Source organism: Thunnus albacares, chromosome 12, assembly GCF_914725855.1.
Source record: "Thunnus albacares chromosome 12, fThuAlb1.1, whole genome shotgun sequence".
Lineage (NCBI taxonomy): Eukaryota > Metazoa > Chordata > Actinopteri > Scombriformes > Scombridae > Thunnus > Thunnus albacares.
The window spans coordinates 23,159,788-24,313,220 of record NC_058117.1 but is presented as its reverse complement, the minus strand read 5'-3'; the positions used below and the strand labels follow the sequence as shown (position 1 = coordinate 24,313,220).

At 38.7% G+C, this 1,153,433-nt stretch overlaps 46 protein-coding genes, 4 long non-coding RNA genes and 4 other non-coding genes across 95 annotated transcripts in view; 33 read left to right on the top strand and 21 right to left on the bottom strand.

The window, feature by feature from the left end:
• Nucleotides 1–1,623: 1,623 nt before the first annotated feature.
• Nucleotides 1,624–9,086, top strand: myadmb (myeloid associated differentiation marker b). Of its 2 annotated transcripts, none has more exons than XM_044368938.1 (2): nucleotides 1,624–1,736; nucleotides 6,284–9,086. In XM_044368938.1, exon 2 carries the CDS (start codon nucleotides 6,396–6,398, stop codon nucleotides 7,272–7,274), a length of 879 nt encoding a protein of 292 aa, XP_044224873.1. In that variant the 5' UTR covers nucleotides 1,624–1,736; nucleotides 6,284–6,395; the 3' UTR covers nucleotides 7,275–9,086. The 2 variants fall into 2 exon arrangements, with proteins under 2 accessions (XP_044224873.1, XP_044224871.1); XM_044368936.1 differs by having other exon boundaries at nucleotides 1,625–1,745.
• Nucleotides 9,087–21,002: 11,916 nt separating this feature from the next.
• On the bottom strand, nucleotides 21,003–42,184 carry nfatc4 (nuclear factor of activated T cells 4). The gene is made up of 13 exons (XM_044369257.1): nucleotides 41,353–42,184; nucleotides 34,555–34,721; nucleotides 32,955–33,467; nucleotides 32,664–32,839; nucleotides 30,452–30,614; nucleotides 30,096–30,196; nucleotides 28,384–28,485; nucleotides 27,914–28,101; nucleotides 27,564–27,704; nucleotides 26,198–26,253; nucleotides 25,939–26,065; nucleotides 22,812–23,534; nucleotides 21,003–21,261 (listed from the first exon to the last, which is right to left on the bottom strand). Exons 1-13 carry the CDS (start codon nucleotides 41,537–41,539, stop codon nucleotides 21,191–21,193), a joined length of 2,715 nt encoding a protein of 904 aa, XP_044225192.1. The 5' UTR covers nucleotides 41,540–42,184; the 3' UTR covers nucleotides 21,003–21,190.
• Nucleotides 35,440–37,838, top strand: LOC122994527. The gene is made up of 3 exons (XR_006406613.1): nucleotides 35,440–35,527; nucleotides 36,000–36,071; nucleotides 36,522–37,838. It is a non-coding gene; the product is annotated as an uncharacterized LOC122994527 (long non-coding RNA).
• Nucleotides 42,185–49,118: 6,934 nt separating the features above from the next.
• On the top strand, nucleotides 49,119–54,287 carry ltb4r2b (leukotriene B4 receptor 2b). The gene is made up of 4 exons (XM_044368719.1): nucleotides 49,119–50,145; nucleotides 52,474–52,674; nucleotides 52,786–52,829; nucleotides 53,862–54,287. Exons 1-4 carry the CDS (start codon nucleotides 49,558–49,560, stop codon nucleotides 54,121–54,123), a joined length of 1,095 nt encoding a protein of 364 aa, XP_044224654.1. The 5' UTR covers nucleotides 49,119–49,557; the 3' UTR covers nucleotides 54,124–54,287.
• Nucleotides 54,288–55,880: 1,593 nt separating this feature from the next.
• On the bottom strand, nucleotides 55,881–57,909 carry LOC122993948. Its single transcript, XR_006406471.1, has 3 exons — nucleotides 57,805–57,909; nucleotides 56,654–56,692; nucleotides 55,881–56,176 (listed from the first exon to the last, which is right to left on the bottom strand). It is a non-coding gene; the product is annotated as an uncharacterized LOC122993948 (long non-coding RNA).
• Nucleotides 57,910–59,365: 1,456 nt separating this feature from the next.
• On the top strand, nucleotides 59,366–63,930 carry sdr39u1 (short chain dehydrogenase/reductase family 39U, member 1). The gene is made up of 6 exons (XM_044367989.1): nucleotides 59,366–59,514; nucleotides 60,623–60,729; nucleotides 60,909–60,991; nucleotides 62,054–62,175; nucleotides 62,292–62,444; nucleotides 63,407–63,930. Exons 1-6 carry the CDS (start codon nucleotides 59,499–59,501, stop codon nucleotides 63,832–63,834), a joined length of 909 nt encoding a protein of 302 aa, XP_044223924.1. The 5' UTR covers nucleotides 59,366–59,498; the 3' UTR covers nucleotides 63,835–63,930.
• A 1,261-nt stretch (nucleotides 63,931–65,191) lies between these two features.
• Nucleotides 65,192–71,872, bottom strand: mettl17 (methyltransferase like 17). Its single transcript, XM_044368032.1, has 14 exons — nucleotides 71,670–71,872; nucleotides 70,783–70,924; nucleotides 70,205–70,354; nucleotides 69,989–70,076; nucleotides 69,585–69,666; nucleotides 69,347–69,420; nucleotides 69,167–69,261; nucleotides 68,996–69,066; nucleotides 68,050–68,157; nucleotides 67,757–67,825; nucleotides 67,603–67,653; nucleotides 67,403–67,495; nucleotides 66,726–66,922; nucleotides 65,192–65,507 (listed from the first exon to the last, which is right to left on the bottom strand). The coding sequence occupies exons 1-14, from the start codon at nucleotides 71,736–71,738 to the stop codon at nucleotides 65,414–65,416; spliced, it is 1,383 nt and encodes a 460-aa protein (XP_044223967.1). The 5' UTR covers nucleotides 71,739–71,872; the 3' UTR covers nucleotides 65,192–65,413.
• Nucleotides 71,873–72,443: 571 nt separating this feature from the next.
• Nucleotides 72,444–83,754, top strand: parp2 (poly (ADP-ribose) polymerase 2). Of its 2 annotated transcripts, none has more exons than XM_044368031.1 (17): nucleotides 72,444–72,646; nucleotides 74,562–74,771; nucleotides 75,069–75,224; nucleotides 75,710–75,780; nucleotides 76,528–76,578; nucleotides 76,960–77,056; nucleotides 77,159–77,234; nucleotides 77,329–77,431; nucleotides 77,568–77,724; nucleotides 77,952–78,090; nucleotides 78,199–78,262; nucleotides 78,353–78,487; nucleotides 79,603–79,730; nucleotides 79,968–80,067; nucleotides 80,754–80,852; nucleotides 81,301–81,425; nucleotides 83,014–83,754. In XM_044368031.1, exons 1-17 carry the CDS (start codon nucleotides 72,580–72,582, stop codon nucleotides 83,171–83,173), a joined length of 1,938 nt encoding a protein of 645 aa, XP_044223966.1. In that variant the 5' UTR covers nucleotides 72,444–72,579; the 3' UTR covers nucleotides 83,174–83,754. The 2 variants fall into 2 exon arrangements, with proteins under 2 accessions (XP_044223966.1, XP_044223965.1); XM_044368030.1 differs by having other exon boundaries at nucleotides 75,707–75,780.
• Nucleotides 83,755–83,945: 191 nt separating this feature from the next.
• Nucleotides 83,946–91,430, bottom strand: si:ch211-284o19.8 (protein lifeguard 1). Its single transcript, XM_044367550.1, has 7 exons — nucleotides 91,384–91,430; nucleotides 91,154–91,287; nucleotides 88,603–88,898; nucleotides 87,334–87,534; nucleotides 85,749–85,877; nucleotides 85,033–85,176; nucleotides 83,946–84,297 (listed from the first exon to the last, which is right to left on the bottom strand). The coding sequence occupies exons 1-7, from the start codon at nucleotides 91,428–91,430 to the stop codon at nucleotides 84,163–84,165; spliced, it is 1,086 nt and encodes a 361-aa protein (XP_044223485.1). The 3' UTR covers nucleotides 83,946–84,162.
• Nucleotides 91,431–95,510: 4,080 nt separating this feature from the next.
• zgc:66427 (uncharacterized protein LOC406256 homolog) lies at nucleotides 95,511–101,920 on the bottom strand. The gene is made up of 5 exons (XM_044369277.1): nucleotides 101,118–101,920; nucleotides 99,205–99,300; nucleotides 98,984–99,089; nucleotides 97,165–97,266; nucleotides 95,511–95,589 (listed from the first exon to the last, which is right to left on the bottom strand). The coding sequence occupies exons 1-4, from the start codon at nucleotides 101,641–101,643 to the stop codon at nucleotides 97,209–97,211; spliced, it is 786 nt and encodes a 261-aa protein (XP_044225212.1). The 5' UTR covers nucleotides 101,644–101,920; the 3' UTR covers nucleotides 95,511–95,589; nucleotides 97,165–97,208.
• Nucleotides 101,921–102,849: 929 nt separating this feature from the next.
• On the top strand, nucleotides 102,850–133,373 carry tep1 (telomerase-associated protein 1). 2 transcript variants are annotated; one of them, XM_044367555.1, is made up of 56 exons: nucleotides 102,853–103,043; nucleotides 103,789–104,309; nucleotides 104,453–104,662; nucleotides 104,846–104,995; nucleotides 105,643–105,807; nucleotides 105,903–106,040; nucleotides 106,350–106,421; nucleotides 106,707–106,831; nucleotides 107,417–107,574; nucleotides 108,519–108,628; nucleotides 108,828–108,906; nucleotides 109,952–110,138; nucleotides 110,664–110,943; nucleotides 111,030–111,182; nucleotides 111,279–111,350; nucleotides 112,504–112,625; nucleotides 112,880–112,945; nucleotides 113,501–113,641; nucleotides 113,783–114,074; nucleotides 114,559–114,680; nucleotides 114,932–115,045; nucleotides 116,068–116,185; nucleotides 116,349–116,537; nucleotides 117,082–117,269; nucleotides 117,368–117,509; nucleotides 117,814–117,993; nucleotides 118,169–118,261; nucleotides 118,626–118,761; nucleotides 118,937–119,096; nucleotides 119,828–119,961; nucleotides 120,056–120,144; nucleotides 120,787–120,901; nucleotides 121,041–121,067; nucleotides 121,149–121,359; nucleotides 121,535–121,655; nucleotides 121,878–122,002; nucleotides 122,095–122,194; nucleotides 122,662–122,817; nucleotides 123,137–123,349; nucleotides 123,757–123,813; nucleotides 124,103–124,238; nucleotides 124,891–125,142; nucleotides 125,364–125,518; nucleotides 126,708–126,815; nucleotides 127,557–127,661; nucleotides 127,834–127,963; nucleotides 128,081–128,166; nucleotides 128,467–128,593; nucleotides 129,552–129,682; nucleotides 129,814–129,935; nucleotides 130,923–131,066; nucleotides 131,839–131,938; nucleotides 132,187–132,298; nucleotides 132,431–132,513; nucleotides 132,894–132,998; nucleotides 133,092–133,373. In XM_044367555.1, the coding sequence occupies exons 2-56, from the start codon at nucleotides 103,791–103,793 to the stop codon at nucleotides 133,209–133,211; spliced, it is 7,845 nt and encodes a 2,614-aa protein (XP_044223490.1). In that variant the 5' UTR covers nucleotides 102,853–103,043; nucleotides 103,789–103,790; the 3' UTR covers nucleotides 133,212–133,373. The 2 variants fall into 2 exon arrangements, with proteins under 2 accessions (XP_044223491.1, XP_044223490.1); XM_044367556.1 differs by lacking the exon at nucleotides 130,923–131,066 and having other exon boundaries at nucleotides 102,850–103,043.
• A 1,788-nt stretch (nucleotides 133,374–135,161) lies between these two features.
• Nucleotides 135,162–159,075, top strand: LOC122993412 (nucleolar protein dao-5-like). 4 transcript variants are annotated; one of them, XM_044367558.1, is made up of 34 exons: nucleotides 135,162–135,231; nucleotides 135,331–135,374; nucleotides 135,544–135,591; nucleotides 138,394–138,465; nucleotides 138,699–138,767; nucleotides 138,894–138,962; nucleotides 139,626–139,700; nucleotides 139,800–139,871; nucleotides 140,016–140,078; nucleotides 141,529–141,594; nucleotides 141,707–141,775; nucleotides 141,863–141,925; nucleotides 142,495–142,560; nucleotides 142,690–142,740; nucleotides 142,839–142,904; nucleotides 143,330–143,377; nucleotides 143,505–143,573; nucleotides 143,664–143,717; nucleotides 143,808–143,879; nucleotides 145,174–145,227; nucleotides 145,763–145,828; nucleotides 146,078–146,155; nucleotides 146,263–146,322; nucleotides 146,607–146,687; nucleotides 146,823–146,876; nucleotides 147,895–147,981; nucleotides 150,516–150,572; nucleotides 150,764–150,871; nucleotides 151,045–151,095; nucleotides 152,583–152,636; nucleotides 153,344–153,421; nucleotides 153,548–153,584; nucleotides 154,136–154,187; nucleotides 156,102–159,075. In XM_044367558.1, the coding sequence occupies exons 2-34, from the start codon at nucleotides 135,372–135,374 to the stop codon at nucleotides 157,057–157,059; spliced, it is 2,970 nt and encodes a 989-aa protein (XP_044223493.1). In that variant the 5' UTR covers nucleotides 135,162–135,231; nucleotides 135,331–135,371; the 3' UTR covers nucleotides 157,060–159,075. The 4 variants fall into 4 exon arrangements, with proteins under 4 accessions (XP_044223493.1, XP_044223492.1, XP_044223495.1 ...); XM_044367557.1 differs by having other exon boundaries at nucleotides 135,169–135,374; XM_044367560.1 differs by lacking the exon at nucleotides 141,863–141,925 and having other exon boundaries at nucleotides 135,169–135,374.
• Nucleotides 159,076–162,609: 3,534 nt separating this feature from the next.
• On the top strand, nucleotides 162,610–187,530 carry LOC122993405. Its single transcript, XM_044367549.1, has 47 exons — nucleotides 162,610–162,810; nucleotides 166,487–166,539; nucleotides 166,678–166,704; nucleotides 166,845–166,925; nucleotides 167,413–167,460; nucleotides 167,860–167,940; nucleotides 168,206–168,265; nucleotides 168,362–168,409; nucleotides 168,507–168,569; nucleotides 170,568–170,642; nucleotides 170,809–170,859; nucleotides 172,027–172,131; nucleotides 172,406–172,477; nucleotides 172,556–172,621; nucleotides 173,219–173,284; nucleotides 173,449–173,511; nucleotides 173,686–173,751; nucleotides 173,832–173,894; nucleotides 173,994–174,062; nucleotides 175,140–175,199; nucleotides 175,409–175,465; nucleotides 176,124–176,192; nucleotides 176,527–176,598; nucleotides 176,781–176,846; nucleotides 176,935–177,003; nucleotides 178,212–178,271; nucleotides 178,355–178,420; nucleotides 178,506–178,571; nucleotides 178,652–178,720; nucleotides 178,806–178,871; nucleotides 179,353–179,418; nucleotides 180,100–180,171; nucleotides 180,249–180,314; nucleotides 180,542–180,610; nucleotides 180,716–180,787; nucleotides 180,879–180,950; nucleotides 181,478–181,540; nucleotides 181,791–181,859; nucleotides 181,956–182,015; nucleotides 182,269–182,340; nucleotides 182,919–182,981; nucleotides 183,117–183,179; nucleotides 183,618–183,692; nucleotides 183,777–183,816; nucleotides 183,998–184,049; nucleotides 184,216–184,630; nucleotides 185,779–187,530. The coding sequence occupies exons 2-47, from the start codon at nucleotides 166,492–166,494 to the stop codon at nucleotides 187,528–187,530; spliced, it is 5,013 nt and encodes a 1,670-aa protein (XP_044223484.1). The 5' UTR covers nucleotides 162,610–162,810; nucleotides 166,487–166,491.
• An 11,459-nt stretch (nucleotides 187,531–198,989) lies between these two features.
• LOC122993137 (putative ferric-chelate reductase 1) lies at nucleotides 198,990–207,630 on the top strand. The gene is made up of 7 exons (XM_044367027.1): nucleotides 198,990–199,100; nucleotides 199,533–199,633; nucleotides 200,423–200,629; nucleotides 203,031–203,147; nucleotides 204,292–204,430; nucleotides 205,187–205,327; nucleotides 206,721–207,630. The coding sequence occupies exons 2-7, from the start codon at nucleotides 199,535–199,537 to the stop codon at nucleotides 206,771–206,773; spliced, it is 756 nt and encodes a 251-aa protein (XP_044222962.1). The 5' UTR covers nucleotides 198,990–199,100; nucleotides 199,533–199,534; the 3' UTR covers nucleotides 206,774–207,630.
• Nucleotides 207,631–208,905: 1,275 nt separating this feature from the next.
• On the bottom strand, nucleotides 208,906–218,788 carry LOC122993313 (heterogeneous nuclear ribonucleoprotein C-like). Of its 3 annotated transcripts, none has more exons than XM_044367367.1 (9): nucleotides 218,633–218,788; nucleotides 216,528–216,636; nucleotides 213,937–214,205; nucleotides 212,887–212,959; nucleotides 212,654–212,701; nucleotides 212,161–212,333; nucleotides 211,350–211,463; nucleotides 210,910–211,073; nucleotides 208,906–209,586 (listed from the first exon to the last, which is right to left on the bottom strand). In XM_044367367.1, the coding sequence occupies exons 2-9, from the start codon at nucleotides 216,530–216,532 to the stop codon at nucleotides 209,476–209,478; spliced, it is 957 nt and encodes a 318-aa protein (XP_044223302.1). In that variant the 5' UTR covers nucleotides 216,533–216,636; nucleotides 218,633–218,788; the 3' UTR covers nucleotides 208,906–209,475. The 3 variants fall into 3 exon arrangements, with proteins under 3 accessions (XP_044223302.1, XP_044223300.1, XP_044223301.1); XM_044367365.1 differs by having other exon boundaries at nucleotides 212,654–212,704; nucleotides 218,633–218,786; XM_044367366.1 differs by having other exon boundaries at nucleotides 210,910–211,070; nucleotides 212,654–212,704; nucleotides 218,633–218,786.
• On the top strand, nucleotides 216,644–279,858 carry LOC122993312 (zinc finger protein GLIS1). Of its 6 annotated transcripts, XM_044367360.1 has the most exons (10): nucleotides 216,644–218,392; nucleotides 221,232–221,307; nucleotides 251,130–252,282; nucleotides 259,378–259,539; nucleotides 263,701–263,814; nucleotides 266,071–266,197; nucleotides 267,941–268,094; nucleotides 277,100–277,233; nucleotides 277,344–277,442; nucleotides 277,979–279,858. In XM_044367360.1, the coding sequence occupies exons 3-10, from the start codon at nucleotides 251,368–251,370 to the stop codon at nucleotides 278,119–278,121; spliced, it is 1,848 nt and encodes a 615-aa protein (XP_044223295.1). In that variant the 5' UTR covers nucleotides 216,644–218,392; nucleotides 221,232–221,307; nucleotides 251,130–251,367; the 3' UTR covers nucleotides 278,122–279,858. The 6 variants fall into 6 exon arrangements, with proteins under 6 accessions (XP_044223295.1, XP_044223298.1, XP_044223293.1 ...); XM_044367363.1 differs by lacking the exon at nucleotides 221,232–221,307; XM_044367358.1 differs by lacking the exons at nucleotides 216,644–218,392; nucleotides 221,232–221,307 and adding an exon at nucleotides 226,451–226,969.
• Nucleotides 279,859–282,365: 2,507 nt separating this feature from the next.
• On the top strand, nucleotides 282,366–294,182 carry si:ch211-106k21.5 (SLIT and NTRK-like protein 5). 2 transcript variants are annotated; one of them, XM_044369223.1, is made up of 3 exons: nucleotides 282,366–282,768; nucleotides 290,086–290,267; nucleotides 290,343–294,182. In XM_044369223.1, the coding sequence occupies exon 3, from the start codon at nucleotides 290,345–290,347 to the stop codon at nucleotides 291,566–291,568; it is 1,224 nt and encodes a 407-aa protein (XP_044225158.1). In that variant the 5' UTR covers nucleotides 282,366–282,768; nucleotides 290,086–290,267; nucleotides 290,343–290,344; the 3' UTR covers nucleotides 291,569–294,182. The 2 variants fall into 2 exon arrangements, with proteins under 2 accessions (XP_044225158.1, XP_044225157.1); XM_044369222.1 differs by lacking the exon at nucleotides 290,086–290,267.
• Nucleotides 294,183–298,610: 4,428 nt separating this feature from the next.
• On the top strand, nucleotides 298,611–302,883 carry best4 (bestrophin 4). The gene is made up of 9 exons (XM_044368393.1): nucleotides 298,611–299,298; nucleotides 299,928–300,028; nucleotides 300,112–300,345; nucleotides 301,147–301,301; nucleotides 301,475–301,552; nucleotides 301,696–301,848; nucleotides 301,936–302,016; nucleotides 302,101–302,255; nucleotides 302,368–302,883. The coding sequence occupies exons 1-9, from the start codon at nucleotides 299,147–299,149 to the stop codon at nucleotides 302,645–302,647; spliced, it is 1,389 nt and encodes a 462-aa protein (XP_044224328.1). The 5' UTR covers nucleotides 298,611–299,146; the 3' UTR covers nucleotides 302,648–302,883.
• Nucleotides 302,884–304,580: 1,697 nt separating this feature from the next.
• On the top strand, nucleotides 304,581–314,714 carry hectd3 (HECT domain containing 3). The gene is made up of 20 exons (XM_044368904.1): nucleotides 304,581–304,687; nucleotides 305,040–305,504; nucleotides 306,726–306,979; nucleotides 307,089–307,224; nucleotides 308,430–308,551; nucleotides 308,855–308,968; nucleotides 309,188–309,270; nucleotides 309,377–309,542; nucleotides 309,858–309,939; nucleotides 310,621–310,803; nucleotides 310,896–310,948; nucleotides 311,038–311,206; nucleotides 311,493–311,606; nucleotides 311,704–311,793; nucleotides 311,890–312,096; nucleotides 312,245–312,374; nucleotides 313,775–313,849; nucleotides 314,056–314,137; nucleotides 314,285–314,356; nucleotides 314,489–314,714. The coding sequence occupies exons 2-20, from the start codon at nucleotides 305,151–305,153 to the stop codon at nucleotides 314,571–314,573; spliced, it is 2,571 nt and encodes an 856-aa protein (XP_044224839.1). The 5' UTR covers nucleotides 304,581–304,687; nucleotides 305,040–305,150; the 3' UTR covers nucleotides 314,574–314,714.
• Nucleotides 314,715–316,929: 2,215 nt separating this feature from the next.
• Nucleotides 316,930–321,951, top strand: rps8a (ribosomal protein S8a). Its single transcript, XM_044368854.1, has 6 exons — nucleotides 316,930–317,017; nucleotides 318,429–318,535; nucleotides 318,815–318,914; nucleotides 319,174–319,349; nucleotides 319,912–320,041; nucleotides 321,794–321,951. Exons 1-6 carry the CDS (start codon nucleotides 317,014–317,016, stop codon nucleotides 321,901–321,903), a joined length of 627 nt encoding a protein of 208 aa, XP_044224789.1. The 5' UTR covers nucleotides 316,930–317,013; the 3' UTR covers nucleotides 321,904–321,951.
• LOC122994710 lies at nucleotides 318,585–318,693 on the top strand. Its single transcript, XR_006406651.1, has one exon. It is a non-coding gene; the product is annotated as a small nucleolar RNA SNORD46 (small nucleolar RNA).
• LOC122994709 lies at nucleotides 318,981–319,049 on the top strand. The gene has a single exon (XR_006406650.1). It is a non-coding gene; the product is annotated as a small nucleolar RNA SNORD38 (small nucleolar RNA).
• LOC122994708 lies at nucleotides 319,695–319,763 on the top strand. Its single transcript, XR_006406649.1, has one exon. It is a non-coding gene; the product is annotated as a small nucleolar RNA SNORD38 (small nucleolar RNA).
• A 6,569-nt stretch (nucleotides 321,952–328,520) lies between the features above and the next one.
• On the bottom strand, nucleotides 328,521–336,417 carry acadm (acyl-CoA dehydrogenase medium chain). Its single transcript, XM_044368395.1, has 12 exons — nucleotides 336,314–336,417; nucleotides 335,344–335,452; nucleotides 334,871–334,968; nucleotides 334,307–334,376; nucleotides 333,509–333,609; nucleotides 332,848–332,928; nucleotides 332,478–332,608; nucleotides 332,260–332,368; nucleotides 331,431–331,571; nucleotides 330,099–330,194; nucleotides 329,589–329,837; nucleotides 328,521–329,502 (listed from the first exon to the last, which is right to left on the bottom strand). The coding sequence occupies exons 1-12, from the start codon at nucleotides 336,326–336,328 to the stop codon at nucleotides 329,431–329,433; spliced, it is 1,272 nt and encodes a 423-aa protein (XP_044224330.1). The 5' UTR covers nucleotides 336,329–336,417; the 3' UTR covers nucleotides 328,521–329,430.
• A 2,351-nt stretch (nucleotides 336,418–338,768) lies between these two features.
• rabggtb (Rab geranylgeranyltransferase subunit beta) lies at nucleotides 338,769–345,753 on the top strand. The gene is made up of 9 exons (XM_044368654.1): nucleotides 338,769–338,879; nucleotides 339,240–339,347; nucleotides 340,314–340,511; nucleotides 340,905–341,010; nucleotides 341,669–341,721; nucleotides 341,812–341,922; nucleotides 342,302–342,427; nucleotides 343,177–343,326; nucleotides 343,411–345,753. Exons 1-9 carry the CDS (start codon nucleotides 338,877–338,879, stop codon nucleotides 343,549–343,551), a joined length of 996 nt encoding a protein of 331 aa, XP_044224589.1. The 5' UTR covers nucleotides 338,769–338,876; the 3' UTR covers nucleotides 343,552–345,753.
• A 22,357-nt stretch (nucleotides 345,754–368,110) lies between these two features.
• On the top strand, nucleotides 368,111–466,714 carry st6galnac3 (ST6 (alpha-N-acetyl-neuraminyl-2,3-beta-galactosyl-1,3)-N-acetylgalactosaminide alpha-2,6-sialyltransferase 3). Of its 2 annotated transcripts, none has more exons than XM_044368742.1 (5): nucleotides 368,111–368,348; nucleotides 399,689–399,883; nucleotides 409,908–410,317; nucleotides 455,644–455,751; nucleotides 460,119–466,714. In XM_044368742.1, the coding sequence occupies exons 1-5, from the start codon at nucleotides 368,331–368,333 to the stop codon at nucleotides 460,306–460,308; spliced, it is 921 nt and encodes a 306-aa protein (XP_044224677.1). In that variant the 5' UTR covers nucleotides 368,111–368,330; the 3' UTR covers nucleotides 460,309–466,714. The 2 variants fall into 2 exon arrangements, with proteins under 2 accessions (XP_044224677.1, XP_044224678.1); XM_044368743.1 differs by lacking the exon at nucleotides 368,111–368,348 and adding an exon at nucleotides 387,805–387,871.
• LOC122994187 lies at nucleotides 371,407–373,064 on the bottom strand. The gene is made up of 2 exons (XR_006406528.1): nucleotides 371,868–373,064; nucleotides 371,407–371,819 (listed from the first exon to the last, which is right to left on the bottom strand). It is a non-coding gene; the product is annotated as an uncharacterized LOC122994187 (long non-coding RNA).
• Nucleotides 418,784–418,880, bottom strand: LOC122994712. The gene has a single exon (XR_006406653.1). It is a non-coding gene; the product is annotated as a small nucleolar RNA U13 (small nucleolar RNA).
• Nucleotides 466,715–490,903: 24,189 nt separating the features above from the next.
• Nucleotides 490,904–544,820, top strand: st6galnac5a (ST6 (alpha-N-acetyl-neuraminyl-2,3-beta-galactosyl-1,3)-N-acetylgalactosaminide alpha-2,6-sialyltransferase 5a). The gene is made up of 5 exons (XM_044367913.1): nucleotides 490,904–491,062; nucleotides 491,897–492,106; nucleotides 518,397–518,809; nucleotides 535,022–535,129; nucleotides 542,026–544,820. Exons 1-5 carry the CDS (start codon nucleotides 491,048–491,050, stop codon nucleotides 542,282–542,284), a joined length of 1,005 nt encoding a protein of 334 aa, XP_044223848.1. The 5' UTR covers nucleotides 490,904–491,047; the 3' UTR covers nucleotides 542,285–544,820.
• A 7-nt stretch (nucleotides 544,821–544,827) lies between these two features.
• pigk (phosphatidylinositol glycan anchor biosynthesis, class K) lies at nucleotides 544,828–578,724 on the bottom strand. Of its 4 annotated transcripts, none has more exons than XM_044367911.1 (11): nucleotides 578,592–578,724; nucleotides 578,346–578,399; nucleotides 578,122–578,213; nucleotides 575,804–575,939; nucleotides 574,654–574,765; nucleotides 573,647–573,743; nucleotides 571,375–571,492; nucleotides 569,775–569,885; nucleotides 567,760–567,932; nucleotides 561,028–561,103; nucleotides 544,828–544,908 (listed from the first exon to the last, which is right to left on the bottom strand). In XM_044367911.1, the coding sequence occupies exons 1-11, from the start codon at nucleotides 578,655–578,657 to the stop codon at nucleotides 544,894–544,896; spliced, it is 1,050 nt and encodes a 349-aa protein (XP_044223846.1). In that variant the 5' UTR covers nucleotides 578,658–578,724; the 3' UTR covers nucleotides 544,828–544,893. The 4 variants fall into 4 exon arrangements, with proteins under 4 accessions (XP_044223846.1, XP_044223844.1, XP_044223845.1 ...); XM_044367909.1 differs by lacking the exon at nucleotides 544,828–544,908 and adding an exon at nucleotides 548,717–550,178; XM_044367910.1 differs by lacking the exon at nucleotides 544,828–544,908 and adding an exon at nucleotides 560,216–560,839.
• A 4,721-nt stretch (nucleotides 578,725–583,445) lies between these two features.
• Nucleotides 583,446–683,204, top strand: ak5 (adenylate kinase 5). The gene is made up of 14 exons (XM_044369380.1): nucleotides 583,446–583,808; nucleotides 585,275–585,461; nucleotides 587,707–587,874; nucleotides 590,745–590,917; nucleotides 599,557–599,670; nucleotides 621,140–621,331; nucleotides 636,041–636,131; nucleotides 642,929–643,002; nucleotides 656,045–656,090; nucleotides 658,693–658,737; nucleotides 671,677–671,840; nucleotides 679,738–679,854; nucleotides 680,392–680,586; nucleotides 682,395–683,204. The coding sequence occupies exons 1-14, from the start codon at nucleotides 583,749–583,751 to the stop codon at nucleotides 682,467–682,469; spliced, it is 1,701 nt and encodes a 566-aa protein (XP_044225315.1). The 5' UTR covers nucleotides 583,446–583,748; the 3' UTR covers nucleotides 682,470–683,204.
• A 1,651-nt stretch (nucleotides 683,205–684,855) lies between these two features.
• On the bottom strand, nucleotides 684,856–704,363 carry zzz3 (zinc finger, ZZ-type containing 3). Of its 4 annotated transcripts, none has more exons than XM_044369216.1 (12): nucleotides 704,258–704,363; nucleotides 696,739–698,608; nucleotides 693,894–694,032; nucleotides 692,723–692,870; nucleotides 692,451–692,563; nucleotides 691,726–691,797; nucleotides 690,838–690,939; nucleotides 690,281–690,376; nucleotides 689,924–690,073; nucleotides 688,488–688,622; nucleotides 687,543–687,643; nucleotides 684,856–686,644 (listed from the first exon to the last, which is right to left on the bottom strand). In XM_044369216.1, exons 2-12 carry the CDS (start codon nucleotides 698,541–698,543, stop codon nucleotides 686,500–686,502), a joined length of 3,006 nt encoding a protein of 1,001 aa, XP_044225151.1. In that variant the 5' UTR covers nucleotides 698,544–698,608; nucleotides 704,258–704,363; the 3' UTR covers nucleotides 684,856–686,499. The 4 variants fall into 4 exon arrangements, with proteins under 4 accessions (XP_044225151.1, XP_044225152.1, XP_044225154.1 ...); XM_044369217.1 differs by lacking the exon at nucleotides 704,258–704,363 and adding an exon at nucleotides 703,780–704,188; XM_044369219.1 differs by lacking the exon at nucleotides 704,258–704,363 and adding an exon at nucleotides 703,245–703,607.
• A 208-nt stretch (nucleotides 704,364–704,571) lies between these two features.
• usp33 (ubiquitin specific peptidase 33) lies at nucleotides 704,572–727,781 on the bottom strand. 2 transcript variants are annotated; one of them, XM_044369220.1, is made up of 24 exons: nucleotides 727,609–727,781; nucleotides 722,772–722,871; nucleotides 722,017–722,070; nucleotides 721,836–721,898; nucleotides 718,049–718,198; nucleotides 717,630–717,738; nucleotides 716,180–716,249; nucleotides 714,625–714,738; nucleotides 714,270–714,348; nucleotides 712,622–713,066; nucleotides 712,338–712,478; nucleotides 712,020–712,135; nucleotides 711,494–711,666; nucleotides 711,216–711,286; nucleotides 711,087–711,120; nucleotides 710,920–710,965; nucleotides 710,628–710,808; nucleotides 710,360–710,486; nucleotides 710,041–710,210; nucleotides 707,884–707,965; nucleotides 707,631–707,739; nucleotides 706,784–706,886; nucleotides 706,010–706,078; nucleotides 704,572–705,792 (listed from the first exon to the last, which is right to left on the bottom strand). In XM_044369220.1, exons 2-24 carry the CDS (start codon nucleotides 722,853–722,855, stop codon nucleotides 705,635–705,637), a joined length of 2,748 nt encoding a protein of 915 aa, XP_044225155.1. In that variant the 5' UTR covers nucleotides 722,856–722,871; nucleotides 727,609–727,781; the 3' UTR covers nucleotides 704,572–705,634. The 2 variants fall into 2 exon arrangements, with proteins under 2 accessions (XP_044225155.1, XP_044225156.1); XM_044369221.1 differs by having other exon boundaries at nucleotides 712,020–712,132.
• A 4,414-nt stretch (nucleotides 727,782–732,195) lies between these two features.
• Nucleotides 732,196–750,487, top strand: miga1 (mitoguardin 1). Its single transcript, XM_044367712.1, has 16 exons — nucleotides 732,196–732,317; nucleotides 734,429–734,587; nucleotides 739,498–739,669; nucleotides 740,568–740,689; nucleotides 741,091–741,223; nucleotides 741,567–741,703; nucleotides 742,655–742,775; nucleotides 742,975–743,063; nucleotides 745,308–745,417; nucleotides 745,560–745,632; nucleotides 745,939–746,025; nucleotides 746,109–746,207; nucleotides 746,301–746,435; nucleotides 746,572–746,625; nucleotides 746,783–746,899; nucleotides 748,083–750,487. Exons 2-16 carry the CDS (start codon nucleotides 734,489–734,491, stop codon nucleotides 748,299–748,301), a joined length of 1,767 nt encoding a protein of 588 aa, XP_044223647.1. The 5' UTR covers nucleotides 732,196–732,317; nucleotides 734,429–734,488; the 3' UTR covers nucleotides 748,302–750,487.
• A 53-nt stretch (nucleotides 750,488–750,540) lies between these two features.
• On the bottom strand, nucleotides 750,541–764,466 carry fubp1 (far upstream element (FUSE) binding protein 1). Of its 8 annotated transcripts, none has more exons than XR_006406634.1 (21): nucleotides 764,332–764,466; nucleotides 763,760–763,883; nucleotides 760,827–760,862; nucleotides 760,616–760,652; nucleotides 760,474–760,520; nucleotides 760,309–760,380; nucleotides 760,140–760,197; nucleotides 759,758–759,920; nucleotides 759,534–759,632; nucleotides 759,300–759,404; nucleotides 759,113–759,215; nucleotides 758,584–758,823; nucleotides 758,223–758,383; nucleotides 757,983–758,134; nucleotides 757,791–757,867; nucleotides 757,456–757,581; nucleotides 757,006–757,080; nucleotides 756,471–756,533; nucleotides 754,318–754,490; nucleotides 751,857–754,063; nucleotides 750,541–751,273 (listed from the first exon to the last, which is right to left on the bottom strand). XR_006406634.1 is itself a non-coding variant. In XM_044369365.1 (21 exons), the coding sequence occupies exons 1-21, from the start codon at nucleotides 764,422–764,424 to the stop codon at nucleotides 751,250–751,252; spliced, it is 2,073 nt and encodes a 690-aa protein (XP_044225300.1). In that variant the 5' UTR covers nucleotides 764,425–764,466; the 3' UTR covers nucleotides 750,541–751,249. The 8 variants fall into 8 exon arrangements, 7 of the variants coding, with proteins under 7 accessions (XP_044225300.1, XP_044225301.1, XP_044225302.1 ...); XM_044369365.1 differs by having other exon boundaries at nucleotides 751,857–751,901; XM_044369366.1 differs by having other exon boundaries at nucleotides 751,857–751,901; nucleotides 754,318–754,481.
• Nucleotides 761,968–783,976, top strand: LOC122994607. Its single transcript, XR_006406635.1, has 4 exons — nucleotides 761,968–761,982; nucleotides 775,348–775,352; nucleotides 782,445–782,448; nucleotides 783,839–783,976. It is a non-coding gene; the product is annotated as an uncharacterized LOC122994607 (long non-coding RNA).
• On the bottom strand, nucleotides 765,382–771,687 carry slc25a24l (solute carrier family 25 member 24, like). Its single transcript, XM_044369373.1, has 10 exons — nucleotides 771,413–771,687; nucleotides 771,164–771,290; nucleotides 770,616–770,703; nucleotides 769,722–769,833; nucleotides 769,133–769,291; nucleotides 767,729–767,866; nucleotides 767,526–767,636; nucleotides 766,298–766,465; nucleotides 766,076–766,214; nucleotides 765,382–765,990 (listed from the first exon to the last, which is right to left on the bottom strand). The coding sequence occupies exons 1-10, from the start codon at nucleotides 771,533–771,535 to the stop codon at nucleotides 765,803–765,805; spliced, it is 1,353 nt and encodes a 450-aa protein (XP_044225308.1). The 5' UTR covers nucleotides 771,536–771,687; the 3' UTR covers nucleotides 765,382–765,802.
• dnajb4 (DnaJ heat shock protein family (Hsp40) member B4) lies at nucleotides 776,117–781,267 on the top strand. The gene is made up of 3 exons (XM_044369374.1): nucleotides 776,117–776,632; nucleotides 777,936–778,516; nucleotides 780,458–781,267. Exons 1-3 carry the CDS (start codon nucleotides 776,422–776,424, stop codon nucleotides 780,686–780,688), a joined length of 1,023 nt encoding a protein of 340 aa, XP_044225309.1. The 5' UTR covers nucleotides 776,117–776,421; the 3' UTR covers nucleotides 780,689–781,267.
• A 321-nt stretch (nucleotides 783,977–784,297) lies between the features above and the next one.
• gipc2 (GIPC PDZ domain containing family, member 2) lies at nucleotides 784,298–804,045 on the top strand. Its single transcript, XM_044368027.1, has 6 exons — nucleotides 784,298–784,939; nucleotides 797,707–797,892; nucleotides 800,810–800,990; nucleotides 801,806–801,918; nucleotides 802,097–802,178; nucleotides 802,548–804,045. Exons 1-6 carry the CDS (start codon nucleotides 784,664–784,666, stop codon nucleotides 802,697–802,699), a joined length of 990 nt encoding a protein of 329 aa, XP_044223962.1. The 5' UTR covers nucleotides 784,298–784,663; the 3' UTR covers nucleotides 802,700–804,045.
• A 48-nt stretch (nucleotides 804,046–804,093) lies between these two features.
• On the bottom strand, nucleotides 804,094–811,228 carry txndc12 (thioredoxin domain containing 12 (endoplasmic reticulum)). The gene is made up of 7 exons (XM_044368029.1): nucleotides 811,049–811,228; nucleotides 808,692–808,752; nucleotides 808,332–808,384; nucleotides 806,703–806,776; nucleotides 806,417–806,486; nucleotides 805,574–805,657; nucleotides 804,094–805,110 (listed from the first exon to the last, which is right to left on the bottom strand). The coding sequence occupies exons 1-7, from the start codon at nucleotides 811,146–811,148 to the stop codon at nucleotides 805,031–805,033; spliced, it is 522 nt and encodes a 173-aa protein (XP_044223964.1). The 5' UTR covers nucleotides 811,149–811,228; the 3' UTR covers nucleotides 804,094–805,030.
• A 2,425-nt stretch (nucleotides 811,229–813,653) lies between these two features.
• On the top strand, nucleotides 813,654–819,992 carry LOC122994370 (transcription factor BTF3 homolog 4-like). Its single transcript, XM_044369003.1, has 6 exons — nucleotides 813,654–813,761; nucleotides 814,236–814,295; nucleotides 816,494–816,607; nucleotides 817,368–817,569; nucleotides 819,070–819,129; nucleotides 819,493–819,992. The coding sequence occupies exons 2-6, from the start codon at nucleotides 814,242–814,244 to the stop codon at nucleotides 819,537–819,539; spliced, it is 477 nt and encodes a 158-aa protein (XP_044224938.1). The 5' UTR covers nucleotides 813,654–813,761; nucleotides 814,236–814,241; the 3' UTR covers nucleotides 819,540–819,992.
• A 4,552-nt stretch (nucleotides 819,993–824,544) lies between these two features.
• Nucleotides 824,545–853,713, top strand: zfyve9a (zinc finger, FYVE domain containing 9a). 2 transcript variants are annotated; one of them, XM_044367739.1, is made up of 19 exons: nucleotides 824,545–824,807; nucleotides 833,823–833,926; nucleotides 834,968–835,075; nucleotides 836,498–837,957; nucleotides 839,420–839,519; nucleotides 840,172–840,348; nucleotides 840,498–840,661; nucleotides 842,171–842,279; nucleotides 842,710–842,832; nucleotides 843,932–844,087; nucleotides 845,189–845,413; nucleotides 847,660–847,742; nucleotides 847,895–847,999; nucleotides 849,141–849,291; nucleotides 849,477–849,557; nucleotides 850,521–850,683; nucleotides 851,726–851,831; nucleotides 852,234–852,410; nucleotides 852,685–853,713. In XM_044367739.1, the coding sequence occupies exons 3-19, from the start codon at nucleotides 835,006–835,008 to the stop codon at nucleotides 852,844–852,846; spliced, it is 3,612 nt and encodes a 1,203-aa protein (XP_044223674.1). In that variant the 5' UTR covers nucleotides 824,545–824,807; nucleotides 833,823–833,926; nucleotides 834,968–835,005; the 3' UTR covers nucleotides 852,847–853,713. The 2 variants fall into 2 exon arrangements, with proteins under 2 accessions (XP_044223674.1, XP_044223673.1); XM_044367738.1 differs by having other exon boundaries at nucleotides 842,171–842,300.
• Nucleotides 853,714–859,845: 6,132 nt separating this feature from the next.
• On the bottom strand, nucleotides 859,846–879,203 carry cc2d1b (coiled-coil and C2 domain containing 1B). Of its 2 annotated transcripts, none has more exons than XM_044368529.1 (26): nucleotides 879,112–879,203; nucleotides 878,708–878,832; nucleotides 877,572–877,716; nucleotides 874,324–874,427; nucleotides 873,103–873,222; nucleotides 872,486–872,632; nucleotides 871,560–871,899; nucleotides 870,127–870,245; nucleotides 869,003–869,081; nucleotides 868,594–868,674; nucleotides 867,847–867,974; nucleotides 867,305–867,377; nucleotides 866,903–867,048; nucleotides 866,663–866,792; nucleotides 865,184–865,356; nucleotides 864,961–865,086; nucleotides 863,764–863,822; nucleotides 863,428–863,544; nucleotides 862,930–863,003; nucleotides 862,549–862,607; nucleotides 862,387–862,438; nucleotides 862,043–862,142; nucleotides 861,208–861,298; nucleotides 860,530–860,652; nucleotides 860,370–860,420; nucleotides 859,846–860,213 (listed from the first exon to the last, which is right to left on the bottom strand). In XM_044368529.1, exons 2-25 carry the CDS (start codon nucleotides 878,768–878,770, stop codon nucleotides 860,409–860,411), a joined length of 2,661 nt encoding a protein of 886 aa, XP_044224464.1. In that variant the 5' UTR covers nucleotides 878,771–878,832; nucleotides 879,112–879,203; the 3' UTR covers nucleotides 859,846–860,213; nucleotides 860,370–860,408. The 2 variants fall into 2 exon arrangements, with proteins under 2 accessions (XP_044224464.1, XP_044224465.1); XM_044368530.1 differs by having other exon boundaries at nucleotides 872,486–872,629.
• Nucleotides 879,204–880,556: 1,353 nt separating this feature from the next.
• LOC122994666 (poly(U)-specific endoribonuclease-C-like) lies at nucleotides 880,557–887,811 on the bottom strand. The gene is made up of 7 exons (XM_044369478.1): nucleotides 887,705–887,811; nucleotides 884,986–885,085; nucleotides 883,525–883,636; nucleotides 883,314–883,435; nucleotides 882,182–882,294; nucleotides 881,249–881,402; nucleotides 880,557–881,088 (listed from the first exon to the last, which is right to left on the bottom strand). Exons 1-7 carry the CDS (start codon nucleotides 887,713–887,715, stop codon nucleotides 880,828–880,830), a joined length of 873 nt encoding a protein of 290 aa, XP_044225413.1. The 5' UTR covers nucleotides 887,716–887,811; the 3' UTR covers nucleotides 880,557–880,827.
• Nucleotides 887,812–889,245: 1,434 nt separating this feature from the next.
• On the top strand, nucleotides 889,246–893,642 carry pak1ip1 (PAK1 interacting protein 1). Its single transcript, XM_044367941.1, has 10 exons — nucleotides 889,246–889,596; nucleotides 890,249–890,411; nucleotides 891,615–891,735; nucleotides 891,845–891,919; nucleotides 892,013–892,065; nucleotides 892,158–892,303; nucleotides 892,432–892,529; nucleotides 892,717–892,816; nucleotides 893,136–893,265; nucleotides 893,510–893,642. Exons 1-10 carry the CDS (start codon nucleotides 889,519–889,521, stop codon nucleotides 893,605–893,607), a joined length of 1,062 nt encoding a protein of 353 aa, XP_044223876.1. The 5' UTR covers nucleotides 889,246–889,518; the 3' UTR covers nucleotides 893,608–893,642.
• An 831-nt stretch (nucleotides 893,643–894,473) lies between these two features.
• Nucleotides 894,474–897,112, top strand: LOC122993820 (transmembrane protein 14C-like). 2 transcript variants are annotated; one of them, XM_044368282.1, is made up of 5 exons: nucleotides 894,474–894,562; nucleotides 894,686–894,781; nucleotides 896,626–896,727; nucleotides 896,827–896,914; nucleotides 897,028–897,112. In XM_044368282.1, exons 2-5 carry the CDS (start codon nucleotides 894,706–894,708, stop codon nucleotides 897,083–897,085), a joined length of 324 nt encoding a protein of 107 aa, XP_044224217.1. In that variant the 5' UTR covers nucleotides 894,474–894,562; nucleotides 894,686–894,705; the 3' UTR covers nucleotides 897,086–897,112. The 2 variants fall into 2 exon arrangements, with proteins under 2 accessions (XP_044224217.1, XP_044224218.1); XM_044368283.1 differs by having other exon boundaries at nucleotides 894,558–894,781.
• A 264-nt stretch (nucleotides 897,113–897,376) lies between these two features.
• On the bottom strand, nucleotides 897,377–912,318 carry LOC122993818 (serine/threonine-protein kinase MAK-like). 2 transcript variants are annotated; one of them, XM_044368277.1, is made up of 17 exons: nucleotides 912,043–912,318; nucleotides 909,072–909,213; nucleotides 908,771–908,924; nucleotides 907,074–907,128; nucleotides 906,369–906,490; nucleotides 906,102–906,181; nucleotides 905,093–905,225; nucleotides 903,847–904,018; nucleotides 902,754–902,921; nucleotides 902,003–902,302; nucleotides 901,736–901,911; nucleotides 901,533–901,654; nucleotides 900,537–900,641; nucleotides 898,868–898,942; nucleotides 898,216–898,338; nucleotides 897,872–897,967; nucleotides 897,377–897,773 (listed from the first exon to the last, which is right to left on the bottom strand). In XM_044368277.1, exons 3-17 carry the CDS (start codon nucleotides 908,869–908,871, stop codon nucleotides 897,622–897,624), a joined length of 1,980 nt encoding a protein of 659 aa, XP_044224212.1. In that variant the 5' UTR covers nucleotides 908,872–908,924; nucleotides 909,072–909,213; nucleotides 912,043–912,318; the 3' UTR covers nucleotides 897,377–897,621. The 2 variants fall into 2 exon arrangements, with proteins under 2 accessions (XP_044224212.1, XP_044224214.1); XM_044368279.1 differs by lacking the exons at nucleotides 906,102–906,181; nucleotides 907,074–907,128; nucleotides 908,771–908,924; nucleotides 909,072–909,213; nucleotides 912,043–912,318 and having other exon boundaries at nucleotides 906,369–906,454.
• A 3,367-nt stretch (nucleotides 912,319–915,685) lies between these two features.
• Nucleotides 915,686–961,311, top strand: gnal (guanine nucleotide binding protein (G protein), alpha activating activity polypeptide, olfactory type). Of its 2 annotated transcripts, none has more exons than XM_044368280.1 (12): nucleotides 915,686–916,491; nucleotides 927,616–927,688; nucleotides 928,561–928,615; nucleotides 928,807–928,926; nucleotides 936,021–936,118; nucleotides 954,490–954,544; nucleotides 954,654–954,727; nucleotides 956,256–956,314; nucleotides 956,531–956,651; nucleotides 957,585–957,715; nucleotides 957,808–957,875; nucleotides 959,765–961,311. In XM_044368280.1, the coding sequence occupies exons 1-12, from the start codon at nucleotides 915,960–915,962 to the stop codon at nucleotides 959,909–959,911; spliced, it is 1,533 nt and encodes a 510-aa protein (XP_044224215.1). In that variant the 5' UTR covers nucleotides 915,686–915,959; the 3' UTR covers nucleotides 959,912–961,311. The 2 variants fall into 2 exon arrangements, with proteins under 2 accessions (XP_044224215.1, XP_044224216.1); XM_044368281.1 differs by lacking the exon at nucleotides 915,686–916,491 and adding an exon at nucleotides 926,804–927,337 and having other exon boundaries at nucleotides 959,765–961,302.
• Nucleotides 961,312–966,213: 4,902 nt separating this feature from the next.
• On the bottom strand, nucleotides 966,214–980,477 carry mppe1 (metallophosphoesterase 1). 3 transcript variants are annotated; one of them, XM_044369361.1, is made up of 9 exons: nucleotides 979,890–980,477; nucleotides 979,610–979,718; nucleotides 977,934–978,037; nucleotides 975,071–975,151; nucleotides 972,442–972,556; nucleotides 972,008–972,088; nucleotides 969,299–969,421; nucleotides 968,909–969,049; nucleotides 966,214–966,442 (listed from the first exon to the last, which is right to left on the bottom strand). In XM_044369361.1, the coding sequence occupies exons 1-9, from the start codon at nucleotides 980,141–980,143 to the stop codon at nucleotides 966,257–966,259; spliced, it is 1,194 nt and encodes a 397-aa protein (XP_044225296.1). In that variant the 5' UTR covers nucleotides 980,144–980,477; the 3' UTR covers nucleotides 966,214–966,256. The 3 variants fall into 3 exon arrangements, with proteins under 3 accessions (XP_044225296.1, XP_044225297.1, XP_044225299.1); XM_044369362.1 differs by having other exon boundaries at nucleotides 972,448–972,556; XM_044369364.1 differs by lacking the exon at nucleotides 975,071–975,151.
• A 3,993-nt stretch (nucleotides 980,478–984,470) lies between these two features.
• On the bottom strand, nucleotides 984,471–990,518 carry LOC122994524 (cathepsin Z). The gene is made up of 6 exons (XM_044369255.1): nucleotides 990,348–990,518; nucleotides 987,841–988,004; nucleotides 987,562–987,741; nucleotides 985,967–986,117; nucleotides 984,837–985,002; nucleotides 984,471–984,610 (listed from the first exon to the last, which is right to left on the bottom strand). Exons 1-6 carry the CDS (start codon nucleotides 990,473–990,475, stop codon nucleotides 984,497–984,499), a joined length of 903 nt encoding a protein of 300 aa, XP_044225190.1. The 5' UTR covers nucleotides 990,476–990,518; the 3' UTR covers nucleotides 984,471–984,496.
• Nucleotides 990,519–1,002,019: 11,501 nt separating this feature from the next.
• Nucleotides 1,002,020–1,098,659, top strand: LOC122993647 (piezo-type mechanosensitive ion channel component 2). Of its 3 annotated transcripts, XM_044367986.1 has the most exons (53): nucleotides 1,002,022–1,003,676; nucleotides 1,010,999–1,011,094; nucleotides 1,017,351–1,017,476; nucleotides 1,026,432–1,026,474; nucleotides 1,030,093–1,030,255; nucleotides 1,031,934–1,032,204; nucleotides 1,034,743–1,034,956; nucleotides 1,039,879–1,040,053; nucleotides 1,043,767–1,043,886; nucleotides 1,045,616–1,045,730; nucleotides 1,047,552–1,047,733; nucleotides 1,049,305–1,049,535; nucleotides 1,050,301–1,050,424; nucleotides 1,051,448–1,051,641; nucleotides 1,052,448–1,052,596; nucleotides 1,053,449–1,053,622; nucleotides 1,057,293–1,057,594; nucleotides 1,061,758–1,061,918; nucleotides 1,064,583–1,064,759; nucleotides 1,065,059–1,065,181; nucleotides 1,065,476–1,065,676; nucleotides 1,065,860–1,066,064; nucleotides 1,066,443–1,066,544; nucleotides 1,066,655–1,066,820; nucleotides 1,069,872–1,070,115; nucleotides 1,070,316–1,070,433; nucleotides 1,071,359–1,071,515; nucleotides 1,072,303–1,072,392; nucleotides 1,074,615–1,074,733; nucleotides 1,074,957–1,075,025; nucleotides 1,076,206–1,076,309; nucleotides 1,076,940–1,077,038; nucleotides 1,078,272–1,078,392; nucleotides 1,078,496–1,078,573; nucleotides 1,079,294–1,079,460; nucleotides 1,079,600–1,079,793; nucleotides 1,081,101–1,081,274; nucleotides 1,081,785–1,082,450; nucleotides 1,083,457–1,083,715; nucleotides 1,084,142–1,084,321; nucleotides 1,085,534–1,085,840; nucleotides 1,086,510–1,086,642; nucleotides 1,087,433–1,087,580; nucleotides 1,087,667–1,087,878; nucleotides 1,088,307–1,088,465; nucleotides 1,090,426–1,090,573; nucleotides 1,091,110–1,091,298; nucleotides 1,091,820–1,091,909; nucleotides 1,092,883–1,093,052; nucleotides 1,093,576–1,093,695; nucleotides 1,094,789–1,094,868; nucleotides 1,095,394–1,095,598; nucleotides 1,096,782–1,098,659. In XM_044367986.1, the coding sequence occupies exons 1-53, from the start codon at nucleotides 1,003,613–1,003,615 to the stop codon at nucleotides 1,097,032–1,097,034; spliced, it is 8,931 nt and encodes a 2,976-aa protein (XP_044223921.1). In that variant the 5' UTR covers nucleotides 1,002,022–1,003,612; the 3' UTR covers nucleotides 1,097,035–1,098,659. The 3 variants fall into 3 exon arrangements, with proteins under 3 accessions (XP_044223923.1, XP_044223921.1, XP_044223922.1); XM_044367988.1 differs by lacking the exon at nucleotides 1,081,101–1,081,274 and having other exon boundaries at nucleotides 1,002,020–1,003,676; XM_044367987.1 differs by lacking the exon at nucleotides 1,076,940–1,077,038 and having other exon boundaries at nucleotides 1,002,023–1,003,676.
• A 2,911-nt stretch (nucleotides 1,098,660–1,101,570) lies between these two features.
• napgb (N-ethylmaleimide-sensitive factor attachment protein, gamma b) lies at nucleotides 1,101,571–1,108,308 on the bottom strand. Its single transcript, XM_044368916.1, has 12 exons — nucleotides 1,108,134–1,108,308; nucleotides 1,107,767–1,107,834; nucleotides 1,106,183–1,106,267; nucleotides 1,106,083–1,106,100; nucleotides 1,105,953–1,105,983; nucleotides 1,105,741–1,105,850; nucleotides 1,105,352–1,105,418; nucleotides 1,105,200–1,105,270; nucleotides 1,104,684–1,104,762; nucleotides 1,104,279–1,104,358; nucleotides 1,103,962–1,104,091; nucleotides 1,101,571–1,102,834 (listed from the first exon to the last, which is right to left on the bottom strand). The coding sequence occupies exons 1-12, from the start codon at nucleotides 1,108,187–1,108,189 to the stop codon at nucleotides 1,102,694–1,102,696; spliced, it is 936 nt and encodes a 311-aa protein (XP_044224851.1). The 5' UTR covers nucleotides 1,108,190–1,108,308; the 3' UTR covers nucleotides 1,101,571–1,102,693.
• Nucleotides 1,108,309–1,110,072: 1,764 nt separating this feature from the next.
• On the top strand, nucleotides 1,110,073–1,118,818 carry rab12 (RAB12, member RAS oncogene family). Its single transcript, XM_044368271.1, has 6 exons — nucleotides 1,110,073–1,110,479; nucleotides 1,112,405–1,112,465; nucleotides 1,114,825–1,114,963; nucleotides 1,115,745–1,115,834; nucleotides 1,116,265–1,116,369; nucleotides 1,117,123–1,118,818. The coding sequence occupies exons 1-6, from the start codon at nucleotides 1,110,257–1,110,259 to the stop codon at nucleotides 1,117,228–1,117,230; spliced, it is 726 nt and encodes a 241-aa protein (XP_044224206.1). The 5' UTR covers nucleotides 1,110,073–1,110,256; the 3' UTR covers nucleotides 1,117,231–1,118,818.
• A 1,277-nt stretch (nucleotides 1,118,819–1,120,095) lies between these two features.
• LOC122994192 (microtubule cross-linking factor 1) overlaps nucleotides 1,120,096–1,153,433 on the top strand; it is a 76,273-nt gene continuing 42,935 nt past the window's right edge. For all 4 annotated transcript variants that reach the window (XM_044368753.1, XM_044368752.1, XM_044368755.1 and 1 more), the window contains exons 1-3: nucleotides 1,120,096–1,121,538; nucleotides 1,125,794–1,126,018; nucleotides 1,126,898–1,127,056. In XM_044368753.1, the coding sequence (XP_044224688.1) occupies nucleotides 1,120,681–1,121,538; nucleotides 1,125,794–1,126,018; nucleotides 1,126,898–1,127,056 (1,242 nt within the window). In that variant the 5' untranslated portion in view covers nucleotides 1,120,096–1,120,680. The remainder of the gene's footprint in view (nucleotides 1,121,539–1,125,793; nucleotides 1,126,019–1,126,897; nucleotides 1,127,057–1,153,433) is intronic.

Genomic DNA, 1,153,433 nt, shown 5'->3' with positions numbered 1-1,153,433 from the left:
ATATATAATACATTTTAAGTGCATTATGAAGGGTTCTTCTAATGGTCAGTATGAAAAGGAGGACTCATTGTGGCAAGAAAACCCTATTTTAATGCTGATTTGGGCTCCTGACTGCTGTTTTAAGACAGACTTGAAAAATGATGAAGCCATCCTTTAATACAATCTGGTTTACAAACTGTGGTATTTCAAAACTCAAGAATGCTCTTGTTTTACAGGACTCTACACACACACACACACACACACACACACACACACACACACACACACACACACACTACACCACACATTTTGTTCTAGGTCACTTTTGGGGACATTACATAGACTTGCATTCATTTGCTGGGGACTTACCCTAACTATAACCTTAACCATTGACCCAAAAATCTTCATTTACTAATTAGGGACACGGATTTTCTTCCCAATTGAACAAGCCGTCCCCATTTAACTGGTCTTTAAACTGAAATTTGTCCCCGAAAGTAGCCTATGACAGACCCTCACACACACACACACACACACACACACACACACACACACACACACACACACACACACACACACACACACACACACACAATGCGCCAGCTGTGACATTTCAGTCTATAGATAATAATGGCGGAATGAAATTAAAGCAATCTTGTGAGAATGTGCATGTGATAGCTACTTTTCTCCCTCTCGGGCAGTTTTTTTTTTCGACACGGTCAGGAATCACGTCAGATCGGTCAGTAAATAAACCCGGTTGTCAAGGGAAACTGCCGCCGTCGCTAGGCAACGCAGACAAATAATCTCAGAGTATGTGAGTAATAGCGATGACAAATATTTAGCATATTTAGATCTGTGTTGATAGTAATGCTGGTGGTTGAGATATTAAAACAAAAATGACGACATTAAAAAAAAAAATCGGTAACACTTCATCGGGGGGTTTCCAACACAATAACAGTCCACCTTAAGATAAAATCATATAATGATCCTTCATAATTCACTCCCTAGCCTACAGCACTTCCTATTTTATTACTTTGATTTTATCTTTGCAGTTGCTTTTTCCCATTCTAGTCTTCTTGCCTTCCACGTATTATTGTAATAAATTTTGTATTATTGCCTTTTATGTATTATTCCTTTAATCGTGTGTGACTGTATTGACGCAGATGTTAATCCTCCAGCCTGACTGAAAAGCGCTTTCGGTCAACTCCTGTTGTTTTTAAATGTGCTATAAAAATAAAAATGACTTGGCTTGACTATAGGAGTTAAATAAATACCAACAAAAGTAAATAGATGTTTTCAGTCTGACCTCATGAATTTATAAGACATTTGGAAAACAAGTTCTTGGTGTCATTGACACTTATGTCCGGATGTTGCATATTATATTTAGTGGTTGATACAGAAAACAACTACGTTCAAAAAAAAACACGACACGATACATTCATAAAAGCACTAGTTTTATTTAAATATTATTTTTATTTACGATGCTAATCCATCAAAATGTGGTAAATGCGGTAGGCTATGAACTTCTGCGCCACACTGGGTGTGTTCAGCACGTGTGCAAAGGGTGGTGGTGGTGGAGGAGGAGAAGGAGGAGGAGGAGGAGAGTTCAGACAGATGTGAATAACGGTACAGAGATTTGATGCCTAATTTGGTTTGCTGGGCGGGGAGCTGCTCCTCTAAGCTGCTAGTAAGTCAAGTTGGGGAGCCGCAGTCAGGAGTTGCAATCTACCATTGAAGAGCAGAGAGCAGCTGCTGCCAAAGTACGCAAGGTAACAAACCCTCAGATAACACTGATTTCATGTGCTGATGTCTGCGTTAAGATGAAAATGTTTTTACGGTACACTGTGCAAGGATAAGACTTTGTCCAGCTGCAACTTGTTGCATCTTGCTTACCTGCATGTGTCCTGAGAGGAATGAGACACAATCAGCAGTTAAAATGATTTTTTTTTTGTTATGTTTTTTTTTTTTTAATTTATTTATTTGCATGTTAGGGTCCAATTTCACAGCTTTAAAAAAATGGAGCTCACTCTTAAAATGAATTCAGAAAGGTGTCTTTATGAGGAGAGAGTTGAGAGTTAAAGGTAAAAAATTTGGTATAAAAAACATCAAAATACAACTTAATTTATATGTGAGTTGCTCATTTGTGAGTTTATTGCAACTTTATCATGCTTTCAGTATTTTTTACTTTCAGTATTTTTTGTTTGAAATGTACAAATATTCAGCAATAGTTTATTGTTTTCAAAGGCTGATTTTCTGTGCAGCAGGTATTTTTGAGAAAAATGTATTTTTTTTGGTTTATTTCTGTATCTGTTTGTGTTTTGGCTGTAGTGTGGTGGGAGCAGGGTGCGGCAGGCGGCACACCCACCTTCACTGTCAATGAATGAACGTCTGCATGAGCCTAAAACACAGCTGTCACACTGACACACACACTGACACACAGACACATACACTGTGCTTTACAGGGCGTTTTACTCTATGTTTTTGTGCCTTTTGGCTCACTGATTTAGATTCCGCAGAACTGTATCTATGTTTCCCTCTTCCTTGGTACGTAGGTGTGGCGGGTCAGCCTGCCTTGAAAAAGCTGATAACCCTTCAAAACTAATCAGTGTATGTTTCATTGGAGAGATTTAGTGTCTCGTGATGGTTTAAATGCTGTTTCCCATTCTTCTCCGGCCTGACAAGAATGGCATTCTGGGGGAAAATGATGAATATTTAGTTGTTTTTTTGGTTTGAAAAAGGTCAAATGTGAAAGTAGATTTTGCTCCATTCTTCGCACTGGCACAATGGTTAAACCCTGACACACAATTATTAAGCTCTTACACACACACACACACACACACACTTACACCCACACACTGACATAGCTTGCCAACAGAGCCTGTCTTGTGCTTCGACCTACGGATCCTTCTTAAGTGGATTACAGGTGAAATCGAGTTAGTGATGTTGTGTCATGACAACCAAACAAGCAGCACACATGACCTCTTTGCCTTAGACAAACACTGTTTCCTGATGTGTGTGTGTGTGTGTGTGTGTGTGCATGTGTGTATATGTGTGTCTGCTGTTTATATAAAAACTGACTGCAGAGAAGCATGTTGGTGTCACATCCTGTTTGCTGTCCTGTTGCAAGCTTGATGCGTGAACCTATTTTCAGCATGTCTCCATCTGGGGAAGTGCGCCTGTTTGTGTGATCCTGTCATGTTTTCCATGCTGTGCTATGAAAAGGCACTTTTTTCTACACTAGGCTCTCAGGTCATTTTTTTTTTCTTTCCTTTGCTATTTTTCCTCTCCCATTTCTTTCCTGACTTGATTCCATAAGCAGCAAAGTAATGGCGGGAGGAGTGGCGGAATTGATTTTTCCATTACGACCCTGTGTATACGTTTATTTTGAGTGGTTTACATGAAGCATAATTGGTACCCTGACTTTAAAGCTGCAGTGGGAGTATTGAGCTGGGAGGGAGAAATAGGACAACTGATGGAAAAGTGGGGGAGTAGCCGCCAAAAGAGACTATGAGGAGGGAGGGAAGGAAGGAAAGGAAAAGAGAGGAAAGGAGAGAACTTGGCAAATATGACAAAGTTACCAGTTGTTCAGCAGCAGCCAGACTGGAGCACATCTGGGATGCATCAGTAAGTTGGAAAATCTTACAAGAAATAAGGGAGGAGTGGGGGGGGAGAAGAGAAAGAGGGAGAGAAAGGAGGGCGGTGAAAGCGAGGGGCCCTGCGGTGACTCACTCTTGTGCTATTCCACTCCATCACTTTGTTTAAACTATTTGTCCTTCTGCGGCCGAGGCACAGGGCTTCCCCCGAGTTCCTCCCTCGTTTTACTCCCCTCCCTCCCTCCCTCCCGTCCCCTCCCTCTTGGATTTAAGTGAGTCATCCTGCAGGAGTTTTAGGGGTTTCTTTTTTTCCACCTCTGTCTCTTTTTTCGTCATTTTCTTTGTATTCACACCTCAACCAACTTTTTACCCCTCCCTAGCCTCGGCTGTTTCATAGCTGTTTTAATGGGACAAATGTAAACAGGCCCTTTCTCCTTGTTTATAACTGTCTCTCTGTGTAAACTGGGAACACAGGCCCGCCATGCTTATGGTGCCAAGTGGACGATGGGTGTCAGAAGGGATGGGAGGGAGGACAGCTAGTAAGGTCAAAGTGTTTCTGCACTGGAAAAAACATCCATCTTATCTTGTTGTTAAATATCTTTTTGTTGTCTGAAATCTTGTTTGTTTGTTTGGTTTTTTTTCAGTTGGTTTCAAGACTTTTCAAGAAGCGAGTAACAAAAAAATCTTGGTACTGGTGGCGTGATCTTCAACGTCACATTCAGAAAAAAACGTTCAGCAATAATCATCAGTGTTCAGTGTCCGTCCTAAGCAAGAGCTTCTTTATAGAGATGACATTATACTCAGACGTTCAATAGAAATCCATCGTTGAGGAGGAAGAGGATATCGGCTTTAATAGCAGTAGGCTCATTAGATCACAGCTGTTGCGGTTTGAGTCATTTGTCTCAACTGGAAAAATCCCTTCACTGCCTTGCAGTACAGCTGAATGCAACCACTTAACACCTGACTGCATGTCTCTAGGGCTTGTTGAAAACATGACATCACCAATGATTTTCAGAAAAGGGCGTTGTGAAACTGGAAGTTTGGCGCCATTTTGTTTTTTTCATTTTAGAGTTGTTAAAATATGAGGGTAGCTGGTGGGTAGAGCGAGCGAGCAGCAAATGTTATATCCTGACTGATATTGGTCGATCAAGGAAACAGACCAAAACTAGTGTTCAAATGAGTAGTAAAATATCTATTAGTACAACTACTTTGATAATCCAGTCATCATTTAAGTCATTTGTCAATGCTAGATTTCAGCTTTGCTGTTTTTCTCTGTTTTATATCACTGTAAGTAATTTTTGGTTTAGACAAAAGAACCAATTTAAAGATGTTACTTTGAGTTCTTGGAAATTGTCAGTATTTCTTAATCTGGACATTTTAAAGATGAAATAATCAAATCAGTTACATCAGCACATTCATTCTCTTACAAATGAAAGGTTTGAGGAAAACTTACATTGTCTCATTTTCATCTTCTATCTTCTGTTGACAAACAAAATTCAAAATTAAATTAGCTACTAACTTTTTTTCAGAAGTTAGATGAGTTGCATCTTAAAACGCACATGACTTGTGACTAATAAAACATAAAACTCAAGTGCTTAATAAAGAATGATGTATTGTGTATTATTAAGAGTAAAACACTTAGCTAATCTTGATTGATGCCCAGAAGTACGTCACCTTTTCCACTTGAGCCCCGCCCACTGCTAAGAGCGCAGACGATGTCAAAAAAAAAAAAACTTGTCTGCTGTCTTATTGTCACTTCACTTGGATGTTTGAGCTACTGAAGGGGGAAAGTTTCTCTGAGCTCACCTTAAATGGGTTTAACGCGTGTTTGGAGCCAATCGTGGTCCAGTATACAACTTACACAAGTGTGAAGTGGAAACTTGAAGCCTTCGGTGCACAAACACTTAGAATAGACTTTACGGTGAAGTAGGAGACATGAAGTGAACGTATTTGAATATTCATAGATTCTGGATTTTTCATTAGGGCAGACGGTGAAAATATAATTTTAAGAATTGAAGAAAAGAAGATAATTGTACTTTTGTTAGTGGGATAGTGACATCAAACGCAAATTATTATTCCAAGCCAAGTATTATTTACATGTCTGAAGGTGATCTTGAAGAGCCAACAGCATTAGATTCAAACCCTTGCTTAGACTTTTCCAGTGTAGATGAAATCTCCGAGTGGGGGTGGAACAAGTGAGGCAGTCCCTGTTTACAGCACGATGACAGACACACTGTGGGGTCGGTGGAGGTTGCAGCGCCACACCCGTCCCACCGAGGACATGAGCATGGAGGAATGTCAAGAGTGAAACAGTCTGCTCTCAGTGCAGGAATGCTGTTGAGAAAGCAGTCTGTAGTTTGATATGAGGCAGAAACTACCAGAGAAAAAAAAAGCCAGAGTGTTCACCAGATGATTTGACCAGATGTAAATGTGCTGTGACCAGAGTGACCACAGTGAAGTCATTATTTGTGGTTTGAAATTGTGTTTGCATGGTTTCACTTGTTGTTTCAACCATTCATAAAAATACAATAACATCATTGTGTGTCTCAGTAAATGGTATGTAGGAGTGGAGTACTGAGCCTGTTTGAGTTGCAAGCCGTTGCCCTCATGTGGTCGTATCTTGTATTTCATCTAGAGGTCATAAAAATTACACACAGCCCTAAAATATTGCTTTCTAATTCTTTCATTTTTTCTGCATTTTTTTTCTCTTGCAGTTCTCTCTCTCCGAGTGGCTGATGGTAAAAATCTGAGGAAAGGACTCCCAAAAGTAAATTTGACAAAAGAACCACATCTCAGTTTCTCTCGTCACCTCCTACATCCTCCATCATGGCTATAGTCTTCCATACCAGCCCCCTCCTATGGACACGGTTGGCAGCCATGATCTTCGCCTGCGTGGCTTTCTCCGTGGCCGTGCATGGCGGCAGAATCGCCCATGGCACCGGAGACTGGTGCATCTTCTGCTGGGCCTTCAGCTTCGCCGGGACTCTGCTCGTTATCCTGGTGGAGTTGTTCGGCCTGCAGACCAGAGCCCCCCTTTCCTGGAAGAACTTCCCCATCACCTTTGCTTGCTACGCTGCCCTGCTCTGCCTGTCTGCCTCCATCATCTTCCCCCTCTACTTCCTCAAGGGCTCCACAGGCCAGCGTGAGAGCGACTTCCGCATCGTGTCAACCGTCTTTTCCTGCCTGGCCACTATCGCCTACATGTGCGAGGTGAGCATCAGCAAGGCGCGTCCAGGCGAGGTAGCCGGCTACATGGCCACAGCCCCTGGCCTGTTGAAAGTCTGCGAGACCTTCGTGGCCTGCATCATCTTCGTCTTCGTCAGCGACCCTGTGTTGTATGACCGCCAGCATGAACTCAAGTACTGCATGGCCGTCTACTGCATCTGCTTCATCCTGTCAGCGGCCATCATTCTGCTCTGCGTAGGAGAGTGCACCGGCTGCCTTCCCTTCCCATTTGCCCGCTTTCTGTCTGCCTATGCCCTGCTGGCTGTGGCCCTCTATCTGTCAGCAACCATCATCTGGCCCATATTCAACTTTGACCCCAAGCACAACGGAACAAAAGACAGGCCAAGCAGTTGCAGCGGCACACAGGGGCTGTGCATTTGGGATAAGCTCATGGCGGTAGCCGTGCTCACCGCTGTCAACTTCATCCTCTACCTGGCCGACCTGATCTACTCCGCCCGCCTGGTGTTTGTCAGCGCTTGAGGGAAGAGAAAGGATGTTAGGCCAGCAGTATGCTCCAAATGAAACTGAATTTGGCATGTTCTCAAAGGCTGTTGAACTGCTGTCAAATATGGTGCTGCGAGCAAATGCCAGTGTACTCACCGCAACTCCGGTCAGTTCGCATCCACACCCACTGGAGGAGCTCTGAGTCATGATGCGACCGTAGAGTTAAACCACAGCTGGTTTAGTTTGAGTTGTATTGTAATCTGGTGTGACACTATTTGTTGTTTGAAATGTTTAGTTCTTGAGCAAATTATAGTACTTGTAGTACAAAATACAAGACTCCCATATTACTTGTGTTACATTTGACCAAGGATGTACTAGAGATGATGTATTGGGGGCAGCAAACTAGGCTTTTCAAAGAGATTGATCAAATCAAAATCTTGTGCTTTTTGGGCCCCAAACTCAAAATCTTGTCTCTGCAAACCTGCCAAATTTGATTTTGTGTGAAGTATACTGCCTGCCTGAGGGCCTAAGAGAGAAAAGAAGAAGAGTAGAGGGAGAGGTTGAGGTCAGTGGCTATGTTTACATGTACAACAATATTCCCTTAAATTACTAAGGTTTTGGGTTCATGTATTAGAGCGTGTATAAACGTCAAACCTTGCTTCCAGTGGCTTGGATAGACTCGTAACCTGATTATGAGAGAGCTGAATGTGATTGCTGGAACATGACATTATCCAAGAAATTAAAACACATGTTTATCCTTTTTAATGGCAGATCACTGCCAACTTGGTGCCCATTGTAATACTCAAAACATACATAATATTTTTTTATATATGCATACAGGAATGTTTGTTATCTGGATATGAGTAAGCTATTAAAATAATGTCTGACTCTAAAAAGGATACAAGCTAACACCCAAAATACTATGTGCATGTAAACATAGTCGGTGATGACAAATGGAGAAAAACCAAAGTAAATGGTAGCTTATTATTTTTTGCATAATGTATATGTCCGTGTTCTGCCTTAAGTCTGTTTTCGATTTGACGTCTGAAATAAAGAGACTGCTGAGGAGTATTTTTGTTCACAACTGAAGAAATAAATAAAGAAAACAATCAATGAATTTTAGTTGTATGGAGCTTAGATTAAATTAGTTGTTGAAGAAAAAAAAGACAATCAATTGGAAAAAAATGGTTTCAAAGAAAAGTACAGTAAATTTCAGTAAACATAACTTCACAAGATTAACAGGGAATGGGACTGACTATTTAGTTTTCCCAACAGTATGCAGTGCAGCTGATCAGGTTGCATCATTTATCAGTGAACCTGACTGTTTTAAGACTCCAGTGTTACAAGACTTGAAGTAATGCAAAAATAGTTTATGTGATGTTAAGATGAGCGCTAGGCCAGCTTTTTGCTCCTGTTATGATATATGTGTATGTGTATCCGCAAGCTACAATCAAAGGCAAGAATATATATGTGGAAGGAACATATGCAAGATTGTGGATTTAAAAAAAACAAGTATGGTTTAAGTGCACTTAATATTAGTATTTTCTATGTGGGTTTTCCTGGTGTGTCCAAACATTAAAGCAACTGTTAACACCAAACTCACAGCAATAAATTAATTTACATTGTCATCGATTGGGTCTTTTGATTTTTGTACTGCTGTAAAAAAAAAAAAAAAAAAGAAAAAACTCAGAGAAATAGACCAAAAATGATGCTTCTCTCTCTGTTGATGTTAGTGTTATATTCTTTAACTTTTTTATATTCCACTGTTCATGCCTAAAGAGTGCATACCACATCCATGTTGTAGGAAAATGTAATCCAATGTTTCAATAAAACCACATTGTAAACAGATGAGTGTGTGGTTGTTGTATTTTATGTTCTGGTTTGGTTAAAGGTGCCCACTTTCATGATTTTTTTGGCAATGCTAACAGCTCTAGTGATGGCCGTTGGTCCACCACTTTGGTCTGGACTGAGATATCTCGACTATAATCACATGGATTGCCATGAAATCTGGTGCAGATATCCGTAGTACCCAGAGAATGAATCCTAATAACTCTGGTGATCCTGACTTTTTATCTAACACCCCCACCAGGTCAAAGTTTTCACTTATTTAGTGAAATATTTCAACATCTATTAAATGGATTGGCACAATATTTGGCACAGACATTCATGGTTCCCAGATGATATAACCTAACGACTTTGATGATCCCCTGACTTTTCCTCTAGCGCCACCATGAGGTTGAGGTTTCTGGTTGTAAGTGAAATGTCTCAACAACTACTGGATGGATTCTTGGCAATCCATACAATTTCGTGTTCATACATGAAAAGTTCAGGTGACCCTTAATTTTTCATCTAGAGCCATCAGGTCAAGTTTCTTTTGTCCAACACTTTGGTTTACAGATACCTACAAAACGATTCCCATCAGTTTCAGCTCTTTATGTTTAGAGCTCATTAGCAAATGCTAAGGTGCTAAACTAAGATGGTGAACATGGTCAAAATTATCATGTTGATGTTATGGTTTAGCTCAAAGGCTTGAATTGCTTAGCTTTGTTTATATTAACACTGAAGTAAATGTCACAAGGTTGTTGGCACTGCTATCTCTGAGAACCAACACCAAAGTTCGCAACTCCACAATGTTCTCGGCCACTTTCAGCTCATTGTTTCAGTTATAGACTGATTAAACCAAAACAGCACCACTCTCTATAAACCCATGACTCATTGCTCCCAGTACAGGAGCTAACACAAGATAACTATACACAACCTGTCCGCATAAAGGAGCCTAAGACATCTGCCAAAGCGATTGGATTGGTGCCATATATGTGTAAAACATTCACTGGTGAGCAATGCTGATTGCTTGACCTGAAAGTAGACTGAGTATAAATCAGCATCTGCTCCATGCATACTTCCTTGTTTACTTTATCTCTCACCACACTTTCACCTTTCCGCACCTCCTCCCTTCACTGCCACATTGCCTCTAGCTCTGTATGGATCCCTGGATGTCTCACAGGTGCTTAAGTGTACCAGCTTCATGTGATGTGACTACTGGTGGCCACCGCTTCTGGGGGGGATGGAGTGGAACATAGTCAACATTTCAGTTGCCAATAAATCTTTACTTTGGCCAGGAAAGGAGACAGCAACGCCACCCAGTTCAGACACAATGACATGGAGTTTATTTTGTTAAAGGAAGGGTTGTACCCTCTGGCATGGGAACATGGCTACTAGAATAATCCAGCTGTTGGTGAGTTAGGAATTAGTGTACCTGGAACATAGAGCAGATAAACCAAGACTGTACTTCACAAAATCCAGGCTACATATAACAGGCCTGCTCTCACTGTGACCTGGGTTTGAGTTTTTGTGTTTCAGGGTGTCAGTAATGCTTACCATACACTAGAAGACTTTGAAAAGACTTTGAAAAGACTAAAGTTTGACACCCTCTCACATCTTGCAGGGTCACTATTTGCAAGACTACAACTAGATTCCTTTTTGAAATTAAACTGGTGGAAATTTACAAAAAGAAAAACTGTTGTTGAACAATGGAGCAGAAACAGAAGCAGTGTTTGGCCACAGCTGCCCTCATGTGTGCAGTGGTTTGTTCTGAAAATCCAACTGAACAACAACAACTGTGAAGAGAAACAACACAACACACAACTTTCATTTTCGTTTCTCAGATCATATCAGCTAAGACAATCACATTTCAAAAGGTTTCTTCTTGTATTTGTATTTTTACAACTTTAAAAGAGCCACACGGTTTATACAGCTGCCCACATCAACCATTAACTATCTATCTATACTTTCAGCTGCTGGATGTTGGAGTATTTCTGTTTTTAAAGTCTACAATCTGCATGAAATACAGTAGAAACAGCAGCAGGCTGAATAATAATACAAAGGCAGAAAGTCACAGGTTTAACCCCTCCAACTGGCCTGACATTACGTGTGAAAAACCAGTAAATACATTGCAGACACACAACAGCTGACAAAAAGAGGAAGTCATATTTTAGGAAATATTGTTTTTTTCTGGGTGAATAAAAGTTCATGTGACTTTAGCTAAAGGAAGCTAAAGGGAAATGACAATGCTGAGCTTTCAAGTTTCATCAGGACTCATTAACAGCACCATCAATCACATCATGTTAGGAAAGTAGTTTAAAAACACGTACACAAAGGGCAACCATTTACTGCATACTGTCATTAGAAAATGAGTACAATCAGCCATCGTCAGTAATCAATACAAACACACATTATAAGGCTGTAAACCATTAATCAAACCAATAATTCAGCAGTTTCTTTAGCAGTTACTTAGTGTTTCTGTAGTGGTGACAAAACGTTAAAAAAGCAGTTCTAATTAAACTGAAGCTCACCGTGCTCTCTGGGGAAAATATTACGCCGGACTCCCTTTAAGAAATATGACATATTAACAATTCCTTATGTGTCAGCAAAAACACATAACTCTAGAAACACAAGATAAAATACGTCATATGTTGCCAGTCTGGTAAATTCAGCATCAATATAATCCATAAAGATAAACTGTATTCCCGTGCAAACTTTACAATTTGGATTTTGTCATCTCAACTTGCTACCAGCCTCTGTTGGTTAGCTGCGCTATTTTAGTGGGAGAAGACGGTGGGAATGAGAGGCGAACTGTTTCAAAGGTTAAATTTCTCACTAAAATACATGCTGGTTGGTGGATCAAATACAAGTCGAATTAAAGACTGACTCATAATGCTGTTAATTCACCGTCTATCATGTTTGTGTGTGTGACAGTGTTTGAGGAGTTTTTCCAGCCGTTACTACCCGGTTTGCTGCTTCCTGTTTGGTGCTGGAGAGAACGCACCTGGTTGTTGACAATGTTCATTTCATTGAACTTCACTATTTGCATGAGCCAAGACTAAATACTTATGATAATATTAAACATGTTTGATTTTATCAGAACGTCAAGACGAGACAAAGACTGACTTAAAACAGCTTGGACTCAGTTTTTTGACCACCTTACTCCAAACAATCAAGATGACAAGAGCGCACCACAACTCAAGCAAAACTCTCATGATTTTATTCCGACATTGGAAATTAGTCTGCGACAGTGAAATTGTTTGAAAAGTCATTTGGCATAAGGCTGGCATTAGATGTACAAAGTACATCTGAAGGTACAGTATGTTTCACAATCTTGTTTCTTAGTTCATTTTGACCAATCTGCAGGCCTCATGATATGTGTGTGGGCAAAATGTTGGTTTTAAATCTCTTGTGGTTCATTTGTGTACATTTTGAGTCATGTATTTCATATAACATATCAGAACTGCCATCTAAACTAAGGTCTACTGCCAGCTACTGTGTGAGGCTGTACTTGCACTGTGTTGAGCTAAATGCTAATGTCATCCTGCTAACGTGCTTATTATGACAATGCAAACACGCTGGTGTTTAGGTGTAATTTTCACACTTCATGTTAATTAATATTTGCTAACTAGTGTGTAATATGTTTGCCATGGCTTGTAGTGATGAACTTAGAGATAATTATCAGCGACTCTGCAGCTCCCTTTGGCTTTATGCAGCTTTGTAGTGAATTTCAGCTCATTGTTTGGCTGTCCGGGTGCAACTTTACTGTTTTGGTTCACTCTCACTGCTTTCACAGCTGTTTTCAGAGAAAAAGCTCTAAAAAAAACAGCAAACAGACACAGTTAGGGACTAGCTGGTGAACATAATGGAGCATTTAGCAGCTAAAGAGCCAGATATTTCCCTCAGGAGTTAGTAAAGAGAAAAAACAGAGCTAAAAGAGAGTGAATATTGGACTTAAATTAACCAGGTGGACAGAAACACGACTCCAAATGAATGATAATGTTGCTCTGTAACTGCTGGATGTGTAAACAAATGGCTGCTACTAAGCAACTGCAAAATAAGCAACTGTTTGCTAACAAGTTCAATATATCACCTTACAAGATGATGTCAGTGCTGCTGTGTTCACAACTTGTTTCTGCTGCCCACAAGTTGCTAAAAAAAAATCATAAAACAAAAACGTCAGCCATATGAAGAGAAAAAGTCAGAAGATTACCAACTCATCCCCAATTCATCCTCTGGTGAATGAATGTCTGTACAAAATTTCATGGCAATCCACCCAACATTCATTTCAGACTGACCATCATTGCCATCATGCTGCTAGCATGGCTAAAAATAAGTAACATAATATCAGACATATTTTGTTTAATTACATGGCTCTTGCTGCTGAGAATATGGTGAAGGGAACAGGACCCATGGAGTGAAAATACTACAGACTCAGGACTGAATTTCAGCTTTTCTCCTAAATTTCTTGTTTGTTCTCTTTTGTCTGCTGGCATCAGGGTCATCTGCACTGCTTGCGTGTGTTTTACACTATCTCCCAGTTAGCTTTGCTGCTGTTGTACAAAGCATTGGAGTCCTGCGGGGAGGGGCCTTCCTGCTCTCTCTAAATAACTAAATTAATTCTTGGCCTTCCTACTCTACCCTCGAAAAGAACAAAGAGTGAAAGTCAGCAGCGCTACAATAGCTTGATACAATCTAAAATGAAAGAGGCCATAGAAAGAGCTCAAACACAGCATCATGTGTCCGCTCTTGAAACTGACGTGTTGATCTCAACCCTGCCAAGATTCAAGTGTGTAACAACAAGCACCCTTTAGTGACAACACAGGACTGAATGGAAAACATACAACTGATTAAAATAGACGCACAGATGTGCCGAGTTCTTGAAAAGGCCCGCCGTTCCTTCAGCGCAGCAGCTCAACCTCTTGTATCCTCATCTTCACACAGAAGCATCTCGAGTCTGATTTCTAACCTCTTCTCTTTCCAGGCCATAAGAGTCTCAATGGAAAAACAGCTGCACAAGCAGTTTTTGAGTAACAAGTGAAGCAATTTTGTTGGGTTGTTCCCTGATATACTCATTGCATTCCAACATACTTGTTGTCCTCTGACCCTAAAATGACTCATGACTGTGTTGTAATTTGTTGCTGACTCCCATTTGTAGACTCTCCCATTATCTACCAGTTTTCAAGAGGAACCAATTTTACGCATAAAGATCAGCTTATTCTATACAACAAGCACTACTCAGTTTGTGAAACACCAAGTTGTGGTTTTATAGGAGGTTATGTGCATATGTTGCCTGGCAACTTCACAGTGATGATGAAGCTTCAGGAAGTCACTGTTTTCCGGCCAAGACATAGTCTAGATCATAAATATAAAACTGCAACTTGTTTTTCTCCTTTTGTTTTTGTACAGACGAACAAACAAACAAGATATAATGTATTAATTATTGGGCTTTAGAGGAGCTGGTTGGCAGATTTTATCCCCCCCTGCTTCCAGTTTTTATGCTAAGGTAAGCTATGTATGCTTGTTGTAGCTTCATATTTACTGAACAGACATGAGAATGGCATTGATTTTCTCATCTCACTCTTGGCAAGAAAGCGTATTTTGGGTTTGCAATTTTTAAAGTCTTCCTTAAAACAACAGTGAGGCGCACAAATGAACATTTAATTAAGTTTTTCTTGCTGTAATCATTAGTTTATACTGACCATTAGAAGATTCCTTCATAATGCACTTACAATGTAATGATGGGGGCCAAAATCCACCGTCATCATTCTGTGCAAAAATGTATTTAAATTTATTTAAAACATAGATATTCAGATAAATTAAGTAGATATCTTTCATGGTTACAGTCTTTTTAGTACCAAAGTCCCTCTTTTTGTTACTACTTCCACCGCAGCTCAACAGGAAAACACTGTCTCAGGAAACACAAAGAGGGAATTTGATCTTAAAAAGACTGTAAATGTGGCAGATATCCACTTGATATAAATAAGTCAGACTGCTGAAGCCTCATATAAGCTTCAGATTAACTTTAAATGCATTTTTGCACATAAATGATTGTGTGGACACACTGTGGATTTTGGCCTCCATCACTTACATTGAAAGCACATTTAAAGGGGATCTTTTAATGGCCAGTACGAACAAGAGGAACGATTACAGCGAGGAAAACCTCTTTTAGTGTTCTTTTGGTACCTGGCTGTTGTTTTAAGACAGACTTGAAAAAATGTGAACCTGTCCTTTAAATCTTTCTTGTGGGTTATGAAAGTTTAACACTAAATCACTGGAATACCCCTTTGACTCATCTGTGACAGGGCTGGATACTGAAAACAGTCACTTAACTAACTCCTCTCTGCAGCTGAAATATAAACTCCCAACTTCTGGAACTTCTTCTTTTCTCATGTCAGTTTATGAGATAATCAGACATGTATGAAAATAAATATGACTGTCTGATGTTCATTCTGTCCATAAATACTGCAGATTGTTTCTACAGGGGTCCTTTAACCATGCAATGAATCATTTTAATGTTATTTGTCTGTGTTATCCATTACGGCCTCTGTTGTCCAGTACAAACATTGAATGCATGACAGGGCTAATGTTTCAAACTAATCTTTTATAATATCTCTCTGTGGAGCTCTTCTTTCTCAACCAAATTCTGGGCAACAACACAGTAAGTGAGTAAAAACACAGTGAGTAAAAATACTGGCATTTTGAAAAACATTGTGGGAACATAAACACAAATATTGATGTTAGTATCAGCCATAGTATTAGTATTGCACTAAAATGGGCCCCTTTCATAGCAGTTTTGACTTGTCATAGTGGGAAAAGCACAGATGTTACTAATAACTTTTTAAATTTATGATGGCTCAGTTATATTCAAGTGTCCTGTTAAGTCATGACAGTCCAAAATATCCGCCCTGAAACTGAAACAGCTACATGGAATTACACCATTATTGATTTTTTTATTTAATTATTTTTAAACAAGCGTGTTCCTCCTGTGACATGTAAAAATGTCTTGTCTTGGAAAATCTTCAGATGGGCCAATAAATCTTCAGATTACTCATGACTCAACACAAAACTCAAAAATTCATAAGAAAGAGAGAGACTAAAAAATACACTGGTAGCTGGTAGAGTTCAATGTGAATAGGTTTACTGTGCATATAAAAAAAATACAGAGCAAACCGAGGCCTTTTGTCCTGGGATGCATGATGCAAAATCATTAAATCTCATGTTATATACTTTTCATAACCCCTCCTATTGTAGAGCTTAGTTTCTTGTCTCCACCTCATTTTTAATTAAATTCAGCCATCTGGTCATTATTTCTGAGTTCATAAGTGATCTGGACGCTTTGGTGATAATACAAGTGTGACTTATCTTAGAACTTATCTTAAATCATTTCACACAGAAAACCAAATTGCTATATCACAGATTAGCCTTCTTGCTAACTCCCTGGGAACTGTCTCTTATTGGTATAGTGTCATCTTTGCACTCTCACTGGCATATTCGTTTGGTCATGGAAAGGCAGTTTTCCACCACAGTCTTCTGTTAAAAATGCCATCAAGGGTGTATGTTCATAACATTACTATTGGCATCAGTCCGCTGTTAGCTAGTAGCCTAAATGTGCTATGAATAAAATTAAATAAGCATTAGCATATAAAACTGGTAAATCAAAAAAGAAATATTGTAGAATTAGTGATACAATAAGGATAGCATTGGCTTTGGCATAAATATCTGTATTATTAGTGTTATTAAGCTATTAGCGCTATAAGTTAGCATTAGGAGGCTATTAATATGGTGAAGTGTAAAAAGGTTCACTTATATACACACAACATATTTCCTCACTCACTTCTTATGGTATCTAGCCATGCAAATAGTTTCCATTTTATTTATAAAGTTTTTTGGATATTAATTACTGAATTTTCAACTGTAACCCTGAAATTTCTACCACCACTCCAACACATCGAAGGTGAACAGAATTTTAACGTTTTTATGACGCTAACGGCTCAAACCTGTTCAAACCAGTTCAAACTTGTTATTTGTATGGAAAGTAACTAAGTACATTAACTCAAGTACTTACATTTAATTTTGAGGTACTTGTACTTCACTTGAGTATTTCCATTTTGTGCTACTTTATACTTCCACTCTACTACATTTCAGAGGGACATATTGTACTTTCTATTCCACTACGTTTATTTGACACTTTAGTTACTTTTCAGATGAAGATGTGACACAATGGATAATATAACAAGATTTTAAAATACAACACATTGTTAAAGATGACACCAGTGGTTTCCAACCTTTTTGGCTTTTGACGTCTTACAAAAAGCAGTGTGTAGTCGGGGTCACATTTCAGATGTCTATGAGTTGTTAACAGCTCCACCAAATAGTGATTTTTCCATCTAAACTTCTCACTTGGTTTCATTTCAATAAATGTTCAAATGATCCAATATTTCACGAAAAATCAAAGATTAGAGAAAAAGTCCAACTGAAAACAGATTTGTGTATCAGAACATTGTTTTTTCTTCTTTTCTCTCCCATTAATCATCTCACAACCCCTCAGATTTATCTGCTGACTCTTTGGTGGGGACCAACCTCCTAGTTTGGGAACCACTGGACTAAACTAGCTAACTGTATATAAAGTAGTTAAAACTAGGTCCACCTCCAGCAGCTACAACAGTAACATGCTGCTCTAACACTGATGCTTCAGTATTAATAATCTAATGATGTCATATATAATAATATATCATATATCATACTCATGTATGTTTACTCATGAAGGATCTTTCATGCAGGACTTTTACTTGTAATGGAGTATTTTTTACATTGCTGTGTTGGTACTTTTACTTAAGTAAAGGATCTGAATACTTCTTCCCCCACTGCTAAAATTAACAGTGAAATAGTTGATGTTAGTTCAACTTTCACAACTGTCACTTTTATTATTATTAGTGTTGGCAGAATAAATATAACTGCTAGTAATGGGATTAGTAATGTCAGTGTTAACATCATTATTAGAATTAGCATTAGTCTCAGTAAGCCCGCTAGTGTTAGCATGAGATTAGAGGCATTAGAAGCAGTATAAAGTAGCTGTAACTGGTATTATGACAGTAAAACAGAGTCTGTAGGCTACACATCATATTAAGTGACATTACCAGCAGGCAGCTGACTCTGTGCTGCCCCCACATACCTTAGTGACCCTATAGATAGCGTGTCTTGTGGGACTGACTGAAGCTAGGTTTAGATATAATGATCTTTCTACTATAACATATGCTCCTAATGATCTTGTGAAGGCATTTCCATCAAGGGTCCAACTGGCTGCTGTCTTGTGAACCTGTATGTGTCAGTCAGGCTGACTCACAGTGAGCTCACTGTCTGATGTGTGAGATTATAACTCCCCCTGGTGACACTCTGAGTCATTTCACGTAACAAGATACCACACATTCCTAGATAACATTATAAGATGTGATGATGTTACAGGGAATGTGTTGAGTATATTCAGGCAGGTTGAAACCTGCTTATAATTACTAAGCAATTTGATTCATGAATCATGAGTTCACAAGTTTTCAAGTCTGTCTTAAAACAACAGTCAGGTGTCCAAATGAACATTAAAACATGTTTTTCTTACTGTAATTATTCCTCCTGTTCATACTGACCATTAGAAGATCCCTTCATAATGCACTTACAATGTAAGTGATGGGGGACAAAATCCACAGTCCTCCTTCTGTGCAAAAATGTATTTAAAAGTTTATCTGAAGCTAATATGACGCTTCATCCAAATGAGTCAAATCAAGGAGATATCTTTCAACGTCACAGTTTTTTTAGTGACAAAGTCCCTCTTTTTGTCACTATACTTCCACCGCAGCTCAACAGGGAAACACTGAAAACACAAAGAGGGAATTTGATGCTAAAAAGACTGTAAATGTGGCAGATTTCCACTTGATATGACTAACTCAGACTGCTGAAGCCTCACAAAAACTTTACATCAACTTTTAAATACATTTTTAAACATAAATTATTGTGTGGACACTGTAGATTTTGACTCCCATCACTTACATTGAAAGCACATTTGAAGGAGATCTTTTAATAGACAGTATGAACAGGAGGAATGATTACAGCGAGGAAAACCTCTTTCAGTGTCCATATGGACACCTGACTGTTGTTCTAAGACAGACTTGAAAAATTGTGAACCCGTCCTTTAACTGAAACTCACACTGATGACATTTTAGAAGGTCATTCAGCAGTTTAAGTTAGACTGACCTTGGTTTGTCTATTTATAGGTTGGGAAACTTTGCTGTACACATAATCAAATTAAAAAGGTTTTGGGTTTTTCAAAATTACATTGAGAGACGATGAAAAAAACATAATTAGAAACATGTGACCAAACTTGACATTGCTTAGTTATGTCTAATGAGAATGGAAGCACCTATTATTTAAGAGAACAGCAATATATTTGTTTATTGATGTTATTTTTTTTAGTGATCTTTAGCCTTTTTTGTTTCTTTTTTACATTTTTCTTTTTTTCTTTTTAAATATCTGAATCATAACATCAGAGGAGTGCGTCTAAATTAACTAAAAGTTTGTATATTTTTACTGTCAAAGTGTTAAAATGCACAAAAAAAACAAAACAAAATGGAGATACCTGTTTACTGAGAACTCTTTTTTGTGCTGAATATAAACAAATTAAATAAAATATAATTTGCCAAACAAAAAGGGAATGTATTCTCCATTTTGGTCAGAGGTTTGTTGTTGGAGCCACAACATTCACCTCTCTTGAACTCTCCATGTGTAACAATCTTTCCTGAGATGTGGCCAGAGAGAAAAGTAGGAGTTGGAACTGGAAAAGTCAATGTCAGGAAGAAATTATGGCTTCAGATTCCAGGAGTAAGTTCATCTTAAAAGATGTTCAAAGCTCTACACCAACGCCAAACTACTACATCTATCCCTTACCATTAGGCTTTTTTTGGTCTCAAGCCTCTCAACATGCCCATTTATGGCTGTGTCGAACCATATAGACCCATAAAACTGTCAAGAAAACTTATAACGTTGCTTTAGGGTCTTTTTGTTAGGATGGTGAATTTTTTATTGCCTATGCTGTTTTTGTGACTTTTGTCTGTCTTTCTCATTTCCGCACTCTTTTAGTGGAGAAAGTACACAAAGCAGAAAATAAGACCTGTGAAGTTTTACAGCAAGATGAGTGATAACTCAAACAGTTGCTGATTTAGGACTGTTGGAGGCGTCCTGGTCTTGACACCCCCCAGGTGGCACTGTTCTTCCAAAACAAACCCTGCTCTGTTTTAAGAGGATCTAACAAACTATTCCTCATACAAACCTTTCAAACGGCTTAAACAGTCACAGCCTGGTCACATCATCATTTCATGATGGTCAGCTGTACAGAGCTGTCCTTTGTCTTAACTCTTTATCTTTGCACCAACCGCAGACTCCACATCTACTGAGATAAGATAAACTTCTGGCAACTACAAGATCGCTGAGGCCTTTTGTTAACAGCAGCCACTTTTAGCCATTTTTAGCCATTTTCTCTGCTAATAAGTTATTTCATAAACAACTGCTACTTAACTGCTATACATTAATCTGACATTGCAAAAAAAAAAAACCCAAACTGAAATAATTGCTGCTATTTGGCTACACAGGATCCTAAATCCTGTTACCATTACTCAAAAAGTTTCCATCACATCCAGGAACTGAGCGGAGAAGTGTGTTCTTACTGCGGGATGGATGAAGTTTCTTCTAGTGAAATCTTAAAATAAAGACACTCTCAGGAAATAGAGGAAATCATTTACACCACAAAGATAAAGATACCAGCATATTTAAGAGAGATTTTAGAAAATATGTCTTCCTTCATAGGATCTTTTAATGTCTCTTAATAAAGTCTAGTCTGGATTCAACTTGTAATGTTGGTTTTTGCAACAAAAAGACATAAAAAAACAACAAATCCAAGTGGTTTCATGTATAATTTATATTGAAAACATGTTAAAAACATTTGTTTCCCTTTATAAAACCATACAGTTACCTGTGGTCATAATTACAACAGTGTCCTGGTAATCAAATTCCCCTGTCAATATGTAACTGGAGCGATGCATCTTAAGTGCGTTTTGGGATAGAATGATGCTGAGCTGCACTGATGCTCAGTTTGGCTGGTTGTCCATCTGTGAGCCCGACTGGTAAGACTGGATGTCCTCCCCGATGTACTCCGTCACTGTGGAGGGATGAAGAGGAGAAAATCACAATCCTGTTCATCAATCCATTTGAGCTACATATTTCATCTCATGCTCCCAGTGACGCTGGTGCAGTTTGTTCGGCTTTTGAATCACAAGAATCAGAGGCTTTACATACGTAATCTACCTGTATTTGTTGAGTTATAGCAACAGGAACTGCAGCATCTACATAACATGTCTCCTCTTACTCCTCCCTTGTCTACAGTTTGGTGCTGAGCAGGTAGTTTACAGCAGGTTTTTTAAAGCTTTTTCACTGAAAACTGCTGTCTGCTGCGACTGGAAATGAGGCTGATAAGAGCGGCGACCGCCAGAAAATGAAAACGATAAGCTGAAAGAAGCTATAAATCTCCACAGAGCTGAGGGGGGATGTGAGTTCAAACCTTAAGAGATATCCAGTCTAATGACCAATGTTTGCACGATGTACAAGTACAAATCATATTTTTTATCACTGGGAGGAACATTAAAATCAGAGTAAAGATTTCCAAATAGAATTCCAAGTTATCGAGCGGTAACCATGGCAATTATGTAGATATTGAGGCTTGTAAAACATTTTCTAATGGATCACAGTTGCGTCGATAGACAGATCTCTCAGGCAATCACTGGCACATGCTCGTCCCCCTTCAGCGCCATCCAGGCTTCAACCAATTGACCAAACTTGTATTTTTTTTTCACATGAATAACTGATGAAGATGGTGGAGAGAGTAAACCCAAATTACAGGCTTAAAACTGTAAAGTCCCAACTCTGACCACAATGACGGAGCGTCAAGTGTTGCTTTTCCTTTCTAATATATAGTAGTGAGTGTAAAGCAGGAAACATAACCTAAATAAATTCACTTACTGATGTGATAAAGTTTTTATCACTTATATATGTTTCATATATGACCTGATAAAATCTCTTAATGGAGCTTCTTAAACCATGGGATGTCTCAGAAATGATAATTAAATATATCAATAAGAAATAAAATTTGATATTCTAGCTTTAAAATGTGCCTTCATCACAGACAATGAAATGTCCATAGATTTGCACATAACCATTCATTCAACCATCATCCATCCACCAGTCTGTTTACAATCTCACCCATTCATCCACCTGCTTATCAATTTATCCATACAAACATACTGTACATAAAAACATAGAAAAAATGACTTGTTTGAGTTTTTTTGTGATTTATTTGTCTCTCTATGTCCTGCACATGTCTGTAATGCAGCCACCTAGTTAATCAACAGGAACTTACTGAAAGATTTTTACACATTTCTTGTTCAAATCGAAGAAACCAAAGAATCCCACACTCTGTCCATCACTTGAACTCACTTTAGTAACACAAAATTTCAGTCCACAGACCTTCATCAGGAAAAATTCATGCAGACAAATAGCACCATGGGTAGAATGATGAAGGTCTGAGGACTGAAACGTTGTGTTATTAAAGAGTTCAAGGATTCTTTGGTTTTCTTTTCAAGTGAAGAGTTTTTGATCCTACGCTGCTGTCACTAAGACCTTATGGTGTTATGGTGATCAATATGTGCAACTCACCTTCTTCAAATGTAATGTGGTGCATAGAAGCAGAGTTGGTAAACTCCAAGGGGCACTCCTGAATCTTGGCATCCCTCTCTCCCCCATGTCCCATCCCCAGCACCCTTCCCTGGGGGTCCCAGCCCTCGTAATGGGAGTAGGGTGCTGGACAGATGTCCTGATAGGGGCTCTGGTTGGAGGGAGGGGAGGGACACATCTCCTGAGGATAGGCAGAGTACTGTGGGTAAGGAGAGGTGGGGATCGGGGGAAGAGGGGAGGTGGAGATGGGACTGCCTGCTGGGAACGGGCTGAGAGAGGAGGAGTGGGAAGGAGAGGGTGAAGAGGACAGGTAGGGTGAGTCCAGCCACGGGGAAGGGGAGGGGGAGGGAGGCTGCGGGCCTCGGGGGTACAGAGGGGGAAGGAGCTCGGTGAAGCCCAGCTCCAGGTTCTCGAAGCTGGGGTGACGCTCGGACAAGGCTGCCCTGGACCCACCGGGCTCCTCCACTGCAGCATCGGGTTTAGAGCAGTACTCCTCCTGGTAGCTGATGGTCTGACACGGAGGGGAGTAAGTGGAGGGGTAGGGGGGCAGGTGGAACCCCAGGCCTCTCTCGTCCACCATGGGGTCGCCTCTCACGTGGAAGCCCCTGTCCATTCTGGGTTGACCTCCCACGGGACACACGGTCCCGCCATCCAGAGGCAGCACCTGGGGCCGGGACAGCAGCGGGTCCTCCTCTTTGAACATAACTGCAGGAAGAATAAAAATGAGTGAATCGGTGCAAATACCAAGCACCCTGTAAATAATAGTAATATCAATCAATAAGAAATTTCTACCAGCCTACTTATTCTCTTATATCTCAATGCATGTTTTGCTATGGACAGTAGTATTTTGTTGTTGTTTATAATCTCATCATTGAAGCTAATCATAAGAAATTTGAAATATCTTGAAACTTAATTAGTTAGAATACAATTCATGGCTGGAGAAATGAGCTCATAATATAGAAAACAATCTCCTTGGGTTGCTGCTCAGCTCCTCTTGACTAAAGACTTTCAGGAGATTGTTCAAATTGATATAGCTTTGCCAAGTGGCAAATGTTGAATTTATCTCTCTGGGGGGAAATAAACACAGTTAAATGATGTTATCTTCAAAGATTTACTATGTCAATATGATGCTTCCATTGAATCTTCCAGTGTCAGTGCTTGAGCAGTACAATAAGGTAGTTGGGGACTACTTGTGGAATGGGAAGAAACCCTCGAATTAGTCTGAATACACTGTTCACCACTAGAGGGAGGGGTGGACTGGCATTGCCAAATATGGAATTATACAATATTGCCTTTGAAATTGCTAAACTATGCAAACACTGGTCAGGGAGTGGTCCGCATCTGGGTTGGATGGAGATAGAGAGGTTGCTTACCTCCCCTTTTAGATTTATAGATGTTCTGTCTCAAAAACCATCACAGTTCCTTCCTGAAGGAGACGTTAATCTATTACTTCAGCACTCACAGGATATTTAGAGCTGGTCTATGAAATGTTTGGTCAGTCTCAATATAGACAAGGTTACTCATCTATATGGGAAAACCCTGCGATAGGGAAGGAAACAGTATGTTGGAGGGCATGGCACATGAAGGGTTTAACCACAAGTACTATTCCTATCACGGGCAAAAGGATTGATATAATCTAACTGATAAAGGGGACTTTTGGAAATACCTCCAATTAAGAAGCTGTGTACAGTCTATGGGTTTCAAAACAGGACAGGAGGAAAAGTTTCTAAAGCTTTCTGATATTGTAAAATCATCCTCAATATTTTACACAATGGCAGCAAATGCTCTGTATGGTAAAAGTGAGAGTCTGAGAACAGTACGGCAAAGGGACCTGGATACTGAGCTTGAACAAGAAGTTTTGGGAGAATATTGTCCATAACATGGATTGGTCAGTAAGAGATAGTAGGAGCAAATTTATACATTATAAATGAATTCATAGATATTATTGGACTCCAGTCAGACTTAAAAAGCTTGTTCTTATTCAAAGCAATGAATGCTGGAAATGTAAGAGCTCTACGGGCACCTTTCTACACCTCATGTGGGACTGTCTGCTGGTTTCCACATTTTGGACACGAGTGGTTGGACCAGTCTTTGCCGAGTTCACCACATCTTTGCCTTCTTAGAGACAAATCTTGTTCTGTCTGTGTTTGCGTGCTTTGTTACCTGAAGACTACCACCCGGAAAGTATGTTTTGTACTGTACTGACAAAAAAGAGGATATATTTGAAAAAAGGTGGATCAAGGTAACATAAAAGTTGAGTAATATCATGTATAAAAGCTTTCAATTAGTTTCTTCTCAGTTGGAGGATTTGCTGCTTTATTGTTTTATATAAATTGTAAATTGAATATTTGGGGTTTTTGACTGCTGACTGGACAAAACAATACATTTCAGACATCACCTAGGACTTGGGGAAATGCGATTGACATTTTTCAATATTTTCTGTCATTTTACAGATAAAACTATTAATCAATTCAAAAAATAATCAACAGATTAATTGAAGATGAAAATAATCTTTAGGTGAAGCTCTAACATAAAGTAATAAAAAGTAATTTGATTGCTCCATTTTTGCATGTAAGTACAATTTGAGCCTTATTCAAATGATCTCAATTTACTATCTACTGTGTAGGCAAAGACAAACGTATGTGCTGCATGTTCCAGTAACACTTAGTAAATATCACTAATTTTATGTATGTGCTAACAGAGTACTATTATATATAGAATATTATTTGGACCTAATCATTTTATTTGACAATGTTAAGTTATTTTACATGTTTATATTGTGATATTTAAGTCAATAAACTAATTTACCAACTAACTGAGTGACTTTATGATTATTTTATGATTCTAGACTTATGAATCGCTGCTTTCATTTCTGGTGTTTCAGTAATTCAAATAGTGATTTAAGTGAAATGAAATGATAATTCTGTTTGATAATCAGACTAACTCACTGCAGCTACCCATACTGGAAATATTTAATATCTTTTGCATTTAAATCTCCACTGAATATCAGCGATAGTACAGTAGAAAGAAAAATTCAACCACCTCCATTTACAATCACACAAACCCACCATAAAACCACACAGACAGAAAGTCGGGATCGGACACTCACTGGGCAGATATTTGAAGCAGTGAGTGCTGCTCCTTTTTCTCTTCCCGTTGGAGACGTAAAGACTGACCGACACGGGCCGACTGACGGACATGTCGCTGTAGGCGGGGACCCTCACACACAGCAAACACTAGAAGGAAAAAGAGGATCAGTCGGTTGCTTCGGTTGTATCTGCTGACTTAAAGGTCAGTTTGGATTTTGGGACATTCTTGGACAGCTCTCACACACACACACACACACACACACACACACACACAATTACCTCATTACTGTTGTCACGGTCGACATGAGCCTCCTCCTCCCACTGTAATTTACCGTCTAATATATAAGAACACAAGGTAGAATCAGGGACAAGCACACAAACAGTCAGTTTAATTCATGTAATTTGCTCCCACGAAGACAGAAGTGCAGCCAAAAGTTAAAGCTTTCAAAAACCAGCTCAAATCAGCCTCCACTGATAACTGACAGCATCCTTGGCTTGAAATGAGAAAAATGACAAAAGTTACTGGAGGCAGGTGTGAGATTTTTAAATGAACTGCTGCGTTTAAACCATAAATATAAAGATGTGAAAACCTTTTTCCACCTCAACCAGAATAAAAAAATTAAATAATAAAAAGATTTGTAAACTTTTCATCCTCTTCATGTCCCTCAAACCAAGACTGTGAAAATGTTTAATCATTTTATGCCATCAAATCTATCAAAGTTTGATGTAAAATTTTAAAATGTGTCTTTTATTTATTTTATTTAAATTTTATCTGCTCTATATGAGCTTATTTCTTATTTGCATTTTCCTTTTTTATATATACATAAACTTATTTATTTGAATTTGCACTTGCACATTCATTTCTTTTATGTATGAGCTCAGTGCTGCCAGATATATGTGCTCTAATGTTCTTGTACATCATACAGGCGGCTTACATGGGTTTCTGATTTTAATCTAGAATCATTTTGTGCTTTAATGCTTGAAAGAAATAAAATTATTATTATTATTATTATTATTATTATTATTATTATTATTATTATTATTATAAAAATCTTGTGTATTCAGTATGCTGAAAACTCCTAACTATCTAGGTGAGACACTTTAACAACATGACGTTTAGACATTTCTTATATACAGACATCATCTAATCCACTTCATTATACATCAAACCTCTTTAAAATCTGTCACTGACACAGTTGGTCGTAGTATACGTCACTTGCTTATTTATATTAACTCGCTTGTGTACTTAAGTCCCTGTTTTTTCTCCGAACGACTGTGTGAAAACTCCCTGACTAACACACTAATAACTGAGTGATTTGCATCCATTTGAATTGTTCATTCTTACACTGAGATACTGAGCTCAAACACTGAGTATAAACTCTAAATGGAACAGCTTGAATTGTTGTGCAATGTGTTTTCAAACTCGCTGATCATATCTGAATTCTGTCTGTGTTTGTATAGCAAAAAAAAAAAAAAAAAAGATTTACTCCAGTGTTGTTTGAAAGCCAAATTTGTACACCCACTCTTCATCTCAGTTCTGACTTTGACCTTTACTGCGTAATCAGATACTTATCAATCAAAACATTAGAGGCAAAAGATCAGAAACAACATCGGAGAGGACTGCGTCTCCTCTGTGGACATTTACCTGTCCCTCTCTCCATGAAAAGGACTCTGGAGATCGGCAGGAAGTTGGTGCCACTCAGCAGGAGCTCCTCTCCTCCCTCCACAGAACAGGAAGTGAGGCTGACAGATTCGATGACGGGCAGCTCCTGTGCCGAACGCTGAGCTGAGGCAGGGAGGGAGTCACATTCAAGATGACCTTCAGTGTAACTAAATTTGTTCCTAATTTTAAAACCAGTGAGAGTAGAATTTGAGCACGTCCAACTTTAGCACGCTGCAAATCTTACACTTTTACATGCTGCTTTGTTAAGTTTTATGCGTATCTGAATTCTCCTTGCAATTTAGTGTCTGTAAAACATCTGATCGACCACTCACAGCATTCGATGGGCAGGGAAGCAACCTGCAGAGCCAGGACCCGGCTAGGAGGCGCGACAGGGGGCGCTAGAGGGAGATGGGTACGAAAGACCAAACGGACACGAGTGTTTTTCCTCCCAACGTCTGTTTCTCCTTTCCTCAGCTCGATGTCTGAGTTTCTCAGCTTCAGAATCCCGGCGCAGTCGATGCTACAACACAGGATTTTTTTTTTTTAACCTTAAATGTATTCAAGAGGGTTTGATCAACACATTTCTGCTTCACATTCACTTCAACTTGCATTTTCAGTATCTGCTGAGTGTTGTTTTTTCACATTCTTTAACATTATATTCCTTATTGGCCCAATAAAAGTGTACCGTAGACTTCAACCAACCTTGTAACGGTAGTAAGAGGCTGAATTACACACACAAATAAGATGTTTTTGTCCTGTGGGCCTGTAGAGGAAATGTTTCCTCTGCTTCTCTTCTACTCACAGTGCAGTCATGTTGTTCTCAGGGTTGAGGGGGATGTCCAGCAGTTTGGTTCCCGCCTGGACGCTCTCATGACTGGCGGTGCCCACCATCTTCCCCGTCACCCTGAGAGGAAAAAAATCTGTGATAGACTGGCAATCTGTCCAAGGTGAACACTGCCTCTCAAAAAGTGCACGCTAGGATAGGCTCCAGCAACCAGAAAGTCTAGTCAGGATAAACAGGTATAATCAATAATAATTTTGATAATTTATTAATCATTTAAGTCATTTTTCAAGCAGAAATTGCCAACGTTTGAGGGTTACAGCTGCTAAAATGTAGAGCTGCAACTTACAATCATTTTCGATTATATAAATATAACAATTAATCTGCAGATTATGTTCTTGATTAATCGTTTTGTCTGTAACATGTCAGAAAATTACTGTAAATTGTCTTTAAAATGTCTTGTTTTGTCCAATCAACAATCCAAAATCCAAAGATATTCAGTTCACTATCATGTATGACACAGAAAGAAAGAATCTGTAAAGTGCAACCAGCAGGTTTTGTCATAAGAAAATGACTATAACGATTATTCGATTATCAAAATAGTTGCTGATTAATGTAATGTTGATCGACTGATTGATTGATCAACTGATCGTTGCAGTTTTGTTGCTTTCCTCTGTTATATATCATTGTAAAGTGAACAGCTTTAGTTTCTGAACTTGTGACTGTGCAAAAGTTTTTGGCATTTTAGATGTTTAGATTCTTAACCATTATGTAAAACCATCAGGGAGGCGTCTATTTGGTCCTAAATTTATTCTGCAGCATGACAACGACTCCAAACATACAACCAGAGTCATAAAGAATTATCTTCAGTAACAAGAAGAACAAGGAGTTGTGCCACGGATTGTTTGGTCCCCGCAGAGCCCCGATCTCAACATCATGAGTCAGTCTGGGATTACATGAAGAGACAGAAGCAACTGAGGCGCCGAAATCCACAGAAGAACTGAGGCAACTTCATCAACATGCAGGAACAACCGACCTGCCAAGTCGCTGAAAAACTGTGTGCAGGTGTAACGAGGAGAACTGCTGCTTTTTTAAAGGCAAAGCTGCTCACAAAAAATATTGATTTGATTTAGGTTTTTTATGTTTACTGAATTCTGTATGAAGTTAATTGATAGATAAAAACTATTCATGGCTGTTTGAAAGCATCTTCTCTTTACTTTTATATTCTATTTGCTGCTTTGATTACATTTTGACTTGGTGTGCAAACACTGAATATAATATCCATACCTCCAACCATGACAAGAACAAATACATGCAATTTAGTGGGGAAATTGTCAAAATTACTAAAATACTTCAGAATATACTGCTGATGTCAAGATACAAGGAGCTGAGCCACAGATTAGCATAAAGTAAGTCATACAGTTGCTACATGTCATGTCTTCTACTGTATCTGGAAGTTAAATGAATGGACTTCTGTTACTCTAAAGTGCACTAAAACATTAAATGTTTTAAATTACATTAAAGTACATTAAGCTGATGCTCACGTACAGAACAGTCTAGGTGCAGTAAATCTCCTCGACCGACACAAAAAGCAGCTGGTTGTAAGTTATGCAACAGCGAGAGCAGAACAGTGATCAGATGATGTGTCTGATGTTGTGTGCCTTGAATATTAACACACGACAGAGAGATGCTCGGTAGTAAGTTTACTTTTAAATATAAATACAGTGTAGTACCTGTGTATCTGATAGAAAGGATGTGGCCTGATGGATCGATCATCAGCTGTTCCAACGAAAACCTGAAGGGAGAGCGGCTTCCTCTCTGTGTATCCACACAGCTGCACAGAGAGACGCAGTGTGAGGGACGAAATCAAACTGTGATGAGGCCAACAGCAGTGAGACGCAACGTGTGTCCAAAGACTTTGTTCCAGTATTATGAAAACACAACATTCAAACTAAATGTCCACCTCAATTTGATTAGAAATTACATTTTATATAAAAATAGCAGAGATCTATCAATTCGTGCAGCATTTCTAAACAAAATCCTTGTTGTAACAAACTGTTCTGACAAATCTTTACTGTTTGGTTTTCACCTTAACAACAGGATGTCCTGTCGGTGCAGCCTTGACGGCTCCTCGGCTCCCCTCGGTCTCATAGTGCGCTCTGTGGTGTGGACGGGGCTGCACCTCGATACGCAGCTCGTACTGGTCAAACTGGGACGGCAGCGGCCAGTCGAGTGGCGGCAGGGCATTTGACCTGAAAGTGTATTGGATCAATAGACAGTTAAACTTACATTTAGGGCTTTGCAATGTATTGATATTAAATTGATATTGTGATATGTGTTGTTATCAATATTTTGTGAAAGCACCAATAGTCATCACTACAATATTGTTGCAATATCGATATCGAGATATTTGGTCAAAAATATATTGATATTTGATTTTGTCCAAATCGGCCAGCCCTACTTGAATTGAACATGGTCATAACACTGAGCAACAGATGCAGATAAATAACTGTTTTGTGGGTCAAATAATAACATTTACTGTATGTATAATTTACACATGCAAACATGACAAGTGTAAAACAGACTCAATAAACAACTTTTTTAATAATCCTAAAGGTGATTAAAATGTTTCTTTTGACTTGGTGTGAATCTGCACAAGTGTTTATTAATACTGTTAAAATTGTACATTTAATTTGTAAATATGAATTCAGACTCTGTTCACAATGCTGACTGTTAGTGTAAAAACACATGTACTGTGGTAATACTACTTCAAAGGATAGACAGTTTGTTACCATAAAACTGCATACTTTGTTTTTTAATCTTCGTCTGGGGGATTTCTTTTTTCATAATTAAACACAAGATACAAGAACTCGTAATGATATAGATTATTTTTTTGAAAGTCAGCAAACAGTATTTAGCTAATAATGTTATTAAAGATTTATTTATGTTCTTAAAGTCAAGTTGGGAGGCATATACAGTATTTGATGGCAGGTAGCATCACCCAGTATTTTGATACAGTACTAGGAAGTGAGCTTGAAAACTTCTGAGTTAGTGCCGCTCACAGCAAAATGTATTTGTGCTTCTTTACATAATATTGCAAATTCAAACATCAATGTCTTATCTTAAAGTAGAAAGTGCTGGAAGCTTAGACATGTAGACAAACGCTCTATTGACATTTGGCAAAGCAGGATGGTACGCGTTTGGATGATGCAACAGTTAATACAACAGTTTTCTAATTTTGGATCCTGCTTCTGTCTGTTCTCTCAAATATCTGCACTGTCAAGTTGTTTAGCAGTTGGTCAGCGTCCCATATTCACGTGTCAAATGTACCAAAGTTAAACTCTATACACAAACACTGCACAGGTTTACTTCACCTCAGTGTGTGAACACTTTGATCGTTGCAATTCTCAAGAAATTAATGGATTTCAGTCTTAAATTTTACTGTTATAAATGATGCCGTGACTGAGCTCTTCCTCTTCCATCACTTTAAGGACAGAATAGTAGTAAACACCAGATGACGAAATGGATATTCTATATTTAAAGAGTAATTTCACCCATACTTACTTATCTCTAGTGGAATCTAGGCTTTGATTTTACCTCCATTGGTTTTGACAACCCGTCTCTGAGATTTCCTTCACCATCTTAATGAAGGTGAATGGGATTCCATTTTATGGGGCTCAATAACTAAATGGCAACTGAAAATTGCCATTTAAAAGTTGAATAGATAAGAAGATATGGGGACCAGTTTTTGCATAAACTGATAAACTAACTTTTACTGCCATCCTGGACTGACAAACTCTCAGACTATGTTCAATATTCCTGCCTAATTTATTGAAATGATTTGTTTTGTGTTTTATTGTTGTGTACCCCACATACAGTATATGTACACATAGTATATAGATGTTTTCTTTCCAACACAACCAAATCTGTTTGTTTTGTTTGTTTGTTTTCTTTTTGATACGGGTGTTCTGTTTCTTTTTATCTCTGATCTTCAGTTTTGTAATTACTTAAGAGTCTCGGTTGAAGCTTGGTATACTACTTGACTGTTATCTGTTGGGAAAAGCAATAAATAAAGTTTTGAAAGAAAAAGAAAATCAATAGAAAATTCAATAACAACATCAGAAGAGTAGTGGTAACTATTTCTGGAGAGAACGCTGCTACTGAATTTTTAAAATGTAATGGGGTTTTTTGTTTTGTTTTGTTTTTTCTTTGGTAATTTCAGTGAACCCATTACTGATAGCGAACTTCAGGCTGTGATTTTTGTTGGATATTATCATATATGTGGTGGCGTGTGTCCTTGCCTGAACAGAGGACTGTGGGCGCTGGCTCGGGTCCTGCCCCAGGCCAGAGCAGGGGGCACAGAGAGGTAATCCATGCCCAGCGAGGGGGGCTCTCTCCTGGTCTGCTGGGTCTCTGGCAGCGGGCAGGGGGAGCTGTGGCCTGGAGCCTGCTCCTGATCCACCTCCCTTGGAGACAACTGGGAGACAAAAAGTTGTCTGTATCACTACAGTGCAATAAAAAATTATGTATATATAAAAATATGTCATATTTCAGTCATCTTTCATATCATAAAACCACAAAAGCATCTTCACCTGCTCCAATGACGTCTTCCTGGTTTTCTGAGGGATGCTGAGCTCACAGCTGCTGGGCAGAGCTTGTAACTGAGGGGAGGAGTCTCCGCCCTCGAGGTTGCACCCCTGCAGTTCGTCTGAGTAACTGCCCCTCCGTGAAGTACAGGGGGAGGCCAGGGGGGAGTTTCTGCGCTTCTTACCCCCGGGCGAAGTAGGCCTCGAGGACGGCGAGAGCCCAAAATTGATTGCGGCCTCGTTGAGCTCCTCCTCCTCCACCAACAGGGAGTCACAGCTGGAGGCCGGGCTGAGCCAGCCGCGGGAGGACGGGCTGGAGGCGGGGCTCGGGCTGAGGGAGCCGGGGCATCTGTCGCGATAGGTAAAGGGGTCCAGCAGGGGGAGGTAGAGGCGCTCACGGTCCCACCCACCTCCGCCCCCCATTTCCCAGTAACTGGAGATGGTGTTTGCTGGGTCATCTTCAGGTGAGATGGTGGTTATCTGAATGCTCGGACACTCAACCACACGAGACTCTGAAACCTGGAGGGAAGAAAAGAGTGAGATGCTTCATTTTCTAAGCTTCGGCTTAGTGTTCATATGTCACTTAATCAATCAGTATATCAAGGAAAAGGTTTTTAGTTTATAGCTTTTCAAAGGTGAAGATTTTTTTCTCTTATATCATTGTAAATAAAGAGTACATTTAGAGGTTTTCACTGCTGATCACTGTCAGACAAAACAAGCAGAGACATCATCTTGGGCTCTGAGAAGCTGTGATTAACTGATCAACTAAAGAAAATAATTATTGGTTGTAGTTAATATTCTGCGGTCCGAGCAAAAGTTTAAAAAAACATTATGGATTTTTGGACAGGATTTCTACATTTCAGGCAGCCATGCATTTCACTTGAAACTCACTTAATATACTTAAGAAAATCTATTGCAGTGAGCATTTAGCCGCATGCCTTTCTATTTTGTCAGTATAATGATGTGGTCAAGCAGCTGTGACTGTTAGCGCTTGTATGAAACAGACTTTTATTTGAGTGAGCAAATGAACAGCAACCATCTAACAAATTTCCCAATGTCCACGGTTGATTATTTTTAGTCTCCCGAGGTTTATTTTACCACATAACCTGGGAATTTAATGCTTTTCAGCAGCTGACTCTAGTAGCTAAATACACAAACACAAACCTAACCCTAACCCATCGCCTTGTGACAATAACGTGACACTGTAATGGATTATCTGTCTCAATCGAGTCCCTGCACATTGATTTTTATTTTGATCTGGTATGAACTGAAACCATGGACTGTCTGAAAGGTAGGAAATATATCCAGAGCCCTTTAGTAGGCTTTCTGTTTCTGTTTAAAGTAATGTGCATCTGAGTAGATATAGCTTAATGCTAAAATATTCATTCATGAGCATGGCCCCTACTCCAGTGTTGAATAACTGGAATAACTCTTAATACAAGCTTGCTGATAAAATTTGAGATGATCATACGGAGAAAATCAACAAGCCACACAGATTTGTAACTGATGTAATTTGTAGTTGTAATAAAAGTGGAAAATGTGTGTAGTGTTTTTTGTATTTAGTTTGTTGTTCAATCAAGCAGGTCTTGTAAACAAGCTGACTCACCTGTACAGAGCGTGCCGGCAGGCTCTCGTAGGTCCCACTGAACTCTCTGCTTGGGGCCCTTCGTGGAGGCGGGGAATGCATCCCAGCCCTCTGATTGGCTGAGGGTGGCGGGCTGGGGATGCTGATTGAGTGGCCTACATGAGTGGCAGCCAGGTGGTTGTCTGTAACTGATAGAAAAATATGATCAGAATGAATGTGATAAAACATGATATTGACAACAAATACGTATATATGAGACTGTTTTCATAAATAACTAGAACTCTGGAAGAGTACTTGGACTGGACTACACCTGCTGTATCTAAATCCATCACAAAGTTTGTGTGTAAAGTCCTTTGTAAGTTCTTAGTAACTACTAATTAGTTTCAAACTAGTAATTCACTAAATCAGGTTGCACCACTAAAGCTTAAGAAATGTCTCTAAACACTTAAATAATGTGTAAATTGGTTGCCAGGAAACATCTGTAGCACTGTCCAATAAGAAGCGACCAACTATGTAAACAGGAAGTCACTGTTAGCATCACAACTATAACATAGCTTCCAAAAATAACAGCTTTAGGGACAGCTTTCCCTGTTGAGCTGCGGTGGAAGTATAGTGACAAAAAGAGGGTCTTTAGCACTAAAAAGACTGTAACAGATAGATATCTACTTGATTTGACTACTTTGGACGGCTGAAGCCTCATATTAGCTTTAGATAGACTTTTACATGCATTTTTGCACAAAATATTGTCCCCAATAACTTACATTGAAAGCACATAGCCAGTATGAACAGGAAGAATGATTACAGCAAGGAAAACCTCTTTCTGTATTCATATGGGCACCCAAAAAATTGTGAACCTATCCTTTAATGTTCCTCCCTCCTTTTTCATACTGAAACTGCATGATGACAGCTAGCTTTTAAAACCTGCTCTCCTTGCACAGTTGGCATGAGAAAGACTCATTAGATGTCAATCAAAATATTGTAAACACAATTTGTGGTAAGTAAAGATCCATTTTTTTTTATTATCAACATGTCTACATCATTCACTACACATCAATTTTCCTTGATTTACTGAGCTGAAATTATTGCCATATGGGAAACTTGTGTTGGAAGTGCTCTCCTGGAAGTTCACAGTTAGTGTCTTTAAAAACAAGTGCTGCATTTATGTCACTTTCATTTAACGAAACTGTTTTTGGAAATATGCTTATTCGCCTTCTTGCCGAGAGTTAGATGAGAAGATTGATATCACTCTCATGTCTGTGCAGTGAATATGAAGCTACAGCCAGCAGCCAATTGGCTTAGCTTAGCATGAAGGCTGAAAACGGGGTAACAGCTAGCCAGCTCTATCCAAATGCAACAAAATCCACATATCAGCACCTTTAAAGCTCATTAAAATTGAGATGTTATTTATTGTTTGTTTAATCTGTACAAAAACTGAAGTATAAAAAGGACAATTTGTGGTTTTACAGAGGGTTATGTGCCAAACTATTTCTTGGCCCGGTGCAGTGACTCTCTTGCCAAGCAACCAGTGGAGATTCCAGGTAGGTTTTGTACGTTCTGTCTGACTCTTCAAACACTTTGATTTGATGAAGATGTGACTTGGATCAAAATATTGTCTGTTTGAATACATTTTGTAGCTTGGAGTCAGTGTGCCAGCACTCCTTTTTTCATTGATGCTAACCTCCTGATAGAACCAGGCTAGCAGTTTCCCCCTGTTTCTAGTCTTTATGCTAAGCTAAGTGAAGCTAACCGGCTGCTGGCTGTAGCTTCATATTAAACATACACACAAGCTATATCTGTCAAGCTAATTTAAGCTAATATTTCTCAAAATGTCAAACTATTCCTTATATTTTTTATTATTTATTAGTCTTAGTATTCATACTGATATTTATTTCACCTTAAAAGGATGAATATGTATTTATAGTAAGACCATTCTTTGTTTATTATATTTAAACCTGCAGTGTGGAACTTTTGTCTCCCCCTTCTGGCAGGGAAAGTAATTACATAAACCCTGTCAAGGTCATCGCCGCAGACCCCTGACACTGTTTACATCCCCGCCCTGGCAACGTGACGCAGTTGGGGAGCACTGAGGACAGTCTGCCCTGGTTGACAGTCACAAACCAATCATGGCTGGTTGATGTAAAAAGCATTATTACCAGAGCACCAGCGTGGGAAAGTCGCCACAGACACCAGATTTAAAAACTTGGGTATACTGTGAAATACAGAGAGATTTACCTGGCAGTGATCAGCTTAATCAGCACTGTGTGAACTCATTTGGTAAGGGCTTGAATGTAAAAGACGTTAATTTATATGTAAAAGTCCTGCACTCCAGCTTTAAATGATAAGCTCCTAAAATCTGCTCAGAAATACTAAATGTGAAAATATACTGTATACCAGATTAATAAAAACGTGTGTTTGTGGGCAAAAAAATATAAAAAAAATATTAGAGTAAAGTAGAATTTGGTTTTATATTCCATAATCTCTCAAACTTCTGAGCGTCAAAAACTTTGTGTCTGTGACACAAAGGAAGACCATCCCTATAACCATGATTGTCTGTCCATCACTGAGTCACTAACTGAGTGATGAAGGTACACCAGTAGTCAGCCGAAGGTGGTCCAAGCTACGTAACCCAGAATGCGTTTCGCACCAACTAACAGCAAGCAGCAACGGCGGAGATTAAACTGTTGTAATTTTCACTGTAGGGCTGTTAATATGTCACTTTATTAAGTTTTAATATTTTATTTCAGGCGAGAATAGTGCCACTATTACCTACCGAAATATGGAGTTACTTTTGCGTCTTTATTATGCCATCAAACAGAAAAAATAGATTTGAGAGTAAAACTATCGACATTGCAATCAAAAATTTTTTATTGCCAGTAAAATAAATTTGTGATTAAAATGTGAATCAAAAACATCTGTTTGCGAATCCAAAAGTTTTTTTTTGCAAATCCAAAAGTTTTGCTTCCTGTTGAACTGAATTTCGTGGGCGGGACCTACGCTGAAAGATGTAAGACACATCTCTATTGGCCAGTCTTGAACGGAGTGACAGCTTGGCAACATCCACAGTTAGTAAACGAGAGGGAGTTTTGAAGTTGCTACCATGGTGACAACGTTGATTACATATGTTCCATAACGTAACCCTAGATTAGAATAGTTTAGGCGTAGCTGTTGCTATTTCACAGTATGTTTTCAGTTCATGAAATTTAATTTTAACACTTTGGTTGCCTAAAAAGTCTTATTCAGCATTTGGATGTACTAAAAGACCCTCTAAGGAGTCGGATGTGCAGTTTTACCAGTAATTACATTTTGTTTTAAGCCTGTTTTTCGCTAGCTAAAATTAGCATTAGCATGAGCAATATCACAGTTAACCATAGACTGTGGATGCACCGTGCTAACCAAGCTAGCAGCTAGCATTGGGGTCAGCTCCACCCTCTGGTCCACATATGGTCACTTCTGGCTCCAAAAAACCAAGATGGCAACGGTCAAAATGCCAAACTCAAGACTTCAAAACGGGGTCCACAAACCATTGTGGCTATGTCCATTGTTTTTTTTACAGTCAATGGTCACATGTCTTTTTTAAAATTAATCACTTCTGTGTTCTAGTAAATAAAATAAAAGCAATATAACAACATGAAACACACTGTATTGAGGTAATTTACACTTAGCATTAATTATTAACTTTATAGTTATCGCATTAAAACTATTTTTCAGGTTGTGGGTACATGGAATAATATATAAAACATATTTAAAAAATAGCTTAAATCTTAACTCAACCCTTCTTACAACAGCACCATATAGTTGACACCCAAAATCTGCTGCAATGTATTTTAAGTATTTTTAAGTTTTTCTGATGTGTACAGCACCTTGAGTTACAACTACTGTATGAAATGTGCAATACAAATAAATAAACTTAAATGAAAACAAACATCTTAAAAATGCTGCAATGTCCATGTCTGATGGTACAAATTAAAAACCCTCCAGCGTTTCATACACTGTCCAGCCATATATTTGGTTTTGACTTAGTCGTTTCCATGCATTTTCTATGAATTACTGGGCTTTTTTCCATGCATCAGTCGCAAATCGTTCAGTCAGGGGTAAAACTGGAATTCTAACCACATCACGAACGTTTACATTCGGTTACGTCACTGATCCAAATCTTATACCACTAAGAATCACAAACCCAATTCCGCTGCTGATCATAACAACCGTGTAAAATGACTTTGGATGATTTGGAGCACGTCTACATTTCCTCTTTTTTTTTCAATCACAGAAAACATTCTCAACAAAACTTCTTGGACTTTGCCAAACAAGCATCCAAATGAGGACACGACCCCTCGGTGCCACAACCCTCACCACAACACTTCCCCAGCGTGGTGTGGTCGGCCTCCACACGAAGCCAAACAGTAGTTAGTCTGTAATGAGCGAGGCTCCAACCGATCATTGTTGCTCTGCAGTGGCGGTGGGCCATACAGGCAATTTTTGGGCAAAGCAGACACACAACAGCAACTGCCAACAAATTAAGAGACTTGGGGTGAAAAATCTCTTCAAATGTTTCCTGGCAACAAAAATATTTCCAAGTGATTAAAGCTGCAGTGCTGAGGCAACTCTTCTACTGGTGGATTTTTCACATGAAACAATGATTTAAATGTTTGTGTTTGTGAGCAGCAGAGGAGTTTATGAGCCACGAACACTTACCTAACACTTATTGAACGCAATAAGTTTGTCATTTTCTTTTGTGTAGCCTCAGTCTACTTTATTCTGCGCATGAGTTGAATCGCAGAGAATTACGAAATGAATCTGAAGCATAGGAAAGCAAAAGAGACTTATTTCTGCTGCAAAACTTCCTTTTCTCGAATTTGTTGCCTTTTTTTCTCGTAAATTAAAGGTGAATATTTTTCGGGCCTCTTAAAACTACTTATCAAACAATTTTTCAGATCTGTGTCCAGACCAGCAGAGGAGTTTATTACTACAAAGATTTACTTGACTGTTATCGGGCACAATCAGTTTGTCTTTTTCTTTTTGAGAAGCCTAATTTGAAGTCTAACAGATCTGAAATAATAAATTATTCAGTGTCCTCAGCTCACAAAAAGTAATGTTTTCTTGGGGTCAAGAGATGGTTATCAGTATTGGAAAGCAAAAGAGACGTATTTCTGCTGCAAAATAATGTTTCATTTTCTCAAATTTTGCTCCATTTGTTGCCTTTTTCTTGTAAATTGAAGGTGAATTTGACCTCTTAAGGCCTTAAAACTATTTAGTATTGCTACCAAAATGTACCAGACTTACTGAGCACAATCAGTTTGTCTTTTTCTTATTTGGGAAGCCTCATCTGAAGTCTAACACATCTAAAATAATACACTCTGTGTCCTGAGTTGAACCTCTTAGGGGCCACAAAGCCTCCTGAGATAAATCTAAAATGTTTTTGTATAATTAACAGTAAAGGAAAGCTAAAAATAAAAAAAGAAGATATATTTCTGCTACAAAATCATGTTGATTGTTTTCTGACATTTCCCTAATTGTTTTTTTTCTCATGAAGTAATTAGCATTTCTCCTGTTTAAGCTTCTAAATGTTACTCAGATAAATCAACTCACTGTTTGGTTGAACTAGTCAGAACTGACACCAGTGAGCAGGGATTGCAAGTTGACATGCAAGCCCAAAAAGTTGGAAAGCATAGATGTTTACATGAAGAGATCTGGAGAGCTGGGGGCAAAAATCCTGAACATCAGGAGTGACGTGAGAGTGTCAGAACAGCTAAAACGAGACCCGAGCCAACTTCAGTGAATCTCCGAAAAGTGAAAATTGGTCACCTAGAGTGAAGAATTGCTCTGTTGTTTCTCCTGCAGCTCACTTTCATGCATTGGGTGTGGTAATACGACTGTATGCCAGTGTAGGCGGGAAACAAATGAGAGAGTGGATGTGGGGATGTGAGGTGTGTGTGTGTGTGTTTGCATGTGTGTGTGTGTGTGTGTGTCTGTGTATGTGTGTGTGTGGAGTGAAAAGTAGTGGAGATGGAGGTTGAGTGAAAGAGGGAGGGAGGTGTGTATGTGGTGCGTGTTCAGTACACAGAGGTTGAGGTTCCTTCCCAGATGGCAGCTGTTAACTCTACTCACACGCACAGCTGATTAGAAACACATTGAGTCTCGGGCTGCACGCACACATGCACAAACACACAAATGCACTAAACAGGAATACAGTAAGATATGAACACACTCACACACACACATACACACACACACACAGTCAGATGCATACCACACACAAAACAAATACACAATAAAAATATACTTATACTCACATGCTTACAGAAAGAAGCACGCACATACACACACTGCACATAAACACAGGCATGCAGATGAAGGCCCTCATCACAGCACACACACACACACACACACAGTTGTGTTTCCATCACTTCAGAGGACACTACATTGACTTACATTCATTTCCTGCAGACTTATCCTAACCTTAACCATAACCTCCACATGCCTAAACTTAACCCTAACCTTAATATAACCCTAAACTAACCTTAACTTTAAACCAAGTCTTCACCCTAAAATTATTGATCTTATTAAAATGGGGACTTCCTTTCTTGTCCCCATAAGGGAGTCGATCCCCACAACATGACTGTGTAAACAGATTTACGTCCCCACAACATGAGGAATACCTGGACCACACACACACACACACACACACACACACACACACACACACACACACACACACACACAGAAAGGTTCCCATGCATTAGAGGCCACACTGTCAGACCTCCTTTATCTAATGGGTCCCTTATCTTCAACACATCCAACTATCCAAGAAATGACTCTAACCCAAGCTGCTGTTGCTGGAGTCCAGGTGCAGCAGGGCGACTTCACTTTCCTCCCCGGGAACGGAGCTCTCCGGCTCGGCTGTGCGCACCGGGGACGGTCCCTGGCTCTGCCGCGGCGGGTCCTCCTCAAACACCAACTTGAACTCGAACTCTCCCTCCTCCCAGCCGGTGCCCGTCGCGGCCCCCATCGCCGTCCGGCAGCAAGGACAGGATACAAGATAGAGTGATACAATCTTATCTCCCTGCGTCGACTTCAACGTCCTTGGTGCGCGTCAAAAATGAGAGTTTCCCGGAGATATTCCCCCAAAAAAACTTTTGGCCGCGTCCTATGTGCGTGGCATTGCGCAAATATTCCTCCTCTTCAGAGGGTTTGGGTGTAATTTAAGCAACTTTTCCACGCTGTTTCCACACGATGAGGACTTCTCCTCGCTCGGATCAAGTCTGCAACTTTTTCCAAGACTTGATGCCTTATTATAAATCTTTGCTGAGTATATCTCACAGTCTGTTCCGAAACATATTTCCCAAACACCGTCGGGTCTTTCATTCTAGCTCCATCGTCATCTCCCAGCTTCTTCTTCTTCTTCTTCTTCCCCCGTTCAAGACGGAGAGAGAGAGACAGAGAGAAAAAAAAAAAAAGTTTATCAAATATTTTTGTCGTCCTTTACCCTTAATTGCCTTTGGGTGGGTTTCCCAGCTCCAGTTGTTCCGTTACTCATTCCCCATAGGGCCTTCTGCCTGTCAGTCATGAATCCCCCCTTTTCCCCCCTACCTCAACCTCCCTCCTCCCCTCCTCCTCCTCCTTCTCACTCACTCTGGAGGTTTCTCCTTTAGTCAGACTCACTTCACATCTACTTAATATACCAAAACATATTATCCAACCCTGCAATTACAGCTTTTCTTCTTCTTTTTTTTTGTTGGTATCATCCAGACACTCTTTTTTTTTATGCCTTTTTACACTGAAGTTTATCTCCATCCTCAGCATCAATAACTGTTGCACACATTTAAGGCCCCCCCTCAACCCCCAAAACAATATGATTATCATTCCACTCATGAGCAGGATTCATGGCAAGCTGCTCACTGTCTCCAAAAAACCTGCCATTGTAGTCCGGCTGCATGGCCACCAGGGCTGTGATGTCAGTCAGTCTGTCAGTTAGTGAACATAAGAGGGCCTATTTCCTGTGGCGATGAACACGACAACCCCCCCTTTTTTGGCTGTCACTCTTCCCTCTCCACCCCCTTTCTTTTTTTTTTTTTTTTTTTACCCCACTCCTCCTTCCTCTTTTCTCCCCACCGACTCTTCGTCCCCTCCTTCTCTCGAGTCTATCCCCCTCCCTCCCCTTCCTCTCCACCAAAGATCTGTTTCTCATTATCCTCTGTAGTCTGCTCTCTGTCTGAGTCAGGAGACGAAAAACTTAAATAAACACTCTCTCTCTGGCTCTCTCTGCCTCAGACCAGCTCCTTATTCCTCCTCCCCCCTCTCTCTTCGTCTTTCCCCTCTGTCCTCCTTCCTCGCCCTCCTCCGGTTCTCACAATCATTAGGCTTATGTTATACTGGCGTGTAACTGGGGGCTTGTTTCACTCTCCCTGTCATCCTCATGGGGTCGTGTGGGCAGGCCTTGGATCCTGGACTGATCTCAAGATGTTTCAGAGGGAAAAGTGCTACCAGCAGGGCCAATATAAAACATTTTGGGGCCCTGAGCAGAATCTGATAACACTCCCTGCCAAATTTTAAAATGGCATCACTGGTCTCTTTAACAAAAACAAGGAATGTGTCTTATAATTCTTAAAAACTGTTGGTAAAAAGTGACATGAAAGCATGAGGCCCAGTTTGTTGGCGGCGCCTGAGAGCGCAGACAGCAACATTTGTAGTATATTAGACCAATGTGTTTAAATAAAGTCAAATAAAGTCGTTCCTCCTCAGACTTTTTTTCCTCTTCCATTGGGAGTTAGTGAAATCCCTGCTCAGCTTAGGGCTCCTATGTTGCTATTTAGTTTGCTATTGTCTATTACTATTAGCTAACCAGTCTTTAATGTAATAAAAAGTAGTAATAATAACTGATATGAAGGATTGCAGGATGTTACATCATGAGATTAGCGGCAACTTTTTTTATAAAAAATGTAAAAACTTGACATGAGTGGGAGGCAAATAGCGGCCTTAAAGCAAAAATATTTGGCCTCCTGATGAAAGCTGAAGTTTTGACTTTCATAGTTTACATCAAATCTTTTATATAATTTGTCACAAATCTACTGGAGATAACAAAATCATTACAAGGTTCCTGTAAATCCCAGTACATATCTTGTTAAAATGTAAAACTGCCCCCCACACGTGGAGAGGCTTTAAAACCACAGCTGCTATTTGAACAGTGAATGATGACGTTAAGTCTGATAAACCTGCCAGAAATTAAATTTCAATGTGTGAATTCCAACACTGTTAATTCCTCAACTTTAACCCATCCGACCATAACAGATTTGTTCCTCACAAACACAAAATGGGTGGCACTCTAACAGAAATTCAAAGGCAACAACAACAGACTGTCAGTCAACTCTAAATAAAGCAGGCAGCTGTTCATCATCTGTCTTTAGTCTCCAAGTGTAACACAGAACATATAATCACATAACTTTTAGTCAAATGAGTCTTAAAATAAGCTGTAAGCCCTCACTTACTAATGGGAATAATGACCTCTGCCCTCAAATACAAACCTAAACAGTGTTAGAAATCAATGTTATTCTTAAATGAACCAAAAGAAATAAACAAAACACACGGGCCTGTGTTTCCACTGTGCCCGTGGTTGAATCTAATTGCTGACCCCTGCTTTACATGCACTCAGCGAGCACTTTATCAGGAACATTTGTGCAATCTAATGCTATCCAAAACAACAGCTCTGCCATAAATTCTACTTTTACGAAGCTTATACATTTCCAGTTTTTGCAAACATTGTCAGAAAGGTGATAATTCTACTTTATGTTTATTATTGAGGTCGTAGTGGGTGATGGTGGTGTACTTTGAAAAGTGTTCCTAGTATTTTGTCCACCACATTAACATACATGAATCTATGTGATCAAGCTGAAATTAATCCTGGTTAATGAAAACAGAACTTGAATTTAATAGAAAAGTATTCACGTCTTCAGTTGTTCAAAAAGTGGAACGTTTTGGGAGGTGATGAAACTGTGAAGCTTAAAGGCTAATAAATTGTTTAAGGGACTGTTGCAATGTGATGGATGAGTGCAACACACAGGAGGAGCTGCTAAGTGTCAAGTTTATGGGCAGAGGGGGGGGGGGGGGGGGGTAGCAGGCGAGCTGATTCCTGTGGTTGTGTTGCCATCAAGTGGTTAAAAGCAGAACAAGTTTACTGTAACTTTCCCCAAAAACTTCCCTCAAAGTTACTGGAAGTTTCCCCATAAGCCAGCTCAGCGTTCAGAGCCTGAGGGAACAGATTTTTGTTATCAGCGGAAATATTTTTTCAACTTCTTGGAAGAGAGACTTGAGCAAGAAACCAGAATTGACTGACTGACTGACTGACTGAAGTGACTGAAGTGACTGAAGTGACTGAAGTGACGGCTTTAAGAACAATAATATAGGAAATACGTATGATTTGTGCTACATGAAAGTGCTGCAAGTTGTGGTATTAATGTCAAATTCTTAAATAAATAAGAACAGGGATGAATGTATGAATTGATACTATCCAGACAGTATCCATACATTGTTTTCAAAAACGGAAAATGCTTGATTATCAAATTCTCAATACACAGTACAAATCTCTTGTACATTGATAGAAAGTATTTAAACAAAATTATACTTGAAAAATAGAAGACAATTAAATTTCTTTTCAACGTATATTTGGTAACATTTGACCTTCCAGCTTGGTAATAACAAGGTAATTAATGGGGTGATATTCTGATAATAAAAAAGTAATATCATGGTGATTAGAAAAGTAATAACCAAGTAATAGTAGTAACTATTTAGTACTAGTGTAGTAAAATGTTGGTAACAATACAGTAACCTGCAAACAATAATAAGGTTATAATCATTTTTGAATGATTTTGAATGAAAACAAAGGTAATAAAGTGACATCAATGAGGTAAATACCTGATAATAATGAGGTAATAAGTCAAAATTACCAGATATTGATGTTGAAATTCTTTTTTCCATATGTTAATATTCACTTTTGTTTTCAGGTAATACGTTTACGTTAATATCTATTACCTGGAAAAGCATAACTATGTTATGTCTATAACTGTCCTTAATTTCATGGTCTTAGTTTGTAATATTTCGAAAGATAATGTGTTTCCCCATGATGTGTTTCATCATTAGCCTGTTACAAAACATTGTCTCCAACAAGATATACTCGCTGTAAATACCAAGTTATTACCTGTTGTTATGTTGGAAATTACTATGATTTTACTGCATTATTACACCTCTTTATGATCAGAATAACACCCCACTGTTACGTTGTTATTACCGAGCAGGAATGTCAAATGTTACCACATATTAATATTTTTGCTAACATAGTTTATTTATTCCTATTGTGTAACAGTTAAACCTTTATTTGATTAATTTATTCATTATTTAATAACTTTGTACTTCTTCAAACTCACGTTTTTACTGATAACTTTATACTGTATTTACTTGTACAATGTAAGTTTAAGCTCATTTCTATCATGTCATATTTGCAATTGATTGACACAAATAAGTGCAATAATAAGCTTACAACAAGTGTGATGTGAGTTTCATCATCATCTCAAAACCTCATCCCCATTGCTACAAATTTGTGCGACTTAATTTTGCAGAACCAAGTTTACATCATCAAACCCTATATATCTGTAGTAGGATTCATGTATTTATATATATTAATAAATCATTAACCAATCTGATGGTGCTTTAAACTTAAAAGCACGTCTCCCAATTTCTTTAGTGATTCTAGGTGCACAAAAAAAAAAAGGATGTTGAGTGTGTCTAAGTGAATATTATGAACCGAATGGAAGCAAAAGCTGTTTTAAGTATAAAGGATAGTTAAAGTAAATACATTTGAAAACAAAGAGTAACCAATGAAAATGTCTCCCAGAGTGAAGTGGTTGCCATGACATCATCTCTGACTATGAAAAACATGAACTCATTAGTATTAATGGCCTTTGCATTGGATCCAACTTATTGTTTATTTTTGTGCTCATTAGTTGTTACCTTGGCAACAACTATACTTCCTGGGGTCCATATTAAAATATAATGTATAGTCAATACATTTTTACACTTACACTGTATTTAGTAAATAAAAACAGTATCAATATCACTATTATACCCAAACTGATGAAGGATTTAAGTATATAGTAAGTCAGCTATTGTAGCAGAGTGTTTCTACACTTTGGTATCGCTACATTTACCTAAATAAAATATTTCAGTACTTCTTGTACCACTGTTAGGAAATTACACACATGAGTCTTCCTGCTAACTTACTATCTCATTTCAATCTGCGCTTTACAGAGAAAGCTGTCTGTTCATCTCTAGAGCATCTACATGAATATGAGGGCGTGACAACACTGAGCAAGGGCAAGCATGCTCAGCAAACTTTCCCAAGATGGACAGAGGTTAAAAGAACTTATTGCCTCCGCTATTGAGCTTCAGCTTTGGGTTTCTCCTCATTTCTCCACTTCATCCCCCGAAACCAGCATTCCTTTCAGTTTCAGAGGCCTGTATGAACTAGTGAGTGTGAGATTTTATGTGCGTGTGTGCGCTACCTTTTTGCATGTTTGCACTTGTGTGTGTGTGTGTGTGTGTGTGTGTGTGTGTGCTCACAGCAATGACACAAGAGGCTTGTGCAAGCATTTGAATCACTATATTCCTCTGTTCCTTTACATTACGTAACAGTTGGCTCACATAGAGTGAAAATCACCTCAGGACATGCATTTTGATGCGTGACACTTTGACATGTTTTCAGGAAGGAAGCCTATTTGTTTACAAAAACAAGCCATTATGCATAAAGATACCACAGACTGGTTATACATGGGCGACAACATACAACAAATAAGATAGAAGGAGAAAGAGTGAGAGTTTGAAGGAAGGACACACCTCTTCGCCTCCCTCTGTCTTACCACAGCATGTTGCAGCCTGTGGGGCAGGACATGATTCAGTTTATTATGAAGTGAGCTAAAACTGTCCCACAAGGGAAACGAGTAACACTAAGAGCCGGACAGAGCAGAGAGCAGCAGTGGGATAACAAACAGAGAGACATCACGTCCTTTAAAGGTCAGTTACTCTCAAGACTTTGATGGGAAAACTCTCAGGTCCTTGATTTTGTTTGGATTTCTTCCCTCAAGTTCTCATCTTTATTCACATTCTCCTTCATTTGCTTCTTGTTCTGTGTAGCGTTCCTATTCTTTTTTCCGACGTAAAATAATTATTTACTTTTCCTGACTTGATTATTTAGCTAAAATGATTTATTACAAAGCCGTGACTCATCATTTTAATACTTGGGACTACAGGCTAATACTATTGTTGTTATTTATTAACAAAGCTATAAATTAAGTTTCTGGCAGGAGCAAGAAGAATGCAGTGTTTTGGTGATTTTAAGATGTCTTTTTAAGTGTTGTTTTGTTGTTTCATACTCAAAGATTAGAAAAGTATCTGTGTTGCTCTATATTTTTCCAATTTTCAGTCTCTTTTACACTATTAGAGTCTATATTTTGTCATATAAACACAAATCATATACGTAGATATTTTTCTGCCTTGTGCACTTTGTCTATTGCGACAGTATAACACTGCAATATATGTATTGCAACATTATTACATCATAAATAACAGACTTTTGTGTTTTATGTTGAATTTAAAGGTAGCACAGCCCTGTGTGGGTGGAACAGTTTCATGAGTTGATTAAATTCTTTAAACTTGTAAAATGTTGTGATTTCTGAGAAACAATGCTTTCACCTGATAGCATGTGTTGCTTAGACTTGCCTGTCCGTTGCATTTCTTAATTGTGATGCAAGTCTTGCTTTAATTCCCTTTTGGTTACTCATTCACTCGCTTATAAAGCCGTCAGACGGACGTTAACAGTTGGCTTTCTTGGAACCAGAAAAAGGAAATTAAGACTTAATCAGGAAATAAGGACCTGGTGTCGTATTCTCTTTCGTGATATGACCAATCTCTGAGCCAATTATCTTCAATCTACATCACTCATGTTTAATTTTTCCACTGTCCCCAGCGTATGTATACGTCAGGGTTAGTCAGGGGAATGTAACATCTTTTACTACAGTGTGTAAATTAAGTGTGTTATTATTTAGAGGTCAACCATGCGTGACCTCTGCACTCCATGATGCTGGTTTCCATGTGAAAGGAAGGACAGCGAGAAAGACTCCAAAGAAAAGAGGACAACTGGGACCGAGGATATAAAATGAAAGTGAATGAAAGACTATGTTGAAATACCGCTCTTCTTTGACGCAGTACTGTTAGTATTTGACGTGTTTTAGCATGCTGTCTTTGAGTCTGAGCCACACTGTTGGCCGCAGCGTCTGATGTGAATATTTTAGAGGCTGCGTCAGGGTGGTAGCCGCCCTCTAGTTCACTTAACAGTTGATTAGTGAACAAATACGTGCTGTTTGATTATCGTCAATTAATGGTGAACTATTTTCTCCATCATCATCTTCATTTTTTAAACGTAGGTACTCTCAGGGATCAAGTAACTTGGCTACGATCCAGATAAAAGACTATGTGAAACAAATCACTCCGTACTTTCTATCACCTTTTTTCCTCTTTTACTACCTCTTTTCGATATTCACAGTTAGAAAGCATTTCCTTCAAGAGGAAATTAATGTTTGCTGTCTTTTCCTGTGTGAAAGTAGAATTACACAAGACAATGACATCACACACACATCCATATATAATAATAGACATGTAGAGTTACAGGATGTTAAGAAGTCTGAAAATGAATTGAAGCAGATTGATGATGGCAGCAGTAAAAAGGAGGTCAGGCAACTATGTTTGATGTGAGATTGTCAGTCTCAAACTCGCCTTTTTGAAGCCACTATCTGAGAAAAAAAAACAACATCTTCTAACTTTTAATAAGTTGTTTGCAGCATACTGAAACAGAGATTTGATCTGTGTTGAGAGTGGGTGTACAAAAATCCCTCCATTAGAGTTGAACCAAAACTGAACTTTAAAGCATACGGATTCTATTTTAACTTTGTTTTGTGTTTCATCCTCAGAATTAAAACTCCTAGCATGAACAACGTTCATTCCTTCCTCACTTCAGCGAACAATGGCACAAATCCTACGGAAAGCCCTGAGGATGAGAGCCTCGTGAGCAATGACTTCTCCACGGCCTTGGGCGCCCTCATCCTCGGCCTGGTTTTCCTCCTGGGTGTCCCTGGCAACATCTTCATCATCTGGAGCATCCTGGTGCGCGCCCGTCGACGCTCAGTCACCACCATCCTCATCCTAAACCTAGCGTGTGCCGATGGCTTCATCATGGCCCTCACCATCTTCTTCATTGTCTACTTGGCCAAGCAGCAATGGGTCTTTGGTGACCCCATGTGTAAAGCCTTGTTCTACCTGTGCAACGCCAACATGTACGCCTCCATCTTTCTGATCACCCTGATGAGCGTGCACCGGATGGTGGCCGTGATGTTTCCGATGAAAGTGTCCTTCCTGTTCAGCAAGAAGTTCGTGATGAGGGTGCTCATTGGCATGTGGGTGCTGGTGATGGTCATGTCAGTCCCCTCCCTAGTGTTTCGAGATGTGAGGGAGGACAAAGACGAGAGGAATAAAACAAGACTGGTGTGTGCGCCCAAACACTCCCGTCCTCAATATGTAAGTAGACAGAGCAAATACGGTTATTAACTTTCTTGCAATGAGTCAGATGAGAAGATCTTTGCCACACGTTAAGCAATAAAGAAAATTGGCACATTTCCCAAAATGTCAAACAAAGCATGACTAATCCAGGTATGATTAAGGCAAGTAAAAAAAAAGAATCACAATTAATAAGTAATGATAGCTGTGGTGTGCACAGACTTAAATGGATGGGAAGGGTCAGAAAGTTCCCATGTTAAGGACTTGCAAGCATTCATGTGACGTCATGATCCGCCAATTCAGGAGGCTTGTATGATAACTGAGATGGTGGTATGAGGGTTTAAAATACTCTGCATTGACAAAATTTCATTATAGCCATTATATTTAGATTTAATTACATTGAACAACAGACTTTGGCTGACATGAGGTGTCAATGTTTGCTTGTTTTTCAGACACTTTTCTGTGTGCAGGTTCAGGGTTCATTTGACCCCTTAAGTCACATGTCAACTGGCAAACGAGGCCTTTCTGAATGCAGAGTAAACCAAGATGTTAACAAGCTAAATGTCAACTTTGTTTTGGCACAGTAGAACATAAAGACTGAGAACGGCCCTTGATGTTACCGGAGGGAGATTTAGACTTTTATGCTTGGCGACAGGGGGCCAGAGTGCTCAACTGACACCTGCCATTTAAAGAACTATGCTAGTGTTTTAGCAATAATAACGCAGTCTATGCACCCTTTTCCAAAACAAGTAGTAGTTTTTAAGATTTCTGAAGGTGTTGCATGTGTTTACACTTCTGCTTTATATGTGCTTTACAGTAAAATTCAAAGCACTTATGTGTAGGAATTTTAAAGAGGGGGAAAAAAAAGACTCGATTATTCGGTAGGTAGGGTGTAGCAAAAAAAGAAAATCCAATTCCAGGCACTAAAGTGGATGATAAAGAATAAAAAGTGGGCAAGTAAAGATTGCATGTGATTGATATCGCCGTCACTCTCTTGTTCACTTTGTTGCTCCTGTTTGGTTGGGACAGTTTATCACAGGTCTTTTTCACATAGGACATTAAAAGGATGTAAAAGCAAAGGTGTAAATAATTAAATTAAAGAACAGGTTCACAGTTTTTCAAGTCTGTCTTAAAACAACAGTCACATACCCAAATGAACACTGAAATAGGTTTTTCTTGCCATAATCATTCCTTCTGTTCATACTGACCATTAGAAGATCCCTTCATAATGCACTTACACTGTGGATTTTGGCCCCCATCACTTCCATTGAAAAATTGTGAAACTATCCTTAAATGATTGGTGCGGTTTCAGAGTCCTGGTCAGCTGTGTCCAAAATCACTCATTCACTTCTCCCTAGATAACAGACACTGTAAACTGAGATTCCAGACACATGAATCATTTGCATTTTCCGTCATCACTGACCCGACTGTGATTTTCACAGCTATAAAATGTGGAGCATTTTGGGATTATTAGCAGAACGGGAAAAGACTATATGGAGACTATATGGAAAAGAATATATGGAATGATTTCAGATACAGAGCTGGTGTTGCGTGTTAGTTTTTTTTACATTATCATGGCTTACTGTAAGAGAGGGTGGAGGTCAGGTTCCTCATTCCCTCATAGTCCATTGTTTTATTCTTCCTTAAAAGCTTAAACGTTCCACGGAGAGTAGAAAAACACAAATATGGGCACAAACATAGAAACAATAAAAAAACAACACATTAACACCTGCACCTGATGACATTAAGCTTTAAAGGAGAACACCTATTCGACACATTAAAGTCTGTTTACTGGTCTTGGGGAGTCTGACTGCACATGGTGAAAAAAGTTGCGTAAAGCCTTTTGTCGCTTCAGTGGGAGACGCATGAAGTCTGATAAGCATGTATGAAATACAAAGATGATATCTCTGGTTCTGCTGCAGTGATTTATAAAAGTACAGAGCTAAATCGGTGGAGAAATGAGTCTCTTCACTGATTATCTCATTATAAGGACGCTCTGTTTGGCATATGGAGCTGAAATAGCTCCTACATTTAGGATTTGAACATTTCTAACCGGCGTTTTCTAGCTGTGGTTTAAAAAATCCAACCCTGACGCTACACCAGGGTTCACAAACATGCCATCAGAAAGATACTAGAATTATGTAATATTATACACACAGGAAATTTGTTTCATTATTTGAATAACAGTTTGTGAGTTTGTTTTATGAATGAAAATAAGCTTCCGTATGTTTTTCTTGCTCTTAGCCTGCTCTGCTGTGTTTTAACAGATCCATTCATGTCTACAGAAGCCCACACTATCATTACAGTGAAAACATCTGTGTTTGTTTTTTTTTTTCCTCCTGTGTGCAGGTGAGGTTTCAGTACGCCTTTGAGACCGTGGCGGGATTCATACTTCCTTATGCAGTCATCATAACCAGTTACGTCCTCATCCTGAGACGCCTGAGGCAAACCAAGTTCCGTCGTAACATCCGCAGCGAGAAATTCATCCTGGCTATTGTGGTGATGTTTGGCCTTTTCTGGCTTCCGTACCATGTTATCAACATGATACAGGTGTGTGAGGGGCATGTTCGCTGTATCTCTATCACTTAAAACTCACTACATGCTTTAGGATAAATAATCTGACCTTTTGAGTGATACTGACTTTATGTTGGTCTGTTTAAGGTGGCAGCTCAGTGGTACCGTGAGGATACACCAACAAGAGAAATGTGAGTAACAGATGCTTTTCACACTTTTCACTGACGATCTCACACGAATATTTTCACTGACACACAGTATGGTACTTCTGAGTTGTACATAAGAAATCATACAACAAATAAGTTGGCAGATATCTCTAAAAGGTTCAATGCATTATGCATTAAATTTAAAAAGGGAACAATTTGGACTTCCTAAAAGAAGTGTGAAGTCAAAATAACGAACTCAGCCTTGATGTTTCATAGAAGAACAAACATAAGTTTTGCCTGATGGAAGCAGATGTATAATGTATCAGATGAAAACATGCGTTTTTGTAAGATTAAGTACAAATGCAGGTAATGTTTGACCTGTGTTTACACTGAATACATAAATATTTAATCTTTGCTGTATTTCAAGTGGTTGGTACTATATGAAAGAAGTATTCAAATCCTTTAATAAAGTAAAAGTACCAACACAACAATGTAAAAATACTGCATTAAAAGTCCTGCATGAATAATCCTATTTAAGTAAAAGTACATAAGTTTTAGCAGCAAAATGTAGTTAAAGTATTGCAGTAAAAGTAGTGGTTTGGTCCCTCTGACTGATATATTATTATATATGACATCATTAGATTATTAATAGTGAAGCATCAGTGTTAGAGCAGGATGTTACTGTTGTAGCTGCTGAAGGTGGAGCTAGTTACAACTACTTTATATCAGTTAGCTAGTTTAGTCAAGTGGTTCCCAACATAGGGGTCGGGCCCCTCCCAAGGGTCACCAGATAAATCTGAGGGGTCGTGAGATGATTAATGGGAGAGAAAAGAAGAAAAAACAAAGTTCTGATACACAAATCTGTTTTCAGTTTTTTGGACGTTTTCTCTAATCTTTGATTTTTGGTGAAATATTGGATCATTTGAACATTTATTGAAATGAAACCATGTGAGAAGTTTAGAGGGAAAAATCACTTCAATTACCTTAAAATTGTACTTAAGTACATTACTAAATTACATTTACATGAATAAATATACTTAGTTATGTTGTGGTCTAAGATGTTCTGTTTGTCTACAGATTGGATCATATCATTAAGTCCAGTCGTGCGGTGACCTCGGCTCTGGCCTTCATCAGCAGCTGTGCCAATCCTGTCCTCTACACCTTCGCTGGGAAGTCCTACATCAGGCAGAACGGCCTCGCTTTCATGGCTCGACTCTTTGAGGGCATTTCACAGGACCAAACAGGGACTAAAAAGAGTCGGATTATGGGTAAAATAGGACTCAGTACCGTTGAAACCAATCACAGCTCAGGAGCTTCTGGTTCACAGACTGAGACATGAGTGCTGAATGAACTTTGTGCATAAAAGAGAGCACTCTACAACGACGCACAACTACACTTACGGCAACATTTGAGCTGTGTTTAAAGGACAGGTTTACATTTTTTCACGTCAGGTGCCCAAATGAACTTTGACACATTTTTCTTGCTGTAATCATTCCTCCTAATGATACAGATTATTAGAAGATCCCTTCATAATGCACTTTCAATGTTAGTGATGGGCGACAAAATCCACAGTCCTCCTGTGCAAAAACGTATTTAAAAGTTTATTTGAAGCAAATATGAAGCGTCAGTCGTCCAAATTAGTCAAACCAAGTCAATATCTTTCAAACTTACTGTGTCAAATTACCTCTTTTTGTTACAATCCAACAAACAGAAAAACACTGTCCATTAAGACACAAAGAGGGAATATTTTACTAATAAGACTGTTACTGTGGAAGAATGATGACAGCGAGCAAATATTTGACTACTGTTTTACGACAGACTTGAAAAATTGTGAGCCAGAGGACCAGCTCAGAGGTTTGTAGATTCGTGTTGAAACATTTTACATCACCAGTCATCAGTTTGACTGATGACATCTGTGGTGCAGGAACAAGAAATGAACTTGTTTGTACCTAAATTGTATTACAGAACTGTAAATGCTCTTTTTTTTTTTTTTTACATTTTTATTGTATTATATTTTGTGGCAGTTACAGAGAAGAACACTTGAACAAGGAAAACAATCATTCATAACTAGAAAACACACAGTACTGTATTCGGGTGATAACGATAATATGGTTCCCAAAAAGCAAACGTTCACTCATTTATTTTCAGTAATAAACCCACCGTTCAGATGAATTACTTTAATTTCTAAAAAGTTTAATTGTTGCTCCTCTGTGCACGCTTTGCATTATAGACACACTGGACGCTTTACAGCCTGGACAGAATCTGCTGCTTGATGCTTTGAATAGCTTGTATTTATAAAAGGAGTATTTAAATCCATTCTTGAAACACATATCATGGAGGGTAGATCGCTTCCCTCCTCTTTTACATGTCCGGGGCTGGATTCCCAACATGTGGTCACTCTGCAGCGTCCACCTCACTCCAACCGTCCCGCTGGCCTTTATCAACACATTTCAAGTTTTCAGTGACTGATATTGACCATTAATGAAAATCTAAAAATATATTTTTTTAAAACCCTCTTTAATTTAATCTATTTACAGCAGAAACAGTTCATCCGACTGGATCTGTAAGTTTTATTTAATACTCTGGATCTTGTTTTGCTTTGTGAAATGGGGATTTTTCATGAATTATGACAATTCTTACCAGCATTTTTGATTTTCTGTTCCGACATGTAGATTACAGCTTCTTTCCTGGGTCATTTATAACGGTATTATGCACTGTGTTGTTTTGTAAAAGCTGTTTTTAAAGACTCAACATGCTCTGATGTTACTGTTCAATAAAAAAATCGGAATTTACTGGTACATTAACTTGTTAGATTTACTTTCTATACAAACTTGGCTCAACAAACAAATCTAAAGTCTCATATACCAGAAAGCTTCAAGTTATGACTCATTACCTGTTTTATGCATGGCTACACTTTGTTCATCTGTTTTAGTGAAGATAAACTAAGTGGTAACTTTCATTGTTATAACTGTCAAAGTCTTAATCACTGTGCATTTACTGATCTACTTATAAAGCAAAAAAAAAAACAAAACAAAACACATTACTGGACTCCACCTTACAACCTGATTTATATGCAAGTTAAAAAGGACAAACACATTTTGACTGAGTCAACTTTATTGATCACTTCGGTTACAACATACAATGAATTTCACAACTTGCATCACAACACTTTCAGACAATTATACAATAGGGATTTGAGCCTCAGACATGTGGTGCATTAAGTGACAAATTCCACGTTTTCAGGCAGATATTTATGAATTAATGTTTAAATTAGTCCTACAACTGAACACATGACAAGGAAGTAAATACATTTTACTTTAGGTGCTTATAAAATCACATAATTCCAAGTTGAGCTGCTCCGACGCTGGATGCATTTCACACGTTCATATTACCTGTAAGAGTAAAAAACACAAAAGTGAGTTGACGTGAGCTTGCTGAGCTGCATCTTATGTTGTTTACAATTAAAGCTGCGATGATCAGTTCATCGATAATCTGCAACTACTCTGATACCTGATCATTTGTCATTTTTCAAGTAATAACGGGAAACATTTGATGGTTCCAGCTTCATTTTTTCTTATTATAGATGACAGATAATTGAACATCTTCACATTTGTGTGTGTTAGTCAGACAAAATAAGCTGATTGAAGACATCACCATGGCCTTTGAGAAACTGAATGCCATTTTTTCACTTTTTTTTTTTTTTTTTAAACCTTTCATAGACAAACCAAAGTAATCAAATTAATTGATAATGACATCAGTTGCAGCTTGTTGAGCCCTAGTTTACATGTAGTGTGCACGCTTGATTGTTCAATAGTCTTCAACTTCATGTTATCAGCACATGTAACAACCTGGAGGCTGATGATACTGACCTTAACTTATCGAGATCCATCCAGTCCAGATGTTAAGTCCTAAAAAAAGAATTGAAATCAGATATTTAGTCTCAAATTGCAACACAAGTGATTAACATCCTCTCTGGCATCTGTGTTGTCAAACCCATCAGTGCAGTAAAAGGAATAATCATGAGGTTCAGGTGAAACACGGACTGCAAATCATCATTAAGGTTTGACTGTGTGAAGCAGAACTGCAGCTTAAAGTGGATTCATATCAGAAAGAGAAATCTGGTGTCTTTATAAAAAAAAGGAAGTTCAGCATCTGGTCTGTGGTGCAGATGAAATGGAAGTCAATATAATATTCCTGCAGCAGGTGCACAAGTTTTAGAGCTGCAACTATTAATCTCCAGCTATTAAATTAATCTGCACCCATTTTGATAATTGATTAGTCATTTGGAGTTCATTAGTTTCAATCTTTATGAAAAAACAACAAATTATCTGATTCCAGCTTCTCAAATGTGAGCATTTCCTGGTTTCTTTAGTCTTCTATGACTATGAAACTGAATATCTTTCAGTTGTGGACTGAAAACAAAGACATTTGAGGTTGCATCTTGGGCTTTTGGAAACTGATCAACATTTTATAGACCAAACTACTAATTGATTGATCAAGAAAATAAGCTACAGATTAATGAGGAACGATTACAGCAAGAAAAACCTATTTCCACGTTCATTTGGGCTCCTGACTGTTTTAGACAGACTTGAAAAAATTGTGAACTTGTCCTTTAATTGATAGTGACGCTAATTAGTTGCAGCTCTAGTAAGTTGCAAAAGGATTTAACCTTTTCTGATAAACCTAAAACCTGATCCAGGATTGAGGCCTGCCAGCTGTTCATGTAACTAAAAACATTTAAACACAGCACATCTGGTAGTTAATTAGAAATGTCACTTATTAAGACGTTTAACTCCAAAAATACCATCCAGATGAAGTATTTTAACTTAACAGGGATCTAAATGAAGCTCAAACAGCCCTCATGAGAACCAACCATGAGGTCTGCTGGCGCCACTGAAAGCAGGCCGCTAACAATGACAATATGAGCGGAAATGAAGGCAAAAAACAGCCACAAGCAGATAAATAAACACATCAGCTGCAATAAAGATAAAGAAAGCCGATGAAAGACATGAACATGTACCGTCAACGAAGCTTCAACACACGCTGGTTTTCGTCTGTCACGCCGCGACACGATCAGTACGCCATCAACCGCAACAAGGAAGAGAGGCTGTTAATGAAGCTGCGGCTCAATTTATCTCTTTATCAAAACCACGTGCTGCTGCTGTCTGTCGTCACGAGACAGGCAGCTTCCGGGTCACTAATACAGGCATAAACATAACTCATATAACAGTTAACTTAGTTGTGAAAAATATCAATTATAAACACCACCTGCTCCGTAGTGTTTTTATTGTTCAAATAAATGATAGAGCTGCAAAGTTATTATAATAAATATATATAATAAATATGTCATTCAGCAGCTCCAGATAGCATTATTATTACATTATCAGTCCTAATGATAGAAAATCTATCAATAAATCAAACACATATCAACAATAATGGTAAAAAATATAAATAATATAAATAAAATAAATATTAAAACAAGTTGCAGTATTTCAGGCGACTCGCCAAACAACTTTTTAAGACAAAGGAATGTATTATTACACCCTGACCCTTTTTATGTTTATTTTGTGTCTTCTTTATAGATTTTTTAATTTTTTTGTTATATTGGCAGCTGAATTTGATGTAACTCCATCTTGTTTCATGCCTTGAATTTAGAAACATTTACTCACGTACTGCACTGAAGTACAATTTTGAGGTACTTGTACTTTACATAAATATTTCCATTTGATGCTACTTTATACTTCCACTCCGCTACATTTCAGAGGGAAATATTGTACTTTCTACTCCACTACATTTATCTGACAGCTTTAGTTACTTTTCAGATGAAGATTTGACACAATGGATAATATAACAAGCTTTTAAAATACAACACATTGTTAAAGATGAAACCAGTGGTTTCCAACCTTTTTGGCCTTTGACGTCTTACATAAAGCAGTGTGTAGTCGGCGTCACATTTCAGATGTCTATGAGTTGTTAACAGCTCCACCAAATAGTGATTTTTCCCTCTAAACTTCAAACATGGTTTCATTTCAATAAATGTTCAAATGATCAAATATTTCACCAAAAATCAAAGATTAGAGAAAAAGTCCAAAAACTGAAAACAGATTTGTGTATCAGAACTTTCTTTTTCCTTCTTTCCTCTCCCATTAAGGAGATACTAGCTCATAATTCTTATATACTTTTACTTAAATAGGATTTTTCATGCAGGACTTTTACTTGAAATGGAGTATTTACATTGCTGTATTGGTACTTTTACTTAAGTAAAGGATCTAAATGCTTCTTCAACCACTGGTCGCCATTTATGGACACCATAGGTTTTTGTAGTTTGACTGTATGAATTAAGCTTGATTAAAGTCACTAACAATTCGTATTAGCTTTTGTACATCTACAACATAAAAACATTAATGAAACCACATTAACACACACAACTTTAGTACATAAAAATCAATAGACAACTGTGTAGATAACTAATAGATAACGGGTTCTGTTTAAATAAGGCCGTGATTGAATGCCACCTGTTCTTTTATAACAAATTCCCACATAGTGCTTTTTAAACTACAAAATGACGTATTTAACTGGCTACGGATTTCCTCTTGGTCCAAAAAGGCGAAAACAACCCACTGTCACTTCACGTAACAGTACCTTCATGAAGATCGGTGATACCTGCAGCCACACCCAATATTTATTTCAACGTTGGACGGTATTTTGGTGACCATGAGAGTCTTAATAGGTATGTACGTTTTTCCGGAATCACACTAAGTTTTAAAGTAGCTCAGGAAAGGTCAATGTGACATAACGCTGCAGCTAGCTGTTAGCTAATGTTAGCATTGTAGACATAAGTTCAATTTCCGAACCAGTAAGTTAATTACAATTACAGTCAAACAAGCGAGCCACAAATATGCTTAAACCCAGAGAAAGAAAAGTGTCACAGCAGTATTTTATTGTTATTTATTGTTAAACTAATGCATAGAGACCTGTTTTGTAAGCATGTGTTGTGCGCATGCGCACTGTTTCTGACAACGTGCTTTCAGTGTCTTAAAGTCTGTTTACATCTAATTAGAGCTGCAATAATTAATCAATTGATCGATTAGTCGACGAACAGAAAATTGATTGCAAACAATTTTAAGTGTTTATTGGTATCAGTTTCTAAAATGTCAGAATTTGATGCTTTTCTTTGCCATACATGATTATAAACTGAATGTGTTTGGGTTATGGACTGTTGGTTGGACACAAAAAAAACATTTGAAGACAACAACTTGGGTTGTGGGAAATTATAATGACCATTTTTCAGTATTTACTTATATTTTATAGACAAAATGATTAAAATGGCAACTACTGTTCGTTTTCCTTATTGATTAATCTATCAATTTTGATTAATTAAATAGTTGTTTGGTCTGTAAAATGTAAGAATATGGTAAAAAATCTCAATCATTGTGTCCCAAAGCCCAAGGTGATGTCCTTAAATGTCTTGTTTTGTTCCGATCAACAGACCATAACTCAAAGATATTCTATTCTACTCTATTCTATATTGTTTTCTGAAGAATTGACTCCAAATGATTAATTGGTTGGCTGATTAATTCAATAGTTGGCAACTAATTGATTAATCGATCAATCCCTCATCTCTAAAAAACGATTAATCGATAATAAAAATAATTGTTAGCTGCAGTCCTACATCTAATAAAGTGTTAAGGCATCCGTAGCATAATGAAGAATGTATAACAGTGAAATTAAGGCTGATATAACTAACTTTTCTCTTATCATCAGTTTATTGTTACTAGTGGATTCTGTGTTTATCGCTGGTTCCTCTGATTTTTTTCTCTACATCGTCTTCCTTGTAGGAGGAGGATCTGGCTTTGTGGGCCGTGAGCTGACTCGCCTGCTCAGAGGCAAAGGTCATGAGGTCACAGTGATATCTCGCCAGCCTGGTCCAGGAAAGATAACATGGGTACGATCTCAGATTAATTCAGAGTTATAGTAAAACTGGAGGGAGCAGAATCCTGAATCATAAAGGCTCAGTAACTTCTACTGGCTGTCAGATCTCATTTATTTCACCTCTCTGTGTTTGTCTCCAAATCCACCATCACATATAAACTCTTGTACTTTTCCTCCTCTTTGCTTCTGCAGGATGAATTGGAGTCTAGTGGCCTCCCACCATGCGAAGGTGCCGTTAATTTGGCCGGAGAGAATCTCATGAACCCGCTGCGATGGTGAGCAACAAATAAACCAGGGCTGCAACTAACATTTTTGAATGGATGATTCATTTTCTGATTATTTTCTTCAGTAATCAATTAATCATCTTGTCTGTATGTTGTCAGAAAATTGTTGAAAATGTTGATTACGATCACATTGTATTAGAGCTGCAACGATTAGTCGATGAAGTATTAAATTAATCACCGACTATTTTGATAATTGATTAATTTGTTTGAGTCATTTTCAAGGAGAAAATTTCCAAATTCTCTGATTCCAGCCTCTCAAGTGTGAATATTTTCTGGTTTCTTTAGTCAAAAGAAACAAAACAAGACATTTGATGACATCACCTCGGGCTTTGAGAAACAGTGATTGACATTTTTCACCAATTTCTGACATTTTATTGACCAAACAACAAATAGATTAATCGAAAAAATAATCAACAGATTAATTGGTAATGAAATAAAGGTTAGTGGAGCACCCTTGTAGCTAGGTTGCATGTCATGCCCCTCTCTCTCTCTCCTTGTTTCCTGTCTACTCATCTAATTTCATCTGTCCATTGAAGGCAAAAAATTTCCCCAAAACATAGCTTAAAAAAAAAACCTTAGTTGCAGCCCTACTCTGTATATGACAAAGAAAGGTGATGAATGACAAATAAAATCCTGATATTTGAGAAGACGAAGCAAGCAAACGTTCTACACTTCTGCATGAAAATTGACTGAAACATTAATTATCAAACAAGTTACTCATTGTGTTTTATGTTTGTCCCCAAAATTACAGTAAAACTAGCGAGCCACAAATGTGCTTAAACCTAGAAAACTGTCACTGCATTGTTTTACTGTCAGCCAAACCAGTGTTTTTGCTTGAAAATTGACTAAAACATTAATTATCAAAATAGCTGCAAATAAAACTAATTGTTTCAGCTCCAAAATACAAAGGGCACAACTGAAATAAACTTGAAGTGAATGTTGTAATTTCTACACACAGTGAGTACCTCTGAGGGTGTTGTCCCATCTGTTTTAATGTAGCTTTATCTGTATATTCTCTATATTATAATATTTAATCTGTTTTTGTTGTTTCAGGTGGAACGAAAGCTACAAGAAGGATTTGTTCTCCAGTCGCATTGACACTACAAAAGCTCTCGCTCAAGCAATCGCTGCCTCCCCGACTCCTCCTCACTCCTGGGTCCTGGTATCAGGTGTAGGTAAGTCTCTATAAAAGTGATACAGTTTAAAGATTCTGTAATGCTGTTGGATGCTAGATAATACAGACAGTGATGTTTGTTGTTGTATATCTTACTTTGCTTTTTTCGACCCACAGCGTGCTACCAGCCCAGTCCGACAGCTGAGTACACAGAAGACAGCGAATGGACACCGTTTGACCTGCTTTCAAAACTTGTGAAAGAGTGGGAGGCCTCCGCACTTCTGCCTGAGAATGTGACAAAAAACACCAAACAAGTGGTCATCAGGCCTGGTACGTACAAATAATCCATTTATATGTTTAAAGAATGAATAAATACTGTAATTAAAAATACATTTACAGTAGAAAATTCTGGCGGTGGGAGGAGAAAATTCAACATTAATGGTACCAGTAATCATGTGTTGCAGTGGCAGAAATCTACACACACACACACAGGTTTAAGAAGCAGGTGGGTTTGTGACATTTTAGTCAAGTCAAATTTCTTTATAGACCACATTTTTGTTAATCAAAGTGCTTCACAAAGAAATTTTAAATCTGGAGTGCAGATTTTTGTCTCCCTCTTCTGGCAGTGAGAGTAAAGGGCCCACCAGGATGTGTCCCAGTATGCCTGTAACCTGGTCATAACCTACTGTTACGGCTGTAAAACGTTGGATAAATTGCTTTGAGCAAAATCCCTGCAAAATGACTCGTTTCACTATCAGAATTTGATCCAATGGGTCTGATAACATTTAGAAGGTCTGGAAGAGGCGCACGATTAGCAGCCAGATGGCCAGCGCGGGAATGTCGCATCCGACATGAGATTTAAAAATTCTGTAAACTGTGAAATACAGAGAGATTTACCTGGCGATGAGACGCTTAATCAGCGTGGTGTGGACTCGCATGGCAAAGCCTTAAATGTAAAGGATGTTCATTTATATGCAAAAGTTGAGAGTGCAGGTTGAAATACAGTTAAATAATTAAAACACCAAACTAGAAATACCAGCTATTTATTTAATTCAACATAACTTTCAATCACAATAATTAAAAAGTGCAGTGAATGAAACAAATGGAAGAGAGATTAAAAAATATCTACATCCAAAAAATGTATCAATAAATATATCAATACATACTTTGACGTATCTTCACTGTCTGTTGTAAAAAAGAAAAGCACTATATAATCCCTTTTATGAAGTAAATTCACCTGAAGTTCACCTATGACAACAAACACATAAACTTCCTGCTTTCCCTCCACCCAGGGGCAGTACTCGGTCGTGACGGTGGCGCCATGAAGCAAATGCTGCTGCCCTTCTGGCTCGGCCTCGGGGGCACTCTGGGATCCGGAAGACAGCCGTTCCCCTGGATCCACGTCTCAGACCTGGCGGGAATCATCGCCCACGCCCTGGAACCCCCCGCAGACGCCCCCTCCCCTTCACCGCAAGTGTTAAACGGAGTCGCACCTGCCCTGAACACCAACTATGAGTTCACCAAAGAACTGGGGCGGGTCCTGAGGCGGCCCACTATATTTCCTGTGCCTGGCTTCGTCATGAATACTCTAATGGGATCAGAGAGGGCTGTGGTCCTCACCCAGGGCCAGAAAGTCATACCCAAGAGGACTTTAGAGGCCGGATTTCAGTACAAGTATCCAGACTTGACCTCGGCTCTGAAAGAGATTGTTGGGAGTTAACAGATGTTGAAAGAACGTGTGCTGACTTAAGATTTTCTGTAATTATGTGTTCATATTTACTGTATTACAAGAATATAAACAAAAATGGCAACTGAACGAGGGTTGATGATATAAGTCCCAGATTTTTCAGATGTTAATGACTGCTTAGAGGAGCGAAGACCAGTTTATGAAGGTTTTAAAACCTGCAGATTTTTTTGCTGAGAGTCTTTTCTTACTTTGCATTAAAATAAATCTGAGCACCAGAGACGCAATAGACAGGTGTGACGGCATCCTCACATACATTTAAGATGCTCTGGGATCACATTGTTCAAGCTGGATGTCCCAACATTTCGAGTGGTCAGGGAGACGTTGAAGGACTACATAGTTTTGAAGTCTATATCAGGGTAGTCCACTTCTCTCGCTGTATGGTAGACCACAGATGTGTATGTTTTCTTGTGTCAGGACAGGTTCACAATTTTTCAAGTCTGTCCTAAAACAATAGTTAGGAGCCCAAAATGAACATTTAAATAGGTTTTTCTTGCTGTAATCATTCCTCCTGTTCATACTGACCATTAGAAGATCCCTTCAAAATGCATTTCCAATGTAAGTGATGGGGGACGAAATCCACAGTCCTTCTTCTGTGCAAAAATATATTTAAAAGTTTATCTGAAGCTAATATGAAGCTTCAGCGTCCAAATGAGTCAAATCAAGTCGATACCTTTTAAATTTAAAGTCTTTTTAGTGCTAAAGTCCCTCTTTTTATTATACTTCCACTGCAGCTGAACAGGAAAACACTGTCCGTCAAGACACAAAGAGGACATTTTTTAGTAAATAGACTGTAACTGTGGAAGATACCCATATGTGCAGAGTTTGACACTAGAAGGTTGTTTTCACATTCATCTGCTGAAAGTAGAAAGTTTCTGTGAGCTCATTGAAAATCTGATTTAAAGGGGTGGGCCTACGAGCAGGATCTATGACATCACCAATAGTTTAGAAGCCAATACTGGTCCAATATTCAACTTACACAAGTGTGATGTGGAAACTTAAAGCCTCCAGTATACAGTGAAGTAGGAGACATCTTGTGTCCAGCAGTAAAACTTATGAAATAAAATATATTTGCATATTTATTGATTCTTTTTAATGAGGGAGAAGGATTCGATGTCATTTTAAGGATTTTAATGAGGTAATTATTGGACACAATTTATTATTCAAAGTAAAGTATTTTATATACATCTTAAAAGATGTCTGGAGGGGATCAGTGGTTGTTTTGGATTTTGGGATGTGAGTAAATTTGAAGCTTCAGTACAAATTGCAGCATGTCTGTTAAAAGAAATGGGTTGTGGTTTGTTGAAGGTGGTGACAATAAAGCTCAGTAAAATACAGTGTGACCAATTTTTAATTGTAGTATCCTTGATAAGCAGATATCAGCTGTACAGTGAGTCAGCATTTTAACAGTTCCAGTAAGAGAACAGATTTTCTGGTTAACTAAAAGCGGATGAGTCTTCAGACTGCATTGTTATCACAGTTTCAGGGTGTTTCCATTGTTCCTTAAGTCTGACAGATGAATGAGTTGTGTCTTGTTTCCTTCCTTGCTGAATCATCACTCTGAATCACTCTGGAGTTCGTCCTCGACTCTCTGAGTGGTCGGCACTTGATCTCCCCAGTCACTGTTCCGGGCACATCGGTACACGTCCCTGAATGAAGACCATGAAACACAAAAGCCGTGATCAGAAACCACAAAAAGAAAACAAATGAAGATAATTCAGTGACGTATTAAAGCGTAACACTAACGTGACTGCAGGACTGTGCACTGACGCTCAACATTTCTGGTACCAGCAGAAACGTGTCGAGTATCGAAGGCAGGAACTGACTGTCAGGTGTGATTTGTAATCTTGTTTACTTATTCTTTGATTAGATAGTTCCTTATTTAAACTTTGGTTTCGTTTGTTGAATGAAGAAAGTTTTTTTTTCCCCACATTGGCATTTTGGAAAAACCGAAACTCAGGTACAGTATTGAACTGGCACAAGTATAAAACATAATTCAATCAATATCCAGCCTATGAGTCCATGTGTAGCTGTTTAGGATCGATTTTTGTTTTAATGCATAATGATGAAGCTCTTGCCAGTGGTTCAGGTCTTTTATTATTGTTGCTCGACTGTTTTGCACATGAAGGCCTGAAAATTTAGATGTGTCATGTTTGATGAGTCTTTTTACATTTGACTAAGAAAGAAAATATGTGGTCCGTAGTTTCATAATCAGGAAATGTGTTGATGATTAAGTCTTTAATGTTCAAATGACAACAGTGTTGCTCACCTGGTGAATGCAGTAATTTAATTATATCATAATTTTTAGTAATAATTTGATTTCTCAGGATAAATTGAGGAGCGCTTTATACAATATTATTATTTATCTGATGTAACTGAATCAAGAATTGAAATTAATCAGTTCTGAACTTAATGGATTAAAATTCAATTGAATCAAATCAGAGATCAGTGTTGATATTCAGCCTGCTAATGACCTCTAAGAGTATTCATGTTGGTCTGTTCTGACACATTTTCTGTTCATTGATAATCAGATAAAACCTCTAATAATACATACTGCACATATATATCATAAACAGGTTCTGAAACAACTGTCATTGTGCCAAATGCTGGTTAGAATTTGACTGGTTCAGTTACAAACAGCCTTTTTTCAGACATTTCTTTCCTGTAACGTTATCGCTGTTTGCAGTTAATAAATAATATGCAGAAATGATACTGAAAGCAGGCTGTAACATTCATTTTTCATCATTTTTATAAGAGTTATAGTCAGGTAGATAAATGGACAAATCAACACAAAGCAACAAATCAAAATGAGTGAACTGAATCAGCTGCTGATGAGTCAGACAACATGTGCGATGCAGGAACCTCACCTGCCGTGTTTTCGAGCCGTCACCACCAGGTGTTGTAGTTGTCCGTCAGGGCAGCACATCCGACAGTGGACGTGTCTTGTTCTGCGCAGCACCGGCGCGATCAGCCTCGCCCACTCCACACCGTCTGTCTGAGCCTCTGCTGGTTCTGTCCGACTCAAGATCAGGTAGCTGAACTTCTCCGTCTGACGGTCATTGTGCTAAAAAAAGAAAAAAAATCCAGGACTTCAATGTTTGATTTTTAGTCTGATTGTCTAATTCATGTAGAAACAATTGATATTTTAATAAAATTAATCTCACATTTTGCAACAGAAGTTCTTCTAAAAATACTAATAAATAAAGTTTAATAAAGTTTATTGCAAGTAAAAGGACACTTCCTCCTACGCACCCGCCTACAAGAAGGTGTGCATGAGCCTTTACAGTTAACACATGAAATAATGAAATAAAGTGTGTTAAATACAAAGTAGTCAAGGTTGAGCAGTGAACAAACAGAAAATAGCTCCATCTACAGAAAGTCAAGCTTCACACTAATTCTTTGATTTTAAGACAATTTCTAAAAACGTACAAAAGGACGAGGGAGGACCTAAAGTTATATTCTTATCAAGCTTAATAAATAAGCAAACTGTCCGTGTCTGACATTACAAAAAGACTGCTGACAGACATCCAGGGTTTAGTCTCACCCCGGACAGAGGCAGAGGATGGTACAGCTGGTGGAAGTTACAGGGGATGGTGGGCTCGCGTGCCATTTTAGGACACATCAGGTCATGTGGACACTAAAAAAAAACACAAAACGGTAGAGAGAAAATATTGAAGACGACGGTGACGCTGCTTGTTGAAAACATGGCGTTAATATTTTTAACCAGCTGGGATTTTAACATACCGGTGCGAACACTGACGCTGGTCTGGTGTCGTGGACAGTCTTCTCTTGTTTCTGGAATTAAGAGATTATAAATCATCAGTCTGCTTTAATTAACTGTGTAAAACTATTTACACAACAATTTTAAAATGTCATCTCATCTGCTGTATTTGTATACCTTCAATAAAGTGTCTCTGGCCTCCATAAGCATCTGATATCCTTCTTTGGTCCCATTTTCCACCAGCACCTATAATATGAAAACATGTCATTAACTAAACTAGGACCTCTATAATCACTAGAATATTATATATGTATATGTTCAGTTCATACATAGAAAATTATCTGTCATCTGGTAAATATTCACACCTTATATTTGTTGTGGTACAAGAACAACAATGTCATAGACGTTACTAAAGAAATATTAAAGTATAAGACTTGTATAAATAATGTTTAATCATTATTTCAACTGACCAGATATGAGCTTGTTTTTCTCCACAGAGTGACGACCGCCTCTTCTCGCTCCTTCGCATGTGGAAGCTCTGACAGGGTGAAAGCTGCTACCACCAAGTCAAACTGCACCTGAGAAGAGAAACACGACTGTCAGAGCTTCATATATACTCGAGATTTGTGCAACAACACTAAACGTTAACAAGTTAATCCTCTGCTACTTCTTTGGTGTTATGCGCTTACAGTAGAGTTTCTCTTTTCTTTTCTTTTACACTGCGTTTCCCAGAGATCACTGCTCACTACAACAGTTCGATTAGCAGTTATAGTCTTGGAATTTTCTCTTGATAAAGTTTTGAATTTATTTACAGAATCTATTTACAGCCAGGGAGACTTGAATATGAATAAATAAATACATTTTAAAAACACCATTGGAGACGTGACCCAGTAGCTGACTGGTTAAAATACATCCACATAACTGTGACGTCTATGGTTCACATCCAGCCGCGGACCTTTGTTCCATGTCATCTCTCTCTACTGTTCCAATCTAATAAAGGCATTAAATGCGCCAAAAATATAAATATATATATATATAAAAATGCTTTTGGAGACATTGAAACCCAACTGTGTGCTTGAGGACGTTTGTCGTGAAAGATCTGTAATAGACAGAAACCAAAACAGGCTTTTCCTGAATCATAGCTGACAAAGTTTAGCTGGTTAGCGGCTGCATCTAAATGTTTGTAATAATTATTGTATTGAACTATTCACACACAATGATCTGATGACGATCATATCATTCACTGATGATGATTAGCTGAATGCAAGAAATTTCTCTGTTTTGAATGTGACTTTCAAATTTGAAGATAGAGTTTATTTTTTGGGATAAATTCTTAGGCTAACAGGTCTACCCTTAACACTGAATACAGAAAGTGTTTTTTTTATATGGCTGAAATAAAAATAAAGTGGTTCTTACCTTGGGAGAGACGGGGAGGAACTGTCGGAAGTAGACTTGTTTGATGAGAGGTTCGGCTCGTTCATCATCACCTGCTCGACGAACAACAACAGTGTTCAGACCTCCTGATGAAGTTTTTCACAAATAATAAACTGGTTCAGTCAAAAAGAAAATAAGTGTTTGAGTGTGAACCTTTAAGAAGTCGCTCTGCCAGAACGTTCATGGGCCCGGAGCTGTCAACACACACCATCTCCTTCAACGTGTCGCCCCAGTACGAGTGTGACGCCCTGCAGGAGAAAGACAGAAGAACTTTTATAGTCTCCTAACTTACATGAAAACTCTCGTTATGTTGAACCGCTGTTGTCCACTGACCAGGCAACGGTTCCCAGCCCAGAACCAAAATCCAGGAGAGACTGAGGGGCAAAGGAGGGTTCTCTCTTCTTTATCTGAAATAATAGAAAAAAACATTTAAGTCTGAATCCCTGAACACATTTTTACAGTTTTCTTCTTCTCCAACTTTACCATTAAACATGTAAAAGTTATATTTTGTGATCTGGATGGACTGACTCTTTTAAGGAAAGACATGGTATGGTAATCAGGGATCTTTTACCTCGTTTAGAGCTCTCCTCACTGCTGCGTAGCCTCCAGCCAGCCGAGAAGCCATGTACACCACCCCTAACTCTTCATCATACCTGGAACACAGAGAGAGAGCTGTATGTAACCTCATCTGCGTTATCAGTTGTAGAAAAGGGTTCACTCTTGAAACTCTGTCTTTCCACTTCTGGTTTTGTTCAGATCCTCATTTATTGAAGCGCTTCAGCTGTTTATAGAATAAGTGTCAGCATGTATAATAAGCAAGTCTATCTAATAAAGAAAAACTGCAGCACTGCAACAAATCAGACTTGTATCTTGTTTAATTTGGGTAATTGATGCTCTGTCGCTATAACAAAAAAGCTGCCAAATTAAAGGATATTGTGCATATATGAAGAAAATGTATATAAAACTAAGTGTTACTTCATGGGAGTCCAATGATACGTTGTTCTTCTAAGCTCTGAGACGACTTTCCTCCTGATGCGATCATCCAGCGCTTGCTCGTCTATTTCTGAAATATGAAGCACATTTATTTGTCTTCAGCACAAACACAACAAACAAACACATCTATACTATAAGTTCTGTTAAGTTAATGTACATCCTCTATCACATTCATATTATCATTCTTTTGTCACCCACCTCCTCTCCTCTCCATCTCTTTCTCCCAAAGCTTTTTCTCCAGACTCACAGCTTTCTGCCTCAGAGTCGCATCCTCGACCGCTCGTTTTCTGCTCCACAGGAAGTTTGTGAGGCTGAGAGCGCGTTCAGTCAGCCGTGTCACCTGAGCTCCTACAAATGGAGAGATTCACAACATTCTGACTCAATTTAGGATCTTTGAAGCTACAGAAACGTTTGGTATACAGACTGATAGCCATGAGGGCTGAGACTAATGATTATTTTCATTACCGACTGATCTGTCGAGTATTTTCTTGATTAATCGATTAGTTGTTTTGGGCTATAAAATGTCAGAAAATGGTGACAAATGATTGTTTCTCAAAGCTCAAGATGCAACCTGAAATGTCCTGTTTTGTCCAGAACCAGAAAATATTCACATTTAAGAAGCTTGAACCAGAGAAATTTGGCATTTCTTCTTAAAAAATTACCCAAAACAATTAATGGATTATCAAAATAGTGACGATTAATTTTCTGTCGATCAAATACTTGATTAATCGACTGATCGTTGCAGCTCTAATAGCAACATTCACAACTGGACCTACTGTGAATAACTGAACATGCAGCCGTCTGGAGTTCCTCAGGTAGACGCAGTATTTTCAGGTTGGTCACACCTGGATGTTTCCTGTGTCGTTCTCCTTTCAGGAAATCTAGCTGGGACTGTGGGTTTGTAGCTGCGCTCATTCCCTGAGAATAAAAAGTAAAAATAAATGACCTTTTCAGTAACAACCCCCCTCTTTCTGCTCTAAGATTGTAGTAGAGTAATACACAGCCTAGAAATACTTTAAGATAGTATTTGACTCTAGATTTTGGTAAACAAACAAACTAAAGAATAGATTCAGCATTAAAACATATGTTGAAATGTTAAATCACAAATAAATTAATCAGAGATTTACTGTTCGTAGTGTTTTTATGAAGACTAAATAATGAAAATGTAGCCATAGCCAGAATAATATCTAATATCAGAAATAATATCTAGATTTAGAACTGAAGAGAGAGCAACTCTGTCCAAAAGCCAGTGGTGGAAGAAGTATTCAAATAAATATAGTGGAGTAGAAAGTATAAAGTAGCATCAAATGGAAATAAGTGAAGTACAAGTACCTAAAAAATTAACTAAAGCACAATACTTGAGTGAATGTACTTAATCACTTTCCAATACTGACAAAAAAATACATTGTACCTACAAGTCCCAGCCAAAAACTAGGCGAGAAATATCGTAGACAGTAGAGAAAAATCAAATATATACAAAGAGAAGGAGACGGTTAGTTGACTGATAAAGAAATATAATTGTGTTTAATGCTGTCTAGCCGTGCTATGAACAGAGATTTTCTACTCTGTTTATTTATCTTATTTGTCAGTTAACCACATCTCTTCTGTCTGACCTCCACGATAAAGATGCTGCGTTCACTGACCCCCATCAAAGTGCACTCACCCTGGACACCAGCTTCACGACACCCGCCCTCCGGCAGACAACACAAGCAGCGTAGCTCCGTGCGGCCATATCTTCTTCCACAAAACAGCTACGTCCTGTGTTTAAACAGCTTAAATGTACTTATTTGAAATGTCATCCACACCTTCATGAACACGGCACGCACGTTAGGTTTTAACGAAACCTTCAACAAAATAATTCCGACCATCTGTTAAGACGGAACCTTTGCCCGGTGAAGTTGTGTTCCTATGTGTTCCACGGGTAAGAGTATAGACAGGATGGCTCACTCTGCTCTTTTTTTGGGTACAGCTAAACATATTTCAACAAATATTCATCTAAGGATTACATGGACTAAATTACGAATAGGTAGAAAAAATTTAAAGCAAAGGCTATTTTTTGACTATTTGTGATGAACTTTAACGAGTTTCGTTAACATCCAAGACCACTTCCAGTTAATATTCTCATAGCAGATATTTACTAATTTATTATCCTCCGTTCTCTTATTTCCATTGAGTTCAGGGGTTTGTGTTTTTATTCTATTTTTCATTTTGTTCTATGTTTATTTGTTGTCTATGTTGTTTATTTTTGTATTATTTGTGTGTGTTTCAATATTTGGCCAATAAAGTTGAAAAAACAAGCAAACAAATTAGAAAAAACACTCAACTTTTGTATCAGTTCTGCGCTAAATGGTTGCTACGGTAACGGTTGGAGCAGCACGCACGCGCCGCTGTTAAAACAGATTTTTGTTTTAAACGCGATGTGATGCATCTTCTCTCTAGACGATCTTTAGCGGCACCGGCCAGGAAGCAGCGACGGCAGCTGGGGAAGTTTCCCGCCGTCTTTGTTGTCACTCTGTGTCTCTTTTTATTTATTTATTACCACTGTGCCTGTCAAATTACCTTCACAAACCACAATGAGGCGAGCAAGAAGGAATAAAAGTCAGAGTGCAGCAGAAAACGAAGAAGTCCAGTCAAAAACAGGTCGGTGTGTTTGACGGTTAGCTAGCTGCTGTAACCGTCTACGTCACTTCAGGACAGAAAGAGGAAAGCAGGAAAATCAACGTTATTTATTTATTGTCCACGCAGACTTTTGTGTTATTGCAAAGTTTAAAAGATCAGAAACAACCAACTTTCTGCTCATGGTAGATCTGGTACATGTTGATCATGTTAGTAACGTTAAAACCTGGTTATGCTCTGCAAAACTATGAGAGTGAACTTGTATTTATTCTGTATCTCATATCAATAAGTTAGCTTAGTCGGTAATCTATGAGGTATAATTAACTAAAAATAATACCGGTTAATCCAACAGCCCTGTAATAAATGCTACCTTCATGGAGGTTATAATGTTCAGCGTGTTGTAGATTGATTGATTGGATAACATGTTTAAGTGAAAACACTCATTTCCAACATGGTCCCAAGATGTTAAAAGACAGAGAAACATAAATAAGCACAAAACATTCAACATAAAAACTAAACAACACAATCCTGAAATCCAAAAAACACACATCACCACAATTTATACAAATAACTTCCACATCAAAATACAAGGACAGTTAAAGTAACAGTGTCATTGCAGATTTCATTATAAATCTGTGACCTTGTTCCATAAAAAGTCTCAACCTGCCTTTTCTATAAGCCCCTCTCATATTTAAAACCTGGATGTGTAGTGGAGAACTGCTCCACAACATGGCAGCAGTGTAAAAAAGGAACTTTTGGCCATTATTATTCACTAGAGACACTTTACATAAACACACACCGGCCCCTGGTTTTATGTTAATGCTGAGTATGGACCATTGATAACTGAGAACACAAGTATGGAGGAGCATTTCCACTGATAATATATAATATAGGTCTGCAACTAATGATTATTTTTATTATCAATTAATCTGTTGATTGTTCTCTCAATCATTTGTTTTGTTGTTTGGCCCATAAAATGTCAGGAAATGGTGAAAAATGTTGATAACTGTTTCCTAAAGCCAAAGGTGACGTCCTCAAATGTCTTGATTTGTCCACAACACAAAGATGTTCAGTTTACTGTCATAGAAAACTAAAGAAACCAGAAACTATTCAAATTTGAGTGGCTGGAATCAGATCATTTGGAAATTCTTCTTAAAAAAATGACTAAAAACAATGAATGATTATAAAGGATAAAAAACTTTAATAGCTGACAACTAATCAGGTAATCGTTGCAGCTCTAAATGGTATCCAATACTAATTAGGCCATAAACATTTAACTTAGTTGCCAATCTACTAGGACTAAAACTAATGATTGTTTTTATTATAGATTAATCTGCTGATTATTTCCTTGATTATTCAATTCATCTTTTTGCAGATAAAATGTCAGGAAATAATGAAAAATGACCTTTACAGCCTCTTAAAGCTAAAGGTGACGTCTTCAAACAGAGTATCTCCAGGTCTTGAAAAGCCTCGATTTAGGTTTCCTCAAAAAAATACTTTACAAGGTATTTATAATGCTTACATTTCCTTCATGAAGGTCTTAAATGTTTCTTTCTAGCCTGCCACAGGCAATAATGTGAGTTATAAAATATTCTTTATAATTAATTGATTAATTTTTAGCAAAATCTGGTTCCAGACCTCTGCCCTCATAAGTTATCTTTTAATTGGTTAATCTATCCATCTATTCATTCATTCTTTTTCTGCTGCATAGGATTGACCAGGTTTTTACACATTTTTTTACTGCTTTATGTCAAATTCTTTAAAAACCTAAAATTTGTCTCAAAGAGCTTTATAATCAAGCTTAAACGGATACAACACCCTCTCACCTCAGACCCCAGGATTGGATAAGGAAAAACTCCTCTCCAAAGAACTTAAATGGGGAAAAATGAAGGAATTAATTTTTTAACCTAAATGAATAATTCTGTGTGTGTGTGATCAGTGTGGCAGTGGAAGGGCGATGAAGGACAGTGGGAACCGTACCCGCCTTCAGCCTGCGCCCTGTTGGACTCCGCCGTCTCTTCAGGAAAAACCTCAGTCACTCTGTCTCTGGGCTCTGGGACGTCCTATGAAGTGGACCTGAAGAAGATGTTCCAGATTAATCCCGTCACCAAGTACAAGAGGAAGATTCGCTCTCAGACAGTAAAACCAGGTTTGTCTCTGCTGCAGCACAGTTTTAATCCTTTTCCTTCTTGATTTTACTTTTTTTTAATAATTGGAAAATAAAATAACTTCTGTCTTCTACTACAAGTAATGTTGATAAACAATAATGTTTATCATTATTTTGCATTTGAATACTTTGTCATGGTGTCCTTTATTCAACAAACCCAACTAAAATTTGAATGTATATGTTATATATTTAACCTGCATCTTAAATTTTTTTTGTTCTACAGTTCTCTCATGTTTTTTATAATCTAAAGTCTTTCTTCTGTTCTGCTCTCGTGTTCAGAGGGTTTGAGTGAAGCCGGTGACTTGATTGCTCATAATGGGAGGCCAGTTCAAGTGAAAGAGGAAGAGGAGGAGACGGAACAGCAACCCGCAGCTAAGAGGAGAAGAGGACAAAGCAAGAGTCAGACAAAAACCAAAGAAGAAATGAAGAGTGAAGGTAATATGGATCTAATTTTATACATATATTGTACGTGTATTAAATATGAAGCAGCGTTTCACAATTTGGGGGAGCTGCTAATACACAAAACTCTTTCTTACTTTTTCTAATAAACATGTATTAGCAGGTTTAATAGGACGCAGAGTTACGTAGAGCTGCAACGATTAGTTGATTAATTGATTAGTTGCCAACTATTGAATTAACTGGCAACTATTTTGATAAACTGTTAATCATTTGGAGTCATTCTTGAGGACATAAATCTCCAAATTCTCTGATTCCAGCTTCTTAAATTTTAATATTTTGAGATTTCTTTAGTCCTTTATGATAGTAAACTGAATCTTTGGGTTGTGGACAAAAGGGGACATTCAAGGTTGTCATCTTGGGCTTAATGATCGTCATTTTTCACCATTTTATAGACCAAATAACTAATCGATTAATCGAGAAAACATCATTAATGTTTTGTTTCTGATCTGGATGTTTAGCAGAGGTTGTGAAGACGGTGGTCATGAAGGGAAAAGCACCAGTGGACACTGAATGCAAAGCCAAACTTGGAAAGGTACAATATTTATATCTTTATTTATATCAGTATGAAACACATGATTCACATGTATCTTGCTTGTGGTTTGACAGCTGTTTGAAAGACTTTGCTTCAGTCACACTTCCTCTTCTGAGCAGGACTTAACTTAACTTATTAGAAATGTACATGTGTGTGCGCAGATCAAGCAAACACTCATTAGGCAATAAATATGAAAACATTTCACTGCACTCACTGATTTTTACTCGCAGAAGTTATTCAGGCTGTTTTATTCTTTTTATTTATTTATTTTCCGTCATAACTGTCACTGACAGTAAAGTCGTGCAACTACAAATATTCATCAGTGCTTCTGTTACATGAGAGTGTTACATGAGTCACATCTACACAAACGACCATATGACTTCTCCACATTTTCACCTCTGTGCTGTAATGTCGTTGTCGGTTTGACTACAGTCGCTCTGGTCTCGTCCTGGTAGATCAATATCAACCACAACACGTCTGGTTTGATTCCAGCCTCTGACCTTTGCTGCATGACGTACCCGCCTCTCTCTGTCCTGTCAAATAAAGAAGAAATTGGGTTTTGCTGCTTGTGTTTTGTTTGCAGACTTCCTTAAACTATTGTTGATTAAATAAATATGCATAAAACAACACATGCAAGGAACAGAAAATAAGAAGTTGACAGGAGAGATTTTATATCTTTTTAATTCCTCCTTTACAGGATGGAAATCATTCATGTTACTTCTTTTTACCTCCTCTTCTCTCTTCCAGGCTCATGTTTACTGTGAAGGAAAAGATGTTTACGACGTGATGCTAAACCAGGTAAATATTTAACTACGTAACATTTGGATCTGCCAAATGAATGAAGAAAGACTTGTGTTTTTACTTTTTTTCTGTATTGACTAAAGCTGAAAGATTAAATAATCCTGAATCATTTTTTCTAGATGTCTTGATCATATTTATTAAACACAGTTTTGGTTATTGGTGATTTGTGGAGCTTAACTGAGCTTCTTGGTGACTATTTTCATGTTTGCTGTGAAAAATAATAATGCAGCTTTGCCTTTTAAATCATATCTTAAAAACCAAAATTGACTGAAGGCTTTATAATTATTATATGAATTATATTTTCATTTTACATTTTGATTTGTGGGAAAGTAAACAGATTTTAGGCCTCCAGCAAACACCTTCTCTCTCATTTTGCAGACGAATCTTCAGTTTAACAACAACAAATATTACCTGATCCAGCTGTTGGAAGACGACGGCTCCAAGTGTTACAGTGTTTGGATGAGATGGGGCAGAGGTGAGTTTACTGTGTCCTGATGGTTCTTTGCGTATTTACCCATAAAATTAGCCTGAAGTATGAAAGACATTTCTGGAAAACTTACTTCTTTTGTTTCTTCAGTGGGCAAAGTGGGTCAAAACAGTCTGACAGCCTGTGGTGGAGACCTGCTGAAAGCCAAAGATATCTTCAAGAAAAAGTGAGATATGTGCTATTGAAAGTAAGAAAAAAAGAGTTCTAGACGTCTCCACATGGAAGTGAGATTCTGAAACACTCGTTTGTTTTTGCCGCAGGTTCCTTGACAAGACTAAAAACGAGTGGGAACACCGGGCGACTTTTGAGAAAGTGGCTGGAAAATATGACATGGTGTTCATGGACTACAGCTCGAATGAAAAGGTACGTTTACGGATAAAGAACGAATAACTTCAGTATCCCGCTGAAGTGCTTGAAGCTGATGCTTTGTAATCAGGATTTATTGGGAAACGGAGGCGTCTGATCAATCAGTCAGTACTAAAACATTTCTGTGTTCCAGGAGGAGACGCAGACCACGGCGGTGGACGCTGCACCAAAAAAGAAAACCTCCAAACTGGATGTGAAGATCCAGTCTCTCCTGGAGCTCATCTGTGACGTCAAAGCCATGGAGGAGTGTGTGCTGGAGATGAAGTTTGACACCCGGAAAGCTCCTCTCGGTCAGTCGGACTGAATCAAACCGAAATGCAGTGAAATGTGTCCTGATATCCTCTTTTCATCTCCACTAAGAACATTCACAGAATATTATTTTACACAGAGCAAAGATGCAATAAAAGATGTTCTTAAAGTCATAAACTGACTGTTTTAGATTCAGCTGGTGACAAACACTATATTTTCAAACCTTTGTGTTGTTTACTATATAAAATATTTGTCTTTCTACCTGCAGGCAAGCTGACCTCAGAGCAGATTCGCGCAGGCTACATGGCGCTGAAGAGAATCGAGGCGTGTTTGAAGAAGAAGGGCAGCAATCGGGAGCTACTGGAAGCCTGCAACCAGTTCTACACCCGCATCCCGCATGACTTTGGGTTAGAGAAACACTTGCTGAGATATATGTACTAATTTTCTACAGGAAAGTGTATGTTTGATGACAGGCAAGTGTCATCGTGCTGTAACAAAAAGATCTAATTCTCCAGGTTGAAAACTCCCCCAATCATACACACAGAAGATGAGCTGAAGGAAAAAATCTCACTGTTGGAGGTAAAAGTGTTTCATATCGGTCGACGATTATTCTGTTTTTGTCTTCACTTGATCTTGTGCTACATATTGTATATATATTTCTTTTCGCAGGCGCTGAGCGACATCCAGATCGCAGTGAAAATGGTTCAGTCCAGCAGAGACGGTGACGAACATCCTCTGGACAGACAGTACAGCTCCCTCAAGTGCAAACTGCAGCCCATAGACTCCAGCGCCAATGAATACAAGGTGTGTCTGTTGCTCATAACTCTTATGTTGATAAAATAAAAGCAGTTAAGGTTTAATTAAATCACTGAAACTGTGTCGTAACGGTGGAATCAGAGAAGATGGAACTAATATCTTCAAAACACTCAGTTTGCTGAGTTTGGCCCATTGATATTCCAATATCCAATATCAAATTATCTAAGGCAACATAATATAATCTGCATATAAGATGCTGGACTGTTCGATATCTATTTCTATGTGACTGAATATTACTCTTAAAGGAAAAAAGCCTTCAGTAATTAATAAGGTACCTTTCATATTCGGCCACTTGTGGATGATGACACATATCAAGATACTTTCAGAAGCTACAATGAAGTTCAATATCAAAAGATCTATATATATATTTATGTGTATCTGTATGATGTCAGCGGTACATCAGGTTTTCTACTGTCCCTAAAAATCAAACAGCGACGTCTTCTTCGTAGCGCTGCCTTTCTGTATCAACTTCAAGCCGTCATGTAGGGAGAAATCCACTGCAGAAGATTCAAAAGGACACATTTTTCCACTAACAGCTGCCTTAATCGACCAGAATTCACTGCAGTCACCAGACATGTCAGGATTTGAATACTGACTAATTGGCTGTATTTTTATTCCTATTCACCTTTGACAGAAACACATTGATAGAAAAATCCATGTATTAGTATATATTTGGCGGCAGGGCCTTGAGGGGAACACTATGATAGTCATATGGACATCATGGTCATCATGTGGAAGGGAGAGCTCTGTAAAGCTTTGTCTAGGTCTGTTAGAAGGAATCTGTAAACAACTAAAGGTGCCTCCCAAGGGCATCAAGGCCGTCAATATATACTAGTGACTTTCCTTTGTCTTGTCAGAATCCTCCACGGAGACTCTGTGGACTCTCCGTGTCTGCAACATATGTTCTGTTTGAATTAAAGAGACGCTTGACTTCAACCAACCTCAGTCTATTTGATCATTTTTACCTATCACACATCCAGAGAAAACAGACGGACTCAAATAATAAACTGAATGAAACTTTGTCTGTCAGTTGCTACAACCTGAAGATACTTTGTGTAGTTTGTTGTTGTTTCTTTGTAAACACTCGTCTTGTCTGTGTTCAGGTGATAGAAAAGTACCTGCTGTCCACTCACGCCCCAACTCACAGTGACTACACCATGAGTGTGCTGGACATCTTCTCAGTGGACAGAGAAGGAGAGAACGACAAGTTCCTCTCACAGTTACACAGCAGGTAATAAAGGATCAATAATTTATCGGCTCATATTGTCTCAGATATTTTATATGTTGTTGGAACGTTGAAATCTGCTTTAACTTCCTTATTTACCTGTAAAATCTGATAAAGATGTCAGTGAAAATAATTTATTGGCGATGAACTTTTATGTAGCCCAATTCTGTGTGTGTGTGTGTGTGTGTGTGTGTGTGTGTGTGTGTGTGTGTGTGTGTGTGTGTGTGTGTGTGTGTCTACCAGGACTCTGCTGTGGCACGGTTCCCGCCTGTCTAACTGGGTCGGCATCCTCAGTCAGGGTCTCAGAGTGGCTCCACCTGAAGCTCCCGTCACTGGTTACATGGTGAGATGGATGATTGATTCATTTACTTTCTTTCACTTTATTCTATTTTAATGTTCGTCTGTCTCCAAAACAAAAAGTCCTCTAACGCTGCAACTAACGATTATTGACATTATCGATTAATTTAATTGTTTTGGTTTATAAAACATAAACAATGAAAACTGCCCATCACTAGAGCTCAGTGTGACATCATCAGATGTTTTTTTTTGTCTGACCAACAGTCCAAAACATAAAGATATTAAATTTACTATAATATAAGACGAAGAAAAGCAACACAAATTCACAAATCTGAGAACCTGAAATTACATCAAATATTAGTTAGTAGATAATATTACCTGAATGATTAATAGATTATCAGACCAGATGTGATTAATTTTCTGTCCATCGACAAATCATTGCAGCTCTTAACTCTGTTTTTAAAGAACATGTAAAGTCATAAGTCAAAAATAAATACATATACAAATACATAACATTGCTCTGTTAAAACCATTAGCTGACAGTTATGTGAGGAATAAAACCCAACAAGTTGAACTTTTTATGGTTGTATTAGATGACGCAGCGACTAAGAACCACCCAACGTGATTTTTAAATGGAATAAAATTATCTATAAACTGTAAAATATTTGTCACAGCAACAGTTTGTCTTTATTACAGAGAGAATAATGTTCCTGTTTCTCTTCTCTCATCCAGTTTGGTAAAGGTATCTACTTTGCCGACATGTCGTCAAAGAGCGCCAACTACTGCTTCGCCAATCAGCACAACCATGTCGGACTGCTGCTCCTGTGTGAGGTGAGTTGACTTTTATTATTAGTTGATTATTTATTTTCTTGAATTAACATGTTGTCGTCTCACATGTCAGTGGCCGTTAAAATGGTCGGTGAAGAAAATTTACCATCCAAGGAAATATCTTGTCAATAAACTGCGATAGATTTTCATTTTTCACCTCTTTTTCTACTAATAATAAGCTGTTTAATCATCCTGACAATGAAGGAAGGGGGTGTAAAAAGTTGTTAACATTTAGTCTGTGAAAGGTAACCTGTTTGGTGTGTATAGGCTGTTAATTTCAAACCCTTCTTACCTGCCAGTACAAGTCGGTAACTCGTATTAACAGTAAATACAACAGGATTTGAACATCACCTTTCACATAGAGCCTAGATGTGATACAACACTTTTTGAATCTCTGTGCTCCGTGTGTGTGTGTGTGTGTGTGTGTGTGTGTTTGTGTGTGTGGTTGCAGGTTGCCCTGGGAGACTGTAACGAGCTGCTGGATGCCGACTACGAGGCCAACAATCTGCCTGCTGGAAAACACAGCACTAAGGGACTGGGACAGACCGGACCTGACCCCAAAAACTCTGTCACCCTGTTAGTCTGTCTCATTATACTGATACGTTTCATACAGGCCAAACATTGATCTAATTGTGTTACACTGTTACATAACAAAAAATCATGACATTATCTGAGAGGAGAACTTAATGTTAATTACATCAGCAAAAGAAAGAAAAATACAAGTTGATGAATACGAAGAAAGAAGAACTACAGGAAAATTAAAATATTAAACACAGACGTATGATGATAGTAAGTTAGTTCTTGCTCAAACAGCTACTTTCAGATTGATAATTATCTATCAAAACGGAAACAACCATCATCACTGCATCCTTTCTGTTAACTGTAGAGCACTTTCTAATCGTTCATGTTAGTAAAAAGGTTAAAAAAAAAAAAAAAAGAAAAAGTCAGAATAAATCCAGCTGTAATAACATTTTTCTTATTAATTTCACAAAACAATACACACTCTTTAGTTGTATATTATTCTACAGCCCTGCTGCTATGTTTTTAGAAAGTGACGTCATGTACAGTAATATGATTTTAGTTCAAAGACTTTACTATCTTAATAGTGCTCAGCTAGATCCGCTACGTTATTTGTTTTAATTATGTAGACCCGTTTGTTGAGGTCCGTTTCTATCACTCCATAGAAACGTCAACTTGTTTTTATTCCAGAGGGAGTCTGTGTGGAGTAAAACCACTCGGATAAAAGTCAGAACACTAACTGCTGAGCTCAGTTTGCTCTGCAGTGACTCACACTACTGAAGGACTGACCTCGCTTTCCCCTCATTAGTTCTGCCTTCTCTCCTGCTACGCTGCTGCTCCCCTGTAGATACATACATACAAAAAATACTGTTTTTCATTACAGAGCGGTCACGTGAGCTTGAAAAATACCAGACATTTAATTTATTGTACCAGTCATGAGATTAAATTGTGATCTATGTTAATAGACTATGTAGGTCGTTATGTATTTTTTAACCAATTATCTATAAATCATGTTTATTTCACATTACTGGCGTTTTCCAAAGCACTGTATATTTTTTGTACTGTTTCCCCACCTTGTAGTCATGAACTGGTTTCAGTTTATCTCTGCAAGTTGATTTTCAGACTGTGTTGGCTATTAAAAGTCTTATAGTATGTTCTGGAAAATGGTCAACAGTGATGTAGAGAAGATGCAATTTTGTACTTTAAAGGACCAGTATGTAAGATTTAGTGGCATCTAGCGCTGAGGCTGCAGATTGCAACCAAATGAATCCCCCTCCCCTTCCCTTCCAAACATGTAGGAGAAGCTACGATGGCTGCGAAACTTGTGAAAGAATGCGATTGTTTGGTTTGTCCGTTCTGGGCTACTGTAGAAACATGGTGGCCTCCGTGGAAGAAGACCTGCTCCATCTGTAGATATAAAGGGCTCATTTTATGTTAACGAAAACACAGTAATTCTTATTTTCAGGTGATTATACACTAATTAAAACACACTTATTAATATTATATTCCATTTCTGCCAAGTCCGTTCTGCTAGATGCCACTAAATTCTCCTCACTGCACCTTTAATGGGGTTAAAACCACCAGAATGGTCCTATTTAATAAATAGCACTTTTGATTTGTATCCCTCTCTCTCCTTGTTTCTCAGGGATGGTGTGACAGTGCCGATGGGTCCAGGGGTGAAGACGGGCGTGGGTAAAAACAACGGTTACTCCCTTCTCTACAACGAGTTCGTCGTTTACAACCCTGCCCAGACTCGCATGAGGTACCTGCTGCGGGTCCAGTTCAACTACTCTTCATTGTGGTGAGGCTTCTGCAAAAATAATGAGACTCAGCAGATTTCCTCTCCACAAAGCCGGGATGATATATCACTTAGTCATTCTTCATGTACACTTAGGTACTGTGTAGGTCATGGGTTTCATGGTTTCCTGGTTAAGATGTGACTGGATCAAACTGGAGAAAAGCAGGTTTTCAGAGACGTTGACTTTGTCAGTGACGTCTGTGTGTTTTAGATGTCATGCAGCGGGAACTTACAGATCTAAAGGTTATGAATTTCTTACATGGGAATGGAAAGTTTTAATCTATGTAAGAAAAAACCCTTTTTTTTCCACATCAGGTTCTGTATGTCACAGGTAATCAGCTCAACAAATCTCTTTTTCTTTTTGAGTCAGGAAGTTTATGTTTGAGCCTGTAAAATCATTTCTACATTCCTCTTTATTTATCAGTGAGGCTACAGGTACAAAATACGCTGCTGCTGAAGCTTTGGTGAAGGTAAAAGATGAAAATGGATCTATGTGATATGAGGAAAATATGCAGAACATTTTGCACTACTTCTTGCCAATGTGACTTTATATCACTACAAGCGTTATTGTATTGCATGTTTCATACAGCAACAAATGGCCTTATTCTGGATCTATTGAATTATCAGTGTCTGACTTTAATGACACAAAATGAAACGTCTTCTAGGCTGGATTGACATTACTTCTTAATAATGTGTCTTATTAATAAATGTTTTTGTTTGTTTGAATAATTGTCATGTTTTTGTATTGGTTAACATAAAATGCAAGAAACAGAATAAAATACAGTTTTTAATTATGTTTTATTTATGTAAAACTGAGACAAAGACAATATTCTGTAAAAACACCGATCATCATTCATTCATTGTCACTTAAAACAGGATGAAGTTACAATATGTACATAATAAAAAAATTAGCTTTTTGATTGTGGTTGCAGTTTGGAGTGTCTGTCTGTCTGTATGTGTGTGTGTGTGTGTGTGTGTATGTGTGTGAACACAGTTTCACCTCCTCCCCAGGAGGTAGAGGAAGATGAGGACTATGTCCAGGTAGATCATGAGAGCAGCGTTGATGTATTCCTCAGGATCCAGACGGTAGCTCATCGTCCCCATCATCAGCTGACAGTCGATCATCAGGAACTGAGACAGACAGACAGACGGGGAGGGAGAGAGAGAGAGAGGAGAGTATGTAGGACAGGGTGAGAGATTAAATAGATTTTTAAAGGGATATAAAATGTGTTTTGTGATTTTCTGTCATCTATATAGTGTGATAAAGGTTTGAATATACTGTGCAGTGACAATATAACAGCATATCCAGTAAATGTGGGTTTAATCCCTCGAAAGACAGACATTCGCTAACATGAGGTGTCACTATTTGCTTGATTTTTTTTAGGCACTTCAATATTAAGTCGGATATATTTGAGCTTTTCCCAGTTATAATTAGGATTTGTAAGTTTCCCATTTAAAAGCCAGCATCTCAGTAACTGAGAAGGCCTTTAACATGTCTGATAAAGGATATTTATATATTGATATTTTGCTGCTGAACACGAAACCTGCTCTAAATAAAAACAAGTCACAAGTGCTGTAACTGACACCACAATGAATGCTGCACCGAGCTTCCTTTTTTTTCTGACTGCAGAACTGTTGTTTATAGCGCTTCACTCAGGACCCGAGGAAACAGCTTGTATTTCTGTCCGTAGGCGGTTATAACGAACGCTGACTGGTGAACTCTTATCTGTGACGCTTTATAAAACAAAGCAGGATGGGGAAGCAAACCTGTCAGTAATTTTACCGTTTAACCTGCAGAACTTTTGATATGATTTTGTTCCTTCTACTTAATAGCAAACTGTGTAAGTTTATATATTTGTTCCATACCAGGGAGTACAGCAGAGCTCCCAGACATCCATAGGCGACATCAGTGATGTAGGAGTAGTAGAAGGTGCAGAAGAACCCAAACATGAGAACGTCCACAGCCAGAATCAGCAGAACACCGTAAAAAATAGTGAAATCAATACGAGTCTGCAACAAACACAGAAGAACATAAACTGCATTAATACATTTTCTGTCATGTATCGCTTAATGTGGCTGCTTTCATAATCTGTGCAACAAAGTTCTTTACAATAAAAACAAACGACATACATATGGTAATAAATAACCATGAAAATGGATAGACTATAATAATGTCAAAGGTATTTTAGAGCCTAATGTTGCAGATTGGATTCCAACCTCATAATGTGAAACAGAGTTTTCACAAATTCAGCAATTTAATAGGACCTGGAGACAAAAAGACACATAGCTATTTTCTTTTTGTTTCGTCCAAAGTATAATTATAGTATAGAGGATGATTGAACAGCTATAATTGAGAAAACATTGAGATTTTGCCTCTTCTGACACTTTCTTAGCTCTTGTAACACGCATCATCACAATGTCAGATATGGATTTTCTTTGCAACAAACAGTTAAGTGCCAGAACTTAAAAACTAGCATATAAAAGCAATGGAAAAAGTGCACATTGCTTCACTTAAAATGTATACAGATCACAGTATACATGAAGCAAGTGGAGTTTCAGTTCAGCCTCTGTGTGTGTCTGACCTGAGCTGAGAAAGCGATGATGGCGAGAGAAATGGCCAGCGTCGCTCCCATAGTGATGACGACAGCGTTGGTGTTGTGGAAGGAGGCGATGGTTCCCACCATGTATGAAAGGCTCAGGGTGACCACAGCCTGTTGTCACGAAAATCACAAAATCAATACGTCATTAAAACAACTCGTTTCTTCATAATTTGTCTGATATCCAGGCCTTCACAAAAGAGGACAATCAAGTGCACATGTTTTTTTTTTTTACTTTATATGACCTGCACTTCTAAACCCAGCAGTGTTTGTGCTACACTCTGAATTGTGCATTTAAACAATACAACACAGGACAAGTCTGTCCTAATTAAAAACGCCACCAAAACCTCAAAGACACACAGTGAACTTGTGAGTACGGGAACCAAACTTCAAACAGGAAACTGAGGTTTTTACTCAGAAACAACAACAGATATAATCTATCACCTTATCTTAAAAAAAACACCCAAATGTCTAAATGTGTTGAAGGTTGTGCAAAACCAAGCTGTGAATAAAAGATATGCCAAAGCACAACTTTTATGTTTTTACTGCATAGCAACACTGGATGTTTTTCATGTATACAAACTGTATCTTCTCTAAGTTGAATCTAGTATTTACACTTGTGCTTGGGTAGATTTTAGTTGAAGATCCCCTCCAGACATGTCTGAAGATACTGAAAATACTCTGCCTTGACTAATAATTTGTGTCTCATACAGTTTTTCCACACAAAAAAGTTAAATTATCTCCTTAAAAATCCTTAAAATGACATCTATTCCTTCTCTCTCCAGAATCTATCAATATACAAATATTTTTCATTTCAAAAGTTTTAATGCTGGATGCAAGATGTCTTCAAAACTTCACTGAAAACACTTTGAACCGGAGGCTTCAAGTCTTTAATCTGTCAATTATTTTCTTGATTATGTCATAAAATGGTGAAAAATGTTGATCGCTGTTTCCAAGGCGATTTCCTAAAATGTCTTGTTTTATCCCGACCAACAGTCCACATACCAAAGATATTCAGTTTACTGTCATAGAAGACTAAAGAAACCATAAAATATTAGTTTAATAGTTGGCAATTAATCAGTTTATTAACTAATCCTTGCAGCTCTAGATTAAAGTTTTCACAGTTGGCCTCAAAATAGTTGTGATGTCACTAATCCTGCCGGTAGGTAGACGCCTTAAACTTAAACTTTCCACTTTCAGCAGATGAATGTGAAAAGTCTTCAAACTCTGCACACACACACACACAGACATATAAACATTTTTGACTGGAGAAGAACTTTAAGTGGTTTTTCCAGAAAAACACTTTATTGAGCAACATTTAGCTGAGGTTTGACGTTTTTGGCACCTGCTTCACCAAAATATTTCACATCTCTGTCCAGGATGTGACTGACTTCTAGTATTTCATATCTAAGATGTGTTTACTTTTATTCTTTTATTATATTATTAACTGTCCTTTCAGTCTTTTTATTTAAAATCTTTGTGTATTTCTAATTTATCAGTATCTGTCTTGTGTAAAATCAATTTCCCCGTCAGATATTTGGGGTTTTGTGCTCTCGTGTTTGCGACCCACCAGCCCCACGATGTTCCAGGGGTGACGCCGACTGAAGGACCTGCAGCAGCTGAGGGCGGTGGCGACCACGGCGAAGATGATGAAGGAGCTGAGGTAGGCCCACAGGTTGTCCTGCACCGCCTTCTTGACCACGGTGGAGAAGGTGAACACACACACCACGCTGAAGGTGAACAGCAGCTGGAGGGTCAAGATGCTGAATACCTGCACAGGAAGGGAAGAAAGGACGGTGTTTATAAAAAAATGATAAACACTTGTGGAGAAACTTGAACTGATGTTAAAGGCGAATATAAACATAATTTGTCAGATTAGCTCGTAACGTATAAATACAGTTTGTCTTCATGATATCTTGTTTTCAAGACCTACAGATAAGAGCTTTGATTTTTTAGAGTGACACATGACTCGTGAACATGTGTGGATTGAAACTTCTGTTTAATTTCAATCATACATTTAACTGATCAACTTTTAAATTAGAAAGAATGTTTATTTTTTACTTCCCAGCCTGCCCAGTTTTGAGTTTACTCTCCAGAAATCCTTGTTGAAGACTTTTGTTATTCTTTGCACCGTGCAGACGTCAGGATAGTGTTTAATTTTCATCTTTGCACCAGCCATTAATTGTGCAAAGTTGTGTCACTGTGACTTTAAAAGGAGTCACTGAACGTCTACTTGATTGCAAACCTGCTCTTTAAATTATTATTTTTTTAATGAATCATAATTTTGGCTTAAAGACAGTAGATCCCAATCTTTTTGGCTTCTGATCCTTGAAAACAATGTAATTTCTACTTACAGGCTCTTTGCACAGGTTGCATGTGTCTACAGTTTGTGACCAGTTAGTCATCAAGTAATTTTTCCTTCTCAGATTGATTCATTTACATGATTTTTAGAGGCTTGAGTAGATAAGATTATCTATTAATTTACAGAAAAAAGCAAAAACGAGGGCAAAGTGGTGTTGCAGAATTTTTCTGCTTCTCCTGTTAATCGTTTGGTGACCTCTGATATTTCTCTTGTGACTCCTTAGCTTGGGAAATTCCGGTGCAAAGCAATTTTTTATGAAACAGTGCCCAAATACTACTAACAACAACCCGCAGAGCTCTTATCCAGATTTCTCGCTTGATGGGTTAGAGATTGTGCCTCTGCTAAGCATGTCGATAAGATATCAGCTTTTCCTCATCAGAGAAAGTTTGCAGCTGTTGTTGTTCCACCAGAATATACTGAAGTTATACTTATCTTATAATATATTTCTCAAAAGTCACATAAGTAAGCAGCACAAACCTTCCTAACAAACGCCATCCTCACTGTCTTGTCGTCAAAGGAATACGAGGATGTGAGTGGAGTCGTGTCCGGCACGGACTCTGGGATTATATCGCGGAAGGACTCATATCCTGAGGTAGGCTGATAGGTGTAAGTTGTCTCAATTTTGGCTGGAGTGTACATCGGCGGTGCTGCAGAGTAAGGTGGAGGCTGCTGCTCTTGGTAGGAGTACGCTGGTGGTGACACATCAGAGACGGCGGCGTCCTGCATCTCTTCGGGCGTGAGGGAGTCTGCTGTGTTCGACATTCTGGAGGAAACTGTGGGACAAAGACAGAAGTTCAACCTAATAGAAAGGCTAACTTTTTGCAAATGAAAAACATTAGCAGAAGATCCTATTTAATATAATCAAATGACCCCAAATAATATTTGAAGGTTTGTGTTTTAAGTGTATTTTGTTTTATAGCTTTTATTTTAATTTTAATGTGAGAGGAAAGATGAAAAACAAAGTTCTGATACACAAATCTGTTTTCAGTTTTTTGGACTTTTTCTCTAATCTTTGATCTTTGTTGAAATATTGGATCATTTGAACATTTATTGAAATGAAACCATGTGAGAAGTTTAGAGGGAAAAATCACTATTTGGTGGAGCTGTTAACAACTCATAAACGTCTGAAATGTGACCCCGACTACACACTGCTTTTTATAAGAAAATTCAAAAAGGTTGGAAACCACTGGTTTCATCCTTAACAATATGTTGTATTTTAAAAGCTTGTTATATTATCCATTGTGTCAAATCTTCATCTGAAAAGTAACTAAAGCTGTCAAATAAATGTAGTGGGAAGTAGGAAGTACAATATTTCCCTCTGAAACGTAGTAGAGTGGAAATATAAAGTAGCATAAAATGGAAATAGTGAAGTAAAGTACAAGTTCCTCAAAATTGAATAAAAATTGTACTCAATCACTTTCCATGACTGATTATACTGTAAGTTAATATTGCCAACAAGGTGTGAGTCTAAATGTAGCTGCAATAAAGTTGTAGATTCATTCAAACATTGACAATAACTGTAGAAAAGCTACAGAACAGCTGAACTTAAACAGAGAAAGCAAAGCTGTTACTACTAATAACATTAACGATGGCTTCGTTGTATTCAAGTGTCCCTTTAAGCCGTGACAGTTAACACATACGCCTACAATACCAGGAACCTGAAACTGAATTATTCATTTCATTAATTACATCAGCGCTTTTCCCACTGAGTCGTGTCAAAATGTCCATGTAAAAGGCTCATAAATGTAGTAGATATATATTAACTTCTGTTAAAATAACACATGAAAGCACAATTAATATTGCCAACAAGGTGTGAGCCTAAATGTAGCTGCAATAAAGTTACAGAGCTACAGAACAGCTGAACTTAAACAGTCTGTCTCTCTAAACTCTCAGATGTTCTTACAACAAATCTGGAGTTTTACTTAAAACTTGATTTCTGATGCAACCATACCTGCTGCTGACTGATGCAAGAACTGAATAACCATCAGGAAGTAAAACTTGAACTAAAAGGGCAACTTCCCTTACATGTTGGTGGGAAAACTGAGAAACTGAGAGAGGTGTGGATTCATGTATTCTCCAATATGTCATAATATACTATAAAAATCCAGTAGATTTTATTTAAGGTGTAATTTTTTTTTATTTGTAAACACTGCAGCGAAGTTTAGAGCTGCATTCAGTTACAGGAACAAGACAATCAGCGTTTTTAACCGCAGACATTTTGACTTGTCATAACAGAGAAAGCAAAGCTGTTACTACTAACTACTAACATTAACGATGGCTTCTTTGTATTCAAGTGTCCCTTTAAGCCGTGACAGTGAACACATACGCCTACAATACCAGGAACCTGAAACTGAATTATTCATTTCATTAATTACATCAGCGCTTTTCCCACTGAGTCGTGTCAAAATGTCCATGTAAAAGGCTCATAAATGTAGTAGATATATATTAACTTCTGTTAAAATAACACATGAAAGCACTTAACTAACCTTTTATTAAACCAATTCTTTGTTCATCCACATATGTTTAACTAAAACTAGGTATGTTACATGACATTAGTGACATTTTTGGTGGGTATTTTTGCATTAATTGTACAGAATATTCATATTTTCTAATGATTATCTAAACGTTTATGGATGTAACTTTTTAAACACGAGTGCACGTTCAGGGAAGTTAAAGCGAATACAGACATCACCCAGATACAAGCTAATGAACGTTAGACTCAGTGCATCTGTTTCTTCTATATTACAGGCAATTTAAAGGTCAGTTCACCCAAAATAACACACAAAAATCCCCCCAAAACCTCAGCAAACAAAACCAATCTGCATGTTTAGATGCTATGAGGGATAAATGTTTGATGATGATGTGAATGAACACCCACTTTAAAGGATTATTATGAATTACATCATATTTTCTGCCTTGTTTAAAGTACCAGTAAATATTTAAAGCACACGAAATGCAGCCGGATAAACAGTCACACAACAAGTTTAGTTAGTATAATCGAGAATAAAGTGGATGTTTGTTCACTTACCTTCTCTCTGTTGTCTGTACTTGTGTTTGTGTCCGCCGACACACAGTCTGTGTGAGGAAGAAAATGATATGAAACGGTCCCTTTGTGGTGATGAGTGAGGGTTGAGTTTCACTTCCTGACAGTTTGAAGTTTGTCTTTAACTTTGAGAACAGAAAGTGGAAACTCTGCTGTTGCTTCATACTGTGTCAGTGGTCGTCAAAATGGAGTCTGGGAACTTCCAGGGGTCGTACGGTCTGTTTCTAGAGGGTCCGCGGCAAAAAGTGTAGTGGTTGAACATGTAGGCTTAAGCACAGTTAAACTGTACATAAAAATGGGAAGTTTATTTTCCTGTCCACACAGTGATTTACACTTTTTACCAGCTCAGTACCGAATCACAGACGAGTCTATTTAGGAGACATATTTATTATCTAATTTGTGTCTGAGAATGTTTGACCTGAAAACGTTCAGGAACCACATGTCTCAGCTGTTGCCAGGCAGAGATTATAATTACAGCGATAAGAGTAAATTGCCACCAACTCAGTTTATTTCATCAATTAAAGCAGGAAGTGAAACAAAACAGATTATCAGACATTTGTATTGTTTGAACGAACACTACATTGTGTTTTTAGTCGGGCTCACAGCTGCATACGGTACTTGTTCAACATTGAAAGTTAATTCTTGACCTTTGAAAAATGAGTCAACTAAAAAAAAAAAAAGAGAGAAGAAAATCACAACAATTTCCACTCAGCAGCTCTCCTCCAGGTTTCGGTGGTATTTCATGATCTTCATCAGCAGATGGAGTTTGTGAAACTGTGCAAAGTGGAAAAACATCTTCACAATTCGTTTATCTTTTTTTCTGAGCACGTTGAGGACTTCTTGTCCACGTTGGTTTAAAAAGTTGAGATTGAAAGTTACCTTTGGCACAGAAGGAGAAATGGTCGAGGAAGATCATGTGATACTAGCAAAAGCTCTGCAACTTTCTTTTGTCAGCTACATACAGTCAATATTGCTAATTCTGAGCACTGAACACGTGAAGGTTTTTGGGTTTTTTATCTATTTTAATGTAATTGTAATGTGTCTTTGCTGATATTTCAGTATCAATGTACATTCAGGTAAGAATAAATTAACTGAATTCAGACTATTCCTGTATATATATATTTTAAAACATGTGTAATTTAAACTTTTATCATGAAGCATTATAGAATTTAGAGCTGATATGAAACTCACATTTTTGCAGCTTCATTTTGAAACACTACAGAATTAATAGAGTTAGTTTGTGAGTCACTAAATAAAGTAGGATACCATTATTTTGAAAGTAGTAGTAGTAGTAGTAGTAGTAGTAGTAAAAGATTTATTTGTGTCATTATTTAGTAATGTTAAGATTCATTTAAATACTCTCATTAAACCAAAACTCTTCAGGAAAGTGTTTCCTGTTTTAGATCTCACTAAACCGCACACAAACAACCACAAATGCCTTGTTGACACTTAAAAACACACAAGAACACACATCCACAAAACATCTCTCACACATATTTATTGTAAAAAATACATATAAAAACAATTTCTGAGACATACAAAAGATCGGAGCTTAGAAACAGTATAATGAACAGACAAAGACCAAGCCATTTTCTTGAATTGCATTACATATTTACAATTTAATAAATAAAATTCAATTTGTTTTTATACCAGAGTAAAAGGCAGATTGTCCATATCTTGGGGATGCAGAAACCACGGTGGTGACTCTTTGAAAAACATTCTCATCTAATACATCGGTCTCAAAGCGCAGGGCAGACAGGGGGGGAAAAAAATCGGGTGCCCTGCTTTTCAAAACCAAGGATTTAGGGACATTTATACAAAATACCATCCTTGGTTGGATAGGAGCTAGTTTGTACACAGAGCGTTTAGTTAGCATTGGTAAAAATTGAGGTATTGCACCACACAGCTTAGAGGGGGTAAGAAATAAAACGAGAGTAACGTGGGGTTTTTAGATTGTCCTGTTATCTTTATCGACAACCCAACCACCACCACCAAAACCTCCCCCCCCCACCCCCCCCCCCAAAAACACACACACACACACACACACACAAACACCCCACCCCTCCCAGCCAAAGTATACAACGTCATAACTTATCACCACAACAAATGTAACATCTAATGATCAATGCACCTCGTCCTCGGCACTCTCTCACACTATGCCTCCAATGCACATACAGGCAGACTTTTGGCATTAGTTTTCTATTCTTCAATACAAAAAAAATATATATATATGAGAAACATGCACAGGGCTGCCCTCTAGTGGCGGGACAAGTCGTAGCACCTCAGACTGCAGGATACCAGGGACTACAAGAGGGGAAAAAAAAAAAAAAAAAAAAAAAAAAGGGCCAGGGTGAACAATCTGGCCGGTAGGAAACCCGTGCACCGGGCCGACCTCTGTGCTGATCCATAACCACTGCAGGAAAGAGATTTTAACACATGGAACCGACTCGCCTTTTGAGCAGGCAGCGAAAGCAATCAATTCATGTTTTTTTTTTTTTTTGTTTGTTTTTTTTTGTTCTCTCCCCGTTCCCCCCCCCCCCCCGGCCTGGGTACAACCTGTATCAGACAGCATCTGTCGAGCAGCCTCGCTTCGCTGTTGGGCTTCCACCTCAGTTCAGCCATTTAAAAAAAAAAAAAAAAAAAAAAAAAAAATCCCACACTACAAATAACCTGCTTGCACAAGAACCCCTTCACCAGGCAAAGGCAATCAACACACACACACATACACACACACACACAGAAAAAGGCAAAGGAAAGCCATGTAGCACATTAAGCGATAATCATGATCATAATGTGGTAATATAATAGCTAAAATCCTAAAAATAGGGAAGGGGAGGGGAGGGGGGGCTAGTTATGTAATTATTAACCATCATCTGTCCATAGCCTCCAGTGTCGGGAAAGAGGGTGGGGGAGGGGGGGAGGCAGATACCACATGGTGTAAACATGCCCCAAAAATACATCCCTCAGTCCCTTTATCCCTCCCCGATCTGGCATTAAAATAACCAGATGGCGAAAACCGTCGCTTCGGGTCTGGTCCAAAAAATCCGGACTATACCCCAGAGAGTGTTTGAGAATGAAGAGGGAGAAGAGGAGAGGGGGGGGTAGCGGGACCCAAACCGCATTCAGAGTAGACCGTGATCCACGTTTGCGTACCAATGCCACACGTTAACAGGATGTTGCAAGAGTGACATAAGTTTAAAAAAAAAAAAAAAAAACCCGCTTGACCAAGCAGACTTGTGGGCGATTTACAGTAAACACACACACACACACACACACACACACACACACACACACACACTTTTCCTAAGAATATACAGTCATGCTCAGGACATTTCCTGTCCCTGGTCATCATCTGGACGCATACGCACACTCACACACACAACTTTATCCCAGACTTTGTGTAAAACAAACAAACAAAACAAAAGAAAACAAAAAAAGAAAAATCAGCCTTGAGGGACAAAAGTGCTCAAATCGGTGCCAACACCAGCGCTACTATGGCCCTATGAAATGCCTACAAACCTTCCTAAAAAAAAAAACACTCACCAAGTAGCAGCACATTAAACTCAGCGCTAACTTAACCACCTACAAGAAACTGACCTACTCAGAAAAAAAAAAAAAAAATAGCCCCCAAACTTCCCCTGAAATGTTTACAGATAATAGAAAACAGAAAAAACACCAAGCGACGGCGGCCCCCCCATTCACCAATAAAAAAAATAAAATAAAAAAAACAAGCCCTCAACCTCCAGCTAGCTCAAAAAAAATAAAGCAACGTTTGTATGGTAACAGTTCACGCTTTCAGTATGAGGTCGGTTCATTTGGGGGGTTTAGCCGAGGAAAGAAACATTCATCCGATGTATGACATGGAACAATACTCTTTTTGAAAAATACTTGATAAAATGACCGATCCCGTTCAGAGGGAGAAAAAATACACAGGAGAGGATCCAGAGTCACAGTTAAGACAACTTTTTTTTTGTATGTTTGTTTGTTTTTGCGTTCCTCCCCAAGTTCAACATCTTTCTGGGGGCAAGTTCCATCGTTTCTGGGATGATAATATTTTATTTGTCATATTTTTTTTTTTGTATGTTCTGCTCGTTCAAGTCCATTAAAAATAGAAACGGGAACCCATCCGCTTCTGTTCCAACAAAGGGGGGTCTCGACCGGAGATTTAGACGGAGCGGCTGCTGTTGTTGGCTTTGTACTGTTGGGAGTTTGAGTTTGCTTGAAATGGTCTAGACCGGGTTCGAATGGACTGATCCGGATTGGAGAGCGTCGGGGGGCGTCGCTATCTGTAGCTTTCCTCTTAGGATCGTCTGTTCTCCGCTCAAATAAAAAGGTTTGCGTCTGAGAGGGACAGTGGGCTTTAATTTGTTCAATTACACATTTTTTTTTATTGAGATTTCATTGGGATTCAGTGTAGTCTCCTGTAAGAGAGGAGAAAAAAAAGAGACAAAGTGACCATTAGTGGTGCATCCTGTAATGACTGTATTTAAATAAAGTCTACAACAATATGTGAAATATGACAGATATCAATTTAGGGCTGCAACTAACGATTATTTTCATTAGATTATTTTCATTTTCAATTAATTGTTTAGTCTATAAAATATCATCAGCCTACATCGGTGTCTTTCCTCTGTGGGAAAACCCCATGCCTGTGGACGCTGATGTTTGGTGTTGTGACCGTTCTCATCTTATGTCTTTCAAACACGTTAAACTCAATGCAGGAAACATCTGTTTACTGGCAACATCTGTTTACATTGGCTGTGTAATAAATACAGCTGCTACCGACCACAATGTGTCCACAAGAGCACAAGAGTCCTGAAAACTGGCATCAGCTCAGATTTTTTTTAATCTTGTTTAATTCCTCATTTAAATCCACATTCTGCTAATTTTACTGCTTGAATTTAGAAAATCATTTAATCTGCAGTTTTTGGGCTTTTTTTTTTTGTCAGATTCTAAATATGGTTTTGATGACGTAGTAAGTTTGGATATTGGTGCCAAAATGCAGCTATCGCATCGACACTAGTGTTAAAACATTTCAGAAAATCAAATATCAAAAAATACTGATCCTAATAATGAAAATGATGAGTAATTATTGTTGATGAGCTAATGTTTGACACTGATTATGTCATTTTTTTTGTATTTACTGTAGTCTGCAGATTCCACATTCACCAAATGAATCACAGTCGTCCTTGTGACTCTTCTGTGTTATTATGCAATACGCTATTGTGCTATGAAGAGGGCTATAATCTAGAGATCCGTCAATTAATCAATTTGTCGATTGACAGCAAATATTTTTAAATATTTTGATAAATGAATAATCTTTTTGTTTTTAACAACAAACATTTTCTGGTTCCAGCTTCTCAAATGTGACTATTTCCTCTTTTCCTTGAGAAACATTTCATAGACTAAATGATTAATCGATTACTTGAGAAAATGATCAGCAGATTAATCGATAGTGAAAATAATCGTTAGTCGCAACTCCGCTATATTCTACTCTAGCGACACCTTTGTAGATTCTGGTTTATTACATCATAGCTGCTTCTCACAAACATGGTTTAGGTTTGTCTCAGGGTTCCCACGCCTTCTTAAACATCAAATTCAAGGACTTTTCCAGGCTCCAGTTGCCTCAAATTCAAGGCCCCCAACACGGAATAGTTTGAGACACGGATCAGGATTAATTACTGTTACAACACAGAGTTTTTATAATGAGAACTAGCAGGCTTTACAGAAGCTCACAGACTATGTGGTCTCTTGTCTTCTTCGAGCACTTTCAATAACCCACATCTATTTATGTCTTCTCTCAAAAAAGGCCTTGATTTTTTAAAAAAAAAATTTTTACCCCCTCAAATTCACAAACTTTAAAGGATTTCAAGGACCCGTGGGAACCCAGATGCTTGCATTATCTCAACAGAAGCATTGTTATGCTGAACACTGTGACTAGTTTCATGTCCTGGTTACTGAGTCACACTCACACGCACACACACACACACACATACCTGAGTCTGGTTGGTCACTGCGGGGAACACATGTGACCTGTGAGTCAATCGAAGGGATGTTCGGGGCAGCAGGGCTTCACCTTGGACCAGGAATCAATGCAGCTACAGACAAAGAGGTGGAGACACGGAGACGTTATTACATTCTGATTAACTCATGTTAATGTGCCGAAAAGCTCTTACGGTGTGTTTTTGACAGCAGCGTCTCCCGCATGACTTAATCCACTTACACCCAGTGTGAAACCAGACTAAATGTAATCACCGCAGTGGGCTGTGATTAAGTTTAAGGGCTCTCTGGCTTCTTAAGTGAGACGGGACCAGGAGTAAAAGACGCCAGAAAGCAGGAGCTCATGAGCTAATCGCTAATAAATGCAACTCTACTTTCCTGGTGTAGTACGCGGCTTTGTTGTACTGTGTGATTATGTTCGGCTCTGTCGTCCTTTTTTTTTTTTTTGATTCTGAAATTCAAGGTTTTTTCCAAATCTCAGCTGCTCCACTGGGCGGACCAGAATTTGCAATTACAACAGCCAAAAGGCCACACCTAAAAAAATTAAAAAAAAATAAAAACCTGTGGTACAAAACGGAGAGCCGACACTTTTTCCACCGATACAAAAGACAGACGTGTTTTATGGTTTCTTTATCTGAGCTGAACGTATCTGATTTAATCCCGAGTGTCAACGTTCTCTCTCTCGTATCACGTCTGCTTATTGTTGTTGATTTTACAACACCTTGAACAAACAATGATACCTTTGACCAAAAAAAAAAAAAAAAAAAAGAAGAAGAAGAAGAAGAAAAAAAAAAAAAAGAAGCATAAATGATCTTCCTTATGGCAGATTGCCTAATCTCTGTGTATTTCATGTCTCAGCAAATCCATTCTCACAACTGTGCTGAAATTTACAGGAAACTAAGAAAAAGCTCCTTGGAAGTTTGGGGGAAAAACTCTTCGACATTACAGCATGCTTCGAGAATGACTTGCTCATGATTTGTAGTAAATGGGCTGAAACATGCGTAGCGTTAAGCAATAGTGGTCCTTTCACAGTGTCACGGTTATTTATTTTTCCTAGAAGTTTCCAAACTCTTATAAAACACTTGGCCGGCTGATCTGGTGGATCTGTGACTACATCTGATTACTTTTTAATGATCGTGCTGTTGTTGTGACACTTGTGAAATCTCTGCTGACAAATATCCATGTTATGTACTTGCATACTAAATTATTAGAGGACTGAAGTATTTATCAAGTCACTCTTGAAACTGCACTTACTGGATTAGTTGCCAACTACTAAATTAATCAGCATATTAAATGTATTGATAGTTTCTATGACAGTAAACTGAATATCTTTATATTGTAGACTGTTGCTCGGGACAAAAGAAGACATTTTAGGACGTCATCTTGGATTTTTGGGAAACACTGATTGACATTTTCACCATTTTCTGACACTTTATGGAGCAAACAACTGATCAATAATGAAAATAATCATCAGTTGCAGCCCTAATTTTGCAGTATGTTCAAAAATGATGCTGCTGCTCGATGGTTTCTAAACATGATACCTTCTGAGAATATCACATCATAGTCAAGGACAACGAGTCGCTGCTGTGATTATAAGTATGAGTAGTGATATGTGCGCTTGTACAAAAACAACCTTTGCTTCCTTAATTTACAGAAACTCAGCCTGGTTACCACACTCTTTCAGATCTGGAAACAACTAAATACACTTTTACAACCGTGTGCACAATCTCACCTGCACTCATTTGCATTCTACCGCTCTCCTTTTCTGTTTTATCTGTCCGCATTTTATTATTTTATGAACGTGAGCTTGGTTACCTCTTATGGTAGACACACAGGCAGGCCAGCCTGGCGATGGTCTCTCCCTGTACCAGATCCTCCAAACAGATGGAGCACTCGCCGCTGTCTTTACTGAGCACATCCGCTGTAAACACACACACACACACAGAAACCATCAGCGTTTCCAGCCTTTTTTTATTTTATTTAAAAAAAAAAAAAAAACACATCCGTTGGAGTCATTTCCGTGATCTGATACTTACTATTGTAAGGTAAGGGAGGAGATGTGAGGCAGCTCAACAGGTGATCCTCAATCCGACCCCCCGGGAAAGGCTTCGAGCAGAAAGGACAGCGGATATCTGCACGGAGACAACGGAGTCCAGATTAACACGCCGTCGTGTCACGGCGAGACATAAATGATAGATGATGCACACATCACATTGAGCGCAGGCACCCCGTGTTCGGACATCTAGATTACACGGGGCCGACTTTACACAGTCAGCAAAGTGTAAGAGCTGTATTCTCGTCCTGGAGACAGCGCGAATGATGTTACCTTGAGTGTAACTGACCCCAAATAGTCTGAAGCTTTATTTGACTGCGTGCGCCACAGAAAACAGTGACTCCGGGCTGCCATGGCCACAGCCGTCCACGGATGGGACGGTGCCTTGCTGCCCTACATTCTCCTCCTCCATGTAGGAGCCGCTGCCAGGCAGCACTGAGCGGGCATGTCAAGTTTTGACCCATTTCTCTACACTTGCTAGAGGGCTGGCCTGGGAAACCCACCACCACCCTGTTGTGTTTTGGCACGAAATGCCACGTTCGTCGTCACCCCGCCACATTTCTTTGCGTTTGATGATCTAATCCGGACCAAAAAAGGCAATTTTACTTCCTCTACACACTCATGTTCCCCTTCTGTTGAACTTTAACCACAGGGCGACGGTTGGTTACTTAATGTTTTGAACTTGCGAGCTGCAGGAATAACCGTTGACGACCATTGTCAATAGGCTTTGAGACATGAAAGAGTTTGTATGTCACCACTTCTAGTTTTACACCACCGGCTCTGCTTCGTACAATGGGGTCTCTGATTAATACAGTCGTCATGCAAGCACGGGAAAGAAGATTATCTGTTCAGGAATGTAAATTCCTCAAATAATCCATTTTAATTTCAGACTGGGTAGATTGTGGGTTTTGACGGGAGATATTTTGATACAAAATCAATAGTTTGATATAAAATAAGTGCTGTCTTGGAGTTCAAACAGCTTTTCTTGACCTTAAAGACTGCTGTGGGGTGAAATGTTGCTTTTTTTTCCCTTGAATATATTTTTTTACTGTTATCAGAATCAGCTTTATTGGCCAAGTATGTTTACGCATCCAAGGAATTTGACTCCAGTTTCTAGTAGATCTCAATGTACTTACACGCAACAATGTTCAGAAAGATTAACAAAGGAAAACAAAGATAATTCAACATAACCATATCACTGTTCTCTACCTACAAGTAAGTGGGTGGAAATATAGGAACATAAATATAGAAATAAGTAGACGACAACTCACAATGTCTGTAAACAGGATACAAGTAGTGCAAAGAGAAAGTGATGTTACTTTATATACATGCAGTCGGTGGTTATGCACAGTATAGACAAGCTGCTAAAATATACAGTGATGAATATGTTGATATTTTGTTGCACATTTTGTATTTTGAACTAAAATCTATATATAATCTGTGACTACAGTAGGTATTATAGTGTTACAGGGTTACTGCACAGTGACTCATGTCATGTCACTGTTATGTCTGAGTCAAGTGAACCATCTTTACACATTTCTTGGTCGTTATATTCACATTCCTATTATTTTTTCTCTGATCACATGTCACCTCTTCTGTTTTTTGGGGGGGATACATATCAGCTGTTTTATGGAAGCTTTGACCGTCGTGCGCAGAATTTCTGTCTCATTAAAGGTATTTAGATGTTGGGTCATTTTGTTTTGCTTTATTTGTCAAGCTTGAAAAATCGCATTTGAGCTGTGTTAACATCTACAAACAGAAAGCACAATCAACCTCTGTTGGAGGCCAGCCAGTTATTGTGGTTTAGTGTTACTTATAGGGCACAAAAGCTTGAAAAAAAAGAGAAATTACATGTATGGAAAAATGCTGCCGCTTTGTGTGAATATGTTAACTTACTGCCATGTCGGTTGTTGACACGGTAAAGGCCGATCCAAGCCTCTGACACCGGCCGCTGGTGTGTGCCTCGGACCCGGGCGGATCTTGCGCCGACGCTGCGGGCGGAAGAGTGCCGATTCCCGGGCAGCCGCTCGGAAAAAGTGCGGTGGGGCGTGCGGCCTGTCTCCACTTCGGGCTGGTGCTCCGCGTCGACGGGAGCCTCCGGGCTCACATTCCCGTCCTCCTCGGGCTTCCCCTCGCTGTTGTTGTCGTCCGCAGGTGACGCCTGGCTGATGCTGGAGGGGATGCTGTGGTGGTCAGCGGGGCTGCCGTCGGCGCTCGCCCCATGCTGCCCGAGGTCCGAGTCGCTGCCTTCCTCCGAGCGGCTCCGGTTGGCCTCCGTGTCCTCAAAGCTCCCGGAGAAGTCCACCATGAGACTGGTGGGCCTGGTACAGCGGGGGCGCCGGTAGGAATCCCGCTTTGTGCCATCTTTTCCGAAAGCAGAGGGAACCGGCTCTTCCTGTAGGCGGCTTGCTCTCGTCCCCATCTCTGGCCGGCTGCAGCTAATTCAGCCGAGCTGCTTCCTCAACGCGAACCGCGACACAACAAGGTGGACGAGTTCACCTCAAAACGACCCTTAAACTGTCAAATATTCGGCTGTGAGGTTTAAATAATAACCACTGCCTGGCAACCGAGCTCTACGAGGACGTTAGAAGTAGTCCGACGTCGCTTCTGTGGCCTCAGTTTGTCCTTTCTGTCCACATTTTCCTTTCTTTTTTGACGTGCCCGTTTGTCGCTACTGCAGCGGAAATAGAGCGTTCTCGCTTCCTCCTATGAGCCGCACACACACACAGTTACGGTAACGTCATCGTGTTTCCCGTTTGTCCTCGTTTGTTTGTTTTTTCTTAAGTTACAACAGAACAGAAAGAGAAACACATGTTCATCATGAGATTTTATTATTATTTTTAGCTAAGTTTCATATTCATAAATGTAAGTTTGTCAAACAAAAACTCCCTTCTCAAGTTTTTCTTAAAGAATGTGACCTGCACTAATAAGAAGGCTGTAAAAACTCTAAATGAGTGTATTTTTTAATGTCTTTATTTAACTAGTCTATCATTCTATTCTATCCTATTATTATTATATTTATTTATATACTTATTTAGGTATTCGCTGTTTTTATTCTTATTTTAATTATTTTTTTCTTTCTATTTCTTATGTGTTGTTTGTGAACTCCATCTGGCATTTTGTTCTTAAGAATGTATCTTGTTTATTGTACTTAATGAAGGTTAAAAAAAAAGCTCCAACTCATTAAAAATCAGAAATGTGCGCATACAGTTAGCACGCTCCAATGATTTAAAAAAAAAACCCAAAACAAACAGATTTTATTGCCTACCTTTTCTGTAAAGTTATTTATCTATTATTTATTATTATTATTAGTTATCATGTTGACTGTATTAACAAACTGAAAGTGAAGTCCTGTATGTTTTCTTTATTTCATTATGATACCTAATTATTTTCTGTTTCTTTTTTAATGTCACATGTTGTAAGTGACGCTTTCTATAAATAAAGTGGAGGGGGGAAATCTAAACATTAAAGAATATATTCACGTTAATATATTTTTGTGTTTGTAAGCGATTTGTAAGCGATTATTGTTTATGCTGCTTTCACATTCTAGCCCTTATTTGACTTTTTAATTTTAATAATTTGGGAGTAGGCACCGATATGTGCGTTATTACGGTAAAAAAGTACACAATATTACCCACCAATCAGCGCTCTCTAACCAGGCAGCTGGTCGTATGAGGAAATTTACTGTAAACTGGAACCGATTCATCGCTTCAACCCACTGAATGACTCCACATGACACCAAAGGCTGATATTAAACATCAAGAGACACGTTTTTTTCAGAGTCAGCGACCTGTCTGCGGTGTTAAAACTGTGTTCTTTGCGGTGAGTTGTCTGCGTCAAGCATTACTACCTACCACACCTATGCAAACTTGAGTCATAACAGAGAAGTTGTTGGAGGAAACACCTTGTCCGTGGTCTCAGTTTAGGCCAGTAGCTGTAGTGATATGATTTTCTGTCTTATAGCTAAATAACAGATTTTCCTCCACACAGTCTAGCAGTTTAAACTTTACATCTACATGAATATAAAGTGGTATTTTGTCAACATGAAGAAGGAGATTGGAGCACACCAAAAACTCAGTTCTTCATCTTATTAAAACTTATTGGTGTTTATTTAAACATTTTCTTGCAGTGGAAGAGTTCTAATGTAGTCCAGAGCTGGATTTCGGGTGTCTGTTCATGTTGGCAAAAATACTTTTCAACAGTTTCACCAGTACTTGGCTGACATATACTACTGTGTGGAGGATTTCTGATTTCCATAGTATTTTACTATTTTTTTTAATGTTATATATGCATTACTGTGCTCCTGGTGTCTAATGAAACTCTCTCTAATCTATGTGGACTTTGTCCAGACTTTGCTCCCTTTTTATGGATGGTTTTCTTTAAGCAACACACCCTTAACTACTGTAGTACAATGCTTGTTTAAACAGTTAAAGGAATGCTACTTAACAGCTTATACATCGCTATACTTCATGCTGTGTAGGGTTTTGAAGGTTTGTGTTTGTCAGTAAGAGGTGGAGCTCAGATTTGTGATGACCTTTGACCTTCTGATTGATGTGTTTCTCTACAGAGATGAGGGAGCTGACTTTGCAGCAGCCAAACATGGCCCCGGGAGAGCAGCAGCAGCAGCAGCAGGCCACATATGGGAGAAGTTTGGCTTCCAGCTATGCTCCTCCGAATCTGGAGAATAAGTATTTAGTGCCGACGTCCACGCTGATACCACAGCCAAGCTCTCCCCTTTTAACATTTTCAGCGCAGCCCTCCTCCTGCCCGTCTCTCCAGCCCTCCAGCCTGCCTTCCACGTCTTCCACCCTCCTCTTCAGCTCCTCCTTCTCGCCCTCCCTCCTCAGCACCGAGAACAAGCTCCTAAATAGCGACTCATCCCGTCTCTCCTTTCCCTTAACCTCCTCGACATCGATCCCCATTAACTCTCTGCTCTCCACATCTCTGGCCAGCGGCGCTCTGCTCAATCGCTTTGCTCATCCTCCCTCATTCCTTCATCCTGGTCCGGACGGAGAACAGAAGAAGGGCGACGGAGGAGATGAAGGCAGAGAGGAAATATCTGAAGCCTGTTTTGAAGAAACAAGTGTGGTACATGAGATGCTCTTCATTTTTTAACTTTTTTGCACAAACTGATAATGAAATTAACTGGAATGGTGATACTCTTAAGTGTAATATTCTGAATAATCTCATTTTGTGGTACTAATGTTTTCACCTGATGTTTTTTTAATCAGCAATACTCTGAGGAAGACGATGTGTTGCCCGAAGAGGAGAAGGAGATGGAGGAGGAGGAGGAGGACGCTGGCTCAACCATGGAGTTACCTGTCCTGGAAACAGAGATGAGCAACCAGGAACACGACCAAACTATAATCAGCAGACAGGAGGAGTTTGCTGAGGTTGATAGAGGAAAAGAAGATATTGAAGAGGAGATGAAAGATAAAAAGGTAGAAGAAGATATTATACAGGATACTGAATGTCATATGTAAATAGTCTTTATTTTGTTTAGTTTTTGGTGCTGTCTTTGAGGCCCTCCTGTGTCCCGTGTTCTTATTTCATGCAGTAATTAACGTGACTCTTATGAGCTGTAAATAATTAATTCTTCATCGCCTTCCTCTCTTGTCCTTCAGTATCTCCTGCTGAACACCGTGTGTTGCTCCTTGGTCAATAAGTGTACTCCACCAGGACAGAAAGACTGGGACTCGGAGGAGAGTGTGTGGACCAGGATCAAAAACCTAGCGAAGGACATTTCCGTCAACGACCCGCAGTTTCTTCTCAAGGTGCGGACGCATGTCTTCGTGTTTGTTGGTGTATCTGAGGCTGTTTTTTTATTTGCAGAAACAAGCAGAGCGTATCTACACTCTGAATGTGGACTTTTATATGAACTTAACTGGCAACGTTTCGACCTTAGTACGTCTTCATCAGGCTAATAGATAACATGATAAAGCAAGATATACAATATATCTGCAAAAAAATAGATTACCTCATGACGTCATACTCAACTAATCTAGCAAAGCAAACCAGAAAAACACTCATTGTCAAAAAATACAGTAATCATAGAAAATCACTTGATACATAGGAAATGTTTAAATATGTTTTAAGAAAGGGGGGAGTACACAATATAAGACAACAACTTTAAAGATTGAATAGACCCCATTGACTAGAAAAAAATCTATTGCGTTATGAATTGAAACACAGTTTATCCTTTATGTGCCATGTGTTATTTTTACTGGAGCACCCCGCTACATAATTGTCTGTAAACACAGCTGATTGTCGTAGTAGCATCTTCTTTTTCATTCTCAGATCAGATATTCTGATGTAACCGAGTGAAGTTGGTTCAGTAGTGACAGTGCACAGTGCAGCAGTGAGAGGTTAGACTCATTTTCATCAGTCATATATATAGTCTGTTCTTTCTTTTTTCATCCAGGTGGCAGTTTACACCCGACAGGAGCTGAACATCCGCATCACAGCGAACTTCTTACTGGCTCTGGCTGCCAATCAGCCTTTCACCAAGCCTCATGTCCGCAGATACTTCTGCGCTGCTGTACAGCTGCCCTCAGATTGGCTGGAAGTAGTGAGAATCTACAGCACAGTGAGTCTGACTGAGCATCTATGGTTGAATCTCGATGTGTCGCCCCCCCCCCCACCTCTCTGTCCAGTCTAAACCACACGTTTGTCTGTTTCCAGTGCTTCAGCCGCTCGCTGCCGATGTGCCTGAAGAAGGCGATGGCCGACAAGTTCAAGCAGTTCAGCGAGTATCAGCTGGCCAAATACAACACACGCAAACACCGCTGCAAGCACAGCCGCAACAGACGCAAAGGCAAGGTATAGAAAAATTTGTTTTCATTCTCTTGTTTTATAATTTCTGTAGATATAAACACATTAAATACAATTATTAACAATATTACAGCCCTTTTACTAATACAGAGATAGAGAACTGTCTGTTAATGAGACTGTTAAGTGTGTTTCCTGATCTCTCTTATGGTAACAAAAACATTTAAACCCACGCACTCTTAAGTTGTCTCAGCTGGTGCATAGTTTCTCTTTTCGTAGAATAGATGGTGAAAAGTCTAATTTCTCGTAATGAACACTTAATGAATAGTTTGTTCTACGTACATTATCTGTGATTTCCAGAAACCAACTGATGTGCAGCTGAAAAAGTGGGCGAACTTGCTCAGATCAGATGCATCTATGCTGAAGAAACTTGTGAGTCAATATACTTTTATATTGTGTCATGAAATACAGTTTTTGGTTGTTTTTAAATTTTGAGTCATATTCAATGTAGTGTTGGAGATTTGTATCTATTGCAGATTATGAATTTAAAACCGTATTTGTAATAAGAATTGATATAATTTCTGATCACTAAAACCACTCTTCTTGGTGTTTTACAAGAACGTTTATATTTCCTGCACACTTTCTGTCATAGAGTTTTCTTTGCGTAGCGGCACACCGGGAAACGTCTTGATTGTAACAGTGTTTGTGTTTATGCAGCTGCAGGTAGAAGGCAAAAAAGTGGTGGTGGATAAAAAGCAGAGTGAGTTCAGTATGAAGAAGATGATCAAGAAGCTTCACATTAAAGAACCAGCTGAACACGTTATGGCCATCCTGGGAAGAAAGTAAGACACACACACACTAATGACTTCCACAGAGCCTGTACATGCTTAATGTATCACTTAATCAGTTGGTTAAATTAAAGTAGCTGTTAAGTATTTTTCACATAGAGTGAGCCCAGATATAACATTCTACTTTAATTTACTCCTCATTTCTTTTCTCCTGTGATGGAAAATAAAAATATATTGTGTGTTCTATTTCTAGGAAGTGTAAAAATACTTTACATTTTTTATTTGTATAAAATATCTTTTAGTGTTTGCATCAGTTTTACATGCACCAACACACAAATGCAAATTTCAGGCAAGTGAAAATGTGCACAATAGTCCAGCTACCTGCACAAGAACCACAATCTCTGTTACTTAAGAGTGTTTCTTCAGAGGAAACTGAACATTTGCTGTCCTTCAGTGTTTCTTTAATGCATTCTTTAGACAGTGTGAAGGTAGATGAATAGACAGAGGAATGGAGACGTGGGAGAAAAATGCTTCACTCTCCTTTTGTGATATCTTTGTCGTACTAGAGGCGAGTGACTTTACCACTGTCTCTGGGCGTGTCCTGCTTCCACTTCATGCTGTGTGGTGTGTTTGTCCCAGGTATCCTGCTGACCTGAAGGCGTTCACCCGCAGTGGGATGAAAGGTGTTTGGGACAGAGAGAGAGCCAGTCAGCGAATGAAGCTGAAACAGCCAGAGACGTGGGAACGGCTGCTCAGTCAGGAGGGCAACAAGGCCGCCACCTGGGAGAAGCTCATAGGTCTGATGAGTGTATATATAAATATGTACAGTTTTTAAAAAATTGCCCTCAAAATGTCAAGATGCTCCATGAATGTATCTAGTGAAATTTGACTGGAGGCTTTTTTTCCAGCAGTTGTGTGTTTCATATTTACACAAGTTCCTCATATGTGTGTTTAAAAAAAAAAAAAAAAAGTTGCATCTTGGCGTTTAATTGTGCAACATGCAGACGCTTGCTGGCCAAAGTAGTGTCATCACTCATCCATCCTGTCCCAGGACAAGACGATCGCAAACAAATTAATCAGTTATCACACAAAAACTTATCTTCTTTTATCTTTTTATTCCTATAATAAGTTCTGTTATACTGGTAATAATTGCAATATGTGAAATAATAATTTAAAAAAGATGACATGCAGAAATATACAGTTAAAGGACCAGTGTGTAAGATTTAGTGGCATCTAGCGATTGTTGCAGATTGCAACCAACTGAATACCCCTCCCCTTCCAAGCGTGTAGGAGAACCTACAGTGACCGCGAAACTCGCAAAAAACGTGAAAGGTCCTCTCTACAGCCAGTGTTTGGTTTGTCCGTTCTGGGCTACCGTAGAAACATGGCGGTGCAACATGGCGGGCTCTGTGGAAGAGGACCTGCTCCCTATGTAGATATAAGGGGCTCATTCTAAGCTAAGGAAAACACAACAATTATTATTTTCAGGTGATTATACACTAATTAAAACATACTTATAAATATTATATTCCATTTCTGCCAATAGATCCCCCTAAATCCTACACACCGGTCCTTTAAAACTACTTGTGCATATAATGTACAGCACAACACGCTCTACATACGAGTCCACATATACATTTGTTTGAAAACACACACTTGTGTATTACAAACTTACAAACATTCAAACACGAATGTGTCCACGCTCACACACACACTGACAGATAATGTCTCTACTGTGCAGACAACAAGTCTCTTCCATTCATGGCCATGCTGAGGAACCTGAGGAACATGATCACTCAGGGCATCAGTGAGGTTCATCACCAGAAGATCCTCAGCAGACTGACCAATAAGGTGAGACGCACCGTAGTCAAGCTCTTCCTAAATACTTATTTTAAAATATATAGATAGTTCACAATGATGGTATGTTGTATTTTGTGCCTTTTTTTTTTTTTGTACGCCCGTTGGTTGTTATATCTGTTTTTGTATTTAAATTTCTAACAGCACAGTTCACTAAGTTATCTGTATATGTGTTTTTTTTATGTGTTTACAGAAAGCAGTTATTCAGAGCCGACAGTTTCCCTTCAGATTCCTCGCTGCCTACAAAGTCATCATGGAGCTCAACACTTCAGGTGAGATGCAAATCCATCAAGAGACACTAAACACTCATTGTTTGGTAAAAGAGAGAGAGTCCTGTTATGAATGCGTTTAAAAGAAGAATAAAAATGTAATTTATATTTTTCTTACTGTCAACAAATCCCATGAAAAGACCAGAACCAACAATGAATTTATATTATTAATTAGATGCCGTAGATCTCATCTGTTGTCCAAAAACTATTAAAATCAGCCGCACCGTTGCACTGGGTGTTTTGAGTAAATCCCACATACACTGTCCTCCTGCTGTAAGTCAAGTCAATTATAGCATCAAATCACAACAGAAGTGATCTCAGGGCACTTTCACACAGAGCAGGTCCAGACCGTAATCTTTAATTTACAGAAACCCAACAATTCCCCCATGAGCAGCACTTTGCAACAGCGGCAAGGAAAAACTCCCCTTTAATGGGAAGAAAACTCGAGCAGAACCGAGCTCTATGTGGGCGGCCATCTGCCTCGACCAGTTGGGTCGAGAGAGAAAGAAGGAGGGAGGAGAGAGAGAGACACAGAGAAGCACAGCAACAACAATAATAATAGAAATATGACTAATGATAATAGCGGTAGCAGTGGGTAAAAATGACTAACATAGTCCCCAACAATACACTATTTAACCTTGTTTGAGTGACGTTTGCTAAAAATGAGTGTCCAGCTGCTTTAGTAAATTACTAAGCTTTTTTTTTAGAAAAAAATTAAACTATATGTTTGTGAGACATTTTTGAAGAGTTACATCTTCTGTAGGAACTAATAAACTGGGTTGAGTGTTACAGACATGTAGGGAAGCAGAAAGTACCAGGAGATGGTCCAACGCATTGCTGATTTTTTTGATGAGATTTGTGGACAAAAACCAAAATGCAGAATAACCCCAGCCTTATTCTCTAATATCAGCAGTCATTTATACGATTGGCCAGTTTTCAATACTAAACCAAAACTCAATATTTGTCAAAATATGTCGACAAACTACCATATCAGCCTGCACAACGAAGAACACATACATTACCTCCTCTTTGCCTCTCTGTCCTCCAGCCGTTGCATCACAGCAAGCAGTCCCTGCCGAAATCCTAAAGGGCATCCTGAAGAAGATTCCCAAGAGCAAGCGCTTCAAACTTCAGAACTGGGATACAGTCAAGAGGAGGAGGATGAGGATGACACTCGGAGTGCCGTTTGTCTATCGATTATACAATATGAAGAAGGCCCAGCTCCTCAAGGCCAAGTATGAGAATGTCCCTCGAGTTTAAGCAGTTTTCTTTCTTTATAATTATTAAATGCTGTAATTGATGAAATGCATTACTGAATCCCAACGACTGATTTTCGAAACTTCAAACAATCTCTATCTGTTAAAAAAAGCTTTGTGATGCGTGGGAAAGGAAGTGGTTTATGTTTGAGGAGTGGCAGCAACAGCAACTAGTTAGTTTGCTTGAAGGTCACTACGGAAAAACAGGCAGAGACAAGAGTGCCACACAAAGAAATTAAAACTGAAAGATATGTTACTGAGCTGCAGAAATTGTTTGATTTATGTGACTATAGGGAAGTGCAAAAACATCCCAACCAACAGCTTCACACTAACAATGCTGCCAAAAAATACCTATTTCTTTTTTAAAAAATCTGCAATTATTAGGTTCAGATAAGATATTTGTTTGGTTATACCAGTTAAAAAGATAACAGACAAATTGTCATATGCATATATAAAAAAAGAAAATAAACATGCATGTGTGTTTCTTTGCGTCTGTGCATCCAGTCAGAAGCAGTACACTGTGGCTCTGTTGGACCGTTACCGCAAAGCTCTGGAGACGGCGGTTCAGATCTCCTGTCGTTACAACGTGCCCCCGCTGCCCGGACGAACTGTCATCCTGCTCTCCGATAACATGAGCGGCAATCAGACCTGGAGCCGGAAACAAGACTTCTGTCTCCCACCAAACCCCGAGCATGAGGACGATGAAGAGGAAGAAGAAGACCATGGGAGGAGAGGGAGGAAGAAGAAAAAGGACGACGAAGAGGACGACAAGCTCACTCCCTCTGTAAGGGCCTGTTCCAAAAACATTCGATAAGCTAACACAGGAAATGTTGTTTGTACTGATTTCTCTTCATTCTTACATCCTCTCAGATGATGGAGGTGGCAGTTTTACTCTCTCTGATGATTGGCAGCAGTGCTGAAGATGCTCAGCTCTGCTTAATGGGCTTTAATCACAGTGAAGAAGTCAAGCTGAAGTCTGACGTCCTTTTGGACAACGTCAGGAGTGTGATCAAACAAGCAAAGGTCAGAGACCAATAGCATGTTGCATATCATGTATATGAGCTGTATGATATGAAGAAATATGCTGTTTCATTCATTAGTGAATATTTTCTTTTACAGGCATGCAGAAAGGCGTCATGTGACGATAGAGACACCAGTTACCTCTCCACAGTATTCACCAAGAAAAACAAGGTTTGTTGATTTGTACAGTTGTAGCTCGTTTGTATATGTTTGGCTGATTTTTTTTCTTTAAATTTAGATTTGAAGGATCATTTAAGTTCTAAACATTAAGAATTAAAAATCCATTATTATGTCCCCATTTTGCACGAGACAATAAATACTTGACAGCCTCTATTGTTCCTTGAATAATAAATCAACTAAAAGGGAACACAAGAATCATTACATAGTTAAACGGTTAACCAAGACTTTAAGTGGTATAATTATATATGTCACACCCATGGACTGATTATTATGTCGCTCACGGTCATTTGGATCTTCTTCTGTGGTATTTTGCAGGCTAACCTGGCTGCTAAAGTTCTCTCATTGGTTGCAAACAAATCCTAAACTGTAGTATTTTGTTCTTACGCCAGTTGAAAAGAAGCAAAATCTTTCCTAAAGCTTCCTGCCACAGCTGATCCACAGTCCTCTCATGTCATACTAAATACTTACTGAACTTTTTTTCAAAATGCATCAAAACGAACCTCTAATGCAGATTTTCTTATTTTCTTAAAGCAGAGCTGGTCTGCTCTAAAATACATTTAAATCGCTGTACTCATTTCTCTGTAGGTTTACTGCAGCCTAAGTATGCAGTGAGCTGCTGTGTTAGAAAAAAAATAATATTAGATCTGACTTAGAGATGGAAAATATACCCCATTAAAGAAGCAGGAGCAGAAATAGTCACTTCAAACAAAGGCTCTGGATTTGGGGCCCCTTGAGCCCTTCAGTCCCTGGGCCTTCGGTCCCTGGGCCTTCGGTCCCTGGGCCCTTGGCTCTTGGGCTTCTGCTCGGTAGGCCCGTTCAGTAATCCATCCGTGGTCACACCAAGAAAAGCTTCTCCCATCAATTTACACCTGCCAACATGTGGGAAAGGAAAGTAATAACTGCTGTGATTTTAACACTTGTCTCACTTTCAGGCAACAACAGCAGTTTTTTTCTTATTAGCTGATCTTTTCTTTCTGTTTATTGAGGATTTACATTTGAGTTATTTGAATTATTTCTGTTACAAACACAAATTATTATCAGAACCAAAGACGCTGGTCTAAACCTTTTGTCTCTGTGGCCTTGTTTCAGGTGCTTCACATCAATATTGTTGTTATCGTTGACCTCATATATTTTGGTATCTCAGGTGGACAACATCATCATGCTGACCGACTACTGGATTAATGGTACCGTCGAGTGGGCCATCAACGCCTACAGGAACGAAATAAACAATAAAGCCCTCTTGGTTCAAATCTACTTGTCAGAGGGGTAATGCTTTATTTTTCTGCAGTATGTGCTGATCTCACAGACAGTATTGGGGAGCTAATTTTAATGACTGTGGTTGGTCGTCTCTTCTTTCCCACCAAATTCTTTTCAGCATAGATAATATATATGCAAAAAAAAGTACAGTAGACATTTTTATTGCTACAAACAAAATTTTAATGACATTTGGCTCTCACTTGGTCTCTACTTTCCTTTCTGTTGGTAACTCATCCTGAATGTATTTTTTTGACTTGTTGCAGAAACGCAGAATACACCCCTGACAGGAACTGTGTGAAGCTGAAGGGCTTCAGTGAACAAATGCTGAGGTAAAATATCTGGTTCCTCATTGTAATCCAAAAGCTGATTGTGTAAATTACCATATAACTTTAACCTCCTCTATATCAGCTCCTATTTTGGAACAAAAACTAAAATTAAAATGTCTGTAACTCCACAGTGACTATCTGCATAAGTGAAAACCAGAAGTGAAACCTCCCAAAGTTTCTTGTGAATGTGTCAGAAATGCTCGAGGTGATACAGAAACAGAGTAGAAGATCTTTTCAGTCTAAATAACTGCCTCCGGTTTTGTCTGTAAAGGTTGTAAACTAAATACCTGTCTCACAATTGTAGAAGATGGCACACAGTATGACAGTTCTAGTGGGTGTTTTTCAATGAAAAAGTCCAGGAAAATTCCCAAATAGGACATTTGGAGACTTCATATTTTTGTAAACATAAGGTCTTCCTGATTACAGCAAAACCACAAGACAGAGAGGCTTGTGTCCTGGTGGACTTAATGAGGTTAAACCCAAACCTTTGGCTTCCTCAAAATGGCATGCTAACAACAATTAGAACTTTTTTAATGTCTTGTTAAACCATGTGATCAGGTTTGTGGCAGAGCGAGGATCATCCAGGCTGCTGGACCATGTGGAGCATTTGGACAAACTGTACAACGTCCCACCACCAGAGGGAGCTAAAGACCCTCAGAGCACAAACAATGTCTCACTACCTGCCAGCCCAAAGTTAAGGTATGGTTTTTCTCATGATGGGAAAGAGAAAAAACAGAAAGTGCAGTTTCCAAATTGAAGTCTAAAGTTACAGTTGTCCCTTTTGGTAGTTTGTTTATGTTGAAGGTCCAGTTTAACAGTAACTCATTCCTCTGTCCTCAGGTGGCAAGGTGTGCGAGTGTTTATCTCCTCCACCTTCAGAGACATGCACGCTGAGCGTGACGTCTTGGTGCGGAGCGTCTTCCCTGAGCTGCGGCGCCGCGCTGCACAGCACTGCCTCCACCTGCAGGAGGTGGAGCTGCGTTGGGGTGTGACGGAGGAGGAGTCAGGGCGGACCACCGAGCTGTGTCTGTCGGAGGTGTGTCGCAGCCAGATGCTGGTAGGAATCCTGGGGGAGCGATACGGCCTGGTGCCCCCCAGACCCGTCCTCCCAGACCTGCCGCAGTACAGCTGGGTAAGACTTATCAATTAAAGAGAAATGAGTAGAGCTGTCTAAACAATATGCTCGATGCTACCTAACCTTCACATACTGTTCAGGTCAAATTTGACACATTTGTACATTTGAGAGCAACAATTATCTTTTAGACTTTTCCTAAAGTGACACAATATACAAAAAATGGTGCAGTTGATACACATTTTTATACTAAGAAAGATAGAGATCTGGCTTAATCTGACGTATTTTTTACAAAAATCATGATGTTGTTTTATTCTCCTGTTTTAGTAAATAACAAATAGTGTAAAAACCTAAAGAATATACTCTCTCCTCTCTGAAAGCTTTATTATTAGTAATTATTAAGTTATTGTTACTGATCAACAGGCCATGAAAAATCGAACTCCTTTTTAAGATGTGTGTGTGTTTTGGTAAAAAATACTTTAAAGTAAACGAGTATGATGTCATTACATTACTTGCATTACATGTTGTTGTCTCTCATGCGTAGCTGGCGTCGGCTCCGGCTGGTCTGTCCATCACTGAGATGGAGATCCGTCAGTTTCAGGCTCTTTATCCCGACACGGCGCACCAGCGAATGTTCTGCTACTTCAGAGATCCAAACATCGTCAAGTATGTAGCCCGTGGTTTTATTCACACGTCACAATTTCTATTAACTTTGTCTCTTTATACTCTTTAAGGTTGAATGAATTCATCTCTTTACTGTGAATAAAATAGGCACACCTTCAAATCCATTTGATTCATAGGATGTAGATGTGTTTGTGAAGTATTTGTGATTCCATAATGTTTGTTTCAAAATTGTATGACCACCAATTTAGTATAAATCCATTTAAGTAATTCTATGTTCTTCTGCGGTGTCTCAGATCAGTTCCTGTGGCTTGGAGATCCGACTTTGCCCCTGAATCAAAGGAGGCTGAGTCTAAAATGGCCTCTCTGAAGAGAGAGATCCAGGCCAGTGACGTCAAGGTCACTGAAAAGTGAGTCATATCAGTTACATCCCTAATGTGTGAAGCAACAGTTAACTTGAGCTATGGGACACTACTCATCTGAAGAGCTCTGTTTTAAATAATAATTTAATCAGTGGTTTTTAGCCATGTTAGCAGCATGTCTGCAGGGACTGAAGTGTTGGTCGGTCGGTCGCCATCACACCAGTGGTCCAGTTTGAAATATCTCAACAACTATTCGATGGATTGCTATGAAATTTTGCACATACCTTCATGGTCCCCAGAGGATGAATCCTAATGACTTTGGTGAACTGCAGAGTTTCCCTTTAGCGCCACCATGAGTTTGACATTTGTGGTTCAAGGCAAAGGAAGGCAAGTTTATTTATATAGCAGCTTTCAACAGCTGGGCAATTCAAAGTGATTTACATAAACGATAAAGGCATTAAAGAAAGAAACAATCCAGTATAAAAAGACACATATAATAATAATAAAACAGATTAAACAGGCAGAACAGTGTAAGATATGAATAAATAGTCCCAGATTAAGAAAGAAAAGTCTTAAGTCATGATTTAAAAGAACTGAGAGTTGGAGTACACCTCAGGTTTTCTGGGAGTTTGTTCCAGATACTGTATGTGGTGCATAAAAACTGAACACTACCTCTCTATGTTTAACTTTGACTCTGGGGACAATAAGCAAACCTGAATTTCCTCTAGCATCACCAGCGGGTCAATGTTTCATTTTGTGTAATACTTTGGTTTAGGATGAAATACCTGCACACAAAACTAACGATGTTCCCATCATCCTCAGCTGTACTTTGTGTTTAGTGTTAGCAGACGTTCGCTTGCTACCACACTGAAGCGAGATGGTGAACATGATGAACATTATACCTACAAAACATCAACATGTTGTGAGCATGTTATCACGTGATGCTACAGCCTTACAGAGCCGGAAGCATGACTGTAGACTCTTGGTTAATATTGACTGGTGAAGTAGCATATTTTTGAAATACTGACATTTAGCATTGTGAAGCTTACATGTCTGTATTTCTGTCGTAGTTACCCGTGTGAATGGGGAGGTGTCATAGACGGGAAGCCGTATCTGAAAAACCTGGAGGACTTTGGGAAGGCCGTGCTGGAAGACCTGTGGATGGCTGTTGTGAAGCAGTTTGTGGACGTTAGTTACTCTGATGAATCAGTCACTTTCATTTCCAAACATCTCATTAACCAAACTCAGCTTTGTGAAACCACTGAAATCACTAAATCGGCATCTGTCAACTACATTGCTAACATACAGTAGATTACAAACAAGCACCTCATTGTTGTTCTCTAACTGGCAGAAGGGTGACGAGGCTGAGGATGTGTCAGATGTGACAGAGCAGGAGGTGCATCAGGGGGCGCTGCAGAGGCAGTTCTTCGGCAGGGCGAAGCTGCTGTCCGGGGCCGTAGAGATGGTGGAGCAGGTCCAGGCCAAAGGAGGGATGATGGTGGTGGAGGGAGCAGCTGGAGAGGGCAAAACTGTCTTCATGGTAAATTACATCACGAATTGTAACCCATGTAATTCTGTTAATTACATGTACCTAAAGCATACGAGTAGGTGAACAGAATAACAGAAACACTTCATGAACAAAGGAAGTTACTCTGAGTAATGATAATCAGATGAACTAGTGTCTTTGTGATGCATTTGAGGTTTATGTTTATGCAGAAAGTCCAGATACTATGATGACATTTGAACACGGGTGAATTAGATTTCAATTGTGTGGTAAATAAAAAGAACCCATGTCAGGAGGGTTTATGTTTTTCTTAGTTCTACTAAAGTGCTCAATATTTATTTATTGTTATCTGTTTTGTTCTTTCATTTTTCCTGCTTCAAGTTTAAATGAGCTTCCAGAGGAAGAATGTTGTGTTTTACTGAAACTAAACTTTTCAATAAATCTACATTTTTAGCTGCACTTTAAAACAAACTTTTCAAAAGATTAAATTACATGAAAATCTTGGATGGATAAAAATCCTGCCCACATAATTTGTGTACACGGGAAACACTGCTACCCATATTTACCTCCCTCCACACAGGCTGCTCTCGCAGACGCCCTCAGGACCGGCATCAAGTCCAAGAGAAACCTCGTCTGTGATGTCATCTCCTACTCTACAGCTGCCAGCCAATCGGCACGCTCTGTGGAGAACCTCCTGCGATGTCTCGTTCAGTGGTTGAGGAAGATGAAAGATGCTGAGGAGGAATCATCTTTCCCCCTCTCTTACAAGTAAGTGGCTTTTGAATTGTCCTCAAGGCTCATCAGATTGTCTTTGCACTTAAAATAGCTTCAACTTATATTTGATCTCATATTTTCTGTGATCTCAGAGATTTGCTGTCAGAATTTCACTCCAGTTTGAGTGACATAAAGAAGAACAGACCTCTGGTGCTGCTAGTTGACGGGGTTGATCTTGTACGAGACGGCAGGGGTCAGCTCAACTCTGATTGGATCCCGCAACAACTTCCACAGGTCAGTAAACAATTTGGATAAGTCCTTCTTTTCAGTGCACACTGATTAAACCTGATTACCAATAAATGCTTTTATATTATTGTCCGTGTAAGGTATTTCACATGTTTATAATATCAGAGTAGAGACACTCAAGCTAGTAAAATGGAAAGATGTGAAATTTAATGGTTTGGATGTAGGATGAATGTGTGTTTTTATGAGATTAGTAGTAGATTAGTCACGTTTGAAGCATCTCATTGACATTTATCGTGTGTATACACTGGTTGATTTGTTAATATGTGTGTGCCAAATCATTTTTTCTTGTAAGGGTGTGTGTTTGGTTGTGAGCGCCACATCCAATTCAGCACTGTTACAAACCCTGGCCAAGAAGAGAGGGACGCTCCTGTTTGCACTGGGACAACTTGCGATGCCCGACCGGAGAGAGATCGTTCAGAAAGGCCTGGACGCCTTCGGGAAGAAACTCAGTGACTCTGCGTTCAACAACCAGGTTCTTCTTATATATTCTGCACGGTGTTTATGTTTCCTGCTGATACCTGAAATTCACATCTTGCTTCTGTGAATGATGCTGCCAACAATTCATCCTGGATTTATCAACGTTTTCTCACGTTGTCTTCATTTTATTTTTAATCACTTTCTCTAATGCTCTGTGTGTGCTCGTCCAGCTCCAGACACTGACAATGAAGAAGGGAGCAGTGAGTCCTCTCTACCTGCATCTGGCCTGTGAAGACCTGAGGAACTTTGCCTCCTTTGATAAGGTCAGATGTTACTTTTTCTAGACATTTAAAAGATTGTAGTGTGATTTTTTTTTTTTGTATCCATGCTCTCACATGGATACTTAAAACAAAAACCTCTTAAAATATGCAACTCAAGTCAGTAGTGGAGTGTAACTGTATATACCAATAAACCAATAAAATAGATTTAAAATAAAATAAAAACTAGATAAAACAGATACAAGACAATGACAAATAAAATAGATAAGAGGGAATAAAACATTTTACAATAAAATAAACAGTTTAATAAAATAAATAATGGCCATGAAACATTCTAATCAAAACCAAAGAGGTAGGTTTTAATTTTATGTTTAAAAAATATCAAACTCTTTCTGTCTTTGTGTCTCAGCTGAAGGAGAGCCTCCACAGCCTGCCCCAGTCTCTGAACCAGTTGGTCCAGTACAGCCTGGACAGACTGTGCTCGCTGCACAGAGGCATGCTGGGACTCCGCTGGGCTCTGGCAGCACTCACTGTCAGCACCACCGGTAAGATGAGTTTTTCACTTTTAGCATTATTTTTATTAAAGTTTGGAGTGCTGGTGCGATACAGTGTAATCTATACTGATTTAAAGTCTAATCCATCAATCAATCAATCAATCAAATGCTGCTGTGAGTGAAAAAAACTCTGCTTGCTTCAACATTTTCTCTTCTCGATCTCCAGGCCTGCGGGAGAGAGACTTATACTCTGTACTGAACACGTGCAATGACCTGTTCTCACGGGACGGACAGGTCACATGGCAGGAAGTGTTGCACCTGTCCAGAAAGCCCAAAGGACGCATTCCCATGGCAACCTTTACCCGTATAGTGCAGAGCTTACAGAGGTAAGACTCTCGTTACGACTTACAGCCTTATAAATCCAGGAGGTAGCGATGTTGGGAGGAAGTGGGGACAAACGGTCTCTTCCTAATTGACTTTGGCTGCCTGTGAAAATTAATCTCACAGGCAGCCAAGACTTTTCTGTAGTTTTTTAGATTTCTTAGATAATTCACGGAACATGTATATATGTTTATTATCTTTAGTCTCCTGTAATTTTCCTTTTTATTGCAGGATTTTTATTTTGTCGTAAACTCAGATTTATATAAAATCATTCACCACCCTTTTTCCTGATTTTTCTTCTTTTTTTTTTTTTTTTTTAATTTTTTTGAGAGTTTATGCTCTTAATGCCACCACCTCTGAGTTACATAAGACAAACCACAGGGGTTGATACTGATTGTGTTCAAGATTTTGGTGGCATAGTTCAGGAGGATAAATCTGTTCAGAATATACTGAGTAAAATTATCAACAACAATCCTAGAGGTAATTTACCCAGAGATATCAAACTTTTTTGGCAGTATTTTTTTATTTAAAGAGTTAAATACACAAAGAAAAAGTTCCCCCTGTTCTCTCTAATTTATTCCTCCTCTAAAGAAGCCCCCTTTTCTACCCAGAATACTTTGAGGCAAAGTGTAACACTGGCACATGTTAATACCTAACTCACCCTCCTAGAAGTCAAGATGCCAAATATGAATTAACAAAAAACTAAATTTTTAGATATGTTGATCCTTATCTGCAGCCTGATTGGTTCATCTCGTTGCCACGACACCGACGACCTGCTGACTCTAAACAATCCGGAGGTGAGACGAGCCTTTGAAGACTTTCTCCTCCCAGCAGAAAGTGACAGAACCAGAGCTCACCTGGTGTTGGCAGGTACTGTACACACACGGTTTGTGTTTAAATACACAAAGTTTACGTCACTCTGTACTTCAGTGGCTCATTTGATAATCTCTCTCTGCTTCCACAGCTCATCTGTGGGTGCTGGCTGACGCTCAGGGCAAAGATACCTTTCTTCACTCTGAGGCCGACTCAGTTATGCACCTTCCCTCCAACTTGGTTAGTAATCTTCCACCCTTTACTTAAATGATACACAACATAAACAAAAGTGCTTTGGCACCAATTAACAAACTATATTATACATTTCTAGCAATACAACAAACAACCATTAAATATGTATTCACTACACTGGTTTCAGAACATCTTGCTGAAGGACTGTAGTTGAAAATCAGCCAACAGCACGTTTACGGAAATGTTGATTAATGTGTATCGTTAGTTTATATTCAATTCAATTAACCCCCATCAATCAGTATTTGAGAAAACTGAGAAGGAGCCAGAAATCAAGCACACTGTCAGTCACTTTTACTCACTTCATTTAACTTCAGTGTTTCAGGAGGCCTTGATTAATAATTAAACTACAATGTTTCGGTCGTTAGATTGGTTCCTTCTCTTTTTACACTTTTTGGTCCTACACAGCTGACATTAAGACATTTTTAAAAATATTTACTGTAATATTTTTTACAGTGCACGAAACAAAAATTCTTATTAAGCTCTTGATTGTGTCTGAAGAATGTTAAGCAGCAAACAAAATTCTCATTCAGAGAGAATTTTTATACACCTTGGTCAGACAAACAGAAACAGAAAACTGGTTATTGATGATATTTTTTTAACTCCTGATTGCGTCTGTTTGGCTTCGGTTAGATTCAAAGCGACCAGTTGGAGGTGCTGCGTTCACTGCTCTCCAGCTACTACTTCTTGTATGCTAATGTGCGCCACGGCCTGCTGCACCACCTCCTGGAGACCTACAGCTTGTACGGTGAGTTATCAGGATATGCATGATGACACCATGTGAGAAACGTGATAACACGGCTTTCATCTGTGTCTCTTGATAAATGATGCTTAAATGGTTTTGTGGTTTATTGTTTATATCCTGTGAAATGTTGTTTTCCCTGCAGATAAGAAGCACAAATCTTCACCGTCGTGTAAGTGTTTAAAAACACCTTCAAATTCCTCACAAATGTGTTTTATTCCTTCCCGACACGAGTTTCTGTTTGTCCTCTCAGCTGGCTGCCAGGATAGTCTGCAGGACTGCCGGAGCTTCCTGCGACGTCACGCCCCCCTGCTCTCCTCCTGGCCGGCGCTTTTCATCCAGCAGGCCCTCAACGAGCCTCCGGAGACATCCGCTCACACCTGGGCACGAGGCCTGGTGGGAAAGGGAGGAGTCCGAGTAGTTGAGTGGCTAAACAACGACAATCAGATTACTCAAGAGACCAGGTAGGCAGGCTGACTGCGAGGTGGTTTTCAGTGTTTCCTAAATACATCAGAGAACTTCATCCCTCTAATCTATCAGCTTCTTTTTGTTTCATTCATATGTGATCCTTGTAGGTTTAGTGTTAGATTCAGTATTGATATTTAGGAATGATGTTGATGGTCTCGTGTTTCATGGCAGTGAGCTGGTGTCAACCTTCCTTTCTGAACCGACCTGTTTGGTTGTGAGCTTGGACGGAGAGCTGATGGTGGTTGGTACTGCACAGGGAACGCTGCATTTCATCAACACTCAGACGGGACAGGTATGAACACACTTCAACGCCGCACATCTTCCAGGATTCGAGGTGTTGTTCTGACACGCAACGAATAGAAGATAACTGGTTTTGTCTCCTTTGTGTTTTCATCACGTCATGTCATTTTATTACGTAGATTCAGAGAAAAATTATTTTTCTGTGTTTCACTTTCTGAGAAGAAGAAGAAGCTTTATAAGTGTCTGATAACATCCTTTTTCTGGGTGTGAACAGGAAGTGAAGTCGCTGATGAGCAGCTGTGACGGCATCTCCAGCTGTGTCTTCCTGAAGGATGGACGTCTTGCTACCACCTCCTTTGATGGACGAATAGAGATTTGGGACATCGGGAACGGATGCAGGTGAGACGAAAACACCTCGGATTGTACAAATCCCACGATCCTGTTGGATTCACCACATACATCACAAGCTAATGTCCTTCTTCTCTTTGCAGGACTGTTCTAATTAATGGCCACACTAATGTGATAACAGGAAGTGATATCACTGCAGACAGGAAGCACCTCGCAACTGTGTCCCTGGACTTCATGCTGAAAGTTAGTCTCGACCAAATCATTAAACTTTTAACTGTTGAGTTTACAATAAAGCTGTCACACCGTTATGTAAGTGTAAGAAGGATAAAGGATGATAACATCTTGAGGGTTAAAGCGATCAATACTTAAATGAATACTAAATTGATTTTATTGACCCTTGAGCTGCTACGATTAGTCGGTTAGTGGATTAGCTGATCTACAGAAAATTAATCGACAACTGTTTTGATAACCAAATAATTGTTTTAGTCATTTTTTAAAGAGAAAATGCCTTTTTGTGTCATACATGATGGTAAAGTGAATATCTTTGGATTTTCGACCGTTGATTTGACAAAACAAGACATTTAAAGACATCTAAGAAATTATAACAGGCTTTTTTCACTATTTTCTGACAATTTATTGACAAAACAATGAACCAGTAATGAAAATAATTGTTAGTTGCAGCCTTCATTGACCCTAATGTTTGTCTTCAGGTGTGGTCCTCCACTAAAGGTCATGAAGTAGCTGCTCTACCAAGCATCAGCCCTTTGAACTGTGTAAGCTTTGACCCCGAGGGTCGGCTGCTGGCTGCTGGCTGCTGGAACGGGAATGTGATTGTGTGGAACTGGCTCCAGAATAAAACTCGAACGGTGAGTTACGATGAGGAGAGACGAGAGGAAATAATCACTGGTATCAGGAGCTCAAGTCACTGCCATGTTTATTTTAATGCTCACATTCACAAAGTAATAACTTTAAAGATAAAGATTAGATTATATTTGGTTATATTTGTTTGTGAACAGAACTTCTGTATGAGTATATTTCGGTGTTTTCTTATTTTTGCCATTATTTAACCCCTACATACTGTTCCAGTCAAATTTGACCCATTTTTACATTCCAATATTATGGGAGCAATCACAGACGACATGATAATGATTTTGTTTTTTTTGTTGTTTTTTTATAATTCCTCAGTCCCTGTCCGGTCACCAGCGCTCCGTCCGCAGTCTCTCCTTCTCTCCCTCCTCCTCCATGCTCTGCTCTGGCTCTGTGTGTGGAGAGGTCAGGGTGTGGTCAATACCCACCTCCACCTGCGTCGGATGCTTCCAGGCTCACTGCGGAGCCACAGAGGCCCTGACCTTCCTGGATGAAGGGAACATGTTGCTGAGCGCCGGCTCCGATCACATGGTGAGGAGTCCGAAAAAATTCATCTTAAATTGTTGATGTTTCTTCACTCTTTAACCGGAGACAAAATGTGATTTGTTGTGGACCAAAAAGTTGCAGCTTCAGCTAAATGATTTTACACATTTTGTAAGACAGGAATCTACAGAAAAACAGAAACCTAAATTCAGACTCTTCCTCATTTTGAAAGGAATATCCTCTTTTTTTCTCGGTGTTTTCTGGCTTTCCTGTTCCATTTAAAATGTCACAAAATAGTGAAAAATTCCCAAAGTGACATCTTCAAATCGCTTGTTTTGTCTGACCAGTAGTCAAGTAGTCAAACAAATCCAATTTACAATCATATAAAACAGAGAAAAGAAGCAAATCACACTCATACTTGTTTTAAAATGTTTTCTTGTCTTCCTGTTCAACAGCTCCAGCTCTGGTCGGGGGGACTCGGGCGTTCAGTCGCTGCATTAAAAAGTGATGAAGTAAGTTCATCTTCAAATTCAGGTCACCTAACTCATCTTCATCTGTTTCAATTTTCTTTTATGACATAGTCTGAGTACATGAACAGTTAGGGGGGAAGAAAAGATAGCTGCCATTTAGGGAAAAGTTTGATGTCTACTGTTAAAATATAACACATAGTCATACCTTAAAAGATGGTCATGATTAGTGTATCTTAACATACTCAAGGATGATTTTAAGATATTATTCCCCAAATGGATGTGAACCTTTGCTCTCCAAATATCAAATATCCCGTCTCCTTTGTTTTTGTAGTGCGAGCAGGAGCCTCCTCAGAAGAAAATGAAGTCCGTAACCTCGGAGCCTGCTGCGCTGTGCGTGGCTGTGAACGGAGACTATGTGGCTGTTGGATACCATGTTGAAGGCATAAAACTCTTCAGTCTCACGTCAGGTGTGTTTATGTGCCAAATAATATATTTATGAATGGAATCAGTGGAAGACACCAATGTGACAGACATCCTAATGTATGCTGGAAATACTGAAACAACATACAGCTTAATCATTTTACTGTTTACAAGTGTTTTTGTCTGTATACTGTAGCTACAGCAGCTCTGCTACATAAACACTTCTAAAGGATCAACACTGACAAAACTTTACTTGATCTAAGAAACACTGTTTTTGAGTTTTTGTTGCTTTCCTCATTTCTTTTTTTATTACATCTATTCTTTACTGTTATATTTTGTCTGTATTTTATGTCTTTCTACTAGCCATTTATTGTATAGTACTTTTGTGAAGTCTCTTCTAGAAAGGTTCTTTATAAATCAACTTTATTTACTTAGTCAAAGAAGAAATTATAGTTTGTCAAAATTTAATTTTACTGGGTTTTCACACAAAAAATAAACAAGTATGTAAAAGAGATGAAATAACTAAGCAATACTGTAGAATATTGCTGAAAATAATATGCACTAATAAAGACATGAAACATGTAAATGCATCAATAACAACAGTATATATTGCCATAAATGATGCAAGCAGTATGTACTTATTATGAGTTTGAAGTAACCTCCTCTGTTTCCTTTATTATTTATGTATTTTGGTTGTAGGTGAGGAGATTTGGGCGTCTAAGTTAGTCGACGTGAGCGTACTGTGCCTGCAGTGGCTCGTTGTGGACGCAGAGCAGACGGCTCCTGAGCTGCTGGTGTCTGCAGGAGGAGACGCACGTCTGCGGGTCTGGAAGAGGAAAGAAGGAGAGGAGGGAATGCTGGGAGGCCTGACAGAGTTTGGGATGTTTGGGGCGCAGTCGGGCGTCATCCTGACACTCGCACAAAACTCCACTTACCTGGCTACAGCTTCAGGTGAGTCTTGCTGATGGTAACGTAAAAAAACTCAGGAGTGTTTCACAAAAAATGTTCTTAAACGTCAGAGAAATACATTTTATAATGGTTTCCAAGGCGACATACTATATTTCTCAGGAAGAAGGTGCTTTCCCTCCTCACCTTGGTTATTTCTAATAAAATGTCACACTTTCTACTAATAACTTTCATTATTTGACCCTCTGTGTTTCCTTTTGAATTAGATGGCTGCACCATTGCCCTGTGGTTGTTGAGCGAGTTGGCCCTTGACCCTTGTACTGAGCCCAAGGGCCCGTTGCTGAGGGGCCACAGCGGAGGGGTCACCTGTCTGGCTTTCAGCCCTGATGGCGGAGAGCTATTGTCTGGTGGAAAAGATCAGGTAAGTGAGTGTGTGCGTGTTGTAACAAAACTATCATTTTCTCTTTGACTTGAAAGTGCTACACTTGATATAAGCGACTCAGACTGCTGAAGCTTCATATTATCTTCAGATAAACTTTTAAATACTGTGGATTTTGTCCACCATCACTTAAATTGTAAGCATGTTTAGAGAAGATCTTCTAATGGTCAGTTTGAACAGGACGAATGTTTACAGCGAACAAAACCTGTTTCAATGTTCATTTAGGCATTTTAAAAATGTGAACCCGTCCTTTTTGCCACTGCTTTAATTTTTTAATTACTGCTTCAATTTGTCCACTACAGTCCAAGTAGTGTTCAAAACAGGAGCTTAAAGAAATGTAGAAGTAAACCTTGTTATTATTCAAATTTGGCAAAGAAGGAGAGCAGTTGAATTGCTGCCCCTCAAAACCTACAATCAGTCTGATGTGGTATTGAACTAGAGTTACACCTATGTGATTAAGTTGGTGAGTTGTTTGTTAATTTGTTAGTCTGTAAAATGTCAAAATTTGTTTAAAAAAAATTAAATGTCTGTCTCAGTTTGCTTAGAGCCCAAAGTGACATCTTCATATTGCTTGTTTGTCTGATCAACAGTCCAAACATTAAACAATTTACAATATAAAGCAGTTAAAGACCCGAATCAGAAGCAAAAATGTCCAAAAACAAACTGTATAATGAGACCTGTCGTCTAGAGAGCTGCTGCTGCTGCCTGGAATATTCTCCCTACAGATAGAAGACAAAAACTTTGAGGAAGCTAATGTGGATCCAAATAAAGAATAAATCACACTCATACTTAAGAAACTGGAGTTTGCTTGATAGATGACTTAAACCATTAACTGATTATCAAAATTGTTGGTAATTCATTTTCTGTAGATCAACTAATCAATTAGATAAACAAAAATAAGTAAATTTCTCCAGTTCCACTAAAATACCAGAAAAATGGATACACCTGTAAATGTAGACTCCAGTGACTCCTGACATTTGTCTCATTTAATAACACTGAATACAAGAAACTGAAGGTTAAATTATATTTTCTTAACTTAAAATGTGTCTTTAACATTGTGAATTCAAAAGGGGAACATACAGTCGTGTAACACTGTTGAATGTGTAGCTTTTCATACAGCACAAAGACCACAACTCTGTTTCAGACTTGACCCTGGATCTGTTGTTTTCAGGCTCTGATGGTTTGGGACGTGAGTTCGTCTCCTGCTGTTCTTTCTAAGTCGCTGCCTCACTCTCACAGAGACTGGATCACCGGCTGCGTTTGGACTCCAGACTGTGTGGTGAGTCGTCATGTTGCACCCTGCAGCAACCTGAGTTACAGAGTTATTACTATAAACCAGTTAGATTTCAGGATTTTTCATTTGAGAGCTGTCTGTATGTTTTGTTTATTTCTTTTAATTCATATAACTCTGTTTAGGATTGTATCTGAGGCCATCTTTCCCAGTGGTAATTGAGGTCTAATACACTTATTTGAATACTCATCAGGTTTAAGAGGACTCATGCAAATATACAGTTTGTTCTGTGTTACATGGAGGCTGGAGACACACGATAAACAACAGGCAGCTTTATTTATGGTTGACTGAAAGTCAGTTGTTGTTGCCTGTGTTAGACTGCCACCTATATGTGTTTGTGAAGAACAAATCTGTCATGGTTGAACAGGCTAAATGTGGAATTAATAGTGTTGGAATTCACGTATTAGAATTTAATTTCTGGCAGGTTAATTGGACTTAATTTCACTAGCATGCATTGTTCAAATGTCATGCTGTAACCATGGTTTCAATGATGTAACAAGGTTATATTTATTGAGATTTACAGAAGCCTTGTAATTATTTTATCTACAGTAGAGTTGTGACAAATTAAGTAAAAGTTTTGATGTAAACTAAAAGTCAACACCTCAGCTTTCATCAGGGGCCCAAATATTTTAGCTTGAGGGCCAGATTTGGCCCACGGACCACTATTTGCCTACTCAGTGGTATCTCTCCAAAGACTTGTCTTCACTAGCCTTTGTCTTTCTTTTCAAGGTGAGCTCCTCAAATGATGGGAGGCTTTGTTTATGGGACCTGCAGGCAGGCCAATGTCTCCGAGAAATCCCCTGGAAGAGTCCTCTCACCTCCGTCTGCTGTCTGGTGAGAAACTTACACATCTGTCCATCAGAGAAACAACAATTTATGTTGTTTTCTTCTTTCCTGAAAACTTTTATGTAGTTAATTGTTTTATCGGAGGAAGCAGCTCTGAGTTATTTTCTTTCCTGTACTTCTGTGTTGACTAGTTTAGTTTGTTTGGTGTTTGTGTGTGCAGGGACGGTATGTGATCGCTGGCTGTGCAGAGGGGGCGCTACATGTCTGGAACTGGGAAACAAGCATAGAAATCAGCCACATTGCTGCCCACAAGCAACGCATACACCACTGCTCTCTCCTCCCTAATACAGGTAAGGTTGCATTCATACATTTGTCTTTCTTCCTTATATTGATGAATGTGAGTCACCAAGCCTTATTTTTAATGTTAATATTTCCTTTTTCTTTTTATTATTGCTTTGTTTTATAAGACAAGAACAAAGAAGTCAACCCTGAAGAAATGACTGTTTTCACTGCGTCTGATGATGGCACAGTGAAGCTCTGGAAACCTTTACAGGTCTGTCGGCTAAAATGAAATGAGAAAATAGTTTTATGGGTTTTTAACAATGTATAAAAATATTTTTGTCATATTATTTTACATTATTTCTGTCATACTTGTGCATTTTTTCTTTATTCTTGCAGTTGTTTACAATTTAGTTTTATTTGCACATTTTCTCTGTTTTTTTCACAGATTTTGTCTTATAAAAGTCTTTTTTTTCTGCATGAAAGCTTCTTGACCATGATAAAATAGTGGACACTGTCTCTTTTTTCCCCCTGTTTTAGTCTTATCATTCACATCCTGTATCTCCGTGTACAGGTGGAGCACTTCGGCACCTTCCAGGGTCACAGCGGTGCGATTCATGGAGTCGTTGACAAGGAAGGATCCCAGGAATTCCTCACTATTTCTGAAGACTGCTCATTGCGATGCTGGACACTGACAACAGGTAAAACTGTATATTCTGCCTCTACTAAATACCACTGACGAACAAATTGGTTCATAATGGTAACGCGATCGGTGTCCGTTCATGAAATGCGTTGCTCCAAAACAATACTGTGCAGTTTATAAAGCTTAATTTCAAAATAAGACCATAATTAGTGGTAGGACTGCATGCTTATCGCTGAAATGATAATTAAAATATTAAGTTAAGTATCAACATCATGATTATCACAACTACTCGTCCATTTTTAGGGACACAAGAGTTTAATCACACTTTTATATTTTAAATTGACCAATTTCCTCAGTGTCTCCTTTTTTTTTAAATAAGGACCGATCCGTCAAAGTTCATTCATTTTTTAATGCCCTCACTCAATAAACAAGTCACAGTTGTCCAGGTCATCCAACCGCCCTCTTCTGTATCTGTTACATCTATTAGATGCTGGTTAGTGAAGGAGATGATACCTGGTTATTTTCCAATTATTTTGATAATTGAATAATCATTTTAGTAATTTTTAACAAAACAATGTAACAAAAATTAAAAAACATCCTTAAAAAAAAGAACACCAAACATTTATTGGTTCCAGCCTCTCAAACGTGATTATTAAATGATTTTCTTTGTCATACATGATAGTAAACTGAATATCTTTGGATTTTGGACCGTTGGTCGGACAAAACAAAACATATGAAGACATCTCCTTTGACTCTTGAGAGTTATACCGGACATTTTTCACTATTTTCTGACATTTTATAGACAAAACGATTCATCGATTAATCAAGAAAATAATTGGCAGAGTAATCGATAATGAAAATAATTATTAGTTGGTGTCGCAGTTACTTTTATGTTCACGTTATGGCATCGGTGTAATCACGATTACGCTATGATTAACTGTGCAGCACTAACATATGGTGTCTGACCTTTTTGTACTTAAAAAAGTTGACCTGTGTGTTCTGTGTTTTCTGTGCAGAGAGTCTTCCCAGCCTGAGAGGCAACGTCACAGCTCTGTGCTTCTCTCAGACGGATGATTTACTTCTTGCTTGTTATGAATCTGGTTTACTGGAGTTATGGCAGCACAACACAGTGGTTGGCCACAAGCAGGTGAAGAAATACACTAGAAACGGGATGCATAACAAACATATATGTTTGTGTAACCATGCAGGGTGTTTGTGTGTGTGTGTGTGTGTGTGTGTGTGTGTGTGTGTATGTATGTGTGTGTGTGTGTGTTTCAGGCGTCAGACAGCACCGTCACAGCGATCTGCTCGATGCCTGATGGCAAGTTTGCTGTCAGCTACATGAAACTTTGTGTTGATGTGTGGAAGCTGGTGTGGAATCATCAACGTAGCACCGCAAGGTACACAACGAAAAACAATCACACAATTAAGCTACCAAATAGGACCTTCACTGTCCTCCATTTTTATTATTTTTATGTATTTAAAGACACCCTGTAGAGTTTCTAACCTCTATTAGTGCTATGGAGCAGTTTTTTTTATGATTTTTTGTTTGCCTCTTGCACAGATGACATGATACTGAGTCCTGCTAATGGTTTCACACTATTACTATGATTTACCTTTAGCTGTAATGTGGCAAAAAAACAGCAACAAAGGCAGTAAGACTGCAAACTCGTAAACAGGTTTCAGATTTTAAAATACCTTTTTCAAATCGGTTTTGCAAGTGTTTTATGAAGAAGGGAATGCATTGAGCCAGTTCGTTAGGATACAAGGATACACGTGTTTGAGTAACACTCAATGTAAACATAACTTCTATTTGTTTACAAGGGCCCCTTTAACCTTTATTTAGCTAGAGAAGTTACAAACAAATTCTTGTTCATAATGAAAGAAACAAGACAAGAATGCAACAGAAAAAAGGAAACATTAAATAGACTTTTATTGATTTATTGACCTCCCAAAGACTCTGGTATAATCATATATTTCAATCTTTAGCATTCTGGGAAATATAAACTGTTTTCAGAGGTAGGTCTCGGGTACTGTTAAGACACGCTATATTCCCCTTCCTGCTTTTCATAAGAGACCTCTGACTGTGTAAAAGTAAATTGACATGTCTGTATAAGGTCGGCATTCAGTTGGATTTTATAGAACCTGAATCTTTTTTAATCACTTATTGAATCTACTTTGGTTTTGCTTTACACAGTTTGAAGGGCAGGAAACTGTGAACTATGTTGAGTTTCAGAACATTTAAAGTGGAGTGAAGGAAAACTGGGGGATTTTAAAGTCCTGTTTCATGTGAGAGTTAAAAAATGGAGTCATAAAATACTACAATGTGTAATGAATTTGATTCTACACACTAAAATTGCTCTGTTCTGTGTTTGTACTGCTCTCAGCCTGGTGAAGATAACCACGTACGCAGTGACAGAACCAGCGGTCCGCCTCACATACTGCACCGCCCTGATCGGCGTGTGCGAATCTGGAACAATATTTAACGTCGCCTGCAATGAGGACAACAAGTGGGAAAGCACAATCAATGAGTAATACTACATATGTACCAATTTTCTGCAGAGTTGTTTTAGCGAACCAATATCCAAGTTGATTTACACTTATTATTAAGAAGAAGTGAGATTTCTCTAAAATTCACAACCTGACACAGTTTTAATCAGATTGTTTTAGTTTTGATTTTTCCCTTTTTTGAATTGAAACAGAGGAATTAAGACCAAGTAGATCCGAGTCCTGGTGTTGTTTTGTTAGCCTTTTAGCTATTTCAAATCCAGATCATCAAAAATCTCCTGCACACCTGTGTAGTCTTTGTGACAGGTGCGTTGGTGGAGTAGCCACGTACTAAAAACAGGAAGAGACACCTGCACACTGTCTGCCTTCACTTACTCAATAAAGATACTTTAATATATATGTTTTGGTCAACGACCTTCTATAGGTATTCAGGTACTCCAAATCCAACATGGCTGCTGATATTTGTCACTTTTGATCATTTCCTGTTTAAATTAGTCGTAACTGACCGCTCTAGTCAGCTGAAACTGATACATATTGGTTGTTTAATTTAGCAGAACTTTTTAGGAGTATCGTTGTTCTCCGTGCTGAATATGTACAGAACCGCAGCTTGTGAATACAGATTTTTTTTAAAAATTTGATATTTAACTTTCCATTCATGCCACTTCTCTTTCTGCCATTCAGACCAGCTTTGTTCTAAATATTTTGTTTGTTTTTGCTTATACACTGACAGCTTTTGGTTTTTAATCTTCAGAATCTTAGTTTTAAAAGAGACTTGTGTATTTGTCTTTATTGAAGTTGGCAATATCGAGTACGAGTTCTGGGGATGATCCGTAACGATGAGAAAAGCATGTGGCTGGTGGGCGAGGAGGAAGGAGAAGTTAACATCGGCTTCATGGTCAGTTTCACCCAACCAGCAGCTCATTTCCTTAATATCATCATTGCATTGTGATAGCAGGCTTGTATTTGATATATTAAGATAAAGTTCTATTAAGTACAGTTTTACAGTGAAGCAAAAAATCCAGTTTACTTCTCTTCATAACTTTTCATCTCAATCACATATGGGATCAAAGCTCAAGTAAAGCACACCACAGATTTTCTTCTCAGTAAATGTTCATGGGTGACACTGTCTTCTCTTCCTTTCAGTTTGCTATGGGCCCCCAAAATAATATCAATTCAGCTTTCAGCTCAATTACCTTACGGATCGACGAGAAGGAGAAGCAGGGAAGCCTGATAACAGCTGCAACTATTGACAAAGGTACAAATAAACAAATATTACTGTGTTCATCACAGTTACTACTTTTACTTCAGCCATATTTACTAAAACTACTCTATATACTTGTTTTATTGTTTATTATGTTGTTCTCTAATGTTTGATTTGTTGTTTTAGATTTTGTGGTGTGCGGAGACGTGAAGGGCAACATGTGGTTCAACCAGCCTCCAGAACTTTCCTCATGGAGCAGCAGAAAACCTGTAAGCGACTCTTGACACTGATGTGAAACGGAACAATCAGTTCCGTTTCACATCAGTGTTTCTAAAATCAGAAACATAACATGAAATATACTGTATATATGTAGTTACCATAATTAAATTATGTAAATTACAAAAATAAATCTCATCTTACACTATGATTGATTATGATTGACTGATGGATTTATCATTTCAGCACCACTTTCAACTGACAAGCTCAGTTTAAATTTTAGGTAACTACAATAAAAAACAGCAGCTGTGTTCTTGGGCAAGGAAATAAAAAAATACATACTTTTTTAAAAAAATCTGACATAATTTGCAGTTTCTCTGAGCAGGACTGTTTGCGGTGTTTTGTAATAATTACGTTGATGTTTTATCCTCAGGCCCACAGTGACAGGATCAGTGTGCTGAGAGTCATCAACAACACCATCATCTCCGGCTCCTACGACAGGACAGTGAAGATGTGGGACAGGAACACTAAGAAACAGGTACATCAGAGTCTTTATGCCACACAGGAAAATTATTTAAATTATTTTAATCTATATTTCTCACTTCCTATTTTGTACTCTCTTCTCCTCCAGCTGGGTATGTTTGTGTGTGGAGGTCCTGTGCTGGTTTTGGAGGTGAACCCGGAAAAACCCTCTGAACTAGTTTGCGGTGACGGACAGGGAAAGCTGTATTTTCTCTCCTGGAAGGAATAATCCTCTAGTTATTAATTCAGGGTGTAGGTAACATACATAATCACTACATTAACTAAAAATTGTCAGGTGTTTGTGTGTTTGTTTCAATGATTGTGTATATATATATATTCATAGTATATACTGATGATGAGTGTATATACTATATTCATAGTAAGGATGTACTACTCAGCTCTTGCAAATGTGACAAACAAGTGTAAACAAGCTTTACAAATACAGGTTATAGTTTTGTGTGAGCTTAATTATTTTTTTCTTTTCTTATTTGAAAGTTATTGAATGAAATTAGAAACATGGGCTATGAAGCACTTTGGAAATGGAATAATAGGTACGATATCCATCGATGATCTTTTCTTTGACAATAAATGATCAGCACTTTGTTGTTTGGTTTAATGTCTTTTTTTAAAGGAGCAACTGAAAAAACATGGATTTAACTGTTGTGTACATATAGTAATACTTTCTTCACATTTATTTAACAATTTAAGTCAATAATAGACATCTGACCAGGCTGAAATGTTATGAATCAATTTAATTATTTTGTGTGAATGAAAACTTATTTGCAAGTTGAACCAAAAGATGAGAATTAGTTTTAACCAAGAGCTGCACATTAGTCGGTTAATCAATTAGTTATCAACTATTAAATTAATTGCCAACTATTTTGATAATTGATTAATTGTCTTGAGTCATTTATAAGAGTAAAATTGCCAAATTCACTGATTTAAGCTTTTATAATGTCAATATTTTCTGGTTTCTTTATTCTTTTATGCCAATAAACTGAATATTTTGGGGTTGTGGACTGTTGTTGAGGACAAAACAAAGACATTTGAGGATGTGACCTTGGGCTGTGGGAAACTGATGGACATTTTTCACCATTTTCTGACATTTTATGGAAACAACTAATCCATTAATCAAGAAAATAATCAACAGATTAATTGATAATGGAAATAGTTGTTAGTTGCAGCCCTTTTAATCAGTATTTTACATGTTTTATGGAAGTTGTGGAAGGGACCCTGCCAGACATCAGTGGTAAACAGCTTATCAGCTAATACTTTTACAACTCTGTTATCTGCACTGAATTGCTTCTGTTAAGTTGACAATGAGCCACATTAAGTGCAATAAAGCATACTAAGTAAACAATGGGGTAGTTAATAATGACATAGTAATATTTCAGTATATTTGAACTTGAGGGAATTCATTTAGTAATATGATGGCATAAGATACCTAATTGTGGGAGATAAATATGCACGTGACACGTGATTGGGTCTATATGTAGTTCCAACTTTGTCCACTATGCCAAAATAACCAAACTGCTGTCCTTGAAATCACTTGGAAAGGAGAAAAATAAGGGCGTCCAATGGAATACAACCACTGCTCCACTGCACATACAGTACATACAGAACAGATATATTTAAATTAATTCTTTAAAAAAAAAAAACAGTGTTTATACAGTTGAAGGAGAGTAGTAGTGTGCAGGCCTGACCTTCCTTCATTGATAGTGTTAACACAGTTATTATATATATAAACAATAAAATCACAATCCTTCTGTTTGTAATCTTAAACTAATTTCACCTATTTTTATTTATATATTTGACTACAATGTTGCAGTGTGACACATGGTGTTTACACATTTCTTTATTCTAGAAGATATTTACTTGTAATATGTAGGCTTCATTTCTTATGTTTTTTTTCACACTTGCTTTGGCGATGTAAATGTATGTTTCTCATGTCTATAAAGCTCATTTGAATTGAATTGAAATTAAACGTGAAATTTCCGAGCAGCACTTGAACGCCGGCCGAGTTTATATCCAGGTGAGACAGACCACACCCTCACCTCACCTGGAGAACAACACAGGTTAAAAAAAAAAAAAAGAAGGAAAGAAAGAACTGGACTGGATCTCCTGGTTTCAACTACATTAAAAGTCATAGTGACCTAAGGGAACTCACTGCGCTCCAGTCGGTTTCTTCTTTTTTTCTTTTTTTTCTTCACCACGCTGGGAGGATCTTTAAGTTAACAGCCGGGTGCTCAGTGAGTGAAAACAGCCGACAGTACCAACACGGAGGAGAGATACAAACTCTGTTTTTTTATAAGCTAATAATTTCTGCAAACCTTTTCTACCGTCGCCAGAAAAGAAGTGAACGCCTGACTCGGACCGGCTCGGGCTAACAATGGTGAGATAAACGGTTAGATTTCGAATTTTGAAAAACAAACCGCTAACGGTCATGTTGGAACATTTAACGTATGCAGCTCGAGACAGACGTTATTTGTCGTAAATGTCTTTTAAGTTTGTTATTTGCATTAAAAATAACCGTTTAATGACATGACAAATGTGTCTGACAGGATCGGTACGACAACTTGGATTTGGAGTGTGATGGAGGAGGCGTTTCTGTGAGTAGTTTTTGTCAATAATGACAATAACGTCAGTTTGTGTTTTAACAGTTATAGTTTGCCGTCTTTGACAAACCGGTTTTGTTTATATCAGAGCTCAGTTTACCGACTTGGCATCAATCTGTGTCACTGAAACTCACAAAACACATATAACGTTACAACATGCATCCACGTTGCCAGTGGTGGAAAGTAATTAACGTTAATTAACTTGCATTTACTCAAGTACTGTACTCAAGTACAATTTTGAGGTACTTGTACTTTACTTCAGTATTTCCATTTTGTTCCACTTTATACTTCCACTCTACTACATTTCAGAGGGAAATATTGTACTTTCTACTCCACTAACGTTACATTTATTTGACAGCTTTAGTTACTTTTCAGATGAAGATTTGACACAATGGATAATATAACAAGCTTTTAAAATACAACAAATTGTTAAAGATGAAACCAGTGGTTTCCAACCTTTTTGGCTTTTGACTTCTTACAAAAAGCAGTGTGTAGTCGGCGTCACATTTCAGATGTCTGAGTTGTTAACAGCTCCACTAAACAGTGATTTTCCCTCTAAACTTCTCACATGGTTTCATTTAAATAAATGTTCAAATGATCCAATATTTCACCAAAAATCAAAGATTAGAGAAAAAGTCAAAAAAACTGAAAACAGATTTGTGTATCAGAACTTTGTTTTATCTTCTTTTCTCTCCCATTAATCATCTCACAACCTCTCAGATTTATCTGGTGACCCTTTGGAGGGGCCCCGACCCCTAGGTTGGGAACCACTGGATTAAACTAGCTAACTGTATATAAAGTAGTTGAAACTAGCTCCACCTCCAGCAGCTACAACAGTAACATGCTGCTCTAACACTGATGCTTCACTATTAATAATCTAATGATGTCATATGTAATAATATATCACTAAACCACTACTTAAATACTTCAAGTATTTTAAGTGTTTTGCTGCTAATAGTTATTAACTTTTACTTAAGTAGGATTTTTCATGCAGGAACTTTACTTGTGATGGAGTATTTTTATATTGCTGTGCTGGTATTTGATTAGTTTGTGAACAGTGATTATTTTTATTGTGCTGGTTTAACAATGTGTATGAGGGTGGAGGCTGACTTTCAGCTCTAATTATAGGGTAAAATATAGAAATTGATGCCCCAGATTAAACTGCTATTAGGCCCTGAGGCATCAATGTGCTGTTGGGCCCTTATTAAACCCACCACCCCAGATTTGCTATGTTAGACATACAGTATTAACACACATTAATATTGGAATATGCAACATACAAAGCACAAAACTGAAATAATAAAGGTCTTAAAACAAAATTGTTTTCTTTTTTATACCCTTTTATGTCTGTGGATACTGTGGCTATAGAGCTAACGATTTTTTTCATTTATTTTCTGAAGTAACCAATTAATAAAATGTCAGTAAATTGTGTTCTTTTTAACCTTCATCTATTTTGTCCTTTAACTGTTATTTTAAAAGTTTTGTAAAACTTTTCTGCAATGTGTTTTATATATTTTGCAACAAATTTTGCAAAATTGTTGGGACATTTGGTAACTTTTTTTTATTTTAATTATTAGGCCTATTACTTTCTTCAGGCTTTGATAATGAGCTGATCTTGATTAGATGTTGATTGTTTCCAGATATTGTGTTTGTGATGACACTGGCATAATGTAACTAATCAGGTATCTATATACACTTTGCCCTTTGTCATGTTGGCCGTTTGCCTGATGAAGACCCAGTAGAGTCGTAACATTTTCAGTCAATAGTAAAAAGACTTTGGGAGCTGTAATCCAGCTTGCTGACACTCTACTTTTATCCAAAGAAACAGAAAGAAAAAAGATCATCACAAAACTGCAATGTTTTGGAAACAGTGAAAAGGGTGTGACTATCTAAATGCTTAGAGACTATATTCACTGTATGTGACGAGGATACTGTCAGCGAAAGAAAACTTCGTGGGATCTTTGTTTGTGAAAATGTCCCTTTTCTGTTTATATTTTTCATTTGCTTCCGCTTGCAAAGACTGCAAAGAGTTGAATATACATGGAAAAGATAACCCATAGTTAATGGTAGTTTGCCTCTTGTCCTAGTCTGTTGGTGTTCACCCTGACAACTTGTGGGTCTGGACCACATAAAGGTTTTCAAGATAAATCTGAAGGGTGACAAGATAATTTAAAAAAAAAAAAAAAGTAAAAATGAAAAAACTAAAGATGCTTCTCTCACACAATATGAGCTTCTGTTTTTTCTGAGTTAATCCTCTTTAAATGAAACTGTCTGATAAGGAAAAGTCACTCGGTTGAACTGCTAACTATTAATATCCACACTGAGACCATAAACTGTGATGTGGGGCCACAAACCGAAAATGTTTGGAAAAATCAATAATATAATATATCAATTTTCCCAGCGCAACACAACAGTCACTCTAAATTTAGCATCATCAAGAATTCAAGTCCAGACATGAAACTAGCTTCAAGTTCAGACTTGAGATATGGACGAGAAGCCGGACTGTGAGATCTGAACTAGAAAAATACACCCGACAGTCATGATCAATGAAACGTCTGCATCTTTTCCAGTTCAGTCTCCGTACAGCGGAGCTGCTGATCAGTGACACAGATTTATCCTGCTGACTCACGGGTCGTGGCAGTGAACTAACAGCTTTCACTCTTTGTTACTCACTCATACAAGGGCAGTATGCCAGCGCTGAAGCACCAGTGGAGTTTATTCTTTTTTCAGACACAAGTTTGTTCCCAAAATGTTTATTTTATATGTTTAATTTTTTGTTTTTCACTCCTGATTTAGCAAAAAGCAGCTTTGTTCGGTGGGATGTTCAAGAAATCCTCCAAGTCTGCTGAACCATCAGTCCAAGCACAGGTAATGTACAGCGGTTTCTTTAATTTGAATCAATAACTCATTGAATCAGCTTCGACACTCCTCTTATCTGTTATGAAAAGCCCATTATTGTATAATAAATACTAGTATTTAAGGTGGTTATTCTCTTTAAAACTTTGATGAACTCATACTGTTGAAGTGCGGAACAATAAAAACAAAACAAAACACAATTTGATTCTACATCTGCTCACATAAGCTGTATGTTGACATTACAGGACAATATATCAGCCAGCAGTGAACTTTCAAAAAGCAACGACAGTCTGACTGACAACAACAACACAAAGGTCAGTAAACAGCGGTGTGATTCCTCTCAGCTGTGTTTTTCTATTTCTCTATTTCTCTTTCTGTGCTCTGCTCTCAGTGAATGTGATATTTCTTTCAGCACGTTGACATATTTGTTAATGTTTCAGGAAAAAGGAGGCGTGTTTAAAGGAATGTTTAAGAAGCCAATCAAATCTGCCAAAGAGGGCTCACAACAGGTTTGTAGTGACCTTAAGTGAACTTACTGCGCTGCACATGTGCTTCCTTATTTTTAAAAGTGTTCCTGATATTTGACTAGAGCTGAAACAATGAGCTGATTGACAGAAAATTAAACAACTATTTTAACTATTGATTGATTGTTGAAATAATTTATCAAAGAAAAATGCAAACTGGTTCCAACTTGTCAGATTTGGTGATCTGCTGCTTTTCTTTTCATTTTCAATTGAATTGTCAAAATTTCCGACATTTTATAAGCTAAATGATTAATACTTTTTTTTTTTTTTTTAAATTTTTAAATGGGCAGAAGAATCAATCATGAGAGAAATCATTTGTTGCAGTCCTGTTTTTCACATTGTGCTGTATTAGTTCCAGTATGTTCAGGGGTAATTGAGCAAAATTTGAACAAAAACTTGAGATCACAGCAACATAAAGGTGTGTAAAGTTGCCTTTATTTTTTAACAAAGGAGAAAACTGGTTAAAATTGTCAGGTTGTGTGTTTATCGTCTGCTTTTACATCAGGTTTGTTATTCTGGTGTCCTCAGTATTACAGTTCTACCTGCACTGTGTGTTGGATCTGTCAACAAAATTAAATTTGAGTGTCTCCAAAGTTGTTTAGAAATATGCAGGTTAGGTTTTAATTACTATTATTAATCTGATTTTAGGCCACCATCTCAATTCAAAATCAAGATCTGTCTGCCAGTAGTGACAACTTAACCGACAACAACAAATCATCAAAGGTGAGATCACTTTCTGCTCTGTTATATTTTTTGTTTTCCCACACAGAAGTCACAAGTTAGTCTTTAAAACTAAACTTTTCTCTCCACTTTTCTCTCCAGGACAAATCAGGAGTGTTGGGTGGGATACTGAGACGATCTCCCAAACCAGGAATGGTCCGAAGGCCTTCACAGGTGAAACACAAACCGCCATCATATGTCCTGACCACAGCGACAGATCACCTGCACATTACAATTATCAGCTGAAATATTTGATATATACAGTGTAGTGTTGTGTTATTTCAGTAAGAGAATGACAGATAATCTTGTGTGTTTCAGGATCTTTTGGAGAACGGGCTCTCAGCCAGTAATGACAGTCTGTCTGAGAACGCCAACACTAAGGTGAGTCTCATCGGCCAAACAAAACTTTAAACGCAAAAGCTTTCAAAAATAACACACACACACACACACACAAAAAATATACTCTGAACTGCTTTTTTAAAACATATTTAACAACAAAACCAACCAGACATCAATCAGATATCACAGCTTGAACAAAAGGTAGAGTAATTACAATCCAGATTAAGACTGAGAATGAATGCAGTAGATACTCCAAAACCAACATAACACAAACTTTACATAATAGAGAAGAATATAAAGACAAAGAAAAAATAAATAAATTAAATGCTGCAGAGACATGTGTGACGTTTGGCAGTATGATTTCCATGTTTTTTAGACTCTTGACCGTTACTAGTTATGTAGGTAAAATTTGTCCCAAAATACAATCAAATTAGACCTTTTGGAAATGAAAAGTAAGAAATTTATTTGTTTGATCATCTTAATGTTGCTGTCACTAATGCTAGAAGTGGAAAGTTGAAACATTTTTAAACTGAGATTTTTTTTTTTTACTCTAAAGTGCTTCCTTAATGTTAGCCAACAACTTATGTTGGTGTCTCTGGTGTCATATAAGCTAGATGTGTAGAGCTCGATGGTATGGAGAGGAGAGGAGTGTGTTTGTCTGTTTTTTGTTTTTGTGTGTTTGGGACAGCGAGCTAAAACCTGCGTGCATCAGCAGTTTGGAGAGTGTAGGCTGCTGTGTGAGTCACTAAATCCCTGCCTGCTTGTCTAACAGCTGCATCAGCTCAACAATACCAAAGCAATTATTTTATTCTTCATTTGTACAAACACCATAAAAGAGAAGGAGCGCCTTACTCATATCCTCCCGGGTTAATTTCTCAAACTGTAGTTTCAGTTTGACTGTTTGTTTTTCCTCTTTTTTTTTTGTTAACAAGACACAACAAGTAGGAACTAAAATCACCCTGAGGCTAGGGGGCATAAAGATAACACATATTGATAGTGCGGTAAATATTACTGAAATAATTGATGCTCGACTTAGAATAATAAAACTTATCTCTGCAACAGTCCAAAATAAAATAGTGGAATTTCCCCAATAAAAAAATATAAACAAACATACACAGTTTACTCTTTGTGATTTCTCTTCTTAATATTTACTTCTAACCCACATCTGAACTCTGATATCACATCCTTTCTCTGGGCTGAATACGGGGCAGTTTAGTTTTGTAGGAGGTCAGTGTGACTGTACCTTAACGCTGTTTGTCTAGAACTCTTTGAGAAGTGTGTGTTTTCGTTTTCATGTGTGTCGGGAATGACGAGGTAAACATGCAGGCATCAGCAATTTGGAAGAGAGTGTCAGCTGCTGTGTGAAGCACTAAATCGCCGCCTGCACATCCAACATCGGATGCCAGAGGAATGCTTTCAAATTAAATCCTCGACTATGGGGACATCTTCTCAAAAAGAAATCTTTGTTTGATTTTTTTTTTTTCTTTTCCAGGAAACAGGTGGGATGTTCAGTGGAATGTTTAAAAAAAAGCCTTTCGGAGCGAGGACGCAGTCTCAGGTGAGTAATGGGGAGTAACTGCAGCAAACTCGTCTCACTGTTAAACCATGTTTCTGCATATTATTAGGACATTATTAATAGTAACTGGAAGACATTTACTTCTTTCATTCAGGATGACTTGTCGGCACCGAGTGAACTCTCAGGCAGCGGTGACAATTCCTCTGAGAGCAACAACACAAAGGTGAGATTTGTTAAAGCTGACAGATTACCATCAACCGTAATAGTCAGTGTAGTAATATTAAATGTTGGTTTTATGTTATTTTCTCAGGAGAAAGGAGGAATCTTCAGTGGTGTGTTTAAAAAACCAAAACTCTTAGGTGCCAAATCTCAAGTAAGATTCAACTTCATGAATGAAGACAGTTTTTATTTTAATGGACATGTATTGAAGCTGGAGGAGAGGGAGAGGGCACCTGATCGAAAATGTTTCATTTATTTGATATTTAGTAGACATTTTGGGATGGATTTTGGTGTTTTTAGGAGGTGTTCACTTTTTGATATTGGTTGTTATGTTTTGTGGATGCAGTAGTTTGAGCTCAGCTTTCTTTTTTCTTGCTGGCCTTTTGGTTCCAATGTTTCCTTCCTGCCTCTGGCTGGGTGCTTAATTATTTGCTCCCCCCCCCCCCCCCCCAAAAAAAAAAGAATAAGAAAAAAAATAAGAAGAAAATTGAACTTAGAAAGTATTTATTATTGAAGACATTTTTGCCTTGTGGACATTTCATTTACATTCAAGACCATCTTTACCCAAATTCTGCTTTCTTTTATAATAACCTTTGATCTCTTTCCCCCATGTCTATGGGCCTGATGGATATTTCAATATGAAACGAAACATTAAACTCTTTTTTTTTTTTTTTTTTGTATTGGTTTTTACATTCTGACTATATGCTGTATCCCTCATTTTAGGATGATTTAACTATGGACAGTGAACTCTCTGCCAGCAGTGACAGTCTCGCAGAGAAGTCTTCAAAGGTGAGAGATGGAGCTCTTTGCCTGTCTTCTTGTGTATTGGGTTCACTTGGATCTGCACTGGATTAACACTCAAAGACCAAATATCCATTTGTCAGTTCGTAACTTTAAATGCTTGAAATTCTCTGTCAGGGCGGAGTGGCAGCAAAGATCCTGAAGAATCCTTTCACCTCCTCATCTCAGGTCATTTTCTCTCACAGTGAATCCTGCATCCTACAGTAAATATAAAGTATCAATACTGAACACAGACATGCTCATAATTTCCTTTTGTGCTATATCAGGATAAGGAAAAGCCTGAAGACTTAAATGAGAATGTCTCTTCCACAGAGAAGCCCAAAGCCAAGCAGGTGGGTTTGAATATTTAGATGTGAGGTTTCATGCAATGTTAAGGTGAAATAACCAGCTTTTTAAGTGGACAGGAGGCAGGGATGGGTGATATCACAACATAATAAGAATTTTTTTTTTCCATCAGTAGATATGTAATCACAAAATGGCAAAAGTACACAAAATCTCATACAAAATAATCAAATTGATGAGCATGAAGTTTATTCTTTACCTTAGAAACAACAGTTTAACAAAAGAATCTCAAATGCAGTTGAAAGCCCCAGAAAAAGCTGCTGACTCATGTAAAACAAAACTTTAATAAGTAATTTTGTTAGGTCTTAATTTTGAATGAGTTGGAATCATCAATTGCATTGTGAAGATATGATTATCAGTTCCCCTTAAAGTCAATAACAATAACAATAATAGTCCCGTCTTTGTCTAATTTCAGAACGGTTTCAGTGCGATGATGAAGAGCACTTTTTACACTGACAAACAGGTAAGTTGTTTTTTGCCCCATCACACACACACAATAATATCTCAGAAAAGCCTCCAAATGTGAAAATATGAAGACAACGACTATGACTGCTTTTTTATTTTACAATAAATACCGCCTCCTTCTGCAGGAGAAGAGCTCGGATCCTGACGCTGAGGAGACACCAGACAACAGAGAGAGCCAGCCCAGTCACAAACAGGTTTGTGTCTTTGTTTGCTTCAGCGGTTTAACTTCTGTGTATGGTCTTCATTTATTATTTACTTGTTTTCTTTTGCCATGTCATTTTCAGAATAAACTGGCTGATGCAATGACAAAGCTGAATCCATTTCGATCTCCAAACAAAGTAAGGATGATGTAGACGGTCATCTTTTGATATCGAAATAAAGAAAGATTCTTTTGATAAATTATATGTTCTCTATATATCTCTCTTCAGTACGAGAGGCAGACAGGCTCAGATGACGAGGATCCACCTGCGAGCAGCGAGAAGTCATCAGGCAGCAAACAGGTACTTTCACATTTACCTGTTCCTGTTTTACTTTGTAATTGTTACGATATTAAACTGATTATTTTTCTCAGCAGACTTTTGCCACAATGAGGGAAAGAGCCTCTACATTTTATTTAGCTGTTAATCAAGGGAAAGCTTGCTGCTTCCTTATCATGCTGTTACACACACAGTCCTCTAATGCAGGCGAGTTTGTTGTCTTGGTCAAAGGTAGCTCGATGGATACTGTGGAAGAGGTGTTGATGTTGACAACTCACTTGAACTCATCATTTTTGCTGATCATCTCTGACTTGGATTTTTATCAATATGAGCAGCATGCAGTCGGCCGAAGGTGCAGCGAAAAAGACTGCAAATCATCTGTACATCCTGAGGTCTTCAATCTATGTTCCACTCCACCTGTCTTACAGCTAGCAGGGTTATTTAAATCTTTGGAAATTTTGTGCTATACTTCGCTGTCAATGGGAAGGGAATCTTGGGACTTATGTCCAAGTGTCCCAGAGCAAGAAAGTGAACCCCAAAACAGCCAAGTGAAGGGTTTTGTTTGCTCAGGTAGAAAAGAATTATAAAAATGCATCCAGTTTACCATTAACCATCTTGTCACGAGTCAAAGAATTAATTATTTTTGACAAGCAGAGTTCCCCAAAGGCTCTATCAGCAGTCCAGCTGAACTAGCCTGGTCACGCCTGCCCCCGTTGAAATCTTCATACCTTTAGTCTGTCAAGTAAATGTTGCAGGGAGCAAGGAAGTAATGAGCTTCTCCTACATTTTGAACAGACCAACCTGAACTGTTCACCACAAAACTAAATCAGTCTGTATGGAAACAAGGAAGCATTGAAATCTGTGTGGCTTTTGACAGCAGATGATCACAAAAAGTACAAATGACATGCTTGATGATCATCTTTTCATCAATGAAGTCTCCTCAGCTGTTAGGGAAATTAACTGTCTTGTGATGCCACGTTAATGAATGTGTGCAAGCTCAATTTCTGTAACAATGGCTTGTTTGTACTCATGGCATTACTGAGCCATTAGTTGGTCTCTGACCACTTTTATTAAATTTTCCATCCTTTCATTGATGGCTGCCTGCGAGCCAGCTTCTCACTAGAATAGATCTGTCTTTCCTTCAAGTTCTGCAGCCTCTACTCATCTGCCTGCCTCTTAGTATCCACAGGGAAGGCTAACAATGCTAACAAGCTATTTTATAAAAACTGAATGACAGTCTTTCTTTTGAACCCAATGTGGCAAGTGGCTCACAAAGTTTAAAGTTTAAAGCCTTTGATGATGTGTCCCTTCCTCTCAGAGCGCCATGGTTGGAGCCATGTCCAAACTGAACCTATTCCGCTCTGCAAATAAAGTAACTATGCTTTTAAATGTCTTAGGTGAAGGTGGAGGTGTTTCCGAGATAGTCCTGTTGATGATGATGATTTTAGGTGGCTGTGACTGTAATGAGGGTTTGGTGGTGGTGATGTTTGTATTGGGGGATTTTTTTGTTCATTTTTGTGAGCATTAATGATGTATTGCACACTTTGAGGACTAAAACAGTGGTTTTGCATTTTTTTTAGCCTGTTTACTACAAATCAGATTTGGTTTCTATACATCACAACTCAACATTTTGCAAACAATGTTGGTGTGGTTTTGATTTTCTGATTTAAATTTTTCAATCAGAATCATCTACTGTTTTACATTTGTTTCTGTACAACATGAAAATAAATCTGCTCTTTGCAGCTGTGACCAATCGACTTAAGCAAATTTCCATCTGTTCATTACATAATTTGTTTTTGAGGAACTAAAACTTGCAAACACAGTGGTTTGGTCCTTAAATCACTGTACAAGTAATCAGTTTTTGGTTGATAAAGTATAGTAGCTTATATTGAATGTTCTTTGTTCAGAAAGACACGGAAGACACCGAGACGCTCAAGGAGACTGAGAAACAAGTGGAGGAGAAGCCAAAACTGGTCAGTCTATTTTTTGCATAGCTCATGAGTCATCAGTGACCACATACACACACACACACACAGCTGATCAACTTCTGTCAAAAATACCCTCTCTCTTCACGCTCCTCCTCTTTCGTACCTCCACCACATCTTCCTCATCCCCTTACCTCCCTTTAAATGCTGCTTGCTCGCAGTCAGACCTCCCTGTCCTCCTGCTCCAGGACACTGTGTGACTCTCTGTGTGTCTGTGTGTGTGTGTGTCCTTGCCAGGTCAAAAGCAACATGATCCATCGAGAGAGGAAGGAAAGAAGTGAAACGCCACTAGTTCCACCCAGACCAACTGAAGAGGTCTGCCAGCAGTCGAAGTGCCGCTCAGTGTCATGTCGTGTCATGTGAAAATATATTCTGACTTCTTCTGTAGAAATTTTGTTGCTAAAGCTGCAGTTTTTTCACAGGAAATGAAGGGGACGTCCACATATGACAAAGTGAAAACAAGAGGAACTGAGGATGTTCAGGTACAGATTGAATTTCTCAGATTTACAAAATGATACTGAATGTGGGTTGTCTGTATATTTCTACTGTCCATAGAGTTTGGATATATCCATTAGAATACCAGTTAAAATAGTTTCATGATCCAGTATAGCAAGCGTCAAGCATGAAAGTTGCATACCATGCTTTTAAAAGAGTCAGAAGTTGTTTCATCTTATGCTTTGTATACGTTGAAAGGTTCACAGTGGTGTCACTTTCAAATATTGGGTGTCAGTTTTGGAACAAAATGTCTTGACTGTGTCCTCTGCAGGTTAACAAGGACATGATATCCACACAGAAAAAAGAAAAACCTGCGGAAACTCCTGCAGTTCCTGTCAGACCATCAGAGGAGGTAGAGTAAGCTTTCAGCATTTTGGGAATCATGTCTGTGTGTGTCAGTTTGGACCTGATACGTATCAATGTGTATTGATGAGCTGTTGCACTATGAGCCCTCATGGTTTAGGAAACTGTCTTGCTTTGATTTCAGGAGCTGAACGGACCAGCGAGACGTGGTCTCCAAAAGCAGAGGAACAACCATCAGGTATGGACTTTTACACAGACTACAAGGTCTAGACTAATGTAAGGGTTTGCTGATACTTTGGACCAGTAGTCGTTTGTTATTGAATATTGGCTATTGAGTATGTTGGCTGTGATGGAGTTTCTTCCTGACTGCAGCTACAAAAAAAAAAGATAAAACTTGAAGTTTAAAGTCCTCCTACTCTCAAAAATGTGTTTTTATTGTTGTTCCTTCAGTTAGATGTTTGAGTTTCACTGTGCAGAATGTTGTATGTGCAGAGTTTGACACTAAAAGGCTGTTTTCACATTCATCTAATGAAGGGGGAAAGTTACTCCGTGCTCACCTTAAATCTGAGTTTAAAACATGTACCTATGAGCAGGATTTTGTGGCAGCACAACTAGTTTGGAGTCAGTCATGGTTCAATATTCATCTTACAAAAGTGTGATGTGGAAACTTGAATGACTTTGAGAATGAGAATGGACTTTACAGTGAAGTAGGAGACATCTCGTGTAATAACGTTTTGAGATGAAAAATATTGCATAGTCATATGTATTTTTCAATGAGGGAGAAGGAATAGTTGTCATTTTAAGAATTTCTAACAAGGTAATTGAACATGTCATGTCAGACAAATTATTATTCCACGAATAGTATTTTTATATGTCAAACGTAGTTGGAGGGGATTTTTAAGGGGGAAAAAAAGTTGTTTTCTTTGTGCATTATATCTCAAAGAGCTGCCAACAAGTTTCAGTGGCATATTTTAATAACCATTTGTTATTCAAATACTGTTGCAGAGGCCATTTTAAAAGGAACAGAGATCTGAAAGAAACTGTGACAGGTGCAATTTCCGGCATAAAATTATCCAATTAATGGATATAATTTGAATATTGTCATAACATATTGGCTATTAACTGATTCAGAATGATAATATCATGATCAGTCTTTACTAGTCTTTAGCAGTCAAACCCTGTGTACACACATACTGCATACATGACAAAAAAACACTTTAAAGTCTTTGTTGAAAAATAAGTTAAATTTGCTGCAGAACCAATCAGACGATGAAGGCCTCAAAGAAGACGAGTCTGCTGAAGGCAAGGAGGGAGATGAGTTGAATCCTCCAGAGAGCAAAACTGTAAGTTTATCTCTTCATCATCAAACTGTATTTGTTACTAATCCTCAGTGTTAGTTTCAACCTCAGAAAATTTTCTTTCATATAAGCACAGTGATCCTTAATATAGAGATCAACAGGTGTCTAAATCATCTGTGTGGTATGACATGAACGCACAGGTTAAAATAAACACATGGGTTATTAACAGCAGGGTTTCTTCCGGGGTTATAGTTGTTTTAGTTCCTGCTTCCTTCTTGTCAGTTCTCTCATGCTAGAGCCATGCAAAACCATGAGCCACCTGCAGGCTATGAAACCTCTTTTTTCATTAGTCACATGAGAGTGACTAATAAAACACCCCTTAACAATTGTCCTCTTTTGCTTGCCCTCAAGCAGCTTTTCAGGTTTTTTTTTTTTATAATTTTATTTCACACTATCTGACAGTATCATCTTAACCCTTGTGTTGTCTTAAGGGTCAAAAGTGACCCGTCACTATGTTTAATAGCAGAAAAAACTCTTGAAACTTCAACTTGAAATTTGACTTGTCCTAGAGTGAAAAAGTGAAACATGACCTTTGTTCATATTTCCATGAAAGCTATAAACTACACCTACAAGGTACAAAGATTGTCTCGGTCATTTTTGACCCAATAGTTATAAAATCATTCATACACCGCAAAAACCAAAAAGACACACACAATGAGAAATTGAGATTATGTGTGCTACTGATTGAACTCAGACAAAACTTTCTTGTGCATGTCCAGCGTCTCCCCTTCACGACAAAATAAAAACTATTTCAGACAAAACAGACATTTCTTGAAAGCATTGTTGGAAATGCAGTCAGAGGCTATGAAGATGCTGCAGATGACCCCCAGTTCTCTCTTTGCTGAAGCCATGAATGCACGTTCCAGTACCCAACAGGTTGTAGATCTGATTTTTGTTGATGTCCAGGAGGAACAAGAGAACAACGATTTAGAAAATGAGGTATCTGAAGAAGAAGATGGGGAAGAATACAACTCAGAGCACAATGTGTCATCTCCAGATGAAGAAGAGATCCCCCAAGCTGAAAGAGACATTTTTGTCAGAAAAAAGCAAAATAACATGGTCCTTGTCACCATATGACAACCAGGGCAGTTACGTTAGGTAGATGCAAGTCTACACAGGGAAGCCGACCAGTAGAGGCCTGGAGAAGAACCAGGAGATGTGGGTTGTGCTTGATGTGACAGATAGACTGAGCGGGCACAATGTCATGTGTGACAGTGTCCTCAAACCTGAGCACTCATTACAACAAGGGGGAGTGAGGCCTTCTCATCAAAGTTTGCCTTCACCCCCACCACCATTCCAGTGTCTTACCTCCCAGAGAGGAACAAGAATGTGGTCCTCCTGAGCACACTGCACAAAACAGCTGAGATCAGTGATTGTGAGGATAGGAAGCCAGCCATCACCCTGGACAACAACCACAACAAAGGAGGGGTGGACAACCTGGACATGATGATTGGAACTTACAGCTGCAGGAAGATGACTGCTCGCTGGCCCCTAATCATAGTCCATAACATCATTAATGTGTCCTCATACAGTGACTTCGTGATATGGAACAAGATCAAACCGACCCGGATGCCTGATAAGCGGAAATAGAATTGGGTGTTCCTGGAGCAGCTGGGAAAGGCCCTTTAAACCCTGCACATTCAAATAAGCACCTCCCCCGCACAGAAACCTGTGCAGCACTTGTGAAAGCTGTTCATGGGGCTGAATCTTGTCTGAGCCACCTGAGGTTGCAGCTGGGGCAGGCAAGAGGAGGAGATGTCAATTCTGCCCCCCAAAGAAGGACTGTAAAACAAATACTATATGCTGCACATGTGAGAAATACATCTGCAAAGTCAATGCACACAAACTTCTATATAACTTCTATGTCTGATATGTGCTAATTAGAGTTGATTGATTTATGTTCATAATGTCTTTGTTTTGTATCTATTATCTTATGTTATTTTTATTTATTTTTGTAGTTTATACACCTTGTGGGTGGGAGAAATGGTTCAAAAAAATGGGAGAAGACTAGTATTTTGTAGTTGAATTCCTCATTGTACAGTATATAAGAAAATAAAAAAAAGTTCAAGACTGTTAGTGTTTCCCTTCAATAAAATGCGTTCAAAACTACTTTCTGCACATTTCTGCTACTTTATAATGCTACACAAGTGCTATCTATAAACCTCTACTTTAGTAAAGAAAACAATTATGACAGGTGTGTTGTAAGAAAAACGAGTGGTGTCCACGGATTAAATGCAGTCTTTCTGCACTATGAAGAGGGAAAACTCAGATATTCAAAAAGTTTGTGATGAATGACGGGTTGTTTCTTTGTGCAAAAAAGATTTGGGGTTTAATATTCAATTAAGCTGCTTTATTTTAGGGGTTTACTGAAGGCGGGTCATTTTTGACCCTTAGGAAAAGGGAAATGTACAGAATGCTAATATAAATTATCAAGATCTTTAATGAAATGTAGTTCTTCCATTTATTGCTTTTCATGTCACCTAACAGAGTTGTCACTGTACTGTTTTTTTTCCCCCCAGACTAAGGTGAAAAAACACAAGCACCGTAATCCGTTTATGCCACGTGCTGCAGCCAAGGTACATGACGCCTGTGATTTTCTTGACTCTATCTACTTTTCACCTACATCAATATATATGTCATTATCTCCTTAAATATCCTTTTGAATAAGTATTTTAAATTAGTGAGGAATTCATACGCATTCTTGTGTTGCAGGTTCTAATTATTAATGTCACTTTATTGTACCTTATTTGTTTATTGTTTACCTCAGGCTCCATCTGATGATGAAGGGCTGAAAGAAGAAGACAAATTGTCATCGAAAGAGGAAGAGAAAGAAGAGGAAAAGAAAGAGGAGGAAGGCAACGACAAACCAGAGGAGGTCTTTCTCTTAAATTTTTACTACTCCTGCTGCACTTGATGAATAAATGTTTGGCTTGATTTGATAATGATAGTCAAACATTCATTCTAATGCAATTACTGCAAAAGAAACATTTGAGCTTTCAACGTGTATCTTTCTTTGAATTACACTGTCATTCTGTTTGTTCTTTTCAGACCAAAGTCAAGAAACCTAAGAGACACAATCCCTTCATGCCTCGGGTCAAGGTAACATTCAAATATGTGACTTGTGCAGCCTCATTTCCTCCCATGTGCACACACTGACAAAATGTCTTTATACACACAAACTAATTACAGTTGCTTTGAAGGATAATGCTGGTATGACTGCATTCTGGGCTCGTTGAGCAGCTCACATCAATGCGGAGAACAATTTAGTAATTTCCTCTGCATCCTTACAACCTAATAAAAAGGAAATTATCAAGACAGTAGATCTGTGTTCTTTCATGCCACTAAACTGGAGAAACTAGAATTTTAACAGATGATCCAGGCTGAGGACATACTACACAAACAGTCTTGGAGTGCACCCCCTTTAGATATTCTGTGCTGATTATTCAGTGCAAATTCATTTCATTCATTTTGTAATGGTGAATGTTGAAATACTAATTCAACAGTGAATGTTGAAAAAGAAAAACATGAAATTCAGACAGGAAAACTTAATATACTGTTTGTAGTCCAGTGTAGGTTGTGGGATTTCCGTTAAGAAATCAGAATTAACAGAATTAACACCAACCCAAGTGAAATGTAACCATTTTATTTGTATGTGTTTTTAGTGTTGTTTTATCTGATTTTGTATTGATTTGTCTGCAACTTTCTATGTTGTCATCTTGGCTCGCCTGTAAAAGAGGTTTCCACCCTTGTTAGGACATACTGTACCCGATTAAATAAAGGTTAAATGAAATCAATATAATCTGAAATCTAAGATGACATTCATTTGCTGAATGCCGTTCTGTTGAGCTTCTGCTGATACTGATCCTACAATCCTCTGAAGGGAGAAATAATCTTTTGTTAAACTAAACCTCAGTGGGCGAGGCCAAAGAATGTGAGTTTCTATGAGGCAAAATGTGAAGTCATGTGGAAAAGGCACTGAAACAAGTGAGAGGAAGAAACTAATACTATAAAACATACAGAAAATCACCATTCTTCCAAAAGATATAATCCCTCATTTGGTGTCTTGATGATGAAGGTGGAGATCGCTCCAAAATCCCCCATCGTTGTTCAAGTAGATTGAGATCTGGTGACTAATCATTTATGTAGTATTTGCTTCTGTACAGGGCACCTCTCATAGCGTCTACATTTGTTATGTTTCTACACTCATCTATTCATGTTTGTCCTTTCATTTGTGGCTGTACCTCTCTTGCTAGTCTCAACCCTTGTTGTTTTGGCAAGTTAGCATAGCTGACATTCCAAGCACTGCCTTTGCAAGCAAATCTCTCAGCTACTTACTTAGCTGCTGATTCTAAGACCAGGAGGTTTTAAAAAAAACGCTTCCTTGTATTTCTTTTATTTATAAATATTTTGTAACTTGTGCCAATAAGTCTACTTCTACCTCCAGAGTAGCTCTGCCTCTGCCAAATGGATTTGTAAATAACTGGATTATATGGGAACTGATACCAGCAAAAAGCTGAATTTATAATGATAATACAAGTGCTCTAACTGTGTGTTTTGGTGTGTGTGTTTGTATTTATTGGTTTCAGGCCAAAGTTATTCAGAGGAATGCACAGGACGGAGCTGAAGGCAACACAGCAGAGGTAGATCAAATAATATTCAGACATCTTTGTGTCTCTGAATGAGGCAGAAAATCATTTAATGTTGTTTCTCTTTATTTCAGTCTCCTCTCTTACACACACAGAGTTTTAAACTTAAAGCTACTTTTAACCTTTTCCGACCCAGTCTGTGTTAGTATATTTGTCCATCAGACTGAGGTATCTTTCACATTGTGGTCCAGGATCACAAAAGGCTTGTTTCAGTCACCTGACCCCTCCCTTCCTCCTCCCTGAAAACAACTGTTTTGTAGTCATTTACAGAGTTTGTCTCCAGGGTGTCCTCTCAGCTCCCAGGACTATTTGTTGTATCTGCAGTGTTTTTTTCCCCTCCACTCTTGACACAAAACCCACCCCCACACCTCCACACCCCTGCACGGTGTTTGTGCATGTCTCTAACATGTAAGATGAGCTAAGATTAGCCTGCAATGTGCCCAGACTTGTTTCTCTGCTTCCCTTTTCAACATGTCTAGGGAAGATATAGGCCCGTTTACTTTTGTAAAAACAGAAGTAAGAAGCCTATACACTCAGAGTACCTTTCACCATCACTTCCTCCTTTTTTATCTGACCATAAATAGTATAAAAAGTAAAACAGGACATGTGATATATACATTTCTTTAAATTCCTGCTCTTAGTTCATGTTTCTCTGGTATTCATGTATCAATTTTAAGTTATATTATTTATTTATTTCTCAGAATGACGGTGGAAACAGGACATTGTTGGATCAGCTGGAGGACTTCCGTATTGACCCATCACAGCCTGAAGACACTGAAGTTGGTTTCAGAAGCAAAATATATCACCATATTTAAATCTCAGTATAATCTGTTGCCTTATTATTAACTGTTTGTATGCTAGCAAGAAACATACAAACTCATAGACAATCTGATGGTCTCTTTCAGGATGTCGATCTTATGGAGTGGTGGGACACAGTGGAGGGTAAGTTACACATACAGTAAAGTGTTTTTAGGTGTTTTTTATGTGTGGGTGTGTATATGTTATTTTGGCTTTCTGTTATGGAAGTGGAGAGCCTAATTTGTTTTTGTTCACTTACATTATTTGGGCTAAAATATGTGGACACCCCTGTCAACAACATGACAACGCACCTGTACACAAAGTTAGGTTGATATAGAAATGGTTTTCCCAGTTTGGGGTGGAAGAACTTGACTGGCCTTCACTGACTTAAACCCCAACAAGAACCTTTGGGATGAACTGGATTGCCACCTTCAAGCCTAAAATCAGCCGTCAGAGACCGATCTCAGTAACGTTCTTGTGGCTGAATGGGAGCAAATTGAGAATGAAAATGTTGTAGAAAACCTTCCCAAGAGAATAGAGGCTGTTAAAGCAGCAGATTAATGCTCATGGTTTGGGAAAGAGATGTTCAGCAAATCATATATGTGTATGTAATGTTCAGGTGTCCACATACTTTTGGACATATGTAACAGAATGAGAGAGCTGTCAATCATTCTTTAATACCTTTTCTTCCTCAGCCTGGGAAGACACTCCTCAGAATGAAGACATGACAGAAAAAGAAGAGGCCAAGTAAGTGAAGTTTGAAGTGCTACACCCAGTGAATCTTTCCTTTGGTATCTTAAAGGGTCAGTTTTATGTGATGTGTGTGTAAAATTTGTGTATTAGGAACTCAGCAGCAATGTGACTTACCAGAAACAATCATTAGAGCTGCAACGATTAGTCAATTAATCGATTAGTCGATCAAAATAAAATTAAATGGCAACTATTTTGATAATCAATTAATCATTTAGGTTTTTAATTTTTAAGCAAAAACGCCAAAGGTTTGATGGTTCCAGGTTCTTAAAGAGTAACAACACACCCACATTCTGCGAGCTCCCTCCATCCCAGTATATTTTAAAAAGATGCAGCAGACGACGGCACAGGACAACAATTATAAGGGGCGTGGCCTCATGGCTACGTAGCGTGTGAAGCAGGAGATAAGGGGACACCAGCCAGAGTGACTTACCAGCACAAACTAAACCACTGCTCAATATGGCACAAATAACGATGTAGAGCTGGTAGTCAGAGCTAACCAGCTATGAGCAGCTGCTGTTAGAGTCTCTGTGTCTTAATGTTAACTCGTCAGCCCTGACTATCTTGTAAAGCTTTGAATATAGTACAGTTGGTTAGTTATCGGCAGACCAGGGTGTTGCGTTTCCTGCCACAGGAAAGTTAGAAATCTTTGGGTTATTTGCATGACCACGGTTCTGAGTAGCACAATGTTGCCTCTCTGTCTCTTATCAGAGTTGCCAACACTACCAGCAGCTCTGTGTGAGAGGCACAAACTGAGACTACAGTTAGCTGGTGTTCTGATATTTATATCATATATTTTGAAATATACCCCAGAGTCTTGCCTATTATGTCACAATTAGAGAATTCAGCTGAACTGAATTTTCAAACCCAAGCGGACAGAAATAAGCTAATTTTGAGCATTAAAAGTATTTTTTACACACGATAGGTGTATTGTTGGAAAAACCACCTGTATTAACATCATATGCAAACATAGACCTATGTGAATATGAAAAAAAACGATTTGGTCTGTGGTCACTCTGCAAATGTGAGCATTAGCAGCTCTTTATCATCTTACACGATAGTAAATTGAATATGTTCAGATTTTGGACTGTTAATTGGACAAATCAAGACATTTAATGACACCACCTGTGGTGGAGATTTTCACTGTTTTCTGATGTTTTATAGATCAATCAAATAATTATCTAGAAAGATAATTAAAATAATCGTTAGTTGCAGCCATAGTCAGCAGTTTTCTTTGTGATAATATCTTAAGTAGAAAGTAGTTGAAATGAAAATGGTTGCCAGCAATACCTGTGGATTATCCAGAGTCAGCTGGGATGCATCAGTGTTGAATTTTTCAATTAATTTGTTTTGAAAAATGTTTTCAGCAGCAGAAAAAAAATGTTCATTCACCTTTATTGTATTGGGAGTTGAGCCAGAAGTTTCAAAGCTGGATATTTCAAAACTTGGGCAAATACAACAAAATGGTCTGCATGGCTGGATACCACTAATGGTAAGATGCCCATGCTAACGGCATTTTAAGATAGAGTGACCTCTTTGCTCTTAAAGGTCCAGTGTGTAGGATTTAGTGAGAACCTACGATGGCCGCGAAACTCGCAAAAAAGGAGAAAGGCCCTCTCTAGAGCCAGTGTTTGGTTTGTCCGTTCTGGGCTACTGTAGAAACATGGCGGTGCAACTTGGCGGCCTCCGTGGAAGAGGACCCGCTCCCTATGTAGATATAAAGGGCTCATTCTAAGCTAACGAAAACACAACGATTTTTATTTTCAGGTGATTTTACACTAATGAAAACATACTTATGGATATTATATTCCATTTCTGCCAATAGGTCCCCCTAAATCTTACACACTGGTCCTTTAATCACTAATGAATAATCACTAATGAATAATTACACTATGAACTTTCTCTTCACAGGGCGTTTGCTGTGACGGCAGCTAAGGTGCAAAAGGGAATTCGTCTATTCAACAAGCTCTTCTCAGAGCGCGCTGAGAGCCTGTGGCAGCACGTCATTGACCTGAACAGCATCGCCGACGGCCTGGACAAGTTCAACAAGAAAACAAAGATCGCTCAAATCACAGGTGGCTCCACCAGCGCTATCGGAGGTGTGGCCACCATAGCTGGTCTCGCTCTGGCCCCTGTCACCATGGGAACCTCCTTGATTGTGACAGCAGTAGGACTTGGTGTGGCCACGGCGGGTGGTCTGACCTCAGCAGGTGCCGGTATCTCCAATCAGGTTAACAACTCAATGGACCGCAAAAAGGTGGAGAAGATCGTGGAGGACTACCAGGAGAAGATGGTCGACCTCAACAAGTGCCTGAAATTCATCAAGCAGGGAATCGAAAACCTGCGCAGGTTTGACCTGATCAGGATGAAGAAGGACGCCTACAACCAGGACTTCCCTGTGCTCAGCAGTAGTTTTTATGAGGACGGCGCCATGGCAGGGAAGGCTATCCTCATCAACGCCAATGAGATCATGCGTGTGGTGCAGATCGCCAACGTGGCTGGCAGCACGGCAGCCAGGGCAGTCCAGATTGCCAGTATGGCTACAGGTGTGCTCACCGGACTCTTCGTGGGTATGGACATCTACTTTGTGGCCAAAGACTCCAAAGAACTCAAGAAAGGGGCAAAATCAGAGTTTGCCGCCAAGATCAGGGAGGTGGCTACGCAGCTGCATGACGGTCTGGTGGAGCTGAACGGGCTACGAGAGGAGCTGCAGTCAACCTCCAGGCCACAAAACGATGAAGGAAATGATAAAGCTGCTCCGGACACTGAAAAGAAGAAGGAAGATGAGAATGAGGACAGTTCAGAAGATGAAATCGACCGCATAAAAAAAGCCATCAAAAAGGACATTGAGAACCGAGAATATGTTTGACTGATACTTGACTTAAAACTGGAAAAGGGCTTAAACTGTGCTTTGTTATCAAGGTTTTAAAGGGAAGGGAAGAATCAGGCATTGTTAATTTCCCAGTTCCTCATGGAAATGGTTTCTAATGTTTTGAAAGTACCAGCAAAGGTTTCTAAAACTTTTGAGCCTTTCTTTTAGAGAACTGACTTCTTAGACCTAAACAGCATTTACACTAATGGGAGGAACTGAAGTTTCTTGGTAGATAGAGTGTCATGTCTACATCTGTGTAAAACTGCTATGTTGTCTTTCCAGATAACAGGATTCAAAGATTTATGTGGCTAAATAATGTATTTGGAGAGTAAGATTATAGATCAATTAAAGAAATAGGCTAGACTTTATAATGTAGACTTTAATGTTTTGCTTAGAGTTTCATCAAAGTGTATTGGTTCATATTGAAATACTTGGACTTAGACTATGTATAACTCATATAGATTGATCGTCCCTTTATTATTAATAATGCAGTATGATGCAGATTAGTATTAGTCTGTTTCCAGATCTTGTTTTTTTGGGTTTCATGGCTAATGCGCAAACCGTTCCTGAACATCATCTTCATCAGGTTTGAATGATAAAGCTGTTACTCGACACAGTTCAGAAGTCTTGATTAGCGGCTAGTATTGGTCTTATTTCAATGAATTACAGTAATATGCTTTGTTTTAAAGCTGCTGTGCAACTAGGTAGATGTTCTTTACGAAAGAGCCAATAAAATGACAAAATTTTAATGCAAAATCATGAGTTTATGTTTGAAGTCCCTCCTTTAGTCCTTTAGTAGCTACTAGCTAGTTTCAGACTATTGATCCACTAAATTGGGTTGCACCATTAAAACTTGAGGAATGTCTAAGGTACTAAAGACTTTACCTTTAGTAACGTGTGGTAAAGTGTAAAATGGCTGTTAGGAAACATCTGTAGTGCCAAAAGTAACCAGCTGTGTAAACGGGATGCCACAGACTGTAACATAACTACCAAAAATAATAATATTAGGGGGACGAGTGTTTATCAAACTAAACTAACAATATTTGTAAATGTACACATTACTTTGTTTCATTTACACATGCAAACATAGAGAAACATAAAAACATAAAGAAACATGAAGAAACAAGCGTGTTTCAGAGTCAGTTTTGAATGAGTGTGAAATAGCTGATTATGCTAATCTAACCAACACCATTGGTCATAATGTTATAGACATTATGTTGTAATTTGATGTATATGGTGTTTTTCTCCACAGTTACATCATTTGTAAACACATTTTGATCAAATGTCATGTCAGATAAGTCAACTACATTCATTATTACCTCTGAAACTCTTCAGTCTAAGCTAGTCATATGTTAGCAAGCTAATATTAGCTTAATGATTGGTTCAGTTGCTCCTGACAGTTACTGGGTGTAAATATTTCGTAGCAACTCATCTCTATGTAGGAAATAGTTTTTGTGGAGCAGCCTGTTTTTATTTAGTGACGCTTATTATTCTCTACTTCAATTAAAATTAAGCAAAGTTTGAACAGCTCCATGCAAGTACAGGGGGGAAAGGCAAACATAATAACAAATGGGGACAAAATTATAGGAATGTTTTTCTACCAAGACTCCTACAAATTGACCAACTGGTTTCCATCATTGGTTCCAGACTTTTCAACTGGTTTCCATCATGGGTGTTCTATTATTGTTTTCTAGGTGTAAAATAGTCCTTTATTAGACAACTGGAATGACACCAACAAGAAAACCAGCAAGGACTGAGTCAAGCTGTATGTTTTTTACCGTGTCCTTTTATTAGATCATTGATTTTTTTTCAAAGTCAGAATTTGATTAGCTCTCTGAACTGTAATCTCTGATCATGTCGACTCTGTGGTTTATTTAATGACATAATTTATTTTTCGTTCCTGTTCTGGGTGGAGCTGATTATGCAGTGATACCTTTTTATGTGCAATATACTGTGGGACTCCATGTGTAATAAATGTAAATGTAAAATTGACTATTAAAGGTCGAAGGAACATTCTCTGCCAATCTGTGTGTTTTATAAAGTCAATATGCAAGCGAGCAAACACTTCACACCTGCAGCAGAAACTACTGTGCACTTGCTGAGTTGGTATTTACCAACCAAGATAAACTTGTCTGTGAAATTGTTCTTCAGCACTGTTTACTTTTCATCAGAGATTTCTGTGACGAATATAGATGGAGTCTGCTAGCCGCCAGTGTCTCAGTGTTTCTGTTATTCTTAATGGTTTGGGGGGGGCACGATAAAGGGTTTACATACTAGTTTTTGATCACCACCTTTTTATCAACACAATTATGAGACAAAAGTTCACTTTATGTGTTTTCAAAAGCCAATAATGAGTTTCTTTTCACTATTTGAATAGCTGAACAAATATGTGGGCAGGGATTGAAAGGTCTGGAACCAGCCTGAGACATAACAAGTATATTTTTCTACAAATTTACCACTAGATTCATCAGATAGAAGATGTGACATTTTTCTATTTATGATGCAGGTCTATAGCTACCAGTCATTTACTCAGGATTGTTATATGGAATTTGTGGGATTTAACAATCTGAAGTTTACATTCTACAATTGTACACAAATTACACATTTCTTGTTAGCCTGGTTCCAGTTTTTTTGTGATACAATATTTTAAGAGTCGCTTGATACCAGGCCAAAAAGCCAAACCTGTCTCCAAGATTAGATACTATGAAATTGTGTTTTGAAAGTTGTTTTCTTTCAACTTAACGACAAAATGTTCTTTAAAGTATCTGAGAAGAAATTTTATACTGAATGTATGAACATAAAATGTTCGCTGACATTTAATTTCATATTAAACATATTTAAAACATTTAATTTATTTTCCACCATAATATTTGATCTTGCAGTAGCTAAAACCTCCGATGGTAATAACTACTAACAGTAAAGACTAATAAAAACATATTTTACATGGCTTGTCATCACAAAATCCTAACTGAAGGAACTGTAGTGTCTCTGCCAACAAGCTGTAAAAAGATCCAAGTCTATTACAGAATCTTCACCAGCAGCTGATAGAGATTCAAAGCTGCCCTCATCGCTATGTAACAAGCAGCACATGACCAAACTGAGTGCAGCCTGTAACCGCGGGCAACAGTGATGTCATAGTGCACTGATACATCCTGCAGTACACTTCTACATCACAAGGTCGCTCTTTAAATTTTACAGTTTTCAAATACAAGAATAAATTCAAATAAAAAGGAATTTAGTATTTTTCCATCTGAATTTTATTTTGATTTATTTTGATTATTCTGTAGGGAGGTATCATTTACAGAAAATATGTTTGTACAGTTACATTAGCTAAATGAATAATCAACAATAAAATGTGAAAAGAGTAAAATAAAAAGAAAATTTCACACTGTTTTGGTGTGTTTTGGTTTACTAGGGTCATTTGTGTCTTCAGTATTTCTAATATAATATACAGTTTACACCTTTAGCTGCAGCCAGTGAATTTCCACGACTCCTGATTATGATTTCAGTCTCGATGCGCTGATGTTTTGACTTCCTCCAAAATATTTACACATTTGCATTTGTCTTTTCTATTTTTGGCCCAGCTACCATCATGTTTGGTTTTCTTTGTGTGTCCGTTGACGTAAGATTGTGTTACCACCTGTGAAACTGTGATGAGTCAGATTCATGTGAGGCTGGGAAAAAGCCTTCTTTCTTTCACTCCCACAGACTCAGGTAGACCTCAGACTGGCCACGCCCCACTCCCACAGGTGAGCCCACAGCCAGAAACACAGGAAGAGACAAAGGTTTCAGGGCTCTCATCCTTCCCGACTGCGAGACCCAGGTGAGATATTGGAGTTTTGATGCTGGTTTTTATCACTGGAACAATTATTACACAGAGATTTCATGGCTAAGCTCTTTTGTGCAGCAGGAAGTCGCCTTTTAATGGATCTGACTGTGAGGATTTGTGGCACAGAAGCTCTCAGGGTGTGTTTTGGTTTGTTTAAGATGCTTTGTTCGGCCTGTAACTGATGTTGCCCTTGGGCGGTGTCAGATATATGTGGATTACTCAGTGTAGTGGTAAACAAAGTGAGACATGGCAACTGAGTGGGCGTCTCATGTTGTTGAGATTTTAAGGTGGAGCTGCATCAACGACTGATGTTGATGTCATGAGCATATTATTGTCAAGCATGCTTCAATTTCACTTAGTTATTTAAGCTTTTTTTAAGCTTTTTTGTGCATTTTGTGTGTTTTTATTTTATTATTATTTTGCATATTTTGAATATGATGTCATGCTTCTGTAATTTGACAGATTTCTAGATGGAACCGGATGTTGACACTAGGACTCGTTATTCAAAGTTCAAAATGATTGATACCGGTGTCAATATGATATCTGTGTTTTGGAGCTGAAACAAGAATTCTTCTTCTGTTTTGCTACATTATTTTGCTGGATATTAAAAGGTAGAGTATTTTGGAGTATTTTCTTAGAAACCCTGATGAGCCAAACCTCTAAATTACTTAACTGTTTCATGTTGTCTTAATACAAATAACATACAAGAGCTTTACCTAAATAAAATAATCATCTAAATTAGTCCATACTTGTTCAAACAATAAGATAAGGCAAGATTAAATTAAATTTTATTAATCCCAATCAAATCAAGAATTCCAGCCAAAGTTGCTTGTATTCATAGTGAGAACAAATACGTACATAATATTTATACACACTATATTAACATATATCTAAAAATGAAACATTTATATTTGAATAAAATAAAATTAGAAAAAATATAGCATTAAAGGAGGTACAAAAATACAAATAAAGGTGCTCATACGAACACTGAAAGAGGTTTTCCTCGCTGTAATCATTCCTCTTGTTCATACTGGTTATTAAAAGATCCCCTTCAAATGTGCTTTCAATGTAAGTGATGGAGGCCAAAATCCACAGTGTGTCCACACAGTCTGTTTGAGCAAAAATGCATTTAAAAGTTTATCTGAAGCTTATATGAGGCTTCAGCAGTCTGAGTTAGTCATATTAAGTGGATATCTGACACATTTACAGTCTTTTTAGCCTCAAGTTCCCTCTTTGTGTTTCCGGTGTTTCCATGTTGAGCTGCGGTTGAAGTATAGTAACAAAAAGAGAGACTTTGGCACTAAAGAGACTGTAATGTTGAAAGATATCTACTTGATTTGACTCATTTGGACACTGAAGGAGGACTGTGGATTTTGTCCCCCATCACTTACATTGTAAGTGCGTCATGAAGGGATCTTCTAATGACCAGTATGAACAGGAGGAATGATTACAGCAAGAAAAACCTATTTCAATGTTCATTTGGACACCTGACTATTGTTTTAGGGCAGACTTAAAAAAATTGTGAATCCATCCTTTAATTTTTTTTTTTTTTTTTTTTACAAATACATATTTTAGCAACATTTTCAAGTACATTTTAGTACATTTTCAAGCTTTATCAATACAGGGGAAAAGGCTATTTCGTTACCCCTGTTATGTAATTGAATTCAACACCGCCTTTATTAACTACATTACTAAAACAAAAACAAACAAACAAACAAATGCTAAGATGAGAAGTGGTTGGAGGTGTGATTTCGGAGCTTTGGAGGAGCTCCTGAACGCGTCCCGTGTGCAGATGTTGCGGGTGTGGTGAAGTTCTACAAACTCCTGGGAATGTCTCGGTAGTGAAGGAGCCGCTGGCGCTGCTCTCTGCTCTGTTATTATTTCATGTGAAGTATCTCTGAGCTGCCTTCAGACCCCCGGTAGGTGAACCACCAGTCTCACATCAACAGGATTCAGTGTTTACTGATAGGGAGACGTTTTTTAAATTAACTATTTAGCGTCTGTTTAAATGTCGAGTGGGTTTTGTGCTTTTTAACCGTTAACGTTAGCTAACTTAGCCAAACGTTTTCAGCATGAAGCTAATTTCCAATAACAACAGTGCTGACTTCAGCACAGCAGGATACAGTTTTGGGAAATGTGTACTGTAGTACTTCTTCAAACTGAAGTTCACACGGTGACTACAAGAAGCCACAGTAACTGTAAGGTTTTTTTTCCCCTTGACTACTCTGTTGTGACAGTTGATAACTTAAAGGACGAGTTCACAGTTTTTCATGTCTGTCTTAAAACAACAGTCAGGTGTTTTAAATGAACATTGAAACAGGTTTTTCTTGCTGTAATCATTCCTCCTGTTCATGATGACCATCAGAAGATCCCTTCATAATGCACATTCAATGTAAGTGATGGGGAACAAAATCCACAGTCCTCCTTCTGTGCAAAAATGTATTTTAAAGTTTATCTGAAGCTAATATGAAACTTCAGCGTCCAAATGAGTCAAATCCAGTAGATATCTTTTTCTTTGATGCTAAAAAGTCTGCAAATGTGTCAGATATCCACTTGATATGACTAACTCAGACTGCTGAAGCCTCATAAAAGCTTTACATCAACTTTTAAATGCATTTTTACACATAAGTGACTGTGTGGACACTGTGGATTTTGGCCCCCATCACTTACATTGAAAGTACATTTGAAGGGGATCTTTTAATAGCCAGTATGAACAGGAGGAATGATTACAGCGAGGAAAACCTCTTTTAGATGTGTTCAAGAAAGACTTGAAAATTTGTGAACCTGTCCTTGAAGCTCAGACTGGTTTAGATATGATAATCCAATACTTATAGAGCTGCAACGGTTAAACAATTATTTGATCGACAGAAAATTAAGCCACTTCTTTAGTCATTGATGATAATAACCTGAATATATTTGGGTTGTGGACAAAGGGAGGTTGCATCTTGGGCTTTGGGAAACAGTGATCAACATTTTTCACTGTTTTCTGACAAAACAATTAGAAATGAATGACAGTGGAGTTATATGGCTACAGAGATCATACTGTATCTGCAGGTCTTTCAAAGTCTTAAAGGATGGGTTCACAATCTTTTCAAGTCTGTCTTAAAACAGTCAGGTGTCCATATGAACAGTGAAAGAGGTTTTCCTCGCTGTAATCATTCCTCCTGTTTATACTGGCTGTTAAAAGATCCCCTTCAAATGTGTTTTCAATGTAAGTGATGGGGCCAAAATCCACAGTGTGTCCACACAGTAATTTAGTGCAAAAATGCATTTAAAAGTTCATTTTACGCTTATATGAGGCTTCAGCAGTCTGAGTTAATTATATCAAGTGGATATCTGACACATTTACAGTCTATTTTGCATCAAATTCCCTCTTTGTGTTTCCCTGTTGAGCTGTGGTGAAGTATAGTAACAAAGAGAGGAACTTTGGCACTAAAAAGACTGTAACATTGAAAGATATCTACTTGATTTGACTCATTTGGACGACTGAAGCTTCATATTACCTTCAGATAAACTCTTAAATACATTTTTGCACAGAAGGAGGACTGTGGATTTTGTCCCCCATCACTTACATTATAAGTGCATCATGAAGGGATCTTCTAATGACCAGTATGAACTTGAAATACCGTGAACCCAGTTCCTTATAGGTCAAGGTGATGCCTTCATTTCACTTGTTTAGTCTGACTAATGGTCTAATATGTTAAGATATCCAATCACCTGTCATATATGACAAAGAAGAGCAGTAAATCTTCACATTGAAGAAGCTGGAGCCATCATGTTTTTTGGCATTTTTGCTTGAAAAATGACTAAAACAGTTAATCGATTATCAAAATAGTTGCTGATTCATTTTCTGACAATCAACTAATCGATTGAACTAATTGTTGCAGCTCTAGTAGATTTTAGCAAAAACTCAAATTATCATTTTAAAAAAATGTATTGATCAATCCATCCATTAATTTTATGATGCTTAATCAGGTCCAGGTTGCATCAATTAAATACATTAAATCATGAATTATTACTGTTGGAAAATATTGAAAAATGATTAAAAAAATAAATAATTTTAGGTCATATTGTCCTCATTGGTTTTCCATCATACTTTCATACTTTAGTCGGTATGATCGTGAAAAAAAAGGTATTAAAATGCGTTCTGTGTAGAGCTGCTGTTGATTAATTAATTAGTCGATCAACAGAGAATTAATCAGCAACTATTCTAATAATCAAATAATCATTTTAGTATATTTTAAGCAAAAATGCCAAAAAAATGCTGCTTTTAGTTTCTAAAATGTGATGATGTGATGCTTTTCTTTGTCATGCATGATCGTTAACTGAATATCTTATTTGGGTTTTGGGCTGATGTTCTGACAAAATAAGAATAAGATCCTGAGATGCTGTACGTCAAGTACTCTGACGATACAGTTATTATTATCGACAGCACAAACTCCAACAACCGCATCAGTAAGGAAATCCACAGTTTTGCAGACTGGTGTGAGAACAAAATCCCAGCAAAACCAAAGAAATGCTGGTGGATTTCAGGCAGGACCAGTCCACCGCCCCGATGCTGGAGGTGAATGACCAGACAACAGAGCGCGTTGAGGAGTATAAATACCTTCACAAGCTCACCTTTATGACCAATAGTGAGGGAGATGAGGAAGCTCCAGGTCCAGCCATCAGTCCTGCAGGCATTCTTCAGATCCTTTGTGGATCCATACTGACCTTCGGCTCAGATTGACGAGCGCTTTCACCCTGAACCCCCTGGCAACCCCCCCCACAGGATTGTAAAGATCAGCAGTTAGATCATCGGGTGGGAACAGGAGCCAATCAGCAGCGTCCATAAGAAACAGACAGTAAAGAAGGTCTCACAAATAGCTGAAGACACCACACACACACACACACACACACACACACACACACACACACACACACTCTTACAACCTCATGGCCTCCAGACACCAGTACAGGTTCCTGCCCCTCAGAACCAGAAGGGCCACAGCTAGTTTTTCACCTGCCTGCATCCATCTACTGAACTCTTAACCTTCGTCATCCTCACCTGTTCCCTTCAGGAGTAACGGACTCTTTGTATCATGGCTGCACATAATCATTAACTAATCATGGCTGTGACTGTGCTGTGATTGTCTCACCTGTCCACTGCACTGCAAGCAATTTGAATTTGAATTGAATTAAAGACGTAACCTAATTTATAACAGGCATTTTCTGACATTTTATAGACAAAGAAACAAATTGATTAATCAAGAAAATAATTGATAATAAAAATAATCGTTAGTTGCAGCTCTAATTCTGTGTGGTATTTAAAAGGTCTTAAAAAGTCTTAAATTGAACTGTACTCTCTGTACTTGATAAGAGGATAAATATGTTTTTGATAATAATAAAAAAGGTAAAACAAAGCCGGTCTCGTCCTCTTCACTTCCAGTTATTAACAGATGAGCTTCTCAGTGTGAACGACAGTGGAAGTTGTTTTGTTTCTTACTTCCATCTGGTCCAGGTGACATTCAAAGAGTCTTTTGAAGTGGAAGTGGCCCCAAAACCACAAACCAGCACAAACCTTTGTCCTCTGTTTTCTGTTTGTCTCTCTAACAGGCAGGATGGAGTCGAGTATGATGAAGCCAGAAGTCAAAAAGAAACCAAAGCCGGTGAGAAAACTGATACTGTATGGTATATAAAAAAACCCCAAAAGACTATACACACTGTACAGATAAACATGTAACTTCTCATTTATATAATACACAAACTGGTCTCACAGAGTCTTATTTTCTTTTCTCTGTCAACAGCCCAAACCTCCTCCGAAGCCTGTTGAGGTACAGTAATAAACTCAGACCTTTTCATTAGTTTCCCAGCAGAGTTAATTGTGTTTGCTGAAGCATATATGCAGTGTTTATTTTAAATAAATGACTCCAGAACAGCTGCACACTTCTGCAAACTGCAATTATCTTTACAGATGAACAGAGATGACCCAGGAAGACCCGAGAAACCAAAACCTGTGCCGAATCCTGTGGTGCCTCCTCGCCCGGCAGACTCTGTAAGTCCAAATATGAACTGTCTTTTATTTCTCTCTGTTTTTATGTGTTTATTAATATTCTCCTTAAAAAGCCTAATTTATCACAGGCTTTACCATCAGCTGAAGAGGTTCGGTGGGCAAATCTGTTGTAAAAGAAATGTTTCAATATCAAGTGATAATCAGATTTTTCTCTTATACCTTTTCATTTATTTTAAATAAATGGAATATTCAACCATAATGTCAACTATTCGTAACTTCAATATAAATTTCTACACTAATGTAAGTCAGAAACTCTTCAGTTAAACCACCAAACTCTCACTGCATCTACTGTATCCTAAAAATAAACTAAATAATGTTTCTACCCTGCTTCATCCTTGAGTTTTTTTAGTTTGCATTATTAGGGTTTTTCCATAACATTTTACCATAACCTATGTAAGAAAGTCCCTTTTAGGACATTGATGATTGATTTTCCAAAAAACGCTACAAGAGTTCTGCTCTTTTTTTCCAGGAACTGAGTCAAACACAATACCGGATAAAAAGATTAGCAGACAATCAGGTATGTATATGTTGTTATATTTTTTTTAATTCACTGATGATGTCTAACATTACAGAGAGAAAGGGAAGGTGGGAGAGAGAGGAGATGATGTCACAAGAAATTTCCTTGTAGAGTTTGGTTGTGAAACAGAAGATAACTACATTTTTGTTTATTTAAAAACAAACAAAATGAGGAATGAAACATCATAAGTGGGACATAATAACTAATATTGTCTCGTGAAAATGCATCAAACATCAGTATAATTAATTTAATATGAATGTTTACCTGTGGAAACCATATTGTGATACATGTAATGATACTAAAAACATTATTTTGATTACTATGATTTTAATTTTAGTGAATATTCTGTGTACTGTCTCCTGTAACAACTGAACTATCACCCTTTCTTGTCTGTATCAGACCAACGGAAACTTGATACAAAGAGAGACAAAAGAGAAACAGTTGGAGACTCCTGTGGTTCCACCCAGACCCACAGAAAAGGTACAATACACCCAAATACTCAGTTAAATAATGATACTCTGTCAGAATTCACTTCAACTTCCACACACTAAATGTTTGTCAAGTTTAAAGCCAAGAACACAGTCGTCATGTATACGTTGTGTTTGTTTTATGTCAAGAACGACTTTCACAGTTTACAGTAAAGAATCACCTCCAGATACTCAAAGTTTCATGTTTCTTTCCTGTTCCATATATCTTTTGTTATTGTTCCCTTCTGGGCTTTTTGTGTGTGTGTGTGTGTGTGCAGGAAATGAACGCCACGACCAGATACAGCCATCGTAAGAGGGTCCAGGCTGAGGAAACGCAGGTACAACAATAAACACGCCACACAATGAAATGCCATGTTCCTCCTTGTATGTTTTTGTAAATTATCCAGTCAATCATTCTTCCTCTTCCTCATCAGCGCTCCAGAGAAACTGAAGTTCCTAAAGATGAAGCAGATTTCAAACAGGTATTTCAGCCGTGACTCTTGACTCACATCTATTATAACCTACTTTATAAACCGCTCACATGGTCTTCCTTCTCTCCTCACATGTGATTTGTTTTAGACTAATCCGTCCGTGGCTGGAATGTTCCGACGGAGCCAAAAAGAAAAAACGCCTTCGTTCACAGTAAGCAAAGCACCTGCAGCTCTGCACAATGAATTATAGCAGGCAGATAAACTCTGATTTATTTTTATAGTCATGAAGTTTTACAGGATTACGTCTTTGCTGTTGTGCTTACTTTTTCATTTCCGGTGATAATTTTCTGGATGTTCTAGAGGGAGAACATTAAACCATCACTACTGATCAAATTAAGAGGCTCTGTTCAAACCATCACACATTTTTCAAAGATGTTTTGTAGTTATTTTACTGATGGTTTAGGTTTGTTTCACCAGTTGGAGGTGATGAGTTCAAAGACACGTTTATCCAGAGTTTAATATACATTGTACAGTGATTTAAAGCACAACTTCAAACTACATCGGCTTGCCAATCAATATGAATATTTGCCTTGACATTCAGTAACTGGTGGTTAAATGCAGGTACATTCATTTATAAACACACAGTACTACAACATCCATTTTGTCATGTACTGTCTGTCATCTTATACATGTTGATACAAAGCTGCGTTTATAACCTTTTATAAACATAAACAATCATACTTCAGTACATCACACCCTGTTTGGATGGACAACAGCTGAGTCAAATCCTGGTTCTCTATTGGCTATTTGAGACCTCTCATTTTTATTTATATAACCCAGTATCACATATTACAAATTTTCCTCAGGGGGCTTTACAATCTGAACAGTATAAAACATCCTCTATCCTTAGACCCTCGGTTCAAATGAGGAAAAACTCTTAAAACCTTTTAAACGGGGAAACATGTAAGAAACCTCAGGAAGAACAACAGAGCTCTTAGTTTTATTCACGTGCATACAAAAAAGGAAATCGTCTCTTGTAAAATAAGTGTCAGTTTCCTGATCCTTTCTGTGTGGAGTTTGTTCTTCATCATACCTGCCTGAGTTTCTTCAGGCTGCTCCGGGTTGCTTTAAGGCTGCAACTAACGGTTATTTTCATTGTTTCCTCGATTAATCGAAGAGTCGTTTGGTCTACAAAATGACAGAAAATAGTGAAAAATGTTGAGAACCGTTACCCAAAGTCCAAGATGCAACCTAAAATGTCTTGTTTCGTCCCGACCAACAGTCAACAACCCAAAGATATTCAGTTTATTATCATAGACGACTAAAGAAACCTGAAAATATTCATATTTAAGAAGCTTGAATCAGAGACTTTTAGCATTTTTCTTAAAAATGACTCTAAACAATCAATTAATTATCAAAATAATTGGTGATTAGTTTTCTGTCAATTAACTAATCAATGAATTGACTAATTGTTGCGACTCTAGTTTCCTACCTTAGTCATAAGACATGCAGGTTAGGTGAACTGGGGACTCTAAATTAGAGCTGCACCAATTAGTCAATTGATTAGTCAGTTGATTGACAGAAAATGAAACAGCAACTATTTTAATCATATTTTAAAGTCAATTTTTAACTAATTTTTTAGAAAAAATAAAAAATTGTCTGCTTCAGCTATTAAAATGTGACTATTTTTCAGGTTTTTTATATACCAAACAACTAATCAAGAAATAATAGGTAGATTAATCAATAAGGAAAATAATCATTAGTTGCAGCCCTGCTCTAAATTGCCGGCAGGTGTGAATGTCTGTCTATACGTCCTGTGATAGAGGTTGCGACTCTGCAAAGAACAAGCAAGTTTAGATAAAGGATGGAGGGATGAAAGGTCCAGCTAAACAGGTTTCTGGTGGCAAACAGGTGTGTGTGGGTGTGTGCACGCAGGAAACACAAGTGTGTATTCATACAGTGATACAGCAGGTGTGTGTCAGCATGTTTAAGCTTATGTTCATTTCAAAGTGGATGTTGTTATAAGTTGTTCAGCAGACAGAATCTCAATATCATCAGAAAGAAAAACCTCATTAAGCATAAACATATAATGAACATAAACATATAAAATGTTTTAGAGCTTGTCTGCTCTTCACAGTCCATGTTTAAAGTGGAAATAGTTTGTTACAGGTTTGAGTTACAGATTTTGCCTGATTTCTGTTCATTTCAGAGTTATGTGACCGACTATGATGAAGAAGAAAAACCTGACGATGCTCCGACTAAACAGGCTCCTGCTAGCAAACCGGTATATACGTGTGTTTGTCTGTCTGTGTGTGTGTGTGTGTGTGTGTGTGTGTGTGTGTGTGTGTGTGTGTGTGTGTGTGTGTGTGTGTGTGTGTGTTCTGTGTGTGTGTGTGTGTGTGTGTTTTGATGTTATCAGCCAATTTGTGACATGTGCCTGTGATTGACAGGGCGTTCTGAAGGGAGTAATGAAAGGGTTACAATTCAAGTCGTCACCAAAGGTATGAAGCACCGTCTGGTTTGGTGTTTTCTGCTGGTGGTGGCTCAGCGTGTTACACTCTATACAATTTATATACTGGTGACCTTTCACCTGGAAATACTACAGCTAAGTTTGGGTTTAGAGTATAATTGTGCTTGCATGTTGGTGGTGGTGCTATTGATGGTGTGGGTAACTGTGTTGTGAAGGTTTTATTTTCTTTCTGGTTTGCTTTTTTTTGTGCTTCTGTTGAAATATGTGCAGTTAAAAACAAACTTTGGTAACACATGGTCAATAAATCCTGTTTACATGATATTTTATCTATTGCAATAGTTAATGTCTCATTAGAATATACAAGTTTGTAGACATGATTGCGGGTTCACAAGGCCGCAAAGCTCATTACACACTAGAAAACAAACACGTTTGGACAAAAGTAGCACAAATTCTGCAATTCATAGGTCGAGTAAAGAGCAAATAGTATCTAAAATAAAGAGGGCTTACCTTTTCGTACAGTGAGCAGTTTAAGATGCCTAAAACTCAGCTCTACATAGTCAGATTTGCTCATTTTCACCAGTTTGAGCTGTTAAGCCTCCGCTTCACTATGTAAATGCACTGACACAAGTGTGTAAAACTTGTGTTTTCCCCATTTAATTTAATTCCTTATAAGAAAGTTCTACTCTTCATTTGTTATTAATATCCAGAAGTGAGGTGCAACTTAACTTTTTTGGATTCTTGAAGATGTTTTTTCTCCTCATCAAAAGGCTTCTGAAGGCTTTTTGGATCTGAAACAAGTCCAGTTGTCTTTCACTTCTTTATGTAAATAAACCCTGACACTGATGACTAAGAACGTTCACAGACATTTTGGTTGTTGACTAATTGTCTAGACATGCAAATGCTGTCAACATGTGTACTGATTTTTAGACATTATACTTCAATTTTTTATATCATAATCTGGAAAATAAAACTGGAAAAGATTTTAGATGTTTTACAACAGGAAGATTATTTTTCAAGTTCAAGTTTCCATTTTAATCATAAGAAAATAAAGCTGATTGAAACATTGTATCTTTTGCAGTTTGTACACACTTTTTTATATACTTTAAACACATCATTTTTTTCTCCTCTTGTCTTGTTGTATTGATACAATTATCAGATTGTGCTGAAGATTGTTGACTCTTCTCTTCTCCTCTCTAAGGCCAACAGAGAGCCGAGTCCAGACCCCAGAACGGAGGAAGAAGGCTCAGAAAAGGAACAGTCCGCAGAAAAAAACAAGCAGGAAAAGAGTTCAGAACCCAAACAGGTAAGAAATCAACATGTTAACAAGCCAGTTCTGCTTCAAATTCCCCAAACAAACATTATCACCATTAAGAACAAACAAAATTGAAGTTTATTCTTTTGAAAATTATTACTAAAAGTTCTCAGATGAAAAGTATCCAACACAGAAATATATGTTGTCAACACTGTCAGAAACATTATGAATGTGTTCAAAATTCAGTTTTTATTGGAGAAAATACAGATTTTGAAACTTGTCATAAGATTTAATAACATTAAATTCTTTCTCCACTGTCCCTCAGGACATCGGAGGTCTGATTGCAGGAATGTTTCGGAAAACACCCAAAGACAGATCATCTTCTCCTGCGCTGACGGTAACGTCAACTCTCCTTGAGACTTAATTTCCACTGTTTATTTTTCCGCCCTTCATTCATTGTTGTGTTCAATGCCAGGTCACTAAAGCAGAGAGCGATCCTGAAGATACAGAAGAAGAAGAGAAAACATCTGAACAACCCAATGTAGGTCTTGTTTTACTGGCTTTCGCTAGCAAACTTTATCTTTTAAAAAACAAGTTGCAAAGTGCGTCACATGAAGAAGAAAAAAGGGGAAAGAGGCAGATTGATTTTGACAGGGTGAATTTCAGTTTAAGAGTCAAATAGTGGCCAAAATCATGAACTTTTTGTGTTTAAAAATCTAAATTTTTTATGTGAATTTGGCTCAGTTGAAAGATGTGCAACAGATATCTGAAGACATCCCTGTCTAATTCTGTCTGTTTATTTCAGTGGGTATAGAAAAGCAATGTGATCTTGTGTTGCAGTGTACTTGGGAAAAATATATTTTTCAGGGTTCCCACGGTCATGGAAAACCTGGAAAAGTCATGGAATTTTAAAATGTCATTATCCAGGCCTGGAAAAGTCATGAAATTAAGTAAAATCATCGAAGTCATTTGGAAAAGTCATGGAATATAATTGTGTTGTCTGTAATGAAATGAATAAAGGTTGTGAATGGTCATGAAAATTATATTATAGGTCCTTGAAAAGTCAAGTCAAGTCAAAAGTTTTGAAAGTTTTTGAAATTTTGTTTGTAAATGTGTGGGAAACTGTTTTTTTTTGCAGGAGAAAGGAAGCTTTTTCTCAGGCATCCTTAAAAAATCCAAACCCACAGATGAGGCTCCGTCACAGGTGAGTGACTCGAACTGCCAAAAGTTGATTTCTCACTCTAAACAAACAACTGTATGTTAAAAATGCATCTTTGGATATATTTATCCTCTAGTTGTTGTGCTCTAAGTAGGATTTTGTCTGTTTTTATTATTTTATTTTCCTTATATGTCACTTTGACATTTCAGGAGAATCTGAGTGTTCATTCTGAGCTGTCAGCCAGCAGCGACAGTCTGTCTGAAAACAACAAGGTGAGCAGCTTTGTGTTACGCTACCTGCTATGACAGCAGCAGAGATAAATACTTATCTCTAATTACAGTGTACACACAGGCAGACTTACAGAGGATTGTCCTGCAAAAACGCCCGTCATTGACCTGACCTTGACCAAAACAAATCCACCGTAACGGAGCTTGTGTCTGTTTCAGGAAAAAGGAGGAATATTCGGTGGGATGTTCAAGAAGAAACCAACAGAAGCTGCTCAGACTGAAGAGGTAATCACGTGCGGAAATATGCCAGTTTATGCAATATATAATTAAACTGATCAAATGAAGCAGTTCATTCTGTGTTTCAGGACCGGCGGTCTCTACACAGCGATCTATCGAGCAGTAATGATAATCTGTCTGAAAACTCAAAGGTGAGCCCAGAAGTGCGCAGACTATTAATTTCAGCGTTATAATTAGTATCATCGTGTAACCGCTGCTGACAGTGTAATGGATTGGTATGATGTCACCAGGAAAAAGGAGGATTTTTCAGCGGGATTCTCTGGAAATCTCCCAAGATTCCTGGAGAGACACCTGGGCAGGTAATGTGTGAGCAAAGGAAATCTTAACATCACTGAAACACATTTTAGATGCTCTAATAAACACTGGAAAGACTGGCAGAGGATTTCAAACCTTCCTGTTCTGAACCTGTTTGAGAAAGTGAACTTTAGATAAAATAAAAAAGGGTTCCTGGTTGAGAACATATCACAGAGCTGATAAACAGATTAGCTTGCAGGAACAAACACATTAGAGTTGATCGTGTAGATGTGTTGAAGAGTAAATTAAAGGATCAGAGAGCAAAAACAGGTGACGGGGGCAAAGTGATGAACAAGATTAAGAGTCAACAGTTTTGGTTGTCAGAAAAGCCAGTTTGTCCTGTCTGGTCATTTAATAATTTGAGCTCTCTTGTATAAAAAGGTCAATGCTAAAAGCCTAAAGAAACTTGGAGGGATGATATTTAGTATGACGGAGAATTACGACCACTATAAAAAAAAAATCAATAAAAAAAAAAAATCTTAGAAATTAAGAATCAAGTTGTAATTTTATGAGAAAAGCAGCTTCAAAACTCTTCAAACATGTCCGGTTATTGTCTCATACATCAGGTAACTGGTTCCATCTTTATTTCAACAGGCCTTTCATTAAATCTCTGATAACAAGATAAGGTACTTATTGATGAAACCTGTAACTTCAGGTTATCAACATCACTCTTTGGACACATAGAAGCTGACAGACTGCACTCATCTGTTTGCTATGACAAAGTATTACAATATCATAATATTTTATGTAGATTTTTAAATTTATTCTCTATGTATTTCCACAGTGGCCCTAATACTTTGTCATAATTTTGACACTTTGACACAACTGAGACACTATTTCCAAAATATGTGAAAGTGATCTACCATTACATTATTGTCCAGATTCTGGTCTACTGTTCTAAAAAACTAAATAAACTAAATAGAGGATAAAATCTAAACAACTGCTTCTGCTGCTAAATGCAACTTTGCAGGTGATCAGGTTACCACAATACATGTAAACATGTTCCTCTGACTTCCTGTTTCATGTTAATGAGGTCAGTGTTCGTGTTCACACAGGTTCAGTAACATTTTTGTTGTGTTCAGGGCGCAGAGTCGTTACAAAGTGAACTCTCTACCAGCAACGACAGCCTGTCAGAGAACAAGGTGAGACCTCATGACAGACCTGACATGTCCTCTTCCCTCCCTCACTGAAACTACGAGTCACTGTGACTAACATGAAAACCTGTGTGTGTATGTTTAACTGGCTGCTGCCCAGTGGGTGGAAGATAAGTTTCTTATAGTTCTGAAATGTAGGCAAATGAGTTGTCAGTTTGCTTTAACCTGTTTTTTTGTTTTTTTTTTGCTGTTTGTAGGAGAAAGCTGGTTTGTTCAGCGGACTCCTTAAAAAGACTCCCAAAACAACCACAGAGGTACAAACACAAGTGACAGACTGTAAACATTGTATGGATTCTTAACAACTGCTTAGTGCTGCACGAAACATTAGGTTAGGTAGTGCATGTTATTTGTATGTGCTCTGATGTCTTTGAATATTTTCATTCAGGAGGAAGAGGAATAAAAATATGACAGATTAAAATATTTCACCACATTTCCTCTTCCTGTACTGCAGCTCTGTTGCTTTTTACCTGTGTGACAGTTTTTTATTATTCTGCTGATGTTGTTTCTTTTTTTTTTATTACTGATATTTTTTTACACACACATAACCATCATATAACTGCTTAACTTATTATACACTGTTATTTTTGTTTTTTATTTAAGTAGAACAACAAATAATAATCTGGTAACAACTTCATAATGTAACCAGACTGCATAACATCATGTATATCCATGATAAATAACATAAAAACAAAACCTACAGTGACTGAGACAAACACAAAGCACCTCTGGACAAAATGAGCAGATACACACATTAAAGTTTTACAGAACAACTTATTTTATAAAGGAGCATTTATACACAAGTCTGTTAATTCCCTTTAATCTGTTAATTTCAGGTTTTCTGTTTGTAATAAGTTAATGTGATTGTTGTCACAGTCTGAAGATGTTTTTAATTCTGCTCTCTTCTTGTTTCAGGAGAATCTGTCTGCACAGAAAGATCTCTCAGCCAGCAATGACAGTCTGTCTGAGGCCACAAACACAAAGGTGAGTTTGGTTCTAAAAACTCTTCGGCATCATCGGAAAAATGTTATAAATTTTGTTTGATAGGTGATAGTTAGATAGACACGTTTTCAAAGATCAACATATCTTCATCAAAGCAGATATGACTCTTGTCCCATAAAGACATCAGATCAGAGTTCTGTGTGTTTTGTGTTGTGCAGCAGCAGATATTTCCTAAAATCTGACCCACGGCACGCAATGAAAAAATACAGTACAGAGACAGAAAGTTCTCAACGTTTGTGGTTGTAGGGCTGCAGCAAACAATTATTTTCATGATCAATTAAGTGTAAAAAATGTAACCAGGTGGTTTATGTTTCAGGAGAAAAGAGGTGCGTTCAGTGGAATTTTCAAGAAGTCGTCCAGACTTGCAGACGCTCCAAACACAGAAGAAGTAAGCAGTGCTTCCTGAAGTGAATAGAAAGAAATCTAGGCAGTAAATGAATAAACCTTCATCTGGAGTTGTAAAATACCAGCAAACATGCTCATTTACTCCTCACTGTTAAGACAGCAGTGATGAAAAGTTTAAAGGCATCTAGTTTGTAACAGTTTTTGATTATTTTAATATTCTGTCAGGAAAAACAGTCAGAAGACGATGAGCTGTCAGTCGGCAGTGAAGGACCGTCTGAGGAAAACACTAAGGTGAGTTGACTTTAATGCGTCATGTATGAACGTCCTGTAACTGTAACTGTAAGAGACGACACTCACACTCTGAAACTGTTTGTTTCAGGAAAAAGGAGGAATATTTAGCGGAATATTCAAGAAGGCTCCAAAACCTGCAGAAGCTGCTCCTGACGAGGTAACTGTGTCAGTAATAAATATGGATCTGTTTCATCATCTTTCACTTTCATATTTTTATTCTCGAAATTTCAAAAATCAAAGAATCCTGCACGCTTGAACTCACTTTTATAACACAAAGTTTCAGTCCTCAGATCTTCATTTGACAAAATTCATACAAACAAACAAACAAACCACTTTTATTTGGCGACATTTAATGAATGCTTGTAAAGACAAATAACCTCCACTAATGAGTTTGTAGTTTCTGTTTGTTAGCAGGATGTCTTAAAGACAGAAGAAAATAAAATTAGTTGGAAAATTAGGAATAGATGGAACAAATGAACACATATTTAGTGCAGATCCAGTATTTTATGGAGCATTGCCACTATTTTTTTAAGTAATCCACTGCACTTACTTGAATAAAAAAAAATGTATCCCACGATTTACAGAGTGTATTTTGATTCAAATCCATGTGCAGGATCATCCGTAAATATCTGCAGGTGCAAAAATACACAAAATAACAAAAGAGTACCCTCCTATAAGAGTAATATTCTGACATGTTTCGAGCACTATGGGTCTTCTTCTGGTAGAAACCCTTAAGAAGACCCATAGTGGTCGAAACGTTATCGTTCCCATGTGGAATCGTGTGCGGTTACTCTTTTGTTCTTTTACAGTAAACAGCCACATATTCATTTTGTGGAGAAAAACAAGAAAGAGGGAGGTATGACCATGTCCAATCTCTTTGCATATCTTTGGGCTATTAACATTCAAAAGGTCATTTTCTGGATCAAAGGTCATTCAGGTCAACAACCCAAGATGATACAGATAGCTCAGCCACCGATCCTGTCGTGTCCCACATGCTTAAAATCTGGTCACAGTTTAGGAAATACTTTCATCTACAAAGTCCTTCCGCAATGACACACAAACTGTCCAGATGTCTTTTTAGAGCATTTTTAGCATTGATAGATTCGGCCTTTTGTTCCTGGATTCACATTGTGGATGTGAATCTTTATATAAATGGAGTTCTTGCGTCCTTTGAGCAATTTTAAATTCTTCTTTTTAATTCTTTCTCATAAAATCATCTAGCAGCACATTTATCTGCAAACTTTACTGTCAACATTCCACTAAATAAAAATAGTTGATGCAACTTTATGCACAGTATGTTTTTTTTTTTTTTTGTAGTTTTCTGATGTTTCCACAACTATAAAAACCTCTGATCGTGTTTCACAGGATGAGTCTCCTGATAAAGATCTCTCAGCCAGCAACGAGAATTTATTTGAAAACAAACAGGTGGGTGAAAATTCAAATCCAAAGATGATAAATGTCTTTTCAACACTGATGTCAGCTCATCTTATTTGGTCCGTTTCCATCAGGAGAAAGGAAAGCTGTTCAGTGGACTCCTCAAAAAGACTCCCAAAGCGTCGGGAGAAAGGACAGACGTGAGTGAATGTTCTGGATGTACAGAAATTTTAAGCTTCCTCATAATTTCAATCATCTCAAACAGCATCTGTTTGTCTGTTTCAGGACAGAGAGACGCAGAAAGAGCTGTCGGCAAGCAACGACGATCTGTCTGAGAATAACACTACAAAGGTCAGTGTAATGCAATGAAAACGTGTTGTTAAAATGTCTTCAGAGCGAACGTTCACTGACACAAACATATTATTTTTTAGGAGAAAAATATTTTCAGCAACATGTTCAAGAAGCCTCAGAAACCAGCAGAGGGCGCTGCAGCAGACAAGGTGACTGAACCAGATGTTATTAAAATGTTATGAAAGATGGAGAGATATTGATATTGATATTTATTATTTTCTGGTTTGATTTCAGGAGCTGAACAGTGAAAATCAATTATCTGGTAGCTGTGAGAATCTGTGTGAAGCCACCGTCCCGAAGGTACTTCAGTCTAAAAACCTCTTTATTCTTTGTTGTTGTCTGTTGCTGCTTTTGATCAGATTGTGTGCAAATATATCTTTGTGTCTTCTAAGTTCTTTCAAATCAACATGTAATAATATTTATTTGTAGTGCTGTTAGTTACAAATTGCTTCACATAAAACAACTTCTGTAAAAACCAACATTTACAAAAAGCAAATGGAAAAAAAACACATTTTATAGTAAATGGAAGATAAAAGACATTAAATGAGATTAGATTAAAAATAAAAATATGCAAATCCTCCAAAGTGTTTCTATTATCCATCATCCCCTTACATGTCATGAGTACCTGTGCTTCAGACTAATTCAATACCTAATTTGAAATTTATTTTAAGATCAAAGTCTGACTTACACTGAAACTGAGGAGTAGCTTTTGATTTTCATCAGTTTTTCTTTATTTCTGAGTGTTTTTGCTTCAGAGAAATAACTAAAGTGTGTGTTTCAGGAGAAAAAAGGAGGCCTGGGCGGCATATTCAAACGATCGGCCAGCATCGACAACCTGTTTGACGAGGTCAGTAACAGTCTCGTGCACATGGCTCACCATGCAGATCCTCCACAACAATCAATCAACTCATCTGTGTAAAAGAAACTCTTCTTCTACAGATTTTAATGTGAATCAGCCTCAGTCCCAGCATCATCTCCTCTACAGCTGTTTTTTCTTAATCATGATTTAGTCTCATATAGTTAAAAAAAAATGTCATGATTGTCTTTCTTGTCTCTAACATAAATTATAAACATAAACATAAATTATACTTGTGAAGACTGAATTATTTGGGTTAAATGGCCTTTTTAACATAAGAATGTATTATTCACATTATCCTTTTTACAACACACGTTTGACTTCTACATTTCATTCTGTAATAACATGTTACAGCATTTATTCTTGAAAGCTGAGTAACAATGATCCGAGTGTCTTTGAAGGCACCACGAAGGAGACAATTCAAAAGAGTCCCTGTTTGAAATAAAACATGACAGTAATGTTACTGTGATTAAAAATAGGTCCCAAATTGTTCACTGTGATTGGCTAAACCACCTGTTTAGTCTTTCAAGCCTCATTTTTCACTGTAGAGAAGATTGTTAGCCAAATATCCCAAGATTAAACTGTAGTAATGTCTGTATTGTCTCATGGGAACATTTTTTATCTCTGGTCTAAAACGTTTCTCATTTGCTCTCCTGTGTTTTTACTCATCAGGAGAAAGGTGGACTATTCAGTGGACTTCTCAAGAAAACACCCAAAGCGTCTGGAGACGATGAAGCTGCAGAGGTGAGTTTGTCACACTGTTAGCTTCACAGTCTGTGGTTGTTTTACATATTTATTTACTGTCTGTTTCTCTTTTTCAGTACAAAGACTTGCAGAAGGAGCTGTCAGCAAGTAACGACAGTTTGTCTGAAAACAGCAACACTAAGGTAACTGCACTGAGACGGATGTCGGTTTTAATCTAAAAGGGAACTTCAGCTCTATACAATAAAACAGCAAAATAGCCGCTGTGCATCCAATTTAAGAACACAGACTTTACCCAAAATGTAAAATGTCAGCATGTCAGTGCTGTACTTTGGATTTTACTGTAAAATATGACACATTTCAGATAAAGCTGATGTCATTTTGCTGTCACTTAACTAATGTTTGTTTTCAGGAGAAAAGTATTTTCAGTGGGATATTTAAAAAGACTCAAAAACCAGCAGAGGAGACCACAGCAGATGAGGTGCAGTAATGACACAAAGTTTACAGTATAAAACACGTGTTGACACAATCAGTCGGCTGTTCATAACGTGTCCTTTGTGCTTCATTACCTGTTGTGTGTGTTCAGGACACAAACACCGGCGAGGATAAGAAGCTATCAGCCAGTTGTGAAAATCTGTCGGAAGAAAACACATTGAAGGTACAAATGTTGTTTGGAAATCACAATCTCAGACTGTTTCTTTTTGTATGCATTGATTATTGATTTTAAATGCGTGAATGGTTTGTTTCAGGAGAAGACCGGAGGTTTTGCAGGGATCTTTAAGAGGTCTCCTAAACCGGCTCCTCGCTCTATCGCTGCCAAGGTGACCAAATTAACTGATGTTGTTATGTTGTTGTACTCTTTACAGCTCTCACCTGCATACTGCATGCAAACATACAGTATTTTCCTAATGTGTTACACTGTTTTATGTGTTTTATTTGTTTATTTTACGATTTTTATCTTAATTTATTGTATTTTCTGTATTTGATTCTACTTTTTTTCTCTGTCCTTTTATTTGTTGGATTTTATTATGTTGTATTTTTCCTTTTGTAAAGCACTTTGTTGCACTATTTCAAAAGTTGCTATACAAATAAAGTTTATCATTATTACTATTATTATTATTAAGTTAATTAGGCTGTGATGAAGCACTCACAACATCCTGGATCATTTCTAGCCATAAACCTTTTCCTTTGACTCTACTTGTTACCATCTAACACAAAGTCAGAAATAACCAGAAAATTAATAGTTAAAAACAAACAAAACAGAAAATGTCTTGGCAGCTTTAACAAATCACAACAAACATGAGTATCTTCAACACGCCGTCTGACTCACTTCCTTTTTGTTTTCCAGGATCCTCTCAGTAGCACAAAGGAACTGTCCGCCAGCTGCGACAGCCTCACAGAATATAACAAGGTGAGAGTTTCCTGATGTTGTGAAAATGTTTCATGTCATGTTTTACTTTTACACATTTGCAGGCAACAAGGTGAGCTGCATCTTGTTTTTCTCATTCTGACAACGTTCCTCTCCTGTCTTACCAAAACATTTTCTGAGATCACATCACTGAGTTAAAACTAGTAATAATGAAACTTAGAGGAAAGTGAAGAGCAGTGTGTGTGTTAAACCTACATCTGATCCAGGTTCTTTAAATATATTTTCTCTGAAGGATGATCTGTCAGCAGATGAGCTGTCAGCCAGTAACGATAATCTTTCTGAAGCTGGAGGCGCCACAAAGGTGAGTCCTGAAGAGTATTTCACTCTATTTGTTTGTATCAACATGTTATTAACTTTATGTCCTCATGTGAGCGCTTCATGTTTTATTCTTTAACAGGAGAGAAAAGTTGGGTTTGCCGGGAGGTTCAGGAGGACGCCCAAAACAACTGAACAACAGGTACAACATTGAGATGCATGAAAGGACTATGAGGAAGGATGAGTACAAACAGTGATCATAGTGGGACAGCAGTAGAGAGAGAAGTGGGGATAAATAGTAACAAGGTTTAGATGTTGTTAATGATGTTTTAGTTTTATATTCTCTGCTGTCTTTGTGGTCCATGTGGAGAGAAAATGTGAAAATAAATCAGTTCATAATGTTTATAACACTGTAGTTATAAATACAAAGAGGTAAATAATGGATTCTGTGACAGGAAAGTGAGGACGCGGAGCCGCCACAGGGAGGCGGGCTGAAACGCAGGAGGACCATCAAGAAGAAGAGACGAGTGAGTTTTCATTCACTTTGCAAACATGCAGAGACGTGAAGAAAAGTAGCCAATATGTTGTAAAATGTTAATTTACATTCAGTGGTTTGAGAAACTGGGAGAAGTTACAATTGCATTAAAAAACATACATAACTGTGACGCTTTTATTAAAGAAAGTTAAAGCTTGGAAACTTGGAAGTTTAAACTCATAATCCTAGTTAATGTGTCTTATTCTTATATTACATGATGTTATTGTTGATTTATTGTATGGATATGATGATAGTATGATGCACCTGGAATGAGCATGACCGCTGACTTTACATCAAGAACCACAATGGAAATAAATATTTGACTTTATGGTTTTATCTTTGATGTTTTATAGATCTGTGTAACCTGTGGTCCTCTCTCTCTCTCTCTCTCTCTCTCTCTCTCTCATTGTATCAAATAAACTAAAAACTACACTAAATGTCAGAAAAGTTCTGGTATGAAAAGATATGTAGTCCTGTATTAAATATAAAGTATAATGTTTGAGCTCTTTGAGCTTTGATGTTTGATGTTCTCCTCTTGTCTTTTCTTATTTTGTGTTTTAATCTCTCCAGGTTGTTTCTTTCCGAGTCAAGAAAACTCTTCCCAAAATACCCAAACTTAACTTGTCATCACAGGTAAAGTTGTTCCTAAGTTATGACTCATGTTGCTGTTCCATCTGCAAAACAAAAGTGTATCGAAAAATTAGGTCCTCAAATTAGGAAGTTCTCAGACTTATCAAACGACTGTGATTGTTCCTTTTTCCTCCACAGACTTCAGACAAGATGGCTGCCATTGAGGAGGCTGTGGAGCTGCAGGATCTGAACCCAGCACAGGTTAGCATGATGACACTGTGCAGAAAATACATTGTATTGTGGTTCACACATGTCCAAACAAGCCTCTCTCTAAATCTCAACTAAAAATCTATTTAATATTGTCTTGTTTAATTCATGAACATTAACTCTTTGTGGATTGTTTATCCAGTTCATCATGCGGCTGTGAAATAAACAGATAAAGGAAAGTCGGCCGACATCTGCAGCCTGTGAAGCGGTCACGAGTTATTGTGGTTTAGTTTGAAGCGATCACATGCAGAACTGATAGTGTTAATGTGTGAGTGTGACAGTAAACATTCAGATGTATGTCAACAACACAGAAGCTCACAGACTGTAAACTGCTGAGACTCTTGTGTGATGCGAACAGACAGACAGAGAGAAAAGTAGTGAAAACAGTTACAGAAACTAAAAACTTATTATTTGTTGTGTTATTATTTCCAGGAGAGCACGGTGGAGGTCCAGCCTGTGGAGATGGCAGCTTATCCTACTGAAGACAGCACGCTGGAGACTGAGCAGGTGTGTGTTTGTCTGTTTGCATGTGTTATTATTACACACACGAGCGATAATTAGTTTCTTACTTGTATATTATTTCTTTTCCAGGAAAATGATGAATTGACGGAGTGGTGGAACACAGTCAAAGGTGAGCGAGATTTGTTTTTTTTGTTCAGTTTGTGTTTGTTTATTGGACAGAAATGTGCTGAAAGTGAGACAATCACAGCACACTTTCACATTAAAAATGACTTTTGAGTGTTTATATTGAAACTAGAAGCAAACACGTCTGATTTATGTCTAATTGTTTAATATCTGTTGCTGGTTTCCAGGTTGGGGGGAGTGGAACGAGACGTCTAATTTCCAGGAGGAGGATCAGGAAATGTATGTATAGTTTCCTTTTTTTAAACTTTATTATAGTTTCATATTCTTCTCCAGGATTTGTCAATTTTAGTTAAATGTAAATATGTTTTTTAGATCTACAAAAAGCTAAATTTAACAAAGTTTCTATAATGTTAGAAGCTGTAACAGCTCCTTCATGTCTCCGCAGGGCGATGGAGCAGGCAGCTGATCGTATCTACATGGGAGCCCGTCTGTTTGTGCATCTTTTCAACCAGCGGGGGGCGTCCTTACAGCAGGTCATCCTGGAGCTTTTGGCTCTGGCCGACGCCGCCGACCAATTCCACAAGAAAACGGTAACGGCCGCTGTGGGCGGAGGGGTGGCCAGTGTCGCCGGCAGCGTGGCCACCATCACGGGGCTCATTCTGGCTCCTTTCACTTTTGGTGCTTCTGTTATCGTCACGGCGGTGGGCATCGGTGTGGCGACAGCGGGCAGCATCACCTCGGCAACAGCCAATATAACAGATACGGTTCACTCCAACATGGACCGTAAGAAGGTGGAGAAGATGATTCAGGACTATCAGGAGAAGATCAAAGACATCAGAGAGTGTTTGGAGTTCGTACAGGTGAGGAAACGTTAGATTTGAGTTTTAACTTCAGCAGGTTGAGAAATAGTGGTGAAAAAAATAATGTGAATATATAACAGGACAAAAACTGCAGCAGAGATACCTGAAAAACACAGTTGTTGCTGTATATATCAGGGCTGAAACTAACAGTTATTTTCATTATCAGGTCATCTGTCAATTTTAGAGTTAGTTTATTAAAGTTTTAGTCTATAAATGCCAGAAAATACTGAAAAATGATCATCACAAACAGTCATATTCAAATATTCAAATATTCAGTTCACAAATCTATAAAACAAAGGAAACTAGAAAATCAATTCAGGAATGTTACTAGTAAAAGCGAATAGTCAAGTAAGATTGATTTGTATCCAGATTTATCTTTAGCTGTGAGAGTTGCTGGTCTGACGTTGTTGTAGTTGCAGATTAAAAAAAGATAACTGTTAATAATAATTGTTAGTTAGACAGGAGGATCATTAATTTAGCCACTATTTTATGTAAAAACATTTTTTATGACCAACTTTTTATTATTTTTTATCTTTTGAAATACATTTTACAAATGATTTAATTAAATCGATTTACATGTAGGAGTAAATTAAATCAGCAGCATTTATAGATTCACTTCACATTTCTAACACGCCCACTGTTTGATATATAAACTACACAAGGGTTTCTGTCTTACAATAGGAATTTTCTTGGCTGCAGTCAGACCTTTTGATATTTGATATGATACGATTTAAAAAGTGAATTGTCATTCAGCAGCACCGCACTTGGTAAACAAGACATGTGATAGTAACAATAGACTCTGATAATATCTTGGTCACTTTACATCAAAGGACAAACAAAAGGAAAGGAAGAAAGGAATTTACATTGTAGTATCTTTATCTTAAAGCTCCTGCGGGCTGATAAATAGTATCTATGAATCATTTTATACTGCGAGAGTCGGTATTTTAATGTTAATTTGACATGGAAATCGGAACTGAACGCGTGTCATTTAAGTATGAATGAACAGTGTTCAGTTAGAAAGTATAAACTGCCATATGTTGAGCTTTGATGTAGTAACACCAGATAAGATGGGAATATATTGACACAACATGATAATTACAGCATTTGATCATTCTTACTCTTCTGTCCCGTCTGTGTGTGTGTTGTAGGAAGGTATGGACACCCTGCAGGAGTGGGACTTTGAGAAATACTCACAGAGCGCTGCCAAAAAGGCTCTGAACCACAACATCAAGCACGTGATGAAGGAGGGAGGGCGCGCTGGGAAAGCCCTGATGATCAACACCGACAAGCTCATCAGCACCGTGCAGGTCCTGGGCGCTGCAGGCGGCGCCGCCAAAGCCGCCCAGGCCATCAGCGTCACCACGGGGGTGATGTCGGCTCTCTTCCTCGCTCTGGATGTCTTCTTCCTGGCGAAGGACTCCCATGAGCTCCGCAAGGGCGCCAAAACTAAATTCGCCACCAAGGTTAGGGAAGTATGTAAAGACCTTCAAGACGGTCTCCTGGAGCTGAACAAAGTGAAGACGCAGCTGCAGAAGACGATGGACGGCATCGAGGTGGAGGAGTACGAGGAGATCGAGGAGGTGGAGGTGGAGGTCGACGACGATTTTGAGTCGGATCCAAAGAAGCTGGCTGAGCTGGAGCAGGAGCTGGACCTCCTGGAGGAGAAACTGGACAAGAAGGTCGTGGAGGAGCAGAAGAAGAGCAAAGAGACGGAGAAGGAAAAGGAAGCGAAGAGCAAGAAGGAGAAAAATCAGGAGAAGAGCACGAAGGAAAAAGGAGAGCCGGAGGAGAAGAAGGAGAAGGAGGCGGGAGAAAATGATGCAAAGAAGGAAAGTAAGAAGGAAAAAGGTGGCAGAGACAGTAAGTCTGAGCTGGAATTAGAGAAGATTTCTGATGAAGACAAAGAACAAAACAACAAGACAAGTGGCAAAGCAGTAAAACCAACAAAAGACGACGTTTTTAAAGAACAATCTCAGAAAGGAAGCAAAAAGGACAAAGAAACTGAAAACCGAATAACAGCTGGAAAAGAGAAATTAGAGAGTAAGCGAGACAAAGCAAAAGAAGATACCGGCACAAATAAAACGACAGATAAGAAGCAGAAAAACGAGGCAGGAAAAGTACAGGTCGACGTTACGAGCGGAACGAATTTGGGAAATTCGGAAAGGGTCCGAAGCGAGAGGGAAAGTCAAAGAAGCAAGAGCAGCAGAGAAGAAGAAAGAGGAACGAGCGGAAAGGCTGACTGGAAAGTGGAGAAGAAGGAGGTGGAGAGCGGGAGCACGAGGAGGCACAGCAGCAGGAGCGACACAGACAAGGAGAGGAGCGACAGAGGGAGCAAACACGAAACGAGAGAAAGCGACAAAGACAGAGGAAGCAGCGGCAGACGAAAAGAAAGCGACACGACCGAGAGCCGGAGGAGGGGAGAGGAAGAGAGGGGAGTGAGGGACTGGAGAGCAGAAATGACGAAAAGTAAAGAAGAGAAGAGAGAAAGCAAAGACGGAAGGGACTCTAAGAGAGAGACAGAGAGGGGGGTGAAAAGAGAGGATCACGGGAAAGGCGACGCGAAGAGAGAGTCGCATCAAAGTCACGAAACGGCGTCGAGGAGGGAGCGTTCGGAAAGAGAGCAGGGGAGCAGCCGGGAAGAGTCGAAGAGCAGTCACTACAGGAGAGAGACGGCCTCGCACGACGAGCGCAGGGAGAGAGGAGAAGAGAAGCGAGGGAGCAGGGTCGAGAGCGCGAGGAGGCAGTTTGAGAGAGGAGGTGGCGGTGAGGAGGAGGAGGAGGAGAGAGGGAAGAGGAGAGAGGACGGAGAGAGTCGGAGGAGAGACAGAGAGCACGAACACAGCCGCCGAGGATCTCGCTCTCGCTCCAACGCTCTGCTGGATGACGGACTGTATATCTAGTTTTAATGATGTCATTTTTAAACATCAGTGCGACATTTTCACATTTAAAGACAGATTCTGATTGTTTTCACACAATTCTCACGTGTCATACGTACGTCGAAAGAGTTAGACGTAATCTTTTTCCTGACATGACTGCAAATACAAAATCCTCAGTCGTCCTCCTAAAGTTCAGCTGAAGCTTCTATTTCCTGCAAAATCTGATGTAAAATACAGCGTAGAAGCTGCTAGTGGCTCCTAATTATCTTACAAATTATGTTAATGCCTCATCATAAAGATTTATTGATGTCAGTGAAGAAAACAACTTAATTTTGCAGACTTTGACTCCTAAACTGGAAGGGTGGCTCCGCTGCAGAGAGGGAAAATGACCAGGGGGAAACTGAAGTGAAAACTTTTTTTACAGCAGGAATTTGCTGTGAAAAAAGTGAAATTAGTTGCAGGTGTAAGTATTTGGACTGCAGTGATTGCTGGAGCAGAAACATCATTAATGTTACAAGTTCCACCTGTGTTTTTCCTGCTATGAAAAGTCAACATTTCTGCTGTGAAAAACACAAAAATATGATTCATTTGGGACCCATAAAAAAACATTAGTGCTCTGAAAGACCATCAAGATTCAAGATTTAGTCAGAAAAAGGAGGAAATTAAAGTTTTACAAAATACAATTAAAGAGTTTTAGTTGTATTTTTCATTTGCACAACAGGAACTAAAAGAAATTTATTTAAAGATTTATTTGGTGCTGAAAATGCAGAGAGAGGAAACAGGATTAGCGAGAGGAGTATATCATGCAACAATCCTAGTTAAAGTTTAATTAAAATGCTTTTCAAAAGGGATGAAGACCTCATATTAGCTTCAGCTGAACGTCAGACTGCATTTTTGTACTAAAAAAATTTGGATTTTTGTTCACCCTATTTTATACTGTAGTCGCCCTCCACAAGGATCTTTTCACAGCTTGTATTGAGCGGAGGAATGATTCGATAACTCTTTCGATGTACAGAGTATTAAAGTAGACTGAATCTGAAGCTTTAACTGTGACTATTAACAGCTGCTGTCTGCTGAAAACCTTCTTCATCAAAAGTTCTCTGTTCAGAGTAAAACATGGTAGAAGCAGTTTTTGAAGCCCCTTTGTGTAGAAATGTTGCATAATTGTGGCTTATTTCAAAAATATTAATATTTCTGACATTGTGGAGTTTGTCAGAGAGAAAAGACTGAAACACTGATTGATTTGCAGCCTGAGTTTGGAAATCAATCAGTGTGACTTTTCTCTCTGAAGTTTACTGATCTGACGCAGCTGCTGTTGAAAATGACGACAAACATTAATGTCTTTTTTTAAATACAACCACTAGGAGTCGCCAACGTCACACATTTTAAAATCCTAGTGGCTCAAACATCTGCCTTCTTCTCTTTTACTGGAAGCTTGAAGCTCGTGTTGCTTTGAAAAAACAAAGCATGAAGCCACAAAATCTGACCTGGAGGCAGATGATGTGACTGTAGATGCTGCTTAACACTGATTATTAATAATGTTGTTCTACATGTAACACCTAAAAATATATATTTAAAACCTTCACATATATGTATGTACAAAACGTGTTATGTCTATATGATGTATGTTATTGTCTATATTACTGGTGTTTCAGGGTAAAACAAGATATTTTGATGCCCAGCAGGACTGTTCAAGACTGTTCAAGACCGTTTAAGACTGTTTAAGACCGTTTGAGATTGTTAAACCCTGTTTAAGACTGTTAAAGACTGTTTAAGACTGTTCAAGACTGTTTAAGACCGTTTGAGATTGTTAAAGCCTGTTTAAGACCGTTTAAGACTGTTCAAGACTGTTTAAGACCGTTTGAGATTGTTAAAGCCTGTTTAAGACCGTTTAAGACTGTTCAAGACCATTTAAGACTGTTAAAGCCTGTTTAAGACTGTTAAAGCCTGTTTAAGACTATTTAAGACTGTTTAAGCCTCTTAAAGACTGTTAAAACTTGTTTAAGACTGTTACAGGTGCCTTTATTATAGACACACTGTGTGTGTGTTGTCGTCAAGTGTTTTTATTTCACTGAAAAGGCCGATATGAGTGTGAACACACTCAGGAGAACAACTGTTACACATCATGAATTGTTATATTTCAGGTGTATTACTACACAACTCGTCCTGGGAAACGTACCAGATTTATAGAATAATAATTAGCATTTCTGTAATTAACTCATCTCAGTGAACAGGATCAGGTCGATGCTGTTTGTTAGCTCCACAGTGAACCTGTGATTCACTCAGTGCACTTTAACCAGGTGTCGTCATCCTCCAGTCTTTACTCAGGGTTAAACTCAATCATGACTTCTAATCAAATTTTCTAATCTTTTTGGAATATTGTGCAATGATACACTTTGTTTTCATAACTAGTGTCTGATGTTGTATGTATTTTGGCTGTATGTATTTTTATATGGGGTTTTTTTCTACGGTGCTGGTTTCTTAACAAACACATACATGATTAAAGTTATTGAAATGTGAGACTGTTTCATCTGTTCTTCAGTTTTTACTCAGATGATGTTGAATATTTATTGTGGAGCTGTGAGACAAAAACAGCTGATCACCACTGGGGAGCGACAGAGAGCTGCGATCCTGCTGTATCATCTATTAAACATGACTCTTTATTCTCATTTTATAGCAATATTCTCCAAAACAAAGTCAGGGAAAAAAGTTGACTCTCCGTAATTAAAAAGTCAGCAAAAACAATCAGCTCATGTATTGATCTTTGACCTGAATTTACTTGTATTTAACAGGCTGAACTCTTTTTAAAGGACTCATCGTGATCATTTAACAGATACAAATTACACATGAGAGAAAAATCCTCCACTTCAATATTTACTGACTGGCCTTCACTTTGGCACCTTGAATTTATGTCGACTTTGCTTTTGCTAGTATTGGAATGTAACTATGTACATTTACTCAGTTACAGTAAGTACTTAAGTACGATAACAGTGGACTTCTATTTCACTATATTTCTGAGGAAAATGTACTTTTTACTCCTCTGCACTTTGAATATGAAGAGTTTGTCTACAAAAATGGACTTAATATAAATATATTTTATATTATATTTAATATATTTTAACAGAAAATATGAGACATTTTAATGGATTAAACTTACAAACAGTTTATAAAGTAGTTAAAAGTAGTTCCACCTCAACCAACTACAGCAGTAAAATATTACCTATACACATGAATTCATCTGTAATAATGATCCAATAATATAATACAGATTAATAAAACTGATACTACTTTTGACACTTAAGTTCATTTTGCTGATAAAACGTCTGTTCTTTAACTATAATTTTGAATGCATCACTTTTACTTGTAATAATGTATTTTTACGCTACTTTTGATTCACGCTACTTCTCACACAACTGGTAAATACTTTGTATTTTAAGTTATTTTGGAAACGATCTATTTAAATAAAGATAAGTAGAGTTAATAATTTTAATATATACATATACAGGCTGAAGTAGTGCTGTATGGAGCTCGTTTTACCGGTGCACAGTTACAGTTGCTCTCAAATATAAAAGAATAAAAGACAAAGCTAATAAGTCATTACCGTACATAATGGTGAGCAGGTAAATCTGCCTTTTCACACAGTCAAGCTTTGTTTCTGGGGGTGTGTTTATCTGTTTTTCTGTGTTGATTAGATTTGTTATCAGTTTAAAGTTGGGTGGAGCTGCTGGGATTGGTTGGGGTCACTGAAAGTAAAAAGTTCAAGATGTCCTGTTTCTGCCTGAACTGGTGCAACTGGTGCAAAATGTCAATCAAACACAGTCTGTATCTTCCAAAACAGTCCAAAGGAGACGTCTGTCTGGAAACACCTGCCTGGGTTTACCATAGGTGTGTATGAGCTAAACATTAACATTATTTGTCTTTATTACAGTTTAGAAGCTGGTTCAAAAATCCTGATTCTCAACACTGAGGAGGATCCAAACACTAAACTTGGAAAAATTTGCACAGTTTTACATCAGTCTGAACAGAAAAGGTCAAGTTGTTGAACAGAAGAATGAAGCCGGAGCAACATTTCATGTGTTCATGCCGTTACGTCATGTTTAACAAAGGTGTAGATTAGGCGATTTTATCTTGACTTTCTTTTAACTCCATTATGACTTTGTCTAAAAGAATTTATTTCTCACACATTAACATCACATACAATACAATGAACGTCACTGAAACTACAAGTATTTATATAAGGCTCACTCCCAGGGGCTGCAGGATGTTTGAAACACACAAAATTAATAATAATCAATGGTGGAAGAAGAACTCAGATCAATTAAGTACCAATACAGCAATGTAAAAATACTCCATTACAAGTAAAAGTCCTGCATGAAAGATCCTTCATGACTAAACATACATAAGTATTATGAGCTTGATGTAGTTAAAGTGTTGCAGTAAAAGTAGTGGTTTGGTCCATCTGACTGATATATTATTATATATGACATCATTAGATTATTAATAGTGAAGCATCAGTGTTAGAGCAGCATGTTACTGTTGTAGCTGCTGGAGGTGGAGCTAGTTTCAACTACTTTATATACAGTTAGCTAGTTTAGTCCAGTGGTTCCCAACATAGGGGTCTGGCCCCTCCAAAGGTTCACCAGATAAATCTGAGGGGTTGTGAGATGATTAATGGGAGAGGAAAGAAGAAAAAACAAAGTTCTGATACACAAATCTGTTTTCAATTTTTTTGGACTTTTTCTCTAATCTTTGATTTTTGGTGAAATATTGGATCATTTGAACATTTATTGAAATGAAACCATGTCAGAAGTTTAGAGGGAAAAATCACTATTTGGTGGAGCTGTTAACAACTCATAGACATCTGAAATGTGACCCCGACTACACATTGCTTTTTGTAAGACGTCAAAACCCAAAAAGGTTGGAAACCACTGGTTTCATCTTTAACAATGTGTTGTATTTTAAAAGCTTGTTATATTAACCATTGTGTCAAATCTTCATCTGAAAAGTAACTAAAGCTGTCAGATAAATGTAGTGGGGTAGAAAGTACAATATTTCCCTCTGAAATGTAGTGGAGTGGAAGTATAAAGTGGAACAAAATGGAAATACTAGTAGTAGTAAAGTACAAGTACCTCAAAATTGTACTTAAGTACAGTACTTGAGTAGATGTACTTAGTTACTTTCCACCACTAATAATCATGTACTTATAAAATACACTTATGTAATTACAATAGTGTGAACTTATTTATCTTTTTAATGCTTCAAAAATCAGGGGGAGGCTGAAGTTCACCACCTTCTAAACACCCATGTTTATATTTTTATGGCAAAGTTAAAATGTATTTTGAAAAAAACCCTGATGAAATCAAATGACATGAGCTCAGGTTTTATTACAATTGATCTGATGATTATGTAACATCTCCTTAATTATATGTAATGAATAGAAGGAAGTGACCAACTCCTGAAATATTTTCTGCTGCATATTTCACATGTTGAGTTGTCACAGGTGATGACAGCAGCTGTTACTTCACAGAATGTGGACGAGTTATTCACCAACTGACGAATGGACGGAAAACACCTGGATGACAATAATGTCTGTAAATGTTATCGATGTGACACTCTGATCCTCCTTTTGTCTTTGTGCCTGTTTTTTTTGGCACACCTGTAACACATCCTGCGTATACTGCTGATATACCCACATGTGCATCATTTTACATTTTCCTGCATTTTCATAAAGATTATAAATCACATATGATTTAGAGTTATAAAAACAAAGCTTATTTTAAAGACATCTTTTTGTCCTACAGTTCTAATGTTACAAAAAATTAATATTGTGTGTAATTGAGTACAATGAGTGCAATGATTTTCTTATCAATAACTATTTGAATTGTTAAAGTCGCCCTATGGAGTCCTTGTAAACAAACAAAAGTTATGTTTACATTCAGTATTTCTCACATAAATCCATTGTGTTTATCTTTGAGGTCTCTAACATGTTGAGAACATTTCACTCCTCCTTAAAATCCTGCTTTGTTTACATCAATGTTTGCCAGTTTGTAGTCTTCCTCTTCTCTGTTTTTATTGGCACATTATTGCCATCAACTGTCAATCAATGAAATATTGTGAAACCAGCGGCAGGTATGATACAAATAAAACAGGAACTCTCCCATAAAAATACTAGTGGGCAAAAACTCAACAGGTTACCTTTAAAGCGTCTATAATTAATATTTTTTTATAATAGCGATCTATCAAATTATCATGTGTAATGTGTTGGTCGTAGCTCGTAGTGATGAACCTAAAGAGAATTATCTGCAGCTCCCCTCGGCTTTACGAAGCTTTATAGCGAGTTTCATCTCATTGTTTAGCTGTCTGGCTGTAACTTTACTATTTTGGTTCACTCTCACAGCTCTCACAGCATCGTTTTTTGCCGCAGCAGGCAGCTGTTTTCAGAGAAAAAGCTTTAAAAACCTACTGTACGCTACCTGCTCAGCACCAAACAGCAAACAAACACAGTTAGTTGTAGACTCGCTGTTGAACATAGTGGAGCATTTAGCAGCTAAAGAGCCAGATATTTCTCTCAGGAGTTGGTGGAGACCAAAAACAGAGCTAAAAGAGAGTGAATATTGGACTCATATTCACCAGCTGGACAGAAACACGACTCCAAATGAACGATAACGTTGCTCTGTAACTGCTGAATGTGTAAATAAGAAACTGTTTGTTCAACATATCAAGGTGAGTATATGTCATTGTTGCGTTCACAACCAAAAAAATCAGTTAAAGCTTTAAGTTTTGAGAACAAGCCAATAGACCCTGTACACACTAAACTCACTTGGTACTTCAAACTGTATAAACCTGTTATGATATAATGAAATGTGACACTTCATGAGTCATTTTTTCAAGTTTTATAGTTGATTAAAGTCTATGGAGGCCCATTCAGTCCCATTGTACCTGTATACAGTTCAAACTCCATTCAAATCACCAAATACTCAGTGTTGCACTCTAATTAATTGTGAATAAGCACATTATCATGACCTGCTTAGATTAAGTTCTTTTTTTAACTCTGCTAATACATTAATGATTTTTCATATAATCTCTCTTGGTTTTCAATGCGTCTCCCTTTAAATAAACATGCTGCACGACTCTTTCAAGGTGTGTATTTTGGTCAAACACTCCAGGCCTGCAGAACAAACAGAGACAAGCCATATAATGAAAGCAAACGTGCACAAACTGGCCCTCTGTTTGATGAGGGATCCCTGTAACTAAACCTGTTTTGAAACAAAATCCCTTTCCAACTATTTAGATTCTCCCAAAGGACGTCCCCTGATGTGATGTGGTTACCATCATCTGGGGGAAGTGTTTCATTAATATGACACCGTTATGACAATATGACAGAGTATGCAAATTCCTAAAAAATCACAGTAAACCTGCCTTTCAGCTCAACTTACAGGTGACGAATATTTTGCGTCATGGACTTTTTTCCATGACAGTCCTTGTGGTCGTATGGTGGTTTGTATTTTTAAAGGATTGTCTTGAATGATTATTTAGCTTATAGTGCCTTGTACTTAATGTTATATTCATACATATTCTTGGACGGGTTGATGTATGCTGGTTTGTTATTAAAAGGTTTTATGTGTTTTCTGGGTTTTGGGGTTTTCTGCTGTGTGTTTGCCTTCTCGTGTTCCTGTACTGATTTTCCCTCCTTTGCCCATCTACACACCTGCCTTACTCCCTGTGTGTGTGTCCCCGGCCAATCGGGACCTTACTCCCCTCTCCTGAGCTTCTCCCTACCTGCACCTCATCTCCTTGTTAGTTCAGGTAGTTTTTAAGTTCTGGGTTTCTGTTTAGTCTTTGTTTTGGCTTGTTTTGGCTTCTTTAGTCCTGTTAATCCTGTCTGTTCTGAGCTGCCAGTTTTGCCAGTTTTGCTTTGCTTGCACACTTGTGGAAGTAAAAGATAGACCTCAGTTCTTGTGCATGCTGTAACAATTATGTGAACAATGTCACCCGAAAAAGAAATATATTAAACTGAAGTCTGTAACATCTATAACAACAAAAGTCAAATCCCTATTCTCACATTACTATAAACAATTAATCAAATTTATTTCAACATGGACATTTAAATATATAATGATGTAAATAATAAGGAATGATTTTTGCCCGTAAGGAAGGGGTTTGTCAAACTGCTACAGGAAATTCCCCTTTCAACCCATCAATAGATCTGCGAGGGAAAAACTGACTAAGTGTCAGACGTCACTTAACAGAGACTGAGTGGAGCAAAGAAGATTGTGAAATGTTGAGCAAGACGTCTTTAGGGCAAATATCAATCAAGTCAAATATCTCTTATTATGAAACCATATATTGTCTGTCAAAGTGTACGTTAAGTGAAATTGTAAAATGTTTTTTTGTTCCAGTAAAAGAATCCAACCCAATTTTAGTTTTTGAGCAAAATTCAGGGCAATCTCTTATACAACCAAATTCCTAAGCATTTATAATGCTGTACTTTGTCTATTAGATCAACATTTAGAGCATAGATTGGTGTGGGAACATCAAAGGTTCATGTTCTTGTGAACTGAGAGGTAAAAGCAGACTGTAACCTGGAGAAGGCTGGTTGGTTTCCGATGACATAAAAGACGATATCATCAAAAAAAAAAGGACATTATAGTGCTGAGCTACAAAATAAATATTATATATATAGAGAGAGAGAGAGTAAAGAAGGGGGTCTGATATTGATCCTTGAGGGACACCTTAATCAATAATTTGGGGGTTTGATTTGAAACCATCAACAACAACAGTTTGCCCTCTATCAGAGAAATATGATCTCAACCAGCTGTAAACAGAAACATCAAAACACACAGAAAGCGGTTAATTACGACATTTTTCTTCCTGTTGACAACTTGTTTACAATCTGCTTTAAAGAACCAGTCACAACAAAAGAAATTTGATCATATTAGGTCTCAATAGAGAGTTTAGAGTCCTGCAATAAAATACAGAGAGACACATCAAATCTTTGTCAGTGTTGGTTTGTTTTGATTGATTCAATTAATGCAGTAAATTAACTTTATTTAACCTTAAGCATCACATTAAATAATATAGAGATTTTTTGCTGTGCAATCTTACATATTATACATTTTAAAGTTTTCTCTGGTGGTGTTCGCTTTTGTTATTTTAATATAAATTACACACACTAAAAACCACTGGTAGCAACAATACAACATTGGCTTAACTTTTTAACTTTGTTATTTGATTCAGTGTTTAACACAACAAGCTTTAGCTAGAAACACATTCACAGACTTATTGTTTCTTGTACAAAACAATATAACACTCTAAAGATACACAAGTTATTAACAATCAATAACAAACCATCACATGTAAGTTTAAAAACAGTAGAGTAGATTATAAAGCTTTAGTTTGGGTAAATAACCCAACAGAAAAATAGAAAAAAACACTAAAACTGGGACAAAACAACCCCTTGTCTTGAGGGGCTTTCTGTGTAACATTAACCCAGTATAGTATTGTGTTGGTATATTGACCCAAACTGGGTACTAAGTATGTTATTATTGCACACAACAACTGTAGGAAACAAAGCAAAGCTCCCGTACTGGGAAACAGATAATGAAAATGCCAAACGTACAACTAATCTGACGGGAAATTTAGATCACGATGTGACTCGGCATCACCAGAATATAATTTGGCATGATAACAATGGTATGCAGCAGTTTCACAGTCTCATGTCAATGTGTCATCAGCAGTATTTACCTGTGAAACGGTTGATCTGTTTGTTATGTTCAGCAAGACGGATCACATTCCAGTGTGAGAGATAAAGAAAGTATCGTACTACGTTGCCAACACGTTCGTTAAGTATTCTGATACTGGTTTGCGCCAAAAACCAAAATCTACAATAAAGTGGAGTCATGTGATCAACTTGTTAATGCATTAAAGTCTTTAAATCTACTCTATACTTTTACACTCATTAGATGTGATATATCATACTTTGCTTTCACATAATCATATACCTTCATACACACATAATCCCTCCTTTTTTGTTTGTTTTATTTATTTTCAGTGTTTTTTATTCCTTTGTTTTACTTTATGTATTTGGTTCATTTTATGTATTTATAGCTGGAAAAATGTAAAAATCTGCTGGAAATTAAGAAAAAATTACACACTATGATGTAAAACTGTATTTGAATTGTACAACAATGTATTAATCTTAGTTGAAGAGAGTTTTTGTGAAATACCACATACTATAACACAACATATATAAGAAAAAAGAATGTCAGTTATAACTAGTTTCCTTTATTTTCAGACTTTTTATAGTAGTGTTTGAAAATGTAAAGGCAGCAGCACTCTGGATTTTATTTATATTTGATTTGATTTCACTTTATTATCAGAATATTCTTCTGAAATGTGACACACAACACAACAACAAACAACGAAACTAATACTACAAAGTACTGTATATTACATCAGACATTATGAATAAGTGGGTGCAGTGAATTACTTTAATTACTTTAATCACTTTAATCACTCCCTTTAACATTCAACGCTCAGTCCACACCCAATTTATCAGTTTAACAGTTTGATTTAACAGTTTGACAAACTGAGGAAGAAAATAATTTCTCAGCCTGTTCAGTTTCGACTGATCAAACTGAGGAACTGTTTTGTTCCTCATTATATGATTTAGTAGTGTGTACTGTAAGCCTGTGTAAATGTTTAAGAACAATTAGTGATGTCAGTCATAACTAATAGTGATATTTTTCAGACTCAGAATCAGAAAAACTTTATTGTCCATCACAAAGCAGCAGAAGTTTGGCATTGACACGTTATACACATTAATTTAAACAGTGGTGGAAAGTAACTATGTACATTTACTCAAATACTACTCTAAGTACAATTTTGAGGTACTTGAACTTTCCTTGAGTATTTTTACTTTCCATACTTAAGTGTTTTTCGCTGAATATTTCTAATAATTAGTCCGTAGTTTAAACTTTTGAATACAGTATTTTTTCTCCTTTTTCTTTCTTTTACATTTAAGGATTTTTTTTGTCTTTGTTTATGTCTTTTAATGTGTCTTTCAAACAGTAATTAATAATATAGTAAAAATATAGTTTTGCAATAAAACCTTAAAGCCTTTAATTGACTTGACATGTAAACATGTTTTGTTTTGATCTTTTAGTCTTTCATGTGACAAGGCCCACAGTCTATAATCCAAACTAAACAAAACGCTTGAATAAATTCTCAAAGGAAGAGTTTTTTGGGGTCAATTAATCCGGCTCAGAACACCAGGAAGTTATTTCATCTCAACCATGACGACGCTTCCAACAGTCGTTTCAAATACAAGGGAAGTACACACCTTCCAGGCAGGTAGTCAGGTGAGTTCTTACAAAGCCACACCTTCACCTTCCAGGATGCTGCCAAAGTCCCCGCCCCCCCCCCGACTCCCTGTCCCCACCCTCCTGCATCACCATCACCTCACCTGGAACATCGGTGCTGACATTTGACGATTTAAAACATTTCTGCAGGGATCATTTGTTCATTTGCACTCAGAGGAGCAGAAACAGACACACAACATTTCTTCAGCTCAACGTTTGACTTTCACAACTCAGGTCAGTCTCTCAAAAACAAAAAGGATACTTCAAAATCACATTTTCATATTTTGATTGTCATGAATAATTACTTTAAATTGTTTTTTATTGTTTATTTGAATTATTTTATTAGGTTTTATTGGTTAAGTAGTGGTAACTACATGATTTGAAAGACAGAGATCTACATTATATTGCTGTGTGAATTGAGAGAAATGGAAAAGTCATATTTACATTTGTATTGTAAATTCTATGATGATTTAAAGTTATTTTTTTCAGAAATGGTTCAACAAAATGAAATATTGTGGTGTGCAGATGATCAGAAATAATTTGTCTTAAAAATGGACCATTTCACTAGTATTTACTCTGATTTTTCCAGTATTATTTAGTTTATAATATTTTTTTTTTATAATATTTCCTCTTTTTCTGTGCTCATTTTCTGTGTCTTGCTGTTAGGAATGGACCGAGTATTGATCCTGTTGGTCGCTGCGTTGATGGTTTATGTGGCTCCAGGTGTCCAGGGAACAGCTCATTTGTCATTCGCCAATAATACAGAGGTTGTACTCTATTCACTTTAATCCTATCAGTGTAAAGCATCATAATACCATCCTGACCTTTGTACTTTAAACAGAAAACTGTAGTATAATGTGTGTTTGTACTTCTAACAGCGTCTTAACCATTTTCAATACCAGAGTATAAAACCTCATCAGCTACCAGCACTCTGGTGGCTCTAACAGTCAGTTTTAGCTTGATGCATTATTTTTTCTCTTTATATTTCATATGTTTATACAAATATCCAAGTAAAATTTTTAAAAGTGACACCTAGGTATGATATTTAAAGCTGTTATCCATCATGATTTTGAGTTTAAATAGCTTTAACTTGTCCATCTATCTGGTGAAGTATCAAAATCTATTTGTATGCTTTGTCATATTCTAAGTATTTTACTTTAGTTTGTATGTAAAACTTTGATAAATGAAAACCTGAACTTCAGATTTCTGGGTTTAACTCAGCCAAGTTTTCCAGATAACTCAGCTGCTGGTTGATCATGCTCATTTTACACTAAGTCAGCATTTTCACACATCACAACAAACAAAACGCAGTATCAGGTAGAGGTAGTGACTCATTTCAATGACGTCTTACTGCTGTAGAGGACAAACAAGGTGCAGAAACAGATTTCAACTTCCACTGAAAGCATTCAAACAACATATTTAATCTTAAATCCTTAGTTGTAGTTGTTTAATAGTTGTTTAATCACAAAACTGGCTGGAGAAATTTAAGCTGTTCAATGTCAAATATTTTTATGACATTCTGTGTGAGTGACTGTGTATGTGTGTGCGTCTACCAGGTGAACATCACCCGGACAGGTTGTGGAGTGACTAAAGTGTGTTTGGAGACGCCGGACAACTGTGATCCTGCTGGAAACACAAGCTGTCTGTTTGGATCTGTGAACACCAGTAACTCAGTGGCTCCCAATGGCACCGAGCTGTCCATCGAACTCAGAGGAGACTCCTCAGGATACGTAGCGCTGGGACTCACCGTGAATGCATCTGAGGTAACACACACACACACACATATACACATAGTTATCCTGTATCCCAATTCAGGGACTGGATCCTCCAAAAGGACTTGATTAGCAAATGGTTTGGTCCTTCAGAGGAACTGAAAGCCAGATTCTCCTCCTTCCCAAATGAAGCCTCACAGATGCCAAAATTAATCATGTGTATTTGCAGAACTGTCAACTTGTAAAGCCAAAAGTAACCACCAGGAAGCTACACTCTTAAAAACCTATGAAATGTAAATACCAGGTGAGAACAGTCTCATGATACCATAGGTAATGATAAACCCGTGACAAATGACAAATAACCAATGTTGATTCAGTAGGTTGGTAGGTAACGCCCTATAACGCAAATTCCCAGCAATAGAAAATTGACTGGCTTGTACATTACATTTATTGGCCTGGCTCGCTGTATACATCTGTTAAATACCCATGTGACATTGTTGACTTAGTATTGAGTTGATAAGGACTGAATGTTGTAAATGACCAGTTTCGATTACGATATAGAGGACGGCAAACAATGCACTGGTTGAGAAAAAGAAGGCTAATTTTTACTGCCTAAATTGGAAGTGCTTTTAAACCTTTTATGCAGATTTCCCTTATTCAAATTGAGGGTCTAAGAATAGAGGATGTTGTATTGCTGTACATGTTGGAAAACCCCCTGAGGCAAATTTGTGATTTGTGATATTGGGCTATACAAATAAATGACTTGACTTGATAGACTTTGGAGGATCCAGCCCCTGAATTGGGATGTTAGAGTTGAAATACCATTTTCTCCTCCATATTGGGAGGCAATATAGCTGCTATATGGCTGCTATACGTTCATATAAAGGAAAATAAATTGGTGTTTTATTACTGAATATCTGGATTCACAGTGAAACACTTACATCCTGCTTTCTCATTGTTAAACCTGCTGATGGGTGGATACAATACATGGAGACAGTTAGGGAACTAATTAAATATTCAGCTATATTAAACATTACTCAACATAACTGACAACTGAAAAATAAAAATTCAAACTATGACTGTAACAAACACAAATCAAACAAAAAACCTCTGTTAACAGCTTTTCTGTTAGTACTGCTAACTGTCAGGTAGCAGTACCAACAGGTAGCTAACAAGCTATAGCATTTGTCAGATCAGTAACAACCAAGGAAAAATATTGCATTTGCTGACTGTTTGGATAAAGTTTTACAGTTCAGCATTTCTCTTGGACATTTTTGAGCATTTCAAGTCACACTTAGCTCAATAAACAGACTGTGACATGTGATTGAGGAGCATTGACGCTGAACTATTATGCTAGCAGTAGCAGCTAGCGTGATAGTTAGATAGAGACTAGCAGCAGCAAGTAGCCTCCAATGCTCAATGAGTGTGAATTCAGGTTTATGTAGAAATGTATATAAAGTGTTTCAGACAAAATATACTTAGCTATGTAAAAATAAAACAAACAAACTGTATATCTTTAACACCTACCTCACTTTTTGGGATTGTCTTCCTAAATTAAAAGAAACTTTTGTGATGAATTTGGACATATGCCGTGCATTGTGCCTGGGTTATTTTACTCTACTTTTTGAAAATGACCACATTGACCGAAAAGATGAGATATATTAAATGTTCATACTTATGTAGCTCTTCATAGTACGGGAGTCTGTAAAAGTTGTACAGTGCTAGCGTCCTGAGTCAGTTGGTGGTAAAAGGTTAAAACCTGCTCCGCTACAAGCTTTTTATTTACAGATTTCTCAGACAATGCCTGTAGGTTTGTTACAGGGCTTGGTTTGCAATATAATTTAAAGTCAAGAAAATCTATGGAAAGAATAGCATATGAATATCTGAGCCATGTGTTGTTGTATGAACCATATGTCACAATGCGAGACTTTCCAGATTCATGTGAAACCTTGACAGGAACACACAACATGATGCAAACAAGGAAGCAAAGGTAGAAAATATATCACAGTGGCACCATGTATAGAAATCATCATAGGTGAACACAGACAAAACAAGAAGAGCTGGAAACCGTTATCTGAGCTGTTTTATTACTTTACTGACTTATTTTCAGTAATAACAAAGACACTTTGAGATGCTGGAATTTTCCATTGACTTTACTTTCAGGAAGTAGCCCAAGCCCGCCCTATACGCTGGAGACGCAATTGCATAGGGCCCTGTGAATCCTGTCTCAGTACAGCCCCCTGTCGCCCTGTCCTGATAAAACAAATAATAGTGTTAGTGTAGTGTTTTATATAGTTAAACTATACATATATATAATTTATAGTTTTATTTTCATAGTTCTTAGCAGATTAAGGAGGGTCCCCAAAGAAAATCTTGCCCAGGGCCGCCTGTTGTCTTGAGCTGGGCCTGTCAGGAAGCCACCTCATCTTCTCATCACTCTTTCTGTTCTCAGGGCACCACCATGCTTTTCATCTGTGCTAAAAACAGCTCCAACAATGGGTCGTTCTTCTTCCGCACAACGCAGAGAAACAACAGCAACACTGACACTGCACCAACTCCAACAGAGAGGGTGAGGCCTCAACTTCACTGTCATATAAGGGGATAAAAATGATGTATTTATTTCATTCTTCATATGTAAGGAAAGTTGTTTAGAGGATAGACAGAAACATTTTATAGTGCACTTGAGAAAATCGCTTAAAAGGGTTTTAAGTCAATTTTTTTTATATGGCTTTTGATAAAGCTATAATCTTCATGTTTTGAAAATAAATGTACTTATCTATCTTATTGAATGGACTCTGGTAATTGTATGGCAATCAACTTGCAGCTGCTTTACCCTTGAGATACAAATGGCTGACAAAGTAAAATAATGCCAAACATAAAAGTGTGTTCGTAAGGTGTTTGGCCACCAAACTTCTCTTTTGATGGTATGGACTCTTCTTATAAAAGATTTTCCCTCATTTGGGTTGAGATCTAGTGACTGTGAAGGCCATCGCATATAATTTATCATTTTCATGCTCTTCAAACCTTCAGTGACCCCTTGTAACCCGTAGGGATGTATCTACATTAGTTACTGTATGTTTCTCCTCTCATTTATCTATTAATTTTTTTTATGTCACCTTTGTAGATGGTCAAAGGTCAACATTTACATAATATTTCCATGGTAATGTAGCAGTATAAACTGAACTGAAACAGCTGGTTTGTGTATTTAAGTGCTGATAAGAAGCTGATATTTGACAGTCGGCTGCTGAACAGGAACCTTATGTCATCCAGTCGAGATAATAACCTATAACAACCCAAAGTAAACAAAAATATACAATTCGTTTCCATTGCAAAAATCTACAAATCACTATTCTTTTCAAAATGTTCATGACATAGACTTATTCCCACCAGAACATGAACACAAATCAATTTGTGCTTTCAGCTGCAATACCCAGTGGTGGAGGAAGTATTTAGATCCTTCACTGAAGTAAACGTAGTGATGCTGTAGTCTAAAAATACTCTATTACAAGAAAAAGTCCTGAATTCAACTTAACTTAACTGAAACTTAAGTAAAAATACAGGAGAATTATCAGCAAAATGTACTTAAAGTATATCACACAACAATAATGCAACATTTTTTTAAAAAAAGTGATATATTATCTATCTCAAGTACAAGTTAGTTTTTATATGATTCTACTTCACCATATCTGACTAAATGTCACCCTCCTTTCCAGAGAGTGACAGAAATCCGAGGCTCGGTGCATGGCAATGTGATCCGATGTGAGTTCAACGTCCCGAATGTGAACGCCACCAACACCAGGTCCAGCGATACCACCTTCTCCGTCTTGCTCGGGGTTGGAAGTTTTGATGGAAGTAAGTAGACACAGACACACAAACACACACACACATATTGTATTATACACATCATGGAGGAGAGCTGCACACTCATGTTTCCTGATGTTTTGTACCTGTAAAAATCCTTTTTTTAAAAAGTTTGTTGCCCCCTGAGCATACTGTATGTTATTACATAAAGTACACGTTTAAAGGTCCAGTGTGTAGAAATTAGTATAATCGCCAGAAAATAAGAATCGTTTTTGTTACCTTGGGATGAGCCCTTTATATCTACATAGGGAGCAGGTCCTGTTCCAGCAATACATGCAGATCAGCACCTTGCTTATTACAATTCACTTTCTCAATGCCTTGAAAGCTCAGATGAGAAATGTCTCATATAATCTTTTAGCATCATGCTGATTTAATAAAGACGAGGTCTATGAAAAGGTTTGTTTAAGCTGGTAGGAGTTTAAAGGTCACCAGCAAGAGCATAATTTTGATGGGCTGAGGTGCTTCCTCATTTGATAAATAAAAGTAAAACAAAAATCTAATTAAAAAAAAAAAGTAACCTTCATTCGCCAGAGATATAGAATTATTTACTGCCTTCTCTCTCAAGCTGATATTGGGTTCCATCTTTCAATGATCCCTCATCACATTTATGATAAATTATGTTTGAAAGAGAAAAGACAATTTAAGGAAGCAGGAAAACACTCTAAAATGTCATTTAATTGTGACTTGAAGCAGCTCACCCTCACTGTCTAACCTCCCTCTGTTTTGTTCTCCGTTGTCGTTCTTCAGACACTCTCGGGGCCTTTAACGTCTCTCTGAACAGCGGCCCCCTGAACCTCGCCAACCCAAGCAGCAACGTCGCCGCCACATCAGCACCGAACAACGCAACGACGACCACATCAGGAGCCAGTGGTGCAGTCTACAACCATGGTAAACAACACACAGATGTTACATGTTTACACTTGAGTCCAGAGGGATTCAGTAACCGTATCACTTGACATCTGATCCACATCTAGATGGTTTTAGCATATTTGACTACATACAAATGAACAATTTAACTATGAATTGACAAAACAAGCGATTTCATGGTTCACAGCAACCAAGCGTCCACAATAACCTGATGTTACATGAACTGTTTACAGTAGAAGAAAAAAATATTATTAGGGTCATAAATGAGAGATAACAAGATGAGGAGGGTGAGTTTTGTATAATATTATAGAAAGTAACTGATATGTAACCGAAAGTTCCTGGAAAGAACTAAGTAATATGGTACAAATTATATATAGTTCAATTGATTAATTATTGCCAATTAATTGCTGGTGTAACCGAGAGCCTTTCAGCCACTGCACATTAGTATTTACTTTGGTTTAAATGGAGAAGTTCTTTCAGGAAGTTTCAGCTCATAAACACAACTAAACTTTGACTCTACTTTCCCTTCAGTTACTAACAAGTTACAAAACTCTTTCCAGGAAACTTCCAAAGAAATTATTATGGATTTATGGACCTGTAAAAGAAAGAGTTACTGAAAAGAAAAATGGAGGTGTTTATTGTTTTTCACATGAATTCATATCATTAAAAAAATAATTCATAGAGCACTTGGATAAAGGTTTTATTAGATGCAATCAGTTTTGATAGAGATGTTTTACTTCCAGCCATGTGGATCTCTGTGTCCGTCAGCATGTGCGAAGTCATATAGAAATGCTAAAATTTAATATTTAAAATCAGTATAATCAAGTCAGTCAAGTTACTCCATTGGTTGCATTTCATTTATTGTATCTCTATCTACAACATGAGTATTTCCATACTCTGGTTATCGTTAAAGTTTTTAAAGGGCTGGTTCACCCAAATTACAAAAAAACCCAATAAAACAAAAACAAGAAACAAACAACATCAAACAAAATCCTCATCTTTCACCTCTTGTGGAACATAACATGCAGATTGTCCAGGTTTTGAGGCGTCCGTCTCTTGAGATCTCACCGAGAAACATCAGACCTCATTATGAACAGTTTTCACTGGAACTACTTTCTACCAAAGAAAACGGTGCCTTTGAAAACTGCGTGTTTCAGATATCATCAGGGACACAGTTTATGCAAAGTACGGAGCCCCCAAAGATAATCTGTTTATCTTGTGCAATCAAGATATTTATATATGTGCACAAGAGGCTGAAAACTTACAAACACAGCAGAGACTATCTGCTGTTTGCATGTTTACAAGCCGAGTTCACTGATCGAATTTAATTTTTACTTCCATGTCAAAAACATGGGCAAAAAGTTAAGTAACGTCTCATTTTCTGATAAACATTTCTTGTCTCTTTCCTGTCCAGCTGTGCTTCTCCCTCTGAGCATCCTCACAATGTCCGTCATGCTGAGAGCCTAAAAGAGTCCAGGAGGAAGTTGTGGCCAGAAGGATCCAATGAAGACACTTAATAAGCTTTATTTACACACAGAGAACCAATAAAACTGTGTATAATATATATTTTTTACTAAAGTTATTTGTTAAAAGTATCTTTTGCACCGAACTGTTTTGTAATTTGAACTGAGGCTTAAAAATATGACGTTCAGATTTGCATTTGCAAACACTTCTCGGGGGTTTTAGTGACCAAATAATTCAGTTCTCTGCATTGAACTGAAGGAAGATGGTTTCTAAATTTACACAATAGAAGGGAAATATTGTTGTTTTGTATTTGTGTGTGCAACTAACCACTTAAACCCGCCCATCTGGCACCACAAGCAGTGTCTGCAAATGCAAAATTACAGACTTGGAGCTAACGAGTTTGAACCGTTTCCCAGAAGATCTTGGCAGTAAACCTCAACAGTTTACAGATGACGACTGGAAAAAAGCCAAACATCAATTTAAGGGAAACCAAACCCAAGAAAGGATTGTTATTATGTTTTAATACGTATATGTTTATGTAATGTGAATGTAAAATATTTGTGGAGAATGCAGGCGAAAAGTGATCATGTGATCTAAAATAATAATAAAGTTGAAACTATGATTTTATGTTTATGGCATCATGTCATGGACTCAAAAAAAAAACAGCTTTACCACATATTGAATTACACCTCACAACATGCTGCACATAACAGATCAAAGTAATTGATTACACACTTGTAATGTACCCAATCTACCAAGAAACCTGCAGGACAGTCTGATGTAACTGATCATTAGAGTAGATCTCTGATGTAATGATGCATGATGGGATCAAGAGTTTGAATAAAAATGAGTCTTTTTGAGCTACTGGTGTCACTCCGACTGTCTCGTACTCACGACCTGAATTCTGTCAGGGGTCAAAAAAGTTTTGGACGTGAATACAACGGAGGGAAATAGCAGTTACCTGGATTTAACTCCAGTTCTTTCGTTCCTTGCCTTTGTAACATTAAATACATCATTTGAGCTTTAAATGGTCACCATGTATAATAGCAAAATCTTGTAATATAAAATTTTGTCAGCAATTCTACCTTTATTTAATAATTGTAAGGTGTACATGTGTTATTTTCATATTTTTATGCTGTTATCTTATATTTCATATTTAATACTAGGCTACACAGTATCCAAGGTAACGATGCAGCTATAAAGCATCACCAGGGCACAAGTCAGACCAGGCTTGTATCCCCCAGGTGAGTGTGTGACTGTTAAATGGAAACCTGTAAATATTAATGTATAGCTGATCTGAGAGACTTTATTACTAATTATAATTATATTGACACTCAAGAGTGATTATCTGTTGAACTGATTCATCTTCATCAATAGTGTCTTTTATGTAATCTGTAATATAGTGAGTTTTTGATCCTGGTCGAGGTTAGACCGTTGGGCCTGAAATTTGTTATTTAACGGTTATTAAGCTTTGTCACAGAAATAATTTATTAGTATTGTAAGTTTCCTTTGATTATGATTTTATTTATATTAAATAGTTTTACTGAGACCAGGCTTGTATCCCTCAGATCCCGAAGTGCTTGGAAGCAATAAACAGTCATTGAAACGACATCGGAGCGTCTGTGTGTCTTCGTTGACGTCAACTACTAACTGCCAGCTGTCAGCCCACCATCATCATCATCATCACAACACAATGCAGACTGTAACTATTATCAGCAATATAAAAGAGACTTAACGAGGGCCTGCTGTACACAACCGATGAAGAAAAAACACTCACCTTGTTGGGGGTCAGTTTGTCTGGAAAACTTATTATAAGAGTTTTATTCAGTCCAATAAGTTTAATCTTTTTCTCTTCCCTCTCAAAAATTTTACTAACTTGTACAGTGGTCTAACTGCTCAAGCTTTTGGCCACATAACTTTTTTTTTTTTTTTTTTTTTTTTTTAATCAATGTCAGAGTGAAATGAAATCTGAGTAATCACTTTTGAGAGTTAACCAATGACCCAGACTATAAAACCCCCCCAAGGAGCCTGATTCCTGTAAACTCGCTCACAATGGAAACTAAAGGAGAACAAAGGTCAGTTCGGTCTGTAGTTGTGTGGAAATACAAAAAAAAAAAAAAAAACAGAGAAGCGTATCCAATTTTAATATTTTATTGCAATTTATTCCTTTACAGTCAAACTTAAACTGAATAGTATAAAAAACTGACATTAACATACAGACACACAAGGTCAAACAAACTTACCAATGAGGAAAACAAACACGTCTAAACCTAAAAACACGTACTCTATCTTTTGTAGTTGAATTTCCGTCCTCGCGTTTAAGACATGTCCGTCGAGCTGTCGTCTCTGAGAACATTAACAGTCCATGTTTCCGCCTTCTTTCTCCTGAAGACAAGTAACGACGCAGTAAAAACACAAACTGAAACCTACAGCTAGTTATTCCTTTTACAGTGATACTGGACAACTGGCCAAAAAAAAAAAAAAAATAACAAAAACCCCAAAACAAAAACAAAAAAAACAAAAAAACAAACAAAAAGAACGGCTGGAGGAACAATGGAACAACAGAGTGTGTGTGTGTGTGTGTGCACCATGCTTGTGTGTGTGCACGTGTTTGCTTTTTGTATCTACATAATGAGTGTTAAAACAGGAGTCCGAGTTCCTACTGGAAGCTGTATGTACGCTGCATGCGTCTGTGTGATCCGCGCCTACGAGTCCTCTTCGCCGTTCACACTGTCAGCATCGTCGTCGCCTTCCACGTGCTCGCCTTCCTCCTCCTCCTCTTCTTCGTCGTCGTCCTCCCTCTCTTGACTCTTCACCTGCGCAGAGTTATAAAAAGAAACGGATGATTTAGTGATGAAATATGGGACAAGACGTGTTCGAGCTTGTGAGACTTTAGCAGGAATGTGGATAATGTGGGTTGTAGTTGTGAGTTTGTGTCGTCTGCTCTGCTTGTCAATCAAACGCCACGTTATTATTTTATGTAAAGATTTGATTTTCTTCTCAAAAAGGAAAACAGTTATTAACGGGGCAGATATGTAACATAACTTTAACATGGCTGGAATGTGTTTTAAGAGACACAAATATACCGGTGCGCTACCGTTGGTGTTGAAAAGGATCTCGGTCTCTAAGTAGAGATTATTTTCAGCAAGTGATTAATCTACAGATTATTTTTTTTGATTGGTTGATTAATAATTTAGCCTATTGCATATAAAAATACCCCGTCAGGGTTTCTCAGAGCTTTGAAGTGACACCTTCAAATGAATTGTTTTGTCCGATCAACAATTCAAAACCCAAAGATATTCAATATAAAAACAAAGACAAGCAGCATAATGTCTTACTTGATACATTCGATTTAAATGATTAATTGAATATCAAAATTGTTGGAAATAAATTTACTAATCGTTGACCAACTATCGTACATGTCTCGGACCTTGTTGTCACTTTAATTAACACGTGCTGAACTACATAATCCAACTCAAAACCACTGGTCAAACTACACAGTTTTAAAATAATCTGATTAGAGCTGCAACTAATGATTATTTTCATTATCAATTAATCTGTCCATTATTTTCTTGATTGTTTTGTTTATAAAATGTCACACACACACAAAAGCATTAAATCCTCATGTTTGAGAAGATGAAATCTGCAAATGTTTGGCATTTTTGCCTAAAAATTACTAAAATGATTATTCAATTATCAAAATAATTTCTATCAACTAATCATTGCAGCTCTAATCTAAAGATTGTTTCAATAGGTTACACTAATATACTCGTTTGACAGCACTTGTGTCAAAAATATATAATTACTGCACTTGTTTTTAGAAATTGTGCACTAAAAATCTGCTATAAAAATCAAATAAAATGTATTTATTTTGGTATTGGCTTGGCAAAAGCATTTTTTCTGATTAAGTGGTTTTGATGTAACTGATCCACATTAAATCTTTTCTTCATTAATTAACATTCAGTGTTTCTGCCTCAGTTTTTTCGTGCTGCAGCATCTCGACCTCGTGTTTCTTTACATTAAAATAATCCCGACGAGTTTCACACAGTGTGTTCAGATCAGTACTTTGTATCAGCAGACAGTTGAGGAATCAGGAGTGGAAAAAAAAAAAAGTCACTGCATCCTGGTTTTAGTCTCACCTCTTCCTCCTCCAGCAGGTCTCCCTCCTCTTCGTCTTCGTCGTCGTCGTCCTCATCTGAGTCGTTCAGCTCCTGGCTTTCCCTCTCCCTCTTTATCCCGTCGTCCTTCTTGTTGCTTGTGTGCGGAGGTGAAGTGACCTCACCCGGTTCTGTTTTCTTTGCTTCTGCCAAACATGAGGGAACATGTTCAAAAATATTCGTCTCTTATATTAAATACTGTATAAGACAAAGTGCTCGGAGGGAGATGATGACGCTTCTTGTGTGTCTGTTGATCCCCGTCACAAGAAGCTTGATCTTTCTGTATTGTAGGTTTTAGAGTTTACATCTCTGCTTGTGAGATATAATTTGAAATGAAGCCAGCAGAGGGCAGTATGACGCTCTCCCCTCCCCATAAAAACATATATCTGACCCTCTGGTGGTTGGTTTATTTGTTCTCGTACCTGACTTCTTGCTGTGGTCCTTCTCCATGTGCTCCAGGCTCTCCAGCAGGTCGTCCACTTTGCTTTTAATTTGAGACAACTCCCGCTTGATGGTCTGCAGCTCATCCACTTTCACTGCAGAGAGAAAATAAAAGAGGGAAGGAGGAGGATCAGAGATGCTCTGTGACAAGAAACTACGATGAAGCTTTTCAACAGTGAAAACAAAGCATCCATATCTACATCTAAACACACATCAACTACCCACTGAATAGAAACTTCAACTGCTAAACAAAAGCAGCAAATCCTCACACTGGTGACACTGGAACCAGAGAATATTTTACCAGTTTGCTTGTTAACTGACTGAACAATCAATTATCATAATTGTTGCTCATCACCATCTCATTTCACCTCCAATCAAACAAGTCAAAAGTGTTGAATTTGCAATAATATAACGCAGATTAAAAAGACAAATTCTTACAATTTACAAACTGGAACCAGCACCTGCATCTTTATTGGTTTTATAATGACGACTGATCATCAAAACTTAATTGTTTCAGCACTTAAACACAATCTTCTAATCAATTAAATACAAATAATTCTGCAAGCCTGTATCCCCGAACTTCGATGAACTTCTATATAAAAATGAGGATTTTCATTTTTTCACCAGTTTATCACTCAAAACAGCTCAGATGTTGCCAGTATTCAAGACCAAAAATGACAAATGATGTGCAGAATCCTTCCTTGTTTTTGCTGCTGCACAAATTTCCCCAAAGAGATCAATAAAGTTTCAGACAGTCTTGTACATGTAACGTGACGGAGGGGAGACACCCACTTGTTCTGGACGAGGAAGTCCTCTGACTGCTCTTGGATGAAGAGGAGAAGCTGCTCTTGGTTCGTCGGCTGCTTCCTCCACTGCTGAGGCTGACCCGCGGGCGCTTGGACGGGATCACGGCCCGCGACAAGGGGGGAGGGGGAGCGGGGACACGGGACGGGTACGAGTACATTCTGGTATCAAAACACAACAAGTTCATTAACAGATTTGAGTGACTACTATGTGATAGAAATATACCGCTGTGGTGAGTATGAAGAGTTTCAAGTAAAGAACACTTTAAGTTAACAAAATACTGTTGCAGAATTTACAGCATTGTGCACAGAAACAAGCAGAGAGTCTTCAGGAAGTCACATGTTCGAGGACAAAAAGATATTCAAGAAATATGGAAGATACTGACAGATAAGTGACAAACACAACGGTGATTTCCCACGCTGACAACTGATGAGGGCTTTGTGTTTTCCTTTCAAACTGGGAGACAAAACATCTTACTCACCTGTTGTAATAATCTCTCTGAAAGTCATAGTCGAGGTCGAATGAGGAACTGCTGTTCAACGAGACAAAAGAACAAAGCGTGTAAAGAAAAAAACGTGAAGGAGGTGATAAAATTACTGCACTTTAAGACGTGTGAACTTTGATTAATTTAAGGTACTTTTATATACTCCTGCTGTGTGCTCACATGTGTTTTTTTTTTTTGTGTGTGCAACAGCTGTTCTCATTATTACTGACCTGTACATGTCTCCAGCTGAGCGTTTGGTTGTTTTTGACCGGTGTGGTTTGGGTTCTCCAGCCAGGTTGATGTCTGAGGAGAGAGAGAAAAAAAAAAAAACAGATCATTGAGAGAGTGATGCCAAAGACGTCAGATTCTGTTGATTTTAATAAGACTGTTTCCAAAATTTGATCATCATTTATCTTTAAATTATATTCTCAAAGTGCTTTTCAAAAAAGAAACTATTTGTAATTATGAACCGAGTCTTGGAAAGACCAACAGGAAAAATATCTGAGTTTTATCAGCAATGTGAATTTAATCACAGCTGAACTTCTTGTTCTCGGCAGACCTTACAAAACTGTTTTGATCCTGCATCTCATGTTGCTTATTGCTGGAGTTTCACCCGACATAAACTTACTGAGGAATATTTGTATACTTAACCGCACAGGAGACAGTAATTAAAAGCTTAAATTTAGGCTTTGAAACTCACCAGAACAAGATATTTCAGAGATGAAGCCTTGAAACATTAACTAGCAATGAAAGAGCGTCATGTGCAAATTTTGTTTTTTTTATTCTATTCATGGCTTCGACCTCATTGTCTCATACTGCGACGGTTCCCGACATATAAGTCAGAAACCCTCCGAGAAGGAGGTAAATCTCAGAGGTAGTGAGACACTTAATGACTGAAAAGCAGAACATTTTATTAAATATATTTCTGCAACACAAAATTATCTTTCTTTTCCTTGGCCCTCTGCTCTACTCGTTGCTTTTTTTTGTGAATTACAGGCTACTTTTATCTCCTCAAACCTCTAAAAAATGAATCAAAATCAATCAGTCTGACAAGAAAAAGTAACTTCACAGCTATTAATCATATGCAACATGTGCAGCTTAAAAGGTTGGAAACCGCCCTCCGACTGGAACCTGCTCAATAGATAAATACAGCTGCTCTTATTAAAGTTTAATCATCAGAAAATATTTCATGGAAAGGCCCTAATTTAGGAGGACTGTACTCAACATCAGATTATTTAGTCCCCGTCTCATTCCTGTAAGCTGAAAAACTGAATTCTTACCGAGTACTTGTCCGACAATCATCCGCCCGTCCTCCCCGGCGACGGCGGATCGGGCGTTCCTCTCATTGGCGAACTGAACGAAGGCGTAGCCCTTGTGGATGGAGCAGCCCACGATTTTGCCGTATTTGGAGAAGATGGCCTCTACATCCGCCTTGGTGACCAGCAGGGTGTTGAGGTTGCCGATGAAGACCCGCGAGTTAAGGGAGCGGGGGTCGGTCTTGTTGGTGACGTTGCTGCTGGCCATCAGGCTGGAGGTGGTGGGTGAGCGACTGGCGGGAAGACACACAGACACAAGATGTCAGGTTTAGCGGCAGAGTGACACTCGATCCTCTGAACTGCTGCTGCTGCTGCCGCCGCCGTCATCAAGGTGAGTCCCGGCTGTAATGACTGAATCGTTAGCATACAAGATCAGCAGCGTTTCCTGGAAAATTAAACAGTTAAAAAACAAAGAAACATGCCGACGACAAAGGAGAAAACTGCAGGAAGTTATGAGCCAATGAGACCGTTTACCTTTTTTTTTGTAAAGGACATGGAGACGTGTCCAAAACTGTCCTAAATTTCCTTGAAATTACCGAGCACTTATCTGCTTTTCTTTGAATAATTAAAACCAGCCAGTGCGGCTGCATAACATTATTCCCTTATTATTCCCTTCTAAACCACCAATTTCCTCCCAATCTAAAAATAATCCCCACTAATCAAAAAAAACCCAATAAAATATAATAAATTTCTCATTTGACAACAAAGGCTCAAGCAATTGGAGTCCTATTTGTTTACAGATTACTCTATAAGCCTCCACATTAGAGGCCTGTAACTCAAACACATACTAACCAGAGTACATGAGGGATTATAGTAGAGCTGCAACAGCTGGTTTTTAAAAAGGAAAAAAAAAGAAAAAGAAAAAAAGAGTCTTAATTTTCTGTTTCCAGCTTCTCAAATGTGAATATTTTCTGGTTTCTTTTGTCCTCTATGACAGTAAACTGAATATCGTCTGTCTGTGGACTGTTGGCCGGCACAAAAGATATTTGAAGACGTCATTTTTGGGCTTTAGGAAACTGATTATTTCACCGTTTTATAAGAGAAAAAACAGATTAATTGTTAATGAAAATAGTTGTTAGTTGGAGCCCTGAGTGTTTGTGCTGGCACCAAAACCTGTCGAGTCAATTTATTTAAAGAGCACATTTAAAAACAAATATTGACCAAAGTGCTTTACAGAGAGATTAAATTATGGGATTATTTGATGATTAAAAGGATCAAAAAAAAAACAAAAGACATAAATAAGAGGATACAAGTAAATTAATAAAAGTACATTATATCAGGCATGTCTGTGATAATTAACAGGCTAAATAAAAGCGACGGGTCTTTAGATGGGTTTTAAAGATATCAATAAGGGGGAGGATCTACCACATCCATCACAATTTGCTCAGAGAATCGTCAATTTGAGTCTTGAACTAAAGAAAAGTTGCATTATTAAGAACTAAAAGGTCACATTAGCAGACAAGCCTTTAAGTCAGGAAGTTATTAATATCAGTGTTTTTGCTTTAGCTATTCGATTATAAAGGAGGTGTGAAGTTTTCTTTCATATCACAAAGTATCACAGTGAAACATGTAAAATAAGACTAATGTGATGAGACGCCTGTTCTCAGCTGTGCAGGAAGTTCAAAATGAGTCTCATCAAAAAGCACCTGAATAACAATGATGCCAAATGCAGATGGACGTTATTTTTTTAAGGACTTTAAGTGAGCTTTAATGCCCCGTTTGGTTTATTTCCTTTAACTCCAACTGAGTGGAAGAGCAAAGTGAAGAGGGAACAACCTTAAAAAGTGTTTCCTTTGTTGTTTACAGGATGTAAAAAAGAGTGAATCTGCAGATGAAGAGAACTAAGGAACATAGATAAATGACAGAGCAATGTTTTCATAGAAAAAAACAGACTCATGTTAAAAAAGATAAATACTAATTTAACTTTGTTTTTTTCAAATCTACAAACTTTCAAGGATTTTTAAAGACTGTGACGTGTTTATATAAGCTTTGGTGTGAGCGCTTAAATTCAATGACACATGACAAACAAATGTTAACTCAAATAATAATTCAAAACTCCCACGTGTGTGACAGAAACAGGACCTGTAACCAGTTCAAAAAACAGCATTTAAACTCGATAACTCAATTAAATTCTTAAAATTTTGCAGAAATCTGTTGCTGCTTTCATACAGAATTAACTAAGGTAGGAAACACTTTTTTTTTTACAGGATTATACAGCATTTTACAGCAGGAAGAGACAACATTCAAGCTGCATCACAATATTATAAGAACACAAATATCTACTGTCATACACATATACTGTATTTTATCAATATGCAGTATTTCCTACAGTTTTAAGGATTTTTTTCCCCTCATAAGTGCAAACTCTACCACCCTTTGTTGTTTTTTTTTTCTGGTACTACACAGCTGCCTGGTCCAAAGCCCAATAAAGCCCAGAGCCTTGTGTGAGTCTGGAGATGGGAAGCGAGCCCTGATATTGCAAACATTGAAAACAGCAGAGGCATCAAAAGTAACCCCCGGCTGACACTGGGGAGTTTTTAACAGTCATCACTCACTCCATAGCGTTTGTGTGCAGGGCTGTCGTCTGTCTGATGTTTGACACTGTGGGCTGGGTTCAGTTTGGGCTGGTGTCTCGACCTTCACCTTCGCCCCTCGCGATTTTTACTGAGGTGACAGAAAACACACCTCAGTCAAGCTGAGCAGGGTTATCTTGTACCAAGTCTTACCTGGTTGGAATGTGTACAGGAGTGAAGTGACGAGGTAAACACAGTAACACAGCGCTAAAAGAGGCGTGAGTTTCCAGGAAATCACACTACAACTACCAACTTTGTGACACCAGCCAGTGTCCAAGTACTTGTTTAATGCTATTTAATACTTATAATTAAAAGACAACTGACTAAAGTGACTTAAGACAGTGCAGACCCATGTTTTAGAGTAACAAAACACCACCTGGGACCAAACACAAAGGTGAAAAAGCCATATCTAACTAGACAGAAAGGTGCAATGAGTAGGCCAAATATGCTTGTGACTGTGAGAGAGTTCAGAAAGAAACATGTATTATTATATTGTTTGAACAAGGCAGGGGAAGCACTATGAGTGTGTAAATAAACGATAAAATATCCTGAATGTTATCTTTCACAATCTACAACTGACAATGTTAACTTATCAAAAGGCATTTTCATGTTTAAACACACTGAAAGCAAATGCCGTTAATGAGGTGTCAATCAACTGTGGTGGCTCAAAAGGTACAAATAGATTATTAAACTTTATACATAATTTTTCATGGAGGAGGTTTTCTGATCTATAGATGTAAAGTCTCAACATGAGAAGTCCCATTCATTTCATACTCCTAAAACGTGGAGGAATATCAATTTGGGGTGACATTGTAAATATAAATTAGTTAATTTGTAGCCTGATTATTCATAAATCAAAGCTATGTCAATAAGGTAAATGTAAGTACCTTTATCAGCATCATTAACCTTAAAGTTCAGAAACTGGGAAGTGGTATATTAAGATATTTACAGGGGAAAAGATCAAAAGAGACATTTGACTATTGGTACTAGTAAAGTCATCAATGCTGGGATGCTTCTTTTAACAATTTAAACATATTATGGGGCCACTTTAATAAAGAAAAAACCTCCAGAGGAGCTTTTGAATTTCTTGATATTCTCCAGTTGATGTTAACTATTTATTTCCTTAACGGGACAACCAGCGTTTGTGTGTTTTCTTCTGTATCTACTGATAAGACTAAATGGGGCTTTATGGGTGTTCATGGAGTGACTTGATTTTCATATAGATAAACCACCATCATACTCATTCAGATAAATAAGCCTTTAATTTATAATGTGTGTTTTTTGTTGTAACGTTATGTAACAAAACTGAGGTCCAAAGCTTCCAAAATCAGAAAAATTACTCTTCACCATTAGACGAAAAAAAAAAAATTAAAAATAAAAATAAAAAAACGGGGGGAAAAAAAAAAACTACTCCACAAAAAAAGACAACTGACTGAAAAAGCAAAAATTACCTAAACCATCCACAACACACCCGCCTGGAGCCCGACAGCGCCACCGCCGGGCCGCGGGAGGGGGGGGGGGGGAAACAGGCCCGGCCTCGAGGGCTCAAAGCCGGCTAGCATGGCTAACGTTAGCCGACCACCAAATGGAGAAGCATGAAAAACACACAGCAATCAGACCAGTTCCTGTGTTTGCAAAAAAAAGACCCAAAACCTGCAAAATGTGGATAACTGTGTGGTCGATAACCTAATGACTGATTGTTTGATGAGGAGGATCAGGGCGGAGCTGCCACTATGAAACCAAAAGAGAGCTAACTAACTTAGCTGGCTGAAAAGCGAGCCAAAAACAAAGCAGTCCCGTTAAGGAAAAGTCTACAAAAATTACGCTACACGCTCTTGCAAAAGAAGGTAGGAAACTGTAGCTAAAAGGTGACTCCAAAGCGTCGTATTTCTAAACACCAAAAACCAGCTTTTGTGTGTTTTTTTTTTTTTTTTTTTTGAGGAGGGGGGGGATGAGCGTCTCCAAGTCAGCTAAGCTAGCTACCTCCGCTAGCCAGCACAAAATAGAAAAAAACATCGTTGAAAAAAATCCAAAAACAAAAGAAAAAGGAAGGAAAAATGAAAAATAGCTGGGAACAAAATACTCACCACGACCTTTACGAGTAAAATGTCTTGCTTTCGGTAAAATCTGTTAAATAGTTGTTACTTAGGTCGTCCTTTAGGAGCACAAGCGATTCGCCCCCCTGAGCAGCGAGCTAGCTTTCTTCTAGCCACAGAGCTAACGTAGCAGGCGATGGCGCAGTAGTGGATGAGGGGTGCTCGTTTTGTATCACAGAGCAGTCCGAGGGTGCGGAGCCAATGTTAAATATCAATTCAAAGGGGCTTTATTGACATGGAAAAGATTATTTTACACCATCAAAGCGAGTGTGAAATAAAAATAAATGTAAAACTATAAAAATAATGTAAAAAAAATGTACATACTATAAGTAAAGATCCACCAGAATAAAGAAATGTGTCACATGTAACTGTATAACAATAACTGAAGCACCACATAGAGACCTCAAGAGGACTCCGGTGTGACCTGATATTTAAAACGTATTCACCTGTTGTCTTTGAAAATCAATCCTTTCTCCTGGCTCCCAACCAAAGCCTGTACTGATTAGTGCTTGATTTGTTTTTAACTTTAGTACACAAACACCTAATTGATCGACATGACATTACATTGAAAATCCCCTCCGTTTTAAGAAATATAAAAATACTCTGCTTTGAATAATAATTTGTGTCTAACAAGTTTTTTTTCACAAGAAAAAGTTACCTACCATTTACCTAGTTTGAATCTCTAAAAAAAATGACATCTACTCCTCATTAAATATCTAGAATCTATGAATATACAAATATATTTCATTTCAAAAGTTTAACTGCTGGACACAACATGTCTCCTACTTCACTGTAAAGTCCATTCTCAGTGTTTGTGCACTGGAGGCTTTAAGTTTCCACATCACACTTGTATAAGTTGAATATTGGACCAGGACCAGCGTCCAAAAGAGTTGTGATGTCACAAATCATGCTTGTAGGCCCATTCTCATTTTCTGGACTAAACAACTAATCAATTATTGAGAAAATAATCAGTAGATGAATCGATAATGAAAATAATTGTTAGTTGCAGCCCTAATTACATACAACTTTGAACAAATTTGTGTTACATAAAATATGTGTCATTTATGGCCACTGACACAATATTGAACCATCTCTAAGAGATTTATTCCAATGTATATTTTTTGTGTGCAGTTTTTTAAACTAATGCATTTGCAGTCAGAACAAGTTTCCATGAAAATCCGCTCATCACAGCATCACAGCTATTAAGTGGCAATCAGCCTGATAGGATTCACCTGTGCAACTGTGCTTGCAATTCGTCAGAGTTTCCTGGTCCTCCATCTCTACATATCTTTGCATGAAATTAGTTTCTTATAATGCAGAATGAACACCAGAAAATATAATTTACATTAGGACAATAGAGCTGGCATTATTTTTTCTTCTCAACACAGAAAACACAGAAACAGAAGTCAAGTCAATTTTATTTAAATAGGTTCCAAAATCACAAATTTAAACCTTTGCAATGTGTTTGCAAATTGGAGGTTTTAGAGAAAACAAACCCAAATTGAGACACAATTTTCTTAACTGAGAACAAACAGTGGAATATAAAAAGCAACAACAATTTGGTCATATATGTAATATTATTATATTACTGTATATATTTTAATCTGTCTGGCTGGAGTAACATCTTAAGATATAAAGAAAAATATGGAAATACATACAATCACTGCTTAAGTCAGACAATAACAATTTATGAATGGAATCAGTTTGCATTTATTTCAAGCAGTAGTTGCATTAAGTCAAGTCTCCTCAGTAGATAAATGCTTGTGTGGTAGAAGACTTTGCGTCATTCAACCTCAAAACCATTTTATCTTCTTAAAATCAAACTTTAACGCAAATATTGTCTCAGAGTGAAAACAAAGTAAAAACGTCACCAGTGTATTATCACAGTCAGCCAGGAGAGGACAGTAGTGTTGTTACGAAAATAGATGGATGGTGAAACTGGGATAAATACATAAAATGGTTGGGATATTTTGACAAACTTCACATTTACAAAACAAGAACTGAACAATCTTGTGAGTACATTCATAAACTGATCAATGACTGCAAGGCATTTCTACCAAGGCAGAGAGAAAAAAAAGATGCAAAAAAGCCTGCCCACACTGTTTAATCTCTTACATGCAGTAATTAAACCAGAATAAAGAACTATGTCCCACTTAGATCATACTAATCCTGATTATCATTTTTTGTCAGTGCAGTTCCCTCCAGTTTCAGCAGCTTTACTCAAAAGTTGAACAGTTTCGGATGGATAGAAACCTAATAATAATAATATGTTAGGAATATGTGTGATTTTAGGTTGCATACAGCAGATGGTCTGAACACCCTGTTGATGGTGTTGGCTCCTCTTCGACTCACATACACACAAAAAACTGTGATGACAGATAAGATGTTTCTGAAAAAGAAAGTTTATTAAATAGCTTAAATGTAATCTCAATATTGTCTGACGAGTTGTCACATTTCATACAAAGTTCATCTTATACTTTAAGGGCTTTTCAAACAAAACTTACTTTGAGATTTTTTGCATCCTAAATCATGCACACTCAAAACTAGCACTCTCTATAAACATAGGAGCTAATGAGAAAATAATAAACAGCTTTGCAGGTAGGTGACTGATGGAAGTCAGGTGATCAACAGAGGCAGGAGACTCGCTGAGGACATCTAGTGTACAGGTGATGCACAACAGACCTTTTTCACAGCACCCATTCTGTCACATCTTACAGCACTAACTAATAGTTTTAATAATGACTTGGTAATATAAAGTGTCCCAATAGGACATACAACTGGGCCAGCATGTTTAATACCAACCAGGTCACTTTAATAGAAATAAGTCATTATTTATGTTATTAATTTCACCTGTACTTTCTATTTTGTGACCTTTTAGAGCCCATAACCATTTACAATAATTCAGTCTACTCATGACTCCTTGTCACAAGTTAAATATGATTTGCAATCAGGTTAACAATGAATAATGTTCCCTTCTCTGAATATTTCATTTGAATGGTTATGAGAGGCTGGATGATGAAAGACTATCTGGTGTTCCACTATAAAAAAAATAGAAAAATAGAGATAATTTGTGTAGCAGAAATATGTATTTTTGTCTTATTTCCTATCTCGTTAATCATATTTTGTGTAATCTCTCAGATTTATCTTGGATTTACCCTCAAATTATGAAAAGTCAAAATGTCTGCAAATCATTTATATTAGACGAAACCATGAACAACCCACGAACAACTTTATCAAACCCATGAAACATGTGGAAAACATTTGATCAGTTTACTGTCCAAATATGTCTCATCAGCATTATCCACACATCATTTCCAGTGACATGCTTAGAGTTTATTTGATTAAATGAGATGACAGCGGGGTACAAAAATCTTGAAGCACTTAAATGTGGAAATGCATAAATGAAATATTTTTTTAAAATGAATTCTTTTTTGGCAAAATTTTAATTGATGTATTTATTAACCAATCACAGTCATTCATATATTCATTCCTTTATTTCCCCTGTCACAGTTAGGCCCCCATACATAATGACCTATAGGTGAAATTTAATTGTGCTATAAACCTTTTTTTTTAACAGAAAAAACTTTTAAGTCTCACAGTAAGAAAAGCTAACATGTAAATAATAAAATTGATAATAAAATTAATGATGGCTGATAAGATAAGAATACGATATAAAACCAGGAGCATACATCGTACCTAACCCAAAGATAAAACATAAACCAGAAGCATAACAACATAAAACATGAGACCAGCAACATAAAACAACAATTCCTCTTTGCTGCTTCAGTTTCAGTTCCTGTTATTGTGCCTGCTGGCTCACTGTCATACTGTCATAGTTATTGGTACACTTGAAAACAACAGAGTCATCGTTAACGTTATTAGTAACACCTGTGCTTTTCCTACTGTGACAAGTCACAATATCTGCTGTGAAAATAGCCCATTAAGCTTTCTGAGTGACTTTATTGCACCTGAGGAGGACATAAGAGAAAGGATGGCAAGTAAAAGAGACCAAGAACAGCTGTTTTCTGTATCTAGTTAGGAGATGAAATCCCTACAACGTCCCAATTTTCATGGAGAATATGTTCTTTTGTGAATTGTTTTTGTCCATCTGGTTTGGTTTTGAGCGTTGTCCCAGAGGACTTGTTGCTCTGTGCATCATCTCGGGAATCAGAAATATAACTCCAACTCGCAGTTTCACTGTGTAATCAGATACACAGATGAAAGGTTTCTCTGCTTGTTTGTCTCTTCTGTGTATTTCTGTCAATCTTACGGTGGACCAGATGTTTGACAGGCTGTCAGGTTTCATCTCCAAGTTTTGATGGGATCATAACACATGTGGGAGTATACATCACCTTCTAAAAGTTGATGCTGCCAGTGATAGGAGAGTATTGTGTATCATTATTTTCACCCCAGTAGAAGGCAAGTTTGTTTATATGGCACCATTCAGACACAAAGCAATTCAAAATGCTTTATAGGGGCAAAGAAACACATTGAAATTAGACATTAAGTAGACATTAATATTGCATTTAAAAGACAACAAAAACAGCAAAAACTTAAATAGAAGTTATGTATAAACAATAATGTTTTAAGCCCTGATTTCAATGAGCTAACGGTTGTAGCAGACCTCAGGTATCCAGGAAGTTTGTTCCACAGGTGGGGAACATAGAAACCAAAAACTGCCTCATCTTGCTTGGTTTCGATCCTGGAAACATTGAGTAAACTTGTCACTGATGACCTGAGGGGTCTAGGTACTTCATAATGTACAAGTAATCAGAAATGTATTTAGGCCCGAGACCATTTAGTGCTTTAAAGACAAGTAATGGGAATTTAAATCTATTCTTTGACACACAGGAAACCAGTGCAGTGATTTAAGGACTGGTGTAATGTGCTCCACTTTCTTGGTTTCAGTAAGGACTCTGGCAGCAGCGTTCTAGATGAGCTGCAGCTGTCTGATTGATTTTTTATTGAGCTGTGAAGACACCATTACAATAGTTTAGCCTGCTGAAAATAAACACATGAACTAGTTTTTCTGTCTTGCTGAGAGAGAAATCCTTTAATTCATGCTACGTTTATAAGGACGTAGTAGGCTGATTTTGTAATTGTCTTTATGAGGCTGTTGAAATTTAGGTCTGAGTCCATAACTACAACAAGATTTCTGGCTTGATTTGTAGATTTTAATGTCATGGAGTCAAGGTGAGCTCTGGCTTTTGATTTTTCTTCTTTGAGGCCAAAAACAATTATTTGAGTTCTTTTCTGTGTTCAGTTGTAGAAAATTCTGGCACATCCACTCATTGATGTGTTCAATGCACTTATTCAGCAAATATAAGGGACCTTAGTCATGTGGTGACACTGTTATGTAGAGTTGTGTGTCATCTGCATAAGTATGGTAAGAGATGTTATGATAATCTGAGCAAGGGGGAGCATGTAAATATTGAATAGAAGAGGCCCAAGGATGGACCCTTGAGGAACTCCACATGACTTTTGTTTGCTCAGGTTCATAATTACTAATGACAGAAAGTCATCCCTATCTTGAAAATTTGATTTAAATCAATTTAGCACAGTGCTAGACAGTCCCACCTACTTTTCCAGTCTGTCAAGCAGTAACTTATGGTCAACCGTGTCGAATGCTGCACTGAGATCCAGTAATACCAAAACTGAAATTTTTGATGCGTCACTGCTCAGATGAATGTCATTTAAAACTTTCACAAGTGCAGTCTCAGTGCTGTGGTGTGGTTGAAATCCAGACTGAAAAGCATTAAGGAAATTGTTTTGCACCAGGAAAACATTAAGTTGCTGAAAAATAACCTTTTCAATGATTTTTCCTAAAAAAGGCAGGTTTGATTTGGGCCTGTAGTTATTTATTACTGAGGAATCCAGATTAGAGGTTTAATAAATATGGTCTTCAGGGCCTTTGGAAGAAAGCCTGACCGAAGAGAACTTTTGACTATCTGTACATTTGATGCTATGCAGTTAAAAACATCTTTAAAGAAGCTTGTAGGCAGAGTGTCAAGGCAGCAGGTAGTAGGTCCAAGGTGTTGAACAATTTCAGTCAAAGTTGCGTAATCTAGGGGGTAAAAATGTGCCATATTAACTAAAGTAGTCTTATGTGGAGGAGCCACATAAGACTACTTTAGTTAGGGTTGAGTTACAGACTGTTTGTCTTATCCTCAGAATTTTTCTCTGTGAAAAAAGATTGTAAGTCATTGCATGATGTGGTGGAAAGCAGTTCAGGAGGGACTGATGCTGAAAGGTTTGTCAGTCTGTCAACAACAGTAAATATGGTGTGTGATTGTTATTTTTATTAATAATTTCAGAGAAAAGGGAATGCCGTGCCCTTTTTTATTCTAAATTATAGATGCAAAGTCTCTCTTTATAGATGTCATTATGAATCTGGAGTTTGGTTTTTCGCCACCTACGTTCTGCCTGTCTACACTCTCTTTTTTGAGCTTTTACCAGTGTGGCATTCATTCATCCCTGGTGCTTTTTTCTTAAAAGTGACAACTTTGTTATATATATGTATGTATGAATATATAAATTATACAGAGTTAACTAGAGATGACAATTACAGAGATACCATAGGGGATTATACAAACCAAAAACCAGAAAATGGTTAGTATAACGTCAATAATGAGATCTGCAAACACACACAGTACAAAATTATAGGGATACTACTGGAAATAAAAATACCATAAAGTGCAAGAGGACCCGTGTGAACTCACTATTGAGAACTAAAAACACTGTCAATTCTTATATGGGAATATTATTAAACCAGCTACAAACTACAAAACATTATAATATATATATATATTCGGCCAACGTTGTTGTGTATAGGGCAACTTTTTTTGCATACATTTGAAGCAATTTGAGGTAGAAAGCAGCTGATGAATGAAGGATTAGCTGACTACATGCTCCAATATGACCTTTATTTAATTTAACTCAAGGATGTGTTCATAGGAAAATGAATGTGATGCCATTAAAGGGATCACTATTAACTAACACTGAAGATTAAAAACGCATTATCAGTTTCTATTGACATATTATAATGATAATAGAAAAATACATCAGTGTCTCTCAGGTCTAAGCAGTTAACACACTATATTATTTAGTATTTATTACACTACAGCAATACCATTTGGTATTTTGGGGTTCAATGGTGTCCTTAATAAAGGCACTTAATACTATAAGCCCCCAAAAGTATGGAAATGGGCCTGACTTAAACTAAAATGAAGGTCACTGTTTACTATTGAGTATCATGTCCCTGGCGATGCTACAACAGGAGATTAAAGATACATATGATATCAATAAGTTCATTATCACTGAGCATTACAGCAATAAAACTCTGGTACTACTTTCTAATAAGACATCATTCATAAAAGGGTTTATAAGTTGTAACTAATGGCTTAATTAATGGTTTGCTTTACTAAGCAGTTATCAGCCATTAATAACAAGAACTTTTGGATTGACAGGTTGTGATAAATCTCTCTGGCTGCTGTTGAGTCATTAATAAAGTGTTGAGAGTATTTTACTTTCTAATAAACCATCAAATCTGCAGTTATAAATGTTATTAAGTCATTAGTTAGAAAAAGTTAGTGTGTTATGTATGATAATAAATGTTTATAAGTCATTAATCACTATTAATAAGTTGTTAATTAACAGATTTTGGCCCAAATGTCCTGCAGGACTTTTCCAGGGGATCAGAGGTCAAAGGGTCCATTTGAAGGGTCTTCATGATGAAATAAAAAAGACAAGTGCAACCTATAAGTTTTTCTTAATAATAGCTTACAACTAATTAGTATATGGTTGATAAATCATTAAAATAATTTTTTAAAAATTTGAATGTGCATACCTCTCTTCTTCTGTTAGTTACGACAAAAGGTGAAAGTGGTGCCAAAAATGTTATTGAAACTTTATTAGAAAATATCACAGCAAAGCCATAAATTATAGTTAAACCAAAAAGTAGGGATAAGGTCATCATAAGAAACTCTTTACTGAGCTATGGTGACGCACAATGAGCCGTTTTAGTTTTAATTATCATAATTAAAAAATTGCGGTAAAATTCCGGTATTTCATATTTATAAATGCATATTTTTGCTCCAGAGACGCTTTTCCTTTTTGGCAGTTAATCACATTGGCTCAGTCTCTCTGTTTATTAAGACAAAAAAAGTGTTTGTCTGTGCGTGCATGTGCGCGCGCTGCACGGAGCAGATGCAGCCAGTGAGCTCGCGGTGCAGAGCGCGCTGCTGTGACAGTGGGAGGCACAATCCGCGTGGAGCCAGCGCGAGGCAAAGACCTTCCAACAAGCTGTGAACGATGACGAGACGCGAAACGGTAAGAAGAGCGCTACAAATGTGACATTACTGCACTTAAAACTGCATTTCTAACGTTTTAACCTGCAGAAACAACGTTGGGAAAGTTGTCATGAAGACTTACAGTATGTTATGATTTATGTTATGTGTTAGATAAGTTTTCAATTAGTGAGTTTTTATTGTGACTCATTATAAGGTTTTTTTTTCTATTGAAAACGAGAATGATGGGGAAAAAAGTAAGTAAATTAGTTAAGTATTTAGAAGTATTTGTAAATGTCTGTAAGCATCCAAAGTGACTTTAACCATTGTTTGTTGGATGTGCACTAATGCTTCACAACCACTGGACTCTCAAGAGTTTGTGATAAATGAGGAAAAAATCTCCTTGGAAAGAAGAAAACAGTCAGAGTAACTTCCAGACTGTTGATAAGAAACATGATTATCGGCTCTAATTTTACCTCCATATCAAGGATTACACAATAACTTGTTTTGATTGTGCAACAAGGATTTGAGGAAGGCAATTAATAGATAGGCTGCTATACTGTAGTGAACTCTTACCCAAATGGTTTCCTGTGATATTTTCCCCCCCTTATTACTTATGGGACTCTTCCTTTCCACTCCTCTGCCGTCCACTGATTTATGTAATGTAGCTGGAATGAAAAGTGCTGCGCAGGGGGTGGAAATCTGGCTTACTGAAAGTCAAACAGATGAGGAGACTTGTTTTAATCATTAGGCTCATGGTATCACTGACATGGAGCTTGTGCTGGGGAATCATGGTTTATGCTCTCAGGCCTCGGCCAGCGTTCCCACTGCACAGAGGGCTGAATCACAGTTAATTTTATTATTTACCTCATTTAATCTTATATATCAGGCCTTTAAATGGGTAATAAACAAGATTTGTACTGCTCAGTATAGCACAAAATCATCTTAATATGCCTTTGGGATGTTGATCAGGTTGTTGATCAATACCAATGACTCACCGATTGTTTCACCAGATGCTCTGATTGTTTGTTCAAGTGCTCAGATGGAGCATGGCGCTACGTGCGAGAGACAGCAGCGAGCCAAGATTTGTTTCGCCCTAAAAAAATGTGTTTGCCCTGGCAGTGTAGCGTCGCCTCGATTTCACACCAGGGGAAGAAAATAACAAAAGCATTTCAATTTTAGTGGATTGTTTTTCTACTGTGGACTTTTTCTAAATGTAAACAACAGTTTCAAAATATTTCATCAGGTTACAAGTGAAAGTATGAACCCCAAAGCTGGATCCATTAATTCTACAAAGAAGTTGTGAGGCTTTACATTACATGTCTTTTATTAAATCCATTCCCGCAATTATTTATGTGGCAAACAAACAAACAAAGGATGGAATGAGGGAAAGCTCTGTTCTCTAAGACATAAAACATTTTGATACAACATTTGTGTCAAGCTATTCTTGACCTTGGAAACAGCAATTGACAAAATAATCACAACTCAGGGTCTATTTACTTGCTTGTTCCGGGGCTTTCAACCCTTCAACCACACAGGCTTCATCAGAACAGTTTGCTTAGTTGTCAAAGAACTGTGGATGTTCAAACTTTCCATTACTCTTACTACTTTTAGGACTCCTTGTCCATTTTGGTTTACAAGTTGACCTTGAGAGTTCATTCTTGACCTTGGAAGACAAACATCTTATGAAGGAAGACTGCGTGATACGATCAAAAGCTCTGGAACAAGGGAGAAAGTGGACATTTAGTTGATATTGTTTAGTCATTTTGTTCTCAAGCCAAAAAACTACTATCATAAAATATAATTAGTACACAAGTGATAATGTTTATCCCTGACCTTGGAAGTAGTAGTTTGACAAAATAATCCTAACTCAAGATTCACTTACTAGCTTTTTCTGGAGCTTTCCTCTGCATCTCACAGTCATTGTTTTGCTCAGTTGTGACAGCTCCGTAAAACAGCTCAAACAGTGTCTTTGATGGAGCTGTAATAGGATCACAAGTGTCCTCCATCTGTTTTTATGCTCATTTTGAATTTTGCAGATTTTTGCAAATACTGTTTTCATGCTTGGCTGAGGAGGTGAAAAAGATGGCACGTCTGTAATGGAGCACAAAAGGGTTGATGGAAATGCAAACACCACTTCTTCACTTTATTCCTCTCAGCAAAACAGACCTCCGCTTAAAGGAACGGTTTAACGTTTTGGGAAATATGCTTATTCTCTTTTTTGCTGAGAATTAGATGAGAAGATCAACGTCACTCATAACTGTTAAAACTGAAGTTAGAGATGAAAACAAGCGGAAACAACTAGAAGGTGTTTTCATCAGCTACTTTTATGCAAATATACTGAATAAAATGTGATTAAATTACATAATTAAAAGAGAGTAATATTATATTTCTATGTACCGTAGACCTCCGTTGTTGTCCAAAAAAAAGACTCTTTGGAGCTGTTTCTAAAAAAGCTGCGATAACCGCTCTCTACAGCGATGAAGGGAGATGTCATCAAGTGCAGCGGTGGCTCGCTGGCGTGTTTTTAATAGTTTTTGGACAACAACTAAGGTCCACGGTACAGTGGAATATGATACTTCTCTCTTTCGATTATGTATTTTATTACATCCTCTTCAGTATACTGTATAAAAGAAGCCGATGAAAACATTAACTGATCCAAAGTTTCTGTTGTTGACTTTTCGGAAATGTGAGCAACATTTGGACGGACACAACCCATCACTGCAGGTCCCACTGGTGTCCAATAGAGGTCATTTAAAGTCATAGCTTACTTACTAATGCCCCTTTAATACTTGTGTTTATATTACGTCGACCGAGATGAGCTAACGTATTTAATTAAGGGTTCAAAGTCACTGAGAAACTCTGATCATATGGGATGTATTAGTGTTAGGCAATTTGCTTTCTCTTATATAAATATTTGTTACCATGTCTCAGTGAAAAAACATCCCGGAGTCTGAATTTGTCACATCCGATCTCATGTTAGTTGGAACTGCTGTTTTATGACAGCCATGTCTGTGTTCATGGCATGCTGGTGAAATGATTCGTCACTTGTTTTTCTCAGCTGCCTGGTCCCTACATACCATTCACAGACATTAACAGTGATTGCCCTACAAACAGTACTCATTTTGGTTTGGTGCAGAAATATTATTCCTGGCCAGAGGTGCTCTTTTGCAACACCCAAGGGTGACACAGCTGGGTAATACGACCCGCTGTGAGTATCAGAGGTAACTGTTTCAACATTGTTTCTGGTGTGTATTAACTGCGGGCCAATGTCTTTTTAAATCATGTTTACTTGGGAAATTATTTCAACTCTCAGAACTTTTCCTCTTAGCGCAGTCCAGTGAATTAGTGGGATTATAAAAGTTCCAGTTAATACATGGAGGGTAGTTTATCTCTACAAGATGATTATAAACTCCAGATCCTCGCTTCGGGTTATTCTCAAAATACTTGAATAGAAAACAAATGTGTGAAAGAAATGTGTGTGTTTGCGTGTGTATTCAGCCTCTTTGGTGTATATTTAGTTGCAGGCAAACCTGTCTTCTTCTTAGTTGAATGATTTGTCGAGTCAGTGTTGAATGGTGGAAAAAGTATCCTTTTGATTGAGTGAAACTAAAACTAACACAATGTAAAAATAATACGTACAAGTAAAAGCAGTGAAGTGTTTTTATGAAAAGTAAAGGTACACATTGTGCAAAGTGGCCTCTTTACGAGTGTTAAGTTGTTGGTGTTTGAACCTTTAAAGAGCAGTTTAATGTTGTAGATGGTCCATGTGACTATAACCATGACTACTTTGTGTACAATACTATTGGGTCATTTAGTCTACAGCAATAAATAATACCTTTACTAGATAGACTGACTGGAAATGTGGGGAGATAGACACGCAACAAAGTTCTACGGCAGGATTCAAACCAGGGAAGTTGCATCTTACACCACTATAAGCCACTGTGATGCCCCCAAGTTTATCATATGTTTTGTGTGTGAAAATCAATGTGATGGCTATAACTGCCAACACATAAATGTAGTTTAGTGGAAACTACAATATTGGAAATGAAGTGCAGTAGAAGTATAAAGTTGCACAAATTGGAAATAGTCAGACTTAAAGAGGAGCTGTTTGAAATCTGATAAATTGTTTCAAGTGATGTCACTTGAGTCAGCATCGGTTGGGGCTGAAGACTACAAGTTTGAAAATGAAAAAAATCTGCGAGTCTGGAGTTACAAAGAAGTGAGGGTACCAGACCTCGGTAGTTTGTTCCTCATCTCTGCTGAGCAGCTACTACCATAACACACCCCGAATCTCTGAACAGAGCTGTCGATGGTTGAGTTGCATTGTGGGTACACCAGGTTTTGATAAGGAGTAAGACTGTGTGGAATAAAAAGAAAATCTCTGGTTCTGCTGCATCAATTTTGATCCTTTTTTAAAAACTGCCCATTGTGAGTCAAACAATGACAACAAACTGGAGCTTGAGGAAAAGTTCTTACATTCCACCTCTGCTGGTCCAACGATTGCTGGATTAATTAACTGGGCAGTTAATTCAGCCAAATCTGACTATAATTTAGTATTTTACATAAAATCTGTATGTTATACTGTAATAAAACTCTAAAAACCTAGTTACTCCAACTTTTGGGATTTTTACTTCATTTTAAAGCTGCATTAATTGACCTTTGTAAACAAGTCATTGGCCTATTGTCACCATATACAGTTGTAATAGTAAATGTGTTTGCAAGCAGTCACTTACAAATCCAGCAAATACAGAGTAACATCAGCCTCCACTTGGAGTCATGTTTCTGGCCACCTGATAAATATGATAGTCAGTCTCCTTTTAGTTCTGTTTTGGTCTCCACCAATTTCTGAGTTCAGCAGCTAGTTTCCAACTTTGTTTGTCTGCTGTTTGGTACTGGGCAGGTTGTGTACAGTACCCTATTTTGCAGAAAACAGCTGCCTGCTGCTGCTGGAAACAACGCTGATGAGAGCAGTGAGACTGAACCACAATAGTAAAGTTGCGGACAGTAAAAACGAAACACTGATCCAAAATAGACTAAAATGCTTCACAGAGCTGAGGCGAACTGCAGGGCTGATTCACCACTATAAACGACCTTTGTCACATTACACATAGTCATTTCATCCATACGTAATATAGAAAATACTGATTAGTGCAGCTTTAAGTTTGCGACACTTTTTACACTATGAAATCCCTATTTGTTCGTCGAGAGCTTACGTTTTGAAGACACAAGGTTTTTATAAAAGATAACACAATAATGCTAATTACTTTATTTCCCAAGAGGTCCTCAGCAGGAGGTTGGAGTTGCAGCAGCAAGAGAGCAGTTTGATAAAATCAGCACAGCAGCAACAATATTACAGCATACCTATTGCTAAATAAACTCAGTAACAAAGAGGAATAGTTCCAGTAAAAATGGGAATATTTTATGTCAAATTAAAAGTATACCTCTTACACGACATGTAGTTACAGCCAGTAGCAACATTAAGCATGGTTTCTGCATTTGTAAGTAGTTAGTGTTGGTCCCTGGTACACCAAAGAGAGGGCCATGTAGAGCGAGTTGTTGCAATCAAGTTTAAATATTATTACTGGGAGCCACCTAAAACTAACATACAAGCATAACAAATATAGCAGTTAAATTAAATTAAAGAGATCTGTCAAGATTAATGACGCCTCACAGAATCGGTGAAGCAGGCGTACTTACAGCTTTCTCGTTTCATCTGCTCCCAGAGGAAAACAAATTTACATTTCAGAGTCTTAGTACGAAGAGTCAAAGAGAAGTGTTTCAAAGGCTGCAAAGGTGCGGCTGGAAACGCAGGGAGAAATGTTTAATATGAACTAAAATCTGACTTTTCAGACATGCAACCTGGAATAAGGATATGTTTGCATTATTAATTCCTCTTTTTTTGTAATTTAAGCCTTTTTCTTTCTTACAGTACTCTCTCAGCTTCATTCCTTCCCGTCCGTTCCTAAATGTATTTGCAATGTGACTCATACAAGACATATTTCAGTGTCCTTTTGGGAAAGCTATTGTTGTCTGCTAGTTGTGTAAAATGAATTCTCCCATGACATTATGTGGAGGAGTGCTGCAATGAAGAGCTGCAAAGTGTTGCTTGATGTAGTCCTGACTGATCTATTGGCTGGGTGGTGTGTGGCAAGCAAACAAACACTCATCTTTTCAATATTCAGCAAACACCAATCTAACCAAATTAACCTCTCTTAGCTACAAAGCTAGTAGTAAGCTAACGTTAGATAGCCGATGCTGAGCTAAACATTTTTGCTAACTGTCCATAGGTGCTAACATTAAATTTCACATTACTGACCTATCTGGGTGCGTCCTCAGGTGCCTGATAAAGTTTGATGTGGTCGATCCAGTATCCTTTATTGACACTGCAGATGTTGCATTTGGCGATTCTTTTGTTAGGACCTTGTGTAAATTTATTATAGCCAAAGGTTATGACAAATGGCACAGCAGCTGCAGGTGTGCTTGCCATGATGTTGCTGCAGACGTGGCTGATTTTCAGAGGTTTCAAAGATCTTCTCTAGTTTTGAAGTTTAAAGGAAGAATTAACTTTACCTACTGAGGAACAGACACTATTACAACATCGCCTCTATGCTTTAGCTCTGATATAGACCAGGATTAGACCAGGATTTTGGGCTATGTATAGACTTGTTTTAGAACATATTTTGAAAACATGATTACATATTTTAAAAATGCATAAAATCCTGTAAATGTTTAACATAAGCACCGCACATTCCCGCGTTAACAGTATAACTTTATTTTTTGTCATATACACAGATTCTATTTACTCATATCCCATGTATGCAACATTATGTTGAATGCACGTTTAATATACGTCTTATAGGATTAGGTGTTTACGCAATTTTATCTTAAAATGTTTTATACTTAAAATTAAGGACATAATTTGGAAAGATGTATGTAACATTTGGAAAGTATGTTCAAATGAATTGAGAATTTGTGCTGACATGAGTTATTCAAAGGAAATTATTGTGCATTCTTGAAATATCAAGAGCTGACCCATGACCTGACCCAGAAGCGCCATTTTACTTTTCTGTCTGCCTCTACCACGCATTGCATCACACCGATGGTGACAATTCAGCCAGGAACAATTTATTTTAATTGGTAAGTCCATACATTTTATTGAACATTTTCAAGTAGCATTTTTGCCGTGCTCCTTTGGCTGTTTGGAATCCAAACTCTTGTCGCCTAGCTAGCTAGCTAACGAAGCTAGCTAATAAAGAGACCCGCGGCGCGCCTGCGATCCCAGGTAACATTATCGTCTTTCAGAGGCTGTATTGTGCTCAGTCTCAAAGCTAGAGTGAAGATACTGGTATCATAAAAACTAGAAGGAAGACACACAGAGTTTGTTGAGTCACTGCGGATACTACAGAAGAGTAACTCTATCCTCACTGTCAAAGCCATCATTAAGGAGTCATCCAGGAAGTATGAGTCCTCAGATGATGAGCAGTAAGTGCAGTCACTTCAACCTGCCAGGAGCTCCCCTTGAAAACAGGAGAAGAAGGGGCACTCAGGTAAGAGAAAGAAGAAGACTAACAGGGTGGTGGAGGATGATGAGGTTGCTGGCCCAAGCAATGCAACAACCTAGTATCCTCCATGACTCTCTTCTGTTCCTTACTCCCCCCTCTAGTCTTCCCCTCCTCCTTCGCCCCCCTACCCCTTTTAATGCACATTTATTCATCCTTGTACATTCCTCACTTCCCCCCCATTGCATTCACTCCCTACCCGTATTAGCCTCTCTTACCCATCCACCCCTCCCCCCCTCCTTTAAAATGCGTTTTGGTGATCTGAACACAAGTGGACAGCTGAGCTGTTTTGCACTTGTGACTATCTAGCCTGGGAACCAGATGAATCTGCGAGCTCATGTTTTACAAACTCACATGGATGGCGAGTTTTCAATTCTTTGGGGGCCCAGAAGAATGAAGACTAAATAAATCTACATATTACTATGGACAGTCAGTATCCCTGTGACTGTTTCATTTAACGCCTATTAAACAAATATAACCATGTCCTGTGTATTACACCTGTTACCCTCGCGCAATCTGATATCGCCGCGTTGGTGTTGTTCCTATGACATCACAATTAATGTTGCTCCAGGACCATCAATTGCAACTGACCAATCATGTTGCGGTGATGTCATAGCTTTGCAGCTTGGGGATAAAGACCGGAAAACACAAAAGCATGGCTCTTTGCCCGCTCACATGCATACTGTATGCAGTGGGGAACAGAAGGTAAGCATTCAAAATACTTTCTTTAATAATACAAAAGATCGATCTTTTAATATATGCCTTTCCCCGTGGATGCATGAAGCTCTATCCCTGTTAGTCTTGCATGGTCAGCCTTTGGTAAGACCACCTCATTTATCTTTATTTAACGCCATGTTGCTGCTCCCACTACTGTTTGTTCCGGAGTTTGAGGTGCTGACAGCCGCCATGTGGACACCACTGCGTGACTAACGTGCGTGCACAGTGCATTTCAAACGGCTATCAGCTAACGGAGCCCATAGAGCTAATGGCTAACTGAGCTAACGCATAAAAAGTACATTAATGTTACTGCTTTGGAGTCAATTCTTAATGTAAACATTAATATTTTTGATAATGCACAAGGTTAGAGGGTTCCTTGTACAATTTGCAGCATTATTTCTCTGAGAATCTCTATCATGTCCAAGCAAAATTGGTATTGTAACTGAAACATCCCTAACCAAATTGATATTGAATCAAATCAGAAATGGAATTGAATTGGGACATGGGGTTGTGGGTTGAATGAGAGAATGAAAATAATTACTGTAAATATAATAAACTGGGCTGTGGATGTGGAACTTGGCTTAAATAAATGATTACCTATGTAGCTAGCAGTATGTGCCCTGGATTAACTTGCATGTTTGTCCTGTTCCATCATATGAAAGTTTGTCCTGGGCCATCATATGAACATTAATCATATTTATTTAAGACATCTGTTTTAAACTTAACAAAATATTTTGTTTTATTACAGAGTTTCCAGAAGACAAAAGTAGAGAGCTTGTGAGACACCAGGGAAGACAGTTGGCCGGATGGTTTTGATGGGGTTTCATGTCTGCTCTCTGACTCTAACTGTACCTACCAAGACTGGCTTTCTCAGCAAAATGTTGTTTTCTTTTCAGTGCAAAGGACACACATGGTGCTGGGTCTTTACAGTTGTTGAAAAACTAATAATGGAGTTTAGAATTAGTATTAATCAGACGAATGCAGCGATCCAGAGAGGCACCACACAGTTTAATGGTGTCTTATCAAAGTTCATGAAGTTATGTGATATCAGTACAAACAGTTGCAAACAAGAAGTAAGACATGTAAGACATTTTGAGTCTTGAGTGTATTAAATACATTTTGTTCATGTACAGCTGCTGTAATGTGTACATTGAATAGATTGATTCAGTTTTGGATTTAAGCACTGTCTTTTCATTTTACTAGAGGATTAGAGGAGATGGTTATTCTTTGTACAGTGAACACATGAAACATTTACAGTAGCTAATAATCCTAATCATAAATAATTGTGGTATTGTTTTGTATGATTTGTCAACAGTCATCAGTGATGTACACAACATGGTCTAATTCTGTCAGTAAAAAAACATTCTAAATGTCTTAAGTGGACAGAGTTATAAATACTTGCTAACTTAAAGAAATAGTGTATTAAATTATGTTTTTCCCCCTTAAAATCAAGTAAGGATGTGTATTGTTTTGAATCATGGGTGGCAATTAAATGCAATATATTTGCAGTAAGTACACAAATCATTTATTGTAATTTGTAATTTCCACTGAATTAACTCAGTAATACATTAAGGCACTGAAACTGTCTTGTAAAGGAGCTGTAGGTTATTAATTTACATTCTAATGTTTCACTTTGAGGTGAGTCCTCTGAACAAAGCACAAACAACTTCCGAACTTACTGTATGTATGATATATGCAGTTCATATACGCTGAATTATTTTAACACTTCACTCTGTCTTAATGACACAAAAATCCAACATGTTATGCTATACGTGTCACTGGAAACTATCTTCCACTATTGTGAGTTTAAACACAACAGAGCTTGTAAAAAATTATTGATTTATATGACAAACTGGTTTAAAGTTTTATATAAATGTGGGAAACATTAGGCCAGTTGTATTACACTAAGCTCCTTCTTGTTGATCCCCTGTAGGGAAGTGGAGATGAATTCATTAGAAAATGAGGGATGTTTGGAACACTTGAGGCCTGCTGTTTGATCTATGATACATTTAATAATGCGTGAGATGTCAGTTAAATTTGTTTTCTAAAATGCAACTCATGATCCATTACAAAGGCTTTAAACTTGCAATAACTCTCTTGACGGAATATATGAGTCTGGTGAAGCCCAGAGAAGGTTAAAGTCTGAATTTGGGATCTTTTGCCACATTTAATTTCCAGTAAATTAAATATTGCCCCCCCCTACCCCACCCCAGATGTTGTCACCATAACGGTATGTTACATGACACCCCACCCTAACCCTAACCATCCCCTCCTCATGCCTAAACCTAACTATGTGGGTGTGTCATGTAGTAAAGTGGGAGTGTAATGTAGATGTTGCGAGTACACAGATAGACCTGCTTCCTGTAGACGTTGACCTTCTGCGCATATGTGGATCGCGTCCTCCAAGCGGACGCCAGAAAGTAGTATAAGCTACTTATACTACAGCTACTATGTGTCTGTGGTGTCCACAGCGGCTTGGGAGTATACGTGTGGCTTTAGCCTTCTACCAGAACATCACACTGTAATGAATCTCGAAGAATCAGTGTAAGATTGCCGGTATTAGTTGGTCACTTAACATACTGACATTATCAATAACAAAACAAGGTCAAACCCTAGTATATGGCTGGACCGTGGGTGTGCAAAATTGTGGCCAATTTGTTACTGGGATAGTCAGTGGTAGCGTCTATAATGTGAATTCCTGGATATTAAATGTTCATCTGGAGGCTGCGGTGGCAATTATAAATGAAACTTTTGACAGCATTGGGTGCAAATTCAGGAGGTTCATCCCCACCCAGTTACTGCCGTTACAGAAGCGCACCCACACTAAACTGATATAACAGCCTACATGAGTCTCATGTTTTACCTGCAAGACTCGTATTTTAATGCTGTTTTTCATCATTTGTAATGTGAAAACATCAAAAGGAATAAAAAGTTTGCATCCTGGTGTTTAGTTCAGTTATAAAATCTAACTGCTGACAGCACTGCCAGCCGGAGAGTTGATCACACTGGCGGCAGAAACGCTTGTATGTGTCTGTTATAACAGGAGTTTATCCGACTTCCCTGCATTTAACACCGGAGCTGAGAGCTCGGAGCAGGAAACACCGTCGCTCTGAGTCACGCTGTCCTCTGTTTCCATCACAGTTATGTGTTTAGGTCATTTAGAGACAAGGCTGTAAAAGTTTGCAGCCTGTCATGTTGTCATGCATATCCAGGGGGGCAATAACAGTAAATTCGAGTAAAATACAGACTTTGCTTATCCCATGCGAATGCGCCGCACGAAACAGACGTGGGGGAGAGAGGGGGTAAATTCTAAATCACATGAGGTCCCCAGGTAATACTAGTCCCATGAGAATAGGGCTATGAGTGGAAGTGCTATAAACGCCCCCTGATGATGTAAATAGAAAACCGCTCACGCTTATTCATTTTGAAAAAGCAACGGGCAAAGGGGAAACTCCAGTAGTCAGCTGGCCGACCAATGATGAAACTTCATCACTCACTCAGTCACGAACAACCGCATGTGTAAGGCTGACCCCACTGTTGTGGTTCAGCCAGAAACATCTTTCACCTGAATGAGTAATCCTATAAGTATGTAGTAAGTAATCACACTTGGTGACGTTGCATTCAGGATTATGCAAAACAAAGAGTTTTGGAAACAACATTAAGCCTTACAACCAATCAAAGGGGGAAGATTATATTCACCGTTAAAATTCTTCAAATTAAAAAAAAAACAGGACATTCCCTTTGTCACTATCTATAATAAACCTATAATGAAGGTATAATAAACCGCTGGATGTAGAACATAATGTATTTTCACAAGGTTTTTCAAACCAAATACCACCCAAAATTTGTTTGGAAAGACACGTTTGAGTCAGTCAGTGCCCACCACAATAGACTCAGTCCATCGCAGAAGAGTTTTAACAGACGTCTTGTGAAGCTGCTCCTATTTCAAGACACTGGCAGGCCTGGGAGTCCAACTTGAGTCCATAGGCGCTGCTGCTGCTGCTGGCCCTGCTGTATCTGGTTCACGGGCTCTGCTCACACTGTCTTGTGGTTTGGACCGAGCCACTGTCATTTCACTGGAATTTCCTGCCATCTGCTCTCAGTCAAAGTTTCTCACAGATCCACACCTGCTTGTAAATGTCTGAGTCTGCCAGGAGGACAGGATGGATAGGTGGAGATAGGTGATGCACTGATGGAGGAGAGGGAGAGATCCCCTCCCACTTTTTGGCTCACGTTTAGAAGTAATGAAAAGAAAACGTACTTTTTTGTAAAGGAAATGTGATTTTGGTGGAGGACAGCACTTTTGCCGACATGGAGACAAAACGATGAGATAGCGTATTTTAACACCGGCCTAAAAAAATAACTGAAACATATTTCCATTTCCTGCACTCATAAGTAATTTCCTGCACTTACAATCTCATAGTTATGTTTACTGTATACCAGTAGTAGAGTAGATATTTTTACTGCAGTAAAAGCAGCAGTACGAAGCTGTAAAACATAAAGAAGTCTTGCTTAAATAAAGCATTAGTTAGCAAAATGTACTTAAAGTCTTAAAGTGTGTTTTGCTTTTTGTTGCTACAGTTGGATGTTTGAGCTTCACTGGGCAGAACAATATATGTGCAGAGTTTGACACTAGAAGGCTGTTTTCATATTCATCTGCTGAAAGTGGAAAGTTTTTCTGTGCTCACCTTAAATCTGAGTTCAAGGCGTCTACCTACGAGCATGATTTGTGACATCACAACTAGTTTGGAAGCCAGTCATGGTCTAATATGCAGCTTTCACAAGTGTGATGTGGAAACTTAGCCTCCAGTACAAATACACTGAGAATTACACATTAGTACATATCGCCCTTTCAAGTTGAAGGGTAGGAGTCATTTTTTCCATTGAGCGAATAAAATGGATTATGTTGATAAGAAGGGCAGTGGTGGGAAGGTTCCTCTTGAGCCAGCATTTTGTAATTGTTTTTTTTACTTGCAGCCATAAAAATCTTCAAAAGATATGTGTCACTTTCACTGAGACCTTTGGGAATATTTCCAAAGTACAAAAAAGTGAAAGAGAAATCAGATTTCAAGTCCAGAATCTCTGAAACTAAATGACCCACTTCCATCCAAAAAGGCTGAACAGATGAACAGAGCCAAAAATATGTGCATTGTCCACTGAAACTGATCCACACTCCCAGCAGGGGTGCTGAGACCCACTTAATTTGGATTTCTGCTCGGGGGTAATAAAGAAAAGGATCAGGTTCTTTCAGCAGAAATCTGTCCAAAACAAGGCATTAGTGGAAGTTGACTGAGTTCCCATACTTGAAGCCACACTTCCTCTGATATTACTATATTAGATAGCAGTTAAACTTTTGAAATATTTGCATATTCATAGAATTTTTTAATGGGAGAGAAGGAGTAGATGTAATGTTTAAGAATTTCTAATAAGGTAATTTAACTTTTTTTTTTGTGGAAAAACCACATCAGACACAAAGTATTATTCAAAGAAGTTTTTTATATGTCTCAAAACATGTCTGGAGAGGATCTTTAAATATCAAAAGTAAAATTAGAATTTTAAAAGTATGTGGGAAAAATGGCCCTTGTGCTTGTTTTATTATTAGCATTTCAGCATTTTACTGTTGTAGTTGGTTGGTTGGTTTTACACACTTTTGTGTAGTTTAATCTATAACAATGCATCATACTCTATAAGATCATGTTATGTTTTGTATATAAAGTCTTAATCAGCAACATATTGTATAACTATAGCTGTTAAATATAATAGAGTATAGAACAATAGTAGCATAAAATGGAAATCGTCAAGTGTAATACAAGTACCTCAAAATTGTACTTCAGTACAATACAGTACCTGAGTAAATGTACTTAGCTGCTTTCCGCTATTGCTGTATATAGTATGTGTTTTGTCCTCTCTGTTTGTGTATGTGTGTTTGAGTACTTTCACATTAAAACAGTGAAGAGTTACTTGATAACAGCTCGTAACTAGTTTATAGAAAATTGTAAATGCTCATTTTGATATGCAGATATGTGAAATATATAAGAAAGACTAAAAATAAACACTGAGAAAAACCCCCTCTGCTGTTAACTTGGAGATACAATAGATTACACTTTTCTAAAAGCACTATTCAGAGTAACTGTCTCACTATAGAGGACGAGCCCTCAGAGGATCATTGTGTATAAAGTTAACAGCAATTCAATCCTCTTCTGAAGATGACAGGCCTGAATTCTGATCCAATAACACATCCTTATTTTGTGCAACGTGACACTGTGTTATTCACCTGCTCCCGCTGAGTTTACTTTTACCCAAACTGCCTCTCAAAATCTGGAAAGTGCCAAAGAATTTTTCTGGCTACAGTCACACAACAAAGCCGCCTACATGATTGTGGCATTGGGAGTGTAACACAGCGATGATACAAATGATCAAATATATCAAAATAGCTGAGGGGATTTTAGCAGCATGGACAGTGTGAGAGTCTCACAAAGTCTTCTTCCCAGTGTAGCTTCGTTGATCACATCTACGACTTGAGGTGAAACAGGGCACTGCATTGAAACTCTTAGGGGTTTCCAAAATGCAGTCTACTTTTACTTAAGGGGGACATATTATACATTTTTGTCTTTTACATACTGTTATGATGTTGGATATCTATGTTAAACATAGTCGAAGTTCAAAATCTTTAGGTGAATGTATGTAAAATGCTCTCCGTAAGACAAACAGACAGGGCTTTGGCATTGTAATGTTGACCCAAAGTGCAAATTTGTATCTAAAACCTATGGATGTATAATAAGATCTGGATAGGGCTCTGCTGCTCAGCCTTGCAGCCAATTTTTTCCCAGTGGTCACTCGCGGTATTGCAGCGGAAAAGCCCCCTATGGCCCAAAAAGCATTTTCCCTGTAGACCACCATTGTAAAAGAAATGTCTGTAAAACTGTTGACAGGACCCCTCGAACTGCAAACAACATCAATTATGACTCTTTCTATCATAAAGTTTTGATCCATGGAGGTTTTACATTTGTAAAACTTTCCTCAGCTGAAAAAAAGCGATCTAAAAATCTGTGATGTCACAATGTAAAGTCTATGGACTGAGCGGGAACTTGTGGGCGGAGCCAGCGGGGGGAAACACTACTGTGCATATTCAGTGGGCCACACAACACGGAAGCAAACATGGAAGGTAGAAACCTTTTTTTGGCGCATGCACCAGCTGAGCAATTCTTACTGGACTGAATGGCTGCCATTTTTAGTCTGGTATCCAGCTCTTATAATACATCCATGATGAAACCTCAACACAAAACTGGAAAGATTCTTAAGGGACAGTTATGACCTGAAAGCCCAGAGTTTACCATGGTAGCACAAGCGATTGTAGCTATTGCTACACTTGTGCACTGCTAGCTTATAAACTATGAGAGCAATTATCACATTAGTAGCTTCTAGATCACCCTCAACTGTGGGTTTGACTCAAAGTTAGTTTATGGGTTTACATTGTTTGAAAAAAAGGAATTGTTTCAATGGTTATTATCTCTCTCCAAAACCTTCACAACTTAAGCGAATCCTCTGATCACAATCATTTAATTTAAATTATTTGAATTTGATGTAGTTTTGCTGTTGGTGTGATCAACCCCTAAAAAAACACTGATCATATACAGTCGAAACTAAGGGAGTAAATGTGTACTATACAGTACATGATAAAATATGCTAAAAGCTGAAAACAACTGAGAATGACTGAGGTTGTTTTAACTGTGCAAATGCGTCAGTGATCTCATGTTCTGGAAAATAAACCGTGCATCACTCACTTCCCTTTTAGCAACTTTCCAGGTGAGAGCCGGTCTGAATGAGTGCATTCTTCACGTTCACACATATCTGTCTTAGACTGTTAAAGTTACATATATGTGAATGGGCAGGTTTCTGCTCTGAGTTTGGAAGTTGAATCAGTGATCTTGGTAACCTTGGGTGTAGAGCATGGAAGTATCTTCCTTACAGACATGGTTTAAATAAACATGTTGGCTGAACTATTAATCTCCTTTTGAAAAGACTATCCAGGATAATTATTGTTCCCAGAGAGCTCCATAATGAAAACGTTTATCAGTGCAGGACTGATACTGAGCACCTTTTACACCTGTCTTACATTTAAGTTAGGTTTGGATTAGAGTTTGATTGCTGTAGTATTGATAAACTTTGGCATTAAGGTTATTGTCCATGTAAGAAAACTCTGCTCGATCTCTATTTTTGACTGATTGCTCAAATGAAACTTCTTGTAGTGCTTCACCTCAGACACAGTTGTGCTTTTTTGTGCTTTGGCTTCATCTCAGCCTCTTCCAGCTGGAATATCAATATAACCAGATAGGGAAGAATAATCACCTCCTCTGTTGAGGTCTTGTAGTGAAGTTTTGCATTGCACACTTAATTTCCAAGTTCTCATTAGTGGTTTTGTCACCTGGATAGGCCTCTTTGAGCAGACATGACTTAGTGGCATTGGCATCACCAGTGAATTTTGTCACTGTACTTGAGCAGCTTCAGTGTCCTTCACATAATTAAACTGATCACTCACTTGGATGTTGCAGGGATTTCTACTTGGTATGTCTGGAAAAAATGTCAAAAGCGCCCTTTTGGCTGGCACATTGAGCCTTCAGGTTCAGAAACTAGGTGGCAGCTTCCAACCATGTCGCCCTCCTGGAGCAAGTTGTACCAGCTGTTTGTTAGTTCAAACTTAGCCTGTCACAAAAAAGTTTACACAATGGAGATTTATACATACAAGATTGAAACCGGTTGCACCACACAAACTTGCTCTTACGTAGAGATGAGTTGTTACTAAATATTTACACCTACTAACTGCCAGGTGAAACCATCTGATAAAACTAATGTCTAACTAACTAACTAATAAGCTTGCTAATATCTGGCCCGTTTACTAGTCATTGGCAAATTACAATACAATACCATGACTGTACTTAAAAAAAATGTGTTTTGAGGTATTAAAAATCTTCTGTTGTAAGGATGAATGTCTATATTTTGCAGATTTTTTTACTATCCATTAAAAGATTTTAAAAATGCTAAATTTAGACCTTAAATGTGTTAAATTACAAGGTTTAGGATAGTCTACTGTATGAACAATCAAACTAAAATACAAATATGTACATGTTTAACTGTAGACCTTTAACGACAGTATGAAAAACTATTTTTGTGAGTCCTTAAATCAGTCCTCTGCAACAACTGATTCACACGAATTACTTGGTAAAATATGGTATCGTTAACCTCTAATCAGATGTATCAGTGACAGTCTGTGTCTTTGTGCAGCTCTGCAGTTTTCAGTGTCAGCTCAGCAGCTTCAGGTCGGGCCTCTTCCCTTAGTATAAATAAATGTTTCAGGAGGTTCCACCTCATGATCCTCTTGTTTAAGTTTCTCACTTGAAACTGTCTGACAGGTTGTGTTGCTTTGAAATATTTATAGTGGACTTGGTCAAAGACAGAACAAAAACAGAACATTTTGCTCAGTTGTGCATATTCATCACTTAATACAAAGTACATTATGTCTTTGGAGGAACAAACTCTTCTGCGTGTTCAGACCTTACGTTGGCCCCCAGTCCAGCTGTTTATCTCACAGCAGGCAGGACTGTGCTCCTTAGCAATATGCATGATCTGAGGAGGTGACATGTATATTTTGTGTTTATTATTTTCTTGACAGTGAGAAAATGTGTCCTCTGAGACATCTGTCTTGCTGTTAAAACAAACTGAAAATACATTTATTTAACAAGCAGCCAGCCTACAGTTTGGAGGTATTTACCGACCATCAACAGCAACTCTGTCTCCTACAAATTACGTTCATATACAACCAAACTGTAACTGCAAATATGTTTTGCTAGAAACGTAATGCTGACTTAATTATGTTTTCTTTCGACCTAAAGAGAAAATGATGTTAATTAACGTATTCGGCAACTTGCAAAAATGTTGATACTGAACATATGAGTGAAATGTTCAGAGACATTGTACCTAGTTGTTTTTTTTTTCTTCTTGCACAGCAATATCTGCAAGTAGAAACTACAGCAACATTAAACTTTTTATGGTTGTAATGAGGCACCGGCAGCACTTAGGGAAATATGGTTTAATATAGAGAAAAGTGCAATGACTTGAAGCACATGTTTATTAACATTTAAGCAAAACAACAATCTTTCACCAACCTAAACCAAAGTGCTTTTGTTGCCTAAACATAACCTGACATGGGACCCAGGATGCAAACCTGAGTCTCTGGTGCCGGAGTCCTGTGTCTTGTATGCCCGTCATCGGCAACGACATCCTCCCTGCAACTCCAGAGTGATATATAAAAGTATCGCTTAAATAATTTGAAAAAAACATTTCCTTTCAACAAAATCCAGGCAACTTTTACGTTTGCCAACACAATGTGAGAGAGAAAACAGTTTTAGTCATATATGAACGTAATTTGTAGAGACAGGGTTGTCAACAGCTAGTCTTAACATTAGCCCCGGTGACTGCATGAAGTTGAATCCTTTCAGTGAAGCTGCATCATTTTCCAACCCAGTCTCACGAAATTTAATCTATAGATTCGTGTACGTGGACACAAATTTTCCATTTTTTTCGTGACACTCAGCACAACTTTCAAACCTTACTTTATTTCATTATTAATAATATTAACTTACTTTTGTCAATTTTTGTCTATTTTGCGTTCTTTGGGAGCAAACGCCAAGACACATTCTTTGTATGCCTGCATTAGCTAATAAAACAGATTCTGATTCTGACTGAAATGGCTACGTCATGATGACATAAAATCCCAAAACCAAGAATCATAAAGATACAATACTAAACTAAACCACCACTGTAATGTAATTATTGAATTTAAAATTGCAATCCCTTACACTACTGAAAAAAGTAACCACATCACTGTAATGTGTTACTTGCCAACACGGTTTGTGACTAAGCTAGCCCATATGTGACCTCGGCACTTTGTACACTTGGTGACTCGGTCCTTAGCACAAACCTCATGGGGAAAATACAATCATCCGGTTTTTGCTTCTAAAAAGTGTTGGAAAGTTTGTAGAAATGCTGGATTTAAATGTTGGTTTCGTCCCGGGCAAAGATGTTCTCATCTTGGACAGACAGTAACAAAAGAGTGTTTAAGTATACCATGCTCCTGGTTCAGTTCTAGTCGAACACCTTTGTTTCCTGTCATCACTTCCTCTCTCCTTGTTTTTCCTGTCTCCCTAAAGGAAAAAACACGATCAAAATTTTTAAAAAAGTTATTCTGAAGAAATTAGTATCTATATCTTTTAACAGCAAAATCCTGCTACCCAATATCTGAGGATATTGGAAGCCTTTGTAAACAGTTAAAGAGGGAAAAAAGAGATGGTGTTGCATCTGCAAGTTTGAAAAATTACAGATGGTTAAAATTAAAAAGTCAAAACTGCTGCTTTAACCTCCAACTGCACAGCGGCCACCAGAAGAAAACTGTGGGGAATTTTTTAGATTTTAATGTGTGTAACTATAAATGTAAAGCAGGCAGCTGTTGGTGTTGCAATTTCCTCTGGATAAATAAAGGTTAATGACCTGAAAGTAGAGTCAATTCTGATTTATTAGCGCACTCGTAGCCCACAAAATTGGTTTCACAGGATTAAGCTATTTTGAAAATGGAGGCCCAGAGGCACAAATTATTTAGAGAAGTGTAAACTTTCACCCTCCTGCCAACTTTCTCTGTTACTAGGATACCGGTCTCTCATGTCTTTTATAAAAACACAAGCGACAGTTGTGAAAGTAATTACGTAATTCTCATGTTTTCTTTAATGCCCAGCCAGCCACATTTATGAGATTTTGTTCTCCTGCAAACATATTGTCCTAACCTGAAATATATTGCACCTGTGGGTATTTCTTCACACAAAAAATGTACTTGTGTATTTTCTTACAGCACTTTTTTTTTCATTCTCACATGATTTATATAAAAACATAACAAAAAGAAACATCAGGACTACAAATCAGACCTCAGATATCCCTGGAAATGAATAATAACAATTCTAAATGGCTTAGATATGAAATATTTACTACAACTGCACACAGTCTTGCATGCCAAATGCGCTTAATTCCATTCAAAATTCTTTATTAAAACATTTAAAAAGAGAGGTTCTTTCTTGTTTTTATATGATTTATTTCTTAAAATAACACAGGCATTAGAAAAAATAACAGGCTACATTTCTTTCTCTCATTCAGTCTTTCAGTGAATAACAAAATGAGTCTGGGAGCAAATACTAATGGCAACTGACATTAAAGCTGCATTAATTTATTCTTGTTGTAAACACAACATTAACATTGAACTTTATAAAGTTGATATGGCGAACATGTTAGCAAACAATTGACTATTTATACATCCAGCAGACAGGGAGTAACATTATCATTCATCTGGAGTTGTGTTTGAGGCCACCTGGGAAATGTAAGTCCTGAGGGAAACATCTGACTCTTTGAGACTGTGCTCCCAAGAAAAGTGACATAATAGGCCATAATGCCAGTCGCACTTAAACAACATATTGTTACGTTTGAGTGACAGATGCCATCTAGTGGCCGTAGTAATAAGTAAGATCAGATGACGTCTATATAAGTTGACATATTTCCTCATTCAGAGGAGGAGAGGTTGATGGAGGCATTAACCCAACGGTGGACTTTGCAACAGGAGATCGTTGTTGGTTCCCTGTTCCCAACCGTGAGTCGGGACAGTTTTTCAAAAACTTTAACTACAGTCATCTCCTAACCTTAACCCTGTGGCTATTATTGTAGCCATGACAATGAAGGTTGCCTAACTTTAAGGAAGTAGTAAATTTACCCAAATCACATTTCTCTAAATTTAATGAAGTGATCATTTCGACTCAAACCATGTTCTTAAGTGGTTTTTGTCCCTAAACCTAACAAGAACTTAACCATAGTGTGTTGTCACATCATAAAACTTAATTATTTTTTAACAGTGATTTGTAACGGTTTTTGGAAAGCACAGACAAATAATGATGCTCCACCAATGGAGTAGAAAATGCTCCCATGTGTCTTTCTGGGGTGCATGGTAAAAAAAAACTTATTTGATCGTTTAATTTGGAGAACTTGTTGGGCTCTTTAGTTGCTAAATGATCCACTGTGTTCACCAGCTTGTCTGTCTATTGTTTGGCATGTACGGTAGTGTAGTGTACAGTGGATGTATCAGAGCTTTTTCACTGAAACAGTGAATTGCGGGCCATAAAAACCAAAACAATGAGCTTAAAGACACTAAAACTGTAGGCCTGAGGGGAACTGCAGAGTCAGGTATTATTTCTTTGCAAGTTTGTCACTATGAGCAAACCCTTTAACATTACACATAGTAATGCAAATGTAAGATTGCACATATTGTTGCAGGTTTAGCTGCAGGATTCAGTGTTAATATAGCAGTCTGTATAAGTGCCAAACCACTCTGACACCTCTATAACACCACTGAGGATTATTTGGGAAGGATAGTATTACAAAACAGAAGTTTGTCTGTATATTTGCATCCCTCATTTCAATAAAGAGCATTTTCCCATGTTTCAGTTGAACCAAAAAGCACAAAAAAGTTTGTAATTCAAGAACCAAACTGCTTATTGTTGCGACAAGTACACATTTGCTTGTCCTGAAATGCCACAGCTGTGTTTAGCTAACCTCAGCGACTGAGTCTTTAAAAGACACCACATGAGATGAGCCTGCTATTTTATAAAGTTTTCTGGCTCACTTGAGGCTTTGTGGAACACTTTTCTTAGTTTTACTGTCTGACTCTTCTTTCTGGATTAGGACCAAAGTGGTTTGTGAATAGACACTGGTATAAAAAATCCCCTTTTTCTATATATGCTGCTGGATTTCACTCTGCTAGATTTATGAAAGTGTGGATGGTTACATGGAGATCTGGTGTGATGCTAAATAAACAACACCAAGAAATTAGAAAATGGTTTATCAGATTTGTTCTTTGATTTTTATGACTTCTGAAATCCCACAGTCTGACCTCAAAACTCTAATGTGGGTTTTAGCTCTTAAATCCAACAGGTACAAGGTTGCAATTATCATACTTCAAACATACCAAACCACTTCTGCTACACAAGTGTCATTAATCCAGTTCAGCTCGTTGACACACAGACACATTGCAACCTCTCTAATTAAGATTCAACCACATTTCCCATGACTGGTCTGCTGCACGACTCTGGTGGGGGGAACTCCAGCAATTTACGGGAAGAATCATAAAATTGTAAACCAGACTATACCAGGAAACTATGGGCATGAACCTACACTTAGCGACTCCTTCGTCAGCTAATATAACTACAGAAGTGAACTTACTCATCATCCTGGCTGTGTCAGTTTCTGGCTCATAAAATGACCGTCCATTGAATCTTTCCTATGACTAATTATATGTGGCAGAGATCCTGTTGTAAATTAGATCATCAATATCTGGCAGATGGCCGAGAGCAGTGGAAATCAAGTCTATTCCAATAAACAGTCAAGGACTATTGCACAGTAGAGCTACTGTATATGCGACACAGGGGTGGGGGTGACTTCTGTTTGGTCCACCATTTTCCAGTCTCCCAGCACTTGAGAGATGTGGTCCATTACTCTTCCTCTCTTAACAAGCATCTGGACCAGGTTCCAGGCAATCGGCTGCCACACAACGCCTGGCTGTTTGCTGCAGGGGTGGCCTTAATGCCTGCAGTAATGAATCAGCCCCCACTGCCACAGCAGCTCAAAGGAAACCAAATATACACTCGCAGCAGCGTCACACTCAGAAATATTTGATTGAAGCCTGCTGACAAGGGGGTCGGACACACTGTTTGTTTGGGTTTTACTTCATCCGAAACCTTCTCCGCTGGTCACCTTGCTCCATTTGTTGTTAATGATTGAACGCAGATTTGCCAATGGCTGGAAATGAGGGAATAACATTCAGAGTGTGACACAGATTCCCCAAAGGTTTTATGTTTCAAGTCTTTGATGGCAAGTTGTCATAGCAGCTGAGTCATAGTATTGCAACATCACAATGAATCCTGAGTCAGTTTAGCCGATATTGTTTCACAACAGTGATGGACTAAGTACTTCAGTACAATTTTTAAGCATTTTTACTTGAGTTTTTTCATCTTAAGCTGCTTTATACCTCAACTCTATTACATTTCAAGCAAAAATATTGTATTTTTTACTCCACTACACTGAGCTGACAGCTACAGTTACTTTACATGTTAAGATTTTACATTAAAAACATTATGATAAGCTTATAAAATACAAAACTTGTCACATATTAAGCCAGTTTTTTGCATTGTGAACCCTTACAAAAAGCAGTGTCTAGTTGGGGCCCCTATCAAGTTTCAGATGTTTCTATGAGTTGTTAGTAATTCCACTAAAGTGAGATTTTCCTTCTGAAATTCTCAGATGGTTTTAATAACTGGTTGAGGTCCAAATATGCAAAACTCTCAAATATTTAACAATAACAAAAAAATAAATCAGAAAATAAACAATGGAATTTAGTTTTTTTTAATTTTTTCCTACTCCATTAATCATCTCACAACCACTCAGATTTATGTTGTGGCTCCTTGCAGGGGTCCAACCCTTAGGGTGGGAACCACTGGAATAAATTACTCAACTGTGTATAAAGTACCTCAACCAGCTACAACAGTATGATGCTGCTTACACATTGATGCTTTAGTATTAACAATCTAATAATTTTGTATATAGTAATGTATTAATCCAGGGCCATTTCTCTGCAGAAACATGTACTTTTACTTTTGATATGTTAAATACATATTTCTGATAATACTTCAATACTTTTACTGCAGCATGTGAGGATTTTGAATGCAGGATTTTTACATTGTTGTATTGGTACTTTTACTGGTTGTTATGTGATATGTTTGTATATGTTGTAATTTTGCCTTTTAAAATGACTCATTTGGGTTTGGTTTCTCTCTGGCGCAGAGCACAAGAGATGACTGACCGGGCAGCACTTTGGAACAAATGACAGAAGATTACACATGTTTGGGTTGAAATGAGAAGATGCCAGCTGCAAATCCATCTAATTTGATTACATTTGAGTACCTAAAGATGCTGTGGACAGTTTTACCTCCAATGGATTCTTAAAGTTGCTCCAACACAATCATCAGCAACGATTTTACTGAAGGAATCTCTTGCTGGAAGTCAGCGAGCGGGGGCCAGGATGTGGCCCCCCGACCTCGGGCCTCCAGACGTCCAGCTGACTCTTCCTGGTTTTGGGAGTGTGTTTGAAGATGTGGAGGACCTTCAGGCGCCACTGTCTTCCAGTGGCTTCTGTCAGTCATCGATCCATTCCAGTGGTTTGGGCATGTGCTGTCTTCCAAGGACTTCCCTGTCCCTGTCCTCTCTGGGGCGAGACCTCACCTCCCTGCTCAGCTGTAAGACGAACGGATCCCACGTTGATAAAACAATGGAGGACTTTGCCACCACAGCACACACGGACCCCAAAAACAACACCCAGAGGTTCAGTTGTTACCCCCAGCCCTCTCTTCCTATATCCTACATGCTCACCAGCTGCGCCACTTCTCCCTCTTTCTGCTCACCGCCATCCTCTCTTTCCTCTTCCTCCTCCTCCTCGTCTTTATTCTTTACCTCTTCCCTGCCTCTTTCTGATGCACTTGGGGCCAACAACAAAACTTCTCAGCAACAACCAAAGCTACTGGAAGAGTATCATTCAATAAAACAAGAACCAGCAGATGATTTCCTGCCCTGTAAGAGGGAACCATTTCAACTTAACAACCAGCAGGGGGAGTGGGGCCATGTGGGCCAGCCCCTCCAAGGCCTCGATGGTCAGGACAGTACCCCTCTTCATTCCCCGAGGCTTAATGGACCCACGGGACAGGACGCCACTGGGGACCAGCAAGATCAGCCATGTCATTGGATCGACTGTAGTGCCACTTACAGCAGCCAGGAGGAGCTGGTGAGGCACATCGAGAAGGTGCATATCGACCAGCGCAAAGGAGAGGAGTTTGCCTGTTTCTGGGCTGGCTGTGTGCGGCGCCACAAGCCCTTCAACGCTCGCTACAAGCTGCTGATCCACATGAGGGTCCATTCTGGAGAAAAACCCAATAAATGCATGGTGAGTCAGTCTGCTTTTGTTGACTGGAATTAAAGGATATTGCTGTCAATTTTCTGTATTTTTCTTATTGTCAACAAATCTCATGTGCAAAGCCAAACCAACAATGAACCGATCTTCTTACAAGTACTGTGTGTGTATCCAAAGCAAATATATCTTATTTCACTGTGCTATAGAACTCTGTTGTTGCCCAAAAGCTATTGAAAACATTGACAGTGAGTCAAACCGTTGCACTGGGTGACATGTTCCTTCACCATGAAGAGTTTGGGCACGTTAGTTTGTTTAGAAAATGGTTCCAAAGACTAATAACAGCGATCACATTTTCAGTCTAGACTAGTTCTGTGTAAAGCAGATGCCATTACACATGTGTGGGAACGCGGTTCCTGACTAAACGTGATTGCTGTTATTAGTCTTTGGAGCCATTTTCTAAACAAACTAACGTGCCCAAACGCTTGTGGCGAAGAAACATGTTACCCAGTGTAATGGTGTGACTCATTGATGAGTTTTTAATAGTTTTTGGACAACAACGGAGGTCTACGGTACAGAGGAATGAGATATTTCAGGCTTTGGATACACCCACAATATTTGTACGTCGATCAATTCATTATTGGTTTTCACATGCAATTAACGTAATTACGTAAGAAAAATGTAGAAAATTGCCAGCTTGATTTTTAGCATATTATAATATTATTCGGAGGGGACAGCCCAAACTTGAAAGACCTAAAAACAGTTCACACTCGGGAGCTGCCCAGTAAGACTGGCACCTCAAGAAGAAATGACAGGATCAGTCGTTGTTATACAAGTGCAACCAAAATGATATAAATTAACATCCAAGTGACAGAAGTTAAGACTGTGGTAATTATGACGAGCAAAGGAAGAAATGAGGTGACGTTATTATATTGTAGGGAGGAGGTCATGGTGGATGGATGGGTCATCCCCTAACTTTAACCGCAATGAAGGTCCCCCAAGCTTAAGGAAGTAGTAATTTTAACCAAAACCACAGTGTTTCCCAAACCTTAACAAAGTACTTATTTTAACCTAAACCATGATCTTTCCCTAAACCTAACCAGACCTTAACCATAGAGTTGTCACAACTGTAGTTATTTGTAACGATTCTGGAAAGCACAAACAAATTATGTCTTCCTGCCAATAATTGTCGACAGGTGCGTCGGATCAGGAAACACTTATATGTGTCATTCTGGAGTGCATGGACCAACATATTTTGTCGTTTAATTTTTGGAGGATTTGCTAGACCGGTACAACCACAGCCTCCTACTGCTGGCCCACTGAGCAGCTGAGTGGGAAAAAACACATCAAAACATTTCCATCACAACTGCAATGAAGTTTTTACTCTTAACAACACAAATGCTTTGTCGTCAGTGCCCTAAATGTAAAAAAGCAGGTAAAAACTTCTTCCTAAAGCGGTTGTTTACATATAGCAATAATAAGCCACAGAAAGGCTGTACCTACCCTGCACCTGGTCTAACTCTTACACGCAATTTTCAATGACTCAGAGCTTCCCTGTGGAGTATTTTTGTCCATTAGCCACTTGTAGAGAAATGTTTTGATAAGCAGGTCTCTGTATTGTTTATACCAATATGACATGTTGTACCAGAATGAACGAGGGAACACATGCAATCTGTGAGCAAGTGACACACGTGATACAGGTTTCTGAAAATGGACTGAACTGAAGAAAACTGCAAACTGATGTAAACAACACAGGTTCCAAAGCATCGAAAAAGTCTTCAAATGTTTTAAGAGGTAGGAAATGCACTCTACAATGTAGGAATTCACTAACTACAGTAAGTATACGAGGCAAATGATGAATGTGGATGTGAGAAATGTGTAAATTGCGTCACTTTTTAGTCCTTAAAACTTTAAAGACAGCTGAAAAGATCCGCACACACACCACCGGCTTTCGATAGATCCCACAGTTTAGTTCCCTCATAAAAACTGTATTATAAAATTTCCCTTTTAAATTTCCCTTATGAATTCTTCAGTTTATTGTCTGTTGTTCACAGATGAGATTCTTTTTAATTCAAGAATGACTCATCAGTAAAGAAGGGAGGGTTTTTTTCATTCACTTCCCACTTGTAGATTCACCCAGAATGTGCAAGAATCAAACTTCGCAACACTTGCAACCACTTTCAGTCAGTCAAAACATATCTCATCCCTTCCAACGTTATGTTTCCTTCGAATGGGCCATTTAGAGGTTTAACTGAGTTTGAAAGACATTAACATGCTTACAGTACGTCTCGACTTCTTTTAGACTGTGCAGCCGATGATCAAGAGTCTGTAAGACACAGAGATGATCAAACGGTTTCCTCTCCTCACGACAGGTTTCCCTTACTCATGCATGCCAGAGAAGGAAACGTGGCTGTGCTGAATGAATGGAGGATGTGTCTGTACCTCTGCCGCATTCAAGGACCTGCTAATCACCCTGTGGTTATTCTGACAAATGCTATTAATTCATACTTACTAAGTCACATAAGACTTTATCTTCAGCAACGCTACAAGCAAACAAGTCAATCATTCTTGTAGAAAATGTGTTCCCTACTGAGGAAACTCTTCGCCTTTTCTGAACAACTTGTCTCTTGAAACATGTAGTCTGTCTTTAAAGGATGATAGATTATATTACTGTAAAATACAAAATGACAGATTACAACAAAAGAAGCACGTGCATTTTGAAAAACTCAAGACTTTCATCCAAGCTAAAGACAAAACCAGACCACATCAGGTCCGAGGAGAGACTGCGAGGTTTCTGCATTAACCATCACAACAGTGGCCGTTGAGCCCCAAAATACTGTCACCCTCCATCACTTCTTGTCATGAGTCATTTTCTGAAACACAACTATTGCAGCTTGAACACGTCTTCCCCATGATGACCTTACGTTTGGTGCCAAATCCCCGTCCCTGAGAGTGAGTAATGCTCTGTAACACTGCTGTCATCAGCCTGATTAATAATTCATTCTGATATTTTCACTCAGGGACACGCTTCCTACTTAAGTGAATTAGTTCATTAAAATGACCTAAACTGTTGCGAGCTTGTAAATACATTACTATGGAGAGTCGCCTGCAAACTGATTAATAAAATTAAACCAACATCAACACACAAAAAAGTATGTCATTAGTCACACTTGGACTAGTTGAATAACATCATTTTCATGAAGCAGTTAAGCCAAAACATGTAAATTAAGTCATTCCTGGTGCAGCAATGGAAAAAGAATATCTCACATGAATGTAGTCAGTGTTTGTAAATGAATTCAACCTTATTTACCAGCTCGTAATGTCAAGCTTCAGATCAGACAGGTGTTATTCAGGCTGTAAACACACGAGTTCCCACAGTGTTTTTAAATCCAGCGTGGTGGAGTCATAGTGTATAATTTACACTATGACTCTGCTGGACTGACATTCATATGTGTATTGATTTAAAGGAAAAGTCTGTATTTTTCTTTCTGTCAGCAGTTCTCATGAAAAGACCAAAACCAACAATTAAATGATCCTACTAATAAGTGTTGTGTTTGTGCATTAAAGTGCTATTATTTTCCAAAAAAAATATATTAAAAACACATCAATGAGCCACACTGGCTCTGGTGACATGTTTCTTCATTATGATGAATGTAATCATATGTACACCGTCCTGTGACTGTAAATATCACTAGAACACTAAATGTGTATTGTTCCGCAGCTGAAAATAGTCCCTAACAAATGTGCAATTTATTCTTGTGTAACATTTGCTAAAAACTACAGTTCCCAGCTGTTTTAGGAAATTACTAAGTATTTAAAAAAATGAAGAAAACAATATCTTTGTGACTCATTTGTACAGATTTATATCTTCAGTAGGAATGAGTGGGCTCGGTGCTGAGAGGCACAGACAGGAAGTCGGAAAGTATGACGAGACGGACAAAAACAAAGAAAATATGGGACTATCGACAGACTAATCCTTCAAGTATGTAGCATAATATGAGGAAAAACATTTTAAAAATATGATTATCAACATTACAAACATGACAAATGATAGTACGCATTTTAAGGATTAACGAAATAAATTTTAGAATCGCAGTAAAAACCGCGTATCTAATCTTTAAACGTCAGACAGGGTGAAGATAATGTACAGTTTCCTTGAGTTCATCCGAATTTCCCCATCACATGTAAGAAATAAAGGAAACATTATTCTTCCAGTAGCAGAGGCTTTAAAAAGAGACGCTGTACATGCTGTCATGTTGAGGAAATCAACTACACAAACCATAATAACTGAGAGCTTAAATAGGGCTGCGCTCAAATTTCTACTCTGTCAAAGATTTTTGAAATATGTTTCTAGTTAGGAGCCATATATACAGAGTATGTGCAGAGACATGGCTTCATTTGTTTGATTGTTTTGTTTTTTTTTTTCTTTAAAATAGCTTTTTAACTACAGTAGCCCCAGGGTGAATTATAGCGGACAAAACCGAATGTCTATGATGTGTTTCTTCTTTTCAAACAAACTGATGTATTTCCTCACAGCTCAGTCGACGTTAACCTGCAAAGTGATTGAGTTAAATCTGATATTCAGTGTTTTATTCCCTCAGCTGACTTCCTGCTGACTTGTAGATGTGTATTTTTATGCGATTAAGCGTCTCAGTCTGTATTTTTAAGAGTTGCTTTTAACTCCTTGATTTTGTGTCGCAGTGATTTCAAGCCTTGGATTAATTAATCTCCATGATGTAGTGTTTTTTTATGTACAGGCTTATTAAACTAAATGAGGTGACTGAAATTTACTGACTCATTAGCGAGACCTAATAAAAACCCTGGAATGAATGTTAGGTAGACAAACTGTTTCCATATTTATGTCTGGATTCGTTTAGAAAGGATCAAACACACTTTAGTTTTGAGGATAAGAATCAGACCAGATCACATTAGAAGACTCTGATCCAAAGACAGCTGTAATCCTTTTAAAAAACATTAAAAATTTTCTTTTCATATCTCTAAAATATATAAGGAAATAAACTTCTTTTCATGTCATGTTATCCTTAAACAAACACAAAGACTCTGCCTGCATTTTTATGTCTTTATTATTCACTTTGTGAATAGAAGACACTCGTTTTTAGACAATAGATCTATGAATGAAAACAAATTTTAAGACTTTGTTTTCCAAATCTAAACGTTTTGAAGTCACCAGCACATAAAGTGAGCCCAGATAGTTTTGATTATGGCAAAATGTTCAAAAATCTCTCCTGATGATTATCTAAACGTTCTCTGTCTCCCTGTCAGGGCTGCAGGAGGTTTAAAACAAACATGAGAACATGAGAAATATTTTCATTTAAACTGTGACTTTAAGGTCAGAAATGACAACATTGCTAATTTTATATATGTGATATTTGAGATTGAATGTGACACAGTTTCTGTAAGGTTATAAAAGGTTTAGTTTACGGCCTGCAGTGTGTAGCGTAGCTGCTGACTCTGATGTTTGCTTCTTGTCTGGCTGCGGTCCAACAGAAACGCTTTTACCAGAACCTACCACAGCCGAGTGTGTGTGTGTGTGTGTGGTTTTGTGTGTGTGTGTGGTTTTGTCCCAATTTGCTATTTGGGAAAAGGCCATTACCTGATGTTTATGATTCAATAACCTAAAATGTCTGAATTCAAATTGTGATATATTACCTCCTCACGATATATTTCTGTTGGATCAGTCTTCAACATCACTCATCTCTAATGTGAAAATGATTTTATTATATGCTAGTTGCAGCTCAACCCTGTAAATGTTCAGATGGAATCGTTTTGGGTTTTTTTTCCCTAAAGATTTGTATTCTAGGATAAAAGTTCTGATATTTTAATTCCCTCTGACCAACAGAGGTGAGATAAAACTGGGATGTACTGTATATCCACAGTTAATTACTATACTCTATAAACATATTTATTTGATAGAATTGTTTAAAAATCCAATGAAATTCAAAATGTCTGGTTCAGTTATTTGAGTTCATTTGTATAGCGCAGTATCGTACAAAAGTTAAAAAAGTGCTTTACAGAGTGTGAACAGTAGAAAATAAGTTAAAGCATAAATAAAAACACACACACTAATTGCACTGTCATCGTTTTATACAAAATGTGCATCAAAGATTTACTGCTTGTTAGTGCTTGTTGACATGTTTGTGTCAGAATCCTTTTCCTTTCTTTGAGCTGTCAAGACTTTTTCACTAATGCATCATGTACTCATGGGTGTAGTATCTAAAAGTTTTATTTGAAAAACGTGACTGAAGATATCACAGCAAAACCAGCCAGCCTCTCTTCCGACATCTAGGGAGCATTTCATGCCTTTATTAGACGGAGAGATGAAACGAAGGAGAGAGAGATGCAACAAAGATCTCCAGTCTGGCTTTGAATCAGGGATGTTGTGGTTCATTGTCGGCATCTCGACCTCTAAGCCACGGCAGCTTTCTCCCAGCTGCTCTTCATCATGTCATAATAATGAACATAATTCTCCCCTCAAAATTTCGTTGAGTAAGACACTGAATCCCAAACTGCTCTAGTTGTGTGTACATGTACAATACAAGCTGCTGTGGACAAAAGTGTGTGTGAAACAATGCGTTAAGTCAGGATTGCTTAAACAGGCCTGAACTTGGGGGCAGCTGAAAGAAGCTGTAACCTTTTAAAGTTGATATGACGACGCTGTTAGCAAACAGTTGGCTATTTACACATCCAGTGGGTATGGAGCAACATTAGCATGTATTAGGAGTACTCTTTTTAGCTCTGGTTGGGTTTATACTTACTCCCGAGGGAAATATCTGCCTCTTTAGCTGCTAAATATGGGCCATAAAACCAAAACAATGAGCTGAAAGACACTAAAACGCTCCATACAGCTGAAGGAAACTGCAGAGTCAGATGATAATTTACTACATTCATCGTACGTTCATCACTCTCACATTACACACAGTCATTTGATTTGTTGTCAGTCTAAAAATATTGATTACAGCAGCCTTAAGTCAGGAACCAACATCTCGATTCACATGGAAATATTTCCAATGACAACATAATCTTAAAATGTCACTTTTATTGAGGAAAATATTTTTCTCGAATGATGTACGTGTCATGTTGTAGTGAAACTGTTTATATTTTCCTTGACAGTTTGAGGGCTGCTCCAAGGCGTTCTCACGTCTGGAGAACCTGAAGATCCACCTGAGGAGCCACACAGGAGAGAAACCGTACATCTGCCAGCATCCCGGCTGCCTCAAGGCCTTCAGCAACTCCAGCGACCGAGCCAAACACCAGCGCACGCACCTGGACACGGTCAGTGTCTGAAAGGCTGCACTTTACATTTAAAAAGCACCTTATTCAAGCACAAATTCATATACTGTATGTATTTAGAGGAACCAGTGACATAGCGTTTTCTATCAGTTATATTATTATTAGTCAGAGTGAAAAGAAATGAAACAGAAGCTACCATTAAGCCCCTTTCAGACATGAACCTTGTTATGTAAACATCATGGCAATTTTACATGTCAGTTTTTACATGCATGTCTGAATAAATCCCCAGTTTTTATGTAGCAGTCACAATGGCATTTTATGTCGAAGACTGAGCCCAGTAAATTTCTTAAACTGTCAGATTTAGGCAAAGTTGACAGCAGCACACAGTAAAACATGCACAGAGAGAGATTAAATACACATATTGTCCAACTGTAATAAATATATCACTTGGTTGATATATCCTGTGCACAAGAAAGCCAATTTTAAGTGTAGGATCATCAAAAAAAAAAAGTAGTTTGGAGAAAAAAGTCCATAAAAATTTTGTTCATCCCAATCACGTGAATGAATGAATGAACATCATGATCCAAGTGCTTTACATACATCATGTGAGAGAATAGGAAAGAAATGAGTCCCAAAACAGTAACATCTTTTTATACAACACTTTCGTGCTGCTGGAGATAATAAAACAGGCAGCTGAATTTACTCTCTAATAACACTACATGATGAAACTGATGGAATATTTATCAGAGGATTCAGAGAGGCCGGGGGCGAGCATCCCTCGTGCTCTTAATGGTCATAAATTAAGGCTTCCGCAGTAAAATAAGTTATGAAATCCTGCGCTGATGCAGCCTGTGAGAGAACAGAAAACAGTTTTCTCCCTTGAAATACAAACTTTTTAATTTGCGGCCACTTTCTCTCTCTCCCTCTCTCTCTCTCTCTCTCTCTATGTCTCTCTTTTCTCTCGGGCAGCAGTTGCCAAATATTGCACCAGCATTGTGGAGCTCTCCGTAGAGGTCCTGTCATGTTTGAATAAAGCTGTAAGGAACGTTAATGTAAAAGGCACACATGAAGCCAGCAATGTTACGTAATGTTAAAGACACACATGAAGCCAGCGATGTTACGTAATGTAAAAGACACACACGAAGCCAGCAATGTTACGTATTCGACATCTGAAAAGGGTTGCAGAGTATGAAACCTCGCCTATAGGACTTCTTTATGATATATAATATTTGTTCAGTAATAAAGGGAATGTTCTGTGCACTTAACACACATAAAACAAAGTGCCACTGCTCCCCTCGTTCCTCCTCTCTCCACATAGTTTCCTCATATACAGTCTGAACATTCTTTAGGATTGTGAAACTGCATACCTGCTGTGGATTTATTCTGTAAACCACAGTTATTTTTACTCCTGCTGAAAAGCAATGAGGATTTAGCGGTAATCCAGCAAATCAGATCTCTTATTACATGGATGAGATGGAGCTGTACGTTGCACTGCAGTGTTATTACAACAAGAGAAGAAGGTTATTTTCTCCTTTTTGTGGTTTCACGCTGCCTAATGGCGGCTTCGCGTGTTGCGTCACAAATCAAGAATCAGACACATCTGGCGCCATCACGGAGGCCCAGCAGAGGATTGTCTGAATGTAAATAATTGCTGAATATAACATTGCAACCATCCAAGAAAGGACTGGTGTCAGTACAAGTATTTAAAGATTTACCAAATATCTCGTATTGTCTTACTAATGTCATAAGTCATAGTGTGTAAAGGGAGATTTGTTTACAAAATGAGGACACACTGAAATATCTAAAATTTCCAGCTCACATGACCTGAAAAAAGTAGCTTGTTTTAGGGTTTTTGAACAAGTACTAACAGCTACTTTATGCCAGTTTCTATTAGATTTGTTACCTGGTGTTCACTTTACCTAGATGTGTGTACAAAAAGACAATAATTTACACAAAATTGTAATAATTTACACACAAAAACAGCAAATGAAACACTGACTTTTGTTGTTTTTTTGTTCAGAACCGTGGCTGTTTGACACTTTTTTAAAAAAAAGTTTATTATTTAGTCATTTCATTATTGCGTTTACATCAGGTTTATGACAATATATTGATACCTTCCTTGGAAGGCAAAGAGCATTAACATAAAACGAGAAGCAACATGTTCCAAAAAGAAAACATCAGAAGAAGACATCAGTGACTCAATAAATAAATTAAATTACAGTGATAAAATGATAATAATAACAAAGACAAAACTAACAAATTGAGAAATCTGAGTAAAGAAAAAATACATAAAATCAATATATTTATAGAAAAAACTTAAGTTGAACACAGTCACATAATATAATCAATTTGAAATAATCAGCAGCCAGCTACATAATATTCAATAAATAATACATTTCACCTATTAATATTATGTTCACAATGACAAACTCATGTTTATATAGTCAGTCATTCTTGGCTCTCTAAGGATCCCATATTTGATCAAATTTAAAAGGTTTGTTTCTCAATGCTGTAGAGAAAACTTCATTAGGGATCAAACATATTACGTATTTTGAGGCCGTTGGGCAATTGATGGAGTTTTATCCATTATTCACGATTGCAAAATAAACCTACGGGGCACTTAATAACAACATTTGTAAGAGAAGTGTATGCACAAAAAAAAAATAACATCTTGAATTGCAACATCACACAGAAAAAGCTTTGTTTAGCCCTGTGGCTTTATATATATATTTAATATTGTCATGATTTTGATACACATTAATTGCGTGTTTGACGTGTTTATACTATTAATGTAGCGTGCCCGACTTTAGGAATTGGCTTAACAACATGCGGTTACTCCAAAATTCGGGTATGATTCAGACAGTGGAGTTTAGACATAATGTATTCGCCTCGAAGGGAATATTGTTCAGAAACAGTTTCGTAAGAGAAAGATATTGCCCAATATTTGCCAGCATGTAAGCACCGTAGAGAATCACTTGTCTGATGCAAGATCTACTTTAGAGTAATTACATGTCCTAAAATATTCAGCTAAATATTATCTTTAAATCTGCTTCATTAATGTTACATTTATGCAGTCCATTATTTTGAGTTGTCCCAAAACCTACAAGATTTAAATAAAGACTGTATATGTGAGGTTTTCATGAAGACTTAATTCGCTCCATGTGGTTAAACACTGAGTAACTGAAAAGGAAAAACACCCATAAGGAATTAGATTCATGGAAATGAATAGATTTACTCACCTAAACTTACAATTTTGTGAAATACAGGCGATATCACCTCATCATATTCAAGAATAGAAATTTACGTTTGAGTTACATTGTGAAAAAAATGCCTAAATGTATCATTTTGGATTGAATCTATTCGACTGCAGCCTTATTTACCTGGTGAAGAACACTAAACCTCTTGCTTTAATCTATGCAGAATAATAATTTGCCATGAAAGTTTATTTATTCTGAAACAGGTCTTCTTTAATTTATACAGACTGCATATAACTGATTCACAGTTTACCTTATAAATACATTGATTTATGGCTGAACAGGTGAGCTGTTCCTCTTCTCTCTCTTCCTCTCTTTAATCCTGCAGATGAAAGGTAAATATACTCCATTCACAGCTGAGGAGCACATTATGTAAAATGTTGACATGATCTTCGCGTCCTTCCCTTCACTGTTAGTGCAGTTGTCACGCTAAATAACCACATTTACAACATGTACCCTAAATGTTTGGGTCTATAATACACAAGACTACTGTACACAGTTTTACACCTGTAAACCAGCTGGATGTGACTCACCTGAACTTGAACTACCTTTTGTAAACACAATTATATTGAGGCCTGATTTACAGAGAACTGAAGTTGTGCGAAATGAGGATGATTATCTGAAGTGTATCTTTTATTATTTGTATACAATAGAGGATTCAGTCTGTATTTTCTTGAGCCATCATGCTAAAAATAACTAAAACACTCTTAAACAAATGTTAATATGTTGTGTATTTCTGGGCCTATTTTGTGTTTCAGTGGCATGTTTTCCTTTCCTTGTCAAGCTTGTTTTGTAGCAGCTAAAATAAGGCTTGATATCAGAAAACATTTCAGCAATCTTACGGTAAACATCTGGTTTTTGGCCTCTCAGATACAGCAGTGTACAACAAGTGACCCTTCATACAGAACCACAATTTATTCTTTCCTCTCTTGTTGTGGTTCATTCACAGAAGCCGTACGCCTGTCAGATCCCAGGATGCACCAAGCGCTACACGGACCCCAGCTCGTTACGAAAGCACGTCAAAGCTCATTCAGCCAAAGGCCTTCAGGAGAGGGAGGTCAAGGTACCAGACGCAATTATATTTCTGTATTGTGGACATTTATCTGAGAGCAGAATACGACTACTTTTCTGATCACCAAACTTAGAAACAAACATCTTTAATAAAACCTTCCTGTGTGTCTCTATAATTAGATTAGATTAGATTAAATTAGATTAGATGTGGTGGAAAAGCAACATGTAGTAGTGGGGTTTAGAAAATCAGGATACAAATAAAAATATAGCAAAAGTAGCAAATGTTATTTCCTTTTTTAAAAAAAAGTAATTATGATTACATTTATTTTTGGGCTTTTTTTGCATTTATTAGACAGGAGACAGTGGAGAATGGCACATAACAAAGGTATCCAGCCAGACTACATGCTATTACAATGCCTTTAATCCCTCCGCCCCATAAATTATATTCTAATATATAGTATTTGGTAAATTTCTTTAATTTTGGATATTCTTGTGATTTTGAACTCTTGAACTCTGGTGCAGAACATTTTGTGTAAAATCTGCACTGTCATTTGTTTTTTATAAGGTTATAAGATCCACTTAATTCATAAATTTAGTTTTGTAAATTATTTAATTAATAAATTTAATTACTGGTTCACACTAAATTTGACAGCAGTTGTTTGTTTTGATAGTGGTCTTGGTTTTATTGCAGAGTTTTAGTGTCACAGGATGGTGCAACTTGACTTTGCTGCCCTCACGAGAATAACATGCAACATAAAACACAAAACTGGTGTGTTTGTAATTTAAGTCAGATTCAGTGATAATTATCCTCAACTTCAGTGTCAAACATTTGATGTCAGCTTTCAAAAAATATCTTTATCTGAATTAAATCAGAGTGACACTCCCCAAAGTCTGTTATATTAAATGCAAATGTATGAATAACACATTGGAAGAATATAGCAGAAGCAGCAGCAAGACTTACTGACAGATGGAAGGGTAGAAGTGTATTTGGTATTGCTGGTTTAGTTTGAGGTTTTCTGGGAGAAAACAAAACACAGTAGTTTGTGAGAGCTAGATGAAAAAGGAACGTGATCCCGGCTGTGTTGAGAATGAGTCAGGACTAATCAAGAGAGGGAGCGAGAATGAAGGGGAAATGACAGATTCTTCCATAGCAGCAGTAAAATTATATTAAAAATCATATTAAGTCTTAAGTTACATAAAATGACTTTTACCCCCCAAAACTGTTTCCGCAGAATGAAATAGTTTTTGAGTTTCGTAGAACTTTTTCAACAGGGGGTTTCTCAGAGGTCAGTGGTTGTTGGTATCACTCGGTCTTTGCATGATGAACCCGTGTTTCGGAGAAAAAGCAGAGCAGGAGCAGCAGGAAGGAGAAAGAGTAAGTTTATGATTCAGTAGGATGAAATACAACTAAACAAAGTATTACACACACTCCCTGGAAGTCAGAATAGGGAACCTATTGTTCAGTTTTATCTGGGCCTTGTTTGTTTTCTATGGACCATGAGTGACACTGGGGCTTTGTGTGTATTCCCATGCCTTGTTTGGTTTAAACAGAACCACGTGTGCTCTTAAATTGTGACACGGCTAACACGCCGTGCGCTGCAGTAAACCCTGTGAGGCTAAATAAGGACTTTGAAATATTAAATATTAAACATGCACTTCATAAACTCCTTATGGCCATATATTTCTTTGAGCTGGTGTGTCACAGCTAAGTATGAATCTTCATAAACACCGGTTTGGGCGAACATTTTTCGCTGATTATTCATACCACTTTTGTGGTTCCTGGGTGTCCTTCGCAAGTTTCTTCTGAGTCCTGGAGCTGTCGATAAATTGTTTTGGAAAGTCCTAAGGGATACTCTGTTAACGCTGGATAATAAAGTAAATTGTCTTGCCTTAACTTTGTTAGACCATTTTGGAATAATATTGCCTAACAAGATTTCTGGATTTTGTACCTCAAGAAGCTGGATCGCGAGACGAAACAAGAACCAGGCATCTGGTGCAAGCATCATTTCTTTGAAAAATGAACAGTAGAAAACCGCCTGCGGAAAACTCACTGTGTTTTCAATTGATCTACTGTATATAATCAAAAGAGAAGTAAATCTATTTAAAATTTAGCTCCACGGGAGTTGCATTGCCCAACAGCAAAAAAACAATTGGAAGACAACTAAGCTGCAGCTTTAACTTAATTACTCTCATCCCTACACGCAGACAGGCATCTGCACATGCTCGCCAACGTGAAAACATAATACAGACTGTACCATATGACACTTTCTTCATTGACATGAACATCAGTATTTTTCCTTTTTGACAGGTTCAAGTACACTCCATGCTGGAATCGGACATTTTAAGTGATTGTCTGGCGAGGCAGCATCTTCACAGCTCTGCCGCCTCCCACCAAGGAAACAGCTCACCTTTACCAAGCATAGATGACTTCACAGGTATGCACAGATGAAACGGTAGCAAAAGCAGTGGAAATCTGTGTTAAGCCTCCTGGATATGAGTAAAAACAAAGAAAAGGGTAATTGCCCAAACACCTGGGCTGTTAAGCTGTCTCTTTCATTTTCTCCCATGGCCTCATTTGCTCATTTTCCTCTCCCTCCTTTCCCATTCCTTCGATGATAACTCATCACACCAGTGTTTACCTTGTCCAATTACCGGGCACTGACTGCGGGCAAGTTGGCCCTCTCCCCGCCCGTCCTTCAGCTTCTCCAAACCGGTTTTCCAGCCAAGCTCTTTTTCTTTCCCTTTCAATGGCTGAACCAGGATCAAGAAACTGTCAGGTACACTGAGGCTCAGTTGGCAAAAGAGAGGAGAGAGTGTCCAGGAGAGCTGTCCATGTCTATTACTTCAGACTACTTGCAGTTTTACCCCGAAGACTTTGAGGGAAAAGCCTCAAACGGCACACTACAAGCTATGTTTATTCAGGGTGAAACAAGCATGTCAGTGTTTAATTTTGAAAATGTCCCAAGAGGACTTTCTCCTTATCAGAAATGGGCAAATGTTATAGCCTGAAACCTACTTTATGATTTGTCTATGTACAGTTCTTTATATATGCTGAATATATGGTGACATATGCTATCATCATCAGCTGCCCTTAAAGTCAAAGCCAAGTGTTGAAAGCCCTCCTGATGGCATGCATGTACAGTATATGTGTTACAGCTTTTAATGAATACACCACCAAAAAACTGTTTTCACCATCAAACACTCACCTCCTGTTGGCTTGAAAGTAGCTCTGAAAAGTTAATAGTTTGCTCTTTTGCAGAGAACAGCAGCTGCAGTTTGCTTGGATTCTAACTGCTACAATCGCTTTCAGCATCGACCCAGTTTCACAGTGAAATAAATGAACAAAATGTCCATAGAAACCTTTCAAGCCACCCCAGCAGCTTTATGTAATCCTCCTTTGTGAAGTTGTGTGCTCAAATTTTGCCAAAATGTGCTGAAATACATTTATATTAAATATAGCTTCTTGCTAGGGCAGTTAGCCGGTTAGCCATTAGCTTTGTTGAAACACATTTATGTTTGCCGTAGTACTTAAACAATTAGTTGGTTAATCAATTGGTTGATCAACTGAAAATTAATTGACATACTGCAATAATTAATGATAAATGGTTATTTATAAAAATTGATAAACGTTTGACTGGTTCTGGATCAGATTTGAGGATTTGCTGTTTTCTGAAGGTTTTGGACTGTTGGTCAGACAATACAAGCAATTCAAAGAGGTCAGTTTTCACTATTTCTGCCATTTCATAGAGAAATGATCAATTAGTTACTCAAAATATTGACAGGTAAATTGGTAATAGATATAATAGTTAGGTTGCCCTACTTATGTTGGTTGAAGACGACAAACATAGACAGCTAACCATGTTTGCAAAAAACTGAAGCTGTGTAATTTGATGAAAACATGAGTGTTTGGAGCAAACTGATCATAAGGACAAACAGTGAAGAAGTGGATTATGCTGCAGTAGCAGTTTCAAATGTTTCTATGGACATTCATCATACTTTTTTCTGAAACTGGAGCACTGTAGGAATCCATTAACTATTGTAAATCTAACGGTAGCTGCCAAAGCTCCACAAAGGAACTAGTAACAAATTTTTCAGCGCTATTTGTCAAACCTAGAGGTGTTGGTGGATACTCAAAACACAGTAGAGTAATCATTTGATATATTGTGTGTCTCTTTCAGGTGTGTACTCAAACAGCAGCACCGTCCATAACAGGGGGAGTTCGGAGTTTCTGCCTCCATCATCAGACACCTGCTCCAGGTATCAAGGCCTCGAGGGAAACTTAAACGCCAACAGCCCATCTTCATTAACAAGCCCAGGGAGCATGAGAGAAGAGTGAGTGCCATTTATTGGCCATTTATTTTTTCACTCAAATTTACACAGATAAAAGTGTCTGAAAACTTCTTTAGCAAGACTCTGCAGTTACACACATTTACTCCTTGAAACTGACCACAACAGCTGCAGTTTTTATCTATTAGACATTCAGTGTCTTGCTTGCCTTGGTCAAGGGCAGCTTAACTGTGGTTATAAGAGAGAGAGGCTTTTTTGGGGTGTTTTCCCCATCTAGCATTTCTGTCCCAGGGTTTTGCAATGCAGCTTTTTGGAGCAAAATCACCATTAAATTGTCCTCTAATCATAAGATACATAAGATACAGCCATTGAAATGTCAAAAAATAACTTTCATACTAGACGTAAATTGCTTTTATTTCTTGGAACACAGAGTATTTTAATTATACTAAATGATGTACCCAGAGGCAAACTTAAGGGGTCAGTTTATCCAATTTTTTTAAAATAACATTTTCCCCATTTACCCCTGGCGGTGTCTGGCAACGTTTTGAGTTATCTGTTGCTGGGTCTTCTACTGCCAACCCAATACAAAGGAGCTGAATGGGATTTCGTTTGCATTTGGCAGTTTTCATTCAGAGCTATTTTTACTAAAGATAAAAATAGTGAAAACTGACCACAGTTTTCTGCTCCTCTGCATGTGAAATCAGTAACTTCACATCTCTTGGGGCATTTTTGGGGTGTTCTACCAAATCTTTTCTTGTATGCCTTGATTGTATTCATTCATTTTATGCTGTTATGAGGTCAGATGTCTACAGAATGTTAAACATAGTCAAAGTTCCAAAACTTAAGGTGAACACATGTAGAAATGCTCCCTGCAAGTCAAAAGTCAGGGCTTCAACCTGAGCTAAACGCTTTGTTGGTGACAGTTTTTTCTACCTTGCCGATGACCTGACGGTGGCTCGTCACGCATACCCATAAACGGTTGTCTGTTCCGTAGCCTTGCTTGTTGTTGCTGGTTTCCATGTGTTGTTTGCGTTGTCCTCTCTCATCTTTTGGATCGGATTTTGGCTTGAACGTGTACAGATGTATTTGAGAAGTTGACAGTAAACAAGCAAGAAAAAGTTGTGAAATTCTACTACAATAGTTTGTTTCATGGTTTGTTGACATAGCCTCTGCAGCCAACAGATGTCTGCCAAGGGGCAGCTTCCGAAAGCTAACCAATCAGAACAGAGTGGGCTCGTTGGATGAGGCGCCTTAAAGAGACAGGAGCTAAAACGGCCTGTTTCAGACAGAGGCTGAACTGAGAGGATGTGTAAAAGGTCCATGCAAGATAAATAAGGAGTTTTTTAAACTGTAAATCATGCAGAGCTATTCCAGTAGAGCCCCAGATTAAAAATAGACTGGGAAATGTGCATGATATGTCCCCTTTAAAGTATTTTTGAACAGCTCTATGTCCCTTCCAGTGTTTTGTCAAACCCTGACATTGTGTTTCAACCTTGAATATGTAAAATTATGGACTCACAACTTTCCATGTGATTCTATATATTTCACAGTTGCTTTGCTTCGCCTGTCTTGTCTGGAAAGCACATGCCCAGAAACAGGGATAGTGATGTGAGCTTATGCATTCTTGAATAAACCAGAGACATTATCACCAGAGATGGAGTTATGGCTTTGTGGTTGCACTGATTGGGTAGTTGGAGGCCACAGAACTTATGTGTACTGTAAACTGAGACAAATTTTGTCTAGGGCGGTATAAAAGTAGAAGTGAGACTAAAAAGATACAGCTGAAAGCCTCCAGGGCAGCAGTTTCTGCAAGGCCTCAAATCATTGGTCATTGAAGGTTTGCCCGTAAACTAAATTTTATTGGCACAACAGTAACAACAAAGGCAGTCTATCTAATAAAAAAGAGTTGATAAGGGCCAAAGTGACATTTTTGTGGTTAAATAAATGACATAAAATCTTCACATGTAATGCACATAGTTTCTTGTGAAATTGTCCAGTATTTCCATGAGTTGTTTTCAAATATGCTTTATGTCTTGACAGAGGTGTTAAGATGGGTTTTTCTCACAGAACACAAATTCAAACCTATAAAAGGATGAGCTTGAAGTTTCATTGTTGACATGGGAAATGGAAGTTTGAAGAGAAATTCTTAGCACAAGGGTCCACTTACTGGAAAACTAAAGCTCTTAGCCACATTTCGTGATGTAAATTCTGTGGAAAATTTCTAGTAAGTGAACCTTGGGCTAAGAATTGTTTTGTAAAATTTTAGAAAGGATGTTAGTAAAGTAATATTGTAATAAAAATGCATTTTATTATTATTCATGTATTTCTGTGTTGTTCAGAGTTTGAAAATCCTGGAAAGGGGGTGGGGATTGTGGGGGTGTGGGGGGGTGCAATGTGGCTTCATGGTCTACTTGGCACTGGAAGGGGACGGAGTAGATTGGTGGATGGCTGAGGAGATGACTTACTGCAAGCACACAGTGCAAGTGAGCACGTAGGCACGAGTGTCACAGTCCATGGAAGGCTTGGGAGGAACAGGATCAGGAACAGGGTTAACATGAAATTTCCACCTGAAGAAAGCCACTCCTTGGGAAACCTCAGGAATCCACTTCCAGATGGCAGTGAGGAGCTTAAAAAAGTCTGGCTCTTCATTTAGGAAAACGTCTGTCGATACACCAAAATCCTCCCAAGTGTATGGCAGGCTGAGCAGGTGAATGTCTGCTGGGTTCATGTTGTTGGCCAAATCGTACTGTTATGATCAGAAAAGGTGGACTCAAACACAGACACAGACAATGGAATCAAGTAATATAAAAAGGGGTTTATTGCAGGAATAAAGGGGAATGAGGATGGCAAGCAAGGCAGAAGGTAAAGAGGTGATGGTGGATGGCAGAGCTGAGCTGAGCTGGATGGTGGATGGCAGAGCTGAGCTGAGCAGAACAGGTGGACGAGGGAGTGAGCGTGACTGCCTGAGGATAAGCTCGGGGGTTTAGCAAGCAAGTAGGCGATGCAGGCAGGCAGGCTGGGGGACCGGAGGATAGTGATCCTGGAAGCACAAGGAAACACATTAACTACAGGTAACCTACCCCTGCAGCAGGAAGACTGTTCAGACACCCCTTGATGCCTTTCACAGAAATGATGTGCAGGTTCTTGGCACCTGTGTTGTCAGCGCAGCCTCCAGAGGAACCAGGCTTGTCAGGGTGGTCTCTATGGAAGTCCCGGATGGAGGGGGTCCAAGATGAGCTGACCGGATATCCAGCTGCATTCCTCTGGGCTGTATCCCTCTCAGTTAACCAGATACTGGTACCCATGGCCTCGGCGGTGTATGTCCAACAGCTCCCAGACAGTGTAGGCTGGGTGATCGTCAATAATTTGGAATGGCTGGAGGGCACAATGGACTGGTTTCAACTGGGAGACATGGAAGGTGGGAGGCAACTTGAGTTTAACGACGAAGGTTATTGATGATCCAGTATATCTCATAGGGTACAATGTATTGGGGTGTTAGTTTTCTGGATTCAGTTTAAAAGGATATCTTTGGAGGAAAGCCAAACTTGTAGTAGTTGTAGTAGTTGGGTGCTGGAGTCCGGTGACAGTCAGCATTGAGCTCAGCATAGCAGAGCAGGCATCCTTCCACACCTTGCGACAACAGTGAAGATGGGCCTGGATCGAGGGTATAGCGATTTCATCCTCCTGAGCAGGGAACAGAGGTGAATGATAACCTAGAGAGCATTCAAAGGGTGACATACCTGTGGTAGCACTGGACATGAAATTGTGAGTGTATTCAATCCAGGGAAGATGATTACTCCAGAAGGTGTTCTAAGCTGTGACACATGTGACGCGCAGCTCCCAGGTCCTGGCTGGTCCGCTCCATCTGTGCATTGGTCTGGGGATGGTAACCTGATGAGAGACTCACAGATGCTCCGAGAGCCCGACAGAATGCCTTCCATACCTGGGATATGAATTGTGGTCCACGGCCAGAGACAATGTCAATTGGGATCCCATGGAGTCAGATGAGGTTGTGGACCAGGAGGTCGGCAGTTTCTGAGGCTGTGGGGAGTTTGAGTAGGGGCACAAAATGCACAGCCTTTGAAAATCTGTCTACAATGGTATGTATGATGGTGTCACCTTGAGATGGTGGCAGTCTGGTTAAAATGTCAAGGCTAATGTGGCTCCATGGTCAACTTGGCACTGGAAGGGGACAGAGTAGGCCAGTGGATAGGTGTTGAGATGACTTACTGTGAGCACACACAGTGCAAGTGAGCATGAAGGCATGGAAATGCCTATTCAGAAGGGACTAAGTTCGGCTGATACCAGGATGACAGGTGAACCGGAAGGTGTGAACCCATTGGAGGACCTGTGAGCGGACAGAATCAGGCATAAAAAGACAGTTATCAGGATGTTTAAGTGGGTCCAGTTGAGTTCTTTGGTTTTCCTTGACAAGGGATTCAATTTCCCAAGTCACTGTGGCCACCATGCACAGGGAGGAAAGAATGGTGTCTGGTTTGGCTGGATTGTTGTCAGGGACAAACTGTTGGGAGAGGGCATCAAGCTTGATGTTTCTGGAAACGGGTAGGCAAGTGAGAGTGAAACTAAATCATCCGAAGAACAGGCTTGATGGGAATTGAGTTGTTTCGTGGTCTGGATGTAGGCCAGGTTCGTGATCCATCCAAATGATAAATGGGTGTTAAGCTCCCTCCAGCCAGTGTCTCCATTCTACCACAGCAAGCTTGATTGAGTTCCCTGTTTCCTACATCATAGTTCCGCTCAGTGGGGGACAATTGGTGGGAGAAGAATGCACAGGGTTGGAGTTTCTGAGTGCTGGGAAAGAACAGCTCCAACCTTTGTATTTGAAGCATCAACCTCCCTCCATGATGAACTGATGTGAAGGGTCTAGGTGGACAAGGACATGTGCTGATGTAAAGTGTCTCTTTAGCTCGGTTAGGGCAGCATCTGCCTCAGGGGTCCAGGAATAGGGGGTAGCTGAAGATGTGAGTTGGGTAAGAGACACGGCCACACAGCTTTAGTCTCTGATGAACCTTCTGTAAAGGTTAGTGAAGCCCAGACACTGCTGGAGTTGTTTCAGGGATGTGGGTATGGGCCACTCTGCCACTGCGTGATTTAGGCGTTTTTTATGTTTTATGTATTATTTCACTTACCCACAACCCAAAAACAGTTTTAATGCAGTAAATGACCCCAATACAGAGTGTTTTGTGTTGTTATATTGCTGTTATTTTATTTACTATGAACATGGAAGTGCTTCATTTGGAAAGACGCATGTAACACTACACAAAAAGATGTTATTTGGATAAACTGACCACATATTGGGAATCTAAATGGTAACTTTCTTGCTTGAAAAAATATTAACAAGTGACATATTAACAGTCCTACAGCACCCTGTTCACTAGTTGGCACATGTGAAACTTTACGGACCTTGCACAAGTTGATGTTCTCAGTTTCGGAGCCTCCTTGTGAGACATTTCAGTTGGTAAATGTGTTTTTTTAAAACTTATTTCAGGGCTGTGCTCACTCTGGGTCTCACAGAGGGTGGGCTGTGCTCGGGGCTGCACTTTAGTCCCACTGAGAGGCTGTGTGTGGACATGACTGTAAACACTCCCTCATGACGTAATAGAAAACTGTTTGCACCGAATCATTTTGAAAGAGCAACAGCCAATGGGGAAACTCCAGCACTCTGCCGTCCGACCAATGGTGTAACTTCATCACTCAGTCAGTCAGTGACGGACAGACATTGGGGGTTATAGGGCTGGCCCATGGCCGGTCAAGCCAAAAACACACTTGTGAAAATTTGCCCTGACACAACAACTGTTCTAAAAGTAAAAATTTCACCTGAATTTCTTGACTTGAGGAGATGATGTTTAGGGGTAAACTAAAGTTCTTTAAAGTCACCAAACAAAGACTTGCTTTAGTCATTCAAATGTCCTTTAATTTGAGATTCAGGTAACAGTTTGGCTGTGTGGGTGTGTTTTCAGGACATAAATCTGTAGTTTGCCTTGATGCAGCATCTCTTGGCCTCAATCGCCTCAAACCGTGCAGCCAGAGCTTCCATGAAGCTATGCACAATCTGTCCATTGACGTCTCTTTATAGAGACTGAGGATGTCATAGAATCCCACTGGTGCCCGCAGTACACGACGGCCTGCCAAAGCCAATACCAGACAAGCACTTGTTTTTCCCTCAAATGACTTAGCGAGACGTTAAACACGTGAAAGTAAATGATCTTTGCTTCACGGCGCAGCCGGCATCAAACTCTGACCTCATAGCCAGGCGTGTGTTTACTCTGGCTGACTTGAGCCTTTTCAACTTCTTTTAATTATTTAATACTTGAGGCCTGCATTAAGGCTTGTCCATCAGCGTGTATTTGTGATGTGCAGTGTTTGTGTGTTTTGCGGTTGAGGGGGGATGAAGAGCTGGATTGGCTTTTTGGAGCGGCGTGTCCATCAGATACAGGCACACTAAACGGGATGGCTCTCACACAGAAACGCTGTTATACAATTTGAAGGAAAGAGCAGTAATGAAGTTTACTTTACAGAAGCTCCGAGTGACATCGGATCACCCCCTTTAACTGAAATGTTTGACATGTCCACACATTTTTGTATTTACCGTATCTTTAACATGCAATAAGTGTACTCTAGTTTCTTTAAGTACTGGATTGGTAGTGCCTTAGATCACATTAAATCTCCATCTGTATGACACACATTCAACATGATCCACTGTGATCCAGTAAATCTATATCACAGAAATACTGCAGCAGCTTTTCTTCCGCCAAAACTGAAAACAGATTGTGTGCACAAGCTGGCACCTTTGGTAAACCTACTCATCCCCTCCCCTGATCCAGTCCAAGTGTGCTGCTATTAAAAAGCAGCCATGGATTAAGGCAGGGTTGCATACAGTATAATGTGCATATAAACATAAGATCTTAAATTCTGCAAGCAGGATTCCTCTCATTCCAGATATAAGGAGAACAGCTGGCTGTAGTTAGTTAGAAAGAAAAAAAAGTGAGCGATGAAGGGGTTTAGCGGGTAAAATACGATCAGAGAAACAGTTTTCTGAGGTTGTGCTGACAGCCGCTCCCTCAGGCTTGGGCTCTCTATTAAGCTCATGCATCTTAGAAGTTTGGGCACACCAGCCACAGAACGACAGATCAACCCAGCAGGTCTATGCATGGCACGGCTCAGACATCTCAGCTATGTTGTTGCAGCGTCGCAAGAATGTAAGCCGTGGAACAGACGGGGTTGTTTATAGATAAGGTCAGCTCTGATGGTTCTGGGGCCACCGAGGGGAATCCAGAGAAGTGTTGAATTCTTGTGGCTCACAGTCATCGCAGCAAAGCTGCACATTCATTTCAACAGTCGTACTATATCAAAGCCCACTTTGTTTACATAATCTTATACAAAGCCTGGTCTTTATTACCTTGGGAAGCCACAGCCATCTGTAAGTTATATCAGTTTGGGTTTCAAAAAGTCCTTCTGATTAATTTTGGCTTTTATTGTGTTTCTCTGCTGAAAGCAGAGACTGTTAAATTAAATCTAATAGCATTTGACATGGGAAATGGGTAATAAAGAGACCTGGGGATGATAAATGATATATATGTAAAGAAATCTCCAAACATTTCCTTTTTTTATAGCTGGTCAAATGCGAATATAGAAGGCACATGGGCCAGCAGCCATCAGTATCTCTGATAAGGCCTGGCTTGTTTATGAAGCCCACTAAAATCCTTGCAGCAGAAACCAAGGCCATTTGGCTCTCTGGGGACCAATATGGTACAGTTCATCATCCAGGAGAGTTCTCAAGCCCACATGAAATGCTGAGAGTGAGCTCTTTGAAGCGGGGGGGAGGAGGGGGGGGGGGTTTCAAATACCATACTGGGGGTTTTCAGCTGCATATCTCCTTGGAGAGAGATTCAGCTGCTTTTCTTTCTTCTTGTCGACTTGGCTTCACTGACTCACTCGTTTCCATGTTGAGTCAGAGTGTTTGTGCTCAGTCAGCACATTCTTGCAGTGTCGCGATGGATACAGCTCCGCACAGAGCCCCCCCCCCTCTCGCCCCCAGGTGGAAACGCTTCCCTATATAAAGTGAAGTGTTTATGCACGAGTTTGTGTATTTACATGATCGTGCCTGATAACACAGCTGCCGCCGCACTGCCAGCTGATGGTTATCTGCATAAAAAAAACTTGATTTAATGTGAGATTTGTGTTTAAGTTTAGTGTAGACAGATTGGAAAAAGATGTTGCTTAGTTTAAACTGACCCCAAACTCTGAAGAATAGTGTTTACTTCTAAAATTAATGATTTAAATTTAAATGAATAAAATGAAAGTTATAGAAGTTACCTTAAAAGACAAAAAGGTGCAAGATGACTGAGAAAACAGTTAGAGTTAAAGTCTGTTCTGATGATAACATTACATTTTATTTAAATTTTGTTTTGAAATTGTTTGATCTCTCACAGCTGCTACATTACTAATAATGTGATCACCAACATCATTTTTCCGTAAGTGTTCTTGGCTCAGCAGTGGAGCTCAGACATTCTTGTGGTGAAGCTGATGAAGCCTAAGAAGCACTGATGTACGTCTCTGTGTGACAGAAACCTTAAACAGGTCAGGAGGAGCGAAGTTTAAGCCAACTGGAAGAAAACGAAAACAAAGATGTTATAAAAATGCAACAGTGTTGTGTCGGCCTCATCGCTCCTCCAGATATTTTCATTTTCTTTCATCCACCCAAGAAAAAGAAGACAGCCACTTTTAAATCTTCAAGTTTAAGTACAGTTTTTTGAACTTGTCCAGCTGCTGGCTGTAGCGTCATATTTAGTATCCAGACATGAGTGTTGGATCAATCTATCATCTCACTTTCTGAAAAACAAGCAAATAAGCATATTCCCCCCAAATTTGGTAGACTCTTCTTCTCTCTCTTCACAGTAAAATGTGAATTAATCAAGTTTAAACATTCATCATCATAGTATACTGTATATCATATTACTTTTTACTCACATAAATGTTCGTGCTGGCATAAGGAAAAGTAATTAAGCTACCTGATATTGTATTAACAGGACCAGACCGACATCGTTGTTCATGTCCACTGACGTCAGCCCAGTGAGCTCCTCATCAGACAGAACAGACGTCCGGCTGCAGAGCTACCACAAAAACTACAGCCACCAACAGCAAGTGTTCTCACAGCAGCAAGGTACTGACAGCGTCCACTGAACGCCAGCAGCCTCGTATCGGTTTGACATTTACTGCCTGTCTTTTTTGAGTTGTTCTTGACATGCATCATTTCCTCTTTGCTTCTCCAAGGCTGTTTGTATGGAGAAGGAAAAGTGGTTCAACCAGCCAGCGATGGAGGCTTTGAAGCCACTGGTTATTTCACAAACTCTTCCACCTCTCACTCTACAGGTAAAGTAAAAAGTTTGTAATAACAAAGTTACTACAAAAAATAAATAATAATGCTTAAATTCATCACTTTGTAGTGATTTGTTGCATTGTATTGGGGAGGGACTGCCCTGCATAATACTGTGACATTATTATTAGTGGATGTGTGCTGTGCTGTCTTGTGCATATTTAATATGTTGTGTATATAATTGTATAATAATTATAATACATAATTAATTTTTAACCTGTGACCAGGGACAACAGATGAATATTTGCCCTCTAGGTTAACCCCGGCTCATCAGTGATGTCAAATAATCTAATAAAATACAGAATAAAAAAATAAACAAGACACTCTTAGAATTATCAGAAAATCTGAAATAATGCTAAATGACAACTTATAAGGAAAAGTAATATGCTTAGAACAAATTTAACAAACAGATAAAGAGACGCTAATTGGAAATAAACACATACAATGATTAAAGTGACCAAAATAATTGGGAGCATATTCTCCTTTACATGCATAGAAAAATATTTTTTTTAAATTATCCATTTTCTTTCAGGGTTTGACTTGTTGCAGGACCTCCAGGGCCAGGCAGGGGGCGGTTACTCCATGTCTCCTTGCCCAGACGACAACTTCCTCTTCCAGGCAGGAGGTGTCGACCGCTGCCTCAATCAGATCTACTCCATCTACCTGGACTCATGATGGCAACCCAGAACCAAAAAACAAAATCAGAATCGCTTTGTTTTCCCAAGAACAAAATGTAGCATGTATGATGTACTGTACGACAGCAGACAATCACACCAACAATATACTGTATATTCAAGGCTGACGTCAGCTTTTTTCTTCTTGACATATGTGATAAATGTGCCAATGGGAGCTTTAACAGTACAAACAAATTAAAATTTCCAGCGGGGCAGAGCTGTTTGGTCAAATTATAAATAGCAGTGACTTTTTTATTCAGAGATGAACACAGCATTGGTGATCTGGATAGAATGAGCTATGAGCTTTATCTGCTAGTTTGATCTTTTGAAAGGTCAGGTAACTGGCTCTCCAGCTCTGCCACTGATGTTAAAACTCAACCAATGAGGTTATTTCTGCTTCCTCAGCAGCTTTTCCTCCAAGAAATGTTAAAACGACAATCTTTTCCCAAATGGGATCCTATACGGCAGTGGTTCCCAACATGGGATCAATTCATAAGTGCCACAATATAACAAGAAGATACCAAAGAACAAAACAACACAGTTCTGCTTCAAAAGTATAACAAAATTATAGAAATTCTTTCTGACTTTTCTCTAATTGTTGCTTTTTTTCTTTAAAAATTGGATTGGTTTTCTCTTCTATTGGCCTAAACAGCAATATAAAGGAAACAATCTGAGTGTTAGAAAAGAATAACACTCTTTGGTTGAAATGCTCACAACTCATACAAATATGTAACCTGTGACAGAGGTTCACAAGATGACACAGCTTTATTTTAAGGTGTCACAGACCAAAAATGGTTGGGAAGCGTTGTGTTATAGTGGATGAAAAGTTGCACTTAACCATTCTGTTTAAAACACTTAGATCAGTAGTTTGACATTTTGGTAAATACGCTATTTTACTTTCTCTCCGGGAGTTAGATGAGAAGATTTCTTGTGTCTGTATGATAAATGTGAAGCTACCGCCAGCAGCTGGTTAGCTAATCTTAGCATAAACACTGGAAACAGAGGAAAGCAGCTTGCCCGTCTCTGTCCACAGTTAACGAAATCCACCTTCCAGCACTACTAAAGCTCACTAATTAACACGTTATATCGCGTTTGTTTAATACACACAAAAAACAATGTCCAAAAAATGATAATAAGACTCAAGGACGTCACTGCACTTGGCCAAGAAATAATCTGCCACCTCATAAACTAACCTGTTGTATTTACGCTTAAATTTTTGTTCAGATTATAAAAAACAAACTATCTTTAACATATTAATTACAGTAATGAGCTTTATAGCTGCTGGTGGCTGGATTTTATTAATTTTGGGCAGAGCCAGATTAGATTTTTCTCTTTCCAGTCTTTATGCTGAGATAAGATAACTTGGTGCCTTCTGGTTACCATATAGACATGTGAATGGTATCGATCTTATTAAGTCTTGGCAATAAAGCGAATACACGTATCGCCCATAATGTCAAACTATTCCTTTGAGGTTCTAGTTTATTAGCAGCAGCCAAAATACCTTGTAACTTAAGTGTCATTAAGCATCCTTCAACTGCTTGTTAATTTACTTTGTGCTGTAGTGCAGCTGCACAAGAAGAAACTGCAGTAAACTGTAGCAGTGCTGCCCCCAAGTGTCTGAATGACTGTATATAAATACTGTACAGTGTATATACAGTCTGTGGTGCAGAGTGGATCAATGTAAAAGACTCCTGGGACTAATAAACTGACACGCAAAACAAAACAAAACAAAACAAAACAAAAAAAAAAAACTGCACTAAAATGTATTGCTTCCTCAGTTGTGGACTGAGAGCTGCCAACAAAAGGCTGACATACATTTTCGCTAATGTTTGTAATCTAACAAAGATCAACACAGTAGCATAATCATTTTTTTTTTTTTTTAATATTGTCTTTTTTGTTGCTTCAGCCAGTGCCTTTATGTTTGTTGTATAGTTTCTATCAGTGTTATATTCAGTGAGAGGGAGGTGTGCATTGTTTACAACAAGTTCTCTGCACTCTTTTCTGTCTCATCAGAGACTTTAAGAAAATGACCAACCAGAAAATGTTTACACTGATTTTGTAGCAATTCAGAGATTTCTTATTATTGTCATTGAACAGTGTAAAGACTGTATAAAAATGCACCTGTATTTTATATCTAAATAAAAAAAAATCTGTTTGTATGTGTTCTTGTTTGGTGTTCTTGTTTGTTAAATGTGTGAATGTGTGAGCCTGATGAATGCCGGTTAACAAACACTGCCATCTGTTGGTCATATGGACATAAGAGCACACACACACACACACACACACACACACACACACACACACACACACACACACACACACACACACAACAGACAGCTTAAAGAAGTGTTAGAAGCCTCCATCACACCTGTCTGTGAGGTAGAAAGCTACATGTCAACTGTTTGCACTTGTGTCACATTCAGCTTGTTGAGTGACGTCTTCAGGTTGAGATGCTGTTCTACAAATAAACAAAAACTCTGATCAGTCCGCAAAGACTTTATAAAAACAATTTCAACACAAGATGATGCTTCCTTAATCTGCACTGAGTAATAGTTTTGACGCAATTATTGATTTGAATCACAGTTCCTTTGAAAATGTCACAACTTCTGTTGTTTTTGACAAGTTCTGATCTCTTTTGCAACAATATAAATTCAGTCTTCATGTGTTGGGTAATTTGTGAGGGTAATTTAGTCTTGTGATACTGAATCTGATCAAATCTACAATTTTTGGATAATTTGTAATGACTTTCATGTTGAAAGTCTACGTGACCTACTTTCCCCTCCACAGTTTGATGTTAAAGGACAGGTTCACATTTTTTCAAGTCTGTCTTAAAACAACAGTCAGGTGTCCATATGAACACTGAAAGAGGTTTTCCTCGCTGTAATTGTTCCTCCTGTTCATACTGACTGTTAAAAGATCCTCTTCAAAGGTGCTTTCAATGTAAGTGATGGAGGCCAAAATCCACAGTGTGTCCACACAGTCATTGTGTTCAAAAATGCATTTAAAAGTTGATCTGAAGCTTATATGAGTCTTCAGCAGTCTGAGTTAGTCATATCAAGTGGATATCTGACACATTTACAGTTTTTTTTAGCATCAAATTCCCTCTTTGTGTTTCGTCAGTGTTGACCTGACTATTAATTTGGACAGCTGAAGCTTCATATTAGCTTCAGATAGACTTGTAAATACATTCTTGCACAGGAGGACTGTGGATTTTGTCCCCCATCATTTACATTGTAAGTGCTTTATGTAGGGATCTTATAATGGTCAGTATGAAAAGGAGGATGATTACGACAAGAAAAAAACTATTTCAATGTTCATCTGGGCTCCTGACTGTTGTTTTAAGGCAGACTTGAAAAACTGTGAACTTCTCCTTTAAGGTAACCTGTTTAACTGCTATGACTAAGATCTTTAAAGATAATTTGTGATATCTATGTATTTTGACGATCTATGATCTAACCTGGTTAAAAATGATCCCATGTGGTCACATGTCATCTAGTTTCATCACATGAAAACACGTTAATATCATAAATAGATTGGGGTGTTGCTGGACGTGAAGCAGTCTCTCTCTTTGTCAGCTTGGATGTGATACTTGACCTGCTCGACCAAACACACTGTCATCATATACACCAACACACCACTGCAGGCCGGCTAGTGCAAATACACAAAAAGAGGCACAAAACATATTAACAAATAGATACAGTAAATATGCACAGAGATCCACATTAATGAGTGCAGGTTCAGTGTATATGTGCCATAAAATGCTGAAAATCCTCAGTTTAGATTCAGATTTGTTCTCTGGTTATAATTTGCTTTCAAGAAAAGAATTTAAAAAATACTGTCAAGATGTGAAGATTTAGAAGTGTTTTGTTAGAGATTGCTACAGAAAAAGATCTTTTACCAAATTATGATTTGATAGTTTACATATTATTAAAGGGTAAAATAATAAAGCTTTCCTGAGCATTATATAAGTTTTTATGGACATTTATGGGAATAAAAGTGATTAAATTTGACCTTTACCTCTTTAAATAGGCCTACAGGCACAGATTGATCACAGAGGGCTTTACAGGTAATTCAGCTTCACTCAGTCAAACTGACACTGAGGAGTGAAAGGGACATGTGGACCCTCATCCCCAGAGGAAGTTAGGCTCTTCATGTTAAACCAGTTTTGTGAGAGTTCAACCACCAGATGGCGTTGTGTCACCACAGAGCTTCAGCAGGTCAGTTAAACTTTGTACTGAGCTCAGAGGATCAAACCTGTCAGAGTTAAACACATTTTACCTGAACACTGTGTATGAATAAACATTATTAGCACCCTCCCACAGACACAGACACATTAATCGCTTCTCTCCATTAACACACACAGGTACAGACACACACACACACACACACACACATAGACACACACACACACACACACACACACACGCACACACACACAAAACACTGGAGGCCGTCTTTCCACATTCCGCTCGGAGGAAGACACACCCTCAGATCCGGAGGAGGAGAGGTTCAGCCGGGCCAGTTGAAGGGATGCAGAGAGAGAAGAGACGCTTTCTGTGGGTCCTGTTTGGATCCTGAATAAGAGTTTCAGGGTCTCATGAGCTTCTGACAAAGAGCAACAGGTGGGCAACAGACATGGAAATCAGAGGTGAGTGGAAACGTTTTTTTTTTTTTTACGTGTATGAGCTGCTTTTTCATATCTCAAACAGGTGTACATTCATGTTTTGAGAAGTCTACCTCTCTTTTTAATTTCAGAAACACCATGTTTTTTGTAATTAACAGTTTGCATTTTGCATACGTGCAGTAGGAACTTTATTATGACGTTATGACGTTTATGCAGGGCTGTTGTCAGATTTCAGTCATTTTGAAGTGATGGGTGCAAGTCCTCTCCACGTGCATCCCCACGTCCCTAAACATTTAATTTATTATTAAAAAGGCACCTAAAAAGTGCATAAAATATCAAATTATTTTCTATTTATTCAGTCAAATATTAATCTAGTTTTTGTTCATTTTATTTACCTTCATGCTGAATTCTGAATCCTAAATGTTGCCTATTTTTAAGACAACAAGTCTGAAAATATGGAAATCAGTCTTTAAAAATGTGTTACAAATTCCCAGACAATATATAAACAACATGTCCTCTTTGTTCTCAGTGGTGCTGCAGCTGCAGCCCTGGTTTTACATACATATATTTTATGATGAGAGAGGAGAATGGAGGCCGTTATTTCAGAGGAAGCTCTGCTGCCAGAGAGGATGTAGCAACTCACATTGTTAGTGAGTGAGATCATGCAGATTTAAACCTTCTCGCTGGACACACACACACCCAAGAAAATCCTGTGTTTGGATGAAGGAAGGGCCTTAACGCCGAGACTCTGTGATGGTCAACTTGTGTTTGTTGTTTGTGGGTAATTTCAAAATCCAAAGATCAACTCAGGTGTCAATATTTAGGGATAATGTTTGCTTGACAGAAACCTAAAGAAACCTCAAACAAGGCAGATCTCCTCAGTCTGACCTTTAGCCTGTTTCTGTTATCAGACTGAGATGGGAATTTTGACTCTTCATGTCTAATGGATTAAGTTATCTTAACTGATGAATGCATGGAATTAGCAACTCATACAAAAAGCCTCACTTCATCTTAACTTAGCGTGTATAAAGGTGTGAACATTTGCAGCAAAGCATCCAAATTTAAGCAAATTATTAGCTATTTGCAACCACACAAACCTGAATATTTTCCTTTTCCTGTTTGCAGTGAGAGAGGTTTTAATATGTCATCTGTTGATAGCCATCAGTTAGAACAAAAGCTTTTCTCAGTGCAGTGCAGCATGCAAATAATTAGAGTTGTAACATAGGAAATGCTGCATACTATAAACACTGAGCCTTACAGGGGTTTATTTCACATAAAATAGATTTGAGATTATTATTGACACAGACACAGACACACACACACAGTTGAGCTATTATCGCCCTGATCTTCAATTCAGCAGATGGTTTTCATTCTTGTTTTATCTCATCTTCACATATTTTGTCCCTTTTTCTCTCTGTAAAGCATTTGGTGATTTTTAAAGGAATAGTTCAACATTTCTTGTCGAGACTTAAATGGGAAGATCTCACACTCACACACTCACTCACATGTCTGTACAGTAAATATGAAGCTACAGCTGGTTAGCGTAGCTCAGCATAAAGACTGGGAACATGGGGGAACAGCTAGCCTGGGGCTGTCTCTAACAACATACCTCCATCTTTGTTTAATCTGGACAGAAACTGAAGTGGTTTTCTGGCACCTCTTCACCTACTTCTAAGGTGCATTTCCCTATTTTCTCTTCTCCGTGCACCAGTTGCCAGGCAACCAGCAGTCACTCCAGGAAGTCACAGCCAACAAATAGTCCAACACATAACCCCCATAAAACAGTGAACTGTTGAATCGTTTTTTGATTCTTGTTCGAATTAAACAGATACAACCAGTGGTGGAAAAAGTACTCAGACCCTTTACTGAAGACTCACTGAAGAAGAAATTCTGCTACATTGGATTCATTTTCCAACTTTTCTCTCATCTTTTTGTTTTTGTGAAATATTAGAGCTTTGGGTTTTATTTATTTGAAACAAAGTTTAGAGGGGCTAACAACTTATAGACATCTGAAACATGATGAGACACAACTACACACTGATTTTATTTGAAGTTTGGGAAACTCTGGTTTAATCTTAAATAATACAGCATAATTAAGAAGCTTATCTTATTTTATGTAAAATTTTAATGAAAAGCAACTGAGGGTTATATTTCCATCTGAATTGTAGTGGAGTAGAAGTACAAAGTAGCAGAAAATTTATATACTCAAGTAAAGTACAAGTAAGTAAGTCAGTAAAATTGTACTTAAATATATGCCTACTTACTTGCTTTCCACCACTAGTTACAGCATGTCGATTAGTGAGCTTTTAGGTGCTGGTAGGTGCATTTTGGACAGAGCCAGGCTCACTGTTTCCCCTTGTTTCCAGTGATTGTGCTAAGCTAAGCTAACTGGCTGCTGGCTGTAGCTTCATATTGACTGTACAGACGCGAAAGTCAATCCTCTCATCTAACTCTTGGTGAGAAAGCAAACATTTCCCAAAAGCCAAACTATTTGTTTATATTTAAGGGTTCTTTATAAATAAATCTGACCAAAGATGATTTATGAATAAATAAATGCTTTATAATGAGGCCTCACTGTCAAAATCAACCAATCAGCATCAAAGAACAAGTAAAATATATGTTTGAATTAAAGTGATTTTTTTTTCAAAGAATATTACACTACTATTTAAGCGTGTTGTTTTACTCTTAAATCCCTTTGAAATACATTATAATTCATTAATCATTAATATAATATTCATTAATATAAAACTCTCTTCTCTACAACAACAACAGAGTTCACATGATCTCTGATGGTGCTTTTTGAACTCAAACTGTCACCTTCAACTATATCCACTAATTGGCCTTTTATCTGAAGCTAATGAAATGAGGACATTGGAAACATGTCCACAGTGTTCAGCAGGAAGTTTTGAATTCTCAGCAGTGCTGGAAGGTTTTCAATGTCAGGGTGATTTTTTTTTTATTTTTATCTATGCTGAATGAATTCCAGCACTCTGCTGTGTAGTTAAAGATCAAAAACTCTTATCTATAAGTTTGTACTCTGATGTTAATCTACAAGGGCCTTGTTTTGAGTTTTCTTCTCTGTGGAGCTTTTCCTTTAGGCTGTCTTTGCTTCTTCTATTTATTCCAAACTGCACAACTTTATGTGCATCAGAGAGGTTTTTTTCTCAGCAAAGATCTGCCTTGTGAAATACTACTGGCTATATGCTGAATCACTACAGATATCAATCAGTTTGAGCAGCAAACAGATATTTTTTTAATATAAAAATGTCAAAGGATGTGGATAAAAATGGGTAAAATATACAGTCCAGAACAGATTACCTCCTCCATACCTGTCATGTCTCACCCTCCGACACTCTGTCAAACACTTAACATGTTGGATATATTAGATCATCTCTACAAGTAACAAAACGTTGCTCTGGGAGCAGAGCGTTTCTTTCCTTTGACACACACTTCCTGGATTTGTTTGAGAGGCTCTGCTGATATTTTAAGTCAAGGCTGAAAATCCAACTCTACTCCTCTTATTTCCAAGTTTATCTTTTTCGTTTGTTTGTGCCTCTTAAAGAGTATATCCCATAGATTTATCACATACAGTCAAGTAAAGTCAGTTTTCTTGTGATGGAGATGCTATTCATATGTATGATGTTTCCTGAGGCTCTGGAGGAGTTTTGTCAACTCTGAGAAAATTATTCGGTTGACGTCACTCGAGTATCTCTGCTTTGATTTGAAGCAGCAGGAATTATGTCCATATTGGACGATTCACATCCATTGCCAATGCTGGAAGTAGTGTGGAGGTCGGGTGGTGGATGGGTGTGTAGTACCAGAGACGGTTTAGAAATGAGATGGCGCTCTTAAGAGTAATTTCCTGTATCTGTGTCACCTGGGTTTCACCATTGTCCCGCTCCTTTAGGAGGATAGCGGCAGGTCCTGACTCTATTCACTCCAATGTGAGAAGTGAATGTGAGCACAGATTATGACCGATTCTTTCGCCGCATAGTCACCAAAGTAAATATTGGACCCATTTTTCACAAGCCACATATCTTTGAACAGTCTGACATTAAAATGGCATTTTTCAAACAAACAAATCAGGAGAAAATTAACTTTGTTCGAGATATATCACTGTCTCAGAAACAAACTCTCGAAAGCATCTTTGGTAGTACGTCTGACTTTCATGCAGGAGACCAGATTTAGTGTTTTTATAAACTGTAACCATTATCTTTCCCTGATATTAGCCATGTGTTGTAGAGTTAGTTGCCTAACCATACCATAACTATAATTTATTAGCCTTAACCATGATCTTTTTTAATCTTGACCATACTGTTAGTTGCTATGTACAGATACTGAAGAAAGTGAAGATATTCAAAACATTTGCATTGGACATAAAAAAGCTGTTGTTGAATGTAATCCAAGGTTTACAGAATTGTCCAATATCAACATTCTTGTTTGGTGATATGTTAGGCTTGTAGACAGCACATAAACAGAAACAGAGCGCCTACAAATTGGAGGCATTGAGTAAGAAATACGTAGGCGTTTACAAGGAAAGGAGTGTCTGACAAAATAAATCGATTGGTTGTATTATGGGAAATGTAGAGTCCAGTGGTTTAAGGGCTTGACTCATACATACAAGAAGCAAAAAGTCAAGGTGTCTCAACCGTTGCTGTTGGAGACCATTGTGTTGTTGATCTGTTGCTTGCAAGACTCTCAACTTTATGGAAGTGCAATACTAAATTGCTGGAACACCCCTTTAATCTTTGTCTCATAGCAACCTAAGACACAGAACAAGAGGTCTAGGATGAGGTTGTCAGTTAAACAAAGAAACAGTTTATTAGACATGAATAAACACTTAGTCACCTCTTCGCAGGTGAACTCAGAGGACAGATACGAAAAGGTCCAGAGTGCAACCATAAAGATATTGAGGAGACAGATATCACTTTCACATAAACCTTTACGCCAAAATACAGGGTATAAATACAGTAACAAAACATCAATACTCAAACCCAATATTGACACTAAATGCCCCACTTTCTCCCCAAAAAGCTGAATATATGGACATTAACCAAAAAAAATATGTGGACATGGACCGTTTTTTTCAGCAAAAATATCCAAGTATATTGAGTTTTCCTTGTAGCCACACCTCCTCAGTGTACCCATTATTTTCTACATTAATTGTCTAATTGTTTGGTCTATAAATTGTCAGAAAATAGTGACAAATGCCCATCAGGCCCCAAATGGATATATATTTAAAAGTCTTGTTTTGTCCAAATCACCAGTACAAAACCCCAAAATATTCAGTTTTCTGTCACAGATGACTAAGAAAACCAATAAATAATCACATTTGAGAAGCTGGAACCAGTGGATTCTTTACATATTATCTTAAAAAGTTACTTAACCAATTAGTCAAACAAAGAATTGATTGTTTTAATAACTCCAGCAATTGATCAATCAGTTAGAATCGTTGCAATTTCAGCTGTTTTTGTTTCTTTTTGGTCATTAGTTGTGATAAGATTTGTTGGGATTAGTCAATGAATTTGATTTCTGCATCTTTAAAGACTTGCAGTCACGTCTGAAGTCTTTTAATCTCCTTTCTTGCTGGCGTTACAAAGTGCTCTGTGTCATCAGCAGGTAAAGTAAGGTTGATTTGTGGTTAACAACAGTTGTAGATGATCACACAGGCTCCAGCTGACAACGGTGGTCCTGCTTAAACCCTCCACTGGTAATGAATTGGTCCTGTTGTTGGGGAGTTAGCACATTCCTGCCTCCTCACTGTAGAGAAGCTTTCCAGCCCCTATTGTAGTGGATGAGGAAGTCTGATGTCAGGACCAAACACACTCATTCTCCCTCTCTGTCCGCCTCTTCCTGCTTCACATGTAAGTCATTTGGAAAAGACAGGCCTTGTTTACGTCGACCACATATGCTTTTATGTTTAGGCAGCTTCAAGAGTTTTAGGAAGTGACCAGTAATTAGTTGATTTATGTCTCCAAGAGAAAGGTTTCCCATATGTTGTCATGTCACGCTCTCCCAACAAGATACACAGTACAAATGAAACCTGAGATTAAAATAGTCATGAAGGGGTAATTTCTACTTCATGAAATTACGGTAAAATTCACCTCTGGAGCTTCCTGGACTGTAGTTAAAGAAGCAGCATGTTTGAGGTTGTGGCCACCATGACTCTACCTTTATGGTTCAAGTTATAGGTTGCATTTTTAGCAATGCTACCAGCTTGGCTCCAGGGATGGTAATGTTGGTCTGTCAGTCGGTCCACCACTTTGGTCTGCACTGAACAGGATCATTGGATAGCTTGTCATGAAATTTTGTACAGACATTTATGTTTCCTGGAGAATAAAGCCTACTAACTTTGGGGATCCCCTGACTTTCCCTCTAGTGCCACCATGAGATTAACATTTGTGATCCAGAGTGAACAATCTGGATAATTATTGGATAGGTTACCATGAAATTTGATAGATATATTCAAGGTGCCCAGGCAGTGTATCCAAATCTTTTCCACATGAACGTATATTAAAATTCTTGGTGCCTTTTTTAACTGCATAATTACATCAAAATTAAATGTCCTGATGGTTTTGGTGCAAAATTTTTGCAAACGGTTTTTATAATGTACAATATAATTACATTCTTTGCATGCCAGCTTGTAAGCTAGCATACTAAACTTTCCCAGATCAAAAGTACATTTAAAAGGGTAGGGCATCCTTCAATTGCAAGGTGATCATATAAGGGAGGAGAGCTCTTTCACAACAAACATTTTGACTTCGTGACAGGGAAAGCTCAAGTTTAATTGATATCGTTAATGATGACGCAGTTCAAAGTTCTTTACAGGGGAATAAAACAATAAAAAATCATAGATACATTCAGATAACATTGACTGTATTTACACAGTGTTATCGCTCTGTCGCCAGATTTTGGATGAATTTGATAGAAATGGCTGTCTTGGCTGTCACTTCAAAAATCAGTCCAGCTGATAAACTGGCAGCTTGTCAGATAATATGGAGCTAAACCATTAAGCAATTTGTGGAGCAGGAACAGAATAATAAAATGAATTAGTGGGCAGGTAGCCAATGGAGATATTTAAGTGGTATGATTTAATTTTTTTGTCCTATAATCAAGATACAAGTGTCTGCATTTTGAATAAACTGAGGCTACTGAAAGGCTTTTCCAAGATGCAGGTTTATTGAGTAATCTGGATAAATCTTTTAAAAATGGTCCAGATTTGAGTGGGTTTATGTTATCTAGATAACCTACAGGCTCCAGCCCTATCATTGAGTAATGTTTGTTCAGCTCCTATCTGCCTTCACGTGAAAGTCGTAGTAGCATCTGTTTCCTCTCCCGCAGCCAAACATTGGACTCCTGATCTCCAGTGACCTGTGTCACCATGCCAACTCCTATGATCCTCACAGCAACCAGGAGTCCTCAGAGAAGTTGCTAGGTTTACAAGCCCATTTACATCTCTGTGAGGCTACATAATCTGGATCCCCTCCAGCACTGAGAAAGACAGAGAGAGTCCAGGAAGGCAGGTAGGGCTGAGAAAAAGACATGATGAAGTTACATTTTCTGAGCTGTTCTGTCTTTTACTTTATTTTGTGTTTCAGAGATGGTTTACGAGTCGGGTGTCCTGCTGCTTTTCACATTGCTGGTGAAGACGAGACTCGTGGGTGGATGTGTTTGTCCAGCAGCCACTGTCTTGTCCCAGTTTCCCTCTGAGGTGTCTGCTGGCGCCTGCTGCCTGAACTACTCTGGCTCTGCTTTCAGCCATGTGCGTTGGTCTGTGTTTACCAATGAGACAAACATAGAGATACTTGATCTCTCCAACTGTAATATCACTTCTGTTGATATGCATGTCAAAGTGGCCTCTACGCTGCAGAAGGTTTACTTAGATCATAACAGACTAACAACATTGCCAAGGGAGTTTCTGGCCAGCCAACCTAGCCTGATGGAGGTGGATCTGAGTGGAAACCTGCTTCAGGAGCTTCCTGAGGGCTTTCTTCAGGACTCGGACAACCTCCAGAGGCTTTATCTGCAGGGAAACCAGCTCCGCTTCCTCCCCGGCTCTGTGCTGCAGAAGCCCAGCCTTAAAAGGCTGGAGCTGTATGGAAACCCCTGGGACTGCTCCTGTTTGTTACTTGAGGGCCTGGAAGAAGGCAAGCAGGCTAATAGGACCACCAAGCTGCAGGATCTTGTGGGGAACCTAACCTGTGCCTCTCCCAGGAATCTGGCCGGCAGGGTCGTGTGGTCGGCGAGGCTTAGTGACGTGTGCCGCCCAGCTGGCCTTACCGCGCTCTTCATCGTGCTCCCCCTCCTTATCCTCTCCGCCTTGGTGCTCTGCTGGTGCTGCGGGAGGAAGAGGAAGAAGAAAGAAGCACCTGTGTTCAGCACCTCAAAGAAAAGAGCCTCCAGCTGTAACGGGCAGAAGCATCGCAGCAAGCAGCCACCTGGAGCAGGTGAGCAGTATAAAGCTGGAGGCGGTGGAAACGAGGGGATCCTGAAGAATCAGCTGCTGCTACGCCCGGCATCCGCCCTCCTGGGCAGCACTAGAGACATCTATGAGGAGGTGGAGATCAAGCTGGGCTCCGTGGAGTCTCTTCCTCGAGCCTCCTCCTGCTGTTCCAGCACCACGGAGGGGAGGCAGGGCTCCCAGGAGCCCGACAGAGCCAGCAAGACGGAGCTGGACACAGTCAGTGTGACAGAAGTGATGAAAGACTCAGCTGACAGGGAGAAAGCTTACATGACCCAGTCCACTGAGTACTACAGCCTGGTGCCAGGTATCGAACTGGAGGACTCGGACCACGGCGAGTATGAGAATGTTGACCTCTCATGACACCATCTCAACAGACTAGATTGACATTTTGGGAAATACATTTATTTGCATTCTTGCTGAGAGTTACAAGAAAAGATCTTTACTACTCTCATGTGTGTGTGTCCCTAAAAACCTTCTTGTTAAACTGAGGGATGGATTTTACATGAACACATTTTCTGCTGATTTTGTTATTTCAAAAAAGATGGGTTTTTTGTATTTTTGGTTTGAAGGGGGTTAGACTCAGATGGAAAAAGGAGGTTGTCTCGTACTTCTATGCACCAATCACAATTTGGCAACATTTAAATTATAATAATAATAAAATGATAATACATTTAATTTGTACCACACTTTTCATTCATAGTAAATCTTTAAGTGCTACAGCATAAAGAAAATAATTAGAGTTAAGATGAAAAAGGCTTCCTGAATAGAAATGTGATGACAGTTGTTGGTTGTTGCATTATGCAGGGAGGACACTGTCAATTAATCTGATCAAAACACACCCACACACTCAATGTCAATATGTGGTTTTACAGGGAATTATATGCTGTAACTATTTCTCATCAAACAACAGCCTAAAGCTGAGAATTCCCAGAGCGTCTTGAGCTTGACGCCGCATAGAAGTGCTGGATAAACTATTGTTTGTCAAGAGACAAACAGTATAAAACTCCTTTTTCCATTTCTGTTTATGTACAAATTAAACAAACGAGATACAACTTGTTAATTTGAGAGTTAATTTGTGAGTGTTGGAAGGCAGATTTTTTAACTATGGGCAGTCAGGCTAGCTGTTTCCCTCTGTTTCCAGTCTTTATGCTAAGCTAAGCTAATCATCTCCTGACTCCAGCTCCATAATCTTCTCATTTCATTATCGGCAATGAATAAGCATATTTCCTAAAAGTTATTCCTTTAAAAGCACTGAAGAGAGACAGTATGTGTGTGTGTGTTATCTACTGACACAGAGACAGTGTGGTTCAACCACTGTAGTATCACAATGTAAGAGGAAGTGATTTAATCCGGAGCTTTTCCTGTGGGACCTGAGGAACGCAGTGACGGTTTGAAAGGGAGGCCCACTTTTTTTTTTTTCTCTCTCTGGAAAAAACTAGCAATTTTAAAGACACAATAGCACAAAGACGTTTATTTTATTTAATGCTGCACTCCATGCAAATGTACACTTAATACTGTTTTCAAGCCTATTACAAAAACAATACACATTTTTGAGTTACTGTATGTTTTGCTTGCTTATTCAGTCCCTCTGGGAGGTTTTTTTTTTGTGATTATTGCAGCCAAAAATGCTTGATTTTGCAGTGCTATTCTCAAAAATTGCGATACAATTTGTGATGTTTTATGTGCTCTTTTTGTGGTAAAATTGCAGGAATTGGGGAAAATAATGTGACAATTGGTCCAAATCACAAGCAGTCTGTTGCTTTGACCATTTCATGTGGAAAAGTTGTGATAATTTAGCAATATTGCGGAGATTTCTTGAATTTCAGTTTATTATTGAGATCGCAAAATTGCAATTTCCTGGAGGGACTGGTTATTCCAAGTCATGCAAGCTTTTCTATGTACTTTCCTTTGCCTCACCCATGTGTGATTGTTATATGCATTCCACTTATTATTTTGCATACATGATGTTCTGGATGAGACTCTTTCACTTGAAGCTGCGCAACCAGAAATGTAGGTGCTGAACAATGACTAATCCCATTGCAACGCTCACAGTTAATTCATTGCGAAAGGTGGAATGTAAAGCTTAGATGAGAAGTCTAAATTTATATTGTCAAGCGCATGAAAGGATACTTACTCTTGTGTGCTTTCCGTCACATACTAAAATGTGCACATAGGTTGGAAAATGCCATAGCAGTCAGATCTAAATGCTGATGAATGCTGGTTTAAGATAAAAATCTCTGTAGTGCCGGTTCAGTAAACTGAGATATAGTGCACTTCTGAGCAGCGGTGCTACAACATAATGACACTGGAGAGGAGACCTACTGTACACAAAAGACAACACTGAACATTGGGGTCATCATGAAGGGGCAGAGACTCGATCGTTATCTAGGAAGTGGAAAACAGACAGACGTCTCACTTCTCACACTTGTTGGCTTTGAATACTAATTGGTTCATGTTCAGTGAGAGTGGGAGCAGCGAAGGGTGTGGAACTTCCTGGAATGAAAAAAAAAATTGAGGCATATTTTCCAGACGGGTTTTCACATATTTTCCATCAAAGCTTTATATATCAATGATGTAAGGTTTACTGCTTTCCAAATGCAAATGCCTTTAGGTCAAGACACTCAGAAAAGTGTAGCAAAAACATGATTATACTGAGATAAATGAGTTTATGATGGATTTTGTAATTTTGTACAGTTTCTGCTCAGACAAAAAACATGAATTCATTGTAAACAGGGCCGTAGCTACAATAAGGGACACTGATGTTATGCCTGCTGTATGCTTTTTTCTTAGTTGTTTTTTTTTTTTTTTTTGCGAGGGGGGGTTAATGTGCTGATGTTTTTTTTTTCCAACCTGGGAGGATCAAATCCTCTAATTGACTGTTCACTCAATCCCGCCAACCTGTTGCTACGCCTTTCAAGCTTTACCAGGCAGTTCATTGTCATAACAGTGGCAGATTTATCACTCAAAATTCTAATTAATTTTAGAAAAAGCAAAAGCAGGCTTCTCATTTCTACAGTAAGCAGCAACTGTAGATTTTCCCGGCTAAAATGGCAACTGTTGCTACCAGATTTTATCAGCTGTAGTAGTTAGGTTAGCTCATTAAGCTAACATTAGCTCCATGAGTTGGTTAAAATTGCTGGCTCTAGCTGAGTTTTTATGTAACACTCTTCTAAAAGGAGTTAAATATGCACTTAATGGCTACATACATGATTTTGTGCTAAAAGACTGAGGCTAAAGCTAGCAGGTTAAAAAAAAAATCAGCGTCCTCACCGGTTGATAATCTGAAGAAGACAAGGAAATGACAGTTTGTTTATGTATTTCAGTATAGAGCTAGTTTGTCCAAGTATGTATAATGATAGAATATTTAACAATCCCTGTTTAGCTGCTTAACAGTATGTTTTACTTTTAACATTATGAGAGAAAAGGAACCATGTGTTTGGGAAACGTGCTGTCTCAGGTAACATTACCAGGTTTGCTGGAGTGTGAACTTCCCTAAAACCAGTAAAAAGCCGTTAGAGATGCTAAGTGCTAACGTTAACTCCGATAGCATCCATTTGCATACTACACAGTGAATGTGCTAGTGATGAGCAGAGCTTTTTAAAACATAATGTGTAACTAACACCACAAACTATTGTAGATTTTAGTTAGTTTACCATTGAAGCTAATGTTTGTGCAGATTAGCACATTGTTTAATCAATTCTTCACACTTTTTAAAAGGACACTACGTTATCTGCGCTCACTTCAACATGAAACGAGAAATCCAAAACTCAACAGACCTGCCTCGCCTTGTTACAGTTGCTAAGCTATCGTTGCATAATCCAAGTTCATGTCATGGGAGCGGTTTAGCGAATAGTCAGTTAAAACCTTATGGCATGTATTTTAAAAGCTGATTCCAGTATTTTTAGACTCAATATATTTAAATTTGATTACTGTTGGGGCCGACAAAATAATAAATAACAGCTTCACCATTTCTCCCCTAGAATTTAATTCCTGGCAGTTTGGAGAAGATTTCCTTCTGGGAAATAAAATGTACAGAAAATGTATTATAGTACTATTAAAAGTACTATTAGAGAGATTAGTTAACTGAATAAATAAAACAAAAAAAATTCCAAATAACACTAAACATTTAGAGACCTTTTTGATTTATGGTCTAAATGATCTAAGGCTCTATAGCTATGGTCCTGATTATGAAGTTTGAAGTGAAATTAGGTCTCTTTGAGTGTTTGACGGCAGTTTATTTTATCTTAAATGCTGAACTATCAGCTACTAAATAACATCCTGTAAATAAAATGGGAATACTGGTATAATATGTAATAAAAGCACTGACTTTAATTGTTGTGTTTATACGGGCAGATGCACTATCTTTATTGTTTTTTTGTATGCAAAATGTTTTAATATTGTTGAAAGAAAAATAAATGCTCTTTTCAAGAAAGAAAAAAGAAAAACAAACTGGGTTACTGTATTTTTTGAGAACATGCTCCAGATCTTTTCATTCGAGCCTTTTTCCTGCGGCCTCTCAGCTCTTTCTGCCCTGACAATGACCCAAGTACCTGAAATCCAACTTCTCTTTTGAGCTCTAATTTCACTTCACCGTGGGAAGTTGTAATTACCGCATTGGGTTTCCCAAACGATCAGCACAGAGCTGCCCTCTCTATCCGGGTTCTCAGAGGTCTTAGCCCCGACCAGTAGATCCAGTGGCTGAGGACAGGAAATGACTAGACAGGAAAAAAAAAGTTGTTGGAGTATCCCTGGATGCTAATCTGGGAGCGTGTTTCATCTACATCAAGATCACAGACCCACCATTGTCTCCAGATCTGATACAGAGACCCAAACTGTAAAGTACAAAATCCTGACTTTAGTGAGACAGTTTGAGCTAATATTAGCATAATGTAGTCTTTGGGGTCTGTTTTTGTTTGTTTGTTTGTTTGTTTGTTTGTGTTGTATGTTGTTGTTTTCATGGGATTTTAAAATATATGCATGGTTGTGTTTAAGAGTATGGTTGTATTTTATGTATGAGTATGAATGTTTTGGTGCATATGTGTATGTAGATATATGTTATATTTTTATGATTACAATCATGTATAGATATATTTCTATTTTTATTCATGTCAATTCTGCTTCTATTCAGTCATTAACTGTGAGCATGAATACTAATATATAATATAATATGCCGCTGTGCCATATTTAAGCACAAGAATAGGAACAGAAATGGGAATAAATGTGCTTTACAGACAACATAAAAATAGTGTTACTGACAATGATCCTCACTTTAGTAGATGAGGAGCAGTGTAAATGGACCTACTTGCACATTATTAAATATGTCAGATGTTCTTTTACTGTTTTCTGTCAATAGAAGAGCCTTTGGGTGTCTGTTTATAAGATAAATACAGAGGCAGGCAATGAGGCCTCAGGGCTGAGGCTGCAAACCACGCTGCACATCACAAGAGTGTCATCTAGTGACAGGAACAGGAACTACTATTTGTCACTCAGGCAAACACGCTGGAATACTTAATTGTGATAAATGCATAAATCTATTGGTAATAACTGCAGTAAAAGTTGAAGATAAAACCACAGTGAGGCTCATCAGTCCACTAGAGAGAAAAGGGAAGTCCACAATAATCTCCTGTCTGAGCTCTGACGGAGGATAGATGTCCTCATAAATATCCTGTCGGGGGGAGAGCAAACAGAGTTAGAGGATAAAACACGGCTGGAGAAGAGAGTCTGATTTACAGTGAACTGCTGTAACGATGTGAAACGCAAACATGTGAGTCCAGCACTGCAGCCAATGACAAAAGCAGAGAGACAATTGGGATGGACGGTCTGACAGGTCTGTATCACTGTAAAGACGTTTGTACTGGTGTTATCACAGGCACTGAGGGGACAGTAAATAACGCTGAAAAGCCTCTGCTGTGCAATCAATGTGTGTGTCTTTTATTTGATTTTCTACGGCGAGGCATCGGATTCACCTAGATAACTGTAAAGGACATGTTAACAGATATAGTGTGGATTCTAAGAAACATGTTAATATCAAAATACTGTTTTCTACCTTCTTGATATTATTTATTTAACCAGGAAACCTGACTGAGATTAAAAATCTCTTTTAGCGTCCTGGCCAAGATAATAGCACTGTATAGAAAATAAAACATACAGATTTCAAAACACAGACTTACAGTGAATTAGATTTTTTTAAAAATGAAGAGAATAATGAATTGTTTAATTCACAAAGCACATATGAGCAAAAGGATGAAATAACATTGATAAACAGCAATAAATATACCATAACAAGTAATATAACGACAGAAATGTGGTAGATTAAAGTTTTTTTTTAATAAAAACAATAACAGACGACACTGTTGATCACAGTACATCCTCAATTCCAATAAATAGTTTAAAAACACTGACAGAAAGATCCGCTTGCCTACAATTCAAAGATATTAGATTTAAAAGTCTGAGGGAAAATTGGTTTTATGTTTGAAAGAATCATGTTCCCGTCAGAAGGAGCTTTCACCTGCTCACCTGAAATGACAAAAGATCAAAGACACAAATGACTTCTTAGTAGAGATCTACATTAAATTAAATGAACACACATCTCTGTCTGTGTAACCAACTGTCATTGTTTCATTAAGGCTTTTAACAATATCCCAGATAGAAAGTCAATTTTTATACTCAGTTGCATTTCTGTGTGCATAACAAGCATACTGATGTCATCAGTATGCTTGTTATGCACATTGATAACATCAGTATGCATAACAATCACACTTATGTCATCAGGACTCAGCTGAGGCTGAAACAATTAGATGATTAATGAATTAGTTGACTAACAGATAATTAATCTGCAGTTATTTTCCTTTCATATCAGCTTGTCAAATGCAAGAATTTGCTCCTTTTCTTTGTCTAATGTGACACTAAATTAAATATGTTTAAGTTTCGACTGATCAGACAAAAACAAGTAATTTGAAGATTGTTTGGGGTTTAGGAAATTGTGCTCGCATTTTGATTTTTTTCTAATTTTTTTTTTTTTTACCTTTTATATACTAGAAGATTTACTGAGAAAAGTACACACCTATCAGTTCACTTCTGATCTCTATTGTTTCACAAGACGAAATTCTTTTTGCAGCAAGGCAGCAAAAACATGAAAAACATAAACACAATGAAAACACACAAAGAAAAGTGTCGGTACTATAGACACAATGCGGACAACAAGTATGTATGTTAGACACAAGAAAAACTGCAAGAAGATGAATAAAGATAAGAAAAATAAAGCGTTAAGCTGTTAGAGGAAGCAAGAAGCAATTGATAATAATAATCTATTATATAATCTATAATATATTAGAATTAAGAGCAGTGTTAAATTAATTTTAGATGTCCGCAGAGCCACATCAGCTGTGTGAGGAGACGGAAACTATCAAATCAACTAAAGAATCATCACTGAAAAAATAATCAATATTAACACTGTGGAATTTACTGTAAGCTTTGTAGACGATAGTACAGATTTGGTAACAACACCTGAACTGATGTAATCACCCAAAAGAAGTCCTAAAAACTTTCCATTTGAGGACAAAACACACAATAGTTTACTAAGAGGGTGTTTCCACGTACTCTGTTATAATAACAGTGGGAGAAAACCTCTTTGACATCATGTTCCCAGATAATAAATTTAAGATGATGAATTGTGACAGCGCAGCAGGGAGGTTTAAATTGAGACCAGGAGGAAGCATTTTTCCTCCCAGGACAGTTTGATTCAACGCAAGTTGACACAACCTTCCTCACAGGTAAGACACATCTTTACATTGTTTTTATGGAAGATAATAAATAAAATATGACAAAATATATGTATCATGCTTATTGTATCACACATTTCAAAGTGGACTGAGTTCAGATTTATTTTTGATAATTTGCAGGAGTTTTCTGCTCTTCCAACACCACATAAAACCAGACATGACAGTTTCTTACACACTTGAGGTGGCCAATGCAAAGTTTGGTGGCTTCTCTAAACTCTTGTTCAGGTGGAAGGGAAGCATCTACAAGCTGCTGTACAAAGACTTCCTGGTGTTTTGTGGGGTGTATCTGTTTTTCAGTGTGCTTTACAGGTAAATAAACTGATTTCATCCTTTAAAGGACGGGTTCTGTCTTAAAACAATATTCAGGTGCTCGAATGAAAAATGAAACAAGTTTTTCTGATAATATCTGGTTTTACTGGTCATTAGAAAATCCCTTCATAACGCAAAAATGCATGTAAAAGTTTACCTGAAGCTAATATGAAGCTTCACAATGAGTCCAAATGAGTCAAATCAAGTAGATACCTTTCAACGTTACAGTATTTTTAGTGTCAAAGTTCCTCTTTTTGTTACTATAATTCCAACGCAGCTCAACAGGGAAACACAAAGAGGGAATTTGATGCTAAAAAGACTGTAAATGTGTCAAATATTCTCTTGATATGACTAACTCAGACTGCTGAAGCCTCATATGAGCTTCAGATCAACTTTTAAAGGTATTTATGCACAAAATAACTGGACACACTGTGGATTTTGGACCCCATCATTTACATTTAAAGCACATTTGAAGGAGATCTTTTAATAGCCAGTATGAACAGGAGGAATGATTACTGTTGTTTAAAGACACACTTGAAAAATTGTGAAGCCGTCTTTTAATACTGCTATTTCCCTCGTATGGCTGAGTGTTTATAGTTTTCAGTGGGAAAGTTTTATTTGCTACGCAGGTTCCTCCTCACACCAAGGCAGCAGGATCTGTTTGAGCGTATCGCGCTTTACTGTGACCATTTCACCAACAGCAGCTTCATCCCAGTTTTATTTGTGCTAGGTAAGTCTGACAGAATCTGTTTTAGTGTACACAACCTAGATCTAAAGATGAGTCAACGTGATTAGTGTTTTATCGCACTACAGGTTTCTATGTGACTCTGGCCTTTAATCGATGGTGGGGTCAGTACACCAGCTTCCCCCTGCCTGACAACCTGATGATGGTGGTGTCTGGGAACGTTCACGGGGCAGACGAGAGGGGTCGTCTGCTGCGACGCACGCTCATGAGATACGCAAACTTATCTTCAGTGCTTATTCTCCGCTCCATAAGCACAAGAGTTCACAAGCGCTTCCCAACTCTGGAGCACGTTGTGGAGGCTGGTAGGTACAACTCAGTACATTCACTCTAGTGATGTATTTAGTATTAACTCACTCTGACTTCATACATCTCAAATAAAATTATTTAGAGCTGTAGAGATTCGATTAATTGATTAGTTGATTATCAGAAAAATAATCTGCAACTATCTTGATAATCAGTTAATCGTTGGAGTCATTTTAAAAATAGAAAATGGCAAATATTTCTCAGTTCCAGCTTGTCATGGGTCAGAATTTGCTGCTATTCTTGGTCTTGTGTGATAATAAATTCAATATGTTTGGATTTTGAACACTTTGTTGTACAAATCAAGGCAATTCGATGACAACCCGAAACTGTTTTCAGGCATTTAATATAAATTTTCACCATTTTTATTTCTTGTGTGCATTAGTTTCAGTTTTTAGAGCTGTTGTCTTACTATCAGCTTTGAACTGCATTAACCTGTATGAAAGGTGCTACACAAATAAATTTGACTTGGTTAATTGATTGCTGAAATTCAACCATTTGTTATTAAAATCTATCTTAAAGACTTTACAATTGATTATTTTCAAATGTGATCATGACATTTATTTACCTGTTAAAACTTTGAATTCAGGACAGCTTGAATTCTGGGTTTCAGCAGAGTGATATTTTATATTTAAGATAAAATATTATACATCTAAAATTCTCTCAAGTAAATGATTTTGAAATTTCTTCCTCCATTGGCTAAGATGTAGACATTTACTCTACAGGGATTTGTATTTTGAATGTTGTGGAATATTAGTTTCAGCATATTATCTTATCTGATAACTTTATAAAACTCTGTGCAGGATTCATGACGTTACAGGAGCTGAAAAAGTTTGAGTCACTGCATTCTGACTTCAATAAGTACTGGATGCCTTTGACTTGGTTTACAAATCTGGCGTCCAGAGCGAGAGAGGAGGGTCGAGTGAGGGACGACATAGCTTTGAGACTTCTCATGGATGTGAGTGGTTTGTTTTTCTCAGCAATTAACATAAAAAACGTGTAGCTAAATAATTTATTTATCTTACAAATTGGGAATGAGTGAAAATTCATTCTTAATTCCTGATTTGCATTATGTCGTCCTTAATATGTATGCATATAATGTATAACTGTATTAAAACCATATTAATGCAGGAGCTTAACAACTACAGAACAAAATGCAGCCTCCTCTTCCACTATGACTGGATAAGCATCCCACTGGTCTACACTCAGGTGGGATCAGCAGTCAAATGTATTTATGATCGACAAAATCTATTTTGACTTCATCTTTATTTTCTCTATCCTTACTTTGAGCTTAAACTTAAGTCATACTTTACCACCTTCAGACAAAATAAATGCAAACTTTATCTGTGCAGGTCGTTACTATAGCAGTTTATTCATATTTTGCCCTTTGTGTGATTGGCCGACAATTCCTGAACCCTGAGAAAGGATACGAGGATCACAAACTGGACATGTACGTCCCTGTTTTCACTCTGCTGCAGTTCTTCTTCTACACTGGATGGCTCAAGGTATGTTGAGGTAAAGTTTTCATCGGTAAAAAGTGATTCTGAGCTTGTCATGAAAGAGTGACTTCATTATGTGTTTCTGCTCTGTAGGTGGGGGAGCTGATTATCAATCCATTTGGTGAGGATGATGATGATTTTGAGACCAACCAGCTGATTGATCGAAACATTCAGGTTGTCCCCCACAAGGCTCCAATCCAATGCAACCATTCTGTCAAACTATGAGTATTTCATTCTTATTGTTTGTCTCTGCTGTAGGTTTCAATGCTGGCGGTGGATGATATGTACCAGAACCTGGCTCCGATTGTGAAGGACAAGTACTGGGCGCAGAGACATTTCTCAATCCCTTATACTGTGTCGACAGCAGCGGAGACTCTCAGACCAGCTTTCAAAGGCTCCACCTTCGACATGAGGTAAACTAATTTGACCTTTCATCATATCTTAGTGTCTTATCCTGCTGCTGCACAAGAACACAATCCAGTAAAATTACAATACTTGACCTTAAAATTTCTGCCATTTTTGCAGGATGAGCGCTGATGATCTAGAGATTCACCAGCCTGCAGACTCTTCTGTAAGAACAAAGTATTTCCCTCTTAAGAGCTCTCTGGGCGATGGGCTTGACGGCCTTCTGCAGAGGGGTAAAGGCGTTCTGCGTGGCGGGAGTCTCCCTTCTCTGATAGACGTCTTATCCCACCCAAATGAGGACGAAGATGTCGATGCTTCTCCTGAGGGGGAAGTCATGTTCTCCAATCATAACGAACAGGAAAAGGTGATCATTAAAGTTGCAGTGGAACCGAACAAGTAAAAAATATACTTCTTCTTGGTACCTGTAATGCAACCACTGTATTGTTTTAAGCAAAGAATGTAAACTTTATGATTACACACAACTGAATTAATTTGTGAATAAAATATGTATATTTGACAATGAGAAAATCTGTTTGTATTTTTCATTTATGAGAATTCTAAATGTATGATCTCAAGTATTAATGCACGACTGTATACTGGTGATGGTAGATCACCAACTTTATAATAGACCTGAAATTATCATCACTCTACTTTGGTTTGTTTTCTTTTGTCTGTATAATCCAATTAACCACATTGAACAAAGGGAACAAGGGAAATGGAGAGCCTCAGAGTAGAGAAAGAAAAAGAAAGTTGATTCATTGAGTCATAGTGAAACTGAACATGAAAAAGAAACCTACATGGTTGGAATGAAGATTCTGGGTTTGAGAAAAGGTGCCGGATCTAGAGCTTTGTCAGAAAAGCACACTATGGCAAGATGGATTAAGAATGACATAAAACGATCCGGCTTGATAGTCGTGGAGTGTCTGTCAAAGACGCAGATGGGAAAAGCCTTGAAAATCTTGATGTTGGGTTCTGGGATGGATAAGTACCCAGTGGCATATTTCCCGCTCAGCAGGAAGGCTCCAATAAAAGGTGTAGTTGATGGAATCTCACAAAGAGTGGATGCAAGGAGATTTAAAGAGTATAAAGGGGTGACAGACAGCTATAGAATGAAGAGGATTGATTAAGTACTTAAACGTGCTCCCTTATAGTGGAGTAATGGCGTCCTGAGCAGAGAATGAAGTCACACTCTCTCTCTGTGTGTTGTTATCCAAGCCTCTCTGTTCTTTGTTTTGATAGCTGGTCCAGCCGTGTCCCAGCCTCCATTTTCAACATGGCAGCCGGGTCAAGTTTCTCATATTACAGCTAAACAGTAAACTAAAATATGTTTCTCAAAACATTTGAGACAGGAAATAGGCAAAGCAGTAACAGAATCTTGATCTATATTCGATCAGCACTGCCTAGTTTAACAGTTTGATCTGAGTTTCATGAGCTATTGGTTCAGGGCTTTTTTTTCTTTCTCCCAATTTTATTGAGTAAATGATGCACACATTTGTTTTGGTCTGAGATGCTGGTGCTATAGTGTGACATCTAGTAGGGCTGAATGTCGTATATTGCATCTTTAATGAAAAGTATGAGACTAAATCTGTTATGCTTCACTTTGACTTGGAGTACTTCCCTGATAGAGTGTACTTTGACTATGTGTCATACCCAGTAAGGCAGTATGTTCCCAAACCTTTGCTTTGTGTAAGAATTGTTGGAAATTTGGTCATAGTTTCCTTGTATGTTGGAGTGATTTTGTCACATGTGGTAAATGTGGGGAGAATGATTGTGAAGGACACTGTGAGAAAGATCCAGAGTGTCTTCTTTGCAAAGGGAATCATGCAGCATGGGAGGCTGACTGTCCAAAGAGAGTAAGGGAGGCAGAAATAATCAGGGTTAGATCTAAGAAGAGACCTAAGTATGAGGAAGTAGGTAAGAAATGTTATGATGATTATGAGACAATAAGCTAAGGAGGACAAATCAGTGAGGAAGCACGCCGAGTTTTGCTTTTGTAAGGATCAGGTGAAGTTTTTGGCCTTTTGGCCTTGGTAACTTACTGTACTGCTGGAGTAGAAAGAAAATCTGAGAAAATTGACATAATTGTAAATGCAGCAAAGAAATTTCTGGGTGTTGTGGGAGTTTCTGGAAAAGGTGCAGCAGCTGTTGTCTCAAACACCTGAAAAATAGAGAATTTATAGCAGAGTGGGAAATGAGTGGGAAGGAGTTCTTATTATTTAGTCAGTGGAGATTTTAGTTTAAAACCAGTAGATGGCGGTAAAGCGACATTTTCGATGCTTACCGCTACTAAAAATCAGGAAGGAGAAGAAGAAGAACTATTTCTAGTACAAACGACGGAAAGCCGAAAAGGTCAAAACTGTCTTTTTGCGCTTCCGCGTTGTCAGAAATCTACACCGTTAGACAACTGTAACAAACCAAAAACTACTTGTCGGCAGCAAAGGTATGTAAAGTGTTCCTGTTTTTGGACATTACTCTACTTTAACATCCTTAAACTTCTTACTAACGTTGGTACAGTTGTTTTGTTAACGTAGTTATCGCAAACGCCTCAGGATGCACTAAATTAACAACACCTAGCTTGCTTGCTAATGCTAGCTCACTCACTCTTATCGTTGAGAAGGAGCTTTTATCTCTCTGCCAGGTGGCTGATTAGAGCATTTTTTTTTACCCTTTAGACTACCAACAAACCAGAGGAAGGAAGGCTAGAGAGGAAATCAATCGCTGAATAGGATTTGGCTTTTGATTGAAGCGTCGGTTCACAGAGAACATTCGTTTTTGTTGTGTTTGTTTGACAGGAAAACAAAAGGACTGGACGGTGGTGTTATGTCAGCTGACGCCCCCCTGCTGCTGTGCGGCTGACTGTCACCTCCACCACCTCCACCTCCATCATCATCATCATTATCATCATGTCTCTGGGTGACAATCCTCACCTGCTTCTCGGCAGGATCCGGTTCCTGAACAGGTGTATTGAGTGTTTCAGGAGGAGCGAGTCGGTGCCGGAATGTCTGTGTTACGTCCCGAGAGAAGTCTGCTATAAGATCTGCAAGGATTCATCCTCCACCTCTTCTGCATCATCCGGGGCTTCTGCAGGAGGCTCCACGGTCGGGAAGACCCTCGTGTCCGTGTTTGAAAGTCCTCATCAGACGCAACACAGCAAGAAGTCATGCAAGTACAACATTGAACCAAAGAAAGGGACTTGTATCCGGACAACCGGGGAAGAGTACTGTAACAGCCAGGGCCTCTGGGTCAAAATCAATAAGGTAAGAATCGTTACTGCAGTCACATCATCTTAATGCTCAGTGATCTTTGTCTACTGTAAACAGAGATTATATACAGTACTGTGCAAACGTTTTAGGCTCTTTAGATGTTTAGATTCTTGTCCATTATGCAGTATCATCAGGGAGGCATCTGATCGGTGCAAAACTGCATTCTGCAGCAACTAGAGATGTGATTCTGGTGGCACCTGAAAGCTGCTCGGCGTCCTCTTCATCACAGTCTTCATATATATTATAAATCCATTATAAGTTTGTTATCCTGCATGTCTGACCGTCCCTCCTCTGTTGCTCTTCCTGAGGTTTCCTCCATTTTTCCTTATACGAGTCAAGAGTCTAAGGACAGAGGATATTGTATTGCAGTACAGATTGTAAAGCCCCCTGAGACTATTTTAATTTGACAAGTTTACATTATTAATTTCTAATTGACATTGTGGGTGTATGTGATGTGCTGTTGTGTGTAGTTCTGTATTTTGTACGGTGTGTTCTGTGTGTTTTTTCTGTTTTGTACTGTTTGTTGTTGTGCTGTTGTATTTTTTGATTGTGGGGGACTACAGATGCAAATAAGCTTCGAGCTAACTCCGGTGCAGTGCATCTTTAATGTTTAAAACTGCACACTGTCCCAATCAATAAATCAAATGTACAAAGAGGCAGAGGACACCATGAACACAGAACAGCTCTCCTGCCTTCATCAGCAGTTTGGTTTTGTTTGAGCCCACTATAACTTTCATTATATTCTGTGTGCATATTGATTTCATGTATTCATGTCATTATTTTTGAAAGCATCCTCACTTTACTTTTAGTGCCTAGAAAATTTGCACAGTACTGTATATCCCTGCTGTCTTTTCACTTTGTGAATTTCATTTCTGTGAAAGGTGCTATACTAAATCAACTTATTATTGTAAAGCACATTTTCAGTATTACACAGTAGCATAACATACAGGTTGCTTTTACACTTATACAGTCATGAAAATGTGACATGAACTTATGGAAAAGTTTTGTAGTTGAAGTGTAATTTAAGTGTGGAAATCCCGTAATACAGATTTATCTTAAAATAATTTCAGAAATATTGGGGAATATACTGAACTGTAAAGATGCTTTAACAGATATCGAATTATTATAAAATTATCTTACATTGCACATGATTTTAGTTCTTCTCTATTCAGTTTCAATGATTTAAAATATGGTGGGAAAACTGTCTGTGTGCAGGAGCAGCTGGAGGAGCACCGTGCAGGCCAGGAGTTGGAGGAGGGCTGGATCCTGGTGTGTAAGCACACAGAAGGAGGCGACAGGCTGGTGCCGGTGGAGTCACCAGAGACTGTGAGCAGACAGCAGCAGCTCTTCGGCTACGACCACAAACCCTGCAACAGGTGGGAGCAGGTGGTGGACGTGCAGAATGCGCTGTACATCGGCTCCAAACCCAAAATAGCTGAGTGTGATGACGCTGCCGTCCAGAAGCTACGGTGAGTCTGTTTGTTTGATGTCAAATAAGTCTCAAGACTTTCTGGGATGTATTGTTTTTTTACAGCAGCAGATTGATAACAAGCAAAATAAATCTCTCAAAATCTAAAGGTATGTTCCTCCCACCTGGGCGTACGAATGCGACGAGGACCTGGTTCACTACTTCTATGACCACATAGGGAAAGAGGACGAGAATTTGGGAAGTGTGAAGCAGTGTGTGACCAGCATTGATGTTTCTTCGTGTTCGGTGAGTAACATACAGAACTTTATTTTCAAACAGTATTGTGCCATTCAAGTATTAGTAAGTATCAGAATAAAGCTGTGAGTATTACCGCCGAGCAAGCATTCAGTCTATTTACTCTGCTCTCTCACCCTGTAGATATTATAGATTTGACTGACACAACACATACAGTAGTCAGTCTTTAATCTATATTTTGTTTATTATAACTTTGTTTCAAATGACAGTGTGTAATGTCAGAGGTGTCGCTTATAGTGATGAACCTACAGAGAATTATCAGCGACTCTGCAGCTCCCCTCGGCTTTACGGAGCTTTATCATGAGTGTCAGCTCATTGTTTAGCTGCCCGGCTGCAACTTTACTGTTTGGGTTCACTCTCAGCGCTCGTTTTCAGCTGCAGCAGGTGGCTGTTTTCAGAGACAAAGCTCTAAAAACCCACTGTGCACTACCTGCTCAGCAGCAAACAGCAAACAGACACAGTTGGCAACTAGCTGGTGAACATAGTGGAGCATTTAGCAGCTAAAAAGTCAGATATTTCCCTCAGGAGTTGGTAGAGAGCAAAAACAGAGCTTAAGGAGAGAGAATATTGGACTTAAATTAACCAGGTGGACAGAAACACGACTCCAAATGAATGATAATGTTGTTCCGTAACTGCTGGATGTGGAAATAAGCAACTGTTTGCTAACAAGTTCAACATATCAGCTTAAAAGGTGAGAATATGTCAATGTTTTGTTCACTTGTTTCTGCTGCCCCAAGTGGCCAAATAATCAGTTAATGCAGGTTAACGGATGGATTCACAGGTTTGTCTTAAAACATTTAGTCAGATGCCCAAATGAACACTGCACACTGACACTAAAAAGACTGTAACATTGAAAGATATTTACTTGAATTGACTAATTGATTGATTGAATGGCCGAAGCTTCATATAAACTTTAAAATACATTTTTGCACAGAAGGAGGACTGTGGATTTTGTCCTCCATCACTTACATTGTAAGTGCATCATGAAGGGATCTTCTAACGGCCAGTATGAACAGGAGGAAAACAAGAAAAGCATCTGTCAATGTTCATTTTGGCACCTGACTGTTGTTTTATGACAGACTTGAAAAATTGTGAACCTTTACTTTAATTTGAGCTGTTATGTTCCAGTGTCAGAAAATGTAATTACAAACACACAAATCTGTTATTGAAAAGTATTTTATTTTATTTGCTGATAGGAGGATCCCAGTGGAGGGGCGAGCTGTTTGACGGATGGCGACACAGAAACTTACTGGGAGAGCGACGGCATGCAGGGACAGCACTGGATCCGCCTGCACATGAAGAGAGGCACTGTGGTCAAGTAAGGAGCTTCTCCAGCTTACGTGATGAATAGACTGACAAAAAGAAACAGGGAATGAATGACAGCAGCAGTGTAAACCTTCATTAATTACAATCTAAGGCCATGCCTGAATGTCAGCTTTGTATGTTACTTTCATAAGAGTGTGAGAGGGTGCTTGAGGTTTTGTTGTGTAATGTGTGTACTGACTGGAATCACTATGACATGTGTTGAATGTCACTCTTGTTTAGCTTCTCCTTCACACACAAATTTGGAAATGTAGAAATGCTCTTATCGCCTTTTAACGTGTCTCTCCTTGCTTTCTAGTAAGCTGATATTGACAGTGGACTCGACAGACGACAACTACATGCCCAAGAGAGTCACCGTGTTTGGAGGAGAGGGAGACAACCTGAAGAAGCTGAGTGACGTCACCATCGACGAGTGAGCTTTTTTAAAAATGTTTTTGTTTAATTCGGGCGGGTATAATGTGCCCGGCTGATAAATCTATTATTTCCTCATGAATGAATAAAATGTCGGACTGTTTTCAGTTTTACTTGTTATTGTGAAGCACGTCTGACTTTGCCCACAGTCAACACCAAGAATTTATTTCAGTCTGACTACAGTTTGTTTAGAACCATCTCTGCTCTGTTTTGTCTGCAGCAACCTGATTGGAGAAGTATGTGTGCTGGAAGATATGACATCTCACCTGCCCGTCATCGAGATCCGAATTGAGGAATGTAGAGGTAAGTGGTTTGTATATTTACTCAGATAGTTTCCTTGCCTGCCCAAGTGTCTGCTGTGATATCATAGACTTTAAACTGTGTTTTTCTCTCTCCTGTGCTTTTGCAGATGAGGGGATAGATGTCCGGATCCGAGGATTGAAGATCAAGTCGTCATGTGAACGAGACCTCGGACTGAACGCTGATGTTTTCCAGTCTTCAAACTTGGTGCGCTACCCTCGTCTGCAGGGCACCCTGCCTGACGTCCTGTACCGCAGAGCGCTGGTCATCCAGAGGTACACCAATGTACATCATACTGCCAGAGTTCTCACAGTCACAGGAGATATCAGGGAGATGAATATTTTCCATTAATGTATTCTTTGCATGTGAGACAGAAAATGATTCACTACATTTGTTTAATTTAATGGGAATTAGTTTCTAATCAAGCAGCCATTTGTCTAACAACCAAACTAAATCACAGAAATAAAGAGGCAGAGGCAACACTCAAATATTACAAAATAATTTATACCATAAATATATACTATAAATACTTTTAACCATAATGCCTCAGAGTTTGTGATGGTTGATTTCTTCTGTCTCACTTCTGGCAGGTTCATCTGTCTCCTGGACAGCGTGCTCCCACACTTGGTGCCTGCCTGGGACTACAGCCTGGGAACCTTCAACCAGATCAAAGTGAGTCATCAAGTAGCTTTTAGAAAATACAGTGTGGCAATAAGCCACAAGAAGCTGTTATTTACAGTGATTTTAGATTCATGATAAAGATATTAAAAGGGATTGAGTTTGAAATACTAAGAAATGTTCAACGAAGTCTTTATTTTAAACTTTTTATAAAATAATGACGTTTTTCTTCTGTTAATCTGTATAAATTCAATAATTATATTTGTTTTTGAGATTTTTTTTTAATTTCATTTTTTAAAATTTAACCTTAATTTAATCAGAAAAAACCTCACTGAGATTAAAAACCTCTTTTTCAAGAGTGTCCTGGCTGACAGCGATGAGTAGAAACAACATAAAACAGATAACATAAAAACATACTGTATGTCTCAGAAAAACATCACAATGTCTGAGTGAAAACACTGCAGTTTAAATCATGAATGAAATTTCAAATATAGTTAAATAAAATATTACATCCTGAAGACAATTTAAGATTATTTAAAACAACCCATTGTCTGGATAAAAATAATGGATAAAACGGATAAAATGAATTTGTATATTTGCTATCTTCCCACACATATTAGCTGATACATGAAGAGGCTTTTCATGCCAATAAACAGTATCAGTAACTTACAATGCAGCACTGATAATAACAATCCATTCATGTATTTCACTTGTATGTTCTTTGGCGCCCTCTAGAGCATAAAGCAGTTCCTGCTGCTCTCCAAGCGCCGCTCGGCCCTCATCACTCAGTGCCTGAAGGACTCGGAGACCAGTAAACCAAACTTCATGCCCCGCCTCTACATCAACAGACGGCTGGCGATGGAGCACAGAGACAACCCCACCCTGGACCCCAGCTGCAAGAACGCTGTGTTCAATCAGGTAATCACACTCGCTGACTGACTTAAAGGAGGAAACGAGAGATTTACTTAACTTCAGTGTTGTCTTTATGGTTTTTATTTCTCCCTTTGCAGGTGTATGAAGGTCTAAAGCCATCTGACAAATTTGAGAAGACTTTGGATTACAGGTATGATATATTTTCCTGACTATGGCTGTCACCAAAGGGCATTAGACTCTAGGGATGTAACTCTGAAATCTCTCCTCTGGGTTTGTCAGGTGGCCTGCTCGCTACGACCAGTGGTGGGAGTGTAAGTTCATTGCAGAGGGAATCATTGACCAGGGCGGTGGATTTCGGGACAGTCTGGCGGACATGTCTGAGGAGCTTTGCCCCAGCTCAGCCGAGTGTCCCATGCCGCTGCCATTCTTCTCCCGAACGTCCAACCAGGTAATTACTGCACACAATCAGGATTAGAAGAATTTGATTAATATGGATTAATAATATCTCGGGGAACGTTTTTTACCCTAAAACAGGTGTTGGAAAAGGGGTGGGGGGGGGGTCCTTTTTTTATTTGAGCCATACTGTTGTAACTTTTGTCTTAAAAAAACAAAAAAACAACTATATAAAATAATTAAAATCACCTTTAACTCTCGCTGTGTTTACATGTGCAGGCGTTTTACTGGGATCCAGTGGTTGTCTTCTTTTCTTAAACTATCTATCGCTGGTTTCTTAGGGTGCGTTAGAGGCCAGAGATTACTACGTCCCCAACCCGTCCTGTAAAGAGTTCCACAAGTATGAATGGATCGGTCAGCTCATGGGAGCCGCTCTCAGAGGAAAAGATTTCCTGGTGAGTGATCCCTACTATCCACCTACTGCAGGCAGTATGAAGTAAGAATAGATTAAGTAAGAATAGATGACTCGAGTTTCTGGGTCCCATCCTACAGGTCTTGGCTCTTCCTGGGCTGGTGTGGAAGCAGCTGACCGGGGAGGCCGTCAGCTGGAGCAAAGATTTCCCTGCTGTAGACTCTGTGCTGGTGAGGACATACGATACAATACAAGTGGAAATATTATAAAAAGAATAATCTCCTGCACACGTCATTGCTTCAAGGTAAATGTGGATGTGTTGTCAGGTAAACCTGCTAGACGCCATGGAGAACATGGACCAAGAGACGTATGAGTTCAGGTTTGGCGAGGAGCTGGTGTACACCACCCTGCTGAGCGACGGACAGATGGTGGAGCTCATCCCCGGCGGCAGTAATGTCGCCGTCCGCTACGAGGACCGCAGGGAGTTCATCCGCCTGGTGCAGAAGGCTCGGTTGGAGGAGGGCAAGCAGCAGGTGGGGCTTCAATAGTGTTACATAATTTTTCTCTTTTCTCACCTGTACATTCGTCCTCACGTCTAGTGTGGGTTGGATTTCTGTTTTTTGTTTTTTTTTCTCCAGTTGCATTAATTCTTCAACATAATCCATCTGTTGTTTGTTACAGATTGCAGCCATACAGGCAGGGCTGCTGAAGGTGGTTCCTCAGGCGGTGCTGGACCTGCTCACCTGGCAGGAAGTGGAAAAGAAAGTTTGTGGAGACCCTGAGATCACTGTGGAAGCCCTGAAGCGACTCAGTGAGTGTCCAGCTTTGAGTTTTAGCTAAGCCTCTTTGACAATAAGCACACATTTTTCCTGCAGTAGCTGAAGAGATGATGTTATGTTTGTGTTTTGCACACAATGTACATGAAATATCACCAGCAGGGGATGAATTAAAGGAATAGTTTGACATTTTAGGAAATACACACATCAGTTCATTTGTTTTCCCTGCTGAGAGTTAGATGAAAATACCTTCTTCATGTCTGTATAGTAAATATGAAGCTACAGCTAGCAGCAGGTTAGCTTAGCTTAGCATAAAGACTGGAATCCAAACAACTAGCCTGGTCAAAGTAAATTCTAAATTCTCTTCACTAATTATATGTTATATGTTGTACATGTTTGTTTAATTCATACAAAAACCAAAGTGTTAAGACAACAATTGTCTGTTTTTCGTTTTTAAGGGGCTATGTGCCAGACTAGCTGTTTCTAGTCTTTATGCTAAGCTAACCGGCTGCTGGTGGTGGCTTCATGTTTACCGTACAGATGTAGGCGTTCTATCAATCTTCTTATCAAAGTCTGAGCAAGAAAAATAATGATTTTCCCCAAAATTTTAAGCTTTTCCTGCAAAACTTTTACTCCAATTTATTACAACTTCAGTCTTAGTTTTGCTGTTTTTTTTTGTTTCCATCAGTTACAATAAGATTATAATTGTGTGAGATCAGAGAACACAGTGACATCACTACAATGATCGAAAAGGATGTTAACAAATTAATCAGATTATCTAAACCACTTTTATTTGGAAGTAAACCAAAGTAAAATCAAAAAGACCAAAGTTGAAATAAACCAGAATTACCTTCTTAAAGGACAGGTTCACAATTTTTCACGTCTGTCTTAAAACAACAGGCAAGTGCCCAAATGAACATGGGAGTAGGTTTTTCTTGCCATAATTTACAAGTTGTCGTCTATGCAAAAATGTATTTAAAAGTTTATCTGAAGCTAATATGAAGCTTCAGCGTCCAAATGAGTCAAATCAAGTAGATATCTTTCAACATTACAGTCTTTTTAGTGCCAAAGTCCCTCTTTTTTGTTACTATACTTCCACCACAGCTCAACAGGGAAACACAAAGAGGGAATTTGACGCTAAAAAGACTGTAAATGTGTCAGATATCCACTTAATATGACTAACTCAGACTGCTGAAGCCTCATATAAGCTTCAGATAAACTGACTATTTTTAATAGTCAGTATGAACAGGAGGAATGAATACAGCGAGAGAAAACTCTTTCACTGTTCATATGGACACCTGACTGTTGTTTTAAGAAACTACTAAGATATTAGTCTGCTAGTGAGGTAAATCCCCAGTAGAAACTTGATTGCAGGTCGTCAGTTAAATACTGTATTAACGACTCAGCATCATTAATGTTTCGATCTCTCCACCAGCTCGCTATGAGGACCTGGAACAAAGTGACGTTAGAGTGCAGTACCTGTGGGAAGCACTGACCAACTTCACCAACGGTCAGTTAACGCAACATTTTACAGCACACGTCCACTAAGTTGAATGTCTTTCACAGCATGTCCCATGAACAACACATATTGTATCCGTCTGTCTTGCTGTGTCTGTTGATACTTAGTCAACACCTTTGCATTTATGAGATGTGAGATATAAACATTTGTGATGCGTTCTGGGTGACAAAGAATGACTTTTGATTTCCTGCTTTCAGAGGATCGTAGCAGGTTTCTGAGGTTTGTAACCGGCAGAAGTCGTCTTCCTGCACCTATCTACGTCTTTCCTGACAAACAAGGGTGAGTGCGAGTGCATACATAAAAGAAATGATTACAGAAAAATTACTGTTTGCTATTGATGGCGAAATATCTGATTTAGAAGACATAAAACGGAACATTTTGCTGTTCATTTCACTATTTTAAAATGTTGTCTATCTCCTGGTGTAGCTCTGAAACAACAGACGCACTTCCACAATCCTCCACATGCTCCAGTACTCTTTATTTACCCAACTATCCAAGGTATATATGCAGAATCATACACATGTATTTATCTATAGCTGAGACGATAACTTATTTTCTTACATTGAAGTTAATGTTACAGTGATGGTGTCATATCGTGTCCTTTACTCTTGTTTATTTTCTGTCCTGCAGTGCTAAAGTTTGTGAGGAGAAGCTGCGTTACGCTGCTTACAACTGCGTGGCCATCGATACAGACATGAGCCCCTGGGAAGAGTGATCTCTCCGCTGCTTCACTGAATGACCTCTGCACACTTTACAAGTCACCTCTGAATGGAGAAATCTTGCCAAGTTCATCACCATATCTACAGAAATGCCAATAACTCACAGCTGTATATAATAAAGAACTATATGTAAATGACTTCTGGGTTTTCATTCATCACCTCTGGTGTTTGTTGAATGAATCATTAAACAAAGTTACGGCAGGGTTGTGGATGTCACTCTAAGACGATGTCTGTCATTTGGCAAAGTTTCTTTATTTGCTCTACAAATCAAACAGGAAGTATTATGGAAAAAACTAGCATTTTTGGAGCTCATTGTGCATGATAACTGAGCAGAAACATTGTGTGTTATCGTATCAGATGTACTTCTGGAGGCTCTAGGAGTAGCAGTCTAACCATTTCATAAACATCAAATTCACACACAGAGCAATAATACACAAAACAAATGTTTATTTTTAGTCAAGTGTAACATTCAGCATATTAAACCAGATTTCTAATAAAACAAAATACTGAGCAGTCTTACAAGATCTTGCAAGTGACTCAAACTGAGGAATCTTAATTAAACCATCTCGTTAACAACAGATAAATATGATAAAGTAGTAAATGAGGGTAAAATTCAGTGAAAGTTCATTCATTCTCTTAGAAAGTATACTTCTTACCACAACTATTTAGCCACTCTTTCAGGATTAAAAAAAATAAATAAATAAAAAAAAAGATATATATATATATATATATATATATATATATATATATATATATATATATATATATATATATATATATATATATACACACACAGTTGTGTAAGAAGTGTTCAGATCCTTTAAGTACGTAAGGAGAAGTACCAATACAGCAATGTAAAAATACTCCATTACAAGTAAAAGTCCTGCATGAAAAATCCTACTTCTTACTAGTAAAAGTACATAAGTATTAGCAGTGGTCCAGTGGTTCCCAACCTAGGGGTTTGGCCCCTCCAAAGGGTCACCAGATAAATCTGAGGGGTCGTGAGATGATTAATGGGAGAGAAAAGAAGATAAAACAAAGTTATGATACACAAATCTGTTTTCAGTTGTTTGGACTTTTTCTCTAATCTTTGATTTTTGGTGAAATATTGGATCATTTGAATATTTATTGAAATGAAACCATGTGAGAAGTTTACAGGGAAAAATCACTGTCTGGTGGAGCTGTTAACAAGTCAGACATCTGAAATGTGACCCCGACTACACACTGCTTTTTATAAGACGTCAAAAGCCAAAAAGGTTGGAAACCACTGGTTTCATCTTTAACAATGTGTTGTATTTTAAAAGCTTGTTAAATTATCCATTGTGTCAAATCTTCATCTGAAAAGTAACTAAAGCTGTCAAATAAATGTAACGTTAGTGGAGTAGAAAGTACAATATTTACCTCTGAAATGTAGTGGAGTCAAAGTTATACTTGCCTGCAAGTCTTATCATTATTATCATTATTATTATTATAAAAACATATGATACACTCATATAATATGATGCAGTACTATTATTAATCTACCAAAAGTATCTAAAATTGTCTCCACATTGATGAACTACAACATTAAAATGCTTTTAGATGTATTTGTTAGTGATAAAAACAAACAATATAATATATTGAAATAATACAACACTGTAAAAGAAGCCAGTCTGCATTTTGCTAAAAATACTTATTTTCTTTTACTTGTAGTGGAATAATTTTAGACGACAGTATTTCTACTTTTACTTAAGTAAAGGAGCTGAAAACTTCATTTTTCTTCTTCTTCTTCTTCATTGACATAAAAAGTTATTACCTCTTCCACAAAGTCATTATATACAGAATATCAAAATATTTATCTTACAGTTCGAGAGGAAAAGCAAAAACAAACAAACTCTGAGCTGAGGGGAGTGACAGCTCATATAAAGATTTTTAAGTTAAAAAAATCGGGTATTAGTAGTTAGTAGTAGATAGTTTTTACAGCCCCTGGATTAGAGGAAAATCGACTGAATCAATGTTTGACTTCCTTTGTGAAAACCAAGGGGTTAGGCTATACCTTTTATACAGTCTATGGGCTATACCTGTAAATGTTATGAATATGAAATTTAGCCAATAAGATAAAAATATTTGTAATTTATAGCTGGTAATACCATTTAGTTTAGTTAAGTTATATGCTAGTATTCCAAACAGCACGTTTCCAAAAATACTATAATATTTTCATCAACATGGCGGCTGATATAGATACAAACGTTATTCTAAAAGAGTCTCACAAAAGAGCAGCGCCAACATTAGTGAACAGCAGTCTGAATACTTATTTCACCACTGATGGAAAGAGTTTAAAACGAAACCTCACCCGGAGAGAATATCGTTCGCTGCGTCGTAAATTCTCGCGAGAACACGTAGCTTCAAACCTCCCCATGAGCCTCTGCGGTTCCTCTTTCTAGCCGGCGCCTGAGAATGGGTACGTGTTTTCATGCTCGGGTCGGAGGGAGAATCCGTGTCCATCTGATGTTTTAAAGAAGGATTATTCCAATCATGGTTTGCTATATTGAATCTAAATGTCCACTAAATAGATGAAGCTTTAACTTTGGTGTCTGCAGCCAGTTGATTTTATTTTAATCAAGTAAATTTCCGATGGATGTCTGAAATGCTCCAAGATGGCTTCCTTCGTTGGCCGCCTAGTTAGCCGCTGATGCTTAAGTGTGCTTGAAAACTGAACGTTTCAGTCGTTTGTGAGGCTTTAGGAGTTTATAGAAAGATGCTTCGCTGTGTGCTGAACATTTCACACGTTTTTCAGACTATTCTCATGCTTGTTTTAATAGTTGTAGGAGCGTCTGCTAGCATTAGCAGTAGCTTGGTCGTGTTCATGTCATGCTGCTGCACGGAAACACTTCACAGGTCTTTGAGTGAATTTAGCTCAATTTACCTTGAAGTTGTGGCTGAAAGCAAGGTATTAAAATTGTATATTAGCCCCTTGAAGTGCATACTGGTTAGAAAAGGTGATAGAATAATGTTAAGATTTCCAAATGGCTAAAAAGGTGGCCATCATTCTATGCTAGTCTTTCACATTGTCACATGTTCACCGTTTAGGTATATGAGGATTAAAAGCAGAAAATGCTCAAATTGCTGCTTTTCTTCATTATTAAGGTATTGAAACTGCATTTTAACAATTGAGCTTTATGCTGGCTGGACTAAAAGTGATTATTCTGATGTCAAGATGACGAAATGGCTTTTAATGAATTATCCCAGTTAAGTTTTAATCGTTTTTTGTGATATATTGGATCATCTGAATAATAATATTTACTGAAATGAAGCCATGTGAGACGTTGATAGGGAGCTATTTGTGTCAGATCTTCATCGGAAAAGTAATTACAGCATTGCTGCTTCTGTTTTTATTATTGAGGTATTAAGTGTATCTTGAACAATTGAGGTTCATACTGGCTAGAAAAGGTGATTTTTCTGATGTTAATGGCTGTAAAAATTAGTCTGCTGTGATCGTCTTGATATTGTCACATGGTCGTTGTTGGGATAGTTGAGATCAGGGTTAAAAGCACAAAAGTGCATTATGTTCTTTACCCAGTTAAAGTGGACATTAGGGACCTGTAGCAAATTGCTGCTTTTGGTTTTTATAATGAAATTTAAGTATAAATTGGTTTATTGGAGTAGTTCAACCTTTTCCAACATACAGCTGTGTTAAGCCATGAAGGGAACTCTTGCTTGAGTGACATGATGAAGCTTTTTAAGCGGAATCCAAATAAATCATGCGGACAACCTACCTTGGAGAACTGATTGCTCAAGCAAAGAAATTCACTTGTTAAAATCCTGCAATGTGTCCATTAGTCTAACTTTTCCCCCTGTTTCACTTTTTCCAGGTATCTCAAGGGACAACTGGCATAAACGCCGCAAGACCGGCGGTAAACGCAAGCCCTACCACAAGAAGAGAAAGTATGAGCTTGGGCGCCCACCTGCAAACACAAAGGTAAATGTAAATCACTTGCTACCTGCTGAAACTGGGTTCAATGTGATGTGGCGTGGGTGATGAAAACTTGACCTTAGGTAGGTCTTTTTTTGAGCTGTTTTGGTTCAAAGCTTTGGACCTACCAATGTTAGGACTTGTCATAGTTACACTGACACGCTTTAATGCATGTTAATAGAACTGATCTTTATTTTTCCTTATTAGTTTACAGTTTACGCATGAATGACCTGAATCAGATACATTAATTATCACAGCACTAATACAAAATGCCTGTTTCTTTAGATCGGAGCTCGTCGTATCCACACGGTGAGGGTCCGCGGTGGCAACAAGAAGTACCGTGCTCTGAGGTTGGACGTTGGTAACTTCTCTTGGGGCTCTGAGTGTAAGTTTCTATGAAAAAGCTCTTAAATTTCATGGGACACTTGAGTCCTTTCATGTGGTGCACATCTTTCAGTGAGGATAACTTTGTCCAGTTCTGCTACTGAATGAAAGTGATGCTATATACGACTCTGAGAAAGACCTGTTAGCCACACTGACTATGTTTGGAAATGTTAATGATGCATTTCATCAATGTGGTGGTAGTTAGCGGATCAGAAGTGAGATCTTCTTTTTCTAATTTATGCTTGATTTTGTGTACACAGGCTGCACACGCAAGACCAGGATCATTGATGTGGTCTACAATGCCTCCAACAACGAGCTGGTCAGAACCAAGACCTTGGTGAAGAACTGCATCGTCCTCGTCGACAGCCTTCCATACAGGCAGTGGTACGAGGCCCACTACGCCACTCCTCTGGGACGCAAGAAGGGAGCCAAGCTGGTATGCTGGAAAATACAAATGTTTCATCTAAAATCTTATAAAATGGTGTTAAATATTATAGTGGCACATAAGTTTCTGTTTTAGCAATGTGTTTGCACAGATACTACGATGCTGCAATGATAGCTGTCAGGTTTAAAATGCTCAAGAGTGCATACATTAGAGGATGCTGGTCTTGAGATATAATGTGGATAAAGGTCAAGCAGGTCAAGTTTTTTTTCAGTAAAATTAGACTTTGGCTGAGGGTTTTAAGAATGGTCTTTGATTTAAATATGACCCTTTTCTCAGCACAATGAGCACAAGATGATAAATGATGATTTTTGCTAAGTGTCTGGTTTGGTGCACGTCTTTCCATGAAGATAACTTTGTCCAGTTCTGCTACTGAATGGAAGTGATGATAATTAAGACTCTGAGAAAGACAAGTTGCCTATACTGACACGTGTTTCAGTGTTAAATACACTTAAATAAGAATAAATATATACCCTCCCCCAATATTAGCTTGTTTACTCTTCTAACAAGTGTTTTTATGTCTGTCTAATGAGACTTGTTCCTTCTTCTGCTGTAGACTCCTGAGGAGGAAGAGGTTCTGAACAAGAAGAGGTCAAAGAGGACCCAGAAGAAGTACGATGAGCGTAAAAAGACAGCCAAGATCAGCCCCCTCCTGGAGGAGCAGTTCCAGCAGGGAAAACTGCTCGGTGAGTCCCAACATGTGCAGTGTTTTACTGTCGTAGCTCTACGTTATGGCTGAGTTCAGAATGACGTTTAATTACTAACAGCATCAGTGGTGCATCTATTGAAAGACTTGACCGCTGCTTTAAAAACTTGTTACTTTTACTGTCAAGTCATTTTCTAATCCATCGCAGTGCTTCAGGCAAAAGACATGCAAGCATCGGTTACATGCATCTTAAAAAGGATTGCAAATTATTATTTTCTTTATCAATTAATCTACAGATTTTCTCAATCATCTGGACTATTAAATGGTCTCTTCAAATGTCTTTTTTTCCCCCTCTCTATTCAAAAATCTAAAATCCAAAGATATTTAGTTTAATATGTCAAGATTAAATGAAAAATACCTTTTTAATCCTTTTACATCACATCCCCAGTCTTATTGTGCACCCATTAAAGAATATATGTCAAAAAATAGATTAAAATCAATTTCTTTGTATTCTTATATCAAAATCCAATCATGTTTTCCCCCTATAAAACAAAATAAAGTTCATTCATTATGAAACGTCCACTTTTCAAGGTTCAAATCAAATTCCTCCCAATGTTACGTCCACTTGTCTGTCCTGTTTCACTCAGAAATGCATCACAATATGAAAGCTAAATACTCTGGAAATGCTGTTTCATCTAGACTTTTAAAAATGACTTAAGCTATTATTCACTTATCAAAATAGTTGCTGATTTTCCATTGACTAATTGTTGCAGCTCTAGTCTTATATTAACTTGGATACTTAGGTTATTTTTTAGTGTTTAAGTATTTTAGTCTCATGCAAATCTGCCTTTCCTTTTTTGATAAATAAGTAGTAGTGTAAAACCTACAACTTCTAATTTGTTTTTAAATGCAAATTTCCACTTGTCATTGATACTTTGAAGTAAATTTGACATTCCTGTAGGATAAATTTGTTGGTCCTGGGTATTGAAATTTGGAAAGCGAGATAGCAGCACTGAACCCTTTTTTAATTACAACCAAAGTAGTCATCTGCCCAGTGGCCATGAGATGAGACTGGTTTTACTGGAAACTTACTATGTTCAGGTTGTCCATCCGTTTGTCCCATTCTCATGAACATGAAGCGCAATTTGGCACAAATGTCCACATGGACTCAAGGATGAACTGGTTAGAATTTGGTAGTCAGTCACTGACCTCACAAAACACGTTTTTGGCGATAGCTAAAAAATTATGCTAATTAAGTTTCACCAAAATATCTAACAGGATAAAATCAGGAATTGATCTTTTTTTAATATCCCAAAGGTCAAACTTCACTTACTTCATAATGTTCTGCAAAAACACCCAGTCATAACTCAGGAACAGAAGAGAAGTTTGTGACCATGACCAGATACTGAATTGGTGACACTAATCTTGGTTCCCACCTTGAAACTGTGGTGATTGTTTAGATCTTCTGTGCTGCCGGGTTGAAGGATTTGTAGCGTCTTTGCAGCAACATCCATATCTGAAGCTTTGTCTACTGTCTTGGTCACATTAAGAGACTTAAACTGAAAATTCTGACTGAAAGAACCTAAAAAATCCTGCCAACTTTCCTTTTTCCTCTACTGAAGATTGAGTTCTTAAATTATTCATTTTCATGGAGATTGTGACGATGTTTAATTGTATGGTTCTGTAACTCAAGCTGACATGACGCTCCGAGATTATTTGACTGCATTCTTGTTTATTCGAGACAGTTTTTATCCACCTTCTCTAATCCTGTTCGCCTCTCTCCTCCCCGCAGCTTGCATCGCCTCCAGACCCGGCCAGTGCGGCAGAGCAGACGGCTACGTCCTGGAGGGCAAGGAGCTCGAGTTCTACCTGAGGAAGATCAAGGCCAAGAAAGGCAAATAGATGTACAGCTGTTTGATACGTCAATAAAATCCAAATGTCCCACAACTATCTGCTGTCACTGCTTTACTCTTTATTTTATTGCTACAGTGAAAGTTCAAACAAATGGAAATAAACATTTCCCTGTCAGAGTACCAGTGTTGAAAGTATTATATTTAACTCAATAGCAGTACCACAATATTGCAAGTAAAAGTTCCTCAATGTTTTACTTAAGTCATAGTAAGAAATATCAGCTAAATGTAAAGTATTGTACTGGTTAGCAGAATAGTTTCACAGTAGTATACACAGTACATTGTAAATTATACTATGGATAAAACTGCATCAACATGAGATTGTGAGGTGGAGCTAAATGTAGCTGTGTTTGGTCTCATCTACAATACAGGATCATATCGTATAAATGATCAAAGGTTGTGAGTGTTAAATCTTAAGTCAGGTGTCCATATGAACCGAGAAAGGTATCTGCCACATTTACAGTCTTTAGCATCAAATTCCCTCTTTGTGTTTCCTCACAGTTTTTCCCTGTTGAGCTGCAGTGGAAGTAGCCTATAGTAACAGAAAGAGGGACTTTGGCACTAGAAAGACTATAACATTGAAAGATATCTACTTGATTTGAAAAATAATAAATACATTTTTGCATAGGAGGAGGACTGTGGGTTTTGGACCTCATCACTTACATTGTAAGCACATTATGAAGGAATCTAATAGTCAGTATGAACAGGAGGATGATTACAGCAGGAAAAACCTGTTTCAATGTTCATTTGGGCTCCTGACTGTTGTTTTAAGACAAACTTGAAAAATTGTGAGCTTGTCCTAAGTGTTGGACAAATACATCTTTTCTCTGAAATTCAGATGTTTAAAGAAGCGGAAACTACTAAAACTGTGAGCCTCAAAACTACTTAAGCAGTGCTATTTAGTTATTTTCCACCACTGCAGATTACGCTCATCTATAACAAAAGCAAGAGTGATTTAGCTCCTAAAAGTGGACCAACCCCATCCTTCTGAGGTTGACCACATTCTCCATTTTCCTGGACATGTTAATCAGTTAACAAATATGGAACAGTTATGTGATAGATGTCGGCAGTTTAAAATGAAACTGCATTTCAGTACAATTACAATATTGGCATTAACTTTAGAAGTAATGTATTCATTGTCCAAAACCTGTCGGACATCTCGTAGCTGTCAACATCTTGAGGTGTGTAATTCTGGTTTAGGAGCAGATTATCTGAAGAGTTTTCACTTTGTTACCTCAATAATAATAATACACACATTATGGTGCAAATTACTGAATCTAAAACAGAATCAACACTATCGAAGAGTATTTAAATAAATGAAACTCCAGTTTTCAGTTGCTCTCAATCAACACTCAGGGCCAAGAATATGCGTGTAGGAAGATAAACAACTGAACTGGGATCCCACAAACTGCATTTCAGTAACTTTCCGTTAAATCAGTTAAATGTGAATTTATAAATTTGCATCACTAAATTATAATACCAACTAATAAGGTGTTTCCTGCAGTATTACTTGTTCTTGTGGTCCTGTGCAGGTGGATGGGCTCTGTGTCATAATCTAGTTTGAAGACCTTTAGTGTGTGTTGTGCCCATATGGTCCATGATCTTAAATGATCCCAAACGAAGATGAATGTTTGAGCTTCACTTCACTGCTTCACAAAGTGATTTGTTGGGTGTCACAATTTTACCACCTTACTGGGCCAGTATGGGCTGAGATGGAGCAGGCTTCATGTAGTTCAGTGTCTTTAACATCTAAAACCTGACAAACCTCACTGTCTAGTTTCAGGTCTCGCTTGAAGTATAAACTGCTTCTACTGTCTGTTACAGCCAAAGCTCTATCTCCATCTTCTCATCAAGAGTCTTTCAAGACAATAATTTCATCCCTCTTGAAAAAAATTACACAACAGTTTGATAAACCACACTCCCATTTCTACAGGTTCAGGTATGTAATTTAGTTCAAAAGCTCTTGGTCCCCTTCTCTTCTCCATTGATATGTGGTTAGCTACCATGACTCAACTGAAAAAAGGGTGATTTCACTGTATTTTTCCCATCCAGACCACATTTTAATGAGTCTCTTGAGTCTCTTTGTTAATCTAGTCCAGGTTTTACAAGTCTAAGTATAGTGGTTTGGATGGGAAAATACAGTGAAATTGCCTTTTTTGTGTTTTAATAAACAAATATGAAAGTGGGTCTAAACAGTGTTAAGTCTTTTTGCTATGATGTCTAACACGTTTTCATAAGTGTAAGTGGTGAAAAAACAGAATCAGCTGCTAAATATCAATATTTATGTTTCCCTTAACTTTCCCCTTAACGCTGAATCGGAAGCTGACTTCAGCTTTGTAGACTGAATGTTAAAGTCCTAACTAACACTATGTGCCCAGCTGATACAGAGCATAATACCAATGGATGTATAATAAGATCTTAACATCCATGGTAGTACTCTGCAGTGTTTCTGAGCTCACACTTACAATTACTCTGCTAGAATTTAAAACATTAGGTTGTAGGTTATAAACTTCTCACATGGTTTCATTTCAATAAATGTTCAAATGATCTGAAATATTGAATCATGTGAAAGATGAAAAATCAAATCAAATCAAAATCAAAGATTAGAGAAGTCATTTTACTGTAGTTTTGGAGGAAATTAAAGGGAGAGTCACCCAAAAAGTCAAAATATCTATCATTAGAAAGAATCTTCCTTTATATTTGGATGCTAATAAAAACTTTTACTGTAGAGGTTTGCTGAAAATGTCAATTGAATCATGTTTAATGTGACCTTGAATAAGAATTTATGAAATATGAAATCACTTTACTGTACAGTTGTGGAGACAATTAAAGGGAAAGTCACCTCATTAGTCAAAAACTAAGAGATAATTCCTTCAAGTTTGAATTCTTTTAAAAATGTTTCCTTACAAGGTTTCCAAAAAAATTCAACTGAATAGTGACCTTGACTAAGACCATATAAAATTTAAAGTAATTTTAGTATAAAGTTTTTGAAAAAATAAAGGGAAAGTCAGAAAGACTGAATATTTCTTCACATTTGAATGCTCACAAAGGCCTTTTCTTTCATGAGGTTTGCAGGAAATTTAATTGGAAATCTGTTGAACGTGACCTCGACTAAAACCACATCAAATTTCAGGTAATTTTAAAGTTTTGAAAATTAGAGTGAAAGTCACCTTGAATGTTAAAACATCTGTTGTAAGAGAATATTTCTCATTTGAACACTCATAAAAACGTTTTCTTATGAAGTTTTTCTGGAAATTTAAATGGAATTTATTATAGCTGGTGTCGTCTTTTGTTGTTGTAGTGGATAATTTTTTTGTATATCATATAACCTTGAAGTTAAAAACTGGTAACTGGCGGGTCCCAAAGGTCCTCATTGAAACAGGTTTGCTGTAATTTGATTGATTGCAAATTTGTTTAGGGAATATGCATCACTAAAGCAAAATATCACCTCAATTGATAAGGGCCTCCTGCCTTGTCTACCTGCATAGAGGAGTCCTGGTTAAATACATTGTATTTTCGATGACTTGAAATAAGTGCTTCAACCGCAGGAAAATACTGTACAGTCTGAAATTGGCAACTTCAAATAAAATCCTTGCTTCAAGTGTTTTGGTTATTCAATATTTACTTGCAAATGACCAGTTTGCTGCATGATTCTGGGAGAAACTGGAGCACCCGGAGAAAAACCAACACAAAACACTGGCCTGCTAACCCCACGCCTCCCTGCTGCTCCTCTTTTTGCTAGACGAGGTTGGAGCCCAATTGGCAGTTAGAGACCCCCATGAAAGGTCTCATTGAAGTGCCAGGTAGGGTACTGTACCTGGCACTTCAATGAGACCGGGGCCCTGAGTGAATTGTGGGACCTGACCTCAGTGGGTAGGCCCATTTAACCGTCATCTTCTCTGCTCAGCATCTTGCTGTGCGCTGCCAAGATTGTGATATCTGACTATGTCCTCGAATATGAGTGTAGCATCGCCCCTGGCAGTCAGCACAGTGAGTCCTTTACAGATCGCACAGCGAATGAACGCGATAAACAGGAAGCACATAAAGAAGATCTGTATCAGCAGTATGCAGCTCAACTGAAATGTCTGCTTAACGCCCTTCATACCATGTGGCACTACAGAAATAACAGCTGCAGTCCCGACTCTTGTCATGGAGCATGCAGCGTTTTGTGCCTTAGGAGTAGCAGTAACGATCCCTCTCCGTGCAATGGTATATGCAGCCGGAGCAGCAGCTACAATTCCTGCTTGTGTTATGCGAGAAACAGCAGAAACTGCTGCTTCTGTCCAAAAACTACCGCCAGACATTGTTGCTTGGATATAAGGGAGACCAACAAGCCCAAAAGTGTGTTTTCAATAATGTTTCTATTACACCACATTCCCAGCTGACGAACAAGGCAAGGCCTTTGACGTCTTTTTGGGGACTGGCGTCTATGAGGCCTCAGAAGGAGCATGAACATCGTGACATTCTCACCTAGTCTTTGCCGCTGCTGTGTTTCCTCACTGGTAACTGGTGGGACACTGGCAGCGCCGGGAGGAGTCTGCGATGTGGATGGCCAGTGATAATCTTTCAAACTGGCCTCAGGCTGCTGTACTGGCAATGGAGCCTCCAACTCATGTTTATGTCTGGCGGGTTTTGGCTTGTTGAAATGAGAGGGTGCTGGGGGATGAGGGTCCACTAAAGCCCTCACCGTCTTAGTGACGAAATTACCCAAAAAGAAGGCGAGATGAAAGAAGGGCATGTCTGTCAGATGGAGTCTGTTCAAGTTAAGAATCAGAAACACAATCTAATAGATCGTACAGAACGACTGGTTTCCGTCCTCAGTGATGAGTGCAGAGTAACTGGTCTGTACAAAGATTCTCAGTTGATGGACTGTTGGGAGAATGGAACTCTGTGACATCACAAAACAGCAAAAGCTGTTCCAGAAGGGGCGGGGCCTTAGAACTGGATGGGCGGGGCTTAATGTCGGATGGGCGGGGTCATTGGGTGTGTTTTTATTTAAAGACCCCCTCTAGACGTGTTTTAAGATGTATATAAAATATTGTACTTTGAATAATAATCTGTCTGATATGATTTTTCCGCAAAAAAAAAGTTATTTAAGTTTTTTTAAATTAAAATTGTTAAAATTACGTCTTCTCTTTCTCCCTCTTTAAAAATGATTCCACAGTCAAACTCTGTACATATATTGTTCTGCACATTGAAGCTCAAACATTCCACTGTAAGAAGAAGAAGATAAACATTTTTGAGTGGAGGGAGACTTTAAGTTGTTTTGTTTTTTAAAAAAATTAAAACTATATAACATTGTAAGTTGGTAACAATAATGCAATTTTGTTTAAAATGTGAGAAAGTAAATATGATTTTAGAGGAAGTTGCATGTTTGAACAACTAATTGTGAGGACCGATGTAAAAAATCGCCAGTGAGATAACTTAAACATTTAGAAAACTTAGTAAATTTAAAAAAAAATAATGTAAATGTAAAAAATAATGTACTTAACAAATATGAAAATGGATGAACATTGACATAGCAGGATATGTAAATTGTTATTTGCTGTTTGATGTTACCTCTTGATGTCAAATAGGAGGTGTTAAGCTGTAGCTTCAGCCTACACCTTTTTCAGACTGTAGGAATCTGTATTCCTACAGTCTGATTTGTGTGTCTGTACACACAAATCTGTGCTTAAAACGTGCATACACACGGATTAAGCACAAATCCGGGATTAATCAATATGTACTTACCTGAATTTGTTCTTACTCTGCAAACAACAGAGCTTTCTTTTTAAAGAGTAATGGAGGTTTGATAGGATGCTAATTACCGATAGCTGGTACGCGCCTAACAATTAAGAATGATTCTGATTCACTAACATACATACGGTGGTAAGAACTAAATTGGCCGCTGCGCACGTGTCATGAATCCGACGGTAATTCTGCATGCGCACTTATTTTGTAAGAACATTTCTACGCACATATTGGTGCATCAGGCCCATTATGTTGTGTCCAACTGTGTTCTTTGAGTAACTGTCTTTTAATGTATGTGGACATATATGTTTGTCTACAACGTAACAGTCTCGTTATTGATTGCAGACCAAAATAAATTTCAGTGTATATACACTCACTGAGCACTTTATCAATCTAATGTAATCCAATATAACAGCTCTGCCATTAATTCAACTTTTACGAAGTTTATACATTTTCAGTTTTTGTTGACATTGTTAGAAAGGTGAAAAATTTAACTGTACTATGAGGTCGTAGGAGGTGCTGGTATACTGGCGTGTTCCTGATGTTTTGCCCCCCTCACATATGTTAACGGGGTGGACAAAATATTAGGAACACTCATATAATCATTTACGACCTCAATAATAAATATCAAGTAGAATTATCACCGTTCTCACAATGTCAATAAAAACTTGAAATGTATAAGCTTCATAAAAGTAGAGTTTATGGTAGAGCTGTTGCATTAGATTGCACAGGTGTTCCTAATTAAGTGCTTGGTGAGTGTATATATAGAATTCATAATATTTTTATATATTTAAATATAAAAACACATTACATTATAAACATTGTAGAATCAGCCAGAGGTAAATTTCAACCAACTTCAAGATTAAAACAGAAAACTCCTTTTTATTTCCTTTATTTTCCTTTTATTTCCACAAAAACACAACCACTACATATTATATCCATAGTTCCTGCTGTATATCTGCAGGTTTTCATGGTCAAGTGTAGAGCTGATGAATCTCTGTAATGGTAAAGTAGAACTGACAGTAATTGTTCAGGAATTTTATTGATCATAGTGCTAAAGCAGGCAGAAAAAACATTTTCTGAAGTCATGCATTTTTTACAACTGCTTGATAAATCATTAATCACACATTCTTATGTCACAAGTTCATCATTTCCACGTTCATCATTAGTAAATTCTTCTCAAGCAGCCAACAAAGTGTTAAGAGGGATTTACTGGGAATCATTTGATGACATTCTGACAAATGGACGAGTGGCAAGAAGTAAACCAGTTCAAATATGTAAATACACTTTAAAGTAAAAACATATCCTGCAAACAATAGTTTACTTAATGTCTGTCTTGCATTGTTTACACCTTGAAGAGTCTTTTTCACTGGTCTAATAATGTATTTACCAATGACTCATGATCACCTGAATGCAAATACATCATAATATTAGCTGACTTAATCAAGTTGATTAGAAATATGCTAACTGTATGGATTCTGGCATTACGAAGGTGGCAAAGGTTCCCTGAATTCTGGGAAAATAAGGCTGCTGGACAAAGCTGCATCTGGAATAAGTCACACGTTCTCTGTATAACTTCATAAATATAATAACTGTATAAATTCAGGGTCTGGATGAGTCTGAATAAGCAAGGCAGGATGAAATGATGATAAGGCAAACAATATTTTGCAACTGTATCCTGAGTTTAAGTGACAGATCCTTTTTCCAGAAACCGTGTATCTATATATAGAAAAGTTATTACAAAGTACATTAGAATAAGGACAAGATCTTCTCAGGTTTGTAGGGTTCATTTCTTGAATTTTCCCAGGTGTTCACGGGCAACTATGAGTCTCTGGATTTGAGCTGTGCCCTCGTAGATCTAAAAAAAGGAAATAAAGAAGGATGTTATGTTTTGCCAGGTACTTTTAAAAGTTGCCAGCAGTGATTAAATGCACCTCAACCCACCTGGTAGATCTTGGCATCTCTCATCAGCTTCTCTACTGGGTATTCGCTGTTGAAGCCGTTGCCTCCAAATACCTGAACAGCGTCAGAGGCCACCTGGTTGGCGATGTCTCCAGCGTACGCCTTGGCAATGGAGGCAAAGTAGGTGTTTCTGCGGCCCTGGTCCACTTCCCAGGCGGCCCGCTGGTATCCCAACCTGGCCAGCTCCACCTTCATCGCCATCTCAGCCAGGAGGAAGGACACGGCCTGGTGCTGCGAGGCAGGAGGACAGAGAGGCGCCTGTTAATCCTGTTTTTATCTTTGTACTTTGAACATTGAACAATTGTGTAGTCACCTGACAGTCAGTTATCATTACTGTTAGTTGGAGTGATAAAAAAAAGGTGTTGTCACTGTTATTTCTATATTTGAACGTCAGATGAATCCACTTATTACCTGTAATGAATTTTTCTGTGACAGTTTTCTGTTGACAACTTATTAAAAAAAATAAAAATAAAAAGATGTGTGTGAACAAACCTCAGCAATAACTCTGCCAAACGTCTTCCTCTCCAGTGCGTAATTGGTAGCTTCATCAAGTGCCCTCTGTGCCAAGCCAGTTGCTCCCGCTGCAACCTGCATTACATTAATTACATTATTAAATGTCAGTTTGGTGATGTCTTTTGTTTACTGCAGTTATGTCTGTGGCATTTTTTCCCCCATTAAGTCAAGCAAATATTGTGGTGAAGTACTTCTTGGATCCATCCGCTAATATAAAACATTTTATGAACCATTTAAAAAGGTGAAATTACCATCATTCTGTTGAGGCTCATTGTTTTTAAACTGGAGCATTTTAGTTTAAACTGGTGTCACTTAGATTTCATGCCAAAAGTTTCTTGCAGCAACAGGATACTGTTGACTACACTTCACAGAAAACAAGGTCCTGTTGTGAAAAGGCTAAAAAAAGGCCCAGAAAATGTTTTTGTAATAAATGCTTAAGAATAATATTTGAGAGAAAACTAAGCTGCTGATTTTGTTGATGAATCCCTCAAAGTTGAAGAAGGCCAAAACTGCAGTGTTTTGCACTGTAAATCTTTTTTTCTGATATTGATCAAGATTTTCATACTACTGATCTTTTATAGATTTCCAATAAACAATTTAATTCCATTTTGTTTTGAATAAAATTAAAAATAGTGAGCCATATCCATGTAGTAACACAAAGACATGACTACATGAGTATAACAAGCAAAGTTTCCATCCAAATGCAGAGCAGATTTTAGTCAAATTTCCAGAAAATCTAGGAAAATGCAAAATAATTCACATTTCCATCCACTACAGTAATTTGAATATCAGGAACTGGGCGCATCAAGATCAACAGTTGGTGGCACCAGTTCCATTTATCGAGTGCAGAAGAAGAGAATGCATTGAGATGACGCCAGTAAACAAGCGTCAGTCAAACCTCACTATGGAAAACCATGTAAAAAATGTGATGAAATACAACATTTATGTTTGCTTCATGTATTAATTTGAGGAATGTTATAGTCTCTTCACCGGTCCACATGGATCTGATGTTAACGTCTGCCGCGAATTGTTGTCTCCTCAATGGAAGCTGGAGTCACATGTTTCATGTATGTGATGATTTATTTGTTAAGTCTGATTCTGCTGCACTTTGTGGCATTTTCTTCTTCTTTATATAAACATTTCCACCTCAGCTGAGTGTAAAAACATCTTTGCAATATTTAAACTTTTTTCCCCCCAGAATTTCCAGCATCTCCACTCAGCGTTTTTAATACTGAAAATGTGCATTAAAAACATGGATGTAAACCCACTTACAGATATTCAGTTCAAATGAGTTGAAGGTAGAAGACTTACTGGTGGCCTGGTCTTGTCGAAGGCACCCATGGCAATTTTGAAGCCAGCTCCCTCTGTGATCAGGACGTTCTCCTTCGGTATCCTCACATCCTCAAAAGTGATGCCTCTGGTGTCAGAACACCTCTGGCCCATGTTCATCTCCTACATTCACAAAACAGACACAAGGACACTTGATCTCATGGTTTGTATGTCATCTAATAATTTACACAGCACTTATTTAAAAAGTATTGTTTATAATGTACTTAACAAGGAGACAAATAATATTCCTTTGAACTCGGTCTCAAACTAGAGAGACAGTCAGCAGGTTCGTGTCTCTGAATCACATCACTGAACTAAAAGGTTTAAAGATTTTGAAGAGATTGATATTGGAGCTTAGTCAGCCATAAAAATACCCCAACAGGAGGAGGAGGAGGAGGAGGAATGTTTTCTTCAAACTGACATGGGTATAAGAAACTCAAAGCCATGTATCATGTGTCCATTTTAAAACAATCAGGGCTTGTTTCAAAAGCACGTTTATCAAGTTATCTGATATGTTTGCAGAGTCAACATAGACACAGACAGACGGAGGTCACAACTCCAGAAACACTTGGCCTTCATCAGGGTGAGACTGAGGAAATATTTCACTACTAACAAGCCAGTTTTGCAGATCAGGCATAACATCACATCAGCGTTTGAGTGATATTTTCCGAGTTGCTCTCAATTTCAAGGTCAATTTCTCTTACAAAAGAAAACTCTTCCTTTAACACTCTAAACTCCAAGAAAAATATTATGATTATAATGTGGAGTCTGTTCATAGATTAGAGAAAAAACAATTTCAGCGTCATCTTACCTTCCTTCCTACTTGAATTCCTGGAGTGTCAGCGTCCACAATGAAGCCAGTAAAAGCTTTGCCTGCTGGACATTTAGGATCTGTATTGGTGCGGGCCAAGAGGAAGTACCTAGGAACACAACAAGACGTACAAACGGTCAATTACTTCCAGACCAGAAGACATTACCCGGTTTATAGTAAAGTATTTACAGCCGTGGTAGTTTGATATGTGTACACACCAGTTAGCTTTACCACCGTTGGTGATCCACATCTTCTGCCCATTAACAACATACTCATCACCCATCTTCACAGCTTTGGTCTTGAGTCCCGCAACGTCAGAGCCCGCCCCCGGCTCTGTGACACAGTAGGCCTGCCGAAAAGACACCACACAGTTATTAACACCGTTTGTTTTTTTCTTTTTGATTCTTCTTGCTGGACTTATGCATCTCCCCTCACAACTTGTTAAAAGTAACTTCCATAATTAGAGATCAGTCTCATTGCAATAACAGCGCAGCTCTGTGTGGCAAGACTAACCTTTATTTTGGTAGCATGTGAAGTTAACTTTGTAGTATTTATATTTGCCTGTGTCAAATAAAATGAAATACTTACACACATAAGAGGCTCCTCAGTCATCCTTCCCAGGTATTTCTTCTTTTGTGCCTCATTGCCAGCGAGAATGACAGGCATTTGCTATGTGAGATAAACAGGCATAAGTTAACTTAATGACTGATGTGACAGGTGTTGAAGGCAACAGTGCTCTTAACCTCATCTCTAATGACAGAACATTTCAGTTTCCCCTTAGCAGCCTTCTGTTATTTGTGGATTATCAAAAGGAGCAAATTGCTCCTTCGTCTCTGACTACATAAAAAAGCTCAGATGCCTCAGAACACCACCAGCTGAAAACCATGATTCTTATTTTGCTGGTGGATCCCAACATCATAGTTTGACAGTATACTGTAATGTTGCATAAAAAAGGAGATTGGTGTCATGGTTTTCTTGTGTTTAAGGGCCTCACATGTGACCTGTGTTGCTTCTTGGTGTGCTGAAATATGTTTGCTTTGATGTGTGCCTCATTTGCTCAGTGGGCTAAAACAAAAACAGAACAAAAAAACTTAAGAAATACAGTATGTAACAATGCAGACAGTTTTGAGAAGTGGTGGTAGGAATTTCAGTAGTGGGTTACCTCAAAATATGTGTGTGTATGTATTTTTTGCCATTTAAATTAACTGATTAAAAACTGGTTCACTAGCAAACACGATGAACAACTTACTCCTAGAGAGTTTGCCTCAATAGCAGTCTGTACTCCTGTGCAGCCATAAGCCAACTCTTCTGTGATGAGGCAAGTGTCGAAGATCGACAAGCCCATTCCACCTGAATGCAAAAAGGCAAACATGACAGGGTTTCTCACTCCATTAACATACAAGAGGGGTGCAAAACATTAGGAACACCTTTCAATATAATGCACTCCAGTACACCACCCTCACCCACTGCCACCTCAATAATAAACATAAAGTAGAATTATAACCTTTCTGGCAATGTCAACAAAAACTGAAAATGTATAAGCTTTGTAAAAGTAGAATTTATGGCAGAGCTGTTGTATTGGATTGCATTAGATTAAGCATAAAGTTTATAACCAGGTGACCTATTGATCCGTACAGTGTGAGCATAGAAGTCACAGGTATTGGCTGTACAGAAAGGCTGATTAAAACATGTAATATGAGAACACACAATGTAGAAGATTCATGCGTATAAACGCACACCTGAAGTGAGCACAGAAAAGCTTTCCAGCTTCAGCAGATGAATGTGAAAACATCTGTCCAGTGTCAAACGGCACAAATATCATTCTACACAGTTTAGTAACAATAAGCAAAACACTTTTTTGAGTGGAAGGGGACTTTATGTGTGGCTATTGTTTAGGCCACCATCTACAAACTAAACTTAATGTCAGACAAGGTGCATCAGGATCTGGGTGGCCCATCATAAAGAGGGTTGGGCCGCATAATACTATGCAACAGTTTAAATAAGGAAGGTAATTTTGAAATGGCAAACAAACAGCAAAATAACATACCATACTCTTCTGCAATGTGACCGTTTAACAGACCAAGCTCCCATGCTTTCTTGATGATGGGGACAGGATACTGCAAAATGACGGGACATTTAAAGGTTATTCTAAATAGGCCAAAATGTAAAACTACAATTACCCAAATTTGAAAAACAAACATTGGTTTGTTTACACGAAAACTCTACAGGGCCCCTTCAAAATGGCTGTATACTCCTTCAGACATGCTTGTTGGATGGTGGAAATGCCCATTAACCCCCCCCCCCCCCCCCCACCCCCAGCTCTCCTTTTTCATTCATGACAACTATTTGTCACTTTTATGTGAGTGCAACACTATGACTGCTTTCCAGTCCTGTCTGAAAATATATGCTGTTATCCCCATATTTAAATCATCTCCCCCAACCCCTCCCCTCTCTGTGACTGTCGGTTTTTCACTCCGCCTTAGAGTGAAGGTGTTCAATACAACACATTTAATTTCCGACGTGGTTGGAGAGCACATCGTAATAACCAGTTACGAGTAGCTTTAGGCTATACAGTACACTCACTGCAGGCTAATCTTTGGACTATACTTACTTCACCACTTTTATCATATTCTGCTGCAACAGGGACAATCTCTTCACGTGCAAACTTCCTCGCCAGCTGTTGGAACTCTCGCTGCTGATCTGACAGCTCTGTGGACCAAAACAGCAAGACGACCCATGATGAGTAGCTTCAACAGACACTTTAAAAAAAGACTGGTTCTCATTTTTTCCAAGTCTGTCTTAAAACAATACTTACCTATATGTACACTGAAAGAGTTACTGGTCACTGTAATCATTCCTTCACTCCATACTGGCTGTGAAAAGATCCCTTAAAACTTAACTATAAAGTGATTTCAATGTAAGAGATGGGGGACAGTCCTTGTTCTGATTAATCAATAATGAAAATAATCGTTAGTTGCAGCCCTAGCAACCAGTAACTCTTTCAGTATACACATGGGCATGTGAGTATTGTTTTAAGACCCATATGAAAAACTGTTCATGTATCCTTTAAAGTGAAGTTCTCACCAAACGAGTAGCCGAGAGATGCTGAGTGGTCACTGGATGACAATTTGGCGTTGGCTGCAGCACTGGAACTCTGCAACCGGATCCCTGACCGCACACTGGCTCTGAGTACCTGAGTGCAGTGGTGGAAGAAGTATTCAGATCTTGTTTACTTAACAAAGTTCTGATACACAAACCCGTTTTCAGTTGTAGGTTTTTCTTGTTTTTCTCTAACCTTTGATTTTTGGTGAAATATTGGATCATTTATTGAAATGAAACCATGTGAGAGGTTTAGAGGGAAAAATCACTATTGCTGTTAACAACTCATAGACATCTGAAATGTGGCCCTGACTACACACTGCTTTTTGAAAGACGTCAAAAGCCAAAAAGGTTGGAAACCACTGGTTTAATCTTTAACAATATGTTGTATTTAAAAAGCTTGTTGTATTATCCATTGTGTCAAATCTTCATCTGGAAAGTAACTAAAGCTGTCAAATGTGGTGGAATGGAAGTATAAAGTAGCATCAAATGGAAATACTGAAGTAAAGTACTTAAGTACTTAAGTACAATACTTGAGTACCGTTAGCGTTAGATTAGCTATTTTCCACCACCGCCTTTGTGTGCGTGGAAGGGGGAAGTCGGCGACATACAACCATATTTACCTTACACAGGACACCTCTACATCGTATACTGTTTTAAGTCACAAGCTAGTATGTCTTTACTGTGTAACAAAACGGTAACAGAGCTTGTCGAAATACTACGATAAAGCGTTTCAAAATGTCACACAACCGTTAAGCAACAGCTAACGTAGCTATTTGCTAAATGTTTGCTAATGTTAGCCAGTGAAGTGACGTAACTAGCAAACATTTCCCTTGGTTGACAAGAAAGGAGAAAAATGTAGGTCAGGGGGACAACAGGCTTCCGTTAGCAATCTTTATTTATCAAAAACTGTAAAATCATACAGGCGAATTGTGGCTAATATAAAGATACTCACCTTACTGAACAGCATTGTTGTGACAGTTGCGTAGACGCCGCAGAAATACTTGACCAATACCTTTGACCTACATATAAAAAGGCGCCTTCTCGTCCAATCACAGCAGCGGGTTTGGTCATGTGACATCGCCTGGCATCGGGGGAATGACTTATGCCCCAGTTTGTTACCTAACCTAACCTCTGTTTTACAACCACACGTACCCCAACACTTCAACTGGTATCACCAATGCTACAGCCCTACTTTACGAGTAATATAACGATGCCATTTAGTGCTTTATAAATGAAAAATATGTGCAGATATCACAAAGGTTCATTCTGAGTGACTGTTTTATCATTTAAAGATACACCTGAGTATCCACAATTACAGCATATTTTAGATATCTAGGCTGTTGGAAAAAAAGTATTCAGTGAATATATTTATAAAGGACAGGTTCACAGTTTTTCAAGTGTGTCTTAAAACAGTAGTCAGGTGTCGACATGAACAGTGAGAGAGGTTTTCCTCGCTCTAATCATTCCTCCTGTTCATACTGGCTATAAAAAGATCTCCTTCAAATGTACTTTCAGTGTAAGTGATGGGAGCTGAAATCCATAATTTTGTGCAAAAATGCATTTAAAAGTTTATCCGAAACTTATATGAGGCTTCAGCAGTCTGAGTTAGTCATATCAAGTTGATATCTGCCAGATTTACAGTCTTTTTAGCGTTAAATTCCCTTTTTGTGTTTCCTCGGCCAGTGTTTCCCTAAACAACAGAAAGAGGGACTTTGACACTAAAAAGACAATAATGTTGAAAGATATCTATTTGATTAGACTCATTTGGATGACTGAAGCTTCATATTAGCTTCAGATAAACTTTTAAATACATTTTTGCACAAAAGGGGGGTTGTGGATTTTGTCCCCCATCACTTACATTATAAGTGCATTACGAAGGGATTTTATAATGGTCAGTATGAACAGGAGGAATGATTACAGCAAGAAAAACATTTCACTGTTCATTTGGGCACCTGATTGTTGTTTTAAGACAGACTTGAAAAATTGTGAAGCCTTCCTTTAAAGTATGACTCCACTCAAAAGTGTTTTGCTGATTGTTACCTAATTTAATTTTATGTTTTAGCAGGAAAAACAGCAGAGCAACATCACAGTATTAGCTGTGACTCAGTTTAGAAATAGCTTTGCAGCAGGTTTCCAGCTGTACCAAAGTGAGGAGAATAAAGAACAATAAAATAGAATGAAAACAAAACAAACAAAGAAACCAAACAATTACCATTAACAAAAAGCCAGACAAAAATCATTCTTCAGACCTATTTATAAGAGTGAATAATTAATAGAACAATACAGCATTTGGCAGAACATAGCAAGAAAAGTAGAGGTCACACTGACATTGCTGTTTGACTGTGTAAATGGCTCAGTGTTTGCCAGCAGCTGGCTTTGACACATCTGGAACTCAGTGAAAATATAAGAAACATGTTTGTTTTCCACATTTTTGTACTTGAACCAAAAATTGAAAATAGATTTGTGTATCAGAACTTTGTTACTTTGTACTTAAGTAAAAGTAGCAGTACAACAGTGTAAAGGCAAAACTTTTACTTGTAATGTAGTAAACAAATAGTGAAGTAGAAGTACTGCAGTGTTATCAGATAATTTTACATAACAATTAAGAGTAAAAATACTTGTGCAGAAAAAGTAATTATAGCTCTCAGAAAAAGTACAATATTTGCTTTTGAAATGTAGTGAAGTAATACTATAAAATTGCAGAAAATAGAAATAAAGTATAAATACCTGATGATTTACTGTATTTTCCATCATTCTCAGAATAAGGGTCACATTTCAGATGTCTATGAGTTGTTAACAGCTCCACCAAATAGTGATTTTTCCCTCTAAACTTCTCACATGGTTTCATTTCAATAAATGTTCAAATGATCCAATATTTCACCAAAAATCAAAGATTAGAGAAAAAGTCCAAAAACTGAAAACAGATTTGTGTATCAGAACTTTGTTTTTTCTTCTTTCCTCTCCCATTAATCATCTCACGACCCCTCAGATTTATCTGGTGACCCTTTGGAGGGACCCGACCCCTAGGTTGGGAACCACTGGACTAAACTAGCTAACTGTATATAAAGTAGTTGAAACTAGCTCCACCTTCAGCAGCTACAACAGTAACATGCTGCTCTAACACTGATGCTTCACTATTAATAATCTAATGATGTCATATATAATAATATGTCAGTCAGAGGGACCAAACCACTACTTTTACTGCAATACTTTAACTACATTTTGCTGCTAATACTTTTTTCATGCAGGACTTTTACTTGCAATTGAGTATTTTTACATTGCTGTATTGGTGCTTTTACTAAAGTAGGATTTTAATACTTCTTCCAACACTGACAGATTAACAAACATTGCCCTTTAATCATCTTTTAGAAGTTGATGGTAGTTTTACAGGATTTAACTCCAAAACACAAGATGGCGGTAATGAACCGTTAAAACGTCAGTTAGTTGCCAACCGCCATTAAAAAATAAAGAAGAGGAAGAAGCCGTTGAAATCTGATCATGCGACAATTTTCAGAATGGTAACTTGCATATTGTTGACAATTGAATGGCCTGTCAGTGTGTTTTAAGACAACATTGTAGCCGACGCGGTTGAAAATGCCCGTTTGGCTTCATTATATCCAAGTTTAGCCTCATAATGACAGATAGTGTTTGACAGCAGCTAACTCGGTGGATAAAATTTAGCTAGCATCAGTGTTAGCACGTAGCTTAGTTGATAGCACAGCCTGTCTAATCTATGTTCATATTTAGCCATTTAGCTTCATCATATGACTGATATTACTTGAGCAGTGAAATGATGGAGGCCACAGTTTAACCACATATAAAATAAAAAAAGGTCAGTCAGAAATGTTTTTAAATGTTTGATGTGTGTTTGATGTCAGGGTACCCAAGTGAAAGATGTCATCCTTAAGCCTGATGCTCCCAACACTCTTCTACTGGACAAACATGCAGACTACATCGCTGCCTACGGCTCCAAAAAGGATGACTATGTAAGTAAAGTCAATTTAAGGGGATTTCTAAATGTTTTATCTATCCTGGAGGGGAAATTTGCATGTTACAGCAGTGCAGTAAACAAGGAAAATAAATGAGAATTAGGAGTAATAAATACAGACAAAATAAGAAGTCAAGTAAATGGAATTCAATCAATATACATTATGAAAATTACAGTAGTTAGGCTATATACATGACCTGACTTGTGTGGATTATAAGAATAAAAAAAGTTGTGCAAAATATGTGCAGAGTGAAGGTTTTAATAGGTGTTGCTGTAGTAATATATGATATATAGGTGAAGTAGTGAATATAAAATATAAATAAAACATGCAGTAGTGTTATCTACACATGCCAGCTATATTTCTACATGTTGTAGTCCAAAAGTCCAAAAGTCAGTTTGTGTAGAAAAGTCCAGACTCTTGAGGTTTAAGGAGTGTGTGGGGTGGGATGCAGATGGTGCTGGGCTTTCACAGCTGTTTTATCCTGTTGTACAGTCTGATGGCAGTGGGCACAAATGAGCACCTGAAGTGCTCTGTCTTGCTCTTTGGTGGAATTAGTCAGTGACTGAATGAGCTACCCATGTTTGAGTGAGGCTGGAAATTTTATAGAAAGCCTGAAACTAGAAGAATGAAGCAGATTAATGTCCGCTAGTTTGGAATCAAATGTCCAACAATTAAATACTGGTTGTACTGGTTGGGTGTTCACTAGAGCTGCAGCAATCAGTAGATGACTTGATTAGTTTTGGTATAAAACTCACATTGCATTAAGCTCAGGTTTACATTCTATTTTCTATTTTTTATATACAAACCTTCTATATATTGTGCACTTATGCATTTATTATGGGCATTAAACAAAGTTCATGAACTTAGTCATTCTTTAAACAAAATAAAGATCTTGTCCATGGGTTGTACAGTAAATAGTTCCTGTATTGGAGTTGACTTTATGTCCTGTTTGCGCTTGTCCAGGAGTACACGCTCTCAGAGTACCTGCGGATGAGCGGCATCTACTGGGGGCTGACGGTGATGGACCTGATGGACCAGCTCCCCAGGATGAACCGGCAGGAGATCATAGACTTCATCAAAGCCTGTCAGCACGAATGTGGAGGCATTAGCGCCAGTATCGGACATGACCCCCACCTGCTCTACACTCTCAGCGCCGTGCAGGTGACTCTTGAGACAGTCAGCACCAAATTTGACAGATTATTACTTATTCTTGTTCTCTCAGAGGGTTTTATGTTGTGAGAAGTTGGAATCATTGCAGTCTAGAAAGACGATCCTTTATCATCTATACTTACTTCATTACTTTCAGTGGATTCTCTTACTGTCATTTTCTAGCAGTTTCTAGTGGTTTATACTGTTAATTTCACTCTCTCAAGCTGCCTCATTATCTGTGGTTTTTAAGATAATTTTCTCCTGTAGGATCTTTATGATTTAAGGTGATGTTTTTAATTTATTCAGCTCCCTGCATAACCTCTGTAAATCCACTTGATTCCTCTGTTTTTTTGACTATTTATTTTTTTGTTTAATTACAGTATTTATTTGAAATCTCTTCCCCAGATCCTGTGCTTGTATGACAATGTGGATGCGATCGATGTGGATAAAGTGGTGGAATACGTCAAGGGCCTGCAGCAGGAAGACGGCTCGTTTGCAGGAGACAAATGGGGTGAGCAGGGTTTGTTTTCTCAAGAGACATTTGCTCCTCAAATAAAAAAAAAAAAAAGAAATAAAAGAAAAACCCATGTGGATTTTATCCACAGTTTTTAGGATTGTGGATAAAATCATTAAAAATGTCAGCCCACACTTTATGTATGTACAGTATTTCTTTTCATATATATTTATACAAATATACAACTCATGTATTATCCCATAAGAAACAAGTATAGTGTAGAGTCTTCTGTGAATTTAACCAAAGGTCAGGCACAGTACTGTTAGCTATAGAACGAGAAAGATAAATGATATCATTAAGAGGAAACGCTTTTTTCATTATGTCATTTAGGTGAGAGAAGATGAAGTCCTTTTTTATTGCTCATTATATGATTATTTAAGGGCCATATGTTTTTAGTAAAATGTCCTTCATCTTTTAAAAAATGATGATGATAATAAACACAGGTGTGTTTTAGGAAGAAAGCCTTTTCTGTTATTATTATTTTTTTACAGATTTTTTTCATAATTCTTGTCATACCGTCTGCTGAAATCCTTGTAAATAAATCAAAGGACTCTCATTTATCTGAATTATAGCCTGCTTTAAAAATATGAACTAGAAAATAAATAAATATATAATACTATATTATAACAAGGACATTTTTTTTTTGTCCTCACAGGAGAAATAGACACAAGGTTTTCATTCTGTGCTGTTGCTACACTTGCATTACTGGTATGTATATGTGACTTTTTTTACAAGTGTTTTATTATTAGCTAATATAACACTGTATGATTTGAAGATGACTCTCTGTTCTTCCCAAAGGGCAAGATGGACGCAGTAAATGTTGACAAAGCTGTAGAGTTCATCTTGTCCTGTATGAACTTTGATGGAGGTTTCGGTTGCAGACCTGGTTCAGAGTCTCATGCTGGACAGGTGAGTCTACTCACACACTCACTCAGTGCAAGAAGACTGCTGAGAGCGTTTTATGTCATTTCTCATTAAACGTGACACCATATTTATCAAAGAAAAAAAAAAGCAGCAACATCCTGAGTTTAAACTGTAACTAAAAGTGAAATTGAAGAAGTCAGATGTTATGTTTTTAGTTCCCACATAAAACATTGAAATTATTACTCTCACATGACAAATATAAGACTGCAGGCTGAGTTTACACTAACAGGATAAACTGTCTGAAATGTGGCTGATATAATGTCATACATCTGTGTCATGAACTAAAAGGATGAGTGATGTGTAATGAACTAAATCCTCCTCAAAAAAAAATCTGTGCGCCCTTTTCCCTTTTTTTGTCCTATAGATATACTGCTGTACTGGCTTCTTGTCTCTCACCGGTCAGCTGCACCAGGTGAACGCTGACCTGCTGGGCTGGTGGCTTTGTGAGAGACAGTTGCCATCTGGAGGCCTCAACGGACGACCGGAGAAGGTTTTTGCTCCTACTGACAAGTTTTTTCCACCTCAGAACAGAACAGTGTGATTCTTCGTGTAGTTTTGCTGCTTTTATGATTCACATTTCTTCTATATTGGTCTTTAAAAAGTCAATATAACTGCAAAGCACAAGTTTTTAGATGTTGGTTTGAACATCAAGAAATTTAGTTTCAGGGGAAATTTAGTCTTTTAAATTAGCAGAAGGAGTCAACATTTATAAATAAATCAGTATATCTACATTTTCAGTGTCAATCATATTTTAGCCGCGCTAGCAGAGCAGCTCTAAGGATGTCGATCCTAATCAGTCAGTCCACGTCTGAACTGAAACATCAACAGAGTAGATTTATTGCAATGAATTTTGGTGCACATATTCCATGTCCGACTCAGGATGAATCACTTTGGTGATCAAATGGATAACTTTTCACTTTTTAAATTTTCTGGAATCCTCTATGATAGTAAACTGAATATCTTAAAGACATTTTAGGTTACATCATTTGCTTTGGGAAACATTGAACGCCATTTTCACCATTTCCTGACATTTTAAAGACCAAACAACTAATCGAGTTGTACAGTAGTGGAATTAATAAAGAATGAAAAAACAACAGCTTTATCTTTTTTACAACCAAACATAGGTGGTAACTGTAGTTGATTTTACCTTTTTTAAAATTTAAAAGGAGTGTTCAGGTAAAAAACAACATGGGGACATTAATTTAGTTGAACCATTGTAACCAACTCTTTCTCATTCAGCTTCCAGACGTGTGCTACTCATGGTGGGTTTTGGCCTCATTGAAAATCATCGGCAGGATCCACTGGATCGACAAAGCCAAGCTGTGCACGTTCATTCTGGCCTGTCAGGACGAGGAGACGGGAGGTTTCGCTGATAGACCAGGAGACATGGTGAGCCGTCAAACACAACTCCTTTTATTTTATTTTTTTTGCATGACTCTTATTCTTATTAACTGTCACCAAACTCTTCTGCAGGTGGATCCTTTCCACACGCTGTTCGGAATCGCGGGTCTCTCTCTGCTCGGAGACGAAACGATCAAGCCGGTGAATCCTGTGTTGTGCATGCCGGAGGACGTCCTGCAGAGGATCGGCCTGCAGCCGGAGCTCCTGAGCTAGCCCCCCCGACTTGTTACGCATGCGCCACCACACCACTCATACACACACACAGACCCAGCTGGACGCCCCTCAGCCACAACCCCCCCCCCCCGACCACCACGGCTGGATGTTGGGAGCAGAGAGAGGACCACAACACATCTTAGTGTTAGCTGAAGTCTACAGACACATTTTAGAGTCAGGTTGTGATCTCCGTTCAGTGACGATGTCGAGGACAGATGGAGTTGCGCAGCTCTGGCAGGATTCCTCTGAGCCGTTCGGTTTTATTCCCTCAGCCACTCATTTTATTATCAAGTCTGTTTTGTTGGTTCGGCTGCAGCAGGAGTGAGTTTGAGAGTTGTAAGATGTTTTGTAGTGCAACCATCATCACTAAAGCCCAGAAACCACTAAGCAACATTCCTTAATTTTTCAACTTGCTCAGTATGTCAGTTTGAGGAGAAACATGTAAAAGCAGAAGGAACTGTTGTGGAAATTAATCAGTTTCCTAATTCTTTCTTGCTCTCAACACCTTTTCAGCTCATCCACTTGCCAAGAAAGTTATTACCCTAATTAGCTTTTTTTTTTAGCCAGAAACAGAAAGTTGTTTTCCTCTGCTTTCTTATCATGTTCGTTACCCGAATGGCTGAAGGATATTCAGTTTTACTCGACAGATTTGTGCGTTTGACTGTAAAAGAGTGGAAGGATTATGTGTGGGAGAGATCAGCTGAGGTAGAGGAAAGGGAAACATAATGAAGTTAGGGTTGCCATTTCATTATGTTTAGACACTTGACATTATGTTTAGACTATCCTGTTAACACTAGAGCAATCATATGAACACTGTGCTAATAGGTCTCACAATTGGAGATGCAACCTGACAACAGGACAAAGATAGTGTTGTTCACGTCGCTGCATTACAGGTAGAGTCACTGATTCTGGAGAAAGATTGTTCAATACACTGTTTGTCAAATTCAGCGAAAATCTCCTCAAGGTCTGCTAGCTGTCCGTTCTGTGTGTGCGCTGGGAAAAAACAAAAGAAAAGCCGGTGTTCATACACGGCTCTGGCTCTGTAAACGGGAAACAAACAAAGTGGCTCGGGGGCTAAGAGAAGGTGGTGGAGGAAGATGGTTCTTTAGGCCGGATTGGAAAACAGTAAGGGTCTCTGAGTCTCTGATGTCTTGGGGGAGGGAGTTTCAGAGCCTGGGAGCCTCCCGAGGGAAGACTCAGTCCCTAAAACTGTGAACTGTTACTCTTCAGCTTGCGCATCGCTCTGGATTCCACCATATTTCTCCTTTGGTCGTTGCCTTGGCAATGTGCGTCCATAAATTTGAGGGGGGGGGGGGGGGGCGAAGCTTCTGAAGGAGCATGAAGGGAGGGGTGTATTTGTTTGGGTGTTTCAGTTCAAATATCAACAATCTCTCTCCAGAATAACTGACTCTACCTTTTAAACGAACCGCAGTTTACAGTTTTCAGTACAAGCAGACAATTGTTTTGGCAGGATTTGGAAGAAGAGGCAATGTTTGTTGACTGGAGACACCCAGAGGTTGAACACATGGCGGTATCATCGTCTCTCGCCAAGTATATTTAACGTCTTATCTGCAGTCTCAGCTACACTAGTAATTTAAATCTTGTTACTCAGTCCAGTGTTGTAACGCAGCTGTTGGCAGAGAGGTTAGATTTGCCCTCACACTGTGTGTCGTGATACATTTCCAGTCCTAAGTTTTGATTATTCATGAGCCGTTCTGTGTGATGGCTCTGAGACAATTTCAGACTTTATTTTATTAAATCTATCAGATCCTTTTTCTTTTAACTGATGTTAATGTCGCTGCGCTGCTGTCTTACTGATTACAAATGTGTCTGCTGGATAACTGCTCAGTGTTGACATTGTTATAAAAGATAAATCAGTTCTCACGTTGTCCCCAATTTAAGTCATTCTCGTTGAGTGGTTTATTAACGATATTTCAACAAAAGCTGATGTTGACCTGTGATTTCAGGGTTAAAATCTTGGTTCCCAAGGATTTGTGCAAAGTTTACAATGATTTGAAATCTTTAAAAACAACTAAAAACCTGAACTCTGACCTGAAAAACCTACCAGGCTTTGTCTTTGTGTTGTGGGGCCAAACCTAATCCTAAAAGCTACTTACTGTTACACAACTGGATGTGTGAATATTAATGTAACTTATTTGTTGTTTGTCTGGTTTGGCAATAAATGTACAATTTTCCCCTCAAGTTTGGTACAGTTTATTTTTGCACTAAAAGCTTGAGGAGCATTTTACAAACAGAAAAATGGGAGATCCAACCCAGCCTGCATGTGTGCTCACTCAGATGAAGGATCAACAAGTCTGTTAGCTCGGTGGATGTGACGGTTTATTAGCTGCATGTGTTGCTTGTATGTTATTTTAGTGGAATCACATGAGTTTGTTAGCTTGGTGTTTTTTGATCTGTGAAAATTTAAATGTGCTAAGTAATTGTAATCTGCAAGTTTCATAGAAGAGATCCAAGATTTTATATTTGACAGGAGATCAAGGTGATGAGAACTATATATCAGTTTGTTCTAGTTTTGACTAGAGCTGCAACAATCAGTCGATCCACAGAAAATTAATTAGCAAGTATTTTGATGATCGATTAATCATTTTGAGTTATTTTTTAAGTAAAAAATGCAAAAATTCTGTGATTCCAGCGTCTTAAATGTGAATATTTTCTAGTTTTTTTTGTCTTCCATGACAGTAAACTGAATATCTTTCGGTTGTGGACTTTTGGTCGGGAGAAAACAAGACATTATATGTTGCATCTTGGGCTTTGGGGGACGGTGCTCGACATTTTTCATCATTTTCTGACATTTAATAAACCAAACAATTAATCAATTAATAGAGACAATAATTGACAGATTAATCAATAATGAAAATAATCATTAGTTGCAGCCCTAGTTTTGACAATAAGAAAAACAGACAACATAATGTATCTACAGGGGCCTCAACGCCTCATGAAGTTTGAGAATCTGAAGAGTAAGTAGACACCACTAGATGGCAGCCTCACCTTTCAAAACACATTCATGGTGACGCAAACAAACTACAATATATGAGGAGTTTCGAGGAAGGATCCTGATATGAAACTCATCAGGTTGTGGATTGTCAGTGATGGATTTCAGACAAAATTTAATGTAGGTTAAATTCACTGAAGAAACATTTTTATTATGAAACCATTACAGTGAGATCGAATCAAGTAAGTTCTATAGTTGGACCTTTAGTGTGTACTGGGAGTTACTTATGGTTTCTTTTTTATTATTGTGTCAATTATCTGCCAATAATTTTTTTTTCAATGAATCAATTGGTCTTTAAAAAGTCATAAAACTGTGGAAAATGTTTGTTACAAGTTCCAAAAGCCCAAACTGACATATTCAAACTTCTTGTTTGAGATGTAAAATTTTACTTCTGTAGAAGACAAAAAAACCCAGTAAATATTTTCTATCGAGGAACTAGATCCAGTGAACTTTTGGCATTTTTAAAAATGACTAAAAATGATTTTTTTCCCCAAATATAAACATATTTAGACATTACATTTTTACTAATTTCAATTTTAAATTCATAATAATTTTCTGTTGATTGTCAGTGCTGATATTCTTACCTTCAAAATAAAGTGTCTTTTTTGGATATTAAAACAGATCAAATGAAAGAATAAATGAATGGATGAACTTTTATCTTTTACAAGTATTTGGATGAAACACTTTCACCTTTCCTTATTCATTCTACATCCTAACATCTCATCCATACTGAGTCCTTCCAGGGTGGGTAGTAGTAATAACGCTGCCACCTCAGAAATGCCACACCTGATCCTTTATGAGAAATGATATTTTATAGCAGTGGCAGCTTGTAATAATGGAGCAGTGCAAAGATTGATGCACTCCGCTTGAATAATTAAAGGGAGGTAATTCTCTCCCACTGTTTTCTGCCGTGTAATAAAGATAAGAACTTCCCCTGCAATGTACAGCCTGATGAGAAAATGACACTTTACCTGGAACAATTTCCAACAATGGCTTTCATAAAATGTCACACTAATGATTAAGTGATAACGATCTATGTGGGACACTTTTATCTCCGTGCACTAATTACAGCATCGTGATAGCAAAAGACTCGGTTTGTTTTAATATTCTGATGCACGTCTGGATTTCTGCTACATGCATTTTTCATCAAACAATGTTCTGGGTGTCAAAACATGTAAAAAAAAAAAAAAAAAAGAGAAAATACCAGCAACCCTGTTAGTTTTGTATTTATTTGTCTATTTATTTAGTCGATGGGGGAGCAGTAATCTGTGGGCCCCTGGTGTCTGGGCAGAGACAAACATGCTGGTTGTTAGGCTGCCGAGAAAGCCCACCGGCTCTCATTAGTGAGGAAGAGAGAGATGAAGAGGGAGACAGAAGGTGGGAGAGAGTAAAAAGCAAAAGTGTGAATGAGAGATGGAAGCAGAGAGCGAGGAAACATAAAAACACATGGATGGATCAGAGCATTCAGCTCTCAGTCTTGTTTGTTTGCGAGGAAAGCCGCAACCCATTTTCCCTCCCTCTCCTCTCCTCAGTCCTGTCACCTTCTTGTTATCTCTCCGCACAAAATACTGCGGATTAGTCCAGGCCCCGGGGGCTGCAGCCAAACGCTGCTGAACTACAGACACAGCAGACAATCACTTAATAAATGTTTAATTAAACCACAGCAGGGTTATGTGCGGATGTGGCGATGACTCATGAGTCGGTTGGAAAATGGAAATGCTTTCAAATTTGTGTGAAACCTTTCACCCAGTTTGTGGTTGTTATCGGGGACATAATGTGGCATGTTGTTGTTATTCAGCTCCAGGTCTGATTCTGCACAACACCCCGGAATTGGACTTTTCTTTGGAGAAAGTTTGTTTGCACTGAATTCATAATTTACCTCGTGTCAATGTGGGTTTTCTACCCATCAAGTTTCTGCTGACAGAGCTGCTGTTTGCTTTGGTTAAAGTTCTGCTGTGCTTCGACACACTCAACGCAAAAATACAGATTCACCGTGTTTTGGTAAAAAAAAAAAAAGGAGAAAGAATATCAGCTGGGGTCCGAAATCTCACAACTAAGCACAGCTAAGGTGCAGCAACAGTCCACCTGCAGAATAATAAAATTTCTATACTGCCCTTAAAAAAACAAATTGATCTCTTAGATCTGCTCAGGCTTTGAGTTTTCTGTCTGGAAGAGAAAACCATCTCAAACATACCAGATCATGTCAAAGAAAACATCACTTCAGTTTTTTGAAGTGTTGGTTAGTTGGTCCAGAATTTAGATCCAAACTGAAATATCTCAACTATTGAATGGATTGCCATGAAAATGTATGCAGACATTCGTGATCCTCAGAGGATGAATCCTGGTGACTTTGGTGATTCCCCGACTTTCCTTTAGCGCCACCATGAGGTTGTCATTGTAGTTGGATTGCTATGAACTTTGGTAGACATTCATGCCCCCCACAGGATGAACTTTTGATGATCCCTTAACATGTCCAAATTTAAATTGTTCCTTTAATTTGGATGCCTGCCACCTTCCTGCAAAACTAACATTTCCCTCAGCCTCAGCTGTATTTTGTGTTTAGTGCTAATTAGCAAATGTTAGCATACTAACATGCTAAAAAAAGATGATAAACATGGTAATAATAATAATAATATATAATAACACATATAAGCACGTTAGCATGCTGACATTAGCATTTAGCTCAAAGTACTGCTGTGTTTAAAGTACAGCTTTGCAAGCTGCTAGCATGATTGTAGACTCTTAATCTTTGTTTTTCAATTATTTTACCACGGATGGATTACCATACAGGCCTCCCGGATACAGGCCCAGTAGGTCATGATGCCATGGGTGTCAGTCAAAAGTAGGAATGTCCCAATCACATGGAGTCTGGGGCCAATGCCAAAGACTATCATATAAAACTTTTGAATTCATGTCAACTTGTGTCTTCCCTGATTGAAATTTGATTACTTTTCTTTTTAATACATGTGGACAGTGCACACTTAAAATAAAAACAACATTTATATCTAATATTGATTAGGCTACGGTATCCTATAGTATTGTGTATAGTATGCAGATCCAAGGCTGTAGAAAGCCTCTATTTTTCAACAGACTGGTTAACCTGTAAAAATGTATAAAATGACTGCGATCATTAGTCTTTCAACACGGGCAGAATGATGATTGACAGAAGAATGTATTAATGAGAGAAACTCTGACAGGGAAAGTGGAAGTCATGATGGGAAGATAACAGCAGAAATTCACCAATAATGAAAGAAAGTCAAACCTTAAGAGAAAAGCTTCATCGAAAGCCCAGTATCTTAAGTTTCAGACGAGAATCAATCCTATGCTATTAGGACTACAGTAGCTGGAGTAATCATACTTTCAGCTCTGTGTAACTGTAGCCTTATTTGTTGAAAATCAATAGTGAGTCTGGAAATAATAGTATAACACTGGGAACATGATGAGCCAGTACACGCACAGAGATAGATTTTAGTGTTGAGAGCTATTATGTGTAGCTGTCGGAAAAAATCACGGCAGAGCTTTCTGGAGGTGTCAAACCAACTTCAACCAAACATCAGTGATGACAGGAGGTAGGTTGACTGACTGGTCGTTCTAACTGTAGGTTTAACTGTAGGTTTAGATTCGTGTTGATGTAGAGCTGCTGATAAATTTATGTCATGGGACCACAAAAATACAAATTAGCCTACAAGTATATTATTTGAAAGTACTGCATGTAGTAACTGATTTCAATTAGTAGCGTTATCGGAAATGTTATATATTTTTGTTTTTGGATAAATAGGGGTGTCTTCTACCTGTTTGGGATGTGCTACAGGATACCCGTTGGGACAAACATCCAGCAGAATCTTACATCCTGCAGATACATTTTACACGTATACAGAAAACACCAACAAAGGCATGTAGAGCATAATTAGGTAGATACCCACTGATAATTAATATTCAAAAGAGGGTACTCAAATGTTTTAATCACCTTAAATCCAGCTCCCTAGACACCCTCCAAAGCCCTCCAAACTCTTGAGCTGATCCCAGAAAAGAGTCTCCTATGTCAGCTGGTGCTGAGACTAACTGTCCCCTCTCAGACACACTCGGACCAGTCTTACACCAATCGGAGTAAACTGAATTATAACACTATGAAAAAAAACCTATCTGGAACATTGGAAAGAAACTAAAAGCCAAAGTAGATTAAAATGTTATCTGGTCCTAAAATGAGATTATAAATTGGCAGAATATCTCTCTACTGTCAGAGATAGAAAGCAGAGACAAATCCTAACCAAGTGCAGGCTCAGTGACCACAAACTGTAGCTTCAGATTCATGTTGATGTAGAGCTGCTGATAAATTTATGTCATGGCAACACAAAAAACACTAATTAACATACAAGTATATTGTTTGAAAGTACTGAATGTAGTAATTGATGATTTCAATTAGTTGTGTTACCAATGTTGATAAATATGGATGTCTTCTAATTTGGGATGTTTGCGATGTGCCATGTTTGGCATGACACAAAGATAAAAACGAAGGAAGGAACTAACTAACTAACTAACTAACTAACTAACTAACTAACTAACTAACTAACTAGTAGCAGCTAGCTAGCTAATACACAAGTAGTAATGTAGTAGTAGTTATGACACATAAACAAAAACTAACTAACTAACTAACTAGTAGCAGCTAGCTGGCTAATAAACAAATAGTAATGTAGTAGTAGTTATGACACATAAACAAAAACTAACTAACTAACTAACTAACTAACTAACTAACTAACTAACTAACTAACTAACTAACTAGTAGCAGCTAGCTAGCTAATACACAAGTAGTAATGTAGTAGTAGTTATGACACATAAACAAAAACTAACTAACTAACTAACTAACTAACTAACTAACTAACTAACTAACTAGTAGCAGCTAGCTAGATAGCTAATACACAAGTAGTAAAATAGTAGTTATGACACAGAAACAAAACTAACTAACTAACTAACTAACTAACTAACTAACTAACTAACTAACTAACTAACTAGTAGCAGCTAGCTAGATAGCTAATACACAAGTAGTAAATAGTAGTTATGACACAGAAACAAAACTAAGTAACTAACTAACTAACTAACTAACTAACTAACTAACTAACTAACTAACTAGTAGCAGCTAGCTAGATAGCTAATACACAAGTAGTAAAATAGTAGTTATGACACAGAAACAAAACTAACTAACTAACTAACTAACTAACTAACTAAGTAGTACTAGTAGCAGCTAGTTAGCTAGTGCACAAGTAGTAATCTAGTAGTAGTGGTTATGACAGAGAAAAAATACTAACTAACTAACTAATTAACTGATACAGGTAGCAGCTACCAGGCCTACTTGAATTGGCTATGTCATATAAACATAACTCAAAAGTAATTTTCAAATGAACTCCATTTATCTTTTGTTTGATTAACATTATTAAACACATTCAAGTTCTTTTCCTCTGATTTATCAATTCATAATCTTTTTCTGGAGAAGTGGGTTGAAATGCACATGGCAAGATTTAGGTTTTCCCACTGATAAATTCCACAAATTTACATATAGCACCGATTTACATATTTTAATTTAGCTCTTAATTTTTGACCCATAAAGAGATGAGTAATTTTCCCTGTCAAAGAAAGAATATGAATCCAAGCTGGACTCACATCTATGGACTTTATTTCAATGTGAAGATGCGTGACGTGACTGATTATTTTGTATTTAATGAGAAAATCCGTAGATTTTCATTCTCAAATAATTGTCTCTTGGTAATCCTGTGATTATCTTTGTTATATTTGTTGTTATCTTTCTATCTTAGTTAGTTTGTGCAGAATTGTTTGCTGCTATAATTTATGATCAGACTTAACTGAGAACTGTTGTCCTTCCAGAGCTCAGCCTGTTATGTTTCTGCTGAACTATCAGGAGCTGGAATCAGGAAAATATTTTCTCTCTAAGAAAATATTCATTATAAAACCACTCTCTGTTCATGGCAAAGAAATATATTTGATTCACTTATCAAAGTTGTTTTTGCAGGGAACGTTAACTGAGCAACTACCAGATCGCACTCACTCAAGTGCTGCAGTTTTCCATTGAACAGCTCCACTGAAGCGGCGCGGAGGTTAACTGTTTTGCTCAAGGGCACCATGAAAGAATCTCAAGCCTTCTGGTTTTGTTGAATATACAAGATATATTTTTTTTGACAGTTATTGATACATATTTCATGCAGACATTTGAAGAAAAGTTCCCTCTTGACCTTGAAAACAGTTGTTTACGAAACAATCTTGCCTCAGGCTCCTTTTAGTAGCTGTTCGGGAGCTTTTCGGTCATATCACATGATCTTCATCAACAGATGGAATTTGCCCAGTTGTCCAAAGATGTTAATTTTTTTTTTTTGTACTTAAAACCCTCCTGTCCATGTTTGTGTTAACACAGTGGTAGGTGAATAGTGTGGGCTAAATCTGGCCCTCTAAAGAAAGCTGAAGTTTTCTTTTTAATAGATTTCATCAAATCTTTTACATTATTCTTCATAAATCTACAACAGATAACGTCTATTGTACAACGTAAGTACAATGCTTATGCTCTTAACATCTTATAAACTATCAGTTACATTTCTAGTCTCATGTATGTTCATGTTTATTGGTCATTTTTAGCAAATGAGGAAAAACTCAATAAAATATTATCACAAAAAAGAACCTAAATTGGCATAAATGCAATAATTCCTAGTTGTGTGAAGTTTTCTCTCCAATAAACGTAGTTGATGATCACCAGGAGGCAGTAAAGCACAAAGGTTGGACTGACAGATTGTATAGTACATGATGATGGTGAGATGGACCCAAGGCTGGTTTTACTATAGTGATAAAGTGACCTTAAAGCTATTTGAGAGAGAACTTGATTTTCACATTAGCACCAACAGCCCTCAGGTGATTTACCACTTATAATATGACTTTAAATGAATCTTGTATTCTAAGATGAACCATTAAATGCATTAAGAAAATGATAACGTGCAAAAGGACACGTGGTAATTAGATTTCAACGTATGCTTCTTTTCAGCGGCAGGAGAGACAAATCTGTCATATTGAGTCAAAATGATTCATCCTCGTAAGCCTTTTTGGAAGCAGAGAGAAACATGGGACAGGAGCTTATCCACTGTTTCTGTAGCTGGAGGCGATCTGATGTGTGAGTTGAAGTCTCATCCGCAGCGCTGAAACGCTTCACTTGTGTGAAAGTCCTGCTTGTGTTACACTTTGTATTCTGGTCGCAGTGAGACTATACCAGTCGAGAGAGTGACTAATAGGCTACAATTAAATCAATTTATTACTAAACTTAACTTTTTATTGTTTTTACATGCACAATAAGAACAAACACACCCTGAATGTATGTCTAACAGATCATTGTCTGTCAGTCTACAGTGTTGCTTTCTTCCTTTGGTTTAATGTCCATTTATCCCACTTTTTCTCCATTTGGGTCTCTTGCAGTCTTATAATGTGTCACTTGTTCCATCAAATAGATTTCCTCGACTATCTGTATCTGCTGATCCAGAGTTAGTGGGTCAGCTTTGCCCCATTTCCTTGTTATGGCCTTTTTACAAGCATTACATTAATATTTTAACCACATATTCATCCTTTCGCCGTATAGGACCATTTGTAAAATTACAAAAATAAAGCAGAGAAATATCCATAGGAATATTTCCAGAATTGGGTTATTTTTTAGCTATTTCCAAATACAAGCACACAATTTTAAATAGTTAATTTAAAAGTTAATTGAGAACTTAGTTACATGAGAGTTAAATGAAAACTGACAAACAATTTATGGATTATTTTCTGTAGATAATTTCATTATCTTTGTTTTCTCAGTTTTTTAAGAGCATTTTCACACTGTAAAATATAGTTGAAATAGAGTAAGTAGAAAGAACTGAGATGCCACTCTGTTCATTACTTGTTTCTCCAAATCTGCAGTTTACTCAAGTACATTTGCAGTTGTGGAGTAGCTTTAGGATGCTGATTATGCAACTGCATCAACCCTGGTTTGAGGGATATTTGTTGCATGTCATCTCTCCTATTGTCCCAGTCCAATAAAAGCAAAAATACCAGAAATATATATATGAAAAAACAAGATGAAATGAAATGTAAATTCACAGTGTCAAGACTGAAAAACAAATCATGAGTGACCAGTAACATCTAATAGTAATATGGCCTTATTCATAAACAATTCAATATTACATGTAGAATTGAATACTTGTATTGCTTTAAACATGAGCCTCCAGAGGAAACTTTTAGAACACAATGTTAAATGTGTCATAGTTAAGCTTTAGTTCAAAACATGTACTTATATAAAAAAAACTAAACTGTGTCTCACAATTCAGGGTAATCCCATTGAGCAGGTGATGGAAACTAAGCTCCTGGGTATTATACTTGATGAGAAAATGTCCTCGTCTAGTCATACTGACAAAATAAGCCTACATTTAAAATGTGCAGAACAATATCTGCTATTGAAAGGTCATGTCTACCTTCTAGCAGATTAAAGCAGGTTACACAATGTTTGGTTTTGACACATCTGGACTATTTCCCTGTGATATGGTCCAGTGCAGTAAAAAAAAACATGACCTGCAGAAGCCTCAGATAGTTCAGAATTGGGCAGCACGACGTCTGGTCCTGAACTATTCATTCAGACGGGAGGTTGAGGGAATGCATGACGGTCTCTCCTGGCTGAAGGTGGAGGTGTGTAGTCTTTTAACCTTCTTGTGTTGTCTCATCGTCACTATTAGTGACAATGAATGAGATTGCTCCTCCCCAACCCGGAACTAACATTTTAAAGGGGACATATCGTGCACATTTACAGGTCTATATTTATAATCTGGGGCTCTAGTGGAATATCTTTACATGATTTTCAGTTAAAAAAAATCTTTATTTATCTTATACTGGCCCTTTATGCAGCCCCTCAGTTCAGCCTCTGTGTGAAACAGGCCGTTTTAGCTCCTGTCTCTTTAAGGCCCCCCTCCTGATGAGCCCGCTCTGTTCTGACTGGCCAGCTCTTGATAGCTGTCCCTCGGCAGACTTCCACTGGATGCAAAGGCTACGTCAACAAACCACGCAACAAACTATAGTAGTGGGATTTCATAACTTTTTCTTGTTCTTTACTTGAAATGTCACCCTCAAATACATAAATATGAGAGTGGACAATGTGAACAGCACATGGAAAAGCCTTAGCAACAACCTTAGCAACCAAGACTATGGAAAGGACAGTCTTTAATAATGACGGCTTGTCGTTGCAAATGAAGTGTTCATAGCAGGCTGAAGCCCTGGATTTTGACTTGCGGGGAGCATTTCTGCATACATTCACTTCAAGTTTTGGAACTTTGACCATATTTAACATAGATATCTGAAATCATAACAGTAAATCACAAAAAGCACAATATGTCCCCCCTTTAAAGAAAGCTGTTTTGTATAGGGCGGCCATTCAGTGGAATAATTTACCATCATCTTTCAGAAAATCCCTGAAAAATATTACTTTTAAAAAACAGTTGAAGAGTTTGGAGACTGGATTGTTATCGACACTCGAGTGTAGTGTGTTGACTACTGATTATATTACAAACAAGTACTGTTCAAGTTCAAGTTCTTTATTGTTACATTTCAAGTATAAGAGGGTAAAAATATTAGGTTTCAGCTCCTCCACAATGCAGTACAGAAGGTAAAGTAAAGTGCAGTATGCATGTGTCCTACCTATAATATATGAATAAATATCTATATGTGTATATTATATGTGTATGTACAAATATATGTTCTTATGTATGTGTTTGTGACCTTCTTTTATATGTATTTAACACGTGTATTTATGTTTGTGCGTATATATGTGTATGTAATATTACTTTTGATTCACATTATCACATGAAATTATTGTAGCAGTATGGTTTTCTTTCTAAGGACCCCAGTAGAGGAAGAGTAGCTGTTGCGCTGGTAACAGCTCATAGGGATCCAAATAAACAAATAATATGTAAATAAATAAACAAACATGACTAAATAAAATGAATAAAACTAGTTTCAATTTTGGTTCATTGTTCTCTTTCACCAGTTCAGAAGTCAAGTCATATTGCAGAAGCAAACTGTTAGTCAACATGCAACCTCTCTATAATAAATGAACTTCTTTTTAATTAAGATTTGCATTCATGTACAAGATTATTTTTACTTTGGGAAAGTGTTTGCACAATAATTAGCTTTGATCTACAGATTTCCAGTTCCTTTCGACCTTCTCCATCTCTAAATCTGCCTCATACAGACTGACAGGCTGTGAAGAACGACTTGTCTCCATCAGCTGGGAACCTCCAGCAGCGGCTTTGTGCGTGTCTGTCAGCGGAGGAGGAGGGTTTCATTGAGCACAGAGGACATCATCACTCAGTCATCCTCTTACTGGGCTCACTGGACTTGAAGCCTGGGAACCAGACCAACGCTGACCATTCTCATCAGGCAAATAGACCTGTGTGCTCTGAAACTGAAATCAGAGCCTTGCTTCTCAGCTTCTCAGCTTGGTGTCCTGTATTTTTAGACAAAAGCTTAGAGAGAAAAGTCTTCTGTGAACATTTCTACATACAGTTTATTCTGCACTGATGAGAGAAAAAATCCTTCAGTCAGGTGATGCTGAAAGCTGTTGTTTTGGCACTTTTCCTCCTCAGGCAGTCTGGATTATGCAGTTATGACTAATAACTTTCCAGTCCACCTGTCTCCCTGTCATCCAGCATTTCACACTTTTACCTTATTTAATTAGACATTACATAAACACATTGTAGTTGTAAACATAGTTATGATTTGAACTTTTAATCTTTAAGCATTTTTGTTTTCACACCTTTGAAATGAAAAGAACTATTTTTATCATAGATATATTCTTTGGAAAAGAATCTGAATATTAACTTCTTGTGTTTTCTTGACGTTGACTTTTCCTCCTTCCTTTCTGGGTCCTACAGATCCCTCTGCTGTATGTGTAAAACAAATTAATACCTGCAAAATCAAAACAAATATGTAGAAAAGTATTGAAGTTGTAACCTTTCCCTTTGCTACAAACTAGTCTTGCACATTTGATAAAGGAAACAAAGTAAAGACATGGCTGTAAAGCCTTGATAGTACCAAATACCAACCGACCAAATAAAGAAATATTTCATGTTTTATAAGTTATATGAGGTATTTATGAACAAATATTTTCATTTTGTTTGACAATAACTCACAGACAAAGAGATGTAAAGTAAGTTATCCTAAAGAGTTACGGTATATGTTTGGGGTCAATTAGACCAGTGGTTCTCAAACTTTTTCACATCAAGGACCCCTAAACTGACACCAATTGGACCACAGACCCCCATTTGATAAGATTTTGTCCCAGATTCCCGCATACGATAAGATTTTTGCTTTTAGATGTTTTATTAGAGAAAGCGTATGAAACCCATGAGCAAAACAGTCATACATTCTGTCACTGTGTTATTTATGGATGGAATTATAGTTAAAATAAATTATTATGCTTTTTGCTGGAGACCCCCTGGAACCCCTTCAAGGACCCAACAAAATTAGACCACAGGAGGGTCTGACTTCCTTTTAGACCTCTCATGACCTAACTGGTAGAAAACTTGAATAACCAATAATCTCTTTATTTGGGATTTTAGAGGGCTAGTGCTGCGTAAAGTCATTCAATAATAATCACAGATATAGAGAATATTATAAAAATCCATTTTTATTTAATCATGTTTCACAGCTGTGGACTCTGAGACCTTAAATACAAGTCGCGTCATTTTCTGAAGCAGACTCCTGAAATGTCATTAGCTGGTTCAATATCATATTTCAGTTTCAAGGTTCAATTTTATTGTTATTATACAATACAAGATTACAAAGTGAAATGCCTGTAGCCCCCTCCAAGCTACACACAGAGAATGTAGTAACAAATACTAAGATAATTGGCAATAAAATAGAACAAAGTAGATAAACTATATATGTTTACAAGGAATATACAGTTACATACAGTACCAGTCATAGTTTGGACACACCTTAGAAGGTGTGACTGGTACTGTATATATACAGTACATACAAATAGTATATATACCATATATAAGTGTATATAAGCATACACACAATTCTCATAAAATTGTGAAAAGTCTTAACATATCAAGTTGATAAAACAATGTTAAAGGAATAGTTTGTCATTTTGGAAAATACACTTATTTACGGAGCTGTTTTGGATTCTCTCACAATAAATTTTGCATTAATCTCACTAATTAACTTGTTATATCTTATTTGTTATATGTTTTTTGCACAGGGAGGGTTATGTATGTTTGTAACATTGGACAGAGCCAAGCTAGCTGTCTCCCCCTGTTTTCAGTGTTTGTGCTAAGCTAAGCTAACCAGCTGTTGGCTGTATAGCTTCAACTCTGTCTTCTATAATCTTCTATAACCTCCTATATTTATATTAATATACAGCTAAGTTGTTTTCCCAATGACATTTGCCAACAAACTGTATTAAGCCAAGACCACAATCTTTCCCTAACCTTAACTAGGTGCTGCCAGCACCTACATATAACCATAAACATTGCTGCAGTTTCTAATAGGGGATGTTGTGCTGCAAGATCAGATGTGTTGGTGGAATAAAAGCAACTAGGTGCGTCATCTCACATTTTTGCAACTTGCCAAATACGTTACTTAACAACATATTCTAATTATGTTGAGAGAAAACATAATTTAGTCAGCATTACGTTTATAGCAAAAATGTATTCGTTGCTGCAATTTAGTGTCATATGAATGTAATTTCTTGGTGACACAGCTGGTAGCGTCATATTAAGTTAATATGACACACTGTTAAACAGTCTGCAGAACATAAGGTTATGGTTAAGATATATAAAGAATACAGTTTCACATTGTCAAGCAAATAGTTACACATGAAAAGTTTTTTTTAATTGTGCTTTAATAAGAATTTCTTAGCAGCTGTATGTCTAATTTTAGAAGGAAACTGCACTCTGTGCTCATGTGTTGCTTCATGCGTAAACCTGTCTGTCATTAGATCTCCTGCAGGAAGCCAAGACAGCCATCTGAGACTTAAGACTGGAAAAAAAAAGAGTTTTTATCTTGACGGCATTGTGTTACTTTCCTCAGCTTCCCTGTGCCTGATAGCTCCTTATCACATCCAAAAAGGTGACGGGAGTATCATCCACAGTCTCTTAATCATCCAGAGGTAATTTCAGATGCGCTGTCTGCAGATGACCTTGACTTTCTCTCTCGAACAGGGGTGTGCACTCTGGAGAATTTAATCCGTGATGTGGCACTCTCAGAGTTTGAGGATTACTTTTTTCATGGTCTGTTTGAAAAGCTTTAAAGAGGAGAGGCAGAGAGAGAGAGAGAGAGAGAAAAAGAGGGAGATTTGGTGATAACCCTGATAGAGCTATTGATTTGGTGAGAGGACCTGCTTCACACCTGGTGAGATTCAAGAGAAAATAACTGAGAAGTTTAATCAATGCACTGACAGCTAATCAAAAGAAGTGAGGTGTACCAGCAGCATGTAGTTGCTTATAGGGTTTATATATATGTGTGTGTGTGTGTGTGTTTCTTTTCAACCCACCAGTGTTTGTACCCCCGTGGATTCATGGTTGTTTGTGTCTCAGTAATTACAGTCGGTGTATATCAAATATTTTTTGTGCTATAAAAAAAAAACTGAAAAACTCAGATTGGTTTCTTTCATTTGCAACGAAGACTGACATCTTGGAAAATTTCTATTTACTCAGGGTGTCATGTCATCTGGCAGGGAGGCAGGCTGCAGCTGAACTCAATTACAGCCTCCCAATACAGGCAACACAAACACAAAAGGCAGCATCTGAATAACATGATGGAGAAGACAGACAGGATGTTTGCCAGGTTTCTATCGCTTTCTCTGATAAGTCCAACAGTTTCTGTAAAAACACCTAGAAAATCAATATCGTAAACCAAATCATTTTAGAGATATGTCTTGTCAAAGAAGGTTAAATTGAAATATGTTGTCTGGTCAGTTTTTCCATTGTTGCCAGACCTTGTGTTGGTGTATTTGATGTCTTAAAATGGGGCTTATACAATTCATTCAAACATTCTTCTCTCAGTAAAGGAATGTGATAAATGCTTTTATGCGACGACGCTGTCAAACCTGAACTTTGTGTGCTTATTCTGATCTATTTTCAGTTGAGTCACATTATAACTGGATTTAGTTTGACTGGTTTCCCTTTAATAATGGTTTGAAATCATCACTAGCGAGGATTACAGTGTTTGAAATGAAACATCATCTTTCAGCGCGGTTTGAATTGTAGGACTTTGAACTGTCAACAGATCAGGGTCTATTACTGTAACTGTCCAGCTTAGAAAATCTTTTTTATTTGATGTGGTTGACATTGAAACACGACTGGAAGCAGAACAAGAGGATGACATGAAACAAAGGTGCCAGACTACCAAAAACTGAATGTCACATCTGGTGTTCAAAGCCACAAAAAAAAAAAAAAAACACAACACAGGGTTTAAAAAATGAAAATATGGTGCATTATTTATTTCAGAAAGTTCAAATGAGAATTTTGGCCATTTTCAGCCAATTGCACCGATTTTGTGGCTCAGAGGGAAAAAATACGTTGATTCTCTTCCCCTTTCTTTGTGCAAACATTAAAAAGATCCTCTGACAAAGCTTTAATTTAACATAAATATTTTTTTAATACTGGTGTCACCTATGTTGGATGTCTGTTACCTAAACATATCTTTTAGCAGACTGTAATGCTCAGAAAAATGATGAAACAAAACTCTGCAATATACAACAAACCTTTCCAGGGGGTTACTCAGCATTTTCTCATTAAAGGGGTCACATCATTTTGTGACTTTCTGTTATTTTTATACTGTTGTGATGTTGGATGTCGATGTTCAACATCAAGAGGTGAATGTATGTAAAAACAAGTCCCTGCAAGTCAAAAACCAGGGCTTTAACCTGCTCTACATGCCCCGTTTGCAAAGTTACATCTACTTCCCATCCAACTGACGTCAGATTGTCGCAAACGCCCACAAACATCCGTCCGTTTCTTAGCCTTTGTTGCTACGGTTGTTTCTCAGGTTGTTCTCGCAAAGATTGGATTTAAGCTTGAACATGTACATGTGTATTTGAGAGGTTTCCATTTTGAGTAAAGAAAAAGAAGTAAAATCCTACTACTACTATTTTCAAACTACAGGCATGTAGTTTGAAAGACGTGCATTCACCAGAAACAAGCTGTAAACATGAGTTGCATCAGTTTTTTTTTTAGTCTTCTTTTAATGCATCTTTCGCAAGTCCCCCAGCTTTATGGAAGTGCAATATTTTATCGCTGGAATGCCCCTTTAATAATCATATGACATCACAGATATCTTAACCTCCAGTTTTGACTCTGTATGTTGTTTTTTTTCTTCAATAATATGATATCCACTATCATCGTGTGTGTGTTTTGAATCACAATGCTGTTAAGGAGCCAATATATATGACCAAGACTCCAAAGTTATTACACCATATTGACCTGTGTTCATTTCTAGGGAGGGTTGTATAAAGAGACAATAACAGTGAGAGAAAGTGGCCCTCGACAAATCACATCCTTCTTTTTCTACATAAAAGACATTTTTAAGTGTTTACTTCTTCCTGTCCCTGCCAGTCTAAATAATCTAACTAGTTCAACTATGTGCATATTGACAAAAAACTTTTAATGGCACAATATGGGATTTAAACAAATTAACTCAGAACAATAAAAGTCAAATCACTTAAGATTTCATCAGTTAATTTAGTTGGATACAGCCCCTGTACTTCTGCAGAGGCAATTAGCCATGCAGGAACATTAGATTTAAAACAAGATTAGTTTCTTTCTGCAGGAAGTTGTTAAGTAAACTTGAAAAAAAAAAGTCTGGATGAGGGTAGCAGGCAATTATTTCTTACAAAAACAACTTTCGTAACCCTACTCGAAGGACACAGAACTGCAACAAAGAGGATATAAAGCCACAATAAGGGCGCCGTGAAACTGTAGTATAGGGGTATTGTAGGAATATAATACTCATACCATAGATGATTAAATACTTTGGAAAACTAGAAGGTCATCAAGATAGAATGGGCTGCATTTATAAAGCTTCTTTCTAGTCTTCCGACCACTCAAAGCGCTTTACACTACATGCCAACATTCACACATTCACACACTGATGGCAGAGGCTGCCATGCAAGGTGCCAACCTGCTCATCAGGAGGAGTTTTTTTCAATGCTCATTCACATACACATGAACACACCGATACCACAGTGTTCGGGAGCAATTTGGGTTTCAGTATCTTGCCCAAGGACACTTTGGCATGCAGACTGGAGGAGCTGGGTATCGACCCACCCGCTCTACCACTGAGCCACAGCCAACATAAGGGCCCCACACGGTTCACCAAGGACCCCACACAGCAGGGATCCACTGGCTCAGTGGGTAGTTTTGTCACTTCGCGACCTCTTTGAACCTGTTCCTGTCAGCTGGTTTCTTCCTGTGTGGTGTTTGCATGTTCTCTCTGTGTCGGCTCCTGTTTCCTCCAGCTGCTCCGGTGTCCTCCCACAGCTCAAAGACATGTGGAACTGGTGAACTGGATACTCTAAGTGGCCTGTAGCATGAATGGGTTTTTCTCTTTTCCGGTTTTTATACCTCACCTCTCACCAAGGGCATTGTTTGAATAGACCCTGAACAGGATAAGTAGATACTGAACAGAGGAATGATCACAAACACGTCTGTCTTCTGGGATTTTACAATGACTGGTTTCTTAACGTTATTGCTGAGATGTAACTGGAAAATTACAAAACCTAACTTGGCTCACTGTTAGAAAAGTTTACTAATTCCAACGCTAAATGGAAATCTTGGAGGCAAATAATCTCAACAAATAGAAGGTTGACTCACACAATGTGGTCTTAAAGAAAAAGGCTGCCAATTTTCTAGATTTTTCTTATTGTCAACAAATCTCATGTGCAGAGCCAAACCAACAATTAACTGATCTACTTACATGTATTGTGTGCATCCAAAGCCTGATATATCATATTCCTCTGTTGTCCAAAAACTACTGAGTCACACTGGGTGACATGTTCCTCCATCACGAGGAGTTTGGGCACTTTAGTTAGTGTTTAGAAACGGCTCCACAGACTAAATAACAGTGATCATGTTTTCAGTCTCCAGAGAGTTCTGTGTAAGGCAGACGCCACCATCTACTCTCCAGAGACTGAAACCTTGATCACAGTTATTAGTCTTTGGAGGTGTTTCTAAACAAACTACTGAGCCCAAACTCTTTGTGGTGAAAATTTGTGACATGTGAAAGGATCAAAAAATACTGCACACTGTTGATCACTTGAACTCACTCTGTCAGCAATGTTTTAGTCCTCAGACCTTCATCAGGAAATGTTTATGGTAGTTTTTGGACAGTGACGGAGGCGCAGAGGAATGAGATATATCAGGCTTTGGGTACACACACAGTAGTTGGTTTGACTCTGCACATGAGATTTGTTGACAACAAGAAAAACAAAGAAAATCACCAGCATTTATCCTTTAACAGCTCCTTCATAGCAGGATCCCTGAAGGGTTTCCAAAACATCCACTGACTCCAATGCAACTCTTTTGCATTCAGGTGAATTCAGCACTTGAAGAGAACATTTAATCAGTAGACCAGAGTTTATCTCTCTCTGTGCAGTCGCCCCACCAGAGCACATAACATAAATATTCTCAGATATGACTCATTGCAAAAAAAAAAACAAAAACAACAAAAAACAGAGCAGACAGCCTGTAAGCAGAGAAGCCGTGAGGATACATATTTAGATGAAATGACTCTGTTGGCTTTGTATATAAATACACAGTGTCTCCCACCTTTTCATGGATTATTAAAGTTATACATTATATGGTAGTTTAATACCTCATAGGTTTTTTTATGAATTGAATTTCATGTACAAAAAACTAAGTAAGATGTAGTTCTTTAGAGATATATGGTGTTTAATGTTTAATGTTGTATAAAATCCATTTGAAAGTGGCCATAATCATGTAGGACAATAAATGAAAAGAATGTTCAAAGCAAAAACGGGTAATAGAGATACTGTAAGACATTGCTTACTGATCTAAAAAAAAGTGTTTAGTTTAATTAGTTTAATAAATTTAATTAGTTTCATAAATTTTTTAAAAAGTAGGTAATAAAATATGAGCAAAGGAGAACAAAATGATATGAGGTATTTGTCATATTCTTTATTGTTGATGTGGATTTGAACTTTCTGTCGTCTGGTAGAATCAGACTTCTTTTATTTTTTTCTTTTTCCAAACCACAAAGAAGCCGACATCAGATCTGCATCACACAGAGAGGAGGGAAAAAAATCAGCGGTGCGCCCGCATCCCACCAGACTTGCATTATTAAAGTCTGAGAAGTGAGACACTAGTAAAACTGAATTATTCTGCAATTTACTGGCACCCCTCGCCATTCTTATGAGGAGCCCTGCTTGTCCTTAGACCCCACTCTGGGAACCACCGCATCAGGAAATGTGTTTTGCAATGAAAGTATCAGCCCAGAGTCTATACATGCTTTTCTTACATGCTTTCATATTTGCAGAACTTTTTTAAATTTAGTTTGTTTACCAGATGTAATATATTGTTTTCCACATGAAAATAACTTTGTTTCCCAAGTATAAAATTTTGTTCCCACAAGTTAACATCTTGTCAGGTAAACAAGACTAAGAGTCACGTTAGCGGCTCTGTGAGGCTGTACTTAAAGGCACCGTGGGGGTTTTGAGCTTAATGCTAACATCAGCATGCTACCATCTTCAAAATGATAAACATGCAGATTATATTTACCAAGTTCACCATTTTAGTTTAGCGTGTTAGCATGCTAACATTTGTTAATTAGCACAAAAGTTTTGGATAAATTGAATTTTTGACCCGAATGGTGCTAGATGAGAAGTTAAGATAATTAAAGTGGCTGCAATTCATCCTGAGGGGAACATGAATATCTGTAACATGGCAATTCATCCAATAGTTGTTGAGATATTTCACTCCAAACCACAAATATAAACCTCATGGTGGGGCTCTGACTGATCGATGATGTCTATCGAACCATTCATCCTTTTATTATGGACCAAAACTGTGGAGCAGCCTGCACATAAATATCTGAATCTTCTGTGATTTCCTTTAGGAAAATCACACTGAAATCTTACTTTTCCTATTTTTTATTGACTCTCACTTTAAGTCTCCTTCCACTCAATAATATGTTTTTCTTCTTGTTACTTCACTTGGATGTTTGATCTTCACTGTGCAGAGTGAGAATAGACTTTACAGTGAAGTAGGAGACATTTTGTGTCCAACAATTAAACTTTTGAAATGAAATATATTTGCATATTTATAGATTCTGGAATATTTAATGAGGGAGGAGGAGTAAATGTTACTTTAAGGATTTTAGCAAGATAATTGAATTGTTTTTTGTGGGAAAAACATATCAGACACAAAATACAAGTCAAAGCAGCATGTTTTTAATATCTATTTCAAAACATGTATGGAGGGGATCTTTAAATATCTTATTTTTCTCCTTTTACTCAGTTTAGCAGTTTAGTGCCCTCTATTGATTATATACAAGACCTTAAGTGTTGGGTGGAATGCCACCCACGGCTGGTATATAATTCAGACTGATTATGTGTTTGTCAGACTCTGATGAATTCTTCTTCCATACGTGTTCTGCTTGATTGCCGATGCTCGACGAATAAATTCACCTGAATTTCACCTGAAGACGAAGTGCCTTAGATGTTTTTCCCATGGTTGTCTGCATCACTTAAAGACTAATATCAAGCAAGACTTCCTGGATTTTGTTTTTAGATATATTTCAACATTACAGTCTTTTTAGTGTCAAAGTTTTTCTTTTTGTTACTTTACTACCACCACAGCTAAACAAGGAAACACAAAGAGGGAATCTGATGCTAAAAAGACTGTAAATGTGTCAGATATCCCCTTGATATGACTAACTCAGACTGCTGAAGCCTCATAAAAGCTTCAGATAAACTTTTAAATGCATTTTTGCACATAAATAACTGTGTGAACACACTGTGGATTGTGGCTTCCATCACTTACATTGAAAGCACATTCGAAGGGAATCTTTTAACAGCCAGTATGAACAAGAAGAATAATTACAGCGAGAAAAATCTCTTTCACTGTTCATATGGACACCTGACTGTTGTTTTAAGACACACTTAAAAATTGTGCAACTATCTTTTGAAGCGCCTTAAAGGACCAGTTTAGTAGCATCTAACGCTGAGGTTGCAGATTGCAACCAAATGATAACCTCTCCCCTCACCCTCCCCTTCCATGCGTGTAGGAGAACCTATGAGGGCCACAAAACTCGAGCCAGTGTTTGGTTTGTCCATTCTGGGCTACTGTAGAAACATAGTGGTGCAACACGGCGGGCTCTGTGGAATAGGACCATCGATGTATTATAAGAGCTGGATACTGGACTAAAAATGGCGCCCATTCAGTCCAATAAAAATTGCTCAGCTGGTGCATACACCAAAAAAAGGTTTCTAGCTTCCGGGTTTACTTCTACGTTGTGCGGCCCACTGAATATGCGCAGCAGTGTTTCCCCTCGCTGGCCAGAAAGGATGAAGATGTGATGATGTCACAGATTTTTAAATTGCTCGAGGACAGTTTTACAAATGTAAAACCTCCATGGATCAAATGTTCATAATAGAAAGAGTCATAATTGATGTTGTTTCAAGTTCAAGGTGTCCTGTCAACAGTTTTACAGACGCCTCTTTTACAATGGTGCCCTGTACAAAAAATGCTTTTTAGGCCGCAGGGGGGATTTTTTGCTGCAATACCGCGAGTGACCACTGGGCAAAAATTGGCTGCAAGGCTGAGCAGCGGTTCCATATCCAGCTCTTATAATACAGCCATGAAGAGGACCCGCTCCCTATGTAGATATAAAGGGCTCATTCTAACGTAACAAAAACACAACAATTCTTATTTTCAGGTGATTATACACTAATCGAAACATACTTATGAATATTATATTCTATTTCTGCCAAGTCTGCTCTGCTAGATGCCACTAAATTCTACACACTGCACCTTTAAATGCCTTTAATACAATTTATGTGAAGCACCTTGAAAGATGCTCTACAAATAAAGTTTATTATTATTATCACTATTATTATTCATTGGGATTATTATAACTTGCTTTATGAATCATGTTTCAACAAAACATTTTTTTTTCTTATCCACAAAAATAAGCTGTTCTCACAAAGTAAACATTCAAACTTGTGGGCTTCATACATGAGAGGAGGAAAGATTACGATCCACTGCTGAACACTGCAGGATCTCTCTCTTCACACTGCCACGTAGTTTTATTTCATTCTTTATTCTATTTATTTATTTTTTATTCACACTTGAGTCTTTGTAGAAACCAGGAATCATGAAATCAGCGGCGGTCATGTGACGCAGGCGGGGGCGGGGCTCTGCGTCTGCGCCGGCCAGTAGCAGCGCAGCGTCGGTCCTGGTCCCAGCAGCTCCATGGGACAAAAAAAAAAAAAAAAAAAAAAAAAAGCGAGAGAGAGAGAGAGAGAGATAGAGAGAGAGAGAGAGAGAGAGAGAGAGAGAGAGGGGAGACGAATAACGGTACATTGAAATATTCATGGATCCCAGCGTTTAACCGCACCGCATCTGCGTCGGCTGGCGTGATGCGTACGTGAATAAATGTCCTGGAAAACGGTGAACGGCGTTTCGGTGCTGACGAAAACAAGCGCTCCACCATTGTCTGCGTAGAAATAAGAATGGCCTGGATGTGGAAGGTAAGTGTGGGGGTTTCTCTCTCATACATTACAGTCAGAAAAAAAAGAGGGGGTAAAAAGAAGAAAGAACAACACGCACACGGAGCTGCTGGCGTGGTTTTCTGTATGCGGTGTTGCGTTTGAACAGATGTGAGATGAAATGCGAGCCGGTGATGCTCCGTGGAGGTAATTAACCTCCTCTGGGTTCTGTCTGCTCGCCTCTGAATGTGAATGATTTTATTGCAATGCTCGTGCACATGAGAGGAAATAAGCAGGCCCTCTTTGTTTGTGTGTTTATGTGTTTTTTTTTGTTGTTGTTGTTGTGTTATGTTCATGTTTTGTGTTTATCCTGAGCGTGAAGAAGCAGGCCGGCCAGCTGTGCACACACACACACACACACACAACATCCTTCATCACATGATGTTCAGGTGTTAAATAGGATGTGAGGAGCTTTAAAAGACAACACACACACACACACACACACACACACACACACACACACACACACACACATACACACACACACACACACAGCCTTTCAACAGATGAGGACAAAGTTATCAAAAAGTTCTTCCCTCAGTCTCCTCCCCTGTCTCCTCCTCTTTATTTCAGGCTAATTCAGTTCAATGATAATGTACACATGTATGTGATAAGTATAACAAGGGCTGCAACTAATGATTACTTTCATTATTGATTAATCTATTAGTCATTTGGTCTATAAAGTGTCAGAAGATGGTGAAGAATGTCGTTCACGGTTTCCCAAAGCACAAGCTGCAACCTCAAATGTTTTCTTTTGTCACAACTGAAAGTCCATAAACCAAAAATATTCAGTTTACTCATATAGTGAAGACTAAAGAAACAAGAGAATATTCTCATTTAAGAAGCTGGAATAAGAGAATTTGGAGTATATTTCTTAAAAAATGACTCAAAACTTATTTTTCTGTCAATTGATTAATTGATTAGTAGTTGCAACTCTGGATATAACACATTCAGTTTGTATCAGTGTGGGTTTTAGAGCTACAACTAATAATAATTTTCATTATCGATGAATTTATTGAGTCTTTTAATCTATCAAGTGTCAGAAAGTTTTGAAAACTGTCTTGTTTTTTTCCGACCAACAGTCCAAAACCCAAAAATATTCAGTTTACTGTCGTCTATAACAGAGAAAAACTTTAAATCATAACATTTCATAAGCTAAAACCAAGTTTTTGGCATATTTGCTTCAAAGTTTACCAAAATCATCATTTGATTATTAAAATAGTTGCAGATACATTTTAATTTTTCAAATAATCTGCTGATGAATTTCTTGATTAATCGATTAGTCGTTAAATCTACGACATGTCAGAAAATAGTGAAAACTGTCCATCACAGTTTCCAGGAGTTCAAGATGGCGTCTTTAAATGTATCGTTTTGTCTTATCAACACAATGACGTTTAGTTTCTATGATAAAAAAACAGAGAGTTCCCACAGTGTGACATATAGGCCTCTATATGTATGCGTGCCGTGTGTCAGTGTAATCTGCTTTGCATTGCAAAATGTGCTCATTTGTGTGTCTGCAGCACTTAACTGTGTTTTACCTTCTTCTGTATTTTACATCTGATTTCAGTCTAAGTAGAGCTGAGCAGTCTGGCTGATATCGTTATCATGATATTGATAAGGATATTTTCTGATCACGATATCGATTATATCAGGATCAAAGACGGATATCAAACTTACAAAAATACTTTTTGGTTGCAAGTTGAAATTTGTTTAAAACTGTCAAGTACAGGAAAGTTGTCATTACTTTTAATTCTTGGTTTCTTTGTGTAATCAGATATTTCCTTACTTAGATAATAATTTTGCTCAATTTAGACTGTTTTAATAAAGTTTTTGTACAAAATTAAACACTGATCCACTCATTTTATTGAATTTATAAAAAGGTTTGGTAGATCATTTTTATTAGTATTAGTACAAGAGATGCAACTGATGATCATTTTCATTATTGGTTACGTAATCTGCCAATTATTTTGATTGATCAGTTACTTGTTTGGTCTATAAAATGTAAAATAGTGACATAAAAAGTTCATCACAAGTTCCTGAAGTCCAAGATGATGTCATCAAATGATCAAACTATCACTGAAGACGAAGAAAAGCAGCAAATCATCACAAACGAGCAACTTATTATGTCGATCAACTAATTGAGTCATTGACTGATCGTTTCAGCTCTAATTGATGGTGAAATTTAGGCATTGTGTAGGCAAATAGGTGGACATTTTTAAATGATACACAGCCATAATCACAATATAACAAGTATGCAAAATCACAAAACAAAAACAAAAAACAAGACGTTCAAAGAAATAAGCTGTGGTTCCACTTTTCCATCCTTAAACTCTTAAACAAAACCTGCAGCTTGCTGGAATAATGCATTTTTAGCATGAAATAGCATGACGAGGTGATATAATCACAGTATGATTCTGCTGAAACTTGATAAATACTAATATTGAATTATCACTCAGCACAGATGCAGCTGTTGTCATGGATTTCAGTGATGTAGTGGTGATTGAGAAGGTTTCATATTTCTAAAAGTTTTGCACTGATCATCCAGGTTTCCCTCCTCCTCTCCAATTATCCTGCTGGTGTCTGAACAGTCAGTGTAGTCGAAGACATCAAGGATCACTTTCCTCCCTTCAGAGGAATTCACTCATTTATTGTTTAACATGAAATCAGCTTCCACAGAGTCAGACGCTCCGTCACAGTTCACATACTACCAGCCTTAGTTTTGCTTTTGTCAGACTTTATGTTTCATCTTTTTTTAATTGTACCAAAAGTTGTGAATTATTATTCGTGTCAAGACGCTGCCTGCGGTTTCTGTCAATCCTTTAAACGCCCACAGGAAGAAACGAGCGTCTCTGTCAGGAAACAAATCCTTAAACAAACATGTCACTTTACAGACTTGATGCCACATCCCTGTCTGCTCGTGTGGTGTGTTTTTCCTTGTCTGACACAGAAGTTAATTTCACACTAGGTTTGACACTATAACATTCTTTATATTGTCACAACCAAAGCTCAAAGCTGGACAAAGGAGGGGAGACCGCACGAATAACTAAAAATAGATTTATTGTACATAAGTAAAAGATAAATTAAACCAACTACAATTAAACCAAATGCACTCGTCTTCAGTTTCATCTGTGCCGCTCTGACCGTCGTGTTAATGGGAGTTGAGAACATGGCTGAAAGCAGCTCCAGTGAAACATCTGGCTGTTACGAGTACGGTGCTCCATCCTACGTAGTTGACTTCAAACAGCTGGAGAACACCGACAGCGACGACACCTGGTTTGAGCAACAGGCCGTTGGAGAAGATGGTCCCCCTTATCACCCTTCTTAGGCCTGTCAAGCCACTGGAGTGCAGTGAGGAGCCCCTCCCCCTACGCCCCCCAGTAAAGACCCAGATGATGATCCCAGCACATCCACATCACTCATCTTCAAACACAGTCACATGCTGGGCTGCTGGAGCTTCTGCTTATGGTGGTGCCAGACCAAAGACCAGGACCTCTGTCCAACTACGCAGGGTCAAGGAAGTCCAGTCCAACCGCTAGTCAGAAAGCACAAAAAACTCTGAAGATCATAAGCTGGAGCGCAATCCACCGCCGAAGAAGAAGATGGTCCTGTCAACAACTGTGCCTGAAGAATCCCACTTCAACACAGACACTCGTGCTACAGCAGCCTCTTCATCCGGCGCACATGAGCTTTAACTAAAAATAGATTTACTGTACATAACTCAAAGATTAATGAAACTAACTACAACTAAACCAAACAGGATTGAAGCCAGAGGAGAGAGAGAGGAAGTGACTGAGTGCCACCAGTTTATATAAAAGCCAGTCAGTCCAGGTGACCTGAATCTGCCTGATGACCCGACTCCTCCCACCAGGCTCCTGTAGGGAGAAGACGAAGAGTCTGTCCAGAGAGAGTCGTCACGATATATATTTAAAAACATAGAAAATGTAATTACGTGCTACAAATTGCAGAGTGATTGAAGAAAATGTAAACCAGCAGTGGACAAGAGTAAAACAGCTTTAACTTTCTTGTTTCTAGTCAGTTGAGTTCACAAGTAGCTAAAACATTAATCAGATGTAGTTTGTGGTTATTAGGTATAGAAATCCTGTAAAACATACTGATGCTTATGATGCTGACAAACTGCGGTAAACCTTCTTCTCTTACTGCATTTACGTTACCCTCAGATTAGAGTAGATTAGATAAAACAGCTTTATTAATCCTCAAATCAGCTCATACAGACAGCAAACAAAATATAAACAATGCATTCACAGTACACAACAAGTAAATAACACCATAAAAAGCCATCTGAGACATGATTACAAACAATGTAGACGTTGCATTCACAGTACACAACAAATAACCTCATAAAGCCATTTAGACATGACAGACAGCTGGATCTAAACCACATCTAAAAGGGTTCATTAAAAAATCTGACCGCTGCGAGTCAACTGTTACAGTTTTTCTCGATCGCTTTATAACCGGGCCTATTAATTAAACACCCCATGTACCCAAAAGACAGACCCATTTCCCAAAACTATAAACACTATTCCCCAGTACTCACTCATGTGCTCATTTAGAAAGCTCTGGCATTCGGTATCATTAACTCAAGGCCTCACAGCTGGAACCCAATTAACACACATTTCTCCAGGTGGAAACACTGAGAGTCAAAATTGTTCACACACCAATCAGGACCTCAAGATGGATAAACGGGTCATGGGTCACAAAGACCTGAGGCAGAATAAATGTGATGGGTTTTTTTTATGTACAAACTATGTTTTTTATAGGTAAATACATGGAAATTATTTTTACTGTAGTATGTTCTTAATCAGTTGCATATTTTTTACAGTAAATTAACTTTTTCACCCAATTTTGGTTTATTTTATGGTACATTGAGGAATATATATGTGTTGTGTCTTTATATTATGTTCATCATGTAAAGAAGTTGTTCTGATGGAAAACCATAAGCGCCATTATTCATTACAGTAACAGGTTTTTACAGCAGTGTTTTGAATTGATCTCACCAGTGTGTTTTTTTAGTGTTTTTGTGTATTTGATGGTTTTTGTGTAATTTCTGAAGGCAAAGTTTGGTTTAGATGTAAGATTACATAGTTTTGAATGGAGACTTTGGTTTTGATGTGGAAGTTTGAAGTTTGCGAAGATGAGTGTGCGGTTAAGCGTTTGTGTTAAGAGTTTTGGGAAATGGAGTGTAATTTCAAGAAAAGTGTCACAGCAATCGAGAAAAACTTGTTTCGAAGGCTGTGATGGATTCACATTTACAAGAACATTTTCAGGAGTTTCTGAGCATAACGGAGACAATTGGCGACACTTTGCTGACATATGTTTGGTTGTATGTTTATTGTAAACACAGTAGATTGCTGTGCAGGATATCTCTCTGCCTTTCTGCTGGAATAATCCTTCCGTGAATCATAGCAACAAGTACTGTATCTGCTCACCTCATCTCTGCTCTACTTTCCTCTTTTTCAATATTTATGTTTTAAAGTTCCTACTTTGAAAACTGCTGCTTCCTGTTTTTTTTCCTCTTGCTATCCCCCTTTGTTTTTTAACCATTTTCCACTTTGTTATTGTAAATAACTCTGATTTTAAAATGTCATTTGAATCTCAGAACTATAAGTAAACAATTGAATGAATGAACTAGAGCCTGCTGATCATTAATATAAGCTTATTGTAGACATATACTGTAGGTATCGGCATACGTGTTGGCGGATAATTTACAGGAAATTGCAGTTGGATCTGTTTTTGCAGAAGTTTCAGGTAGTTTGTCAAGCACCTGAGAGCACTGACAGGATTATTTTTCAACTGTAAAAGTTCTGCTTAGTGTGTATTTTGTTCACTGTTCTTTAAAAAACACATTAAAGGGATCCTTATGAAAAAAATGTTGGTTTATGTCATGTGTTAATTTAAAAAATGAATAAATAAAAAAGAATATTATATGATATATTGTTTCTAGATGTTTTCAAAGTCTTAAGCGTCTATATTGAGGTAAAAAAAAAACAGTATTGGATGGATTGTAGAATGAGGAAAACATGGAAGAACGAGGGCCTGAACGATTAGTCGATCGACAGAAAATGTATCATCGACTATTTTTAAAAGCGATGAATCGTTTAGAGTCATTGTTTGAGAAAAACACTAAAATTCTCTGATTTCAGCTCCTTGAATGTGAATGTTTTCTGGTTTCTTAAGTCCTCTGATAGTAAACTGAATATATTTGGATTATAGACTGTTGTTTGGGACAAAACAACACATTTTAGGTTGAATCTTGGACTTTGGGAAACAGTGCTCCACATTTTTCACCATTTTCTGACATTTCTGACCAAATACTGTAATCAACATATTAATCAAGGAAAATAATAATTGGTTGCTGTCCTAGAAAAAGCAGCTACATAAAACATGTTTTTCCAAATATGCTAAAATATATATTTTAAGACATTTTGTATTTAGTTCACCTTTGGCATCAGGATGATATTCACAAAGTTGTAGTTGCATTCTCTGATGAAATCTCAATCAGAAGTTCAGTTTGTGTAGTGTTTTATTTGTAGAAGGAGGCAGTAATATGGTAATAACATGCTTTATTTGCCAGTTTTATGATGTCTGACTATTTACTGCAACCCCACAGAATGCATTCTGGGTAGCTGATGATGTGTTTAAGTGCATGAGGAGATGCGTTTCTTTACTGACCAGCATGGACTGTGACACTGAGTATTTGGACTCACAGTCTGCTACTTACTTTATAATTGGTGAGTGAGGCCTGCAGAGAGATATCTGACGTGCCGGGTTCCCCCCTTTGTTAGCTTGTGTTTTAATTGGAGTGAGTTCATCCGTGAAGAACCGGTGCCTGAGCTGGGAAAGGCTGCTGCTGTTGTCCTCCGTCGTAACCGTGCAGGATGAGTTCTCCATCACCTCTCATCAAAAGATGGTGATGCTGCTGTTCCTGCTAACTACATATGGCAGAACAAGGCCAGAGCAGCAAGCTTTTGTGACAAGTTCATGCGGGTACATGCGAGCTGAAAGCACACAAACGCGAAGGAGATTTCAAATTAATGAATGCATACACACACTCTCATTGGTTTGTGTGTGTCGAGAGGCGTTGTAACAGCAATGGGGGAATGCATGCAGTGAGTGTCCCAGTTCTTGGGAGTTTTAGGGATGAATGGCACTTCTCTTAGTCCCCCTTGTCCCGTGTTATTGTGTTACAGCAGAAGGCAGGCTGATAAAAAGTGCCCCGCCACAGTTTTAGAGAAAGCGCAGGGCACCGTTCAAGATGTTGAATGAAGCTGAGACTCCGGTTTGTGTTCAAAGTGTTATCAAATCTGTGCTCAGATTTCCCTTTTGTGCTATTCTCACCTCTTATCTTTTTCCCTTCTCGAGTGTGAAGTTTATACGGGATCTTTGGGAATCCATTGTTTTATAGTTTTGCACAGAGTCTTTCTGCAACGTGTCCAAGTGGAAAACATGAATTCATTTTTAATCCTGAAGTAGACAGATCACTACTAACAGTTTAATAGTCCTGCATACAATAATGATCACATGTTTCTTCCCGTTAAAGAGGAGTTTTTCCTTGCCGCCGTCGCCAAGTGCTGCTCATAGAGGAATGTTGGGTCTCTGTAAATTAAAGAGCACAATCTTGACCTGGGGTCCGTTTCACAAAGCAGGTTCAACAAACTCTGAGTCTAATCCTGAACTCTGAGTTGATCTACTCTGAGATAGGAAACTCCGAGTTTCCGGTTCCAGAACAGCTGATTTGAGTGAGTTTATTCAACTCGGAGTAGTTTCACCTGGAGTTAAGCGCGTGCACCACAACTATAAAAAGCCAGCATCAATTGAGCCCCGATTCAACGAGTCACCATGGCAACGGGGAAGCGGAGGGCTGCGTTTTTCGCCCCACTAGGGCTAGAAATCTTAATGCGATAATACGGCGAGTTTGAACATGTTTTCAAAAAGAAGTGCAACACCGCTGCAGCTGCAAAAGAGAGGGACACGGCGTGGGAGAACATCGCTGCTCGGGTCAATGCGTAAGTTTAAATGTAGTCCTTTGCAATCACAATAATATTACAGAGGAAAACTGCTTGATTGGTCGCCTATTAATTTATTTCATTTAGGTCCAATCCCGCGAGGGAGAAGCGCACTTGGCAGCAGTTTAGGATGAAATATAAAAACATTGTTCAAACAGGTGAAACCTCGGCATAATCTCATGGGGGAACCTCATTTGATCATGTTTTACATTGTAAAGTAAATATTAAGTGGCTGTTTGACTGTGCAGTTGTTTTATCCCCAACATAATGCTGGTTTCACACACATAAATGTCTTCTCATCTACATCATGTTCTGTTAAATAATTAAGCCTATTTAAACTAACACAGACTTCTACTCAGCCAACAGAAAGAAGGCAGATGTCCGTAAAACGGGTGGTGGTCCAGCACCGCCACCTCTAACGGAGGCAGAGGAGCTGGCCATAAGCCAGAATTTAGGAAGGCCAGTGGCTGGCCCCGACACTGTACAAAAAACTTCCGTTTGCAAAGAAACACAGCGCAACACACAATATCTGCTGGGATGTGAGAGCATGATTACGATTGGTAATGTTGCAAATGTAAAGACGGCTTAGGTTGTGTATGTAGATGATGGACTGTGACGTGAAATGGTACCGCTCAAAAAGATAATTGTCTGGAAATGCTAGAACATTTATGCGCGGACTGATAACCATCTCTCAACGAATATTTAATTCTCTGCGCAGTAATGCTGCACCTTCATCCACGGGATCGTTATCAAAAGGACATGCCATGTTAGTGAAAAAGTCGCCACCTACTGTGCCTAATGGACTTCTAATATACTGACTCTGATTTTTTTAATGATTTTTTTAAATGACAGACGGCAGAACTAGGCTACGCCAAAACTCGCCTGCTGACTGAATGAATGAGGAAATCAAATGGAGTGTGTGGCTCTGAAAGAGGGCGGAGACTGAGAGAAACTCGAGGTTTATTGAGAAAAACCTGGTCCCGACCAGGTTAGGTTCATAGAGTCTGTTACTACGGTAACTGACCGAGAGCTTAAGTTACCCCTCTCTGTGAAACAGGCTAGAGTTATCCCTCTTTCTCTGGTTTGAGTTACCTCCCTTTTTGAAACGGAAAACTCAGAGTTTCCCTCATTTCAGGGTTAACAAACTCTGAGTTTTCACTAAACCCGCTTTGTGAAACGGACCCCTGCTCTATGTGAAAAGTGCCCTCAGATAACTTTTGTTGTGATTTGGTGCTATATAAATAAAATTGACTTGACACTTGAAGGCATGGTTCGTTTCAGGTTTCAAGTTTTACTCATAAATATGATAAATATACATCAATGCAGGCTGAAATCCATCAGAATTTAATGAACAGCAGGAACACAAAGCCATAATTGCAAGTTTTGTGTGAAATGTAATGTAATGTTTTTTTTTTGCTTTTCCTAAGAAATCAGTGTTTACACTATATCCTTGTTGTTTGTTTTGACTTTGGTACTTATTTGGGTAAAATTGTAATTACTAAAAATAAGAAATGCAAGTTTTTCTGCTATTTGTGTTCTCCAGGGGGCATGAATATTTTGGTTTGACAATGTTTGTACTTATAATTCAAATATAATTCATTCAATATTTGCAGTGTTTCCCCGAGGTTGACTACTCTGGGGTGGGGGGGCGGTGTGCTGCGGGTGGGAGGGGGTGGATGAGGATGAGCCTATATGTAATAAAAATAGGTCTATCTCTGACAATAGTACAGTACAATTACAGGTACTCCTCTCTAACTAAACAAACAAATACACAGCTGTGCAAATAACAATAAAAATGTAAACAAAACAAAAATAACAACAGGCCTACTTGCTCTGACAGAGTAAAGTTTTTGGCTGAGGTAGACAGTTCTTTACCAGACAAAGTATTTCCTCCTATGTCGCCCTGTACATCTCTTTCAGGTTTTGTGCAAGTAAAACTAGTCCATCAGCAGCCTCAGGCTGTGCCACAGACTGCATACTTAAGACAGGAAGTGAGTGTGAAGAGAAACAGTCTGGTAAAACGGTAAAACACCTGTCTGTGTTTGACTCGACTGCCGGTGTTTACGAGTGGACAGCAGACGCGAGCCGCTTGGCAGGCTCTACACGGCTATAACCACAGACTGTATATAAAGACGGGCTTGGCGAGGTGTGACATCACCCATTGGTTTGAAGCCCAGAGTTGCAGCTTCTGGTCGGTGCCATCTTTTCCGTTTGGAGCCAGAACCTTCCAAATAGGGAGTGTGGGGCGTCGCTTTTCATGCTCTGGAAATACAAGTAACATGTTAGAAAGTTATCATGTAACATTAAACCTGCAGTGCGGAACTTTTGCATATAAATGAACATCCGTTACATTCAAGCCTTTGCCAAACGAGTTCACATAATGCTGATTAAGCCTATCACCACCAGATAAATCTCTCTGTATTTCATAGTATACCAGAGTTTTCGCTCTCTGACTAACTTGAATGGGGATAAAATTATTTAATCGTGTGGCTCTTCTAGACTTTTATGGGGGTTGTGTGATGCTCAAAACAATTTATCCACCGTTTTACAGTTGCAACAGCAGCGATGGAGTAGGCTACAGTGGAGCCTATGACGTGTCAACAGCGTTTTACTAATTACTCTCACTGCCATAAGGGGGAGACAAAGTCCCACAGTCCAGCTTTAAAATGACCAAAATGTTGCGACAATAGTCCTCAATAGTAGCAGCAGGTGAGCCGAACTGAGCTCAACTGTCAATCAACACCCACATGGCAGACATCAAATATACTACAAGTCTTCAAATCTTATTAACGGAGCAATAATTTCCACAACGACCACCAGCACAGTTATTGTAGGGCCTGAATTTAGTGATTGAGACCATAATGACTCGTTGAAAAACAATACTGACTCAGTATTTCTAGAGAAAAGTTTTTTGAATGGGAGTCTGTTGGAACCAGTACTTCCACTTTAGCCTCAAGCTGTCGTAGCTGCTGCTGCTTGTTATCATACAGTATATACAATAGCTGCGATATCATTATAGTTAATGTTTTCCTACACACGTTGGAACAAGTCCTCCTCCACACTGAACTAAAAGAAAGTCTTTGTCTTGCGCTTTGTTGTTCATCCATTCTTTAATTTTATTATGTTATGTGTGTACTTTCCTATACAAAACCCATCTTTTATTGATTTTATTGTTGTACTATTATGTGTGTACTTTCTTATACAAAACCCATCTTTTTATTGATTTTATTGTTGTACTGTTTGTTTGTATTGTCACGGTTTATCTGTTCTCTGCTGCGAGCTGAATTTTCCCCCGGTGGGACAATAAAGCGCTGAACTGAAGTGAACTAAACCCCTTTTGAGCCAACAGAGTACCATTTAAGCGTGTGGCTGCTTTATCATGGTAATGTAACCTACATCTGTTGTGCAAACACACACACACACACACATGCACGCACAGATCGCTGCGGAAGCTAGTGCAAGGGTTAGTTTATTCACAGCGGTAACCAAGGGTGATAACCTCCCTCCAGATTTGGCAGTAATCCACACTGCAGCAGCAGCAGCAGCAGCAGCAGCAGTAACAGCAGTAACTGGGCCAGAGAGCTGACCCTTGGCTCACACGAGGAATCTTATCAACATCTGGGAAGACTTAAGGCTTTACTTCATCTCGCTACGTGCCGTTAATCGTGTTATTCAGGTGGTTTCTAATCTCGGTCGGTTTAATCATGCGTCACCCTGCAAATTTGGGGCCATGGAACTCCGCCGACACGAGCCTGAATGCCAGCGCTGGTCATTTTCTTGTCTGCTTCTGTGTCTGTTTCGACTTCACCGTCCACCATTTGGACGAAATACAAAGAGAAGACACCAAGAGTTTAATGACAGAGGTGATATGGCAGTCTACAAATTACGTTCCAGTCTGTAATTGCTGTCACGGTCAGCAGCATAAAATTATATGTCACTCACAAAGAGTCTCTGGGCCACAACCCCTATTATTACTGTACATGCATTCACAGAGGAGCTTTCTGTAATGTCAAGGTTGACGTTTTAAACTTTAATTACCTTAAACACAAAGACAGGACCGCTTTTCAGTTAGAAAAACTTAAGAGCAGTTATTAATCTGCCATTGTTTCTCTAGATGTCAGAAGAAGGTGTAATCAATAGCGGAGAACATTTAAATGCATTTTCTGTAAAGTAAAAATTGACTTTGTTTAAATCTCTACTGTGAAAAGTGCAGTTTCAGCTTTTACTGTGTGAGTTATTCTTAGAGATTTGGCTTGTGAATCCTCCACATGACCCTTTGTTCTGGGTGAAAAACAAAGATACTATAAGTGAACTTTGATACCAAATGTTATTCCTTTTTTTTATACTTATTTATTGTTGGAATCTGCAGTAACATTTCCTGACAGAGAAACCACAAACACTTTGGTCCAGACTGAAATATCTCAACAACCTTGAGGTGTTTTGCCATAAAAGTTTGTACAGAGTATGAATCCTACTGACTTTGTTGATCCTTTGGTTTTTCCTCTAGCGCCAACATGAGGTTGACATTTTTGGTTTTAGTGAAATATCTTGACAACCGTTGGATTGATTACCATAAAATTTGGTACACACATTCATGTTTTCCTCAGGAGGAACTGTAATAACTTGAATGATCCCTTAACATTTAATCTTCTGCCATTATCAAGTCAAATGTTTAATTTGTCCAGAACATTTTATTACTTTATGACCAAACACCTGCTAAACTAATGACATTCCCATCAGCCTCAGCTGTACTTTGTTTAATACTTATTAGGAAATGTTAACATTATGGCTACAACGAATAATTATCTTAATTATCAATTAATCTATTGTTTGGTCTACAGAATGTAACAAAAATGGTGAAAATGGCGATCACTGTTTCCCAAAGCACAAGAAGACGTCTTTTGTCCACAACCCAAAGATATTCACTTTACTGTTGTAGAGGACTAAAGAAACCAGGAAATATTCACATTTGAGCTGGAATCAGAGAATTTGGACATTTTTTTCCTTAAAAAATGATTCAAAACAATTAATTGATTATCATAATAGTTGGTGATTAATATAATAATTGACAGCTACAGAATTAATCGACTAATCATTTCAGCTGTAGTTATCATGCTAACACACTAAACTAAGATGATAAACCTTGTAAATATCACCTGCTAAACATCAGCATGTTAGCATCTTCATTTTGAGCATGTTAGCATGTACAGCATGTCCACAAAAACATTCAATTACTGAGATCAAAATTCTTAAAATGACATACATTTCTTCTGCCTTATTTAAGAATCTATGCAAATATTGTTCATTTAAGTTTAACTGTTAGACACAAGATGTCTCCTACTTCACTGTAAAGTCTATTCTCAGTGTTTGTGCACCAGAGGCTTCAAGTTTCCAATCACACAAGTGTAAGATGATTACTGGACCATGATTGGCTCCAAACTAGTTGAGATGTCACAAATCCTGCTCATAGAACTAAAAGAACAAGAAGCAAAACATTTTTTTGGGTAGAGGGGGACTTTAACATTGTACCTGCATTATAGCAGCATGTTAAAATTATCATTGTGAGCAACTTAGCGTGCTGACGTTAGCATTTAGCTCAGAGCACTGCTGTGTCTACATACCTCAAACGCCTCTAACTTAATTTGCAGTTTTTTCCCTTGATGAGCAAAACCATTTTAATCACAAATATTAGAAAAATGTATCAACACTGCAGTTTTTCATATTTCATAAATAATCTCCAGCAGCTCTTTCCTCTGAGTCTTGTATTAATATCAGCATTTGTGGTTTTAGGAAAGATAATTCGCAGATAATCAAACAGCGTTTGTTTTTAACTACACCTGTCTGATCAGTCAGCCGCACACGTTTAGCGGCCTCGAGATTAAAGGGTCACACACCGTTTAAGGATTAAGACTGGCCTCTTAACACTTGACTCTGCAGTCAGATGTAAACTCCCACTTGCAGATAAAGACAGAGCGACTGACTGAGCGCCATCAGAGCAGTCTGTGGCTGCTAGACGGAACCGCCGAGACGGCAGATCGCTGGTAGTCGGATGGCATCATCCGGCCCGTTTTGGCTCACTGGACGAACTCTGGAGTTTTGTGTTAGAACATGATCGTTGAGGCAATCTGCCAACTTTCTGCTGCCTGGATATGACATATCCAGGATGGACCTCACACCATGTATGTATGAAGTAACAGCCAATGGTTGATTAGTCGTATCAGATGTGACGTAGACTGACTGTTGAACGACCTTTCAGTGTTAAGATGATGTGTGCGTCTTGTTTGCCTCATAGAGAAATTCAGATTTTTCCAAGGTGGCAAGAAAATTGACTCACCGTGGGATTTTTCAGGGTCTATGGTAAATTATAAATAACACTACTTAAACCTAAGGCTGCAGCAAGTTAGTATTTTCATTATTGATTAATCTGATGGTTATGTTCTTGATTCAGCAATTAATTGTTTGGTCTTTTAAATGTCAGAAAATAATGAAAAATGCCAGTAATAATTGCCTTCAAATGTCCTTGGTTTAGTCCAAAACCCCCAAATATTGACATACAATGATATAAAACAGAGAAAAGCAGCAAATACTCACTTTTGAGAAGCTGAAATAAACAAATGTTTGGCATTTTATGATTTAAAAAGGACTTTAACAGTTTCTCTGCCCATTAAAACTAACAGTTATTTTCATCATTGATTAATCTGTTGCTTATTTTTCTTATTGACTCATGAGTCAATGAAATGTCATAAAATAGTAAAGTAAATGCCCAAGGTGGTGTCTTCATGTTGGATGTTTTGTCCAACTAACAGTCCAAAACCCAAATATATTCAGTTTACAATGATACAAAGTGTAGAAACACTACAAATATTTTAGAATCTGGAAGCAGCAAATGTTTTTGGCCTTTTTGCTTGATTATAAATATTAACATTGTTGATTCATTCTCTGTTGACTAATAGGTTAACTGTACGACTGTTTCAGCTCTAAATGTTTACGTCATAGCGTGGTGAGGAACTGACATTTTCCACAGAGTGCAGGCAAACGATTCAGCAGTGCATTTTAAAGTTTTATGATGCAACGTAAAAACTCTTCTACCATATGTAAGTCAAACAGCAACACTTTGTATGTGCACAATCTGCTCTTCTTGTTTTCTATTCTGTCATTTTCATCCTGGAGGAACTTGAAACTGTCTTAATTACACGTTTTATTGACTTTAAGGAGCATTTAGGTCCTTAGTTTCTGTCCATCTTCTAACACAAAGTAGTTACAGAGTCATACAACTGCCAGCCAGTTGGATTTATTTGAGCGTGTTGCATCCATTGCTGGATAACATTTGGCAATTCCCCCCCCGGCACATTGTACTCTTGGCAAGGCCTTAGAGCTTGTTGTACTCTTGGCAAGGCCTAACTGCCCATCGGCACAAGTGTGATCCAAAGCCCCAGAAGAGACAGATCAGATGAGGCTATGCTTGATAAGGAGTTATACTCTCCGTAAACTTGGATGTGGCTTAGAAATGTTGTCCAAAAGACAAAAAAAAAAAAGAAAAAGCCATACAGAATCAAGCTGGAGGTGCCAGACGGGAAGATTATATGTAAAACTTAAAGGTTCAAGTCTTTTGCCATTTAGCTCCAGTGGTGCATGTTTGTAGCTGCTTGTGGACAAAAGACAAGTATGAACACATCGGACATGTGCCCCCTTAAATAGCTGAGATCTGATGGCTTTATAAATTAATTCTATTGTCACAATAAGTGTTTTAAATTAGCCTCAATAGTATATAAGTATATAAACAAAAGTTGAGCCGTTTGCAAATTGCAATTGTGTTAACATCAGTGTGAGATGATGTAAGATTAACCAACCTCAGCTGACTCCATTAACAGTTTGACTTGAATGAATTTGTAAATTACTTAAGAATTTCCCAGTTGAAAGTGACTGAAGCATCAGCTTTAACTATAACCAACAAGTAATTAACATTTTCATTACTGAAATGTGTCCTACAAAACAAGAGATGGATATTTTTATAGAGTAGTAAAAGTCAAAAGCTAAACAGTGTCAGTAAAAAGAGTAGCTACATGTTGTGAGATTTATTTTCTTTACTTAACGTTAAATATTAACATTACCCCTGGGTATAAAGCTTTTTTGATAACATTTTATTTTATTTTTTTATTTTAACATTTCCATTAAATGCTACATAGTGTTAATAAGTGTCATTCAGTCGTAGTTGTAGATAGTTACTGATGGGGGTCAGTTTGATCATGAACAGAGAAGCCAAAACAGATTTATTTATTTATTTAATTACTGGTAACAACTTGGTTTGATGTGAAAATTGTGAAACTGTGAAAAAAAAAAGAAATTGACTGCATGAGTACAAATATTGCTTTAGAGCTGCAACAATCAGTCGATTAATTGATTAGTTGCCAACTATTAAATTAATCGCCAACTATTTTGATAATTGATTAACTGTTTGGAGTCATTTTTTATGAAAAAAAGTCCAAGTTCTGTAATTCCAGCCTCTTAAACATGAATATTTTCTGGTTTCTTTAATCTTCTATGACAGTAAACTGAATATTTTTGGGTTGTGGACTGGGTTGGTCGGGACAAAACAAGACAGTTATGGTTGCGTCGTGGGCTTTGGGAAACACTGATCAACTTTTTTAACCATTTTCTAATGAAATAATGAAAATAATCATTAGTTGCAGCCCTACTTTGGAGTATCAACTTTATATAATAGTTTTAAAAACTCCAGTTGCAGACTGGGCACACCTAAGTCACAACATGTTGCCACGTTCAAATGAAATCTTGCCCCACAACCCTCAAGAATCCAAACCAGTAAAGCTCAGTTAGATCCAGACTGGATCCATCAGAAACCCCTGATCTCAGAGCCACGCCGCTGTAATCCTGTATGTATTTTTTCTTCTCAACAGCTTTTCCAGACGGTGAGGTGGCAAGATCAGGCTTGGCTGTTACCCTGGGTAACGGCTGATTTTGTGCAGCTCGCCTTGAGCTTTCTGCACTCCGCCCTTGAACCAAGCCTCTGAGCAAGCAGAAAATCCCTGTAATTGCATTAGTGTTGTCCAACTGTGCGCTCCGTGCCACGCCCGCTCCCTCCAGGCCAGCTTTTTAGCTTAATTTATTGCCTTGACATGTTAGGATTTATTTCCATCCTACTACAGAATTACGGATGACATATACAACATCAGATATCCTTGACGAATATCCCGCCTTCAGATGGACACACTCGGTCGCTTCTTTCCTTTCTCCTTTTCTCTCTCGTTGAAGCGTCAGGTCGTGCTATAAAGTCAGTGATGTGCTCAGTGGGAACCAGGTCTGGTCATAGTATAGGCTGCTTCCTGAGGGCTCTTGACCAAGCCAGCTAATAAAAGGTTTCAATGCCACTGTTATTATCCCCAGTGGAAGCCAAGCAATGTTGTGGGCGCCAGCACTGGGAGGCTGATTACCTCCGTGAACTGAAGAGGTTGACAGACACAAATAGGGCCTGGCGGTTAAGTGAGGACATTAAATAAAGTGCAGTCAATTTTTTTCATGAAATATAATCCCCTTGTCTGCTTTTATGTTCGCCTGTGCCCGGGAACTTTCTGTTGTTGTGGTCATTATGAAAAAAGGAAATGGGCAGCGATTCAAAATGCCACTGTGTTCTCTGGGTAATGTTGCATCTGCTCGGTGGGCCTGCTGCTGTTTTGTATTTGTGGAGTCACACTGTTGTGTTTGAGGTTTCACGGGCGGTTTTGTGATTGTTTTGTCTGTCCAGATTTGTATTTTGGCTTCTTATTGATCTCCCTGATGACTGCAGGTGTTTGCTGCTGTTTTTGTTTTTGTTGTTGACACTGCTACCACCTCCCCAACCTTAACCCACACACACACACACACACACACACACACACACACAGAACGCCACGCTCTTCCCATCCTTCACATTTGCCAACACAGTGCAGAAGCACCACGGAGGCTTTGACAGAATACACTCTGCAAACTTTATTATTATTTTACTGGGTTGAACACCTGTGAGCGCCACGTAGAGGGATCCATTCACCTGGCTGATTTATTTATTGTGTTGCTCCGTTTAAGATTCATAATGCTGCTGTTGTAGCTCTCAGAGAACCTTTGCAATCTAAGAGGATTAATGAAAAACAAAAAGCTGTTCCCGGCAAGTCGTTTGAATGTTTTTGTGCTTAAGAAATCTCTGAGAAATGTCTGCAGCTTTGAACAATGAGGATTTGGTTGACTCAGATTTTCTTTCCTTTAATAAAAAAAAACTCAGACCATGATTTTCAGAGTGAGAAATGTCTTAAAAATATGTCTTAAATGCAAAATATCCTTAATCCGGTCCAACATATCCTATTGGTTCCACAGCTCAGGAAGATAAGAGCAAATTCCTTCACATCCGCCTTTTCTTTTGCTTGGCACTCATCGCGTTATAACCTCATCCTGTCAGACGATTTTTGGCTCCTGGGGATCATCATTAATCATTACACACATAAAGGGCTGCAGCTAATGATTATTTACACGATTATTGACGTGATTGATTGCTGGTTATTTTCTTGATTAATCAATTACTCATTTAGTTTATGAAAAGTTGGATAAAAGTTTCAAGGGACTGCAGATGAAAATGATCTTTAAGCTAACTCTGGTACAATGGATTAAATGTTAACATTTTGTACATGGTTCCCTAACTATAACAATAGGTACAATAAATAAACAAAACATTTCACTAACATAATTTCTCAGATTCTGACCGACAGTCTGAAACCCAAAGACATCCATCATGTACAGTTTATATGACAAGAAAAAGTAGAAAATCCTCAGATTTGAAAAACAGAAACTTGTCAATCTTCATCATATAAAAATGAATGAAACAGCTACCGTATTTCCTCTAATAGTGGCCCGGGCCTTTATTTACCTCGACTGCAGAGGGAACCAGGCCTTTAATGGAAGAAGGTGTATATAGAGAGAGGCCTTTTATATTTCTAGTTCCCTCTATTTAATAATTAAATTTGCTCATAAGCCTCTTTGTTTTCTGATCTGCTTCAGTTTGCTCTCTTAAATGTGTTACCGGTAATTACAATAATCTACTTACTCCAACATGTGGAGCAACGACTCTAACACTTGAGTTCCACCTGTAAGGTTTTGGCAGTGCACCTCTTAGCTATAGCATGTAGCATGTGGATAGCATGCTCCCAGCAGATTCTAGTTACCCTGGTTACCCTGGTTATTCTAGTTACCCTGGTTACCCTGGTTATTCTGGTTACCCTGGTTGCCCTGGTTATTCTGGTTACCCTGGTTGCCCTGGTTATTCTGGTTACCCTGGTTGCCCATGCTCATGTAGTGTTGCTGCTGTCATTATTACTGCACAAAATATGTGCAGTTATCCCCGTTTTTAAACAATATTGTGTCTCCTCCGTCCCCCTCTCCTCTCTGTGACGGTTGGCTAGAGGGCGACACGTGTCCTCATAGATCTGGAGTTACATCCAGGTAACTACTATTTATGCTTAACTGGCAGACACATTATATAACAGGCACCAGGGCTTTATCCACCCTTGTTTTTTCCCGGCCTGTTTCTGGGGCTGGCCTTTATTTGTTTGTGTCGACCACGCTCCCGACCATTATCGGACTACCATCTTTTCTCGGCCTCAATTTTTACCATTTTATTTTAGTTATGGTAGCTGTGTGGCTCTGGTGATGGCAGTGTTTATCAGTTGGTCCCCCACTTTTGATCAGACTAAATATTTGAAGGATTGCTCAAAAAAAAGACATTTATGGTCTCATAAGAATCTTGGTGATCCCCTGACCTATTTATTGCTATCATTGGGTTAAAATGTAACCTTTTACAATACTTTGGTTTGTGAAAACCTAATGATTAGAGCCGCAACAATAAGCTGATGGACAGAAAATTAATCTGCAACAATTTTGATTGATTAATTGAAGCAAATATACCAAAAATGATCTCATTCCGGCTTCTTAAATGTGGGAATTTTCTAGTTTTCATATATATGTAGTAGTCAATTGAATATCTTAAGATTCTGGGGCTCTTTCATGAAATTTGCGAGCTGTTTACACGTAGATCGCAAATGGTGGCAAAGACCAGTTTCACAAATCGTTGTCACTTACAACTTGCAGATAAATTTCTTAGTCATACAGTTCTCACACCTACTCCTAAATGCACCGTAGGTTTGGGCTCCTATTTGATTAGTTTAACATGTCAAAATCAACAGGAGAGAAAATGATCTGTTGTTGCAAACCGAAGCTCGCATGTTGCAACTTTGGTCAAACCGGACTGTTGATTTGACAAAAAACAAGCAAATCAAAGGCAGCGCTGAATGTTTTAAAACTATTTTTTTAACATTTCAGACTAAATGATCAGTCAATAATGAAAATAATTGTTAGTTGCAGCCCTAGTAAAAAAAAACTAATGATATTCCCATCAGTCTCATCTGTACTTTGTATTTAGATGGATGGTATTTAAATCCGTCTGCAATATTCTCCAACATTATAGAAGTACAACACTAAATAGCTGGAGTATCCCTTTAATTTTCTGTTGATTGACTAATCGATTATTTCATTGCTTCAGAGCATTTTGGATGGGTTTTTTTTTGCTGTGTATATATTTTTTCCAAACTCCTTCTGCTTTCCGCTCTTTTTCTTGTCCTGGATAGAAAGACTGAGTGACTTTTTTTTTTTTGTTTTCAGAGCATCTCTCAAGATGCAAATAACCTTGCCGGATAGAAAAATGCATTTGTAACCTCAAGGCATCTTAGGCATCGTGCCTCTGAGGGCTGAGCTCGAAAACATGACGAATTCCTTTTATTGCTGAGCCACTTGAAAATTTAAGTGTGCGTAGGAAAATCTCTGCAGAGGCCGGACGTCTGTTAAGTCAAGTGGAGATGGAAATTGGTGTCACTGTTTGTTCCTCCGTCCTACAGATGATACTCTCTCCGTCCGTCTAATCCTTTCACACCCTCAGATGTCTGTTTAGTTTGCGTTAGTGATATATATACTCAAATTTCTTTGTGTGAGCAGTCATGCTGTGTGTAATCACTATCAATGAGATAGGCTCTATTATGGAGTTATAGAGGGATACCATTGAGTTTCAGGGGAAATATCAGTTGCTAAATGTCAGTAATCCTGCACTGGCATTTGGCAAATTGAAATGGATTTTCTCTGGTCGATGTTTTTCTCAACAGCCAGATTCCCCCCCTGCCTTCGCCCTTCAAACACAAAGAGGCAGGGAGAATAATTGCTATGCTGCTATAAAGTACTCCATAGAAATTCAAAATTGGATGCTCGGCCCCTGCGCTATATTGCATATCCTGTTGAATTTAATGTTGTTTTTTTTTTTTTTTGCACTCAAGTTTCTCTTGTGTGCAGTCCTGACTTGTGGCCTAAAGTCAGGGCATCTGTGGTGGATGGTGAACAGCTGATTCATTACTATATAGCAGCTTTGTCCTTGGCAGGCGTCGCGGTCTTCTCTGCCCGTCGGCCATCAGCGACCATAAGAGCCAACACTTAAAAACTCAGATGTTACGGCGGGATAAAGCTAAACTAGCTGTTGTCATAAGTGAGCGGCAGAAGTCGTTTGCTGTGATTGGCCGAATGCCGCTAGATGGATTCAAGGTTCCCCCCCCTAAATATAGCCCTCGACAATATAAGTTATAGATATTATGGGGAGGAGGCGGGAGGGGGGCACATTTTTTCCCCACATTTAGGCTCCATTCACCCAGAAAACACAAGTGACTGGAGCAGGTGGTCTGCTCTGGTCTATCTTTATAGCCAGCCTGTCTCCATCTTCATACCACATTTATGTATTTAGTTTTGTGTGTGTGTGTGTGTGTGTGTGTGTGATTTACAGTTTATTAGTTTTAACCAGCTTGTACAAACATAAATAAAGCAACTCAACAAGAATAAATAGAACTCTTTTTACTGTGCAAAGAAGTGACAAAGAAAAAATACAAAATGTCATTACTTACGCAACATAATAACAATTTGCTCGTTACAATAATGATAATAAATAAGAATGAAACAACTGAGAGGTGTGTAATATCAAATAAATAAACAAACATAAATACTTAGTCCCACCTACAGTGCAAAATATTAAATTTACAGTTTTGTAAGACCAAGAAAAGCCACAAATTAGAGAGTATTGAACCAGGGATTGTTAGGCATCAGGCATAAAAAAGACTTAAACGATAAATCGATGATCAAAATAGCTGCAGATTCATTTTCTTCTTCTTTCTTCTCATTTGCAGCTCTAGAAAAAATGCTTCTGTTAGACATTTCTGGAGCATGAGGACAGGCGCCGTGTCTGTTTTCATATTCCGGCGCTGACTGCTGTGGTGTTTTTTGGGTCACATTATGTGTGTGATCACCCTGAGACAGCATTATCAGATGCCTGTTTATTCAGGGAGAAACTGTTGCTAAAGTGCTCTGAGGGAGAAACGATGCAGGGAGTCTTTATGGCAGCGGCACGACTTACCATCAAACATAAATTCTCAATATACTTTGTGTCTGACAGGTGGACTCGTTTTTCCTCACAAATATATTCAGGTAGTCAGTTTCAAGAGCAGGTTTTTTGGGGTTGTTTTTTTTTTACTTTGACAAATTCTTCGCTTTCTCAAGTGAGCAAGCATCAACCTACGCAGCGGAGCGTACAGCCTTACCAAACTGTTTCTGTGAACATATGGTGGTATGTCCCCACCCCCCCCGTTCCAAAAAGTTTGCTGGATACAGAAGGGGAAGTGAATATTGTAGAGTGTTTAATCCTTTATACGTGTGGGGATTACGTTCCATTTGATATCAGATATGCATTAGTCAAATGGGTTTTGACTGGTTTCCCGTTGCAGTCACGCATAGGAGTACACGTGTGCAGACACACACACACACACACACACACACACACCCACATCCACATTTACTGATTAAGACCGGGATTTTCAGAATTTATGTTTATCATGAAGAAAAAACAAATGGATAAAAACTGTGTTTGCTCCTTATTGTTGTCCCCTGCAGAGTCTCATCCACATAAAAACAAACTGATTCCTTTTTTGGCCCCGATTAAGATTCTCTGTGATGCTCGGCACCATAATGATGCGGTATCATGCCAGCAGAGCAGATTAGTGTTCATTTGACCTGGATTGAAGGATTTTCTTTTCATATGTCACCGCTGATAAGGGTGATACAACGGAAGTAGCATGCACCGAGGGCAGCGCCACTCGGATGTTTTGTTATTGTTGCACAGGAGGAAGGCGCCTCTGCCCATATCAAAAGTAATTAAAATAGATGTATCAAGCACATTTCCTGGTCTATATTTATAATCTGTGGATCTACTGGAACATCTTTGCATGATTTACATTTCAAACTCCCTATTTATCTTACACTGACTCTTTATGCAGCCCCTCAGTTCAGCCTCTGTCTGAAACAGGCTGTTTTAGCTCCTGTCTCTTTAAAGCCCAACTCTGTTCTGGTTTGTTAGCTCCCAGAGGCTATGTAAACAAACTATAGTAGTAGGATTTTACTTCTTTTTCTCATTCTTTACTTGAAATGGAAGCTTCTCAAACACATCCGTTCATGTTCGAGCTTGAATCCAATCCAAAATATGCGAGTGGGCAATGTGAACACATGGAACAACCTTATCAACAAAGGCTACAAAACGGACGGCAGTTTGTCAGCTTGTGCAAACAATCTTACGTCATCTGGAGGAAGAAATAGAGATAACATTGCAAACAAAATGTTCAGACCAGGCACAAGTTTTACATACGTTCACAGGTTTTGAGGTCACCTTCGACCATGTTTAAATTAGACATCCAACATTATAACAGTATATAAATAACAGAAAATCACAAAAAGCATAAAATGTCCCCTTTAAAGTTTCATCTGCACAGGATTGTTATGTAAAAGATACAGAAAGATAAACTGCGACAGAGAAGAGTGTCTCACTCCTCATGACACATATTGTTTCCTAAACATTTGTCATCCTTTGGTATCAAAACATAACAGAACAAAAAACTGGTGGATTTGAATGTTGGAGTGGGCGAAATGGGTAAAATTGCAGATTGTTGCATATGTTATTTCATATTTTACAATTTAGAAACTGAGAAAACAATCTCACCCGAGGGTCCAACCAGTAACTGTTCTCGTGCCTTCAATCATATCACATAATCAGATGGAGTCGGCTCAGTTGTCATGGAAATGTAGATGTTCGAATTTCCATTTTCTATGAGAAATATATTATTCATGGTGATTTATTATTTATGCATTTTAAAAAAAAAAAAAAATAGAAACGGTTTATGGAATCACCAAAAAACCAAAGATAAAAAATGTATTGAATGATATAAAACAGTCTTTACATTTGAGAAGCTGGAAACAGAGAATGTTTTGCATTTTTGTTTTATAAAACTCTGAAACGATTAATTTCCTGTTGATCGACAGATCAGTCAGCTAATCATTTCAACACTAAAATGATTTAATCTCACAGCCAGGAGCTTACCCCTAGGCTGCAGAAAAAGGGATGCAAGACTGTCAATCCCCCCTCTCACCCTCCCAATCATCTTTTTAATTTCCTCCTTTCTTTAAAAAGACTGAAACGTATCAGAACCAGGACTACCAGGGACTGCAACAGCACTTAATATCATTGTACATATATAACAGTACACATCATGCTGGTTTGTGGTTCTGATCACATCCAGATCACAATAGTTTTATTAATTTTTGATTTGTTTTTTATTGTGTGACCATGGTGATTTTGTGTTTTATTGTCAGTATGATGTGTGGAGTTCTGGTTGTTTTATGTAGACATGTATTGAAATGGCAATAAAGTACTGAATTTTGAATCTGTACATCCCCCAACCCTACCTAGTAATTGTGCTGACATCTGGTATTGAAGATGAAAGAACCTTAAATCTTCCATACTGTCGGCCACTCGAAATTACTTAAAATGTTTAAACTAAATAAATGAGAATAATACATGTGACCAACAGTGTGCATGAACTCAGTAAACTGAGAGGGAACTAGTCATCAAGGCTTTATAGTGTATAAGGTTGGTTTTGAGGCAACAAATTCAAGCTCTCGCTGCCGTTTGGATCTGCTGACATGCAAATTTAACAAAATATGGTTGTTTTTTTAGGAGATGACGGATTTTGAGAAGAATGTTATTGACTGAGCAAACTACTGGCAAACAGTCTGGAAAGTAAAATGTAAATGAATGAGCCGGATTGTTTGATTGTTTGTATTTGCAGAGGAAACATGTTTCCGTCTTTGCATGTGACTGTGTAGTCAGAGTAAACCTCTCGCTGCTGGAATCTGGATGATTTACATTCTGTAACTCAGCAAAAAAAAGGAGTGAATGTCTGGGAGCTTTCTCTAGACCAGAGGCTTAGTCAGAGGAACTGCACAGATCCTTTTTTTTTTTTAAGATGTGGAGCTGCAACCTCCTCCCCCTCCTCCTTCTCCTCCTCCTCCTCCTCCTCCTCCTACTCCCAGAGTCCCTCTGATCCCATCTGGGTGCCACATGACAGCTGTGTGAGGTGACTGCCCCCTCTGCTGGGCTCAGCAGGGATCAGCAGGCTGCAAACCTCCCAGATGAGTAATAAACTTTGCTTCTGCTCGTTCATTCATACAGCTGGAACTTCAGCATCCATCTCTCTCTTTCTGAATGAATGCATGTGAGCATGTGAAAAAAACAGATATTCTTTTCCATTAGTCTTTATCTCATCGCTACTTTAGTTTAATAAGAAACTACAATAGAGAGAAAACAAAAATAAGCACATGTAAGGAATGAAAACCCAGAAGAATTAGCTCATTAATGCAATAAATCAAAAATCTTCATAGTCATAACCCTAATGTATATGCAATAACGTCTCCTTCACATTTCCTGTAGCAGTCAGGGCTCCTTTGGGTGAAATTTGGAGGGGAACTTGTGCGTGACCGTGTTACCGGCAGCAAAGAGTCAGCCCCCTCCTCCTGGGAAAGAACAGTTTGTTATCTTGTACTTGGATGACTTTTGAAGCGAGACCTTTGCTGGAAATATGACACGAATGAAGTAATGTGTCTGGACCCACTCTCAATCTCATGAGTGGCTCTTTGTTTATGCTCCTGTCTTATTGCCCTGGAGAACAACACTTAGGTTTAAAAGAGAGACAGAGGAGGGGAGAAAGTGAGAGAAAGCCTCTGTAAATATTTTCTCAAACGCCTTAATTGAAATTGGATTTTAACTGCTCGCTGGACCGTAGTGGCAAGAATCAGGTGCCATGGAGGCAGCGTTTTTGCATTGCAAATGTAATTTTCAGGGTTTTTTTTTCTCTATTACCCAGGAGGCACTCGAAAATAGCTACCAGATATGTTTTTTCATGAGCCATTTTCTTAAGGTAGAGCCTCTCATTATTCTAATACCCATCACGATTAGCTTTTTTGGAATGAACTACAGAGCGGTCCTGTTGTTTACAGACCTGGAGCGTCGGTATTTGTGGGAAATTGTATTCTCTTCATGCCCAGATAGTGCCTGATGGAGGTGAAATTTTGATTGCACTGTATATATGGGGAAATAAACAGCTAATTTGCTTTGAGTTTTCCATTCAACACACAAGTGGATGCGACACAACTTGTTGATTATTCTGTAATTTGCAAATTTATTGCCTATTTGGTGTATATTAAGTAGGAAAATTGCTGCAGCAGCTGATACAGAAAGTAATGTTTATTTTCAGATGACGCCAGATAGAAAAAGTCACATCCTCACTGAACATGCCATGTCCCAATTTCTGCACATCTGACGATTCAATAAGGTCATTGCCACAAATCGAGAAAGTGGCTGTCAATAACTTTCTGTGAGTTGTCCCTCCTATATGTAATCTAGTCACACAGGCTCACTGCAGGAGAGACTGAGGGGGAAAATTATGACTCTCTCGTGTCTTGGTTCCCAATGATCCCACACAGTCTGTCTGCGAGCTGAGATCAATACCCCCTCAGAGTGGGTTTTAGCACCTTTAAAAATAGCCCCTTCATGCTTTTTCGGTGGGGGTGTGTTGAATGAAACCTCCCCGGGCTACAACCATAAGTAGCACTGCGGTTAATGGCCATCATTGTCTGATTTAATGGTCGCAAACAAGGTCGTTGTCGCCGCGTATGGAATCATATTCCTCAAGCAAAATGTTTTAACATTGACTGAAATCTCTAATGTTGGAACTTTATAGCCGTTCCGCTGCCTCTCTGCTGGTGTTAATGGCCCCCATTTCGGCTGTCGCTCCCCCCCCCCCCCCCCCCCCCCCCCCAACTCCCATACTGTACTCCTTCCTTAACATTGAGCCTTTCTCTGTCAAACGGCTCAACAAGCCGATCGCCCTGATGGATGAGCGAACGAAGAGAGGAGTCGTGAGCTTCACACTCGAGCTAGGTTCAGCGCCCCCGCTACACCCACACCGAGCCCTCCAGTCGCCTCCAGACTCTGACACATCATTTCCCCCTGTGATTTGTGGCCAGATTGAGGTTGAAGGAGACAAGGAAATTTTCTGTCCTCATGAGAACGGATGGATGTCGCAGCGCTGCAAACTAAGCCGAGGGTTGTTTCTTTTTTTTCTCCCCTCATGAAGAACCCTCTTGCTTTATAAGGGATTGGTTTCATACTCCATAATGGACTCTTGATGAGTAGCTATTATGGCACATTTTCAGAAAATGAGCTGCCATTTTTTCTTTTTTCTTTTTGGGATGATACAGAACGAACTGACTGTCCCTTCAGGAAAGTGAATTCTATTATCTCGTGAGGTAGTAAAATACTTAAACTATGAAGTGGCAATATAGAATGTATTATTTGTCCTCTTTACGCCGTTCCACACAAGATCAAAGTTGAGACCCCTCTGTTTGTGATCAAAGATGAGCAGTAATCCCATGAAATGATGCGTGATGTAACTTACATGCAATTGGTAAAATGCGATAGGCTTGTCAGGGCAGCAAATGGTCACCGTCTTTTTTCATCCACTACCCCACCACGTGTTTGATCTCATCTCTGAGAAACGAAGCCTCCGGTGCTACCCTTGGGACGTTTGATGTTGGAGATCAGAGCTTGTGGTGGTGCAGGCACTTTGGCTGTGGGGGCTTCATCATTACCGCGCGCCACAACCAATCTTCTCACCATCAGATAACTTCAAAGAATCAGCGAAACACCACCTTCCTAAAAATCCAGAGTTTCCCACCGGTGTTGTCTGTTAGATTAGCACGTTATTGAAGTTTCCCGGAAAAAAAGAGAAAAAAAAGAAAAACGTCTTTGACTCTGAAATCTATCATCACCTCAGGCTCAGAGATGTCGTAGCACACCACGGATTTTTTTCATCTCTGTCTGATTTTTTCACTCTTCTGTGCATTGATCTCCAGCTCTGCCCTGCCAATAGCTTCTCCTCTGTGAGACCTTTCCTCGTCCTCCATCTCTTATCCATTATTCATCACTCTCAGCTCTTTCTGCCAAGCCACAATATCTCCAGATGATCATTTTGCTGTTTCGTATTGTATGAAACAGTGACGCCGCAGCTGTTGCTTTACTGGTAAAGATGCTGAAACAGAAAAATTAGATTATCACATTTGTGCACAGTGGACGGGGTGACTTTACTGATGACTCAACACATGGTGTGTTTCCCATGTAAGTATTGGGGGGTCATGCTGTTTTTTAACCTTTCATAGCTGGATTGAATGCTGACGGGTAAACATGCTCTAGGTTATGTGTCATGAATGTTTATGTATCCTTGTCTGTGTGGAGTTCTGCATGGGCCTAAAACCAAGACCTGAACCCGGCCTGTACCTGCACCTTTATTATTATTTATTATTACTTCTTAAAAGACAAAGTTATATAATTGCTTTTGAAAGGCTTTCTCAAACATAAGAAAATAACTAATCCGACTACAGCAATAGACCAACGCAGAATATGACATGGTGGCTCATCAGCACAAGTTCCCCTTTTTCAAGTTTTTGTTTCATTTCATCATTATTGATCGTTAGCTCATTAAGCTAATGCTAACACAATGGGTACACCATGGATGTATTATAAGAACTGACTCAAAAATGGCGCTTATTCAATCAATTGAAAATTGCACACCTGATGCATTCCAGGTTGTGCGGCCCACTGAATATGCGCAGTAGTGTTTCTCCTGCTTTTCTAGGCTCAAGGAAAATTTTATAATAATAAAACCTTCATGGATTAAAAATTCATAATACAAAGAGTCATAATTGACCTGTGTGTCCTGCCAACAGTTTAATAGACATCTCTTTTATAATGGCAGTCTGTGAGGAAAATGCTTTTTGCTGCAATACCGCGAGCGGCCACTAGGAGAAATTGGCAGCAAGGCTGAGCAGCGGTGCCACATCCAGTTCTTTTAATACATCTGTGGGCTACACTCTGTCTCTTTTACTGCTTTTCATCAGGCGTTGCATATTGGTTTGCAACACATGACACTCATATACAGACTACTGGCAGAGAGTCATTGGTAGACAGAGAGAGAGAGAGCGATAATTCTTTTATTAAATTACATTTGGAAATACTCCAACAGGAGGCGGACCCGAGCCTGAAGATTTACACAAGAAGGATGCTGAACTCTACGTCTATGTGCCTAAATCTCTGTCTGTTCTATATTTTACCCGGCTGCAAGACAGATTTCCCCTTGGGGACAATAAAGTTAACAACTTTGCAACTGTGTGCCAGCTCAGCTTTTCTAGCGTTTGTAATGTAATGTATGAAATTCTGTGTGTCATTGAACAGAGACTGAGTGTTAATCTTTGCAAATTTACTATCAGAGGAGAAGGAGGACTTCAGAGAAGTCTTTTCATGCTCAAGACATCTGAAGTGAAGGGAAGAGGTTACCGTGAGTCATCTGTTTAGAATCAAAAACATAATGATTGACTTTAACACTTTCTTCCCTCTGTGTTATTGAACCTTGCTGTTACCTCAGAAATATCTTCTCACTATAAGAGTGCTCTTGTTTCTATGTCTCACTGGTCAGACAATATCTAAGTAACTCAAATAAGACAGGAGGTTTTACTCTGAAGGATGCTCTTGTTTTGCTTCATACTGAGATATATTTATAACTCCAAGCTGTGAAATACAATCACAATATTTACATTATTATGCATCATGTCAGTCAAACTGCTTTCTTGTTGCCATGGTGAGCTTTTTAAGAAGTTTGACCATTTGATGTGCATTTTCGCAGCTAAAACTGATCTGTTAAATCTTGCTATGTGCCTTTTGGTTTGCTGTATTTCAGAATGAGAAACAAACAGAGCCGCAAAAAGCTCAAGCAAACAAATAGAAACAACAAGCTTTACTCAATTTACTTTAGGTTTCGCGTGTGACTGAGAGCTGTATCCTCCAATATGAAGAAATATCACTTAGAGAACATCACTCTTAAATGTTTTTCTTGGCCACATGCACATTTAAGCAAACTAACTGAACATCAGTACCGATGTTCTGCTTGTTGCCCACAGCTGGCTTTGTGTCACAGCTGGCTGCAGCATCACAAAGCAGCTGAGACAATAAGTGGATCGGTCAGGATCTGACGGTAATTAATGTTCTGTGTTCTGCTACACATCTACACAGATCAGGTGTTACACACAGATTCCAGGTTTATACGGTGGAATTGTTAGTAATAAAGCAGCACTTATGGATGAATCCTGAGCTCCATCAGAGCTGTCAGGACATTTTTATTTTTAAGTAGCTGAAAGTCTGAGATAAGCCCACCACCTCACACCCACTTGATCCTCTCCCTCCCCCCAATGTCTGACTGAAGATTTTGCCCTTGATATCATTCAATAGCATTCAAGCCTCACAAGCTTGAAGATTTGAAGAGACAGAGAGAGAGAGAATGAGGAGTGAGCGTGTGCGTAGTTAACACCAACTATCTGAAGTTGCTAATAACTCCACCTTAATTGCATGTGGCAATTAGTGCTGGTCTTTGTGAAGTAGACTGTTTGTGCAAATAGGCTTATTTGCATAGAAAGGGGCACTGAATGTATGAATGCAATCTAATTTATATACTGTACGTGCAAATGGCACAGGTGCACCATGACGCTATTTGCTTGGCAATGCAGTTTGTGGTGCATTGGTGGTGAATTACAATTACTATCTTTTTGTCTCTTTTGTGCAGGTTTAGTGGCCCCAAAAGCTGCGCAATTGTTTTGAGGATTTGGACCTAAATTTGCTGTTTGTTTGTTGTTATATAGTATACAGTATTTGTCATCAGATTCATGATGCTGGAAAGCCTCTTTACTTTTACTCTTCAATTCAAGCATGTCAGACTTGTCATAAATTTCTCTCTCCGTCCACAGAGGAAGTCTCTGATCGCCACCAGTCTGATCGTGGTGGTGTCGCTCTTCGTGGTGGTGGTGAACTACTCGGAGAAGCCGTACTTCCTCCTGCAGCCCGTGTTCGGCCAGACGTTCAGCAGCCACTGGATGTTCTCCAAGCAGCCGTACAAAGCCTTCAAGCCTCACCTGGGCTATGTCAGCATCCCCAAACAGGAGGTGAGGGACACAAACATCCATACGCTTACATATCAGCATTTGCAAGCACGATATTTATATTGTGCTTCAAATGGTTTTTAAAATCTAAATCTATAAAATATTGTATGTTTTGTCATCCGCATGGTGGAGTGTTGTTAGATGTTAGACTAGAAATGGGGTCAGCAGTTAGGTTCAACCTGTTTTTTAAGATTTTTCATTGGGGTTTGTTAACCGTTGCAGTGGAAATGGAAACCTACATGTTTTGTTTATTTCTTTTAAGTCATTAAAGAATACAAGTGATTTATAACACTGTTTAAGATTGTATATGAGGGTAGATGTCATTTTTCCCATTAGTAAGTGAGGGCTAACAGAGTTACAGCTTATTTTAATACTCATTTGGCTAAAAATGATGTGATTATATGTTCTGTGTTGCACTTCAAGACTGCAGACATACTTTATTGTTTGTCTACACAATTAATCTATTGTTGATTGAAAGTCTGTTGTTGCCTTAGAGTTTCTATTAGACAGAAACCTATTTGTGTTTGTGAAAAACAAATCTGTCATGGTTGAATAGGCTGAAGTTGTGGAATTGACAGTGTTGGAATTCGCACATTAAATTGAAGTTCTGGCAGGTTAATTAGACTTAATTTCAGCAGCATGCATTGTTCACATGTCATGCTGCAACCATGGTTTCAATGCCTCTCCACGTGTTGGGGCAATATTACATTCAACAAGGTTATATTCATTGAGATTTATACAATCCTTGGATTTATTTTGTTATCTACAGTAGGTTTGTGAAAAATTTTGCTAAAGTTTTGATGTAAACTTTAAAAGTCAAAACTTCTGCTTTCATCAGGGGGCCAAATACTTTTGCTGGAGGGCTTGATTTGGCCGCTGTTTACCTCCCACTGAACTAAACTGTATATTAACTACTATTCAGTCTCCTTGCTGTGGGCCAGAAAGGTAGCAAGCCGCTACCCTGACAGTGCTAATAAAGTTTGATAAATGTGTATTCATAATGAGTCTAATAAGTTGTACTTGACACAATAAAACCTGAAAATAATGACAAAGGACAAAGATGTAAGTTAAAAGACTTGCATCTAGTGATCATGTTATTGATTGAGGCAAACTGTTAAAAGCTTTCCAAGTTATTCTCTTTGTAGGACACAAAAGTACGGTAACTAAAAACTGATTGGTAGATGTTTATACTGAATGACATGAGATGACCTTAAAAGAACAAGAACATGGTATTCTCCACTTCCACCATTAACTCTGACTATCCTGCCATTAAAACTTTAAATGGCACCCATATTATTCTTGCTGAGTCATATAAATACTTAAGAATTTGGCTTGACAGCAGACTATCATTCAAGATTCATATTCAACATTTGACTCCATCCATCCATCCATTTTCTTTATCCTCTAGAGGGTCATGGGGGAGCTGGAGCCAATCTCAGCTGACATTGGGTGAGAGTACACCCTGGACAGGTCGCCAGTCAATCACAGAGATAACAACCAGTCACACTCATATTCACACCTACTGGCAATGTAGAGTCAGTAGTTAACCCAACCTGCAAGTTTTTAGGCTGTGGGAGGAAGCCGGTAACGTGACGGATGCTTTGTTACACAGAACCATCTGAAAAGTTGTCCTGAGAAACTGTTTAGAAAAGAGCAGGCACTTTCAAAAAATACTTGGCAGGTGATTGGATGAACCATCTACCACCGTCTATCACCATCTATCGCTATCTATCACCGTCTATCGCCATCTACCACTGTCTATCGCCATCTACCACTGTCTATCACCATCTATCACTGTCTATCACCGTCTATCACTGTCTATCATTGTCTATCACCGTCTATCACCATCTATCACTGTCTATCACTGTCTATCACTGTCTATCACCGTCTATCGCCATCTACCACAGTCTATCGCCATCTACCACTGTCTATCACCATCTATCACTGTCTATCACTGTCTATCACCATCTATCACTGTCTATCACCGTCTATCACTGTCTATCATTGTCTATCACCGTCTATCACTGTCTATCACTGTCTATCACTGTCTATCACCGTCTATCACCGTCTATCGCCATCTATCACTGTCTATCACCGTCTATCACCGTCTATCACCGTCTATCGCCATCTACCACAGTCTATCACGTCTATCACCGTCTATCGCCATCTACCACTGTCTATCACTGTCTATCGCCATCTATCACTGTCTATCACCGTCTATCGCCATCTACCACAGTCAATCACCGTCTATCACCGTCTATCGCCATCTACCACTGTCTATCACCATCTATCGCCATCTACCACTGTCTATCACCGTCTATCACCGTCTATCGCCATCTACCACAGTCTATCACCGTCTATCACCATCTATCGCCATCTACCACAGTCTATCACCGTCTATCACCGTCTATCGCCATCTATCACTGTCTGTCACCATCTATCACTGTCTGTCACCATCTATCACTGTCTATCGCCATCTACCACTGTCTATCACCCTCTATCACAGTCGATCACCATCTTACCTTGCGATTCACAAGATCATGCATGAATCTTCATATGACACTGATTGGTCTGAACCACTGGTGGTTAGGAGACAAGTGCATAACTTGAAGCCTGACAAGATAGATTCTCGTGTGATCTTGCAAATCCAGCTGCGTTGCAAGGTAAAGTAGCCAGAGTACCCGGAGAGAACCCACGCAGGCAGGAGGCGAATGTGCAAACCCCACACAGACAGGCCTCAGAACATTCTTGCTGTGAGGCGACAGCGCTAAGCACTGCACCATGTTTGACCAACATTTGACTCAAAAATCAAACTAGGCTTCTTGTATAGAATCAAAGGATGTTTGTCTTCCTTCATCAGTAAAACTATTGTGCAGTCAACCTTCATGTCTATCCTTGACTATGGCGATATTCTGTATTGTCACGCTGCCCCATCAACACTTGACGGCAGTTGTGTATCATAGTGCATTACGCTTTATCACAAATGACAAATTTCATACTCTTCATTGTTCTTTTTATCACAAGGTTGGTTGTACTTCCTCACAGTCAAGAAGAAAAAGCCATCTCATGTTATTCATCTATAAAGCTCTACTGTTAAAGCTTCCAAACTACCTCATATCTCTTCTCTCATTTTAATCTACTAACTACACGATCCAGTAACTACTTAACTTTAGATATCCCTCATGTTCACACTAATGTTGGCAGAACTGGCACCTTTTAAATGGACTGAACTGCAAACTGCCCTCAAACTTGAGTCTTACATTCCTTTTGGGGAATTTAAAGCTTCATTATCTGATGTTTTTTATGATTTGTGTAACTTTTTAAAATGAATTCCTTGTTTATTGTGTACTTTCTGCCTACTCAGGTCTCTCTTGAAAAAGAGATCTTAATCTCAGTGAGACTTCCCGATTAAATAAAGATTAAATAAATAAAAACAAAATAAAAAAGCTTATAGTTTAAACATCATTTCATGTACAGCTCAATAAATGTACAGAAAGTTATTTATTGGAGCTTTAGACCCTTTTTCACACTGCAGTCTTAACATGAAAGTGTCTAATGTTTTACAATGAGCTTACACGTTTTTCATATTACAGTTTAAGTATCATAAACTGCATCATACACAGGTAACCTTTTCATTTATGGTACATTCATATTCTATAACCTTCCGTTAACATTAACCTGCCATCGCACAGGTTCACTTCGATAATGACGGTGTATTCAAATGCACTCATGCGAAAGCAGCACCTCCTTTAGGATTTTCTTAATTCATTATATCACGTTCTGTGTGATGGATCTGAAAATGCCTGTTTGATGTCTCCTGCGGGCATTATTTCTTTGTAATTCCAAACACCCATGTCCGTGATCCTATTCTTCTGCCTTCAAACAGCTCTGTGCTGCATATTCCCCGCACAATTTATGGAAATTGAAATATCAAAGCCTTTTAATTCCCACCACATCAAAATGTAAAAACCAAGCTGTGTGTTTGTTGTTTGGGGAGGCAGCCGGCGAAAACTGAAATTATGCTCATACTAGTGGTTATTGGGTAGTCATGCAAGAATATCTTATATTTCGCTCGTAGAGATGTATGCGACATTCCCATCCGGCAGCGAATGAGAATTCACTCGTGCTTTCTGTTCAGGTAGCAATACAGCTCGACCTGGAGTTGCACTGGATGTACTGGTCCTTCATGAGAAGTGGATGCCTTATATACTTCAGGCTGATATTGGCAGATTAATGCGGAGAGTCATCCTCTGCCTCCGGAGAGTTTCATCCACACAACATGGGCCCAGAGGCAATCACGTCTTACACCAATCTCTACGTCTGCACCTCCTTCTGCTTCCAGACAAGCCTGCTTAAATCACTGCCCTCTCCCAGTGGAGATTTATGCAAATCATAGGAAAGACTGGCAGCTTCTGCAGAATTAGGCCTATTTTCGGCTCAAATTGTCTCACCAGTGAGTTTGCTACAGCAAATTGAAAGGGGCAGTGATTGGCCCGAACGTGAGTGTCAAAAGTGTGCTGCGGCGTGCCTCCAAAATTTCTGACAAAGGATGGATGGAATTGTAGAGGTCTGGTCAAGGTGATACTCTTGTGCTGGGTGTCGTGAGCGATTATGTCCGGAGTGAAAGCCTGCTGTGTGAGCTGTCAGCCTCTGTTAAGCACACAGCAACACCTTAAGAAGCAGCAATATTTCTCCTGCACAGCAAGGCAATCTCACATGATCCACAGTGAGGTGTCATTCGAGGCGTTATAAACCCCTCGCAAGCATGTATAATGCATAACCTAGTAGCATGGGAATAGTCTGCCTTATTTTCCTCATTTGATTGAGTCTGTCCCCAGGTGTGATAAATTGTTCCTGCTCTGCTTTTCAGGAAAAATAGAAAACATTTGTCTTGTGGCACTTTACATTTATGCTCCTGGTGTAGTACAGAGATTCAATATTTTCATTTAGACCTGAAAATGTTAAATTCAGGCCCTTTGAGATATAGACGATGGCCAACGTGGAGGGAAAATGCCTTTATTTCTGGATCGTTTTGTTAATAATTTAATGAGTTCTTCTTAAAGACACTAGCTAGTTTCAAACTAGTGATTTACTAAATCAAGTTGCACATTAAACTAAAGAAGAAATACCGTAGCTAGTAAAGACTTAAATGATGTGTGAATCAATTGTGAGGGAACTTCTGTAATGCTGTCCGATTATAAGCAAACAACTAAACGAAAAAAAATATAACTGTAACCTCACAAGCTTTAGCATAACTTACAAACATAACAGCTTTAGTGCAGGCTAAATACAAAACTATGGAACGAGCCTTAACAATGTAAATGTAGGTAAGACTTTGTTTAAATATACATGCATACACTGAGAAATGTGTGTGTTTCAGATTTAGCTAAAGCTGGGGACACACATGACGACTGTTGAGCCAATTATGTGATCGGAGCAAGTTGAAGCGGGTCGGTGTCAGTCTGGGTCGGTTGGTTTTGACAGATAAAATCATTTAGTGCGTGATATGTAAAGATCCAAGTCATTCACATAAAGATTTCTTTAAACATGTTTGATATTTGTGACTGACAAATGGCGACCGATGATGTCACTTGTGTATCAACATGAGGGAGATGTACCGGTAAATAAATAAAAGAGAGAGTGGAAATAGCGAGCAAAAAGGTTTGTGGCGTGAGAAAGCACTGGACAACTGAAACAGAGGAACCTGAAGTTAGCTTCATTTTACAAACTACAATCACCTCCAGCTCCCTCAGTCCACATTACCCACAACCCTCCATCCAGGATCTCACCCAAACATTGCACTTTTTTCTTTCTTTCTTTCTTCTTATTTTTTTTTTACACTTTTCAGTGCAAACTGCTTTTTAATCATGGATGCATTAATATAAGCTGCTGGTTGCCTTCTTCATTTTAATGGATAATTGCAATGAGGCAGAGAATTATCGCCACCCGCTGTTATATTACAGAATCTTTATTCTTGTCGTCAGTCATGTGTCGTGAAGATACACGGGAGAAGATACAGACGGGTGACAAATTATAGGAAAAACCAGTACAGGCCTCAATGCTTGACCCCCTACAGTGAGGGGATCTGGTGGCTCTGTTATGCTGTGGGGGGCGTTTTGCTGGCATAGTTTGGGTCCACTTGTCCCCTTAGAGGGAAGGGTCACAAAATCAGGTGTTCAGAGTTTGATTTGAGAATAACTTCTAGGCTGCAACTGGCTCCTTGTCCTTGACATTGAACCTGCTTTTTTAAGTTTCAAATAGTGACAGTAGAAAAACTGAGCAAAAACTACAGCTTATTAAATGAAAAGAAATTCTCAAATTTTTTGCATGTGTTTTGTAATTAATGTTCCCCCCCCCCACAAGGAGCATTAGAAGTTAATCTGTTGCTTTTTCCAGCGTATACAGCGACAGCTAATCAATGAATTTTTAAGCAGAATGATCACGCATTTTAGACTGGGACTTGGCACATTAATGTAGTAATTATTGCCTATCAATTAATCGTGTTTAGAGCATTTTAATGAACGTCAAGGTTAGGTTCCCCATCCCAGTGCTATAATTTAATCATGACCGTGTCCTCGACATTAGGCCTGCTTTTTTAAATAACCCACTTTATTTTTGAACACACTTGTGCATTAAAATCGGAGGCTTTGCTGAGTAGATTCTGTACTTATCAGTGAGTGCCAAAATTATTGGGATTATAAAAGTGCACTCTGCTTGCAATTACTGCATGCTACAGTGAAACAGCACCATCGTGAACATGAAATTGAAGCATGAATCACAGCTGAGAGGAGGACTAGGCCGTAACATTTTATTGATTTACAGGATGCAATATTCACATATTGGTCTGGAGCTAGATTCCAGTCTTATATAATAAATAAAAGACACTTTATTAGTGATTAGTGTTCATGGGAAGCAAATACTGTTCATTGCTGCTTTTATTTTTGTGAGTATATTCTAACTACTCAAATGCTCGTGTTTGTTTTTAAATGAACCTCGCAGGACAATGAATCAGTTCTCTGCTTCAGTTCAACCTCAGTCCTCTCCCCTTTTTTTGCCACTGAGCAGCTCTACTGATGCAGTTGCAGGTTACTGTAAATGCCTTGCTCAAGTGCTCCTCAGTTTACAGTCACAAACCCGTGCGTCTCACATGCAGCGAGCCACGCAGTGTTCCCCACAGAGCCCAGCCAATCTGTGTGTGCTGAGAGGTGTGATGGAGTTATGAGCTGGGCTGAGGGGCAGCGGGTGATGATGGACGAGCTGCTGACAGCTCAAGGCTGCGGTGATGTGTGTCTCAACCACCCAGTAAATGGAGAGCTACCAGCCCAGGTCCAGAGATCATTTCTTAACCCATGACTGATCCCATACATGGGAGGAAAAGCAATAGCAGGTAGCTTTGTTGTTGTATTGCATGCAAGAATTATGTCTGATAAGGAAATAAAATCCATTGTTTCCCTTCTAAGCAGTTGATCCTGGTGTATGTGCAGCTATGAGTCATGTGTCGTTGTAACAGTTTACTGGATTGTCTTGTGTGATTCTGTTTACACACTAAAACTCTCTTGTTTGTTGATTAAACGCAGAACATGCAAGAGAGATTTTCATGTTCGCCGCCCTAAACAGCGGGCCAAAAATGCAGCACAAATGCAATTTGTATTCAAACCAATGACATTACAGTTATTCTCCATTAAGCAAATGATCAAACAGGGCTTAGTCATGACACAATGCTTTTTCTTTTCTAACTTTCTCTTGCATTCATTCACTTAAGTAAGTTTAATCTCATCACAAACCGAGCATATTAGCTTCAATTAGGTAAATCTCCCATTTCGGATTCAGAGAGGGCTTACTCCCTCCTTTGGCAAAGTGTAGCTAAGAGCAGTTATTGAAGATTCATTACAAATCCCCTTGCTCCAGTAAATTATAATAAGATATATATACAGTATATAGTAAGATAAATTACACAATGTCTTTGGCTCTCTGTTCTGCATCATCGCAGTAAGACTCAGTTGTAACCTCTGAGGTCCCACATTCAATTAACTTAATCAATGTTAGTTCTGGGCACAGTGACAGTAATCTTAGGAAATAAAAGAAAATTATATGGAGCTGTAAAACCCTGATGAATATTTTTTTATTAATAATTACCAAATGCATTTATTTTATGTGCTTATCACATAAGCCCCTTGCCAAAACATCACTTTAATATTATTGTGCACGTATAAAATATATATCTATGGTATCACAAGTTATAACAACATTAAAGGATGAGAATGAAACATGAGATACAGTATATATTTTAGAGGAAAGTCACACTTTGAGTCATTTCGTATCTTTACAACATTTTAAAACAGTCCTTGTCTTATTATGATTCCCATCTTTTGACAAATCACTTTTCAGTTAGTCATATTAGACGAATATTCGTCACTTTTTTAATATTTGAAAATAAAAGCTAGAGGTTGTATTCAGATGATATGATTTGAGACTTGAGGTGGACTTTTATCGATTCATTTTAGACTTCACTTGAGATGTACAGTGAAAGGACTGTGGAGTTTAGGTTCAGTATTTCTCATTGAAACGTATTGCGTGTGTCCCTGAGGTCCAACAAAAGTGTTGAATGCATGTCCTTCTTCATAAAATATTTCCAAAGCCCATTTTTTAAAAGTATTTTGAATCCTATATTCATGCTTCTTCTTTCCTGTCTTTGCTGGTGCATTGATGCTTTTATTGGTGCATTGAATCCACCTGTAGATCACTGGAATAATGTGAAACCATTGGCAGAACTGTGTATCGCATTTCTTATGTGCATGTGACCAAGACAAACAAAAAGGGCACCCACTCATAAAAAAAATGTCCCATAGTGTCAAGGAAATTGCTGGAGCTGGTTAACAAAGTGAAGAACTTGTCATTATACTGGGATGTCTTATGCAGGAACATTTATTGAAGCTCAATTGAGGAGAACAGAGTTACAGTACAAGTGAAACACTGTGCAATGCCACTCAATTCTCCCGTCTACCTCCGGACAATAATGTTTAAAGCCTTCACCAAATCATTGCCCTTACTACTGCCCTTACACAGGTTACTTGCTGTTCATTCTAAGAGGAAACCAGTATGACCGTCTGCACAAAGCACAGCATATCTCCACTTAACCTTGGTTATCAAGACAGCTGCATATCCCAGCCAACCTCAGTAGAAAGAAAGGTGAACCGCTCTGAAATAGAAAGGTCATGACCTACTGCTCCAAGGATAGAAAATGACCAGATAATGAGCCGTAAAACACGAATATTTCCCCCACAGTTCCCCCGTTTTTGGCCGCAACCTTAATTACCATTACTTTAAAATCAATTAAGGTCACAAACACTTACAATAATCTATCATAACCACTCAACAAAACAAGTAAATATGTGAATTACCATCAATAATCAAAAAATAATCAATGTTCAACAATGTTATGCATCAATTTCCATCAAATGCCAATTAAACTATTAAACTAACATAATTTTCCCCTCCTGTGATACTAGAGATCAGAAACTCCACAGGGTACCTTGGACTCATCTCAAATGACTTGGCCCTTGACCTGGACTTGCCCTAATTGACTTTAACTTAAGACTTGACTGTTTCAAATGACTTAAGATTGTTTATTTGGCAATCTTGCCTTTATTTGAAAGCGGACAGTCTAGACAGACAGGAAATGAGGGTAGACACAAGGGGTACGACATGTGACAAATGTTTTGGATCAGTATGCCCCTTAAGACGTGACCCGGACTTGTCTCAAAAGACTTCACAGTTGACATGGACTTCCCCCAAAAGACGTGAAATCAGCTCTGACTTTAACTAGTGAATATTTGGGTGATTTCACCAGAGCATATGGTTCATGCACTCATGCCATTGGGAACTTAGGGACACTGTTCTTCAGCTGACCTTCTAACCTCACTGTGGAGTACAGATAATAAAATATATATATTCTGTATAAATAATTTACCTTCATGGACTGATAAAGTATATTATTACTGTAGCTGACTTGCTTCCTCTCCTCTAGCCCCTTAAGCTGCACTGTGAGCTCTGCAGCATCGTGTCCAGCTCCGGCCAGATGTTGGGCCAGGCTGCCGGCCCGCAGATCGACCGCTCTCCCTGCATCTGGCGAATGAACAACGCGCCGACGCGGGGCTTTGAGCGCGACGTGGGCCAACGAACCACCCTGAGGGTCGTCTCGCACACCAGCGTCCCCCTGCTGCTTCAGAAGCCCCAGTACTTCTTCGGCCAGGGCAACGACACCGTCTACGTCGTTTGGGGGCCGCTACGAAACATGAGGAAGGACGGCAAGGGCATTGTGTATAATATGCTGCGACAGGCGGCGGAGAACTACCCTCACGCACGCATCTATGTCACCACAGAGGACAGGATGAACTACTGCGACATGGTCTTCAAGAAGGAGACGGGAAAAGACAGGTGAGTCTTCTGTATTTATTTGCTCCTCTTTTTTGGCACAGCATCACTACATTCCTCAGCAGACTTCCAATTTTTCACCCTGACAAATTTACCACTCAGTACTTTGACATTCACTGTTCTGTTCGCTGCTATAATATCGACCTTATCGAGGTTGATGGTCTGCTCAATGTTCTGTGCTTTCCTCATCTCAAATCCTCCCTTTCATGAGGCATTATCAAAGTGAGTTACTTAACTTTCCCCCCCAAAGAGGCTCTACATGGCACTGGAGGCCATTTTCTAAAGAGAAGCTTTTATGAGGAGTCTCAGAAGCATGCACTGCCTGGGTTATAGGCATCAGCCAAATGCCGGTCTGGGGAAAATCTGGTTAATGAGGTAGCATGATTCTGGCAGTCTTTCTAAACACCCTAGTTGCAGCTGGTCTCACAACTTCTTTGACAGTGTCTTGGCGCATTTTGAATTTTCAAAAAGCTGTGAAATATTTGAAGCTGCAGATCAGTTAAAGATAACCTTTAAAGCTTGCAGAATATAGGTTCTGTGAGATCTATCATCATTGTTTGTTGGAGACGTTTGGCGACAACATATTACGCTCGAAATCGTACTCTGTAATTTAAAGACAGACCCACCTAGCTACTCATTTTTCTATCAATTCCCCTAAGAGAATTGCAGGTTAATGACTAGAACCAGACTCCAAGCTCGCTATTGTTTAGGATGAACCTCATTTCTCAAGCAAGCCTCCATTCATTTCCACAGAGCTCCACGGCCCTGCCTCTCCCACATGTCATCAGGACCTCTCTTAACTTCTTAAGAGGATTAACATGTTCGGTAATAGGCATAGCATCCATTCCATTTCAGCTCCATTGTCTTTTTCTTATTCACGATGGCAGGGTTAACACTGAATTTCATGTAGAGCGTCCGTATTCAGCTTGGCTCAGCTGCTCCGAAGGCTCGCAAAGCACAGATAGAGATGTGGGATTAGGGAGGGATGCTCGGGGAGAAGAATCTCATTACAGGACATAATGCTCCTGGGGGTGATGCAGTGCTTCAATCATTACTGATTGGTAACAGAGACCAAACTGGAGGTGTAACAATGAACCACATCTAATGAATATGTGATGAGAGCTGGGAGGTTTGTCTATATGTTTGCTTCCCTTCCTGTCCGTCATTGTTTGTGTTTGTTTTAAACTTGGCTGCACGTATTCCAGTATTGAGAGGTAATTAGTGTCCATGGTAACAGCCTTTTTTTAAATTAGCCTGAAAGACAGCTGGAACACCGTATATTTAAATATAATCAGAGGCAGAGGAGGGAGTTTATACAGTACATTACTCCAAAAATAAACCACATCTTTTAATGTTACTCACCCTCACTCATGGACACTAGATTTCAGTCCACAACAATTCAACACACTGAACAAATCCAGAAATAAACTACTTCACATCATTTTCACCACTTATCCATGCGAACTAGATTTATTAATGTCTTCAAGTCCACAGCAACATAACATACAACACTCTGAAAACACTCTTTCTGGAGCAGCTTGTCTGCCTTTTCCCTGTCATTCATGTGTGTGTGTGTGTGTGTGTGTGTGTTCACTGGTTTACTGTCAGTGCTTGCCGCATGGTGCCGTGGATAATCATCAGCATGGTGGAGATGGAACAGTGATCGAACACAACTCTAATTATCCAGATTGCCGCGAGCAGCCTGTGAGACGCAGCGTCTCAGCTTCGACTTGCTGATCAGGCGGAACGCAGCGCCGGCTGACTGGCTGGCCGGTCGACCGAGTAACCTTCTCTCAGCTAGCAATTTAAAACGAGACGCAGCCGTCTGTCAGGAAGCTCAGCCGCTCCTGGACAGAGAAGAAGAAATTGAAGTTCAGAAAGACTCGGAAGGTGGAGGGGTTATGAGATTCTAAGCAAGGCTTTAGTAAAGTCCACCTCAGTCCAATGCGAGTCAAATCCATGACCAGGTTAAGCTGATTTCAAGTCAGCAGCTGGTTGAAAAAGGTGTCAAGAGCAAATAAGGACCAGCTGTACAAGACCAAGATGAAACCTTATAATAGACACCAGCTGCAGTGTGTCCTAATTCCAAGGCTGATTCTAAGCAGGTTTTGTGTACGTTTATACGTTCATGGAAAAGACACATATTTACATTTATATTCAATCATTTGAATAAGAGGAGCCACTGAGAATAAGTGCTTCGACATTCAGTTCCCTGTTCCACTTGACACAAGCGCAACAAGGTGCTTAAAGAGTGCTGCAGAAAACCTGACAATGAGCCTGAAAAAGATTGAGAGTTGGAGAAAAAGCCTAGTAAATAAGTACTTAAAGGTATACTGTGCAGAAATTGTTGGTTGCTCCTCCCTGGCTCGACACCAGAGAGAGAGAGAGAGAGAGAGAGACAAAGCGGAGCAGAGGAGAGAGACGGAGATAGTGATGTAACCTGGTTGCTGGCAAAGGTTGACGCCCAGAAGCGTCCCAAACACAGCAAAATAATAAGAAAATAAGAAAATACAGGCAGAGGGCAGAGTCTTTGTTGATACGTAAACCGCCACACACTTCTCGTGGGTCATAAGTAGGGTTGCCAACTTTCTCACTACGAAATAATGGACTAAAGGTGACATGCTGAGTGCCAGGAGCTCTGGAGGAGAGAGCTGGGAGCGGAGCCAGAGCTCTCCGGGAGCTCTTCGAGACAATTAACACCCCTGAGTCACGCCAGATTCTGCTCTGATCCGGAGCCGTTTACCGGTGGGAGGAGAGCTCAGAGTTTATTTTTTAAACTTTGAGCAGCAGCAATAGTAAGTGCTCCGTCTGTGTGTCTGTTAGCATGTTTAGCAGAGCAGCAGCAACAGTGAATGCTCCGTCCGTCTCTGTGGCTACTGGCTAGGCGGGATAGGGAGTTTATATCTGTTTATATGTAGCAACGTCATCATGCAGAAACCTACGTCAGGTCACGTGGGATTTTAGAAGGGCTTGGGAAAATGGCATTTTGACACTAAAACATATGTACTTATGTACAGATTTGAATACATATAGAACACTAATGTGAAACCACAGAAGGATATAAGAAAATAATTGACCTGCCCTTTAATTGACAGTGGAAATATAAGTTTGATTGATGTCCAATGATGCAATTTCTTGTATACTAACTGTAAATACAGCATACCATGAAGACTTGTGTATCATATATACACAGCATACATATATCGTCTAAATATAATACTATAATATAATAATAATGTTGTGAGGAGTTTCTTTGAGGATGAACAGAGATGTTCTAAACCTTTCATCATCCAATTATTGAACTGACAATAGATTCAACATCATTACATACACAGGATGGATTCTGCCGGTGAGAATTGTCTTTGTTTACTGAGGGAGAAAACTTCTGTTTGTATGCACCTTCAAACAAAGAGGAAAATGTATCCTGATGACTCAGCTGCCTAAGGTGACGTCATAATGACGTCAGAGGTTCAAATCCGGCCAGAGACTATTGTGGCTTGTCGTCTTCTTCTCTCGTCCGTCCATCCTATCACTCTCTTCAGTGAGCTGCCTCAAAAAAAAAAATCTAAAAGAAATAGGCAGAAAAAAAAATCAACTCAAGACAAAAAGTCTGACCACAACCTGGGTGTAAATGTATTTTGACAGCCGCTTAAACATATGATTCATGTAATTGTGCAGTGCGGCTGGAAGTTGCACAGGCTGAACCTATCCGTTATCAGCACTACCTCCTGAGCCGCAGCCGTTGGCTGTCGGACTGTATCGGCGTGGCCCTGTTAGCGGCAGGAGATAACAGACCTTACGACAACACAGGACTTAAATCACACTGTCAGTTTACAGCACCGCCACCTGGGCCTGTGTGACCCGGGTCTCTGCTTCCCAGTCAGCTGCACCTTCATAGTGGATGTTTGTGTGCATGTGTGTGTGTTTGCACAGGTGAGATACCTTCCCTCTGGTTCTGACGTTTATTTGGGCATTTTTATTTATCCTTCTGAGTGCCTATTTATTATAGCAAACTGTTTCCCATGCCAAGAATCAGGATTCCTTAGTATTACATCCCCTCAACCATTTTAACGTTTAGAAAGTTTCATACAACCCTAAAGGTCACCTTTGTTCTTTTCATTGGAAACAAACGTGTTTTTTTTTCACTGTGTTTTTTCTTACGACTTAAAGGCCCCGAAAACCTATTTTCCCAAACAGGCTGTTACTATGAGTGATGAGACACAACACAAACATAATATTTGCTGTAGAAGAATGTAGGATAGTTTTGGTTATTATACACGAGAGATTTCTCTATTCTGTCTCTATTATCTCTTCTCACTGATTTGAAATGGCTGGAGCTCTGTTGCAAAAAAAAGTGGCAGGGTCATGACCTTGAAAAATGTGTTTTTCTTCTTTTTCCTAAAGTTGGATGTTTGTGCTTCACTGGACAGGTTGATGTAAGTGCAGAATTTGACACTCGAAGGCTGTTTTTACATTCATCTGCTGAAGGGGAAAAGTTTCTTTGTGCTCACCTGAAATCTGAGTTTATGTCGCGTACCTACGAGCGTGATCTGTGACATCACAACTAATTTGGAGCCAATTGTTGTCCAGTATGCAACTTACTCAAGTGTGATGTTGAAACTTGAATTCTCCAGTGCACAAACAAATTATTATTCTTTGCAGAATAAGTTTATATCTCTTTAAATATGTCTGGCGGCGAGTTTTAAAGGTTGTGTTTACAGCTTCAGTTTGTGGTTTTATTTTCCATCTTTTTATTTTGGCACATTTTAGAATTGTGTAAAACTTCAGGATGTTATACAGCTGTTAATCCCTTTTCATGTAATAGACAACAAAACTGCCTTTATAGGCAAATACATTAGGCAAAATTGACTTCAGGCCTAGCTAGCAACTGAAAAGATGTTTCCAGCTGAGGTAGGAATGTCCTAAAATCATTAGATAACATTTGGCCCACAATTCTAACACTAACATCCACTATACATTTACGTCTGCATCTACGGTTGACAGAAATGTTCCTCACATCACCTCTGTGCTTCTGCTTGTCAGGTACAGCATGAGATGCAATCAGTACAAGGCCCCGCTCATTACATATATTTAATTATAGTCCATTTACTGTACATCTGTCTACTTAAAATTTAATTTTCCCAAATTATTCTGCAGTGCATACAGAGTGAAATTTGGTTTGACTTGTCACATCTGACTCATAATTACCTTCTGTCCCGGCAAACAAAGACGTCTAAAACAAGAAGACATCGATATCACGCAGCTGTTACCTTTCATTTGATAGACAAATGCAACACCAACATCCACTGCACACTTGTATTTGCACCTACAGTTGTCACGCCATCTGAACGCTGATTATATGAGTCCCTGTGTGCGTCACAGAGCATGAGATACATACAGTATGAGGACAGGATCATCAAATATTGCTCTACAAGTGGTCAAAAACTTCACGGGTGACCTTTAATTACAAGGAAATACTGATGTCATTTAGTTATCAACCATTTATTCCCATTTACATTTCTCCCAATCATTCTGAAACACATACAGCTTCTGAATAGATTAACACTGACTTGTTTTTAATGTTACAAACTTTATGTTGTCAAGTTCAAGTCCTGTTCTGGCAAAGAAAGACATCTAAAACTGTTACAAACCCTTCATTTGATGGACAAATCTGACACAACCATACAGTACAATTTTGTATTTGCATCTGCAGTCAGATAAAGTGTTTGTCACGTTACCTCAGTGCTTGTATTGGTGTCCTCGTGCGCTCCTCATGCACGTTGTACAGCACGAGATGCAAACAATACAGGGATGTGTTTTTGAGTTGTCAGAAACTCCACTAGTGATCTTTACTTTCAGGAGAACATTTAGTTATATCTCATTCAATCTCAGAATCCATCACCTATCTACCTGTCGACGATTTAGCCTCTGGGGACAACGGCCAATATTTCAGGGCTTCTGGTGTTGCCAGTGGATATCTGGATAACGGATATATGGGCCAAAACTTTCTGTTCTGTGTGCCGGTCATTGTTTACAGTCCGATTAGCAACTTGAGACGGTCAAGATGACATTTCGGCTAATCTCTATATGCATATGATTGCAGATAAATGTTTTAAAAAGCTAAAAAGAAAAAAAAGAAGCTAAATCGTCAGGCAATAGCCAATGGGTTCCGAGATTGCCTCTTTTGCTCTCCACATGGACTGTTTACCTGCATGCAACCAAAGCCCACTCAAACTTGATTGGTCAATACTACTCGGACTACAAACAGAAACCAGAAGGCTTCCAGTACCAAAATCTTGTCCCGTTGCCTACATATTCTCTTCCAGGGGAGTTTTTCCTCGTCACTGTCGCCAAGTGCTTGCTCATGAGGGAACTTTAAATTAAAGAGTCTGGTCTAGACCTGCTCTATGTGAAAAGTGCAACTTTTTTTATGATTTGGTGCTATATAAATAAAATTGAATTGAATTGGATTCTGCATTCATATGCAGATATCAGTTTATAGAGATTATAGCTCATTCACCTCTGTCTTCACTAGTTTGCATTTCCTCCAATCACCCTGCAACGCAGACAGCATGAAAAAAAGATTAACATTTACATATTTTTACGTACAAAGTTTTATAGTGTCACATCTGTCTGGAAATGAACTCCTGTACAGACGTTCAAAATAAGAAGACATGGATGTGACAGTAAAACATGTAAGATGACATTTGCTCGAGGGATTATTTCTAAAGAGGACTTTGGTTTCTTACTGTTGTTGTCAGATGAGAGTTGACAGAGTGTGAATGCATCAGTAATGTGAGAACTCAACTGTGGTACAATGAAAAAAGGAAAAGACTAACTGAGACTAAGTGTCAGTCCCCAGATTTAAGCAACAATAGGTTTGTGCAGTGGCGATAAAACCTTAAAAAAAAGTGACACAAACTGAACATATAAACACAGATGTTTTCCTTAAAACAGTGGTTCTCAAGCTTTTTCAAGTCATGACCCCCCCAGAATAATCAGGTTGGTGTTTGAACCCCCCCTCCCCCCCCTCCACTTCACCTCAATGCAAACTCATTGAACACATTGAATAAACTGTCTGCCTGAGGCTGTTCAGGGATTACTGTCATATAACACATGAAAGCTGTAAAACTCATACGGGAAGACCATTGCTTTGCCCGCAGACAGAATAACAACTAATTCGATTTTTTGTTTTAATTAGTGTTTTTAGACTTATTGAAATAACGGCACCTTCACAGTCAGTCAACATATCTGCTTTAGGCCTAAAAGAGCAATAATAGATAAAATTTACATTCTCCTTTTACTGAGGTAATGGAGCCTGTTAACATGTATAAAAACAGAGTATATATCCTGATGGCCTTGCACACCTTAGTTTAAGAACTCTTTTCATATCTGTTTACACCTATTCTGTATCAGTATTCAGTACATTTTCCTGTAATAATGGAGATTCTGTCTGTTCAGACTTCCATTTAAAGCCTTGTTGCCTAATATCAATCAGTTCATTCTTGTTCTTTTGTTACGAAGCAGGGACATCATTCACTTCCCCTCACACATTTTAGTGGGCTGGCTCAGTCTACTTATTTGAACAAAAGCAACTGTATTCTTGGTTTTATGTTGGAGAACGCCACACAATGATCATCTTCAACTCTGATGAGCCGTGATCTGTATTTGCTCTTGATGAATGTCAGTGTGGAAAATGTCTTCTCACATAAATCTGTAGATCTAAAAGGAATAAGTACATCCGTTGCATCCGTTGTACATCCATTACTGACAGCCAGAATTCTCCCAGTGCGCGTGATGCAAAAACAGTCTGTAATGTGCAGTCAGAGGAGAAGTAAAACAGGACATCCTACAGTTCCTTATGACCTCTTATGACAGGTGTTGTGCATTGGAGGTGGAGAAAGGCTGGCGTATCCAGTCGTATCTCTCTGGCGTGTCGTCTTTAGGGAAATATCTGTTGACACTGCCAAGCAGGCCTCTGAGGTGAGTGGTAATAACGCCTTTCATTGTTTGGATGCTTATGTCATAACTGTCCATGAAGTCCTCGAGTTCAGGGAACATTTCAACACCGCCCTCCTCGACTCGCACGGCCCATCGCTCCAGCTTCCTTTTAAATGCTGTCGCATGTTTTGACAGTTCAGTTTGTCAAAACATGCCTGCAAAATACGCAGCCCACTCCGGGTCAGTCAGATGGTCAGTGAGGGAAAAACCACAATCTGATGACATACAGACCTCGTCACGCAGCTCAAACAATCTCGTCAATACTTTATCCCAAGAGAGCCATCTTGACCTCTGTGTGAAACCAGAGCTGCCGAGTCTCACGTTTTGACCGTGACACTCATGTAATTGACACAGATCTCACAATCTCACACCACACGTGCCTTTTCTCACGCTAACTTTTCATCTTCGCTTCCTCTGATATAAAATTTGTGATTTTTAAGCGAAGGAACAACAGTTCTACTTTTTCAAGTTCAGATGGGCTGAGGTGCAGAGCGTAACAAGGTTAAGGCAGCACTTTTCACAATTTTCCGTGAACACACTGATCATCTGTTTGAACCGAAAGTGTGCAACAACAAATCATTGCAACGCGTGTTCTGGTGGAGCTGATAATTTACAAAGATATTACTTCTATCTGGATGATCGGAGCGACTTGGTGAGAAGCATAGATTTTTCTCATCCTATGTTTTGAAGAAAAATATGTGTAATATCTGGAGTGTAGTGGGTCAATAGCCACTACAACCCCACCCCCAGAGCTCCATCTGTACATACAGATGACACAGTTTTCCCAAATTGGTCTGTCTTCATGCATTTTGCTGTCCAGGTTGTTAAAAAGGTCGCGACCTGTGCAAGTTCCCTCCAACCAAATATCCTCATCATACATTTTAACATCTTTGATTCGTCCATTTGCAGTGAAAAAGCTTCCACTTTTCTTTGCTCTGTCCATGAGCTTCATTTGACAGTGGAATAGTCTCAAGTGTGCCAGCTATTTTCTCACACCGCATAGCTCTTGTCATTGCAACGGCTGCTGGGCGGATGAGGCTCTCAGCAATAGTGTGGGGATTTTTCGATTGAGCCACCAGATATGCCACTTCATATGAAGCTGTCAGGGCCTTATCAGGGACTGTAGTGTACTCACTCACCACTGTCTTTTTAGCTCTGTAGTTCTCCCTCCTCACGTCAAAAAATCTCTTAAGGGTTTGTTGATGTGAGAGGTGTGTTTCGTTTTCAAATGTCTCTTAAGTTTAACTGGTTTTAAGCTTTTGTGTGTAAGCACTTCTGAACAAATAACACACTGTGGATATTCCACGTTGTTTTTGGATATGCATGTAAATCTATTTTACAGAAAGTCAGGGTCATATTTCCGAAGCTTGTTGGGAACCCGGGGCTCTGTTGGAGCAGTCAGTTGATGGTGCTACTGTGACCCACCTTTAGACATCTCCTGTTGGCCCAAGTCTTGTTGCTCCATAGTCATTCCATGTGATACCTGGGAAAACTGGCTATAGCTTCTTTGTTAAGCACGGTACTGTGGAACAAAAGCACCAAAATGAAAAAGGTTTTTGTGTGTGTGTCTTATCAAAACTCATGTGCACGCACACTTTGACTCTTACAAACACACTCAATAAAATCTATTCTAAGGCAATTATATCATTGATGCAGGTGATGTAATGTAAAAACCATTCCCCAGTCTACAATATGTTATTTTATTTTTTTCTCCACGACCATCTGGCGATCCCTGGAAATGACACAAGAACCAAAAATGGATGTTTCATCTGCAATTCATCATCAGGGGTGAGTCAGTTTAATCTTAGATGAACTTAATAGCAGATGCTCCATTCTCGTGGGCCTACAAATATAGGGTGAATTTTATTTTAATCTGTTTTTATTAGCGTGAATGTCACGGCTGTGTAATCATACTTCATAATCTCTTGCCTTCCACTTAAAATGAGTGTAAGTACCCCTGGCAGTCAAGGTTTACTCATCCTAAAATAGTTTGGGGTTTAAAAAACGAAACACCGTTCAGTTCAACAGCTCCTCCGTGTTATAATCATAGTCTAAGAGATTCCCGGTCAATATTTGCGAATGTGAACAGCTCTTAGGCAAAGTCACATGTCGCAGATCTGAGTGTCTCCGTGAAGTTGTTTGTTAGAAACGCCGGGAGCTGCTCTGTAGAGATTGAATCGGAAAAGACAGAAGAGGAGGAAAGCATTCATAGGGATTTTCTTGGGATGAAGGAGTATTTTCTGGTTTAAAACTGACATAAACCCCCCATGGAATAAAAGCTCACATGGATATAAATACTCAAACAAAACTAGAATGCACTCTTCTGTTCGTCGTCTGTGGAACAACTGTAGATTTTACACCTGATGATGCTGCGAGTTCGAGTTTTGGCTCTACGGTTCCTGGCTTTTGAAAATTATTTCTCAATTTTCTTTTATTTTTTTCCAATTTTATTTATATAGTGCAAAAGAGAAGTTACCTTAGAGCACGTAGAGCAGGTCTAGACCGTACTCTTTATTTTACAGAGACCCAACATTCCCCCATGAGCAAGCACTTGGCGACAGCGGCAAGGAAAAACTCCCCTTTAACAGGAAGAAACCTGAAGCAGAAACGGGCTCTAGGTGGGCGGCCATCTGCCGTGACCAGTGGGTTTGAGAGATAAAGAGGGAGGGAGGAGGAGAGAGGAGAGAAAGAGGGAGGGAGAGAGAGAGGGGAGAGAGAGACACACTCATTGTCCAAACATTTAATTGAACTGAGTTATCACAAAAGAAAGCAGCACAGTGGAATTCATTTTCACATTCTCACGAAATACAGTCGGTAACGTAGTGACTCCTTCTGTTGGCTGCGGCTAGTTTCAGCTGTAGCGAAAAAGGATGTGAAGCAGAAAGCTCTGTTGGCGTCGCTTATTATTCAGCAGGACAAAGTTATAAAAATTGGATGGTGCAGCACAGCTAATGAGCTTCAACCGGACTTTCTGGTTGTCTCTGACTTAAAGGTCAGTTCTGTTAAGATGGTTTGAAACTGGTGAAAGCTGTGAAATGACTTGTTAATGTTCAATAAAGTTCAACCCTATCCAAAAGCAAACAGCGCTCTACTTTACCTTTGCTAACACTGATCGCATCAATTCTATTGAAATGAAATAAGCTGATTTCAATTTGAAATTCTGCTGTTATAAATAATCTTATGAATGAATCCTTAAAGCTGCACCAGACATGTTTTTGTGCATTGATAGTCCAAAATAGCTGCAAAAAAATCAAATGTTTTTGTTTTTTTTTTACATCTTTTTTTCTTTCAATTCAGTTTACTTTATTTCACCACAACAGTCAGTATCAATACTGCTTTCTAGGGAGTTCTGGGAACATATATTGAAAACAAACATATAAGTAAAGCAATAAGACAATTAAAATCTGCAATTTAAGCAGCAGCAGGGATTGTCAGGACATGTGGATCTCAGCTCTTGAAAGCCTTTGCTGTTGATCTTGTGTGACCATCAGGGGCTGGTGGTCTCTCTTGACTCGTCATCTGATTGGAGATGCAACTGCAACTTTGTAGACAATGATAATAAAAAAGGTTTCTTGAATCTTGAGGCTTACTGAAAACTGAACTATAATCATTTAACTTCACATCAAAAGACAAGAAGTTACTGTTGGCTGTTACAGATTACAGTTGAAAATAGCTCAGTTTTATTTACCTCTGATGACATTGTTTTGATTTGTCACTTATTGTTAAACACAAAGGTTTATCACTGGTGATCATACTGGACATCAGAATAGTTTCGGGCAAAATGGGCCTGTACCATCAGCTGCAGCAACTACTGAAACATAACATGTCACACGAGAAAGAAATTCAGAGACAGAGATGGGATGCTCTTCTTTGCCTCACTTCAGCATGCTTTTACGTTTAAAAAAAAAGAAGTTTGAAGTCCGATATCCTGCCTAAAGTAGCTGGAAATTGCTGCCTGACCCTGAATTTTTCTAACTCAAGGTGAAGGAATGTGACAACGAGCACCATTCACCGAACTTTGTTGATGCAATCTGCATGCTGATGTGATTGAGAGTAGCCACTGGCTTCAATGTCAAATGACTCTCCACCGGTGCACAGACTTTTGTTTACAGGGAGTGTCGTACGTGACTGTATCTATAATTGGTTTGTGTATTGATGTCAAGAGAAGAAGAAGCTGTAGATAGCGGAAATGCTGCTGCTGGTTCATGTAGGAGATTGAAACACAGCGTTTGCAGCATCACCACATAATTTCATGCTTATCACGGCAGGCCGTTTAAAGAGAAAAGAGAGCAGAGGGATTCAATGTGTTTCTCACCACATGCAGCTGTGATTCTCACTGTATACGGCCTTAAAAATCAGCACTAAGCGTGTTGCTCTCCATCCAAACCAAGAATTTGTCACTGAGCAAGCGTGTAATGACATTACATTTCTGTGTTGAAAGCTTGTAATTGCTGTGAAATTATCTTATTAAATGAAGCCACTGGAAACTGGAAACACAAATAACCCCGGCGTTCTGGGTGGCTGTACATCGGGTCAAAACTGGTCAATTCAGAAGAACAGGAATGTGATTGCACGTCCTCTCACAGAGGAAGAGTTGGATCAATGCCTCGTCATTTTCTGTGCTCCCGTGACCCCGTCTCAGAGGGAGAGGAGCAAACTGTCAGCTGAAGGCGAAGCGCAGTCTTCCTTAGAGTCCATTTGCATTTATGTCCTAATGATATAACGACACTCTGAGGATGTTAGCAAAACTATTAGCGAGGGAGACACATCGGGAGGGTCGTTGGATTTCCATTTGGAATGTTAAAAAGGCAAAAATCCTTTTGTCCTCCATCTTTGATGAGATCAGTTTTATTTGTGTGAACATTACCAGTCAAAGGTTTGGAAAGTTTTGATTGGTACTGCACATATAAAAACATTTGCAAACTTCCCTTGAACTGTATCTCTCAATAGTGATGAAAACTGCAGTCAATACCGTTCTTATGTATCGTCTTATGTGCACTATAGGAGCCAAAGTATTAAGACACCTGAATGTTACCCCAAAACATGAATGTTAAGCACCTTATTCCAATTCATTAATATGCTGCTGCAACAGCACACCACAAGAGATTTGCTTCCATTCGCCCACACAAGCATTAGTGAGGACGGGTGCTGATGTCCGGCGATAAAGGGGGGATTTATAGATGTGTGTTAAGTGGTAGCTTTGGAGCCTACGCACAAAGCTGCTGTAGCTGATGCGCGCCTACATTAAAAATACACAGATGTATTAAAAGAGCTGGCTCCTTGCTTCCAGTTTTTCCCCACTGTCACTTGCAGTATTGCAGTGAATAGAAATCTGTTTTTTTCCCCATTGACCATCATGATAAAAGAGACATCTGTGAAACTTTTGACAGGACACCTCCAACTTCAAACAAGGTCAATTATTAATCTTTGTGTTATGAATATTTAATCCGTGAAGGTTTTATATTTGTTAAACTTTCCCAGAGCCTTGAAAAGCAATTTTAAAGTTTGCAGCGTTTTTCGGCTTATGTGCCAGGTGAGCAGTTTTCATTTGAATGAATAGGTGCCGTCTTTCAGCCAGGTGTCCAGTTCCTATAATACATCCATGAAAAAACCCCACTACTACCACAGCGCCTGAAGTTACTTAAGTATGTGCATACTCCACAATCGCTCTATGTCACAAAATAAATTAAAAAATGTTAACACAATTACTGGGAGAAAGATAATTTAAGCGTGATACAGCCTGATTATGTATATCTAGTCAAAGTGTTGCTATCAATGGGTCAAATTAGATCCTGAGATTAGTTCCTCTGGTTCCAAATCACCTGGAATTTAGACACTAAACTGTATCTATTGCAGGACTGTCATTAATACCAAACAACAGGTGTGTCAACATATTTTTGGCCATATTTATTTACCTTGTTTCATCTCATATTTTATGTCTGATTGGATTTTCTGCTCTGGTGAATAAATAATTCAGAAAAAGGTCTGCGGTAGGAAAACGGCCAAAGATTTTTACTTTCATGTCACCAACAATTTTGTCATACAAGATGACTCCTTTTTGTCATACCTCGTTTTTAGAAAAGACATATTTTTATATATATTGGAGTCTCTCTATGGTTTCCAGCCTTCCTGAATGGAATCTCCTCTCTCTGCAGTCTTTGCTAACAAAATCACGTCCGCCTCACATGAATCAGGTATTCTACCAGCTGGGCAGTAATGCAGGTAGACATGATGGTTAGCCCGCGGCCACAAAAGCAGTAAATGCATTTTCTGCTCGGCTTTGCGGCGCCCGATTGAATAAGCTCCACTGGGTGAAATCTCCCAAACACACACCTGCATCACCAGTCATGTAGCAACCCATTCCCATCTAATAAGCCTTATTAGATCAAATGCCTTTGTGGCTTCAGAAAAATAACTCCCTAAATAGATAAAGCAGCCTCATAACACAAAACTCCACAGTGTGTCAGTGTGTATTAAGAAATGTCTGTGCAACAGTGTCACCAAGATAGTTTCTTGCATAAATATGCTTTTTATAAGAGTCATATTTGTCCTTTAAAGGACTATATTGGCCTTATAAGGCTGAGAAGATTAGATGAACCTTTATTGGCCCCTATTGGCAAAAATATATAGCTGTAACAGCAAAAAGTAATATGATTCAGTGGAAGAAATAGAAAACTAACACTTAAAACATGCAGTAGAATATAAAGTATGCCATTATGAACAGGAGAAACAACAAGAATAGTAATAAAGTGAAGCAATCAAAACAAAAGAAAACATTTTGTTTTTACTGGCACTTCTCCATTTATATGCACAAAAATAAGTTAACAGATGGTAAATAGAAGTACATATCACCACAGTGTTGTTAAGAATAAAAAAATAACTTCAATAAATTCAGCATTATATAGCCTACTAGTGATATGTGCAGAGTGCAAATATACAAATAAAAAAAAATCTGAGGACACTAATGTGAATTACCCGGGATACTAATGGTCTGCAAATATCTTTTGTCTTCACATTAATTAGGAAGTGTTGTGTTTTTTGTGCAAACCATTGCTGCGAAACAGCAATTAATGTGATTCTGACTGTGAGTTGCTGTGGTTTTGTGTGTGTGTGTGTGTGTGTGTAGGAGCCGTGTGTTTTGCCGTGAAGGTGAGAGCCTGAGAGAGAGAGAGAGCGTGTGAAATGTGGAAATGCTGTGGTCAGGCATGAAAATGTTTCACAGGTATACCGCTGTAAATTTTTACCACTCTTCCTCCTCTTCTTCTTTTCCCAGGCCGCTGTTTGACATTTTAACTGCAGCAGGTGCGGAATTCAAAGTCTCCCAGTAGAGCAGATAACTCACTCTCTCTACATGTCTCACGGATCCTCTAACACCTTCTGACTTAAACAAGCTTCTTTCTGACGTTTAGGCCGGCTAAACACTTGTTTCTTTACGCTCACTGTTCTGTGGAATCACAATCAAATAATCCGCAAAATAGGCCAGAATATAAAAAGCAAAGCATGCAGCCTGCTGTATAATTTGAGACAACATTCGCTCTGTAATGTCAAGTCATGTACTTGCTGGTCCGAGTCAGACAAAGGTGGATCTCCTACGACTGTCCAAAGCCAGAAGAATGAGTACAGCTGTAATGGTCTGTGCAGCATCAGCTGTAATGCATCCTGTCACTGATGTTCTGTTATATGTTCTCCTCTAAATTGGATGTGAACAAGTCACTTCAGATTATAGTTGTATATCGCGTGTTTGAAAAGGGAAGCAATCACGTCGTGGCAGCAGTATTAAAATCTGCTTGTAAAATTGTCAAACGCTCATCTCCCCAAATAGAGAAACGCCTGCTCTTCAGAGTTTCTCATCCAGCAACAAGTAATAATTCAGCCGTTCGCTTTGCCTCAAAAAAAAAAACAAAAAACGCAAGCTTTCAGGGATTCTTTTCAATCAGTGAATGCAGCAGCATTACAATTTTCAATGGTCAGCTTTCGATGCAGCTTCCAGAGATTTAGACGCTTTCTGCACACATCACTTAAATGTATAGCTTATTATACTCTGCATTTAGCTCTTTACTACTACAGCTCGATGTTCATCGTTTTCAGAATTCAGAATTTGAAAGATAGAAATGTTTTAGTCTCTACACTCCACAAAATGTCTATTGTATTCAGTACAATAGCTTTGTTTTTATCCCAGCATTCATTTTGTTATAGAATGAAGGACATTTTTCTAAAAGCAAACATCTCTATTTATAGCACACTTTATTTAGATAGACAGTGGTGGAAGAAGTATTCACATCCTTCAAGTGAAAGTAGTTAAAATGTACACTAAGTATTCATATCACAATGTACATAAAAAATAAAATATTATTATTATGCAGGATGACCCTTATAGAGTGTTATATTATTAAATATATCATATATTAACATGTAAGCAGCATTTTAATGTTGTAGCAGGTCAAAGTGGAGCTAATTTTGACTAAATATATTGTTGGGCAGTTTAATGTATAACAATGCATCATATTTAGTAAAAAAAAAACACAATATTTCCCTCTGAAATGTAGTGAAGCAGAAGGATAAAGTGCCACAATGTGTAATATTGTACTCTGTAAATATGTATCATACATGTGCATGAATATGTATACTATATTTGATATGGAAACTGAATCTATGAGAGACTCGTCGTTGGGTAAATGTGTCGAATTAGTGAATGTAGTACATGTTAAAGGAAGAATAATCGCTTCATTATTTCGTCTGTCACACCTTTCAGATTCCTGATTCGTGTGCGGCACCGTTTGCCATCTTCATAATGTGGTGTGATGAACATGAAAATGTAAAATCACGGCAGCGTTGAGCCGTAAGCCTCCTGTAAAACCAGGAGCGGAGCCACATTGTCGGAACAAGAGGGGTTTTGCATATTAAGGTCGTAACACATTTCTTTGCGAGACGCCATAAATCTTTACTGTAAGAGAAGAGACCCGTTGTGGTTTAAGAACAGCCTGAACAGTCGGGGCTGAATGTTTAATAGTACCGTGGTCATTGGGATTACTCCCTACTGTGACGTTAGGCGGCTCTAAATTATTCAACAGAACAAGTGAGATTAATTGATTATTGAGCTGTGAATCAATGATAATCAGTAGTTCTGTGTGTAATTCTGGATCTCAGGTCTTTGTCTTGATCCCTGTCCCTTGAGAAATCTCTTAAGATGGTCCTCATCTGTTTTGCTAATCCTTGGTTTTTACTCTCTTGGTCTTGAGGCAGGCATCCCATTAACATGTTGAAAAGGCAGCAGAGCTTTCAATATCTGACACTTACCTCAGACTGTTGTTCTACTCTGCTCTATTTTTGTGTGATTGTAGTGCAAGTTTTTTTTTGAGCCACTTTTACCAAATCAATTCAGAGTCCTGCTCACCTCTGCTGAGCTTTCCACCATTTGTTACTCTGCTTCTTCTGCCAAATAAATCATCATAAATGGTTTATTGGTGTTGTTGCTATGGCCGGTGAGTAAAACAGGGCCCACTGCAAAACACTGTCAGGGTTAAGGCCTTCATTCAAAGACTACGAGATGTTATGTAGTGAAGCATATTTCAGGTGTTGCTGACTTAAAATTGGTTAAGATAAACTTCTCAATCCGCATGAGGTTTTCATTTCCAAGACGCTATATTCACTTTGAATAATACATAAATCAGACTCCTCTCTTTTAGAAAAACAAATGCTGTTTACTCCTGTGAAGGGAGTCGAGGTCTTGGAACGGGTCGTTGTGGAGAATGATGGGATTCTTCTACTCTGGGCTGTGTGTTAGCGCTTTGATAAGTGGAGCTAATGGGCTTATAAACCATGAAGTATAGGTTTCTTTTTTTATCAAGATATTGTTCTGTGAACTGCAGAAAACTGTTGCATGACTGATTGAAGAGAAACATGTTCACTTTGCTGAAGTGAACAGCATTTCCTGCTGACGTACAGCTTGTCTTGGAGGATAGATTAGAGCTGCATTTTAACATTTTATGTTTATGTTGATTCATTTTTTGAGTTATTTATTAATTCTTTAGTCCAGAAAATGTGAAACAATGACTTGTGATGTCTTCAAATTGTGTTGAATTACAGTTCAAAGCCCCAAAGATATTTCATACACCGAAATAAAGCAGAAGAAAACAGAAAATACTGACATTAAAAAACCAGTGATGTTTGGCATTTTTAGCCATGCTAGCAGCGCGAGTAGAGACGGTTCACACTGAAATATCTCGACAACGATGGGGTGGATCTTCAAGAAATTTTGTTCAGACATTCATGTTCCTCACATGAAGAATTACAAGAACTCTGGTGATCTCTTAACTTTTCATGTGGCGCCATCAATCAGCAAATATGATAGAAGGTCTTGATGCACATTGTTTGCAAATTTAGGATGGCTGCCATAGAGGGAGTGATCACAGTAGGAAGCTTTTGCAGCATGAAACTTATTGGATCTACTTCCTCAACAACTTCTTCTCCTTAAATGGCTTAAATGAGGACTTTGATATTAATCATTCTTGTAGGTCATCCAGTCGTTATGGCCTATACTGTACATTTGTTTCTAGTGCCTCTAACACATATGGTCCTAGTCCAGGCGTATATGTATATACTTTATATAAACATTTTTCTCATGTCTTATTTTTTCCAGGATGTATACAGTATGCATACATGACATGATATTCCTCTTTTTCTATTTCTAGTAATTCTATATTGGACAAACTATATATGTTTTTATTGACTCTTGTTGCCCCCTAGTGTCTCATTAACCTACGACACCCTATTACTATTATTTATATGAGATGAGTGTTTGATATTTCTATTCTTTCTGTGACTTGTTGACTGACTTCGATCATATTTGTATGACATTCAATATTAATGTTTTCATTCTTCTTATGATGACGGTGTCTTGACACATGTGAATGTGATCAGATGATTATATACTGTAGATGATAGTTTCACTGCTCATTTGACTATATATACAGGATGCCTTATTTCTTTCATAAGGCTATTTGTCTGAGGAAGCCCTGAAGTTGGTCGAAACATTGTAAATAAAGTAAAGGGGAGCTCTGATTTTTGTATCCAGCACCTACCCCACTGAGGTTTTGTGGATGAGCACATGACCTCTTTGTTTTAAACATACCTGCAAAAATATCAGCATTGTTATTGTGAGCCTCAGTCCAGCCTCACAGGGCTGCTAGCGTAGCTTTAGATTGTTGGTCTTGTTTCTTAATAAACAACTAAAACAACAAGACTACAAAGGCCAGTAAAGTTGTTCTTTATACTACAAGTGTTACTGGAGTCATGACCCCGTCAGAGTTCTCTATGCACCTTAGAAGTAGGTTAGTAAGTTGTGCCAGAAGTCCTTACTCTGCTAATAAACAACTGATTATGAAAATTTTATGTGGATCTACATTTTAACTCCACTCTGGATTTTCAGTTGTTGGTGCACCGACATACAGGCTTTCAAATATTAAAGAATAGTTTGAAAGAAATACGGTCATGTTGTGAATCAAGGATCTATTTTTCAGTTTTGAATGTTAAATTATTCATTCAGTTCTTACTTCATTCAGGTTGTCGGGCAGTCTGGGCAAAAACAAATGCAATCATGTGAGACTCCAATTCAGGTTCTGATGCTTTTTAAAGTACTTTATTGTAAAAGAAAAAAAAGACTGCAGATGCACACTGACTTCAGGGAACTGGAGTGATGTTTTTCAATGCAACTAAATGAAAAAAGCAGTAAAATGAGCGTTATTGTTGAGCTTTACAATCAAAAAAGGGGGTACTTCATATTCAGTTTGGGTTTGGTGCAGCAGAGGCTTTTTTTTGTTGTTATTGTTGTCACTGCTTTTCCCTTTTCTCTCAGAGTTAATGAAAATTCAAACCTGCCATTCAAGCTGTCTCTGTTTCCTAAAAATTGCATTGTGGTTGTTGACAGGTGACAGATGGGTTGTGGGAAGGTTGCTCGTTGACAGGTGGCCTGTTTCCATGACACCACAGCACACACTCATTAACAGCCCATGAGTGCATACATGATGTTTGGTACATACAGGCGTTGTTTGGCTGCTGTGACTCTGACACTTGCTCCAGTTAATCTTGTTAATGTAGGAGTTTATTACATTTTAGATCAGACAGTCGGTGTTGCCAGTTACAGTTATAATGGAGGCTCCTTCTTTCACACAGCTGCTCAAAACCTGCAATGGATTTAGATTTTTAGCCATGCTAGTTAGGGCTGGGTATTGTTTAGAAAATTATGAAACCAGTACCCTTAAAGTACTCACACTAAAAATCACTCGCACCCAGTTTGGGTCAATATAGCACCAACACGATACTGGGTTGATGTTACTTAGAAAGACAAGGGGTTTTGTCCAAGTTTTAGTGTTATTTTTTATTTTACTGTTAGGTTATTTACCCAAACTAAAGCTTGTTATAATCTACTTAAATCTACTACAATCTACTTAAAACAACTTACATGTCACAGTTTGTTATTGATTGTTAAATTTTGTATCTTTTGAATGTCATTTGTGCATCATTTTGAACAATAATCAATCAGTTTGTGACAGTTTTTAACTAAAGCTTACTGTGTGTAACACTGGGTCAAAATAACAGAGTGCAACTGGGTAAAGTTAACTCAATGTTGTATTGGTACTATATTGACCCAAACTGGGTAAAATCTTTAACTCAGCGAGTTTTTTTGTGTGTGGTGTGGTGCTGGGGACGGTAATGTCACTTTGGTCCAGACTGAAATATCTCAATAACTATTGGATGGATTGTCATGTAAATCCTACTGACTTAAGTGATCCCCTGATTTCCTCTTAGCCACCGTGAGGTTTACATATGTGGTCTTCAATGAAATGTCTTATGTACATTGCCATGAATTTGGACCAGACATTCATGTTCCCCTCAGTTGGAATCGTAACACCTAGCGCCGTCATCAGATCAACATTTAAATGTGTCCAATACTTTTGTTTATGACTGCAAAACTAAATGATATTCCCATTATCTGATGTACTTTGTATTTAGTGCTAATTAGTAAATGTTAGCATGCTAATATGATGATGGTAAACATGGTAAACATTATACCTGCTAAGCATCAGTATGTTACAGTTGTCATTTTGGTCATGTTAGCATGTTGAAGTTAACATTTAGCACAAAGCACCATTGTGCCTAAATACAGCCTCACAGAGCCGCTACCGTAGCATGGCTGTAGACTCTCTGTGGTCTTTTTACTTCACATTTTTAATTACTTTAGTATGTAGGTGGTTCCCCTTAAAGAACAGATGTTTCAGAGGCAATTTCCCACCCAGACAATAAGCAGATTTAGGGCTGACACTGAATACTGTAAACATACAGAGTGCTGGCACAAAACATGAGCTATTGATAACTAAAAATACTAAAATCAGTTGAGCCCCAGTAAGAATGTGCTGTTCCACTCATTGTAAGTCGCTGAGGATTAGTGCGTCAGCTAAATGCCCTAAAATGTAACAGAAAATATGCTTAGCGTGTGTGGCACACATTGATTCACTGTTGAGCTCTCGTCGACTAATATGGCTTTGTCTTTTAAAATGAGAAACGGGGTTATATAATCAGTTTGAAATATCTGCCCGGTTGTTTCAGACAAACCGGGAAAGAAACTCGCTTTGAAGTTTCGCCAGAGTGTGACTGAAAGAGGGAAATTATCTGTGGGTGGTAATTGTGTGAAACAACTATCAGCGCAGGCAGACTGCTTTTGACTTTGACTCACTTTTGAGACATTCAAGTGCGATCAGTTGAACTCAATTAAAAGAATAAATGGAAACGATAATACAACATCATACACACATTTTCTTCCTATGGTAAAAAGTATTATCTCCTCCTCGGGGCTATAGAAAATTAGGATTGTAATATTTTTTTACAATGTACACTTCTTAAAAAGAATTTTAGACTAATCTTTTCATCACAGGTAATGGCACCTGGCAGCGGTCTATTTTAGGGATAAGCACAGAGTTAATTATGATTTATTATCAAAGCTATGTGCGGCTCTGTAATGAATTTAATCTAACACTGAATGGCTCTGATTTATGAATTATAACAAGGGTTTAATGCTATCCAGGAGGTGGGTAAGACATAATCATGCATTTATTTTGCCCCAGGACATAGAAGAAGAAACGTAGGTTGTAAAACAAACAGCTCAGACACATTCACCTCAGACTTAAAAAATGAAAAAACAGATTAAGATGTAAGTGTGTTGTCTTCTCCTCAAGTCTTTGCCTCAGACTCACTGGGGTGCTGCAAAATTAATGAGAGAAAACTGCTGGGGTGGTGGTGGGCATAAAAGCATCAGATGCCTTCGTCTGCTCTGAGAGAATTATTAAAGTGCTGGTTGCCAGGCGGAGATGAGATCAGTGGAAGGCCCCTCGCCGTGGGCTGCGTGCGCGTCAGGAGGGGGGGGGGGGAGGACTGCCGTGAGGATGCGGGAGGGTGGCGGCGAGGGGAGAGAATATATGTTATTTTTTGGCTTTCGCCATTTAGCACCATCTGCTCGGTCATTTGGGTGTTTTTTTTGTTTTTTTTTTTCTTTTTAAATGTGACAGGGGAGAGACGCTGTGAGTACGGAGGAAGTTAGGATGATGGATGTTCTCCACGTGCAGAGAGTCAGTGTACGCAGCAGCCTGGATCATGCTAACAGCACAGAAACTCTGCAGGGGGTTACATGTTAAAAAAAATGAGATGCAGCTGCTCTCTACCTCATCCCTTGTTACACAGTCTATGTTTGTGTAAAGATTTACAGTAATAAATGAAGACATGAGTATCTTCTCATTTCCTACTCTATCCTCTTACAAATGAGGTTAAAAATCTAAACATAAATAAATCAACCACATTAATTCAGAAACATTAGGTACAATTACAGCAAACAAATTAGAGCCCTGTGGCATGAAGTAAGAGGATCATATCATGATCATTATCATGTCAGAGCCTAGCAGGCATCTTAAATGTCAACTGATTTAGTAATCATATCCATGTGTCGCATGTAATTTGACAGTGATGTACAGTATTGACATTTCGTGCCTGCCTCATCAATTGTATGATTATAACAGTGAAACAGAAAAAAAAAACAGTACAAACCATCATGCAAAATGCAAATCAGCAGTAATTAAAAATAACAGTTGAGGGAATTAAACAATACAAGTAGCTCATAACTGACTAAGTGCAAAATAAAAAGTCATTTGATTAATCATTAGCTCTGTTTAAAGAAATAGTGCCACGTTTTGAGAAATAATGCTTATTTGCTTTCTTTCATTAGAGGGTTGATAACACTCTTGTGTCTTTGTGTTCAGTATGAGGCATGTTTAGCTTAACTTAGCATAAAGACTGGAGGCAGGTGAAACAGCAAGTGCAGTTCATACATCTGCCTGCCAACACGTCTAAAGCTCACTAATTAACCCGCTGTGTCTCGTTTGTTTAAACACAAACATGAACAGAAATGTAAACATGTGAATTTGTGGTTTTAGGGGCAGTATTGTGCTAAAATCACAAAATCGCTAGGATTATTTTCTCGATGAATTGTTTTGTCTATAAAATGTCAGAAAATACGGAAAAATACTCTCTTGTTATAATTTCCCACAGTACAAGGTGACGTCTTCAGATGTTTTGTTTTGTCCGACCGACAGTTAAGAACCAAAAGATAGTCAGTTTACTATCATTTACGACAAAGAAAAACATGAATTCCTCACATTCGAGAGGCTGGTTCTGGCAAAAGTTTGGCATATTTACTTAAAAAATGACTAAAACAATTATTTGATTATTAAACTAGTTGCTGATTCCTTTTCAGTTGATCGACTAATCAATTAATCAACTAACTGTTGCAGCTCTAATGTTAATCTACTGCTGTTACTCTACTTGGACCTGCAACATGAAAACAGTTTCATTAATTATATTGCATTTTGTTAAGACATAGAGGATTTAAAATATGATACTGTCCTTTATTGACCTGTCTGTTTTATAATATTAAAGACACGTGAAGTGACTAAAGATGCAGAGAAACAAGTAATTTTAGAAGAAACAAGGAGACAGAAGACTTGCCAGAATCTGGACTTTGGCCAGACTCAATATCTTAAGCCATAATAAATCTGCCACTTTTCACTTCCACATCATTTCACAGAGTTAATGGAACATATACAGTAATATTTCACTGCTGCAGCCTAATTGCAGATGTATTTTTTTTCACCCTAAATATCTGCTGTAGGTCACCTTTTAAAAACCCTCAAAAGTTAGTCTTTAAAGTCGGTTATCATGACATTTGACAACCGAAACATGTGGAAAGTCTACATGCAGCTGAATAAATGTATCATCATCATCAGCAGCAGCAGCAGCAGCAGGATGCTTTGAAGTTCTGACATTTTTCTGCGACACTTTAGAGAAGGTTAAGAATGAATTCCTACTCGACTGTGGCATTTTCACTATATCATAGTTGTTTTGTCGACACAGTCCTCCTCTCCCTCCTGATCTCCATCATTACTAAAATGGGGCACATTTTGACTCCAGATCACTGTACCCAGGATTCACTATACGGTACTTCATTTTACAAGATCCTCTGTGCATAAATGTCAGAGCAGTGTCACCACTGTTGGCCATTCAGCCTCCACATGGAGAGTTCAGAGCCTCTCTGTCCTCCGTCCTCTCACTCCACTCGTATTGACATCTGCTTCAGGAGGACAACAAGGCCATTAACTCGGGGGACAGGGGAAGGAAGGGAACAGAGGGTCAGAACAGAGAGTACAGCAGAGGAAGGCATGAACAGAGCGAGAGGGAAAGAAGAGTTGGAAGGGTCAGAGAGAGAGAGAGAGAGATTGTGGATAGAGGGGATTAAAAAAAAAACACAGAGGAGCAGAAATTGAGTGTGAGCAGGAAATAGTGAAAAAAGGGTCACTGGGGGGGCAGAGAAAATTTGAAAACAGCTAAGAATATTGAACTAGAAACAAAGAGATCCTCAAGGGACTAAAATCCAATATCATCAGGCCCTAAAGGACTGCAGTACAAATGACTAATCCCCATGAAAGGAAAGCATCGCATATCAGAAGACAAAATAGAAAAAGCAATTGAACAAATTTCCTTTTGGGATTTTTGGAGTAAAGGCAATATAAGATAAACTGAGGGTAAATCTTAACTTAACCACTCATAAGAAATGGTTAAAGACTATAAATACCTACTTTACAAACAACTACAGGCCCTTATGGCAATAAAATCCTGTGGATCTGACTGTCCAGAAATGCTAACACACAGTCCTGCGCTGCACAAAGTTCTCCAAAAACAGTCTGTTTCCCAAAGATCTGAAGACAATACCTCCATAAATCTCCACAAAGCTGACAGATATGACCACAACAATTAGAAAGGCATTAGTTAAAATAACAGCCCGACTTACTGACCACAGTACCTTGAAATCGTATCAAAAATCAACTACTTTACCTTTTACCAAATCAAAAACTGCAGTGTTGCTAACTAGAAAAAATGCTATGCTAATGTAACCACAATAATTTCATTATAGTCCAACGCCTCAGTCAGTTCTATTTCAAAGGAGAGCAGGGACAAAGAGTTCAGTCTGTATGTCATCATCGATGCCCTCATGCCAGTTTTTATCCGACTGACAGCTGAAAAAAAGTCTTTCAACAGTCTTACAACAGCTTGTTGCTGCTGAATTAGCAGCCACGTACGTATCGTTACTACTCAGCAATTGTTGAGGAGAAACTGGTGCAGGAGTAGGTGTCTGGGTTGAGAATAATAGCTGAACTTGAGCTGAATTCTCTTCCTCCTGCTCCTCATGATGTCTTTTTGTGACTGCTTTGTTTCGTCATGGTTTTTATCTTAACTTACATTGAAAGCAGTTAGCTAGCGGACAGTAGGCACCTGTTCCTCAATGCGTACACTGAGTGAAAGAGGAGGAGCTGCTCGCTGCTCACAATCTGACATTTTTATTGGTCGTGTAGTCACATTTGAAACAGTATTCACTGACTGCTATTCATTCGATCCAGCAAAAAAGGAAGTTTTCTGATTGGGTAGCCCATCCACAGCTACACGCCAGCCACTTAAATAAACTCACTCTGAATATTGACCAAAAATCTAACTTAAATAGTCAAGTTAAATAGTTTAGAATAAAAACAAACAAGCAGTACACACAGCTCATTCACGTCTTGCTGATGATGGGTTCACTTAATGTGCTGCTGCTCTGTTGAAGACCAAGAAATATTGGCGACTCCTTTTTTGTTTAAAGAAGTTGCTGAACGGGTCTAAAACTCGTCAAATCTAGCAAGAAAGTCACTAAATTGGCAACACTGCACCGAGCTCTCCAAAAACTGTTCATCTTTGTTATGGATTCTGCCTATTTCCCAAATATCTGAAGACAATAACTCCTCCATCTCCACACATATGGCAGATATGAACACATTAATTACAAAGTCATTTGTTTAAACCTGAGGAAGGTTAAATAAATACCTAAATACTGACCTAACTTACTGACCACAGCTCCTTCAGCAAACATCAGCTAGACTTCATTTACACACATGTACTCTCATTAAAAACTAGTGTAGTAGCCTTTCAGAGGATGATTGATTCAATCTGGCATAATGGGCTTATTATAAAGATGTTAAAACAGGTTCAGGGATTCAATTTGTACGTGGGAACTCAATGTGCAGTAATGATTGAAAACCTACTTATTTAAATTGGACGAAGACAGCGGCAGATGTGCACTTTGATGCTAATAACTTTAATTTCCTGCTGTATGCTGATGATCTGGTTGTGTTTTCTCACAAAGCAGGACTCAAAGGAGAAGGTTGGTGTCATTCTGTGTTTTCCTTATTGTTAATGAATTCCATGAAAAGACCAAAAACTAACAGTGTTAGTTCATCTCTCAATACTTTGTGACTTCCCCAGCATCTCTCTCTGTCCCTAGCTCACTGGTGCCCACTGAAGAAGTAAACCTCATCTTATGTAAACCTCAGGAGAGTATATCTCTAGATAAAGAAAAAAAAACAGAAAACTGAATCTAAATGCAACACAGAATCTATAAGTGGACACTATTTTAAACTGAGACAAACAGTAGACCTTCTCCATAACCAATGCCAAATGAATATTTTACAGATACATTTTCCATGCTGAATACAATACTGCAATATGGAAATGTTATCAAAGCTTTGAAAAAAGTTATTCAAGGATTCATGACCCTGTCAGGAAATAAAAAGATTCCTTTTCTAATGTTGAAACACAGAAGTACTGCAGGGCTGGAAATGTCTCCTGCTGCTGCTGCTGCTTTGAAAAACATCCTCAGTGTTACATAAAATAAATGTGATATGCAATTTTACAACATATACCATAGAGCCTGTCACCTGAATTACATTCCTACAATCCTACTTCATGTACGACGGCGGGTTGAGCAGTGTGAAGATTTACAATGTATGTTATGATAAGGTGTCTTGTTCACCTTTTATAGTCCAACTGAAGTTAAATATCTTTTTTTTTTTATTTGTCTGCTACAGAATACATATCTGTTCTATAAATCGTGTGTGTGTGACAAAATCTGAAACCAAAAGGGAGAATTATTTGAAAAATTAAGATGTAAATGTACCTGCAAATTTGGATGCTGCGTGGTCCTTAAGGGGCTGGTATAGTCTGTCAGAACTGTTTGTCGGATGGTCATATATATATAAACAACTTTGTTTACTTAATCTCTCGTTGCCCCGCTGCTGCTGCTGCCAGCCTACCAGCTGCTGTCAATCAAACACAGACAAGGACACGCCCCTCCAGCCATGACCATGAAAAGGAACATTTCTGATGTTTCCCCAAAGACCTTTATTAAAAAATTTTAATGACTAAAAAATATTAACATTACATTTAATAAAACACATTGACATTATTTTTGACTGCAAAAAGATTTGACTAAATGTGATGTTGCATTGTAAATGATGCATGATACATGAAACACATGATACCACCTTACTCTTATTTGCTAATTTCTGACTTGTTTGTCCTAATTAATGTCAGTTTTGTAGTGAACTGTGGGCTTATTGATGGTCTGAACTTGGTGTGATGTTATTAGTAGTTGTAGCTTTTCTCTTTTAATTTAACTGGGGAACTGAAATATGAGCACAAGATTTATAATGTCAGGAATTACTGTAGATCAATATGGTTCATTGTCCAGACAACATTATTACATTCATTATTTTATACTTAACTTTTCATTTATTTAACCCTTTACTTAACCAACAAAAATCTCTTTTTCCAGATGGCCAAAATCACAGTCGTAATGAAACGAGAACATGCCAGCAGCTCTGTGAGGCTCTACTGAGGCACTGAGCTGCTTTTAAATTAAGACCACAAATATGAACCTTGTGGTGGCGCTAGAGGAAAAGTTAGAGCTCCACCAAAGTCATTAGGATTCATTCTCTGGGGACCATGAATGTTAGTACAGTCCATCTTGTGGTTGTCGTTATATTTCAGTCTGGACCAAAGTTACATCATCCTTAGAGCTGCACTGCTAGTGTGGCTAAAAACAGAAATACAAGCAAAGTAGGTTGAAACTAAAGAGGGAGCGAGAAATAAGCTCATAGTTTCAAGTAATTGGATGAAAAAAAACTCAAAAATGAGTCGTCAACCAGCTTATTTATGACCTGACAGCCATGCAAACAAAAGATGGAGCGTCTGTGCGTCAACAGGGCTAATGTTATTAATAGCTTTTCCATACTAGTACAAAAGTAAACAAAACTAGACTTGAAGAAAGCAAATTGTCTTTTTCATAATGCAGGTTGTGGAGGTCACCCGCGATGCTTCACGTTGCCTCCCGGCAGAATTAAGAAACGCTTCAGCAAGCCTACACGGCTGCATTGCTCATTCCCATCATTAAAATAAATTGCTGTGCTCTGTGGTCTGTGTAAAAAGAAAAAAAAAAATTACACAAAAAAAAAAAAAGGCCCTGTTTTCACCCCGCGGCTCTGCTCAGGATTTTGTCATTGTTTTGTCCCAAGGGTTTCTCAGCTGCTTCAGAGACACGATGTGTTGTTGCTCTACACAGAACTCGCCCGTGGGCAAAGGCAACATCTTGTCTCACGGCCTGTTGTTGTATGAAGTGATCAATTAATAACGAACAGTCATTTGCATCAGGCCACATCCAGTCATTTTGCTGGGAGAAGGGAAAATTGCATATGTGATGCAGAACGGGAGGCGCAGAGGCGATGTAGGGGAGTCTGCTGTTCATGTTTCTGGAGCTCAGATCAATTTTAAAACAGCACATCTAGTGAAGAAGCTGTTCTTTAAAAACAGCTTTGTGTTTGTGTGTGTGTTAGATGGTACTTGTGCCAGCCCGACAATATACAACCGAAGCTCTGCTCGAGAGGCAATTTCTTTGAGGCAAAATAGAGAGAGAAGAAGAGATGGAGAGAGATAAATGGTTGATATAATGCCCACCCTCCTGTAAGTGAGGGAGGAGACTTACTAGATGGAGGATATACTGTACCTCGTGTCTCTCTCCACATCAAGAACACGCTGACCTGTCTGAAAGAACAGAAGGTACAGCACTGATCCCGCTCTTTAGCACAGTATCAATAATTATAAATTAACTGATATTGCACTTTTAGAAACTGTGTAACAAAATGCCAAATAAAATCAGACACTAAAAGAGTAAAAAATCATTGTACTGCTGCTCCATAGAACAATGGGTAACAATTAGGAATTGATTGTGTGGTTGAGGGAACTGAGTAAGCATTGATTTGGTGATTTTCAAGTCGAAAGATGTCTAGACAGTTAAAAACAAGCTAAATTTGGTTGAAAACTGAAAAAGACGCCATTTAACCATTGATTCAACTGCTTTTAAATGGATAAAGCAGGTCATGAACACATTTCAAACAGCAGAAATTTGTTAAGGCTCAGTAAGATCAGACTTGAACCCAAATGCACGACAAACAAACGTTCAGCTTTTACGCAGCGGTCAAAAACAGGTAAAAAGATGAAACCAGGCAAGTAAACGGCAAGGGGTCATAACAGGCAGAAAAACAGGCAGGGAAAGAATGTCTGTAAGTCAATAGACAATCTAGCTGGGGATTAATGGAAGTGGACTGGTATAAATACTACTGGGCAGATTGGAAAACTGGTGTGCTGGAGGACGGGGAAGGTCAGGTGACGGGGAATGGCGGGGACAGAGGTTACAGCAGGGCAGGTGGGAGTGGAAGGAGCTGAAATGACAGTAGAGTTAGTGCATGGCAGAAGAAAGGATGTAAAATGGACCAGGAATCGGTTGACATTGTGACAGAAATTTAAAAATTAAAGGAAGGTCTTAAAGAGTTATCGGGAAATGAACTAATTTATTAAAAGGAAAAGTTGAAGAGTTATGTGAGGAGTCACACGTCTACTCATTTAAATGTTATATGAAACCTAAAATTGTCCAAATTCAGCCCAGTTTTAATCCTGATATCTTGACTTGCAAATTAATAAAATAAATGCTTACTGGGAACAACAGCAAACAATTATAGAGTATAAAAAGCCATGGATAAAGCAAAAAACATTTTTGGCCACTTGTAGTCAGTTGAACAAGCTGCAAACACAACATTTACATATCATCACCATATAAAGTTGATTTGGTGAACGTGTTAGTAAAGAGTTGCCTTTTTTACACCCACCAGACACAGATTTGTGTCTCCAGCCACTAACATTTAAGTCCAATATTCACTCTTCTTTTAGCTCAGGTCTGATCTGTACCAACTTCTTACAAAGATATTTTGCTCTTTAAATGCTCCACTGTGTTCTCCAGTAAGTGGTTAACTTTGTCTGCCATTTGGTGATGAGTAGGTAGCATAAAAAGTGGGTTTATGAGAGCTTTTTTTTTTTTTTTTTGCTGAAAACAGCTGCTGCTGGAAATGAGGTTGATGAGAGCAGTAAGTGAGAATGAACCAAAAGAGCAAAGATGTAGGCAGTAAAACCAAAACAATGTGCTGAAATATGTGAAAAAACTTCTCTGAGGGGTCATCACTAAGAGCAACCATTTACACATTAAACACAGACATTTGATGTAAAGATGTTAAGCTAGTGCAGCTTTAAGTAGTAAAGTGTGTAAAAGGAAAAACAATAAGATATCATTTAAAAGAAGTTATAACAGCCTTTGCATAAGAATTGGTTTTAAGTAGGGATTTAAAAAGAGCACACTTAAGATTAGTCAGATTTCTGGAGGAACTGAGGGGTCTTTACAGTAAAAGGCTGGTTGTCTTTATTTTAATTTACTGCCGAAAGTGTCTGAACTTACAAGCAAGTTTATTTTTTAATTGTAAGATCAGTTTGAAAGTGTCTAAGCTGTCCATAATGGGACTCAAGTGAACATCTAGTTGAACAGCATTTAAATGTTTTCATTTGTCTAATCGTTTAATAGTCATTTAGTTCGTTTTACAGTCAAGATGATTTCCTTGCAGCGTAAAGATCAACTTCGCACAATTGAGTTGAGTTGAATTCTATTAAGTGTTTTTGACAGGCGTCATATCACATTTGTGCAGCTGCGCCGACATTATAAAGCGCAGTACGCCTAAACTGGTCGTCAGCGCGGATTTTCTCGCACACGCAGACAGTTCCCCTGCTGTGAATGTCAAGTGCGAGTTATTGAACGGAGTCGGGAGGCAGAGGAGTCTCTCACTGATCCCAGGCAGTTCTCCACCGCTCCTTAGCCTCTGGCGCTCGGCAGGTAAAGCACAACAAGCTCCAGCTCAGTCAGACTTAGGGGATTATTTACTTAGACCCCGCTCAGAGTGTCTCACTTAATTTCTCAAACACCCTTCATTTCCTAGTGCCGGTAGCAGCATCCTAGCATATCAGTCCCAATCACTCCTACATTACTTGTCTCAGGTTCTTATTGGAGAAAGCAAGAAAAAGAAGAATTTTATTTTTTATTTTTTGTCATCCACCGCAAACACAATTTATTACGTTTCATTTTTCAAGAAAGCTGTGGCAATAGGGACTAAAAGAGACTCAGTAAAAAAAGCCAGGCAACGTCAAGCCAGACCTCCCGACACCTTTGCTGTCTTTGAGTAAAAGGCTGTGTTTTTCTGCTTTAACAAAACAAGCAAATTGCATTCTCTCTATCCTCAGGCTCTGGATGTTATTTGTCGCCTGCCAAAGCAGCTTCACACCATGCCTTATCTCTTTTTTAAATTGGCCACACAATAACAGCATCCCCTCTGCAAAGTTATATATATAGTTATATATATATATATATATATATATATACACACAAAGTTGTCCCATAATAATTGCCATAGGTGAACACATTGCCTGTTGTAAACCGTGAACCCTGTAGACCTTGTCGTTCCCTCTGCGTCTCCACCTCCAGACATCTGCTTTGAAATGTTAGTTATCAGGTCAGTAGATCCCACCCCCTTTATTTATTCCAGCAAGCTTTTTAGCTCCAGGACATTCAGCACTCGACTGGGAATGTGGCGTATGTGTGTGCGTATATGTATGTGTGTCTGTATTTGTGTGTCTACTGCTAGAGTGGCAAATAGCTAATGAATAATGCAGGGTAATAGTGATGTGTTGACAGCTCTGACGGCTGAGAGCTGCCGAGCTGTGTATCAGTGATAATGTGCCATTTCCCTCCTGAGCTCCTCCACTCCCTTATTACAACAAATTGCATTTTTTGTAATTTCACCTCCCCACAACCTCACTGTGTGTGTGTGTGTGTGTGTGTGTGTGTGTGTGTGTGTGTGTGTTGTGAGTCTTTTGGGCAGCCCAAACTCACAAGTCAAACTAATGCTGCACTTGGGGCCACAAACACACATTTTACTGTAATTATGTCTGAAACTCTTAGTTTGGTTTGGTTTTCTGATTAGTTTCTAAATTAATTTCAGCTCAGTCCTCCCATTTTTAGTAACAGTTTGGTTTTGTGTGGTCACAAATGATAATGGGGGCACTTGAGAAAAATCACCCTTCGAAACCAAAAGTTCAACAACAGTTTTCCTACGTTTTTATAGCCAATCAGGGCCATTGATAATACTGAGGATACTAAGGCTGTTGTGTCAGTATTTTTGTCAGGAAATGTGGGAGTTTTAGTCCCCTGAAGTGCAGTTTGCATTTTATAACGGGCAGTTAAACATTTTGAGTTTAAAAGGGTCTTTTAAAGGTCTTACATGAAATATTATTTCTAAGCCAAGAACAATGTATTAGAGAGACTCAGCCACATTATCAGCACTGTGAGACCCCAGCAAACATTTATTTAACATTCATTGTTGTATATGGAATATGCAATAAAGATTAAAAATTACTCATGATAGTGGATTCTTACATGTTTATACCTTTGTTAATGCAGTTTGTAAGTGAACATCCACCAACTCTGGACAGCTGTTGAACCTAAATGTGGCACCGTAATAGAAGCGATGTCATATGATTTTATTAAAAACAGTCCAACTGACTTCTACTTATATATAAGCTGTCAGAATTGGTACCTTTCCTCTTTATTTTTCATTTCTTCCTCAAAGGAGTTGAAATCACTCTCCAACTCCAATCTTTTTATAGCTGAAGCAGAGTCGCTGGGCTCCAATATAACAATAACATGGCAAAAAATATGAACACATACACTACATTTGATTTGTAAATATAGTGTCATTCAAGTCATTTCTTACTGGCGGTTGACATCGGGTTTGATCCTTCTGAGGGTCTTGTGCCTCCTTTTAAGTAAGATTATAAATTAATGTATCTACCGTATGTTGTACATGCAGTTTTGCCAAAGAAAACCAAGAAATCACAAACCTTCATTCCTGTGTTCTCTCTCCAATGATCAGATGGGTGGAGATATTATAACAGCATGGGTTTCCATGTATCAGCTTTACACAATATGTCAGCCAGAGCACAACTTTCATTTAATTGGTCATTTAACTTATAAAAAAACATAATATTGTTTTGCAATGACAATGTTAGACAACAGAACTCATGTTTGCTGTTTACATCTCTACAGGATGTTTATTCCTGTCTGTAACACACTCTAAGGGTATGTATACAATGGTATACACCATAGCTGGTTGTGGTACCGATAGCCTCCTGACGGGAGTGTTGTTTTAATGATTAATTGTTGTTACTAATACTTAAATTGCTTTTATGTCCTAAGGTGATCATTGTATGTGAGCGGGGTTCTTATTCTGTGTGAGCTTCAACTATGTTGAAATGGCAATAAAGTATTAAAACCTTGAAACCTTGGATGCAGAGCATAGACTGTGCATTGTAGACATCTAATTCAGTTTTGTAGTTGTGACACCCTTAGCTACACATTCATTGCCATTCCAAAAAATGTATTAGTCAAAATAAAGAAAAGAAAAAGTACTTCACTGCTGAGTTCCAGCTGTAGATAAACTGTGTGCTACTTAAAACCTTAATAAGCTCTTTTCAGACAAGAGATACTTAACATCGAGGGATCCATCCATCTGTTAAAGTGATGGCTTTTGGCATTCAGACAGAGGTGACTTTTACCCTAATGACAGGACATTTATGGAAATAGACAACGCATGTGTGATATTTGCCTACCGGTGCAAGAAAGGGAGCAGAGAGAGCAGTGAGTTGAAACAGAAGAAGATATATTAAGGGTCAAATAAGGGTCATTTACCCTTATTTGAAAGCAAATTCTATTTCCTGTTTGATATTCAACAGTGCATGTGTTGATTGACAGGTCTTTAAGTTGGGACTAATTTAATACCTATTAGCTCACATGCTGTATGTAAAGCATTTTGCAGGGAATTCATTTATTCATCCATGCAGATGGCACAGATAAAAATTGAAAATATAGAGAGAGAGTCTGATCTGATTATTATTGGAGTGTACAAGGGCGTGTCCCCATTAAACAAAGGGGAAAATATTTGTCAGACTGATCTGAGAGGATGAGAAGAATCTTTTCAACAACTTGAATATGGCTCTTTCACAGTGTTTCATCATTAATGTCTTTGTGAATAAGAGATAAAAGGTGGAGATATTGTGCTGTAAGTGATATGGAAATGTTACCTTCCAGATCTAGTAAGATTGCCATAGAGATTTATGTAAAAATGACTCAGGCTCTTAGTCAGATGTGAGACTGACAAGTTAAATTGTCGTCAGACTAACTGAAAGGGGCTATGAGGAAGCAGTGCCAGACTTTTTGTGTTATCTGTTATGTAGTGGATATCAAATGCTATACATAGTTTTACAGAGATGCAGAATGAGGGAGTGGAGAATATTCTGTAAAGTAAATCAAAACATTAGTGTGAAAACTTTCATCAGACAGAGTTAGGTATCAAACAATTATACATGTTCAGTAAAGCTGGTTTCAAACAGAACAAAGGCATTTAGATATTTTTCTTCATTATCATTGTTCTTAGGTCAATGATTCAGTCAGCAGACTATGCACAAGTCAATACAAAAAGAAAACTTGCCTCTTTGAGTTTGGGCCACTGGTCTTGAGAAAGAATCCTGAATTCTCCATCCTGTGTAGGCATGAAAATGTCAACAAAGTCAATTTGAGGACTGAATTAAGAAGGTAAATACCAAACTGAACAGGCCAAATAGGGCAGGACTTACTTGCTTTGTTACTTCACCTGCACAGATGTGGCCGATCAAGTGTCAATGGAAAGTAGTTTTATGTTTATTCACTGTTCAAATCCTGTTTCATTTTTACTTGATATGTAGGAATTTAATAAAATACTGCTGCCGACTGATCCAACTGTTTCTCGTTCCTCCTAATCAGATGTGAATGACATTTTTAACAAAGCAGTCAGAACTGTGCGACGCTTGTAGCTGAATCACACTGTCATCGCGTGTCTATACTGCACCCGTATATTTAGCGGTGCCAAATGAATACACTGCTATAATCAAAATTGAAATAGCAAACCAGCATACCAAAAAAACCTTCCTCCTTCAGTTCATAACTTACATCACTTGGAGACACAGTCTGCCTCCCAAAGACCTACTATCTGCACTGGTTGTTTCAATATTCACCAAGGACTTACCTCTGTGCACATTTGGTCTCTGCTTAGAAACTAAACAGAATATTTGAAATTGGGATCAAACATTACGATGCTATGAGCCTGAAAATCATATTAAATGTTGCTGCAACACATCAGCACTCTCCTCTGAAGGCTAGTGCAGCTGTTTCAGGTGTGGATGAAGTTTGTCTACTAGTATGTTGTTGGTTATTATTTGTAACGGGTCTGTGTTCGTCTGTGATGGGAGGGGCTGCCCCCCCCCGAAAGTGGATGAGTTGAATCATCTGTTGGAGACGCCTCAGTCGAGTTCTTCAAGTATTTTTTTTTTGTCAGTCAGTGTGTATTACAATAACAGGATAGAACAGATAGAAGATTACAAAAATTCACAGGGATAATATTTTTAATTACACTTATGATTTATTTATGTTTAAAGAGAAATACAGAAGCATAATAAGCTTTTCCTGTTGAAAACGAGAAGTTATTATTTCAAAGAAGACAATTAAGTGAACTTATTTAAAATTTTCAGGCCTACTGTTTTTGTTTTCATCTAAAAATAATTCCAATCTTAAATAATTTAATTTGTTAATTTGTTCCTGTTTAGATTTATTTATTAATTTTTATATTTAAAGAGAAATAAAGAAGTAGGTCTATTCTGTTCAAGAAGAGATGTCAGTTATTTCATAGCAGGCAATGCTGTGAATTTATTTTAAACTGTTTCATTTCTTTATTCATTTACACGTTTTTAATGTTTAAGTTAAAAATAGGCTTTAAGAGCTTGATTTAAACAGAAATACACGTGTGCTGCGTGTCTCATTATCCCATGACTCTGTTGCATTTGACTAAGTTAATGTGGTCGAAATCATCACTGAAACTCATGTCAATAGATTTTCTGATTGCCAGATGGTCTATATGGAAAAAAAGGGAACAAATAGTCAAATCTTCGTATTGAACAGCCAAATCTGATTCGACTGACAAAATTCTGAGTTGGGTAGAGCCCTGGTGATAGGATCTGTCACTGTTAAATTACATTTCGACGTAGAAATCAACACAGTGCATCGCTGAAAACCAAAATCAAAAATTTTTAATGCATTTCGATCAATTTTAACTTGATAAGGACCCGCTTCTTTGGGCAGTTGTGGATCTCAGAGGAGATGGAGGATTCACAGGACTGGTCCTCACATTTCCTGCATGAAGATGTTAAAGTTATGAAACAGTTGTACATAGGAATTACATTATCACATTGCTGAGAGCAACTCTGAGTCGTAAGTGTGTGTTTCAATAGCACTCAAGTTGTTAATTGTGTCACTTCAAATAGCTCAAATACATTTGAATACTAGCACTGTATGTCATTTCTCCTTTGAAGGCATGGGGATAAAAGTATTTTTAAAACAGATATAAATACATGGTAGTTAATTTTTGAAATAAGGAATATGACATTGTTTATGCAAATAACAAATGTTATTTGCATAAACAATACTACTTTCCACTCAGCATACATCTTCTTTCAGCGATGCGGCTTGTCACTCTTACTGATGGAAAACATATAAAAACATATGGAACATAATTATGTAGATTAATTATTTTACAGTGTGACGGGAGGAATATATGGAAATTGAAAATGGACATGTACATGTAGCGGGGGGATGGTGCAGATGTTGATTTATTAATGGTTTTATTAATGGTTCCCAACGTAATGAAAAACGTACAAGATAACAGAGCCTTAAAAACGTTGGGATGAGAGCAGACATCTGAACCTGCAACCAAAAAGTGAACAGACACGTTTAGAGCAAATTTAACTATTGTACATTAACCCCCACAATAAATAAGAAATAAATAAGAAAACGTGAGTCCTGGAATAAACCATGTTTTTTCTAATTTGGTTGTTGACCTTCAGCTGTAAACGGCATAAAAGTACACAAAGTTAATTATATCACTCACACAATTAACACCTTATTAAAACTAAATCTTCACATACGCTTCTTACCCGACAAAGACTTCGGATGGTTGTATTTTGGTGGGAAGGCTGGATAAGACAAAGGTCTTTTTAAAAACTGGGTCTTTTTTTTATTATGAGGTTGAGGTTTGGCTCTTGCTAAAAAAAAAGACATAATTACAATGATCAAAGTTACTGTATTTCATGTGTAGATTTATTAGCCATTAAATACTTTAATAAAGGAACAAACATTAAATCAATAAAAAGAGCACTGGCAGTAATTGTTAAAACCCACCCAATGATCTATTTTTTTTCCTCATCATCAGCACACATAATCTACACTAACATATGTGCAACGCTTGGTCTGTCGTGCGCTGACCTATTTAAAAATACACAGAAACACATCTAGTACTTTCATTCATTGTAGTGGACTATTTATGTTTTTTGTCTGGAAGGAGACTGTGTTCAGCAGCAGTTAGGTCACTGTCAGTTTCTGTCTCCAAGTCTGAATTGATTCACAGAGAAAAACATTAGTGACAAAATTACTTTTCAGTTTGTAATAAGCAAGTTGATAAGTCTCATCTTAGAGAATATAAAATTTCAAAAGCAAAATAAGGAGTTCATTACCTTCCACATAGTCAGTGAAGATAGTAGCTCCCTTTAGCAGCAAAGTCACCCTGACTCTCTATCAGCTGCAAAAAAAAACCCCAAACAAAACAACAAAAATAGACATTTTAGAGAGAAAGATTTTTTTCTTCTATGGCGTAAGAAAAAGAGAAGTTGAACAATAACAAAAAAGGTGTTAGTTGTAGAAATATTTGTGTTAATTTGGTGTCAGAATGTTTAATTTAGCAAAGTAGGGTGTTAGTGCCAGTCCATTATCAATGTGCACGGATGTGCAATCGCAAAATATTGCAAGTAAAACATGTCTCAATCAATCAAAGGATTAGCGCATTTAATGCAATTAGTTCTTTGACCTGAGGTGTCAAATAAGCTGTAATCACGAGCACCTTCACCAACATATTGCAAGTTTCTGTGGGGGATGTGCAAACAAATAACATAAGTAAAATTAAGTCATTACCAATTCTAGTCATTTCAGTTTGTTCAGCTGAGGGAAAATGGCAAAACCCTGTCTGTAAGACAAACACACTGCCTCTCTGTAAATGGCCCCTCTTGTATTAGCCTTCGATTTGCCATTGTCAAGTCACCGCTGACAAACATGATGTTGAGGAGCTTAGAACTGCAGGGCTTTTCAAACAGGTCCTCATAGTGGTTTTCATTAACCACATCAATCAAAAGGGTTCCGTCACTTATTTTTCCCAAAATGAATCCTATTGAATTGTCCTCCGGGAGAACATAGTTGTTTTTATCTGTGATCTTGTGTGTAGTATCTTTTGGTTGTGTGCCAGGTGTTTCAGCATGTCTTTTTTCAGCAAGTCTCTTTGTGACTTGCACCAGTTTTTTTATAACTTGAAAATGGTTCTTAAATGGAAAGCACGAGATGTTGTTTAAAGCGCACATTAAGTTTGCAGCGTCATCTGGCAAGTGTTTCAGTGAATGAATGTTGTATGTAGGAAAGGAGGGTCCATAAAAATCCACTGCAGTATCAACAAATTGTTCCAAAATGTGTGCATATCCAAGGTAGGTCTCCCTCTTCTCATCTTTGTCATCCAAAACAATAGTCATGCCAACACTAAGACAAAGAAAATGCTGGTACTGCTCAGAGTACTGGCCCTGTGTACAGCACAGCCTGGCATAGCTCTGTTGCTTTCCATCGGTCTAACTCTTTGGCTGCCTTGAAAACTCTGCTGGCAGTGCTCCCTTTAAAAGAGTTATTTTGTGGTCTAGTTGGTTCCTCAGGGTCTTTTGTAGTCTACAGCCATCTGGTCCACGCATCAGGTATGTCTGTAGCGTTTTCATTGCTCCAAGACAGACCAGGTACATGTAGTCAGGAAGGAACTGTTTCACAAACAAAATACTTGCCGTAACAAGAGGTGATATTTCTTTTTGATGGTCAGTGTATCTACCATGGCTGAATGCTTCATCAGCTCTGTCTTGACTGGGGCCCTTTGACAAATACATTACCTTTACCTCAACCTTTTGTGCTACTGCAACACAGTGCTCACATCCATGAAGGCTATTGTGACTTCTAATACATTTGAGAAATGCTCTGGCTTGTGTGTCACAGATGATAGCTTTCACTTTTACTGTATTTACATAATTTTGGTGTGAAATGCCATTCTGTAGGAGTCCTCAACAGAGTCAGGCTTGTTGGACCCATGATACAATACCACAACAAATGGTTGACTGTCATTAATTTGACCAAGAATTGGCCAGAAACAAGTTTTGCTAGATTTCGCTAAGGGTATGCCATCTACATTGACTCACGACTCAACTTCTCCTGGCACTGTTTTCTGCAAAATATGTTCAAGAAGGTACATACATAGTACATATATTGACCATTACATTTGTTAAGTATTGGTACACCCTGTGGTGTTTCAAGCAGGGTTCTGGCATCTTTGGGAAGTCTATGCCCATGACATCTAAGCACGTCAAGTAGCTAATTTAATGCCTTGAGAGTCTTGTTTGTAGTAGTGGCCCAAATAGATGAGTCTTTATGTAAAGATGGTATGTTAATGTTTGAATCTATAGGTTCATCCAACTGCTCAGTGTCACTTCCACTGGAATTGGCATATGTGTAATACTCCGGTTCCCCTTTGTAATTATTCCCAGAATCTGCTGTGTCACTGTCACTACAGCCTTAGTTCCTTTGTACTTGTTTCCACCACTGAAGTGGATCCCTCCATCACATCTCCTCTGCCACACTTGGCTCCATTGACCTCTCCGAGCTGCTATTGTGCTCAGCTAAGGCTTCAACCATTGCCCTTCGCCGTCGCCATTTTCTTTTGTACTCAGAGGACATGGTTAGAAAATCTGAAATTTCAAAATAATTCAGAAAAGAAAATGTTAAGACAGTGTTGCTAGTTTCATTTACTGGCATTACATCAAGTACAATTTTTCCATGTGCTGCTATGAAACAACCTTGTGGCTGCACAGTCCTTTCATACACTTAGCTTTGTGTAACAGCAAGCACGAGGCTATATTCGACGTGATCCTATGATATTAATGTACTACTAGATGTCTTGTATAAATGGCAGAAGAAATTCATTTGATTTCATCAACAACGATAGTTATTTGTGGGATTTTTAATGAGTCTATTATTCATTTCAAACAGTTTCCACCTACTGACCACTGTCTTATCTTAGCTTATAAGTACTGTGTGATAAGATAAATAAGTTAATGTATGCAGCCTCTATCTTGCCTTTCTAATTGCGGCCATCACAGCCTGAATACAACTGCGTGAAATGTGTATGCTAGCAACACAAAGGCACCTGGGGTGGCCTACCATGCACCACGTAGAGCCAACAGTCTGCTGGCAGTGACCCTCCTTCAAATAATGGGGAAGATTTCAGTGAATTCAATATCTGAGGTGAGAGGTTGAAATGACAACCAGCATACTTTTGCTCTGCGTGGCACATGGTTAGACACCAGAGGAGTAATGGAGCATTAGCCTGTAAGCTAACGTTAGCCAAATTCAAATCCATGTTAAGTTGCATGGTGGAAATGTACCACTGTAAAAGTTAACAACTGTGGCATGTACATCAAAAAATTATGACGGATAGCTGTCATGTCGGCCAATGCCTGCAGATATTTCTATTGAATCTCACAAAATCATAAAATTCACACACCTACACACCCACCACAGTTCTCTCGTCTTGAGTCTTGAGTGCCAGACGAGGTGACATGAGAGGTCTTGCAAGATATGATGGTCATATTGTGTGTGTTCGGTGTGTATCATAGGATCAAAACAATGAGACAGGAATATAATTTACATGTGGATATATACATAAATGGCATAAACATGATTTTTATATTTAAAAAATGGGCGTTGAGTAATACAAGTCGTTGTATGTGGAGTGGATGTCAGTGTAACGTCTGATCACAACCAAATAAATTGTTTGGGCCAGGGACACAACGTCATACAGGGACATATGTAAGCCGTAGGTGTTAACTTACTTGCATCCAAGGGCAGTAATGGTAAGTGAGGTTTTCATTTAGCCATTATCAGAAAGTTCAAAGGTCCAGTTCCTTCAACAGATTTGTCTCAGATGTGTGCAAACAGCTTCATGTCGAAGTGTCCTTGAACAAGATGCTGCACTCAGTGTTACCAGTAGTGAAACGTGAAAGATACACGATGTAAACGTTTCTCCTGTGTTAAAATCTGACCCCATTGCATTTAATGGTTGAGTAATATTTTGCAATTTAATTAAAGAGGTCACTACAAGCCACAGAATATTTGTTTGAATGTGTGTTAACATTTATTCTTTGTGAACCATCCAAAAACATATCCAAACACATATGGAAACATATCCAAACACATATGGAAACATATCCAAACACTTGGTCTTGTGATATTTATTTGCATGGAGACTACGGCTGCAACTAATGATTATTTTCATTATTGATGAATCTGTGCATTATTTTCTCAATTAATCAATTAGTTGTTTGGTCTATGAAATGTCAGAATATTGTGAAAAATGTCAATCACTGTTATCCAAAGCCCAAGGTGATATCCTCTTTTGTGCCGACCAACAGACCACAACCCAAAGATATTCAGTTCACTATCATAAAAGACAAAAGAAACCAGACAATATTTACATTTGAGAAGCTGGAATCAGAGAATTTGGACATTTTTTCTTAATAAATGACTCATTGAGATGAATTATTTGGATTATCAAAATAGTTGTCAATTGATTAATCGACTAATTGTTAGAGCTCTAATTGAGACTATCATTGGCTTTTTAAAAAAATACACTAATTGGCCTAATTGGGTATCATTTCAAAGCTGAATTCTTAAATTGACATATCTCAGGCATGTTTTAGACCATATTTAAGCAAAAAACATTACTAAATTGTTGTAAAAAATAGACTACTTGGATTGAAAGGGTGCTTTAAAGATCTTTTGTAATTTCATGTTATGTTTTTTAGTTGTTTTTAACCTCTTGGGTCCATATTGGCAAATAATTGTTTTCATTTTAAGAAGTCATCTAGTATTATGGATTCATAATACTGAAAAATGAAGATGTTCAACTTTTATAGGTTAAAAACTTCCACACCTCAGTTTGACTCAGTACCTGCTGCACATGTGGTGTCCTTACAAATCACAGCCGTTGGCCTTATGAGGTTGCCTTAATTAAAGGTCAAAATTTTAAACTCAAATGCAACATTTTGGACAGCTCTGTAACGCAAATCCATGGGGTCCCTCACAGTTTGCCTGCACAAGACTGCACTTTTTTCTCTTTTTTCCCAGCAAGCTCAACATCCTCCCCCACAGTCTCTCTCTCTCCCTTTGCTTTTGGTCTATCATAATTGCCTGTAATCATAATTTCATAATTATATGTAATTTGTAAAACTGGCAGCAATAGACATTTGACAAGAGGCTAGAAATTTTGTGTCTTCTCCATCAACATGCTATGTGCCAGATAATGTTTTTCAGTTACATGAAGGTACATTCATTTTCATTTTCCTTTATTTCACTGTGTAAACGTCTTACTGAGATTAAACTCTCTTTATGAAGAGAGACTTGGCCAAGAGGGCAGCATAGACATTGCTACAACAAAATACAAAATACATACAAAATACAATACTAGTATACACTACAAGTGAGGCAGGCTGGACTATGGCTTTAATTATATGGGAAATTAACCTGCATCCATCACATGATAGCTGCTTTCACACCACAACAGGATGATAGAAAGGAATTTTACAGTTAATTAAAATTCATATTCATATTCACAGACCTTTATGGAAATGAAATATTTTTATAGAGCTGATTTCAGGCTGTTAGAGAGCAGATATAAAGGTGGCAATGGACCCTATTTCTTGCTTTGTGATTTTATTTGATTTTATTTTCTGGTGTGTTAACACCAGAGAGGTGACAAAAATAATATACTAAGAAAAGTCAATATGCATGCTGAGAGCACTCGACACACACACTTTAGATGTTTTTATTTTATCATGTTGTTAATAATTATTATTATCCGGTCCTATGAGGAATGATATCTCATTCTGCCATATATATATATATACATGAACTTTAAATGTAGGCTCTACTCAAAGCTGCGGTGAAACAGTTCTAGAGAGAACATAGAAAACAAAGCAAAAAAAGCTTTTTTTTGCAATCATGTTTTGAAGTTTAATTGTCAGCAGTGGTAAGCAGTTGTTGCAGTTTGACATCTGACAGTCCACATATTGTATAATCTCCTGTCAGAATTTCCTGTGTTTTCTTGTAAACTAACTGTAAAAACAGTGTACTATAGTAATTTGTGTACAGTACATACTGTGTACAACTAGTAGTATGGAAGTTTGTGTCGACCGCTGTCCAAGGTGCTGATTCAGGAACATCAAAGTACTTCAAGAATAATTGTCAGTAGTCCTGCTGCTAAATCTGACAGGATAAATCACAGCTGACAGGATTTCCCTTTTTAAACATCATAGTTATTTTGGGAAACATGTCAGTAATTAATTCAGGTTTTTTTTCTTTAAAAAGCTGTTTCAGTCCACCTCTCTGGTATTTTTATCTGATACTTTATCACACTGTGGTGCCATTATTTTCCTCATCATTATCCGTACCATGCGGTGCACTCTGTTTAATTTATACAAAGCTTGTAGTATTTTGCATTGCTAAAAGGTAGAGCCCCCCAGGAGTGCAAGGCCCCCTGCCTTGTGGGGGCTGCGGGTGTACCTTTATGACTCACTTCGACATTACTCGTCTTGACCAAACCTTGAGTGAAGATGCATCTCGGTCATGCTCTGTGTTTGAAAATGATCAAAGCTTACGTTTTTCAACTTTGATAGGTCAAAACTGATGCACAACTAGTCCGATGCTGATGAAAGGATTATGCATGTCTTTACTGATTAGCCAGCGGGCTCCTGCATCATTCGTAGGGGGGTGACATGTGTACTGCCTTGTTGTGTTGAGCTGTTCAACAAACCAATAAAGTGTGTTTGTCTGTCAACCTTTAAACCTTTTTTAAAAATATATCAAAGTGTGAATTTTACACGTCTCCTAAATGGATACAAGCTCTTTAACTTTTAATGTTCACAATTGTAAATTGGTCTTTAAAACGAAAGAAATGCATCATCAGACCTTTGGTGATACATCTGAGGGGGGTCTTGCTGCGCCATAGATGCATTTAGATTTACACTTTTGATCTTATCCACAGCAGCCTACAAATAGAACAGCTGCAAGAATGATTTTAATTCTCAGGTCACCAACGTTACAAGCACACAAGAGGAAAGAGTACGAAACAGCGTCCTGGAAACACTGTTTACTTTATGATTTTTAAGATTTTTATGCAAATGAATATTCCAATGAAATATCTGTCTTTGTGTGTTTGCAGGATTCAGTCCGGCTCTTACCTCAGCACTGGCTGGTTCACGCTCATCCTCGCAATGGACATGTGCAAAGAGATCCATATCTACGGCATGATAAATGACACCTACTGCAAGTAAGACACCAGCTATCACCTCCCCTCCTCCATACAGGGATGAAAAATGCACGTGTTCCCACAAAACTTAGAAAACTAGATACACATTCACAGCAGCGCCGGCCAATTGCATGCTCCCCATAACTGCGGACTGCCGTGTTGGAATACATTCAGCTTGGATTTAATGGCTGAATTTCTATGCTGAAATCCATATTGGGTTCTCTGTGCCGTGAATACCATTATGTGTCCCTGCCTAGAATACCCAGCAGGATGCAGAGTCTCTGTTGCTGCGGGTGGCTGGATTGCAGCACCCAATTCCCCCTCTGCTTAAAGTTTTATTTGTATATCGGCCTGGTGTCTTCTCCCTGACTCTTGGGTGAGTGATTACTGTCTGACTGCGAGGCCATAGGAGGGATGACAAACAAGATGCTTTTGCTCTGGGCATGGCTGCTCAATCTCTAGTCATCTCAGTCTTGATTGAAGCTGACTCCCCCTACTCTCTCTTTCTGCGTCTCCCCTCCGCTCTCGCAGCTCAATCCCAGAATCAACCACTTTTACCTAATGTGTGGTGAAAATCCTGCCTTTTATCCTCTTCATTTTTCCTGTGCACAGCGGGAGTTAGAATAAAAACAGCCCCAGACCAGGGGCGCCGGATTTATTTCAAAAGTGTGGGGGCCAAAAAGTGTGTGTGTGTGTGTGTAGTGGTACATTGGAGACTCTTGCAAAACTTTTGTGGAATAACTATAGCTTGCTTGCATTACAGGGTGGCGGTATAATACCAAACACAAAGCAGCTAACTAGTGCTTGTGGGATTAGATCAAGCGGAAACAACCACAGCTTGAAATTGAAGCCAACGCAGAAGTCACTAGATGCTGGCTCCAAAAAATCCCTGGTTTCAATAGACTCCCACTCAAAAAGCGTCAACTTCTCTCATGAAATACTATGTCAGTACATTTTTTCAATGAGTCATTATGGTCTCAGTATCTATTTAGTGTGCTGGTGATCATTTTGGAAATTATTGCTTCGTTAATACGATATAAAGATGAGTAGTAGCTTTGATGTCTGCTGTGTGGGCATTGATTGGACTCTAGGACTCATACCGAGTCAGAGAATTGTTGCAGTATTTCGGTAAGTTTAATGTTACTTGATAATGATACCTGCCATGTTAGTTAGCTAATGCTAGCTCAGGGTTCCCAGAAAATTAGCATTAGCTTTGGTCCGAAGTAGCAGGGTGTGTTTCCAGAATGTGAAAGGAAATACGCCGCACTCCTTATTTGGAAGGTTCTGGCTCCAAACGACCGAGATGGCGCTGACTGTAAACAGTTGTCCAGTGGGTGACATCACATCTTGCTACAGCCATCTTTGTGTACAGTCTATGGATTAGATACAAGCTTTTTTGTTCAATTACCCAAAACTACGAGTTTACAGGACAGTAACACTTCTACAGCTGAGTAACAGCAGGCAGGCAATAGGAATGTTAATGTTGTCTTTTTGTTGTAAGCAGCCATGCCCCAAATCCATATTTAACGAAAAAAAACATTACTTTCCTACTGCTTCTGCTTTGCAAATCAGCAACCATGCTGTTGTGAAAATGACATTCATAGCCTTCAACTGCCTAAATAAACTTTGGGAACACCTCGATTGCTTTTACTCAAAAAGGAAATGCTTTGGACCTGTCATTTCAATGCAATATCATGAATTAACCAATTCACACGAACTTTCAAAACATGTGTGTTGACTGGCTGGTTGCCTGCGCGTGCAAAATAGGTTTCGCCAATGGGCGTAAGTGTCTAATTAAAAAACAGTCATTTACACAAAATATTCTTCACATTTTATGTTTGCCTGCTTTATTTAACCTAATGTGAATGAGAATGTTTGAAATACAGGGGCATTAATACAGTGATTCACGACTTAAAAAGATACGTGGGAGGAGGATAAAGTAGGGGGGCCAATGGTCACTTGGACACCCTACCTCCGGCTCCCTTGCCCCAGACACATGGCAGAGAGGAGTGATAATTCAACCAGCACGGAGGATTTTATAATTCAGTGAGGCAGTTAAGGGGCAGTGTTCTCTCCCTGCCTGTCCCATACTTATTTTCCTCCTTCCTGTGTGAGACAGGAGGATATTGTGTGTCTGAATAGACAATTTAGTGTCACACAAAGTGCTATTGGCAGCAGACTGCTCCAGTACAACAGGAAGAAGTGATGTTTTGTGTGATGATGTTTTGAAGCCCTAGCCAGAATTGACCTCAGCAGTTGTGTTGTAATGGAACCTCAACAGGTGCTGCAGAGAGGGTGAAATTGAATTTATTTGTTAACGCTAGTGCGCACCACTGTATGGCACAGAGAAAAGAGGCAGTGATTGGGCTGTGTATTAAGCTGGCAGACAGCCACAGTGGCTATTTCGCTGTGGACCCACTGGCTGGCTGTTGTGATGGCTGTTTTTCTTCTGTCTGTGTTCATTCTCCCAATGAAATTGTTACACAAGCTATCCTCTCACAAAGCTGCCACTTGCTATTAGAAACCAAGTGCACAATGAATCTGTTCTACTGGTCCTGTTTACTCTACTTCTGTTTTTAATGATTACTCATTCTTTTTAATGGTGTGAAGATGCAAACTGTAAATACGGTGACTCATCATGAGATGCAGATCAGAATGGCTTAACTTACCTTCAGTGCATTACTCAGTTTTTTTTGCCTACATTTATTTTGGCTCTGGATAAAATTAAGCTTGTCATGATGTTTTACAAATAAATGCAATTTAGTTAAGGGTATTTATTGAATATATTTGCCTGCCAACAGCAGCTCCTTTTTCAAATGAGAGAAACCTGCTGGAGAATTTTGCCAGAGGCAGCATCTCTTCAAATTGCTATATGCTGTCCTGAAGGATCTTTGTCAGTTTAATAGTTTAATAATTTAGTTATTTATTTTGTACTGACTGGAATTTGTCCAAAACTGTCTGGAAGAATTTTTAAAAAATGCAGTGGCTCTACATTTTGTCTCACACGGAAAATTATATTTAAACAGTATACTAATATTTGTAACATAAATTAATGTATACAAAGAATTCAAATTTCATTAGTAGAACCACTTGAAACTGATATTGCACAGACTGAGCACACAGCACATATCTATATGTCCAGCTTGGGTAAATATCTAAGTCATACTGCTATTATATGCAACACAAAGATTTTGGGACCAGGCTGCAGAGATTTGATCCCATTCAGCAACAAGAGTGAATTAAAAAGGCCCAACACTGATGTTGGGCAATACGTTCCAGTTCATCTCAAAGATGTTGGATGGGGTTGAGGTCAGGGCTTTGTGCAGGTCAGTCAATTTCCTTATGGACTTTATGGACTGAAACAGGAAAGAGCCAAACACAAACTTTTTCCACAAAGGTGGAAAAACATTATTGTCTAAAATATAATTGTATGCATTAGCATTACAATTTTCCTTAAAGGATATGGGCAACAATTTTCTGTGTTTTCAGATTTCACGTTTTCAGTCTGCGGAGAGTAGTTCTGTGTAAAGCAGACACCACTGTGCATGCGCAGGAATGTGAATCTGTTCACAGAGCTTTGTTAGCTTGCTGTGCTACATATCACGCCCTCTTGACTTTGTGTTGAAGTTCTTTGAGAAATTTACAATGTAGTACAAAATCAAGAGGTTGTGATATGTAGCACAACAAGCTAGTGAAGCACTATAAACGGAAATGCATCCCTGCACATTCGCAGTGGTGTCTGCCATACACAGAACTACTCTCCGGAGACTAAGAAAGATGAAAATTGCCAGCCATATCCTTCAAGGAAAATCTTAATGCTACAGCATACAATTATATTTTAGACAATAATGTTCTTCCAACTTTGTTGAAACAGAACTACTCTCCGGAGACTGAAAACGTGATTGCTGTTATTAGTCTTTGGAGCGGATTCTGAAAAACCTAATGTGATCGTAATCTTCAGGCTGAAGGAACATGTAATTCAGTGCAGCGTTGTGGCTCATTGATGTTTTATTAATTGTTTTTGAACAACAACGGAGGTCTACGGCACAGAGGAATTAGACACATAACAATACTTGTCAGTAGTAATTCATTGTTAGTTTGGCTTTGCAAATGAGATTTATTGAAAATAGGAAAAAAATATAGAAAATCTCCAGCCATAATCTTTAACTGGAACCAAGGAGCCCAAACCATGAAAATTAGCCAAAGACCAAAGAAGGGGTGTCCACATACTTCTGGCCATAATTTGCAGTTAACATGGGACTTCACTCACTCAGTTTTTTACAATCACATATATTATGGCACGATAAAATATCACCTGAAAGACAGAGAATAATATGTCCTGTGTTTGATAAGTAAGGGTAAAAATCTTTCTTTCTCTCTCCCCTCAGGTCTGAAGGTTACAGAAAAGTTCCCTACCACTACTACGAGGCCGGCAGCCGGGACGAGTGTGCAGAGTATCTCCTTCACGAGAGCGCCCCTTACGGAGGGCACCGCTTCATCACAGAGAAGTCTGTGTTCGCCAAGTGGGCCAAAACTCACGCCATCAAGTTCTTCAACCCACCGTGGCAACTATCGTGACCCTGGCTGAACCGACGTGGGAATACAACATCATTTTCATCATCATCAACATCTTCGGGGAACATGCTGAATCTCTACGCTGACAGAAACCGTGTTCCCTAATGTGCACAGATATTCTTTTTGGCACAAATTCAAATATCAATATATCCATCAATGACAGTTGTTTGTCCAGTCCTGGTTGGTTCATATCCAGGAGGTGCTTAGAGGTGGAGCCTCTATAATCCAGGCTCCTGTTTATTTGACAATGGTCCCTCAAGCAGACAGATATCCATTATGGATGACCAACCAGGACAGCACTGACATATCTCATGTTCTTGAATATTTACTGTTTTTCTCCTTAACTTGAAAGCTGAAGAAAATGCACAGCACACTGCGCTGCACTGACTAATCGATCCGTTCGCTGCTCTTTGAGTCTGGCAAAGGATGCCTCGAAGACTTGACTGAACAAAAATAAAAAAAAGAAGGAGAAAACAACATGAAGAAGAAACAACTGTCCGTCAACTCGCAGTGACCACAGCAGCTCAGATGTCCGCAGGCGTTTGCACATTGCAAAGGCTGAATTTAAATGTTCCAGACTGTAGTTGGAGAAGAGCTCAGCCACTGCAGAGACAAGTCACGTTGCTGTGAACTTCTGACGAGCTTGGCTGCTCTGTTTCCTCTGCGTGTCTGTCTTCTGTCAGGCTCTAATTAATCTATAGCGAGTATCATTCAGGCCTTCATCTCCGACTGAGGGAGTATTGAAGGCAGATGCTTTGTCAGTTTCAATTTACTGTGCTCCGTCTAAAGAAGCTTCAACAAACAAGGTCATTTGAAAAAGAAAACGCAAGCGAGCAAAATTCATGTTTATGCCAGATTTAGAACTCGAAGGTAAATCAGAAGTGTAGATGTAAATCTGCTTTTTTATCGTTATGCTTCTTTGTTAAGTTGTGTGTAACCTCACACAATTTGAAGATGTCAGCTTTTTTTTTTCTTTTATAATGCTGTGAAACGGAGTTGTAAAAGACACGTTGTGGCGTTTGGCTTGATGTACGGATGGATGAGTCGCTAATTTATTCTGCAGAGATAAGTTCCTAACGCTTTTTAACAGTGTGCCATTGACAATGTGAGCCTCACAGCACATAGAGCAATGTGCAATTAGAAACTCCATCCTTACAGAAGGAGTTAAGTCATTTGTGACCCCACAGAGGGAGAGATTTATGTGTGCAGTGAAACCGTTTGAAGTTAATTGTATTCTATTATCATTTTGTGCCTGCAATACACTCTGCAGTTCATTGTACAGTATAGAGACAGAGGAGGATGCACTGGCGCTCGCTCTCTCTGTCGCTCATATTCTTATCCAGCTTTGTGCCTCTTTGTGTACAGTATCACTGTGTGAACATGTCTATCCATTTGTCTTTGGACACAGCTTGCATGTCTCCTGGTTTGGGCCGTTACATTTTGAATGCATCTGTTCTGGGACAGTGAAGAATAATCAGTGAACTGCTGAGGTGTGTTGGTTGGATGGTAGCTGCGGAGGGCTCAGACAGTCTGGCTGTGACTGTGACCCCCCCCCCCTCCACTCCCCCCCCGAGGCTGTGATTAGTGTCCCGGTCAGAGCCGCGGCCCAGGGGGGAGGACTGGAAGGATTCAAAGACTTCTAATTTAGGAGACTTGATGCACAGGGTTGCTGATGACTGTAATATACTGCAGCTGAGTTTCACAATGTCACTCCTTACTGCCACAGTGTGCTGTTTACACACATACTTTCTCTATTTTAGGCTATTTTCTTGTTAGCATTGATTGCTGATTGGCTGGTCAGTGTTCTAGGTTTAAATTACTAGCTTTTTCCAGAGCTTTCAACTAAAAAGACTTACTTTAAAAAACAACTGGGAGAGTTTTTACATTTTAACATTGTTTCTGCAACACATCACTAACTATAATTCAGAGAGAAGCAGGTCCTAACTATACATCTAAGTATGTTCTTTGTAACAATAGCCATATATAACCTTGGCATCTGAAAAACTAGGCTTTTTTTAACTAGCTTAGTTCTAGTGGCACTGTAAGAACTCTCTGGGTATCAATTGTAAAAATATTAGAACCAAAAATTGTGATTTCTTGGAATTTTTATTGATTTTACAAAATGTGTAGTTGACTTCCTGACTATTCTAAAAACAAGTGAGAAAAAGAGGTTTGTGGTCGCACACTAAAGCAGAAATAACCACAAAACACATTCGAACCTCAGTCGCACATTAGCTGACGCCACGTTTACGTCATATTGGATGGATGGTAGAGACCTGAAAGAAGATAAGCGTTCACGTCATCAGACAATTCGAGACAGTTGTATGATTACAGAGTTGGTTGAGTGAGGGTTGAAAATACTGTGCATTGACAACATAAGTCTATATCTGTTAAATTTGGATTTGGCGTCCATATTTGCTACATTTTCAAGTACTTCTGTATTATGAAGCACCAATTGGGAACATTGGCACCTTTAGAGATGTCAGTTTTCCAGTCTCGGCGTGAACGTTATTCATAAATTGGAATCTTGTAATTACAGTAACTCCAATATGACGTGAACGCAGCACTAGCACAAAGAACACTGTGTTGTTGCTGCATTGTACAGATACTTTGTCTACAAAATATGATTTATTTTGTTATTCAGGATTAAGTTGATACTAACTGAACATAATTTTAGCGGTTCTTCAGATGCAGTGGAAACATAAAAAGAATGTCCAGTTTCATTTAGTTTCTGAGTTTAATTATTTGGGTTTCTTAGCTCCTAGAACATTTTTGGCTAAAAAGCAGCCAACTTTAACTTTTTAAAGCAAATTTGTGCTCAATATTTTTTTATTTTCAACAGTAACAAACTGATACAATTAATTAACAATTAAGACAAAACATATTGAAAACCACAACACAAGAGCAAACACAAAAACATTTAAAAAAAACAAAACAAAAAAAACCCAGTAGTATTCACAACCCGGTGAATTTAGATAAAGTGGTTTTTATGTACTTATACTGTTATATTTTTTACCCTCATACTTATCACTCTTGAACATTCCTCTTTCAGGTATATTGCTAAGTAAATTTTAAGCAAATTTAGTTGTTTTGTTTAACTACTATGATCTTGACTAAGGTCAGGGATGAACTTTAATGCACACAGTGTACATCTAAAATCATAGCTACTGAGCTGACATGCTAACAGAAACCCCATCCCCTGATGAAGACCATGTGATACAGCTCCGGAAAACACTAGTAAGTGGACCTTAAGTTGGAATTATTCTGTCAAATTAAGTCAAGTATTAACCCAGACGTCGAGACATATTTTAACCCGCAGATTATCAGAATCATGCTTACTGAGTCGTTGTGTGTCAGCAGCACGTTTGGAAACAGGTTTGGCTGCTTTTGCATCAGGAACAGAAAAATCAGATCCTTCTTTGTTTTCCAGACGAAACACGGTGGAAGCAAGGTACCCCTGCGCTTACAGAGACTGTCCTACAACTCAAAACTCAATAGTTGTCCGTCCTCTTGTCACCTTGTCAAGCAGAATGACAAGAGCATCAGCAAAATGTAAAAACCCTCCTATTTTAAATTCCTCCCGGTGTCTCTCAGCGGATAGAAGACGACCGTAACACAGGCAGGGTCACGGGTCCGATTTCCTCTGGGACGACACGTGCTCGAGAGGTGTTCAGTCCTGTCACTGTGAGCAGCTGCGAATCAAAGTATCCACCACACAATATATGTAAAGTAGAAATGTCTTACAGTATTATTTTTCCTGTTCAGAGAGCCTGATGATAAGATCCGGGCCTCGACAAGAGTTATAAATTGTACTTCTTTCTGTTCCTGTGGGAAAACAGCCACAGATACCGAAGCGTGAATTCATGCAGTATGCCATGCATGTTACATGATTAAACGTACATCTTTTATACGTTTCCACTCAGCCTGTGATTGTGCAGTCATCTGGCAGCTCTACCACCAATCGGCTTTACCTCTACTGTACAGTATATCCAACGTTAATTGTAAAGCACTTCACGCCAAGATGAGAAATTAACTATTCTAGGGAACGTGTTTTGTCCCCGTGATCAGATTTTTAGTTGTGTTACAGTGCATCGTTTGAGGTTTTCTTTTAAATTGTTTGCTCACAACGGGAAGAAGAGCGCCGTGTTCTTTCTGTTCATCTTCCACTCTCCTTTTGTTGAGTTTTTTTTTTTTTTTTTTTTAATAATGGTGGCTTTTACTTTTTGTTGATGCAGTGGTTTGTGTGCAGCTTTTTTTATTTTCTTTTTTTTTTTTTTCTGCTGCTGGTTGCATGTTGCCAACATTTTCTGCTGCTTCAGGCTGTGCACTCGGTTATTTTCTGATCAACAAACACTCCATTGTTCTCAGCCAGAACACACTGGAAGAATACCTACGGATATATTATACAGTATATTATGGGCCTCTTATAGGCTCTCATGAATCATCTCTGGCTTACAAGAAGGGGACTGTAGTCATATTCGCTGTGAATAAGTAACCCCATGAAAAAAAAAAAGGCATAAGCAGAGTGGGAGGCAAGATAGTACACTTTTTTAATTTGCAGGGTTCATTTTAGATTTCAAGGAGATTTTATGAATTTAAAAGAATATTTTTGCCCTAATTCTTGCTCATTTTTTATTCTGTTTCTCTTTGTCTTCATTCAAGGCTTTAACAGATCATATAACTGGCCTAATGTTATGTTACGAGCAGCCAAGTGTGCTCGGAAATGGTTTCCTCTGTTCTCAAACCTGAGGCAGTTTTATCTTTATACCTCGCTGTATGTATGCAAATAGTAAAACACACATAAAAAAAAAAAAAAACACTGCTCATCCTCTGCTGCCCAGCAACAGAAGTGGAAGAAAAATGAGCTCCAATTGTCTGTTGTTGAATAATACAAAGTTAAAAAAGCAAATTGAAGGTCACGTCCCCTAAAACAGAGCTGGCTTTAAAAAACAAAAAAACAAAACAGAGTCCTGATTATAACGCCTGGGTCTTGAGGTCTGCAGAACAAAGATGTGAATTTCATTATTTCTCACTTTTTTTAAAATGCTCTCATTATTTTGGCTCTTTTTCCTGCTGTGATCAGTGGAGGTAATTACTCTCTGTTCTGCAGTTCACATTTTAAAGAACTTTGATTGTCTGACTCCACGTTGAAACTTCTTCACCTTGTAGCGTTTTATTCATCCCTTCCTGACTGTTGTACTTGTTGCCATTTTTTAAAATGACCCAAGTGCTTTCTTACATTGAAAAACTTTTTTTTTTTCTCTCTCTTTTTTCCCGTGTGCACGTTTTAAGGGTATTTTTTTGTGTTGTGAAGCACTTTCCTTTTTCATTTTCAGGTCAAGTGTCCTTGTGAAATGTGTAACTTTGGGTAAATTTGAGTTACATAGAATGTAATATAACACTGAGGTTGTTATAATGAAATAATTTTTTTGCTAACACAGCTAACACAGTCCTTTTATTGGAGGTAAAGTAACATCCAAATGCTGCATGGATTACTGCAGATTATTGAAATGTACATTTTGTTTTAAAAAAGTAGTGAATATGTGTATTATTCTGTCATTTGCTGTCTACATATTAGCCAAGATTAGATATATTGTGAATGTTCTTATTTTTACCAACGTGGATTCTGTCTTCTGTGTCTTTTATTCTCTGTGGGGATTAAAGAAAACCTAAAACACGTTTATATATTTAAACTCATTTGTAAACAAAACAGAGTAAGCAGCATCAGAATGTAAGAAACCCAGTGAGATGTATTCATGTTATATGAATGGAGCCCAAGCTGAGCTGTCATCTCAAATCTGGCGTCTCATGAGATTTTTAAAACATCACTGAAGTAGCAGAAATGTGCTGAGTTCAGACGGTTCTTGGGAGTTTCGATGAGCAGGAGAGTTTTTATGTAACCTTCAAATAATAATGCACACATTCGTGGTTTTTTATGATACAGTATTGAATAAAGTATCGAGATTGAAAATTAAAGGGGCACACGATTTAGTACCGCACTTCCATAAATTAGGGGGATTCACAAGAGACAGATTTTAAATGGATGTTCACAATCTGAGCAGCAGATGCTGCAGATATTTTGACTTATGAAGTATGGGTCAAGCTCTAAAGACGGCAGATCCTACGTTTCCCAAAATGCAATTCCAGAGCATCTTGTAGTCAGACCCTCCCTGCCCTCTTCTTTCAAACTCTCCATCCCCAGTTTTGTAAGATTGGCTCTGAGTTATACATTTGTACTCTCATGTCATACTGAAATCTAATTTTCAACAGCAAATACATTTTGTGCAGAAAATAATGCCACTCAGATTTAGAGCTACAACGATCAGTCAATGAATTGGTTAGTTGTCAATTATTAAACTAATCACCAAATACTTTGATAATCAATTAATCGTTTGGAGTCATTTTTTAAAGAAAAACTGAACATCTTTGGGTTTTAGACTGTTCAGGACAAAACAAGACGTTTGAGGAGGTCACCATGGGTTTTGGGAAACAGTGGTTGACATGATTCACCATTTTCTGACATTTTATAAAGCACACAACTAATCGATTAATCGAGAAAATGAATTGACAAATTAATCAATAATGGAAATAATCATTAGTTGCAGCCCTACTCAAATATGTTTATGGTTACGCGGAATAATAATAAGGAAATGTTAACAACAGGCTAAAGGTTTCAAGCCAGTTTCACCCCTGACTGCATCCAATATAACAGATGGATGTGGTGAGAAGTGTGATCTGTTGCACCTGTAACCACACCCAACAGTGATGTCACAGGTTCCTGGAGTACAGGTGCAGCATTGTGAGAAGTTAAACCACCGGAGGGCAGCAAAAACAAGATTTTCAAGGAGGTTTAAGTCACTTTAATGAGAGTATCTGCAAAGTTTAGGTAGCACAAAGCACTCAGATAATATTAGGGACAGATGCATTTTTTGGTTAAATATTGAAAAAGTCTAAAATGATATGAAATAGGAATATCAACTTTTTCTATATTTAACCAGAACCATAACATTTCCTTAAGCTAACTTTAACCAAAGAGGTTTTAATGCCTAAACACATATGACACAGGAGGTAAACTGTGTTACAGTCCTGCAGAAAAACTCAATGCATAGTTGACAGGAGAAAACACTGCTAGAGAGCTGCAGAGCTGCAGAAGACACTGAAAAGTACTCATGCTGACTACAACTGACCTTTATGTATAAAATTAGCAGAGTTTTCCTTTAAATATAGGCTGGCTGAACCTTGATGTGGGACAGTTTCAGCTTCACTGAAACTAACAGGATGTGTTTGGCCAGGGCTCATTTCAAGAATGTATAATTTCTTGCTCATTTAGTATTCATTGAAATACAAATCTCTAACTGTCATGCAGTTCCCAGGAGGTTGCCAAGTCTTGACTTTCATGGTATTTATCAAAATGTTCCACAGCACAGCAAAGTAAGCTTGTTACTCCCCCTATGGCTTTAGTTTAATTATTGACAGTTGTCTGCCTGAGATGACCAGCATCAACATAACGTCTCCAGCCCTGCAGGAGACATTTAAAGCAGAAGACACGTCGGTCCAAACACGAATCTGCTCAGCCGCTGAACATTGTGCCAATTATATCTTATTGTGAAATAAACCAAGGTGTTTGGTAACGTATTCTGAGCTGACCACATCAAATCATGAGGCTCCTTGGTCCTCTATAAAAAAAAAAGCCTCAATACAATGACATGGCTGATGTATTAACTAATAACTAAATAGCTGCGAGCGGCTCCAAAGCCCATTCATTTGTCACAAGTGCTGGGTGGAGCTGTGCAGAGAGCTCGCCATCTGAGCAATGGGAATAATGGATATGATGTAATTTGCACAAGCTTACAACAACAGAGAAACTAATGAACCGTCGAGTAAATGAAAACAAAAAACGTTACCTTGAAGGGAGAGAAACAACCCTTCATTTTCACTTCAGCTACCTTGACTGTGTTAGACCTCAATTAAATTCCACCCTCAACCCATATTTACTTGATTTTTTTCCTTCCTTTTTTTGTTTTGCTGGCAGCTGGCACGCGTTAGTGTTTTCTGTTACGTGCGCAGCTTAACTGAGCAAGGTCAATGAGACAACTGGAATCTTTTCAATTCAGTGTTTGCAAATTTGTCCTCGCACAGTGTTTGACCTCTGGAACATATTTGCAGGAGTACGTGCTATCCAGGGCCAGATGGTGCTACAATATGTAGCATTATCTTAGCTCAGGGACACTTACGGTGGTAGTTATAAAATATAAAGGATGAAGGAATGGAAGGAAAAAAGGTAGATACATTCTACAGAACTGTTTTCTCTACTCTCTCTTTTATAACACCTTTCTGAAGCACATATCTGTTTTTAGGGATACTGTACTGACAAAAGTTAATATGAATATTAAAAACACTTGATTTTTTAGCATACTGTTGATGTACACTATTGCTTTACATTCAATAAAATGTGCAAAGGAAACAAAGGAAGTATTATGCAGTCTTTGGAAAAACACAACCTAATCTGCAGTTTGATTGTTGTCTGTTGCTGCGTGTACAACATCATGGAGAAAAAACTGTATCCCATGACAATACAGTACATACTGTTTACTCTTTGTAAACTGTATGGATTTGGGACAAAGCAAATGTGTCTTGCATAGATTAAAGAAATCTCTCACATATCTGAACCTCACAGCAGCCATGTTTCCTGTTAATGTGACCAAGAGCAAAGCATTGGACCCTTACACGCTCTCACGTTTACAGAACAGTCAATATTTTGGGAAATGTATAGTAGATTATATATATCAGATGAGAAGATTGATACCACTCTCGTGTCTGTGCAAAGTATGGACCTTTAGCAACTTTTTTTTATTTAAAAAGAGCCAATTGACTTATCTAGTAACTTTTGGGGGGACCTTACCTCCTCTCCCTTGAAGAGAGTTGTCAGTATTTCTTAGTCAATATGCTTTCATGTGTTCAGTGAGTAGAAGTGAGCAGCAGCACATCCAGTTGAAACTGAGCCTTGAGATTTAGATTGATTGAATAATAGCAGCCTGAAAAATAAAAGAATGACAGAGCTAGTTAGCTTAACTTCATTTTTGAAGTTTCATTTTTCAAATCTTGTATATATGTAATTTGTTATATTCGGACCTCACTAATATGCAAATTAGAGCATGACGTAGCCTAATCTAGCGACTTTTTGTACAGGCTTTAGCTACTAGCAACACTGGTGCTGACATCCTCACAATAACCTCTTTTAGCCTGTTCAAGGCAGGAATGTTGTGCCATTATTCTGCCTCGCTGTTCTGTATATAAAAGGTACGAACACGGAGTGGGGGGACATTGTTGTTCTGCCATTAAGCCGGCAGCTGAGGTAGTCACATTGCCAGATTGACGTTTGTGTAAAAGAGACAGCCGGCATGGCGGGATTACACACACCAGATGCTGACACTCTTGTGTTACACATCACGCCTTTGATCCCGGAAAGCCGGCATGCTATCTAAAATCACACTGCGGCAGCTTAATAGTGGCAGTATCCTGGCTATGTTTAGTTCAGTGTAAAAAAGCAAAGCTGGCATAATGACAGGTCTTCATAAATGCAATATTGTGGGATCTCTGTATAAAAAATTCTAATGACTATGCTAACATCTGATGTCAAGCAGGTGTAATGTTTACCATGTTTGAGCATGTTAGCGTGCTAGCATTTGCTATTTACCACAAAACACAAAACACAGCTGAGGCTGATAAAGATGCCATTAGTTTTGAAGGTTTTTGATCATGAACCAAAGCGCTGGGCAAAATGAAATGTTAATCTGATGATGGCACTAGATGAAAAGTCACGGAAACACTCCAGAGAAACAGACCGACATTGTCATCCCTAGAGCTGTAGTAGTTTAACCCCCTTTTCAACCACAAATGGTAATTTTTATATTTCTGTTTGTGTTAATTAGGTATATTCATTTATCTTTGGAGAGAGTCAGGCTAGTTGGTCCCACCTGTTTCCAGTCATGCTAATCTTAACTAATAGCTAGCATGCTACTAAGCACACAGACATTAGTATCCATTTTCTCATCTAAGTAAATAAGGACATTTCCCAAAAATGTCTAGCTATTAATTTAAAGTTGATCGCGATTAAAAAAGGTGGTTATGCCTAAACCGTAAAAAAAAAAAAAAAAAAGTAGACATTCACAAATCTACAAAAAAATTGGCACATTCTTGTTATCTTGTGGAGAAAGTCTGATGGTCAGTGTTAAAAGGTTTAACCCCTGGGAAGTCTTCACATTTGGTTTCTCACAAAAATTCAAAGAAAGAACAAAAACGTCCATGTTAGTGTTTGTAAGTTTGCATTATTTTAATGCTGATTCTCTCGTATGCTCATGTTTCAGGCTTGTACTGTAGTTGTAGTTTCTGCCTCACTGTTTTGTCTTATGGAAAGTTTTATTATTCATATAATTTTCTAGCATACAGGCATCTGTGCAAATCTCCATTTGCATCACATGACTTTTGTACCCTGAATCTAAAAGTTGTTTTTAATAAATGATTGAACCTTATTATCCATGTTTCTGACATTTCATTCGGTCCAAGTTGTCAGCTCTCCTAAATGGAAACTGTCTCCCACGTTTTACTGAACTGTTGCACTAATGACCATTTTATTGTTTGCTGACAGATGTACCCAATTAGTCGGGTGTGTGTGTAACAGAAGAAACTACAAGACATAATTTTTGCAATTTTTATTTCTCATGGTATGTTTTCTATTGCATTATATATTAATCCCTCACTTGTTTAACCTTCATGGTGTTGGGAATACTGTACTAGTTTGTGTTATTGCTCCCTCTACAGATTGTTAGCAGACGTACTGCGTCATTTCCAGTCTCTCGTCAGTCTGCATTAAACTTGACTTTGCGAGGTAGGCTATGTATTTAAGGCATCATGATTATAGAGTGAGAATTCAATGTTCTAATGTCGATTTAAGTGCACAAAGCAGTTTGTTCATTCATAATATCATGAGAGTAGATGAACTGTGTAGTTTTCTTTTGAGGATTTTACTTGTAAAGTGAGTTTTGAGAGATTAAACTAGCTAAACATGTTTATGCTTTGTTTTCTTGACATGTTAGGCGTTAGCTATTGTTGTGAAGATAGGATAGGATAGGATAGTCCTCATGATAGCCGTGGGTGCTAATTTTTTCTTTCATGGAATAAGTATTTGTCTTTGTGTGTCAGTTGATAATGTGGAACACATCAAGTGAAAAAACATTATAACATATCACCAGCACATAGCACAGATCTCCAGCTGCATACAAGGCTCAAACCGTGTGTTTGTGTTTGTGTGTTTGCACCTTTGAATGTTTGCAACTCATTTGCATGTTTCATGAGAACTGTGGATGAAATGTGTGCTGACATTATGCTTTTTGGACTCGGTCCTGTCCACTTGGCATACCACTCGTGTTTGCTGCCAGATCCTTTTAATTGGTGTATTTCACTGGTTTCAAAGTGGCCAGTCAGTCCAGAATTTGTGTCCATTCTCAGTTTGTGGCAGAAATAAATGAGATTCCATGTGGGAGTGAGCAGCGAGTCCTAATTTTCTTTCCCGTCTGCTAAGTTTTTAAATTATCTATAACATTGTGAAGTGCATGAAACATGTAGGAGTGTGTCATTGAAATCCTGCAATAAAATGGATTCACAGAGAGGAAGTGTCTTTCAGAGCTTTTATTCTCGCTTGTGCACAAGAGGGACCATCAGTCTGTGTAGACTAATGGACACTGAAAAGAGTTAAGCATTTTCCATTTTATACCTGATATCACACCCCCAGAATGGCAGTTAAGAATAGCACAAAAGAAGTTGTGCTATCAGGAGATTATCACATTAGATACATCAGATGGGGAAATCTGAGGGGCCCTAAGTCCTGTTTTTCCATTTGCCTGTGCTTCTGTAGAAAGTAATATTAGTTGAACTCTACTATATGTATCATGTGAGTAAACTATGTGTTTTGACCCGTTACTGCCAGTAGTTTACTTTTGCAGTCTTCTACAGTGGATCCATAAATCAAGAGTCTGCATAACACATGTCTAAGTCAAAACATTAATTTATAAGCAGTACAATTAAATATATAAGAAGTCAAATTTCCATTACAGAGTGGATTGTGTTGTAATTAATTCCATGCAGGTTTCTTCTTGGCTCTTAACAATATATCCCTGTAGTCAATCTGGTGCCTCATTAATGAGTTGCATGCAGCAGACATCACTTTGATCGCCACATTTTACCCCCACCTCCCTAAAGAAATATGAGTGCTACACTAATTGCCTCATGTTTATATTGATTACACCCACCTCCTCCAGTAGTCGCTCATCCTCCCATCTTTTCTTTCTTTGAGCATATTGAGCCTGTCAGGAATCAGGAGCGTTCGGAGGATAAAGTTTATGGGCTGGCTCTAAATGTCAACACTTTTCAGATTATCTGAGGCAACAGAAAACATTCAACTGTGACTAATTGCAGCTCTAGCTCTGACAAAATAAATCTCTGTCCTGTCATGGATATCTACAATATATTCTTTCACAGTCGGTGTTTGTACTCCTTGGAAATTTTCTACAATAATTCAAACACTATAATTGCAGGAATAAGTGTTTCATATCGACTGCAGCTAGGATTGTGTAATATATGACCACAAGCTAAATAATGTCTCAGTTAATGTCCCTGTTTACAAGCATCTCTTCCCATCCTTTCATCAACATTGACGTAATCAAGGTTTATAACATCCTACGTTTCCTGTGGGCCTGCTGGTAATTGAATCACACAGGAAGGTCTTCTCTCTGGAAAGCCTCCTTTGCTCATCACAATCAATCACCCCCCTCCGATGCCTGTTTATACTCATCCTAATACATTAGCCACAAGTTTTCTTTATTCATTTTCAGTGCATTTTCAGTTTTATGCTGACGACGCTCTGGTTTGTGTGACAGCAGACAGAAGGGATTGACCACTCTGTCAAATATACTGCTGGTGGGTGTCAGCTGCTTTCAAGGTACATGAGGATCAAGGGTGACTGTGAAAGAGTCCTGGGAATCAATACCTTTTCTTATAACACACTGCTTCACATTCACAAAGTGACACACAGTCACAAAGTCTTCTGCTGTTCTGCTTAACAGCTCACCTAAACACAGTGATTTCCTTAAAGCAGCTATAATTTATATCTTTTATAAAACAATGTATCAAATCATCATGTCTATGTGTTGCATGTGGCTTGTAGTGATGAACCTACAGAGAATTATCTGAAGCTGCCTTTGGTTTCACTGAGCTTTATAGCGAGCTTCAGCTCATTGTTTAGCTGTCCAGCTGAAACTTTACTGTTTTGTTTCACTTTCAGCACTCTCATAGCATGGTTTTCAGCTGCAGCAGGCAACTGTTTTCAGAGAAAAAGCTCAAAAAACCTGCTGAGCACTCCCTGCTCAGCACCAAACAGTGAAATAGACACAGTTAACGACTAGCTGGTGAACATAGTGGAGCATTTAGCAGCTAAACAGCCAGATATTTCCCTCAGGAGTTGATAGAGAGTGAAAACAGAGCTTAAGGAGAGTGAATGTTGGACTTAATTGTCCAGGTGGACAGAAACACAAATCTAAAAGAATGATAATGTTGCTCTGTAACTGCTGGATGTGGAAATAAACAACTGTTTCCTAACAAGTTTGCAATGTTAACTTGTAAGGTGATGATGATGTCAGTGTTTTGTTCACAACTTGTTTCTGCTTCCTCCAAGTGCACTTAAGCACTTAAGTGCAATCAGCTACTTCTCTGATATTCTATACTTCACTACTACTACTACTACTACTACTACTACTACTACTCCACTATATTTCAGAGGGAAATTACTTTTCACAGCTGCTTTTATATGACTCTCATGTGTGTAACATAAAAAATGTCACATAGAAAATATGACCATCTGATAAGATATGATGCACTGTTAAAGAGTAAGCTTCATATTACACAGTGTCATATTATATATGATTAACATTCACTCTCCTTTTAGCTCTGCTTTTGGTCCAACAACTCCTGAGGAAAATATCTGTCTAACTAACTGCTATATTTTCATCAGATAGTCGCTAACTCTCTCTCTCTGTGCCATTTGGTGCTGGGCAGGTTGTGTACACTGCAATCATCAGAGCTTTCTTTCATTGAAAACAGCCGCCCACTGCTGCTGGAAGTGAGATTGATGAGGGCGGTGAAAGTGAATCAGAACAGTGACTTTACAGGTCATCAAACCAAAACAATGAGCTGAAAGATGCAAAAAGTGCTCTTTAGAGCTGAGGGTAACTGCAGCGTTAAGTGATAACTCTCAGTGGGTTCAACACTTTCAGGGACCCCTTTCACAATATACATAGTCATTTGACCCATTAGTCATGTAAAAATAATGATTAGTGTAGCTTTAATTAAGTATTTAAAGAAGTGTCAATCACTTTATCACTGCTAATCTGCTAAGATACTGTAGGTGTATTTGAGAGATGCCTTACTGAAAGTCCACTTTCTGATATTAAATCAAAAAAGTGCATAAATTAAACAAGAATACAGGTACAAACACATTCACAAAACTAATTAAAAAAGCCAACCAATATGTCCTCCTCCTATAGGAGTTGTGTAGGGACACTTGCTTCACCTGCAGATGATTAATTTATTGACATTGTTGTTGGTGACAAGTTAAAATGCTCCTAAAGCTAAATAACTATTTCACACTGATATACAAACTCATTTCGTACTTTCTGGACTTTCTAGTTACACTCCCCCCACCTTTCTTCTTGTTTTTGGCTGGTTTCTTCTGCTTTTACTGAAGTGACATTTTTAATACAAGACCTTTATTTTTAACAGAGCATGTTGAGAATGTGGTATTCCTACTTTTACTTACAGGAAACTCCAGTATTTTTCAGCCTGGACCGTACTTTCCCATCATTTATGTCTAAGTGACTAATGGGGACAACCATTTTTGAAACTGGTCCAGTGTTAAGTGAGAGTGCTTCAGCCAGCAGCAGCAAAACGGGCTGCAATGCAATCCTTGGGGGAAATAGCGCCCCGTTAAAGTACTGTACGTCCAATAAAAGTGCTCGTTTTTGCCACTGACAGGCTCAGATTGTTATTCAGACACTTACAATAACAATCTGGGCCTGTCAGTGGCAAAAACAAGCACTTTTACTGGACGCACATTGACAGGGCGCTATTATCGTTTTGCAGCTGCTGGCTGAAGCGTCCTCGCTCAATACTGGACCAATTTCAAAAATTGTTGTCACCATTAGTCACTTAGACGCAAAATATGGGAAAATGGGGTCCAGGTTAAAAAATACGTAAGTTTCCCTTTAAGTAAAAGATCTAAACACTTCTTCCTCCGCTGCCTAAACCGGTTTGGTTGCTCATTTCATTTCATTTTTGAGGCAGTAAAGAACGTTTCTGTCACTGTAAATTCACTGGCAATGTTCCTACTCCACATACCAGCTTTACTAACCATTACGCTTTCACCAGTAAAGACCGATCTGAAATCAGAAAAGAACTGCCTCAAGGCATCTGAATGATGAGTATGATTTTATAGGCGGCGAGAGGAGATGTTCACAGTGCATTTGTGCAGCCATGCCAGGCCGCTGAAAACATGAAAGATTTCGCTGCCTGTGTTTGCCAACTTCATGAAATTTGGGATTCTATTGACAGTTTGATGAATCCCTGCTCTGCTGGAAATATGCTTCCAACTACAGCAGACTTTTAGCCCTGAAGCAAAGTAAAATTGCAGTACAGCCCTACACACCCGTTGTTCTCTTTCTAACCAAATATTATATGAGCACAGTTATCACTCCTGCCTTAGAAACCCAGCATGTATGTTGAGCAGTTTGCGTGTCTGTCCAATCCTCTGAGGCAGCACTGATCTCTCTGGGGATTCTCCCACTACAGAGACAGAGGAACTTTTAAAAGCCTCCTGAAAATTAGATCTGTCCAAACCAATCACATATCTGCTTCCTCAAAAAAAAAAAAAAAAAAAAAAGATGAAAGGATTTGTGGCTCTTCAACAGCAGGGCTGTCTATCTGTCTCGCTGCACCGTGCAGCCGTCTGAATATTCTTGACAAGCCATGGTACATCTGAACTGTGATCCTACGCAAAACTACCTGGGAAAGTTTGAACAAATGGCTTGGTTGCAAAATATAATGACTCATTAAAAATATGGACATCTGTGCTTTCATAATGCTTGACAACAAAATCTCTTTCTGTTAAAGTCGTAAGTTACTGGTTGGTTCACCCAAAGTACAAGAATGAAAAACAACACATTTCTGCAGTTGGCTAGGTTAGGCATGCAGACAGTAAGTGAAAGTGCTACAGATACAGTTTTGAGACTTTTCATTGAAACTAAATAGTTTATATAAAAACTGTTATTGTGTTCTGGATAGAAATGTTGCTGTTCAAATTTGTAAATGTAATTTTTCACAAATAAACTTCTATACCATTATACAGTATATCTGTTTAAGTTCCAAAAAGTGGGACTTACTGATGATAATATCTGATGGAGGTGTAAAAATTAAAGCAGGTCCTTCATTTAATGTGGGAATTCTCTTTTGTTTCTCCATTTTGAAAATAAGTCATCAAAAGAGTGACTGAAGCACGGCCGTAATCTCCCCAGCTTTGCTTATCAGGCATCACCAAGAACCACACAAGAATTTGGACGTGTACTGGCAGGCTGCACTGGTGCTTCAAGGACTGTTGGAAAGTCAGACAACACCTGATTCTGCTGAATGTCTACTTAAAAGTATCATGTGTGTACCCAAAGCCTGAAATATCATATTCCTCTGTGCCATAGACCTCTTTTGTTGTCCAGGAGCTATTAAAAACACATTAATGAACCACACCGTTGCACTGGTTGACATGTTCCTTTGCCATGAAGATTACAGTCACGTTAGTTTGCTCAGAAACGGCTCCAAAGACTAATAACAGTGATCATGTTTTCAGTCTCTGGAGAGTAGTTCTGTGTAAGGCAGACGCCACTGCATATCCGTGGCAACGGTTCTGTTTACAGTGCTTCACTAACTTGTTGTGCTCTCCAGAGACTGAAAACATGATTACTGTTATTAGTCTTTGTAGCTATTTCTAAACAAACTACTGTACCCAAAATCTTCAGGGTGAAGAAACATGTTACCCAGTGCAACGGTGTGGCAGGAAATCACCAGCCTTTAATGTTTTGCCTTTAATTCCAGGGCTAATAATTGTCAAGAGAATTACTGTGAAGTTTGGTCCCATTTTTAACTCTATACAAAGAAGTAAGCATAACAGGAAGTAAATATTTCTATTACTCATACTGTGAAAATGTACTGCCTTATTTTTGTTGTATTTATGTTGTATTTTATGTACACTTTTTTATGTTTATTGGTTTGTTTGTTTGTTTTTTATTAGTGTTAGCTACTTTTATGTGCACACATTTGTTCTGACATTTGTTCTTTAATGGTTAACTGTAAGATGGTATTTATGATGTATGATGTGTATTACTGTTGAATTATTTGGTACTATACAGCAGCAGCATTGTGTGTCCAAAGCAAATTTGGGACAATTAAGTCTTATCTTATCTTATTATAGTCTTTATATGTTAGAAAATTTAATGAGCAACTTACAATTAAAATGTGTTAAATTGGATGAAAGCAGAAATCTCAGAGGCAGTTATCTCGACAGCTGGACAGATGAAACCCAAAATATCTGCATGACGAGGTACCACTAGAGATAAGTGAGAAAATATGTTTTTGTAATTTGGGTGAATTGGCCCTGTAATTGATTGCCATGATTTTGATGAGAAAAATAGGCTACAATACTATTGTCCCTAATCACAAATTGCATTTCGTTCTAACCTTCCCAGAGGTACAGTCACTAATGTGAAATATTCCTCCATTTCTTAACATAAAAGTGAAATAGAAAACAGTCTCCCGAGCAATAGAGATTGAGGCTACTTTAATCACTTGTCGCTGAACCTTCTGCCATTAAGAGGAAGAAATTAATCAGATGGGAGAGATGCACTGTTCAGTATGTTGAAATTCAGGATTTAAGAACTCAAAACAAACCACTCAGTGGTTTCTTCTTGGCACTCAGAGTTGCCAAAGTTAAAAAGTGTCAAGTGCAGTTAACATTTACCAAGAAGCTTTTACATTTATAAAAGGCAGGACTACCTTGGCTTTTGCACTCTTGTACAGTATTACAAATGATTTAAGACTCCCTGGTTTGCAGTCCTTCATTCCTGACCTACGATAGCTCCCTTGTTACCCAGGAATCCTACCCCAGCATCTGGCCCACTCCCCCCCGCGAGAGCAAGCATGTCGGGGCAGACGAGTGTGCCTCCCTCCGGGCCCGGATGATGAGACAGTGCATTTACATTAGCCTAGTGAGGCAGGAGCAGTGGCACACTGCCAGCACTGAAGCACAGAGCATACAGCCAGAGCATCTGGTGGGTTTGTGCTAACATCAGGAGCGGCCCGGTCCGCCTTCAGACAGATTCACCGATGCACATGCAGGCAAGCAGACAAACTGGCATTGAGTCAGATCATAAAGTCAGATAAACAATCATTTTCAGGAAGTTAATTAGCTATTACTCATTCAGCCAAACCATTTGTCAGCCAAAAAGGGAGACAGGTTCCTGGCCTATACCTTCGTCAGTTATAACCAGGGAAGGGAAGGGAATTAGAGAGAGGAGAGGGGACAGCTTCATTTATGGGAGTCTGGCCTCCAATCTTTTGGCTTGGACAGCGAGGACACCAGGTTGTTCTGTTCACGGGGAAATTACGGTGGAGAAAAAGTCACTCAGCGTTGAAATTACCTTGGACACAAAATGTAATTTTCCTCCCAACCACCAACCATCAAAGGGGAATTTTCTTTGGATTTCAGCATGGCTTTCAATAAAGATTCAAATGTAGGGGGCTGAGAATGGGATGTTAGAGCAGCATTTTGAAAGAGGCACATAGGTACACCAAATGTGAATTTTCATTAGTTGGAATGAAGGATGGACAAGTTAATGGCAGTGAACACAGCAACAATTTAAGGAAGGTTGCATTACAATGAATTTGATGTAACAGAGAAGAGGAATAGTGCAATTCTTTAGCTGCATTGGGTTAAAAATTGTTGTGCACTATAGCTGGAATAAGCAATAAGGCATTTATTACACTTCACAGTGCTGCTCAAGCAGCAAAATGCTGCAAAATACATTTCAAAGCAAAACAGAGAGGAAAGGGATTGTGGATGATTTAGAGCAGTGGTTGCAAACCGTTTTAACTTGTGATCCCTTAAATTATACTCGTGAACCCTCGTCAAAGGGTAGAGCCTAGTGTGGATACCAGTTGTTATCAGTTAACCAAAGAGTGGTTTTTCACCCTTGGGTTGTTTCCTTTCATAGGTTGTTTTTTTTTGTAATATAAGGACAAGTACATAGCATGGACCAATGTCACATACCACAGCATGAGTTTTAACGCCTGTCAGTGGGCTTTTATAAAAAATACACAACTCAATAGAAACAACATAACCCAAAAAACAATACACTTACAATAAAAATACCATAAAAACATTTTTAAAAAAGCACCAGATCATTCATGACTACATAACCAATCCCTTTTTGAAAACTATTTAATTCAGCTTGAATTTTAAATCGTCCTACTCTTGATCCCAATTTAAGTTCTTTTGGTAAAGAGTTCCACATATTGATCTCTTGAACAGTTCACCATTAACACACTCACAAGCTTGTTGACTTCCAATCCAAAATTTTAAATGCATGTTTGTATATCATCTTAAGAGGTTTGATTACTATAAAAGCTGTTTGTGACAAAGACATTACACAATGTAAATATTGATAATATTCCTATATTGATATAGGAATTGTAAGCACTGCGGCAACTGGATAGAAACTGAGGAAACAGTTCTACTTGATAGATACAAGAGTATCGTCTGCATTCATCTGAAACCTGCTCCATGACATGAACCTTGCAAATCATTTATATATAAACTGAAGTGGACCGAGAACAGAACCCTGTGGAACTACTGTTTTACTCTCTAAGAAATATGATTTCTCGTTGTTAAAGGAGAACTCCACCAATTATACACATCAAAGTCTGTTTACATGTCTTGGGGAGTGTAACTGCATATGTGAAAGGTTATTTAAAGCCTTTTTGGTCCAGAGGGAACTGCACAAAGTCTGATAATTACTTCGAGTGATGTCGATTTAAAAAATTTGGAGTTAGAAAGAAGAAAGGTTATCAGACCTCTGTAGCCCACTCTTTATCTCTATACACTGAAATCAAGTGAGTAAAGTCGAGGAAGAAGAAAAGATATCTCTGGATCTGCTGCATCGATTTTGATCCTTTATTTAAACTGTCCATCATGAGTCCAACAGTGTTGTAGGGATACAATACTAAATCACTGGAGTATTCTTCTAGCAATGAAGGAGGTGGCCTGAGGTGTTTAAGTAAAGTGTTTTTCCTGCCATAAGTCAGGAACAACTAAGTACTGTATACCTTAGTTACCTGGCTGCAAATCAAATTTCCTTTTGAGGACAAAGGGAATAGAAATATATACAGAAAAACATATTTTCTTTCTTGTCTCCAAGTTGAGAGCTACTGATATACAGTAGCATAAACCATCTACGAGTAGCTTAGAGTACCTCGAACTGGTTGGTTGCATGAGTGGCAGGGCGACACTGATGCATCACCACAGAGCTGTTTTTGCATTTGGTGAAGTCAGACTGTGAGTGCTTGTCTTGCCTCCAGCAGAGACACACAACAAAGCCAGACCCTCACAAAGCACCGGGTCTCCCTCTGCACCAGTAGCCCAGTCACCCCTGAAACTAGATTCCCTCTTCGATCATGCCTGAGAGAACAATTTAATTAAAGGCCAGCTCAGAGCAAAGGACACCCATCACCCTTTTTCTTGACACGTCTGCAGTCAACAAATATGAAGAGCAAATAAATCCCCTTGTGGACAATGTTGCGGCCTCGCAACACCAACTGTAAATACACACCAAGTGAACAGATTGTGGTGTAATGACAGTAATTTACTGGGCAAAAGGGAAGGATTAAATAATGTTTGGATTTCAAGTTATTGTCATGATAAATGTCCTCACGATTGATGTTATTTCACTGAATCCAGCCCTGGAAAACTGTTTTCAAATTCACCTGCAGTCCAACCTGTAAAGGCCTCATTTTTTCGTCCCATCTGGTAATAAAATCCATTCATTTCCCCCTAATGACCTGTCAGCTGTGGTTATCGTGTTAACAATGTGTTCATCATAAAAAGAGCCAACCCTGCATTTCTGCAGAGATGAAAGAGGTCAAACTCAAACTGTATATATCAGTTTCAATTCTCACAATAAACACTGGGTCCAACCTAGCTGAAGGATCATACTGTGTTTTGCACGTTTTAGCTCATTAATTTTGTGGTGTAGAAATGATTAGTCTGCTCAACAACAAAAGTAATAGATCAAAATTTTGATGATTGATTACTTTATCAAGCATAAATAGCAAATATTTCCAGCTTCTCAAATGTGAGGTTTTGCTGCTTTTATCTGTTTTGCATTATTCCAATCAGAACATATTTGGATTTAGACAAAACAAGCAATCTAAAGATGTTGTCTTGAGCTCTGGGACATTGTGATGGCATTTTGTAGTCTGAACAATTAATTAAATTTTGTTTTTGACAGTGTGTGAAAACAATCTAAACTCAAATGTCCACTTGCTATAAAGGGGGTTAAAGTCATTGACCAGGAGTCAGTTGATAGAAACTTCTATTAAGTTTGGTCTCATTTTTCATGTTGTTGTACTTATGTTGTATTTTAGTTAACACTGTTTTATGTGTATTGGTTCGTGTTGTTTAATCAGCTACTTTTATGTGCACAGGTTTTTTCTGTTTGTTCTTCCATCATTCTTTAAAGATTTACAGTAAGATGTGGTCTTGTCCTGCGTTATAGTCTTTATGTGAATTATTATTAAACTGCATTATATTGGGGTGGAGGCAGAAATTTTTGAGGCTGTTATGTCAACACTTGGACAAATAAAACCAGAATTTCTGCATGGCTATGTTTCAAGACCAAGAAGACCACAAAATGCAGCTGGAAAAAAGCTTTAATCTTAGACCTTTAAATTTTACACAAAATAATCATTGGTTGAAGCCATAAAATGATGTATTCTAGTGGTGAACATTTCTGAAGTCATGCTGGTTTGGTTTTTTTTCTACTTTTCTGTTGTCACATTGTTTTCCTTTAATTTTTGTAACAATCTGAAAGTCAATTAGCAAATAAACCTTTGTATTTCCCTTAGTTGAGTATTCTGTTACAGTGAATTATCTTGTCTGCATTAATTGTGTTAAAGCTACATTAACATTATCAACTCAGAGAGATATAGACAGATTGCAGATTGCACTGAACAAGGCAGCAACATTGATCTTACAATGTGGGTTCGAAAGAGTGACTTGCAGAACATGATGGGACTGAACACAGTAGAAAAACAAACGAGACAACATTCAGTTGCACAATTTGGAAAAATTTAAAAGTTCAAAGAAAAATAAATATTGAGGACAAACTATTAATGTTGAGAGATAAACACAGTCAGTGTAAGGAATAGAGATAAAAATCATTACGTATTACCAAGAATAAAAACAGAAATGGGTAGGCGGACCTTTATTTACAGGACAGTCAAACAATGGAGCTCAGTACAATAATGTGTTACAATATGACTAATTATTGATGTATTGTGTGCTATAAATTCTCATGGTGGTTGTTAGTATGTAGTTCTTGTATCATTGCACTCAGAGTTTGTGCATTGGTTTAGATATATGCAAATGTCTTTGTGTAAATAAGTGTGTATGTGCACATATTGTGTATTTATGTATTATTAAGTTCAACTGAGTATGTGAGTGGGAGGGAATGTATCATAATCATGTGCATACAGTATATGATGTGAATGCATAAGGGTGCTTTAAGCCTATAGTATTCTGAAAATGTTTTATTGTGATTTTAAGATGGACTCTCGGGAGATTAGCTGTGAGCTAACAGAGATCCAAATAAACAAATAAAGAATTTGCGTGGTATTGCAGGTGTAAGTGAAGACTGATTTGACAAGTCTGTGCAATCCACAGTGATAGACTGAATATCTCAGGTGAGTCTTTAGAATCCACTAATTGATATTGATACTGTATGGAAATAAGATTAAACCAAAAGCTGCCCTGAAGGTAGAAATTATTTTTTAATTCGAAAATGCAACATAATAATATGAAAAACAGTTAGCAGTAATGTAAAATGTATGTGAATTGTTGTAAAAAAAAACACTTACACACACTCTCAGCTCTAAGTTTACTGACAAATTAAGATTTTCGTGTTTTTCATTAAACTTGCAACAACAGTTTGTTGAAGTTCATTGCCTTCTTTTGCATGACTTAATTTCCCCATGCACCTGTCCACCAGATGTGCACTGGACTATCTTCTATTTGACATTCAATAGTAAATTAGCAAAAACCTGCTAAATCCTCCTTGTGTGTTCATTGCTCTGGTGAAACATGCAGCTATTTTCCGAGTGGGAAATGTGGGAAAAAAGAAGAAATCCCTGCTTACACTTTGTGTGATAATTGGACTACCTTGGAAATGCGTCTCCCATTTCCCATCCTCTTGCATGCACTGTTGCTCATTCGCCCCAAATGGGACAGCCAGTGAGCCTGCATTAAAAAGGCGTCCTCGTCATTTGTCTCTGGACCCAGGGGTAATGAACGGGGTGAATTGAATGTACTCTCTAATTATGGAAAGGACAAAAAGCCAGTCAGATTCTCTTGTCAAGGTCCCCCTCCTGCACCACCACGGGGAGCAGCTTTCACTCATAAATCAGAGGCGAGGTACAGATCTACAGTGGATTAGAGAGAGCATAAAAAGGAGAAATATAGGCCCGTGCGGACCCTAGACAATCAACCATGTAACGGCCTACGACAGGCAATAAGTAGGTGCCTGAGCCCCCTGCGTGTTATAAGCATCGTAAACACCCACTGATCAGTATCCACCACAGTCCACGTACTCAGCAGCAGCAACATCAGCCATCTTTCACAGTAACCTTCCCATTACCATCATCATCATGGAGCTGGCCCTGGCGATCACACACTGCTAGCTGAGCGCCATAACCTTAGTGTTACGAGCACCATTAACATCGATCAACATGCTCCTAGTGCTGGTGGCGTGTTAGGTTGCTTGCATGCTGATTGCATTTTAAATTTGCATGGCGTTGTGAGAGTATAGTGCTGAGCTGCCCGCACAGCAGCGACCTGCACTGCTATTTTTTAAAAACAGTTATTTTTTTAAAAAAAAATGACTGAGTTAAAGGTCACTGAAACCATAGTTATTTTGAGATTTTGTGCACATTTCTGAATGTTTCCCCCTTGAGTATTTGAAAAGCAGCAGTAAAGGAAGATTACTCCGGCAGAAATACAAGCGCAGACTTTTAATAGGACAAAGAAGAGAAAAGCAGGGTTACTTTAACTCGACCAGCTGCTACTATAACGACATTTCTGTCTCTAGTTTTATAGCAGTTTCCAAAAAAGAAATCCTTTCATTTTAATCCTTTTTGAAATATTAAATACCACAATAAACAACCCTACACATTCTGACGTATGCAGTAAATCAGTGACTATGCGTGTGATCGGGTATAACCTCCTGTTCATATTACACTGCAAATTTGGATTCTTTTTTCACTGACTCTGTAAATCTGCACTTTTATTCTATACTTCTGTCAGGAGACTGTAGATAAACACCAGCAACTCAGGGGGAATTAAAGTGAAAGTGTCGCCATGTAGATGTCCTGTTTTCTACTAAGTGCTTGTTGAACTTTTGGTACACTTTGGTCCTGTTTCCCAAGAGTAACCGTGAACATAAAAACAGAAGTGTTGTCTTGAAGTCCTTTAAGTTACACTGAATGCCATCTCGGAACCCATCGGCTATCAGTCTGACAATGATTTAGTCTCTGGAGGCAACAGCCGATATTTCAGGGGTTACGTTGTAGCCAGCTGATATCCAGATAACGGATAACGGATATCCAGGCTGAGACTTCCTCTCCCTGCGCTAGTCATTGTTTACAGTCCGATTAGCAACTATTTGTAGGTGTTTTACGTCCAGGTGACATTTCGGCTTATCGGATGGGCTCAGAGATTCCATTTCGGTCGATGCATTCTGCCTTTTTTGCACTCCACATGGACTGTTGCAACCAAAGCCCACTCAAACATGATTGGTCAATAGTATTCAGACTACAAACGGACTACAAACGGAAACCAGAACACTTCCAATATCAAAATCTTTTCCCGCTGTCTACAGATTCTGCATTCATATGCAGATATGTTTATAGTGATTACACTGAATAGTCTGGTCATTGGGTAGTTGGAGGAGTTTTATATGTTTTAGTCTTATGTGTAAAATTCAAGATAAGTGCAGCTCCAGTTTAAAATAGCCACAAAGTAAATGCATAACTACATGAAGACTTATGCAAGCGTTACCTCTGCAAATGCCTGTTATTGCCCATTTGCTGAATTGCCCAAAATTCTTATCAAATAGATAAGCTGGATAGATAAATATTTATTAGTCCTTTGGGAGATTCAGTGTGTGCCATACAGCAATCATCAGACAAACAGACAAATATGATACCAACAAAAACTCATGACAACAACAACAGAGCACCTCCACACTATTACAGACCTATACATGACATATCACCAAAGTGCTCTACATATTATAAGGTGCAGCATCCTCACACACAGAGGTTCAGTTATTTTTGTAGCTCAGGGATCCACATGCCTGCTGCCCTTTCACTGCCCTTCAATAAGTGCACACTTCAAAGACGGCCTTTCTTTGAAACTGCTTTTCTGATGTGTTGTTATTGTTGTTATTGTTGTTGTCGAGCCTTCTAACCTTACCATGTGTTATCGCATATTATTCCCAAGCGACTCTGATGGCAACACTGATGTGGATTATTGCTTCTGGGAAGTTGCTCTTGTGTCTCCCATGAGGACTTGTTTTTTTTTTGTTGTTTTTTTCATAAGCACATTATACACAATCACTAGGAATTGATGTGAAACACACAGCAGCTCCACTACGGATTTAAAGCATTGTTATATGTGGTTTATCTGCCCATTGTGTGGTGGATTGGTGCATGGAGGCTGCAATCATGGTGACCAGAAGAGATATGGATCTTTAAAGGATAAGTCTGCTGATATTCTATATTTTTCTTTTTGTTGACAAATCCCATGAAAACACTGAAACCAACAATGAATTATCCTAAAAACAAGTATTGTCTGTGTATCTAAAGCCTGATATTGTTAATTCCTGTGTGCCGTAGATCTCTATTGTTGTCCACAATGTATTATAAAGCTATCAATGAACCACACTGTTGCGCTGGGTGACATAATCCCTCATTACAATGAACACGGCTACTATAGTTTATTTTGAAGCACTAATACACCATACTGATACTGCAAATATGTCTCGTACATTTCCTCCCAAGAAAAGCAACAGCATCAGCATATGTTTCAGCATATGCTTTAAAACAACAACATATGTTTACATTCACGTGACAATGACCCCTGGCTAGTTTCATAGGAATTATGATATTGTTTTCCTAAGTCTCCTGAACTCCTGAAGCAGCTATAATCAATATCTTTTATAATAATAATAATGTATCAAATGACAGAATGTAATGTCGGAGGCGTCGCTTGTAGTGATGAACCTACAGAGACTTATCACCCAGCTCTGCAGCTTTATAGTGAGTTTAAGCTCATTGTTTATCTGTCTGGCTGCAACTTCACTGTGTTGGTTCACTCTCACCGCTCTCATTTTTGGCCGCGGCAGGCAGCTGTTTTCAGTGAAAAAGCTCTAAAAACCCCACTGTGCACTACCTGCTCAGCACCAAACGACAAACACACACAGTTATCGACTAGCTCTAACACATCCAGCATGTCAGTTTAAAAGGTGATGGTATGTCAGCCTGTTTCTGCTGCCCCCGAGAGGCCAAAAAAATCTGCTAATGCGGGTTTAACGATAGCTGTGTTAGATCAGAAAACAGTTTTGGAAGCCGCTGACAGATGACGTCGTCCTGCACATGCGGTTGTCAGATCAGAAATATATGTTGTTCTAGTTGGCGGTTATAAGCAAGATATTTGGCTGTAAAGTCCCCCTATTTATCATTTATAAGCATTTTATAAAGGGTTAATAAATAGTTTCGAACACATTATAATGTAGTTGTAAGCAGATATTAGTGTTAATTAATGTATTTGTCAACAACTAGATGTATAACTTCTCCTGGAGACCCATATGCTGCTATTTAAACAGATAATTAATCACAATACAGTAAAACACAGGTGTAATAATATAAAATATGTCTTCATGAGAGAAGCTCTAATTGCTGACACAAACTGTACATTCATAAACACTTGAAGATGTTCTTATAACTGCATTATAGTGCGTTATAAACCGACTTGTTAAATGTTTGTGTACTTATAAATTGCCAAACAGAGGGACTTAAAGTGTTCTCTGCATGCATGAATAATGTTTGCTACTAACTGCAGTGCCCAGCTGTTTTAGGAAATTACTGGGCCTTTTTAAGGAAATTAAACAATATATCTGTGGCCTATTTTTAAACATTTACATCTTCAAAAGGAGCAAATCAGCTTGGTGCTGAGAGCCACAGACGGGGAGGAGAAGTCAGAAAATATCAAGAGATGAACTAACATATTTCTGGCCTTTTAATGTGATTTGTTGAGAATGACAAAAAAAAAAAGAACATTACAAGCCTTATCCTTTAATCTGCAGTTTCTACTTTTGGTCTGTTCACTGTGTTCTAGCTATCAGCATCAGTGTTATCTTCTTTCTTCTTTTTTTAGTCCATTATTATTTCTTTCTTACTTATTTCTTTGTCTATCATCCAGACACCATCTCCAAAATGCTGTCTTTTCATCTATTGCTGACCACGTAAAGGTTAAATGTGCTTTTATGTCATCTCTTTAAAGAAAATGTAATTCTGTCTGACTCTGATTCTCTCTCCTCTCTGCAGTCATTACAGACTGTAGCAGCAAAACTTCCCACTAAATCTACAAGACGTGACTGTTTTACTTCTGTTTTTAGCTTTACCAGTCTGGTAAATTTTAGAACCATCATTTTAAAACATTTCATTGATCATCTTTCAAGTCTGGACCAGCATACATCAGACATCTCTAACCTATGATTAAAATCCCAGCACCAGATCCTCAGGCAGTAAAAAGGTGCTTTTTAGTTCATCCAGTACTCAAATGAGGATAAAACTGACAGATTAGCTCCATCATTGTCTTGTTTTATATCCTTACATTACAAACGTGGTGTTACTTTATTTTGAGGTTACATTTTATTACTTATTACCTTCATATTGCCCTTATCACCATATTTGATTACATTTCTTATCTCTTTGGGTAATTTGTCTACATGGTTAAACTGTATATTTATATGTGCAGTGTCTGAGTATATACATAGAATTAAAGGACAGGTTCGCCATTTTTTAAGTCTGTCTTAAAACAACAGTCAGGTGTCCATATGAACAGTGAAAGAGGTTTTCCTCGCTGTAATCATTCCTCCTGTTCATCCTGGTTGTTAAAAGATCCCCTTCAAATGTGCTTTCAATGTAAGTGATGGAGGCCAAAATCCACAGTGTGTCCACACAGTCATTTTGTGCAAAAATGCATTTAAAGGTTTATCTGAAGCTTATATGAGGCTTCAGCAGTCTGAGTTAGTCATATCAAGTGGATATCTGACACATTTACAGTCTTTTTAGCATTAAATTCCCTCTTTATGTTTCTCTGTTGAGCTGTTGTGGAAGTACAGTAACAAAAAGAGGAACTTTGACACTAAAAAGACTTTGAAAGATATCTACTTGATTTGACTCATTTGGACAACTGAAGCGTCATATTAGCTTCAGATAAACTTTTAAATATATTTTTGCACAGAAGGAGGACTGTGGATTTTGTTCCCCATCGCTTACACTGAAACTGCATCATGAAGGGATCTTCTAATAGTCAGTATGAAAAGGAGGATGATTACAGCAAGAAAAACCTATTTCAACATTCATTTGGGCTCCTGATTGTTGTTTTAAGTCAGACAAAGAACCATCTGAGAAGTTTTCCTTGGAAACTGTTTGGAAAACGACAGGCACTTTTCCAAAAATACTTGGCAGGTGATTGGATGAACCATCCGTCAATCACCGTCTTACCTTTCCAAGCAGCTGGACTCATGAGATCATGACATCATGCGAGAATCCTCACAGGATGCCGACTGGTCCGAGCCACCGCTGGTTTGGACACAAGTGCGTAACTTGAAGCCTGATAAGATGTTGACACAGTCTTATGTCAATTTGTGATTTTGTGGAATTTGATCTGAAAAAGTCTCTGCACGGCTCTGTTCCTGTTGGGTTTTTTCCTCCTCTCTGCTGCTCTGTGAAGCCCTTTGAACTTTGTTTTGAAAAATGCTCTGTACATAAAGTTTATTAATATTTATGCCAAACTGCTGTTTGCTGTTGCTGGAAACATAAAATGCATCACTTGCAGGACTCCACAGAGAGAGTTTAGGGCAGCAAATTTAAAAACTTTTAAGAAGCGGTCATTTGATGTCGTACTATGTCAAGTCATTGTGCTACTGTGAATCTAATGATGTCAGAGTTTATATAAGAAAGCCCTTGATTTAATGGACAGACACAATAGGCTACAGCTCATATATACACATTGCATATGAGTACAAGCATGCCTAGATACACTACCATGAAACCAACAATGAAATAGGCATAACACTCACTGACTGAGCACCAGAGTTGCATCCTGCAATAATTAAGATAAGAAAAGATAAGATGAGATAAGATAGTCAAGGTCAGATGAACCTCATCCAAAATTACACAGTACTTCTACTATAAAATGCACACAGAAACCATTTTAGGGGCTTGAGAATATGATTAACATGACAGTTCTGCTGTGTTTTGACTTTAGATAAGCTTTATTTGTCCTACTCAGGGAAATTGAAGTGTCACAGCAGCAGAAGTACAAGAGCAGATGCATAAATGAGAAACTTTAAAAAACTAGAACACTGCATCATGAATATCTATTTTATACTAGCGAAGCATGAAAAAAAAGGAAAATAAAAATGTACCAAATATACACCAACACAAATAGTAAAAAGTGTATTGAGACGAAAATAGTGGAGTGAAAAAATAAAGCTGAATGCAAAAAAAAAGAACCAAAAGCAGCTGTTGTAACGCGTTAACAGTGACTCATTCACTGCATAACTTTCTCTTGCATTCATAATCCACCTCATATTTTATGCACCAGACGTCAAAAGATGACATGGTGTGGATTCAGTGTACTCTAGAGTAATCCGAGCAGAGATTTACATCAAATATTGCTCAGCAAGAAATAACCATTAAACAAAACGGCCTTATCACCCTCTTGCAGGTAGTCTCTTTAATTAACTGCGCTGAGCCTCCACTCTTCAGCCCCTCAAATTCGGGGGGCTTTAAGACCCAGCAGAGGTACAATAGTGAACATCTGTCGCCTCTGTCTCCACTGTATGAATTGCGCCTGGACTCCAGTCTGGAGACACACAGGCAGCAGCAGGCAGGCAGGCAGGCAGGCAGGCGGGCAGACACAGTGCGGACGAGCTGAAGTGGATCCGGGATGCGAGCAGATGCCGCTGGACCATGAGAGAAAGTGGAGTCAGACGCACTGAGCCGCAGCGATAAGACAGCGCGCCGCAAAATGAAGACACCTATGGTGAATATTTCTGCCATGTAGTTCATACAGACAACTGTTTGTGCTCGCTTTTTGTTTTTTTTTTCAATCCAGCATTGTTCTGTGAAGTGCGCTCCAATCGCCATAACGCTGCTGTGTGTACACTGTCGGATCAAAAGATTAGGATCTGAACAATGGACATCCAGCTGTGCGCTCCGTTTGGCACTAAGCTCCGGCGTTTTCTTATAGGCTGCTAGAGATACAGCATGACACACAGCGCACTAATGTGTTTTTTCCTTCCCCCCAATGCGTTTAATGCAGATGCATATATTTTTTTTTTAAAAAGTGCATGTAATTTTATTGCTTGAATATTTCTTTTGTTAATGCCTCAATTTTGTGCCACATCTGCTCATTGATTCAACAATCATTGTGCCACAAAACAAAACCAGAAGTGTCACGAGCTGCTTATCTTGGATTTATAAACTCAAACTGAGACTCATCTCACGAGCTCAGGATTTGAACTTTATAGCTTTTTTTTTGGCACCAATATAAAACTATCGTACAGATGTGGTCACACCTGGAACATTAAAACGCATGCAAACTGATTAAAGATGATCATTAACAGGGGGACATCTTTCCTATATGCCTATGGGCTTAAATGAAGATAAGAGCTGTTTTTTTAATGTTTTAGTGGCACGCGATGTTAATTACAGGAAGTTGGGGAGGGGGGGGGGGGGGGGGGCTGTTGATTGACAGGTAGAGCAGGCTGCGCTCCCATCTGTGATGAAGCCCTATAGGTCGCAGCCTAAACTCAGTCCAGTGCAACAGGACTAATTTGTCAGCATCTGCTTGTGTTTTTTTTTTTTTGTGTGTCAGCGCCATGGGGTAGCCGTGCTTCTCGTGCTTCTCCTGTGCGCCAGCTTGTTCCTGGTGTACAACGGCAACTTCAACAGCGCTTCCAGGGACGCTAACGACACGCACATCCGACAGCATGAACAGCTGCGGCGGCCCACTGAAGCCTCCGTTAGGATGGCCAAACCTCACCCCCCGGTCCTCCAGGGATACAGTGGCATCATCGACCATAAGGTAAACAGATGTGTGTTGCGCGCGTCTCCCATAATGCGGGGAGCAGGGAGCAGATGAACGGCTTCAAATGTGCGTTAATGCACTGCCAAGTAGCCCACAAAAGCCTTTGAAGGTGAAGCCAGTTTTATTTTCTTCCATTAGGGACCCATTTCTGCACTGCATCTTCACTTTCTCCTCCTGAAACACACATGAACACACACACCTTTCCTCCTGTCTAATGACTAGCAGTCATCTATCTGCAGGGCTCTTTAGAGAGAAAGAGCCTCCCCCCCTGTCATTTATCACAATTTTCTCCAGCACAGTGTTGCGCCATACTCAATACCCACCTGTCGTTACTAATAACAGCTTAGGCAACAAATGAAATCTTTGGCTGCATTCCTTCGCTTTAATTGATAAACCCAGGAGACCTGCAGCTAGGTGAACCCTGACGTCACTATAGGGGCGTATTGACTTCCATCTATTTACCAAGCCAGGAGAAAACAATCAATGTGAGTAGCAGGGAGCAAAGGCGCTGCAAGTAAAGCAGACCTAATCACCTTGTAAAGGTTTTTTTTTTTTTTTTTTTTAAGGCAACATACAAAACAGTGTGTCTCTCTGCAGGCAATCTGGTTGATGGGCTGTTGTGTAGCTGTTGTGTAGCTGTTGTGTAGATGTTGTGTAGCAGTCTGCACCACTGACCCAACTGATGGATGCAAAAGTTTTCCTATCTTTGAGATGTTAAAGTTTTAGAGGAATGGAAAGCCGGGCTGACCAGTGCTGCCATCTCTCTTTTATGGAAAGTAAGTTTATGTCATAGGTTGATTTGCATCAAGTCAGTCTCACATCAAAATGTGTAATAGTTGGTCCACAGAGCAAAATGTATTAGTTTCACAATAAGGGCTCTAAAATTATGAGATGCTTATGTTTTTTTGTTTGTTTGTTTGCTTGTTTTTGTTTTTGTTGTTGTTTTCTTTTCTATTGGCCTGTGTCCAGGTCATGTGACTGCCAAGTTTTGTCTTTGAAAACAAAAAACATTGGCTGACATTCCTTTTATTCTCAGTGGAAAATGCAATATTTTAAGATAGTTTTGGCATAAAAATGCATTTTGATAACGTTTCTAGTTAGAAATGTGCATTTTATTTCCATAATCTTCGTTCAGTGAATGCATATGATGTTTGGTTTGTCAGTTATTACAAAGATTTTTTCAGGCTTTCTATCGTTGCTATGGTGGTTGCTGTGGACGCTGCTGTCGCTGAAACCACATAGTTGCATGTTGATTGAATCATTGTCTTTGCATTGTGTAGTTATCTGAGCTGTTATGTTATTTGTGTTGTTTTATATAACTGTTTGATGATCTTTTTTCAATAACAAACATAGATTTTAGAGCTCACCAGGGATGATTTGAATTTGAAATCCAGAATTTGAAGCTTTCCGACTGGCTGACCAGAGGACCCGCCGCCCAAAAGCATTATGAAAATAAAATGCAATGTTATCAAAATGTACTTTAATGCTGAATCTACCTTCAAATATCACATCTTCCACTGACAATAGTAGGAATGTCTGCCATTTTTGTTGTTTTCACAGACAGACATGTGATGTGGATGCAGGTCAATATAACAGAACAGGCCAAAACAACACAGGCATCTCACAATTTCAGAGCCGTTATTGTGAAACTAATACATTTTGCGCTGCGGACCAACGTAGCTATTACACATTTTGAAGTGAGACTGGGTTGTTTGCAGATGAGTAATTTGACAGCCTGTGTGAATGAGACAAATCAGCAGCAATAAGAGCCTGTATCAGCTAGACAGATTTGGGAGTCAACACATTGTTCCCAAATGTCAGAAAAAGTAGCCTGGCTGGTAAATTAACTTTTGCTAAATTAAACACCAGAGGCTCTGAAGAGTCACTTAATCTTGTGTCAAAGGAACGCAGGTTTGCAGCAGAGGGTGGAACCATCATTCATTAAAAGAAATCTCATTGGTGTAGAAACCAACAAGTGTGGAAACCACAAATGTTCTCCGCTGATGACTGAAGATTTCAGCTGGCAGTTGAGTTTTTCTCAGGAGAAAAGCTGTTTGTCTCTCTACTTGTGTTTCCCTTCTAAGTTTCTGCATGTTGGTGACCTTTTGTGTGTGAACAGCAAATGCACTACAATTGATACATGACAGGCTGTATTAAGCTGGTGCACTCCGGCACATCTTTAAAGAAAAATCTGGGGGTTTTTTTTGCATTTTATGCAGGGCTGCAACAATCACTCGATTAATCGATCGGCATAAAATTAATCTTCAAATATTTTGATAATCGATTCATAGTTTTGAGTAATTTTTCAAAAATCCTATTTGCTGGTTCCAGCATCTCCCATTCAAGGATTTATTGCTTATCTCTGTTTTTATATCATTGTAAACTGAATATTTTTTGGTTTTGCTGTTGATTAGATAAAACCAGATGTTTGAGGATGTCACCTTGGCCTTGAAATGTCACCTTGGTGTTAATTGCAGCTCTAATTTTACGTTTATCTTATTTTTACAGTTTGTTGCCCTCTTTGCATTAGTTATGATAATGTATGTGTATCATAATGTTGAAATGGTGATCTGGGGATACAGTGATGACTTAAAAACAAAAATGAAACATTACAGTTATTACTGAAACATTTATTCGCTTTTATTGAGCTTTTTCCCTTTCAATTTGAACTGAATTTTACTTCTTGCTCTTGTACTTATTTTTGAGGAATAATTTTAGACTTTGACCATGAGGACATTTTTGGAAGGCAGACAATTGTTATTTCTTCAAAGGGATGTTGGAGGGTAGTTGTTCGGTTTAAAGGATAATGTTAAAATGAGGTTTAGGTGAAGGTCAGGCATGTTGTTATCACATGAATTGGACGACAGTCTTTAGAGATGATCACTGTCTCAGATTAGGTGATAAATTCTTGTCTAGAACAATCAGAGTTCGCCGTCTTTCTCAACTTGCATGACAACATACTGTAGGTGATCAGTAAAATGCCAGAAACAGACGTCACTGTTCCCGTCTGACAGCACCAACGACAAAATGTTTACATATGTATCAAGGTTATGAATGAAAGTGAACCTGGGACTATTCATTGTCAGTCAGCAGATGATCTCCATCTTTTTCCTTCCCAGATGGCAGAAAGAGGAAGTTTGTGTGGGTGAGCTGCATACAGATGTGTGCGGAGGCTGATGTCACGCTTGCAGGTGTGATTAATCTGATGGTGACAGTCAAATGTTTACAGGTTCACTGATATTAAACGTCCTTTTTTTACTTGAAAGAGCAATCTGTGCTCTTACTGGTCAGCGGCGCAGAAGTCGTAGAAGTTGTCAAACAAGACAAGAGAAGGCAAAAAACTCAGACATCTTGAGGCGTTCCAGATGCTGTGACAGTTGTTTTCCACCATGACACGCTATATGGGATAAAACGGGCAGACTCTTGACACACCATGACCTGTAAGGCAGAGGTCATGTGACCGACAGAGACAGCCTTGAGAAGGTAAACAGCAAAGAAGAGCAGAACACAACTGTCCTGGCAAAATGGGTAAAACTCAAAGAGAACAGCAAAGAGAAAAAGACATTAAATCTGTGACTGGAACAATGCCAAACATTTTTAACTGTTAAAGTGACAGAACAACAACTTAACACTAGTAGCAGAAAACCTCCCTCCAAAATATGACATATTCCTTATGAATCATGCAAACATGAACTCTAAGCTATCAGATTCTTTCAGTATTAGTTACTTTCCAGTTTCTGTAGTTCTATTAATTTTTAACTCTCATGTGTGGATCAGTCGCTCAACAAAAGACTTCCACCAGAATGTCTGTTCAGAGAAATATCAGATAAAAACAAGGACACAGCTCAATGTTAGTGTAGTAAAAACACAAACATTCCTACTGAAATGTGTCTGTTGTAACATGTTTTAATTAAAAACTCATTAATCAACATCGCCGAGCCAGATAACATTGTAATGATTCACACAGTTGTCAGTCGGTAGTACATGGTAAATGGATGTGGTTGTTAGCTCGCTAGCAGAAGTGCTAGCTCAGTCATAGCTGTCTGTCAAGAGTCTCTCAGTAAAATGCAATCTTCCTGCCTGACACTCATTTTCTTTCCTGCTGCTTTCTGGTCACCACCTCTGTCAGGTTGGGCCATTATCAGGCTGATATTGTGTGTAGTCTGATCTCAGCATTAGGATGGTAATATGTCAGTGAGGGTTCTTGCGAGTATAGAAGTAACAATTCAACAACATTTCAAATACATTCACTTTTGTTTTCACTTTAAAACGGGAGATATTATATACATTTCAAGGTTCATTTTTTCTCTCTGCATGACTTACAGTATACAAACCTCCTTATTTATCTTATACTGGCTCTTTATGCAGCCCCTCAGTTCAGCCTCTGTCTCAAACAGGCTGTTTTAGCTCCTGAGTGGGCTCATCAGGAGGAGGTCCCGATGAGCCAACTCTGTTCTGATTGGCTAGCTTTGGGAAGCTGCCCCTCAGCAGACTTCAGCCAGCTCTGGAGGCTACGTAAACAAACAGTAGTAGTAGGATTTCACTTATTTTTCCCGTTCTTTGCTGTAAATGGAAACTTCTCAAATACATCCGTACATGTTCAAGCCTGAATCCAATCTGAAACATGCGAGTGGACAACGTGAACAAGCCGTGGAACAACATTAGCAACAAAGGCTACAGAACAGACGGCCGTCAATCTGACATCACAAAAAGCAAGATATGTCTCCTGTAAATCCTTTGGTTTATATTTCTCCAGCCCATTTGTCACTCATATATCAATGGACACTAAAAGAGCTCTCGCAATCCCAAGATCAATAATGTAGTGAGCAAGATTTTTATCTTAACACCGTAAACAATACCAATGATGCCCCCGACTATAAAAATAAATCCCAGGTTGTAAAAAGTTGAATTTTCCTTTTAACTGTGTTAACTTGTGTCTTTGTCTATATCAGTATGTGATGTGGACTGTGAGGCTGTTTTGCTACAGAACATTAAAATTCAGTTAATATTTGTCCAGAGGTGCGGTCAATATGCCAGAGGCTGTTTAGGTTTTGCTCTCTGAATCAGATTTATTGCACAGTGAAGTCATGCAGTTCGCTCAGAAGTCGAGTGGCACACAAATAAATATGAAATATGAGTCTGTCGTATTTTAAGACGGCAAGATGGCACACAGCAGCATCTTTTTTCTCACTGCATGAAATGCCAATATTCAGTGACCGTGTGCGTTTTGATTTGATGAGGATTTGTCTGTGATGCGTCACTAAACCCAGCTATGGATGAGAATTGATTTTTTTGACAGGAGCAGCTGAGCATCATAAGTAAACCTCCAATTTATTTTTTCTCTTGGCAATAAACTTATTGACATTTTGGCAACAAGGGACATCAATTAGGGCCACGGCTCCACTGAACATCATTTACGCTTCTTCAAACCTTCTATTATGTCACCCTTCACATTCCTCAACCGCAAGCTGCAGTCATTGCTTTATGATTTGAATGCACTTTGCTACTACAGCATGTGGTAGTGCATAATGCAATACAACCTTCAAATACTTTGCATTCCGTTTTCCAAACCATTGTGTCTTCCCTGCGGTTTGACAACAGATGAGTTTTCTCTGTATATATCCAGGAGTGAAAAAGTTGTTGGCTTTGCCTCGTATTTGTTCCTCTGCAGTGCAGAATGATCGCTATTTGGAAGAAAAAAAATACCCTTGACATGAACATTTGTCTTTTTCATCTTTACTCGCTGACCTCTCTGCCATATTGATCTTTCCAAGATGTCAGCCGGCTAGCAAGCAGGGTGCAGTGTCGGTCAGCCTCTGACCATTTCACTTTATCTTCCACCAGCGTATTCAACTCATCAGAACCCAGAAAACATCTTGAAGTCTATAAGACTTCTACAGACTGTTGGCCAAGATGCTAAAACATTTTCCAGAACATTTAAATTGATTTTTTTCTCCTCATCGGGATACGAACCAAAATATTTGATTATTTTTTCTAATACAGAATGTATTTATGCATCTCAAATCCATTTAAATCCTTCACACCAAGCATTTTCTTTGCAACATGTTTGATTTGTCAGAGTGAAGGGTAATTTATTTCTAGCTATGCCGCAGTGCTGGTTGGCCTGGACATGTGCTGTGCAGGAGAGGCACAAGATAAGGAAGCAAAGAAAGAAACTTAAGAACGAGATGAAAAGGCAAAGAAGCTCTGGTAGAGTAAGGGCAAAGAGAATGACAGAAGAGGACAAAACTAGGAATGGGTAAGGACTGAGGGAATGATAAAAGAGAATATAGGACCCGGGAAAAGTTCAGCCTGAGAGAATGAGATGAGAAAGTGAAGAAGGCAGAAACCGACATGAGAGTGAAAGATAGAGAGTGAAATCCCAGGGGTTTCCTTTCTCCTAGACTCTCCTCCGTTTTATTTTCTCAGTGAGGAGAAGCAGGAGGAGAAGGAAAGGAAACTACTCTCGTCTGTCCCTCCTAGGAGATGGAAGGACGAGACAGTGTAACCGTCTCCTTCTGATTGCCTATCTGACGCCGAAATCATGCAGATTGCTACCTGATAGCCTGAAAGTCAGGTGGAGATGAGGCTAAAGGGGAGCGCTTTGCTTTAGAAAAATGTTTTTTTTAGCATCTAACTTCATGTCAAATCATTCACTCTTTTCTCTTTCACAGTGCGGAGCTGTTCTGATGACATGTTAGCTGGATTCATATTTTCTAATTGTTTCGGGTCTTCCACTAACACTACATTCATTATGTGTTTGTCTTCTGATTTCTGAAAGCAGGAGCCTTATATGGACGTTTTAGGGGTATGGATTATGCTAATGATGATGTCTTCTCATGAACAGGTGGCATTTTTCAGGCTGAAACGATAGATTTACAACAAATTCAGGCAGATAAGAGAGTTTGTTGAATCCCACATAGGATTTTCTTATTTTCCTCTCATTGCTTTGTGCAAGAACAGATATAAGAGAAAAATAAGAAGACAGTCATGCATGAAGCCCATTGATTTTATGAGGTAAATACAGATGTCAGCATGCTAACATGCTGATGTTTAGCAGGTATACTGTTTACCATCATCACCAGCTTAGTTTATTTAGTGTATTAGTATGCTAACATTTGCTAATTGGCACTAAATGATCTGCTGGTGGTGTTAGATGAAAAGTCAGAGGATCACCAAAGTTATTCAAATGCATCCTGAGGGGAACATGAATGTTTGTACCAAATTTCATGGTAATCCATCCAGTAGTTGATGAGATATTCCAGTCTGGACCAACCGAGAGCCACACAGCTATTGTGTCAAAAAAAAAAAAAGTTGCCAAACATTGTTGTGAAGCTGCAGACAATCCCACTGAGAAGGCGCAATAAATTTACAAAAACAGATTTCTCTGCACAAACTCTGGCCTGAGTCGGTTTTAGACCTATCAGGGTTGGAAATACTCTCTGACGAGGTACACTTTGCTTGAAGGCATGAGCCAAGGAGAACGAAGCCATCTGTGCCAAAGAGACATGACAAGGCATCTCACCCAACCACAGCTTTAGTGACAGCTGGAGAAGTGAGATCTTTAATATTTCATCTCAGACAGCCACATCTTCTATGGTTTTCTCCGAGCAACAAAGCCATTTTTCACCATTCATTAGGATTTTGCTATGCAATCAGCCAGCTGGATAGCGAGACAGAAAACTCCCCAATTAGGTCGTTATCGCCAAGGACTCTGTAGTCATTTTATGTGAACTAACAGCATTGTGAAATCTGCAGGGTGGTGTGTATGTGCATAAACTTGTGCATGTGTGTATGAGGTCTGTCTTTGTATTTTGCACCATTTGGAGTTTTTAAATTACAACGTGAACTGCACGAAACATTGGCGACAGATAACCACTATTTTTATGCAGAGACCTCGTTAGAATGCTAAAAATGCTTTGTTTCGACTGAGGAGAATAGTAGTTTTGTTATGCCACAGTGGTCCCAATTGGGGCATAGTCTTGGATTTCAACTTATCTCCAGTGCATTCTGCTCCCGCCAAACATAACACAGCTTCAGGCTCTTTCCAATGCAGGCCTGTAAAGCAATTATGGATGAAGGGGGGTTGGGGGGGGCATGTTGCCTCTTGATAAGCATTCCCTCGACGGAGTAATCTCACACTCGGTACCTTTTGGCATTCTGTGGTGAGGGAATCACTAGTAAAGTCATACATTTTCAACATAAAGGAAGTGGAGGGAAAATTCTTGAGGCTCGTGTTATGAGCTGAATGGTGATTTCATGCTTCTCCATGTTTTAACCTTTGGTGCCTGGTAAGCTGTAGCCTGTGGGGAGCTCTCCTTATTTGGCCCCTGAGAGACCTGTGAAGGATCTGAAAAGGTTAAACTATGATAAATGGATGATACCTTTTGGCACAACATCAGGAGATAGATGATGGGCTGCCGCCGCCTTTCACGTCGTTGAGAACGGATGCAACGAGACGGCTGGCAGAAAGCATTGCAATAAAACGCAATTTCTTAGCTTTTCCTTCCTGTGGCTCCACAGATACACGAGGCCGGCTACATTACTCAGCTCTTTAGGCAAGATTAATGAGCGTGTCCTCCATGGTGGGAGAGAGGAATGATCAAACTGCTATTTGTATTTTGGCGTAATCTCTTTCTGTATGCCGTGAGCATTATTCTCCTCCCCAGATTAGAAACAAATTGGATGCCAAGGTTATTAATTATGGAGACATGGGGTTTGCCAAAAAAATGGACTTATTGGCCAAAAATAGAGCAAAGGAGAAGAGTCTTTTTGTAAAATAAGAAATGACAAAGCAAAAGTTGTAGAGGAAACCTCGACTGTAAGCACCAGAGAGCCACGGAGATAGAAGCAGCCTGCTGTAGCCTTCTAGTGTTTTGCTGACGAGACATGAAATCGTTTCCTCTACCATGATGTCTGCCTTCAGTCGAAACAGTCCCAATTACAGAGCGGACTTTGATGTATATCCCATCATCCCCCCCCCCCCATTGAGGAGACAGTGTCATGGTTGTTCTTGGAAGGCTCTTTGGTCTCTTACACTCTCTGACGAGCCCACTGATTACACTTCCAGAGGTGTCGAGGAGTAAGCATTTTTTTCCTGGAGACACACAGAGCTGCTTCCACTTCCTTTGTCCTTCCTCTCCACTGGAGGGGCTCCACATTAATTCATCTTATATCAACAGCAGGGTCTGTCATGGAAACCCAGATCTCTGTAGTGTAAAGCAGATAGACAGTCCATTCTCTCTCAGAACAATTTTAGATGATGCATCGTCCACCACTGCACTGGGAAAGCCGAGTTGTGTATACAGACGGGTGACAAATTAATGAAAAAACCTAAATAAATGACGCAGATGCTTCCATATAGGGGTCACTGAAGTTTACATTTTCAGATTGCCTGTTTTGTCCAAGCATCAATACAAAATCCAAAAATATTGAGTTTAATATCATAGATTTAAAAATGACTTAAATGATTCTCTTAATTGTCAGTTGACTAATCAACTAATCGTTTAGCTCTAGCTACGCTACTTTGATTTTAAAATATGGATGGAAGTGAATGGAGAGTTGCTTAGTTGGGGAGAGATGATGGAACAGTTCAGCTCTGCTCGGCCCATTTTATCACCTGTGCTCACCTGATCAGTCACTGTGCAGATCAGGTGTTAGCATTGGTTTGTCTCAAAAGTACAAAAATTTGGCAAAGCAGATCTCACCATCACTCCACCCCATACAAAAGCCACAAAGGAGCATTTAACGACTGCCTTGTGAGAGACTTTGGCCATTAGGTGCAGCACCTTATAAAGTTTACATAGATTTAACTTTATTGAGATCTTGGACAAGCCTCGTCAGTGGCAAGTAGGTCATACTGACATGTAGGTCAACACTGGAGGTTTCCACGATTGTCAGTACGACTAAATTGATTTTCAGCAGGGAGGCAGAGTGTGTAGCTGATGTGGCCGAACCCTCACTGGCTCAACACAAACTCATCAAAAAGCCTTCTGACTCTGTTTCCTGCTTTTAAAAATAGATTATTGTGATTCATTGTATATTTAATCAAAGCATCCATGAAGACAGTGAACATAGTGTTGACTGTAGCTAAGTTTCATCAGAGCCACGAGGAATCGTAAATATTAAAAAATCCAGGTTGCATTGACAAAAAACAGTAAAATAAGGAAAAACCTGTCACATCCTTTTCCGCCTCTTTCCTACTTTGCTATAAAAAGATATGAGATGAACTTGAATACTTTACACTAGAGCTGCAACGATCACTTGATCGACCAAGAATTAATCATAAACTGTTTTGATAATCCATTAATTGTTTTGAGTCATTTTTTAAGAAAAAATGGCAAAATCTTCTGGTTCCAGCTCCTTGAATTTTAATATTTTGGGGATTCTTTATTGTTCTATGATGTTGGAACAAAACAAGACATTTTAGGTCATATCTTGAGCATTTGGAAACAATAATTGACATTTTTCACCATTTTCTGACATTTAATAGACCAAACAACTAATTAATCGTGAAAATAATCAACTTATTAATCATCAATGAAAATAATCATCAGTTGCAGCCCTACTTTACACTGTCAGAGGACAAAGACAAAACACTAACATATGAGTCAGACCTTCAAGAGATATTTCAATATAGTTTCCATTGTTTTCTGAGTTCTTGTCCTGTCCTCTGTTGTGCTGCTAAACAAATAACAAATAGACTAAATTAGAGCTCGAAAGCTTCATTGTTGAATCAATGGATGTTTGTGCTTTGAGATAATAAGATCAAAATCAGGTGGGATCTGTGTTCATTATGAACCAGCAGGCAGGTTTCTTTTTAAAGGCTGCTCTCTAACTTTTTGTAATTAAATAAATTAAATGCATTGTTTGCCAGTGAGACAAAAACAATTCAATAAAAAACTGAAATTATTTTCTCAGTAAACATTTGGAACAGCACTTGTGTATCTTTCTGATCATGCCAGCAGGGATTTAACTTCTTATTTCTGAAGCAATTCAACTTGTTTCAGGATTATTCGAAACTTCTGTTAGTTGCAGTCAAGATAAACAAATGGAGCTTTGAGCGAAATTGCAAAACACTTTTTAGCTTTCAGTTGTTTCAAATAATTTGCTCTGCTTGGGTTTATAGAGTCTAGAAGTGTCCCCAAATCCCCAAACTTCCTCCAAGATCACTGTTAATGCTCTGAAACTCAACTCAACACAAACAAAAAAAATCATGGTGATCTGAGAAGAAAGTCCTGGAAGTTTTTAAATCTGAAAACACGATTGTCATTTCTACACAGAGGAGAAATTACTCAAAGACAGCTGGCTACAGCAAATAACACTAACAGATGCACAGGCTCGTTTCAGTGACGCAGAAGAGTATCTGCCTATTTATGAGCTGAATATGACTCCATATCCTCGCCTCGTAATCACAGTGTTAATTCGGCATTCTATCATCATCTCATTAATAATGCAACAAAAGCCTTGATGATGATGATGATGATGATGATGATAGCATCAGATGCTTAGCTATGACTGGGAGGAACAGTATCGACTACACAGGCATTAATATCAGTTTAAATGCTTGAAACACACATTCAGAGTTACAGAGAGTTCAGCCAGTCAAATAGCTGTGCAGTGGTGGAAAGTAACTAAGTACATTTACTCAAGTATTATTGTAAGTAATATTGTGATGTACTTGGAGACGTATTTTGTGTCATCTGTTGTTCACGTTGTTTGTCTGCACTAATTGTTGTTGCTGTCTATCTCAATGAGGGTTTCCTGCTTCAATAATAAGTAATATTCTGAGATTTTACATTAAAAACATTGGATAAGCTTCTAAAATACAACACATTGTCATAGATTCAACCAGTGGTTCCTAACTAGTTGGTGTCCCTTGCCAAATATTTCACAAGTCCATGAGTTGTTATCAAAATGACATGATGAGTAGTTAACAGTCATTTGAAATAACTGTTTGAGGCTCAAAGAGATGAAATTATCCAGTAATTCACAAAAAAATTCCAAAAGTCCAAATAGTTAATACAGATTTGTGTATAAGAACTTTGTTTTTTTTCTTCTTTCCTACTCCATTCATCATCTCATGACTGCTTGGAGGGGTCCCAACCATATGTTGGGAACCAGTAGATTGAATTACCTAATGGTTTATACTGGATGGATAGATAGATAGATAGATAGATAGATAGATAGATAGATAGATAGATAGATAGATAGATAGATAGATATTGTTACAGTGAAAAACTGAGCTATGTGCTTATGGAGAACATAATATTTTCTATAAGGTGAAAAATGAAGACAAGTAGGAAGAATAAAACCAGTTAATATACAGATATGAAAATGGCAAGTCCTTAATCCTAAAACTAGAGCAGATGAGATAAGTAAGTATAAGTCGCAGCCATATTAGACAGCAGTGCAAGTTATTTGAAATACAGCAGTTTCAAAGTCTGTTGCACTGTGAACCAAACAGATGAAGGTTACTATGAATACTGCAAAGCTTTCAAGTAGTCAAGAAAACTAATAAAGTAAAGCAGTTAGTTTCACTTCGACCAGCTACAACTTTGAAATGCTGTTTATTCTCTGATGCATCAGTATTAACAGTCTGGTATAACAATATGTCACTATAATGGGCCTTATTTGGGAACCAGTACTTTCACTTTTGATACTCCAAGTACATGTTGCTGATAATACTTCTGTACTTTTACATTAAGTAAATGATTTTAAAACTCCATGCACGTTTGTGGCTGCGTGACTCTTACCTTTTTTTTAGTGTGATGTAACCAGAAAATGGCTGATCAGGGCTCATTACTGGATAAAACGGTGTGTGAGCACCTCCCAAACAGAAGGCTGTTAGCGTGCTTGTGCGCATTGTTTGTGTCTTTATGAATTCCTGCTAGGCAGAATACACGGAGGATTAGACTAATGAGCCCGATGTTTGTGGGGGAGGCTCATCACCTTGGTGAAAAATGGAAAAAAAAACCCTCCAAACAGCCATTTACTGATCTGAGTCAGTTCCAGAACGGCTGGCAGGAATTATTTCTATCATTGTGAGGATCAATCTGCGTGAATGTAGCTCTCACTCGCATGTTCCTAATCACCAGTTTGGCTATTATCGCATCTCAGGTGCGTATCCATTAAGTAAATGAATAGGCATTACCTTGGCAATAAATATAAGCAATGTGATTCATTTCATTAGCATTTTTCCTATTAAAAGTCTGTGTCTCAGAGAATGCTGCAGAAAAAAGAAGAAAAAGCATAAACAAGTTCTCCTTTATTTCCTTCCTTTAGGTTCCACTGGTTTGCACCAGGAATTTTAGTTTTTTCATGAAGAGGGACTTATTATTATTATTATTATTATTATTATTATTATTATTATTATTATTATTATTATTAGTAGTAGTAGTAGTAGTAGTAGTAGTAGCAGTAGTAGTAGTTGTAGTAATTTCTGCTTGAACACCCACACATACCAGTGGTGGGAGAAGAAGTAAAAGTATCAGTACCACAGTGTAAAAATACTCCATAACAAGTAAAAGTCTCACATTCAAAATCTTACTTAAAGTCCCCCTCTGGTCAAAAATGTGTTTTGCTTCTTTTTCCTTCAGTTGGAAGTTTGAGCTTCACTGTGCAGAGTTTGACACTTGAAGACTGTTTTCACATTCATCTGCTGAAAAGGGGGGAAAGTTTCTCTGTTCTCACCTTAAATCTGAGTTTAAGACGTGTTCCTACGAGCGTGATTCGTGACATCACTACTAGTTTGGAGCCAATTGTGGTCCAGTATTCAACTTATAAAAGTGTGGTGTGAGAACTTGAAGTGCACAAACACTGAAAATAGACTTTACAGTAAAGTAGGAGACATTTTGTATCCAACAGTTAAACTTTTGAAATATTTGCATTTAATTTTAAAGATTTTTAATCAAACATTTTTTGTGGAAAAAATATGTTTTTCCACTGTCCTAAAACATGACTGGAGGGGATCTTTAAAGTAAAAATACAGTGGTATCAATAGCAAATTTAATAAAGTATCAAAAGCAAATGTACTTGTTCTGCAGAAAAACAGCCCCTGTGACTGATACTGGATATTATTGTATATTACATTATTAAATTGTTATGCATCATTGAGCACGTGCAGCAATTTAATGATATAGCTAGGTTTAATTACTTTAAATTAGTTCAGAAGGCTCACAAGATAAATCTGTGAGGTTGTGAGACAATTGATGGGGAAGGAAAGAAGTTCTGCTTAACAAATGCGTGTATTCATCTTTTAGATTTTTCTCTTTCTTTGTCTTTTTGTGAAATATCTAAACCTTTTTACAACTTTCAACCTTGAACAGTTATTCAAATGAAACCATCTGAGAGGTTTAGAGGAGAAATCTCTCTTCAGTGAGACGCTAACACATCTGAAACATGACTAGTGATCTCTACTACAGTACACATGGCTCTTTTTGTAAGCGACCAGAAGCCAAAATGTTTAGAAACCACTATAATAATATATTGTCTTTTATGCGATTATCATACTGTATATACTTTTAATGTAAAATCATAATTTGTAAAACAAATGTAGCTGTAAAATAAATATAGCTGAGTAAAAAGTACAAATTTCCCTCTGAACTCTAACTGTGGAGTAGTAGAAGTATAAAGTAGCATTAAATGGAAATACTTAAGTAAAACGCAGTGTTTGAGTAAATGTACTTAGTTACAAACACAGAAAGACTGAGAAACACATCACGTGACCTGATTGCTAACGTGAAATCTGTCACATCCCAAGAGATTCTTCCTGCTTGACGAGTCTTGTCACTGACAGCTGGTGTTTCATACACACACACAAACACTAACGATACAAACACACGTACGCGCACATCCTTTTTGGTTAGTGTCTCTCATTATCCTCTGTTCCAGCACATTATGGACACTCTTCAACTAGAATATTTAGTATTGAAAATGTTTTCAGAGGGAAGCAGAGCTTTTCCAAACATTGGGACTGTCGTATTGGTGATATATTATTGATGTCTTCTTTTTTTTTGTTTTTCTTGGGCTTGTTGTTATATTGCGAGAACACAACAGTAATTGCTCCTTTGGGATTTCGCTCGACGGAATTTATTACCGTCGCACTCGCACAAGATTTAAAAGCCAGTCTCCGGGTCTGGAAGTAGAAGTTTCGCGTTGGTGTGAAAATTGCCTGTTTGCCCTTGTTCACAACAAACTTGTCATCTCGAGTTTGATGGTTAACAGTTTGCCTGAGTGCCATATTCAAATTTCCTCCCGCTGTCCCTACCCATGCATATATTCGGCTCCACGCTAGGATTATGCTGCACCTTTTATCTTTCAGTTTCATTTTCAACTCACTGTATCTTGTGTAGAAAAGGGACTTTTTGCTGTGCAGGGGTGGACGTGATATGAAAATGAAATAGTGACATACACCTTGAGCTCAGACGTCTCCTCCAAGTCATTACTCTCACCAGACTTCTCTTAACAAGATCATCTTCTCGTTATCGATTCAGCTCATTGTTTACCACGGCGCGCGCTGGGCGATAACCATGCCTATCACTCCGAACAGCTGATCTGAGAGGATTATGGGAACGTATCAGCCTGCTGCATCAATAAACGGCGTGATGATGAAGGCTGCTGTGAGCCCACTTACAAAATGTGAAGTCTCCTCAAACATGGAGTCGTTGACTTCAGGTGTTTTTGGACACACTGGGATACAAAGGGGAAAATCCTGCAGATGTTTAAAGATGTTTGCGAGGCTGCCGCTTTGTGCTTACATAATGACCTTATCAGATACTGCATCATTACGTCGGTGCAGCTGTAAAGCAAGTGTGCATTTCTAAGTTTTTCTCATCAAAGGATGCCCCTGAAATTTCTCCGTTTTTCTCTGAAGGCCTTGCCCTACATTTCTTGGTCTCCAAAGTGCTTCTTTCTCTGACAGCCACTCCTTTTTCTTGCTCCTCTTTTTCATCTATCAGATTGCCTTTCGTTTTCCTCCTCTCCTCAGCCCGCCTCTGTCTGTCACGGCTCCCTCTTTCTCTCTCTCTCTCTCTCTCTCTCTCCCCCTTGTCTTTCTCCCGTCTTTTTTTTGCCTCAGTCTCTCTTCCTAATGTCCCTCTGTCATTTCCTCCTGGCTTTTTCCTCCTCTATCTTCTCCGCTCACCACCTCCTGCTGCAATTTCAGAGCAAAGGGGAGAGGGAGAGATTCTTTGACCTAGTAAATTGCACCTCATCTTTTGTATTCATGCCAAGGCAATCATTCCTACAGGGATGTGTCTGTGTGGTCCTCACAGCAGTAGCTCTCTCCTCTATCTGGGTGGAGGTTATGAGGACAAGCAATGGCTGCATCATTGTACAGTCTGCACCAGGGGCAACCAGGCTGATATGGAGCCAATTAAGGCGAAGGAGTGTGTTGTAACACGGTGCAACCTGATTGTCTCCACACACCCACTGGCTTGACACGTCGGGCTGCCTGGGTCTGGTCTTTCTAGCAGAACATACTAATAAAAACTCACAGCGAGAGGGGGCGTTTGTTCTCTTCTCTGGGTCACCCGCACCGGATGAGGTGAGGGAGAAGACGAGGAGGAGGATCACTTTTTATCTGTGAGAGAAGAGAGAGACAGAAACAAGGTGCAGCATTGTTCTTTTCACCTTTCACGCAGGTGGTGAGGAGAGTTAAGGTTTAATGACAGAGTACTACCTTCAGGGCAGAGCTGAGCTGCAGAGGTGTTTGTGATAGAAGGGCCTTTTTGATTGGGGAAGCACTGCAGGGATTAGAGTGTGAGACAGAAATGAGGCCGTGGGTTTAGTGTGGGTGGACACATTAATAGCAAAACCTGTATGGTAAAATTCAGCTCGGTATAGTTGCACTGTGTTCAGACTTTGTTGAGACACTGGTGCAGAGATGATGTGGTAACTGTTCAGGCTGTAGTTTGTGATGTGTTGTCGTGTCAACCTCCTCCAGATATGGTAATACCTCACCTTTTTTTGCACCGTGATTGGGAAAACAATTTAGTACTACATTAATATAATTTCTAGGAGACAGGGTCATAAGTTGCATATCTATAAATTGGGAGCAGTTCAATCAAAGAGAGATTTTCACTTCTGAGATGATTTCTTTTGAATAATTCTCAGAGGCCTGAAGAAGTAAAATGTCAGTGTTTTGCAAGAAAGAATTTAGAGAAAAGACTCATTTAAGTAAAGATTGACTTGATTAATTAATTCAATTTTTTCCTATTTCCCACCTGGAACAACGGCCCTAAAAGTAACTGTGGTTCTCCATAAAATGGTAAAACAAAACCAGTGTGAAGTGCTAGTTGGAGACGAACTCCACTGTGATGCTTTGTACTTCGAACATACTTTGTACTCCCCTCCGATCAGGCCTATGACAATTGAAAAACATGTCAGTGAGCCACACCGCTGTGCTTTGCATGATTTGCATGTAAAGTACAACATGCAAAGTGCAGCAGTGTGGCTCACTTACATGCTTTTAATCGTTTTTGGACAACAATGGAAGTCTACAACACAGAGGAATAAGATATATCAGACTTTAGATACACACAAAATACTTGTAAGTAGGATCAGTTTATTGTTGGTTTGGCTCTGCACATAAGATTTGTTGACAATAAGACAAATATGGAAAATCACCAGCCAAATCCTTTAAGTTAGATTCAAAGGATAAAATAATTGTTGCTGTGATAACTTTCCAGATTTGTAAAATCCTGTCTCATAGCGTTGCAAACCACACAAACTTGCCTTCCTAGAACATATTGTATCTGAGGCATAAAGTCTGGACCAATGCAGCTGATTGTGTTATTTTGTCATCAATCATCATTATTTGCATGACCCCAGGAGGTCACTCAACCAGTGGTAGTGAGGACAGCTGATTAACATCATCCCTCTCTTTTCCCATCCTATCCTATCTTGAAACTACATAGTGACATAAATTTCCCTTCTGTAAACCAAAGATCAAATCAAGTTTTGCATGTTGTGTCATTGTTTTTTCCAAGATGAATCTCAGAACAATCAAAACATCTTTGTTATTCTGAGACTTGTTACCATTTGACTGTGGGAAATCTCCCCACGTGCAGATTTAAACGTTAATCAGTTTATTTGACAACAGCAGGTGACCGACCATCAAGCTTTTGTGAGCTGCAGTTGACAGCTATTATACATCATTTTCATCCTAATCAGTGGCTTTGTCTCCCACCTGAGCTACAACAGTCCTCTATTATCTGCCCTTTTATAAACGAACAAAAACAGCATGAAGTTCTGATTGTCACTTATCAGGCTTCTGAACTGTCGCTTGAATTTGTGAGTCGGGTATCTGAATTTTTCTAGGAGTGAGTTTGATCGTAGGATTCAGTTGTTGCTCAGAAGTGAACAGGACTAATCACCGTGTCAGCTCTCTGTGCTTTGTTTTTGTTCTGTGTGTGTGTGTGTGTGTGTGTGTGTGTGTATTAGACTCAGTTTGATGTGCTTTAAACTGTTGTATCCCTCTCAATGGCCATACATTTTTCCTTTGATCACAAACGTGCACACAGACGCACATTAAATCTTTTCCCTCTCTAGCACTATCTGCGTTGAATTTCTCTCTCTCTCTGTCTGTGCCACACACACATATACACATATACACACACACACACACACAAAGTGAAGAGCCCTCTTTAAACTCCTGCTTGCTTTGAAGATCACAGCTCCGCCGCCAATCTCTCCCCTTCTTCAAACGCTCTGGATGATATCAGTTCTTGTTTCAACCGTGCCCCCCTAACAAGATCATCAGCCATGTCACTTATCCAAAAAACACTCCATCAATGAATTTTCTCTCTTTTTTTTTTTTTTAGGTCAGACACATTTTTTTTTTTCTGAAGTAGATAATTGCCCTCCATCAAAGATGTCTTCTTTTTCAAGGTGCTCACAGAAAACTCTGCTTTAATTAAGACCAGAGCGTCAGCGCAGCAGGAGCTGTCAACCTGGAGTATGACTGCTGACCGCTGGAATCCCTAATTGCCCCTGTTTCGATATCCACTCTCTCTCTCTCTTCCCTCCTCTCTCCAGTCCTCCTCCTCTTCCTCCTCCTCACCTCGTCTTCATTAGTTCTCAACAGCGCTCGCTTCCCACCTCAGCTCCCTCTAATGACTGGTCAAACGTGCATGCTGGACAAACAGCTCCAAATAAGCCCTCCTCCATCGACTCTGCCCTGCAGCACTCAACCTGCCGGACTGTGTGTGTGTGCCAGCACTCATCAGCACAATAGAAGCAGGTTTTCATTCTGGTCTAAACAGAACTCCTATACAGCCATAACTGAATTTTTTTCTCTCTGCTGTTGCCTCCAGCTGCTGAGAGATTTTACTCTAATTGGTAACCGGACTCACGCGGCCCCTCCAGTCTGCTCCGCCTTTCCTGCCATTGACTCTAATTGGTGTTTTGTTTCTCCGTTCGTTAACTCTATTCATTCACTTGTTCACGCTCTCTGTCCCCGTCCATTTCATTGCTTTATCCTTCCATTTTCCCCCTCTCTTTCTCTTCTTTTAATCCTCTCATATCATAAATTGCACATTTTGGATCTCACAGTAGGAACCAGCTTAAGAAATTTTGAGGGCATTTTTGTCCCTTTATCTGATTTTAGAGTTTTTAATGATGTTTTTTTCCAACTGAATGATAAAATAATACATTAGAATTGCAAATATATGCTCGATTCATCCCAGAGAGATTTGTCTTAACTTTACTCGGCAGATAAAAAACAGCTGGCTTTACAAAAGATTGTGATGACATTTTTTTCCTAACCAGTCTGTCTTCCACTCTGCATTGTTGATGTTTATTTTGTTTGAGGATATTTTTTACAATTATTAGTTGTGTTATTTGTAACTGTGTGCATTCAAGTGGCGTGGCTAAAGGCAAAGTCGGTCTGTTGTTCAATCCACCACTTTGGTCCACGCTGAAAAAATATCAACAGCTGTTGGATTAATTGCCACAAGATTTGGTGCAGATATCCATGGTGTTCAGAGGATGAATCCTAATGACTTTGGTGATCCTCTTACTTTACCTCTAGTACCACCATGAGGATGACGATTCTGGATTTGAGTGAAATGGCTCCACAACTGTTGGATGGATCGTCATGAAATTTTTTTGCAGACATCCATGTCCCCCTTAGGATGAACTGTAATAACTTTGGTGATCCTGACTAGCGCCATCATCAGGTCACATTTTCAACTGGTCTGATACTTTTGTTTATTACCAAATATCTGCAAAACTAATGGCTTTCCCATCAGCCTCAGCTGTTATTTGTGTTTAGTGCTAAATCTTTCAAGTGTTGCAAGTTAACACACTTAACTAAGATTGTGAACATGGTAAACATTATACCTGTATACCTGTACCTGTTGCCATGCTAGTGTTAGCATTTAGCACAAAGCAAAAGTGTTGACAACTATTACCACTGGGAAATGGCTAAAGCCTGCTCGAACAGTCGCTAGATGTAGCTAGATGATGTCACACACATCGCACATATGTGACGACATGATGTAATTACATATACAATGTTTTAAAAAATCAAACTAAAGAAAGTCAAAACTGACTCTAACTAGCTATATCATTAGGTTTTTAGCTTTTTAGCATTTTTAACCAGCTATATCCTCAATATGCTTCTAAATCTACCTCTCATATTAAAAAACTATTTTATACAGACTGTTGCATAGACTGTATAAGCAAAGTGTCATGAATAGAGAGATTATCCAGACACTGAAATAAACTCACCATTGTTAACTCTGTCTATTTTGACAAAATAGTCAAGTTCCCAGTCAAACAATGGGGATCATTGATGGGTTGATAGGTATGCACATTCACAACTCATTCACGTCTCAGTCTGGCTGATGATTGGTCCACTGAATGTGCTGCTGTTCTATCCCACCCAATGAACACAGTCAGTCAGAGAGCCACAGCTAGCGTTAGCGCACATTCACTGAGAAATACTGGTGACTCCCTCCAAGGACAGTGTAAGGTCTGCCCAAAAAGTCGCTTGACTTGTCACTGAAAAAAAAAAGTCACTAAACAGGTCTAAAAGTCACCAAATCTAGTTTGCAGTCACTTAGTTGGCAACAGTACAACCTCACAGAGCCATTAACATGGCTGTACACTCTTTGGTCATTTCTAATCAAAACCTGCTTTGTTTTTTTCACCATTATGTTACTGGAAAATATGACCCATCAGTCATCCATGGAGGACAAAAGCTGCATTCACAACCCACATGAGCAACACATGAGCAACACATGAGCGATGTGACATACAATAAAAGATACTTATATATTGCGGTCATTATTCCCCCCCTTTTTCCTTTTTTTTAAGAACTTTTCAGAGCTTTTTTGCTTCAAGCCACCATTAATATCTGACCGTGTGTGGAAGCCGTCTCTCTGAGGAGGCTATAGAAAACAAAGGCGTCTTTCACAAGCCTAAAGGTCAGCCCGGAGGAGGCTGAAAATGCTCTGTTCTTTTGTGGCATCTCTGGGCTGATACTAGACAGTCAGACAGCATCCTGCTGGGCTTGATGATTGCCGCCTCTCAACGCTCACATTTACTGGCCATATCCTCCATTTCGCATCCTTGAAGACCCTGCATCCTCACTAAGCTCTAGCTCGATCCCCCCTTCCCACTGCATTCACCCACACAAAATCAATAACAACACTCGAATGCTATTTCTTCGCTCTGAGGGGGTATGGCATACATCAAGCGTAAAGGTTCACTGCAGTGTAAGTATGTCTTTTCCTCAAGGGACTGAGCTAGGTTGGGGAAGTGAAGGGGGGGAGGGTCGGGTGAGGAATTAAATCTGATTTCACACACCCTTAAGACCCATGTGAGTTTTAACCACCAATTATTGCCCATGTTACCCATGGGCAGCGAAGGGCTCTGAGCGCTGACCACGAAGCCAATCAGGCCGGGCTGAACTGCACAATCTTTTCCAACTACAATCACGTAGTAATAATGTGTGATTATATGAGCCCTCTATGGCTTTTATTCCTCCCTGTTGTTTAATTTCACACTCTTGTACACGGTCTTCAACTGCCATTCAGTAATACCAGACTCACACATGATCCCCGAAACAGCCTCAATACATCTGGAAACACATTTTAAAAGGCGAGCCTCATGATTTTTCTGTACTCGAATCAACACCAGAAGACTATCTAGTGACACAACGTCTCTATTTGGTTCCCAAACACCCACCCCGTCTCCCTCGGCTTTCAAGGATACCGCCTCCCCAGGTGGTCTGGGACAGAGCTCCTTCTCCCTTTTCATCCCCTCCACCATCTTCTCAAGGTTAATCCCTGCAGCTCTGACAGACATGTTTTCTTCCACACAGAGCGGGTCAGGATGTCAGGCGGGGTGAGCAGTGGGCAGAGTGTGATGGTTCATACAGCCCAGTGAAGGACAGGTGCTCTGGAAGCAGAGAAAGGTTCAGATGCCGACAGAATAAGGAAACAGAGGAGGGCTGCCTCGGCTGTCTGGGTTGTCACTCCGGCAGGTGAAGCAGAGATGTGACAGGCCGTTGTCTGTCTGCATGTTGTTTCCGTACCTTTACTAGGCCACTGTGGATGGATGGATAAGCTTAATGAAACCAGGGCAAGCTCCCAGTGTGTGCCGCAAGTGGGACAAGGTTACCCTTCATCTCTCTTCGGCTGAAAACCCTATAATGACATGAAGAATTATCTTTTCATCCCGTGAGAGCTAATTTTTAATGTCATAATATATGTACACTCCACTTACACTAGAAAAAAAGCACATTTGTAGTGGTGTCTTTATGATGTAGTACATAAACAATGCAACTATCGAGCACTGAAATGATTGGTCAATTAATCGATTAATCAATTGACAGAAATAATTTGACACGTTTTCAAGCAAAAAGCCACTTGGTCCAATGAGGATTTTCTTTTCTCTGTTTGCTGAGTTGAATCTCTGTTGGTTTTGCGCTGTTGTTTGAACAAAACAAAACGTTTTCTGGGAAACTGTAATTGGCATTTTTCACTATTTCCTGATATTTTATAGAATCAATGAAAAAAGGTAAATCCTGCACACTTAACTCCAAGCCACAAAAGATTAAATATGATATTTTATAGACCAAATGATTACTGGATTAACTGACAGAATAATCAGCAGATTAATCAATAATGAAAATATTTTTAGCCTCAAGCTTCAAAAATTATCTGCCCCTTTTCAGGCAAATAAAAGATATAAAACCACCTTTCACTCCCTAAAGAATCACACAATTTGTTGAATGTACCGTAGAATATCAGCTATTTTTGAATGACTCCTCTGTGGCTCTAAATCCTTTTCCATCTGTCAACTTATTGAAGAAATATGGACTCAGCATGCTGTGTGATTATGAAAAATGCTCCTGAAATTGTTTATTAGAAATGTATTATTAGATTATCTCAAAAATAAGGATGACATCTGGGAAAAGTCAGAAGTTATAAGGTTTTTTTCTTCTTCTTGTGATGATGTGGTAAAGATAGGGTGACCAGTTGAAAATGGGTGAAATTCAGGACAGGACAGGTGAGTTGAGGGTGGGTGTGGTCTCCAGTACATTACATTCACTGTCAACGAACAGTAACACACGCGAAAGTCAAAACTCAACACTAAAAAAAAATATTAGACTATAACTAATCAAAACTTGGGTTTAGTCTAATTTTCGGGATGAACAGAACAGGATTCAGGATTCTGGACAGCTGCTCGTAATTAGATACTGTCTCAAATTTTTCAGGATGTCTGGTCACCCCAGGTGCAGAAGAGAAATTAATGTTTATTTCATGCAAACCTGAATAACATTACCTGAATATAGTCATTTTTGCTCCCTTTTATCTATTTTTATGCCTCCATTAAGATAAAATAGCATAACAGTGGTCAACATACATTATGTCACTGATTACAGCTTTGATCAGGTGATGTAACAAGACGTTGAAGGAATACACTTTAAAACACTCGCGGCAACTATGATTAGAGGTGTTTTGTTATGAAGAACAAAGCAAGTGATTTCAAATACATAAATGATAGATGTGTCTTGAATTATGAACAATTTATCGCATCAATTATTGAGCGGAGCACATTTTGTCGAGGATAAATTCAACATGAGTGAAATTTTTCAGTTTTCAGGAGTCAGGAGACGCTCACAGCCGGCCCTGAACGCCACGTCGAGAGGTAAACTACAGTTTACTTCGACTCCATCACCTCAACCCAAACCACCATATTGGTTGGGTCATGTAATTCTGGCTGAAATGGAGAGCCTTGTTCAGACCATCCAGCCTATTTCTTGGTAATAGCCTGACTGGGCTCCCTGAAGAGGCCAATTCTGGCCAGCAAGGCTCACTTAAATTCTCCGTGAGACAGAGGAAGAGAAAATAGGGTCTGTGGAGCCACTTAAAAGCCCCTGGGTGAAAATGGGATTTCTGACCTGCTCCACTGGTGTTGCAGCACTACAGCCAGATTGGCTGTCAAGGTGCTGCCAGGTGGGAGAAGGAAGGACAGGGGGAGATGGGAGGAGTGGATGGATGCTGCTGCTGGTGTAGACCGCCAGGACCTCATTAGCTCTATATTTCATCAAACACTGTGGTACCGGTGTGGCTCTCACTGCCTTCATATATCTCTTTCTCTTTTGCCAGCTTTTCTTTTTCCCTTTTTTTCCCCCCATCACTTTCTCACCCAGTTTCTTTTCTTATCTATGTTTCCTCTCCCCCACCTCTTCTTTTCCATCTCCCCCTATCTCTGCTCCTTAATGTCTCATTAACCAGATGAGCCAGTTCTGCCGGTAATCTGCCACTAAGTCAAAGTCAGCAGATGAGGATGATAATGACACATATCCCGCCACCCCCTCACCCAGCTAACCATTTGTTCTCGTTAATGCCATGAAAATGTAAATTTGTTATGGCTATAAGCATGTAAATAACTACCATATTTCTGCTGGGGAGATATTTCAGGGCACATTAGAGGGCTCTGCAAGGTCTGGTTTGCATATCATTGATTTTCAGTGCAGGGGTCTGTGTGGAAGCAAGGAAAATCCCGGACACACCCACATGCACACATACAGTACATGTGCAGCAGCTTCAGTACATGTAGAGCAGCTAACATACACAAATAGGTCTATGTTAATGATTTATGTGCATGCACATCCTCGAATGAACATGCCGTTGACAAAAAGAGGCCACACATGTAATGAACCACAGTTTGCATGTACAGATGCTCCCGATGTTGTGGTCTCAAGTGGCGGCTGCGTTTCTAACAGTGGCAAAGGAGCATTTTGTGATTATGTGAGGAAAAATTTTAGCAAAACAATCAGGAAAATGCTAAAAAACATCATATGTCTTTATAATCATGGCCATAAATTTAAATTTAAGTTAATGAAATACCACAAAATCACATGTTGCATTTGCTAGAAAACATCAGGGATGCATATGATGCTGTTGAAATTCTTCACATAAATATGACTCTACTGCTCAGTTCACTATACCTGCTCCTGTTTGTAAAACAATATGTGACAGAGATTTCTTAATTATTCATTTTTGTGGCTTTGACATGCTTTGATTCATCCTGGTTTGATGAATGGATCATTTTGCAATCACCAGTATGACAAATATGTCTTTGTAGCTTATGTTGACAAAAGAAAATCACATTTTTTCAAGATGTAGTCAACTGATTTGTGTGTTTATTTCAGTTATATGTCTCATTAGTTATCTATATCAGATATATTTTAGGGAAAATAATTGGAATAATGGAAAGTTCCCTATTTAATAAGTATGCAATATGAATCGTATGCATCAGAACTGTGACTGTGGAGGTAAACACACATTCCTCTGTTGTGTGCGAGTGGGAGAAAGATTTAAGGTGAATCCTTCGTAAGACCCCGGGGTTCCTACTAATCGCAAAGCAATATGACAAGCTACATATACCCAGGAGGGTCTGTCTCTACACATTTGTCAACAAAGCATTTTCCACCTCAAACACATAGTGAAGCTTTTTACCAAAGTTCCCCAAGGTGTGCATTTCTGTCTGCTTTGCACATATCTGTATAAACCAAGGGCCAAACACAGCTCTCAGAGCATTTTTGACTACTGAAAAAAAAAAAAACCACAGTGTGTTGTTTGTAAAATAACTTTATCATAAACACGGTGCAAAACTAACATGAAAATTCTGCTGGTTGTGCTGCAGTCGCTTCCACAGGGAACGAAGAGGCCAAATATTTTGATGCACAGTAATATTAGTATGAGAGAGCTTATTTTTTATTGTTGACTTCATTCCTGTTTTTTTATGCTTTGCTTCCTTTAATCAGCCTCTCAAGATGCACTGCAAGACCTGCGCCCTGGTGACCAGCTCAGGTCACCTCATCGGAGGCAGTCGGGGTGAAGAGATCGACCAGGCCGAGTGTGTCATTCGCATGAATGATGCTCCCACCGCCAGGGGTTACGCCCGTGACGTCGGCCGCCGCACTTCCCTGCGCGTCATCGCTCACTCCAGCATGCAGCGGGTCCTGCGAAGTCGCCACGAGCTGCTCAACGCCAGCCAGGACACGGTGTTCATCTTCTGGGGCCCCAGCAGCTACATGAGGCGTGACGGGAAGGGCCTGGTGTACAACAACCTGAGGCTGATGAACCAGGTGCTGCCCAAACTCAAAGTCTACATCATCTCCTGGCAGAAGATGCTGCAGTTTGACGAGCTCTTCAAGAAGGAAACTGGCAAGGACAGGTGAGGGGAAGATGAATGTGCATGAATACAATGAGAGAAGTCATTTGGATTCTGACCATGAGGTGTATGGAGGACAGAAAATGTATCAAATTTAATTACGGTGAAATCACTCTATTGTTGTCATGCTTTGTGGGGATAGAAAAGCATATCAGTGTGGTGGTTTTGCATATTTAAGCTATAATCACTGATTGAATAGGGCCTGTATTCACTGGTACACAATAACAGCATGTTAAGATTCCTATCCAACTGCGGACCTTTATTTATTGTTCAGTATCACCATATTCTTATGAATGGAGGTACTTGTTTGTTAGTTATTGTTAGTATTGGACATAATAGGCCTGTTTCCTCCCCAGACAAGGTGTGGGAGAAGGTAAAAATGTGCAGCTGTGTGAGATAAAACGTGGTTCAGTTCAGATTGGTTCAAATTGGTGGATATGAGCTTATATTTCTGCTTATGTCTCCCAAATCTTTTGTACTTAGCCCAGCAAGTATTAAGGGCACATTTTACTATTTGATGAATAGAAAAAGTGGGCGAGGACTTTGAATTGCCAGTTCAAAATGAAAATAGTATACTAGGTGTGCTGTCCTAGCCCACTTTTTCTATTCATTTTCAATACTTCAAATATACAACACCCAGCTTTATCATAGTGAGTTGAGTGTGTTGTATTATATATTTTTTATGAACTATTTGATGAATGAAATACTCCCTGGTCAGTCAAAAATAAGGATAGCTTGTGGAAAAAGTCAGAAGATATTTTTTATCATTATACGATGTGGCACAGAAGAGAAATTAATGTTTGTTTCATATAAACCTGAAAAACATTTCATGAACATAGTATTTTTTCCTCCCTTATGTCTATTTATTATATTATTTTATGCCTCCAGGAAGACATGTATGTATAACATGGTTAAAATACATTGACACAACATGCAAGTCTTCTAAAGTAAGACAGTAAAACTAGTCCTACATATAAAAAGCAAGAAAAGAGTGAGGAACCAGTTCCATACAGACTTTCAAGGCAACAAAGTCATTATTTTTCTAACATTGTAAGGTTTAGTTTCTTCAATTTACACAAAATACATAATATTCCAGCCACATTTTGTAAGTTCTACCACAGTTATTAGTATTTTGTTCTACAAATTAGTCATCTGCACCCTTACATTAATCATACTTGTGCCCTAGAACAGTATGTGTATGCAGGCTGCCGGGTCCAAGTCGAGTTCGGACTATAACAACAAAACACATATTTTACAATATTATTCCACACATTTTAAGATTAATTTCCTGTCTTCCAGGTCTCTGTCTCTATTATTTCGGTACAATATGAAAATCAACTTGCAGAGAAATTAAATTTGCTTGAGATACAGTAGGTAATCCATCAACTTGAATGTGTAGAGTAGCGAGTGTGTTGCTTATTTTTCTGTCAAGGTCATTATATAGTAATACAGTAGTAACATTTGGTACTACAGTGCATTCAGTGCTGAGACATGAGATTCAATCTGTGTTGTTTAATAACTGTCTTTCAAGAAAAAACATGGACATAAGGAAAATGCTAATGGTTTCTTGCCACTATTTGCATTCTCAAGTCATTGATGCTGGAGTTTCCTGCAACCACTTGAATGCACCACCAAGGGAAAGTTGTTAATGCTCAAAGTTAAATAGTGATGTAACTGAAGACAAAAAAAAAAACCTCTGCTTTGCTTGTGTGTGATGTGCAAATGGCTGAGATTCTATTTCTGCAACACCTTCTCTTAGGCTGAACAGTGTTAAAAGGACTAAAATTTAATGAATCCAAGCTGAGTTCTCAGTCCCGTGGCCATTAATGCTTAATGAAAACACTACCATACAGGCTCTGCTTGTGTCTCTCTCTCTCTCTCTGTGTCTTTGTCTGATCCTTTGTCCGGGTTGTCAGTGGAGACTGAATCTGATTTCAGCTTAAGATAGATGTCAAGGGGGAAATTGCCAAGTAGAGGATTTGGTGAATAGCTTGGACATCCATCCCTCAGAATCTGTGCCTCCAATCATGGTAAATGTTAACAGTGATCAAACGGTTTCTGTTGCTGCTCCTATTTCCTGTTTCTCATCCTTTATGACATTAGGCATTAACTTTTGTGGAGCTTATTTGAGGGTATTTCTGCTCGGTGGAGCATGGGAAGAGAAAGAGAAAGCCTAAAAGTATTAGTTTTAAAAGATTCATTCGAGAAGAGTTTAAAGGAAGCCATCAGTATGCAAAATGTGCCGTACCTTTATGAAATGATGATATTTTTACCTCATTTATATAATGAATCCTATGGTCTTTAAGGATTTGGAGCCTGTGTGAGCGGCATTAATAGCAGAGTTTCTGGGTAATCAACTGTGCAATCGGCAACCCTGCAGCCTGTAATTGTAATTATGGGCTATGCCATTTCAGTAAAGGTAATTAAGATGGTGTGGGATGTTGCCACATCCACATATTTTAATAACACCAGCAGAGGAGCAATGAGAAACAGGTGTCCCTCTCCATCCTCTGTGTTAAATTGCTGGGCTAGAATGAGCCTCAACTGGTGATTAAAGGCAAATTAGCTTTTGAAATAACTTTCATTTTCATTCCTTGTTTTATGTTCCTGTTATGCTTTATTGTAATCACTAAAAGCTCCACCGTGTTGCACTGTTAGGTTTCTACTGGATCCATCTGGGCCGAGTTAAGGTGTAGGTTGCTGGAACAAAATGTGTAGGCGGCAGGTCTGGTGGTGAGAGATTGTTCAATTATGAAAAGATTACATGTTTGATCTCTTTAACAGACCGTCTACTCACAACTGGAGAGCTGACAACATGGATGTTGATGTTAAATCTTCAAAAGGTCTACCAGGCCAGCTAACGTACAAAATCGTTCTGTGGTGACTTATGAGAAAAGGTCAAAAACAGAAAGAGAGAAGAGCCTCAGCAGGCCAGCTGTGCGACAGAGAATGATGCAACAGCTGCAGCAGCAGAGAATACACAGACCTGAGAAGAACAGTTGGTTGCAATAGGAGCCTTACAGGATGAAATGGATCAGGAGCAACCAGAACCAGACCTCCTCCATGAATATAGGCTTTTTTTGTTTGTTGGTTTTTGCTTTAGGGGGGTAATTTTGCTTTTATTGGATAGTGACAGTGTAAGCAACAGGCAGGAAACATGGGGGGAACAGCTGGAATTGAACCTGGTGTGTTGTGGTTATATGATATGCATCTTAACACCTAGAACACCAGGATACCCTATCCTCAACTATTATAAGTGCATGTTTCCAACACCTTAATCTGTATTTATCAACGTTTTGATAATTACACTTACGAATTCTTAAAAAGTCAACACAGGAGGGAAAATGTCTCTGCTTAAAGTGAAAAATATGTCATACTGATCATGCAGTTCACAAGACCCCTTAAGTGATCATGTGATTAATCACATGTACTTAATGCTCAGAGCAGACAAAGCCAATCAGACTCAAGGATGTTTTTAATTCTTCTTTAAAACTCTCTTAGTGATAAAACGTAAAAGCAACAATCTATTTCATTTTTAAACTACATTTTAATTGTGAAATCATTAATATCTCCAGGATCAATTGACACATGTAATTAATAATAAGTATCCTCTGACCATATAAAAGAGCGCTGCACTCCTACAACATTGTCAGACTCGTCATGAACAGTTTTTTTTTAATAAGGGATCAAAACCGATGCAGTAGAACCAGAGATATTGTCTTTTTTACTCTTCTTTTTATTCCACACATCAAAACCTGTTGCCTACATTACCCACACTGGATGCCTGACAGTTCAGTCGTAGATTTGGAGTGTGCTATGCCAACCCGGTCTCACAATCTGCGTACAAATAACATAACTTTACACTTTCAAATTGCATGCAGTGCATAAGCCAAGCCCACTTCTTCCTAATAAGCCCAAAATCACCTTATAAAATAAAAGAAAGTTGCATTATATTGACATCACATCGATGGGAAGGATTAAACTTTGTCGTATACACTGCATGCAATTTGAAATTGTTAAGTTGTGTTATTTGTACACAGATTGAAGAGACCGGGCTGGTTATGCTAATAGTGGCTAACGTAGCCTCGAGCAGAGATGAGGAGTGGGCTACAGACGTCTGGTAACCTCTCTTCTTTCTATCACCACACCCACAGATTTTTTCATTTTCAAACTTGTAGCCTTCAGCCCCGACAGACGCTGTCATTTATCAGATGCAAAAGGTTTAGTCTGATAGAATCGATAAGATTTCACACAGCTTCTTCTGGAGCCACAAAAGTCTTTATGCAACTTTTTTTCCACATATGCATTTTCACAAGGAGAAAAATACAGAAAATAGGACAAAACAAAAACAAACTGAAGCAGATGAAAGTGCTGCTGGTCAAGGGGGTACATCAAAGAAGATATAATAATATATAATATAAAAAAGGGGGAATCTAATCCAAAAAGATGCATGGAAAGAGATAGCAAACAAAATAAATGCCAGAGCAGTTCTTGCTGTTTCCACTTCTTAGAAATGTAAAAACAAAGTGATGCAACAAATATGGGAACTTTAATCAGACAGAACGAACCATGAAAGTCAAGTAGATACAGATGGCCTTGGAAAAAAAATGATGCCTTTAATTAAGAATCAGCACCAAGCAACCTCTAATCACTATAGTCACTTAGGTAGATAGCATCAGGTATAAGATTTATGCTGTATGTGCCTGCTGGTGTTTCTTATTGAGGGAAGCAAAAAAAACAACCTGGAACCTCATGAAAGAATGAAATAAGACAAAACATTTGTTGTTTTTTTCACTAATGTGTTTCATTTATATGTCTTTATAAGAGTGCACTGATACTGATTGATCAACAGGTGTTTGTTTAGTTAGTTAGTTTAACTAATTACATCTAATCACACTTTCATGTGACCTTTGTTAACAAACTTTGAATAAACAAGCAGACAGCGAACCGCTCAGCTCCGTGTCTGAGTGCTGCCGGGTTCTGCTTGAGGTTTCTACCCGTTAAAGGGGAGTTTTTCCTTACCGCTGTTGTGTAAGTGCTCGCTCATGGGGGAATTGTTGGGTCTCTGTAAATTAAAGAGTACGGTTTCGACCGGCTCTATGTGAAAAGTGCCCTTAGATGACTTTTGTTCTAATTTGGCGCTATATAAATACAAGTTGATTGATTGATTGATTGAGTGGGGTGGGGCTTCTGGGCTCTGACTTGCTGAGCGGGACAAAGGCACGCAACCTGCTACGTTAAACTGCCTGAGAAAGAAGAACGAGTTTACACAGGAGAAAAAAACAGAGTGGAGGCAGTAAAACTAGCCAATAGGAGGGCAGATTGTTTGATTGGCAGCAGAATCAATCAATGGAAAGCTATAAACTGCTTCTACAGTTCAACTGTTCAGTCTCACTGGTGAAGTTTCTGTCTGGATAAAAACTATTTAATTTATTAATTCCTTATCGTTTTAATTGATATGTTTGTCAATTGATATATACATATGCGGTTCTCGAGAAATAATAAGCAATCGGCCTGTTCTGAACAGGCACATTTTTAACGGGCACTGCACTATTCATCATTAAACCAGTCATCTCCTTTATTAGATATGAGGGTCGTTTGAAAGTACTCTCACTTTTTACTCATTTTAATAGAAATAAGATTTTAAGACTTTAAGGATCAACACACAGTTAAACTACTCTTTAATTGCTAGATTTACAATACCAAACTGTGCAAACACGGGGAGCCACACAGTTCTCCTTCACAGGGATAAATCTGTCTATCCCACTCACAGCTTGATTCCAGTCCTTTTAAAGACGCCATCGAAGCTAAGAGCTTGACATTTCACACCACATTATTCATCAGCATGTTCATAAACAAGGAAATGAGGAAGACTTCTTAAGTGAGATTAGCTGCATGTCTCCTGACTAAGACCTCCATGTATCCACCACAGATTGCTTGATGACAAAATGTTGTGCTTTCAAACTATGAAAGTTTTCTCATTTTCCAAAGATGTGTGTGTGTACGTGTGTGTGTTAGAGACCCGGCTGTTGTCATATTAAAGCCTACTGGCTGTGTTTGTGTTTGCATATCACAGCAAATCAACAAGTTCCAAACAACCTGGGTCCTGTCTTAATTAAATAAAAATGAGGAGCCTGTGCTTCAGCTGCAATAGCGTCACTTTGTGTCGACACAGTTGTTTGTCGCATGGACAGACTAATAATGATACAAGTTGAACAAAAGTGCATCGTCACTATTCATCACACTGTCACTCAGCCAGTGCAGACTGATTGATTCAGTGGGTTTGGGTTGTTTGGCGTCACAGTAAAACAGCAGGAACCGTTGTATGAAAGGTCAGATTGGGAAGAAATAATGTAGAGAAGGAGTTTAACATGATTGTTTGCTTTAATGCATGTATAAAAAAAAAAAAAGGCCATCACTTTGTGCGGACTGATGTGGCTGTAGTAAAATAGCCTCTCTCTCTGTCAGTATTATCTTGCTCTACCTGAACGATTAACTTATCAGCATGCAGTAAGGTTATGTTCCGCCCTTCTTGGCTCAGATCACGGTGGCTCTTGATAGAGAAGGATGCTAACCTGAAATGGAGGCGCTCCTAAAGGCGTTTTCCCTTGTTGGATTAAACTTGTGGACGTTACTATGTGCATGCGTGAAAAACATAAGTCTGAACTCTGGTGGGAACAGGAAGACCACATGTAGGACCTATAAAGGTATGTTATCAAGAGTAATTGATGAGTGTGCGAGGTTACACGCGACTTAATATTGTGCATTTACTCATGGACACTGCAAGAGTCAAATTTTCCATTATTGGGTGCATTATCTGGTGCAGTACCGTTCATAATATAGTTTAACCTAAGTAATTATTGTGTATCTGCAGACTTATTACTGTTATCACTGATATTCAATTTGGTAAAGATATTTTCCACCGTACTGCGCTGTTGCGCAGACCTGATATGCCATAGTAATTCTTTATCTCTATAGAGAATACTTCATTATATGCCTGTTGTTACTTTGTTAACTGTTAACTCATATACCAGCAATTATCAAGGTTATTGATATATATCTAATGAATGCTGTCCATTTCATTTGATATTTGATGTTTATGGTTTATTTGTAACCTAGTTATATACAGCATTTATTTACTTTGTATTTTTATATCATTTCAAAACCACACCTACCTATAGAGCCACATACTGTATGGAATAATGACCATGTGTTGTTAGTGTGCTAATAAATGAAGAATAATTGAGAAAAAAAAGAAGTGACATTTAGTTTGTTCTTATCAGACAACCGTCAGTGGACCTGGATTTTGTTAGTAGAACCACCTGTGTCCCCAATTTTTACATGATCCTTGGAGCCAGATCCAGGTCTACTGTTGTCAACAATGTCAAACTATCCAGATAAGCCCACAGTGCGGGTGCGGAGGCAGACTACACACCTGGCACGACTGAAGAACTATGACCTTACTGGTCAAGAATCAAGGAGATGGAGTTCGCTGCCCACTTCAACACATGTTCTAACTTACCAACAAAGGGAGGAAGAGGAGTATGAGAGGAGTAGAGTCCAGACTCACTCATCATTACGAATGGAGAGTTCTCTTCCCATTCAGTTCAACATGCAGTCCCTGTTGTGTGACATTCACATTACAGAAGCATGTGCTGGATCACAGCCAGCCGGGAGAGGATGTGCATGAGTCAGTCTTGCAGTCCTTTATGTGGACAACTGTCTGTAGAGCTTACTGACAGAAGAAGAAGCCCAAACCCTTCTGGATAAACTGTTAACCTTACTTGCTGATGGGGGCTTTGCGATATAACAGTGAGCAAGCAACAAACCAGTTGGTTTAGATAGCACAAGGCCAACCAGACGCCCAGGAATCAGCACTGGGTCTTCACTGGCACTGACCCACAGACACCCTAATCTGCCTCTGCAACTCCTTGAAGCTTGGAAGACGTGGGAGTGAGTTGCCAGACCTGCAACGCATTTCCCTACCACGATGCAACACCAGCTCACAGGTGGATCCTGGGAACAATCTAAGAGAAATTCATGTGTTCTGTGAGGCCTCAGAGTGTGCCTATGGCTCAGTGGCCTATCTCAGGACTGAGGATCCCAGTGGTAAGGTTGAGATCGCCTTCTTAGCTGCTCGACCATGGGTAGCACCAAGAAAGCAGTAGACCATCCCCTGACTGAAGCTCTGCATGGCACTTACAGGAGCACAGTTAGCTAAAGTCTTCACCACAGAACTATCGCTGGTCATCCATCAGGTCATTCTAAAGACAGACTCCACCACTGTCTTAACTTGGCTGCAGTCTGACTCATGTTAGTTTAAAGTCCTTGTCGGCACAAGAGTGGCGGAGATTCGAGATCTAACTGAGCGTGAGACCTGGCATTATGTGGACTCAGCCTGTAATCCAGTAGATGACATCACCCAGGGCAAAAGACTGTCAGAGCTTGGAAACCAGCACCACTGGTATCGGGGCCCGTCCTTCCTCTACAGCTCACCAGACCAGTGGCCAGAGAAGCTGCTCACTATGCAGGTCAACAGGGAGGAAATAAGGAAGCAAATCACCTGTAACTTCACACTCACAATCCAAAGACCTCCAGGACCGGACTCGAGCCAGTTCAAAACCTTCGCAGAGTTTCTAGAAGCAACTACTGATGGCTTTCTCTCTGTCAGCGAGTACCAGAAGGCAGAGAACTCTCTGCTGCAACAAGTGCAGCAAGACTGCTTCCCTGAAGAATTGGCTTTACTGCTGGCAGGCAAACCCATGCCAAACAGCAGTCAGCTTCTCACTCTGGCTCCTGAGTTACATAGCAGCACACAGCTTATTTGAGTAGGTGGACGTCTGCATCACAACACAGGACTTGTTCAAGCCACCTTATAATGCTTGACCCTAAGCATGTGATTACACAGCTCATCATTAAGGACATAGATGGGAAACTACACCACGCAGGCCCAGAGCGCACGTTTGCTTTGACAGTAGTGGTGAGGCAAACCTATTGTCCCAAAAATGGCAGATCTCCCCCCTTCCAGATTGCGACTGTTCCCGCCAGCTTTTTATTCCATGAGAGATGACTGTTTTGGTCCTTTTATGGTCACGGTGGATCACAGGAAAGAGAAAAGATGGAGAGTCATGTTCAAATGCATGACAACCAGAGCAGTCTATCTTGACCTTCTCTCTGCCATCAATACAGACTCATTCCTCATGGCTCTCAGACAATTCATGTCCCATAGGGGAAAACCTTTCAAGCTGCTATCTGACTAGGGTGCAAACTTTAGAGGTGTCGAACAAGAAATGAAGGGGGCCTTTTCAGCCCTAGCACCAGAGGTCCAAGCCCAGCTTGCCCCACAGCCAAATGCATCACATTTTGGGGGTTGCAGGGAAAGGGAGACCCGCTCTCTCAAAAATGCCCTGCAAGTCACTCTGGGAGCACTCTCTGTCATAGAGGAAGTGTTGCAAACAGTAGCAAGTTAAAATGCACATAGTTGATGTTAATTTAATCTTGGGAGTGTAACATTTGTCACGCTAATGTTAACATGTTAACCTGCTGGTTCTGTATAATAACATGTTAAAGGATAAGGATGGCCATTTTCTACATTTTTCTGATTGTCAACAAATCTCATGTGCAGAGCCAAACCAACGATGAATTGATTTACTTACAAGTATTGTAAAGCTTGATATATCTTACTCTTCTGTGCCCTAGACCTCTGTTGTTGTCCAAAAACTATTAAAAACATGTCAATGAAATTTCATTGTTCTTTCTTTTCTGAGTGTGCTCTTGCTCCCAGGAGAGTTAGGGAGGGATAAGGGATGGGTACAATGCATGGTAATGTCTGTGCAAGTTCAGTATGTTTGTACGTGTGCACATGTTTATATAAATGCAAAACTCGTTAAAAAAAAGTCATTAAAAAAACATGTCAATGAGCCACACCACTGCACTGGGTGACATGTTCCCTCACCAGAGACTGAGGCTGAAAATGTGATCGCTGTTATTAGTCTTTGGAGCTGTTTCTAAACAAATTACTTTAAACATTGTCTTCATAGCAAAGGAACATGTCACCATACGGCATGGTTGTCCTCCATGTTCACTTCTGTGGATGTTGCCATAGTGAGTGACATCAGAGCATCTGCTTCTCTGTGAAGTGAAATGAAATCAGATTTATTTCAGAATTAAATTTGCCCGAGCTTCCCAGTCGAAGCTCTGACTTCAAGAGGCATTCCATCATATTTTTCCAAGTCGAAGGTCGGAAATTTTCAAGTTCCAAGTTGTCTGGAACGCAGTATAGGGTCTTGTTCAGGCCAACTGCATTTTTGATTTTATTTTGAGGTCTAATTCAGTCCTGGAATAACAGTTCTCAGGTCCCCTTTGGATTGAGTTGCTTCTTTTTAAAATGAAGAACATTGGGTTGGGATTGGTTTTCCGTGGGTCCGCTTGATATCAAGAAAAAAAAAAAACTAGTAACAAACTCTACACAATTTCATTTACCATTAGTTTCTGAAATATGTCACTCCGACACAGCACCACAACACCAGCATGGCTAAAAATACACAAAGGTGTGGACATAAAGCCTTGGGAATTCAAGACAACAAAGTATATCTTCTTATACTCAAAGATCATGTCTACAAAGTCTGCTGAACTCCTTTCAACACCTACAGCTTCCCAGGAAGTTGTTTTTCTTTCTCACCATCCCCAAGCAGGGGAAATATTCAAACTACAAATGCTAAACAGGCCTTTTATTTCACGATTTTGCTTGACATGTATCCCCCCTACACTGTTCTCTCTGTAAGAAAAATAAGAGAAAGAAAGACTGAACACCTTTTCAAACAACCAAGTAAACCCTCCACTCCAAATGTGTCACCCTCATCAACCGGAGGCGAGCAGGGTGTCGAGATGCCTGCCTGGTTGTTCTTGTCAAGACTTTTATTATCAGGCTTTGTTTCTCTGTCTTGTGGAGGAAAAAACCCAACTGCTATGGATGCTTGTGTATATATGTGTGGGAACAGACAAGAAGCAGTAACAAGCTTTCTGAAAGCAGCACGGTGACGAGGTGGACAAGCGATCAGGAACGCATCTTGTCAAACTGCTCATAAGCATGAGGTTAAACTTCCGCCTACATAAAATCATATGAAATGATATATATGAAAACATGTCCTAAAAAAAGAAGCAAATTTAAAAAAATACTCATGCATTTAATGTCATGTTTGTAATGTTTTTAATGATGTTGCTATCCTCTAGAGTTAACAATGTCAGTCTGTCACTGGTTGTCCACTATTTTGGTATAGACTATAAATTGACTGCTGTGAAATTTGGTACAGATGTACAAGGTGCCCTGAGAATAAATCCTAATGACTTTGTTAATCCCCATTTAATCGAGAATTTTTTTTTTTTTTAATTTTGCACATTTATGTTTTCCAGAGGATGAATTCTAAAACTAATGACATTCACATTAGCCTCAGCTGTACTTTGTGTTTGGTGCGAATTAGCAAATGTTAGCATGCTAACAGGTCAAACTAAATGCATTCCCTGTATCGGTGTTATGTCCAGCTGCTGCTGTGGATTTGTCTTTGATCAACTTTGACTGAGTGGATGTTTTCAGTCAGCCAAATAAATAGAAAAACTGCTGTACTGCATTTGGAAATGGAGAAGTTATATTTAGTACATTATCACACTATCAGACTACAAACTGTAGCATTGTTCTCATACAGTTTAGTTGGTGATTGCTCTGATCAAGATTTATTTATTACCCACATCATAAATGTGACATCACATCCTGTTTCAAGGCCAAATGCGGGAAAATTTTGGTGAATGTAAATGTAATGTGACTGTATCTATAGTTTTGGCATGACAAAAGGCCAATTTAAGTTCAAGTCTCAAGTCCACAGCTCTGATACTATTATTTAACGACAGATTGCAAAAGGTACATAAAAAGTTTTCCTGTATTTACCAACCGAAATGCTAATAGTTCTACTCACCACTTTTGCCAGAAACTTTCACTTCTTCTATCATCTGACAAAGCACAGAAGTCTGAACATTTTGGCTCACACTGAACTGGCATTGTACCATAAAACAAAATCTCTTTCTATTTTCTGTGCTATTTTCGCCAGCACATTTTCTGTCAAATTCAACCATCCTTCACTCAAAATAAAATGAAATATGTTGGCTATCAAAATGTATGATTTACTGATGGCAGAATACTACAGGTGGCCCTTTTGCATCTTGATTTAATGAGGAGTTCATGTAGTGTACAGTAATTGCTATGCTGTGTAGAATTGATTTTATGTTCTTCCTTCTTCTCATAAATCTTTTCTAATTGTGATGTAGCTTGATGCTGGCGAACTGCAATTTTACATTCACACCAGAAAATTACCCTGTTGGAACAGTTATAATAAAGGTTGCAAAGGTTACTTATATCCATCCAGTAACCTTTAATATATACAAAAGTTCCATGTAAGAATGCACAGTGATAACTGATGCATGAATACATCCACTGGTCACCAGTCACAATCCAAGTCAAGATAAGGTTCAGCTGTGTAGTAGGGGAGGCATGACGAAATGCACAGCTGTGCCTGATTCAGCTGGAGGATTCAAATTTATCCTTGCTGAATTGTTCATTGTAGACCTGTTACATCAGCTCATACTTGCCTGAATATTTTCACACATTGTGTGAGGCAACAAGAATAAATATAAGGCAGAAACGAACTTATAAATTGATTTATGCTTCGGAGCACAACAGCTAAAAATCCCTGTATGACTGTGCTAAGCAGATTACAGGGTAACTACAGGCCAACAGCCATATATCAATATTATGAAGTTTTCTGTCGCTACTGCATAACAAAAGCAAGACTAGGGTCTAACGCTAGCAGCTCTGTGAGGCTTTACTTAAACAAAGAGGTTCTTTTAGCTAAATGCTACCATCAACATGCTAACATGCTCGAAGTGATAATACTAACTTGCTGATGTTCAGCAGGTAATATTTATAATTTTCACCATCTTAGTTTAGTGTGTTTACATGCAGATATTTACTAATCAGCACTAAACACAAAGCACTTCTGAGGTTGATGGGAATGTCATTAGTTTTGCAGGTATTTAGTCATAAACCAAAGTGTTGGGAAACCTGATGATGGCACTAGATGAGAAGTCAGAGGATCAGTAAAGCAGTCAGAATTTATCCTCCAAGGTCTTTGAATAAGTAAATTTCACAGCAATCCATCAAATACTTGTCAAGATATTTCACTCAAAACTAAAAATGTAAACCTCATGTTGACGCTAGAGGAAAGGATAACCAAAGTCAGCAGGATTTGTCCTCTGGGGAACATGAATGTCTGTACAAAATTCCATGGCAATCCATGCAATAGTTGTTGAGATATTTGAGTCTGAACCAAAGTGGTGGACCAACCAACCAACATTGCCATCCCTAGAGTCATGCTGCTAGCATAAAACACTAGACTAAAACACTAATTGTATTTAAGTCATTAACAATATTCCTTGGGTTTACAAAACACATCTTAAACATATGAAAGCATGTCAGAAATGTAAATAGTTAATTCAAAAAATCATACAAAGGAAATTTTGAAAGATATACACCATAGAAAAATTCATGCTGTGATTTGGTAAGAAAAACTTTAGACATTTGAAGATTTCTGTAAGAATTGCATTTTTCGGTGATTGGATGGTGAGCACTGCTGGTCTGGAAATTGCCCCTTATTGTCATACATCCTCTGAATGCCCGAGGTCTCTAGTTTGTGGTTGTAAAGTTTCATGAGGCTGTGATTATCCAACAACATTTTATAGAGTTTCAAATAATGGTCTCACTACAATGAAATGGCTACTATGGGGACTGACATCATCACACATGAATACAGTTGGACTCATCAAATCCACAAGAGTCTCAGATTTTCCAGTCATACCCAATGTATGCAGTTCCAAGACTGTTCAGTGACCCTAGTGTACAGAAATATTTAAATACACCATTTTAAGAATAGGCGAAAAGAACACATTTATACTGCATGCAAAAAAACTGCATGGTTTTTGCCAAAAACTGTATGGGATTAGCATAAAGTGGGCATGTCTGTAAAGGGGAGACTTGTGGGTACCCATAGAACCCATTTTCATTCAGATATCTTGAGGTGAGAGGTCAAGGGACTCCTTTGAAAATGGAAATGCCAGTTTTTCCCTCACCAAAATTTAGCCCAACTTTGGAGTTAGGAGAGTTTTTTAGCCCCCTTCCCAACAAGCTAGCATGACATGGTTGGTACCAATGGATGTCTTAGGTTGTCTAGTTTCATATGATACCAGTATCTTTACTGTAGTTTTAAAATTGAGCCTGCTACTACTGTAGTGGAGAATTGCTTGATCGCTCAATAAACACAAAAAGAGCATTGTCAGGTTTTGAAATAATGTAATCAAATAATACAATCAGAAGTACAATGCATCATAATTCTCAGAGAGAGTACATACCACCTAGAATTACCATTTCTCTCTCTGGCATGTTGGCATTCAGCCAGTTCTTAAGTACCCTTTTACAGAATCAAAAATATCTATAGCTAATGCTCAAGGTTAGTAACCAAACTTCAAATAGAAACAAGGGTCAAGAGTTCAGCTAGTCTAGGAATAAGATTTCTTCACAACCATGTATGCCAGAATGACAGCACACAGGTGTGGACCAAAGCGGCATCAGATGACAAAGTGACATTGCTATCACATTGAACTGAAGAACAAACAACAGTCTTCTAAAGGCTTGTCAGATCAACACATTAAAGAGACATAGAAATCTACATGACTAGGATTTGTCTTACCACTGGCTCAGAGAAAAGTACAACAACATAAACTAACTGTTAAATAGAGGCTAATTAATTTACATACAGTCAACTGTCTCATTATACACAGCATATAGGCATGTGGAACAGGTGTTGAATGACAGACTAACACTAACCACTTGGTTTGAGAACAACATTTATAAAAATATATAATATTTACAAGAAATACATCAACTGATAACCACTATTTAAATCTCTCTCACACTACAGCCTCTAAAAGACAGTAATGTCAGCCGAGGACGCCTTCAGAAGTGGTGCAAATTTAATGACTGGAGCCCATTAAATCTATTCAAAACCAACATGGAATTCTTAAAAAATGCCTAGTAGTCATTTTTTAAACCCTTACATGCTGTTCAGGGTCAAATATGACCCATGTTTCCATTTGAGAGCTGTAAAAACACCCTATACACATTTCTTTTGGTCAAACTTTTCCTAAAGCGATCCAGAATATAGAAAAATGTAAATAAAATGTATGAATTTTTTAAAATTTCTACGCAGCTGATACGCATGGTTGTACATACAAATCTACAAATTTGACCCGTATATATTAAAAAATTCAAAAATCACCATTAAACATGTTGTATTTCTTCGCATCCTATAAAATGTTCTCCTGGAGCATAATATAGTGAGATTGTGAATGTTTTTTCTCCATAAATATATAATATATATATATATATATAAATAGAATACACTCTGTCAGCTCTTTGACAGCTTTATTAAGGATTAATGAAACATTTATTAATGACTGATGAGGTATTTAAGAATGTAAAACAGAACTGTGGTTCAGAAGTTTGGTGTACAAACTAATTTTTAGTCAGAATATGAGAATATGAACAGTATGTGAGGATTGAATCTGACAGCGACCCTGAAAGAGATCACACTGGTGTACATTTAGATTTACAGAGATTTTCTGATGCAATGTAAATATAATTTCATATTTCTTTCAACATGGCATATTTCAGAAAACTGATTAATGCTCATTTCTTTGTGGGCATGACTTCAAAACTACAGACTTAAAAGTGCAGATCATCCTACAGCTGAAGCTATGTCATTCCAGCTATCTGCACCACATGCAGACCAAGGCTACTTTCTGATTAAGGGTTTGATTATTTGACAGGGTTCATTTGTATCAGTCGATATGTAGGATGGATCTGTATTTTAATGAGGCTGTGAGGGAACTTGAATGATCTTGCAGTCAGGGAAATCGACCCCTGGATTTAGATAAATCTTTATTCTGCCATAATACACCGACGTGAGATTTTCTGATTATCTATCCCAGTTAATCACATTCAAAAAATCTAATGTAGTACAGTTTTCATCCTTGTGGTCTCCCACGCATGAAATCCATCTAACTGTCTTCTTTCTCTCTCCATCCACCCCCAACTCCATCTCTCTCCTGCAGGAGGATATCAAACTCCTGGCTGAGCACCGGCTGGTTCACTATGACCATTGCCCTCGAGCTGTGTGATAGGATCAATGTCTACGGCATGGTTGCCCCTGACTTCTGCAGGTGAGACAGTGGAGCTGAATGTCAAACATCATCATCAGCTCACTGACAAGTACTATCGCTAAGAGTTTTAAAGCTGAGCTGTATATGCAGTCGCTTCAAGTGTATATAAATTCATAGCAGCGCACCACAGCTGCCTGATAAGAAGATTAAAACTGTAAATATATTCAGGCCGCTTATAAATAAAAATGTCAGTATGGCTGGAGATGTTTTTAGAAGGCTGAAATTGCCTGAATATTAGCAAAACAAATGTCAGTAAACAGGCCAGTATTCGAGATGTTGAACTGATTTTAATTTTGTGGGATCCAACAGAGAGAGAGGAAAAACAGAGGTCTCACTCGGCTCATTTTTCTGACCACCACAAACATTATTGCACAGCGAGCTTGAGTCTGTTAACAGTCCAAAAGTTTAGAAATACGTCTTGGAATTGCAGATATACATGTGTAAGTTTTTTACTGATCACATTTACACATGGAAGGTGAGAAAACAACTTTGCGTGAGGTCTGAATCTGTGGACAAGCTTCCTCTATAGTGCGTATAGTTATCACAGTGGACCTGGAGGCTGGAGCCAGGTCGTCAGGGAGATTCAGGTCACGTGGATTGATCCGACTCCCTGCCACACTACAAAAGCTCGTGACAATCGGAAAGTCTTCCTTTATTTCCCACTGGATACATCCACTCTTTTTCAGTTTGGTTATATTTGTTTTATTTGTCATACTGTAAAGGATCCAAACGGCACATTTTTCACTCATTCTTCTCAGACATCACAAACTTAATCAAGAATACATCCGTTGTGTCCACTTAACATCAAGTAAAGCAGCCTGTGTTTCTTTCTTGGCTGCATTTGAGATAAGACAGATCTTGTTGACCCTTAAAGATGTATTCTGGATTATTCAGTATTTGAAATGCAGACTTGCAGATGATCTTTTTGGTCATATACTACAGTCTGATAAACATATTTTTCTGCTTCTGTTGTGAGATGACTATATGCAAGTATGCAATTTGAGTTTCAGTCAACAGCTGCAGAGTAGAATAAAATGTTACAAATCGGGCATGAAATAAGCTTAAAACATACATCGCATAGCATACATTGTCTTTTATTTCAGGCACATATAAGGCTCTGAGAACATTTCATCAGTTTCATAAGACATAATCTTATGTCAAAGGATGAACAGTTTTGTTGAAAGACTGCTGTTTTTCTTTGAGCTCTTCTCACCTGTTTCATGAGGGTGCGGCTCAGTTGGGGAAAAGGTGAAGTGAGGTGAATATTTGAAATAAAATGACATGACAGATGCTGACAGGTGTTTTTTTTTAATGTTTTCTGCTAATCAGATCTGATCAAACCACATCCACACAGTCACAATGAACAGATAAGCTGAGTTTCTGAATGTTAAATTCTCAATAAAAATGTTAATTGTTTCTTATTTCATGAACATTAAATGTTATAATACTTGAGGTCTGAAACCACATTTTCAGGGGCTTTAAAAGCTGCATGTTGTGGTTTGATTTTCCCTCCACAGGTGGTTCAATTAACACTTAGTTACTTTACATTAGTGGTATTAGTAGCAACTAGTAAATGCACTAAAAACATGATTCTGTTGTCCCCTAAAAAATCTCCAAAACTTTTCATGAACTAAGACAAACAGACCTGTTTTAAACTTTGTGACATTGCATTTCAGTTTTCTCAAAAACACTTTATTAGTCAAAGAAGTAGATTCTTTTAAACTCAGAAATAAGCACTTAATCCTTCTGTTTATCTAAAAGAAAACATTTTAGGGTCCTTGATTTTCACTGTGCAGTGATTTAAAGTTACTCTTCATGTCCTCTTTATCAGTGGTGATGAGACTTTGACTTTTGACATTGAAACCAACTTAAAAAAACATAATAATTATCACATCAATCACAAATGAAACAGCAAGTGCTTTGCCAATCTTACACAATGAAACACATGAATCACTACAACTGCAACATTAGCACTGAAATGTAACCACAACAAATACCAAATTGAATCCAGGTCAGAGCGAAAATGGGACTGACTGATGGCTTTCATTGCAACACAGTGTTTGGCAAAAAGTAAAGACTTTAGGATTTTTTTTTGGTGTGTATGTGTTCAGCTTCCATAGATCTCAGAATAAAGAAGTGTAGAGAATTATTTCCCTCTATATTCACTGTACAGTGCACACATTTTCCAGGTCACTAAGATTTAGTCTCTTTTAATCAGAAACACACTGAATGTGGCATAAAAAGACCATAATAGTGATGCTGGTTCTATGTAGGAGAAGTTTAAAGAACTACGGGATACATGACTATTGTCTTGCTCCAAGCAAATAACTCATCCAGCCTCATTAACACAGTTTAATGGTTTAAATTACAGCTCACGTCTCTTCCACCTCAGCCAACCCTTTAATTGGGGGATTTTATTGGACAAGGAACAAATCTTATTAGATTTCTCAATAAAAAGAACAAACTGTAAAATGTTCAGTATATCTTGGTCCCCAGCTCTGTTTGATTAGAGAACTGTCATTTATTTTGGGTTTAGGCACAAATTCAAACATGATGATAAAAACGAAGAAATACATTTCTTTGAGCAATCATTAGCTGATACTTAATAATCTTTATAGTTCTCATGACAAAGCAAAGTGCAGATTTTACTGGACGTGATCCAACTAAGAATTCAAAAAACATGTCTCTCTAACATCATGATAAATACACCCTGTTGACATGGAGAGCTTATTTATAAAGTCAGAGCATTAATAAATAACCAGTAAATATAAATGATGCATCAACTATAATAAAATCACAAAAATCCCAATAACATTCCAGTGTTTTGATACTTATTCCCCCTTTTCTCTTGTTGCTGCATAGAAATTGTTTTCAGTGTTAAGCTACTGATATATGTTGATGTCACTACTTTAAAGTGCTCGCCTCTCTACTATTTTCTAAGACCCTCATGAAGGAAACGATGTCCTTCCAGTCTCAATGTTTGACCAGCGTGTGAAGTCTCAATGACAGTAGTTATAAAACTGTTCAAACGCATTGGTGAGATGCATCTTTTCTTCCCTTTTAAGCTTATTTTCTATGGCATTTTCCTTTATTTCACATTTAATTTGTGCAGACAGAGCAGGGGATGACATGAAACAAAGGTCCCTGGTCTGATTTGAACAGAGACATCATGGGTTTTGATTCATTTGATTCATTTGATTTGATTTGATTGTTTATTTAAGTGTCCTGCACCCTTCTGGTGCCCGGCCCATATGAGCTTACAAGACACTAAACAATAATAACCAGGAAAGCCACATGACAAATCATGATGTACAGTTCCACAGATTCAACAAGAGAACATTTCAGTTTACATGGCAGAAATGTCCTGTTATGATGGATACAGTGTTCTCTGTCTCAGCCGCCAAGCATCTACTATAAATCTGGCCAAAACAAAAAGCTCCATATTAAAAAAAGCCAACTCAACACATCAGCTTCAGACGACCAAAATAAATCAGGATTTTTCAATTGGATCTTTTCAAACAAATTATTCCTCAAGTAACTGTACAAAGGGCGATGAAATATAAAATGAAATTCATCCTCGACAACACCAAGATCACAAAAAACACATAAATGCTGCTTTTCAGGAATACCTTTATATTTACCAGCAGTAAAGTACCGGTTCTTAACTGAGCACACAGGGACCTTTGCCTTCTCTGTATATTTAATTTTAAATATGGTTCTGTATAGTCATCGTCTTTGATTTGAATGAAGTTTCTAAGTTTTGGTTTCTTACAAATGTCGTCCTTCCACTGTTCCTTATAGATCTCTAATAGTTTTTGTACTTATATTACACTGCAAGTCATTCCTGAAAATAAAATTCAAATCAGAAAGAGAAAATATAGCGGTAACCTCTCTCGACCAAGGATAATTGTGTGTTCGATCCCAGATCTTTTTGATCAGTCTTTCCCCCCGGCAGCTGAATAAGGCCATGGTTCCACAATCTCACTATTTCACCTCTCTGCTTTACAAGACATGACTCCCATCCCGTGTCCCCTTCAACAGCTCGCTTAGCAGTAAATTTATGCACTCCAAGAAAGCGCCTCATGGTTTGATTCTGGATGGCATTACTGGTGGGGGCATTCTTAAAACCCCACACTCCTGCAGCATAAAATGAAATTGGGTCCACCCTTGAATCATAAAGTTTAGTGAAGGTTGAAAAACTAAGGTCAGGACATAATTTCATTTTATTCATTACAGACCCTAGTGCTATTCCTGCTGATTCTGCCAGTACTTTAATTCCATCTGTAAAGTACATATTTTCATTAAAAACCAAACCGAGATATGTATAAGAACTAGTGTACTTTAGAGGCACTGATCCGGATTTAAATATATGGTTGCTCTGCCGCTCGTGTTCCTTTCTAAAATGTATAATCAGTGTTGTGTCACTATTAATGGTCAGTCTCCATTTACTACACCATAAACGCAAAATATTTAACATTTTTTGTAAATTAATCTCTGTCTCTGCAACCAACACAGTTTCACCAGAATATAATGAAACACTTGTAGGAGAAAGTACATCTCCCCGCTTCACTCTGTCATGGAAATTGTCTGAAAGAGAGAGGAGCCTCCTAAGGCACATTCCTTCTCTCGAGAACATGCACACATTAACAAAAGAAGAGAAGTAATGATCATCCTTGCACAACTCTGCACATTAAAATGATAAAACAATCCTTTGCTCTTTGATTACCTTTACAATTCCAAATAGAGTAGGAAACCAGCCGGTCCTAGAATTATTTAACTGCAGACACGAAACTGGGGATTTGTACAAGGCTTTGATGGCGTTATAGAATTTACCATCGATACCAGAACATATTCATTTATATTCTCAAAGGTTTCTATTGATCCAATCAAAGGCTTTCTTGAAATCAACAAAACATATTTTTCCCCCTCTTATAATCTTGTTCTGACCACTGAGGATATAACATACATATGGTCAGTACATGCCCTGCTTTTCCTAAAACCATTCTGCTCATCCACCAATAATCCATGAGTCTCTGATCAATTATTAAGTCTACTACTATATTTTTTATATAATTATATAATACTATTATATAATTGAGTATAATTTATATACTGTACTGATCAAGCTGTTACCTCTGTATTTTAACAGAACTCTGGGGTCAACTTTTGCAGATTTAGTGATAGGTTTGATTATAGACTTATTCCACACAAATGGAATAATACTATTCTGAAAGCATGTTTGATACAGACGATGTAAAATGTTCACCAAATTTGGAGTTTTTAAGACCTTGGAGCTCCTCTGCACCCACAGCTTAATTTGCATTAGCTTAATCTACCACTTTCTGCACCTCTTCTATTGTGATCTCATTATTCAGCATACAATTTTGGCAAAGTGTTTTCAAGCTTGCATTTTACTTTACATATTTCCTTTAAGAAATGACCATTAAATAATGAGGAACTAAATAACTATAAATCTGTTTCCCACTTTTTCAATATCTGGTCAGTCTTGAGAGAAGATTTGCCATTTTCCATTAAAATTTCCATTAGAATGAACTTGCTCTTTTGTGGCCCCAGTTTATTTATTTCAACCCAATCAATTGCTTCAGATTATTGAGCTGTAAATGTTCTAACTGGAGAGTTTGTCCCCTTGTAAAACATCTCTTGAAAAGCCTCAGCTTTCTATCAGAGTTAGATTTTTAGAGTCCTTCTTTTACTCTGATCCTTACAGTTCAGAGATGATTTCTCTGCTAAACACAAGTCAACCTATAACTTATTTAATACATCATTCCAATATAGTTGCTTTATTCTATAGTGCTCTTTTACCACAACCCATTTTACTACGCAGTATTTATCCATTTCCTTATACGCAAGGTCACAAAATTGGTCATAAGGATCAACCTTCTCCTGTGGCCATTTTCCAGTTGATGTATGACCTCCAGAAACGCTTCATGGCATCTTTCAGAAGAAAGAAAATTAACAGGAACATTTTTATTTTGTCTTTTCACTTGTTGCTGAGAGCCTACGATATTACAGCTAGTAAAGAGTTCTCCTGTTTGGAATCATAGACAAAGCACTGAAGGGTCAAGAAGTCTACGACCATCATCAGTCAAGTTCATAACTTCAGATCAAACCTTTTCTACAAGATTAGACGGTGTAAAGACGTGTTTTTAGGTCTACAACAGCTTTGCCCCTTGTAGAAATGGAAGTAAAATTATCAATTTATATACCAAGAACTGGCTGTAGGCTTGTGATAAATGGAAATATATGTGAAAACATGCACGGATAAATAATGAAGGATGGCCATGATGAGATGCATCATTACTATTTCGCTGGGATCAGAGGTATAACTTATGGCAGATCAGTGTAGAGAGTGTGAACAGTTTATCTTCTGCTCTTCAGAAAAGATTAATTAAATTCAAGGACTTAAATTCTTAAATAATGAATATAAATACAGGAACAAAAGTTCTAGTTTTATCACTAAGAAATGTACTCAAATAAAAAATCTAGTACTTACAGATGGCAGAATCATTAGCATCACCTTTTACCATGTAAGACATACACTACAAGGCTACAAAGCATACAAATGGATGTCTTTTACTCACTTTCCTGGTGTTTCTTTAAGTCTCCTGCTCATGGTTTACTTCCATCAGCCGCTTTGTAAAACTTTGTTTCTTTATTTGTTTTTTTAATTTAGTGTTCAGCTGCAGGTGGCATTTAAAGGTTGTTAAAACAAGTTATATTTAGCTGCGTAAGAAACAAATGAACGCAGATCAAACTGTAGTTTCCCTCCCTCTCCATGAAATGAAAAACAGTCTGTGGTGTCACATGAAACTCAAGTGACTCATTAAAGCGTTTTTTAAATGTCATCTGTCTCTCCTCTCTCTCCACCACTGCAGGGAGCCTCAGCACCACTCCGTGCCCTACCACTATTACGAGCCACGCGGCCCAGACGAGTGTGCCATGTACATATCCCATGAGCGCGGGCGGCGGGGCAGCCACCACCGTTTCATTACGGAGAAGCGTGTCTTCGCTAACTGGGCACGGACGTTTGACATCCACTTCTACCAGCCGGACTGGAGCCCCCCGCCGCTTCCAGCCAACCGCACATTGGAGGGAACAGTCAGTGCGGCACCCCTGGTACACCATAAGACGTGACTGGTGTTGTGGTGAAGAAAACGCTTGAGAGATTCATCTCAGATGGACTGAGGATGAGGAAAGGAAGGACAATATGGGTCTGTTTGCACTGAGGGTTACTGGACCCATAACCGAAAGAAGAAAACATGAAGTAGACGAGCAAAATAGTGAACACAGAAGAAGATTGAGTCTTGTCGATCCTGCTGGACATTGGTTACAAACATTTCTCCAGCTCAACCACTGCAGCTCTAACAGTGTGTTTTGTTTACGGAGCTCAAAGTTGTACATCCCCTTTTTGAAAAACCTTTGTGAAATGAGGTTGTACAAGGACGCAACATCATTACACTCTCCACTCTCGATGCATGCATGCAGTGTCTTACTGTCAATCCTCCCAGTATTTGTGCATTATGTGTGTGTGAGTGTGTTTGTATACATATAGTGTGTTTACCAGAGGGATCACAGAGGACACAGACTTGAGTTTGAGCTCCCCACAAAGCCTCTGTTGGATGAAGGATCTATGCAGGATTCACTGTTTACAGTTCATTGAAAAAAAAAACATCATTACAATGCCCATAATCAAATAATATAGTGCTGGATAAAGCATAGGCTGAATACTAATAATGTAGCTTCAGTTAAATTTGGCTATTTGAGAAAGTATGAATATCATAGCTAAAATGTTACATTCATCAGTGGTTTTCAAAGATTGAAGAGGTCAAGTTCAATGAGATTCTTCAGGCCCCGCTGTTGTGCAACAAAGGCTCAAACTCCATCAAAGCATATTTATAAATCATTTCTCCAACTTTCATTTATACCTCCTTTCTATTGTGTGCATTGTAAGCTCACCAATGTCACCCAAGTCAACCTTTGCGGTGCAGCACTTCCTGGCTGAATGACAAGTGTGGCACATTCACGGGGAGGTTTTATCTCATGTGCGCACCTCCTCAGCCCCGTACGTATGTATCATAAGGCTCTGTCAGCTCCTGTCATCAGTTAATAGTGCGATTTATATAGCTACACGCTGTATTTTCATGTAAATGCACAGCCATGTCACACCAGACAAGTGGGAGATTAAGATCGAGAGCAGGGATGCAGCAGCGGCATCCATCCTACTATATTCATCTGCTGCCGCCTCTGTGAGCCTGAATCGCCTCGCAGGAGAATAACAGTTTGGAAGAACACTGGGTTTTCTTTTTTTGTTAACCTGATGAGTATGTGATCTGTCACTCTCTCCTCTCTCAGTTGTGTCTTATGTGTGCACTCCTCTCATTTGATGGAGTATATGCTTCATGTAGACTGACCCTTTCTCTCCCTGAGATCCTTTATTTTCCTCCTCCTTTCTCTCCTTGTCCATGAATAAGAATCAGGTGTCAGTCAGGAGAAAGTGATGAGACGTGTGGTTATCTTAATGATACAACCTGGTGCTAAGTCCCTATTGATTTTGCCCTCATCTCTGTAATGTGAGTAATGAGAGGAGATGCTTTGGGTCAGATACATAGGTACTCACGCCACAACAACTCACATCATGTTTCCTCGGTGGAGATGAGGACACGATTGCCTCTCATACATCACCAACAGCTGCAGCTGCGCAGGAGCGATGCTACTGTATGTTGCCTGGCTGTGCATCCACGGGGACTTTGTACAACAGGAAAGACCAAGATATTCGTTTGTTTTTCAGAGACTGATCTGCGAACAGCTGTGTGCCATGGTACTGTATGTATTAGCAAAGTGATAAGCACTTGAGTATTTTAGGTTACTGCCTAATTAAATCTGTACGAGTCATAGTATGTTTTTTAAGGCTATACTTCTGATAATTTTCATTATCAGTTAATTGTTAGGACTATAAGATGTCAAGAAATTGTGAAAAACATTGATCACAAGTTTCCAGAGACCGAGGTGACATTTTCAGATTGTTTTTGTCTGAAAATCAGTCAAAAACTCAAATATATTCACTTTACAATGATATAGAAGCATTAAATCCTAACATTTGATGAGCTTAAACCTGTGAAAGTCTTCGTATTTTTGATTGATCAATTATCAAAATTGTTGCAGATTGATTTTCTGTTGCTTGACTAATAGACTACTCATCTTAGCACTAATGTCAGTCTGTTTTCTGTCCTTTTTCGTTTTGCACATGATGGAAATGTCATTCCACTTATAAATAAAAATACTTTTTATTAGTGGTCTTGTATTCAGCAGTTTCTAAATCAAACAGTAACAGAATGGTAAAAATTTAAGCAACTAAAATTGAAGCATTATTTCAGTATTTGTATCTCAAAGCAACCAGAAATGAAGATGAAACACGGAGGTTTTGTGTGAGGATGTGAGACCAGTGCGTGCAAGTAGCTCTATCTACACGACACACCCATTTGGTTAGGTTTAGGCATGAGCAGCAAGATGGTTAGGGGTCAGGGGTCAGGTGGATGTGTCGCATAGTATGCAGTTACAGTGGCAACATCAGGGGGTGTGTGTCGTGTAGTAAAGTAGGCATGTCATGTAATAAAGTGGGTGTGCGTGTGTAAGACTGCAAGACTGCAGATAGACCCTTCTCGGCCAGTGACTCACCTTCACCCTCCAATGACGGCAGTTGCCATTCCACTTTTCAATCTCTCTCTTCCTGTCGAGCTGTGACATCAGGGTGTGTCATACTGAAATAATAATGAAAGACAGGCAGAGCTACAAGGTCTTCTCATTATTCCCCAGAGCTACAAACAAGTCCCTGACCGTCTTCATAACTGAGTGTTGGAGCATGTTTTTTTTTTGTATTTGCTGCTATATCAACTGAAGGTAAAGCACATAGATCAAGGAAACATGAAAACTAAATATCCTGCAGAGATTTGCTCAGATTATAAACACCTCAATATTAGACAGTTGAGCCTTTACGATGTCAAAAAAATGCACTTAATATGCATTTAAAATGATTGATGGCTCATTGTAAAAAAAAAACTATGAACAGGCCTGATAAATAACTGAATTTTCTTCTCTTTAATATTATATTTTGGTCATATTTTTCAAATGGAGTTATGTTGCTGTTAGTTACTGTATTTTCATTTTCAATTAATCAGTTAAGTATATAAATCGATTCCACATCTCCTGATCATCGGACTGAGTTTGTTCAGTTGTCATGGAGACAGCTCAGTTCTCATCACAATATTAAAGTATGGAACTCTGGTTATGTGATGACAGGTGCAAGAAGACCAAGAAAGCTCTGGGAAAAAAAACTAGTAAGTGGGTCTTGAGTCAGTTTTTTGGGTGGTAAAAGTAGGAAGTGTATTACATTGTACAGGCTTATAATATTGTCATGCAATTCAATTTAATAAACATACATTTACATGTTTAGATCTCGAATGACAACAGAAACTCATCGTAAGGTCAATTTTAGTCACTGTTATGGAGCTTTCAATTGTCTTCCTGAACAGATGGAGTTTGCCCAGTTGTTATCAAATTATAGATGTTCAAATTTGACACTTTTCTGACCACTTGAAGGATTTCTCGTCCATTTTGGCTTTAAAAATTAGATTAAGAGTTTACTGTTGATCTTGGAAACAGTCTAGTCCTGCTTCTGTTACTGTTTCCAATGGCAAGAATGAACTTTCAACCTCAAATCTATTTAAATATTTATCATGGGAACTAACATACCAAAAAATATTTCCAATGCTTATAATACCAATTGTGTTTGTGTCAAGTGGTGCTTCATTTAAATTCTCTTTGCTTTCTTAGTTTATACTTTGTGTTAAATCTACTTTGCATAAATGAATGAATTTCAAACAATGCAATCTGGACAGAGGAGAGGAAGTTGTTCATATTTATTCCTGGGCGTTTAGTCTGTCACCAGAATGTGAAATTTGCTCCTCTTTATTTTTGTTCTCTTACTCCAAGTTTTAGAAATTTAAATTTAATAATACAGTAAGCAAGCACCACTGAGCAAGATTTATGCCACAGCTATTGTCGCAGACGAGAATGAAAATCTTTGGCTGCTAAAATTACTATGAAAATTCCTGTGAATGATTGACATTACAAAAGCTCATAGACAAGCAAGCAGTTGGAAATCCTGAGTTTCCATGGAAATTGAAAAACCTGTCAGGCTGTCAGTCTCTAAACTGTATGTGTGTGCTCGTGTTTGTGCGTGAATCATTAAATTTAGCAGGCTGCCACATCGGGCTAATGTCAACATATTGCACTTCTTAAGATATAGAGCATATGTGTGTGTGCTTTTCGCTGGTGAATACCGACGCAGCTTGTCATTTGAACAACCTATGTGACATATTTAGAGCATCCTGCCTGAGATCTCTGTGCCTCTTTGGAGATGGCTTCTCTAATATTGTCCTGTCACTGTTTTTTCTCGCCATCAAGTCAGGTGTGAAGGAAGACAGACACTGATCTTTATTAGCATAGGGAAACCATAGTGACAGAGGAGACTGGGGAGTACATCACCATGCTGAGAGGCACGAGTACATTCAATTCCATCTGCCGGTGCTGAAGTAGGAACGAGAGGCACAGAGGAGATGGAGTCAATTTTGAAGTGGGTTTAAGAACAAACAAATCCATCTGAGATAAGGCAGCTTTAATTTTTACTGTATCTACTACCAGCCTGGTATACAGTGATTGCATATGGAGGCTCGGATCCAATGGTTGCTCTGTCTTTTGTCTTTTGAAATACAAGACTGGAACAGAAATGAAACTGCATTTAAAAACCTCCCTGGACTGTTTGAAATGTTTCCAGTAAGAAAACAACAGAGCAGGTGTGTAAGTCAACTCAAGCGGCACAGATTTCAAGGATGTCTTTGTGGTATAAAATAAGCTTAGACTATCAGCTCTGCCAGGCATACAGTGCATTCAGAAAGTATTCAGAACCATTCACTTTTTCCATATTTTGTTATGTTGCAGCCTTATGCTAAAATCATTTAAATTCATTTTTTTCCTCATCAATCTACACTCCCGTTACCCATAATGACAAACGAAAACAGGATTTTAGACATTTATGCAAATTTATTAAAAAGGAAAAACAAAAATATCACATTGACATAAGTATTCAGACCCTTTACTCAGTGCTTAGTTGAAGCACCTTTGGCAGCGATTACAGCCTTGAGTCTTCTTGGGTATGACGAGACAAGCTGTGCACACCTGGATTTGGGGATTTTCTGCCATTCTTCTCTGCAGATCCTCTCAAGCTCTGTCAGGATGGATGGGGACCGTCTGTGGACAGCCATTTTCAGGTCTCTCCAGAGATGTTCAATTTGGGTTCAAGTCAGGGCTGAAGTACATTCACAGAGTTGTCCCTAAGCCACTCCTGCGTTGTCTTGGCTGCATGCTTCGGGTCATTGCCCTGTTGGAAGGTAAACCTTCAGCCCAGTCTAAGGTCCTGAGTGCTCTGAAACAGGTTTTCATTAAGGATATCTCTGTACTTTGCTCCGTTCACCTTTCCCTCAAGCTGACCAGTCCCTGCTGCTGAAAAACAACTCCACAGCATGATGCTGTCACCGCAGTGTTTCACTGTTTGGATGGTGTTGTGCAGGTGATGAGCAGTGTCTGGCTTCCTCCAGACATAATGTTTGGAACTGAGGTCAAACAGTTCAATCTGGGTTTCATCAGACCAGAGAATCTTGTTTCTCACAGTCTGAGAGTCCTTTAGACACTTTTTTTTACAAACGCCATGCAGGCTTTCCTGTGTCTTTCACTAAGGAGAGGCGTCTGTCTGGCCACTCTGCCACAAACCTCAGATCGGTGGAGTAATGCAGTGATGGTTGTCCTTCTGGAAGTTTCTCCCATCTCCACGCAGGATCTCTGGAGCTCAGCCAGAGTGACCATCTGGTTCTTGGTCACCTCTCTTACCAAGGTCCTTCTCCCCTGCTCAGTTTGGCCAGCTCTAGGAAGAGACCTGGTTGTTCCAAACTTCTTCCTTTGTAAGAATAATGGAGGCCACTCAGCTCTTAGGACTCTTCAATGCAGCAGACGTTTTTTGTAGCCTTCCCTAGATCTGTGCCTTGACACAATCCTGTCTCTGAGCTCTGCAGGCAGTTCCTTCAACCTCATGGCTTGGTTTTCAATCAATTGAATTTATCACAAGTGGACTCCAATCATTGTGTAGAAGCATCTCAAAGATGATCAAGAGAAATAGGAGGCACCTCAGCTAAATTTCAAGTGTCACAGCAAAGGCTCTGAACACTTATATCAGTGTCATATTTCAGCTTTTCCTTTTTAATAAATTTGCAAAGTTTTGCTCTGTCATTATGGGGTATTGAGTGCAGAATGATGAGGGGAAAAAATAATTTAAATGATTTTAGCATAAGGCTGCAGCATAAAATATGAAAAAAGTGAAGGGGTCTTTATAATTTCTGAATGCACTGTACCTTCAAGGGTTTATAACAGTAAAACCAGATCTGGTGTCTTTAAATAGTAATACAGAGTAATTAAGGAAGCTCAACATCTTCTTAAAAAGGAAAAAAAAACAGGCAATTAAAGACATAAATTTATTCCTTTGATTCAGTATTTCATCTTTAATCAGGGCATCAAAATCTCACCAATTGAGGAAATAAAGTGTGCTAGCTTTCAATGAAAGGGAAGCTGGAGGAATACCATTACAGCAAATAAGAAACAGGGAGCAAAAAGGAAGAAGAAATAAGTGTTGCATAAATAATGTATAAGAAAAGGTACACAGTGGCTGACGCAGCAGCTGCCTTCCAATACATATGGTTTCATTTCCAACTCCATCTATTTTCCACTTCAGCCGCCAGCGAGAGTGGCACTGGGCACCCAATGGGCGGGTCCTCACGCCAAGGAGCAAAGATAAACTACCGCCAGTTCAATCCATATGCTTTGAGCATCAGTCACTCCCCCAACAATGAGCCTAATGCAGAGTGGTTACACATGGAGAGAAAGGGAGAGAAGTAAGGAGGAAAACACGTCCTAGCAATGAGGAGATTCATTTGGGACGGCCGGCGGCTTACTAGGTTATCACTCACTTATCGCTGCTGTGGCGCGAGACGCGGAATGGCTGGGGAAATAGCTGTCCATCACCCAGAATACAATCAGTGGAGTACACGGCTGGAGAGCTAGGAGGGCAATTTGGTGAATGGAAAAGTGGATGGGTCCATCATGCAAGATGGTATTATGTAGGGTTGTTATCTTTCACAAGCATGATATGACGGTCAAGGAGTGTAATGTATATTGACAAGAGAGACATTAAATAGTAATCTGTCCACAGCCTGCTCACAGCCAATCAGCCCGCTCTCGTTGCACATTTCTCTTTCTGACCGAGCAGACGTTCTGAGTAGCACTTAAACAAAAAAAAAAAAAAAGGCTGCTGCTGAAATATGCAGCTCTCTAAAACAAATTAAATTCTTATCTAAGGACTCAATTCAGTGCATTTTTAACCAAATCAGCGCAATTATAGAAAGGCTGAACAAAACAGTAGTTTTGACACACAAAAACAATAAATATATTGAACTCCTTGTCAAAGTGAACACATAAAACACTTAAAATAACCGTACCACTAAAAGTATTCCCATGCCGATGCCCATACCTGATGCATGACTTATATATTTGCCATTTATCTTAAAACTTAATTTTGTTTTTAACATTTCATCAGTAGGGAGCAATTGTCCAAAAATAAAAAAAAAGGGCACCAATAGCATCACACCATATCTGGCCAAGCACTTGTGGTGACATACATCTTCTTTCCATGGAAGAAAAAACAAGCCCGGCACAAACTGCACCTTCCCTCTAATATCCCTTCAGCGCAGGCTCCTGGTCTCCCTCGGCTCCACATCCTCTGATATCCAGCGACATAAACACCGAGGCCTCAGAAGATGTGTTTGAGGTGCTTGATGCCATAGGTCTTGAAAAACACCAGCAGGATTAGAGTCCACAGGCCCAGGATGAAGCCGTCAGGAGGATGCCAGTCTCTCTGTTTGGGTTTCTGAGGAGAGGTGGGGGCAAGGGGGGTGAGATGAGGTAAGGTAAGATGGGGACGGGGGAGGAAAGTGGAGCGGGGCAGGGAAGGGGTGGTGGGGAGAGATTGCAGGTTAGTCATAGTGTGTATATCTCTCCTGTTGAGGCCACCGCTGATTGTTCTGTCATTCACACAGGCAGACAGGCACAGAAGCACACATACACTCACTTTATCTCTACACGCACTTTATGTACACTATCTGCCGTCTCAAACACACAAACACAAAGGTTCACACAAATAGCGGGTGGTAAAGCTCATCAGTACCCCTCCCCTGTCTTGTGTTTGTCCCATTCACTGCCACATCATCACTTTGTGTATGATTATACTTTTAAATCTCGCCCGTATTAAACATGCATCTCACAAGGAGCACATTTATATGCTAATGCAGCGGCAATATTCTGTGGAGAGATGAGATTTAACCTCTAAAAAATCTTCCTAACTCCTCCACTGGCGACAAAGCTATAGATAGGCTGTGAGGACGCACTTAAAAGATTTCTGTTATCCCTAGCTATACAAGCTGCCATTATCCAGTCAGGAAATCACCAGTCAGAAAAGGTATAGCCCCAAAGCCAAAACCCCAAGACTTGGCGAGGAGGATGAACACACAGCAAGCACAGAGAGTCTGCCTGTGTCGCAAACCATATACGCCGACATACAAAGAAGATGCTATACAAGTACTCAAGTACACGTGTCTCTGTCTCTCTGGCTTGTCTGAGCGCCACTACAGTATCCAGTGTATATTTACTCCTTTTTTTTCCTTACGGCCGTCGCCAAGCGCTTGCTAATGGGGGGAATGTTGGGTCTCTGTGAATTAAAGAGTATCGTCTTGACCTGCTCTATACGAAAAATGTCATGAGATAACTTTTGTTGTGATTTGGCGCTATATAAATAACATTGACCTGACTCCTTCTGAGGTACATCCATATCGGAAACACACACACTGCAGCGGGAGCGGGAGCCAGGCTGACAGCAGACTGACAGGCCCTGAAAGATTAGATGCCTGTGTGAAAGCCCAGTCCAGGGTCATTATTACCTACAAAGTCACAGTCGTATAAAACATTCATAGAAAGTTATCTGCAACAGGACATGTGGATCAAATGATATGTATTAATCAATAACTGTGATACTGAAATCATGTAGAATTATCACCAAACTCTTTACCCACTTTTTTGCTCATTGCTTTGCTTTACACATTAACTGTATGAGTGACTCTGAGTAGCTTTCATCAAACCATTTTTTCCTACTGTATGCCACCGGTATAGCACTTAAAGTTAGCGACTGGCTTCTGAACATAGTGGAGCACAGTGCGGCTATTTTTCTGATTAACAGTGTGTGGATTATTTTTCTAAAAGAAGACAACAGTGGACATAATTTTTATTTCCATCACAGAGTTGTCTGATTTTACTCTGAGCTGCAGTGATGGAATAAGAGAACAGAAGTATCAACGATGTCAGGATTGCCTGCGGGACTTAAAGAAACTTTCAGATAAAATGCCACTATAACAGCCATTATGCATTTATTGTAATACTATCCCTTTGTTTTTTAGGAGTTGTTTTAAAACCAGAGTAGACATGGTAAGTTTGGAACAGTAAAATGATTCTATCCATCAATAAAAACATATTTTACTCTTCATTACTTGTCACTTTATTGTAAAAATAAGACAGTAAGTTAAGAAAGTACTCAGGTCCGATCTGCCAGGATCCTGTAGGAATGATGACTCAGTTTTCCCAGTGAGCAGACTGGTTAGTAGTCGGGCTGGTAGCAGGTTTTGATCTGATCCTCTCGAGTTAACTTGCTCCAGAGCAGATTAGCTGTTCAGCATAGCTTACCGTGCCAATCTGCCCCCATAAAAAGTGAGCCATTTTTCTGATACCAGAAAACCTGAGTTAAGCTCAAAGATAGCTGACTAACCCCTAATTTCACCTAGTGCTACAAGCCACATGTGGTCAGAAACAGGACTCCAAATGAACGATGATGTTGTCAACAAGTAAATCAGAAGTCCTCTACACAGCTGTGCTGGTCAAGTGCAGCCAATGGAAAAAAAAGTTGAGTTTTTATTGGTGAGCAGCAAGCCTCCTCCCCATTTTTGAATTATAATGCTGCCACCTGTTTGCCGGATGTGTCAGAAGGCAAACTGTTTGGGAACACATTAGCCATTAAAATATATTTGGACATCAGGGCCGTATATCTGTCTGTTCATTTTGATGTTTACCCCCCAGAGGCCAAAAACTTCAGACACCATCATATAACCAGGGTATGAACTTTTGAATGTGTTAATTGTAATGCTGACAGAATCATATTTCTTCTCATCTTCATGACTGTTGGCGTTTCAGTGTTGAAAACTGTCCATCTGCTCTGCAAAATATGAGTAAATTGATTTGTGCATCCAAGTGGTCAGCTAATATTTTGCTCAATGTCCCTTTGTATGAGAGGCTGAGGATGGTTGAAAAGGCATCTGTACAGTGGACTCTTCAGCTGTATTTGTGCCCATACAAACTGGCACATAGCAGTGTATCTGCTTAATGTCTGAAATCAACAACCACTAAGCACCAAACCCTGGTAAAATTTGTCTTAATTTAAATCTAAAATCTTCCACAACACTGGCTGAGATCATAACATTTGAACACCTCGGTTTTATTCAGTTTTACTATTTTGTTTCTGAAACTTTCTCTCCCTGCTGACGACTGTACAATCTCTGTCCATCAGCCAATCAACTCAAACAGGCTTTTCCATGGCTGACTGAAATGCTTCTACACAAAGCAGCATTATCTGAGCTTGTGAAGACAGGGTGATGATGAACATAACCCACCATATAATACAGTGAGTCATAAAATAAAACACTGCACCTGATTCTATTCATGAAATAGCATTTAGAGTGGGTATTATTACATGTTTCTTAGAATAATGAATATTAATTGCTTTGACTGGTATAGATTATTTTAATTTCTTATTAGTTTAACAGCTCTTGGTAAGTGAGGCGAAAAGCTAATTTCAGGAACTGTGCGTGTCTGTGTACTCGTGCTTCTATGCGACTTATGTGTGCAGGCTACTGTCTTCTCAAGGCTGTCTTTTCAATCCAAACTCCAGGTTACGTGACATCGCTGCCAATTTCCAATGTATAAAGACTGAAGACAGCAGTAAAATTGGATTACGTCTAACTCCAAATTTATTTAACAGCTCAATCAAGTCAAATCAATAGAGCTCCACTGCCATCCAGAATGCTAAAGCGGAGACAGTGAGGCATTTGTAACCCACGTCGGCCCTGAGCTCCAGGCTAAGCATTGTGTTGGACAGCGCTGGAGGTTAAAGTTGGATTCACATTGCAGATATTAGTTAATATTTTCTGCTTAGATTATTTTTATTGACCTAAAATGTTTCGCAATAACTACAGATGGCAAATGGAATCGGGGGGGGGGGGGGGGGAGACTGTTGAATTCAAGCTTTCAGAGGAGCTTTAGCACTTTAATCCCAACCTCCAGTCGGTCACAGGCACCTCACCCACCTACAGTGTATCTACAAGTAAATACTGTCTGACAGAGCCCAGGCTGCAATGACTTCGCTGAGCAATGAAAACAATGAAGCTCAAACTGTAAAGGAGTATTTTCAATGTCTAATTCAATGGTGCTTTCGTAAGAGAGCGAGAGAAACTACAGGAAACATCTCAGAAAACAGACTTATGACCTTGTTTGTCTGGTATCAGACATCGAGGTTGTAGTTTTGTTCAAAAATAGCCTTGTGCTAAAGGTCTCAATCACAGCTTCTTACTATGAATGAACGGGAGCCTGAATGGTCTCACTATTTTTTGCCTAAATAAGAATCTGAGGACAGTTTAGGACAGCTGTTTGATCACGTTTTCACAGAACTGTTCATCAAATCTGATCAAACCACATCCACCCAGTCCTGATGAAGCAGATTAGCTGAGTTTGTTAGGTATGGTAGTAGTACTGTAGTGTTAGGTATTGATAGTTTAAGGATACATTATTATATTTTTTCCCCTAACTAAACAATATGATTGTTGTTGTTTGATTGATTTGTGCATAAGAGAAGATAAAATGTGATCCACGAAGGCCAGTTTGAGAAATAGATTCATCAGTGTGAAGGCTTTTCAGGCTTTATATATAATAAGAAGGTTATCACGGTAACAACTGTCTTATCCTCTGTCTTCACAGCAAAATTATGTGTTTCTCATTACAAAATAATCTCCTGGAATGTGCACTTGCATGTATTTCGTTGGCCAAAGCAGTTCATTGGTGGATGACATTGCACTGCGTTGTGGAAAAGCTAAGCCAGGTTCAAACACTGGTCATGTTAAAATTAATGATGGGGCTGCATTTATATGATGAAAAGCTAATCTAATTTTTGCCTACATTAAACAAATTTCAGATACTTTCTGAGACTAGATAGGACTGACACAACGGACAGGCATATCTAACATTTTTGTGCAACAAACTCTTGATATCTGTTGAAGCAGACCTCCGTCCTGACATGACCGGCAAACTTATTTATCACCCAAATTACGGTCAAATTCACTGTAAAAAGCGCATTATGTAGTCATGGTAGCAGGTCGGCTTTGCAGCTTGATTTTTCACTGACACTGCGAGCAGAATCCTTTCACAATTTCGAGCGTGGTCTATTTTGACCGGCCTGTTCTAGTTCTGCTGAAACCTCTGCATCCCCCCCCAAAATCCCAATTATATTTGCCAGCATGCTTGAGTTGTCATCTTCTATGTTTTCTGGTCAAATGGACACAGAGCTACGACAACAGTGATCTGTCCCACGGAGACGTTGACACAATCACACGAATACTGATCTGACAGCTCGGACGGCCATTGCAAGGCCACTGATTTCAAACTGCATAGATGCGGTCCAAATCATGAATTCGTTGTGGGGTTATTTTTCCTGCTCTCGCCGCATCACAGGTGTCAAATTTGTGTTATATAACCAAATCTGAATTGGGACACTTTCAGGTGCAGCCTTGGTGACAAAGTAGCCAGCAGGAAGGAGAGGAGCTGAGGTTTAAACACCTAGAGGAAGGCAGCAGAGCGTGGCTGGGAAATGTTCATAACAGACGACTGGGAGCATGTGGCCATGGGGAGCAGCTGACCTCCATGACAATTGTAGGCAGAGGTGTGCAAGATTTCAAGAGATTTATTTGTCACATGTACAACAGTACATGTACAGCAGCAGTGAAATGAAATTGCAACAACTCCAACAACTGTGCAAATAGCAAACATAAAGCTATATAGCAGTATGAAATTTTTTTAAAATAGAAAGCTACATACAGGGAAAAGTAACAGAATATCAATATAATAATAATAATAATGAATAAAGCTGTGTAAAGGGGAAAATAACAGAATATCATATATGTGCATAATAAAAATAAATAAATAAAAGAAGAAATAAGTGGCAAATTATAAATAATTTGCAGCGTGAAGAGGACAGTGGGCAAAAAGGAAATGCAAGTGGTAAGGTATCAAAGGTGCTGAGCTGCAAAAAGGTGCAGAGTGCAAGATAGGTGCAGGATGTGTGTTGTTTAGGTTATAAGTGTTTATGGTCCGCATGTCCCGGGGGAAGAAGCTCCTTCTCAGCCTCTCAGTCTTGACCATGATGGAGCGGAGACGTTTGCTTGAGGGCAGCCAGTGAAACAGTTTATGGTTTGGGGTGGTGAATGTCCTTAATGATCTGGTTTTGCCCTGGACCTGCACCGCCTGGTGTAGATGTCCTGGAGGCAGGGCAGCGCTGTCCTGGTGATACGTTGGGCGCACCGGATCACTCTGTGAAGGGCTTTCCTATCCTGAGAGCTGCAGTTGCCGTACGAGGCAGTGATGCTTCCGGAGCATGACTGTGACTCAATGCGTGTGTGCGGATATGTGTGTGTGTGTGTGTGTGTGTGTGTGTGTGTGTGTGTGAGCGCAAGACCCTTGGGTAAGGAAGAGCGGAGGGAGATGGATCGACTGTGACAGGAAACCACGTCAGCACAGCCAGCAGATAGAGGAGCATATGTCAAGAGAGCGACGTTAGGGAGAGAAACATTAGAGGAGAAGTAAAGCGGTATGAAGTCAGAGGCCGATACCTAAACATTCTCCACAAATGAAATTAAATCAGGGCTGCAACTCAAGATTATGTTCACTATTTGTCTCTTCTTTCAATTAATCAATCATTTGTTTAGTGCATAAAATATAGCCTGACTCAAACACCATTTTTGTGGCTGAGAGTTTTAAAAAAATGATAAATGAGCCAATAGTCTTTTCATAGAGAATAAATAACAAACATAACTGATAAGGATTCCTTACATTTGCTTCTTAAACATCTGTGACTAAGAATGATTTTAAAGCTGAAAAACAAACTTCTCGCTGCTCTTTTGGAAAATCTGTGATAAAGACGCACCTTTCAAACTATTACTTACTGGCCGACATGTACGACCGATAACCGCAAAAGGCTCATACTGCCTGATATATCATGTATCGCAGAAATGAAGTTTAAATTGTAAAAAAATTGCAACAAAAAAAAACAAACACTACAAGTTTACATTGTGGAAGGTGCCATCTTCAAATTGCTCGTTTTGTTTGACCAAAGTTTTTAAATTTTGAAAAACAGAACATTTTTACACTTAGGAAGCTTAATAACAAATCAATCCTTTATCTCAATTGTTAATACATATTCTGTTGGTCAACTAATTGATTAAATGAATATTCTATATGCCCCTAAATATATTAACTACTTTGAAAATCAAACTTGAATAGCCTTCAATAGAAATCAATGCCAAAAAAAACCCCATTCTGCTTTAATCTGCTGTCAGATGTGTTTGAGTTTTTGACTTTTCAGAAGAAAAGAAAACACAGTGGAAAGAATGCATCCATTTCAGAAAAAGAAAAGCCGACCGGAGGATGTCAGGATGAAACACATTAGGCACGAGAATGAGAGAGAAGAGAGAAACAGCTGAGAGAAGAGAGAGAAACAGAAAAGAGGCGAGTGTTCGCTGACCTTCACTGACGGAACCATTCACATCCCGCAGCCAAGGACAGGGACCCACACTCAAGCAGTCTACCTCCATTATATGCACTTTGTGTTGCGTATTCAATTCACCGGTAAAATCAATTAACGGCTACCCATCTGATTGATTGGAGCTAATTAACATGGCCATGCAGGATGCTAATGGCCGTTGAGGGAGGTCTGAAACAACCTGCCATACACTAGCACTTCAAGGTCAAAACTGCAGCAATGTAGGTTGTGCAGAGCCGGATGACAGAGCAGCAGTCATTCTGCGCGGCCCGGACACTCCACTGTATTGCCTTGACATTTAAGCCCTCAGAAAATGCTGGACGGTGGAACTAGAGGGTGCATTATTCTCTCGTGAAGCGTGTTTTGCTTTTCAAGAGGACATTGTTTTGTAATTATTGAGCACGAGCAATGCAGCAAGGCAAATTCTAATTGATATTTGATTAAATGGAGGGAGCTTGTCAGAGTGGGTTTGGCCTGTGATCCACACAATCCCAACATCCACTTTTGAAAAGCGTCATTGTTGCAGCCTGAGTGAGGAAAGTGGGATTTGGCGAGGGATGGGAGGGAGGCGAAGCATTAATTTTCCACTGTTTCCACTTTCAATTCTCTGGAGCCATATGGTGTGGCGTCAAGCTGGCAAAAGAACAAATAACAATTTGACGCCAGAGACCAGGACTCACAGCAGCGAAGGAGAGAGAGAGAAAAAAAAAAAAAAAAAAAAAGTAGAATACACAAGAGAGTGGAGAAAAAAGAGCTCCTTCTAGTTATTTCCAGAACTGAACATATTGTGATTAGGCGTTGGCAACATGATGAGATGTGTGAGGTTGGGAAGAGGAGGTGGCAGGAAAAGGGGACTCACCCTGTCACCATTAGTGAGACAACTGCCAACGGTGACAGGGCATTAATCAACTCCTCACATATACATGTCCACATACACAGCGAGAGGACATTTGTTTACAGATGCCATATAGCGCGGCCTTATACATCCAATGTCAGTCACTTTGATGACTTTTCTATTTACAAGCCGTCGCCTGGTCTACTGGCAAAATGGAAAAATAGTTTGCTTAAAAGACAAACGGTGAGATTTGTTTTTGTTGGTGGCACAACTGAAATCAGCTGCAAACCACTTGGGAATATTTTAGACATCAAGTCTTAGGAGATTCAATCTCATCTACTTCTTCAGATGAGTGCATCTGATCAGCGACAACAAAAGGGCGCTACTACACCTGCATGACAACAAAGATATCTCGGAGAGCGCGGCGCACAATATGACAGCAAATCAAAAAACGGGGGAGCTGTCAATAGGCTTGATGGACATTGGTCATTCTGCTGCAGTGCAGATGGACTATGGTGAGGGGGAGAGAGATGACTCAGTCTGTCAGGACTCCCATCTTCAACCCAGCGGGAGTGCTAGCCAATAATCAAAATCTCTGGCAGGGGTCGTCGGGTTGACGAGTGTGTTTGTGTGTTGTACGTGTGGGTGCATTTAAAAAAGAGGAGGGGGTAGGCGGAAATATAAGAAAAACAGAAAAAAGATGTATGAAGGTGAACATCCAGAGGGGGAAAAAAAAAAAAGAGGCAAAAGAGAGAGTGAATCAAGTTATGAAGCCAAGTAGCAGACGGCGGAGGCTTAATAGGGTGTGTTTGCGTGAGCGAGTGTGCAATCTTTCAATAGTGTGATTGCTTCTATGTATTGAAAATTACGGACACAGTTTACAGGGCGCTCTAATGTGAGCAGCGGGAAGCCGATCTGTAACCAGACTGTGTTTGCCAGGCTTTAGAGGCAGTCCTCAGCTAATTTCCCAGAGTGCCACTGGGTGTGGAGACCCCTCCTGTTTCCCCATCACGACGCTCAATAAGTCGTCTGACAGAGCTCAGGCCTGTGGTCAGCTTCATTTCTCTGGGCCAACTGACTGACTCCTTTGTTCACACCAACAACGTCAGCCAACAGTATTTCCAGCAGTGTTGTTTTTTCTGAGTTTTTTTTTTTTTGTTTGTTTTTTTTAACACCTCTTACTCGAGTCGGCTGGATCTGACCTCTGGTATCAACACCAATAGTTTAGTGTCTGCCTCCACAGAGGAGACAAATATCATTGTCAAACCAAACATCAGTCGCTCCAATTTTACTGTATTCACTGAATGACCTATGATCATTTCAAACACATCAGACCTCAACAAATTACTGACTCTTTTTGACACAGACGCTGGATGAGACTGTGTCTGCTTACAAATCAGAAACAGCCAAACAGCCTCTTTTGATGGAGGTGGCGACCATTGTTGTGGAAAAACCACACATAACAGCTGCTTTGATCCTCTGCTTAGGCTCCAAAAACACAAAGCCAGGTTTGAAACTTTCAAATCATCTGACATACTGTATGTTTAAGCATATAAAGTGAAACAAATAATTACTTAATTGTCATATTTTGTCTTAATCCCAAGGAGATATCGCAGGATGACCTTCCAAGAGGTTTAGACTGCATCACCATGGCTGAGACTCAGGTTATGCCCATAAAGAACCGGTTCCTACGATGTGTTGTTCAACCACAACAGTAGGCAAATGTTTTATACTTGTTCTGATGGGCCACACTCCGAGGTGGAGTGAAAAGCCAGCCGTCATGGAAAGGGGGGAAGACATGATACTGATTAAATATGTGGACAACAGCGCACATTTTCAGACAGTCTCTCCTGGAAGACATTCGTAGTGTCGCAGTTTGTTGTACATATGAGAAGTGACAGAAACAGACGTGTAAGAATGAAAGTAGAAAGCTTGAAAGAGAAGTTCATAACCTGACTCCTTTCTCACCTCCTCACAGCTGACCAATCGCTGCATTAAGTGGGTACGAATGTTGGACTGTCAGTGTTGGAAAGTTACAGAAATTGTCTGACGCAGCCCGCCAATTCTGATGTCTGTAAGGTGCAAGGTGAGCAGGTTTACAAAGGTATTCAACCATCCGATGGGAGATCTAACTCTTGAACTCTTGAGACAACTTGCCTTATCTTTGTTAAAATGTAAGATATTTTATTACAAAAAAGATACCCATTTAGATTTTAATACGGACAGAAAGTCTGGGGTTGGACACAGCTAAGAATTGTATTGAATAATACTGTATATATGTGCACCTTTTGTATTTTTTACTATGGGAGGCTCAGTGGCGGTTGAAGCCTAAATGTAATCACCAATATTGTCTGCTCTTGCCTGTGGCAAGGATTAATGTGATGTCTTTGCTTTTCTGAGGCACAAGTTGAAGTGGGAGTATAGAAATAGTATTTTTAATAGGCTGATAATGGAAAACCCTGCAAGAATGATACGCGGCCCAAGAGCTGCTATTTGAATGCAGAGCACACGTTCCAGAGGTGGAATGAGGAGGAATAGGTGTTCATTTGTGAAGGTCGGCCCGACTGAAAGCCACAATCCATTTGGGAATGAGGTGAATGCAAAATTCTTCGCCACGATCCTGCCTATCCATTCTGCTAGATTTCACGGTGGTCCCTCCACACCGAGACCGGGAGGCACTTGCATTTCACACTCAGAGCTGTCACCATGGACACGGCACAAAGACATCTGTTGGTGGATGCTGCACATAACTTTGTGTTCTGTGTCCAAATTAAGGATGAGCGTGGACACACTTCAGACAACAAAAACACAGGAGGCGGAATAAATGGCTGCAGACGCTAAAGCTTAAAGGATGACAAACATGAAAACTCTTTCAACTATAATGATGTTAAAATGTCTTACATATTATCTCAACTTAGACCCGTTTTTTGCAGTTTTGGGTGTCCTAAACTGACCCTGGTGTTCATGTGGGTCTCTTACCTGATGGATGATCTCAGACACCGGCAGCTGGTCCACATATGAGTATCTCTCTTTTTGCAGCTCTCCATTCACAAGACTGAAAGACAAAACACACACAAAAACAGCACTCTATTTAGCGTTTACCTTAAGTAAGTAAACTGCACTTTGGAAGCATTAAGGTTTTGTTATGTGGACCACCATTATTCAGTGATAAAGAAAAGCTGTTAGGAACAGGAACAGACTCCAGTGTTTCTGTTGGCAGTGCGTGTAGAGGAGGTGTGTGTCAGTGATATGCAGTGCAAAGTGATACAAATGAACCCATTTTTCCTCCCTTGATAAATGAAGAAAGTCATCCTGCGGAACCATAAGAGTGTCAAAATTAGCTTGATAATAATGGATGAGATAAATGGGGAACAAAACCTACAAAATACCAGCAACTCATTCACTTCCTTTTTTAGAGCAATGATTTTAGAGAACTCCCAGGTTCCCTGAACTACTCACGGTGCACTCTCCAGTTAGGTTTATTTTTCTAAAACCCAGAGTGAAAGTTGTGCTATTTCAAACTTAAAGGGGAGCTTCAGAGTCAACTTCAATGCTCATACGGGGTTGGCATTAGATTTGTTGAGCAGGTAAACAACCTCTGATGCAGCTGGTGTTTGTTGATGCCACACAGCAAACATCTCCCCGCAGCATCTCATTTGCTAACATGTTACAATCACGCAAGCAGCGCTCTCATTGAATCTCGCTCGTTCTCTGCCAGTTTATACGTGACAGAAATAGAAATGATTATAAGCTTGTATACACAGTTTTTACAGTGAGCTCTGCACAAAAATCTGGGGGAAAAAAAGCTCCCCAAGTGGAAGTCAATAATATCAAAGAAAAAAGGAGGGGAGCGGTTGAATATAAAAGGAATGAAATTGAGAGGATGTGCTCGACAATATGTGCACAAATATTGGCGCTTAACGGAAAGCTACTTTGAATTTGTTTCAGAACTTGAAGCTCTTCCTTAAACTGTCATGTTTACCTGAGTCAGTCTGTGCTACAACACTGGGTAGAAATACTAACTACAGTTATGATATGTAGCTTCAGGTCTCATCTGTTAAGTACTACATGTATCAGTAGGATAACTAATGATAAGCTTGAAATCTGTCTAGAAGTTCGTATCTAAAGAGCCATTTCTTATTGATAGTATCTTTAAAGATTTTTATTTTTACTTATTCATAGATTTTCTGAGCAACGTGAGGCAACCGACAGGCTTTCAAACAGGCTTTGTGTGTGGTCTGAATAGCATAGACATTATTTCAGAAACAGAAATTAACACCCAATTGGAAAACTTTGTATCCGGCCTCCAAGGTTAAGTGTACAAAGATGAATAACTTGTTTTAAAAGGACAAAACTAAACACTCAAGTTTCTAAAGTAAAAGATGGTCTTCCATCCTTTTTGAAAACTAAAATACATGAAAACACATGAGAACAAGACATTTACATTGAAAGCATTCAATTATCTTATCCACAGCAACTTATATTAATGAAGTGAGTTAAGGGTTCAGTGTCTTTGTAAGAAACACTGAAAAAGGTCAGTTGATGGATAGACATTAGTTAATGTGAGCCAAGATTAACAAAACCTATGACCTCTCAGATATGGAACTGGTTATCCAGTCACAGGGCTTTCCTGTGTTCTTCCTGTGTTAAGACCTCCACTGTTGTCCAAAAAGCACATTAAAAAACACAACTATGAGCCACATCGTTACACTGGGTGACATGTTCCTTTATTACAGTGAACATGGGCACTCTAATTAATTTCATATCAATCACACATACACCATACTGCTGCTGTAAATACTCAATAACACACTTAATCCTCAGCTGAAAATAGTCCCCCAACAATATACTATTTACACCTGTTTTACTAACATTTCCTAAAAACCACAGCGCCCAGCTGTTATACAGAACTTATTTAGCCTTTTTTTAAATTAAAGTGTATATTCTTGACAAGTACTATGAGACAGACAAAACAACAGTTGGTTTTGTTTGTCTCACAGGTTTTGGGACTGGTTGACAATAACAAAATGTGCAATATTGCCTTAGCAGTTCAAGCTGTATGGGTATGATTTACCTCATCAGCATAAATGACAAATTAAATGCGCACATAAAAAGTATAATGCAGAAAAATGTTCCATTCTGGCTACAACTTGCTGATTTACTCTACTTGACCACTATATATATATATAGATATTCAACATTGAAAATCTTTTCAACAAAGCAGACAAACTGAATTGCCATGAGCAGTTTTGAAATGTTTGTGTTCTTCCATATATCTTTCTGAACGACCGCTTGACTCCTACATCCCACTACAGATACAGAGTCGAGAAGAAACGTCTCCACTAAAGGTCACAATCGAGTGGAGGTTTAACTGAGTGGCTGTCTTTGGCTAATCAAAGAAAGTCCAGGTTAGACAGCTGCTCACAAAGTGGGCCATATCCCCCAGTGAGTCACCGTGGCTCTCCTCCAACCACTCGCTCAGTGAAACAACCTCCTCTCCTTTTTCCTCTTTTGTCTTTTATTTCTTCTCTCGGTTACTTTTGCTGTTGGTCTCGGTCTCTCACTCAACATTTTCCTCTCTGCTCTTTTGCATTTCCTTCTTCCATTTTTCGGTCTTTATCCTTTTCGGCTCCGTTCCTCTGGCCCTGTCTCTTCTCGACATGTCTGTGCGGTGGGGCAGAAGTTGCTCTGACAGACAGGAACAGAGACAGAGGAAAAACAGGCCGAGCTGGCAGGCCGGGAGACAATCTCCCGCTGAGCCTTATATGTGCTCCGAGCTTTTTCTAGCATTGGAAACATGTCACTGAGAGCACTGACGTCTCACCGCCGTTTTACCCCCCTTTCACTTAGCACAAGAGATGAGCTCTAATTCAATTCAGACCACTTTCCACTTTATTTTCTATAAAGAGATTTTTGGAGAGGATTTTTCAATCCACTTAGCTGATTCTAATGGATGTGACTGCCCCTCCCCACCTCCAGCTCTGGTATCACTGCTGTCTCCAGCTGTCATCTTTAGGTCAAACAAATTTCCTTTTAACATCTGCTCTACTAATAGCCCAAGTAGTTTTTGTAGACTCTCTCCGGCGCTCCAGGTCACAAATTACATTACATTGACTTAATAACTCAATGGGATATGAAATTCAGCTTTAATTTGATAGTTGTAATTATCCTGGGAGCTGCGTGACCCAGAGAAAGACATGTTTTGGTCAACACCCACCTATGGCTGGAAGTGAGTAACTACACAATGTCATTACACTGTTAAGCCTATGTATAATGAAGAGGATTGAGGGGGTCCATTAAAACGTCCTTTCCATCAAGTGCAATTCACTTAATGAAAGAGCTTGTTCTGAGGAAAAACGGTCATTTAGAAATGGGTGAGAGGAGAGAATAAGAGGGAGGTAAAGCGAGCTAGAGAACGAGTATGAGACAGGCATACGCACTTGCACACACACGTGTACCCATCAAATATCCTCCTCCACTTGCCTGAGTGGCCGAATGAGCTGACAAAAGTGGATTAAAGCAGCGCTATATTCAATAACAGCTTGTTTCAGAGGACATCTGTGATCTTTTCTCTGTTGGAGCACACAGGGCTCACTACAGCCCCATTTTCAGGTCTTATGAAACACTATTATTCAACTTCGCCAGTGCCGTCCGAACCAAGGTCTAACAAAGACCCCGTTTCTGTCGTCTCTTAGTGATTGTTCTTTTGTTGTTTTTAAATGATGTTTTTTTAAATGATCCAGATGTGCTGGTGGATTAAGATAACTAAGTCCTTATTTTGTTGACAAAAACTGTTTTTTTTAGTCAGTTAAAGTAAGTAAGGCTGCAACAAGAAATTCATAATCGTTTAATATGCAAATTAATCTCTCATTTAATCTTATTTCTGAAAACTGTCAGAAAATAATAAAATGTATAATTTCCCGGAGCCTGAAGTGATATTCAAACTGCTTGTTCTGTCCAACCAACAGTCTAAAAACCCAAAGATGCTGTTAGATAGTAAGTTTACTATCATTATGATGTCATACGATTTTTGTCTTGAAAATTGATTAATTGTTTCCTCTCTACTGATGAGTAATTTTAATCCCATCCAAAGCAAATATGTGTGGCATTATTCACCCACTGGTTACAGCTTCAATTATCTACTGTCTTTTGGTACACTCACTGGTCCTTCCTTAATTTAAAGTCACTATAATCAAATTTTTTTAAATAACAATGGATCAAATGACCACTTGTATGTGAAAGGGGTCACTTGAGAATTATTCCCCTCAGATTTGCTTTTATAGTGACTTTCAGCTCATTGTTTTGGTTTTCCCCATCCACTACATTATTCATTGTTTTGGTCACCGTCCTCATAATGTTGTTTTCAGCCACAGCAGGCAGCCATTTTCAGTGAAAAAGCTCTAAAAACCCACAGTACTGCACTGTAGAAACAACATTGATTCAAAATGTGATGACAGCTGTGGAGTGGTTTGCTTAGGCCACTGTCAATCAATCTGATTGAATCACACACACACACAGTTCTAATGAAGCAGATTATATGCATTTTTAAGTGTTAAACTTGTTTGTTTCTTAACTTTGTTGTGTATTTAATCATGAATATGTAATTTTATGGTGAAATACTAAGATTTCAGGAGCTTTAATCAAGTAATTTGATAAGCCCACTGCTGATGAAGGTCATGGTTTTCTGGTAGAATATCATATATTATTTATTGAACAAACTCATTAATTTGCCAATTGCTAAAATGCTGTCTGTAATAATGACCTCATTAACTAAAACAAAGGGCAAAGATTTTACTACCCTATGTGACATCCAAGATGAGAGAAAATACCATTAGCCTCCCCAAGATCTTTGAACTTTCCTGATAGCACTTTTTTTTTTTAATCATTCTTAAAAGTAGCAAGACACTAGCAGACCTTTGGTGCATGAGTAAACTTAGCTCCATTAAAACATCAAATGAATCAGGGGATTGCTGGTTTCTTACATCAGAACTGGAGATAAAAGGTCTTTCTCTAGGACTGAATTAGGGCAACAGCCATGTTCAATAACACCAGTGGTGTGTTTCTATGTTGCATGCAGCAGACCTAATGTGTTGGCCCTAATCAATAATAAAGTAATAGGGGAAGTTGTGTGCAGTGACTAACTAGCCTGAGGCCAAAACAGCCAATGACTAAAATCGGTATGGCAATTGCCTCTAATTACTAATTAGCAGCCAACCATATTAGATTCTTTGGCTATAATACCTCCCAGTGGTTCAATTAAAGCCCAGCTTAATGAAATTAATAGAAGTGGGGGGAAGCGCGTAATCATGAATAAAGTTTTAATTTCTATTAAATCTTCATGGTAAACTATGTCTTACCCGTAGTCATGAGTCAATATATGAAGGACTGTTTGCATTTTGGTGCATTAGCTTTGTGGTTCCTAAGACTCCTGATGATTGTCCTTATTATGGGATTAGTCTGTGTGGGAACAGGCTAATATGAGAAAGCAAACAATATGTCACCATGGAGAGCGGATGTTAAGCAGATGATGTTAAAGAGTGAGACAGGTCTCTACAGCCATCTAGTGGCAAAACCCATTTATCACAACAAGCATTGACCTAATGCAATGGAGGACTCTTTTGAAATGGACTCGGGTGCGTGTTGTTTAGTTCACCACATGGTAGCGCCACAGATTATGTATGAGAAACACTGCTGCTCTCTCCCTGCCACTTATGAAGAGTGACTGAATTATAACCTGAGGACAGACAAGGGAAAATGTCCAATTATCACCCTCACTATGCTGTGAAATAGAGCATTAAGTGCTGGCGATGATTATATAAAGCAGTAAATGCCATCAAAATGTGCTGTACTATCAGACCCAACAATAATCTTAATGGTCAGCCTGACAATGAGGTTTTATATCACCTTGAGGGTAGTCATACCAACATCTACTGTGTGCTTTACTCTCCCAAACACAGCCCACTCAACACTCAACATTAGTAGAGGAATCAATATCAGTAATGAGAGATGTTCTAAACAGAAATCGAAGCCTAGTTACATGGATACGAAACAAATTGAATTTGACCAACGGCACATCAATTTAAACAAAAGGAGGATGGCCTCAATTAAGGTTTTACATCCAGTTTGTCTCTAATCCACTTCAAAATCACTACACATTAGGGCTAAAAGTGAAACTTATTTTCCTCAATATAATTGTTTTTTTTTTAATTACTAATATTTAAAAGGGAATTATGATGCTTTAACGTGTATCCATGATGATTTTGTGCTTCGGGGCATATTATGTTTGGCCAATAAAAATTCCAAGACCAAGGTGACGTCATCAAATATCTTTTTGGACCGTTTGGTCAGTCAAAACAAAACATAATCAGTTTACTATGATGCAAGACAAAGAAAAGCAGCAACATTTCAAATTTAAGAAAGTTATGAAAATAATTTTCTGTCGATCAACTAATCAATGACTTGACTCGGTGCACCTCTAGTCTAATCTAAGAGTATTTCCCTGTGACGTGTATCACGTAGTTAACTACCAGTAAACCGCAACAACTTTATTTTTAAACAATACGTTCAGAACCTCCAAGAAGGTGACTATTTGACCAATCTGGATTTTTCTAAAGCTGCCGTTCATCGTCGTATGAGAAAGTCAAAATTGAGTCAAAATGTTTGACTGATGACAACAATTAAAAAAAGGAATTAAAAAAGGGTTCAGCTTACGTCTCCTCCAACGGTTCGATGGGGTCGGTCAAGTTGATGGTTTCCATGGTGATCTCGACTTTACGGACACTACCAAAGAAATCTGTGATGAGGACGCTTCCTGGGTCCCTCAGGAACAGGTCAGTACGGTGGCCCGGAGTGGACACACACTGGCTCTTGGGACATACTTTGAACTGGGGAAACAAAGAAAGAAAAACGTTAAGAGGCTCCATTCACTCATCAAAACCTAAACGAATATTCTATTTATGTAGATATATACGGTAAATATCCACTTGTTGTGCTGTGTAGTGTTAAACAATTTGTATTTCTTTCCTCTCATACAGTACCACTGATAGCTAGCTGCGACCAGTAACCGGCTACATAAAACCTGGCTAGAGCTGCAGTGGAAGTGTTAAAATATGTGACAGTGTGTGAGGAAGATTAGAGGCATGGAGCTTGACATTTGGGCATGTCATCGTCAATTACAAAATCTTCCAGTGCCTGGTGTGTTACCACTTGTGAGTTAATCCTCTTATGTGCGTGATTCATCCATGTGTTGTCCGAGTGGGCTCTTCATTTGAAAGGAAAACTAAAATCATTAAGCCGAGGTGAACGTTATCTCAATCAGCCATACAGGACTTGAAAAACACACGATTGGTAGGGGATTTTGTAAAGGGAGGTTGATGCAATTTCTGTTTCATTCAAAGGAAAGCCTTTGTGGTCTGGATTAAAAAAAAAAAGGAAATTTGTTGGGCTCATCTGAGAAATCTATATTATCGATCCTTAATTCCACAAAATAGCACAAGAACAAAAAGCGCATCTTCAGACGGAGGAAAATTGGAAAGATTAATAAGCATTACTCAGAACACATTGATCGAGCTTGGAGACTCTGACTTGGGATTTGAGATGTTTTGATAGTAACTCCTGGTGTGGTGGGATAGGTGTCGGGGATGAGGACTCATCCCTGGGGCCAGTGGACCTCTGCAGGAGTGGAAAAGATGAAAAGGGAGATGCTGCTGAGATTGAGCAAAGCCCCGGAGCAGCATGTACTCACCATCTCCACCGTAATGTGTCAAAGGCCAACAACCTTAACACAGTATCAGACATTCTGTTTCAAGTGCAGAGTTGAGCGAGTCCTGTTTGACTTTCATCTCCTTTAGGACTACAAACTTTATAACACTAGACAGAGGAGGAGGAGGAGGGCGACGCAGGAGAGATACTGTCTCGCCATTGTTAGTACCAAAGTGGTGGAAGTGAGTCACTTTCTGTCTCAGTCCAGCGGCTAAAAAAAGATTTATCCTGAATGAATATCTGTCATATGCTACGGCTTATTTCATAATCTAACGTTTCTTTATTAACTGTTTAGCCTATAAAATGTCACAAATTTGTGAAATAATAATCACAGTTTCTCAAAGACCAAAGTGATATCTCTAAATGTTGTGTTTTCTGACCAAAAGCCCAAAACCCAACGAAATTAACCCAACTGAATAAACAATCCATCTATTATCAAAATGGCTGTTGATCATTTTTTTTGTCAATCACCTAATTGATTCAGCACTATACTACTACTATAGTCAGTACTGTGACTTTTTCATCAAAAGTGAAGGAAAAATTGAAGATTTAAGTAAATATTCAGAGAAAGATACATAAAGACAACACAAATTAATACAAAACCATGTTTATGTAAAACAAACGTCTCTTGCACAGTTGCACACCTACATGATGCACTAATTATCAACCAAAACACATGTACAACTCATTGATGTATATGCAGAGCTGTACACAGTAAACTAGCACTGAATCAATTAGTCGATCAGATTATCATATGTCATTTATCAAGGAAAAATGTCAAACATCTGACAAAAAAGCTGAAGACGTCAACTTGGGTTCTAGGAAACTGATCTGTATTTTTTTTTACTAATCTCTGACATTTTCGAGACTAAACAAGTAATCAAATAATAAATTAGTATAATTAATCATGTAAATTAATGTTAGTTGCAGCCCTATATGGCACATATGCTCTCTCATATCCTCACCAGGTCATTCATGTTGCTTTTGCTTGCAGGGTGGATGTCTTCCAGGAACTCCAGCAGGTAGAAGGTGTAACGGTCCATCAGGTGAACTCCGATGGCCAAATCTGGCTGGTGCTAGAATGAGACGGAGGGGACAAATATGCAATATTACTCGGTCTCCTGCATTATCAGTATCCAGTCAGTATTTATATATTATGATGAGGTGTTTGCTGCCATACATTTTTAGTTATGTTTCAAAATTCCTCCTTCCCTGTTTTTAGACACCAGTTTAGGTGGATGTTTCCTTTAAAAATGAAACTGAACACCAACCTACAGCTGCTTATCAAACAGAAAAAAATCCAAACATTGTAACTGCTCTTCTTTGCTACAGTAGGAATTAGGTTGATGGCTAGTGGGGGCAAGGAGCCATAACGAGTGGCAGCCATCACCTCAAACTACACAGTAATAGTAAGTAATTTCTTGTGCTTTGCAGACATGGTTTAACAGCACTTCTGTATTTAGAGATGGTGTCAGGATTAAATAAATAGCATCCACACTAACTGCTGAATAATGACATCAAAAGAAAAAATATTTAGACAACTTGTCTTTAAATTATGCCACCCAAACGCCAAAAAATCTTAAGTATTCAAGTGATTAAACATAGGACGTGATTTTTAGTTGGCTAACACACTAACAGTTTTACAGTCAATTGGAGTGATGAACTCGTCAGCTAGAGGAAAGGAGTCTGTCTTTTGAGCTCCGTCAGTTGGTTGAAAACACCATCTCCGGCTGACGGTTTTATGTTTCCGGCAGACTCATTTTAAAACAGGAATCCTGTATAAGAGGTCTTAAATTTACACTTGATGGCTACATACATGATATTGTGCTAAAGTCATATTCAGATCAAATTAAACGGTGCAACAAAAATGCCAGTCCTCCCATTCATTTGAATGGGGGCAGTGCATTTTTTGCGAGAAAGTTGATCTAGAGTCAACTTTTGGAGAAATGCAAACCGCTTACACGCTGCAGTGGCTGATCACAGCCTGCTCTACCATGAGGGAGTACAAAGACGTTACTAGGAGGAGAGGTGGATATTTCTATTTGTTTTATAACTTTAAAGGTAAAGTTATTTATTTATTGCATGTCCCAGGCAAAATATCAGGTCCGCATCATCACCAGTTGATGAGCCATGTGAAAGATTTTTTGAGTCTGGTAGTATGATAAGTAAAAATGTGTTATATTTTTTCTAATATAACCATTTGGCTGCTTAGCTTGCATAGGTGTTTGTATTTTCTAACAAACATTTTCTCTGAAATGTATTTTTCTTTTACAAGAAAAAAAAAGGCTTTTCGGATGAGGATTAACCAATGTACATAATTGGAAAATGTAACACTACGCTGGGTAACATTGGCTGCGGTTGCTAGAGTGAAAACGTCCCTTAATCCAAAAAAGAGCAGTTTAAGAAAACACTTGGATTATACTCCAGGTTGAATATATTTGATTGACACTGTATATATGAACATAGCATTCAAGTCTTCAGTCAGAATCTGGTATCAAACCCCGCCGCTCATTAGAAAACCTGATGTTTCATTCATCTCTTCCAAACGAGGGGCAGGTAACTCACCGACAGGGAGTCCTCTCCAACTTGACTGCTGGCCAAAGCCATGAGGTTTGGAGAGTAGAACCTCTCATACATCGAGGCTCCCTGACAGGTGTCAATGATGAAGAGCAGCTCATTGTACCTGGCAACACACACACACACACAAACACACAAAGACACACACACACACACACACAGAAGATAATACACAGTGTCAAACAAAAATGATGAGAGAATCCACAGCTGGCATACCACTCATCCATTTGTTCCAATAACACATGGTATCACACACAACCTTCTAACCATCTTTCATATTGCAGTTGCTATGGTGACCAAGAAAAACCGACAGCTCCATTCAGTTCCCCTCTAACAAACCCACACACAGCTTCTCCCTCCTTTCCTCGATCACATCCTCCGTTCCACCTTTCCTCAATTAAAACTTCTTTCCCCTGTTTAGACAAACATGATAACATTTTTATATTCAGTTGACCGAATTAAGGCGGTTTGGGGACGATGGAGGGAGGTGGAAAAAGTCTCTACGGTGGCTGCAATTTGGCAGTTCAAGCCTGCAATTATCACATCAACATCAAAGCTGGCGTCACTAAGCTTTTATCTAGCAGCCTGGGGCCTGACTGTAACCCAGACACTCTGTATTGATAGGTTTGGAGGACAACAGAGACGCTGGTTGCAGAAAGTCGTTTTTACCTCATTTAGTGTCTCGCCATTCACAAATTAAACACCAAAGCACCTTGAAAAAGCAACACAATCCCATTTATAAAAAAGAGTTAGTCTTTCTCTCTCATATAAGGCTGTGCTAATATATGTATCACAGTCATTTCTTTGCCTTTATAGTTATTTATGTGTATCATGTGTCAACACCAATAGCTAAACAGACAAATTGAGCTACTAGCTGGTGAACATAATGGAGCATTTAGAAGCTAAAGGGCCAGATATTCCCCTCAGGAGTTGGTGGAGACCAAACCCAAGCTAGAAGGAGAGTGAATATTGGGTTGACATTCATTAGGTGTCCACAAACATGGGTCAAATGAATGTTGCTTCGCGTCTGCTGGATGTGTAAATAAATAACTTTTTGCTAACATGTTTTCCAACTTTATAAGGTGAAAATGTGTCAATGTTGGGTTTACAGATTTTTGTGCTGCCCCCAAGTGGCCAAAAAATCAATTACTGCAGGTTTAAAGGCGTTATAGTAGTTTGTCATTGATGTATGGGATGTGCTTTTTATTTAATGAGAAGGCACCACTCACAATATACGGTGTTAAAGGTTAAATATATTATGCACAGTCCATTTCACAAGCAAATTAACAGCAGATGAAAATCTTGTTTTTGCTGATCCCAAGCGGTTTAACTTCTTAAATTGCTGCAGTGATGTATAAGTGTACTCCAGGAAGTGTTAGTTCCCCGGTGACATCACTTCTAGGTGTGGTTACAGGTGCAACAGAGCACACCGCTGACCGAACCCATCAGTCATGCTGGGTGACAGAGACAGTGACAATGAAACACTGTTTTTCAGCCTGGTGTTAAAATATTCTGTAACATAAGGAATATATAGTACAGTGTGCACTCAAACACCAGGCAGCACGTTAAAACTTAAACACACTGACTTTAAAGAATAACACCATCCTGAATTGCTTTGCTTCACTGACCTCAACTGGTTGAAAGTTTCATATCTGTTTCCCTTCTGGCCACAGCTAACAGTGATGAAGTGTGCTCTGTTGCACTTGTAGCTAAACCTAACAGCAATGTCAAAGTGAGCACAGCCTGAGTACATCACTACATCACTGCAGCAAGGTGAGAACTCAGGACTAACCACTAGAGATCAGCTAAAAACAGGATTTTGCACTGATATTAAGTTACTCTTAAAAAAACTCCACCTTTTAGCAGCAGAGCGCTGTTGCAGTGTTGTAAATGAGAGAAAGAGAATATTATAATATATATGAATATTATAGGTAATGTATGAGTGTGGGGCTATTAGAAGTCTGTGCCACCAAAACAATGTATACTCTAATTCCCTAAAGCACTGCAATGCATAAGAACAAAGAAAACAACACATGGGACACATTTCTTACAGATAAACTCCTTCAGCAGATGTTCGGTAGATGTAGGTTGCTACGTTTCATGGCATTATATGTTTGTTGACATGCTACACAGCTAATTGCCCCTCAGGGAAAACTAAGTCCAACTGAAGTGAACTTGCAATAGAAGGAGGACAGTATTTGGTGTTACTTTAAAAAGCCCTTTTTCCGTCTTATGTTGTGTAATTTTCCAGTTTATTTACCTTCTTTTCTGCCACATCTGCTCAAAAGCGTCGGCCAATTCCACATTACTGATCTCCTCTGAGTCCTGGAACTTCAAAAAGCCATTTCCGCCATGGCCTGTTAAAAAAAACACATACACATGTTATTAATAATTCATTAATTTCTAATTCATAATGCAAAAATATAATATATAATGCAAGATAACAAGATACATGAGAGAGGCTGGCAGCAGTGTGAACTGTGTAGGAGAAAGGAGGCTGAAATTGGATTGTGACAACATTCACACACAGATGAAGAAGATAAAACAAAGAAAAGAAAACTGACTCTTTCAACTAAACATCTTCTAAGTATCTAATAAAACACACATGACCTGATGAATAGACTATGATGTGAATAAGTCATTATGTAACTGTGGTAGGAAATAGTCAGGTTTTTAGGTAATCTTTGCTTCCTCGTCATTTTGCCAAAGCAGTCTGTCGGAAATGTGCCGTCCGATCCAAAAGACACAATCCTAAAATCACCATGTAAGAACGATGGAATACTGCTAGTGTCAACTCATGATGATCTTTCACTCATTTGCACTCATTTTATTTTTTGTGGAATATTTTTTCATTACCATACATAACCGGTCAAACAGGCAACCTGAAGTCTGTATTTTAATGCAGGTACAAACAACAAAACAACCATCTGACATCTTAGTACCTTAAAAAAAACATGCAGGCACAAGATGCACATTTCTGTCTTACTTTTTCTCAGTTGAAAAAGTGTTTGCTCTTACTATTATCCTCCTCTCTCCACCTACATGTATAATTAAAAACCATAAGCAGTACATTTGCGTCCTTTCTCGGTGGGCTGTTGAAAATAATTTTGCGAAATGCGAGGAATTATTAACTAAACCACAAGTAGACGAGAAACACAAAGACAATAATTAACGATGCTTCATCTCAAAATAGCCTGAACATCACACACACTGATGAAATATAGAGTGTAAGCAGAGTATTGGAGGGTGGATTCGTCCTTTAATTACCTGTTAAGTATATGAGGATGTTGCTTCGGTCATCAGAGAGGAGGCGTTTGGAGCGTGGAGTGCTGGGCGGCAGCCTTCCAGTTAAAACTCGCAGGAAGTTCTCCACCGTCACCTGACGCACGGACAGCATACAATTACAATGACTTTTCTAATCTAGTATGAATTGGAAGAGATAAATTATTCAATGTGCGCCTTTAAATTCGACACACATGGCGGTTTAATAACACAGTAAGAAAATTGGGAACAGACTTTTCACCAGTCAAAACATTTCCTCCATCAGCAAGGTCAGTATGAGATAACAGACAAATATTTTTGTCCTGCTCTACTTATCTTTTAATTAAAGGGTGAAAATCAATTACTCTTTGTGTTCTTTTCTTCTTTTTCCCCCTCTTCATCTTTATCAGCTTTTTTTTTTTTTTTTTTTTTGCGCACATGATTACGGTGTGACAGCAAACATGGATTGGCAGCACGGTGTTTATTCATATTTAAATAACCAGCACAAAGCAGAGTAAATAATCAAAAACAAACTGGAGATAGAGAGCAGATAGAAGAGTGGGGCTCTACCTTGGCCCATAACAAAACAAAGCACTTGTGTTCTCCTCTATTTGAGGATGTTTCTGATATCAAGTCATTTCCTGGTCAACAGACAGAGCAAACACTGGACAATCAGCGTTACCCATATCCCCTCCGATCCCCTACAGCACCTGTATATAATATGTATCTTTGTGAGTGATGTTATATTGGACAGAGTCTTTAAAAGCAGGTGAAAGTCTTGACATACCACCACCACTGTTGTGCATTTGACAAAATATGCCAGCTCAACATTTTAGATTTTTCGCTAAAACTTTGATGCACATATGGATGCAGATGAAAAATGTAATAACTTTCCCCGGAGCGGGACATGAGACATACCGGTTCAAACTCTAGCCAGTGTCAATTTATGTTTGTCCTTGTGAAGGCATCTGAAGATACGGGGTTTAGAAACTAGACTTTTTAAATTCCTGAAGCCAGTGGAAAATGTTCTTCAAGGAGGTAATTTTAACTCTGTTTAAAAAGACTCTGACAGGATTAAGTGATTCCGAAGAAAGAGATTTTTTTACAGAGTGCAGTTGTGTGTGTGTGTAACTGCTTGAGTGAAACGTAAACTAACCTCATAACCTCGGTAGTCCACCTCCACATCGTCACCATACACGTTCAGCTCCATGTTCTTGTGGCTAAACACTGTGGCAGGCTTTGGGTTTCTATGGTTACAAGCCATGTCATCAGCCAGCATCAGGACTATGTGGCTGGAAAAAGAGAAAATAACAGAAGACTCAAGATTATTACATTAGAAAATAAGAGAAGGGACGGATGCTACATTCATGTAATCAAGTATAAGTTCAGCATTGTGTTATGGAGTTTAATACCACTGGCCTGATATGTTTTTTTCTTTTTTGAAGGTCTTTATATGAGTTAAAAAGGGGAGGTGTAGTAAGATTAGGCTTCAGCTTATACCTTTCTGGTATTTAGAGAGACTGTTTCTTGAGTTAATTATTATATGAAATCATGTATTGAATGTTTTCCTCTATGTATGTTAAACATAACGCTTTATATATGTGTAAATGGTGTATATTTCATTTGGTATATATGTTTTCTTATGAACCTGAATGAACAAATTAAAGGAAAAATTAAGTTTCCTTACATTCACTTGGCAAATGTTTTGGTCCAAAGCGAATTCTGTTTTTTTTACCCAATGCACAGACACAGACACAGACACAGACACAGACACACACACACACACACACACACACACACACACACACACACAGGGAGCGTTTGGGGGTTTGGGGTCTTGCTCAAAAACACTTTAACATGTGGACAAGAAGCGCCAGCCCATTAATAGTAGAAAGCATAATTTTGCCGTGCTATGGCTTATGTAATGACCCTTATTGATCATGTGTTGTCTTACCATGATATAAAAACAGATAATAAGCAAAATATGATTCCATCGCAATTTGTCACATTTGGTAAAGACACTGATAAAAAAATGTACACAGGCATAACATCTTAGAGTAGGAAAAACACATAAGTAATTAATAAAATGAATGACAGCTTAATTCAATTTAGCTGCTTCAGTTTTAGGGTCCTGGTATTGTGCATGCTGGCTGACTGGCACGCTGTCATGGCTTACTGGGACAGTTGAATAGCACAGAGCCATTGTTAAGGTTATACATCTGTGCTTTTCCTACAATGATGAGTAAAATTGTCTGCTCTAAAAAATTAGAAATGAAAGTTCCTTTATACTGTCAAAACTACAATCAATAGACATTCTTACCACTAAAAAAAGGAAGAAAAAACAAACAGTGGTAACCGCTCATATCTGCCTAGATTATCAGTGCCTACCTCATAATAATAATAATAATAATAACTATTATTATCATTATTATTATTATGCTTATACACTCACAGGCCACTTCATTAGGAACACCTGTGCAATCTAATGCAATCCAGTACAACAGCTCTGCTATAAATTCTACTTTTATGAAACTTATACATTTTCAGTTTTTGTTGACATTGTCAGAAAGGTGATAATTCTACTTTATGTTTATTATTGAGGTCGTAGTGGGTGGTGGTGGTGTACTGGAGTGTATTATATTGAATGATGTTCCTAATATATTGTCCATTCCAGTAACATACATGAGGGGGGCAAAAATATTAGGAACACATTTCAATATAATGCACTCCAGTACACCACCACCATCCGCTGCGACCTCAATAATAAACAGAATTATCACATAATAAAGTAGAATTATCACCTGTATAAGCTTCGAAAAAGTAGACTTTATGGCAGAGCTGTTGTATTGGATTGCATTAGACTGCACAGGTGTTCCTAAAGAAGCGGCCGGTGAGTGTATAGCACTTATCAAAACCAGCAATTACAAAGAGCTTTACAAGGCAGACATAAACGGAACATAGGACAGAATTAAATGCCAAATACATACTCACGTACAGTATATCATTAAATACAAATATAGATAAGTGAATTTTCAGAAGTGACGTAACGTAAGATATTTAACGATTATTTTTATTATCAATGAATCTGTCAAATATTTTCTTGATTAATGAATTAGCTGTTTGATCCATAAAATGTCAGAAAATGGTGAAACTTGTCGGTCACTGTTTCCCAAAGCCCAAGAAGCAACCTTAAACACCTTATTTTGATCTGACCAACAGTCCACAACACAAAAATATTCAGTTTTACTATCATAGAAGACAAAAGAAACCAGAGAATATTCACATTTGAGAAGCTGGAATCTGTGAATTTGGACATTTTTTCTTTAAAAAAAAAAAGAAAAAGACTCCAAACAATTAATCAGTTATGAAATTGGTTGGTAATTATTTTAATAGTTAACAACTAAATAATTAACTGATTAACCGGCTAATCATTGCAACTCTAATACAGTAGTAGGAGAGCAGTTTCAGCATTACCTGTCAGGGATGCCCAGTCTCTTAACACTTCTGTAGACAGACAGAGTATTGGCCACATGACGGTAGTTGAACCAGAATCTGGATGTACACACCTGCGTATTAAACACATACAACGCAAATGTAGAAAAAGGGCAGTTAATCAGACACAAACATGTTTCTTGCATATTCTTGCAGAGTATTGATATTAGCATGTTTGCAAAGGTGAAACATGAATAAATACTCACCAGAACTGCCCAGTTATTTGTGTGACCACTGCTGAAGAATTGTCCTGCGCTATCCTGAGAAACAAGTGAAAAGAGATAAATAAATGCACCTGTTTTTAGGTTTCTTCTCATCACCAAAACAGCAGTTAACCGGCTAGCATGACAGCATAGAAAGCTAACACGAGAACGACGTTTCTGGAGAAATGCGACGTAAAACATACAAATTAGTGCAAATTTCAGACATACGTGCCAAATCTTTACACTCACCTCTATATTGACGCTGTTCGCTGATAGATATGTGGAAAATAAGCTCAATAAAGTGAGTATTTTCATTGTGCAGCACTGCCAGTTGTGCACATCCAGGAAGTGAAAACGAATGGCTCCTCCCAGCGAGCACTTCCGGTTAAACTTAAAAATAAAAGCGGTGTTGTGTGGCAAGGTGGAGAGGAAATAATCAATAATCAATTTCTACTGAAGAAAAGGAGTTTATCAAAGATTTCATACGAGGTTATGCGTCAGGGTCATATACCAAGACATTTTATGGCTGAGCTGGTAAATCATCCGTATTTCAAGATGCCACTGACATCAGTCAATCAATAAATCAAACTTTATTTATATAGTTATTGTCTCTTTTTTTGTATTGCACTTATCCACCTGGTTTAGTGTGTCCTGTCCGTCTGGTATTATTATGTATGCAAAACCACCATAAATAAAATGTTCCAAAAATCTTTATTTATATAGCATCTTTTAAACAGATCAAATGCAATTCAAAGTGCTTTACGCAACATAAAAATGGATTTAGTGACTAATGCACACCAAAGCAATTAAAAAAGCAAAAAAGGTTAATTAAATGAGACAACAAGAGAAGATGAGTAGTTAAGATGATTAAATATAAATAATAAAAGATGATTCAAACAATAAAAATAACAAATAAATAAATAAAATTGTGAAATACTACACAAAATAAATTAGTAGATTAGATTAGTAAAATAATAAAATGTTAATAAAAATAAAATAGAATAAAATAAATTATATATTTCAAATCAGTGGTTCTCATTTTCAATCAGTGGTTCTCATTAAACATTTTTATGTCAAAGACCCCTAAACTGACACAAATTAGACCACAGACCCCCATCTGAGCATCCATTTTTGCTTTTAGATGTTTTATAACAGAAAGTGTATGAAACCCATGACCAACATATTCATACATTCTGGCATTGTGTTACTTATGGATGGAATTACAGTTTAAATAAATTATTGCCCTTTTGCTGGGGACCCCATGGGAACCCCTCAAGGCCCCCTGGTGGTCCCCGGACCCCACATTAAGAACCACTACTTTAGATCATAAAACATTGTTCTGTTAAGAGATACATCATTTAATGTTTAAAACTTCTATATTTATATAAATCTATATTTTAAGATATTTCTCAGCATATGATTAAAAATTAAACATTGTCAGTAGAATATTTCCTTTTGCTCCACTGTGGTTCATGGTCATAACAATAATGTATTACACAACATAAAGTTCAAATATTGTATGTAACAGCTTGCTCAAAGCTACAAGAAGTTAGTAAAGACATAAATTATAGATAAACTCACAAAATAAGCAATAACACTGTACGTACTGCTCCACTGTAAGTTAAAGAAAAACAGATCAGTAAATAAATAAAAATTTAAAACTGTGTTAAGCACTTAAGAGGATTAAAAGGATTCAACCCTATTGGATTGGGATATGTGGCAGGGATTTCCAGAGTTAGTGTCCAGTTGCCAACACCATACATTTAAAACAAGACAGAAAAAAAAAGAATACACATATATCTTTGAGTTAAATGAAATCAAGAACAAACTGTACCTGTTCTGCAGTAACCATATATCATGAATTAAAGAAAGCATGACAAATGTAGCACTTCATTGAGGCCAAGTGGTCCAACTGTGTTGAGAGTATAAAACCGATTTGCCTCAGTGAAGCAGCGAGTTAACTATATCACACCTCTAGGTTTCTATTTCCCGAGAACTTTAATGAGACTGCAGAGCCTGAGCATAATGTCGTGCCATATCATATTCCATATTTTAACTGTGTATAGCAATTTTATGTTCAGAAATATGGATCTTTAGAGGCCTTTTTATGTGTCCAATATATAACAAACCACAAAGACTTTTCAGCATGTAATCCATGTGTGCTGTTGCAGCTTATGAAAGATTTTACACGTTTTTTTTTCTACCAGTAGGTTTATGTTTTTAGCCTGTGGGTTGATTTGGCAACCAGGAAACATTTGTTAGGCAGTTTTCTTGTGTGGGACTGGACCAGCCTGTCTTTCAAACTGTGACAATGTGTTGAGTGAGAGAAGTGACCATGAGAGATATACAGAGCTGATTTTATTTAGAGATGGATCACTTTTGAGGATAGTCTAATGTTTGAGGATAATAAGCTTCACTTCACCTGCCAGTGGAGAATATTCAGTGGAGAAGGTAATCTTTGTGCAGGTGGTGGTTTTAGTTTTCTAAAAGAGATTCCCTTCTGGTGTGAAGCGCTCTCTAATATGCCAAAGAAATGTATGCTGCAGGGTATTCCCTTTGCTGGAAATGTTCTCTCATTTCAACAGCTTTGGACTGAAACTCTGCAACACTACTGCAGTTTCTGTGTAATTGTCTGCTGTGGCCACTGAGCACGAACTCTTCAAATACTAGACTCTTAACGAATCCATGCGGTGGTACAAAAAAACAACATACAATCTTTCATAAACTGCAGCAGCTAACATGTTGTCTACATGCTGAAATGTCCTTGTGATTTGGTGTATATTGGACAAACAAAAAGGCCTCTAATGATCTATATTTCTGAACATTGGTTTGAAGGAGCACCTGTCCTTGTCTGACCATATATGTGTTTGATTTTTGCCTTTGTTCTCCCTTTATTGTGATGAAGACACAGTAGAAACATTGGTCTGTTTGCACTATAAAATTAATCAGTGTGCTCCAGTCTTTTCTCATCTAAATTATGCTTTCCAAGCACCTGATTTAGCTGCATATTACTGGAAGATTTCTAAAAAATATTTGTAGCCGTTTGTCCTTTTGAAATCAGCCATTTTCGACACCGTCCTTGTTCCCATTTTACAAGAATATCAACTGAACACAAAAACTCACACAAAAATGTGAGAAACAATGAGAAACTGGGTTTTAATCATTTTCCTTTTTGGTGAATCAGTGCTGATAAGACGGCTGGGTGTGAGTAGTAGCAGCTCTATGTGGTTATCAGAGGATGCAGCTTGTGTACGTGTGGCTTATCATTACATTGATACAGAATTACTATGACAATGAACAAATTGATTACAGGACTAAAATTCAGAGAACCAAGACTATGATTAATTTCAGTAAGTGTGCATATGGGCTATGTAACTATATGGACACTCATAAGCAATTTGATTTCAACTGTAGCAAATATGTCATCATCCAGTGCTCTATAGGGTCATGTTTCTAATTTGTATTGACAAATAAAAAAGGGGAGCACATTGATCATTTTTCCTGTACAATTCATTGTGATATTACAAAGATTTCTTTGCTGCTGTGATTCCTTTGAGTGTTTTTTCACTATGTGGCAATTCATTTTTAAATATGATACCTTAAGGGGTTACAGCGCACGCACTTGACTACATGTTTATTCCAGCATACCATCACATGGCCGGATATGCAAGATACACTGATGAGAGAATAAAAACAGATTAGACATTAAATGATGCTGACAGCGTCATATTCAAATGCCCTCTCCAGCTAATTGGTGAGGGCTTTGATAATGAGAAGTGACACGGATATCGCAGCCAGCAGATGTCATAATGCATGTCATGTTACTGCTGAGGTAGCCTAAGTGTCTGGGGGCCCTGTGGTAAGGTGAAGCGGTGAAAAAAACATACAGTATCCTTCATGCAATTCTAATGTAACGTCACAGCACAGCGAGCAGACAGTCTACTGAAAAAGCAGCACTGAAATCATTTTGACACACAGCAGGGTGCCTTTACCGTTCTGCCAAGCTCTGTAATCCTCTGGACGTCTCTGACTTCTGCTGCTTTTTTGACCTGCAGCATCGCCTCTCTTTGGCCTGCACTACTCATCATAGTAATGCCCTTCTTAAAATGCATCACATTAGAAAATTACAAAGCAAGGATTGTGCTCCATACAAAACAGATCTCAGTCGCATAAATCTAATGATTATTCCATTTCAATCCATAAATTAATATGTTACTGTTAGGGCTTTTGTTTTTATGCTCAACAGTGACTGATTCTTGGTCATGCATGAAATGCTATTCAGCTGGAGTGACCCTCACTTTCTAATCTACTTTCTGATCTAATCTAATGATGCTCTGTGATAAGAGGACTCAACGTGAGCAGTTCAGTTGTCAAGAGGATTAGTGGCCTATAAGGATTCAATCCTATGGGATATACTGTACCAGGAAATCAAACTGGCCTATTCCTGGGGTGCCTAAAACAGACAGGATCATGTGACCAGTGGAATAAAACTTTTGTTGGCCTGTTTATTTTCATGCATAACCCAAAATAAAGTATTGTTGTGCAAGTTAGATGATGGTCTTCATCCAGACGCAATAACATCACTGAATGGCTTAATTTAAAAACATTATGCACTATACAATGAGCATTTAATCAAATATCTGGGGGGCACCGAGCTGTATTCGTGGTATAATGATCATGTGAGATTTAGATCACAATAGTTTTTATCTATGCAAAAACTTTACATTCAGTTTGTCTTAAAATGTTGAGCTTTAGAAATTGGAAATGTAAGGAATAGAAAATACGCAGAGGAAGTCTGTGAGATTTGGTTGAAAGCTTTGGAAAGTGAGATTCTTTTAGTGTCAGGAGGGTTGAGGTGTACCTTTTTGATATGTTTTTTGATGAGGGATGTAAGGAAAACCAAAAGTAACGCATTTTCTGTTCCCAGTTAATATCTGTTTTAACCGAGTGTTTATCTTGATTAGAACATACTAGAAAATCTTAGTTAACTCACATCTTTATCACTCTATCACGCTGACCGTTTTATGTAAGCTATTATCAACAAACCCCTCAAGTTTCCAGGCCTACAGCAGAACGGTGGAGGCGGTGCGTGCGTGCGTTTTTTGGCACACCCAGCGCGCAACCTCTGTGCCAACGTCAAGGCACACACATGGTGCGTGCTGGAAGCAGGACGCTGTAGGAGGGAAAGACCGACAAGCCACGCATCCGCATCACCGAGGAGGGTGGCGCGGTGGCATCGCCTGCAGGAATCCAGTTGTAAAGTCCGCACACAAGGCAAAAAATGCGCTGAGGGGAAATCTGCCTGGAGCTCGGTTGTTAACCAAAGATTACCTTACGGCGCCTGAGACACCTGAAGAAAAAAACGCTCCGGACAAGTTGTAATTTCAGAGGAAAATCCGACAGAAGATGAACACCAGCGATGCCAAGGAGTATCTCGCACGGCGGGAGATACCTCAACTATTTGAGGTGAGAGATGGTGTGCGCTTTGTGGGGATGTGATGAGCGGACTGCGTGCAGATCTGACAGTGTTGTTTTACACAGAAATTCATGTTACTCATCGATGTTTTGCAAAATGCATGTCAGAGTCACGGTAAAGAGGTAAAGATTTCTTTGTGATATGTACATCTTCTTATGGTTGATGGAGGTGCGATATCAAGCCTATACTTCTTGATTAAAAACAGTGGTTTAAATGAGAAGGGAAACCCTGCTGATTCTTTACAAACTGCTTCCTTAAATTATGTTTTGTGATATTATGTCGCCGAAATCATAATTACATCAAACTGCAATTAAACCCAAAAGACTTCCCTCAATTTCTTTGCATAATTTGCTTTCAATTGACGTCATGTTACGTTATGTAGGATTCACCGCTGGAAACTGTATCATTTTATTACAAAAGTGTAGATTAAACACTTGGACATGGTGCAAATAAGATGCCTATGATACGTTAAACCACCAAATTAGTATTCAGTTATAATCATGGCAGCAAAAATGTGATAATATGAAACCCATAAGAAAATAAATATTAGCGATATATGAATAGTTAACATACTAAAATTAACTATCAATTAAGTCTCTACAGGAATGTCGTGGGGATATTAAAGTGATAGGCTATTATAGAAGCTTAAGAAAATGTCATTAAGCACCATAAACAGTTAGTATGATAACTTTCAGAAATATAATAATGAAATATTATTCATTTTCCTCTGGTGGATAGTAAATGGACTCATCCACTTAATTAGACTTAATCCCATGTGCAGAGCAGTTAATGTATGCAAGCAATCACTGCTTGTTTATTTACAGGCAGTTTAAATTACATTGAGCAGTGAAGTGACACATCATCATCATCATCATCATCATCATCATAACTGCACTGTAATTTTTACTGCTTACAGCTGCTCCTCATATAAAAGTGTATTCATTATAAATCAACTAAATAAGCAAGAAAACAGATTGTTTTCAGTGTGTGGTGGGAGTTGTTAGTGAGGAGAGTGACGGAGATGAAGCGGGAAGTCCCAGAGGAAGGTATTGTTTTAAAACATTCATGGTCGAAGGACAAATGTCGCACAAACACACACTTGACTTGTGTTTTGGCATTAGGTCGGTTCTCACATTCATCACAGTCGCTGGTTATTCTGTCTGACAATATAATCATAACAGGTCATCGTGGTTCTGTGATTACTCGCCAGGCTGAGTTCAATTTCATGGGCTTTTGACAAAATTAGATGTTTTGTTCCCCTGGTGGAGCCCAGCCAAGGCAACCAGATATGCACTTGAAAACTTCACCTCATTAAGGCAGGCTGTTCGTCGCTGCCACATTGTCACATAAGAATACATTATAGCATAAGATGTAGCGATGCCAGAGCAAACATCTCCTCCCTGCTTCTTATTCCCCCTTTGCATCTCTTCATGTCCTCCTCCGTTGTTTACTCCAGAGCCTGCTGACAGGTTTGATGTACTATCGGCCCGATGACCCCATCGACTACTTGGAGGGCTGTCTGAAGAAAGTCAGGGAGCTCGGAGGACCAGACAAGGTGAGGTGGGATACCTTTGTGGGCCAGGAGAAGAAGCCCCTTCCCCCTCTAAACGGCGGCCAATCACGCAGGTCCCTCTTCAGAAATGGTGAGAAGTGAATGCTGATTGAAAACACATTAGAGCTGAGACACAAAGTTGATCAGTTGAGCAATTTTGATTATCGAGCAGTTTCAGCCTCTTAAATGTTAATACTTGCTGCTTTAGTTTGTTTTATATTATAGTAAATACAATGTCTTAAAGTTCAGAACTGTAATTAAGGACAAAACAAGACATTTAAAAGACATCACATTAGGCTCTTGAAACGTATGTCATCTATTTTCTGACATTTAACATTAATCAATTAATAATAATTGTTAGTTGCAGCCCTAAAACACATCTAATTCTTCACCTTGGCACTGTATTTTATTGCATCATGTTTTTTTTTTTTGCGCAACTTCTATAATTAGGGGCAAAATAAAAGCTGACTGCTACTGTAGCTACTACAGTGCTACTGTATTTTTTGGCACTTACCTACTTTCAAAGAATGCTGGCAGCAGTATATCTTCCTCTCCTACGCAGTCAGGCTCAAACAGTGTTTTAACAGGAAGGGGTGTTGACATTTGTACTGTACTTTCAGCAGGACTGATGTAGATACATTGTTAAAACTGTTGTGCTACTCTCTGAAATACTAGAAAAGCTTTTAGAGCATGATGAGATAGGAGGATCTTTTTATTTAGCTCCGGTATGAAGCACAGCTGTGTGTTCATTGACACCTTCGGATAGATTCAGTTCCCAAAAAAGTGCCGGAGGCGATTGTTGAGAAACCAGAGAATCAACAAACACACAACATCCAAAACACCAGCTACAGATTTTTCAGGTAACTCCTGTTGCATCAAAACCGGTGAAAACAACATGTTCAAAGACGGCATTTACGGCCTTGAACATGCCTGTGCTGCCTTCAGTGACCTAGGGATTTGTTGTCAATCTGTCGCTATACAGTTCAGTAAAAGACGGATGAACGTGCGTAGTAAATTATTGATGTGAGTGTGAATACTAAAAGGCTCCTTATTCATCATCAGTTATCAATACCAGCTGTGGCTTCGAGCACATCTAATCAATTCGGGAAGTACCACAGATGCAAAACTTTGTTAGAATTTGCAAAGCAAAGTGGACCTCAAATATACGACTCCCATGTGGAAAGGACATTTTCCATTTGCATTGCGTGATGATGCGTGTAAACATGTACAGAGGAACTACCATGGGAATAAAATGGAACAGTTACGTGTGTGAGAGTAAAAAATTTGCATCTTGGAGCCCACAGACGTAAAACTCATGCCACACAACAGGACGTAGAAGCAGGTGTGAAGAGATCATTTTCATAAAAACGGTAGCCTTCACAGTCAGAGACCTAATTAAAAATGTGTTGGGAAATCCAGATTGGTTTCTTAATATTGTGGGAAGGATATAAACTTTACCATCTGCGGTATTGAGCTACTGGGAACTGCAGCCTAATCAAGGATAGAGATTTCTCTGCCCTGCAGTTCAAATCTGTCATGTAACAAAATGTTTGCCGGAAGGGATCTCTGCTCTGGCGTCCTAAATTTATTCTTATGTTCGGCCTGATTGACTGATTTATGTGTTAGACATGTTAAAAGGGCAGAAGTAACCCTGTAGATTCACATGAGGGGCATCATTCGTTCTAATTTGCAACCTTCTGTGTGTTCAGATTCAACAAACCCTTCATTTTCATCTCTGGTACATGTATTGTCTTTGCTAAAATTGTATGATCAATACCATCATCGGTTGTATAATTCATAATACAGTGTAAAAAGATTATGTTTGGTGCTACATATAAATTATAGCAGTTCTGCTCCCCTGGAATAGCATGCAGCAATGATTTCTATCTTTAGTAAATGTGTTATCGTTGTTAAAGTTGCATAATCAGTGGCTCCACTGCCAGAGACGGCAGTATAATTACCGAACTGAATGAAGCAGCTTCATCTCTGTTTGAATTCATCACACTAACGTTTTCATCTCTAATTTACTGTCTGATCATTAAAACAGACTTTTTATGGTTTTTGTTGCGAAACTGGATCGGGGTTGAAATAAAGCGACACCTGTGCCTATAAAGTAATTGACATACAAAATTACTGCTGACAAAAATCATACAACATGAATCATTAAATGATGATTGAGATGTTTATTGATGAACTTCAGGCTGTAATTTTCCCCCCGGTGTATTGTAAAAAGAGGCATTCATGGATATTTTACTGAAAAGCCGACAAATTGGTTCTCATTTATACTTTGTTTGTGTGTGTCTGTGTGTGTGTGTGTGTTTGTGTGTGTGTGACAGTGTTGCCCGACAGTCCTAATTTCCCCTACAGACGTTATGACCGCCTCCCTCCCATCAGCCAGTTTTCCATCGAGAGCGACTCAGACCTGTCGGAGACGGCGGAGCTCATAGAGGAGTACGAGGTGTTTGATCCATCCAGACCGCGACCAAAAGTCATCCTTGTTATCGGTAAAGGACCAGTACAATATTAATTCATATTAAATCTATAAAAGTATGCACACAAAACAAGAATGAGGAAACTATGAGGCAAATGTAAAGGCCCATCTATTTACTGTTTCCTCATCTGATCTTTCTGATTTGAAGCACTCATATAGACTTCTGCTGACTCATGTTTTCCATTAGATAAGAGACAACAGTTAGATCCTTTTATGTGTAAAAATAGAAAAACAAGCACTGTAACCAGTGTTCCTTTATAGCTTCAGATGAGCCCTTTAGCCATTTATATAAAAAGGTCAACAAAAATACAAAGTAGATGTTTATATTTGCCTCACTGATGATCTAAAAATACATGGCCTGGATGGGAATCTACAAAAGCATGTGTACACTACTAGTGTGTTTTTCCTGGTATTTTGAACGTAACCCCGCCTCTTTCTATTAGTATCAGCGGGGTAGATCTTGTTGCATGTCACTCACTGTGTTAGACGCCCTCTCCTAATCTGATTTGCTTGATGGGCCTCCATTAACCTGTCAAATACATTCATTAATTTTATAAATTAAACATGGCAGCTGCACAATAAGAGTAATGACACTGCTTGAGCTGGACTGAAAAATAGTGCTATTTATAAACCCTCTTCAAGATAGCTTTGGGGTTTTTGATAAAGCCAGAAAACGATCTCACTGTCTGTTAAGCCCGAGCATGTTTTGCTTTTTGGTGTGTGCACGTGGGACGTTCACACTGTCTATAGTGTGGATGATAGTTATTTGTCCTCGCAGCACAAAGCCAGTTCCTATCACGTCTTTGTGAGCACATCGTGCCCTATTTTAAAGGGAAAACAGGATGGCAGCAGCTGTCATCTCTTTGGAGGGGAGTGGCAAATGTTTTTTGTCTGTCAGGTTTGCAGACAGACAGACACACATGAGATGTGTAGGGGTCAAAGGTAGTGGAGGGGTCAAAAGTTACAAAATACTCAGATGTGAGGAAAAAGTACACATTTAAATACATATTAGAGCATCTTTCTGATCCTCCCCCTCTCTCTAGCACAAAACTTTCCCCCTGTCATTACATAAAAACCTCCTCCACATCTCTTTCTAATTTACACTGGCACAAGAGTATTTTGTTCAATCTTAAGACTTTTCTTCCTGGCTGCTTAGCATTTAGGTCAGCTTTACGGTGAAACTAGTAGTGTGCATACTGGCTCATATGCTTACTGTGACACATAAATCATTAATGTTATTACTTGCACCTGTGCTTAGTGTTGCTATGATGTTGACCTGTCATGGATGAGCTGTCTTGCCAAGAGTTAGAGATTTATACCACTCATATCAGTCCATTAAATTTTAAGATACAGCAAGGCACTTGTTAGCTTAGCTTAGCATAAAGACTGGGAGCTGGGGGAAACAGCTAGCCTGACTTTTGTTAAAAAACACCTACTGTTCCAGCAGCTTTAAATATAATTGAATATTCAACTTTAGACCTTTATACTAAGCTAACTCTCTAACTCTTGGCAAGCGAAGAAGCCTATTTCATAAAAGCTTGAACTATTCCTTTAAAAGGGAAATATGTTTTGTGAGAGACATCCTCAATTTCCTTCTCATCATTTTTGGCAGTGGTACCAAATACAAACAGATAACAGTTTATTTGGAGTTTTTTGCTGATATGTATCAGCTGAAATAGATTCAACAGATGTCAGCTGTTGTTTTTTTTTTGTGTTTTTCCACACACCAAGCAACTATGAACCTGATCTTGGCCTAACTGTAAAAGTTTCGGTTTCAAACAAAGTAGGTCATATATGAAAAAAAACAAAAGTATCGACAATATATCTGTTAGGAAGTCAGTGTTGAAAAGTCTGTTATCGTAAAGAGGAGCGTGACACAATGAGTTGTACAAATGGGGATAATAGTGCCCACTTTCAGACAATCTCTCCTTGGAGGCACTCATGATGTTGCACTCAGGTGTACATTCGACAAATGACAGAAGTAGTTGAAGAATGAAGCAAAAAATTGAGAGAGAAGTTCACACCACCTCCCTCCCCCCTAAATCTGACCAAATAATATATTAGCGATTGCTGATTTGTCATGATTTTCTTCACTTGGGTGCACACTGCTCTCCTTATCCCTCATTCATCATTTCTGACAGTGAGACCATGATGGAATAAATTACCAACACAGCTTATTCTCCATCTAATTTCACTTCACTCTGGCCTGGCTATCAACCCGCAGCAATTTTGGAGCAGTTGACATTTCTATGGTAACAGTAGCATCTCTGAAATCCTTGAATGAAACATAGTAGTTTAACAGCAGAGCAGCACTCAGGCACACATATACGTAGGTTAATAATCGGGTTATACAGATGGGTAATTTACTTCCACAGTTTCCAGTCTATATGGTTTTAACTTTTGCACTTCTTACTTTTGGATGAATTACTGATTGGCAATCTGTTGAAGTGTTTGTCTGTCTTCTCTTGTTGTCGCTCCTCTGCAAATCCTTTTGTCCGTCAGAATATTTTTTAAAAAAGAGGATTTGTTAGAAAAATGTTGGAGGTTCACACATACCTGTTTCTCTCATTTGCCCCCCCCCCAACTTCACAAGCCCTTCTCCCCCGCATACACTTGCAAAACACCCATAATCAGTAATACACAGTCATGCAGAGAGACACACACAGTCACAAACACCCTCTCACACATGTGCAAACACACACACCAAGTCTCACATCTCTCTGGGTTTCTCTCACTAATACACAAATGCGCCTACACAAATACACCCACACACATAATGTTTCACACTCACATAAACACATTTCACACACACACACACATTTGCACACTCACACACAACAAAATCTCTCCCCAAAACATCAACAGCTCTCCCTCTGTGCTTAGGTGGCCCTGGCAGCGGCAAAGGAACACAGAGCCTGAAGATTGCAGAGCGCTACGGCTTCCAGTACGTGTCCGTGGGCGAGCTGCTGAGGAAGAAGATGATCCACAACGCCACCAGCAACAGAAAGTGGAGCCTGATCGCTAAAATCATCACCAACGGAGAGCTGGCCCCACAGGTAGTAAAGAAGCAGAGAAACAGAGGGGGTTGAGGGGTGTGTGTTTGTGAAACAGAGGAAAATACAAGAGGAAGAATGAGCGCCGAGTGTGTCCAGTCACTCTCAGGTCATTATCACAGTGTGCATTTAACAAGGGACTAATTAGCAGTATCCATATCACAAGCGTGCTGGAGAGAGGGATGCTTATCCGTCTTATTAGCATCCTTCTTTGCGAGATAATGACTCCGCCTGAGTAGAAAATGGGCACAGACCCCCCGTGGTTGTTTGCTCATTCTGACATTGGATCGAGAAGGTTGCGCCCTTACGCTTCCCAGTTTCATGAAATTAACATTGTTTCCTTGATTAAAATGAATATTTCGCATATCCATGAAGAAAAGAAGAACCAAACCATAACACAATCATATAAATAACCAAATAGACTTTCATGTTTCATGTATAAGCCCTTTAACTACCAACCACATAAACTATGTGTTGCTGTCAACTATTTTAAAATTCATATGATTTTTTCAATTGCTTTCCTTTTATCCAGACTGCCACTTGTTTCAGGTCAATTGTGTCTGTAAGTATAACATAAACAACCTGCAAAGACTTGATTTAGTGATCCATTGCTTAGACCACTTCACCACACTACTGACACCAAGCTGGCAAACAGCAAGATATATATCACATAAAAAGACCATGAAAAGTGCAAGTACTGCATTTACGTACCTGAGATACTTTACTTGATCAATTCCATTTAATGCTATGGTATTTTATACTTCTACTCCACTTCATTTCAGTGACAAATATTGTACTTTTTACTCCTTTACATTCATTTGACAACTGTCGTGACTAGTTACTTTGAAGATCAAGGCTTCACAAACAAAACTTATGATCAGTTTAAAAACTATGATGCATTTAGAATAACCTACCCGATAGTATATGAAGTAGTTATAATTAGCTTCACTTCAACCAGTTACAACATATTTACTTTTGATACTTTGGGCTGCTAATACGTCTGTGCTTGTAATGTGCTTGTAATGAAGTATTTGTACCTTGATCTACCACTACTTTTACTTAAGTAAAGATCTGAATACTTCTTCCACCACTGCATGAATGTAATATTTTTCAGCATCTGACTCTTAAACACAGACGGTGCAGTGCCAAGTCCAGTCAAAAGTATTTATTTCAGGAAATAGCCAATTAATAGCAAATTGTTATACAGTTAGATTTGGAAGGAAAGACTCTGCTCTGCTCATTTTAGTTAAATCAACAATACTTTGGAACATGAGGAGGAGGTTGGGATGGACGTCACTAGTCAGCAGGTAGCCAAGCAGCTGAACAACAAGCCAGTGGTTGTGACTTTAGTCTTCTGCTTGAACCAGTTTTATGCTCCATTTTTCAAAATGTTTGCATCTGAGATTACTTTGACAAACTAAAAAGACCAGGACATTTTCTCAGTGATGGACTGAAATTTCTCCCTGCTGATAGTTCATTTTTATAGTCTACATAAACGAGAAGAAACCAGAGGCTGTCAAGAAGGAAGAAATTCAATAAAAAACCTTTACTAATGCTTTAAAATGTTGTCAGTGTTTATGTAAAGTATACAGGATTTGAGCTTGTTGGCTTAAAGACCCAAAATCTCATATTTTATGCATTCTTCTACCCATCCAACCAGGTCCCTCTTTTGGCTTTAGTGCAGTTTTATAACACACCGTCACACGTGGCTTTGTGTAGATAAATGGCTATAGCAGGTAACTAATGCTACTTTGGTTATCAGTTTATTATTTCACCCAGGTGAGGCATATTCAAAGCTATTCCACTGGGGGCTGTTCGGCTGACTTTGTTCCTCTCAGGTTTAAGAGTAACCTGGGGAAGGAAACTTTTTTGTTCATGGCAGTAAGTCTGTGGAAGAGATTGAAAGGAAATCTTAAAATCATAAGCAGCTTAGGAGGTTTCAAGCTGGCACTTAAGAATTGGCTCCGAGGTTATTCGTAGTAGGATATAATGGCTGAGAATAGGTTTTTATTTTCTGGGTTTGTTTTCTGATGTAGCTTATTTATTTTAAATATTATGGACAGACTTGTATATAATCTGCTGAAGGGGCTGTGAAGTGATGTTGATATTAAGTTTTTAATTCGTTTTATTAATTGAGTGGCGAGTAGGGCCTGGCATGGTCCAACAAAGCACTGACGTAGTGATTGATGTTGGTCATACTGTGAATAACCTGCTGAGTCTAATGTATTATTGTTTTTGATGAATGTTTTTGTGCCATTCTTGCCATGTCAAATCCACCATCTTGACCCCTCCCCTGCATTAACCCCATCCCCAAAGGGACCATAATGGAAATAAGCCTCTGGGCTTTATTGTGTAATTCTGACTTTTCCTTTTATGTAAGCACTCAATGTCATAGCAGAGCTGGTGTTTTTAAAATGAAATTGTCAAATAAATTCAACCAACCAATCAATCAATCAATCGGTTTGGTTGCCATAAGGGCCTCCTGTCCTAAAAATCACTTCCCCTGAAGATCCTCAGATGAAGGCATCTATCAGGGTTTTATCTTAGATATGAACTGGTATAAAACAGCGAATGAGTGACTGATTCTGGCTGTCTGGACACATTTTGACTGACATGATGAAAACACCTGAGAAGGTGGTCATTTCTGTCATCACTGGCACCGTGTTGCACTGATGATGCAGCGAGATACAAGGCTGGACACCAAGCCACCGCCTGTTTCAGTTCTTAGCAGGTGTCCCCTCATGAATTATCTTCAATAACTGCCTACCTCATCATTTATCATCCCCTCCTTGCATGCCTGGCATGGCACTGCATCTCCCCTCTGGCTATTTACCAGTTGTCAGTCCAGGAACCAAAGAGATAAACAGAAAAGTAGGCCAAGCTGCAGACATATTGGATATGATGTAGTGACTTGTGGCTGTTAGGCATTTAATTTCCTGCCATGATTATTTCAGCAAAGCCGATAAGAATTTGGTTTCATAATGTTGTTTCTGCTTCTGGTTTGAGGAAGAAGGGAAAATGCTTCTGGTATATGAGAAGGAGCCCTGATGGAAGCATTGCTTGTATAAATATTGTTTCATTATGTGTTGAATGACATATTACTGTGTGTCGGTACAAGTTGTTTCAGAATTTACATACAATATTACACTAACACTTAACTCTCTTAACTTACTTAACTTAACTTAACTTAACTTAACTTAACTTAACTTAACTTAACGTAACTTAACTTAAGGGAACAACTCATATACTTATGTAATGCTTAACTAATGCATGAGTCATGATGATTTAATGCATAAATGAATGTATGATGTATAAGTCACTGTGACCTTATGTGATTAGTTTATGTTTAATAGTCAATTAATGAATGTTAATTCACAGTTACGTCATACATTAGGTTAATTGATATGCCACACAATTAGCTGAATTCTAGTTATGTTAAAGAGCATTTTATTCCCATGCATTTGATCAGCCTCTATGAAACAGTTTTTTTTTTCTTTTATCTAACTGATAGTGGTTTGCAAACATCTACTGTACATGTTGCTGCATGACCCGATGGTCTTTATGCCATGTTTACAAGCTAGCAACACTAGACAGATTCATTGTACATGATCACGTTGTATCATCTTATACCCACAGTTACTGTGCATATAAAAACTGCCCCACCTACCTCCTCCCCTTCCTTTCTCTCTCTCAACCAAACCAGTCAAAGCAGATGGCCGACCACCAAGAGCTGGGTTCTGCTTGAGGTTTCTACCCGTTAAAGGGGAGTTTTTCCTTACCGCTGTCACCAAGTGCTTGCTCATGGGGGAATTGTTGGGTTTCTGTAAATTAAAGAGTACGGTCTAGACCTGCTCTGAAAAGTGCCCTGAGATGACTTTTGTTGTGATTTGGCACTATATAAATAAAAACCGATTGATTGATTGATTGAATTAATATATGAAGCAACTGTGAATTAACTTTCATTAATTGACTATTAAGTGTAAACTAATCACATAAAGTCTTAGTGACTTGATGCATCCTGCATTACGCTCATGATTCATGCTTTAGTTGAGCATTATGCCTACTTAAGGTTAATATCCCCTATTATAAAGTCTTACCAATATTACTGATTCACAGCTTTAGTGATGCAGGAAGTTATGTAAACATTACAAAGTTATTCTTTTATACTTTATGATACAAATAGCTTCATCAATGATCAATTGAAAAAGTTGCCTATAAAAGTAATTAGTAATAAGAAACTGCTGTAATTTGTAATTAATATTGTTAGTCAATCACAGGCCCATCCAAGAAACGCAGGTGTTTACACTGATTGTATATTAAGCAGACAACAGGAATAGTTGGACATTTTTGATAGGAATATTGATACTCCTCTCATATCTGTTTGCTACATACGAAGCTACAGCCAGGAGACAGTTAGCATAGCTTAGCATAAACACCGGAAGCCTGATCTGAAGTCACTGCACCTGGCCAAGAAATAACCTGCCAAAAAATCCCCCATAACACCACAACTTGTCACCTCGCTCTCCTTTACAGCTGCAACAATTAGTCAATTCACTGACTGGCTTTATTTTAATAATCAATTACTCATTTCAGTCATTTTTCAAGCCACAATGTCAAATTTCACTTGCAGGTTGCAGGTTCTCAAATGTGACACTTTGATGCTTCTTCTTTACTGTAAATGATGGTAAACTGAATCTCTTTTTGTTTTTGACTGTCGATCAGACAAAACAAGACATTTGATGATGTTATTTTGGAGTCTGGGAAACTGGGATGAACATTTTTCACAGTTTTTCTGATGTTTTAGAGACTAAACGATTATTCAAGGAAATAATTGGCAGATGAAAATAGTTCAATCAGGAGAGACAAGTGAATGGAGAAAAGATAATGGTTATTATTCAAATAGAAATGATAGTCATAAGTCTTTGGTGCTTGGACTCGGACATCATCCCTGAGCAGCCACAAGATAGATCCCCCCCCCATAGAGTCCAGACACTGGTGGTGGTGGTTGATGACTTAGGATGAGACTGATGGCTGATGAAGTGATGGGACTGATGGGACTGATGGGACTGATGGGACTGATGATCCTGCGGAGACTAGGCGGAGAAGGGGAGGTGGAAGGTCACACATAACAGCTGCATGCCAGACTAATGCAGAGAGAGAGAGAGAGTTATTTAAGAAGACAGCAACCAGATGATAGGCTAACAATGAAAATGTGTGATCAGCTGGTGACAACTGAAACTCAAATTACGCCCACGGGAATTAACAGCTAGGAAATAGAGTGAGCATGCGTGAGAGATTAGTATGACGGAGCGGTATGAGCAATAAAACTACGCCTGGCATGTAAAAGATAGTCTTCCTGACTGAACTTTCGCTAAGCTCCATTTGTTGGTTGTAGCCTTATATTTTTTGTAGAGATTAAACAAAAGAGATATGAAGTGTTTATTAGTGAGTTTTAGAGGTGCTGTTAGGTGAATTATTATATTATATTATATATGTTATGTTTGGACGGATCCAGGATAGCTGCTTCTCCCTGTTTCCAGTCTTTATGCTGAGCTAAGCGACTGCTGACTCTAGCTTCATATTAAATGAATAGATATCTATATAACTCAGCAAGAAAATTAAAAAGCATATTTCCCAAAATGTGGAAAAATCCATTTAAATATATACAGTACCAGTCAAAACTTTGGACACACTTTCTCATTCATGAGAATGGGAAGGTGTGCCCAAACTTTTGACTAGTACTGTATTTCTAAACGTTAGACATTTTCCTCTGTAAGAAGGGTGAAAAATGTCATCTCTGAGTTTTTTAATAGCCTCGAGTAATGAACTGTGCTCAGCTGTGAAGCCCTTCCAGTATTGCAAATGATTAAAAATGCAGCAAGCATTCAGTATCACTTCACTGACTCTCAGACAGCTTCCAAATCAACTTGAAAAACTTGCTGTTTGTCTATAATGCACTGCAAGGTCATATGAGTCAGAATATTTCTGAACTTCTGTTCCCTTGGAAATCCCGCAGGCCTTCTCATAAAAGACTCTTGGATGTCTGACAGTCTGGTCTAAAATTAAAGACCAGTAGCACTTTCGCTGTTGTATCCTTACACTGTGGAGAGATATTTATGTAAAAATGGGCTCAGAAAGATCCAGTGCTGTTTTAAAAAAACATCTAAAGAACCATTATATTGTTTTTGAGTTTCAGCACTTGCTCACCATTTTATGTCTACTTATTGTTTCTTTTTTTCCTTTAAGGAAAAGCACCATGTAACAAAAGCTGTGTACCAATTCCATACTAGATACTGATAGTATATACTGTAGTATTCTCTATATACTAATTGTCATCATAGCAGTAAGAGTACCAGAAGTTAATGGTTAATGTACTTTACCATTTTCGTAATAACAATAAATTATACAGTACATGCACAAACAGACGGCAATCCAACTGCGATTTTGCAAACACACTGCCAGTTAAACTTCACAAACAGAGAGCAAAATGTTTTCCCAAGATTTTTGTACGTACTCCAAGCCACTCGGCTCTTTGTCAGGTCAAAAATGTGATGTGTTATTTTTATGTTAGCCAAGATCTTCCAAGAAGCTGTATCACCACAATCAGCAACAAGCATTTTTTTTTTTTTTTTTTTGCTGTTAGTGGCTCCTCCATTTCCTTTGTGATCATCAACAACATACTATAAAAATCACACACAGTGCATTCTTGATCTTGGAAACAAAACAATGTCAACCCAAGGAGCACTCACTTGTTCTAGAGCTTACGATTGTATCACTCAGTCGTTTTGTTGCATTCAGAGATGTTAAAGTACAATTGGATAAACAGATCAATTGTATTGTGAATCCCCTGATATGCTGTCACAGTTTTCCATTTGCCTTATTTATGGCTCTGGATCAACCTCTCATCATTAATGTTCAAGTGGTTTTAACCAATTTATGTCGTTGATGGATCTCTACTGGGAATGGCAGTAACATCAACAGAACTAATCTCCTCTTTCATGCTCTTAATGGAAAAGCAAATTGTAATTACAACTCTGTCAACAGATGGAGTTTTCTCAGTTGTCATGGACCCGCAGACGTTCAAACTGTATTATTCTATTAAACATTAAACTTTATTAAACATTATTATGATCAGCTCGAGGACTTAGATATTTTTTACTAGCTTTCTCACCACCTTCAGCGATTATTGCTGTTAGTCCCAGAGGTGTTCAGAATAATTTTTTCAAGTGTGAGTGAACAACAACACATACTCTTGAGAAAGATTATGTTCCAACGCCGGGTTTTTAGTTATTTACGTCACTGCAAAAATCAATGGGATTTTGAGTGAAGTTTTCTTAGTTTTCTTTCTTCTGGAACTGAACTTACTGTCCACGACGTTATTAAGAGTGAGCCACAAGTGTGAAAGGAATCCCCCCCATAATAATTCCCCCAACTGAATGAAAAAAGTACACAGTATTCTTTCTGCTGACAATACCACAGTGCAACGTATTTGATAGATATGAAAATTACAACTGTGGGACACTACACCTGTCAGTGATGACGCAAAATGATGATTCATATGTCTGAAACCTCAATATACTGCTCGCCTTAGAGCAAACTACTGACGTATAGCAAATGATGAAATGAAATGATAACAAACAAATGAAAGAGGGAGTTTTGGACCCCAGCTTTATTGATGACTCTCTCTAGTTGTTATTGAGTTGTAGGTGGATTGTTTCTATGGGAGTCAGAGACAACTGCTTGATGTCTGGCATTCCTGAGGGTCTGGCATTCCCCTCGACATTGAGCCATGCAGTGGATCAGGGGGCTTTTCTTAGATTAGCTTTTCTCATTCTATCTTACATGTATAAATTAATCTGTTCGATGGAATCTAGATTAGGTTTAATCTGCATGGTCTGCCGGGCCACTGCTCACATTCTGTGGGTGTAGGGAAATTACACGTCTGTGTTAGTCATCATTGGGCACGGCCATAGATGTTATTTTTAGATTGGAGCATTGCTCATGTATCTCTGCCATATCATATGATGCATTCTGCCTGGAGAAATATATTCCAACATTTTGACCTCTTCCAGCCATGAGGAAGTGATGCTGAAAGATGCTGGCACTCTCCGGCCTCAAGTGCCCTCAAGACAGTCGTTTTGCTGCATTCAGAGTACAATATTAAAGTACAATTGGATAAATAGATCAATGGTATTGTGAAACCTCGCTGTGCTGTCATAGTTCTCCATTCACCTTATTTATGGCTCTGTATCACCTTCTCATTATTAATGTTCAAGTGGTTGTAACCAATTTATGTCCTTGATGGATCTCTACTGCGAATAGCAATTACATCAACAGAACTAATCTCGTCCTTCATTCTCTTGATGGAAAAAGCAAATTATAATTACAACTCTAAACTTTTTTCACTTTATAATTTGTAGCTGCAGTCACACCCGTCATTGTGTGCAAGCGTACGTCGCATCATCTGGCTAATTGGATTTTTTAATCAATACAAATAACTCAACAATCAACTCCCTGCAGATATGCTAATTGTTTACCAGAGAGTAGAAATCTTGCTTGTTGCTCTTTTGACATTTGCACACAAACTGTAGTAACCGAGTAATGATGATTATAAATAAATCATGCTCATGTTTGTTTTCCAGGAGACCACAATAACCGAGATCAAGCAGAAGATCATGAAGATCCCAGAGGCCAATGGTATCGTCATAGACGGGTTCCCTCGTGACGTCGGACAGGCCTTGTCCTTTGAGGACCAGGTGAGTTTCTATCAAGATTTAATTTACCTGCAGTAATCCATTGGTGAAGATTGCTTCTGATGGAGGTTTCACACTTGATCCAGATGCTTGAGTCCCTACTTAGGTTTGTATTTTCAATCATTACCGCATGTTTCTCACACGTGAGAACTCAGGATCATTAGGGAGACCGTTGAGTGCATATATGAGTATTTCAGAGTTTTAAAGAGTTTTGACCTTTCCTAACACCAAATTTCACTCCATCTTGTTTGCTTACCACAACATCCTGTCCTCCTGCCATAATTACTGTCATTTAGACAAATATGTTGTTCAACAGCATTTGGAGCAGTTGGCTTTCATATTTAGTGCAGATTATGTGGGACAACATGAGAGTTGACCACCAATTTGTGCTGGACCCGCAACACCCGAGTTAGATAACAACTTCACCAAATGCACTAAACACTCATAGGAAACTGCCTCATATACAGAAAACCTCTCCAATTGATCCAAGAGTGAAACCACCCTAAACAGAGGTTGAGGAAAGACACAGTGATGTGAAAAACAGCCACAGGTTTTGTTTTGGCATCCACACAAGTTTCAGAGTCACTGTGGTTATTTTGTGACGTAGATGCAGCAAAAATGGAGTCCAACACTCACAAAGAGCTTTTGAACGAGTCACCTGCTACAAGCCAAATATGTAAATGAGTTGCTACGCGTCATACACTGGAGTTGTTATCTCTTTGATATGATCTCCAATGGCATCAGTGATGAGATCTGAGGATACTAGTGTTGGTTGCTTGGGGGGGTTTGAGTCAAACTACCGAGGGTTTGGCATATTTGATATCAGAGACTGCATCTCCAGCATCTAGAGGTCACTGTCAGGGCATATGACAAGTTAAAGTCTGCCTCCAGTTAAAAATTTGTTTTTCTTCTTGTTCCTTCATTTGGATGTTTGAGCTTCACTGTACATAATGATGTATGTGCATCTGCATCATCTGCTAAAGGTGGAAAGCTTCTCTTTGCTCAGGTTAAATCTAAGTTTTAGTCATGTACCTACAGGCATTGATTTGTGTCATCGCAACTAGTTTGGAGCCAATCGTGGTCCAATATACAACTTCCACAAGTGTGATGTGGAAACTTGACACTGAGAATGGACTCAGTGAAGTAGGAAACATCTTGTGTTCAGCAGTCAAACTTTTGAAATCAAAAATATTTCTACTGTATAGTCATAGATTCTGGATTTTAATGAGTGAAGAGGAGTAGACGTCATTTTAATTATTAAAATTTCTATTTAAGTTTAAAAATAACAAATATAATCTCCGGAGGCAGATATAGCTACTTTCAGCATTTTTGAGGCAATATTTTGTCAGGTCAGTAACCTAAAGTGGGTCTTTGACATTAAAGTGCTTGAGAGCTAGTTTTGTAATATTTATATCATCGCTGATACTGACTACACACTGTTCATTCTTAAATTGCCTTAAATCAACATGTTTCAGCAGCTGATCAGCTATACACCAGTGAAATGCTTTCCATTTCACTGCCCAGTCAATGCTCAGTGTTCCTGAAATGTGCAGGTTGTGACACATTGAACAAGGACTCTACCCCTTGACTGGCAGACCGGCTCATGTGTTGTTAAGCATCTGTCCAACTCAAATGTCCTTGAGCACAACTTACCTTGAAATACCTGGCAGCTGTCGTCCCGGATAGTTTGACCTGTTTCCAAAGCATTACCTGCCAGTGTTGCCAGAGAAAACCTCTGTGGAAAGTTTTTCGATCCCAGAAATCCACTGAAAACATCAACATCTTTGTAAATTAGCAATGCATGGAGGATAAATGATACACCAACAAATCTCCAAATGTTTTTTTTTACTACAGCTGTTTAATTAAACATACAGCAGTGGCTTTTTTATCTAAGCAGTGGCACTCTAATGGAAATTTATCCAGTTGAGTGGCTAATTGTGGCACAACGGTCAATTGCTTTTAGAAGAATTGATGCTCTTTAAACTCACTTAAAATGTATCATCTTTTAAATGAGCACTCATTGACTTTTAGAGTGGTTGTGGAACGAGTCGGGGTCTGTCTGGGTCAGTGAAAATAAAGACAGACCTTGTAATCTGGTCATTTTAGCTGCCTGACAGGGAACAATAGGGAAGGACATCAGGGATAATAGTACAGGAGGTGATAGGAAATAAAATATTTGTCCTGCTCCACAGTAACTAAACTCATTGTTCCAGATGTTATTTTAGCTGTGGCCAAATCACAGGAGATGGATTACTATACACAAGAATATTTTGCAAGAAAATTATTATTATAAATAATATTTTTTTTAGTTTGCATAATATCAAGTTGTTTATAAATGTGCGTGAAGCTCATGTTTTCTTTGAAGTTCAGTTCTTCCAGGATTGTTTTTTTGATTATTGTAGCCCAAAATGGCTGAATAGGCAGTGGCAATTCCAAAAAATGTGCAACACTTTGTGTTATTTTGCAATAAATTTCTGTACTATTAAAGTAAGCCTTAAAAAATTTTGATAATTTATGATGTCAGTGGAAATAAATTCTTGTGAGAGTTAAGATGAGTTGAGAAATCTCTTAAGGATCTGAGCTTGGAAGTTGAATGTGCTTCTATAACCATTTTTTAATCAAATCTATAAAAGTAATCTTCATTCTTCTTTTATGCTGTGTAGAGCTGCTTCATAAACCAGATATTAAGTTTTAGGCATTATATAAGAAATGTTTCAGTTTGGAACATTTTGGAGTCGAGACGAGAAACACCCTGGGGACAAGTACGTCCTGAGAAGGCAAAGTCAGGGGATAAGTAAGTAAACTTTATTTATATGGTACTTTTCAAAACAGCATTTCCAAAGTGCTTCACAGTTGATAATAAAAATGCATATTAGTATACAGCATGAAAACAACAAGTAAAAAATAAAATTTATAAAATGGAAACAGACACTCAACCATAAAAGCAATATAAATAAACAAAACAAGACAAATAAAACTAATAGGAATTGCAAACTCATAAAAACACCAACCTACACAAGTGGGTTTTTAAGGGGTTTTTTCAAATGTGGTACCAACTCAGCTGACTTGACAGTGAGGGGGAGGCAATTCCATAAAGTTGGAGCTAAAACAGTAAAAAGCACAGTCTCCCTTAGTTTTGAGCCTGAACTTTGGGACATTTAAGAGCAACTGGTCAGAATCTGAGTAATCTTGGTGCAGAGTATTGCATTATAAATTCAGAAATATAAGAGGTTATCATGCCATGCAGGGCTTTGAACGTAATCAGGAGGATCTTAAACTGAATTCTGAAGTGTACAGGAAGTCAAAGTAAGTCGGCCAGAATGGGGGTAATATGCTTTCTTTGTTTAGTGTTTGTCAAAAGCCTGACTGCCGGATTCTGAACCAGTTGAAGTCGAGCAGACTTGCTTAAACAAGAAAATATGGAGTTACAGTAATCCAAGCAGGAAGAGATAAAAGCATGGATGATTTGCTCTACAATGTTCTTAGACAATGCTGAACTGACTTTGGCAATGTTTCTGAGTTGTAAAAAACAAGACTGAACCAATTTCCAATTTTAGAACACAACACCAAGATTTCTAGCAACTGGTTTTATATTCCTTGCTAAATGCCTGAAGTTTAGACTAATACTCTTTGAAACTTGGTCTGGGCCAATGACCAAGATTTTTGTTTTGTCAGTGATATGAAATCAGTGATATCCAATCTTTGATAGCAGTAAGGCAACAGTGTAGAGTATCCAGATTTTTAAGCTCGTCTGATTTGAATATTACATAAAGCTGGAGAGTATATACAAGCTGAACGAGACAGGACCAAGGATTGAACCTTGTGGGACCCCACACGACATATGAGCCACATTGAAAGATCTCTATGTAAGATCTATCTATGCCGACCCAGTGCTTTAGTCTATCCAGTAAGATGGTATGATCAACAACAATGCTAAAATGGAGTGATGACCAGAATCTGCATTCATAAGCATATCGTTAGTGACTTGTAGCAGAGCAGTTTCAGTACTATGTGGCTGGTGAAAACCAGATTGAAATGGGTCATAAATGTCATTAGCTTCCACTATTTCCAGTAGTTCTTTAGCAACAACCTTTTCAACAATTTTTGAGACAATGGGTAATTTAGAGATTGGTCTGTAATTATGAGGGAGTGTTGGATCAAGGCCAGGTTTCTTTAAAAGGTTCTGAACACAGGCTTGTTTGAAATAGTCTGGGAACAAATTGGAGGACAGAGACTCATTTACAATAGTGAAAAGACAAGGGGCAATGACTTCTAATCTCTCTCTACCCTCCACCATCTGGGGGGTAGATTGTCAAGGCCACAAGAGGATAAGTGCATGTGTGACACAATATCAAGCAGATTATTCAGGGAAATACGGGTAAATTCACTCAACAATGTGTTGGAGGCATCTGGAGAAGTTATACATGAGATAGGGGGTGTTATAGAGGCTTTGATACCCTTAACCTTCTCAACAAAATAAGCTAAGAACTTATCACAATCTTCAACAGAGGAGGCCGAAACAGTTGAAGGAGCAGGGTTTACAAGTCGATCAGAACTCGAACAGAACTCTAGTTATACTTTTTTGCAGCTACAAGGTTTGTAAAATATGCAAGTCTCTTTTTTATTAATAAATTGTAAGAAGACAACAGCTCTCTCATATGAAGGAGGTGAATTTATTGGTTATGTTTCTTCCACCTTCATTCTGCTCTTCTACATTTTCATTTTAGTTGGCGAGTATCCTCACTTACCCAAGGTGATGGATTTGATTGGCGCTTCGACCTTCCCTAATGGGAACGATGCAATCTAAAACTGATGAACATAAAACATTAAACTGATCAACCAGGTCGTTTACATCATAAAACTGAGTTAAGCTGCTACACTGAGCACAGAAAGCAGAGGAAAAATTATCAGCAGGTCTCTCATTAAGGATGCAAGAGTGAACTGTTGATGAAGGAGCAGCGACTTGAAGGGCAATATCGAACAAGACAGTTTTCTAATCAGAGACAAAATCTTTAAAGGTGAGGGAGTTAACAGATAAACCCACAGCGAAAGCTAAATCATGAGTGTGGCCTTGTTAATGTGTGGGATGTGATACATGTTGTTTCAGGTTAAAATATTCATAAATACTTAAAAATTCAAGCAAAACTATGAGTGGGGTGGTCCACGTGAATATTAAAATCTCCAACCAATAATATTTTGTCATAGTTAAGAACAACAAAGGAAATAAAATCAGATAAAACAGATGAGAAGACACTGGTGGGTTTAGGGGGACAATAAATAATACATCAGACAGGGGACATACATCACAACTGACTTTGAACATCAGCACTTCAAAGCCAGAAGGTTTCTCCACTGAGATGAGGCTACAGCTCAAATGATTTTTAAAAGCCACAGCAAAGCCACCTCCACGACCAATGAGTCTGGGGGAATTAAAAAACATGTAATTAACGTCACTGGACCTGAGCCAGGTCTCTGTTGAATATAGAAAATCCAAATTGTAGGTTGTAATAAAATCAGATCAGATAAATGTCCTCTTAGCATTTGTTATTTGACTTTGGTTTGTAAAAGTGATTCTGACTTAGATTATGTTTATGTAGAAAAAATTAATGAGGTGATTTTTAATAATTTTTGGGGGGGGAAATTAAGAGGATTTCACAAATTGTGAAGCTTTGCAGACCATGAATTCCTGTAGGGACTGATTCATGTATAAGTCCATTGATGTGTCTTGGCTACCAAGCATCACATGCCCTGCACACCATTTATAGCCACTATGCCAAAGTTGTTTCAAAAGGCTTGTTCACCCTGCAGCAGTGAGTTTATCCCATAGACTGTATAAAATAATGGACGTAGCCATCGTGACGTCACCCATTGGTTTGTGGACTCTCATTTTGACAGTCACTATCTTAGATTTTTGAGGACAGAAGTGACCATATTTGGATGAGAGGGTGGAGTTGACCCTAACACTTATGCTAGCTGTTAGCTTGGTTAGCACGGCGCATTTACAGTTAACTTTTATGAACTGAAAACACACTGAAATAGCGACGGCTATGGCTATATTCTGTGAATTTGGGGTTACGCCATGGATGCATTACCTAACCACTGTTGTTGCCTTGATAGTGCCTTGGCAATCACAACGTAGCCACGCCCTAAAGCATACTCTGCTTCATTGTCTATTTTACTATAAATGGAACCATAATTTACGTGATTTACCATAATTTATGATGAAGAAGACTTGATACTAGCTATTGAGACCATAAACTTATTACGAAAGTGTTTACTGAGGTAATAAATCAAGTGAGAAATAGGGTCATTTTCATTTTAGACTTCCCATACAGACTTTTTGGAGCCTGTGGAGTCGCCCCCTTATGGCCGTTAGAGAGAATTCACTTCTTCACTTTTCAGACCCAGAGCTATCCGCTTGGTTTATCCACTCACAGTCGTGTTCTGTTAACGTGTCACTTAAGGAAGCGCTGAAGCAGAGCATGAATGTAAATATTGAACAACATTACTTTCTGCAAACTGCAGCTCCCCGTCGGCCCGCAGAGGTGATTAAATGCGTGTTTGTGGGCTCCCGCTGAGGAAGCCAGATGGGGCTCTTCTGGAGGTAGCATTTAGTGAAAGATCATGTGGCGCTTTCTCTCAACATATTTCCAGACACACCGTGTAAATGGTTTGTTAATGTGTGCAGCCTGAGGCCAATCAGCTGGCTGTATACAGTCAGCCTGCTCCAGTCAGTTAAGCGAACAAATAGCACATCAGGCAGTCTCTCTTTCTAGCGTTGTGTCTCTTATTTCTCATTTCATACCAATCACTGAGAGCATCACCCACTCATGTATACCCACTCGTTAATAGATGCACTGACAAACATGCAATATACTTACATGCATATACAGACAAATACACAATGCACACACATGCAGACAAATAAGACAAGTACATTGAAATGCATATACATGCATATTAATATAAAGAAAACATTTGATAATTGCATATACGCATAAACACATCAAAAACAGCACATGTAGTTGCGTACTGTGGGAAGTAAAATTCAACATAATCGAGAGTGTTTTAATTGTCTTGTTGACTTTGCATATTGCATTTTATAAATACTGCTGGGAATTAATACATTAGAATGAGTCATGCAATAGTTTGAGTCTGAGTACTTTGAACAATCAAGGTCAAACCACTCAGACAGATATGATGGAGATTAACACCGCAACTCCTTTTCTTTGTGCGCATTTATTTACTTTTTCAGCTATGTTGTCTGTAAATGTATCGTAGAGGTTTCCTGCCGTCGAATAGGTAAAGTGGGTCGACCTACATTGAAAGATAGGGCTGGTGTGCTTACGTATTTTTTTATTGTCAACAAATCACATGAAAAGACCGAAACCAACAATGTTTGTCAGGGCCAAGGGGCTTAAAAAAATAAAAACAGAAACAAATTATGCCACCTAGTTTGTGGAGTTTAAGATCTCCAAAAGAAATTTAGGTTCAGGTTCCTTTATCGGGGGGAGAGCAGCACTGGCTAACCATGGATTAACACCAAAAATTATTAAAATAATAACTTATTACAATATACTAAAAATGAGATTATACTTAAATAATAAAACCCCAAAGAAATACACATATTTCTGCCGTGTGACATGTTAGTCCGTCTCTCGATACTTCATAACTTTCCTCCCCTGTCATTGTTACTGAAGACAGAAATCTTTAAAAACAGGTCACATACAATTTCATCTTTTAAAAGACTCAGTCATTTTTGAAAACAGCTGTGCTCTGTAGTTTTTGGCATCGAAGCAGGCGGGTATCTCCAGCTGCATTTGATGCTCCATAAGGAACAAATTGTCCAGTAAAACTTATGGCTCACTGATGTGTTTTTGAGTGTTTTTGGACAAAAATGTAGCTCTATGGCACAGAGTAAGCTCGAGCTGAAATTATTCACCTGTTAATCGATTAGTCGATCAACAGAAAAACTAGAAAGACAACCATTTTTGATAATTCATTCACCATTTTTCAAGCAAAAATGCCAAACATTATCTAATTTTATTTGGATTTTCTGCTTTTTTCTGTCTTATCATCATTGTAAACTGAATATTTTTAGGTTTTGGAGTGTTGGTTGGACAAAACAAGGTATCACCTTAGGTTTCCAGAGTGTTGTGACATTTTATAGACCAAACAATTAATCAATTAATCCAAAAAATAATCATTAGTTGCAGCCTTGGAATAATATCTCAGGCTTTGGCTACACACAATTTCAAGGAAATTATATATTTTGGGGCTTAAAAATGTCAAACCAGACTTTAAAGATAGATTGATAGATATCTACTGTAAATAATTCTTCTGTTCCTTTATTAAAATCTCTTTTAGATCACAAATACTGCGCAAGTATTCCATGCACTGTATGTCTGTGTGAATACAAATAGTCTTTAACTTAATTATCCACTCATACCTGATCTATTGTGCAGCAAACTGTTTCAGGCATCGCATATGGATTCTTTGGTCCATCACAATAACCTGTGAGGACGGCTTACTCTCCCTCTCATGTCTTCATTATACTCTCTCATCTCTCCAGTAATTGTACATTCTCTCCCTCTTTTTGTGAAGAGGCCAAAGTCTCAGTGTAATGAGAGCTCGTAATGTGGTTGTTGCTGTCTCCCAGTCCACTTCGCCTGATAGCAGATTCCACTCAGTACATGTTCCCTGTCCAAAAGCTGCCCGGGGAAACAAAACAAGGAAACGAGATGATGTATGTGGCTGGCTCATGTACAGAGAGAGGCATTTATAACTAGACAATACCTGCACAACCCCAGCCCCCACCTTTGATAGAGCTCACAACTGAGCTATTACTATGGTTATTATCAACAATTCCAGCTGTTTCAAACATGGAGCAGATTAGATGTGATTAAACTACCTTCCCTCAGCATCTCCACATCAGTTCAGGCTGTAAATAGGGAGAAAAAATAAACATACTGTTGCTGAACATTTGAGAATTAACAGGTATTTCTACATTCATGAAGCCTGTAAGCCTCAAAATTAAAAATGTTGTCCCATCTCTCATTTTATAATCCAGTAAATGACATTTCATAATAGATAATCACAGAAATTTGATTCAGCTGAGAATATTTTTTTTATTGTAACAATATTATTTAAATTGTCACATGAAACGGTTGCTAAAAGGCACAATGACAGTTTGCAAATGGTGTCCAGGGCTAGATAAGGACCTGAGGAAGTTCACTGGAGGTGACATTGTGTAGATAACACATGTATACAGTTGTATTTATAACCGTGTCCCAGCAACCGCTCAAAAACAGCTCATACGGTCATCGGTGATTGGACGGGAGCTGATGACCTCAATAATGCACAGATGCAGCAACCCTGGGATTTAAAATTGAATTAAGCGACAACTGGTTATTAAAGGGCCTTTTGTGCAGCTCAGGAGCAAAGAGAGAAAATAACATTGGTATGCTTTGACAAAGGAGGTGCTGAGACTTGATGTCATCGGAGCTGAGCCCGCCTAGCAAGCGTGAGTCCAAATTTTGAATGATCAGCCTTCAGTTCATAGTTGATATAGTATTGTCGGTTATACAAAAAGGGTTAAGTAAGGCTAGTGATATTTTATGTTTCTCTTATTGTCAACAAATCTCATGAAAAGATAAGAACAAACAATGATTTAATCCTACTAAGAAGTATTGTCTCATATGTCTTATTCCTCTGTGCCATTGTTGTCCAAAAGCAATTAAAAACACATCAGTGAGTCACATTGGGTGACATATTTTTACACGATGATGAATATGGCCACTTTAGTTAATATTGTGTCAATGCAACATACATTATCCTGCTGCTGTAGATACTCACTGGAGCACCAAATGTGTATTAATCTGCAGCTGAAAATAGTCCCCAACAAATGCACTGTTTACTCCTCTGATGTTTGCTAAAGGCTGCAGTGGCCAGCTGTGTTAGGAAATGTTTTGTTCTTTTCATGAGATTTGTTACAATAACAAAAATATCCTTTAAAAGGGCCATTTCGCTGATTTTTTTTTACATAAATGTCATTTTCTGTGTCATAAACAGCATTCAAGGTTAAAGGTAGAATTTATTGTCATTCTCTCCGTACTGTATGTAATACTCAGTATACAGGAGGAGGAAAAAATGTGTTACTTTCAGTGAGACAGTGCACACAACAGGAACAAATACAGTAAAAACAGTTAAAAAAAAGAGAAAAAAGAAAAGAGAGATACAAAAACAGGTAAAAAGACAATAAAGTACACTGGATGCCATCACACATGTAAAATGTGCTTTGTTTCATTGTGGACAAAAAATGTTGATAAATGTAAACAGTCTTATAACGTTTTATAACTTTGGGCTTGGAGATTACAGATTTATAATGTAAAATCTGCATTACAAACTCAGAGGGTTGAATAAAGGATGCTATCCAGGTGAATTATGGGAAGTGTAGGATCCAGCATTTCTGTAGTTTGACATTATCCTGATAGTTAGACTGAAGTGTCATTTCATTTGACTTTACTCAGTCAGTCTGACACCGTGTCCATGTTTGCCAATTTCTTCATTTGAGGCAGGGTTGGTTTGTTTTGTTTCGCATTAACCAATCAGTAGCGAGTGACATATTTGTCCTGCCCACGCTGGTTTCAGTCCACAGGACAGCTGAGGCAGCAGATCTGGTTTTTCACACTGATCAAAGAAATACGTTAATTTAAGAATAGTTATTTCTGCAAATGGGCTTAAACGACAACATGAACAGCTGCGTCAACTTGTTTCCATTTTAGCCAGCTGTTTAGCTAGCTAGCTATGTAGGAAGATGACATTCCCCTTTTTAATTATGCCTACAAAGCCCCAATTGGTTAATTGTTTCTCCAAATTGTGGACAAAGCTATCAATGGGCACAACATCAAACTTATTTGAATCACTGAACAAATCTTACATGTTGGCCCTCAGATGTTGGGAACCAGGCTAGCTTGACCTGCAGTTTTTTTAATGTATTTATTTTATTGCTCTGAAGGCTTATAAAGGATCTCAATAACTTTGTAATTTGAATCTTTTATTCTTATTCTCTTTTTAGGGTGACATTTGTCCACAGATTGAAAATAGCCTGTAATGTTAGATGTTTAATGTTTATTAATGTCCACTGTCTCTGTTACAATAAATAAAGCAATAAATAAATAAATAACAGGGACAAAAATAAGAATAAAACACTAATAAACTAAATATAGTTTGTTATATATTAGTAATATTTGCATTTGGAGAGCTGCCAAGAAGCATTTTTGTGTGTCCTTTCAGCATCCAGTTTCATGTCTGACAGCTTATTCTGGCTCAGCTGTCAACATTTATCTGAACGTGTTCAAGTTCATTCATCTTCACATCCAATCAGCTGACATGTCAGGACCAAATGAAGTCTCATGCAAATCCATGTTGTCTACGGCTGGTAATGTCAAATACTGTAAGCTGTCACTTATTTCTCTGGTTAAATCTTTAAAAAGGGAAGTGATAGTGTTCAAGATGTACTGTGATTATGTGTCTGATCAATTATAAATGTTGCATAATTCTACATATTAAGCAGAATTGTAGGTTAAACAGAGAAACTGAAAGTGAAGGTGGAGAAGAACGGTTCATATTTGGGTGAAATATTTATAATTGTAGTGGCTTACTTAAACAGTTAATGATTATTTTCATTATCAGTTAATCAGTCAAATACTCTGTTAATTAACTGATTCATTATTTGGTTTAAAAAATGTCAGAAAAACATGAAACGTGTGTTCCTGCAGTCCAAGGTGAGATCTTGATACTGCTTCAGAACCCCAAAATATTCAGTTCACTGGTCAGAATAACAAATAAAGAAGGATATCTTTACATTTAAGCAACTTTTGGGGCATTTTTGCTTGAAAAAATTACTTTCCAACAGTTAACTGTTATTGTTATGTTAATTCTTGAGGATGAATTTTCTGTCTATCAACTAATCAACTAATCATTTAATTCTACACTACAGATCAATGTCATTTAGGGCTGTGACTAATGTTTATTTTCATTATTAATCATTATTAATCTGTTATTATTTTCTTGATTGATTAAATCAGTTGTTTGGTAGGTGACGTCCTCAAATGTCTTCTTTGTCCTGACCAACAGTCACTGTCATATAAGACTAAAATATAAGACAAAAAAAAGCTGGACTTGGAGAATTTTTGACTTTTTATCCTTTAAAAATGACTCAAAATGATTAATCGATTATGAAAATAGTTGTCATACTTCTGTTATACCAGTATAGCTGCTGAAAACAGGACTCAAAACTCTTCTTCATTAGCAGCAGCAGCACAACATGTAAGACTTGAACATCGGCCAAGAGAGCAGCTTAACACAGAGAAGAAGAAGAAGAAAGTCTGAGATGGTGAAAGAGAGATGGCTGTGATTAAAGATGAAGGGCCGAGACAGATGGAGAAGAACAGAGAGCAACAAACTCAGTCACAGAGAGGCTGAAATCTCTATCCGAGGTCTGGAGGACCTACAGTAGTTTGGATTCCTGGGAGGAGAATTAGAGCTGATAGATACAGGAGGTGGACGCAGTAACAGACTGGAAACCTGCGTGCTATCACTCTCCTGTATATAGATTTAAATAACCAAAGTCTGAACACTTCTACACATCTTATTTGACATTACCAGCTGTAAATAGCATGTAATTTTAGAGGTGTTGTTGATTCAGCTATGTGATCATTCTTCAGGCTGTACTTTGTCATGTTTCTTATTGGATTGTATTATAGTGCAGACAAAGTAACAAAACACTTTTCATATAATGCAAATCAAGTTCTTTTGGGGCATTTTATGCTGTCATTAGACAGTGACAGCAGCAAGATAACAGGAAATGAGGGGAGAGAGAGAGGTTGTGGTTATGTTATCAGATTCAAGACCGAAATAAGAAAAACTGAGTTGAATCAACAACACTCTCAAAAAAAAAAAAAAAGCAGAATGTAAGCTTATACATGTGTTACTGTTATTGTGTTTCCACTCCATGGCTTGTATAGGCTGATCAGGCTGATATTATTAATATTAGATCATATTAGTAGTATTATTATTATGATATTAATTGTAAAACATATCCTCATCACCTCACATTAATCTCAGTTAAGTTTCAAGGCCTCAGCGTGTTTCAAATTAAGTATTTCTCGAATAGTAAAGAGCACCTGAAACCCTCTACATCCTCCTCAAAACGTATTATCTCCTTGCCTTATTTGTGTGTATTCAACCGCTGGACCGTTTGTGTTTATTCGCCACAAACAGCCAACATGTTCATTAGCTGTAAGCTAGCGGGCTCTTTCTGTTATTTCTCTCCAGTCTTCTTCTTCTTCTCTCTGTGCTTTTGTGAAGCACATTCATAAAGCCCCAGGACACGCACAAATGTTTCGTGCAACATTTTTTTTTTATTGGGTTTTGCAGGGTTATACACCATTTGTATCAAAGACAAATACATTGCCTTTTATAATGAATCAAAGAACATCAAGGAACAAAGTCGTGTATTTTTATAAAGAAGGGGGCACCGAACCAGCTAGACCTGGAACAGCAACACACACACACACACATACCAGCAGGGAAACAAGCAAACTGGAGAACAATGAAAGCACATAATAACGAGGGTGTTCAATCGCATATCAATGTTGTACCTCCACTCATTAAAACAAAACAAAACAAAGAAGAAAAAGATGAAAAAACACATTGCCACACTTTACCCCTCCAAAATTGATTTATTAGGTGGGAATATCTGAAAGTATTGTTGATGTACTTGAGAGAGTATTTTATTTTCTCCAGCTTAAGAAAGTGCAACATAACAAACATATAACATAACAAAGAATAACACCCGAAACCACTGTGCATGAGATGCGGATGCAGGGGATTTCCACTTCATCAGGATCAGTCTCCGAGCCAGTAAAGTGGTTAAGGCGATTACATTCTTTTGGGATAAAGACAAAGAGGGCAAAGAGAGCACTGAAAGGGTTGGGGTCAAGACAACATTTCAGACCAAGTATTAAAAATAATTGTACAAAAGATAAACAGGGATGGACAAAGCCAGAGCAAATGTAAAAGGTTGGCAGGAGCCATGACCTCTGACGACATCTGTCACAGAGCAGGGAGACGACCTTGTAAATCTTAAATAGACGAGCCTCGGTAAAGTAAGTGTGGTTCACCACTTTACATTGTATCAAACCACGCTTTGCACAAAAAGAGAAGCTGTTTACTCTTCCCAGAATCTCTCCCGAAACCTCACGTGATGCTTCCTCCCCCAAACCTGTTTCCCACAATAACTTAATTGAATCAAGTGAGTCTATGCTTAAGTTATGAATCGTGAGCGTAGAGTCTAGAGATCGCTCCCTGCAGAGATGGAGACTGGGGAGTCAAAAATCATCCAGAGGTAAATCCCCCAGCAGATTGGGAAAACAGGGAAGGTGTTACGTACAAAGCTACAGGCCTGTGAGTATCTGAAAAAATGTTCTTAAGGAAGTGAAAAAACAGTCCAACAGCTGCTGAAAGGATGCAAAAACACTTTAAATTATTTAACACTTGCATTGGACCACACAAAAAACGCACCATCTATAAGGGAAGGGGAAAATAAATGATTAGAAACTAAGGGGGCGTTACTAGAGAATAAATGTAAACTGAAGTAACGTCTAAACTGAAAATACATCTCAAGGGATGACTTCACAACTGCATTTTTTGTGTATAGAGATACAGAGGAGGAAATCAGAGCATATAAAAAACTATCAGTGATACCAGGCTGGCAGAGTTTGCCTTGATAATTAGCCAGGTGGGAGGAACATCAAAGCTCTCATATTATAGCCAGTAGTTCAAGGATCCAATATTAGCAGCCCTGTAGTAAAACAGAAAGTTTGGTAGAGACAGTCCCCCTAGAGACTCAGGTCTCTGTATTGCTTGCACAGCTGCAGAGTTTCTTCTAAATCACACACAGTAACATTTTCAAATTGCTGGCAAATTTACGTCTATTCAAGTCTTTCCATTGACTTTATATGCAATTACGCCACGTCTTGAATTTGTGTCTGACAATTTTTGTAAATATATAAAACCGACAATCCAACAAACATGTCCACTGCATGCAGCGATCGGCCAGGAGGTGAGAAAGTAAGCAGGATTTGAACTTCTCTCTCATTCTTTACACAATGACTTCAGACGCTTCTCGTAGGCACGACTGAGGGCAACGCTGTGAATACATCAGAGGAGAGACTGACCAAAAGTGTGCACTGCTATCCCTGTTTCAATGACTACTGAATCCAGCTCCTCTCTATGACAGCTGGCTTTTATATTCAACTTGAACACTTTTGCCTTCAGTTAGTTAGACGACACTTGTTCATTTCAAAGCCTTTAGTGTCTTACAATGGCGTAAAATGCTGCTTCAGAGGTGTTTCCAGCCTTACAATTCTGGACTCAAACATTACATTTTTGCCATGTTTTGATACTTTATGCATGAAAGTGGTCAAGCTTAGCTATGTTGAATATCTATAGAAACCCTCCAGTACAGAGTGTTACATTTAATTGAGTTATACCCCTGACTGTCAAACAGACTCTGTGCTTTTTATAGTAAATATTCTGAAAAGTTCAATACTTTATTTGGATCCTTTATTCCGCAGCACAGTGTGAGCTCAGGGCTGACCGAGTGATCCTCTGAGGACCCACAGCATCCATTTTCATTAGTCTCCCCCTCGCCCCATGCTGCTACTTTGCCCTTTACAACATCACAGCAGCCATTTATGAGCCGCTCCTGTGGGCTGCCGCAACAGTCCTGCTCCCCTTTTATAGCTGCCCGGAGAGACCGTCTATCCCTTCATCCTCCCCTCAGACCTTTTTACCTCCAATCCCATCAACCACGGAGGTGTCAGTCTGTCTATTCATCTCTGTCAATCTACCTGTGTGGGTGTCTAAATGTGAACCCACAACATGACGCACACATCTGTCCATCAATTTTGATCATTGATTGATCTTCCAAAGTAATTTGTCAAGGAAAAACGACAAACAGTCACTGATTCCAGCTTCTCAAATGGGATTTTCGGGACTTTTTGGACAAAATAAGCCTTTTTTTTTACAATTTCCTAACATTTTAAGCACTGAAAGATTAATCAAAAAATAATACAAAGCTGGATAAATAAGAAAAACAATCATTAAGCACAGTCTTAATGAACAAAACAGCCAAACAGACCAGCAGCTACTTAGCTGTACTGCAGTGTTTCAGTATGGAGGTCTACTCTACTGCACATTCCTCTCAAACATAAGAGCAAAATTAATGATTATGCTTTGAGAAAAATTAATTACTGCATATTGCAGCACATATGGGCTCATTCACCTCCTCGTGTGAGTCTTCTGGTGAAAGTATTATTTCTAGGAGCTTCAGAGGAAGTTAAAAAATAAGTAATGCTATGTATTCATACTTCACCAAAACACCACTTTTCCTTCCACACATTTTTTGCTGTGAAGTTGCAGTCTCGGCATGAATCTACTGGGAATTCGGAGGAAAATAGGGAAAGTGACATTTACAGAATCTATATAGGTTAAGGACTGAGATGTATTTATATATGAGTGGAGATGAAAGTCTTGGTTTTCTGATTTCTGGTCGCTCTTAGACAAAATTCATAGACGTTGGACCACCGTGGTTTAAGAGAAATAACTTGAATACTGGTTGTAAGGATGAGATCGAGCCTGAAGCGCTTTAAGTTCTCTACTAATAAAAAAGGCATCTGTTTTAGTCCCAGAGAAAGTTCAGAAAGTTGTCAAAGTGTAAAGCAAAAAGGACTAATCGATTAATTAAAAAGACAGAAAAACCTAATCGTAACTATTCTATTCATCAAATAGGCTTGTTTAAGTAATCTGTCAAGCAATAATACCAAATATTATCTACTCCAACTCAATCCTCAGTGAGAATTTAAAGCATTTTTTACTTTTTACAACCAGAAAATAATCAGCAGATTAATCGATAATGAATGTGTAAAGGCTCAGAGTATTTATGGTTAAATTTAGTTGATTTATGTACTGTACTGATCTAACTCTATTTGCCTGGACGAGTAAGAACAAAGCCATTTGAACCTTCCTGAGACCTGCTGGATGGCGGATAGAGAGGAAACGACCCCAGAACGCTCGAGTTTATGGAGACAGATGGACACGTCTGATAGTCAGCAGCAGCTCCACATGCTCAGAGAGGCTGAGCAGAGCAAAATGAACCAAAGGCAAACAGTAGTCTGGATTAATGCGTATATTCAGCTGTTTCCTCATGTAGCCTTAACGGGTACGAACGCCAGAGAATACGTCCATCCCATTAGGTTTAAGTTTGACCAGCTGGAATCAAATTGGTTGTGAAACAAGTATCAGTCACTCAGATCAGAGGAACTACTGTGACTTTGTGTCTTTCACCAAACCAAATACAAAACTTGGTGCAAGATATTGGTGAACAGAAAAGAAAGTAAGCTACTACACAGGGGCTATATTTTGCGTGTGACAGTATCAGTATCATCTAGCTTTTACATTTTGCTTCAAAAAGGATGTTGACTTTTTTCTGCAGCGCGACAGGAAGTCATATTTCAAATGCTTGATTTGCTGCCATTAGTTTATTTCTCAGCTTCTATGTTTTTCTTTTGATCGAGTGCATTTAGCTGAACATCGCTAAAAGGGTATTAGCTGCCCTGCTTGGCACAGCGATCAGGTCAACATCTGCCTGCTCATGCACCTTACTTCGGGATGTGGGTGTTTTCATGTATTTGTGTGTGTGTGTGTGTGAGAGAGAGAGAGAGAGAGAGAGAGAGAGAGAGAGGAAGCCTAGAAGCCTACCACATGCTTCCTGGCCTTTAAGCAAGAGATAGTATCGCTGACGGAACTGACGGCATTAAAACTGATTCTGAAAATAGACGCCTTTCTACTCTGATGTGATGTGATGATAATACATTTCTGGAGACATTTTAATGATGCTAAATCCAATAACTGCTGTCATAAGAAGCAGTGTCCGAGTCCTGCTCCACAGTAACAGTTACTACCTTGTTTGGCAAGGCTTGTTTTGCCGGAGTGGCGTGCGCCTCAATAAGCAACACCGTTCAAGCTATTTTTGGCTCTGGTCAAATGCAAACTCTGGAGTGTTCATCATGCATTTCATCTAACTGAAACACACACAAACGACAGAGTATGAATAGTAATAAACCACTCTGATGCTTTTTTAGAGGAAAGTTCCCAGTGGTGAGCAGCGTCAGGTTCAGGATGAGGAGAGTATTTAAAGCTCAATCCAACACAAGGTGCCTCACCTAACGAGGTCGGAACCATGGAGACCAAGTTATTTCGTTTTGATGCTGCTTTGCATCAGATTGATAACAGCATCATTCACTGATCTTTAAATACACAGCGCACGCGTCATCCCCTGTTAGTTTATGGGCTCGGTGGTTACTGAGGAATGTCTTTGTGTGTTCGACTTTGTGAAAGAGAAGCTCATTGGACTTTCACAAAGGACATTTCTATTACTCGGGCCTCAGTCAGCGCTGTTGTTGTTTGACCTTTTACTTTAAATTAGAGTAGTCGATGTTTATTTTCCCACCATCAAATCTTGGCAACAGGCACCGCAGTCCTGTCGTAGTTATTACATGAGGTCCTGATTGCAGTAATTGAGCTGAACGACATCACTTTGCTTTGTTTTTAGAAGAGAACTTGAATGTTTATGTGCACGGGCCTGCTAAAATCACTTCCATACAAGCGTATAGTCACCACACATACTGTAGGTGCATTTAGAGGTTCAGTTCACAGCAACTATTTGTCACTTTTGCTCAAAAAACACATCCCTCAAACTTCACATCAATTTGAAAAGCTTTTCTAAGCAGTTATGTCAGATTTTGTCATTATATTTTAACGTGTCCACGCAGGACGATAAAAACAGAAGCTTTTTAGTTTGTCTAGTGAGGCATAAAAATGCCAAATTTTCTTGAGAGGATCAATAAACAATGCTGTCAAACTCTGCACACACATCATTCTGCACAGTGACGCTCAAACGTTGAACTGAAGCAAAACACATTTTTTAGTGGAGGGGGACTTTAAATAAGCAGAGAAGTCAAAATAAACTGCTTAAAGTTACAGATAAATAGTTGAAATGCTTCAGCCGCAGCAAATAAAAACACGCACAGAGCTCATGAAACACCAGGGGATAATATAAAGCTACATAAAAATATAAAATGGCAGGAGTGGGATGATAAAATACAGCAACATATTAAATATTCATGAACTCTTTCCAACAAAAGAATGTTTTAAGAGGAGATCTAAATTAACTGTCTGTCTTGAACCACATTTTAATTCTGTTAATAGTTTGACACAAAAAAAAAATCCTAATTTGAAAGTTAAGTTAACGCTTATTACCTTTTTTCAAAGCTGTCAGCAGATGGAATTTGCTCAGATGTCATTATAGTCTTGTAATTGTTTTGTCTAAAATGAACACGCGCAGCAGAACAGGTGAAACACTGCACAAAAAAATAAAAATAAAGAGTTATTTTTAAGTTTTCAAATTTTTAATATAATAAATGAAACCATGAATAACAAACAAAAAAAGACAAAGAAAATAGAATAACTTAAATTTATCTTATTTGTATTTAAAAGAATAAATAAATACTATGATTGCCAGTCGAAATCCCATCAGATGCACTAGAATAGGCAGCTTGTAGAGGATCACCCAGTACATACAACCTCGGTTCGAAATCAAACTTGTCCTCAAAAATTTCTGTTCGTACGTTTGTGGATCCACTTCCAAACAATAACATGCCCTCTGAGTCTGGGGCCTGACACCTCCGGCACTCCGCTGAGTCCTTAAGACCGAGACTACGAAGTCCAGAAGGTGTCCAGTAAAATCGAGAATTTGAGAATTTTGAATAAGCCTAATTCTAATATCCCTTGACATTTTCTTAGAGTTTCCACAAATCCCCTCTCATTCCTATACATTTAATGACAAACCCAGGTCCCGTTCCCAGGCTTTCTTCACAGCATTAGGTTCTTTATTGACGTCATCAAATATCTTTGAATAATAAAATGAAGTCTTGTGGCCTGTTCCATATACTATAGTGATGCCAGCGAGATTTAGTTGTAAATTTTGCCAGGACTTAGTGTATAAATGCCTTTATCCACCCACTTTGCTTATTAGTAATTTGGGATTCAACTACATACTTGACTCTGAGTTACGATAAGGATTTAAATCGAGTGTCTGATGAAGTGGGGTCGATACCGGGGAGACAATTTGGTAGACAAGCAAGTCAACAGAGCGAGAGGAGAGCCTAACACCCTCTCCATCTCATACTGTGGGGGAGTCCTCTCTGGGGATAATGTCCACTGAGCTAAATGTCTGGTACTAAAGACATAATGATAAAATAGCAGCTTAGGCAGCCCTAGAGCCCCCCTGTCAACTGGTAGTTGGAGCCTTTCCAAGCACATCCAGGGACGTTTCTCATTCCACGAGAAATTGTTATATATTCTATCAAAATGTTTGAAAAACTTTCTATGTATGTTAATAGAGAGGGATTGGAGGAGATAGTTTATCTCAAGTATGCAATTCATCTTCAGTACATTCACTTTACCCCACAAAGTGTCGACCATCTTTCTACATCAGATGAAATTTTCCTCAGCAGGACATTTGATGAGGTGATAAAATGCCTAGTACCTCATACCCTCTTGAGGCCATTGAAATGAAGGAAGTAGGATTTGGACCAGTAGGAAGTCAGTGGAAGTGGTTCAGACTTTGACCAGTTCACTTTATATCCAGAGAGCTTCGAGAACAAGAGCTGTTACATTTTGAGCTGTCGAATTACACTTCGTAACTAGTTGGCTCCTTTTCATACTTGATCTCTGAATAGAAAAACTGCCGTCACAGTTACGGAAGAGGCTGAGTGTGTGATAGCACCTATAATGTAATTTTACACTGTTCATCATAAGAAAGAAATCAACCTTCGAATGCTTTCCTGTGATCACCTGCAATCTCATTCCGCTCTGTTTGGCAAACAGCAAGTCAGCTAAAACAAAGAAAAGCTATCTGTGTGACAGGTAATAATGTTCTCATCTCCTGTTGGGAGCGTATAATATGATCCTGTTTGATTCATAATCCAACCTGTATTAAAATTGCATCATCAGTGGAGCAGCTGCAGGCTATTTTCAAGGCTACAATCTTGATTCGATCCAGTGAAATTCAAATATCCAATTTATTCAGACCTAACTGAGAGTGAAGTCTTTATTCTTTGTGTGAAGAGCAGCTTTGACATTTCGACCTCAGTGCTTTGAATTTAAAAATGAGACTGACCTCGCGCTGATTTGTCTGGTTTTCAGGGAGTACTTCAGCTCTGAGACTGAGCTTCCTCGGGGTCACATCAGAACATCACACACATCATGAATGAAGGTTTAGCTGAGCGGTAGGACTGGCTGTAATGTTTCCACACATCTCCTCTCTCTCTCTCTCTCCCGGTAGATCTGCACTCCTGATCTGGTGGTGTTCCTGGCCTGCACCAACCACCGTTTGAAGGAGAGGCTGCAGAAGCGAGCCGAGCAGCAGGGACGACCAGACGACAACCCCAAGGCCATAGACCGCCGTCTGACCAACTTCAAACAAAACACCATCCCTCTGGTCAAGTACTTCCAGGAGAGGGGCCTCATCGTCACGGTAAGGCTGGTTGAAAAGTGGGTTTGCGTCTGTTTACATTGGAAAAAAAAGATAAACAGGAAAATATGATGAAAATTGCCCATTATCCCTACATCTGATGCCAGTGTTCAGTGCCAAAACAGGAAGTAGTGTATTGCAAGAAAGGGTGTGTGTGTATGTAGCACTTCCAGCTTTTATGCCAGAGACAGGAGTTCCCATCCTGTGACAGACCAACTATTATGCCATGTTTGCATTATGAGGAATAGAAAGTAGAGATGGGAAAGACTCTCATGTGTACAACTTTTCATTCATGCTATTGGACATCATACTAACAAAATGAAATGAGAAACACAAGCATTAGTCACAATTCTTACTCAGAAGGAATACAATCTAGCTGACAAATGAGTGTGTGAAAAAACAATAAATGGCGACTAATAAAAAGTCTAATCTGAGCACTGAATGATTAACATTAGTCATCTAAGGTTGAGTGATTGTATGATGACAGAGTTTGAGTCATTTGAGATTAAAAAATATTATACATGGTCAATCTAGCACTGTATAAAGTAAATTAGAATGTGTTTTTCATGTATTCATTCATTCACTCACTCAAGTGTTACAAAGCACAAAAACTTTAAAATTTAAAATGAAAATAAGAGATATGGATACAGTGTAGTAGTCACTGGTGGACTCAATTAAAACTTTAAAATCAGCCAAATAAATCTGTTCCGGTTGCTGTCTTTTCCATATTTTATCAAGCTCTTTGTTTTGAATTTGGGAATTTCTAGAAAAAGACACTCCTTAGATTTAGTAAAGCTATGAATTTGCCTAAACTGCAGACGATGTGTGAGATATATGGGCTGTTTTCCCAAAAGTGCTTTTATAAATAAATAATAAAGAGTGCAGATCTCTTCTGACAGAGACAGGGCCAGCCAACACTCTTATATAAGTCACAGTGATGAGTCCTAAAGCTGTCACCGGTTATGAATCTTAGAGCGCTGTGATATAAAACCTCTAAAGAGAATAGTGTAGATGGTGGAGCATGCATATAAATAATACCATATGAATAATACCATAGTCCAGTGTAGATGAGAAGGAAGAGAGAGAGAGACAAATAGTTTTTATGTTTGTGCAGGAAGTTTAGCTCCTGTTAACATTATTTTCAATGAATGACAGATTTAATGCTGACACGTGGCATGATGGTTTGTTTCCTTTTTAGACACTTCCACATTATTTAGTGCCGTGCTGACATGAACTGTATTTATAAGTTGGAAACTGGTAATATCTGGTCATTTTTTAAAACTTTTTCCCCCTGAAAGCTGAAAAAAAGCTTTTTAGTTGGCAATACCTTTGACCAAACAGCACCAACATTAGGTCCACTTATCAGCTTTTTCTGGAGATTTCAACCATGAGAGTTTAGTAGCTGTTAAGATTTAATCTGCAGGATGTCTTGTCTGAGTTGGCTTAAATGGTAACGTTTAAAGATATCCTGTGGAGTTTTTGACCTCTAGTAACATTATGGAGCGTTTTTTTTTTTTTTTATGAGTTAGTTTTGTCTCATGCACACCAAGCGGGTAACTCAGCATCTGCAAAGTGACGCCAATGCAGAAGTGCTTTAAACCTGCATTCTTTCTGATGGCTATTGCATGGAGGTCTATGAGAAAATGACTCTATTTCTCAATTTATTTATTACCTCAGTAAACACTTGACTAATGAGTTTATGGTCTCGATCGCTAGTTTTAAGTCTTCTTCAACACATCTTGATGTTCATTTTGTAAATTATGGTCCCAAGTAGAGTAAAATAGATGATAAAGCAAGGTACGCTTTAGGGCGTGGCTACCTTGTGATTTACAAGTCGGCAACAACATTGATTATGTAATATAACCATGGAGTAACCCCAGATTCACAGAGTACAGGTGTAGGTGTTTTCCAGTTTTTCCAATAAGCACATTTTGTTTTAATGGTTTTAAGCCTGTTTTAAGCCTGCTCAGCCCGTAGGCTTTACATTGTGATGACGTCACAGATTTTTAAATCACTTTTCTCAGCTCGAGGAAAGTTTTACAAATATAAAACCTCCATGGGTCAAAAGTTCATGATAGAAAGAGTCATAATTGATGTTGTTTGCAGTTCAAGGTTTCCTGTCAACAGTTTTACAGACATTTCCTTTACAATGGTGGTCTATGAGGAAAATGTTTTTGGGCCACAGGGGGATTTTTGCTGCAATACCGCGAGTGACCACTGGGAAAAATTGGCTGCAAGGTTGAGTGGCAGCACCATATCCAGCTCTTATAATACATCCATGGTAAATGGACCCTGCTAACTAAGCTAGCAGCTAGTGCTAGGGTCAGCTCCACCCTCTTGTCCAAATATGGTAACTTCTGGCTCCAAAAATCAAAGATGGCGTCGGTCAAATCGCCAAACTCGAGGCTTCAAAACAGGGGTCCACAAACCAGTGGGTGATGTCACAGTGACTACGTCCATATTTTTTTACAGTCTATGGTGCACATGCATCCTCCTGCGAGAACCGCATTAATACGCCAGCAAAGGCAGTGAAGAAGAAGTCTGCAAGCTAGTCAACATGGATGTTAACAATGCAGGATTTCAAATATTTTTTAAAATAGGTTTTGCAGATGTTTTATAAGGAAGGACATGCATTCAACACATCTGTTAGACCTCAAGGATCAGCACAGTGTAATGTTTGATGAGTAACACTCAATGTAAAGTTTTTAATTAATGCATCTTTTCTAAACTGTGTGTTTAACTCCGGATTGTTTTGGAAGGCAGATTGGTGCAGACAGGCATAAAGTTTCCTTGATACATGTGAGCCGGGTGCTAATAGAGCTTTTGGCTCCTGCAGTCGACAGGAATCTGCTGCCCACTCTTTAGTCTTATTGATCTGTCTGAGTCTCAGGGCAGCGTCATCCTCCACACAGCAGAGGGATTACTGATGAACTCCTCTACTGTATTACTGTGAGATTTTGTTTGCATGCTTTTAGATTGTTGTCTCCAGGCATTTTAGAATCAAATGCTCAGAATAATCTCCCCTGGATCTTACATTAACATTCAAAAGAATGAAAATAAAACCAGATGCCCTCCAGAAGTCAGTGCCTGCGGTTTATGTGTCAGTGCTCGTTCTCTCTCCCTCTAGCTTTCTGTGCTTGATGCCATAAAAGTAAAACTTAAAATGCCAGTGAAGTGAGCAGCACTCCAGACGCATTATAATTAAGTCTTTGTCTGTATTGTTATTGCAAAGACGTATATTTCTGCTGTGTGATGTCTTTTCCAATTTACTTTTATATTCTCCCTGTTATATCCCTCTTATTGCAGGCTTGTCTGGCTCCCTTTTTCCCTGCTGTTTTCTCTAATTTCCCCACAGTTCCCGGTTTTTGAATCTCGCCATGTATTCATTCATCAGTCAATCTATTTGCTGTCCCTGTTTATCCTGTTAAGAGTCTTTATGTTGCATGTAATGCAATGGGATAGTTTGAGGGCAAACTGTTTCACATACAGTTCAGGTAGTTTGTTTGTTTCCAGTTCACCTAATCTGCATGCCTTTGGTTTGTCGGATGAAAGCGGAGCAGACATCGGGAAAACAGTCTCCACACTGCACACTTAAGGTTTCAGTGTTCATGAAATGCAACTACAACTTCACAGCAGAGGAGTAAAAACGGCTCATCAAGTGAAAAACCCATCTTTGCATGTCTACATACGCGGTCAGATATGAGGTTTAGAGCATCCCAGGAGTTGCTTACTCTTAAATGACAGGTTAACCATTTTTGAAGTCAAACAACAGCCAGGTGCACAAAAGAGCATTGAAACAGGTTTTGCTCTCTGTAATTATTGCTCCTGAGAAGATCACCTCCAAATGTAAATGTAAGTGATGGGGGACAAAACCAACAGTCCTCATTTTGAGCAAAAATGTATTTAAAAATAAAAAAATCCCTCTTTGTATCTCGACGGAGAGTGTTTTCCTGTTCAGCTGCAGTGGAAGGATTGTAACAAAAAGAGAGAATTTGGCACAAAAAACACAAACATTGAAAGATATAACGACTTGACTTGACAAATTTGGACGACAAAAGTTTCATATTAGCTTCAGATAATCACTTGCATTGATAGTCAATGTTCATTTGGGCACCTGACTGTTGTTTTAGGACAGACTTGAAAAGCTGTGAACTTGTCCTTTAATTTGTCTCGTCTGCTTTTACACAAGTTTCCGTGTTTTTTTCTGACTGCAGATGTTTAGAGAAAGGCAATAAAACTTTTTGATAAAATATAATGATTGAAATTTCTCAATAGTGCTAAGTATCAAAAACTGTCAAGTATTGAAAACTGGTATCGAACACTTGCTCAGATTGATACTGTTTGTTGCAGTCATTTAAATCATAATTTAGCCAGTTTTAGACTGTTTATGATTCCAGCAAAGTTCCTCCATGTTTGAACACTATTTAACGGTTGAGAAGTTTGACTGTAATTATAAATTAAAGATTAGTTTTAATGAAGCTTTTATATTCTGTGGTGGAAATTTACTGAGATGCTGAAGTTGTGTACTGAGAAGCTTAGTCTCTTTTGGGTTCGGTCGTTCATGACACACGTTTATAACTGTGTGTCGTCTGTTATACTTCAGTGAGATGTGTGTCCTTGCAAGGAAAAGTAGGGTTATCAAAAAATATTGCTTTGATATCGGTACCAAAACTCACATCGTATCAGCATTTGTATCCAAAAATGTTAAATGATACCCAGACAACTTGTCAAACTGAGAATCCAACCAGTTGCTGTCAACGTTTTGTAAATTTCATACAGTACTCATCTGTTAGTTGAGATATCTTGATGTTTTTTCCAATGATGACACTGTAAGATAACAATAACACTTCCAAACAACATAATTTGGCCAGAAAAGTGCAGTATGGAAGTTTTTTTTTTCTTTTACATTGGCAGGAATGTACAAACTTTAAAAATGTTCTTTTCACAGCTTGTTGGTTGTTGGCAGAGGCTGCGTTTGCTTCAGACACTTCACAGCCGCTCTAAGAGAAAAGCTGCTTGGCTGTACTATCATAATGCTACAATCATGCTCCAGAGCACCGTAATCAACAGAGGTTATTATATAATCCGATAGCTGTCTGTGTCAGCCTTTTTTTTTTTTGACAAAGTAATGAAAAACGTCACCTCAGTTTGAAGCCACAGTAAACCCCTGTGGAGTCAGGAGAAGTGAAGGCAGACCGACACATGATTGTGTCCTCATTTTTTAATCAAAAGCCTGCAGAGTGTCCTCTCTAAGGAGAGCGCCAGACGGAAAACAATAACTTTATATAGAAAGCACTTTTCTAAACTTGTATCACAAAGTGTTTTATAGCATAAAAACAAAAAGAAAAGGTAAGAATAAGAGTAAAAAAATACAAGATAATAAAGTTAGGAGTTAAAACAGAAGCAGATAAAAGCGATGAAGCTTCCTACAGTAAGTAAATTGACTCTAACATGCACAGACAAGGAGGTTAAAGTAGGTATAAAGCAATCCCATCTCTTAATTCCACTTTGAAGCACAGCAGCTGATTTTCATACAGTCTGATACCTGACTAAAGCTTTTTGATTAGGACAAGAGCACTGCAATAATCCAGACGTGACTAAATAAAAGGCATGTATGGCAGTTTTAGTGTATTTAAAATTAAGCGCAGGTCTAATTTCTGCAACCCTCTTAAACTTATCTCAGTGTCATGATGGTTAAAACATAAGATGAGGTGCAATATTGTTTTGCGCTTGGCTTTATTGCAGGTTAAAGACTTAAGTGCTACCTATTCAGAGACATGCTGAGTGTTTAACTGACGAAAGGTGTTCAGTTAATTCACATCTACTACACCATCTGGTAGCGTCTGTAGGCTGCTAAGCTCACCATGTATAAAACAAGACACCATGAAGGCGACAGAAGAAACACAACAAACATTTACGACAGAAGGCAGGAGAGTCCAGTTGAGGTGAAAACTGTCTTCTTTTTTTTAAGAGGATTTTTTTTTTTTTTTTGCTATTTTCACCTTTATTGGACAATCAACAGTGAAGTGGCAGACGGGAAACAAGGGGGAGAAATAGAGGAATGACATCCAACAAAATCCCCATCTTGAATCAAACTAGAGTTTTAAGTGACATGCGATGTCACCCTTCGGCTCGCAGAGCGCTACAAGAGGGAGAAACTTTCTCAGGCAATTCTCTACAGTGGTGGTAAAATCTCATGAGTATTCCAGTGTTTAAAAAATCCATTATTTTTTCCCAATTTTGAATCCATGGTGTGATTTTTGTTTTTATTGTGATTTTATTTTCAGTATAATTTTTCCCAATTAAAGGTTTATTTTCTTGCATCTAAGGATGGAGGATTTTAAAGCTCCCTGAGGCACATTAGTGATTTGTAATATTGGGCTATGCAAATAAAATGGACTTGACTTGACATGATTATTAAAACCTGCAAGTGATGCTGAATTAAAACGGAGTCAACGGAGCTGCAACGCCATGAAGTCTAGAGCTTTTGAGTCTCCTCTCTGGCCGTCAGCTTTGAAAACTTTGACTGTGAAACATCCTCCTTTAGTCTGTTTACAAGTCTCTTGCAGAGTATTACTGCATATATGAAAAAAAAGTTGTGTAAAGCCTTTTGTGGCTCCTGAAGCTGTGTGAAATCTCAGCATCAGTTGGAACAAGTCTGAAAATGAAAAATCAGGAGGTGTGGAGTTAGAAAGAAGATCCTCTGGAGCCCGTTCCTCTGAGCTTGAGGTCAGGGGCTCGAGTCTGCATTAGCCGCTACTAGCATAACACGCCTGAAAAGCTGAACAAACTGTTGCAGTGCGTTCCGATACCCATATGACCATTTAATATGCCAGAAAAAGATTTAATATGTCAAATGCAGTATGCCAAAAGTACCAGGATGTCTTACTACATCCAGTCGCATTTTGCAGTATGCAAGTCAGCACGCTGTTCTGGCTATTCTGACCCACAATCCTCTGAGCAGCAGAAGATACGTCACATCGACTGAGCCGCCAAGAGCACAGACCAATGACAGAAGAAGTAGTACTGTATGTCCCAATTGTATGCATACTACGTGCAACAGTACATACTTTGTAAGGGCAGCTGCAGCACATACAAAGTAGAAGTATGCGATTTGATACACAGCATTGGTGGTTGCATTGTGCATAATGTAAGTGCCAGGTTTTGACAAAGAATGGAAAATACAATACAATATAAACAAACATTAAGGATACACACTTTCAGATATACATTAGAGTGTTTCTAACTTAAAGATTTCAGTCTACGTGTGTAGATGTTTGAACACAACCAGCTGAATTGATGTAAAACTGGAGCTGAGACAAATTTTCTGCAGCCTGCTACATTTTACTAAATCTCTCCACGTCCTCTCTGTTTTCCCAGTGGAGCCAACTTAATTAAGACACAGTGACTAAACAAGTCTGAAGTTGTAAGTCTCTTACAGTAAATTCAGACAGATAGTGTGAATCTGCGGTGTTTTCTGTTGTGTAATTATCTCAATAAAACCCTTCACAGACTCATGAGATTATTGTAAGACTCTTGAAGCTAAATATTTGCGGTTAAGTGGATTCTGTAACTACATTCATGATCCTGAATAAGATTTTTTTTTTTTTTTTGCATGTTGCACAGTTACATATCATTTCCTGTCTAATTAAAAAAAACATGTTCCCCATTTCATACATTTCTTAATGACTCTTGAAGACATGCAGAATATTGTTAAAGGTTTTGGTACAAGTAATCGCTATTTTTATCCCATTAAAATGAGTCATCCACTATGTTTATTTCCAAAAGCTCATTAAAAATGGATTAAACTGAAGTAGCCACAGTTTCTACTTCTATTATCAGAGCACTATATGGCACCGAGCCACAGTTTTTATTGCCAACTCTAACAGTAAGTACAAGTGATGTAAGAATAATGAAGTTGCTCTGGATGAGACTGTTGGCTAATACCCATAATGTAAATACAACATGCTGTAAATGTACACTTAATGTCCATTTATAGGTTTACCATTGTTGGTTTAGGAGATATAAATGTTTATGGCAGTTGTAGTAGGTCAACTGACTTATTCAGTGATCGCCAATGATCAACACAGAGCTGTAACTCACAGCAATTTCCGAATATGTCAGTTGACCAGTTACAACTACGAAAACAACTATTAAAGCTCCCAAACCAGCCGCGGTCCATTACAGGTACATTTTCCCTCTGCAATTTTGACATGTTGTGTTTTTGTGAAAACACCTGAGGTATAACCAATTTCCTCTCCTCATACTTGTTAATGAAAGAAGTCTGCAGCCCTTAAACTGTGTGATTTGAACATCGTGATAGCTTATTGATGGATTGTTCTTCCTGTGAACTGCTGCTTTGAATCTCCATTTTCTTTGTGTTGCTGATGGCGGCGTCGACATGCAGCCTCAGACAAGCACTCCCACTTCGTTCACAGTGTGTCTCGGCAATCACACGCACGCCCGACGCCTCGGAAATCAAAGGTTGACACAGTCTGAAGCGCTCTTACAAGACAACTTCATGACAGATGATGTCCGCGCTGAACACTTGGGCGTTACTTGTACTGAAAAAGAAAGACAAACAAAATCTATATTTATTTACAATAGATTTGTGGAGGATTGCTGTGAGCTGCTGAACAACTACGTGTTGTTATATTTCACATTTAATCCCACGTCACCTAACTGCATGTGTGTTTGTGGGTGTTAGTAAGTGTGAACAGCCCTTTATCAAAATATACCAATTTATTCCTTCTTGCATAGTTTAAACGCCAGAGAAAACCTTCCAATCAGAGGCCAACATCATGAATATGATCTTTATGTGCACAGAAACTTCCTACATGCCTGACAAGGAATTGGGTGATTTCCTGAAATTAATGTGAATATTAGATTAAGACATAAAGGTCTTCTTGCAGACAGTAACTCCTGAAGCAAAGGACACTGTGCTTGATTATACGATAAAGTCATGACTGTCACTTATTATTACTGCTAATATTACTGCTATGTGTTATGGATTACAAGTTAGAAGTCCCCCATGAGGTCTGTAGCCTCAGTTCTTGGCTGTTGGTCTCACATTTAATCAATTTTCTGTTTATTTGTAAAACAGTATACCCGTCAGCACAGTACAGTGTGTTAATGTTCACACCAAACCAAGCTGTTACCAGAAATTATCTACTTTGGCTTCCATGTTTATGAGCAATCTGCCCCCCATCAGTAACTATCTAGAACTATAATTGAATGACACTTATTAACACTATATTGCATTTAATGGAAATGTTAAACAAGAAAATGTAAACGAAGAGGCCTTAAACTCAGGAGTAACTAGCCAGATTATTTAAACTCACAAACATGTAGCTACTGTTTTTACTTACACTATTTAGCTTTTGACTCTTTGTAAAATAGGTTTTAACTAATTATAGTTGAAACCTCTGAAGTTTAAGTCACTTTAAATTCTGAAGTTCTATGTAATTTATAAATTCATTTGTTTTAAAGCATGAGCTGAGATTACGGTTATTCATACCTCACACTGTGGTTAACATCAATTCTATTAAACAGCCACCGCTAGCTCAGCTGCTGTTAATACTACTACTCAGTGCTTTCTGACTGGAGGAAACCGAGTAGCTTAAACAGTGAGGAGGGAATAAAAACATTAAGAAAAGAGATATTCTTTTATATACGATATTATTAAAGCTAATTGAGAACTCATACTGTGAAAATAGAGTTTAACAAGTTCTAAAGCCATCCAATCTCAAATATTTAAGGGCACATGATCCTCAAATTGATTGGGCATGATGCCACATTTTCCTGTGGTGAATTGGTTTCCGCCTTCTTTCTTGTTTCAGTACCGGATGCTCACTGTGTGTCATGTATTTGATTGCCTTACCAGGTGCAAAACTAATTACCTTGGAGGAAATCACAGCTACACTGCATGATTGTGACATTGATGAAGGCCAAAAACATTTTGTTAAGTGCGATCCTCCTGTGTCATTATTAGTTAATATATTTAGGATAACGCTCCTCTTCATGCACGCTTTGTCTCTGTTTTCTCGGGTTTATCAGCATCATTAAATTAATAATCAATCACAATATTAGTAGGAATGAATGTTCACCTGTTTCCAACCTGCATCCGACCTTGTTCGGGAGCTGAAACTACACACGTCACAAGAGGCTTTTAAAAATAATATGAACATGAAAACCAGGAGAACGTACAGCCGTAGATGTAATTAATTGCTTTATGGCACAAAACAGGGAGACAAGGTTCTTCCTCCAGTGTAAATGTCTTTAACGTTTTCAGAGTTGTTTTGCAGTTGCAGATGCTGAAAGGTGATTTTTTTTTTTTTTGTTTACAGTATGTGTCACAATAATCAGTAACACTGATATGATATTAAATGCTGCACATAACAGTTTTAGCTTTTCACTCACAGATAAACGTGTTATTGTATCACAGCACATATATTTTCATCCACTCAGTTTTAGTGTCATGAAAAACTGTAAAATGATTGAATAGTCTTTTAGTTTCAGTCTTATCTGAGTAAATTCTGATTGGATAAGTTCCTCTTGCTCTTCAGTAATTATCCCAAGAGAAGGATTGAATAGTTTCTTGACTAATGAATGCAATAACCTCTGGGGCTTAACTGCTTTCGCTCAGCAAAAGGCTTTTGTGTGAAAGTAATCCTTTCATTTTAAATGTCAGGTCCAATATGGGGAAGCATAATTCTATAAAAGAACAATAGCAATGAGTCATTACTCCACATCGTCAGTGCTGAATTTGAATGACTGAATTGTCAATACTCACGTCTGCGAGTCTATTAATTCTCAGTGTTTCATTGAATTAACTTGTCCTATTTCCGTTGTACAATTGCTTTTACTTTTGAGCTGCTGTCAGTTTCCCATTGGTAAAATTTGGGATTTATGATGTTTATCCCTAATATGACATTTGGATTTTTGTGTATAAAAGTGAGGATGACAAAGATGATGTGTGAGTGAGTGACAGCCTCATTGATGTAGGATGGCTTGACTCATTTGACACACACCTGCACAATGAAGCCTTACAGGAAACCGAAGCAGGGAGAGATAATTGTTTGTTGCGGCCTCGATTTTAGCCGTCATGGCATTCTAGGAAAAAGGACCGATGTAATTAAATATTCCCCGAGCGAGTTCAGCCGCAGCTTCCTTCCTACATGCTGCTAGATGCCGCGCAGATATAAGCAAACAAAAGAGATCTCGCTCCGTCTTTCTGGGTCTGTTATCTCTCCAGGGACGGTAGCAAGGTATTTGTTCATTATTTCTGAAATATAAATGAGATACCGGCGTTGAAACTAATCAGTATCAGCTAAAGAAAAAGTATGAACAACTGTCTTCATGTTAAAAACCCGGAAAGCTGACCTGAATTCCAAGAATAACACTTGATTACTTGAAACTGGTATTTCATCTTTTATAACTTTACTTCAGAAGTTTATCTATTTATATCTTTTATATTCTTACTTATATTCTCTTCTGTTTTGTTTGTCTTCTTCACAAGAGTGAGTGACAACACTGAACTTTATGTAACATCAAACAAGCTGGACACAGATGTGTTGGTAAAATCAATACAAGTTTTTTTGTCAGTTCCACCTCTTGAAGAACTGATCAAACAAATTGTAATTAATGCACGAAACATATCCCTATAAAGAGTAGTGGCCTGAGCTGCTGCTTTAAACTGTCTCACGGCTTTAATACTCCTTCTATGAGTCATTGGTTTCCTTGAATCGATCTCGTTTTTGATGATAACGGATGATGACTTCAACTCACGTCATAAATGAACTTCATGATAAAGAAATGTTTCTTTATACTTTATATACTGTGTGGTCAGTGCATAAAAGTAAAACTATTTCTTTAATGAGAAATGTTTGACAAAAGCATTTATGTTCTCTGTAGGGTTGTTAATATTTATGATCATATCAACTAATGATTGAGGAGGTGATCACTAATAACTGATCCCCCTGCCAAGACCTTTTTTGATGGTATGTATGTAGGAATTGTTTAAATATACTGATCAGACCACAAATGATTTCCTTGATATGTTTTATATTTAGAACTAAAATCTAATGTAACAACAGCCTGAGCTCTTTTCCCTCCAGTGTATTTTCTTTAACCTGCATCAATACCTTCATACATTTGACAGAAGGCTCCTTTAATGCTCATCATCATCATGAGCCACTCAGCTTTATTACGTCCACGGTGCGGCAGGTTGAATTTCAAAGCACATATTTTTTCTCCGTTTTGGCCTCCTGTTCAAACTAAGCCACAGTTAAGTTTTTCACACCCAAAAAAACTTTTCCAAAACTTTCCCAGAGTGAATAAATCATGAAATTCCAGCTTCGCATTTTAGTTTTGATGAGGAAAACAGAAGTGAGATGTGGTCAAGAGCTGCGTGGCAGAAAAATAAAGAAGACAACTTGTCGTCACTCATGAAATAGTGATTTGATTCACGCTTCAGTGAAGCTGTGAAGTTAGTGGGCTGTGTCTGTACCGCTCCTTACCAGATGTTGGCTGTGATGAGCAGTTTTGTCCTTTTACAAAACAATTTCTCCACAAGGTCCTTCTACAGAAGTAGCTCATGAAATTGTTGAATTTTTTGACCTCTTGTTCATGTTGGCTTAAAAGTTGAGATTGAAAGTTAAAGCGGCAGTCTCAAAGATCTCCATGTCGTTCTCTTTGGCGCCACATGGTGTTAAGCAGAAATTTCAGGTGTATTTTTAGACCTCATTCGACCTCAATCCCAGAGATCCAAACAGTGTTGCCTTGTGACATCACGCTAGCACAAGCGAATTGAAGAGCAAGTCTGTCGCGTTAGGTCTGCCTTCCCTCTCTGGTGGATCAACCACTGGGTGATGAAAAAAGCGTCACTAACTGTGCCGCTTGTGATTTGAATGCATGGCGGGACATCGACATCCGGTTCATAGTAATCATAATACTGCAAATGCATGTTTTCATCGGCGGGCACTAGGCTCAGTCACCATTGTGTTACCTCATAGATAGTGACTTAACAAACAATTAAATGAAAATCTTTGACTTTAACTGTTGTCCTCAGGACCGTAGTTGACAAAGCGATCTCACCACCACGTCCATTTAGTAGCTGTGATGGAGCTTTTCATTGTATCACACCATCTTCCTCAGCAGAACTTCCAAATTTCAAAACTTGTTATGTGTCGACTGAAAGACAAAGACACAGACTTAATTGTTTTCCTATTGTTTTGGTGTTTCTTTGTGGAAGGAAATGGTTACAAAAACAACCTAAAAATCCCAGTGTGGACACACATTGTTGTCACACATGCAGTAAATAGCATTTTCAGACTTGGCCGGCTTAGTGTCTACAGTTTTATTAGGCCTAATTATGTGGAGAATTGCACTTTACAATCTGATATAAACAAACTCTGTTCTTCCTGTTAATAAAAGCAACCGTCTGTGCACTGTGAGGGAAGTTATGGACATGCTCAAATTCTGGTTATACATTTATATACATGCATTATGATTACATCGGTTTTCCAGTTTTACGCTCCTTCTGTCCTCTGCCTGACGTAGAAACACTGTAATGACTTTGAATCAGTCAGACAACATTAAAGCTTTTTTCCCTCGAAAAGTTGAAGCTACTAATCTGTCCTTGAAAAATGACACTTTGTCTGAGAGTCTCCGGCAGCCTCTTCTTGTAAGTGTAAATGGATTATACAGAGCCTCTTTGCTGGAGTGGGAGCAAATTTTGGTTATAAAGACACTCAGATCAGTCACTTTGGCTGCTCGTGATGCCAAAAACGGAGAGGTCTGATGGGTCTTTTGAATGCCACGCTCTCTGGGGAATCCTCAGTTTGATCAAATCCACTCCTCTTCAGCAGGTATAAGTCCCGCAGGGCACTCAGGGCCCAGGGGACTCTCCTATGCAGTAGAAATCAGACACTGGTCTCTCTTGTTTTGTTTTTAGGTTGTTACCATGGCAACCCACAGAGGAAGCTGGTTGTTGATTGTGGGCTATCCTTATCTTACATTTCGCCTGGCCTCCAGCACTCATGTACTTTATTTTTCTATGTTATAAAGTAAGTAACCCTGCTGTTAATCGCACACGTGATGTCAGCGGGAGACACTGAGAGCAATTATGCCACGTCTGTTTATTTTTGTGCTTTTTTTTTTTTTTTTTGTACGCACGGTTGCATTTCACCTTTCAGCTGCTTGTCATTGCTCACTGACGAGAGCAGAGGGACTGTCAAAGAGCAGATTAAGAAGGAGGAGAAGTCTGCTTCAATCAGGTCCAAGTTCACTCACAAAGCTGATTTTGCGTGGTCAATTTGCAAGAACTGTACGTGCAAAGGAAGGTATCCAGCTGCCAAATAATCTGAAAGAGACCAATTGGCACAGAAAGGGGGAGGGGAGGGCTAATTAATCTAGTGTTATTAAACTTTTCAGTGTGTGTTGAATGCAAAATAACCCAAGTGTGAAGCTCTCTGCGTCAGACTTCGTTCCTAATGTTTGATCTTATAATGAGTCTCATTCTGGATGTCACGGCAGCTTAACAGACTGAGCATGTCCGTTGTTGTAAATTCGGGTCATGACCTTTGTGCGTGTCAGGCTCTACTAAAAGTTTTCTGTCAGGCTCTAATGAAAGTTATCTTAAGTAACGTATTACTGCCGACAATAAACTCACAATAAACTGAATATTAATTTACGTTTTTCTTCTTCTTTCAGCTGGATGCAGACCGGGATGAAGAGGAGGTCTTCTGTGACATCAGCATGACTTTGGACAACAAGCTGTTTCCCTCTAAAGAGCCTGCCGCAGGTGAGATTAACACTTATAAAGCAATGAGAGAAACACCGCTAAACTAGATCTTACCCTCAGTAACATTATCTTGGTTAATATTTCAGCCCAACAGGGATCCTAATTAGGTAAATTATATTAAACGACATTAAAATTACATTAAATTAGTCTAATTACTCTTGTCTAATTAAGAGTCATATTGTGGGACTTTGCAGAAATTTGGCTCATCGGGATATTTTGTGAGCACAAATTGTTGCTGTTTAACATTTTATGTGCGCTGTTCAATAACTAAATTATTTAAAGTCCACCTCCACTAAAAAACATGTTTTTCTTCTTGTTGCTCTAGTTGGATGTTTGAGCTTCACTGTGCAGAATGATGTATGTGCAGAGTTTGACACTTGAAGGTTGTTTTCACATTAATCTGTTGGAAGTGGAAAGTTTCTCTGAGCTCACCGAAGATCTGAATTTAAGACGTTTACCTATGAGCGTGATTTGTGACATCACAACTAGTTTGGAGGCTAATTGTGGTCCAGTCCAGTATGTAACTTACACAAGTGTGATGATATTGACTGATAATATACTATTCAGTGAAGGAGGAGACATCTTTTGAAATGAAAAAATATTTGCATATTCATAGATTCTGGATTTTTTTTTTTTTTTTTTAATGAGGGAGAAGAAGTAGATGTCATTTTAATAATTTCTAACAAGGTAAATGCATTTTTCATGAACAAACCATGTCAGACACAAATTATTATTCAAGGCAGGATATTTTTTATATTTTAAAACAAGCCTGGAGGGGATCTTAAGTCCTGTCCTTGCTATTTGTTTATCAAACACAGTGGAAGGTAACTCACCCAACTTATTTAGCCGCAGTAAAATAAAATACCAAGTCTATGTTAAGAAGGACAGAAGTGTTTGGTGGTGATCAATACGTTTTGGCCCGTGCAAAATGTGACTCCTGCTCACTGCATGACTGTTACAACATAAATATTCAAAATTCACTGTTGCTTTTGGCTGCACTCAAACTACTGCTTTTAACTTTAACCATGTCTCTTACAAGTTATGTTTACAGTATATTGATATTTATTTTTTAGAAATGTATTTTTCTTAAACTTTAACCAAGTGCTCTGAGCTTTTCTGGCATTCGATCAAAGTTTTTTGAAAACCAGCTGCTATCAGTGTGTGTATGTATGTATTTATATAATGTAGTAGAAGGAATTCTTTACTAGCTGTGAGCCAAATGATGATGAATATCAAACAGCAAAATACCAACAGTCACAGTAAAGAAGATCCTCAGGAGTTTTAGGGCTTTTTAAACTGCTACCAGTGTGTGTGTGTGTGTGTGTGTGTGTGTGTGTGTGTGTGGAAAACACATTCTCCAAAAAAAGGATTGAGATTAAGTGAAAACCAAAACCATCACCCACCAGCTCCCTGGTTACCACAGGAGTTGGCATAGCAACCAGTGTTGCAGGGTTAGCTCTGCTTTGTGAGAAACACAGAATCAACAAGGTTAGGACGAGTGTTTGATCAGTCAGATGACATGATAGAGACTACTTGTGTTACATAAAAACCTGATAATTTACTGTTTTTTAAAATGTGTTGAAGACACATCAACATTCGTGCGTGAAGACCCGCTAAAAGAGTCTCATGTGGGTTTAAATGATATGATCAGTCAGCTTTCTGCAGGTGTTTCCAACAGTCAGTGATTTCACATGTGATAAAGATCATAAAGGTTTCGTTTAAGGGGGAGATGTTAACGTGTTTGCACAGACAGAAGCTGTGAAAATATTCCTGGTTTTGGTTGCAAAGCAGTGATTAATTTTCCTCCATAACAAAGTGAATGTGTTAACTGTAACTGTGCCCACACGATACAGAAATCCCACAGCTTTTCTGTTTAGTGCAAAAGCAGCTCACAGCAGAGACTTTTCTGCTTTAATGTAACACATGGTGAAATAAAATTATTCTTTCTTTTCACGGAGTTAATTAGTTTGGTAATGTCTTTACTTTGTAGTTCTATTATTTTGTATTTAGTTCTTGGTTTCATGTTGTATTACTGTTTCTCTACATTATGATTAAACCACTGCGACCCCAGATTGTCTTTTGTGACGTCATATGTCACATATGAACAAGTTTTTAGTCGCGCACTTTCGAAAAGGTTAGTGCAATTTCAAAGTGCTTTACAGATGTCTGACAAGCTGATAAGACAGAACAAATGTAAACAGTTTATTTATATATATATATATATATATATATTTTTATATATATATATATATATATATATGAGATGTTGCTGTGCTGTGATAAGTATTTAACTTAACTATAAATGTATTTATTTTGTTTGTATTTTTTAGGTTTCACCAACAAACACACACACAACATCAGGCTTTGATTCTGTTTTTCCATTTTCCTCTTTTAGCTGCTTGAAGTATTCCATATTATTTCCAGCCAACGAGGTTTGTGTCAAAATGTCTTGGCAGCGTATTTGACAGTTTGTTTGTGCAGATGACATGTTTGTTGTGGGACAGCCAGCTTTTCCTTTCGTTTAGGTTTGGTTAATCTGTCTTGAGGGCCAGAATGCATCAGCATTTTTTTGAGCTCTACATTATTTTTGACAAACCTCTCCATCACTGCTCTGACAGTCATTATTTCTGACTGCTGTGCACCTGGGAAACTCATGAGCCAGGAAGTGTGTTGCATTACTATGACAACTGGCAGCCGTTGGCTCTCATCACGTCATTCTTACAGTAACTGTTGTGTAACTGCATATTTAACAGAGTTTTTTTTACATGGTGAGTTCAGTGTTTATTGCTTATTTATTTAGTTTGAAAACATAATATGAATACGTGATTCCATTTTTGATGAGGTGAAATATTAAAACATTTAAATAAATCTTGTCTTTCCACGTCTGCGTCTAGACAGAGGTTGTCGTAGGCTGTGGAAAAAAACTGTGACTTGAGGCTTTAAATAAACCTGCCTTGAAAGTCTGCTTGGTTCATGTTAACGATTCATTATGTCGAGCCACACAGATTGGGCACAGTTGCAGCACAACAGGAAGATGCATAGAAATGGGAGAAATACTTTATCAGCATTGGCCATTAGTGACAACAACCAATCATTCTTTTAAAAGCACTGCGATCCATAGCAATTGGTAATTGTGCGATAAAGGGAACAGTTTGGAGCATATTTGCCACAACAGATTCACTCAGGAGGAAACTGAAGTTCATGTCAGGAGGTGCAGAATCACCACAAGGGAACATATGGCACCTCAAAATAGTTCAGGATCAGAGGAGTCCCGCTTCCCGACGAAATAATCATTTTGGTGATATAACATACGATATCCACACTCTGCAGTCTGTATGTCATTCTTCATACAGACAGCTCCATCCTGGGTGACATTTATTCTGACAATAGACATGTGACTTTTGTGTAATAAGCAAAGCGTATGTCGTCTCCTGCTTTGAGCGGCTCATATTAAAGTCAAATTGACCCACAAATCAGCCATAAAAAGCAACACACTTCTACAGCACCTCCAACACTCGAGAGCAGTCTAATACATGACACGTCACCCACATACCAAACAGAGGCAGGTGAGAAAAAAAGGGGGGGGGGACTTAAGCAGCACAAAGCCGGCGAAAAACTCATTAATAACCCTCGAACAAATGAGAAACGTTCAAGCACTCATTAAGCAATAGAGAAACCTCAATTAATTGTTCTTAAGATTATATATCAGTCCTGTGGGAAGGGGAAACATTACAAGAAATAGATCTTTTCCTTATTTAAAGCATAATTGACATTCCCACCAAGAAGCCACTTACATCCGGTTGTTATATAGCTGCACTTTCAGATGCATTTAAAAGCAGTGGGACTTCTACTGTATGTAGTTCTGCTCTTCCACATGTTTTCCATAATGGAGCCTCACAATAGGTGTTCCACCTAGGGATAAAAAGGAGTGGAGTATAATTTGAATGGACCATTAATGGCTTTTTTGGTGCTGCATAACTCTCAAATGCACATAAAAAATATCTGAAATATGGGTCACATGTGTGCCATCTCAAGCTTAAACCTAACATCATCTCATTGATTAGATCACGTATTCAAAAAGAAACATATAAGGAATAGCTGAGGGGAAAAATAGGCAGCAGTTATCGGCAACTCTTTAAGAGAAATTGGCTTCTAGTCCATCTGCTGTTTCTAATGGCACATTTCTCCCAGGAGGAAGGGAAAACCGCTGCCGTTCTCCTCCAGCCTTCTCCATCCTCCAGCTGTGATTATCACAGCAGCACATGTGGATTGAAGTGCTTCTGACGGCCACCTGACATCACTGGCCTCAGCAGCAAAAACAAAAATCTCCACACCGTCATCTCCCAAGATTCTCTGCAAGATTCACTCTGACATGTTGCTGACTCTAAAGTTGTGAGCTGCACGGAGTTCACAGAGCAGCAGAGGCTTTTGTTTGTTTGTTTGTTTGTTTTGTTAGCTGGTTTTCTCTATAAATCTGATGCATTCTGAAGATTTTTAACATAACGCATCAAGGAAATGAACAGCGGCCATCTCTCAGGAATCTGCCTGACTGTTCGAAGCTGCATCCTCGCAGACTCTAACCCAGTTTTCTTATGAGGAGACTCTGGCGTGCAGGAAAAATCTGCCAAAGGGAAGTGTTATTCACGACCCATTTCCACTGAGGAAGGGGATGAAGATGCTGCGTGTTAGAATCTACCACATTCACCCTCAGCTGTTTTTTTGACAGCAGGAAGTTCAGGTGTTTATGGAGCCAAAATTAACCTTGCTTTGATTTGATTTCTCTTTGCAATGTGTTGCTGAGACTGAACATCAAAGCACAGATGTGCAGCTGCATCTGGGCGTTGCTTTGCATGTTGTTGTGGCACACATAGAGACAAAATGAGCTCACGTGTAGTACAGGGATCATGTGATATACATCCATGCAAACATACATATACATCTGCTGGCTGTGACACTTCTTCCACTCCTCCAACCATAGACCCATTTTTCTCTTTTTTAAAGGGGGGGGGCAGCAGATCTTTAGGGGGAGATAGCAGGTCATCAGTATATGCCACATTTGGTTAGATGCCTATTCAAATTTTGAAAGTTTAGAGTGTATAAAGGCTTAGAACATTATGATGGAAGTACATAATGGCCATTCAAATGCTCAGTTATGTCTCATAAGTTTTTGGGTTGATATCATTTGTTGCACAGATTTGGTGCAAAATTTAACCATTTTTGACCACTTGAGAATTGATAAAATTGGTCAAAAATCCCTCCAACATACAACATTAAAACACCAAAATCTTGAGGAACACCATAGAAAAATTCATGCTGTGATTTGGTATCAACAACTTTTGACATTTGGAGATTTCATTTTTTGGCGATTGGATGGTGAGCACTTCTGTTCTGGAATTAGCTTAGAAACCTCCTTATTGTCAATGTACCCAGGAAAGATGAACATCCTCTGAATGTCCGAGGTCTGCAGTTTGTGGCTGTCATGTTTCATGAGGTTGTGATTATCCTAGAGGTCACAATAGGTCATTTTATACAGTGAGGCCAAGTTTCAAAAGATGGTCTCACTACAGCGAAATGGCTCCTGTGGGGACACACATGAATACAATTGGGCTCATTGAATCCACAAGAGTCTCAGCTCTCCAGTCATACCCAATTTATGCAATTCCAAGACTGTTTAGGGATCCCAATATGTAAAAATATTCAAATATACCGTTTTTAGAATAGGCAAAAATAACACATTTATACTGCATGCAGAAAATTGCATGGTTTTTGCCAAAAACTGCATAGGATTAACATAAATTGGGTATGTCTGTAAAGGAAAGACTCTTGGGTACCCATAGAAACCATTTTCACTCAGATATCTTCAGGTGAGAGGTCAAAGGACCCCTTTGAGAATGGCCATGCCAGTTTTTTCCCTCACTAAAATTTAGCCTAACTTTGGAGCACTATTTAGCCCCTTTCTCCAACAAGTTAGCCTGCTGCAGCCTCTGAAAGACAGTAATGTCAGCCGAGGACGCCGGTGTCCTTGGGGATTTTAAGAGATTAATAATATTACAGCTCAGACACAGAGCCAAGGACCTAATTTTCCTTTTCATATGTTGGATCTCAAAGGAGACAAGACTTGTTTCTAATTACATTTTTCAAACCTGCTCCAATGCAAACCAATGAGTGACGTCACACCTCGCTATGTCTGGTTTGACCTTTGCAAAAAAATGTTATCGCAATTAAACATTTGCCATATTCAAACTATGTAAATGTAGTAATTTCTAACTAATTTATATGAAAACATCTTATAACTACTACTATACGTCTATTTCCAGCTTCTCAAATATGAGGATTTTCCAAGGAGGTGATTAGTTTTAGCTTATCATAATAACTCTGAAGGGAGGCAGCTAGCGTGGCTCTGTCCAAAGTTCAAAAATGTGTCTACCAGCAGCTCTAATTATCACAAATAAGCATTATATTGTGTTTGTTTAATCTGTGCCCAAAAAGAAAGGAAAAAAGAACTGTAACTAGTTTTTGGTGAACAGCAGATGGGCGTAGCAGCTTCTTTGAGTCTTGTCCTCATCAAGACTCTGCCAGGCAACTAGTGACTAATTAAATTTTTATTCCTAAAAGCTAATTGCCTCCTAACTCTATAACCCCATATTTAAAACACAGACATGAATCATATTAAACTTCTCATTTAACTCTCAGCAGGAAACCAAAAAAGCATATCACACAAATAAGGTTGAACTATTCCTTTAAGCTCATACCTGCGTGAAGTTTGATGAGTGTTATTGTTTTGTTTTTTCCTACAGGCCCCAGTGAGCTGGATCTTAGTCTACTGGGGGAAACCAGCAGCCTGGCAGACGTTGCTTGCAAATACGATGAGGTAAGATCATGATTCATTTGTACCTGTTGAATGTGGAAGGCTGAGCGTTGGCGGTTCATCCCTGAATTTGTGGACACATACTGAATACTATGATAAAAAATTCTAAACCTTGTCCTATTTACCCAGTGCAACTAACATACTGTACATATTATAACATATAAGTATTCTGTTGTTTATCAGGACAGTCATCTTCTCTGGTAAATCTGAATTATTTGGGGCCCAATTTCAATATACTCACCAAAAGCATTTTACTAAAAGTGCTGAGAAGGGTCAACTGTGTTTTCCACGACCTAAAACAAATTTGTTCATTACAGAGTTTTCTTAAACTGGAACCTTTTACCAACTTCCATCAAACATGTTTCTAATACAAGAAGTTTCAAACTACAAGTCAAATGTACCCTCACCAATCACTTCATTGGGAAACCCTGTGCATTTTTTTTTTTTTTTTTTATCAATTAATTGTCAGAAAGGTGGAGGAGTGCATTATTTTGAAAATTGTTCCCAATGTTTTGCCCTCTTCACGTATGTTAATGAGGTGGACAAAATATTAAGAACACTTTTCAATATAATGCACTCCAATACACTACCACCACCCACTACGAGGTCAATAATAAACAAAAAGTTAAATTATCACCTTTCTGACAATGTCAACAAATGCTGAAGCTTTGTAAAAGTAGAATTTATGGCAGAGCTCTTGTACTTGATTGCATAAGATTCAAGTGATCGATAAGTGTATATTGGTTAATATGGCGTAATGTAAAGATCTAACATCTATCTCTTTTTGGTTATGAATCAGTTTCAATCTTATTTATTCTATATTTTATATATGTTAATGTATAGATCTTGTCCTTTGCATATTTGTGTGTAACTAACTTGGGATCCTCTTAACAATACACAATAAATAAATGTCTAAAACATGACTATTAACAAAGAAATTCAAATTATTCTGACCTACTTGCTTAGAAAGAAACACGGCCATTGTGGACACCGGGGCAGAGGAATACGATTAGTATGAAAAGTCAAAGTTTTACAGCAGAAACATTATCCATCAGAAGCCTTCAGCAGCCTCGAGGATGACAGTGAAGCATTAAGCTGTAATGCATTCAAGATAAGAGAATGAGCTAAATGTCACAAAACTAACTTGTGACCCCTTCACCTCAATCATCTCCATTGCATCCTTGTTTGAATATTGTCATCTGTAGTAAGTTCTCATTCTTTCAAAGCAAAGCAGCCGTGTTTTTATCCCATTACAAATCTAATTTTAAATCGTCACTAACAAGCCAAAAAGAAACGACTTTTCCCCCAGTTCCAAACCTCCGCTCTCTCATAAATGACAATGTGCAAATTACCTTTCTCAAAAATGGCAAACAGTGAACTTGTTTCAAAGGCCGGATGATTCAGCGAGCCAGAGAAGCTTGTTGTGTAACGTTTGGCAAAGGTGCAGACGAGCATCATTCCTCCGCACAGATCTGTCGCTGCTGTGAAGCATAACCATGACCTCTGTCTCATTCTCCATCCTACAAGTGTCTAGAAACAAATTACTCAGCTCTCTTTGTCTATTTGCCTTCAGCTTTTCTCTGTTTCTTCAACTTTAATTTTTCTAACTCAAGGCCTCTTTTATTGTGTTGTATTGATGGAGGTTGTTGTTTTGTTGTTTTTCAGTTTTCCATCCAGGCTCGGGTTTTCAGAGCATAGACACTCTTTCTGCAGTGCAGCTCTTCACATTTATAGAGCGCATTGAATTCACACTTGAGAGCTGCTTGTGATTTTCCTTTCTGAGTCTGTTTACTGCTGCCACAGTAGAGAAGAAGTATAGGTTTACTCTGGGTTATAGAGCAAAAAGTCCTCCTTTGTTATTGTATTCTACTGTATATATCTATACTTTCTTTTTCATATTTTCTTTTTGAGCGCCTTTCAAGTTTATGTGGTTGTCCTCATGTGGCTCAATAGGGTTAGGACTCCAGCAGAAATATTTGATAGTTTTAGTGAAAAACATGAACTCAGCTACTTTATGCTCCCTGCAGTCTTTCAGAAGAGGTTTTTAGCATCTCATGTTGGTTTAATTATTGTTTAAAGGAATGTTTTCAGAGTGTGTGAGTTTATGTCCTGATTACTTTGTTGTCCAGTAACTAAATTCAGAGTATTGCCTGATACAGAGTACTGATTTCATACCAGTACTTTTCCTTTCTTTAATTGAAATCTATATAACCTCACTGTACTGGACTGATTGAGATCATAGTAACACAATAGTGTGATGCTGTAAATGAGAATTTTTTTGTTTTATAATGTTTTGAGTGTTGTTGTTTTGTTTTGTGTTGTTGCATGTTTGTACAACATTTAGTGCACCAGTGAAACAGAAACTATATTTAGTGTGGATGGGTTACATCTGTCTAATTACTGTAATGTGCATTTAATGAGGTCAGATAATGACAAACGACAATGCAATTCTCTCAGGGACTCCAGGAATAACATGTGGCAAAGGCAAGACTATACTAAAACTAAAATAATAAAGTAAGTGTACATTCAAATGTGTGCAGGCAATACAAAACTGTCCTAGAGAGGGCTGGTGCAGCACAAAAACTGCCCGAGGATATAGAAGAACGGTCTCACTTTCAATGACTTTCACATCCACAGTGGACAAATTGAGTATCCCTCAATTTAGATATTAATCTCCCAAAAATTCAATTCCACACGGCCATGCAGCACAAACCTCGCTCGCTCTGGAACTAACTGTCAGCTGGAAACCTTGACAGTAAGTCTGTTTCCATCCACCTGATTTATTTTCATTACAAACATACATTGTGCAAACACAGAAAATTGTTTAAGAAAGTTGGAAAAAAAGGTGAAATATCGCAAAAAAAGTCTTTACACTTGGTTGATGTGTAAAAGTTGACTGTATCGCTAAAAATGAAGCATGTGACAAAAAATGGCGGCAGACAAAAACATCAGATCTGTGTGAACCAATGAGGAGACTGTTTATCAAATTAATGCATGAAACAGAAATCTCTTATTTCCTTCATATTTTGACTGTGTAATCTTCTTCTGCAATGGTTTAATGGCACTGGACTGGAGAAATAGCACCACGAACTGTTTATCTTGATGAGTGAAGAGAGATGTGCATTAATTTGTATCTCTTTTGCTGATTTTTCTAGAAATCCGGTTAAAGTTTGCAGTACATTTGGTTGGAAACTTGGCTAGTGTTTTTTATAAGAGAAGCCAATTTGTCTTGTAATTAGTTCAATTTGCCACAGCTGGTGGCGTTCACTCCAGTTGCAGACCCAGGAAAGATTGAGCGAGAGACAGAGCAGCTGATCAATACCAAAGCAACACAAGAGGATGATTCAGAGTCAAACAGACACATTTCCTGTCTGTACCCAGTTACAGTAATACAAAATGAAATGAGTACCCTACTTAGCCTATCAAAGACTGCAGTCCCTCACCTCCAGACTCAGCCTATATTGATACAGTATGTGTTTCATCTGCAGCGGCTCCGTCCACAAACAGAATTACTCTCACAGCCAGGAGCCTTGTTACCTGCCTGTCAGCATCCTGCTGGGTGTCTCCTGGGCTTCATGGCCCACTGTGATTTCCTAACAAAGCACTCTTAGTCATAGCTGATAAAAGTGAACTTTAAAGATCCCCTGCAGAAAAGTTTAAAGATGTGTTTTAAAATATAATTTGTGTCTGATATGGTTTCTATAATATGGAAAACTCTGCACATACATCGTTCTGCAGAGTGAAGCTCAAACATCCAACTGAAAGGACAAGAAGAAAAACAGATTTTTGAGTGGAGGTTGATCAATAATTATTGATTAACGTCACCCACTCATCATTATTAAGACACATTCAGACTCAGGATAAAGCCTGGCCTATCAATACAATGTGCTGGCAATCCTTGCGGAGGAGCTCACTGGAGGCTTGAGGACAAGGAGAGTGCAAACAAAAAGCAGCAGCCAGCTCATTGAAGACGGCGGCGTCCCTCTGCTGTCCTTCCTGTGGCGAGGAGTGACACTCTTTTCTGTGAAGTGGAACGAAGACGCTGTGCAGCCTTGTCATCCCGTATTTGGGGCCTCGGATATGAGATGGAGATGGATTTTCTTGGCATGTTGCTCTACGAAAGGTGGCAGAGGAAGGAGACAGAAGGGCAGAGTAGCTATTTTGAGTCTCTGGTGTCAAATCTCATACACATTTTCTTCTAATTATTTTTTTGCTTTCCACCACTCCTAATTCATTCTTGATGAAAGAGCATCGGCTGCGGATGTGCATTGCATTTCTGGTCATATTTGTTGTTTGATGTAGCATATTTCTTATTCCCATTAATAACTGGCCAAACGTAAACAGCGTAAATACTGACCTTTACCAGCAAACATCAAAAGGTAAACATGGCATCAATATTTCAGAAGGTCCATTTTCTCACCAGTGATGGAGAGAGAATTTCTTCATTGACATTAAAGGAATACTCCACCAAAAAATCTTTTAGGTATCAAATGCTCAGAGCCTGCAGACTTTAATCATGGCTCTGTTAAAGGGGACGTATCATGCAATTATTTTCAATATCGATTCATCTGCAGATTTCCTTGATTAATCAATTTGTCGATAAAATGTCAGAAAATGGAGAAAAATGCCGTTATAAGTTCTTAAAGGCCAAAATGATGTCTTCAGATGTCTTGTTTTGTCTGATCCACATTCAAAATCCAAAGATATTGAGTTTCAGATCATTTTTGACACAGAAATAACAATAAATAATAACAATAACAAATGTAAAAATGACAAATTATAAAATAACATTCATGAGAGATTGTTTGAAGTAGGCGGAGCTAAAAACAAGCGAGCTGTCAATCAAAATGTCAGCTGCCACGCCCACACAGTCAAGAAATGGTCTAAACATGAAAATGAGCTGTTTTTGAGCTAGGTTTTCTAATAGTTATTAACATTTATTTTAACTCAGATTTTTGTGAATGCTTAATGAGACACTCAACTTTGATTTCATATATGCATTTTTACTATTTAAAGTCACATTTAAATTCTCACACTTGAGAAACTCCAACTACTGAATATTTTGCTGATCAAACTAGTTGCTGATTAATTTTCTAAAGGGTATACTTTGCTCCAGTGAGTGAAAACCACATAGAAGCACAGTCCACAACAAACTTTCCTCATTACCACATCAGAAATAGACATGATGTTGTGCTGCTGCTCTCTGTGTAGTGATGATGATGTCTGGCATTCTTCAGCCCACCAGAGAGTCTCCAGACTCATTTTGACAGACATGACAGTTCAATATCATGATCCTGAGGTTTGAAAGTAATGAGTTTAGGGCGACCGCCATCGTTCATTTGATTAGATCACACGGATGACTCATCAAGAGAGTCTGATGTTGAGGATCATCAGAAATGGACCTTGTGCTGCTGCTCACAATCTCATCATCCTGCTCTGTCAGATGTCTGTATGATTTTAGCCGCACCAGATGTGGGGCTCCAGACGTAGTCCAGTGCAGACATTTGTAGTCATCAGAGGATTAATCCTAATGACTTTTGCAGTCCTCTGACTTTTAGTTTAGTTCCAAAATAGTTTATTATGTGAAACTTCAAAAACTTTGTAGTAAAATCCAGTAAAACTTGCTTTTCATACATTCATATCAAGCAGAAGATGGAAGATTAAGATGAACTTCATTATTATCTCAGAGGGAAATCGGTTTGTAGTGTGTGCACAAAACTTAACATACACAATAAAAGAAACATACACACTAAGAAAAAAAAAGCAATTTAAAACAGAGTCTTGCACATGGCACACATCCTTCATAAAATACATAAAACTACTACACAGCACCGTCCAGCAGAGTACAAAGATTCAATGTGAGAGAAGACACAGTGCATCCCAGAAATATACACAATGCAACACCTTCCACTGTGCAGCACTAACTATATAGTACCTCTATGAGTACTGGGAGTTTTTCATGTGCAAGACATTCACACCCTTGTGCTGTGTTTGTGTTACGGAGTGTTAGGGCTGATGGTATTAAGGAATTCTTCGCTCTGTTACTTTTACCGCTGGGGGCCCAGAGACGTCGGCCTGATGGAAGGAGCTGAAGCTCACTAAACAGGGGTGTTGTGGGTGAAGTAGGTTCTCAATCTTTGAGATTGAGTCGGGTTTTGTAGATGTTGCTAAGGCTGTCTTGCTTAGTGCCTATTATTTTTCCAGCATTATTTATTTATTTATTTATTTATTTATTTATTTATTTATTCAAGATTAAGATTAACACTGTCTCCTAGAAACTGTGTTTGTATATTACGAAAGTGCAGAAGCAAATGAACTTGAAAAAGGAAAAGGAAACTGCATGTTTCCTGTCAACATAGTAAGAAAATGTTTATCTGGCAAGTTGCAAAATGTCGATACTGAACATGTGAATGAAACACCAAAATATCTGATCTTGCAGTATAATATCCACTAGTAGAAACTACAGCATCATTTAACTTTTTATGGTTATGTTTAGGCGCTGACAGCTCTCGGTTGATGTTTGGAAAAGATCAGATGATCTTGAAGAACAAGACATGTGCTCATTGACGTTTTTCATTAACATTTAACGAAACCACCATCTTTCACAAATCTTAACCAAAGTGCTTTTGTTTACCAAATCTAACCACACACAGGACTCAGGATGTGAACCTCAGTCTCTGTTGTCACCACTATCTCTACTGTAAACCGGTAGAGATTTGTCAAATAATGTAGATTTCACCATTTTATTTTTACCGTGGAGGTAACGCGGTTAACTCTTTGATATCTCTGTATTTTTGTGGACAATCTTGTATTTCAATGAGCAGCACTGCTTTATGGCAATATTGGATTTACTTGCAATGATGAGTTATTAGATCAATGTGATGATCACTGGACTGGCCAAAAACATCTGGTTATTTTATGACCTCCAATTGCATTTCTAGTAAATTACTCACATAATAGATTATTTTCCATATTTCCCGCCCAGATGGCATAATGACCCCCTCCTCTAGTACCACACTCAGGCCACAAAATAAGGAAGACTTGCCATGAAAATCCCAGAACACCTCCATGCTCACTGGAGGATAAACTCATTTGATGCAACAGATTTTCTGGTCATTGCAGCCTCGCTGAGCTGCCAACATGAATCTTGAGACTTTAGGTGTTTTTGTATGTTTGTGTAGAAGTACACGGTTGAACATGTGTTGCTGTGTGTATTACATACTGTCACTCATCACCAATATACAGTGTCAACTGCCAGAACAAAGAAAAATAGTCTTCTTTTACAGATTTGACAGATTTTTACAGGTTTGTTTGTGCGTGTGTGTGTGTGTGTGTGTGTGTGTACTTGTTTTGTCTCCGTCACATGTGATCAATGCGTGCTGTGTTTCTCTGTCTCTCTCTCTCTCTGTCTGTGAGTCATCAGACCAGTTGGTGTACCCACATGCCAAGCTGGCTCGTCGTTGCCACCCAGCACTCCCCCACACTGACGGCATTTATTTAACACTAACAGAGCTGTGCTTCACTTGATTCACTGTCTTTTACTCTTCTGCTACTGTATGTGACTGCAGCTCCACTTAAATCCCTCCGCTAACATGTCTCTATCACAAACCTTTAGAAGTCAGCGTCAGAGCAACTCAAGGTCAAGAGCCAACAATAGATGGAAATGTCAGCGGAGGTCGTTTTCTGCAGCTCATGGCCTAAATTAGCTTTGAAGCCGAGCTGTTTTCTGAGATGTTTTCTGGCAGTTGGCTGGATTCCAAACTGCAAATTGCTTCATAAAATACAACAATAACTCCTCAGTGGCATGGCTTGGGCACGAGCACAATACGTATTTCACACAGCATCATTTCAGATTGTTGACAGGGACATACATTTTGAATAATATATCTTCTCAGGGACTGTAATAGGATTTATTTGGACCTTTTTTGTCATCTCATCTGTCCTTCTCTTGTTGTTCTATTTCAATAACGACTGATTGTCATATAGCACATTGACTTGACTCATATGAGTAACCCAAACTTTATTGTCAATCCATAATATGCGCAGGACATGCAGAGGAGTGACATGTTGTTCCCCCAGGGCCACAGTGTAACATATACTGTATGACAGACAGTTGAGGCTACTACTGATGCAAGACTACTGAATTTGCAGATGGTAGACTGCATGACAATTAGACAGCTGACAATCTGTACGAGACAGAGGCAACAGACAAGTGTGCACAATACCGAATATAAAATATGATATATACATAACAATCAATACAAAATGTTCATATTAAAGTTAGAGTCAGTCATTCTGGAGAGAGATTGTTGATATTTGAATCCAAAGAAATACACCCCTCCTTTCATGCGTCTTCATGAAATTCATGGATGTGCATTGACAACGACCAAAATAGAAAAATGGTGGCATCCAGAGCAATGTGTCAGCTGTACAGTGACTTCAATTCTTCTCACAATTTATCACGAGGGGAAAAAAAACTTTGTCTCATATGAGCACAACAGTCCATCCAAACTCTCCGCCTCTCTGCAGCCCCCCCACTCGTCTCTCGACCTGCGTTCAGCGTCTCTGCTCTCACCAGGTTGACTGACAGCAGAAATTTACTGAATCAAAATAGTTTGCATGTCGGCTCCACAGGAAGAAATCGACAGTGTTTGTATTTATTGATTCGTTAATGCACTTAATAAGTTCAAAACACATATATAGCAGGATACTTGTGTGATTTAAACAGCTGCCTGCTCAGATTACGCTTCGCTAAATGTGACAGAAACAGACTCGGAGCGTAAAAAACGTGGGGGGTCTCCATGAGACTGTCTCGGATTCATTGTTGATTGATACATTTAATAAAATGGAAGCGTATCTGTTCCACGAGAAAACACTTTCTTTATATATGAATTGGCCAACCGCCTCTCTCTCTCCAGTTCACCAGTCCTCCTCCATTATTCAACGGATGCTGGAGATGGGAGACCGTCATGTCCTCACACAGACAGCTGCTCTGATGACTTCCCCCTCTCCTGTGCACCAGCACGAAAGCTAGCGGACCGTGAGGAGATATTCACTGAATTTGACAAAAAGTGTATTGAACAATCTCTCCTCAGAATCACTGACTCTACCTTTAAGGTGCTTATCATTGTATACAAAACACAAAATGTAAACATAGGTGTAGTTTGGCGCTAGATAGCACTCTGTTGTTGAGTGAGGATGTGGCAGTTGTGGGCTTGTTTCTGCACAGTGCATTCAGGATCCTGACAGCCTGAAGGAAGAAGCTGCTGTGAAAACCAATGTTTGTCTTTTTTTTTTTTGCACTTTTAACTTCTTGAACAATGGCAGATTCCTCTTTTTGTCTTAACATGTTTACCACTATTACATGTCATGTTCAAATCCTCTGAGTATGATGGCTGTAAGTATTTGATTGCATCCTTTTGATTGATATGTTACTGATATCAGGACTTTATTGTTGTAAACATTGTTAATAATTTGATGTGTATGTGTTAATGTACACATCTACTCACACATTGTATACAGACTTTCTTGGTCTGACTACATCTGATGAAGTAATAATGCCAAAACATCATAGTTGTACTAAATAAATCTGTTATCTCTTCAGACGCTCTTTCATTAATACCGTTTTTGCCAGCACGCTTAATATAATACTGAGATGTGTATAGACTACTTTGTGTTTCCATACTGTACAAAAACAGAGCAGTTTCATTGCAGTGTGAGCATGAGAATAGCGATACACATTTCTATCCACACTACGCTGACAGACAGTCATCTCACGCTGCATTTATGTGCACATTAGATGTTTTTCTCTCAAATGTGAAGTCGGATGCTCAATTTTCACACTTTCAGTTGCATTTTAGTGGGAAGTGAAATGAAACACGGAGGTGATGAAGCACATAATGTATAGTTCAGGTGATAGGGTGACTGGGTTCTGCCAGTAGAGACAACAAATGCTAGTTTTATGTCCAATTTCCTGTAAATGGTTCACATGAACCATAATTTTAATAGTCATAACTGCCTAAACAGTTAATCATGATGTCAGGAAAGTTGCATAATGGTCACAATTTTTGTACCACAAAATTCATCAGTTATCAGGTTTTAGGGACAATCAAGTTGCACATCCAGGTGGAAAACTCAATAACTTCCCTTCATACACCCACAATTGGCTGCTTGCATGACTGCTCAGTTTCTGTGTTTATTTTAAATGATCCATTAACATTTTAATTATGAATCCTCTCTATGTTGTGATTATTTGAAGAAGTGAGACAGCACTTCAGAGTCTATTAGGGGGAAAATATTTGATAAATGATTCCCTCAATTTGTCCCAAAACAAATTACAACTCATTAATTCAAATTATGAATTCGTGCACTAAACATAATTATTTGATTGAGTCATTTGTATCCTCAACACATTCTCTCAAATTAATAGTGTTAAGTTATCATGATACAACTGATTGTTTTCCATAATATCTTTGATGATACTGTTCATCATCCAGCTCAGAATATCTGTTCAAGGTTTTGCAGCACTTCATGGCTACAAGAGAATGAAGGGGGCAAATAAGTTATTAATTAAGTTATTAATTCCAGGAATAAGTTAAAGCTGCATATATATATAGATAGATAGATAGATAGATAGATAGATAGATAGATATCAACAATGGGTCAAATGGGAAATTTGTAGTCTGAAAGGTGTCACTCAGTGATAAACCCACAGAGAAATATCAGCCAACTCTGCAGTTCGTAGCTCTAAATGGAGCATTTTTCCATCTGAATCTCATTGTTTTGGTTTTACAATCCGCAACGTCACTGTGCTGGTTCAGTCTCACTGCTCTCATCAGCGTAGTTTTCAGCTACGGCAGACAGCTGACAGCCACTGTAGACGACCTGCCCAGCACCAAATGGCAGACAGACTAAGTTAAAAACTAGCTGGTGCAACAAAATTGCCAGATATTTCCCTCAGGCGTTGGTGGAGGCCAAAACAGAGCTAAAAATGAGTTAATACTAATATCGAACTGGGTCGGAAACAGAACTTCAAATAAATGCTAATGTTGCTCTTTATCTGCTGGATGTATTAATGAGTTACTGTTTGCTAACACATTTGCTGTATCAACTTTATAAAGCTTAATATGTCATTGTTTCTCTAAGGCTTAAAATCAAAATCAAATAATGCAGGTTTCAATTCATTGATTAGTCAATTGACAGAAAGTTAATATACAACTATTCTGATAATTGAATAATCATTTTAGTAGTTTTTAAAGCATTGGTTTCAGCTTCTCAAATGTGATGATTTAATGCTTTTCTTTCCTCATACAGTAAAGTGAATATCTTTGACTCTGGGAAATTGAAATAAGTATACTATTAAAATCAATTAATCGAGAAAATAATCAACAAATGAATCAATAATGAAACTAATTGTTTGGTAGGATCGTCCTGGTAGCTGAATGGTTACTACTTATGCCACAAAACCACAACGTCCCTGGTTCAGTTCCAGCCAGAGACCTTTGCCGCACGTCATACCCACCTCTCTCTCCTCTTCTTTCCTGTCTGCCTCTTCACTGCCCACTCTCCAAAAAAGTCCATAAAATGCCCCAAAAAATAAAATAATTGTTGCAGTCCTAGTTTAATTTAAAATGCAATAATTGATCAGCAGAGCAGAGAGGAACTGCAGAGTTTGGTGATAATTGTCAATACAAGCGACTCCTTTCATTTCATACATAGTAATTGGATCCATTGTCAATATAAGAATATTTATTATTGAGGCTTTAAATGAGGTGGATTCAATTACTTAATTGAGGGAATGAGCTCCCTTATAATATAATAATAATAATAATAATAATAGTAATGTACATATAAATCCACACAAACATATCAACAGTGTACTAAAATCATTCATTTGGTACATTTCTTCATCCATGCAGGATTCTACATGTTTATCTGCTTCTGCTGTCACCAGACTGCTAACTCGTAGATTTTTTTAATGCTAACACTCGAGTCATTAGCAGGTCGTTTGTGCCAGAATGATGCAGATGGCCAAAGCTGAGGAGGATAACCATGGAAACCTGCTGAAATGAGACGCAGGGAGGTTGTTTTTTTTGATGGTGGTTACAAACATCTAAAAAAGTCGATGTGTACTTGAATCAAATGAATCGGATTTCTTCTTGAAACACATCAAAAGTGGGAAATGTCTTTCAGCCAGTTTTTCCGCCCTGGTTTGACTCTGATATGTGTTTGTAACTCTGTAATCGTGATTCAGTGAATGAGGCTGCTGAGAGCTTCAGTCCTCTCCTCCAGACTCAGACCATGTGTTTGCTGCAGGGAGACGGAGGGTTTACACAGCAATCAGAAAAGAAAAAGTGTTTGAGAAAGACAGAATATGACCGTCTTGGTCTCGTTATTCTGCCAAATACTGTAGCTCTTTTTTAATGGTTTCTCTGCGTCTCCTTTTCCCCTTTGACACGCTTTGTTTTATAGCATTATATGGCCAAAAATATGTGAACAGGGGTGACTGGTTCTATGTTTTATGGTTTGGGTGAAACCTTTTTGTTCCAGTTCAGTGAAATCTTAATGCTACAGAGAAGACCCTTTCTTATTTTAACATGACAGTGCTCCTGTGCACAAAGCCAGGTCCATAAAGGAAATGGTTCCCCCATGTTTGCTGTGGAAGAACTTGATGGGCCTGCACAGAGCTGTAACATCAACCCCATCCAACACCCTTTGGGATGAATCGGAACAGCAAATGTGAGCCTGAGCTTATCGTCTAATGCTCTTGTGGCTTAAATAGGAGAAAACTCCTGCAGCCAGCCTCCAAAATCTTGTAGAAAGCCTTTCTAGAAGAGTCCCAGCAGGCTGTTATTGCAGCAGATTGAACGACTGGTTTTGGAAAAAGATGTTCAGCAATCAGGTGTCTAAATACTTGTGGCCATGTAGTGTATCTGTGTCCTTGTCTATCTCATGTTCAAGTTCAAATATGCTTTTAGTGTGCATTAGTTATTGTTGCATCAAGGAAATGATGAGAATATTATTCTGAATCTCTTTCTCTCTCAAGGTCGAGGAGGAGGAGGAGCTCGGTTATGCTGAAGGAACCGCAGAAAGTGAGTTGATGAAATGACTGATTGTGTGTAGGTGTGTAAACATGAACTGCGTGACTTTTATAGGCTGAAGGTGATAACACAACACAATATCTGCTGATTTCAGGAGAAACAACCTACATTTTTTTATCCTCCTCTGCTTTCACTCACAAACTAACTAACTAATTCAACATTTCATCACACACACACACACACTGTTCCATCTCGGTAAATGCCACACATGTCATGTAACCGTTATTCACCAGATGCCTGAATGAACCCCTCCCTGCAGCCCTGTGTGTATGTGTGTGTGTGTGTGTTTTCAGCATGGCTCTGCATCAACAGTATTGATTGTGTAATGGAGGGGGAGGAGGCCTCATCTGTTGATTCACTGTTGCCAGTTAGACCTGATGTTTATCTTGTCAGCTCGCTGTCGCTGCACTAACAGAGGACAGAGAGGAGGAAGACGCCCGTCTGATTAAAAGCAGAACAAACACCGGCCTGCAAATTTGCATGAGCCACATTTATAAGATGGAATATGCAAAAGTCTCATATTAAATACGGGTGTGGTCAGAGGCTACTATACACTACACTTAATACACTCGCTTAGTCTCTTAGTGTATTAAAATGTGATATAATCTCTTTAAATACTGTATGTTCATGCAGAAAGTATGAACTGTTCACATATTTCACATTGCATTACAAACAGCATTCGTGAGCTTACTTAAATATTCCCATCCAGACATTTTTTTAAGATATAAAAATACTCTGCTTTGAAAAATTATGTGTCTGACATGTTTTTCCACAAAAAAGTTAAATTACTAATTCATTATGACATCTTCTCCTTCTCCAGAATATATGATCATACAAATAATGTTCGTCTCCAGATTTTAAATAGTACACACAACATGTCTTCTACTTCACTGAAAAGTGTATTATCAGTGAATGTGCACTGGAGGCTAGTTGTGATGTGTCACAAATCATGTTTGTTGGTTAAACATGTCAAACTGAGTTTTAAGATGAGCGCAGAGAAACGTTCCCCCCCCCTTCGGCAGATGAATGTGAAAACAACTTTCCAGTGTCAAACTCTGCACATACATCATCATAATGTCTTTTCACATCCCGGAGCAAACGCTGTTTACTATGAAATATGTAATTGGGACACAACTTCCGTTTCTTCCAAACAAAAGGCTCCTGCTGTTGGGAAGACATCACTTCCGGTTCATGAGAGGATATTTTTCAAAATATTATTTTAGATGGAAATGTGACAATTATTGCTTTAACAGGTTGTTACTGTCGCAAGTTAACATAAAGGATTTTACATGGAGACATGCTATAAAATCTTTAATTGACACAGTAGTCTATTAGGATCCGTCACACTGATACTTCAGTCAGTTTGAGTTGAGCTGTCACTGAGGTCAGTGATTATTAAGAGTTTAACAACTGCCAACACTCATTTCTCACAGCAGACTCTTTCAGCTGTCATAGCAGGAGAAGCACAGGTGTAATTAAGACATTAACGATGTCACCGGCACACCTAAATGGAGCAGTGTCCTCAGTGTAATTAATTAAACCTACCTCCGTGTTTGACAAGTCAATGTGAAAAAATGAAATGTGTTTCTGGGGTTTAATTTCTGTATTCTGAGACAAATCAGCATCAGACATAGTACTTGATGTAACAAGTTGAAGGGTTAAATGATACTTACATATTCCTCTCCCCTAACGTCAACTTTTTGGTTGTAACCTCTGCTGTCTGAAACATCTACAGCGTTTAGGTAGTACTTATCACGCTGATGTTTGTCCAAGTGCTCATTTTTTCTGATAAGTCTGTTTTTAATTAGTTATTTGACGATATAAAAAGGGGGTATGACATGATTGACAGCTGTGACAGCCACTCTAAAAACCTCTGTCAGGCGGCTGTCAGCTGAGGGGGCGTGTCCCACGGGCCGTCATCCTGCCGCCCGACTCTACTGCTCGACTCGACTTTGGCTCCAGATGATGTTACACAAGCAAGATGGCAGCTCCAGGGGAGGAGATATTTTGACTTAACCTTTGCATAGCAGCGGGAAGTGGAGACGCGTCATCCATATTTATATACAGTCAATGGTGGTTTTCAAATATACTAACATTAAAACAGAAGAAATAAGCAAAACATATCAAAATCACTGTATTAAAAATGTTTAGTATGCAGTAATATAACAACTAATGACAACACACAGTTGCCGGTTGTCATAGTAGCGTGACACAGTGTGTGGCAGGACAAAAATCTTCTTATGAAGGGGGACCGTGAGTTTATCAGACATGGTGTTTATTAAAGGCTGCTAAAAAACAGAGATATTGAATTAATACTCTTTATCTAAACAATGGGAGAGAGCCACACAACATACTGTTAAGTAAGGCTATGTTCCAATTGCGTTATTATAAATGTCAACGGTTCGAATGCGGTCTGGAACAGAACACAGAAGTTCCTGTTTGACTTAATATCAATCAATTTATCATTTAGTGAACAAATACAAAGATATAAATGTTAATTATTGCTGTCTGTGTGTGTGCATGTACTGTACATAATGTTGCGTGTATGTTGATCTGCACCACATATTAAACTCTAATTTATTTCCTCTGACAGGTTATTGTACAGACCAGAAGAAACCAAAGGTCATCTTCTTGATGGGTATGTACGTGTAGTAGAGCTCAAACACACACACACACACACACACACACACACACACACGGAGGATAATAATGAGCAGCTGCTGACTGCTCAGCTGGCCGGTAGTTAAACTGGCCTCATTCATACGAGCACACACACACATACACACACACACTGAAAGGAAAGCTATGCAGAAAGACAGAATAGTACTGATTAGTCGATCAGACATTTTTCTGCGTCTTTAAAGAGAACCAAACTCAGACTGTAGCTCTGATGAAAAAAGGCTGCGTTAATGGCCGGAGGGGAAACGACAGATGTCTGTTCTCAGAGGGTCCCGCTCATTTCATACGACAGAAGGAAAGTTAATGAAGCAGTTTTTTAACCTTTCAGCTGAAAACTTTGGGTCATGGCTTGTTTCACCACTGTTCATTAAACAAGACATTGATTATTATGTGTACAGGGTTCAGTTCCTTCAGTAAAATTAGTGATACCACGCTGGTGAAATACTCCAGGCTGGATGAAAGTTGCATGAAACTTCACTCGTGTAAAAATATCAATACTAGAATTAGTTTTAGACACGACAGTAACATTATCATGTTCTACCTAACTTACTGTACGTAGTTGATAATGTACTATTAATCTTGTGCTATAGCTATTGCACACGTCAGTTTATTTAGGTGCACTTAGCTAAAACTAATGCAGTCTAATACATCAGCCTTGCAATAAATCGTTCCTTTATCAAGGTTTTAATGTTCAGTTTTTGTTGAACCTGTTTTAGAGGTGTTGATTCAACTTAAAGGACAAGTTCACAGTTTTTCAAGTCTGTCTTAAAACAACAGTCAGGTGTTTTAAATGAACATTGAAACAGGTTTTTCTTGCTGTAATCATTCCTCCAATGTAAGTGATGGGGGACAAAATCCACAGTCCTCCTTCTATGCAAAAATATATTTAAAAGTTTATCTGAAGCTAATATGAAGCTTCAGTTGTCCAAATGAGTCAAATCAAATAGATATCTTTCAAAGTTACAACATCTTTTTAGTGCCAAAGTTCCTCTTTTTGTTACTGTACTGAAGCTCAACAGGGAAACACTGTTGGAAAAAACACAAAGAGGGAATTTTATGCAGAAAAGACAAATGTAAATGTGTCAGATATCCACTTGATATGACTAACTCAGACTGCTGAAGCCTCATATAAGCCTCAGATAAACTTTCAAATGCATTTTTGTACAAAATGACGATGTGTGGACTCACTGTGGATCCTCACTTACATTAAAAGTACATTTGAAGGAGATCTTTTAACAGCCAGCATGAACAGGAGGAATAATTACAGCAAGAAAAACATGTTTCAATGTTCATTTAAAACACCTGACTGTTGTTTTAAGACAGAAAACTGTGAACCTGTCCTTTAAGTTATTTTTGCAGGATGTAGTTTGTGGTGCTGTTGAACTGAACTCAGTTATATACTGAGAGGTGTTTTTCCACTCAGTAATATAAATGGGGTGGATGAAAGATTAAAATCATCTGTCTGTGCAATTTTACAGCTTTATAAACTACAGTCTCCAAAATAACCATAAAGTTGAATTAACATCCTTAGAAAACACTTTCAACAAAAGCTGAACATTATACCTTCTATAAAGGGTATCTTATTCTTGCAGGGATGTTGTAATAGACCACATTAGTTTTAGCTACGTGTACCTAACAAACTGGCAACTGAGTGTATGTTTTACCCTGATCAGACTATCATCATCATCATCATCATCTGTCATGACAATCATATAAAATTGCCATTTTATTTCCCTTCATTCAGTCAGCCTGACATTGTGTTCATGTTAGGATCAAGGAAATACGCTGATTTTAGAGTAGTTATCTCTGGAAATGGACTCACAACAACCTGCACAGCTACGTCTGCCTCGTCCACACGCTGTTTTTGTGGAAATCTCTGCCACAGGAAGATGATGTACTCTTTTTTTTAATCCTGCTTACAAAGCTATGATTGGTCAATTGTTTCTCCAAGCGGAGGAAACATCACCAGACATATTTGAATCACTGAAAAAATGTGGCTGACAATAAAGGTTTCTGGAACCACAATAAAGATCCAGCTGGGATCAGTAATGTTATCTATTTCAAATAAATATTTGGGCTGCCATCAGTATGCAAGCACTACTTTAGGCAACTAACAATAATTTAATCTCCCAATTATTTTGTTGATTAATCAACTAATCGTTTGGTTTATTAAATGATCATCATGATGTCCTAAAGCCCAAGGTGATGTCTTCAGTGCTTGTTCTTGGTCTACAACCCAAAGATATTCAATTTACTATCACGTGTGTCAAAGAAAAGAAGCAAATCTTCACAATATAGAAGCTGGAAACAATGAATATTCTGCATTTTTGCTAGAAAAATTACTTAAACGATTAATTGATTATAAAAAATAATTGCCAATTTATCTTCTGTTGTTTCAGCTCTACATTACTTTTTCTCTAATGTTGGTTTCCAGTTGCCTTTTACCTATAAGTGACGTGCATCCAGCACTGCCTAAAGGAATAAAAACAACGTTCCCTTCTAAAATGTACTTAAATAAAACATATCACACAACAAAAATACACAAATATAAACAGTCACGCCTCAAAATTGTGCTCAGGTGCAACAGATGAGTAAACATACTTATCTATTTTCCCCCCTGTGGAGGCAGTGTGTGATGTTTTTTTGTGATCAATTAGTATGCTGTGATTGTGCAGTGAGGCAGCGTGGCTCAGTCTGTTAGTCGAAGACAGGACAGAGAGATGAAGGAACACTCAGAGTCTCCATTAACCACCACTCACTCTGCTACAGTGGAAAAACACTAAAGAAACAACCATTAAAAGATTACTTAATGAGTACTGAGTGTGTGTGTGTGTGTGTGTGTTTGTGTGTGTGTGTTCGCTGTCACACCCAGGCAGATTATAGATCAGATATGCATGTTGGTGTTAAAACCCCTTTTCATGGATACTCACAAGACAAATCCCCTATGTTGAACCAAACAAAGAGTTTTTCTCAGCAGGAGCAGATAATTGGTGGAAAATGTCGTATAACAACTGTCACCTAGACACAAATCTGTCATCATGAGCAGATTTTATACCGTTTAATAAAAGGTCAGCCATACTGACTATACATAATATAGCATAACAGATTATACATAATTTCATTGTTTACACCAAACTGTGATCATAGTGTTAGTCTGAATTGAATTTCATCACAGCCAGAAATGGTTTTCCACTCCTCTGTTGGAGACTTTATATGATTACACGACTTATCTTCTTTCTCTCAGCTGATAAGAATTTAGCAAAGCATCGGTTTCTCCTGCTGTGGGTAACTGCTTTAACTTTTGATGCACTGAGCTGTTATTTTCACGCTCTAACCATCATCATCATCTCCTCTGATTTCTCTAACTTTTTAATACCCACTTCTCTGCCTGCAGGATGTTTGTAGAACCAGCACTAGTCTACCAACAGATACACTTATTGACATTGGTGCTTGACAGGTAAAGTGGGTTTTATATTTTTCACTGAAAACAGCTGCCTGCTGCGACTGGAGAGCGATGAGAGTTATTCAAAACAGTTAAAGGCGCAGTGTGTAGAATTTAGGGGCATCTAGTGGAACAGACTTGGCAGAAATGGAAAATAATATTCATAAGTATGTTTTAATTAGTGTATAATCACCTGAAAATAAATGTTGTTGTGTTTTCGTTACCTTAGAATGAGCCCTTTATATCTACATAGGGAGCGGGTCCTCTTCTACGGAGGCCGCCATGTTGCACCGCCATGTTTCTACAGTAGCCCAGAATGGACAAACCAAACACCGGCTCTAGAGAGGACTTTTCACGTTTTTCATGAGTTTTGTGGCCACCATAGGTTCTCCTACATGCTTGGAAGGGGAAGGGGAGGTTGCAATCTGTAACGTAACCACTAGTCAAACCGTCAAACCCCAAAGAAATGAGCTGAAAAGCGTTGAGCATAAGGAAACTACAAGCTTTAAAACATATGGTGTCTTCCTAACTTCAAAGCGACTTGGCTGTCCAACAATCTTCAAAAACTTAATGTCCAAATTCATTGTCAGGGTTGGACAATCAGAAGTAGTCTGTTTGTCTTCATTTCGGTGGAACACCCCCAGAAAGGACGATGGATGTTGAATCTACAAAACTGTTTTGGACACAGCTCTGCCACTGCACAGTTCTGGGAAAACCGGACACAAAAATATATAAAAATCACATGAAAAGGTTTCTGAGATGCTTTATTCTCAGTATTTTTATATTTTCAAGAGCCTTTTTATACCCAAGTTACAAAGTGTTTCTCAACAAGAAACAACTGCAAGAACTAAATAATGTAGTGGAAGTGAAACTAAAAATGACTCCTAAACTATGTGACACAGTCAGCATGAATACAGTCAGTGACTTAACTACATTATGACTCATATGTTCGTGTGAGCAGAAAGGTCTACCTGACAAAGTGAAGCTGGCCTGTATGATCAGTTTTGTTCCATCTCAGAGGACAGATCCTCTTTCTCACCACCTCATGCTGACTTTGAAAAACACTGGCTCAAGACTCCCTGACGCAGCATAATGACTCTTCACTTCTACTGTACATAATATGTTCTTGTCCCCTCGCCAACACTGTGTCCCTCCGATGCTCTTTCCTCAGCCACCTCTGCCGCTGCTGATGTGTGACTTTGGGGGAGACGCAGGTAACCTACCAGCTATTTATAAATCCGTCATTAAGTAAGACTGTCCTCCCAAGACAAAACAACACAATAGGTTACAATGTCAGTCGCCCAATGACGACATATTGTTGCATTTTAGTGACAGACACCATCTAGTGGCCGTAGTTATTATGACCCGGAGCAGTGGCACAGTTCAGATGGTGTAAATACCGATGTTCATTTCATGTTTCCAACTACAAGTCGGGACAGTTTTCCAAAAACTTACGATCACTTCCTAACTGTAACACTATGGTAACAAAGTGATCATTTCATTATTTACTATGATCTTTATCTAATCCTTCCTTCCTTCCTTTTTTACTAATCGCCAATCAAAATAAAAATAACAACAATAGTAATGTATATTTTGCAATATGCACACAATACCCAAACCTTTTTTATCAATAAGTGTGTGAACATTTACATTTCAAATTATTATGAATACATGTTTGAAAAATAAAAATGAACAAATTCAAAATGAGGTGGTAACCACTATATCAACAATATATAAACCTCTGTTTCCAGTCTGAGACCAGTTTGTATTATTCATCTAGGAGAGTTAGGGCCTACCATGTGGAGCAAGGTTTCCAAATTGTGGTCTGGCTTCTTCTCCATAGCAACAGTGGCTGAGGCTCCTGGGTATTGTAGAGTCTTCCTCTATCCAAAACTGACAAAATCAAAGGAGAAATAATTAAAACTGACGGCCATAACATTGACCTGTCATATTGTTGAGTTATCAAGGACACTTTTGTGTTGAGAAATGTTGAAGATATACCATTAAAAGAAAACCTTAACATGGGTATTGACAGTAGGGAAAATTCTTATGGATGGCGGGTCCTTGGTTCTCCAGTGGGACTAATGCTCAAAGCGTCTTAAATCACTGCGGGTGGGTTAACGATGGAGTTAGTTGAAAGCCCGGTGCATCTCTATGCAGACACCGAAGGATCTGTATGTTAAATTATAATTCAACATCAACAACAACCAGTAACATCTGTTAAAAAAGCTAATATATGCATTTCTGTTTCTAAAACCACTTTGATTAAAAAAAGGTGGGATAGAGAAGTTTTAAACTATTGGGGGAACGTTGAAGGAGTCTTCTGTAGTGGTGCTTACTGATAATGCCTGAGGGAAATGCTAATGTGAGCTTTCACTGCTGTCTATGCTTTTAGTTTTTTCCTCTTCTCTCTGTACTCTTGTCTCTCCTTCATGTTCTTATCCCAGTGCTCTTTCACTTCCATCTTCCTCATTTATATTTCTCTCCTCTCTGCAGAAAATTACCATTTCCAACCTCGTAATCACACTTATGTTTGAGTAGTGAAAAATCTGCTGTCGGTGTGTGAGGTAATGCAGTCGTTTCCTAATGTGTAATGTAATCATGAAATAGCAATTTTGCTTCTTTGGTGAGAGCCAAAATTTTGAGAGTATGAAGAATGTCATTAACAAGCAGCGACCACCACAGCTGAGCATGAAGAGATAAGGCTGCTGTTATTCTATATTTCTGTAATTATCATCAAATCCTATGAAAAGACCAAAAACCTACAATGGTTAAAATTTGTCTCTCAATACTTTGTGATCCTGTCTGTGGCTCTCAGCCCCGAGCACATTGGTTCACATTGGTAGTTTTAGTTTTTCAAAAGGCTCAGTAATTTCCTTTAAAAAGCTGGGCACTGTAGTTCCAGCAAACATTACTCAAACAGAAGTAAATAGTCCATTTGTTGGGGATTATTTTCACTCGTGAATTAATACACATTTGGAGTTCTAGTGTGTATTTACGGCAGCAGGACGGCGTTTGAGAGACTGAACTACAGAGTATGTGATCGTTGTTATGAGGAAGAATTTCACACAGTGTAAATGTTTGCCTCGCTGATTTGTTTTTAATCGTTTTTAGATAACAATGGAGCTCTATGGCACAGAGAAACTCTTAACTTTCAATTCATGGTTTGATTTTGGTCTTTTCAGGGAATTTGTCGACAACAGTAAACTTTAAAGGATAAGGCTGGTGATATTCTATATTTTTCTTTTTGTCAACAAATCTAGTATTGTATGTGTATCCAAAGCCTGATATATCTTATTCCTCTGTGCCGTAGACCTTCGTTATTGTTCAAAAACTATTAAAAACACACCAATGAGTCACACCGCTGCACTGAGTGACGTGTTCCTTCATCATGAAGAGTTTGGGCAGTTTGGGTTGTTGGTTTTGAAACAACTCCAAAGACTAACAACAGCGATGCATTAAAGTTCTTTGAGAAATTTACAATGTAGTACAAATCAAGAGGTCGTGATATGTCGCACAACAAGTTAGCATAACCGTTTCTACACAAACCAAACTGCCCAAACTCTTTGTGATGAAGGAACATGTCATCCAGTGCAGCGGTGTGGCTCACTGACATGTTGTTATAGTTTCTGGACTACAACGGAGGCACAGAGGAATAAGATATATCAGACTTTGGATACACAATACTTGTAAGTAGACCAGTTCATTGTTGGTTCGGCTCTGCACATGAGATTTGTTAACAATAAGAAAAATATAGAAAATTAACCAACCAAGTCCTTTAACCTTAACAGGCAATGAGGAACTGCCTAAAGATGTCGTTTTCTTCCCTCAAGAGGTTACAGGTTTAATTATGTTGACAGGATTAGATGATTAGTCCAGAAGGCAATTTACTAAAAAAAAATAATAAGCACAATTTTCATTTAATAATCATTTAATTGTTTTAGCAGTTAGCAAATCAAAATGCTAAACATTGGCAGCTTTTCTCACATTGCATTGTTATAAACTAAATGCCTTTGGGGGTTTTAATTGTTACTCAGATGATGATGGATGGATTCTATTATAGGCTAAACAATTAATCAATAAAACCAAAGAAAGATTGATAATAAAAATCATTAGCTTGCAGTTCTTTCTGAATAGTTAACTATTCATATCCCATATGAGATTTTTTACATTTTTCTCCCATTAAGAGGATAATAAGGCATAAAGAGGTGTATGTCAGGGGATTGTCTGCTGGGTCTCAACATGCAGCTGTGGTGGTTGTTCTCACTTCGGCTCCACTCTGCTGCCCAAATTCACAATTTCTGGCTCAAAAACAACAGACAAGATGACAGTGAGCACAAACCCAGACCCCAGGTCTCTGCAGAAACAAGCTGATGTCCAGACGTTAAGTCCACGTTACTACAATCTGTTATCCTTTAATTTGACATCAGTAAGCAACACCCTTCAAAGTAATCAGTCTCCTCTTATTGGTAAATGTTGACTGAGGAGAAGAAAAAACCTTCATAACCACCGTTTGGGAATCCAGGCTCATTCAACGCAGCCTTGACTCGTTGATGTTTTGAAGTACATTTTGTGTTTCGCTTTTAGGTTCGCCAACATATGAAAAGGACACGGATAACTGGGGCATCTTAATTAGTGGAGGCGAGAAGCTCGTCTCCACTGCAGCCAATTTATGGATTAGATGATTTTTATTTTTATATAAAAGTATTACCTGCAGATGCTTCAAGAAAAATAGAATAATGTAGCATGGCTAGATTCAAAATTAAATTACTAGAGAGATTTTCTGTCTATATAGTCCTCTGCCCTCTTTGCTGTGTTTTTGTCTCTTGTCTCCATCTCTGTCTCCTGCTCCATCTCTCTCTAATATATTCAGTCTGTCACTTTGGCACTTTCTGAGGATAGCGCTGTGACAGAACTGTTCACACATGTGGGGTAGTTTAAACTCCTCCAATCTAAACCAACACCTACCTGAGCATCAAAAGAGAAACTAGAAAGTGCTCAGCAGTGTATAAACGCCTGCTGATGCTGAACAATTTACCTGACTTGAAGAACTGAAGCATTTGTTTTTTATTTCTCTTTTTTTTTTTTTTAGGTTTAGATTTTTACATCAAAGCAATACATGAATACAAATTTACAGTTGCCAAATATTGGATCATAATAGTTTTGGCTGAAAATAATCTTCTAAGATTAGTCTCATCAAATCATTGGGCCTATAGTCTGGTAATATCTAGTAACAAAGTGTTTTAAATCACAAAATATAGTAAAGAAATCAAAAAAGATTCCATGAAATTTGGTGCAGATGACATCCATGACCCATCAAGATGATTTGTAATAACTTTGTTAATCCTTTCACTTTTCATCTGATGCCATCATCAGGTAAAAGTCCAATTATAATTATTATAATATAATTTGTCCAATATTTTGGTTCATTGTTTTCATAGTGTCATAGTGTTGCACTCGGCTGTTTACTCGTGTTGTTCTCTCCTGACTTGATCCCTGCTTGTGTTGTATCAGCTCTCAGATGTACATCGCTTCAGATAAATGCGTCTGCTAAATGAAATTGTAAATTGTTCACATAAAAAGTGACACAAATAGTTGTGTCATGAATGAAAAAGGAGAGCTAGAGAGAGAAGATGAAACCCTGACTCCTCTCTCACCTCCACGCAGCTGGCCGATCACTGTGTGAAGTGAGTGTCGATGTCTGCTTGTTACATAAATGGCCGTGCACAGCCCGCCCTTATCCGCCGCCGGAAAGGTGCGTCTAATGGGCTTTTCCACCATCCGACAAACATGTCTGAAAGGATATACAGCTTCCTTTAGTTTTGTTGGTCTAATTGGAAGACATTTTAAACTAATTCAAGATATAATAGTCCAGCTTTTCCTGAGCTCCAAAACTTTATTGAGTTTCATGGTAAATAAGGCATTTAACCTGGGTGGAAAACCTGAAAATTAACTCAAGTTAAAGTGGGAGCACAAAATGATTTCCAGTACAGTATAACAGCAGAGAGGAACTGCGAATACACATCAGGTCTCAGAAGGTTCGACTCGCAAGGCCAGTTAATCTAAATTTCAGATGGTCTCAGAGAGAGGAACCCATAGAGGCAGTTTATATAGGAGGTTTGATATTGACCTGACTAACTAGAGAAGTTACTAACAAGCTTCATGGGGATTTTGCTTCAGGCCTGGTGGGTCATTATTTTACTTCCTGCCTGAGGTGTCAGTCAGGAGAGGAATACTTCTAGAGAGTGGGCGAAGGGGAGGTTGTGCAGCACTTTGAGGCAGGTGAAATGAATTAAATCAGTGAATATGTGCTGAAAGCACAGTGAAGGAATACATAAACATCCCTCCTCGATTTATTATGGACCTCCTCAGACTTCACGATCATCCCCGGGTGAGAGGCGGCACGGTGAGTCGAGCCCCACTCGTATCTGTCCGTGCTCTCTGAGGAAATGGTGATGAGGACGTTAGTTTTTGGATGCTGGCTGAGGGCAGAGGCACTCAGACTCAAGGAGAATACTGATGAATATGAGACACAGGCTGAGTTTTATTACCTAGCTCAAGGCCTGTGATGATAAATCACCACGTTACCGCGATGCTTCACGCAGCTTCATGGCCGTGTAATTCAGTTAACCTGCGATAAAACACCTGCAGTCGTCGCAGCAGTGCAACAGACTGCTGAGACTGCAGAAATGTTTCTGAATTATTTGAGAGAAAATACTAAATGTAATTACTGATGGTAAAATAGCGCGTTTATCTTTTTGCTTCGTGATCTTGTGTCTTGTGTGCATACATGCTGGTTATGTGTGTGTTCTTGTACTTCTATCTTTGTGAGGACCAGGTTGAGTTTTAGACCTGGAGAGTTAAAGTCAAAGGCCAGTTTGAGTATTAAGACCTGGTTTTATAGATAAGGTTAAGTTTAGGATTAGGTTATTGTACATCTTAGGGCTGCAACTAATTTTTTTTTCATTATTGATTAATTAGATTAACTTGAAAGCAAAATCCCCATGAAGCTTGTTAGTAACCTCTCTAGTTAGTCAATATCAAACCTCCTATATAAACTGCCGCTGTGGGTTCCTCTCTCTGAGACCATCTGAAATTTAGATTAACTGGCCTTGTGAGTCGAACCTTCTGAGACATGATGTGTATTTGCAGTTCCTCTCTGCTGTTATACTGTACTGGAAATCATAAAATGTCTGTAAATAGTAAAAATTCCCCACAAGTTTCCTAGAGTCTAATGTTGCATTTTCAAGTTGCTTGTTTATAGTCTAAAACATTGGAATTTATATTTAATTTACTATCACATAAGCTATGTGAGAACTGGGTAATGTTAAACGATTAATCCGGTTTAAAACCTGCAGTGCAGAACTTTTGTCTCCCCCTTCTGGTAGTGAGAATAATTACAAAAACACTGTCGACACATGCCGTTATGACATCTGCCGACCGTTGGTCTCACAGCCAGCAGCTCCGAAAACATCGGAGTAAATTTCCAAATTGGCGTTATTTGGATAAACTTACCACATACTGGGAATCTGTATGGTTACTTTATCACCTGAAAAAATAATAAAACATATTAACAGTCCAACAGCAAAAATTACAACAGCTTTTAGCCACGTATATCCAGTATGCCTTGCAGTCTGATGAAGAGACCTGAGGGCCGAGCCATCGGGATGCCAAACATGACGTAATTTTCCCGGCAAATCTGAGAGGAAACCAGTCATTGCTGGTTGATATAAAACGCATCAGTATCAGTGCGCCAACACTCGAATGTCATACCAGACACCAGATGTAAAAACTCTGTATATTGTGAAATACAGAAAGATTCATCTGGCAGTGATACACTTAATAGACAGTATTGTGTGAACTCGTTAAATGTAACAGACATTAATTTATATGTAAAAGTCCTACACTGCAGCAAAAAAAGAAATAATAATAAAAGGTCAAAATAGCTGTCAATTAAACAGCTAATGGTTTCAGCTCTATGTGCTTTTTTACATGTTTTTACACATGTTTACATAAAAGATATACTATATCACCCCTGTTCACATACTTTTAGTCTGGTGCTGTTTTTCACAAAGATACTTTAGACAATATGTCCAACTTTATGACAATGTTTTCTAATTTAACATGAAAGTGCCCCCATGCTCAAAGCCAACAACCTTTGAGCTGAACTTGAACGTCAGCTGTGAGTCAGAGTGTCTGCTCACGTCCACTGGGATGGATGGTAGAGACCAGAAAGATTTCCATGTTTACAACGTGTGAGCATCCACGTCACAGGGCAAGGGTTGAGGGTTGAATACTTTGTTGACAACATAACAACATATCCAGTGAATGTAGGTTTAACCTCCTTGAAAGACAGACTTTGGCTGGCGTGAGGTGTCCCCCATTTGCTTGACTTTCCAGCACTTCCATATTATGAGTCGGATATATCGGAGCTTTCGGAAAAATCTGTTTCTTAGTCGTAATTACAACTTGGACAAGCCGTAATCTCATAATTCCAATAATTCCAATACGACATAAACGCTGCATTATTGCTAAATACCTCACTGATGCTTTTGTGCCAGAATGGGAGTAAATCCCTGCAGGCAGGTTTCAAAATCTGGTGGAGAGCCAGAGGACTGGAGGCTGTTGAAGCAGCAGATTAATGCTTGTGGTTTTGGAATGAAATGTTCAACAATCTCATGTGGGGGTTTGTTCTTCTGTTGTTGTTTTTGTTTGGGTGAACGCTTACTTTGCCAGTGTTGTTTATTTTAGTCAGATGGAAATGCTGATTCATAGGACTACAACAAAAAGACTGTTATGAGTGCGCAGCTTTCCCCTTATTACTGTAAGGTTTAGGATTAGGCCTATATTGTGAGTATTAACGTGTGGGAATTCATTTTGTCAATGACGTTCCTCATTAGTACAGACGTAGAATCGTGTGTGTGTGTGTGTGTGTGTGTGTGTGTGTGTGGTGTTAAAACATGGTTTTAGGGCAGGTAGATTCAGTTAGAGGAGAAAAGATGATAATCGTCTGTGATAACCTGGCTCTGAGCCTCAGGCAATGATTCAGACACACATACACACAAATACAAACACACACACACACACACACACACACACACACACACACACACACAGAGTTCATCTACCCACCTGCTATCTGTTTCTTCTTTCCTGTCCTCCCTCTTTAACTCTGCCCGCTCCCCCACATCACATCACCTTTTCCATCAATACTCACATCTCTCTCACATCGACACACACACTCACACACACACACACTCGTCCATTTCCTTTTGTCTCCCTCTTTCATGTTCTTCTTTCAACGGTCAATTTCCTCCTCGTCATCCTTGTCTCATTTTATGTTCTGTCTCAGTGATTACTTCTCTGTGAGGATGAAGATGAAGTTTTTTGTGTGTGTGTGTGTGTGTGTGTGTGTGTGTGTGTGTGTGTGTGTGTGTGTGTGGTCTGTGCTCTCAGGCGGTCCAGGCTCAGGGAAGGCTCTGCAGTGTGAGCGGATGGAGGAGAGGTTCGGCCTGCGTCGTGTCACCCTGGGTGACCTGCTGTGTAACGAGCTGCAGTCTCACAGCGACAGGGGACGCCACCTGCGGGATGTCCTGGAGAGAGGAGAGCCTCTGCCTGAGGTCAGTGTGGTGCACCGGTCACACCGCCAAAGATTATGTGCCACAATCATGATGTATAGAGAGCTAAAGTGAAACTAGAACTCATTTATTTACTCATTTATCTTTACAATAGACAATAGATCCCAGGGAGAAATTTCGCTCAAGACAAATGACTGTAATCCTCAATGAAAGATTGTTTTCAATTACAAAAAGTAGTAGAAGAGCAGCAGGTTGTGTCAGGACTTTGGCTCTTTGTTATGGGAACTGGATACCGATTTACAAGATGGTGCTCTGATCACTCAGCACATTTGCCAAAAAACAATTTAGTGTCTCTTTCTCTGAATCTGCTGACTCATCTGATACACACAGGCAATGCCCCAACAAAAAGGTTTTCTAGGCTCTGAAAACATTTTAGAAATGTTAAATCTTTACAGTTGTCTACAGGAAAGTGTTTTCCAAGTGAGTTAGTGGAAAAAAAACTCAGTAAAAATGAACAAATACAGGAACTAAATGGCAAGAAGAACAGAGAAAAGGCTTCGATCAGCAGCTGCTATTCTGGCTGCAACTTGTTTCAAGCTTGGCGTTCTTCCCAAGGCAGCATCGAGAGGTTTATTCAGACGTGTCTCTAGAAATATATCACACTGAGAAACGATGTACAAGACAATAGAGCTGCAATGATTAGTCAATTAAATTGATTAGTGGATCATTGATTAGTGAAGGCATCACTGTAGGCTCTAAGAAATAGTAAATGCCTTTTTTTTTTTATTTCACAGACCAAATGACTAATCAGTTAATTGAGAAAATAATCACAACATTAATGCATAATGAAAATAATTGTTAGTTACAGCCTTACAAAACAATAATGGGATGCTTGATTTATGGAAAAAGAGTATTCGACATGTTGCCTTCGAGCTCAGTGACATATTAAATAAAAGAACAATATACAGTACATACATATACATATAATATGTATACATATATATATAATATATGTAGGGGGTGGAACATGCAAAAAACATGTAGTATGGAGGAATCACTAAGCCAAAAATATGTCAAGATAAGGTGATTAGACACAATATACATATATTACCTGAGGGGTTTAGATTAAACAAGAACCGATCCAAGTCTTTTCTGTGTTCTTTATGCCATTTAGTGCCTGTATTCATGCACAAATTGAGCATGTTAAATTCTCACATTTTTTTTTGCATCTGACGGCTCCCGTCCTTCTTCCTGAGAAATCTTTACAGTAAAATCTAAATAGAGAATTAAATACAAGCAGAAAATCTGAGGACGCAGATGTCACAGAACCGCCCACACTGTTTGATTGACAGGTGATCTCTGGACAGAGCAATGAGCTCTGGGCAGAAAACTGAATGATAATAATTTTTAAAAACAATCTTATAGCCTAGTGTTTCTTAAAGACATGCAGCTGATGATGAAATTCAGTTAGAAATTGCTGAAAGACGCAGAAAGATAAAGCACACAACAGCTCTCAGGCTCAGAAAATACTGATAGACCATCTATAACATGTTTTCCTGCCTGGGGCCGAGTGAAATAAATAAAAGAGGGAGCTGAAATATTTAACAGTCAAGTGTTCTCAAAATGGCTTTCTCGGAGATTGCACATTACGCATACCAGACAGAGCTGGCATGGCCGTCTGAGTCTGGAAACCGCCACAGTAATTCACTGACAGACTGGGTAAACCAGATAAATTATCTACAACTCCAAACACTCCCAGAGGAAAACACATTTTCTGAGAAGTCGTAAACATGTTCATCAGGAACGAGGGGGAGAGTCGACTCCAGCCACACAAGCCAGGAGCCGAATTAAACTTCAATCCAGACACCTGGTTGAGTTTTCAGATTATGGATGATTTCAGCTCATTAAAATTCCAAGTGGTTATGTTAACAAGCTCACAATATTATGAAAACCGCCACTACTGTCATGATGGCCGTAGCCTGTTCAAACCGCTAATGTGCTTCCATAAGTTTAACTTTTATATTAAGCTTGAAGGCAACATGTCCAAGACTCTTTTTCTATAAAGTTTAATGAGCCGCTTCAATTGTCCACAGAGGACTGAGGGAGTCATACATTTTTAAAATCCTAAGCAGCACAAGCACTCTAAATAATACAATTATTTTTTTAATGCAATGGGACTCAGCACCAAGCATTTACTCGTTATCATAATCATACATTTCAGCCATGCAGATAAGGTGGCTCTAGGGACGGCAATTTTTAGTCTTTTGTCTGTCAGTTCAACACTTCAGTCCAGAGTAAAATATCTCGACAATTACTGAATGGATTGCCATGAAATTCTGTAGAGACGTTCATTGTACCCAGAGGATGAATCCTACGACGAGTCTCATTAGTCAGAGTAACTGAAAACACCTCTGTGAATGTGACAACACTAGCACTGCCTTGTTCACTCATTTACTATTCCTTACATAATGCACAGTCAATAGTTTCCTCTTTAGCGAGCAGTAAATTGAGATTTTGGACACTTATAAAACATCATTTAGCTCTCATCACTGAGAGATGTTGAGCTGCACAACTGTAATTTTTGCATCTGTAAAATATCAAGCTTTTTAAGCAGAAATTCCAAATAATTCCTGGTTACAGGTTCCCAAATTTGAGGATTTGAAGCTTTTCTTTCTGATACATGATAGCAGACTCAATATCATTGTGTTTTGGACTGTTGATCGCACAAAACAAAGACATTTGAAGACGTCACCATGGGCTCTAAAAGTTAGAACAGGCATCTTTTACTATTTTCAGACACTTTATAGACCAAACAATTAAACCATCAATAGTGAAAATCATCGTTAGCTGCAGCCCTAATAAATCAAACTGCACTCCTTCAAAATTCTGAAACTCAGAAAATGACTGACAGTAAATATAGTGCACTATGCAATATAGTAAATAGGGTCATACAAATGTTAGCATGTTAAAATGCTACGGTAAGACGTCGTGCCCTAAAAGGTGCAACAAAACTAACAGGAGAGTGTGGAAGACGTCCATCAACCACAGTCTGTACAGCCCCATACAGTCCAAACAAGAGACTTATGATGGGTAATGAGGGGCTTAAATATTAATACTGTTAAATTAAATCATTTGCTAAGATAGCTAAAACAAAGGTCACATCATATTTACCAGCGGTTCATCCTTATCTGTTCCATTTACTCCTGTAAAAGTACGAAGTAGCAGGTAAATATTTTACTTCTCACCTTCCCCTGAAATATTTATATCATCCCAAGGGGACTTAAATCACATTATGGCATGACATGTGGCAGGTGGAGGTGACAAATTGTTATTTTCTCGTCCCCATTTTCCCCGATTCACATTTCTCATTACAGCTGCAGAGATTATGAACCATGATCCATTTTGCTGCCGGTGATTATTAATCCTCGGCGTCATACCTGTGGTTGTTCGGGTGCTTTTTTAATTGAACTGCTCGGTTATAGAGTCTGTGACATTTCACATCAAAATACACCCTGCCTATCACTCACGCACGCATCCTGCTTCACATGTTCAGAGGCGTGTGTGTGTTTGTGTGTGTGTTTGTGTACATCGCTCTTATAAATGACCGTCAGTTTGAATGAGTCACAAATATTGATTGGACTCTACACGCAACAAATTTGAGAAGACATTTAGTCTGGCAGCGTGTTATTTACTCCGCCTGACAAACTGATGTCTGCTCACAATTTGTCAAACCTCACAGAAAATGATTTTTTTTTTTTTTAAACCTTTATCTGTCCACAGAGGATTTACTGATCGTGAACGTTTGTCATGTTCATAAAGTCACCACAGCCCGTTTGGTTACTTGGAAACACAACTGTCGACTAGTTGTGAAATGATTCAACTATTAATGGAGAATACATAATAGATTAATTGTTTAAAGAGTAAGACTGGCAATATTTTTTTTATCTACAACAAATCCTGAAAGACCAAAACCAACAATGACACATATTATCTGTGTATCCAAAACCTGATACATCTTATTCCTCTGTGCTGTAGAGCTTCATTGTTTTCCAAAAACTATTAAAAACAAATCATATTACATGGATGACATGTTCTTTCATTATATATCAATCCTCTGCTACTGTAAACACTCATCAGAGCACCAAATGTGTATTAATCCGCAGCTGAAAATAGTCCCTGACGACGAATAGAATAACTATTTACTTCTGTATGAGAAACGTTTGCCAAAAACTACAGTGTCCAGCTGTTTTTAGCAAATACTGAGCCCTTTTTAAAAAATATATATTTGTGACCAGTTTATATAGATGTGCATTTATTGTGTTGGTTTTGGCATTTTCATGGCAACAAGAAAAACATAGTATAATGCCAGGCTTATCCTAGGGGACATATTATGCTTTTTGTGAGTTTCTGTTATTTTTATACTGTTATGATATTGGATATCTATGTTAAACATGGTCAAAGTTCCAAAATTTGAGGTTAACGTATGTAAAAATGCTCCCTGAGAGTCAAAAACCAGGGCTTCAACTGCTCTATTTGTAATGTTATCTCTACTTCCTCCTTGTGACGACATCAATTGTTCATGAATGCAATGAAGTCTTTGTTACTGAGGTTGTTCCACAGGTTGGTCGCATTGTCCACTCGCATATTTCAGATCAGATTCAGCCTCGGACATGTACAGATGTATGTGAGAAGTTTCCATTTCGAGTAAAAAATAAGAAAAAGAAGTGAAATCCTACTACTATTGTTTGTTTAGTGGGCTCTGGGATCTGGAGGGGGTCCTTAAAGAGACAGAAGCTAAAGCAGAACTTAGGGGCTGCGTAATAGGCCAGAATAAGGAGTTTTTGAACTGTGAATCATGCAAAGATATTCCAGTGGAGCCCCAGAATACAAATGTAGACCTGGAAATGTGTAGGATGACTTTTAGATAGAACTTTTACATACTGTTACATTTAAGCCTTTACCAAACAAGTTCACACAATGATTAAGCCCATTTTTAATCTGGTGACGGGTTTGACATTCCCGCATTGGCCAGATGAATGCATACTACACAGGCTCTATGGGCAGAGCACGCCCACCAGAGACTTCCACCAGCCAAGCAGCTAACTTCCGGTTAGCTCTCTGCTAACTTGAATGGGGGTAAAATAATTTTAATTGTGCAGCTCTTCTAGACTTTCCAAACGTTATCAGACCAAAGTCATGTCATCTGACAGCAGTGATGGACTAGACGTAAGCACGTGTCAACAATGTTTTTGTAATTTCTCTCACTGCCAGAAGGGGGAGACAAAAGTCCTGCACTCCAGCATTAAGTGATTGATCAAGCAACAAAGCCAAATATTCATTGGCTCCAGCTTCTAAAATCTGCTGGATGAAGTTGTTAATCAACAACAGTGAGATTTCTAGCCTCAAAACTCTGTCTGATTGTAAGAAAACTGTCCATGTACAGTATAAAACACTCCTCTTGTGCCTACAACCAAACCTGCTGATGTCAACACATTTCTCCTACAAAGACTAAAAAAAAACTTCATTCTCAAGCCAAAAAACAAACCTGCCATGACAAGATTTGTGATATATTACTTCTTCACTAGATGCTTCTCTTGGATTTTTTTTACCCCTGTCTGTTGTGAAAATATGAAAACTGTCAGAGCCCGTCGATATTACACTTCTTTAGTCTGCAGCAGGAGTAGATAAAAGTCACAGATGATTTAATGCCTCTGTTAAGGAGACTTCAGCGCTGGTTGTTACTCATGTACGTTTCTCTGCCCACGTTTCCCCGAGCTGATCTGTGGACTGAGACAGACGAGTCACAGGCCTGCTTCTCCCACCACCAACTTCTATCAGTTGAAATCTTGGAAAGAAAAGAGCAGCATAAAACACTCACAACAGCAGCAGTTCAGTGGATGAGCAGCTGCGTTTCACTCTAACCTGCAGCAACAATTGGACTCAGTTAGGGCAGCCGCCTCCGAGAGAAAGAAAAGATGAGACGAGAGATGAAAACCATTGACTGAAATATGTGTTGTTGAGCAGTGGAGAGTTTGAAATATAAATCTTTAAGAATGTCTGCTGCCACCAGGAGCTGTTTGCAAGTCATTTATGTAACATTCAGCTGAACAGAAACTGACTGTAGTGAGTTTAGTTCCAGTGAAATAATAATTTAACTGTACAAGCATGCACAAACTCTTTTATAAGATATATTATTCTGTAAAAAATATCAGAGATAAGTGATATTTTAAAGAGTCAGGCATTACATGTTTCTGCTGTGAGATATAATTTCTGAAGGAAGACATCCTTTAATTAAGTATTCGCCAATTAAGTGGAGGTGAATCAAACTTTGTTGTGTTTTTAAATGGACCTAGTTTCTACCAAATAGATAGCACCGTATGAAAACTGTTCACAGCAAGGACTGTGGATTATCCAGAGTGACAGCAACACTGTTTCTGGGGTAAAAAAAAAAAAGATTTTTTAAGTGTATTTTTTAATAATTTGAGTCCCACAAAAAAAAAAAAAAAATCCATTCACTTCCATTGTATTTGGGTTGGAGGAGTGTCTGCACGGCCTTATTGTTTGGCTGTCTGTTGTTGTAATTGTTTCTGAGTATCCTGCTTCTGCTTTGTCCGTCAAAGCACTTTGTAAACTTTGTGAACGTACATGAAGTCCTAATTTCGGTACAGCAGATCAAATCTTTAATAAAGCCGTAATGTGGCGTTCAATCATAAGCGGGGCCAGACGGTCACACTGATAGAATAAGTAACTGATGATCATCCATCAGAGATGAGAGCAGCAAAGTGCAGCAACATAAACAGTAGAACAGGAGCTCAGCAGTCTGTATGTTATTATGATATGAATTGTACACTATAGAAAGCTGTTACATAAACTAATTGCTGTGAGTTGAATTGTTCCTCGAACGCTTTGTTGAATATACAGTTTATAGAGAAAATATGAATGTGATTGTCTATTCTGTACGTGACAAAAGCAAGTCAGTTTCCAATTAAGTCAGTATTACAGGAAAATAATAGCACAAAGAAGCCAATAAACACAATATTACCCTCAACTAGAGACCCAAGTCTACTGGGGCTGCAACTAATGATTATTTTCATTATCAATTAATCTGCAGCATTTTCTTGATTTAATCGATCAATCATTTGGTCCATAAATTGCCTGAAAACAATGAAAAATCACAGTTTGTCAATCACAGCCCAAGGTGATGTCATCAAATTGCCTGTTTCAAACATACTGAATTTATGATTATAATGAAACTAGACCAAGAATAACAACAAATCCTCACAAATGACAAGCTAGAACTGTTTGATATTTTCTACTTTAAAGATCTGACTTTATTTCTAATTAATATTCCTCACACACATTCTTGTAATCAGGTCTGCATTCAAACTAGCAACCCCGCAGTCTCGAGCCCTACATACAGCATATAAACACATATCTAACTGTCAACACATATACTTGGATATACTGTATAAAAGGCTATTTATATACAGTAAATGAGCCCATATGAATGCATATATGCATGACTGATTACTGCACAAGAAGGGCTGCAGGAGAAAAATGACCCAAGAGGCTCCTGATTAAACCGTCCAGTCTTTCAGTTCTCTGTTCATTATGTATGGACCCTGCTGCTTTGCATACTACAGACTACACATACATGTAACATGTAGCAGCTCTGTTATATTTTACTAGATCTATGCCAGAGAAACTACCATGACCCACATTTTTCAGTATCAAGATAGAAAGGATAGAAAAATACTAGTTTATAATAAATTTAAACTAGATAAGAGCCTTTAAGATTAGGTAATAATCCAGGACAGCCTTGAAGTATACAGGAATGTATAGGAATGTAACAAATATGAGCACATGTTTATTCATATATGTTTGTGTTTACATGGTGAGTAATGTTTGTATGTTGTGTGTGTGTGTGTGTGATCTCCAGGACACACTAATGGAGCTGCTGTGTGATGCGGTGGCGTCGTCGGTACGACAGGGGAAAGGTCTTGTGATCAGCGGTTTCCCCAGAGACCTGAGACAGGCGGAGGAATACGAGGCAAAGGTCAGAGCACCGGAGTGATAAGACAGAAACAGCAGGAACATGAATAAAAGAAGAAAAAAAAAAGTGATCAATCATTAGACACAAGATGTTAAATGAGTGTAAAATGCGGAGAGAAGACAGAAGGAGAAGAAACGGTTGACTCATTTGATGCGTTTGACAGGCAGCGCTGACATCAGCGTGAAAACGTTAATTAAATGTGACTCATAGTGTTGATGCAGGAGTTTAACCAGAACAACCAAAAAGTCTGGAAATAATGGTAGAAAACGGGGTCGCAAGACAAAAAGAAATGACGTGTTCAGAAAGACAATGATTTGCTAAGGCCAGTTAAACAAAATGGGCAGAAATGTCTATTTTTACTGGTGTAAAGTGACAGTTTACAGACACGCTGACACAGATAGAACAGTGACATTTACTGTTTATTGAAAGAACTTTATCGGAGCAGAGAAAACCTACAATCACATCTCTGAACAGGACAGATGTTTCACTGCTGTCAGCTGGACTTGTTGCTAACTTTCCTCTCTCTGTGTCGTGTGTCAGATGGGGGATCCAGGCACAGTTCTCCTGCTGAACTGCTCACCGGACACCATGTCCAGTCGTCTGCAATGCCGCGGGAGATCCAGCTCCAGCTTCCATCCCGCATCAGACAGAGACCAGTACCAGAGGGCTGAGAGCTTTCACAGCGACAGCCAGCCGGTGGTAGCTCACTATGAACGCAGGAGGCTTCTGCACACGGTAAGATTGTCTGTTAAAAAGAGATTGTGTGTGTGTGTGAGTGTGAGTGTGTGTGAATGTTTTTCCTGTGCAAATCGATGATGTGGAGCATCAGACTTAACTCTAAAGGTTAGGACTTCAATTCCCACCGAGGCTTACTGCTCTCAGAGGAACAATTCTCCACTCAAATGAGAATTAACTTATTATTTATACCCAATTAATCTCATTCAAAACTCAATTTAAGAGTTAAACTTAAAACACATTTCTACAAAGTCCTTTTTTACCTTGTGTGCAGATAAAAGATAAAAACATCTTATTTTGGGACTCAAACAGATGCATTCTGGGTCCAAAGTCACCCAATATTTACCTCAATAGCTCCCATAATTTTTGTACATCATTCTGTAAGAAGATAGAAACTTAAGTGTGCGTATGATGAGATTGCTAAATAAAATATAGCAAATAATGATGGACCCATAGTACAAATGTGACTTAAATCAGGTTTCATGAGCTGTTTAAAGGAATATAATGCATTACAATTAAGTTTTTAATAGTTTTGTGCATACAAAAATGCCTGCATGGGATTACACAAACTAAGAAATGCTGTAGTCAAAGAGTCTACAGCAATGCTACGGGCTCTGTGAGGCTGTACTATGGTCACACTAGCATGCTAACGGTGGTTACCATGTTATCTATCTTAGTTTAGAGCATTTGTTAATTAGAACTATACACAAAGTACAGCAGAGGCTGATGGGAAAAAGGTTTGCAGGTGGCATTTGGTACTAAAACAAAGTATTGGACAAACTAAAATTTTAATGCTAGATGAAAAGTCAGGAGATGAAAGTTATTACAATTCATCCTCTGGAGATCATGAATTTTTGCACCAGATCTCACTGAAATATTTTATTTTTTACTCAGTTTAATTGTACTTTACTGCTTGTTTGCAACCTTTGATTTAAGTGCCTTGATTTTTAATGTGATTTATAGGAAGTACCTTGAGCTGCATTTCATGTATGAAAGGAGCTTATACAAATGAAGCTATTATCATTATCCAGATGGTGAGATTTTTTTTTTTTAATTCAAAAATGTCAACGTCATGGCGACGCTAGAAGAAAACATGAACATCTGTACAAACTTTCATAGTCATTTATTCAATAGTTGTTCAGATAATTCAATCTGAGCCGCAAATGTTCTCATGGTGGCGCCAGAGGAAAAATCAAGACGTCTCCAAAGTCAGTAAGATTCATATTCTGGGGATCGTGGATGTGTGTATAAAATTTCATAGCAATCCATCCGATACATGTTGAGATATTTCAGTCTGGACCAAAGCAGCGGACCAACAAACCACTGACATCCCTGGAGTCATGGTTAAAAATGAACATATCAAGTTTGTGCATAATCAGCCCTCTTTTCCAAGCTTTTACACAAAAAACAGTTACTACAGTCAGTGGTAATCTCTATCTCAGAGACTAGATAGATGTTGCCGTTAACTACAGTAGAGAGGGACGGCTAAGCACACACTTCACTGACGTCCGATGACGTTTACACTGACACGAGGGTGAGTGGATAATCGCAGACTCTGTTCTTGGGGGCGAACTGTTCTTTTAAAATGAGCTGTTTTGAACGTTTAAATGCCACATCAGGTGTCGGAGTGTGTGTGCGTATGTGTGTGTGTGTGTGCTTAAATGTCACCACAGGTATTGAGGTCATCAGTCTGCTGTGAGCTCGCGGAGGTTGCGCCGCAGCAGACTGCTGTCCCCAAGACGTGCACGTCAAGACTCTGATGGCTTTCGAAAGGCCTCGTCTCAACCGGTTTGTCTCTCCGTCTGCAGATTGATGCCGAGAGGTCGCCGGAGGAAGTGTTCGCCCAGATCTGCCAGGCGACGGATTCCTGTTCAACCTTCTGATTACTACAACCTCCACACCGCAACCCCCCCCCCCCCCCCTCCCCACCAACATATTCTGCTGTCCTGGAGGTCCACCTGTAAAGACCCCCCCTCTCTCTCCCTCCCTCTCTCTGCCGTATCACTCCGAGGAGACTCGCCCTCATAACCTGCACCTGACATACAGTACGCTCATTGAACTCCAGTGGTATGCATGTCCCACCTGATGTTCCCAGCAATCAGTGAAACCTCTTTCTGCTTTTGACAATGACGAAGCGCCCGGTTGTCTGCTTCACCTACTTGCATTGTCTCTCTCTCTCTTTATCTCTCTCTCTCTCTCTTACATTGACCTCAATATATGCTGCCAACTGCCGGACCGAGGCAGATAACTGTACTGAGAAAATAGCATTCCCTGCTGTGACTGAGAGCATGTTTCTAGCTAAATGTGGGGGGAAATATCTCCATTTCCCCCGAGGAACCGAGAGAGAGTTCTCGCCTCGCTGGAAAGTGAAAATGTCAGTGTGTGTATGTGTGTGTGTTGAGTGCGTGTGAGTTCATGCTCTCCGGCACAGCATCGTGCTTTATATTGTAACAAGCATGCAAGAATTACAATCAAGCTTAACTGCCTTTTGAGCATTAACTAAAAAGCAGAAAAAGAGTATTTACGAATATTGCATTTGTATGTTTCCGAGCTCATCGTACAGGTTGTTTGAGTCTGGTATTTAACATTCAATAAAGCCAGTGCATTTGCTAAATGGAGTATTTTTCAGTGTGTGTTTTGGTGTTTTGTGTGTATGTGTGTGTGAGAGACAGAGAGAGAGGATGGGAAATGATCACAGCTGATCTGATAGCCCCATCTGCTGGTGAGAAGCTCTTAACAAAGAGGAACAATAATTATATGAAAGGTGACAGAAGGAGAAAAGGATCCGGACCCTCATGTAAAATGCACAAAGAGGTTATTCATGTGTCCTGTTGACGGATCCAACATCAGCAAAGTGACCTTTAACTGCAGCAGCTGGTGGCGCAGAGGAAACAGGAATGTTTGAAGTGACCGCTGATGGTCACAAGTTATACAAAAATGTAGAAAACATTGAACATTTTCACATCCTCCTGACTTCAGATTGCTTTTCACTCTATTAAAAAGAAAAAATCATCTTTAACAGCACAATTTGAAAAAAACAAATAAAAAAAAGTCTGTTTCTCTTGTTTCAAGAGGCAAAAAAGGTGATAAATATTCTGTCTTTCATTGTTTCTCTTCAAACCCAAAGTAGCCAGTCTGATGTTATTCTGTCAAAGTGTTTTCAGTGTCTTGTTACTTTTGATGTGTAATTAATGAGAACAATTACAACAAAGTTTTTGCACATCAGAAAGTCTTGACAGGTGATTAAAAACTCGCCTGTTAATATCTGACTTCTCACAGATTCTTGCAGTGTTATTAAGAGTTATTAAGTATAATTCTTGAAGCTGCCTGGTTAAAACCAGTTTTAAAACTGCAGTAAACCTACTTCAGATAGTGATCACATTATCAATCTTAATTTTAACATCTTCATTGGGGAAATATAATTTTACTGCAGAGTACATTAAGCTGCTGAAATGACTTTATTAGCAGAATTGTTAACAGTTTTGAAGCCGAAGATCCACATTTATGGATTCCAGTTTCTCAAATGTGAGAATTTCCTTTTTTTTTCTCAATTTTTGACTAAATTCAGTATTTTTGGATTTGTTGACTGTTGGTTAGACACAAACTGAAACGCCACTTTGGACTCTCAGACCTTTTTTTTTTTTAACTTAACTGACATTTTATATTATCAAGTGATGAATTGAAAACAAATTAATCATTAGTTACTTAGCTGGTTACGGAGGACCACAAGTGTCACAGAAATAAAATAATTAAAATATCAGATAATGAATTACTTTGTAATCTAGTCTATGTATTTATGGATTAATTAATTTGTAAATAAATTATTAATTCCTGTTTTTATTGTACAATTAGATAATCAATTAGCTTTATTACTATTTCCATGACACTTGTGGTCCTCCATACTGCTCCATTCAACTTCAGTTATTCTAAATGAAAACAAGTCAACACTCTACATCTACATTATTAATTCATTAATTATTAATTAATTCATCTACATTAAATATTGTAAGCTACGACTGATTCGGGGCTGAAACTACCAATTATTATTGATTAATGTGTTTTTTATGATTAACCACTTAATCGTTTGGCCTATAAACTGACAGCAATCTATGAGTTTCACAGTCTAAAACAGAAAAATCTCACACCAGAGAATTTTTACTACTTTTGCTCAGCTAATCTAAATGTTTTAGCTTTAAACTGCTCACCTGTAGAGTGATCTTGAAGTGACTGTGAGGAATAATAATACAGGAACCACAGGTATAGAAACACTATTTGCACATATTTTTATTTCCACGGTTCTCCTCTAGCATTTTTTTTTTTTACATTATTATTTTTTTTTACATAAGAACAGACTGTTATACACAGATATTGAAGCAGGGAAAAGGGGGTGAGGGAAGGAGACGAAAACCATACAAAATGGTGTCTACTCAAGCACAACAAAATCTATGTGTATAAAATTGTGTGGGTTGTTCCACTGTGGAGGCACCAACCACTACCTCAATTCACTTTTTAAATAGATTAATAAAAATACAATCTTTTAAATGGACCTTTAAAGTGAACTGCAAAATTAAAGAAGATCTAGAGGCATGATGACTGATCAGTAATGTAGGACAATGAGGGTCGATGGCGCCACGCAGGAAGGGAGAAGTTGTGGCTGAGTTCAGAGGTGGAATTACCCCCAAAACAATTTTTTTTTTTTTTTTTTTTTTTAAAAATGGCACACAGCAACTAGCGCTGGCTACTTTTCACCATATACTTGTACACTCAACATGATCAATAACGGCACACATTGGGGGAGGAGAAAAAAAACAAAAACACAGTCTTGTGTATTTTTCCCATTCGTTCTCATTCGCCTGCCTTCAAAAAACATTTGCTCTCCATGCTGTAGTGCTTCGTTGTTAGACATGTTTTAGTGGAGAGAGCAAAGGGAAAAGAAAAAAGAGATGAAAGTGTGCATCTGTCTCTGTGTGTGTGTGTGTGTGTGTGTGTGTGTGTGTGTGTGTGTGTGTGTGTGTGTGTGTGTTTGAAAGGTGAGGGGTAGAGAGCAGCGTTGTGTGTGACAGTGGTGGGGATTTGGCTCCATGCTTAAAAAAAAAAAAAAAAAAAAAACATGGCGCACAATCCGTTGAACACATACAGGTCTGTCTGCAGAACGTCATCTGGATCAGCAGAACTTCCTACAGTCTGCAACCAAAAAACACACCGGCCTCGGCATCAAGTTCCACACCGCCTAACTTCTCTCGCAGCAGCCCGCTGAGGACGTGCGGCTCATAAATACTCAATCTACAGATACCTAGCTAGAACATTTTTCACTCTTGCATAACACGGAGACCACATACACACATACAAACCACCTATGTGTATCTCAGTTGATGACTTCACAGTCCACTATGACACACTGGTCAACCACATATCTCCATTAGGTGATGCTTCACCAGACTGATCATCAGTTCTCCAGTTTCAAAGCAGCACAGGGAGGTAACTGGAAGGCGACGGGGGGGGGGGGGAGAGGGGAAACAGGGACAGCCCTCCTGGAGTCACAGAGCTCGGGAATGTCGGTGTGCCTTCTGTTTTTTTTTTTGTTTGTTTTTTTTTTCTTTGTTTTTAAAAATAGTGTATCATTTCAAATCACAGATCCTTTGATTAACCTGGCTGAGGTGGAGCGGGGGCCACCTTGTTCTGAGGAACCAACATGGCCGCCCTTTGCTCGAGTCAGGGAGGCCAGTTTACCAACAGCCCCCCACCAGCAGCACTGTGGTCTGCTCTGAGGCCCCTGGCTGTCTGCCTGCCTGCTGGCCTTCCTGCCTGGCGGCGGGTTAAGCGGTTATCTTGGACTTGGAGGATGGAGCCATGCACAGAGTGGCCTGTGGGATATGTGGAGAGAGCCTGGAGCTAGGGGCGCCTGGGACCCTGTCATCTGTTGGCTGGGAAGTAGTTAGGGTCCAGGTAGTTGTAGCCTGCGCTCTGTGGCAGGCAGTAGTCCCTGTCCAGAAAGGTTTCTGGCTGGTACACCGGTTCCAGGTGGTGGTTAGGCTTGTGGGTCTCTGTCTTGAACAAGCTGGTAGAAGACAAAAAAGAGAAACTGTCACCGAGTGTAAAAAGCCGACGTCTTGGCAGTCTAACGATTTTGTAGTCAAGAAGGATTAAGTCATAAATGTCAGAGAACAGAGTAGCTGAGCGATTTGACTTCAATACCTGCTGCTGACCAGGCCAGGTTATCAGCACATGTTAGATTAATAACTCAAGAATAATAAAAACTAAAGCATTTTAAGTGTCATACAAATGTTCCAAATAAAATCATTAAATATGCTGATAAACACTTTGACATTTAAAAAGTAGAGATAGCTTTGACTTTTTTGATACTGAAGCCAATTTTATAACCAGGTTTCAGTGCTGATAGTTAAATGTCACTTTAAATTATTTTTTCTTCTTCTTCTCAAACCTTTTCACAGCTCAGTGTTTACTGCTTAAAAGCCTGAACAGAAGTTTGCCCTGACAAAATGATATATAGACTGAACAAAGGCTAAAGGCAAAAGCTCTTAAAATAAGTAAACAGACTATATCATAATATTAATATATACTGTGAGAATATTTTTATTATATCTTTTCTGGAAAAGATATTAAAAACTGTTTATGCACAAAATATTCAGACAGGAATGTCTGTCTTTGGCTAATCAAGTTCATGAAATACATGAAAAATAAAAAGGTCCATTAACACATTGATGCAAAACTCAAAATTCTATATTACAATAACACAGTCACACCATCATTTACAACATTACCCATAGATATTAAAAGGTAAATACCACAGTATAAACGCTATAGAAAAATCTCAGATGGTTTGCAAATGAATATAGTCACATTGTGTATATATATAAATATAAAATTATCATTTTGGTCAACTAAGAAGCTGAATATGACAATTTAACTCTCATGACAGAGGTGGAGGGTCTCACCAGTCGGAACAGTTGGAGCAGAAATCAACCGAGCTGTCCTGCGGACAATCCTGACAGTGCCACCGCACTCCCTGGATAGGCTCCATGCCGCAGACATCACACTGCACACAACACATGCACACACACACACACAAAATAAGCTTCACAACTCAGTGATGCAAAATCAACAGCTGACAACTATTGAAACTATGATAAAAAAAAATGTTGTTCCTGAATGGATCAACACACTTGAATGTCTTCTGAATAACACAAAGAACCCAAATTCCACACTAATACCAAAACTACAAAATATAATACTAATACTGTCAAAATGAAATGCTACACTATTCACTACTGCTGATATTACAAATGTCAAATCAAGAAGCAACTGCAGTAACATGTTCTTCCCAATTTAAAATCTCAAAGCACAAAAAAAAGAGTTGATGCATTCACATCAGTTACTTTGTTCCATTTATTTAGTTTCCTTTGTCAAACTTAAGCACAGTGGAAGCAAACTGAACAAGGCAGAGCCGAAACATCTGTGCTCAAGTTAGATGAAGAAAACTAAATAAAAGGAAAAATATAACAGATTCGGTATGCAAACCCTTTTTTGTGCTTTGAACTTTTATTTTTGGTTGAGCACGATGTTCTTTACTTTTACTTTGCCAATTTAAAATCTGGAAATGTCACGATGTCCTTGCCAGCCTCCTTCACTTTTATTGTTTTATTGTGCACTGTTATTTGTAGGACAATACTGCTAAAAACCTGAGCAGTTCTGCCATTTTTAAGTACACTTGCCAGTTTGAACATACTACAGAATCATAACACTGTTAGAATTAATACATCGTTTGAAATTAGGGTGCACTGCGTACCTGTTGATCAGTGTACAATCCCTCTAACTCATAATGTGATTTTATTATCCCACATGCAGATAAAATTAAGTGTAAACTAATGCAGATGCTTCACCTTGTATCCTACATGCCGAACCCCGACCTTATCCTCCTGGATCTCCTGGAGCTTCTGTTTTTTCAGCCGCTTCAGCTCCAAAAGCTCTTTGTACTCTGGCAAATTTCTAAACTCCACAGGTATTCCCTCTTCATCCTGGGAAGGCACACACACATACACACACACAAAGTAAAGGACAGAGGAGATAACTGATAGGCATCAGGACATCTGCAGACAAAATATCTCTACATAACTCCAGGGATCCCATCTGAGAGGGATATTCTCTCGATGTTTTATCGCCTACACGCAAATCTGCTGCCATTATTGATCAGATTAAATTAGATAAACAAGAGAAAATTATCCATAAACACCAATCTAGTTTTTCTTCTGTTTGAGCTGCAGTGTTGTTGTAAGCAGAGATTGTCTTTCAGCTGAAAGTACACAAGTGATAACCTCTGTGTCCTTCAAAAAGACACAGAATCTCTCTGGGAAATTTCATAGGTGGTAAAAGTTTAAAGGTGCAGCTTAATTTTCAGAAAAACTATCAGACTTCTGGGTTTTGACAGGAATTGGCTTTGTGAGAATCTTGCTTAGCTGCAGACACGTTTGGCCTCAGCGGATTTCCATTCCATCCTACGAACACGGCCAAAGTAAAGGACAACCTGGTGAAGTGGGGAATTATTGTGGCCCATGCTGGCAACACCTTTATGACTTTACTTTATACCGGCGGTGTCAGAGGTTTTGTTAACGCGCTGGTGGAGCCGGCAGCCTGTGTTCTCAGCAGGCCACGGCGACCCGGTTTTACTTAAAGGTTACTGCCATCAAAGGGAGAGAAAGAAAATGTCAGCGCCTGGATAACAGCGAGCGTCTGCTCTGATTTAACTGTTCTCAATAGTACACACTGCCCTGATTGGAGTGAGGGGGAAAAAAAAAAAAAAGTAGACACACATGATCAAGAGGCAAAAGCTTCATTTCATCCAAAAGTGTTAAAATGCAGTTAAGAAAGAGAGAGAGGGACAGCCTGTCACAGGAAAGGAGTTGTAAGTGATAAAAGCGGGGAGCACAGACGCAGTTTGTTTCACCTTGTCTGAAACATATTCAAATGAACTAGTCTAGGTATAAATGCACATAAAATTCAGCTTTCATCAGTATACATCTTACAGGTGACTGATTACAGGAGAAAGAGTGTGTACGACTGTGGGCGGTGAGAGAGAGAAGGAGGAGATGCAAGCTTGTGATTTGCTTAATTAAGCAGTAAAGTGCCACAGTCTGGTCGATGATCAGTGACACAGAAAAGTAAAGTGGATGTGATCAGTCATAACCTCCCAGGCCAAATAAATGGGAGTTGGGTGTGCAAAAATAAGTGCACTTTTTGAAAATTATGAAAAAAAATATGCCGTGGCTTTCAGGAAATTATTGCACAGAGAGAAACAGAGAAATACAAAGAGAGAACTGACCGAATCATCAGCAGAAGGGTCCTGCATGCTGCTGTAATATGCCGACCGCTCGTCGTCTTCGTCCATGTAGACCGGAGGCTCATAGGAGGTCAGGAAAGTGGACGGCCGGTACAGGTGCTTGTTAAGGTGATGCTGCCTCTTACTGGATGCCTGAGGAACAAATACGTATGGTTGCGAGGGCATTTCATTAAAGTTGTACCATTGTTTCTTATAGAAATAAATGCAACAACAACTACATTCAAATGTAAAAGCACTTTTCCAAGTACACAAAAACACATTCATGAGGAAAACCACTCATTTTCATGAGATTAGTAATTCAGTGCGGTTACACGCTTCAGTAAACAAGGTAAGAGTTACCTTTTTAGTGTACATGCACAGGTTGGGTGTTCTTCCAGGCACAGGGATACCAGCTTTTGTCAGTTTGATGAAGTACTTTTGAACCCTACTGGCAACCTGGAATGTTTTAACAGGAAAATGGCTCTGTTAATGATTTCTGAAAACTGAGGAACAGCTGCTTAAGGTAATTGAGGTCATGCACATCTATCATCCAGGTTCTTGCAGTGAGTGCAGTTATCACACAAGTCAGTGTGTACACTCGGGCAATTTTACAGTCTGTTTCCATAGTAAAGACAGCTAGATTTGTCAAACACAAGACAGGTCAACTGGTTCACAGACAACCAAAAAAATATGTTGTTCGACTGGAAACAGTCAATGTCAGCGAAGACAGTTTTTGTCAGGCGTAGGTCATGTTTAAATTTGTTGCTTTCTTTCTGCAAGTCTTAGCAGCAAATTCTGCAATTTCTTGTTGTGTTTTTACACTTTTTTGATTCAAATAAATCTGAAAGAAGCTGGTAATTAGAGTGCATCACACAAGTATCATTTTTTGTAGTTAGCCCTGAATCTCTCTTTGTCACCTGTTTTGCTGTTCGATTGCCGAGTTCATCTGCAATCTTCTGCCATCGTCTGGACTCCACTTCCTCCGGAGGGAACTTAACAAGAAGCTGCTCCAGTTTTTTCTAAAAAATAAAAAATACAAAATACAAAACATCAGGTAAAAACTAATTACAGACAAATGCAGATTTCTTTACTGCACAATTGACAATAGTCAACATTGGTAAGTTAGTGTTTAATATATATCTACTATGCTTTTATTACAAACCTTATATCCAACACTCAGAAACTGCCTTTGGAGAAGGTTGGTAACACAGATGAGCACATTTCAGTGCTTGTAAAATATATGTATTTGTTTCCCAAGTATTAGAGTATGTAGTATGTATATTACATACATTTAATAATAAATTGATTCTTTTCCCCAAAAATCAAAGTGAGAAATGGTGCCATGAAATTAAACTTTTTATATCTACAATAAAATTTTAAATGTTTCTATACCGATTAGACCTGAAACAATAAGTTGATTACTTGGCAAACTAATTATAAGTATTTTCATAATCAATCATTTAAGTCATTTTTCTCAGTAAAAATGCAGAAACTGGTTCCAGCTCCTCAGATGTGACTGTTTGCAAGTTTGCTCAGTCTTCTAGGATCGTAAATTGAATATTTAGGGGTTTTGGACGGCTTGTGGAACAAAACAAGCAAAACCAATACATCACCTCTGGCTCTGGGAAATTCTAATGGGCTTTTCACTATTTTCTGCCATGTTCTACACCAATCGATGAATCGCTTAATTGTAAAAATATGCAGATTATTCAATAGTGAGAAGTATTATCAGTGTTCCTGCACATAGTTGTTTATTCATTTGGCTGTTGACATATAGTACAACATCTTCCACTCTTGCTACTTACCTGTTCCTCCACAGTCCACAGCTGGTTAAATGTGTCAGGCTTGTTTGAATGACAAATCCTCCCCCTGATCATCTGTAAAGAAAACACCAGTGACAGGCATGTTAAAAGACTGACATGGTACAAAAATAATGGGCACTCTGACATTTGAGGAGATCCGTACATATGAACCACTTGGCACTCTGAATCCGTCAGTTTGACAGAGAAAGCCCGGCTGTCAAATGTGACTCGAGATGTGTCATTGGGAAGACGCAGAAAACAGCAACTCTTTGACTCAGTCAAGTCTGAGAATGCAAATGGGCTCGCACAAAATAAACAGAGAGAGCAACAGAAATAATCAAAGAGTTGTTGGCTTGGTGCTTAAAGCGCAGACACATACACACGCACATATAACAGGCAAAATAAGACATAATCAGAGTGTGTGAGAGAGGCAGCTCCTCACGTTTCCATAGATACTGTCTTTGGTGCTCACATGTGCTGCATTCTTAACTATGTCAAGAAGCACGAATGGGGGAGATGAGGTTGGAGGGGGCCAGGCTGAGGAAAATGGTAATAACCTGATGATTTGTAGGGCAACCTGCAGGAGAGCGGTGACTCACCAGCTACAGTTCGGAGCGGCTGTAGCTGCATCTGCACTAATGATATCCTGGGAGACAATCACAGCTGTGACGACAGCTCCAGCTTGTGTGTGTCGTACAGATTATTTTAGTAAGGAGGCTGAGGCATACCTGCGTTTGCCTGCCGTTCTCTGGGGCGTCACTAGTGGGCAGAGAGGAGTACATGGTGGAGGATTCGCCTTCTTTCTTGGGCTCCACAGGACTTTTTGGTCGAAGTGGTAAACCTGAAGTGAGGAGATGAGCAGAATTGGTATTTTTAAGACTGTAAAATAGCAGAAGAGTCTCTTTTGTGTTCATTTTGAAACAGGATATTCTCCAAGATAAACAACGAATAACTTATATAAATTAAATGAATTCACTGTCATTCCTGAATTTATACGTGCCTTGGTCAAAGATCAGCTTTAGCCGCCTGGTTTTGCGTTTTTTGTCGCAGAACTCTCTCTCAAAATCGCCGAGGCCTGAGGTGTACTGCTCCCACGCAATGTCAGGGACCTGGACGACTCGCTGGGGACACGGCAAACCTAGATTCACCTGAGGATGACCAGAATCGAGTGTCACAATCTTTTTTTTAATCTGCAAGTAAATTTATAAACTCTATTCATTTAACTTCGACAAGGCCAGAGAAGAAACGGCAGATGAGAAACCTACAAACAAAGTCAGAGATGCTTATACGTTTTGGGACATTTCCTACTTTTGTGTTGCTAATACTTATGTTGTGATCACATTGCTTTTAAATCCAGTCCTTGATAATTCAATCCAGCAAAAATTGTAAAGATTTTTGTCCTTCTTAACCTTTAGCTCCCTGAACAGGCACTTTTTAGTGATTCCTATTCAATAGAATACAATGTGCAGGTCAGTCCCCTCAATCCCCTACAATCCCCTCTCTTGAGGGGGACCTGCAGGTATGTGCAAGTCCCCCTCAAGAGAGGGGATTGACAGTTGTTTGTTGTGGAGGTTGAGCTGAAACAAAGGTTTCACCAGATAATTTCACAACCTCGTTTTCATTTTTGCATGCACAATTTCATACTCCATGTGAATAAAATTAGATACGCCCACAAGTAAACAATACCATTTTTATGTGGGTGCTTGATTTAGGCTTCTGCAGCAGATGTTCTGATTTTATTTAGTGGCCACAATTTCCTGATTGCATAAGTTTATTTATTGACTTGCAAGTAGAAAAGATGGATATTGAGCACATCCAACTCTAGATGTGTGCAGGTGCAGGGCAAAGTGTTGCTGAGTCATACAGTGGAAAATGAATAGCAATCTGCACACTGAATATAACAGGCTCCCAAATATTTATTCAGCAACATCTCAACCAGCAAGGTAACCCTCAGGCAAAAACTAAAAACAAGATCTTGAGCACAATGTCTCAGAGAGGACTTGATGCATTGTAACGGACCAAACTTAAAACCTCCACAGTGTATTTGCAGTTTTAAGCAACTCATTCAGTTAAGGTGTTTGTTGCACAAATTAAAACATAAAAAAATACAAAATACACTTTTCTGCTGTGCATTTCAGTGTATCAAGAACACAGGTTTGTATTTTTGTTACCCTTTTCTGCAGCTGCTCCACAAAGCTGATGGGATCGGCGAGTGCCTCCCTCTGGTGACGCGCCAAAGTCTCCAAGTCTAGGATGGCCTGTGTGCGCTGGGCCTCCAGAACTCCAATGGTCTGCAGCAGCCTCTGATAACTGAGGGAAGCAAGGTTAGACAAGAGTGGAAGGAAGGGACTGCTTACATTATTTAACCTCAAACTTGCAATGCTGCAGTGCATCAAACTTTTAGACCCCAGACCATGCATAATTCATTCACGGTGCTGAGAAACCAAACACAAGGCATTCTCCAGACCTTTCCATCAAATTTGAAAATAATATATAATGAAGTATAATAAAAAAGGTGTTTGTGTGTGCTAGTAATTCTTGACATTCTCTGGAAATTATGCAAACATCGTCTTGTCCAAGCAGCCACTTTGGCGGATACCTAGCACATTTGGAGTTACTTTTCTAGTCTGGCCATCAAGAACTTATTAAAGCGGTAAGAGAAAATACATTAAAACACTGGTCTTATTAATAACTGTGCACATCATCACTCAGATTTCATAGCAAATATCAAAATCTTTGCATGTCAAACAACTGGGTTTTGCAGTGCTTGAGGAGCACTTCAGAGCTGTACAAGTCTGACCTTTCCACTTACACCCTCTGGGGCAACAGGAGAACTGCAAACTGAGCTGTCAATGACTAAGTGTGGTACTGACTCAAAGACCTTACAGTGTGAGCAGAGCTGGAGGAATCGACAGGAATGTGACAGCATCCTACATGACTATAACCTAATGCAGGTGCTCAGTGAAGCAGAGTGGATCAATCTCCCCTAACAGGACATGAATGAAAATCAATGCGCGGGACACAATTTATTCAACAGCTGTCGGTGGTTTAAAAATCCTACAAGCAAAACATTCAGACAAGTCAACTGTGTTTAACCTCATATCCCTTCATTAGTTACAGAATGCAAGCTGTAAATCTTTCTCTGCGACACTGGCACCAAAACATACTACTGTATATTTCCTGTACAACAGCGAGATTCTGATTTAAGTGTGAGATTTCTGTAAAAGAAAGCAGCAAGCATGTTGACTTCCTCAGATGAACAGATGATCTGTGCATTAATCTGTTTGGGGGATGAGGAGGACTTGGCTCTGCTTCTCAACACTCTGGACTCCCTCCAGGTGTCCAGGGACAGGCCTGGTGTACCATTACAAAAACTGGTGCCAAATGAAAAGCTGTCCAGGACAATAGTGTTGTGAACTCAATGCCTTATAATCAAGGATTGGGGCTTGAAAACTTAACAAGATAGGAGCGGAGGGAACGCTCTCAAAATCCACAAAGCTGTAAGATGCAAATACAAGATGTTCTGTATAAACATCAATCATGTCAGTGTCAATTTTCCATATTAAAACACCCCAAAACCGCCTAGTCATGCTTCCCTAAAAATGACTCCTCGCTGCATTGATCTGAGCCTTCAAAAGATTCCTCCTACTCAGCACAACCAAACCTTGGCATGTCACTGAAACTTGATCGAATTATCTTGCAATGCGAGAGCTGTGAAATCTTATTCTAAAGCCATTAGCCAAATTTGAAACATTCACCAATACTAGTGACAAAGACAAAAAGAGACCTCAGCTGATGATGTCTCTAAGCCCCTAAAGTCCGGTGCCCCTCCTCCTATGAAGATGCATCTTGAAATCAGCTGACCTGACACAGTGCGGTTAGCAGAGCCTGACTGAGCGCAGCATGGGACCTGTCCAACAACACAGATATCCAGTCCTGCATGACAACTGACATCAAAACTAAGAATACAGCTCAACACAGAGAAATGATTTTCCTCTATAACAACTCAACTTACTGAGAAAAAAAAGAGAGAGGGAGCAGACACAATCAGCATTGTAATTTTAACATCCAATCTCCCTTTGGAAATCTGACAATTGGCAGCTAATACACACAATCACAGCGCCAGATTGAAGGTGGAAATGAAATAAAAAAAACAGATAAAATCTACATAATAAGACAGGAGATCTACTTAGAGGCTCACCAATATTCCCATAATAACTGACAAATGACTCTGAAAACAACAGATATAATTAAACATGGTGAAAACCCAGATAAGCTTATATGCCAGTTCAATGTTTCCTGCCATCTGTTTTCGGAATTAAGGGCTGGGTGTGTCTGCTGACAAAAAAAAAAAAAACCTTTAGGTCATAGCCAGGATTAGGTTATTTTTCCATTTATCAGAACAAGATTGTCAGCAATCAAAGGATTGTAAGATAAATCTGAGGGGCTGTGAGATAATATAGGACAACAGGAAAGAAGATAAATATTGGTCTGTGATTAAAATTAAGACTTTTTTTCTGTTTTTTCTTTAATATCTGCTTGTTTCCTGTGAAATACTGAAAAGTTTACCTCTTCAGGCCTTAAGAGTTATTCAAATTAAACAATCTGATGTATAGAGGAGAAAATTACTCTTTGATTAAACTGCTCACACTACTCATTCAGCCAATGAGGAGAGGTTGCAACCAGACACTGCTTCATTTAAACAGACATCAGCCAAAAAGGTTGGGAACCAATGATGTTTTTGGACACAATAAAACTGATTCTCCTACGGATTAAACCTTGAATAAGACTAAATTGAAAGATTCTTGAGGGTATTCAATGTTACATACATACACAACATATCAGAAAACTCTTAGCAGCTACAAATCCTCATCAACTCAAGTGCATTTCTGGTTTATTCGAAACCACAGACCAGAAGTAACGCAATGATCACAGAATATAGTGACCAACATGTGTGAGAGCAACTTCAACAAAAGATGAGGAGAGAGCAGAATCCCCCGGGGAGCTCCCACATACTCTTTGTTGTGTTTAAGAGCCAGGTGGTCAGACTCAAAGTAATAAACGTCTGGCTCCTCCTCTTCCTCCTCCTCCTCAGCCGCCTGGCTGCGTGTCAGCTCCTTGCTGCTCTCGGCCTCTTTTCCCTCCACAGGCCCACCGTCCTCACCACCTGCCCTGTCTCCAGGATCCATGGACACCGGCTCCTCACTGGAGGGGCCCAAAGAGTCTGAGGGAGCAGGTTCCTCCGCCATGGGGCAGTCCTCCTCCAGCCCTACCACCACCTCCCCCTCCTCCCTCAAGGGACCATTGTCTCTAGGAGGAGAGCTGGGCTTGGAGGAGGAAGCTTTGCCACCAGTGGCAGCCCTCCTGGGTGAAGTCCGCAGGGTGTATCTGTGTTCATAGAGCTCTGTGAAAGAGGGGGGCGTGCTGGATATTGAGGGGTTACACCCTGGCTCTGTGGGGGAGGGGGTTGTTGCTAGTGGGGGTGTAGTTTCTCCTGAGTTGCTGTTGTTGTTGTTGTTGTTGATTGGACTACTGTTCATGTTGTTGTTGGTGGTGGTGGTGGAGGAGGTGGAGGCAGCAGCTTCCTGCACTGGTGTTAGCGGCCGGCCGTTGGTATCGCTCTCGCTCTCCGTCACCTGCTCCTCGTGGGCCAGACACAAGGGGTCCCCCACCACATCGACCTCCACCTCCTCCACCTCCTGCTCCTTGGCCACGACCAACTCAGGGACAGGATCCTCTGGAACAGCCTCAAACGTCGGAGCAGATGAGGCTGACAATTCCCCTGAGCCAGGGACCTCCATCTGCACAGGGCCAGAGTTTCTACAAGGCACAGCGGGGTCAGGGGATGAGGGAGCCCCCGTCTGACTACCGTTGAGCAGCGACGGGCAGTTGGTGGCAGAGGCGGGATTTGCACTTGGCTCTTCAGTGAGTGTGCTAGGTTCCTCTGTTTTATTCTCTCTGAGTCCATTAGAGGCCTTGTGAGCGTTTGGGGGCTGAGCTGCCCCGTCACACTCCACATGACCATCCTCTGCCGTCCCCCCTGTCAGCTCACCTTCCTCTTTACTGAGGACTGGTGAGGCAGGAGCTGTGTTAGCAGAGTTTTGGCTGGAAAGTTCTTCACTACTGTTGTCCTTGCTAGGCTCTGGGACAGAGACCGGACTTTCAGATTTCAGAAGCTCAGGGTCCTCCTCGTGTCCCTGAGACTCTCCAGAGCGGGAGCATCGCTTGGCCCTTTTAATTTGAGGAGAGGCATCCTGCGCCCCCTTCCCTCTATCACAGTTCTCGGACTTCTCGGGACTATTGTCTTTTTCCAAACAGGACACACCCCGCTTCCTGGAGCTGGTCCATTGCTCTGCCTCAGCTGCAGAAGCATTTGAGTCAGTTAACTTTCCCTGCAATGAGGCCTGCTGCTGGCCATCCTGCTCAGTGTCCTGCTTTGTATCATGCTTGGTGTCCTGTTTAGCATCTTGCTTTGACTCCTGTTTGGTGTCCTGCCTTGACTCCTGCTTGGCGTCCTGTTTAGCGTCTTGCTTCGACTCCTGTTTGTCGTCCTGCTTCGACTCGTGCTTGGCGTCCTGTTTAGCGTCTTGCTTCGACTCCTGCTTGGCGTCCTGCTTCGACTCCTGCTTGGCGTCCTGCTTCGACTCCTGCTTGGCGTCCTGCTTCTTCTTGGGCGAACGGGCCCTGGGTAGCGGAGACACGGAGGTCTCCTCCGGCTGGGCGATGCTGCGGTTCCTGAGGGTTCGACCACAAAAGTTCTCATCCAATCCATTGAGCCCCACTGATGACCTTGTGACGCGCGAGGAACGGGACGCGGCCATACTACGGCGGGTGCCTACAGTCTCCTCATCCTGGTGCTCTCTCCTCTGCAGCAGAATGTGGGCACCTGGAAAACACACACAAACACATAGATGCACTTCATTAAGGCAGTGTAATCACTGAATACTGTAAACCTTTACAGCTCAGTGAATACACCGCAGCACTAATGTTCCAAGGGTTTTAGGTTTGATTGTTTACGCTGGCCAGCCAAGCTAAAAACAAATCCAGGAACTGTACCCTAAGATGTATTTCAAACAAAAGCGTCCACCAAAAAGGCCCTTGTTAAATACCGCTCGGGTCATTTCTCAGCTCACACCAAAGGGGTATTGATTTCTCCTGTCATTGTAGCTAAGCAACACCTTCTGTCCACAGGCAAAACCAGATGTCTTATCACAGGTCTGTACATAAGAAATACATGTAAAAAGGTGTGAGATTTTACACTGGCAGAAGACAAAACAGGAAATAATGTCAGATCATCCACCTAGCCTAAATGACCAGTCACAAAATCTCTTCAGACAACTCACAAATGTGACAGCATTGAGGCTCATCTGTATGTGCTTTGATAAAGGTGACTCCAGTGCAGCGAGCACCTTAAAGTAGTGAAAATCCCAAAAGCTGGCAAGCAGTTGATTTTTTTAACTGCACTAAAATTATTATATACAGAATGTGTATATTAATGAGGCATATTTATCTTCTCTTCATCATTTTTTTTTTATCATTATCACTTATTTTATTTTTAATTTGTTTTTATCACATTATCTCTTATTTTGTCACACAAAGAATAAATATAGTTTTCTGGCTGACTGATTTCTGACAGAGAAGCTACCTTGTAATTCTTACTTCCAATTCATTAGAGATAAGACTGCAGACATTGATTTGTCATCATGCGCCGTAGGCTGTTTATCTCGTTATGACAGGTGTGCTGGAGGACCACGAGACTGCAATCCCTCTGCAACTTATCAAAACATATAAAAACTGAAATGCTCCGACAACGAGACTCCTACACAAGGCTGAGAGGATCAGAGTGTGGACAACCATGGAAGCTTAGGACATGACGATTAACTTCCTGACACAATTTACACAACAACAAAGCCATCCCAAATTCGCTCTGTGTGTTGCTGCGGAATCCTGCAGATGAACTACAAAAAAGAAATCCTCGCTTACAGTGCAAACTGTAAAATGAACACCAGCCAAATGCTGCCAGCCATAAATAAGATGTCAATCTTGGATATCTTATTCTATATAAAATGATCAGTTTCATAGATAGAGTACAATCTTCATGCACTAACAATTCAACTGCAATCTAGGTCAGACAATCCATGATTATTTCACTATGTCAACACCCTAACCAGTTTATCTTATCATGATTACATTAAATAATTATCATTCAGAGTCAGGTTATGCTACAAAATAACTAGTTACTACAGCTTGTTGTCTGAACACTTGAAATTAAAATTGAATTGTTTATAGCTGTCCAAAACGGACGCTCAAAGGCAGAGTGAAAAACCAGCACCCATAGAGGGAGATGATACACAATATTGTATTAAAATGGGGAGTAGCAACGCACATTTTCAGACAGTCTCACTGGGAAGACATTCATAGTGTTGCACTTGCATGTTCACATGAAAAGTGACAAAAATAGTTCAAGAGAAGTTCAAACTCTGGCTCCTTTCTCACCTCCATACACCTGGCCAAGCACAGTATTAAATGGGTGTGAATGTCAGATTGTGGGTTTTAGAAAGGGGTAAACATAACTTGATTAAAAGAGCAGAGTCACTCATCCACCTCATATACACACTGATCATTAATAGATATGTACAGTGATCTTATTCTGGTTTCTCTCAGTATTTTGATACCACACATACAGCAGCATAAATGTCACGTAGTTAAGTAGATGCAAAGCAATATGTTGCTGGCTGTCCTTGAATGACGAAGTAGCTTTCATATTAAAAAATAACAACAGAACTTATATTAAGGTTGCTTTGAAAATTCATCAATGTGAATAAACGCAAATAAAGTTCCTCCATTTTCCAGATATTAATCCCACAATCAAACAAATTTTAGTGGTTAAATTGAATGATTGTAAACCATGTACATACCTTAGTCTTAATCTACGTATTCATGATAATTAAATTATGTGTGTGCATGTAAACTTTACAGTAATTAATAAAAGTAGAGGGAACATTTTGAGAATAACAGCTGGTGGACAAAAAAGATTTTTTCCTGCCCTGGTTGGAAAAATCCCCCCATTCCCAATCAACACACACACACACACACACACACAAAAACTTGCCGCTGAAGTATCCTCAAGACGACAAGAAATCACAGCTTCAACTAATAAATCTAACAACAGAGGACAATAAAAACGTGACTCGGTAAAGGTCGTTTTAAAGTGACATGCAGGGAGAAATGATCTCAGTGGTGTCCTCCACAGAAGACACACTGCAGTCTGTTGTAAAGGAGAGAAACGATTGCATCAATTAACATTGTAGTCATGATGTTCATTTACATGAATTCCCAGTGCATCAGTCTGTGGACCGACCTCTGTCAAAACTCATTTAAAAGCTCCTTGTTGCCTTTCCTGAGACAATCCCTCCCTTTCCTATACTGAGCTAACATAGCAACATCAAATCCAAAGGCTACCTTAGCTACAAATACATTTTGATAATACTCCTTCAGGGATCCTACATCATAGTCACCTGGAACAATATGCACTACTACCACATGCACATATTACTCACACTCCACTAAAGACTCCAGCTGAGAAAGCTAATGTGATTTGTCCATGCATAAAATAAGAGAGAGAAAGAAAGAAAAACAGAGGGGGCAGGTTATTCAGACTGAGCACTCACCCTTAGACTCAACACGACAAAACTAATTAAGCCTGCCTGCTCATCTGACCTGCTCTCAAAAAACTAGAAAACTAATCACTACTTCAATATTATTAGGATTACAGTTTCGCTAAATAACCATGTGAAAATTTTGCTCACACTTTACTGTCCCGATAATTAACATGTAGTTGGTATAGATGGAAAGGCCTCAATTAATAATTAATATAGAATAAACTACTGTTGCCTGCAGGTGCCTCTTGGAAATATGAGTTTTGTAACCATGAAACAACGCACAGTACGTTGGCATTACTTTGTTAATAAGACTACTATCTAAGAACAGGCTCCTGCTCATGTAAACCACACCTGATGGAGGAGTTATGACTGGAATGTCGTAAAAACAAAAGGAGCAGAAGTAGTAAAGACAGTGCGTGGGATTGTTTATTTTTTTATGGTCTGCACTGTTACAAAGTAGTTACGCAATAACTTTCTTTTTGAGAGTAAATTATTTTATAAATACTTTAATGTGACAGGGGTATCCTTGGCTGTTGAACATAGGTGAATTAGCAACCACCTACATGCCTCAACATTAGTTCCCCAATGCATGCATACTATGAATTCTTAAACAGATGTATTTTAAACCAGTGTTTACAAGCATGGAAAAGATAAATCTGGAGGAAAAATTAATTAAGGGGTCACAAGAGGATTGGAGGAATTCATGATTATTTTTTCTGACTTTCTTTCATTTTTGTTTTTTTTCCCTTCATGAAATAATGGATGGTTTCAAATCGTTGGGCCTCTAGAAGTCCTTCAAAGCAAGCTGTCTAATATGGAAAAAAGGCACTCTTTGCTTGAACTGCTGCTTATAACTCATGTCAACACTAGGGCCATAACCTCAGACGAGGGGTCGCAAGTACACATTGCTTCATTTTAAAAAGGGTCACAAAGCCAAAAAGGTTGGGAAGCCTTGCTTTAGACCCACAGCTCACCATTTGACTTAAGGGCTTGACCCTGGGATGCCCAGCTAAGATTTTACATGTTCTTTATCTACTGTTAATAGGTATATCACATTAAAACACAGCTGTATTATGGATCAGAGGAACAGTTGCACATATTTCTGAGGTTATTTTTAAGCCACTTAAGCATTTAATTATGGTAACTTCTCGTGAATAAATACTAGAGAGATTAAAGTACTCCTTCTGTTTGGAGGAACATCTCAGCACATGTGCACATATTAATTTAACATTTGCTGTACTAGGGTTTTGAGTTATGCAAGTCTTAACATAAAATACTGCTATGTATAGCCACTGAACTTGACTATGTTAGAGAATAACAACTTGTGCTCACAGGCAGCATTTTAACCATACATTTTTAAAGTGTCAAAGTCGGGAATATGTTATCAGTCAGTGCCGCTGCAGAGACAAAACCCATGTGTGTCTGTAAATTCTCAATCAACCCACTTCCTGTTCTTCTCTAAAGCGCATGTTTGGTTGTGAAGTTATGTTAACACGTGCTGATTACATTACTATTACCATGACAGATCAGGACCTACAAATATGGGTTGTTGGCAAACACAGACACAAACAGGCTTCCAGGAGATTTTAAAGCTGTAAAGTCCAACTGTGCATAAATAAACACACACACACACACACACAACAAGCAAAGTGTGGAGGCTATTGTTGGTAAACCAGCTAAGCTAACGTCCGTAACTGTGAGCTTATGTTGAGAAAATTGTTTTAAAAGATAAACAGACAAGCGGCGTGTTGCTTTACCGTCGTGTTGGACTGTTCATCTGCGTTGCTGACCTGTAGTTCAACACTTCCACAGGGCCTACTGGCAACAAAAACATCCACGAAGCGGTGTTGGTATACATACCGAGGAGACTCGCTCAAATCCCAACATCCCAGCTAATCATCTGCCGCGAGCTCAGTGCCGACAAAAGTTGGAGGCGCGAGGAAGCCGTTAACCACCGACACTAGACCGCGCTGAAGCCGCACGTGCAGCCGGTTAAGTTAACATTAGTTTGCAGCAGGTGAACTCATAAAGTTCACGATTAAAACTTGAATCAGCGACACGTTCAAGCCATACAACCCCCGGTGTTTGACGGAGCCGGGCAGCAGGCTACACACGTTAGCACGAACCAACTTCCAAGCGACCGTTGGCTTGACCTAGCTTGCTGTGTAGCGGGCTAACCTGAGCAAACTAACTTACCGTTAGCTCCTCAAAGCTAAATCTAACACATTAACGCTTCAGACACAAATTGCAGACTGTTGCACCAGTGAAATGTAAATATTAGCTGCCTTACACGTTTCCCATGACACCCAGTGAACAAGTACACACCAGTCTAACCGAGATAGTTGTTTTTTTTCCTCTGAACGACTAACTAGTTGGCCAAGTTAACTAACGTTACCTTCGCTGGTTCTTCTCGGCTATCTGCGATGTAGCTCCATGTTAGCTCCATGTTAGCCCCTTTAACGTTAGTAATATTAGGGACATGCTAGCTTGCTAGCTCGACAACTGCTACACACGTTACGTCCAGCAGAAAGACATTGTATACATGTGAAATAAATAGCAGCTAACATTATGTTTCGCAGAAGTTTATATCCCAGCTGCTGCTTACAGACATGAGTAGCATAGTTAGCAGCCAAGTGATATAACGGTAATTTATAACCAGTTAGCAGCTACGGCTAGCCGCAGCAGCCGAATGCTAGCTGATTGTTCCGCGCACAACTTTGCCGATGTATTCATTTACTGCAAACAATGCCGGTCTTAAGACATTTTTTGGTGGGCTAATAAACTCAGGTTTTTTATCACTGTCTTTACGAAAAGCACCAAAACTGGAGGCTCACTTCTAAAATAGCTTTTGTAGCTCAAGATTTTACACATACCTCACTTCCGTAAATTTGCTGCACGTTCGGCCGCAGCCATGTTTTCAACCCAGTCAACTAGTCGGGGTGTGTGAGCCGATTCAGCCGCGCTCGTCAAAATGCAACACTATACTGTACATTTTTGTCCCCTGCCAAGAGTGCAATCAGTCACAGATTCTCGGGGTACCACATTTAAGTGATGGCCGATGTTTATTGACACTTTATCAGATGGGCAACATACAATTCAGTTCATTTTCCCTGTTTCATTTACCCCTTGTTCATCATACAACAAGCAGAAATCAGCAATGGGTGACAAAATCAAAGTGACCACAATGTTCAACAAGTTTTCATCAAGTTTTAATAGTGCCAGCCAGCAAAAATCAGAATAGTTCTTACTCAAGGGACATCCATATGCAAAAACTTACAGTACAGCATCCTGTTTACCCCCTTATCAGCCAACACATGAAGCAACACCATGCCCATACACAAAAATAATGCCTTTAATTAGATTGCTGATGATAATGCTGATTACATACTGCAATGTGCTTTCTGTAGCTGTACAATTTAGTGAAGAGAGATCCAGATTGTGATTTGCGTGCACATTTAATGAGCAGCTTTGCATTTACATGCAGTTACATGTGATGTTAAACTGGGATTTAGTGTTAAAGCATGCATTCTTAACTGACTCTGCCTGCCACGTATTTTCTACAAAAAATCTATTAACATCATATTAAATCACTCCCTTCTGTGATAAATAACCAAGTGCTGAATCTTGCCCAACATACTATCAGTACTGGTACATTCAAATACAAACCAGACATCTGCGTGAGCATGCCAATTTGTAAGTCTACAGAACAGTGCAAAACACAAAATTCATTCCTGAGACTAGTAAGTAATTAGTCCCTTCATAACCTTATGATTTTCACTTGAAGTGTCACAATTTGCTCTTCTCACTATTCATTGGACAATATTATCTTACAACAGAAAAAGTGAGTCATATCTACAGCAAGAAGTATTGTGATTCATCAGTATCAGCAACACAAGACACATGGACATACAATATGTGCTCATTTGGTCAAGAGAAAAAGAAAAAAAAAAATATGGCATTCAGTGGATTTTTTTTAGCTGCACACAATTTAAATGATTGGTTCTGAAAACAACCTGACACATGAATACTACAGTGCTAATAGAAATTCAGGAGCTCTTTATACAGATTTGTACAAGTCGACAAACCTTTTCAGACATGTTAATTCCCTCTGTCAGCTGTCAAAGGCTGTCATGTAGCGGTAAAGATGAGGTCCTTTGCTTGGATGCTTTTTAAATAAAAGTCAAGTGCAAAATAAAAGGCTTTTTCGCTTCTTAAATGTTTTTTTTCACTGTTTGCTGCTGAGTGCTTGATTAAACAGAGCGCGTCTCCACCTCTATCTTCTCCTCTGACTGCGACGAGTCCGCTTCCTGGTGGCTTATGTTTGGCCGAACCGTCACCAGGGGACCGCCACCGTAGATAGAGTGGAGGAAGTTCCACGTCTCTTCAGAGATCTGCCCCGAGTCAGCTCCTGCGGGGTAATTGCAAGCACACACACTCAAAGATCACCAATATATGCATAGTTCAAGATATTACTACAATCCACAGGAGCTCTGCAAGACTTGTTCTGACATAAAGAACCATTCTGATTATTCAGTTTACATGATACTAGCGTACTTTTCACTATCCCTTCATGCTATTTCCAGAGCATTAAAGCAGATAGATAAAAGAAATGTAACTGTTATTACCTTGTTTGAGTGTTAAATGTCCGTTCTTGTTTACTGTTATCTTGGAATTATCAATTGGTCCCGGTTGATCTTAAAAAGGAAGGAAGACAATTAGTTGTCATAATTACATACAGCAGTAATATGCGTGCATTTTTTTCAGAGATGTAAAGATCAATCTTAAATGTTTCAAAGAGCGACAACGTTAAAATGTCAAATGTTTTTGTCACGCTTTAAAAGCAAATTCCGCTCTCCGCTTACAACAGAGAGAAAATAAATATTCGAGGAACAGAAGTCAGAGGAAAAAAAACGTCTGGAAACGTGCCAGCTGTTATAAGCTGTTATAAATAGATATGACAATACAAAGGAAGGGGCGCAAAAAAATGAGAACAAGCGGAATAAAAATGAAATATATCTTGGCGCTTCATTTTGCCTTAGCAGGAGGGAAACTTGACTCGGGGGACTAAAGCAAACTCTTTGAAGATAAATCAAGAGAAGAATTGGGACTTCACAGTTTCTTTTGAACATGAGCAGTTTCTTGTAACTAGAGAACTTGGATGTTCTGTAGGAAAAGTATTTATTTGCCATTTTCACCATCCATAAAAATGTGTGGACCTAACAAGTGTTGTTTGTTTTAAAAGAGAAATATGCATAAAACAAAAATCGAGCAGCTTTTCCTTGATGAATCATCATCATTCAGCAAATATCAGCTATCAGGTAGAAGTGAGGAACTTAGCCTTTTAATCAGACATTTAAGCAGGATTTGTTGCTGGATAGGCAAGACTTCTGTCCAATTACCATTGTCTTTTCCTTTGACAAAGCCCTCCCACTCACGAAACCACTGCATGCTGATGCAGTATATGACCACTGGAGACTCCTCCTCCTGGAACGCCTTGTTCAGCTACAGAGAGGGAGAGCAGAAAGGGGGGAGAGGGAGAGAGGAAATGGGGGAGGAGTGAGTGGTAGAGACAAGAGGGAGGGGAAAGGGACGCAAAGGGATGGGGAGGAGAAATAGGAGTGGTGGGGTGAGAGACCAAAAAAAAAAAAAAAATGAAGTGAGGATGAAAGGATTGAGAGGAGAGGAGATCGAAAACCTAATCAATTCTCTCTGGTAGTTATTCCAATTAGAAGACAGTCTTAACACCACACTGCACCAATTTCATCTTTCTTGGAAATGACACAATTCCTGTTCCTCTTGTTAGCCTACTGAAGCTCTTTCTTTCACACACACACACACACACACACACACACACACACACACACACATACACACAACATCAATCTCTCCTTCTGAGCAGCCATTGTGAGAGTGGGCAGACTGAGCAGACAATAACAGCTGCATCTGTCCCAATGCATTAATGATAAGGCTTTCATCAGGCTCACACCTCTCATCTCCTGCTGGGGTGAAGAGCACCAACACATGCAGCCTATCAACTGGTTAAATAGACTGGAGGAATAGGCCTATACACACACGCGCACACACACACACACACATACACACACATACACACACTGGCTGCACACAGGCTCACAGACACACAATGCATTATCACCCACATCAGTTTTTATTGTATCTGGCTAAAGCTCTTGTTTTCCCCCGCTCTCTATTATAGCCTCATGGTGAACATACGGAGAAAAGGCTTACCCTGACAAACATGTCCAGCTCCGTCTTGCGCCGTTTCTCCAGTTTTTCTATCTCAATCTGGCAGGTGTGGCAAACATACAGGTGGTTGACAGCTGGTCCTCCGCCGTACCTGCAGAAAAAAAGTCCGGGTCCATTTACTCACAGATGAAATTCACACTACAAAAGGATATTATACTGTGAGAACAATGAGCAGTGGGAGATCTGCAAACGCTTAAATCATCCAGGCAGTTTCACAGTCGGATGTTCGTTTTACCTGCTGTAAAGGTGATCCCACACGTTCTGCGGCAGCATTACTACCAGGTCGTCAATAAATGTTGCTTTGTTGGGGGGCACGCCTGATAAAACAGAGTACAACATCCATCAGACATTAGAGATGTAATATTTTAAAAGGTAACGGTAGTGTGTAAAGACAGATCAGTGTTTGAAACATTACTATTATTATGTTTCATAGGCCAAGAAGCTGAATTATGCAGAAATATGTCAAAGTCACTGCTGAGATTGTGTTACTTTTCCTATCCAATACCTTTTTTTTCTCTTCTCCACCCCTAGTCCCTGTCATTAGAGCATTGGGTGTCCCAAGATATATCTAAGGCCTCACAAGATAATTAGAACGTATAAAATAAGAAAAATTCTGCTCTGAAAATGTTTCTTTTTCCTGACTTTTCTCTCATTTTTTGCTTTTCTCTTATTAAATATTTTAGATATCTTCACCTCTCCAGAACTCTTAAAATCCTTCAAATGAAACAATTTCAGAAGAACAGTCACTCTCGAATCCACATTAAAACCATGAGCTGTGACAGGGGCTGACATACTGCCTCGTTTCAAGGGGTCACAAGCCAAAAAGGTTGGAAACCGCTGCGTTAGATGACAAATAGTTCTATTCTTTGAAGAAAATGAATACAAACAACAAACAGCACCACTAGTGCTCTTATAATAACATAATCATTTTAAAGAGGAAAAATTTGTGCCCTTCATGGGCGGGGTGTGGCAATAAAAAATCCAATTTGAGACACTTCAAGTGGATGGTTAGAAATAAAAAAAGCCTGTAATAAATATGAGCTAAATTAAATATAAATACCAAAACTAGGCTTTATTACAATTCTCCTTTCATCCTCCTTTAAACTAGACGACTGTAATCCTACTAACCGTTCCATTTCAGAAATGATTTGTACAATATAGCTAAACCTAGCTAATTAAGAAACACCAATTTAGTACCCCAAGTCACCACAATGAGAAGGGTAATCCTTTAGTTATAGTGCCAATACAACAGTGCCCACTGCCCCTTTCTTAAATTAACTTTCCTTTAAACAGCAAAATAAGTATATGAGCAGTGTTGTCCCCAGACCGAAAATTTACACCAGCGCCTTTAAATAATAATTCTGCTTTTTCTTATTGATTGATAATGCAGAATATGACTGATCTCTGTAATCATAACAAAACAAAAAAGCAGCTTGTACTAGGACCCAGCAGAGACAAACACAAAGCAGTGAAATGTGTGCGTGCAGATAACCAGACACTTTGCCACAGCAGAGGATTGTGACAAGATAATGAACTGTATAATGAAAAGTGATGCTTCAAAGCTAAATAAATCTAGAATTATAATCATCTGTATTAGTAATACCATGCAGTGGGTCCATAAATTAACAATAATAATATAATAATAAGTATTATATAACATGCTTAAAATGGCACTACAGCATATATATAAATATACAACTGAAAGCTCAGTTATTGTTTGTTTGTTGGCCTATTTCCTCTTGAAATGCCATTATATGGCTGTTTATTTAAAAAAAAATCTCTCCTGAGGAAACATGCTGCCAGAGTTCCTAATAAAGGCTTTGCATGCCTTAATATAGATTTCTGATGACGCCCTTGGCTAAGTGCAGTAAAGTGAAAATAAACTGGAAATAAAGCAACTGGCCACACTGTTGCAAAGCCACATGGTTTCACTGCACTGATATTATCTTTGCTTATGTACCTGACAAGCCAGTTATTATGTACTTGTAGCTGTAAAGGAGGAAACAACCTGTAGGTGCTTATTTGCACTATGAGGCACATTCCTCACAGCCACTGTAGCTTAACAGCTTCATCAGAAATTTACATTTTTTTCTACTTAATTTTCAATTCCATAATTTCAAGCGTTTTCTGAGTAGAGGCTTGAACAGAAAGGATTCTGATTGGCAGATACTCTGTTTGAATCCTTCCCTCTTTTCAACTAAAAGGACAAGGAAGGATCATCTGCTCGATGAGAAGTAAAAGCCCCTTTTGAAGTCTGCTATGTTGTGAGGGGAATAGTCTAATAGTCAAAAATCCTTGGCAAGGATCAAAAGAAAAAGCTGTGATAAGAGAGGTCACAGCGCTGTTTCTCTACTATCTGTACAAGGCAAGAAAATGTCGAGTTCATACGAACCTCCGTGCGAACACAGGAAGTCATCGTTGGAAATGGGCCCCGGCTCAGCAAAGGTCTTGAACTTGTTCAGCCACTGGCGGGAGACGTAGAACTGCAAGAGGCTGGGCTCCATCATGTTGAATAAACCCGACACCCTTCTTCGTTCTTTCAGTGCATCCTCATTGCTCTTTCTGTGACAGGAGCAGACCACAGACTGATCAGTATTGAAATTAAGTTATCAAATTTTAAGATTTAAGCAGGAAACTTCCACTCAACTCACTGAATCTTAAAATGTTGATGATTATTGAGTTAAATATTCAAGCATAGTGTGATGGCTTACTTATAGAAGAGCACATAAGCTTCAGCATTCTGGACGCAGGACTCCGAGACTTCGGTCACACTTTGGTCGTCAAATTCATACCACAGATTGTTGGCATCGTTCCTGCAGTAGGCTATGTAGTGTCCACCTGGGATCAGACAGGGGAATGGGTTAGACTAGCATTCATAAACCTAACAAGAACATGTGAAATCTTTCTAGGTGCTGGTGAATGCAGCCTCTTATGTGCCAGTCTGTGGGTGAAAGGGGGGGGACGAGTGTGCCCACTCACTGCTGGCAGTGCCGTGGTGACAGATGACTGACAGCAGGTCATAGTTGGTGGTCTGGGCAGTGCTGTCTTTGGCCAGAAAAGGCTGCAGGTCCAGACCCTCTAGCGGGAAGGACACATGGGTGCTTATCTTGGTGGAGAACATCAGTTCATGTCTAAAGCGCTTCAAGTGGATACACAGGATCTGGAGCAAAGAAACACACATTTTTTTATTTTAGAAACCTGGTGTTTGAAGACATTAGGGAGAAAGATTTGGGTTTCTTCATGACATGAAGTACTAGAGTTGTCTGTATACCTCTGGCAAACTTTGCATTTTGCAAAATTTGACTCCGTTTCGTAATCTAAGAGTAAAAAAGATGAAGAAGACAGGTAATCATTAGTTACAGCCATTTTTCCTGTTTTAAATTACGTGAAAAATAAATGAATAATCCAGTTCAGTATTCAGCAAAATAAAGTACTCACTTCTTGCATTTTTCACAGCTGTACATGTTGTCTCCTAGAAAACAAACAAAAAAAAAAACATAATTAAAATAATCAAACATTCATCTCAATATTTGTGTTAGAAGAACAAATTGGCGTTGACTTGCTCACCTTTTAGTTCATCTCTGGCAAAGAAAGCTGCAAGACAATCTTGTAGCGTAACCACTGGACCCCAGAACCAACTAAAAACAGAAACAGACACAAAGTGAGTAATGCAGACATTTCAAACTGAGCAGCCAGGCGTCCTTGGAGTTTCAAATGACTGTCGAAAACAGACGCTAATAGCATCACTACCATCATCAGAGAATTCTGGACAATAAAATCTGCTAGTAATGCTTGAAATGTAAAAAAAAAAAAACTGTAATGTTGTGAGCATATAATCAACACACCTCTTAATGTATTCCATGACAAAGGCAATCCAGCCCTGCGGTGCATAAGCTTCCCCACAGGAGCCAGCTTTTACCAGGGAGGTCTGGTGGGTGGCGGAGTGGAGCTTGGCCAGGTCCTCTTTGCCCGGGATGGGCAACGAGATATCCTGGAAGTTCTCCAGGGTCACGGACACCTGAGAGCCGCAGAACACACCGACAGTAAAGCTTCATCTGTTGACAGCCTCGACTGAGTCATCACATTTCAATTATAATTTCTTTACGTGGTTTAGGTTTTGTCTGTCAGCGAGCGTCACTTTGTAGCTGAATATTATTATCACTACGGCAAAAATATCACAATATATGACCTGACAGTGGGTCAACAACTATAACAACAGTGTATAAGAACATAAAAGCTGAGCAACAAAACATTTTTCCCCCCATTACTTTCCATTTTTAGAACATTGAAATTACTTATGATACAATGTCCCGTTCTCTAGTGTGTACTCCTCAGCAATCCCATTATCTCAAAAAAGAGTTCCACACTAACCCGATCGCAGGTGAGGCACTGAACTGAGCTGACAATGGTGCCATCGAACACATCTGAGATGACACTGCGGTATTTCTTCTGACGCTTGCTCTTTGGTGGGGAGAATGTGGTCACTGCTGTTTAAAGGCAGAGAGAGAGAGAGAGATGGAGAAATGTGAGAATAATGCTTTTTTTTTTATCTCACACATTCAAGAGTCAGCAAAGATAGACACGGGATAAACTGTATTGCAAACATCATGACTTTTTAAGCTTTTGAATCTGGATATAGCTTAAACAGATGAATTCAGTGACTAGGCTCTGCGAACCGAAGCTTCGTACCTTTCTTGTGTGCAGGGTTAAGGCTCGGCCAGCCGGAGGCAGCTTTGGGCGGGCTGCTGGACATTTTGGAAATGTGTCCCTCCATGGGGACTGGACTCTGTGGTCTTGTGGTGTTGGAGATTTGGATGTCTGGGAAGGTATCTGTTGGAGCACAGGCCAAATATTGGTGTTTCAATCCCATAAATTTCCCATAATCAAAACGTTAGGTATATGTTTCAAGTATATTGTGAAAATAATTAGGACAGGGAATGTGAGCCGGCATGTTTCTTCTTCTTTGTAATTACCTGATGTTCTGCCCTGAACCTTAATTGCTCCCTGGCTGCTGATAATGGGCGTGGTCTCAGTGGTGGTGTCAACATCTTTGTCCATGTCGGCTCCATTGTTTCCACCCATAACACCATTAACCCCGCAGCGGTACAGGTCATTAATCATGTTCTTCTCTTTCTGCCACTCCCTGTTGGCCTGGATCTCATCTTGCTCAGGAATCAGCATCTCTGCCTCGTTGGTGACGTCCATCAGCGCAATCCCGCCCTGCACCTCGTTATCGGCGCGTTCGCTGCTGCCACAGGACTCACATGACTGGAAGTCGGTGTCTGACTGGCTGCGGTTGTCCTCTTCCGGGCCTTCGTCCACCGTGACGCTGTTGGACTGGTCGTAAGGCTCGGGCAGCGTCTCCTTCAGCTCTTCGTGAAGTTGATCCATCAAGCAGCGCAAAAACTCCTGAGAGTCCTGGATGCCGTGCGGGGATAAACACAAGATGATTTACTTTTATCATCTAAATCTTAGCTGAAGTAGCAAATTAGTTCTGGCTGGTAAAATTTGACAGTTTCTCTACTCCGACACTTATTTTGGTCACTGTAGTTTGTGAGGGAAAAAAAAGCCAATTTCCTCTCCCTGGAAAGAACATTAAAGCATAAAACAGCATTAATTCTTCCTAAGTATAATTGTGTTTGACAGACATGGCAAAGCTTATCCCAAGGCTAATTTTTTCCAAATTGCAAACAACAACCACTTCACCTCCTTGTTTATACCAATTCTGCATCACAAAATCCGAAACCAAATGCTCGTGAATGTGTAATCAAACTTAATGAGCCTCAGACATCCAATCTCCGTCTCAAGCCTCCCTCTCAAACTTCATTCACAGCCATGCTAATTCCAAGGCTGCACAGCCAACATGGCATGACAAATGAATATTCCTCAGCTAACTCCTCTGAACAAACATTGGCAAACCAAGAGGAAACATGCCTTTTATAATTTCACCATTCAGGCTATTAAATCCCTTATTTGCAGACGCTGGACAAATACAAGATGTGCTTCAGTAAAACATCCTTTTGAAATACGTAATGCCTACAACACGGACGAAATCTGCTTTTCAGCTCCACCTGGTATAAACTCAAACAATATACCTAACGTGTGCATTTGTGTGCGTGAAGGTCTGTAGCTCTGAATAGGTAATTCCCAAGCAGAGGATTTTGTTTATCTGGCTGAGTGATTTGAGCTGGAGCTAATGTAATTTCTGTAAATGAATGAGCATGGAGGAATATGGAGTGGAATAGAAAAAAGGAGAGACTGTATAAGATCTGGGACAACTTAATAGTCTGGGCGTGAGACCCACACTTTAATTAACAAATTTTAAGACGCCCAAACATCACTACAAACATGACAATATCCTTCTAACTGTGTAATCAATTCAAACCTAATTTTGTTCTATGTTCACATTTACTCTTATGCCAAACGCACAGACAAAATAAGAAAAAAATAACTTCTTTGCATCAAAAGAACCTGCTACTTTTTAAATATATGAATGAGGAAAAAGTCACAAAAAGACTGCTCAATATGTCTCCAACTGTGAAATGTCTCCATGTTTTATTTTCTTGATAAATATGCACACGTGTACTTGCACATTTATTTCACCATCTGGAAAGCACCCACCTGCTGAGAATATCCTCTGAACATGGGGTTTATGGCTTTGATCCCCTGGAACAAGTTGGTCGGGACCACGTAGGAGAGTCTGCAATGTGACAAAACACAGCCTGCTAAAGCGAGTATTGTAATGGACGTTTTCATGATAAAGCCACAGGAGATGCAGAGTAAGAAATTAAGAAAATGTTTTTTTTTTTTAAGGTTCTGCTGTGAATGCTCAGTTTAAATGCAAAGTACAGGGTCATTCTAAATATATTTGGTTAAAAAAAAACAACAACTGTGACCCTTGTGCTCCGAAATCAACTGTGATTGTAGGTGATTATGCACTTTCCGACCAACAGCCGAAAAAGTGACAAATGCCTACCTGTTCTTGTGCCACAGGTCAGACACTAGTTTCTGGTAGCTTTTGCAGAGTGCAGGTTTCTTGTCTGTCCTCACCAGGCCACCACATTCAAGAAAGAACTGTGTCAAGGGCGGACTGCAGTGCAAGAGGGATAAATATATCATATGTGGGAACCAAACAAGCCTTCAACAGAAGAATTATTCTTTAATTACTACAACTAAATTGCTTGTGATGCAATGGATAATTCTAAAAACGTCCATAAGAACCGGATGTAATTCAATGATTTTGTAAAGTTAATATAATGTGTTACTGTATGTTTGAAAATGGCTCAAGATCTGCAAATCATCTTGGGTTTAGCATGTTTTTGCTATTACATTCATATTGTTCACAGAAAGCAAAAAATGACAACTAGGAAAGGAGATGTGGAGAGTTTCAGCTTCCGCATTTCTACACAACACTGTCTCCTGCTTGTATTTTTGATTCATTTCATTTCATTAAAATCATATTTCATTCATAGAGTACTATCTCTAATTCCCAGAGGAACTGGCTCATGCGAGAAAACTCCACAAGCAGCTGAGAGTTGAAGGACATCGGAAATAGCTGACAAGAAAAACAGCTGAGGGGATTTCATTTGATGGATACAGAGTGGACAGGAATTTGCTAGAAAAAGACAAACTACAGAATGAATAAAGCATGGAGTGTTCCCTTCCACTGGCAAGAGAAAAGTCGTTCGAACTGAATAATGACCCGTCAGTAACTGAAAGAAGCAGCGCTCGCACAAACAGACATCAAAGGAAAGTTTCAGAAAAAGTTCCCTCCTTCCGCAGCTGCGTGACTCAGTTCCTCCTATTTTTGGAATGTGATTTAGATTGCAAATTTTGACCCACATCTTTTCCCATTTTGACTTCTATCCAGACTAGGCATCATCGGTTTAATTTTAAAAATTCCCAGCCTCTGGGTGTATAGTAGTGTTAAGGAGGAGAGGGTTTGCTGTGCCATCATGAAAGATCAAATAAAAAGTAAGTAATAACAGCCGCAGGCTCTGCAGTGGAGTCTAATTTAAGTGACCACACCAACAATCCAATCATAAAGAATAAATCAGAAGGACTGGCAATCCAGTAAACAATAAAAATGCAGCAGACTGAGAGAGAATCAGTAAAAGGGAGACGCATAAAAAAGGCATGGTGGGAAAGAAAAAGGGAGAAGAGCAGAAGGAGTAGGGATAGAAGAGATGGGGAAATAGTTGGTGTTCATTTGTAACTGAAGACCCTACAGGGAACTACAAAAAGCCATTTCTGCCTTCTCGAATGGTGCAGTGCAGCAATTTTCACTCAGTCGTTATTCTCCCAAATGAGCAACGTCCATGGTTGTTTCTCACAGTCAACAAGAACCAGACAGGCAGTGAATAAAACAGCAAATGACTACAGAAAGTGCGAGTAGTGGGTGGGAAGTAACACGAAGGAAAAAAAAAACACAGCAAGTAGAGGGTTGAGGAGATGATGTGGGGTAGACGTGGTGGATGTGGAGAGAGAAGGCAGGTAAAACAGAGAGAGAGAGAGAGGGGGTGAAGTCTCACCAGTTGGACAGGGCTTGGAGGGCAGCGTTCATGTAGCAGGTGTTGCCGATGTTCTTCAGCCCTGTGAGGCCTACGGGAGGAAGAGCACACCGGGGAAATTAAAACAAGCCATACATTAGATGCTTGTAAATTTTGATGGCAGACAGAAAACCTCTTCACTGCTAAGATGACTCGTTTAATTTTCTAAATCAATATTTTACAGCTAGAAAGAAAAAGTGGCAACCTGGTGAGTTTTTAAAATCAGCATCAGTAGGGAAGCGGACACAGATTTTATTCTCCTGATTATCAAAGAAGTAGCTGATTCATCCTAAATGGCCAAACTATTCTGCGGAAAGACATTACAAAGCCTATTTACTCCTGACTCCTGATCGTATGATCTGTATTTGTGACAAAACTAGCCAAGGCGGTGACTGGTGCCAACTTCTGAGCTACACCACATGAGGTTTAACATAACATATGCTACTTGTTGGAGCTTATTCACCAGTGTGTCTTACAGCACTGAGTGGAAAGATTATATACGTTGGTGGCTCCAGTGGGACTGAAGCACTCAGTAATGAAAGTGTTATTGCTAGGCTCAAACCACTGAGCTACACAGGAGCGGCCTGTAGTCCTGCTTCGGGGTCATGTGCGGCTAACTGTTGCCTTTAGTTTTTGCAGCGTGTCTGGCACCGTCGGGTCTAGTCAGCTCTTATCAGCGGCAGCATATGACAAAACTGTTACAGATTCACAATCGTGTAATAATGGTTGGTTGGTTTGTTTTGTTTGGCTCTCTAATGATGTTTTAGATGTTGGCTGTAGTCTTTGTGGTGAGTTCAAGTAAAGCTTTTAACAGAAGTCTTGAGGCAAAGTGAGGCAATGCATTCACTACTGTTAGTCGGTCCAAGTACTTTCAGTCAGCTTGACGTGCCTTTAAAAACACTGCTCTCATTAATTCCAATCATAACCCGCACTTTAAACTGAACCAACTGCTGATTACTGAGTTTCTGTATTTGAAGTATAACCTCGCAGCATAGGAGCAATTTTCATTTTTCTAACTTACTTCATACTTGGAATAAGAGGTGATTAAATTTAATTACATTTTTTTTCACCTCACTGACTTTAAAAGTATTATGATTTTAATTATTAACATGAAATAAGACTGTTGAGAAATTAGCAGCTCTTGAACTGTAGATTAGAAAATCTTAAATAACTGCATTTAAGTCGCAACATTTATACATTTCTCAGTATATTTGTTGTTGATATTTATGGGATAGATGTTAATTTTTGAGTGTTTGCAAGAACAAATGCCAATGTGAAGGACTGATGTAAACATTACTCTAGTTGTCCGATAACTGTTGATATAATGAGTGAAACTGCTTGTAATACCATAATATTTGGATTGACTTAACTTCCTAAAATCAACTAATTAATTGTGTCATTCATGTTGTGGAAAGATAAACACACTGCTGACCTCTGGCACGCAGGTCGTCCTCCTCTTCTGTCTCCATGTCCAGGTCTTCACAGCCACCATTAGGGGGCACTCTCAGAGAGGTTGGGCTCCCAGGGGCCCTACTGTTATCCTACAATACGGCACACACACACACACACACACAGCTCATCATAAAAATCTTATCTAGTAAATGAATGACCACATACAATTTAACTGACAGTTCAAACTGTGGAATTTATGATCGTACAGCTATATCAATATGACAAGAGAGAACCTGCACTGTGAACTTATCTACTCAGATAACTCGACCCTACTCAAGAATTTGACTTTATTTGATGTTCGTCATCACTTCATTTAATTTTAAAATAAGACGTAGCTGTAAACCTTGACTATAATCCTGTGTATTAAAACTTGATGACAGAAGGGAACCTGGCTCTTACCTGAGCGGCATTCTGCGAGGAAGGGAGGGGTTTACTGTTGGCGTGCGGCGTGTGAGGGCCTAGTTTACGCTCCAAGAACACCTCCTTGCCGCAGGCGTAACACCACACTCGGAGTGTGGTCAGGTTCACTGTCAGGTTGTGTCGTGTCTCCTACAAACAATGTTAAGACTGTGTTAATATTTACCCGAGAACAGAGCACATGTGTACTTCCTTATCAGCGACACGCTTCACAATACTATCTACTGATCAAGAACTCATTAGTTAATCAACAGGGCGATGCTGTTCTTAGGGAACAAAACTAGGCGTGCTTGCTGGCTACGGTGTAGAAACTAAACCGTTGTAGAGAATTCTGCCACAGCTAATAGCTAGTTAAAAAATATTTTCCTCTGAAGCATAATGGAAGTTTTCAGACCAGAAAGGGGAATTTCAGATCAGATCCCACATGTTTCTGTTCCGTTAATGATGTCCTAATACTATAATTTGTTTTACATCAGACCTAATCAGTGTCATTGACAATAGACCTTTTTATAATAGCTTATATTTTGAGTTCTCATAGCAGGAGAGGCACAAGTGGGACAAATAATACTAACGATGGTGTCTCAGTGAGCCCAACCAGTGAGCTATCATACACAACACCAGGGCTCTGGAACTGGCTAAACTCAATGGGATTCAGCCATAATTATTGTAATTAATTGCACCTGTGCCTTTCCTGCTATGGAGGAAGTCTATACTGATATTGTAGTTTAGTAGAAACTATAAAGACAAAAACTTTCTGTTTGTACCAAGATAAACATTGAAAAACTTCAATAAATGTAGATGTTCTACAGACAGGTGCATGAAATTAATCAAATTAAAAGGGGCACACCACACAAGCAATCAAAATGATTACATTAAGAACAGAAGCTGACATCAGGAAGTAAAATTGTCCTCAAATTTGTTTGTTGTTGTTTTTCTCTTGTGGCAGCTCAGTCATTTTAGATACATTTTTCCATCTATCATCGTGTAAACAAAGTATTAAAGCATCATGACAATTCACATTGGTGAGTCGACATTTTAAAAAATGTAGTTTCCATGCAAGCCATTTCCAAAATGAAACCTACTCAAAACATATAAATGTTTTATTTGACGTTAAAAGGAAGCTGGCATTCAACACTAGTGCTCACTCTCCTATGAGATTAATTGTTAAGAGGTTTTCAAAATCAACCACCTAACCATCACACACATGAACGAAACACACTACAGTGTGGACACATCAGGAACACATCAACTATATTCAAAGATCAGGTTCACTTATTTCATTCTCTTGATTATATACAAATGACATCTACTACATATCAAGATTTCTCCCTTTTTGGTCTGTTAAAGGTTGTTTTGGGAGGAATTGTACTCATCCAAATCAAGGATCTACGGAGACGTGTGTGATTTGTGTGATATATAGATAAAAATTGACAAGACTAGTTCAGAGCTAGATGTCTCAGGTTACAGGTGGAGGAGGGGTGGGTATAGGAGGGCAGACCGGCGCTGTTGTGAAAACATGGCCGAGTTCTGCTGACCCACTGCTGCCTCTGACAAACACCAGCAGCCTGGCAGGTCGACAGGAGACCAAACGTGAGCAGCAGCCGCCCAGCCGACGCTGCATTATTCATCAGGGCTGCATTAGCCATCACACAGCGGGGCAGAGCGGAGAGGTGCGGAGCTGGCAGATGGGACACACCAGACTGAGCACGGCCACGAAACTCCCCCGTTTAAATCATTTATGAAGGGAAGTATACTGTAGCAGGTAGGGCATTAATAACAGGCTGGATTTATAGGGCTTCGAAAATGTTTTGTGCTCTGTAGCATCACACCTCAACTGACTGCAATAAAGCAAAACCAATACTTCGACACTCCTAACACATACGCTTGCGAACCTGTCCGATCATGTCAGCGCTCATATCATGATTTGGCCAAACTAAACAACACTGCAAAACATTTATATGATTGCAGTGCACCCTTAGATCCAACATCTGCTTTAGTGTATGGTCTCTTGATTAAAAAGCAGGTCGGGTCTGGTTGTGGTTGCAAAATAAAAACACTCAACTGTAAAGTTTTCCCTTCTGGCTCTCGGCAGCCAAGACATTACTGGCAAAAATCTAGAGAGCGAAGAAGGACAAGAAACACCAACGGACACAACTCTTCTCTGGGCGATTTCTGACAGTGAGTTTGCTTTATTTGTACAAAAAGCAAGACAAACTGCAGAGGAACTGCTGAACTAATTGGGTTTTCTAAGATATATTCCGCTTCAGAAGTCCTTTTTGATAAGAATGTTTGAAAGAAGTCTACATGTAAATACTAATTTTAAAAAGTACACACAGAAATGGAGCTTCTGCTTCTGAAATGAGCTAATCTAGCCGTGACTTTTAAAGCTCAAGACTTTGAAATAGTCACTTTTATTTACACATAATGTTCTCAGTTTGACTGGCAGAGGCCCTCATTCTCATACACTACCTCTTCTGATCTGATCCAACAGCAGTCCCTCTCTTTGCTTAGTCAAGAGATTAAAATGTTTCCCTCCCTTCAGGGCCTCCAGAACACTAATTAATCATGGCCTTCATTCTTACAAGATTTAAAGAAGGCTTCAGCCAGAAAAACACAAAGGGTGTTGATATCAGTTAAAATTAGTCAGCTAATATTAAACTTCTTCGCTCGCACACTCTTAATCTGTCTTTCATTTAGGTGGAGAGAGAGAGAGAGAGAGAGATTTTCACTTGAAGCAGCTCTTACTGGACTAAGCAGAAAGAGCTGGTTTGGGAGAGCAAATTACATGTTTGCGTTCATATTCCTCCCTCTCTCCTCCTATAACCCCCGCTTGGCCCTCGCGTGCTGGAGGAAAGGCCTTAGTCAACACTGAGAACACCAGAGGCAGAGTAAAGCTTCAGAGCAGCCAGGAGGTGCAGATACTGTAACCATGGAACTGACAGTACTAGTGAATCTCCCCCACTTCCCCGAGGAGTGGCAATTAATAATGGATGATCCACTGCTGAAATTGCACTGAATGTGGAAGATGTAGGCAAGTCAGAGCTGGCTGGATGGTTTTTAACAATACGTGTACTTCAAAAAAAAAAAAAAAAAAAAAAAAAAGCAAAAAGGATGCACGTGCAGCCTCTTTGATCATGGAGAGAAGATGTTAAAAATAAAGCAGTGCCGGAGGCAGTTTTATTCCAAGTTGTGGCTCCTGGGACTCGGAAGTGGTATTCCTGTCCCCTCCTGCCATCTGTGCCTCCCCCCTGCTTCTCCTGTGACACCTCCACTCCTCTTCTAGTAAGAGATTTTTTTAAATTCAAGATCACATTTAAGAGTCGCCCCTTTTAAGTCACATCCCTTCCTCTCTCATCTTTATGCATTAATTATCATTTCCAAACTGAAAGGCATTAGTAAGGTCTTACAGGGATAGTTCAGATTTTTTGAACTGGGGTTATATGAGGTAACTGCAGTAGATGTGGGGCGGCAAATTGCCAGTTTGGAGAGGCAGGCAGTAGTACTGGCACAGAAGCTAGTGCCAGGATCACAACATATTTTAGCCACCTAAAAAAAGGCCCACCTAAAAGATCAATATCAGTTTAAGTGTACGCTATATTTAGAATATTTTCACTGCTTTACCTTGCTGTCAGACAGCCCTTTCCTTTGGCACTACATTTTCTCAACCGTAAGACTTCTGTATTCCCACGCACGCGGCACACAGTTATCCATAAGTACCTCATACAACCCCACCTCAAAAAATCTGAACTATCCCTTTAAGATTTCTCACCTGCGAGTGGACAGTGCTGTGGTCAGTGTGAGATTCTCCACAGCCTACGTACGCGCAGCCATTCTAGAGAAAAACAAACAGAGGGTGCAGACACCGAGGTGTTAGAAAAAACAACAAGCACATGTTTCTGGTGAGAAAAAAATATTTCAAACCATCCGATGATAAAATTTATTTAACTTACCTCCAAACACGCCCACAAATTTGGTCCTCCAACTTTACAGTCTTGGCACTGGCCCTAGAAAAATATCAAGACACTCAGGTTGAGTCACATGTTTTAAAATATAAAACTGGTGAGTTCGAGAGGAGACTGCTGAGGAACATTCACAATTACATATTTATGTCAGGGGAAAAAAAACAGGCTTCAAATTCAGACTAGGTGAAGTTTAATTAAACATTATTAAAGCATAGGCTCACAATTTATCATCATTCCTCCTGTTCATACTGACCAATTAAAGATCCCTTCCTAATGTGCTTACAATATAAGCTAATATGAAGCTTCAGCCGTCCAGACGAAATCAAGTCAATATCTTTCCAAGTTTCTGTCATTTTAGTGCCAAAATGCCTCTTTTTGTTGCGATACTTCCACCGCAGCTGAAGAGGAAAACACTGTCCGTTGAGACACAAAGAAGGAGTTTTTTTCTAAAACAATATTTGACTAACTCAGACACTTAAGCCTCATATTCAAATACATTTTTTTCACAAAACAAGGACTGTGGATTTAGTCTCCTATCACTTACACTGTAAGCGCGTTTGGAGGGGATCTTCTATTATCCAGTATGATCAGGAGGAATGATTACAGCGAGTGAAACCTGTTTCAATCTTCATTTGGATGCTTGACTGTCGTTTTATGACTTGAAAAATTGTGAACCTATCCTTTAATAGTGTGGCGAGTTATAAGTAGGGCAGTGAACAGGGTCATGAGGGAGGGGAACTCACATGAGATTTCTGAATAAGTTCCTCCTTGGTGATCTCCCCCACACAATCCAGGTGAGGGCAGTCGCAGCTGGACGCCGGTGGCATCGCTCACCCGAAAGGTCTAAAAGAGAGAGACGGAGCAGGAGGAAGAAACATTTAGTATGCAACTTTCATTTCGAGTCAGGTGACTTCCTGAGTTCCTATTTATAAAACAACAGGTCAGGACTTCCTGTTTTAAAAGAGTGTTTATTGACCCTACATCTGATACTCGATCCTTGATGATAATGTATATCCAAAGAAGAGCACAGAGGACAAGGAAAACAGTCAGGCTACTGTAACCCGACTCACCACCACATGACATATGTTTTTCCATGCCTGCGTGACTGACAAATTCTTATTATTATCAGCTACTTAAAGACCGAGCAGCCCATCATGCCACAGCTGTCAACAACTCGTGAGGAAGCGACAGTGTCTGCATAGCGTTGACCCGCCATAAATGATTTTAGTGCTGACAAGGCAGGAAAAAAAATGTAGCAGCACACACTATCAGATGTATGAACAAGTTTAAACAAATCTGCAATCACAGCACAAATGATTTCATTCTGCACATCGCCAAAGCTCAATCAGTGAATCTAGAAATATCTATCATCATGTAAACTGCAGTGATTTTATTCCATTTGACAGCAACACATAAAAGGATGATCTAAACTGAGACGGCAAATGAGCACAAACGCGGGTTTGTGTGCCGTCAGTGACAGCAGCGTTCAAATGGATGACACTGCTACGCAAGTGGGGCGCCCACGGAGGAAGTAGTCCATGTCACACAGGGACAAAGGAGAAACAGGTGGAGTGACACTGAATGTTGTTTACATACACAATGGTATCCCGATTATGTCTGGCTTTTTGGTGGATTGTGGTTGTGTGTTGTGGATGTAAACATCACATCCTTGTTTTTAGAAGCCAGAATATGTAAACAACCTTTTCAAATTTGCTGGTCACTGCCTGCCATGTGTGTGCACGTGTCTCATCAACTCAAGTTACATATTAGTTATTCAACACATCAACACTCCGATGAGTGCCAGACATTGCCTCTGAATAACTTCAATTGTACTGTCAGCACCCTGAAAGCCAGAAACCAAACTGAGTTCATCCTCAGCTGTTGAGGTAACTTAGTCTGTACAGATATGAGTAGCAGAGATGTCAAGGAATCAAACCCACACCTGCACACAGACGATCGAAAATCTTGATAATACAGGACTCAAAGCTGGGATAATAATCTCTGGCCTGTTTTACACTCTGCACTCTCAGAAAAAAAAGTAGAGCACAATTGTCCCTTTTGGTTCACAAAAGCTTGTCACTGGGGCAGTGCCCTACACAAGACACAGCAAGTCCTTTTTTATACTCCTCAGACCTACACCTTTGAAAATACAATTATGTGCCCTTACTGGCAAAGAGCTTTATCACCCTTCTCTGTAGGGATGCTCAGTTAATTTTGCTGCCTTGACAGGCTATAATTATTGATCGTTCCGAGGAAGCAATTAAAACTCTGATAATACGTTTAAGTCTTAGAACTAAGCTGGTCGGCTTTGTAGCATATTGACAATGAGTGTTACTCCAATAAGCCTTTCGAACCCTTTGAACCTACTGTATCAGAAACTGGACCCCTGCTGTACTTCTATTTTCCAGTGTGTATGAAAAGTCCTGTACATTGGGATGACAAGAACCCACTAGTCTCAATCATCTGGGTATTTCTAAATGTAAGCTAGTTGCTTGACACTTGGCGAGAATGGCCGCTAACAAACCTACACCCCTTACATTTTGTCAAGGACACGCCTTACTGGAAATGATGCCCCCACCCCCCCGCCCCCACTCTCCTCCGTAGTGAACTGCATGTCACCACTCCAATATGATGGGCTGCCCTAAAGACTCTGAATTGGTTCTGCAATGCAGGTTTTTTCAAACTCTCTTATTGTTTCCACCCAGTTTTAACAACAAAAGCTGGGAGACTGTCCTCAGTCTCTAGTTGAGCAAAGCATTTAGAGACTGACTTGTGAGTCTGGGAACACATTGGAGGTCTGTATAATCAGGCTTCTCGCGGAGGCCTCAGTCCCATCACCTCCACAAAAGGAAACAAGGCTCATGCATCGCTTCAGATATCCCATAGGGGAGCAGGGGACTTGCTCGTAGAGTGACAGAAGACAGTGGTCCCTTGGCGTCTGTCTATCAAGAGCCCTGCATTTGAACAACTACTGCGTCATGAACATCTACTTAAGGACCAGCATAAAACTACATTTACTTATGTGACAAGTTACACAAGCATTATTTGGTCAATACTTTTGAGACACATCATCTTCAGGGAAACAGTACGTCTGACTGCGCATGTGAAAAAATATGTGAGCAGGAAGTAAGAAAGTGAAAGTATTCAGTCTGCTGCGCAAAGCACATGATGAAATATTGATAAATAATTAATAAAGCATTTATAGACCAGCGAATTTATTGCAAGAGTCACTTCAGCTGCTAATAATTCACTGCCATGAAAAATGACTTTGTCTTATTTGGGCAACTTTCTCTAACTGACATGGCCTCTTCAGACCTAAAACTTTTAGTGTCAACGAGTCTGTCGACTGCATGACACTAGATCATTGGATGTGTGATCGTGCCAGAGCAAGGCTGCAAAGTGTGATCCTTGTTAGAGGTTGCACATCCACATTTTGGCTGTCAAGGAGTGTTTAGGTGTCAACGCCATAATGGCAGCAGAGCCCCAGTCAGCTCACAGTTCTCTCCTATGCTGCCCGATGACTATCACAGCATACGCAAATCTACTATAGAGCACATATAGCATGGCTGTGACTTGCCAGCAAGAGGAAAAGCACACAAATACACAATATGTCACACCAACTGATATTTTCGCGTTCATGCTTGATGAAGTGATTATTTGTTTTGATTCAAGGGTCCAGAGATGCGGCTCGTTTGCAGACACGAGACACTGATATTACACTATCATGCAGAGAAGAGGATGCAAAACATAGCTACATCATGTCTCCTAACAACAGGTCAATTGGGAGATCAGCATGAACGCAGGAGCAAGCAGGTCCTCGGTTAAAGGACAGGTTCACAGTTTTTTGAGTATGTCTTAAAACAACAGTCAGCTGTCCAAGTGAACACTGAAAGAGGTTTTCCTCGCTGTAGATCCCCTACAAATGTGCTTTCAATGTAAGTGATGGGGGCCAAAAATGCATTAAAAGTTTATCTGAAGCATATATGAGGTGTCAGAGGTCATATCAAGTGTTTATCTGCCACATTTACAGTCTTTTTAGCATCAAGTTCTATGTGTTTCCTCAGACGGTGTTTCCTTGTTGAGCTGCGGTGGAAGAATAGTGACAAAAAGAGGAACTTTGGCATTAAAAAGACTGTAACATTGAAAGATATCTACTTGATTTGCTTCATATTAGCTTCAGATAAGCTTTTAAATTGATTTTTTTCACATGAGGAGGGTTGTGGAGTTACATTGTAAGTGCATCTTCCAATGGCCAATATGAAGAGGAGGAATGATTACAGCAAGAAAAACATGTTTCAGTGTTCATCTGGGACCTGACTGTTGTTTTCAGACAGACTTGAACCTATCCTTTAAGTTCATGTTCAGTCTTGTACGAGTCAATATGCCTGTTTCCTCACCTCATAGTTGCTATCTCTGAGTCTATTTAATAATAAAACTTTCTTATCAGCCTGGTTAACACATTATTTGTTTTACGTGCATTAAGTAAATCCAAATATATTGATAAAACACAAGGTCAACAACATTTCTATTTGTTTCACCGGGCCCCCATAATAACCCTGAACTTTTGAGGCCTAAGTTCAAAAAGTCATATGAACAAACTCACTGCGTCTGCAACAGTAAACACAACAGACACTGTTACAATTAGCAGTACAAAGAAGGGAAATTGAATTAGCCGGTGGTTTCACTGACAAGCCTGCAGCGATTGCGCAAGGCTGGTGAGAAAGAAAATATCTACCCGAAGTCTTTCATCATCCCATATCATCCTCACCCTTTCACTGTCTTCACAGCAGACACAATAATGATGCAGGAGATTTACTTCTGCACAAAGAGGTGATGAGTACAGTCAGGGCGGGGCGTTGACCCAAACCAGGCAGTGCACATGAAGCTGATAATGACTCAGATTTTCGCGCTTCCCTTTGTTAACTTACAAGTTAATGGTGTAAATGGTAATAACGACATTATAAGACACAACATTTGTTAAGTTCTCTTTCTTATTAGCACATTTTAGCAGGCAGACCATCCACAAAAAAGAGGGGTTAGCCGTTGTGTTGAAAACGTAACGTCACTTACCATTTGACGTTAGCCAAGTAGGATGAGTTATCACCAGGAAAATTGAAAATAACAACCCCACGTATTTCAGCTAAGTGGGTAATTTACTCTGTATGAGAGAAAGACAGCGTACATTACAGAAGCGTGTGCCTTTTGGCCTTGTCTACTGCTCAAATTGAGCTGTCAAATCCAGGCGAGGCTTTGACAGCGTCACAGGCTGACTAGCAACCTTTCGCTGTTAGCATTATGCTGTTGGCTATAATGAGTCATCCAGTCAATATTTTATTTTGAGAGCAAGCGATAACATGAGTCATGGTGTGAATTACAAGTAGTGGCTGGATTTATCTTCACATGATAATATTGGAGTAAGATGGTAAGCTATTGATAACCATCTCGCTAATGACAAGCAAGCTAGCTAACGTTAGCCAACTAGCGTCCCTGTATTACATGATCACCGACGATCCCACAGTGACTACACCGGAGTCAGCAGCTGCTAGCTGGCGTCGAAATACTGTTAGCCTCGGTTCTTACCTTCACGAATGAAAAGAAACGACGCTTCACGGGTAGATCCAATGATATATGATGTCTAGGGATACAAATTCAATCTGTATTTAAAGTCATTTTTTCAGAGAGCAATCCTTCACGTTCACCGTTCCTGTCGCTCAGCGTGGTTGCTAACGTTACAGCTGGCTCCGCCCCTTTCCGGTAAAAAAAAAAAAAACATAAACCCTCCTCATCTGCTCCTCATCCACTGTAAACATTACACATCATCTATGTTTCTGCTCCTTATATTTAACGGTATTATTCTTTAATAATGTCGACATGAGCTCTATTTTAACAAACATGATGTTGTCACAGTTTAGTAATGAATTGTTACCAGTGGTGGAAGAAGTACTTCTGTAAAAGTACCAATACAGCAATTTAAAAATACTCAATTACAAGTAGTGCATGAAAAATCATACTTAAGTAAAAGTACATAAGTATTAGCAGCAAAATAGTAAAAGGGTAGTTATGCATTTTTCAGCACTGATTCATGACTATTACACAGAAACTAGCAGGTGTGTTTCCACGTAACAAATCACAACATTAATATATTTTTGCAGTATCACCTTCAAACAAAAGGGAATGTCTGGAACATGAGGGAGGAGCAATTTCAGCACTATAATCTGGTAATTACCAATTCTGACTTCCAAGAATTGTCATGTAATTTGTAAGGTATTATGCTGATAGTGCCCCATAATATTTTGAAAATATTAACCATATTATCTAATTATTATCAGGTTATTACCCCATTAATATCACCATAGTACCAGTTTAAATAGAAATATGATATAACCTTACTATTAGCAGGTTACCGTATTGTTACCAAAATTTTACTGTGCTATTACTAAATAGCTCTGCCTCATTGTTATCTTTAGCTATTTAAGTCTAGTCTTACCTAGTTATACCCATTATTAATATCAAGCTATATTTTATGTTATTTTGTAATATATATTTTTTATTATATTTTATTTATATATATATATTATATTTTATATATATTATTTGTTAATGGCCATTATATTAAATTATTATTTCCTCTTTATTATCAAAATATTACTCTATTATTACCAAGCTGTAATGTATAGTAAAAGTACATAAGTATTATCAGCTTGATGTAATTAAAGTATTGCAGTAAAAGTAGTGGTTTGTCCCTCTGAATGATACATTATTATATATGACATCATTAGATTATTAATACTGAAGCATCAGTGTTAGAGCAGCATGTTACTGTTGTAGCTGCTGGAGGTGGAGCTAGTTTCAACTACTATATATACAGTTAGCTAGTTTAGTCCAGTGGTTCCCAACATAGGGGTCGGGCCCCTCCAAAGGGTCACCATATAAATCTGAGGGGTCTTGAGATGATTAATGGGAGAGAAAAGAAGAAAAAACAAAGTTCTGATACACAAATCTGTTTTCAGTTTTTGGACTTTTTCTCTAATCTTTGATTTTTGCTGGAATATTGGATCATTTGAACATTTATTGAAATGTGAGAAGTTAAGAGGGAAAAATCACTATTTGGTGGAGCTGTTAACAACTCATAGACGTCAAAAGCCAAAAAGGTTGGAAACCACTGGTGTGTTGTATTTTAAAAGCTTGTTATATTATCCATTGTGTCAAATCTTCATCTGAAAAGTAACTAAAGCTGTCAAATAAATGTAGTGGAGTAGAGAGTACAATATTTACCTCTGAAATGTAGTGGAGTGGAAGTATAAAGTAGCACAAAATGGAAATACTCAAGTAAAGTAGAAGTACCTCAAAATTGTACTCAAGTACAGTACTTGAGTAAATGTACTTTCCACTGAATGTTACTGTGTTACGTGACAAAGCAAGCGTAGCAGAGGTTTATGCACACACCACCTCATGCCAACTTTGGTGAAATATTACCTGCACTTGAATTCCCTCAACTTGGGATGTGTGGTCTGGAGAGAAGTGAAAAGTAAAGAGGGTCATCTGGTGGTGAAAAAAATTAGGGCAGTGTACAATAAACCTATCCCAAGCGCCATCTAGTGTGTTAACGTGTGCATTTGTGTGAAATAATTCCCAGAGGACTCCTTCAATAATCAGTGTTATCCTGTTAACATCACAATCTATTTTATGCAACAGACGAGATATTTCTCAGTCTGTGGATTGATATTTTTTTCCTTTCTTCTATTTTTCAGTGCCAGGAATTTAATTTTTAAATACATGTTTGTAAATACAAGAGATGCTTATATATAAGTTGACAGCAGGAAAAACGCAGACATAGGAGGAATTACATCAACTTTGTAAATAGTAAATATTTTTATTTTGTAATAAACAATGCTTCCTAAATGAACAGGAGCCCAAAAAAATAAACATGATGAGAGGAATAGTGACAGTAAAAATAGTCATAGTAAGTCAGAACAATGAGGTAGTGAGTCAAAATAATGACATAATAAACCAAGTTTTTGACTTTAAGTCAAAATTAATACATACTAAGACACATATTGAGACCCATTTATGAAATAATAAGTAAACATGTTTTTTAAGTCAAATGTTTGAGATAAGTGAGACTCTTTAAAATACAAATATGAGCTAGTTTAAGTCAAAGGTATGACACAATAAGTAAAAAAACACCTTAAGTAAAAATTATGAGATAGTTAATTAAAATGTGACCTGTATTTTTAGTATCTCATAATTGTGACTCACCAGAACTATATTCTTCATTCTTAACCTTTTATCCTCTTTTTTATGGAAATTATTTCCATATATGGAAATAATGAAGAGGAAACACATCAGTAGAGGCTGCTGATTATATTTACCCTGTTTGGATTCATTGAATATGAATCTCTGCTCTCAGTTTTATTTCATTTATTTGCTTACTGTTTTGACCAAATGTTTTATTTACAAATCGAAATACTCAAGCAAAAACACAACAGTTCAGAGCTGATTGTCCATATCAAACAATAGATTTCTTCTTTATCTGACTGTACAAACAAATAAGCTGTTAAAACTTATAACTCCTATAAGCTTTACAAGATATATTTTGTTATATATACTTATATCAGAAGCAGAATCAGAATCATCTTTATTGGTCAAGTATATTCACGCATTCAAGGAATATGACTCAGGCTTTCAAAGCACTGACACAAAACACAACAATCTTCAGAAAGACACACAAGGAAGGTCTTTGTACAGGTGAAACCATTTCTGTGAATTGTAAATAGTGTAAAGGTGTGAAGAGTGCAAGGAAGGCTGAGATAAATATCGAATGGCTAAAAAAAGTGACTTTATATACAGTACATACAGTAGGTATATTATGTATATATTGTACATACGATAAGTATACTTTTTTATTATTATATTTTATCTATATTTACATTTTTTATACAAGATATTTATTTTTCTTTTATTACAGCCTTTAGTTTTCCTGTTGTGTTTATAGACACAAGGTATATTACACAAGGTGCTTTTAACTTGCTATATATTGTCTCTATAAAGCTGTTAAATAAATAAAAAATCTCAGTTGAGGCCCCATAAATTTGAGAACAACCTTTACAATGTTCATTTTATAATCTCTGTAAAGAAGACATTATTGGTATTTTATATTATTTATACAAGATATTTATTTTTCTTTTATTATAGCCTTTGTAAACACAAGTTGTGTACACAAGGTGCTGTTAAGTTTGCTCTATACTTGTCTCAATAAAGCTGTTACAGAAAAAAACTTGCAGTTGTATACCTCCGTCATCCATTCAAGTTTCAGTTTATATCCATGTCTGTCCAGACTCATATAATATTTGTAGTGAAGACTTTAATAAAGGAATTTATTAAAAGGTATTCAGTGTATTTTTCTTGTACATGTTCACATGTTTGGCCAATAAAGCTGATTCTGATAGAACATAAAGTCATAGTCATGACAGTAGACAAAGCTTCAGATATGGATGTGCTGCCAAGAAGCTACAAATTCTAAAACGTGGACGTGGATTCACTCACATCTTCAACCCGGCAGCACAGAAGATCTAAACAATCACAACCACAGTTTCAAGGTGGCACCAAGATTAGTGTCACCAATTCAGTAATTCAGTAAAGGTGAAATATGGTCACAATCCCCCCTTCTGTTCCTGAGTGATGGTGTTGAATGATGGCCAGAGAAGCGTTTTTGCAGAACATTATGATGTCACAGAGAAGCTGACCTTTGACCTTTTGGATATAAAATTTCATCACTTCATCATTATATCCTATCAGACATTTGTGTGAGACTTTGTCATAATTAGAGTATTAATTCTTGAGTTATGGCCAAAAACGTGTTTCGTGAGGTCACAGTGACCTTTGACCTGCGACCACCAAATTCTACTCAGTTCATTCTTGAGTCCAGGTGGGCGTTTGTGCCAGATGTAATGAAATTCCCTCCAGGCATTCCTGAAATATCGCGTTCATGAGCGTAGGACGGACATGAAGTCACAGTGACCTTTGACCTTTGGCCACCAAATTCTAATTCTAGACGTTTGTGCCAAATTTGAAGAAATTCCTATATCTCTCTCTCTGTAATGACATCACTGGTATTTGCTTTGAGTGTACAGGTTGTAGTACCTCAGGAAGCCGAGCGGGGGCGCTTCAGCTCCACAGAAGTGAGAACGAGCATGCGCGAGACCTTCACTCAGCACCAGCTGAGGTCAGCCGGAGGAGCAACGAGACACCGGGAGCAGAGCGTGTGGAGCAGCCCGCCAAATGTACCGGTAATAACTCTTATAAATACTGTTTTTACATTCAGTGAGAGGACAACAGAAAAATAACGCGTTTATTTGTCCGACTCGGGCCGGTTTAACATATTTAAACGACGCTGCCAGCCGTTATTAGCTCCGCTAGCTTGCCGTTAGCTGCTCATCCAGGCCAACAACAGTTTAGTTCAGTGATCTATCTTCTTACCATGTGCTAATATGATTAACATGATGTGTCAGAGATAATGAGCTGCTTTTACTCATGTAAGGATTTTTAAAATATATATATATAATATATATATATAACTGCTGAAACCTTTCAAATAATCAGCTGTTTTTATGAATGATGCTGTCATTGTACCATTGAATGAAACTTAGCTATAACTCAACTTATTTGTTATTTAAGTCTTTGTTTAAGAGCAGTTATTGAAATGATCAGTAGTAAGAGAAGAAATATTTATTTAATTGGTATCTTACAAACACAGAGGCAATTTAAAGGGCTTTGCATATGGTAAAGACATGCACTAAGACATTTAAAAACACAATGAAGAGGCCAATAAAATACACTGAAAGAGAATAGAAGTGTTAGAATACAATAAAATTCAAATACATCAAAAACAATAGACAAGATATAAAGTTTAAGTGCAAATTGTCCCAAATTTTAGTTATGTTCAGCAGATGAGTAGCAAAACTTGAATGTCTGGTGCTGCTTGCATATTTAATTATGCAAAGTCTGAAGGATCTTTAAATTCAAAATATATTAGCAAAAACTTTTTTTTTGTCTTGATTTGCTCTTCTTTAATCGATAGTAGATAAATGCAGACATTTAGGAATTGCCTACATCCCCACATCTTATGTCAGTTTTATTTTGATTGTGTATCAGTATTATACTCATAGTTCTAGGACACTAATGTGTCTGCATGTCTAAAAATTCCTACGCAAACTATCCTTTTTAGATGTCATGTATTATTGATGATTCAAACTGTAAATCAATCAGCAGTTGAAGAGGCACATTATTATTTCTCTGTACTGTTACACCCACTTATAATCCACTAAAATTAACCGCAGCATCTTGTGACAAAGACAGAATCAACATTGAGTCAGGCTAAGACTCAGTTACAAATGAGATAATAATCCATGTGATGAGCAACAGGAGTCTCTCGCGCAAACTTAATTGGATGCTGCATGCTGTCCTGTCAGGGGGATATACAGGCGCTTAGAAGGTGTGCTCCTTCAGTGTGAGACTGTTGTGAGCTTGTTGGTGGAAAGACGAAACATCTTATTTACTTATGCACTCAGACAGGCACTTTGTTCAGGCATGTATGCAATGTTAAGTGAACTTTGAAATGTGCACATACCTTTTAGTGGGTGTGCTGAAATATATATATGGCTGAGCAGCCCTACTGTACTGAGATGAGGCATGCTGTATGTCAAGTAGGCCAGTTTTTTATCAGGATTTTTCATTGAAGGCTGTGAACCAGCACAGTAGAAACACAGCCCTATATGTTTAGTTTATTTCTTTTAATTCATTAAAGCATATAAGTGATTTATAACGCCATTAAAGATTGTGTCTGAGGGTACTACAGATGTACTTTATTGGTTTTCCACACACGATAAACAGCAGCCTGGTACATTTATTGTTTATTAATAGTATGTTGTTGTTGTTGTTGTGTTAGAATATCTGTTAGACTGACACCTGTTTGTGTTTGTGAAAAGCAAATCTGTTATGGTCAAATAGGCTAAAGTTGCGTAATTAAAACAGTGTTAGAATTCACACATTGAAATTTAATTTCTGGCAGATTAATTGGATTTAATTTCAGCAGCATGCGCTACAAATGGCACGCTGCAACCATGGTTTTAATGCCTTTAATGTACTGTTAGCTGTAACAAGTGTTTATTATCTACAGTAGATTTGTGACAAATTATGTAAAGGTTTTGATGTCAGTCAAAACTTCAGCTTTTAACAGAAGGCCGAATATATTTGTTGGAGGGGCGGATTTCACCAACAGGCTGCTATTTGCCTACCACTGCTGTATGTCATAGGCTTTATGTAATAACGTTATTATACCTCCTCCTGATCCACCAAGGTTAAACCCTTGTATGTCGCTCACTCCTGTCATCCTCTCCAGCTCCAGCAGGATGGTGATGAATGGATAAGAGAGTAGCCAAGTCATGGATAGACCGCCACAATGACACATGAGACCCTCACAAGTTCCCAGCTGTCTGTCAAGGCTGCTGCGCTGCGCATGGTCGACCTACCTCTCTCCGTCTACGGCTCTCTGGCTCAGGTGAGGGTTTGAAAGTCAGTTTTTTAACAGCCCTGTTTTTGTGAATTCTTACCGGTCTCTGTATCTGGGAGAGAGAGGCAGATCTGTTGAGGGTACGATTACACTCACAGGTTCTGGCCTCTTTCTTAACTGTATTGCAAACAGCTGTTTTGTTGCATGTTTGTATTTGATTTGTTAAGTCGTAATGTTGGCCTAAAATCATTTTTGGCCAAAGTACTGGTGTTGTCACAGAATATTTCCACACAAAGAAACTCAAAGAAAATGTCCAGTAACGCAGGCATTATGACTAAATTGGAGGCTTTCAGTTGTTATTTGTGTCCCCTTGCTGTAATTAAAACACAAATTAAAGCTCCATTGAAATATTATGATCCAAAATACTAGATGATATGTAGGCTCATGTCATAATATTGATTTATCACTCAGCACTTGTCCACATTGTCTTTTCATTAAACATGAATGAATGGATTAGAGCTGCAATGATTAATAGATTTTATGATCGACAGAAAAGTAATCAGCAACTGTTCTGATAATCGATAAGTTGTTTCAGTAATTTTTCAAGCAAATTTGCCCAATATTTTATGATTCCAGCTTCTCAAATGTGATGATTTGCTGGGCTTTTTTTAGTCATGTATGATGGGAAATTCAACATCTTAAGGTTTTTGACTGTTAGTCTGACAAAACAAGCAAATAGAAGACATCACCATGCCACTTTTTTTCACTTTTTTCTAACATTTCATCGACTAAACAAGCAATCGAATCAGCAGTTTAATTGATAATGAAAATAATCGTTGCAGCCCAATAAACACAATTCACATGACCTAACAAATGGCTAAATTATTAGACAGATTTATTCTGTAGTTTTTAGTGGTCTGTGGTGGGTAAATGTGGGAAGTAAACTCCCTTCCAAGCATATAAACCATGACCCCCTCACCCCTTTGGCTTCTGTGTTCATTTTTATTCTCATGGTAAAACATGAAATATAAACTATCACACTCATTAAAGCATTCCTCTACAGTGCTACTATTAATCACAAACTCCGCTGGCTACCTTTGACAAGCAATGCCATATTAGTGTTTTTTGTTTTCTTTTTTTTTGCACTTTAATCACAGCATGATCAGAAATGCATCTGTATGAAGCAGAGTGAGTTGTGTGAAAGGTCTAGTCTGAATTTGGCAGCACTCATTCAGTGTCCCCTCTAAACCGGTTAGGAGAGTATCCGTATCTGTTAAAAAGTCATGTGATAGCTGATGACAAGATTTTTTGGAAGCACACGTGATACAGACCGAGAGCCAAAGCACAGTGTCTGGCCTTACTTGAACATGGTTACTGGGCTTTAAGGTGTAAATAATTTTAATTTGTGACAGCCACAAGAGTATCCTACTCATGAAGAAATATATCCAAAAGTGTTGGATTTGTCGTTTTCAGAAAGGGCAAATTTCAAAATGTATATTTGATTAAAGTAGAAAACAGCTCAGACCATTCATTGCAAATGGCTCATAAAATATCCCAGTTTTTACTACAAATACACAGATCTTACACAGTTTACGCTTAGCAAATAAACACATAAAGTACAAATCAAACATTATTTAGTTTAGATAATATATAGATAAAAAGCTCCTTGATTACTTTAACACATTTAACACACATAATATTTATTCTACCCGCACCAGTGGTGCATGAGGAGAGTTTGTGTGTGGTTCAAGTCACGTAGCAAATCTGATATCGCTGGGATCTGGTACGAGCATGTCTGATATTTGGCAGTAGCTGCAAAAGAAACAGCTGCCTGTTCCGCCATTTTAAAAATAAATGAAGAAAAAAGAAAAAAAAAAGTCAATATTATGGCTGTTGTCATAGCTCCAAACTCAGTGCTTATGTAATCTTCAGTTGTTGGGAATGTGCTGTATCTGTGTCAGTGAGGATAATCTCCCTCTTCATTCAGAGTTTCTATCTATAGACAGAGAGGGGCCATGCACGCCATCTGAATTTGATTCTTTAAAATCTAGTTGACAGGCCGGTGGCTGATTCTCAGTGCGGCCTGTTACATCAGTGGTATCTGATATAATCCGAGTTATGCATCCTCAGTTGAACTCTCAGGCAGGGAATTCATTCAGTTGGTGCACCCAGTTTCATTTATAGTTTGGTCAGAATATCATTACTGTTTAATTGAGGTGTTATGGGTACGCTGTTGTCAGGTGCAGAAATTCAAGAATAGTTTTAACCACGGACATTGAATACCTTATCATTGATTGCTGATATTCATTGCATTTCTGCTGTTAGAGCAAGTGACTTCCTACTACACAAAACTACCCCACCCCCGCATCTTTTGTGCAGATTAAATTACTCTTCTTGGCTTTTTACTCGAGAACCTTTTACCTTTTATTGCACTTACAGTAACGTAAGAAGTGTAGTTGTCGTCAACTCGAGTACTTCACCGATTGAGTGTCTCTCCTCTGCTCCGCTGTGTGCACAGCACACACACGGAGGGCTCAGCCCCGCTCTCACTTAACCACAGAGAGCACAGGAGAGTAGCGCGACCATAAATGACAGCAAAACGCAGTAGAGACTCTCACACTGAGCTGAAATGAAATGAGTGCACATATATTAGGTAAATAACATAAACAAACATAGTCTCTACTGCATTTGTTGAAGCGAGATGGGTGCAGTATTTTCGTGAAGTCCTCAACTGCCGTGAACCAGTACATCCTGCTAACCCCACACCTGCAGATGACATACTCAACATCAACACCAGCCCCCCCACTGAAACAGAAGTCAAGAGTTTCATTAAAGCAACAAAGAAAGCCGCAGGCATTGTCTCCATTCACACCGAGGTGCTGAAGGCTGACCTCAAGACCTCAGTTAAGGTTCTCACAGACCTGTTCAGAAACATCTGAGACAGAGATGTCGTTCCTGAGGACTGGGCCAAATGTCTGATTGTCAGAATTCCAAAGAAAGGCAATCTATAAAACTGCAACAACTGGCGAGGCATGGCATTACTATCCATACCATCCAAGGTCTTCTGCAGAGTCTTGCTGGGTAGAATTGACATGGCGATTGACACTCAACTGAGGCAGGAACAGACAGGCTTCAGGAAAGCAAGAAGGTGAGGTGCACTGACCAGATCTTCACTAAGGAACACCATTGAGCAATGTCTGGAGTTGGAACAATCCATTACACATCAATTTCATTGACTTCCAGAAAGCTTTTGACAGCTTACACCTGGACCGCTTGTGGAAGATTGTGCAATCCTTTTGAGTTCCTCCAAAAATGACTGCATTGATAAGGATGTTTTACCATCAATTTGAGTGTAGTGTCATCATAATTGGCAACGTCAATGAATGGTTCCACGTGGAATCTGGTGTACGCCAGGGATGGATCATCTCCTCCGTTTTCTTCCTGATTGCCATCGACTGGACCATGTGAAAAACCACCTCAGACAAGCCCAGAGGCATCCAGTGGACTCTCTTCACCCAGCTAGAAGATCTTTATTATGCTGATGACCTGACTATCCTCTCCACAAATCATACTCACCTGCAAGAGAAGACACATAGGACTGACAGATTTGCCAAACAGATGGGTTTGAACATTAACATCTCCCAAAACCCAAGTGATGTATATAAAAACAACACGACATGCACAAATCACTGTGTCTGGTAACTCTCGATTATGTCGAAGTTTACATTTTTGAGAAGTCTCCTCAGTAAGGATGATGCATGCAGCAAAGACATCAAAATAAGGCTTGAAAAAGCTTGCAGTGCATTTGCAAGCATTCAAACCATCTGGAAGTCAAAGCAGCACAGCCTTAAAAACCAAGATCTAGTGTCTAACAGCAATATTAAATCAGTTCTGCTGCACAGCTCAGAATGCTGGCGAGTGGTTGAGAGTGATGAAAAAGCTCAATGCATTCCACAATGGATGTCTCAGGAAGATACGCTGCATGTTTTGGCCAGAAAAGATCTCAAATGAGGACCTGTACAAAAACACACAAACTGTCGCAATGTGTTGCAGGAAATTAAACATCGGCGGCTACAATGGCTCGGACATGTCCAGTATGGCATTCCTTAAGCAGCCTTTAGATGGACTCCACCTGGAAAGAGGAAACAAGGGAGGCCAAAAACAACCTGGCAGAGATCTGTGACCTTGGAACTGAAAACTGTTAATCTAACTTGGATCGAGGCACATCTTGCTGCACAGGATAGGACCAGATGGAAGCAGATAGGCGCAGCCTTATGTTCCACAGGGAACGAAGAGGATTAAGTAAATAAGTCTACTGTTTTTTGCTGTCATTTATGGTCATACTACTCTCCTCTGCTCTCTGTGGTTCACTGCTGATGGAGCTGAGCTGAGTAATTTATTAATGTAACCCACGCAAAAGATGGACCGACTCTTAATGATGCAAAATATTGCCAAAAAGAGTGTGATTTGTGACACAACGAAATAAACGATAGAGTATAATTTGATACAATAGATGTTTTTCTGTTGTCATATCGTACATCCAGTACAGAAGTTGTCAGAAATGTGAAGTGTGAGTTTTGGGATGTTCCCCATGGTTTGGGAAATAATATCATATGTTAAATGCCAAATATGGAGCTACAGTGTTTGCATTTTGTTCCATTTTTTTGGAAAAGAAACCAATCTGCTGCTCAAGATGTATTAAAACTCATAAATTCATAATAAGCCCCGGTAGCTGAATGGTTACCATGCATGCAACATAACTGTAACGTCCCTGGGTCGAATCCAGCCACGGACCTTTGTTTGTTGCATGTCATACCCATCTCTCTCTCCCCTTGTTTTGTCTGCCTCCTCACTGCCCACTGTCCAGTAAAGGCTAAAATGCCCCCAAAAAATATTTTTAAAAATCTTAAAAGAAGAAAAAAAACCTCATAAACTCCTCCTCTCTACCTTTCCTCCAGGTGAGTGTCAGCACAGGCACAAAGAAACTGGTTGCTGCCACCACCTTTGGTGCTGTCTCACTCCTCTTCCTCGCACGCCACTTCCAGAGAAGGAAGGGCAGAAAGAGGGCCATCTCGCCACAGTGGGAGCAGGCTGGCTTTGAGTTCTTCACCTCAGCCTCGGCACAGAACGGTACGACTTCCTGATTCTAGGATTTTCTCCTCAACCAGCAGCTCACTGGCCTTTGATCTCAATTTAGCATGTTAGCCCAGTTGCTTGTTTGTGATGTAATCAGACTGACGTCAGACTGGCTGCTGCGGTTTTACCTTAAACTGTAAGCAGCAGGCTTCAAATAAATGCTTTAACTCATTTAATCTCACTTAGGAAGATTTGCCACTGATTAGAGTCCCAAAGAGAAATTAACAGAAATGCAGGATTAAATGGAGTCAAATGACTTAGCAGTTGGCTGTGTTCATTATTTTTAACACAACTGATTTAATAAATTGATTTTTTTCTTTACCCTGGAGAGCTTAATAAAATTTCTACAGGTTTTAACAATGACAGGATAGCCAGCTCAGTTTGTATATATGTGAATATCAGTTTATCTCACCCTCATGATCATGGATCATATTTATCTGATGCAATAAACCCTTACTAATGCTAGCTAGAATTACATTTGTGTTTAAAGTATTATGTAACAAAGAATGTGCATGCAGTTAGTTGGTCCAAAATCAATATTCACTAAGATCCAAAATGCTGCGTTACCTGCTGCCTGACTCTCTCTAAGAGAGATTTTTAACATGTTAATTGTTTTCACAGTATTGGACTTTTCCCTTTCCCTTTATCTCTGTTGGCCTCTAAACACTATCTGATTGTCAGCAAATCTCTACAAGCTGTGTATGAATTTGGTTTGTGTTCAGCAGCAGATGAGCCAGAAAGACAATTATTAAAACAGGATGGAAGTGATGCTTTTCTTTGTCTTGATATTACACTGGTCAAATAGTGTAATCCTGGTACATGCACACATTATCAGTGTATTCTGGTCATTCTCTTCAACACTATCTCTAAACTCTCGTCTTTATCTATCCAGATAACACCAGCCAACAAAACATCACTCTCTCCCTCAACTCCAAGAATGGCTACCCCTCTGGTCTGGTCCTCACTGCAGGAACCTACAGAGAACTGGCCGGGTCTCTGCAGAGCTTGGCCTCGGTAAGACAAAGGCACAGTTTTATGTCAGTTTTGTATGTTAAAAGATATTTGTACCTTATAAAAATAGAATAACCACTCAAACATGAGTGTAATCGCACATACAGATGGTTTTGTTATGTCTGAACCAGAAAAGAAAGATTGTATAAAATAGATAGAATACACAAAGTGCACATAAGTCTCCAATAACTAAAATAATTCCAGTGACAGAATGAAACATGCTTAATTGTTCCTTGGTCTGATAAATGAACCATCTGGTCTAATAGCAATTACTAGAATATGCTGTGTAGATGGGATTTGTAACATATGACAATGCAATGTGAACCACAACTTGTTGTGTTTGTGGTGAGATGCTGTTTCTGCGGCTTGAAACTCAACTGTGTTCATCTGCTGTGTCTTTACAGGTGAAAAGTGTGAACTCATCCAGCAGCAGCACTTGTGCAAATGAATCCACCTGCTGGGACAGACTGGGAGACGATGACATCTGCAGTATGGTCAACTTACCCGTCACCACACCTGAAAACCTGTACCTTATGGGTAAAGAGATTTGAACACTACATCACCTCACTGTGTTTGTTGTAAGAAGAATTGACCACATAGTCTGTTGATATAACGGAAGATTTATTTCTTAAAATGATGACACATGCAATATTTGAAAAAGCGAAAGGATTGATGACACAATATGATACGTTATAAAACCATTAAGAGGTAGTGATAAATCATCCGTGTTTGGTAGGTTGCTTTAGGTTTCGAAATGGAGCTCTTGAGTCATTGATCGCTTTAGGAGACTCACTGTGTGTGTGTGTGTGTGTGTGTGTGTGTGTGTGTGTGTGTGTGTGTGTGTGTGTGTGTGTGTGTGTGTGTGTGTGTGTTCTGCCAGGTATGGATTTATTTGAGGAGGCTCTGCGGCGGTGGGAGGAGGCGTTGACATTCAGGAGCAGGCAGGTTGAGGACGAAGTGAACTGTGCCTCCGTTAAAACAGGAGCTGGAGACGCCATCGCTGAGCAGGGCATGGAGGTGAACACAGAGTCACGCTGTACATTTAAAGATATATATATATATATATATTCCTCCTCAGTGGGGTGTATTAATATTAGTTTACACTGCCATGTATGACACCTGTTGGACAATATTCAAAATTCAATTAAGTTTGGAAACTGTTGCCGTGCTTGAACAGGGATATAAATTAAGAAGTCTGGACACTATTTATGTCTTTAAAATGCCTGCCTATAAACTGTAAATAGCTGTAAAAAGGTTTTGTAATGCACTCTTGATAGTCATATGTGAAGGAAAACAATATTTTCAACACTGTTGCAATACAGCTAAATAAAATAGTTAGACAGCAGCGTGAGGAGAAGAAGAGCTGGTGTGTTGGTTAATAGGCTCCTGCATTCTTAGTGGCATGAAGTCAAATCCTTCCAAAGATTTCTCTTTTACTGTCTGTATTCTGTGAACCGTTCAACTTTCCCCCTGTTGTTATTTAAAAACCAAACACCAAGAGCTGCCAACAAACACTGCACTGCAGGTGGCATACATAAATAACCGGTATTTTGACAACCCGCCGGTGTCACGTAGTTTGTATTGTATAACAGCTATCGCGTGGTGCTCTCTCACCTCATTAGAAGGGTTATGGATTAGTGAAGCTGAGGCACCCAAACAGACGTCCTGCTCAGTCTTCTGTCAAGGATATCCACTACTCAGTGGTGCCTCTTAAGAAAGCTTATTAAATAAAAAAGTAGGTGAAAAGGGATTCCCGAGACAGAAGGGGAAAAAGGTCTTCCCTCAGCGGGCGCTTTCTTTAAAACAATCAGTCGATTAAATGATGGTTTCTAGAATAAACTAACAACCATTTAATTGAATTACATTAGTAAAACTGTACTTAAACTAAGTGGAATCAGAATAAAGTAAAACATAAAGTCCTGCCATATTTCTGTTGGTCATATTTTGATTTTATTTGTGTGTGTTCAGGACGTCATCAGCGCAGAGTTCATCCACAGGCTGAAGTCTCTGCTGCAGAGAGCTTACCACCTCCAAGAGGAGTTTGAGGGAGTGCTCTGCATGTCAGAGCCTTCATCGCACAACAGTCAGGGTGAGTCACGACTAACACAAAGTCATCGGTATACCTGTACAATATAATGCAAAGCAATACAGTAGCTTTGTGAAGCTTATAATGTAGTTCTTGTGAAGACTGCACCAGAGAGATGCTGTAGTTTGACAGTACAATATAATACTATGAAATATAAAATGTATAGTTTTTTGATGATTCTGTTTCTCTTATAATATTGCAGACATCTTGGTCAGAGAGGAGCTGGACGACATCTGTCTGAGAGACAGTGTCAGCATCGCCTCCACTGACTCTTTTGTTTCTGCTGCTGAGGTGAGAGACGCGCTCATCTTCACTCTGCAAAAACACACACACACAAATGTTTCCATACGTTTCTGCAACATCCAGTCCTGACAGATCCAAAGAGGTTTCTCAGCAGTACATGTAACATGTAACTCAGAACAAAAGCAATCACATTCAGACATGTCGGACCAAATAACGTTTCACTTTCAACACGACACAAGTGTGAATTTAATGCTGTCAGATTAATGTAAAGGCTGCAGCTGCACAAGAAAAAAACATGCAGAGAGAGAAATATGCGTCATCTTCTGACATTGTAACAAATTTATTACCTCAATCAAACTCATTTGCACAAAAATGGTTTAACAATCTAAGAAACACTGAAAGAGACGATTTTAAGGCATTGAGGAGATCCATCTTATCATATCAGATCAGTTTATATAAACTATTTTCCCCTTGTGATGCAACTGGAGCAGAAGAAGTTAAAAACCCCTCTTACATCCACAGAAATAATCAGACCAGCACATCATCTCTATACTTTCAGTTTTCATTCATGCCAACTTTCCCTGTTTTAATGAAGCTAGCAGGGCTGCAACGTGGACTTATGTTATTATTTTCATAATTGATTAATCTACAGATTATTTTCTTGATTAATTGTTTGGTCTATAAAACATCAGAAAACTGTGTCTATCACAATGTCCTAGAGCACAAGGTAACATCTCCAGATGTCTTATTTTGGCCGACATGCAGTCTAAACCCCAAAAATATTATATTAACTGTAATGTAAGACCAAGAAAATACATTCTCACATTTAAGAACCTGGAACCATCAAATGTTTTGCATTTTTGCCTTAAAAATAACTTCAACTTTGAAACGGACAAGATGAACTGTCAGATTAAAGCGAGTTTTGTATTTATGCCCCACAGCATGTCGTTACAATTGAAATTGAGGCGTAAAACACATAATAAATGTAATTATTTTGCTCCCCAAAACATCAGTTATAAAGTTGTTAGTAGGATGTTGATCACATTAGCTTGCAAAAATAATCTTGATTATTAGATACAAATAATCTCACAGGAAAAGTTCAGAGACAGATGGAACATTTATAACAGACTAGTATTACAGTGCCTATGTGTCATGTATATTAATGTATTAAATAGAATATGTGGTAAAGCAACAGGTGAACACATCAGTCTCAGTAGAAGAGAAACAAGCAAACATCTCATCCTCAAACTTTCTGAAGCATTAAATCTTCGACTGCTTCACAGCAGGAGTTTGATTCAAATAGCTCTGATCTTCCTGTAGGTTCACCGCCCAGCGTGCACCCGTACGCAGCTTATCTCCTTTAATCATTAAATCACTGTGAGGGAATGAGCTCTGTATCCGCTGTGACTGCTGCACTTGACCCACAAAGAACAAAAATAAACTGCTTGTTAAGAATCACTTATTTATTTACTGAAGCTTCAAGCTAAAATCTTTGAAATGAAGGCTTTTCTCTCCCAACCTGATGAAAGATGCTGCGTACCTGGATTGAGTGTTAATATATGTGGTACACATAGTTTGATGTAAATAACTGTTAACATATTAAACTTTGAACAGCAGAGCACCTACAGTTAAATAAATTAGTGTTTTAAATTAATAAAACCATAAAATATAGGTGCTTAAACTCAAACCAGTTTACCATTTACTGACCAGCGAGCGTCACGCAGAGACATCAGCAGTGAAACTGGGTCACTCATACTTAGTGAGTCACTATAAATAGACCTTCGACATTCCTCCCTCAGTATACAATACTCAGCTCGCTGTTACAGTTTCACTGGAGCCTCCACACAATAAAACACAAAGAGGCTTGTGCCTGGTCGGGACTGGTTCTCTTACACTGTTCACAGATGTACAGGACGCAATGCAGCACACTTTCATGATGATTAAGGGTGAAGGTGCAGCGGTCAGACATAACTCGACTCACTTAGGTGAGACAGAGAACTTCATGTTCAGCCTTTGAGACCTAATCGGTTAGATGTTGAGCATCAGTTAAGACTAAATTTCTCTCTATTTAAATATCAGCAAACAGGTTTTTCTTCCTTAAATCTGAGACATTAAAATAGCAAAAGCGGTGACTTCATCTCACATTTTGTTTTTTAATGGAATACACTTCAGCTGCACCTCATTTCAAGTGTATGTACACATGAAGCCCTCTCTGACTGGCAGGGGATTCAAGAGATCATTATTTTGTCCATAATCATCCTTTTCTACCTGTGCTGTCTTTCTCCGTCTCAGCTGTCGGAGCACAGGGAGCTGAGGAGCGTCTACACTCTGGGTCATCATCCTTTCTACGAGGAGGCGCTGCAGATGGCAGAGGAAGGCAAGATCTCCTGCAGGGTGCTGAGGTAAATACACTCGTCAACATCACACACACATGAAAAAAAATGTTTTCAAATAAACGATGCCGGCAGGAAATGTTATTTTTCATAGCTTGCGTTTGTCTGCAGACATTTTAACGTGATCTTTTTCTCGGTTTTCTTCTGTCAGAACTGAGATGCTGGAGTGTCTCGGCGACGTAGACTTTCTGGCCAAGTTGCACTGTGTGCGGCAGGCGTGTCAGGTACAGTCAATCCTCCTAAGTTGAAATTCAGCATTATAACATGGGTCCGACTGAGATGACAGGATTTCTCGAATGTTGTTAAATTTATTAAGTTGTGTCCCAGAGAAGCAAACTCATGGAAGTTTATATTCAACTCATTTATATTCTTATTTTTAATGGAAAACAAGCAGGAATGAAAATGGTCATTGAAATGTACGACCTCATTGTAGAAAGTCGTGTAAACATCAGGAAGTGGCCACTGTGGGAACTATTAAACTCTGCTTTTAATGATTTAATAATTTGAGTACGATTATGTTTTGTCTTCAGCTCATCCTGTGTGAGAGGACGACCAGGATGTTTCTGGCTGACACTGGAAAGAAAACACTGTCCTCCATCATTGTTAAAGCACACAAGGTAAGACTGAAGTTAGTTTAAATAGTAAGATGACACATCGTCAGTGAGTTCTTCCCACCTAACTGTTGTCATTTGGACTCTAGAGCCCAAAGAGATTCGAGGAAGTGTTTGAAGAGATGATTTCCTTCCTGGAGCACACGGAGCACTGGGAAAACACCGAGGTGGAGCTGGCCACACGTGGGGTGAGTTACTGTACTGTCTGACTTTCTCCTCTGACCTCTCTGCTTTTTAATTTTTAAAAAAACATAATAAAGTTTTATACTCATCCTCACCAGGTGAAGCACTTGAACTTCTATGACATAGTGCTGGATTTCATCCTGATGGACTCGTTTGAGGACCTGGAGAATCCACCGATCTCCATCCAGAACGTGATCAACAACCGTTGGCTCAACAGCTCCTTCAAGGAGACCGTGAGTGAAAATGTCAAATAACTCAAACTGGAACAAACAATAGTTCACAGCGAGCGTTCCACTTTTTACAAAGACTTTATTGTTTGCTGAGAATTTTTTGGCTTTTGCTCGAGTCCGGTCTGTTTGTATTTCACAGGCGGTGGCGTCAAGCTGTTGGTCAGTTCTGAAGCAGAAGAAACAGCACATAAAGGTAAGAATCTGACAGCCTCAAAACAGACTGACTGCTGGAAGAAATGCTGTAGATACTATTCAGTCTTTCCTCTAATCATCTTTATCTTTATCCCTGATCCTGGTCTTAATATTTGCCGACAGACACAACCAACTAAACTCTGCTCTTTTCTTCTCAGGTGTCTGACGGCTTCATCGCCCATTTCTACGCCGTGTGTGAACAGATCAGCCCTGTCCTGGCCTGGGGTTTCCTCGGGCCTAAGAGCTCGCTGCACGACTTCTGCAGCTTCTTCAAGGTCAGTCTGAACACCAGAAATAATGTGAGAATCTCACATCACGTCTGCGAGCTTCGCCTCGTTCAAGAGGCCTTGTTTTCTTGTCAACAAACTAAAGTTATGTTTATACTGAGTCATACTCACCAGAAGACTGTATATCCTCATATAAAACATAAACATACAAAACATGATTGATTTGCAAAGCTGAGTTTTTCAAATCCTGCGTTGTTTTCATCCATGTTTACCAGCTTGCTGTCTTCTTCGCTGCCTTTGTTGGCGTATTGCCGCCTTAGCTACCTGTAGATCATTGGATTAGTGTGAAACTATTGGCAGGACTGTGTATCATGTCACCCATGTGCACGTGTGTGACCGAGGAAAAACAAAACAGGGACCAACTGCTCCAAAAAACTGCTCAGTGGCGCAACTGGAGGTCAGAAACTCCACAGGGAAGCTTCTTCAGTACAGCATCTCGTGCGTCACCACAGGGATCCATGGTCACAAATTGAGTTTCATCCAAATGTAATCAGTGTACTGAAGATCAGCCTCTTGTGTCCAGTCACGTACGTCACTGGAGTGTCTGAGTATTTGTCCTTAAAGCAGTTATAATCAGTATTTTTTATAACAACAATGTACCAGATGACTGTCTAGTGTGAGAGGTATCGATCATGATGATGAACCTACAGAGAATTATCACCTCGGGGAGTTTCAGCTCATTGTTCAGCTGTCTGGCTGCAACTTCACTGTTTCGGTTCACTCTTAGCACTCTCATAGTGTCATTTTTGGTCGCAGCAGGCAGCTGCTTTCAGAGAAAAGCCCCTTAGAATCACTACCTGCTCAGCACCAAACAGCAAACACACACAGTGAGCTGTAGACTAGCTGGTGAACATAGAGGAGCATTTAGCAGCTAAAGAGGACCTCTCTTGCTCAGAGCAAAAACAAAGCTAAAAGAGAGAAAAATATTGGACATACATTCACCAGATGGACAGAAACACGACTCTAAATGAGTTATAATGTTGCTCCGTAACTGCTGGATGTGGAAATAAACAACTGTTTGCCAACAAGTTCAACATTTCATCTTAAAAGGTGACGTCAGTGTTGTGTTGGCAGCTTGTTTCCACTGCCCTAAAGTGGTCAAAAAAAATTAGTGAATGCAGGTTTAAAGTGTTTTCTACTGAAGTTTTTTTTCTTTCCTTTTCTTCTTCAGGACCAGGTGCTGCACTTCCTGAAGGACATTTTCGATCTGGATAAGGTGCGTTACTCGTCAGTAGAGAGCCTGGCAGAGGACATGCTCCACCTGCTGCACCGTCGCTCCGAGCTGCTGCTGGCGTACCTGGGAGCCGACTCCCTGCGACACCTCAACAGCTGCAATTCCACACAGGTGCAGCTGGTTCCCAGCGCCCTGCTGGAGGCGCCAGTGCAGTGAGAGATCTCCAAACAGACCCAAACACCAAACACAAGAAAATCTCTGCATTTATCCTAAGGTGGGTTCACACCGACTGTCGGACCAAAGAAGACTTTCCGTAGGTGTGATCACATCTTCGATCCGTTTGATGCACCACTTTATTGTATAACATTATTTGGCTGGTGTCTGACACCCACTCATCACACTACCCATCATGCCATCTGCTCTCAATATTGTGTACGAGGATCCAGATAAACTGTACCAGCCACTACCACTGTACCAGCCTTCACACTTCATCACTATCTACTGTGCGGCCTCCTCTTCATCCTCCTCCTCTTCTCCCCTATCCCCCTTTTTCACTGTGCCATGGCAGTGCATGTTAGATTTAAAATATCATAGCAATAATATTTGTAATTTAAACTTGCTGTGAGACTTGACATTGATTCTCTAGCGGTAGATATAACGCTGTATAAGTGGAAGCGTATTTATGGCCATTAAGAGCGGTTTATAAGAGGAAGAGATAGTATTTTACTCTATTTATTTTATTATACATGAAGCAGGATTTATTTTATAGAGGTTGTAGTTGTGCCTGTATGCATCAATGGATTTACAGCATACATACAGTGAGTAGTATGAATACCAATGTTGTATAATATATATAATAAACTTCATCAGTAAGTATTTCCACATCAGCAATGCAAAACCTTCATATGTGCTTTGTGATGCTGCTTTGTTGCCCCGGGAAACCATGAAACAAAGGGATTTAGTTTGAGAATTGAAGAAATGTTTGTGTGTTGTGTTGACCAGCTGTCGGACAACAGAAATACAGATTTTTAAGTTATTTCAAAGGGAAAGTTTAGAGTTTTTATTGGGTTTTGGAGGGGGTTTTTTGGCCACCACCCCAGAACACACAAACCTTCATGCAATGTGTAAATATAGTCCGGAAGGCCATCGATCCCATCAACTACAGGAAATACAAGATTATAACTCAACTGTTGCATAATCCTGCAGCTGTGGAGCGACAATATGAAGCCTTATTATCGATGCACATGTTTAAGCCTTGTCTTTGTCACTGAATGTCAAGTCTGAAGAAAAAAAAGTCTATTTTTCGTAACCTGCGGCATTTGAAAACACTCGATGTCTGCTCCGCTGATCAGTCACTGCCGTGTACAGAACACACACACACACAAGAAAGTTTAGAGTTTCAAGTCACTGCAGGACTAAATGTGTGTCGACGGATCAGAAGAGTTCATTCCAAGATGCTGAATACTCACTTTTAAAGGGGGACGGTGGTTGAGTTTCCTCTTAAAATGGTTGGGTCACTTTTTTCTCCCCAAAGTCTTAAAAAACACAACGCTCACATGTCCATATTTACTTCTGAGTTGCTTAAATCATTCAAGAAGAGATTGCTTCTGGAAGCGATTTCGATGTAAATAATCTGGGACAAAATCCTCAATCTGGTTAATAAATTCAAGATCAGCAGGAGCTCACGAGGCTTCAGCAGTCTGTTGCCAAATCAATTAGTTATTTTCTAGTTTTATATTTTCAATTTCAGTAGTTGTCGCACAGCATGAAGTCTTAATGACAGGTGTGTCGGATCAAAGAGTCTCAACTTCAGAAATGAATCAAATAATCCTGCAATATTTTATCTTCTAGTTCAAAATTCCCTCGTTTCTACAGACGATGTCTTCTTTGGAGTTAATTTTATTTGTAGAGCCCAATAATCACAAATTTGCTTCTTAAAGAGGCTTTAAAATCTATACAGATATACAACTTATATCCTCTATTCAGATAAGAACTCCCCCCCAAAAAACCTTTCACAGAGCTGAGACAATTAGTCGAGCCACAGCTATTTTTAGGCATAAATGGCATCAACTCAAAGTTTTAGCTTCTCAAATATGAATATTTTCTTATAATAGACAATATATTTTGGTTACAGACTGCTGGTCGTACAAAACAGAAAATCATGCTGAGATTCTGTTGCCCAAATATTCAACTGGTAGTTTATTGCTGCTCTCCATATTTTCATTAATCAGTCTGAAGATGATATCAAAGTAGATTTGTGAGTGTTTTAAGACAGTCGGGTGAAAAATGTGAGTCTTATTTTTGGAATGACTTTCTGTTGACACACGGAGGTCAGTTTCAAATATGTAAGATCACTTTGTTTTCATGTATAAATGAAGCAAATAAATACTGATGAGAAAGTGTTTGACTTGTTTGTTGTGTTTTCTTTAAAAAAAAAAAACTCAAATGAATGAAGTCTGTTTTATTTGTTACGACTTTATTAATGAACATGGCAACATTTCAGAAGTCAGAACAGTTAAATTCAAGAAACAAACCAATAGATTTAATATACACAGCACATGAAACCTTTGTTTTTTTTGTTTTACCTCTAAGGCATGCTCCTTATTTCTCACTTCTGTTTTGTCTTCTACACCCCCACGAACTCTGTATTGAAACACTTCGCTCAAAAGAAGAGCATCTCACATGTACAGAGTGAACAGCCTTGAAACATACAGTATGACTTAACTACAAAAAGGTGATTATTTTTGTTGTTTTTTTTTTAAAAACTGATAAACCCCAAATTTACTGCCAACAAAAAACAGTGCATGTCATTCAAAGTACATCAGTTCCTGTCCTCATCCAACTTTCTAAAGCACATTCCTATTTACTTAAAGGTTACTGAAGGCATTCAAAGCGGATCATCAAACAACCAGACAACTCTAAATACACTATGGCATGGTTATAAAGAAAACAGTCAATCCGAGCTGAAAAACATGTAACTGACCAACACTTTGCAATCACAAAAATGTCAAATTTCATTGCAATGCTTTTTTTTTTGTTTGTTTGTTTGTTGTTTTTTTTTACCTTATCACTGGAGCTCTTGAACAGTCTACGTTCAGCAGTGGGATTGACTCAAAGGATTCCTCCTTTTGGGGACAAACTACGACAGGGCCTGATTCTACGACCTAAGCTTGCAGCATCGTCCAACACTGTGAGCGAGAAGTGAAGGCAGCAGCGTTTCAATAGCAGATTTGTACTGCGCTTAAAAAAGGGCAGATTCACACCACGACAGATAAATTAAAAAGAAAAAAAAAAAAAATCATGTATTTCACTGTTTCTGACCTAATTAGGTGAGCACATTGCTAACTTCTGGCAACAGGTTTGCATGGCATGCAGTTTGGTATACCAGTGTCAAAGAGGGCACAAGTTCACTAGAGCATCGAAACACAGTCACTGTCAGACTTACCGGGGTGGCAAAAGATAAGGCTAGTATCAAATAATAAGCACATACGACATTTCCCGTGAGCCTACACAACTTTTTTAACTCAAGTAGGGTAAAGTCAAACTTCATGTAACAAGTCATACAGCTCATATCATGCAGTTCATTCATGAAAGCAGATCTAAAAAAAAAAAATCAAATAAAGGGCTCAAATATTCTGGACATTTCTTACGACTAAGCATAAATGCATTGAGGCATGTTAACGACACAGGTAAGCATGTATATATATGTATATATATATATATTGGTCATGTCACTGGACAAAAACACTGGTTTCCTTAGGTTTCGCTTACCTGTGTTATTGCAGCAGAACCTAAGGTGCAAGGTCTGGGATGACGCTGCAAAGATCAGATATATATATTGCACTGTTTGCCATCAGTGAACAATGCAGTCAAAAAAAGATGTTTGTTGTTGTTGTTTTTTTTTTTGACCTTAAAAATCAACAGCCTTTAACAACAGTGCTCATTCAAGAAAATGTCAAAATCAATGCTGAGCTAAAATCAGAAGCACTTCCACTACTAGCATTCCAACATGCTCATATGGGGGACATTAGAGAGATAACAGCAGAAAAAACCTAAAGCATGCTACACTGGAGTTATGCAGTGAGATCTTGTTTCGTGTTTTTCTTGAGCAGTGTCATTTATCTTGTAATGAATGGCATTTAAAAAAAAGAACATGACAGTCTCAACTACACAATGGCACTTTTTTTCTTTTGCAGGTCAGATAACCAATAAAAAAAACCACATGGACATCCTTTAAAAGAAAAAACACACACACACACACACACACACACACACACAGTTCCTACCAACAGTGTAACAGAGTGCTGACATTTTTAAACCCGAGCTTCAGAAATATCAAATCCGACTGGCACTGAAATGCTACCTACACAAATAAGACTACAGCAATCTACAAAGCAAACTGTATCAAGCATGAATTCAGTCTGTTATGCAGTCACATAAGGGGGAAATACGTCTCAGAAACATGTGGTACAAGAATCATCAAAGCCTAAAAAAGTACTATGCCTCTCCTCAGAACATTTGATACTTACCCAAAGACATGGGGGGGGAAATAGCAATATATATATATTGGACAAAAAAAATACTACATCTCTTGCAATTTATAAAAGCATCAAAAAAAAAAAAAAAACGGCGTGTATCTCTCAAAAGTCAATCACAGTATTGTACTTACAGGATAGGAGGGCTGAACTCTTGGATGAAGACTGCTTAGCCACCCCCGACCCTACAAATCTATTGTCTTATATTGGATAAACACTAACAGAATGGGCACAGCAAAAAAAAAAAAAAAATTTTGCAATGTTTTTATATTAAAAAAACATTATTTTTTTTAAAAAACAAAATTATACATGTGAGTTAGTTCACAATTGGAAATGGGCAAGACAAACGTTTCAATGCATTTTTGATACAAGTGGCAAATTTACCTGACTGTCCTGGAAAAAGAACAGCACAAAAAAATATATATATATAGATATATAACACTAAAAATATGCAACATTTCTTGCAACCACGTTTTCTGAGGAACATGTTAAGAAAAAATACTTGCTTACCGCTTTTCTAAACTTGCCTGTGGAGGAGGAAGTGTCTATCAAGGCAAAATACAGTGCATACTACCTCAACAATGTCAGCAAACCAGGCAAATTATTATTATTACTTTGTGTTTTTAAAAAAAAAGAGTGCCACAGCAACGCAGTAAATGCATGACTTACGGAACAGAAATACCTGTCGACTTTCTTATGACAAACATCTGTCTACTGCTAGAGTCAAGAGCAATGTCAGGAAACAGGAAGTGTATAAAAAAAAATGTCTATCAACAAGAGGACGTTTGTAGGTCTGAACCACTGAGGATCATTGCACGCATGTAAAGTATCTAAGAGCCTTATAGACAGTTGGAGAGAGACAGGACAGCACAACTTTTGAGTCGACCGTTTTGCACAATTAAACCCACACATGGCCTGTTTCTAACTTTCCCTCCCCCCCTCCCCCCCAACTTTTAACGGTAAAACAAAATTTTAAAAAGAAAAAAAAAAGAACATACATAAATTCATCTCAACCCTTTTGGTTTTAAAACCACCCCAACTTACCAACACAGGAGGTTTCAGTTTGTTTTATTGCAAAAACACAACAGGCAATAGCATTTTTAAAACTGAGATGATTTACATGGTAATGTCTACAGTTTAATAAACATGAGTTCTAACCACATTTAATGTAGATACAGGGCTGGAATGACCATATGTATAATTACCTCACTAAAAACAAAGCATTTACAAGAAAAAATGAAACAAAAAACAAAAACAAAAAAAAAAAACAAAAAAGAGAAAAGAAAGAGGACGTGTTCGCCGGGAAATCTGCCATCTATGTGAAACACTTTCAAACCAAGGAAATTTAAGATCTTCATCAAGGCGTCTGCATCCAAACATTTAACAAAGGATTTTGTTTCGACAATGTAGCATTTACTTTATGTCCACTTCACATTACTGGCCCTGTGCAGAAGAAAATACATAGAAGATACATTGCATGTTAACAGCAGAAACAGTGGACTCAGCTTCCCAAAATAAAAAGCTAAAATCCTGTTTAGGAAGGAAACAGTTTTTGGTTAAGTTTGTGAAGCTGCTGCAGCCACTGGAGCCCTGTAAACCTGCAGGAGGAAGCGGGTTAGGGCACGCAAAAAAAAAAAAAAAAAAAAGAATTGAGTATTCAGTGGATAATGGAGGGCAGATTCTTATTGGGGGCGTACCTGAGAGGCTTGGGGTGCTGCACCCATCGTCTGAGGGTTGGCCGTGCCGTAGTAAGCAGCCTGTTGCCGGTAGTACTCGGCCCAGGCGGCGCTGTAGTCCGGCTGGCCTCCAGGCTGGGAGGCGGCCGCTGCCGCCGCCGCCGTGGCCTGAGGGGCCGCTTGACCTGGGGCGTCAAATGAGAAAGAACAGGTTGGTAAAGAAAACGAATCCCAACGTTGGACGGATGCTTCGAGTCATAACAAAGCAACATTTTCATGTATTTTTCAGTGAATCCACATTCAACAAAGCAGAGAAACTGTTGTGCTGCTCTTTAAAAGGAAAAGTTCACAGATTTTGAACGTCTGTCTTAAAACGACAGTCACGTGTCCATATGAACATTGAAACAGGTTTTTCTTGCTGAGATCATTCTTCCTGTTCATACAGACCATTATATCCCTTCATGATGTGTTTACAATAGGGGACACTGTCTTTTTAGCCAAAATTCCCTCTTTGTGTCTCGACGGACAATGTTTTCCTGTTCAGCTGCAGTGGAAGGAACAACAAGAGGAAGTTTGGCAGTAAAAAGACTGAAAGATATCTATTTGATTTGACCAATTTGAACAGTTGAAGCCTCATATTAGGTTCAAAGACTGTGGATTTTGTCCCACATCACTTACATTATAAAATGATCTTCTAAAGGCCAGTAAGAACAGGAGGAATGATTACAGCAAGAAAAATGCGTCAATGTTTATTCAGGCACCTGTGTGTTGTTTTGAGTGAATTAAAATGAATGAACCCATCCTTTAAACGGGTTGAGAGCATGTTGAAACATCGGGCCACACCCCGATCAGTTATATAAAGCAGGAATTTTATTTTGGGTGCTGATAAAAAAAAAATTCTTCTGTCTCATCTCCAGTTAGGGTGTGGCCACAACTGCAACATGCTGGAGGGCTGGAGTCCACTGAGACCAGAGCAGCAGCTGTTGTCTGCTGCGTTGTCAGTTGAGTGACCTCACCCATTAAAAAGAAACAAAATAAAACAGGTTGAACCAGATTCTCCTGTCCCACAGTCAATAGTGTGACCAACCTGAATACCATAATGGGGCTGCAACTAACGATTCATTTCATTATCAATTAATCTCACAGTTATGTACAAAAACATGGACAAAAATTATGAAAAATTATGTTTTGTTTTTTTGTAATTTTTAGAGCCCATTGTGATATCTTATAATGTCTTGTTTTGTCTGATAAACAGTCAGAAACCCAAAGAAATTCAGGTTACTATCATGTATGATGCATAAAAGATTCAAATCCTCACATTCAAGGAGCTGAAACCAGATCATTTTTAGTGATTTTCCTTAAAAAGTGAAACTATTCTTCAATTATCAAAATAGTAATAATACTAATCGTTGCATCTCCAATTTTTAGATACAAATATAAGGCTGAAATACACTAAAAAAAAAGTAAAGGGACATAAATCTCCATGTTTCTGACATGAGGTTAGAGGTGCAGCACTGACTATGTTAACTCCTACCCACTGATTTATTTATTATCCAACAGATTTTAAACCCTTTTCAACCAATTAGCCAATGACAATTGTGCACCTGGTCTAGGTTGACTTTACATGTTGTTTGCCTCATGTCTTTGTCTACTTTACTAGTACAATTAAAGGTTGTGAATTAAATCAGTGCACTCCAGTCCCCTTTTTTCCTCTGGACATAAAAGTTGTTTCCCTCTTTGGTATTTACTTTACAACTGAACATTATAGTGTGAGGAATTTATGAGGACGTTATAACTTTTAAGAAACCTTAACCATAACTTTTTGCCAAATGGGCCTTATGAGCGACAGAACCTTTACATAAATCATAACATATAAAGTAATGATTACAGAGGTTTAACTGCCACTAATCTAATTTCTAACATGGAACAAATTCAGGTAACAGGAGTTAAAATCTTTGTAACATCTGCGACAGTGAGCGACACGTTTGTAAGAAGGGGAACGAACCCGCCGCCGATCTCTCTGGGTGGCGGGACAGAAACCTTCCGTCTTTCTATCGGGCGGCTGTGAGAGCAACTGCTCTACTGCAGAGGGCTGCGAGAGGAGCACAGCCACCCTTAACCGCCACTAGTGAACACATGAACTAAGCGCTCATTTCACTAACAAGAGTACCCACCTTGTTTCTTATAATACTCCTCCCAGGCTTTCGTGTAGTCCTGAGGTTGCTGACTCTGTTGACCTATAAAAAGAAAAGGGAAACATGTGTCAATACATCCTGGTGTTAAATGAAAAAAAAAAAAATCACATTTATACTTCACAAATATCAACCTACATTTTTTTTCTTTGTATGCACGATACAAAAACTGAACCACATTCAGTAGCAGTAACACATTCATGGCACGTGGCAATGCTCTGCCATCAGTGTGGATGAAGCCCTAAGATAGTCTAGAAAATAAACTACTCTAAGCTCATAAACAAAAAAGGTGGTTCTGTGTCGACAGCTCAGTCCTGTAAATAGTCAAAAGTGTTGCAGTCTAAACAGCACAGGCGTCAAATGTCAAACCAAGTGGAGGCAAACACTGAAAAACGCTCCACAGCAGGCCAGCAATACTGAAAAATACCCAGACCTGAAAAAGAAGCCGATTCAATGCCCAGTGGCTGTTTAGACTGTCTTGTGTTAATATGTGTACACTGAAACTACGTTCATATACCCATTTTCTTGTAATATTCCTCCCAGGCCTTGGAGTAATCTGCCTGTCCACTCTGACCTGCAGCCTGTGGGTCACCTGTTAAAAAAAACGGTACTTGTAATTAGTAAGTCATTCTCAGCAGTTTGTCCTCCACCTGCCTGGGTCGGGCTGTCAGCCTAAGAATGGCGGAAGGAAAACTATCCTGTCCCTGGGTTAATATGAAAAAGTAGAGGGGGAAAGGGGGGGAGAAAAAAAAAAAAAAAGAAAAGAAAAAAAAAAAAAAGTGCTCTGCAAAAGCAAAGACAGCCAAACCAACTTGTCTCCTGTCAACCAAAACCCAGTAAGCCATGAGCACAGGATACTACTCAAGTAAAGCTAGTGGGCTACTCTGCTTCTACTCTAGTCTTTAAACAGATTCTCTGCTTCTTCTAGACGAAGATCAGGCACTTTGCTTAGGAAACGGGCTGTTACCTTGGCCGTTGGTCTGAGTCGTGCCTGGAGCTCCGCTGGTCGGGGTCATGGGAGCTTGCGGCTGCTGGCTGTACTGAGCATAGTAGGCTGCCCAAGCCGCTGCGTTGGCATCGGCTGCTGCTTTATCTGAGACACAACAAACAAGTCTGGTTAGCGAAAAATGTGGCTCAAATAAAAAAAAAAAAAAAAAAAAGACCAATAAACATGATGAAATAGCTCCGTTGTGTAATCTCTGTTATGGATCTGAACTGTTTACTCCTCACTGATAGAGACCTGAAATTATACTCAAACTGTTTAGTTTTCTACAAATGTGTCGACTATTAGCGGGTACTCACTTGGATCAGGCTGTCCCTGCTGCCAGTGTGGGTAGCCGTTGCCCCATCCCTGAGGCTGGTAAGGCGCAGGAGGACCACTGATGAAAGAAAAATAACTTAAAATCAACCAATATTCCTGTTATGACACAAAATTTTAAAGATGATGTTTATTATGACCATGCCTTAAAACTACTACTATGTAGGTGTACTTACTGTGGTCCTGGAGGTCCCTGGTTGTATGGTCCTGGGTTGTATGGACCCATGGGAGCCCCGGGGGGTCCTGGTGGTCCCGGAGGACCGTGTGGGCCTGGACCTCCGTGTGGACCAGGGGGACCATGTGGACCGCCCATTGGAGTGACTGGACCCTGAATAAACAAACATAATAATGTTAATACAAACATCACGGGAAACAAACTTCTCTGTGTGGGTTTATTATCAGTCACTGTGTCTCACCCCGATTTTCTCCTCCACCAGTTGCCGGGCGTAGTCGATCTGCTGTGGGGAGCCTCTGACTGTGAACATTTTGATGTTGGGATCAGCGTTGGGTGGAGGATTCCTCTGTAGCTCGATCCTGGCCCCGGACTGCTGGCTGATGCCCTTGATTGTCTCACCACCTGAGGAGTTCAGACACAAACATTAAAACACCACCAGACATCACATTTACCTCTAATGACACCAGACTGACGACTGAAGAGCCTGAAAGGTCTGAACACTTAAAACAGAAAGCCAAGTGAACATTTTTGAGATCCTGGAACATCAAAGCATTTTACTAAAATTAAATTCTGATTGTAGTCAGACTGCCGCTGCCACTTGCCTTTTCCGATGATGAGGCCAGTCTTCATGGTTGGAACGGTGAAGGTGAACTCCTGCAGGCCGCCGGGGGGGCCCATGTTCCAGTTGCCCTGCCCACGACCACGACCTCTACCACCGCCGTGTCCCGGAGGCCCTCCAGCCTGGACGCTCCTCAGCAGGTCGGATATGATTTCCGCCGCGTGCTGAGCCTGGTCAGGAGGACCCATGATCTGTGCTATCCTGTCAGGTGTGCTGCCATCATCTGGAGGGAGAAAAACGGCTGATTAGATACTATTGAGACATTATGTCAATTTCTAAACAAACGTACCATTTTCTACTAATTCAAGTCGTAGTAATTGTTACTCCAAAGTATTTGTATGTGTTCAGGTCTCAGATAATTTAGGGTTAGGGTTATACATCAGCTTCTCAGCGTGGTGCATGAGTTTTCATCATAGACCGTACATACTTTTTAACTGCATCTAAATTAGATCGCTTTCGGCCATGCTCCTTTCTCAGATTCTTGCATTACTACTCCGTCTTAAATCACTCACCTGGTTTAAACTGGATCCTGACGCCTGTGTCGTTCTGTATTTTCTTGATCATCTCTCCGTTTCTGCCGATAACGATTCCTACTGCAAACCGGGGGACGGGAACCTAAAGGATGATTAAACAAATTGAAGTCACTGCTTGAAACATTTGCCTCCTAACTAATGAACGAAACACGTGATAAATACTTACATCTAAGCTATCTCCTCCTCCGCCTCCGACCCTGGAACCGTACTCGCCCCTCTGCTCCCTGAAGCCCTGGTCTCTGATCAGCTCCATCACCATCTCTTTGGCTTGCTGGAGAAAAGAGGACAGATCTCATTACAGCACTACTCGACTGAATCCACAGAGACAAATGATCGAGCAAAACATGAATCAATATCAATACTACTTGTAGTTCCATTTCATTTGAACACAATGACCCACCTGAACTTTAAATGGCTCTCCTGAAATGCGGAGTGGTTTGTCTGCTCCAGTGTTTTGGGGTCCGTCTTGGATCATGACCATCTTCACTCCGGCTCTTTCCTGCACGTTCAGGGAATAAAACACAAACGGTAAACGGCACGCACCGAATGTCCTCTGCTTTCAAGTCAGTACAACTGGTCTGTTGGCTTTTAAGTTCGGTTTTTAAACACTGGCTGAACACTCACCTGAAGGCTTTTGATGGTTTCACCTCCCTTCCCAATGACAAGACCGGCTTTAGAGGCAGGGACCATAATCTCCTGAACAGTCATGCCCGGGCCGTCGTTGTGGTGGAAAGCTGGGGCTGGTCGTCCCTTCTCAACAATCTCTGTTAGTAGCCTCTTTGCAGCCCTGATGGAAGAAAAGTTACATTTCTTATACAGCAGGAGGCGACTTTTTGTTGCAAGTGGAAGAATTCCCAAATTCCTGGTATACAAGAGGCAAGTCACTGATTTTCCTCTGCCTCTTCTCACCAGTGTAACTCAGTGAAATGTCTGATTGTTTTGCACATACTTCTAGAACTAACGTTTGCACTGAATGAGGGTTTTTACATGTGAAGAAACAACTTACTGGATGGATTCTGGTGGTCCTGTTAATGTCACCGACCTCTCTGGCATTCCTCCGCTGTCTACAACACAGTAAAAAAGGAGCAATTAATACAAATTCTACGACAATAACCAACACCTACATGAAGTAGCATCACTGGCATCCACAATATCAGCAACAAATATAAACCTACCGGGGGCGATCTGTATTTTACACCCAGATTCCTGCTGCAGACGTGATATTTGTTCACCCCCTCTTCCAATAACTAGGAAGGAGAAAAAAAAGGTGTTACTTCCAAATACTCTTATATAACATTCTTATATATAATATACTTAAACATTATATTATGACAACTTACTGAATCCAACCATTCCATCAGGAACTTTGAATTCCTCTGATGCTGACCTGAGAAAATAAAATAACAAAATCTCCATGAGTTTTTAAAATACGGGGCCAAGTGCTGAAGGTAATCATGTTTGAATTAAACTGAAGTATCTCACCTTGGAGGACCACCCATTCCTCCCATTGCTGAAAAGGCTGGAGAAAAAAAAAATGGCGGCAGGTTAGAAGAAAAAAGAATAACATAAAGATAGTTAAGGCTTGAATCTGCACCAAATTTCCAAACCTACTAATTTAAGGTGAATCACTGTACTGAATCACAAAGAATGACATCCACACATTTACCTACAGCTACATCATCAGGTCACTTACCATCATTTGTGGCCACTTTCTTTGTCTCTGGTTGATCTGTGACAACATGACATAAGCAGTATGAGTATCTGTCATTATACCTACTATCACATTACTAACAGGTTTCTTCAAATTTCAGCTCAGAAATCTGAAAATGACAACATGGACATTTTATTGGCAAAGGGACATCGGTGTTAAATAATCTTCAAGTACACATGCACAGCTGGAATACACCCTTCGTAGCCAGTTTATTAAGTACATAAAGCTAGAACGAATGTGTCTAATGCAACAGTCCTGCAATAAACCTGAACTGCTGCAGGGCTTTCCGGAGGAGTGTTGATTCAACTTTATGCCCATTTTGGAGGCCGTAGCTTGAGATACTTTTTTGTATTTCGCAATATCAAGGTGTGTCTAATCTTTTGTGCACTACGTTTATATCCACGAGGGCAAATTAACATTATAACCATCTCTCAGCATAATGCAAAAACTATTAAATAAATCTCTCTCAAACATTTTTAATTAAAAAAAGGTAAGATCTGTTGCAGGACTGTTGAATATTACAGTGTTTCTTTTAACTAGGGGTACCTATTAGACTGGCAGCTGAATGTACATTGATGTGTGTTGAAACAGAATGTGGGATTTCATTTTCATTTCAATGACAATACAATAAACGTACAAGGAGTTATAGTAAGGTGAAACTGAAACACACACTGACTCAACCTGCTGAGTTAGTATGACAACTCCTAAAAGCCCCATTACACACCATGATTATGTTCATTCACAAAATATGATTATATTTTCATTATCAGGCACTGATTTGAGACAATTATGAAGACAGTGAACATATCATCCAACTCTAAACACATGCCATAACCTAAAACTGCAAACATTAGTAACATAAAAATCAATGACTGATGTTAGTAGTAATTTACAGATTGTTAAGGCATACCGGTGACAATGCACCTTATAAAAACACATTCATGTAAATTTAATTTAGCTATGTTAAAGGATACATTCACAATTTTTCAAGTGTGTCTTAAAACACAGTCAGGTGCCCATATGAACACAGAAAGAGGTTTTCCTCGATGTAATCATTCCTCCTGTTCATACTGGTTATTAAAAGATCCCATTCAAATGTGCTTTCAATGTAAGTGATGGGCGGCAAAATCCACAGTGTGTCCACACAGTCACTTTGTTCAAAAATGTATTTTAAAGTTTATCTGAGGCTTATATGAGGCTTCAGCTGTCTGAGTTTGTCATATCAAGTGGATATCTGACACATTTACAGTCTTTTTAGCATCAAATTCCCTCTTTGTGTTTCCTCAGACAGTGTTTCCCTGTTGAGCTGCGGTGGAAATATAGTAACAAAAAGAGGGACTTTGGCACTAAAAACATTGTAACGTTGAAAGATATCTAACAAAAAGAGGGACTTTGGCACTAAAAACATTGTAACGTTGAAAGATATCTACTTGATTTGACTCATTTCGACGACTTAAGCTTCATATTAGATTTCTTTTAGGCACCTTACTGTTGTTTTAGGACAGACTTGAAAAGATGTGAACCTGTCCTTTAAAAGAACAGTTCTATTTAGTAAAATACAATTTAGTAGCTGCTAAAACATACAGGCAAGCATAACTAACAAGTAGGGGTGTAACAGTACGTGTATTCCTCCTGCACCATTCAGCACATGATGTTCGGTTCGGTACGTGACCTTCCTCAGTTCGGTATGCTCCGTGACCCAAACAATTACTTTTCAAAATAGTTTAATAATCCACTTATTGCAACACACGGAACAATAGGCGCTTTCGGACCAGAGGAACTTTTTCATAGTCCTAAGAGCTGTTGGAGGAACTACCCCCTTTTTATTGTGTCCGCACTGCAGGAACTGAGAACGATATTAGTTCTCAGAACGCCGATTTGAGGGACTTAGCTCCTACTTCAGGGTAGGTACTCTAGCAGCACCAGAGGAACCTTGAGTGACACAAGTGTACACGTGAGCCAATGCACCACCAGCAACCGCCATAATTAAAAACCAGCGTAAAACCACCACATAGTCTAAATTCCATTTCCTTTCCAGATACGTTATCATGAAACCCACTACACAGAACAAACACACAGCTCCGATCATGGCACCCTGCATCTTCTTGTTGTATCTTGTGCAAGAGTGACTTTGCTATACAACTGTTGGCCAACCTATGTCACATCAGTGTTCCTATTGGCGGTGAGAATGCAAACAGAAAAAAGCCTTTAAAAAAGGTATATAGTTCCTCTCAGGGAGTCCCCAGAACAAGTTCCATCCAGAACATTTTGACAGCGCACCTCTTGGCTGTAGCATGCTCATTGATGTATGCTAGACGGCTTAGCCAAGGTAGTCTGGATACCCTGTAGCGTCTCTGCCGTCAGAATGACAAATAAGAGACCCATAACACTGACAGAGTCCAACAATATTATTAAGATATGCGCCATTATCTCCATAGCAAAACAAAACCATGTCTCCTCGTCCCCCTCCCCTCTCTGTGATGGTCAGATTTTCTCTCTGCCTTTGAGTGAAGCCGTTCAGGACAACAATAAAAACATTTGATTTCTGACATGGTCAAACTCTCAGTTCTGAGAGAAAAATGTAGTTAAAAGTATGAAAGTAAAAGTAGTGGTTTGATCCCTCTGACTGATATATTATTGTATATGACATTATTAGATTTTTAATACTGAAGCATCAACGTGTAAGCAGCATGTTACTGTAGTAGCTGCTGGAGGTGGAGCTAGTTTTAACTACTTTATATGCAGTTACACCATAAATCAGCATAAAACAGCTGTCAGCCAGTGTCCTGACTCCTTACAACAAAGAGAAATGTTTTACTTTTCCACAAAACCGAGGTACATACCGAACCGTGAATCTTGTGTACCGTTACACCCCTACTAACAAGACTTGCATTGAATCGATTTGAGCCACTGACCGATATTCAGGTTAGGCATGGGAAAATACCCACCAGCGTCCTCCAGGGGCCTTTTCTGGCCTCCGTAGCCAAATTCATTAGTTGGAGGTGCCGCAACGCCATCACCACCGATCTTCGCTGCGATCTGAAACACACAATTGTAGAAAAAAAACAGCATTTTAAAGATTATTTCTTCCATAGCTCGTGTTTGATCTGCTTGGAGAAACACATTGGCTGCGGCCTAACGTCTCTCCGGAAGTCTTGAACCAACAAAGGAAAGCTTCAACTTCCACTTTCACATCGTGGTTATTACGATTCAACTACAAAATTATTACATTCATAACGACTGTGCGTGATTTATTAATCACTACAAGTTTTCTCGGTTAAGATTGCATGTTTTCACGTCTGTTTTTAGAGTTTCAGTGTGGCGTAACGTTGGTCATCCTTAGCTTAGCTTAGCTTGCCGTGATGCCGCGGTTAACGGCAGAGAGAGCTGAAACCGACTGTTTACTAACCTGATTTTCGAAAAAAAATAACACACTGGCGATAATTATTTTATGATCTATCTTTAGATGATCTAGCGGTGGTCTTACCTGTCGTGCTCGCTGAAGAGCGTCTTTAAAAGCGTCGTTCATGCCGCCACCGGCGTTAGAGGACGGCGGAGCCACGCTGCTGTAGTCAGCCATATCTGCTGCTGTTCTCCTTCTCCGCGCGACAAGATGGCGGGTTTCATACACGGGAAGAGGACTGGGACTCTCGCGGGTAAATTATTTGTCTCGCGATAGCAGGATTTCTTTTTTTTCCTTATCTTTCCTTCCTTAGCTTTCTTTTTTGGGGTCAAATCTGACATCGAGCATTAGTTAATCAGTTTTGTCACATTGAAGTAACTTTTTTGGTTAAAATTTGAGTAAGCGTTTGTTAATATAACTATTAATTTGATGTTCTTTACGTTTGCATGTTAAATGATAGGTTCAACAATCTGGTGCCCATATGAAAGAGGTTTTCCTCGCTGTAATCATTCCTCTTGTTCATACTGGCTATTTAAAGATCCACAGTCACTCGTTCAAAAATACATTTAAAAGATTATCTGAAGCTTATGTGAGGCTTCAGCAGTCGGAGTTAGTCACATCAAGTGGATATCTGCCACATTTACAGTCTCTTTAGCATCTAATTCCCTCTTTGTGTTTCCTCAGACAGTGTTTCCTGGAAGTATAGTAACAAAAAGAGGGACTTTGGCACTAAAAAGACTGTAACGTTGAAAGAAATATATTTGATTTGACTCATTTGAATGGTTGAAGCTTCATATTAGCTTCACATAAAGTTTTAAATACATTTTTGCAGAAGGAGGACTGTGGATTTTGGCCCCCATCACTTATGTGCATTATGAAGGGATCTTCTTATGCATCTTTATCATCTTTCTATTATTTTATGTTTGTCCAAAACATTAAAAATGCAGATGTGAATTTCCAATAGTCGCCTTATATCAAACTTCCTCTAACCAACTGTAAAACGTGGCTGTGATTTGCAAAGTTGAGAAGAAAGACTTTAACATCCTACATCTGCCTCAATTTGAGAAAAAGTGTTGAAATACACATTTATCTGTAAGACACATTTAATCCAAACTCATAACAAAGAAACACATCAATCTTACAAAATAACATTTTATTATACAGCCCGCTCTGCAACACATGTCCCAATTTACACAGCCCAATCTCAAGAGGGCAATTATTACACTTGGTCACATTTGTATATTTCAAGTCAACAGTGTAACACTACTCAGTGAGGTATGTTGTATTTAGCAGCTGCATCATGTTGGTCTCATGCTCCTGGTCAGTGATGAACTACTGACTCCACTACAAGTTTTAAAAAGGCTTGTAGCTGCAGAGGTGTTAAAAGGTAGAGAGGCAGACTTGACACTTGCATCCACAGAGGAACTTTATGCCTTTTTGTTGTATTCCAGTTATTTTTCGACAGTCCATTAATATTAGTAAGAGTTAACTGTTTTTGTTCTCTTTTTGTTCCAGATCAAATCCCTGAAAAATGCTGTTTTTTTTTTTTAAAATCTCAAGACTCCATTGAGGAAAACAGATTTTCAAATTTTCTAGTTAAAGTGTAGTTTATCAGGGCACAAGGAATAGCCCTGACGAAGCTGGCTCCCATCCCATTATAATATCCTCTAATTCCATGTCTTTCATATATCCCAAGAAGTCCTTGTAGTACACCTGAGGCAGGACGCGAATCTGAGCAGAAAGCTGGAAACCAAGACAACTGGTGATGAGGAAAAACATGATCTCAAATAATCCCAAATATGTCAAAGTAAATAAATGCAAATGTTACCTTTTGCTTGCTGCTGAGTTCGGATCACTGCCAGCGGGTAACTGGTTATTTGTCCAGAAGCAAAGGCCACAAAACTGAAGAAAAACAGTTTGGTGTCGCTGTTGTAGGCTGGATCGCTTCTTGCCCAGTTCATGATGGACTGCAATAAGAACCAAATAGTGAACAAAATAGTGAACGTTAAGTTGATCATGTACTTGAACTTTGACTGTTGTTCTCTCTCACCTGATGAACTGCACACTCCACACCTGCGTAGGGGATCATACAGAGGATACTGGGCTTGAATCCTCTGTAAAACGAGGACAAAGACTCGTGTCTGTAAATGGATCGGGCACACGCCACAACACCGTGATAGGTGCTGACCTGCTGCAGGTTCAGTCTCACCTTCAACACCTGAAGGAAAGATAAAAACAGAGAGATTATTAAAGTCCACTGATAAATTAAACACACTTTTAAAGATGTTCATATAATCAAAATACAAATGAGGAGTTTAATTCCAAATCGAGGCATTAATTTACTCTGATTTAAAAATATGCTGCTAATGTTAATTGTGCTACAGTAAATGAAACCTTGCTGCAGATTTTCCTGAAATTAACTGCAAAGTCCAAAAAGTACAACTTTTCACATTACTTACAATTCAAATGACATATACACACATACAGATCTTTTTTCTTTTTTTTTAAATCTACTTTACTTTCTTCACATGAATCATTATCACAACCATCTGAGACACTGATGTGGTAACTGCAAACACAGGAAATCATTAATGAGAAGATTATCATTGTCTGTTGGCCTCAGTGTTGCATTTTACAATATGTGGCATCGCATCTGGGAGTTTGTTGGTTTACAGTACAGCGAGGAAACTGCATTGTGACACGTAGAAGGTGAAGATGTCATAAATGTAACTATAAGTAGAGCTGCAACAATTAGTCAATTAATCAATCAACAGGAAATTAATCACTGGCTGTTTTGGTAATCGATTCATCGTTTTGAGTCATTTTTTCAGAAAAAAAAATTCTTTGATGTAACCTTAGGCTTTGGGAAACAGTGATCGTCATTTCTCACAATTTTCTGACATGTTATAGACCAAACAACTAATCGATTAACAGGAAAATAATCATTAGTTGCAGCCCTACATTTAAGTTTCACATAATAAATGTATGCAAAAGGAGCAAAATATGGGTGTAAATCTCCCTCCTGGCATGTTTAACCTCTTCAATAAAGTGAAAAACAGGCCATGGAGGGACGGCCATGTTATTTGTTTCATTTAGTTATTTTAAGGCAACACTTTATATGAAATATGGGTTCTGACATTTGTGAGACACCACCAAACATCTGGAGAAAGGTCTCATTTGATTGTAATTATTAAACCAAAGCATCAAAATTAATCTAAGCAGTAACAGGACAGGACATAAATGTTGAAGTACTCAGACCTGCCACTGGTCTCTGATACCTCTAAAGGGTAGAAGGCAGCGTGAGCAACAGCACCGGACACACAACCCAAACCGAAACGCTGCTGCACCGTCAGAGTCTCCTGAGTTCTGTTCTGCGTGTAGAACTTCATCTGGACAGACAAGAGAAGCTCTGAGCGTCAACTAGAAACAGGAAACTGTTCATCAATTATTCATAGATAAGAGACAAGCTGCTACACCTCACCTGGGCGTAGATAAGACACTGTAGCGTCGACTGCGGCGTGCCCTTCAGCACGTTGACGGCGTTGCCTTGCCACATAGACCGCAGACCACCCGCCCTCATCTCCTGAAAGCCTTGAGAGAAAGCCTTGGATCCATGAACCTACAAAGCACACAAAACTCCTCATGAATCACTTTTATAGCCAGTTGCAATGAAGCGAAGTGAAGCAGAGACGTACTGACAACTAACAGTGTGGAAATACAAATGCACAAGCTTCAACAACAACAGAGTATTGTGTAAAGTTTTATAAAGAATGTGAAAAAGGTGTGATTTATAGTGGCTGCAAAAGATAGCAACAAGTCTTGTGTATGTCCTGTTTGTCATATATGTTAATAACATAGATTCATAGATTCTGGATTTTTAATGAGGGAGAAGGAGAGGATCTAATTTTGAGCATTTTAATGAGGTAATTTGACTTATTTTTGTGAAAAAAATCATAAAAGACACATATCATTACTCCAAGTTAAATGTTTTTATATGTCTTACAACATGTCTGGAGGGAATGTTTAAACTTAGCAGAGAGTTTAGGATACTCAGGGACAGGTTAGCTGATCACAGGTTATTTTTACACCAACAGACAATAAAGTAAAAGATGTCCAGCTCTCCTTAATCGTAACACCAAAGGCTCCTACAAAGACACTGAATGGCTTTAAGTGAGGTTTCATATTAAGAATAAGAAAGCTCCTTCCTGACAATACATGATACTACACCTTGTCATGTCAAATCTTATTTAAAGTATATGGATCTATATTTTTATCATTGTCAGCAAATACTGTGAAAAAACAGAAATGTTCTCTCACTTCTCTACTCTGCTGAAGATGTGAATCTTTAAAAACAAAAGGTCACAAATACAGACTTTCATTTTCAAAAAAGGCTCAGTAACTTCCTAACACAGCTGAGCACTGTAGTTTTTAGGAAATGTTATTCAATCAGGCATACATAATTTATTAGTTGGGGACTATTTTCCTCCACGGATTCGGTGCTCTAGTGAGTATTTAATGCAGCAGGAGGTGCATGTGGGACTGGCTCAAAATAATCTACAGTGTTCATATTAATGAAGGGACACATCATCCAGTGTGTGGCTCATTAATGAGTGAGAACTTGACAATGTCAGAAAGAAAAAAGAAATTAAATCAGCATTATAATAGTTTAGCCAGCACCATGCACACCCTTTTCTTTGATTTGTATGTCTGTGTTTTGGATTACATATCCAGTTTATCTAATTCACTTTTCCATTGAGCATCATCAACACATTCTTGCACAATCCTTTGGAATCAAACATTTACAAATATCCAAGATATCACACCAAATCAAATAAAACCACTGATGTATTTCACTAATAAAGAGGCACCTGACAGTGAAGCTGACCTGAAGTTGGGTCTTGAGGCGGTCGATGGGAGCCGTCACAGTTCGGGATACAGCATCTGCCAGTCCTGCTGCTAGAACAAACGTCCTCCACGCACCGAAACCAGACGCCTCTTCGGGAAACTCGATGGGCATCGCACGACTCTCACCCACATCAAAAACCTGCAGGGGGACGAGCTTAGTTATTAGATTTATCATTAGTTAATCCCTTTTAATCATTGTGCTTATATACCTGCTGCAGCATATGGATAAGTGATGATATGATGGACTTAAGTGCACCTCTGGTAGACGGGTTTATATGTTTTAGAAGGGTTTATTTGCAACATACATAAGCAATACATGTAGTGAAATGCAGTGAAGTTGTGCTGAAGTTGTTACTCACTTTGAAAAATAAGGATCTGAAAAAAAGAAATATAAAAGGTAGAAATTATAAATATATGTTAAAAAGGAAAATGTCATATATGTTACATGTGCAAATATGAAATGTGCAGCGCAGTATAAAGAACAGAGAGGAGGAAAAGAAGGAGGAAGATGTTCTCCTGTTTGAAGCGTTTCAGTTTCCATCCACAGTAACATGAGACTCGGCTCGTACCAGACTGTGTTTCCATGAGGACACCAGCTCCCCGATGTTGTCCGCAGGGTTGAGGATTACATGGTGCAGGAATTCTTCCCAGTCCACCGTCATCGAACTGTCCTTGTCCATCCTGTTGTTAGCAAACACAACAGCAAATATACTCAAGTCTGTTTCATCACAAAATAAAGAATCTTAATGAGCAGCTGTGTGTTTTACATCATGTCATCAAACTGTGTCTGAAGGATGATCAAAGTATCACTTTACGAAAAGTCATACATGACTTACAGCTGTCGGTAAATTCTTTATTAATGATTAACATCTTCTTAATTTGTTACAGAGCTGTAATAATCCATCATCATGCAGAAAATAAACATTTGTTTTGTCAGGTTGGGAGCCACAAACCATTTATTAATGTCTTCCTAAAACTGCTTAATGGCTTATTGTTAAGTGAAAAGTATTTACCTTAATAAAAGGTTTTTGATTCTTCCAACTAACATCAAGCCATCAAGTCTGAAAATGTTAGTTTATCCTTGATACATGGTTTTGGCTTGAAGTTAGAGGATTGAACAGCTCATCAAAGATCTAACTTAGTCGAATGGAGGACCAAAATGAATCCCAACTTTAATATGAGTTCACGATCTGACAACGGAAACATTATTTTTATTCGCATTATGATGATCTGTAGGCAGAAATAGATTCATTACCTTTTAACTTATAAATTATACAATAAGTATGCCTTATTGTTCAGTGATACCAAAATCTTTACAGTATAAGCGTCGTGTAATGTGATGAGTGTGAATTAGTAACATGAGCTCAGTTTGAAATCGACACTACAGCTGTAATGATTTTTTTTTTTTGTTAAAAATGCAACAACAAATCCAATATGAGGTAGTGGGCAATAAAGAATCTTACATTTGTATTATTTTTTTTGCATTCGGCTTTGATATGACCACTCCTAACTCCTTAAACAAACATATGATGTCCTCCTGGTCAATCACCCCTGATCAGAAAAGAGATGCACAAAATTACTTCCAATTACTGTCTGCAGAGTGTCAAAGAAAGCATTTACAGTGAGGACTGTGTATAAAGTGTAAACTGTCGGAGGCCTGAAGGGTCGATGCCTGCACAAACTGAACAGTTTACTGTCTACAGTGAAGCATAAACAAATCTTAATGTCTGCCTTCACTTTGTGACCTTGAAAAGCACACTTTACTGTAAATGAATGAACATTTATAGTTGTTTACACAGAGTACTGTACGTCCCATTATGACTGTATATCTTCTATATCAACAGTAAAACACAGTATGTTGTTTAAAGGAGAGAAAAAGAACATGCACAACTTTAATCTTTAAAATAATCAGATTCATCTGTTTCATATATTCAACACACATATTGTAGTTCATGGTTGTATTTTCTTGAGTTGTTTTTTTTATGAATAGTATTAGTGTGTGATCACTCACCACAGTTATTCTTGTCAAGGTCGTGAAAGTGAATTTTCCATTTCCTCTCTCTGTCCATCATGTAGCTGAGGAACTCTGTGTAATCCAACAGGCCATCTTTGTTTTTGTCATAAGAATCCATGATATTCTAGGAGGAAAAGAAAATATTCAATTAGCAGGTTTGTTGTGATCACATGAATTAATTAATGAGTTAATGAATTAATTAACAGCCTGGCACATTAAAAAACAACAACATAATCAAACCGTTACCTGGACCTTTCCATCCGCTGACAGGATCCCATATTTTCTCATTTCGTGGTGGAGCTCTGACACCGATATGAAACCATCATTGTCTTGATCCAGTTTGACAAATAAAGCTCGAAATTGATCCATGATTCGTTTAAAAATGCAGATTAAAATTTCAAATGCACGTCTGCTGCAGGCGAGTTACTGTAGTAATAAATACGGTAATATAAACATCAGAGATCTCTGACCTGCAGCTCCGCACTGACGCTGACTCATTGGCTGAACTCAATGCAGCAAGAGACCTCAAAGAGGAAAAAAGTCCTCTATAGTGCAGCAGGTGGCGCTGGACCGGCAGGAGAAGAGACCACATGATCAGCATCAGCATCATCATCATCACAAGTACAAGCCTTCTCCTCTATGTTGAGTTTCCAGAGACACACTGAGAATTGTAACAATACAAGAAATATATGATGTAAGAATATGTGAGTGTATATATGATAGATAATATATAATTTGAGCATTTTCTTTTTAAATGTTAGACTAAACCTTTGATGTGTGTAGAGTTAGATAGATACAATGGGAATGTCTGGATACTTGCTGGGGTGGGTGCATGGACAACCCACACACACACACACACACACACACACACACACACACACACACACACACACACACACATATTATTCATGGTCCCTTTTGGGCACATTACATAGACTTACATTCATTTCCTGGTGACTAACTCTAACCATAACCACTTACCCAAAAATCAGCTTTATCCCAATTGGGGACATGGATGTTGTCTCCAGTTGGATAAGCAGTCCCCAAATAACTGGTCTGAAATTTGTCCCAAAAAGTAGCCTATGACAGACTACACACACAGACACACACACACAGTACCACTCTCCTTTATAACTTTACTTTATAACCTTTATTATTTTATTAATTAATCTGAGGACAAAATACTAACATTTCACTTCTTTATTTGACTCACATCACAATGGAAAAATGCTAATGTGTTTTGACAAAGAGTCTTCTTCAGAGCGTTTGAAGTATACAGGTTCAATTCATAATATAGACAAAGACAGAGCTGGGAATTGGACCAAGTTATTTAGGAACTGATCACCTTTCTTATCTCATAGTTCTGGATACAGAGACCAATCACAAGTGTAGAATTAAATCTGATTTAAAGCCCATTAAATACAATATGAAGCTTCACAAAACATCACGTCCATCAATGCAAAATGGCAAAATGGGCCATTTCAGAGATTTATATTATTATACATTTTTTATTATACATTAGTGGATTGTTATTATTGATGCATTAACATGTAAAAGCATTTTAATGTCAGCAGGTGGTTGAGCAAATGTTAAGTGCTTAATATATAGTGTTGGCCATTTTTCATCTATAGCAATGCTTCATATTTTATAAGATGACATGTATGAAAATGTTTAATGTGTAAAGTAACTAGTAGCTTTACCCTGTCAAATAAATGCAGTAGTGAAGTAAAAGTATAAAGTAGAATAAAATAGAAATTACTTCATTAAGTACCTTAAAATTGTACTTAAGGACAGTTTGCACTTCGTCACTTTCACCACTGACTTTGTTCAATAGTGAATTATTGTGTATGTGGAACTCCAAAGTGAACTATAGTTACTTTATCTATATATCACTTGTGGTTTGATGACAGTCTTGCAGGTTGTTGTATTTTTTCCCCCCACTGAGGATCCAGCTGTCATGTCTGTGTGTGGTCATCACGTCATGTTTATAGCTTACATAAAGCACAATGAGAAGGATTATTTTGCCACCTCTCACCTGGATGATGTGTAATGCACCCCGGTATAGTGAGTGACGTCACGTGCCTCAGCATTTGCTTTTCTAGAAAGAGCCGCTGGATGCCAGTGATGGACGTCAAGTTAGACAGAGTGAGGTCGAACAAAACCGGAACAGAGCTTTCACAATAAAAGCGGTACGTGTCAAATACATCAACAATTATAGTGAAACTAGAGACACAAAATACCCAAAGAATACTATTATAGAACACATAGGTAAAAGTACCAATACAGCAATATAAAAATACTCCATTACAAGTATATGTCCTACATGAAAAATCCCATTTAAGTAAAAGTACATAAGTATTATCAGCTTGATGTAGTTAAAGTGTTGCAGTAAGAGTAGTGGTTTGGTCCCTCTGACTGATATACTATTATATATGACATCATTAGATTATTAATACTGAAACATTAGTGTTAGAGCAGCATGTTACTGTTGTAGCTGCTGGAGGTGGAGCTAGTTTGAACTACTATATATACAGATAGCTAGTTTAGTCCAGTGGTTCCCAACCTAGGGGTCGGGCCCCTCCAAAGGGTCACCAGATAAATCTTAGGGGTCGTGAGATGATTAATGGGAGAGAAAAGAAGAAAAAACAAAGTTCTGATACACAAATCTGTTTTCAATTTTTGGACTTTTTCTCTAATCTTTGATTTTTGGTGAAATATTGGATCATTTGAACATTTATTGAAATGAAACCATGTGAGAAGTTTAGAGGGAAAAATCACTGTTTGGTGGAGCTGTTAACAACTCATAGATATCTGAAATGTGACCCCGACTACACACTGCTTTTTGTAAGACATCAAAAGCCAAAAAGGTTGGAAACCACTGGTTTCATCTTTAATAATGTGTTGTATTTTAAAAGCTTGTTATATTATCCATTGTGTCAAATCTTCACCTGAAAAGTAACTAAAGCTGTCAAATAAATGTAGTGGAGTAGAAAGTACAATATTTCCCTCTGAAATGTAGTGGAGTGGAAGTATAAAGTAGCATCACATGGAAATACTGAAGTAAAGTACAAGTGCCTCAAAACTGCACTTGACAAAACATACATGGTTACTTTCAACCACAGCAGGCAGAGTTGGTTTTCATTATTTAATTGGGTCATTATTTCATGTGTGATGATTTAGTTTGGAGGCCCCCTTGTGGCTGAGGGCCCAAGCAGCCGTATAATTGGCTTAGTTCATTTTGAGCTGTTTTCTCAGGATGAGTTATCACCAGGAGGTTCCTCGTCCTGTCAAGTGGAAAGAAGCCATCAACATCAACTAACAGCTACATAAAAACTGGGCCTAAAAGAAAGGAAACTCATTCTCTCAGGTAAGAATTATCTATATGAATAGACTATAAATGTATTCAAATATAAACTAACACATGCTGTCTCAGCTTTACTGTATGATTTTGTTTGGGAATATACATAATATCAACTGATATGATAATGATGAGGATCTTAAAATGGGTCTTGCTTTATCACCTGATCTTTAGGTCCCATCTGTGTCAAAATCTGAATTAATTTGTATTATTATGTTGGAATCCTTCACACATTATATGAAGAGGGAGAAGAACCCACCAAGTATCTAATGTCTATGGATGCTGTTCTGAGGTCATCATCATTATTTCACCGAAAAATAGACCTTAAAAATTCAGCTATGTTTGGTCAGTGTGATGTGGTGCTAATTTAGCCAAACATGGACGTCCATTTTGGTCCACATTGACTCAAATATAGCCAAACATATGAATGCAACATAAAATTATGATTCATATCTTGATGAAAACTGGGGTTGTATCAATTCTGCCCAAACTACTGATACACAGTAGATAATCATGATATTATATAAAGTACTGTGCAAAGGTTTTAGGCAATTTAGATGTTTAGACTCTTATCTGTCAGGCAATACCAACAGGGAGGCATCTAATCAGTCCCAAATTTATTCTACAACTCCAAACATACAGCCAGAGTCATAAAAAACTATCTTCAGCAACAAAAAGAACAAAGAGTCCTACAGCAGCTGATTACAGCGAGGAAAACCTCTTTCCAGGGGCGGCTTTAGTGATTTGGGGGCCCCAGACAAACTCTGTCTTGCTTTATTTTCACCCTTTCTCTAATTGGAAATGTTGGTATTGGCAGTGGTAGAAGAAGTACTCAAAACTTGTTCTTAAGTAAAACTATTAATACCGCACAGTAAAAATACTGCAATAGTCCTGCGTTCACATTTTTACTCAAAAGTGAAGAGTGAAAGTGAAGTATTATTAGCACAATGTACTTAAATCTACTTAACTTGTGGAGCTTTTAATTCTTATATAATGCAGGTTAGTTTAATCAAAAATAATGCATCATATTTTATTCATTATATTTTGTGAGTAAAATCTGAATCTGCAAAGTTACCAGTAACATTTATCAGCCAGGTAAATGTGATGGTGCAATGTTTTCCTCTGAAGTAGAAGTAGTTGCATATTTTTAAGCGCTTTGGGGGCCTTTTGTAAGTTATTTCAGTGCATAATGAGTTTGAATAGTAACATAATTCAACAGATTTAATATCTAAACATCATAATAAATCTATAACTGTTTGGGGCCCTTTTATTTGGGGGCCCCAGACACAAATTAGACCCCATCCGATAAGATTTTTGGTTTTAGATGTTTTATTCCAGAAAGTGTATAAAACCCATGACCAACATATTCATATATTCTGTCATTATCTTACATATGGATAAAATTATAGTGAAAATAAATTATTCCCCTTTTTGAAGGGGACCACCAGCAACCCCTCAAGGACTCCTGGGCGTCCCGAACCCCACTTTGAGAACCACAGCTCTAAAGCACTTATTCCTCTATTATTACTTATTCCTCTGTCAGCTCATCCTGTCAGAGCTCAAACACCGGAACCAGAATTAACTGCGTTGTGTTAAACTTGACATCATAAGCTGTGGCTGCAGGGGAGGGAGATGTGGCTATTTAAAGAGGGTCATCCAGTCCCGGATAAATAACAGGGGGTCCACGGCGTTGACTAACGGGCTCTAAATGGTCTTCATCCTACGCCGTGTGTCTGTCTCTGTCTGCTTTGTGTTTTTTAGTCCAGACTGAAGCCGCTTCACTGCTGTGACAACCATCCGCCGACCAGATCCAGTCCACCAGCTCTTCACCGAGGGCTATCCTGTGTTTTATACCATTTGTCCTTTTTGCAGGGGGGGAGAAAAAAAAGCGTGAAAAATGGGCAAAGATTACTACAAAACATTGGGGATCTCTAAAGGCGCCACAGACGAGGACATTAAGAAAGCTTACAGAAAACAAGCGTTGAAATGGCATCCGGACAAGAATAAATCTGCAGCCGCCGAGGAGAAATTTAAGGAAATCGCCGAAGCATATGAAGTCCTCAGTGATCCAAAGAAAAGGGAAATTTATGACCAGTATGGAGAGGAAGGTAATGTGTGGTTTTTTATCGCACTGAGCTGCCTTTTTTTACTTATGTGTGACGTTTTTTAATTGGCCTCTAATACACCGTTATAAAGCCTGGATGGTTATTGGATGTAAAACACAGTTGGCTTTAATTCAAGTCACCAGAAGGCCTAAAAAAACAGCTGTTCAGTAGATATAGGCTTATTTCTGTGCATTTTACTTTAAGGATCATCGTATTACACTAAATCCGCAGTTATAAACCCCTGTGGAAGAGAAATAAAGGCCTGTCATCATTTCCACAAGGCTCTTCCTAGAAATAAAGGCGTTATAATAGCAAGAATGATTATGCCGAAGCCCTTCTATGCAAATATATGTAGTGTTTATACATGCAGTGTTGTGTCTGAACATACAGGGTTAATTTTCAGTCCAGATGGTTATGGGTGGGAAGCATGTCTGATGTGAGAAAGAGAGGAAAATACCACAGATCTGATTTAGAGACTTGATTTTTAAAGGTAGCACTCTGCTTTTCATGAGTTTTAACAGCTCAGTATCAGCAAAAGGTACATGCTGAACGTCATCAGAAAGGATCCTTGTAAATGAAACATGGCGTTTTTGAACAGTAAAGCATGAAAAGGTGTGCAAGAAAAGAGAAGAATTAAAGTATGAGCATGGAAATGTGTGTTATATGGTCTCTTTAAAGGCTCGTGCAACAATCAGAAAAGCTGAACAGGTGCTTTTTTTTTGGTGATGAGATGCACCATCGCTTGATAAACCCATTACATGAGTAGGCTGTCGACAGTAATATCTCAAAACTTACTGTAATATAAGATCTTGTGTGCGTCCAAGTCTCTGAATTTGTTCAACAAGGACCTAAGTCGTTGACTTTCCTTAAACATGCAGCAAAAGTTGATCCATCCTTGTGCTATAAAGCATTTTTGCCAATTTCAATGCGTCAACTCGTAATTGGCTGATATTGACCAGTCTGAGACCAGTGCTCCCTTTTTCATCAGTTTAAAATCTGTATACGCTGCGTTGAACTCATTGGGATGTTTTCAAAGTAAGGTATCATGAGGCCAAGGAGTCGGTTGTCATGACTGAATGAATCTAAGCAAAAACACTGAATTTTATAATCACATTGATGAATGAACTGTATTTATTTTGGATTGGTCACATCATGGCCAATACTGACCGATCTGCTTAATAAAGTCTGGTGCATCTGATCAATACGTTCTTGTTGCCAGAGGAATCATCTCTTGTGGCGTAAAGCTCTCCCATAGCTTAGTGTCTTATGTTATGATCACAGATGAATCATTTCTGTTGCTCACTAGGTCTGAAGGGAGGAAGTGGGCCCACTGGTGACGGACAGGGCAACACCTTCACCTACACCTTCCACGGGGACCCTCACGCCACCTTCGCCACTTTCTTCGGGGGTTCAAACCCCTTCGAGATGTTCTTCGGCCGCAAGGTCAACGGGCGAGACGACGAGGACATGGAGGTGGACGGAAACGACCCCTTCGGTTCCTTCACCAGCTTCAACCTGAACGGGTTCCCTCGGGATGGGCACGCCGGCCTTGGAGGGCAGCAGCGCCGGAAGCAGGACCCGGCCATCATCCACGAACTTAGGGTCTCCCTGGAGGAGGTCTTCCACGGCTGCACCAAGAGGATGAAAATCTCTCGCAAAAGGCTAAACCCGGATGGCAGGACCATGCGCACGGAGGACAAGATTCTCACTATTGAGATCAAGCGCGGCTGGAAAGAAGGAACCAAGATCACGTTCCCGCGGGAGGGAGACGAGTCGCCCAATACCATTCCTGCTGACATTGTTTTCGTCATCAAGGACAAGCCACACCCTCACTTTAGGCGGGAAGGTTCGAACATTGTGTATCCTGTGCGAGTGAGCTTACGACAGGTGAGGCGATTTCTATTTTGGCACCGACTGTGACTGAGTGTTGTCATAATAATAGAGTCTGATAGATAGATTAGTCACACACGGGGCAGTTTCAGGACAAGCTCGCACTTAGTTGAGATGGCTGCTTTAATGCTGCGACACTCTGAACAGCTTTGACATGATCGATAAAACTGTAGGTCGTCTGTGGCCTCAAAACTTGTTTTCCCTGGAGAGTAAAGTCGTACTGAATGAGCATAGTACAGATCTACAAACACACTTTATCCTTTGTACTTATGTAATGTAGATCTTCAACATTGAGAAATAGGAGCTGTATCACAGGGAGGGCAGAGAGGCGGCGGCCGCCCACGTGCACACGGTGCAAGATGGACTTATATGGTTCCTCCTACTCTCCTCAACACTCACAGATAGATCTCGCTGCCTTATCTCTGAATATACGACTACTATATGAAAACAGCTGCAGATCTGCATGACATGAAACCTGTTTTCAACTATAATCAAACAGAATTGTTTTATATGGAGGAAAAGTTCATTCTTGACAGTAGTTTTACAAAATAATCTTGACTCAAGATGAAATCCAACATCAAAGACAATCTTTGAACAGAGACAGGGGTTATAACACCCCCCCCCCCCCCCCCCCTCCACTATATAGGCTTTGACCACCTGTTATCATTTGATAACTGACAAATTCCATCTACTTACTGATGACTACTCAGTTGACTATTGATGCACTCTAAAGCTCTGGAAAAAGCTACTAAGAGGACCTTGAATCAAGATTATTTTGTAAAAATAGTTGTTTAATTTGCTCAGTGTTCAAACTTTTAGTCCTTTTTTAGTCCTAGTCCTTTATAGTTCAACAAAAATGATCAGAAACACTATGAAGAAGGTCAGTTTCAATCAGAAATCTCTTAAAAACATGTCGAACATGTTTGGACTGATTGCACTGAAATGACAGAACTTCTATTGCAGCAAAGACAACTTATAGCACAGTTAGTTAATATATGCATAAAGTTGTCTTGGGTGCATCAGTGGAGGAAATCATTTTACAAGAGTTAGAGCAACCTGAACAGCGTCTGATAGAATCGAGTAAAATCGTCTGCAAACATCTGTATCAGCTGATATTAGCTCATCGCAAATGTATTAGTGTTGGCATATAAATTGGAAGATAAGTATCAAAAGAGTAAGAGTTCAGTGCAGAAATGCCAAGATGCTTGAAGTAATTTAGAAACAGTGTCATCATTAGGCTGCAGAGAGCACTGAAAAGTTTATTATTAAACTCTAAAATGTCTTATCTTGATCACAATTCTTTAGAAAATAAGTTTGCTTATGACGCGTTTATTTCTGATATGTTGTATCAGATTCAGATTTGAAACTCTCAAATATCAATATTGTTATTGGCCATTCAGTATTTTTCAGGCTACAGCATCTACTATCAATATTCATGATTTTTTGCATTCTGAGATTAATGCAAACATATCCAGATGTGTTCATAATTCGGTCGTATTATCATTTACTAACTTTCAGGTCATTTTTATCGTGATCATATGATCATTTCGTGTTTTTGCTCTAAAAATTGTAGTTGTACAAAACTATGGTTTAGAGCTAGCTGCAATTAAAAAGTAACAAAATCAGTTGTTGATGTTTTAATTTTACACATATGAAGACTCATACACATATAAAGGTTTTATGTAACAGTGGATCATAGTTAATTGATTTTAAGACCAGTTTGATTGTTTTATGTTTACATTTGCCATGTTATTATATATATATAAATATTGGAAAATATCCTTATTAATGTTGTTATGTATTTTAATAATAGTAATATGATTGTAATATTAATTTCAACCATGTCACCACTATTTTGTCTTAATCTCAGCTAATAAGCAGATTCATGTTATTTGTGTGTCTCTCCTCATCCTCACTCTGACGTCCATATCTTTGCAGTCGCTGTGCGGATGCTCGGTTACCGTGTCAACGATAGACGGGAAGACGTGCAACATGAAGATCACGGACGTCATCAAGCCCGGCCTGAGAAAGACTGTCGCCGGACAGGGTCTCCCCTTCCCCAAAAACCCAGAGCAGAGAGGAGATCTGGTGGTGGAGTTTGACGTAAACTTTCCCGACACGTTGCCCGGCAACGCCAAGGACGTCCTCAAACGGCATTTACCTGCTTAGGACGAAAGGACTGAGCGAGGGGGGAGGGGGGGGATAACCGCATCATGACAGCACTCACCCTTGTTACCAAAACACACAAGGACAGTACTGACAGCTCACAGGTGGAGCCCCTACCGACGAATGTGCAATTTCTATTTTTGACCTATTCGGTGTTTTTATAAATACCATGCATGCTGCCAAGTTGATATAAGTGCAAGTCAAAGACTGTTTGGGTTGTTGATATCTGAGACATTTTATGTATGTGGACCCTTTTCCACAATCACTTTATCTTTTTTGTTTGTTGGAAATATTTGCCAGTGAATGAGTCTACAGTTGCCAAAAAATAATCCTGGTGATCCCCACCGAAAAAAAAACAAACAAAAAACTGCAGTGCCAAACTTTACGTTCTCCTTTATTCAAGTTCATCGTCTTTCACGTTTATCTCATCACGAAGCTTCAGTTGAGAATCTGTGTACAAGTTATTCGAGAGGAATGTGGTTCATCGCAGTATTTTAAATGGACTGGATCGTCACGTGTGCATTTTAGACTTACATGTGAAGATGTTAAACTTGAATTTTAAAATAAATATTTGCACATGAACAGATCTCGAGCTGTTTCAGTCATGAGGAGGCATCCGGTGAATCCTCCTCCATGAATTAAACAGTGTATTAACAATAATCACTTTTTAAAACCCGCTAATACTGCTTAGACCTATTTATAGTCAGTGAACAGTCTGCGTAGCAATATTACACAAAAATGGCACCAGAAAATGGATTCTGAAGATATTTTGATAGTCAAATGTGAATATTTTGCTGTTGTAAAACTGATACGGTACCATTTCTGATGTGCAAAGATCAATATTAAAATAACCGTGATTGAATTTAATGCTTAAAGTTACTAATGGCAGAACTATGAATGTGTAAATATAGCTGGTCTGGTCTCAGCTGCTGGCTATCTGCTGCCAACACGGCGGCCTTTACGTTTTCCCACCAGGGGACGCCACATCACTCATCATGGCTGAGGGGCCCAAAGAAAGGGGTGAGTCCATGTTAGACAGAGAGGGACACTTGGCTGCCAACATTTGCAGTTGATTTTAGTTCCAGGCAGGAAGGGTGTCATTAAAAAATATTATTACTAAGTGTTTGGGCTGTAATAAAGCCACATAAAAGCTGGTGTTTCACGGCTGTAACATGCATTCTTACATACATATTTTAATTTCAGCAGGGTTTGAAAAATATCTATCTAGCAGGAGAGTGGGCGGACACATTGTTCCCTTTTTTTTGTCAAGCAAAGATTTGTATTAAATGGCACCATTGTTCCTTAAGACAATTACACACAACAACATGTGTTAGAGATTTGTGCAAATGATGACTCATTATTATCCAGAGAGGGTGGAGAGTAAACACATCTGCTACGCTTGTGTGGTAGCATGTACCAGCCTGATGGGAATCTTTATGCCATATATCAGAGTATCCAACACACAATCAAATCCCACTGAAGCAAATTGGAAAAGATAGAGGTTTTTAATTAGGAAAAAAAAACACAACATGAATACATTTCAAAGCACAGTTGATAGCTGATAGTATCATGTTTCAGCAGTGATTAGTTTTATAAAGATAGCAACTCTTTATCCTGATCTTACATTCAGTGAATGGGTCTCTATTAAATATAGATCTATATTTAGTCAGCGATGATTCAGTAAGGCAATAAAACACATTTGGGAAACCCTTCGCTTTGAATAAAGAGGTTCTGAAAGTACCACAAAATGATCCTTCAGGCTTGTTTTAATTCAGAGCGAATCAGAAGTGTTGTAGGAACATTTTAAGAGCCGTAAATAAGATGGTTTATGTTAGTTTATTTTGTTTCTCTAGCAAATCAAACAGCTGTTGAAATCATCGTCCTTCTGAGTGATCGATTCCAAGATAGAAACCGAGGACCTCCGTGGGGTTCCTGATGGTGTTGAAGAGGGTCTCATATAAATCAAATGAATCGACTGATTATATTTTCAGACAAATGATCGATCATTCAACCCAACACAATTTATCAGAGTCCAAGATGTTGTCTTCAAATTCTTTGTTTTGTCCAAAACTGAAAGATATTCAGTTTACAATCATGTAAAACAGAGAAAAGCTACAAATCATTACAATGGAATTAATAATTGATTATCAAAACAGCTGCTGATTAACTTTCTGTCGACAGACTAATGATTAATCAAGTAGTTGTTTCAGCTCTGGTCTCAAGTCCTGTTGTAAACCTTCATTTAGACTTTAGATCAACTTTTGTCTTTAGACTCTTTTCCTGCCTTTCTTATGCATCTCTAAATATTTCAAATATACAGTATATAATTTCTGCACCTGTATCACCAAATTTTATTTAACTTACAAACAATAAAAGTTGTGTGCATGTGTGTGTATGATATGCAAACGTTCGGTACACTAATTTAAAATGTCATGTAATGATTAGTTGGATGGTGATGGTGCTGAGCAGGTATCAAGATCTCATTCATAAATCTGCATCTCTGTTGTTCCTTTAAAAATACTTCAAACAAAACATTTGGGGGAAAAAATGCAAAGACTTGTGTCAGCTCCAGTTTGGGTTATGGCTTAATTTTCTCTGGTTTCAGCTTTTTTTCTTGTAGTTATTCTCCTTTTATACTCAGTTATGACTTCAGGGGCTCTTGGCTGCAGACAACCCACAAACCAGGGTTGGGTTGGGGTGTACAAAGGAATCCTGGGTCCCTGAATTTGTAGTAACACCCATGAATTTCACTAATCCTTGGCTGAAACTCTGACCAAGAAACAACTTTTCTGTGTGTATAACTTCAGGTTAGCTTAACCTACATTTTTTTGCTGCATGTGTTTAAAAAATGCCAGAGTAATTGTTTTAAAGGACGGGTTCACAATTTTTCATGTCTGTCTTAAAACAATAGTCAGGTTAACACATGAACATTGAAATAGGTTTTTCTTGCCATAATCATTCCTCCTCATACTAACCATAAGAATATGGTCATTTTCTCTCACTTATTGTTTTCTGATCAAACTTTTTACTTACTGTTATTGTTTATTTTCATCTGATCCTGTTTCATAAAGCACTTTGGGCTGCATCTTTGCATGAAAGGTGCTACACAATTAAGTTATTATTATTAATAATACTATTAATATGAAGCTTCAGCTGTCCAAATGAGTCAAATCAAGTAGATATCTTTCAACGTTACAATCTTTTTAGAGCCAAAGTCCCTCTCTTTGTTACTATACTTCTACCACAGCTCAACAGGGAAACACAAAGAGGGAATTTCATGCTAAAAAGAATGTAAATGTAGCAGATATCCACTTGATATGACTAACTCAGACTGCTGAAGCCTCATATAAGCTTCACATCAACTTTTAAATGCATTTTTGCACATAAATGACTGTGTGGCTTCCATCACTTACATTGAAAGCACATTTGAAGAGGATCTTTTAACAGCCAGTATGAACAGGAGGAATGATTACAGTGAGGAAAACCTCTTTCAATGTTCATATGAGCACCTGACAAGTTGTTTTAGGGCACACTTGAAAAAAAAAAAAATTGTGAACCCATCCTTTAAAGGTGGCGCACAGGTGCACCGTGGTGAGCTCGGGTTCGTCCCACTGCGCCTGCGTCCCGCAGCACGCTGAGGGACAAACAGAGCAGCTATTGTTAGCAGACGGCCAGCCAGCCAGCAGGTTGAGTCAGAGTTATCCCGAACTCACCCACCTACCTGTTGAATATTTACACCATTTATTTGCAAAGCGAGGGCCGACTCACTGTCGAAGAACAAAGTCAAAACCTCGGCTGTGGACAGGTGAGGAAAGGAAGGAGGACATCGAGGAAAACTCGGGAGGAAAGAAGGAAGTAAATAAGGACAACAACGACCGTTGGGCTGGAACTCAACAGGTTAGCTACTTCAATGTTATAGCAGCGGCTCGGACTTTTTAATTTCCCCCCACGTCGTAAAAGAAACAAACACGAAATAAAATGCCGTTGGGACCATGGAGGAAGAAAAACAAGTCGACGAAAGAGCAGTTGGTGGACAACGAGGAGGTCAGCGGCGGACAGGCAGGTGCCGGGAGCTTGGGTAAATCCGCTGTGAACGGCGCCGGGCTCCCGCCTCCACCTGCCAACCTGCGGCCCAAGCTGGTCTTCCACACTCAGCTGGCGCACGGAAGCCCCACCGGCAGGATCGAGGGATTTGGCAACGTGAAGGAGTTGTATGCGAAAATAGCTGAGGCTTTTAATATAAGTGCACCTGAGGTAAGATCTCACCTGTTGTTGTTGTTGTTAAAAGAGGGGAAAAAAGTGATGGAAAGGATTTAGTGTTGCGTTCAGGTGTTAAAGCTCTATTTTACTCGGAGTACGTGAAGTATTCTAACAGATACCTTTTGTTTTTAGACTTTTACAGAAAATAAACTGTAAAAAGTGATAAAGTATTACTAAAGCACTGTATTTATGTGCAAATTTGAGGTATTTTAATTTTTACTTATTTATAGTTACACTTCTCTACATGTCAGAGGGACATATGGTGCTTTTTACTCCACTAAATTAGTTTTACAGCTGTGCTCTGCCACTTTTATTAGTCATATGTAAGTTAACAGGGTCAACAGTACAATGAAATGTGTTGAGACAAGAACACAGCTCAGCTCAGCAATAAGAGCACTAGTCATGAAATACATAAGATAAAAATTTTTTAAAAAAGATGGGATGAGATATACATAAAATATGACGCTATATACTTATATGAAAATGAGGATTTAGGCTATGTATAAAAGTGACAGGTGTAAGCAACAGTATTGCACATTGGGTATGTAATTACTACAGTTACTTTCAGATTACAATACAATAAATTGTTAGCTTGTGATCCTTACACAAGCAGCGTTTAATTGGGGCCCCTTGTCACATTTCAGATGTCTAAGTTGTTAGTAATTTCACCAAAGAGACATTTCCCCTCCAGCTCCCTCACATGATTTCATTCAGATATAAACATTACATACATTACATACATTTATTTAGTTATTCAAGGCCCAAAAGAGATAAAATGATTATTCATTTTACAAAAAAGCTCTGAATATAAAACACCCAGATATGTTGAATACAACATTGTGTAGCTGAACTCTCTCTTACCCTTTTAATCATATCCTGACCCCTGAGATTTATCATGTGACCCTTTGGAGGGGGCTGACCCATATGTTGGGAACTACTGGACCAAACTTACCAAACTGTATATAAAGCAATTAAAACCAGCTCCACCTCGACCAGCTACAGTCTTCACAATCTATGTCGTAATATATCCGCAACAGGTGCCAAACTTTGACTTTTGATACCTTAAGTACATTTTACTGATAACACAGGACTTCTACCTGTAATTAAGTATTTTTACACTAATTTATTGGTAACTTTACTCAAGTAAAGAATCTGTATATTTCCTCCACAACTAAGTGTAAGTATCCCAGCAACACTCCACAGAAATAGATAGAAAATTAATTTAAAAATGGAGATTTGACTTCTGTCATAAACAACATGCACACACGTGTCAAAACATTCACAAAAATCAAAACAAAAGACTCAGATTCAACCCAACATGACACCTTGACATGCAAAGACACAAACAAGTAACACAAACAAGGTGTTATGCATAAATATTGATCCATGCGATGATGTTATAATCTTATTTATAAGATGGTTACTTGCAGTAAAGGTTTAACAGTTATATAAGTGGTGTTTGCTGGGAGGTTATCCTCGTGGTGGCCATTAAAAGTCAACTTTGATTGTCTTATGTCACAGCTAGCAGGTGTTTGTAAAGGCACGCCCTGCCTGCACACCTTCAACCCCCGCAAAACTGAGAGAGAAATGAGTCTTAGCTTCGTATGCAGTCACTGGACACCTGACAAATTAACGCTGTGTCTATTTTTAAGATCCAGTTTTTCGTTCTCATTCAGCATCAGATTCTCTTAAGAAGCAAGAGCTAAAGCTGCACGTCTACACGGAGGTCCTGAAAACAAAAACAGGCTCTGTGTCCTCCTCTAAGCTCAGACTGCGTAAGCTCTTCTTTTCAAAGGAAAGTGTGAGTGGCATGTTTGGCTTTTGTTAACCAGAATGCGACTAGATAGGCCGGCGGGGCAGCCTGTTATCAGCCCGGCGTGCTGCAGGAGCTGCAGGAGACGTGAACTTCCTTCCTGTCTTGAAGCTCAAGAGATACTGTCACTTCCCTCAGCAAGTGCAATAAGCGGAAAGGAACAGGGATGAAAGTGGATGAGTTGAGTCATCTGTCGGAGACCCCCCCAGTCAAGTAGTTGTTTTTCTTTTTTCCAGTCAGTGTGCGTTACAATAACAGGATTAAACAGATAGAAACTCACAAAAATACACATAAATATATTTTTATATAAAGAAGTAGACCTGTCCTGTTGAAGAAGAGATGTCCCATAACTCCCATCCCATGACTCTGTTGCATTTCACTATGTTAATGTGGTCAAAATCATCACTGAAAGTCATGTCAGTGGATTTTAGGATTGTCAGATAGTCTATATGTGGGGAAAAAAGGAACGAATAGTTGAATCTTCATATTGAACAGCCAATTCTGAGTCAGGTACGGCCCTAGAAAGGAATTTGTCTCGTTGGTACATAGCAAAGAGCTCAATACAGGACTTAACATGTAGATGTACATGTGATAAGAGGAGGGCTGCTTCTCTCAATCTGGCCACAGTCTTTCTGACTTGATGGTAAAAATGATCTTTAATGAGGCTCAAACAACAAAGCAGTTTTTTATCTGCGAATGGGACACCATCCATTTTTCTACATGATGGTATTTGTTCCATCACGTCTGTCAATAACGCTCATAAGGACTTTTCTGTCTCTGCCTGAACTTGTTTTAGTAGAGCAACTGCCTCACAGCGTGTTCTTTTTCTAAAGACGAGCACAGTGCTGCAGTACTTTTGAGATTTAGGGATTTTAGCTGATTTTCAGCAGGTTGCACTGCAGGACCGGGTTCATACTGGGGCTGCAACTAAGGATTATTTTTCATTATGGAACAGTCTATTCTATAAAATGTCTGAATATGGTGAAAAATGTGATCACTGTTTCCGAAAGCACAAGTTTTGTCCCGACCAACAGTCCAGAATCCAAAGATATTCAGTTTATTATCATAGAGGATTAAAGAAACCAGAAAATATTCACATTTAAGAAGCTGGAACCAGAGAATTTGGGGTTTTTTTTCCCTTTAAAAATGCCTCAAAACTATTAATCAATTATCAAAATACTTGGCAATTAATGTATTAGTTGGCAACTAGTTGGTAATTTTAGTTTATACCCTCATGTTTGCTGGATCTTGCCCTGCTGAAGTGTCCTTGTGCAAGACGCTGATATTCTCTTCATCTTCAGGAGCGCTGTTCTGCAGCTGGTTTTGAACTCTGGCCTCATTGTGAAGGAGACAAGAGAGGATCTGCAGTGCAGGGATCAGTAAAATATCATGTTGGTGTTTTTGGTCATTTTCACAGTAGGAGGAACAAAATAATTCCCTGCTGACGCATCAAGGCTCGTCAAGCAGGTAGTGGAGGAAATGAAGCACAAATGTCAACATATCAAGTTGTCCCATTAGTAGCTCTATCATAGCTGCTGTATTTTCCTGTACAGTAGATGCAGAAAACATGTGTGTCACAGAGGCCAGCCAGACACTCACCTATTCATAAATGTGAAAGAGAAAGAGGGAGTGTGATGTGATAATGTTAGCTGTTGAACTCCACAGCTTTTGCCACAGGAAGTCTCTCACGTCCGGCTCAGTGGGCACAGCCTCAAATCTAACCAGATAACTCGTCTCGGCCACAGCCAGGGGCGTCCCAGAGGAACCCGGGGGAGCCGCTCTGCCAGGGCCTCCTCCCTCCATAAACATCACCAAAACCTCAGTCCGCTGCCCACGCTGACTGGACGTGACCTGTATCACAGAGCAAAAAGATAGCAGAAAACATGTGTTTCCCAACAGCTTTCCAGTGATGAAGTGAGAAAAGTAGCTTCTAACGGACACCTGTGCTGTACTGGAAAATGTTTAAAAGTTTTCAGTACTGGTCAGTGTGCAAAAATTAGCACCAGCTACCAGCCAAATGCTTGTAAATTATGCAAGTGGCTGGTAGATTTGTTACACTCACCAGCCAAAAAAAACAATGCTTATCTATTGAGTGGTTGGAACATTCACTATAGTCATTTGGACCCTGATACTGGTGCAGTTATGACACCTTAATTTCTGCACCAAAATAACAAAATTCTTCTCTTTTTAATACCTTAAACATGTTTTTCTACAAGTCCTCTCTTTCACAAAACATGTTAAACTTCACGTTGCATCAATATTTAATGTTGTCTTAACACTCAACAGATAAACAAGAACTTTTCCATATTAAATTTGCACACCAGTTTGAATAAATAAGATTAAGATAAGATGATTATTCGGTTATCAAAATAGTTGCAGATTCATTTTCTGTCAATCGATTAATCGACTAATTGTTGCAGCTCTAATGTTTTTACTTACTCTGTGCTTTGGACATATTTTGCTACTGATAAAGACCCAGGTCTGTCTGTGTTTGATGAAGAGCAAATGAAAGATGCAATGCTAGAGATATTATACACAACTAAACTGTCAAAAGCAGTCAGTGCACTCAACATGTGAAGAGACAAATTTCCCACTGAGCATTAGACATTTGAATGCGCCATCTGTCTTTAAGTATAATAACCCAGTCGCAGACTAAGCAGTAAATGCATTTTGTTTTTGCATATTAATACATAACACACACAGCTGTAAATGAAATATAAGGTTATGCACAGTTCAAGACCACTAAACTTCTGCTTTTGAGCTCTTTGTAGTGTTTAAGTAAGAGGTCGGTCACCATTTAGACGTCTCTTTACACTTATAGTCAGTGTTAAATTACTGAGTGGGTTTAGGCTGATGTTTCGGGTTTATTTGTAGTATCAGTTTTGATTTTAAATCATTGTTAGTGTTCAATATTTCCTCCTAGACTTTACACAGATACAACCTCTAGTTTGTTGGATTTACACTATTTTGTATAAATTTAATTCTTTGACATTTTAACTAAACTGTAGTAAATTCAGTGAAATTCAGATTTTCCTCAAGTGTTATAACTGCAGCTTATTAATCAGGCTGCTGCTCTGTGAACATAAATCATAACTTGTAGACGTGGAACTATTTTTATCACTCTGTTTTCACTTTTGCATCATTGTAAACGAACCTGGAGGACAAAATAAATAAACAGGGAGCCACCTAGAAACCACAACTGCGGTTATAAAACTCTGGGACATTGAGAGGTTACATGAGCGCTTGGCTCAGCTTGGTATAAATTATGTAATGAACAATAGCGTTGTCTTCCTTCCTTGTACTCATTGCCACTAATAGGTTACACATTTCTTTCCTAACAGACATCAGATTTCATTAAAGCGTGTTTGGATTCACTGTGAGCTCCAAATTGTTGTGCCCTAATTAGACAGTAGCTCTTATGTTACAGTAAAAGCTCTGTCAGTTTATTTAGGAAGCAGAAGTGATGGAAAGGAATTTGTCAGAGTGAACTAAGTGGTATCTGAAAGGTAATAACAGCAAATACACCAAACGTAAAGGGACTGAAGGCTTTACAGAGCGTATAGTTTAATCTCTATCTGATCTCAGCCAGCAAGATATCAACGTTAAAGCATCAGATCTTTCTGTGTGCTCGTTCTGCTCGGGTCAAAGTCTGGTTATTAACTCTAGAGCTGTAGAGTTTGAGGTGTGGCTCTGTGACTTTGCTTCTCATCCACCTGTTGCAGTGAGCGTGCTCCCTGATCACCAGAAACACGGAGCTATTTGCCTACAGTTTGAATATCTGGGCTGCGGTCGTGTGACAGAACCACACGACTTGTTTTTTTTTTTTTTTTTTTGGTTTGCAAGGTGCTAGGAAGTTGTACTTCCATGTTTGCAGCCAGACATTTCTTAATCTGTGAGTGTGTGTGTGGGAGGCAGGGAGAAGGGGGATTAGGTGGAAACAATCTCATTTGATGGAGTTTGAGTCTGCTGTTTTTATAAAAACTCCTGCGCTCACATCCTGGAAATCAATAAACTGTAGCATTTAGGCTGCGTCAGTGTATATGTGACATACAGTTTGCCTTTATTGGGATTCATAATAAGTGTTGTTTTGCGTGTGTGTAGAGATTATTAAACCTCTCACATCAATCAGGACGTGAGAAATTGCTAATGAGCAGCCATAGGATCATTTTTTTGTAATAAGGTGTAAAAAGCGTTTCAGTGTGGTGACACAAACAGTCCTTGTTTTCAGACAAAAGATTAATAAAAAACATTTAGTAGCTCAAAGTCTACAAAGCTGTTTGATTTGATGCTATTATGAGTATTTTAGAACATACCGAGAATATTTTTGCTAAGTTTTAGCTCCTTAACTACAAATCAAGTATAATTTTGCTGACAGTTTTCAAATACATTTTTTTTATACATATATTTTTCCTTTTGATGCTGATTTATTGTTGCTTTCAATAAGCGACTGACAGTTATTTATTATTGACTAATCTGACAACTATTTTATCATTTTGTTTATTGTTTAGTCTATAAAATGTCAAAAAAAATAGTGAGAAATGCTCATAATAGTTTTCTTAAGTCCAAAGTGACGTCTTTAAACTTCTTGTTTTGTCCAACCAACAGTCCAAAATCCAAAGAGTCGATTTATAAAGACACAAAAAAGAGAAAATGGAAAAACAACCTCACATTTGAGATGCTGGAACCTGATAATAACTGGCATGTTGCTTGATAAATTAAGCGATAAACTTTCTTTGTGTTGCGAAATCGCTTTGAAACATGTAGTCTGAGTTCATTTTTGTCAAAGCTCCATAAATTATCACGTCATGGTTAATTCGTTTTAAATGCAGATTGGTTTGACTGTACTGATCTGCATTACCTTGTAACAATAATGTTTAGTATACTGAACATTATAAAGTTGAATGGAAATGAATGAAAAGTTGTTGTTTAGTGTGATAGATGATATTGTGTACTGTAGAAGAATACCAGTTGATTTTCATACCTTTCTGAAATGAATAGAAACCAACAGCTGCCTTTGTTGTAGGACAAAATGCAAATCTAAAACACAACAACATGGTTTCCAAAAGCTGTGATGTGAAGTATGTGTGATGTACAGTAAATGGACTAAATGCAACCCACTGGTTGATCCTTCAAGTATATTATTAGTGGGTTTATTTTATTGCTTTTTTAAACATTTGCTTAAAAAAGCATTTCTTCTTAATAAAAATAGTTTTTACTGTTTTTACTTTGCACTGATCAGGTAGTCAAGTGTTTTTTTAATCTTAATGATGCTTTCCACCAGCTGAAACCATTATTTCTCGTTAAATAGGTCCCAGTTATATTGTATTAGTGTATAATAACATGTTCTTAAATTATGCTGCAACATGATGCCAGTGAACATGTGGTTACTGGTAATTGCGCTTCATTAAACACGCAACAAGCAAATGAGCACAAACTCTCCCTGTGTGCCTGTGTGTGTGTGTGTGTGTCTGTGTCTGTGTCTGTGTGTCTGTCTGTGTGTGTGTCTGTGCACACCATACGCCCGCGAGAAACAAATGTGACGCTAACGAGGAGTGTGTGTGTGTGTGTGTGTGTGAAGCAGCAGAAACAGACCCCGTGTGTGTGTGTGTGTGTGTGTGTGTGTGTGTGTGTGTGTGTGTGTGTGTGTGTGTGTGTGTGTGTGCGCTCACCACCGACTGGACTGGATCTGGTTTTTACTGGGATTTAAGTGGTTGTTTACCAGCAGTGAAGCAGAGGAAAGTGTTGTCACGGCACCGCAGCCCGCACAACAACAGCAGCAGCAGCAGGTTTTTAAGAGGCAAGTTCAGGTTTCCATTAGCCTCTCTGAGGATTGATGTGACGGAGAAGAATAAAACCACCGCAGTTAAAAAAGATAAAACTAATATTTGTTATCACCTGTTTGGGTTTGATGATGTATGAGAGAAGAGTTTGACCTCCAGCTCTCTCGTTCCCTTAATAGTTTTAGATACTGTAGTTTCTCTCAGGGCTGGAAGCTGCTTTTAGTCTCTGAAGTAGTGGGAAAATTAAATATTTTGCATTATTTTATTAACACACACATTCAGGTTTCTGTAGTTTAACTCTCATGGAGTTTTTTTTTTTTTCTTGGTGCATCTAGAGTGGTGATAAATCAAGATTACCAGTTAAGCCAGGGTTACCTCACTAAACCAGGTATACAGTATGTACAGTATTCCAATCAATATATGTATATGTTTTTTTTAAATGCACTGCAAATAAAATAAAGCAACAAAAACCAACTCCCTGAAATCTTTGTATTAAAGGAGTTGTATCATGCACATTTCCGGGTTTATAATCTGGGGGCGTTACTGGAATATCTTTACATATTTTACAGTTTAAAAAAACTCACTCTGTTCTGATTGGTTAGCTCCTTGAAGCTTTACCTTGCAAGGCAGCTGGATTCACAATATCACACAAGAATCCATCTTGTTAGGCTTCAAGTTATGCGCTTGTGTCCCAACCAACCACCGACCGGTTCGGACCAATCAGCGTCTTATGAGGATTCTTGTGTGATCTCGTGAATCCAGCTGCCTCGCAAGGTTTGACAGTGATAGATGGTTCATCTAATCATCTGCCAAGTATTTTTTGAAAGTGCCTGCCCTTTTCTAAACAGTTTTTCAAGGACGACTTCTCAGATGATTCTCTGTAACAAACCATCTGGTGCGTCAGGTTACTGGAAGCTGCCCCGGCGGCTCGGGATGCTACATAAACGAACAATAGTAGAAAGACTTCACTTCTTTTTCTTGTTCTTTACTCAAAATGGAAACTTCTCAAATACATCGGTACATGTTAGAGCTGGAGTCTGATTCAAAATATGTGAGTGGACAATGTTAACAACCCGGTGAAGGATACAGGACCTCTTTTATGGGCATGGACAAACAATCTGACGTCAGTTTGACGGGGAAGTAGAATTAACTTTGCAAATGAAGCATTCAGAGCAGGCTGAAGGCCTGGCTTTGACTTGCAGGGAGCATTTAACCTACATTCACCTCAAGTTTTGAACCTTAGACCATGTTTAACACAGACATCGAACATCATAACAGTATAAAAATAACAGAAAATCACAAACTATGATATATCCCCTTTTTAAAAACACAAAAAGGTGCCAATCTGAAGGTATTTCCACCATATGGAGGCTGTTTTATCACATGTACAAACCAAGTAACACAGTCCAACTGATCGAGGACTTAGCTTTCTAACAAATACTACTACTTTAAAACAAATCACCTGTCTGCGATCATAAAATAATCAAGTTTAATGTCATGTTGCATCGTGTACATATTATATTTTCAGCACCAGTTATACAAAGAAAATTCAAATGTGTCACACAGGACTTGAAACAAGCAGAAGACTGCAACAAACCGAGCCAACAGTGCTGCCAAACGTTCTCTTTTGCTTCGTTAATTGCAGTTCTTCTGACGGTTTTTGCCAGAATATCTTATTTTTTTCATATTCTGTGCTGCTGAACATCACAGTTTTGTCTTTTACAGTCAGTAAACCGAGCTCGACTCAGATCAGCTCAGTTTCGGCTTTATGAAACAGATTAATCCTGTTTCAGTTCGTCAGGCTCATTACACCCGTCAGCCGTCATTCTGAAGAATCTTACGTCGGCAGTTAGGTAAATGATTACACTGGCTTAACTGCTGATGAATGTGATTTCCTTTTCAAAACAGTCACACCACAATGCACACAGCTTACATCAGCGTTCCCCTATTAACTACTAAAAACATCCAACACTGAAACAACAGTATCTGAAGTTGATACATGGAGAGGGGGAAAAAAAACCCATCATATCAGTAATTCCCAACTGTACGCAAAGTATTTTCCCTTTAATCTCTCTGACCCTCGTTTCTGCTGTTAAAAGACCCGTCGGAGAGGCTGTAAATGGACAGCGGCGCAGTTGCCAAAGAAACTGGTTTCCCAAGCTTTTAGTCAACAGCGTTTCAATGCAGGGCATATTTCAGAGGGAGATCCAATTAAAGGCTGTATTTATCTAGCTTTACCTCTCTTCAAACAAAAGGCAGGAGACGTGATCTCTCATTTAACAGGGTAACTGTAGAGAAAACACATAGGTGGAGATTTGCAGAGAAGAGATTAAATTCATATTATTATGTTTATTGTAAACTGTCCGCTTGACAAATCGCTCTCATTTAGTGGAGTCATGTTGTTTTTATAGCTGGTGAACTGTAGACACATTTGGAAAGAGGACGGAAAAGAATAATATGCAATAAAAATAATTTTCAACTCAGTTCTCGGTTAAGTATTAAAGCTGCAGCGTGCGTTGTTAGGTGTTAGTTAAAATGAATACTCAGCCGCTCGTTTGGGTGGAGAGTAGTGCCACAACTAACTATTGTTTTCATTTAATAGATGAATCAGTCTATGAAATGTCTGAAAGTAGTGAAAACTGCTCCTCACAATTCCCCAGAGCATGAGATGATCTCTTCAAATGTCCTTTGTTTTGTCCGACCAACCGTCCGAAACCAAAAGGTTCTGTCTGCAGTCATATAAAACAAAGAAAAATCCTCAAACTTAATGTTATAAGTAATGAATGCTGTGTTTAAAAACTAGAAAACAAACAGCAGGATCTCTGCAATACTTGAAACGTCTTAAAAAGAAATGAATTCAGGTCCCTCAAAGTGCTTAAATATCATTGATGAAGGTTTTATGAATATTTTTTTCTTGCCTTTCATATATCTATAAACTACAAGTGAGACGGGTGTGACAGAGGATTGTGCCAGCTCATTATGGGGGAGTGTGAATGTAAATGAACTTAAATTATAATCCATTAATCAATTTTCTGCCACTTATCTGGGTTGATTATTTTTTCTTGGAATTATTGTTATTTACAGCTGGGAAGTGCTGACAACAATGTGATTTAATTAATAAATTCCTCTACGTCAAGAATTTCAGCAAACCAGTCGGGGCAGGAAGGTGTAAAGTTATTTATTGACGATGAAAACAGTATTAAGTTACAGTCTGTGTGGTATTAAAAATATCTTTAAAAGTCTTAAGTGGTATTTGGTGAACACGGCAGAAATCCTGTAGATAAATGTATATAATGTCATCGATCAATCAATCACCTGCTGAGCTGACAAATCTGAACACGTCTCATCACCAGTGAAGTTTCTAGATGAAGTGTAAACACTTGACTCGCTCATCAAATATTTGCTGTGTCATGTTTTATGAAAATATAACTCCGTCTGACGTCAGCGGAGGTGCTCTGTTTTTTCAGGCGAGGCAGTGCGTCAGTTTAAATCTGATTTTAGTCTGTTTATTTTCCTCTTTTATGTTTTTATTCCTCTTTTGAAAACATTGACCCTTAAATATCTTCATCATGGTTGATGTTAAACAGATTGCAGTGACTCTCTGAGTGTCTGACCTTCTCCATGTGGTTATCAAGGGTCAGGTCAGCGTGATGCAGCCGGTGGGAGGTGCAGTATCTGTTCTTGTGACTCAGAGTTTCAGAGGATAAACGGGCGCTTCAGCGAGCGACGCTGCTCTCTGCGTCCGAGCTACACCCGGCCGGTGTGTGAGTGTGCCGTCAGCCCGGTGAGAGGAGAGGAGTGCTGAGAGCAGCCCGCGTCGCGGAGAAGCGGCTTAATGCAGCATTCGGCAGCTTTAGTTAACCGGGTGTAGGCGTCCGCTGCTGTTCCACCCACTCGCTCTTGGGTAAAGCCCTAGCCTGGAGGGGGGGGGGCAAGGGAGGGTCTGTTGTAGAAAAGAAAGGAAAAGAGCTATCAATTCAGCTACAGTGCACCCCTCCCTTGCCACAGATATCTCCTCCTCTTCACTTTCTCCCTTTGCCTTCTCCTCTAGTGGCCTCCTTCCATTATAATCCCATTCTTTTATAGTCTGGTAACCCAGGGCAACGCTTGTGGTCATGTTGGCTAATGTGTGTCTGTGTGTGTGAGAACAGGGCCTGTTGGTACACAGAAAAAAAAAAAAAAAGTCCTAAACAAGGCAGGCCTCTCTGCCAGAGCCTGATTGGTGCTCAAAGGTCATCGTCCTGATGAACCAATACGAATCAATCCCTTTCTGCTGTGCAAACAGGAAGTCAGCCAGTAAATCCTGGTCTGGTATTTCTCCAAACTCTACTAGGAAGCTGATCCCACAATAGAAGTTTGATGCATAACTTGAATACGGACATATCTGTGTGAACATACCATAATTAATGAAGTAGAACGTATTAATAGGCTCAGCGTGCTCTGTATAGGTGAGGCAGAGTGGAATAAATGATTCACTCGCTGGGCTCCTCCTCCTCCTCCTCCTCCTCCTCCTGGGTTTCGCTGTCCTGTCTCTGTTTAAAGTGCTGTTAATTCAGGCAACTTGTGTATTGAGTTCCTGGTAATCACATTCCTCTCTCTCTCTGTTCTGCCAAGATGTGGCGGCCACAAGGTGTGAAGCCAGATTTCAACATTTCTGGCACAGGAGGAAAGGTCATTTTCCTCGTTTGCTTCATCACAAGCTGGTCCTGCCTCACAGCTTCAAACGCAGCTCCATTAGATGCACATACACACACACACATGTACACACACTGATGACACCGTGGGGTGGAAGAGGGCATTGCTTAGCTGCCGCAATAAAGACAAGAGCTCCCCGATGATTCTTATTTAGCATACTGACACGCAACACTCTGCCGTCTACATTCATGCGCTTTTATTTTTGAATCCGGCTCAGTTTTCAGGCTGTGACTAAAAACAGGGATTCTTTTTTTGGTTGCGTACAAAAGATGCAGACTCATCTGGGTGTTTCCTTCACAGCAGGGCCTCTTCTTTTATTCTTTTTCCCTAAAAGGCCAACAATTAATAGTCTTTAATTTGATTTTCAGTGCATATGACACAGTTTTCATATAGTCAAAGTCGTCTTTACCCACATTTTTTTTGCACACGTTTGTAATATACTGTATGTGTCTACTGTATTGTCTTTTGCACAGATCCTGTTTTGCACCCTAAACACCCACAAGATAGACATGGATAAGCTGCTGGGGGGGCAGATCGGCCTCGAGGACTTTATCTTCGCCCACATTAAAGGGATCAAGAAGGAGGTGGAAGTGTATAAATCTGAGGAAGCTCTGGGCCTCACCATCACCGACAACGGAGTAGGCTACGCTTTCATCAAGGTGAGGAGAAAGAAGGGACGTCTCGCTTCAAACACATCAGCGTCAACCTTTATTTCACCTCCGAAGACAATGAAGAAGGAATCCTCTTTTACTGTGGTGTCGAGTTGCGTAACGTAATAAGCACAGACATGGATAGAAAATTAAGCTTTGTAGACGCAGGATTCAAATGTAGAGAAGAAAAACATGTTTATTGTATTTTGTTCATTTGGTAAACCGGCTGTACTGGGATGAGTACGTTTTACATTGGTTATGTTAGTTATCTATCTATTTTAATGTCAGAGATTAAGTTGTATAATAGGATTAGGTTCAATGTAAATAGTAAGCTGTGTCAGCTTTAACTAAATCCCCAAAGTCATGTCAGTTATGTAGTTATGTGGGAAAAATCAGGTCATGACATGTTTTTATGTGTGTATATGAGGATCATCACAGGTTACCAGAGGCTAGAGCTGCAACTAACTGTTATTTTAATTGGTAATTAATCTTCCAGTTATTTTTCAGTTTAACAGATTTGGTCTATAAAACATCATGACAGTGAAAAAATGTCCACGGTGACGCCAAATTTTGTCCGAACAACCGTCCAAAACCTCACAATATTTCCTGTGATGTAAGACAAGGAAAAGCTGCACATTTTTAAATTTTAGAACCTAAACCATCACATTTTTTTGCATTTTTGCTTTAAAAAGGATCTAAACGATAAATTAATTATCAAAATAGTTGTGGGTTAATTTTCTGTCAATCGATGAATCGACTAACGGTCGCAGCTCCAGCAGAGTCCAGTCTGGAGTCTTTAAATTGCTTCTTTTGTCTGACCAACAGTCCAAAAACCCAAAAATATTCAATTTACAAAAATATGAACCACAGAAAAACGAAGCAAAGTCTTTTATTTACTACACAAGAATCAATAAGTTATTGATTATATGGAAATTCCCCAAGATTAACTAAATTATTATCAAAATTTGAATTGAACTTCTGTTGTTTTTCTAATCTTGTTATCATCTGATCCTTTCAGCTTTACTCCCAATTGCACCAATTATATTGTACAAATAATCCAGTAAATAAATGAATAAAAGGTAAAGTGTAATAACCGAAGTTAAATATTGATCAGACAAGTGTTTCCTCTGAAGAATATTCTGATTATATTTAATTGAAGATGCTATTCATTGCTTCGTACGCCTGACTGCCGTATTGAAAGTAATTTCCTAAACTTGCTCTCACATCGGGAGTCATTATTCGTCTTGGTATGTTGCCTCTGTTGTTGTAGACCAGTCTAATGAGCTTATTGGGTCTCAGTCATCTCAGTCCACCAGAACAGATTGCTCACATGTGCCATCATGTGATGCTGAAGCTGCACTGCATGCTGATAACCTGACAGTGTTAACGGTACGCTGCAGCCTCGGCTCAGTGTTGTGATGCTGCGTCTTTGACAGCACGACTCAGCTGATTCAAGCAAATTAAATCTGGGATATTAAACTACTATGACTTTGTGTTTAAACTACTTTAACAACTTGTAAACTATTATTTGCATGAACAGTTCCTCACATGAAGTAAGTTGTTGATCAGGTAGGTTTATATAGTGAGCAAAATGTAGGTCAGGAAGCAGGTTTTCCAGTAGCTTAAGCAGGAAACTTTGAAAAATGTAATGAAACAGGTTCCCGTTCGCCCTCGAGTACTTTTGTCCTCCTGTGGAGAACAGAACGAGAAAAATATCATTTATATTCAAAAGGTCATGAATCGGTGCAGCGTTCAGTAGATGCTGCTTAGCTGGCAGAGCAGATATAGATTTGCATTACAAACGTCTGTTTCCTTTTTTTAAAGCGTTTGAAGTCTCGAACACAACACTGTTTTTATTAAGCTTTAACATTTCTAACTATTTCTGTTTTCTGCTCAGTCAAGTGGTTTCACATCAGTGGACTCATAAACAGGAGGAAGGTGATTATATGATGAAAGAGCAAAAACTCCTTCAGTGTTGCCCAGAATCTCCATGTTTGTTTTCTGCTGTCTTACTCAGCAGTTTTGTCTCTTTTTTGGCATCTCATGAATGAATTAACCTGATTTTATTATGTGTGTGTGTTGTCACATTCTTCACTGATTCCTCTTTTTATTGCTTTTATTGGCTTTTCTTTCCAAGAGAAATTAGAACAAATAGACAGATAAAGAACAAACAAATATAAACATATAAACAAGAACCAAAAAGAGGAAAAAAAACAAAACAAAAAATAACAGAATCATCTCATTAACGCTGGTAAAACAGCCGTCTGTGACGCATAAAGAGACCAAAATCCCTGTGATACGTACAAGTGTTCATTATGTTTGTATATCAATTCATAGAGAAAGAAATATGCATAAACTATTAAATGAAACATAAACCAGGAAAACAAAAACTTGTTCCAGACAAATATAATCCTTTACATCTTTACAGTTAGTCATCATTAACTGAATCTAGTCTCTATATTCAGGTCTAACTTGGTGTTTCCAGTTACTGAGGGTCACCCAGCGGAGATAAAATGTTGAAACCCCAGTTAAACGATGATCTTTCCCCTTAAGAGACAAAGTTGAATTGAAAAAGGGCTGCAACTGACATTTATTTTCATTATTGATTAATCTGTTGATTGTTTTCTCAATTAATGGATTAGTTGTTTGGTCCATAAAACGTCAAAAATGGTGAAAAATGTTGATCTCTGTTTCCCGCAGCCCAACAAGACGTCCTCAAACGTCTAAATGACTTAAAAAGAACCAGAAAATATTCACATTTGAGAAGTTGGAAGTCATCAAAATAGTTGGCGATTAATCAACTAATTTCTTGTTTTGATTGTGTCTCTCCAGAAAGGCAGAACTACGTATGAATAAAGGTACCTTCATGTTGTTTACACTGACTCCTCTCTCTCTCTGTTTCTTCTCGCGTTCGTCCTCTTGGCAGCGCATCAAGGAGGGCAGCGTGGTGGACGGGGTGAAGGTGATCTGCGTGGGTGACCACATAGAGTCCATTAACGGGTCTAACATCGTCGGGACACGGCACTACGAGGTCGCCCGCATGCTTAAAGAGCTGCCCAAAGACAAGTCCTTCACCCTCAAACTGGTTGAACCGATGAAGGCCTTCGGTGAGTAAGAAAAACACGATGGATACAACCCCGACCGTCTCTGTGAGACATTAACACGTTACGTAACTGACCTACATCGTAACGACACAACAGACTCACCTTCAGGATTCAGTTACTACAGCAACCAGGCAGAAGGGGTGACTCTTACATAAGATATCATATGATTTTGATTGTTTACAGGTCACTTTAAGACTAAGTAAATAGTACTAGTAAATAGTACTTAAGGAGACAACCTGAAACAGGGAAATCATTTTAAACAGCGTTAGATGTTTTTTTTTATCAAACCAGAATGGATAGCCTTGAACTCCTGATTGATAAGTTTTGTAAAGTGTTACAGTATTGTCGGTTGTATATGATCAGTATATGTCCACCTATTGGAACTATATGTAGTGTAGAGCAGCAACTAATTGATTTTTTTTTTTTTAGTTATTGATTAATCTGTCGATTATTTTCTTCATTAATGGATTAGTTTGGTCCATAAAATGTCAGAAAATGGTGAAAAATGCAGATAATTGTTTCCCAAAGCCCAAGATGACAACCACAACCCAAAGATATTCAGTTTACTGTCACAGAAAACTAAAGAAACCAGACATTATTCACATTTGGGAAGCTGGAACCAGAGAATTTGGAAATGTTCTTCTTAAAGAATAACTCAAAATGATTAATTGATTATCAAAGTAGTTGGCGATTAAGTTTTTAGTTGGTAACTAAACGATTAATCGTTGCGGCTTCAAAGTAAAGCATGGATTTTATTTGAGTAAGTTGGACAACAGAAAAATCTCTGTCAGTAATAAAGTCTGTCGTCTGTTTAACAGAAATGCTTGAGCCCAGATCAAAGGGCGCCAAACCTGCCACTGACAACAAGATCGGCACAGGAAGGGGGACTCTGAGGCTTCGCTCCAAGGGTCCAGCAACAGTAGAGGAGGAGGTAAGTTTATCCTGAGACCTGACACTAACGATGAACACGACAGGTCTTTTCTTTCCTCAAATAACCTTAAAAGTTCTCTTTAAGTCAACACGTGCTTCAGTGCTTTTACCACTAAAATATGTTTAAACTGATTAACTGGAGGATTAACCCTTTGATTTAAGCTTTTTGTGTTTTCTAGCCAACAGAATTTGAGGAGAAAGCGGTGAAGAAGGTCGACGACCTCCTGGAGAGCTACATGGGCATCAGAGACACTGAACTTGGTGAGCCAGTTTTAACCTGGACAATAATGTTTTAATATATTCTTACTCTATTACTTTTGCAATAGTTGATGGCAACAAAATATTTTGTTGACCTGAGATATGAGAATTTGCCTCTGTACTTTATCAAATGTTAAGTATATTATTAGTTATACATTCCCTCTAGAAAGGATGTACTTTTTAGGTTAATTGCTCAAATGTTAAGTGACTGTGTGTCGGAGGTTTTAAAGTATCTAATATCTTACATACTAATTAGTCTGGAGTGTTTTCATGAGTAGTAATTAAAACGATTAGATGTCCGGTTGTGTGCTTATTTATGAAAACGAGAGAAAGATCTTGTGAAATGTCCTCACTCTGCCGTTCCCTCTGCAGCTGCTACGATGGTCGAGGTCGGCCGTGACAAGAAGAACCCGGACGAATTCGCCATGGCGTTAGACGAAACCCTCGGAGACTTCGCCTTCCCGGACGAGTTTGTCTTCGACGTGTGGGGCGCCATCGGAGACGCCAAGCAAGGAAGATTTTAAGATTTGCTCCTGCTTCTCCTAAAAAAAAAAAACAACAAAAAAAAAACACACATACACACAAACAACACACTCCCTTCTTCCCCAAAAATCACCTCTTAATATCCTCAGAAGCCAACTGGACAAACTTCCAACCAGTGCAAACGGGGGGACGGGGGGGTCGGGGAGGTTAGGGGGGGTGGACGGACGAAGTGTTCTTACCAACATGTTGTTCTTAGGTGTCGCCTTGCACTCGGATGGAGAATCTTAACGTGTCGACTCGGGCGAAGCGGGGTTCACGTAAGGAATTTATCATGCTAGAGAGTTTTAAGTGTTATCTTGTAAAGATATCCATGAAATGTGGGATGCAGTTTACCACGCCGGACCTGCGTCCTGCACGCTGAAGAGTTGGCGATTAATTCCAGATGACGTTTTTTTTTTTTTTTTGGTAGACACGATAGCTGCATCTTTATGAGCTCATGACGCCGTCCTTCTGTTGGGGACAGCGAACCTCCTAGTTAACAGTGGTCTATTACACTGGTTATGAATGGTACGTGCACACATGTTAAAAATTTTAAAACAATCACAGTTTTAATCACTTTGTAGCTGTGTAATTTTGAATATACAGATGTATCACACAGCTTTTTATAGGCTCTTTTTATATGTGAAAATACTGCTGATTTTTTTTTTTTTTTTTTTTTTTTTTTTTCCAGCAGCGGCAGCATTGTGTAATTAGTGTAATTATAGCGATCGTGGCAATATTTCTCTCCTCAAGGAAACTTTTTATTTCCCCCCTCGTGTTCGTTTACTTGTGATTTTTTTTCTTAAAACTCCTCTCTGTGCCCTTACACATCTCTTCTTGAGCCTTGCGTCCATCCGTCAGTCGCTGGATTACACAGCAGAGACCAGAGGGGGTTTTTATATCTTTTTTAAATGCCTTTTTAGCCAAGTCGACTACACACATTCCACCAATATTCCTTATGTTTCTGATGTTCTTGTAGTCTTGTCAGCACACCGTTAAACGTGTCATGAAATGAGGCATATTAGAGACTTTTTTTTTTTTTTTTTTTTCCCTGTAATTTATTTTATCATGAAAAAAGAAATCATATGTTGTAAGACATTTTTACAGAGACATGGCTCAACATGAAAGCCATTTTTTGTTGTTGAAAGCTGTGTCTGGAATGGGATCAATTGCAATCCAATGTCTTAAATAAAATGCACTTGCATTAATGTAACTCCACTACTTAAATCACTGTCAAACTGAATTTAAATAGTGACTTGATTGGTGTCATATGTTCACAGCGTATTGTTTGACGAACCATAAGGGATCTCTGTTGTTGGATAGATAATAAAAGATGATATACTGTTAATACTGTTGTGTAATGAATGAATCTGGCTCACAATGAAACAACACAAACTTCTCAATACAAACTTTATTTGCACACGTGGCTGTGTACATGTATAAAATACATCAACACACTTAACCGGAGTTTCCATCCCTTGTTTAAAGAGTTTTTTGTTTCTTAAAAATGAACCGAGTGGCGTCACTTAAGCAGTAAAACACACTTAGAACAGAAAAAAAAAACCCCAGTAAGATAGATATAAGCTAAATAAGTATACAGACATTGGCAGGATTAAATGAATAATTAAGATTATTTTTTAAAGACTGGATAATATAAATCAGAAGTACAGAGCCCACGTTGGAGTGCATGGTAAACATCGTCACAGATCATTAACGTACTGTAGAGGATCTTTGGAAGCACATTACAGGAGGTGTTTAAATACTTATCTTGACCAGTATGAAGTATTATATCAATGCTGTTGGCTGAAAAAATGTGTTTGTGAAATCAAAAAGACTAAAAGTTTGTGGTCATCTAGTAACAAACAAGGCATTTTGTATCTTGAAAACTTGGCAATTAGCGGATGTTGAGTTTCCGTCCAACAACAGCGTGTGCAGGTGAGAGTTCATCACATACTGCGGTTAATTTTGGCTAACTTGTTTATATCCTCTACAGATACAAAGTACAGTATATGGCGTTTCATCAACAACAGTAGATTACAAATACATGATGTAATAACAAAAGACAAGAAAAGTCTGAACCTCGTTATGAGTGTAGTAATGTTGGGAAAACCGTACAAGACCAAAAAAAAAAAAAACAGAAAATCACTCAAGCACCGACGTCGTTAATGGTTGGCTTGGTTCGGTCAGTGAGACGGAGCTCACTGTCGTAAGAATGACTATAAATAGTGAAACGGGCTTGTTTTTTTGGAAGGGGGGTAGCGGGGAGTTACTGAAGCTCAGGCTCAGGTAGAGGAAGTGTAGCCCTTACAGCCTGACGCCCGTCTCCCGCCTCCTCACAGCTCGTCTCCGGTGTGACCTCGCTTGAAGGCGTCGCCTGTCAGCTTCTCCTGCGCCTCCTTCATACTGGACAGAACTGAGAAGAAAGCAGGAAACACAAGTTTGACATCCGCAGCCTGATTATAGACGACATTTAAAGAAATATCCGACTGAGAGACACATTACTCGATGTTAATCTCAAATGTTTCTTTTATTCATCATCATCATATTTTTCATAAGCAATGATGGTGGATTTGATTGAAAGTCCCCTTATTTAGTATTTATAAACAGTTAAATAATATAACACTATAATGTAGGAGTTTATTCATGTATTATTCAACAACTATAACTCCTGTGGGCGTCCATAAATAGAGGCTGATGTATAAACATAATGAATGACAAAACAAAGTTATAATAATATAAAATGTCTTAATAGGAGAAGTTATAATTGCTGACAAATGTATATTAATTAATACTTCATTTCCTTATATCTACATTATAGTGTAATGTTTAAGTAGGACTTTAAGTGTAAACCAGATGACAATAATGAGGATTTTTACCTTGTTCTGCGCTGCTGTAGAAGTACTTGTAGTTGGGATTTCCGTTCTTGTTGGTGATCTCAGGGTGGACTTTACCGCTGGGATCTGTGAGCAGGGTTAAAAAAAAAAAAGAAGAGTCAAACGTTTTGATCATTTCATTAAAACACAAACAATACAGGGCTGCAACTAACTGTTGGTTTCGTTATTAATCTGCTGATTGTTTTCTTGATTTCATTTTCTCAAACTGTTTGCTCTATAAAATGTCAGAAAACGGTGAAAAATGCTCATAAAAACTAGTTTTGTCCAACCAACGTCCAAAATTCAAAGACCTTCCATTAATAATGAAAGAAGAAGCAGATTTACTGAGTTTTTGGCAAAAAAAAAAAAAGAAAAGACAATCGATTATTGAAACTGTTGCCAATTAATTTTCTGTGGATCATCTAACTGTAACATGGACATATTTAAACATTCATTAGAGCATTTTTACATAATTCCACATTGAAGAATTTTACGTTTTTCCTGAGATTGATTTAAATTTTTGCACACTGTTTACTGCTCAGATGTTTATTTTTCTGTCAAACATCTGAGAGACTATAGGATGTAACAGTCTCATTATCTTATCTTTCTGTTATGCAATATGCTCTGCAGTTAATTCACCGATACTCGATTTGTAATTAACACAGTGAAACAGTGAAAAAGTGAAACATTCTGGCTTTCACAAGGATAAGAACTAACCGAAACCATCTAAATCCAGCTCACTGAAACTGCCCACAGATTTATCAGCCGCTGCATGTGATTCAGACAGTTTCTCCACAGGAACTCCATAAACTGTTTACATAAAAGGTGACTAAACCTCCTGCATACCAAGGAAAAGAATCCGAGGAATGTATCCACCGTCGGGACTGAAGGCTTCATCCTTTGGCTCCTCCTCGTCCTGTTCAGATAAGAGATAATTGATGATGTACAGACACAGCAACGAATCCCAACCAACGGATATGTTCATTTTGGTTTTTGGCACAATGATGAAACACATATGTGCAGGAGAGATTAAAGAAAGAGACGTAAAAGTGTGTTTAGGTTAAATTAAAAAAAACCTCACCGACAGAAAATAAATGAGAAAGTAACCAGTTTGCTGTTAACATTTCCTTACCTCCAGGTTGACCATTACAAAGTTGTGTGCAAGTTCGGAGATTTCCTTGGACTCGGCAAATTTGGGCTTCAGTGCTGATGTGAAAAAAAGCAACAATAAGATGAATCGTTATCTCACGTCGCCATGAAAATGCAGGACAAGTAACGTTATCCAATAATATCGCTGTAACGTCTCTGCATCTCTGGAATAAAACCTGCTTGTGCCACAGATAGAACAGTTTGAAGTAAAGTTTGTGTGCAGTTTTCTTTTGTATCATAGTGGTATCAATACTAGTTATTATAGATTTCTCTTGATCAATCTCTTCTCTTAATTCTTAGTTTAAGTATGTGAATGTGTTTTGAAGTCATATATGGACAAAGCTCAGAAAATCGGATACTTTCAGATCTGCTTTTGCCAACGTGACTTATATTTAATGCACAGATCATTTTCAGCCAATCAAGCAAGGCTGCAACTTATGATTAGTTTCATTATCAATTAATTTGTTGCTTATTTTCTTGATTAAATCGATTAGTTGTTTGGTCCATAAAATGTTGAAAACAGTCTGCAACCAAAAGATATTCAGTTTACTGTCATAAAACCAGAAAATATTCACATTTGAGAAGCTGGAATCACAGAATTTGGACTTTTATTTTCTTTAAAAATGACTCAAAACTGTTAATCGATTATCATAATAGTTGGAGATTAATTGACTTAGTGCTGTGACTCTAAATCGCAGTTCACTTGGAGTGCACTGTTTTTACTCTATGGTGCCTCCAAAGTGACAGATGAGAAAAGCGTTAAACTCCTCCTGCAACAGACCTGAATTATTATTTCTCATTTGTCTTGTTTGCTCACATTGCAGATGGTAATTTGCTGAACTTGCAGGATGGACTTAATGAAGTTAATTTATGCACATATTCTCCGGTTTGCTCTAAACACAGGAAGGACTCAGATATGGCTCATTTTTGGACGTAAAAAGAAAAACAAACTCATTCATATTCCCTTTAATGGAAATGTTCTTTTTCCAATAGCATGTAGTAATGTTTGGGTTTGGGTTTGATTTAAGTTCTTTCCACTTTAAAAAACAAACTGAACCCCAACTACAGTCCAGTTAATTTATGTCAGAAATAATCATCATGGTGTCAGTTATTAAGCTGATATGCAGAAACTGTAATCGTGCATATTTATCATGCAAAAAGACGTCTCATCCATGATTCATAATGCAGTCCAGACGACCCATTTACCTACTTTCATTAAGTTAAAATCATTGCTTTCTATTGTTTGAGGCTGTAAGTGAAATGTAAATAACTGCTCACAGGAAATATTGTTTTAGAGTCACAATAACTGAACGCGAGAATGATTTTGTTGACTAAAGCCATGTTCAGACCTGTATCTTGCTTCATAAATCTGATGGATATCAATGTAAATGGTAATTTCACATGTTGAACTATGCATTTCTATGTAAAAGTCCTTTTCAGACAGAGAATATGTAATATTGCTGGCCTCATCTGTCTGTTAAAATACTGGCTTTTTGTCATTTAGACAGAAGTTCATCATATAAAAGTTCCATAATGGCTTTATTCAAACATGACGGGACAGTTTGACCATAAAATCTGAGTTTTTTAACTGGGGAGAGAAACAGAGTCGTACCTTTGCAGGCTCCGCACCAGCTCTTGTGAACGATGACCATGATCGGCAGCCCGCTGTCAATGCAAACACATCAACAGGTCTGTCAAGGCTAATTCCAAGCACCAAAACTGGAAAACTAGTAACTCTGACCTCAATATCTTTGACCTAGAACTGAGGAAACACACCCAATGCTCCTTGAGAAAACATTCAATACAAACATCTGATATCAACTTGTCAATCTGCTCCAGTCATTAGTGCAAATGTGGACAAAGGGGATTTTTTTAAAGCTGTTTTAGGCTTCAGGGCGGTGGATGTATATAATGTGGTTCTGCAGGGTTACAGGAGGTGTTTGTGATATTTCAGCTCTAGGTGTGAACTCACCTGGCCTCAGCTTCATTTTTGCCATCATCCAGTGTCCTCCAGTGGATGTTATCTCCGAACCCTGCAGGGATGGACGCATTAATGGGCAAAGCAGCATTGTGTGACTGGTATTATATTTCTACAACAGGGTGGATCTGCCCTAAATAGATTGTCAATACAAGGAACAGTCAAGCAAATACAACTGAACGGTGGTAATTCAATATCAAGTTTGAGGTTTACATGACTGTTAGCTGTAACTACAGCCAGCTCGTAGGATTAGCAGCGGTAGTGGTTTGTTTCATCTCAGTAAAACTGACATCAGTTTATAACAGCGCTGCAAATAATGATTATTTTTATTATCGATTAATCTGATTTATCCTTTTGTCAATAAAATGTCAGATAATGTTGAAAAATACTTCAAAGATGGCGTCTTCAAATGTCTTGCTTTGTCCAACCAACAGCACAAAACCCAAAAATAAACAGTTTACAACTATGTTTGATGGAGAAAAGCATTAAATTCATCACATTTTAGGAATTTAAACTTGCATATTTTTGGCATCTTTGCTTAAAAATGATTAAAACAATTATTCAATTACATAAATTGTTGCAGATTAATTTTCTGTTGACCAATTATTCAAATACTTGTTGCAGCTCGAGTTCATAATTTATAAAAACTGCAAGAATATGACTAATTCCTTCATTTTTGACAAATTATTTTCTCATTTTTAGAGGTTTGTTTTACTCTTCAGTCACCCATCCTCTTGTTATTAACTGTGTATGAATCTCTTAACAAGATAACATTATTATGGACAACACATCATCCATTTAATGTATGGTAAATTACACAACTTAACTATAATACTATAAAAAACATGTACAGATCTTCAATTTTTACCCAGTGTTGTTCAACAATACACTTAAAAATGAATGCCAGTTATTTTACCTAAGATTTATGCTGCTTTAATGTTTTCTGTTGTGTTGCGCCGATAAGACAGTTTGATTTCATTTTTATGTCTGTGAGAAATATTTCATACTTTATTCTACACATCCAGCTTGTAGCCGACATCTAAGCACTACTTGTTTTTATCTCATCTCCTACTTGGAGAGTGATGAATACAGTTCATACTATTGTCATCCATTCATACTCTAACATAGTCATATATAGGGCTGCAACTAACAATTATTTTCATTATCATTAATGATTTATTGATACTCGTTTGTCTATAAAATGTCAGAAAATGTCAAAAGCTGTTAAAGACGTCTTGAAATATCCTGTTTAGTCTGATCAACAGTCTGAAATCTTCAGCTTGTAATTTAAAACATGTAGTACCATGTGTCCTGCACCGCTTTAATCTGCATATTTTACTTAACTAATGCTATGTATAATGTGTGTATATTTACTTATTTATTATGAATGCTTTGACCCAGAACAAAACAAATCTAGATTGATAAAGTTATATCTTAATGGAATCACCCTGGAGAAACCTTAAAGGAAAGGTTCACAATTTCTCAAGTGTGTCTTAAAACAACAGTCAGGTGTCCACATGAACAGTGAAAGAGGTTTTCCTCGCTGAAATTATTCCTCCTGTTCATACTGACTATTAAAAGATCCTCTTTAAATGTGCTTTGATGTAAGTGATGGGAGGACCAAAATCCACAGTGTGTCCACACAGTCACTTTGTGCAAATATGCATTTAAAAGTTGATGTGAAGCTTATATGAGGCTTCAGCAGTCTGAGTTAGTCATATCAAGTGGATATCTGACACATTTACAGTCTTTTTAGTATCAAAGTCCCTCTGTGTTTCCCTGTTGAGCTGTGGTGGAAGTATAGTAACAAAAAGGGGGACCTTGTCACTAAAGAGACTGTAACGTTGAAAGATATCTACTTGATTTGACTAATTTGGACGGCTGAAGCTTCATATTATCTTCAGATAAACTTTTAAATACATTTTGTGGATTCTGGCCCCATCTCTTTACATTGTAAATGCATTATGATGGGATCTTCTAATAGTCAGTATGAATAGCAGGAATGATTAAAGCAAGAAAAATTTGTTTCAGTGTTAATTTGGGCTTTTGACTGTTGTTTTAGGACAGACTTGAATAATTGTGAACCCGTTCTTTAAACATTGAACTCAAATGAAACGTGGAGAGTCGGTTAACCTGAAATACTGGAAATTAAGGATTCACGTCTGTCTATAAAAAAACACACCTCGTCACCTGAACTACCTGAGCAGGACACACACCTCAGGGATCCAGGATGCTGACACAAAGACAGTCAGCTCTCCTCTTGCAGAGGCAACATGATCAATGAACAACCAAGCTTTGCAGCCACACATTCTGCTCGCTTTCAGTTCATAACTCTTTAAATAAGGACTCACCTCTGCTGCTGGCGGCTTCGACGACCTTTTGAAAGCACGTCAAAGACAGCAAAGCCTGTAAAGATGAAAATACTGCGATATTGAACAGAGACGTTTGCATTTTGACTGGCCTTTTTTCCTCACAGACAGCTGCAGATAGCGTTAATGGCAGTGAGTGACTGTCTGTTAAACAGCGGTGCGTTTTTTTTTTTTTTTCCTACCCGCATTCTGTGAAGACCCGCCCCCTACTCTGCCTCTGATTGGCTCTGACGCTGATATTCCCGCTCCTCATGCCTAAATCGAACCAATCCAATCAACGAAGGTAGCGATACTAGCCAATCAGAGGCAGAGTAGGGCGGGTCTTCACGTAATACGGGTGGATGGATGGGGGGGTGGGGGGGCAACAGCGACCCGGATGTTCAACCCTTCACGGTTCACTTTTTTTTGTAAAATCTTTATTGAGAAAATATTCAAAATACAAACAGTGCCGACTATTTGATCAATATAATAGTATACAAAGAAACAAGAATATGAATTTAAATCGATAAAAAATAGATAATAAATAAATGATAAATAGATAAATTATTATTATTATTACTGTTGTTGTTATTATTATTACTATTATTATGTTAAAAGAAACTTGGGAAAATTGGGATAAATAAACTTAATTAATATAAATTATTATAAAAAACAACATTTCTTAATCTTTAAAAAGTTCACTGTACAGTTTGACAGTTTTGTCACTTTTTTTAGTGTTTATAGCTTTAAGAATCTTAACATATTCTTTAGATTCACATGAAAATCCAGTGAAATTGGGGGTAACCGTTATTTGGCATTTATGTATGTGAAATTTAACATATAGAATCAATAAGTTCACAGTGACTTCAGTGTTACATTTATCATGTAATAGATTTGTAGATTTGATTTATCGATTGGGACAGTGTGCAGTTTTAAACATTAAAGATGCACTGCACCGGAGTTAGCTCGAAGCTTATTTGCATCCGTAGTCCCCCACAATCAAACATACAACAGCAGAACAACAAACAGTACGAAGCAAAAAACAAAAAACAAAAAAACACATAGAGCACACCATACAAAATACAAAGCACACAACAGCACATCACATACACCCACAATGTCAATTAGAAATTAATAATGTAAACATGTCAAATTAAAAGCAAGACTACCTGCGCTAATGAGAAGACCATAGATGGGGTTTAGACTCAGTGGTCACACAGCTGATTGGTCTTTAGTAGATTTTTTTAATTTGGCCTTGAATGTATTGATGGAAATACAGCTCTTCATATAATCAGGTGGGGCATTCCACTTAGTTGTGGCTTTCACAGAGAAAGCTGACTGTCCAAATGCAGTGCGACGAAATGGTATGGTACAATCTTGTATAGAGGATATTCTGGGGGATCTAAAAGAATTTACTGAGCGAGTGTACACAAAGTCACGTAGTGGAGGAGGGGCCAAACCATTTCAAATTTTATAAACTAGGCACAAATTTTAGAATAATCTAAAATTGTCAAAGCTCAGTAAATTGTATTTCTCCAGTACCCTACAGTGATGGAAATGCATTGGCTTTGTGTCCAGAGTTTTTAGAGTTTGTTTGTATAAGGACTCAAGATGTTTTATGGCTGTTTCTGCAGCCTGCCCCCAACATGTGATACAATAAGACATATGGGAAAGAATCATAGCATGCATAAATATCTTGGCTGCGTCCAAAGAGAGACAGTTTCTCATATGTCTAAAATTTGCTAAGTTGTACTTTATGGTTTTAACCGTTTTTTTTAAACATGTTTCTTAAAGTTCAAATTTGGATCCAGTGTCACACCAAGATATTTAAAATCAGTAACTATGTGAATTTTTTCACATTTGATGAAAATATCAGCGATAGTAGGTTGTACCATAGTTTTAGAGAAAAACATACATTTTGTCTTGTTTACATTTAGATTCAGACATGATAGATGAAGCCAGTGTGTGATCCTTTCCAATGCAGTTGTTAGCTTAGCGCTTAATATCAATTAGAAATAAGGTAAAGTTTGGTTCGCCATTGGTTCATTTCATTTTATGTATACGGAATTTGCCAATTATTATAAATAGTTGGATTTAAAAGCTAACATTATTGGCCACTGAGGTATTTCAAAAATTAATCAAAATATCACTACCATAAACATGGAACATTTGAACAGTTTTTCTAGATAAAAAGTTTTGCATATCAATTAAACATATTTTAGAATACAAAAGAAAAATAAATTACATCGGAAAAATACATAAAAATGTGTTTCTTTGTTTAGACCTCAGCAGTAATTAATTTCACATTTTTGGGGGGCGGTTCACATGACGTCACATCCACAAAACCGCGTGTTCCTGTCTGCAGCTTGAAATAGTCAAGTTAGACAACACAATGTGAGCACGAGACCGGAAGCGCGTACGAAAACAAAAGTTTAACGCCTCAAAATGTACAAAAAAGGACATTAATTCAGGATTCCGCGCATAAAATCAGATTGTAATACGTCACAGCTCATATTTCACCTTACTCATATGTAATATTATCTTTACATAAATAAAAAAATGTACTATAGTGTCATTTATATGGGTTATATTTTGAAAACGGAGTCGGAAGTGCATTATATTGCTGCTGACTTGACATTTGGTATTAGCCGTGTTGCTTCAGCCTCATTAGTAGCGAGAAGAGCAGTTAAACGGATTGTCAATTTATTTATCAAAGGTAAAAAAATATATATATATTTCAATCTCTGGTTAACATTAAAGCCGATCTGTTTTTATCGTTTTAATTGACGTTAGCTGTTTGCTAAGCCAGGAACAAAACAAAACGCGCTAGCCACTGACGCTATGCTAACATTAGCTAAATTAGCTTTCAGACGCTAGATAGCAGCCTAACTACTAGATAGCTGCTGTAATGTTAGACGTAGATGTAATTAATACATTTTGGTTTCAGTCACTTCTGTTGTCTTTGGTCAGTATTGTCAGTATGGCTTCAGTGTTGGCAAGCTGCTAGCTTAGTGCTAATGTGCGGAGATGAGGGACATTACAGGTCTGATTGCCTAACTCATGCTGTGTGTGTGTGTGTGTGTGCTCTCTTAAAAAAACTTGTTCCGTTAGATTGTATTTTATTTTTTTCCATTTTATATGAAATATATGGTGACAAATTAATGTTAAAGTTGTTGTTTTTTTTTCACAGAACACTATGAATCAAGAGAAGCTCGCCAAACTTCAGGCACAGGTCCGGATAGGTGGAAAGGTGGGTGTACAACTATCCTTTTTTTATTTTTTTTATAATGCATGACATAACAGTTATAGCTTTAATCAAATGTACTGTGTAGCAGCGTCGATCAGGGCTTTCAGAGAGGCTGCTCACGGTTGTCCTCGTCCTGTCGTTGGCCCAGTAGTTTGCTTATTTTAAGGAGTGTGATGGCATTCAGCATCTGCCAGGTCTTTCCTCCTGACCTCAGCATATCCTTTATGGTGGGAGAGCGCTGGGCCCTCCATCTGTGGCCTCTATGGCTTTGTTCACATTTGTTGTGAGGTCTTTACCTCGGCTGCACACTTGATGGCGTCATTTGTCGAGAGAAGAGGCTCCTGTGCCTCTTTACAGATTGCACTGGTGTGTTTCTCAAATCAATTTATCTAGAGGGCACATTTAAAAACAGTAAAAGTTGACCTAAAGTGCTTTACTGCGACTGAGAAATACAATCAAATGAAAACACGGATATGGTTGTGAAGATCAAGGGGGAAATTTATAATGACTGTAAAATAAAATACTTAATAAAAATGGGATTTAAATCCTAAAAACAGGACAGTATTGCACAGAGAACCAACTATTTATAGAAAGAGACAATAAATAAATAAAATAAAATCCATTGATGTCTTCATGATGACTATTAACAGGCTGAAGAAAAGAGATGGGTCTTAAGACAGCTTTTAAAAACATCAGTTGAGGGGAGAATCTAATAATGAGAGGCTGTTTTACACTTTAGGGCCAGAAGTAGGCTATAGTTACTTGTTGGCAAGATGGAGGGCAACAGATTTAGGACCATGTAATTAGAGCTGTAATGATTAGTTGATTAGTTGCCAACTATTAAATTAATCACCAACCGTTTTGATAATTGATTAATTGTTTGGAGTCATTTTTTAAGAAAAAAAAGACCAAATTCTGATTCTAACCTCTCAAATGTGAATATTTCCTGGTTTCTTTAGTCTTCTGTCACAGTAAACTGAATATATTTGGGTCGTGGACTGAAAACAAGACATTCAAGGACGTCACCTTGGGCTTAGGTGATCGACATGTTTCACCATCTTCATAGACCAAACAACTAATTGAGTCATCGAGCAAATAATTGACAGATTAATCATTGATGAAGATAATCATTAGTTGCAGCCCTACATGTAATCATGTCTCCTACTCAAGTCTGGATGGGGACCTCTCATCTCTCTCCCCTCATTTCTTGTCACTTCTAAACTGTCATCTGTCTGATAAAACAAACAAAAAAAACAACAACCAAAAAATACTTTAAAAAGAAGTAAAAACCATGGTTTAAAAATCTGTTTGAGTAAAAGCAAAATTATTTCTGATCAATTGAAAGTAAAAGTTTAGGGCTGCAACTAGCACTCTTTATCTGTTAAACCATTGGTTATTTTCTAGATTAATCAACTAGTTGTTTGGTATATAAAATATCAGAAAATGGTGAAAAATGTTGATCATGATGACGACCTCAAATGTCTTGTTTTGTCCATAACAGTTCGCAACCCGAAGATATTCAGTTTCCTGTCATAGAAGACTAAAAAAAACAGAAAATATTCATATTTGAGAAGCTGGAATCAGAGAATTTTGACATTCTTTTTTCTGACAACAAAATAGTTTCCGATGAATTTATTAGCCAACAACTAAACGATGAATCAAGTTATTGTTGAAGCTCATGAGGATTTCAATGAGCAACAGATGACTCATCGTCTTTGTACAGTCTTTTTAAATTTCTGTGTCATCGCTGCTCGATCACAGTAGTGCTTCCTCCAATGTTTTTCATTGTAGTTTTCCATAGTTGTTTTTAATAGTAGTTTTCCATAGTAGTTTTCCAGTTTCTTTTAAATTATGGAGAGTATTAGAAACAGGACAAATGTACAATAAACCATTTAATATTAATCCTAGTGTTGTGCACCACTTTAACAAAATCACATGAGTGTCTGACAGAAAATCTGCCATTTACAAACAGGTCTTTGTCATTTGTTGTGTTAACCAGGTTTAGTTTTATGCTTGTAACTGCTTCACCAGAGCTGTCATCTAGAAATTAGTAAATTATGTCTAAGCTAGGATGTAAAGAATGTCCCTCATAGATTTAAAAAAAAAAGTCTCTGACCCAGTGGTATTAAACTGTGTTTGAAATTTCATCCCATTCAGTCATTTAATCCCTTCTTTGGCATGCACACCTGTTCTTTCCTCAGGGAACGGCCCGCAGGAAGAAAAAGGTTGTTCACAAAACAGCAACAGCTGATGACAAGAAGCTCCAAGGCTCATTGAAGAAACTGGCAGTGAACAACATTGCAGGGATCGAAGAGGTGAGGCATCTCCGACAAGATTCAAAAGAAATTAACGTCACTGTTGTGCTGTAGCTGCACTGTTTTTGACTTTAAAAAAAAAAAAAAAAATCTTTTATCATCGTCACATTATAAGGAAAAGATAAGACAGGGAGAGTCTAACCAAAGCGTTCTCTAATCATGTCATCATCTAGTTTATTTTTAGTGCTTTTATGCAGGTTGCTCCAAACAAACTGTTTCAGATAAATCAAAGCACACAAACATAAAACATGTGGATACGGCACTAGCTTGTCACACGAAATTTTGTTTCATTCATTCATGTTGAGGCTCAGTTGGCTTGTTGTATCTTATTTGAATTATTTAAAGTGCTAATATATTTACTGGAGACTAGACTAATACTTTGGGACACACTTTTCTCTCTACAGTTTTTTTTTTTTTAAGATTTTGGGTTGCATTATTATATAAGTAAAATCAACTTGACTGTGCTCAGAAGCCTCTTGAATGTGCTGTTAAAATTGATGAGCAGCCATGTTTTTCCATGTGAATTTACTCTCTCTTCATGTGATTATTTGTAATTATAGTGGATTCTACTTTTGCACCAGTCTAATCTCAGTCTGAATGAGTGAATCACCTTTAAAACAGATACCAAATATAATTTAGGTGTTAAAACATGAAACACTACAGACATCATCTCTTGACAGTCCATAATCTTGTGTCAGACTATCAGTTGAGGCTCTAAATCCGACTGCTCTCTCTCTCTCTTTCTCTCTCTCTCTCTCAGGTGAATATGATAAAAGACGACGGGACGGTGATCCACTTCAACAACCCCAAAGTTCAGGCGTCTCTGTCTGCCAACACCTTCGCCATCACGGGCCACGCTGAGACCAAGCAGCTGACAGAGATGCTGCCAGGCATCCTGAGCCAGCTGGGAGCCGACAGCCTCAGCAGCCTGCGCAAGCTGGCTGAGCAGTTCCCACGGCAATGTGTGTACACACACACACACACACACACACACAAACGCTCTCAGTCACAAGGTCAGGGCTCTTAGTAGCTGTGTATGTAATTTCAGGAATATTCATTGAGGTTTGAGAGATCTGCTCTGCAAAAACAACGTCAGCAGATTTTATGAATATATTAATGAGAGAACAGAAGCAGCAGGGCAGCGTAGTGAGAAAAGAGGCCACCTTTTAGGACTTCATGTTGAGAACCATTATCCTGTTGACGAGTAAGGGTCGGTTTACGCTGGACCAGAACTGGTTCATAAGACGAAATCAAAAGTACGTCTGACGTGCCACACTCGAAGACAGAGCAAAAAGCTGGCCGTCATAGCGAGGAGGAGACGTGATGTTGTTCAAATATGAGGATAACAGCTCACACTTGCAGACAAATCTCTGCTGGAAAGCATTCATAGTGTTCCACTTGATTTTTTAACATGAAAAGTGACAGAAATGGTTGTGTAAGACTAAAAGGGGATCCAACCAATCAGGGCGAAGTGAAGTTGGTTTCAGAAAGCTACAGAAATGGGAGGAGGTTTCTGAAGCTTTTCAACTCTCTGACAAACAGCTCTGAGTTAATTTACCCCTTCTACTGACACTACAAGTAGCTGGTCATAGTTGAACTTGTTTAAAACGTGTCTGTTTTAAACTTGTTTTAAACTTGTTTAAAACAGACACACAGCCTCCTACATTTCTATGTGCTTAAGCAGATTTGTGTGACAGATTTGTTTGGCAGTGTTTTTTGTTTGTTTACAATCACAGGAGCACGTGTGGAGATTAAATCAGTAAATGTTACTCAGAGAAACTGGTTTTTAGCAGCGACAAAAACTGAAGAGAACAGAAAGGACTGCAGTGGAAGAATGAAAACAGCAGCTGAAATAATATAAGAGACTATACACGTATATATAAGAGACTGGTTTATTGTTCAGAAGGGCGTAGGTGAAGGGTGTCTTCTAGTCCAACAAGTCCAGCACAGTGTCTAAGCGTTGAGTTGATTCGGTTTGATGCGGTCGGCCTCGATGTGCGTTTAGATGAAAATAAACCCAGTGAAGCAAACAACGGAAATAGGAGCAGCTTTTCCACATGGCAACACAACTAATCGTGTGATGTTTAAAGACGGTGCCACAGCGGAGGTAAACTTGAACTTTTATGCAGAGTCCAGAACAAGAGCAGCACCTCACCACAGCAGCCTTTTAGTAGCTGTTCTGGAGCTTTCAGTTGTATTTGCAAAAAACAGAACAAGAAAGAGGATTTATATCTTTAGACAATGTGTGAAAGAAATCAGATTTTTTGGGTGAGGGGGTGTCAGGAAAACGCACTCACAATATAAATTCAGAAACATTGAATTTTACAACAGGAGTTTAGTGGAAACACTGGAACACACACTAAAACAAATCTGTTTGATCTATGAAGGAATTTATTTTTGCCAATTTGCAGCTCAACTTCTGATTTAATGTTTGATTTTGTATTTTTTTCTCTATATTGCAGCAATGGACATGAAAGCAGTCAAGGAGGAAATTGCAGAAGAAGAGGACGACGATGTCCCAGGTAAAGATGGAAATAATAAATGCTTTGATTTGAAGTGTTGGTCATTAAAGGTTTGTTTCTCCTTCTGTGAAACATCACCTATGTAAACTTTATCAGGTTTGTTTGAAAAAATTATAAACTACATCAAGTTTTAAGATTAAATTACACAATCTCCAGGTGGGAGTATTAACACTTTCTCAGCCAAGAAATAAAGGATGTTTGGGTTTAGATCATTTTATCTGTATCAATCTTTTTAAACAGTTTATAGAAATTAAGAATAATCAGTCACTATCTTTCACAAATTTTTAGTGTCCCTTTTATCAAATGCTGTGCGTCTTTATGAGGACAAAACTCTGATGCACTTTGCTGTTTTCTGTCTTACAGATCTTGTGGAGAACTTTGATGAAGCCTCAAAGAACGAAGCAAACTGATGAATCCTTTTTTTTTTTTTTTTTTTCCTTCTTCCATCAACCTTTTTTTTTTTTTTTTTTTTTTTTTTTTTTAAAAACCTCTTGCAGACTCACAAAGGGCATTTCCTCTTGTGGGGAAATGGTTGTTAAAGGTGCAATGCATCATCTTTGGAGGCGTGAACCACTCTCGGTTTAGCCAGCCACAGCAACACAATAACAACAACAACAACAAAATGCAGATACAGTAGGGTTTTGATTTCTGTAGGCTGTGATATTGTGGACACGAAGAGACCAAGATCTGTACGACTCAGCACCCAAAGGACTCAGACCGCTTTAAAAAAATAAGCTTTCTACATGGTTAAACGTGGCTAGTATTTAAGAGATTGTTTATTAAAGTACAATAAAAGTGAATGATGAATTCACTTTACATATAGTGGTGATTATGAATTTAATAAAACATTTTTGGGCTATTGATGTTTCTCTTTATTACTTGACTTTTTAGATTTTTTTTTTTTTTCAGTGTCGGCCGCTGGAAGAATACTTAAGATGAATCCAAATAAACAAAAAAGCAGCATTATTGTATTTTCCTACATGTCTGCTTTTAATGGGCAGTCTTGAATTAGTGGGTTAGGCCTTTATATGTAAAGTATTTGTAATTGATTGCTCAGTTTATAAATAGAATAAACACTGAAGCCTATAAAAAGCCCCTCATTGCGCCTCTTCCTTTACACTTCCTTGAATTCACAGATATCTGAGCTGTTACGTAACACAGAAAGCTGGAGGGAAAATTAGTAGCGCATACAAGCACGATCACGTTTTCTAACTAAAGTTCAAACTAAACAACTTACCACTGATGTTTTCTACCAGTTAAATACATTTACTCACCTACTCTGTGAATCAACGACAGTGGAAAAAGTATTCAGATCCTTAAATAAAAATGGTAATAAAACAAAATATTCATTTACATGGAAAAGCATTCACACCTTTAATTGGGGGAAGGTATTAGCTGCAAAATGAACTTAAAGAATGAAAAGTGCAAGTTCTTACCATGCAGCAAGGTATCCCCGTCAGTATTGTGTAATATATTTTATTATTATTACTAATGCATTAACAGTAAGGACCATTTTAATGTGTTTGGTCGAAAGAGAGCTACTTTTAACCTTTACATTGGATTATTTTACTATTATTTTGGCTGTTACATGCTGTTGGGTAGTTCGATCTATAATCACAAGTAACTACAGCTGTCAAATGAATGTAGTGGAGTAAAAAGTGCAATATTTCCCTCCGTCATGTAGTCGAATATAAGTGAGAAGTAGCAGTAAAATGGAAATATAAAATACATTGTAGTGCAGTACTTGAGTAAACACTTTCCACAACTGTTAATGAAGTCCAGTTTTGGTTATTGATTGTCATTTATCAAGTAAAAAAATCCAGATTTTGCTGTTATAACGTCACAAAATCTGTCATTTTAGCTTGTGTCTGTTGGTCAGACTAAGTGATTTTATTAAGTTGCATCACTTTTGGTTCTGGTAGCATTAATAGATAAACCAATAATGAAAATAACTGTGAGGTAATGGCCTTGATTTGCATCACTAAACTACAGTTAGGATTGTGTCCATCAATAAGGAGGGGTAACAGAGTTTGGGTGGGATTTACAGATCACTACATCCCCGCCAACACTGTCACATCCTGTCTCATTGATCATCTGTGACGCTGCGCGCTGCTCTGCTGCATCGTGCTGATCAATGGGCCGCTGCTGTCATCCCCTCCCTGTAACAGCGGGAGAGGCTCTCACAAGGTTACGGGAGGATGAAATGTGCCATTTTGGCTCTTTAGGGTGTCGCACCGGGAGCGGGACAGAGCTGCGGACCCACCCCGGGGCTCATCACACCATCTTCTGCCCGGTTTGAGCCAAAATGTCCCTGCTGCTGCTGCTGCTGCTGCTGTTGCTGCGGCTGCGGCTGCTGGACCACAGTAGAGGCTGGATGAACCTGCGACAAGTCAGACAGAGACAGCAGGGTCCAAACAGGAAACTACAGGCTGTAAATAAGAGCCCCAAAACTACACTTAGTATTACATGCAAAAATAAGGGTGTAAAGGTTTTTATTTTGTTTGTTTGTTTTGCTTTTTTGTTACTATTTCCTAATATTTTCCAGACTAAACAATTCAATTAATTGACCTGAGAGAAAATAATCGGCAGATTAATTAAAGATCCCATCCAGACCTGTTTTAAGACATAACAAAACACTCTGCTTTGACTAATAATTGGTTCAATTATTTTGTTAAAATACTTAAAATGACATCTACTCCTTCTCCCTCATTTAAAATCCAGAATCTATGGATGTACAAATATGCGTCATTTCAAAAGTTTAATTGCTGGACACAAGATGTCTCCTACTTCAATGTAAAGTATTCTCAGTGTTTGTGCACTGGAGACTTCAAGTTTCCACATCACACTTATGTAAGTCAAATATTGGACCAGAATTGGCTCCATACTAGTTGTGATGTCACAAATCACGCTCGTCGGTACACGCCTTGAACTCAGAGTTAAGGTCACCACAGAGAAACTTTCCACTTTCAGCAGATGAATATGAAAACAGCCTTCTAGCATCAAACTCTGCACGTACATCATTCTGCAAAGTGAAGCTCAAACATCCAACAGTAGGAACAAGAAGAAAAACATGTTTTTGAGTGGAGGGGGACTTTAACAATGAAAATAATTGTAAGTTGTAAGTATACGTCTACTTCACGTCAGACAGACATATTTTTACTCCACTACATTTATCTGACAGCTTTAGTTAATAGTTGATTTACAGATTCAGACATTACATACACACATGTGATCAGTTAAACTGCCCATTGGTTTAAAGTAGCTCATAGTAGCTTCATCCCCACCAGCTACAACATTAAAATGCTGCTCACACAGTAATGCATCAGCAGTAAAAATCCAATAATGCAATAGGATATATAACACTGAGAGGGGTCATTCTGCTGCATAATAAGTACTTTTACTTTTGATACCTCAAGTACATTTGACTGATAATACACGTTTACTTACAGCAAGTGTTATTGTTGTATTACTACTTATGATGCTGAGTGCAGGACTTTTTGCATGTAGCAAAAAGTAGTTTTGAAGTATTTTTAAAGTTGTTAATTGCCTCGTCCCACTAGTGCAAAGTAACAAGAACATTTTTCTTTTAATTCTATTTGGCACTCTTTTTAGTGCCAAAGTCCCTCTTTTTGTTACTCAACAGGGAAACACTGGAAACACAAAGAGGGAATTTGATGCTAAAAAGACTGAAAATGTGTCAGATATCCACTTGATACGACTAACTCAGACTGCTGAAGCCTCATATAAGCTTCACATCAACTTTTAAATGCATTTTTCACATAAATGACTGTGTGGACACACTGTGGATTTTGGTCCTCCATCACTTACATTGAAAGCACATTTGAAGGGGATCTTTAAATAGTCAGTATGAACAGGAGGAATGATTACAGCAAGGAAAACCTCTTTCACTGTTCATATGGACACCTGACTTTTGTTTTAAGACAGACTTGAAAAGCTGTGAACCTATCCTTTAAGATGCTGCCTACATGTTAATGCATCAGTAACAATAATACAATAGTATGAAATATTATATATTACAATGATGGCAGGGACCACTCTGCTGCAGAATGAGTTCTTATACATTTGATACTTTAAAGGTGCAATTTATAATATTCAGCCCCACTAGATGTCGCCCTATAGCACCAGAATCTCAGACCAAAACAAAAGTGCACGTTGTTTATTCAATAAAGTTGGAAAAAAAATAGAAAGTGGCCCCTGAACTGACAGCTCAGATCAAACTGTCAAACTAGGCAGTACTGATCAAATATAGATCAAGATTCTGTTACTGCATTGCCTATTTCTCACCTCAGATGTCTTCAGAAAAATATTTTAGTGTACTGTTTAGCTGTAATATGAGAAATGTTGTGACACGGCCGCCATGTTGAAAACGGACACTGGGAGGACAGGGAGGGACTCACATGCACTAACATGCACACGTGGCTGGACAAAGAACAGAGAAGTTCGGATTACAACACACACAGAGGGAGTGTGACTTCATTCTCTGCTCAGGACGCCATTACTCCACTATGTCTTTACATAGCAAATAGTTGTTTACTGACATCTAGTGGGGCTGAATATTGTATATTGCACCTTTAAAGGTACAGTGTGTAGAATTTAGTGGCATCTACTGTAATGGACTTGACAGAAATGGAATATAATATTCATAAGTATGTTTTAATTAGCATATAATCACCTGAAAATAAGAATCGTTGTGTTTTCTTTACCTTAGAATGAGACCTTTATATCTACATAGGGAGCGGGTCCCCTTCCACTGAGGCCGCCATGTTGCACCACCATGTTTCTACAGCAGCCCAGAATGGACAAACCAAACACTGGCTCTAAAGAGGGCCTTTTGCGTTTTTTTGCGAGTTTCGCTGCCACCCTAGACACTTGGAAGAGGAGGGTGAGGGGAAGGGTATTCAGTAGGTTTCAATCTGCAACCTCACCAATAGATGCCACTAAATCTCACACACTGGTACATTAAAGTCCCTCCTCCACTCAAAATAAAATGTGTTTTTCTTCTTGTTCCTTCAGTTGAATGTTTGAGCTTCACTGTGCAGAATGATGTATGTGCAGATTTTGACATTTAAAAGTTGTTTTAACATTCATCTGTTGAAAGTGGAAAATTTCTCTGTGCTCACTGAAAATTCAATTTTAAGATTTTACAGATTTTGGAATTTTTAATGAGAGAGAGGGAGTAATTTTAAAGACTTTAACGAGTTAATTGAACTTTTGTTGTGGAAAAACCATATGAGACACACTTTATTATTCAAAGCAGAATATTTTATATACATCTTAAAACGTATGGAGGGGATCTTTAAGTATTTTTCTTTTAAATGCAGGCTCTCATAGCTTATCATTCGTCAGTAAAAAAGTTTGTGTTGAAATACCTAACCGGACGTCACATGTTGTCATCCTGTTAGCTTGACGCTGCTCCACAGTCTCTCCCAGTATTGAACCGTCGGGGGAGGAGGAGGAGGGATCCATGAGCGCTGCTGTCGCCCAACTACGACAGCCTGACTACAAGCTGTACTTTCCGACTTGCGCTGTTTGAGTCAGGCAGCGGAGGGTCTAACACGGGGAGGATACTCAAAAATAGCTTTCAAAGGCGATTAGAGTATGACGGATACTGACGGAGGGGCTCCGCGGGGCTGCGCGTAAAGATGAGGATTCCTCCGGTGAGTAAATGAATTTTGTTATTTTTTATTTCTCATGACATTTCACAGGTCTGTTGTGGCTCTGAACGTTACTAACGTTTCACCGCCATTGACCCAAGAAGTCAGTGTGGGTAGGTGTTGTGGTATTTTTTTTGTTTAGCTAGCTGGACGGCAAGGAATACCGAGAAGGTGGTGTTACGGTAACACTATTTTTACGTCAATTAATTACACAACACGTTAACATAGCTTTTATATTACGAGCTGTAGCTGAACACTAAAACATATCAGTGCAGCGGAGGGTAAAATACTTTGAGAAATTGACTAAAATAACCGCAGGAGGATTGCTTTTTTTTTTAAACGTCTCATAACGGTTAAAAACTGGCCGTTAGCCTGGAAGCCCACCGACTCAGTGACGGTGTGACTGTCCGTCAGAGCAGCAAGTCGCTGCCGTCACTCGTCGCACGACTGCCCGCTGAACCATTGAGGCTAATATACCAGCTACCTCATCCGCCTGGTGCAGCCTGCTGCTTGTTCACTCCTATTATTTGCCCTCTAAATTACACATTTTCACCATGTTGTTCAAGCCACTTGTTTTGGAAACTTAACTCGTGGCCTTTTTTTTGTGTTCGCGTATTTTGTGTGTGTGGACGTTAAATTCAGCTAGCAACTCTTAGCTAACACAACTATACACAAGTTTTAGTGCAAACAAACCTCAACTGTGCTGGTTTTGCTGCTGATTAAGCGTCCTCTATTTAATAACACGGAGCAGTTTCCCATGTGTTTACCCTGTCTACCTGTGAATAATATTTACCAATCTGAGGCTGTGTTTGGCCTGTAGGCAGCAGGCACAGCCACAGGGTTGCATAATCCAAGCTAATGGTCATCTATCTGCTCTTTGGTGAGGTTTGTCTTTTGCATTTTTAACCTCATCATTTTTTTTGGTGATACCGGGCCTCAGTGAAGCTCTTGAGATGCATTTATGAAGAAAGGTGGGCCCATCCCAGTGCCACCTTGAATAGTCATCAACAGTGAGAGAAATTGAATTTGTCATAAAGAGAAAGCCAGATCAGATAATATCAAAGTGTGTGTGTTTTTCCCCCCCTCCTCCCAAGAAATCAGTGTATCATTCACATTACAGGCAAAGCTTAAGCTGTGTATATGTATGATTTTCTTGTCTGGTCCTGTTTGACTTCTCCCCTTCAGCCTCATCACTCTGCGATTGTCACATGCTCGATGAAGGTTTTTTACCTACAGCAAGAGAAGATGATATCCCAGTACATCTTCCAGCAGTATGAAAACCCAGGGGGGTTGATTGAGTAGACTGATCCAACAGGCTCTCGTGTATGTGTGTGTGTGCACAGACTTCCCAGATGTAGGTTACTGTATGCTTTCAGAAAGTATTACAAGTCTCTCCCTGATGGCAGCCCAGCAGCCTGTCTCCTTTTTGCTGTTTTTTGTCTTGTGGTGGTTAAATGTAGATCAAAACATGAGGGAGAAAGGAAGCTCATAATAGCTTTTGACACTTGCTGTGAAGCAGCTCTTTGTAGCAGGAGGACAGCTACTGTCTTCTTTAACTTTCTTTCTTCAAACCTCAACGGATTAACCATTTCAACCTCTCATCAAAGAGATGATCTCTTTTAATTTTTTTTTGAGGAAGTGTGACCTCTTGGGAGGATACAAACCTGTGTGGCTTGTTATTCTTTCATGAGATTATGCTTTTATTTCTTTTAATCTCATGCAGTGCTCACTGTTATTGAAAGAAATTAAACTTACTGGCGGAGGTTAGACAACTCCCAGTGTGCTCCCAGTCAGGGCGTTGAAACATTACATAATTATGTGTCACTCAGTCATGCGATCATGTTGTTAGAAAGTGATGTCAGTCCATTCTTAAAGAGAGGAAGTGATCATTTGAGGTTTCCTGTGTTTCCCCGTAAGTAGACGGCGTCTGGAGCATGGCGGTGTCTAGTATGGATCATAAAGGGCTGTTAATCAGGATGTGAATCTGCAGTCCATGGAATTTTGTAGTACAAGAGGTGGAAAACAGTCCAGAAACTTGGTCCAGAACTCTGTTTACTTGAAGAAATATTTAAGAGGGGTTTTCTCGACCCCAAACCTTCAGTGAATGAAACATCAGCTTTCAATAGATCATGGTCAAAATTGTTTTTTCTCTTTAAGCTTTTAACTTTTAGCTTATCTTTTATAATTATGGTATTTTATGCACTTGATTATTTTATTTATATGAAGGTTTTATTACTATTTTAAGGCTGTGCTGAATATTATCCTGTCTGTCATGCACTTGGAACAAGACAAGTTCATAATAACGTTTGTTGTGATGGAAATAAAGTTAACTCAAAAGTCCAGGGTCAATATGCATAAAATTTACAAGAAAGAATTAAAAATAATCTTTATTTACAAGTCAAAAATTATTAGAATTATATCATTAACTTATTATTAGAAAAAGTAGAACTAAGGCACGTCGCATAAGGGTGTGAACTTTCAGCAACGTCTAAGCATAACGCTCATGTTGTGACTTAAATGACACCAAACGTAGTGAAATAATGAGAACAGCGACGTCTGCCTGAATATCCTCCCTGATGCACCAAAGCAGCCAATAGCAGCCCTCATAAGGTTATGCGTCAGCGCAGCATCACACCATTCATCATGGTTTAATGCACAGCTTGTCATTATTAATCCTCTGAAAGCTTCCTCCTCATCCCTCCAATCTTACATATGCTTCAATATATTGAAGCCTGCAAGAAATGAGCTTACGATAAGACGTATTTATCCAAATTACCAGTATTTATCTTAGATGTCGTTTTATTTACAGTAAATAAAACTCTTGAATATGTTAAAGAAGGTTAGATTTTCAAAGATATGTAGTGGTTTTGAGCGTGGAAGGTCATTCCTGATTTTTGGGCTCAGGATGTGTGACAAAATAATACTCAACTCAAGGTCCACTTACTAGCTTTTTTTTCTTGATATCAAATCCATCACATGGTCTTCTCTTATTATGACACCTGAGTCAGTTTCCATTTGCTGATGAAGACTGTTGGATGTGGTTGAATGTTCCAAAAAATCAGTTAGTCAGTCAACTTTGGGTTGAGATAATTTTGTTATTTATATGTTGTGTCTGTAAATGAACGAAATGGATTTGTAATTGTTTCTTCAGAACAGAAAATACAGACATGTGTCTCCAAAATGTGACATTTTTCTTCAAATTTTGAGGCGAGATAAATGTCACACCTGAGCTTTCAGAGACAGATTTTATATATTTAAAATAAGCCCTCGTAATAATTTTTGCACTTTGAAATATATTTAGTTTTCATGTGAAATAGGAAGAATTACTACAAGGTCAACTGAACATGTCAAGGATCTGAATGACTTCAGCCATGTTATGGTTTATATCATCGTATATATATTTCCAAAATATCTCTTCTTCTTTGGAAACTGTTTGGTCTCCGCCTCTGTATGAGTAATGCAGACATCAGCTGGTGACTCCTAACCAGGTTAGGATACCTCTGGAACTCTTATAAATACTTCAGGAGCTCAGACCAAGTCTGAACACTTAGGAACATTTATGGAAGGCATTTATTCTTAATTTGAAGAAGAAAACTTGAGTCAATCTCTGAGTTTAGATGTAAAAAGCTTTAAATATACTTGCACGAATAGGTGTTTTTCATAATGGATGTTTTGAGTTGTCATGGCAAGAAAAGCACAAGTGTAACTAATTAACAATGGCTTCATAAGGCCTTTTAAGCCGTGCCAGTGAACCAGCATGGACAATACCAGCACCCTGGAAATAGTGCATTAAATTGCATGGAACCATTACTAATGGTTTTAATTACACCTGTTTAATTTTCTTGCTGTGAAATCAAGATGTATGCTGTGAAAAAAGTCAATTTTGTTCACATTTATAAGAAAACCATCCTCAGAAAATGGACCATTGAGAAAATAATGAGTCTCATCGAGAACATTTTCGTATTTTTATCCTAAACTACGCTTACTGTTTTCTGTGCAGTTTGCTTGTAGTTACTCGAGTGTTCCCGTTCAGATTTAACAAACTCTTAACTGCATAAACTTGTCTTAAATTTCTCATCTCAGCCTGGTGAATATCACCTGTTCTTGAGGAGGTGTACTACTGTTAGCTTAATCAACGCCTAAAATTCTAAATCATATAAGGCTACTTGTTCTGCTCAGTTTGTGGATAACTTTCATTCACAACAATGCTAACCAAAGAGCTTAAAAGAGAAATTCACACTGTTGCCAATCAGCAGACAAAAACAACAAATTTAGCAGTGTCGTCATGTTAGAAGACCTGAAACAATTAGAAATTATTAATAAAGCTGCCAACAACATGTTTGATATGAAGTTAGATGCTTAAAAACATATTTCTACAGCAAAGCAGCCAGTGACTGATGACTGAAGAATATTCTAACCTATAGTAGATGAGCTGTCAGTTTCACTGAATTGTCTAACAATAACTATAAAAGTTGCTGTGTTGAAATATTCTAATAAAAATCATAGAATTTAAAAAGGGACTTTTTGGGGGTTAAAACTTCCTACATTTTAATTTAGACTCTGGTTCTTCCGGTGGAAACGCAGATAAAGGAACTGACTTCTCTTTTTAAAAGTTTTCTGTCGGTGGGAAAGTTCCTGAAATGTGGGAAATGTGCCAAGCAATGATAACGAGGATGATGCAGTGAAGCGATTGAAGTTGGATGGTGAAGTTTATTTTGGTTATGTGTTTTATTTTAGTTAATTTAAGTATCATATCTTAACTCCAAGTCATTTATAATAAGGAAAGAAAACAAGAAATCAGAAAAAAAACAACATTTGAAGTTAAACATCCCAAAATAGAGAAGCGTTAATCAACGAAACTAAATCCAAAGAATTGTAGATAAATAACAGAACTCAAAGATATGTCAAATAACAGCAATAATTGCAAGGGATTTCCACCTGACTGTTGAGGAAGTGAATGCAGTTCCCACACAGGAAACAACAACAGGAAACAGTCTTGTTCTGACAGAAGGGACTTAATGAACCGCTCTGGCATTCTACAGTAGTATGTCCGAGCTTCCTCACTGTTTATGTCCTTGTCTTATTTCATTTCGCTGCCATGCCAGGCTGTCCAGTCAGGCATGGTTTATCGTGTTAGTAGTCTGTAAGGCCATTTCGTTATTAGCATGTCTGGCTTACAGTACAGGCTGGAGCATGACTGTAGTGAGTGGAGATCAACTGAGTTTGCTTGATGTAAAAATAGAATAGAGTCTCTGGTGTTTTTCACAGTCGTGTCTCCATGTCATCCTTATTCATGTTTTACCCTGTAGATATAGAAGTATCTATTATATTGACACACACTAATGTAGTAAATAAAGGTGGGACACGTTTCATGATTCATTCTCTGTGCAGTGACTTTGATCAAATCAGTCTTCAAAAGTTCCACAAGTTGTGTGCTGTTTACCATGTTCACCATCTTCATTTAGCATGTTAGCATGCTATCAGTTACTAATTAATACTGAACACAAAGTACAGCTGAGGCAGATGGTAATGTCATTAGTTTTGCAGCTCTTTGGCTATTATCCAGAGTATTGGACAATCCCAAATTTTGATGTGATGATTGCGCAGGAGGAAAAGCTAAGGGATCACTAAAGTTATTGCAAATCATCTTAAGGGGACCACTAACATCTGTACAAAATCTTCACCAGACAGTCTGTCTAATAGTTGTTGTGACATTTCAGTCTGGACCGAAGTGAGGAGTTGCTTGTTTATTCACATCATAATCATTTTTCTTTTCTTCTGCTGCTTTATATTTTTTTCCTGTTGTCAACATTTCTCAGAGTTTTGTTAAGTTGAGGTGGACATCTGTCATTAGTCTGTAAAATAGTTAAATTAGAGTAAATGCAATAATCTTCAGTTGTGTTGGATGCAGCTGTAGTGCATCTTTGTAGTGGTTGGATGGCACTATCATTTAGTCTTAAAAGCCCATCACACCCACACAGGTGTTTTCATGTATTCTGGCTAATTAGTTTTCTGCTCAGGTAGAAGTTGGGCAGAGTCGTGCTGGAATGACACAAGATCATCAGACTTTATCAACCAATGGGAACGATGAAGGTGCAACTTCTCCTGAACACGTGCAAAACTAATAGGATAGTTAGAGAGACGTCAGTCAAACACAGTCTGTACACGCTCACACAGACCTAAGAAGAGGCAAAATAAGTAAAAACTTAGCTACTTAGATTATAGCTGTGCAGGAACTTTAATTTTCTTGTTTTACTTCAGACTACACCACATGTAATCGCTCCTCTGGCAGTTTTTGATGAATCATTAGTTGACGAGTTGAAGGTCAGACAGTCTGGAGTAGCTTGTTTGTACACAACATTTTCTCAAGATCGTGTCGCCGCAGGACTATTTTCTTTCCACAGTCTGTCTGACTGACACACTCTCTCATGCACATATGTCTCTTTTAAAGCATCTTCCTAAGTTTACACATCTAAAAATACAACTCCTTCACGCACTTTGACTAAAGATGCATTATTCAACGCCTCTGCAGAGTAATTAAATCTTAATCAGGGACGGGCTCCTGTCCTCATGGAAGTGTGTGTGTTCATGTGTGTTTGTGTTTATGCGTGCACTGTCCCGCAGTCCACTGGAGCTTTTAATGCTCATATGGGGTGAGAGGATTTAAGAAGTCTCATTGAATATAGAGTGAAACCTGTACTGAGGTAAAAATTGCAGAGGTTGGACAGAGTGTGCTGTTCATAAAAAGATTCAACTTTGGTGCTTAGATGTTGCTCCCAGTCAGTGCTGGGGTCATCTGATGTGAAGCTAATTTACTCTGTCCAACCTGGATTATCTCCAGCACTTTGTTTTCAGCAGATTTTCAGAATTAAACAGTTTTTAACTGGTCCTGTGCAGGTCAGCGGGTAGACGTTAGAAGAAAAACAGAGGGTTTGTTGTTGAGTTTTTTTGATTTTTCCTCTCCCAGTGGGGATACTGTTACAGTCATTAAAATCTAAATGCACACATACCTGACTGAAATCCATGTGTGGTTAAAATCTGTGTAATCTAAGAAAGCATTAAAATGCCTAAAAATAATACTAACTTAAAATCACAACAGAAATGTGTCCACAGCACCAAAACTGTCAAATACAGAAGCTGGCATCAAATGTCTTGATCACGTTGTTGCTGAGTTAAATAAAATCTTGGACTATTTTAATTTGGCTTTTGTTAAATAAAAAAAAATGAGGAGAAACAGATTTGTGTTTTTTTTTCAAAAGTATTGAAAAAAGTATCATTTTGGTGTCTGTACTAAAACACGGGTGCAATATCGTACCACCAAGCACTGCTACATTTCACCATACCCAGCCCTAATTATGAGGACTTAATCAATATCATTAAGTATCACAATCTGGTTCATGTAGTTAAAACCATGTAATTATCAAACTGGTGTCACTGCATTGTAATATTCCAGTGTTTGGAAACTCAACTGCCTTGACCCCTAAAGGTTACTGTGAATTATTAGCATTTATTACTTCCTTCTTTTTAAAAATCTGAATTGAATTGCAAGAGAAATGACTTCCCTAATCCGAGATGATGAATGTAACATTTTGCAGCAACACCTCATGTGTTGGATGTCTGAACCTCCCACATAAGTTGGTAGTAGGTTGAGTCACTGTTGTCACCTGCTGTACAGTAGAGAAAGGTGATTATATGAAATTCTTATTAAAAGGTTATTTGTTTTACTGAGTGAAGATCGTGTTTGTATTGATGCAGACGCCACTTGGCGTGAGCTGCGCCTACACTGAGTCATCATATTCCATCTGGACTGTGCTCGCCTGAAGGTTTGTTATGTGCTCCAATTAAAGCATCGTTGTTTTGTTTCACTCACTGCTGGATTATTAATTTTGTAGATTTTTATAATTTACAGACAGCCTTTTTGTAGTGAGTGCTTTTTTTTTTTTTCTTAAAATATCAGCGTCCTCCTTCAGATGTGTTCCTGATGTGGTTGAAACAGTACGACCTATGATACGCTACACGTGTAGCTTCATCCCTCCTGTCCTGTGCCTTCACTGCTTTGTGCTGACATCCTGCCCCTACTTGCATCTTAAACTAAGCGGAAAATATGTTGACTCTGCTCCTTTCTCCGAGGCCTTTGCTCTGCGGAATATTTGGTCTCTGGTGTAATCCCTGGTCGCTCTTGTCCTTATGAGAATGACCCTGAAGTTCAGCCTGGCTGTTACTCACTCGCAGCCCTACACACACACACACACACACACACACACACACACACTCACACACACACACACACACACACACACACACATCACGTCACGTCACATCCCCGCTCCAAGGTCTCCTCATCAGCAAGGACAGACCGGGCAGGTTTACTGTGCAGTAATTCAGGCTTCAGCTGTTTTCCATCCATGACTCTGATTGCCTCGTCGAGCTCGGACGGGTAACGGCTCACTATGTTCGATGATGTACAACACGCAAGCTTCTGAGTACATGCTAAGATGGAGACTGTGCTGTTTATCTTTGAACTGTAGAGTCCAAGACTTATCTAAGATTTTGTTCTGATTTATCATCAGTGTGCTGTGTGGGAACGTTGATGTTGAGTTAATGTTATTTGAACACAGCTGTGATTCATATGCTTGAAAATACCAAGATTATACAAAGATAAGACAAAGAGGTTTGTTTAATTTCTACATGAATTGTGAGGTTTGATGTTCTCACCTTGTGTTTTAAAGGCAGAACATCCATAACTTAAAGCAAAGTGGGATTTGCAATAGAGACAAGCGTCAATACGCCCAAAAAACTGATTAAACACTCGGAGTACTTTGAGGGGCACTTGAGATAACTTGTATAGTTTCTATAATCTTCATATACTGTATATAATCATGTAGGGAGTTCAGTTTTTCGCTGTGACCCTACTCACTGTATCACCTAACAGTGCAACCACCAGTCAAACAACAACATGCTTCACCACACAGGTTGAAAAGCAGCTCTTTACTGAATGGTGTTTCCCCTCCCTGTTAGGTGTGGGCGCTGGGCGCTTGCCAGACTGGGTGAAGTGAGAACTGAGAGGGAAACCTGCTGAGAAATTACGCCGCCTGGGACTGCTGAGGAGGACCTCTGTGCAGGTGAGGACTCATGGAGAGAGGAGAGTTATTTCACGGTTTAAATATATATATACACATTTTTCACGTGAGTCAAAGGTAATTTATACCTGGATAACTCACAGGGCATAGAGTGTGTGGAGTTCATTTGTAAATTGAACCTGTGATAAGAACATGCAAACTATTTTACTGTTTCAACTGTCGTAGTAGTAGTAGTAGTAGTAGTAGTAGTAGTAGTAATAGTATTTTCACGTTAAGTCAGAGGCACCCGAGGCCATTGTCAACATCTTTCAATGGAAGCACATAAAGAATATGAAAAAGCAAACTAAAATCATGCCTGAAGCTTTAGCTTAGCCTATACAGCTACATGTGGGCTTTATTTTTGTACAATGTAAACTAACCTCTAAAGAGTGATTATTGTAGTTTTGTTAAGTGGTTTTGATTGCTAAATCTTGAACATTACATCAGACATCAGTAAGAAAGGTCAAAAAACAGTTTAAAATACATTAAAACCCGAAACTTAATAGTACACGAAATGATGTCCTTTACTTTTCCCTTTACTTTAGTTAAAGAATCTGCTATGAGAAATTGCTCATGGCTAAACTAGTAAACTATGTAATCCTACATTATCACACAGGTGGATGCATAATCTTTAACGTATTGCTCTCAGCAAAATGTGAGACAGTATCTCATTTTTTCATGTAAAGGAAGGTCTTATGCATTGTTGGCTTAAGGAGAATGTAAAGCACTTTGTTATTGCATTTTAAGTTCAGTTAATTCAGTCAGGAAACTACTTTTTTTGACCATACACATACTTGCCTTTTTATTATCTCTGTGACCCCAGAATGGTCACAAAAGACAAGACTGCTTGGGTGGGAAATGAGAAATAAGAGCAAATAAGCATCAGAGGGGATATTTCTGCTTAAAGAAGTCATATTAAAGTGGAGTAGAAGAGAAAGATATTAAAAAAAGGAGATATGATTCAGGCCGTGAGGGGACATCATGCATACAGTATGGATATGTGAGCACGAGTTGTCATTGAAGACACGTTTCGTCCGCTTCTAGGTTCACACGGCCGTCGGCAGGGTGGAGCTTCCTGACCCATGGAGAATTATTTCCAGGCCGAGGCCTTCAACCTGGACAAGGTGCTGGATGAGTTTGAGCAGAACGAAGGTGAGCTACGGGCTAAGGACGGGCGCTTTTAACGGATGTGGGGACGAGACGGGGGACAAACAGTGAGTCAGTGTGCTTCGAAAAGACGGATGAGACAAGACATATCTGTGGGGATTGAAGTTTCAGAAGAGCTGCGGTTAAGATGCCGTTACGTAACCCCTGAGTAAACCATCAAGGTGTCAGACAACATGAACCACCGCCCGATGAGTTTGAGTAACATTTATAGGTGGTGACTGAGGGTGGGCAGACAGGGAAAAGGACTAATTGGATTATCCATTTCCCTTGGGCTTGTGTGAGACTGTGTAATTGGTGCAAGGCAAGAGCGTTGTCTTTTTTTTTCTCCACACTTAATGCTCACAACAAGTAAAGAAATTGTATTAGCGTTTTTTCTGAAGCAGTGGTTCCAGTTTATTTATGGTAATTGTAAAGTAAACGGAGCTATGCATCTGCAGACTCCCAGCTCTCAATTATAAACACTCAGCTTATTTTAGAGGAACGACAGGCTCTTTTTTTTTTTTTCTGGATTTATCGCCGATGACCCCAGAAAAATGCCGGTCCTGCTGATTCACACGCACATTTTATTGTATTTTAATGTCGCTGTGAGCTCAGTGTGTATTTTGGCTGTGAGTGATTATCTGTGTGTCCTCTGCCAGAGATCCAGCTTGGCAGATTAACTGTGTGTGTGTGTGTGTGTGTGTGTGTGTGTGTGTGCTTGAACCTGGTACAGCACATAGTAAAACAGCTTAGCATGAATTCCAGTTGAGGGAGGCGAAGGCTATACGGTAGCTGTTACGCTGACATGGCTGTGTGAGAAAGCCGTTTGGAGTAAATATTATAAGAATTTCCGCTCATTTTACACAGCATTCATTTGTCGGCTTGACTGATGACTCCCAGGGGTGATGGAGACGTTTGGCCCACTTTTCTCAGAATTTCCCAGTCCATCCACACACTAATTTCCTACTCCATGCCAACCTCATTTCTCAATTTGTCCCCTGGTTTGTTCCTGCCATTTTTAGCTCTTTCGATCACTTGGGAGCGTGCATCTTTGTATTAGTTCTCTGTGGCAGTTCATTTGAGGCTTCCTGTCTTGCTATTGAAGATTCATTATCTCTTTGCTGGTAGCCACTTCCTCTTATTTTTTTTTTTTTGTTTCATGTCATGAACGTGAAGAGAAACCTGCAAGCTATTCAAAAACTGAGGGATGAAACCACTATTGGATCAGCTGATTTCTTTTCAGGACTATGGTTTTAAGACAAATATCCATCTAATTCTTGTAATTATAATATATACAAAACATACTGAAACACAAGACCACATATTACAAAAAATCAGTGAAAAATAAATAACAGAACAAAACAAGACAAGATAAATCTACAAGTACAGTAAGATATTCTCTGTTTTCCTCTTTTCTTTCTCTGCCAGATGAGACGGACACCCCCATTCTCTCGGATGCCAAGTGGACCCAGATCCTGGCCCCGCCGGCCCACCTGCTCTCTCTGAACCCCGCCCTGGCCCACGCAGACCTCAGCCCCCGGGAGAGTCCGCTGCCCTTCAAGACCCTCCCCGATTCCTCCTCCAGCGCCACCCCGGGGGCTGACCCTAAAAGAAATCCCGGTACGGAACCTCCATCCTGGGTTGAGGAGAGGCCGGCAGACGTCCACAGCCCACCGCTCCCCCAGCCCAACATCGGCAAACTGGTGGGCACAGACAACCTCTCGCCGCCCCCTGTGACGGCCTGTAGCACTGTGGAGAACGGCTGCCCTGCCAGCCCACAACTCGATGGGCTCAGCAAGGAGATAAATTCTCCTCCAGACAACCAGCCCGGTGCCTCTGACCAGGAGGCTAAACCTCATCAGGAAGAGAGAGCTGCATCAGGAGGAGGAGGAGGAGGAGGCTCCACTGTCAGTCACACTCACTTTACCTTTGAGGTAGGATTAGGACAGGAAGAAGCCCTGTCTGAGAAGATTTGTCCAAATGTGGAACCGGTAACACAGAACGGGGAAGGTGTCAAAGAAGGGATTGGTACACCTGTTTTACAGGACTTTGGTCAAGAAAGACAACCTGCAAACTCAAAGGAGGAGCAGGGAGAAAGTCTCCTGAATGGGAGAAGAGACATTCAAGCTGATTGTGAGGTGGAGGAGAACGGTGTGTCTCCTGAAAGGGTCCGAGAGGAGGAGGAGAAGGAGAGGAGATATGGTTCAGAGGGACAGACAGACGAGCTCCTTAGGATAACAAGCCTTCCTAATGGTTTGGAGCAGGAGAGTGGGAGCCATTCCAAGCTTAAGGAGAAAGAGGAGGAGGAGGAGGAGGAAGAGGGATTTTCTCCCTCTCCTGTCCCCTCCAAAGAGGACTCTGTAACTGAGGAGAAAGAAATGGAGGAGAGCAAGCAGGAGAGCGGCGATGGAGGAGCAGTGGGGTCAGGTAGCATTCAACCAAAACTCAACAACAATCGGCTGCAGCCGGTCAGCGTGCCCTACGGAGGGGCGCGACCAAAGCAGCCGGTCGCCCTCAAGCTTCAGATCCCACAGCCGCTGTCGGGCCAGGTCCAAAATCAGCTTGGCTCGTCCAGCAAGAACAAGAACCTCGAGAACCAGTGTCGGAGAGGCACGCCGTCTGAAACAACGGTCAGCAGCGTGACTGATCAGAGTGCAGTTGGAGTGAACGGAGACAGTGCTGTCCACTCTCCTTCCCTGATGCCCCCTGAGAGCCCAGACAATGACCTCCAGGCAGGTCAACAGGGTGCTTTGGGCAGGAAACCTGCCAGCTCCCTTGGAGAGGTTGCACCTGTGTGGGTGCCCGACTCACAAGCTCCTGTCTGTATGAAATGTGATGTCAAGTTCACCTTTACCAAGAGGAGACACCACTGCAGGGCCTGTGGCAAGGTCAGTGGACAATCCAAACTAATAACACAGCTAAAGACAGTCATTAGCGCAGTGTACCGTGCATTTCTGGGCCAATTTAGTTGTTGGGTGTAAAAAATCAGACAATGTGCCATTACTGAGAAAATTCCAGTGCAGCTACATTTATAATAATGAGTTTCTACAATCTAAAACATCAACAGTCAAGTTTACTTTCTAGGGTTTGTCCTGCAGAATCAGAAACCATCAGAAAAAGGCAGTGATGCAACTTCAACTCCTGCATTAGTGTATATAGACTAGTTGACCAGAAGATTTATTGTATTTACATGACATCAAAAAAAGTTTGCTTGCCGTTACTATGTTGTTGTTATGACTATTACTATGTTATGACTACCTCTCCAACATGTTCACACCTCTCCTACGGGGTGTGACAAGGGCATTCTGGGAACTGAAGTTAGCCTGTCAAGGCAGGCTTTTGGAAAGCTCAGTACATCAAGAGCATGCTGAAATATTGGCACTAAAATGCATTAAACACCACATAATGGCAACCTTGATAGAGGAGGGAATTTCTCCACAACATGTTTATATTTTAATTTAATTCATCATTTTGCAGTGTAGATCTTTCAGGGCATAATGAAATAAAATTTACAAACAACACCTTTGATAACAAAACAAGATAAATAAGGGGTTAATGAAGGGCTAAAATGATGATTGCATGAAGAACAACAGATGAGAAATGCATCACCAGTTTTAAAATATTGTACAGAGTTGTATCCCATCAGTGACTTCAAGAATCTTTGTTGCACTCTGTGGAGAAATGAGGTAAATTAAATGCAGTGGTTTGATAAATGAGTTCCTGTTTTCTTTGCAGATAAACTCTGTGGGTGTGTAGATAGCTTTTTTAGCATTATGGCCACCAACACGTGCGGCGGGATGTCGGCACAATGCTTTAAAGTGAAGATCTGGTTGCTGACACTGCACTGGAAAATCGCCGGACTGCTACTTAATTTCCCATGGTGGTAAACAAACACACTCTCTGCCACTTGAGCAGGGAGGAGCTGGCACTGCAGTAATACTGACACCAGCACTGGGGCCGCAAACAATAGACGCAGCGGGATCCTCAGCGCATCCACCACCAGGCTGGTAGATCCACAAATCAGCTCATGACGATGCTGTGAGGCTCTGAAATTAAAAGGATCCTCCACGCTATTACTGGATAATGATGTCTAATGAGGTGCTAATCCATTGAAAGTAAAGTGCCCTGTACTCATCTGCAAGCTCTGGATAAGTACAGGAAATCAATATCCATAAAATGGTGCATTTGCTGCACACTTAATCACAACTTATTTCCAATTCTTCACCCTTTAAAAATTTGCACAGTAAAAAGAAGAACATGATTTGCATCACAGCTTTGACCAGTGCGCTCACCCTTTGTAGAAATGTGGTATAAATAAAGTTTCTTTGTGTGTGTGTTGGTTTCTTAAAGGTGTTCTGTGCGACGTGCTGCAGTCTGAAGTGCAGGCTCGTGTACATGGACAGGAAGGAGGCCCGCGTCTGCGTCACCTGTCACTCTGCACTGACGAGTGGTGAGCACCATTGCAAAGTTAATTCTCTCCAACTGAATCTGTGTTTAGCACGCTGTATGTTTAAATGCAACTTCAAGGTACTGCTCCGTTTAAAAAAAAAATAATAAAAAAAAAAAAAAATAAAAAAACTTGATTATTACAAATGACAGGAAGAGAAAGAGAACAAAAGTAAATAGTAAGTAGATAGTGTTGCTGCAGTACAATTGTTGGTATTATATCTATACTTTTATCAACTATATATATATATATATATATAAATATATACCTTTTTTACAGCAGACATATTGACATTTCACAGCAGGAAAAGCACAGATTTAATCAATGACATTAATTATGACTCCATTTCATACAGGTAAAATATTGTGCATATTAAGTGAAATGCCTTGCTGCGCCACTTATTGGAACAGAGCCTGATTAATGAAATTAGTAACACCTCTGATTTTCTTACTATGACAGGTCAAAATGCAGTGAGAAATGTCTTCAGAGATATACAGAATATGGACAAACTATAGTCTAGTGATTCTTTTTATTTGGCCATTTTTACTACTCATCTTTATTACTAAACACTTGTTTACCTGTTTGATGTCCTGCACAACAGTTAGAGCTAACAGATGATAAAAGATTGAACATGTGATCTTTTTGTCTCTGTCAGCTCAATCATGGGAGTCACAGGTCACTGGAAGCAACCAGAGTCCAAACCCTAACAACCCCGCAGAGTACTGCTCCACCATCCCCCCTCTGCAGCAAGCTCAGGCCTCTGGGGTGCTCAGCTCTCCCCCTCCCACTGTCATGGTGCCTGTGGGAGTCCTGAAACAGCCTGGCAACGAGGGTACGACCTTTACCAGGGATAAAAATACTCTTAGAACTTTTTCACCTCTTACAGTTATAATGTGTCCCCACCACATTAAGTTTTTTGTTTAGTTTCAAACTCGAACAACACAAAGACAAAGAGCTAAAATGTGTTTATGTCACCTTTAGGGTCCCTCTCACGGGAGCAGAGGAGAGTCTGGTTTGCCGATGGGGTCCTACCTAACGGAGACACAGCCGAGTCCCCCAAACCCGCGACCTCCAGCCCCGCCCCCTCGCAATCACTGGCCATCTCTACATATTCGAACAAAACCTCCAGTTCTGAGTCCTCAGAGGTAGGCTTGGCACGAAAGGCATTCACCCACAGCTAATGCTATTACGATTGCTTGTACGGTCATATTAGCTTCTCCATAGTTAGCTGGAGAAAGATAAAGAACTCCTTCTGTGGGATTGTTGGTGGTTTTACTGGCTGGGTCACGGACCGCAGTAAACACGCAGTAAACAAAGTTCAAAGGCTTAATCAGAATTAGCTTCCCCAGTAGACTGCTCAATGCTCAAAGCTGGAATGTACTGTATTTGGTTCACTGTAAGCTAGCATAACTGACTAATGAGTCAAGTTTGCCTCACAACAAATAAGAGAACAGCAAGTTGAATTTGGTCGTTTCTGTTGTGCTGCACATTCACATTGGGCTTGAATGCCAACTGTCAGGATGATTCACGGCCTGCTTAACCGAGTGATTGTCGAAGCTTTTAAAAGGATTCATCTCAGACGGCCTGCTGACGCTACGCAGACAGAACCCGAGTATATAAAATCAAGACTTTTCACATGACACAGCTGCCGTGACACTTCATACTGGCATGAACTCAATGATAATGCATGAATTTGAATTTGCTGCCAATGTTCTGCTCAAGTGAAGATTTGGTTATTTATTTATTTTAGTTAAGATTTAGTATTTTAGCTCACCAGTGGGAAAGTGGACTCCTCTCTGCTGTGCTTTTCTAACTGTTTTCATGGTTTAGCAGCTTATAATGTATTGAATAAAAGTGATTTAGGTGAGAGAAGGCCAGTAGGGTTATTTAAAGGACACTCAATCAATTTTACATGTGAAAATGAATGTACTAATCATGGAAAGAACTACTTAGCCCAGAAAAATGTTGCATGATGATGAGGAGCTTCATCAGGTGGTCTTACTTGAGTAGTCTCAGCTTTCAGAATAATAACCTTTTAACACAAAGTTTGCCTTAAGAACTGGTGGCGTTGTGTTTGAATAATGTGAACATTTACCAAAGACATTATCAAGTTGCATTATGGGAAGTGTAGGATCCAGTATTGTTGGAGCTTGACCCATACTGGGAACTAAGAGTCAGGATATCTCCACCTCTTTTTTTTGTGATATTTGTGTTCCTTAAGTCCCCTAACTTTATGGAAATTATTCCTTTAAGTACAACAGTTTAGGGCATTTTTTTTCTATTACTGTCATTTGTCAAACAGGTAGATTTTTTTAACAACGGCCATTAAGCCAGAATCTGACGTACCCCAGAAGCTAATCGGCGATCGCTCTGGCTTTCTCCTTAAATACTATATATACTATGTACATTATTATTTTTATTTTTAACTGTTCAAACAGTGGACGTGTAATGCTGCTTGTTCCATATGAGCCATAGCGCCCCAAAGTGGACATTTAACTGTGATTATAGGCTACGCCATGTACTTACTTGTATTACACCTGTCGTACCAATGATCACGGCCACAAACGCCCTCTGGGATACTACGCTCTATTATTACATCTGTGTTATAACCTACATCTAAGAACACACCTCTTCCCCTTCCTCTCCACCTTCAGGCAGCCCATACCCCTGTTGCCCCGGTGGGCAGCCCCGTGGGCAGCTCCCTCAGTCTGATCCCGGAGGACGGGCTCCCTCCCATCCTCATCTCCACCGGCGTCAAAGGAGGTACGGGAGGCCACATCACAGGTGCTTGCCCTCATCCTCACCATTCTGCTGCCTCCTCATTGCTCTGTCAGCTGCTGTGTGTTTGTGCTCGTTTTATTTTTTTTCATGTGCTTTAGTTTCACGGCTCATGTTTCGACCACTCATTGCCAACAAGGTAGAGGAGGGGGTTTATATACGGGGGATGCTGTGATGATGTTTTAAAGGATTTAGCTGTTAACTTGGTCTGATCATCATTTCCTTCTCTTACCTCATGCGTGACTCCTTTATCATCTTTCACCTCCCCTCTGATTCTCACTCTGACATCTCCACCCTCTCTCATCCCTTGATTCTCCCTGTCCGTTTATCTAACTTTACCTTGACTCCTCCCTCCACCCACCTCCTCCTCTTCTTCTTCTTCTTCTTCTTTTACTCCACACCAACCCACCTGCAGACTATGCAGTGGAGGAGAGGCCGTCAGAGATTGTCCTCATGCAGCAGCTGGAGGAGGGAGGCCCAGACCCCCTGGTCTTCGTTCTCAATGCGAACCTGCTCGCTATGGTCAAGCTTGTTAATTGTGAGTCACTCAGCCAGTTCTTGTCCGCAATTTAAAACATTGATTTTCGGGGCTGTTATGACATGGCAATTAAAGAAATTCAGGTCAAAACGTTGTTTATATAATTAACTTCTAGAGGAGCAGAAATTAGTGTGTGGACCTACTTTTAAATTATAGATTCCAAGATGATCTAAGGGAATACGGAAAATCTATATTTGCACTGTATACATTTTTAATCATGCCTGATTTAGCTTTTTTTTTCTTGTGAATTACTGAGCACCCAATAACTAAACATACCCAGAATTCAGAAAAATGTTTTTATGTCATGCTTTACAGCCCCTTTTTAGACATGGGATACGTAACCTTCACCCATCTGTTAAAGCTTTTTGAGACGTAGGATTCTGTGACGTTAAAGTTTGCTATGACTTTATTTAGACATGACAGGACCGTCACGGTTAATGCTAGCGCAGCATTTGGCACCTTTTGGCTCGAGAAAGAGCGGCGTCACTGCTGAGAGCAGCGGTGAGCTGAAACGTACAATGATATGAAGGTCGTTCATTGTTCACTCATATCCTGCATCAGTGATAGAGTTTGAAACTAATTTCGCTGTCAAAGCCTTAATTTATTTAATTAAGAGGTACCAGCATCAGAAGGGGGAAAAAAAAATCACATTCAAAGACTGATCTGACTCTGATTGTCTCAACTTGAAATCGGCGAATTCAGTGTTTTGTGATTTATGAAAGTAATTTTATGCTCTTTGAACAAAGATGATATTTATGTAGCATTTATAGAGTACTCTTAATGAGGAGAAAAAAAAGACATATATTAAATCTCTCTGTGTATATATAACCTTGTGCTTCTGTAGCCTTTATATATATTCCAACTTGCCGTGTTGAAAATGTTATTAATGTCACTAGATCGCTGATTGCTGTCGTGATTTTAACGTAAAAGTGACGGGTGCTTATTCGGACATGAGACCAGCAGATATATTTGTCATCACGTGAAGAGGTGCATGTCTGAAAGGGGCTGTTTAAATGTTTATGGCTCTGATGTAACCTGGTAACACTCTCCTGTGTGTTTAATGTGACAGACGAGTCTCCTCTTCTCTCAACCCCCACAGACGTAAACAGGAAGTGTTGGTATGTGACGACTAAGGGCATGCACGCCGTCGGCCAGGCGGAGGTGGTCATTCTGCTCCAGTGTCTACCAGACGAGAAGACCATCCCAAAGGACATCTTCACCCACTTCGTGCAGCTCTACCAGGAGGCCCTCAGTGGTAAGAACACAGCTAGCAGCTCCACCATGAGGCTCAGTGAGTCCACCCCTCTTAAGGGAGGTAGCAACTCATTAGTAGTTCTGTCTCGAGGTCCACAGGTGAGTCCACCTGTCTGTCGGGTGCTGCACTGTTAAAAATGAGCTAACCCTCCTGTAATGTAGTGTAATGCAAGAGGAAAATGTTCCAGCTCTACTTATTGTTCCGTAGAGACGACAGGTGCATCCAGTCGTCCTCTATTTTGGAAACCAGGTTAGTGTCCAATGCTGTCTCGCTTTCCTCACACAAAAAAAAAAAAGGTCCAAACATTAGTGTCCTGCTGTCAGGTCGCCTCCCCCCCCCCCCCCCTCCCCCCTGCAGGCGTCACACCTCACGACCGCCTGTCTTGCATTTTTAACTCCGTATGCTGCAGAGCAAAAACAGCTAATATCGTGTGACTTTGACGGCTCGCTCCCCTCAGGCTGTTTCCTTTTTCATATTCACACTGGAGCAGTTTCAGACTGGAGGAAAGGAGCCATATTGTGCGTGTCGTGTCGTTCCTGATTAAGTCGCCATCAGTCAGGCCTCAGGAAGAAGTGCTGGCTTTAGCAAGTCCCAGCCGCTGAGCCTCACCATTAGGTTTATTGTGTTTTGTGCCATCTAAAGCCAGTGATCCCTCCCACAGATAATTAGTAACATGAACTCTCTGCGGGTAATATGAGGTTATAGGGCAACATGCACAGATGTCAGAAGGCCAAATAAAGATATTGTTTATTCACTGTTGTTGGATTTAGTTAATGTTCTTATACACACAGTAATCCCACAAATACATTGAGAGTGTTGGTCTCTCTCTATATCTTTGCCTTTTCACTTGTGTTATTTTTCATCCATCACCTTTTCTTCCATTTCATTCTCTTCATTTTATTCCCATCTCCTTCACCCTATTCATGCTTTTTTTTTCTCCAAACACCTATTATATTACTCTTCTTTTCTCCCCCACTTCCTCGCCTTGTCTTCCATCTCCTATTTCACCACCTCCTCCTCACATCTCCGATATCACCAACCTCTCCTCTCTTCCCCCCGCCCTCCCCAACCCTCTCTCCCCTTCTTCCTCTTCTCCTAAAGGCAACGTGCTGAGCCACCTGAGCCACTCGTTCTTCACGCAGAGCTTCCTGGGCAGTAAGGAGCATGGCGGCTTCCTCTACATCAGCCCCTCCTTCCAGTCGCTGCAGGACCTGCTGCTGCCCAACCCGCCCTACCTCTTCGGCATCCTGATACAGAAGTGGGAGACACCCTGGGCCAAGGTTTTCCCCATCCGCCTCATGCTGCGACTGGGCGCAGAGTACCGATGTGAGTTCTGGGCATCATATTATACAAAAACACAAAGGAAAAAGCAGCTAACAAAACTGTCTCACCCATTTGTCATGGAAATCTAAACACATTTAGGACTTCTCGTCCATTTGGGATTAAAAGTGACAAAAATGATGTCACAGATGTATTCAGCACACACCGGTAATCATCAGTCTCAACATTATCCAGCAGGATTGTACCTAGTATTTGTTTGATCCTTGTCTCCTGGTCCAGCTCCAAGCTCCACCTGGTGTCTGCGTGGCACTAGGACATGTTTGAAATATTTTGATACTTGTACCAACAGGATTTTTGAGATTCAGTAACTATGTTATATGTTTTAACATATACAGTACCAGTCAAAAGTGTAGACACGCTTTCTCATTCAAGGGAATGGGAAGGTGTGTCCAAACTTTTGACTGGCACTGTATTATTTTGAGGAATATAAATATGTTTTTCTACAAAATTCCATGTTTATTTAACAAAAGAAGTCAAAAGTCTCACATTTTAAATGCCAAAAATAGTCTAAAATTTACAAAATTATGATTGTAGATCAGAAACAGGACCACATATCTGAACCTTTGATCCAAGCTTTCTGTTCTCGCCAGTTATCAATACTCATGGTAGGACAGATTTCAATCAAGAAAGTATTGAGGTTCAACCTTTGCGAAGTCCCGTGTTTAAGTAGTTACTATTTTATTATGGTCACATTAGTCTTATAGATAGATGTTCCACACATACAGGACTGAAAAAGGATGCGATGTTGCGTCTCTGATGTAGGTTATGAATAAAGTTGATCAGAACGATCTGAAACTGTTAACAGTCTGTGAGGTCGATGCTGCAGTTTGTTTTCTGGTTGTGTAATGTACTAAACATGATGACTAAACGTGCTTGACTCTTTCATTTCCTAATACAGCGGCTGACCGAGCACGACCACACAGTCAAAGTTGAGCAAAGCTGAAAACGAACCAAAACAGGAAACACATGCTTGAATTGCTGGTTTCAATTGAAGTAAATGGGAGTGTAATGTGAGAGTACCTTCACCTGTGCAGACAGATGGAGCCTCAGATTTTGAGCCTGATTAGGACATTGTGTCAAATTTACTTTATTTCAATGAAGTAAGGTCACATCTTGATGTCAAACGTGAGAACCAAAATTTCACCAAGTTACATTAGGTGATGAGGAAGAGCAAAAGACTTGTGTTCTTTTTTTTTTTCCCTCTCTCTCTCTCTCATTTGGTTTGATTCTTACGGTAGAATATGAAAATCCAGATTGATCCAGAGAGCTTATTATGTCAGCTGTCAGAAGAAGTCTGTAGACATCACACCGGCTTGTTCTTAAACATTTTCTCACAGCTTCCCACATCAACCAGGAAGTCTTGTGAGGGGTTTTTATCGGAGGGGCTCCTCTCCACCAAATCCCCCCGTCCTCTCACAGCTAGACCTGCCAGCACAAAGCGCCGCCTGGCTCCGTTAAGCCTCTTGCCTTGCTTCCAGCGAGCAGGGATAGAATACATTAACAAAGCCACATACAGTCGAAGCTCTTAAACACAAAATGTTAGCATCACCATGAAATTAATCCACCACACGAACAGCGCAGGTTCGTACACTCTCACCTCTTACCTTTTTTTTTTTTTTTTTTAAAGAGCGACCAGCACGAGGGCGGGAAGCTCTTCAGCCTAAAGATGCTCACTGAACTGCAGATTCAGGCTGTGATTGGGTTTTATTGCTAATGAGAGTTTGTGGCGAGATCTTATTTCCAGCTGTTTGTTGAGATAAGGCTAAAAATAGTCATCTAAGGAGCTTTGGTTGCTGGAGAAAAAAGCAGTCTTATTTTTCACTTGTGGATTAGAAGCGTTCCTCACAACTGCCGGCACAGTTCATCGTATTTGATGTCAGTGTGGGGTCCCTCGTTCAGCTCATTTGCATCTACGAACGAAGAGGGAAAACACGGGGAACACAAGTTGAGCAGTTAAGATGGAAAAAAAAAAAAAAAAAACTGGAAACCTCTCACCCACAAAACAAAAAAAACAAACAGACTGCTGCATCGAATTAATCAATAGTTTCCAAACTGACATTAATCTGCTGCGGTACTTGATACGTTTCCATGACTACTAAATAAGACAGTTGGTGGATGAATAATTTGTATCTGTGACATTAAAAATATAATCACATGGAATAATAAAGCAGTGTTGGTGTCAAAACATTTCTGTTGTGCGTGTATCAATAACTAAATATTGTGTTTTGCAGTTTATCCGTGCCCGTTGTTCAGCGTTCGCTTCAGAAAGCCGCTCTTCGGAGAGACCGGTCACACTATCATGAATCTGCTCGCAGTAAGAGCTTTTGTTTTTCTCTTCCTGTGCTCTACTGTCATATATTTCATATACTTATATTCATATACTTCATTTCATATTAGTCCTTTTGTAAGAATGAGTTAAATTTTCCTCGTCTCCTCACTTTTTCCGTCTTTCCGTCCGTGTCGTAGGACTTCCGTAACTACCAGTACACGCTGCCGGTGGTGAAAGGTCTGGTTGTGGACATGGAGGTGAGGAAGACGAGCATCAAGATCCCCAGTAATCGCTACAATGAGGTGAGCGTCCTGCATCTCTACACATCTGTAGTTCGGTTCATTTGATCTGGGCTTCCTTAAAAGCTCACCTCCAGAAGAGTGATTTAAAAAGTAGCAGAATTCATGTAAAATCACTTATTTACTATCATAAAGTCCTGTAATTGGTCAGCTTTGGTTTCACACCACAAACAAAACTTGTACCAGAGTCGTATCGCACTAAACTTGTTAGGTGTGAAAGCAAATTAAAACTACAAAACCTTCCAATTCACACATTTAAGCATAAAAAACAAATTCCAGACGTCGAGAGAAAGCAGAGCTGAAGTTTAAACATTTACCCTCCAGGATCATTTTTTAGCAGCACTAACAAAACAAAACTCTCCACCAGTACAGTGACATCAGTTGGAGGAGGCTGTTTTAAACTCCCTGAACATCAACACACACTCACACACACACACACACACACACACACACACACACACACACACACACACACACACACACATGTTCAGTCTGTGTAGGTGATATGTGATAAAATCTCCTGGGTCCCTGCAGCTGAACATGAGGCGTGGGCTGCCAACTTGTTAAAACGCTGCTGCCTCGGGGTGTGAATCAATGTCCAACCAGAAGAAGTGATACACACACACACACACACACACACACACACACACACACACACACACACACACACACACACAACATGAAGCACCATTTGGCTGAGTGAGTGAGTCGTGGTAGAGAGAGCGACGGTTCTGGTTGTAGCGTTTGGCTGCTGATGCAGTAACAGATGGGAACCCAGTAATGTGAAGCGGGGACCGTTGCACAACAGCTTGCAGGCGAGCCTTTAGCGCAGCAAGTGGTTAAAACCCTCCAGATTTTCAGTTTTATTTCTGATTTGCAAAGGACGGCTTCAAAGAGGAGCAGAGGCAGGGGATTCGGCGGAATTAATGTGCGGGATCTTTCAACTATTGATATCCACCCCATGTCAACGTCTTTTCTCCTGCAATCTGTCATCTCAGCGCCATCCCATTTAAATCTGGGACTTTACCCACAAGCCCACTGCAATTAGGCTTAACCAGGCAGCCTCTCTTTAAGCCCATTTTCCTCAGCAAAACACCCAATGGGCAGCTTAATTAGACACGGATGTTATTATGTGTCCTTGCAGCTGATGAAGGCCATGAACAAGTCCAACGAACACGTGCTGGCCATGGGGGCGTGTTTCAACGACCGTGCCGACTCCCACCTGGTGTGCGTTCAGAACGACGACGGGAACTACCAGACGCAGGCCATCAGCATCCATCACCAGCCGCGCAAAGGTGCCCACACAGAAACATATAAGATTTCTTTTTTATCTCCAGCTTTGTTTTTGTCTGGAAATCCTCTTCCTCGCTATCTGTATGTTGTTATTATTTCTCCTGTTTGTTTGTTTGCCTGAAAATAACGTTAACGCAGTCAGTTTGTTGACTCATGGAGTTAATTACGCTTCCTGTTTCTGTTTCAGTTACTGGAGCCTGCTTCTTTGTGTTCAGCGGTGCTTTGAAAGCCTCGTCGGGCTTCTTAGCCAAGACCAGCATTGTTGAAGGTGAGAAGTGTGACGACGAACTACGTGTTGGCTGTTAAAAAAAAAAAAAAAAAAAGATGTTGCAATAATTGTTGAGTTTATCTGTATGAAGAAGTCACATCACCTGCAAATAATAACGAACATGTTGCCACAAAATCATGATAAAGGCTGCGATTTTCTTTTGATTGTTAAATAAAAAAAATAAGCAACCGGATTAAAAACTTCACAGGATCTTCAAGTAGTTTGTTTGTGAGTTAAATCATGTAGTTAAATCATGTAAGTGTTGTTTCTGGCACGATCTCGATCTCTTTATTTACCCAACACACAAATCAGCCTTAAACATGTGAAACAATCTTGAAACTGACAGAAAAAGAGGGAAATGGGAGCACACAAGAGAGATTGGCCGAACAGAAAGAAAAAAAAAATTAACAAAAATCTTATTTCACAACAGTCAGTTACTAAATTTAAAACACAGATGGACCTCTCAGCAACTGGAGGACGAGTCCTCACACTGTCAGACTTGTTACTTTGTGTACTGATGACCTGCTGGTTAAAAATCAGTGTTATTACTGTTGGAAGCTGTGACAGGAAGTAATGCCAAGTTCAACAAACAAAAATAGCCTACAAAAAGATATGTTATTTTTTTTGGCCATATCATTGCTTCCTTGTCCAGGAAGCAAATGTTTCATGTCTTGATACTGATCTGCACTGCGGGTTTGGGAACTAACTGGTTTAGTCTATAAAATGTCAAAAGATCCCAAAGGATTTACTGAAATGTCGTGTTTTGTCTGATCAGCAGAACAAACTCCAAAAGATTTTAAATTTACAATTGTATAAAACAGAGAAAGTCCTGATGTTTGTGAATCTGGAACCAGCAATTTTTTGGCGTTTTTGTTTCATAAAGACTGAGACGATACATCTTTTTATCAGAATTATTATCATTAACTCTCTGACATGATGAATGATCTTTTTCCCTCCTTTTAGACGGTGTGATGATCCAGATCACAGCTGAGACCATGGACTCTCTACGGCAAGCTCTGAGGGACATGAAGGACTTCACCATCACGTGCGGTAAAGCCGACCAGGAGGAGAACCAGGAGCTCGTCCACATCCAGTGGACGGAGGACGACCACAACTTCAACAAGGGGTGAGACGGGAAGGGAGAGAAGAGACAGACAAGAGGAGGAGAGGGAGCTGGCGGAGATGCAGATATGTCACGGACAATTGAACTGATAGCTTCCCAACCACTGCATTTACTACTTTGCTATAAAAACTCATTATGTATGCTCGGGGAAGCCCTCTGGAGAAAACTGGTAGCAGGGTGGAATGATTCGGTTTGACATGGCTTTGAGATACAGACCAACGCAATCAATTTTACAGCAGTCTGATAAAATCTGCACATTTAAATGTGACTTTTCACTATTAAATATAATTGAGGCCTTTCTTCAGATACAATATCACTTCATTAGCAGTACTGTATACTGCACAGTCACTGGTTTAACCCTAATTTAACCAGATAACTTTGGTCTGCTGTCATGCAGCCATCAGAATAATTATGTTTTATGCTTTGAGCTAAATGCTAACGTTAGCATGGCAACATGCTCGCAATGAAAATTCTAACATGCAGATGTTAATCTGTGAATGTTTACCAGGTTCGTTATCTTAGTTTAGTGTGTTGGCATGTTAATATTTGCCAATTAGCACTAAACACAAAGCACAGCTGAGGCTGATGGGAATGTTCAATTAGTTTTGCAGTTATTTGGTTAGAAACCAAAATACTGGAGAGATTAAAATGAAAAGGGACAAGCAGAAAGGTCAGGAGATCATCATGGTCTCATGTGAGGCTGCAACTAATTATTTTCATCATCTGAGCAGAATATGCAACCTGAGATGTCTTTTGTCCGAAGAGATTCAGTTTACTATCAAAGACTAAAGAAACCAGAAAATATTCACATTTGAGAATCAGAGAATTTGGACGTTTTTCTTTAAAAAAAAAAAAAAAAAAAAAGACAAAATAGTTATAGTAGTTTAAGTAGTAGTTCAGTGATTTATTTTCTCTCAATCAACTAATCGCTTATTCGACTAATCGTTGCAGCTCTAGACTTCTGTTTCATTTCTTCTTTACAGCTACTTGTTTACTGCGTTTGTACATTTGGTTTAATTCAACACTCTTGTTTTGTGTGATTCAGTGTCATCAGTCCGATCGACGGGAAGTCCATGGAGTCCATCACCAGCGTCAAGATCTTCCACGGCTCCGAGTTCAAAGCCAACGGCAAGGTCATCCGCTGGACGGAGGTACAGTAGTTCATCTCACACTCATTCTGTCTGAGTCAATGAGATGTTGATGTGGAAAAACTGTAACTTCTTCATTTAAATCACATTGTGTGGCTTCAAGTTTTAACTTCACTTTTTATTAAACAAATTAAATTAAGATGTGAATCAACTGTGACAAGATTTTCTTAAAAAAAAAGTAATTTAGAGTCAAGAGTTGTGTAGTTTACTGACAACATATCACACGATTTATGTGGAAACACGTCTGTGCAGCTTTAAGACATTGTTTCCTTTTACTTTAACTCAAAAAAAAGCAAACAAAACTTGGAATTGAGTTCAAAAGTTTCTTTTTCCCTTCTGCTACGTCTTCATTAAGAAACTAAATCAGCCGAGATCTTATTTAAAAGATACTTCCTGTTCCTGCAGGTTTTCTTCCTCCAGAGCGAAGATCAACCCAACGGCCTGAGCGACCCGGCCGACCACAGCCGGCTGACGGAGAACGTGGCGAGAGCTTTCTGCATGGCGCTCTGCCCGCACCTCAAGCTGCTGAAGGAGGACGGCATGGCCAAACTCGGGCTGCGGGTCACACTGGACTCTGACCAGGTAGGACGAAGGAGGTTTGAACGGACCGAGAAACTCAACAGTAGAAAAGATACCAGCAGGAACGCGTTTTTCTGGGATTGAAGCTCTTTTTTTTTGTGCTGAACCAATTAGTTATTTGTTTAGTTAAAACTGAATATCTCGGCTTTTGCAGCTGTTTGACATAAAATGATTACTACTGACTGAAACAGCAAAAAGGGTTTTAGAGACACTGAATGTGGTCTTGTTCGCTAACAGTAACAAGGATCCAGTCTAACACCTGCTTTGATCTTCTCAGGTGGGCTACCTGGCAGGAAGTAACGGCCAGCCTCTCCTGCCTCAGTACCTGAGCGACCTGGACAGCGCTCTGATCCCCGTCATCCACGGAGGGGCGTGTCAGCTGAGCGAGGGCCCGGTGGTCATGGAGCTGGTTTTCTACATCCTGGAGATCATTTCCTAGGACCCCCCAAGACCCCCCCCCCGCCCCCTCCCCGCCCTCCCTACCACCACCTGGAGCTTCACCTCCGAACATCTTTTTTTTCCACCTTCTGACATCATCCTACAGCCTGGTCCTCTGTCATCTCCCTCCAACCGTTTGCACTTCAAAAAGAGCCCGAAAACTGTGCCGTGCCAGGCGGGGTAGCATTCCTCAAGTCAACCTATGCATCCGACCACCGTGTGTTCTGCTCCAGAGGCCGCCTGGGGCCCCCCGAGGAGGCGTCGAGCAGGATCATCTTGTCACGTGTCCTGAGTAGCGAACCCTCACCTGTCAGGTGCTCCGAGCAGGAAATGAACACCAGAGGTCACGTCGGGTCCGTCACAGTACCCACACTTGCGGTATTTGCTTGTAGTCAAAGTGCCTACTAGTGTGACGTATTTTTTTCCCCACAGCGCAGAAGTGTGTGTTAGTTAACGAGGACGTCCTGCGGCTCGAATAGATTCATGGCTCAATTAAAAAATAATGAGGATCGTACAGTGTTACAGTAAAAAAAAACACATTTAAGAGCTGAGAAAAGAAATAGTTTTATTAAAGCGATTAAATCAAGTTTCTGCTGCACGTAAAAGACTAACAGTATTATTTTGAACGGTTTCTGTCTTAGAACAGTTTTGCACACAGAACCAGGGCAGCAACTAAAAATTGTTTTGATTAATCTGTCAATTCTTTTCTTGATTACTTTATCAGTTGTTCGTTCTATAAAATGTCAAAATGGTGAAAAGTGTCGATCACCATCTTTTGTCCTGACCAGCAGCCCTCAAAGATATTTAGTTTATTATCATAGACGACTAAAGAAACAACAAAAGATTAATGTTTCAGGAGCTGGAATCAGAGAATTTGATTTTTTTTTTTTCTTAATTATCAAAATAGTTGGCGATTCATTTTCTGTTGATCAACTAATCAGCTCGACACGGAACATATTTCTCAAAATTGATGAAAGGATATATTTAATATGTTGATGCTGATCTTTAATGTCTGATGGCGTCAGTCTCATTAAGTTTAGACTAATATTAAGTGATAATTAATGTATGCGGATGTTCTTCGTTAATGTGTTGTGTTTGGATGATTAATACTCCAGCACGTCACAAACTACGACGTCCTCATCTCTGTTTTGTCAGTCCTCAAACCAGCTTATGGAAAGTATTAAAAAGTATAAGAAAGTCTTAAATTTAATTTTGTGAACGCTGCAGAAACTGTGATTAGTGCCAACAGCTGCACTGGTGTTACGCAGTGAACCGTGGTGAATTGTGGGGGAAACATTTAGCTCTTTAAACAGTTATGAAGTGATGTTACAGACTTTAGTGCTCAGAACAGAAAGGCGGGTACTGAGACGGACCCGCCGTCTGACCGCGGCGTGTCGTCATGTAGCTCCTCGGCTTCTTCATCTCTCCAAACGTCACTGTGGCAGCCGGACGTCCTGAAACACTGAACTGAGATCCGCGGACGCCTCTGTGTAGCACGGATGCTCTCTGACCACGAGGAAGAGTCATATCCATCGCTGGAAAAAGTTTTCTCTGATGTTTAAAAGGGAAACAAATGATCAGATGAGTTGGAAGGTGCCTCTGTGTGGTGACTTTTCTTTTCTTTTTTTTTTTTTTTTTTTTGCACCCCGGTGCTCAGTGCCTGCAGCAGCGATTCATCAAGGGAAAAAAACAAAAACAAACATCTTGGCTTCACCTCTTAAGCTTTACTCATCACTCACCAGATGCTTTACTTTATGGACAAATGCATTGACTTCTTGTACATATTTTTGTAGGCAGAACAACTTTTCCTCCATTATAACCCTGCATCTGTAGCCTCCACTGATCCCAGACACACAAACAAACAAACAAACAAACAAACAAGCGAGACAGTTACAGTGTTACTGAAGTGACCGTCACAGACTCCTCTGACTCTGTGAAATAAAACGACACGTTACTCTCAAGTCGAAAAAGCCTTTTTGTCAGCCGGTTTAAAAAAAACAAAAACAAAAAAAAAAACAAACAAAAAAAACAAAAAAAAGGTTCCAATGCTTTATTGATAAACTCAAACAATCTGTACATAAAGCTGAAAAAGAAGCAGAGAAGAAGGAAAACTTGTTTTTAAATCTCCACCAATCAACTTCTTCATCTTCAGCATCATCAGCGCTCGGTGTTCATCCAGCAGTGGTTGGAAAAAAAACCACTATTTTGGTGTCTTTTTAATCATACAAAGAAAATAACTGTTGAAGATGTAAAGATATATATATACATATATATATATACAGTAAATATATATATTATAAATATATAAGAACTGTATTAAAATGCAGAAGCAGTGCACTGGATTCTAAGCCATTTACAGGAGAGTTAAAGCGAGCGTCGGGGGTTTGCCGCCGTGTCCCGGAAGACGTCCGACGGCGTAAATTTAACGTTCAGTGTTTGTAAAGATCCAGGGTTCCTGCAGAAAGTGATTGACCTGAAGCTGAATGTATTTCATCTCACATTTTTCTGCTGTTTCTCATCCTCCCCAAAGCCCCCCTTAGAAAATCCAGACTTTACAGAACTTTGCAGACCTGCGTAGGAACCCTGTAGATCACCGATACGTTATCTTCTAAGGCCTCAACTGTTTTAAAGTGTATGTACGGGACAGATCGGGCTGTTGGGAGGTCGAGCCGCAGCCCCTCTTTATCTGCTCTGGACTGTGCTCTCCTTCAGCAACACGGACCTGGGAAAAAAAATATAAGAATGTATTCCTCCTGTTTCTGTTAAAAATCTGCAAAACGTGTTTTTGTTTTTCTTTATATATCGGACCTGGCTAGACTAATCACCAAAAAAAAAAAACAACAAAAAAAAAAAAAAAACACCCACCCTGTCGTGTCAAAATGCTCTGTACAGTAATCATTCTGCATTTATGGCAAGTGAAATACATTTCTCCATCTTTAATCATGCTAATATAAAACCAGAAGGGGCTACACATGAAGTGCTGTGGTTTTGTTTTAAGCATTTTATTGGAGGAAAAACGATCTCGTCATCACAAGTGAGAAATCTCCATCCGAGACCGACAATCACATGAAAATCTGCAGACGTGTGAATTAGACCTGTAGCTATTCTGTATTCGTTTATTACACAATTTAAGATATTTTAGGACCTACTGTAGCAGAATAATGTTAGTGGAGCTGATTTAAAAATGTTCAGTAAAGCCTGAATGAGAGGTCAAAGGTCATCAGTTCTGGGTTAATTACTGTGATCATACCAGAGTTGGTGTTGCTCAATCACTGTGTGACGTTCATCAGCTGCTGCCGCCGCCGCCGCTGCTGCTGGCTAGTTCTGTTTTTATAAATTAGCATAATGAAGAGGAGACATGAGGATTTATTTTTCTGACTTCTTGTTTTTCTGTTACTTTATATTTTGGCATTATCAGACGTGTGCAATATGTCCTAAATCCCAAAAAAAAAGGTGCAATTAGTGTGACTGAAAAGTAGCTTTTTTTTTTCTTTTTTTTTTGTATTCAGTTGTAAGATGTTACTATTCAGACTATTAACACTGCATGCAAACAGAAACAAGCTTGAAACGGTGACGAGAGTGAATCAACTTTGCATTTTAACAGTTATATCCTCTAGTTTGTGGATGAAACTTAAGAAAAAAATTTATCCACTCGTTCAGTTCTGTCATCGACTGGTTTTTGTTCAAATCTCTTTTTTTTTAATAAACATGAGTCAAAAAATGTTTTAAAAAAAAAAAAGCCAAAAAACCCCTGTACATCTTTTTTTTTTTTTCTTTCTTTACACTATAAATGTCAATAAAAGTGGTCTTTATCAAAACAAACTGTAGTATATGTAAAATAAAAACTTATAGAAAATTGAAATGAGCACTTAGGTTGTTTTTTTGCTTTCTGTTCAGGGTCAAAAGTTTAAAAGTTTCATTTCTAAATTTGATTTTAATAAAAAAAAAAACAGCAACATAAATATTAGAAAATACTTGACAGTGAACAAATTAAAACAAGATATCTTTTAATGGTACATTTTTAAGCAGGAAAGGCAAATTCAGTCCACAATTCAAAAAAACAAAATAAGTCCTTGATTGTTATATTATTATTTTAGCTTTTTTTTTTTGGAAATATAAACAAAGTGACATCATCGATCTTTGTAAACAAGTAGACGATCAATTACAGAACATGAGATGATGTGTAACTTTTAATTCTTATTTAGTCCGATGTTTATAATAAACTTGTCGGTTACGTGATTCATGACGTTTGAAGAAATGCTGCACAGAATAAAAACTGCCAACAAAAAAAAAGGAGAAACATGGAAATGTTGTGACCACAGAAACATTGAACTAAAGCATGTTGCAGACGGTGTTGAGGTAAAACTGTTGGAAATGGGATTTATGTAGTTGGCTCAGTATGTTTTCTATGGCTTCTTGACTCTTAAAGGGTCAGTTCACTCAAATTACAAAAAAAAAAAAAAAATCTCTAACCATAATTTTCTCATTTAAAGGATAAGGCTGGTGATATTCTATATTTTTCTTATTGTCAGCTAATCTCATGTGCAGAGCCAAACCAACAATGAACTGATCAACTTACAAGTACTGTGTGTGTATCTAAAGCCTGATATATCTTACTCCTCTGTGCCGTAGACCTCCGTTGTTGTCCAAAAAACTATTAAAAACGTGTCAGTGAGCCACATCGCTGCACTGAGTGACATGTTCCTTCATCACAAAGAGTTTGGTCACAAAGGTTAGTTTGTTTAGAAACGGCTCCAAAGATTAATAACTACTCTCCAGAGACCGAAAACATGATCACTGTTATTAATCTTTGGAGACTTTTCTAAACAAACTAATGTGACCAAAACTCTTCGTAATGTCACCCAGTGCAGCGATGTGGCTCATTGACGTGTTTTTAATAGTTTTTGGACAACAACGGAGGTCTACAGCACAGAAGAATAAGATATTTCAGGCTTTAGATACAAACACAATTCTTGTTAAGTAGATTGATTCATTGTCAGTTTGGCGCTGCACATGAGATTTGTTGACAATAAGAAAAATGTAGAAAATTGACGGCCTTGAGTACTTTACTTTGGACTTTTTGTAGAATTCTTTTCAGTCCGATTGAATCTTGAAAGACATTTCAAAACAATAATATAATATGTATAATAAAACTATCTGTGTGGCTACATACTGCAAGAGGAAAGTAAGAATAATTTGTAATTTGGGTGAACTGGCCCTTTAAAACACAGGGATTCCTTTCTAGATTCAGTATCCATGTCATGAGAGTATGCATAGTTTTGAAAAAGGAATTCAGCACATTTAAAGGAATATTTTGACATTTTGGGAAATATGCTTCGCTCTCTTGTCGAGAGTCAGACGAGAAGATTGACATCTCCTGTCTGTGTGTTATGTTCGGAGCCGGGCGGCGATTAGCTTAGCTTAGCACAACAACTGGAAACAAGAGGAAAGAGCTAGCCTGTTTCTGTGTAACGTTTAAAATGAAACACCAACCAACACGTCTAAAGCTCATGAACTGTCACCAGGAAGTCACAGCTTCCGCCCGCTAGTCAGCAAGAAATATTTACAGCATGTAACCCCCTCCAAACCCACAAATTATCATTTTTACACTCTTACTTTGTATACACATTAAACAGACAAGATACAAGGAGTTGATAAGTGAGCTTTAGAGGTGCTGATAGGCAGATTTTTTTAACTGTGGACTGAATGAGGCTAACTGTTTCCTCCTGCTTCCAGTCTTTACGCTAAGCTAGGCTAAGCTAAGCTAACTGCCTCCTGGCTACAGCTTCATACTTAACACACAGATATGAGACTGGTGTCAATCTTATTAATTCTTGACAAGAAAACTAATAGGAGTCGAGCTATTCCTTAAACTTAGATACTATCTATGCTTAAATATGTATAAGATGCTATTAGACTATTTTAACAACTTAATAATCTGTGTAATAATGGATGTTTGCTTTAAGATAAAATGAATATTTAACTTTTTTAGAGCAAAACTTTTTTTGTTTACCTCAAGTAATAACAGTTAAATATCAGGTGAACTCAGCTCAGTTGTGACTCTAACTAAGGCTGCAACTAACAATTATTTTACTATCAATTAATCTGCTGAATATTAAATCGATTAATCGTTTTGTCAATAAAGTGTAAAAACAAAAATAGTGAAAATGCCTGTAATAATTTCCCAGAGTCACAGGTTACGTCTTTATGTGTCTAATTATGTCCAAAACCCAAAAGAAAATCATAGATTCATCACATTTGAGAAATTGGAAATAGCAAATTTTTTTGGCATTTTCGCTTAAAGAAAAAAGACTAAAATGATTAATCGATTATCAAAATAGTTGCAGATAAATCTTCTGACGATTGTTTAATCGACTAATCGTTGCAGCTCTAATTCTGACGTGCACAGATTTGTGCTATTAAGTGTAAACAACAACAACAAATATGTAATTCTAACACCTAAATCCATGAACAAGTTGGTTTTAAATGTGTAAGTTTAGTGTCCACAGTTAGAGGACATATTAAGGTGAAATGTGTCAAAAAAAAAAAAAGGGAGTGTGGTCTTTAAAATAATTATATTAAGTATCATATAATCGTACCTTCTATCATAATTTCTTGGCTTGCTCCTGTAAAACATCAGTGAAGGTGCTGCCTGACCTCTCACTCTGAAAACCAGACGAAAAATAATAAAAACAGTCGGTGTACCGTCACATATATTAAACTCTCTCGTGTCGTCGTAACAGGTTGTTTGGCAGCTAAAGGCGATTCAAATATGCAGGATTTTTACAGCAACAGTGATTACTTTGGTATTAGTGCATAGGTGCAGTTCTAGATACCAGAGCTGTATAATGAGGAATATGTGCACATTCTTTGATATTATATGAACTAAAGTCACGTCGGGCAGCAGGATCAGGTTAGCTCGACACTTTGAGACCCTTCGACGTTAGCGGAGGACACACTGCCGTCCTCCAGGAGCCGGAGTGACACATGAGGAAACTGCTTGATCAATAAACTTTGCCTGTTTTATTTTTTTGCCCTGCGATAAATCTCACAAGGAGCCCCCGATCAGTCGCAAGTCTTCCTGCGTCGACGCTCCCGCAGCAGCTTCTCCTACTGAAAACAGACACGAGGTCAGCGGATAAGAAGCCGCCGGTCTACCGAGAGCCAGCTCCATGTGTCCTCCTGGTGGACTGCCGTGTGAAAGGGAGCTCGTGTGTCTTGCAATGTGCAAACGTTTTAAAGAAGTCAAAAAACCCGCGTAAGTCTTGAGTCTAATCTGAGCAACAGACCGCCCTCATTGGATCCTCGACTCCTTCCTCTCTCCTTCCTCCTCCTCCTCTGAGTGTTTTTTGATTGAGTGCCTTTAATCTGCGGACGGAGACGTGGTGTCAAATACAGCCAAACATATCCTCAAACACCTACATTTAATTGAGTCTAATGCTAAAATGCTATTAAATAAACAGCAAACGTGATTTTTACTTCATTTTCATTCATTTCAGACAAAAAAAAGGGGGAAATTATTACCTGTATCTTGTCTGATGATGTTTAATCTCACAGAAACATCTAAACAAGAACCTTGGAGACAAAAACAACCAATGTCAGGAGTCTCGCTCGATCTCAGTACCGCGTTTCAAGATAATAAAGCTGCAAGAATATGAACACTGTGATGTATATTTATAACTACCTGTGACTGATCGATCACCAGCCAGCGCTCGGTGCTTGTCTGCATGTCCTGACCGCTCAGAGGCTCCCGCAGTCGGATCCTCACTTCGACACGACCTCCTGAAGGCTTGCGACCGTCCATCACCTGACACAAGAGACACGAGGATCTTAGAAAGAGCTGAAACTAACCTGCTTCATCTGGTGATTATTTTCTCCACTAATTGATTAGTCATTTTGGCTTTAAAATGTCAGAAATGTCCAAAGTGACGTCTTCATACGTCTTGTTTTCTTTGATCAACAGTCCAAAACTGGAAGATCTTCAGTTTACTATCATGTTTGACAAAGAAAAGCATTAAATAATCACATATAATATTAACTGAAACTAGTTAATGTTTGGCTTTTTTTGCATAAAAAAATTACTAAAATGATTATTTGATTATCAAAACAGTTGCCGATTGAGTTTTTGTTAATCAACTACTTGTTGCAGCTCTAATCTTAGATATTCACAGGTGCGTAGTTGTCACTAAGATGCCAGTTTTCGTGGCGGTGGATTGTGCAACAGATAAAAGTTGCTGCATCTGAAACCACACGCCTTCTGTTAGCTTAACATCAAACCACGATGCTGCTCATGTTTTCATTAACAAATACTACAACGGGAGAAAAACTGTCATTATGAGGTTTGTTTTGTCGTGTGGCTCACCTCTACGATCTCCCTGATCTCACTCTGTGACTCCAGTTTCTCCATTTTCACGAGGGCCGTCCCGATCGGCTTGTCGCTCCGCAGGAAACCGCTGTGAGATGACACACAGAAGCAGCGTCACTGTCACAACCTCAACACGACAACACTGAACGACACACAGCTGCCTTTCAGCTGCTCTGACATTTTCCTTTTCTTTCTTTGATGCTCAAACACTGTAAGTTATCTCAGTCAACAGACATCCAGCAGAGCACAAACTTAAAGCACCAGAACAGGTGACTTTTCATGTTTTAGACCTTGAAATAGAATTGAATATATTTCATATTACTGAATATTATTTTCAACAGAAGTTTTTAGACCTGTAGAGCTGAGTGATACGTGGATGTGATGTTGCATTGTGACAATAAACTACGCCAGATAACCTCTTATCATAAGGGATTTTGGTTATTATGATACAGCAACAAATTACTGTATATATAGTGTTTTTTTCCGCAACTTTAAACTTGATTAATAATTCATATTTATTAACAGAGTGAACATTGACAGGACTGGGAGATAACTCATTATTATGTCCAGTTTCTCCAAAACACAAGACATTATTATTTCTTCCTCGTCTTATAGAAGTTTTTTTTCTTTTAGCAGTGATTTCACTGCTAAAAGTCTTGATGTTTTGGGGTTTTTTTTGGTCAAAATGACATTGTTGACACATGATAATGACGCGCTGAGCTGTTCTGAAAACTTTGCAGATGCATCCGATGCGTCACATTTTCCTCCCAAACCTGAGTGACGATGTCGTCGCCCTGCAGTGCGAGAGTGACGACGTCTGGCTGTGACTCACCCTTTGTGCAGCAGCTCCAGCTTGAGTCCTTTAGACGTCACAACCCTCCTGAAGCCACGGTGGTTACGGTTGATTGACAGGGTGAAGCTCTGGTTGTATTCTGGTTAAAAGAGAGATCACAGATGAAGACGTGCAGCGACAATCGCTCAGCAAACCAAGAATTTCAGACAAATAAACAATGACTTCCAGGAAACCTAATTTTACCTACAAAGGAGAGACAGAACAGTATACTGGAAAAAAAAATGTCATGCAGATCTGTTAAAAGTTGCTCTGAAAACATCCAGGCTGCTGATACACACATATCAAACACACACACACATCTACAGAAATCTTCGTGTTCTCACCTGGGGAGTTAGTGTTCTTGATGACAGCTGTTTTGTGTTTCTGCGGCTGCTCCTGTTGGTGAATAAACAGACACCGAAACTTTGAGGAAAACTATTCGTCGGTGTGAAACGTCTCGCCGTCCTGCTGTGGCTGTGAAATAGAAGTGTAGTCAGAGATCTTACCGTGCTCGGGTAGGGGAAGTCAAACTTGACGTAGGCATCTAGATCGTTTGTTTGGATTCCTGCAGAAAGAAGAATTTTTCAGAATTTTTTATTCGAAGTTGGTGATTTACAATAAACTGTTAAGAATCAACAAAGCTTTAATCATATAAAGCTAAAGGTTGCAGCAACTAAAGACTTTAAAGCAACTTAATATAACTGAATTCAAACATTCAAAGCAGCTGTAGACTTAAAGGATTCAATTTGAGATCTAAGGCTTAATTTTTCACCACAGCTGACATGGAGATCAATAAACAATTATTTTAAGCTTCTACAAAGCAACTGAAAGCATAAAACTAAATTTATAGATATAATTTCAAATGTTTTAAAGACTTTTGTTTTTACCACTAGGAGCAGGAAGATTCATTCCTTTCACGATAACAACAACCATCTCTGTGCTGCTCAGCTCCGGGAAAATCCTGCAAGGGAACAGAAAAAAAAGTGAGGAGAGACAGAGAAAGACACAAGTGATTTATTGGCACAAGTCAAAAACACTTCAGCAAAGAGAACGACTGAACAAAAAATAAGAATCAGATGTGACGACCAGTCTGCTCTGTTTACAAAGATTTAGCACGGTGACGTTTCACATTTACTTTCTTTATATTCATATAAAATCTCGAGGAACACCAGGATGTCAGATGAAACACAGAAGCCTATAGTGAGCACATTAAGTACATTAAATGTATATTTTTAACATTTATAAATACATAAAAAAACCTGTAATTCTACCCACAAGTAACCTTTGACTCCCTACTTGTCAGGACTAAAGAAAATCTTTTAGTGAACTGCGGGTTTCTGCAGTTTAATCTAAATATCAGATTTGTCCGTGCTGATTGTGCTCACCTGACCGTGCGAAACGATCTCTCCTCAAAGTGATGTTTGGGAGGAGGCAGACCCTTCGCCTGAGACAGTTTCAGGACCTCCAGACTCTTCTTACAAGTCTCGGCCATCTTCTCAAACCTGGAAGACATTAAAGCTTCATCTCATTAACCGAACCTTTGGGTTGTTTGACTGTTGGGTCTCTGGACGCTGTCATTTAAGACATTGATAATCTATTTAATCCAATAGATAAACAGATTTATTGCTAATGAAAATAACAGTTATGTAGCTTCCAGTCTTATAATAATAATGAGAGTCTGTTTATAAACCTCAACTCATAAAAATGTCTCTGAATCTTACTTTGTTGTTTCTGTGACGTTCCCCAGGTGTGTGAATTGCTTGGAGTGAGTCATACATTTCTACAAAAAAAAAGGAGGAAAAACCAGAAAAACAATCTCAGACATCTCGAGGAAAATGTTTGTCTCGCTGGCAAACAGTGAGACAGTAACAGTGCAGGCCAACCAGACTGGGAATAGAAATCAAAAATCTTTTTTTGGCATCAGAATTTATTCGGAAACTTCTAAACATATCAGAGAGCTGGAAATGTTGAATTCTGGGGAGATTTTGTGGAGCTTTAAGTTTCTTCAGGGCGATGGGAATTCTTACTGAGGAAAATGAACATCGTGCTGCTGCAGCGGAGCAGAGTCGACGGTGTGAAAGTTTACTTCTGATGTATAATAAAATGTTTAAAAAGGTTCGAAAGACAAAAACATCACATTTATTTATTTGAAACTGGCATCAAAATTGTAATAAGACTTGACATCTATACAGGAGAGTTCTCTAATATAGCTGTAATAATATATTATTCATATATTGCTGATGTTTGTATATTTATATAAAGCTCATTTACAAAAATCTTGTTTCTATTCTGTTTCCTTTTACTGATAATTTGTTAAAATTACTGAATTTACCCATGAAGATGATAAACATCATATTTATCCTGATAACAGTCGGCCCTCATTGAACATGATGCTCTTGCACACTTCACACACTAAAATCAATAGAATATGAACGTTTATTATATTTCTAATATGAGCTGTAGTTGAGAAAAAGCCAAAACATTTGTGTAATTTATTTTAAATTAAGGGGCAAAACTTCCTTTTTCCTCAGAATAATGAAGAATATGTTTACATGCACATTAGTATCGTAGTTTTATTGTTATTTGGGATTTGATGGAACATAAGAAACCTGGTTATTCATATCTATATGTGATCACAACAGTATCTGGGTTTCTGAGGATCTGCCTGCAGTTGTGTCTTGATTTCTCAACATCTCAGCCACTAATTTCTGCACCATCAGAGAAATATCAGAAACCTGGATGAGGTGTTTACATGCCACAATATCCTGGTTTTTAATGCAGGATGAGGGCTTTCTGACACAAGAATATGATGTTTACATGCACAACGCATAAACAGGACACTCCAAAAAACCTTGAACTCAATCTGGATCAATAACTGTGAATCAGAAGAATGTTTCCATCTCTCGCTGCAGTCTCACCTCATACTGCTCTTTGAGAATCTTGGCCAGCTGCGTGTAAACCTGCTCTGCTTTCTCCGAGATCTGAACGTCGCTGTGGTGCACCAGGATGAAGTCCTCGTCTTCGTCACCAGGGGGCGACGGCACCTGCGGGTACAGCACACAGAGAGGATGGGCTGTGAGCGACACGAGTCTCATCTCTGTCGGTAATCAGGAGTGAATCTACAGTCTGCTGAGTTCTGACCGTGCTGATGTCCACGGTTTTGCCGCTGCGCGCTGCCTCGATCATGGGGTCGAAGCCCTTGGCGGTGCGGAGGAAATTCTTGGCCTGCTCCATGTCGTTCTTCTGCTTCGCCTGCAGAGCCGCCTTCATGTACTGCTTCTTCCGGCCCTCCAGGAACTCCAGCTGCTGAACCGCTGGAGGACGAAGAAGAGGACGGAGAGAGCGATCAGTGTGCTTAACTGACGTATTGTAGTCGATCACTCACTGTGATATCACAGCTGTCATGAAGGGAAACATCTGTATTTGACTACTGAGATGTGATGTTCAACAGATGAACAAAAAACAAGTGAGCAGAGTTTAAACTACACTATTTACTTTATTAATTAACTGAGTTAAATTCAAATAAATGAAGTAGGTTTACTGGTAGAACTGCATGTGATCCAGTATCAGCACCAGTCTGCTCATACTGGTCCTGTGAGGACAAGAAATTTACTGCTTGACTAAAAAGTTTGTTGACTTGATAGATGATCAAGAGGAAGAAGAACGAAGGCTCCTTTGATGTGAACGATGCTCTTCAGACAGTACTGTAATTGTGTGCAGTTAATTAATGACATAATATTTTATAATCTATTTTCAATTTAGAAATGTTTTTCCCCTCTTTAGGATCACTGAAGAATGAATCATTTTGTGTCTAAGAAGCAAAATGCCACCATGTGTACTTCTGTTTACACGGCTTTACTTTTTTTAAGTCAATAAACAATAAATTTATGACTTTAAAAATGTTTCTCGCTGCACTGGAAATGATACAAACTGAACCGCAGAAACATCAAGAACATGTGTTTACTGTTTTATCCTCAACAGGATGTTTGGTGTTTTTCAAATGGAACTTGCAGGATTTTCATCATGATGGGATGTTATTCAAATTTGAGGGAACGCTGTTGTTGTTGTTTTGGTCACAGACAATAAAAAGTGACGTCACCTCGTTCTGGTTTCGAAAACAGTTAATGATTTGTGTTTCCTGCATTTTAGTTGGATGCTAAGAACAAGGAAATAATAAAAACTAAAAAGGTAGATCCATACATGTATGTATTGGTTTTCTCCGGGATTTATGTTTTTTTATTCTGTTGACCTAATATCTAATGTTGTTGTTTTTGATTCTTAAACTCTTGTGTAAGATGGAGTATAAAACGTCAGCATATGGAGCCCTGGAAGGTTGTGTTGGAAGGGGCTAAAGTACAACTCGTGAACATAAAATGACCACTTACAAAGTCATAAATAACACATCAGTGAACTCATCTCTCATATACACGACGCCACCTGAACACACCAGCAGCAGCCTGTGGTGCTGGGTCTAATTTCGTGATCAGAACGGTCCTGCTAAATGTCCCGAACATGTTCAGAATCACTGAAATTAAACTGACTTCCTGTGACTGATGTCACACGAGGCTGCTCTCAGTGTTTTGTGTTTTGGAGGACGTGTCGGCTCCTGTTGGGACTGACCTGTTGGCGAGAGTCCTCTGGTGGCTGTCCTGTCAGGTGAAGGTGACGGGGTCCTTTTCCGTCCGTGACCTGCGGCGTGGACGTCTAACGTTGGCTTCTTCGCTTCTTGTGGAGCAGCAGCAGGCTTGGACTACAACAGACGTTGAGCATTTTTAACAATCTAACACAGGCGAATCTTTATTAATCATAAAAGATTTACGCACAGGATTCTAATCAAAAAGTGATCATGTAAACGTTAACCTCTTCCTCCTTCTCCTCCTCATCTTCTTCTTCATCTGCTATTTCAGTAGCGTCAGTAGAGGCGAGTTTATTGGCGGCCTCGAGTGCGGCGACAAATCCCTGCTCGGCTCCTGTCGTCGCCTTCTGGCCTGGGATTGGAGGAAAGCCTGTACAATAAAAAAAGAAATGCTCATTATAACTGGCATCACAGTTCTTCAACTTCTGGATATATTTTTTTGGTCAAGTACAAAAAGACGTCTTGTGGCGCTGGTACAAAGACTCACTGACAGCTTTTATAGTAACACAGTACTCAGTAACACCCCGGGTCTACAGAACCGGAAACACAATGCTGATCCAGTTTTACGGAGTTGGATGTAACTTGGAAATGACACAGTTGAAACATGAATCACAGAAGGATCTCACCGGGGGGAACGGGGAGCTCGTCAAAGTTGACTGCTTTTCCTGCTTTGTGAGCTCGGATGGCACTCTGGTATTGCTGCAGGAGGGAGGGGGAGAGGTCAAATGTTTTGAAACAGCAGAGCTACAGCTTCTGTAATTTCAATCACTGTCCTCGTGTCAGGATGCAGCGTTTTTGGAGAAGGCCGAGAGGTGAAAGTGTTACTGCATCGAGCTAAAAGTATAGTGGTTTTGTCATTTACACTAACTGCTTTTTCTTCTTCTTTTATTAATATTTAACATCTTTACATCTTTTTTCTGTTTTAATACAGTTTAGGTTTATCATTTTAACTCCAAAATTAATTATTTATACTGTTCAAACAATGTAGAAATGACTCAAGCAGTAAAAAGATCAATCCTTTAACTGATATACTGATTACTTACTCTTTCCCTGTCGACTGAACTTACTACCTCTATTTCACAAAAAAACAACTCTCATTTAGCTTCATTTATGCTATTTATGACCCCTGTGATCGGGAGGTCATCGGGAGGAGAGTTTCTTCTCCTACCTTGGCGATGCGGTCGTGCATTCGGGCCTTGCGGTCGTCTCCGCTGGCTTTAGCCTGAGCAGACGCCTCCACATATTTGGCTCGTCTCTGCTCGAGCGCCTCCAGCGCGTCCTTGGGAGCTGCAGGGGCTGATTGGGGTGAGACAACAATGTTTACAATATCACTGTTAACATCTGTGTTTATACTTTACTTAATGCATTTTCATTGGTGCCTGGTAGCTGAAATCATGGTTTAAATAGAAAAATATCTGTTTAAAGATGAAATGAACAAGACTAAAATTCAGTACAATTCAATACATTCCTGTACTCGATATTTCTCTATATGATTGGTCCTCATAATAACTGTGTATTTGTGTTTTAATAGGAAAACTATTGTCCTCTGTTTTTTCATCTAGTTTTCTCACTTTCATGGTGCTTTTATAGCTTCAGTAACCTTTAATTCCATCATAAGTAGCATAAGTTTGACTATGTACGCATATTCGGCTGTTTTGGCTGCCGTTGTGAGATTCAGTCTCTGAAGGCAGACTAATGCACAACACGCTGCGGTGCGTCATCATCTTTTAGAGATCGCCTGACATCTTCAGTTTGACCTCAAGCTCACATTAGCTGATTGATAGAAATACTGTTGAGTGCAGTGAGGGTGAAAGTGAAAACAAAACTGCATGAGCTGTCAAAAATAAACTTGACTTGCAGCAACAACACAAGTGAATACCTACAGGTTAATAAATATTGTTGGAATTATTATTACCTGAAGGAGCTGCTGCGACCGGTTGGGTGACCTGTGTGTTCTGCTCAGACGAAGGTTCCTTCATCGCAGCAGAGTTTCCTCCTGCACCAATGATATAAATACACAAGATAAACTTGAAACATACAGAAGCAGATGCTGCATCTCATTGCTCGTTACTTATATTATGAAATTTGCTGAATGTATTTATTGATGAAGCCACTGATTATACATTTCCTCATCCTCCAAATCCAGGAAATCAATAATTTGTGTTAAGAACAAAATATTTCATCAAGTTATTGTTGTTTCCTGTACAATTACAAGTTATAGTCGCTTTTTCTGTGTGTTTATCATCTTAAACCAGTGATTTGAGATGACAGGCTTCATACAACATTTTTTAAATTGCTAGAATAAGTCATATTATGTTCCTTACCCTGTCCAGGAGATGGAGGAAGGTCACTCAGATCGACTGCTTGTCCTTTTTCCAAAGCCTCAATCACTGCATCGAACCTCTGCACCAAAAAAACACACAAAAAGCCCAACACTGTCAAACATAATGATGGTCTTTGTCAACTTCCAGATTGTTGACATGTTTCACATACTTGAGAGAGAAATCCTGCGGTTGGAATGTGAAGCCACAGACTGAGGCAGCACAGATAATACTGTGGAAGTGCGTGTTGGCATTTTCACTTAAAATCAGATGTTTCCGCTGAATGAAAACACCTCGTCTGGATTAAATTCATTACTCTTATTATTATTGACATGTATCAAATAAATTGATAAATGTTGGTAAGTTAAAGAAAGTAAAGACACAATTAACTGTCTTGAACAGAAACAACAAAAAAAGGTCAAGAATATTCCTTTAGAAACAATCCTGTAAAACATCAGGTTAACAAACACACTGTGTCTATTATCACAACAGCAGCAGCAGCTGCTCAGTCGGCTGCTACATTCCTGCAACACAAACCGGCTCTGCTGAGCTAAATTGTTTGAATGATGCTTTCAATTCCAGCAGAAACAAGGTTTCATCATCTTTATTTAACTTGAAGTGATAAATATATAAAAAGTTATGGATAAAATCAAGAAAAGATCATTGGAGTGACGACTGTTTTACTCAGTTTACAATCGTTTTGGACGACTATTTGATTTATTTAACAAGAAGGAAAACACAGAAGTTATTTAATACACTTATGTATGAATAGATGTATAACATCTGCATCATTCTGGTTACATATTTACATCTTTAAAAAAAACACCAAAATTATTCTACTTGGCTCAAAATAAGTTTATTCTGTATGTGTTTGTATATGTTTGAGATCTTAAAACAGAAAATCAGCTCATTCTACAAGGAAGTTGTTTGCACATTCACACATTCATTAAACACATTTCTTCTCACGCAGTACTGTTCTGACACCGCCTAAACAATAAAACACCCTGAAGGTGAAATACTGACACACACACCAGCGAAAACATATAATAGGAGATTCAAATTTATACAAAACACAACACCGCCGTGACAGATTTATACAAAGGAGGCTTTGTCTTTGTCTAACTCACCTTGCTGGTCTTGAAGTGAAGCATCGCTTGCTCCACATCTCCCTGCTTCTTGGCTCTCAGAGCTGCCATCTTGTATTCTTTCTGCCTCTCCAGAAGCATCGTCTTGGTTGCCTCATTCGCTGCGGATTCACGGGACAGAGAGGAGCACACGGCAATTACCAGAGTGAAACGCCGTATTCATCACATAGCCAGGAACTATTTCTAGAAGCTGGAGGACAAATATTTAATGGTTGCTTGCTCATTGGGGGAATGTTGGGTCTCTGTAAATTAAGGAGTACGGTCTAGACCTGCTCTATGTGAAAAGTTCCCTGCGGTAACTAGCTATAAAAATAAAATTGATTTGATTTGATTTGATTGCATCTGCAAACTAAAAAGAAGTTTACACGCAAACTTAAGAGAATAAACTCAACTAAATATGTCGCCATAACTGATAAATATGAGGAAGCCATGAATTCCCATCACCTGTGACTTGATTCATATATCAGTGTATTATATGCATGATAAACTGTCCAGGAAATATAATTAAAATCAAAGTACTAAAATAAACTTTAGAGGAATTTCTCAACATTTTGAGAAATATGTTTATTCCCCTTATGTATGCAAAATACCAATAAAATGAAACATGAAGCTACAAACAGCGGGATATTTGTCGGCACTGTGACGTTGCCAGGCAACCACCCTCTTTTTTTGTACAAATGAAACAAATGAGATATAACCTGCTAATTAGTGAGCTTTAGATGTGCTGGAACTTGAATTTTGTTACCTTTAAGCAGTCAGGTTTCCACCTGTTTCCATGCTTTATGCTGCTTTATTGCACAGACATGATGATTGTTTTGCATTAGTCCTATTAATTTAACATGCAACGAAATGATGTCTGATTTAGGCCAAAAAAAAAAAGTCCCTCCAGGTGTTTATTAAACCTTAGCACCTTTTAACCACCTACCGATACTTTGTTTTAGTCTCTGGAAATGTTACGTATCCCCCAGGAACATTTTCTGACCATCTTTAAAATTAGTATTTGTAGTTTTTAACTAGTGCATATGTAGGCACTGAGTGGAAAGATGGCTGTGATTGTCTCAGTTCATGCTTAGCTGAAAGGGGCAGTGCTGCTTAGGATTGTTCACTTACATGAAAAGCTGAAATAATTAGTAAGAAAAAATGCCAAAACATTTCCTAGTTTGAGCTTCTAACTTGTGAGAATTTGCTGCTTTTCTTTGTCTTACACATTAGTAAACTAAACATCTTCAGGTTTTTGAGTGTTAGTCGGACAAAACAAGACATTTGATATCAACCGTGACGAGCATTTTTCCTATTTTCTGACATTTTATAGCCCAAACAATTTATCAATTTCTCTAGAAAATAATCTGCAGATTTGTTAGTTACAGTCTAAACTGAATGGAAATTATGTTTCCTGGTTTTAAAGGAAAACTGACCATCTGTCTGACCGGCTGGCGACAGGTCAGCGGGCGCTTCTGTATCCTGTTCTGGAGACGGGAGGCTGCTCGAAGTTGGCAGGGTGGCAGAGGACGAGTGCTCCTCTTCACTGCTGGGCGTGACGATCTCTGGCACAGCGGGCGGAGACGTCGTGGTCTCCGGCTCACCCTGCTGATCCGGAGGAGTGGGTTTGGGACGCGAGGGTACGGGAGGAGGCGCTCGTTGGGGAACGGCGGGTCGAGGAGCAACCTTCGGGGCTCCCGTGGCAACAGGCGGAGGGATCTCTGCCTCGTTCACAGGTCTCCCTTTTTTGACAGCAGCTAACATCGTCTGCAGGGTCTGTGGAGAACAACAGTGTATCTGTATCATCTGCAGTTGTAGAGGATGTCTGAAATCATGTGTAATAAAAGGAGACGCAAGAATACAACTATACAACAAGAACATTAGTAACTACCACAAGAATTTAAGAGACAGGCATAATTTATATTAAACATATTTTGTGTGTAATATAATGCGTTTTATGAACATAATGTAAAAAATAGCAAACAGCATGATGCATGTTTAGTGTTGCTCACATAATTTACATGCAGTATTTAGCTCCGAGTTGTTTTCAGCTGAAAAACTGCTTTAAAAATTTTATTTTGGGGCATTTTAATTAATTTAAAAGCTTGAGACTGAGTGCCACAGATCAACTGGGGAGGTCAGAAATTATTGAGAGGACCAGTTGGTTTTGGTTCCTTTCATGTGATTTGGTGACAGTAAGAAAAATATGGAACGCCAGCCTTTTCCTTTATCGTAATAATTGTAAAGTTTCACAATATTAAAAACAAATAGACCGTATTATAATGATAACAGACGATCATTTATTGGGAAAACACTGCTGTAATTCGCATAAATCTTCTCAACAGTCAGTAGTCAAACCCACCTTCAGGCCACGATCGTATCTCCTGGCTTTGGAGGTCTCTCCTGCGGTCTTGGAGTTTTGTAAGGCCGTCTTGTACATGGCTATTCTCTCCTCTAAGGTGTGCTGGAGGCTGCCGGGGGCTGCTGAGGAGACTTTCGCCTCCTGCTGCTTCACAACACCCAAAACAACAGTGAGGTACTGTGAACATGATTTGAAAACAGCTGGACTGTACTGCTTACAAAATCTGCTTTTCTAGATCTCATCATTCATCGTTAATCTACAATACTGGGCAAGTAGACTGAAGTGCAGGTGGACTAAATATCACAGGAATGCACAGACTTATGAGCAAGAGAGACAAGTGTTAGAAATTTCCAAGTGCATCTGTTCTACCAGGCACATCATGTGGTAAATAACTATTGTTTGGATGTATTGTTACACTCAAAAAAAAAGCCCAAATCGGATGATGTAAGAAAAAAAACGGACTTTAATGCTGTAAACCCTCAGCAAGGAAGGAGGACAAACACGTCTGCCCTTTCCTGTTACAGGAAATAGACAAAAATGTGTTTGTCCGCAATTTAACACATATGTTGCTGCTTTGTGTCAATTTCAAGACTGGCGGAGAGCAGTATGTGTTGTACCTGCGGCGATGTGGACTCTGGTGTAGCAGCTTGAGAAGATTCAGTAGTGGCAGAGGATGTGGAGGAAGGAGTTACAACATCTTCAGTTTCCCCCTCACCCACCACTTCCTGTAGTTCTGCCTAATGGGGGAAAAAAAAAAAAACAGAAACTGATCAACAGTCAGCTTTTGATTGTTCATACACAAAGCTTGATTACAGAGTGTGAGACACAGTTTCCATTAGGCGTTGCTTTGTGCCGGGTTTTATCTGGTAAAACAAACAAATGAAAGTTCTGTAAACCAACGTGTCAGTAAATCACCGACCATTATCAGCCCAATAAAAGCTTTTTGTCACTGTTACCATGGTTACTGTGGTATCTATACATGCATTTCTCTAGCCAAGTCAGGTTACGTGTTGTTTTTCACCTGCTTTTGGGTCATGAGGTGGGTCGGTAGTGTGGTGGGTAGCTAATTGTTATCATGACATTTATACTTGCATCAGTCCAGCTTAACTTTCCACTGGATAAATGCTGGTTTTGCTCTAGTAGTTTTACTGGTTTAAATGGTCAGTCTGCTATCATCTTCCTAGTTTTTTATCGGACAAAACCCTTCAGTAAAGATAACTTGTGGCTCCAAAAATGACAAAAATGCTTGTGCAGCTACGTGTCAGTTAAAAAAGACAGTTATCTTCTAAATTTTCCACTTTTGGTTTCCTCTTTCTCACAGTCAGAATTACTGACACTGTTGACAATGGAAATGCTCTGGAGATTATTGTATTTACTGGTAGAGAATCATTGAATTAGCTGATAACGTAGCAAATTCATCAAACAGGAAATTGTTAAGGATATAAAAACTGAAATCTCTCCGATTCTCATCCTATGTAGAAACATTTTGGGTCATGCATGTACAACTTAAATTAACTTTGCCATTAAAATATCAGCAACAGAAGTGACTGACAGACTTACTCTGCCAATGCAGAACATTACCACTTATTTTTGTCTAATAACACATGTATACACCTGAGTATCCACCATTTATCACATGTCAAACTTAACAATGAGTGTATGAAGACAACACAACTTTTAATCCATGTGGCAAAAAGGTACCACAAACACAAAACTGTTTGTAATAACATACGCTCTTTGAATGACTGCATTGTGTTTGTACAGCTACACTGGCTGACAGAACATCTAAAAGTAAAACTTGGCATGACAGCAAAAGTAGAATATACACAAACACCAACCAACAGATCTTCATCGTCTTCCAAATTGTCATCGTCGTCATCGTCATCCACATCTCTCATACACTCGTCAGCCATTCTTGCGATGTCTTCCATGGGCAGAGGAGCTGTCACGTGATAAAATAGTGATAATGTCAATGTTAATAATGTCATTAGTGACTCCACTGTTGAAAAAACTAGCATAACTATTCTCCCAGGATAACACATGTGCAGAAATATTTCTCGGTCACATTGTTGCAGGAGGTTTACAGCAGCTTACATGTATCGTAATATGTAACATATAGCCAAAAGTATGTGGATACAAAGGATGTTTCCAGGAGCTGATATCAAGAAACTGTAACTGTATCTCTCAAAGGACTTGTGACACCGTTGTCTTCATTGTTGAGAGTGTTGATTTCCTGACAAAGAGCCATTTGGGCCTGTTACATCACACTTTTTCTAATGTTATCCAGAAGAAATTTTAAAAGGGAGCACATAACAGTGTTGTAAGTCCTTTGTGAGATAGAAATAACAGTTTGAGGAAGAACTGTTTCGACATAACAATACCCTCCGTGCACAAAGCCAGGTCCAAAAGAGAAATGGGTTTCCCAATTTGGTGTGAAAGAACTTGACTGGTCTGTCTTGACCTCAACCACATCCAACATCTTTGGGATACGCTGCATGTCTGAGCTCTCTAATGTTGTTATTGCTGCTGAATGGAAGAAAAACATCCGCAGTCGGGTTCCAAAATGTTGTGGAAAGCCTTCCAAGAAGAGTGGATGAATGTGGGTGTAATGTGGTAGCCTTATAAACGCTGAAAAGAAACTTACAGATGTGGGCAGTGATTGAGGCTATGTTCACATTACATGCTGAAGTGGCCCAAAGTCTGTTCTTTTTTGAAAGGCTGCTCACTGCAGAGCCAATGGATGAAGCTCGGTCTAGTCTAGCTCCAGCTCTAGATCCAGCTGAACCCCAACTCACTCATACAACTCGGTAGCACTAGTTCAGTGAGCAACACTTGGAAAGGTGGCGGGCAAACGCAGCCGCTGGTCGCAGGGGTCCTCGAGAAAGAGGAGGTCGACCCAGAGGAGGAGGACGGCCAAGTTCAAGATGGCTGGCGCTCCAGTGGTGGGAGGCTCCGGCGGTCTTGGAGGAAAGTTTGGTGGAAGATGAGCAGGAAGAGGGCACAGCAGAGAGGTGCAGAAATTGAGTAGGCCTACACAGCTGATTGTGGTTCATGAAACGTAGTTCATAACAAGTTTTACAAGTTGTTATGTTCTTGGCTGAGCTATAGCCTGATGTCAGAGTAAATGTTTTGGATGAAGCAAGAGGAAGTTATTAAAATGAGCAGTTTCAGGATATGGTTGGGTGGTAGTGAGTAAAAACAAGTAGACAGGAAACTATTAATTTAGGCTTTTGGTTTTGTTTGAAGTTTTAAAATTGTCAGATTGTTTCAGGTTTATATTGTAAGCCCACATTTCAGGAAGCCATCCATCATGTATGTCGTCTTATTCCCAGATGTAGTTCTTAATTGCTTTCTAACAAAAAATAACAAGTCTTTATTTGTAATTTAACATGAGGAACCTCGCCATGATGTCCTGCTACATGTTGTAAAGAGTCCACAACTTCAGATGAACTTCAGACTCTGGATAATGTGATACTGTATTTATTTCAATGCTTTGCAGCATAGACGGGTGACGATGATACCTTGCTGGCAAGATACACAAACAAATGATTCAAGTCATCTTTTTGATTCTCTGTTTAAGCAACGAAAACTATATTGTAGCTGTTTCACCCAAACAAGAAAAAGTGAAAGCTCATGAGTTGCCAAAGTGGCCCATTTCACTTATGTATGTGATATTTATTTGTTTCATAAACGCATTTATATTTGATGTATTTGTTACATATTTAAGGAAAATAAATTGGTCATATTCTGGTTTTATGCATGCTGCATTTTGGATGAGTGGATCAGTGTGTGAATTACAAAATTAAAAACACTACTTCAGCTATAAACTGTGTGTGTGCAAGAGTGCAGTTTGAATAACACACTGCATGAAGTTTGGGCCTAAATAAAGAGGGGTGGCGTGCAAGTAGGTCCAGAGAGGTGGAGCTGGACCAGGTCCAGAGAGGTGGAGCTGGACCAGGTCCAGAGAGGTGGAGCTGGACTAGGTCCAGAGAATTGGTGCTGGACAAGGTCCAGAGAAGTGGAGCTGGACTACGTCCAGAGAATTGGAGCTGGACTACGTCCACCCATTTGGCTCTGCAGTGAACACCACTTGATTTTTTTGCCTCCAAGTGACTCAGATGTGATTTTTTTCACAGAAAAGTGAACAAACCAAATCAGTTTTTTTCCAAATCAGATCTAGGCCACCTACATATGTGGTCCTAGATCTGATTCATATCTGATTCATATCTGATCTGTGGCTATGCAACTGCATATGAATGTGAACCATCAACATGAAAAGATCAGAGCTGAGCATTAAGGCCTGTAATGTGAACATAGCCTTAAAAGTCTGGATCATCTGGATCCAGGCTGGTAATGCTTGATTGATCACATTCTTTTGGCCATGTAGACTCGACACAAGTATGAAGTTCTCTTCACAGATCAGTGGTCCACAATGACATGCAAATATTAGTCCAACCATATGAAATAATGCCAAGACCTTCTGTGGTGGAAAGTAACAAAGTACATTTACTCAAGTACTGTACTTATTTACTTATGTTACTTTATACTTCTACTCCACTACATTTCAGAGGGAAATACTGTACTTTCTACTCCATTACATTTATTTGACAGCTGGTTTCATTTCAATAAATACTCAAATGATCCAATATTTTACCAAAAATCAAATATTATAGAAAATTCGAAAAACCGAAAACAGATTTGTGTATCAGAACTGTGTTTTTTCTACTTTTCTCTCCCATTAATCATCTCACGACCCCTCAGATTAATCTGGTGAATCTTTGGAGGGGCCCGACCCCTAGGTTGGGAACCACTGGACTAAACTAGTTAACTGTATATAAAGTAGTTGAAACTAGCTCCACCTCCAGCAGCTACAACAGTAACATAGTAACAAATACTTTAACTACATTTTGCAGCTAAAACTTATGTACATTTACTTAAGTGGGATTTTTCATGCAGGACTTTTACTTGTAATGGAGCATTTTTACATTGCTGAATTGGTACTTTTACTTAAGTAAAGGATCTGAACACTTCTTCCACCACTGAAGATGTCTACAAAGGTCATTTAAATCATAATCAATGCACTCACTCTTCCCCTTCTGCTTGGCTCTTCCCCCAGCAGCAGCTTTATTCCCAGTGATAGCAGCAAGTTCAGCCTCCAAGTCCGGGTCATCCAGATTTTCCTCCATACCCATCATCATCTCCTCAGGGTTCAGATCTACAAACAGACCCATCTGAAACCGGGAGGCAAGAGATCAACTTCATCTCATGGACAGCTGTTATCAGGTGTAACATTTCCACTATATATCACAGGGAAACATATGACGGTATCGATACTACCAACATTACTGTGATATTTGTCATTTTCAGAGGAAAGAGCCCGATAAAACCATCATTATGATCTGTGTGTGATGACAAATTTCTCTGCCTTTTAAAACATTATTTAACTACCACCGCAGCTAACACTTACTACAAAGTTATTGCACTCCAGGAATCAATCGATCAATTTCATCAGGAAAAATGTGTGAATTTCCAAAATATGAATGGATGCGTAGAATCTAAAAGACACTGAGCTGCATTTAAAGTGATCTCCAGTCAAATGAAAACTTTGAACAACCTGCTTTTGTTTACAGAGTTTAAACAGTTTGCTTTTTTAGGGCTGGGTGATATGGACAAAATCAAATATCATATTTTGACCAAATACCTTGATATCAATATTGCCACAATATTGTAGAGATGACTATTGGTGCTTTCACAAAATATTCACACAATGAAATTTTTGATAAATAGCCATCAATAATTATAATATAGTCACTAAGTGGGTAAAGGTAAATAATAGAAAAGCCTGAACAGTCTGTTCAGTTCAGAAATTACATCAGTTTACTGTGATGCAGCCTTTAAACCTGGAAAAGACAACACTTATGCCATATCACGATATCAAAAATCTAAGATGATATCTAGTCTCATATCACAATATCGATATAATATTGATATATTGCCCAGCCCTGTTATTTCTTATGCAGAGTCCAACAAAGCTGCAACCTACAGATCCACTGCTCAGTGAATAAAATCCAAGGCAACCATGGTGTGAAGTAATTTAACAATATTTTAGCACTAGTAGCAGGAAAATTTGACACCGGCACATCTACTGTCAGGACAGGATTAAACGTTACAATAATCACCTTGTCGGTAGAAAACATGCATGTTGATCAGTGTTGTTGTTACCTGCTTGGCTGCAGCAGCGCCCTGTCCTCTGGGTGCTGGTGCTCTCTTCTTTTTACCAAACATGTTGTTGTTGTTGTTGATGTTTCACAAGCACCTGAGCGATAACCCGGTGATCCAAACTACACCTAACAAACACAGACAAATTAAAGAAAAACTGTTGTGTAATGTCATCAGACCGGTCCCAGTAGTTTATATCATGTGAGCGGTTGTCAGGTGCTTCTCCAAACAAGACAGCGAGCTTCCAACTGACGGAAACGTTTAGCCGAGCGGCTAGCTGCTAGCTAGCCATGTTTCTCGCCTCTGACTCGAAAAAGTTTATTTATGAACAAGTATCAGACTGTTACTGTAAGTATAAGCATGCGTTTCAGAGATGTTCCTCTAACTTTAAAAGCGTGAGTCCATACCTGCTCGTTCACCACTTCATCAGGTAGTTTTCAGAGGAACACTTTCATTTCTGTGGTTTGACATGATAACGGGTGGTTGGGTACGCATGCGCAAGACGAGGGAGCGTCCCATTATGTTTATACTGTTGTGCCCTGAGTGTTGTCTGCCAGGCACTGCCAGGTTGTTTACATTATTGAAATGTACAAATAAATCTATTAAGTGTGCAATTTAATTTAAGAAAGTATATGGTAACCATTTATTTTACAGGTCCCCTAATTTTACACTAATGTCCTGGAAATTTTCTGAGTAATATGCAGGTATTTAACAGTTATTTTGAAAGGACATTTTACAGAGAGGGTGGTGCAATTTTGGTACAAATTATAATATAATTAGACTCTTGACAGTTCTTTTACTGAAAGAAAATGCTTATGTTTTCAGTGTGTAGTTTTGTTCTTTTTAAATAATTTCCTAAAAGTACAGTACCACTCATAAGTTTGGACCACCTTCCCATTCACTTCAATAATAAAGTGTGTTCAAACTTTTGACTGGTACTGTAGCTGCTGTGCTTTCTTTGGAAGGGTTATGTCTTTTGGCAGTATACAGGAAATGTGCTCATTATAGAGTTTTTAAGAAACAACCTAATATGTTAAATTTAGTTTGACACAAAAAACTACACACTGAAAATGTAAAAGTATTTTGTCAGTTTAAGAAAAATTACCAACAAACCAATTTTTAAAGTTGTTTCTTTTAATTTGTATCAAATTGCATCACCCTCACTGTAAAATAAGTAATACCTGCAAATTACTCAGAAAATTTATGTGAAATTAAAGAACCTGTAAAATAAAGCATTACCAAATATATCTGTGTGTAAAACAAAAAGTTTTATTCTTATCTGCATAGGAAACACCAGAAATCTGTACATTGGCGTTCTTGCACCAAGGTAGAGTTTAAAACACTACACATAAAAAATGTAAAATATACAATATATAGAAATATGTCATAGTACGCAATACAAGTAGTGCACATTAAGTACAATTAACATGAGCAAAGAAATCATTAGCAGAATATTTTTGGTTTTTTGACAGCAGAAAAACACTCAAAATAAAATTCTACATTTTTAAATAAGATTTCAGAAAGTTAAGTCAGACAATATTAAAATGTTGAAGATTAAAATTCAAAATTTAATCCCAAAATGTACAACTTTATTCTCAGATGTGTGTAATTAGAAATAATACTTGTGGTGAAATTTACTTGTACTTACTTTCTGGAACTTTTAGTTTGCATTTAATGCATTTTATGCCGCTTAACAGGAAGTTTGCCTGAAAGACCATAATCAGTGTAAAAGCCCTTTGTTGTTTCTACACAGACATTAAAAACAGGCCAAATAGTCTGATTTTATTCTCTCTAAATCTCTCAAACTACATGGCCTATTTTCTCTATCAGAGGAGAATAAATGAGTCAACACTACTTTGTAAACAAAGAACCTTTATTTCTTTGATAAATGCATACAGAATATGACAGAAATGTGATTAACAATAATCTATATTCCTTCTATGAAGACAACCTAGATCAGGAGGTTTAGGCTAAAACCTCTTTTCGTTATAGATAGTTTAAGCCTGATGTTTAGTGCAAAGAGAACCTGATCCAGATTGGTTTTAGGGTTATACTGCATAGAAATGAAGTAAACAAAAACATGTAAATCTTACACAACAGCTGACAGCTGCGGTAGTGTGATATTACAAATCCCTGTTGTTGCTGCTACGCAGTTTGGGGTAAGACGTGCCGATGGATTGCCCGTGACGATAGACGACCAGCTCCAGCACGTACTCATCCACTTTCACTACCACTGATGTCATCTTCTCAGTCGACATGAGGAAGATGATGGTGAAGAGAGCTACCTCGAACTCAGGACTAACTCCGATGAAGGAGCCACCAATCGGTTTCACCAAACCCTTCCAGCTGAACTGCAGGTTCAGGACGTGGTCGTCTTCATCTGGCTGTAAAATAATGACGTTAATAAGGAAAAGTTAATTATAACATAATAGTACTAAACTAATAGAAAAGTGACTGAATTGAGACAAATCACAACAGATCGGGTCAAGCAAGATGTTGAGAAAGACTTTTTGCTTTTCCAGAAACATGATGTTATCTTCTTACAGTATCTTTGCTGTCTCTGGCTTTGTAGCCTTTGTAGTCGATGTGGTTGTGCTTCTCCTGAAGGTAGAACTGGATCCAGTTGTGAAGACCCATGACCTCCCGGCCGAACTTGGTTTCTCCAACAAACACGTGTTCAAATCCGCAGGAATCCTCACTATAGTGGAAATAAAATCATTATGCTCAGATATCGGTTGATTAAGCCTCCATATATTCGTCTCAGATGAAGTTTATCTGGTTACACAACTGAAATTTCTCTTTTGAAATGTGAGTTTGTGTGTAACTATGTGTTTTTAATTGTGCTGCTGCCTGTCTTGGCCAGTTCTCCCTGAGATTCTTAATCTCAATGGGACCCTCCTGGTTAAATAACAGTTAAATAAAGTGAAAAAGTCCTATTTGAGCTTCAGTTCCTCTTATCTGCTGTTTCCATTGCAACTTGAATAACTGATAAAGACTTAAAACATGTGACTCTCCTTTAAATAAACAGTCAAATATTACAAACAAACACTAAAAACATTCCAATAAAGTTAAAACTACAGAGTGAAGTTTAATCCATCCAATCAGATTTATTCTTTAATATGACCTTGGGAAATCATGGAAGTCTTTTTTCTCAAAGCAGATGTTATGATCACTGCATAAACTCCCTTTGTTGTCACAAACCGCTATTTGACAAAAACAACACAAAGATTTAACAGGATTTAAATGTGTATTTGTTCAATCATTGCATTTATCCATGCACACATTTTCAGATTCTTTATTGACTCAACAGCAGATAAATCATCTGTCTCCTCATTTACTGGTTCAGCTGCAGAAAACCAGTCCTGAATGCCAGCCAACCAGTCACTCTGGAAATGATTAAACCCTTCTGTTTTTCCTCCAACATACAGAACAGTCTCAGCACACTTCAGCTCCCCCTGCTGTCATTTTGAAACTCACCCTCCGCTTCTATCTCTGTGGTAAAGGCGGAACCAGATGTCATACAGCTGTCTCTTGAACTGCGACACGTCTGATGGCGACTGTCCCTTCCTGACCAGATACTTGTGAGCACACTATGAGTTAAAAAAAACAAAAAAAAAACATATGGTGACATTTCAGTCTTTAACAGCAAAACCATACAGTGCATGTATGACAATGTAAGAAAACAGAACATATTGAAGGTAAAAATAGTGTTAGTCAGGTTGAAACAGTATTATGTTTGATACCTTTCAATGTCAAACTTTAAACCAACATGGTAGAAAAATAGAAATTCGTCCAGTTGCCTTGTGGTTAAGATGCATACTATATAACTACAGCTTCCTACATTCGATACTGGCCAGGACTTTGTTGCATGTCCTCTCTGTCCTTGCATTCCTGTCTGTATCTCTAGTGTCACTTTCTAATAAAAGAATGAAAAAGAAACATGAAATTGATTTTGTTTCTTTAATTTGAACATCTACAATTTTCTGAGAACTGGGCAAACCACTGATGACCAAAGCCTCAGAACAGCTACTAAAGTGCATTTATTTGAGATTGTTTTGTCGAATAGTATTACTTTAATAGTATTATTTTAATAGTATTACTTTACTTTATTACTTTAAGTAAACTGCATAAAATGTTATCATGGCATGTTATTAATAAACTAAGGATGCAAGGTAGAGAAAAATGTTTATATATAATGGAAAGAAAAACGAATAATATAATAATAAGTTATGTTAATCTTATAATGTGATTTTCTTTTCCATTCTCATCTTAAAAAAGGTAAAAAGCTTTCAGTGTTTCCTTTAAAATGCTTCTTTTTAAGGTGGGAAAGCCTCTTGAGTGGATGAGCTAGATGACTGGTTTGGTGTCTATAACTAGATAATGATAAAGAAACATGCAACAGGAAATAATGGCTGATGTCCGGTTTTCTAGGAAGTCACCTTCACACTTATTTCAAATCCGCCTTGAACTCATCAGCAAACAACAGCTTGAAAGTCAGTCGACATTGTGGGAGGTGTCCAGGAGTGCAAACAGCTGCTGTGTTGGATCAGCGGTTTGAACGTTACAGTTTATAACACCAGATAGTGTTTCAGAGATCTTTTTACCGCACCTTCATGATGTCTGTCTCCATGATGGCGTCGATAAAGAGCCTGTTCTCTTTGAGCTCCTCTGATGTAACCGTCTCTGATACACCTGTGGACATCTCGTAGTTGTCCAGCAAGTTGATGAAATCTGCATGAAAAGAAGGTTTGCTCTTAAAAAAATGTAAAAAATATATATAAATAGAGTAAAAGAGAAATGTGATGGGAACTACTACGTACGAGCATAAGTCTTGATACTCTTCAGTTTGTCCTCGTTGACATATGTGAAGAGTGGCGCACTGGCCTTGTCTCTGGCGTAGTTGCTGCCCTGAGCCACATAACCTGCCCTCCCCTGAACACAACACAACACAACACAACACAAAGACCCATCAGCAGGCTGTAACCGCACCAAACAGGAAAATCTCTGCTTCAACATTACTGTAATAAACTGCAGATGGACATGAAATTAATAAGATGTGGTTTATAAAAATATGTACAGTTCTTTTTATGTGGACAATAAGACAATAACATGCAAATATCAGCAGTCTATAACATGTATAAGCAGCCTATAAATACATTTAAAAAATATTATTTTGTATATGCCTGAACTATATGTGGCCCTCTGCTGATTGGTTGATTGACAGAAAAGTAATTGACAACAGTTCTGATCATTTATTAGTCATTTGAGTCCTTTATCAAGCAAAACTACCAAATATTTGCTGCTTTCAGCTTCTCAAATGTGAGAATTTGCTGCTTTTCTCATCGAAAACTAAAAATATTTGTGTTTTGAATTGTTGATAGGAAAAAACAAGCAGTTTGAAAATGTCGCCTTAGGATCTGGGAAATTGTGATGGACGATTTTCATGTATTTTCTGAGATTTTAGAGATTTAACAAATAATTGATCATTAGTTGCAGCCCTGTTATATACTGTTAGCATTATAGTTACTGTACATTGAGAATCAATGTGTATATTCTTTATATTTACATCTATAGAACTTTACCAGAACTCTTTAATTGAGAACATAGAGCCAATAAAGTTATTAAGGTTATACGATATATTTTAGTTATTCTGTTGTTATATTGATGAAATGTGCATCATTATGATTTATGAGAGTCTGTTTTCTATTTTAAATGTATTTATTATTTGTTTAATTATCAACTGTTCATTATTTAACTTCCCTCCACTGTTTAAATGTATGTTAATATGTTTACAGTTGCTGAAATCGTCTCCTCTCTTCTTTTTTGGTTTCGTAAAGTACCGTGAGTTGCATTTCCTGTATGAAAGAAGCGATATGAATCAAGTTGATTATTATTATTATTATGGATATATATTATTAATGTGATGTCATAATGCACTATGAGGCTCCATTTATCTGCACTAACTGCTTCATAATGGAAATGCAATCCTGTGTTGACATAATGGTTTTACAGGAATTGACAGTTTCGTTTATCTCTTCTCAGTGATGTCATACAATAGAGGCCAAACATTACATTATACTTCTTTAAGTCATTTAGCTCTAATGTTCTGCTTGTATCATCCTACTGTAGTTTAATTGCCTTTCCTGCAGCCGACACCACAGAGCGATTCATCTGGTAAACTGGTGTCTGTCCCAGATGAGGTTTGCATTTATTTCCTGTATCTCTGGAGTGTTTTGCATTGCAGAGAAGCGATGATGAAGAACAAGACTTCCACTACAGACCTGGAGGGAAATGATGTAATCGGTCCCTGGCCTGAGACGGTTGGTATCTAGGTGCCAGAGTTGGTTTAGCACCTCGGTGAGCTCCTGGTTGGCTCCTTGGCTGCAAAAAAACAAACAAACAAACAGACACAGTGAATTCAGTGGTAGTAGATGAAATAGAAATGATACAAGATGGTTTGTTCTGTTTTAGACTCTTTTCAAACTAATGAGGAAGATGAAGATGCTTCAGATGAAGAAGCACCTCAACTCCATCAACAGTTTGTTTTGATTTAACCACAAGATGGTGCCATAATGTGTAAAGCAAACACAGGTAACAATACAGGTGACACAGACGATGGCTTGATTACTGAATGATGTAATTATCCAATAGGAGGCCTTGTGTGATGTTTGAAAATGTATAATAAGTGGTTTTTAAATCAATATTCCTGTTTGGCTCCTGATGAAGGTGTGAGCTGAAACGTTGGACTTTAATTCAGTACAACGCTGTTTGAATAAAGAAGACGTTGATGAAACAAGCAAGTCTGTGCACAATCCTCCTCCTTCAAGCAATTTTGTTCTTCGGAGACATAAATTAGAAAGCCCATTTCACAGCAGATATTTTAACGTGTCATAGCAGGAAAAGCACAGGTGTTACTAATGAGACAAATCAGTTTTATTCATTTTATTCTTGTGTAAAATGCTAAATGTCCTCTGTGAAAAAAGTATTATTTGGAGTTAGAAAGTTCAACGATTAACACAATTTCTCCCTTTACAACCGTTATAACAGTCAGTTGACTTTGTGATATCTTCTTATTTGAGCGACTTCCTCTTTTACAACCGCAGCCTTCTACAAACTTATATATTCAAACATTCGCACCTACAGTAAATTCTGCTCCTTCACAGTAGAGCTGCAATGATTAATCGATTGGCAGAAAATGAATTGCAACTATTGATAGCTGATTTGTCATTTTAGCCATTTTTCAAGGAAAATCGCCAAAGAATCTCTGGCTGCAGCTTTTCTTTGTCATATATGAAAGTAAACTGAATATATCTGGGTTTTGGACTGATGGTTGACCATAACAAGACATCTGAATACATCTCCTTGAGCTATGAGAGATAATAACAGGCATTTTTCAGTTCATAGACTCAACGATAAATTGAGAAAATAATTAGTAGTCTAATCGATAATGAAAATAATCATTAACTGCAGAATCATCCACTCTGCTGTACTCCACTAGTGAGGGTAGAAATGAGGTGTCCTGCATGTCTTTATCATGGCAGGAATTAATGATAAAGGGGAAGTTTGGAAGAGTTCCTTTTTTTTCTATCACCACTGATTAATTCAGCAGTTAAACTAATCAAACATGAGATTGTGTCATTCAGGCTCATCACGGGACCCTTTTATGAGAACATGTGGCTTGATTAAATCATTCAGACGACTAACAGGAAGTGGCTGAAATACACAAAAACCATGTTTGTATAACAAATACGCTACGTTTCAAACAGAATTTCAAATATGTTTCTTGTTTGTTACTTTGGGATGTTTATGTGTGGCCTAGTATTTAATCTGCAGCCATAAATGTGTGTGATAAATTGTGCTGAATATTCCAAATTTTAAGTGTCAACATGCACTATTTTGTGATATATCGATAAAAGGGTCTATCAAAAAGGAGTTGTGTACACGCTCACTCATTTAAACCTGCAACATTGGTCTCAGATTCTCCTACAGTAAGTCACCAACAAGTTTTAATTCGCGTTTTTTGGAAACAGAGTCTTGCCTGAATCTAATACAGCAGCTAGAGGCCACCTGTTATATCCTTTCATCGTGCTGCTGGTTCCTTTTGTTACACAGACACAATACCAGCAGAGAAAACTGGCAGACAGGCGTTGAAACACTTCAGCAGAACATACTGACCGCACCTCCATCATTAAGTTACCACAGCAGGGCTCAATGTGTAGGTTGTAACACGAGATAGACTGAAAAACTGCAGCTTATTTTTGTGGCGGCAAAACTTGGCCAAACAAATGTGATTCAGGGTGAGAAAGTGAGACTGATCAGTTGCTTTTCCTGCTCATCTTCAATGTGCATCATCTCTTTTTTTTTAAAAAAAGGGGGACATTGCAATGAAAATATATCTGAAAAATCAGATCAGGGAAAAGATTGAGTAAGAAGCAAATGACAGGAAGAGACAACAAGTGAGACAGAAACTCCCCTGTTCTTAATTTAGATTGGGCACAGTGATGAATATCACAAGGAGGAACAGATACAGATTTACTGCGACTGAGACTGATTCTAGTCATCTATGGCCTGCTTGTTCTGTTGTATAATTCAACCCACTAATCACTAACAGACCCTACTACACTCTCACACGCAAACAAACAACACACTGCATCCATATATCCACCGCACGCACAAACTTGCAATCTTCACTGGGAACAGCTGTTAGTCTCAACCAGAAGGACACAATATGTTATGCAAGAGAAAAGGAGAAACAAAACCTAAAAAAAACAGGACTTTTTCTCGACAATAGCAGCAAGAAGAAGTGTCATGTTACAGTTTGGCTTCATGTTTACATCAAATATTTCTGTAGTAAATGGAAACAAAGTGTTAAAACGGTCGCAAAGAAGCTGAGAAAAGCTGATAAGAAACATGCACTGAACAGGAAGCGAAGAAACACGTTTAAATAAATTAACTCTGATGTATTTCTCTCATTTTTTGTTGTTGATATCCAACACTTACCTTCTTGCCATGTTTTCGTTCAGTGGGGGAAAATTCACACTGACTTCTCACATCCTCTCAGAAAAACTGACGTTTTAAGCGGACAGTTATCTGAGGCGTCAATCATGACGTTGCCAAGGGGAACAGCCAATTACAAGACAGAAGAAACAGCCGCAGCCCGCCTATCTGTCATTATTAGGGCGGGTCCCATCCTGTGGCGTCTAAATAATATATAGAGGGCTTTTTAAAGTGAGTTAAAAGTGCTTTACATAGAGGTAAACTTCTTGTAGAGGATCTTCAGAGTCAGTTTTAATAGATCTCTCAGAGTTTACTATAAAAAAAAAGGCTACTTATTGTGATTTCTGCATCCTGAGTTCAAGCAAATTAACAATAATGAGGATATTATTCCTAGAAACAACCTCAAACATGAAGCCCAGTTGTTGCACTGGACTGAAATGTCAGACATGTGGGGGAAGAAGTTGTTATAACAAAGTTTATGGTTATGACTTGAAATGTATAGCCCTAAAGGCTTAATCCTAATTAACCCTAAACCCACAAATATTAATGATTTAAATACATGATTAGGAATATAATGGCAAATATAATTATATGTGATTAAATGTCCTGTGATTTAAATGCAAGTTTTCATAGTTTTCATAGTCAAATAACCTCAACAAAGGAGTTTTAATTTGTCCAAAACATTGATCTAAATTAGGTTATGAATAGGTCAAACTTGGGGTATATTGTTATGGGAATTCCAAGTAGTAAAGTACACGATTACAAATTATGCAAATTATAGAAATAAATGCAAGTCACATATTTAAAGTCCCCCTCCACTCAAACATGTGTATTTCTTGTTGTTCCTTCAGTTGGATGCTTGAGTTTCACTGTGCAGAATGATGTATGTGCAGAGTTTGTTTTCACTTTCATCTGCTGAGAATGGAAAGTTTCTTTGTGTTCACTGAATCCAATTTTAAGGGGGCGGCCCTACGAGCAGGATTTGTGATATCACAACTAGTTTGGAAGCTGATCCTGGTTCAATATTCAACGTACAATATGAAGATGTGATGTGGGAACTGAGCTTGCAGTGCACAAACATTGAGTATGGACTTTACAGTGAAGTAGGAGATGTCTTGTGTCCAGCAGTTAAACTTCTGAAAAAGTCTTTCTTTATTTCATAGATTCTGGATTTCTTTAATGAGAGAGAAGCAGTAGATGCCATTTTAAGGATTTTAACAAACTTTATGAACTTTTTTTGTGGAAAAACCATATCAGACATAATAATTATTCAAAGCAGATTACTTTATATACATCTTAAAACATTTCTGGAGGAGATCTTTAAAAATTCCTGCAAGACTCCGGTTTGAAAACTAATAGGGGGGAAAGAGCAGATGAGGGGTGGGGAAGAACTTCCTTTCTTTCTTTCTTTCTTTCTTTCTGTCTTTCTTTCTGTCTTTCTTTCAACTTAGTTTAGATAGGAGAATTGAGTCTTATTTTCAATCCAATGGAAGGCAGCAATGCAACATTTTGGATGCAAACCGCCTCTAAAAACCAACGAAGAAGAAGAAGGAGGAAATAGCAGAATTTCGCGCAAGCGCGGTAGCTCCACACGTTGTTTTGATTCTGAAAATGTGTCTAGCTATGCTAGCAATACATAATCTGGTGTAAGTAGGTTTACTACGCCGTTTGTGTTGTTTATTGTGTCGGTGTTACTTATGTAGGCCTCTGGTGAGACTGTTACTAGCTGTTTAGCTGAGACCAAGCGGCAGAAATTAGACAGAAAAAGGCTGAAGTTAGAAGAAAGCTAACTGGCTAACGTAGCTACAAGTGGCAGCATGGCAGCTGTACTGGAGCTGGTTGCTGGGAGCTACGAGCAGGTTACATTTGGATACCGAGTGAAAACTGATGAAAAAGTAAGTGTCATTGAGTTTGATTGGTGTTTGTGCAAGGCTGCAACCTGATTTTATATCATTATTCCGTATATGCTGTTACATATGTGTATACATTGTGTTAATTATTTAATTAACATGTATGGACAATCATGGACATTACTACCATAGTAATATCCACCTGACTTGCACTAATATACAGTGTATTATACTATAGCATATTAACATTATTGAACAGTGTATACTCAGCAAATAGTATATTATAGTTATGTGTAGTATATTCTATTTTCATTCATTCTATATATTCTCCCTTATACATTGTTATATTTGAGCCAGTAAATTTAGTTATTGTGAATATTTTAGCCTTTAAGTGTATTTATTTCTTTTACCTACCTCATTGTTTTTGTATTTTGATTTATGTCAAGTGGCTACTGTAACACTTTAATGTGCCTTTTGAGATTAATAAAGTAATGCTACTCTATTTATCTATCTATCTATCTATTTATCTATATTATTTGATTATTTGATGGGATCATAGAAGTATATAGTATAAGCTCTATCATTTGAACCATTAGGCTCAGCTGGCCGGCATCAATTTTGTTGATGCAAAGTTGATGCTAAGACTCATTAGTTCCCAATCCCTTCATGTTTTGTTTTTTTTTTGTTTTTTTTGCAGGAGTGGACATCCAAGGCAGACTTCACACATCATGCCCACACTGCTTCAATATCAGCTGTGGCAGCCAGTGAGAGGTTTGTTGTCACAGGAAGCAAAGATGAGACTATACAGCTGTACGACATGAAGAAGAAAATCGAACACGGAGCTTTGCTGCACCATGACGGTGAGTATCTTCAGTTCAAGAGGTCTGTGTTTTAACATTAAGTCATGTGTAATAAATAAATGTACACTGGAGGACAACAAAAAAAGTTTAAAAAAGCCTGTAACCTGGTTCACATCAGCTTAACAAAGTAACTTAACAAGTATAACTTTCTACATTAAAATATCAACAATGCAGTAGAGCTGCAACTAACGATTATATTCATTATCGATTAATCTGACCAATGTTTTCTTGACTAATCAATCAGTCATGATGTCTGTAAAATGACAGAAAATATCAAAAAGTCCTGTTTAAGTCCAAGATGACGTCTTCATATGTTTTGTTTTATTCAACCAAAATTCAAAGATACTCTGTTTACTATCATGTTTGACAAAGAGAAGCATTAAATAATCACATATGAGAAGCTGAAACCAGCTGATGTTGATCATTTTTGCATTAATAATTACTAAAATTATTCAATTATCAAAATAGTTACCTATTCAATTGACTAAATGGTTCATCTTTGCAGCTCTACAGTGCAGTTAAGGTGAAGAAACATGGAAGGCCAATGAGAACACTAATAAAGAAGATTCATTTTTAAAATTTCATATTCACAAAATTTTTTTATTTGATCTCCACATAAATTTATTTATAAATGATGTAAAACATCATTTATAGATTTTTAGAAAACTATTTTAATTGTTTTGTGTTCATAATAATGATAATGATTATTTTGGGGTAATGACACACTCAGCTTTGTTTTCTCTAAATCCTGAAAAAAAAAAAATTCTTCGCAGAAAAATAAAGTTTGTTACAAAGTCACAAGAAAATTTAAATAATTACTCAATAAAAGGCAGAAAATAATGTGAGTTAAGAAAAAAAAAGACTTTTACCTACAATCATAAAATAACAGACATGTTCAGTACATGTGTTTTCCTAAAAAATGATTTTGTTACCTACCTTTTTTTTGTTTAAATTCACTGCTGTCTTCATCCTGCTCATCTCCTCATCACTTCACTGATTTTTGCTGTAGGCTGCTGTCTTGTAGACAGAATGAGCGTCAGGGTCTGAATTACATTTAACCAGTCAACACACTGCAGACAGCTTCATAGACATTGTTCATAGTCATAGTAGAACTGACCCTGATTACTTAAAAACATTTTTTTAAGCTAGAGAGAAATTAGCTTCTGATCTTTACACCTGACACTAACACCTGTTATTGCACAGGCACCATCACCTGCCTCGAGTTTCATGGGACGTCTCATTTACTGAGCGGAGGAGAGGATGGACTGATATGTGTGTGGAGCACAAAGAAGTGGGAGTGTCTGAAGACCATCAACGCTCACAAGTGAGTACACAGAGACTTCCTGGTAGGAGCACTGAGAGGATTGTGTGTGTGATTATTACCGTGAATGTTGGTTAGACGAGTCACGGTGCCTTGCTCTTGTTTTCCTCAGAGGCCACGTCACATCGTTGTCCGTCCATCCTTCTGGCAAACTTGTGCTCTCGGTTGGGACAGATAAGACTCTCAGGTAAAACTCACACATCTCCTGGAAAGTCAGTGAAGCAGGGAGTTTATTTAAGGAGGTATTGATTGATTTTGCCTCTTTTTAAAATCTTTTTAGGACATGGAATCTAACCAACGGAAGATCAGCTTTCATCAAAAACATAAAACAGAGTAAGTTTTCTCTCGAAATGTGAAGTTAATGAACCGACAGAGATATTTGTATTCTTGAAATGATCTTAACCTTTTCTCTACACTTTAAACAGATGCACACATTGTCAGATGGTCTCCAGATGGGGATAAATATGTGGTCGTGGTAAATGACACGGTGACTGTCTACAACCTGGAGACGGCCTCGGTGACAGGGACGGTCAAAAACCCCAAGAGAATCTCGTCTATTAAGTTCCTAAATGTGAGTTCTCTGGCCAACAGGGACAATAAATGCAAGTGGGAAAAGATTGATTTGGCATAATGAAAAAAAACATATCAATATAACTCTTGTAAGTTTATAAAGGTGTTGTAATCCTGCTTCTTTTTCAGAACTCCATCCTGGCTGTTGCAGGAGATGATGAAATAGTGAGGCTATGTGATGTGGGAAAGGAGAAATGGGTGTGTGAATTCAAGGCTCATGACACCAGGTAAATTCAGTGTGTTTTTTTTATGTCACAGACTCACCACCAAGTTATTCAGTGCAGGTGTTTTCAGTATTTTGTGCTGCAGAATGAATTGAGAGACAACCTACTTATATTTTATTGACTTCTGCCAAAATGTATCACTTAAACAAGTGAAAACAGGAGTGAAACCTGCTTTCTTTTATGATTTCAGGGTGAAAGCGGTTGACAGTTTCAATATGGAGGATTACTGCGTGTTGGTGACGGCTTCAAACGACGGATTCATCAAAATGTGGAAACTCCATCTGAAAGAGGCATGTCACTAGTGTTGTTTATGAAACCAAATGTCTCACACCTTTACCTTTTCAGCAACAGTATGTGTTTTAAAGGAACATTTCTTTCAGTATTTACCTTTTGACATACATCTACTTTACAGAGCAGAGTAATAAAGTTCTGTACAAGCAATAATAACTAAAATCAGATGTATATAATCAGATAAGTAGTAAAGATGTCAGACATAATCAAAACCTAAAAATATATAAATGAGCCTGTCAACAGAAAAACAAATATATGACACTTTAATTACGTGCTGAGCTGTCGGTGATCTAGCGATGTCCTCCTGCTGTCCATCAGGAGTTGGAGTCTCCCACTCTCCTGGGGGAAGTGAACACAACAGCCAGACTGACGTGTCTCGCAGTGTGGAAGCCTTCATCAGTGCAGCAGATCACTGAAGAACCAGAGAACAAGGCAACAACGTCTGAAGGTGGAGTCCTGCAAACACTTCATTTGTTTGACTTTATCATCATGTTATAAAAGAGATAAGACAAATAGAAATTAGCTGGTAAAGTGATGATCATTATGATGGTAAATCCAAGCCCCAGTGCAGGGATGCAAAAGAGCATGCATGTTTATCTTTTACTAGAATGTAGAACTAAAGAACTTGATGGTTTCGTGTACTGTTTCTGTGTCCATGTTAACACGCTTTATTTGCCTCTCCCTGTTCACAGAACTCGCTCAGGAGCTTTTAAAGACGAAGAGAGTGCGGATTGCAACAGAAGAAGTCATTCTAGAAGATGAGAGCAAACCCAAAAAGAAGAAAAAATAAAAATGGGCACAAATAAAACAGTTTTATAATCCATGGACTATTTTCATCTGGACTTATTTGGTCTGTCTTGCTTTTGTTATGGTTGAAACAGGAAGTGATGGAACCCAGTTCTAAAGTTTTTAAGTATTAATTGTATTTTTGTCATAAATATGTATACTTCCAAAAACTGAAAAGAGTAATGAGAAAGAATAAAAATGTTTTATGATGTACGGACTGTTGTATCTGCGCTTGACTTGTATTTGCTCATGGCTGCCACAGGGAGGTGATAAAGCAAAGCTGCTGATTGTATTTTTTGAAGAAAACATTTTTTGTTTTCGTGACAAGATATGAGTAATGCATCAGTCATTAGATATTCCTTTCTTCATTTGGCACAAATAAGATGATATAAATAAAAAGCACTTAGCATGTAAAGGATAGTTTTTCAAGTGTGTCTTAAAACAGTCAGGTGCTCATATGAACCCTGAAAGAGGTTTTACTCGCTGTAATCATTCTACCTGTTCATACTGAATATGAAAAGATCCCCTTCAAATGTGCTTTCAGTGTAAATGATGGAGGCCAAAATCCATTGTGTGTCCACACAGTCATTTATATGCAAAAATGCATTTATAAGTTAATCTGAAGCTTATATGAGGTTTCAGCAGTCTGAGTTAGTCATATCAAGTGGATATCTGCCACATTCATTCATTTTTGTGGATTTGGGCTTCCATGGCTTACATTACAAGTGCATTATGAAGGGATCTTCTAATGATCAGAACGAACAGGAGGAATGATTACAGCAAGAAAAACCTGTTTCGATGTTCATTTGGACACCTGATTGTTGTTTTAAGACACACTTGAAAAATTGTGAACTTGTCCTTTAAAAAAAAGTTTAACCCCGGATATGACGCAATCACGTTAACGTTCGGCGGTTGCTAGGTGCGTAACAAGTGAAAACTTAGCCTGTTTCAAAATTCAGGTGCGCATTTTCTGATAATTTGATGACAAACCGCTTGATATATTTTTGTTTAAAGCCTAACTGAGTTGTAAACTTTTGACACATTGTGGTTCAGTGCTGTTAAATTAAACTTAATCCGAGCAGGAGCGTCAGAGTTTCGGGTCATGGCAGTTGACAGGATCGGCTACGTTTACGCTGCTCTGGTGGCGGTTGGAGGACTCATAGGTTATGTGAAAGCAGGTAGGACTGACACACTGACGGTTGTTTGGGTATTGTCAGCTACTACAGGTTTCATATAGGTTAATAACACTTGTATCTATCTAAATCAATTTAAGGGGTTGTTGTGAAGCCCCCAGAATCAAATGTCAACTGTCAAACAGGGAAGTAACGTATCCATCACAGAAGAGGCAGATGTAACGTTAAGTTACCAGTTTCTCCACTGACATTGGCTTCAGTTAATTTTTCAATCTTTCAAGTCTGTCTTAAAACAACAGTCAGGAGCCCAAATGAACATTTAAACAGGTTTTCTTGCCATAATCATTACTCTTGTTCATACTGACCATTAGAAGATCCCTTCATAATGCACTAACAATGTAAGAGATGGGGAACAAAATCCACAGTCCTCCTCCTGTGCAAACATGTATTTAAAAGCTGCAGCGTCCAAATGAGTCAAATCAAGTAGATCTCGTTCATGTTACAGTCTTTCTAGTGCCAAAGTCCCTCTTTTTGTTACTATACTTCCACCACAGCTCAACAGAGAAACACTGTGTGAGGAAACACAAAGAGGGAATTTGATGCTAAAAAGACTGTAAATGTGTCAGATATTCACTTGATATGACTAACTCAGACTGCTGCTGAAGCCTTATATAAGCTTCAGATAAACTTTTAAATTCATTTTTGCACATAAATGACTGTGTGGACACTGTGGATTTTGGCCTCCATCATTTACACTGAAAGCACATTTGAAGGGGATCTTTTAATATCCAGTATGAACAGGAGGAATAATTACAGCGAGGAAAACCTCTTTCACCGTTCATATGGACACCTGACTGTTGTTTTAAGACACTTAAAAAAAACTGTGAACCTATGCTTTAACAGGTTTAAAAGACTCCACCAATGACTAAAATAAAACCTTGAATGCTTAAACATCCCTACCAGACATGTTTTAGATTTTTAGATATATAAAAATTCTCTACTTTGAATGTGTCTAATGTGTCTAATGTGGTTTTTCTACCTCATTAAAATCCTCTAGAATCTATGATAATGCAAATATTTTTCTCTTAAAGAGTTTAACTGCTGGACACAATATGTCCAATTCTCACTGGAGGCTTCAAGTGTCCACATGACACTTGTGTAAATTGAACAACAATGGGCTCCAAACTAGTTGTGATGTCACAAATCCTGCTTGTAGGTACGCAACTCAGATTTAAGATGAGACAGAGAAACTTTCCTCCTTCAGCAGTTGAATGTGAAAACTTCTCATGTCAAACTCTGCACATACATCATTCTGCACAGTGAAGCTCAAACATCTAACTGAAGGAACAAGAAAAATGTTTGGAGTAAAGAAGCACTTTAATTATCATGGACATCAGATGCCTTTTGATACCTCACAATGAGCAACATCAACATGTTTTTTTTCTACAAAACTTTATTGTCTTTTGTAACAAAATAAGCCAGACTTCTCAAATGGATTTGTTTTGTTTTGTCATAGCAACTGTGCAAGAACTCAAATAAGATACACTAAAAAATTAGCAAAACTATGATCTAAAACAGGAAACATCTACTCAAATCATAAGTAAACAAGGAAATAGCTTGTCAAATAATAAGTAAACATCGCTTATGTTTTATCCAAACATTCATTCCCAACTTAAGATACGTGACAGTTTTGGATACTCTGATAGAGACACGTTTCAGTCGGCATCCAAAAAGTATTGTAGTTTAATATCCAGCCCTTCAATAAAGAAAATGGATATTTTTTAATAGAGAAAAATAAAATGGGTAGTGTTATTTTTTTTTCATTCTAGCAGTAGACAATATAACCTAATAAACGTATCTACTGTGGTCTGAATATATTTGTTCCACAGGCAGCGTCACCTCTCTGGGCGCAGGGCTGCTGTTCGGGCTGCTGGCTGCAGTTGGTGCTTATCTGACATCTCAAAACCCAAAGAATGTCTGGCTTTCACTAGGTGAGCAAGTTTAGTTTGTTAAGTTGTTACAGTCCCTCTGCAGCTTTTACAAAACACGTGACAACAAACTGTCTCCCCTCCACTGGGGGGAAAATGCAGGCACCTCGGGAACGCTGGCCGTAGTGATGGGACTGAGATTTCTCAACTCCTGGAAGTTCATGCCAGCTGGTTTAATAACTCTGGCGAGGTGATACACATTTATTTTCCTTTCTACTTTCACTTTCCTTGTAACTGTTACTGGGATAATATTGTACAATGTTGCAAACTGTGTCCTGATTAAATGTTGTCATCTCTTCTCAGTGGACTGATGCTGGCAAGGATCATAACTGGAATGCAAAAGAGAGCACGAAGCTCTTGAAAATATTAAAATATGCATTTTAAAATATGTCTACATAGTTTGAATGTGTTATATACATTCACTTTTCTTGTCTCTGTTTTTTATCACACTGGTTCTGTGTAAAAATGTAATATATAAACAGCATATTGTTAAAGAAAAGGTTCACTGGCCAACAAATCTTCTGTTAACTTTTCTGACATGTCAAAAAGTTCTGTCTCTCTTTAATGGTACAAAGCATTTTTTATACACTTAATGTGATGTTTTTATTTTTTAAATGTGTATCTGCTGCTGTAAAATAATACATTCACTCACTTTAATAAAAAAAAACTACTTTATTTCATTTTATAGTCTATTATTTAAAAACAAAGCTGACAGTAGAGGTCAGGGGACGCTTGTACAACACTGAGTATGTAACATGGCAACTGAAATGACAGACTAGGCAGGAAACATTGCTGTGTACTTTTGGCAGCACGAAGCACGTCTCCTCTGGAGTGCACATTTCTGAGAAAAGTGCAGTGGGAACTTTTCCCATGAGTCACTGGTTGAGCACAGCTGTGCTACCGGTGGCCTCCGTATTTGGCCGTCCAGTCTACTCGTCCGTGTATCGGCTGAATGTTTGTGTTCCTGGGGAGGGAGTTCCTGCCCGTAGCGCTGGTGCTGGAACAAGGGATTTGAGAATTCAAAGATCTGCTCCTCCATCCATCGTACTCTGGGAGAAGGAAAAATATGTTTGGGTTATACTTCAGTATAGAAATTGATATGAAACTGCATTTATTTGTACTCATAGTGCTGTTTTTTTTTTTTTACCTTCATTTGAGGGCGCCGGTTTATTTGAAGAGTTCTTGTTCTTGGATGGTTTGATTTTGGAGTCAATTCTTAGATCAGCAGCAGACGACAGATCGACTAAAAGATTCACAGAAAGAAAAGTAGGTGAAAAAAGGACGCTGAACACATGAGGAGGATATTGACTCCTTTCTAACTCCAGGGGGCGCTAGGTTGAAGTATGAGGAAAGTGAAGTGAGTATAACTGCAACTCCAAACTCAAAGACACATCTCCCAGACCTGACTGGTACCAACCAAGTCTAACTGACCCGACCATTATTCTGTCTGCTACGCACAGAGAAAAGAAAAAGCCCTCTGATGAGACTCACTAGCAGACGTTCCTCCTATCGGCGCCAGTGTGATCCTCTGTCTCACTGCTCCTGTTTCCGTCTTCTGAAAAGGTGACATGTATGTCGTCCTGGTCGGGTTGTTGGAGCTGCTCATGAAGGAGTCTGGAGAGGATGATGAAATCCGTTACTGATACACTCCCCTAATGTCATTATTACTTAAAGCTGCCTTTGAATTTCTTTAGCTTTAAGAGATATATAAAACAATTAATTATACTTTACAGGCTCTAGTTTGAACTGTCTAATTAATTCTAAGCCATTATTTGTGTTATTCAATCATATCAACAATGTCAATAATTGCGTTCATATTCCTGCCAAGTGGAGACATCTGTCATAAATCATAAATATCACCACTAATCCTGTGAACTACACTTCTTTCCGGAGGTGAAAGAAGTGAAATCAGCAGTGTGTACAGTAAAAATTAAAAGTAAAAAAAGAATTAGCAGAAAAATATTCTAAAATAATCAAAAATGTAAAATACTTCACGTAGAATCACCCATTTTACATGGTTGTATCATTATGTATATTATTGTTTTATTATTAACGTGTAAGCATTATATGTACTGTTGGGTGGTTGAACTGTACTCATACAGTACTTGAGTTCTTTGCATATGCAGGTAAATTTATGAGATACCTTTGAAGAGATCAAAATCCTCCAGAGTCTTTTCTTTTAGAGGCAGCTTATCTGTTAGTTTAGAAAAACTTAAATCTAAAACCACATCACAAGACACAAAGAAAAGAGGAGCAGAAGAGAAGATATGAAGATATCAAAGTATGAAAGTATACTCGTATATAGTATACTATACTAGTGCAGCAGATCAGAAGAAGCCAAGTGTTCTCCGGCCAAAGTCTTGAAAATTGAGTATGATTTTGCTCCGGCTGCTTCACACTTGCTTATAAGGGCAAAATACGCTTTTACATGATGACTCACTTATTCAAACAGCCCATGACCACAAAAAGGCCCAAAGGAGACAAATAAAGACTTAATAATGTTACAGTGACATTGCTTTTATCAGTGTGATGTTGTATTTACATAACTGTATTAAAATGCCCGGCGGTTCGTAATCTAGTAAATAAATATTCCTCCACTTAAGACGTCATTACACTGTGATAGGGATCGAGTGATAACATTAAACGCACAGTATGTAATTTTCCGTTGCAAGCGGTCTCTCAATCAAAACAATAACAAAAGACGGAGTTTGATGATGTTGTGAAGTAGCGTGGGATCATGGGAGTTGTTTTCTTCGTTGTTAAACAACCAGTTTCTCCTAGTTAGGATTACTTCAGTGTTCATCGTTCAAGAGATTTTTATCAGGAGCCAAATTATCCACTGACCCGGTGATTAAAACCAGTAAAAACACTGAATAAAGCAGTTTCGTGTAAAAAAATCAGTGTTTCTTTGACTCTATTCAGCGCACACAGGACGGCCGGAGGGGTTGCGAGCCGAGCTGCTGCTAACGTTTGTTCGGCTCGTTTCTCTGATAACATAAGATCCAGACGTCTGATGACTAAAATCCTTCATCCAGTTAAAAGATATAGTTAAAAACAACCAAGTTTTGAAAAGTGTATCATAAAAATGTGGCTTAAAACTAGATAAAAAGTTAGTTTACAACACTGAGAAATGCATAAAAGGGATATGACGCCCGACAGGCGACCAAATGAAACGGACCGTTACCTTGATATAATTATGGATTTCTCTGAGTTTGAACATTGTTGGAAACATTTGGGATAATGTAAGTAAACAACAAAATATATAACGTAGGTCTAGTCGATTTTAGACATTTTAATGCAGAAAAGTTACATATGGAGTTTTTAGAAGTCTCTTCTAACTTTGCAGAACTTTAATGTCTCAAATGAAAACATATTACTTTAAAATCTGTATTAAATAGTATTTTTAAACAAATATAAGCATTTTTACACTGCTTGGACTTTCAGATGGGGATGAGTTTGTTGTATCAGGTCAGAACAATCAGAAAACTTCCAACCAGGGTCTCAAATTATTCTCCATGAAGCAGCAAAAATCTGGTGAAATTTTCAGATAAATAATAATTGTTATTTGTGACATTTCCTGTAATTAATGATTAATAACGAATACGTAAGTAACTTTTATATGAACATACTGTAAAGGAAAAAGGAAAGTTGTTTTTTTATGTTGTTGCCTTTTCTAAGTGCCAACATATTATCTATTAATTTAATGTATATTTATTCTGTGGCTGAACTCTTCACATGCAGAAAACACCTCCCACCTGCTACTTTTACACATAAAGGCACCACAGACATGTTCTTACATTTATCTATCTCACCTTTATTAAAAGGGAAGTCCTGTCCTCTGGTTAAGCACGAACTGCCCCACAGGTTTCTACTGACCACCTGGTTTCCTGCTGACGAGTTAATTCTTGGATTTATGCCTGAAAAGGACAAAAAGCTCAGAGTGAAATCGCTTTACCTGAACCCACACGATCATTTACTTACAGCTCAGGTCTGATGGAAACATGCCACAAGTTATTTAGACTCAGCCGCTGTAGTATATAAAACATACAGTATGTACGTCATTAGAGTTGTCTGTTGAAAGTTGTTTCCAAGAAAACAGTAACACTAAACTTGTGCAGCATTTCTTAATTGCCTTAATAATATTCTGGGCATCTTGTCCTTTTTAATCTCACATATCTCGTGTGTAATTTGTTGTATTAATTTCAGAATTTTTATCAGAAGTTTCAGTGTTGTTGGTATATATTTAGTATTCTTAGTGTTTAAACTTTAGTTTTTTTCCTTTGCTTTAATGTAGAGCTGCTACGATTAATCGATTAATCAATTAGTTGTTTGACAGAAAATTAATTTTGATAATTGATTTATCATATTTTAAGAAAAAAATGCCCCAAATTCTCTTGTTCCACCGTCCTAAATGTGAATATTTTTTCAGTCTTCTATGATAATAAACTGAATATTGTTGGGTTGTGGACTGTTGGTCGGGACAAAAGAAGAGACATTTTAGGTTGCATCTTGGGCAACAACTAAACAATCAATTAAACAAGAAAATAATAGGCATATTAATCAAAAATAATTGTTAGTTGCAGCCCTATTTTGATGTTTAACCTAAGTAATGTAGCTTAAGTAATGAAAGTAACATAAAGTAATATAAACTAAAAACTCAAATGAAAAGACGCTTTTTCATTTTCTTTGATTTTCATTCTCTTTTCATTTACTTTTTTTTGTCAGGTGCACAAGCTTTTCTCTAAATTCTACCAACAAAATGTGTAAAGTGTGTTTGGATATAGTGCAGTATTTCATTTATTTCTCACCAGGTAGGTATCTGGACTGGCGCAGGTAGTGCTGCTTGGCAGACAAGGCAGTGGAATCAGCTCTGTTCAGCCCTTTGTTGCTTGTTGGTTTTCCTCCCGTACAGTTCTTTGACTCTGGAAATCTAGACAAAAAAACTTATTATTGTATTATCATTCAAAACTCCAATGAAAAACACTTCAACATGACAATGAGGAGCTCTAACCGACAACTGAGTGCATCTCTGATGGTGGGTTTTTTGGAGATGGAAGCTCCAGCGTCTGCATCGTCAACACTGTCGAAGCTGTCGACTGACTTGATGGACGTCTGGCCCCATCGCCGACGTCCGGTCCTCACTCCGGTCACGCTGTTCTCTGCTCCTGTGGGAGTTGCTCGTCCAGGCTGTTAAATTCATATACATGGAAAAGAAAAATGTTAAAGCCCAGGAAGATCACATTTTGATTTGCAGAATCCGCACCTGAGTGATACTTACAGTCTGCCAGCTCATCGGCTGTCTGTTTTTAACCAGGCTGAGAGGTTCTTGCTGCCCCTCTGTCAGTGTGCTGGGACGCGCTGGTCGTTGTGTGTTTGGCTCATGGGGAAGTTGGATCTGATGAAGCGGCTGGTGGAGAGACTGGCTGCAGGTCTGTGACTCGGCCTGGGTCTTACAGAGAGACAGAGGCTTCGGTTCTGCACTTGCCTCTGCCACCTTTCCATGGGTTTTGTGCTGCTCTGAGTACTTGAGAGGGGTACCGAGCGACTGGCCGACATGGAAATATGGATACCGCAGAGCCTGAGAAAACAAACGGTACAAACCGAGGAAAAAATATCTTTAATTACATCTTTTTAGTTCATGTTGAAGCTCAAACTCAAACCACTACTGCACATTCCTCACAAAACTAACAGCTGAAATAGAAAATATTTTTATAAATATGTGGAGTACTGAAAGCAACATGCAGCATTCTCTGTTTCTGTGATTCCTGTCTGTGGACGTGCACTGTCTCCATACATCTGGATGTCAAGTTTGGTTTTACAGTAACTGCCAAGGTAAGCTGATTGATTCCTACTTGGACCTCTCATTCTAAAAATGGATCCACTTAAAGTACTCAAAGGTTCTCGGAATAAAAGCTAAAGGACTCGTGTTACCTTGCAAACAACGTAACCAACATAATTCAGTTGTTTTTTCTTATTGTTGTATTTATTCCAACCATTTTAAATCTAAACCTGAAGTATTTGAAATGTACCTGAGCAGCACTTGGCCTTTTCTCAGGGTCCCACTGCAGCATGTCTTTCATCAGCGTGATCGCCTCGTCACTGGCGTTGGGGATCAGGGATCTGAGGCTGGTGGGGACACATTTTGGGAAGCGGAAGTTCATGGAGGCCGCCAGGTTGTAGCCCTCAGGCCAGTCCAACTGATATGGTGAGAGACATGAGGAAACGACAAATGGATCATCTGTAAGTTTGTGTGTCTACAGTAAATGCATGAAAGTATCAAACACAGTCAAGTTAATGTTTTGTTTTGTGAAACATACAATAAAAGGAGCACAGCAGTGCTTTGAGATAAATTCTCACAACAACAAAAAGTGTTCCTTGTTTACCATTTTTAGTTAGCATGTTTAGCATGCTAACATTTGCTAATTAGCAATAAACACAAAGTACAGCTGAGGATATTAGTTTATTTAAACCAAAGTATTGATCAAGGTGAAATTTTGACCCGATCATGACAATTCATCCAATAGTTTTTGAGACATGTTACTCAAAACCACCAATGTGAACCTTATGGTGGCGTTAGAGGAAAAGTCAAAGAAACATCAAAGTCATTGGGATATTCTTTGGGCATCATGAATCCCTGTTCAAAATGTCATGACAATCCATCTTGCAGACCAGCTGATGACGCTAGAGGAATATTTACACAATCACCAAAATAATTAGGATTTTTCTTCTGGGAACCATGGATATCTGTAACAAATTTCATGGAAAGTCATCCTATAGTTGATGAGATATTCCGTTAATAGTTGAAAATGTCAACCTCATAGTGGAGGAAAACTTAGGGCATCACCAAAATCAGTAAGATTCATCCTGTGGGGATCATGAATCTCTGGACTAAATGTTCAAGCAATCCATCACATAGTTGTTGAGATATTCCAGTCTGGACCAAAGTGGTGGACCGACTGACTGACCAACATTTCCATCTCCAGAGACATGTCACTAGCATGGCTAAAAATAAGTGCCAACAACAAAAGGAGACGTATTTCCAATGTGCTTTTAATATTTTAACAGCAGGCGACACCACGATTTGTCACAAAACATGATACAACACCAGGTCTGTTGACTCACCTTCTTCAGTGTTCCCAGCACCTGACAGATCTTGAAGATCTCGTCCACCTCGCTGTTGCCAGGAAACAGCGGTCTGATTGTGTAGAGCTCCGCCATGATGCATCCCACGGCCCAGATGTCGATGGGCGAACTGTAGGAGTTGGACTTGAGCAGAACCTCTGGAGCTCGGTACCTGTCATAGCAGCACAGGAGGATATTTATACAACGTTAGCATAAAGTGATTGAACTGTTGCTTAAATCTATTTTTCCTGGTTTATTTCATAACTATTGGTTGCTCTTTTAACACAGTTTCCCAACAGAATAAATGTTCTTGCACCTCACCAGCATTTAATGAGAGTTCACCCAAATTAAATATTATACATTTTCCCACTTACCACTAATGGCATCTGGCCATATAATACAGTAATTTAAATTTATGCCTTCACTGCAATACAACAGAAGGGAATGTAATTTCATTTGTGGTGCTCATAGCATCAAAAATGACATTTAAAACATTAACAGTGACATTTCTTCCGAGGAATAGTGTCCAGGTTGCTCTAGATAATCCACAGACCTCACTGTGAAGAGTTTTCACTGGAACTACTTTCTCTGAAGAAATAGTCCCTTTTAAAACAGTAGACAGCTTGTGGAAAGAAATGCCACAATTTTCAATGTAATTTTCCAATAATAATTTAATTCACTTCATGTTAATAAGACCAAAGGAACTGAAACCAAAAACATAATTTGGGTAAATCTGTTTTTTTAAGAAGGAATAAAGCAATAATGAATTTGTATTTTTTGTCAGGGCACAAAATTAGCACCAGCTACCAGCCAAATGCTGGTAAAATGTGCAAGTGGCTGGTAGATTTGCTTCACTCACCAGCCAAAAAAACCCTCAATGGTAATCTATTGAGTGGCTGGTAAAATCTGAACATTCACTAGACATTTGGCTTGTGAACAAAAAACTTAATTTTACACCCTGCTTTTGGTCATACCAGAGGTTGGCAATCCCAAATCAGTTGAGATAATATGACATATTATATTGTCAACAGAAAGTTTATTGAAGTTTTAAGTTGTAAATTAATTTTGTGGTATAAATGAACAACAGACTGAGCTCTAATAATCTTATTATTAATAATAAGCCTTCATCTCTATCTCCTGAACAGATTACAGTTCAGTTACAGCTATTTATGTAGATGTTTTACCTACAGAAAATATGTGTATATTCAGACCCTTTCATGGTATCCTGTAAATAAATCAGTCTCACCATCTCGTGGACACATAATCGGTGTAAGGAGGCTGGGAGCGGATTTCTCTAGCAAGTCCAAAATCAGCAATTTTAACCAGCTCGGGGCCCATGCAGAGCAAGTTCTCCGGTTTCATATCACGATGGAAATACCCTGGAAAGAACAAGAATGATTCAAATAACCCTCTGCTGATTCTGATATTTTCACTATTTTTGCATTATTTTAAGAGACAAAAACAGGTGTTGCCTCCTAGTTGCTATAACTATTAAAGCCACTACCACTTATACTCAAATAATGTGACTCATAACTGTTGCAAACCACAAATTTATGCAACTTGTTTCAGACATTTTTTCTCAGAAATTTGAAGCACATAGTTAAAACATCTCTGACAATAAAAAGATGCTTTAACCTGACAAAGCACAGCCAGGCCCTTTAAGGTAATGGGAGGAAAAGAAGAAAGACAGGAGGAGTCTCTTACCGTGCTTATGCACAAATGCTAAGCCAGACAATACTTGGAACAGAATGTTCCTTATCTCATTTTCAGAAAACATCTTATCTTCCCTGGCAGCGGCAAAGTGGTAAAAGACAAAAGAAAGAAAGAAGAGATAAAGAAAAAGCACTATGCAAACAATCATGCCTCATTGAAATAGGAATGACACCAACGCCCACAAGCACTAAAAAAGTGTTGATTCTTTTTTTTTTCCTGAGAAGCAAAACTTTTCTCAGTTAGAGTTTGGAAGCGTTAACACCTCCTCGTCTAACTGAAGCACAAGAGAAATGAGTCCCTTTTGGTTGAGAAGGATAAAATCCTGTGATCGCAGATGTCTTATCAACCGTCCAGCATTCACATCATTTTCAGATTTAGTCACGTTGTTCAGTGTGTTTTTCTGTTTATCCAATTTTTAACTATTTATGTGCACCAAAACAGTGCCGAGCGCTTGATAACACAGCATTTTATAAGAGAGAAAAGACAGCAGAGTCTGTTTTTTTCGTCTATTTGTATCGAAAAGCCTCGCTGAAGTCACGTACCATGTGTATGAATAAAGGACAGTCCCTGTAATATCTGAAATGTCAAGTTTCTGACGACTGACTCAGGGAACAACTTGTTTCTGCAAAAACGAAGACCGACACATGATGACTCAAGCTGACCTAAATAGTTCTCAATGGCCATTAAAAATACACACACACACACTGCAGAATTTAATCAGAAAAATAAGCCTGAAGGCTGAAATAATTCTCAGTAAAAATGTTTTTGTATACTGTGCTTTTTAAAACGTAACTTTGGTGCCTTCTTACCTTTCTTTCATGAGCTGATAGAGGTTTTCTTTCATATACTCAAAGACAAAGTAGAGGTGGTCATTTTCTCTGATGACTTCTTTCAGTTTCACCACATTGGCGTGATTCAGCTTCTTCAGTGACTGTAGTTAAGAAAGACAAACAACAGACTGATTAAAAACTCAGTAAATTACCTCAAATGTCCACAGATAAGCATTTTCACTGCTGAACAAAAAAAACATTACACGCCAAGAATAGTTCAATCTGCCAAAATGATTTTTCACACTACCCATTGTTAGCGTTTTATATATACAGGCTCAGGTAGTGTTAATTTAAAACTTGCTCATTCACTTATGCAACGGATCAGGATTATATTACATCATGTGTGCAACAGAACAGCAAATGACAAGAATATTTCAATGTTGATTTTAATTTATATGGTGAAAAACAGTATTTATTACATGTTTAAATATCAATTATAACTTAAAAACAAATCATGAGCAAATGATCATACGAGCAAATAGATAAATAATATATAAAAAACATATAATTTTATGCTCTAATAGCTTTACTGGACTCACAATTGTATGTATAATTGTAGCCTAAACTGTAATGCAACAAAAACAAGTGAAAGGTTAGTGGTCAATTATGCAAGTTAATGGTTATCTACTATATATTACACTGGTTATATAATGCGATTGTGTAATTTCCTTTTATGACTCTCACCTTCACCTCTCTCAGATTCAAGCACTCTTCCCAAGAATAAAACTTCCTCTTCATCCTGTTGAGAAAGAGATTGTCATGATTATATTATGGCTAAAAAAGACAACAAAAGACACAAATACTGCATATAATGACTTTACTATGTAATTTACTACGTAATCTGACAGCTGTAAGGTGAAGTTACTTTATTTATACAGCACATTTCATACCCAGGGCAATTTCAGAGGGCTTTACAGAAAATAAAACAATATTTCAGCAATTAAAAATGATAAAATAAAGACACCAATGTATAAAACATGTAAAACTGATTATATATTAAAAACACACCTGTAAAGGTATGATAGACATTAAAATAACTTAAAGTGTTCGTGCTGAGGTCTGAGTCAAAGACGTATTAACTAACATCTTAGCACATTGGCAGCCACACATAGCAGCAAAAAATAACTTATGTAACACCCAGAATTTATGTAACGACAAAGTCTTCCAATTGTTTCCTTACTGACTGGCACTTTAAACATTTCACTTGGCATTTTTTCCCTTTTTGGATGCGTAAGATAGAAACATGGAGAGAGGAAGAGGTATGACATGCAACAAAGTTACTGGCTGGAATCAAAGCAGGAGCGTTGAGTTACATGATGTGCGTCTTAACCACCAGGACACCAAGACAACCGTAACTGTATTTTAATAGCAGGATCAACCACTGAGAATGAAATGATCTCTCTATTTAACGTGCTTTAAGTGCTCACTGTATGGACTTTAGGAAGAAACTTTGTGTTTCATTCCTACGTTGCTGTGTACTTTTCTAAATGAATTTGGGCAAAATAGACAGTAAACGTTTACTGCAGGTTCTTCATTAAGGGTTGGATACTGTTCTTTTTTTTTGTACAATTTTACATAAAACCTTGTCTTGTGCAGCTTCAACATACATCTAAACCTGCTGTGATACCTTTCGTGGAAACCAGGATCTAGATAACAAACCTGTTTTTCTGCTGTTTTTATTTTCGTGTGTTCATACTTCTTGTCAGTCAAAACACACCTGTTGGGAACCACTTCATGAAAGATACTGTGTAATACTATTGTAAGTTTTCTTTATGGTGATTACAGGCTACACACTGAAGCTGTTGTATAGTAAAAAAACATCATCCAGGACATTATTGCCTCACTGTCTTTAAATACTACAACACTATCTTATACCTGCAACCTGTTTTAACCTTTCTCTCAATGCGCATTTCCCACTACTCAATGGGGGACACTATGCGGTGTACTTTCACTCCTTTCACTGTCATCACTAGTATCAGCTTGCACTATAACCTTACATTTACAAACAGAGCCTGGTGGAGCTTCTGGAAACATTCATTATTCATTTCTAGCCAAAGACAGATTCTTAAACAGCTCATCCTTAGAAATAGGGGCGAATAAGGAAATGTCCCAAAACCAGTTAGATAGTTTATGATGATGAAGATGATAAAACTAATGTCATGAGCTTATTTATAATGATGACACATGATGCAAAACTTTTGACTTCAAGTGACAGCATTTTTAATTTGTAATCTATTCTCTTATTGTGAGCCATGGGAGACTGAAGCACCTCAGCAGCAGTCCCTCACGGTTTAATCAGCTTATCCCTTCGAGACAAAACAACACAGTACGTCCCGGTCATGTTTTCATGTAGTGGAGGCAGATACTGGAGTTACACTCACCTCTTTATGGCCACCAGTTCCCCGGTTTCATTGCTCTTGCCCAGGAGCACGCTGCCGTAGGTGCCGTCGCCCAGCTGTTTCAGCATGGTGTAGCGGTTCATCGTCCACGGCAGACCCTGCCTCTCCTTCAGCGAGGAGTCTTAACGGTCCCACACTGTGCAACAGTCAGTCATCGTAAGCATAGAAACATCCCTCCACAGATCAACAAGTCTATGCTGCTCTATACTGCTGCTACTGTGAGGCTACTCACTGGCTTTTACTCTAGAAACACAGAAATAAAACATGAGCTTTCATCCTTTACCTTTCTCTCCGCAGACTGCTGATGAAGGGTGGATGTTGACCTGGCGAGGGAGAGTGGAAAAGTGACGCTGTCTCGATCCTGCCTGTTGCTCTGTGTCTCACCTATCCTAAGCTAAAGCCTGTGTGGCAGACAGAGGAATCCCCTGTTAGGGGAAGTGGATTAAGTTGACATGCGATTAAGAATGTGTGCCGGGACACGGCCTCACAGTAGGTGGTGGTTTTCCAGTCCAGAGCATTTAAAACAAGATCCATGGTGGCACATTTGTGTTTGGTAAAGTACAATGGGTTTGTGACTACACTCATGAATCTGATGCTGACACAGAGGGCTCAACCTGCCTTTTTCTAACATTGATCACATAATAGTGAGCCAATGGTCTTGAGAGGTGTGTCTGAATCCCATTTGGTACCTCTGAATATACTTCAGACAGTCATTTGAAGGATGCTTTCAACCAAAAATCATGTCAACCCTGACTTCATTCTTTCACAAAGCAAGTTCTTCTGTTTTTCTTTTATATCCAACCAGTGCAGTGCCCGTAACTTCAACGCAAAAAAAAAAAAAAAATACAGTTGATGTGAGGTGTGAATGAGTATATACACCAACAACATGACAGAAACTAACATTCTATTATACACAGATGATATAGCTAAATAATAAGTAATCTAATAGTAAATAAATGTTCTTTTCTCATTTTAAGTAAAATAAGGGCCGCATTTAAAAATAAAATATTGTGCATCTTAAAATAAAGTGGCTTGCTCATATTGGGCTCTTAGATCGTTCCTATTTCCTGTGCCTTCAGTTCGGATTTGAGTGGATATGTTTGCTTCAAAGATTTGTGTTTTGTCTGTGGTGGTGCTTCACAATCGCCACGGTCTCGGACCCCATGACACAAACTGGTTTTGAACTGCCTGTGGAAAGTATTTGCTCCGTTTTATGCAGGTAACTACAGTCATTGTGTATTGGGCTCTGAGCACCTCCAAAACGTGGGTGACCCACGCCCAACCATGTGCCTGAACGCCTCCTGTGTTGACACTCACTCGCACGGGTTAGAATGCCCATTCTTGATTAAAAGCTCTGTTTTCGTTGTCTACTTTTCTCTTTTTAGAGCATTTTTCTCTGACTCGTGTCACGCCTCGTCTCTCGTCTCTCCCTGACATGCTGGAGTCAGTCGGCAGAGCCATGAAGCTCCGTCATGCCCCTACACAGAGCGGAGCGGCTCACTGATGGCTGGTTTATTCAAAGTTTATTAATATTAAATGTATCGTGTGTCCAAATTGCACCAACTTTGTGCTGCACTCCTTTGGGGCCCCAGCCATACATCCGCCAAGTGTGGAGTCAATCGGATGAACGGTTCAAGAGATACGCGAAGGACACACATACATACACACATACAGACAAACAAACAGACAGATTCATTCCTTTAGTAGACAGATTAACCCACATTTTGCAGTGCGCAGGACCGGAGAGCATCTTAGCCAGAGTTTAACAAATTAGGGCCAGTGTACTTATAAATGACATAAGACTAGTATGTGGGGTCAAATTTGTGTAAGTGTAGGCTAGTTGGTCAGGATGGCTCCACTTTCTATTAATTAGAAAGGGTCTAAAAGTTGAATTAATTGATAGTTTACTAATGTTTACAGATCAGTTTTAAGCTATTAATGTGAAGAACTTATGGGCTGCCAGTTTGTGGACATTTTCTCTAGCTGGTGAGTCATTGATAAAAGTTTCTCAGGTAAATGTTGGAAAGTCATTAATGAAGGGTCATGGGTGTAACTTCTCTAATAAACCATCAATTTTGCCGTTAGAAATGTTAACAATGTCTTTAACCAATTGTTACACATTTCTCATTGTTTATGAATGTAAAGTTAGCAAGTATTCTGCAATAAACAATAACCTATGCAATATAGTACGTTTCTACCAGTAATCTAAGTGTGTAATTGGAAATAGCCTAAGTTGTTAATAAATTGATTGTGGTCCAGATGCTCTGCAGCTCCTTTCCAGAAGGCCAAATAGTCCATTGAAGGGATTTTCCTGATGAAAAACTGTCCTTTGATGTTCTTCTCCATCCTTTCTTCAAAATTAGTTTGTTGATGATGAATTTGTTAAAGGACTGGTTCACAATTTTTCAGGTTTTCCTTGCTGTAATCATTCCTCCTGTTCATACTGGCCATTAGTTGATCCCTTCATAATGCACTTACAATTTAAGCGATGGGGGACAAAATCCACAGTATTTAAAAGTTTATTTGAAGATAATATGAAACTTCAGCCGTCCAAGTTAGTCAAACCGAGTAGATATCTTTCAACGTTACAGTCTTTTTAGTGCCAAAGTCCCTCTTTTTGTTACTATACTTCCACCACGGCTCGACAGGGAAACACAAAGAGGGAATTTGATGCTAAAAAGACTGTAAATGTGGCAGATGTCCACTTAATAAGACTAACTCAGACAGCTGAAGCCTCATATAAGCTTCAGATAAACCTTTAAATGCATTTTTGCACATAAATGACTGTGTTGACGCACTGTGGATTTTGTCCCCCATCACTTGCATTGAAAGCACATTTGAAGGGCATCTTTTAACAGCCAGTATGAACTGCAGGAATGATTACAGCGAGGAAAACCTCTTTCACTGTTCATATGGACACCTAACTGTTGTTTTAAGACACACTTGAAAAAATGTGAACCTGTCCTTTAACTGAGGCATTACAAATTTTAGATGCTTACACACTGTTTTCGTTTTTACTCCAGCTAAACATTTCACCATGATATCGAACAAACTTTTTAACTAATTTAGCTTGTTGGCAGATACTACAAGCCATCCTGCTAGCTACTAACTAGCTGCCATGGATAAAAACAGGAGTCAGAGAGCAAAATAAGCTACCATTATTCCTCTAATTAACAGTACGACCAAACAGACATTTTTTACTATTTTTTTACTGTCTTACATAGCATAACTAACACTTAGTCATGTATACCTACCACAGAAGACATGTCCGTGCAGTGAAGGTGTCAACACGGTGATGCTCGTTGTGGAAAGATGCTGTCCGTATGGTCCGGCAGTTGGCCAATTTTTTTTCCTAAGATGGCGAAGTCATGACCCGCCCTACTCTGCTTCTGAATGACTAATACTCGTTGTCTTCGTTGGTTGAGTTTGGTCAGGTTTAGACATGAGGAGTGAGATTGGTTACAGTTAGGGCAAGAATATCAGGGTAAGCCAATCAGAGGCAGAGTAGGGCGGGTCATGACTTCGCCATCCTAGGAAAGAAAATGAGGATGGCTTCCTGTCTCCTAGGCAACGCAGAGGCTAACCTGAGGCTAACAAGATAAAATGACATAAAATGATAATAATGTACTATTAAATATGTAGCTACATTATGCACTATGATAGACATATAATATAATATAATTCAAATAATAAAATCTTGTTTTAAAATAATAACAGAATATATAATGTGAAAATATATATAATACACAGAAATATGTTAAATATAATGAAATAATAATTCAGAAGATCTGAAAGCATTGTGTGTGGCAGGTATGGGATAAGAGGACATCGGATAGGAGTAAATACTATTTTACAATTGGCAAAACATTCTCAAAACAAGGTCCACTCAGTGGACCTGGAGCTTTCAGTCATATCACATGGTGCTCCTCAGCAGATATAGTTTTCCATGTTCAGATATACAGTAGTTTTCCATTTTTCCCCTGAGCAGTTTGAGGACTTCTTGTCCATGTTGGCTTAAAAGTTGATTATTGAAACTTCATTCTTGACCTCGGAAACAGTTGCTGAGACCACGAGGTCTATTTAGTAGCTGTTCTGGAGCTTTTGACTATGTCACACATTTGTTTACCAGGTAAACAGTGAACTTTCCTTCTCAACTTTGAAGTAAAAATGGACGAAAAGTCTTTAAGGTACTCAGAAATTTGGAAATTTGAATATCTACAATTTCATGACAATTAGACAAAATTCATCTACTGACAAGAGCAGCTACTAAATGGACCTTATGAGATTATTTTGTCAACTTTCAATCTTATACATATTGTATATAGAGAAAAAAAAGACAGTGAACCTGTTAGGGGAAGTCCTGGACTATAACACACACACACATTTATTAAAGAGTATCCACGATGTGAGCAAAATATAAACTAAAATACAGCTATTATAATGTTAAAACTAGATTTTAGGTAAAAACACTTAGTAGTACAAATTTACAACTAACTGCATCACCAAAAGCCAAGTGAAACACCATGAACCTGGGGTTTTAGGGGCCTTAGGGTGTCTGAGGGCCCAGGGTAGTTGTATATTTAAGATGCTATAGGAGAAGCATGTTATATGTTCTTAATGCAGATATATTCAGCTGTAAAACATATTGATTTACTAATTTTAATACAGGCCTAAAATGTGCACTGTAAGCTATATAATGAGGGAAAAACGGAATTAAAGTACATATGGATTGGATCATAAATATGGTCAGAACAGCCATAACTGAAAGTCTCATACAGATAATAACTGCACCTCAATACAGAAATGACAGACATGTAATATTACAGTGATATTAATGACGATTAAAACCAGTAAAAGTCTTAACAGAGACTAGTGCATGTAAAATACCTGAAAGATGATGATTGTCATGACACAGAACAGAAGAAGGTGAGTAAAGTTGAATAAAGTGAGATTTAAAATTCAAAAAAATCTTTGCCTCAGTGGACGTCTCACCTAGGACACCAAATTGTCCAGACACAGCCTATTTTGACTGGTTGGTAATCCAGCAATGCATTAGGGTCACTAGTACTAATGTGTTTATACAAAAAAAATACATAAAATAGTACAAATTTATTGTAAAACTACTGTACATAAGGCTCAGACTAGTTTGATCCACGTGGCAAATGGAACAACAGTTTCTAAAATCTACTTTTTACCTGTGTATGTTGTTGCTATTGAAAAGTATATTATTTTAAAAGTATATATTTAGCTGAGCTACTGTGTGTGACCCAAACTGCCTTGTTTAATATCTGTAGCTACATTTGTATTACAAATGCACCATCTAGTGGTTTATTTTCAACACAGCATCCGATAGTGTCCCTTATTACCCAGGTAATCCCAAATTTTGTTTTTATCCAGAAGTAATTATAAATGTCCCAAAGGACCCTCATCAGTAAATATTTTATTCGAGGGACCCCCACCTAAAAAAAATCACACAGTGCTGTTCGTTTTGATTCTCCACAGAAATGCAAACAGCAGGCGAGGACACTGAGAACCAAATATTCTTATATCTTAGGCTGTGTTGTGATAAGTTTGGCTGCTTTTGAATTTAACTAGCAGTAAAATTAATGTATATTTTATTTCTCCCGAGGAGTCTCTGAGTCCGTCACAAGGACCCCATGGGCCGAGGATTTAGACCACATTTATTTACAGGAACACTTGAACTACACTTGACCAAAAGGCCAATAGCGATCACCATATAGTACAGAAGTACAATTAATTTAATTTAGATAGTTTAAAACTTTTTGCAGATGCTTGCCTCATCTTTAAGGTCTTACATGTGCTTGCACCTCCCCCACTGAGCCAGTTCATAATGCAGAAGGAGAGTAGCAGCAGGGCAACAAGGGCAACTACCAGAGGAGGACTGTGTTGTACAATACAGACGTAGCAACTCTGGGCAAACAGTCTTCTCAGTCAGAGCCACCCAACACTGGAATAATCTACCTATTGAAATAAGAGAGAGCACTAATTACATAACCTTTAAACATAAACTTAAGATACGGCAAACCAAACTTTCATTCATAAGTAAACATATTACCTTATCTCTGGCACCGCCTTTAAATAGTCTCATTGTTTTCCTATATCTCTTTTGTAATGTATTATGTATAGTATTGAATTGTATTGTATTGTAGTACTTATTGAAGCTTTGTATTGATGACATTAGGTCACTAATTTGTAATAACCTGCCAAGAGACTACAGATAAAAACTCTGGTACATTTACATTGATGTGGAAACTGAAATGTGGATTAATGTGCACTGTCCCTGGTAAATACATAATCATAATAATAATAATAAAAAAAACGCTTTGTGGCTCAAAATGGGTCCATTGATAAATTACACTTGGGCGATGGGAATTCAGAACAAATCACCTTGATAAAAAATAACTAATCAAAACGCTGATATAAACAATAGTTATAAATCAATGTGATGTCTGTGTGAAGATTAGTTTGGTAAAAACAGGGCACATCTCAGCATATAAGGCACAAAGTAATGCCTAAATTATTACAAGTCAAATACCTGAAAAGCCGTGTTAGAAGTTGTAATCTTATTTTTATTATATGTTAAATAATATTGTGAGCATCGTATCACTTTTTAAAAAAAAAAGAGTTTCGCCAAATAAAGTAGAGCAATGTGCCATGTCTGTGATAATAAGGAGCAGGTTCACTATCTACAGAGCAGTAAGTGTCCTTAGACATGCAGGCATGAAATGTGAGGAATGAGAATCATGACCAGCATTCTCGAAATGGCCATACTGTAGTAACATGACGTGCCGTGCATTGCACCTAACAACTGTGCAGTCAGATTGTTGACTGTCTGCGCAGCGGATATCCGCGTTTTTCTCCAAGGTTGTGCTTTTGGTTACTTACGGTAAGGTGGACCCGCAGTGTCCACTAAAGGATCAGGTGATCCACTAACTACGAAGCGAAGGCTGACTGGGGAAAATGCAAAATGACATATAGCAAATGTCGGAGCATAATTCATTCACATTTTCGGCTCAATTTCGGACTTAAATCGCACCGCTGGAGCTCCAATGTAACGATGACACGTTAGGGCTTGTTGGCGTGACTGCGATTTTTTTTTGATATTTTAATTTATGATAAATCACATTCACAGACAAATATTGGTTTCAACATGGGGTTGTGCTACAGTTTGCGTCCCCGGCTCTTCGGGGACCTGAGCGGGTCTATCTCCAACGCTACCTCGGACTCGGACCAGCCTCCGGACGCCGCCGTGCCGACCCGCGCCGGGGGAGCTCGCCAGGAGGACACCGGGGGATGCGGGGAGACTTCGTCGCTACGCGGCGGCGGCGGCGGCCCGGTGCGCCCCGGGGACCCTGCCAGGCTCTCGGCCGGGGAGCACCGCCGTGGAGACACCGGTACAGACGGTGTACTCATACAAAACGGAGGTGGCGGTGGAGGAGGAGGAGGAGGTGGAGGTGGTGGTGGCGGTGGAGGTGGCAGCGGTAAGGGGACAGGGAAGGACCGCGGCCGACGCTTACAGCTGCTTCAAAAGACTAGCACCCAAAAGCCGAAAAACTGGGACAAATTGCTGGTGGAGGAGAAGGAGGCCGAGAAGGAGGCGAAGAAAGTCAGTAAGAATATTGACAGGACGCTGAAGGAGCTCAAACGGGAGTATAAACAGACGCATCGGCTGCTGCTGCTCGGTAGGTTCAGTCCCTCTCTGTTGTTGTTGGACTAGGAAGGTGTTTTATTATTAGAAACCAAAACGTCCTGGCCTTTCCAGAAATTATGTCACTGCTCTGGCGAGGCCTTATGCCACATCTGTTGGCTTGGCTGTGAACACTACCCCCTACGGCTGTCAATGACAAATGATGAAGATGGACGTTAGCCGCACACTCACTGGGCCTGCTGTCCTCTTACTGTTACATTAGGGGTTATATGGATTTTTAAAATGCCAGTTTAACATACTGGAGGCTATCTAAATGGACCAGTAGCCTATACAAACATTTATAGAGACCCCTTAGCTCCAGGTTATTGGAGCGTATTTGCTCTGAAAACCAACATAGTGTAGTATAGTAAAGGAGTACAAGAGTGTGACAGATAGTGACAGATATATTAGGTAGAAAATAGCCTTTTGATTTACTGTGGCACATCATACATTATGATATTGAGTATAATTTAGTAGGCTTTACTATACAAAGATGTAAAGTGACCATTTAACGTTTGGCTATTTGGCCATGCTTGCTTTGAAAACTAGTATAGTGTAGTATAGTATAGTAGTACAGTGTGAGTATAGCGGCTAATAGTACAGTATAGTATATTAGAGTAGTTTAGTGTAAAAGTATCAGTCCAGAGACTATGAATATAGCCTTTCGACTTAATATGGCACATTTACAGTAAGTTGCTTAAAAAATATAGTGTAGAATAGTGTGAGTATAGTGTATTGTGAGTAGTATATATAGTATATATAGTATTAATAGTAGTATAGTGTGAGTGTAGTGGTGTATAGTATAGTATAGTGTAAGTATAGTGGTGTATTGTAAGTTAATAGTAGTATGGTATAGTATAGTATAGTATGGTATAGTATAGTATAGTATAGTGTAAGTATAGTGGTGTATTGTAAGTTATAGTAGTATAGTGTGAGTATAGTGGTCTAGTATAGTGTAAGTATAATGGAGTATTGTAGGTTATAGTAGTATAGTGTGAGTATAGTGGCCTACTGTATAGTATAGTACAGTGTAAGTATAGTGGTGTATTGTAAGTTATAGTAGTATAGTGTGAGTATAGTGGCCTACTGTATAGTATAGTATAGTGTAAGTATAGTGGTGTATTGTAAGTTATAGTAGTATGGTGTGAGTATAGTGGCCTACTGTATAGTATAGTAAAGTGTAAGTATAGTGGTGTATTGTAAGTTATAGTAGTATAGCGTGAGTATAGTGTCCTGGTATGGTGTAAGTATAGAGGAGTATTGTAGGTTATAGTAGTATAGTGTGAGTATAGTGTCCTAGTATAGTGTAAGAGTATCTGTCCAGGGACTATCAATATAGTCTTTTGATTAAATGTGGCACATTTACTGTAAGTTGCTTAAATAAAATGGTAAAAATGGTAGAAAATATTTTAGTATAATGGAGTACTGTAAAGTATAGTAGAGTGTATGTTATACAGTATAATGTAAAGATCACTTAGCTTTTGGCTATTAGGCCATGCTTGCTCTGGCCTTTAGAGTAGTATAATATGGAGTAGTATGGTTTAGTATACAAAAACCACATAGCTTTGAAAACTATTTTTACTAAATTCTACTCCAGGGGATCAATACAATTTTATTCTATATTATAGTATAGTATAGTATAGTATAGTATAGTGGCCTGTGGTGCAGTGTGACATCTAACCAGGGACAGCAGATGTAAAATAGCTTTTTGTTTAAGTTTAGCACATTTAAAAATAAAGTTTCTCATCAAATAAATATAGTATAGTATGACAGAGTTTAGTATAGTGGCCTGAAGTAAAGTACAGTTGAGTGTTATGTAGTGTATAATGTAATATTAAGTATAGTTTAATAGACTATAGAGTAAAGTATAGTATCAGATATATAGTGTAGTGTATAGTGGGTGTCCGTGAACTTTTACTTCTTGATATTGTGTTGGAAAAATGGGCTTCGGTTATGAAATGATCAATTGATACACATGGTAATTAATTAATTCCATGTTTGAGCATCCGTTTGATAAAGATACCAAATACCTGCCTGTTACAGCTTCACACACAGAGAAATTCTTGCTTTAGTGTTTTCATACCTGTAAATATTGCAGTTTTTCTTAGCTGCTATGTGGTCATACTGCTATAAATAATCAATGATGAGGCTTCAGTTATGGCAACTTTTAAGGTGGGTTTGACATTATGTCTGAGCATTTTATAGGGTAAATGATTGCAATTGTTTAAAAACTACAAAATCAAAGGGCTTGTTTCCCTTTAAGGTTATAAATTCTGTTACTGGAATCCCATTATTGATAGTTTATATGATTTATCAAAAGACTTTGTAATTGTCAGTCAGCAGCTTTCCAGTACTTGTCCCTGGACAGTTCAGTATGTTTCTAGATGGAGGTGTTTCAGGTCAGACCTCTTCTCCTCCTCTAGGTTCGGACATGTTTCATCCACTGCACACAGTCACTGGAAAGGCTCCAACACACTTTTACTAATTTACCTCTCCAGCTGCTTTTAAGAGCAGAAGTAGAAACAATTACATTTACCAATGCAGTCGTAATTTATTTGGATTGAGCTTGTGCGTTGTGTTATTTTATCACACATACAGTAACACTGTATGTACATGTAGGCTAGAAATCAGTGGTGTGTTTAACCTCCAAAAAAATGAGCTTAAGTGTCATCTTAACTATGCTAATGAGGAAAACAGTGCTTAAATGTAGGTACATTTACAATAAAAACAAAACCATAATTCATCAACTTCCAGTTTTGACAGTGTTAACGTCAAACTTAACACCATATTGCATGAATCTGCTTTACTTTAAAAAGTGTAATAATTGGTTTACTCTATATAATAAACGGCAAACAGTTTAATTTCCTGAGTAAACAGCAAAACCAAAGTCACACAGGGAAGTGTCGCACATTCTTCCATGAGCCACTGTTAAAGTTATATAACATCACAATTATTTTCAGAGTTATCTGTCCTGGTTCACCCAGGAGCCTCAGCGTGAGCCACAGGCCACTTCTGGTTTTTCTTAAGAGGCCTTCGGGACTTTATACCCTCCAGGTCTCCAGTAGGACTCCAGTTGCATGCCAGAGGACTGAGGTGGTTTGTGTTCCTCTGAAAGTGGACACCTTTCAAATAGTGTTACATTTCAAGGCAACGTATGCTCGCTAATCTGGGTCACTTTATCTGTTTGTATTTGCTGCAGGTATTTAGTTGAATAATGATAGCCATAAGGAACTATTGTTTATCCTAAACGGGCAGCTATGTTCAGCTTGTGCCGGAGCTGGAATCCATCAGATTTACAGTCACTCACATTTTTGTATGTTTGGTCATATGGACTCAAATTTTTTGTCTCTTACAGTACAAACCACAAGTTGATAATTTACTGCAATCGGAAAAATTCAGGATAGATGATATAAAATGGTTGTAAGGAAGATAATAAGATCGTTTTAGTAAATGTCTCATATTTTAAAGTTTTAGTCTCAAAATCATGATTTTCTTGGTGTTTTGGAAATAAATGTCTTGTCTCTTACAGTATAAACCACAAGCTGATAATTGATAATTCACACACAGTTACTACAGTTTGGAAAAATTCATCACATTTTGGTTAGGATTTATAAAAAGGTTGTAAAAATCACAAGATAATTTATATTAAAGATCTCATATTTTCAGTTTTAAGGATTATTTTGATATACAGAATGGTACAGGTTTAGAGATGACAAAAAAAGTCGGTGCCTAATTTGTTTAACAGATACAATGAAAATGAAAACTGATTTCTGACAGACGGGTAGACAAACCGCTACAAATCTGAACAAATATCACCTGCTTTAATTCAAATAAGGTGCAGTCAAAGCAGCTGAACTGAAGCTTTGTAAATCAAATGCTTCAAAGTGGCTCGATAGGAAGATCAAAATCAAGTCTTTTTTTCTTACTATGTTAAAATTTCTTTTTTTACTTACTTACTTACTTATTATACATTAAAATAATGTTTATATTAGAGGTGGAACAATCTTAAAGTCATTTTTCACTAAAAAAATGCCAAAACGTCACTGTTTCTAGCATTTCAAATGAGAGTATTTGAGTTTTGGACTGTTAGTCAGAGAAAATAAACACTTTGGACTCTTATGAATTGTTACAGGCATCTTTCACAGTTTTCTTACATTTCATAGACCAATCAATTGATTAATAGAAAGAAAATAATTGTTAGTTGCAGCCCTAATTTAACTGATTATATAATGGCTGTTAATCTTACGATAAAAGTTCCTTCCCAAAAAGTTCCTGACCATGTTCCAGGCTTCCAGTGAAGTCTTAAAGAAGTCCAGCTGCTCCCTTCATATTTAACAGATCAAGGTAGTTCTCTAACCATCACCAACCAACTTTGCAAAAGAAGATTGTTTATGTTAATCAAAATAAGGCCCAGTTGTGATGGAAATACTGGAGTTAAGTTGCCTTAAAATAGATCTTGTTTGTTTTTTAGACGTGGGAAGTCAAGTACATGATATATTTCGTGTTCATCAGGAAATTTCCGCTCACGTGGGTCATTAATATGGACTCTTCTAATGAACACAATAAATATCGTCCTATTTTAAGACGCTGTAAAATGTCTCTCAAAACAAATCCAATTTTTAAACACGATGATTTAAACACGTTTAACTAGAAGGACAAAAATCTAAATTCCTTTTATAGAGTTCCTTTAGTTAATGAATACAGGAATACAGGGATGGGAACTGGAAGCCAAGTTCCTATTATTTCTTGGAAAGGAAGTAACTTTATTGTTAGGTCTCTTGGATCAGATTCTGTACAGGCCTGTGATAATATCTGTTACAGCTTTCCTAGATGTCCTTAACTGGCTGTTTCATATCTCAGCCTTATCACCCTTCATGAGCCAGAACAACAGGCTGCTAGCAATGTGGAAGACTCGACAGAAATGATCACTGAAATGGAGTAGGCAGGTTGTAGCCAATGAATAGCTTGTTGGAAGTCACTTATTGTCATGTTTTTGTCTGTCTTTTTCCTCCCTCCTCTTTTTTTGTTTTTTATGCCTCTATCCAGCATGTGAAACCATATTTTGGAAAAGCTTACTCATCCACAGAGGCACACAGTGGAACATATAGCCCTGTTGGCCCTCCCCTTTAAATACAAGTGGAGTCAGGTGAACTTTGCTTCTGTCTAAATGGGTTTTATCATTGACCATTGCTGAACTTTGCTACTAACTGCACAGAGTTCCTGGTTGATGTAATGACCAACAGGAGATACTGGAGTATGAATTATTGTCATATTTATGACACTGATAGCAGGGCCGTAACGTGAATTATCTTGATACTTGCACCAGCTGAATGAAAGTGAACCACACCAGAAGGACATTGGACTATGGTTTTTTTTTTGCTTACTGTATAATTTACACTTTATCAAGAGCCTCTGCCCTAAAAGAGTGTGCTTCAAAGTTCAGAAAAAAAATCAAGGAGGCTAATTTTAGCCGGTTATCATTTGGATATGTGCCTCTTTTTTTTTTTTTTACAGCACATGCTTCAATTATAGTTGTAGGTTGTAAAGAAGGGTGGAAGATTTATATATAGAAAGAGTCTATTAAGCGTCAGATATTGTTGGATTTACTATAACAGTCCACCTCCAGAAATCTCATGTATTTGAGTATATTTAATGCATTTATTAAAGGGTAATAATGTATAATGGGTAAGAATGCAGCTGTACATTGTTGTGAGTTGGTCATTGATTAGCAACTATTTTTAACGGCCTTACACTGACAGGATATTGGAATTAAACTCCAAACAGTGTGGCAGTGTGGTTGCTATTTTCCAAATCAGGTCTGAAAATAGTAAAAAAAAAAAACATCTTTATCAGGCTTTGAATCAGGCAGAATTTACTTGTAGTTTAAATAACATTTGCAGTGTTAAGCTTAACAAATTTACACAATATTTTAGTCGAGTTTAGAGGAAGACACAGCAGGCTAAATATAAATAACAGGCAGTACTTTGTCAGACTTCTTTAAAAGGCTGATAATTTATGCATCAGAACCTGATTCTTTATCATTCATAGTGAGCTGAAAGTAGCCACAGCAGGTCTGCAATGCAGCCACTAACCACTAGAGAGTGATGTGGGCCAGTCGTTTGTGGTGACCTTGCTTTCTAAGGTGGGGAGAGAGGATTTTTTTTTTCTTCTCTCTCTCTCTCTCTCTCTCTCTCTCTCTCTCTCTCTCTCTCTCTCTCTCTCTCTCTCTCTCTCTCTCTCTCTCTCTCGCTCTCTCTCTTTTGGTAGGGGTGGTGGGAAGCAGTGTTGGTTGTATGTTCACACCGCCATAAATGAAGTGAACGTTCCAGTCTTGATTTGCATGATGCACAACTTTGCTGCGCTCATTTCACTACATGGAACTAGTATTTGCATTGTGTTTGCATAACGTGGACAATAACAGCACACTCCTTGTTATATGTTACACAAATAATCACCGGTGCTTGTCTCGTGATTTTGAGTGATCTATGAGTGTCGGTGATACAGAGGATATAGTACAGTTTATTTGTAATTAGCTTTTTCTGACCTGAATGCAGTAGAGTGAGAGTTAGCTTAGCATTAGCTCAATTCTGAGGCCTGTGCTAACTAAGTTTTAGCAGTTGCTCCTGAATGAAACAGACTTCAGCAGTCTTACCAAACACATCACACACATGCATACTGACACAAACATTAATCATGAAATACGTCGGCTTCTGTTTCCTACGAATAACACGAGGAAAGTGTAAGTGTACTTTGCAGCGTGTGTTACTGACAAGCTCAGTCTTAACAAACCCACACCTCATCGTGGTCTAGGTGAGAGGAAGCTGCAGCAAGCTAAACAAAAAGGTCAGACAATACTGACAAAACGATGACTGTTATTCTGTTTCCTTTGTGGCAAAACTGTGAATTGCTCAGCCAGAGTTTTATGACTGTTGTGCATATTCTTTTGTTTAGATGTGGATTTGAAATATGTCACAACTACTAACAGCACACAGCAGGTGTTATGTAAAGGACAGACGGGCATGCTCCCAAATCATCTAGTGGTAGTTTGTCGTTTGATGTTCATTAACATTACTTGATAGTTCTTGCAAAGTAAGTAAAATGGGCACATGATGTTTTGGCACTAAGTGCAGTTGTTAGTCATTTCTTTAGCATCACTTTTTATTTGCAAAAAAAGATGGGCCAGTTGTGAGATAAGTGTGTTAACTTTGTCTCTATCAAACATTGTTATTATACTAACAATGTGCTCTTTTTTTTTAGAAAACCTAATTATACTTTATGGTATTTTTTTATTGCTTGATGTATTAGTACTATAATGTTCCTGTACTAACCATTTGGGACTTAAAGTATTTTTGTGGGAGGCTCAATGCTGACTTTATAGTGACCCAATCAAACTGCATGTCATTTTTATCTCCTATGATATCGCTGCAATTTTACAGTAAGATGATATACTGTACAAAGGTTATGATTTTGCTGTGACATTTTGTATGATTTGTTAATCTCGCAAAGGGAAGATGATCTTTTCACACTCCGGCTGAAAAATGCAGTCGGCCAGCTTGTTTTGGGGGCTCAGGGTTTTTCCTCAAGGGTATTTAAGCAGCTGGGGGACTGAATCCAAGTCACTTTTATTAAGTTTGCAGGACGCAAAATCTATAGCAGTGGTTCCTGACCTTTTTAGGCTTGTGACCCCACTTTCAAAAATGTACAGTATGTACAGTACTTGCCAGCATTTGTCACAGTTTGTGTCGACAAGTTATGACCAATTCAACCAATAGTGTCATTCTTCCTTCTCAGATTGTTTTATTTGAATAGTTTTTAGAGGCCCGAAGAGGTAAAATGTACTTATAGATATTGTTAATCATTTTGTGACCCTTTAAGTTTATCCCATGAGCCATTGAGTGGGGCCCGGCCCCCCAGTAAGGGAACCACTGGTCTATAGAAGAGTTAAATGGTTATAAAAGGAGCCTAAAATAGACACACATAAGATGAAATACCCTGTTTGAACAGGTTTTTGTTGTTAATTTATTGTCTTGGCCACCGTGGTTGAAGAAGTACTCAAATCCTCTACTCATGTAAAAGTAGTAATACTACAATATAAAAATAATCCTTTACAGGTTAAAGTCCTGCATATATATATTTTTACTTAAATAAAAGTACAGAATTATTATCAGCAAAATGCACTTAAAGTATGAGAAGTACAAGTAGTTATTATGCACCAGAGTGACCCCTGTCAGTCATATTATTGTATATTATATTATTGGATTACAGCAATTTGCAACTGGTTGAGGTGGATGTGATGTTAACTACTTTACGTACTGTTTAGCATCACACTGCATCATGTTTTATAAAGTGATCATATGTTTTCAATGTCACATCTTAATCTGCAAATACTGCAAGTCTATCGGACAAAAAATCTCTCTCTGAAATATACGGAAGTCTAAAGTATTTTAAGAGGCCTCAAATGTACTCTCACCACTGCTTTAGTGTACGTAAAGAAGTTGCAATTGTGACATATAAATTTAGGTTCAATATCCATACTGCACAAAGAAGGGATGTTAATTTTGCAGATTACAGTAGCTGGAATTGGCTCCTTTTATTAATGACATTATACTGACATTAAACTAGTCCCAGTGGTGGAAGTACATTCACTCATGTACTGTATTTCAGTACAATTTGAAGGTACTTGTACTTAAATAATTCTCTTTTATGCTGCTTCATGCTTTTACTTCACTACATTTGAGAGGAAAATATTGTACTTTTACATTTATTTGACAGCATATAATTATTAATACTTTACAGATTGAACATCTTCATATAAAATATATCATCTTACAAAATTTAAATCATTACTATAGATGAAAATGACCAACACTATACATGAAGTAGTTAACATTTTCTCAACTACCTGCATGCATCAACAAAAATATAGTATGGATAGTAATAGAAGAACATTTTGCTGATATTACTTTTGTACTTTCACTATAAAAGTAAAATCTTGAATGTAGGACTTATACTTGTAATGGAGTATGTTTACAGAGTGGTATTGCTAATTTTACTCAAGTAAAAAATATGAGCATTTCCACAACACAAGGACCGCCATTATGTCCCCCAAACCACAGTGTAAAAATACTCCATTACAAGTAAAAGTCCTGCATGAAAAATCCTACTTAAGTGTTAAGTATTATCAGCTTGATGTAGTTAAAGTATTGCAGTAAAAGTAGTGGTTTGGTCCCTCTGACTGATATATTATTATATATGACATCATTAGATTATTAATACTGAAGCATCAGTGTTAGAGCAGGATGTTGTTGACTGCTGTTGTAGTTTCTGGAGGTGGAGCTAGTTTCAACTACTTTATGTCAGTTAGCTAGTTTAGTCCAGTGGTTCCCAACATAGGGGTTGGGCCCCTCCAAAGGGTCTCCAGTTAAATCTTAGGGGTCGTGAGATGATTAATGGGAGAGAAAAGCAGAAAAAACAAAGTTCTGATACGCAAATCTGTTATCAGTTGGTTGGACTTTTTCTCTAATCTTTGATTTTTGGTGAAATATTAGATCATTTGAACTTTTATTGAAATGAAACCATGTGAGAAGTTTAGAGGGAAAAATCAAGATTTGGTGGAGCTGTTAACAACTCATAGACATCTGAAATGTGACCCCGACTACACACTGCTTTTTGTAAGACGTCAAAAGCCAAAAAGGTTGGAAACCACTGATTTCATCTTTAATAATGTGTTGTATTTTAAAAGCTTGTTATATCATCCATTGTGTCAAATCTTCATCTGAAAAGTAACTAAAGCTGTCAAATAAAATAAAAATAGTGGACTAAAAAAAGTACAATATTTACCTCTGAAATGTAGTAGAGTCAAAGTATAAAGTAGCATAAAATATAAATACACAAGTTAAATACAAGTATTTAAAAAAAATGTACTTAAGCACAGTACTTGAGTAAATGTACTTAGTTACTTTGCACCACTGGGTGAAGCCCAGTTTATCAGGGCCACCTCACTGACTGGAGGCCAACAAGAAGCAGAGACCCAGCCCTTCTGTGAAGCAGCTCAGAGCCGTCCGGGTTTCCACCCCTTCGCCGATTAGTCTGATAGCAGGATAGCGAAGGGCTAAATTGGGAATGGCTCCTCTCCCCTTTGCCACATAAGTTATAAAATGCTATATCAGTGCGGGTTGTTAATGTTACAGTTTAACGCAGGTTTGTTTTCCACGGTTACTTCCTGGTGCCACAGAGAGAGGCAGTGCTGAGTTAAAGAGACAGAAATACTGATAGAAATTCAGATAGAAAAAAAAAACACTGAGAGAAGAGAGAGGGGCTGGAGAGACGCGATAGGAACAGTTGACTGGATTCCCAGAGATTGAAAACCCTCTCTCTCTGTTCTTATTTATTTATATTTTTTGACATTTCATCGTTTAACCGGCTCGTTATTCTTCGTTGGTTTGTAAACTAACAAACGGTTTGGATGACGGTTGGCTGCGGCTAAAGCGGAATTGTAACGGGGAACATATTCCTCCCTCCGACGGAGAAGCCTCTCGCAGAGATTTTTCTCTTTTCTTTTTTCTTTTTTTTTTTTTTTTTTTTTTTTTTGTAAAATTCGTCTCATTCCTGAATTATTTTTCAAAACCCACGATATCCTCCCAGGTGTTATTTTTCTTTACATTTTCTACGATTTCACAAGGAAGGGTTAGGGCGACGGAAGATGGGTTGTTTGGGCAACAGCAAGACTGAAGATCAACGCATCGACGAAAAGGCACAACGAGAGGCTAATAAAAAGATAGAAAAACAGTTGCAAAAGGAAAGACAAGCGTATAAAGCCACACACAGGCTCTTGTTACTGGGTAAGGCTGATTTATATGTGATGGCTCTCAGAAATGTAAGCTAACCGTAATCCCTTTCGTTTAACCGAACACGTAGCCCCATTTGACAGCGCTTGCAATAATATGTCATGGGGGTGGATATTGATGGAAGCGAAGCTCCACACAAGCCCACAATTAACAGGCTTCATTTCGTAAAACGTTTGTTCGTTTTTTTCTGGGGAGGGTTTACGCTAACCAGGATGTGCCTTTTTCGTGGTTTTATGGTGACATTTTCTCTATTTTATGGTCTATTTTCGAAGGTGCGGGAGAGTCCGGAAAAAGCACCATTGTGAAGCAGATGAGGATCCTACACGTCAACGGCTTCAACGCAGAGTGAGTGCTGTTCTGTACACTTATTAAACAGCTACATTAACGACTCAAAAATCATATTAATGCTTATTCTTTTGGCTTCTCTGCTAATGAATAAGACTGTCGAGGGCCAGAATATAGCCTGTGAATGGATTTTCCCCAGGCACTGCAGCGCCTGTTGGGCCCAGTATCCCATGCAAAGCAGCTAATATCTCTCTCCCCCCCTCCTCCTCCTCGTCGTCCTCCTCCTCCTCCTCCTCCTCCTCCTCTCTCCCTCCCCTCCGTCCGTCTTTTTTTTTTTCCTCCTTTTCGTGTACATGTACAGTTATCATACATATGTGAGGATCTCAGTGTCACACAGATGCCAAATTCACTGTTTCCTGTTTCATGTGAGAGGGTGAAAGGTTGTGATCGACACAGGCCTATTGATGATTTGTTTTGCTGCAAGGCCTTGCATGGCATTGATCTTACCAGTGGTCTATTTTAAACAGGCCTAGTACATGTCAGAGTCCTGTAACTGTATGAATATCCTCTGTGTACATTAATATAAAGTATTTATCCAAGGGAGGCTGAGTTTTAGATGATAGGGAGCATGATCTTGCATTTTTAAGATGCAAAAATGGAGAAAATCTTGACCACGGCGCACTATATCTCTTTATTTTTGCAATTTACCAAACCCCATCCTGCGTTTCACTGATACCTGCCCTCCCACCGGTACATACCCCACAGCCTGAGCACCTGTATTGTATGCATAATTGTATTAGAATACAGTCTAACCTGGCGGTAACCCCTGCCTCACTCATGACCACCTTGATGATAAATCTGTTTGTGGTGTGCTGTGGTTTTGATGTTTTCGTAACCGCTGCCTCACACACATCCATTCTGTCCCCATGCAGAGAAAAGAAACAGAAAATCCAAGATATTCGGAAAAACGTGAAGGATGCCATAGTGGTGAGTTTCATCTGTATCACTTCCCAAATGTGCTCAGCGTCTCTGTTGCTCAACCGACTGCAATCCCATTTCACTGATTATAACACGGGCTTACAATGAGATTTTTTTCCTGTATTTATCCTGATTAATGCTTGTTTTTTTTGTTGTTGTTGTTTTTTTTTTGTCTCCCTCCCACAACTTCTGCTTTGTAGACTATAGTGTCTGCGATGAGCACTTTAATACCCCCAGTCCCGCTAGCCAACCCAGAGGACCAATTCAGAATCGAATACATCAAAAGCATAGCACCTCTCTCCGACTTTGACTATTCACAGGTAAGACGTTCATAAAGTTTCTGTGAGTGTGTGTGTGTGTGAGTGAGTGAGTGCACAGATGTGAACAGATGTGCTTTTTAGCCTTTCTTAAAGTACATTTGTGTTTACGTGGGTGTTAGATGGTATGTAGCAAGAGTGTTCACTGTTTTTATGAGTCCTATGTCCAACAATTTATATCTTGCTGATATAGCTCAGGGGTGCCAGATGTAACTTTGACATAACAATCCTAATGTTTCTGTATTTTAATCCTGTTTATTAGGTGGTTAGGGATATCTTTTTTTTTTTTTTTAAACAAACCAAACCTAAAGGTCTTGTCTCTTGAAGGATATGAAGTTAACACTGTCAACTAACCTGTTTGCAATCAACAAGTGAGTTGATTCATGTGCTCGCTGGAGGTTTGATTCCTCTCCGTAGCTGGAGCCAGATGTACTGTATGTGGATTTGGAACGCGAGTCGAAGCACATGGGATTCTTTTCAGTGTGTGATCAGCCATTCGATAGCGCGGGGTCATGTGTTGGAAATGTAGATAATGTTTTACATAATTTTGAAAGTGTTCCTTGTTTGACACCGGCCGTGCAGCACCGCAAAACAGGAATGACAAATTAATATAGAGCTGTAGACAGACTGCTGGAGGTGGTTAGAAGTTTTTTAGAGTTTTTTTTTTTTTTTTGGTTGGCACCTTGATGAAAATGTTAACATGGTACTATCTAACAGAGGAAGTGCAGAGGGTTATTTGGCATTTTGTACACTGATCAGCAGTTTTGCTGTTTCTTTTATTTGAGTTAACGATGATCCCCGTTCTTGTCATTACAGTACTAAGCCATTTTAATTGTTTAATTGTTGCTATCTTATATAAAAGGATATTTAGAGATACAATATGCTGTTGCTGTATGGTGTATACCTTTTCCAACAAGACCTTAAAAGCTGGCCAATGTTGAGGCTTTGTGGACTGATTTTTGGTTCTTGCGGTTATCCTCAGGTGTGATAAATACCATCATATATTACTGTACTTTGTCCTCATTGTGGTATTTTATTTTTTTGCTTTGCCACTTTACATGTTAGCATGATGTTTCTCAGCTTTCCTCTCAGCAACTTTTATTTAATGTTACATCACAAGAATACCCATTAAAAGGATTTGGGTGTTAATTTCCTGACAGGGCCCACTGTGAGTGTGTTAACAGGGCAGCAGTAGTCTGCGCTGCTCTGATGTTGTGTTGTGTGAGGGTCGGGGCCATGGGGAGAGCCGGCGTTGAGTTCCCAGGCCCGGCCAGGCCAAAGGGAACAACATGGCTCTGTTTGGAGTGTCTGTGCTTGTCATCAGTCTCAGGCTTCACTTGTGCCGTCAGTGTCACCACTACATTGTCACTTAGTGCCACCAGGCATGATATCCAATACAGCAGCGCAGGAACACGGCCAATCAGTAACCTGTGGCTTTCACCTGTTGGCGCCGTTTTGAAATGTGGAAGCGTATTTTACCTGGAAACTTTTGGGGGAGGTGATGTCATGGTCAGCCACGCTCTTGATAAACACGATGTTGAATATGTTTTAAAAGTTGTATTCATGAGATACAGGAAGAAGAAGTAGAAGATATTTTTGGATTTCCTAATTTTTACAGAATGACTTGATGTAAAGGTTGTGAGTTACAGCCAAATACGGATGTGAAATTTTCACTATAGCAGCAACTAATAATGATTATTGTCATTTGCAATTAATCTGCTGATTATTTATTTAAATTATCTATAAAGGTCAGAAAATGGTGACAAATGTCAATCACAATTATCAAGAGCCTCATGTTACATCTTCAAATATCTTATTTTCTCTGAACAGCAACACCAAACCCAAAAATATTCAATCTACAATGATGTAAAACAAAAAAAGCAGCAAATCCTTGCATTTTAGAAGCTGGAACCAGCAAATGTTTGTCAATCTTGCTTAATAAATGACTGAAGTGATTAACTGATTGATTTTCTGTCAATTAACTAATCATTTCAGTACATGACTTACCTGACTGAAATAAATACAAAAATCAGCACACTTTTTCAAACCAATTATATATAAAAGTATCTGAGTAATTTGGTCTCGAGGACAGGCTCAGCCTTATTTCTTTATTATTGCAATAATGATAGAAATAGGGCTGCAACTAACGATTGTTTTCATTGTTGATTGATCTGCTGATCATTTTCACATTTAATTGTTTTGTCTGTAAAATGGCAGAAGATGTTAAAAAAAGATGGCCATCACAATTGCTTGTTTTGTCCAACCAATAGTATTAAACCTAAAGATATTTGGCTTTTGGAAATGTCTATTGACTAACCGATTAATACTTTCAGCTGTAGGTTGAAATCTTTGCTGTTGTTATCATAATATAGGTACATACAGTATATTGGGTATCATATATTGGTATATATATGGTATATCAGGTATCGGTATTTGAAGTGGCAGCTTACTAAAGGTTTTCCAGTCAAGAAAGTGAGCTTGTGAAAGAGCAGTGTTGTGGTGTGCTATTTCTGGTTATTTAAATAAGAAGGCGACAAGCAACAGAGCTATGGCTGCATTTTGTCATGGTCTATTGGAGGTACAGCTGGTGGAGAAGTTGGTGTCTCTCTTATTAAACGATGGACTTCTTCCCATTTAGTTTGTGAATGGTGACGCTGAGCTGTGGCTCATTGAAGAACCACTAATTTATTTGATTATGAAGGACTGACCACCAATATGTGATCAATGTTGCGCCACTAAACAACAAAATGGGCCTTGGAAATGCAACATACACACTGCTAATAGTCTTTTACACAGCAGAGCTGGTGTTGATATCTCTTTTGAAGTTTTGAAATTGGATTGGCATGAACCTTCATGACTGGCAACTTTGTAAAACAACAATATCCCCTTGTCCTGTATGTAAATCAGCATGCTTAGTTTAGATGGCCTTTAGTCTTTATCATCAAAGCATCCTTTTTAAAGAACCTTTTCCCTTCAGTAGCGAGGGATAACAGTAGGCCAGTGGAAAAGAAAGCACGGATACAAACGGTCGTCTATGCAAATGGAAACAAATGCCATTGCGGTAGCTATGCTAGCCACCCGACAGGGTCCATCAACTGAAGTGGAGCAAATTCAAATGAGCCCCGGCCCCTGTTTTTTTCACTATGTAGCTTTCTCTCCATCAGACATGTTAAAGACTACGTATAATCCTCCCCATTTGATGCTAAAACCAGCAGGTCACTGTAAATATTGAGTGGCATTTGAGACCTGTTAATGTGCATTGTATACACTCCCAACAAAAGGAAAAGGATTATAGTTCGCTCTTGTGTTTTTTTGAGGGGGGGGTTTTCCTTCAAGATATGAGTTGCAGCCTGTTGTGGAAGGTGAGCCTCTCTTTATATATGTGCATTACCTCAGTCCAGCCCCACCCATTGTTGAACTGATCTACTTTTGTGTTTGGGTGCAGAATTACTGCACAGATGAATTGGCTAAATCCTACACGGTGGTCGGTTACACTTGTTCACACCAGTGACTGTCAGTGAGTGTGTAACTTTTATTTAATATTGTCTGATGTCAGTTTACAGGCCAACCCAGTAATTATGACTTTCTATTAAGGAACATGACCTGCTTCTTGCTGCTTTTGTTCTTCACCGCAGCTGTGAAGGGTAAACGCGTCTATAGCAAACTCTTGTTGTTCAGGTTCTTGGAGATTTCACAGCTTCAGTCCTAGAAGTTTGTTTTTCCTCTAATTGATTACTTGTGGATCCGTGATGTGGGGCAAAGGGTGGCGAGGAGGGCTGATCCATTTTTGGAACGATGTTATGAAAGATGAACAGTCTCAAACAGTCTCTCCTTTTGCTTTTGCTCTCTTTTTTGGCTAAATTTGTCTGTACTCTTTAACTGAAGTAACCCATGAAAGTCAGGTCTCTGTGCTGGGTGACTGTTATCTAACACAGATATTCTATTCAAATCCAATAAATGTGATGATGATTTACTGAGGAGTTGGCCGGCCGGTCAGCTGGCTATTACAGTATGGAGGGATTTGAGGTTATTGGCCATAGCTGTACATTTTGCTTTAAGGCCAAAGGTCCCTTCAAAAACTTTACCCAAAGGAATCCCAGTGTCCCCTTGCGACAGAAGATGCTGGCCACAACCCGTTTGCTCCTCGACTTTGTTTTGCTTAGACGAATCAGATTTAGGCCATTTTGTTCTGTGTCAGCCTGACCTATATGATTCAAGTGAAATATTACATCACACACCTAACTTGATTTAACATTGAAACTAAGCAAGCGGTAAAGCTAAAAGTGAGTCCGCCAAGCCAAAAGCCATCACAGAATCAGCATCTCATGGTCGGTGATGGTGGAAAAAAAAAAAGGGGGTTGGAAGTAGACTGGGAAGAGCACAGGAAAGAGTTAAAAAAGCTTGTGTTAAAGCAAATTCCCTCCTGGTCTCTTTCTGTGTTATCAGTTCCTCTGTAGGGCACTGCAGCACACACTGCATTTATTCAAAGGCCCAGTGTCACACGCCTCTGTGGAAAAGAGCCCTGAGGACCATACTCTGCTTTTTTTTTTTTTTCCCCCCCTCTCTCTCTGCCCCTTCCACCCTCTACCCCGCGTTCTCTCTCCATCAATTCCCAACGTTTGCTAGCTCCGTCGGGCCCTTCCTCGGGTTTTTGAGCCCTTTCGTCGTCCACCGGTGTAAAAAATTTTAGCGAGACCCGCAGAACTAATAGGAGAAGAATGTAATCGGCACAGTTAAACCTTATTGATATTAGTTGAAGTGGAGTATGACTGCAACACAAGTGGAAGCAAATACAGGCGAGAAAGCAAATATGGCCCCATTTCCTTTTGTGTGGCGTTGCAGGTAAACGCTCTGTTACGGGAAACTTAAACTTATAATAAAGTGACGATATCTGGACATCACTTAAACATAGCGAACACGATAGCATCGCAGTGTTTAGGTTATTCCTGACTTGCGCTTGAAGTGTGACACTTATATTCATCTGTAAGGAAAAAAAAAAAAAAGTAAACAAATATTAATGTCTCTCTGTGAGACTTCAGCGGATGGGATCAGTGGATTTCCTCCATGTTGAACTTAATCACCGGATCTGCCGAGAGGAGATCTCCCGGAGCATGTGATCATTTATCAGGCTCTTTCTCCCTTTCCCTCTGGTTCGGGGCTACTTTCACCCTCTCTCCACAGTCAGAGCGCAGAGCCAGTGCTGAGTGCAGAGTCATGTGGTGGTTCCAGGCTAGAGGAGGAGCCCATCTGAAAGACATGTGCACAGGAGGCGACGAGGGATATTAGCCCAATCATCTTTGTTTAGGGCATACAGAGCGTCCTGGGAAATGTCTCAAAGTCATTGATAAGATGAGTTCTCCTCATAATGCTCCCCATTGTCCAGGAGCAGGAAGTCAGCTGAAGCACTGAGACTATGTATAGTCATTTACAGCATCATGCCTATGGATGGATTTTGCACAGCAGGAGTGCTGGCAATATATGTGTATTTTTTTAGGAGATGTAATTAAGTGTTTCAGATTTTTTTTTTTCTGTATTGTTATCTGAACTGGATCACAATTAAGTAACAGCATCCGAAAGTACCACCTATGTTGCTTTAGCTTAGAGTTTAGAAAAGAGAGCTTGTGACCAGAAAGTCATGAGTTTGAATTCAGGAATCGCTGGATAAACGAGTGTTGAGGGAGTGAACGAGAAACTAGAATCATCCCCTTCTGCTACTGCTGACTAATTACAAATATCACTGTATACTTTTATTAAATGTTAAAACAATATTTTAAAATCAAGATTTCAGCTTTTATGTGACTCTTGATGCAAATACTTCAATGTGACCTTCTTTTTCCATGAAGAACAATATATGAGAAGGTGATCTAATTAAGAAAAAGTGGCCGTCACTTTGAAAAGCATTTTTATTTGAAATGTCTAAAGACAGGATGCCACGTTGGCCCTTTTTTTAAGGCGACCATTTATAACCAAGTTATAGTCAAAGGAGTCCTCACAAGTGCTAGTATGTACATGATCAAATTTCAGCCAAGTAATTTAACTTGGATGATTCATGTGATTGATAATATATAAATGAATAGTTCAACATTTGGGGAAGTTGTATAGAGAGGGGATGTGGTTATTTTAGCTAAGCTTAGCATAAACACTCAGAAGCCGAGGGAACAGCAAGGCTGGCTCTGTCCAAAGTGGAAAAAATACACCTACCAACCTCTAAAGCTCACTAATAAACATGCTTTAACTCATTTGTTTAATTCATATGTAAGTAGAAATGTAAAAAGAAAATGAGCACTGCTTGAACGCTTGAACTATTTCTAGCTGAACAACAGTATATTCATCCACCAGCTCTAACGTGGAGGGTCTCTGGCTATAGTGTGGGTTACCAGATTGAGTCTGGGATAACAGGTTTCAGTACAGGTTCCTGCACAGGCTTGACGCTACCAAATTAATGCTCCTGCTGGTTCGTGGTGGTGCCTGAGTGTGACAGTTCTTGGGACCCGGCTGCTCTACCTGAGCAACAGTAGATCAAGGAATAAATGACAGTGGTTGTGCGTGGTAGAAGTTTGTATGGATTATATTTATTGTATGTAACTTTTAAGTGTCATCCTGGGTGTAGCTGAGAAACGGTGGATCTCTGGATAAATATATATTAAAACATGGGCACCGGAAGTTTCTATTCACTTTATTGGTATATTTAGCTACCTGCCTGTTATGGCAGCGCAGATTTCAACAACTATAAGTCACATTTTCCAAGTACAAAATACAATTTCTAAATATTTGGGGAAGTAATAGTGAGTTGCTACTTCATTTAAAGTTATGAAAACCCAAGATATACTAACCTGTACTTACCTGTATTTTCAATATATTTAGGTTTCTACTAAGGTAACAGATATAGAGACTGGCAATTGTGTGTGTGCATGGTTTTGGCATTTGTGTGAAAGTCTACATGAGTGAAGCTAATTGTTTTTGTTTAAGCACTGAAAACAGTATGAATTTGAGTTCAAGGCCTCTGACCTTTCCATCACGACATCGCTACAAGTTGTCAGATCAATATGTTTTTGTCTATTATATAATTTATTAATGTTGTTGTTTTTTTTTCACAGGAGTTCTTTGATCATGCAAAGAAGCTGTGGGACGATGAAGGAGTGAAGGCATGCTTTGAAAGGTCCAATGAGTACCAGCTCATCGACTGCGCACAATAGTGAGTTCAAACATTAAAAGACTTTTTTTTTTTTTTTTTTTTTTTTTTTTGGTATGGTTCTGAGCTTCGCATACTTACATGTTTACAAAAGATTCTTCATAATTACATACATTACATAATCCGTTATTTGTGCAGCTATAATATACTGAGAGCAAGACAAGTGAGGCCGGTTTATTTTTACAGTCTGTAAACGATTGTCACATCCCAGCTCCGTCCGTCCTCTTTGTGTCATGTTTGAGGTGAAGGCTCTGCGGTGTGTGTGTATGTGTGTGTGTGTGTGTGTGTGTGTGCTGGTGTCATGTCATATATGAATATGGCAGAGATATGTTTACTCTGGGTGTGGCAAGGCAAGCAGCAGTTGCATTCGTCCTTTGGAAAATTATACATATATCTCCTCACGTCAGCATGTTTGACATTTCACCATGGCAATATGCAAAGCCCGGTCTGGCCAGTATTAAAATGCCCACCTGCTGAATTCAGTGGGACTGTACTGATGTAACATTTGCTTGTAAACGTAAAGCTGTAATAATGTTATAGTTTAAATGAGTTATTTCTGCGTCGGTGATGGTAATAACCCACTTGTGGAGTTAAAAGACTATATTTTAGTGTCTCTAAGGCTGCACAAAAGCTTATGTGGGTCATGATTTGGTTTTGGCTATCACCTGTATAGACTTTTTCACAATTGTACAATTCTCCACATACTGTTAGGAAATACTGATAACTGCAGTGTGGCAAGGAACAGAAACTGGTGCCTCTTTGCACGGTGCCCCAGATTGTTTGGAAGGTTCCTATAGTACCTTGGGCCATCATAGGGTGCTGGTTGTACACAGTAGAGGGCCCCTCTCTTTGCCTGTAAAAGGAAGTTTGGATATGCAAAGTGACTCACTGATTACAGTGCTCTCCTTCTGCTTCCTCTCTGACTCACCTCTGGATTCACATGTAAATATGAGGACATGTACATGGTACAGACTCAGGAGCGCGGCCCGCTGAAATTTGTCCCCTCCCATCCCAAAGGTTGGCTCCCTTTATCTCTCGGTGTTCGGTCAAAGGCACACTTTATCAGTGACTGGGGATATTGTCTTGTTGTCAGTGATCTGTGAGCCCGCGTTACATGGGTGTAGTTTCAAGATGTTTTAAGATGGTAAAGCACGTAGACAAACAGTCTCTGTACTCTTTTTTTTTTTTTTTTTCCTGAATATTTTCCGTTCCTTGAACATAAATTTGACTTCGGGTCAAGTCTTCCCTGGTTGCCCTGCCTGAAAGCAGCCTCCATAGAAAGGAGAGAGATAGTCAGGTGATGGTTGGAGAGTCACATGAATCTGTAAGGTGGAGCTGTTACAGTCCAGGGCCTGTGTTTGTCTTTGCTGCTCTGAGTCAGTCTGTCTGCGGTCAGACTGCACAATATTTAAATCCTGTGTTCATTTAAGTCAATATTCCGGTATCATAATGATGCCACGTAATATTTTGCTATTATAAACATTTAAAATCATCTCTTATGTCCTTGTTACGACTCTGAACGCGCCGGTCCTCTGGAAGCTTAAATCAGACAGAATATTCTGTATTGTAATAGCTGAAACCACAGAGGCTTGGAACTAGTTCTGAAAATACAGCTGTCCTGTGACATGAGTAAATATTAACAGAGTGAAATTAAGACGTGGAAAGCATAGAAAATGTAAACACAAGTACTGCTGGTTCATATATGAGAGTGCTTTTCTTTTCTTTCTGCCCATTTTGTCACTACAACAACTATCCAGCATTTTTTTTTTTTTTTTTTGTATCGAGGTTATGCTACATCTTCTCTTCTGAATCCGAAACGGTGCCAAATGACTGATGCTTATTTGTGAATTTCAAGACCGAACGCTCCTCTCTATCTGCACCCTCCTCCTCCTCCTCCTCCTCCCCTGAAGTCATTCATTTTTTTTTTTTCTCCACATTTGATTGCCTCTCTCCGCTGCCCTTCTTACAATCCTCCTATCACTGCCTCTCTTGTCTCTCGCGTTGCCGCTCCTGATTGGTTAACAGCTGATGAGGAGTCGCACGTATGTTTGGCCAATAAATCACCATCAAGCTAACAAGTTTATATTACTGGTGTGTAAAGGAGATAAATAATGACTGTAAGTTACAGCTTCATGTGGTTTAGATTTTGCGAATGTACAAATTGGGAATTCAGTTTTAACACAGTAAATAATCATGCAATAGCAGTGTGGTGGCTCTTACTGGATATGTGAGAAAACGTGTCTTTTTTTTTATAGATGTCAGTTGCATTTGATTTGATGAAGTGTACATATTATTTAGCGTTGCGCATATAGTTGAAAATAACATAAAAGTCCAAAATTAACCTGCTTAAAGCAAGCATCAGTGCCTGTCTTAGCCTGTCTATGCTTTTGAACATTTTCACATTTTAAAATCTCACAATTCAGTAAAAAAAAAATATCTCAATAGTCTTCTGTTGTCAGTGTTTTGTGTATGATTGATGTCTGGAATTTGTCAGACTGCGTGGCCTCTCACTTACTTCCTCTCTCAGTATTAACCTCTGTATGAACTCTTTGTATGGAGGGCATTCATAGATACTCTGTCCTACATGGCAGCAGACCTGTCTGTGTGTAAAGGCACACACACACACACATGTACACACACACACATATACACACACACCTATTGTTGTTATGACCACTTAACTACACTAACTGTTCTCGGTCACTATCCTGGAAGTAGTGTAACACTGGCAGACGGCTTCAGCAGCCAACTGTGTTGAAAACAAGGGAGCAAAGTTCATAGCGTCGAATTTTGGTTTGTTATTGATTCCAGTATTGTTTGATGAATATCTGCTTTTTCTGGCTTTCTTCTAAGTTTAGAAAAGACGTGTTTGACTAGGAGGGCCTGTCTGTCAGCTTTTCCTCTTTTGTTTCTCAGTGCTAGCTACCATTTGAGCTAGCATTAACTCATCTTCCTCTTATCATAATGCTAGTCCTTTTTTTACTTTTTTTTTTTTTTTTTTTTTTTTTTGAAGTTTATGATCTCCACTCCTGCTGTCTGGTCTTTTTTGTATCGAACTTCCACAGTTTCTGTGAAGTAGACCACGTCTTAGATCGTCAACATGATAAGAGTGCTCTCAGCCACTCTGAGAGTATATTAAAGAGGAAGTTGGCCTGCATGCGGCTGTTTGTGGGAGGAACAGATTGGCAGGCAGCAACCTTACATGCTAACAGTCAAACACAATAGATATATTGTTATGAAATCACTGTCAGATCAAGGAGGAAGACGTGTTGGTTTTCTATAACCATATGACATATTTAGATGGTGTGAAGGCAGATTATATACCTCTCTCTTGTCCTTCAGAGACCTTGCTCCACTGGCAGATATTTTTTCCAGCAGGCCTAACGCTGGACGGCCCATCGGACAAAGGCACAGGAAATAAGCATGGGCCGATGGGGAGTGCTTGTTATGCCAAAGAGCATGTCCGTATCGATGCTTTTGGAATCCTGTCACCCATCGATCCGCCCTCTGCATTGCACATTTATACGTTTTAAGAGCACAGATATGTGTCTGCCAGTTGATTGATTATGAGCTATTTTCGGCCGTGGCGGGCTGGTTCCATTGCAATGCCTTGGATGTGTCAACGGCAAAATCAAACACTTTTTCACATGCAAATCTGAACTCCCAGGCCTCTCGCTTTTTTTTTTTTTTTTTTTTTTTTTTCCTCCTGAGGCGAGTGTTTGTTGCAGTCCCCCAGCAAATACGACACACTTCATATACTCAGGTGTTTCTAGCCGTAGTGGATGATTGTCATTCGGTGTTAGATGCCGTCAGGGCTGGTATGGAGGTCTTCCCGTGTTGTGTGCTCAGTGATGGTGGAGAAGCAGAGGGGACTGGGCTAGAGAAGAGCTGCCCTGGATGGTGCTGGAGCTGGAGTCTGGGAGTGAGACTAATAGAAATGAGGCTATGAAACAGCTGAGCGACACAGCTGGGGGTTTATTCCTGCAACCAGAATGAGGCCTGGGACAGAGACAGAGCTGATGCTGGGTTAGGTACAGGAGTGTGACGAGGCTGGAGTTTGTTTTTATTTATTTTTTTTGTGATTAGATATGATGTTCCTCTGAACATAATGAGCGGGCGACTGTAGCCTCCCTCTGTTCAGTTTGTGTCAAAAGATCACCAACTAGTAAAGCAGCACCATGCGTTTTGTCTAAGGTCGATACACCTGGAGACGCTGCTAGATATTGATGAGAATGATGGATTTGACAAAACTTTTTTGATTGTTCCAGCTTCTCAGTTTTGAGGATTTGATGCTTTCTTTGTCTTATGTTGCGTTAAACTGAACATCTTTTGGATTTTTAAACCATCGCACAGCCAAAACAAGCAATCTAAAGACCACACCATGAGCTTTAGGAAATGGTGTTGGATGTTTTTGTCTATTTTCTGTCATTTTTATAGACCAAAAGATTAATAGAACAATCAAGGAAATAAGTGGCAGGTTAATTAATAGTGAGAATTAGTTGCAGCCCTACTTACCTCACCTAAATGTTACTAATACTTTTATAACGTCCCTATTTTTTCAATCCAAATGATCATCCCTCTACAGCCATTAATCCCCACAATCCCATCCAGAGTGAATGGCGATCGCACCACACACACACACACACACACACACACACACACTCCAGTAAATAACACACATGAATGCACAACGTACAGGAAGATGAGGCTTGGCCCTGACTCACCCTTCGTTCTGAAACAAATATCAGATTGTTCTTGCTCTAGCCAATCCAGAGATATTCACGCTTTTTTGGCACTTGGCCATTGATCCTAATGAGGATTAAATGAAAGAGCAAAGATCAAATATTGAGGGAAAGTGTAGGCTATTCAGGGGCGGATTGGAAAGCGGGTATCATCATCACACGCTGTTAAAAGATGTTAATCACAACAACACGCCCTGACTGTAACTGTTGTAACTGTGCTTAGAAATGTGAACTGCAGTATTTTGAAATGGAAAAATATTTGGTCAATTTGAACTTGTGCTCACTGGATGCTTGAAATGAAGTACAGCCAGTCAAAACATCGTTATTTTGGCAAGTCGCTGCTTCGTAATTAAGGATTTCGAGCACCCTGTCTCATCCCCCTCTGTCAGGAGAAGGACATTTTTTCAGTATCTTGATAAATTATGGAGTTAGATTGTGTTTTTAATTAAATAAATCAAACAAACGAGATAAGATTAATGCAGTTTTCATAGCGGTTTAAACTCACTGCATCACATATTCTTAAAATGTGCGAGGAGCGTCGTAGGTATGGACGTAGCGCTGGTGTTTTACAGCTGGAACGGGGACACCGGCGGTCTCCAGCAGTCCCAGAGTCCTGGAGTCCGGGGCTGCGGATAGACATCTGTAAAGCTGGGGCCTGGTTCTCGGCCTAGACTGGTTGGGGCTGGGGTGTAGTGCTGGTCACGGGACTCTGTCACCAGCCTGGGGGCCACTGACACAGTCATCTGGGGCAGTAAAGTGCTAAGAATGGCCGGCATTGTCAGCCAGCCCCGGCCCCTGAAGGGCCTACAGAAACAGAGGGGCTACGCTTCGCAAACAGTGGCTTTCCTCAATAAGGAGCCTCTTCTGTTCACGGAAGAGCCTGAGAGAGTGATATTTATACACCGGCTGCATGTCACTGCTGCTTTTTTCCGTCACTGTTAAGTTGCTTGATTTCTTCATGTTTGAGCTGATTCGACGTCCATGAGGCTGATTGTGAAGCGTCTCTTATCTCCTGGTGTTTCCTACATGTCTGAACTCATCTGCGTGTTTGTTATATTTCAATGTAATAACTTTTTTTTTTTTTTTTTTTTTTCCACTGATAAGGTTGTTTTCAACACATAAACAATTGTTTTCCGTAGTCAGAGCAGCGTTTGAAATTGTGTTAAACCTTCATGGACTTTATTGTTTTGTCCGGTTTAGGGTTTTCATAGTAAGGAAAGTCACAATAATCATTTATGCAACGTTGAGAGTTTATGATTCTCTTTCACAAAATATGAAATAATCTGTGTCTGTAGGGGTCATGATGATAAATGAATGTTCTTTACTAGAAACTAGAGAGGCAGTGATAGAGAGAAATGTAAGAAAAGTAAGATTGGTTAAAAAACGGTTCAGCATTTTTAGTTGAAGTATCATAAACTCTCGTCCTAAAACAAAAATGGTGGACAGCTGAAGTCACACTATGCAGCAGCTCCAACACATCAAACAATGAACGCTACAGAGAAAAAAGAAACATGAAAACTCTTGCAAAGCAGCCAGTAAAGTAAAATGCCCCAAACAATGCTTGTAAAACGGCACCAGTTTTATTTTTAAAAGTGCTTTTGAATACATTTTGTACTATTAATGTTTATATCTATTTATTTTTTGGTATGCTCATACTTTTTGAGTGCTTCATCCAGTTCCAGTAAACAAACTCTTTAAAAAGCAGATTCCACGTCTGTGCTTTTAGGCTTTTTAATAACATAGTAAATGATGAGAACTCAAATATTTACGATGGCGCAATTCAAATCACAATCATAACCACACCTTTCGTAAGAAATAAGTACTTTCTTCATAAAAGTAGTCATAAAAAGCCTTAATCCAGATTAACAAAAACCTTTGTGTCGCTTGCTAAAATCAGATGACCCTGCTGTCAGCTGACTGAGGAATAATCAAAGGGGGCACTATGGAAGTGTGTGTGTGTGTGTGTGTTTGTGTGTGTTTGTGTACAAGTGTTTGAATATATCTGTGAGTGTGTGTCGTTGTGTGATTGTGAGCATGATTTCTGAGGAAAAGGAAGGAGTGGTTTTGAGCTGAACTGTAGAATCTGATCTACTGGAAACTCAGTGGGACTCCATCTACACAAACCACTGTCCTTAAGGTTGTTAGAGCCCCCTGTGGGACTGACTGACTCTCTCTCTCTCTCTCTCTCTCTCTCTCTCTCTCTCTCTCTCTCTCTCTCTCTCTCTTTCTCTCCGTCTGTCTATTCAGCCCTCTCTTGAGGCCTGAAAGCGACGGCAGAGAGGATGTTGCAGAACACATGAGAACACATGTCGTTCCCCATATGAAGCCTTTTCCAAAGTGTAAACCTTTTTTTTTTTTTACAAACAGGGCGTTATTTAACGTTTAACAGTAAGACGCTACTGTAACTGTTAATGGCTTTTTTCTGTCCATTAGGTAGGTGTTTTATTTTTTTAGTAATAGAAGTACTGTGGATGTTGTTGGAAGTTAAAATTGTGGATGTTGAGTCTAGAAAATCTCTCAGCCTGCCCGGGCATTTGGAAACAGTTAAGACAGCCTAAAGCTGCCCAGCATAGCATGCTACATATCACAAGATTAGCTACACTGCCACTGTGTTTTTATTTTGTTTCTAGAGACCAGAGGCTCTGAGCAGCCCCGTATTCAGTTTAGTCAATGAGTTGAATCATATTTGAAAGACTGCACTGCTGGATGGAAAAAAAAAAAAAAAAAAGATATATATTTTCAGTAGTATGTCTAAAATGTAAATCTGTCAAAATGCAAAGTATGAGGCTCCTTTTTCCTATAAACAAACTTTCAGTTTTTGTGTTTATACATATATCAAATGAGCAAAATGGTGTCACGTTTCAATTGTTTTTGTGCCGTTTTAATTGTTGGTTCAGTCTCTCTGATCTTTAACATGAGCCGTGTTGCAGAGGAGAAAAAAAAAAAAGGGAATTTATGTTCCACTTAAAGAAGGGGAATTGTAGCTATAAATAGATTTTTATTTTTGGGTTCAAATGTGCGTCCATTTTAAAGGACAGACAGAGACACAGAGCGAGGCTAGTGAATGGCGGATATCTGCGAGTCTGTTACTGTGTGCCGACTACATACACACACACACATACCTTTCCCTCTCTCTCTCTCTCTCTCTCTCTCACATACACACACACACACACACACACACACACACACACACACACATATACACACACACACACACACACACACACCCTGCTGTTGACCAGGAGTGTAAAGGCACAGACTGCTGGAGGACAGCAGTGGCGCTGCAGGTTCCCTGCTCAGAGATTGTGGAATGGTCGTCCATAGACCCTCCTCCTCCTCCTCCTCCTCCTCCTCCTCCTCCTCCTCTCCCTCTCTCTCTCTCTCTCTCTCTCTCTTCACTGAGGCTCCCCCTCCTCTCTCCCCCCCCCCCCTCTGTCGCTCCCTTTTCTCCCCCTCCCCTTCCACCCCCCTCCCACCCCCACCCCCCTTAGAGCTTATGTAAACTAGCTGTGGAGCCAGGGCAAGCTGAGGCTATTTTTAGCAGCAGCACTGCAGAGCAGAAACTGGCGGAGGGTCACGTGTGCGCAGCCGAATCAAAGGGAGTATCCCGGCAATGCGCTGTAAACAAAGGGAAGGTCAGTAGCAGAAGGTGAGACACAAAACGCCTCTGTGTTGTTGGCTTTGTGTGTTTGTGTGCGTGTATGAGCGACTACGCACTGCCTGGCCATACCTTCTCTTTTCTTAATGCCCCGACATAAAACACATCATCGCGAGTGTATGAATGCACCCATATGCTTTCCTGCTCGCTCTGTCTCCCCCTACTACACACACACACACACACACACACACACACATACACAGCTCAACCATTTCTTCCACTGCTAGAGACGAGGAGGGGTGGGGGGTGGGGGGTGGGAGCTGAATTGATCAAAGCGGGGTTTGACACGCGAGGAGACATTTTGCTGTCTAATCATGACAGGGGCTCCCAGCTCCACACTCTCTCCCTGTTGCTGCCAAGCCGGCCTATCAAGAGTGAGCAACAGCAGACTCGGAGCCATGCAGAATCCATCAAAAAAAAAAAAAGCACATGACCACGTGTGTTAGCACTGACATTAGCATGTTTTGTATCACATGGGGGGTGGAGGGAGGAGGGGGAGTTGGGGGGGGGGGGGGGGGGGGATTTCAAACCCTCGTCTGCTCAGTGTTTTGGCCCTGGTTGTTGTTGAAGCTCAGGTTTGTGTAGCTTCTTGTTGGCCCTGGCTAGCATGGAGGCTAGCAGTTAGCAGTGACCAGCCACACCCAGGCAAAAGGTCTCCCTCCACCTCGGCCACTAGTCAAACAAGCCTCAACTTTCACCTCCTGTGGAATGTGGTCAGAGCGGGTCACAGAGCTATTTATAGAAAGCTTTTATATTTTTCTGTCACAGAGGTTTGTTTGCCTAGACAGTTTGAGCTGTTGGGTGTTTCATCAGGGCCAGGCTGAAGGAGGTAGCTCGGAGGCTAACTTAAGTAAACATCTGGCTCCGGCGCAAGCCTTCGGTTCGGCGGTTTGGTCGGGTTTCTGCAGTTTCTCCATACTGACACCCACCAAAGAGATTTGGACCCCGTCTCAAAAGCGTCCTGACAAGAGAATATGTTATGTAAGAGGAGCATCCGGTTCCTCTTTGTATGCGTTTGTGGTTCTTCTCAGTGATACTGGGCCTTAAAGCAATATTTATTTAGAAATGTAATTCTGTCCACACCTGATCTGTTTTTACAGCTGCAACGGGTTAAACAAAGGCGTAATGTACTTACATGTCCCTTTGTGCATGTTAGTTTCTAATTTGTCTTTCTGTATCTAAACACTGGAAACAAGAGCTGAAACATTTAATCCAGTAGTCCATCCGCAGAAAATTATGTGCAACTGTTTTGATAGTCAATTCATAATTTAAGGCAGTTTTTGAGCAGAAATACAAAACATTTCCTCCTTAAATTGTGCTTTTCTTTGTTTTATGTGATGAAAATATTTTGGTTTTTGACTGTTGGTCAGATAAAATGACATCATCTTGAGCTTTAGAAAACTATGATGGGTATTTTTCACATTGAGGAAGTAACCGAACAAAAATAAGATGAATCAATACTGAAAATAGTCAAAACTGTGTACTTTTTGAGTTTTGATTCCCTTCCTGATTTTGACTGAAAAGTATTAATTGTTTACCGTAATATCTGTAAACCCACAGCAGACGTACTGTGATGTCATCCTACTCTTTCAAAGAGCTCTCATAGTAAAAAAAAAAACAACAAACAGCTGTTGTCTTAGATGACGTTAATGCTGATTGATTGATTCTAATAGCAAACAAATTCAATCATTTAATAACAAATGAAATTCGTACCACCTTTATTTCTAGATATTGTGTTTGGTCTGCTACTTATAGTCCAGGATATTCAGAAAGTGGTGGTAAATCAGCTCAGGATTTAATTTCACCAAATAACAAATTAAGTAGAACTGCGACGATTAATTGATTAGTTGATTGACAGAAAACGGATCTGCAACTCTCTCTTGTTCCAGCTTCTCTGATGTGAATATTTTCTGGTTTCTTGAGTCTTCAGTGACAGTAAACTGACTATGTTTGAGTTGTTGACTGTCGGTCAGGACAAAACAAGACATTGGAGGACGTCACTTGAGGTTTTGGGAAACAGTTATCAACATTTTTCACCATTTTCTGACATTTTATCGAGCAAAAGACTAATCTTTTCTATCTATTCGATAATGATTAAATTAGTTTCAGCTCTAAAATTAAGATTAATACTATTTCTCCGAGGATCTGCTGGTATTATCTGTGCTACCTGTGTGCGTCCTCTGACCCTGCTCTCACCTGTTCACTTGCAAAGCAGCTACACCGTACACTCATTACTCTGCATAGATATCCCACTAATCACCAACGCATCAAATCACCTCCAATCACGTTCCCTTGATCTGCTGGCATCACAGAGACGACAGAGGAAACCGGCCTGGTGATTTGTACACTAGCTGCATCCCGGCAGCGCATAAAGCTGCTGTGAGCTTGAACCTGAGTCGTCTCCTAATGAAGGAGTGAATTACTTTTGGACTTTTTTTTTTTTTTTTTTTTTTACAAAGCCGTCACGGTTTTAGCAGTTACCACTTTGGCCATAAAGTGTCATTTTCCAGTGTGCATTAGGGTGGCCAGGCCCATCTCACGGGACTCCTATTGACTGCTCCATGACTTGTAACATCCTTATCAATTATCCCCACTGTTCAGCTCTCAACTCGTATAACCCCCGTCTTAATTTATCACAACTGCGCCTGTCGGGTTGTGACAGTAACATATAACTTGTGTGTCTTTTTATATGCTATACAGTACACATTACATTCCTCCCCCCTTCTGTGAAAATGTGACTTATTTTTGGTTATGTGCTTGAGATGGTGGCACTCTAAAATAATCTGTCTTCATAAGCCTAAATTTGCTTTGCCCTCCCACCACACACACACACACACACACACACACACACACACACACACTGACACACATACACTGCGGAAAGCTAGCACAGAGCATGCTTCTGCTTTGTGTTGATGTATGGGAGAGTCTGGGAATGGAAGGATACAAGTGTAGCCTGGCTTAGGAAGAGACGGGGAGATAGAAAAAGAGAGAGAGAGAGAGAGAGGAGTGGTATGGACCGACTGGGGTTGCCATGGGAACCCAGCTGCTAAAAGCAGGCAGGGTCAGTGTGGAAGAGTGTCTGTGTGCAGCAGGAGCGAAGGGATGCCACCCGGAGGCCGGTTTGTGAACTACACAAATAGGCACACGCAGCAGGCCCCTCGCAGCTCGAGTTCTGGATTTATTTCATTCAGCAGAGATGATGTGTTTCATGTTTAACATCAATAAATAATTATATAATAAAAAGATTTAGAGGGAAATTTGTGCTTTTAAACAGAGAATTTCAATCCCCCTGTGTCTATTTTGTTAATTTCTACCCGTCGCCCCTGTTTAGCTGGTACAGCTTGAGCTCAAGCTTATGCAATCTGCACTGATACTGTAGACCCCCCCCCCCCCCCCCGCCCCCCCTGTCTGATATTAGTCATTGGTTATCGACTTTTGATTAGGGGAAAAGAGGAAAAGCTCATTTTCACTGGGTCACCGGTTGACTTTGCAAGCGGAACAACTAATTTGACATGGGAGGCCGCGGTTGTTTACGGGGCGAGAGAATTGAAACCCCTGCTCGATATTGTTGATTAGACTATTTTTACTTGGTTTTCTATTTTTGGCGCAGACTAATTCAGTAGCTGACAGATAGTGTATTGATGTTAGGCTTCAGTATTATTTTAGAGGAACCCATAAGTCAATTTCACTGTGAGAACTGTAGTTCGGGAGCTCCACATCAGGCCCCGCTATGCCTTAAACACTGAATTTTGGGGGCTGAGTCTATTTTTAAGCAGTGGTAATGTAATGGTCCACGTAGACGTTGAACAGAGACAAAAGGGCATTACAATGTATTTTACATTTTTATACAACACCTTTCAAAACCATGACTTGATGTGGCCCTGGAAGGCGAATTGGCGGCCTTGAGATAAAGCAGGCACTTTTGTTTACACAAGATTTGGTTTGACTTTCAGGAGTGTCTCCGTTCTTGCTCCTATATTTAGGAAGTACCCACTGAGCCGTTGATGGATTTGTCTAGTTTCAGATCCATCTCCCAAACTGCACAGTGTTCCTGTTTGGATGGATGAGTTGAACCCAGGGCTCAGATCTTTCCACCAGGTGACCAGGATCCTGCACAGCTCCACCTTCACTTTCTTTTTTTTTTTTTTTCTTTTTTTTTTTAATGTGTGTATGTGTGTGTGTGTGTGCGCTGCCGCTGCCGCTGCCGCACGTGGCTCCGTGTGCTGTACCAGCTCAATACTTCTGACAGTCTGTGTTATGTGATGAGCTGTGTAGTGCAGCTGGTTGTGTTAGGATACTGGATGTGTTTTGTAACAGAAGAAGACAGATGAAGCATGAAGTTAAAGTTCTCGGATTGAAATATTAGATTACAGTTTGTTTGACAGACATAGGATTAATACGAATATGAAAGTATGAAAAGTAGAGCTGAAACAATTAATGGATTAGTCGATTAATTGGCAACTGTTTTCATAGTTAATTAAGCGGTTTAGTCATTTTTCAAGCAAAAAATACCAAATATCATCTGTTTCGAGCTTCTTCAGCGTGAGGATTTGCTAATTATTTCTGTTTTTTTTTGTTTTACATTAAATATCGAGGGGTTTGGGACTGACAAAACCTTCTCTTTTGTTACTTCCTGATATTTTATAGACAAAATTATGACTAGATAAATATATCAGCAGATGAATTGATAATGAAAAAGTTAGTTAGTTGTTAGTTGGAGCCCTAGCCGCAAAATTTAAAATTATGATTCAGGATTTTTTATGTTTAGTTTTAAATGTATTTATCTAGTGTCATGTTAAGTCATGTAAAGTTTAGTAACAGGCAGTCATTGCTGTTGCTTGTCATGTTTCAGTTTTTGCACTTCCCACAGATCATGTGTTTGTCCTCTAGTGTGGTCAGTCCGGTGACGCTGAGCACTATTAGTTTTCCGTCAGTCATCTGTGACTTATTCCAAATAAATACCATGGATTATTATGTTAAATAGCTCTCTTAAATCATGGCAAAATAAACATAAACTACAACTGAACTACAGTAAATATACAATACAGTAATATATGTACAGGCCCAAAACCAAAACATTTAAATGAAGCGTTACTTGCTAGAAACAGTGTGATGTTTGCTGCTGCCGTGTTCAGCAGTGAGTTTTTAAAGCGCTGTCACCAGGCAGCCGGAGACTAAAGTGAAAGTCCATTATGCTGGCCTGAGCGGCTCAAAATATGGAAACTATTGATTGGATCCTCTGCACTGCTAATTAAAGAAGCTCCACTATTTGTAAAAAGTCAACCCAATTATCAAATGAGCACATGAGGCTGGGCGCTGTTGGTTGGTGTGAAGGTTGCCTGTCTGTTGGAGTCTGTGGGACTTTTTTTTTTTTTCCCCAGTTGCAAGTTTTCACTTTCTTTTCACATGTTCTCAAGTGACTCTTGGGTTTTTTGAACGTGTCTTGTCTCATGCATACAGTTTATTTTGGCACAAATTACAATGTTTCAATGAAATCAAAATCATCTCTGCTTTGCTTGTTTGCTCGTTTCTTTGCGAGTTCTTGTTTGTAGCTTTATTTGTTTTTAGGCTTTGTTTGTTTATTTGTTTGTTGTGGCTCTCTGAAAGCGACCTAAGAGCTTGTATCAGTGCTCTGGTTCAGGATGAAGCCCCTGTAGAGCTGGGTGACCCATGTCCCCGAGCCCCAGTATGAAGTGTTTTAATGCCCCCGCCTCTCCACTACCACCACCACCACCACCACCACCACCATCATCTTCCCTCTACCCCCTTTCTGCTCAATGGGCAGCAACATGTGACCTGGACCACGTGGGGCTGAGGCCTGAGGCCCCCCAGCATCAACTGTCCCTCAACATATTGGTGTGTGTGTGTGTGTGTGTGTGTGTGTGTGTGTGTGTGTGTGTATGGGGGTGAGGTTCTGGCTGTGTGTATTCATGCTTGTGTCTGTGTTTTATGGAAAGATGAGGCCAACAAACACAGAAAGACCAGGCCAAGTCAAGTGATACTGTCCACAACAAAGCCTATACATAGCAACACAGACTGGCCCGCAAGATGAGTACAATGTGTTTTGGCTAAATACAGAGACAACCCAGCCCTGCAGACAGAAAGAGAGGGACTGTAATAGACAAAATAGTAGTGGATTTTTTTTTATAATTCAACCATCCGATGAAGAAGAAACCATATGAACAGTCATGAAATGAAAGTAAAAATGTCTCTTGATGTGGGGTAAACAAGAAACTACCACTGGATGTATGTGGTTTGACAGTTCACAGACTGTGAACAGACTCCGAACAGAAAAAAAAACAAAGCACAAAAAGTGGAAACAAAATCATAACAAATTATAAATCATAATTTTTATATCTGTATGCTGCGGACACATTAATAACCGAGTGGAAAAACCGGCGGCCTGTTATCCCTCAAATCCACAAATTTGCATAGAATGACCACATCCATAAAGATCTCTGATGCCAGTAGGGAGGAAATTGAAGAAACCAACACAAACCACAGATTTCCCTGGACATGAAACCCAGCTCGTCTATTTGTAGCACTCGACCAGAACAGCTGTAGTCACTGAAAACTGCACCTAAACCTTTTGATAAGGCATTATCTGGACGGCCACTCCATAATCAATGTTATCTTTTTTGCCGTTTTTTTTTTTTTTTTTTTCCTGGATCCAGGACCCTTGTTCTTTTTTCTTGCTGGGTACGAGGACTATATTTGGCTCTCCAGTGCTCTACCAATAGTACTTCTGTCACATGGCAGTCACAAAGCGCTCAGTAATTATAACCTAGCTAGGTTTCTGCAAGGAAGGCTGACTAAAAATACTCCTGCATTGTTGCAGTGATGGGGCAAAAGCTGGAGATTGGTTTTGCTTATGTTTTTGTGTGTGTTTGTGTCTGTGTGAGTGATTTTTTTCACAGATACAGTCTGATGGGTTTGCAGGTTTGTGTCTTGGTTCCAGTGAAGCACTACCTTTTTAAATAGATCATTTTATTTATCCATGCTGCTGAGTTGATGTCAGATTAGTGTATTTGTCTTTATGTAAAGATGATGTGTATAGTATCTATTATACAGTAGTGCTTGAAACATATAGTGATGAGAAACAGTTTTAGTTTTTTGAAGCACAAATACCAAATATTTCCTATTTTCAACAAGACAATCATGAGAATCTGCTGATTTATTTTTGTCTTGCGTGATGATTGGCTGAATATCTTAATAGGTTTTATATACAGGTTTAGATATAGGGGAGGTTAAAGCTGATACAACAAGCTATTTGATGACATCACATTGGGTCTTAGGAATCTGCGGTGGACATTTTTTACTACTTTTTGACATTTTATAGATCAAACAATTAACAGAGAAGAACACATTAGTTGCAGCCCTCATTCAATAACACTGAACATACATTTTAAATGCATTTCCTGCTTCAGAAAACATTTAAAAAGCCTTGTTGTGAATGTTTGGGAAACCTGCGTTGTTAACATGGGCTGCCGGTCTCGGTCGCTACGCTGTAGAGCGCCACCAACTGTTGTTATGCGTTACTGCCCTCTATCGCCAGCATAATGCGCTTGTGGCACACAAACATGTCTTCATGAGATGCAAAAAATACGACCACGCGTTCATCAAAACAAGTGGTCTTCAATGTTCACGTTTAGGCGTCTCCAGAGAGGTCAAAGTTCAAGACAGGGTTAAATTGTAAGAAGTTCATCATCTCTGACTTGCTGTCTGGCCAAAAAGTAACAACTGTTCAAAGGTCAGGTGGGTTGTAAGTTAAAGACGAAGTCTGGACTCCTCCTCTTCTGGCCAGAAAAGAATTGTGGGAATTTTACATTCTGGATTAGACCTCTGGACCAGACTGATCACCCCATGGAGATGACTTGGCCCGCATACCTTATCTGGTTAATAAGTACAGAGTGGAGTGTGCACTAAAATAATAAATAAGCTATTTTTAGGTGTCATTTTAATCTGTGGTAACATGTGATGGGCGTTTGTCATCTTTTTTTCCCTACATTTTAAAAGCTGAACATTTAATTAATCCATAAAATGATCAATCATTAGTGTAATAATGATTTGTATACCTAATCAGTACATATAAGTTTCGATATCAAACCGGCTGATTTGACCGACGTTTATTTCATATCAATATTTTCTCGAAAGCATCAAATTTGGTTGTGAAAATAGATTTTAACAGCTCCCTCCCCGTCCTCCATACTGTATGTGTTATGTCTGGTCTACTGTATGAACTTTGTGTGAGAAAGTCGAGTGCTCTTTCAGAAATAGCCTCACTTCTCCTTTTGTGTGGACTGTGTGAGGCAGAAATAAAGTCGGTGTGATGAAAACATTGTTGTCAGAGCACATGAGCGGTGTCTCTGTTATCTAATGCTTCATAATGGAGCATTCATTCTGTTATTTAAGTCCAGATGGGTGTGTTAGATGTGCTACTTTCTTTTTTTTGGGGGGAGGGCTGGGCTGTATTGAAAATTAACTAGCAAGCCATCTCTGGCTGAAACTATACAGCAACCTGAACCCTGACTACTAATCTTATGTGCATCAGGTTTCTTGTGTTCTGCAGCCATGTCGACTGTCTTGTGACATCCTGAAGCCACAGACAGTTTGGGTGAAAAATGAACGATGGTTAGATACAGTAGCCTCATCTGTGTCCTGTATAGCTGTACTCTTCTCCTTAAGAAATACCTGATGCACCTTTTAGCTCCTCTAATTACTTGCTTTAATATTTCCTTATAGAAAATGTATGTTGTACTATTCTCTCCTCGTATTGGACTATGCTGAGCCTGATTTTCATTTAAATATTAAGAAGGGTAACAAACTTCTGTATTTTTTGCCGCCTTTATATGACTTTTAAGGGTATTTAGGTCCTTTTTTGAGAGTAACACATTTGCATTTCGTGCTGGCAAACATATTTGTACCACTACTATTTTCAAGGGCATTTTTGCTTTGGGCCTCTGTTAATTTCTAACCCTGGTTGTGGTCCACTGTTGCTCTCGTGGTAACTGAAAGCTAAATGCCCTAAAACATACTGAAGAGGCCTATTGAATGTTATAAATTCATATTTGGCCATCTGTAAAGCATTTTATTGACGTATGCTTAATGTGAACAATCGCATCAAAAACCTTTTCAAAGGGTTATTTCCATAGAAGACCAGTAATGCATCTTTTTGTTTAGTTTATATGCATTCTGGTTCTAAAACTGGCAGTGTTAGTCTTTTAACTGTACCATCCAGGGGCCTGTGTGACCGTGTGTCCCCAGCCTCGGTGTCCTGAGCCTGCCTGCTGTGCTGCAGAGAGGCCCAGCTGCTACTGCTGCTGCTGCTGCTGCTGCTGCTGCTACCGCTGCACATGCTCTCAGTAGTGAAGAGACGGCAACAGCAAGCTGTCTAACCTCCACAATAACCGCCTTATGTAATCACTCTGGCTAGAGACAGACCAAAATAGCCCAGACTGAGCAGCCCTGCCCTCTTGTGGCGATCAGCCGCCTCAGCACCGGCCTACAGTACAGAGCCTCTACAGGGAGTCAGACATGGCGGCCGCCACTTGCAGCATTCACTGTAGCTCACATGAACGTCTAAATGTCGAACGGGCGCTGCACATGAGATGGTTTTAATGCATGATGGAGGCCACATGTGATCAGATTTGAAGGTTTGTGTTGTATTTGCAGTGAATGGATGTGTTTGTTTTCAGATTGGTGTATTGTGAAAGTGGATTTTGGTTTGTGAGAGATGAACCAAGGCTCACTGTTTATCAGTCGGTTTGTCTGTTGTTGATTCAGTTTGTCTGGCTTATAAAATTGTTTATAGAAATCAGTATTTACGGAGACAAATCTCATTAATTCCTTAGTTTTCATATGTGATGACATTGAATTGTTTCTTGTTGTTGAATCTGAATAACTTCAGTGTTCCTGATAAACGGATGAAGTTTAATGCAAAATCTAAATCTGTTGTGTTTCTGTCTTCGCAGTTTCCTGGACAGAATTGACTCTGTAAGACAGAGCGACTACACACCAACGGACCAGGTCAGTCCTCCTGTTAATGTGTTTAGAAAGTTTGTAAATCACCTCTTAAAATCTTGATCGTTTTTTTCTGATCTGGATTCTTCTGTTTCTGTGTTGTTGTTTTTTTCAGGATCTGCTACGCTGCCGAGTGTTAACTTCAGGGATTTTCGAGACGAGGTTCCAAGTAGACAAAGTGAACTTTCAGTAAGTCTCGGCTTTCACTCAGTCATAGACACATGATGCCGACGCCGCCATCCGTGCTAATAATTCTCAGAAATGAAATCAAATCACTGTTAATTTCTCGTTACACCGACTCTTTGGTAACCAACTTGCACGTTAGCAACTGAAAAAAAATACATCCTCTAACCTAGAAGAGGCTCTGCAGACACTACTCAGAGCTGAAAAATATACCTACTCACCCTCTTTTATATGTTTTGGGGGGAAAGAACATAAAATAATATTTGTATTTACAGATGACTAAGTGTCATTATAGTAATCTAATAAAAAGATGCTGCAATTGAACATCAATCAGAGCCAATTTAGCAAAGGGCAGTGAGGCCAGAATGGATTTTTGGTGACTAAACTGTAAAACTGTCTTGCGTGATGCTATTTTTATTTTACTTTATTTTTTATTATTTTACTCTTAGTTCATTTTTTGATTTGTTTTCTGAAATGTAAATAAAGTGTTATTTCTATTTTATATCACTGAAATTGAATATAATTTTCAGAGTTAGTTAATTATTAATTAATTAAATCTATTGTTAGCTTTAGTTACGGCACAAAGACCGATTTTATTATAACAGGCTACATGCAAGGATAATACAAATGTGTGAGAATTTTTTAGTGTGGTTAAAAACTCCCAGACTCCCCCACTTCTATGCCCACTTCTTGCATCACTATCGTACCAATAATCCCAGTTAAGAATGCCCTCTTGGGTGTAATTGCTATATTTGGGCTTGTGTTAAGAGCCTCAAATGTCATAAAGTTCGTAAACCCCTTAAACGTGTCCTCGAACAAAACACCGAATCCCGCAAACCTGCTCGGCGGCGGGAAGCTGACGCGTAAATGAACGTCAGCTAAATGCCTAAAATGTAAAATTAATCCTCTGCGGTGAACCGTTGTGACTCGTCTGAGCCAGCTGAAAAGTTATTGACCATTGGTTGCAGTTATAAGAGCAGCCAATAAAGGTTAGAGTAAATGTTTTGTAACTGCTTTGATGATGTCAGATGAGATGACCCACTTCTGCAAAAATCGCAGACACAACAGACTTATTCTACCATCTGAAATGGGTCTTTGTATCAAATTATATCATCCTGAATGATTGATAAAAAAAGCTCTGGGACATGACTTCCCTTTGGGTGTGCGTTTTTCATCATTTAGCTTTGATGACTTCCAAACATCCAAGCAGGGTCAGACAGGGTACTGCGTGGGTGCTGTTATACATATTATTTATTATTTCCAGGTTTGAGACTTTTATTTCACCAAGACAGACCTGAAACCAGGAGCAGATTGAGCTCAAAAATAGAAAAAAAAACCAATCAGATGTGACAATTTTCTTTTGAATAATCGTTAAAAATAAAACCAGCTTGTTTTAGGCCAACTCCAGTACAATATGTACCTGACGTCCTCAGTCCCCCGTCCCACCAGAGATGTGAACTCTTTGACCACAAGAGGGCAGCGGTGAGTGTGTTGTTGTGTCTCAGCCTGACCCAGTATTTTGTCTCCTCCACAGCATGTTTGATGTTGGAGGCCAGAGAGATGAAAGGAGAAAATGGATCCAGTGCTTTAACGGTGAGACTTTCAGCCTTTTTTTTTGTTCTTGTTTTCCTTCAAATAGCCACGTCGTACGTCCTCAAACCAGAAACACGTTCTCCTCCTGTCACATCTCGTCCGTCTCCGGTGTCACCTCCTTTTTTTTTTTTTTTTTTTTTTCTGGCTTATTTGCTACACAAATGTGTGATGTCAGAGAGCTGCTCTGATTTCAGTTTCCCTCTGCTCTCCCTCCAGACGTCACTGCTATCATCTTCGTGGTGGCCAGCAGCAGCTACAACATGGTAATAAGGGAAGACAATAACACCAACAGGCTACGGGAAGCCCTGGACCTCTTCCGCAGTATTTGGAACAACAGGTGTGTCTGAAAGTTTGAATAAAGTTTGAGCCGAGTAGTTTATTTTAGGTCCTTGAGGTCATTCATACTTTGTTTTATTGTTTATTGTCTGCGAAGAAACATCCAGGTGGTTTGATGTCTGCAGAATGTTGAATCCGAATCACTGGTCTGGTGTTTCGATTGAAGGTTTTAATTCAAACTGATTAACACGCCGGCCCGGTGGTTTCAAGTCATCCTTCTCTAGACACGTCCTGACATTAAAATGAATAATAATTATTTAGAGAAGTACAATGCTAATTCTGTAAACCTAATTTGAGGCTTCAGCCGTCCAAATGAGTCAAATCTTCTCATATCTCTCAACGTTACGGCCTTTTTAGTGCCAAATTCCCTCCACTCAATCAGACGAACTTGACTGTGATTTTGTCCCCCGTCACTTAATTTATAATCACAGTCGGATCTTCTAATGTTCAGTATGTACAGGAGGAATGATGACAGCGAGCAAAACCTGTTTCAACGTTCATATGGACGCCCGACTGTTGTTTTAAGACTTGAATATTTGTGAGCCCGTCCTTTAAATACATCAGTTGGATTCTATTTTCAACAGGCCATATCATAAGATTTAAAACAGTCTTACTTTATCTTTTCAGCTCCATCTGCATTATAAACTTTACTGAAGTTAGAAGGAGCAGTTCTTTCAGCCATTGTACTGAACTTATTCATCTCAATGAATGAAAAAAACGTCCACCTGCGAACAAGCTGTGCAACATAATTTCTGTGTTTTTAATCCAAACACTTGCACGGTTACCCTTTCATCGCTCTCCTCCTGTATTTATACACATCTAAACACCGACAGAGCTTTTTTCTCGGGGTGAAGTCATACTGTGGACGACTGTACGCGGTGCCGATGCTGTTTCCTTAATGTCGTTTGCTGTTTTTTGCGGATTTGTTTTTCAGATGGTTACGTACTATATCGGTCATATTATTCCTGAACAAGCAGGACATGCTGGCTGAGAAAGTATTAGCTGGAAAATCCAAAATTGAAGACTACTTCCCCGAATATGCTCGCTACACCATACCAAATGAAGGTTTGTGTGCCACTGAGATACACATTTATTAAAAACACTTATTACCTTTTTTATGTAAGCTCGTTTTAACTGTGTCTCTGTTGTTCTTTTAGCAACTCCTGAACCTGGTGAAGACCCAAGAGTGACGAGAGCGAAGTTCTTCATCCGAGATGAGTTTCTTGTAAGTAATATCGCCGTATATTCGGACCGTTTGAAGTAAGCTGAAGTTAATCAGTGTCCAAACATGATTAGCTTCGTCCTGTTAATTCATAACTTAAGTTTATTTTACTCAGCGCTGCTGGATTCAAGCCAAATACAAATAACAGCTTTCATGTGTGAACTTGATAAAACACTTCTGCTAATGCTGCACTTCTCATGAGGAGAAGTTTTCTGCCAACGAGCTGCAGAGCAACAACCAGACATGTTGCTGCTTTATAACGAAGAATCACACACAGTCACGTTGACTCAAGGCCCACTTTCAACCACATCTCACAGTCGTCCTCAGCAGATAGAGGAGATATAGAGTTGTTTGCTTTACATTCATGTTACATACATCAAATCACATGTTTATATTTATGCTATTAGTAGTTTTAACAGTGTAACATGAAGCATTTCATTGAGAAATGTTACTTCTTTATTTTTACAGCAAACTGGTGTTCTGTCCTGTAACAAATTGCACAATTTCCTGATGTTTTACTTCCATTGTAGAGCTGTAATGACACGTATCATTTGCCTTAACAGTATTAAACACTGGTCTAATTTTGTTTAGTATAATGTATGTGTTTAAGGCTGGATAAAGAGGACCAAACATGTTTCAGTTGCCTGAAACATGTTTGCTACTTGACGCTTTTGTGGTCAAAGTTCAGCATTATTAGCTTTAGAAACTGTAAATCTGACAGACAGCAAATGGAGTATTGGCTGCTGTGAGATTCTTAAAATTTCTGTAGTCAAAGTGACGCTTTTTATCTTTTCCCACTTGGTTTGAAAACCAGAGGTGTTAAAGGTTGACTAAGTCCTCAAACCAATCAAAGCTAAACTTACAGGAACTGGAACTAGTTGAAGCAACATTCAGTGTTTTTCTCACTGTCAACAAATGCAATGAAAAGACTAAAACTAACAACGAATTGATCTTCTTAACAAGTGTTGCTGTGTAGCCAAACCCTGATATCCTGCACAGTAGCTAAAACACGTCAGCGAGCCGCACTGTTGCGCCTTCATCACCGCAAACACGACTGCTGTGGTTTATTTTGAGACTGTCTCATACAACCCATCCTCCTGCCAGAAATACTCACCAAAACGTGTGTTTGTCCGCAGCTGTAAAAAGTCCCTGACAAATGTGCTATTTACTGCAACGTTTAATAAAAACCACAGTGACCAGCTGTTTCAGGAAATTACTGAGCCCCTTTTTTAAAAATGAAACTATAGATGTGACCATTTAAAAAAAGAAAAAGAAAAAACTTGTCTTGAGTAAGTAACCTGTAGGCTCGGTGAGGTTACTACCAGACAGGGAAGGGAAGGAGGAAAGTATTGAGAGGTGGACTAACACATGGTTGATTTAGTCTAATAAGAAAAATAAAGACTAACACCAGTCTTATGCTTGAGGGGACGTATCATACTCATTTCCAGGTTGATAGTTTATTTCTGGGACTCTACTGAAACATCTATGCATGATTTACAGTTCAAAAAACTTATTATTTATCTTATACTGACCCCTTCATGCAGAAACAGGCTGTTTTAGCCCTGACTTTTGACTTGCAGGCACCAATTTACATACATTCACCTCAAGTTTTGAAACTTTGACCATGTTTAACGTAGACATCCGACATCATAACAGTATAAAAATAACAGAAAATCATAAAAAGCATAATATGTCCCCTTTAAATTTCATTATAAAACGTTACTGATCCCAGAAGGTCAAAGGTCAGGGTGACAGCAGCATTTTTGAAGATGGTAGGAATTCTTGAACCCGGAGTTTGAACCCGTGTCATCTGTTGGTATCAAAGATGAAGTGAGACCCCTCCTGACGTGTGTTTCCCGTCTCTTCTCCCCCCCTCCCCCCCCCCCCCTCAGCGGATCAGCACTGCGAGCGGCGACGGCAGACACTACTGCTACCCCCACTTCACCTGCGCCGTGGACACAGAGAACATCCGGCGGGTGTTCAACGACTGCCGGGACATCATCCAGAGAATGCACCTGCGGCAGTACGAACTCTTGTGATGGGACCGCCTCCGTCAGCCTTCTGTGTTTTCTCCACCATTCTGCATCCTTGACGAACCCTTCCTCTTCCTCCTCCTCCTCCTCCTCCTCCTCCACCACCTCCTACTCCTCCCCTGAACCTCCACCCACCCACCTCCTCCTCCTCCTCCTCCCCCCAAAGAAACCCTCAACAACCCCTGACCACCCCTCCTGTCGAGGACTATGAAGTACTACTGAAGTGTGTCAAATCCTCTTCCTCTTCTTAACTTCTTAGCTTTTTGTACGTTTTTTTTTTTTTTTTTTTTTTTCTCTGAGACCGATTCATCCCCATTTCACCGATGTAAAAGGAAGGTTGGGGAACAAAGTTGTTGCGTGCCGCTTTTTTTTTTTTTTTTTTTTTTTTTTTTTTTTTTAATCCTTCCTTTTGAATGCCTTGATTTTTGTCATTCCACTAAGCCTTGGGCTACCTCCTTTTTTTTTTTTTTTTGCCCCTTGTGTCCTTCTGTTTTTCGGCTTTGTCATTGGACCTGGACTGGTGGGTGTGGATACATGAAACACACCTGCAGGACCTCAGTGTAGAGGCAGAGAGAGAGAGTGTGTGTGTGTGTGTGTGTGTGTGTGTGTGTGTGTGTGTGTGTGTGAGAGAGAGATAAGAAGGAGGAATGCCATGTGAGCAAGCGTATGTGTGTGTGTGTGTGTGTGTGTGTGTTTATGTTTGTGTCACCTGCCGGCCGAAGCTGGCATCACCACCATGACCTTTGCCCCCCTGCTCCCCCCCTCCCCTCCCACACACCCCTCCCCTCTTCCCTTCCTTTTTTTTTTTTTGTTTTTGGTTTTTTTTTTTTGCCCCGTCACCCCTCCAACTTTAACAGTTCCTCTGCTCCTCCTCCTCTCCGCGCGGAAGACGATTGGACGACGGAGAGAGGAGACACGAGAGGACGGAGGGGAACCGAGTGGATGAAGAGATAAATGCACTTTGCATCAGGTTCCTTAATAACTTTTTTCTTTTTTTTTTCTTTTTTTTTTTCTTTTTTTTTTTTTTTTGGTTGTTGTTGTTGTTGTTGTTTTTTCTCCAGAGGAAGCATACACACAATGTAGCATCACAATATTTATTACCCTGTCACGATGTTAGCTTGCCGAGCTGCAGGGTGGACCGAGCAGCAGCAGCAGCAGCAGCAGCAGCAGCCGAGAGACATGTGGAGCGGAGAAAAAAAAAAAAAACAAGAGAAGGGAGGGGCGGGAAAAACAAAATCGACGACATGAAGAAGGATTTCAATGAAGGAAAAGGGACTGAGCTCTCTGCACCTTAGCCCTGCCTCCACGGACTCGGACCTGCCTCCTTTTTTTTTTTTCCACACAAACCATCCTTTTAGCTTAGAGATACTGATGGGAGGGGAGGGTGGGGGGGGAGGGACGGGAGAGAAAAATGTATTGTTCTCCTTTTTTTTTTTTGATTTCAGTTTTGTTTTGTTTTTTTTTTGGTTTTGTTTTTTTGTTAACTTGTACACTGTGCAAGGTTGAATTATCCTGTACAGACTGTAAAATGTAATATTATTTTGTACAACTTAATTGAAAGAAAAACAAATCTACTTGTAGATCTTTGTGCCTTGATTATGGCTGTACCTGTAAATGAGCTCAGATGTAAGTATGTTTTCGACTGCGCTGTACAGCTTGATGTCAAACTCTATCGGCAGCGGAAGACTGCGGGTAGGGGACTTTCTCTGTAGAGTTTAGTTTTTTCTGGTTTATAAAAAAAAAAAGGAAATGCTGTTTAGTAAAAAATAAAAAATAGGGAAAAAATCCTAAAAACCTGTATACATTATGCAAATTAACCACTTACCTGCAGTGAAGACCAGATGTTGCAGCGCCATGCCTTTTTTTTTCTTTTCTTTTTTTTTTTTGTTTCCTTTTTCCTCTTTTTTTTTTTGTTTTTTTTTTCTTCTTTTTTTTTTGAATTTCACAGCTTTAAACAAACATTGGAAATCCATTGAAAGTGTCCAAATTGCAACCTGGTGTTGTTTTAATAGGAACCAACGTTTTTTCGATATGAAGTGTGTCTGAGATCTGTACTGATGTGCGTGCCTGTGCGCATGTGTACATAAGACAAACATAGACTCACAGACGCATTGTGTGTGCGTGCGTACGTGTGAGGGCGAGTGTGCGTTGTGTGTAAAATTTTATAAATGTATGTACATGTAAATTTATAGGTCTATATAAATATATATGTACAATTATACATGTTTAATTATGTGTGTGCCTAGGTGTACATACCTATGTATGTATACGGTAAATATGTATACATACACACATAGGAAAGCATGTTTAGAATGGAGATGAATAAATGAGAGCGTGCAATATTAGTAATTCTTTGGTCCTTTGGAGCCATACCCAATGGCACAGGCACTATGAATGTGTGAGCAGCACCCAACAAGACAAGCTCTTCTCCTTGTACAAACAGCATCAGCCTTTTCTTCTGCTACAGTACACGTCTATCCCCAAAAGAGAGTGAACTGACTGGAGGTGCAAAAACCTTGTTTGGCCTGGGAGGATGATTAAATGACATTTTTATTTTCTTTAAATAAAGAGGCACATTAGAGGACTTTGCTTTATTTCCATCTTGGTGTCCAGTTGTGTCCAGATTTGTTTTTCAGTTTTTGTGGGAAGCTGCAGCGGAGAGTGAGATACCATGACGAGGTTCTTTGTGTTTTGCTTGAGTGTATCCGTGTTATGCTATTTTATTCTAATACTTCACTACATTTAAGAGGGAAATATTGCACTTTTTAATCCGCTTGAATCCAGAGTTGTTACTTTTTAGATACCTAAACGTATTAATTAATAAGATAAAAGATGAAACCAGATGTTGTTCCCAACCTTTATGACCCTTATCAAAAAGCAGCGTCATGTTTCAGATGAGTTGTTTGCAGTTTCACCAATTAAACATTTAATAACATTTATTTATCAATTATTACTTTATTAAACCCAATTTGGCAGTTGCTGGTGCAGCAGTGTGATATGATTATATATGATATGATTGTTAATTGAATTACATATATAAGATGTAATTTAACATATATTTTAGTCTGAAAATGTAAATTTAACCAATATTATAAACAAAAACACAGATTAGAAGTTAAAAAAAACTGCGTACAATATAAATTTGTGTCCCAGTAATCGTGACTCTTACGACCCTTTGGAAGGGTTCGACCCCCAGGTTGGGAACCACTGGACTAAACTACCTAATTGTATATAAAGTAGTTAAAACAAATTCTGATTAATAGTCTAAAGTCATAAATAATAATATATCACTGATAAGGGACATTCAAGTACATTTTAAATGTGGGACTTTTACTTTAATGTAGTATTTTACGTTGTTTTACTTAAGTAAAGGATCTGAGTACTTGTTCCACCACTGGTCAGTGATGGTATGTAGAAATGTGTATGTGAGCAGGTACTCTCAGTATCTTAATTATTGTTTTGGTTTAATATTTATACTTTCTCAGTAAACAATTTGACGTGTCATAGTAGGAAAAACACAGATGTTACTAATAACATTAACGAAGGGTCTGTTGTGTTCAAGTGTCCCAGTAAACCTTCGTATCATTCAGCCTACTGTGACATGTCAACATATCTGCTGTGAAACCAGTTTGGTTATTCAGATTTAAAGGCCCTGCAGACTCTTACAGGTGTTTTATGTTTCTACCTGATTGGTCCTTTGCTACACTGAGGCCACAGGACTCGTTATGTCTAATAATAATTATCTGTGTCCCATTTCATACTGCAAACTACTTCTAAGCAGTTTTTTTTTAGTATGTTGTGTGTTGAAACTGGAAATTAAGTTTAAATGAAGTAAACTCAACAATTCAGTATGTTTACTAAAAAAACCTCAAAGTATCTGATGGTGAAACAGCTCCGGGAAAAACCTCAGAAAACAACAAATAACTATAATTATTTTTGGAAAGACATTTTCTGTCTCTTTTTGAAGTTTAATTAGGAGTGACCTTCTAAAGTTACTGTTTGATTGACGTCCAACAGCACAACTAGTCGTATCATTTCCAGCTAGTATAAAAGAAGCTGCAACTAATGAGACTGTTTTCATTATTAATTTATCTACAGATTATTTTTATTATTAGTTGTTATGTCTATAAAATTAATAAATGTCATTTATAGTTTCACGCAGCCCAAAGTGACGTCTTAAAATGTCAAATATATGTAAATATTCAGTTTACTATCATGTATGACAAAGAAAAGCTTCAAATCCTCACATTTTAGTAGAAAATGTTTGTAATTTTTGCTTAAAAATGACAAATTGTTGCAGCTCTAGAAGTTAATTTCTTGTATACTACCTGTAAAAACAGTATATTATATATATATATATAAAGAGAAGATATATATAAAGATTATTGTGTAGTATTTCCATGTACTTTGGAGTCGGGACGCAGCACATGATGAAGGCATCATTCGTCCCTCGCAGGTGCATCAATTGTTGGAGATGTTGGTCAAACACAGTCAACCAAAATAAATGAAATCACCTGTGTGTGTTTAACACACTTAAAAAAGCAAATATGGATTAGATTTTAGTCAAAAAGAAGGTCTGGTAACAAATTAGTGAATATATTTGAATAATAATATAGTCTGACTAAACTTAATGTAGGAAATAACCTTTCACATTTCTGCTGGATTCACTGGAATCCAGTTTAAATTGATCTTCATCACTCTGAAAACTAAAAGCGTTTAAAATTTAATAACAATATGAACATAAAAATAAATTCTCTGGAACCAGACAGGATTTTTTTTACTCTTAACCCTGAACTGCAACGATTAGTTGATTAATTGAAGTCTATTATCAATCAAAAAGCTCCAGCTCTTTAAATGTGTGAAGATTTGCTGCTTTTTCTTCTGTTTTATATCATTTTGAATTAAATATCTGTTGGTCAGTTTGATCAAGCAAATTTAAGACTTTGAGAAATTGTGACATTTCTCACAATTTCACAAAAAAACAGACATTTTATAGATCAAACTCTTATTATTGAAAAACAATAGATACATTAAAGGATATTTAAAGTGATAGATAGTTGCAGCTCTATTCTTGACTAATGTAGTACATTAACACAAACGTCCTAATCCACCCAAAGATATACAGTAGAGAAAAGATCCCACTGTATAAACAATACGACAAAATCTCTGACAAATGTGTGTTATTTCACTTTTTATGTCATTATATTTTCCACTGAGAGACAAACAGAAGGAGATTAGTGGAAAAACGTGAATTTTTAAGCTTTGACATGAGTCAAATGTGAATTATGCAAAGTGGGTTTCAGCTCAGTTTCTGAAAGATTTCCTAAATATTTTTTTACTTCCATTTTTATTTCATATGATGCTGCATTTGCAAACATATATTTGTGTTAATATCACATTGATAACCATGATATCATGTCTCCATTTCTCCTGCAAATTTCCAGGTGTAAACTCCCTCAGAGGCTGCAGGTGATTGATTACAGAGTCGTAGTGCACATCAACCTCTGGTAAACATCATAAAACTCTACAACAGAACTTAAGATTCTGATTTATTATGTACAGTTCATCAGAAATGTGTCAACAATTTGGCAAAAACCCTCACAAACATTTGGCACAGAAAGTCAGCAATAAATATATTCAGATATGCATCATTTAAAAACAACAAGAAAACCTGAATTGATCAGACTTCAACAACAGAAACAAACGGAACGTGAGACGATCAGCGTGTTTACATCAGATCACAGTTAACGTCAGAGTGAGGAGACATAAACCACCAACGTACAATCTGACTTTACCACCTTAAATCAGACCAGCGACAAATAATATTTACATATACACTTGTTTGATTTGTCTTCAGCTGTGTGAAGTTTCTTATACAGACAAAATAACTTTTGTAAAGTCAGTGACGGAATCGAAAAAACTCGCTGATGCTTCGTTTTTCCTGATGCTCCACCCGTCTGGCACTCCCAAGGAAGGTAAAACAAACGCCACTGATTGATTTGTTACAGCAATTTTGGCTCACATCTGTTTCAGCACATCAACATCATCATCGTCATCATAAATATGAGAAGGGATAAACTTTTTGAGTCCTTTTTTTTTTTAAAGACAATTAAAATATATTCATATCTTTCACAGTGCCGCAAAAAAACATTTGGACAAACAAATCAAAAACAGATTTTTTTTTTTTTTTGGGGTCCGCTCAGAAGAGCAACATCACATTTGTCACATTTTTTTTTTAGATCCTTAAATCTCCAGCAGGCTCCAGATCATCATGGCTCTTTCCCTCCCCCCCCCCCCCCCCCCCGCCATCCCCCCCTTCCCCGGCACGTGGTGTATGCTGGGTAATGTAGTTCACAGAGACTTGTGCTTCCCCAGCAGGCAGAGGCTGAGGCACTGCAGCAGGCCTTTCATCCACAGACAGTGAGCGAGGAAGAGGAGGAGGAGGCAGGCGCCGGCTGAGCAGTAAACGCTGATGACCGTGCTCTCCTCGGGCAGGAAACACTTGGACAGAGCGTAGCTGCCCGGTGACACTGACGCCTTGAGAGGGGGAGAGAGAGGGAGAGGGAGAAAAGGACGATACTGAGGGTTAGAGGTGATGATTAATGTGAGCAAAAGCAGAAGAAGCCTGAAAAAAAAACAAAAAAATAAAAAAAAATGGCTGCTTAGAGCCTCTCAGATAAGAAATATTATTGTATTTGTGCCATTTTTAGGAGGATACTGACTGTAAATAAACTATAGATTAAATGATATTTTTCTGAGGGGTTAGAAAACTGTATTTAGCCTGAGAGACGTAACCCAGGGCGGAAAAAAAAAGTTCAAAGTTCTTGCTGCTGCTCGTTAAGCTCGTTGCTGTGAGTTCACCTTGTAATAAGCAGGAATCAGATGAGCGGATCAACATTTTTATCAACTCTTCTCTTTTTTCTCATCTGGGTTTTGGCAGCTGGACAGTAAAAGGACACTGTTCAGAGAGATTTTATTAAGAAATTAAACCAGAAACTATAAAAATGAAAGGGGATAAAAGTGGATTTTTGAAAAACATCCAACACATCTCCAGTGGAAATTACACTCTTACTCTCAGACAGAATCTGAACTCTTTGTGGGTTTTTTCTCTTCGTATTTTTATCTAAATTTAACTGTTAAAAGATACACTCGCTTGATTTTTATAGCCCCTAATAGTATGATTAAAATTATTGATGATTATTAATAACAAATTACACATTTTAACACCAAAAGGTCCTTTTAGTGGATGTTCTGGAGTTTTCAGTCATATCACATGATTTTTATTTGTTGTAGATCAGTGCTCAGAAAAAAAAACATCTACAATTCAACAACAACCAGGCAAACTGCATCCGTCCCTGAGGATCATGTGATATGACTGAAAGCTCCAGAATAAGTACTAAACGGACCATGGGGGTGAATCTTTAAGTTTGAACCTCATATTTTGAGATTATTATGAATAACTATAATTTTAAATGTGAATGTTTGAGGATAAAATAACATCTGGCAGTTGATGTAGTTTCACCACATTTGGGAATTAGAAGGAACTGTAACAAATTTTAAAATTAGGACAAATAAAATGTATTTGGGGCATCAAGACCAAATAGTTTTGAATTACGTGCGCTATAACAAAACTAGGGAGTGTCTCTTAACCCCCTTAACGTTAACTGTTAAGTACACAACTATGCTACGTACATAAAACCAATGTGCTCATGAGAAACATCTTTGGAAAGATTCTTGTGATTCCATTTCAAGATAAAATCACAACAGCAGGTACAATCAACGCTTCTGTCAGACCAACAACAAACAAACGAACAATTACAAAAGTCACGCAACTCACCCGTGAAGCCTCATATTACTCCACTGATCGATAAAACTCAAGACAAAAACAGTCTTGTTACTTCGGCACCTATAATATCCTTTGTTTTCTTGCACTTCAGGTGTCGTATTTTCACCTCTGACTTTATCCCGTCAGTCGCCCCGCTGATACTCAGCTACCAGCTTACAGAGAGAAAACGTCCAGTTAAACGACCACTTTGTCAATTTTCTATCGTATCTCCATGCAGGTGTCACAGATCTGCACTTTACACGTCTGTATAAGGACTTTATTCACCACTCAAATCCTGCAGCTGATGATGCGTTCAAGTGTCAAAGTCTCTCGGTTGTTAGTAGCCTGATAATGACGTCTGACGTTGTGTTCATGTTCGCCTTTTTTTGTTTTGTGTTTTGTTTTTTTTCCCCTAACGAGTCAGTGGTGAGTGACTTATCTGTCCCACCGACCTCATTTTGAGTCGGCATGAAAGCTGCAGCGGCTGTTAATATTTCTCACAACGATCAAAGAAATTATGCAGATTTAAAGGTCGTTATTTCTGTAAGTCGACTATTGATCTCATCCGCACTCGTCTCCTGCCTACAAGCTCTGATTGGTAGCGAGAAGCTCAAACATACGAGGTGACAGCGGTGAGTCGTACTTTAAACGTCTCTCTGCCTGTTTCATTTTTCTCCACAGTCCGCATAAACAGAAGACTCTTTTTCACAGGGACGTTTTACTGTCACTGAACAGGAAGCTGAGTATCTGAACATCCAAATAAAGTGTGACAAGCGTGACCGATTTTACTTTTATTTTACTTTTTAAGGGTCTTTCGTGTGTTTTTCAAATGCTGGAAAACAGAGTAATCAAGGAAAGTGTGTATAGATTTATAGTATAGGAAATTATTATTATAAATATAGGATATTAATCAATTAAAGGGGGAATTACTCCTTTATTTTGCTCTTAAAATGACTCGTCGCTCAGTCTCATTAGTGATATATGGGAAAGCAGAATGTTTCCTATAAAAATCAACACTTTTAGTCCATCAAAGGGAAGAAAATTCAGTCAAAGTTAAAGTGTTATTTTTCTCCCAAAGGATTCAGGTCACCCAGTCATCTATTATTCACTGTTATGTGTTTAAAAGCCTATTTTGAAGCAGAACTCTCCGGATATCGGCCAGCGGATGAGATACTAACCAGGATGAAGCTTGGGTTGTTTCGGTTCCTCCAGCTGAAGGACGGCACGCTGATTTCTGGGTACTTGTTGTCATGGAGAACCTCACATCCGCTGTGGGTGTGGCCACTCAGGATGAGGCGGGGCTTAAACCACTGCAGCAGCTGAGGAGAGAAACACACATCTACCTCAGAGACCGGTTGCTGCCCGCTTACATCATCAGTTTCATCATCGTCGACCATCTGCTGTTTCCATACGAGACTATTTCTGACAGCAGACTGTTGTACTGTGCTTTAATTGGATGAAACCGCTTCAGAAGAGATGTGCGCTTTGAGAGAGGAGGGAAAGGACAAAAAAAAAAACAACAAAAAAAAAAAACACCACAGGCAGTGATCAGACTGCAGAGCGCTCACCCTCTGAGAGGCCTCCTTCGACAGCACGTCATACTTCTCTCTGAACAGCAGGTGTCGCTCTTCAGGCGGTGCGGCGTCCTGTCCTGTGCAGCCGGCGTCGCTCACTCTGTACAGAGGATAGTGCTGTCGAGCAGAGCACACAGTCAGGACAACATGATGACCACCGCTGCAGCTTTTAAGGATCTATTTCTTCTTCAATTCATGGTTTTGATAGCTCAAAGAAGAAGTAGAGAGTAGTAAATGTTGCACTCTAACAGCAAATATTCAGCCAGGAAACTGACAATTAAAACAAAACTGGATAAAAACTAGACAAACAGAAAATGAACAGTCACAATTTGATAATTTAGTAATAGTTTAAGTCATTTATTGAGGCAAAGTACCAAATATTTGCTGGTTCAAGCTTTTTAAATGTGAGACTTTGCTGCTTTTTTCTGTTTTATATTATTGTAATTTCAATATATTTGGATTTTAGATTGTCAGTTACACAAAATGAACAATTTGACAGCGTTTCTTTGGGCTCTTAGAGCTCGTCTCAGCGGGAGTTTTTCACAGTTTTCTGACATTTTATGACCCAAACCCAAATCAGTTTGATCAAATTATCATGAAACAATCAATCATGAAAATTAAAGGTAGTTTCAGCTCTAAAAACTACTCAGCTCTGTAACCACTGAATATAAATTTCATCTCAAGGTCTTCTCATATAATCTTGCTTTTAATTTGACAAGCTTACCTTATTCATTTCTAGTTGACGTTGTGGGTGAATGTGATGTGCTGTTGTGTGTAGCTTTGTGTGTTTTTGTTTGTTTGTTATATGTTTTATTTGTAAGGGACTGCAGATGAAAATTAGCTTTTAAGCTAACTCTGATGCATTTATGTTTAAAACTGTACATTGTCCCAATAAATACAATACAATTTCCTAAAAATTACTAAATCTTTCAGCACTAAAAGACGACGTCTGCTGGCCACGTTTAAGTTCTACATCAAGCTGAGAGGCCAGAGACTTTCTTTAAACCCTTCCAGTTTCCTTTAACAATATTTATAGCTCAAAGGTTGTTAAAAACCATTTTATTCCACACAGTCTGACAGCGTCATACAGACTTTGTGTCCTCTTGAACGAGATTTTTATTGAAGCTTTATGATGTTTACAGAGTGAAAAGATTCAAACCCGAGGCTCCATGGTTTTTATGGCCGATGGAAATATTCTAAATATCTTTGTGCATCATTTTATAGACATTTTCCCAGAATTCACCCAGACATGTTTGGTATTTTTGGAAACTTTTTGGCTCTCCACTAGAATTAAAAATAAAGTGTGGTGGATTTGAACAGCATGAGTTTGTAATGACTGGCCTCTGAAGCGTCTTAAACTTTTTAGGGCTGCAACTAACTAGTTTTATACTGTCATTTTATTAATGTTTTGATTATTTAAAATGAATCACTTAATTGTTAAGACAATAAAATATCGGAAAATAACAACAAATGTCGTCAAATCGCTCATTTTGTCTGAAACACAAATCAAGTTACAATGATGTAAATTAGGAAAAAATCTGCAAATGTTCATATTTGAGAAACATTAACCGTCTTATTTTGAGCATTTCACTTGATAAATGACTAGAAGTGATTAATAGATTGCTACAACAGTCATTGATCAGTCTGTCTAGATATAACACACACATGCTCAAACGCATATGGAAACAGTTGGTCGCTGTAATAATTCCTCCTCTCCATACTGTCTGTCAAGTACGACTACGCTGTAAAAGATGGGGGATAAAATCTACTGTCCTCATTCAGTGTACGTTTCAGCTGATATATATGATATATGAGGCTTCAGCAATCTGAATTAAATAAAGTTAAAGTCCACCTCGACTCAAAAATGTGTTTTTCTTGTTGCTTCAGTTGAATGTTTGAGCTTCACTGTGCAGGATGATGTATGTGCAGAGTTTGACACTAGAAGACTGTTTTTCACATTCGTCTGCTGAAAGTGGAAAGTTTCTCTGTTCTCACCAAAAATGTGAGTTTTAACGTGTTTATTTACGAGCAGGATTTGTGACATCACAACTAGTTTGGAGCCAATCTGGTCAAGTAGGCACACTTGCACAAGAGTGATGTGAGAATTGACTTCACAGTGAAGTCGGAGACATCTTGTGTCCAGAAGTTAAACTTTTGAAATGAAAAATATTTGTATTTTTCACAGTTTTGGGATTTTTCAGGGAGAAAAAGAGGATGCAATTTTAAGAAATTGTAACAATTAAAGTTTTTTGTGGAAAAAACACGTCAGACACAAATTTTTATTCAAAACAGAATACTTTTATACATCTTAAAACAATTGCAGAGGTGATGTTTAAGGTCTTACTGTCCCTCTGTCAGAGATCAGCATTGAAACTGTTCTTCGTTCTAAAACAACTGTAACTTTGGAAACTATCTTTATCTTTAACTCTCACTTTATTTGTTTCCTCAGACTGCTTTGCATAGAATGAGGATTGTGGATTTTCTCCTCCATCTCTCAGTGTTGTTGCCCCGTTGCTCTTAAAGGCCAGCGTGTAGAGGAGGAACGATGACTAACGACTGTTTCAACGTACGAGTGAGTCCTGTATCAAAACTAAAGACGGACTTGTTTCAGCACTACTTCTCTGAACTACCGATAGCGTGTGAGTGAAGCCTCCTCAGCTTTAGTTTCGCAGACACAAAAAGAAAAGTACACATGCAGTTTACCTGTAACATGATGGGAGGTGTGGGAGGATAAATCTGCGAGCCTTCACAGTTGTCCATCACTCCGCCGCCTGACTGCGAGTTCTGCAGAGAAGACGACATAAAGAATTCATCAGCTGTCTTGTTTACAAGCTCAGTCAACAGTTTTTTTTTTTTTCGTATGTCATATCCCTCCCAAGTCTTCTGCTGCGGCAAAGAAAAAGCAATCAGCAGCTTCTTTTAACGTGCTTTTCCAGACACTGCATGTGTAAAAAAAAAAAAAAAGAACAGAACACCGGCTGCAGGTACGAGACAGAGCTCTGGATATAAAAACCTTTTCATTTTTTATCATTATTTTGCTTCTTCCACACTTGACTTGAGTCTTTCACACTTCATGAGCACCGGCAGCAGAGTGCGTTTGAGGTGCTGACAAGTGTGAAGGTCTTCCAGAAACTTACTCCCACCTGAAGAGAGCAGTTGAGGTCTCTAGAGAGTTTGATCAGCTCCTTCTCTACCGACTGGCAGATGGGACAGCCGTCGCCGTGCAGGGCCACGCTGTTCACCAGCAGGAAGCTGCGGAGAGAACGAGAGTCTCGGTAACTCAACCGGCATCAAAAACATACACACAGATAAATGTTATTATAGTTTTATTTTGGCTTCTTGCTCCTTTTTTGATCCTCTTCTAATATAAATCACACTATTACAAAACTCACAACAGTGTTTTCTCAGGCAAACGTTTGTAAAAATATGTTAGAACAATGCTGCAAATGATGTATTACTTGATTTTGTTTTTAATAAACAGAATTTAATGACTTTTTTGTAAATACATACTTTTATATCTACAGTTGGAAGTGTGTGATTTTGTTCTAAATATTTGGTTCTAGTCGTAACTGATTTCAGTTCAAGTTTAATAGTTTGTTTTTTTTTACATAGGTTCTATGTTTTAAAGGCATAATAAGTGAAGTATTTTGGAAATTGGCAACAAATATCAAAACATCTTTCAAATGTTTACATGACTTTCTCAATTCATGTTCCATAAAAATAGCAAAATGGAAAAAAGAAAAACTAAAAACGTATATTTCATGTTATTACACATCTTCTGTTGCCTCTAATCCAGCAAACTTTGACAAATATCATATTTTGATGATTTTTTAAATGAAAAGATGTAAACACATTCTCTCTAGGATATGAAAAAAACAGTATTTTCAGCAAATATTAATGCGTAGTTACATTTCATGTCATAAATTGAACAAAAAAAAAAAAAAAAAAAAAGACATTATTGTGGCATGTGCAAAAGTTTGGCACACCACACAGTCAGCACTTAGTGAGACCCCCTCTGGCAGATATCACAGCTTGAAAACAGTCTTTCAATTCTTATATTTGGGGATTTTCCCCAACTCTTTCTTGCAAAAGGCTTCGAGTTCTGCAGTATTCTCGGGCCGTCTTGCATACACAGCTCTTTTAAGATCAACCCACAGATTTTTCCATGATGTTTAAGTCAAGGGACTTTGAGGGCTGTTCTAAAACTTTCATCTTACATCTCTTGAGGTATTCCAGGCTGGATTTCGAGGTATGTTTAGGATCATTATCCTGTTGTAGAAACCTTCCTCTTTTCAGCTTCAGCTTTTTTTTTTTACAGACAGTGTGATGTTTGCTTTCAGAGTTTGCTGGTATTTAGTGGAGTCCATTCTTCCCTCCACCTGTGTAATGTTTCCTGTGCCACCGGCTGCAACACAACACCAAAGCATGATGGATCTACCTTCATGCTTAACAGTTGGCAAGGTGTTCTTTTCATAAAATGCTGCTCCTTTTTCTCTCCAAATATAACTTTGCTGATTGTGGCCAAAGAGTTTTAACTTCATCAGCCTGCAGCACTTGATTTCAAAACACATCAGGCTTCTGTAGATGTTCTGTTTCATACTTCTGATGTTGGATTTTATGATGAGGACGCAGGTAAAGTTTTCTACAAGCACTGCTGCACAGTGGAACGGTGCACCACCATTCCTGAGTCTGTTAAATCTTCCTGCAGGTTTTTTGCAGTCAAATGGGGGTTTTGACTGGGGGTCTTTCTGACCAGTGTACGAACAGTTCTCTACATGAGTTTTCTTAGTCTTCCAGATCTCATCTTGACCTCCACAGTTCCCCACAGCTACCATCTCTTAATTACATTTGGCACTGTGGAAACTGCAAGCTGACAACGCTTTGCCATCTTCTTGTAGCCTTCCCCTGCTTTGTGGGTATCAATAAGAATTACACAGCTGCTTAGAGGAACCCATGGTTGCTGAGTGTTCACACAAGGTTTGAAGAGTCAGAATATTTGTAAAGCTTTGAAACTGGCACCAGCTGACATTTCCTAATGATAACTGTTGACATGCCTCAAGCCTAACGAGCTAATTATGGTCGAGACCTTGTAAAAAGACTTCAGAACTCTAGTGGTGCCCGAACTTTTGCACATGATGTTTTTATTTTTGTTCAATTTATGATATAAAAAGTAACTATGCATTAATTTGCTGAAACATTGTGTTGTTTCCTTATCCTATAGAGAGACTGTGTTTACATCTTTTCAATTAAAAAAAAATCATCATAATATGTTATTTGTCAAAGGGTGGCCAAACATTTGCATACAACTGTAAGTCTCCATCATTTCAGTAACGTCTGTCTAAACTGGAGTCAAACCTTGAGTTAAGACTAGAGTTCGACTAGAAATCAACTTGTTTCAATAATTTTCTAGAAATTATTGTCCAGATCTTGAAATAAGATTCTGCACTGAACTTGTTTTAAAATAAATACTTCAAACAAGATCATTTATACTGGATAATAAATGAAAAATGCTTGTTTTATGCTGCTCTACTGTATATTGATGTATCCATTTGTTTCCTACAGTGACTTCTCATCATCACACAGTGTGAAATTAGGAGTGTAATTTGTAATTTATGTCTAATAAGAAAATGCTTCAGAGCACAACATCTCTGGCTTTTTAGAGCACTTTTTTTTTGGCGCAGCCTGACTCAGGGGATTAAACCTGTGACCTTCCAGCAGCCTGCTGAGTCACATGTTTGTCCTGCATCATCACGTCACATCACTCACTTGACTCCGTTTTTGGTGACGATCCTGGTGGAGGAAGCGTTGAAGACTTTCTCGAAGCGCTGCAGCTTGAACCAGTCCATCCTGCAGGGAGACACCACCGCTCGTCATACCGCACAAAGAAAAAAAAAAAAATCCCTGCTGCACAGTCTGTCACGTCTGTCACACACTGTTACATAAGAGCTGTGCCGTTTCACTTCCTGCTGCTCGACTCCTATCAAAGCACATATGAGCCACTGCATGTCTACATAATTGTGCATTTCTGAACCACAGGCAGGAAAAAAAAAAAACTGTATAGATGCTCATTGCTTTTGCTGTTTCTTCCCCTGAGAATTTAGCAACAACAGTTTCCTAAAAAAAAAAAAAAAGGACACAGGGTGTACACAATAAACGCAACACCTCCGCAATATAATGCAATCTGGTACAAACATACAGGCTCAAAAGCTGAAAAAAGGCATCTGTGATACAAAAAAACCCACTAAACATGCAGTATTTGCTCCCTACAGGAGGGTTGTGTTTTGCAAAGTACAGCTGCTGCGTTCAGGGTCGCAGCAGGATTGTAGAAATACTGAGCTCTCCCAAAAAATGTTGGACAAGCCAACAAAAAAAAAAAAGCAGATATTTTATTTAATTTTCTCTCCTCACATGATGGTCTTCATCAGTGAAAATCCTATTGAATTATGTTTAATTCTCAAGACATCTTTGCTTTTTTTTTTCTGGAAAATACTGGATAGTTTTAGCTCTTACAGGCCTGTAAAATTATTCAAATGAAACAATCTGAGAACACAGAAATCACTATTTTCCTGAAGTGTTCATAGCTAACAGAAATATGTAAGCTTTGATGAGTTGATTTTCTGTCTTTTTAAAGGATCACAAGCCAAAAACTTTGAGACACACGGATCTGACTGGTGCAGACAGCCGTGGAGAACAACTTAAAACTCCCTCTTTTATACTTCTTGTGTGTCATATTTGTAGTTTTTTGTTTGTTCTTTGATCATATTGTCAGCTGAATTAGATTTTCATCTTGCTGCTGTTTTTTGGGGGGGGGGGGGGAGAGGAAGAAAAGGTGAGGACTCGGGTGACTTTAGATTTAATTTAACAAGATCAAAAAAGACTCCTCGCCCACTCGATTTTGATTTTTTTAACACCGGTTACTTCTCTTCACATAAGACTTTTGTCTCAGGATTGACTAGAAATCCTCCTCACGCCCTAAAGATTCAACTCTTTTGACAACTTTGACACAACCTGACGGCAGATAAACCTGTTGTACGAGCAGGAGGGGAAACTTGCCTTCAGACTGTCACACCACAGATGACACATATGATTATCACATTCAGATCATTATCACGTTCACATGTTAAACGCTGCTTTGTTCAACAACAAAGGGGTGAACATACTTGTAACCGTGTCACATGCATAACATACCGTACCGAGACACACCTGCTCGAGGTTACTTTGACCGTTTTTTTAAGGTTTGCCGTTCAGTAATACCTACGATTTGACCCCGAAAAAAAGTAGTTTTTCTGAAGCTTTCAGCCTAATCTAAGATATTTTTCTCAAACTGCTTTTTCCAAGGTTAAGACTGGACCTTCAAGCTCAATATACAGAACATATAAATGAAGTATTTCTGTTTAATACTTTAAACTGGCAATAACTTCAGTGAACGGCACATAATGACTTGTTTAGGAGTAAAAACACATATTTTATGGCTTGGTCTCAATATGTGACTCTAACTTTGTTTTCTATTATTGTTATATTTTACTTTTGTCTATAAAATGTCAAATTTAAAGATGTGTAAAGAGTGCAATAAAAAATACACCTATAAAAGTCCACTAAGAATAATTTGTTTGTAAGTGAAGGATGTCAGTTCTTCCTCAGGTCTTTAAACGCTGGTGTTATTCTATATTTTCCTTATTGTCAACAAACACCACAGAAAGACCAAAACAAACGCTGACTGTGGCTCATTTCTTTCTATTAAAGGCATAAATCTTTCAAATCATGTCACAAATATATAGTTTCATTTTTAATAAAAAAAATACTCAGTCAGTAATTTACAGAAACAGCTGAACACTGTCGTTTTTAGGGGGAATAGCGCATTTGTTGGGGACTACTTTCATCAGCGGAGTTTGATGCTGCTGGGATTGACCTGAAGTGAACTCCAGTGTTCATGGTGATGAGGGAACATGTCACCCGGTTGTAACGGTTTGACTCACTGATGTGTGTTTAATAGTTTCTGGACAGAAACGGAGCTCTGCGGCTCAGAGGAACAACATATATATATATATATATATATATATATATATATATATCAGGTTTTGGATAAGTAGCTTTTTAAGCCGCCACATTTGTAGAAATGACACAGAAGACATAACCTCAGTGTCCTCAATGAAAGCTTCAGGCCTGAGCGCTTTTACAGTATCCGACCTCTCTCAGTGAAATTCAGCCTAATTGCCTCATGATTAAATATTTCCTTAAAGCTAATGAGACATGTATCCTTCACTTCCCTTTGTTCGCCGGCTCCGCAGTGTTAAATTTTGAGGCTTTTATTGACATAATTTGGCAGTCGATACCTGACTTCCGTAGCTCCAAAAACGTTTCAAATCAAAGAGAAACACAAATGGACTTTGTCTCTATAAAAATAACGAGAGAAGACGTCTGTTATCAGATATTTATAAAACCAGGACAGTAAGACCATAAAAACCATCACGGGGAAGACGTTCTGAGATCTGATTTATGACAGATCGCGAGGTCAAACTCCCTGAACCTTACTCAGCTTACAACAAAATGCCGATCAAGCACGCTGGCAAAGACCAAAGGTTATTAAGTAAGACAATAAAGCAATAAGGCTGTAAAAACATGTCCTTACTCGTAATGGAAACCGATGTCGTGATTTCCAACCAGCACAACGAGTTCTGTGTCAGTGGAGTGCCTGAACATCCGGTGGAAGCGGCGCACGTCGTCCTCCCAGTGCTGCAGAAGAGGGAACAACACAAATACGAGCTGAGGAAAGGTTTCTGTATCAGGCCCCTTAATAAGGAAAACTCCCCCGGGAGGCTCATGAGAGTTAATGGGATCTCTGAGGGTCACCCGGCAGGCCCCCATGGGTGGCTGAGAACAGGCTGCTTTGATTCAGGCTCCAGATTTCAATTTTGCACCTGCAGGGGCCAAAGCTGCACACTGGAGACCTTTAATTACATCAGAGCTGTGGGTTTTCATGATGTTCATACTGATGTGTCTTCAAATGACTCCCCGATGCTACTTTCAATTAGTGCCGCAACAACTGGAAGACTGACAACATAAATTGGCTTTGAATCGATCATTTATTACTCAAAAATGTCAAATATTTGATGGCCGCAGCTTCTCAAATGTCACAATTTGCTGTTTTTGTCTGTTTTATATCACGGTAAATGGAATATCTTTGGATTTTGGTCTATTTTTCAGGCTATAGAGTCAGTTGTTTAATCAATTAGCTGATGTGCAGCTATTTTGATAATTGACTCATCTTTGAAGTCATTTATCAGTCAAAACATTTGCAGATTTTAGGTTCTAAAATGTGATTTTGCTTCTTTTTTTATGTTTTACATCATTTTTAATTCAATATGTTTGGGTTTTTGACTGTTGCTCAGACAAAACAGGCAATTATGACGGTCATTTGTCTCTATTTTTGGACATATCAAACTATCTATTTAAAAAAAAATCATTAGTTGCAGATCTACTTTTATCATTATTTCTCTTTCTGCAAATTAAACGCCTTGAATCTTCCCAGAGGAGGCCTGTAACAATTAGCCAATTAGTAGCTGATATTTGTTTTCTTTAAATAAAGAAAAAAGCCAAATATTTGCTGGTTTGAAGCTCCAAAATTTGAGATTGTGCTCCTTTTCTATTTAATATCATTTTAAACAGAATATATCTTAGTTTTAGACTTTTGTTTGGACAAAGACAAGACTGTGATGATAACTTTTTCCCCCAATTAATAGGTTAATTGAAACCAATCATTAGTGTTATTGCTCTTTTGACATATTGAAAGCTCTGATTAAATGAGGACAATAGAAACTGTGAAACAGAAATTAAAAGTGAGACAATGAATGAGGAAGCTGCAGATCACTGGAGATAAACTCGTGTGCAAAGCTTTTCCTCCTCAGTGAGCCCTTCTTCTGTGCTGCACTTGCATAACACTTTCTCCTTCTTCTGTCTAACTTGATGGATCGTTTTTGACAATCCAGTGATAGATGTGTGAGAATTCCCAGGGGGATTTTTTCCTGAAGAAGGATGCACCATGGAGGGCTGAGAGGATGCAGCGGCTGCAGCGGCTGCAGCTGCTGCAGCTGCTTGTTGGTGTTTACTTCCAAAAAAAAAAAAAACCTGCAGCTTCTCGGGCCTGGATGGCACAATAGCAAGATGATGATGATGATGATGATGACCTGAGAGCACTGCACTCTGCTCTGCATTTACATACCGTTTTCTCACATTCATCATCATCATCATCATCATCATCAGTGTGCAGACAAAGCAAGTGGAAGGATAAAGGGAGCTCTACGTTACCTTCTGCGAGCTCCACTTGCCTTCGTCGAAGATGTCCCCGAGAATAAACACTATTTCGGGCCTGAGCAGCCACAGAGCGGTCTGGAAAGCCCTCTCCATCTGCCATTCCCTGCGCGTTTGGACACAACAAGTCGGACACCGGCGTTATATATTTGTTATTGTTTACAAATCACTTCTGCAGAACCCGGTGCACAGGCACGGTGGAGGGAGGGGGGTTTAGTGGTGGTGGTGGTGGTGGTGGGTTGCTTCAAAAAAAAAGGGGAAATAACCATGACATTACCTCCTCAGCTTGTCGAACCAGTGTCCCCCGACGGCTCCGAGGAGATGGGTGTCCGACAGCACCATAGCGCGGACCGCTGAGTCCATCGGCCGGCCGTCGATGCCCTCTCCGCCGCCCCGCGCATGGCTGATCTTCGGCCAGGCGCACTTGAGGATGGTCGGGAAGTAAATGAGATACTCGCAGAAAAAGAAAGCGCCGCCGACCACGAGAATCAGCACCACGGCAGCCAGCCATCTGACGCTAAACCTCGGCATTTCTTTGTTATTCGGCGTTTGGGATGCCCTGAACTGGCGCACTGGCGGTGATGGAGCGGTCCATGAGGCATCTTCTCCTCGTCCAGACCCGAGTGTTCAGGTCTCCGGCCGGATGATGCTCATGGCAAGTTGCTCTGAGGCTGAATGAGGAAAAATATAGCTCCGTCTACACACCCGGTGATTCAAAAAAATGAAATAAAAAGTTAAAAAAATGTCCCCTGCTGGTCGAGAGACAGCCGGTAGGAGAAGCAGCCAGCCGCTGGTTCGCAATCTCAGCTCCTAACGGCTCCCAGCGGCTCCTAGCGGCTCCTAGCGGCTCTTAACGGTTCCTAACGGTTCCTCTAACCGTCAAGTTAGATACAACACTTCCGGTAGGCTTTACAAAAATAAAACTACAAACACAATCTTTCAAAATAAGGGACACATCTGTTGGTAAAAAATAGTGCCTGTTCAAAGTGTGTGTGTATGTGTGTGTGTGTGGCTACTTTCAGGGACAACTTACAGACGTTAATTGGAGACGACTTGTCCAACTGGGGACAAAAGTCATGTTCCCAATTGGTAAAAAGCTGATTTTTGGGTCAGAGGTTATGGTTAGGGTTGGTCTCCAGGAAATGAATGTAAGTCTATGTAATGTCCCCAAAAGTGACCAAGGACAACGTGTGTGTGTAATGGGGAAACTACTTTAGACTGCAGTTGACCAAACTACCAGCGACTTCACAATGAAAAGCAGTTAAACTACATCTTAACTACTCTCACAAAAAAAATGTAGCTTGTCACACTAAAACTACTTTCAAAAAGTAACAAACAAACAAATGATCACAATTTGAATCTGGAGTTTCATACTGTTACACAGGTACGACTGAACTGACACTGACTAAAGTGTGGGTGTGTTTGATTTAGGGACCAGGGCAGGAAGCCTGAGGTTGTGTTTTCAGGAGAATATTGGGAGCAAATATTGAGGATGAGTTGGGAAAATGCTAAATCTTTAATGAAATTCATAGTATTTGATTGTAGACATCTTGATCACAAACCACAGGTGATTTTAATCAAATAGCAGGTGATTGTCATTAAATGACAAACATGGTCAATGAGCTGTGGCATTGCGCCATATTGTATACCAAAAAACATCATGAGAATACTATGAATGTGTAGTTTGTAAATAACTACCTAATCCACATGACTCAAAGTAGTTAACTACTGAAAAAGCTACTGAGATTTGAATATAGTTAAACAACCACCAGTAAAAATAATCCTTAAAAAAAAGGATTTACTTTCTGTTGTGTGTAAACGTCTGTTAATAATAACATGAAACAATCTGAATTTTTTAGCCTAATATATCTTTTTTTTTAATTGTATTAATTTCATCTGTACTCTTACTTCTTTATTTTATTCCCTAAGTACCAGATAATTCTTTATTCCTGCAGAAGTGACTAATGTAACTTCGCTTACAAGCAAAATCAGACAACTTCCGGTATTTCTCTCATGAACACGTGCTAGCTTGACTGCTTGTTTGTGTGAGTGAGAGGAGGAGGAGAGGGGGGCGAACAGGAGAGACAGACTGAAAACACTTGTGCTAAAAGTTATTAAAAATCCAGGTTATCAGACTCATAATGATAAAAACTATTCTATTCATCAACATAATGATAAAACTATTCTATTGATCGATGCTGGTCTGATCAGTGACCGGTAAACCTGGCATGTGTCCACACTCACACACACACACACACACACACACACACACACACACACACACACACACACACACACACAAACACTAACAGATGGAAAGGAGCCAGCAACTATGGGACAAATGAGATTAAGTGATTACTCGCAGAAATCTAATCACCAAGAAACTCCTTACAGTCTCTCTGCAGCTCTGAAACAAGAACCACAGAGGAGTTTCATTCACATAGGAAACCGCTTTCACAAAACTGTTCTAATTATGGCTTCAGAGAATAGTTACCTGCTAAACCAGTTGGTTTGCAGAGGCCACTCATACCATTTGTTCTGCTCATACTTGAACTGAACAGGAATTTTACACCCTTTTCCTTCTGTCCTGTCCTGTCCTGTCCTAACCCTGACCCCTGAAACATTTGTTCCAGCAGCGGCGGCAGTAGCAGCAGACAGTCTCAGTACAAGATTCTGAGGAAGTGGCACAAGAGAAAACTAGAGCATTCATTCAGCAGCATCAGCACAAAAAAAGGAAACTAACGCATGACAGGATGATTAAAGGGGAAAGGCATCTCAGTTTTCAGCCTTATGATTTGTTTGTGATCATGAATGAGCATTTTTGTCTCTCGAAACCCAAAGGGTGGAGACTCTAGCTCCACTCCAGATGTGCAGCTTGGCTTTGCTCCACTGACAACACACTTTGTGGACGTACTGTAAAGAGTATTTGCCTTCAAATTCAAATTGCACTTGCAAACGCGCAAAGTTTGTCTGTTTTAACAATGCTGCCTTGTACGACTCCTCACTATTCTGGTGTAAGAAAGCGTCGAGAGATTCAAAACTGCACCACAGAGTCGAATTTCTAATTTGGGGCTACTCTCTTTTGACACGACGCTGAAACACAATTCACACTCCTTTATGTTACAAATCCTGCTTTCATTCACAGTCAGGGTCCGAGCTACCATTGAGAACAATGAGGTCACGTCCTCAGTCTGTTTTCTGGGACTTTAGGGGTTTCAGCAACACTGGGAGAGTTCACAATCTACAGTTAAATATTTACACACTTTTTTATGCTGCTCAGTATCAGTCCAGCGTATATTTTTTTTTTTACCAAGAATCAGCACTTCTTCCCCTTCTGGCAGCATGGAATAGGATTTGAAACACCAAGACCTTAATTTCAGTAAAATAAAATGATAAAAAGTTGAGGGACTTCGACTCGTGGCCTCAGTATTTTTAAAATTCTGGCTACAACCCTACAATAACTGCCTTTCCTCCCACATGCTGTCATTCAAAAGGCCTATAATATTATTTTCCATCCAGAGCCTGAAGCAGTTTTAGAAACACTGATGTCATGAGACCAAGCGCACGGATTGAACAAATGTGTGCACTACAAATGTGTAAATTAATGAGCTTTAGAGGTGTTTTTCCCTCCTGCTTCCAATGTTTATGCTAAGCTAAGCTGAGCTAATTATCCTCCTGGCTCCAGCTTTGTCCTGTCTGACACAGACATGAGAGTGGCACTAATCTTGTCATCTAACTCTTAGCAAGAGAAATAATAAGTACAATTCCAAAAATTTTTTTTTGTGCTTTCAAATAAAGTTACACAGTAAAAATTGTACAGTCGGTCTCTTGTACTTTATTATTGATGACGTTTCACCAGCTAAAATTCACCTACTTGTGCAGGATTCTTTACCTGATTCATCTGTTATTAAGACTTCCTGGTGTGTAAAACCTTTGCAGTAATTGTTAAATATTTTGAGTCTTAAAAGAATTCTGAAATTTGTAGTTTTTAAATTCTAGGATTTAACCCCCCCCCCCCCCCCAAAAAAAAAACCTCACAAACACAGACCACATGACCTCAGTTCTCTGCCCTTCAAATCTGCAGGAAACACAGACTCACGTCGTCATTAAACTACCAAATTAAGGTGACAAAAGAAACTTTTCAATGTGAATTTGCATGACAGGGAAAAACAGCACCCTGCTGATGTTAAAGGGAGGTGGTGGAGCTGCTGATGCTCCGTGACACTGTGTCCAAACACAGTCGATTCATGTTAAATGAGTCTGTGCGGTCAGCCTCCGTGATGCTCATCAGAAGCAATTTTTGCAGATGTTTCTCAGTGTGATAACTGTAAACTCGCCTCTCCTCAACGCTGCCTGCCAACGCTGTTTTCACCACAGGTGAATTTAAACATGATGACTCAGCTCGTCTGTCGTTTGAAGGAATAAATAGTTTCCCTCGAAATGTGTGATGAAGGATCCGAAGAGAAGAACCTGCAGTTTTTTTTGCAGACTGTGGTTTTTATTTGGGAGAGTGAGTTATTTCAAGCATAAAATTGAATCTGGGCGTACAAGCAGGTCATCAGTCCAGACTGCATTTTTAAGCCTTGCAGGGCATTAGAAATTATTTAGCTGTTCTGCGTTAAAATATTTATTCAAATTCAGTGTCTGAATGTGGTACACGCTTGTAAAAAGTACGGAGAGCTCTACATTTACATTTACTTAGACAAAAGATGCTTCTGCAGTAACAAGGTTTGATATGTGTGTTTTTAGGACACATTAGTAAACGTCAAAATGGAGCAGATCCTTCCTCCTTTCACTTAATTTCCCAAATGATTTAACAGTTTTTTTTTTCGATAAACCCAAGCATAACAAAACCAGATTCTTTCTATTATTTTATTCATTTATCTATGTTACAATAGGATCTCCATATGCACAGTTTTTCTCAATACCCAGGTTGAACCAATTGCCTTTTCCTCCTTTATAGGCACTGGTGACTATTCTCGCCCATCCATGTTCTCCCTGAAAACAAAAAGAAAAAAAAAAAACATAATTTATTCCCAATTTGAGTGAAAGTTACTTCAGAGAAACACTTGATTTTCTGCCCTAAGAAATTTCTACTTGAATATAAAATCAACTACATGCATGAGAGAGTGAATTCATGACTTGCAAAGTAGTAAAGTGTGCAAAGTTTATTCGTGCAGGCAGGGTGTGGTGCAGAGAGAGACAGAGAGAGATAGAAACCAACCCAAAACTCTCCCCAGGAGTTCCTGACGCTCCAGTACTCAGTCCCGTCCTCTGCCACGCCCCAGCCGGCCACAGACACAATGTGATTCGGCAAAGAGAGCGGGTGAAACTCCGAGAAGATCCCTCCAGAGTATGCCTCCAGGCTGTCGGTGGCCATGAGGGCGCAACTGAAAGACAGACAGAAATCTTCCAACTTGCTGCAGTAACACACGTTTCTTTCTTTTTGTTTTCTTTGTGCATTTATTGATCACTAAAATGTTCTGAGAAATTGTGGACAGAGCATTTTTAAGGGCTCAAATACGTGTTTACATTGAGATTGTTTTGGCTGTAATAGCAGGGCTAAAATTTGTATTCATAACTTAACTGTGTCTCACAGTTTTCTGCTTTGAATCTGCCTTTGTGTAACCTCACTCATATAAATAGTGCTCAGATTTTATTTTTATACTCATGTACATGCTCACATTGTTTCTACACATTCACAAATTTTGTCATGCAGTGTTTTTTTTTTGCTAAGATTAATACACAGCTAAAAGCTTTAAAATTATTCCTGAATATCATTTTCCAAGCTCAAAATCTCATATTTGAGCCCATACATTTCAAATGACAACTGCTTTTAAAAAGGTTTTTGAAAAATGTGCTCCATCATGTCTGTAAGTATTAGAAAAGCACCTTAAGACATTGTTAATACTACATGGGATTAAATTAATGACAATATAAAACTGTCAAAGCTTAACTTTTACTAAAAGAGTTGTTTATGAAAAAAACAGCAATACAGTTTTAGGTCACATAAAGGTCAGTTGTGTTTATTAAAGTAGATACATGCTTGTATGCAGCACAGTCACAGCAGTCATTAAATTGTTAAAAAAAACCCAACAATTCTTTATTTGATATATATTTTCAGTGCTTTAAGGCTTTAAATTCATATTTCCTGTATTTGAGGATGTTTCAGCGTGAATAAAAATTCATTCAGTGCTGTAAAAGTTTTAAGAATCATTAAATATTCATCTACTTATAAAAACTTCACTATGATTAAGACACTGAACGGTTTAGGCCGGATCTCCTCCTTCACACGGGGGATGTAGGTGGATGGATGAAACAGAAATAACCGGAGATGAAGATGACTTACTCTACCTGATGGGCCCGTTGGTGTAGATTTCAGCTTTCATCCGGTCTCTTCCAGAAACATCTCCGTAGTCTCCCACTTTCCACACAGTGTAGTTCTGCACAACGGCACACGATTCGAAGAAGGAGCACGTGCCACACTGGTTGAACAGCTCGCACTCTGTGCACCATCAAAAACAAACGGAGAAGATTGTAATGTTGCAGTGTAACGAAAAGCAAAATCTTTACAATGCTGTGTATGTTTAGTTTGAGACACCAGCCTCTCTGCAGACCGACTGCAAACTATTTTTTTGTTGTATTTTCCTCAAAATAGCTCAAGTCTTTGCCCAGAATGACATACCAACTATTTAAGAAGATATCCTTCTTTTAACCTGCATTAACTGATTTTTTTAGCCACTTGAGGGCAGCGGAAACAAGTTATGAACACAACACTGACATATTTTGAAATTAAGTTGATATGGTGATCCTGGTAGCAAGGAATTGCTTATATACACATTCTGCATTTACAGGGAAACACTTTAATTCATCTGGAGTCGTGTTTCTGTCCAGCCGGTGAATATAAGTCCAATATTCATTCTCCTTTATCTCTATTTTCAGTCTCTATTAAACTCCTGGGGGAAATATCTGGCTCTTTAGCTGCTAAATGCTCCACTGTGTTCATCGGCTAGTCACGAACTGTGTGTGTTTGCCATTTGGTGCTGAGCAAGTAGTGTACAGTGGGGTTTTTAGAGCTTTTCTCTGAAAACAGCTGCCTGCTGCAGCTGAAAATGAAGCTATGAGAGCGCTGAGAGTGAAGCAAAACAGTAAAGTTACAGTCGGACAGCTAAACAATGAGCTGAAACTCACTATAAAGCTCAGTAAAGCCAAGAGCAGCTGCAGACATGAGTGATAATTCTCTGTAGGTTCATTATTATGAGTGACACCTTTGACATTATTCATTGTCATTTGATAAATGGTTATTTAAAAAAAAACATACCGATTATAGCTGCTTTAACACCACACCTTTAAAGACTTCATCATCATTTTTTGTTTTTTCCTCTAAAATGGATATACACTCTATGGCCAAAAATATGTGGACACCCAAACATTACAGTCACATAAGTGATTTTTGACACTAATAATGGACGTTAATCTGCTGCTGTAACAGCCTCCACTCTTCTGGTTTCAGGATCTCCATAAGATTTTGAAGCCTGGCTGCAGGGATTTGATCCCATTCAGCCACAGGAGCATTAATGAGGTTGACCACTGATGTTGGGTGATATGTCAGCGTTCCAGTTCATCCATTAAGATGTTGGATGGTGTTGATGTGCAGGCCAGTCAAGTTCTTCCAGACCAAACTTGGTAAACCATTTCTCTATGGACCTGGCTTTGTGTGTGGGGGAAACTGTCATGTTGAAACAGGAGAAGCTCTTCTCCAAACTGTTGCCACAAAGTTAAAAGCGCCCCAGTCATTGTCTTAAATATAATTGTATGCTGTAACATTAATTTTCCCAGGGTGTCCACATACTTTTGGCCATTTTGGTAACTCTTCAATATTACAATAAATACTGTGATCAGAATCAATACAAGACAGAAATCATACAATGTGTATAATATAGTTTTACTTTGGTTTTTGGCTTGGTAGTTGTTGCAGGTTTCATCAGGAATGCCTCTCTCGTGTGCGTAGGCGTAGACTCTCAGGTGATCTCCTCCATAACAAGAACCCGCCCTCCCACAGTCGATCACATTCTGGACCGACAGGTAGGCCGACGGCCACGACCCTCCACGCTTGATGTTGATACGGTCTTGGACAAAAGAATGACAAATTATAAAATTGACATGTTATCTATCTGGTGTATCTATCTATCTATTCCTCCATCCCTCCCTCCGTCGCCATTGGTTACCAGCTAGCGCACTGGTGGCTCCCATGGCCCAGCAGGACCCACAGTACTGGGGGATGTGTTGGTTCCTTGTGACGCTCACATAATTCTTCCCGTTGATGTTCCTCCAGTCCCACGACGGCGGAAGATCCGACACCTTCACGTACTCATGCGGCCGGGCGTGTGTTCTAAAATAAGGAAGACGAAGGTCATGAAGCCCAATTTCAACGTGAGCAGACTTCTAATCAGACAGAGGAAGTGAAAACATCTGTGTGAGTCTGCAGGGCCTTCGGTATTATCTAGAGAAACCAGAACAATCAGACCTCTTAAAGAAGAACTGTGATAAAACGACTATAATTTAACTTAACAAAACCACATTTCCAGAAGAGATTTGTCTTTAGTCACGTCAGCTAAAACTTTTAATTCACAAAACAGAAAAAATAATTAATAATGATTATTATAATTACTTCTTAGATTGAGTATCTTTAATTGGCAAATTGAGTACAATTACACATAATCAGTTAGGGGTCATCTAAACACTTTAAATGAATTAAAATGGCCCTTTTTTAATTACTAATGATGATCCTGCATATCCTGCAGCAGAGGCATGAAAAATCCTATAAATTAGTGCTTCCATGAATCAATAAATCCCTTAAATATTCACCTGATTTTTTTTTATTTTTTACAGACATTAAAGTGCCAAAAGCTTATAATAACAGTTGATTAATGGAGAACTTAAGGACTTTTAATAGATAAAATAACGCTATGGATCATCTAAAAGAATAGTTTTCAATTATTAATGATTCCCCTGCATGTCATGCAGAAGAGGGGTGAAAAATCCCTTAAGTTAGTGCCTCCATCAATCAATAAATCCCTTAAAAATCCACCTGATACTACTTCTTTTTACAGACAGCATTAAAATGCTTCAACCCAATCCTAAAAATGATTAATGGAGAACTTAAGAACATTCAATAATTAAAACACAGTTTCATAGCACAAGTATGTGCTTTTGGACATGTGATGTCTCCAATTGTCACTGTGTGAAATCATCACTTTATTCACGTTGGATGTTGTGAATTAAAATTATCATTTTATTTTAGTTCTCTCTATTAATAGAAGGGAAAACAGAAGAACAATAATATACATTAATTAAAAGGGGACGTTTTAAAAAAAAAACTGGTGGAATGTAACTAAGTACATTTACTACTGTACTTACATAATTTTAAGACACTTGGACTTTACTTGAGTATTTTCATTTTATGCTACTTGATACTTCCACTCTACTACATTTCAGAGAAAAATATTGTACTTTTTTTACTTCACTTCATTTATTTGACAGCTTTAGTTACGTTTCAGATGAAAATTTAAAGATCCCCTCCAGACATGTTTTAGATCTATGTAAAATACTCTACCCTGAATAATAATTTATATCTGATATGGTTTAAAAAAAAGAAAAAAAAAAGTTTATTTTGTTAAAATCCTTAAAATGACACCTACTCCTTCTCCCTCATTAAAAATTCAAGAGGCTCCAAGCTCAGAGAAATTTTCCTCTTTCAGCAGATGAATGTGAAAACAGCTTCTAGTATCAAACTCTGTACATACATCATTCTGCACAGTGAAGCTCAAACAAGTGAAGGAACAAAAAGAAAAACACATTTTTGAGTGAAGGGGGACTCATTATTATGAAATAAGCTGAGATGACGGCTGGTCTCATCTGGCCAGCGGCTCCAAAAACATTGCAGATGATTTACAAAAAGTGTTATTTGGATTAACTGACCACATATTGGGAAATTACATGATTACTTTCTCGTCTGAAAAAATATTAAACCTTAATAAAGTGACATATTAACAGTCTTAGAGCAAAAATTACAACAGTCTGGCTCAACATCTCTGCTATCGCCCTTGGGTACCTTCATCAGACTGCAAGGCATACTGGGTAATGTAGTCTCTCCCTCAAACCTTTCCTTTCCGTGCTAAAACAGTGACAGAAAGTTGAGACTGAAAAACAATGACACTGAAAAAAACAGCATAAAAAACTCACTGAAAAGACAAGACATGAAGCAAAACACATTATAATGCAAAAAATATCTAAATAAAATAAGATAATAAGATTGTAATTTTTTTTAGATGCCTGTTTCAGTGCCAACACAACTTTTCCCAATGCAAGTGTTTCAATGCCAACATTTCCCTTTTCAGTTCAGGTTTTGTTTTCAATGCCAATATTTATCTGTCACTGTTCCCCATACAAATGTATATCGGTAACAAATATCGGTTCTCGGTCTCCTTAATTAGCTTACTAATAGTCGGTATTGCTATCGGCCCTAAAACACAACAACATATCGGTCGACCCCTAATTAAGACGTTACTTTACCTCAGTTGTACGAATAACGATTTTTAACGGCTAAATACAAATGTCAAACGTCCGAATCACAACTGCGCATTAACGTCACTCTGCTTTGATGTAAACAACACGTCAAAAATCACTAAACCGTCACTTTAAGCTGATTTCGTACGTTTATTTATTCACTTACTTGACAGAGTTTGGTCTGCCGTCTGTGATGGGTTTGTAGCAAGGCTCATTTAAAAGTTTAGAAGAGCTGAACTTGAGGACAAATGATGCAAAACAAAACAGCAGCGGTAGAGTTGTTGACGACGCCATCTTGGATCCCCTCCTTCATGTGACGCCCCCTGCTCGCCCCCTGTCGGCCAGGATGACCTTCACACTGAACGACATTACACAAGCTGCTGTGATGGAAAATATAATAAACATATTGAAATCATGATGTTTTTATGACTGAATAAAACTGTAAATGTATATAAAGGCTGTCAAGAAATATGAAAGAGGGGAGTTTTTTTTTTTTACTTACAATTAGGTTTGCACACATAAGGAATTTGCCTTAGCATTATGGTGCATAGCAACTAAAATATACAAAAAATTAAGTAATCTAAATAATATAAATAAGTTCATGCAGCCATTTTAGCCAGGTCTCCCTTGTAAAAGAGATAATGTCTCAAGAGGCAACTGTATACAGTATAAGCAAATTTGTGGCATTGACCAACTTAACTCCTTTGTACAAAAGGTCATATTTCCTTGAGTTGTATTCCTTTCATTGAAGCACGCGTTCAGATCTACTCATCAGATGCTCGTTCAAGTAACTCAACTTGCAGCCAGAGTTCATCTGTTATAAATATAGCTGTGACTCAAGTTTCCAACAGATCATAGCTTACTAAGTAGTGTTGTGATAGTAGGAAACATGGCATCAGAACTAAGTGAAAATGTGAGAAGCTACATTGTTATTCTAAGCAAACAGGGGCTTTCTCAGCTTCAAATCACGGCTAGACGAAAGGTTTCTAAGGGGGCAGTGCATGGAGCTCTGAAACGCTTTGCAGAAACTGGATCAGTTGTATCCAAAGCACGATCAGGAAGATCAAAAAGGACCACACTATCAGAAGATCAATACATCAGGCTTAGTTCCCTGAGAGATAGAAAAGCAAATTCATCACAGATACAGAAATTGCTAAATAAAAAATGCAAGACTCCAATCAGCAAAAGTGGTGTCAAAAGAAGGCTGTATTGCTGTGGTCTCAGAGGATGAGTAGCAGTTTCTAAACCACTTCTCAGGAGAGGAAACAAGGCCAAACGCTCGGGGTGGGATAAGAAAATTCCAGGATTTCTCAGTGGATGACTGAAAAAGAAGTCCTATTAACTGATGAATCCAACTTTCAGATTCAAGACAGCAACAGAAGGGTGTATGTAAGGAGACAAACAGAAGAGAGAGAACGAAACCGCAGTGTATCAAACCAATAGTGAAACATGGTGGTGGGAATATTTAAGTCTGGGAGATGGGACGCCCGCACTGAATTGAGGCTGCACCTGCTGGTTTGCATCTTTGTGGAAAAGGATTCATACTACAGCAGGATCATGACCCCAAACACACCTCAAAGCTTTGCAAGAACTACTTGAAGACCAAAGAAGACCTGAAGTAGTCTTGACCGTCATGGACTTTCCTCCACAGTCACCTGACCTCAACCCTGTTGAACATTTACTGGGGAACTTGATGACTGAGAAAGCAAAACAAATGCAAAATAGAAGCATTTTGATTAGTGTGCTCAGACTTTTGGACCCCACTGTATTTATATATATAATCTCCTAATTTTTTTAGTTTTTTATTTATGGATATATGGATATTCTCCCCTCAGACAGACAATTCAACAATTGTTCCGGACAGATTAAAAACAAAGCTATGCATTCATAATGTGAAGGCAGAGGAGGATTTTATTGCTCCAGTAATACTTAAGACTGTTTTGAGAGATGCCTACTTTACTTTTTTTTCCCCTCCTACTGTTACTCCCCAGCATTTTAAAGGAATATATTGTTGCTTTACACTCCACTTTATCAATCTGACAGCAATTATTAACATTGCAGTGTCTCTGTACCTCTGCAGTTTCAACTCCCCAGGAGTATATGAATTACTCCCACACGCTCCAGCTCCCACATTAAAACACAGCTCACCAGGCCTGAACTGTAAGTTAATGCATCAGCTTTAATGCTCCACAAAGGATCATTCTTCAGAGTGAATTCTGTTACTCTGAATACACAAAAGATTTGACATGATTCAGTATCAAATCTGGAAAATTCATGAAAAGTAGGAAAGGAGCAAAAATATTTCTCCCAAAACAGTTATTCACATATATTTATATAGGCTTCAAAATATATTTTGGTGGCATTTTATGCCTCTATTGGACAGTGACAGCAGAGTGATGACAGGAAATGAGAGGAGAGACGGATTGACACTCCCATAGATATTTGAAATCATATAAATACACAAGTCGTGACTGTCAGTAACAATCAAATAAATGCGAGTAATCAATTTTTCATTTAAAAGGTGAGCTTATTCTTTCTTCGCATGTTAGTGTTTGTACCGTATTGTATTGTTAAGTATTTCATTATTTCTGCCTTTTAGATTTCTGTTTGTTCTTATATCATCATAATTCTTTGCCTCAGCTGAATTATTTTGTTTTTCTTCACGGGGATCAATAAATGAATCTCTTCTAAACAGAAATAGGTGTTGGAGCCATGCAGATTTTGCAGGTTCAGCAGGAAACTTTTAAATAACAAACTCATTTCCCAGTTACAATCGCATTACACCTAATGCAGTGCCTGATGATTGGTTGGGTTTTCATGGATAATACGCAGCTCTTAACAAGGTTATATTACAGGATGGGGCTCAACTTCAATCAAGGTTTGTTTTTGTGAGGGGGGGGGGGGGGGCACTATTGTTTGTGCTTTTAATGATTAAAACTAGAATCGGATTAGATGTGCATTAAGCACCTAATGAACCCTCAACAGGAACACTAGATAAATCACTCACCAGTCGCTGTTTGCTGCATAATCCATCGTCAGTTTGTGGTCTTTCTCCTGATGATGATGCTAAGCAGCTCACATACTGTAGAAGCTATATAGCAGTGAAAGCTGATGCAAGTAAAAACTCTGCAAGGTGGTTTCTAAAAATAAATCAGATGCCTTTTGCTGCGTCCAAACCAGCTGATGAATGAAGTAATATCAGCAGTCATGTCATCTGCATCTTTATCAAAACAACCAAATGATTTTCTTCAAACATTTGTTGGTGTTGGAACCTTTCTCACATTGTTTTAAAGGAAAAAAACATTAAGCCCTGAATAAACAAGACACTTAACCCTGTTCTAAATAAAATATTGCTGATTAATTTGACAAAAAACCCAAACAACTCAAGGTTCACTTACCAGCTGTCATCTCAGGGCCAAACTAGAGGCCCTCAGTCATACTGACAAGAAGGTTTAAATTTGATTTTTCCAGTCAGAGGACGACTGCTGATCATTGACCTTGACCCCTTCTCAGTCAAACTCCATCCAGGAAAAGACCATGAGATGTGGTTGAAAGTGAGCAGTCAGAATTGTATTTGTCTAATTAAAGTTTTCAAGGTCAAGGATGAACTTTCAGGATCAATATTTCTGGTTTATTTGACTTATCTTGTGGCTCAATTTATTTTTTGTTATTTCCAAGAACAACTGGTCCAACAAATGTCCTCAAGCATATAAAACACAAAACCGTATTTTTAAAAGTCAACCTCAAATTTTGGTGTTAGTCCTTCAGAATCAAAGAGTGCTTTTTTATAGAAAAAAAAAATTAAACAATCATACAAAGGGAAATCCATCAGAGAAGAATCAGAGATACTTTTTTACTTGCGATTGCTGTCTTCATCTATAACCTTCACATATTTGTGTTGGTGGGACTCATCCCTGAGTCACCATCAACAGCACAGTGGTGACGAGGGTGGACACTTTCAAATACCTGGAGTTAAACATTCACAGGGAGCTGACATGGGCTAGCCACACTGCCACTGTTGTTAAAAAGGCCCAACAGTGGCAGGTGCCTAAAGAAATTTGGCCTGAAGCCTCAAATCCTCAGGTACTTCTACCATAGGGCTCCATAGAGAGGCTTCTGACACGCTGCTTCACCACCTGGTACAGCACCTGCACCAGCATGGACCACAAGGCGCCTGGGAGGGTGGTGCGCATGGCCCAGCACATCACCGGGTGTGTGCTGCCCAGCCTGCAGGAGCTGTACACCCAGCGGAAGTCCCAGGAAGTCCCTTAGGGTCATTAAGGACCCATTGCATCCACACAACATCCCTGCTGCTCTTAGATAGGAGGTACACGAGTCTCAAAACACGCACCAGCAAACTGAGGAGCAGTTTTTCACCTCAGGCCATAAGACTACTAAATAAATAACACACACACACACACACACACACACACACACACAAAACAAACAAACAACACAAAACCAGACCAGTGACTGTATATGCAACCTTTCTGTGCCCTTTTTCAACCTTTGTGCAATAACAACCGTCTGTATAATAACTTTCTATAGGATTTAAATTCACTGATTTTGTCTTTTCATATATATATTTCACTTTTTTAAATATATGTTTATTGCTTTTTTATTTTGTTATTATATTTTGTCTTTTTATATATATTTATTTTCTCCCAGCCAAAATATTTCACATGATTGTACTTGTATAACCAGAGTGATAATAAACATCTTGAGTATAACCCACAGCTGAAAACAACATGTTCAGGTTGTTGTTGAAAGTCATTCTGGGAAATGTAGGAAATCACTGATTGCAGTTGAAGTCTTTTTTTAGAGACGTTGAGGTAAAGTTGGTACCATGAAAATGTAAACAGCACTTCATCATAGAGTGAGTAACTACACAGTCATGGCTGCCAACATCAGAAAATTATGATACATATGACAGTGAGGTCGGGGAGATTGAGTGTTCCCAGGAGTCGCTAACCTCAAATAATTTATCCGTCTGGGTTTGAAGCTTCTGAAACATTTACTAAACAAACCTAACCCTTGTCACTAAATTAGAAGTTATAATAACAGAGTAAACAGCTACAACTGTGGGCTGAATCGTATTAAGTTATCCTCTTCTGCTGCATTTTGAATGGCAGACACACTCAGCATTCCTCCTCATCTTGTCGCTTACAATGTCTATTTCTGAGAGCAGATGCCGCCTATTGCTCCTAAGAAGTCCTTTGTGTTATGAAACACAGAGACTGTTGTCTGCTGCGGGCCAGAGGAATGAAGCGCTAATGACCTTTGACCTCTTAGATCACAGCTGCCACGTTAAAAGCTAAACTCTTCTCCGCCACGATGCACAAACAGTCCTCAATAAAGCATGGTAGCCCTTCAATCACAGTGCTGTTCATCTCTCAGGATGTAATGTAATCTTACAAACAACTAAGAAGTAATACAAGACATCCGTAAACATATCAATTCTTTATGATGAAGCCGACATCCTGCGTACGTGCATTAACATGAACATCCTGCCTGCTAATGTTGAGATGATACACGCCTTGATGACATCACTAAACAGGCCTTCAATCACCAGTTAATGAACGCCATTATCCTGCATCAATTTGCAATTATAAAATAGCTTCTAAAGTCAGTTTCTTATGTTCAGAGAGATAACAAGACTATCATGCAGTCGTTGCTCTTAAATTAATGTAGCTCTGTCCATCTCATTTGTCTTGCCTTTCTGAAAGTCGGGTGTAACATCTGCAACTAATCCATTTTGTTCCAGAGTGAAAATGTCTCAACTCTCGACTCTTGGATGGAATATTATGACTTTTTTTTTTTTTTTACAAAAATTCGTGGTTCCCAGAGGATGAATCTGACAGACTTTGGTGATCACCAGACTTTTTCCTCGAGTGCCACCAAGACATGTTGACATTTTTGGCATTGAGTGAGATATTTTGACCATTATTAGCTGGATTTTGTGGAATTTGCTACAGATTTACAAGGTCTCTGGAGGATTGATTCAAATAACTTGGGTGATCTAGCATTATTTTATTGAATAATACATGACAGGGGATAATACTAGTAAATATATAGCAGCTACATACTTAAAGCAGGAACAGTATAAAACATTTATAAAAAAGGTAAATTACAAAAGCGACAAAAAACATTAAATGTGCTTCACAGTTTCTTGGAAAAGATTGAAGAATGGATGCATAAAAATCCATCACATCAATTGGGAAAATTAAAAATAGGAACGTTGTTTCTTATTTCCGATGTATGGAAAGGAAAATATCCTGTCAGACAGTCAATAAATCAATTATTCTATTGTATATGTGCAGATAAAAATGAATGTGAAGGCATAGGAGAATTTATACCTGAAAGTAATACTTGAAAGTGTTTTGAGATATGCCAACTGCTACTTTACTAGTATTTATTTTTTCCCCCAACACCACCAGCAGGTTAAAGTTTTCACTTATTCAGTGAAATAACTTGACATCTACTTCATGGATGGACGCAAAACTTTGAGTCCTAATAGTGTTGATAACCCCCTGAATTTTCATCCAGCAATACTTTGGTTTATCACCAACTACCTGCAGAAAAAAATGAGATTTCCATCAGCCCCAGCTGTACTTTATGAATAATGCTATTTAGCACACTAGCAGGCTAAACTAAGATGGTGAATTTTACTTGTTAAACATGAGTACGTTATGTGACCCCATTGTCATTGTGAGCATGTTAGCATGCTGAGTTAAGCGTTTAGCTCAAAGTACAGTTACATACAGCCTCACAGAGCTACTAGTTATAGACGTCCTGTTATATCATGGCAATCTCATGGCAATCTCCAAACTGTCATGTTTGAAACAACATGTTTTCAGCTTGAATGCCATGTACCTTATAGAGTTGACAAAAATTCAAACAGTGCAGTTAAATGAACATAAACTGGAGTTACAGGTTGAGGTTTTCAACAGCGATATCTGTGTCTGTCTAAATTCCAAAAGAGACGATCTGCCCACAACCACCACAGAAAGACACTAAAAAGCCCACTTAAGTAGAGGCACCTTTAGAGTGCATGGAAAGTGCATCCATGTAAATATTGAACGCACCCACAGTTTGGATTTCACTCACAGATCAATATCGAAGCAATCTGGACGTTAATCTCATTTGCACTTCTTCTTCTTGGCAAAAGCTGCTGCTGACTGGTAGTGTGGGATCTTCAGCAAAATCGTTAGAATCAGCTCAGACTCAGCATGTAGAAGGATAGTCTCTGTTCACATGAATATTTTAGGCTGGCAGGGTCTCTGTGCCACTAGAATCTAGAGAGATAATCAATACTCTATTTATCCACAAAATAATTCATTCCTGCGAGTGTCTTCTTGGCAGACTGACGAACCATTTTTTTGCAAAAGAAAAAAAAAAAATCAATCTGCTGGTGAGTACAGTGTGATATGGATGAAAGATCCAGAACGAGCAAATAAATTGAACTGGAGTCAAGATGCTTTGTTAGCTGCTGTTTCTAAGGTCAACAAGGACTGTTGAGCTAAAAAAGATGAATAAATCTTTAAAAAAAATTCCAAACTTCAGAGCATCATGTCTGTATAAGAGCTACTGTCATCTTGTCAACAAACTTCGGTTCTCAACCGTCTATTATAAAGCACAATATTTCATTTAATTTACAATATGTGCCATCACTTGAATAAATGTGAACAAAGCTCCTGCATATTCTCGTTACTGCCAGTATTTTTATTTATGACGTTTTGATCTACACCCTCCTCATCAACTATATAAACAAGCATCACAACAGTCCCATACATGTTGGGTCAATTATCCAATCAGAGGACCACAGAAATTTGGTAAATTACACCTAAAGAAAAGACACATTGCCATCCAGATAATTAGGTTAAAAACATATATTATCAATATGTTATATATGAGCTAATAACTTATTTTTATTTATCTAATTTTGGAATAAAACTGCAGAATGATCAGTGTCTTAGTGTTTGGACAGACAGAGCTCTACTGAGAAGTAAGAACAGGTTTTCATTCAGGTCAAGTAGTAACTCTATTTTCATGAGGCCTGCGTCATTTCTGCTACACTATTTGGTAAAACACTCATTCATTACACCCATGTGTGATAGCTGAACATCTCGTTCAAACACTACGGGTTGTAATCTGCTGCTTTAACACCCTCCGCTCTTCTGGTTTCGGGCTTTCCACCAGATTTTGGCTCCCATTCAGTCACAAGAGCATCATAAGGTCGTGCTCACAGTTGGTGCTCCAGTTCATCCAAAAGATGTTGGACGGGGGTTGAGGTCAGAGCTCTGTGCAGGCCGCTCTCAAGTTGTTCCAAACCAAACTCAGAAAACCATTTCTTTACAGATCTGGCTTTGTGCACTGGAATATTGTGATGTTGAAACAGTAAAAGGTTTTCCCCAAACTGTTGCCACAAAGATGTAGTAATACTATTGTCTTTTGTGCTGTAACTTTAAGATCTCCCTTAATTGTAACTAAGGGGCCTTGACCAAACAAAGAAAAATGTGGACAGGGGTGTCTAGATATGCAGAGAACTACAAATGGACCAAAGAAATACCACATTAAAAAAGTCACTACCAGAAATATAACAACATACTCTTGCTGATATACTGCATCTATGATAATTGAGGTTAGTTTACAGTTATCAGACATTTTTATCGTCGTAAAAAGTCTTTTCTTCATGCATGTTTACACATTCAGCCATTTTCTTTTCATCAAACAAATCAAATTTAAACCTTTTTTTTCCCATTATGCATTCAACTAAAAAGTGCACTATCTTTACCTGCTTGATAAAGATCATGTTTCCACATCGCTATTTTGTGGCTTAATTACCTTTACGCTATTGATTATCGTATTTTTTGACACAATATCATTTGGATGCATTAGAAGAACAAGAATCAAATATAAAAAACATGCAAATCTTGTTGAATTTCTCATTATTCTGGATACAGTTTGAGGCAGGTGAGTCAGGAGTAACTGACCTGAACCTCCACTGTGAACTGTAAAAAACTGTTGAGCCCATTTGGCCCGGGAGCTTATCAATAACTCCCTCTCAAGAATCGGATGAATAATGGATCAAAGACAAATGTTATTTAAGATTCACATCCATCTGAGGGATTAGATCAGCAGGTCTGGACTTCAAACAGCAGAAACAAATCAAGGCCTGACGACTGATGTTTTTGAGGTCGGTTATTGATTATCGCTGGCTGCAATTCAGGGCCTCATGGTGACTCTCTGACTGCTCCCACATGACCGCCACAGCGGAGTATCCAGTCTGTCTGGATTTCAAGCGAAAAAGTCAAGCTTCAGGGCAGAGGTTGGCAGCGAAACATGTCGATGATCTCTCAAAGTCAGCTTTTCCCTCAGCAGCTTTTAGCAATTTATCTTTCTTATTTTCATAAACTGAATCCATTTTGGTGATTAGGCCAAGCGATGATTCATCACATCACAAACAGGACCTTTGCTGCTCTAAGTGCCCTGTGTCTCCACATGGAGGTAGAGGAGGGTCATTTGGCGCTGTCCTGATGACTCCTACCATACCTTGGCTTCCCTCCTGCCTAATGCACTTCGGAAAAAATAACACCATGGATCATTTCCTTGTCAATACAGTCATTAAATGTATCAAAACATACATGATTGATTGGTTTTACTCATATGTAATGCTGCAGTATGGAGTTTAAATTTGGCTGTTACTCTTTATTATATCCACAACAAGTAAACATGAGGTCAGCGCTCCTTGGCTTTGACTTCGATTTCCATTTGTGATAAACAACTGAAAGTGAGGTTCAAAGTGTTAGTTAAGCATTAACCACAATATTTTTTAACTGTTTCAGTTTGGGTTGGTTGGTGCAATTTTAAACTTTGGATGTTGCCAGACTAATTGTTCCAGTCTTTATACTAAACAAAACTAATTGCCTTCTGGCTCTAACTACAGCTGCATGCTCAAGGTCCAACTGAAATTAAACTGCCTGTTTGTTATCTACCACAGCATACATATCTGCTCTGTTGTCCCGTGTTCTTCTTTGAGAAAAAAAATCATAAACCAAAGGGGAGAAATGCGTATTTTAAATGATTTTATTTCATGATGGTGTCCTCATGTTTTACATTATTTTGATTAAACACCGTCATCCATATATAGCTGGAGCTGCTTATTTCAATGTAACAAATCAAACTAGGGCTGCAACTAATGATTATTTTCATTATTGATTAATCTCTCAATTATTTTCTTGATTAATGGATTAGTTGTTTGGCCTTTAAAATGTCAGAATATGGTGAAAAATGTTGATCACTGTTTCCCAAAGCCAAACCAACAGTCCACAACCCAAAGATATTCAGTTTACTGTCATAGTGGATAAAAGAAAATATTCACATTTAAGAAGCTGGAACAGGAGAATTTAGAAAAAAATTACTCAAAACAATAACCAATGATCACTATAGTTGGTGATTAATTTTCTGTTGATTGATTAATCAGTTGATTGACTAATTGTTGCAGCTCTTAATCAAACCTTGAATAAATGTCCAACATGGCATTTTAACAGAGCAGACGGTCACACTGAGCCTGACAGCATCCTGCTCCACAACTGAAGAACCACAGACTCTGAACAACAACCTGCATTTGCTTTCCTGCTTAAGTCTCCTTTTTTTTAATCTAACTTACAGACATGAACACACGTCTTGTCCTGCACTTTAGCTTGTTGAACGAGCCGCCAAACAAACATTCACCGGGGAAAACGTCAGTTAGCTTTTAGCTTGGTTAATTAGGCTAGCAGCACATTTAACAGCATATTAACATACTTGAAATGTCACTTCGGACCCTGCGGGTTTGTTCATTGCTCTTCGAAATGCTTGTTAACGACTCACTGTCTGTTCATGACTTGTAGTTAAAGCAGTTTACTGTGTTTCAGTTCGGTACACTGTAAAACCATGGGATGATTAGCCTAAGTGTGACTTTGAATAGTTGGACTACAGACACGGAGTCATATTAATGGTCGTTCTCACCACCTGGTGAATGTGAGTCTAATACCTTTTAGATCTGCTCTGGTGACAACTGTTCTTCACCAGCTTGTTGCTAATTTTGTCTGCTGTTTGGTGCTGAGCAGCAGGGGTGGAAAGTTACTAAGTACATTTACTCAAGTACTGTACTTAAGTACAAATTTAAGGTACTTGTACTTGTGTATTTCCATTTGATGGTACTTATTCTTCTACTCCACTTTAGTTACTTTTCAGATGAAGATTTGACACAATGGATAATATAACAAGCTTTTAAAATACAACATATTGTTAAAGATGAAACCAGTGGTTTTCGTTTTGGCTTTTGACGTCTTACAAAAAGCAGTGTGTAGTCAGGGCCACATTTCAGATGTCTATGAGTTGTTAACAGCTGCACCAAATAGCGATTTTCCCTCTAAACTTCTCACATGGTTTCATTTCAATAAATGTTCAAATGATCCAATATTTCACCAAAAATCAAAGATTAGACAAAAAGTCCAAAAACTGAAAACAGATTTGTGTCTCAGAACTTTGTTTTTTCTTCTTTCCTCTCCCATTAATCATCTCACGACCCCTCAGATTTATCTGGAGACCCCTTTGGAGGGGCCTGACTGCTCGGTTGGGAACCGCTGGACTAAACTAGCTAACTGATATAAAGTAGTTGAAACTAGCTCCACCTCCAGCAGCTACAACAGTAACATGCTGCTCTAACACTGATGCTTCAGTATTAATCATCTAATGATGTCATATATAATAATATATCAGTCAGAGGGACCAAACCACGACTTTTACTGCAATATTTGAACTACATTTTGCATGTGTCTTCTGCCACTGCTGGGCAGGCAGTGTACAGTGGATTGAAACAGCTGCCTGCTGCTGCTAAAGACAAAGAACAGTCCTCCATTCCTTTAAGTTTTTTTGTTTGTTTTATTTTAGTTGTGAAGTAAAAGTAATACACATGAATTACTATCAAGGTCAAGATATTAAAGTAATATTCTAATTATTGTTCTTTTTGAAAGTAAAAACATTAATATTACTAATCATCTGAAGCAGATTTATTTCTTTTTGTCCTCTTGCTTGTTGTACAATAAGGTCGGAGGTCAGATTCAGCTGAAAGGTGTGTAAAAGGATTCATCAAGGACACTTTAGCTCACATGGATTCAAACTCTGGACTTCATAAAGTTCCCCCAAGACAACCAACACCACAATGATGCAAATCAGTTTATTTGCCCCCAACGTTTTGGGGGGATTTTTAGAAATTAAAAATAAACAGATGCGAGCACTCTGTTATTGAGGTTTGAGTAATGATATATCTCTGTTTACTCAGGCAACTGGATTAAATGTAATTAGAGATGTTAGAGATGTTTTGCTACAATGCTCATAATTATTTCAAGAACTGAAAACATTTTGGTAAAATTATTTTTCCTGCCTCCAAGGGGAACTCTGACAGGCCTGTTTTGCGGTAACACTAGATTGAAGTGGATGTGCTGCTTTATGCAGGCTGACTTCAAACCAGTAGGCGTCGCTGCTTCTCTCTAATAAACAGCTGGATATCAGATTTGAGGAGATGCAATAGTCACTGAAATCCTCTTGAAATCCTTAAAATGTTCCTGGAAGTGCTTAGTTACTGTTTATAGATTTAAAGATGCATATTAAATGCTAAACAAAGAGAAACTATTCTTGCGAACTAAAAGTAAAGCTTTGGATTTGTGACACGTTATCTTATAATACTTGTGGTATTTGCATCCATCCCCGCGTCCCACCTCTTGCTTCCAATTATCACAGGGGGCTGGACCGGTTACCAAAGGAAGACTTCTGATTGGCTGACTTAGATATCAATCACAGGCTCGTCCTGTAGGCTCCTGGTGGCGAATGCAGTCCACACCAGAAGTCAGAAAGTCAAATTTCACTAAGGGGACAGGACGGGAAGGGCAGATTTATCCGGTTTTCTGAGTGTTCTGAAAACGCTCCACAGAAAAGAAGTGTAATTAGACTTTCTAAGATTTTGAACATTGCTAGTTATTGTGGTTTTGAAGTTTAAAAAAGAGGGGTTAATTGGACTTGAGGACTTGTTGGCTCCTTTCTCCGGTATTTTTACGCGCTGTCTGCGCACACCTGAGTCCGCTGCTCAGTTTTTTTTGGCAGCGTCAACATGACTTCAACGCACTTGAGCAACTAAACTATCATGGTGACATTATTTACCGGTGACACGCCTGCTGTGGTGAACCTTGGTAAATGCGCTGCCTCTCACTATGGAATAACCGGCGCCCAGGTGTCTTTAGGGAGAGCTGATGTGGCCGTTTGGAGGAGCGCACCAGTTTGATGCCAGCTGGGATTTGACAGAGCGCAGGAGTTTGGGATGCAAGAGAAACCCTAGAGAGACAATCCTCGGCTTCTTTTACCTGGATTCAACACGGGCTGCCCAGAGCCATGGCCTCTGAGGTGGTGTGCGGGCTGGTCTTCAGGTTACTGCTGCCAGTGTGTCTTGCAGCTGGTGAGTTTCGTTTTTAAATCTGCACTTTTTACTCATCTCGAGGTGCTATGTGTGCGCCAGGTGTGTTTGGGTAATTGATCAATTAACAGTTATTCTAATACCCTTCAAGTGAATTCACTGATATTATCCCATAAATCTATTTACAATAATTCTTAGAAATGCAATTTTTAAAGGAAAGCTATGGCTTAAATAAGTTTACTTCGTGATCCATCTTTATTTTCATTTGACTTTCCCACTTTTTTTTTTCTTTTTACACTGATATTAATCTTTGGGACAATAATTCAAAATCTAAACTACAGTAGCTCAAACCTAAAATGTCTGAGTATGCAGATTGTTAACAGCAGAAATCAAATTTATGTTTGTGTGACATGCTGATAGATTTTTATGGTAATTTGTGATTGACCTCATGATGCTGGAGGTCACAGTTCATCTGTCACTACTGCTGCTGTCTGTACCAAACAAAAACAATAGACTGCACAGAGTCATTTACCAGCTATTACATATAAATTACCAAGCAGAGCAGTTATTCACCCCCCTGTAATCTTTTATTGGATTTAGTAAAACACAGGAGACAACACAGCATCCAGTCACTGCAGCGTGTGCGTCAAAAGCAACCTTTTGGAGTCACTGCACATTCCACGTCTCAGTCTGCATGTCAAGAAATGTCTGATAATAAAAAGGAGACTAATATAAAGTCTTGCGCAGTTTATAATTCTGAAATAATTCAATCACAGATGAGTTTTTGTTTAGTCTAATCTGTTTTATTCTACTCAGATTGACTGTTAGGTTGCTTATGTTGCTCAAACACCTAAAAGAAACTGTAGTAAAATGTTACTTATTTCATTATAGCATCATAAATTAATTTCTGTGGTGTCCAGTGTGGTTTCTGGGTTTTACTTACTGGATATTAATGAATCATCAGTGTTATTGATTGTTGAAGTGCTGACTGGACATTCTGTACATGACTGTTGTGTTAATATTGTTAATTAACATTTATATTGGTTTGGCACTGTTATATCTACATGTCTTGTGTTGTTTCTCATTCCTTTGAGTTTCAGTTGGTGGTGCTTTTTTCAGAGATTTTTATTTTGTTTACAGCATCTGTAACTTTGTAAAAGTTACACAGATGTTTTGTTGTTGCTGTGTTAGTGAATGTTTTGCTTGATTCACTCTTTTGCTATGCAGATTAAGGAGATGATTCATCATCAACACGGCAGCTTATTTTGATTCAGAGGCGACTTTTAGTAGTTTGAATGGAGGAGTCTTATCATTAGTTTACTGAAGAAGACATACACTTACATGCTGATTTAGAGTTTGTGGAAATTATGCTTGAGGTTTGATCACACCTTGGATGCAGACTCTATTAACTGTAGTTTACTTTGTGTTTTAAACTGTAACTGTGTGGTAGGCCACAAGTGAAAATGATTAGTGTCTAACTGCCACTGAGGTTCCAGTGTGGTGTCTGTGTAAGACTTATGAGGGCAGCTGAGGTACTTTTAAAGCTAACAGCATGCTTTCTATAGATAAGACCCACTCAGTACCACCATAATGCATCACTTGACAGCCCGACGCCCCCCTTTATTTCCAAAAGCAATTGTGAGGCCATGCATTGTCTCCATTAATTCGTGGAAAGTCGTTTTAACAGTATGAATTAATAATGCGGTTGTGAGGGAGAGAAGAATTGCTTTCCCTTTTATCGTAAACATACCTTTAATATTTTATGTTTTTTCAAAGTGCAAATGAGCACTTGTCATTCACTGCAGCTGTGCACAGTAACTGACAGGATGAAGGAAATGTAAAGTGGGAAGCAGGGAATGTGAGCAGGAACAGACAGCGTTTGGGATGACAGTGATACTGACGTCTGTCATCAGCACCAGCTGATCAGCAGCTGATTTTAGTTCAGTGTTTGATGTAAATCATCCGTCAGCTCTCAGTTTATTGCAAATTATTGTTTTTCTTTATCATTTATAACTCTTTTTAGGTTTGATTTTGTTTCTGTCACTTGTTTTGGTGCAAATTCTCAGTTATTTGGCCTTCATGTCAAGCGTTTTTGAGGTTAAATAGAATAAAAAACGTTTTTTTTGGCCTCTCAGTGCTTAATAAATATAAAGGAAACACTCCTGCAAAGCAGATGTTATCTGACTCCAAACATGTCCCTTACTGTATACATCCAATAGAGTAATATATGTTGCCGCTCCTTGCTGTTCTCGTGTCCTAGTGAAAGACCTGTCTGCTGACGTTACATAGTCTCAGTTTCCTGTTGGCCATCTGACAGCACCTCTATTGAAAAGCACAGAACTGCTCGGCCCAATGTGTACACAGTCCTCCTACCACCACACACAGACACACACACATTTGCACACAGCTACAGTTTCGCTCATCAAACAGGCCGCTGTTTATGTGTTTACTGGCAGAGTTTGGAGTGTGAACATGATTATGAGCATACACTTTACCAAATGTCTGATCTGATATGAAACCTGTGGTGTGAATGTACAGATGGAGCTGTGGGTCAGCTGGGTTAAGTACAACACTGAGACAGACAGAGATAGCAGCGGGCGAGCAGATGCTTAGCTGCTAGGAGCATCACTGGAACCGTGATGCTTGTTTCAGTTTGTGAGTTTTAATTTAATGAGAAAATCAATTTCTATTTACATATTGTTCCAAAGATGCTGTGCTGTCTCATCACAAATCCCCAAGCAGCCACAGTTGGTGATCAAGAGGAGAACTGCCTGTGTAAAAGTGATGCTTTTAGCCCATTGAGATTGTAGTTGTCACTAGTGATAACAGCCTCTTCTAATAATAAATACATAGGAACAAAAACAGTTCAGCCAATACTACACTGATATGTTTAAACCAAACAGAAACAGCATTCATCTCTGAAAACGTGGTAAAAAATGACAGCAGATTAGTGCTGTGTTTAAAATCAAAGGTCATGTCAAGAAAAACAAGCCTTTTCCAGCCCTTTCCAAGAATTAGAAAAAAACTGTCAAATATGCTCAAAGAGTTCAACTAACTTAACAAAATAAATCAGAAGCAGAGTTGAGCACAAAAAAGGGATAAACAGCTAATTATGGGCTGAAAATAAAGACAAATAATACCTTATGGGGTAAAATTGTTTTCAGGGTCAAGAAACTAAAGTTAATTCATAATTTTAAGACGAAAAATGTCAAATACGTGCTCCAACATTTAAACTCACTATGCTAGTTCAGTCTGTAAACCAATTAGAACCAGAGTTGTGTACACAAGAAAAACCAGAGTTATGATATATGGTGCCAAGGGTAAATAAATAGGTTTTTCAGCTGTAAACAAAAACAAATTCAATGGTGAGCAATGTCACAGAATCGACCTCAGATTCCTCAGAGTTCAGATATGAGATCGTGGCTAGAAGAAGACAGATAACATGAAAAGGAGAGCTGTGGCATTAACTGTTGTAAGTTCAGTAAATTGTTTTTGATTCAGGGGACGATTACTATGATTATTGTAGGTAAAATATCATGGTAAATATGTTTCCTGAAATCCTACTATTAGTGCTAATCTAAAGTTAAATTAATTTACGCCACGATAACATTGGATTTTATTGACTGAACAGTGATCTGTCTGTACAGTATATTGCTGTTTTGTTAGACTCAGCATAAGAAATAACATCAGTAACAGTTAAACACCGTTCAAAGTTTCAGACAGTTGACTGGAAATCAATTTAAATGCAGCTCAGTGTCTGCACTCATTCATATTTTGGAAATTCATGACGTTTTTCCAGATGAAATTGGTCGATTGATTTCTGGAGTGCAGGAACTTTGTAGTACATTTTATTTGCTCGGTGTTAACAGTTAAATTCATCTTTAAAAGGCAGCGAAAACATAAAAACAGTTATACTGGGCCCTTACAGGCCCAATATAACTTGTGTCTAAACAAAATCAAACTGCTGATGAAGGCAGGAGAGCTGCTCTGTGTTCTCGGTTTCCTATGAAAAAAGACGATAATCACGGTAATAACGGTGATGGAAATGGTTGGCGGCATCGATCGCTACCAGATGCCAGCATATCTCTGGTAGATATATTTTCAAATTTAGTTTGTGACACAAATGGTCTTGTTTTAAGCTTTTATTTTGTTCCAACTCTTATCTGAAACACTAGAATTACAATCTGTTGCTTTATTAGAGTAAAACAAACTCTTACTTTTTGGCTGTGGTCAACAAGCTAAACAACTATCAGCTAGCAAGCTAACGTAACAACGCAACTGACGTTAAAGTGAGACTGTGCCACTTTTAAAAGAAAAAATAACACAATTATCTTCTTACAATTAAAAAGTAGAATTAATTAACAATAAAATCCAGATTTTATGACCTTCTATTAGCACTTATATTTACTAGTTAATGCTCTAAACACTGGTACATCTTGGATGTGACATCCATAGTTCACTGAAGTTAGTTTCAAGTTTTGTGCTCGGATGAAAACAGTAAACCTCTGCAGAGCGGTGGTATACACTTGATGTGGTATGCTCTTTATGATTTTCTTGAGAGGGGTTTTAAATTCCTCTGTTATCTCCCGGTGCTTGGCCTGGCCAGACACCGCACCACCTTATCTTCTGTCATGACTTTTATGTTTTTGGGCTTAAACTCTGAAGTCAGTTGGCCTTGATTTCACATTTACGACTGGTCTGCTCCTCCTCTGTTTAGGCTCTGCGCGGCTGTAATAATAGCTTTTACTGCGAGAGACAAAAACCTGATTCAGCTGGTGAATGGGGATTTTTGCAGTAATCTATGTCTGAGAACAACAGCAGTTTATTTTCATTCCCTGTGTAAAAATCCTCAGATGGTGAGTCATACAGCGAAGGCAAATGGTCAGGAAGACTGCGGTCAAGTGTCTGTAGGAAAGCAGTGGGAGAGGAGCCATGCAGATGCAGATAGATAATCTGTATCTCCACACAGTGCAGATACAAAAGAACCACTTCAGATACGAAACTATGAACAGATGAATAATGATGGCAGTAGACACCAGCTGCCAACTTGGGCAAAAGAGGCTTGTTTAGAGCTTATTTAATGCCACATTTAACGAAGATAAAATGAAGTGGGTGGGGATAGGAATGGTGCAGCGAGGGAGACCAAAAATTATAGATTGTGAGTCATTCCCTCCTCTTTTCAACCAGGAGGCTTAGGCTGCAACCTACATGTTGAAAATGTTTCAAAATAAAAAAAAAATATGATAAACAATATTGATAAATTGATTTTTTTATGTTGTTATGCCGGCGGTCGGAGTGTCTGGTGTATCAAGCATTCGTGCACACTTGAAACTTAATCACATAGACAATCTACAGATGTTGGTGCTTTGCCAAAACATGACAGCCCTCGTAACATTTATTAACTTTTGTAAGTTTTCATTGGTCTGTATCTGAGCACGGAGAAAACCAGGGGGTTCACTCACCGTAGGGCTCCAGCAAGGGAGAAGGCAGAGCCAAGTCAAATGTCAATGAATAGGTCCATTGAGTGCGCAAAGATAAATAAAAGCACCATTTTCAGCAGTTAAGTGTAATTTTTTTCAGTAGCTCCACACCAGTAGTTGCCCAGATCTCTCTGACTTAGACGGTAACTTACGCAGCCGACCAGGTTGTAAACTCTGTGCCTGTTGATATAACCCCGAAGAGAAATTCGGGAGGTCATACTGTGTGTCCATTTTTTGCATTTCCCTCCCTTGCTGCACCACCTCCTGACCTACAGTAAAAATATTTAAAGAAGTGTAAGGAGGGAAGGGGCCTATCACATATTTTGTGCATATTTTCTGTAAACATGAAAAACTGTTAAGTTGTAAGTGTCACGTGGCATGTTATTTGAAAAAGAGCTCAGATTGTGAATGTGCTTCAGTGGTGAAGCGTTCACATCAGTGTGAGTCATCCTGGACGCGTTAATTGATGTTCAGTCAGCAGGTGATGTGAGCTGTTTAACTGGTAAAAGCCCCCCGGTAAAGGCAGCTGGTCAGACTGACTCAGGGAAATGAGGTGCGCAACCGATCAATACATCAATTAATGGTTTTTGGAAGTTGTGTTTGCACTTAAGCGTTTGAACTTTCATCATGAGCTCAAAAGACTTCCTTCATGTGCCTGCACAGGGTGTGTGTGTGTTTGAAAGGAGGGTTTGCGGGAAAGGGTAAGTGTGTTATGGGAGCCTGTGGAGTTACATAATCCAGTATCATGGGTAGTGACACATCTTAAATACTGAAACAGAGCTTTACAAGCTTAACTGAGTTCAAAGCAGAGTCTCAGAGTTGACATGTGTTCAAAAAATAAACGATCATTTTGGCTGAAGAACTAGGGGAAATTTCTTTATTGAACAAAATTAACTGCACTGAAATCAGGCCACCTTTCATTTGATTGATTGCATTTATATCAAACACTTCCATCACTGAGATAAATCAGGTTGGACAAACTAAATAATTGCAAACTAAGGTGTACAGAGAGTAGGAAAAACAGAAGTAAGTAAAAGTTTTACAAAAAAAAATAACATGAGTCAATATTAGTCATCAAATTTTATACCACAAAGTCTAAAAACAAACTGAAATCCTCTCACACACACACCGGCCGTGGCATTTCACACTCTTCACGCTCCATGTGACTGTGTTTCATTTAAAGGTTTGGCAACCAAAAGTAATTTTCCTGTTTTCAAAACCCGGAGGTACATCATGCATTTTAGGGGCTTGTGGTGCGTGACACCGCTCTGTTGCAAAACCTGCAGAGATTTTGTTTTGCAGATTTTTTTTTTCTTTCTTTTATTATTGTAAAATGATCCCAAATCTGTAAAGCTCCTAGTCCGTGAAATACAATGAGATTCTTGCAAAATGAAATCTTCACATGTGATATAAAGTGTGTGATGCATTACGGATCACGGAGAGGCAGAGCTGTTCACAGGCAAGCTCCGTCAGTTAATTGTCTCTTAACACCCAAAGACTATTGGGGTGATTATTGTACTTCAAAACAGTGACTGAGCTTCAGCCCAGTTTGTTATACAGCCCAGATGAAGGTGGCTTTTTTATGACTATGAGCAGCTTTTTCTCCAACAGTAACATTTTAACAACTTTCACCACATGTTTCCCTCCAATCTGAGTTGATCTCAGTGACGACTCATAACCAAACAGCTTGTTATCACTGCCAGTTTCTCCACTTTATTCACCGTTTTAAAGTTATGTAACGTGATGTCGCACATAAAGCAACAAAGAGACTGTTGCATTAATGATACTCAAATGCAGTTTTGTTGTTGTTGTTGTTGTTGTTAGGATTAAAAGGTGGATTTGTACCATAACTCTGTGAATGTGTGTTTCTGTTTGTTTCTGCAGCTTGCCTGTTCAGGTACAATGCCCTGTCCTTCGTCTACCTCATCTACCTCCTGCTTATTCCACTCTTCGCAGAGCCCACAAGCACAACGATGCAGGGTAAGATATACGCTAAATCTGCTTGAAGCTTCACATGTTCGATGGCTTTGGCTTTGTCTATCGCCTGGAGAATCTTGACTGTTTCCCCCAAAAAAAAGCCTCCAGTTTGAATTGCAATATTGTTCTCTGTAATACAAACCAGCCCTTCTCCAGAGGACTTGAATTTCCTTGAGATGAGGATGGATTTGGCACATAGTTCAGTCCATGAAAGGTAATATTGGTTAGTGTGGGCACGGGTCCATCTGTAAAAATAAAAATGATCCATAGCAAGCCAGATCTGATATCCATGATCCATCAGGTCCAAATCTAATGTCCCCTTGATGAAAATTAACATTTTAGGCTTCAAACTGAACACACGAGCTGTACAGTTGAGAAAAGAAATCCAAAGGAGCCCGTAAAATATCCTTCAGGGAGAAAAAAAAAAAAAGAAAATAGGGATGAGGGCTGTTTTTGATAATGGCTAACCACTTCAGTTATCAAATGGGGGTATAAAAGTTGCCCTCAAGGCTCTATTAGTTCCTTAGATGGCTTTTATTCAGTATTACCACAATCTGCCTGCTTTTGACAAGTGTTATTAGTTAATTCAGCCAGTGTGAAGGTTGAGGTGGAGCTTGGTATTTAACCTCTTTGGTATTTTGGTTTATAAAAGAATCCAGTAAATGAAAGCCACCCTCAGAGCTGGTGAACTAGTTTCCACGTTGTCCTTCGACGACTGTGTAGCCGTCACTCATTCTCTAACAAATATAAATCACAATGGACCTCTGAGGTTTGTGAGAAGTGACTGTAATGACTGTTCTCCTAACGAGTGATGAATGTGGGATTGTGGTCGCCGCGTTCGGCCGCACCTTTATGCACTTCCCTCACCACAAAAATACTAAACAGGACGCCTCCCAGACCTCTCGTAATACGGGCTTCTGTAGGAGACCACATGCAGTGTTTAATAATACATAAACCCATATCGGCGGAGGGAACAACATCCAGTCCGAGAGCTGTCTGTGCTCATCTCCAGCTGAAATAACAATCAGGAAGTAAAGCAGAAAGAGAGGGTGAGGAGAGGAGAGGAGGAAGCAGAGAAAGTGGACCACTTACACTCTCATCAATAGTTAAAGAGAGATGTCTTCTAGTAACACTGAACGTTCATGTATCTGATACTGAAGCTGTTGACTTAAAACATGGTTGAACACATGCCAGTTAGGTCAGGATTTACATGGTATTTTTTTAATTTATATGAACATTTACTGTATCTGTTTTATGAGCCAAAAATATAAAATGGGCCTGCAGTCGAGGATTACAGGACTATTAAACCCTGTAGTTTTGTCCAATTTACAGTAAATTCAATTTTAGACACTTTTAGGGCTGTAAGTTAATACTTTATGGATGTTTATGGACTTTCTCTGGAAATGCATTGTGGTAATGATGATAGTTAGGAAGTTTTAATTAACAATTAACAAAATGAGAAGATTTTTGTTATAACTGTGGCCTATATTATTGCATTAAACACATTTAATGATTTTATATGTGCTTGCATTTGTGATATCATGATATATATCAATATTAGAAAAATATTCCTGTTAATATTATGATAACAATACCAAACATATCTTCCAGCTTTAGACACTTCACTGCACACAGGAAATGAGAGTTATTGTGAAACACAGGCCACTTAAACGCTTCTTTAAATTTTTTTTTAACAATCATCATTTTAACAATGTTTATGTAAATTGTAAACAGGGATACGAAGATGCAAGAATGGGTATTACTGTAAAGGAAGTGTAATAAATTACTTGTTTAGATTAACTTAGATTAGCAGATGACAATATGTGAATGTTATTACACAACAATATTGAGAAGGTAACATAGAGTCTCTGCAGTCGGCTCATAGTTACCCAGAAAGTCATAGTATTGTTTTTTCTGTGTTATAATCATTTATTGTTCGTGTAAAAGATATATGAATTGCAATATAAATTGTAAATAAATTTAGTTTCAATTATTTTTCAGACAACTTGAAGCAGGTGATTTATATATTTTCTCCAGACAAAAAAAAAGCAAAAAAAAAAAAAGGGTTTTGAAGGTATTAAAGGATCTGAATCAGAGGCCTCTCTGTACAATACAGTAGAGATGTGCAGGTATACTGTTTTTACTATATGGTGAAACATTCTGATGATAACAAAACCACCAACCATTCCCATTAGCTCCTGTCCTCCACCTCTCCTGTCTGTATTAGCAGTTTTATTTTAACCAGAAGACAACAGGCTCCTGTCCGTCTAGCACTGCCTGGTAATGACTTGCTATCATTAACTAGTCGACCTACTGAAGCGCGGCTAGTTTATGGTTAAGAGAGTACAACAAGTGTCCGAAATTAAATTTTTTGACTCACCTGCCAAGGGGACTGTTAGATGAAAAAATCCACAGGCCAAGCATATTTTTTACCGTCCAAAATAATAAATTGCCTTTTTATGTCACATATACGGTACAGTTTATCGGAGAACTGTGATGTCGAGTAGCTGAAACTAGGAGCACTCGAGACAGTCTGTGGCTGGCGCTCCTTCACCTCAAACTGTCTCGAGCACTGCTACAGTTTCATGGCACTGTTTAGATACACATAAAAAACACACATAGTGCACTTGTCTAGTCTGTGTACGGACAAACATGAGTTATTTCCTCTGAGCCATCATACCAGATAATTTATTACGTGACTATTTTGGCACAAACATTTACATACCAGTGTGGCAGACAGCCTTCTGAGATTTACTCACCAAATGATTTACCCGCATTTGGCGCTTGGCGGGTGAGTAGAACTGATCAACAATGAAGGCTTTTTTGGTTCTTTCACACCTATTAATACCCAACACAATGAGCTCCATTTAAAGTAATTGCCAGTCAACTGTCTTAAACTTTAAAAAACAAACCTGCTTTTGTTTGTGGTGTTTTTAGTGTTTTTGATGTTAGATACTGTAATTTACAGGGTAACGCAATATTAGCTCAGTTTGTTCAGTTTGAAGTAGTTTTACTATGTACTAATATTTCAGAAAAGTTTGATGATGATTATGATAAAACTATTTACTGTGATATTTTTGGCCACAAGAATTGTAGCATGAAAATTTAATACCGGAACATCCCCTACAACAGAGTCCTTTATGTTTTAACCTTTATTCAACAAGACAATCTCACTGAAACAAACAAACAAAAACAAAATGATGCCAGGAAAACTCACCTGTGAGATAAAGTTGACTGACATTTTCCTTGTTGATGGTTATGTAACCTTATACCAGGTTAAGTTTACATGGACTGTAGCAAAAACACAAAAGAATATCAAACATGTAAATTGCCATAGGCGTCAGATTTTATGAGATATTCTTCTAGCGTAACACCTGCCAGGACTCGTACTGTATCCCATCTGTCTGCCTCACCTATTTGTCATCATCAGTGAGGAGGACTGCAGGCTGAACGAACGACAATATGTGGAAGTTTCAGCAGAAAGGGTCCTGGATGACCGCATGTAAAAGGATTATTGTTGAATGATTATGAAATGTGTAGAAACTATAATTGTTGTGCAAACAACAAGTTATTTTAGGTAAATATTTGCTAGATTATTGAAGGAAAAGATCATTTAGATTAGGCACAATACCTTGTAGCTTCATATTATTAAACATTTAAATAATAGCTGGTTATGATTGAGGATGATTGTGATATAATTGCCACAATTAATTGTGTACTGTAAACTATCAGTTATTCATTTAATTACAGATTGTTTACATTTAGGATGCAAATTAGTTTGCAAGTAATTACTACTCTTAATTTTGGGCAGATTATCATAATCTGCAGAGTTACAGTTTGAGAGTTATCTCCTCACTCTGACATGTATGCAAAACTACTGACATTTATAATACATATTGACAGTACAAACTTAAAATATACATGTCTTATTGTACAGAACAGAGACCCACTCTACATTTTTGAATTATTTTAGAGGGGATTAAGAGAGAGATTGAGCTAAATTCAGTGTTTTGTCTTGATGGTTGGTTTCATTTTGTCAGTTGAATCTTAAAGGACCTGCAGCGGTTAAATCGGTAAATTTAACTTAAACCAAATGTTAGACATGAATAATTCATAAGGTGTAATTTGCTTTAAAAAGCCACAGCAGTGCGGCAAGCCCAAGGAAACGTCAGGATAAAAAGTTCCAGTCCAAACTGGAGACAAACAATATCTTATGCAACTTGTTGTTGTTGTTTGTGATTTACTCTCTAATGTCGTAATTACAGCGTTTGGCTCCACATCCACTTGAAGGCATTCAATTCTCAGTGGAGGTGAACAAAATCTAAACTGGTACTTTCATATGGGTAGCAAGTGCCCTTATAGTAGGTGCTATATGCCTTGTTGAATGGACACTGACATGGCAATTTCCCTTCGGGGAGTCTTTTAGTACTGTTGCATGAATGTGTATAAATATTTGATCAGGTTTATGTTTTAGCTTGTAGTCTTAAAACAGATGGTGTTTGGCTTTAACAAATTACCTAGTTTGGCTTTTTTCTTTTACAAAAGGCATCTTCATCATACCCTTTTAAATCACCTAAAACACTTTTTTCCCCCTATTTTGTCACGTAGGTTCTGGTGTGCAATTCCTTTAAAAGGCCAAATGATTGGTGATCAAACCATTTCATTGGCTCTCCCTCAGATTGGGATTTTGCAAGACCATGTAGCTTAATTAGGTCTTAAAGTTGACAAATGTTAAAGATTCTCTGATTAGGGGAAAAAGAAATGAATGTAAAAACTGTTAAAATACCCCCTGTTTTGGAAGCATTTAAAAAGTACTCTTGGGATGGTATTTTGAGACTAAATAATGAAGAGAATTGAAATACTAATTCAAGATGAGTGTGAAGACAGATGGCTGTCAGACAACAAAAATGCTCTATTACAAATAGGAAAAAAGGGGACAGAGCCAAAGCAGTCATGTTATCCAGAGCCTTAGGACCAATTTGGACGCAGATTTTAGCTAACAGTCTTCATACCTCATATTTACAAGCATTCTTTTCCCCTTTTTGTGAAAGCCAAGGGAATTGCAATGGGAAATTAGTGCAAATTGTTTGCACTTCAACATTTATAAGCCTGCTGTGGTCTGTTGTTGTGCAGATTTGATAAGGTTAGCCCTCGATGGCCGGAGGCTCAGCAGTAGCGCTTCACCTTAGCCAGGATATTGTGCCATACTATAGTAAAATTGTTATGTGTTCCCCACAGGGATGTAGTAAATTTAATGAGGCTGTGCAGAAAGAATTGGAGTGATGGAGACAGTTGGACCAAACCGTGCAGATATGAGAATTTAATTTTTCAGGGTTGATATTTGCAGCAAGGAATGTTACTGTCATGTCGTCATCAAAGAAGAAGAGTCCAATCAAGCCTATCTTCCCCAGGGGATGAACATTTTCATTTTCGCATTTAGAGGGGGGTCTGAAAAAATCCTACTGCAGAGAATTATCACCATAACAACTCCTGAAATTATCCCAAATACCTGTAGGTGTACTATAAAATGACCATGTGTTGAACAGCTGTGGCAGCTCCTCAGACTGCTCTCATCCTTCCCTCCCAGGATCGGTAATGTCTGAAGACAGCTGTAGTCTTTACCTACATTAATGGAAGACACTGGGTCAGTCAACTCAACTCTATGTTGATCTTATGGTGTCAGATGGCTGAGTCATTTCATGTGAACACAAACACTCACAAAATCCAGAAATTAAAGAAGCAAACCTGTGATATTTATTAAGTATAAAGGCCTGTTCTGCTCCTTCAGTGATGTATTATAGACTTAGAGAGAATTAGAGGCCTTGTGGTCCACCAGAATGTTTATTTGACTTTTCAACAGAAATAAGCTTTGCTCTATGGTAGTGTTGCCAGTTCTTAACCAGGATATGTAGTGATCCACAGAAAATCCCCCTTGGATGCTCTCCCAGTCACCCTCACCGTCTTTATCAATTCATTCAAAACAGCTCCAGAGTCAATAGCAGATCACAAAATGAATATGAGTCTTTGTTGTAAGAGTTTTGCTTTAGGAAAAGGCTGACAAGAATTCAGAAACACCAGGTACTTTTTAATGTTGCACAACTCCTAAAGCAGCAAAATTTTATTCTCTGTGTGTAGAAAAACAAACACGCAAAGAGGCTTTTTCTGTGTTTCAGTGCATGAACGGCAGAAATAACATGTGGAAATCCTTAAAGTGAGTGGTTGTGGTGATGAACTCACTGTAGCTGTTCTCCTCCTCCAGGCCACACAGGGCGTCTGCTGCAGTCCCTCTGCTTCACCAGTATGTCCTTCCTGCTGCTCCACATCATCTATCAGATTACCGTCAACAGCCTCCTGGCCGGGAACTCCATCACCTCTGACTTCAACTGTAAGTACACTGCAGCCTTTATAGTCAAGGCTCTGAAGGTAGTGGGGTTTGTTGTGTATACAGAAATCAAAGTGACTCACAGGTCAGGAATCCATAAAGGAGGTGTAGTTGGTTAATTGATTAAAGGGGACGTATTATGCTTTTCCTAATTTCCAGTGATATATATATAATGTCACAATGTCGGATGTTCATATTAAATTAGGCCAAAGTGTCAAATAATGAGGTAAACGTATGTAGAAGTAATCCCTGTGAGAAAAAAGCTCAGGCTTCAGCTCTGAATGCTCAGCTTCCAACATTTTTTTCTACTTTCACCCCAAGCTGATGTCAGCATGTGGCGGATTTCTTTATCTGGTCATCTGCTCCATGCACATCACACAAGTTCACTGCTCCGCTAACATTATGGTGTTTTTCCATTGTTTGGGGGGTAGTCACACTGAGCCATGACTCGAGTTGAGCTGGCATCCTGTGAGTGTTTTTCCATCATACAGTACGGCAAAGTAAAATAAGTATTATTACATGTTGGAGGTGTGCTGGTCATCTGCAGCTCTTCATCAAACATCATCACTGTGGCTGTTTCTGCTTGTACTTTTCCTCCCTGAATTATTTCTAACTGACCCGCCCAACAAAGAGCACCAAATATCTCCGTATCATTGTTGTGTCGACTGGTTTTTAGCACCGCTAATGAAGCTCTGCTAATTCAGTGAGGTACACGTTTAATTTCCTGTAAATTCTTCACAATAAAAGTCTCTTATTGTTTTATCATTTATATGAAGTGGCAAAGCAGGAAATGTGTTTTCATCAGCAGTAACTTAACACAACTCTGATACGGCTGACCCTCAGCAGGCTTCTGGAAAGCTTTCCAATCAGAACAGAGTGGGCTCATCGGGATGGGAGGCTTTAAAGAGATGGGAGATAAGACTGCCTGTTAAGAGACAGAGGCTGAACTGAGGGGGTTGCATAAAGGGCCAGCATAAGATAAATAAGGAGTTTTTTGAACTGTGAATCATGCAAAGCTACTCTAATGGAATCCCAGAAAAAAAATAGAGAGAGCTGGAAATTAGCATAAAAGGTCTCCTTTAAGTCTCCTTCAGTTTTTTTTTCCCCCCAATGACCTGTATGTCATTGGGAGGGTTTGAGAACCCTCATAATGACATACAGGAAGCAATTTGTATGCCACAATCAACCCTTTAAACTCATTTTAAATTATATTTAATGACAGATGCAACCCTGTCACTTAAGAAATACATATATTATTGGATTTGCCATCTATATTTTGGAGGAAACATAATTGTGTGTGGATTATACAATGTACATACAGTGCAAAGGGACACTGGTGGAGATGGATAGCAGTCGTACAAAGTGCAGGACTTTGACTCCAAAGATTTGCCTCCTGAGTCTCACGAGTGGTTAGCTTTAGCTTTAGCCTACTAAATTATAGAGGTTAAAGTGAGGGAAAGATGGTGGATTAGTTTAAAAAAGTAAAAGTAAACATATGTTATCTCTTGCTTATTCTAGTCAGTGATGACTTGTTTAAAATCGATTGACTGAAACTGATTATTAAATGGATGTGCTCTACTTAGTTGAAGAATCTGGTCCAGACAGTCAATAGCTGTGGGGGATAACCTGTATTTAATACGTAATGATGATGATAGCCTTGCCTGCATTTTGCAGGCAAACAAAAATGAAAGACTGAAATTAAATGAAACATACAGTTCAGTCAAACCCCTTAACCCTGACGACCTTAGTGGCTTTCTGTAAGACTCAATAATTCACTTACTCTGAGCACTCATTTAAGACCAAAACGATGAGATCTCTACTTGTTGGGCCACATGTTCACGACAGACTGTGTGCACACGTGTGTCCCATCCATCACACAGGCCGTTTTGTGCTTAAACTCTGACCTGCGCTACTGATTCAGTGTCACAAGGTTGTATATCACCAGAAAAGCTGTAGATTTTTCACAGCCCAAGGGAAAGTTTCCATCCAAAAAAAATAAGTTTGCATTTCCAGGTGTAGGTAAAATATGCTCTCTAATAATGATCCACAATCTCTAGAAATATCCTCACTCATACTGCATTTAGTCACATCATGAAGATTTATGAATTTAACACATTCCTCATGTAATGAGCTTCCTTGTGCCATATGGCGACGTAGAAAAAAAGAGATTTTTGCTGCCAGTTAAGCAAACACTCTGAGCTACTGACATAGTGCAGAGAAGGTGTTAATAGTTGGCCTTGGGCTTCCCATGAAACTCTGTATCAAACTGTAAAATTTGAATGTGTCTAGACGGGACAGACTCTGACCTTGTGTTCTAATGACTTGTTCTTATGCAAGTAACTCGCTTTCTACCGTCGAAGCACAGCCAACTCTGCTCAAAAGGCAGAACGGACCTTATCGCCTCAGGCAAAAACACACTGAGCTGTTCAGAGAGAGTAGACTAAATATTCGCTCAAGGAAATCTTTATTACTGAGATCTCGAGGGCTTCAGTTTGGCATATAAAATCCTGGTGTGATCAGACCATAAATCTTATTCATCTACTGTGTCTATCTATGTATTATTTATCTATCTGTCCATCAGTCTTTCTATTTATTTAAAGGTCTCCTCCACACATGTTTCAAGACATATGAAAATAATCATCTTGGAATAATGATTTGTGTCTGCGATGGTCTTTGCACAAAAAAGAAGTTGATTTACCTTGTTAAAATTCTTCAAATTATATTCTGTCTTCATCATGGAAAAATCCAGAATCTACTGTATTCATATGCAAATATTTGTAGTTTCAAAAGTTTAAACTGCAGGACACAGGACGTCTCTACTGTACTTCCCCCCAAAAAAGTCAGTGTATGTGCACTGAAGGTTTTTAAGTTTCCATATCATAAGTTGCACACTGGACGACGACTGGCTCCAAACTAGTTGTGATATCACAAATCATGCTCGTAGGTGCACGTCTTAAACTCAGATTTATTACCAGCCTTATCATTTCACACAAAGAGTAAATCATTATAGACTGGCACTTCAAACAAATACCCATGAATACCATATTAGTAATAACTAACATTATATTCACAACCCAAGGAATCTGCTTTACTATTACTATTTACTATTACTATTGATCGACCTCAATGATGAGCCGCCTTGTTTCTTGACAATTTGAGGCTGTTCCACAGGAAGACAGTAGTGTGAAAGAAATTTCTCTCCATGTTATTTACTCCAAGTAAAGGTCAAGGCATTATTAAAAATCAGAATATGGAATATAGTTGTCTGCTTTTTGTTTCAGGCTTTATATCATACAGCTCCGTTGGCACTTGAATGAAAAACCATCTTGAGTTTAGAACTTGTATTGAATGCTGAAAAAACAAAACTCATGATGTTTTCAAATGCAAAATAAAAGCCACTGAATTTCCATCTGTCATCACTCTTCAGGGCTCTGAGATTGAATCTGTATCTCAATACAAATATCTAGGAATCGCAATAGATGATTCTCTCTTGTTTAAGCCTCACACTCAACGCCAACTGGTGAAAAAGCTGAAGTTGAATTTGGGTTTTTATATTAGAAACAAGTCTTGCTTTTCCTTCGAGGCCAAAAGGAGTCTTGTTGTTGCCACCTTTATGTCTGTGCTGGATTATGGCGATGTTATATATATACGCACGCGTCTTCCCAATGCTTACACATGCTGGATACTGTCCACCACGGAGCACTGAGGTTTATTACAAATTTTAAAGCCCTTACTCACCATTACTCTTTGTATGCTTGTGTTGGATGGTCTGCCTTGTCCACCCGTAGACTTAACCATTGGCATATTCTTATTAAAAGGCTATTCTTGGTCTGCTTCCATCTTGGGAAGTTATTTTCTTCGCTCCCAGGACTTACTCCTACTATCTGTCCCTAAAGCCTGTACTGCATTGGGAAAGAGGGCGTTTTAGTATGCTGCTCCTTCTGCTTGGAGTCAGTTGCAAAACTACCTGAATCTTCGGGGAACTGGTCTCACTGGACGCATTTAAAGTAATTCAAAATGATTTGGATGCAGGCACATCTGGCTGTAGGTGTTTTGACTGCTACATATTGCCCCTGTTTGATCCATGATTTCGAATATTGATAATTATTTTTGATATTTTATAATTCTGTAATTTATTCTTTATTTTCATTGTAAATTGTTAAATGTTTTTTTTTATGTCTGCAGCCCTGTTAATTGTGCTGCTGCCTGTCTTGGCCAGGATGCTCTTGTAAAAGAGTGAGACTTTTCCTGGTTAAATAAAGGTTAAAGGAAATATATTTTAAAAAATGAACAGCACAGTTTCTGTATAAGCACTTTGCTCCTCAGAATTGCTTCATAATGAACAGCTGGTGGCTCCTGGCTGTCATCTGATAATTAATGAGGCACATGGTGGAGAAGTATAACATCACACGCTCATGATGAACGACTTCATATGCAGCTATAGAGACACTAAAGAATGTCATCAGAAAACCACAAAATATGTCAGTAGCAAGTAAAAGTAACAACTGCACAGCACATTTCTGACAATATTCAGATCAGAATCCTGCACAGTATTGTATATTTTAAACTTTTTCTTTCTCTACCATGATGAATTGTAAAAGTATTGTTAGGATTTGTACTTCCTGAGGTTAATGTAATCCTATTCCTCTTTTTATTTTTGGGCTTTGTTTGTAACAGGAAGTCAGACATGACTCTTCCTCCTCTTGATCTACCGCCTGCATGTTGAGTAAAGGCCTTATCTCAAGTTTCTATATCTGGTATTTCGCCCCTTGACACCCTTTTCCTTTTTGCAGCCAAGTATTGTATAAACAAAGAGTCCTCCTTCTTGGTGAGGCGGTTATCCTCTCTCCAGATAACTTTATGTAATTTCCTTTATTCACTGTAGCCAAATACACCATTAGAGCAGTAACTGAGTTGAGTTTGAATGAGGCAACTTTTCCAAAAAGTTAACACCTCCAGCTGCTACAATAGGTCAATGACTGGTCACCAGATGAGCCGGAGTCGGCTTCCTTTGGAGTCATCTGTCATTCCTCTGTGCTGACTCGCTTTGGTGGGAACGATACATACAAACAGTCGTAAGCTGGTGAATTAACAGCCAACCAGCACCAGATGGGTGGAGCTCACCACAGCGGAGGGTTTCAGATAATGTCAACTAAATTGTCAGATACAGTAGTGACAGAAAAAAGTACACCTCACTGACTTTGAAACTACTTTCCTGTGATTGTGCAAACTTTTTGGCACTCATTGTCCTTAGTGGCCACCTCCACCCATCTGGTGAATTAAGTAGGTAAAAACAAACCATAAAACTCATTTGCAAATTTGATTTGGCCCATATCTGATGGCATTGGACATTTCAGCAGCTCGTAAGGGCTAAACGGCCTGTTGAATGGCTGTTTTGTGACAGTTCCCCAGGGATGGTCTTCATTGAATCCCATACGCAGCATTGTTGACCTTTACCACCCACCGTATCCACACATATCCTGTCCGCTGTTCACCAAAACTTGAGACATTCACTGATTTTTTTCCCCTCGGCACACAGACTGTCTGATAATAGTTACGACTTGCTGAAATGTTGACGTTGCATATCACCAGTCTCTGCGGAAAAGGGCAACTGGCATTAGGCCCCAGAGATAGAAGAGAGAGTGCAAAGAAATTCTGTGCTGAGAGGTTAACGGCCCAGCAAGTACAAAGGGTGTTTTATGATGTTCACATAAAGTCTGAGGACAGGTATTTTTGGTGCCCAGCTGGGGTGGAAAGCGGCCTCGCCTCGTTGGGCAGAAAGTCTCATACTCTGCTCCACTTTGTCAAAGTAACACTCTCCCCTTCTCAATGTTTCTGTCCTCATCCTATGGATCGGACTGACCCGACTTTACCTCTGGCATTCCAAGTGTGTGATATCATAAGCGGGACGGGTTTCCTCTTACACCTGTAGGCTCAGTTCGGGCAGGGTAAAGTTAGGTGTTGCAGATGTTTGGACATGGGAATTACTGAAACAGACTATGTTTTGCCTGTGGTTACTGCAGTGACGTTACTAGATGATTGGTTTCTATTTGAGGACTAAATGAGATATTAAGTAATCTATGACCTTTATCAACCTCTCTGGGTGATTATTAGGAATTACAGCAACATCAAGAGAGCTTATCTCCTCCTCCTGTGCAGGTTTCTGGCAGTGACCCTCATCCTGATCACTTGAGCTACTGGTAAATGATGCAAACACTGATGTAGTAAGCTAATCAGAGATCTAAAAACTGTGAAGAGTGAGAGTGAAGAGTTAATATTTGGGCTGGTTGCATCAAACATTTACTGATACTACAAAATTTGCTCATGTCAGTGTTTAATATTTCCCCATTGTTTTTACTTGAGGGTTGTGCACTGAATTAAAGCTGCATTAAGCTATTTTTGACCACAAGGGGGCCAAATGATTCTTAAACAAACTCACCCTGACATACTGTTGCCTTATCAACTTGTTATGGCTAATTTATTAGCAACAGTTACCTACTGAAACATCCAGCAGACACAGAGCAACATGACGTGCTTCTGATCTTTTGATCAATGAAAGTCCAATATTCACTGACTTTTTAGCTCCGATTTGGTCTCCACCAACTCCTGAAGAAAAGATCTGAGTGGTTAGCTCTCAAGCTGGATGTTTAACTTTCTACACCAACAACTTTAGCTTGTTAAAATCAAAACAATGGTGTAAAAGGGGCTGAAAGCAGCTAAACATCTGATGCTGTGTAGAGCTGCAGAGTTGGTTGTTAAATCTCATTGCGTTTTGCACTGTGAACGAACCCCTTCTTCATTACACTACGTAATTTGATTTAATCTTAATCTTAAAAAAACATCCTTCAATAGAGCTTTCATTTTTACTGGCAGCCAGCAAATATTTTCAACAGGAGAATTTAGGGGTGGGAGCTCTTTTTCTTTTACACGAATGATGGTTGTAGCTCAGGCTGCAGAGCGAGTTTGCCATCAATCATGTGGCTGGTGGTTCATTTTCTAGCTCTTTATGTCCATGTGTTGACGTGTCCTTGAGCAAGATACTGAACTCCACATTGCTCCTGATATGCGTATGTGGATTTGGACAAAAACGTTTGCGAATGTAACGTATATATTGTTATACAAAGAGAGGGTGCATGCAGCATTTCTGCAGATGAATACCCTAATTTAAATAGTTCAAGACAATCTTTCAGCATATCATACAATTCAACCTCTGGCAGCTATTGTTAGTATGTAATAAAGATCCACAATGATAGAAAATAGTGATACCAAGGCTGAAAGAAAACAATATTTGATTAAGTGTTATCGAGGAAAATATGTGAAAGGAATGTGAGTCATATCACCAAATCTACAGATTTGATATTTAGCCATTACAGGAATTAGTTGGATTTTTTTTACATTGGTCATCTTTCAGAGCACCGGCTGTCCTCCATCACTGAGCAGCTGAAAATGGGAGTAGACGTGTAGAGGTGGAAAGAGTGCCTCAACATTTCATTTTTAGGCGGACTGTGGGTGGCTGTGTTTGATGTCAGAGGTTATGTGACCTCCTCCCATCACAGATGTTAAATTTCTTAATATTTTCTTTTGTCATGTACCCCTCCTCTTCCACATCTAGCCCTTAACAGAATGAATTGTATTTGTGATAATCTTTTGATCTTGGGTGGAGAAATTTAAAGGTTGCGTTTGAGCAATTTGGACACATAACATCTGTGATTGTGAAGCTGTTCTCGCAGCTATTTGTGTTACTGGTGAGAAGTAAAGCAACAGCAGGGTTTGTACTGACAGTCCATTAATGTTTTATCCACCTTGAGTGGAGTCTGTTTCCTGTTTCTCTGCCTGATAGTGTGACTCATTCCTTTACTGGACAGTTGGTGAGAGTGTTAGTTATGAGAACATCTTAAAATTATTTTCACTTTATCTTTTGACAGGATATTGTCTGTTTATACATTATTCTTATTTGGAAATAAAGTTTTTCACTCCATAAATCTAGTGAATAACCACCCAGAGGGATTTTTTTTTTCCTTTTCCTGAACTGACACCATTTATAAATAGAAGTCTATACATACGCTATTCACAGGAATTACGGAGAATAACATTTTTTAAGTTTAACAATCTCCTGAAAGTTGCTGTAGTCGCACCTTAGTGACACAGCAGATAAAGTCAGTCTGATGAATCGCTTTGTCTGCTGTCTGTGTTGTGTTACGCTCATCTGAGTTGAGTGCTGTCACTGGAGTGTGTTTAACATCTTCACTCTCCTTTGCTGCGCTCCATAAACCAGAAAGCAGTTCAGCACCTAATTAGTTGCCTAATGCACTGACAAAACACCCGGATGTATCGATATGTCATTGAGTCAAGATCCTCAAGTCACAAACTGATGTTATGTTGTTTTTTTTTCTTTCTGGCAGTAGAACAAAGGCCCATCAACCTTCGGCGGGTTGTGTCAGTTTGCGATTTGAATACCTGGAAATCTCTCTGAGCTCTGGAGTGACGTTCAGGAACACTTGAACCAGTCCAAGCAGTGGAAACATAACTCACATGAAACATTTTTATTTTCTTGTTTTTACATTTAGGAACAGTGTGCTGAGAAAGAGACTGAAACATTATTCTGAAATTTAAAAAATGTTGACTTGTACGAAATGATTTGAGGCAGTTTTTTCAAGGATTTTTTTTTTAAACGGTTTTGTCAGAGACTGAAAAACAGATGCAGCTCTTTTACAGACTAGATTTGGATTTTCTATATTTTAATAATAGTGATTTATAAACAGCAGTGATTGGCTGCATGCACACTGGACACAGCAATGGAAATCCTCTCTACTTACTGGTTTGAACAGCTGTGTAGCACTATTTTTTAATATTTTTAATGACCATGATATAAAAAGTGTTATTAGAGGTGTCAATGTGTATTTATTTGCCAAACAGTATCAGTGTCCACTAAACGACCCCGTATGTGTTTTTTTCCAGGTTCCACATGGGAGAAATCCATAAGACAAATAGGTTTCGAGAGGTAAGATAATGATGTGTTTCCAATACTTTTAACAATGTCACAGCGAATGTTTTCACTAAACCAACATGTGCAACAAATGATGATATTGTAACACATTTGACAGTTTATATTTTATGAGTCATTCGGTACAGCAAACTTGATGGGATCCAGAACACAAATCTTTTCTTTGTTTCTAAATCACATCTCCCGTGACGATCATGCAGCGATCATGCAGCATAATATACGGTGTGGACTTTGTTTAACCGAGCATGAATCCCTATTCAGGAAGTGATAGGCTTTAGCTCAGTGACTGTTGGCTGATGAAAAGGAGGGTCAGCAATATGACAATTTTTATGCAACGCTACAAAGGACAAACATGCTTTTAAAGTTGAGATGAAATAAAAACCCTTTTAGATCATATCTCCAGTTGCATTGTGCACCTTTTTAACAATATATGCCAAAAAAACCCAACAAAAAATCACATTCTTTGTATTCTCATATAAAAATCCAATCTGTTTTCTTCATGTAAAACAAAGTAATAATAATAATAATAATATCTTTATTTATAGCACCTTTAAAAACAGAGTTTACAACGTGCTTTGACAGACAAAGCAAAGGCAGTGCAATACAAAAACAAAGACACATGACACAGAAAGCAATAACAAGTCCGACATTAAGAAGACAACAATAGAAGACAATGAAAAACAATAGAGAGATGATAAAAACGATTAAAAGACAATAGAAAGACGATAAAAAGACATCACATAAAAGCAAGTCTGTAGAATTGGGTTTTAAGAAGTGATTTAAAAGAAGTTATTGAAGTATGACTTGTGCATACATAGGCTTGAACCAATCAATTTCAACCAATAATATCGTGACATCCACCCATCAATCAATCTTCAGCTTTTAGCAGCACAGAGCTGAGATTCATTATGATTACATATTCTTGAAATGACGTTTCATCTGGACTTTAATGCTACTTCTAATGTAAAAAAGTGCTCAATTTATTCAAATTTAACACAGAAAATATTATAAAGTTAAGATTTAAATTGCACCTGTCAAAGATCATACATGTGATTCTAATCTTCCACTGCATTTACAAGTAGAAGGTTGCATTGTCTCTGCAAAGTATCCTAAATATAGCAACCCCACAATAACATTAAACACCACTTTTTGCATTTAGCCAACACTGGCTCGTCATCTGACAAGGTTTGTAAAATGCTCCTAACCTGTCCCTGTGTGGATTCTTGATGAACGCTAAACCCAGTTACGCCTGACAATCAGTTGACAGGCCTATTTTTCAAAGCTTTTGCCGCTGCGTCTGTCTCCTCACACCCCCATGATCGTATTAGATGTGGTTTCCTGAGTACGGGAATGTCCAAACTCAGCCACGTCCTTTTTCCAGTACTCAACAGCCCTCGGTGGATAGTATACTGTAAGTGGCGGAAGCAGAACCATAAACATTTTATCCCGCCTGCATTTACCTGTTTGTGTTGAGGATCATATACAGTATACACAATATTTACAGCTGCATTTGCTGCACAGGCGGATGCTTTCTCCCCTTTTACTGCCTGTATGGAAAAGAATGGATAGTTCAAGTGAAATGTACAGCAGTCTAAAGGGAACTCACAGCTGTCGTGCATCTTTTCACAGAGAGATCATTGAGCCTCTTCAAGCGTGACTTTTTCAAATCCTTACTAAATACCAAATATTTATAAGGTTTAGAAGATAGTTTGGGGACTTTGTATGTGTCGTTCTTCACTGAAACTTCATGATTAATGGCCCACTGCAGACCGAGGCAGTGAAGACAGGTCTTAGCGCTGCTAATGTTATTGTAATTCTCTCACATGATAAGCAAGGGAAAGAAAGAGTCATTAAAGTTGTTGGCTCAACCTTCTCTGGCACCGGCGGTTTCCATCCCTTTCATCCATGTGAGGATGCACGAAGCTTCACAACAATAAAGCACATGGAAACAGACGTCCTTGATTAGATTGAGCTCGCCAACAGCAGCTAAAGGCCCAACTATTTATCTGAGTGTGCGTTTTCCATCTTGTTGATTAGCACTCTGTTTTCAACTTGTTAACTTTTATAAGCTTTATACCCTTTCAAGGCCAGAATGAGAATGATGTCTGATTGAAATGACCACTTGTTTTATAACTCGATCCAAACATTCAGGCAGCTTTTTCTCTGCAGCCTTTGCCACAGAAGCACCAGTATGTTCTCTTTATTGTAAACTGTTTAATTAAAGAAAATAAGAAAATACTTTGGTGGCCAAACACAGGATGCAGTGTGATTGCTGCAAAACGGAAATAGAAATTAGTTTGGATGATAGAAGTGAAATTTAAAAGGTTTTGAATCAAGGACAGTATTTATTTGCTTTAATTGTACATGTAATCATGACACCTCATAAAACGTGTCCTCAAGCAGCACAAATACTGACTCATTTGAAGCCTGATGTCATTGTAGCTGTCATGGCAACAGTCAGTCGCCACTATTCAGCTTCCTGTTTGAACAAACCGTTTGGTATTTAGTCAGAGGTGAGCAGACAAATCAAATAACAAATGCTACAAAAGCTTTTCTTTACCCACAGTGGTACTTCAAACAATGTAATATTGAGTTGATTAATGAAAAACACACACTGTGTAGACCAGAGCAGGATAAATATTATTTGTGTACAGATAGTATGTGGAGAGAGTTCAGATAGAGTCAAGTAAGTGGTTAAAAGGCATCATTATGCCTTAATTAACACATTTAATCTTGACAATTTAAATCTGTTTCAATCATTTTCACTTTATTATATTTAGCTGAATGAGAAAACGAAGGCTAATTGAGCAAACTACCTTATTATGAACAAAGGATGCAATTTTCAAGGGAACAAACATGTTTTTCTCACTTCAGTTAGAAAAAAAACAAACCACACTCTCTCATTGCCTTTTTGATTAAATGGAATTTCACTCACTTGTTAACGGCAATACATTTTAAAAACCGGCAAGCCTGATTTCATTAAAGTGGGTGGTACTCCATATAAAAAGCTAAAGCATTCAACACAACACATATTAAAAGCGTAACGGAAAAATCCTAATTCCCATGCGTGCATGTGAACAGGTAGTGTTTTCTGACAGATATAATCGCTGCAGTAATTTCTCACTTTCTCATGACTTGAGTTGCAGATCCGTCTGCATAGATACAGATTGTAGGGATATAATGCTCAGTGACAACTTATATTTAAGTGTATTTATATTGTTAAAGTCTGTTAAACCATTTCTGGCTTTTAATAGTCAAACACCCATGAAAAATTGGGAGAGACAGACGGAGGTGACATGTGACAAAGATCCAAGGCCTAACTCAAACACAGGGAAGCAGAATTATTGGCTTCCTCCAAGTGAACTAAACGAGCAACCTCAAGTCCCTGGATTTCTCAGAAAAACTGTTTCCTATTATAACTGATCGCCCATGGACAGTTGAGTTTGTTGTACTCTATCCAATTTTCCATCATTTGGTTGTGATGCCTCGCCAGTAAGATTGCTCCAAATCACAATTTTGGGAGATATTTGGGATTCATCTGTAGATTTGATACATTCAGGAAATAAGCGTCTGGTTTTCGTCAGCGTGTGTCTTCTGTTTTCTGTTTGTCTCCAGTGTGATTGGTGCAGATGCAGGGAACGGCATCCGCGTGTTCATCCCTGACATCGGCATGTTCGTGGCTGGCTTGGCCATCTGGCTTCTGTGTCGCAGTCTGGTTCAGAAGAGGCCGCCTGAGGACATGGCCCAGTACAACGCGGACTTTGAAGCAGAGGAACAAGTGAGTCTCATTTGTGGTGACATAGATTGTCCTGACAGTGTCTGCTTTTAATTTTTATCTTATCTTATCTTATCTTATCTTATCTTATCTTATCTTATCTTATCTTATCTTATCTTATCTTATCTTATCTTATCTTATCTTATCTTATCTTATCTTATCTTATCTTATCTTAATGGAAAGGGCTGTCAATTAATTTATAAGTTTAAAAATAGTGTAAAATAGTGGATATTTCACAATGGGATGTCTTTAAACAACTAATAAAGCAGCAAATCTTGCAAGATGTAGGAGACTGTGAAGCTTTTTTCCTTGATAAATTACTTATAAACAATTCATTAAACAATGAACTGATTGTCTAAATTGTTGACAATTGTTGTGTCACTTGACAAATGGATCAACGAATCGCTTCGGCCCTAATTTGGGGTAGACAACTGAGGAATTATGTGCATACTGTCAGATGTTGGTCAGGATGTGTGCCGCGATAAATGTCTAAAACCATCTAGAAAACCGTGTTTTCACTATTTTTTCCTCTTTTAAATATTCTTATGAACCAGTTTAATTATAAAATGCTAAATCTTTTAAATTCAGAGATAAAGTACAAACAAACATTTCTGATTTTTAAACTTCACTAAAGAAATATTGTAAATATAAAGAGGAAATATCTTTGATTGGAGTAACAATTCACTTTGCCACAAACCCCAATTTAAACATCTTCTCACAAACTGTTTTTAGATTTCTGGATGAGGAAACGGACAAAATTCTCTCTCAGACTAGAGGCTTGTCAAAATTTCCAGACAGCAGTAGACGGTATTTTTCAGCTCCAACATGGTAAATAAAAGTCAGTACTTTCTCAAGTGACCTTTAGAGTGGCCAGTCTCTTCTCCTGCTATGCACGATAGTGTCCACATTGAACTTCATAAGCTTAGAAGAAAAGGGCAGCAGTTGGAATAGAGAGTTCCCTGTGAGGGTTGATGACTTGGAATACAGCCCCCATCCTCTGGCACGTCCTTCACTTTATGACTCAGTGTTAATTAAATCCACATTCACTTTCACTTCAACAGTGCTGCTCACGCTGGCAGAGATGGCATCGCTCCCCGTTACTGAGAAACACCAGAAATTCATCCAGAGCCTGCGTTGCATTCAGGCTTTTATTTCCGTCAATGAGCCATCTGAGCTGAAATTGTTGTTTGGTTCAAAATAGGATTTGCACCACCTGCTATTTTCTTTGTCTAGTTTCTTATGTGTTATATATAAATCACGGTGAATGGCCTACTTGTTATTATGTTTCAGTTATACTGCGACTGAAGGGAAAGAGGGACACATAGTTGAGGAGCTGCAGCAGCCAAGAAAGCCAACATGTGGTTTCAGAGGAAAACATTAGCCGCTAGTCGCTAATAATTTCTCAAGCAGCCACATGGACCTCATATATGCTCAAATACTCAATGCTGTATGCTAAATATGGTCAAACACACTCACAGCTGAAAGCAAAGCAGGAACGTTCACTCACTCACTGTGCAGACATGATGGGTATTGTGTAACAGTGGAGGATACACAGGGATTGTTATTATATTGCTACCTGTTAGGAAACTGTTTTCAGCACCATGGAGAGCTCTGACCTCCAAACTGCACCATTCATCACTCAATACTGAAACGTTTTTGTCACTCACATGTGACCTGAAAGGAAGAGGAGGAGAAGCTGAGCCTGGATGACAACATCCTGCTAGAGGAGGACTCTGAAGCCGGGTACGAGGCCGAGGAAGACGAGGAGGACGAGGAGCTGGAGGAAGGGGAAGAAGAGGAAGGGGAGGAGGAGGAGGAGGAAGTGAAGGAGAGCACGAAGATGAAGATTCTGAGGATTGTGGCGGAGGTGGCGTCCAAAGTGAAGGAGATCATCGGGAACTTGATCACCACAGCGGGGAAGGTGGTGGTGACCATCTTGTTGGGGATGACAGGTGAGCGGATCTACATTCTGCCTCATCAGCTGATGTATTGATTGATTTTTTTTTTACCTTTCCAGGCAGCCATAGATTTTAGTTTACAATCTGTCAGTATTCTATGAAAATCCTTACAACTCGCTTGAGAAAGTCTGTTCTTTAACCTTTTTTAGTTATTGTACACTATGTTTTCATTTCAGGGTTCTGTACTCAAAGCAAGAGTGTTTTTTAAATGGTCTTCTTTTACTGTAAAATATGAAAGTTTGCTGCTGAGGAAAAAAAGCTTTTGAGTTTAAGAAAGAAAGGAAAGAAATTATCAAAAAGTGACATTGTCCCCTTCTCAAGGTTTAGTCAGTGTCTGTCTTCTGGGTGGTTTTATTTTACCAGACTGTAGCTGGTAAATGCAACAATCTGTTGAACACAACACAAAGAAAACGTTTTTAAAAGATTACTGGCTCTTATTAGTATTATTATAAAATAAATAACGGTAAAATATATGTCATTGGCTACTTCATTAGGAACACCTGCTCAATCAAATGCAATCCAATATAACAGCTCTGCCATAAATTCTACTTTACAAAGCTTCTACATTTTCAGTTTTTGTTGATATTGTCAGAAAGATGATAATTTTACTTTATTTTTATTATTGAGGCAGTAATGGGTGGTGGTGGTGGTGTACTGGAGTGCATTATATTGAAAAGTGTTCCTAATATTTTGCCCCCCTCATGTATGTTAATGGAGTGGACAAAAAATTAGGAACGCTTTTCAATGTAATGCACTCCAGTACACCACCACCACCCCCTATAACCTCAATAATGGCATTAATTGGGAACCACTGCTTTAAAGGGAAACTTCGCTATTTTTCAACCTGGACCCTATTTTCCCATCTTTTTGTGTCTAAGTGACAATTTTTGAAACCGGTCCAGTGTTGAGCGAGATCGCTTCAGCTGGCAGCCATGAAATGGCCTGCAATGTAATCCTTCGGGGCAATTGCGCACCGTCAATGTACGTCCACTAAAAGTGCCTGTTTTTGCCACTGACAGACTCAGTTTGTTATTATAAGTGTCTGACAACATTATGGTGTTGTGGGAATTTTCCTCTTAATAATAAATGAATTCACAGAGAGCATCTGTCTTTTCGGAGTTTTATTGCAATAAACAGAGTTCGTATTCGCAAACGTCGATCTCCCGGTTTGTCAGGCTGAAGGAGATGACTGAGTGAGTATTCAATGATTATTTGTACATAAAGTTACATGCGTCATAACACGTCCCACATCCGTCACCCTAACAGTTGTCCTTTGTCCATTCATAGCTCTGTCTATGGGGGTTTCTGCACCTGCATCTTTATCTGCTGAGTTTTAGAAGCTGAAGGGCAGAAGTCGAAGTCGAATCACAGCTTCGCCTTTGTTAACATGCTGGGAATCAGCAGTTGGACATGCTCACGAGAGAGGAAGAAGACACAAAGTCTCACTCAGAACTCAGCAATAAAACATACACAGTATAAATTTCCATTACAGAAACATTCAAGGTTATTCACTTAGATAGTGATGCCATATAAGAGTTGTCTTTCCAATACAATGGAAAGTACCAAACAGAGAAATGAAACGTTTTTCTTACCTTCCCCTTGATCTGCTCTGTTTTGTTATTTTGTTTAACCGAGGAAAAGTCAAGGAAAAGTCTCACTCTGAAATCTCATGAGAGGTGACTTGTTGCAGGAAGACAAGTGTGGAAACATCAGTGAGAGTTGGAGAGAGGAAGAGTTTGTCATGTTGGAGTACAGAAAGCATAGCTTATTGTTGTCAAAGTCATGTCAAGATTTTCAAAGTCATGGCTGAATATTTAGCTGATTATTTAACTGTCTTCCTGCAACAACTCAGCTCTCCTGAGATTTCAGAATTTGACTTCTCCTTGAGCAAGTCTTGGTTTGACACAATAACAAACAGACCAGATCAAGCAAAAAGTAGAGAAAGAAGTTTTATTTCTCTGTATGGTCTCTTCCATAATGATGTCAGACACTTGTCAATGGCAAAAACAATTACTTTTAGTGGATGTACATTGACGGTGTGCAATTGTCCCGTTTCACAGCTGCCAGCTGAAGTTCTCTCGCTCAATACTGGACCAATTTCAAAAAATCGTTGTCCCCATTAGTCACTTAGACACAAAAAGATGGGAAAATAGAGTCCAGGTAATGAAAAGTAATGAGGTTTCCCTTTAAGGTGTGCTTTTAAAATGTGGATGTAAGTTTGCCATAAGTGTATTTGAATTGTAGTTAATGGGGTAAAACATAGAAAAACACCAGCTGAATGTATAATGAACAAAAATATGTCAAACAATATTTGCAAATAACCATTGTTAGAACTTGTGAGATTTACCACATTCAACAAAACAATATGCCATAGAGTTTAGAAAATTATAGTAAAAAAAATTCTCAGATCGACAATTAACCTGACGTCCTCTGAGGTTTTGTGACGTGGTGCATTCTGCCAATCTGGTGCTCCTAATTATTTTGTTAATACACAGTCCACTGACCTCGTATCTTCTGTTTTGGTGTTTGCAGGCATCATGCTGCCCTCGTTGACCTCGGCTGTCTACTTCTTCATCTTCCTGTTCTTGTGCACCTGGTGGTCCCTCTGCCGGACCTTCGACACGCTCATCTTCAGCTGCATGTGCGTCCTGATGGCCATCTTTAGCGCTGGACACCTCATTGTACTCTACCTCTACCAGTTCCAGTTCTTCCAGGAGTCCATCCCACCAGGCGACAGCTACATCAGGTCAGACACGTGGACGCCATATTCAGAATCTCATAAAACTGTCAAATCAAGCATGTTCCCTCATATGTTTTACATTTTTTAAGTGTTTGTAAGTTCAAATTTTGGACGTTGTATTTTTTCAACAGTCTAAATCACAAAGTGCTATAATTCACAGTATCTCTTCTAACTGAAATGAAATGGGTTGTTCCCAAATTAAACTTTATGTTGTCACAGGTGACTTCCGTTCTGCCAACAGGAAGAAATTAATCTCACCTTTAAGATCAAAATACAAACTCCTGTCTTTCTTGTCACTTTGATGGATTTTGTTAAAGTTAAACAGCACAAGCCCATACTAACACAGTCCGGCCTCCTTAATAATCTGAAAATACATGATGTGATGACAGAGCTAAGCAGTCAAAGCTTCTTTGACTCTGCAGTATTTATTGCGCCCTAGGGAAGTTTGTTTAAACTATAATAAATATTTGCTAATGTTACAAACAAGAAGGCAAAGGAAAAGGCGAACCCAGATGGAGGGGTTGATATGTCAAACTCCTACTCACAGCACATCAATATCAGAAGCAGAGCTCTTAGGCTCTTCACTACAAGCAGCGTTGTTTTATTATGCATGAGAAAGGAGACAATCAGGTGTCTGTGGCTGCGGCGGTGAAGGGTTGTGGTTGGAGTGAAGCCACATTGTTGCACATCTTGCCAACATACGTTAGTCCCAGCTGTAATGAAAGCAAACTCTGTGGCGGTGACTACCTCAGGTCACTGAGCTCATTGTGTTTGAATGACAACCTGGAATTCAAAGAATGATGTTTATTTACCAATCAGGAATATCACAAATCAACGCTGTATGTTTGAAAAAAAAGCAGGAAAAACAGAACTTAAAGCCAGATGAGATGCTGCAGATTTCTGATTAAATCTAAATTATAATCAAACATTATAAGTGCTAGTAAATGTATATTTTCTACCGTTTATTCTACCGTTGATGATGAAGATGAACTGAGACAATATGTCATTAATATTAAAATCAGTTGTGAAATCCTTTAAATTAGTGCATTATTTTAATAGTAAAAAAATGTGATGAACAATAACTGGATACATGTGTTGTATGTTTATGAGGAAATAATGAACATTTACACAAAAAGCTACATCTTGCAATGTTATGAAATATAATAATATATAAAAACTCCCAGACTCATACAAAAAAGCATGCAAGCTGTGTTCTTTATGTCTACCAAGTCTTACTGAAGTTCGTTATGAAGTTATTGACGTATCCTGATAATTAGGCAGAAAACTTCTCAAATGAATGAGAGTGAGAAGCTACAGCTGTCTGCACTACAAAAAAAAAAAACACAAGATGAGGTACTTAAGTCAAAAGTCAAATAGAGATACAGTGAGATGCAAACAGCTGAGAATATTTGGATAAAAAATAAGAAGCGCTCTCAAAACCGTATTGCTGTTTAGTCTCAGTAACTTGCAGCACCTCATCTGCATCAAGTGCTCCTGTAAAAACAATGTGTGTGTGGGTCTTTTAAACTCCACCAGCAGCACTGTAGCTGTTGTCTGCGTGCCCTTGGTGTTGCCGGGTTTTTATCGATCTCGCAGTTTCTCATTTGAAAGCTGTGCTGCTATGTGTCAGGACCGAGGCTATTTACAGCTATGTATAGCTGAAGCTGCCTTGGATAAAACCTTGTGTCCTCCCATCCCTCTCCTGGCTCAGACGGCTGATAAGGTGTGATTACAGCGTTGCATTGACGGATTTCTTGTTAGAAAACAAACTCATTAGAATGAATGGACCTTTTTCACAGCATCTGCACCGTCAGTAACAGTCTGTTCAAACTGTGCATGCTGTAGTGACCGTACACTAGGAGTAAGTGAATGGTTTCCAACCTTGGAGTCAGGACCCTTCAGGGGGTCTCGGGATAAATCTGAGGGGTCACCAGATTACTTAAAAGGACAAAGATAAAAATCTGTCAAGGATAATTACTTATTTTTTCTCATTTTTGAATATCTTTTCATTGATATTTTGATTTTTTCTTGTGAAATATTGAATACTTTCACCTCTGTACTGAATAGTCACACTTGTTAGGCCTTCATTCTTAAAATAAGTGAAATACCTTGAAATTAGACAGATATATGGAGGAAATATCACTGCTCATAACCACACTGAGCCCATAACTTGTGATAAGGGGTCACAATAAACGTTGTTTCATTTTAAGAGGTCAGAAACCAAAAAGGTTTGGAGCTTTTGGTCAAAGTTAACTGGTCAACTCTTTACATTTGTTGCCATTTAAATGTAAATAAATAGATGATTTGTTTACCTGAATTCATCAGGCAAGTTAAATATCACTCAAAAAGTTGTATTATCACCAGAGAGAGCTCATAACTTCAGTACTAATTTGGTAATTTGCTTTATTTAGTTTCCATTTAGTCAATATTGGCAAGTGAGTGTCATTTCTTAAACAGTCTCATTTTGGAAAGAAGCTTTTTATTTGTGTATCTGCAGACGTACATTTGGAAAGTTTACCGTGTCTCAGATTCTTCTTTGATAGCTTCTCTATACCAACAGGCCAACTTTTTCATCATCTCACGTGTTCATGTTGACTTTCCACAGCGCTGAGGTATTTCTGTCTGCCGCTGCGTGAAAACTGAGGCCCAATGTGATGATAAAAGTAACACGTTCTCCTCCGATCCCTCGGCACACTCTCAGGTGGTCTGAGAGGGAAACTCTTAAACATGTGAAGCCCCTATTGGACAATAGGCCACCTCAGTGCCTTCCCTAATTGTTCTTGTTGACAGTGACTCGGCCTTGCTGCGGGGCCGGTGCTGAGTGAGACTGTTGAGAGGCCTGGCTTCCACTCCACTTCCTGCCCCCACACCCTTACAATGGAAGTCCCCAGTCATGTGACCAGCGGGCCTTCCCCAGCTGCAAGAAGAAGAAGCCCTTCAGGAAGTGGGCTGTTTCTGAATGGGGGGTGGTGTTCACTGCTCCACATGGCATAGAAAAGAAAAGACTCGAGAGGCTTCTAAATCTGTGTGGTTGTCACTGGTATACGTCAGTACAATTCCTGTCGAGTAAATGACCTTTGTTCTGCCCAGAGGAAAAGGACTGAGTCATATGACATCCTTTGTGGTACAAACAGATTTTTAGCCTCACTGCATTTTCCAGATTCCAAGGTTAGTTAATGCGTAAACAATAGATAGATATATTGTCTTTATCTTCCTAGAAGGGAAATTTGTTTTCAAAGCATATATTTCACATAATAAACATTGAGATACACACAATATGAGGACGTATAGTCATATATACAGAACATATTTCCTCATATAAACTGACATAGCGATAAAACTCTTGCCAAAGTTGGCCTTCGGTGTCCGGCGACTATTGTCTGCTCTCGCATGTCATCTAGTATTAAGTCACAATCGAAGCCAGAAATTACACTTAATTTCTAAAGCTGTTTACATAAAACATATAACTGACAAATGAAACACTTAATAAGCCACTTATTCCTACTTACTGTGCAGTTTAGTGTAGATGTAACTGCAGTCAAACCAAAATAGGCTTGCATGGTGTGGCCGGGGGGGGGACAGGAAGTAGCGTGGATACTGTTGTAAACATAAACTGTGGGAGCTCGCATGGCTAGTGGGCGAAATCCGGTCCGACTGAGCCATGAGACCAGCTCTCAAATAATCACATGATTGATAATAAATTTATGCTCTGAGCTGACGTGGCCAATCAGAAACGAGGATTTTTAAAAAATCAGAGATGTCATATTCTGCACATATGAGATTTTACTGTACTGTAGTTTTATTTCATTTGTGTTTTATATCTCCTGTATTAATTAACGTTGAATGTTAAATAAATACTCTGATATATATTTAAATGTATAAATATACACTATATAATAATCTAATATATAAATAGGGTTGAAATAATAGAAAAAAGGCTGAAATGGACAAAAATAAAAACTAACTGGAGCAGAGTTGAATGAAAAGATTTACAGCTTGGCCATGAGTCTGTGAATTTTGTTGATGTGACGTCTTTGGCTCTTAAAACTATCAACACAAATTGTTATAAGAAACCTGTTCCACCTTAATACTGTATATAAACCCTTTTAAATTAAGCAATATTTATTTATGATCCTGATGGCCGGTTTTGACCTCTGTGTGCACATGAGCAGTTAACCAAAGAGTGTCTTTGAAGTTAAAAGATTTGAAGTTAAAAGTACACTAGAAAAAAAAACTAGAGGAAAAAAATGTTCTTTTTCTTATCTGTTTATTCATCTTTTGACCCCTTGAGAGGTCCCGACCCTCAGGTTGGGAACCATTGGTGCATAGCGTATAGGCCACCCAGCACAGACAGCACAACTACAAGCTTTTGCAACGTTTACATCACCTCATCCATCCTGGCTTTGTTTCTGGAATCAATAATTAGTTTCAGAGATGAAGAACCCGAAGCCTCGACGCTCAGTTTGAATGTATTGAATTGAACAATACAGTCGTCTCGATGGAAACAGTCGAGTTCACTGATTGATGACTTTGGGCTGGTTCACAAAAGGTTTAAGCACTAGTATTGATGCTTTTTGCTTCCTCCTGCGGCTGTTGAAGGAGAATACAACTCAAGGAAGCCAGATTATGTTTTCAACTACGATAGATTGAAAGAGAAGCCTTGATAGTTTGTGAACTTGTATATAAGGTCAGAATTCAGGAAACTTTTTAGTCAGGTATAAAATGTGAATCAGCTTTTTGGATAGAGAATAAAATGAATGGAGAAAAACTTTCTGACTTTTTGGAAACACAGTTAAATGATTTTTTACACCAAATTACACCAAAATTATACCGATTTCTGTCAAGCGTTGTTTGTGATCATTATCATCTTTACAATTTAAACCTGTTGCTGCTCTTATCCTCATATACATGTCTGTGTTTCCCTGCAGTGTATTTGGCATCTCCCCGATTGTTCAGAGTAACTGCTCCTACACATGGATGCTCATTGTGCACCCGGAGCGTAAGTGGTACCACTTTGTCAATCCCATCATGCTGCTGATCCTCTACTACACGCTGGCCACGCTCATCCGCCTCTGGCTGCAGGAACCCATCGACCAGCTGACGGTGAGGACAGCAAACAGAAATGCAGAGAAAGCACATGAGCAGAGACCTTTTTTTTTACTTTACAGTGGTTTGACATTTACTGTAGAGTATTTGTCAATAATTTGGCCATACAGGTTCATTATATGAGGCGAAGGGATCAGGTGATTGATTTGTGTAGGCTGAAATTTTTCAATAACTGAACTACTAAATTTAATAAGAGTTACATTATATACTGTAGGTGGTCTTAAAGGGACAATATACTCTAAAAACTTACTTTATTTGTGATGTACTGTAAATTATTGGGATTATCTGTTGTTTTATGTTGTATTTGCCTTGTTTCCATATATGAGTGGCCAAAGGTAGATATTATGAGATATTTTCAGGGGTTTTAGAGAGAAAATGTTTCAGAACAGAATCAAAAACGTCATATTTTGGTTCCTTTAAAAATTGTAGAGCAAAGGTGCTTATTTGGATTTTGCAGTGACGTTTGTCAGTAAGTAAAAAAGGAAGAAATATACATGTGGAAGCTTCAGCAGACAAGTACGCAGTGCAGCCTAATGCGGACAATTTACCTGTGTACATGTGTCCCTGGGCATTCTGGGAGATGTAGGAAACAATTAAGGGAGGACAAGACAGAAAAAGACAAATGTATGTAACTATGAGTCAATTACAACCTTCAATCCCAAAATTACAACAAAAAAACGAATCATACATAACTGATTAAAGACAGTATTAGAGTATCTGAGAGTGGAATTACAGATCTAGAGTTAAACAGAAAAGGGAAAACATAGATTATCATTTCCAGATAAAAATAACATGCTTTTCTCCCCATAAACAGCATGTGATTTAAGTATTAATTATGCTGTTAAACTCGAATGAGCTCCTGCTTTGATGAATCTGCGAGCATCAGCGGAAGACGTTCAGTCGAAATCAGCACACAAAACCTCCGTAACGCTCCACAGTAAATTCCAGACAGTGAACTGAAATAGATTCAGATTGAATTAAATGGGCAGCCAGGTGGCCTCGTGATCAGAGAAACTGTATCGATAGAAGATTCCAGGACTATTGATCACTGGCTGGATCTGTCTGCCGTAGCTCAGGTGATATCCGAGACACTGTTGGTTTAACTTTGACAAAGCATGAAGGCAGGTCAGACACATTTTGGCACTACAGTATGTTACGGTGTTACAGTGCGCCGTAGGGGTAAAAAAAAAGTAACTGTTACCTAATCACTCAGTCATCACTGAGCCAAATATGATGAATTATGAAGCGATGATGCATTTCTGACATTCATACGTACAATCGGACTTACTGGTACACTTTTTATTTAAAATCTGATGACAATGAGCGCTGAGGTCAAATTTCATTAATGTCAGTTGCTAAGAAATTAATAATAAGAAGAATAAATCACACTCACTGTTGATCACTTGTACTCACTTTATTAAAAATGTTTCAGTCCTCAGATCCTCAATAACCAGGTAAAATTATCCTGATGAAGGTCTGAGGACCAAAATATTTAAAATAGTGACAACAATTGATCAACACACAATTAAAACTGGGATTAAAAAACACATTTTTTCTTGATGAAGGCGCTGTAATTAAAAGTCAGAATTCTGCATAACCAGAACTACTGCTCATCTGATTTTGACAAAATGTAAAGGGTCAGTTCATATATTAGATATTATAGTATGCAGACACTATAATGTCAAAACATGCTCATAGGAACTGTTTATTTAATAGAAAGTAGTGCCAATGAAAACGGTTCAGACTGTGTTTGTGGACTGTGCAGAGTAGTTGAGCCTCATGCAAGAAGCGCTCGCACGAACAGATTTGTTCTTAAGTGGCACGTACATATAATTTGTGGCATTCACCATTTGTCTCCTACTTAATATTTTCTCTTAGGTTTGAGTGAAATTTGCGAGTGGTCGAGACCTGTCGTACGAGTCATGAGCAGATAGTCTCTGCCTTTCTTCACAAGGGGAGAAACACTTGTTTGACTTATGAAATATATAACTAAAACAAACTTAATGTTAAATTGATGGAGATGTTTTTTAGATGTTATGACCCCTTTTTGGTTTTAAAAAGACGTTTTTAGCATCTCCATGTCAAACTATTCTCTCTTTATTTCTGTGCTGCTCTGATGACACATTGTTGGCAAACTTACCCACAAACAGAGTGGAACATGGAGCCTTATATGGCAATTTTAGCTGTGTTGATCATGCTAATGATCAAATGTCATAAACAAGCAGCTGCTCTTGGGACAGGTGGGACTCATCAGGCGATTAAGAGATTTCTTTGACTCTGACTTGAAAACACTCATAAGAACAAACCTCACAGAAAAAAAGTCTGAGTTTTAAGATAATATAAAGTTGTTCTTGCATGAGACCCAATGTTTCTGTAAACACTTTAAGCACTACAAATGAAATTCCATTTATCCCCATTGTACTGGGTTGGTGGCAGAAATCAGCGATATCTCCAAAAAGTGAGAACCTGATTGGCCTAAGTGGTATCTAATTATTCTTAAAGACTGAAGTCAAACCACTTTTGTTCTCAGTAAAATGTCACACAGTGTGGGAAGCAGTGGACTCAGTGGTCACGTTCAAGAAGACCCTGACTCCTGAAATCTTCTTTCACCTCAGGGCTCGAGGCTTAGTTCCTCTGTCCTGTAATGGAGTTATAGATTAGTGTTTTTATAGAGGGGTCAATAGTTCCCTGTAAACCTGTGGGGCTGTATGCATTATTGATCTTGCCACAGAGGTGTGTGTGTGTGATTTCACCTACTCTTACACTTTAGAAGACACTAATAATAAAACTTGATTACGACATAATTCAGCAGCTGACAGGTTTACTGGATAGTGAAGATGCCAGATTATGATGTACATCGTGTTCGCCAAAACGACAAGAAAAACCCTGATGCACTATCAAATCTCTCAATTAATTTAACGGTTGATTTGTGGTTTATTGCCTGTTTTTATTCAGCAGTCGTTCACCAAAATAACAGAGTAGTTAAACCTTGATTCAATCAAAGTATCCAAAGGAACGAGACATGAGAAAGTATTGGAGAGGAGCTGACTGCACACGGAAAATATGGAGATGAAAAAACATTGCCTACTTATTACGTCAGTGTTATAATTTAGAGACTGTGTAGTAACAAATGAATCATTGTGTTAAGGCCAACAATATGTGATTGACACTTTTTAATATCAGACCACAGCCAGCACTGGAAACATAACCAGAAACAAACCAAGAACTAATAAGGAAATCTGAAATTCCTCAGGGATCGCTGCTACAAAAACAGCGTGAATTGATTTTACCAATTTTTAATGGAAAATGAGATGTTTAATGCAGAAAATCACAGACTTAACAAGTGCATTTGTCTGTTTTTGAGCCCAAATATTTTACAAACTGAACTGTTTCAACATTTTTTTGAACGAGTGTCATCTTCTAGTTCAGCTTTACTCTGCCGTCTACAAAGATACTGAAGCTCATAATTCTTGAAACAAGGAATACTGCGCTGCGTGTTAAGAAATGAATACTAAGAAATATAAAAAAACAACATAATTATCCCTTTTTAAAAGGTCACCTTACTCCTCCTCAGATACTGAACTCCTACTGTTCAGCTGATTAAAAGTTTGATTCTTAGAGTATCATCGGTGTTGAACAATAGAGGACTGAGCCCAGAGACTATAGGGGAAGATATATATTATCCACACTGGATATCTCTGTTATTTCAGGACATCAAGGATGACGATATGTGTGAAGAGGAGGAGCTGGTGGGAAACGGAACAAATAACTCAGCCAACAGGAAGAGGCAGATGTGGTGGGAATCGCGCCAGGGCACAGATGAGAAAAACGTACGTAAGGGTCAATAGTCACACATGACTAACGAAGTATTGATTATTGGACAAGTCATGCTTTGGTTGGCAATACAAACATATCCTGTATCCTATTGTTAAAACACTTTTCAGGGTTCAGGGTTTCTCTGCTCATTAGAGGACATGAATACATGCCAGAAAATTTGTGCTTTGTAGGACAAAAATGTGGAAAACGTAACACATCCTCACAATATCAGGAAGATCTGTTAAGAATGTTATTAACTTCTTTCAATAAGCTTGGCAGCTAAAAACACAAATAACACGTTTCTTTATTGCATTCTCACAATGGATAACCGATGTTGGTGTGAAACAATTTGATTCAGTTCAACTGTTTAACAAGAAAAGAGGGAAAAATCCTGCATCATTTCACTGCAGTACTAGTTTTAAAATAACAGGAAACAAACTCTTTGTTTAACTATAAACTCGAGCTGTGGTGGTTGATTGTTTTCACAAGTTTACATCTTGTTTTACTCGAGCTTTCACCTTCGTAATAGACTCATCTCTGGTAAGATTATAGCTGGAAATACACACACACACGCTCGCGTACTGTACACACACATACATTCTGACCTTGTTCCCATATCAAGGTCCGTAGTCTGTCTCCACCGGCCACCTCCTGAGGTTTAAAAGCTTTTAGGGTGTGCAGACACAGATGAGTGATGGGCTCGATTTACAGAGTAGTGCTGCTCGGCTTTGTTCCTGCTTATCAGCGACTATAAAGAACAAGGATGCCTTTGACTTCAGCAGCTCATCGATAACACACCTTGCCCTGTATGCTCTTTTCTCCTCCCACTGTAGCTCCTCTCCACCCAGGATGGCATCAGTACAACTGAGGTGGGGGCTGATCTGGATGTGTCTTAAATGTGTGCATCTTACCCCCCTTTAGCCCTCAGTCCTGCTGCAAGAAAAGGAATCTCTGCTAATTGCTTTTCACACTGCACCCTCATGGACCAGGGTTATCCTTAAGCTGAGAGAAGTTTCCATCTGGTTCAGTTTGCCGAGAGCTATACTAAATTTATAGTTAACATCACAGCATTTGAGGCTAATCCTGCTCCAAATGAGCTTAAGTCAAACTGCCTTTATCTGCTCAGTTGAGTCGTTCGAGTGATTCTGAGTTAAAACGGAGGATGCAAAAGTTGTTCGTGCTTATTAATGGGAAATGTTCTTACCTATAAATGATTTCAATACAATAAAGCTGAGGGAAACATCTGGTGAATATCGATATGTAAAACATAGGACTTTTGGTTGAAATGATCATTCTGCCATGTTCAGAAGTCAGTAAAAAGTCACAATTTTATGTTGCAAAGTTTTGTCTGAAGTCCCTACTTGTAACAACAATTTCAAAAAAATATAAAACATGTTGATGATATTTCCCATCAAAGTAATTCCCTGAGTTATAAGGCAGTTTGTACTGGGTTAAATCAAATCTAATGTGCAGTGTGTGAAAAGTAGAAAAATTGCCCCGTATACAGTATTTATCCCTACAAAGCCAAACTGTAGTAACTAAGGAGCTACTGACACTAACAAAAATGTCCTCTTGATCAATTTTTTGTGGTGGAAAAGCTGAATATCCAGTTGTTAAATCATTTAATCACACAAAAGCAGTTTGTCTTTGTGGGGCAGAATCCTGTACAGTAGTGTGGTCCCGTAACAAATCCGTTCCTTAATTACAGAAATTTAATTGTCATTTTCTGATGATGATCTACAGGCTGTGCCCACCTCAAATGGGACGTCCTTTGACTTCGTCTCTGACAATGGACCAGGCTGTCTGGACTTGTACTCCACCCCTCAGTATAGAATAGACCAGCCCAGTGACGATACAGGTGAGCTACTTACCTTCTGCATCTTCTTTCTAAATGTCCTCGAAAAGATCAGACTGAGTTATGTGAAAATTGAAGTGGACCCTCTGTACTGAGAATATTTAACTGAATTATTATAAAATGATAAAATCACAGCTCAGGTTACTGCTGATGTAACCTAGAAGTTACATAAGCAGGCTTATGCTGCATTATGTACAGTATATATCAGAAAGAAGCCCTTGTCTGTAGCTAAAACCTAAACTAACACTCCTACCATGTGAGAACCTTGTTTTCAAAATGATATATATATATATTTTTTAGGTTAATTTACATTATTATATGGTTATTTGTGGGTTGAGGCAAACTATAAAAACCTCAGTTGGATAAACTCACAGTTTACCTGCCATGTTATAAATAAGTTTATTTTACTTAGGAAAGCTGACTGTCATGGTGAGAAGCAGGAAATGGACCCAAATGCAGGAAAGCAGGTCAAGTAACGCTTGATAGGCTGGGAAGAAGCTGGGAACACACAAGGGAAACACAGAGTAACAGAAAACCAAAACCCAGAAAACACAAACCCAGCGTAAATCAAACCGTCCCAGAATTACATAAAGTTAAGTACACAACACTACAAGCTAACTAATAATGCAAGACAGTCCTTCAGAGATACAACTCAACTCAGTCTCCTCCAACATAACGGGGAGAAACGCTGAAGTCTCTGGATAAATAAACCAAGGAACACAGAACTACAAGCTAACCAATAACCTAATAATCTTTCCAAGAAACAACTCAAATAACATGAAAGAGCAAAATCAAATGACCAAAAGGACTGAACAGAAGTGCAACACAGGAAACCGACAGAACACAAAGACACAAAGAGTCCAAAAAAAAACAGACAGTCCAGGCAGGATGTGATGCTGACATTAAATTGGCTGAGTTTGATGTAGAGTATTAACAGACGAAATGAACATTTTGAAGATTTATAAACAGTCTCTGTTATCCTTCTGTTGTATTTTGTCATATTTATTGTGACATTGTACAAGACTTACTGTTTTGACTCTGCTGCTCAGCTCTTTTACTTTGTTGCCACTGAAATCACAGAATTGTCTTTTAAGGGACACTCTGCTGATTTGACACTTCAAAGTCCATTTACTCGCCACGGGGAGTACTCAACAGCCTGTGAATGCAGCTGTATAATGTCTTCTCTGCCTCTGGAGGAGATTTGTAAAGAAAATTACTCTGGAGTTGGAGACTACACATTTTGAACAGAAGGCTGGGTTTCTCGGAGCTTGAAAGATGTGAGTGTTTAGCAGGCAGGAAGGGGTCTAATGAACTCTGTTGAGTTGCATTTTTTGGAAGTGTAATGTTTTTAGATTTAAAAGTCAGGATATTTTGGCTTCTTCTGCACAGGTTTTGACTTTGCAATTATCCACCAACACCATGGAAGCTCAACTGTAAATGGTCAATGGGCTTCATTTATATATCGCCTTTCTAGTCTTCTGACCACTCAAAGCGCTTTACAATACACGCCAACATTCACACACTGATGGCACAGGCTTTCATGCAAGGTGCCAACCTGCCCATCAAGGAGTCCTAATGCTCATTCACACACACGCTCGCAGACCGTTGGCACAGCCTTCTGGAGCCATTTGCGGTTCGACGTGAGGACTGGAGCAACCATGGATCGAACCGCCGACCTTCCGGTTACTCGCTGACCCGCTCTACCTCCTGAGCCACAGCCGCCCCATCCACTAAATCACCCGGAGTGCCTACCTTTACTCAGAAAAATGCCACAGATTATTATTAACTGTTTTAACAATGTATTGTGTTTGTGTGTCCAACCAGAGAAGAAGGAAGAGTGTGTGTACGAAGTGTGTTTGCCTCCGGAGGATCAGGCGTCGGAAGGAGGAGAGGAGAAGTCTGAGGGAGGAGAAGATGGGATGAAGAAAAGAGGAGTCGGTGCGATGGTTAAGGTCTTCCACTTCATCATGAAACAGAGCTACATCTGTGCTCTCATAGCCATGATGGTGAGTTATGCAGCCACAGGTGGTGTAAGCTAGAAGTCACAGACGCAGGCTTATGCTGTGTTTGTGTCCTCTATTTGGATGTTGGAAAGGCAAACATCTAAAATTACTTTTATTTGTGAATTTAAAATTGACCAAAAGCAAATTATTAAAAAAAAAAAAAAACTTTCTGTAAGAAGAATTGAGTCTGTTATGAAATTGACAAAATAATTCTTTAAAACCCATTCTACTTATTAATTATTGATGATGTGGCTCACGTTTTGTATTTGCAGTTTAATTTTACACAACACGAACGCAAATTCAAACCCACAGACCTGCTGGAAAAACGTTGGTGCGGTCAGTAAATGTCAAACGCTCCCGCCTCCTTGATCAACTTTGATTAAGATGTTCTCGAGCAAAGCATTGAACCCCTCTCTCTGCTTCCAGTGGAACTACTGGCTGACCAACAGGAGGAAACTGTGGTTGTACTGGGCAGCCACTGTGGGCGAATGTGTGGCAGGGTATTACTGAAGAGCATCTGTTCTCGTTTGAACAGTCCTGGATAAATCAAAATTAATTTAAGTAACAGTCACATAGTTTGACTTTGATTTTGGATTGGCAGCAAAGAGACACTTTAATCTTTAGAATTAGATATTTATTTCAAATCTGAGTAACACAGTAAGTAAGTTACAGTATTTACATGTGTACACGGCTACAAAAAACTACACAGAAAAGGACCAAATCAACCCAAGTGACACATTCTGCATTAAAAGCTGCACTAATCAAATTTTTATATGAACGACTGGTTGAATGACTATGTGTAATATATAAAAGGAGTCGCTCACAGTGATGAACCCACACGGCTCTCAAGTCACCCTCAACTCTGTAGCATTTAAGCATCTTTCACCTCATTGCACTGGTTTGATGAACTGTGACTTTCAGACACATCAGGCAGCAGTTTTTCTTTTTTTGCAATAAAGCTCTGAGTTTGAGCATGTTTTTCCTCAGGAATTAAATACCAATGTTGCTTCATGTCTGCCAGGTGTGTAAACAGGCAATTGTTTGCCTAGCATGTTAGCCACAACAAATTTATAAGGCTATAATATGTAAAACATGTGTGCGACGTTGCAGAGTTCCTTCCCCTAAGAGACCAAATCAGAATACATAGACATCATTTACATACTGCTGGACTCAGTTTGACTTTCCAGCGGTTTCTCTCGTCTCTGTGCACCATGTACGCTTCCTGAGTAGAGCCAAAACTCAAAACACGACATCCCAGAAGGATAAAAGAAAAGGAAAAACAATAGGAAAGACAAAAATCCACAAAAGTGAGCCTTGTTTTTGACTCTCAATACAATATATTTAACAAATTTCAATTGTGTTAAATCATTTCTTTCATAAAATCTAGTTACTGTAGGTCATGTTGAGCCTCCAGTATGTCACAAACCTGTAAATAAAGGGAGTGAAAACTAAGTGAAAGTGTCACCTGGATGTAAACTAATCAGTCCTCATCTTTTATTTGACCTTTATAAGTCGTCCATCAACAACAGAGCTGTGACATTTGAGTGACTTGTCTGTAATTTGTTTTCTTTCAGGCCTGGAGCATCACGTACGTCAGCTGGCTGACGTTTGTCTTCCTCATGTGGTCTTGCATGCTGTGGATGGTGAGGGACCGGCGGCGTTATGCCATGCTGTCGTCCCCCTTCATGGTGGCCTACGGAAACCTGCTGATAGTCCTGCAGTACATTTATAGTTTTGAGAACATGGAGGAAGTCTCAGGATTCTTTCTCAAGAAGGAAAACCCGTTCCACTCGCTTTCGTCCAAGGTTTGGAAGTTTAAATAAAAAGCTGAAGAATCTTCCTAATTTTGACGTTGCCAATAATTTCCGCCCCCTAGAAATCCATACAGTCATTAAAACTGACCTTTTAGATCGAGTCACAACAACAGATGTACTCTGTATGCAGCTAGTGGGATATATATTTCAGATAGAAACTCAACATTTCACTAAATGAGACTGTCAAAATCCATCTCTCTAATAGTCAATTAATTAAATAAGAGTAGACAGTCACACAGTGTACTCCTCAAGGAGAAGGTCATGTTTTTAGTCTTTTGACATGTTTTGGAATAGCTCAAAGTCTTTCATGTTGGCAGCTACAGAACCTGACCTAATTGTGTCTAAAATGACATTTTATACATTAGTAGGTCATCTCAGACTCAAATGGTTTTCCTCAGGGACTTATAACGACCTTAATGTGTGTTTTTTTAATCACACACTTCCGTTTCATTAATCAGTGTGTGTATTCATCACTTTCGAGAGCGGAGGGACAGTTGTATATCACACCTGGGTTAAACTGTTTTACTAATTATTATTTTCAAGGTTTATGTTAAGTGCCAGATGAATACAACACATGTCAGAAAGTTTAGACAATCCGATTTAAGTTTAGAAGGTCGTTTCTGATTTATATAAATTCCCCGCTTGTTGTTAAGACAACCCTTATCCCAGCAGGTTAAAGTAATTGAGAAGATTTATTGCCTCAGTCTTTTCTTGCTGGTCATATATTTATCTAAACATTTTATTTATTCCTTGTAGGTTCTGTGTCTGCTGAGCTTCTGGCTACTGCTGAGACAGACGCTTACAGAGAGACGGGAAAAACAAAAGGAAGAGAGTGCTGGTCTCTCAGACGTTCATGTGGAGGATCAGAAGAAGAAGAAGGGTAAGCGACATGCTCTTTTTAAAATCAGATTGTAGTAGAAATACTGTGTAATATACCGTAGGTTACAGTATGAGTACATTTGGAAATGACCACCAGCTGCCAGCACAACCGATGAACTCTACTGGACAGTTTTTGCAGATACTAACCAAGTATCTTCTGCAGTTTTCTGAATTAAAGCATATAAGGACTGGTGACATTTTACATTGATTAAACTTTGTAGAAGAGGAATAGAAAGGATTGAAGTTTCTTGCCTTTATTTGGAAGCTTTTAGCTTTATTTGGGTTTAATTATGCTGCACATATTACAATCTTAAGTTTATTTCCACAACCAGGGAAGAATGTTGAGCAGTTTTGCAAGTGATCTAGATCTCTGCCTTCACTGTTCATGAGGGAGAAAGGTTTGATTATCACTCCACTGATAATGTTCAAGATCAGAAAAGACTTTTCAAAACTTCTGTCAAACAAAGTCAGTTATTAATTTAATACTCAGCCAGACAGCTTAAGCATCTTCACCTTCCAATATGTTCAAATAATGTGGTTAGATTTTAATTAAGACATAAATATGTTGTTTTGTGGGATTCAAGCATGCGTAGTATCTTCCCTTTTTATTTAAAATGACTGTCAGTTGTTCATGCTGCTATGAGGTTTTATGAAAGTCTTTGCCCTCCTGCACAGGTGTATTGTCGTGTTTATGTATATGCTTCTCTATATACTGTGGGTGTAAGTGTGTTTGTGCTTATTGTACTGTCTGTATATGATCATCTTTATATATGTAATATTTAAGCATGAAAATTCATTCTTGACCTCATGAGAAGCAGTTTGACAAAATAATTCTGGAGCTTTTAAGCACATCATTGTCAACAAATAAGGTTTGGTCAGTTGTCAGTTCTGCAAAAAACTAGAATTAAAAGAAAACAATTAAAAGATAGTCAGGAAGACATCTTGATTCAAGACGTATACTAGCCCAGTATTCAGTTTTAGTTAGTTGGCGCAGAGTTTTCTGATCCGCCGTTGTGTTTTATAGAGGAAGAGGACTCTGAGGAGGCAGACGAGCAGGACATCATGCAGGTTCTCGGCGGCATGGTGATGGCGATGCTGGTCAAATACTGGATCTACATCTGTGGCGGCATGTTCTTCTTCGTCAGCTTCGAGGGAACCATCGTCATGTACAAGATCATCTACATGATGATGTTCCTCTCCTGCGTGGCGGTCTACCAGGTAAAGTTAACGAAAACACACCTGTGATCTTGAGTGCGTCGTACCTCCTGGCTGTGTGCACCATTTTTGACCTTTTAAGCGTGTTAACCACATATTCCCAATGTTTCTTTTACATTTCCCCTCAATTAGCAAACATTTTTTTCACATACTTCAAATATATTTTGTATCTTCTTGCTCAAGCGTTACCATTTAAGACACACATTGTCGACTGAAATCCTAAATACCACTTTTTATGGCTGCACTGTTGCATCAAATCAAAATATTCTCGATGCTGCATCTTTATAATATACACATCTCCAAATGCTCTGTGCACATTTCCATGAAATTGAGACAGACATATTGAATATCTATGGAATATTTTGGATGTTGTCAGAGTACAATGAAATAAATTTCTCTTTAATTTGCACAAACCTTCAGACCAAAAAAGTTTGTTTTGCATACAAGAGCCTTTGAAACACAAACTGGATGCATTAAAACACGTTTCGTCACCAATTAAAATAAGGCTGTTTGCTGAGTGTTGTCTGAACTTAGCGTATGAGTGCATGGGTAGGCCGCTGTAGAGTTTCCAAATTCAATTTCCCAAAGACAGAAGATGCTGACAATTTTAGTAGTGTCATAAAGTTTGTGTACTGCTGGCTCATAATCCGCAGTGTATTCTTGACTGTTTTATTACGCCCACAGTAAAACAAAGCAGTCACCCTAAATCCAGACGTCCTCTGTGCACCCTGATTTAATGCATCACAGCTGTTAATGTCAGAGTAGTCATAACCTCTGACACACATTTATTACAAATATTCTTGTTTTAGGTGCACTACGAGTGGTGGCGAAGAATCCTGAAGTACTTCTGGATGTCTGTGGTGATGTACACCATGCTGGTCCTCACCCTGGTCTACACCTTCCAGTTTAAGAAGTCGTTGGCCATCTGGTCCAGCATGCTAGGCATGAAGGAAGAAGGGTGAGCTACAATGAAAGATGAGAGGCTTGAGAAGCAGGTTACTGACTCACTGCTGGGCTCACTTCCCAGACAGGCATCAGGAAATGTTAGATTTTAAGATTTGCCACAGCTCAGTCGTCAAACCATGTTTTTTTTTTTTTTTGCTCTGGATTAAAAAACATGCATTATAGGATTTTAAAATACTGGTAGTTGTTCCAACACACATAGTTAACTGAAGTCTGAAGCCTCTCTTAAGCTCTCAAATGTAAGTGTTACATGTTTGACCTGACAAAGAGCTTGAAAAATTAAATGTGTTCATTGTCCTAACCCTTCAGATTTTAACACTGTTTTCAAGTAAGACCACAGGAAAAACAGCTCTATATGGTTATGGTTACAATTAAATCAGTGCAAAATACAAAAACATAAGAGGTATATTTTTACACAATATCAAAAACACATGAAAACACATTGAAAAAGAATGTACAAGTGTAATAAGCAGATTGCTTTGCCTGGTTGTATTTCATTTTTAAGGTGTTTTCAAGGACTCAGTATCTTAATATCTGAATATAATATTGTTTTATATTTTAAAAGGGAATTTTGCTTTTTCCTTATGTATTGTTTTATATGTACATGTTATTTGTATCGCTACAGAAAGCAGTGCAGAAGGTTAATCACTGTTTTAGTGATTTGTGATAGTATATTACAGTAATAAAATTAATACAAAATCGAATTGCACTCTAGCAAAATAGTTATCAACCTCCTTTGCACTCAGACAGTTGTACAGGTTCAGACCTGAGAGCTTCCTCACTTGGGGGACATCAGATAGGATTTAAGCTCATGTCTGTTTCCTCTTAATTTTTTCCGTCTGTGCAGCTTAAAGGACCTGGGCCTGGAGCAGTTTACGGTCGCCAAGCTGTTCACCAGGATTTTCATTCCCACTTCCTTCCTGCTTGTGTGTATTCTCCATCTGCACTACTTCCACGACCGCTTTCTCCAGCTCACTGACCTCCAGGCTGTAGTGGCCAAAGAGCAGAGCACTATCTACAGGTGACTTAAAATCACTCACATTGTTTGTTTACTTTGGTGTGATTATTGAAAAGTCTTCATTTTCTGTATTTGGTTTGTCTGAGTTCACACAGCTGAATGAAACTGGCCTATTGGGAGGTTAGATTAGAAATGTTGGTGGTGAGAAGAAGCCTGATTTAATCTAATTCCAGTCACTTTACCTTTTGCTTAACTAGATTTATCTGCAATCTTTGGTGTAAAAAATCCTGAGAAATGAGCGATTGAACTTTTAAGAAAATGCTACATCTTCAATAGCGACCTTATACTCCCTCAATTGGGTGTAACTAAAATGTCCTACTAATTCAATCATCTCAATTTATTTTAATAATCTTTCTCTCTACAACTAGCAACCTATTGTTTTGCCTACTGTGATGTCCCACCCCAACATCCTGTTCCAAAAGGAAATAATACATTACATGAAGGAAGTATTGATACTGTTACTATTATACTACATGATGCCGTTTCATGGGATCTTTAAAAACATGTAGAAACAGCAGAATTTGAGGTGTCATTATCGGTCTCCCTGCACCTATAAAACATACATACTCATCTTTTTCTTTCTTCTTATGATTACTGTTTGTTCTGATGGCTTAATTATATTATTCGATATCACAATATGGGAAACGGATGGAAAATAATACGCACAATAACAAACGGATGCTCAACGTGATGTGCAAGGTTCAACTTATGCATTAAATCAGAAAGAAATCATTCATTTTGATGACAGTCATTTGTAGAAGGAAGAAATAGTATGTCGTGTCTTTTATGTATTTGTATTATTGAGTCACAGAGCTCAACATCCGTTTTTCTGAAAGATAAATGTCTGAGAGGAGGGAAAAAGGTCACAACTTGGGAGAGAGTTTAAATCTTTTTTTTTTTTATTGTGCTGCAGATGGAATATGTTTTCATCCAGATGGTTAGAGGAATCTGAGGAATCAAGGGAATACCTTCATGACAATATAATTACACTGAAAGTCAATAATATTCAATTATCAACCAGAACTATTTGTACCACATTTTTCAAGAAAGCGGACTGAAACACTTTTTCAGCTTTTGGTGCAACCAGTTATTTGATGTTACTTGACGAAACTAACTAAAGATATATTTGCTCTCTACAGTTTGTCATTTTTTCCTTTGTTTTTTTGCAGTTTAAGTAACATGGATAATCAGTGATTCAGAAAAAGCAAACGACAGTGTAGATAAATGAAACTGAACAGGCTTTAGATGAGCGTACGGTGAAAAACATTCAGCCTTCTTCATCACACTGTGCAGGAAAATCACACACCGTGTTAAACAGCCATCATAACCGCTGTTCCCTCACACATCTGTCATTGTGTTCTTTGTCGCGCTGCTCTGTGTTACGACATTTGCATTTTTACAGCCTGTGGCGTAGTGTTTTTATAACTTTATTGTCCTATGGTGGATTTTCCATTATTTCGCGGCCACTTGCTTAGCCCATCTCTGCTCTGCTTCTCTCTATGACACTGCTGCCATCTCTCCTCTGCCATCCTCCTCCTCCTCCTCTTCCTCCTCTTCCTCCTCTTCCTCTCCTCACAGCCACGCTAAAGTCAATGGGCGTGTCTATCTGATCATGAATAGGTGGGTATCTGCTTGCTTTCTGTAGCATCCATCACCATCCCACTTTCACCTCCGAGTCTGAACTCTCTCCTCCTGTTGTCATAAGTCCTTTCCCACTTTACTGACCTGTTCCTGTTACCCTGTTTGCCAATGATGGGACATTGATGATCCTCTGAAATATCTTACTTCTGGAGTTTGGGTATTTTTACTGACATGTATGATGTTTCTTTTCAGGTTTTTTGTTTTTTTATTATTTTGCCTGTAGCCTTCTCTTTTTGTGTTCTCTGTTGATGGTTCATCGCCTGCAAACCCAGCCGAAAAAAAAAAAAAAAAGTCTAATAGTTGCACAAACTGGCCAACGTTTGTGATGGATAACCTCTTTCTCAAGCATGTTTGAAAAAAAACAGCTGTTCCTTTCCAGTATCCGTACCCGTTTACTGCACTGAGCCCCAGAAAATTACCCCCTTCCTGAAAAAGCTCGACTCCCCCCAAAACCGCACTTGCCTTTTGGACGGTTTTCATGCATCTTAATGAAACTACATGGATATTTTAAAGTGATTTCAAGTGCTAGTTTCAGCCTGCCTTTGTCGGTTTTCTGTCCTCACTGTTTCCTCTTGACTTCTGTGTAACTTTATTGTTCTGAGCAGCATCAAGCAAAAAATTTCCACTCAACAGAGCAAGTAAGTGTGACCACTGGGTAACGAAAATGCTTGCTTTGATATGCGGCCGGTTCATGCAAGCCAAACCCGACCTTTGACCTCGCCCCATTGCCTGAGAAGACTTTTAAAGGGTCAATGCTTCCCTTCAGCTACTACCATTTATCCACTGCAAGAAGAAAAAAAAAAAATCCCTCAGACACCGAAAGAAAAACCAACATAGTTTATTTTAAAGAATGCAGAAGGAATGTGCACTGCTTTTCGATTACAATGCCTGATGAAACACTGCTCTGCTGTTCTGTAAGTGGACACAGAGCTGATGATTCCTATCCTGACATTTGCATTGGAGCCCTCTGAGAATCAGCTGGATCGTATGTGTGTGTGTGTGTGTGTGTGTGTGTGTGTATTTATATACTTATGGGGACAGAATACCTTCATAAAGATAAGAATGTGAGGAAAACCCTTAAATATGAGGAATGTTTGCCTGCCTCAATATCTTGAATTTGTTATTTTGTGTTTAGGGTGAAAGGATGAGGTTATTTTTATGATAATGTTGCATCATGTCGCATTGGAGTTACCGTAATTACCGGTTTACGACTTGTAAATAGCATCCTCGTCAACATACTGTACTGTCATGAAGATTAAGACGTGTTTCAAGTCAAAATGAGAAAGGATAAAGGTCATTTACTCAAGTAAATATTAGGGCATGGTTACAGATACCTAGAGAAATAAAGCCCTTAAAAGTATACTAAATAGTCCTAAAATTAGGGGTCAAAAATACTTTAATAGTGTAGAAGCACACTTTTCATTTAACCCAATCAGCCAGAGTCCTAGAAAGTTGATGTGAGCTGATGGGAGTCTCAGAGTGAGAATTGTTTCAAGTGGGTGAAAAGAAATTGAACAAAGATCAAAAAAACAAGCAGTTACATAAAATAAAGCAAGGGAAATTGGGTTTATTCAGCAGGCACTGGGAGACAAAGGCAATCAATACGAACTACTGCATCAGCAAAACATTAAACAACCAAGCAAAACAACCAAAAAGTGGTTGGAGTGGTTGAAAACGCTCGCTGGCTGCCAGAACAGCAGATCTGGCAGAAAAGACTCTGAATTAATTCCCCTTAAACAAACACATACATGAACATTAGTCAGCAACACTGAAAGCTTAATGAACGAGCCGTTGCTGGTGAAGCACGACTGGTGAAGCGGCTGATGCCAGTCAGAGAACGCTCCATGTCTGCTATCATTATTTAGAAAAAGATATGAAGTCAGCTTTCTTTATTGCTACAAAAATTGCACACAACATCAAAAGCGCAAGTCATTAAAGGTCCTCATAAGTATATTAATAGAGTTGTATGTGAGTGATTATGTGTGCGTTCAGTATTTGTCTTTGCTTGTAACGACTTCTCACATGTTGTCAGACTGGTGCACCCGGATGGCAGCCTGGCAGACCTCACCATGCTCAGCGCCAGCTCAGTGGACGCAGCGCTGCCCAGAGCAGCAGAGGCGGAGCGGCAGGAGGAGCAGGAGGAGCAGGGGGAGTGGGGGACGGAGAAGGAGAAGGAGAAGGAGAAGGAGCAGGTTCTGGTGGTGGTGATGGATGACACCGACATAACTGGCGTGAAGCCCAGGACCTTCTCCGACCCGCGGCAGTCCAGCGTAGACGAGAGCCACCGCTGCAGTGTGGGGACCGAGCCAGAACCGAGCACCGAGCAGAGCTCAGGTACTGAACAGCTGCAACACAGAATCAACTAATCAGTATTTTCTTGATTATCAATCAAGTCAATGAATCATTTAGTCTATAAAATGTCAGAACATCATGTGAAGTGCCAAGTGCAATTTTCCAAACACCAAGATGATGTCTCCTAGTTGCTTGTTTTGTCCAACCATCAGTACAAAAACCAGATATTCAGTTTACATACATCACATAAACTGAGAAAAACAGCAAATCCTCATAGTTGAGAAGCTGTAACCAGCTAATATTTGGTATTTCTTCTTAAGAAACGACTTTCAAGGTTAACAGACATAATTGTTGTTGATTAGTTTTGGTAAATTTTTCAGCACAAATAATTTAAATGTTTGATTTTCCTTTGCTAGTCTTGCACAGCCAAACTTGTGGCTCATTAAGTTCATGGAGGTGTGCAAAATTTAAGCACAAAAATTGCTGAAAAAAGGCAAAAACACAGAGGGTGAGCTTATTTATATTTCAAACTAATATCATTAAGATACAGAGAACATGTGCTACCAATCACATTGCTGCCTCAGGGTTTACAAAGTTGTCTGTATCACATTTTTTCTTCCATATAAAACTTTTTTTTTAGCGATGGATGTGTCTACAAGACTGTTTCTGTCAAGCAGTTGCAGCATCTGTTAATACGTCCATGTTACAGATTTAAAATTCAAGTTCCTGTTCCAATTTGTAGACAAATAAATCAGTTTGATTGTGACGGTAATGTACAAAGTATGCTTTTTCTCTTGCAAATATTTGGGTTTAGGTCACGTCCAACACTCACCCAGCAGATGACAGATGCAGCCAGTCTGCAATAACAAAAACAACACTTGCATTGTATTTATGAATGGGGATCTGCTGCACTTTTAGCTTTTCTGTCCTCGTTTTTAGCCCATGGTGACTAAGAAACTGGGGTCAAAAAAACAAACAATGTCCTCCATGTTGGTACAGTTACAAGGAAAGGCGAGTTTATTTGTATAGGACATTTCAACAACAAGGCAATTCAGAGTATTTACATAAAACATAAAAGACATCAAGACAGAATGTAAAGCAAAACAAGGCAATATAAAAAAAAAAAATTGGAAATAAAAATAAGCTAAAATAGAATAAGACAGATAAAACAGGAGAGTTAAAGTTACAGTGCAGTGTAAGATATTAATCAAAAGCTTGAGCCTTGATTTAAGAACTGAGAGTTGCAGCAGACCTGCAGTTTTCTGGATAAAAACTGAAACCTGCTTCTCCATGTTTAGTTTTGACTCTGAGGACAGAAAACAGACCTGTCACAGACGACCTGAGAGGTGATGGTTCATAATATAGCAGAAGATCAGAAAAGTATTTTGGCCCTAAACCATTCAGTGCTTTATAAACCAACGGCAGTATTTTAAAATCAATTCTTTGACAGACAGGAAGCCAGCTTAAAGATCTGAGAACTGGAGTTATATGATCCACTTTCTTGGTCTTAGTGAGGACTCGAGCAGCAGCGTTCTGATTCAGCTGCAGCTGTCTGATCGACTCTTTAGGGAGACCTGTAAAGACACTGTTACAGTAGTCGAGTCTTCTGAAGATAAACGCATGGACAAGTTTTTCCAAATCCTGCTGAGACACACTGTAAGTCCTTTATTTAGTTACACCACACCAAAGGGTCATACTAAATGATGTACTCTTCATACTGTATCTAAATATAGTTGGCATGCATATCATGTCGCCATGCCAACATACAGGTTTGAATGTGTTGCTATGTCAGTTTCTCTGACTCATATCTAAAGAAATAAAAATCTCAACAAAAGATGTATCTGTATCTGAAGGCTGCGTGGCTCATAAAGTTTCAGAGATTTATTGGGACATGTGAGGTTTTGTGTGTCCTCCAAACTATATTAAAGCCTTATCTGTGAGGTTGTAACATGACCGGCCATGTTTACTCCTCTCTGTGTGTGTTTACAGCTGAGACTCATGTGCTGTTGTGTAGACGGACGGCACAGCATCGGGCATGTTTTTTTTCTCTCAGGTCTCTCTCGGCCTGTAAGCTCTTCAGTCTGCTTCGAAGACATACGGTTCTTACGGGCCAAAGTTCTCTTAGAGAGGCTCAGTCTGTTGCCCAACTATCTGCCGTCTGCGCTCTCACCAGCCAGCCATTAATCATCGCAAGCAAAAATCCGTTGTATTGCAGATTTTTGGTCTCCGCAATATTTATCCTAAATTTTCTGTTATGACACAAGTGCATAGTTCAAGCACTCACTTTCACCCATTACATCTTCCCACTAAGGCCAACTAAAGCTTAGCTTATTTACACAGACAGTCACACTAGTCTTAAATTAAAATGTTGTTTATATACACAGAAAATAAAATAGGTGATAAAACACAACCCTGCGGTGCCTCTCAGTTTATAATGAGCTGTGGGCGATATGAGCTATATGCTCTCTCAGAGTTTCTAATCCAAACAATGAGGCCTCTAATAAACCTGAGATAATACGGCTTTTGTAAAAACATACACCATCTAACTGTGGCTGCAGTTTTTATATCCTTTGTGAGAATATAAAACTAAATATTTAGTGTAGATTCTCAGCTAATTAAAGTAACAGTTTGCCAGAGAATACAAATTTTAAGCGTGTTTCCACCCATTTTGACATGTTCTGTATATGGTAAAATGCTTTCACATTGAAAACCATTTTACAGCCTCACAATACATGTACAATGTGTTTAGCTGTTATGTTGACCTCAGTTACACCCGGTATTGCCACACATCACTTCATGATATTTAAATTCTTTACTACACACAGTGAAGACATAATTTCTTCCCTGATTAACATGTTAATTGGTTTTAATTTAATGTAGATGTATCCTATGAGTTGGAGATGGTTTGTAGGGCGACAACTCATCAATTATTTACATTACTGAGTGATTTACAGATAATTTTCTTGGTTGATTGATGACAAATTTAGTTTATAAAATGTCAGCAAATAGTGAAAAATGCCCATTATAATTTCCCAGAGCCCAAGGTGACGTTTTCAAATGTGTTGTTTTGTCTGACCAACATTACAAAACCCACATTTTACCACAGAAGACAAAGAAAACCAAAAAATATTCACATTTAAGACGTGGGGACGACTGAACAAATTTTGATCTTTCTCTGTCAATGGAGTAATCGATTAAGCAACTAATTGTTTCAGCTTTAATGATTCGTATTTATAATTTATAGTTACTGTAGTCAAATGCGTCTCTGACAACCTCTAGATTGGTCAGATCCTTAGTGTATTATTTTGTGTATTTTTGTGCCATATGAATACAGTCACATGCAGTGCATGACTTAAAGGATAAAGCTTGCTTTAACAGGACTAAATACTGTGCTTGTTTTGGACTACTTTCAGCCATGCATTCAGCAGCAAAGTATAGGTGGTATTGACTCAGAACAGTGCCCACGTTAGTGGTGATGAAGGAACGTGTCACTTAGTTCAGTGCTGTGGCTCATTGATATGTTTCTTTTAGAGATTTTGGAGACTAGTAATCATAAAATACAAGGGATAACGGTGCACATTTTGAGATGGAATCCCCCTGAAGGGCATTCACAGTGTTGTTCTGGGTTGTTCACATGCAAAGGGACAGAAATAGTTGTGTAATGAAGAGAGCTTAAGAGAGACGTTCAAACTCTGCACAGTTGGCTAGTCACGATTTGAAGTGGGTGTGAATGTTGGATTGTCTGTTTCAGTTTGAGAAAGTCACAGAAATGGTCGGACACAGCTCCCTCTATTGCGATGTCAGAAAGGTGTGTTGGGAGGAGGTTTACGAAGCTATTCAACCATTTGACAAGCAGTTCTGATGAAGCATATGTCAGCCTTAAGTTATATCAGGCTTTGGCTACACAGACAATACTTGTAGGATCAACTAATTGTTGGTTTTGGTACATAAAAAAATAGAATATTACTAGGCTAATCCTTTAACCAGTTAACCAGTAAGAATATTATCAGTATGTTGGAGTTTGAGTCAGTGGATTAGAACCCACAGGCAGCAAAATGCCAGGAGTTGGATAGTAATATTTAAAGGTTTAAATGGAGAACATACTGCTGTAATTAAGTGGTGAAAACTGGAAACACTTTCCATATGCACCTCTTCAATTTTGTTGTTTTTCCACGTAAATGTATCTGGTTTTCTTCTCTCTTTAGATCTGAAGAATAAATGGCACCTAGTGGTCGACCGTCTGACTGTGCTCCTCCTCAAGTTCCTGGAGTATTTCCACAAACTGCAGCTGTTCATCTGGTGGTTGCTGGAGATCCACATCATCAAGATTGTTTCCTGCTACATCGTCCTGGTTTCTGTCAAAGAGGTATTAACACTTGAGATTCATAAAGAGATATGACTAAATTCAGAATCTGCAACAATTATAAATTGTATCTGATTTTGATTGAGTTTGATTTGACTTGTTAGAGTAACTTTACAGTAGCTCACAATCCCAGGTGGTAAACGTATAAGGCTGCCAGATGTTTCTACAATTCATTTTCTTAACCTTGAGTTTGTACAGGACTGATTCAAAAGCGTGAAGGAAATTGTGTTGAAAGCTGCCATATATCTGCTTACAAAGCAGATAAATGGGAGAAATAGACATTCAAGAGTTAGATTTTATTGTGAAATCCACTTTGGACAACTCAGAAATAGAAAACTCCAAAGAAAACTCAAGAAAACAAATAAATACCCATGTAACATGTGTGATTTTTGGCACATGCTAGATAATAACAATAATGATTTCATTTCTGTGGCAGAAAGTGTTTCACTTGACATGATTTAAAAGCATTGTTAAGCAGAAAAAAATAATCAAAATAAGCTTTATCAAAACAAACAGGGAAAACTTGGAAAAATTATATAAATTGCAAAAAAGGTAAGATTACCCCACATGAAAAACCAGATTAAAAAGATAGGTCTTTATTTCTTTTTTAAAATACCAAACAAATTTCAACAGTTGTGGCCATAAAAACAGACAGGATCCTCACTAGATTTCTTTGGTAAAAAAAGATGTGATGGCCCATATTTGCACAGTACATGAAATGTGTTTTTTATCATTAAAAGATGTTTAAAGTGGATTTTATCCAAGAAATTAAGCTCTTGAGTGTTTTCACATCATCTGGTTTACATTGTGCCACATGCACACTGCCAAGTTTCTTCCATGTTGTTTTTTTGTAGCTTGTGGTCAGACTCAACATGTGAAATGAAAGATATTCAAACCATATATTTGTTTTTACATATATAACTATAGTGTCACTATCTTCCTTAAAGAAGAAGAACATTTACTTCACTTTTGAGGTGAAATGCTGTAAACTGTTAAACACTGTTCTTTCAGTGTGACTTCTCCTAAAGTGAAAAAAGTGACCTAAAAATGGAAATACTTTTTAAATTTTTGTGCAGCTGATGAACATTTTTAAAAACACTGTACATTTGACCTGCATTTATTCAAAAATCACTTGTTTTTTCACCTGGCTCATCTCTATTTTACTTCTTTTTTCTCTATGTGCAGCTCTGCAGCCCTCCAATGGGTAAAAACTACAGAGAACTGTGTAAAAAAAAACGAGTAGAAACTGTTTAAAAATGATTAAAATAAATACCTCGTTGTACCAGAGGCAATGTGATGCAGCAGTGCAACCTTGTAGGTTTTTTTTTACATTGCACATTTAAATAAATCAATCAAATCAATGTGTAACCATCATCCTGTAGTTAAAACAGTTAGCTAATTAATTCAGTAATTAATTGTGGATGTTTTTTCCTCATAAACAAATAGTGTAAAATGTAAGAAATACATTGAAATTTAATTGAGATAATGAAAGAGAGCTGAGATGTTGAACGATGGATGGATTGGAGAACCCAAGGAAGGGATTAGGGCTGGAGGGATGAAGTGATGGAGGGAGGAAAGGGGGACGTGGGATGGGGGGTTGAGGGATGAGGGGATGAAGGGACGAGGGGGGGGGGTCGACGATGGACGTATGGTATTCTGTCGATGAGAAGACGATGGCTGATGGTGGGAGGATAGGAGGGAACAAGGGGGGAGGTTGAGACTCTTGAGTGGGGGAGCTGTCTCATCAGTTCATCAGCTGGATGGAGACCCCTGTTCCTGTGTTCAAAGAAAGGAGAGAGAAATAAAAGTGGTTAGGATGGGAGGGACTTACAAACTGAGCCAAAAGGGGACAGGAACGGATAAGGTGTGCCTAAATACTCTATTGTGCAGAAATGGTATGTGTATAACACATGTTCTTTGTTCCTGAACTTTGTTGATAACTCTATGAACTTCATTTAAGAATTAATGACCCATTTATTAATGACTGATGAGGTATTTATGAATGAAAAATAGATTTGAAAAATAGATACAGTATGTAAGGCTTAATAACACACAGTCACAGTAAATCTACATTTTACTCAAATTTTCTTGTGTGATTTTATTGCTCAGACGCTGTATAAATAAAGTTGATCTCTTGCAACACTGAGCCATCTTGGACTAATTTGACTAATTTGAAATGAACCAGAATGGTCTTCTACACCACAGACAAGCCAGATGATAATTAGGGGAGGTTTTCAGTAACCTGTAACGGCTGTTATAGATGGAAAACAGAGCCGATCTGAGTTTTCTTGCCATCAGGGCTCTTTGAGTTTGGAACAAAGTGTCTGAGGGTTTTAATCTGGATAAGCTCCTCAGGTGTAGTTTGTTAGATTCTTATTAAAACTCCCCTTTATAGGCTTAGACTAATGTATCTTAATGATGTTTCATTCATGGCTGTTGATCACCTGTTTTATGTGTTTTTTTTAATATATTTTTGATTTGCCTCACAGTGTACTGTATTTATTTAAATAACTCCTTTGTGAAAATGACATGTAAAAAGTCAAACACTAAAATGATTTTTGTTGTAGGAGGAAGAAGAGGAGGAAAAAAAGAGAATGACAGTGGAAAAAGGATTTATGTGGCAGTTTTTTTTTTTTGTCTTCATCACCTTTATTGTATCCTGTGCAGGTGTCTTTGTTCAACTATGTGTTCCTGGCATCCTGGGCCTTCGCGCTACCCTATAGCCAGTATCGGCCCCTTGCCTCCAGTGTTTGCTCTGTCTGGACGTGTGTCATCATCGTGTGTAAAATGTTGTACCAGCTGAAGATCATAAACCCACCGTCCTACTCCAAGAACTGCACTATGGTGAATATAAACAGAAAACTGGACACACCACATAGTGTTTCTATTATTATCACCAATAAATCACAAAGAATTCATTTGCTAATCCTTTCAGAAGTAACTGTATATGTAAATATATTGTATTTATCACAATCAATACAATCATGCACACTCACATTTTATATTATCCAACTGTCTGCACCAAGATTTAGGTGATTTTACTTCATTGTAGATATCTCAGCTGGGAGGACACGGACACGTAAATACCTTAAAGTTTGCGTTCGCTCAGAGCCGACAACACTTACACATATTTCTGTCCACAGCCAGAGAGCTACGGAGAGGACCAGAGGTTGGAGATGCAGGACTCTCTGCTGTATAGGGCACCCGTGGATCCAGCCAACTGGGTGGGCCTGAGGAAGTCTGACGACCTGCTGGGCTACCTCAGAGTGAGCAGTGGGAACATTCATCAGCTGAAAGTTTGCGATACACAATTAGGGGAGAACAAGTAATCAAATAATGAGCATAAAGTCACAAAAAATGTTAAAGCAGATATCAGATATTTCAAAGTTTCGCCAGTGGCAACTCATGTTTGATGTTTTTATTTAATTAATGACTAAAATTAAGTGAATCCTATGAATACTGTGAATGATTGTGTATCTTTGAATCTTTAAAACTCTCAGCATTTAACAAAAGAAATACACATTTTTAGAAAAATATGTTTTTTTTTACCATCTGTGCAGAACAACCTAGTGATGTTGGCTCTGTTAGCATTTGAGGTGACCATCTACCGCCATCAGGAATACTACAGACTGAGGAACAAATTGGCGCCTCCCGCCGCCAGGATTATCTTCCATGACATCACACGGCAGCACCTGGACATCGGCATCATCAGCTTCATCAAATACTTTATCAACTACTTCTTTTACAAGTTTGGACTTGAGGTATTGTGGAGTGGAAATCGCTAAAAATACATGGATGGGAAAATGTGTGTGCAAACTAAATTAGCCCATCACGTCATGTGTATTTCTGTCCAAGATGTTCCAAGAGACAGTTAAATGTTATATCAAGAAACTGATAGGAATCATGCATCTGTTACAGTCTCTTCTCTGGTATTCAATCCACAGACGTGCCTGCTGTTGGGGGTCAATGTAATCGGGCAGCGTATGGACTTCTATGCAATGCTTCATGCCTTTGCTTTGATAGCAGTCATGTATAGACGAAGGAGGAAAGCCATCGCTGAGATCTGGCCAAAGTACTGCTTCTTCCTGGCCTGCATGCTGACCTTCCAGTACTTCATCTGCATCGGGATCCCGCCTGCAGCTTGTAAAGGTTTGTGTGGTCGATTAAGCCAGATTTACTCACGATAACCAGACAATTACAGGAAACTGTTTAACAGCTGGTGACTTCTATGATTTCAGGTGGAAATTAATGATTATTTTCATTATTAATGAAACTATAAATTATTTTTCACTTAATTCAGTATTAGTCAGAAAAAATGTCAATGTTAATTACAAAAAGGACAACAGGATATCACATAAAAGCTTGTGTTCCTCTGTCTTTATTGTGTAGTTTTCCTTGTTTAATCTGTTGCCAAGTCAAGGTTATTATTGCCAATTCTGTCCTCTTAAAATGTTCTACAAATAAACTTGACAGTTTAATGATGTTTATATGTATGTCTGATGATAATGGTGCCTGTTTTCATTTCAGACTATCCCTGGAGGTTTCCAAACTCTACAACAGAGTCCAATGTCGTCAAATGGCTCTATATTCCAGATTTCCGCACCAGACCCAATCCATCATTCCTCATCTGTACGTTTCATCTTTGTTCTCGTAATGAGTTCGAGACAGTTTTTCATAAGCTGTAGATATGATAATAAATTATGACGATTGTTTTATTCTCGTCTGCTCTCCTCTCCTAGATGACTTCATGTTGCTGCTGTGCGCCTCTCTCCAGAGGCAGGTCTTTGATGATGAGAACAAGGCGGCAGTCCGCCTCATGGCTGGAGACAATGTGGAGATCTGCAGAGACCTTGACGCAGCCTCCTTCAGTGTCCACAACCCTGTCCCTGACTTCCTCCACTGCAGGTACAGCAACTCACACTGACTTTATGCTACATTTACACTGCAGCAAGAGGTGTCACATGTAAGTTTAGACCACATAGATACAGTATAGGACAAGGAATTAGATCGCAAAGTTATAGATTTTAAATTTGATTTACATGAAACAATTGTCATAATTTTGCTGCCATTTGAGCTAGACTGAGGCAGCATTAATACCAATGCCATTTAACAATAGAGAGGAAGTGAAATAGCCAGTTTAATCGATGCTTAATGATGTAAGAGGCGTACAGTTAAGTCATTATAGTTTGTATTTGTATCATACAGTATATGAGTCATCCTACAATATGAAAAGTCATCCACAAAAATTAAATCAGAGCAGTGATTTGGAAGAAAGTATGAAGACTTGTTGTGTCACTGTAAGTTTAAAGGATGACGCTGGTGATATTCTACAGTATATTTTTGTTATTGTTAAAAACTCAGAGGGGCTTCAGGGTTAAGATGCCGACCAGGAACTGAACGACCTTTGTTGTATCTCTCTTATTTCCTGTAAACTCTCCACTATCGCTATCTAATAAAGGCCCCTCCCAAAATATTACCAAACCAACAGTGCTAGGGTTTTTTGTAGTTCTACAACAGTGTTCTAGTTCATAGACTTATTGTTATTGTTATTATTTCAGTCTGTGGTTTATGCAATAGTGCACATAGCATAGGGATTGTGTTAATATTTTACATAACTTCTGACTACCCTGAGTAGACGAGAGAGCTCTAGTAGATGCTAAGACTATCTTTTAAGTGTTATGGTTGTTAATAGGGTCAGAAATAATAAAAATAACAATCTTCCAGTTCCACACGTGTTTACCGTTCCACTGTTTCTACTATCTAACATATTTGATTGTTGTCTTACGTCATCACAAGTGAAAAAGCATAACTTCGGTTTTTCTGCCCTTATCTTGTCAGGAATACATTTATAAGCGTTAAAAGTGTGTCATGGACTGCAGTCGCCAATTGACCAACTAATTTTGACACCTTTAACTAATCAAAAGAAACCTCTTCTGACTGGTTGGGTGAATTTTGGTTTAGAAAAGCAAACAGGTATCATTTGTCCCCTCTTTCAGCGACAACCACTGAGCTACCGTTGACTGAGACTCTTTTCTGTACAGCCCAGTTTCTCCAGTTGAGCCGCTCAGAGGCCAACTCAGTAGAAAAGTGTTGTTGTACTTGGCGGCTAACCGTGCAGCTGTAGAAATCTTAAGTGGGGTGGTGCTGAATAAGAACATACCCGCTCAGCAAATCCCTTATCCTGGATAAATAAAGGTAATGATGACAGTAGCTCATGTCAGTAGCTTAGTGAGAGATGTTATTGAATACCTACTGTATACATAATTGCGACTTTTGGCTGTCGTCCGATATGTGAATCTAGAGTTTGATACTGACTTTGCACATAAAAAAGAGTGAACAGAGGGTTTTGAGAGGCAGGGAAATAGAGACCGAGTTAGAAAGAAGACAGCGATAGCATCCTGACCTGTCCACAGTCATTGATTATGTGCTCTTCACATTCCACTGTTTTGATGCGCAAAGTGGACAAGTCTTTTATTAACGCACTCTGTGTCCATCAACAAGCCCTAGTAGAGAAAAAAAAAGAGAGCTGCACAGCCCGTCTGTCCACGCCACGGCAGCAGCTCTGCACTTATTCCATCGTTTCCCTCCAGGATCGAATTACGGATACGGGGTGGGGGGGGAGAAATCCATAATCCACAAAAACACTCTGTCCGTCACTCCGCGACTCAGACGCTTTTGCCCTGTACTCTAACTCAATAAATAGCTTTCAAGTATGGAAAAGGTATTTTCTCCCCCCCTGATGAAGAAGGACACTCACTCAGCTATTCCGGCCCATCAACGCATCGTCCAATCCAAACCCACTTCATCAGAGCTCCTTCCTAAACAGTGTTACTGTTGTTGTGGTCCCATGTTTTCCCCAGGTCCATTAAATTAATGCACGCTGCTTCCTATGTTTTCAACCGTACCCATCGTATAAATGGTGTCTCACATGATAACACAGGATCCATACGCTTGCTTTTATAGCATGTTAGACACACGCAGGACATACATGCAGCGGTGTACCTGCGCTGAGTGACAGGAGTCAGGTTTCAGCTCTGTTTCCCATCCATTGATCAGACTCTTACCGGTGTCCTGACACTAAGTGAAACACTAAGTGTGATTGATGGCTGGATTAAGCACACAGCGACAGAATGAACTGAAATGTTGTTTTGACTTTTATTATGTGGTAAGCCTGCATACTTATTAGCTGGCACGGGTCCCGTATTTCCTGTCCCTCCAGTTCAAATCAAACATACATTTAAATAAAAAAAAAAGAAAAACATTATTAAGCAAGATGAGGCTTTCTGGGCTAATTGAAATGCTGTAGATTTGAAATTAATTCTGGTGCTGGATACACACACCTTTCTGCCCACAGGAAGTGACTTGAATTAAAAAAACTGGAGAGCAAAATAGGAAACGTCCTCCTAAACAGAGTAACTAGCTGGATAAGTAAACTTGATGTGTTCATGTTTTGTCATGTTGACTGTAAATAAATGCAGCTGAGTGGGAAAATATGTTCATGTTTGCCCCCTAGTTGTAATTAAAAATAAGATAAATGGATACATTTGTGGGGTTTTTTTGGCAAGAAAACACAGAAGTGTCAACAAAAACTTGTTAAAATTCAATGTTACCATTGCTGCCATTTCACTGTAAACAAAATTCAACATTAACACTAAAACAAACAGTGCAGCTACTTAAGAGGAGTGACACAGCCAAAACAGTTCCTTTATTATATGGTTAAACTTGTAAACAGACCACTACAAATATCTATTTATTGAGTGTGACTAAAGGGCTTGTAGATGGGATAACCATCTTGGGATAATGTGTGAACACTCGCATGTCGATACATCACTTCTGGGTGCTGAAGTTCATATTTTTCAGACATTTCCTCGACATTTGGAGCTGATAAGACACAAGATCGTATTGTGTGTCACTGGTTTCCATTCACATTCGACCTTCCTCACCACTGTCCTCTAGGTCCTACCTGGACATGCTGAAGGTCATCATGTTCAGCTACCTGTTCTGGTTTGTCCTCACCATCATCTTCATCACGGGAACCACACGAATCAGCATCTTCTGCATGGGTTATTTGGTGGCTTGCTTCTACTTCCTGCTCTTTGGCGGCGAGCTGTTGCTCAAACCGATCAAAAAGATCCTCCACTACTGGGACTTCCTGATCGCCTACAACATCTTTGTAATCACTATGAAGAACATTTTGTCTGTGAGTAATCTGTTTATTGTTTATCAAGATGAGCTTTTTAACTACATAATAGAAAAATCTTATATATTACACATATAAGGAGGTGATTTGCTTGTGTCTGTCTGCATAAAAGTGCAAAACTTAGCATTTATTTTAATAATATAATATATACAATTGAATATTTTATTATCAAGTATACAATAAAGGTTTCTTGTTCCTAGATTCTGGCTTGTGGCTACATCAACTCTCTGATTGAGAACCAGTGCTGGTTAATCCAGTTGTTCAGTCTGGCCTGCACCATCAAGGAATACAACATCAACACCAGCCAGGAACACCTGAGTAAGTCAACTCACCGCTTTACATCTTTATGCAACTTATACTTTTTTAGCGTCTCAGCAGCCAACAAAGCCCAGGCTACATATTTCTCTCATACCTTAAATTCTCACCTAAAGACCTAAAATTCTGTCCAGCACTATAAATTATGTCCTCAGTCCCCGTATCTATCTGTGAGAAATTTTTGAAGTTTTTCACCAAAAAAATTGAAAACATCAGATCACTGCCTAAAAATATTGCAGGGTCACATTCAGGTCACAATTTTTATGCTTTTTACTTCATATTTTAATGTGCTTTTGTACAGCACTTTGGTCAGTTTAAACTGTGCTCTAGAAATAAACTACTTACTTATGATTGGCATTATTTATTCATTTATTTAGGGAAGAAATTGGGCATGAAAGGGGTGGATATCATGTTCAGTATTATGAGAATGAAGCATAAATCCCCCATTTTGTTTACTGCAACTCTAGCCGTTGCATGTCAGCATGATTTGCTGCTCCAGATTGCTCCAGTTGAAATTAGACCCACACCCTTGTTTATTTTACATCTTTCAGGCCAGTTTACTTCAGGTCAGTCTTTATCTTGATCCCACTGGGCAACTGATGTACAGTACAGTGAACAGAAAACACGGCAACAATACTCAGACTCCTCGAGAGTCTGGGCAATTCACACTCACTCACTCACTCACTCACCCTGTTAACTACTGACAATAGTTTCATTTTGACAATAACATTTTTAAATGAGCTGCTCACATTCAAAGAGACAAATTGATGCATCATTTGAACCTCCTGAGGATGCTTATCACATTGAAGATTTCACTCAGCTAATAATTTATTGTGCTGTGAATGAGTGATTAGTTAATTATCATGGCGTGAGTTTGAATAAATCTGATAATTATTGTGTGTCACCGTGTTATACATTGTCTGACTAGATGCTGATAAGCGCTGTGAGCTGCCCAGCAACGAGGCGGGGATCATCTGGGACAGTATCTGCTTCGCCTTCCTGCTGCTGCAGAGACGAGTCTTCATGAGCTACTACTTCCTCCACGTGGTGGCAGATATCAGAGCATCACAGATCCTTGCATCCAGGTACAGAGCTGACACTGTAGACCAGGGAGGTCACAGGTTTGATACTGGACTTCTGAGATCTTATCCAGGGTTGCTGCACCCATATTCAGTCCCCTCTGACATATTCTTACTGTATAAACAACCTTTTGTCATGTTGAACACAGGTTTAACAAATAACAGTGTTAATTGATGCACTGAATTGCAATAATTGCTCAAACTGAGACGTCATCAATGTTATTAGTTTCTTTTCCTGCTATAAATCCTCTGTGAAAACAGTCTATGACTCTGTTTTAGAACTATAAGGAAACAAACGTGCTCAGATGCTAGCAAGGCTAATAAGATTCAGGTTAGCAAAATTTATTCAGAAAGCAAAATAACACATAAAGCACAAGATGTTGCTCTTGTGTTCATGGTCAGTATTCAGTAACTTGCACTTTTTATTTGCAAAACAGAAACTAATGTGAAAAGAAACATGCAGTTAATTTCTTGACAATGTTGTTTCAATAAAATGCAACCTCTTGTCACTAGTTTACCCAATATATTTAAGTTATACTTAGTTACAGTTAGATAAAAATGTAATCAAACTACTCATTGTGGGTGGAGGAGTTTTTTTTTTTAATTTTTGGTTTCCAAAAGGCGGTTTGACAGAGAGAGTATGAGAACCATTGAGGTACTGTAAGGTGTCAGCCACAGAAATGTATAGTTATGTTTTTTATATTCTTTAAGTAGTAATGTAAGTTAAAACCTACACACTGAAACTGGATGTTTTGAACGTTTAATAATTTACTGATGTGTTTCTGCGTTTCAGAGGGGCGGAGCTTTTCCAGGCCACTATAGTGAAGGCTGTGAGGGCCAGACTGGAGGAGGAGAGCAAATCTGTGGAGCAGCTGAAGAGACAGTGAGACTCTCTTAACTTTAACATACGTCATGTTTTGTAATGCTGTGGATGTGGTTTTCATGTACAGCACTTGAAGTTTTGGATTTGGAATTTGTCCAATACAGATCAAATTTGTACACACGTAATTCAAAATAACTCTGCAGTTGTCTTGCGCTGGTTTAGATTAGACAGAGGTAATACAGCAAGATTATTTGGAACAATTTCAGGATTAATTTAGAGACAAGAATTGTGTCTGATAACCAGTAAACAACCACAAGAGGCCAAAGAGCATGCTGTCAGTCAAGTAAAATGTATTTTAAGGATTGTTATTGAGACAAACAGTGAATACACGTTTTAAAATACACATCAAGAGGAGGAAAAATATTTCATTTTTTTATATTTCTAGACTTTAAAGCAGCTACAAGGTGTTTTAAGTGGTTATGAAACAATCTCAATTTAATACTGATGCCTCTATATGACCTCCATAAGCAAATGAGACCATCAGTGAGAAAATTGGCTCTTTCTATGTAGTTATTCTAAAAGCCTGTCCCCGGGTCTGATTCACCACAATATCAGATGAAACTATTTACAGCACACAGACCGGAGGATAGTTTGTGAAATAATGGCAGATAATTGTTAGCTAATTTAGTTTGTAAGGTTGAAATGAATTAATGAAATATAAAGAGGAACCCCCATGCCTGCAGCTGTTAGTTGGCACCCTAACATATAATGCAAATGGCTGTGTACAGTCCACGGAGGTAAAGGTCACGGTGGACATTATTGTAACACAACTGGCTCATAACGTAACTTTTTATGTTGGCCTCACTACCCAGCTATATCTTGATGTTGGCTTATTGTTATGAAGTCATAACATTACTAGAAAATGTTGATTATTTTAGCTTTCTCAGCAAAATTACTATTACCGAGCAGCTAGATCTGTTAGTTGTAGGTTTACATGTAATCTAGGTGTATGAACGGTACTAAAAGAAAGTTTACTTTGTTTCACCATCGTCATATTACAGTTATTAATCTTACATAGTCACGAATAGATACGTTACTTCATCGCTATGCATCCTGCAAACAGTCATGTTTAAAAAAGAAAAGTGCTATTAAAAACATTTTTCTTTCACTTGCTTTCAAAACTAATGTACACATTAGCCAGATCAAGGTCTTTACGACATGAGACGGCAGTGCTCATGGGAAATGCAGTCTTCATTTGGGAAACACTACCGCTTTTGTCCACAGGGGTCGCCAAAATCAGCACGAAATGAAAGTTCCTTGTAGTTGCTTTAAAATACCTTTTTCCATGCGGCTAAATTCTTACTGCAGTTGGTTGGTTTTCATTTAAAAGACAACACTGGTGCTGTAAACAAGTCTGATGAAAAGACCAAAACCAACAATGTGTTCGTCCGTCTCTCAATACTTTCCACATTCTCTGCCTGTCTGCGGCACTCAGCCCTAAGCCCATTTGTTCTTACTGAAGGTGAAAATCTTCAAAACGGGTCACAAAACGTTTGGTAAATATCTTAAAAATGGCTCAGTAACTTCCTTTAACAGCTGCGCACTGTAGTTTTTAGCAATCGTTGGTCAAACAAGAGCAAATATTACATTCTCTGGGGACTATTTTCAGCAGAGGATAAATACACAATTGGTGATTTGTCACAACAACAACATAGCTATATGGCACAAATCAGGCTACACAGACCATACTTCTTAGTTGGGTCAATTTATTGTTGGTTTTGGTCTTTTCATGGGATTTGTGGACAGCAAGGAAAAAATATAGAATATCTACAGACATTAAGTTGCACTGACACATCATATAGTGCAAACATTCAGGATTTTCAATATCTTTTATGAAACTGTGGAGTCTCAATAGGCCTAATTTAGTCCAGAAGTAGGTAATCATGACTCAGAAAGCCATTATGAAAACCTGTTCTGGATTTAAAGGAACTCCTGGCTATAGTGATTCTAGGAAGTCAGCTCTCAGTATATCACACCACATAAAGTCAATGTATTCCCACCACTTACAGTTACCTCAGAAGTTACTCATAATATAATAATATATAATAATACTATATGATAATATCCACTCCTCTGCCCTAATGAGCACTCCGCTGTTACATAACGTACGCTAATTTCCAACGTGAAGCCTGGAGATGTTTATGGTCAGTCTGTTAAGCCGTCATTGATGTTCTCCTGTGTCGATACTCTGTGTCTCTTCACCGTCTCTCTGATCTAATCAGGATGGAGCGCATTAAGGTGAGGCAGCAAAAGTTTAAGAGGGGCAAGGAGAAGATGATAAGCATGGTGCAGGAGTCCGGAGAAGGACAGACCCTCGTCCAGCCCGAGGAAGATGATGATGGTATGATGGGAGGCTGGCGGGGCCTTTCACTGTGCGGTCAAAGTTAAAAAAAAAAAAAAAAAAGTGGTGTAGAAGTAATATTTACACATGTTGTATAATGATGTATTTTTTATTAGTATTTGATCTCAAGGAGCAGCCTCATAGAGTGAAAATGTTCCTTAAAGTTAACAGAAGAATTGATTTTCTTATGAAATGTTGCATTGATGTATTTGTGAAATTTTAGGAGCACAACGAAAGAAAGCCAAGACCAAAAAAAAGCAGTGGTGGAGGCCGTGGGTTGACCATGCTTCCAGTAGGTTGACCCCCCAACCCTCTTTTATCTCTATCCTCCACTCTGATCGGCCCTTGTGTCCTTGACCAGAACGCTGAGGATTCCCATACTGGCCCAGGGCTCTGAAGGCAGCAACATACAGTAGTCTTTCACCATCCAGACTTTAGTCCTTTTCTGTCTCTATTTAAAGGCCCTTGTTACCTGTAGCTCTCATGTAACTGTGCACTGTGTGTGGAGAAGCACTTGAGTTTTAGAGATGATCTATAAAACTGTCAGTATTGTTGCAGAGCATGGTTGCCTTAAATAGACACATTGAGATAGTGCAGAAAGAGAAAATAACTAACGGCTGGAGTTTGTACTTGACGTTGTTTAAACTTCATCATCGGTGTCGCCTAAAGAGCCCACAGTTGAGAATCACTCTACTATTTTCATGCAAAGGTATGAAGTCAACTCACCTTTATTCTCAGTACTGGAATAAAGGATGACGGGTTTGTTCATTCTTTGCCTGTAGACATGATCACCCAACAGGCGTCACCCAGAAGAAAATAAAACAGCGATTGGACCAAATATACAAAAAATTAAGACCTTTAGAGTCTCTTTGTGGTAAATAAATACCATAATTTCTCTGAGTCAATACAGTGATTGCCTGTTTGGTTTGAACCTATGTCTCATATCATACTCCCACATGACCCCATTCAAATAATTTCTCCATTTTATCTCTTTGTCATTTGATGTTTCATCTCCATATCCCAGCATCCTCCCTCACCTCCCACCCACTGTGGTTCTGTTCAAGGACATAAGTCAGCCTTGTCTATCCCATTGCTTCTAACACTTAACTACTGTAGACTGGAGTCACTTGCTCTGCCAAGTAGCTTAAAGGCGACTGTGCTACTGGAATGAAAGTCTTTAATAGACATTCTTCATTGTGCTTTGTGCTCATAGCTATATTAGCCATACTAACATAACATTTTTGTGTGTTTTTTTGCATTTTCTGTTTCATCCTCTCATGGTTTTGGTGTTTTTTTAAAACTGTGTCTAGATTCATGCAGTGAATAGAATTTAATAAGAAGTGGGTTTTATTTTTCAAACATTTCCTGCTTCTTCCTTTCAGCAAGGGAACCGTCACTGAGCCTCATTTTATTGCTATGACTTCACCCTCTGTTTGACTGAATGTAACTACACTTTATCCTTTGCCTCTCAGTGGTTAGAAGTGGAGAATATTACTTGTTTGAAACTGACAGTGAGGAAGAAGAGGAGGAGGAGGAGAAAAAAGACGAGGAACCGCCAAAGAAGTCGGCATTTCAGGTGATTTCCAGTGGTGGCGCATTTTTTTTCCATTAGATCCAGGGTCAAAAGAGTCTTTGAATCTGTCTCTGCTGCAATGACTTTATCAGTGGATTGTAGGTTATTATCATTGAGGACGTGGTATTCAAAAAAGTACGGTATAGTTTTGAAGTGCTGGTGTTTTGCTAGGTAACATATTTCCTTATACTGCACTACATCTCAGAGGAAAATATTCTACCTTTTTACTAGTGTACATTTACTGTATCTGATGGAGGTAGTTACTCATTATGAGCAGATGAATTTATTAAAAACATATAATAATGTGATGAATAATGGAAGAAAATACAGCTGAAACATTAGAATATGAGACATACTTTTGTGTGAACTTGTGCTACTGACCCATAAATTCTATTGTGAATTCTTATTTTCTTTAGTATTTTTATTTTTGGACCTTTAATGGATTGTTTTTGCTGCTTTAACAAAAGACTAACATTCAGGGGAATGAGCTGAATTGCACCAGTGTTGACCTGCGTCATGGTTTATAAAATCCACTGATCCATTGTCTGCTAACACAGATAGCCTTTAATGTTTATTGTGATATGAAGTGATTTTCTACTAATCCACTCCCACTCTGTCTCCTCCTCCTTGTAGCGAGCTATTGGAAAGTTTGTCTCTGCTGTTCTGGCTTTGCCTAAGTCTATCATAAAGCTGCCTAAAACTATACTGCAGTATGTAGTCAAGGCAGGCAAGGTACTCACCACCACGACTAACACAGCTTGTTTTCTGCATGAACATCTGTGAGCTCACATAACAACTAACACGATAACAAAACTGCCTTTCCAGGTCATGATGGGTGTTCTGCTGTGGCACAAATAACTAAATATTAAATACAGTTCAGCAATAGATGTTTGGATCTGTATCACCACACAGTAAATCTGGCAGTGGAAATATACAATAATTTGAAATACCTAATTAAATATGACCTGGAATGGAAATCTGTTGACTTTGCTCTGTTTGCATGTTGTTGTCTGACTAATAAAAAACTGGAAGTGTTATTCTGAAATGGTTTAGAAATGCGAAAAAGTAAAAATGTGTTTCCTGTCTGTTTTGACCTTTTCATTTGGTGTGTTGCCAAGTTATCATTCTCAATGAAGCAGCAACAGAAACAGTGTTTAGTGTTTGGGCCTTTTCTGTGTTTTGTGTTTAAAACTGCTGGTCGAGCATGTTTCAGTGCATTAACAAGAAAATATGTATTCTTCACAATACCGCCCATTATTTTCAGAGGATGTTTTTAGGTTGTTTTCCTACCTTCCATGTAGCCGTTGGCCAGTTTTACAGTTTACAGTTCACTGTGAAAATCAACTTGGAGCATTTAAAAACTTAAAAAAGCCGGAGATGACAGTTGGAGCATTCAAGGAAGCTATTTACAAGCTGTGTTGTCAGAAAATAAAACCCAGACAAGATACACAAAGCAAACATGGACCTTATGAAAAAATAACCTGAATTTTGTTGCTTCTTGCATTAAAATTGTTGTTTTTGTTTGACAAATTGTTGTCTTCAACAACCATCTGTTAAATCAAGGCATTGGGAGTTTTCATAAGCATTTGAATGCACTATGAAGCTCAAAATTTAATCCAAAATGAAAAAGTGACAATCAATAAATGAATAAATAACTAAATAAAGGGGAGTACATCTTCACTATGACGGCTTATCTCTGTCAAGTTTTAAGCTTCTGTAAGAGGATTTTCATTCTGAACTGGTATGAACTGAAACCATTTGTTACCGCAAAGGTAGGATATAATGGTCTGTAGTAATATTAAGTATACCCAATTTACGTTTAATGGACTAAAACATGCAGAACCACCTTTAATTGGTGCATAACTTTTTAATTTGTCTTGTTGCTCTTGTATAATTCCCTCATCGACTCTTTTTTTTTTTTTACATCCTTTCATTGTTGCTAAACTGCTGCCCTCTGTTCTCCAGTTTCTGTACCATGCCTGGATCACAGACCCCAAAGCTGCCCTGAGGGCACGAGGCAAAGAGAAACGCAAATTTTGGAAGAAATATACAAAGGGGGTTAGACACAGGAAAAGCAAGAAAGAGGGTAAGCAAAGTTCAAGAGACAAAAAAACCCACATTAGTTACAAAGGGGGATTTCATTTCATTTCTTTCAGCCACAGTGAGGTTTCTTTACTGTACTTCAACAGGTCATGTAACCATAGAGGTCGGTGAGCTGTCAGATGGGCAAGAAAAAGATGAAGAGAACAAGAAGTCTAGTGGTCAAGGTTGGTTTCACTTTAAGAAAATTGTTTTAAAGTAAAGATCGACTTACATTTGTGCTGTTAAGTTACTTCTTCTGAGTCTAAACATGCTTTAATGCTTTATATGCAACACTGGACTGGGAACAATAAATCAGGAATCGGGCACAAAAGGAACACATATTGTATAGATCACTACTGTACTACTGTTTTTATTGTCTTTCTTTGTCTATGGGTCATAAAATGTGACAGGTTGTAATAGTGTCAGCATTTCAGATTTTTCTATTGCAAAGCTCCAAAATGCAAGAGTTTTTTTTAAGACAACTGCCCCATGAGCAGCATAAAGAGGAGCCTCCTATTTTCCTTAAATAAGACCCGCTGATCTAAATGAAATGTTGATGTCAGATAAGGACGCTTCACTCAAAAGAAGTGATGAAGTGAAAATTTTAGAGGTGCCCCATCCAGAGAAAACTGGACTTGCAAAACATTAGATATTTTGATATTCTTTTCTCTTTTTATATCCTTCGGTGGCTGATGATAATTGTCAGTTGGCTGTGAAATTTACTCACATCACTTTGCATAATTTCCTGAAAATACCATAAAAATATACCTTTTCACGGCCATCAGGGGCCTCCAGTGCAAGTTCTTTTGTGCAGCCTGAAGATTTAAATTTTTGTGACTGAGGTTTTGAAATTGAATTTGAATAATAAACTGTAAACAACCTCTGTGTCGTGTGTCCTTTCTCAGATAACATCATCAAGAGAGTGTTCAACATCATAAAGTTCACCTGGGTCCTCTTGCAGACGACTGTGGAGAGCTTCACCAAGTGGATGAATGACATGTGCAGGGAATACATCGACATCTCCACTGTGCTGCGTATAGAGCGCTGCATGCTGACCAGGGAGGTTAAAAAGGTACATCATCCTCCGCACTGAGTTTTGACACATAGAAGAAGAGTTAATTAATTCATTTGTCTGGTTACTTAAACATTTATAAGCATATTCAAGGTGATTAAGAGCACCAGTAAATGATTAACCGCTCTCCTCCTAACAGGGCAATGTGCCGTCCAGAGAGAGCATCCACGTCTACTATCAGAAGGCCATGAGGCTCAACATGTCCAGGCAGGCCAGTATGGATCAGCTCAGCGAGGACGAGTCTGCCTCGGGCTCCAGCAGGTTCCGAAGAAGGCGAAGAGGCTACCACATGGAGAGCCAGGACTCCACAGCGTCCAGAGATAGCATGTCTAGGTACACAGCTTCAAACGCAACATGGGAAATCAGATAGATACCCCATTGTGAATGATTTAGATATTTACTGATTTTTAGTGGAACAACAAAAGAATAGATTAACTTTCTTAACTTTCTTTTTCTGCCTAGGTTGTAAAATTTAAACAACCTTTCACTTACAAAAAGCCTCAGATTCATGTGTTGTCATTGGCTATTGTTTATCGTCAAGAAAGAAGTGGTGAAAACATAATCTGTCCTTTTGTTGTCATAACAACAGTCACTCATCATCAGTGCCCACTGCATTACTGATAGAGGCCCTTTTATGATCCTTCTAGCTCCACATGAGGATACATGTTCTGCACAGGTCTCAGTAGTAGTTTATGTGCCATAATAGATACACAAAAGGATAACAATCAAATTACATAAACATGTTGGCTCTCCCATATCTACAGTAGACATGCATGAGGTTATGGTTATATTTGTCAGAGTTTTTTAGACATGACATTTAATAAATTATCCAAAAAAACTGGGACATTGTTTCTGGAAAGAGATGTTGCCAGTGTTTTTAAATCTATTTTTTCTATTAATATAAAATGACAGAAATCTCAAAACTCTTGGCCAGTAAAACCAAAACTCTCTGCATGGCTACAATAAATAATAGGGCTGCAACCAAGGATTATTTTTATCATCGATTAATCTACTGATTATTTTCCGGATTAATGAATCAGTCAGACCACATCAGAAAATGGTGAAAAACACATGTAACAACATCCTGGAGTCCAAGGTTACGTCTGGAAATGTCTTATTTTGTCCAATCAAGTAGTACAAAACCCCCAAATATTAAATTGACGGTAATGTAAATCCAAGAAAAGCAACAAATTTTCAAAATAAGAGCCTTGAACCAATGAATGTTTGGCATTTTGCGTGAAAAGTTACTTAAACGATTATTTGATTATAAAAATAGTTGCCGATTAATTTTCTGTTCATCAATTAATCGACTAATCATTGAAGCTCTGGTAGATACCCCTTAAGGTACAGTAAGTGAGATTTTTTTATTTTTTTATTTTTTTGCTATTTGGGTAAACCAACACTTTAAGATGTACATAGCAGCCACTTATAGGCATGTTCTCATCACACTGAGCCATTTCATCCTCATTCTTTACTGCATCTCATGTTTTTTTATGGTCACATGATGATCAGCCAGGTCATTCTCCAGCTCGGTTTTCATGTTTAATTTGGGTTAAATGTTGTCTGTCTGTGTTATCTAACACACATCCCATCTCATCCCCCCTTAACACATCCCATCTGTCACTCTCACCGACTCTCAGTAACTTCACTGAGGCCACCACGCTGTTTTCTCGTCAATCCACCCTGGAAGACCTCGACGGAATGTCCGAGAACATTCCCAAAACCAGCGAGCGAGCCAGGCCCAAACTGCGTAAGATGTACGGCGTTGATGTGTCCACTTCATCAATGGACAGCGGCAGCAGCATCGTGTCCAGGTGCCCGGCCGCTGCATCACCCATATACACACCCCCGTGTCTCTTAGCGATGACACTGACATGCGCAGTGTCATTGTGCCTGTGATTCATTATCAAAAGATGAATATCTCTGTTGGGTGAAAATCCCGCATCTACGTTTTTTTGTTGATTTTTAATTTCAGTTGAAGCATTGCATGACTTTTCTATAACCATGATGTTTACATCCTTTCAAAAACCCAAAGATAACCAGAAAAATGCATGTCCTTATTTCACCCAATAACAGTGATATAAAAAACGATTTCATACTTAATTCATCCTCAACTTTCTGTTACTTAGGGTTGGAATAAAAATCACTTTTCTTGTTTCAGTGTTCAACGAAATACACACTTCAGGAAGAGTTTATTCTGTGTAAATTTTGATTACTTTTGTTCTGGCAGACTTCCACCTCCCATTTTTTTATATTGTAAAACATCTGAACCGACTATTCTGAATGCAGATTGACCCAAACTCTGCTCCGTTTGTCTCCTGCAGCGAAGCCACCCAGTGTATCACGCTCTACTCCAGACAGGGCACCACAGACACCATAGAAGAAGTAGAAGATGAGCAGGATCAAGGGGAGGACAGGCAGCAGGTTCCCTGGGAATCCCAACAGCTGGATGAGAGTCAGGGGGCGGAGGGCGGTCCCTGGAGTGATGGAGAACCGAGGGAGACAGAGGAGGAGGAGAAGGAGGAGGAAGGTGAGAGGCAGGAGAGGGAGGAGAGGCTGGAAGGTGAGGAAGGACTTGAGGTGCCACAGGACCAGGAGACAGAGGAGAGAGAAGAGGCTCACTGGGAGTCCTTTGGCCCAGATGAGGGTCCATCCTTCAGGCTGGAGGAACCAGAATCTGCCCAGGAGAAGGACTTTGTCACTGAGAGTGAGGACGGAGGAGGACAGCAGGACTTCATGCAGACCGAAGGGCGAGCAGGACTGCTCTACACCCCCGATACAGACGCATCCAAAACATCAGACGCCGACGTGCCTCCCAGCTACAGCAAGGCGGTCAGCTTTGACCGTCTGGAAATTAGCGATGACGAGAGCGACATTGATAGGAAGAGGCGTATGATTATGACCTCTGATAGTCGCTCAGACAGCAGGTCCGACATCGTGCTGCCCTCTATGACCACTGAGCTGACCGCCAGCGAACTGCTGCTCAACAAGTAAGTCCAAAAACAACTGAAACCTGTTTAGCTTGAAGCCTCAAAGGAATCAGATTCAACAGATATTTGTCTCAGATTCTCTGCTGCAGATTCATCTTGATGATTTTAGAATTAAAACATAGTTCATCCTTAACGTTGTAAGGTACATGTGTGCGCCTTCCACAGGTCTGGGTATTGATCTTAGTAGTTTTTAAGTACTGTCAAGTACTGAACATTGCCATTGAGTGCTTTGTTGTGCTTGGTGCATTTTATGCCCTTATGAGACAGTGACAGTAAATGAAGTAGAGAGAGATGCAACAAAGCTCTCCAGCTAGACTCGAACCAGAGACGTTGATGCTCATGGTGGGCGTCCCAAGCCACAAAGTCACAGAGGATCAGATGTTATATTATTATCAGATGATATAAACAATGATGTTGCTATCTTTGATATTTCACTTTAGACTATTGACAACAGTGTTGTATGAATTAAAAAAAAGTGTTTGAGGAGTTTGGTTATTTTACAAAATGCACAAAAATTGTTTAGTTGTAAAAAATGTTTCTAGTCCTCAAAGTAAAGTATTTAAAAAAAGAATCATTATGGTTTTGGTACCAAAGTTCTGCTATCCTGTTGGAACTGATATTAATGAATTTCAATTGAATCAAATCCCAACTACATCATCAGTTTCACTACGTTGACACTAAAATAAACTGTTGCACATCCCACAACGACAACAACAAAAATATCTGTACAAGGAGCCAGACTTTCAGGTCAGTTTCCCCCGAGGAAGACTGGGATTGAGGTGCACCTGTGAAACTGTGGCGCAATATGATTTGTCTCATATTTTGGTCATTTGGCAGCACACGTTGTACTGCAGGCACTGGTCATCATTTTGTGGAGCAAGAATAATTTGCAAGTTTTGATTTAACAGATTTCTGTCGTCTTGTAGAATCAGAAAAGTAATCAAACACTTATTTACATATTTTAGTGTTAAAACCCATAAACAGTCCTCTCTCTCTTTCTGTCCAGGATGTTTTATGATGAGGAGCTGGAGCACTCAGACCAATTCTACGAAAGTCAGCCTCTGATCCTCCAGCTCTGCTACGCCCTCTACAACATGCTGGTGGCCCACTCGGAGATGGTGTGCTACCTGGTCATCATCATCAACCACATGGTGTCGGCCTCCTGTGTCACACTGGTTCTTCCCATCACCATCTTCCTCTGGGCGATGCTGTCCGTCCCCCGGCCAAGCAAACGCTACTGGATGACAGCCATCGTCTTTACTGAGGTACAGACGCGAGGATGTAATTTACACAACATCAATTTTTAACAACCTTCACAATATAAAGCACGTCAAATCAAGTGGTGTGATTTTGTCTGTTTTATATGACATTGCTGCTCATCCTTCAAGAAGTACATTTTATATTTTTATTTTTTAAGCCAAGACAATCAGTTTATTATAATTTGTAAACACTTTTTGATACTAAAATCCATCAGGCAGGAATGTAAAGATCAATTTGTTGCATCAGTGTATGCACAAGAAAGTTTAAAGCATCAGGTATCAGAGAGGTGATTGCACTGTAGTCTAATAGTAAGATGATAACTCAATTTTAATCAATATTTTACAACAGCCTCTTTTATTTTTCATTCCAAAGCTTCATCTCGATCTTTAGTTTTGAAAGCTTCACTGACATTCTCGTTCTTTTCCCTCCAGGTCACCATCGTCATCAAATACTTCTTCCAGTTTGGTTTCTTCCCCTTCAACCAGAACAAGATAGATAAGAATAAACCGTATCACCCTCCAAACATCATTGGTGTAGAGAAGAAGGATGGTTACGTCCACTATGACCTGGTCCAGTTACTGGCTCTCTTCTTCCACAGATCCATCCTGAAGGTGCTGCAAAGTCAGAATATGTTAAAACTAAATATCTCACACAGTGTCACACTGTTTGTTCTTCACTGAGATGTAACTGTTCTATATAGGCTTCCCTTTAACGCTGATGCCAATATTTTAGCCACGCTAGCCACATGGCTCTATGGATGACAGTATGGACCAACTACGTCCAGACTGAAATATCTCAACAACTATTACATGGATTTCCAAGAAATTTGGTGCAGACATTCACGTCACCTTTGGGATGAAGTGTAGTTGCTTCACTTCATCTGATCTCTTCACTTTTCATCTAGCACAGTCATCACGTCAGAATTTCAAATCCTCCAATAATTTGGTTTATTTCCAAATACCTACAAAACTTTCCCATGTGCCGCCCCTAGTGCTAATTAGCAAATGTTAGCACACTAACACACTGAACTAGCATGATGAACGTGGTAAACATTATACCTCCTTAACATCAGCATGTTAGTGTTGTCATTGTGAGTATGTTAGCATTCTGATGTTAGCGTTTAGCTCATAGCACTGTTTACCTAAATAAAGCCTCAAAGAGCCGCTAGCATGGCCGTAGATTCTTAGTCTTGTTTAATTCAAGGTGATAATACTCTGTACTCTTTGCTGATATGAAGTATCTTTAAAATTATCTATAATCAGGCCATGAAATTTCAATAATACTGTTTGTAAAATTTTCTTATTAACACTATAGAAAAGCCGTTTTTAAACATATAAAAACTGAAACTTTAATTGATCAAATGTTTGTGGGTTTGTTAATTGGTCCACATCTATTCACCTGTAAGGCAAAGTCTGTGATGCGTAACTGCCTTGAGGATTAATTAGGAATCAATTTACAGAGAACAGAGAAACTAAAAGAAAATAAAGAAGTAGTAAAATAAAATAAAAACGAAAGTCCACTGCAGGTTTTTATCAATTTATTTATGTACCTGTGGTCAGTACAATCATCAATAATATCAGCTTTTAGCAGAACAGGCCAGCTTATATCCAATATCAAATGAAAGACCAGTATTGACCTGATTCAGAGGGGTATGTGTCCGTTTCTCTCCTGTGTCTTTCACTTTCTGTTTCTCTCTTCTCTTAATGAATGAAACAAACTCTAGACTGCATTTGCACTCCAAGCACCAGGCTCTCAATTGATTTCGGAATAAGATATGATAAATAAAATATTCCTGCTTTTTTTCCTTTTTCTTCCACTTCCAGTGTCATGGTCTGTGGGACGAGGACGACCCCAAAGAAAAGAAAGAGCCACCTCGTCAGAGTGTGTCCGAGGACGAAGTAAAAGACAAGGAGGAGAGTGAGAAGGAGTCTGAACCTGCCTCCTCACTGATCAATGAGAGGAGAGGCTCCACTCATACTTTGAAATCTATAAACTTTGGGACCTCCATAGATTCAGAGCATGTCCAGGTGCATTTCCCCCAACAGCAGACCTACCAGCGTCGCAAGAGCTCCAGCGGAGGCTCGCACATTTCTCACCGATCTCTGCACTCCTCTGGACGATCGAAGAGAGGTGAAGGCCTTTTGTTATCTACTATTCCCTGGTTATTGGATTTTTTTGAATGATTTATTTGAGCTGAAACAATTACTTGATTAATAGATAAACAGACAAGGCTTTGCTTTGACAATCCATTAAAAATGCAAAAATGCAAACAATTTGCTAGTTAAAGTTTCTCACTTGTGAGGATTTGCTGCCTTTCTTTGGCGTTTATGATCGTTGAATGAATATGTTTGGGTTTCGGATTTTTTCACAAGTTTATTTAATTTATTAGACAAAAGGATCAACAATTTTTTTTCAAATATAATTAGTAGATTAATCGATAAAGAAAATTAGTTGCAGCCCTTTAGTTGATGGTGACCTCATGGATGATTAAGACAACTGGTTCAAAACACCAGAATAAATGGTGAAAGTCAAGAATTAACACTTTCCTTAAACAAAGCACTAAAACTAATGTCTGGGAGATTTATTCGTAATTATTACTCTTCTAACAATAATGATCATAACGACAATAATAAATTAAAGGAATCCTCTAGGTTTATATCACAAAAAACACAATTTCTTGTTGTCTCTCGCCTTGACTTCATTTGGATAAGACCTTTGTTTGTGGATCTCAGGATGTATCAGTGACGCAACGCTTCGCCACGGTTCATTTTCAACTCGAAATGTAAATTATTTCCTCAGGAAGTACCGCTTCCCGCAACAGCAGCCGCAAAGATGGCAGTGAGGCCGGCGTCCATCAGAAGACGCGCAAACAGATGATCATGGAGAAGCTGAGAGAGCAGGTCTACAAAGGAAAAGCTTTCATCATAAAGCGGTACGATAGCGGAGCGATATCTGGTTCATAAAAGTTGAGGCAGCTGCTCTTAAACTCCACCCGCAGCTGCTTACCGACCCACAGTCGTGACTGTAATTATGTTAGAACATGTGTGACTTTATGAGCACAGAGGGCAATGATGAGAAGTGTGCTCAGCGAGTATTATGGAACAATAATGGAAGATTCATTGTGGAAGAACATATCCTAATCGTACACCAGCTAAAACCTTTCAAAGGTCTTAATTTACAGTAGATCTTTAATTACAGCATTCCCGTCAGGGCAGGGGGATGAAAACATGTTATCGGTCTAAATTTAATCACAGTGGTATAAGTGGTTTCTGAGATTTTACATCCAGAACAGAGCTGATACTGCAGTCATTTAGGTTTTCTCAAAAGAAGACCAGTGGTGTCTGACCTTTATGTTGTATATTTTATAGACTGTTTTTTCATTTTATGTCACTTAATTAGATTTTTTTCTATCATAAACAACATACATATAACACACACTTGTCCAAATATCAAACAAAAAAAGAAAAACAAGGAACCTGGACATGCAAAGACGAAAAATGAAATAAAACAAACTATAAATAGCATTAATATATAATCACAATCTTATCAAGAAATCTCAAGCTTGACGCAGGATAAAACAACTTATTTCCGCAGTGCTCCTGTGGGGGTTTTAACAACAGCAGTACAAGACCCAACTGGAACATTTTAACCCATTTATTCACTCATAGCAACAATGTTTTGTTTTTTTAATTCTTGTTTTAATCAACTCCTGTTCTTTGTAGGTTCATGGAGATCTACCTGCCCATGCGGCAGTTCTTCTATAACTTGATCCATCCGGAGTACAGCGCAGTGACAGACGTCTATGTGCTGATGTTCCTCGCTGACACCGTCGACTTCATCATCATCGTGTTTGGATTCTGGGCGTTTGGTGTAGGTGTTAAATTTAGATTTAGATGAAAATGAATCCCTGGAAAAATCTGTTCAGTTTTCTTCATAAATACATTTTTCTCCTGTAGAAACACTCAGCGGCAGACATCACTTCCTCTCTATCGGAGGATCAGGTGCCGGGACCCTTTCTGGTTATGGTCCTGATCCAGTTTGGGACCATGGTGGTGGACCGGGCCCTCTACCTCAGAAAGTCTGTTATGGGCAAGGTCATCTTTCAGGTCATCCTGGTTTTCGGCATCCACTTCTGGATGTTCTTTATCCTGCCAGGAGTCACAGAGAAGTAAGAACTGAATCTTTCCTCGCTGTAGATATATTCAGTATTTAATCAAAAATCAGTAAATGTCCTGATTCATCTAATTAAACTTGAATATTTGGAGGTGGCTTTCATCTCTCTCCGCTCTGTTACTGAGCTAATAAAGAAAAACATGCTGAAAATGTGTCATAAATAATTCTTTCTGAAAGTTCTCCATCTCTAAAGGTCTATATTTATACCAAATTTGATTATTAATGAGGGTGTAAATCTAAAGTTTTTGCTGTAAGTGTCATTTTTTTATGTTCTACTTTGTTTGGCAATTAAGTTTTTTTTTTGTTTGCAAGACTGTGAGGGTTTTTTACACTGTCTATAAATGACATTCATGTTAATAAACCCTATTACATTTTTTATCCTTTCATTTTACGAGCTGTGTCTCATCTCTCTTTAATTTGTAGGCGTTTCAGCGAGAACACAGTCGCTCAGATGTGGTATTTTGTCAAGTGCATCTACTTCGGACTGTCGGCCTATCAGATCCGCTGCGGTTATCCCACCCGTGTGCTGGGAAACTTCCTCACCAAGAGCTACAATTATGTCAACCTCTTCCTGTTTCAAGGGTGAGTTACGCCGGGATCATTTCTTCCAGCTGGGCAAACAGGTCCAAGGCCCTCGTCATGTCAGCGTGTCGACCAGCTGCTGCTGAAAGAATACAAAGAGACGGACGGTTACACCTGGAGTTATTTGTTTCAGAAATGTCTGAGCAACATGTTTATTTAAGGGGAAGTCAAATCATTAGAGTAGTTATTTTAGGAATCTTAATTCTTATATAAAAGTATTAAAAACCTCAATGTCATGTCACATCTAGTGCTGAAACAATTTTACTCAACAAGTTAATCAACAGAAAATCACTTGAGTTTTCAGTTTTGATAGTTGATTAGTGGCCATTTTTAGCATTTTTGACATTTTATAGGCTAAATGATTAATTGATTAATATAAAAAGATAAATGGTAGATTTGTTGATAATGAAAATAATCATTAGTTGCAACCATAACGATGTCATGTTCTCTAATGATCTCTAATGCACATTATTAATTTAAATTTTAGAGCTTTACTGTTCGTCAGGGATATTTTTTGAAATCCAAACCTCTGGCTTGTGAAGCTCACAGATGACTGGAAATCTCTGAAAATATCCCCAAAAACCTGGGATATCTCCACTTTGGAAAACCTGAGGCAGCATTTTAAAAAAAGGCCTCTCCTGAAAACTGATCTGTGGAACTGAAAAAAAAAGGAAGTCTGGCTTTGCAAGATCATGTTGTGGATGTTAAGTAACATTAAAGTAACAATTAATACAAGTTACCGATATTTGTTAGTAGAGGTCATACACTGAATTACAATAAACTGTATTATATAAGAGCATATAAGACACTTTATTGTCATTGTAGGCATACAACGAAATTATGTTTGGTAACTCTCAGTGACCAACAGCAATAGAGAACAAGATAAAAACAAGATAGTGAGGTAAAAGCAAGTTAGATGTGTGTATTTATTAAACTGTTGGAGTGCATTAGCAGCAGTTGGGGAGTGGGAGGTGGGTGGTAATATTTACAATCCTCATTAGCTATGGGAGGGTGGGGGGGGGGTGATTGAGGCTTCAGTTCTGGGGAAAAAGCTAATCCTCAGTCTGTTTGTTTGAGCTTTGATGACTCTGTTTTTCTTCCCCCGATGGCAAAGAGACAAACAGACTGTGATCTGGGTGGGTTGGGTCCTTACTGATGTTGTTAGCCTTCGTGTGTAGACTGTTAGCGTACAGCGTGTCCAAGTTTGGGTGGGATATCTTGATATCTTAGCCAGTTTCATGAGGTTGTCACCTGGAATGGCTTTCAATGAACGGGCGTGCCTCGTCAAAAGTTAATTGGTGGAAGTTCTTGCTTTCTTAATATGTTTGAGACCATCAATTATGTGATGCAGAGGTTGTTTATATACAACAAATAGCTCTATTACACTACTGCGGTAATTCATATTATGGCAAGAACTGCTCAATTAAGTAAAGAGAAATGACAGTCCATCATTACTTTAAGACATGAAGGTCAGTCAATCCGGAAATTTTCAAGAACTTTGAAAGTTGCAGTACCATCAAACGCTATGATGAAACTGGCTCTCATGAGGATCGCCTCAGGAAATGAAGCCCAAGAGTTACTTCTGCTGCAGAGGATAAGTTCATTAGTGTTACCAGCCTCAGAAATCTCCAGTTAACAGCACCTCAGATTAGAGCCCACATCAGTCCTTCCCAGAGTTCAAGTAGCAGACACATCTCAACATCAACTGCTCAGAGGAGACTGCATGAATCAAGTCTTCATGGTCGATATGCTGCAAAATTAAAAAATTAAAACAAAAATGTCAAAATAAGTATTAAGTAGCAACGAGGTGCAGGCTGGAGCCACAGCTTTTTACAGCCGCCCTATTCCCAAACAAAATTACATAATTCAGGAGCATTACTGTCTTTGTAATAAATCTTGAATCTAATCTTATTTTACTTTATTTTGCCAAAATAACTTATTCATGCTCCGTTGTTTCCAGTTTCCGCCTGGTGCCATTCCTGACGGAGCTGCGAGCTGTGATGGACTGGGTTTGGACCGACACCTCGCTGTCTCTGTCCAGCTGGATCTGTGTGGAGGACATCTACGCTCACATCTTCATCCTCAAATGCTGGAGAGAGTCTGAGAAGGTGTTTATCATTGTGGCGTCAGTCTAGTGTGTGAAAAATCACTTTCAGAGCCAAACACCTGTCATGTTGGAATTCTGACTGAAATTTACTTTTGCGGTTTGCCAAAGTACATTTTTTTAAAAAATCCTTCATGCTTGTGTTTGTTGCTGTATGACTTGAAGAGGGAAATCCTGGTTTAGAAAGAACTTTATGGAAAGTTAGTCTCTAGAGTTTACTGAAAATTAGATAAGAAGGAGGCCATGTTGCTTAAAGTGCACTTTCAGTCTTCCCCCGGTTCATTGAGAAAGTACCTCCTGTCCTAAAGGTTTTTGTTCCGTCTTTCCTGTTATAACCCCGGTCCAATTAAGCATCTACTGCTAATAGATTTCCTTAAATAGCCCTGGTATTAAAAGCATGTAGCCATTGCATCAGGTCTGCTAAGGTAAAGATGGAACAAATGAACGAGTGGGTTCAAAAAAACTGCATCAAAGCCAAATAACACATTTCCCTTCTACATGACTCTACATCCAGCTGTGCTTTATCTCATCCCTCTGCAGAGGTATCCCCAGCCGCGAGGCCAGAAGAAGAAGAAAGTAGTGAAGTACGGGATGGGAGGGATGATTGTGGTACTGCTGATCTGTATCGTCTGGTTCCCGCTGCTCTTCATGTCCCTCGTAAAGTCTGTAGCCGGAGTCGTGAACCCTCCGCTGGATGTCTCCTTCGAAATCACTCTGGCTGGCTTTCAGGTGTGGCAGCTGTTTCTTTTATCAAAGCATTTACAGTAAAACAAGCTTGCCAAGTGCTTTACTGAGAAAAAAAGACCAAACAGATATAACAAAAGACCAAAGAGGTGCTCTGCTCGAAGCTAAATCCCTCTGACACAACAAGAAATCCTGTCGCCTTTGAGCTCAAGTAGATCTCAGTGAAGTAAATCTGTGATTCTTTCTACAGCAATGTCTTGAAGTAGTACTTTCTTAGATTGATTGTGTAACTGGGACAGGTTCAGTGCAAACACTGCCCCTGGTTCTGCAGAAACAAAAATATAGATTATGTTTTACAGCTATAAGACTGACTGAAATGTCAGATATTTTGATCTATGGACTATCATACTATTATTTTAGTAGCAGGATAAATAAAACGTTCGTTATTATTGTTATTATTGTAGTTTTTTTCCTATGTTTGTATGTTTGTATTTGTATGTTTAGCCTTTACAAGACTTTGCTAATGTATATATATATTGTGTATATTTTTTTTTCTCTTCTCACAGCCCATCTTCACGATGAGCGCTCAGCAAAAACAACTGAAGAATGTGACAGCAAGCGAATTCACAAAATTTATCAAAAATTTTGCTGATGATGTAAGTACAAGAATTGCAATATATATTTAAGATGTCAGTTGTTGTCTTCCTCTGATATGAACTCAAACATATCCAACTGCATGATGAATATACGGTACACTGTGTAGGTATTTACTAAGGTTAACTTTCAACCTTTTCAACTCATTTTAAAGTCACTATGTGCAAGATTTAAAATTTACTAACTTAGCGCCCCCTAGTTGTAGTATCAAAAAACACAGACAGCAGTGCTAACAGTGCTAAATGCTAACATGCTCACAAATGTTGACATGCAGGTAATGTTTACCATGATTACCACTTTGCTATTTGCTATTTGCCAACATTATAATTATCAGTTAACAGAAAGTACAGCTGAGGCTGATGGTAATAAACCAAAGTAGGGCTGCAACTAATGATTATTTCATCATGAATTAATCTACTGATTATTTTCTTTATCAATCAATTAATCGTTTAACCTATAAAATGCTATAAAATAGTGATATTCCTATCACAGTTTCCTGAATCCCAAGGAGATTTCATCAAATAGGTGGTTTTGTCCAACCAACAGAGAAAAATGTAAAGAAATTTAGTTAATTATCACATAGGATCCTCACAACTGAGAACTAGAGAATACATTTTTCTTGAAAATGAGTCAAATGATTAATCATTTATTTCCCTATCAATCGGCTGATCAGTTAAGCAAATTGTTGTTTCTGCTCTAAAACAATGTATTTGACCCTTTATCCTTTGGGGAACATAATAATGGTAGTTGAGACAGAAATATCAACCTCTTGTTGGTGCTTGATGAAAAAGTCATGAGATCACCAAAGTCTTTAGGATACATCATCTAGGGATCATGGAGGTCTGTGCAAAATTTCAAAGCAAACTGTCCAAGATTTATTGAGAGAAATGTCTCAGTAAAAATAATATAAATCGTCTCAGTGAGATTCTTTTCCATTCGATGCCTACGATATGACTTTGTGACTTCTGTGGTTAGGAAGCCTTGCAGTGGCTGGAGGGCTACTTGGCAGAAGACCTGATCATCGCTGAGCTGAAAGGCAGCTCCAACTCTCTGTGGACCATCAGTCCACCCAGCAGAACCAACCTGATAGAAATGTTGGGCTCGGAGGAGGAGTTCCCCATCACCGTGTCCTGGTCTGTGCAAAGGTACGCAACAACAAAATGTTTGCAAATATCCTTCATTCATGTTTACTATGCACCATGAAGTGTATGCCTGTATGTGTAGTGCTAGTAGTAATAGTACAAAAAAAATAGGAAAACATTTATTTATTTTTATTTTTATTTATTTATTTATCACCCCAACTCAATAACAAGTTCAATATATTATAATAATAAAACATTATTTGATGCCACTTACAGTTGTATACTGCTCACTGTATAGTTTGTTATTTTGTTATATAGTTGTTGTTTCTTTTGGTGGTTTATTTGTTTTGCTCTGTGACAAAAAATTGATGTATCCTACATGGGATTACAAGACACAAATATATATCAAACATCAAAATATTACATCCAAAAAAGATACAGTATCAACTAGCTACAGGTGTTTAAATGGCATTATTGATTTATTAAATAAATATAGATAATCAGTTAATATTTAAAATGGAAATGTAATATGCTTACAGCTATAGTTTTCAGTATGTTTTTCCTTCCTCTCCTCTTGTGATCACAGAAACGTCAGTCGCGGTGCCAAGGCTGAAACGGCGTCTGGAAAACGAGTGACATCTCTTGACCAAAAAACGAAGCAGGAGCTCATACAGCTTCTAAACGGGACGGGAAGTGACTCACAAGTGTGAGTATACCGGCTGCTTACTCTCTCTTCTTTGCACTCTTCTGCTGTGCTATTTGATAATCAGGAGCTAGATTTTTGTATCAGTCAGTCACAGACGAGATACTTTCCTCCTTTACGGATCACAAAAACCTGAACATGTTGTCATTTAAATCATGTTTTTATCATTAGCAGTATATTTAAGTAATAATAAAACAAAGTACTGTGTGCATGACAACACGTAAATCTTTATACTTGAGTCGAAAATATCCACAAACCCCCTCAGTCTTCGGGAGTGTAAAGAATTTAAAACTTAAGTTTTAATTTAAGGTGGTACTTTGCATTTTATTGATGAGTATGAACTTTAAGAAGGTGTATTCATGTAGATTATTCGTCATGTCAGAATATATTCCAAAATATCTTGCAAGAAGATCTTAAAATCAAAAGTGCTGCAAGTTAAAGGGATATTTTAACATTTTAAGAAGTTTATTTGCTTTATTGCTGAGAGTTAGATGAGAAGTTCGATAGTTCTCTTGTATTTGTGCATTAAGTATAGATTTGGAGTGATTAGCCTAGCTTAGCATAAAGACTAGAAATGAGGGGAAACGGCTAGCCTGGCACTCTCTAAAGTTCAATATTGTGCCTCTAAAACTCACTAATTACATATTATATCATTTTTGTTGTATCTTGTTACAAACAGAGATCTAAAAAAACACAATCTGTGGTTTTAGAGGAGTTACATGATGTAATTATTTCTTGCCCAACACTTCTGTGCAGTTAAGATGCTTAGATGCTGAGAGGTCACTGCACCGGGCTGTTGTTCAGCAAGAAATAGTTACAACATATTAAATCCACCTACAACCACAAGTTGTCATTCTTGCATTTCTGTTTGTGTACTGATTAAACAATTTTCTTGGTAAGAAAACAAACAAGCATTGCCTAAAATCTCTCTTTGAATATCCCTTTAATATGAACACTAAAAAATATGAAACCATGAGCCTGTTGTTAACAAATGTACACTGATTGTTTTTTCTTCTTCATGGTTGTGCTCCAACATATTGAGACTCTAAGTTCTAGACTTTGTTTTCTTGCACTAACAGCCTCTCTTCTTCTGCAGAATCCTAAAGGAGATCTTTCCTCGTTATATTCGAGCCCCCAGTGACTCAGATGCCAAACCCGTTGAGCATCTTTATAAAGGTGAACTTTACACTTTCTGTCACAGTATAAATTCGTCTGACTGTGACTTTTTGCGTAGTTGTTGGTTTGGTGACAGCAAAGATGACTCAGTAGCCTCTGGTGAAAGTGGAAATTCTCTTTTCAGTAACTTGAGACCTATTTTTTTAAAATACTACTTGTAGGAATATTAAGTTTGAGTCATCTTTGGGCATTTATTTAAAGCAACCATGTGTATAATTTGAAAATGTTTGACTTTGACGCTCCTGAATGGTAATATGAAAAAATGCATTGTGTCTGACAGGAATGAACACCATTACAAACAAAAATGTATGCAATCAGAATAATCTAAAAGATGCTACAATCACATAAAAATTCTACACATAGTGGTTTTAAAACTAGTGATTTTGTATTGAAAAATCACAATTTTAATTTACTTTTTTATTGAATTGATTTAGAATATACACAGAATAATTAGTAATAAGGACTTTGTTTGTTGTTTTTTTGAGTGCTGATTGAATTACATGACTTCATTCCTCGTCATTGCAGATGAAAAGATGTTCAACATAAGTTTGACCTTGAAGCGAACTCAGAATGACTCAGGTCAGATCCAGGAATGGTGGATTGTCAACCAGACACAGCTGGGCCTGATAGAGAAGAGGAGTCAAAAATACAAGTATGAAGCAGGCCTGGAGGTCTACGTGTTCAGTGACCAAGTCAGCCCGCCCAGTTTGGGCTTTCTGGCTGGATACGGGTACGTGGTGATTTATGAGGATTCAAAAAAATAAATAAATATGAGATATGAGATATGTATAAGATTTGTTCTGCTTCGGTGAAACATTTTAGGAAACATTTTACATTTTAGTCATTATAAGGCTGTTATCTGAACCTGTACAGTCAGTGAGCATGTGGTGATTTGAATTAGTCTCATATACATATAAAATATGCGCTCAAGATTTTCTTTTAATCAGAGTAAGTTATAATGTTCTGCCTCTCTTTCTCGTAAGATACTATCACTCTTTCCACCATGTTTTAGAAGATATAGCAAAGCACATGAAGCAAATGACCTTTACTGTGCTTATACAGGATGTATTGTAGGAAGAGCTGAAAACTAGTGTTTGATGAGCAGTGTGCAGAATTTATATTCACCTTAAAAACAATGGTGGGGTCGGCAGATTATAGTTAATTTCAGACAGAAAATCGGACAAAAATCTTGATGGGTGGAATGAAAGAAGCAGTCAAATACTTTTCAGTCTCAAAAACATTTTTATAAACAAAATTCTCTGATTCCAGCTTTTCAGATACGAATATTTTCTGGTTTCTTCAAACTTATATGACAGTAAACTGAATATCTTTGGGTTGTGGACTGTTAGTCGGGACAAAAGAAGATATTTGAGAACGTCACCTCGGGCTTTAGGAAACAGTGATTGTCATTTTTCACCATTATTTTTGACATTTTATTGACCAAACAATTAATAGAGAAAATAATCAACAGATGAACCGATAATTAAAGTAATTGTTAGTTATAGCCATAGTCTTATGTCTTCTGCTCATGTGTGTGCATACAGACAATAAAACATAAGCGATCAGTTAATAACTTGGATGGTGGAGTGTAAACAGGGCAGATTGAAGGAGGGAGGGAGCACCAAAAAAGCAAAAATACTGTATATTACATCCTGAGAACTACTGATGTAGTAGTCAAATAGTGTCTGACTTTGGATATTTCCTTTAAATTTTACTAACAATGCCTGTTGGATTAGCTGTTTTAGAGATGTACCCTCTCTTTATAGCATCATACTCAGCTTTTGTCATATGTCAGTGTTTTTTTTCTCTTTCCACTCCGTTGCAGTCATCTTTATCTACTATCCAGAGAGAAAACATTCAAGGAATCCAAAAATAGAACATTGTCTAATTTCCTTCCTGCGTTTCCTGTCTAGGATCATGGGCTTGTACGCCTCGGTGGTTCTGGTCATCGGCAAGTTTGTGCGCGAGTTCTTCAGCGGCATTTCCCACACCATCATGTTCGAGGAGCTGCCCAACGTTGACCGCATCCTGAAGCTGTGCACAGACATCTTCCTGGTGCGAGAGACGGGAGAGCTGGACCTGGAGGAAGACATGTACGCCAAACTCATCTTCCTCTACCGGTCGCCAGAGACTATGATCAAGTGGACCCGGGAGAAAACTCAGTGATACTCAAAAGACGGAGAGTTAGAGCTTTTCGGACAGGAGCAGCTCATTCAGAGACACTGGGGTGTCGCTCTGTTGATGTGAGCAGCTATTAACATCCCCTCTGCCTGCTGAGGGAGCACAAAGCAGCACTCTTTCCTCTTTGAGCTCTGATGGGCAGCGATACAGTGTTAGCTCCACACTTTTCTGAGTTATAAACTGGTATTTTTTACTCTTCAGTGATTAAAAAAAACAACAACAATGACAGTTATATTATTAACATTTGAGCACAAATTTGCTGGTGCTGTATTTATCTTGCGAAACCTGGCTCCATTTGGCCTCCAGTGGATAAAATGGTTAGCGATGGGAGACGGAGCCATCTTTTAGGACAATTTTAATAAAATGTGTCAACCGGTTTAAAAAGTTCCCAACCAAATATAAGAATAGATTTTTAAAAACTCTGCTAAGTTCCTCTGCTCCCAACTGCTCTTCGCTCCTCTGTATTGCTTTTTCTTTTCTTTTTTTTTTTCTTTTTTTTTTACAAACGCACAGTAGGCAGAGAGAAGCTCAAACAGGCTGCAACATTGATCTATAAGGGCTTCCCACACGCAGATATAAACCACATGAGCACAATCTCATATTTTTCTCCAACTGGAACGCTTGGATTGTGGGACTGTGCAATATTGAGCTCTTGTTCCTCCAAGTTTTTGAAGGATGTGGATGGAAAAGGCCGGTTCTGACAAAGACACATGAACATAAAGACCATCTTCTTCCTCTTCTTCTTCTTCTTTTTTTTTTTTAAACGTCAGAGGCCACATGGGAGCCACTCCAGAGATAAAATGAAGAAAACATTATCAGACAATATTTACTTGCCTTATTTTGTTTGTATGAGAAAAATTGAAACCCTTAACAACTACATATCTTTCTCAGGAAGAGCTGTTTTCACAGATATTCATTGTATGAGTTATATGTTACAATATGTAGGCTTTGATGGATCTAAAAGAGTATGAGACTGTAGAAAGAACTATTTAAGTGGCATGAAATGTAATGTGGATATTGTTCAGAAATCTGGTGAGATGGACTGTATACCTAGTATGTTTACTGCATAGGGAAGACTGAATTAAGAGAGTATATACATATATATATGTATATGTATGCTGTGGATTGTTTTCCTCACAGAGAATGAGATTAATTGCCAATCATCCACGTTCTGAATCATCTACAGGTTGGCTTGAGTCAAGACCAGCAGAGGGCTGTTTCTGAATCAGGGTAATGTGCATTAAGTGGTAGACTCTTCAGTGCACTTGTGAACCTCTCGCTGTTTTTAACATTCATACTCTGAACTCCGTACTGTGTCACCCACAGTCGTGCGTTCAGTCGTCAAGGAAGGAATAAGAAAAACACTCAGAAAAGATTCCTCACACAAAGGGCTGAAACATGAAGCCCTTTGGTCCAAACTATGCATTAGAGGACATTGTAGCATGAAAGAAAAAACTTCATTATTGCCATGAATAATTTTCATTACATGTACATATAAGTTTAAGGGGGACATGGCGCGGTGGAATGAAATGTGAAATTGTACCCGTATGTTAAGGCAATGTGGTATGATAGAGGTCCAGAGATGTGCAAATAAAACAAATGGAAAGGTGTCGAGTTTTGCTTTCAGCTTCTGCTTCCCTGTGGAAAAGCACTGAGCGAGCCGGCAGGGATCCTGTGTGGACAGGATTTTGATTGAAAACAGAACCTGGGAACGACGCTGCAACAACCCCAAAGCCTCAGGAGCCCCAAAGCCCCCATAATCATTGTGTGTCAGTTGGTTTGTGATAATTTTGGAATATACACCCCTTAAACTGAATATTAAAGCAGCTATAATCTATTTTTCATAATAACAGTGTATCAAATCGCAGTGTGTAATGTGAGAGGCGTTGCTCGTAGTGATGAACCTACAGAGAATTATCCCCCGACTCTGCAGCTCCCCTCGGCTTTACGGAGCTTTATAACGAGTTTCAGCTCATTGTTTTGCTGTGCAGCTGCAACTTTACTGTTTTGGTTCACTCTCAGCATTCTTATAGTGTCATTTCCGGCAGCAGCAGGCAGCTGTTTTCAAAGAAAAAACTCTACAAAACCCAATGTACACTACCTGCTCAGCGCCAAACAGCAAACAGACACAGTTAGGGTGTTGCTAGTGAACATAGTGGAGCATTTAGCAGCTTAAGAGCCAGATATTTCCCTCAGTTTGCTGAAAGCAATCACACTTTGTTCTTCACACTCTTTATTATTCCGCAACTTATTATTCCACATTCCGTACGTTTCTTGGACCTTTTCAACTGCTGCATACTTTGTGCTAGAAAAAACATTCAAATGTCAAACTGTGCGGCTCATTCAGCAGATGTGTGGTATTACTTTTCTGTTTTCTAGCATATTCCAGCGATTTTATATGAATTTTTTAACATCAAAATTTATAATGCCAGTATCTGGGAGAATTGGATCCAACTCAGTTGGAAAATGTGTCACTTTGAAACTCAACTGCTCAGACATCAATTATCCCACAGACCCCATTCAAACTTTAAAACGTTCACAAAACTCTGAATTTTCAAATTTGCATTGTGTGTTGTGATACTTCTTATACTCTTGTATCAATTGAAGTCAATCAATTTAATAAGTGAGGACTTTTACAACAGTTTTCAGATCTCATTAGTGTGACATCATCAGGCAAAGGGGAGAAACACGTTTCACTCCCACAGTTTTAACTCCCCAAGCACATATCATAACTTAAAATGTTGCAACAAGCCTCATCACTCTCAAAATGTAAATATATTTACCATCAGAGTTGTAGTTTTTGTTATCTAAACCTTAATTGAAAGGAAGAGTCCTGTCAAGTTCTCATTGACTGCAGTACAATCTGCAGGCTGTCAGTCTCCCATTTATTAAACTTACAGATTCTCTCTTCCTTCAAACACTATATATCCATATTGTACTTCCTTGTTCTCAGCAAATCCTGCTGCCACTAATAATGTACAAATCTCTGAGCTAGAAGCTTTGCTTTAGGCAAATCATTTTTTCCTCAACAAGATGTGAATTTGTTTTCAGTATTTCAGGGATCCCCCACTGGCAAATAAACACGGAGCTTTATAACGTGGTTAAACCTTGTTAATGGTCAACTTTCCCTGTTAGATTACAAGGTTCTGAGTTAGATAACAGCTCATAACATTGAACAAGAAGTTGCTTTATATGTTTATCATGTACCATCATTCAATGCAACTCCAGTAATATTATTACTTAATATTCAGATTGATATGAATGTTAGAAAACTGTCATCTTTTATTGACAGGTAGCAGTGTATCTGAATAGTCCAGTGGTTTGAGATCTTGCTACTTCTGTCCCACTTTTAGATCCAAAGGTTGTGATTAAATCCTGCTGAGGGCAGCACTCAGTAGAGACGAAGGCGGAAAAAAATATGCAGACGCACACAGGTGCTTCTAATCTGCTGATTGAGACTGCAAAACACAGTCCTTCTAATGAGACCCCTCTCTCTCTCTGTTTTTAACTGTTGGTCACCTCGAACCTTCAGGTTTCATTCAAAATTCAAAACCGCCTTTATCTCACAAACATAAACAAACACTACATACAAAAACAACATAACATACTGGCATGCACTAGCACAAACACAAACATGTGTCCTCAAATGTCAGAGGTACAAGCCTTAAGTCTTTATGCAATTAAAAGTCTAAATATAAAAATCTTATCAAATGTCTCAAAACAAATCAAATTTGTATCAAATGTCTTAGTGTTTGCTGTGTCACATGTTGGCTCAGTGCATAGCTTTACTGTTTTGCAAATATGAGGTCATAGGTTTGTTCCCACCTGCAGGCAACGTTAGTTTTTGTAGATTTTCAACACTGTTCAGCTTCCTGCAACGCAAAATAAAAATCAGCTTTCAGCAATCACACACATTTTCTTCAGGAAATGTAAATAGTCTAGTTACTCTACTTGTCTTGTTAAGGGGCTGTCACAAAATTTACAGTGTAAATTCCTAAATGAAATTGTGTTAAACCAAATTACTTCAAACACAATGTCTATCGCTAACTCGAACCGCTACTGGAGTACTTTTTAAAATCATAATTACGACGTTGATACCTAAATTGTACACTTTTTTGTAAATACTGAAGCTAACCTCGGTTTTAACAAATATGACACTTAAGAGTCAGGCCAGATACACTTGGAATAAACCACACAAGGAACAGTTTTGCATTTTTATATTTTCACCAGTAGCAGCACTTATGTACACTCAAGCCCACTTTTGACTTGCTAATGCACAGTTACATCATACAGTCGTTCAGGGCCTCGGGTCTCGGGTTAGGAGGGCATCGTAAAAGTAGCATGAATGTGTATTACAAACATCGATTAACAGGGAGAGAGCATTAGCCTCATCAAAGATAAATAGGTCTTAGGAAGCTTACTGTCATTACATGTCTGTCAGGGGCCATTTTGGTGGAGACAACACTGATATGGAAAATCTGTCTGATAACTCACTTAAGAAAATGCACAGAGACCATAAAATGCCACACAACAGAAATGTTTATTGATGTGCAAACTTTGGAGATATGCTTTTGAGGAATATACAAGAAGTGGGCAACAGCACAAATAATAATAAAAAAAATGTAAACAATCCCTTTATCACCTTTAGTTATGTTCTAACTGTGGTATCAGAGTACTTTTAATAGGCATGTTGTAATAGTGGGTTTCTCACATTTACAGAATGAGCAATAAGTCACAAACACACAAATTTGAGCGTTTCAAGGGGGGGGGATGCACTGAAAAAAAAAATCACTGCATGGTCCCTTTTTCATCGTAGTGGCTTTAATTAAAGGATTGTGCTGTGTTAGAAATTAAGATATAGCCATGACTATTCTGTTTTTTTGAAGGTGCAAGATAACACACACACACACCTGGAGGTAGACAAATAAAAACAGTCTACAACTGGCTACAAGCTGTGTCATCAGGAGTTGTACTGTTCTTATAATTGTCTCGAATAAGCGCTGATGTCGAGGAAAATAGTGTCAATCATTTCTAAGCATTAATATTCACAAGTCAAAAGCTTTGATTTGGATTCAACATATCATTATATACCGAACACATGCGTTAACAAACTGATTGCATATTGTTCCAGTAACAGTTTTCAACAGGCTGCAGCCATGAATACTGAATAAATTAACTCTGTACAAATGAACACCTATACACCGATCGACTCTTTAAAACATACAGCATTTAAGATTATTTCTGATTTTAATATACCTATAAGCATTCTTAGACTCTACCCACAAACAATAACAGCAAAATTTACAGTTTCACAGAGACGAGAAATAATAGAACATTTACATATAACAGGAGGCTTTCATACATTATTGAACATTGAAGAATTATTTTTCATTACACCGAGGATCCACCTCAAAGAAACAAATTAAAAAGGCTGTTTAAATGTAGGTCGACTCTTCTGCAACATTTACTGTAACTGTTGGGGTTTTAATTTGTTTTTTTATTCCTTATTATTTTTTTTGCACAACAGCCACCCATCTGGGCTTCAGATCTGGAAGGGTTTGTCAAGGTTTTTTTTTAACTTGCACACAGAGGGTGTAGTAGTGGAGCGGCAGATGGGTAGAGTCGGCACTCTGGAGACCGAAGGCTAACACAGCCCTCCCTCATAATCATCCTCTTCCTCCGCGGCAGCTGGCGCCCCACTAGCGCCACCTTGTGGAGCAGCTGCGGCCTTCTTCTTCTTTCCTCCTCCTCCGGGTACTCTCAGGGAAATGGCCAGCTTGGCGTACTGTGAGGCACAGGAGAATAAGGTGTGTTATCAATTCCCAGATTTAAAAGGCCCTGCGTGAAGGCAACATTTTGCTGCCAGAGATCCAGTTAAGCAACATCTGAATCAAAATGTGATGACAGTTGTGGGGTTGTTGCTTCTGTTGCCGGCGCCCTCGATCAAATCAGATCAAAGCGCACCCACACAGCTCTGATGAAGCAGGTTAGTTGAGTTTTTAACTGTTAAACTAATTAAAATTAAAATAAATGATAACAAAGGATGTTTCTTTTTTTTGTTGCTTATTTAGTCAAGAACAATTAAAGTCCTCCTCCGCTCAAAATTTAGATTCACTGAATGTGCAGAATTTGACACTAGAAGGCTGTTTTCATATTCATCTGCTGAGAGTGGAAAGTTTCTCTGTGCTCACCTTAAAATCTGAGTTCAAGGCGTCTACCTACGAGCGTGATGTGTGACATCACAACTAGTTCGGAGCCAATCGTGGTCCGGTATGCGAGTTACAAAAGTGTGATGTGGTTATCTGAAGCCTCCAGGGCACAAACACTGAGAATGGACTTTACATTGAAGGAGGAGACATCTAGTGGCCGGCTGTTCAGCTTTTGAAATTAAAAATATTTGCGTATTCACAGATTCTAGATGTGAGGGAGAAGGAGGTGACGTCATTTTAAGGATTTTAACAAGTTAATTAAACTTTTTTTTTTTAAATCTAAACCATGTCAGACATGAATGATCTTTCAATATCTTTAAAGTTACAGAGACACACTGTCCTTTCAGGTGTTGTCATTATAGATACATGCACAAGATGATTAACAAATAAATTATTGGTAATTTGCATTGTTTTGGTGTTAATTTTGCACTCTATAGAAATATAAATAGTCTTAAAACAACAGGAAAAATAGTCACAGCCTGCTCAAAGAAGTTAAATTCAAGAAATCATTAATAAAAATTGCAAATAATTTCATTATATAGTGGTATTAAATACTAATATTTAATATTATAGGCTTTCAATGTGTCATATCTGTCATTATCAGACTGAAGCCAAACAGTCAAACACACTGTTGGCTCAATAACAAACATTAAAAAACAATTAAAACTACATTTATCTGTGATTATGTGTGACCGATACTCACGTCATTGTCCATGTATTTGAGTAAAGGTGAGTTGCACACACGATACACCTGGTCCTCATCCTGCTCGTCGTAGCCCTGCAGTAGTGTCTCCATGGCAACGCAATCTTCGCTTCCACTGTAGCCGGGTAGACTGGCGGAAGATCAAGCAGCACTTCATATAATGATCCTCAGTTTAAGTGGCAGCAGTGTTACACAATGAACTTGTGGTAATGCCAACAGGTAAACAAAAGCCCAGCCACGACCAGCATGTTTTTGTTTTTTTTTTGGGGTCAACTTGTGACTGTGAAGCAGAAGTAAAGTAAATCAAATCCTCATACCTGTAACTTTCTCTGACACATTTATCAGCTGCTACATAGTCCCCTCTGTGGAGATGAATCAGCACTTGAGCCGTTGTTTTCTAAAAAAAAAAAAAAAAAGAAAAAAAAAGAAAAAGACCAAAAATTAGTATGAATCTTCCTTATAGTTCAATACTACAAACTGCTTCACTGGTAGATCTGTTGTTTTTTAACCATGAGGGCACCAAAACTTTATCAATTTTATCAATTTATCCTGATGTATTGTTTCATTACAACTTAATATATTAGGTTAATATATTAAGGTTAATATATAACCTGCTGAAATAAAAATTGCATTGCCTATACTAGAAATTTAATTCTAACTGGTTGTCTTAATAGACTGACTTTGCACAGAGAATCTAGTGACATAAAAACAACGTAACCCACCTTGAAGCACATAGGAAAGTTCTCGATCTCTTTGTACATGTTCTTCTCTTTCTGCAGTGCGACTGCTGCTTCATCCAGCCTGGTTAGAGAGAGACAGGAGCACAGTGAGGATGGATGAGGAGCAGGTGTTGCAGTTTAACACGACAACATTTCTAGATCAGATTGAAGGTGCAGTTTGTTCACCATGTAGAAACAGTTTTGCGGTTTTTGTGTCTACCTGTCACAGAAGGTGAATCCAAATATTTCAATTTATAACTGCTGAACTGAAAGCAAAACCTTTTAAAGTAGCAACCAAATTAACGAGCTCAAACACTTTTAGTTACGGTGTGTAACAGTAACATCTGTAACAACTCTTTCAACTTGCAGACCAGCTTTCTACAACAGAATTCACCTAAAACAGCACAACAGACGCTATTAATGATCTGGTTTTTATCAAAAACTGCCAGTTACAATTTGGCAGCACTGTTGATTAATGCTAGTTTTCCCCATCCACCTTCTTTTTATTTATTTATTTACCTTTTTAACCTGACCAGAAGTCTGGAGGCTTTGCCCAGAAGTTCAACTGCCTGACGCAGACGGTCCTCGTTCTACAGACAGAAAATGAGGATGTATTAACTAAACGAAAACAAAATGAAATAATTCAGATATCGCTGGAGGCTCATTCTTACCTCAAAGACGCCGGCTGCCTTCTGATACAAGTCAACAGCTTTCTCCAAGTTTATCGGCTCTATCAGTCTGATGAAAAGAATATGTTTTAGATTGAGGGAAAGTTTGCTCAGTGACAGAATTTCAACCTCATGAGACTAAAAGACACAGTGCCAGATACTCAAATTAGAATAACAAACACATAAATTAGTAGTGTGTGCAATAATTCTTTGATTATTCTCAAAAATGAAAATGCTGATTCATTACGTGTATTTTTCATTCTTGTCGTAATAAACCCATCAAATATCTGCCATAATTAACATTTGGTTGCTTTTAATGTTAAAAGCTGACAGGTGCAAGTTTAACCTGGCAGTATTCTTCTTAAGTGTAGAAAATAAGGTGTTATTCTTACTTTCCAGCCCTGTCCAGAGCCATGGCAGCAGTGTCTGGAGTCCCATTCTCCATGTACATCATGCAGGCTTTCTCTATGTACTGGATGGCCTCTGGCATCTTCTTTTGCTCCTGTTGCAGTGCAAACACAGCAAAAATTATTATTCTGCTGCAGACACTTTACCTTTATCTACCTGTTATTGAGTTCAGTGTTTACACAGTGGCTGCACTCACCTTCATCATCATACCTGCCTGTTCGATAGCCCTGAAGAAGAAGAAGAAGAAAGAAAGTTGGTGTAAAAAATGAATGCGGCCCTTATGTTTAACACTGAGTAAACACAGAGCTTTAGAATAAGATACTTACTTTGCAGCGTGGAAAAGCCTGCAGGACAAGTTAAGGAAATTACAAAACAACGACAACAACGTCATGACATTCAGCTCTGGAAGGATTACAGTGAGGATACGTCTTGTTTTCTGTGTGATATTCAGCTTCCTTCAGGTAGGCGTCCTTTGCTTGATCATACTGCTTAGCGTTCTTGAAGCACACAGCTGAAAGCAGGACACAGAAATTGAAATGAACAATAAAATGTGACGTCTGTCAAAGCATTAGTACAGAGCCTCTGAAGTCCCAAAAGGTGATACTTTTTTTTTTGTGGCATTTTTGCCTTTATTGGATAGAGGATAGTGAAGTGGCAGACAGGAAACCATTCAGCTCCAAGGTGATACTTTACAAACATGTTATTATATTGTGTGCTCACGATAATTTACTATAAATTCATATGTGTCTCCAACATACAGCCTACCAACTTCAGACATACACAGCCACCATACAATGGAGACAACTCAGTTAACCACGTTTCATTTTCACCTCAGACTGTCATACAATGAAATTCCTGCTGTTGTTGCACATGAAGGAGGAAAGAAAGGAAGAGCTGCAGAGCATCCAGACGGAAATCCATTTATTAACAATTATAACTGCAGACTTTAATCATTTTCATTAATATTATTTAATATATTGCAGACCTGATGAATCAGACCATATAAGACACTAACCCTTTATTAATGACTTGCAGACCTGATGACTTAGCAGAAAGTGTGAAACATTTAAATTCAGCCTGTCTTGGCTCTAAACATCCTGATGGTCGACTTGGCTGATTGTTCAGAGACTTACAGGAAGCCAAGCCAGAGTGAATGCAGTCTCAGCATGTTGCAGCCTGTTTAAAAAAAATTGCTTTATATAATTGTTGTTGTAGTAATACTAGACTGGTACTATTACAGATGTTTTACCTCAATCAACTGAAACATTCAATGTGTTGTTTTGCCTTTTTGTCTTCTAGCTTCACCCAAAAGAAGATTCAGTACTTCTTTAGTAAGTCTTGGGTGTTGATAAGTCCCCCTCTGCTCAAAAATATGTTCTTTTTGTTCTTTCAGTTGGATGTTGCAGAATGATGTATGTGCAGAGTTTGACACTTGAAGGCTTTTTTCACATTCATCTGCTGAAGGAGGAAAGTTTCTCTGTGCTCATCGAGAATCTGGTTTTAAGGGACAAGCCTACAAGCCTGATTTGTGACATCACAACTAGTTTGGAGCCAATTCTGGTCCAGTCTTCAACTGACATAAGCGTGATGTGGAAACTTGAAGCCTCCAGTGCACAATCGCTGAGAATTGACTTTACATTGCAGTAGGAGACATCTTGTGTCCAGCAGTTACATTTCTGAAATGAAAAATATTTGTATATTCATAGATTCTGTTATTATTCAATGAAGGAGAAGGAGCTGATGCAATTTTAACACGTTTTTTTGGTGAAAAAACCATATCAGATACAAATTATTATTCAAAGTACTGTATATACATCTTAAAACATGTCTAGGTTGGATCTTTAATAGTCACAGTCACTGATAAGTCATCAGGCCTGCAGTTATAAATGATGATGAGTCATTAATAAAGGGTTAAATGTTTCACACCTGTCGGGACTTTCAGGGCTCAGTACATTAGAGCTAATAGAGCCTTAATACTAAAGAAAAGAATAACAATTGATTTTAGATTACCTGCTTTGGCGTATTCTGATGCAGCACTGTCAAAATCTGGCTTCCACTTTGTAAAACTTGTCTTTAAGCTACAAAAATACATGATGAGCAAATTATGAACCTCTGAAACAAGCAGAATCTGTTACACGATCCGTTGATTGACAATTACAGATCAAGACAACATTTATTAAGCAGATCTTATTAAATCTATCGATAATACAATGGTGATACAGCCATAATTAGCAATAAACTGTCACTGTTTGTCGCATAACCTCTGGTGAAAATGCCTCAGTGGCCTTAGAGCTAACGTAGCTAACGTTAACATCAGTAGTAAAACAAACTGCTGCTTCCTGGACGGAAAACAGACGAGATTTATGTCGTAACTCACCATTTTTCAGCTTTAGCTATGTGCTCATGAGCTTCGTTTATTTTCTGAGCAGCCATGCTGTTGTTCAAATCGGTGCTGTGTAAAGAAATCGCTTATCGATAAATTGCTTTGGATGCTGCTTCGTCGATGTTTGGATTAACAGGAACTCCTCCTCCTCGGCCGCAACGTCATCCTGTGTCGCAGGCTACGGGTGCCGCCGAGGACAAAATTCACATGCAACTCGAAATGTGGAGGACAAATAATATGTTTTTCTTCTTGATATTTTATTCTTTACTAATACTAGCTAATACACAACAGAAAAACTTTGTCGAGCAGTTTCTAGTGTTTTGATCATGTCTTTGTGTTTTTATTTATTTATTTAATTATTTTTGCCACCTCATGAGTCATCTGCAGTGGTACTCAGGGGCTGTACATAAGTAGTACAATTTTGAGGTACTTGTACTTCCATTTTATGCTACTTTATACTATTAAAGTTTTCGACAGCTTTAGTTACTTTTCAGATGAAGATTTGACACAATGGATAATAGAGCAAGCTTTTAAAATATAACACACTGTTAAAGATGAAATCAGTGGTTTCCAACCTTTTTGGCTTTTGTCATCTCATAAAAAGCAGTGTGTAGTCGAGGTCACATTTCAGATGTCTATGAAATGTTAACAGCTCCACCAAATAGTGATTTTTCCCTCTAAACCTCTCATCTCTCACTTCTCACTCAAATGTTCAAATGATACAATATTTCACAAAAAAATCAAAGATTAGAGAAAAATTCCAAAACTGAAAACAGATTTGTGTATCAGAACTTTGTTTTTTCTTCTTTCCTCTCCCATTAATCCTCTCACGACACCTCAGATTTACCTGGTGACCCCTTTGGAGGGGCCTGATCCCTTGGTTGAGAACCACTGTGCTAAACTAGCCAACTGTATATGAAGTAGTTGAAACCAGCTCCACCTCCAGCAGCTACAACAGTAACATGCTGCTCTAACACTGATGCTTCAGTGTTAATAATCTAATGATGTCATATATAATAATATATCAATCAGAGGGACCAAACCACTACTTTTACTTTAATAGTTTAACCACATTTTGCTGCTAATACTTATATAATTTGATTTTTCATGCAGGACTTTTACCTGTAATGGAGTATTTTTACATTGCTGTATTGGTACTTTTACTTAAGTAAAGGATCAGAGTTTGTTTTGTTGATAGGGCCTCAGTGTCTCAGTTATGTATTGAAATCTAATTGAAACTTGATATATTGACTCCTGGAATATAAATATATTTTGCTTTAAGTATTTACTATTATTTTTGTATACTGTTATTGTAGTCTTTCTGTTTTTTGAATTTGTCTGTTTTGCTTGAGGAATGTATAATCAATGTTCCTATAAGAAATTGTACCATAAGGTTAAATAAAGTAATAATAATAATAAAATACAAATTTTTTATTTTATTTAAATGACCTTCTTCATCTTTGAGATTTAACAGCAGCTGGCTTCCAAACTGTGGCATTAATGCCACCTTCTGGAGTCAGTTAACTCCTACAGTGTCTCCTTCTTACATAGCTGATCAAGCATCTTCTGTCCTGCCCACTAACACCACATTCTAGTGCTCTCTTTAATCTGGCTCCTGTTCCTAATCTTTTAATTTCCTCCATCATGTCCTTTCTCTCTGATATACACTCACTGAGCACTTTATTAGGAACACTTGTGCAATCTAATGCAGCTCTGCCATAAATTCTACTTTTACAAAGCTTATACATTTTCAGTTTTTGTTGACATTGTCGGAAAATGATAATTGTCCTGTATGTTTATTATTGAGGTCGAAATAGGTGGTGCATTAGCCTATATTGAAAAGTGTTTTTGGTATTTTTTCCACACTCCGAGGCAGGAGGAGGCGGTAATGCGTCTAATACGCTGTTTGCCAACCGCCCTTAAAACAGGGGACGAAGAAGAAGAGTTCGACAGACCGGTCTCTAATGGCTGAACAACAACAACTATTAACGAGCGAGAAACTTTCCCAAACTTACACAGAGACAAAAGAAAGTTGGAAATAGCGAATCGTTTTGGCTGTATATCAGTTTTATACCCGTTCGTCTTTTCTTCTTTTAATTACAAATGTGGAATTACTGATGGATCCGAGATATGACATCCCGCGGAGGGCCGCCGGCGGCGGGGGCTCCGCGAACTCGTCCCCCGCTCTTGGGGCTCAGTCGCGCCGCAGGAAGATGCCACCCAGACCCGCTGATTTTAAACTTCAAATTATCATTATTGGCTCCCGTGGTGTTGGTAAAACCAGCCTAATGGAGAGATATACCGACGACACTTTCTGCGAAGCTTGCAAGTCGACCGTAGGTGAGGACAGGAAGCGTTTGCAAGACGTGTTTTTGTCTACTTTTTATGACAGTATACAGTCGCAGGGCTTCGTCTATTTGCTGGAGGAAAGATACTTAGCGTTATCCCATCATGGGCTGGACATTGTAAAACCTTTTTTTTCCAATCTGTGTGTAAAACATATTATCTCCTATTTTACTAGGTAATAGGACTGTATAGAGGTTACACTACTTGTTGTAGCTAGCTAACTTGAGCTAACTATAACAATAACACTGCTCTAGGTGTGCTAATAAAACTGTCTTAGCCATTAGATTATGTTGCTATGTCCCTCTTCACACACATTTGGGGCTTGTAAGAGTGTTTTTGAGGTGGCCGTTGTGTATTTCATGCTGCTGAGAAGAAGTTTAACAGCCCAACACAGTAAGGAAGAGTGTTGGTAACTTATTACCTGTATAACATGGATCTGTAGCAATGCAGTAATGATATTACTGCTGGTCAGCCTGTTTTCTTTATTTTGAGTGAGAGTATAGTCATATCCCATCCTGTACACCGTTTCTGAATGGGCATTTTTTTCATATTCCTATATACAAAGAACTGCCACTGTAAATATTTACAGTGGCATAAACAACACGTAAGTACAGCTGCAATGATTAGTGGATTAATCAATTAGTTGACAACTATTAAATTAATCACTAACTATTTTGATAATCGATTAGTTGTTTTGAGTTGTTTTTTTTAAAGAAAGAAATGTCCAAATTCTCTGATTCCACCTTCTCAAATGTGAATATTTACTGGTTTCTTTAGTCTTTTATGACAGTAAACTGAATATCGTTGGGTTGTGGACAAAACAAGACACTTGAGTACATTTAGGAAACAATGATCGACATTTTTCACCATTTTCTGACATTTTATAGATCAAACAACTAATCGATTTATTGAGGAAATAATCAACAGATTAATCGATAATGAAAATAATCTTTAGTTGCAGCCCTACCCATGAGCAGTTTTATTGAGAAATTAATTGTCATAAATAGTTATTTATTGAAAAGAATGATGCCATGTGACAAATTGTTTTGCCGTAGTTATAGATGGTGCCAGCTAAAAATATACAAGACCTGTTTGTATGTTGATATGAGTAAACAGCTCTGTGACCAACACGGCAGTCAGCCATAGTGTCCAATCCCAAAATAGTCACACACACCAGGCAGCTGCTATGGCAGAGCTCCATTTTGTGTCCTGTCATTCCTGTGACACAGCCTTCAGGTTGTATGAGCTTTTCGTCATTAGTGTTGTGATCTTCTGATGACGGGCGGAACAGTCACTGACGTCTAGCTGAAAATGTTGTTTACTAGCCTCTCCGTTTCTTTGATATCAGAGACTGACACACGTATAACTGCCTTACTCAGTAATTTGCAGCTGTCAAATCAAGGAAACCGAATGTGGAACTCAAACAACAACATTATTTGGTTTATAAAATGTCAGAAAATGGTGAAAAATGTAAATCAATGGTTCCCAAAGCTCAAGATGACTTCCTCAAATGTCTTATTTTGTCCCGACCAACAGCCCACAACCTAAAGATATTCAGTTCACTGTCACAGAAGACTAAAGAAACCAGAAAATATTCACATTTGAGAAGCTGAAATCAGAGAATTTAGAATTGTTTTTTCTTAAAGAATGACTCCAAACGAATAAATCGATTATCAAAATAGTTGGCGATTAATTTAATAGTCGGCAACTAATCGATTAATTGTTGCAGCTCTAATATTTACAACAATATTCAACACATAACCTTCAAATGCAACAAAGAGAAGTCCGGTTTCTCTAGAAAGGGTTTTTATTTGTTCAGCTGGTGCTAAAACCCTCCCAAACAGTCGCTACATAAAGCCAAGAGAACAGGAAATGCTGGTAACCATTTGCCCACATATTTGTTCTGATTCCTCCCATAGGAGTTGACTTCAAAATCAAGACAGTTGAGCTGAGAGGGAGGAAGATTAGACTACAGATATGGTGAGTAAACTGGACAGAAGTCTTTGGATTCCTTTACTCCTCTGCATGGTGCATTTCCTCTGTCTTTCCAACTGTCCTGTCACCCTGCAGGCTGCTCTAAAAAAAAAAAAAAAAAAAAAAACTTCTGGTGGCTTTCTGGGTGCATCTCGGCTTTGCGCAGTAGGTAAAGCAGATGCAAATAGGATTTTCCTAAATGTGTTAAGATCACATACAGTACAATAAGGCCATTGCATGTTTTGCAATACCAAAACATGTTTTATCCACAATTAACATTTTCTATGTATTTTGTTTAAATCGTCCAATACAAGCACAGAGGAAGAATGCACAGATGTTTTGGCTATGCCGTCGTCAGTCTCCTCTGTGCTTGTATTGGACAATTTAAATGAAATAAAAGGAAAACATCTAATTGATTTAGGTGTGCTTTTGACTTTGGTTACACACACACACACCTCAGCTCCGCCATGTCTTTTGGTTGAGTTTAAAGTTTTTTACACCCACTATTGACGTGCCATTGAAGGTTTTTATCCAAAAGAAGCCTTACTTAAACCTAAGAGTATGAGTGCAAACTTTAACCTCTACCTTTTGGAGAAATAAATGAACTTACTCATCATTATATTGTTTTCAAAACATGTCAGAAGTCATTAAGATTTGGTTTTGGTTAGGTGCTATTGTTGTTATCTTTAGTATTCCCCTGATTTTTATTTATGACTTATTGTAGGAGTATAATTTGTAAAAACACATGTTACTTAAAAAATGTAACAACGGTATTGTTGTCTAGCTGTTGAAAAACTGATTTAAAAAGCCCCAACTGATAGTCGGTAAAGCATTTTCACTGATCGAGTATATAACTGCATTGATTGTGTGTGACAGCGCTGGGCTTAATTGTGGGAATCCATCGCTTGTTTCACTTACGCATCTGTCCTGTTAACTAACACCCCCATCCACCTTCCCACCCACCACCACCACATCTCATCTCCCCTTTACCTCATCCCATTTTGTCCCCCCCACCCCCACCCCCACCCCCACCCCCCTCCTCTCCACCCCTCTTCGAACTGTCCGATCAGGATGGCCGCCCTCAATGTGGCTTGTCTGTCATGTTGAACTGCACACATCAAGCTCCGTCATTGCTGCACCCTAACCCTGCCATTGTGATGCTATATCTGTCCGCTCTTCTGCTCATAAGCCTGACTGTGACTCACAGGCGGACAGGCAGGGAGGCGCTAGCTGGCTGAAGGTACAGTAACACTGCACTGTGAGTGGAGCTTCAACTGCTTGTCATGCTGCTAACCAAGACTCAGATGATCAGATGAATCATAGCATAACATAACCTAAATCCACACATGCATTTGAAAATATATTTACACTCGTAGATCTTTAAAACGAAGTGTTAATTTCCAAAATGCAGCATATTCATTTTGGGGAATATTGTAGCCATTATTGCTTTAAAAAGATTATTATTTTAATTTTGAGTTAACTAGGGCTGCAATTAGAACTTGTTTTCATAATGGATTAATCTGCTGATTATTTTTTCAATCAGTTGTGTTGTTTATCAAATGTGAAAAACGCTCATTATGATTTCTAAAAGCTCATGGTGACATCTTCAGATTTATCTTATTTATCTGATCAACAGTCTAAAATCGGAAGATATTCAGTTTACTGTCAAGTATGACACAGAAAAGCTTCAAATCCTCACATTGGAGAAGCTGCAACCAGCACATTGTTGGCGTTTTTCCTTAAAAAAATTACTAAAAAATGATCATTTGATTATCAAAATAGTTGCAGATTCATTTTCTGTTGATCAGCTGATTGATTAATCGACTAATCGTTGCAGCTCCAGAGCTGACGACCATCTCATAACTGCACATGAGATCTCATCTTTCCTCAAATTGTAGATGTTTCATTTTGGAGCCAAACTCTTCAGATGTCGGATTTTTTTTAGCTAGATATGGATGATGATGATGATGATGATGATGATGATGATGATGATGATGATGATGATGATGATGATGATGATATGGATACCAGATTTCATCCCTATGATTCAGTGTTGAATGATTAGTTTATATCACTAACTGAAGAAACCAGAACAAACATTGTTCAGATAAATTAACATAAGTAATGATTAATGACAACAAATTCATAAATTAGTTGCAGAGCTGATTCTTATTTGCTTATTTGTTGTTTCATCATTTCTTTTTTTTTTTTATACATGAGACTATTAGTCAAAGACGTCTTTACCGAATGAAAATAGCCTTTGATCAAATCAGTCAATCAGCTGTGTGGTATTCCAAAAATGCTCGTGAACCTCTACAGACAGCCGTGACTTTTAATCTCATTTGATTTAATTCATTTTATCCAGGGACACTGCTGGCCAGGAGAGGTTCAACAGCATCACATCAGCCTACTACAGAGGTGCCAAGGGAATCGTGCTAGTGTATGATATCACGAAGCAGGAGACCTTCGACGACCTTCCCAAATGGATGAAAATGATAGACAAGGTAAACAAACTGTCGCACTTCTGTTAAAGGCCAAACATGTCAGTTGGTGTGTTACATCTAGCCTTTTCTCTTGCAAAATGACAAAAATAACTTGGTGGATTTGACCATGCATCTGGAACAGATGTCTTCATAAAAAACTTAATCATGTTACATGGAGAAATTCTGCCAAACCTCCCATGAAATTCATCTTACAGTTCTGCCTTTGTCTTTACGCTTACCAACTTTGGCAACAGTTACATGAGCTGGAGGTGTTTTTTAAGGCGTCACTTTGCAGAAACACTGCTTCAGTCAGCAGAACTTGCATTCCTAAGAGGCTCAGATTGATTATCTGATTCATCACTTTTATATTCAAATTAATATTCAGTACTCATGGCGTGTTCCACCCTAGCATGGTTCATGTAGAAACAGATCAAATAGTGAAGAACGGCTGTTCTCAAAGTCATTTTACTGGAACTTTACAGAGGAATTCACCTGATTTTAACTTTTAAGTTCCACATTCACAAAATAATTGAGTTGTAATGTTCCCAAATTACATGGCATAACATTGAATTGAAAACCTCATGTAGGAGAGTGTCTCCTCTTTTAGAGTAACAACCTACAAATATGTACATGTGACTTTTTTTGCTTGTGAACTTCCTCTTTAGCTGCTGTACTATAGAGCCAGTTTTCATGTGACAGTACACTGAACAGATTACGGTGCAGTAATCTAGTTTGACTTTTATGAAATGGGTGGCTTATGATTTCCTGACCTGTCTCCTCTCTGCTTTCTGTTCTGTGTCAGTACGCCTCAGAGGAAGCAGAGCTTCTCCTGGTCGGGAACAAGCTGGACTGTGAGACTGATCGCATCATCTCCAGACAGCAGGGAGAGAGGGTGAGTTCAAAACACACACACACACACACAACTGCTTGACCCACATTCTTAGTTTCTATAAATTGCACAGATCTAAAACAAGATGCAGTCGTACAAACAGCAGATGTACTGATTTGATATGTGTTTGATAAACAGAGGAGAACATCTTACAAGTTCAGTCACAAACTACAGCAGTGAATTAAAAACAATAGTCCCTTATAATATTGAATTTGGTACAGAAAAATATATAATTGTAAAAACTGTATTGTCTTTCATTTCAATGTGTCAGCGGTTGTCCTCTGTAGGGTTGTAAGGTTAGGTTGCTCATATAAACATTTGCATAAACCTAGAGGGAAGACTTGCACACAGTTTCCTGTCAGTCAGCTTTATGTTCTGCATGGACTGACACAGCTGACACTAATGCTGCTTTTACACCTTTTCTGTGTCACAGTTCGCCTCTCGAATAAGTGGTATGCGCTTCTGCGAAGCTAGTGCCAAGGATAATTTTAATGTGGATGAGATCTTCCTGAAGCTTGTGGATGACATCCTCAGCAAGGTTGGTGTGTTATCAGTAGCACCTGCCTGATGCTGCTTTTTTAAGGGTTTGACATCGTTATCAATATTTTAACAGTTAACAAAATCTGATAATGATACATCGGCCAAGTTATTGTTTTTCAACATATCGTATGTAAGGATCCTTTAAATTTGGGTGTTAAAAACCTCGGCAAAGATATTTACTGAGCATATCTAGTTATCTGTACTGCAATTTCTTATTACCAATCATCTGTGATAAACTGATATCAGCCGATAACATTTGGATAATATTTCTAGTATTTTTTTCTGTAAAACCTTGTTTGAAGCTTCATAGAAAATAATGTGTTGACAAAAATAGGTAACTGTGATTATTCCAGTTTTCACTGGTGTAACAACCTAGTTTGTACAATATTTTCCCAACCCGTGCAAATGACACATCAGTTTCTGTTATTACTCCAATAAACAGAAGATTTATCAATCAATTTTCATCAGAAAGATTAGAACTGTAATAACACACACATTCTACCTTTGTGGCTAAATTATTTGTCTGTTTCTTCCTCTTTGCTGTAAGGATTCTTATTTTTATAGTATTTTTTCACAGCATTTCTCTGTTTGATAATGCAGGAATGTTACCGAGGTGATGTGATTCTTTCACTCCTTAACGTTTGGTTCCTTGTTCTTGGTTAAGTCGCTGTGGATGTCACCTTAAGTGCTCAATTTAAAACCGAACGTGTTTATGTTTGCTGACTTTGTCCTCTTGTTCCTGAAACAACAGATGCCTCTGGAAATTCCCAACAAGGAGCTTTCCAACAGTGTCCTGTCTCTGCAGCCTGAACCGGAAGTGCCTCCGGAGTTGCCCCCTCCCCGCATGCGCTGTTGCTGAGAGTCAAGAGTGGTCCCCCACCATCCTACACACACACACACACACACACACATACACATACACATACTCAGCTCACACATGCAAAGTACCAATCTGGCCACCAGGGGGCAGCACACAGCAGCAGTTTGGGAATTGTTGATTGCTGCTGTAAGATGCACAGACTCTTAACAAGCAGTATTATGACATACACCCCTGTTTCCTCTCCTGTTTTTGTAACTGTACACTATGACATGTACTACACTAACACTTAGGCCCGGTGAATCACCCACTTCCTACCACCTGTCTGTCTTCACTTGACCCAGACTACCTCATTCCTCGGACCGTTAGGCTAGCTGTGCCCGCCCCCCGCCCCCCCCCCCGCAGGTGCCTTTGAGGTAGAGAGCCCCTCTGGTAGCCGTTGCACATTTACAAGGAGAGGGATCACAGAGGGCCTTACAGCTTGTTATCCTCTTTGTTTTGTTTGCAAAAAAAAAAAAAAAATAGTCATCACACAAACTGTACACAAAGGTTGATATTGTCTCGAGTTGCCCCGACACTCTGTTATCTCGGTAGGTTCTGGTTTACAGAAAAGGGATAACAATATCTCACATCTCAGCTTAGATGGAAATCTGGGTCTTGGTACAGTAGTTTTATATTCTCATTAATAGGTAGAATTACCAAGTGATAAGTGGACTTGAGGTAAAGAAAAGCACATGATTTTTCTTTTTATTGATATGATGTAAATATGGTGATACATGGTCGGGGGCGTGTTGCTGTAATGACTGGACATGGTGCAGATTTTTTTTTTTTTTTTTTTTTTTTTTTTTTTTTTGGCCAGCTGTAGGTGGTTGTGGGGTGGTGATCATATCAGTTTCTATTCCTTTTGCCTTAAAGTATTAAAATGGCTGGAACGGCTCATTTCACCTTTGTAAAAAAAAGAAAAAAAAATTGTAATGTTTTGCACTACAATCCATCTTACCTAGTTAAACTGACATGCTGAACTGTAGAGGGAGGCAGCAGGAAAAAGAAAGTACTCGACTTGTAGTTTAGCACTAATAAAGATCAATGTTGCCTCCGTAGTGGCCGCTCTGATTTCTTCCACACCCTGTTGAATGGAAAGGCAAGGGGAGATGGGTAATGTAGTCTTTTGAGGGATTGGTGTTTTTTTTTTTTCACAGGGGCATTCTCCATGTGTGGAGCTAGTACACACAAACACATGGATGGATTTTTTAGCTTTTGTTTTGCTTTTCTTACTAATATTGCAAGTGTTTTGTTGTTGTTTTCTTTGTTTTTTTTTTTTCCTCTGGATTCAGATACAGCTTAGAGACGTCTGTGTGAGTCTCCCTTTCTCTGGGGGAGAGAAGTGCAGGAAGGTTTGTGTAGTATTTGAATGACTCAGGAAATTTTAATTGGCTCATATCTGCTCATTTTGTCAGGCTTTTATCGCAGACTTGATTTGCCTAGAATTTCATAACGAATTAATAAAGCAACTGCTCGTAAAAAATCCTGCTTCGAGGGGGAGTCCAAGGTTTTTTGTTTTTATAGGAGGTTGGCAGTTTTGAATTCATGGTTTGGCAGTTTGTTACGGACCAGAACTTGCACATTTAAAGAAAAAAAAAAAAAAAATACTAGGCTATGCATGTTAAACCCTCCTGTGTTCATAGACATTAATGATCATTTAATTCTTCCGTCTTTTCTTGTGAAATTATTGCAATTTTAGCAATGTAGCACTGTGAGTGTGTCTGTTTTTTGTTTTTACATGTTGAAGTAAAAAGCCCAAGTCTGAGGATGAGGATGGACGAGCCCATTCAAAGGACCTGATTTGAAATGACTCTAATTGACTTGCTATTAATTTTATTTCATGTTGGCGTTTTATGTCGAGGTCAAGCTTCTGTGGATTTGAAAAAAAAAAAACGGCACATTGTGTTTGGAAAGTTTCATACCAAAATACGACATTTAAAAAAAAAAAAGTGCTCTAACAAAACAGTCACTGACATTAAAGCACATCTCGCAATAAGGTTATCAGCCAGCAAAAGACCTTTGCATACAAATTATCTGCAGTTTTTGCAATTTTATCATATATATATAATATGTGTTTTGAAATGGCGAGTTGTGAAAATGAGAAAACATGATTTTTTTTTTTTTGTTTTGTTTTTCTGTGTTTTTTTTTTTTTTTTAGAATGAAACCTTTTCATTTGTCGCCTCTGACTTTTAGCATTTGGCACTAACCCTGTGGTCTTTGTTTTAATACCCAAGCCTTATACTACTCAGTGTTTTAAATATACATTTTAAAAAAAATGCTTTTATTTGAAATGTGTATCATTTAAGAAGGAAAACGCTACTTGGTATAAAACCTGTTCTAAGTCTTTGAAAAAGTTTTGGCATGTTTAAAGCGGATTTGTGGTATTTATAACTTGTGGCATTCTTGAACTAATGAAATGCAATTAAAGATATCTATATTTATTACCAGATTATGGTCTTGATTTTACTGTGTGATGACAATCTCTCTAAAAAAATAGGATCTCTTGACTCCAGAAACACCAAAATGATCATCTGCTTCATTTGAATGTCATTTCTTCCACTGTAGAGGTTCAAATCATTGAATAGATGCTGTACAAGTGATTTTTACTTTACAGTACAGATTTTAAATGTTTACATGGAGGGAGGAGGGGGAGGGGGGGTCTCAGGACAACAGCACAGATTTAAGGATCTGTTTTAGTGTTTTAGTGGTATTTGACATACAGTCTTTTCAAGATTTTGCATAGGAAGAGGTAAGTATAGGCTCCTCAAGGATGCATCTCTGCTCCTTAACGTGAAGGTAACAGCCAATTGTGTGTGTTTGTGTGTGTGTGTCATTAGGGCATGCGCACCAAAGCGTGTCAGACCTGGTCCCAGAGAAAACAAGGGGTGTGCTTGGGTGCTTGAGAGGCAGCAGCAGCAGCAGCAGCGCATGCGCCCCGCAGAAAATCACGGGCGTCGAGCCTCACACACACCGCAGCGATTGCAGATCTTGTGTCAGATAGGAAGGAAGGAGTAGGAAAGAGGGGGTACGAGACACTGGGGGCCCCAGCACTCACAGCCCGGTGACACAGGAGGGATGGAGACCCGATCTGCAGGAGGAGAAGAGGGCTGATGTGACTCCTGACTCCTTTCTTTCTAACTTGAGCCTTACAAGCCCTGTCTGCAGATGCAACCTGTCTGTCATCCCATCCGTCCCAGTAATCCCTGTTTTATTGCAGCGTTTCCTCCTAGGGGGCTACAGACAGAGGGGACTACAATGACAACCTGGTGAATGCAGACGAGATGGAGTAAAAACAAGACAGCGTAACGCAGGATGCGCATCTCTAGACCGACAAGGAAGAAGGTAGAGAAAGCTGGTTGTTTTTCTGGTGTCGTATGTCAGAGATTTTCCGCGGTGCTGTGGATTGATCGTTTCCTTCATCGCCCTCCTGCTGCCGGTGTCGGTGTATAATGGAGAGCTCCAATGGCTCTGGCAGCGACACCAAACCGCAGAACCACCAGCTGGAGAAGAAGAGACTGAACCGAGCGCCTTCCCCGGCCAGACCTTTCCTCAAGGATGTGCACTCCCGCTCCACCAAACCACCTGCCATCGTACCAAAATCCCCCAAACTCAACAAGCAGCAGCAGTCTCCCACGGTGCCCTTACCCCATCCAAACCGCACCTCCAGACGCAACATAACCGGGGTGAAAGAGAAATCAGCCACGGCAAAAAGTAACACCAAGTCTGCAGTCGCGAAAAAGCCCACAAAGGTACCCCAGCATGCAGCAGCCGAGCCCAAAGCTGCCAGCATCAAGCCGGACAGCACCAGCAGTCCGATCCTCGCCAAAGGCAAGAAGGGGAAACTAGCCTCGGGATCCCCGGGCCCTCTCTGCCATGGATCCCCGATCCGGGTACCGACCGGAGCGCCTCTCGGCCCGGTCAGCCAGACCGACAGCAGCTCAGACCTGTCGGACTGCCCGTCCGACCCGCTGTCGGATGAGCAGAGGCTGGCACAAGCCGCTAGTAGCGACGCCGAGTCCGGTACCGGCTCCAGTGACCGGGATCAGCTGGGAGCCGATAATCCGCTGCGGGCAGAAGCGACCGGAGCGGCTGCTGCTGCTGCTGCTCCTCTGCGCACAACCGAGGCTTCCGCCGCCAAGGGAAGCATGTCTCAGGCTCATCCCGCTCCGGGGGCGCACGGAGAGAAACACAAGCAGGAGAAACCCTCAACAAGCGCACAATTCAAACTGCCAGGCACCAAGGATGTAACTGAGGAAGACCTGCTGCGGGAAATTGAAGATTTGAGATCTGAAAACGACTACCTCAAGGTACGACCCGGTTTTTCTCTCATCAAGTTATAGATGCATCAAATCCGGCTATCATAGTTATCCTTTAAATGATCACAATTCAAATCTACATTGAAAAAGACACATTTCATGCTGTTTAGGATAATATTAGTCCAGAAGCAGCTTTTACCCAAACAAGACACCAAACTGTGTCCTTACAGGAGCGTCCAGAGTTCAATCCAAATAATTACATATTTTATCCAAGTGTCCTTGAGCAACTTCCACCTGCTCACTAATTTAAAACATCATCCAAATGTATAAATTACCATAATCTAAACACATTTTCCTTCGGCGTCCAGCTGTCATCCTCATGAAGTCCCTCTGTCGACTATCCATCCATCATGTCGTCTTTTTAACCTTCCCGGGCTTCCCCGTGGATTTGACCTTTAATTGATGGGAGTTTTATTGATAGTGGCTTCACCCTGCTGCGTCCTCATACTTGCATTGTATTCTTCTCGTGTTACTGTCAAAGTTTTGACAGAAAGACTCAACATTTTGTCCTTCTTTGTTGCATTAAGGATGCAGGAAACATGGTGAACACATTGTACTCAGGGATGCAGTACTCTCATTTTAATGCATATTGAACTCTCTTGAGGTACAGTCAAGAGTAAGTCAGTGTAAACCTGCACAAAGACATTTTTTTGGGGGCCACTGACACCAGCCAGACAGTACTATGAGATATTTAAGAAGATAAATTATGGATTTATATCTTAATTGTTGCTTCTACCTATTGCATGAAGGAGTATTTCATGCATGATCCCCCCTCCCTCCCCCCTTTCTTTAAGTAGGCTATCCCCATAAGTTGGGGAGGGGAGGGAAACAGATAATGCGGCAAACAATCTTGCAGTTTTTTCTTCTTTTTTTCAGATGGGAGACAGGTTTATTTGCATGTCACTTGGAGTATTATTTCAAACTCGATCACGCATGTCCACGTCTCTCTCTCTCTCTCTCTCTCTCTCTCTCTCTCTCGGCTCGTTGGAAACACAAGAGAGTTAATCAGCTTTACTGGCTCTCTCTGTAATGGCTTTACGCCCGGCTGTCAGTCTGCCAGCTGGGTCTCTGAGGTGAACCACCTTCCCCCAAAATGTCCCAAAATGTCTGGTAGTCCCCTGCCACTGCTTCCTCTCCTTTAAGGTGTTTTACTCTCTGTTCTTTCTTTCTCAGATGCTTTGGGTTCTCTTGGTTGCATGAAGTGGAGAGTGAAAGGAAAGATGTCAAAGGTCATAAAGGGGATTTAAGCTTGTGTAATCGCATCTAGGGCTGCATCTATCAATTAGTTTTTTTATTATTGATTCATCTGCAGATTATTTTTTATTATTAATTGATGAATCATTTGGTCAGAATATGGTGAAAAACGCACATCAAAACATCCTGAAGTCCAAGAAGTTCAAATCTCTCAAATGTTAGATTTAACATTTGAGAGATTTGAGATTAATTTGAATGGATTAATTGACTCATCATTGCTCTAATTTGGATTTACGTCGTTGCACCAAGATGATGCCAAGAAACTGTTTTTTTCGGGGCTGCAACTAACAGTTATTTTATATTGTTTTATATTGATTAATCTGTTGGTTAACTGTTAAATTGTTTGGTCTATAAAATGTCAAAAATTCCCCACAGCTCAAAGTAATGAAGTAATAAATCCGAAGATTTTAAGTTTACTATCATATAAGAGCAAAAAAACAGGAAGCCTCCAATTTTTCTAATTTTTTGTTGAAGAAAACCCTTTAAATAACTTTTAAGTAAATAAAAAATGACTTAAACAATAAGACCCGTATCAAAATTGTTGCCATTTAATTTTCTGTTCATTCAACTAATCAGTTAATCAGCTTATCTCAGTTTGACGTTTTTTAAAAAGCATATGTGTACAGCTGAAACGATTCATTTATTGCAAAAATAATGTGCTGATTTATTGGTAATAATTTCAATCATTTTTCAAGCACAAACACCGAACATTAGCCTCTCAAATGTGGAAGCGTTTTGCTTTTCTTTGTCATATTTGATAGAAAATGTATTATCTATGTATAATTGGACTAAACAAGCAATTTGAAGACATTGTGAGAAATTGTGTCATTTCTTTGACATTTCCCAGACTAAAAGGCAACAAATCAATAATAAAAATAATGGTTATTTACAGCTTAAGCTGTGTCCGAGCTCAGGAGCAAAGATATAAATTTTCTAATTAGTCACAGAAACTTCTGAGTATAGATAAGAACACTCATAAGAGAAGACCAAATAACGGTGATGAATTGGTGCACATGCTCCACATAAACAAAAGTGTTATTCTGTAAATATACGTGCTCCCAGGATGCTGTTCTGCCTCTGGCTTTGCTTTTAACCTGGTCATCGACTGGGCTGACCCTGCGTGAGGTCATTGGCTCCTTCCTCCAGGGCCCTCATCAGATAACAATGGGCTCTGTGCTTTTCCAAATGAGGATAGATTTAGTTTTCTTTAATTGACACACTCCTCCCTCCCTCCTCACCCCCCTTCAGCATCCAATTGTCTTTTCATCAGGTGCCAGTCAAGCCCTTGGATATCCATCCCAGGAGAAATCTACTGAGCAAACTGATTCCTCGGGATTGGAGGCAAACAGATACCCCCTGAGGTTACCAAACAAACTATCAGACTGTCTTGGTACTATAGATTCATCTCTCTCCTCTTCCCCTCTTTTCAAGGCTGTGTTGATTTATTTTCAAAGGAAATGGGGAACATAAATGCATCCAATCCAGTAGATAAGATGCTTAGAGCCAACTAATGATGTTACATCATCAGCACTAAGAGCACTTGCATTACTGGAACTCATATGTAATCATATGACAGTATTAGCATAATGCACAAAAGTATATTATATTATATCTCCTGTATAACAGCTTTATGCCCGAAACACCGAAAACAAAATTTAAATTCTGTTGTTGAATTTGAAAAATATTCGTCCACCTTGAACAGTCCTGCTGTTGTTGAATGTTCTGTATCTGCGTTTTAGGGCAAACTGTGAACCGCAACACTTCTGTTGCAGACTAATCATTAGAAATACCAAAATACAGAAGAAATTAATTCAGTCTTTGACATAGTCAGTAGCCACAGCTGTTTTTTTTTTTGTTAATTGGTCCATCTGTTGTTTCTCCCAACACTTGTACGGAAAGATGTACAATGATTTTTGCTTTCATCTTGTGCCACTCCGCTCTTTCCTCTTGACGCCACTTCTGTCCATAATAAGGTTCTGTCACGGCAAGTTAATTTTATATCTGTATGTACGGGACAAAATCACAACGCTCTCTCAAAGGGTTTTTCAATCTGTTCAACCCTCCGATCTTAGACCCTCAGTTCATGAAAACCGATGGCTTTATATGATGGTTTGTATGAAATTTGCAGTGAATTTTCATGGTGTCGAGAAGAAAAATCCTGATGTGTTTGGTGATTCTCTGATCTTCACTCTGAAGCCTCCACAGGCAAAAATGTCTCTTTGTACAGAAGAAATATCAAAATCTAACAGGAAAATTGCCATGAAATTTGAATGAACACTTTCTTGCTCCCCAGATGATGAACTTTTCTTTTTGAAAACTCTTTGGTTTTTTTGCTCTTGCGCAACCCTGAGGGTAAAAACGTCAGCTTTGAACATGAGATCTCTCATATCTTTGATAGACGATAAATACACAAGTACAACACAAACAGGCAAATGTAAAGAAGGATACAAAAAATGTCATGATTTTTAAGAACATTACTAAGCACGTTCTAAAAACTTTCTAACACCAAAACCTTTTATTTAAGCACCATCTTTCAACACGTTTGTATAGTAGAGTGTAATTAACATCACAGCTTCCAGGAGTCACAAGAGGGATTTTGAGTCTCTTTTTAAAACTGACTCACAAATTCAAACATCAGTTTACTTTGTGAATGTGGAGCTGCAAAGGATGTATTTATTTCTGCCTTGTAGCTACAGAATTTGACAGTAAATACAGTTTACAGTAATACCACTTATGGTTACAGCGTATATGTTGTTATACATAAACCTCTGCCCCTATACTTGTACACAAAGAAGAATTTAAAATACTTGCTGCTGTTTGGAAACCAGACTGAAAAAAACTGACAGATGCAACACAAGATTCAGCTGCTTATTATGAGTCATTTTCACATTTACTATTTATTTGACTCTTAAAAAAGAGGAGCTAACTAATGTTGAAGTGGTATCAAACCCAAGTTTCAGCTGCGCCTTCTCCTCCTCTGTGTGTCTTCCAGGATGAAGTGGACGAGCTGCGGGCCGAGATGGAGGAGATGCGGGACAGCTACCTGGAGGAGGAGGTCTACCAGCTGCAGGAGCTGCGGAGGGAACTGGACCGCTCCAACAAGAACTGCCGCATCCTCCAGTACCGCCTGCGCAAGGCCGAGCAGAAAAGCCTGCGAGTCGCCCAGACAGGCCACGTGGATGGAGAGCTGCTGCGTAGTCTGGAGCAAGACCTGAAGGTCTGTGACAGTGTGTCAACGTCCATATCTGACACACACGGCTTTTATTCTGTGTCTTTTTAGATATTGCATGTATTCCTCCAGAATTTTAACACTGGCTGAACTGGTAAAGCCATTAAAACAGAACCTTGAATCATCTCGAGACTTCGAAGATCTCCACTGAACTCAGACTAATGAATTAGTTTCTTCTTTTAAACGAGGCTTGAAGTTTCTTAAAGCAACACCTTCTTAGTTTTGGGGAAGCTGTGGGAAACTGTATAACTTTAAATATTTTAAAAAATTGATTGAATATATAAAATCCATAAGTGCTCATATACTGTAGACTGTTCAGGGCTGCAATTAATGATTATTTATATGAATTTGTCAATTATTTTTTCAAATTTATCCTTTAGTCCAGTAGTTCCCAGCCTTTTTTTGCCCGTGAGTCTATCTGGGACCCCTCGTTACATGTTGCATTGTCTACCAGTTAACCAAAACAGGACTTTTAGAGGCTTAGAGGTGATAAAATACAGTAATTCACAAGAAATAAAGCAAAAAATATAAGAAAGCTTGGAAAAAAACTAGTTTGTTTGTCAGAAATATGTTTTTTTCTGTGTCCTCTAGTTTAATCCAGCCACCAAATAGCTTGTTTTGTCCAATCGACAACCCAAAAACCAAAAATATTCAATCTATAATGATTAATTTACTAAAATTTCAACACCAGGCTGTCTTAATGTAGTAATCTAGTCAGCTGTGTATGACATGATTGTGGATAGATTTTAGTTGATATATTGGTCAAACCCTAGCATGTCTGCATGTCTGTGTTGGTGTGTATTTCTATATAAATGATGTATTGCTTGTGTCTGTTAAAAGCTCATATGTCTGTCCCTGTGACCTCAGGTGGCCAAAGACGTGTCGGTGCGTTTGCACAACGAGCTGGAGAGCGTGGAGGACAAACGCAGCAGAGCCGAGGACGAGAACGAGCTGCTCAGGCAAAAGATCATCGAGGTGGAGATTTCCAAACAGGCGCTGCACAACGAGCTTGAGAGGACCAAAGAGGTGAGAGGATGCGAATGGAGATGCTCATTGTTACGATGTCGTGTCAGGTCACCGCCGCGCGTTTGCTTTCATGCACACAAAGCTGTGTTTTTATGTCAGTATTGTCCGGTGGTGCATGTAGGATACAAAAGGGAAGTCACTGATTTTCACCATGGTAAACTAAGTGCTTAACTACAAGCATTAGATATGGACAAAGGGAAGTCTCAGTTAATGTGATGCCATTTAAAATCAATAGCGATCACTAGCCTAATCAGCAGGGTCACCGCAGTGAATTAATTCCATCAATCACGTAACGACTCCTTGACAGCCTTCTCAAAACAATTGCTTTGTGCAGTGATGCAAAGATCATCTCAGCAACTTTAGTTTACATGCATGTCATTTTAAAGTGCTTATTTAATAGAGGCAAGTCGTCCGTTCTCTTATCTACAGCTGCATCCTGGGAGAATAACTGCAGAAGGAACAATGGGTCGAGATGCATCCTCATTCCGAAGCTTCTCAGTGTTACTGCTATTCAGGTAGAGCTACTATCTGAGGTTGCACTTACCTCACAGCTCAGGTGTTTCCAGAAAACCCCCAGGGCAAAAAAGAAAAATACTCAAAGTCAGTTCCTATAAACATCTATCTGGAGAGACTAAAGCTTCATAGAGCAGTGCTTTCCCACCTTTCTGGTTATCTTTTGAAAGCAAGGCCATGTCTGAGATGTAAGCAATTCAACTAAAGAGTGATGTTCCCTTCTCAGATTGGTCTAATTTGAATAGTTTTTTGAGCCCTGAAGAGAGTTTTACCTCTACTATTTCACAATAAAAGTGTTCCAGAGGAAAATCAAACAAAAGAACATGATTTGTGGAGTAGTTGTCTTGTTTCTGATCATATTCATCCTCTTGCGACCTTGCAGATATATCTTGTGGTTCTTTAGAAGTCTCAACTCTCTTTCTTTATGTTTATTTCTGCAGAATATAAACCAGGTGTAAACAACAGTCCGTATGTGGTGTTTTAATTAAAACACCTTGAATGAAAGGACACAGTCTAGATTCAGTTGATTCAAACATTTCAGTTTGATTCAGTCAGTATTTTTTTACTACTCTTCCACTACACTCTCTGGTCCTTTGAGCTTCTTATTTCAGGTCTACTGTAGTTACAGAAATTCAGACTTTTGTCTATTAACGTTTGTGTCAGCGTTCCTCTCATGTTGCTTAGCGGAGAGTGTTTTCTGTGATCGCCGTGAAGTAAGGTCTTCTTACAGGTAATAAGATGAGCAGTGATATTCTTAGTTGCTGCCGGGGTTCAGCTGCTTAGACTAATCGATTTTGACAGCAGCAGGTAACATGCCGTCTGGCAACAAAGAGAAAGTAGGCTAATACCAGAGCAGTCTGTATGGAGACGGGGCTTTCTCTTGGCAACTGGATGACACTGTCGTTTTTTTTTTTTTTTTACTGTTGTCACGTGTGTCACGAACTCACCACACTACTCGGCTCTTTTTCTGTCACATGTCTCTGAGTCCACTTCTGGTTGAAACTCTGTATCCTGAAGCAGTTCATGACCTTAACTGTCAGTGCTTGCGATGTTGTTGTTTTCAAAGGTAACTTATCAGCACCTGACTGGGCTGCACACACTGGGATGATGACAGAAAATCCATGTCTTAGTCTGGATGTGCTTAATGCAACAAACGCAAAGTCCAGTTTTTGTTGTTGACACTGATAGCCTTTTGTAAGAAAATGATCGGTGAACGGTGCAACTTTTTAATTTGTGCAGCACTTAAACTCAGAGATTGTCTCAGTATGACAAATGAATCTAAGACCAGAGGGTGCTCTGTTACTGTGGCCGAATGCAATTTAATACAGCTTGTCTCGTTGGGCCTTTACTGCACATAGTTAAAGCATGTGTGGTGAGACTACAGGAGGATAGACTCTCTTGTACACAGACAAAGAGGTGAGGGAGTCGGAGAAAGCTGCTCCAAATGATTGCAGGTTTTTTTTTTTTTTTTGCATTCCCCTGTGGTTTGTCCCAGAAAAACACAAGCCGTCTCTGGATCTGCATTTCAACATCACGTGACGCCGTTTCTCTCTCCCCCTCCGTACCGGAGGCGTGCAGAGGCACCCCAACATTTTCTAATTTGAGAGAAACTATCGGATAATTTAGTTGCATGAAATCCACAGTTTCACTCCAGGAGTTAATACACGTTTTGTCACTTTTGAAGTCTTTAATGACTGTGAAATTCATAATTAACAGCAGGTGACCTTTTCATTCTTTTTATTGTTGATAGCGGGGGGGGGGGGGGGGGGGGGGGGGGGGGGAGGGGGGATGATAAGAGTGTTTACAAACATGCTCAGACCGTTTAGTGAGGGATGAATTTAAATAACTCAATCTAACAATCTGCCCTCTGCTCTCGGAGCTGTTCAGTCACAGAGATAAACCTCAGTGACAGACGAGAGAGGAGGAGCGAGCTTTACTGATAAGAATGTTGTTCAGCTGGACTGAAACGTTGCTCCTTTCCCTTGTGGCCCAGGTGTACTGTTCCTGCAGCACAAACTCCTCCACAATCATAGAGTTTTTTACTATTTTTAAGAGTTCCACCAGAGTCTTCTTCAAATTTTGTTATTAAATTATCTTTTGCAGCTTCTTCATCACTGAAGTTAAGTCGTAAAATGCATTTTTGAATACAAATTTCACATCAAATCAAGCCATTCTTACGTTTCCTGTCTTTCTTACCACAGTGGTAGTCGGGCAACTCAACCCTAGTAGCTTGAGCTGCTCTGGCCTTTAAAAGCCCATCTCGTCCTGTCCCTGTGCCCGTGCTCTGCTATCAGAGGCTACACAGAGTGACTCTGGCCCAGAGATTGGCACCCCTGCATGGATTAATCCAACAAGAAGGCCTGTTATAAAACAGCTCGGCATGTTTTCGGCGCACTCTGAAGGGAGGGGAGAGCAGGAGAGAAAAGACAAAGAGAGAGAGAGAGAGTGGCAGAGAATGGCTGTAATCAGATGGCTGTAGGCCCTGTCTGCCTGCGATACCACCACAGCTCCACAGCTCACAGACCTGATATTAAACAGTTTAGGAGGCTGGTTGACAGGACCTTCTGTTGTTACAGTATTGGCTCGAGGGGCAAATTGCTGCTGCCAGCCAGCGTCCGCTTCTGTGTGGGCAGCGTAGAGGCAAACCGCGATTGGTCGAGAGATTTTTTTTTATTCCTCTGGCATTTGAAGAAAGGCCTACTGATACGTGTAATGAAATGGAACTAATGAAATGTCAGCGTGCATAACACGAGCATCAGGTGATTTATTAGGTGTTCCCAGTCCGCCGTGATAAGTTCATCGTTCATTAAGGCGAAATGGGCACCCGTTAACTCGTGTCTGATTTCCTCAGTTGACATACAGAAGTATTACAGTACACATTAACAATAATCATGTTTAACAGGTCAGTTCAACCAAATAGGAAAAAAACTAACATTTTCTTACTTACCTAAGCTGTTATCTGGCCATGCAGCCTGATTTCACTGGGATTATTTCTTCAGTAGATTGTAGTTCTAATGAAAACTGTTCACAGTAACGTCTGCACATTATCTTGAGTAACCTTTCTGGAAACCCACATTGTAATAGAATTTTCTAAATGCCTTTTTGGTGTCTGTAAAACTAATGAAATTTCCTTCACCTCCACTGTATTGGGGTGGCGGCAGAAATTTTAAAGATATGTCAAAACTTGAGCAAATAAAACCGAAGCTATCTGCACGGCCAGTAGGGTTACAAACTAGCGATTATTTTCTTTATTGATTAAATCTTTCAAAATGTTTTACAATTAGTCGAATTAATCAACATTTAGTGTATAAAATATCAGAAAATGTTGAAAAATATCCACCATGTTCCCAGAGCCCAACGTGACATTTGAAAGTGGCTTGTTTTGTCCGACCAACAGTCCAAAACTTAAGGATATTGAATTCACAGTGATACAAAACAGAGAAGAAGAAGAAGAAGAAGAAGAAGCTAAATTCAGAGAATGTTTGGTGTTTTTGGCTCATAACTTAATGATTAATTGGTTGTCACTAACTGGGGAGAATATATTTGGCTTTTTGTAGCACAGCAACAATGATTATTTTCATTATCAATCTATAGATCTTTTTTTTCTCAAATAATCCATTAATCGTTTATAAAATGCGAGAAAATACAGTGTCTTGTTTTGTCTGACCAACAGTCTAAAACCCAAAGATATTAAGTTTACTGTCATGTATGACAAAGAAAAGCCTAAAATCCTGAAATTTAAGTAGGTTGGAACCAACAAATGTTTGGCATTTTTGCTTAAAAATGACCAAAAGTATTTATCGATTATCAAATTGTTTGTTTTTTATTTATTGCAGTTCTAGTTTTTTTTGTAATTTTGGATAAATTTTCTCTTTAAAGCATTTTTTGCTGTACTGCAACTTCTCAGTTCTAACCAGCCAGTGTTTTAAATATTAAAATATGTAAATGTTTTCATGAATCAGGTCACAGTTGCTTCATGAGATTCCAGTGAGTTGTCTAAGTCTGGAGATATACTTGCTTTTAACTACGCATTAGCGGGCGCATGATGGCTGCTTCGTGTATCCTGCGTCCGTTTGGAGCATTGGTTGCGCGCGTCCTCAGAGATTAACGCGACGTGTCCGTAAGATGCAATACGCACATGATTGGTAGGGGCAGTTTGGGGATATAACAGGGTCAGTAGGTACATCAGTAGCAACAACAATGGTGGAAACTTTTGAAGACAAGTTAATAGACCAAGTCCGCCATTATCCGCAATTGTGCGATGTGTAATTGCCGCTGCACAGTGACAAATGTGCTTGAATTAACAAAGTAGAAACCTCCTCAAATGTTTTTCATTTTTTACATCAAGCTTCTTCTTCTTCCTCTTCTTTGCGTTTTTTTTGGTGGATTTTACATCATGCAAACCAGGAAGTTCTGTTTATATCTTTAGTTCTCTGGTGTGCCCTTTACTGGAATCCAGTAACACGCACAAGTACAAAGGCAAGTATGTGAACAATTATGTTTACAACTCAGTCGGTTGTCTGTGCAAACGTGGTTAAAAAGCAAGTATATCTCCAGCCTAAAAATGGACATTTCTACATCTATGATACGTTTGTTGTTAAAAGTGTGATCATGTTAGTCTGCTTGAATTCTCTGAGTAACCCCATTTAAGCTGCACATTTGAAGAGGTTGCTCTCTATAGTGTTACCTTGTGCTCCTGTCTTGATTCGAGTAAGTGCATTTTTGTGTGCATGTTAAAGTAGAAATTGAGGGTGTCGCTGAGAGTGTCTCCAACCTTCAGTCTTTTGTCGTTGTGTTTCACTACTACAAAGGTACGAGAGGGGAATGCCTGAATTCTTAATCAGTCACGTCAACAATGCCTGAGCGAGAGTCACCGCAGACATCATTTGTTTCATGTCAGAGCAGCTGCCTCGTGCTCCTCTCTCGCTTCTTTTCTCCGCTGGATCTCAGCAGAAGAAATGGAGGCTTTGAAGAATCTCCTGATCTTCCTCTCATATCTGCTTCTCACCTCTCCTCTCATATCTTCCCTTTTCCTCTCCTTTTGCTCTGCTGTGGTTCCCTGTTGCAAGAATGTGAAGGAATCTCATTGACCTAGTTAATATCTTGTGTCTGACTCCACCAATGGGAAGGAGAGCCAGCGTGAGGAGAGGAGTAGCGTAGGGACTAGTCGAAATCTGCTGCAGTGACACACATCCATATAAAGCTTATCATCACACCACGGCTGTGCAGTTTGCTTGATATGCAAAAATTCACCATTTACATAATGGAGAGTGGAAGGTGTTTACTTAAAAATATTTACTGATATTTAGGTAGAGATCACATAACTCAAATTAAAAGATTGAAAGGTTTCTTTGGTGGTAAAAATTTAGGTTTAACTTGATGAAAATAATATTTATGTTGGTCTCAAATTGAGTGAGATTGGAAAAACCTGAGCTATGTGGTCGCAAAGCATTTTCGAAGTGACGATATTGTTACCCCGCAGGCAAGCTGTCACTGACACAAAACAAATGAGGAAATCATCAATTCTGCATGAAACCCTGGAGTGATGTGTTATAATTCGGAAGCACTGTCCTTTGAAGTTTAACACCCTCGAAAAATTAAATTCCTCCTCCATGTAGACGGGTTTTCTGATGCATATGAATGTCTTTCACAAGTGTTTCATTTACACAAGTATCAAAGCTGCCACTTTATAATCATAAGACATCCTGAAGTATACGCTGTACCAGCAATCAGTGTGTATTGAAACATCATAAGACACGTCAAGGGACATCTTAAATACTATCTTCAGATATCTTGAGACATTATGTCACATTTTATTTTGATTTAAAGCATCATAAGTATGAAAGCTGACAAAATTCTGTGTCCATTTGGATGTTGTACAAGCCGAATCTTTATATCTTATATTTTAATCTTCAAAATGGATGAAAATATGATGACATGCTAAATTACAGCAAAGTTTTTTGACCGTCAAGAGATTATGAGGTTAAATCATGAAAAAAGGAAGCAAATAACACCAGGAAGCTTCTTTTGGCATGTTCAGCCTGTCTGATGGACCCAAAAAATATTTGTTTCTAGCACTGGTGCCAGACTGGTGCACGTTTAAAGATGCTGCCACCTTTTGAGATCTCCTCGTAATGATGCTTATAGCTCGAATTATATATAAAAAAACCAAATCCTTTCAATGCAAATATAAACCAGCATCTTTTATTTGAGGTGACACTGAACCAATAGATGCATATTTAATCTGCTACAGAAAGATTAATCACATTGAAAAAGAAAAATGAAAACCTCAGGCCTCATTTATTGTACAAACCTCTCCAAACAGGACATGAGTTGTTGCAACAGACTGCAAGCCAAGATAGAGGTGTGATGGATGAAAAAGCAGATGGGAATTAAGTCCATGTCCAAAAAAACATAATCTCTTCATCCCCCCAGTATGCTGCTCACCTTAACCTAGAATGGAAAACATACAGTACATAGTTCCCATCCATGCTTGGGTTTCTTGGATGCTCCTTTCCTCCACTGTAACAAATGGTATTAGTGGTTATATTTAGGATGGTTGGCACCAGCTTGGCAGGCTGTAACTCAGGCTGAGTCATTGTGTTTCTCACCTCTCCTCCAAACACAAGGAACAGACGGGCCATCAGGAAAATAGGACTTCAATAGTATGTTGAGGGCCATAGCTTTGAGTGAAATATCAGCCTCCACAAAAATGTTTTTGGCCTCGCTAAGGGTTGCAGGGAGTGATGGGATATCAGGTTTGGTTGTGAGGTTGATTTATAGGAAGTATGAGGAAAGATTCTGGGATCACTTGCATGCAATCAGGATTTATGCTAAAGCTTCACTAATCAATCATTTATATCAATCACAATGGATTTAATGACCCCATGTAATGTAAAAAGAGTCACCCGTAGACAAACTCAGAGGGAATCATCACCAAACTCTGCTGTCATCACCTCAATGCATCACTTTAGCTTCTTTTAGCTCATTGTTTTAGTTGTTTGCTGCAGTTTCCCAACAACAGGCAGCTGTTTTGAGTGAAAAATCTCTGATAAACTTACTGTACCGTACCTGCCCAACACTAAATGTCAAACAGATAAAGTTGTCAACTCATTGGTGAATGTAATGGAAGACCCGGATAATTTTTCTCAAGGAGGTGGTGGAGATGAAAACTGAGCTAACTTGTTAGCTATAGAAACCTTATAAGGCAATTATATGTCAGTGTGTGTCTGGCAGCTTTTTCTAGTATTCTTCTGCCCCCTAGTGGCCAAAAAACAACAAATGCAGCTTTAATATAACTGTAAGAATTGATATTGTAAGCAACACCCCATAATATCAAAACTATGATGATGCAAACACTAGTTCTTACTTGTAACATCTCTAAATAATCCAAGCCCAGTCACGTGTTATGTGTCAGCCTGTGCACCCCTGTTTATAGATGAGACTACAGGGTGTATTTGTGTGTGGGGGTCAGTGCGGTCCATTGTAGTCTGGTGGACTAAGAGAGTTCATTTGATGTGGCAGGGGTCAGAGATCGTCTGAGTCACAGAGGGCTGTCGCCATGTTCTGGCCAGCAGCTGCAGGGTGATACAGGGCCGCGTCAACATAGATGAAAATTACAAGGAATATAACAGCCTGCCTTTATCACCATCTTTGTCAGAAAAAGATGGAAATTGTACATCAGGCATACAGACAAATACACCCCCAAAAATTACCCGCAGACTGCTGTCATATTTCCCAAATTAAGTACCGTAATCTGGCGTCAAATACTCCCACATATTCAACTCTTCTTAGTTTCATGAGACAGTTTCAGATTTAAATTTAGCCTGTTTCAGATTGTATTTCATTTCAGAAAAGTTCTTGTGAAGCTGCTTGTCTTTAAACAACATGTTACATTTGAGAAGTTTGGCTTCTTTTGTTAAACTTGCAATTGATCTTTGCATGGTCATTTGAGGGCAGTGCAACAAGCTGTAAACATTTGACATATATTAATATCACATAAGTTGATATGGCCAACACCTCAGCAAGCGGTTGCCTGTTTATACATCCAGTATGAAGCAACATTAGCATTCATTTGAACCTGATAATGAAAATCTAATATGCAATCTCTGTTGAGCACTGTTTTGGTTTCCATCAACTCCTTAGGGAAATATCTGTTGCATTTAGCAGCTAAATGCTCCACTATGTTCACCAGCTAGTCGCTAATTTAGTCACTCTGTCTGCAGGGCAGGTAGTTTACAGCTTTATAAGAGCTTTTTTGATGAGAACAGCTGGCTGCTGCAACTGGAAATTAGGTTGATGTGAGCAGTGAGACTGAGCCAAAAAAGTAAAGTAAAGTGCACCATAAAACCAAGACAATGAGCTGAAAGACACAAAAATGCTCCATAGAGCTGAAGGGAACCGCAGAGTGATAATTGCCTATGTATTTGTAGCTATGAAGGATACCGTTCACATTACATGTAGTTACTTTTCCATTATTAATACAAAAATATTGATTAGTGCAGCTTTAAAAGAAAACATGTTTCTTGTAGAACAACATGTTTACATTCCTCAAAGTAAGGTATCAAAAAAATATTGCTTCGGTATTGATACTGAACTTTATACTTATCCCTACACACAATAGGAATATTGTTTCAAATCAACACCAAGTGATAGCACAAAACTTAAACTTTTCACCAAGTATTACTTCCTTGGAAGATATTTCCAACAACAACAACAAACCTTTTAACTTTTATACATTTCAGGAGCACATATGGCCTCAGAAAACAGTACAGAGCTGTGCCTGGTCAAGCCTGCAGTATCCCTTTGAGTCCTCTATCATATTCAAAGTGCTCTATTTTGGGCTACATACTAGTCTTGGAAGCCGCATGGGCAAAATCCCCTGGGGTATTTTCTCCATAGAAGTAGATGTAACAGCATGTATTTGAGCATTTTGGAAGCCTATAGACTAGTTAGTGCTTTCGTTTGAAGTGAAGTGTGCTTGTTATAGATGAGAAGAAGAAGAAGAAGAAGAGGGAGATCAGGGAGGCAGACAGAGGCTGGCACTCCCCGATCTCTTGGGTTGTATGTTGCACGCCAACAGTCATGATTAAATGATGACTTTGGCAATAAAGACAGAGACCTGCCTACACAGCTTGTTACACTCCAAGAAATGACTTCATCAAAAGCTGTGACATCTGAGTGAGTCTCATCTATCCTCCATCCACCTCTTCAGCTTCCTCTCAACAGAAAAAAAAAAAAAAATCCCCTTTTCTTGCCTTTTCTTCACTCTGTTATACTGTTATACAACTTTGGAAAATCTCTCATCCTAGTACTTCTCACTTAAATGATTATTCATGGTCATAGGAATTATCAGTGTAGCTTTGGCCCTGGCTCTCCCTGCTTCTTTCTGAATTTTGTTTAACTGGTGATGACACTACAGAGGAGAGCATCATTGAAATTTCAGAGATTAAACACACACAAAAAAAAAACTTAAATTCTGCTGTGTTTAAATATTTATTTTTATGCAGATAGACCCTAAAAACTGCTTAAAAATTAATTTTCTGTTTTGCTGACGTGAGCTACGTACTGACTCTTATCAGACAGTTTTTGGTTATTTAGAATTTTCTGCTCTTTCCAACAGGATTTGTGTCACCCCTATAATCCCTATAATTGACTAATAATAAATGTCAGAAAATGCTGTAAAATAAATTTCAAATCGTGATACAGAATTACTACAAGCTGATGTTTTCATTCTCATGTTGATAGAATGGTAGAGAGACTTTAAGTGGCTCCAAAAGCTGCAAGCACTTCATAACCTCCTGTATAATACATGCTGTGTCACAAAATCACTTGCAGAGTATTTATCCTTATAAACTGAAGGAACTTGATCAAAACTGTAAAACGACAAGTGGTGTTATTCTTTAGTTCGGCCTTTCCAAAGCTTCATTAACCTTTAATGCAAAAATTTAGCAAATGCCATTTGGTGAGAGCTTTTATCCAAATTGAAGCGCAGTCTTCAGCCTGCTGTGGATAAATGTCTGTGGAGAAGAAGAATATTATTGCAGTGTCTGGGTTTGTATGTGCCTTGCATACAAGATTACAGAAGGTTACGGAGTGTTTCAAGGTGAAAAGTCATGCGGATGTGTCTTCGCCTCAGTTTTCAAGGGCCAATTTGCATCTATTTGTGTCTTTTCATTGATTTTGTTTCAATCACACCAAGTCTAAAATTGGACGAGTTGGTCCACAGAGAATCAAACCCACAATCTGGCACTGATCCACAAATAACAGGTGCTGTATCAACAGTGGCTCCTTTTGGGAAAAGCTGAAAATCCATCTCAGTTGAGGGAGAAAAAGCTTCACGGTGTCAGAAACACTGTAAAATCTCACTTCACCTGGTAGCTGAGCTGTGGCACCTACAGACACAAGCCCTACGATGTGGTCCACCCGCCTCCATGTGGGCTAACAAGTCCAGGTAACGAGCCTCTAGATTACTGTGGGCCTCGGCTGCCACCTGAGCTCAGTGTTCGTTATCTTTTACAACATTCTGTGGCGGCTCGGTGGTCTGTTGGGATTTGATAATAGCACAGTATTTCAAGTCTTACTTTCCTCCTTTATTGGCTCCCCGCCCTCCATTTTCTAGCTACAAAGACAGCATGTGTGCCGAGGCGAGGGCCCCTCCCTCTTATTACCAACCAATTGTGAACCATTTGACACACACAAGGGGGACAGTGAAATACTGGGTGGCAGAAAGTGGTGCGGGGGTGAGGACGACCTCATTATCAACCAGCTGGACAGCCTTGCCGTCCACTCATACCCCCCCCCCCCCCCCCCCCCCCTCTCCCCCCTTTTAGCCCCCTACCCCCAAACTACACCCTCCTCCCATCCAAACCCTTGTTACAAATAACGCTCTGTTGTCTGGTTCCCATTAGTGAGCAGAAGAAGCAGATATAGGCTATCCTTGTAGAGTCCTAGATAGACTGAAGTTTATGATCATAGGATTATAAGGGACTCATAATTAATGGTCACCGAATGAAGACCCAGACACTTGAAAAACAACTTGATCATGGGCTGAAGGATAATAAGCTGCTGATAAAAGCTTAATTAAAGCTCAGCAGCCATCTTGGGGCTGTTTACAGCAACAGACAGATTTAGTTCAGACTAAATGGGCTTATTGTGTTTTTCACAGTTACACTAGAGATTTGATCTTGTGAATTCAATTGTCTGATTTCTGTGATTCTACCAAGGTGTTTTTCTATTTCTATGTTATCTATCAAGTTACAGGAAGCCATGACAACTCTTGTTGTTTCTTATATGAGATGTCTGGAGGTCAGATGTTGCACATTTTTGTCTTTGCTCTTGATTTTATGCAGTTAACGGATTACACTGACAATATTTTATCTTTTCATTATTGAACTTCCATGTTGGCCCAACATCAAGGGTGTGGTTTCATATTTACACTCTATGCTGAGAGAAAATGTTATAATTATTGTTTTCAGTAGTTTTGGGACAATGCTGGACTTCTATACAGAATCCAGACGTGGATTAATGCACATTAGGTGCTTCATTGAGTATTTACAGCAGCAGGAAGGTGAGTGAGATTGATTTAAAATAAAGTACAGACACTGTAATAAAGGAACATGTCACTAGTGCAGCCCTTTGATTTGTTTTTAATAGTTTTTGGGCATCAATGGAGCTCTGTGGCACCGAGGAATGAACAACATCAAGCTTTCGACAGATAGACGATACTTGTTAGTAGATCAATTTATTGTTGGTTTTGGTCTTTTCATGGGATTTGTTGAGAATAAGAAAAATGTAGAATGACACCAGCCTTATACTGTGTTCATTTCATATCGGAGTTACCGTAATTAGTTATTAGTTTCTGACTCATAAGTCACATCAACCTCCAAGTTGTAATTACAAAATTTCTGAAAGCTCTGATATAGCCGACTTTATACTTAATAATACAAACGTGCCTGAAAATTGAGCAAACATGGTCATTTCATGTCAGCCAGTCTGTTGCTAAATGTAATTAAACTTAGTTAATGAATATAATGTCATTTTGCCAATGCACAATATTTTAAACCTTCATACAACCAACTCCATAATTATACAACCTTCCTGAGTTGTCAAATAACGTGAACGCTCACAGGTCCTTAACAATTTTTCTGATCCACCCAACATAGCGTGAATGCGGCGTTATCCTTTAAGCTAACAGGTGACTTCAGATTCATCGCTGTGGTAATGTTACTATAAAGCAGTTGCATTTCATAAAGTCCCCTAATTTTGTTGAATTTTTGTGTGTTGAATCCAAAATGCTTCCATGTGCTTCTTCTCTTTTCTTGCTAACAAAGAGAACAATGTGACAACTTCTCCTCACTTATTCAAACAGTTGATAGTATCCACTGAACCTTCCCCTCTGTTAAGCTTGTGTAATGGACTTTTGGACACTTTTTGAGCTACACACGTCAAAGTTATGAATATCAGCATCACAAGTAAAGAGTAATGAACACCATTCTACTGTTAGCTCACTGGCTGCTAACGGCGTCAACAACAGCGTGTTGTTAAGACCAAGGAGACTGTTTATCAGTATGATAAATTCATTTCTGGTTTTGGTATTTTCATGGACTTTGTTTATAATGATAAAGACATTCATTTGTGTGTCATCTTGTACAAAAGTGTCAAATGAATAAATGTAAAGATAAAATAAGGCCAGCTTTATCCTTTAAGTCTTCCTTGAAAGATAAATTCTTAATCTCAGCTGGACCAACTGGTTCAAATCAGGTTACGTAAAAAAATAAGTGATCCCTATTCTTTACATGTCTGAGTTGATGATATTTGTTATGTCAGGAGCAGTATGGTATCTCTTTCCATTTCTGATTTGTCAGCATTATTTTGCCTTGGGGCTCCAGTCAAGTGCAACTCTCCAATCTTATCCGTCTCCTCTGTACATCATGATGAGTGCAGGGCGACAGTCGCCTTCCCTGCCCTTTCCACATGGCTCTCTTTCTCTCTATCGCTGCACATTACACTCCACTGGCACACTGCCAGTCTGCCGTCCCAGAATACTCGGCGGACCTGCCGAGGAGTTTGCAGGCAGATGACATGGCAGCTCTTCCCTCCTCCTGGCCTGTCTGAGCCACGGTGTCATTTATAGCTGTTAGCTTTGCTCCACAAACGGGACAACTCTTATGACACACTCCGTCTTTTCTTTTTTATAGCTTCCACTTAGAGTCACGGGTGTGACAGTTGTAGAGAGTGCAGGCTTTTTAGACAGGATGTGCTTTAGATGACCTCCAGACAGAACAGTAGAGTGAAGGCTACAGATTTATTGGTCTCTTTTTGTCACCTGTGCCTCCCTTGGGAAGGGTTTTGCTGAGTCTGCGTGACCGTTTTAGTCATCTTCCCGCAGCTCATTCATACTGTTACACACATTTCCACCTGGGAGCTGCCCAGTATAGTCTCATGGTTTCAAGGGCTGGTTGATTTTTATGTGTCTAGGGGGAATTGTTAATGTTTCTTGTTTTAGAAGGCTTTCGTGAGATTTTGACTGATAAAAATGGTTCGCCTCTGTTGGCCTTTCAGAGGAGTAGTTGGACATTTTGGGACACAGGTTTATTTCGTTTCTAGATGAAAGTTAAATGAGTTAAAGTTATATGTCCAGTCTCTATGCTAAGCTAAGCTAATCACCTCCCAGCTCTAGCATCATACTTAATGTACAGATTTAAGAGTGGTATCGATCTTCACATCTAACTCTCGGCAAGAAAGCAAGTAAACCTGTAGAAGATATTCAGTTTACTGAGGACAGCACAGACCCTTTCTTTTCAGTAAGGCTTTTTCATCTTAACTCTTATTATTATTATTTTCTTTATTTCATGTGTTCTATGTTATTAATATTGTAGCACTTTGAGTTTCACTATGAATAAAAATCTGATTTTCTGTGACTGACCGGTTACACTGTTCATGCTGTCACAATACAGCAAACCCTACCTGTGCAATACAACAAACATTCATAACAAACACAGCAAAAACTTCTACTAATAGCGTCTTGTCTCACGACTGGAAATATTTTTAAAAAGCACTTGTTCTCTGATGTCGGTCTGTACTGTCTGACCATGTACTGCCTTCATGTCCCTTTTATAACAGAAACATCAATCACCACTTCCCCTCTTATGGCCTCTAGCAGTCGGGGACCTGTTTCCCTATTAGACCCCACCGCCAGCTCGCTCACAGAGCCACGGGGGGGGAGGAGGTTGCCAGTTCTGCACTTGTCAACCCTCCACATCAGCGAGGGGGCTAAATCAGGCCCACAGCAGCTCAGTGTTTATCATGGCTGCATCTGGGTTGCCAGTTTGCTCTTTAAAGCCACAGTCAAAGACATCCCACAGTTGAAGGATTTAATTTGGTAGGACAGTTAAAAAAATGATTCAAAAGCATTGATTTTTGAGGTTGAATGTAGTTAAAATTGCCTCAGTAGTGATCACAACCAGCTACCTGATTGGCTGAGACAACAGCCCGTAGTCATGCATGAGATCTGATTGTCTAAGACAGAAAGACACAGATTACAGAAGAATCCCCAAAATACTTCTGGGTAAGATGCAGGCTATTATCTGATGTTGTCCAAAACTGTGATCTATCAAACTGTGACAAATCTCTGTTTTTGGTAAAACTCTAAGCTGCCAAAAAGATTTTTTGCACTGAAAAAAACAGCCTGAAGATACTTTTCTTCTGTTTCTAGAACATTAAAAGATATTAAAGAGGCCTTTGCTCCGTGTCTATTTCCACTTCAGTTTTTTCGATTTTTTCCCATCTTAAAGGGGATATATTATAGAAAGGGAGATTTCCATTTCTTTCTTGATTATAAAGCAGGTCTAGGTGCTACATAAATACTGTGAAAGTATAAAAATGATCAAAACATGGAGAAATGCACACTCAGAAACTGTGCCTTTAAATGAGCTGTTTGGACTTCTGTAAGGTTGTGATGTCACAACTATACTCTCAGCACTGAGGGCGGGGCTCACACACACACACATACGTGGAGGAGCAGAGGACAGACAGTCACAGAGGAAATGCTGCACAGTCGTTGGATGTCATTGCACAGCTTTCCAAAGGTTGGATAACATTATCCTCAGTGGTGGCCATAGCAATTTATCAGTGAGTTTTACCCAGAGCCCTGTTTTTACCTAGCTATGGTCAGCCAGCCAATCAGAAGTGAGGGGCATTGAGCAGACACAAAACAGCCTGTTTCAGGCCGAGTGAGACAGAGGGTCTTCATCCATGGCTTGTACAGCTGTAACTAGGTGCTTTTAACCATAAAAACATGCAAATGTTTGTTAATAGACCATGAAAATGAAAATATTAAACTGGGAAAGGGCCATAATATGACTTCTTGAAACCATCTGTTACCATGGCAGCCAATGATGGACAGCCCAGCCAGGCAAGGGGTCATTAATTACTGTGAGAAGATTTGTTGGCTTTACTACTGTTCACAGGGTAACCGACCAGTGAGGCTTCTGACTGTACGCCAGCAGACACAACTTTACTGTTATTCATTAGAAGACATTAGAAGTAGACGCTATCCACTGATATAGATAGCGACAAACAAAAAAATCAGAGGAAATAAAAACCTGAGGATGATAATATTAGTTCCCTGAATTTTCAGAGGATATTGGTAATGGCTCATACAGACAGATGCTTGTCACACAGGTCCTTTCCTTATTGGTTTAGGCTCACTCCAGGAGCTTGATACTTTATAAGAGGACCCTACATGCACTCCCTCTTATCTGTCTTTACCCGGTCTAATATTCCCTTATCTTGACAAAGATAACACAAAGTCTTTGCTGCCTCTCTCTTTGCTTTATTTAATCTCATTTTTTCTGCCTCCTAATCATTCAGGAGTCCCAAAAATATCACTAAAGCACTGTGGCACAGAACTTTGCATTCTTCATCCCAGGGTGCTTTTGCAGCTTTTTCTTTTGCTTTATGCACTGGAAGACACTCTGGGCTGAGCTTCAGCGTAAGTAAAATGCTTAAATGACAGAATAAAAACGAATCTGGCCAGCCTGTGTGTCATGAAGGGACCTTGAGGTGGAGCTGATTGTAATTATACGTTTTAGAGAAGCTAAACCTGCTAAAGGGTGCGCTCACTGAAGTGTAGCCTCTCTCTCTCTCTCTCTCTCTGTTGCTCCTCTCTTACCGTGGGATCTGCAGATTCAGCACTACACACTCGAGGTGTTCGAGAACCAGTTTGCCAGCAAGTTAATGTATCATGCATGCAACACACACTCTCTCCCACACACACACACACACACAATGACCAATCACAAGGCTGATCTTTTGGCACTGTTGAACATTGTACCACCGTAACACACAATTATTTGTGCTTGCTAAATTGTTAAACCCTTATCCTCAGATTGAGAAGATTGCTTATTATTATTAGTTGCTAATTACCGTATCAAGTTATTTTATTGTAAGTCAGCATGAAACAACCACATTGCTTGGTTTTGTTCAAGAGATTAGTAGAAAACCTCCTGGAGGATTTCATCTTGCCTTACACCCTTCTTACTAAATCTAAAAGTTGTCTCAACTCTTCTCATTTGGTTTGTGCCAGTTGGCACCATGGCGTCAAGTTTTCTGCGTGCAGCCTGGCAGGCTGTTTGGTCGTTCTGGGAGATTTGTAAAGCATGAGTGAAAGCAGAGTGACACGCCCCATAAAAGCTCTATTGTGCTGCTCTTTAATGCATGTCGAGTCTCAGACCGAGGTCAGGGCTGGCTTAGTGAGGAGGAACAGTATGGGAGTGATCCTCCGCTGCTCACACGCGACCTCCTGCAGGAACACACAAACATTCAATTATACACAAACACACACACACACATATAGAGGTAGGCATATTGTGCTCATGTTAACGCACAGGATCTGTGCAAGTCAGCATAGGTCGCTATAGTGGTTGCTGTGGTGATTCTCAAGAGAATTACTGTTTCCTCAATCTATAGGCTGCTATAGGACCGACAAGTCTCTAGTGAGCAACTAAGAATAGCAGCGCTGTTGACACCTCATATAACACACCTGTTAATTCTCTGCCTTTTATTGCCACAGGTTTATTACTAGGTCTGTAGAGCAGTAACAAGCTGTGTAGTATATTAGTATGCAACTTTTATATGTTCATCATCAGTTACTGTATGTGCATACTCATCTTTGGCTGTTATCAGGATATCTTAAAAATATATAAGTGGATTATGTTGAAATATGGTTGACAGATACTCACATAATTCAGTTTTTGCAATGATACATATCAGGGATTTCCCGTGTTAGACAATAATCAAATTTGAGCCATAATTATTATGCTGGATTCATTGACTTGAAGGAGGAACTGACATGTAGGACCTCTAAACCAGCTGCTGAGTAAAATTTCATTCTCAAATATATATTTTTTTAAATCAAAAAACCAAAAAAATGAATGATGAGTAGACAAATTGTCATTTTGGCTACAGCTTTTCATCAGACTGGTTAACATATTTGCGCTCTACTGAAGTTATTCTTGTTGGGACACATTGAGTTTTCTAAATGTATTCATCTTTCGGTAATGGTGTGTCTTAAAAACACAAACCAGCACATTTACTGCACTTAGCTATTGAGAAATGTTGATGTCGATGGCATTTAGAAATAGACAGTAGCAAGCAGACAGAGTTAGTATCACAATATACCAACTGAATGACAGAACTATGTTTCATTGTTCCCACTAGACTCCAAAATCCTTGACAGTTTGTTGATTTAAAAATAAGGAATGACTTAATGGAGGGTTTAAAAAAGACTTAATAGAAGCCAAATCCTCTCTATGACTCCAATTTCTGGTCCTGTCTCGCCTAAAATAACACTTCATATCTTGCAAGAAACCTTGTGATGGAGTTTTGTACTAATATGGCAGCAGTTAGCCATAAATTCTTTGCTTAAAGCTGCATTAAATGATTTTTTGGCCACTTTTGGGCAGCGGAACAATCTATAAAACAACACAGACATACTATATTATCACTTTAACAAGTTGTTGAGGCAAATATGCTAGCAAACAACAGCTAATGTACACATTCGACAGACACAGAACAACATTAGCATTCTTTGAAATTGTGTTTCTGGCCATCTGATGAATAAGTCCAATATATTTACTCTCCCTTTTACTCTTTTTAACTTGTGAGGGAAATGCTCCACTATGTTCACTAGCTAAATGCTAACCATGCTAACTATCTGCCATTTGGTGCTGGGCAGGTCATGTCCAGTGAGTCTATCAGAGCTTTTTAACTGAAAATAGCAGCCAAAACAGTAAAGTTGTGGCCCAGAAAACCAAAACAATGCGCTGAAAGATGCTATAAAGCTGAGAGTCTGCAGAGTCAGATGATTATTACCTGTGGGTTTGTCACTACAAGCATGTAGTAATTTGATCCATTGTTAATAGAATAATATTGATTATAGCTATTTTAAGATCATGTGTAATAATGTATGTTTTGACCTGTGACACAATTCAAGTCAAAGCATGCCTGTCAATATCACATAACAACATTTTGTAATGTCTTTAGGCAGGAGACTCTCATGCGTCTAACAATAATTTCACATTCACCACAGAGTTGGAGAGCAATCTCTGGACAGCTATTGATGTCAAAATGCAGGGGTAATAAAGAAGCCAGAGTCTGTTTACAAGATGCTCACATCTGCTGGGGAAGGCCTGACATTGGAGTGACCTCAGAGAGTGCTGCATCCAGCCTGTCTCACTGCTAAACATATGCACATACTGGCAGTAATATATATAAACCTCTCTACCTCTTACACACATGCAGCAGAAAAAAAAAAAAAACACAAAACATGCACCCACACTTTTAACTGATGTGGGAGACCGATGACTACAGATACACACGTGCGTACGCACAAACATACATGTGCACATCGCATGAGCACTCTACTGGATTACTTTAATTCAGTTAGCTTTGATTGGTTTAGGGCTTTTTCAGATATCACTGCCACAGCTATTTGCAGTAGCCTCACTGTAGCCAGCTTGCATTTTATGCACCATTTTCAATGGCAAATTGAATTCCAATGGGTTGCATAGTCCATATTTGGCTGATGGAGCGTATCCAGATGCAGTATATTTAGACTGTATAGGCCTACTGCAGGTGCTGCAAGCCAGAGATTGATAGTCCGTATAAAAATAACACAGCGCCATAAATCATGATGTGGCAGGAGCTTTAAAAGAAAACACTCCTGCATCAGAATGCGTCCTTGGATGGAAATAAATTAAATCAAATTATTAAAAGAGGGAGTTTGACACATATGTGTTCAGTCAAGTGTGTGTGCTGTATTAATTAATTTATTGAAACGGATTACAGTCCAGATTGAGCGCTCATTCATCCAGATCTCACTAATATAATCTGCCTCTGAACATTTTATAGCGACTTATCTCTCTGAGCTCTCCCGCCGGGTGAGCGATATTTATTATGTTGTGTTAGAGTCTTAGTATCCTCTGGCAGGGCTGAGAAGGGGGTGGGGGCGGGTTTGCACGCGTAAAGAAGCACACCCATGCTTTCTTAAATTAATTATTAAAAAATAAAGTATATAAGGTGCTCCACTGCAAATATTTCAATTGCCAAGTACTTTGTGACAAATAAATAACTGAACAATATGTACAGCTTCATTGCTACACTTTAAGTGACTGCTCCACGGCCTATTTGTTGCAAAGTTTGCACCCTTTGTTTGAACATCTCATTTTACAGAAAAAAATATTTCAATGTTGCATCATATGGGAAGGCCTCAGGACTTTGGCCTCCTCTTTGGAGGTGAAACGTGGAAATCATAGGGCCCTATATTTAGTATTCACAGTTCATTAACAGGACCCAGTATTTATGGTATTCTGACATCAAACAAAATAAATGTTCCCAGACTGGAAATGCAAATCAAGTTGCCTGGATATAGACACATCTGTGCTCTCATCGACTTCCAGGCTAATTGCCTGTGATGATTTGATCTCAATGATCTTAGGCTCCTTGATCACTCCTGCTAAGATCTAAAGCATGTTGTCAATGAAACGATGAGACCTACAATTATTCCTCTGGTCAATCTTGACTGATGATTGATTAATGTAAAGATTGAATTTAATCTTAAATAATGGCTATGTGACCTTTACCTTTAATTTCCTGAAGTAGTCTCACCCTAGAAGCTCAGCCAGGCTTAAAAGCTTTGGGTAGCTTGTTTGGTGGGCCAATTCATTTTTTATGAGCCAGTGAAGGCACTTGAACCCACCAATGATTGCCTCACTCTCCAAAACAACACTGAGCTCGAAGGAGTCCATCACTGAGATGCCTGTAAATGACAAAATGATTAGAAAATTATTTGATTATACTCGAGTTAGTATATGAAATTGGAACCTACCAGATGCAAAAGATAACTGGCATCTGATGCTGTTGTGCTGGTGCGCTGCATTGATGTGCCATTCCAAAGTAATCTTTTCTGTATATAACTGCTCCAACCTCAACATAATCCCTCTTTTCGCAGCCTTTCTTAGGCGCAGGCTTGTGGTGCCTGCACAGTCGATAAAACATCCCTAAATAGTAGAGCAATCATCTATCAAATTTGCTGAATAGCCACACATACACCTGATTATTTATTATTTTTTGTGATAGTTTGTTTTCTTTAAGTTATATACAATAAGAAGAACAAATAAGAAAGAAAATGGAAAAAAGTGAAATAAAAACATTATTTCTGATTATTTATTCATGATAGTACAAATTATGCAGTTATTAAATTTACCATGTTGTGTGTGGTATAGCCAAGTCTTAAATTGGGACATATTCAGCCACTCTGGATCAAATCCAAGGTCTCTGTGCTTTCTGATGTCCCGTTTACAATGCACAGAAAAATGTAAATGAGGCCCCTTTTCCTGAAAAATGGGCTTTTCTGACCTGCCTTGCTTCTGCATCTGTGTTTGCTGTAAGTCACACCTGTTGCTTCTGCCCTAGCTGGCTCTCTCACAGCAGCACGTTGGCTGCCGTCCTCCTCCTCCACTCCTACATCTCTGTCTTCATTAGCTACAGCCATCCCTCCCTTCCTGACCCTCTCTTGCCGCTTCAGCTGCCACAGCAGCACTGGTTGAAGCCTGGAAATATTTGAAACAAATTAATTAGTCTCACATAGCCAGATCTATCTCCACACCTCATTTTATCGCTGTGCCAGCACCTTGAGAAAGGTCTGGCTGAACCCATTATCATTCTGCTATCAGGGGTCTTGGGCGACGCTAAGCCCAGGATGCAGCGATGGTGCCCTTTTAAAAATAATGTCAGGGGAGGGGGGGACTTGTTTTGGTGGAACATTTGCACAAGCCGAGGCGAGTACTGGCATTAAAAATAATTGTGATAATAATTGATTTTGCTAGTGTCAAATTGCACACAATACAGTAACCTTAGCTATAGAAATTAGCAAATTAGCCGGATAGATGGTGAGTTGTGGCCAGCAGCTATTCTCTTGTCCATGTCTGGATCTTGCCCAGTGTACGCATCAGCTGACCCCCCTTGACTATAGGGTTTTCACCTGGTCCTCCAATATCACAACCAAGGGGAACACTGCCAAAACCATGGCATTTTCACGCCATGTCTCTGTGTTTACCCTCACTAGCTCACTGCAAATGATAAGGCCATTTTCAGAATATGAAACTTTGTCCATAACCGGTGGGCAAGCACGCAAGAGCGTCCATGTTAGACAGCGAATGTTGTAAACATATTCTTTGTTTATCTTCACAACCATTCACCGAAAGAACCAAGCAGACCTGCCTCATTGCACGATCCAAATCTTCGTCAAAGCTTGCCATTTTCTGCATATAGGTTGCTAGCTCAGAGGTTTTTGTTGTTTCACATAACGATGGGGATTTTGAAGAGATGTAGATAGCGGAAGGGGAAGAGACTTCCAACTGAAATAGTCGCCCAATGACAGGCTAATACCCAGAGTCTACATCCTGTGAGTCAGACTACAAATTAATTGCGTAGCTAATCCCACTGGTTGGACTGTTCAGTTGTCCAACATGTGTTTTCTTAAGTTTCTAGGTAATCATCTGGATTTGAAGAGTTGGATCTCCAAGATTGACAGTGTTGTGTGCGAGAGAGAGAGAGCGGGACAAGGAGGGGCTGAGCGAATCAATGCGCTGTGCTCTACAGTAAAATAAGCTTTTACCCATTTTAAATAGTTAAAAAAAAAGAAAATCAATATGTGGCGGTCGATGTTCATATTGTGTCAAGCCGCCACAAATAAATCAAAGTATGGGAAAAAGGGTTTATTTGCATCCAGCGGCCATCGCAGCTCCATTTGTGTTCGACCCAATCCCCCCCCCCCCCCACCCCAATATCCCTCCATCACGCCCCCTTTCACTGGTCACACCACACTTCCTGTTAAATCCTATTACCAGATCCAGACGCCACTCTCTGCACTGTGTTACGGTCTTTGAGCAAAATCATAAATAGGCCAAGCTGTTGAGTACAGATGCTGCCGAAAATACACTCTCTGTGTTCCCATTCTTGCTCATCCTCCACCCACGTTTTTTTTTTTCCTCCCCAGATTGGGAATGTTTGGTGATGTCACCGTGTGATGTCATCCGGCACTCGATCCAAAAAATGCCTCAGCCTCTTATGCAAACAGGCGTGTCAGAGTGCACAAAATTCTCCTTTTTCCAACATGTTTGTAGTGAGATTGCAGCAGCAGAGCTTCACTGTGTGCAGACGTTACCTATTGAACAAAGTGCTTTTACTCATCTGTTGAATATCCTGTATTCCCCTGTGAGACCTGCTGACACTAATGGATCAGTAACACACCTACAAACACACATAATGGTAACTTATGACACTTCACTAATTGCAGTGGAGAGCAGAGTAATGGTGGAAGTAATTGTTGAGCATAAACACTCTGTCACACACACTGATAATGTCATTATCTGACTGTTTTACTTCTACACACTCACTTCACATCACACACACACACATTTGTGTAGCTGGATTTGTGAGGACCTTTAGTCTTTTACACCAAACTCATAACATGAACTTTCATTCTGACAACTTAATCATTAACCAGTCCGTAACCTCACCATTTTCATTTAAAGACAAATCCCAACCCTAAATGTAGTTTAACATTAATCCTAATACTTTAAACCAAATCATAATTCTCATCCTAAACCTAACATAACATGTATGTTGTAATGTCTCAGGTTCGACTCCAGCCTGAGGCCTTTTAGGCATGTCATCCTCATCTCTCTCCCTCCTTATTTCCTGATAGCTCTCTACTATTCACTTTAAGTTTAAGGCTGTGTTCAGACAGCCAATGCCAAAAAGCAGGTTCGTCTGGCAAAACTGTTAAACAAGGCTCAACTTTTGCCGCAATGGAATGTAACGTCATTCAGCAAAGTGCAGCAACGACTAGTCACATACATGCAAGTACACATTCTGGGTTGAGTATTTCTATTGTTTACCTTGTGATTATCGCTATGAAGGATAACGCAGTTGCCACTGAGATAACTTTCCATAGTTGACTCTGACTATTAGAGACCATTGTGCAACATTTTGGCGTCTGATAAGCCTTCAAATTCACTGCTCGGTTTCTTCCTGGATCGTATTTCATGTCTTGTGTGTAGCAAAGCAGCCACTCTGCATTGCCTTAGGCTGTACACAAAAACACTGCTAAAAAAATGTAGCCTCATTATTAATTTCTTTGGGGCTACTGCTTCGGTTGTGATGCAGAGGGCAGGTTGTTTTGGCCAAAAATGTGAACCTGACTCAACCTCAGAAAGATGAAACTACACACCAGTGAGCACATGTACACACACTCAAGTCAGTTTTTCAAGTCAGTTTTATTTGCATAGCCCAATATCATATATCACAAATTTGCCTCATGGGGCTTTACAGTCTGTACAGCAATACAACATCCTCTGTCCTTAGACGCTCGATTTAAATGAGCAAAAACTCCCTAAAAAAACCCTTTTAACAGGGGAAAAAAAGTAAGAAACCTCAAGAAGAGCAACAGAAGAGGGATCCCTCTCCCAGGACGGTCAGACGTGTAATAGATGAACAAATTACACAATAGAATTACACTCTAACACCATTAGCCGCCCCTTACATTTCAGATGCCCTTCACGGGTGTCATGTGAAACCAGAAGAAGCAAGGACTTAGAAGTGAAAGGATGGAGGAGAGAAAAAAAGGAGGAGGCAGGGAGAAAGCCCAATAGAAAGGGAAGAGGGGGGTCCAGGAGGGAGGTACAGGAGAAGGCCAATGAAAGACAGACAGACAGACAGACAGTCAGTCAGGGCCCACAGCGCCTGGTTAATTCAGTCCTCGCTGGGTAACGGCTGTGTAACTACAATCTGCTAATCCCGCAGGCTGGCAGAGGCCCAGGGGAGTAAAACCAGCCACACCAGTACTGCAGCCGGCTCGCACACCAGCTGGAGCTGCCTGCCAGCCGACATGACTGCATGACTGGCTGCCACTAACCCATGTTAAAAGGCCTGTGAAGAGCAGTGCATTCAGATGATGATGAAGAGGGACTTGTGTGTGTGTGTGTGTGTGTGTGTTTGTGTTTGTGTGTGTGTGTGTGTGTGTGTGTGTGTGTGTGTCTGTGTGCCTGTGGGATTTTTTTTTGGTGTGCATGAGTGCAATTGTGTGTTTAAGTGGAATAAATGCAGTCATATTAGGAGGTGTTTATATGTGTGTTGCAGGTTTAGAGGCAGAGCTGCTGAGTTAAATTTCAACATGTAGAGAACAAGTGTTTAGTCTTCGTTCTCGATTTATCTGTTGATTTTTTTCTTTTTTTTTTTGATTAATCAATTGTTTGGTCTGTAAAATGTCAAAAAATATTTTCCCAGAGTCAAGTGATGCATTTAAATGTCTTCTTATGTCTGACCAACTGTCCAAAACCCAAATACCGACTTTACAGTGATATATAAAAGGAAAAAGGAGCAAATCTCTGTTTAAGAAGCTGGAAGGAGCAAATGTCTGGAACTTTTGCTCAAAAATAATCGATTATCAAAACTTTTTATCAATAGAAAAGTTACTTTTCTATTGATTGATTAGTCAAGGTGTTGTTTCAGCAATCTTAGAAATACTCTGATATTATCGTGGATTTTGATAATGATAAGAATGATAATTTGTGACCTTGCTTTGTGAAATGCTAATCTTATTGATCTTGTATAGAGTAATAAGGACTGTGGATGTATGAGTGAGTTACTAAAACTTACTGTAGGTCTCTTTGGTCTGAATGTAGCAACTCGACAAAAGGACACGAGGAAGGAGAGTTCTACTGGCAATACTCATAATTTTACCAACCTCCTTTCAGCAAATAATAATTGAGCAACTTGCCATATTTTAATTAAAGTATGTATAGCTGGTCGTAAGGCTTATGCTGCCTTCAAATGGAACTCATGAGGTCATATTTTCAACATGGAAAGTTAACGATGCATTGTATTGAAGTGGTTAAGTCGTGAGAACAGTTGCTGTTTTCTGTTTTCAAAAACAGTTAATGATTTTGTGCTTTCTGGATGTCAGGGTCACGCTGGGATTAAGAGACAGAGGTAGACAACAAAAATGATTAAAAAAAAAAGTTATCTTCCATGAGCTCTGACATTTTCAAGAATATCAGCCACGTTATAACTTATGAAGTTTCAGACTCCTTGCCTGTAAGAAGTATTAAAACAGATTGACAGCTTTCTGTAAAAAGTGCAAAAACTGTAAATTGTCTCACGCTATGAAATGTTTTACTTCTTTTTTTCTGCCAGTAGAACTTCTTAATAAAAAACACCAAACATATATATACTGGCATTCTTCTGATAAACATCAACCAGTATTTAAAGGTCAGTTTACACAACTGTATTTGCTGGT

Bases quoted from the DNA above. Each gene is read 5' to 3' on its own strand.
- ak5 (XM_044369380.1), top strand. From the start codon at position 583,749: ATGAACACCAGCGATGCCAAGGAGTATCTCGCACGGCGGGAGATACCT. The intron at 583,809-585,274 runs GTGAGAGATGGT...TGTTTACTCCAG, and splicing joins AGATACCTCAACTATTTGAG to AGCCTGCTGACAGGTTTGAT. The intron at 656,091-658,692 runs GTGAGTTGATGA...TTCCTCTGACAG, and splicing joins TGCTGAAGGAACCGCAGAAA to GTTATTGTACAGACCAGAAG.
- si:ch211-284o19.8 (XM_044367550.1), bottom strand. From the start codon at position 91,430: ATGTTCAACCACTACACTTTTTGCCGCGGACCCTCTAGAAACAGACC. The intron at 88,899-91,153 runs GTAAGTGAACAA...TTTGTCCCACAG, and splicing joins GTACAGACAACAGAGAGAAG to TTTCCTCCAGAATGTCGAAC. The intron at 85,878-87,333 runs GTGGGTCGCAAA...TCGTGACAACAG, and splicing joins CCTGGAACATCGTGGGGCTG to GCTGTGGTCACCCTGAGCCT.
- cc2d1b (XM_044368529.1), bottom strand. From the start codon at position 878,770: ATGTTTGGTAAAAAGAAGAGAGCACCAGCACCCAGAGGACAGGGCGCT. The intron at 867,975-868,593 runs GTAATAATAATT...CACCCCAATCAG, and splicing joins GGTCGCAGCAGCTCCTTCAG to CCCCTGCAGCTCCCAAGGAC. The intron at 863,823-864,960 runs GTGAGACTGCAG...TTTTTTTTGTAG, and splicing joins TTCTCAAAGAGCAGTATGAG to AAATGTATGACTCACTCCAA.
- usp33 (XM_044369220.1), bottom strand. From the start codon at position 722,855: ATGCCACCGGCGTCCAGCTGCGACTGCCCTCACCTGGATTGTGTGGGG. The intron at 710,809-710,919 runs GTATACAGACAA...TCTTTGCTCCAG, and splicing joins AAATGCAAAGTTTGCCAGAG to ATCCTGTGTATCCACTTGAA. The intron at 705,793-706,009 runs GTAATAACAGTT...ATTACCCCGCAG, and splicing joins ACATTTAACACTCAAACAAG to GAGCTGACTCGGGGCAGATC.
- rabggtb (XM_044368654.1), top strand. The intron at 339,348-340,313 runs GTAAGTAAAGTC...GCGCTTGTCCAG, and splicing joins GCTCCAAAAAGGATGACTAT to GAGTACACGCTCTCAGAGTA. The intron at 341,722-341,811 runs GTATGTATATGT...TTCTTCCCAAAG, and splicing joins TTGCTACACTTGCATTACTG to GGCAAGATGGACGCAGTAAA.
- acadm (XM_044368395.1), bottom strand. The intron at 329,838-330,098 runs GTTTGTTCACAC...CCTGCCTCGCAG, and splicing joins TTGGCAGAGTTATTGCTGAG to CACCAGGCCGTGTCCTTCCT. The intron at 329,503-329,588 runs GTGGGTTGAGGT...TCCTTTTTTTAG, and splicing joins GAGATGCCAAGATCTACCAG to ATCTACGAGGGCACAGCTCA.
- slc25a24l (XM_044369373.1), bottom strand. From the start codon at position 771,535: ATGGATCAATTTCGAGCTTTATTTGTCAAACTGGATCAAGACAATGAT. The intron at 770,704-771,163 runs GTGAGTGATCAC...TTTTCTGATCAG, and splicing joins CCTTGACAAGAATAACTGTG to GGGTGATTGACCAGGAGGAC. The intron at 769,834-770,615 runs GTAAGATTCTTT...TGCTAACAACAG, and splicing joins GCAAAAAAAATAATACAAAT to GATGGACAAGGACAGTTCGA.
- pak1ip1 (XM_044367941.1), top strand. From the start codon at position 889,519: ATGGCAGCTGTACTGGAGCTGGTTGCTGGGAGCTACGAGCAGGTTACA. The intron at 891,920-892,012 runs GTAAAACTCACA...AAATCTTTTTAG, and splicing joins GGGACAGATAAGACTCTCAG to GACATGGAATCTAACCAACG. The intron at 892,066-892,157 runs GTAAGTTTTCTC...CACTTTAAACAG, and splicing joins CATCAAAAACATAAAACAGA to ATGCACACATTGTCAGATGG.
- LOC122993312 (XM_044367363.1), top strand. From the start codon at position 251,368: ATGTGGCCCCCCGACCTCGGGCCTCCAGACGTCCAGCTGACTCTTCCT. The intron at 259,540-263,700 runs GTCAGTGTCTGA...GTTCATTCACAG, and splicing joins AGCGCACGCACCTGGACACG to AAGCCGTACGCCTGTCAGAT. The intron at 268,095-277,099 runs GTGAGTGCCATT...TTGTATTAACAG, and splicing joins CCAGGGAGCATGAGAGAAGA to GACCAGACCGACATCGTTGT.
- rps8a (XM_044368854.1), top strand. The intron at 318,536-318,814 runs GTAAATGTAAAT...CTGTTTCTTTAG, and splicing joins GCCCACCTGCAAACACAAAG to ATCGGAGCTCGTCGTATCCA. The intron at 318,915-319,173 runs GTAAGTTTCTAT...TTGTGTACACAG, and splicing joins CTTCTCTTGGGGCTCTGAGT to GCTGCACACGCAAGACCAGG.
- pigk (XM_044367909.1), bottom strand. From the start codon at position 578,657: ATGAAAATACTCACTTTATTGAGCTTATTTTCCACATATCTATCAGCG. The intron at 575,940-578,121 runs GTAATGCTGAAA...CTCTTTTTCCAG, and splicing joins AGACTGGGCATCCCTGACAG to CCACATAGTCCTGATGCTGG. The intron at 571,493-573,646 runs GTAAATAAACTG...GTGTGTTGCCAG, and splicing joins CAGATGTGGCAGAAAAGAAG to GTACAATGAGCTGCTCTTCA.
- napgb (XM_044368916.1), bottom strand. From the start codon at position 1,108,189: ATGGCTGCTCAGAAAATAAACGAAGCTCATGAGCACATAGCTAAAGCT. The intron at 1,105,851-1,105,952 runs GTGAGTGCAGCC...GCACTGCAACAG, and splicing joins AGGCAGGTATGATGATGAAG to GAGCAAAAGAAGATGCCAGA. The intron at 1,105,271-1,105,351 runs GTAAGAATGAGC...TTCTGTCTGTAG, and splicing joins AGGCAGCCGGCGTCTTTGAG to AACGAGGACCGTCTGCGTCA.
- zzz3 (XM_044369216.1), bottom strand. From the start codon at position 698,543: ATGGCCGCGTCCCGTTCCTCGCGCGTCACAAGGTCATCAGTGGGGCTC. The intron at 691,798-692,450 runs GTATGCCTCAGC...TTTTCTTTACAG, and splicing joins AGAACGGCAGGCAAACGCAG to ATGATCAGGGGGAGGATTTG. The intron at 690,074-690,280 runs GTAACTCTTACC...TTTGTTCCTCAG, and splicing joins TGTGCATGTACACTAAAAAG to GCATCCAGTAAGAGGCAGCA.
- zfyve9a (XM_044367738.1), top strand. From the start codon at position 835,006: ATGGAGAATTATTTCCAGGCCGAGGCCTTCAACCTGGACAAGGTGCTG. The intron at 842,301-842,709 runs GTGCTTGCCCTC...ACCCACCTGCAG, and splicing joins TACGGGAGGCCACATCACAG to ACTATGCAGTGGAGGAGAGG. The intron at 845,414-847,659 runs GTGAGTTCTGGG...TGTGTTTTGCAG, and splicing joins ACTGGGCGCAGAGTACCGAT to TTTATCCGTGCCCGTTGTTC.
- LOC122994370 (XM_044369003.1), top strand. From the start codon at position 814,242: ATGAATCAAGAGAAGCTCGCCAAACTTCAGGCACAGGTCCGGATAGGT. The intron at 817,570-819,069 runs GTGTGTACACAC...TCTATATTGCAG, and splicing joins TGAGCAGTTCCCACGGCAAT to CAATGGACATGAAAGCAGTC. The intron at 819,130-819,492 runs GTAAAGATGGAA...TCTGTCTTACAG, and splicing joins AGAGGACGACGATGTCCCAG to ATCTTGTGGAGAACTTTGAT.
- miga1 (XM_044367712.1), top strand. From the start codon at position 734,489: ATGACACATGAGACCCTCACAAGTTCCCAGCTGTCTGTCAAGGCTGCT. The intron at 741,704-742,654 runs GTGAACACAGAG...GTGTGTGTTCAG, and splicing joins TCGCTGAGCAGGGCATGGAG to GACGTCATCAGCGCAGAGTT. The intron at 746,900-748,082 runs GTCAGTCTGAAC...TTTCTTCTTCAG, and splicing joins ACTTCTGCAGCTTCTTCAAG to GACCAGGTGCTGCACTTCCT.
- sdr39u1 (XM_044367989.1), top strand. The intron at 60,992-62,053 runs GTGAGCAACAAA...TTGTTGTTTCAG, and splicing joins CTCATGAACCCGCTGCGATG to GTGGAACGAAAGCTACAAGA. The intron at 62,176-62,291 runs GTAAGTCTCTAT...TTCGACCCACAG, and splicing joins GGTCCTGGTATCAGGTGTAG to CGTGCTACCAGCCCAGTCCG.
- zgc:66427 (XM_044369277.1), bottom strand. From the start codon at position 101,643: ATGGGGACGAGAGCAAGCCGCCTACAGGAAGAGCCGGTTCCCTCTGCT. The intron at 99,090-99,204 runs GTAAGTATCAGA...GTGTGTTTACAG, and splicing joins TCCTCCCTTACCTTACAATA to CGGATGTGCTCAGTAAAGAC. The intron at 97,267-98,983 runs GTAACCAAGCTC...CTTTGTCTGTAG, and splicing joins CTGTGTGTCTACCATAAGAG to CTGCATTGATTCCTGGTCCA.
- gipc2 (XM_044368027.1), top strand. From the start codon at position 784,664: ATGCCGTTGGGACCATGGAGGAAGAAAAACAAGTCGACGAAAGAGCAG. The intron at 801,919-802,096 runs GTAAGTTTATCC...TGTGTTTTCTAG, and splicing joins CAGCAACAGTAGAGGAGGAG to CCAACAGAATTTGAGGAGAA. The intron at 802,179-802,547 runs GTGAGCCAGTTT...TTCCCTCTGCAG, and splicing joins CATCAGAGACACTGAACTTG to CTGCTACGATGGTCGAGGTC.
- LOC122993647 (XM_044367986.1), top strand. From the start codon at position 1,003,613: ATGGCCTCTGAGGTGGTGTGCGGGCTGGTCTTCAGGTTACTGCTGCCA. The intron at 1,011,095-1,017,350 runs GTAAGATATACG...CTCCTCCTCCAG, and splicing joins CACAAGCACAACGATGCAGG to GCCACACAGGGCGTCTGCTG. The intron at 1,030,256-1,031,933 runs GTGAGTCTCATT...GTGACCTGAAAG, and splicing joins ACTTTGAAGCAGAGGAACAA to GAAGAGGAGGAGAAGCTGAG.
- fubp1 (XM_044369365.1), bottom strand. From the start codon at position 764,424: ATGGCTGACTACAGCAGCGTGGCTCCGCCGTCCTCTAACGCCGGTGGC. The intron at 760,381-760,473 runs GTAAGTTGTCAT...TCTCCTTCCTAG, and splicing joins TGATGGAATGGTTGGATTCA to TTATTGGAAGAGGGGGTGAA. The intron at 759,633-759,757 runs GTGAGTGTTCAG...CTGAACGTGCAG, and splicing joins AAACCATCAAAAGCCTTCAG to GAAAGAGCCGGAGTGAAGAT.
- hectd3 (XM_044368904.1), top strand. From the start codon at position 305,151: ATGTCTCTGGGTGACAATCCTCACCTGCTTCTCGGCAGGATCCGGTTC. The intron at 312,097-312,244 runs GTGGGGCTTCAA...TGTTTGTTACAG, and splicing joins TGGAGGAGGGCAAGCAGCAG to ATTGCAGCCATACAGGCAGG. The intron at 313,850-314,055 runs GTCAGTTAACGC...TCCTGCTTTCAG, and splicing joins ACTGACCAACTTCACCAACG to AGGATCGTAGCAGGTTTCTG.
- LOC122993313 (XM_044367365.1), bottom strand. The intron at 211,464-212,160 runs GTGGGTGTCTCC...TTCTCTCTGCAG, and splicing joins GACTTCCTCGTCCAGAACAA to TGAAAGTGGATGAGCTGCAG. The intron at 211,074-211,349 runs GTACGAGAACAA...CATGTTTGGCAG, and splicing joins GGACCACAGCAAGAAGTCAG to AAGCAAAGAAAACAGAACCG.
- LOC122994666 (XM_044369478.1), bottom strand. The intron at 883,637-884,985 runs GTCTGTAGTGGA...TGTTGTGTTCAG, and splicing joins ATTACATCATTTCCCTCCAG to GGGAGGGCAGGTTATGTGGC. The intron at 881,089-881,248 runs GTAAGAAGATAA...ATTATTTTACAG, and splicing joins CCAGAGACAGCAAAGATACT to CCAGATGAAGACGACCACGT.
- LOC122993818 (XM_044368277.1), bottom strand. From the start codon at position 908,871: ATGAACCGCTACACCATGCTGAAACAGCTGGGCGACGGCACCTACGGC. The intron at 904,019-905,092 runs GTGAGACTGATT...CTGCTATGACAG, and splicing joins GATTATGTGTCCACGAGATG to GTACCGAGCTCCAGAGGTTC. The intron at 900,642-901,532 runs GTGAGAAATAAA...TGTCCTTTTCAG, and splicing joins CCAGTCCAGATACCTACCTG to GCATAAATCCAAGAATTAAC.
- tep1 (XM_044367555.1), top strand. From the start codon at position 103,791: ATGAGGGAGCTGACTTTGCAGCAGCCAAACATGGCCCCGGGAGAGCAG. The intron at 118,262-118,625 runs GTCAGATGTTAC...TTTGTGTCTCAG, and splicing joins ACTTTGCCTCCTTTGATAAG to CTGAAGGAGAGCCTCCACAG. The intron at 126,816-127,556 runs GTGAGTCGTCAT...TTTCTTTTCAAG, and splicing joins TTTGGACTCCAGACTGTGTG to GTGAGCTCCTCAAATGATGG.
- nfatc4 (XM_044369257.1), bottom strand. From the start codon at position 41,539: ATGGGGGCCGCGACGGGCACCGGCTGGGAGGAGGGAGAGTTCGAGTTC. The intron at 28,486-30,095 runs GTACTACACTGT...TTTTCCTCTCAG, and splicing joins CCTTTCTATCAGATACACAG to GGTGACGGGGAAGATGGTGG. The intron at 26,254-27,563 runs GTAAATGTCCAC...CTTATATATTAG, and splicing joins TTTCATGGAGAGAGGGACAG to ACGGTAAATTACAGTGGGAG.
- LOC122994524 (XM_044369255.1), bottom strand. From the start codon at position 990,475: ATGGCGTCGTCAACAACTCTACCGCTGCTGTTTTGTTTTGCATCATTT. The intron at 988,005-990,347 runs GTAAGTGAATAA...TCCTTATTTTAG, and splicing joins GGCAGACCAAACTCTGTCAA to AACACACGCCCGGCCGCATG. The intron at 984,611-984,836 runs GTTGGTTTCTAT...TTTTGTTTTCAG, and splicing joins ACTCCTGGGGAGAGTTTTGG to GGAGAACATGGATGGGCGAG.
- best4 (XM_044368393.1), top strand. From the start codon at position 299,147: ATGACAGTTTCTTACACACTTGAGGTGGCCAATGCAAAGTTTGGTGGC. The intron at 301,302-301,474 runs GTGAGTGGTTTG...ATATTAATGCAG, and splicing joins CTTTGAGACTTCTCATGGAT to GAGCTTAACAACTACAGAAC. The intron at 301,849-301,935 runs GTATGTTGAGGT...TCTGCTCTGTAG, and splicing joins TCTACACTGGATGGCTCAAG to GTGGGGGAGCTGATTATCAA.
- mppe1 (XM_044369361.1), bottom strand. From the start codon at position 980,143: ATGCCGAGGTTTAGCGTCAGATGGCTGGCTGCCGTGGTGCTGATTCTC. The intron at 979,719-979,889 runs GTAATGTCATGG...CCAAACGCGCAG, and splicing joins TGGTTCGACAAGCTGAGGAG to GGAATGGCAGATGGAGAGGG. The intron at 969,422-972,007 runs GTAAACTGCATG...TCTGCTCGACAG, and splicing joins CACCTCCCATCATGTTACAG to CACTATCCTCTGTACAGAGT.
- st6galnac3 (XM_044368742.1), top strand. The intron at 399,884-409,907 runs GTGAGGGACACA...CCTCTCCTCTAG, and splicing joins TCAGCATCCCCAAACAGGAG to CCCCTTAAGCTGCACTGTGA. The intron at 455,752-460,118 runs GTAAGACACCAG...CTCTCCCCTCAG, and splicing joins ATAAATGACACCTACTGCAA to GTCTGAAGGTTACAGAAAAG.
- LOC122993820 (XM_044368282.1), top strand. From the start codon at position 894,706: ATGGCAGTTGACAGGATCGGCTACGTTTACGCTGCTCTGGTGGCGGTT. The intron at 894,782-896,625 runs GTAGGACTGACA...TTTGTTCCACAG, and splicing joins CATAGGTTATGTGAAAGCAG to GCAGCGTCACCTCTCTGGGC. The intron at 896,915-897,027 runs GTGATACACATT...ATCTCTTCTCAG, and splicing joins GGTTTAATAACTCTGGCGAG to TGGACTGATGCTGGCAAGGA.
- ltb4r2b (XM_044368719.1), top strand. From the start codon at position 49,558: ATGAACAACGTTCATTCCTTCCTCACTTCAGCGAACAATGGCACAAAT. The intron at 50,146-52,473 runs GTAAGTAGACAG...TCCTGTGTGCAG, and splicing joins AACACTCCCGTCCTCAATAT to GTGAGGTTTCAGTACGCCTT. The intron at 52,830-53,861 runs GTGAGTAACAGA...GTTTGTCTACAG, and splicing joins GATACACCAACAAGAGAAAT to ATTGGATCATATCATTAAGT.
- gnal (XM_044368280.1), top strand. From the start codon at position 915,960: ATGGGGTTGTGCTACAGTTTGCGTCCCCGGCTCTTCGGGGACCTGAGC. The intron at 954,728-956,255 runs GTAAGTCTCGGC...TCTCCTCCACAG, and splicing joins GTAGACAAAGTGAACTTTCA to CATGTTTGATGTTGGAGGCC. The intron at 957,716-957,807 runs GTTTGTGTGCCA...TTGTTCTTTTAG, and splicing joins CTACACCATACCAAATGAAG to CAACTCCTGAACCTGGTGAA.
- txndc12 (XM_044368029.1), bottom strand. From the start codon at position 811,148: ATGCAAACGTCTCTGTTCAATATCGCAGTATTTTCATCTTTACAGGCT. The intron at 808,753-811,048 runs GTGAGTCCTTAT...CCATCCCTGCAG, and splicing joins CGAAGCCGCCAGCAGCAGAG to GGTTCGGAGATAACATCCAC. The intron at 808,385-808,691 runs GTGAGTTCACAC...TTGCATTGACAG, and splicing joins AAAAATGAAGCTGAGGCCAG to CGGGCTGCCGATCATGGTCA.
- parp2 (XM_044368030.1), top strand. From the start codon at position 72,580: ATGAGGCGAGCAAGAAGGAATAAAAGTCAGAGTGCAGCAGAAAACGAA. The intron at 77,725-77,951 runs GTCAGTCGGACT...TTCTACCTGCAG, and splicing joins CACCCGGAAAGCTCCTCTCG to GCAAGCTGACCTCAGAGCAG. The intron at 81,426-83,013 runs GTTAGTCTGTCT...CTTGTTTCTCAG, and splicing joins CCCAAAAACTCTGTCACCCT to GGATGGTGTGACAGTGCCGA.
- mettl17 (XM_044368032.1), bottom strand. From the start codon at position 71,738: ATGGCCGCACGGAGCTACGCTGCTTGTGTTGTCTGCCGGAGGGCGGGT. The intron at 70,355-70,782 runs GTAGGTCCAGTT...CTCCATTTGTAG, and splicing joins TGCATGTTCAGTTATTCACA to GAGCTCAGGTGACACGGCTG. The intron at 70,077-70,204 runs GTGGGTGACAAA...TTCATATTTCAG, and splicing joins AGAGATGGAGAGGAGAGGAG to AAATAGACGAGCAAGCGCTG.
- LOC122993137 (XM_044367027.1), top strand. From the start codon at position 199,535: ATGGACCGAGTATTGATCCTGTTGGTCGCTGCGTTGATGGTTTATGTG. The intron at 199,634-200,422 runs GTTGTACTCTAT...TGCGTCTACCAG, and splicing joins CATTCGCCAATAATACAGAG to GTGAACATCACCCGGACAGG. The intron at 203,148-204,291 runs GTGAGGCCTCAA...CCTCCTTTCCAG, and splicing joins CACCAACTCCAACAGAGAGG to AGAGTGACAGAAATCCGAGG.
- st6galnac5a (XM_044367913.1), top strand. The intron at 492,107-518,396 runs GTAAACAGATGT...TCCTTTAATCAG, and splicing joins GTGGCATCATCGACCATAAG to CCTCTCAAGATGCACTGCAA. The intron at 535,130-542,025 runs GTGAGACAGTGG...CCACCACTGCAG, and splicing joins GTTGCCCCTGACTTCTGCAG to GGAGCCTCAGCACCACTCCG.
- rab12 (XM_044368271.1), top strand. From the start codon at position 1,110,257: ATGGATCCGAGATATGACATCCCGCGGAGGGCCGCCGGCGGCGGGGGC. The intron at 1,114,964-1,115,744 runs GTAAACAAACTG...GTTCTGTGTCAG, and splicing joins GGATGAAAATGATAGACAAG to TACGCCTCAGAGGAAGCAGA. The intron at 1,116,370-1,117,122 runs GTTGGTGTGTTA...CTGAAACAACAG, and splicing joins TGGATGACATCCTCAGCAAG to ATGCCTCTGGAAATTCCCAA.
- LOC122993405 (XM_044367549.1), top strand. From the start codon at position 166,492: ATGGAGTCGAGTATGATGAAGCCAGAAGTCAAAAAGAAACCAAAGCCG. The intron at 175,200-175,408 runs GTGAGACCTCAT...TGCTGTTTGTAG, and splicing joins ACAGCCTGTCAGAGAACAAG to GAGAAAGCTGGTTTGTTCAG. The intron at 178,872-179,352 runs GTACTTCAGTCT...TGTGTGTTTCAG, and splicing joins GTGAAGCCACCGTCCCGAAG to GAGAAAAAAGGAGGCCTGGG.
- dnajb4 (XM_044369374.1), top strand. From the start codon at position 776,422: ATGGGCAAAGATTACTACAAAACATTGGGGATCTCTAAAGGCGCCACA. The intron at 776,633-777,935 runs GTAATGTGTGGT...GTTGCTCACTAG, and splicing joins TGACCAGTATGGAGAGGAAG to GTCTGAAGGGAGGAAGTGGG. The intron at 778,517-780,457 runs GTGAGGCGATTT...ATATCTTTGCAG, and splicing joins TGCGAGTGAGCTTACGACAG to TCGCTGTGCGGATGCTCGGT.
- myadmb (XM_044368938.1), top strand. From the start codon at position 6,396: ATGGCTATAGTCTTCCATACCAGCCCCCTCCTATGGACACGGTTGGCA.
- LOC122993412 (XM_044367558.1), top strand. The intron at 142,741-142,838 runs GTCATTTTCTCT...GTGCTATATCAG, and splicing joins CTTTCACCTCCTCATCTCAG to GATAAGGAAAAGCCTGAAGA. The intron at 146,877-147,894 runs GTATGGACTTTT...AATTTGCTGCAG, and splicing joins AGCAGAGGAACAACCATCAG to AACCAATCAGACGATGAAGG.